Raw genomic sequence first — 1,025,821 nt, forward strand, 5'->3', positions numbered from 1 at the left:
TGAATTGATCCCTTTACCATTATGTAATGGCCTTCTTTGTCTCTTTTGATCTTTGTTGGTTTAAAGTCTGTTTTATCAGAGACTAGGATTGCAACCCCCACTTTTTTTTTGGTGGTTTGTTTTCCATTTGCTTGGTGGATCTTTCTCCATCCCTTTATTTTGAGCCTATGTGTATCAGTGCACACGAGATGGGTCTCCTGAATACAGCACACTGATGGGTCTTGATTCTGTATCCAATTTGCCAGCCTGTGTCTTTTATTGGAGCATTTAGCCCATTTACATTTAAGGTTGTTCTGTGTGAATTTGATCCTCTCATTATGATGTTAGCTGGTTATTTTGTTTGTTAGTTGATGCAGTTTCTTCCTAGCATTGATGGTCTTTACAATTTGGCATGTTTTTGCAGTGGCTGGGACCAGTTGTTCTTTTCCATGTTTAGTGCTTCCTTCAGGAGCTCTTATATGTCAGGCCTGGTGGTGACAAAATCTCTCAGCATTTGTTTGTCTGTAAAGGATTTTATTTCTCCTTCACTTATGAAGCTTAGTTTGGCTGGATATGAAATTCTTTGTTGAAAATTCTTTCCTTTAAGAATGTTGAATATCGGCCCCCACTCTCTTCTGAGTTGTAGAGTTTCTTCCGAGAGATCTACTGTGGGTCTGATGGGCTTCCCTTTGTGGGTAACCCGACCTTTCTCTCTGGCTGCCCTTAAGATTTTTTCCTTCATTTCAACTTTGGTGAACCTGACAATTATGTGTCTTGGAGTTGCTCTTCTTGAGGAGTTCTCTGTATTTGTGGCATTCTCCGTATTTCCTGAATTTGAATGTTGGCCTGCCTTGCTATGTTGGGGAAGTTCTCCTGGATAATATCCTGCAGAGTGTTTTCCAACTTGGTTCCATTTTCCCCATCACTTTCAGGTCCACTAATCAGACACAGATTTGGTCTTTTCACATAGTCCCATATTTCTTGGAGGCTTTGTTCATTTCTTCTTACTTTTTTTTCTCTAAACTTCTCTTCTCACTTCATTTCATTCATTTAATCTTTAATCACTGATACCCTTTGTTCCACTTGATCAAATCGGCTACTGAAGCTTGTGCATGCATCATGTAGTTCTTGTGCCATGGTTTTCAGCTCCATCAGGTCATTTAAGGTCTTCTCCACACTGTTTATTCTAGTTAGCCATTTGTCTAATCTTTTTTCAAGGTTTTTAGCTTCTTTGCGATGGGTTCGAGCATCCTCTTTTAGCTCGGAGAAGTTTGTTATTACCAATTGTCTGAAGCCTTCTTCTCTCAACTCATCAAAGTCATTCTCCATCCAGCTTTGTTCTGTTGCTGGCGAGGAGCTGCATTCTTTTGGAGAAGAAGAGGCACTCTGAGTTTTAGAATTTTCAGCTTTTCTGCTCTGGTTTCTCCCCATCTTTGTGGTTTTATCTACCTTTGGTCTTTGATGATGGTGACATAGCAATGGGGTTTTGGTGTGGATGTCCTTTCTGTTTGTTAGTTTTCCTTCTAACAGTCAGGACCCTCAGTTGCAGGTCTGTTGGAGTTTGCTGGAGGTTCACTCCAGACCCTGTTTGCCTGGGTATCACCAGTGGAGGCTGCAGAACAGCAAATATTGCAGAACGGCAAATGTTGCTGCCTGATCCTTCCTCTGGAAGCTTCATCTCAGAGGGGCACCCGGCTGTATGAGGTGTCAGTTGGCCTCTACTGGGATGTGTCTCCCACTTAAGCTACTCAGGGGTCAGGGACCCACTTGAGGAGGCATTCTGTCCAATCTCAGATCTCAAACTCCATGCTGGGAGAACCACAACTCTCTTCAAAGCTGTCAGACAGGGATGTTTAAGTTTGGAGAAGTTTCTGTTGCCTTTTGTTCAGCTATGCCCTGACCCCAGAGGTGGAGTCTACAGAGGCAGGCTGGCCTCCTTGAGCTGCGGTGGGTTCTACCCAGTTCAAGCTTCCCAGCCACTTTGTTTACCTATTCAAGCCTCAGCAATGGTGGATGCCCCTCCCCCAGCCTTGCTGCCACCTTGCAGTTTGATCTCAGACTGCTGTGCTAGTAGTGAGTGAGGCTCTGTGGGTGTGGGACCTTCTAAGTCAGGCACAGGATATAATCTCCTGGTGTGCCATTTGCTAAGACCCTTGGAAAAGTGCAGTATTAGGGTGGGAGTATCCCGATTTTCCAGGTACCATCTGTCACAGCTTCCCTTGGCTAGGAAAGGGAATTCCTGACCCCTTGTGCTTCCCAGGTGAGGCGATGCCCTGTCCTGCTCTGTTGGCTGCACCCACTGTCTGACAAGCCCCAGTGAGATGAATCTGGTACCCTCAGCTGGAAATGCAGAAATCACCCATCTTCTGCATTGCTCATGCTGGGAGCTGTAGAATGGAACTGTTCCTATTCGGCCATCTTGGAACCTCTGATATACAACACATTTTTATAAATTACTTGGTAAAATTGTTTGAAATGACTTTTGTAAAGTGAAAAAAAAAATTACAAATCTCAATCTTCCTGAGGCACAATCATTATTTCACATTTTACAAACTAAATGTATAAAACACAATATACACACTACACCCTGAGCAGTAAACTGGCAGTAATGTTTGAGAGGAAACTATTTAAGTGACTGAAATCATTTATACAGATTAAATTTATAATTCACAGGAGGGGAACTCCATTCATCTTAGAAGGCTCAGCCTATGGCACCCCTTCTGTGACGGTTTCCCCCATCCCTATTTCCCCAGACACAATCAGATTTACAGCCCTTTCTGCTCACATTTCACCTATTCCATGCTCTATACCTGCTGCTGAATTGTATGTTAACTGTTTGCCTCTTTACAGTTCCTCCTTCCCCCACCAGTAGACTATGAGAACCTATGTTTTATCTACCTTGATTTTCCTGTCCTTAACACAGTGCCTAGGATTCATACATTGATTAGACAGAATTTTATTGTCAATTATGAACAATCGTATGACCAAGTTGAGCAAGATAAACTCTGCTCTAGAATAGACTACTAGCTCACAGTCTAGTAGGGGAGAAAATATGTACACAAATCATTAACATGCACAGTGACACATTAATGAACGTATATGTCAGGTAGAGCAGTGACTGCCTGGGGTCGTATTCCTGAAGAAGTAACTAGTCAGCTGAGCTGTTCAACAAGCATTAGGCATTAACTCTGCTGGTGATGTGCTGGATGGCTAGTGAATAGAAAATTGAATAGGAAGAGCATTTACCTTCCCTCCAAAGATTTAGAATCTTGAATGAATAGTTCGAGTAACAATGGCACAGGTAGTCAATAAGGTAGCAAGGCTGATAGCCAATGGGCTAAACTGTTAAAATATTGAACTCTTCTATACCAGTGGTAAATAGCAGCCACTACCAGCACCTATTTGTTCTTTACTCTACCTCCCCTCAGTACTCCCAATCCTCTCTTATATGACCCTTAGACCTTCCTGTGTTCCAGCAAGTAAAGGGTCAATACCCTTATGCACTAAACATTTTACAAATAATTCCAAGGGAGGCACTTTGCCAAGAAAGAAAAAAAAAAATTACAAGCTTTGAAATAGCAGTATTTGGTCAACTGCAGTTAAAAGCCAGGGTATGAAGTTCAAGTTGGGGAAGAGAAAATTGAACTGAAGAATTAAGAAGGGCAATGAAGAGCCAGAGAAAAATTTTAAGCGATCTGCTTTAGAAAAAAATTCTGACCAACATTAGTATATAAGTGCTCATCAATATTTGTTGAATATGATGATGCTATGATGAAAAAGAAGCTTTCATAAACACAGACTTAGATGCAGGGAATTTACTCCCTTATCCATACAAATTACAGACTCTATTATTCTACTATAACTTTGCAATTGGTGATTTCAGTATTACAGACGTGAATACTGAGAAATAATTAGGGGAAGAAAATCAAACTTGGCTGATCTGGACTGTTTTTTCTTCTATTTCACTCAGAACTTTTAAACAAATAGTATGACTAAATGCTGATAAATGGGTTTACCCATCATTGTGAACAGGCATGATATTACTCAGAAATGTAAGATTAAAAAGGGCCAATAAGAAAGGCTTGACTGTATGCAAGTATCAATAGAATGGGTTCTCCATTATTTTAATTCCTTATTTTCAGAACAGGTAAGAAATTCCTCATTAATGGATGTGCTCAATGAGAATTAAACACTCAAGACAGGACCTGACAAATCATTGTTTTATTTTAACATCACTGTTTACTGTTCTTCCTAACTGGCAGTTACTACTTTGTAGATACTACAAATCACAATATAATTCCCATCATTATATGTATAATATGTGTTCCTTCTTGTTCTACCTTAACAGTAAGTGGCAAATACATCATTTTTATTGAATATTAATTTTCAATTTATTTCAGCAGCAAGCACCAAAATCAAAACCCAACAATCAATAGAATAAGTACATGTAACAAATAATCTGAAATTTAGCCCCATTAAGACATGTGGATGCAGTATTTTTACATTCTCAAAGATCTACATATTTTGGGGGCATTAAACAACAGGGAACTAAAATTTAACACAAAATCAGGTGCCATTTAATACTATTTAACGTTTGAAAATTATTTATTTAATAATACAGATCGTCTTAATGTGCTGTAAATTTTTCTCACACAGCATCATATTGTTGGAAGTTTTTCCCTTTTGGAGGTTTTGTTTTTCCATTCCTCTCCAGTAACTGGCATCCCAATGCCAGCAACTCAGGTAGATTCATGCAGTCATTCCTCTTCTCTCTGTACTGGTAAGCGCTCTGGAGGAAGAACAGATTCTAATTTCTGCCAGCGCTCTGGGGGCCACAGGATATGTGTGGCATGGGCATGCAGAAGTCCTAGGGAAACCTGAATTCATGAGAAACACAAAGAAAGCAAGAAATAAATCATTTTATAAAAATAGTTATTAATATATTGAAAGCAGAATTTAATCCAGGTTTAACATTCAATGGAAAGGTGAAGATGAATTTAAAAAAAAGTAAACACCTTTTGTAGCCATTGAAATACAAAGAAAAAAACAGTAAGCACTTATATAGCATTTTCCTAGGTGCTATTACATGTAAACTCCTTTAATCCTCACAAAAACCATTTGAGGTAGGTTCTGTTAATATTTCCCTTTTACAGACGAGAAAGCAAAGCTCAAAGAGGTTAAAAAATTTGCCAAAAGTCATATAGCTACCAAGTGGTTAGTCTGTCTTTAGAACCAAGCAGTTTGACACCAGAGTCCACCATCTTAACCATTATCCTCAAGAGCCTGATTGCATAGACCCAGGAAGCATAAATCTGGTGTATGTTCTCAGAATTTCCCACAGAGTTACTGGTATCCCAGAGAGACTTTCTTTATGGAAAAATCACAGAGCCCTAAAAAATATACATATTTTGTAAAAAACATTGTCCCACCTACTAGATGAGCAGCAGGAGTTAGGTGTGAGACTGGGTGGGCTGTCTCCATGGAGAGTACACTGAGTAACGCGGATCTAGTACTCATGGAGAGAGGTGGAAAACCAAGAGAAAGCAAACAAGGTGGGATGGGTAGTGAGGAAAAATAATAAAGTATACAGATCATGGCAGATGGTAAAGAATCCCCATTAGCAGAGGGGAGCAGAGATTGGCGAGGATGGAAGAGGTGAGGGGGAGGACTTAAGGCTGAGCCCAAAGACAGGAAGGGAGCCCTTAAACATCTTATATCTTCTTAAAGACATCAATTTCAGCAAACAGAAGAACAGAGCAAACTTGTTTAAAAGGAAGATCAGGGTCTTATCTTCAGAGATTCCCCTTCAACAGGTCTGAAGGAGGGCCTGGAAATCTGTGCTTTTAAAAAAAGTGTTGTTATAGTTATTATCACATGATATTTTAATGGTATTTAGAAGCTTACAAAATACACTCATATTTAGCACATATTTACTGAGTGCCAGTTATAAAGTAATACTATACGTCCACTTTATTTACCATTTTCAAATGTTTTTCCTATAAATTGGACTTCCACAGAGATTAACATAAAACATTCTTTTCACTGAAGCTCTTCTATTTGCTATTACATGAATTCAAGAAATCTCTTCTATTTGCTATCGTACATATTCAAAAAAATCACATTGTCTAGGGACTCAAAGACAGAGCTGGATGTCAGGGAAGGTTTCCAAAAAGATAATCAGAAACACATTGTTTACAAAGAAGAAGAAGAAGAAAAATCTTTTAACAACAACTTGAAATACAAACTAAATAAGCACGAAGGGTAGCAAGAAGCCCTTGAGCTCAATAAAGGGTTTTTTCTTCTACTTGTTATTTTGAAAATCAGACCTATAAAAAATTTGAAAGTGTGGCACAAAAAACAGTTCCATCAAAAGTAAGCGTTTACATTTTGCTGCATTCATTTCTTCCTCATTTTATGTGTGTGTACATATATGTTACATGTACACAGCTACTTCTTCTAAACTGTTTGACAGTTGTTGACATCATACTAAATTTATCCCTGAATACTTTATCATATATCTCCTGAGAACTAAGACCATTTCATATATGAACATAATAGCATTATTATACACAAGATATTTAATGTAGATACAATATTACTTATTACAGAGTCCATATTCAAAATTTTCCGATTGTTTTAGTGATGTCTTTCATAGCCATTATTTTAAAAACTCAAGGTCTAATCAAGGGTCACAGATTGCATTTGATGCTCATTGTTTTGCTTCGATTTACATTTAATTTCTTTTAATCTGGAGTCCCGGCAAGTTGCCTTGTAAAATGTCCTATATCTGGAATTGCTTGATTTTTTTCCCTCATGACTAGAGTCAAGTTCCATAAAATCAGGAGGCACAAAATGTTGGTGCATCTCATTGTTATGAAGCAAGTTTGATCACTTAAGGCAATATTGACTAGATTTCTCCATCACAAATAAATCTTTTTCCTTCTGTAATGGAATAACTCTGTGATATATTTTATAATAATGTAAATATCCTATATGCCAGCTATATTTCATCTAATTGTTTTAACATTCATTGATGACCCTGCTGAATCACTTATTACATTAGGGATTACAAAAACAATGATTTTCCAAATGTATTCTTTCTTTTGCATTTATTAGTTGGCATTATTCTCTAAAAAAAAGTGCTTTCCCTCTCACCCTGCCTCTACTGTAATATCAAGAAGTCCTTTTTTAAGTCAAAATCTGTGACTACTTTTTATTTATCTGTTTGATGCTCAAATGTCTTAAGTTTGGCCAGTGGGAGCTCTATGTGTCCTTTGGAGACATCTCCATCTGTATTTTAGCTCTACCTTACTTTTTGACACTACTAGTTGTTACAGGCTTACCTTTTATCTTATACCTGTTCCACCTGAGATCAGACATTTCTTTAAAGTGCCTTGGTTTCTTTTAGCAAGGAATGCTATTTAGAAACCAAGATTTGGTACTAGGTGTGCTCAGTGCTCCTAGGGTATCAATATTCTATGCCATTTCAGGGAATACATATAAAAAATCCAATACCACAAGGTTCTCCCTCACCTTCTGCACTCCATATTTTATCTCCCTTCTTTCACAGTGATTATCCTGGCTCCCCACAACATTAACACATTTACTCATTTATACTTCCCTAAAATATACTCAAAATAGTTTCAAGGTGACTACATTACAACCATTACCAACAACAAATTTGCTGAGTACAAATTAAGATTTCTATGTAATTATTTTAGTCCTTAAAATATATCTCATTTTAAGGGTGTACTCATAGGCTGGAGTACAGTGGCACAATCTCGGCTTACTGCAAGCTCTGCCTCCCAGGTTCACACCATTCTCCTGCCTCAGCCTCCTGAGTAGTTGTGACTACAGGCACCTGCCACCACACCCAGCTAATATTTTGTATTTTTAGTAGAGAGGGGGTTTCACTGTGTTAGCCAGGACAGTCTCGATCTCCTGACCTAGTGATCCGCCTGCCTCGGCCTCGGCCTCCCAAAGTGCTGGGATTACAGGCATGAGCCACTGTGCCTGGCCTGGAATAAATTCTTTATTTTCTCCCCCATATAGTTATGTTACCATTTGATATAGAGTTAGGCTCATTTGTTTCTATTTATATTCAATTTTAGAGTTTGCTTTTATTACCCATTTTTGATTCCATTTTATTTTCGAATATATAAAAATTTACATCATTCAAAAGTTAAGATTATTTTTTAAAGATGTGGTAGGCAGAATGATGCCTCCTCTGCCACTGTCCTGGCAAAAGATGTCCACATCTTAATTGCCAGAAGCTGTGAATATGTTAGAGAATAAAGAAGAATTAAGAGTGCTAACCAGTTGACCTTAAGATAACAAGAATATTCTCTATTATTTTATGGACCTGAATGTAATCACAAGGGTACTAAACAGTGAAAGCAAGAGGCAGAAGGGTCAGATTCAAAGAGATTTGAAAATGTGGTGCTGCTAGCTTTGAAGTTGGAGAAAAGGACCATGAGCCAAGGAATGCAGGCAGCCTCTTGAAGCTAGAGAAAGGAAGGAGATGAATTATCCTCTAGAACTTTCAGAAGGAATGCAGCCCAGTTGACACCTTAACTTTAGCCCAATGAGACCCATATTGGACTTATGACCTCCAGAACTGTAAAATAGTAAATTTGTGTTGTTGTAAGGATCTACATTTATGGGAATTTATTCTATCAGCAATAGGAAACTAAAACAAAAAGTATACAAAGAGAAATCCCATTCCCATCTTCCACCCATCCCCAATAGGTAACTAATTTTATTAGTTTCCGGTTTGCTGTTTCTGTTTCCTTTTTGAAGAGGAAAAAAAGCAAATAAGCATACATACGTGTTCCTTTTTCCCTTTTAGACTTATACCAAAGGTAACATGCTGTATTCTCTTTTGCACCTTGCTTTTATTTTCAACAATATATCCTGGAAGCTACCTCTATCACTTCATAGAAATGAAGTCTGTGTTTTTTTGAAGTCTCCTCACCCCATCTAACCCTAGTGATTCTGCTGATTACTCAATTGGGGAACCTAAATCTGTAGTTTCCACTTTGTTTCACATCCTGAAAAGGTAAACCTAATCAGCTTTAAAGAATCCCTTGAATGTATTCCAGAACATCCTAAATAACCATTCCAACTACGTTAACTTCCAGGAAATACTTCCCTAGATCTAAATGATCTGTCATATTGCAGTTTTTATCCAGTTTTGTTCTTATCTGAGCTCAGCAGAGTTGGAAAACAGCTGGTCTCCATCTCTTTTACAATAACCCTTTTTAAAATTTGATAGCTGCTACTCAGATGTACCTCAAGCCTTTATTTGCTTTTCAAGATGTTTAACTTTTTTTTCATAAGGGTGACTTGCCAGTCTTCTAACTTGGCTGAACTCTTGCCAATATATCTGCTTGCTTGCTTAGCTTTGGACTCAGTTTTGGGCATAGTGATTCAATTTTTTTAACACTCATTTTACCAAAACCAGTCTTAGAATTCTTTTATTTTAAACATTCATTAAAGCTACTAATCTTGCTTCCTGAAAAAAAAAATTCATCTTCACAATGATGAATGATGAGGATTCTATCAGATAACATCAATATTCCTTCAAAACATGGTATGGAATGCAAAATTTAGGGTTTCTTTTTTTAATACTGAGAATAATAGAGAGAGAGAGAGCCTATTCATCCTCCATAGTGTCTTGTCACGGATCTTCATTTTTAAAAATTGATATATCTACAGGCAGGCAAAGAGTATAGTGAATATAGAAGGAGATAAAAATCCAGAAATATATGAACTTTGTAAAAATTAAAAGTTATCCTTCAGGTACAGTTTTGGCTTGCATACTGGTTGTATCAGGTAGGTTCTCCAGAGAAACTGAACCAACAGGATGTGTGTGTACATATATATATATGTGTGTATATATATATATATATATAGAGAGAGAGAGAGAGAGAGAGAGAGATAGATTTATTTTTAAGGAATTAGCACATGTGATTGTGGAGGCTTGGCAAGTCCAAAATCTGACAAGGGAGGTCAGCCGACTGGAGACCCAGGAAAAAGTTGCAGTTCGAGTCCAAAGGCAGACTGCTTGTGAACCAGGAAGAGTCAATGTTGCAGGTGAGGTCTGAAGACGATCTGCTGGCATGTTCCTTCTTACTCAGGGGAAGTCATCCTGTTGTTCTATTCAGGCCTTCAACTGATTGAAAGAGGCTTACCCACATTACAGAGAGTAACCTGCTTTATTCAAAGTCAATCAATTTAAATGTAAATCTCATTCAAAAGCACCCTCACAGAAACATCCAGAATAATGTTTGACCAAAGATCTGGGCACACTGGCTCAGCCAACCTGACACATAAAATTCACCATCACACCTGACAAATACAATCCCCCTGCTCTTTGCTTACTCAGTGTTACACTCAGTGCTTACTCTATGCAGGGCAGTGTTCTGAATGACTTACACATACTGACTCATTTAATGCTCACAATAACCCATGGGGTAAGTACTATTACTGCCTCTATTTCATAGTCGAGGTAGTCTAGGTGCAGCAATGCATTTTTTTGAGTCCAGACTCAAATACATAAACTCTGTTTCTAGAAGCTTTCTATCAGGATCACCATATCATTTATCATCCAAATGAAACACTTCTGGCAGTCCAAGGGGGTGCTAGTTTAATTAAGTCAGGACAATCAAAATAAATCAGGACTGTCCTTGACAAATCAGAATATAGTTGCCCTAATATAGTTGCTTCTCAATACGGCTAGGTCCCACATTCTTTCCTGAAAAAATAGACTCATCACAAGTAAGTGTACATTGTTATGTGCTAAATTGTGTTACCTCAAATTTATATGTTGAAGTCCTAACTCGTAATACCTCAGAATGTGACTGTATTTGGATACAGAAACTTTAAAGGGATGACTAAGTAAAAATGAGGCCAGAAGGCAACTGGATTAGTGATCATATGAGAAGAGGAGATTATGACACATAGAGAAACACCAGAAGCACATGTGAACACAGAGAAGTTCATGTGAGAACATAGTAAGAAGGTGGCCATCAACAGTCAAGGAGGGGGACTGTAGAAAAAACCAAACATACTGAACCCTTGATCTTGGATTTCTAGTTCCAGAATTGTCAGAAAATAAATTTATGTTGTTTAAGCCACACAGTCTGTGGTATTTTGTTATGAGAGCCCTAGCAAGCTAATATACACATGAATTAAAATAACACTGTGCAGCCGGGTGCATTGGCTCACGCCTATTATCCCAGCACTGTGGGAGGCCGAGGTGGGAAGATCACCTCAGGTCAGGAGTTCGAGACCAGCCTGGTCAACATGGCAAAACCCCATCTCTATTAAAAATACAAACATTAGACAGATGCAGTGGCACCTGCCTGTAATCCCAGCTACCCGCGAGGCCGAGGCAGAAGAATCGCTTGAACCCTGGAGTCAGAGGTTGCAGTGAGCCGAGATCACGCCACTGCACTCCAGCTTCAGTGACAGAGGGAGATTCTGTCTTAAAAACAAACAAACAAACAAAAAAACAAACAAAAAAAACACTGCTAGAAGTCAGGTCCATGAAATGTCCTAATACTTACTCCTCAAAATAGGGGAACAAAGAAATATGTTGAGAGAAAAGCAAAACAATTTTTGCTTTAAAGAAAAAGAGAGATGATTAAGTATATATAACTCTTCCAATAAGTTAAATACTTTGAACAACTAACCTAACATCTTGTTGGAACTTGATTCTCCCCTCTCCTTACTTATTTGTGTCCCATGTGTAACTGTGTCTCCTTCAATGTATTCACATTTTTCAGGTATAAGAAAGTTACTTTTACAGTAAATTTCAAAACACAATAGCAAAAGCATATTAAATGAACCCTGAAAACCTTGAGCAGATCATTGCATTTGTAATATGTACTGAATGTGAAGATAAGTCCCCTACATGTCTTAATAGAACTCTTGTAATAACTGTTGCCCCTATGGTAGAGTGGGAGGACACTGAGCCCACAGATTGGGAATTTGTAATCTAGAACAGTAGTCACCAAACTGTTTTGATTATGCATCAGCAAAAAATTTGAGGATTCATCCCTATTATTTATGTTAAAATTACATACATACTATTAACAATCCATAAAATCAAATGTTAATATGGCTTAGATTCTTATTTTAGATACAAATAGAAGTTCTGATATTTCTTTCTTGCCTCCCATGGAACATTGTATTCACTACTTGAATATTCCTGCTTCCCACTTTAGCAATCTCTGTTTTAGGAAACACCAAAATTACTGGCTGGAAAGTGATCAGGGATATCAGTCAATGGGTTGTTTCACCCACACAATGCCAATGAACCACATGGACTAAATTTGCACTGAATTGCCTGTCTTTGATTGAGTTGGCTCCACTGAGAAGTTATTTTGGCATCTGGTAGACACAGTCTTCATGAGCCCAGCCTTTCCTTCAGATGCCAGGGGGACAGGTGTTCCCTCCCCTCCCTTTCCACAAACCTATAGTCTACAGAACACTCTTTCATTTCTTGGCTTCAGGTAGTTTCACCCTCTCTTGAGGGAAAGGCTTGCAAGGACATGATAAGGACAAGCAAATGCAAAAGAGCCTTGAGTTGGGATAGAGGAAAAAACACAGGAAAGAAAATAAGGAAGAACAAGACCAGTAGTGGGAGGAAAGACATTTTTAAAAAGATGTTCAGGCACTTCTACTATGTGAGGGGCCCTCACCAGACACTGAATTTGCTAGCCCCTTAATCTTGGATTTACTAACCTCCAGAACCGTGAGCAATACATTTCTGTTTACATGCTTAAAAAAAAGAAAGATGTTCAGAACTTGTATTGGTCTATTCTCAAGCTGCTAATAACTAATAAAGACATACCCAAGACTGGGTAATTTATAAAGAGGTTTTATTGACTCACAGTTACTGTGAGGAAACTTACAATCATAGCAGAAGGGGAAGCAAACATGTCCTTCTTCACATGATGGCAGCAAGCAGAAGTGCTGAGCAAAAGGGGGAAAAGCCCTTTATAAAACCATCAGATATCATGAGACTCACTCACGATCACAACAACAACATGAGGGTAACTGACCCCATGATTCAATTACCTCCTACCAGGTCCCTTCCATGACATGTGGGGATTGTGGGAATTACAATTCAAGATGAGATTTAAGTGGGGACACAGCCAAACCATATCATTCCACACCCAGCCCCTCCCAAATCTCATGTCCTCTCATTTCAAGACACAGTCATGTCTTTGCAACAGTCCCCCAAAGTCATAACTCATTCCACCATTAACCCAAAAGTCTAAGCCCAAAGTCTCATCTGAGACAAGGCAAGTCCCTTTTGCCAAGAGCCTGTAAAATCATAAGCAAGTTAGTTACACCCTAGATACAATGAGGGTACGGGCATTGGGTAAACACACTCATTCCAACGGGAGAAATTGGTGAATACAAAGGGACTACAGGCCCCATGCAAGTCTGAAATCCAGTAGGGTAGTCATTAAACCTTAAAGTTCCAAAATGATTCTCCTTTGACTCCATGTCTCATATCCAGGTCATGCTGATGCAAGAGGTGAGCTCCAATGGCCTTGGGCAGCTCTGTCCCTGTGGCTTTGCAGGGAACACCTCCCCTTCTGGCTGCTTTCATGGGGTGGTATTGACTGTCTGCAGCTTTTCCAGGTGCACGATGCAAGCTATCAGTGGATCTACCATTTTGGGGTCTGGAGGACGGTGGCCCTCTTCTCACAGTTCCATTAGGCAGTGCACCAGTGGGGACTCTGTGAGGGCTCCAACCCCACATTTCCCTTCCACACTGCCCTAGCAGAGGTTCTTCATGAGAGCTCCCCATCTGCAGCAGACTTCTTCCTGGACATCCAGGTATTTCCATATATCCTCTGAAGTCTAGATGGAGGTTTCCAAACCTCAGTTCTTGACTTCTATGCACCTGCAAGCCCAACCACATGGTAGCTGCCAAGGCTTGGGGCTCCCTCCGAAGCAATGCTGTGCCTTGGCCCCTTTTAGGCACAGCTGAAGCCAAAACAGCTGGGACTCAGGGCACCATGTCCTGAGGCTGCTTAGAGCAGGTGGGCACTGGGCCCAACCCATGAAACCATTTTTCCCTCCTAGGCCTCCAGGCCTGTGATGGGAGGGACTGCCATGATGGTCTCTGACATGCCCTGGAGACATTTTCTTCATTGTTTTGGCAATTAACATTGGGCTTCTTATTACTTATGCAAATTTCTGCAGCTGGGTTGAATTTCTCCCAAGAAAATGAGTTTTTCTTTTCTACCACATCTTCAGGCTGCAAGTGTTCCAAACTTTATATTCTGTCACCTCTTGTATGCTTTGCTGCTTAGAAATTTCTTCCAGCAGATACCCTAAATCATCTCTCTCAAGTTTAAAGTTCCACAGATCTCTAGGACAGGGGTAAAATGCCACCAGTCTCTTTGCTAAAGCATAACAAAAGTCATCTTTGCTCCAGTTCCCAACAAGTTCCTCATCTCCATCTGAGACCACCTCAGCCTAGATTTTATTGTCCATGTCACTAACAGTATTTTGCTCAAAGCTATTAAACAAGTCTTTAGGAAGTTCCAAACTTTCCCATATCTTCCTGTCTTCTGAGCCCTCCAAGTCTCTATGAAGTTCTAAACTTTCTCACACTTTTCTGTCTTTTTCTGAGCCCTCCAAACTGTTCCAACCTCTGCCTGTTACCTAGTTCCAAAGTTGCTTCTAGTTTTTGGGGTATCTTTAAGCAGAAAACCACTCCCAGTATCAACTTACTGTATTAGTCCATTCTCATGCCGCAAATAAAGACCTACTGGAGACTGTGTAATTTATAAAGGATAGAGGTTTAATTGAATCACAGTTCAGCATGACTGGAGAGGCCTCAGGAAACTTACAATCATGGCAGAAGGGGAAGCAAGCATGTCCTTCTTCACATGGTGACAGCAAGGAGAAATGTCAAGCAAAAGGGGGAAAGCCCCTTATAAAACCACCAGATCTCATGAGAACTCAGTCACTATCATGAGAACAGCATGAGGGAAACCACCTCCATGATTCAAATACCTCCCACCAGGTCCCTCCCATGACACATGGGGATTATGAGAACTATAATTCAAGATATGATTTGGGTGGGGACACAGCCAAACCATGTCAGAACTAGAGCCAGGGTCAGAAGATGATCAATGTGAGGTGTGAGGAATGAGGTGAAGCACAAAACTTTTAAATCCATTTGATTAAAATATTTTGTATGCAGGAAAAACAATCTGCACTTTTAGCAAACAAAATATTTTGATGAATTTACTTAGCAGCGTAAGAAGAGAGAGAAATTTCCAAATAAACAAAGCAGCAGTCAGATGATATTTATTCTACAATATTAAATTACCTATAATTATGTTCGAAAGTCAAAACAAACTGAAACAATATCCAAAATTTGAAATGTTGTTCTAACATAAATACTGATTTCTTAATGCTTAAAGAAATGTCAGCTCTCCAATCTGACATCAAAGGTCCTTCACAGTCACATCCTTCCAAACTCATCTTCATGATTTCTCAGTACAAGTACTCTACTCTCAGGGCCTCTCCAGAGCACCCACAACAGGACATACCATATCTATCTGCCTGCTTCTGATTGTCCTTTCAGTTTGTAATCCTCTTCCTTAGATCCCTGGATCCCTCTTGCAAGACCCAATTCAGTCCCGACTCTTCCATCCCAGCCACTCCAATTCATATCCATTTGTTCCTGACCAAGGAATCGAAGCCTGGTGTAGTGTCTCCCCAATATCCAGTTCTTCCCAATATGAAGATCAATATATTTGAGTTAAATATATTTTTTATAAAGTAGCACATCTCTTATCTTCTTGACCTCCCACCTTTGGATCCAGAGGATTATACAGCTATCATCCAGTGTTTTCTCTCAGCATGTATAAGGCTAGTGGTGAGTATAAGGCTAGTGAGGTATCATTAAAAGTGGTGATCCCTTTTGGACCATAACTTATCTGCCAGTGATCCCTACCTTCAGGTCCTTGTTTAAAGGGAAAACCAATGGTTCGGGCCCCAACTTAATTCAAATGAACAAAATGAGCACAGTAGTGGCTACATCCTTTATTAGGCTCAAAAAAAACAGGCTCAGTTCTCCCAGTTTTTCTCTCCCTAAATGCACCCGTATTTCATCAAAGGCAGAACCCACTCCTCCTGGGCTTCTTACTACCAGGTTGTCACATCCGAAAACCAATTTTCTTCTCACGGGTTTTTTTTTTTTTTTTTTTTGAGACGGAGTCTCGCTCTGTAGCCCAGGCTGGAGTGCAGTGGCCGGATCTCAGCTCACTGCAAGCTCCGCCTCCCGGGTTCACGCCATTCTCCGGCCTCAGCCTCCCGAGTAGCTGGGACTACAGGCGCCCGCCACCTCGCCCGGCTATTTTTTGTATTTCTTAGTAGAGACGGGGTTTCACCGTGTTAGCCAGGATGGTCTCGATCTCCTGACCTCGTGATCCGCCCATCTCGGCCTCCCAAAGTGCTGGGATTACAGGCTTGAGCCACCGCGCCCGGCCTGGTTTTGTTATTTCTAAGTCTTCTTAATGAGATTTTGAAAACATTATTATTGGGTTAATAAATGTTTCTTGCTTAAAGGAACAAAATTTAATAATATAAGAACCAAAACATTCATGTGGCTAGGTCAGCAATGACCAATACAAAGTAATTTACTTTCTTATCATAGTACTTACAGCTTTAAAATAGGTTTTAAATAAAACTTACAGTTTTAAAACAAATTTAGTACCTCATCAAAATAAGATAATCACAAATGAAGCTTTAAGAAATTCCCTAAGCATAGTGTGACCATGCAATTTATTACCCAAATTAGGACATTTAAGAGTGAAGGGGGTTATTAATAATTAAACTGGGACAGTAGGTGTAAACCAAGGTGGCTCTAGGATATACAGTCATCCTCCTTATGTGTCATCCCATTATTTTGACAAGTGAACATTTATTGACTATTGCTATACTCTGAGGGCCTTACATATATAACCTCTCTTACTACTAAAGTTAAACCTGCAGTATAGATATTACTAATTGCATTTTGCAAAAAAAAAAAAAAAACAAAAGCTCAGAATTACTAAGTAACATGCTGATGGCTGTAAGGCTAGTAAATGATAGAAGCAAGATCTGAAATAGGCATGATTCAAAATTCATGCTCCTCCCATCTATAAGGTACTGCTTCTTCTGTGATGTTATGTAATAATTTATGTTTCCATCACTATAGCAAGGGTCAGCAAACATTTTCTCTAAAGGGTCAGAGAGTAAATAGTTTAGGCTTACAGGCCATATGAGCTCTGTTGAAACTACTCAACTCTGTACCTGCAGCACAAAACAGGCATGGACAATATGTAAGTGAATATAACATTTGTTCCAATGAAACTTGATTTACAAAAACAGGCAACAAGCTGTATTTGGCCTGAGGGCCATTGTTCACCAACCCCTGATTTTTACTCTAGACCCTATAACGTCTTTGATGGGACAGGCAGGGTTCTAGCTCACCTTTTCTATATTATAAATTAGCACGGTGTTTTGAACAAGATTGGGAACTACCTGTCAGCAATAAGTATTTACTGAATGCGTGAATTAAGGAGGAAAGCTTGTTTGTAAATGCTGTATTTTATTATCTGGGCATCAAGGAAATTCCTTAACCTACATTAATGGAAACACCCATAGTTCTTTAGAAAACAGTATTAAGTAACAGGAGGGCTTCCATAATCACTGATGATATACCACAATAGACTGACAGCAATCTATCCCTACAAAGAACTGTGAGACAGTCTCAAACGTGTTTTTAAAAGGTAGAATATGGAATTCCCTAGTACACTTCCTGGTACTGCACTGACAACATGCCCCAATTCTTTCTGGATTTTGCCCTTATAGTCACTGCTGAGACCAGGGCTGTGAGTGTCAAAGAGAGAGCAAGGTCACTAACAAGAAGCACAGGACTTCACTTGCAGCTTCTACTGTGATGTCATGCATTCAACATGATGCCACAAGTGCAGGCGGATGTCCTCACTGTACAGAGACACTGCTTTCCTGATCCCACCTCTCTGGTCACCAGTTTTTGCTCATGTAAACATTACACATGAACAATAACAACCATAATAAAGGCACAACTTTAAAAGCAATCTAAGAGACTAAGAGAAAGTGAGAACAACAAAATGATTCCTTTAATAGCATAACATTGAGATTTCTTGTGGATACTAGCAAAGCAGATGCATGGTTTAAGTAAATCAAACAGAATTAGAAATAAAGGCATGCAAGACCAAATGTCACATAAAAAAATGAGCAATTGCACTGTTAAAAATGATCAAAAAGATACTTTTTAAAAAGACTAAAGCATATCAATCATGCTACCTACTTTATTTTTAAACATGGATTAACATATCCATACTTGAATTTTTTCACCAACATTTTTGGATACAGGAGACTAGGTTCATACAGAGAACAGTATTAGCCTATTATCCACTCACACATTCCCACGATGCTTATCTACACAGCATACAGAACAGATAAACACAACTCCTAATAAACAAAGGCATGCACACAGAATGCTTCCATTCCACATAAGCACTGACTGATATGCACTCAAAGACAACCTGATAAGAGCAAAGCTTTGGTTGTTTAGGTGAATGAGGTATGTGAATATCATGTGCCAAAGTTATGCTGAAGGCAAACAAGAAGAGCCTCAAAACTCCTAAGCTCTAAGCTTTGGTGAGCCAAAAAGGATAAAAGAAAAAAAAAATACAGATAGAAAGCAATGGAGGAGTGGAGAAGGGAGGCTCTGGAAAAAATGGATAGATAGGTTAGTACAGGGAGGAAGTAGCAGCAGATAAAGTAAAAGGCACAGAGTCAGGGGTGGCACAATGGGTGACCTTTCTTTGTGGGAAATGAGCTACTGAGATTGCCCCCTCTGGTATCACCATCCTGCGAGACCCTAGCAGTAGTGATAGTTCTGGAAGCATGTCACTGTGCAGAAAGAGCCAGCATCATTTTCTTCCTCCTCCTTGAACTCAGAAGAGTAATGGCCCTTGCACCTAGGAATATTTCCTGTAGAAAAGAACTCTTTCCTTCCTGAAGATATAATACAGGTCCACAGACCTTACTAGCAATTCTAAAATCAAAAGAGTTCCAAAAATATGAAGTTTTTTGTAACCTTCTGGTAGCAAAATCTGACCTGACTTGAGCTGCTATAAAATTATAGTCTATTTATCCCATAGAGTATGCCAATTCATACTTCTGGCTGCAGAAATATTAATGTGCTTGATTCTAGAAGCCGCCTCAGTCTCTGCTGGGGGTATTATGTTACATATGTGGCATAGACATAGTTTAAATATGCTGTTTATAGATACTGATATCACCTTTCCAACAGCTGAAAAGTCTGAATTCTGTAGTATAAGTTTCCTAGTTTCAGATGCGATATTAACATCTTTAAATATAAGCAAAGGTGAATATGTACCAAAGATAATAAATGTAATCAGAGATATAGGCTCAATCCTAGGTGGGATTGGCACCCTACTAGATGCTGGAAATATACAGAAGGTAATAAACATGATCCCTGTCACTTAGGACCTCATGATCTGGTGGGAAAGACAGATGTTTAAACAAAGTTTTGAACTACAACCTGGCATGCTAGGCATACAAAGGAGCCAAGTACCCTGAGAGTAGAGGTTGTGGCCAAGCCTTGAAAAGGCTCCACTGAGCAGATTCATCTAAGTTAGCTCTAAAGGATACTGCTGACTTCACTCCCCTAAGGACAGATCTTCACTTATGACATCCATTTCCAGATTTTTATCTAGAACATTCTCCTAATCTTTCATTAATTTCAAAGGTGAGATAATGTGATAGGTTTATACAATGTAATATTTTGCAATTTAAAAGCAAGACCCTATGGTTTGGAAGACATTCAAAATGAGACTCTCTATTTCAAAGGCCTCATTCTAGGACAAGTGTTTTCCTTCATTACCAACAATTTTAACTTTAATCATTTCAAAGCAATTTTCCTGTTCAAGACTTAGCTTTAATCAGAATGCATTTTCAGGTCACTTCATAGCCTCTTCATGCTTCTCTCTAGATAACTACAGAATCATGCATAATCATTCTAGTCCCCCCAAGACACCCTCAGTAAGTAGTCAGTTCAACATTTTATGCAAAAATAGATACAAAACAGGCCTCTGGGGGTATCTCCAGCTAATTTTCATGAATTAATTTCCCAGGATTGATGTTTATGCACCAGTCTCTTTATCACATAATCAAATCACTGGAGTTGAAGTGGTCTAACTCCTTATTTTGCAGCTTGATTAAGCAGGTGATGAAATATTTGAATATAATTTGGATAGTTAACAGCTCACACTATTCACAATAATCCAAGGTGGATGGATGACATTACTGACCGATGTCTCATTGTTTTCTCGTTTTCTTTCCAGTAGTTGATGTCCCACATGTTATTTTTATGTTGGAGATAAAACAGTTCATATAAATACATGAGTGGAGAGGTGTGAAAGGCTTTAATATTGATGATGTTGTTTTAAACCACATTTAGACCAACTAGGCAGGCAGCCACCGAGACAGACTAGACTGCCATTGGTTAAGAGAGGATTTGGGATGACAAGGTGTCTGATACCCACTGCCAATCCCGCTGCTGTGGTGAACGCGGCCATTCCTCTGCTGGGGTTACCTCTGTTCATCTGGGTGGCTATTTTGCTTCCGCTCTCTATCTAAACATCTCCCTCTACTTCCCTTCCCTCTTTGTGTCTGCTTTCAAAATAAAAGGGGAGAGGCTTGGAAAATAAACAACCAGAAATGAAAGAAGATAAATAAAAGTAACAACTACAAAGACCAAGATAGTCGCTGTGACTAGCACCACATCCGGTGCCACATGAAGAAGACAACAGGCTAACTCACACAGCTCTCATATGAGAGGAAACTTCATATTTTTAAAGAGAGACTAACTTTTCCTCTGATTTAATTTTTGCAACACATTTCTAACATAGGGACTAGTACAGGACACTCTAAGTATCATAACGAACAATATTCACACATTAGGTTGCCCCAAAAAAGGCAGAAACAGAGTTCAAGTTGCTGGCAATCTGGTGAATATTATTTTGCATGAGACTAAGGTGACTTGGTCTTATATGTAATCTTCTAGACACCTAATTTATTCCAATGATGAGAACTTAGATTATGTGGAGGCTTAGATAGGTAGATTGCCCTTACAATTATTTTTCTCAACTGTGTTTTTCATATATAATATCTGTTTTGTTTATGGCCAGAGAGAATTCCTGATTCCAAACTATTGCTACATGTCTGCAAGTGAATGATGAGCCAGATGAGTGAGCCGCCCCACTCTGCCTGTCTCCTCACCCTAAAATGACACTTTGAGTGGTCAGAGCTATAACTGCAGTTCTTACTTTACACCAGAAAATCCAGAAAATTGTGTTGTTGAAGACAAAATAAAGCATAATAAAAGGTAATGGAAAAAGTGGTCTAAATCCGAGAAAAACTGACTTCTCAGGAAGAAACAGATCTAGCATGTGCTTGAAGTTTTAAGTGTGCACATGGTGAAGCAGGGTTTACCTCACTGAGATCATTACAGGTGTGGGCATGGCACAATTGGCAACACCAGTCTTAATGATGGCTGCATGTCTGTCCATGTGTCTGTGAAAATAAATGTCTTCTTCTATTGCCTACTCCTCCAGGAAAATGATCCAGATATTCCTTTTCTCCACTCCCAGCAGTTAGGTGGAAGCACCTGTCCTGGGCCCAGCCAATCAGATGCCCACATCTAGGATCATGAACATGGAGGGAGTAATGTGAAGACATAGAAGCAGAGATTACTGGCAGAGACATGAGTGCCAGAAAGTGTCCAGAAACACCAAATGCCATCCTCCCTGCGTTGTTCCTGTGGAGTGGCATAGGGGTGTGCTGTGTTGCTAGCTGTGAAATTCCCAAGCCTAGTTTTCATTGCAATTTTTCTGTAAGCTAGCCAATATTCTTCTAATGACATCTTGTCTGCTAAAATTAGTAAGGATTTAAAAAACAAAACAAAACAAAACAAAACAAAACTGAGAATGGGTTTGGGTTGTTTGAAACTGAGATGCCAGATTGGTAGGCTGATGTGGAAATACTGCTGAAAGAATAATGTTTATAAGGAGATTAGAAATTAACTCTAATTCCCAGTTCCACGGGTGGGAAAACTGAGGCCCAGAAATGCTACCCAGAGTCACTCAGTTAGCTAGAGATGGGACTTCAAAACCTATTTCTGGCTCTTAATTTGAAGCCCTTTTCACTATACCGATCAGTGAAATGAGGAAAGAACCCTAGAAATTGTAATGTTTGTTAAGGGACCCGCATCCACGCTTTCTATGCCTGCTTTTACTCTAGGGAAAAGTGAGGTCTTTCATTTTCTGCAGGAAAAAAAAAAAACAAAAAAACAAAAAAACACCACTGCACATGAAGGTTTGTACACAGCCATGCCACTCTGTTTGGGAATTGTTCTGATTTGTAGCAGCAGGGCATGTTACAAGCCACTGGGCTGTAAGGAACACTTGCTGAGGGCAACAAGAAAACTAGTGATTATTACAGCAACTTTACATCAATGGGCATAAAAGGCCCTGAAACATAAAGAAATGTGGTAAGATTCCTTTTACTCAACACAACAGATATGCACAGGCCTACTACATGCAAAGCACACAGCAAGGTGTTCTATTTCATAAATGTACCAAGCTGTGTGAGACATAGAATCAGGCCTTAAAAGGCTATAATTCACCGAAGAGGACAGTTGTCATAAGCTTGACCCATGCAATGTGTTTGGCAGAAGTGGAGAAGAGGTTGTAGGAACTGAGAGCAATCTAGTGAGTAATTCGAGCCATTGAAGGATCAGGAAGAGAGACAGGTTCTCACTGGGGAAATGACCTCTGACTGCGATCTGAAGGAAAAAAAAAATGGCAAGAGAGTGGTCAGCAAGAGAATAGTCAGGACTTTTTTGCAATGTTGCTGACAAAAGATATGGCCATGCATAGGAAAAGAAGAAAGAAAAATACTTTGAGATTGAAATCCAACTTCCCTAGTTTGGCATCCAGGCCCTTCATAAATGTTCCTCCGTTTCGTTTCCTTTCTCAGCACTCATCAGCTTGTAGCCTGAATCACTCTTATGCCTCCTTGAAAACACTCAATCTCTCACAGCACACTCTGATCCCTCACAGCTCTGGACATTTGTACATACTGTTGTTTCTGCCTCCCAGAAGGCTTTCTCTTGCTCTTTACCTAGATAACTCCTCTTCATCGTTCCAGACAGTGCCTACATGCCACCTCCTTCTGGAAGGCTTCCATGACCTCTTCTCAGTTTCAGCAGCTTGTGACTAATTCAAACTAGTAATTATCACACTGGGCAGTGATGATCTATTTAGTTCTTTCTCTCTTACTAGGTGTGAGCTTCTTGAAGCAGGTACTGCCTCATATTCCAAAGACATGATATAAAAGTAGAAAGAAGCTCAAAAAATGTTTGTCAATTGATTAAATGAAAAAATGAAACTGCAGAAAATGCAGATGTAGATTAGACACAACTCAGCAACTGATTGGATATTGGAGCTGAGAAAAGAACAAGGTAGGGAGATGACCATTATTTCTCACCTGCCTGGAAAGATGATAATGCCATTAACAGTTGCGGGATCACAGTACAAGGAGCAGATTTGGGAAATGATGTATTCAGTTTTGTATTACTGAATCTGAGATTCCTATTGAATGCCACAGAAGATATCTTGCATATGGTTGAAAATTCTGTGTGAGAGTTCAGGCGAGGGTGTGAAGCAGAACTTAGAGATTCAGGAGTTACCCAACTGCACCCATGGGAACACAGTGCTCACAGAGGGAAGGAGAAGAAAGCAAGAGCACTAAGGGCAGACACCTGGGGGAACACAGCATTTCGGAGGTAATGCTAGAACGCTACCGACTATATGCAAGAATTCATAAACTTGTTTGAGTAACACATCCACCCTTAAACCGGAGTTCATGAGACATGCACAAGTAGAGAAGCATTGCTTTACTTATAAAAAGGGAGGCATTGAGATTAGTGCACAACAGAATACAGCAGTTAAAGATGAGTGGGGGAAATACTTCTAACATCACCTTTAAAACTGCAGCTATTTGGGTTTTTTTCTTATTGAATCTATAGAACATATAAAGATCTAGATAATGCCTGTTAAAATCCTGAAAATTATGTTCCGGTAGTGCAGTTATACATCTGTGTATATGCACATGACTCATATAGATTAAATATATAATGTAAAACCTCTCAGTAGTTTAATTAAAATATCTCCTCTAATGGAAATAAATGTTACTTTATGAACATTTTGCTTTCAGAAGGGTAAATGCAGTGCTTTATATAATTTTTAGTTGACTTTTAAATGAATTTCACAAGCTTTCAATACCACTTTGGTTAGAAAGAAACTTTTGTTTATGTGAAACAAAGATGCTACCAAAAATGGCAAATATGTACCATTTCTGAGAAATAATTGTAAATGTTTTACTTTAAATATTAAGATATATATGTTCACTTTTTATCAGATCAACTACGAAGCAAATTAAAGCAAAAAACAAGAAATTTAAACTATCATACAGATTTTTGCTACTTTTATTTTTTGTAAAGACTCAATCTGTCTTCTTGAGAAATCATCTTGTTAATAAAGCATAGTTTGAATGACTGACAAAGTAATGTTACTGTGATCATCTTAAAGGCATATGGGTCCAATGTCAGTCCTAGTATTGATATTTAGTCCCTGAATATATTGTTGTTACATTAGGAAAAATTAAGTTAATGGAGTCATTCCAGCTTTGTACACTTTCTATTGACTCTGTGATTTTTTTTTTCTTTTTCAGATTTGAGTTCCTACAAATAATAGTTATCTTGCTTTTGTACTTTGATTACAGTAGTTAATTCAGAGAAATCTGTTCACGGTCATTCAACATTCAATCAATAAACATGCTGGCACAAGGCCATGGCTGGGATGCTTTGTGAGATATTCGAATTTCCATATACTGAAACTGCTAAGAGTAAATAACATGTAGTCTTTTGGTTTTGAATGTAAACAGTTATTGTCTGAAAATTAATAATAGCAGATTATTTAAAGTTGAAATTTATAAAGTGACAGATGAGCCATGTCAAATATAACATAGTAGCAATAAAATAAAACTGGTAGAGCTACCATAAACCAGAAGAAATTCCTCATGGCTAACTATGGACTGACTACTTGAGTGCAGTTTATTTACAAAAATGTTTATATTCCAAGCTGTTATTTCCTAAAGTAGACTGAATAGCAATAAATCTTAATTCTTTTTTGTGGTTCGTTATGTATATGCCAGAGAAAAGGTTGATCATTTTAATGGTAGCCTAAGGCAAGTATAATGACAGAGACAAATTAATTTTTTTAGAGTGATGTTACAAATTATCTTGAGATTACCCACTGCTATAGATTATATATAACTTTACTCCACTGACTCAGATAGTTCAGTGCTAGCTCTAATTTGTAAATTTTCTTAATTTACAATATATCACACAATTCCGTTGTGTGATAATTTAGATTGATCTTGGTCAGGCAAACAGACGAGAGTGACTGTTAAAACTCTTGATGCTTTATAGACCTAGGGATAATGTTACATTGTCAAGGGTTGAAGATAGAGGTGTGTTAGCCCCTGTGTAAATGAAATGCTCACTGCCTTGTGCAGAGAAAGAGAGATTTGGGCTGGTGATGAAGGTCTCACCGTATTTGGCACTCCTGTCCTCCTGTTCTGTGTTCTCTCCCAGTATTAAGAAACTGTCATCAATCCATTTCCCTACCAAAGTGGAATGGAACAAGATATGCATGCAGCAACAGGAGTAGAACCTGCCCTGCCTATGGATGAAGTCTTTTTCACAAAAACTTCTGGCCACACTCAACCTACTGTATCCAGTGCTACCTGGCATTTGAAACTACAGTTCCAAATTTTCCTTTTCCTTCAAGTGATTTTTAATTTTTTTTTCCAGTTTGCTTTTCTACATCCCCTTAAAGCTGAAAAGACAACTTCTTCATTATCTTAAAGAAATTTTCATTAAGGATTGGGGGGGAGAGGGATGTCTCAACCCAAACTAATCCATCGGTCAAATAGAGAATATTGTCTCTAATCATAAAAAAAATCCTGATAGTTCAGCATCAATAGTGCAGCATCCATGCTCCTGGAGCACCATAATGTACAGACAGTTCAAGAAACAGGAGTGGAGTGATCATCAGTCACAGAACACAAGAGCACAAGCTTTGGAGTCAGAAAACCTGGTTAGGATCCAGAAAATTAAGAGCTGCATCATCTTTGGTAAGTAACTTCACTTCTTTCATTCTTCCTTCTCTCATTGTCCAATGGGAATAACAATATCAACTCTGCAAGACTGCCACAAGAATTAAATTTGTATAATTTGCAAAGCACTAGCCCAGTGCTCTGCTACACACTAACTGCTATGGCAGCCCCACAGAAAGTCAGGTACAGATTAAGCCTGATGTACTACACAACAATAATAACAAGAAACAAGATGTTGAAAATAGCTGCATTATATCATATCCCATTGTTGACAGTTAATGGTGCTGAAGTAGGAGTTATGCCCTTGAGAAAAATTGTATTTGGTTAGCTGGTGATACTAGTTTATGATGGTTTATCATAAGTATAAAATGGTTGCAAAATTTTGTCCCAACCAATTTTCTTCTTAGAAAATCTATCTATAATAGCAATAAAATATGGTTGCTGTTATGTTTCATTTTTTTTGACACAAAGCTGGGTTTTGAAGGAGCTTTTCTATGTACTAAGATGAGCTCAATAAAAATAAAATCCTTTGGATTAAGGTAACATCCCTATGAGAACTTTGCCTCTGGTAGAGGCAGTTACAGTAATGAACAAAAGAAGAATGGAAGACTTCCATTGTTGCTTTAAATTACACGTGTGACAGATCGCAAAGAAATTGCTTTTAGTTAAATGAGCAATATTTTCTGGGTTTTCTCCCAGCTCTTCAACAGCAGTTAAAAGGTCCATTGGAAGTATGAATTTTCCTAGCAAACTAACACTGCATTATAAATGTTGCCAGTTTCTGATCACTGACTCATTCCTTAAGCCCTGCTGTTTTCACTATGTGACAGAACTGCATTCTTAAAAGTCACCAACACCTTCCATGGCTTGTCTTTAGTCTCCATCTCCCTCTGTAATCTTTAACCCTGCTGATCACTACCTGCTAAAATGTCTTCTCTGCAGAAGGTAAGTAGCATAGCTCAGGACTCTGAGCACATTATACAATTTTGCTGATTTATAATTATCCCCCTGTTTCCTGAATGTACCTATTTCTTGAGGTTTGTCTTCTCTATTTTTTTTTTGCTCTCTTTATATTCTTTCTCTTGGTAAACTCATCCACACTAGAGTTGGAACACCTACCACACTGCCAATAACCCTCAAATCCATATTTCCAGTCCTATCCTTTCTCCTGATCTCCAGACTTGATTCTCTTCTCAGTGGCTAGCTGGACAACCCCAATAGGGTATCCCCCTCAGTATACAAACAAAATGCAGGTACCACACCAGTTCATATTCAGTTGCCTCAACTGAGTATCATGCCCTGGTGTCTCGATTTTGGAATCTCCCTATTGCCTGCTTCAATGGTAACCTTTCAGCCATAATTAGACTTCTGTCGTTGCTTCACCACCCTTGTTTCTAATTAGTTTACAGATTTTTTTCTTGCTTGAATCCATCCGCTCCTTCCATCCTCACTGCCCTTATCAAGGAACAGGTTCTGATTTCCTCTTCCCTGAATGAACACAGTAACCTCAATATAAAACTCTCCAATTTCAACCTTGTTTTCCCCCAACTGCTATACACGCTGGTAGCAGATTAATTTTCTAAAGTTTGACTTCAATCAGATCATTACCACGATTAACACACTTCAATCATTCTTCACTTTCTACTAATATAAAGAAAAGATGCATAGCCTGGAATTCAGGAACCATCACAATATTATGCCCACCTATCCACTCTTTCATTCTTCTTTCCTGATACTCCTCTACCACATACCCTGAACAAGCTCCTTACAAGGTCTTCAGGATGAATTCTGTGCCCATCAAATCTTAAGAACTTCTTTGCTAAAATACAAACTGAAATGGTCACAGTGTAACCGGCATGGTTACTCCGTATTCATGACATTTTGCCCACTATTCCTGTTAAGTATTATTCCTCATCACCACCTCCACGTCCTCATTCTACCCATCTCTCAACATCCAGCAACATTTTCCATAAAGCTTTTTCAGAAAGCTTTTAAAAAATGACTCTCTTCTACCCCCACTTCTATCGATATCTCTCTCATCAGCTTATTTATCGTTATTTATATGTGCTATCTTCCTGAAATGTCTATGAGGACCTCAAAGGCAGAATCCATGTCTAATTCATCTTTTTTGTTTTTTAAAGTACTCAATATATTATCCATAGTAGGCACTCAATGAATACTTTATTCATAAACAAATAAAAGGTTATAAATAACGACATTCCCTTAGACAATACTTAGCAAGTTCAGGAAGAAACTTCAAAATGTGCATGGCTGACAAAAAAGGACCTATGAATTAATTTTGCATTAAATATATTTTATAACAAATTACTTTAACATTTAGATCTTAATTATTAGAAATATACTTTTAAAAGAATAAATTAAAAATATTACAGTTTTTGATGAAATAGCCAAAGCATGTGTACGTAAATAATTCTACTTATTTCTTTATGTTAATAAGCTATCTGTGGCAGATTACATTTTTCAAAGAGGGCCACAAAAATATAACCCTACTCACACACTTTTCTGTGATGTAATCTTTCCACCAACCCATCTCAAGAGGTGGAGTCTATTTCTTCATCTGCTTGTATCTGGCTGGGGATGGGTTGGTGTGACTGCTTTGACCACTTCTGGGCATAATACTTAACTGGCCTGGCAGCTTTTCCTTTTTTGCCTCTTGGAAAAGAGCCATCATGTAAGAAGTGTGTCTATGAAATCATCATACTGTGAGAAGCCCAAGCCACACTGAGAGTCCCTGGAAGATGAAATGTCACATGGAAATAGAGAGAGGGAAAAGTGAAAGAACATGGTGGTACCAAACATCTGAGTGAAGAAGCCATGTTGGAAGTGGATCCTCTATCCTGAGCCACTCCAACTTATGCCATGTGTATCAGACACAAACCACCCAGCTGAGCCCTTCTGAAATTCCTGATTTGTAAAATTGTAAGCAAAATAAAAGTGTTGTTTTATACCAATAAGTTTGGTGTAGCTTGTTACACAGAAATAGATCATGGCAACACTACTCATCACCAATTTGAACCTGTACAACTATGTTCACACACACACAAAAATGGTATGACTACAAAAGAGACAGCTATGAACCAAAAACTGCTATGTTTGTGATTTAAATGTTCTAAACAAAACCAAATACTGGCCAGTTTACTAATTCCTTTAGTCCTTTCCTTAGCAAAAAATTAATCAATATAAAAATGGATTAAATATATTTAATATTTTCCAAGTCAAGCCTCCGCCACAAAAGCATACTAAAGACTAAGTTATAAAGTAGGCCGAAAACTACCAAAGAAACATAGGCTAAAAAAAAAAAACAAAACTAGGACAAGTTTGCAAAAATATATTCTGGTAATGTCCATTATTAGTTTACATAAATTATGATGTATCCTAATACTGAAATTCTACGTAACCATTAAAAATGATGATGTAGCTATACTAACAATAAAGTATATTAAATGTAAGGAGCCAATTACAAAACTGTGAATAGTAAAAGCTTATGTGGGACTGTTTTTAAAAGGATACATATGTGTCCTTTCTCTCTGTCTCTCTCTCTATATGTATGTATGTATATACACATACACATAACATGTGTATATATATACACACACTTTTTTTTCTATCAAAAAGAGGTCTGAAAGGACGCACATAAACATTTCATTATCTTTAGGGGGTAGGATTACAGGTCATCTCTGTTTTCTTCTTAAGACTTTACAAGGCAGTGATTCTCAAAGTGTGGTCCTGCAACCAACACAATCAACATCAGCCGACAACTTGCTAGAAATGCCAATTTGTAGGTGCCATCCTGGGCCTACTGATCAGAAACCCGAGGTGTGGAACCCTGCATTCTGTGGTTCAAACAGGCCTCCAAGGCAATACTGATGCATGCTAAAGCTTGCAAACAATGGCTTCACCATATTTTGCAATTTTTAAAAAGGAAATATGGCATTTTCTCAGTTAAAAAAGTGAATGTGTTTCCTTTATAAAGATTTGTAATGGCAATTTTTTAAAAAGAGCAAAGAAAAAGATGATTAGAGTAGTATGCACGTTATTTTTCCACCTATTTTCCATTTTTTTCATTCTATTCTCCATATGTTTTAGCTTCTATTAGATATTTTAAAACTCTTTATCTCTCTGTACTTAGTTCCCAGTTTGTAGATTGTCTTTTTACTTCTGTCTAAGCTGCCTGTTTAAACTGTCCATTGAGTTTTAATTTCAAACTGCTATATTTTTCATTTCTAAAGGTCAGCTTTGTTCTTTTTCAAGTCTACTTTATTTTCAGAGTTACCTCTTTTTATTGTAGGATGTATACTTTCTCTTTAATAATTGTAAATGCACTTTTTAGTTAGTATGTTTGAGATCATCCTCGAACCCCAAGTTTTCTGTTTCCTAATTAATCGTTATGCTTGTCTTATCTGCTGCCCCTGTTTTATGATAGATGTTTTCATCATTTGGTTTGCAGTGTTTTATTTTAAACTGTTCTTCAGAGAATTGTTTTATCTGCACATGTCTCAAGAGAGGTTGTGGAAGTATTTCAGCACAGCAGATTTGTACTTATTTTTGCCAGGTAACAGGAATTTCTCTGGTCTAGACCAGTTTGTGCTCTAATTTCTTGGTTTAGAACTTCAAGCACCATGCATGTATTGTAAATTCACACTATATATCTTTTTTTTGTGGGAGGCTTTTGTATTATTGTCATTTAAAGTCCTGAGACAAAAAAACTAGTTTTGTTGTACATAGGATATGTACCTTGGGTAAAGTTTGCTGGTTAGCCTTTCACTGAGGGGTCAGGACTTTCAGAGTCCAGGCCAGCCTTCTCTTGTGGCACCCACTCACCCCCCAGCTCAGACAATGCCACAATTCCTGTTCTGTGATGCTGGGACCTGTATCCAGTCTGAGAATCTCCCAAACCATGACAGCTTCACATTTTGAGCTCATCGTTCTTAGCTTCATGTCTTCTTTTTGTGTCCTCCAGGTGAACATTTTTTCTTCCCTCAGGTTCATCTTTGTATTTTGTTCAGTATTTTTAAGAGCTTATGGAAGGAGGAAATTTCACTTTAGTTCAGTCTGCCATACTGATGGAACCTCCACATTTCCTTTAATGTTGTTATATTGCTCTTGCAATTAGTTTAAAGACTTGCTTGTTGGAAGTCTCAGTTAGAGCAATCAGGCAAGAGAAAGAACTAAAGGGTATCCAGGCCGGGTGTGGTGGCTCATGCCTGTAATCCCTGCACTTTGGGAGGCTGAGGCGGGCGGATCACAAGGTCAGGAGATCGAGACCTTCCTGGCTAACACAGTGAAATCCCATCTCTACTAAAAATACAAAAAATTAGCCCAGCGTGGTGGCGGGCTCCTGTAGTCCCAGCTACTTGGGAGGCTGAGGCAGGAGAATGGCGTCAACCCAGGAGTTGGAGCTTGCAGTGAGCCCAGATCGTGCCACCGCACTCTAGCCTGGGCGACAGAGTGAGACTCCATCTTAAAAAAAAAGGGGCATCCAAATTGAAAAAGAGAGAGTCAGACTACCTCTATTTGCTGATGATATGATCGTATACCTAGAAAATCCCAAAGACTCCTCCAAAAGACTCCTTGATTTGATAAATAAATTCGGAAAAGTCTCAGGTTACAAAATTAATATACACAAATTGGGATCACTGTTATATACCAACAATGACCCACCCGAGAATCAAATGAAGAACTCAATCCCTTTTATAATAGCTGCAAAAACAGACCAATAAATAAAAAACCTAGGAATATACTTTACCAAGAAGGTGAAAGATCTCTACAAGGAGAACTATATAATACTGCTAAAAGAAATAATAGACAACACAAACAAATGGAACTACATTTCATGCTCATGGATTGGAACAATCAATATGGTGAAAGTGACCGTACTGCCCAAAGCAATCTACAGATTGAATGCAATTCATATCAAAATACCAATATCATTTTTCACAGAATTAGAAAAAGCAATCCCCAAGTTAATATGGAACCAAAAAGGGGCCCAAATAGCCATAACAATCCTAAACAAAACGAATAAATCTGGAGGCATCACATTACCCAACTTCATATTATACTACAAGGCTATAGTAACCTTGTAGTAGGTACTTGTATAAAAGTAGATGCACAGACCAATGGATCAGAATAGAGAACCCAGAAATAAAGCCAAATACACACATCAAACTGGTCGTTGACAAAGCATAGAAAAACATAAATTGGGGAAAGACACCCTATGCCATAAGTGGTGCTAAGAAAACCGGACAGTCACCTGTAGAAGAATGAAACAGGATCCCTCTCTCTCACCATACATAAAAATCAACTCAAGGTGGACTAAAGACTTAGTCTAAGACCTGAAACAATGAAAATTCTAGAAGAAAACCCAGGAAAAACTCTCGGGACTTGGCCTAGGCAAAGAATTTGTGACTAAGACATCTAAAGGAGAAAAAACAAAAATTAATAAATGAAACCTAATTAAATAGCTTCTGCACAGCAAAAGAAATAATCATTAAACAGACAACCCACAGAATAAGAAAATATTTGCAAACTATGCATCTGATAAAGGACTAATATCCATAATCTACAAGAAACTAAACAAATTAGCAAGAAAAAATAAAAAATCCTATCCAAAAAGTGGGCAAATGACATGGATAGACATATCTCAAAAATAGACATACAAATGGCTGACAAACATGAAGGAATGCTCATCACTAATCATCAGGGAAATGAAAATTAAAACCACAATGAGATACCACCTTACCCCAGCCAAAATTGCTATTATTAAAAAGTCAAAAAACAATAAATATTGGCATAGATGTGGTAAAAGAGAATGCTGATACACTGATAGTGGGAATGTAAATTAGTACAACCACTATGGAAAGCAGTATGAAGATTTCTCAAAAAAATTAAAAGTCGATTTACCATTCAATCCAGCAGTCCCATTACTGGGTATCTATTCGAAGGAAAAGAAGTCATTATATCAAAAAGACATCTGCATACAAATGTTTATAACAACACAACTTACAATTACAAAGATATGGAACCAACCTAAATGCCCATTCAACACTGAGTGGATAAAGAAAATGTGATGTGTATACACATACACACTCCCCCCAACATGCACACCAAGGAATACTACTCAGCCATAAAAAAGAAAAAATAATGTCTTTTGCAGCAACTTAGAAGGGGCTGAAGGCCATTATTTGAAGTGAAGTAACTCAGTAACTCAGGAACGGAAAACCAAATACCGTATGTTCTCACTCATAACTGAGAACTAAGCTATGGGTATACGAAGGCATATAGAGTGGTATAATGTACGTCAGAGACTCAGGAGGGGGAAAACGTGGGAGGAGGGTGAGTGATAAAAAAACTACATGTTAGGTACAATATACACTACTCGGGTGACAGATACACTGAAATCTCAGACTTCTCAACTACATAATTCATTCATGTAATCAAAAGCCACTTGTACCCCTAAAGCTATTGAAATTAAAAAAAAAAAAAAACTTTGGTTGGTAAAAATGGACTCTACTAAATATAATATCTCAGATTCAAATCTACAGATTGTTAACTATAACAGTTGCATTTGATGTCATTGAAAATAATCTTTTATTAAAGAAAATAAGTTTCAAATTTTGCTGATTATTTATGATTTGTTATTTATTTTTGGTATAGATTACAGCTGTGGGGAAAAATAGCTCTTTCTATGAGGAATTACTACTCAGAGCAGTCTGAACCAGTGTGAAAACTGCTAGAAGCAGGAAATCAAAACATTGTTTATTCTCATGAAAGGCAGGAGATTCTATTAGATACTGTTAGACCCAATGTGACTGCTAACTAGAAGAACACTAGTAATCACTTGATTAGCTGCAAAAAATCTTCAACAGTTTAGCAATGTGGTACGGTGGAACCAGTGCAGTTTAAGGAGAGGACTAAGTGCAGTGTTTGTGAAAATGCAGTCCAAGCCATCTGCACATGAATCTCCCAGGGTGCTCCTTTGAATCTTCATTTTAAACAATTCTTCCTGGTGATGCATCACCATATTCAAGTTTGAGATCAACTGGTTAAGTATATAAAAGCAATCAGTCTGGTAACAAAATACAAATCATATAACAAAGAACTGAAGTTCCATTTGAGACAAAGAATGAAAATTAAGTACATCTTATATGAGTTACAGGATATATACTGAATTGTCTACTTCTTAAGAAGGGCAGGGGTTTTGTGCGCTCTAATGTTGAGTGATCTCCCAGCTATAAGAGAATACAACATAGGAAAATCACATCTGTCTCAACCACTCTGGTCTGAGTCACCGTCATCTTATACCAGGACTATTTCATTAGCCCCCTAATTGGTTTCAAATGTCACAATGGAAAAGCCTTTTATGTCCTCCACATTTAAAATAGTGCCATCTAGTCTTTATAGCACTTTTCTCCAGGTGACACATTGCACAGTATAGACTTACTCATTTGTTCTCTATCTGTATTTACTCACTAGGCTATGAAACTGAGAACAGAACTTTGCTTTGTTAACTGCTGTGTCCTGAGTGCCCAGAGGGACTGTCTCGCACCTGTAAAGGCTCAACAAACACTTCCTGAATAAATAAGTGAAAGTGCTAAAGGAAGGCCTCTCCTCCTTCTGGATTATTAGAGAGGATGAAGCTTTCCTAAAGGGAACAGGAAAAAAATCCAGAGACACCTGAAAATGAGATGTCTTCTGAGTACAGGGCAAACCAAACCAGTGTCACGAGTTTGATGTGGGAAGAACCTCACACAAAGAGAAAGAAAGAATTTCAAAGCCTCTGGAACTCTTGCACTGAAATCAGTTTTGTTTTGTTTTTTGTTGTTGTTCTTAATACAAGGTCAAGCTAGTCTTTCTGGAGTACTTATGGTAGCAACAATGCAAGGGAGGCTCTAGAGACCCTCGCAAGTGGGAGGCCATGTGTTGGTGATGGATGCTTCCCTTCTTGGGGAGCAGAAGGGACCTTCATCTTAATGAGTTGTTATGTTTCCCACTTGGAATGAGTATCCCAACTACAAGAGATTGCAGATACTACCATTTCTGATGACTTGGAAGAATGATAAAGTCGTAAAAAATAAAGTGATCTCCCTGTGAAAAAGAATTGTGAAACTCTGGGATACATAAGATTAAGTCTTTTTATTTCTTTTTCCAATTAAAGGTTTTGCCTTTGAAAAAAGGAAAAAAAAAATCACATACAAGTGAATAGTTGGCTAAAAAAGAATAGACCAGAATTTATTTTTCTGTGATGACTTATGATCTTAGAACAATCGGTTCCTGACAGGGATAGAGCACAATCTTAAGGAGATGAGGAAGAAAGTGTTTGGCATCTGTGCCCACTGGATGAGGATGTTGTAAACCCAGATGAAATCAGATACAAAAAAAGAACAATATACATGATACAGAAAAAGAACTCTAATAGAGTCCAGTAAGTCTCAGGGGAAAGTTAAGGAAAAGAAAAAGTAATATTTAGGTCCTTAATTGCCTTTGAGACACAGTCTAAGTTCTGACACAAAGGAGTAAATGTGATTTCTTGGCAATTATTAAGGCTTTCTGAGAAGGTACTCAGGTCTGAAGATGCAATTGACTGAGGCATAGTGAAACAGACGGCGAGAGAGAAAGAGGAGGAGGAGGAGAGAGAGCGAATTTGGTGGTTCCTCAAAAAGTTAAACACAGAATTTACATATGATCGAGCAATTTCACTCCTAGGTATATATCAAGAATTGAAAACAGACTGAAACAAATACTTGAACCTGCATGTTCATAGTAGCACTGTTTACAATAGTTAGAAGTGAGTGGATGGGTGGGTAACTGAAATGTGATATATATCTATATATCTGCAAAAGATTATTCATCCATAAAAAGAAATGAAATACTGATAAATGAACATGGATAAACCTTGAAAGCATTGTGTTAAGTGAAAGCAGCTCGGCACAAAAGGCCATATATTGTATGATTCCATTTATATGAAATATACATAATAGGTAAATCCACAGAGATAGAATGCACATTGGTCATTCCAGGGGCTGTGAGGATAGGGAAATGGGGAGTCATTTGTTAATAGATAAGAGGCTTCCCTTGGGGTAATGAAAACATTTTGGAAGTAGATAGAGAGTTGTACCGCATCATAAAAATGTTCGATGACACAGAATTGTTGACTTTTTATTTGTTCATTTGTTTATTGAGATACGGTCTTGCTCTGTTACCCAGGCTGTAGTACAGTGGCACAACTGTGACTCACTGCAGTCTCAACCTTCTGGGTTCAAGCTGTCCCCCCACCTTAGCCTCCCAAGTGGCTGGGATCATAAGTGAATGCCACTACCCCCAGCTAATTTTTAAATTTTTTGTAGAGACAGGGTCTTGTCATGTTTCCAGGCTAGTCTCAGACTCCTGGGCTCAAGCAATCCTCCCACTTCAGCCTCCCAAAGTGTTGGGATTATAGGCATGTAATTCACTGTGCCCAGACAGAAATGTTCACTTAAAGTGGATAATTTTATGTTATTTGAATTTCCCCTCAATAATGAAAATAATAAAGATAGTCTCAAAGGCTAAAAAAATTAATTAAATTTTTGAAAAGATAGAAGCGGGAGGGCAGGAAAGACAGTAGAGGAGGGAGCAGCAGTCCCTGATAGAAAAGGTTATGTTTCTAGAACAGCCCAAACCTCAGGGCAGCAGCATAACGTAGGGTGCTTCCTGAGACTAATAGTGTAGAGAGACACCAAAGCAACAGAATTGTGAAAAGAAGACTCAGACAGCCTAGTCCGACAGACCATTAAGAATGATAGTCTCCAATTAAGGAGGCAGAGCACAGAGACAAAAGATGAATGACAGATTCCACAGATGACATATGCTGTGGGAACTGCACAGGTTAATAAACTGAAGTCTTTGTCTCCAAAAGCTAACACTCTAATATAGCTGTGACTTCAGAGGAAGGCCTTTTGCCATGATAGAGGTAAATGTACATGTCAGGATCATTCAGAAGAAAGAGAAACCACTTTTCAAAAGTGGAAACAGTAAAAGCTCTATAAACATTTGCACCATCTCTTACTGAGTGATTGCAGAGGGGGGTGAATGAAAAGAGGGAAAAGCACATGAAGACACAGGGCACGTCACATGCATGAAGGGGTTCCATAAGCAGTAAGGTTGGCAAGAAGGACTCCGTCCAGACTGCTACCCGAATGCCAGGCTAACAAATCTGGACTATCTTTATCAGCTAATGGGGAACCATGGAGGTTTCTAAGTAGTGAGTGACATGAGCTTTGCTTTGGGAAAATTATTCTGGCAGGTATGTGAAAGAAGAAAAATGGACTACCGGCAGGGAGAGCAGTGAGAAATAGAGTCTAGTATTCCAGGCAAGAGGGAATAAGTATCATAAGTATCTGCATTGAGACATTCCTTTTTTTTTTTTTTTTTTTTTGAGACAGAGTCTCATTGTGTCACCCAGGCTGGAATGTAATGGTACGATCTCGGCCCACTGCAATCTCTGCCTCCCAGGTTCAAGCGATTCTCCTGCCTCAGCCTCCTGAGTAGCTGGGATTACAGGCACCTGCCACCATGCCTGGCTAATTTTTGTATTTTTAGTAGACACAGGTTTCACCATGTTGGCCAGGCTGGTCTCAAACTCCTGACCTCAGGTGATCCGCAAACCTCAGCCTCCCAAAGTGCTGGGGTTACAGGCATGAGCCACTGTACCCAGCCTTGCATTGAGACATTTCTGTCGTATGAGGGAAAAGGGACAGATAAAACGTGTATCAGAAAGCTGACTGGAAGTAGAAGACAAAGAGAATAAGAATTTGATCGGGGGGACAGGATGGGTAATTGTGTCATTAGTTAAAAAAAGTAGGACAGACATGAGTTCCATTTGACATGTATTGTGTTTGAAATGTGCAGGAAGATCCAGGTGGAGGGCTCAATAAACAGCAATAAAACCTGAGGAAAGAGATGAGAAGTGAAGGAGACATCCTTAGGTATGAGGGTTGAAATTCAATTCAAGTTTGTTATGCAGATGGTCCGTAAGCACTTGGGGAAATGGAGAGAAATCAACCAGAAGCAAACCTGAGTTTGCTGCCAACTAGTTATGCCAAATTAACCTCAATTCCTTTGTGATGAGGTACCTAGACTCACAATCAGGGAAGTGTTTTAGACATGGCATATCTTGAATTCAGCTGAACATGTGACAGTATCTCATGATATCCTTATGACCACAATGGAAGCATGCTGGGTACAAAAACAGATATAGATGGATTCAGAGTGAATTGAGTAATCATAGCTGAAGCACATTGATTACCACAGCAGTGCTGACCTGAACACAAACACAGGAGAACCTAAAAAATATTAACTTTATACTCAAATGTCTATACCCTTAAAAAGAATGGCTTATTTACCTCACTGAGTAGACGAAGGAATCTCCAACAGAATCACAACAAATTATTTTGTTGGTTTAAAGTGTTATTCATGGTTTGGAATTTTAACTAACAGCGACCACAGAAAGAATTCTTGGCTTGTCATGGTGGCACACGCCTGTTATCCCAGCACTTTGGGAGGCTGAGGTGGGAGGACTGCTTGAGCCAGGAGTTTGAGACCAGCCTGCACGACATAGTGAGATCCTGTCTCTACAGAAAAATTAGCTGGCCATGGTGGTACGTGCTGTAGTCCCAGTTATTTGGGAGGCTGATTTGGGAGGAGCACTTGAGCCCAGAAGTTCAAGGCAGCAGTGAGCTGTGATCATGCCACTGCGCCCCAGCCTTGGCAACAGAGTGAGACCCTGTCTCTAAGAAATAAAAATAAAAAAAAGAATTTTTTTTTTTTTTTTTTTTTTTTGAGACGGAGTCTTGCTCTGTAGCCCGGGCTGGAGTGCAGTGGCCAGATCTCAGCTCACTGCAAGCTCCGCCTCCCGGGTTTACGCCATTCTCCTGCCTCAGCCTCCGGAGTAGCTGGGACTACAGGCGCCCGCCACCTCGCCCGGCTAGTTTTTTGTATTTTTAGTAGAGACGGGGTTTCACCGTGTTAGCCAGGATGGTCTCGATCTCCTGACCTCGTGATCCGCCCATCTCGGCCTCCCAAAGTGCTGGGATTACAGGCTTGAGCCACCGCGCCCGGCCTTAAAAAAAGAATTCTTAAGAAATTTTCTCAAAATAATAAGCTAGAATTACATGTGCACATTATTTGGAAGGAAATGGCTAAAGATGGCATGTTGTCTTTGTGTAATGAATACATGTAAGATTTGCTATTTAATAATTTGGGAGACTTAAATATTTTATTGCTAAAATCCTATGGTTAAATATACATGTCACTAAATGCTAATATCTGTCAAAATATTCATTGTAAAAAATTGTCTTTTGACATTTTAAGGTATCATCGATTTCCATTTGAAGAATTTATCATTAAAATTTCATGGGGAGGCAGCAGGGCCTGGGAATTAAATACAGTAGAAGATGCCACAGACTGAGTTTCTACCCAAACTCTCCACCATAGTCACTAGCTATGTACTAGCAGAAAGAGTCAATATGGAATTGTATGATACACTGAAATTACAGTGTTTGAAAAGTGCCTAAGATAATGTATTCTCTGAAAAGAGAAATCAATCATGTATAACTGTTACCTACTGGAATAAATAGGCTTAGTCATTATTCAGATCTTAATGATATCTCAACATATAATGTAATTTAATATTATCCCTTACTAATAATACTTAAGTAGTTGCCCTTGAATATAGGAATCTTATTATTTCATTGTAATTCAACCAGTAGCATCCAGAATTGTAAAAGGACAGATGGATGGATGCATGGAGCCATGAGGGAATACCCTCCCCTCTACCCACCACTGCCTTCCTCTTTCATCCTTTGTAGAATTCAGAAGTGATGGCTGGAGCTCAGCAGCAGCCATAGAAACTGGCATATAAACTTTAGAAGCCTTTAAGACTAAAAGTTCATGCTCCAAGGATGGCAGGGCTGGAAGACAGGAGGAGCTCTGGGCCTCTTAAGAGTGGGAGGAAGCCAAATAGATTTTGCTACATGCAGTTAAATTTAGCCCAAACCAATACACACTATGTGTCCAGTATTCACCTTCTCATCTTTCCACCACATCATTTGAGTCATCATTTGCAAGTCTTTCAAAAGTTTTCATAAATATCAAAGTACAGAAAGACATCAACACATGCCTTGATAGTCTATGGCCTTGTGTCCATCTGGATGCTTTAAGAAATATTTTGAATTCTTATTTTTTAAGTAAATGCTAATGATATGGTAATTGTTTTTATAGATTTCCAATGAAGGGTGAGGTGCTTTGACAGCTGTCAGCAGAGTGTCAAACAAACTGTGGCAGTGAAAGGTAAGGAGATTTAAAAGCCTTTATTCTTAGGGGCCTTAATTTCATCTGATACTAAGCAGCTAAAACTTGACATCCACTGAGGAAAAGTGTTATTCTTCCCCATAACTCCTCTACCCAGTCTTTCTTCCCTGCCTCAGATTTCCCAAGCTTCTCTCAGTTGTGCTGAGATGGCCCCAGTTTAAAAATAACGCTGCCCTAGACTATGTGACAGCCTCAACTGAATCTCTAAGTACCCATCCTTTTTAATATCTCATTTAATGGTACCCAGAACATTAAGTCACATATTAGGACAAACAGTCTGTGATGCCTAGTAAGTTACTGGGCTTGCTCAGTGTGGTTGAAGGAATTCTGAGATGGTCTCTATGATTTCCACCCACTGAATATAGCTCCCCTCTCCTTGAGTACAGGTAGAACCTGGAACTTGACTCTAACCAACAGAAAATAGAAATGGTGAAGGAGGCTGGGAGCAGTGGCTCATGCCTGTAATCCCAGCACTTTGGGAGGCTAAGGTGGGTGGATCATCTGAGATCAGGAGTTTGAGAACAGCCTGGCCAACATGGAGAAACCCCATCTCTACTAAAAATACAAAAATTAGCTGGGCATGGTAGTGTGTACCTGTAATCCCAGCTGGGGAGGCTGAGGCAGGAGAATCACTTGAACCCAGGAGGCGGAGGTTGCAGTGAGCTGAGATTGCACCACTGAACTTCAGTCTGGGTGACAGAGCGAGACTCCATCTCAAAAAAAAAAAAAAAAAAAAAAAAGGGTGAAAGAATATCCCTCCCATGATCATATTGTTGTTACATTATGTGAGTCTGTCTTAACAGACTGAGTGTGAAGGCCTTAAAGAATTAAAGAAAAACATGTTATAAGCAGCCTACAGAAAGCATCAAATGGTAAAGACCTAAAGGCAGTCTCTGAGTCCCCAGACTGTAAAAAGTTAGGGCCCTCTCTTATACAGCCCATAGCCCCAAAGAAATGAATTCTGCCAATAACCTAAATGAGCTTGGAAATGGATTCTTTCCCAGTCAAGCCTCCAGATAACAACACAGCCCAGTTGACACTTTGATTATAGCCTTGTGAGACACTGAGCAGAGGACCCAACTAAGTCAGCCATGATCCTGACCCACAGAATCGTGAGATAGTAAATATGGCTTGTTTTAAGCCACTACATTTGTGTTAATTTGTGAGGCATCACAAAAAAACTAACACACCCGTAAGCCTCCCTTGCTTTCAGTTGATCTGGAACCCAATGCCCCAGCATTGGTTTTTTCACTTAATTGAAGCCATTCTGAATCTCAGAAGCTCTAGTCCACAGCACTGAAGCTTCAGCTTTGGTAATTTTTCTTTCAAAGCACCACCACTTACCACCATCCCAAACCCCCATATACTGCCTTGTAGATTTTACCTTGCCCTGGTGAATCTCATTTTTCCAAATATTCAGGCTGTAACTACTGCAATCCCCATAGTCCTCACACAGATTGGCAGAAATACTGTTTGACCAGTAGTCAGATATTACCCATAGCCAGGTCTCCTGGTCAATAACCACCTGCCAGCCTGGATTCCCCAAAATATTTCCCCAAACACTCTGGCATCTCCAGTGCTTTGCATCACTACCTCTCACCTTATCAGAAACTCTCCAGTGTTCATGGGTTTACCTGAACTCTAACTTGAGGTTAGCATCTGCTCGATATTGGACTTTCTTACCTGGTCGTTTCCTTCAATTTTGCCTTTCTCATACATTTCAAAACCAAAACAGAACTCCACCCATTGATTATAAGAAATAAAAAGAAATTCAGTATTAAATGCTTATTAATGTGGCCATGATACTAGTATTACTATGTACTGATATAGTATGCATAATTTAATTTTGCATGTGTTCAATTTTGGGGAAACTGGAATGCACTGTAACATCAATGAATATTTGCAGTACATTTATATCCATTTTATAGATTTTGCAACAGCTTTTTCAAAAGCAGATGTAAATTATTTTTTAACGGACCTAAATTATTATGAAGGGTTACAGTTAAGGAATCTGTTTTGTTTTATGACATGTTGTACACATATTTTACACATATCACACTTCTGTTATATATGAGGCAATCTTGAATAGGCCATTTTGAAATGACCATTTATTACAAAATTCCTATAGAAAAATTATTATTCACCCTAACCTATCATAGTGTAGGTTTTAGAAATGAACTGCAGTGAAAATGGAATATTTACTATATCATATATAATACAGTATATATTATAGCATTTACTGCCCCAATAGCAAGTTACTGTCACTTTTAGCAATAATAGCATCTACCAAGTATTTAGTGCTTACTAAGTATCAGGCATTATTTTAAATGCTTTACATACATTATCTCATTAAATCTGGGGAAACATGACAAAAGAATTTTTTTTAAATTTTTGTTTTTTCAGATGGAGTTTCACTCTTGTTGCCCAAGCTGGAGGGCAATGGCGCAATCTTGGCTCACTACAACCTCTGCTTCCCAGGTTCAAGTGATTCTTCTGCCTCAGCCTCCCAAGTAGCTAGGATTACAGGTGTGCACCACCATGCCCAGCTCATTTTTGTATTTTATTCGTACAGACAGGGTTTCACCATGTTGGCCAGGCTGGTCTCAAACTCCTGACCTCAGGTGATCCGCCCGCCTTGGCCTCCCAAAGTGCTGGGATTACAGGTGTGAGCCACCATGCCCAGCCGACAAAAGAATTATTAATCCCATTTTAAACATGAGAAACTAGAAGATTAAAGACACTAGATAAATTTTTAAAGATCACAAAATTGCAAACCAGGATTTAAACTCAGGCTGTTCTAACACCAGATTTCCTATCCCATTATGGTAGATTAGCTCTAATTTGACTTCTATATGTGTATAGTCAAATACATTGTGTAGGTGAATGGTTTCCTTTTTTTTTTTTTTTTCCTTGAGCAGGGTCTCACTCTGTCATCTAGACTATAGTGCAGTGACATGCTCACTGCACCCTCAACCTCCCAGGCTCAAGCAATCCTTCCACCTCAGCCTCCCTAGTAGGTAGGACTACAGGTGCATGCCACCATGCCCAGTTAATTTTTTTTTTTTTTTGTATGTTTTGTAGAGACGGGTTTTCGCCATGTTGCCCAGGCTGATCTCGAACTCCTGGACTCAAGTGATCCACCCGCCTCGGCCTCCCAAAGTGCTGGGATTATAAGTGTGGGCCACTACACTTGGCCCCTGAATGGTTTCTAAAATCTTATTAAAAGGTCACACTTGTGACAAATTTGGGATACAAATTTGGATTTTATTTTGGCTCATATACTATTTGGCTTTAATATATACACATATACATGTTCAGAGAAATTTTTGAATAAGTGGGTACTTATGAATAAAAAGAAAAATTCAATATAAAATAGACAATACTTTCAGGGCAATGGCTAACACTAACCATGAATATTAATATTAAGATCTAAGTGCCTGAAATTACACTGAGTTTATAAACCAAATCATGGATAATTGACATCTTAACAATATGGAGCTTTGCTATCCAAGAACACAGTATATTTTCCAATTTATTTAGGTCTTAATTTCTTTCAACAATGTTTTATAGTTCTCAGAGTGTATTGCATATATTTTGTTAAATTCATCCCTTAGTTTTTCAAGATTTTAATGTCATTATAAATAATATGATTTAACATTTTCAATTTTCAATTGTTTATTGCTAGTATATAGAAACAAGTTAATTTTTTTTTACATATTGACCTTGTACTCTTCAACTTTACTAAACTTACATATTAGTTCTAGTAGTTTTTTAAATAAATTCCTTAACATTTTCTAAATGTACAATCATGTCTTTAAAACTTTTACTTTTCACTTCCTGATCTGTATGCCTCTCTCATTTCTGTTTCTTGTTGTACTGTACTGTCTAAAACCTTCAGTACAACACTGAATTAAAGTAATGAGATCAGATAGCTTTACCGTGTTTTCTGTTTCAGAAAGAAATCATTTATGATGCATTATAACCATGAAGCCCTTTATAATTTATGAAAGCATCATGGTAACTATAATGTTGCTGTGGGTTTTTATAGGTACTTTTTTCAGAATGAGGAAGTTCCCTTATATTCTCAGTTTTCTCAGAATTTTTATTATGAATAGATGTTGAGTGTTTTCAAATGTTTTTTCCACATCAGTTGAAATTATCTTATGGTTTTGCCTTCTCATTATGTTAAGTTACACTGACTTTTGAAAGTTAAACACCCTTGCATTCCAGAGATAATCCCCATTTGGTAACAACATATTATCCTTTTTTAAATGTATTTTTGGAGTCAATCTGCTAATATTTTCATAAGGATCTTTGTGTCTACATTCACTGGAGTATTGTATGTAGTTTTTTTTCTTGTATTGTTTTTGTCTAGTTCGAATGTCAAGCCAATTCTTGGCTTATCAGATGAGTTAGGGAGTTCTCCACAATTTCTACTTTATTTCCCTGCATACTAATCTCTCAGAGATAATTCCTTTTACTTTTTCAAAACCTCAGTTTGTAGCTCATTCATATTTTAAAATAATGAATATATAAAATCAGTTTGCCTTGTAGAAATAATGTTGTAGAAATATGAGCTATGAAAAGCAATGGGAACAAAGAAAGTCACAATATCATTAGAAACAGAATACTGTGTTCAGAAAACAAAACATTGATGTTTGCAAATAGGTCTCTGTGTGATGAAGAATATTGCTTATATAATGACTAGGTTTCAAAATAAAATGTGGAATATATTCAAAATCTTACAGAATTGTAATTATATAGAAAATAATAGTTTTCTAATTGCTATTAAGAGGGGAATTTTTTTTTTTTTTTTTTTTTTGAGGTGGAGTCTCGCTCTGTCGCCCAGGCTGGAGTGCAGTGGCGTGATCTCGGCTCACTGCAAGCTCCGCCTCCCGGGTTCACGCCATTTTCCTGCCCCAGCCTCCTGAGTAGCTGGGACTACAGGCACCCGCCATCACGTCCAGCTATTTTTTCTTTTTCTTGTATTTTTAATAGAGATGGGGTTTCACCGTGTTAGCCAGGATGGTCTTGATCTCCTGACCTCGTGATGTGCCCGCCTCGGCCTCCCAAAGTGCTGGCAAGAGGGGGTTTTTAAGGCTTTAGGAGTTACTTACCAAATTCCTAATATTCTCAATTGATTTTATAATTTCTAAGGAAAACTGTCAACATAACTACATTTGTTAACCATGTGCAGTGGGAAAAAATCGCCAATTTAACGTGTGAATAACAACCTCCAGACTGCTGAATAAGAAAAATTGAGCCTGTTACTTTAGGTTGAATAATTTCCCTTAGGAGTATTGCTTCTTCCTAACATTTCCAAGTTTCTCTTACAATATTATCACACCTATTAAATAATGCAACTTTCCAATGCATGGTGTAACTATAAGCTATTCTGAACAATATTTATAGTTCTCTTTTCTTAATTCCTGAGACTCTATCCTAATTATTTTGTTATGTGGTGAATTCTGCATCAGGGAGAAGCACTTCTGCGGCAGTGCTGCCTCCAACTGCCCTACCAGAAGTCAAGTGACAACATGGAACATTAGACTGCATGGTAAGCTATTCATTAGACTGTTAACTTTGTCTGACCCAGTTTATCAAGTGTTTGTGTTCTAAATGTCAATTTCTACTCATTTGGTTTTGCTAGACTAATAAGAAATTACCTTTTCCAAAGAAAAGAGAAGAAAGTAAGACTATTAGGAAAAGTAAACTCAGAAGTCTCTTGGGGGAAAAATTAAGTACTGGTGAGAATCATCTTAATTAACTAGTTGGGGGTTTAGTGAGACTCTTTCTTCATCCTGTTTGTCTAATGTTACTCCTCATTTCACACTTGGCTATTCACCCTCATCCCACAGCATATGACCAATCTAAGAAAACTTTCCAGCAAAGCATTCTCTCAAACCAGATGAAATCACCTCTTTTTGAAAAAGCAGTCAATTCATATTATATAATTGAATGATAAAAAGTAAGTCATCGTTTTTATATATTATCAGCTCATTATTATTATTTCCACCAGAAATAATCATAGAGAACTAAAAGGAGATTAAACTGGAAGCTTACTATCAATGTCATAAGAGATTTAGTGATGGAGGAATTTATAGCTACTGACTAAGAAGAGAATTTAAAATGATCTATAAATGTCTTTCATCCATGCTGATCCATTACCAAAGATAATCAAGAGTTGGCTAAAACACCTCCGATACCTCATCAAACAGTTATATTAGAGGAAAGAGACTAATAGTTTCTAGTATACTAGAATGTTTTAGGTGAACAAACAGTAAACACATGATTATATCTCAGATCAAAAAACAAAGTGCAACTTTAAACTTACTGCATGGCACTTTGCTTATTTACTATGAAACGTATCTGCTTGTTGTGAACTGATTTGTCCAACCCCTAAGAGGTAGACCCCCCGGTAATTAATTTTGCCAACGTTATAAAATGTTATATAAAACGTCTTGAAATTAATCCAAAGGACGAAGCGGGTCAAAATATTTCATCTCGTAAGTTTTAACTTTTATGTCAGTGCAGTCATTTTTAAAAATAATTTCAACTTTTATTTTAGATTCAGGCGGTACATGTAAATGCTTCTTACACGGGTGTATTGCATAATGCTGAGGTTTGGGATATGAATGACCTGTCACCCAGATAGTGTGCATAGTACCCAAAAGTTAGTTTTTCAACCCTTCCTCCCCCGTCCCTCTCCCCCTTCTATTAGTCCCCAGTGTCTGTTGGTGCCATTTTTATGTCACTTATAAGTGAGAACAGGCAATATTTGGTTTTCTGTTCCTGTGTTAATTTGCTTAGGATAATGGCCTCCAGCTGCATCCATGTTGCTGCAAAGGACATGATTTCATTCTTTTTATGGCTGTGTAGTATTCCATGGTGTATGTGTACTACATTTTCTTTATCCTATGCACCATTGATGGGCACCAAGGTTGATTCCTTCTCTTTGCTATTGTGAATAGTGCTGTGATGAATATACAAGTGCACGTGTCTTTTTGGTAGAATGATTTCTTTTCTTCTAGATATATACCCAGTAATAGGGATTACTGGGTCAAATAGTAGTTATGTATTTTAGAGATGGGGTCTTACTCTGTCATTTAAGCTGGACTGCAGTGGTGCAATCCTGGCTCGCTGCAGCTTTGAACCCCTGGACTCAAGAGATCCTTCTGCCTCAGCCTCCCAAGTAGCTGGGACTACAGGCACATGCCGCCATGCCCAGCTAATTTCCATATTGTGTTGTAGAGATGAGGTCTAGCCATCTTGCCAAGGCTGGTCTTGAACTTCTGGGACCCAGCAATCCTTTCACCTTGGTTTCCCAAAGTGCTGGGATTACAGGCATGAGCTACTATGTGCAGCAGTAGTTCTAAGTTCTTTGAGAAATATCCAAACTGCTTTCCACAGTAGCTGAACTCATTTACATTACCACCAACAGTGTATAAGCATTGCCTTTACTCTGCAGCCTCACCAGCATCTGTTGTTTGACTTTTCAATAATAACCATTTTGACTGGTGTGAGATGATATCTCACTGTGGTTTTGATGTGCATTTCTCTGATGACTGGTGATGCTGAGCATTTTTTCATGCTTGTTGGCTACTTGTATGACTTCTTTTGAGATGTGTCCGTTTATGTCTTTTGCCCACTTTTTAATGGGGTTGTTTTTGCTTGTTAAGTTCCTTATAGATTCTGAATATTAGATCTTTGTCAGATGCATAGATTGTGAATATTTTCTCTCATTCTGTAGGTTGCCTGTTTACTGTGTTGATAGTTTCTTTTGCTGTGCAGATGCTCTTTAGTTTAATTAGGTCCCATTCATCAATTTTTGTTTTTGTTGTAATTTTTTTGAGGACTTGGTCATAAATTCTTTCCCAAGGTTGATACCCAGAATGAGGTTTCCTTGGCTTTCTTCTAGGATTTTTACAGTTTGAGGTGTTACATTTAAATTTTTAATCCATCTTGAGTTGATTTTGTATATGGTGAAAGGTAAGGGCTCAGTTTCATTCTTTTGCATATGGTTAGCCAGTTATCCCAGCACCATTTATTGAATAGGGAGTCCTTTCCCCATTGCTTCTTTTTGTTGGCTTTTTCAAAGATCAGATGGCTATAAGTGTACAGTTTTATTTCTGGGTTCTCTATTCTGTTCCATTGGTCTACATGTCTGTTTTTGTACTAGTACCATGCTCTTTTGGTTACCGTGGACTTATATTATTAGTCTGAAGTCAGGTAATGTGATGCCTCTGACTTTGTTCTTACAGCTTGGGATTGTTTTGACTTTTCGGGCTCTTTTTTCTGTTTCCATATGAATTTTAAAATAGTTTATTCTGATTCTGTGAAAAATGATATTGGTAGTTTGATAGGAATAGCACTGAATCTGTAAATTGCTTTGGGCAGTAAGGTATTTTTCAAGATATTAATTCTTCCAATCAATGAGCATGGGATGTTTTTCCATTTGTTTGTGTCATCTCTCATTTCTTTTAGCAGTGTTTTATAGTTTTCCTTGTAGAGATCTTCTATCACCTTGGTTAGGTGTATTTTTAGTTTATTTTTAGTTTTTGTTTGTTTTTGTTTTGCTGTGTGGCTATTGTAAATGGGATTGTGTTCCTGCTTGGGCTCTCAGCTTGAATATTACTGGTGTACAGAAATGTTACTGATTTTTGGACACTGATTTTGTACTCTGAAACTTTATGTAAGTCATTTATCAGTTCCAGGAGCCTTTAGGAATTTCTAGGTATACATCATATCATCAGGGAAAAGAGAAGTTCGACTTCTTCTTTTCCTATTCGGATGACTTTTATTTCCTTCTCTTGCCTGATGGCTCTGGCTAGGAATTCCAGTACCATGTTGAATAGGAGTAGTGAGAATGGGCATCCTTGTCTTGTTCCATTTCTCAAGGGGAATGAATGCCTCCAGTTTTTACTCATTCAGTATGATTCTGGCTGTGGGTCTGGCATAAGTGGCTCATATTATTTTGATGTATGTTCCTTTAATGCCTAGTTTCTTCAGGGTTTTCATCATGAAGAGATGTTGGATTTTATTTTGAAGGCTTTTTCCAAATCTATTGAGATGATCACATGGTTATTTTTAATTCTGTCGATGTGGTGAATCACATTTATTGACTTGTATATATTGAACCAAACTTGCATCCTAGGAATGAAGCCTACTTGATTGCGGTGAATTAACTTTTTGATACACTGTTGGATTTTGTTTGCTAGTATTTTGTTGAGGATTTTCCACCTTAACAAAACATAGATAAACACAGGTAATGAGTTTCTCAGGGATAATGGCCTGAAGTTTTCTTTTTTCATTGGGTTTTTGCCAGGTTTTGGTATCAGGATGATGCTGGTTTCATAGAATGAGTTAGAGAAGAATCCCTCCTCCTCAACTTTTTAAAAATAGTTTCAGTACAATTGGTACCAGGTCTTACTTGTATGACTGATAGAATTTGGCTGTTAATTCATCTGGTACAGAGCTTTGTTTGTTTGTTTGTTCGTTTAGACAGAGTCTTGCTCTGTCACTCAGGCTGGAGTGTAGCGGTGTAATCTTGGCTCACTGTAACCTCCACCTCCCAGGCTCAAGTGATTCTTCCGCCTCAGCCTCCCACATAGCTGGGATTACAGGTGCCTGCCACCACGCCTGGCTAATTTTTGTATTTTTAGTAGGGACAGGGTTTCACCATGTTGGTCAGGCTGGTCTTGAACTCGACCTTAAGTGATCCGCCTGCCTCAGGCTCCCAAAGTGCTGGGATTACAGGTATGAACCACTGCACCTGGCCTCTGGAGCTTTTTTCAATTGGCCAATTTTTTTGTTACTGATTTAATTTTGGAACTTGATATTGGTCTGTTCAGGGTTTCAGTTTCTTCCAGTTTTCAATTTTGGGAGGTTGTATATTTCCAGGAATTTATATATTTCCTATAGATTTTCTATTTTGTGTGCAAATAGGTGTCATATTTGTCTCTGAGGATGTTTTATGTTTCTGTGGGATGTGTTGCAATGGCACTTTAGTTGTTTCCGATTGTGCTATTTGGATCTTCTCTCTTTTCTTCTTTGTTAATTTAGCTAACAGTGTATTGATCTTGTTTATCCTTTTAAAGAACCAACTTTTGGTTTTGTGAATTCTTTGGATTTTGGGGTTTCAATTGCTTTCACTTTCACTCTGATTTTAGTTATTTCTTTTCTTTTGCTAGCTTTGGGGTTAGTTTGTTCTTATTTTTCTAGTTCTGATTTTCTAGTTCCTGTAGGTGTGATATCATTAATTTGAAATTATGTTTTACTTTTTGAGGCAGGCATTTAGTGCTATAAACTTTCCTCTTAATACTGCTTTTGATACAGCCCAGAGATTTTGGTATGTTGTATCTGGTTTTCATTTATTAAGTAATATTTTGATTTCTGCCTTAATTTCATTCTTTCCCCAAAAGTCATTCAGGAGCAAACTGTTTAATTTCCATGTAATTTTGTCATTTTTGGGAGATCTTGGTAATGATTTCTATTTGTATTCCACTATGGTCTAAGAGTATGTTCATATGATTTCAGTTTTTTTGAATTTATTAAGACTTTTTTGTGGTCTACCTTTGGGCATGTTTGGGGTGTAGATGAGAAGAATGTGTAGTCTGCAATTGATGGGTTGAGTGCTCTGTAGATGTTTGTTAGGTCCAGTTGGTCAAGTGTCAAACTTAAGTTTAAAGTTTCTTGGTTAGTTTTCTAACCTAACTTCAATGATCTAATACCTGTCAATGGGGTGTTAAAGTCCCCCACTATTACTGAGTAGCTGTCTAAGTCTTTTCCTAAGTCTAGAAGTAGTTGTTTTATGAATCTGGGTGCTCCAATGTTAGGTGCTTACATATTTAGGATAGTGAAGTCTTCTTGCTGAAACGAACCCTTCATCATTATGTAACGCTCTTCTTTTTCCTTTTTTACTTTTGTTCATGTAAAGTCTGTTTTATCTGATATAAGAATAGTGACCCCTGCTCTTTTTTGTTTTCCATTTGCATGACAGATCTTTTCCCAACCCTTTACTTTGAAGGTTGGGAAAAGATCTGTCGTGCAAATGGAATGACTATGGATATCGTTAGAGGTGAGATGGGTCTCTTGAAGAGAGGGGATGGATGGTCTTTTTAAAATTTTTTTCTAATCAAACCTTGCAACTCTGTGCCTTTTAAGTGGGGTGCGTAAACTGTTTACATTCAAGGTTAATATTGATATGTGAGGTTTTGATCCTATCATGACGTTTGTTTGTTGGTTACTTTGTAGTTTCTATCGTGTGGTTGCTTTATAGGGTTTGAGGGCTATGTATGTAAGTGTGTTTTTGTGGTAGCAGGTATCTTTCTTTTGTTTCCAAGTTTAGAACCTGCTGAAGGATCTCTTGTAAGACTGGTGTAATAGTAACTAATTCCCTCAGCAGCTGCTTTTCTGGAAAAGATTTTATTTCTTCTTCACTTATGAAAAGCTTAGTTTGGCAGGATATGAAATTCTTGTTTGGAATTTCTTTCCTTAATGAACTTCCATTCACAATTGCTTCAAAGAGAATCAAATACCTAGGAATCCAACTTACAAGGGATGTAAAGGACCTCTTCAAGGAGAACTACAAACCACTGCTCAGTGAAATAAAAGAGGACACAAACAAATGGAAGAACATACCATGCTCATGGATAGGAAGAATCAATATCGTGAAAATGGCCATACTGCCCAAGGTAATTTATAGATTCATTGCCATCCCCATCAAGCTACCAATGAGTTTCTTCACAGAATTGGAAAAAAACTGCTTTAAAGTTCATATGGAACCAAAAAAGAGCCCGCATCTCCAAGACAATCCTAAGTCAAAAGAACAAAGCTGGAGGCATCACGCTACCTGACTTCAAACTATACTACAAGGCTACAGTAACCAAAACAGCATGGTACTGGTACCAAAACAGAGATATAGACCAATGGAACAGAACAGAGTCCTCAGAAATAATACCACACACCTACAGCCATCTGATCTTTGACAAACCTGAGAGAAACAAGAAATGGGGAAAGGATTCCCTATTTAATAAATGGTGCTGGGAAAATTGGCTAGCCATAAGTAGAAAGCTGAAACTGGATCCTTTCCTTACTCCTTATACGAAAATTAATTCAAGATGGATTAAAGACTTAAATGTTAGACCTAATACCATAAAAATCCTAGAGGAAAACCTAGGTAGTACCATTCAGGACATAGGCATGGGCAAAGACTTCATGTCTAAAACACCAAAAGCAACAGCAGCAAAAGCCAAAATTGACAAATGGGATCTAATTAAACTAAAGAGCTTCTGCACAGCAAAAGAAACTACCATCAGAGTGAACAGGCAACCTACAGAATGGGAGAAAATTTTTGCAATCTACTCATCTGACAAAGGGCTAATATCCAGAACCTACAAAGAACTCAACAAATTTACAAGAAAAAAACAACCCCATCAAAAAGTGGGCAAAGGATATGAACAGACATTTCTCTAAAGAAGACATTCATACAGCCAACAGACACATGAAAAAATGCTCATCATCACTGGCCATCAGAGAAATGCAAATCAAAACCACAATGAGATACCATCTCACACCAGTTAGAATGGCGATCATTAAGTCAGGAAACAACAGGTGCTGGAGAGGATGTGGAGAAATAGGAACACTTTTACACTGTTGGTGGGATTGTAAACTAGTTCAACCATTATGGAAAACAGTATGGCGATTCCTCAAGGATCTAGAACTAGAAGTACCATATGACCCAGCCATCCCATTACTGGGTATATACCCAAAGGATTATAAATTATGCTGCTATAAAGACACATGCACACATATGTTTATTGCAGCACTATTCACAATAGCAAAGACTTGGAATCAACCCAAATGTCCATCAGTGACAGATTGGATTAAGAAAATGTGGCACATATACACCATGGAATACTATGCAGCCATCAAAAAGGATGAGTTTGTGTCCTTTGTAGGGACATGGATGCAGCTGGAAACCATCATTCTTAGCAAACTATCACAAGAACAGAAAACCAAACACCGCATGTTCTCACTCATAGGTGGGAACTGAACAATGAGATCACTTGGACTCAGGAAGGGGAACATCACACACCGGGGCCTATCATGGGGAGGGGGGAGGGGGGAGGGATTGCATTGGGAGTTATACCTGATGTAAATGACGAGTTGATGGGTGCAGCACACCAACATGGCACAAGTATACATATGTAACAAACCTGCACGTTATGCACATGTACCCTACAACTTAAAGTATAATAATAATAAATAAATTAAAAAAAAAAGAATGCTGAAAATAGCCACTTAATCTCTCCTGTCTTGTAAGATTTCTGCTGAGAAGTTTGCTGTTAGCCTGATGAGGTTCTCTTTGCATGTGATCTGATAGTCACTGCTTAATCCCAATATTTCTGGTAAAGAAATGAATGGTCAACTCTGAAAAGAGTGAATGGTTGTTAGAAATATTAAGGATAAAGGATATATTCTGTTGAAGGGTTTGACTAATTAAATATGGACCTCCTATATGTGATTGAAAGTGAGAAGGGAAAAAAAAGTCAAAGCAATTCTCAGGTTTCTAATATAAAATGATGGTGTTAGTCATTGAAACTGGAAACCTAAAAGAAGAAGTAAGCATTTAGAAATGTGGAATTATATTTCATGATAGATGTCTGGAATGAAGAAATATCTGAATGCCATAAGAATATGAGGAATAAGATAATTAGAGGATTTGGGTAAGTCTATCTAGGAGAAAACTTGGAATGAGGAAGAAGGTAGGGTATTACTGAGAAGAAGATAGGGTATTACTGTCTGGCAACAACTAAGGGTTTATTTGAACAATCAAGAGCATCCAAGTAGATTATAAAGGCTCAGTTTAAAACACAACTCAAAGTGTAAGCACCCAAAGGGAAGGTACTTGTATTACTTGCCATTGTATATATCCATAGCACCTATTACTCTACTTGGAACACAGTACATGGCCATTTGTTAAATAAATGAACAAACAAACCAAGATAGTGATGTTATGAAAACCAAATGCAAGGGAGTTTCAAGAAGAAGGAATCACTTGTAGTGGCATTCACATGTCCTTGGATTATGCAATTAGAAAGTCATTAAAAACCTCATCATGAATGGCTGCTGTGGAGTTTTGTTGGTAGAATCCAGATTGAGATGGATAGAGGAGCAAATGGACAATGAAGCAGTGGAGATGTTGAAAACTGTTTTCACCTTCAAAAATACTGTCAAACAGCAGGAATTATTAATAGATCAAACTAGAGGAGGAAATATTATTGAGAACACTTTTTGTAAGTTAAGAGAGATGTAAGCAGGTTTATATGTAGGGAAAGAAGCCAACGGGAGGAAGAAATTAAAGCAGCAAAAAAGGGCATGACTGATAAGGTATGGTCCCTGGGACATGGAGGAGATGAGTTCTAAACCAGAAATGGAGGAATTAGTTTAGGACCAAAAATGGGACTTCTCTATCTATAGAGTGTTAAATCGGGACAGTGAAGGTAAATGAAGAGACGATGATAGCCCCCAGATTTATGATATAAGGTGGTGATCTCTCTCTCCTACATCTGTATGGAGGTAAGAATAAGAGGAAATATAGGCATGATTTCTGGTGTAAAAGAAGAAACTTTGAGAACACTTATTCTCAATGTGTAGCAATGCTATTTTTTTAGAAGGGTTGGAAGTGAAGTAGGAATTCTGAAGACAGTGGTAGATATTTGGAGCAAATCCTGGCACTAGATTATGGAGTTTAACATGAATATGTGAAAAGAACTACTGCTATCCAACGGAAGAGTACATAATAAATTTTAGTTGCTTGCACTAATCTACTCAATGGTTGGGTTTTCTTCGGTGGCATTCAGTGTTCTTAGTATAAAAACAAAAAAATAAATAGCAGACTTAATCTAAGGCTAGCTGTTGGCAGAGAAGTATGATAGAATAGATAAAAACCAGGGAGTTAAAAGCACTTGCAAGCTAGCCTGGGAGGAAGCTGGCAATAGTTTAAGTTGGTGGAGGTAACTGAAGTGCTTTAGCATTTGAACAGCAAGGGGAATCAGAGGGACAAAGGAGTATGGGATCTTCAAGGATAAGAGATCATAGTCTTGAATCATAAAAGGCAGATTTAGTTGGATGTGGTTCCAAACTGTGGTGGGAGCCTCAGGTGCAAATAGAGGTTGGCTCAGGTGCTTACCTGAAATAGCCAGAAGCAGCAAGAGCTAGAAGATACCTTTGAGCACTCAGGGCACAAATTAAAAATGCTAATATTTGTTTTGCACACTGGAATACACAAATGAGGCTGGCTAAAGCTGTAAATGACTAGATCAAGGGGTCCAACTGCTGGAATGACACAGTACTCCAGACACGCCTGTAACCCACTCCACCCTATTCCCTGACTATGCACCAGAACACACAACTTAGGAAAACTTTGCTTTTGGGAAACACTGAGGGTTGAAATAAGGAATATCGAGTGATTAGTGATGTAGCTCAGAAAGTTAAGGCGAGAGATTCAAAACAAGGATAATCAGATCTGAATCCAGGCAAACACTGGACTGAACACGAGCAAAAACAGAAATGATAGGAATAAAGGAAAAGTCAACGACTGTTGCTACAAATTGGTCTCATGTACCATCTGAATACACATACACCTTGTGGCACACGGATGAGTCAATGCAGAAGCAAACATGAAGGTAAAATTTAGAGTCCATAATTTCAGGAAAAGGTATTTCAAGGCAAAAAGAAAAAAGGCCTTTTTCACTAATTTTAATTTAGTTACCCATGTAATACACAACCAAGGGTACCACAGAAAATTAATCAGGATTTTTTTTTTAATAGGCAATTAAAAAGCTGTAGAGTCAAATGAAGTTATTGTGCTCTGCAGAAAAAACCCCATTATTAAAATACAAAAATTTACTTCTCAAAATATATCCTAATATTTTTCTATTTAGCATCATACAAATTAACAGGAAGTTCTTTTAAGTTTGAAATGTTTATAAAGTAACAGTTTTGTGTCTCAATAGAATATAAGATGCTTTATTCTGCTTGAACATCTCTGAAGGAACGATCAAAGCAAAATGTCATCTGCGTTGTCAAATGACCTTGCTCTGTGATCTTCGTAGGAAAAAAAAAACCAGCTTTAAATGAGAAGAAGCTGTCAATTCAGGCCCTGTTACAATAATGAGAGTTCATCACATGCTTTATCCTGTGGTTCTGAATGATAGCACTCTTTTATGTAGTTACATTGTAAATCACCACCCACTATTTATAACATTTCTGTACTTCTAGCCAAAATATCAAGTAAATCAAATTGGAGATGAAATATTTTTGGCTTAAACCGATCCAATATGTTCTTGCTCCTGACAGCTGTAAAACTCAAGAGTTATTTTATATCTTAGTGTTTGAAGTCTAAAAACCACAATTTTGGATGACTTGATGTATTCCAACTAAAATCCTGGAAATCTCATAATGTCTGGGAAACTAGCTGAGAGGAGCATGGACAGATCACTGTTACTGGATGAAACTTACACGAGAATCACAGTAAGGGGCCATTAACTGCAAAGCCAAAAGCAAGAGATCATGAACAACAAAATTTAAGAGGTACCCAAATTGGAATTAAGGTGTGGCTATTAAAAGGCTGATAACACATAGAGGTATAATGCTATTTTATTCTAGAAAGTCAGCTAAAGGATAAAGAGTCAGAGCCCCCAGTCGAGCCTGGCAATTATTCTAACAAAACATTTATGTAGGAAGTAATCGCTCTTCTTCAAGGCTGTTGTAACAATTAGTGAAAGAAATAAAAGAGGACTAAAGGGATGAGCTGAAGCAACAATATAAACAATAATGAAACTGCTCACCACCACAGGGGAATATTGTCATAATTGTGTGAGGTTTGTAAGTAAAAATGACTATGTCAGTATTATTATCTTAAAATAACTTAAGCCACAGGATGTCTCATGTACATACAATAAAACAATTTAAATTTTGGAAAATAACATACAATGTAGGCTTTGCTCTACTACTAATTGCTGGGGAATATGATACTGGCTGGGGCCCTTCTGTTCTTATATTAGCTGTCTCTATTCATTGGAATATAACCCTTGGAGACTCAGTATTCTATGCCGAATATTTCTGAAATTGTTTAAGTGCACTTGTCTTAGTGGTTCTGTCTATGCTTTTAAAATAGCAAGGAAATACTTTGGGATTCTTGCCAACCTATTTTTCCAGGATAGGCAGAATTCAAAAGTGAATTTTCATTCACAGGTATCTAGGAACACATATTTTTCCTTCATGCCTCTGGATTGACAGCAACTGCAGTACCAAGTGGTGCTTTGGGACGGCTTAGACCTCCATTTTTCTTTCAGCTTCTCCCAACCGCCGCCCCCCCCCGCCCCGCGAGTCAGCATCAAGATTAACATTCAATATATAAAAATAGTATATGCTTGTTATACAAAATCAGCTTCAGGAAGAGTTATCTTGCTTCCCTTCCAATGAAATTACCATCCTACACCCATACTACATCTAGTGTCATTACTGAGAGGTAGCTTTGTACACTGACCAAATGCATGGACAGACAGACACTGACCCATTCCAGGGACAAGCTGGAAGGGACAGATACCATCTTTATGTGTAAGACTCTGTGAAACTTTTAACCTCCCTAAGTCTCACATTGTTCAGGGTTGTTGCAAGGACTAAAATGAAATAATGCATTGTGAAGTGCTTGGCCAGTGTACGGCAAATAGTAAGAGCTCAATTAAGGTCTGACATTTTTAATATTATTGTTATTGTTCTTATTTCTGTTTATTGCAATTTTCCCTTGCAAATGGTTTATCCAATGAAAACATCCAAGCTAAGAACTATGGAGATTTATAGGAAATGAAACTATCTTATAGGTTTTCTTGGGTGACCAAAAGCAAAAGAACAGACTATGATAAAAAAAAAAAATTCTAAAATATGTTGACTGTGATTTGATTACTTAAAGAACATTTCAGTCTCTTCAATGACCTCAGAACTATCAGTATAACCATCAATTTTCATTTTTCTAGCAAAGAATGGAAATCTTTGCTATTAATGCTGAATGACAATTTAATTCAACAAATATTGACAGAATGGTGACCATATAGAAAACTTGTGTGCTTATCGGAGGCGATTATATGTAGGGGGACTGAATAAAGATAAGTAAGAAAGTGTTTCAAATACTTTGCAATATAAGGAGGAGGGATAAGAACAAGAGAGAGAAGAAAGAGAGAGAAAGAGGAACAGACAAAGTTGTAAACAATCATAAGATAAGACAGAATTGAAGTGCTGTAATAAAGGAGAAAATCTAAGCATTTGAAAGCACAGCTGTGTGAAGGATTGATTTTAACTGGGTAGACTGACAAAGATTTAGTGAGAGGGCTCATTTGAGCTGGCACTGAAAAGATGAATAGGATTTCAATAGGTGTGAAAGAAGACATTTCCAGGATGAACTATAGGATCAAAATATTTTGGAATATTTGGAAAACATAAGGATAGTAGTCAAAAAAGCAGAATAGGGTGGGGATGGAGCAATGAAAAACCTGAAGGGTGTTGAATAATGAGATGTAATAATAACAATATTAATAGTAATAGCAGTGGGAACAGTAGTGGGGGTTATATTACTAATAGTAGAATTCATTAAGTAGCTAATACATATTTAGTACTTTTATCTCATTCAATTATCAAAAACCACAACTCTTTCAGAGATGTACCATCTCTGCCTTTTTTAACAATGGGAAACCAGGCACAGGAAAGTTAAAAAAAAGTTGCCAGTGCACACCTAGGTAGTAAGAGACAAAGTCAGGATTCAAAACCCATCTAACTTCTAGAGCTAAAAGTCACTGTCACACTAGCTAATATTACTATGAATATTATTTCTTTCATATGAAAACTAAGAAATAATACAATCTATTGGCCGGGAGTGGTGGCTCACACCTGTAATCTCAGCACTTTGGGAGGCCGAGGCGGGCGGATCATGAGGTCAGGAGATTGAGACCACCCTGGCTAACACGGTGAAACCCCGTCTCTACTAAAAATACAAAAACAAAACAAAACAAAAAAACAAAAAAACACCAAAAAACTATTAGCTGGGCGTGGTGGTGGGCGCCTGTAGTCCCAGCTACTCCGGAGGCTGAGGCAGGAGAATGGCTTGAACTCGGGAGGCGGAGCTTTCAGTGAGCAGAGATCATGCCACTGCACTCCAGCCTAGGCGACAGAGCAACACTCCGTCTCAAAAAAAAAAAAAAAAAAAAAAAAAAAAAGACATAATACAATCTATTTTCTATTTTCTCCACATGAAAGTTGGATCCAGTGTTTTTCTCTTTCTGGCAAATAGATAGCATACATTGTACTCAGTGTGAAAATATATGCCAAGTTTTGTTTCTATGGTAAATGTTATTATGAGTTTCAATGGTATCCTTGAAACACAGCATATACCATTATTTCCAGTGAGGAAATCAACCCCTAGTTTAGAGGACCTTCTTATAATAACAAGGGATTATAACTCAGCCCCACCATTCCTATAATTACCAGAGAATATAGATGCTAGAAAGATGGGGTAGGGGTGTGGAGCAGAGAAATGTGTGGGTGAAGCAAGTTTCTGAAAATAAAAGCTCTTTATTCTTCATTATCACACTTCTCAGACCATGAGGATCTGGAATTGGTTACAATTTTTGCAGGAAAAAACTCAAGCTGCGAAGCAGGCAACCTTGGCAAACTTGTCTTCAGTTCTATGTACCAATTGTCAAGTCTTCCTTAATAGGCAGATTCCCTCGTACCTAAGATATTGCAGTGCATTTCATAAAACACAGACATACCAACCATAAGATGAAAAACATTCGTGTAAGTAATAAAGAATAATGAAATGGCCATCAAGCGATAGTCTAAAACTTTGGTCACTGGACCATAAATGGGGATGCCAAATTGTATTACGATTGGGATTTTGAAGTCTTCTCCAATAGGGACAGAAGTTATGCATGTGTGTAAACATTCCCCTCCAAGCAAAGATGATGACTAGAAGTCACTGTCACTCCAGCTAACAGAATAAACTACCACCAGTTTGATGCAAAATCTTGACCCAAGCTTTTGATCCTACAATTGAGATGCAGCTGCCACATGGCAATCTTGCTCACAAGCAAACAGAAACCTACATGTCTGCGAGTGTCTGGTTTTTAATTTTTTGAAGTCAATATAATTTTCTCCTACTAAAGGGAATAAAAGGTAGCTAACTGGTAGTGATCCATTCTTTAGGCTTGATTTTTATTTTTTAATCCTCTAAATAAACCTTTACTGATTAGCAATTGTAGTAGTTCTAAAAACTGATTGATGGAAAAAAGACACAGTCCATATGTCTGGCAAGATATCTTAATAAAATGCTGTTTGTAAAAAAAAAAATAAAAACACCCACAGTTTCAAGAGATATTTACTGGAACCTTTATTTTATATCCTCTGGTTACGGCTATGGAGCCAAATGAATTAGAAAACAGAGGTAATGATATAGATATGCCATGTAACCTTCAACTACAATCTCAAATGATCCCCACACTTAAGAACAGATATTTTGCTCTGGTTGACTTACCTAGAGACAAAGGAAAAAAAGAAAAGAACAGACATCTTGGAACAGTAATCACAAGGAACTTAGGAGGGAAATATTGCTAAGAAAATATTTAGCAGAAACATTTGCAAATGCTTAATAGAAAGAGCTTATAAGTAATTTATATGAATTATAAAAGTAAAGGTTTATGCAAAATTTTATTATGTTGCTCCAATATAATTTCTAGCTATTTTCTGTTCCTTAAGTAATTCTGCTTACCAATAACCCCTCAAAATACTGTAGAACATTTGGGACACTTGAACCAAGTTGTGCCTGTTGTCAAAATATCATTTCATCTTTTAAGCATGGATAATATTTCAAGATTTATTTATAAGTATAAAACAGATTTCAAGTGATCACCATTTATCTGGTTGGCAATTAAGCTGGTGTGGCTTTCTACCTGAAATAAGATTATGTTGTTGAGTTAAGGACAATTATTAGCTAGATCCTGCCCTATATACGACTCTACCAAACTAAGCTTAGATGGGGCAAAACTAATGTCAGAGCCAACACCTTAACTTCCAAACTGGGTATCTTCAATGACATCTTTTGTAAAGCATTCCTATCAAGAAATTTTACTGTGTTACATTCAGGAACATTCTGGAACCAAAGTTTCTGTTTGCTACATTGTCGAAAAGCAACAATAGTATGCACTGCTATAACTTTAATGTTGCAGTTTCTCTGAGGAGTGTTGCAGGTGGATTCTCCAAGGTTGCTAAGGATAAGAGAAAATGTCTTCAGCTTTTTTTTTTTTTTTTTTTTTTTTTTTTGCGTCAGGAAAGAGATATTTTAAAAATTAGATTTAGTAAAGAAAATGGCATTCCAATAATTCCAATAGTTTTGTAAATTTTTTTTTACAAATATGGTTCTTAGCTCAACTCCTCAGTTTAAAACAAAAATGACTATTAAAGTTCACAAGAACTAAACTAAACCTCCCCTCATCAATAATCACCTGTCAACTCCTTTTCATCCAAGAATCACTGCTATTAAGGGTATCATACACCTGTAAGTGGCTTATCAAGAATTGGCTGTGAGATGCTAAAACCTGCACGACCTTGACTAAAGTAAAAACATTTCCAAGTGCAATTCATTTAACTACACCATTATACTGGATGACAGGGCTGAGACTGTGGGAGTATGAGAATAGCAAAGCTTTAAGTCCCTTGGGATAGATAGATAAAATGAGGCAGTACCTGTCTAAAGAACAGATTTGTTATAACTAGTCATGGTATCCTCAAAGTCTTTACTCTGGAAACTACACTGATTATGCCAGAGTTCACCTTATCACTGATGCCACAAAGGTATTTCAGACATGGATCACACTTGCCCATCTTGATTTTACAGAGAGGAAACCAGAAATGACAATTTGTATGAAAAGCGGAATCTAGGCTTTCATTTGGCATTAATATGATTTCAGTTACTAAAGAAATTCTTGTTCTAAATATTTTGCTTTTAACTTAAATAAGTCAGTATTTTGGTAAATTTTGGCTTTTGTTACAAGCCGTACAAAATGAAATATATTTTCTTGGTCTCATATCCATTGGAAATAGATGAAAGATTTTATTAATAATTATTTCAAAATTCATTTAATTTCCATGGTATTTTCCTTCAACATCCAAATTTTTAAAAGAATATTCTTATTTTATAATATTGTAAAAATACTATATATTCATTTTTAGATTTGAAGAGTTAGAGTCAACCATTCAACAAAAATAATAAGGGAAAAGACCTAACATTTGCTGATCATGTCTACTATGTTTAAGCACTGTGTTCAGCAAGAAATACAATAACCTTGTAATAATCACTTGCTAATGGAGAAGGTAGATAGCTAACACTAACCTTGGTCCCCTGTGACAAGGGTGGCGGTAGACCATTCATTTAAGTCCACGGATTAGAAGCTGGTTTGTTCTGATTGGGACAATTGCACAAGGCTTCATAAACTATGTAATATTTAAACTGAAACTTAAAGAATGAATACCAGTAATATTAGTAATCGCAAGCACTGCTACTGCTGCTACTACTTACATAGCACTTGCTATACACCAAGCACTGTTCTAAGAGTCTTATATATATTAACTTGTTTAATTCTCACAACTCTAAGAGGCAGGTACTATTACTCTCATTCTACAGATAAGAAAACTGAGGTCCATAGAGATTAAATAACTTGCCCAAAGACACACAACTAATAAATTGTGGGGCTGGAATTTGATCCAAATGGTCTAGCCCCAGACTCTGTCCATAACTCCTATATCAAAGTGCCTCTCATGTAGAAATTCACCAAGGAAGAGCATTGCCAACCCAAATGGAGAGAATAGTAGCATATCAAGAATTATGAGATAAATGATTCCGCTATCTTCAAACACTGGGTTCCTTGAACATCACCCTCACCATCTGAATAGGTATGTGAAATATATATTCAGTTGTTCTGATAGGAGAGAAAGAGAAGAAAATAAAGCATACAAAAGCATGGAAATCTCCTTTATCCAGAAGTAATAATTATATATAATGGAATATTAAAATGGAAGTTTTGGCTGTAGCACCAAGACAATAATTAACACATTCCCAAAGAGGTGTAAGGCCATATGTTGAATTTCCAAAGGAGGATTCTGAGAAACCAGTTACACAATTCTAAAATGCCATACCTACATCAAAGTCCTAGTGTCTGAAATTAAAACGGGGATCTTATTTGGAAAAAGTTACTGATAAGCTGTGATTTTGGCTCTGAAGAATGGGATATCTCTTTCCTCACCTCAGCATGGGGAAAGACACTTCAACAGAACCTCTTTAGAAACCCTAATATGTGTCCCCTGCATTTTCATGTGCATATACACTGGTATCTGCCTCATGTATATGAGAAACCTAAAGGCCAAGTGACTGTCTAGCTCTACTTATGCTGGAGCAAAGAGAAATTTGCTGAGTGGGGAATCACTAATGCCCAAAGTACACTGGGGTTCATAATATGTGAGTGTTTCCTAAGGACCAGTTGTGGGCGTTTTGTAAGAAGGAGTCAGAATGGGGTCACCTCTGGTCATGTCTAAGAAGATCATCTGGAAAGGGTCAAGATCTCAACAGAAAACACGGGAGGGACCATTGGCTTTCTTAGCCAGAATGGAAATGCTTCCTTAGGCATTAAATAATTTCAGAGGGCAGAGTCAATAAAAGGATTCAGAAGTAAGTCAGCTTTAAAATCCTCCAAGTCCAGGTTGGGCGCAGTGGCTCACGCCTGTAATTCTAGAACTTTGAGAGGCTGAGGTGGGTGGATCACCTGAGGTCAGGAGTTTGAGACCTGCCTGACCAACATGGTGAAACCCCATCTCTACTAAAAATACTTAAAAAAAAATGTAGCTGGGCAGGGTGGTGCATGCCTGTAATCCCAGCTACTCCGGAGGCTGAGGCAGGAGAATCACTAGAACCCAGGAGGTGGAGGTTGCAGTGAGCCAAGACTGCACCACTGCACTCCAGCCTGGATGACAGAGTGAGACCCTGTCTCTAAATAAATACATAAATAAATATTAAAAATCCTCCAAGTTCAGAGAGCACCAATGCTAGACTAACATTATGGAACTTATCAAGGAAGAACTTTCCTATCCCTGTTTCCTCCTCTCCCTCCCAGTGCTCCAAACCAGGCAGGGTCAGAAACTGATGTTAGCAAATTAGAGGAGAAGACAAGGTAGGGAAAGAGAGAGGAGACCAAGTATCCCTTTCCCCACTGCAGGTTTCCTGCCTACAGGAGCTTGAGTTTTATAGCTCAAGGAGAGAAGCTTTAACTTTAAAAAATATTAGAATATTAAATATAATATGAGCTAGATATTTAAATGATTAAATTGAATCTGTGTTCTTACCCCCAAAGCTACTATAGAGTGTATTATTATCTAAGAGTGTCTGGAAAAGTCATGGGACTTGCCTGAACTTATATCAAGGGATAAGAAAAGAACTGCTTCACCAGGAGGATTTAAACAGATATGAGGTAAATTTTTACAAATAATTACATATAACAAGTTGTACTAAGTCAACATAACAACTACATACACAACAATCTCTGCATTGCATACCCACACACACGTAATTCTGCTCATTTCTCTTAACATGGTAAAGGCAGCACGGGAAGCTTGAGTCTGGCTCTGGAGCCAGTTTATCTGAGCTTGCCTCAGTTTCTTCTTCTGAAGAACAGGAGTACTAACATATACTTCATAATGTTGATGGGAAGATTAAATTAAATAATATGCAAAGGCATTTAATTTAATGCTTGGCCAATAGTAAGCATTCATACATAATATCTGCCATGCTTGTTATTATTGTTATCAATATTATTAATAATCCTAAAGGTGATCAGGAGTGGTGGTTCACGCCTGTAATCCCAGCACGTTGGGAAGCCAAGGCAGGCAGATGGCTCGAGCTCAGGGGTTCGAAACCAGCCTAGGCAACATGGCAAAACCCTGTGTCGACAAAATATATAAAAGTTAGCCGGGCATAGTGGTGTGTGCCTGTAATCCCAGCTACTTGGGAGGCTGAGGCACGAGAATCACTTGAACCTGGGAGGCGGAGGTTGCAGTGAGCCATTATCACATCACTGTACTCCAGCCTGGGCAACAGAGTGAGACTCTGTCTCAAACAAATAAATAAAATAATATAAAATAAAATAAAATAAAATAACAATATTAAAGGCCCCTTTTGACCCACCTTACCTGCAAAGAATAATCAGGGCACAAGGCTCACCATTAACATGTTTTATTAATCACCTCCTAACTACTTTCAAACCAACAAACCCAGATATTGCCACTGATCCCCCTCCTATGCAAAGGACAGTAATAAGTCCAGTCTCAAAAAAGTATTTTTTGCATTGAATGTCTATCTCCATGCACTGTACTATGGGTTCTGTGCATATTATCTCATTTGTTCCTCACCACATTCTGTGAGGTGGCTACAATCATTATCCCCCTTAACAGATGAAAAACTAGGACTTAAGGTCCTTGTCCATCGTCATACAAATAGTGTATGGTAGAAGTGGGATAAACAGTTGTATTAGTCCGTTTTTGTTTTGTTTTCACCCAGGCTGGAGTGCAATGGCGCGATCTCAGTTCACTGCAACCTCCGCCTCCCGGGTTCAAGAGATTCTTTAGCCTCAGCCCCCTGAGTGATTACAGGCACGCGCCACAACGCCTGGCTAATTTTTGTATTTTTAGTACAGATGAGGTTTCACCATGTTGGTCAGGCTGTTCTCAAACTCCTGACCCTGTGATCTCTCCTCTTTGGCCTCCCAGAGTGCTGGGATTACAGGCGTGAGCCACCATGCCTGGCCGTATTAGTCTGTTTTACACTGCCATTAAGATACTACTGGAGACTGGGTAATTTATAAATAAAAGAAGTCTAACTGACTCACAGTTCTGCATGGCGCGGGAGGCCTCAGGAAACTTATAACCCTGGTGGAAGGCAAAGGAGAATCAAGGCATAGCTTAGATGGTGGCAGGAGACAGACAGCGCATAGGGAAACTGCCAAACACTTTTTAAAACCATCAGATCGCATGAGAACTCACTCACTATCACGAGAATAGCATGGGGGAAACTGCCCCCATAATTCAGTCACCTCCCACTGGGTCCCTCCCTCGACACATGGAGATAAGAATTTCAGATGGGATTTGGGTGGGACACAGAGCCAAACCATACCAACAGTCATTGTCAACATTCCTGCTAATTTATGATAATCAAAGCTATTTTCATTTTGGGGTGAAGTCTCTGTCATAGGGACATGAATAGGGAGCTGAACGATGACAACACATGGACACATGGTGGGGGGAACAACACACACTGGGGCCTGTCAGGGGGTTGGGGGGAGGGAGAGCATCAGGAAGAACAGCTAGTGGGTGTTGGGCTTAATACCTGGGTGATGGGTTGATCTGTGCAACAAACCACCATGGCACATATCTACCTATGTAACAAACCTGCACATCCTGCACATGTACCCCAGAACTTAAAATAAAAGTTGATTAAAAAAAAAAAAAAGCAATGCATCTCTTATGAAGAAGCAATTCTTCTTTAGTTTTGGGAATCTATTGAACATTATGAGGTAAAATCAAAGAGGTTGGCTTTTAATTTCAAAAAGATTAAACATGAAAACATGAAAGATTAAACATGAAAGATTTTCATGTTCAGAGTACTGTGATAGCTAATAGTGAGTGTCAACTTGATTGGATTGAAGGATGCAAAGTATTGTTCCTCGTCGTGTCTGTAAGGGTGCTGCCAAAGGAAATTAACATTTGAGTCAGTGGACTGGGAGAAGAAGACCCACCCTCAATCTGGGTGGGCACCAGCTAATCAGCGGCCAGCATGGCTAGAATAACGCAGGCAGAAGAAAATGGAAAGAGTAGACTTGCTGAGTCTCCTGGCCTTCATCTTTCTCCCGTGCTGGATGTTTCTTGCCCTCAAACATCAGACTCCACATTCTTCAGCTTTTGGACCGTTGGACTTACACCAGTGGTTTGCCAGGGACTCAAAGGCTTTCAGTCACAGACTGAAGGCTGCACTGCCAGCTCCCCGACTTTTGAGGTTTTGGGAGTTGGAGAGCTTTCTTGCTCTTCAGCTTGCAGACAGTCTATTATGGGACTTCACCTTGTGATCGTGTGACTCAATAATCCTTAATAAACTCCCCTTTATATGTACATGTATCCTACTAGTTCTGTCCCTCTAGGGAACCCTGACTAATATGAGTATATACAATATAAAACTAAATCATAATTAAACACATGTTGCAGCTGATGGGTGTGACTAGAAAGAAGTATCCATTTAAATAAATTTAAAACACAATATCCAATCAGGTGAACTCTTCTGAATGTCATATTTTACTTTGTATCTTCATTTAACTTCTCCTAGACTCAGATCCCTAGTATCTAAAATAAAAATTTGCCATCAGAATTAAGGGAAATTATATATACATATGTAAAAACTACTTTTATAATCTAGAGAAACCTATAAAATGTTAACACTTATTATGTTTATAAGAAATCTTATTGTATTTTAGTGTACAGAATATCATAAAAACATAAATATCTAGCTACCCAGCTGTGTATAGTGCTTGATCTATAGAAGATGCTCAATAAATATTAAATGAATACAGATGTTCTGAGTTCCTTGCTAACAGCAAGAATGTATTTAGTATTTATTATTGTTATTATTCCCCCATCATAATAATAGTGGGGGATAGTGCCCTTATCCGTTTGTCATTGCAATAATGAACTCTACCAGCAGCCTCTGTAATTTGTGGGTGACACAGGAGAGGGAGCTCACAAAGACACACTATACACGAACTGGTCCTGAATCCTGAATTCAAACTGGTGTCTCTGTTTTTGTAGCTTTTGTTCCCCTAAATATGTAGGCAAACATACTAATACAAGCATGAAAAAATGCCATTAAATATAATACCTTGCAATAATTAGGTGAAGAATTCTTGACATGCTCAAATTTTATGGTAATTATTTATATCATAAGTATGAGATCATAAAGCCTATTTTCTCTGTTGACTTCAGGATGAAGTTGGTAAAAGGGACTTAACTATCATAATCTATTCATCATTCCACACTTACTGAGCACCTACCAGGTGACAGGTACTGAAATAGGTGCTGAACGAAAAAAGTAGTCTCTTTTTAGAGTTCTTAGACTAGAGACACAAACAACTCACCAGCAATTAGAAAACAGCATGTCTGCTACAAATGGGAAATTAATGAAGACTATAAGAGCACACAAGAGGGATTTTTCAGAAGAGTTCTCCAGGCACAGTGATATCAAAGCTGAGACTGGGTAGGGTGGGGCTGGAGACACTGTACTGGGAGAACACCTATTACGGTGAAGTTCAAGGGGCTGGAGAGTATGAAGAATTCATTGTCCTGGGGAAGGGGGTAGTGGGTAGAGAGTGAGCTGAAGAGGCAACAAGGGACAGTTCATCAAAGGACTTATGAGCTAATACTCCTCAGGTAATAACACTGAATGAAAATATTTCCCTGAAAGTCAAGCATATTCATTTTATTTCTTCCATTGATTATTAGTAATAGCTAGCTGCTTTCAAAGAAGCTTCAGAATTTAATCAAAACAGGAAGAATACAAAGACCTAAAATAAGTCTCTATAATCTTTTTCTAATTACAAATAAAGAGGTCTTTGGAACTGCCTCTCCCTAATTTGGCATGTGCATTATGGTTTTCATTTGCTCTGAGGAAGAATGGACACAGATAGCAAGAAGTCTTTTCCTCTGGGCTTATACCAGTTTGCTTTTATAAGGATTTTGTACCTTGTCCATGAACACTTGGAACTCATGGGAAAATTAATACTCCCTGAGCAAAATAACTGTTTTTTTTTTTTTTTTCAGGAAAATGTCTTCAATTTTTCTGATAGAAAGTTATTTCCTAGGTGCAGAACAAGCTACTACATACGCTTAGTAAATGCTCCAGATATGTGGTAAAAGTTGACGAATGGAAAAGATGAAGGCTCAAGCACAATGAATTTTTTTTTTTTTTTTTGAGATAGGGTCTCTGTTACTCAGGCTGGGGTGTAGTGGCATGTTCACAGTTCACTGCAGTCTCAAACTTCAGGGCTCAAGAGATCCTCCCACCTCAGCTTCCCGAACAGCTAGGACTATAGGCACGTACCACCACATCTGGCTAATTTTTAAAAATATTCAGTAGAGAGGGGTCTCACTATGACTCCCAGGCTGATCTCAAACTCCTGGCCTCAAGTGATACTTTAGCCTTTGAAAGTGTTAAGATTACAGGTGTGAGCCACTGCACCTGGCCTTCAATTGCTTTGATACCTTATCAGTTAAGACTGGATTAGTTGCAAAAAATAGACTCCTGAAACAGTGATTTAAACAAGATACAAGTCATAGTTATGCTGTCCTGTGCTAGTACAACAGCTCTACAGGGTTGTCAGGGACTGGTCTCCTTCTATCTTAACTTTCTACGATGATGGTTATTATTCCCAAGCTGGCTATGTAAGTGTCAGTTATCACGTGTAGAATTTATGCAGTAAGATGGATGAAGAATTGAGGAAAGCATGCCCTCTCCCTGTCAAGGGAACCTCTGCGAGTCTGTACATAGTTCTGCTTACATTTTATTAGCCGAAATTTAGTCGCAACATGCTACTTAACTGACAGAGCCAAGGAGTGTTTCTTTTTTAGATAGGTTGTGAAGAGCCCAGCTAAAAATGTGTGTATTTTTAAGAAAAGAAGAAGAAAGAGAAAGAGAGAAGGAAGAACAGATTTTAGAAGCCAATTCTCCATCTCTGCCATAAACATACATTCATATAAACTTAAAAATGTGAATGCGTGCTATGGTTTGTATGTTTGTGTACCTCCAAATTTCATGTTGAAACTTAATCTCCAATGCAACAGTATTAAGAGGTAAGGCCTTTAGTAGGTTATTAAATCGTAAGGGCTCTATATATTAAGGGGATTAGTGTCCTTAGAAATGGGGTGAACAAGCCTGTTTGGCCCTTTTTCCCCCTCTGGCCCTTCCTCTATTATTGAGGGCACTGCAATCATCCATTCCATCATGTGAGGATACAGCATCCAGGTACTATCTACAAAGAAGAGGGCAAGCGTTCATCAGACACTGACTCTGCCAGGACCCTGACCTTTAACTTCTCAGCCTCCTGAACTACGAGAATTAAATTTCTACTACGTAGAAATTACCTAGTCTAAAATATTTTGTTATAGTAGCATGAACAGAGACAAAAATTGGCACCAGAAATGGGGTGCTGCTGAAGTAAATACCTAAAAATGTGGAAGCGGCTTTGGAACTGGGTAATGAGTAGAAGCTGGAAGAATTTTAAAGTACATTGCCATGAACAGAGGGGCATTGAGGGCAATACTGGTGAGAGTTCAAAGAAGAAGAGAGCTGTAAAGAGAGTGTTGATCTTCTTAGAGATTATCTAAGTGGTTTTTAACAGAATGCTGGTAGAAATATAGACAGTAAAGGCCATTCTGATGACATCTTAGACAGAAATGAGAAACAACTTATTGGAAACTGGAGGAACAGCCATTCTTGTGACAGCATGCAAAGACCTTGGCTGAACTATTTGTGTCCTAGTATTTTGTTCAAGGAAGATCTTAAGAGCAATGAAATAGGGCATTTGGCAGAAGAAATCTCTAATCAAAGTTTTGAGAATGTGACATGGCTTCTTTTGACTGCTTTAGTAAAATGCAGGAAGAGAGAATAAATTAAAGATGGAATTTATAATCTAAAGGGAAGCAGAACTTAAAGATTTGGAAAAATCTCAGAAGAAAAAAAAAAGTGTGTTCAGAAGAAAACACCAACAGTGTGGCCAAATGACCATTTGATTAGAAAATCAGGATGGATAAAAGTGAGAGAGGAGAAAGGAAGAAACCAGTCAGGCAGACAGATAGGGTGGGTCCTCAGTTAAATTCTTTCAAACAAACAAACAAACAAACAAACAAACAAAAAACAGCCTGAAAAATCAAATTGCAGGCACAGATAAGGGAACTAGCCAGGGGGCTTGCCTAAGACATGCCCACAGCTGCATAGATGAGAAAGGCTATATAGAAGACTGGGGCTCTTTGCAACCTATCTAAAAACAACATACTCCTTGGCTCTCTTGTCAGTGAAGTAGAGTGTTGTGACTAAATTTTGGCTAATAAAATGTAAGCAGAACTACGTACAGACTCACAGAGGTTCCCTTGACAGGGAGAGGGCATGCTTTCCTCAATTCTTCATCCATCTTACTGCATAAATTCTACACATGATAACTGACACTTACATAGCCAGCTTGGGAATAATAACCATCATGCCTGGAATGGAAATAACCAACATGCCTGTAATGGAAAATTCCATCTCCAGAAACATGCGCAGTAAGGGGAACAAAGCAAAATGGAGTAACTCAAGCTAAGAGCCTGCATGTGCACTAGGAATATGGGGTGGAACTACCAGAAACCCATGCCTTATGCAAATGAGATGCATAGCCTCTTATCAGTTTCTTATAAAAGCCTCTGTATCCAAACTGCGAATCAGCAACCCGTTTTTCCAGGATCCCTCTCTGTAGCAGAGAGCTATTCTCTTTCTTTTGCCTATTAAACTTCCACTCTTAAAGTCACTCTTTGTGTGTTCACATCGTTGATCTCTGTGGCCATAAGACAATCAACTTTGCGTGTTACTCCAGACAATGAGGCCACTTCAAAAGGAAGTCAGATGCTATTCATCAAGACAATGAAAGAGGCTGGGTGCGGTAGCTTGTGCCTGTAATCCCAGCAATTTGGGAGGCTGAGGTGGGCGGATCGTTTGAGCTGAGGAGTTCGAGGTGGGCCTGGGCAACATGGCAAAACCCTATGTCTACAAATATATATATTTGTAGGCAAATATATATAATTTATAAATACATTTATAAATTTATATGTTTATATAAATTTATTTATAAATATATATTTTTATAGACATATATACACACACACACACACACACACATATATATACACACACACACACAAAAATTAGGCAGACATGCTGACGTGCGCCTGTAGTCCTAGCTTGAGCCTGGGAGATGAAGGTTGCAGTGAGCCAAGATCGTACTACTGCACTCCAGCCTGGGTGACAGAGTCTCGAAAGAAGAAAAAAGAAATAATGACCCCAAAACCATTTCAGAGATTGTTGGAGCTGCCACTCTCATCACAGGCCCAGACTGCCAGGGTCTTGAGGGCAGAAAATTTTCAAAAAAAAACAGCCCACGGCTCCTGTGTGAAAAATTTCAGAAAGGGCTCAGGGGTTCTGGCCCAGCACCACCTCATGTCTCTGCTCCCCAGATTCTGGTGCAGTGCTCCTCAGCTGCACCAGCTGTGGCTCAAGTGGGCCCAGGTGCAGCTGGGGCCAACCTACTGGAAGGCATAGGCAGTAAACCTTGGTAGCATCAACATAGTGACAACTCTGCAGGCATGCAGAGTACGAGAGCTATGGGGGCTTGGCTACCTCCACCTAGATTTCAGAGGATAACCCCAAAAGTCTCAGGGCTCAGGCACAGGCAGGGCTATCACAGAAAGCCCCTGATAAGGTAATACCTAGCAGATCCATGGGGTCAGGGCCAGGGTCACCGCAGAGTCCCCATTAGGGCAATGCTTGGGGTAAGCTATAGGGTTGGGGATGCCGAAGAGAACCTCCACTAGGGCAAATGTCCAGTAAAGCTGTGTGGGCAGGACTACTTCCAAGACCCTGGAGCAGCAGAGCCACCAGCATGTAATTTCAGCCCAGGAGAACTGCAGGAGTACCACTGCAATGCCATGAAAGCTGCTGTGGGCTGCACCCAGCAAAGTTATGGGGTAGGACTGCTCTGGGCTTTGGAGACCCAACTTCCACCCCAGTATATCCAGAAAGCAGACATAAAGTCAAAGATCAAGCCTCAAGATTTAATGTTCTTTGCCTTAGTGAGCTTTGTACTTACTTGACGTCTGTTCCCATTTCTTCTTTCCTATTTCTCCCTTTTGAAATGGGAATATCTATTCTATGCCTGTCCTACCATTGCATTTTGGAAGCAAAAACTTGTTTGATTTCACAGATTCACAGCTGGAGAGCAATTTGTCTCTGGATAAATCATACCTTGAGTCTCATCCATATCTGATTTAAATGATATTTAGATGAGACTCTGGACTTCGAACTTCTGAGTTGGTGCTGAAATAAGTCAGAAATTTGGGAGATTTTAGAATGGAATGAATGTATTTGCATGTGAGAAGGTTATGAATTTTAGGGGATCAGGGGCAGAATGCTACAGTTTGAATATTTGTGGCAGTCCAAAATTCATATTGAGAAATTGAGGGATTAGGATGGCAGACAGGAGGCAGGACTAGCTTGCAGTTGCCACTTGGATGGACAGAGCAGCCTGTGGAGACTCACATTGTGGACTTTGGCTCCAGGAACTATAGCAGGAATATACCAGAAAGCCAAGATAATCCACAGACCCTTTGAAGGAACTGGATTACCACTGCAGGCTCCCTGAGATGCCAAAAAACTGTGAGTCTGCTTACTTTCTCAATGGGGAGGTTTATGGTCTGGGGCAAGTTTTCAGCCCTGGTCACTGGCTGCCTGGAAACAGACTCAGTGCTGTTGTTGGGGCACAGTGGGAGTGAGACCAGCCTTTAGGACTAAGGGCTGCATGGGAGCAGGGTAGGACCTGTGACTGCCGGCTTTCCCCCACTTCCCTGGCGACTTGTATGGCTCAGCAGAGGAAACCTTAATCCCCCCGGGAATATTACTCCATTGGACTGGGAACCACACCCCCAACTGCCACAGCAGTCACAGCAAGTCCACCCCAAGAAGAGGCTGAGCTCAGACACACCTATCTCTGTACCCACCTGGTGGTCTTTCTCTACCTGCCCTGGTAGGTGAAGAAAAAGGTCATAATCTCTTGGGAGCTCTATGGCTCTGCCCACCACCTGGGAAACCTGAATACTTAATCAGATGTCCCTAGGGCAAGTTTGCATCCTCCATATAGGCCCACAGCTAATGAGCTCTTGAAAGCATCACCTACTGGCTGGAGGCCAAGCAATACAAAACCAGTGCACTAAACAAAAACCCAGCAAGGAGCCTCACAGAGTCCACTTCATTCCCCTGCTAACTCCCCCAGAGCAGGCGTAGGTATTCACAGCTGCAAGACCTGAAGACAGATCACATCACAGCAGTCTTTGAAGACCCTCTCCAGTACCAGTCTGGAACCTGGTAGCTCTGTTGGGTGGCTAGACCCAGAAGAGCAGAAACCGCCACTAGAGTTCAGCTCTCAGGAATTCCCATTCCTAGCGGAAGGGGGAGAACACTCCATCTGTGGAACACCCTGTGGGACAAAAGAATCTGCACAGCAGCCCCTGAGTCCCAGATCTTCCCTCTGACATAGTCCACCCAAAGAGAAGAAACCGGAAAAACAATTCTGCTAATATGATAAAACAAGGTTCTTTAACATGCCTAAAAGATCACACCAGCTCACCAGCAATGGATCCAAACCAAGACAAAAATCTCTGAATTGTCAGAAAAAGAATTCAAAATGTTGATCATTAAGCTAATCAAAGAGGTAGCAGAGAAAGGTGAAGTCCAAATTAAGAAATCAAACACATGATACAGGATATGAAAGTAAAATTCTTCAGCGGAATAGATAGCATAAATAAAAAACAATCACAACTTCAGGAAATCAAGGGTACACTTAAGAGAAATGCAAAATGCACTGGAAAGCCTCAGCAATAGTCTCAGCCATCAAACAATTAGAAGAAAGAACTTGAGAACTCAGAGACAAGACTTTTGAATTTAACCAATGTGTCAAATACAAAGAAAAAAGAATTTTAAAAAATGAACAAAGCCTCCAAGAAGTTTGGGACTATGTTAAATATCCAAACCTAAGACTAATTGGTGTTGCCACAGAAGAAGGGAAGTCTAAAAGTTTGGAAAACACATTTGAGGAAATAGTCAAAGAAAACTTCCCCAGCCTTGCTAGAGATCTAGAGATCCAAATACAAGAAGCTCAAAGAACACCTAGGAAATTCATCACAAAAAGATTCTTGCCTAGGCACATAGTCATCAGGTTATCTAAAGACAAAGGAAAGAATGAACATCTGTGAGTCAAAAGCATCAGGTTCTATAATGGAAAACCTATCAGATTAACAGCCGACTTCTTAGCAGAAACTCTTAGCAGAAACTTCTTAGCAGAAACTTCTTAGCAGAAACTTAGCAGAAACTAAAAATGAGATCCTATTTTTAGCCTCCTTAAACAAAACAATTATCAGTCAAGAATTTTTGTATCTAGTGAAACTAAGCTTCATAAATGAAGGAAAGATAGTCTTTTCCAGACAGACAAATGCTGAGAGAGTTCATCACTACCAAGCCAGCACTACAAGAATTGCTAAAAGGAGCTCTAAATCTTGAAACAAATCCTTGAAATACACCAAAATTGAATCTTCTTAAAGCATAAATCTCACAGGATCTATATAACAATAAGACAATGAAAAAAATTAAGGTATTCAGGCAACAAATAGCACGATGAGTAGAATAGTAACTCACATCTCAATACTAACATTGAATGTAAATGGCCTAAATGTTCCACTTAAAAGATACAGAATGGAAGAATGTATAAGAATTCACCAACCAAGTTTCTGCTGTCTTCAGGAGACTCACCTGACACATAAGGATTCACATAAACTTAAGGTAAAGGGGTGGAAAAAGATATTCCATGCAAATGGACACCCAAAGCAAGCAGGAGTAGCTATTCTTACATCAAACAAACAAAAAAAAACTTTAAAGCAACAGTAGTTAAAAAAGACAAAGAGGGACATTACATAATGATAAAAGAACTAGTCCCATAGGAAAATATCACAGTTCTAAATATATATGCATCTAATACTGGAGCTCCCAAATTTATATAACAATTACTACTAGACCTAAGAAATGAGATAGATGGCAACACAATAATTATGGGGGACTTTAATACTCCACTGACAGCACTAGACAGGTCATTAAGACAGAAAGTCAACAGAGAAACAATGGACTTAAACTATTCCCTACAATAAATGAACTTAACAGATATTTACAGAACATTCTACTCAACAACTGCAGAATATACATTCTATTCATCAGCAAATGAAACATTCTCCAAGATAGACCATATTATAGGCCACAGAACAAGTCTCAGTAAATTTAAGAAAATCAAAATTATATCGAGTACTCTCTGAGACCACAGTGGAATAAAATTGGAAATCAACTCCAAAAGGAACCCTCAAAATCATGCAAACACAAAGAAATTAAATAACGTGCTCCAGAATGATTGTTGGGTTAACAATGAAAGCAAGATGGAAATTTAAAAGTTCTTTGAACTGAACGATAATAGTGACAAAACCTATCAAAACCTCTGGGATACAGCAAAAGCACTGCTACGAGAAAACTTCATAGCATTAAATGCCTACATCAAAAAGTCTGAAAGAGCACAAATAGACAATCTAAGGTCATACCTCACAAAACTGTAGAAACAAAAACAATCCAAACCCAAGCCCATCAGAAGAAAAGAAATAACAAAGATCTGAGCAGAACTAAATGAAATTGAAACAAACAAGCAAAACCCACAAAAGATAAATGAAACAAAAAGCTGGTTCTTTGAAATGATAAAATTGATAGACCATTAGCGAGATTAACCAAAAAAGAGAGATCTAAGTAAGTCCAATTAGAAACAAAGTCAGAGATATTACAACTGATGCCACAAAATACAAAAGATTACTCAAGGCTACTATGAACACCTTTATGTGCATAAACTAGAAAACCTAGAGAAGACAGATAATTCCTGGAAATACACAACCCTCCTAGATTAAACCAGGAAAGCATAAAATCTGAACAGACCAATAATAAGCAGTGAGATTGAAATGGTAATAAAACAACTGCCAACGAAAAAAAGTCCAGGACCAGATGGATTCATAGCTGAATTCTGTCAGACATTCAAAGAAGTATTGTTGCCAATCCTATTGACACTAATTATCAGAGAAATTCAAATCAAAACCACAATGCAATACCATATCACTCCTGCAAGAATGGCCATAATTAAAAAAAAAATCAAAAAATAATAGAGTTGGCATGGATGCTGTGAAAAGGGAACATTTTTACGCTGTTGGTGGGAATGTAAACTAGTACAAACACTATGGAAAATAGTGTGGAGATTCCTTAAAGCTGCACGTTCTGTACATGTAACCCAGAACTTAAAGTATAATAATAAAAAAGTTATTGTATACTAAAAAAAAAAAGAACTAAAAGTAGATCTACCCTTTGACCTAGCAATCCCACTACCAGGTATCTACTCTCTACTCAGAGGAAAAAAGTCATTATGTGAAAAAGATACGTGCACATGCATGTTTACAGCAGCACAATTTGCAGTTGCAAAAATATGGAACCAGCCTAGATGACCATCAATCAATGAGTGGGTAAAGAAAATGTAGTTTATATATACCATGGAATACTACTCAGCCATAATAAGGATTGAAATAATGGCATTCGCAGCAACCTGGATAAACTTTAAGATTATTATTCTAAGTAAAGTAACTCAGGAATGGAAAACCAAGCATTGTATGTTCTCACTCATATACAGACATGACCTGTTCCCCAAAAACCTATTGAAATAAAAAAATCAAAAAATTGTAAAATAAAATAAAATACAAAAAAAATGGTGAATTAAAAAAAACGAAACAAAATACAATTCATACTGAGGCTTAATTTCCAGTATGATAGTAGTAAGATGTGGGCCTCTAGGAGGTAATTACGTCATGAGGGCAGAGCCCTCATTGTGATTAATGTGATTAGTGCCCTTGTAAAAGATCTAAGGGAATTTATTTGTCCTTTTTGTCCTTTTTTCACATGAGGGCACACAGCAAGAAGGCACCATCTTTGGAGCAGAAAGCAAGCCCTCATCAGACACTGACTCTGTTGGTGCCTTGATTGTGGACCTGCCAGACTCTAGAATTGTAAGCAATAAATGTCTATTGTTTATGAATTACCTAGTATAAGGTATTTTGCTGCAGCAGCCAGAATCAATTAAGACAGCATGAAACCTCAATATATTTATTTATAAATTATAGACACACTCCATTATGCTATTATTTTATAGAAATTATAAAATATGAACAAATAATTTTGTTAAAGAATAAAATAAAAATTAAACATAAATAAAATGTTTATGTTGTCTTTCCAATCTCAGTGGATTGTAATCAATTTGGAGACTACTGCTCTAGGAGGCAATCAGTATAAACATTTAGATTCTACTTCTTCAAAGTGGCAAGAAAATAATCATAGAATCTAGAAAGTCTTAGGGGTATGAGGTATTCCCTAGTCTATTGAGGAAAAGTCTATCTCCACTTAGGCAGGTTACTACTCAGAAAGCTGGACTAATTTTGAGTAATGGCAAGGCTAGATGCTTAATGTAGCCTCAAGAATTACAACATTAGCATGTGAGAACAACAGTATTATAAAATAAAAACATGAAAAACAGAGTGACAATATAAATTAGTTTAGTTACATGAAGACTTTGAGGTTATTTTTGTATATTTACTTCAAATGGCAACTTTTTTCTAAAAATGTGTTTATAGCAACATTTCTGAAAAGCACAATGGCAATAATACATCCAAAAGCCTTAAATTTGTTTATATACCATAAGTAAACTTCTTAGACTTCTAAGAGCCTAGAGAAAGAAACTATGATATCATGAAAATTTTATAAATAAAGATATTCCAATGATATTCATTACAGATAATTTATAATAACACAATTTAATAATTAGAAACAACTTCTATATCAGAAGTAAGCAAAAATGGTTAAACAAATTATAATATAGCCATGCAATGAAACATTCTGCAACTATAAAAAATTATACTTTTGACCGCTGGGCATGGTGGATCACGCTTGTAATTCCAGCACTTTGGGAAACTGAGGCGAGTGGATCATGAAGTCAGGAGATCAAGACCATTCTGGCTAACATGGTGAAACCCCATCTCTACTAAAAATACAAACAAATTGGCCGGGCATGGTGGCGGCCACCTGTAATCTCAGCTACTCAGGAGGCTGAGGCAGGGGAATCGCTTGAACTGGGAGGCGCAGGTTGCAGTGCATGGAGATGTGCCACTGCCCTCCAGCCTGGGCAACAAGAGCTAAACTTCGTCTCAAAAAAAAAAAAAAAAGAAAAGAAAAAAAATAACAATTATACTTTCAAAGACTATTTGCTGACATCATAAAATGCCCAACATTAAGTAGGGGAAGCAACATAACAAACTAAGTCACATATCCCCTTACAAACGTTTCTCTCCCCCTCTTTCACACACACGGACATTCCTATGTACATTACACTGATAAATTCCTAAAAGGAAAAACACTTGAATTTTAATGCTATCTAGGGAGTTATATCAGTGGCGATTTTTATCACATTCTTTAACGTTTTCTGTATTTTCCAAATTTCCTAGCACAAATACAGGTAACATTCATATAATTAGAACTCAATGCTACTCAAAAGCTTATTGAAAGTCATCTTGAAAGGAAATAGATTAATGTTGGTTCTCAAAATTCAAAAATATGTGAAATAGTTTTATAGGTCTAGGGTTGGGCAGTGAAGAGCTATGTGGTCTCTAGGTCTGAGAAAAGGTAGTTTGAAGGAAATTCAGATAGTCAATTTGACTTCATGTGGCAGAAAATGTCTATATCATATTTTAGATAGTAATTATTCACATTATAGTTATGATGCCTTATCAAATCATGCATTTGAATCTGAATTTGCAGAATTAACATTGACATGACTTAGATATAACTCTCAAGTATTAAATGAAAGTTAATAAAAATAAGATGTCCTATTTATTTAAAATTAAAAAAAAAAACCAATTTCCATTTGCTGGCAAGATGGCAAAATAGGAACAGCTCTGGTCTGCAGTTCCCAGCGAGACTGACGCAGAAGGCGGGTGATTTCTGCAATTCCAGCTGAGGTACCTGGATCATCTCAATGAGACTGGTTTGTCAGTGGGTACAGCCGAAGGAGGGCGAGCTGAAGCAGGGTGGGGCATCACCTCACCAGGGAAGCGCAAGGAGTCGGGGAACTCCCTCTCCCAGCCAAGGGAAGCCATTAGGGACTGTACTGTGAGCGCTGGCCCAGATACTGTGCTTTCCCCACTGTCTTTGCAACCCACAGACCAAGAGATTCCTTCCGGTGCCTACACCAACAGAGCCCTGGGTTTCCAGCACAAAACTGGGCAGACACTGAGCTAGCCTCAGGAAGTTTTTTTTTTTCATACCCCAGCGGCACCTGGAACACCAGTGAGACAGAACCATTCACTCCCCCTGCAAAGGGGGCTGAAGCCAGGGAGCCAAGTAGTCTATCTCCGCCGCTCCTACCCGCATGGAGCCCAGCAAGCTAAGACCCACTTGCTTGAAATTCTTGCGGCCAGCACAGCAGCAGTCTGAGCTCGACCTGGGACAATGGAGCTTGGTGGGTGGGGGGCGTCCACCATTGCTAAGGCTTAAGTAGGTGGTTTCACCCTCACGGTGTAAACAAAGCCACCAGGACGTTGGAACTGGGTGGAGCCCACTCCAGCTCAGCAAGGCTGCTGCAGCCAGACTGTCTCCTCTCCGGGCAGGGAATCTCTTAAAAAAAAGGCTGCAGCCCCAGTCAGGGACTTATACATATAACGCCCACCTCCCTGGGACAGAGCACCTGGGGAAAGGGGTGGTTGTGGGCGCAGCTTCAGCAGACTTAAACGTCCCTACCTGGCAGCGCTGAAGAGAGCAGCGGATCTACCAGCACAGCGTTTGAGCTCTGATAAGGGACAGACTGCCTCCTCAAGTGGGTCCCTAACCCCTGTGTATCCAGATTAGGAGACACCTCCCAGTAGGAGACAACAGACACCTCATACAGGAGAGCTCTGGCTGGCATCAGGTGGGTGCCCTTATGGGTCGAAGCTTCCAGAGGAAAGAACAGGTAGCAATCTTTGCTGATCTGCAGCCTCTGCTGGTGCTACCCAGGCAAAACGGGTCTGGAGTGAACCTCCAGCAAACTACAGCAGACCTGCAGCAGAGAGGCCTGACAGTTAGAAGGAAAACTAACAAACAGAAAGGAATAGCATCAACATCAACAAAAACGATGTACACTCAGAGACCCCATCTGAAGGTCATTGATTTCAAAGACCAAAGGTAGATAAATCCACGAAGGTGGGGAGAAACAGTGCAAAAAGGCTGAAAATTCCAAAACCAGAATGCTTCTTTTTGTCCAAAGGATCACAACTCCTCGCCAGCAAGGGAACAAAACTGGATGGAGAATGAGTTTGATGAATTGACAGAAGTAGGCTCCAGAAGGTGGGTAATATAACCAGTTTAGACATGAACACAAATGACCTGATGGAGCTAAAAACATAGCACGAGAACTTTGTGAAGCATACACAAGTATCAATAGCCAAATCGACCAAGAGGAAGAAAGAATATCAGACTGAAGATCAACTCAATGAAATAAAGCAAGAAAACAAGATTAGAGAAAAAAGAGTGAAAAGAAATGAACAAAGCCTCCAAGAAGTATGGGACTATGTGAAAAGACCAAATCTATGTTTGATTGGTGTACCTGAAAGTCATGGGGAGAATGGAACCAAGTTGGAAAACACTCTTCAGGATATTATCCAAGAGAATGTCCCCAACCTAGCAAGGCAGGCTAACATTCAAATTCAAGAAATACAGAGAACGCCCCAAAGATACTCCTCGAAAAGAGCAACCCCAAGACACATAATTGTCAGATTTAGCAAGGTTGAAATTAAGAAAAAATGTTAAGAGAAGTCAGAGAGAAAGGTCAGGTTACCCACAAAGGGAAGCCCATCAGACTAACAGTGGATCTCTTGGCAGAAACCCTACAAGCCAGAAGAGAGTGGGGGCCAATATTCAACATTCTTAAATAAAAGAATTTTCAACCCAGAATTTCATATCCAGCCAAACTAAGCTTCATAAGTGAAGGAGAAATAAAATCCTTTACAGACAAGTAAATGCTGAGAGATTTTGTCACCCCCAGGCCTGCCCTACAAGAGCTCCTGAGGGAAGCACCAAACATGGAAAGGAACAACCAGGACCAGCCACTGAAAAAACATACCAAATTGTAAAGACCATCGACGCTATGAAGAAACTGCATAAACTAATGGGCAAAATGACCAGCTACCATCATAATGGCAGGATCAAATTCACACATTAAGAATATTAACCTTAAGTGTAAATGGGCTAAATGCCCCAATTAAAAGACACAGACTGGCAAATTGGATGAAGAGTCAAGACCCATTGGTGTGCTGTATTCAGGAGACCCATCTCACATGCAAAGACACACATAGGCTCAAAATAAAGGGATGGAGAAATATTTACAGAGCAAATGGAAATTAAAAAAAAAGTAGGGGTTGCAATCCTGGTCTCTGATAAAACAGACTTTAAACCAACAAAGATCAAAAGAGATAAAGAAGGTCATTACATAATGGTAAAGGGATCAATTCAACAAGAAGAGCTAACTATCCTAAATATATATGCACCCAATACAGGAGCACCCAGATTTATGAAGCAAGTTCTTAGAGACCTACATAGAGACTTAGACTCCTACATAATAATAGTGGGAGACTTTAATTCTCCACTGTCAACACTAGACAAATCCATGAGACAGAAAATTAACAAGGATATTCAGGACTTGAACTCAGCTCTGGACCAAGTGGACCTAATAGACATCTACAGAACTCTGCACCTCAAATCAACAGAACATACATTCTTCTCAGCACCACATCGCACTTATTCTAAAATTGACCACATAATTGGAAGTAAAACACTCCACAGCAAATGCAAAAGAATGCAAATCATAACAGTCTCTCAGACCACACTGCAATCAAATTAGATCTTAGGATTAAGAAACTCACTCAAAACTGCACAACTATATAGAAACTGAACAACCTGCTCCTGAATAACTACTGGGTAAATAACGAAATGAAGGCAGAAATAAACATGTTCTTTGAAACCAATGAGAACAAAGACACAATGTACCAGAATCTCTGGGACACATGTAAAGCAATGTGTAGTGGGAAATTTATATATAGTGCTACATGCCCACAAGAGAAAGCAGGAAAGATCTAAAATTGACACCCTAACATCACAATTGAAAGAACTAGAGAAGCGGGAGCAAACAAATTCAAAAGCTAGCAGAAGACAAATAACTAAGATCAGAGCAGAACTCAAGGAGACAAAGACACAAAAAACCCTTCAAAAAAATCAATGAATCCAGGAGCTGGTTATTTTTTTTTTTTTTTAAAAGATCAACAAAATAGATAGACCACTAACCAGATTAATAAAGAAGAAAAGAGAGAAGAATCAAATAGATGCAATAAAAAATGATAAAGAGGATACCACCAATCCCATAGAAATACAATCTACCATCAGATAATACTATAAACACCTCTACACAAATAAACTAGAAAATCTAGAAGAAACAGGTAAATTCCTGCACACATACACCCTACTAAGACTAAACCAGGAAGAAGTCGAATCCCTGAATAGACCAATAACAAGTTCTGAAACTGAGGCAACAATTAATAGCCTACCAACCAAAAAGTTCGGGACCAGACAGATTCACAGCCGAATTCTACCAGGGGTACAAAGAACTTGCTTCATAAATCTGGGTGCTCCTGTATTGGGTGCATATATATTTAGGATAGTTAGCTCTTCTTGTTGAATTGATCCCTTTACCATTATGTAATGAACTTCTTTATCTCTTTTGATCTTTGTTGGTTTAAAGTCTGTTTTATCAGAGACCAGGATTGCAATTCCTCCTGAAACTATTCCAAACAATAGAAAGAGAGGGAATCTTTCCTAACTCATTTTATGAGGCAAGCACCATCCTGATACCAACACCTGGCAGAGACATAACAAAAAAAAGAAAATTTCAGGCCAATATCCCTGATGAACATCGATGTGAAAATCCTCAATAAAATAATGGCAAATCGAATCCAGCAGCACATCAAAAAGCTTATCCACCATGATCAAGTGGGCTTCATCCCTGGGATGCAAGGCTAGTTCAACATATGCAAATCAATAAACGTAATCCATTGCATAAACAGAACCAATGACAAAAACCACACGATTATATCAATAGATGCATAAAAAGCCTTTTGACAAAATTCAACAGTCCATCATGCCAAAAACTCTCAATAAACTAGGCATTGATGGAACACATCTCAAAATAATAAAAGCTATTTATGACAAACCCACAGTCAACATCACACTGAATGAGCAAAAACTGGAAGCATTCCCTTTGAAAATCAGCACAAGACAAGGATGCCCTCTCTCACTACTCCATTCAACACAGTATTGGAAGTTCTGGCCAGGGCAGTCAGGCAAGAGAAAGAAACAAAGGGTATTCAATTAGGAAAAGAGGAAGTCAAATTGTCCCTGTTTGCAGATGACATGATTGTATATTTAGAAAACCCCATTGTCTCAGCCCAAAATCTCCTTAAGCTGATAAGCAACTTCAGCAAAGTCTCAGGATACAAAACCAATGTGCAAAAATCACGAGCATTCCTATACACCAATAACAGACAAACAGAAAGTCAAATCATGAGTGAACTCCCATTCACAATTGCTACAAAGAGAATAAAATACCTAGGAACACAACTTACAAGGGATGTGAAGGTCTTCTTCAAGGAGAACTATAAACCACTGCTCAAGGAAATAAGAGAGGACACAAACAAATGAAACATTCCATGCTCATGGAAAGGAAGAACCAATATCATCAAAATGGCCATACTGCGCTAAGTAATTTATAGATTTAATGCTATCCTGATCAAGCTACCATTGACTTTCTTCACAGAACTGAAAAAAACTGCTTTAAAGTTTATATGGAACCAAAAAAGAGCCTGCATAGCCAAGACAATGCTAAGCCGAAAGAACGAAGCTGGAGGCATCATGCTACCTGATTTCAAACTATACTATAAGGCTACAGTAACAAAACAGCATGGTACTGGTACCAAAACAGAGATATAGACCAATGGAACAGAAGAGAGACCTCAGAAATAACGCCACACATCCACAATCATCTGATCTTTGACAAACCTGACAAAAATGAGCAATGGGGAAAGGATTTGCTACTTATTAAAATGGTGTTGGGAAAACTGGCTAGCCATATGCAGAAAACTGAAACTAGATCCCTTCCTTATACCTTATAAAAAAATTAACTCAAGATGGAATAAAAACTTAAGTTAACTAAGACCTAAAACCATAAAAACCCTAGAAGAAAACCTAGGCAATACCATTCAGGACATTGGCATGGGCAAAGACTTCATGAGTGAAACATCAAAAGCAATGGCAACAAATGGCAAAATAGACAAATGGGATCTGATTAAACTAAAGAGCTTCTGCACAGCAAAAGAAACTATCATCAGCATGAACAGGCAACCTACAGAATGGGAGAAAATTTTTGCAATCTATCCATCTGACAAAGGGCTAATATCCAGAATCTACAAAGAACTTAAACAGATTTATCAGAAAAAATTAACCCCATCAAAAAGTGGGCAAAGGATACGAACAGACACTTCTCAAAAGAAGACATTTATGCAACCAACAAAAATATGAAACAAAGCTCATCATCACTGGTCATTAGAGAAATACAAATCAAAACCACAATGAGATACAATCTCATGCCAGTTAGAATGGCGATCATTAAAAAGTCATGAACAACAGATGGTGGAGAGGATGTGGAGAAATAGGAACACTTTTACAATGTCGGTGGGAGTAAAAATTAGTTCAACCATTGTAGAAGACAGTGTGGTGATTTCTCAAGGATCTAGAACTAGAATTACTATTTGACCCAGCAATCCAATTACTGGGAATATACCCGAAGGATTATAAATCATTATACTATAAAGACACATGCACACGTGTGTTTATTGCGGCACTGTTCAAAATAGCAAAGAGTTGGAACCAACCCAAATGCCCATCAATGATATACTGGATAAAGAAAATGTGCCACATATACACCATGGAATACTATGCAGCCATAAAAAAGAATGAGTTCTTGTCCTTTGCAGGGACATGGATGATGTTGAAACCAACATTCTCATCAAACTAACACAAGAACAGAAAACCCAACACCACATGTTCTCACTCACAAGTGGGAGCTGAACAATGAGAACACATGTACACAGGGAGAGGAACATCACACACTGGGGCCTGTTGGGGGTTGGGGGCCTAAGGGAGGGATAGCATTAGGAGAAATACCTAATGTAGATGACGGGTTGCTGGGTGCAGCAAACCACCATGGCACATGTATACCTATGTAACAAACCTGTACATTCTGCACATGTACCTCAGAACTTAAAGTATAATAATAATGGTAATAATAATAATAATAATAATAATAAAACCAATTGCCATTATGTTAAACTTCATATTACAGCAAACCTTTTGCAGCTAATATTTAGCTCCCAGAAAGTAATACTTTTACTTAGACAACCTGCCAGGACTAAACTCTAACAGCATAAATATGTCACTAAAATAAAAACTTTTCAATAGACAAACACTGTAAGGATTACCTGGTTTAAGTTTTCACGTGTAAATTCAATTTAATGATATAGCTAAAAATCTCTGTGGTCTAAAGCAATGTTTTTAAACTTCCACAAAGAGAGTGCACAGTTATAGCTTATACTCACTGATCTGGGCCTTCAGAAACACATCAATACACACAGTACACAAGAAACAGTTGTAAGAGTTTTTTTGTCAATACAAAGCAAAGTCACTGCATTATAGAAAGACTCAGCACTCTGTTTATTTCACTTCCATAAAGGGATTGTTCAAGGGCAAATTCTAAAAGAATAATTCCGAGAAGCATTGAAACCCATGGAAAAACAGACACCTTTGGGAAAACCCTGAATATCTATTGGGATATTCTTGAATATATTGTAAATAGAAGCAAAGAGCGTATTTGAATAAAATTGTTTGCATTTATCTTTATATAGTTTAAACTAAATGCCTTTACTCCTTACTTCAAAGCAATGGAAAGGAACATAAACACCAAGAAAATAATAAATTAATAGCAATTACGGTGACTCACTCTGGAAAATCAAGATAAATAAGAAAAACTTACAACAATTAAATGCTGACAAAATTGTAATCCAATTTAATGAGGGCCTGCCCCATGCCAGACACTGTAGATTGCTGAGATTACTGTTAATGCTTCCCAAATACTGTATTTTCTGTATACAGGCCACATTAATAATAGGAAACAAGGCCAGGACGAGGTTGAAACTACTGAGGTGTTTACTTTGGGCACCAAATTTAAGGAGGCATATACAAACAAAAATCCCCTTAGTAATCCAAACAAACAATATTTTTATGAAATATTTTTAAAACAAAAAAGCAGAAAATCCATGATTAACAAAATATTAAAATTTTAATAAACATCTATCAGAAATCATATACCAAACACTACTTTGTCCAAGTGGAAATTATAAAAGCAATTTCACATTTAAAAACGTTTTCAGAGTGAAAAGAAGATAAACCTTTTCAGTAGAATGTCTTGCTTCTTTTTAATACTTTTGGATCTTCCTTAAACAATACTCTCTTGAGAACATAATGGGAAAACAACATCCAGAATCTTTCCACTTTGTCCCTCACTAAGAGACTTAAAAAAAAATCACATGTAAGACACGGGGATCTTTAGAAGAGATTCATTATGCAAAGACAGCACATTGATATTTACAAAGCAAATCTCATTATATATGATAGATGGTTAGAACAGGAATTTTAAAAAGAAAAATATCATGACAGTACTCCTTTAAAAACACACTTACTATTTGGCTAACATCCTGTTTTCCTGTTTTTTTCATTGTCTAGATATTTCTACTGATTTTTCTAAGCCTTTTACAAACAATCTCTTAGAAAGCCAACATTTAAGCAACTCTAAGAGGCCTTGAGGAAATAAGATGAAACATTCATAAGAAACAAAAGCAAGAGTACTAAAGAGAATAAAAGAATAACCCTGATAACCAGTCAGTGCTCTAGGAAATTTTCTTTGGAACACTGAAACAAGATCTAGCTGTAACATCATAAATTGTAATAAGGTAAAGAAGGTAGCTGCCTTACAGCTGTAACACAGCAAGTTAGTAACCAGGAAATTCTAATATTTAATGAACTAAAGACAGGTTTGTTTAAACCTAGATTGCATTTTATGAATGAAAATAAATACTTCTAAATTAATGGCTTTGTGATCATGCGTAACAATAAAATATTTTATATTTATTCATATTAAATGTCATAAGATTAAAAAAACCCTAATAATATCTTTAAATAAAATGAAAGAATACATGGATTATGACCTTTGATCACATGCATCCCAAAACCTTTAACTTCCGAGTGGTTCTAGAATTGAGAACCCACAAAATTCTCATCCCACTTGGTGGGAAAGATTATTGAAATTGCTGATCCTAAGTCCCACACTAAGATTTTCTAAATCATTATCTCTAGGGTTACCACCTCATAAATGGCACTTTTAGGAAAAACCCCTGTGATACTTACATGTGTGTCCAAGTTTGAGAACCACTGCTGAATATAGAGTTTTAACTTCGGCTTTTAGAAATAGGCATGAAGAAAATAGCTCCTGGGATGCATTTTGAGGTTTAGTGCTATAGAAATGGTCAGCTACAAAGCATTATATAGGATATATAATCTCTTCTGGTTCAGTCTTATTACTGATGGTAATTACAATAGATTTCTTGGGATGCATAATTGGCCATTACTGAAGAAAAAAATTTTAAAGTATGTTTTGATGCCTTTATTGTCTTGATCTTAAACTGTCTAACCCATGATGATAGTATTTTTGGTTCTGTCTTTTAAAAATATGTCTGTGTCCTAGGTTATGAGACACTACAATTACCAACTTTTCTATTTATATATACACATTTATATATCTAATGATTTTACTTGCTGTATTTAAAAATCCTGGTGATGATTATATTAAACAATACAAAGTGACTGGGACACTCACTCTATTGTTTTCAAGTCTAGTATCCCAAGGTCTTTGGGTTCTCTGGCCCTCCATTACTATAGCAGCAGGGTTGTTCTGACATCATGAAGATCCTCTGATACACATCTCCTTACTGCTTCAGGGACAAACTGGTAGAGGCAGGCAGGCCCACTTTCAGCCAATCAAAGAAGAAACCCCCAGACTCTGAAGGGATGTGGGGAAGAGAAAAGAAAACGGTTTGCCTAAAAGAAGAGGTTGGGTTGACAACACATCTTGATCATCAGTGGGAAATAGAAGGAAACCTGAATTTGTAGTAAAAGAAACATCACAGATTATCGAATATTACAGCTGGAACAGATTTGAGGGAACAAATTAATAAGGCCTTTCATTTTACCAAAGAGGAAGTAAATACAGGAAGAGGTTAAGGAGATTGCTAAGTCCTTTAAAGGAAAGAATCACACTAACACTTGTTATTACAGTTTCCATGAAGTTGCTTTAACTCATAACAGAGTATGGTGTATAAGCTTTTCCTTTGTAGCAGTTATACTTTATGGGAAATGCTTGGTTGATGCTGGGGTAGCAGAAGGTAAGGAGAATGAAAGAAATCACTGCAAATATTTCTAAACTCCATTGCTTTTTTATAAATCAACAATTAGTTTTTAAATCACCTGGAATCCTTCTACCTCAAATAATCTAGTTAGTCCAATGTGCTTTCAAACTATCTACTTAAATAGAAGACTCTACTCAACATGATCTTAGATATTAGAAAAGGTAATAGAGGAAAATATGGATGACCCATGGTGGCTTTGATCAGAATACTTCTTTTCATTTGCTAATTCATAGCTAAGAAGTGGATACCAGGTTTATTTTCATTACTGATCCCTGCAAATGGGCATAATGCCTTCTGACATTTAACTTTTATGACCAAAGGATTTGTGTATAAAGAAGCTCGCATTTCAATGAAATGTTGAATTCTAAACTATTATAGCAATATCACGATACCTCAATTTTCTAACAACCACATTCAGGAATTATAAATGTATTCATTACGTGTGGCCCTTAAGTGGACATTCATATTAGTAGATACCAAGAACACATGATAATACATCATGTCTGATTTTTCAAAAGAAAAGCAGCTAAAGAGAAATGGCCAAAAAGGTAAGAGGCTTTCATTTGAAAGCATGTTTGTGAGTGTGTGAAGTGTGTGTATGTGTGTTTAGAAGAAGAGGAAGAAAGACAAAATAGGGAGGGAATATAGACAGTGGAGGAAAATTATGTCTAAACACCACTATAACTAATTTAGTACTTGTTCAGGAATCATTGTTCCAATAAAAATAGAAGGACAAATGGGGGCCCAGCTATCTTTACTTCTTATTATAAAGGTTTTGGTCCCATCTAAGCATCCTAGTAAACAGGTCTTAAGGTTCTTTCTACAAAATCTGCATAGTTTGAAACCATCATTACATTTATTTCACTATCAAAGAAATTCTTCAACTATCATTTTTCCTATCCTCTTTTCAAGATTATACATTTCCATCAAATAATCTATTTTGGGAGGCTGTCCTTAAAAATGGGGTCAAAAGGTAAAAGACATCAACATTCAAGTCATAGTGCCATGGGAGGAAAAAAGCAAGGTAATGGTTTACCAGCTCTTTTTCTATGTTTTACTGCTAGTGTAAAAATAATGATGCCCCAATTAAGATAATCAGTGAATACGGATGCTACAACAAGATGAATAATACCTTATTTCATAGACTACCGGGGTTAACTAATGGTCCTTGTTCAGAAAGTCCATATTTAATAGCCTGTAGAAGTAGAGTACAGTTTTTCTATCTATGAACTGTACTTTTTGTAGAAATCTGTCAGCTTTACACAGCAGCTATCTCTACCTAAAGGCATATCTGTTCTGGATTAAATGTCAGTCCTCTCTTCTCTTCTTCCTGCTTTTCTGTGGGTACAGAAATAGTTTATAGAAGATGAAAAGTTATTTTTGGGTCTAGTGATATTAACATGGATTTTGAATTTTGGAAATTCTTGTCAGAATTTTTTAAGTGAACAGAAACACATCTGCTTACTGCTTAGTATAAATCTAATTATATTCAAACTCATAAAATAATGTTTGAAAAACTAATATACAAAAGAAAATTTTCATGGTACCATAACATATTTGCCATAAGAGCCTTTTGCTGGCAATTGGAAGATTCAGCTTTACTTCACTGTTTAATCACCCACAAAACTGTTTATTGCTCTATATATTCCTCCAACAAGAACATTATGCTCTTAACGTGGCCCTCAGAGAACCAGGGTATATAGCAGGGTTACAGCACATTCTATTTTTTTTTTAATATTAAATTTGAAATTAAATTCAAATGACAAATTTTAATGTGACCATCAGGCTCTGATAACACATACTCCAATTAGTACACACTTGAACTGAAAGAGGTTATTATTTGATGCAGAATGATACAGGCAATGGATTAAGCATAAATAACAATATCTGCCACATAAGCTATGGGTCTAAAATATTAACTTTTAATTACATATGGTTAATCCTCAGTTTAGACCATAAAACTATAGTTTTTAAAGAAACTCTTAAATATTTTGTTCATAAATATGTTTACTGCATGTTTGTATATATTCATTTAGGTATATTTAGTTTTCTTTATAAAGCTTTTAAATAAATACAACAATTACAAACTACTACTTTTTTATTTAAAAGTAACTTTTTTCACAATCAGTTGAAAAATAAAACTAGCTGCCATTAGTAATTTCTAGACAAAAATAGAGAAAAGTTAACAGACTGGTTATTTAAAATATTGTTTAAAATACTTTTGAAAACTTAAGTACTTATTTACAGTTATAGTTATGTAGTTCTATACCTGTAGGTTAAGTTTTTACACAGATATGCATATTGTGTGATAGCCACAATCTAAATATAGCATCACATATTCATAGAGCACCTAACCTGTGCTGAGCACTGTGCAAGGCATAGGGATACAGAGATTTAAAAAATGTCTCTTCTCTGAATGAGCTTTAAAGTAGAGTGGTGTGAAAGGTATTTCAACAGTTCCTTACAATGTTCTATGGAAGGCTACAGTGAAGTTGTTAAAAGGTATAGCGGAACTGAGGAGAAGAAGATGGGTCTTAGAAGAGAAACGGAAGTTTGCTGGGTTGATAAGACTGGGAAAAACATACCTGGTAGGTGCTGTAGGAAACAACATTAGGGGCTACCGCCTGGAAGGATTAGAGGCCATGCAAAAGATTTGGTTGAATAAGCACTAGTACTGTAGTTTGGTATTTCTGGAGCAAGACTGGAAAAGACACAGAAGAGAGCATCTGGAAGTATTCTATATTGCCATTTTAAAGGAGGCCACTCATGCTACAGGTGATGAGGAGCCATTTAACAAACTTTACACAAAAAAAGTGGTAAGATTTGCATGTAAGATAACCTTATTAGCAGCTTTGTGGGTGACAGATTTAATAGCACAGTTAAAGGCAAGAAGACTACTGAAGGGACCACTGTTAAAATCTAGATTAGAAATGATGAACATGTGAACTAGGATAGCGGATGTGGAGATAAGAAGGAAGATGCAGACATGAGGCATATTTAGGAGGTGGAAAACAAAGAGTCTGCTCAGATTAATTAGATGGTGCATGAGGAAAGAGAGAAGCCACCAGTGATGCCCAGGTTCTCTGCTGGATCATGGAGAATAAAGTGGCTTGTCCTTAGAGACAAAGCAGAAATAGCAGGCTAGTGGCTGGAGTAGGAGAAGGAGGTGCAGTTACATCCATTCTGAGTAAGCTCTAGATCCCTATATTTACAAGTGATGATATGTAGTAGGCAGTGGAAAGTAGCATATATATTTTAAAGCCCAGATGGAAGATATAGGATGGAAATAGTGTTTGTGCCTCAGCTGCTTAAGATGTTATTTTGAACCCATGGCTAGAGTATACTGCAGAGTCTGAATAGTCAGGAAAGAAGTAGGCCAAGCACCGAACTCTGAGAATGACTGATTCTGGAAAGGGCAGGCCATAAAGAATATTAGGTAGGTTCATGTCAGGGAAATAAACCTTATAAAACTTTAAAATTATATTCATGCATACATTTCTGCTCTACATGCCAACAGTTAATTTAAGTTACAGGACTTACTTGTTTTGATTACTGCCTTTATATAGAAAATTGTTAAGACAGATGATCTTAAATACTGAGAGTTTTAAAAATTATCCTTTCCAATGAAAGATACTGGCTTGCACGTAGCTTTCAGTTATGGCTAATGAAGAGAGGAGGTCAGACTGTGGAAAGGGAACCAATCAGTAAGGGTTTGATGTCTTCCTGTAGCCTTTCTTCTTCCATTTTTTAAGAGAAAAGTTTATACATTTTATTTGTATGTATTTATACATATTTATTGTGTTTACTACGTGCCATGGAGTGTTTGAGGCATTATATGCAACATGTAATGAAAAATACTAAAATTCCTGCCCTGGGGAGCTTAAATTCAAGTGGGTCAGAGAAATAAACCAAATAAATAAGTAAAATGATATAGCACGTTAGTTAGATTGAAATAGGCATAATGGAGAAAACGAAAGTCAGAAAGAGGCATAGGGAAGGAATCCAGTGTTAGAGGCAAGGGGTGAAATCAGGGCTGGCTTCACGGGTGTGCAACCTGGGTAGTCACATAGGACACCACATTCAGAAGGGCTTCATGTTTGGTTTAATACTCATCATCACCATCTAGAGCTTAATATATTTTTTAACAAGTTATTCTGCATTTTCATTTTGCACTATACACCTCAAATGATGCAGTTGATTGTGGTTGTAATTTTAAATATGGTGGGCGAGGGAGGCCTGTATGCGATGTTTTTTATTTTCTCACCAGATATGCTCTCCACATTTCTCTTGAACTCTTTGTCCCAGGAGGTTATGTGGATTGTATTAGTGGGCTCCTTTGCCCTCTGGCTTCTAATTTGGTACAAATAATAAGGATCCCCAGTTGAAGTTCAAAGGTCACTGCTTTTCTCAAGGGAGGCCCGTCTACCCATATCTCATATACTGGATTCTATAAGTGCTCCCAGCCCTTGTCCAGCAGTGGTAACAGCTCTGCTTTATCAGGCCTGGGATATGCATATCCTTCCTGGACTCCCTCTGCTTCCTGCCCATACTTTTGTTAAATCTTTCTTAAATTTTTCTACTTTGAGTATGCCATCTGTGTTTTGCCAGCACTCTGACGGAAAAAGCCTCATTAAGAAGGTAGCACTTGAGTAGACTCCCGAAAGTGGGGAGGGGAAGCCATGCAGCTGTTTGGAGGAAGAACATTTCAGGCACTGGAAACAGCTGAGGAGAAGGTGGTAGAAGGAAGTGGGATTGGGGATTCTGGGGTAGAAGTAGGAGTGATGTAGTAAATGAGTTCAGTTTCATTCATTAAAAGCTTGAAATTTCTACTAACCATCAAGTAAATATGAGATACAAAGAAAACTAGAAGAATATGTTGCCCTAGGAGTTAGGGAAGAAAATGTTTCAAGGAGGAAGGAAAGATGGAGCTAGTGTGTCAATGTAGCTGAAGGTCAAATAAGATGAGGATGAAGAATGGATAAGTGAAGTTAGCATCTTGGGGTCATTATTAACATTGAGAAGACTGGTTTCTGTATAGTGGTGTGGGTGAAAATCTGACTAGAGTGGACTTAAGAGAATGGGAGGAGAGAAAACACCAATTGTGAGTAATGACAACTTTTTGAAGGAGTTTCGCAGTGAAGAAAAGGAGAGACATAGGAAGTCATGGGAGGCAGAAGCAGAGAGAGAGAGATTTCAACAAAATATATAGAATAACAAACAACACGTTAGTATGCTATTGGGAAAGACCTTACAGACAGGATAATATTGATGGCTCAGGAGAGAGCATAAGAATTGCTAAAGCCATGTCCTTGTAGGCGAAAGGGGATGAGTCTAGTAAATAAGCAGAGTGCAGCCCTGCCTATGAGCAAGAAGAGGTCTCAGGGCATGTGACATTGAGCTATTTAGTAGATAATAATCAATCAATATTGACTTTCAGTCTTCCTACAATACAACCTTCCAATACTTTGTGAGCAGTTAGGACATTATTATATAATCAAGATCTTGGAGTTTAACAAACTGTTTTGTCACTGATGAGCTCCAAGATCCCAGACAAAACATCCAACCTTTGTGAGACTTAGTTTGCCTTTAATTATAAAATGTAGTAACTACTGGTCATTGCAGTGCCTGGAAAATTAATGAGTTATATAAGTAAACCTTCCCAGGCACCAAATCTCTCTGATGCTTGCTGCTACAGAACTTTATAGAGAGAGAAAAAAAAAAAAGAAAAGTGCTTATAGACAGAGACATCTAGCAATAGCCAGTGGAGATCTTTTCACAGTCTGTTATCCCGATTTTGTTAACCTTAAATTTCCTCCAAATTAAAGGTATTCAGTCTCTATGCCTTAATACTCATTGTAATTTTCATTTCTGAGAAAACTGTTTTATATAAACAGCATGTTTAGTATTCTACTTGCCATTATTTCCATGAGAATCTTGCATGTGACGCTTGACCACAGATTCATCATCCTTGGAGACACAGCTCAAATGTCACTGCCACTGGAAGACATTCCGGAGTCACCCCCAGGGAGAACATCTCCTTCTTGTTCCTATTGTACTCTGTTCATACCTGTGCAATGATGCTGAACAGGCTGCCTTGTAATGATCTGTTTACATTTCTATCTGTTTCAGACCATGATAGACCATCTTACCTTCCTCTGAGTCCTCAGTGACTTGCACAGGGTAGATATGAGATAAATATTTGCCAAATGAATAAATTTAAATATAAATTTCTGAAAGGAGGCTGGTCAAATAAAATAGCATGATATATGAGGAAAGAAATGGAGTAAATGGATACTAAGGCAGAAGGTTTGTATAAGTGTTCATGAGAAAAGGAGGTTCATGATGCATATTCTTTTTTTTTTTTTTTTTTTTAAGACGGAGTCTCGCTCTGTCACCCTGGCTGGAGTGCAATGGTGCAATCTCGGCTCACTGCAAGCTCCGCCTCTTGGGTTCATGCCATTCTCCTGCCTCAGCCTCCCCAGTAGCTGGGACTACAGGTGCCCGCCACCATGCCTGGCTAATCTTTTGTACTTTTAGTAGAGATGGAGTTTCGCCGTGTTAGCCAGGATGGTCTCGATCATGATGCATATTCTTATTAATTCTAAGTATTTTATAAAGAGGCCCTGTTTTCAAAAATGGCTGTGGTAAAAAAAGAGTCAGGGAACACATTATTGACTAGGCTTTTACTTGTTTCCTTAAGAAAGTATATACATGCCCTTGTTCAACTTTTATTTCTAGGGGAATCTTGACACCAATGAACTACTGAAGTTATAGCTTCAATAATTTCAAATAAGAGAGGATACAAATGACTTGAGTTTATGTTGTGTGAATTTTCAGAATTGAACTTCCTGGCAGAAGCAAAGTTGCTTATTATTATTAGATTCATTCTTTCCCAACCCAGTTACTCTTTTTTTCCCCTGCTGTGAGGTCTCTGTCTTTGAATTCTCTATTAAGCTTTTTAATAGACAATCTGCTTCAGCACTTTCTGAGGGGAAAAAAAGCTTCCTCTTCTCCCCACAATGCCAGTTAAGCCTTCCATTTAATATGAAATCAAGTGGAGACATCTGTGCTTTGTCATCACAAAAGAAAACCGTTTTATTTTTCTAATTATTATCTACTTATCAGCCTTGGGTTGAGAATTCACTTGCTTTTGTGCCACCTTGAGAATTCAGTCTTAATTCTCCATGTCTAGGCCTAAGATAGTATCATTCCCTTTCTATTAGTGTTTATCTGCATCTGTCTTAGAAAAGTTGTTTACATCCAATATTGGACTACCCTTCACATTAAGTTTAAATTGGAAACTTCTTTTTCTAATAGAGATAATCTGTGTAGTCTTCAGGAAACTACAATAATTCAGCAATAGATGAAAATGTTTTAAAACTGTGAAGGGCTCTGAAGCTGATGTTTTCCATTATCAGTTGTTTGTGTAGGTAAATTACATTAAAGGTCAGAAATGAAATGCCCATACCAGCAACTAGACTAAGAAGTGGTCTATTATTCACTGCTTTCAACTTATATAAGAGTTTTTGTTGGCCCCAACTCCCAGGAGGGCAACTGCTGGGAAGGAATGAAGTGCCTAGAAGACACCAATCCATATTGAAAGGGAGCAAAGTGTTGGTTATGTTTTCCTTCCAACATATCACAGAATTGAATTTTTTTAGTCTGTGCTTTATTTTTGTTCTACAATATATTTATTTCAATATCTCTCATAGCACTTAATACCTGGAATATCTCAAAAGGTTTGCTGAGTATTGTTAACAGCTCTGACTAAACACCTATTTCTTACTACAAGTGTAGAACACCAGATAGGATCATCACAGTAGGCACCTCACAAGGATCATGCAGACCCTAGAGGAAATTATGGCCCCATAAGCCACAGGAGCCAGAGAAGTCAAACCAGATGTATAAGTGACATAAGTGGGTTGGAGAATAGAGAAAGCAAACATTGCAATGCAGCAATATCCGGGAAAACTGGTGAATTTTAAAAGCATCTGCTACCAAATACAGAGCTTGCTGATAAGTAAGGGAGAATGAGAGCCATTGGTATATCAGAGTAGTTCTTCCTATGGATGGCTGAGATTCAAAGTTACTCCACCTTTCAGCCAGTCAAATTTTAAACTTTTGGTGTCAGCAAATATTTCTAACATAGTGGAATTCCAGAAGGGGACTAAGTGGTTTCTAAGTCTGTGGAATATGAGCACTCTGCCAGAAAAACAAATGAGAAATAATGACTTCTTGATGATGGGGATGGTAAAAAACAAAAATATAGCCATTCCTCTTTATCTAGCTCACATCAAGCCCTGCTGACTGTTTAGCAAACAAAGCTTTCCAGTGATCAATGATGTCCTTTCCATGACAGAAGAATCTTGAACTCTTCAACCTAGATTCAGATATAGTACTAGGGTGGAATTACACCCATCTCCATTTAGGCTGGTTATCAAGATATCAAGAGCACTATGCTGAAGTCCTTCCTAATGATCTCCAAAAGTCAACATATTCTACAGGAAGGATTCACAGTGCCATAAAATTGAAGTAGATATGCATCCATCAAGTACCTCTCAGGAGATTTTAAATTTTTATAGAAATAACCATTTATATTTATCAGATGCTTACTGTAGGCTAGGAACTTACTATGTGTAAAGGCTAACCTCATTGACATGTATTGCCTAATGTAATCCTTACAAGTATCTTGTGAAGCAAATATGATTACAAATCCAATTTCACAGATGAGGAACCTGAGGCTTAAAGAGTTTAAACAAACACTTAGCTGTTAATTGGAAGCCTGAGCCCTTAACCTCTATGTCATGCTAAGTATAAATCACAGCTTATTCATTTCTTTAACTTCTGACCTCTAGTGTCATCATGACAATTGTCAGGCCTACGTAACATACCTTAAATGTTCTGTTTGTACCAAAGCTAAACACTGCCAACATAGCTCCCTGGTCAACACGGGGCCCATACCTCTGCCCCTGGCCCACTCCTAGCTTCTACCTAGACTGAGGTCCTAAAAGCAGAGAATGCTTTGAATTCTTTCTCTAACAGCCATCATCCTTTCCTTTCAAAAGAATCATGGAACTTGGAAAATATTTTAACAGCTATTTTAAGGCATTTAAAAGATTTAATTGCAACTTATTACGTTTGCCTCCTAATGTATTTCTAAATTTTATTTCTCCTAAAAGTTATATAAAATAACTTCTCAGAGGTTTTATCTGGGAAAGAGACTTCTGGTAAATGTATCATTTTTTTTTTTTTCCCATCAGCAAGGTGCTTCAGAGTGCTCAGAAACGTATAAAATACTAGAGTTATAACTATAAAATTTTGAATTTCTAAAATTGTGGGTCCATAAAAACTATAAATCCTAATCAATCAATCTATGTAAGAAAACAAGGTTATGGCCTTCATGGTAAGATCACTGCTGGCTGCAAAGTGGCACGTTCTGTGTATAATGAACATGTTCATTTAAAGAGCTTATCACATTGCCTGAACATCAACTCCCTTCTAGGCCTGCCTCGGTATCAATCTCCAAGTCACCTTTGCTTCAAAATCTTGCATTTATCCTTCACTCTTTTGTATCCTTCCTGACCTCTTCACAAGCACCAAATCTTATTATTTTTTTTTAAGTAGCTTTGTCTAGGAGGGCAGAGGTCAGAGGCAGGCTGCTAGGAATGGACTAGTGAAATCCTATGGAGGTCTCTAAGGAAATCTTATCTGCTAAATTGACTTAATGTCCACTTGTATTTTGGACACATGCCCAGAAGCTAGTGGACAGCAGGGTCTTTTATAAGCAACACAATTCCCAAAAACAGAAAGCAAAAAATAAAAGAAAATGTTTGGAGAGCAAGAGCAAGGGCAACCACAAAAATATACTCCATCCTGCGTTTGTTTTTGAAAGCATTTTTCCCATTTTCTATTATTATTAATCAGGATTTTTTTTAAAGTTTAATTTTAACCATTCTCTTTTCCTGTAACACTATATGCAATAAAACCATCCTTTGAGCTGGGGAATAGCTCCATGGTAACAGATTCTCAAACATCAGCACAGGATGGAGCTTTTAGTGTGTGATCACAGTTCAGCAAAGGAGGAGGAGGAAAATGATGAAATACACATTGGGTTTCTTTCCTTCTTCGGGATAACATCCTGAGAAAAAGAAATAAGCAATCTTGAGAGGTTATTGAGAGTGGGGGAAGGAAAATGGAGTCAAGTGATAGAACAAGCTTAACATTTCAATAAGCTAGTTATGGAATTTCCTTTGTTTTAGTTCCCTGAAGAGATGAAAACTACACTTTCTATTCAATGGAGAAGAAAAGAACTTTTGACCCTGACGACACACTTTCCAGCATATACTGAATTTGATTGATTCATTCACTTATTCAACATTCATTGAGTGCCTACTCTGAGCAAGCAAAGCCCTATGGTGGGTAGTGTACTAGGGTCCAGGTTCATAAGTTTTTAATAGGATAAATCTTTGTGAAAGATTATTATGTACACAACAAATTAAATGTTTCGATCCCAAATATCTGGCTGTACTAGAATTTAGACATCAAAATCCCACCTGAACACTACTAAATGGGAAGGTCTTTTCTAATAGTTACCATATAACACTGACAAACCACCTAAGTCTTTATAAAAACTTCATAATTTGCCTGCCAAGTTCAGCCAAACCTCACAAATTGGAGTAACTTGATTTAAAGCAGGGTAATAGTAAATTAGGGAAGTATTTCTAATAAGGGCCATTTTACACTCTCATCATTGTTGTTGGACAGAAATCCTCCTTAAAGAAAACTCTGAGAATATTATATATATGGAGCTTAGATTGTCTGTAGGTATATGGCTGTTTCTAAAGCGCTTAAGGGTGTTTAATGCCATTTGTTCCTCCAGTCTTGTTTGCACTGTTAATTTGGTTAATAGGTTAGTAAACTTTTCTTTACAGATAGCAGCAGAGTAAACTTCAGCCCAGCTCTTTGCTGAATTATTACATTGTCTGAACAAATGGGGTGCAGATTAATGAGGTTTTGCTCAAAGCCTTGAATTCACAGAAGCCTTAAATGAAGCGATACATCCTTGTTTCCATTTAATGAAAATAATAAAGAAATGTAAACTGACTTGAATGCAAGGTAACAGAACTGGATAACTACCTGCCAACCTTGAAATCATCTTCGAAGTATGCCTTCTGGCAAATGAAAGGGCTCTGACCACCTACTGACAATGCCAACTATATAACTACTTAAAGATGATCAAAAAAAGTACGTATAATCCTTTCTTGGGTGCAGTGAGTCTCACAATACGTCACAAATACATACAATCATATGGCACATTAACAATAAACTCAAAAGGGGTTTCTGATTTTCAAGTTTTTTAATTCATTTAATCATAAAGCATATGTGAGCCCCCCACTCAAAAAAGCCAAATATTCCTATTTGCATTATTCAGCCAAAAATAAAGCAAATAGATGAAAGAATATCATCACATGTAATATTTTCTACAACAGTATATCACGATCAAGATTTTAAATAACTCACTGGTATTAAGAATTCTCTGTATAAGGCACAATTAATATCAACAAATCCTGTATTAAAAAATTGCAAACCTGACAAATCAACAAACATCTATTTTGAAATATTTGCTCATAAAGTAGCACCTAATTATAATAAAAATCCAAGTGTAGGAGAATGAATATGTCAGTGAAAGAGAATTATGACTTCAAAGTGGGAAAAAGAATACGTAGCTCCTTTTTTGTTACTAAATTACTTGGGGAGAAAATACTAGTATTTAAATGCAGTATCATTACTCCTAAAAGCATTACTCATAAATCCATCAAGTTCAAAATACACGCTACTATTATTCTTTTACTTCTAATCTTCTAGCCAACCAAGATGTTATTAAAAACATTAAAAACTAGTTAATGTCTTTGTGGTTTCTTGTATTGATCCAAGATGATGAAGGGAAGAGCTACTGAAAACTATACCGATCCAGTAACAGGCTTGAACTTGAATCCCAAACCTCAATTTTTACATCTATAAAATGAAGAAATACTGCTGACCTAGACATTTTGCTGCTGTATTCTTATTCAGCAATCTGAAAAGAAAAGCTTAACCTCCAGAATAGACAGCAAAATCAAGATAAAAGATATCTTGTAGATTTGAACAGTACACATCTACTATGCAAAAGCAGGTAGGATAAGAGGAACAGTTTTCATTTCTCCTCATAAAATATTCTATGCCTATAATAAATCAGATTGCTAAGGTTAATGGTGAATAGAAGTTTCTAACCATAAACATTATCATAGGAAATTAAATACTTACAGAGGAAAGTTATAGACATATTTATATCCCAGAAGAGGAGACAAGATTACTAATGAGATTCCAAGTCTGCAAAAATTGTGGGTGGGCTGAAGAAGCTATCACGACTCTCAAGATATGCCCACTAAATATCATACTGGGGGACACAGTATGGACTGAAGAGAATCGTCAATGTTTTCAAAACATTTTTTTCTTTGATATCACATTACCACAACCACTTGATATTGAGGATTCTATATTCAGTATTTAGTATTTTGCCTATAGTTAGGGTATGCTGCTAGTAGATGGAGTAATGGGTAGGTCATAACTACTGGAAATCATTCATTCATTTGAGAAATCTTAAAGTTTCATTTATTTTTAATTGACATCTAAAAATTGTGCAGTGCGATGTCTGTTTAGATACATCTATACATTGTGAAATGATCAAATTGGGGTAGCTTATCAATAACCTCAAACACTTAGCTTTTAATACTTTATTTACTATAGTAGCCATCTATTTATTAAATAGGAATTTAACACATCTTTTTAAAAGTAGGCTAGTATTTTCATTAGGTTTTGAAAAACTGTTTTTGCTAGTGCTGGTTACAAAGCTGTGTAAGTTTTGAGTGGTGTGCCTCATCCTATTTTTTAAAAATACACTTGGTTATTTTCAGTGTGTGGTTGTGCACGTTGTGGGTGTTTTCAGGACCACACACATCACATTACAGCAGAAATTCTGTATCATGTGGATATAATTTATTGACCACGTAATTATTAGTTCTAATGATTTAATTAAATAGAATTTGTTGTGACTGTATTGGTTATTGAGTTATCTACAAATAGAATAAATTACACATTTCCAAATAACATAGGAGAGATTTATTTAAATAGTTTAATTGGTGAAATACAATCTAAAGATAGACTATTTCCAACTAATTTCTGACTCTTAATAAACTTGTATTTGATTCCAATCTGGAAGGGCTTTAACTTGTCAAAAATTAAACAATATAAATGTGGCCAGGCGCAGTGGCTCACTCCTGTAATCCAAGCACTTTGGGAGTCTGACGTGGGTGAATCACTTGAGGTCAGGAGTTGAAGACCAGCCTGGCCCACGTGGGGAAACCCTGTCTCTACTAAAAAATACATATATTAGCCAGGCATGGTGGTACATGCTTGTAATCCCAGCTACTTGGAAGGCTGAGGCAGGAAAATTGCTTGAACCTGGGAGGCAGAGGGTGTAGTAAGCCGAGATCGTACCACTACTGCATTCCAGCCTGGGCAACAGTGCGAGACTCCATCTAAAATATATTATATATATGTATACATATACATATATGTAATATATATACATATATAATATATATACATATAATTGTGTATATATACATATACATATAATTTATCTATCCTATTAAGCCATATATATTATATACATATATATAATATGTAATATATATATAAATGTATGTAACCTAGAAAAAATGAATTTTCATTTCTTATGTGCGAATAGGAAATTTTTATGGTGGGAGTTGAGGGAAGAAATGGAATCACATTAATTTGCCATTTTTAATCCCTTTTGACTTGTTTCCTTTATGAAAACTAAGAATTTACATTTGTCCTAACTTTTTATTTCTTCAAGAGAAAATGCTTAATATCTTGCTTTTTGGACTCTCTGTACAGAAGGCAGAAACATAACTGATTAGAGATTCTGATGTATTCAGAGCAGTTGTAATCAGAAACTTCAGGCAATTAAGTATTCAAGGGTAGAACCTGGTGTTTGGGTTCCCAGGGCTTCTGATGAAGCTTATGGCAATTTTCATGCTTAATTGGGCCACTGGATCCTGTCTATGTGAGGGGAGAAAAACAAGGTCCTCCTTGTTTGGCATTTAAAATGACTTCATTAATGATTACCTGGAAGCATTAACTTGAGTCTCATTACAATGCTATCTGTTTTTCTTGTTCTAGTATTTATTTTGCAAGATGCCAAACTGACCTTTCAGTCTGTCATATAATTTATTTATCCTATTAAGCCATATTGTTGTTGCTTATGAGTTGGACAGACTTGCCCAAAGATAACCTTACCTACTAAAGAACGAGTTTGTGTTTTTGAAAATGGAAAAGATTGATGGCAGACACAAGCAAACAGAACCAGAAAGAGACTCCATACATGGGAGAAACAATGTTCCTAAACCAAGTTTTTAATTACTTTAACTTACTTTCAGTATGGGTTTAAACTGGTTCATTTTTAAATAATTGATTTTGAATTGATCTGTATACTTTAGGGTTTTAATGTTAACTCTCTCCTGGTGTCACTCTCCACCCTTTCCTTAGGCTAAGCTCATCCACTATAACCGTGTCCTTTACCAAACTATTTGCTGATGACTTGCAAATCCACATCTCCTGCGCACATCTCTCTCATATACTCACTTATACAAGAACAATACTTAGATATCATCTTGACTCTTCATTCTCTATCTTATGCCCATCAATTAATCATCACCTACCATATATTCAGTCTCTACCTCTATTTCCAATGTTACTCTCGTCATGCAAGTCAGCACTAAGCAGGTGAAGGACTGCAGCAATCTCAATAGTTTCCTAACTAGTCTTCCTGCTCCCATCAAGCCGTACTAAATCCATGCTTCATGCTACAGCCAGGACGGTTTTTCTAAAGCACAGAATCCTGGTAATGTCCCTACCTTGTTAAAACCCATTGCTTTTGTCATAAAGCCCCTGGTATGGCATTTAAGACATTTTTTTTGGAACTTGTCCTCTGCTTAATCTGTTTATCAGTGATTGAAGAGAATTTTATTGATTGTCTATTATGTGCCAAGCACAGTTCCAGATGCTGGTAATATAGCAATAAACTAGCAATAAACTAGTATGCACAATCCCTGCCCATGAGGTCTGTTAATAGAGAAAAGTAGAAAACAAACAGATAAAGGCATACTTGAGAGTTTCAGGACTAATAGGTGTTATAACTAAAACAGATAAGAGAGCTTTACAGAAAGCGACTTGGGATGCTGCTTTAATTCTGCAGTGATTGGGGAGGGCCTCCAGGAAGGGGTGACATATGACTGAATCTAGAATAATAAACAGAAACACGTGAAAAACGGAAAGACCCTGCCTTTAAAGAGCCTGGGACTAGAATGACCTTGATATGTTTAAGGAAGGGAAAAGAAAGGAAAAAAGAAAAAGAAAAAGAATGACCACAGTAAAGGATGTAAGGCTAGAGCGTTAAGAAGAGGCCAGATGCACAGGGCTCTGCAGGCCACTACGCCATTTCAGTTCCATTCTGCGCACTATGGGAAGCTACTGGAGGGTTTTAAGTAGAGAGAGGAGTGACCTGATTTTCACATTAAAAGCTTCCTTCAGGCCGGGTGCAGTGGCTCACGCCTGTAATCCCAGCACTTTGGGAGGCCAAGGCGGCCGGATCATGAGGTCGGGAGATCGAGACCATCCTGGCTAACACAGTGCAACCCCGTCTCTGTCATGCGCGTCCGTGTGAAGAGACCACCAAACAGGCTTTGTGTGAGCAATAAAGCTTTTTAACCACCTGGGTGCAGGCGGGCTGAGTCCGAAAAGAGAGTCAGCAAAGGGAGATAAGGGTGGGGCCGTTTTGTAGGATTTGGGTAGGTAAAGGAAAATGACAGTCAAAGGGGGGTTGTTCTCTGGCGGGCAGGAGTGTTACAAGGTGCTCAGTGGGGGAGCTTTTTGAGCCAGGATGAGCCAGGAAAACGAATTTCACAAGGTAATGTCATTGCTTAAGGCAAGGACTGGCCATTTTCACTTCTTTTGTGGTGGAATATCATCAGTTAAGGCGGGGGAGGGCATTTTTACTTCTTTTGTGATTCTTCAGTTACTTCAGGCCATCTGGGCATATATGTGCAAGTCACAGGGGATGCGATGGCTTGGCTTGGGCTCAGAGGCCTGACAGTCTCTACTAAAAATACAAAAAAAAAAAAAAAAAAAAAAAAAAAATTAGCCAGGCGTGGTGGCGGGCACTTGTAGTCCCAGCTACTCGGGAGGTTGAGGCAGGAGAATGGAGTGAACCCGGGAGGTGGAGCTTGCAGCGAGCCGAGATTGCGCCACTGCACTCCAGCCTGGGTGACAGAGCGAGAATCCGTGTCAAAAAAAAAAAAAAAAAAAAGCTTCCTTCAGGTTTCTTTACTTCCCACTCTCTCCTGATGCTAGGCTTTAGCCATAATGAACTACTTCTGGCCTCACAAATTTCCATACTCCTTCTCCAGGATTGTATACGTATTATTCCTTCAGCTTGGAAGATCTTCAATGTCTCCCTCCCTCCCGGGCCAGCTTCGGCATATCCTATGGACCTCTCAGTGCAGACATCACTGCAGCAAGGAAACTTATTCTCTCAAGCTGAAATAGACATCCCTCCTTTCTGGTTTTAAGCTTTAGTATCATAGCCCTTATAGCAACATGTTATGATTGCTTACTTTCCTATCTCTCTCACTGGATCATCAGCTTCCTCAAAACCCACGTTGCCTAGTCGGTTCCTGTTTACCCAGCACTAGCTCAGAGCCCCAATGTACAGCAGGCAATCAAAACATATTCACTGAATAAATGAGGGAGTTTTTTTTTTTTTTTTAAAGTCATAATGACTATTGATTGCTTATAGGGTAGACATGGCTTAATGGAAACATGCACAGAATTAGGTGTGCTTAAATTTCTTTTAATGAAAATAAACAGAGTATGCTGCTAAAGTCCATGTAAATGTTCTGGTACCTTTTTGTCTGATAGCACAATTTCACATATTCCTCTGGTCCAGTCTTTTGAATACATTTTCATTCTCATAGCACATTTCTTCTGCTGCTTTTCTAAATTTCCTTGTTATTTTTGTTACCTGCCTAGGCTAGTATTTGTTCTTTCCTGGTCACTTCTTAAGTCCAGCCTCTTTAGCTCTTAAACTTCCACATTCACTTCCATGCCATTTTGCATTCATCTGGCATAACAGGAATGACCTTTTGTACAGAGAACACACATGCTGCTGCTTTATACCACCATTCATTTGCATATAAGCTTGTAATTTAGTAGTCAACTAATTCCTCATTATGCTGGTATTGATTGTCCAGTTAATAGATTATCTAGGTCTCCTCCTTCCTTCTTCTGCTGTCTTTTGGCCACAGCATTTTTGTATTCTGCTAGATAATATGCAGAGATGAAGAGAGGAAGTAAAATGCAAATTAATCAATTTTGATCATTTTGAGCAGCTCTCATAAAAAGATCTGATGGAAGACAAGTTTGAAATTATCGGCTCAATTGAGAATTACAAGCTGTCTATGGGTGTCATTTATTCATGCTATTCTCATCACCACTTAACATGGATAACTGAAAAGAAAATGGACAGAAGAAGAAAAAAGAAATAAAAGTTAGCGATAAATAAAAAGAAAGAAAAGAGAGCTAAAAGTAAGATAGACGTTATATGACTATACTGCTGAACCAGTAAGTGAGTAAAGTCAGCCCCAGATTTGAATCAATTTCTTCTACTGTGTCTCCTGATGGGAAACAATCCAAACCTTAGAACAAATAACCACTCATCTGACTGACTTAGCACACCGTAGTTGAAAAACCCAATGTGTTGACTACCTGAACTGTTGGGTTTCATAATGGGTCGTCTTTGTTCAAGTAGATATAAGCCACTGAAAAATCCCCAGTCCCTATGCACTCATACAAACAGACACAGTCACATACATAAAACAGTAACGATTATGTTACCAATTACAATGATTTCCTGATCCCAAAGGGACTTAGAGAGTTGAATTCTTTCTTAAAATCTAGAAGATAAACCTAATAGTGCTATAAAATCTCAGGCACTTAAATAAAGCAATAGCAAACTATTTTCTGTGAAGAACTCAGGGGATGGAAGTGCTCATACTTAATTCCCTTACAACAAATGTGAAGCCATGTGCATTTATGCAGGGTCATTCCTGCATAAATGCAATCCTTCATGTGCAATGTGCCCCTCAATATAATGACACTCATTAGCAAATTACAAACATTTCTGTGAATATATTAAAAGGTTTAAGAGAAATTAGCCTTTGTTTATGATTAGGAAACATCAGCGAAAATGTATTTTATTTCATGAATTTTTCTGAATAAATTAAAATTAACAATGAAATACCTTCCCCCTCCCAGTCACACTTCTTCTTCACGAAAGTTCAGATCTTTACATTTCATGCACTGTCTTGTGCCCATCAAAATGTTCAGAAATTATGGCTTTAGACAAGGCTTAAGCCAGGCCCCCTTGACTGCAATGAGATAGGACCAAGTTGGTCTTGACTCCCCAACTGAAGTCATTTGTAAGCACTATGCAACCCCTGGGTGTGGAGCACTGGACAGAAAAGCTCAGACTTCCCATCTTCCCAGTATTACTGGCAGGAGGCCTTATGCCTGCATATTAAGGAGCAAGTGCAGTAAATTACGTGCACTCAGAACTGTGCACAGGAACACTCCAGTTCGAACGAGAAGTACCATCTGCCATATTCATTTCTTTTTTTTTTTCCTTTGTCCTTTCAAATGGATACTACCCTTAAAATAATTACAAACATGGATTTTTTAAAAAGTAATTTAACTTTAAAGCATTGAAGAGATATATATTTCCAAGGCAGTGTATAAATTCCACATTAACAAGACCTAAAAAAGGGTTCTGGTCATCTTGGAGCAACGTTTCACAAGATACTGTCAAGCAGAAAAAGTGGTATTATCAGTTTAGTCACTGTGTGTGTGCTAGAAAACCAAGGATTTTCAACTGTGTAAACAAATGAAATGTTGAACCTTTCAATGTTTTAAGGTCTCTATGCTGACAAAATGTTTACAACCTGCCTGGGGCTATAATCTTGCAACTGCTTTAAGCAAAGAGCACTAAATCTACCTCCTAATTGGCTGAGACGCAGCCACAGAAAATTCAGGTGTTAGAAAACAGTAAAAACGAATCATTAGATCACTGTTATCTGAAGACATCCTGAAACAGCATCTCAATCTAATATTTTGAAATACTTCATATAGTGGGTCCTGTCTAGAACATTAAAAAATCAGTCATTACGTATCAGGTGCAGGGACAGGTTCAATTTGGAACACTGGCCAACCACTGTCTAGCAACATATAAGTATAGGTATAAGAACAATTTTCCTTGCACTATATTTCCCAAAGAATTATAAACATAAAAACAAAAATGCAGCTACAACAAAACAACTGTGCTGAAACTTTTAAACCACTTAACCTGATGTTTAGAAACAGAATTAAACTTGGCCATCCAAATTGAGTTCTAGGTGAGAAAGGACAGGCAGAATTAAATCAGTCATTTCACTTGGAGGTTAATCTGTCCAGGAGGGCAATTAGGCAAGTGCTCAATGAAGTTAATAGTATTTTATTTTATTTTATTTTACTTTATTTTATGCTTTTAGTTTCTTCACTACTATTCTTTAAACTATTTTCTGCCAGAGTTCCAAATCATGACATCGGGTAAAATAATAAAAAAATGTTTATAAGTAGCCATTTAAAAGGAAGGTAGCACTGGAAACAGGCATATTTTCTTTCTGTATCTCTAGAAATCAAATTACTTTCTTTTTGTCCTTGATAACTGTTGCCATTGAAGGCTGCTTGTATCCAACAATACTTTGGGAAGGGGGAAGGCTGAAAAATAGGGTGCCACATTAAAATACTGTATGGTATATCATAGTTTCACCACATTTAAAACCACCAGTCTACATAATAGGCAGAAAATATTTTACAGAGAAGATTGTGGAATCAGTAACTGGTAAACCTTCAGTTACCTAAAACCTCTTTTTCCTGAAACAGGCAACATGCTTGGTTTGATCATGCTCTCTGGTTGGCTAGTAATCGAAACCGTTCTTCAGTGCTGCAAACGTCATCAAGCAAGCATGGAAAGGGCAAAGTTAATATGTAAAAATGGTACTAAGTGAATATCCCCAGCTGCTTTTCCTGGCCCCAAGGCTAATAGTCATCCATAAAAATATTGCTTTATCTCTAACAGTATTTTTTACTACTTTTATCTAGAAGGGAACAAAAAACCCTTCACTATATTATGAAATAATATAAATCTGCTTTAAAATCTTAGTAAGTTCAATTTAAATATAGTTATGTGCCACATAATGACATTTTAGTCAATAATGGACCATATATATGACAGCAAAATTTTCATTGGTTATAATAGCGTATTTTTACTGTACCTTTTCTATGTTTAGATGCACAGGTACTTACAATTGTGTTACAAGTACCTACAGTATTTAGAACAGTAACATGCTGCACAGGATTGTGGCCTAAGAGCAACAGACTATACCATATAGCTTAGGTGTATAGTAGGTATACCATCTAGGTTTGTGTACATGTGCTATTAATGTTTGCACAATGACGAAAAGGCTTAAGGACTCATTTCTCATAATTATCCCCTTCATTTAGTGATGCGTGACTGTACATATGTATAGAAATACACACATACACATCCTTAAATTGTAAACAAAACTCCTTAGTGTAAAAAATAACGAAGTGGTTAAATAAATAAATCCTGGCAAATCCCTAGGATGGAATACCATGCAGCCAATTAAAATCTCACCTTCAATGATTACTTAGTGATATAGGAAAATGCTTGTAGCAAGTGAAATGGAAGATATAAAACTTTATATGCTGTTTCAATTTTGGAATAAATCTGGAATAAAATGTATGCATATAGAAAATATGGGTAGGAAATACATTACCATCCCAAGCATTTACTGACTCTTGATAATGAGATCATGCCTGTTTTCTTTTACTTTTCTGCATTTTCCAAATATTTTACAATTAGTGTATAATGCTTAAGTCAGCAGTGTGTGTGTGTGTGTGCGTGTGCGTGTTTCTCATTTAACATAGTTTGTATGTGTAGCTTAAAGTGTGTACATTTACAAAACATAGAACTGATAGTAAGTTGAGTCAATTGCTATGGGTAGTGTCACCTGAAACAGAAAAATTCTATTTAAATTCCAAGTAAATACCTGATAACAATTGGAAACTTAAAGAAGAGGGCATTTGTATGAAGTGTTTTCTAAACTTAAACTAGTAGAGAAAACCATGACTAGAGAGCAGCCCATGGAGGTTTTATTTTGGTATTCCCAGACACAAAAAAATTGTTGAATGTTTTAAACTTTCAAATATACACATCTGTCTTTAGTTCAAAGCCACACCTAGAGGAACCCTCAAAATACTTTTCATCTTCAAGTTTCATTCTTTCATAATTGAAAGCTTTGAAGAATAAAAATATGTTTTCTTTTTGCTGCATCTAATGTTACTCTTCTTTAGTTGGAAAACAAAACATTAAATGTAAAGTAAATGTAAAGTATGGCAGCCACCAAACAGCTCTCAATTTTCTCCTCTAAAAGAAAAACATGGGAGTTGTTCTTAAACAGGAAACTGTTTCTCCTCGTTAGTGTTCCATGCCCATGCATTACCTTGGTTCTGTGGAACTCCACGGGCAACAAAGTCAACTTGCTATTTTAAAATATATGTACAAAATAAGAAAAATATACACATGTACAAAAAAACACCCATGAAAAAATAACTTATTGAGGAAGGAGCTTATAAACCTCAAAATATAGTTAAAACATCATACCCCTGCCAATAATAAATCATCTGTAATCTGAATAAAATGCTTCATAATAAACAGTGACTGTATATATGTGTAAATTATCTCTAATTTACACCCTATGGATGTTTAATGAACACCAAAGTCATTAGTAATTCACACTCCAGGGCAGTTAGCATCAGAAGATCATAATCAAGAGTCCACACTACAGAGATGGTTATGTCATGCACTTCAAATACTACCATTATTTCTGTACTACAGGGTGAGTTAATTGGCTTCAGTAATGTTAAAAACAATCTTTGATAAAAATGAGTGGTATTTAAGAGAGGTGGTTTCCCAGAAAAATGATGCAGGTATCTCTACCTTCCACGAACAAGAGTCCAGCAGCCCAACAGTCAAATAGCACACCAGGTCTAGAATTTGCTTTAGCTGTGTGGCCCCCTTAACTGAGGACACCATCACCTGAGCAAACCAGAAGGCTTTCTGATCCTACCACTATAATACTGTTGCATCTTATAGGGAGTGAAGTTTTCCTTAAAGCTAATTGTTGGAGTAGCTTTTCCTTAAAGCTGATTGTTGAATTGAGTAGGAATGAACAAGTTCTTGACTGACTTTGCACTTGCACACTAATAGATGTATGGCAGTATTCAGATTATAACTTGTTTACATTTTTTAAATGGGGAAGACATCTATATCTTCCACTTATCCTCAATTTCTAGAAGGTACCGATATTTCTTTTGAAAGCCTGATGACTATACAACTCAGCCCATGGGTCACTTTCTTGGTCAAGCTTTCTCTTTATGTCTCAAGTTGTAAAGACTATTTCTTACTTTATACCTCCCACTGTATCTGGTATTGTGTTTATTCTATCTTACTGCAAACGGTTGATTTTTTAAAAAATGTTTGTCTTCCCCACTGATTTTGTGTTTCTTTACACATTGAAGTGTAGGCTAGGGACCATGTAAACTTCATGGTAACTTCCTGCAACTTTCCAAGACAGGGTTTGTTAATATTTGTGGCTATGAATTTGACAGCGGCTCTATGTTAAACATAAGGAAGGTGGGGGAGGACAAAAGTAGTGAGAAATTAGTATCACTAGAAATTCGAGGGAATGTCTCAAATCCTTTCCCATGGGCCTTCTCATTGGCACACCATTCAGGGATGCATACTTCTTAAGACTGCATCCTTGTGCAACTATAATAGGAGCCCAGCTCAGCAGGTGTGCCTGACAATCACTTGCTTGGGCCACATCTGGAAAACACAGGCAATAACTTCATAAATATATGAACACAACTCTTCTGAGCTATGACAGCCCCACAAGCCATTGTTTCCATGAGGGAGAAATAGATTTGTAGCAATGTTAATAAGCAAGATGTAGTCATCTGGGACAATTTGAAAGCAATCAAACCTGCTACTAATGCATATTTCCTACAGTAATATTTTCCCCCACAACCTAGTTTTAACCTTGCTGCTCCAATAAGACCCCTTAAATTGAAGTTTCTTTAGTCCATTAATTTAATATGAATATCTTATACCAAAAATAATATTGAGGAATACTGCTGAGAAAGCTGCAGAGCTGGAGAATGAACACTGCTTCTAGAATGTCTTATGTTATATAAGCTTCATTCTATAAATACGTTTGGCAGAAGTGTCATTCTGCATTATTTTTGCTACAATATGTGTTATTCTGAGGATTTGCAATAGTGGTGGCTTACAGATCCACTATATTAAAATTTCCATATTGACAGTTACAAGGGAGAAAATCTTAATGCCAAATAAACTGTCAAAAAAGATATAGTTTGGTGGTTATATATGCAGTCTTATTTTAAACCTAATTAATTATTTTAATTTTAAGAGACTGAAAATAAGTCTTTCCTGCTCTAAAGATTTGATTTTTCATTTATTGTTCTGTTAGTCTAAAAATGGAAACCTAACATTTTCTAACTGATGGACAGCAGTGAATTCCTTTTTACCGAGACACCCACACTTAAAACTTCTTGGCAGTTTTTAAGGCAGTGCTGGGTTAGGAAGAAGATGAGAATATGTCAACTTTACTAACATGAACATCTGGCTTCTAGAGCCACCAAATGAAGGCAAAAATGTAGAAGCTAAAAAATATTTTGTCATACAAAAGTTTTCCAGTGAAGAAATCTAATGGACAGAGAGTCTACAAGCTTTAAGATATTTTAAACAATTCTATTTAATATTTCTATCTAATAAGAAAAACAATTGAAATCTCGTGTTTTTACATATGTGAACAAATATAAATCTTAAAGAAAAGAGTGTATTAAACAAAATACAGGAAATAGAAGACATCAAACAATTCAGAATTTTGTCTTCAACTTAAGGAACATCTATTTAGCATCTATGCCATATACTGGAAGAAGTGCTGGGGATATAAAGATGCTGATCATCTCTTATGATGCACACATTCATCATCATTTACTTCTGTTGTAAGTTAGTGAATGATTTTATTCTCATTGCTGTAGCATTACTATTACCACCAGAATTTAGCTTCTTTCTCAATGTAAAAATAAACTAAAGTAGCACAAACTTATTTTTATTCCTCCATATTTCAGAAAGCTCTAGGACAGTTGCTCTTAAATTTTAGTGTATAAAGTAATTACTTGGACAAAAGAACCTTATTGAGAAGAATAAGGATGGAACCAAAGAAACTACATTTTTGAATAAGGTAAGCAGAGGTTAGGAACATAAGTGCTTTAAGAAACATCATTTTAGATATGTGGCCCTAGAACTGTAACAGCATCTATTTTTTTTTTTTTTTCAAACGCTATTCAGCTATAAGTGGTGTGTTGGAAAATGTTTAACAATTTGGTTTCAGTGGGGTGAAACTAATTTGTAGTGTCTGCCTATTTTTGTGGTGTAAATTCTCTCACCATGGCCAAAATCAAGTCATCGGGTTAAAATGATTGAACATCCAGCTGGGAAGTGGTGCTCAGTGGTATACCATTATGTCCACCATGTATAGTAGTAAAATGCAGTAACATGAATAGAATGTGAAGTCTTGAGGATTTATTACCTTTAATTGTAAGTAACAATTTTATAAAATTTAACCTTTAATCATGGCTACATTTTAACAATCAATCAAAAAACTGAAAACTTAATAATCATCTCCCAGAAGTCAATACAAGCCAGTCCCAGCACAAACTGGTCATGAGTCATTTTATTTTGTCCACTTTACAACAGTCTGATATATAAGTAATAAATAAAGGAAGAGATTCTACTAGTTATTCTTATAGCTTTTGTTATAAGCAAATAAAACTAAATCAAAGTTATTTTATATTCAATGAGTGTAAATAATGTCTTTTCATTCAAACGTTTTCTATACCTGAAAAATATAGTAAGTTATCACAAATACTGATGGAGGCAAAGCATATTTGGGTCAACAGGCACTGTTCTCACTACATTTGAACAATGGAGGTTTAGTTATTGAGAAAAGCATGACTTGAACTAAGGTATGGCAGGGAGAGAAAGGCATTTCTGACTCGGGAATATTTGGTGATGTGCTACTGTGTGTAGCTAGTTCTTAAACTCTAAACAGCATGTGTAGCAAAACAGTCTACAATGCACAGATCTGTGGTATTTCTAGGAGTAGACAGATGGCTTATCTAGCACTTCCCAACTTTTACAGTAAGCAAGGAAAAACTATTTAAGAGGGGTGTTATCACCTTGCAGGACCCTTGGACACCACAGCATATTCTACCAGGGATTAATTTGAATTACCCAGGTTAAAAGAATTAATATTTATTTTCCTGGCAGGATCTTACTCAGCCATCCATGAGACTTGGTGATAAGAATTGTTACTATTATAATAGTAAGGAAAATACAGGAGTAAAGTTCCTAGGGAACTGCCTAACTAGGAAGTTAGTAAATGATCTGGACTTTGAATTTGATTTAAAGAAAGAGGAAAACACAGTTTGGCTATAAAAGAAATAAATGAAATAACCATTGCCTACAATCTTTTTAGCATGGGTACTGTCAAGAACATATCTGCTAATGTTAATTAAATAAAATATTCTATTTTTCTACCTTTTGTAGTGTCTTTAAAATCATCTTTGACACATGAGTTGTGGCTCGCCTAGGTAAGAATCTCTTGAGGAAGGGCTGAGATCTCCTTGTTCCTTTTTGTACTTCATTAGGATTTGAGTGCTTTGCACCAAAGCTTCAAAAACAAGGTTGATCCAAATTGGTATTCAGGAAATTAAGTGTACTGTTCAATTCCTGTAATTGAATTAGAAGCTGACTCTCTGGATTAGTTCTCTATATACTAGATAGAAAAAGGCTTTTGTGTTAAAAAAATAAACTGTTATGGTTTACACTGGTGCTGAAAAGAGAGTTGAGAATTCACCACTGGCAAGAGTATTACTTGAAAATATTTTCTCAAAGTCTCTATATTTCTGCAAATATTCTAGAGCTAACTCCCACATATAAACAGAGTATATTCAGGGGTAAATTTTCAAACTCTATTGATTCTGTTGTTTCAGGCTCCTCTCACCTCTCATATCACAACTCTTCGAGCACACAACCCTGCTTGCCTGATCTCTCTCCCTTGCTATTACCCCTTCTCCAGGTTGCCAGCTCACCTCTATGTTCCCTTCCCATTCTGGCTTATTCTCAATTGGGAGCCGATTAATTTCCAGAAAAGTATCAGCTGATTAAAAGAAAAAAAAAAAAAAAAAAAAACAGAAGTCTTATCTTACAAACTTATCTGTATTTAAATGAATTTTACTTACCAAACTTATAAGTGTATATCTCATTTAACAAAGGAGAGTGCCTTTGCTAAACCCCTCTACTTCCCCGCAGAACAGGCTCAGAGTGCCAGCCTTTTTTCCTTCAGAGTGCCTGTCTCATTATTTGCACTCCCTGTCTTGTGAGTTCAGCAGCTGCATGAGAGAGCAGTTCCACCAGTGTGGGCTTATTATATACAGATGCAAGCTTTTCATTAGGGGACTAATTGAGATTTGAATAGAATCTTTCAAGGAAATGGGGAAGATGCTAGAAGTTAACATTTTACATATGTGTTCCATTTGCTAACCTTGAAACATTTAAGGATAATTATTGGTCATGAGTTTATAAGAATTTATAGATCACTGAAAAGGCTTTTAATTATACAGACTATGTTTGTTAGCAATATGGGGCAAAGCAGCAAAAAAGTATGCCTATTTTTCAACAGTAATTAATTCATCTTGTGCTACAAAAACCATCCCTTTGTTCAACTGGGAGTTGAAGAAAGGTGTTCCTATTTTTCCTCCAGTAATGTAAAACATCTATATCCACGATACAATACTGAGTACAAATTCCCAGCGTAGTGTGACATGTTTCAGTCTACATATTGTAAATGTAAACTCCACAATTCAAATTTTTAAATTAATTTTTAAGGTGAACAAAAGGCACGGCTTTTTAAAGAATATTACAATATATTCTCCAATTTAAAAATGACAAAAAATAAACTACCAAATTCTAATTTGCCATATGGTATTCTTATTTTTTCAATCAAATATCTACTCAATATCGAGTCAGTATATTATTTCTGAGATACAGATATGTATTTTTCCAAGAAAACCATACATTGAATATGTTCCTAAAATGGACTATAATATTCATTTTCCTACATTCGGATATAATTTAGGCAAGATATAAATGGATCTTATCTGACAATATGTTATGAATTGTCAAAAATCTTCATCCAAATTAAAACAGACCCATATAAAATATTAACAACAGATTGTGCCTAAAATAAAACTTTAAGGAGATAATTATAAGGGAAGTCAGCCTACCTAATTATACTTATTTCAATAACAAAAAGTACATATAAAGTTTCATTATAATTATATGCCTAAGGTGATATGCTATATAGCCCTTAAACTTCTTTGAAAAATTAATAGGCAATAGAAATCAAATTCTCTTTTCCAATAAAGAGAATGATCACTTTCTTCAATTAATTTAAAGCCTTTCCCTTTGAATATGAAGTTTATCATTGTTTCTTTCTAACCCAGTAGTGGTTGTAAGAGCTGAGACCTGAAGATTAATTTAGCCACTAGCTGAGTTAGCTCAATAAACGCCTGGAATAGGCTGTTCTAGTCGGCAGGAAGATCTGGCCTCCTCTCAGCCTTACTTCAATGTCTCCAGTATTTAAATCCAGATGTACACACAAAAAAGAGATTCTGAGATATCCACAAGGCTTATATCTTATGACAAACATATTTTAAGCCTAAGGTAGATGGTACAGTTCCAGTCCTCAGAAAGATTGTCAAAGTGAGACAATACACATGACTATTTTAAATTAAAAATAACAGTAGAGGAAAAAATAAACAAACAGCATCAGAATCTAACCTGCTATGTGTTTCTGACAGTTTTAGTACTTACTTTAGTATTGTCAATTTGACAGTTTCATTTTCTGACAATATGTTGTTTGCTTAAATGTGATAAATGCAGCCTTATTGGTAGAGGCGGGGACAGATGGAAAGGCACCTCTATGAACCACATTAGTCCTTTTTAACATTTTTTTTAACTGTTTTTGATGATCTGTCAAGCAATTCGACAAAGTATCCTCTTCAGGCCATGTTTGTTTGCATATATTAGGTCCCTTAAAAAAAATACACAAGGAACGCTTATAACCCAAAGCTTAAGCTAACACTTACTAGGTACTTACTGTGTGCTAGGCACTCAGCTACATATCTCCCTACAAATTTGTCTAAAGCACCATATCCTTCAGAAACTCTTTGCTTAGAGGTCAGTTAAATCTTCAGCTATGTACAAAACTATCACATGCCTTGGGTAAAATATGGGCATAGGAGCACAAAAAATATTGTGTCCTTGGAATAAGAATAAAGAGATTCAAAGGACAGGGATGTAGAAAGATCACAAAAGATCGTGAAAATGAAACTGCAGAAAAGACCACAATCCTGAAGTCCAATAAAATAATTAAGTAAATAAATTTTAGTGTGTAGACTGAGGCAATGGAAGAGGAATAAGTAAGGGATAATTATGATTTTTTCTAAAAGGATATGAGCAGGAGATGTGCGCTCTTGAGTACACTGAGGTTAGAACAGGAACAGTGGATCTGGGAGGTGTATAATGTTAACAAGGTTTTCTGTTCTCTAGCTTGGGTCTAATTAGCTTAAACTCAGCTATCAGGGACCATATAGAACAGGGAAAATGATAGCATACTAATAAGCTGAGTTTTGTGATTGTGGAGTCCTATATCTTATTGATAGAGACTGAAGCCCAGTATTACTATTAATATTATCTCTGTGAATTTTATAATAGCTTTATCAAGTAGGTACCAACATCCTCAATTACAACAGGAAACTAAAGGTCAGCAAAAATAATTTACTTTTCTGAGGTCACAAAGTGGTTCTTAAGTCACAACTTAAGTAATCTGTTCTTTCCAGCTCAAATTAGATGTTGTTTCTATTACAATATGACTAGATCATGTTAGTAAATGCCATTATGAAATGTTCACATGTTGAAATGCAGGATTTTAAAGAACTGAAAAAATGTAAACCGTCTGCTAATTAGAACAAATATGTAAAAAAATTACTCCTGGTATATATATAGACAGTCTTACTCAATGGACATGTGATGTTTGAGTAAAGAGTTTTCACAGCATTTTACTATATCAGGGTACTGTGAAAAATTCCATATCAAACAATTGAAAGAGGAAGAAGTCTGTCTCAGATTACATTGTATTTTCAATACAAGAAGAGGAAAAATACATAGAAGTTTAAGAAAATGCAGAAACGTATGTAAATGTGGAGAAGCAAGCTGTCTAAGGAGCCAAAGGTTTACAGAGAACAGGTTAGCACCCAATCCAACAAGTTCATTGTAGTGTGGAGAAATGAAAACCGTGTGACCTGAGCACATTCCTAAACCACATGGAGCTTTGGCCCCTCCATAAAAAGACGTTGGACTAGCCTCTCCTTAAGTTCATTATAACTATTTAAAGTCAAAAATCAAGTACTATTAATTTTATGTATTTTAAGGCACAAGTAAATATTTTCTTCAGAAGGACCTTAGTGGGTCACACATGAACCCACAATAAAAGAATTACACTCTAATTTGCCCTTCCTTTGGATGACTTACCATCTAGGTAACAAGAATACAATAAGTAATATTCCTCTTCATTGGTACAATTCCTAACCTCCTTCAGTGTTACAGTTAATAATTTAAACACTTGATAGCAAAACCTATGGACTTCTTCAGCAATGGAAATATCTTATTTTACTTTTAATGCATCTGTTTGCATAGGCTCAAAACTCACAACAAGCTTTTGCATATATTTGATCTTTAAAAAATCATGTAACAACTGCATCTACTTGCAGTATCCTCCCTCACACTGAACAGCATCTCCTCCCCTACCCTTCTACATTCAATCTGTAATCAAGACCTTTCATCTTCCAAATAACTCTTGATTCCATCTTCATCTACCATGAAGCCATCATCCATGGCCCAAGCCACTAAAAGGATCTGCCAACATTTACATCTATTGTATTTCCCTCGAATCTGATCTCTGTGCTTTCACCAGAGTGATTTTTTAAAAATGTAAATGTGATCACCCCTCATCCATGCTTAAGGCTTTAAAGATGTATCGCGGTTCTAGGATAAAAACAAAACCTCTCAGTGAGGTCTCCAATTCATGCAGTGGTCTTCATCTTCACTGCAGATTGAAATCGCTTGGAAAGTTCTTCTGAAAATCCTAATGACTGGATCCCACCCTGGAGATGTTTATGTAATTGGTCTGGAGTGGGACTGGAGAGCAGATTTTTCAAAGCTCTACTTAGAGCTCTCCTTTGCTACCAGGGTTGACAACCAGTTCTCTAGAGCTGCATTGTCCAGCATGGTAGCCACTCACCACAGAGATTATAATCACTGACATAAAATTTAAAATTATAATTCCATGTTAAATGATGTCATTTTAAAATAAGATACAAGAAACATTTGTAAAACATTTTCTAAAACATGGTATTAGAAACTGCCTTTACTCAGAAATAAGGTTAATTTTAACTTCTCATCAATTTAATGACATTCTTTTTAGAAGAATAGATTCAGATATGATAAGTAAATTTTGGTGTTAAAAGTACAGTAGGAGGTGGCAGAAGTCAGAATGTTCAATTATGTCTGAAGTCCTTTTTACCAAAAGCTATTGGTAAAAATAGATTAAAAATAAATGTGTTTTGCCCAGAAAAATACCCCTGAAACAACAAGGCTTGCCACCTTTAAAAATTTGCATCAATACAATCTTCTGCTTATTATCACTTTTAAGTAACAGTCATTTTTAAATAATATATCTTCTTATTAAATATCTCTAATTCTGTTGGTGGTGATCCCACATCAGTGTGGCTGGATTTAAAAATGGTTCTGGTGACCTTGAAAATCAGATACTCTCATCCTCTAGGATGGTAGAGTCCCAAGGATCTTTTTCAGTATTAGGACTATATACAATGAGCTTGGGGAGCAAAAATAAATCCTAAGGCACTGGATTTTTCATACCTTTTCCCATTTTATTATTAGATTAGAAAACAGCGACTTCTTGAAGGCAACGCATCTAGGAAGAGGTGAAGCAAAGATAGAATCAGTGTTTCCATCCTCTACTATAGTTGTCTTTCCAGGATAACGCCTTGCATCACCAATGACAGGAATGCATATTTGTCAACAGAAAGCATTATAAACCATATCCACTTAATTTTATTGCAGAGATGTTGGATCTGATCAATAGGCTATTTCATCATATAATTATTACAAGTAAAAACCTTTAATAATGGAAAATACTGTAATAAAACTTCAAGAAACTCTCATCTATAACACTAACTGTTCCACATGATTTGTCAATTGTACATTGATACATATTCTTCTCTGTCTTTCATATTTCTATATCTAGTTTTTAAAGATACTTCTGATTCCTTGAAAGGGAGAGTCTATCTTAAGGATCTTTCACATTTTCTGCAAGCCAGTCCCAAACCAGGCACATAACAGATGTACTCTAAGTCCTTTTATAAATGAAAATGATGAATTCAGAAAAAGGATGCTTACAACATTGCCGCATTTTCTGTATATTAACAATAAATATTATAATAAGTCTTTTAACTAACATGTTTTCATGTTTTTTCAGTCTATGATAGAAACAGCTTCATAAGAAGAGATTAGTTTAGTCTAATGTTCCCAGAATTACTTTTATAATAAGCTTTATCAAATATAATACATAGTTACTTGAATCCCAATATATATCTTTCTATGGAAAATATCAGATGAGTTTTTCAGTTGCCCTTTGACATTCAGGCACATTTGAATGCTAGAAAAAAGATTATAATTTGCAGCAGTATTAAGTCTCTGAGAACACATGAGAGTTCAAACAGGATCTGTTTTATCTTTTCACGGAGTAAAGATGCTAAAAATAGCTTAAGCTTGTACTACAGTTTTGTGAAATTGCTATCACTTCACTGGAAAATGGTGGAAATGAAACAAGACTGTTTTAGGGGGCCTCCCGTAGGAGATGGACTGGCACTCACGTACCAGCCCTTCAGAGTTGTTACACCAAAGGCCTTTTACAGCTGATAGCTAAATCTAACACTAAGTATGATCTAAATGTACGACACTTCATTGTACTTGTATTACAGTATGCAAATACAAATAAAGTTACCACAAATTGGTGAACAATTAATGAGATTCATTGCAGGGATATTTCATCACTGAATGTTGTTTTCCTGCCAACTGAGACATGATGTATTTAATTCTAAATGACACCACCTGCTCCCACCTCTAAGTGAAATGAAAAAGCTGCCAAAGGGCATGTTGGGAATTAACTTGCAGGCTTCCTTTTAATCAGGCATTTCTCCATAACACTGAAAGCCAAAAACATAACATAATGAAAAATAACACAGCTTTGTAAGTCAATAGTTGAATTTAGAGTGCTTGTCAAATAAAAAAAACTTGGGATATATAGCATGATATTCCACATGATAGTATTCTTTTCTTGCTGTGAAATTACTTTCTTACTCTAAAGCAGGAAAAAAGAAAAAAATGTGTAAGAAAATACAATTTTATCTGACATGACAAATCAATAAGATGTGACTTATAAGGGAGAAAAGTGAAGGGAATGTTTTCATTTGTCATAGTTACCATGATAATGACACTGTGAACTTAAGAGAGCATCTTTTATTTGAGAATCTGAAAGTGCTTCCCACCCCTTAATTCATAATGTTGCAGTATACCCCCAGTGAAGTATTCACATGCTGTATTGCAACCTTTCCTAATAGGTAAGATGAGTTAGTGTATGGACACGTATTTTATAAAGAACTTTACAAAGCTTCTTGTAGCTTTTATCTCTTGATTTTCAGTTCCCTCTCCTGAGCAACTGAACTGCTACTCAATGTGATCAATGGAGGGTAGAGGAGGGCTTATGTAGTTGCTTTATGCCAAATTTCTTATCTTGGGAGTCTGTCAAATGAGGATCCACTTCAGAAATAATCAAGTTGCCAAGGACAATCTTGGTACTAGAAAATATAAAATCTCCCAAATTATTTTCCCATTAAGTCTTCTGCTAATCCCCAGGAGTCTCAAAGTGACACAGTAATTAAAATGTGAAGTCAAAATCACGTTTGAATTAAATTTGTAAAATAATTTTGAGGGATGCTAAGCCAAAACAAAAAGATTCCAATTTAATTTATCCCACAGTCATCCATTCACTGAAAACATTTTTCTAAATATGCTTTATATGCCAGGTCCTAGGTACTAGGAATAGGTCAGGGAACAATATGGCAAAATCCTTGCCCTAATAGGGTTCACAATCTGATGCAGTGATAAGAAATAAATGAATATATGGTAAAGTTCCAGGAAGGACAAAAAAAAAAAAAAACAAAAAACAGATTAAGAGAATGGAGTAGGTTCTTCTATATAAGTAGTTAGAGAAGGTTTCTTCAAGGAGAAGAATACAGGTCTACATGAGGAAAGGGAGTGAACCCAGCATACATCATTTACACTGCATGCCTTTTCCTCCTGCCTGCTCAAGGACTTTGCTCCTGCTGATATCCCCGATCATTATTTACTCCACTTTCTGCTTTTTTCCCCCACTAGTTTACAAATACACTCTAAAATCTTCCAGCCTAAAAAAAACTAACACCCTTCTTTGACCTGACATCTCTTCTAAAAGTCATCTCTTTCATCTATTTCCCTTTACAGTCAAACTCTTCGAAATAGATGTTCACACTCAAAGTCTTATTTTCCTTTCATTTGTTCTTGAACCCTCACTAAGCTGGGTTTGAGCTTCACAACAAGGAAATATCTCCTAAGGGTCATCAATGACCTTCAGATTGACAGAATTAATTCTCAGTCCACATCGTATAATAGCACTTGATGCAGTGGATTTAAGCTAATGTAAATACTTGCTTTTCTTGGCTTCTAGAACACCACTGTCTTAGTAGCATTGGCTACTTATGTCAGTCTGTTTGGACGGCTCCTTTTCATCTTCCTAAGCCTGAACATTGAAGTGCTCGAGGGCTCTGTCCTTGGACCTTCTTTTCTTTGTTTATACTCACTCTGCCTCATCCAGCTCCATGTTTTCAAACAGAGAAGTGGCTTCCAAATACATCTGCAGCGCAGATCCTTCTTTAAATTCATACATCCAATTGCTTATTTGACATCCCCACTTAGTCGTCTTATAGATATCACAAATACAACACTGCCAAAATCTAATTAATTTTGCACTCTGATACATACCTGCTATTCTCACAGCCTTCCCCATGATGGTGGATTGTGTATTCCAAAGAGGGCTGCCACAATATTTCCCATCTTGCTTGCTCTTCTTGCAATGTGACCTTGACATGTCTCCCATAAGTGGTAGTATATCTGTTTCCTATCATTGATTCTTTGTGAACCTTTGTGACTGTCTCATTGCATAGAGAATGGTGGAAGTGAGGTTATGTGATGTCTAAGACTAGATCATGAAAATGCAATTCTAATTGGCTCTCTTGGTTCAGTCAGTCTTGGAACTTAGCTGCTGTGCTGTGTGGAAGTCCAAACTCACTTGCCTGGAAAGACTACCTGGGGAAGCCGTGGGTAGGTGTTCCAGCTGGCAAACCAGCTGAAGTCCTAATCAAAAGCAAGCATCAATTGCCAGACATGTGCATGAAGACACTTCCAGATAATTCCAGGCTCTCACCACTGAGTGAACCCCAGGCTTTGGGTCTTCCCAACCAAGGCTTTCCACATTGTGGAATAGAGGGAACAGACAAGATGCCCCTGCTGTGCCCCATCTGAATTTCTAACCCATCAAATATGTCAGTAAAATAACATGGCTGGTTTATGTCACTAAGTTTGTTAAGATAATGGTAAATGGAAGAGATTTACCAGTTGCTCAGGACAACTTGGATTCATCTTTAGCTTCTCCCTTTTTCTCATACCCACATTAAATCTGTCAGCAAACCTTGTGAAGTCCAGCTCTTTCTTTGAAATACATCCAGAATCCTATAACTTCATACCATCATATCTTTTATCTGGACTATTGCAGTAGCCTCTAGTCTTCATGTTTCTACCTTCCCTCCCTTATTGTCTACTCTCAACACAATGGGAAGAGTACTTCTCTAAAAATATAAATCAGTTATGTCACTTCAATGCTCAAAACTGTCTACTGGCTTCCTTTATGATATAGATTAAAAGCTTAAATCCTTAACGGCCTAGAAGGCCCTTCATCATCTGAGTCTCCACCACCACACTGACCTTATTTCCTACCGTCCTTCCTGCCTGACGTGTTACATCCTAGGCATACTGGTGCCATTGCTCTTCCCTAAAAACACCTGGCACACTCATGCCTCAGGGCCTTTGCATTTGCTATTCCTTCTCCCTGGAATATACTTACCCCAAATATTTATGTGGCCACTCTTTCATTTCCTCAAGGCTTCTACTCATGGGTCATTTTGTTAGGTATTCTCTAAACACTTTCCATAAAGTAGCACATCTTATGCCCATGGATCATATTCTTCTAATTTTGACTTACCATTACCTGAGCCCTTATACATTTGTTAATTTGTTTACATTCTGTCATCTTTCTGTAGGATGAAAGCTTGCTAATGATATAAACTTTGTCTTGTTGAGAGCTCTAGTCACTGGGCCTACAGTAGTCTCTAGTGCATAGCTCAATAAATATTTCTTATTGTTAAAGGCCATTCAAGCATAGGGGAGAATAAATACAAAGGGCTGAAACAGGAACTAGCTTGACTTGCTTGAGAAACAATATGACTGGGACAGAATGAAAATGGGGGAGAGTGTATGTGAGAAGGTCACAGAGGTAGCCAAAGGTTGGATCATGTAGGTCTTCAGAGGCTAGGGAGAAGACCGATGGAAAGAAACTGAAGGGCATTTGATGTGATCTGAGTAGCATTTTAAAAAGATTATTCTGGATGCTCTGTGGAAAATCATCTATATGAAGAGCAAGAGAGAATGAAGCATCAAGGGGACCAGTCCCGAGGCTCTTGCAATAATTCAAACAAGCAAGATATCATGGTGGCTTGAACTGCAATGGTAATGACAGAAGTACCTAAGGTGGTCAGATACAGGATGTATCTGCTTTTCAAAGTAGAGCTGAACAGACATGATAGCTTGGTTATAAGACAATGAGAGTAATCAAGGATGGGTTCTAGATTTTTGGGCCTGAGCAAATGGTTAAACAGTGGTACAATGGGGCCACTTCGAAGTAGGTTTACTTTAAACAAGGGTCCTATTTTAGCATGCTGAGTTCAGCGCCGGCAAGCAAGTCCCAAAGCAATGTTCAATTGTACTACGGTTTAGTCAAACTAAAGTTCTAAAATCCAGTGAGTAAATTCTTGGATTCTCAGAATGTCTGGGCACTCAACACAATAGCTGAATTTGAATAAAAATATGCAAAGAGACCAGTAATGACACCTCACATAAGAAATACTTATGTGTGCCACTGTCTTGGAGAAGCACCCCTGACACCTGCACACACAGATGGCCTAACTGGGCACCCTGAAAACTGACAGATTTGGTATTTGGCAGGTGAACAATCAAGAAAATTCCATAAACACAAACTTCTACCCATGAAAACATAGCTCTTCATAACATTTACAGATACTGGGGGGAAAAAAAATCACACTAAAAACCACAGTGAAAGGCTAAACACCACCATTCAAGTAAAGAACGAAGTACTTGCATGCCTTTCTCCCAACATGCACATAAGAGAAAAAGAATTTGTAAGATAGCTGATGACTAGGACCAATAAGGAATATAAAATAATGAAACATCATAAGTACAGCTCTTAGGGAGCAGCCATTAAAATGAGTCCCACTGGCTTGGTGCTATCCAAGCAGAAAAAGCAAGCTTACCGGACCAACTCTACACTTCCATAAGCTAATAAGCCTTTAAACATATTTGTCACTCAGTCTCTTTAAAATATTTTGCCAGGGATTTTTCCCTAAGGGCAGAAATGAAAACTATTACTGTGTTATCTTTAATGATAATTATTCTGACATACATATATTTTAACATATGAATACTTTAGACTTTATCCTACCCATTTTTTGAGGTTTTCAGGGGCCAGTAAACAAAACTATATTCCTCTTCCTCTCCTAATTTGGAACCAACTGTGTGATGAATAAATAAAATATCAAAATGTCAGCTTTATTACTAATAAAGTTGATCAAAGAGCATGACTCAGAGGTACCATCACAGTGAGCCCCCTAATACCTTCTAATACTCCTGAATTGAACAATTGTCAGATGATGTCTGAGAGGAGACCCTAGCCTGAAAGTTCACTCAGTAGAGAAGCAGAGAATGTGTCCAGCAGACAGGAGCCAGAAGGATGATCTGGGCACCATCATTTCCTTCTCTGAAACTCAACTATCAGAGAAGTCGCTCCTCCTGCCTTGGAAGGGGCAAATGATGAGGTGGAGAGAAACGGGGGCATGTCTTCCACACATGTTTTTCCCTTCTGGAGAGCAGAGTAAAAATGATCTCCCTCTATGAGAACATGGAGTTGAGAATAAATATTCTTCCATCTTGCCCTTCAAAGTTGGGCAAGGGAACTAATTTTACCTACAGTCAGAGAACTGGATTTCTACCAACCATCTATGTGTACTTCATTTTTTCATTATTCCTCATATACATGAAAGAGGTAGCTGGTGGCTGTTGGGCACAGAGAGAGGCAGACAGGTTTGACACCTGCACCCTTTACCCTTAGCTTGTCAAATTCAGCAAATAAACTAACTTCTCAGAATCTAACGTTCTTACATGAAAAGGGATTATACATACTTACCTCCTAGGGTTAGAATTAAATGGAAACAAATGTGAAAGAACTGGCATACAGCTGCTGAACTGATACCATTTTCTTCCCTTCTCTAAGTCTTATTCAGTACTAGTTTAGAAATTAAAATCTGTATCAAATCAACCCTGTAAGTTTTTTCCAGACCCTGCCACTTGGTTGACCTCTTGATAGTCACTGAGACTAAACCTCAGGCTTTTCTGGCCTTTAAAAAAATTTTTAAGTAGACTTTATCTTTTCAAGCAGCTTTGGGTTCACAGTAGAATTGGACAGAAAGCACTGAGAATTCTCATATACCTCAATCTCCCCCACAGTACATTCTCTCCCACTAACAATGTCTTGCACGCTGGTTGCACTGGGGTGGTACATTGATTATTCTTCCATGAACCTTCATTGACACATCATTATCTCCCAAAGCCCATAGTTCACACACACACAAAAAAATGATCACCCTTAACACTGTACATTCTAGGGGTACATTCTATTGACACACATGCAATGAATGGCATGTGTCCATTATTATAGCATCACAGAGGAGTTTTGGTGCCTTAAAGATCCTCTGTGCTCCACCTAGTCATCTCCCCCTCCCCCAGCCCCTGGCAACCATACAATGAAATATTATTCAGCCTTAAAAAAGAATGTCCTGCCATTTGCAACAACATGGATAAAACTGGGGGGCATTGTGCTATACGCAATAAGCCAGACACAGAAAAAAGGAGACCGCATGCTCTCACTTACACATGGAATCTAAAAAAGTTGAACACATAGAAATAGAGAGAAGAATGGTGGTTACTAGGGTGGGCAGTTGGGGAAAATGGGGAGATATTGGTCAAAATGTATCCAGAAATCACCCCTGAAGAACTTATCCAGCTGAGCGTGATGGTTCACACCTGTAATCCCACACTTTGGGAGGCCAAAATGGGTGGATCACTTGAGGTCAGGAGGTACAAACCAGCCTGCCCAACATGGTGAAACTCCATCTCTACTAAAAACCCCCAAATTAGCCTGGTGTGGTGGCATGCACCTGTAATCCCAGCTATCTGGGAGGCTGAGGCATAAGAATGGCTTGAATCTAGGAGGTGGAGGTTACGGTGACCTGAGACCATACCACTATACTCCAGTCTGGGTGACAGAGCGAGACTCTGTCTCAAAAAACAAACAAACAAACAAACAAAACAACTTAAAGAAGTAACCATGTAACCAAACACCATCTCATCCCCAAAAACCTATTGAAATAAAAATAATAAAATTTTTAAATTAGTTTTAACTAAGAAAAAAGATCAACAAAAATGCACAATGCCATAGTAATTTAGAACTTATATCTTCTTTAGAACAACAAAAAAAGTATAAAGCTGCAGTTGTATAGAATGAGTAAGTCTATAGATGCAATGTATAGCATGATACAGTTAATAATCCAGTGCTGTATGCTGGAAATTTGCTAAAAGAGCAGATTTTAGGTGCTCTCACCACATACATGCTTAAAAATAATTACTATGTAAGGAGATGGATATGTTAATTAGTTATCATTCACTGTGTATATGCATATCAAAACATCATGTTTTATACCTTAAATATAAAAAAACTTATATAAAAAAATTTAAATGCATATATACAGATGGCAAATAAGCATATGAAAAGGTGTCCAACACGATATGTCATGAGGGAATTGCAAATGAAAACAAGTTACCACTACATAACTATTGGAATAGCAAAAAGCTGACAACTCCAAATGCTGGAAAGGATGTAAAGCAATAGGAAGTTTCTTTCATTGCTGGTAGAAATGCAAAATGGCACGGCCACTTTGGAAGACAATTTGGCAGTTTCTTTCAAAACTAAACATACTCTTGCTATATGATCCAGCACTGGTGCTCCTTGGTATCTACCCAAATGAACTGAAAACTTATGTCCACACCAAAACCAGCACATAGTTATTTATGGCAGCTTTATTTATAGTTGTTAAAACATGAAAGTAGCCAAGATGTCCTTTAGCAGGTGAATAGATTTAGTAAACTGTGGTACATACATAGAATGAAATATTACTCAGCACTAAAAATAAATGAAATTTCAAGCCATAGAAAGACATAGAGAAACCTTAATATTACTAAGTGAAGGAAGCCAATCTGAAAAGGCTATCTACTGTATGATTCCAACTATATGACATTCTGGATATATGCAAAACTATAGAGACAGTATTTTTAGTGTTGATTGAAAATTCCTTAAAAAATATATCTTCCATTATTTTCAAACGGTACTTAAATGCAATCATCATATATTCCTTTTTTTGAGTTAAGACATTTAGGATATTAAGCTTGTAAAAAACCAACAAGACAAAACACCATCACAAAACAAAATCCCCAGCCTCCTAGGGATTCTACCACAGTATATGACTATTGCTATTGTCACCTTGGAAGAAAGTTTCCAGGTTTACTTAGAAGAAAATAAGGAAAGTATAAGAATGTTTTCATTATGAGATGAAGACCTCATAGAATCATACATATGAGTTAAAAGAAACTTTTAGCTCCAACTCCTTCTTTAAATATAAATAATGAATACATATATTCATTAATAATAATGAATTAATAAATAATGAATAGATATATACACACACATACAGGGAAACTAAGACAAAGAATAGTTAAATGACTTGCCCACAGTTTTACATTTAGTTAGCAATTGGGCCTGGTCCAGTCTTTGACTTCTGGCTCACTGCTCTTTCCTCTGGTTCAGATACATGGAGAGAAACAGATGGGGAGATGCAGCGAAGACTCTGGGCAGTCAGGGTGATTTAAGACACCAGGTGCTTTCCAAACAGAGAGAATAAGAAAAGGGACTAAAAGTAGCTGGAACATGCTGAAGACAAACATTGCAAACTTTATGATGGAGCCCCAAATGAAATATGCTTTAAGATTATGGCTGAGTTCCTTTCTATTTGCAGCCCAACATTGCTTTTTTTACTGGCCACTACCAAACCAAACTAGTATGGTTTTCCTAGCTGTTGACTCAGTATTTGTCACACGATTACAGATTCTCTTACTTAGTGATGATTACAAGTCTAAAGCAAGATTGGTATATTTTTAAAAAAATTAGTATCCTATCATGGTTTAAATATAAAGTATTGAGCAAGTGGGCCAGAAACAAGCAAGGGACTTTCTTTCCTATATCAGTAATAATAAACATTGTCATAAAATTGAAGTTACATCCTCTCTTGAGGGCAAGACACTGTGCTGACAGGGCTTTTTACTTAACAGCCCTGACAATCAACTCAAGCATAAGCATAGCAGCCATAAAGAAACATCTGCTGAACCAGAAATGTAGAGACACATGAAATTTGTGACAAAAAGAGAAGATGGCACTGGATGCACAGTCAGTCTGGGATTCAGGTCCATATCCTGCTTTTTAACCCCAGAGCTGATGCCCTGTACACTGAACCAGGGAATCACACAAGATTTTGGTCATACATCTGGGAACTGAGTAGAAATCAATCAACATTTAGAAAGCAGCTACTAAATCCCAGGCTCTGGGATATAGAGAAGGAGAAGGCCACTTTCTTACCCTCAAGGACAGCATTATACAAAGCAATGCTTACCTTGCAGTAGGACAGATAAATGGTGATATGGTTTGGCTGTGTCCCCACCCAAATCTGATCTTGAATTGTAGTTCCCATAATCCCCATGTGTTGTGGGAAGGACCTGGTGGGAGGTAACTGAATCATGGGGGCAGTTACCCTCATGCTCTTCTTGTGATAGTGAGTGAGTTCTCATGGAATCTGATGGTTTTATCAGAAGCTTTCCCCCTTCAGTCTGCATTTCTCCCTGCTGCCACCATGTGAAGAAGGATGTGTTTGTTTCTCCTTCCACCATGACTGTAAATTTCCTGAGGCCTCCCCAGCCATGCTAAACTGTGAGTCATTTAAACCTCTTTCCTTTATATATTATCCAGTCTTGGGTATGTCTTTATTAGCAGCATGAGAACGAACTAATACAGATGGACTTAGAACTCATCCAGTTCACCTGGATGCCAAGCTGCAGAGAGGTAAAGCACTGCAGAGAAGTAAAGAAATGAGTTCAAGGCAGAAATAGAACTCTATCTTACTGCTTCCTCACCCAGTGCCCTTTCCAACACAACAATTCAAATGGTATGCTATTTTACTATCTTTTCTTGTCTTCATTATTCAAAACCCTTGTTTCTGGCTTTTAGAAAGAGATTTTCTAACAAAAACTCTCTAGTGAAATATTATTGGACCAAGTATCATCCTATGGTAACTTAAAAGACAATCTCAATTTCTTTCAAATACTAAAAATATACACTATATTATGTTATTTCATAGACTATTTTTCTGGAATATAGTTTTTCCTTTTTGGAAGAGGAAACAGTTTAAGCTAGATAAGGAAGAACTCAGAATTCACATACCAACAAAAATCTTTGTATTACAACCCACAGCTCTGCTTACCTAGAAAGCAAGACCTGCAAGATCACAGGTGAAAGACAGGCTTCCTTCTTTCAATATTTGGCTAATTAACCAAGGATATCTACAAGGTGTTAGCAGAACACTCCAGAAAATATCACATTTACAATGCATACAAAGTATAGCTAAATGCCTTTGCCTACATTAGCCAGTCATTTATCGCTTATTGGGACCTCAGCAAGTACTGAGTTAATTCATTGTAAGCCTCTGGTTTGTATAGCAAAGGCAGCAAAAAGTAAATCAGAACTCCCCACTTCCAAGAAGAGTGGCAGTTTCATTTTCCTCACTACCTATGAGTAAACACCTCCCATGTAAGTACTAAAACGCAGGATCTATGGAGCTTTGATTCTCAATTTAAAAGGTAAAGAGCAAGGTGATCTTTCATGATCCTTTTCCTCAGGAAGCAACAGTTCTGTCTTCACTTCTGTCTCAGAAAATAAAAAAAATTGCTATGAAACTTAAATTATTATTACCTTATTTCACAAACTGAAAGTCTGAGTGACATAAAAATCCTGAGGGAAACATATCACCCAATTTGACTCCTCATCAAAATTACACAGTAGAACATATGTGTAGTAGAGGAACTTTGAGGGAGAAATAATATTGGTTTTAAGTATCTACCTTTATTCAAGAATAAATTGTTAATGGAAAAAGTTTTCATTTTTAGGTTGAATTAAAGCATGCTTTCAATATCATCTTCCCTTCTCTGTGATGTAATTAACCAATTCAGCAGATAAAATTCATCTTATTTTGAAACACACATTTAAGTGAAGCCTGAAAAATAATTAACTAAGAGAAGAGGCAATTAGAAAACATGTTTCTCTTGTGCCACAGCAAGTTCATGCTTGTAAGTGTGAGCACATTGGGCACTAGCATAAACATATCTGCCATTCTAAATACCCATATTATTCACTGGGAGCTGATTACCTTATTCACATGCTATTTATTGGTTCCCTGCTATATGGAAGACATTGCTAGTTCCTAGAGGAGAGCTGAAAAGTTATAAAATAATCCCTGATCTCCTAGAAGTTGAAATCTACTAACAGAAAGAAAACACACGAATGATTGCAGTGCATGACAGTATAAAATAAGTGTCATGTCAGCATCAAGAAGTGATAAATAACCTAACATCATTTGTTTTGAAATGGATCTTGCATTTTGCCCATGAAAAATTAAATGATGTAGAAGAAGGATTTAAAGAATAACTATTCTATCTGATAATGACAGAAGGGCAAACAATGGTTATTAACACAAAAGAAATGTCAAAGTATAAGAAAAGGTATGAGATGTGCAATTAATCACAAAGCCATAAGAATCTTATAGAGGTCATTGAGTTTATATATAACTTTTATTTATCAAAATATAAAATATTTTCTTCTTTGTGATTCTAATCACACTAGGACACAACTACAGGAAAAAAAGAAAAGCACAAAATGTTAAAGCTTAGACACTGTGATTAACTAATTCAAACAGATAACATTCATCTTATTTCAAAACATTCAAATAAATGAAGTCGCAAAAATAATCAACTAAGAGAAGAGGCAATCACACAAGACATTTCTGAGGAACATTTATTATGTGCTTGGCATCATGAAAGGCACAAAGAAGAAATCAAAAGGGAAGCTTTTTGAAGGAAGAGAATATACCTCATTCACAATTATATCCACAGTGCCCAGTACACACCCTGACTCATAGGAGATCATCAACTAATATTTTTAAAGAGATAAACTTAGATGAATGAATGTTTGAATAAATGAACGAAGGAGAGAATCTCCAACTTTTGGCATTTATATTAGTAACTTATATTCATTCTATTTCTAGAAAAACGCTATACCAATTTGTAATAGAAAATTGAGATTAATGCTAGAAAAATAAATTTAAAGCCAAATAGGAAGAAACCGGGGGTGGAGGGGAACACTAAGATCTGAGGAAAGATGATGACTTCAATAGAATATTATATTTATTTCTGAGTTTTCTACTAGTTCAGGAAAAAGAGAAGCAATTACTTTTTCAGTTCTTATTATCTGATTAAAGGGAAACATCTCCACAAACAGATGTTTTTTACCTGGAAGTAAAAGAGAAATTTACATATAGAAACATACATATAAAAAATATATCTATAAGGAACTCTGTGATTAATGAGCAGTGACATCAATAGTCTCCTGCAGATAATATAGAAAGGCTTTTCATGTGGTCTTTTGCTGACTTTTGATAAAAGCTGAAACAATGGTAATAATCTGTGACTCAAATAAGGCATTTTATGTCAGTTAAGCTTGTTGTTTTCTAGTGATTTACTGAATTATAAATAAATTTTGAAAAACATGTAAAGGAATAAGTGAACACTGCCAATCTCAAATACCAGTTATCTCCCTTTGATACTATTGGCCTGAGCTGGGTAGTAGTCAATTTAACATTGAGGTCTTTACAAAGAATGCCCAGAGTATGGACTCCTCTGCTTGCTAACTGCATGGTTACCACATGTATATCTATAAGCTTATAATTAAAAACTGAAGAACTAAATTTGAGGGTGCTAAAACCTGTTTTTGAAAGGGTTACTCCTTCACGAAAACCTAGTGAAAGGGAACTTCAAATTGAAGAAAAATTAAATGAATGATGTGCCTTTTTTCTGAAACTCAAGTCAGGACATATTTGTAGACTAATTTACTGAGTATATTATAAAATGAATTTAGATTGTAAAGTTATTTTTAAAAGAAAGAGGATAAAATTATCTTCTATTTTATATCATTGAATTTGTTTTTGGAAGCATGTCATAATGTATGGATCACCACATCCTTTGCATTTAATACATGATTGCCCAAATACTTTAGTAAAGGGAAACATACTGGAGTCAAATTTACTCGAGGAACTACAGTATATAACTTCTGGAAGAAAAGATCAAAGATGACAATTTATCATTTTTATTTACAGCTAGTCATTTTATTTCTCAAATAAAGACAGAAAACGTTCAGTGGTAGCCTTTTCAGGCAAAGTCAAGACAGCCTAGGCCAAGGAGATGGGTGATTCACTGGCAATATTGATGGCTGTGTCTGAATTACCAATTCCACTGGTTGAGGCTTTGCTTCAGTTCACCCATAGAGTCTCTAACATAAGTAGCTCTGCAGTGATGTAGACCTGTCCAACTCTACTGTAAATCACTCCATGACAATGAGGGTGAATTCTGAAATTCATTTCCATAAATGTTCCCTGAAGTGGTACTATAAATTTTAACACAAAATTGACCTTAAAGATTTGCTAAAATATTAAATGCATGTGTAAAATATTTATTAATCTTTTCTTCATTATTTCAAAGTCATATCTGTTCAAACAGAATTCATGCACTTGAAAGAAGAATTGATAGCTTTTTAAAATCTTTTTTATTTATAAATTTCTAGTTTGTTGTGGCTGTACATTCTATAAACAAAACATTTAACTAATAGAGAAGATCATTAGGAAGTGTGAGAAAGTATCAAGTGGGAAGCCTACAGGAATAGATACAACAATTGGAGTATTAGAAGTACTGGGAGACTGAATGACAATACAGAGAACAAATTATCAAGTTTCCCTCCCACTCAAAGCTGAATGGCATGTCCATCTGATTTAATGATGTATGTCTTACTGTTATAAGCTAATTTTCAGGGTTTTACATGAATCTGCAGATAATTTTTGAATGGCCAAGAAAAGAGAACAAAACCAGAAAATACACAGATACACATTAAACAACAAAAGGATCAAATCAATAAACAGTCATGAAGTGCTTCCCTTATGTGCACACCTGCCAACTCTTTGAGAAGTTATAAAAAGAAGGAATACTAGTTTCTTCGCAAAAAGTGTATATGCCGATTTGAATGAAAATATATGGATGTAGACACACCAGTTTTTCCTTATAACAAATTTTCCTTAAGATGATGGTTTTACAAATATAATATCACAGCATTTTTATTCATTGTGGCAAAGGACATTTGTACATTTTCTTGGAAACAGTGACAGGTTAGCATCATTTTGCCCTATCCATGTTACTATTTTAAGTTTCATATACCTAGATATGTAATAGACAATCATAACTTCTTTATGGGGTACATTTGGTAAGGGCAGGTGCCAATAACATAGGATTAAGAGTTGGCTCCAAGATGAGTCTACTCTATTCCACAAGTCTTAGTCAGATATCTCATAAATGGGGGCCACTGTTCACAATGGGTACCTTAATCAGAAATGTGGATCAGGCACTAAAAACAAAAAAATAAAAAACCCTAATCAAATCAAACAAACCAAACCACATGACTTACAGCCCACGGTTTAGTAGATTCATTTTTATCCATGGATGGCAGCACAATGTTATCTGTGACTGTTTTTAACTCATGACTGCTGTACATAGTTGAAAATGTTTCTACGCCTCAGTTTCCACCAGATTTCTAGGTCTGACAGGAAAGCCAAAACTTCTCATATACTCTAATATAGAGCCTGCACCTGCTGTCTGTTATTTACTTAGCTGCTGTGGTTGCCCCTTTAGGGGCATGTTGCTGTTTGAATCTAATATTTTGCTCAAATTGAGCCTTACTATATACTGCTTGTCTAAATTTTATTTGAACTTCCCATATTAAAAACAAAAGTATGCTCTCTAGACCTCTGTCTTGAAACTAGATTTTCCAAATATGTGCTTGACTTATACTTTTCTTTGGTCATTGTTCTTATGAGAACTAACTCAGTTGACTGAGACTCTGAACAATAAGGATTGCCAGAAAACTATAAACAGTGATGCCATATAATCATATCCTAAAAGATGGGTAAGAGAAGCATTGACATTTCTATTTATGCTGTTACAATTTTAGCTAGAATTGGGAATTGATAGGTTTAAGAATGTGAGATCAACTTCACTCTTCAATCATTTCAGTTGTGAACCCTCTGATACTGAAAAAGGAAGTAGGTCATGGTTAGTCATTCACAGAGAGAGTCCTAACAGGGACATAAATGGAGAATACTGAGGTCCTGTACACAGGCACTGATAAGGGATGAATTGCCACTGCTGGCACAACAGAATTGCTGAGGTCTGGAACATGGGGAAACAGATATTGGGCTGGGTGACACAGCTTGCTGAGTTGTAGGATTATTGCCTTGTATGCCTACCTCTGTGCTGACAGCTATCGGAGGCAGGTGGTGGGAGAGGCAGCAAATCCCCAGTTTTAGGATCCTCCTACTTAGCAGAGATATCTCATTCCATATGACAGCAAAGATTGACAAACCTTAGATATGTCTCTATGAAATACATGGAGCCCAGAGCATACACCTGTACTCTTTACAACATATATTCTTTGCGTGTTATGAATAACCCGCAAATTTTAGAAGCAAATTTTAACTAAATCCAAGTCATTGATCTTGGTCATCTTTGAATATAGATAAGACTCCTTGGTCTAGCCTAGCAGAAATAGAAAATATGAAGATTACAAGGAAGTTTTACATTATTAAAAATTCTCTTCTGAATTTTCATGAAATCAGAGATCCTGAGGTTAACCTGGTGGTATGGATTATATTTTAAAAGGATTTCTTCTTTTAAAGACAGTGTGTATGTGCATGTGTGTGTGTGTGTTGGTAAGTTCAGCTCTATATTCTTTTTTTTATTATATTCTCCCCCATATTGTTAGGTGGCATTTTTTAGTTTACTTCAAATTAATATCCTATACCATTATTATTTTGTAATTTTATTTATAAATGCACTATAAAATACTGAGACTATGAAGAACTCATGTTTTAAGGAAATATAAGCATTCGAATATTGAGAAATATATAATAAAATCACAAGATATGGTCTTCTATTCAGAATACACATTATTAGTGTGTTCCTTGTTATGGGCCATAAAAACCATTAACTATAATAGGTTTTTTTATTCAGTGAGTATTTATTGAACATCTGCTCTCTTTAAAGCACAACTCTAAGAACCATGAGAATATAAGAGAGCGAAAAAACAAAGTCCTGACCCTGAGGAACTTGTACAGAGGATGAAGCAAGATACATATCGAAGGCTGGTGGAGAAATTACAAGGCACTATGGGCACATCAGTGCAATGGTTCAGTACTTATTTCTGGGCCAGTTATCTGTTTAAGGATAACTCTAAGTGTGGTCCCTGCCCTCAGGGAGCTCACAGTCTGGAAGGATAAACACAAGTAAATGGCCATTTTCAATACCACTTGATGTTATAATAGAAATACGTAAAAGAAGTCAAGATTATCAACACAATTACTAGAAGTCTGTCCAGATCAGATCCATAGTGGTTATATGGAGAATGCCTATTGAAATAGATGAGTTTGTGTCTGAGCCTTGAAGGATGTATAGGATTAGGACAGGTAAAAAGGGCAGTAATGGAGGGGCATATTAGGTAGCGGGAACAAAATGGACATAATCTCTGAGATAGGAATGAATAGTAGGAGCTGTGTAGGGGATGGTGAGGATCAGATAGACCAAAGAAGAGAGGGTTAGGAAGCAGCTATGAGGTATGAGCTGCAGAGCTTAGAGACAGCCTGTTGATGTCCACTTTGAATATCATCAAACTGTAGAACCTGGACTCAATTTGATCCGCCACAGACAGACAGAGTGTGGAATCATTACTGTTTCAGTATGGGGTCTCTGGAAAGGCAGACTCTGAAACAGAATTTAGTGTTTAACATGTTTATAGAGAGTACCCTTGGGATCAATGTGTGCACAGGGAGAAGGAGAAAGTAGAATGAGGTGGAGAGGGAAGTCAGTTGATACCACTAGGAGCTCTGGCACTGAAAGGGGCTGGAAGAGTATCTTGTGTTGGGTCTTCCTACCTCTGCTGTGGTTAGTCATTGGATGGAGGGAGCTCCAGAAATGGGAGTGACCTTGGACCAGGCAGCTCCTGGTAGCCAATGGCAAGTCCTGATGGGCTGACAGGCTATCCTCTGGGAGCACTCCCAGCAATTGGGAGAAGTCATTCCTTGAAGGAACACCTGGGGAGTCAGAGTTACCCATAGCTTTCAAAGTATGGTCTTGGAGCCATCACTATCTCAACACCTTGGCACTTGTTAGACAAGCAAATTATCTTGCCCCACATAAGACCTAGTGAATTACAAAGTCTGGGGGTGGGGCCATGCAGGAATATGTTTACCTAGTCTTCCTGGCAATTATGATATAAGCTGAAGTTTAAGAACAACTGGTAAAATGGGTACTTGAAAGATGAGCATGAGTTTATGATCAGTGAGTAAATTAAGGAAGTGCAAAAAGCCTTGTTTGCCAATACTCTACATCTAACTTCTTAATTGTACTGCTTTAAAACCACATGTAAACTCTCTAAAAACGAAATAGGGGATGCCCTCCTTGTTTATCATCTCTAAACACCCAGGACTTGGGTGGTAAACACTGTGTTTCTGATCTTGCTGTTAGAAACACAGTATTTATTTTAAATGCTAGATCCTTCTTTCATGCCAATTACTATTTCCAGATGAAAAATTCTGTGTGGCATTCCTAAAAGAACCTCCTATATACCAAATATTTGCATGGCAAAAGTTCATATCATAATGTACTTTTGTCTGTAGGCTGTTCTGTGTCCCTGAAGCAAAACCTTATTACATGGAAGTCTTTGGAGTCTAAAAGAGTAGTGATTCACCTATCACTTGTGGGATTGACTAAAACCAATCAGAAGGTAGGGTGTTCTGGAACTCTGGTTTTTAATGCACACCGAGTCCTGTGGTACACTACTAGCTGTCCCCTCAATGCATTCTCCTAGTCTTGGTGGGCACATAGCAGCTCAACTAGGGATTACATTTCCGAGACTTCCTTGCAGTATGAGGTGGACACCTAAGTTTGGGTCAATGGGATGTGCAAAAAGTGAGGAGTGCAATTTCTAGTTATTTTCAACTTAAAGACAATCAGCTTTCTTCAGGCTTCCTCCCAAACCCACTCCCTGATGGGACTGGAATGCCAAAGTAGCAGGAATCCAGCTTCAGCCATGCAGATGAGGACTACTTAGAAGATGGAAGAAAAATATGTAAGGAACTTGGGTCTCTGAATGATCTAAAGGTTCAGAGCTATCCTGCAGTCTAGGCCAGAATGTTAGGTAAGAGAGAAACAAATCTCTAACATTTTTGTTTCAGCTGCTTTACATTAGCTTAAACATTTATAGCCAGCTAGGTTACAGGAAAACTCCTGAAATTAAATAAGGAAATAAAATCACCACTGATATCCTTCACGATACTGAATTGCCTGGAAAAAACTGACTTTAATATTACCATAGATGCTACATTGAATTATTTCCTAATCTTGAACAAAGTACAAAGAAGTCACACCAGTTTTAAAAGGTAGATGAGTGACTCAAAAGTCCTACTGAATAAATAAAGGTGCTCTCGAAGTGTTTCATCTATTACTGATATAACATAAATTAACATTTAATAGAAACTTAAATTTTTAAGAACAAACTTTACCAGTCTGAAAATGGCAACTATTGTTCCATAGTACAAGTCAGTGCTAGAAGGTAAGCTCCAGGACGGTAATGAATTATGGCTTATTTATTGTTAAATTCACAGAACCTAGAAAAAATTCCTGGAACAAAATAGGCATGGAGTAAAGCCGTAGAATGAACGAATAATACAATCTCTTTCATGGTCCAACATTCATGCATAATCAGAACAGATATATACTAAAATAGAATTGAAAGATTTACACCTATCTTTTAATACGTGAAATATTCTTAAAAACAAACCACCATTAAGTCATCTTTTAAATAACATTAACAAATTCTATGATCCTATAATTAAAATTTTGCTATTACACTAACTGATTAAATTCAAGATTTATGAGCAATTGTGTCAAGGAAAAAATATAAACTCACAGGTCTATTAAGAAAAATGTAATAGAATCATAAAATTGTATTCTATTACAGCCAAATAAACACAGTAAATCCTCTTCTAACAATGGAGTAACATTGGCCTTACAATTTTGACTGGTCTTATACGTGGCCTTTACTTTGCATAATTGTGTTTTAGAGATATTTTGAAACTTTTCTAAAACCTAATGAAGTGGTATAATGCTATACCCCGAGCACACAATTTATACAAGGTAGAAAAATCAAAAAGTATATTTCTTTGTGTATGTATATTTGGCATTATCTAGTCTATTTGCAGTGAAGAGTTAACTCTTCTAGTTAGACCAACCCTTGCTAAAGTAGGGGAAGCCATTAATTCAATAAATCAATAAGCGGACCAGTTATCTTTGTTCCATTCTTAGGCCAAAGACCGCACTCTTAATTAGGAATCCTTGTTACTGATCACAGAGGGAACCTGATGAGTAATAAGATGGATAGCTAAATCCATGAAATTACTAGAAAAATCAGTATAAAGCCTATTTATAGAATATGTTTAAAGCAACGAGCTCAAATGTCAGTGGAAGTCCAAGCAAGTTGGTTCATGTTCTGGCTCTTAAGTTCTTTTCTGTATAATTTTGGGTGACTCACTTTAGACTTCATTGTACCATAATTTTTCAATGTGTTCAATGCAGATATTATTTGGCATCCATTTAACTCATGGAAACATTAATAGATTAACATGATAAAATGTATTAAAATAAAGTAAGGGCTATTGAAGGAAGATATGCTATGGATCCAAGATAGCATTAAACTGATTATTTGAGAGGATTTATCCATAGTTTCAAAAGTATTCCATACCTTATTCCCTGTTATCTGTGCACTTTAACGGATAATCTTCTTTCCTAGGTGTTAAGCATGAGAATTCTTAACAATCTTCAAAGGGAAAAATCCCCACAAAAGCCAAAAAATAGCTGGTCTCAAAAAAATGAAACCAATGAAAGGGATACTGCACACTAAAACAGTAATTAAAATGATAAAATATTTCTGTGCTCAGATCTATGGCTGCCAAATTTCTGGTCAACTTTTCAATTTAGAAATATGATCCAATTCAAATGCTTTCTTTTTTTTTAATTCCCCTTTGAAATTTTCTGGCATAGTCAGAGAAGGTGATATGAAAGATGAGAAAAATCTTAATCATATCAGAAAGTACAAAGCAGTCTTAGGAAGTAAAAAGCATTTGAAAAACAGTTAAATATTTCCTTAGGATGAAATAGCCAAATGACTCAATTGTGGTTTGAGGAGAAGGTTTAATATGTTTCGGGACAGGTGTAAATCCTTCAATATTACCTTTGTATATGTCTGTTCTGATTATTCATGGATGTTGGACCATAATGACCAATCTATGCTCAAGTAGTCAGTCCCCATCTCTGTATCATTTCTTGGTCACTGTTTAGGAGACTTGTTCTGGCTCTTAGTTTTAAAATCTTACTAGAAGGTAGGTTAAAACCTAATATGCTCTAATTTTCTTCATTCCTTGTATGTGCTTACTCTGGTTTCTCCTCTGTGGGAAGCTTTATTCTTCAAGCCTATTCTTCTAGTCCTTATGGAGTCTACTCCTTTTTAAAGCTGATAGAGTTAGCTCCTTTCTGTCAAATACAGTATCTTCATTCTTATTCTCAACCCAGGAGGACATTTCTTTGGCCATTAAAAAACCTAGGTTGAAAGTGTGTCTGAATTTTCTGATGTGTGTTAAAAAACACAAACAAGAAACCTCATTGTGCTTGTATCCATCTCCAACCTGAACAAGTGACAAATCACCCCTCTTCCTAATCACTTCCCTTTGTTTATAACTTTTCTCTAGTTACCCAAACACAAAGTCTAATTTTAACCAAATAGATATTTGATAATTTGAGATAAATTACTTAAGACTCTTATGAAAGCAACTGATATTCCCAAAGCATTAATCTTTAAAAAGCATTTAAACATATATACATGAAGACATATATAATTGTGTACAAACAGGTTTGAAGAAAATGATTACAACTTTTTGTATAGAAGTCTTTAAATCTATTCTTTTAAATACAACTTCAGTAATGTTATAGTTACTTAAGGCATCCTACCAAGGAAACAGAAAATTTTCAATTCTGTATGCAAATCCTGTCATCCTCACAAAATCTGGCCCCCAGCTAAACCACTGACTCTTGGACTGTCCCTTGAACCAGATATAAGTCAGAAGAAATCAGTATAACTTCTGCCCTAGTTGACGACAGGCCTTGGCTTAATATCTGTGTGTTATGATTACAATGGTTTCTAGAGCTACAGGCAGCCTGAAGGTTTGTAAGAAAAAGTTACAAGTGAGTTTGCTAAAATATTCTCAAAGTTTTAATAAAATTTTACCTTAAAAAAAGATTGCCAAGGAAGGAAAGTACATGGAAAAACAATAGTTTTTCACTTTAATAATTACATTTAGTAATTACATTTCAACACATTTCAATAATTACATTTCAATACTCAGTGTCTGCTTAAAATATGTATTCAAATAAAGACAAAAACTATCTCAAAACATGGTAAGGACTGTAAAATTCAACTTAAATGCATTCCGTTGAGGATAACTTCATTTTTATTTTGTGCCAATACCCTAGCCCACACCTAGTAATTTGTCTTGGTGGTAGTAGGCTGTATAAAGCAGAGCAGCCACCGTGGGCTAACAATCTCAGTACATCTGCTGTCATCCAACATTTCAAATCTTCAGTCTGCAATTATAATAGGAGAAGGGAATCAAGAGTTTCTTTATTTTGGGCAGCCCTTTATGAATGAATGCAGTCACTAAAAGGCTAATTGTATCTTCTGAGCTATTAATTGACTTAGCTCCAGGAGTACTGTATAAAACATATGGCACAAGATCCAAGCAACTGTCCAGGGCTGTGCACAGAGGGCATTTGGCTTCTTTTTGAAAAGAAGAACCGAAGGTAATCCCTTTGCAGCTGCAGTGCAGATGGTTTTCTTTACACCATTTCACTGAATACTAAACAGAAACTGGAAAAAGTTTGGAAACATAATAAACAAACAGCTGAGTGTTAGCTTAAATGCTCTCTGCATCTATCAGAGGGAAGCATTCAGAATCTCTGGATGTTTACCAGATAGTTTAAAGGAAACAGAGACGTGAAAACTGGATGAAATGATTTTGAAATTGTACCTAAATATGGTTCTATGTAGTTTTCTTCAAAGCAACAATATAATTAAATCTCTCTGAAACTTCAGTTATGGGTGTCATGATTCATAATCCTCGACATCATAAAAAGTTTAGGTTCCCTTGAAAATATGCTGAAATGGATAAAGCTAAAATCACCCTTCCTATAGGAGTTACTTGAAAATCACCATTAACCTTCATTCTCCCTCCTTAGTGTGACAACCCAATACCCTGTCACCTTTTCCAAATAAAAATGCACAGTGAAGCTCAATTACCATTTCAACTTCACATCATTTTTCTTTTTTTTTTTTTTTTTTTTTTTTTTTTTTTGAGACGGAGTCTCGCTCTGTCGCCCAGGCTGGAGTGCAGTGGCGCGATCTCGGCTCACTGCAAGCTCCGCCTCCCGGGTTCACGCCATTCTCCTGCCTCAGCCTCCCGAGTAGCTGGGACTACAGGCGCCCACAACCGTGCCCGGCTAATTTTTTGTATTTTTAGTAGAGACGGGGTTTCACCGTGGTCTCGATCTCCTGACCTTGTGATCCGCCCGCCTCAGCCTCCCAAAGTGCTGGGATTACAGGCGTGAGCCACCGCGCCTGGCCCACATCATTTTTCTATACTGGCAGAAAGAAAACATCAAATAAGAGCCTGGTTGGTGGGCAGGCAAAAAGCAAAGTCATATCAATGAAGGGATTTGGCCTGTTAATATTCAGTAGGTAATAAATAATAACATTTTATTATTTATTTTATTAATGTATTTTATTATTTAATCTTCATACAATAATGTATGAAGAAGACTAAGATATTAATACTAAAAACAAATCATGATACAAAAATGTGCACTACAATACTCTTAGACATTGAGATTGCAGTAGTAACAAACAAAATACCTGTCATGCCTATCAACATATATATATTATTTCATATATAGCAAGAAAGAAGACCAAAATATTAGCCTTTTTACTTCTAATTATGAATAAGATTATGAAAAAGCTTATGACCTGTATTTATAGATAACTTGCTTTAACTTTTTTTTGGTCAAGTGCCAATCCAGATTTGTCCTAAATAAACATATATTGTATTATCTTTATAAAAAAAAGTTACCTAAAAGATTACGTTACATACTTCATTAATAACAAATGGGTCAGACTAAAAGGTAATATTATTTTATGTAAAATAAATTATGAACTAGATAAATACAATAATTTGTTTTCTCATATCTCCTAGAAAGTAGTGTTAAAATGAAGTTCTTCAAAACCTGAAAAAAACAATTACTATATTTCTCTAATAGGGCAACTATCTGTTTCATCAGTTGGATACTTTATGAGTTTTAAACAACAATGCAATTCATTAGGCAAAATATATGCTGAAGCCCTACTATCCAATGGCACTAAACCCCAAATAATCTAAAAATATAAAATTAAAATTACTCCTCTTTGCCACTGCTCACCCTTTCCCCCATTCTTCAGTTCCATAAGCTTTACATACACTGGAAACAGCAGTAGCTTTGCATTATGAAAAAAACGAAAGACAAAGCACACCAACGCCAACTCTAAGAGGTTGGTGGCTGGTGTAAAGGCTTCCTTCCTAAATGCCTGCCATCTGGAGCCGGTGTCCTCACTGTTCTGCCTTGCCAGCTTCCATCTCGTTCCCAACTCTCAGCTGGAAATGTTTTGCTTATCCCTTGTTTAGTCCTCTTAATTTCTTTCTTCTCACTTGCTTGCTTTCATTTAACTTGGTAAAACATTACAATGGCTGCATTTAATTCACCTATCAATATTCAGCTAAAAAGGACTATAAGAGAATTCACATATGGCTGCTGATACCATTTCTGGCCCATTGAGTAAAAAGACTCTTAACATTTCAAATTCTTCAGTGAGAAAAATTCAGCTCTAAGTCACTGAAGAAATAGTTATAATCAGATAGCATGTGTTGCTAAAGGAGCTATGATGTTTCCCACTCCAAACATCTTAATATCCTGGGGGCATAAGACCCCTTTCTGGTATGTCAGTTATTAAACAGCCTAAGAAAAGAGCTGAATTGTTGACATGGGAATGAATGTTTAAGCTGCTTGTCAGTACTCTGGTCATGGTAAGAACCTTAACCCATTTATTTCTGAGGTTGCAATTTTTTGAATTTTTGCCATCAGACCTTGACCAGTAGGATATAAATAACTCCCACATGCTTAGTATTCCAGTAATGGAACACTAGGCATAAATGGGATTAATGAGTCTCAAATATCCTCAATGGCAGAGTTTGAAGCTTGGGGAGAAAGAGCCCATTGCCTAATTCAGTTTGAACGTGATTGATTATAATGAACAATACCTGAATGTGTCAAGTAGTTTGTACTGATATGTTATTTAAGCCTCAAATATACCATTTTCTTCAAATTAATATAACTAAATCTTTGAAACTTCAATTATGGGTGCCATGACTCGACATCATAAAAAGTTTGTTTCCCTGAAAATGTGCTGAGATGGGTAAAGCTGAAACCGCTTCCATTTCTATCAGGCCAGCAACATAGAACCCTGTGTACCTACCCTGGGGTGACAGGAGAGGTCGTGTTGAGGATATGGGGGACAGATGAAGGCTGGGGTGACTGAAAGATTCTCCAGGCTCTGGTTTCTGATACCAGACCCTATACTTGGATATTTTTGATTTGTTTGACATGTACTCGGGTAATGAAACCAGTGAAACTTACCAGTTTTTTTTTTTATTGGCTTGACAGTCATTTTTCTTGAGAAAAAAATAAATATTATTGCTTTTTAGCAATTTTCTCTATTTTTACAACACTGTAAAATATTTTTCTCATACAATCCAAAAGCACAAGGCTTAATAAATGTTTAAAAATTGCCAATTCTAGAATGACTTTAGTGACTAATAAAGAAGGTATCACAGAAAATCCAAAAAATCAAATCTATAAAGGCCTTAATGTCAAGCATTAGCCTGGTGAGAAATGTGATAAAGGGTCATATATTCATAAACAAATATAAGGGGTGGCAATTTATTATAAATAGCATTCTGGGCTTATTCATCAAAGCAGCTGTAACAGGTGAAGGTAAGTGTACAAACAACTTTCCCTTTTCTCTTTTTTTTTGTTTTTATCCTTACAATTTTTGGCATAAATATTAGTTCAGTGTCTATAGCAATTCAATTAAAATTGAAACAGTCTGTGTATTTTTTGTTCAATTTTTAAGCTATAGTAATTAGAGCTATTATATACAGTAATGCAAATATTGTAAACAAATGAAGACATCCAAGAGAGTATTATCATGGACATGTGCTATATTTATTGCCTGGTATCTAGTACGCCTTCTGGAAACAGCATCCTGGTTTTTCTTCATGCAACCACCCTTTCCTAGTTATTAGTCCATGTGGTTTAAGTAGAATTGACTCCACCCCTGGCTTAAGGGGGGCCCACCTAATAAGAGCATCCTAACCCTCTGGCCACAGTGAGTGGCTCAGGAACAGGCATATGACCTCAGCCATTCGATAAGATTCAAGTTAGAACTTTGCTGCTACTTCTACCTCTATTCTTCTCCAGGGATAATCACCGATAGCCTGTTTCATATGTACTCATCCAACCTTATTTCTCTGACACATATATTTGGTGATGGAATAAGCCTATATATACATATATCCATCCACATATGTATATATACATAAATGTACCTATGTATGTATTTATATATATGTAGGTTCTAAACAGAGTGGCACAGTACAGGAAATGAATCTATTTTACTCAGATTATTTACATCTTTCCATTTCAGAGCAACAGATCTGCCCTAAATTCTTATTTACTGCAAAGTATTCTATCATATAGAAAAAATAATTTACAATATAACCAATAGGATTTCTTATACCATAGCAGACTACGGTGGTAGAAAAACCCTAGCTGAAGCAACAGCTCCATTTTTGATCACCCTCTGCATCATTATTTGGCACCTAAGGAGTGACACAGGAGTTAGAAGGAGCCAGTGATAAAGGGGGAGAAAGTCCTATGGAAGCATTTGGCTTAAGAAAAATGGAGACAGAAATGCAGGATAATTCGGAAGAGAGAAACAATGTAATCTGAACCAAATCTCACTGCTATCTTCCAGGAACTGGCATCAGAAGGTTTTCTTTATTTAGCAGGAGGACAAGGCATATGTTGGTTCTAATGAAACCAGGCTCAGGCTAGACTTGGAATTAAGTTACATATCCTGGACCAGGATTGGGAGTTTGGGATTGAAATCTCAATTGTCTCACAGAAGATGGAGCCTGGGGATAAGTGAAGACAGAGAAGAAGGGAAAACTTGTTTCAAAATCACATTAACTCATAATGAGAGCTCATAATGAGATCTTATTGTATGCAAAGTTACTAAGAACATGACATTCATTTCGTTATTCTTTTATCCTCACCTAAAATTCCATGTATAGACGATACTTCCTTACGTATTTCTCTCTTCTTAAAAGAAAAAAAAGGCAAATCAAGCAAATGCCAAGTCTATTTTTATTAAAATATACATACACTCACATAACTGATATTTTCAAGTGGTACTACATTTTTTATTGCAACTAGTTTGCTTAATAAAAACTCCTAGAAGACCTGACACAACATGAAGCTGAATTAGAGTAATGAGGAATCACTTTGCAGTAAAATGTTTTCCCCTATATTCTACCACTAACCTCTTTTTTCAGGATTAAGGATATTGTGAGAAAGTTGTCATAAAATCAAAGGATACAGAATGGAAAGAGGTACATAAAGAGTTTTTCTAACTTTCTAAATCATCTTATTTTTATACTTTATTCAATAACGAATTCTCATTTTAAACTGAAACTCCCTCTCTCATTGAATTCATTTGAGCAAAAGTTGAAGTCAAACTGTTTTTCCTTTTTTTTATTTGGTCCTTTTAACAGAAAAAAATTACCATTTTGCAACATTACTTCAGGTCTCTTTTGGGTATGAAAATTCTTAATTGTCTGTGGGTTAAGAATTACTTAAAAACATAAAGTTACAACATTTCTTTCTCCCCTCCCCTCTCCTCCCCTCCCCTCCCCTCCCCTCCCCTCCCCTCTCCTCTCCTTTCCTTTCCTTTCCTTTTTTATGAGACAGGGTCTTGCTCAGTCACCTAGGCTAGAGTGCAGTGGTGTGAGCATAGGCCACAGTGGCCCTGATCTCCCAGGCTCAAAACACCCTCCCAACTCAGCCTCCCGAGTAGCTGGGACTACAGGCGCATGCCACCACACCTGGCCTATTTTTTCTAGCATGCCTGGCCTAAAACATTGTTTAATCAAGGTTGAGCTACCAGGGGGAATGGCGGAAGGATGTTAACTGTAGATAAAAATAAGAAAGCTAAGAAGTTTAATTATGAATAGACAGATCAGAAATTCTAAGTAAACACACCAGGATTTTTTTTTTATTACTTTCTATAGATACTGCCCTAGGCTAATTTAACATTTATTAATTCTCTACTAAAGTAGTTCCATCACCCAATTTATAAAATGCATTTTTTGCCTGAGTTTAAAATAGAAAGAACACTTTAAAATTACACCAAAAGGAAAGAAATTTTACTGTACTGTTTCCTCAGATAAAATAATTTCAACTCAACTAATTTCCTGGACAGAAATGTATTTTCCATACTTAATTCAGAACATAGGCTATTTTTTTTAATGCTTGAGTGTATTAACTAAAGACATCAATTCCCAATGAAATAGAGAACACTCTTGATTTGACTGGCAGGATTGGGCTCTCTCTGCTTGTGAACATAAGCTAGAAATTGCTACATTACCATTTTACTGTATTCTTTTCAAGAGCAGTTCTAAATACATAGTCAAGCAACATTCCAAATTCCATCCCCAGTTTTCCTCTCTGGAGAAGTTTTCTTATGTCACAGGAACGGTGTATAATGTTTTTATAAGCAACTGCCATTTTAAGATAGCAAAATCATTAACTGGGGCCTACTTGAAGTTATCAGTTTTTCCTATTTTGGAAACTACATACTTTTATTAGGACTAAACAATAGCTGAAGAGCATTGCTCTCTATTTACTCCTAAGATGAAAATGTATATGACCTTGAGGAAATATCAAAGTAAAAAAAAACTATATAGTAAAAAAGCATTACCAGAGTATTAATTATTAATAATAGGCTAAGAATTAAAAGAGGGAGCATTTATATCTAAAAAAAATCACAAACCAATAAACTGTTTTGGTTGTTAAGTATACGCTTCATATTTACCAGAACAGCCTGATTTCTTTTTCTTTTTTTTCTTCTATTTCTTTTATTTTACTTTTAGAGAAATTGACTTACTCTATCACTCAGAGTAGAATTCTTTTCCAACAAAAACAATTCGTGAAGTACAGATAAATATATATATATATAAAATTAAAATTTACCTGTATGAAAGTCATTTCTAATAATTGATTGCTCAGAAAGAAACCTCATTACAAATGGGTATTTTAAGTGTAAAATGAACTTAAGACAGATGTGATCACAATACTTAACTTATTAATAGAAATTTATTATGATATTTAATCTATTTCCTCTTCACTATGCCAGGGACCACGTAGATTTCAAAAAGGAAACACGTGGTAGTTTTCTTTTAGAAACAAAATACAATTGAGACAATAGCAAGCCTCGTAAAACCACACTGAACTATAACTGCTCAACTGTGAGATGCCGAGAGAGTGCTCTAGAAGTACAATATAATAAATCAGTTGTGACTGGAGAAGTTAGCAAAGGATTTGTGAAAGAACTGGAACTTGGGTGGAACCTTGTTGGAAGTCATGGTAAGGTAAAGATAGGTTACAGGGGAAGAGAAGCAGCTTAGTGTTTGGGGACGTTCGGAGGCTGGGAGGGAATGAGGCTGTGTTGGAACTGAGAAAGGCCTTCAAGCCCAAGCAGTTTCTGTATGATATGAACAGTACCCTACATGAACTGTGATGCATATATTTTGGCTGAAGCGCAGAAATGTCCCTATTTTTTTTTTTTTTTTTTTGAGACGGAGTCTCGCTCTGTCGAAATGTCCCTATTTTGAAAACTGTGAAGAACACTCAGGATGTCTAATTAAAATAGGGTAGAGATAAGGAAAGTGACCCCGTAAGTGTGCTGGTGGAGAGCTGCTTTCACTTCCTTTTCTGTGCAAACCCAAACCATCATCATCACAAAATAACAAAAACAGTGACCTCAGCAACATGTAATTGTTAGATACTCACTATGAATTTCTTAAACCACACAGTATGAATCTTTTTAGCAAATTAGGCCCCAATGATTTTACTAAGCAAAATGTCCCACTGTAGAACATCATATGAATTTTAGAGCTAGAGGAGCTCAGAACGGGGAAAATGGATAATAACACAAATTAAAAGGAAGAAGAAGGTGAAATTCCTAGTTAAATAATCATTATAAACAATATCTTCCAAGTGAAACTACAACTATTGATTTCCATGGTGTGCTTAAACAAGACAATTCAAACGTGTGTTTTATAAATTGACTACACCTTTTTTCTTAATTTCTCTATACCTTTTAAACAATACTTACTGTTCATTTTGTTTTATTTAATTTTCCATCTTTATCTTGTTTTTCATACCTAGAGTATGATAATCTAGGAACTCTTTATTTCTGGTAACATTCTAAAATGTTTTATTTGGAACCACTTATTACAAATGATGATAAAATCTAGGCTCAGTTTTATCACCTCCACCTAACTCCTAAAATAGACGACATAAATTCAATAACAATCTAAAGCTACTTATCTTTAGGGTACAATACGAAATCCATCTATTTATTCAAATCTTTGATTAACAGCATTCATATTTATGAAATGCTCTGGGCTTTGCAGGTGAAAATATTTTATGTGAAACTCAAGTATCATTAAATATTCTGTGATGTTATCACAGTGTTTTGTGTGCATATGTGCTAATGTTCAATAACTTTACCCTGAGGTCTAATATTCATCATAAACTTACAAAACAAGAAAATCTCTCCTTAAGTTATGTGTTTAATTCACCTAATAAATCACAAAGAAAATTATAAAATAAGCTATATCAATAAAGTAGCTTATGGAATATTGGTGTTTTGTTTCCCATTGAATACTGGGTGGTCTGCAACTGCTACAGAGTAACTACTAAATATTATCTGAACATATATGTTTCATATTATGAGTATTATCTGACACACACACTCACCCACCCACCCATACCAGTTCATGCTAAATTTGAACTAACATCTGTAAAGAGGAAATTTCCGACCTTTAGCAAATATATTAATAAAGGAGAACATCTGCAATGTTATTGTCTGTAAGACATATATAATTATATAATTTTCAACTCAAATTATATTTTTGGTTAACCTACTCATGAAGGCACAGTCCCTAACCTAATAAGGGGTGGTAGGAAGTACACTGAACTAAGAAGTGTTTGGGCCTCAGTGCCATCTTTCACTAGAGATATATGCATCCTTGAACACATCTTTTCAACTTTCCTGAGCTCCCTTTTCCTCATCTATAAAACCAATATGATTATCTCGAATCTCCCTCTACTAAAATGTTGCCATTTGTTAATGACAAATGCTTATAATGTTACTGCCTCTGATAATGATTGTAAAAATATCTAGTATACACTGAGACCTAAATTATGCATCGGCCACTGACCTGTATGCTTTATATACACTAACTCATTTAACTCTTACATACACTGACTCATTTAACTCTTGTTTTAATCCTTAAAACAACTCTGTGAAGGATGTTGGGTAGTTTTTCAAAATTTGCACTCATGAGAAAACGTAGGCTGAGATGTAGACATTTATGATATGTCATAATTACAAAGTTAAGCTGCTTTAAATCCCTTATAGAAAAAGGAAAGGTAGGCTGGGCACGGTGGCTCACACCCGTAATCCCAGGACTTTGGGAGGCTGAGGTGGGCAGATCATGAGGTCAGGAGATCGAGAACATTCTGGCCAATATGGTGAAACGCCATCTCTACTAAAAATTACCAAAAAAAAAAAAAAAACCCAAAATTACCTGGGCGTGGTGGCGTATGCCTGTAGTCCCAGCTACTTGGGAGGCTGACGCTGGAGAATCACTTGAACCCAGTAGGCGGAGGTTGCAGTGAATCGAGATTGCATCACTGCACTCCAGCCTGGTGACAGAGCGAGACTCCATCTCAAAAAAGAAAAAAAAAAAAAGAAAAAAGAAAAAGGTAAAATTCGCTAGTCACAAAGCCAATGAAGAACATAACAACATAGTCAGAAACTTGGGATTTCTAACTTCTAGTCAGTCATCTGAATGTTTAGCAGCCTCCAATCTTTTTTCCAACCCAGGTGTGTCTCCTGCCTGAGATCCTGACAAGTAAGATTTAATATACCCAAATGAAATTCATCATTTTGCCCCTAAACCTAAGTTTTCTCCTAAATTCTTTCTTCTGATCAATGACACCAACATTACTTACCTGAACCAGAAATCTGGAAAACTCTTCCTTAATTTCCTTCAATCTTACATTGTCACTCATTCTATAAATTCTGCCTCCAAAATATAGCTCAACTCTATCTTCATCCCCACTGTGCTGCTTAACGTCTTGAATCATTTGCAGGGCATAAAAGATCCTCTGTGATTGACAACCATTAATTCATCATCTTTCATTTCTTTTGAGACCACAGTCTCACCAAATGACTTGCAGTTCCTCATACTTTAGCATGAGTTCCATTCATGCCTCTGTGAATGAAAATTTCTCTGCCTGGAATTCCTATGTACTGTAAACATCTCCTTATCCTAAACACTTGTCTACTAAGAAATTTTTCCTTACCTGTCTCCATCCCCAAACCAATTATTCGTTCTTTCTTGTACATTCCTGTAACATAATACCTTTCATATTATAGTTTAAGGGTAATAAATAAATCTCATTTGATTAGATTTAGTTCCAGGCTCTGTACTTTTAATGTTTTCTCTAATCCTTAAAAAAGACACAAACTGAAATTATTATCCCTGTTTTACAGAAGAAGTCTCTGAAACTTAGAAAGGTTAGAAGTCTATATAATTCAGAAGTGGGGAAGCCCAAGTTTAAAATTTGTTTACTCCCCAAGTCTCATGCCCTTCCTGTTTCACAGTGTTACTTCCTTAATTATTTGCTTACATATCTTTCTGCTCCACGGGCCACTAAACTCATAGAATATAAGAAGTATGTCTTATTCAACGCTGGGGTCCCAGTACCTGGCACAGGGTCTGGCATAGGGGAGGCACTCAACAAGTGTCTGATGAGCAAATAAATGAGGCTGTGTGTTGTTTGACTCACTAAATAAAATCCTATTAACTGCCATTTAAATGGAAATGCCAGTTTTGTGAACATGACTGATGGAGAAAGAAGATTTGAACAATGTTTATGAGTTTTTAATGTAATTTTTATTGACTTTTTTGAATCCTAACTCATTAATAAAAGAAATAAAGAATAATACTGGCATGCTTTATCTCCCAATGTTATTCAAATTGAATTGGCTTTTTTCTTTCAATAAGATGCCAGGAGTAAATTATTTCTGTTCTTCCAGAAAGGTCCACCTATTTTCACATAACAACCTAACTCCTATATTATAAAAATATAGTTGCATATACAGTAGATACAAGTTTGTCTGAATATGTTGATGTGATTACATTACTTGACTCTTGACTCAAAATAATTATATTACTCGACTCAAAAAAACAGTTGTGGTAATCACTAAGTAATTTAAAAATATATATATCATAATATATGGAGTGTTCTTTATTTAAAGATGGTAAATTGCAACATTTATCTTTTAGGAGAAGTTTATCCTAAAGACAAGCTTATCCTAAGAATGGGGGCATTTTGCTAAATAAATTCCAGTTTGTGGAACCGGCAATTGTGAAATTAATGTACTAAGTTCTTTTCATAATTTTATAAAAGATCAGAGTTCTTCCTACTGTGGTGCAGTGAAGATTCAGTGAATATTTACTTATTTGTCCTAGTAGCCCCAACATACTTTGGAAACAAAATTAAAGGAGAAAAGTGAATGCTATCAAAACTAACAGATGAAAAAAAATTCTGAAGATTTTAAAGTTGCTCAGAGATAGGTTTTTGATGGAGGACCTTTGGTGTAGAACTACTCTCAAAACATTATGGCTATTCATTCATAAATAACAGTATCAAAGAAAGTCAGAATTTAAACTGAGAGATCAGTTGAATATAGTCAGAGGCAGAAATCTGATGTGTGATATTTATTTATCATTCAGTAATTGCTTGGAGAACACTCTACTGATGGGATCACACTAACACATGAAGTGGTCATCCACTTGTACAACCAACAGTGTCACTGCATATGTAATAATTACATACATAATACAATACTTGCCTTACAAACATTCTCTACAGGCCAGGAGATTTAACACTCCTCAACTAGTTTACATTACAATTATGGGTATTATCACCTACATTAATTTTTAAAATAAGACAAAAACATGGATATGTAAATAACAAAATATGAAAGGGTAGGAAATGAGATCTGAATGTCCCTTTTCACCCTTCTTTAGCCCCTAATCATTTTCTCCAATGTAACTCCAGTTTCTAGGCATTTGTCTCTATTAACAGATAACTGTTAATTATTTACACAAATAGGACAGACTAAAAATAATTTTCTGCAGCTATTTTAATACTTAACATATCTTGGAACTCTTTGTATAGTTCCAGATAAATAACTATTTTTAATGTTTGCAAAATAGATATGAATTCCCCAGGTTCAAGTGATCCTCCCACGTCAGCCTCCCGACTAGCTGGACTACAGGCACACACCACCACACCTGGCTTATTATTTTTTAATTTTGGTAGAGATGGGTTCTCCCTATGTTGCCCAGGCTGGTCTCAAACTCCTGGGCTCAGGAGATCCTCCCTCCCTGACCTCTGACAGTGCTGATATTACAGGGATGAGCCACCGCTCCCAGCCCGTATTGCGCTTTCAATGGATCTTTACCTATGTGCATGCTTTTGAAACATCATGTCTAGTTTCTAGTGGCTTGTTCAGCTGGCGACTCAATAGCACAAGTACTTTTCCTCAAGAAAGCCTCTGTACTTCCAAAATGTAAAAGTGATTTGTATATACTTCCCATTTGATCATACCAGATATTAAAAAGGATATTATACTCAAAGATGGACATTTAATAAAATTAATAATTTTACTCCTTCATCGAGGGCATTCTTAAGTGAAACTGGTATGTATATTTTTTCATGACAGTATATGATGGAGATGAAAACAATGACTATTAGTTCAACTTGGTGCCACTGCTTTGATTTGTAGAAAGACACCAACAGTTGTCCCACCATTGCTTTTGTACCATCAGTGCCAATATTGACAGAGTAAAAATGACACATTTCTTAGCATTCTAACAAAAATAGTTTTGACCTCAAATACCCCTGAGAGTGTTTTGACCCCACTTAGAAAACTGCTTCCCTATATCCTCTCCATTTCAAAGCTGAGGAAATTGAGGTTCAGGGATAAGCAACCCACCCAAAGACAGTTATTAAACAGCACAGTCAAAATGCAAACCTAGGCATTCTAACCCTAAGTTCTTGTCTTTGATGTCCAAGCACACTGCTTAGGAGACTTTTCAATTGGTGGCCAGCACTACCACAAAGTTCTTTTTAGTGAGATTTCACAATGGTCCTTGCTTTGCCCTCTGGGATTGTAACATACCTTCACTCATCAGGCATTAGGTTGCTTCTACTATGAGCCAGGGCCTGAGCCCCATGATGAGGATGCCAAAATGAATAAGATATTGTCCTCATTTTCAAGGATTTCACAATCAACTGGGGAGACAATGTGCAAACGGTGACCTATAAGGTTGTGTGACAAATGCTATAAGAGTACTTTGTACAAAGAATGTTGGAAGCACAGAAGAGAGGGTGATTAATTCTGCCCAAAGTAGGGAATAGCTGGAATCAGGGGCTTAACAACAAAAGTGCATTTTGGTTGGACTTGAAGGATAAGTTTATTCACAGGAAACGAGTCCTTCACATACTTGAATACAGCTATTGTGTATCCCATGTAAGTTTCCACTACTTTGAATTAGACATACTAATGTCATCAAGAATATATTATGAAGATGAATATAGAAAACAAATCACATATTATAAGAAACACCTCTTGAAAATATGTTCTGATCCTTCTGCAAGGATATATGCACATTTATTAAATCAACCAGTAGTAGTTAATATGAGAGAGTTAGACAATTTCACCTAATAGCCAAGAAGTTTGTTCTAAACAAGAACTAGAAACAAGTGTGCGAAATACAAAGACTGTTTACAAAGTGCTCCTCCTATCCAGATTTTTTAGTCATCTTTCCTCTAAGCCAGAGGTCAGCAAATTTTTTCTGTAAATGACCAGACTAAACATTTTAGGCTTTGTAGGCCAGATGGTCTCTGAAAACTATTCTGCTCTGCCCTTGTAGTGTTAAAACAGCCATATATAACATGTAAATGAATGGGCACGCTGTGTTCCAAAAAAACCTTTATTTTCAAAAATAGGCAGTAGGCCAGATATGGCCAACGGGCCATAGTTTGCTGACTCCTGCACTGAGCCATCTTTCTTCTTGTGTTCTTCCTCCTTCTCCTGCATAGTAGGAAGAGCATTAGATCTGGAATCATCAGAATTTTAATTCTACCCTTGCTAACAACCAACTGTGTGACCTTAAGCAAACTGCTTTATCATTCAGGCACTCTGTTTCTTGTGTCAAATCAAAGATCTTTCGATTATATAATCAATAATGGCCCTTCCTAAATTCCAAAGAATCACTGTAGAGTATGTCTCCTCCCCTGATATTCCTAATTCATTCCAGCATGGAATACACTATATGGGAGACTGGCAAGAAATAAATGTGACCTTAGGTGATACTAAAAGAAATGTATATGTCAAATGAAGATGGGGCAAGCCTAGTCTACTCTACACAAGATATAGCACATGTAAAGTTCAATTATGAGTAAAACACTAACAAGACTCTCCACAGGAAAACAACCAGGGATCTAAAAGATTCTGAAGATTTTGGTAAATGAGATACGGTTGAAAAACCTGGGCAAGAGTGGAGAGCAAAAATTTAGTGAGCATAATATTATCTTTCAAAATGCTTGTAACTAAACAAATATTAGAACCTAAATAAAATATTCCAGGCCTAAATGACATTTCTGAATCTTCAACTATAATGAGTATAAGTTCTGGGCCTTCTAAATCTTCATAGCATCTTGAGTCTGTAAAGTTATTGCTAATAACAATGTTAGAAGTAACATCATTTCTAATACTTCATTTATATATGGCTATTTAAAGTTTATATCTTTGTATATCATATTGTTCAAGTTTCCTGATCCTGTGAGATTGGCAAAGATGAGTATTATTATTGTCTTTTTACAAACAGGAGGGCAGAAATTCAAAAAGTTTATTCTGTACCTAGAATATCATTGAATAAACAACATAAAATGGGGAGGTGCTAAAGCTAAACCCCCAAATCAGCTTAGAAAATGTAGATGGAAGACCAAAACAGACATCACCAAATATTTTATAGAACCTCATCTCCTTTATAATTCTCAGGGGAAGGAGAGCTTGGGGGAGTGGGATATAACAGCTTAACAGCCTCAAAGCACTTTACATTTGGAAATAGTTGCCCAGCATTTTGCTTTAGCTGTTAGTGCTCAATTTCCCTAATTTTTCTGTTAAGTGCTTCAATCACATGTAAATGCGTTATGAACATAGTTCATAAAATGTCTGAGGGGTGGTGTTCTATAATAAAACAACCCCAAATGGGAAGAATTCTAAAAGCAAAAAATATTCCTTTCTATTTGATTGGTCTCAGATAAATGCCTTATTCTTAGAAAAAAACAAAACAAACAAACAAAAAACAAAAACAAAAGAGAAAAACCCCAAGCATTTGTGAATAATTCAAAGTACTAAATGGCATGAATAGATTAATATTTTAATGTTATACTTTCCTTTTATCCAGACACTACTTTGAACATAATAAATCTGGTTTTAGAACTTGAAATCCTCAAGACTCTGTATTTGGTTTCTTTTTAAAATATGTATAATTAACTTCATCTTTGAAGGCTCCTGGAGGTTGTAGAGGGCAGAAGAAATGTATTTTTGTTAAAATGAGCCAATGTGTGGGAGGCCTCCCAAGTTTCCTACATAGAAAATTACAAAGAGATTTGAGAGAGAAGCAATATTGAAGCTAGGTATCCAAAAAGAAAGGATATTATGCATTGAGAAATTAATCTCAATCAACGCTTTTTTCCTGGGCATTGAGGATACCAATGAGGGAACAGGGCTGGGGCAAGTCATATATATGTGCTTAGTGTCATTCCCTTCCCCAACCCGTCAAATTTTCTTAGGTTAAATCAGATTATTTATCACTAACATCCCAGGTTACCTTGTATGAGAAAAGAGGTTAAAAAAGGAATGATTTGTAGTGTGCTTAGAAAGGAAAAACGGACATTCTAATCTTGTGTAGAGAAGTTGAAGGAATTGATGGGTTGACAGCATATACATGGGCCTCATGCCTTTTTAGCAGTAGCAAGTGAGGCTCCTTCACTTTCCTGTGGACTGCTTCCTTTTAGAAGCTCAGGTTCTCCAAAGGCTGTGGCTGGGAGGGACAGCATTTAGAACAAAGGTGCTGGACTTCATATGGGGGTTTGTTTCTGGAAAAAATCAGTCTATAAGATAAAAGTGACCTGAAATCAAAATACCCTTGAAGATCTCTTACAGTTTCCTTAAAGTAGACACAGTTTTACATACACAACCCTGTACTGTAACTACTCATAAATATAATGTACTCAGTAGGACACAGTTTATGATAAAGAAGACCATCTTGTACCCCCCCCAAAAAAAACCATCAAAATATTTCAGTGTCAAAAATGCACTCAGCGATGTGAGACGCTAATACCACAAGGTGTGCAAGAAGCCACTTGAGAGTCATAGCATGGAATGGAGAACAAATTGTCCCTACTGTTTATAATGTCAGATACCTTCTCTCCTTTTTTTCTTTTCATTTTCTCTCTCTTCCTCCCTTGCTCTCTTTTCCTGAGCAGCTGTTGCCAAAATCAAGTAAACCTGGACGCTCAGATACTCCAAGGCATTTTGAGCCTTATCAATTTTCTATTGCTACCATTACAGTACATATACAATCACCACAGACTTAGAGCAGCTTAGATCAGACACAGGCTTAGAACAACACAAGTCTGTTACCTCACAGTTCAGTAGGTCGGAAGTCAGAATTGGCTGCTCTGGGTTTCCTAAGGCTGAAATTAAAGTGTCTGCTGGCCCGGCCCTGGGGGAGAGTTCACTTCCAAGCTCATTTGTAGTGCTGGCCAAATTTAGCTCCACATAGCTGAAGGAGTGAGGTCTGGCTTCCTTGCTGCCCGTGGAACGAGGTCGTTCTCAGTTTCTATAGGCCACCTGCATTCTTTGACCCTTAAAGTTGGCAACAGTGGGTTGAGTCCTCATGTTTCATATCTCTCTACCTTCCCTTCTATCTCATCTTTCTTCTGCTGTTGTCTTCAACAGCTTCTGTCTAACGTTTTCCTGCTTTGCTTTTAAGCGTTCGTGTGATTACATTAAATATTGCCCCCTCCCCTAGAAACATTCAGCTTCCTTATCTAATTTAAGGTCAGCTGATTATTAACCTTAATTCTGTCTCCAAAGTCCCTTCACATAAGTACCTCGGTGAGTGTTTGATTACACAATTTGGGAATGGGAATCTTGAGAAAACTTCTTTATTCTTTCTACCATATGGTAATAACAAATTATTGGCCTTTCAAACGTATCTTGTTAAAGGCCCTAAAATATGCTGCATATTTAGCCAAAAGACACAAGCAGCCAACTTGGTAAATAACATCTCATTTGCAAAATGAAAACTGAAATGGAAACTTATCAAAAGAGGCTGTTATGAAAGGTTACAAATATTTCAATAAAAGCATAAAGGGTTGCTATAGCAAGTATAAAAATAAGCATGCACTAAAAGACGAATGCTCTGGCCTGACAAAAATACTAGAGGGAAAAAATCTGCAGAATCTTCATTTGTTCTCTAGACGTTTGGGGTCACTGATTTATTCAGAGGTACCCAGGTATTCTTTCCAGGTGAAGTCTAAAATGTTTAGTGCTTTAAAACAAACAGTGCTCTCAGACTTGTGAAAGGCTTAGATGAAGGCCCCTAATTGAAGCTAAAGGTCCCAGCAGGGTTTTTTAAAAAACTTGTTTCCAAACTGAGTTGACTTTAAAACCACTCTGTGGGGCTGGGTGCTGTGGCTCACACCTGTAATCCCAACACTTTGGGAGTTCGAGGTGAGCGGATCACAAGGTCAGGAGATCGAGACTATCCTGGCCAACATGGTGAAACCCCGTCTCTACTAAAATACAAAAAATTAGCTGGGCGTGGGGGCGCATGCCTGTAGTCCCAGCTACTCAGGAGGCTGAGGCAGGAGAATCGCTTGAACCGGGAGGTGGAGGTTGCAGTGAGCCTAGAGTGCACCACTGCACTCCAGCCTGGCGACAGAGCAAGACTCCGTCTCAAAACAAAAAAACAAAAAAACAAAAAAAAGCCCCACTCTGTCATTCTGATTTTAGCCAGGTTTTGCATAGTACTGTCTTTATCCTGGCATATGCATGGGTTTTGCTAAGTAACATCTTAGCAAAGTAAGCCATACTATAAAGTTCAGGACTTCCCAGTATGTGACACATTCCTTCTCTTCTAGCCAGTAATTACAGGCCCCTCTCTTCAGCTGACCAGCCTGCCTTCCCTATTTTTCACAATCTAAAAGGGGCCTGCAGGCTTCCTAGCTTTTCTGTAGCTTTAGTTGGTCTGGTGGCCATTGGTGAACTCAGAATGTTGTGAAGCCCACGTCTCGAGCTATGTACCTCCCCACACCCACCCAGAACTGAACTGATGTCACAGGGATCACCACTTAACCCTGGACAGGCATTTTGCACACAGTTATAATAATAAAAAGTTTCTTTTGTTCACAAGTACCACCAAGAAACTTAGAATTCTTCATAGGAATTCTGCGATCACAGAGATAAAAATTACTAAAGAGTATGAGAATGCAGAGGGAGAATTCAGTTTTCTCTGATCATATGAATAACATAAACATATAGAAATAGACACAGAAGTTGTGATGACTTTTTCTAATTCTGGGAATGGATTTAGGTAACCAGGTCAGCAGGAGAAAGGATTAGGGCAGGTTTCCCTTCTCCCTCCTGTACAGCTCCTGACATGTTTTCCTATGGGAACTCTACTGTTGATCCGTAATGCCTCACTCCCCTCTGCCATATTCTACTCATACGTAAGATGTAATCCATTGTCATATTATGGCCTTGCTTCCTATTTAATGCAAGGGAGAACATTTATTGCATTGCTGGAGATATTCATTCCAGAACAAGAACAAGTGGAGCTCTTAAAAGAGCTTTAATCACAAGGCTGGGCGCCGTGTCTCATGCCTGTAATCCCAGCACTTTGGGAGGCCAAGGTGGGCAGATTATCTGAGGTCAGGAGTTCGACACTAGCCTGGCCAACATGGTGAAACCTCGTCTCCACTAAAAATACAAAAAGTAGCAGGGTGTGGTTGTGGGTGCCTGTAATCCAGCTACTCAAGAAGCTGAGGCAGGAGAATCGCTTGAACCTGGGAGGCAGAGGTTGTAGTGAGCCAAGGTTGTGCCATTTCACTCCAGCCTGGGTGACAGGAGTGAAACTCCGTCTCAAAAAAAAAAAAAAAAAAAAAAAAAAAGAGAGAGAGAGAGAGCTTTAATCACAAAATTAAAGTATTTTTAATTGTGTCCTGCCACCTAGGGGCATTCTTAGACCATCTGAGCGGATGGCTGATTTTTAGAGATTTCATAGTACATTCACTGAGGCAAAACAATAAATTTAATCTTCCAGCTTTTTCAGAAGTTCAATATTAGAAGACCATTTAAAGCAATGACCATTTATGTGCTTTTTTAAATAAAATAACTTGCATATTAAACATTACATTTCATGTTACAGAAGGCCTAAAATGACAAATTCAGGATAAATTTCTGCTGTATTTCAATGCTAACTCGGCTGTCTAAGCACATCTCAGCCCTTTGGTTTTATTTAGTTAGTGAAAAAGATTTTTGTTTCTGCTTAGCTTTAGCTCAAATTCCTTTGAATGGGGCAAACATAAGCTGTACCATTCTCTTTGGTTCATGCCCAGTCAATTCTCTCATTTACTTACCAGCCTGATTCATGAAGGCCTCTGAGATGAATATGAAAGTTCTCTTCAGGTAAACAATGAGAACTAGATCAACTAAGTTACTTTCTTTTTTTGCTTCAGACGCCAATAACTTGAGAATTAAGTTTAGTGCTCATCTACATTAATAAATTCATTTGAAGTTGCTTCTAGAGTCTCTCTCCTTATAATTTCATTGGTTGTTCTAAGTTTATTTAGAAGTCTCTACTTTTTTATTGTAATTTATTTTTAAAGCTTCTTCAAATATTCTTTATGAATAATAAATCTTAAATGTAGTTTTAAAACTGGGACTTCCACAGAAATTCACTGTAGTTACTGCTGGAGCACATTCAGTTTAGACTAGCACTTTCCCATACTAGCACAGCAGTCTGTCATGTAAGAAATGGTCACTAGACATAAATCAGGCCTTATTGATCATATTAATACCAAGTTAAGAGTGGCTTAATCATATGTACATATATATATGTGTGTGTGTGTGTGTTTATATTATATATATATATATGCAACTTTCTTCAGGATATATATATATAATGTGTATATGTAACATATACACATTAGCTCAACTCAATCCTGAAGAAAGTTGCTAATCAGTATTCTAGCAATTCATCAGGGAGACTGGTACCAGAAGAAATAGGAGACAACCCCTGGAAGGAAGACAGCTTTGTGCTCCCTCCTTCTAAGTATATGTGTGTGTGTGTGTGTGTGTGTATATATATATATATATATATATATATATATATATATATATATATATCTCACCATTATACCATCTTAGAACAAAGAATTCAATTTTTGAGTTCACAGCTTTTGGAGTTCAGTATTTATCATATAATCAAAAACTTAACTATTGAGTTCCAAACAGTTTGAAGAAGAGAAGACTACAGCATGTGACAGTGCAAAGTATGAAAGTAGGCTAAGATTGGGAGCTGTCTTTTCTACAAAGAGAATTGTAGGGATTAAGACAAATTTAACTGAAAGAATTGGAAGAACAGATTACAGTTGGCAGTAGTGATTTTCTCAAACACCCTGGCCTTGGTGGAGTAAAGCACAACCTGGTTCTCATGATATAGGTGCTTTTTCCTACCTGCCAGGGCCCACTTGCCTGCCATGTAACCAATCACCCTCAGAGGAATGGATGTCAGGTAAACACTGAGAGCCGTCAGCCAGGGCAGGTGCCAGGTGGAAGCATTCACATGAAAATTTTTTTCCCCCAGGGAAAGACTTGTCACCTGTGCCACCTAGCCTCAGAATCTCACCACCAGAGCACCTCAGGCAGGAATAAGTATGTAAAACAGGTAGCTAAATCACCTTTAGTGCTCAGAGCAGGAAAAATGTTTGCCTCACTGAACAACCGTAAGAACAAAATAAAGACTTTGCTGCAAACGGGTCAAAAGAGATTTTGCCCAGGAGCTTATTTCGGGGAACAATAGGAGAGAACATGCTGGGAGAGAGGGTAGTATGACTCTAACTATCATCATATGCTAAAGAATAAAGGTGTTTATTATCTGAGGCCAAAGGTCTGATCCACGTACTTAACATGTGGCATGGCAGAGCTTTTTATAGACTGAAATTTTTGTCCTCAGGTCTCTCAGATTATCAAAGACTCTTGGAAAGCTGCCAAGAAGGTCTCTGGCTCATCAACCTGCTCTCCCCAAACATCCTGAGAGCCCTAGGACCAAGGACAACTATGAACCAGAGAAAACAACCAGAAGTAGCAAAGCCAGGAGAATTAAAGCGTTTGGTTGTAAATTTCAAATCATTTCTCCAAGCTAAAATACTTGCCTTTGTTCCCAGAGGTAGCTTTGTGTCAAACTCCGTAGCATTTTTTTTCTCCTCCTAAATCTCTTTTTCTTTCTCTGTGAATTCACTGGGTAGAAATGCGAGCTATGATCTTTGCATATATGACACTGTATTCAATAAATGCTAAATAACAGAAGATTAGAACTCTTTTAATAATTCTGTTATTCTCATTGTTTGTTTTCTCTTGTTCTTCTCATTCAACAAATCTTTCTTCACATGCCTCACATTTTTTGAGGGCAGAAAACTTTTGACCCATTTCTCCTAATGGGTCACTGGCTTTGCAGAGCATGGCATATGCTGAAATGAACATTGTAATTACATTTAGACCCAGGGCAACACCCAATTGTTCACTGTCATTTGTAGCTGTAAGCACCTACAAATGACATATATTAATGAATGACAGATCCTGTAGTGAGTTAATAAGATAACAAATCTCAGTCAGTATTGCATAAATTAGGAGTGGAGGGGAGCTGAGTTCTTTGTAAACATGTGACCTGGTGGAATGAAATCTCTGTAAGGGCAATTCAGAAATGATAAGGTTAGGTTAATATTGGTTCCTGTATTCCCACTGTTCTATCAACTCACTCAATTCCTACATTCCAGCTGGTTGTATTCCAGAATTTCTCTGAGAGTAAAACCTGAATTTACAAGTATTGTCATAAATTTGGTGTTGGGCGGGGGGGGCTCATGATACAATTTGGCTGTGTCCCCACACAAATCTCATCTTGAATTTCCATGTGTTGAGGAAGAGACCCAGCAGGAGGTAACTGAATGATGGGGGCAGGTCTTTCCTGTGCTGTTCTTGTGATAGTGAGTAAGTCTCTCAAACCTGATGGTTTTAAAAAGGGGAGTTTCTCTGCACAGGCTCTCTTGTCTTGCCTGCTGCCATGTGAGACGTGCCTTTCACCTTCCATCATGATTGTGAGGCCTCCCCAGCCACATGGAACTGAAAGCCCAATAAACCTCTTTCTTTTGTAAATTGCCAGTCTTGGGTATGTCTTTATCAGCATTGTGAAAACGGATTATACACCTCATAAACACACACGGCAAAATTCTCTCATGCATCATAAGTTATGAAAAAATCCCCTTAGAAACCTGTGTGGCCCTAGGCTTTTGGTTGTTTGCCCTTGTGCTTTAGGTGGCTGATGTGGTATAATGAAACATAAAGCATTAATGAAATTCTCTTATATTTTTGCCAATTGAATTGGAAAACCATTTTAAAGACTGATGAATCCAGAACTAATAAGGATCCCCAGGGTGCAGAGAAATTCTGCTTCACTGCTGATGGCCATGTGAATTGCCACAAACTTTCTGAAAAGTAGTATGGCAAGGTCCATTACTATTAAAAGGTGAAGACACCTTTTGAATCAGTAATCTCAGGTTTAGGGATTTTTCATAAAAATTACAGGCAGAATACCTAAGGATTTATGTACAAGGTTGTTTATTGCTGTTAGTAATGGCACAAAACTAAAAACAACCTGCTCACCAATAATGATTAAATAAAACATGATACATTCATATTATGGAATATTATACAGCTATTAAAAAGAATGAATTAGATCTACAGGTATTGATATCAGGGCAATGTCTATAATACACTGTATAAAAAGAAGCAAGTTACAGAATATGTGTATAGTGTTCCACTTTAGGAGAGAAGAAAGGGAGGGAGAAAGAATAAAGAAGGGAGGGAAGGAGGTGGGGAGGAAAGAGAGAGAAAAGAGGAGAAAGAAACAAAAGGCAGAGAGACAGAGAGAAAGAAAGGGAGAAAGAGCAAGAAAGAGGTTAAGGGTGGGGAATATGCAAAAATCTATGTATGTGTCTATCTTTATATGAAAATAAAGAAGGACTACTATGCTGCAGATGATTTTAACACTTGTTACACAAAGACATGAGGCTGAAGAAGGGAAGATGAAGTTATTATTAAATTTTCTTTATTTACTTCTGTAGGGTTTTATTTGGTACAGAAAAAATGAATTACTATTGTTGCCCACCATTATATTTTTAAAAAAATAGCTTAGAAGAAGATAGGTTGATGTCAACTATACAGGGGCCTCAAACTATTTGAGAAGGAATCGATTTTTAGTTCATGAAAATTTAAGATGAATGGGGGTTGGGAGGAAGGTGGGAAGGGTAATGTTTACTGAAAGTGTATTTCTGAATGACAGTGGAGACCAACAGGTGCTTTCCTTCTTAACCGGGAATCTCAGTATCATTTAGACATGAAAATGCCCAGAAGGTCTGGCAATTGAGCTTTTAATTTCTACCTGTAAATTGCAATTTATATGTTGGGGATGGCTCTATCGAGAAACCAAAGACTATGTAAGAACATACTCTTTCTGGGCCTAGACTAGGGCACTCAATTTGTTTTGGTCGAATGAATTGCTGGAATAATTAAATCTCACTGTTGTTCCAGCAAAGGCCTTGGGTTAAGACATGTATTTAACATCATAGGTAGAAATGGTAGTTAGAACTTATAATAGACTAGTTTTTAGCTTCCTAAATAATCATATTCAGTCAGTAGTTATCTGGGCCTTTGATCCTATATTCCTGAAGAATTTTTTAGCATGCACACCATATAAATATACATTTACTTATAAATAATATACATGTTCTACTATTAAGCAATATTTTGACTTAATGCTTTATGAACATAAATAAAAGTATATTCTTTATTGTATTTTATTTATGCATCTCATTTTCAATGGTTTGTCCTTTGTGTTTCTTGTGATGTGTATACTCTTATTTGGGGTTTCCAGTTTAATAGGTTGCTATGGTTTGAATGTGTTCCCCAAATTTCATGTGTTGGACTCCTCCATTCATGGTTACTGGATTAATGGCATATTATAGGAGTGGAACTGGTGGTTTTATAAGATAAAGAAAGACCTGAATAAGGACATGAGCATGCTCAACTCCCATGCCATATGACCAGCAAGAAGGCCCTCACCAGATGTGACACCTCAACCTTGGCCTTCTCAGCCTTCATAACTATAATAAATAAATTCCCTTTTAAAAAATTAATTACCCAGTTTCACAGGTATTCTGCTATAAGCAACAGAAAATAGATTAATAAACAGTCCTAAGACTTTATTTACTGAGTCCAGTTATATGTTCTAATATATACATGGAATAGTTAATTTATTTGAGTCAGGAAAAATATATCATAAAGATGATCTCTGACTGCCATTCAGCTGTTGATCTTAATGTAGCATTAAATGTTTTAAGAGCTACTGATTTTATTTTCCATGAATATTCAACACTTTAGATCTAGTAGATGTTCTTATTAATATGATAATAACAGCATACTTAATGCTCCAGAGATCAGGGATACGTTAGTTTAACAACAAATTTCCATGCTATTGTTTGAACCTTAAATTCCTTCATTTGAGAATCATCTTAATATATGAAAATACAGACTTAAGAAAAAATTAGATGATGATTCACAGTGAAAATTTTCTATTGTTATATGAAGGACAGACCTTGGAATATCTTTAAAAAAACTAATTCAATTAGCTATTAGCAAAATTATGCCAAATATATATTATGAATATATCAATGAACACTAGAAACATCAAATGAACAAATGATATTCACTAGGATTTGTAAACACTCCTTGGATAATTAAAAAAAAAAGTCTATTAGGCTAATTCAGGCTGTGCTAAAAGACTAATTCATTTTCAACTTAGGTTAATACAAATGCCATTCTTTCTTGACCTAGGTATAGATATATTAGAAATCATCTTTATGATAAAAGAGGTCCTTACAAGAGAATGTTGAGTATGTAGTCCTTAACAACTGCCTCCTCCTACAGCTATACCTTTACCCCAAGCACTCAAATACATAAACGAATATTCCAGATTATTGATTTGAGAGAGTGAAATGAAGTTTATTTAAGCACATAAATGCTTAAATGTGTTCACATATATTTTAATTAATATTAAACACAAGAATGGATAATGAGGGCTATGTATGTGTTCCTATATTAAGCAGATATATCTACCAAACTATACCTGTTATGAATAGATAACAGATATATATAAAATATGATATCTATCTATTCATATTAATCAATTAAATAATTAATATCTGCTTATATTAGGCAGATATATTTTAGTAAATTAGAACATTTAAAGACTTTATCATTGTTGCATTCATATTTCATCAACTAAGCTAATATACTCTGCTTGCACACATCCCTCCCTCCCATGGTTCTATCTACTGTTTCTCCTTCCTTCTCAGTGCTCCTGGATGAGGCTTTGATGGGCTACACTGACAGACTTCTCTAGTGTCTGGCTTTTGTTTGGAATTAGCCAGCAGAAGGCCAATGAGAAGAAAATGGCAGAACATAGAGAATGAGATTCCCTTTCTGTTGGGCTACGGTTTGGCAGCAGTCCAGGTTCCTTGAAAGGTCACAGCTCCTGCCAGAAGTTCCCTCCTACAGCTACAACCTCAACTGAAGCTCTTTGTAGGTCCTGGTAGTATATCCCCACTTTCACCCTCAGACATAGGAGTGGTAATAGCTCCTACTATTGCTAGCCCAAGACTGCTTCACCATCCTTGTTTTCTGTTATCCTTTTTTCATACCTTTGTAAATAGTTTCCTATCTACAATTCCATCAAATTGAATGCGCCATCAATTTCCTTCTGGAATCCTGACCCACACGCTTATACACATATAACCTATTAAGGCTCTATAACATACAAAAATAAATAAATAAATTAGAAATTGATTCTGCTTTCAAACAGTTTACAATCTGGAAAAGGAAATAAATGTGGTCAAACTGATATTATTGGTTAATGTCTGCTTAGCTAAAATTGAGAAGGTGATAGTACTGTCACGTAAATGCAGAGGGTGGGGTAGAAAAAAGTAGAAAATTACATGGAATAACTTGTTTTCTACACGTTGACTTGAAACAATTTATTTACATATGATAGAATGAAAGTGTATTTAGAAACATTTTAACAAGATTTTAGAATATCTACCTTCGTATAATTTGTGAATATGTAATATATTTGAAAGGGCAATTAAAAATTACATGCCCTTGCTCCTAATGATTGTGTCATATACATACTCATTTTATGAAAAATTTTCATCTCTTTTCTATATAGTATTTGTTTTTTTAACTTCTACGTAAAACTCTTAAGTACAAAAATGTTATTTCATAGACTATTTTAAGCTTTCTGTTCTTAATGGAACTGTTTTTATATATTTTGGCAATTTGGTAGGCATAAACTTAATTTTGGTAGTAATATAACAAACCATGGGCTGGGTTCTAATAGTGAGAAGGCACTAGGCTTTCATAAAAGGATACTGGTTAATGGTGTTTATTTAATTCAAGGGTCCATTCAATAAACTTGAAAAAGCACTTTTCAAGTTTCACATGAACAGCTAAATTTAGATTTTCAAGCCCTACTGGTATATCAGATGAATTAACAAATGTATAATACACAGTTTTCTTTTTTCCTTTTTTTATTGTATAAATTTAAGGTGTACAATATTATGTTTTGATATATACACCCATAGTGAAATTATTACTATAGGTAAGCAATTTAACATATCTATCATCTCACATAGTATCCTTTTAAAAACAGAACCTTTACTTCAAAACATTTAATACATTCATGTCAATTAAACATTTTAAAGTAAAGGTTCTGTTTTTAAAAGGATACTATATGAGATGGATATAAACAACAGATGAGACCAAAAAAAGGACATGATTCTTGTCTTTAAAATATTTAATGAAAAATCTATGCATGAAAAGTAATGATAGATGACAAAGTAGAATCATTTCTCTATAGATACTTATTTTTAGATAACTAATAAGGCTAATCTAGAATCATTTAGTTTAATTAGAGTTTAACAAATATTCCCAAATGAATATGTTCATGCTTGCTTCACAGCTTCCTCGCTTTTATCATAATAGATATGTCATTCACACTGCATTTCAGATCAAATTTTATATGACTTCAATATATATATATTATAGAATTAACAAATATTGAAATACTATTGCTTGAAGACTTTTTTTTAAAGAACTGGGACTTTATAGAGGAAAATTAATTTTCAGATAAGACCTACTGTATCTGGACGTGGCAAACAAAAAGTGCTTAGACATTTGCAGAAGTAACTGTGAAGATCAATGAGTACATTATCAAATTGTCTAAGAATTGATGTAAAATTCAAATATTTCACCCTGTCCCAATGGCATGAGTTTCAAAAGATACAAATATAAATATGTCTAAGTTAATATAAACACTGGGTCAATAAATCTCAAATTTATAAAGTACACTCAAAGCTTTGAACTGTACAGCCTCAAGTGATACATTAGCAGTACAGACATACATTAAAGCACTTAGCATGAAAATTGTCCACTGTAAAATGGGGCAGAAACACATTAAATATTCTTATCAATCTCAAGCCCAAAAGGATTACAATTTAGAACATATGCAGTTCAGTTATTCAAAATGGACTCAATAGCTTCTCCAAAAATTTCCTATTTGGGGATTTTTTTTCCTCTCCACTTTTGAATCTGCTGAACAGGGAGAACAGAAAGAAAATCTTTCAATAATTTATTTTTGTTTATTTGTCTGAAATAGCAAATCATGAAACACTCACTGAACATAATTAGCTCCTCTGCACTGTGATTCCAAATCTCTTTGGATGCTGGGCCAGCTGACCAGATGGTGTGCTGTAACATAATGCCTTTGAAACAGAGGCTTGAGTTCAGGTCCACAGGCCACAGGACAACAGAGGCAGATTGCACCCTGGAAGTGATATATTCAACTCTGAAGGCCTGGGGCTGGCAAGTGCTACTTTGCTCTTTGCCAAAGGGCAAACCAAATGCCATCTTCCTCAAACCTCAGGCGCTATTGTTGTATGTGGCTGCTTATTGTGTTTTTAACCTTCTGGGGAGGCAGAAGGAGGGGAGATTGTGAGAGGTCAGGAAGACAAAATAGGTAAAGAAGAAGGGAAAGTTAATCAGTTTCCAAAATACCTATTACCTGCTGTGCTGAGAAAGGATATGATGGCATTTGCAAAAGGATAGGCTGTTCCCCTAAATTACCTTGTATACAAAGGAATTTTCTTAGGAATCTTTTTTTTGTTCTTAATTAATAAGACTGATTGGTTAGCAATCTGCCTTATGACTAAGCCTGACAGAGCTTAATCGAAGAGAAGCTTAATTGCAGGAAAGCAATGGAAGAAATTCATTAGAGAAGTCTTGAAATCTGAAAATTATGGGCAAAGCAGGCTACCCGAATGGAAACTGGGCAATTTAAGATGTCTTAATTAGATTTAAAACCAGAGCCTAGAAAAACTAAATTAGCTATATTGAATCAGATTTTAAAAATCTGAGATAAAATGCATGGTTATTATTGGATTACTCAAGATAGTCTGTATAGCTTTGTGCTGGTAATTCTAAAACTCAATCTTTATGAGGAGTAACAATAACAACAAAAAAGACAAAGAAGACAGCGAACATGAACTTTTAATGGTATTGAATTTATTGCAAGCCTTATAGTAAATGTAAGAAGATGCTTTAATAACTGCCCAATGCCAATTATCTTGAAGAAATAAAAAAAATGATATACAAATAGAAGCTTAATTTCAACTTTGTTGGCAAAAAAAGACGGAGAAACAAACTAAATACTCCAATTTATTACTTATTTGAGATTTAGACATTTGCATAAAACTATTGTGGTTTGATGGTGATGATAGTATGGGTATGGAGGGGGCCAGTCAGTCAACAAAGTAGTATATTTACTAGACAAACACGGGGCATTGGAGTTAAAAATAAAGGAAGTAGACAGGAAGAGAAAAATATCCAAAGGTATTTGGATAAAGTTGTCACTCATTCAGTTATATTACTGGGTAAATATTTCTCAGGCACCATGCTGAAGATTCATCTTAGAACAAAATATACAAGGTCGTTGCTATAATGGAGAATAAAACTCAGTGAACAGGATGGACATTAAACAGATATAACATAGATAAATGTAAATTACACATTGTAATAAACACCACAAAAATATAAAGCCATCAATGTGACATGATAGTAGGAAAATGTGATGTGGGTAAGGGCCTTCCTGAGGAAGTCATATCCAAGCTGAGACCTGAAGGCTGAGGAAGGAACTTCCCTTGGCTAACCAGTGCCAAGGGAAGATTATTCTGGACTAAGGAAGTGGTCCATGTGTCGGGATGGGAGGCAGAGAGGGGGGCCAGGGTGGCTAAGGCAGGGTACATGAGTGAAAGGGCAGGAGAGATGCTTGGGATAGGAGAAAGGGGCTGGGTCCTGCAGACTGTTAAAGACTGGGTTTCGTGCTAAGACTTAGGATCTAAGTGAAGTCTGGAGCCTTTGGATGGATTTGAGCAGAAGAGTGACATGACAGGATTTGCATTTTTAAAAGATCACTGTCACTGCTGAGCCAACAGTGTTGTAAAAGAGAAGCCTCTGGATTCCCAGTGTGCTCTGGTTAGTGTATTCATTGGAGAAACATTTTTCAACATCTATTGTTTGCCAGTTCCACTGAGGAGGAGAGAAATGCAAAGATCAATAAAGCTCAGAGTTTTCTTTCAAGAAATGTAACAAATTATTAAATAAATATAGTTTATCAGAGGTAAATTTGTATTTAGAGGCATGTATAAAATGCTAAGGGAGACTAGGAGAAAACTTCATAAAAGAGATAAATGTTGAAATTAGATCTAGTAAGGACGTAAGAGAGAAAATGTTTCAGATAGCAACAATTGCAAATTAATGGAGTCATAAAAGAGTTCAGTATGAAATGGAAACCAAAAAAAGTTTAGCAGTTTTGCACCCAGAAAAAAAGGACACAGAGAAGGGTAAGCTTGTGACAAATGCATGTGGGTATTTTATATGCTAAGGTATTTGCCCTTCATCCTATGGTTAATCAATAATAGGGGAGCTTTCAGATGTATTCAAGCCAGATGATGATGTAGTTGAGAAAGATACATCTAGTCCTATGCAGAAGACAGAGTGGGAGATAAAGCACTTAGTGGCAGGGAAGACAGTTAAAGAAACTTCTATAGTAGTCCAGAAGGAGACACGGTAAAGCTACAACCTAAAAGAGAGTATGGAAATGGCAAGGATGGACAGTTTCTCTCCCAACTCCACATTTCCATCTCTGCTTCTCCCACAACTACCTATGGCCAGGAAATTTACTGGTCACAGGGTTCCATTACATGTACACCAAGGACAACGGAGAAGTCTGTGGAGTCAAAGTGCAATGAAGAGGATTGAAGGGAGACCCCCGGGCAAAAAGTTTCCTACTTCCTCATTTTATCTAGGAAATTGGATGGCTCTTTTATTTCCAAACTCTCATCAGCTGAGAAAGATTTAAAAAGTAGCTTGTGTCATAACTCCAATATTTCAACCTAAAATCCAAAAAAGCAGCTCTTCCTTGCAAGAACATGCTCAGAGCTTTCCCTCTCACCTTTCCTTTCCCCTTTCCCCTTCATTCACTGTGTTCCGTATTTATGTGTATACCCGTCTCCCTCAGCATCTAGTACAGTGCTTAGCAGACAGTGCATGTTGAATTAATATTAGGTTAATGTTTATTTATAAAGATAGTAATTGATGAGTGAAAATATATGTTAATTTATTTTTGTTCCTGTCTGAGAGAGCTTTTGAAAAGTATCAGCTCCATTCTCCACATCCCAGATTCTGACAAAGGGAGCAGGATAGAGCCTGCTCATCTGTATTTTTAAAAAGCTCCCAGCTGAGTCCTCTCTGCAGCCAGATTAAGAACTCCTGCCCTATAATCTCCTGACTGTTAATGACTTAAGGGCCTGGGATAAAATAAACTTTTATCTTTATCAAATTTTTGTATTTTTATCAGCTATATTTACACTTGTTTCTCCCTGGGCATTCATCCACACCACTTTACTAAACTTATGTCCAACTGATTTTTCTTAGTAGATCATAGGTACTCTTTAATTTTCCTTGAGTTCTTTGCAGTGCTTGATCAGACTGTCTAACACTTCATCACAAACTGTCTTCTCCCTTAACTTCATGATTCCACATTGCTGTGGTCTAAGTGTTTTTGTTCCCCCAAAATTAAATATGATGAAGCTTAAGCACCAATATGATTATATCAGGAGATGAGGTATTTAGGAGGTAATTAGGTCATGAGAGTGGAGACCTCATGAATGAGACTAGTGCCCTTATAAAAGAGGTGCCAGAGAGAATTTCCTTGCCCTTTCCCCACCATGTGAGGACAGAGAAAAGGTGCCAACTATAAATCAGGAAAGAGACCCTCAGCAGACACTGAATCGGCCAGCACACTAATCTTGTACTTCCCAGCCTGCAGAACTGTGGAGAAATAAGTTTCTGTTGATTCTAAGTTTCCTAGTTTATGGTATTTTGTTATAGCAGCCCAAAGGAAGTGAGACACACATTGCTCTGGGTAAGCCCTCTTCTAATTATCATCACAATCAGGTGAGTTGTTATCACAGGCTTCAGCTGTTAACAATCTACTAGTAATGTTAGAAAATATACAGTCTTTCATTCTGATCATTTAACCCACAAGAAAACGGAGAACCTGAACAGCGAAGTGCCTTGGCCAAGGTAACATGGGTAGTTACTTCCAAGAACACCAAGTTTCTTTAGCTAAGGTCAGGATCCTGCCTACCTTGCTTCACAGCCTCTCTCAAACCCTGATTTTTTTCTTTTCTTTTTTTTTTTTTTTAAGACAGAGTCTCGCTTCGTTGCCCAGGCTGGAGTGCAGTGGCACAATCTTGGCTCACTGCAAACTCCGCCTCCCGGGTTCAAGCAATTCTCCTGTCTTAGCCTCCCAAGTAGCTGGGACTACTGGCGCCTGCCACCACGCCTGGTTAATTTTTGTATTTTTAGTAGAGAAGGGGTTTTACCTTGTTGATCAGGCTGGTCTCGAACTCCTGACCTCAGATGATCCACCTGCTTCAGCCTTCCAAAGTGCTGATATTATAGGTGCAAGTCACTGCACGTAACTCAAACCTTGATTTCTAATTCAACCTTGAATGCTTCCAACTGGTCATGGGAAAATTTTACCTGGATTTCCTTTTTTCACTTGAAAATAAATAAGGACATAGACATTCATAATATATTAGCTGTTATTCAAATTCTTGTTTGGCATTACTCTATTTCTGTCATTGACTCAACTTCCTCAATTACCATCTTAAATAAGCAAATCTAATTAAAATCCTTCTGTCACCAAGCCCTGTTGATCTTTGACATCTATCTTGTCCTCTATCCTATCATTGCTATTACTGGAGTCAAAGGTCTCCTCAAACTACTGTCTAGAACTAAGGTTTCCTTCCAGTGTTTTCCAGATGTCCTTTTTATTCAACCTTTCATCAATATCACAGTTCAAGAAATATTTTATTATGTTACATTTGCAAATACTACATTTGTCTATCTCTAACAACATGGGCACAAAAAATGTTGTATGTCAAATATTCAAGCAATGTTTGTTAAATCATGCTGATTAAAAAAATCAAGCTAGACATAGTCTAATAAATTAAAGTTATAGGACTGTTTCAATAAGTTTAGGAGTTCTTAGACCATAATACATTGAAAAGGTTTGTTGAAAAGCTTTTTAAGATGTACAACATGGATAAGGAAAAAAAAGTAGTGTAATACAGGAAAGCCCCTGATTTTCTGCTTGTACTTTTGTACTACCATAAAACACGTTTTATCTTAAATACATTTCTTTTAGCCTGATTATAATCGATTTAACACATGCTCATTTGAAAGTCAGATAATACAGAAAATATAAAGTGAAAAGTAAAATAGCATCACTTTGTCTAGCTAATTATGATCCTAACTTGAGCTGTAGGTTCAACGTAATCCCAATCAAAAGCAAGTTGTTTTGTAGATATTAACAAATTGACTCTAAAGTGTATCTGGAGAAGGAAAAAACCTGGAATAGCCACTCAATATTGAAGGAGAAGAACATCAGAGGACTGACATTAGCTGACTTTAAAGCTACAGTAATCAAAACAGTATGTTATTAGTGAAAGAATAGACAAAGAGATCAACAGAACAAACTAGTGAGCCCAGAAATAGGGCCACACAGACACAGTCAACTGATTTTTGACAAAGGAATGAAGGTAAGTCAATGGAGAAAGGATAGAGTTTTCAAAAAATAGTGCTGGAACAACAGGACATCCTCTTGCAAAATAATAATAATAACAACCATAATAAATCTAGACACAGACTTTATGTCCTTTACAAAAATTGACTCAAAATCAATCATAGGCCTAAATGTAAAATATGAAGTTATAAAACCCCTAGATGATAACGTGGAAAAAAATAAATGACCTTGGGTATGGTGATGATCTTTTAGATACAACATCAAAGGCACAACCCATGAAATAATTAATTGATAGGCTGGCTTCATTAAAATTTAAAACTTGTGTTCTGTGAAAGATAATGCCAAGAAAATCAGACAATAAGCCAAGGACTTTGAGAAAGTATTTGTAAAAGAAATGTCTGATAGAGGACTATTATCTAGAATATACAAAGACCAATTAAAACTTAACAATAAGAATATAAATCACCTTTAAGAATGAGCAAAAAGCCTGAACAGACAACTCACCAAAGAAAAAATACAGATGGTAAGCAAGCACATGAAAAGATGTTCAACATAATAAAGCGTTAGGGAATTTCAAATTAAAACAACGAGATACCACCACACACCTATTAGGAGGGCCAAAATCCGAAATGCTGACAACTACAAATTCTGATGAGGGTGTGGAGCAACAGTAAGTCTCACTGTTTGCTGATGGGAATGTTAAATGATAGTCACTTTAGAATACAGTGTGGCAGTTTCTTACAAACTAAATATACTCTTAACATAGGATCTAGCAGTCATACTTTTTGATATGTACCTAAATAAACTGAAAACTTATGTGCACACAAAAATCTGCACATGAACATTTACAGTAGCTTTATTCATAACTTCCAAAACTTGGAAGCAATCAAGATGTCTTTCACTAGGTAAATGAATAAGTAAACTGTGGTATACCCAGACAATGGAATATTATTCACTGCTAAAAAGGAACAAAGTATCAAACTTTCAAAAGACATGTAGGAAACTTATATGCAAATTACTAAGTGAAAGAAGCAAATCTGAAGAGGCTACATACTACATGATTTCAAATATATGACATTCTGAGGAAGAAAAACACCACCAAAAAAAAACCCTATTGTGACAGTAAAAAGATCAGTGGTTGCCAGTAGTTGGGAGGAAAGGATAAAAAGTCAGAACACAGGGGATTTTGAGGGCAGTGAAACTATTCTGTATGATACTACAATGAGGGATATATGTCATATGCATTTGTGAAACCCATAGAAGGTACACAACCAAGAATGAACTCTATGTGAACTATGGGCTTTAATAATGATGTATCAATGTATGCTCATCAGTGTAACAAATGCACTATTCTGGTACAGGATGTAAACAGTGGGAGAAGCTGGGGTATGTGTTTGTGAGGAGAGAGGATATATGAGAACTCTCTGTACTTTCTGCTCAATTTTGCTGTGTGCCTAAAAATGCTCTAAAAAAATAGTTTACTAATTGTAAAAAACCTCAGTGTACATATTTATCTGATTTTCTGATAAAGGGTAACTTAAAGAAATGAACAGAAATCATAAAACATAAAATAATCAAGAGATGTGTCTGTAATTTTAAAACAATACATGTCTATGAAATCAAAAGTCATATTACAATATAGGAAAAATATTTGCCCCAAATATCAGTCATAATCCCTTAATATTATATAAATCAATTTGAAAAATTTCAATTAAAAAAGACTAAGTTCATGAAAGAAAAATTCACAGACGAAGTACACAAATCACTAATGAATATACAATAAAATGTTAATTGTCCTTGTAATCAAAGCAAAATGTAAATTAAAACAATGATGTTTATCACTTATCAAATTAATAAAAATTAGAATAAGTAATAGAAATCAGTGCTAAAAAGGTAAAAGTGAAATAGACGCTCCCTTACCTTGCTGTTGGGATTTTGCTGCAGTAAACATTTTCTGGAAAGCAATTTGACAATATGACAACAGCCCTGAAGATGTTCCTACTTTTAACCCACTAATTCTACCTCTAGAAATCTGCTTCATGGTAGTTATCAGCAAGGTAGAAAAGATTCATTTATTAAGATAATTCTCACAGAATTATTTATAAATTTTAAAAATCTAAACCAAATTAGATTATGCCATATAAGCAGAAAATAGTTCAGTAACTAGAATAGGTTTCAAATGGTCTTAGAGAATGTTCATAATATAATACTTAGAAAAATATTTTCTTATAAAGAAAAATTCAAGATGCACATAGGGAAAGTATGTAGAAGATAATGAAATTTTAAAATGATGTATCTATCTACCTAGAAATTCAAAGAGAATCAATGGGAAAACTACTAAAGTCAGAAAATATAATGCATAATCAGAAAACAAATAAGAAAAAGAGATATATATCAGCAACTGGGGTAGGAGACTGGTAGGACTTGTTTTCTGCTATCAAAGCAGGATCTGGTCCATACAAAATAAAGCAAAAAATCTCAGTAGGAACCAGCGATCCCTAGCTGCCTTCATTGCTCATTGGCATAAGACACTCCCACCAATGCCATGACAGTTTAGATGCCATGATAATGGCCCAGAAGTTACCACCCTTCTCCATGACAAAGACCTGGAAGTTACTGCCCCTTTCTTCAAAAGTTTGAAATGACCTGCCTCTCAATTTGCATTAACCTGCCCCTTGATTTACATATAATTGAAAGTGGGTTTGCCTATGTAAATCTAAGTTGCCAAGAGCCCATACATTGACTCTGGCAGCACTGCCTATGAGTTAGCCCTGCAATGCAAGGAATGATATCATTCAATTAAAGACTACTATCTAACACCACTGGCTCACCCTCAAGCCAAGAACCCTCCTGGGCTAAGCCCCAATTTTAGGGCTCACCTGTGCTGTAACACTAATGCTATAACAAATTAGGAAATATGGTATAAAATCAAACTTCTTAGTAAAAAATAAAAATAAAAAAGATACTCAAAAGTTAGGAACTATAAAGCAAAAGACTGATATATTTTTATGTGCTGTTTGACAGAAGACATGACAAACAACAGTAATATAAAAGATTAAAACTGGAATATATATTTATAAATGTAGACAGACTTGCTATTCATAATCTAGATAGCAAGTTAGAATATCAATAAGAAAAAGAAAATATGCCTCAATTAAAAAGCTAACAAAGACATGAAAAAACAATTTGCTAAAGAAAAGAAAAGATTAATAACCATGTAAAAATTTGTTCAGCATCACAAAAAAACTCAAAGAAACAAACTAGGAAAACAAAAAGACTTATGTTGATTAGATTGGCAGTAATTAGGACATTGATTAAGTCTAATGTATGAGGTTAAATTCTTTCTGATCACTTGCAAGAGTATAAATGTATATAAATTTTATGGAGGACAATTAGTAATATTTGTTAATGGACAAAATTTTAAATGTATATATTCAAAAATTCTGAGACTTCAATTCTAAAACTTAGTGGTGTAAGTTCACAGGTACACAAAGATTTATAAAAACAGATCATCTTTGCACAAAAACTCAGGATATACAAACACACTAGACACCTCTTGTAAGCCAATTCGTATTTACTAAGTCTAATGTAGAAGTTGTACCATTCAAGCAGGTGCACGATGCACAGAGGAATTAATGCCCCATAAGCAAACTTTGGCCAATGGGAGACAGGAGACAGCAGATAAATTACTCTCCCTTCCTTCCTTGTCCTGAGACATTGTTTATGTTGTCTTTGAGGATATGATTCTGAAAGACTGAGCAATCTATCATGCTTGACATTGAGCAGTGGTCAGCTCAGTAAATCATTCTCATTTTTGCTTTCCTGCCATCCTTACCTCATTTTCCTTTTCCTAAATGTGAGGCCATTTTCCCAAAGGAGAAGGGAAATAAGGCAAGAACGCCACTTACCCTCCAGGATTGAACTCACTCATAAAATTATGACATGAAAGTCTTTACCTTACACATTGTTATCTGAAAAATTCTAAGCTAAAAGCAATGCAGAAATTCTAAATGTCCATCAATAGGAATTGATACAGAAATTAAAAATAAGATACATTTATTTGTATTGATATATGTGGCAGACTGAATTTTCTAATAGTGGTCTAGCAATATTTCTGGTTTCACATTTTATTCCAGAGTCATTCTATTTCTCTTCTAAGAGCTGGAGTCTACATCCCTACCCTTGAACATGGGCAGACCTTTGTGAGTGATCAACCAATGAAATCCAGCAAAATCGACACTGCATGACTGCTGAGGCTGTAATATAAAAGGTGATACAGTCTCCACTTTGCTCTGACCCTTTCACAAAAGACTTGCCTTTGGAATACAGCCACCATTTGTTGAGGAAACCATTGTGTCAGAAACTGTTAAGGGTCTGAGACTTTATCTTTCTTCCAAGTGAACAATTAGACTGCCACAGGATGGATGGATGGATAGGAGGATGGATGGATGGGTGGATGGATGGATGGATAGATGTATACACATATATAGCCATATACATCCATATTAATATTATGAATATTGCTTGATACACTCACATACAAACACACACACACATACATACACACAGGAAACATGAGGCCTCTGAGTCACAGATAAATACAGTTTATTACTCACAGCAAGAACAACAACATCTTGCATGAGTTTTCTAAGCCCAGGTCCTTGCAGGGCAACATGATGACCAGATGGTACCTGCACATGCAATGGGGTGCATTATAAAACAGAAACCCCCAAATTAGAAAATCTTTGATCTTCTATAGGGCTGTTGATGATGTGCCAGTCCTCCCTTCAGGAGAAAGAGAAACATTATCCTCATTCTGGAATGCAAGCAAATCTGGGGAGGAGGACAGGTTTTTATCTTTACTACCCTGGACTGTCTCCAGGAAGGGAGATGTCTCTAAGCTTTACTATCCTGGAATGTCTCCTTATAAAAACGTTCTTGTAAATGCCTTTGTTCAGAGTGCCTGGATCATGTAGAACCATGAAATATTCATGGAGAATTGTCTTAAAATAGAAACCCCGGCCACATAGAGAGCCCAAGTGGAGGCATTCCAATTGATAGGCTAAGCTAAGGTCTAAGCCCACAGCCAGCATCATCTGTCAGATACATGAGTGAAGAGGTCTTTTCATGGTTCCAGCTCCCAGACTTTGAACCATCCCAGATGATACAAAAGTGGAGCAGAGCTGCTCTGTCCCTAGTGATCCCTGCCAAAGACTGAAGATACTGCTGTTTTAAACAACTACATCTTGAGTTGGTTATGCAGCAAAAGATTACTAGAACAACATGGGAACATGTCCATAATAAATTACATAAGCAATTCCTGAACAAATTGTATAACTTGATTACATTTGCAGATATATATATACACACACACATACACACACACACGTGCACACACACACACAAACACATTTATACAGGCATAGAAATAAGACAAACACAAACATACACAAACACACAAAAAATCATGACGTTAGGCCAAAATGATTTGTTCTGGTGGGACTTGAAATTTGTACTTTATATATATATGTATTGGTATTGTTCTGTAAATAAAGACATGGATTAGTTTTATCAGAAAAAAAAAAACCTTAGCTTTTGTAAAATCATGTGTATACACCTTAAGCTCTGGATTATGTGTTCATGAGCTTTTACTCTTCCACCAACTGTCTATAGAGAGTAGGCACTGAGCGCACATGTTGTGATGTGAAGTAATTAGGATAGCAATTAGGATAGCAGTGGGAATGGTTCCAGACAGTAGAAGCTGGTTTCCTTTAAATAGAAATGTGAGGCCATTTTTCTATAGTGTTAGTTACCTTGTGAGATGATAGAACTTTTAGATATCTTTTAAAGAGAAAAATGTTTTCCTATACATGAAGACAGATAATGCCTCTTCTATTATTATTTTGAAACTTGATATTGACTATAATTCTTCTATTTTTCTCTCTAGAAGCACTTGGTGAAAACAGATTTAAGAAAATTCTGAAAATGCATGATTTTGAATTACAATTGTTAAAGATAAATGGTAAACATAATTTTTATGTAGCTTTCTTCATGAAATCAATCAAAGAGATTTTCAAGGCAAAACAGTCAATAATAACTAGTCATGTAGGTTACCTAGAAAATTTAAGTTCATTGGACTATGTACATTAATATGTGATAGCCAGAGAAATGATAGTTTCCATAGTACATGATAAACACACAATCTATGAAATGTAACACATTATAAATGCTGTTCTCAATTTACAAAGAATCATTTTTCTGTTGAAAGTACGGACTAAGAATATTATTAAATCAAAATGAAAACAAAAGCGCATATGTCTTACAATCACCAATAAATAGTCCCAGATTCTTGAAACTAATTAGTGTTAACTAGGTAGGTGCATATATATTTTAAATATAGGCATTCTAATATTCTACATGTATATAATACTACCATAAATTTTAGAAAGAAATAACACTGCCTACTTTTCCACTTAACATATTTATATTTTCCATTTAAATTTTTTTGACTATTGTTTTATATATCAGTGGAAAACTTACATAAAGAATACATTTAAATATTACATCCACTATGCCTTACTTAATCCCTATGGAATGAATCCTGTGGAATAGTAACAGTGAACAGACACTGAATCATTTTGGAAAATCCACAGGAGAAAATACATATAAAATTCTGGCCTTTTAAAGTGTTCCCCATTAAGTAAGTTTCACTCTGTCAAAAAAAAAATAAAACTGTGCTTCTGCTCCTCCATTGTAATAATAATACTGTAGCTTGGAACATGCACTTAAAACATTACGGAATAACTCCATATTGACCTCACATCCCATGAAAATAGTCAATCTAGCCAGATGAGATAACATTACCAGATAATTGATATGTGAGCGCACTAATATTCCAAGATTAATAACACTTCAAACATATGTAACTAACGTACTCTGAAAATAAAAACATACAAAGGGGTTTTCATTCAATAATCAGACCTCAAATCAGACATCACCATCTTGAAATAAAATAGTTTGCTTGAGTTTCTAATAACTGCTTGTTTACTCATCTCTGCTTCATACTAGACTATAATATTCTGGAATTCAGTGACTGTACACATGCAGCCTTACAGGCCTAGTGCCTAGACTGTATTTAATATACAGCAAGTATAAAATAAATATTTGCTGTTGAATAAAGAGAAAAGAAAATGAGGTTTCTAGAACTGTCTTTCCTTCTAGATGTGTCCTATTCCCAAACCCATGTTAACGATTAACTCATGAAAGGACAGTTATACTACACATTTTTAAGGCCAGTTCTATCACAATTTAAGACAACACACCAACATAACAGTCCGAAACTGATTAGTCAATTTAAAAATATGCACTAAAAAGACAGACCTAGGGCTGTGAAGAATCAATGAAAACAAAATATACAGGGACAAATTTATCTTAAATGATTGCTAAGCTTTCTGATCAAGAAGAAATTGCTGCTAATAGAAAAAAACAATGAATGGATAATCAAAGTTATACAACCTAAAGTCCTACATGTTAGACACTTCTATCTTTTCTGTATGACTAAAATATTCAGGATAAAGAGATCTAATGCCTATGGGGTGATATGACAGTGTCGTTTAATATGTAAGAAGTCCTATACTGGAAATGTGTGCATTTTGGCTCCACCTGCACCACTGACAATTGTTTGGCCCTGGAGAAGTCATCTCACTTCTCAGGACTTCATTTCATAAGGTTGACATGCAGGATGTAGTCAACGATCTTCCACATTTCTCTGATTCTAAGCTAGAAACCATTCTGGGCTGAAGCACACCCAACAAAGAAAGAGAGCTAATTCCTCACTATCCTAGCAGAGAATGTTTAATATCCCTTATGCCCTTAGCCATCTGTCAGTTTATTCAATGCGAATGACATTTATATTTTCCGAATCCAAATTTGTCCTTTCTCTTTCTTTTAAAACTCTGCCAAAATTCACCTTCTTCAAGATTCCTTGCCAAACATATCTCACCTTTATTTGATCACTAAAATCAGTCCCACAATACTTCAATTAGATATGCCACTCCTTAAACTTAGACAGGTACTTGTCAATCTATATCTTAATTTATATATGGACACCTATCTGGGTAAATCTCCTTACAAATTATACTTAATATAGGAACACTACTAATCAATCTACTCAGTGCACAAGAAATAATGTGATAGACCCAACGACAGAAAACTGTATGCTTACAGTAAAGCAAGTTTAACTAAAAGTTTTGAAAATACGGAAAGCCTCAATTTGCTTTTTTTCACATACTTCTTATAATGTTTGAACTGTTCATCTACTACAGCAATCATTCTTTTGACTAAACCACCAAATTTACAAAACTTCCAGTAAAAAACAGTAAGAATTATATCAAAATTACTAAAGACACTCATCATCAAGTCTGGTGTGTTAAAGTAAGGTTGAAAGAGAAAGGCAGTTTAAAGGTCTTAGTTTATTCTTTTTTAAGACAAGGGGTCCATTTTATGTCAAACTTTAAAAAAAAAATCCTCAGCTAAAGGCATATATGGATTACCAACGCTTGTAAATGTACTTAGTTAAGGGCAGAATAATGCCACTGCCAAGATAAGTAGGAAAGCGATGTTAATTTCTAGAAGGTAAACCAATCTCCTTGAACATGCTACCTAGAAATTAAAGCAAGACAAAAGCAGCCTTCCATATCCTGGTGATGTATAATGGAAGTGACATTATTTTATCTGATACAAATTCATGAAAAAGGAAAATCAGGCTATTTTCTTATAAAAGATCAAAATTTATATAAGCATCTGGAGCAGCTAGCAAGATCTGACATGCTCAAATCAATTTGGCACGTAAGGGAAATAGATTTGGAAAAGGGAGAATATCCACTTTATCTTTTTGTTACAAAACCAATAGTATATTTAATGAACATTTACATCGAGATATGCTTTGAATTGTTACTAAGTAACCAACAGAGGCTGAAATCAGTGGCCTTTAATTAATAAGAAATAACAACTCAGTAGTTTAGGCTTCCTAAATGCTGATGAGATGGCTTGGTGTTCATTAAACAGCAGTGGTCTTAGGAGACAGGGATTCCTGGGAGCCGCCAGCTGTTTGGATGAATGACTCATCATTAACCTCGATGAAAAAAAAACCACTGTCTCCATCAGACATTCTCTGACATTCATCTGATCGATATTAAATAGCACCATATAACAGGTCAATGTGTTCAATTGTCTGGGGAACGTCTAGCAGCTCACTTATCCTGGCAGACATATCTGGAGACCTGCAAAGGGTCATCATTAAGGCTTTTTGGATAGCTATTTGTGTGCCATAGGTAATACTTTCTCTAAGGATTTTCAAACACAAAACTATGTCTGATTTGTCCTAACTTGATGTTTGAATTCATCAGTAATCCAAGCACTGGAGCAAACTCAAAACTCTTTCTTGGGGAATATCTGGTCTCAAGCAGGGGAAACCTATGGGGGGGCTGGCCTTTTGTCTAGCCTAACATACCAGTCTGGCTCTATAATTTGCATATATAGAATAAAAAATCCTACTATTTGTGTGATCCTGTATAGTTCTCCCCTAATCAGCATTATAAAATACCTGCCCTGTAGGCTGCCTTCAGATTGTATATTATTACACTATTCTATCTGATTCCTAAGAAAAATTTGACTAACATGAAAGACATATGAAAAAAGACAGCCCAAGCCACTGATTTTCAAAATGCTACTCAGACTAGTTGCATTAGAATCATATTAGGTACCTGTTAAAAATAGAGATTCTTGGATCTCATCTCAAACTGACTAAATCAGAAATTCCAGGAATAGAGCTCAACAATCTGTATTTTTAACAAGAACTTTATTAGTGTTATGAGTACTCAAATACCAGTTTAAGGGATTCAAAATCCAGTCAGTCCTGAGGCATGTGAGGCTCCTCTATGTTTGGGTAGCATTTAGCCTCTGTGGACGTTCACACAGCTTCACTATTTGAAGGATCTGCTTGATTAAGATGTGTTTCAATGTTTAAAGCCCTATTTCATTTTGATAACTATCTCAAAACAACTATGTGATTTCTGCTTCTGTTAAAAAAATGTTAAAAAGACACTGCTAGTACACCACTCAGCATTAACTCCATCTCCTTGTAAGAGACGATACACATTCTCTTTTCTGATACAAAAACTTTGTTATTCATAATAACTCCACTTTCTACTAGGCTGCCAGGAAGCTCATAACCAAACTGATAGCCTAACTACAGCAATCACTCATAGTGATACTCGCCTCATAGTAAGATATTTGTATCTGTCCTTCTCTTTGATTTCTTTCTTCCTTTCAATTACATTTGTGTTAATCTTTTTTTATAGGTTAAACAAAAAAACAAACTTTCAAAGGTCTCTTGGAAAGAAGCAGAGTGTGAAAAGAAAATCTCAACTAACAATTACAGCGGTTTTATCAGTTTTATTCTCTTTGATTTAATATCCATTTGGGTTTGGGCTTGTTCTATTTTTCCCTCATACACTTGCAGAAATATAGTAGGTCTAGATTAGTAACAAGGTATCCTCTTAATCTCTAAAAACTGCAGGGAGATGGTTACTGTTTCCAGACTAAAGTTTTTGGAACACTCTAATTTAATCAGACTCCTCAGACTAGCAGAGGGGGAGGGGGACAGGGAGACTCAAAACTAACCATGTACCAGTTTGAAATCTACAGTCTACTATCAATCTGGACAGATAAGTTAGACTTCAGCATTGCAGATTAGAAATATCCAGAACCAACAGCATTAGTTGAAGTAGATCTGCTGGAAGCCAATATCAGTTTTAAAGAACTTTCAAATCACTTCTTTCTACTTTCTGATCACGTCTTTCTGAAATTATTGGATCAATCCAATCCAATTTTGGTTTGTAGATAACCCCAAACAGATAAGCAACTGGTTGACTTTCTTCTTTACTGTTTCTTTTCTTTTTCACTGAAAATGAAGAGTTGGTTTGTTGTTTTGATTGATACGAAAGGTAGATTTGGAATTCTGTAGGTCCAAGCAAAACTCGTGATAAAAGTGAGAGTGCTCATCAAAATTCTGAGGATTCCAATATTTCTATGAAAATTTTGACTCCGAGATCTGTATTATTGGATAATTTAGAGCTTTTCAGAAGTATTTTTTGAGTCTGACTCAAGTCTGACTTGAGTGCTGTCTGATATCTTTGGCCATACCAGAAAATCTAAATGAAAAAATGTTAGGAATTCAGATAAAGACAGTTTTTAGAAAATACTTCAGAGCAAAATTTGAGACTAAAAAGTTCAGTACAAATATTGATTTTTTTGTTAAATAAAAATCTAGTATGGGCTGGATGTGGTGGCTCACGTCTGTAATCCCAGAATTTTGGGAGGCCGAGGCAAGCAGACTGCTTGAGCTCAGGAGTTCGAGACCAGCCTGGGCAACATGGCACAATCCCGTCTCTACAAAAAAATACAAAAATAGCCAGGCGTGGTGTGTACCTGCAATTGCAGCCACTCAGGAGGTTGAGGCGGGAGGATCACTTGAGCCTGGGTGGCAGAGGTTATAGTGAGCTGAGACTGTGGCAAATAACCCTGGGTACCTGGGTGACAGAATGAGACCCTGTCTCAAAAAAAAAAAAAAAAAAATTGTTTAGGAGTAAACTGTCGTGCAAATAAAAATTTAAAATCTGTGTCTTCTGTCAGGAGTGAAGTGCAATTTCTTTAGTTCTAAACTTACTTTTTTTTTTTTTTTTTTTGAGACGGAGTCTCGCTCTGTCGCCCGGGCTGGAGTGCGGTGGCCGGATCTCAGCTCACTGCAAGCTCCGCTCCGCCTCCCGGGTTTACGCCATTCTCCTGCCTCAGCCTCCCGAGTAGCTAGGACTACAGGCGCCCGCCACCTCGCCTGGCTAGTTTTTTGTATTTTTTTTTAGTAGAGACGGGGTTTCACGGTGTTCGCCAGGATGGTCTCGATCTCCTGACCTCGTGATCCGCCCGTCTCGGCCTCCCAAAGTGCTGGGATTACAGGCTTGAGCCACCGGGCCCGGCCAAGTTCTAAACTTAGAATACGAAAAGTGTTCAAGTTATTACAGACCATCCTTCATAGTCATACTCATAAAAAATCATGAATTACACTTTTAAAGCTTGATCTCATCTACTCTGGACTTAAACTGATGTCATATTTTTTAACCTAAAACATTAACATGAGGAATTCATGAACAAACCTGCCACATGTGTCATTGTTTAGCTTTGATGTTGTCATAATCAAAGCTTCGCCTCATTCTGAACTGATTAAGTAGAGATCAATATCAATGGTTACATGGTCAGAATAAACAAATCAACTGTGGGGGCAGCATTGTGTTCCATTTTGTGGAATATATAAAGCCAAGAAACTGAATTGGAAAAAAGAGGAAACTACAAGATAATTAAAAATTTAATAAATATCAAATTTTTCATTTATACTAAGATTTAAAAAATATTTCGGTCATGTGAATATGCTATGACTAGAGTAATACATTTCATAGAAAATATTACCTCCTATTGAGAGGTATTTGTGTATATAGGACATTCTTAGAGCCCTTAAGATTACTTAAAAGGCATGTCATGTTGATGGTAATACCTTTTATTGGCCAATTGAATGCTGACAGATACAATTACAGAACTTAAGTATATCTTAAATTCTATACTTTCAGGAAGCTGAAGAAAAAAAATGTCTTATTCTCTGCAAGCACGTTTGTCCATACTGTATAGTTAGTGCAATAAAGGTATTATCAGAATCTTGGCCTTAAGATTCATATGACTGGATTACTGCTCATCTCATACTCTATACAATTGGAGAACAAGAATGTATACTGCATTGATGCTACAGGTATACTGATAGTTCACTAATTATAGAGCTTAAATTTATAGTTCCCTTTACATCTGCCATCAACAGCTCCCAAATCACAAGGTTTGTAGGTGAATCCACCTACATTTTTTGTGTTAAAGCCCCTTCGGAAAAAAGAAAACCTAAGAAAACTAAAACAAAGGTTAAGTAAATTTCCTTCGTTTAAAAATAAAGTCAGGGCAATCCTTTAAATTTTGAAAGCAAAATAGTCAGAATTAGATGGAACTAGTTAAATAATAATGGATAAAAATGTATGTAATGAATCCAACTATTCAAAAATACTAACTAAAGTCATTATTTACTGATTATGAAAAAATTTAAACATTCCTCAAAGGTATTCATTTTATCTCAAAGCCAAAAGGTAAAAGAATGACTACCACCAGCAGTCTGTGTGTGAGTGTGTGTGTGTGTGTGTGTGTGTGTGTGACAGAGAGAGAGACAGAGTGAGATTGAGAGATCTACTATAAGACAGAGAGAAGAAAAATAAGCTAAAATCATTTTGCTAATTTAATTTCCATTAGAAGGAGAAAATGAAATATTTTTCCATTAATATAATGCTTTTAGGTGATTTTGACTAAAGAGGACAAACTTTTTTTTTTGGAGACAGGTCTTGCTCTATCAGGCAGGCTAGAGTGCAGTGTTGCAATGTTGGTTCACTGCATCCTCAAACTCCCCAGGCTCAGGTAATCCTCCTGAGTAGGAGGGACTACAGGCATGCACAGGCACGCCCAGCTAATTTTTATATTTTTTGTAGAGATGCGGTTTCACCATGTTGCCCAGGCTGGTCTCAGACTCCTAGACTCAAGTGATCTGGCCTCAGCCTTCCAAAGTGCTGGGTTTATAGGTGTGAGCCGCCGCATCTGGCCTTTCAAAAATTGTTTTAATCCGGAAAGGTTTAACACACCAAAACTCTGGCAAGCCTTTGGAGAGGGGCCTTACCTCCAGAAGACAGTTCTCTCACTGTAATCACTAAAAATCTGAATTTCCATTTTTCTGAAAATACTATTGAAAGGCCCCAAAAGCCTGTTAATGACCATGGGCCAGAAAGAAAAAGAACTGAAATATTCATTTCTCATGTATCAACTAATTCTGAAAAGTTTAACCAAACTACAAACATATTTCTAATTTTAAAATATTTTAAGAATTCAGAAGGTATAAAATTTGTTATTCTCTTTACCAAATATGTGTCTATTCTAATATCCAAATGCCTATAGCAGATCCAGAAAATATGGGAAAACATATTAATTCCAATTAACACTATTATATTACAAGTATAAATTATGCCCACATGACCAGCATGGTTTATTTATAAAATAGGCATTTTAAGTGACTAATATGTACAACATTAATTTGTATATTAGAAGTTTTTGACAGCTCTAGTATACATGTATTTTCTTAAATAGACTGTGTGCATGTATGGATAAACAACACATACTACACTCATATAGAAATACATGTGGATTTTTTATATTTTTATAAAATCCCCCAGTGGGGATCCAGAATGCCTTTAGAGGAGATGTTTAAAGTTATATTTGTTTATATATTTTTTATTTTTTTTTAGAAACAGGGTCGTGCTCTGTCACCCAGGCTGGAGTGTAGTGGTACAATCATAGCTCACTGCAGCCTCGAACTCCTGGGTTCAAGTGATCCTTCCACATCAGACTCTTAAGTAGTTGGGTCTACAGATAGGTGCTCCCAGGCCTGGCTATTTTTTTCTTTTTTTAATTTTTTGTAGAGACAGGGTTTCAGTATATGGCACAGGCTGGCCTCAAACTCCTGGCCTCAAGTGATCTTCTTGCCTCGGCCTCCCAAAGTATTATAGGTATGAGCCACTGTGCTGAAAGTAAAATTTAATTAAAAAAAAAATAAATTTACTTTTGCATTCTTGAAATAAATAAATCATCCCCACTATTTCCATGTCTATAAAGACCTCTGAGAAGACCTTCAGGTCTTTTGTGAACATATTACTTTATTTTAGACTATCTTTCAAGGACATTTGTACAGTGAACAGCCTTGGAAGATAAAGATATCTTTCTCTAGCACAAAGGGCAAGTTTGCGTATCGCCTTAGAAAATAAAGGTCTCTCCCTAAAAAGCAGAGAGCTGGCCTACTTACCTCCTCATATAAAAAATTCAGATTCCTGAAGTTCAAGGCCCATCTCCTATAATGCCTGGCCCTCCACACACATTGTCCTGTACAAACTGGGGGATCAGAGAACAAACACAAATTCTGATACTCTGGCTACTGCTGTTGCTATGAGTAATAAACTGACCTTTTCCTCTGACCAAATCTTAAATCCTTTGTTAGAATCCACCATCCAATGGCTGGCTTACACATTAGCTTGCAAGTAGGGTAACATTTCAGACCCTCCACAGCTCTTGTCAACCTCCAAATCTCAGGGGTTTATAATAACACCCATTTATTTCTTGTTTCCTTACATTTTACTCACTTTACATGTTGGCCACGAGTCATGGGGGATCAGCTTAGCTCTGCTCCACATATCTCCTTCTTTTGGGGATTCGGGCTAAAAGAGCAGCCCCCACCTGGGATATGTTTGTTCTCATGATACAAAGAAAAGAGCAATGGAAAAGACCACACTATGATTTTTCAACATTTTGGTTTGGTCATGGCCTACTGGCAGACTTACATGGAAGGTCCAACTTACAATGGTTTGATTCAGGATTTTTCCACTTTCTGATGGTGAGAAAGCAATATGCATTCAGTAGAAACTATACTTCGAATTTTGATCTTCCCCTGGCTAGCAATATGCTGTATCAATACTCTCTCAAGATAGTGGCACTCTCTCTCAATATTAGCAGTGAGCCACAGCTCCCAGACAACCGCATGATCATGAGGTTAACAACTGGTACTCGACAGTGTACTGTGTGGCCAGATGATTTTTACCCAACTAACGTAAATGTTCTGAACATTTAAATATTAAGCGCTAAGCTCAATGTTTGGTAGGTCAGGTGTATTGAATGTATTTCAATTTATGATATTTTCAGCTTATGATGGTTTTATTGGGACGTAACTCCATCACAAGTTGAGGAGCATCTGTACTCTACAGGCCAAAGCAAGTCACATTGACAAGCCCGATATCAATGGGATGCAGAAGCACTCTCTTCCCACAGGGAGAACTGAAATAGTATCACCCCAAATAGGAAAAGGTAAGGATGCATAACATACTTACAAAGCAGAGGAGTAAATAATAGAAATAATACATTCTACCACACATAACACATACTTAGAAAAAGATAGTTATGTTAGGATTTGTTATGTTAGTTAATAATATAACTAATTATATTAGTACGAAATCAAAAATTTGAAAGATCCTTTCCATGTTTCAAAATACTTTCTAATGTCTTGCATTATACTTACGATAAACAGGAAAATACCAAAGTTCAATGATTATTTTTTAAAACAGCAGTAGAAATGTATTCGATGAGATGACATATAAATTGAAATAAAGGTAGTAGTAATGATTATTTTTTAAAACAACAGTAGAAATGGGTTCAATGAGATGATATATACATTGAAATAAAGGTAGCAGTACAGTTGGTATGAATGTGTTCAAATATACACAGGGACACACGAGCATGAAAAGAATATTTTTAAGAGTAATGAAGAGAAATATTGCTGCTACTATTAATAGAAAAATATATTTATAATGCAAAGGTTTGACCAAGCCATCATTTAATAATCACAACTAACATTCCAAGAATTATTTAAAGAGTATGTTTAGCATCTCTCATGCTCCCTTTTGAAGTTTTCTGTTGTTGTTATCAAAATCACCCTGAAGAAACACAGAGTGTAAAAAGGGTTATTTCTTATTTTTCTTTTGAATTGTTTCAGATGTAATCATCCTTTGAGCCATCTTTTCATCAAATAATCTCTTTGAACTTCTTACCTGTGTATTGCCATATGCTAGACACTCTGCATGAAATAAACATGCTTTACTTTGAGGCCAACGAACCAATTAAAATTGTCTACTAATGCTATATTCCTAATTTCAAATCAGAAGTCATAATTTCAGGATTCTAAAAACTATGATAATCAGTTCTCCATTCTAACAGGTCTTTTTTCCCTGATTTTCTCTTCAGTTTAACAATCCCATGTGCTGTGATCCATTGACTACATCCTTCCTTTCTTAAGTGGCTATGCTACATTACATAGATATTTATCTAAATATCTAAATATTTCCCCACTGTCATGCTAGCTACCTATCTAATATTATTTAGGATGTTCAAATATTTAACTATTCTTACCCCACTTTAACATGTTTTTAATTCAGTATTTAAAATTTGTATATTTAAAGATAAACTTTATCTATTTCCTGTATTATTTATAAAAGATTATACGTGTCAGGAAGTATATACATTTGCGCGCACACACACTGTAACCATGCTTATTCATTCATTGTTGGGTTTAATAAGTATTAATTGAATGGGTGAAAAGATGAATTCTGACAAACACTAAATTTTAAACATCCTCTAAAAGTAAATAAAATTAAGATGGACTTTTCTGAAAATGTTCAAAAAGAAATGTAAATATGTTTCCTGCCTTTCAGTTTTTCCCACCTTGCCTACTCTCCAGTGTTAGCCTTCATTCCACTCTTACCAACCACATTCCATCAACATTTACTCTGAGTTCTACATCTTAAGTATAAAACATTGAAGCTCTAGCTATGGCTGATATATTTTTACCTTACAAATGCTATTCTCTTGAACTTCCTGCTGGAAGAATCTTAGTAACAGATGGTGGAGCTTCTAGAGATATATTAAATATAATGAAACTTTGCATATCAACACAAATCTGACAAGTGACTTAATCACAAAAGACACCCTCCTTCAAAAAACAATCAGGTAGGCAGCACCGATGAACCCAGAGGAAAAAAACGTCACTTTAGATATAGCCCCTTGTGTATTTTTCTCTATTCAATAATTAAGCAGCATTTAAAACAGCTTTTCATTTTTAGTATTTAACCTGATTTCAGCTCCATTTTTAATGAGGAAAATTATGTAAGAACCCTACCTTTATTCTCCAAACTAATTTTTTTTTTCGAGAAGAACATGGGCCTCAGTATACTTAAGTATAGGCTAAAAATTGATACAAAGCAGAACTTCTTCAGAAATTCTCTAGGCATGTCAAAGCACAACCAGGTATCAGGAGCTACAGGAGTAAAAGGATAGAGATAAGGCAAAAGTATCTCTGAATAACATTAATTAAAGGATTCTGTCTAGCAAACAGATTTCTATGACCTTCGAGTAATAATTTAAAGACATGATTGACATGTTTTTGTTTCTTTTTTCCATAGCAAAGCCTGATCATAAATCTTATCCTTGAGTATCTATTACATTTGTTGCTTTGGCTCAGGTTTCCCGTTCTTTGCTGTTACTCTACTTTAGGAAATTTCTAATTGGGGTAAAGAGAAGAAAAGATTAAAAGAACTACTAATTTCAGCACGAAGCCTCGGTGACAGAAAGATAAATGGAGATAGGAATAGTCACATAAAATCTGGTAGTTGGTTATGGAGATGGGAGTGAGTTTTAAAACAGCACAAAGGCGATGGTTTGAGAACATTCAGATAAGAGGGCAGAGGCAGGCATAAGGAAGATTTTTAAGCCACAGAGATCAGAGAGGACAGGGTATCTCCTCTTGGCATATTCCAGGAACTCAGTGTCCAGGAACTCAGGTGGCTTCCCTGTACCACCTGAGCTCTCTCAGGTGTGATCTTCCCTCTAATGCTTCACCCTTGTGAGCACGTCAGGGCCCATCCTCCCCACAGTGAAACCTCCCTATTTTCATCTGCTCTTCCTCAGAGTCTTAACTCTCCTCCCTAAAATGACAATTTGTTAATCTTAAAAATTATTCCATGCTTGGAAAAATAATAGTAAAGTTTCAACTGATTACTCTTTTAAGGATATTTGTATTTTACCAAAGGTTTCCAAGAGACACAAAGCCTTGAACACAAAGGAGTAAATCCCAAATCTTGGGTGTTTGTTATTTAGTGATATGTTTGTGGGAGATTCCAGTGTTTCCTAAATCTAACAATATACACATAGCTTCAGTTCTGCTGTATACCAGCCATAGTTGTATTTCACAAAATGTTCAAAGAACACAAAATACATTAAAAGAAACTTAAGCTATAATTACCAATTGCAAACACAGTGGCAGATTTTCATATACAAAAAATATATATATACCTCTATATACACTATTGGTTAAAGGGAATTTTACACAGATGAGATCTTTTTTATTCACAACATCTTCACTCAATGACCTAGCCATATAATTATCACTATGCAAGTATATTAGTCTGCTTGGGCTACCATAATGAAATACTACAGACTGGGTGACTTAAACAACAGAAATTCATTTTCTCACAGTTCTGAATGCTGGAAGTCCCAGATCAGAGTGCCTGCATGGTTAGGTTCTGGTGAGGGCTGTCTTACTGACTGGCTGATGGTTGCCTTCTTGCTATGTCCTCATATGGCACAGAGTTCTGGAGTCTCTTCCTCATCTTATAAGGGCACTAATCTCATCATGATGGGCCCCACCCTCATGATCTCATTATCCCTCAAAGTTCTCATTTCCAAATATCATTACACTGGGGGTTAGGGCTTCAACATATGGATTTGAGAAGGACATAATTCAGTGCATAGCAGTGAGAAAATGCTGCCCCAAGTCCTTAAGACAATTCTACAATAAAATGTATGAGCAAGAAAAATTTTAAAATTAAACAACTAAATGTATGAACAATAAAATGTCTTTATGTATGTGGGGAGCTGAAAGATGATAAATAACATGACTATTACCAAGAAAACTTCCCATGTATTTTTTTGATAAGTTTCTATGAATTTAACTACCCTTGAACATCTCTCTTCTTTGCCCTCATCTCTAGATTTCACTTTGGATCAGGTTGAACAGCAGTACCATCCCCTTAGATATGAAAGCAACTGCCAATGCAGTTCCTCCAGGCCTTTGTTTGAAAACTCTTTATTTCAGTAGGGGAGCTTCAAGCTCTTATATTTCAAAAATAAGCATGACTACACTCAAATGCCATTCTCTGAAGCTGGTTGATTTCTGAAATGCCTGAACTCATTATCCTCACATGGAGTTTTCTGATGCTGACATTTCTTGGCCCCTCCATGCACTGTTCAGTCATGGTGCTGTCACCCTGAGAGGTCCCCACAGGTCTTTAGGGTTCCAGATAAAAGTAATCAACATAGGGAGCAACAAAACAGAGCAATTAACTGAAGGCAGCTGACCTTCAGAGAGACACAAACTCAAACTTCAAAAAGTTTCTATCTGTAGCTCTTTTTATTCTGAATGCAAGGTTCTTGGGAGGTTTTTGTGTGTGTGTGTGTGTGTGTGTGTGTGTGTGTGTGTGTGTGTGTGTAACCAAGTTGAAAATTCAGTGATACGGAGAGACAAGCATGAGGTATTGGATGAGCAAGACTAACTAAATCAAGCCAAGACAAAGAATACCTGGTGTATATTATTTTGGCTAAGGATTTCTTCGTTTTTCTTATTCCCCAAGCCCATTTTTCTGTTTGAAACAAAAGAGGCATGAAATTTATAGATTCAGTAATTATAGGAATAGTAACTATGTTGGATGAAGATAACCCTTTGAGCTAGTTCAGTCATAAGAACCAAAATCAATCACCCCAAGTATAACAGTGGCACAGTAGGTTATATTTTTATAATTGTGATCATCAAATCCAGGCCCAGAGGCAGTGGGTTCAAATTATAGCAAATTTATCACATATTTTATTCCAACCTGCTCCAGTCTAATCTAGACATTCATTAAACTTTTGAGTGTCAGGCCCTGGGCTAGGCAAAGGAGACATACACAAAGATTACTAAAACATTTTCTATCTTTAGAAAATCTCTAACATCGAAAATATTAACTGGCACTGGGCAGGCATTGCTGTTTACACAAGCAGTCCGCCAGCAACTGTCTTTAAATGAATAATTGCAATGGGAAGAATACTCCAGTAAGCATTGTATTTGGTGCTTTTTACACATACAATTTTCCTTGAATCCACTAGCCTGTCTCCATTATTCTTTCAACAATCTAATCAATTTTTTTGTTCTGGAAAACAGCCAAGTTTTAACAGTTCCTGAACTCAATGCAAAAAGAAACCTCTGAAAAAGAAACAAAATTTCTTGAAAAAAATTTAAAAAATAAAAAGAGGGAGACTCCAATTATTTTTATATTCTCTTGGAAAAGGAAGCGGTAAGTTTTTCTAACACAAGAATATTTCCTTCTAGGGAATGCTATCACTTTTATCAGGGTGATCATTTTTACTATATAAATAGTTTCTTCAGTTTTTACTTGATCACACACAATAGAAACAGGAATTATTTCTTCCCAGAGTTCACTAAAATCAACTGGGTAGAATCAGTTTCAGGTGGGGCTATTGCAACTTTCTAGTAAAATAAAATACATATTTAATTAACACACTCTTTCATTTCTAACATCCAATTTCTAATTAAAAATCTGATTCTGCGAATTCAGGTTATTTGAAAATCATCTCAAACTAATTATATTTTTAAAACTCAGCCAATAAAAGGGCAGATTATACGTAAGTGCAAAACCTGTAAATAAAGTCAATAGAAACGAGAACGTCTAATCTTTAGAATGAAATGTCTTTTTAGTAAGTTCCACTATATCTACCTCATCAACAATTACACACATACATGCACTTACATACATATACAAACCACTTCCTCAGGCATTCACAACATGATTAAACTGTGTTTAAACAGTACGTGAACACAGACAAAACTATAGACCCCTATAAGCCAGTGTTTCTTGAGGCATGGCCTGGCCTTGCATTAGAACTGTATCAGTTTCATTTGGGGAATACTTGCTAAAGTACAGCTTCCTCAAACCCACACAAGTTCTACTAAATCAGAATCTCAAGGAAGCCAGAAAATCTCTATTTTTTATAAGCTCCTAAGGTGATTCTAATACACATGAAAATTTGGGGAACAGTCCTATAATATTTTAGTCATGGATAACAAAATTTCTATTTAGAGACTCAGAATGGGATAAGAAGCTTTGGCTCCATCCTTCTTTCTACTGTCCTAAGATTTCTCTCTTCCCATGGAGATAGTTTTACTCCTAGATTTCAGGCCATCCCATACTAAATTGGACTTTGCCTGTTTAATATCCCTCTGATATCTTGACAAATATCTTGCAGTCCTGCTATTGCCCTGTAGATAAGACAATCATTTCTTTTCGTGTCCCCAGATATTTCTACCACTCTGCCCCTCCTCCTAGTTTCAGCCAGCCTGTTCAGCTGACCTATCACAAAAGCTCTGTGTTCTACCTAAAAGAAACCTTTTATTTGGTCCTGTTTCTCCTTGTTATGTTTGTTTTGCTTGAATCACTATCTATTTTTAAGGTGATATCCATCTCATCTTCTTTCTGAAAAGTGCATCATGTCAGGAGCCTTCTTCCAATCTCCACTAACCATTTTAAGAACATTTTAGTCTCTTTTTTCCAAAGATGTCAGATGTCCTTCTTGTATACTTTCCATTGACTCCTTATTTCTGAACCAGAAGGCATGGCGAGTGCTAAACTCACTCACAGAACAGAAATTTGTTTATTTAACAAGATGCAGTAGGTGCCTATTATGAGCCAGCCGGGCACTGTGCTACAGCAGTGAACCAAAAGGACAAGGTTCCTGACCTCATGAAGCTCAATTTTCTATTGGAGGAGATAAAAATATAAACATGAATAAAGAAAATAAAATAGTGATAGTAGCTAGAAGCAGGTGTGTGTGCGTGTGTGTGTGTGTGCACACGCACGTATGTGTGTTCCATTTTGTTAGATGCACAGAAAAAAATCTTCCCTGAAGTGGGGAAAATAAAGAGTCAACCACACAAAGACCTAAAGGAAGTGAATTCAAGGAAGAGGATCTAGCTAGGACAAAAGGCCTTTCGCCTGTTCAAAGAATTGAAAGATGAGAGAGGTGCAAGCATGGAAAGGGGAGAGATGGAAAGGCCATACAATGGGAGGGCCCTGAAGGCCATGGTCAACGGAATCAGAGAAAACTTAACGCTTTTAATACTGATAGCAACAGGAAGCCACTGAAGTGTTTCATGTAGGTTAGAGATTGGCTTTGAGGATAACTAAGATAACTGCAGCTGCCACACAGACATTGACGTTTAGAAGATGCAGAGGGAAAGCATGCAGCCCAGTTAGGAGGCTCTTGTAGTGACACAGATGATGACCTGAATCAGTGAGGCAGCAGCAGAGATGGAAGAAAGCACAGGACTCTGGGACGTTGGTGGAAGAGTAACAGGCCTTATCAGGCAGTTGAGGGCAATAAAAAGTGAGACCCCAAGGATGCCTCATAACTTTTTGTCTTGAGTAACTGGGTGGATAGTGCCATCTACTGAAATGGAAGAAATCTGAGGAAAGAAGATGGAAGTAGGAAGGAAGGGAATGAAGAATTTCCTTTTAGACATGTTAAATTTAAAGTGTTTCTTGAATATCCAAGTGTGATACGATCTGGAGATGCGAATCTGAGCACCGATACACGAAGACAGCATTTAAAAACACAGGATCAATTTTCTTAGGGAGGGTTTCAGTACGGATGAACAATCAGGATCAAGCTCACGGGCATGCCAAAATTTAGAAATCTGGCAGAGAAGGATGAAAATGTAAATGATGCCTACAAAAAGTGACTGGTTATATGGGTTCAAGGAAGCTAAAAGAAGAAAATTCTCAAAATGTTTTAAAAAGGAAGTGGCCAACGATATCGAATACTGCTGAAAGACTAAGATGGATATTTGGAAGAGATCACAGGTTTTGGCAACATCCTGACAAATCCTGAACCAAATAAATGAGTAATCTTACAAAGCCCACATGTTTAGCTGACCTGTAAAAGAAATATTATGGAAGGTAGAAAGGTGAAAAGAAAAAAGAAGGGGATGCAAAGAAAATTCTCCCACAGATTCAGAACTTTAATAGTTCTTAATCTAAGATAAACTACATTGAGGCATATATGTTGCAAAAGTATGACATACAATATAATTTTTTAAGTATTTAATACTATCTGGTATGCATACTAAATTTATCTAAACAAAGATCTCAGAATTTAGTAGCACAGGATAACCTACTTATTGCTCCTGATTGAGGAGGCATAGTGGATTTTTAAAAAGACTTATATTTAATTATTTAACAAAGAATAGCGAAGCAAAGTCTACAAATACACTGCTCCTATATACTGCCTCTAGAACCACTTATCTCTCCTCCCTCTCTCATGGCAAAGACTCCAAACACCTGACGATTAATATCAATCTCCCATTTATTAAACAGTGCAAATCTCCCTTTGTCATTTTAATTGCACTGAATTTGAATTTGCATAGGTTGCAAGTAGAAAACAGAATCTTGAAGCCACATAAACTAATCACACTTAGACTTAAAACAGAAAATATTGGATATCTAGCCAAACAAAATTGCTCAAGTATCCAATACATATTCTAAACACTTCCACCTCCATGCTTCTGCTACCTTGGTTTCTACTTCTCGAAAGTTACTTTTCCACTTGTCTGTAAGTCCAAATCCTATCTTTTCTTCAAGGTTTAACTGATTAATGTCTTTGAATTCTTTCTTGCTAGAAATCACTTCTATGAACTTCATGATGTTGCACCTCTCTCTGGCTTTTATACTTTTTACGTTTTATTATATTACATTGTTGTCTACACTTTTGTCTACCTAACACCCTGTATTATCTGGAACAACAATCCCTTTCTCTGTACTGGCATCAACAAGATAACGTTTCCATGGAGCTGCCATAATTTTTACATAACGCTGCCCCTAGGCCAGAATTGGTTGGTCTATAGGTAGATACCTGATCTAAACTATGACAACCACAACATTCCAGCCCTTGGCAGCTATTGATTCTTCCAGGACAGGCACTTACCTCAAGCTAGGCCAATCACAGTCCTTTCTCAACTAGATCCTGCCCCACTGGTCATAGCTAATTGGTGCAGGACTGGAACTGGACACAAGCTGACCCTCTGGATTGAGAACTAGAGGTCAGACCATTCCCTGTCCCATGTCTCAAACTGAAATATGCAGAACTGGAAAACTGCTCATGCTCATGGCCATGGGATTAGGCTTCCCTTAGCCTCAGAAGGCCTTGGAGTGGAAGCAACAGGTATCTGGTAGGGGTAAATGCCACCTCTTTAGTCTCACGATTGAAACCACCTTCCAAGCACTATTCGATGTTGTCTTTAGAGACAAGTGAAGTGACTTGTGATATTTGCGAGGAGCCACTACCACAAAAATAATTTCTCTCTCTGCTAGGTGATTTATACCATTTTATTATTATTTTCTTTTTATGGTGATGTTGAGTTGAGGAGAGATGTTCATGCTACATTTATTAAAAGTTAAAAGAAAATCTCAGCACCTTGGGAGTCCAAGGCACGTGGATCACTTGAGGGAGGCCAGGAGTTTGAGACCAGTCTGGCCAACATAGTGAAACCCTTTCTGTACTAAAAATACAAAAAAATTACCCTGGCATGGTGGCGCATGCCTATAGTTCCTAGTTCCAGCTACTCAAGAGTCTGAGGCACAAGAATCCTTTGAACCAGAGGAAGAGGTTGCAGTGAGCCAAGAATGTGCCATAGTGCACTCAAGCCTGGGCGACACAGCAAGACTCTGTCTCAAAACAAAACAAAAAAGGTTAAAAGAAAGCAGCATTTGTTGGCCGGGCACGGTGGCTTATGCCTTTAATCCCAGCACTTTGGGAGGCCGAGGTGTGTGGATTACCTGAGGTCAGGAGTTCGACACCAGCCTGGCCAATATGGTGAAACCGCATCTCTACTAAAAATACAAAAAAAAAAAAAAAAAAAAAAAAAGCCAGGCATGGTGGCATGCACCTATAATCCCTGCTACTCAGGAGGCTGACGCAGGAGAATCCCTTGAACCCAGGAGGCAGAGGTTGCAGCTAGACGAGATGGTGCCATTGCACTCCAGTGTGGGCAACAAGAGTGAAACTCTGGCTCAGAAACAAACAAACAAACAAACAAACAACCACACACACAAGAAAGAAAGAAAGCAGCATTTGCAAGAGATGACATTCATCTCTCTGTCTTTTTCTGTGAAAGGTTACTAGATTTCCTCCTTTTGGGGAGGAGTAGAAAAAATAATTTTGAGAGCAGGAGAGATCTCCCCTCTTAAGGAGGGGCTACTACTTAGTAGTAAACATCTGGGGCTGAGAACACAGAATGTATGAGTTTTGAAGACAATGTATTTTACTCTAAGCCTACTTCACTTTCAACTGAGTGGAAAGAATATATAGGGTATTTTTTTGTGCATCTATGAATGATTTTGTTTTGCATGATTTGTGATGTTTTTGGCTGGCTTGCTTTTAAACAGGAGTGGAGTAATACAAAAGCACATTAAAGCAGACATACTAGGCAAAGGATCATGGTAGTATTCTAGTGGTCATTTGAGAGACTTTCAGGAATTAAAAACAGAGAATGTTGTAAATAACTTTATGAAGAGGGCAGTCTTCCTGAACCTAAAGGATGGGGATATATCAATTTTGGGTAGTCTCTATATACACAGGCATATCCTACTTAAATTCTTTCCATAAAGGGGCAACCTCTTCATAATCCTTCTTACATCAAATACCAAATTTACTTTGATGTGACAGAAAAACGTATTGTGAATAGCGAACTTCAAAAGAATGAGCAGTGAGATGGTTAGGGGTAATGATAAGGTAGAGAAGCATATAATGAAATTTCAAATTAATATAATATTATTATACCAAACATATAATAGTAGGAAGATTTTCCTGCAATAAAACATTAGTTTAAATAATGCTCTTCCATCTAAAAAAGATACTTCTTCTTAAGGCAAGGTGGTTGGTTTCTTTAAATTAAAATACAGAGAAATATTATGGGACTATAATAAAATCAGAACTTACTCTGTAAAATATACCTGAAGTTCTTTATAAAATATACTATTGTGACTCAACAGTTCAATACTGTCTTAGTCTGCTTGTGCTGCTATAACAGAATGCCACAGATTGGGTAATTTTTAATAAAAAATGTATTGAGTCATAGTTTTGGAGACTGGGAAGTCCAATATTAAGGAACCAGCAGGTTTGGTTATTCTGATTTCAAGATGGCACCTTGAATACTGTATCCTCTGGAGGGGAAGAATAGTTTTTCCACACATAACGGGAGGCAGAAAGGCAAAGAGGAAAAAGGGGACTGAAGTCACCCTTTTATAAGGCATTAATCCCAGCCATGGCCTAATGACCTCTTAAACATTTGACCTGGTAATACTGTTACAATGGCAATTAAATTTCAACATGAATTTTGGAGGGGACAAACATTCAAACAGTCACAAATACTACTTGAAAAAATATAACAGTTTAACCAGTTATGACCATCTGGGCAAAAAAGCTATTTAAGTACCATGCATTTTGATGAACGACCTTTAAAATAGCCTTCCTCATTGTATACTATTACTTTTCAGTCAGTGCAGGATAACACATTAAATCTAAAAACAATGGCCCAGTGAAACCATGCCAGTAGATTTAACGAATCCATTAATTTAACGGTAATTATCATTCCCTGTTCAGCACATATATTTTCTTTGTTTGAAAGACAATGCTGTGTGTTTGTGTTTTTTTTTAATGACAGAAGAAGAATGCAATACAGTTTGTTTTAAAAGACTCTGTACCAAATATTCTGTGAAGATTATAAGTTCTCCTTGACTAGAGTCTAGATAATTCCATAATGACTCGTAGAAATGACATAATTTATAATCTCATTAGGTTTTTGTGAAGTGAAACTTAATTTATATGAACAACCCAAATATAATCATGGCTAATTCGAGAGGAATGTTTCATTTGCCTGTAGCTTCCCAGCAAATACTAGGCAGACAGAGTTTAAAGCCTCAGTGGGGAATAGGTAGATGTATTTCACAACAAGGGAGATTTAAGCAGCTTTGAAAATGGTTTGGTTGAAGCTCTTCAACTGTAAATAAAATTACTGGAGGTTTAAGTAAAACTTCAGCCTAATGTAGTTGTTAGTCTAAGTAGGTCCTAGTTAATGACTATTATCTTTATGAAAATCAGGCCTAGTAATCAAAAAAGTTCAATATTCCACAACTTGATGAAGCCTTTCAGTTTCCCCTTTCCTTCCACTGATTACATCCTAATTTCAATTCACAATATCAATATACTTATTTTAATACAGTAACAATATAAAGGGGAGATTAATGTAACTTGAAAGTACATTATATATCATTTCTTCACAAAAATTGATACATTTCTTTTTGAAAATATTTTTTAATTAAAAAATTTATTTACAACTTCCCACAATGTGTTGATGTATTGAAAATATTTTAATTTTGAAAAATATATATTTGGGTATGTTTTAAATAATAATGGCAAATAAATTTTTAAAACATGCTTTTCTCTCAGCTGGTTTACCAAAATATTCGCCACTCTGTTTCCTTCTTTTAGCCTCTACATTCTAGGAATTGTCTATACCTTTTGAAACATGTGAGAACTTTACCAAAAAGAGTAGAAAAGTCTGGGGAAATGAGTGGGGGTTAGTTGACATAGATGCTAAGTGTAACAGAATGGAACTTTGATACTTTGAGGGAATAATATTTGCCTATAATTTAAGGAGTCATGAACAAGACTTGATTGGTACTCCCAAGGTCAGGGACAAAAATGTAATACTTACCAGGTAGCACACTTCTCATCACGTAGCCAAGACTGCTGCTTATGCTTAATTTTAAGGTTTGACCCATCAGAGATGAGCATGGAGTTAGTTCAGTATTCCAACTGGTGAATTTCTCTAACAGATGTGGTGAGTTAATATGAGGAAGCAGAATATAACAGACATCAAACCAATTATTAGTTCCTAAGGACTCTTAAAAGTCAATCTACTTCATATTTTTATTATCACCACCTTTGCCTAATGCCTAATCATATCCCATTTGAACTAATAGTATTATCAAATGATTGCATTTTCTACCTATATCCTATTTCCAATCTAATCTTTCATTCATAATTTTCCCAAATCAGTCTTGCCAGACACCTCTCATAACTTATTACTCTCCTGTTCCATAATGTAAAGGGCTTTTTAGTTCCTTCTAATGTTCAAATTTCTGACTTTCCTATTAACAGCCAGACATAATCAGTCCTAAACCAATCTTTCTAAAGTTATCTATTACTAATTCACTAGGATCAGTGGTTGGCAAGCTTTTTCTATAAAGAGCGGATAATAAATATTTTAGGATTTGTGGGATATAGTCTCTCTTGCAAGTACTTAACTCAGCCGTTACAGTGGGAAAGCAGCCAAAGTCAATATGAAAGCCAGAGTGTGGCTGTGTTCCAACATAACTTCTTTTGTACAGAAATAGGAATGGGTCAGATTTGGTTCAAGGGCCAGATTTCACTGCACCCTGTTCTAGATGAACCTTTACTGTGCAGAAATTGGCCATTAACTGTGTCATGAAACAGCTGTTAAACTCTGTTCCTAGTTCTGGGCTACAGTGATACAAGGATGAGTTAGCTCCCATAGCTGCCTTGGCAATGTTCACAGTCTTTACACACACAGAATCACTGCAATTATACTGCAAATGCTGTGTGGGGTCACTGGCTTAGTCAGAAGCAAAACTGCATGTTAGAGTAGGTCTGGAAGTAGTCATTGTCCAGATTAACGTGGGCAGATACAAGATAATGAAAGGGAGAAGAAATGACATCCTGTGCCAACATACAAAAATGCAAAACCAAATGGTGAATTTATGAAATGATCAAGGCATAGGCAGGTAAGATGGATCTGGAAAATTTGGCATGAGACAGAATCAAAAGGGTTTGAATGCCCTGCTAATGAGTTTACACTAGCTTTTTTGAGCCAGACTTCACTCAGGCCCCGGCAAGAGGCACTGCTTTTTTGGTGCCTGTGTTTTTGAGGAACCTGCACATCACAAGTTTCACAAAAATTGAATTTATTAAAGAACACATGGGTCCCTATGTCATTCAAGATCTGGCATTCAGCACTAGCAAAGTGTGACATTCTAACCCCGATTATTCACCAGGATTTACTCACAACAAACTAACACCATTAAGGACCCAGACACATGTTTTTCCATATATTTTATATTTTTTAAAAAATGGACTGATTCCAAATGCCATGAAACTTCACCAGTTGATCACAGGCAGGATTTCAGCCATCAAAGCACTTAGCTTAGAAGTGCTTAGAAGGAAATTAAATGACGTGACAAGCCTTCTCAGCATGGAGGCCACAGATTCTTGTATACTCAGTATCATTTGCCAGTAGCTGAGTGCCCCTGTTCTTTCTGCTCTTCATGTTTCAACTTGTGGTTCTAGAATTCTGGAGGTACTCAGGAAAACACAGTATTCACCACAGTTGTGCATGGTGACAAAGGAAACATTTGTGACTACTAAATAATTCATACTGCTCTTAAACTTATATGTATGTAGTTGAGGGTATGACATGCATGGAGCATGATACTCTTTACATTGATAAGCATGTATAAATTGAACCCTCAAATCTGTAAATAGATTTCCTTTTATAAAAATATGCAATAAAATGTAATTAATTCTTTAAATACTTAAAAATTCAGTTCTATTTAAATAACTTTGATGTAATTTTATGTTAATAGTTATTTATATTTTGACTTTTGGTTTGGAAAGATACATTTTGACATTTTACAAAAAAATCTTTTGGAAAGACTTGAAAAAATTTACTTTTAAATTCTTTTACATTCATTTTCATCTACATTTTCATAAACATATATTTAAATTATCAACACTAAATACAATTAAATATTATTTTAATCCTTCATATCATGTGAAAATCTTGATTGCAACAACATAGAGATTTTGCTGAAATGGAGGCCAGTAAAAAAATGTATAAATGAATTTAAAATGTATTTAAAAAAACTGAAAAATAACAGCTTGGAATTTTCATTTGGAATATATATGTAATTTAACGCTTATGTATGTTTTCATTTTATTACTCTTCCAAACATCACAGACCTTTCAACAGAATACTCAAATGTGTAATAATAATTAAATTCAGTCATCTTTGTTTGCTGGTTTTAGCCATATGGAGATATATTTATCCAGTTAGGAAAAGTTACATATTTCATTTAACAGTTTGCTAACTTAATTTATAGTTACATGTTAAATATTTAGACATGTAGTGTGTAGACCTCCATGCCTTAGGCCTCACATATATTAGGGGACGATCTAATATTTATAAGTAATGTGGAGTCACTGATGTCAACTTTTAATATTTTAACTTATGCAGTTATTAGAAATAGTCTATTATAGCAGGCGTAGTGGCTCATGCTTATAATCCCAGCACTTTGAGAGGCCGAGGCAGATGGATCAATTGAGGCCAGGAGTTTGAGACCAGCGTGGTCAACATGGTGAAACCCTGTCTCTACTAAAAATGCAAAAATTAGCCTGGTGTGGTGGTGTGCACCTATAATCCCAGCTACTTGGGAGGCTGAGGGAGAAGAATCGCTTGAATCCAGGAGGCGGAGGTTGCAGTGAGCTGAGATTGGGCCACCGCACTCCAGCTTGGGTGAAAGAGCAAGACTCCATCTCAAAAAAAAAAAAAAAAAAAGGAAGTATTCTTTCATGTTTTAGACATAAAAAGCATAAGGCATAATGTAATGAACATCTGTATGCTCACCACTCTGCTTCAGATATAAGTACTATAACTTGGTGTCTTTGTACACTCACTCCTCCCCAATAACATCATTCCCATCCTTTCCAGAGGTAACCAATCCTGAATTTTTTACTGCTATTTTAAATGGCAAATTCTTTAACAGTATGTTTTCTATTTCTTGATGATATCTAGCCATGTTTCATCATGTATATAATAGCTATTATACTACTAAGTTTGCATAATTGTCTTAATAGTTCTGCAGATTCCTCTTGGGTTTTCTAAGGAGACAATATCATATTTATGAAAAATAACAGTTTGGAATCCTCATTTCCCATCCCTATATCTTTCATTTCTCTTACTTGACTTAATCTGCACTGATAATGACCTTTAGCATAATGTCAAATATAAGTGGTAAGAGAGGACTTTCTTGCCTTTATTGAATATAGTAGGTACTGTAGGTTGATAATATTGTTGTTAGGAAGCAAAATGATGTGATCAGGATTCTTTTCAGAAAAATTGTTAGTGACAGGAATATCAAATGGAGCAGAATTATTTAGGAGTCATATTACAAAAATAACTTCTATTTAATGCAAAAGCCATGGGGCCTGTGATGACCTTATCAGTAGAATACACATTATGGCTCTGATTCTGACGACATCAGTAAAAAACTGCATTTTCACTTGCTTGATTCACCAAGTTAGACAAATCTTAAAGTACCAAAACCTCACATGGGTATTACTATGAATAATGTCTACAAGTGTAGTTATCATGATTCACTACAGGATCCATTTACGGCTCCATTATACAAAAAAGATCACCCAAGACGCTTAAAATTAAACTCATCTTTTTCAAATACAACCAATAAGATACTGACACAGAGCAAAGTCTTTTTAAAGATTACCCAACAAGTTTTCAGAAAATTAAAAATTTCCAAAAAAAGCTGTTTCCCAGCTTCAAAAGAACGTTATTTACATAGTTTGCTGTTTACAAAGTTATTTACATAGTTTGCTATTTATTAAAAGAAGTGGAGAGCAAAATTACCCACCGAATATATTTTATAAGTACATATCCATGTAAATGAGGCAATTTAATCTCAAACTTTGAATCTCAATATATTCAATAGAAGACTTTTTTTTGTCTTATGGGTGCCTCATATTTTCCATTTTATTTTTGTATGTATGCCCAGTTATGTAGGTACCAACAAGTAAAATAAAGGCTTTGACCTCACTTTAGAAAAAATTCTAAGCGCTTATAAAATCGCTAAATTAATAACCCCTGCATATGTTTCACTAAATCTTGGCTCCTGACCTATTATCAGTAAATATATATTTCTAATAAAATGAATGTGTTTAATTCTGTAACTAAATGGCCCAAAGGAACAGTATCTGCCATAGCAATAAAGTCTAATGACAATTCTGCTGACATTCTTCTATCTAAAAATGAAATCATGTGGAAAATAATTTCTACACTAGCAGAATAATTAAGGCATAAGACAAAATTTGATTTGGTAGGAATGGAAGCTAAGATTGCCTCTTCTCTTGGGAAGACGGGTGACATTATTTATTTCATCACCATATTATGTTTCCATGCTCTCTTTTTAAAATCATATATTTTTTTCATGTCTTAATTACAGCAACAAATCCAATGAACAGTGAAGCTAGTCCTGAGGGACTTTCTGTTTCATTTTACTGCATGGACATTTCTTGGTGTTGAACACAGCTTCTGAGAATGGGCTCTCTTCCAAAACTTAGTTATCTTTGGTTATACAAATATTTTCATTATAATGATATCTCCTTTAAGTGGCTTTGATCTTTTTATGAGATGTATGCCTTTGTCTACACCAGTCAAATGAAAATTATATCTAGGTAAAGCATGTGAGGTTGCCAGGTTCAGGCACTGTTTATGGGAATCATGAGAAACATTTGATGAAAAACCACAAGGTGAGGCTTTATGACTTATTAACAAAAACTATAAAACTATTGTTACCAGTATTTTTCTATAAAATATAGATTATTTTAGTTCCTATCAAAATTTTCTAAAGAACAAGCATGTACTACAAGCCACAAGAAAATATAACCAATTAAAGCCTAAGCACCATTTTTTCAAAGAAAGTGTGAAGAGAATACTTCATTTGGATCCTGTCAACACTGTCTAATGACCTTTTTTAAATTTGAAATGGCTGATTTTAAATAAAAGCCATTCTAGCTGCTCTAGAGAAGTTACACAAGGAAAATGCTACAATTCGACAATAAATAAATGCAATGAAAATTCATTCTCGTGTATCACAAGATTATTCTGTATTGCATAGGCAGAATATTTTCAATGCAGCTAAAACCCATTAACCACTCCAGGCATAAATTACTTCATTCACAAAACATATAGCATCTAGAGTGCTTTATGTAATGCAGGATTTTTACCAAATAGTTATTTTCACTGATTTCAGAACACTCTGTTCTACCAAATCCTCCTGGGAGATTTCATGGGTTTTCATACACAAACACTCTACTTCTCTAAAAGGCCCTGTCATACCCCCAACTAGAGTATTTGTTACAATGTGTTGTGAAGGACTGATTGTCTCCCTCCCTTCCATCCTTCCTTGAGAGTGGGGATTATACCTTAGTACTGGTAGAATCTATTGATCCTCTTACCTGCTCCTTCTGGGCATCAGGGTATGTTTTAATGTTTAGTGATAGTGGCAAAAGAATTCAGAAGGCTCACAGGTTCAGTCCACTCTTTATCATCTATGACCTGAATCTCTGTCCTTATAATCTCTGACTATTTTAAACATTTCCCAAGACTCAGTCCCAATTCCTCTCTTTGTCAAGTGCTTTCCTTCCTTCCTTCCTTCCTTCTTTCCTTCCTTCCTTCCTTCTTTCCTTCCTTCCTTCCCTCCCTCCCTCCCTCCCTCCTTCCTTCGTTCCTTCCCTCCCTCCTTCCTTCCTTCCTTCGTTCCTTCCCTCCCTCCCTCCCTCCGTCCTTCCTTCTTGCCTCCCTCCCTCCCTCCCTCCCTCCCTTCCTCTTCCCCCAACCTCTTTTTTTGGGGGGGCAGAGTTTCTCTCTTGTTGCCCAGGCTGGAGTGCAATGGTGCAATCTCAGCTCACTGCAACCTCCGCCTCCCAGGTTCAAGTGATTCTCCTGCCTCTGCCTCCCGAGTAGCTAGGATTGCAGGCATGTGCCACCACACTCAGCTGATTTTTGTATTTTTAGTAGAGACAGGGTTTCACCATGTTGGTCAGGCTGGTCTCAAACTCCTGACCTCAGGTGATCCACCCGCCTCGGCCTCCCAAAGTGCTGGGATTATAGGCATGAGCCACCACACCCGGCTGTCAAGTGCTCTTAAAAGAAAAGGTCCCATTCTTTCATCCTTCCTGCAACTCCAAGAATCTATTGTTTTGTTTTTTTACCAAAGAAGTATTATATAGGGGAAAAAAATCAGAACAGGTATGATTAGATACTAAATTGCTTAAAATGTCCATTTCCCACATACATTACAGAATCTAAAATCTCTGCCTGGTTAAATGTAACTTTTGTTTCTCCTGAGCCATCCCACCCATCAGGATCCACAAGCCTAAATCAAAGTGGACAAACCGCAGGTGCTCAAAAATGTGTCTTGAAGGCATAGATAAAAAGCTTTGCATGATATAAAAACATAAACTTTACTTCTTCTCCTTTACTTTTCATTGGCTTTTAAAAAATGGAAAATTTTTTGCACTTCATAAATTTTAATATTCATTTTCCACACTTTTCAAAAAACATAACCTTTACTTTTTCTCCTTTACTTTTCACTAGTTTTTAAAAAGTGAAAAAATTTTTGTACTTCATAAACTTCAAAAGGAATTCTATGGAATTTTAATATTCTATATATCATCACTTTCAAACCAACAGTTCATTTCATTAATAAATAATAGTTCTAATGCTCATTTATTTCTAAAACTATCATCTCCTATTAGGCATATTTCCTTCACAAAACACTCTGGGGGCTAATATTTTATCTAATAAGGTATCAATAAAATAAGTGATTGAATTTGCTCTTTTCCAAATGACTTAGAACTAAAAAGAACTCATATTTAGTATAGCTCAAAGTTTCCATTCTCAGAAAGAGGCACTCTATCATAAATAGCTTCTGAATCTGAATTATTCAGTTATGCTTCATAGTCCCGGCACACAAATTGTTCACAAGGTCACAGTATGATCACAAACCTAAAAATCAAAATACATTTATACATCTTCGAAAAGTTATGTTTGCCTTGAAATGTATAAGCCAAAAGTTTTTCTTCTAATGTCCTTTGGTCAAAGTAGCTAAAATAAATTATATATTTTAGGTGCTAAATATATAAATAATTTACTTTAGGTTTATTTTTAGATACTAGAATTTCACAAATCACTATGCAGGAAAGAGTGAAAGTCTCTTGGTTGCTCTCAGTTTAAACCTAGATAAAAATGATAGAAAAACTTCAAAGTGGAAAATGTACAAGCTAACTGGAGGCCATGGAAAGAATCACATTTGTGTTTTCAGTAAATGGAACATATTATCTAGGAGAACAGTTCAAATATAATTACTAATATTTATAATAATCGCTGCATGCATTTTTAATTGAAGAGTCTGTCAACGTAGAGTAGTTAAAAATCACTATTAGAAATGTCACAGCTATAGATACATACAAATACAAATACAAACTTTACTTTTTATGTGCTTCCATTTTAAAGCAGGCAGAAAATTTGTCACTATCTACGATAATCAGTTATTTTGTGTGCTGGTGAAGAACATCATGGCTACAATAGAAAATGTATTCATCTACATAGAACCAGGTGTCGTAAAGGAAAAGACACTAATGTCTTTCACAGAGAAAGAAATTACTGAAAGAAATGCTTAGAAAATATTCTGAGCAATTATAAAGCAACACATTAGAATCACCAAGTCTTTATGATATAATCCAGTAAAATCAAGTAGTAATATGCACTGAACAACACTTCCAGACAATTATCAAAATTTTAAAGTAAACTTATGAAAGGTATTTATCACACTAGAAATGCAAACTAAAGTCATAAATTGGCAAATCCGTATCATGAGACGATAGGACATTTTCTATCATTGTGCAATGATCATAAACTCAAGAGGGTTAGCATAAAGATATTTCAGAGAGACATCATACATAATGGAAATATTTCATACCCAATCACATCTGTGATGAGAGAGACATAAAATGGTTTTTAGGTAATCTTTTTCACTTGCGAGTTGCTACAAAATATTGTCACAAGAGTCACTTCTACACTGTAAGCGACCTAAAACATTTCCAATCTGTTTATTTCACTTTAGTATACCTTACAAAAATTATATTATATTTTTGTAATAATTACTATTCAAAGGCAAGAAAGGGTCTTAGTAGTATTTATTATCATCACTGCAACTAGAAAAAAAGAAGTAGGAGTAGTTTCCTAAAGTTATCTTCCACACAGTCATATATGTTTATCCAGCTCTAGCTCTATTACTGTACTGTCAGCCAAAGATGAGTCAAAGTGGCTGCTCCATTAGTGACAGCAGGAGTGTGCCCTCATACTATGTGAAAGAAATTGTTTTATTAGAGACCACCAACATTAAATTTTAGAAAAAACTATATGGATAAAATGTTTTTCACAAACATATCTAAAGGTATTCAATATTAACTTATACAAGTTGAATATCCCTTATCCAAAATACTTGAAACCAGAAGTATTTCAAATTTTGGATTTTTTTTTTTTATTTTGGAGATTTGCACTATACTTACTGGATGAGCATATCTAATCCCAAAATTTGAAATCCAAAATGCTCCAATGAACATTTCCTTTGAGTATCATATTGGTGCTCAGTAATATGAGAATTTTGGAGCATTTCCGATTTCAGACTTTTAGATTAGGGATGCTCAACTTACATATATGTTAACAAGTACAGATATGTTTACCTTTAGGAAAATCTAATGAGTGAAGATCCAAGCTTTTAAACACACTAGATAATGAGAAGCAGGTGTAGTGCCAGTTAACTAAAAGATTCTTCACTTTTTATTATGAGCTATTGCAGGAATTCATAAATACAGAATTTCTGTATACATTCAACATGAAAAAACTCCCAAAATACCAGTTTAGTCTCAATTTTATGGAGTGCAAGCACGGAATAAGGAATGTCTGCATGTCTACTATAAACTCAATAATTCTAACATTCTACTTATAAAGGGTGACAGATTATGCCATTCCAAAATATGCCACTTTGACATGAGGATAACTTAAGCTAAAGGCACTTGACAAACAGCAGATGCAAGAAGGGCATTCTAATCTTTTCCTTTTCTTCCTGAAAGCAGGAGACACAATTTTTCATGTGAAAGATGCCCTTCCTGTACCAGGAGAAAAAAACATTATTTCATGGGAAGTCATGGCAGGGGGCACAGAGGGGGTTCTGTACCAACAGACCTTGTTAAAATGTGTTAAAATAATTATCTTCCTTTAGCCTCACCACATAATTTAGTTACTTTTCCACAATTAGGTCTCTTTGTTCAATCTAACATAAAAGTATGTACGTTTTTCCACCTGTTGGGTCTTCATTTCTTTATGAGGGCTCCTGTGCCACCTAAAACTTATCTTAAATTTGTTGGCTTTTCTCCTATGACTCTGTCTTATGTCAATTTAATTCTCAGGCCCCGCCGGGACCCTAAGAGGGTAGAGGTAAAATTTGCTTCCTGTACATTTACTAATATGATTTCCATTACACTTGCATTTTAAACTAATGATTTAGAAAACTGATGCCTACATAATGTGTACAAGACCTAAACATCAACTGAAAATATAAGCTACAAAGTATTCCCATGGGAGAAAAAAAGATCTTCCAATTTGGAATAAGGTAGTTGGCCAAAAGCATTTTTTGGAACTTTCTTGAAGTGTATGAGTTTTTTTTTCTAAGAAACACATGTGCACACACATACCTACATACACAGTAATAGTGTACTTTATCTATGATACTTAAAAGGAAATTTTCTAACATAAACTATTCCACTATAAAATTCATGATCAGTCTTGGCTGAGTTACCCGAATAACCTATCTGACATACTTTTGTTCTCACCTTTGAAATCCAATTATATCAACAAGAAGATAAAAGATGACTTACCGGCCCAAAAGAATTACTGTCAAAACTGTGTCCATGATGATCACCTTCAACCCAGATGTGACCACGGGGGACTTTGACATACCGGTTTTTGTGTCCTATGGTTCTGGAAATAAACAGTGTAACCACTGAGATATGAATAGAAAAGAGATCAAACTGTTGAGCATACAAATTCAGGAATGGCAAAAATATTATATAGATGTTACAGACAGGTTAACCATGAAGCTTCTCCATAATTTCATTTTTAAGGAAGATGTGGTTAGAGCCCTTTGAATCTATTCACAGTATTTTTTTTCTTTTTATATTTCTACAGGTAAGAATTTTGTGCTTAGAAAAAATGTATTGACACTAAATATAATGTGTTTAATATAATTCACAATATTCTAAATATGTATTTATGAAATCCAATAAACCCCCCAAAAATACAGATCTAACTTGGTTTTTTAACATTTACTTTTAAGTTAATATTCAACTTTTCCAACAGACTCACGCACAACTACAATCTTCATTTTTTGCAGTCAAACTTCTCAAACCAATGGACAACACTTCATAACCTCTTAATACTCTAAATTTCAGCATAAGAAATAAAGGAAAGAACATAATCTGGATAACTTCTTATTAGATAAAAACTATCAATATCAGTTGAAAATTTTTAACCAGCACTAAAGTATTCCTAAAAATGAAAATTTTTTAAGAATTGTGAAGACTAAAGATCAATGATACACATGTTGCAAAACATTCTATATTCTTAATGCTGGCAAGGAAATGGACTAAGAAAAGGCTATCTCACACAGTTTTCGTAGCAATGTATAATAGTATAATGTTTTTCCCTGTATTTCCATTTTAGGCAACTTTTTGGTTCATTTTTAAGATACTAAAATGTTTGTGTCTTTTGACTTAGTTATTCTACTTGTAGAAATCCATTTGAAAAATAAAATCAGAAATACAGACACATTTATTCACTACAAGGGGTGTTCAAACAAGGCTTTTTATAGCAAAAAATAATAATAACTTACCTAAATATTCAACAACACAGAATTGGTTCAATAAATTATGATACAACCAACTAAATGAAAGAGACAGGCTTACAATAAAATATTATCCTAATCCCATAATAAGAAGTTATTTTGGGGGCAGATACTGCATTTTTTTTTCTTTTATCCCCTAAAAAGCTCAGGAAAACACCTGGCCTAAAGAAGCTTCTCAGTAAGTGTTGGCTGAATGAAGGAATGAATAAATATCACCTCCAAGCCTGCAGAGTTCAGACACTGAGCTTGGCATACATACTGTTCTTTGAGGTGGTGTCCCTTTGAGACTATTTTTATTAGTTAGCAAGTTGTATATGTGCAGAAGAATACATTTAAAAAAACTAAACATAAATTGGTGCTACAGAAACTGAAACTATTCATTACCTAGGATGGTTTTTAATTTTCAAGATAATTTCAGTGTTGAATTACTTTACTTTAGATCAGTAAATCATTCATGCAAGGAAGCAATATTGTGGCTATTAGAAGCCCACAGTAAGTTAATGACTGCTGTTTATTTTTAATTACTATTGGGAAGAAAGTTTTCAGCTTTTTAAAGAAAAGTGAAAAACAAGTTGAACACATCTTACCATCATATACTCTGTAATATAAGTGTTCTTCAATTAAAATCAGTCAATTAGTTCCTGACATCACTACAGCTTTTATTATTAGACTGCTTCTAAGAACTAATATTCTACATAAATGTTAATGACAAAGAAAATATCCTTTTACTTAATTGTTGGCAAGGCATACTCTCCAAATCAGTCCAAATGTTTGTTCACCTTATTAAGCTGGGTATTTTGGATAAATGCTCAGAAAGAAAACAATTACCAATTTTGTCTCTTCAAATAACCATTCAAGAATTACAAAGGAAAACCAGCATAAAATTATTTCTGCAATGACATGGTGAGTTTTAAATCAAGCATATTCTTCCAGAAACCAGAAGAGTGATATGAAACCAAGATTGAGTTTTAACGTCATGTAAGCCAGGATACTTGTGGTAGAAAGCAACAGCATCCTAAAAGACCAGTGACAGTTACACGTTTCCTTGCACTGACCATCTTATCTGAAAAATTTAAATATAGCCTTTATCCTATTATTTTCTAGCTGCTTACAGTGCTTTATTTTTCTTTATTGAGCCTGCTAACACTTGATATACATTTATGGGTTTATTTGTTTATTTTTTATTTCCCTCCACTGGAATGCAATCTTTGGAACTTTGCCTTTTTTGTTCATAAGAGTATCCCCAGAGTCCAGAACAGACTGCACAGAGTACTCAATAAACATTTGTTAAATGAATGACTAAATGAATGAATAACTGAAGAATAAAAAATACTGTCATAAAGGCAGAATAATAGAGTGGAAAGTATATAGGTTCTGGAAACAGAGTAGACCAGTTTTGATCTTGATACTATTACTCACAAGTAATCTTTTGCAAGTTACTTAGAGTTTCTACCTCTATTTCCCCATCTTTAAAATGGGAGAAGACATACCCTAACTTAGCAGTCCCCATCCTTTTTGGCAGTAGGGACTGATTTCATGGAAGACATTTTTTTTTCATGGACCAGGGTGGGTGGGGGAAGGTTTTGGCACGATTCAAGCACATTACATTTATTGTGCATTTTATTTATATTATTTTTAAATTGTAATATATAATGAATTAATTATACAACTCACTATAATGTAGAATCAGTGGGAGTCCTGAGCTTGTTTTCCTGTAACTAGATGGTCCCCTCTGGGGGTGATGGGAGATAGTGACAGATCATCAGGTATAAGAGTCTCATAAGGAGCATGCAACCTAGATCCCTCACATGCGCAGTTCACAATAGGGTTCACACTCCTGTAAGAATTTAATCACACGGCTGATTTGGTAGGAGGTAGGGCTCAGGCAGTAATGGGAGCAATGGGGAGTGGCTGTTAGTACAGATGAAGCTTCCCTTGCTGCTTACCTCCTGCTGTGTGGCCCAGTTCCTAATAGGCCACAGACCAGTACCAGTCCATGGCCCAGAGACTCCTGCCCTAACTGGGCTGAAATGAAGGTTAGTAGTTAGATGAAAATAAAATGGAAAGATTGTTATACAGCATACACTCTGGAGCCAGCCTGTCTTGGCTTTTGTATCTTACTTAACATTTTCAAGCTTACATGATCTGCACAAGTTGATGAAACTCTGTGTCAGTTTCCTCAGTTACACAACTGGGCAAATAACAATACCTAACTCAAACAATTATTCTATAGATAAAAGTGGCATACATTAAACACTTGATAAGTGGATTCTCTTGTAGTTGAGACTGTTTTTAATTTAAGTAAAGCACTGAATATAGTTCCGATGTATAGTTAGAACCCAGTAAGTGGTAGTTTTTATTGCTATTGTCTTCCTTTGTCCATTATTTTCTTTCATTTTATAAGTCAGAATGTGTTCAGCCTCTGTCATCTATTAGCATCAGTTTTTTAAAATTACCTGAACTACGCTTCAGTAATTTCCTCTCCCGATGACTGCACTGTAACTACAGACTATTTTTAATGGTACAATCAATCTTTTTTCTCTTTTGCTCTTATGTCCTTCTGGGACACTCTAAAACTTACATGTAAAAACACTATTTGGGTTCTGCATATTCAAATATGCAGGGAGTAGTAGGGGAAAGTACAATCTATTTGTGTTTTTACCTACTAGTCTCTTGTATATTTGAATATTGCTATGCTAATACAGAGTGGTTTCCTAGATACCAGACAGATTTGAAAGAACACTTAGAGCTATAGAAAAACCCTGGTAAAATTCACGCTGTATCCCAGTGCATATTCTGTTTCTTGGGTTTCAATCTAACTTTTTAAAGAATAATCCAAAGTAGCTTTAAAAAATATGATGTTAAAATATTGGGCTGGTTCTTTTTAGGACTGCCAAAGAAATATAATACTCCTAATAGAATTTCTCTAGAGAAAGAATTTTAAATAGCTTTGTGCTCCTGAATTCACATAAAAGAAAGACAAGATAATCTTTTAGGTGATTTAACAGTTAAGTGAGGTGTCAGCCTACAAGGTTGTATGTATCTATGGCTTGCAAATAATTTTGGTTTTGACAGTCAAAAATGAGCTCTGTATGGTATTCTAACTACCTGTCTAAAAGAAAAGGCATTTTTAGTACTACCTTTACCAAGACAAGTTACCTAGGTCTTATAAATGGAATAAAGAATCATTGCCTCCAATTTGATTTGACCTTGAAAACAATATTTTTAAGTCTCTGAATCTTTTGAGTGTCATCGGGTGAATACAAAAGTATTGTCTAGGTAATTCTTGTTACCACAAGAAAGAAAGGAAGAACTTATTAAAAGTATTTCCCAAATACGCACACACACACACACACACACACTCTCTCTCTCTCTCTCTCTCTCTCTCTCTCTCTCTCTTTCCTTCTCTCCCTCTCAAGTAGGTCACTTATTTATATTAATAATTCATGATTGATTTAAGGTATTCTTATCTATTTTTCAAATTATTCTCTTAGTTTTTCTCATTGTCCATAGTGGCTGCCCTGAGCGTATTTACTGCTCCCTGGATACTAGATCCATGGTTTTCATTGTCTTGAAGGACCAGAAGTCAGGGGCTCTGGACTCAGAAAGATCAGCAGTTAGAACTAGGTCTCTTTATCACTGTTGACAGATAGAACCAGAAAAAAAAATCCACCATCAGGAAAGAAAAGTAAAAAGAACACTTGCCTTTGTAGTGTTGGCCTCTGAAAGAGAAAAAAACTCTCTTTTGAGAATCTACCTTCTGCTCTCAAGTGAAACTAAGGTTCAAATTCACACTATTTGGGTAGTCTCACACAGTTAAGAATCAACTTTAATCGGCCCCAGGCATCTGGCAGAGAATAATCCCTCAAATGTGGTTTTCAGGTTTTCTATAGATAAATCCCAGCCAACAGGAACCCACAATCCAAAATTACAAACTCATTTGGAAATACCCACCTTAGTGAGTCAGGACAAACAATAAGTAGCAAAATTAGACTCCTGCAAACTTCAAATACTGGATTTATGAATATACATGCTATATTTAAATACTTTTAAAAGTATAAAGGGAATTAAATACACGAGTAAGGAAGAATATAATATTTGAAAGATAGACACTTGAAAAATAACCAAATAGAAATTCTAAAAATTAAAATATATAACTAAATAAGTGGGTTAAAAAGCAAATTACTCTGAGATAAAGAAAGAAGTAATGAACTGGAGTAGAATTCAATACAGAGCACTAAAGAAATGGAAAATATTAGAAACATTAGAAAGATATGGGAAGCATTGTAAGAAAATGTAACATCAGTGTAATCAAAATTCCAAAGAAAGAGAATAAAAAGAAACAAGGAAGAGATAATATTTGAAGAGATGGTGGTAGAGGATTTTCCCGAATTGATGAATGAATAAATGTGCTGGGCCTCAGAAATTGATAACCCAAAATATGGCACTTTGATGTGTTCAACTGAAGAAGCCTCAAGGTCTCTCTGACCTCCTTCCACCTCCTGTTTTCTCAACCCATTGTCTCTCCTAAATAAAGCTCATGATGAAGCTGTTCCCTGAAGTTCCCTCATCTCCCTGAAGTCCAGACTGGCTCAGAAGAAAATGGTTACCTCTGGTCCATTCCCTGAGTTTTCATTAACTCAACTCATATCGCAGGAAGAAAGTCTGAAGTCTCAACATACCTGAATAAACTTTGGTCACAAACCATCGTCTGCTTTGTGGGTCCAACTTGTCTCAGGCCATTGTATGTTCAACCCCATTGAATTCCCATAAAAACCATTTACTACCACCCTAAAATTCTCCACACTTCCCCATCTCCCTTCCCCCTAAAAAGAAGGGTATAAAATGATCTGTACTCCATTGCCTGGTGTACTCGCTCTGTGACTGAAGCCTCCGTTGCACTTTGTATGACTTCACTCCTATTAATCTGCCTTTTGTCAGTTACTTTTCAGTCAGTTTTCAGAGGGCGAAGGGGAAGTTTTCCTTTGACCGCTACAAATGCAGATTCTGCAATCAGTGCAAATAACAAGTAAAAATCGCACCATCATATGTTGTAATGAAATTGTAGAACACTGAAGTCTCACTACTCCCAACCGCAAATTCTGAAAAGCTTCCAGAGAAAAAAACATGGACTACCTTAAAAAAAAAAAAAAAAAAAGAAAGAAAATTAAATTGACAGTAGAATTCCCTTACTGGAGCATAATTTGCATGAAATAGAATTCAGCAATCTTAAGTATACAACTCAATGAATTTAAAAATCAACGGTCACATAATCCCTATCTATATCAAGATACGAAACACTTGAGTTACCCAAAAAAGATTCTTCATGTCTCTCTGCGAGCAAATCTGCCCCACCCTCATCCTTGGCTTCAGGCAATCCCTGTTATGCTGCTTTCTGTCACTATGGTTTTGCCTTTTCTAGAATTTTACATACAGGCATTCCTTGAAGATATTGTTGGTTCAGTTCCAGATCACCTCAATAAATAAATAAATAAATAAATAAATAAAGCAATATTGCAACAAAGTCACAGAACTTTTTTGGTTTCCTAGTGCTTAGAAAAGTTATGTTTATATTATACTGTAGCTTATTAAGTGTGCCATAACATTATGTCTAAAAATACATACCTTAATTTAAAAATATTTTATTGCTAAAAAATGCTGACAGACACCCAAAACGAGCATATTCTTTCAGGAAAATGGTGCCAATCGACTTGCTGGATGCAAGGCTGCCACAAACTTTACATTTATAAAAAATGTAACATCTACAAAGTGCAATCAAGGAAAGCACAATAAAACAAGGTGTGACTGTAAATGGGAACATACAATATGTATTCTTTTACTTCTGGCTTCTTACTTTAGTCTAATGCTTTTGAGATCAATTCACATTGTTCAAACAAAAGTAGTTTGTTACTTTTTTTAAAAAATAGTATACTATTATATGAATGTACCAGAATTTATCAATCAATAGTTCATGAACATTTTAGCTGTTTCTAATTTTTGACTTTTTACACAAATAATTTCAAATTTTATTTAAGAATCAGGGGGTACGTGTGCAGGTTTTTTACATGGGTATATTACGTGATGCTGTGGTTTGAGATTTGAATGATCCCATTACCCATATAGTGAGCACAGTACCCCAGATTCTTGAATATGAACACTAAAGCAGCTATGAACATTGCAGTATAAGTACGACACATTTTCATTTCTCTTCTACAAATGAAATGGTTGGCTCACCTGCTAAGTGAATGTTTAAACTGTCAAACTGTGGTCAAATATCCTATTTTTAAAAGGAAAAAAATGATTATTTTTCTTTTTCTTTTCCCCCCACCTCCTACTTAGTTCTTTTTTTTTTTTTTTAATTTATTTATTATTATTATACTTTAAGTTGTAGGGTACATGTGCATAACGTGCAGGTTTGTTACATATGTATACTTGTGCCATGTTGCTGTGCTGCACCCATCAACTCGTCATTTACATCAGGTATAAATGGTGCTGGGAAAATTGGCTAGCCATAAGTAGAAAGCTGAAACTGGATCCTTTCCTTACTCCTTATACGAAAATTAATTCAAGATGGATTAGAGACTTAAATGTTAGACCTAATACCATAAAAATCCTAGAGGAAAACCTAGGTAGTACCATTCAGGACATAGGCATGGGCAAAGATTTCATGTCTAAAACACCAAAAGCAATGGCAGCAAAAGCCAAAATTGACAAATGGGATCTCATTAAACTAAAGAGCTTCTGCACAGCAAAAGACACTACCATCAGAGTGAACAGGCAACCTACAGAATGGGAGAAAATTTTTGCAATCTACTCATCTGACAAAGGGCTAATATCCAGAACCTACAAAGAACTCAAACAAATTTACAAGAAAAAAACAAACAACCCCATCAAAAAGTGGGCAAAGGATATGAACAGACATTTCTCAAAAGAAGACATTCATACAGCCAACAGACACATGAAAAACTCCTACTTAGTTCTTAATGAAGGCAAATATAGCCTTTACCTTCTCTCCACCAGGCATGGCAAGCTTATCTATGAGTTTGCTTAGAAGTCCCAGAGACCCTACCTTGAAGCAAACCAGGTGCCTCCAGAACTCTCTTCCACCAGGACGTAGCCTCAATTTACAACCTGCCTCTGCCCACATTGGCACCAACCAGACCACCCGACAGGTAAGACATCCGAAGACCCCATCCCTCCTCACTCCCTCCTCTACATGTTGTTCATGCCAAGTCCCCTTTAAAAGCCCGTGCCTTCTTGTCCTGAAGACTGAAGTGGTACCCTCAAGGCAAGAGCTTGTAATACCTCCCCCAGCTACCTCTGGAATAAAGTTATTTTCTGTCAGATCTCATTATTGTTAATTAGACACTGCAAGGGGTGAGGGATGGGACCTGCGTTTGGTTACAGAACTGTTTTCCAAAGCAGTAGGACTAGCAATGTTTAAGCGTTTCAGTTGTTCTACATCTCACCAGCACTTGATATTATCATTCTTTCCATTTTAGCCATTTTAAGGGCATAGAATGGTTTTAATTTGCATTTTCCTAATGACTAATGATTTGAGCATCTTTTCATGTATCTGTCATTTGCATATCTTCTTTGGTGAATTATCTATTCAACTTTTAAAAATTAAATTCAGTGATTTGTCTTATTACTGAGTTGTAAGAATTCTTTATATAATCTGGATATAAATTTTGTATTAGAGATGTTTTGTAACTATTTTCTCCTAATCTGTGTGCTTTTAAATTTTTCTTAACAGTTTTTTTCTACAAAGAATATACATTTTTTAATTCTGATGAAGTCTATTTAAAACACTTTTCTTTTAAAGTACATGTTTTTCAGAAGAAATTATTGCTGAACCCAAAAATTACAAAGATTTTCTCCTGTGTTTTCTTCTTCTGGTTTTATACTTTTAGGCTATTTATAATAATTTTTATGCAGTCTGAGATATCGTTCAAATTTCAATTTTTTATATATGGTTATCCAATTTTTCCATTTTTTGGAAAAAATTATTCTTTCTCCCTTGACTTACCTTGTTAACTTTGTTAAAATTAATTTGCCCTAGTATTAGTCTATTTTCACACTGCTGATAAAGACACACCCAAGACTGGGCAATTTACAAAAGGAAGAGGTTTATTGGACTTACATTTCCACGTGGTTTACATTTCCACGTGGTTTGGGAGGCCTCACAAACATGGAGGAAGCCGAAAGGCACATCTCATATGGCGGCAGACAAGAGAAGAGAGCTTTTGCAAGGAAACTCCCGTTTTTTAAAACTGTCAGATCTCATGAGACTCATTCACTATCATGAGAACAGCACAGGAAAGACCTGCACTCATAATCCAATCACTTTTCACTGGCTTCCTCCCATGACATGTGGGAATTGTGGGAGTTGCATTTCAAGAAGAGATATGGGTGGGAACATAGTCAAACCATATCACTCTATATGGATGAGTCTTTTTCTGGACTCTATTTTGTTTCATTGATGTTTATACCAATATCATACTGCCATGATAATTGTGGCTTTATAGGTCTTGAAATCAGGTGCGATGATTCCCCCAATTTTGTTATACTCCTTTCCAAACCCCTTTGGCTATTCTAAGTCCTCTGCATTTCCAAACGATTTTGAATCCCCTGTCCATGTCTATACAAAGGAGCCTGCTGGGAGTTTGATTGGGATTGCACTGAATCTATAGAGCAATTTTAGGTAGAAATGACATCTTAACAACATTGAGTGTTCTGATTAATGAACATAGCATTTCTTTCCAATTTTAAAGGTTTTTGAAAATGTTTCTGTTCTGTTGTGAGATTGATAGCATAACAGTCTTGCACATATTTTCCTAAATTAATATCTAAGTATTTGCTGTTTTAGTGTTATTTTAAAAGATATTTTAAAATTGTAACTCCCAGTTTTTCATTGTACTACATAGGAATGTAGTTGATTTTTCTCTATTGGTTTTGTATCCTGCAGCCTTACTAAACTCTCTTATTCTAGTTTCATTTTGTAGAGTTCTCAGAATTTTCTGCAAACACAATCATGTTTTGCTGGGACTACAGGTGTGTGCCACCATGCTCCGCTAATTAAAAAAAAAATTTTTAGAGATGGGGTCTTGCCATGTTGCCCAGGCTACTCTTCAACTCTTAGCCTCAAGCTATCCTCCCACCTCAACCTCCTGACTAGATGAGATTTGTGTGTAAAAGTAATTGCAGTTTTTGACATTTTTAAAAGTAACGACAAAAACCACAATTACTTTTGCACCAACCTAGTAAAACAGTGAAAATAGTATTGTAATTATAGCATAATTACAGACATTATGTAAGTTGACTGAATATAGAAAAGATAACTCCACACTGTAAAGAAAATATATTTAAAATTAGTTTTTGCTAAAATGATGATAGATTGCATAAAATGTTAAAGGTGTAAATACCATAATTAGTTTACTTACTGTTAAATTGGACTTTGTCATGGATAAAAATAGTGAATCATATCATTATTCTATGGACGACTTCTGGCAAACCAATTTAAATAAAATAGTGAACTTGTGTAATTTTATTTTTCAGAAAAATCAATATTTAATATAATTGGTATTGTTGCATTTGTTTAGAAAATCTTCTCTCAAAATAATCTCCTGGGTGTTTGCATCATCATCATTTAGTTTGTAGGTCTTTTCCATATGCTAATGTGCTAGTTATGTAGGGAAAAAATACATTTCAATGCATTCTGCTTTTTTTTTTAGAGACAAGGTCTCGCTTTCTTGCCCAGGCTAGAGTGCAGTGGCATGACTATAGCTCACTGCAGCTGTAGTCTCAAACTACTGGGCTCACATAATTTTCCCACCTCAGCCTCCCAAGTTCCTAGGACTGCAGGCATGTGCCACCATGCCTCACTTTTATTTTTTATTTTTTTGTACTGACAGGGTCTCACTATATTACCAAGGCTGGCATCCAACTCCTGGCCTCAAGTGATCCTCTTGCTGATTTTAAATAAAGAATCTGGAAGCTACCTGTATAAAGTAGGATTGAGGAAAGCCTTTTTAAGTAAAATTAAAAAGCAAAAGGTATGCTGTAAAATAACATACAAAAATATCTGAGTATTTTGAAATTAAAAACTTTTGAAAGACAAAAGGTACTATAAATACATAAGTCAACCGATTAACAGTATCTATGGGGGGAAAATGTACAGATGTTGCATATATAATGAAATTATGTTTAAAAAAGACAATTCAATTGAAAATGGATAAAAGATACAAATAGGCAAGTGACAGATGAGACGGGAAAAACTTCTTAAATTCACTAGTAGTCAGGAAAATACGAACTAGAGTAAACATGACTTTATAGTCAACGGCTGAAACATACTGCTAGCACAGGTATAGGAAACATGTACTCTCACATTGCTGGTAGAAATAGGAAGAGCTATAATCTTTTTGGAAGCAATCTGGCAGCATCCAAAACATTTTAAAAATTTATTTGCCTTGTGATCTAGCAATTCTACTCCTGCGATAGAGACATAACATAACTATGTAAGGACACAGGTACAATAATGTTTTTCATAACACTGTTCAGAGTGGCAAAAAATCTGGATGTAAAGATAATAGTTAAAACAGGAAGGTTTAATAAATGATGGTATGTGCATACCATGGAATGTTATATAATCCATAAAAAGAACAAATTAGAGCCATCAATTAACTTCAGAGATGTTTCAAAAATTATCAAATAGAAAAGCAGAAAAGCACACAATATGATTTATCCTTTGTAAAAAGGAAAGGTTTAAAAGTCACTATATGCAAATGTGAATGTGAATATAGGAAGCATTACACTACATAAAGAAAATTACATTGAAGATATACGAAGGGTTGTTGACATGGGTGGAGGATGAGAGAGCTTACAGAAAGTGCAAAAAGGGAAGAGCATAGGCAAAAAACCCCAAAAAAACAAAAAAACAATCACACAACACTTCCAAACAAAGCATTATGATATTACCTTATTTATGCCTTTGTGTAAATTATATGTGGATTCATATAAAAAAGTAATTATAATAGACATAAAATATTTTATATATACATATATACATTCAATACATAAAGATTTAAATACCAATAATTGTGTCATAGCAATGAAATAAGCAGAAATTAAAAAAGAAGAAAACAAACAGTAATTTATAAAAGTTGGAATATTAATTAAGGGCAATATGTCCAGCAATCCTCCCATTTAGTTCTTCCCTCTGAGACTGAATGCAACAGTAAATAAATGTTAGAGGGCAAGAACAGAGGACAAATCAAGTTCATGGAAATATCCTTCATTTTGCCATTGCTAAGGGTCCTCAACTAACTGCTCACTATGCTATGCTAAGGATTTCTCAAATGCTGGTTCTAACAGGATGCCTGTTAAAATAATCACTTTTGTTTAAGTAATATACTAGAATTCTAAAAAGTTTGCTATTGATTGCATAGATTGGGAAGGCAAAAGAAAAAACAAAACCACAAACCCAAACCCAAAGCCAGAACAAATAAAACACATTCTCTACTTCCCTAGAGACTGCCCCCCATCTGTGAGTAAAATTACGAGGGAAAGATTTAAGAGTTGGGACACGTACTGATGGGCTGAGTCTACACTGGCTCTTCCTGTCATACCATTCATAAAGAATCAGAAGGTACTCTTTAGCTAGAAGATAAGCTCTTTTTCCTGAGTTGTTGTTTTTTTTTTTTTTTTTCTGTTGAGACGGAGTCTCGCTCTGTCGCCCAGGCTGGAGTGCAGTGGCGCGATCTCAGCTCACTGCAAGCTCCGCCTCCCGGGTTCACGCCATTCTCCTGCCTCAGCCTCCTGAGTAGCTGGGGCTACAGGCGCTGGACACCGTGCCCGGCTAATTTTTTGTATTTTTAGTAGAGACGGGGTTTCACCGTGGTCTCGATCTCCTGACCTTGTGATCCGCCCGCCTCGGCCTCCCAAAGTGCTGGGATTACAGGCGTGAGCCACCGCGCCTGGCCTTTTTTTTTTTTTTTTTTTTTTTTAAACTTAGCAACCATTCTACATAGTCATTACAATAAAGTTTGTTATCCTCTTCTAGGTGGGAAGCTCAGCAAACCTGTCTTTGTGCTCCTATTTCAGAGTTAATAACATTTTTAACTTTTTAGGCCTTTGGAGCCAAAAAGACAACTCTTTAATCAAGACATATGAACTAACTGATTTGCTTTCTTTTCCTTTGATCTTTATAGAGCTTGTAATTTTATTTTTAAATAATTTCTCTGTTAACTCAACTCATTATTTATTGCCTGCAATGATTATGAAACTATTTGATCTTCAAAGTGTAGAATGATACAGTATCTTTTGAATGAACTTTGCATTTGGCTTTTTAATCCTTCTTTATCTACTAATAACATATCTACTAATATACAAATACATTACAAGAACCCATTGGAATGTGGCTAAATTTGAATCGGAATCTTTCTTTTTACGTGACAAATGGTGCAAAATAATAAAGCCACCTAATCAAAGTTAGCAAAGATTAGTTTGCTAATATCATGTATTTTTCTCACTGAATATTCCTTTTTATGAATTATTCCAACAGTTTCATACAAACGATAGTACTACAGAAAGAGAATACAATGACTTCTTAAAAGAAATGCCATACTACATTCCATATTTGACAGCTATAGATTATTCATTAAATATAAATATGAATAAAATAAGTTTTTATAGAGTATCAAATAAGGACTCTTGCTAATTCAAGCCCAAATTGCTTCAGCCTACATGAACCTACATTACAAACCCATATTGCAACGCCCAGACTACCAGCATTCATATGAATGTAGGGCAGTGAATTGTTTAGAAGTCAGATCTATTTTTCTTTCTCAATATAGGACATTTTTGTTTTAATAGTACACGGTGGGTGGCAGGGTGCTAACCAATGAATTCTCTGGGCTACAAAGCATGAAAGGACTTATGGATCAGAGCACCTGTGTATGTTTGCTATTAAACATAAAGCTCACATAAAATGTTCTAGGCTATTTTGTGCCTTGTATAACTTTGAATATTTTTGTATGTCTTTGTATATCTTTGAATATTTGCTATCAATGACCTAAGCCACAATAATTAGAGAACAAAGTTCTCAACTTCCAAGAAATATGCTCGATTATAAGCCTGACTTTTTCTTTATGAAAGAGAAAAATCAGGGAATGTTCAATTCAGATAGGAAGAGCAGGAAATCATTTTTAATAAGGTTTTTAAACTTTAAATGTAACCCCAAATAATAATAAACAGCATAAAATTGACTTCTATCTCCACTAGGTTGGTATGGTATATGTCTGACTCTTAAGAAACTGGATTCAAGAGGATAAAGTGAATCTTTATAAGATGTAATTTCTCCTATTTTTGTGAAGATCTCAACTGAAGAGTCAATCCTCCATAAATACATCCCCTTGACACCCTGCCATGTAGGCCAATTGTTATCCTCCAAATGTAAATTGTCAAATGATCTAAATCACTTCATGAAACTTTAAAGCCAGATAGAAAACCATAGCAAAAAGGGGAAAAAAATCCAGGATTCAATTTACTTATATCTGGAGAACAACAATCTCTCTCCTTTCCTCCTTAGCGTCCATGCTCATCCAAGCCACCAGCGTCTCCTTCCTGGACTCTTGCAGTCACCTGCTCACTAGTTTTCATGTCTCTCCTCTCCTCCATCTTTAGTCATTCTCCACACAACAGATCCAACCATGTCATCCTTCTGCCCTACTGAACATTTCCAGTGTATTCCCATCACAGTTAAAATACAAACTTCTTACTTTGGCTTACAAGTCCTTTATCTGAGATTCCCAACCTTAACATTATGGACATTTTGAGTCAAACAATGAGTCAGGAGGTGCTTCTGAGCATTTTAGGATGTTTAGTAGCATTGCTGGCTTCCAGAAACTAGAGCTGGTAGCATCCATTTTGCTAATGTGACAACTAAAAATGTCACCAAACATTGCCAAATGTCCGGAGGGTGGGCCGGGGTGGTGGGGGGGCGGTATGTGTGGATTGTTTCTTCTGGGAATTACTGTCTTATACCATCTGGCCATGGCTACACTTTTGGCCTCATCGCCTCTTGCTCACTCCACTGAAACCACACGGGCCTTTTCAATGTTCCTCCAAGCATACCAAGGACCCTTCTAACTGTGGCTGTCGCTTCACTTGCTGTTCTCTGCTTGGAATACTCTCTCTTCAGACTTCTTTTCTAACCTAATTTATGTTCTGTATTCCTTTTTAAATGCCTTCTCTCTATTTAAAATAGCTCCTCCTGTCACACTCTACTCCTCAGCATACTTTTCTTCATAGTACTTAACTACTCCTGGGTTTATAATCTATCCACTGTTTACTTGATGTTTTTGTCTGTCTTCCTCACTTAACTGCAAATTCCACGGAGGTAGAGATTTTAGCACCATCTTCCTGATACCTAAAACCGTGCCTGTGTGTATTTTCAATACATACTCAATAAATACATACTGACTAAATGGATGAATGAGTATGGATTCTGGTAGTAGTCCTCTAGAATACCATAAACAATTTAGGGTTGCCATTTCCCTCATTTTGGTAACAGCATCATATACTATCTTAAATTGAAAAGGATTTCAGGTATCTTCAGGTAACACAGTCATTTTACAGATAAAAAAAATTGAGGCTTGGAGAGGTTAGTTTGTTAACAGCGCTAGACTTAGTTTGTGAAAATTGAGTCTAAACGCCAAACCGATAGGACTAACACATTTCAGGACTTCTTTTTATATTCTCCCTTGTGGACATTTTACCCATACTGATGGAAGCTTCTTTTACAATTACATTTTTAGAAAAAGTGGAATTCAATCTGGATATAGATATTGCATATAAGTAATACTATTTAAGAAGGCTATTTGTTGCTATCCTGATTAAGTGAAGACTATTTTGTCTTGCATACTTAGTAGGAAATTCAGTCAGTAACATATCAGATTTTTTTAAATGATGGCTTAGATTCTGATTACAAACTAAAATATTTCAAAGATATTTTAGATATATCTGAAGTAGATATAAAGTACAGATATTTGGCTGACTTAGATATATGGCAGAAGCACTATCTGAATGGATTCATTTTACAGACTTTATAGACTGATTTGCATCAAAGCTACAAGACTATATGAAGGATAAATATTATTGAAAGACACAGTATTTGGATTTGCCACAAGTTATGATTTTAACATGATTAGTAAGGTACAATCCTATCAACTCAACTCAGTCTACATTTATTTTTTAAAAATATCTAAAATGTACATGATTTTGGAGGGTTAAGGCAGATTAAAATTTTAAGTATGACAAAGCTTCTAACCTCAAAAACCTTATGTATAACAGATAAGTAAAGAAAAAATACCACAAAGCAAAATGTGATAAATGGTAGATTCAAAATATAATGATGATATTAACAGCCTACTATCAATTAATTATAGAAAAAATCATCTAATAAATGACAGTAAATTAGGTTTTGTGAAACAAACAAACAAACAAACAAACATAAAGTATTTAAACCCAGATACCTAAAAGCCTGTACACTTAACTAAGGGTCCACACTCCTTTAAAAAAAAAAAAGATTAATTCTGATTGGGCTGATCCTGATCTGGAAAATTAGAAAAATAAAATATAAATATGTCGTGAATTATAAAAAGATGCATATATATATATATATATATGTATTGTATCAAGGGTTCATGTTAGAAAAACCCTAAGTTCTTTGGTTTGTCTGAAATGTGGTTTAATGGAAACCACCATATGTAGGTTGTAGGTTGGGGATGGACCGTAGAGAGACTTTAATATCAATCTAAAAATATAGACTCTATTTTGTAGGCAATGGGGAATATCTGAAGGGTGTTAATAAAAAAGGTGACAACATTATACTTAATTATCCTCCTAAGACTAGCAGCCTGAGGGCCAAATGGACTCAGCTGAACAGCCAGCTACCGGTGAAAGCCATTCTTCAATGAATTCAATACAATTAGGCTCTCCCAGTGTGGCGCCCTTGCTTGCTACACATACCAGGCTAACACTGATTACAGGGACAGTATCTGAGTATACGTGGTATGCGGCCGTGTATTTCTTCTGGGTAAATTTTACTGTGGTAAAAGCACTTACCATGAGATATACTCTCTCAACAGATTTTTAAGTGTAGGACACAATATTGTTGAGTATAGGTACAATGTTATATGTCAGATTTCTGAATCTCTAGATCTTATTCATCTTGCTTATCTGAAACTTTATGCCTGCAGATCATTTTCCCCTCCGTAAACTCCTGGCAACCACCATTCTACCCTTTGATTCTATTGATTTGACTATTTTAGATACCTCATATAAATGAAATCAAGTAATGTTGGTTCGTCTTTTTGTGACTAGCTTATTTCACTTAGCATAATGTCCTCAAGTTCATCCATGTTGTTGTATATTGCAGGATTTCCTTCTTTTTAAGAATCGTATTCCATTGTATGTCTACACCACATTTTCTTTATCCATTCACCTGCTAACTGACATGTGGGTTGTTTCCATATGCTGTCTGATGTGAAAAGTGCTAAAATGAGCACAGGGGTGCACATATTTGTTTAAGATGCTGATGCTGGATCATATGGTAGCTCTATTTTTACTTTTTTGTAGGAACCTCCATACTGTTTTCTATAGTGGCTATACTATTTTTGATTCCCACCGACAATGTTCAAGGGTTCCAATTTCTCCACGCCTTCACCAATATTCATTGCCTTTGTTTATTCAATAGCCATCTTCACAAGTGTGAGGTGATATCTCTTTGTGGTTTTGATTTGTATTTCTCTGATGATTTGTGACATTAAGCATTTTTTTCATATCAGTGGTCTGCCATGTGTATGTCTACTTTGGAGAAACATCTACTCAAGTCCTTAGCCCATTTTCTGATCAGGTTATCAATTTTTTGGTTTGTTTTACTATAGAGTTGTAGGAGTTCCTTATATATTTTAGAGATTACAATTCCTTATATATTTTAGAGACTAAAACCACATTTGCGGTTTGTATATGGATTAAGCCCAGATATACAGTTTGCAAATACTTTCTCCCATTCTACAGGTTGTGTTTTCATTCTGTTGATTGTTTCCTTTGCTCTGTAGAAGATTTTTAGTTGATATAGTGCCACTTGTTTATTTTTGTTTTGTTGACTGTACTTTTAGTGTCATATCCATGAAATCACTGCCAAGATCAATATCATGAAGCTTTTCCCTATGTTTTCTTCTAGGAACTTTACTGTTTGGGGTTTTACATTGAAGTTTTTAATCCACTCTGAGTTGACTTTTGTGTATGGTACAAGATAAGGTGCCAATTCATTCTTTTGCATATGGATATCCAGTTTTCCCAACACCATTTTTTGAAGAGAATACCTTTCCCCATTGTATATTCTTGGCATCCTTTTCAAAGATCAGTTATATGCATGGATTTATTCCCAGGGTTTGTGTTCTGTTTTGTTCTATTCCCTGTCTATATGCTTGTTTTTATTTCAGTACCTTAAACAAAACATATTACTATAGCTTGCTTCTTACTGAGACCTAATTAAATGCAACTCACACCCTTGTTTTACGGGCTTGCCATAGAAGGATCACTAGGAAAGCAAAGTATGTAAGGACTTCAGCTTTATAGTTCGAGTGCGTCGTAGGTTAAACTGTGATTTGTCAGTGAAAGTGAGTCCAAGAGAGTCCTGTCTTACTTCTTAAGCACCAGAACCACATAATTAACATAATCTCTATATTTTCTGATTGGATGTCTATCTCATTTGAACAAAAGCAATCCTGCTTCACCCTTATCAAAAATCATCCCACTTAGATAATAAATGCTTACAATTATATTCTTTTCATGGTTACAAAATACCACTTTGATTAGATAAAATATGCTTACCATGGAAACCTCTACAATCACCTAAACCCTACTTACCATCTGCTGTCTCACTTAGTTATGTGTTCACATTTAGGGACCTGCCTTGCAGTTGTGTATCTATTACTGACAGGACTTCTCTCCTAGAAATGATCGACCTGACCATAACATGTAAAAAATAACAAGTTTTTGGGTCAAATCATTTCCAAGTCAAAATTTTGCACGATTCCCTTGTCATATGACTTCCATCCTCAGCACCACAATATTATCATTAATCGTTAAATCATTGTCACATCTGTGATTGCCTTAGAGATTTATTAAGAATAACATACTAGGATTAGGAAAGTTTAAGTTTTCACTATCCTTAAAATTAGATTTTTGAAAACTGTCTTATCCCCGTTAAAGAAAAAAATAAAAAGGATGAAGACACTCATTCTTTCCCTTTAATTTTTAGTTACATTTTTTTTTTTTTCCTGAGTAGTTGTTTCGAATATATATAAGAGGATCTAGCTGGTCATGGGAGGTCTGTAAAGATTTTAGAGCAGGTAATATTCAAAACTAAAGGATAAATAGAACTTATCAGGTAAAGGAGTTTAGGAAAAGGCATTTTGGGCAGAAGGAAAGCACGTTCAATGGCAAAAGATGAGAGATCATAAAGTACATCAGTACATCATGGGTTAATATTAGAAGAACCCTGAATTCTGTAGTTTGACTGGACTGTAGGTGTGATGGCACATATGGTACCATACCTCAACAATTAGAAATCCTTCCATCCAATACAATCCAAACTGAGAGTTGTCAGCTTGATTTTTTTAAAGTTGGCAAAGGCATGGAATTTATCATACTCTCATTTCTTAATCATAACACTGAATTATAAAACATGTAATACACAATTTATTTACCAATCTTTTGAGATAAGAAGTCATTCTCTTTGTGTATGAATCCATAAGCTGAAGTTCTGAAAAATCTTTCTGTCACATACCACACCCATACTATACTATTTACAACTGCCAGTTTCAGTTTCTCTGCATTGGAATGAAAAAGATATTTGTGACAAAATATGAGTACAGAATGATTCTAGATTTTTACAAATTTTTCCCCAGCCTTTCACAGTTATCTCACCGCATTTGACAGCCATTTAAAAAAAGAAAACTCATTAAAAGTTAGTCTTTCAAAACATTTGACTGTTTTTTTCTTACTCATGTTTCATATATTTAATTACATTAGATTGCTACAATAATAGGTACAACTAGCATGTTTGAGAATAATCACCATTGTTTTTTTTAATGCAAACATTTTAGCTGGTGGAAACAAAAGAATATAGTATGCCTACAGAGTAATCTTTTAGCTGTGAGCATTCTAGGTCACAGACCTCAGACAAATGTTGTACAAAAGAATAAAGAGAGTGTTTGAATTAATCAAGCTGGTCTAGGTGAAGAATCCATTTACGACAGCATTTGTTTAGTTCCATGTGACAGAATAAAATGCAAGATAGGCAAATGCAACCCTAGTGAAAATGAGGTTGGAAAAGAGAACCAAATGAGCACTGTGTGCCAGGCTACAAAATTAGGGGGGTTATTTGGAAAATCAGTATGAGCAGTGCTTCAGAACATGGACTCTGGATGGAGGTAAATTGCCTAGGTTTGAAAGCCACCTCTCCGCTTGGCCATATGATGGTGGGCAAGTTATTTAACCACTACTTAATGATTTAATTAATTTATAATTGTGAAAAAAAAAAGACCATACCAAAATAACCAGACTTATCTGCTTTAGGGATACATGAGTTAATATTGTGAAGTGCTTAGGACAGTGCCTGGTCAAAGTAAACACTCAATTAATGTCAGTTTTATGATTATACTAATGTGATGACTGATAGTGAAGCCAGATACTTCCCTGATCCCTTTGCGAGCCTTGCAACAGGGGTGCCTTGCTTACTCAGTCCACAGCTCTCAACCACTTGCAGGAGGGGGAGCACAGGTGAGCAGGTGCAGGAGCTGGGTTGAGCACTTTCAGGTGCTGGCAGGAGCAAAACTCCGTGAGGGACCTGCAGCAGCATTAGGCAAGGGTGAGGCGGGGGTGCCCATGACCCCTGAAGCCCCAGAAGGAGTGTTACATATAGTAACACTTTAGTTTTGCCATTTGTGGATGGCTTAAGTGGTAACAGATCAGTGGAGGGTCAGTGTGACAGTCTTTTGCATCCACATTTGTGGCACCTGAGTTTTTGTCCAGCATCCAGGAGGAATGAGGTCACATGAATGAACTGGATTTGGTAAATGTAGGGGCTCTCAGTGTGAAGGGGAGCTGAAAGGAGGAAGAACAGGAAGGTAATCTTTTCCTGAAGTCCAGCTGTGCCTGACCGGACTCCTCTCTGAAGCTATGCCATCAAGCTATCCCTCTGAAGTCAAGTTGCTTCTCTTCAATGTCAAACTGTAGTCTCCAATGTCCAACTGCTTCTCCTCCTTTCTCCTGGTTGAGTCTGGGGTTTTTATGGGCACATGATGGGGGGTGGGGTGGGCCATGGGTGGTTTTGGAAAAGGCAACATTCAAGTGGGAAAACAGGGACATAAGTTCTCACTTTGGGCTGTGGTATCAGGCTGTTTGGCTTGAGGGTGGGGCCTTCACTAGGGACCTACTCTCTTCTGCCCAGAATTTACCTGCCTCCTGTCCCTATCAATAGTTTCTAGATTTACCGTTCCAAGGAATAATCATGAGTTCATATATATAAAATACTTGGACCAGTACTTGGTATACAGTAAAAATTTTATATTCATTTGTTGTTGTTATCATGAGCAATTTAAATGTTTTAAATGGGAGTACTCAGATTTGCATTTCAGAAGCAACCATGCCAACAGTGAGTGGGGGAATTAGTGGTGGGATGGAATGCTTCAGAAGTTATTGGTGCTAAGCTAGGATATTCCCAGGGTGGATAGGTAGAAGAAAGGTAGGAGCCAAGCCTTACTCATGTGACAGAATGGTCAGTACTTGCTGCTTGGCTAGATATGGCTCATGAGCAAGAGGGAGGAGTTAAAGACATTCATCATGGATAGATTTTTCTCTTGGTTGCACTCAAGTATTATGTAGTTTTTGGTTTATGGGTAAACTCAGGAAAGAAGCAAGAAATTTAGAGCAGATATTTCTAAGAAATTCAAAAAATCAGCTACAAAGGGAAGAAAAGACTTATCTTTATAAACAGTATCTCTGCATCCAGCAAACTCAGTGTCCAGAAAAATCTGACCCCTTTCTTATTAAACCATCAAACTTCTCTCTCTCCTTCAAAATTATTTATAGTTTAGTATCACTAAACCACGCAGGTATACTTTGAAGATCTAGGCATGAGAAGTCTTGTGGAATAATTCTTTGAACATCTTTCCTTTAACATGAACTTGCTGGATAACTGATTTAGCATTCACTCTACTGAGAAAACTCTGTATAACAACGTTGCCTAGTAAAATCATTAGGCTCCCTCTGTTGAAATGTAAAAGGCTTTGAGGATGTTTCAGACTTTTCTGTGTATAATCTTGCTTGGAAGTGGGAATATATTGATACTCAAAATGTATTTAAAGTTTCCCCAAATCATGCAGCGTGAGAAAGTTACCATATCTTTAAAGAACTGTCTCTACTGTACAAAAGACAAACATCAATTTTTGATTAAATAGATAACTATATTTATGCTTTCAACTATTTATGCTTAGAAGTCTTTTCAGATGTGTTTGGTTTCTTTTGTGTTTTAGAAGGTTTAAATAACAAGGATAACAATGTAATAGAATAAAGCTGTATCTATGAAATAAATGAGTTCACAAATGAAATTTAAATTCACAGTTCACTTAATTTAATAGTTATTTATTGAGTGCCTTGCAGGTGCCATGCAGTAGGATGCAAAAATATGTAAAAACCGATACACTCTCAGGGAACTTCAAATTTAGTAGGAAAGATGGACATTAATCAAGTAATCATTCAAAAATGTAATATCATAGCTGTGCTAAAGACCATGAAAAAAAGGTACAAGAAGCAAAAAATGCTTATAATAGGGGAATCTGACCTAGTCAGAGAGAGTGGAGAGAGCTACACAGGCAAGGAAAGCAAAGTTTCAGGCAGATTGAGAGCATATGTAAAGATCCCATGTTCAAAAGAAACCTAGCGCATTTGAGAAACCGAAAGGCCAGAGTGGCACAAAGGCAAAGGCAAAGGCAGTAGGAACGCAGTATGAAATGAGGCAGGAGTGGTGAGCTGGGACCAAACTGTACTGCACTTTGCTGGAAGAACAAAGGATCTTAGTCCAGTGGTATTATTTAATCAACTGGTTAGGTGCCTAAATAAATAGTTTAGTCAAGACAGTTCAAATAATTGCTTATTGCGCCACAAGAGACATGAGTTCATTTTACATAGAAATTCAGTGACTGATGGCCCTAAAATAAATGCCTTATAAGCCAGACAATGTAGCATGGCAGGGTGTAATGAAGTTACATGACTTTCACCTAAAGGTACTTGAGAAAACTTCTAATGCATTGAAAGCAAGAGAACAGTGCTGTAAGATGATTCTATTTTTGCTGCCCAGGAAACATCAGGCTAGGCTATATTAAGGTCAAATTTTGAGGAAGGAAACATTCATGTTTACAGGCTTTTTCTGTGTGTGTGAACTTACTTCCCTCTCTCAGAGGCTACTCTCTGGGCTTAACAAAAACTCTCTCCACTTTCAGGCCCTCTTGAGTTGAGCACCTCCCTATCCAACAACCCTCTCACTTCATTCATCTAGCCATTTCATCCATCTCTATCCTCTACCTGCAATGGGCTCATAAACTCTACCTACCATTCCCACCATTCGTTAAAGTATATCTGTACTCTCCAAGAGAAGGGAAGGGATTCTTACTTCTGTGAGTTAGAAAAGCATCAGTGTTAAACAGAGGAGAGAGAGAGAGAGAGAACTTTTAAGTACAGAAACTTCAGTTAAGCCTTAGGCAGGGAGGCTAGACATGATAGGTCATTTCGGAGTAAGTAAACCAGGCATGAAAACACAGGATATAGAAATGATGCATGCTAGGCTTGGGATGAGGCATGAAACACTAAGGGAAATTTTAAAGTAGCATAAATGCAACAAAGAGCATTCACAGTAAGAGTAGTGATAAAAGTAAAATTAAGAGAGCAAGATCTTAAAGAGCCCTAAAAACTAAGGTGAGAAGTTTCATTTTTCCTCTCTTGATAGCTGAGATGAACTAGAAATCTGCATTCAGCAAAGTAACTTGATGAGAGCTGCATTTTAATCAAATTAATAAAATGAATCTTGTAGTGTTTATGTACTCATTCAATGACTATTGATTCAATTCCTACCATGTGGTGAAATGTAGCGCTAGATGCTAGGATTGTAGACAAAACCAGGAAGGGAAATTTTCATTAATATAAATGTTGAATTTTGATGTAGGATGGCAACAGTGTGAAAAGAAAGGAAGAATCAGAGAGACTTTGACATTGTTATCATATTATTATATATTAGTCACTGAGTCAAAAGAAGGGAATCAAAGCTGACTCCACAGTTTGAAGTCTGCAGGATGAAAAAATTGGGTTGCATTTGGGGGGAAGGTGATGACACCTATCTATGAAATGTTGAGTTTGAAGTAAGTGATTTCGTCAAGTGGAAAGGTACCATGGACAGATGAAGTTCATATGTGAGACCTGATAATTCTCTCTTCTCACTCATTATTTTTAGTTGACAACTCATAACTCTAAAACCCTGGTATTTGCGACACGTAATACTATGCTCAGCCATTGGGGAAGATATTTTTATCTAGGAGAAGCCTGTATATAAATATTCTCCCTGTATGTTAATGTTATTGTGATTGAACAGAGAAGGTAGCAAATGGGAGGGTTGCAGGATGTGGGATAAAACAAGATATTTAGAAAATATTTATAAATTACATTATAATTTACTCTTCAATATATGTGAAGCGTGTTTACAAATATATATAATCACATATATGTATGTATATAAATAAATGTGTTTATATATACACACGTACACATATAAAAACATATATACAGAAGTGTGTATGCACAGTTCTTCTTATGGAAATGTGGATAATGGAGTTCTCAGAATCAAGAAGTAGAAGACACACATGCATTTATTAAAACATTGTGCAAGCAAACCACTGATCATTCCATATATAAATTTAGAAGGAATTTTTGAATACTTTTTTAGTTTTTAAACAAATGATAAATATGAACCAGACATTAAAATGAGAATACATAGACAGTTAAAAAAAGGAAATTACATAACCAAAAATTGTGTGCATTCTCATAGTCATTTATCTAAGCTATCTTGTATAGTAAGAAGTTTACATCTAAAAGATAAAAGTTACAAAAATGTGTGCATTCAAATTCAGCTTTAAAAGTGAAATTAAAAATACATTACAAAATGTCAGTTAAAAGGCATTAATTTATGCTAAAATTGCCTTTCCCTCCCAGGGCTTTTAAATACTCAGAAAACTTTATTTTAGCTAATTTCAATAATGTGGAAATTATTCTGTCTTCATGAACATGAAAACAGAAGAATAAATATTAAATGACTTGTCTTTGTTTAAATAGTAAATCAAAACTGTACAAATAAAAAGATTCATACTCAAATGTGTAAATGCTAAGAACTCGTAACAAAACAAGTTGGCTAAAAAGAGGCTGAAACAGGAGTTTTGAAAAATCAACTGGGGGTCAGGTATGAAATTCATGGCATTGAACAGAATTGCAAATGTTTTTCCTTTCCCATCTTGACAGCAATATACCTATTCTCTGCTTCTGGCAGCACAAACAACATATTTTCTCTAGCTTTACCCACATTTATCAAGGAAGAAAGAGACAACTATTACTGCTATCTACTTTAACCTGTCTAATCTTTCAATTCCTATTCAAGATTTCCTGGAAAATTCAGGTATATATTTCAAGCTTTTGACGGGACAGTAAATATGTATCAAAATAATTTCCTCTATGGAAATTGCAGTAAATACATTGAGAATTTTCTCCTTCTAAAAGGTAGAAGGAGTTCCGAGAGGAAGAAACTTCCTATAGTACATGCACTGTTTAAAAAAATATTGATTAGGCATACACATTCCAAAGGTGTCTGTCTTGCCTTAAGTGAGAGATTTCTTTCCAGTATCCAGTTATAATGGCAAAGGAGAAACAAATAAACAAACCAAAGACAAAAAACAAAACAAAACAAAAACTCTCAAACACATTGTAAATGAAAGAAGGCAAGTTATCTATCTCTAACTCCTACTTGCCCTTTTTTTAGCAGGCAATTCGGCTGTACCTATCAGAATCTTACGGCCAGTAAATTTACAATTTTATTCAGCAAAAATAATTGCAAAACACATAAGAACATGTGTATGAGAATGATCCCTACAGCATTGTTTGTAACAGCCAAAAATGTAAACACAATGTAAGTGTTCAAGTAAGTAACTTAAAAATTATAATACGTTCAAGCTGTGGGACGCTGGGCAGAGATAATAAATAATTAGTTAAATTGTGGTGAAAATGTTTGTGATGGATCTCAGACTGGAAATAACACATTGAAGAAAATCCAAGCTCTAGATTAAAACACACACACACACACACACACACACACACACACACACACACACACAAATAAGCATAAAGGTACATGTATGTTTCTGTGAGCATTAAAAATTATAGAAGGAGACACACACGTTTAAAGTTTTTTTTTTTTACTTCACGAGGGTAGGATAATGGGGCAGTTTTACAAAGAGAAACCCTGATCTTTATAAAATTCAGTATTTGGGTTTTTATTTACAATGCCCATGTAAAAACAAGAAAGCAAACACAAAGTTTGACTAAATGCCAGTGGCTTTGTGAAAAGTAGTTGCTACTTGCTCCTAGGTTGATAATCAAGGTCTACATCTAGCCTGAAAGTAAAGTAGCAACCTCTCTTACTGATCAGGAACTGACTCCTGAGATACCAAAGCTGGATCCCCTTCCAACCCACACTATGAGAACTTGTGATTTTGCATCTCCTCAGCAACTACAACTCCCAGTATGCAGACCGGCAGAAACGACAGACATGGCTAGAGAGGGAACGGATAGTGGCAAATGACATTGTGGAAGGTGGAGATCATCTCATGATAAAGACAGATGAGTGAAGAGTGGTCAAGAAGAACCCTGGGAACATTAAACTTTGGAAGTTGTAGTTTCCATGCTTTGTTGTCAAATAAAATATAAAGTCTGACTTAGGATTACTAGGACACGTTTAGTCTTTCTTATAATTAGTTAAGAGGAAAATAGGAGCAGTTTTCTCCCTTCCGTCCAGGAAGGTACCAGTAGACTAATAACCACTGTGTATTGGACAATAGGTAAGAGGCTACGGACATACCCTGCCCTTAAGATATGAGAATGAGATTTGATGCACACCAAGGGATCGAAAGCAAACTAATACTTTGTTGGTTAGCAAACGCCAAGGAGCTAAATGTGACCTTTCTCAAGAATTCACAAAGCAATTGGCATCGGTGAAGACATTCGGGTATGTAAGAGCAGAAAGGGGTTAAAATCTAAAACATAGAAGGAACTCATACAATTCAATAGCAAAAAAAAAGAAAAAAGAAAAAATTCGATTAATAAATGAACAAAGGACCTGCATAGACATTTTTCCAAAGAAGATACACAGACGTGCAACAGGTATATGAGGAAACTTTAAAAAGTTCGTGGAAAATATGAATTAAAAGATAAAAATTTAAAAATATACAAACTTATTTTTCAACATAAGCTCCATCAAGGTCAAGACAACTTTCTAAGTAATGATACCAGCCATTTACTTGATCCCTGAAGATCTGAGGGTCCTGGGAATTTAACCATGCCCATGAAGCCTTTTTTACATTATTAACTGAAGAAAAATTGGGGTCCTTTAACATTTTTTAACATTACGAAACGAAAAGAAGTCAGAGGGAGCAAAATGAGGATCGTAAAGTAGATGCTTAATGACCTCCCATTGAAACTCACAAAATTGCCCTTGTTTGAGGAAAGCAGAAGCACTGTTGTGGTGGAGGAGGGATCTCAGGTAAAATTTTCTCAGGTTTTTTTTTTGCTAATACTTTGGCAAACTTTCTCAACACATTTTCATAATAAACAGATATTATCATTGTTTTGGCCCTCCAGAAAGTCAAACAGCAAAATGTCTTGAGCATTCGAAAAAACTGTTGCCATGACCTTTGCTCTTGACCAGCCTGCTTTTGCTCCTCCTGGACCATGTCCACGGTTGGTAGCCATTGCTTTGACTGTGCTTTGTCTTCAGGATCACGCTGGTAAAGCGATGTTTCATCTTCTGTTATAATTCTTTGAAGAAATGCTTCGGGATCCTGATCTTACTCATTTAAAATTTCCATTGAAAGCTCTGCTGTTGTCTGCAGCTGATCTGGGAGCAATGGTTTTGGCATCCATCACATGGAGAGTTTGCTCAACTTTAATTTTCAGTCAGAATTGAGTGAGCTCAACCAATTGCTTGTGACATCTATGATGCTGACTACTGTTTCTACTGTTAATCATCAGTCCTCTTCATTCAGGGCATAAACGAAGTTAATTTTTCTTCACAAATTGATGTGGATGGTCTGCTGCTATGGGTTTCACTTTCAACATTGTCTTGTCCTGTCTTAAAATGAGTTACCATTTGTAAATTGCTGATTTCTTTGGGACACTGTCCCCACAAACTTTTCATAAAGCACCAATGATTTCACCATTCTTCCACCCAACCTTTACCATAAATGTGATGTTTGTTCCTGCTTCAATTTTAGCAAAATTCATGTTGCTCTTTTCAAAGTGATGTCTTATTCTTCTCAATGCCTCAAACTAAGTTCTGTCAGACACATTACAGCAAATTTAGTATGAGTTTAATTTGGTACAAAAGTTTTTCAAATCTGTGCATTTTTTTAATAATAAATACATTCCATGAACTTTTTGAAGACCTCGTATATGAAAACACAATCAAAATCACTAATCATCAGCAAAATGCAAATGATAACCACAAGATAGCACCTCATACCTATTAGGATGACTTATCAAAGACAAAAGATAACAAGTGTTGGTGATGGTGAGGAGGAAAGGGAACCCTTGTACACTTGGTGGGAATGTAAATTAGTACTGGTATTATGGAGAACAGTATGGCAGTTTCTGAAAAAAATTAAAAACAGAACTATCATACAACCCAGCCATCCTATTCCTGGGTATATATCCAAAGGAAATGAAATCAGTATTTTAAGAGATATCTGCACCCCCGTGTTCACTGTAGCATTATTCCTAATAGCCAAGATATGGAAACAACTTAAGTGTCCATCCACAGATTATCAGATAAACAAAATGTGATGCACTTGTGTGCACACGCGCCCTCACACACACACCACACACACACATACACACACCACACACACACACACAAATATTATTCAGCCATAAAAAAGGAGGAAATCCTGCTATTTGTGACAACATGAATGAATCTGAAAGACATGATGCTACATGAAATAAGTCTGACACAGAAAGACAAATACTGCATAATATCACTTATATGTGGAATCTAAAATAGTCAAATTCATAGAAGAAGAGAGTAGAATCGTGGTTGCCAGGGCTGGGAGGGTGTAGGAAATGGGGAGATGTTGGTCTAAGGGTACAAAGTTGAGGTTGTAAGATGAACAAGTTCTGAAGATCTTATGCATAGCATGGCAACTACAGTTATTAATACTTGTATTGCTTACTTGAAACTTATTCAGATAATAGAACTTAAGTGTAATCGCTGAGGATCCTCTCCCCACATACAGTAACTATAGTGACATATGTATTAATTAATTTGACTGGTAATCAATATACAACATGTATGTATGTCAAATCATCACACTGTACATTTTGAATGTACATAACTTTTATTTCAAATGTTTTAAAATTAAAAAATACACTATAATACGGCAAAAAAGAGAGAGAGAAAACTGTTGACAGACTTTAGAAAAGCTTTAAGGATGAAAAATTTAACACATTGGAGGTTATTTGTGAAAATCATGCCATCTCCTGAGACATCCTATCAGATAATCTGAGTAGTAAATTAAAGACTAATAAGGCATTTCCTAGCTAGTGTAAGGTTTAGTATTTAACATAGCCAATACTTTTCTAATTCTGCAAACATGTTTATTAAAAGATTCACATCACATTCAATGGCCATATCTACATCCTTGATGTGGATATGTGGAGTTTTTAGGCTAATCAATTGCAAAAAATAAAAAGAATTAAAGAATTAAAAATCATTGCTTTGTTGTATGATTTAGTCATGCAAAAGTAACAGGACACTGCAGTCACTGTGATGACACTGGTAGTTGAAATGCAGCTTTTGACAACATAAAGTGTTTCTGTCTGAATGCTTGTAATGCAATCATGAATATTCTCTCTTGGAAATGGTGATTCTTTGAAGCAGACTCATATGGATTTCAAAGAAAAATTTTAACATTTTGTCTACTTTTTCTGTTCCAAAAGACATAGAGAAAATGCATCTGGTGTTTCTGTCTTCTAACTCTTTTGTGCTATTACAGAATGGATAAGCCATTCTATTATTATATAAAAGAGGTGGGACATCATTGGGATAGAAAATTTACAACAGAGAGTAAAAGTGAATATTTGAAGATGTGACAAGCCAATTCAAGTTCTGTTATAAAATGGGACCAAAACCATTAATACACCCTCTTATTTTTTAACTCTCCTACACTACTTCCTTCCTCCATTCCCCAACAGATGCACATATAGAACCAAAGTCTGGCAGGAATGCCAAATAATTTTATGAGCAAAAATAATGTATGTTTTCTTTGCTTGTGGCAGTTTTATTACCATCAACTTGCTAATTTTATATTTCATAGTTTACTGGTAAACTTTTACTATGTGTAAGGCTGATTTAAAACAAAATGTCAATCAAAGTTTCTATATTTGAAATACTATAGTTGGTAATATATTAATGGTTCTCAAAAACATATTTTCTGTTAATAGATTAGTCATCACAAAATGAATCACAAAAAAAGATGTTTGTAGTTCGTATAGTGGCCCCCCTAAAAGATAAATCCACATTCTAATCCCCAGAACCTATGAAGGTGATGTTATTTGGAAAACGGGCCTCTATAGGTGTAACTAAATTAAAGATTTCAAGAAGAGATCATCCTGGATTTTCTGGGTGGGCCCTACATTCAATGATTAGTATCCATGTGACAAAAAAGCACACGTGGGAGAGACAAGTAGGAAAGAGAAGTCACATAAAGATGGACACGGAGAATGAGTGATACATCCTCAAGCTTAAGAATGCTGATGGCCACAAGAAGCTGGAAGAGGCAAGGAAGGGAATCTCTGGAGGGAGCACAGCCCTTTCAGTATCAGACTTCTGGCCTCTAGAACTGTGAGAGAATAAACAACTGGTGTTTTAAGCCAACAAGTTTGTGGTAATTTGTTATGACAGCCTCAGAACACCAATACTACATTTTTTTTTTCTTTTCATGCCTTTCCTATCATTCAAAGGTTAAAAATAATAACAATAATCACACCCACTGAACACCATCTGCATGTCAAAATAGTGATACATTTCTTACAGTCTTCTTATTCAACCTTTTTAAGGATTCTGTGAAGATGACATTATTATTAACTCATATTTGTTGATGAAGAAACTGAGAACTAGGATTCAGTCCCAAGTAGATTTGACTCCAGTCCATGCTCCTCCAGTAAAAATAGGAAGGAAAGAAGAATATAAAGTAAATAAATCCTTCTTTGCTTGCGTGTACATTCTAAAAGTCCCTGGAAGGAAGGCAAAGAACAGGGAGATGGGAAACAAGGTGGACAGGTCTCTTCTGCTGTACTACAGTTTTTAAAATTCCTGAACCATGTTCATGTATTATCTACTCAAAAATAAATTACAAAAGAAAAACATCGGCTGGGCGCGGTGGCTCAAGCCTGTAATCCCAGCACTTTGGGAGGCCAAGAGGGGCGGATCACGAGGTCAGGAGATCGAGACTATCCTGGCTAACACGGTGAAACCCCGCCTCTACTAAAAAAATACAAAAAACTAGCCAGGCGAGGTGGCCGGTGCCTGTAGTCCCAGCTACTCCGGAGGCTGAGGCAGGAGAATGGCGTAAACCCGGGAGACGGAGCTTGCAGTGAGCTGAGATCCGGCCACTGCACTCCAGCCTGGGCCACAGAGCGAGACTCCATCTCAAAAAAATAAAAATAAAAATAAAAAATAGAAAAACATCAGTTGCCTGGTAAAAAGAAGCTTATAAATTCCCAATTGGATAATAAGAAATTAGTGAAAATATTATAAATTTATGGGCAGAATGAACAACTTTGAGAATACTGCTAAAATTATATCAGGCTTAGAAAAATATGTCAAGAAATTATTAGGTAACTACTAGACTGCTGCTCAAATAAAAGTCAGTCCCTTCTTATAATATTTCCTAAGTCTCCCACCTTCTACTTCACTTAGAAGCATCCACTTTACCACCGACAACAGGCCAAGAGTAGACGAAATTAACGAAATATCCCAATGTTCAATGTACAAGTCTCTCCTTCAGGAATTTCTTTCCTTTCCTATTTGTTGTAGTTATTCAAAGTTTGATAATATAGCCAAATATAGTGTAGACCATTAGATGTCTCAAAACACAGATTATGAAATTATTACCAAGCGAGCTATAAATTCTTATTTATTGATGATATTTAAGAAAATGAAGAAATTTTTTTGTTTCAAGTGATTTGCATTTAGACTGAGTTAGGAGAATGAAGTAATCATGATCTCCGATGGCATTCCTGAACTTACAGCTCTAAAACTTTAGTGCCTTTCATCATAATCCCCTTATTTAAGATGTGTGAGCTACAAAAATACCAAAAGAAATAGGATTTTCTTTTCTTTTTTTTTGAAATGGAGTTTCACTCTTGTTGCCCAGGGTGGAGTGCAATGGCATGATCTCGGCTTACTGCAACCTCTGCCTCCCGGGTTCAAGGGATTCTCCTGCCTCAGCCTCCCAAGAAGCTGGGATTACAGGTGTGCACCACCATATATGGCTAATTTTTGTATTTTTAGTAGAGACAGGGTTTCACCATGTTGGCCAGGCTTTTCTTGAACTCCTGACCTCGTGATCCGCCCACCTCGGCCTCTCAAAGTGGTGGGATTAAAGGCGTAAGCCACTGCACCTGACCCCAGAAACAGGTTTTCATTGTTGCATTACTCTTCTTTACATCACTCTTCTTGTCATTAAAAATAATTTCTCTAATAATTTAAAAAAGATTAAGAAAATAAGTCTTTATAAAAAGTGACTCAGTTTTCATTGTTATCAATTAGCATTTTATCAAATCTTCACAACTATTCTATATGTCAATAGAAATTGATGGTTCATCTTTGCCAGAGACACACACAAACCCCAAAAGATAATTGAGTAGATTAGAGTGAACACCAATAAAATCTAGGTCAAACTTAATAACCTTCAAACAGCAGCAGCCACAGTGCATACTAAATGTACCAACCATGAACTAGACGTTTTGATGAAGTCAAAACCAATTCACGGCCGCCTGAGGATGATCCATTTCCATATGCTGACTTTTGCATGACTTTTCCTTTTCAGTATATTTACTTCCAAATGTAACTTTTATTTCACTACTTTAAGTGTTTAAAATGACAAGTTGAATCCCAGTAATTAATTTCTGCTTGACTTTTCCTAATATGACTCACCAAATTAAGCCATAAGAGACAGAAATTGGCAGAGATAGAAACTTGTGGTTAAGGTATAATGAACTGAAACTTTCAAATAACCAGGATTTCAATAGTAGAAATCACCAATGAAACTTAGAGCAGAATCAGCAAATTATACTGAGCCTATGCCAACCAAGACCTTTCTCATAGACACTCGACTTGTTTTCAGGATCATTTATATTTAATTCTATGGAGCAATGAGGGTATGCTTTCAAGCACCCTAAAGTTGACAAGTGCTTCTGCGAAATATTTTCCTCATTGTTTTTTCCTCATTCGCACACTGGAGAGGAGACTGAAACAGAAATTCTCTTTTAAAAAGGGTTTTGAAATGTGCACATTTTCTTCAATCAAATTCACTGATTTCTTGAAAAAAAAAATTCAGAGTACTATTGTGAGCTAAGGCATCAGGGAAGATAAACATAAAGTAAGTGTGATTGTTGTATTAACCAAGTGTCAACTTGATTGGATTGAAGGATGCAAAATAGTGTTCCTAGGTGTGTCTATGAAGGGGTTGCCGCAGGAGATTAACATTTGAGTCAGTGGACTGGGAGAGGCAGGCCCATCCTCAAACTGGCTGAGCACTACGTAATGAACTGCCAGCTTGGCTAGAATAAAGCAAGCAGAAGTTCTGAAGACTTGGCTTGCTGAGTGTTCTGGCCTTCATCTTCTGTGCTGGATGCTTCCTGCCCTCGAACATCAGACTCCAAGTTCTTCGGTTCTTGGACTCTTGGACTTGTATCAGTGATTTGCCAGGGACTCTCGGGCCTTTGGCTATAGACTGAAGGCTGCACTGTTGGCTTCCCTACTTTTGAGGTTTTGGAACTCAGACTGGCTTCCTTGCTCCTCGGCTTGCAGACAGCCTATTGTGGCCTATTGTGTCCATCACACCTTGTGATTATGTGAGTCAATACTCTTTAATAAACTCCCCATTTGTATACACATGTATCCTATTAGTTCTGTCCCTTTAGGGAACCCTAATATAGTAGGTTTCTCCTTTCCAGATGTATGCACCCTAGGTAGGGACACAGAGAGATGTGGTAAGTGACAGTGAAATGTGATGTACCAGGTGCCTATGGAGAACAGGGTTACTGATTTATTCTGGGGAATTAGGAAACATTTCACAGATGTCTTTGAGATAGAAGGCCATTGAAGAGCTAATGCTTTAAAGTTTTTGAAAGTGATTTGTTTTTTTGCTTTTTTCAGAAGGAGTTTCCCTTAGTATGCTCTGTATTTTTGACATTATTGTGAGGTTTTTGTTAATTTGAAAGTCCTAATGCTGGGAATTGATCTTATGTGTTTCCACATTTTTGAAATAATATATTTATATGCTTTACCAAGCTTCTGTGTATCATTTTCTTTTTATATTTTAAGAAAGCAATGATCACTATGGGGTATGTCCCACTAATAATTAGAGTTCTTATTCATGATACTTCTTTGTCCCAATAACTGGCAGGAATTTTTTAAAACATTATTTTGAGATAATTTTAGCTTTACAGAGGAGTTACAAAAATAGCTGAGTTCGCATACACCTTTCACCCAGCTTTCCCCAATGTTAACATCTTATATAACCATAGCACAATTGTCAAAACTAAGAAATTAACATTGGCTTAACACTACAGACTTTATTTAGATTTCGTCGGTTTTTGCTGTGAAGTCCTTTTTCTTTTCTGAGATCATGACTTTAAAAAAAATAATAATTTACTGAATGACCAGTTATTTAAGAGAGAAAAAAGAATAAGAATTAGAACTGTCAGCTTCTTAAATGAGACAGTCATGTTGAATAATATTTTTGTTTATGTTTTGAAGCATTTAAGTGAGATAAGCTTTGTTCAATATTATTTTATATGCTACTCATTGTATAACATTGGCTGAACTCTGACAAATAGTAGCTACACAAAAATACATTTTTTCATGATTCAGTTCTCTACACTTCACTGTTTTAAAACTGAAGGTGGTTCTTTACCTTGGGGATGGAAGGGTCAATTCCATCTATGAGGTTTCTCAAGACAGTGGCATCTATAAATTCCCTTCTCTAGTGGGAGAGTCGTAGCTGCAGGCATTTATATTGAGATGCTCATCTGCTAGAAACAGAAGCTCTTCCACCATCTAACATCAAAGCAAGAGGTGATGTGTCATAGGGATCACTGGACGTACGTCATTATTCCTCTGCATTATTTCTTATCTAATTAGCCAATAGAGACAAGGTGTTTTATTCAAATTACCCTCCCTTTGAGGGATTTCATTGTAAAGTGCACATACGAATTCTAGTAAACCAGGCCAAGGAGAGAAATGCCTGAGATAACACTCCCCTGCTTGTTTCTTCTGTTCTCCTATTCAGACTGGAAGCATTGGCTGGGATCATATTATGTTTTCATCGATTCAGTGATGTGAAAGCTTGGATCTTGGAATCACAAACGTGCTTAACTACCCATGGCATACCACAAAGAACATTATTTTGACATATATGAAAACTGGAAATATAAATTGCTCTGGCACAAGGAGGATACTCTATCTCTCCTAGAAGTTAACAGCAGACTACTCCAACATAACTTGTCAGAGTACTGCATTTTAATAATTCTCCAGAGTCCTTGGCATTAGTCAGAAATTATCTTTTCTTGCAGTGTCATGTCTAACGTCAGTGTACTGCAAAGAGCTTGCACCACTGCTAGAACTTGTATCCTTATTATAGATTTGGTTCATTAGCTAGAAAAAAACATTAACAGCCACAGTATTTCTTTCCATTAAGAATAAGCTTCAGCTAGTGTGTTTCACAACTCTCATATGACAGAGTGCCAAGATGCTACAAAAACAAAAATTTCACTTTGCTTTGAAAATAGAAGCATTTAAAGAACTGTAGAAATAGCTGTTACCGATTTAAGAGGTCATTGGAAAGACCAGTGGTCTGGAGAAAACGTATACGGCAATGTTTGTAAACTGTAAAGAATTATGCACACATCAGGCTTAAGTGCAATTCTACTTCTTTATATCTTCCACAAATGCTTGCATATAACAATACTAAGATGTTTGTCAATTGTCTATTATGTTCTGTCCAAAGGATCCTGATAGATAATAAATGAAAAAATCATTAGTTACATCTCAATAAACCTAGTGGAAACATACATGCAAAATATAAAACTCCCAATCTAGTCTTGATATACTTTGATATAGTATTTTAACAGGGTTTTCGTTTGGAACCATCTAAATCCACTTGACATAATCATTTCCTCATGAATGGATTTTAAAATTAAGTGACTCAAACTCCATGATAAATGTTTAAAGCCTTAAAATATTGTTTTTCTTTACTTCACTTAATGTACAGATTGGGTTAGGCTCAAGGAACCACAGAGATTAAAGACTCTGATTCAATACCACCATCCTGTTTTATACACATGAAGTTGAACTTAGAATCATGAAAAATTCTGCAACCACTGATTTTAAGAATATGAGGCTGATATTGCTTCAAATGTCTATCATGAAGCAAACCGGTTTCTCGCTAAAGTCTGGATGTAATGTTTTTCTCATCAGATTGATTGTCAAGACCTTCATTTGATGTGTAACAAGATAAAACCTGGAAAGTGGTGGACTCTGATTGATTTTCTGATTTGCCCCACTGCATGGCACAGTCAACAATTAGATTGGTTGTCTCAAAGCCTTTCATTTCACCATTACAAATTTCTACCTGTAAAGAAACAAGCCTAGGGCAGTTGCTGTGGTGATCGTGCCTATGGCTAGATCCCCAGGCATAAGCAAACACATACTGTCCTGATGTACCAATAACTACAAGTTTCAAATTTTAGTCCTTTTACTACAAAAAAGAAAAAGAACATGTAAACAGTGAGTCATTTACCACTCATGAATCAACTTTCAGTGATGAAGAAACAATTAATACAACTATCATTATTAATATCATTCTTAAGAAAAGTGACTCTTACACTATCAAGAAAACTTCTATGGCTTGACCATAAACACAGGAAAAAGAGAAACTCCAGTAAAAAGCATTGTTTTAAGAATAAATTAAAATAAAGCATTCAATAGGGACACTTAACCAGCAAACCAACCTTCTATATAAAGACAATGTATATATGCATTTGGTGTCATTAATAGCATTAAAAAAAACCCCAGAAAGTTAAGTCTTAAAAGAAAAATAAAATAGAGAGTGAACTCATAAAAGCATAAAAGGTGAACTCTTAAATATATTGGATTTTCCCTCAAAGGAGGCTTTATTATATGTCTACACACATTTTACTTTTAAGGGAGGTTCTAATCTTTTATTAGTAGAATATTTCAAAAGAATTCACTAAGCCTTTTATATTTAAGCATTACTTTTTCATAAAACAAAATCTATCAAATATGCTTTATACATAAATATTTTGGTCACAGTTCATTATTACTTAATTAAAATATATTGCCAACACACTTTTAATTTGATCTAAATTATGACTCAAAAGATCTCATTTTTAAATTAGAGTATTACTCTTCTATAACTATGACATTATTCTTTATTTAGGCTTTCCTTCAAGGTAGACTAAAACTGATTTCTCAGAACTTACCTTTTTGAGAGTTATTATATCCCAATGCCCTACAGGTTGTCTCACATTATAGCCTGATTGCTAATGATTGACAACAGAAGCCCAGGAATAGCCCCCCACTGATGTACAGGTGAATTAAAAGCCTGTCTCCTTCCTTGGCCTTTAAGGTAGCATTCAGCTCACCTTGTAGCTCAGTCTCGAGTCTACCTGAGTCTAATGTATGACAAAGGAACAATTCCCATGATTATTGAGAAGTCTGACTTCTACCTAAAATGCTCTTTTCCTCACTTTGTGATTTCACATAGAGCACTGATTCATTTGAATAGGCAACCTTTATCAGCATGAAGCCAGGTTTGGGCCAATGAGAACAGAGGCAGTACTGTTTGTCCCCAGGGTGTCTTCAATTTCCTTCATTACAGCAAAATTGAGAAGAGGTTTCTGGTGAAAACGTTTATAGTTCTTCAGGCAGATAAAAGGGTGTGGATAGGGATCAGGATTTATTTTTGTTTCTCTTCTAAGAAGTCCTCTGGAGGTTCCATTTCAGCAATACCTTTGCCAAGGGAGTCCTGCAATGACATACCGGACTCATTACAGGGGCCCCATCCCTCTGACCAGTCACAAGGTCCTCTTGCTGCAGGTACCAGGTTTGTCCTTTGTTTCTCTCACTATGAGGAACTGGGCAGGTCAGTTTTAATATTATATATTCTAATAATGTAAATAAAGGGCAGATAATAATGTCCTCACTAGGAAACAGGATTCTCAAGTTAGAGCCAAAATAAGTAGATAATTGGATGTCTAATTTTTTTTTCTTCAAGTATCTTCTTTTCTATACTTAAACATCAGTGCTGAGACTCAACAATTTAAATGGCCTCATTTCTTTTTTCAGTGCTTTGGAAGGGACAGGAACAGCATTTCCCACTTTTTATCCCATCTATGTGTTCTAGTTATTGCTCCAAAGTAGGACTGGTATACACAGCTGATTAAACAATTTGAAAAAATGTTCTGGTTCATGCCTCTACCACTACACTACCCTAGAGCCTTATATTTCAAGAACATGGTATATTCAAGAAAAAGTTGTTTTCTGTAAGAGAAAGATAACAAAAGGAGCTATTAAAAACTTCCAACTACATCTAACCATTCACAGCTATGCATGATAAGGGAATAAAAAGGAGTATGCTGAAGAAAGGTGTTCTTTTGAAACTTGTATTGCTGGGGTGAAAAATGGAATCATGACATAAGATGTGGAGGGAAAAAGATAATAGCAAAGATATTAGCACTAAAATGGAAGGACCAAGGAAGATTAGCTTTCATTTTTCTATATGGATATACTGTTGAGTGAACAGAAAATAAACAGTTGAACATATATTTGGATATTTGGTCTTAAAAAGTTAACTCTAACTTCACGAGTATGGCCTTACAAACAGACATCAAAGTCCTTCTAGGCATAAAGCATGTAGAAGGAACTGTCTTTAAAAATGAAAACAAACACTTCAAAGAGCCCATCCCCCAGATACTCTCATAGCTGTACCAGGACATACACTTTTTTTATAACTTAAAAAAACTTTTTAAAAATTATACTTTTTAGATCGATGCTGCATTCAATTTGCATGTAGATCTACTGACATTCTGTCTGCGATGAAAAGATATGAGACTACTTGACAGTCATTCAGAATTTCTTTATAAACTCCTATTTTATAAGGTACGAAAAACACACCAACAATGAAAATGAAAGAACATTAAATGAAAGAACATTAAAAAGCTGGTGAATGTGGCTATTAAGTATTCCATGTAATTATCTTTTATTCATTCATTTCACAGTCTGTGTCCTATATTGCTCAATTACAAAGGAAATAGTAGACTCGTGTACACTAATTGCTAAATGTGTAAGCAAATGAATGAATGATCCTGTTCTCAATCCACGAGAAAAGAAAATATTAATGAAGAGAATACAAAGAAGGCCAAAATAGGAGGATATAATCAACAAAATTATTTACTACCCTCTTAGTAAAACATGGTTATGAACACATAGTATAAGACCTAATTTAGATAACTCCCATACTTGATCTTACTATATTCATACTCCAGGTTTTTAAAAAATATATTATATCAGATTTAAACATCTGCAAAAAAATATACTAATGATGAAAAGTCAATTAATGCAAGGATGGGAGCCCTAGAGTAGCCTCTGTATATTTTCTAAGAGGCTATACTGAAACATTAAAACATCTATTTTTTTTTCAGTATTCATATTCTACAATAAAAAGATTTAAATTGTTTAAGTATATAGTTGTACTGATATATTACCTATATTAAGGTGAGACAGTTCCTTTATCCCTATTTATAAAGATGTTCTTTTTAAAATAGGAAGGATTCACATTTAATTTTATCAGATGTTCTTTCTGCATCGGTTGAAGTGACCATATAACAAGTTGGAAAACAACAATTTTTAAGTTGATACTTTTCATCCTCTATTTAACCAAGAAAAATGGTTTGTGTATATTTATGTCTGAAATTTTTTCATTTAAGAAGTAAATACCAAACTACGTTTAAAAACCTACAGATCTGCCCTGAAATGGCCATGCAATTTACTTTTATTCATTATTCTTGTCAAGAAATATAATCCTCATCTCTTTCATGCCTAAGTCTTTTAAAATTTTTATTATAATATACAATATTGATGGAGCATCAATTGAAGGATGTATATATAGTCCATTAATTTTTCTCATTTTTAAGTTTTTGCTTAGCTTCTCTTTAGTCCATTCGAAACCTTTGAAGAAAGTCTTTTGCAACTTGTAGAATGATTTTTTTTCCTAAAACATACTTTGGGGCTAGCACCTAGAATTGCTATAATAAACATCTCTATGAATTTTATCATTGCAATTTTTTTTGTACAGATACTGGTGAGGCCATCATCTTTTATATCACACACAGTGTCCTTTTATGAGACCCATGAAAAAAGTTTTATTTACTTGTTATCCCCAAGAATAGCTGTTTGGGGGACACTGTAAATATTTTAAGTGACTGTGTGGTTTTAGAACATGTCTGCAAATTCTTTGACACTCTTTCAATATAATTCATCACCCTTGAATATGGTCTCACTTTAGTGACTCAGTTTTAATGAACAGAAAGTGATACAAGTAGTGCTGCCGAATGTTTGGAGGCTCGGATATAAAAAACAACACAGATTCTATTTATTTCTGCCTATTGATTTCCCTTCTCCTCCTCCTTCCCCACTTCACCTCTATTGTCCCGCCCATTCTTTTCTTCCTTCCCCCTCTCTCTGTCTCTTTGTCTCTCTCTCCCTCCTGTCCAAGATGCCCTGGAGACCTTACCCAACATATATAAGAAGTTAAACTTCAACTACCTGAGCCATATAGACAGAGAGAGAGATGCTCTAGGAATATCAGATTACTTGTTATTCTTGTGTGAAAGGCATAATAATGGCTCCCCAAAGCTGTCCATGCCCTGATTCCTAGAGCCGGTGAACATGTTACATTACATGGCAAAGGGAAATTAGGGTTGGAGATGGAATTAAGTTCGCTAATTAGCTGCCCTCAAGATTATCCAGGTGGTTCCGAGGAAATCACACAAATCCTTAAAAAAGGAAGAGGGAGAAAAAGAGAGTAGGAGAGAGATATGACTATAGAAGAATGGTCAAGGAGATGGAATGTCACTGGTTTTATATATGGAGGAAAGGGGCCATGAGTCAAGGAAGGTGGGAAGCTTCTAGATCCTGGGAAAGGCAAGGAAACAGGTTCTCTCCTAAACTTCCAGAAAAGAATGCAGCTTTGCTAACACCGAAGCCTGATAATGTCTATGCTGTACTTCTGACCTTCAGAAGGGTAAGAAAATAAATTTGTATTAAGTCATTAAATTTGTGATAAAAAAATTTGTTGCAGCAGCAATAGAAAACTATATACCCTTGTGTTAAGTCTCTAATGTAAGAAGGTTTTCTTATACATTATTTTATAAATGAAACAGTGACCTTGCTTAATTTCAGTTTTGGCCAATAGGAACTCACTTTGCAGTATCTCTTATCTCCACTCTGTTCCTTTTTTCTTGATATGTTTCCTCTCCTGTGTTAGGGTTATTTTTGTATACTACCTCAAATCTATTTTAGAGCAGGGCCAGAAATAAATAAGATTAGCTAAAACAATATATATGCCATGAACTACCAGAACGAATGAAGTAGAAGGAAAAAAGAGTTTCTTCTCTTGTCTCTATTAAAAACACAACGAACCCCTAAAACAGATAAATCACTATGGAGGGCATCAACTGAAGACAGAAGCAAAAATACATTTAATTTAGTTTGATATTTTCTAAAAATATGGTAATATTAGCTCTTCTGTTTTTCAATTTAAGAACAATAAACCCTAACCCTAACCCTAGCCCATCTCTGTGTTTTACTTTATTATTTTGGTGGTAAAAGAAGTAGCAGAAAATTTTCCTCATGTAAGGGGAGAAGCAAATCATTCTGTTTGTCTTATCCAAAATATAATTAAAAATGTATGTGTGTAAGTACATATGTATATATGTACCTACACACACACATACACATACACATACACACATTGTTTCAGCTTCCTATTACATCTGGTTAAGTAAGAGAGTAGAAAGCAAATGAAAACCAGAGGTTAGGAGAGAAAAACACAGAAATAAAAGGAAAACGATGATTTTTAAAAGTTCAGTGTATACACACACAGAGAATAACAGAATCTCACAGAGACACACAGGAGATAGAGAATCAAACAGGAATACACATAAAATACATCCAGAAACAGGCACACATAGAAAGAAAACAAAGATACTTTCATGACATAACACTCGCAGCACATGCCTTTTGGAGACATTCCTACTGGAGATTTCTGTTATTACACTAGATTTTAACATTCTAAACACACTAATAGGAATATAATCTATCCCTCACCAACTGCTCTATAAACTTCGTGAATCCTTCCTTTCTCGGGTCTTCTAAGCTTCAGAAACCAAATCCCCTGAAGGCAGCTCAGCCTCTCCAGGTTCCTAAGCAGAGGTAGCCACTGTAGAGGGTGCACAGTAGAGGCAATTACCTGATGACTAGAATCCTTGCTGTTGCTTCAGGCGACTCTTCTAAACTTGCCTGCCCACCTAGCTGCCACTTGGCTGCAACCGTTGGTGTGGATCACATGCATGTAACCAAGGCCTGTGCCTCAGTTCTGTTAGGCTGGGAGACCTGTCCTAAAACCCCATTCAACTTATGGAATGAACAATCGATTAAATGTGTACATATGTCTCTTCCACATACCCAGTGCTACTGGCTGGGATCCTGCTCCAAAATCTATGTATTAAGCAAAGCCACAAAATGTAGTGACCTAGCCACAGATTCCTGGTGCTGATCTCCACCTGGCCAGTTTTCCACTCTCTTTCAGTATTATAATTTGTACTATTGGACACTTTATTGAAATCACTAGCCCATCTCTGTGTTTTACTTTATTATTTTGGTGGTAAAAGAAGTAGCAGAAAATTTTCCTCATGTAAGGGGAGAAGCAAATCATTCTGTTTGTCAACTGAAAGTCAGAAAAAAAAGGGAGTGAAGATGAGACTTAAGTGTACATGTGGCCCCTTCAAATTTGCAAGCTATTTGTTTATTGGGAATAAATGTAGTAGGACAAAACCTTGGACATTCTTAAGTTCTGTATCTTATAATTAGTTTCTTGTATCTCTAGAATGGTTGGCATTTAATGCTCATGAGAAGTTGCTTTCGTCATAATCAACGAACAGTACACAGAATTAAGTAACACTAAGATATTTCCCTCCATTTGAGAAAGTAAGGTCTCCTATGATCTTGGCCATCAATAGAAACTCATTGTCCTTGGGATAGTTCCACCCACTGTCACACAAATGTTGCATGTGAATTCCATTTTATATCAGTAGACTGCTTTATAGTTTATAAAGCACTTGTGCATTAATCATATAGAATGAAGTTGCTTTCTGTTCAGGCTGTTTCTACACAAGTACTGAGCATTATTTGCAGATAATGTGCTTCACTGAACCTGCACTGAACTGTTCACGCAACAGCTGTAAATCAAGATTGACTTTTTGAACCTAGCTTTGCATAATTCAACAAGCTACTCAACATCTTCTGCCTAAGCAAGCTCATGACTTATAAGAATCTGCAAAGCTAAATAACTATCCATGACTGTCTCAAAATGATTAAATAACAAAAAGGTTTTGCATTAACAAATCAGGAATGAGTCACTTACTGACTAATTCTTCTCTGATCAAGAAGTGACAGACAAGGTGCCATTTACAAAGAAAAATGTCATGAAATGATTGAGTTGTGAATTTTATCAAGTTCCCAATAATAAACAAATGACCACAAAAGGAGGTGCTAGATGGGGGAAGATAACTGCCATTAAATACTCGTTTGTCAAGAGACAAATTTGTCAGAGTCTTGGAGGTAGATTTAGTCTTAGCTCAGGAGAAGTAATCAGTTCTGCAGCTAATGAGTATACTGTGCTTAATCATTTCATCATGTATAAGACTGAACAGCGTAAATCAGAAACCTTGTTAAGTCAATACACAGTTACATGGTGCATTAACATGGCACAACAATGAAACTTCATTATTCTGCTGAAGCCTTTACTTCCTTTTCATACCTCCTTTGGTGCAATTATTTGGAAAGATAGTGATCAGCTCCTCCACCAAATTATTCCACCAAGGTTATCCTCTGTTTTGTCCTGTAGTTTTGGACAATAGTAAACCTTTTGTTACCATGTTTTTGTTTTTTGTTTTTTTTTCCCTAACTTGAACTTCTCCAAGGAGCAGACAGCCTTGTACCTGTAAACTCTCATTGTTTACACCACCCACACAAGCAAATGATAGTGATAGTAGGAAGGAGGAAAAAGAGGAGAGCAAATTTTACCAGGTTCTTACTGCATATCAAGTAATTTTTCACATATGTCTTATAATAGCTATATAGGTAGGTTATATTATTCCCACTTGGAGGACAGATAGTGAGGTTTGGAATAGTTAAGAACTTGCCCTGGGTCACAGAAAGTGGCCCAGTAATGGTATAAACTATAACATAAAACCCAAACTACTTAATCATCACATTAATAATCTGCATTGCTAGTGAAGTTTGAAGTCACAGAGGATGGTAGAATTGCCATCATACTGTAACCATACTGGAGTTTTACCAAGCTGGATAAGAAACTTAGCCCTGTAGTTTCCACAAAGTTTAACTACTTAACTTTATTATGTAGTTATTTCATGTGAATGTGTTCTATAGCTTCAATTATACCCTAAGTTCATTAAAAGCAACAGCTATGTTTATACAAATTTAAAATTTATCCTTTAGTACCCAGCAAAGCGCTATTCACAAAAAGTATCAATATACAATGGTTGAATCATTTATAAATTGTGTGATCTTAAAATACCCCATTTGGGCCTGAAAATGTACCTAAAATCTAGTGAATATGAAATTGTAATTTTTCTGGGGGCTGAGGACAGGAGTGAGAGTTATAATGGCCCTGACAATGACTGAAGTAGGGTATGAGAGGCGGTAACTATGGATAGTGGAAAGGAGAACATATGAGGGTGAGGATAAGCACCCTGGGTTGGAGATACCTAAGAGATACACTTTACCTCATTCTACATGTTTTGCAGGAAAGTTCCAAAAATATGTTCTCATATTTTTATGAGAACAAAGCAGAGAATAAGAGATTTCCCTGGCCTGAAACATATAAGGCTCTCCTGTAAACAAAGGGATGTCATTAAACCCTGAGACGGGAAGGGATGCTATTGGCAGCAGCAAAAGGAACTCTTCTTCATTGAATCTAGTGTTCAGGTAATTTATCCCTCACACTCAATGACCCTTTTTCCTGCCTAACTTGTTCTCCTCGCTACCTCATATTCCTCATCTCCATAAACATTTTTCACCATGTATTTTTCAGTTGTTCAGACTGAAATCCAAGGAGCCACCTCTGATTCCTCTCTTTACTTCAGCCCCTATATCTAATCCTCAGCAAATCTTGATGTGTTCTTCAAAACATATCCAGACTCCATCTACTGTAGTTTCCTCCATTTCCATTCTATCTCCCAGGCCCAAGTTACCATCATTGCTTGCCTGGGTTACTATAGAACCCCCACACTGGTGCCAATGATCACCTAAACATATTAATCAGATCATGTCACCTGCCTGTTTTAAACCCTCTCGTGGCTTCCTATCTTACTTAGAGTAAAATCTAAGCTCTGCCATGGTCTAGGATTTACACAGTCTGATCCTAGCACCTTCTCTGGCCTCGTCTCCCACTACACTCCACTTCATATCCACCAGAGGACCCTTCTTTCCCTTCCTTAGACAGACCAATCTCATTAGCACCTTAGGGTCCCTGCTCCTCTCGCTACCTTAAACACAGAGACCCTATGTTCTCACAGGACTACATCTTTCTTCTACTCCTTTCTTCTAGCCTAGATCACCTTCCCTGACTACCTGAACCCTCATGCATACCTACCCCACTGAAACTAGTCAATGGCTAGCCCTACACCCCCTTCTATTTTTTTCAGAGTACTTGCCACTACCATTCATTTATGTGTGTGGCCTGCCTTTATGTCCTATTTTTGGCCTCCACATCCCTACACTACTGTTGCATACAGGCTTATGACAGTAGGGATTCTTATCAATATCCACATTGCCTAGAACAACACCAGTTACATAATAAGAGCTGAATAACTATTTCTAGATTGAATAAATCCCAACAAAAGTCTTAGAGGCTTAAGCCCTTTCTGAAATCGCTGCTTCAGAATCTACTTTCCTAGTGTATATTTACTGAGAATGCAGTTTTTTTTTTCTTTTCTTCTTTTGAGATGGAGTCTCATTCTGTTGCCCAGGCTGGAATGCAGTGGCAAGATGTCAGCTCACTGCAAGCTCCGCCTCCCGGGGTTCACGCCATTCTCTGGCCTCAGCCTCCTGAGTCGCTGGGACTACAGGCACCCACTACCAGGCCCGGTGATTTTTTTTTGTATTTTTTAGTAGAGACGGGGTTTCACCGTGTTAGCCAGGATGGTCTTGATATCCTTACCTCGTGATCCGCCCGCCTCGGCCTCCCAAAGTGCTGGGATTACAGGTGTGAGCAACCGTGCCTGGCCCAAGAATGCAGTTTTTACATTCTCCAGTGACATTTGAGAAAATATTTGATATTTTTGCCTTTGCAAGAAAAGGGGAAAATATGTCACCTACATTTACCTTGTACACACTGTTTTAATACTGAGGTACTCCCTGTGGAATCTAACCTCAGAATTACAACATGGGGATGAGAGAGATAATTGAAAGAATAGGGTAAACAATTCCATGTTCCCTTTCTGGAGAAAGCAATAGAATCTGCTAGCATGATATATGACTATACATGCCCGCAGTAAGAGGGTGAACCTGCAAAAATGTGATTTCAGAATATTACATCAGTGAAGAGCTCTAACTCTCTTTAGTTTTGCCACAGGGATTTTAAGATTGCTGTTACTGTGCTTACTTGAAACATAATCACAAATAAGAAGTGTGTGGAAACGACAGCTATATTAACTTTATCATGTACAGTTAAGTATTCAACACACTTGAAAGCACTGTTCCTTCATTTTCATAGTGTGCTACACAGAGAAACAGACCTAGAGGAAGAGCCTGGTGGAGACATAGCTGGACTGAATGTGAACAAGGTAATTACCAGATGCCCAAATACTGGAGGGGGGGTAATGAGGTAGTGATTAAATACTGGGTTCTCTAGCTCCTTGAACACCACCTTGAACAGAGATATGTGATCTAGAACTGCCCCAGGCAGATATAACTGGAGGGAAGGTCCAATTAAGTTTGTGAGGTTTGTTTTTCCACTTTCTTTAAAGAAACCCTCCCTGCTCCTCACCTATTTCTTTCTCCCTGCTCTCAGCAACTTCACTCTGAATATCCTACATACACAACAGAGAAGGCATTAAAGTAAGCCCTCTTATAATATTAAACAAGAAAAATTATATGATGATTTTGTGAAAGGTATGTGCTCTTTTAACACAGGGCTCATGAAGATTTTCTTTAAACTCTTTGGCTTTGCTCTATGCGTTTCATCAATGATGCTCAGACTCTTCAGGCCGTATAGGCTTATAGGCTGTTGGTTTAGGAGATGTTTCCAATTTTCTCTCAAATCTTAATCCATGGATAATACCTGTGGGCTCTAACTTTTTAGAAAGCTGGCTCTGATCCCAAAGACTCATTCTATATAAGGAGAAAGTATAGATTTTCCCTCTTCAGATTTATTTTCCTAATTAATGATGAAAACAAAACACACAAAAAAAGAAAGACAATAAAAAATGGAATACACTGATCTTAGTTACTGCTTGTCTTCTGCTAGCTTTTGAATTTGTTTGGTCTCGCTTCTCTAGTTCTTTTAATTGTGATGTTAGGGTGTCGATTTTAGATCTTTCCTGCTTTCTCCTGTGGGCATTTAGTGCTATAAATTTCCCTCTAAACACTGCTTTATCTGTGTCCCAGAGATTCTGGTAAGTTGTGTCTTTGTTCTTATTGGTTTCAAAGAACTTATTTATTTCTGCCATAATTTCATTATTTACCCAGTAGTCACACAGAAGCAGGTTGTTCAGTTTCCATGTAGTTGGGTGGCTTTGAGTGAGTTTCTTAATCCTGAGTTCTAATTTGATTGCACTGTGGTCTGAGAGACTGTTTGTTACGATTTCCAATCTTTTGCATTTGCTGAGGAGTGATTTACTTGCAATTATGTGGTCAATTTTAGAATAAGTGCGATGTGGTGCTGAGAAGAATGTACATTTTGTTGATTTGGGGTGGAGAGTTCTGTAGATGTCTATAAGGTCTGCTTGGTCCAGAACTGAGTTCAAGTCTTGAATATCCTTGCTAATTTTCTGTTTCGTTGATCTAATATTGACAGTGGGAGATGTTTCCAATTTTCTCTCAAATCTTACTCCATGGATAATGCCCGTGGGCTCTAACTTTTTAGAAGGCTGGATCTGATCCCAGAGACTCTTTGTACATAAGGAGAAAGTACAGACTTTCCCTCTTCAGACTTACTTTCCTAATTAATGATGAAGACTTTAACACTAAAGTCTTCCACTATTATTGTGTGGGAGTCTAAGTCTCTTGGTAGGTCTCTAAGAACTTGCTTTATGAATCTGGTGCTCCTGTATTAGGTACATATATATTTAGGATAGTTAGCTCTTCTTGTTGCATTGATCCCTTTACCATTATGTAATGACCTTCTTTGTCTTTTTTTATCTTTGTTGGCTTAAAGTCTGTTTTATCAGAGACTAGGATTGCAACCACTGCTTTTTTTTTGCTTTCCATTTGCTTAGTAAATATTCCTCCACCCCTTTTTATTTTGAGCCTATGTGTGTCTTTGCACGTAGGATGGGTCTCCTAAATATAGCACACCAATAAGTCTTGACTCGTTATCCATTTGCCAGTCTGTGTCTTTTAATTGGGGCATTTAGCCCATTTACATTTAAGGTTAATATTTTTATGCGTGAATTTGAGCCTGTCATTATAATGATAGCTGGTTATTTTGCCATTAGTTGATGCAGTTTCTTCATAGTGTTGATGGTCATTACAATTTGTTATGTTTTTTCAGTGGCTGGTACTGGTTTTTCCTTTCCATGTTCAGTGCTTCCTTCAGGAGCTCTTATAAGGTAGGCCTGGTGGTGACAAAATCTCCCAGCATTTGCTTTCTGTAAAGGATTTTAGTTCTCCTTTGCTTATGAAGCTTAGTTTGGTTGAATATGAAATTCTGGGTTGAAAATTAGTTTCTTTAAGAATGTTGAATATTAGCCGCCACTCTCTTCTGTCTTGTAGGGTTTCTGCAGAGAGATCCGCTGTTAGTCTGATGGGCTTCCCTTGGTGGGTACCCGTCCTTTCTCTCTAGCTGCCCTTAACATTTTTTCCTTGATTTCAACCTTGGTGAATCTGACAATTATGTGTCTTGGGGTTGCTCTTCTCGAGGAGTACCTTTGTGGTGTTGTCTGTATTTCCTGAATTTGAATGTTGGCATGTCTTGCTAGGTTGGGGAAGTTTTCCTGAATAATATCCCGAAGAGTGTTTTCCAACTTGGTTCCATTCTCCCAGTCACTTTCAAGTACACCAAACAAATGCTATTCCCATCAAGCTACCATTGACTTTGTTCACAGAATTTGAAAAAATGACTTTAAATTTCATATGGAACCAAAAAGGGCCCATATAACCAAGAAAATCCTAAGCAAAAAGAACAAAGCTGGAGGCATCATGCTACCTGAGTTCAAACTATACTACAAGGTTACAGTAACCAAAACAGCATGGTACTGGTACCAAAACAGATATATAGACCAAAGGAACATAACCAAGGCCTCAGAAATAACGCCACACATCTGCAACCATCTGATCTTTGACAAACCTGACTAAAACAAGCAATGGGGAAAGGATTCCCTATTTAATAAATGGTGTTGGGAAAACTGGCTAGCCATAAGCAGAAAACTGAAACTGGACCCCTTCCTTACACCTTATACAAAAATTAACTCAAGATGGATTAAAGACTTAAACCTAAGACCTAAAACCATAAAAACCCTAGAAGAAAGCCTAGGCACCACTATTCAGGACATAGGCATGGGCAAAGACTTCATGATTAAAACACCAAAAGCAATGGCAACAAAAGCCAAAATTGACAAATGGGATCTAATTAAACTAAAGAGCTTCTGCAAAAGAAACTATCATCAGAGTGAATAGGCAACCTACAGAATGGGAGAAAACTTTTGCAGTCTATCCATATGACAAAGGGTTAATATCTAGAATCTACAAGAAACTTAAACAAATTAGGAAAAAACAAACAACCCCATCAAAAAGTGGGTGAAGGATATGAATAGACACTTCCCAAAAGAAGACATTTATGTGGCCAACAAACATATGGAAAAAAGCTCATCATCACTGGTCATTAGAGACATGCAAATCAAAACCACAATGAGATACCATCTCATGCCAGTTAGAATGGCTATCATTAGAAAGTTAGGAAACAACAGATGCTGAAGAGGATGTGGAGAAATAGGAACACTTGTATGCTGTTGGTGGGAGTGTAAATTAATTCAACTATTGTGGCAGACAGTGTGGCGATTCCTCAAGTATCTAGAACCAGAAATGCCATTTGACCCAGCAATCCCATTACTGGGTATGTACCCAAAGGATTATAGATCATTCTACTATAAAGACACATGCACACATATGTTTACTGCAGCACTGTTCACAATAGCAAAGACTTGAAACCAACCCAAATGCCCCTCAATGATAGACTGGATAAAGAAAATTGGTACATATAGACCACGGAATACTATGCAGCCATGAAGAAGATGAGTTCATGTCTTTTGCAGGGACATGGATGAAGCTGGATACCATCATTCTCAACAAACTAACACAGGAACAGAAAACTGCAAGTTCTCACTCATAAGTGGGAGTTGAACAATGAGAACACATGAACACAGGGAGGGGAACAACTTCACACACTGGGGCCTATAGGGAGTTTCCAAGGGCTACCGGTGGCGAGCATTATAAGAAATACCTAATGTAGATGACAGGTTGATGGGTGCAGCAAACCACATGGCACGTGTGTTTCTATGTAGCAAACATGCATGTTCTGCACACGTATCCCAGAAATTAATAAAAACAGAAAACATTATGCTAAGTGAAAAAAGCCAAAAAAAATTGGCATACAGTGTCATGTGACTAGAGATAAAGGTAGGGTGTGATGCAAATATACGTGAAGATCCCTTCTCAGGCTGTGAATGTGGCATTAAGAGGAGTGGGAGTGGGCCACCGGGCTTATGTACACCCAGTTTGGGCAGCACAGTTTAGGGGTGAAGAGGCTTACAAAGTAGGTGACTCCAGTTCAGACAGCTTATGTATCTGAAGGCAGTTTCAGGGTACTCCAAGCTTAGGAGGAGTTCACACTTCTAAGACTTAATGCCAACAGTTTCTATTGGATGACTCCAGTCATTCTAACTCGGATGTCACGTCATTGCTTATATTTCACGATTTTTGAGTTAGAAGATGGCAAAATTATATGGTTCAACCCCATACAACTGGGAATAAGAATGGGAGTAGGAGAAAGTTCACTTTTGGACTCATTATATTTTGCAAAGCCAGTTCAGCTTGGCTTATATCACTAAGTTTTTGTTTGTGAAGACATAAAACCCATTTTATACTTTATACTATGTCCTGGCAGAAGAGGCATGTTATGCTTTCACAGTAGTATCGCAGCCTCTGCTGGATCTTCCTTCAGTGAATCTCGTCTCAGTTTCAGCTGTGCCAACAAGGATGCATATAAAAGCACTGCCAATTTCTACAAGAACTTCACATACACCAAGCAACAGAACTTCAAAGACTTACTGAAACATTTGAAAGTCATATGAAGTGGCCTCTGTTCCCTGAGTGGCCTTCTTTATCTCCTTGGTCCCCCTAATCCTTTCTCTCTCCCATTCCTGCTCCTCACACCTCCCTCCCAGGCCTCACTCTAAGTTCCTCTCCCAGTATGCATCTCAGTTCAGCTCTTCCTGGCTTCTAAACTCCCAATTTTTGTGTTATCATCTGTCAGGTACATGGTAAAATGAGTTAATAGGATCTACCATCCTTAAAAGGCAGTCAGGGTTATCAATAAATGATTCAATACACATTTATGGCATACTAATCTGTGTTCAGCATTATGTTAGGTTCTAGTAGGGAGGGAGGGGTATCAAACAATGTCCCTAAATGCCTCCTGGCTGAGAAATTCAGTCTAGTTGGGAGGCAAGCATTTCACAATAAAAGCTATACAGCTAAGGGATACATAAAAGTAGAGCTGAGGCCTCCTGAGGAATGGTGGAAAAGTGCAGTGTGACAGCTTTTTCTGAGCCAGACTGGACAGGAAACACATTTCTTTACTGAAAATATGTTTCCAATAAACACCCTTTCTCCAAATGAAACAACAAGAACTCCAAACATACCCTCCAAAACTAATTCATCTATGTATGCCAATTACAGCTTATGCATTTGAGTAAGGTAAGCCCTGCTGGAGTTTCTGATTAAAAGGATAACTGATCTTGTGCACAATATTCAATATTTGGGCAATGGGTACAGTAAAAGCCCAGACTTCACTGCCATGCAATATATCCATGTAACAAAACTACACTTTTACTCCCTAAATTTACAAAACAATACAAAAATAGTTGATCTTTTTTTAATGGTCACCTAAGGGGAAGAATATCGTTAAATGTAATATGCAGTTCTTACCAGAAGATGAGCTAGCAGGGAATGAGATAGAATGAAGATATTAATGTTAGATCCTTTTATATGCAAATAATTTTTCTTGACTCTATCATGAAGTTTGAATATACCAAAAATTTAGGCTTCTAATAGTACAGATTCTGCAACTGACTTCTAGACCACTTCACATATGAACATACAAATGATAGGCAGATTCTATTTGCCCCTAAGAAGCTAAGTTTACATTGCCAAATCCTCTAAACCAGAAAATAGAGCTCCCAAAGCTGACTCCTAAAGGTAGAAGAAAGTATAGAGAAGTAGTTTTCAACCGCGGTTATAAATGAGAATCACCGGGAGAGTTTTTAAATGCCTGATTCCAGGGCGTCATCCCCAGGGACTCTGATTTAATTGGTCTGAAATGGGATCAAGACTTTTTGTGTCCCGGGGAAGCTTTTACAAATTACAGATCCCTGGGCTGCATTCCTGGGTGTTTCCAATTAAGTTGTTCTGAAGTAACTTCCAGAAATCTGTATTTTTAAGTGTCCCAAGAGCTTCCATGTTCGGCCAGATTTTTAAAACCATTGATCTAATGCAAAATTGCAAAAAAAAAAAAAAAAAAAAATCAGTTGTTTCTAAAATTGTAAAGCTAGTACACAGGGAATAAAAAAAATAAAGTAATAAGATTTTTCATGCTGTCGCACAAAGTTTGTCCTACGGACCCAATGACTTCACAATTTCCTGCACCACCTGTAAAGTTAGTGTTGACAACAGTATGAAGCACTGAATGAAGCTCCCCTTCCTGAACCTTCATCCCTAGGAATGTAAGCCAAATGACTTTTACTGTCTCCCTGTTTATGGAAGATAACAAATATATCTCCCTTAGAAAAGCATGCCTATAATTAAGCAGTCATCTTAGCTGGCAGTAGAGTACAGCTCAGTGACTATCTTTAAACAAAATGTGGGTATCTCGCTGTATTCATTGCATCAACAATAGAACATAGTAGGCTGTTAGAAAAGCTCTCAAGTGCAGCAAAAGAGGCCTTACACAGAAAAGACTTGAAGTTCTGACACAGACATGCAACAGAAGGGAACTCTGCTGTATTTTGCTAAAAGGTAAAACACATTCTGACATTATATACTCATGTGGGCAAAACAGTAGTACTACATTACTACACCATTGACTGAGAGAGTCTCCTTATCAGGAAATAAGGGAGATCTAATTCCAGAGATATCACAATCGGGTAACCATTTAAAAAGTTAAAATAATGTGGACCATACCTGTAATCCCAGCACTTTGGGAGGCTGGGTGGGCAGATCATGAGGTCAGGAGTTCAGACCAGCCTGGCCAACAAAGTGAAACCCCGTCTCTACTAAAAATACAAAAAATTAGCCGGGCGTGGTGGCAGGCACCTGTAGTCCCAGCTATTCGGGAGGCTGAGGCAGGAGAATCCCTTAAACCCGGGAGGTGGAGCTTGCAGTGAGCCAAGATTGTGCCACTGCACTCCAGCCTGGGCGACAGAGTGAGACGCCATCTCAAAAAAAAAAAAAAAGTTAAAGTATACATTTATACAATAACATAGACAAATAAAAACAATTCCAAATATGCATATTTGATGGTTATTCATTACTAATCACAAAATTATAAAATCTCAGAAATAAAATGATCTTTACAGATCTCATTCAGCCACTCACCCACCCAACAGAATGAACGATAACTGCGCTGGAGTTTATAGATTTCCAATAAACACTGGCACATCAAGATAGACGAAGGGTTAAGGGGTCTGAGTTTGACTTCATTAGGCAGCTATGGAAACTTGAGAAGTCACATAATTTTTCAGGCCTTAATCTCCTCATCTATAATGTGAGTGCAAATGAACTGAACTCAGCTTTGATGTTCTGTCATCAAGGTATGCAACTGTATGTCACTCTCCTTCTTTGTAAATCAATAATGAAACAAACACAACAAACAACAACCTGAAATAATTTACCTGGCTATCAGGAAATACCTGAGGTGTCATGGGAAAGAAAAACCACAAGATTCTGTTTTATTCACTAGGTGGCTTGGGGAAAAAAAATGAAAGAACTTACAAAATCTTTATGATTAATACGCTTATAAGTGGTGGTTGAATCACAGCCACATCACTTGCTGATAGTGTGCTGCATGAAGGAAGACAGCCTGATAAAATTCTTAGGGGACCAATCATCACTGTTGACATTCATCCAGCATGACAGAAGAAATCACTACTATGCAGAGTTATGCTCAGCATAATCAGTGATAATACTCTCTTGAAAATGGAAGTAAGGACCTAGAGTAACAATACCTCTTTAGGTTAAATGCATCTCTCAGAAGAGTGATTTGTGCATTTTGCATCTTCAGCATAAGTAAAACAAGTTTTTATCCAGAAACCTACTGGGAGAAACATCCCATATTCAGGGATATTCTGTTGATGGCAGTATTATGGCTATTCAATATATCAGCTGGAGCACCACAGAATAACATGCCATATAATTTCTGTTGCTCAGCATAATTTCTTTCTAAATCTTCATTTATCTGCAGCTATTGTGACTGTCTGAGAAAACTATAGTCTCAAACATCTTCCTATTCTCTGGAGGTCTTCTGAATGAACAGTATCTGTGATCCTTTTGCTTTACACAAACAAAAGAGATCTTTTCAGTTATTAAGTAATGGTTTGAAATTCTTATAATTATATTAATGTATTTAAGCATATAGTCAATGCTTACTTTATGCTTTATAGTTCTATTTAGAGAATAACACAGGACATTTATTGTCGAATGAGAGACAAGGGGTTTAGACTTGTGAGTAATATAAATAAATCACAATTTGGTTTTATTTACTGCATTCATTCTCAGCAGACATAATTGAAATACCTTTATGCTTTTCAAGTTTTTCCTGTATATCTTCCCTATTGAGAAGGTGAAATCTAATATTAAGTAATATTCCTTCACAGAGTCCATGCACAAAAGAACACAAATGAAAATCATGAACTCAATTCAATAACTGAGTTCATCTGCAAGTTTCTTAGCTTGTGACAGCGTGGTAATAAATTCTAATTCATTAGGCTTTTTTGTTCTTGCTCCCCAGAATTATGGGTGTACTGTGGAGCTCAATTTTTGTTAAAATGAAACAGCTATCCTTTAGTACATTAAAAAAAAAAATCATACCCTAGTTAAAGGACTGAAAAATAAGCTTTAAAAACACAAGTGAATATTATATCTGTTTTGTCAGTTTTGTTTTAGTGTACAGAATCTGTTGGTAATAAAACAATTTGTTAATTGACTGGTTGCTCTAGGTTATTTGGTGCCTTACTTAATAAATTCTACTTCCAAAGTATAAGCTCACCACTTATTTTCATCAATTCATTACATTTCATTCAAGAGTTAAGTTTCTTGCAATAAATATTAACATAATGTGGGAAGATTTTATAATTTTCCAACTGACAAGGAATCTTTGACAACCAAACACTGAACTTAAATTGAAGAATAACTCAATAGGAAATACGCAGTAGCAGTGTCAAGATTTACAACAAATACACTGGAAGTGTTTTAAAAATTAATATTAGGCTGCTATGCTTGGCTTAATTAGCTTTCTTCTTCATTTACAAAGCATATCTGTCTAGTTTTACGAACTTGGTCTCCAGTCCCCTTTCCTAAAAACCTGTTTAATTAAAGTTTAACAGCTGTGTACGCTTTAGAAACAGCAGAATGAGTTTTCTCCCTTGAAATACTTAATCCTTTCTCAAAATATGATCCTTCTGAATATATATTTCAAAGGCAAGGGGTGAGGAATGAACAATCTTCCAACAGACAAACATTGGCAGCTTAGCTCATCAGTACCATGTATCAGTGGGTAGACTGAAAATTGTCTCCCAGGCCACCAAGAAATCCAAAACCAACCTGTGGCATGAGCAGATTTTTCTTCTTCAAAAATAAAATGTCCGATACAGAAAACAACAAATGAGTAAATAGAAAATTAAGTAGAAAGAAGGCTATAAAATACTATAAAAATACTGTACTTAATGGTTTTTGTAAGACTTTTCCATATACTACTATGGATATCCAGCGCCCAAGGAATATGATGAATAAGGCAATGCCAGCTATTTTGATCAGTGACTTGTAAAGTCACTGTAATACTTTATTATCAAACATGCAAATAATTTTAAAATAATGACATATATTGACCACACAATTTCTGAAAGGATGACAGCAATTAAAGGACAGATAAATGTGATGAATCCCTGAACAGCATACCTTTACTTATGAGACTAAAAAGTAACACTAGTAGAAATTTAGTTCAGGGATAACTAGCTAAGGCATACAGTTTCACGCTATCCCAACTCCAGCTTTCTCCAGCAATACTGACATGACTACTGTGCAGGAAAGTATCACAGGTATTTTTAGGCCCTTTTGACAGTCAGCTCCTTGAAAAGAGAGTGTCTGACTTAGCCTCACATTCCCTACTGTGCTCTGTTTGTGGTACATGCTCATTTGATGTGTGTTGAATATGCACACTGATGCAAGTGCAAAACCAATTTATTTTTAAGAGAACTCTAAAAAAGACTTTGGTAGAGTGTATTCTTGTTCAAAATATTTGTTTCCCATCCCTGGCAGACGGATAGGTGAGTACATGCCCACCCTGTTGATTTCGACTTGGCTATGTGGCAGCTTCTTTTGGCCAATGACATGTATGTGGAAATAATACATGCCACTTTTAAGTAGAAGTCTTAAGATCCATCCCTTATTCCACCATGCTTTTGTTCTCCATCTCCCCTGAGACTATTAATACCTTGATAGCCTTATTCCCTACAGGAAAAAAACACGGAGCAGAGCCTCATGCAACCCAGGGGGATCAAATAATGGAGCAAGAAACAAGCCTCTATTAACTGCAGGCTATTCAGATGTGGGGGTAGGGTGTTACCACAGAAGAAGTTAGTCTAAGCTGACTGACATGGGGCCCATTTAAGCCTTTTCAATAATAAACAAGCATATACTCATCCCCTTTGCTATGCAGGGACAATCCCTGCAGCATTTATGCTGCTGGAGAGATAAAAATGAAAACAGATGGCTGAGACTCATGTTCTTTACCACTTGCTTTCCTTAACCTTCAGCAACATGAAAAACTAATGTTCAGCAAATTAGAGAGTTTACATTTTTAAAGATAAGGAGTTGGGATTGCTACTAATTGGACTAAGTTGAAATATTTCCAAAATAAATAGAATCATTTCACAGAGTGATACTCAGGATTGAAGTTTTATAAATATTGCAGAGCTTTCTGCAGTCATTAAATGTGACAAATACTTAGTGAGCACACCCTTGATAAGCTAGATTTCATAAGGCAGGATTGTTCTGGGCTCCAAAAATAAGTCATTGCTCCTGACCTCAGGGAGCTCACAAATAGAGAAAATGTACTACTGGCTCTAATATAATCACATGTATTTCACGTCTGTCAGATCAATAAAGTATTACGGAATCAGAGAAGAGGACAATCATTCTTATCAGGGTAAGGATACAGGATGTTGTTAGATGGATGGGGATGGAGAAGGATCTGCCACATTCAGGATACAACATGAACATAAGAAGATAAGATATGAAAGTATTTTTAAATCTGTAATACTATAGCTCAAGCACATAGTGTGTGTGTGTGTGTGTGTGTGTGTGTGTGTGTGTGTGTGTGTGTGTAAGAGAGAGAGAGAGAATGAGAATGTAGGTAGGGTCCTGAGGATTAAAGAGTATACATTGAAAAATCTTCACTTTCGTGACCCTCCAGTTCCTTCTCTAAAGGAAAAGTTACTCATTTACTACTAACTACTAGTTAGTTACTAGTTTAGATTACAAAGAAAGTGGAGGTAGACTCTTAGAAAAATGATAGGGATGGATGTGGCAGTCCAAATCTGACACTTTATGTTAACTAATTCCAGAGACAGTTTACTCATATACAAGTGTATGTGTGTTTGTGTGTGTGTATATGTATGTGTGTACATATAGATCATTTTCTTCTTAATTGTCCTAGAGAAATTCTATCTTATGAATGTGCTACAATGTCCTTAACTGCATTGACATACATTTAGAATGTTTTCTGTCTTTTGCTATTATAAACAATGTTAATTTATACTTAACTCCCTTATACACATTCCTTTGCAATCATGTGAAAACATATCTACCTGATAAATTACTAGAAATGAAAATGCTGAGTAGGAATTCGCCAGGCAAAAACAAAACAAAACAAAGGCAACAAGACAAAAGGAAGGTGCTTTCCACAAAGGCAATGGCATGCAAAACGTTACATAGCTGCCAAGAAAATGCAAACTATAGGTATGGCCAGAGACAGTGGGGACAATGTGGCTGGAGGGATACTCAGAGGCTCACCAGGGGCCACATCTGCAGGGCTCCTGTTTATGGAAGGCATAATGAGATTAACATTTGTTAAAAAGCAGGAATGCATAATGAGATTAACATCTTTTTAAAAGCATTCTTCTGGAAGTGTGAAGAATGGACTGGCATGGTTAAGAAAGGGAAACCAGTTAGGATGCAGCCACAGTAATCTGGGGAGGAAATAATGAAGGCCTGGTAACCCATCTTCCTGGGCACTGTGAAGGAAAATACCCACCTCACTTGCTTCTTGCACTTTCCCTTTTTGGGAGACCTCAAAGGCCAGTGGTTAAGATGCCTCACAGTAAAGTATCCGCCACTGAGCACGACTCAGCTATGGGACCCACCCCGTGCCCCGGAGTGGGAGAAGTCTTCCTTCTACAAAAATGTATGTACTGACGGCTTCCACTTTTTCTACAGAAAAAAAACTAATTATTATAGAATTTAGGAGCTGGAAGACATGGAAATCATTTAGTGCAAAGGTCCTCAGATTATTGTCAGCCGCTTTCCATTTTTCTAAAGGCTTGTAATCATGGAGAGGTCAGAGATTGAGAAAAAAGTGGAAGTGAACTCCTACAGAAACAATTAGGGTGGAGGTTGTGAGCAGAATTAGACCCTTTACATTAAAGTACACAAAGGGAACAGGAGGACCTGACCCCGCAGTCTGTTTTCCCACCAAACATCCCAACCAAAATCCGAACACTGGGAATTTAAGCTTAAGCATGGAGACAGTGGCAGCTCACTTGAAGAAGACTTTGAGATCTGTGATCCAGAATGTTCCAATCTATCCTGTGGGAAGATAGCATCATTTTATATCTGATTAAACCAAAATGTAAACAAATTAAACCACTCACCTCAAATTCAAGCAGTTAATTGGTGAGAGACCAAATACCAAAACAGGTTCTCAAATTTCAGCGTGCATCAGAATCACCTGGAGTGCTTGTCAAACCTAGATTTCTGGACCCCATCCCCAAAGTTTCCAATTCAAAGTGGAGGGAGTGAGAATCAATAATTTATTAAACACATTTCTAACAAGTTCCCTGCTGACTCTGATGCTTCTGATCACACTTAGAGAAACAATCTATTACAACAATGCCACGCTTCATGTGGTAGTTACGTTGCCTATGGAATGTACATAGGCATATATATGGTCTTCTACATAAAGTATTTCTAGATATCATCAATTTAAAATATGGAGACAAACATATTGTAAAATTTACAGTAAACTCCCATGTCTCTATATGTGTAAAACCCAATAGATTAATATTAACTCACTAATAACTACAAAACCAATAGGTAAATGTATCAAAGTTATGCCAGATGTTTCCATTTCTAGAGTTCTATTTCATGGATCTAAAACCATCAAAAGTAAGATCATATGACTTAAAAACTTATTTTACCTTTGCAATAATCTATGAGAATGAATAGAACTAAAAGGCAAATCACAAACTGAAGATATATTTGATCTAAATATGACAAGGCATTAGCATATTAAAACTGTTAAGAAAACATTTAATACCAGTTTTTAAAACGGACAATTGTGGAATAGATTTTACAAAAGGAAACAAAAGGATGATAAATGCATAAAATATTCATTCTTATTAGCAATGAAAATAATACAAATTAAAACAACAAGAATTTCTTTCACCTTTCATATTAGCAAAGATTAAAATGATTTGAATACTCATTAGTAGCTTACTCTACAGTGAAATTTTCATACATTGCTGGGGAAGTTTCATTATCATAACCTCCTTGATTTCCTTCCACTTTATTGCTAAGGATGTTGTAGGTTTTAATAAAAAATAAGCATTATTTTTTTGAAAGTCATGTGAGAATACTGGGGCTCAGGAACATTATAAAGCTAGGAGTTATTTCAATTTCCCTCATGCAGTAAACATTCTCTTGATTTTAATGATACCTGTATTAGATTTAGAATTCAGGCTTCATTTACATAATCCTCCAAAGACGGCCCCAGAAATCCATTAAAGGTCACCTTACTTTCCCATACATAAACCAAATTCTAATCTGTTCATTCGTCTCCTCAAAAGCATATTCCAGGCTTTTGTAAAGCTTACAGCTTATTATACTTTCATCTCAAATAGAAAATCTTTCCATTTTGGGTTTCCATCCTACTAAACTCCATTCCAGTATGTATTACTTGCTCCTCTTCATGTTACAGTAAAAGATTAAATAGTCGTTTACTTTTTGATGTATGTAAAATTGAAATCTAGGCTCCAGAAAAATTCTTTGGAAGTATCAGTACACCTAGCGCTGAAGCAGCGTGGGATGCAGCAGGTTTCACTGTCTGCTCCTGGCTGCATATTAAAATCAGGTATCGCATAGTGGTCAGGGCATATCATTTATTTGTGTAATAAACAAAGTAGAAAATCTCTTTGATTCCCAGGTGTCCAGTTGCAGAGCTCAAAGTTGATGACTTGCTGCTCTCCATACCCCAAATACACTGGTTTCACTGCACAATTTACTCTTCTGAAAGAAAATATCAACAACTGTCAGCCCCCAATAAGGAAAAATATGTAATCATTTTCACTCAAATTCTCATTTGAATCCCAACCAGGAGGATGATCAATTTCAAAATCTGATTAGTTCTGCTGAGGAGAACCATTCAGACTCTCATGCAAGATTACTTTGCAGAAGAAAACTAGAGACACTTCTAAAAAATAGCAATTTACCATTAATATTTCTTTCAATAAACATTTTTCCAACTCTATAAAACAGCAGATTTTAGTTTCACATCAACATTTAAATATGGAAATAATTACTGCTTGTTCCTAAGACACTATTACATACCTAGGTATCACTCACAATGTGTTAGATAATATTTGAATATTTTCTATAACAATGAATGAATTGAGGAACTAAATTGCTTTTTTCAAAGTTATTAGCTCCATTTTCTACTATTGGTTTGGTCCAGCACAGTCAGAGTAAGCTAAAATAGCCACCGAAAGATAGAGTTGGGCTGGGCTTAAAAAAGAAGCTATAAATAACATGGAATAGTATTCAGACACAGAATTTTCTCAACTGCCGCTATTCCTTTTGTGTTAAGAAGAAACTGTTTGGGGAATGAAATTTAGTATTCTTTTTTTGCAAGCTTTGTCACTGCTCTCCAGTTAAGGTGCTACACAGTGTTCTTGTAGTATAATAGCTCTTCCCCGTTGTGATATTAATTTTAGGTGCCAATTTAACTGGATTAAAAATTGCTTAGAGAACTGGTAAATGGTTATTTCTGAGTGTGTCTCTGAGGGTGTTTCCAAAAGAGATTGGCTTTGAGTCAGTGAACTAAGTGGGGTGAATCCACCCTCAACATGGGCGGGCATCATCCAATCAGCTTGGATATAACACAAATGCAATCTCCTCTCTCTCCTAGAGCTAGGATATACTCTTCTCCGGTCCTTAAACAACAGAACTCCAGGCTCTTTGGCGTTTGTACCCCACAACTTACACCACTGCTCCCCCGCCCCCACCAGGTTCTCAGGCCTCTGCCCTCGGATTGAGAGTTACACCATTGGCTTCCCTTGTTTTGAGGCATTTGGGCTTAGACTGAGCCATGCTATGGGCACTTCATGGTCTCCAGTTTGCAGGTGGCCTGTTATGGCAGTTCTGTCTCCATGATCACATGAGCCAATTCCCCTAATAAATGCCCTCTCATATAACTATACATCATATATATGTATTAGTTTTGTCTCTCTGAAGAACCCTGATATATCCATCCAACTCAAGACATATATCTTCATTGTCTAGGTGTACCCATGTGCTTTCTAGCAACTCAGGAAAATCTCACTTAAAGTAACAACTCAATATTTTCTCTTTTGTTGCTCTCTGCCTCGACCACTATATAACTAACAAATCCATGGCTTTTCGGCTAATTCTTCTCTTCTATTTAAACTATTGGCCAAGACTAAAAATAAGTTTTGTATTTTCTACTGATTTCCAAGTTAAGGAAATGAAAGTAGATAATATAGCCCACAGGTCAGCAAGCTACAGCCTATGGACCAAATCTAGTCCAACATCTATTTTTGTACATAAAGTTTTATTGGGAATTTATTTATTTTATGTGTTGCCTATGGTTGTTTTCATGCTACAATATCAGAGTTGAATAAATTTCTCAGACAGTATGGCCTGCAAAACTAAGCCTATATACTGTCTGTCTTTTTAAAGAAAAAGTATGTTGATCTCTGCTACACAGACAAGAAAAAAAAAAAAATTAGAAAAACAGTAAGTGCAATTTCTTGCCAACAGGTCACAATATGCAGGAAGAAGCAGGTTAAAATTAGAAAGATACAGTAGACAGCATTTGAGTACTTCCATGGAAAGTTTTAAAAGTATTTGCACTAGAAGTCCAACACCCACCATTATACAATATACTCATGTAAGAAACAACACATATACCCTATGAATCTAAAATAAAAATTTTAAAATCCCCTGAATAACTAGGGAAAAATGTGTTTTCATATACTTTGGCTTATGTTGCATGTTGCATGAAATCATTGCAAAAACCACTGTCATGAAGCTATTCCACTATGTTCTTTTCCAGACGTTGCACATTTTCAGGTCTTACTTTTTAATCTAAACCACTTTGAGTTGATTTTTTGTGTGGTGTAAGATAAAAGTAAAATTTCATTCTTCTGCATCTGGATATCCAGTTTTTTTCAACATCATTTGTTAAACAGGCTGACTTTCCCCCATTGTGTATTCTTGGCATCCTTGTCAAAGATCAATTGACTGTACATGCATGGGTTTCTGTCAGTGTCTCTATTCTGTTTCATTGGTCTGTAGGTATGTCTCTATGCCAGTACCACATTGTTGTAATTACTGTAGCTCTGTAACATATTTTGAACTCAGAAAACCTGATGCCTCCAATTTTGTTATTCTTTGTCAAGAAGAACAGGATACACTGTTGTTTGGGTTATTCAGGATACACTGTTGGTGAGAATGCAAAGTGGTTCAGCTTCTATGGAAAACAGTATGGAGCGTCCTCAAAAAATTAAAAACAGAACTAACATATATGATCCAGCAATTCTACTTTTGGATATATATCTAAAAAAATTAAAATGAGAATATCAAAGAGATATTAGCCTTCCCATGTTCTTTGCAACATTGCTCACAATAGCCAAGATATAGAATCAACCTACTGACAATGAGGGGTAGAATGATATAGTAATGGTGTGTGACACTTGGAGTAGTATGACAGGAAGTGCAGTCCCAGCTCTGTTCCTTACAAATTTGTTGAGTTCTATGAGTTTGATGCATTTTTAACCATTTCCATAGACAGATGAATGGATATGAAAAATGTGGCATATATATATGCACAAAGTTCATGTATATATATGCCAAATATATATATAAATACATATAATTTATAAATATATAAATACATATAATTTAATTTATAAATTTATAAATATATATAAATATATATATTTGAACTTGAAATATTTTTCAAGTATTAAAAGAAGGGAATTCTGCCACATGCAACAACATGAATGAACCTTGAGAGTATTATGCTAAGTGAGTTAAGCCAGTTACAGAGGGACAAACACTACATGATCCCACTTACATGAAGTATCTAAAACACTCAAACTCATAGAAACAGAGAGTAGAAGGGGGTTACCAGGAGCTGGGGGAGGTGGTGATGGGGAGTTGGTAATCAACGAGTATAAAATTAGGTTAAGCAAGATGAATAAGTTCTAGAGATCTCTGTACAACATTGAGCCTATAGTAAACAATACTGTATTGCACATTTAAAAGTCTTTTAAGAGGGTAGATCTCATATAAAGTGTTGACATCACAATAAAATAAAAATTTAAATTAAAAAACTTTTAATTTGTTTGTTTCTTCCAACTTTACAATTTACAAAATACAGAGCTATTCATTAACCTAGGAGAACATTCATATTATTTCAACAATCATAACAAAAATTTGATAATCTAAAATGGGCAAGGCATTCTGTGAAGCTCTGAAGAAGCCAAACAGAAAATGAGTCAATAATAAATTAAATGTCGATCATGTGTTAAAGCTCACAAAGTATTGCTGCATGTATATATGGCGTGTGTGTGTGTGTGTGTGTGTGTGTGTGTATTTATATTTAATCTTAGTTGGTCTTCAAAATAATCCAGAAAATAGATACAAACACATCAAATTCAGAAATCAGTAACTTTGCCAAGGTTACACAGCTTTGTATGGAACAGAGCTGGGACTGAACTTTCTATTTTCTTAATCCAAGTGTAATAACACCATCTACTATATCATGCTACTCTTCATTGTACATAAACACCTAAAAAATCTTTCATACCCTTTTTAAATAAAAACGTAAAAGCATCCATAACTAATTAAATCAATAACTTGAACACATCTGTTCCCTACATAAAATTCTTCCTCCCAACATCTTAAAAGAGAAACCCTGGTCAACGTTAAGTTAAACAAGGTTAACTGAAATTGCACAAAAATAGATGAGCTGCTTCTTAATATAAAGTAATTGTTCCGGCTGAAATATTCTAGACTCCTTCTGACATGCTTCTGAAGCTCAGCTGAAAACAGGGGTTATTTTAAAAGACAATTTTTAAGCTTCCTACTGAGATAATTATACTTATATGTCCCTTCCAAATATTTGATAGACTTACATTACCATTGACAGAGAAAACAACATAAATTAATATTTAGTTCAAAAGAAGGTACAAAAGTTACTATTTCTCTACATCTTTACTTGGAGTTCATATCTTTAGAAAGTTATACTACTAAGAAATGTAATTGAGTCAGCAGTAAAGAAGGCTAATTAACCCATTTATGCTAGAGTTTGCGATTTTGAATTTTTGCATGAGTGAAAAATCAGACCTTAGCAATAATCTTCAGTAGTAGAACATAAAAAACTCCCACATGTTTAGCATTCCAGTAATGGAACACTAGGCCTAAGTGGATTAATATACAAACGAACTAACCAGCTTCAAGTGGCATGTGCTTCCTGCTAGGAAACACCAGACTCCAAAGGAGAACTTCATGATGTCCATCTGTATTGGGGGAAAAGCTGAGGCTCATGGTAGAACTAAGGAGTAATGTTCCAAAGCTAGTCCAAGAAGTGGGAAAGAAGTTTTGTGAAAAGTATCACAAGTTACAAACTGATTACCATCTTCAGATAGAGGCATGGAGGTGTGGATGAGGATACAGTCAGATCAGATCATCCGGCTAGGCCCTGTGTGAAGAGATTCTTCCTAATGAAGCTAAGCCAATGTGTTTCCCATCTTAAGTATCTCAGTTATTTTAGCCCATGGACTACCTAGAGAGGACATGATGGTTCTAATATTTCATTTTAGGTATAGTGAGTCTAATATAAAAAACATTGAATAATGAGGACATTATTCAATATTCCTTCTCTTTCCCTTATTTTTCTGTACATTTGTCTAGATCAAATATCATTGCTACCCAATAATATAGTCATGATATCCTGGTGTATGCCACTGCTAGGACGATTCCGAGACTTACTAAGTAGGCAATTCTGGAATTGTCATGTCTTCCAATACCTACCTAGCAAAGGTATGCTAGTATAACATGTATGGGGAACTCCCCACAGATACACATCTGATTCCTTAGAGATATATTTCAAGTGCATATTTTTATTTTGGAATATTCAAGATAAAATCTGGTATAAAATAAACATTTTTCTAATCTTTTTTAATACACATTAAGTTCTGGGGTACATGTGCTGAACATGCAGTTTTGTTACATAGGTATACACATACCATGGTGGTTTGCTGCACCCATCAGCCCGTCACCTACATTAGGTATTTCTCCTAGTGCTAGTCCCTCTCCTAGTCCCCCACCCTCCGACAGGCCCCAGTGTGTGATGTTCCCCTCCCCTATATCCACGTGTTCTCATTGTTCAGCTCCCACTTACGAGTGAGAACATGCGGTGTTTGGTTTTCTGTTCTTGTGTTAGTTTGCTGAGAATGATGGTTTCCAGCTTCATCCATGTCCCTGCAAAGGACATGAACTCATCTTTTTTTATGGCTCCATAGTATTCCATGGTGTATATGTGCCACATTTTCTTTAACCACTCTGTCATTGATGGGCATTTGGGTTGGTTCCAAGTCTTTGCTATTGTAAATAGTGTCACAATAAACATACACGTGCATGTGTCTTTTATAGTAGAATGATTTATAATCCTTTGGATATATATCCAGTAATGGGATTGCTGCATCAAATGGTATTCTGGTTCCAGATCCTTGAGGAATCGCCACACTGTCTACCATAATGGTTGAACTAATTTACACTCCCATCAACAGTGTAAAAGTGTTCCTATTTCTCCACATCCTCTCCAGCATCTGTTGTTTCCTGACTTTTTAATGACTGCCATTCTAACTGGCGTGAGATGGTATCTCATTGTGATTTTGATTTGCATTTCTCTGATGACTAGTGATGATGAACTTTTTTCATATGTTTGTTGGCTGCATAAATGTCTTCTTTTGAGAAGTGTCTGTTCACATCCTTTGCCCACTTTTTGATGGTGTTGTTTGTCTAATCTTTTTAATATGACATAGATTAGGAGAATACACACCAGACATATGTCTGGGGGTGTGATTAGAAGGAGAGAAATGAGAACCTTTTCTTTTTACATTTTATGCTCCAGTATTATTTGAATTTTCCATACTAAGCACACATTATTTTTGCAACTAAGAAGGAGGCTACAGATCTCCTTCTCATCTCAAACTTCAACCCAAAATTTGTCTCCAACACAGCCGGGCCACTCAGGCCCACCAGATGTTCCTGCTAAGCTCCAGGGGTTTTAGCACATCTTCATAGTGGCAATTCTCTTGTTATATTCCATTTCTTTTGTTGCCTTTGTTCTCTTTCCACCAGACTATAAACTTTAAAAGGGCAAGAATCTTTGGCGTTTAAAATTTATAATCCCAGAGATAGGAACAGTGTTTAACACACAGGAAATATTCAAGGCATTCAATAAATCATGATTAAATCACAACAACTACTGTTATCTGATATTTACTGAACCACATTTAAGAGCCAGGCACTGTGCTAACCAAATTATATCCATTACTTCATATAATTCTCAAGAAAGCACTATGGAGTATACACTATTACAATTTCCATTTTATCAATGAGAAAGATTTCATTTACAGAGTTAAGTAATTTGCCAAAGTGGCAAAGCTGGGATCTGAACCAAGGCAGTTTGAGTTCATAGTTTGTGCTCACGGCTTCTACATCATACCAAGTAAATAACTAGGCACAAATGAATAAATATGCAAGATTTTCATATCTAAAGATGAACTCTATTCACGAGAGATAGGTGGACTAAGGTAGAAAATAAAACCATTTAAGGAAATCACTGACAGGGGTGGGGAGAGTATCACAAAATAGGTGTTACCATTATTGGAAAAAGCAATTCAATCTAAGTGGCCTAATAACCTTCTGCAGCTGTCACACATGAAAGCATATGCCCTATGATGTATTGCCTCCAGAAACCTCCCTATACTGCTAAACTGATTACACAAATAATATGTATTTTTTTAAATCAACATTTTTCACATTTATTAATCTTGATATAAAATCAAAATTCTATACATAAACTTAAATATATGTAAAGAGTCTATATATAAACTTAAGTTGACTATCTCTCTGGTGATTAGAAACAAATACCTATTGCTAAGACATACAGTTTTTATTAACGATTCCATTTGTATTCACTGATAAGCAATAGTATGAAAAATAATCCACCTACAACTTTAGAAAAGAAAGAAATATTTCTATAAAGGTATAGGTTGTCTACCAATCTATGATTCTTCAGTGAGGAAAAATTATAATTCTTTAACAAGAAAAAAGTAAGAATATCCACAATATACTAATAATTTCTAGGGGTAACATCAGAGGGATACTGATGATTTTTCACAAATGCCTCTTATTTGGTGGCAACTAAACCCTTGGACAGAGCCTAAGACATTTAACTGTACTGCTCAATCCCTTGTCTATTAAATGGCAGCATTGGTCAGACCCTAAGCATTAAAGACAGGTATGCAATGCTATTTTGATTTGGGAAAATTCAGTGTTCAAATTAAACCATGCTATAGGGCTTCAAAGATTTCTGAACACCTTGGGCTGAAGCTACCAACAACTAAGAAACAGTGTACAAATATCCTCTGTCCTCAAAAGAACTGCCTACTCGGCTCCCACTTGAGAACTATAAAATCAAACTCTTAGCTTCCATGCTCTAAAACATTTTACTCACCAAATCTTTAACAGGGTCCTGGACATGAGTTTCTTTTCATATCTCCCTCCTTTCAGGACAGAAACCATCTCTAATTATTAATCTACCAAAAATGACATAAATGACTGCATGATCTTCAAGAAGAGAGCCATGTGGATACATTGGCTTCTATTATTCAGAGCTACTGCACCAATCATTAAAAAAAAGAAGTTATTAAACAAGCATCATTTGTAGTTTTACTGGGGTAAACTCAATTTAGTTCTGTTTTTCTTCTTATAAAGATTCATCGTTTGCTAGAACCCAATATGATTCAGCCAGCTATGATAGGCTAATATTGATTTCCACATCTTCAATAGTACATTTAAAATAAACAGGCTTTGAAATGTTTAATTTCTAGTGACAAATGGATTTTTTTGCTAATACCAGAAAGTTGTTTTCAATAAATTAGGGTGTTTTGACATTTTACAATACAGTCTTTAGACTCAAAGACAAATTATCATTTAAATATTTTGCAGTGAGAGAAGACTCATGATTCTCTATCTCAGATTACTCTGCAATATCAATACTAGTTAAAGAAAGCCTTGTGCTGGACTCACCAGCACAAAATGACTGCGTCACGAGCAGGACACACTTCTTGACAACAGCATTGATCCTGCCCTGCCTGATTCCTCCCTGGAGCCGAGAAGTGATTCTGTTTTCTATGAACGCTTCTTGGAATTTTCCTAAACAGTCAGGCCCATGAACTAAACAAAATCCAATTATGTAAAGTGATTTATAAAGCAGATTACATTTCTTTAGCAGGGTAACCATTTGTCTCAGTTTGTCTTGGCAGTCCCAGTTTACGTTAAGTCCCTCATGTAATAATGAATTCATCTTTTTTCATTCTCAAAGTGTCCTAGTTTAGATGATAAGTTATATGGTCATCTTCTTCACTAGGGACTAAAAAGAGTCCATTCCCTTACTTCATTGAGGTTGCTAACCACATGAAGCCCGAGATTCCAAAATCTATAAAGTGGTATTTCACCAAGAGAGAAGAAAAATGATGCTGGACTTCATTTCTGACTGGGCAGAGAAGATCCATGAAACAGAAATACAAGTGTCCCAATAAAAACACTGATGCCTTAACAATTTCCATTGTGGCCGCCTCACATTGACTTGCTGGAGTCTAGTGCTTTGCGTTCATTTCATGCTTTTCTAAAACAATGCTTCTATTTGAGTCATAACAAATTAATAAGAAAAAGCAATTAACTAAAAACAGTATTTCGGTGGAACTAATGGGTCTAAGTATTAGTAGAATCAGCTTATTTTTACTGTTGGATGTTATAGATAAGCATACCCATTTGGGTCAACGTTATGAAAATGACTGCATTCCTAGCTAAGAGATCCAGAGAATCAAGCAATTGCCTTGTGATTTTAATCAACGCTGACATCAAGGTAGAAAGTTCACCCTCCCCCTGCCCCCGAATCTCAATTTTTACAACATTTATTTGTAAATTCAGCTGAATTCTCTGAAAAAGTACTTCCAGGCTACTTTTTGCCTTGTCTATATAATCATAATGACTGTGACTATAAATAACATAACTACTTTTATCTGAGTCATTTAAAATAACAAATAAAAGTATCATGCATGTCATAAACAAGGATACAACTCTTTCTACAAGAAGCTAGATATTATTTTCTCAAGAGAAAAACACTTTGACCAATGGTTTGAGTCAGATTATCCCCCTTTAGTCTATTCTCCAAGCAGTAGAAGGAGTGATTCTTTAAAAATGCCAATCAGATCATACTGCTCCATGGCTCACCATCCTTCTAAAATGAATCCAAAGTCCTTTCTAGGACCCACAAGGCTCTGAAAACCTCTCAGATCTAATCTTACTTCAGTTTCCCTCCTTCAGTAAAGTCCCAACCATGCTGGCTTCTTGTACTTCCTTGAACTCACATATCCATCTTAGGTTTGCATTTGTTATTCCTTTGGTTTGAACTCTCCCTTCCTCAGACATTAGTATGACTCTTTCCCTGTCGTCCTTAATTTATGAGTCTCTTCAAACATCTTTTTGTTACGGAAGTTTTCAGTGAACATCTTACAGCCCCAGATCTTTACTATCTCTCTCTAAGCCCTTTTCTACTTTATTTTTCTTCATAGCACGTCTTACCCATGACATTGCATTATGTCTTATATATTTGTTTATTGTCTGCTTCTAACCACTAGAATGTAAGCATCATGAGGGCAGGGACACTGTCTCTTGTGTTCATTTATGTCTTTCCAGTATCTAGACCACGTGCTTATTAAATGAATGGCACTAAGGTCTATGGTCAGTGAACTGATTAAATGAAATTTAAACTGATCACCCAAAAGTAATTTCAAAATTTGTGTTAAAATGTTTTACCCTGTAAATCTGAAGTCCAAAATTTCCCCATTGCACATGACCTTTAAACTAATTTTCTCTAAAACAGTTTTTCATGCTGTGTTGATGAGAGTATAAATGTACACAAACCGCTTGAGAGGAAAATCTGGCAGCATATACTGGAACTAAAAATAACAACCACAAAAACAACAACAACAACAAACTTGACCCAATATTTCCACTTTTAGGTATCTATTCTACAAAAATAAATACACAAGTGTACAAAGGTATGTATGCAAGGATGTTCATTAAAGCATTTTGAGTTTTATAAGCTTGTGTTATTTCCGTAATTTAAAACAAATCTTTAGAAGAAGTTGATTTTCCCCAGACAGTAATGTCAAAGCAACTCTAGGGAGAGCATATTACAGTTTTATTGAAACGTTTTAAAAGGTAACGCTGAGCAAAGTGACTGCTAATTGTAATGCCCCGTTCTGGGATGTCTCATCTTATCTGTCATACCAACAAGCCCTTACCAACAGGTTCCTTATAAGTACAAGGTGTGCAGCAGATGACTGCTCTACCTAGACACAGCTGACAGGACCAGGGAAGGATGCCTACCCCAAAGGCAGTCGATCAACTGGTTGACCAGCCGTCTGTCAGGTGGACAGGTCCCAGATCTAAATCTCAAAGGGCGACACTCAGACTTCTCTCAGATAATTTAGAGATGAGGCACATCCAAGAAGTCAGCAATTGGTGGTGGAGCAAAAGCCAGCCAAAACACAAATAGGCAAAGGCAATGTGCAAAGGGGGCAAAGGGGGATGAAAGTGACAGAAAATGGAAGTCCTGCAACACTGTCATTCCCATTCTGCAGTAAAGATAGGCTGAGCCTTGGCTCCTACTGCCCTACTTCCCCAGATACCCTTAAGTGCTCTTTAAGCTATATTTCACTACATAGCTACTTTTGCTACCTAAAGGAGTGTAACTACCAGAATATTAAATGGAAGATTCTATTACTCCTTCGATTAATCCTTCAATGGGTCTAACCTACTACTGAAACCTACAGTAAGTATAAATAAGTCCTAAAAAATGAGACTGTTTCCTTGATCATTTTATGAAATATCAAATTCTTTCCAAGAAAATATTTTAGTTTAGCTCACCAACTGGGTAATCCAGTAATATCCAGAGGAAAGATGAGACTAAAAAATCCACATCACAGACCAGAGCACCTTGCCTGTCACAAGTCAGGGGACCAGTAGACTAATGGTTTTTAGTAGTCAACAGCATATTTTTATAATTTTTTAATATACTCTGGCATTTTAAAAAAATGAGTCACAGAGAAAAGAAGTACGCACATCAGTAAATAATATTCTATTCCCTAAATACCCCTTAGCATTTGACACTGTTAGAAAATCATTATAGGAATATATGTATTCAATTATTAATATAAAATCCAGGAAGCCAAGGATCTTCAGGTGCCAAAGTTTCAAAGGGAAAGAAGTTTTTAATTTTCTTTAAAAACATCAAACACTGAAAAATGATTATTTTTTGAATCAATTATCAAGTAGTTTTAGAGCCCACATGGTTGGAAGGTCCTTTATTTATGTTTTTCATTTTTCCATGATAGAGGTGTACCAAAGGGGGACAGAGAGAGCCACATGACCCTGGTGTCAATTCGCAGACTTTGCACGTGGACTGCAGCAGTGGAAAGAGAGGGTGTAGATCTTTCACATTTTCCAACTCCTGTTCCCTCGACTCCCAGCCTTGCATCATTAACCCTTGCTCTGGCTCTGGTTCTGCTGTAAACCCAATATTTACATGTGCTGAGGAAAGCAACTTGTACTTTTTCCTCAGAAAGGTCTGTTGTAGGATTTCTGATTACACAAAGCTTTTTATGTCTGATCAAGCTTTGCAGTTTCACATTGTTGACTGTTCAGCTAGCGACCAATAATGACCCATCTGAGTTAAAAGCTGTGTTGTCTTTGGATTATAATATAAAATGGATCCCTTGGTATTCCTAATTCTGCTAGATTGCTTTATGTAGATGAAATTTTTGCCTGCTTTGGTGCCACATTCTTTTGGGTTTTAAAAATAGCTTTATTAAGATACAATTCATATAACACAGAATTTATCCATTTAAAATGTACAACTCAATGTTTTTAGTATAGTATATTCACAGAGTTGTGTAATCATCACCACAATCTAATTTTAGGACATTTTCATACTCCCCCAAAACAATAAAAACCTTATACTCATTCGCAGTAACTCTCACTCCCCCTCTTCCATGCCTCTGAGAATCGCGAATCTATTTCTGTTTCTAGGAATCTGCCTATTCTGGACCTTTCATATAAATGGAATCATACATGTGTGGTCTTCTGTGACTGGTTTCCTTCACTTAGGATAATGTTTTCAAGGGTTGCTGACATTCTTTGAATGGGATTTGCATCATACCTATACACTGTTTTTCAAATTCTAAAAGTGTATTTTGGATATTTGTGATGTATATCAAATGGCTTTCTAAATGTACTGCTCTTCCCAGTTTCTGCCACAAAGCAAAAGGCTGGATAGGCTCTTGGGGGAAAAAAAAAAAAAAAAAAAAAAAGTCACCAACTTCGTCTAGTTTAGAACATACATTCTATAAGAAATGATAACTAAGTTATTTTATACTAATAGACTTAGACCTGACTAAATCATAGCATTATATATCCTCCCCCAAATGCTCACTCCATTAAAATAATCAAAATCAAATAACCTCTTATAACTCAAAATATAAACAACCCAATACAAAATGTGCAAATAATCTGAATAGTTATTTCACCCAAAAAGAGACATGAATGGAAAGTATGCACATGAACAGATACTCAGTATCACTAGCCTTCAGAGAAATGCAATTCAAAATCACAATGAGATTCTATTTCTCACCCACTAGAATGTCTATAATAAAAAATATTCACAATACCAAGTGCTGGCAAGGATGTAAAAAAACTAGATTCCTTATGCATTGCTGGCAGAACATGAAATGATACAGTCACTTTCTAAAATAGTTTGGCAGTTTCTTAAAATGTTAAACATGAACCTACCATAACACTCAGCATCCCACAGATACAGTTGTCCCTCTGTATTTGTGAGAGATTTGTTCCCACAAATATAGATACCAAAATCCCCCCACAGATACCAAAATCCACAGATGCTCAAGTTTCTTACATAAAATGATGTAGTATTTGCATATAACTATGCACAGCTCCCATATCCTTTAAATTATCTGTAGGTTACTTATTCCTAATACAATATAAATACTAATAAATATTTGTTTTACCACATTGTTTAGGGAACAATGATAAGAAAGTCTGTATTTTTTTTTTTCAGCACAGACACAACGATCCTTTGTTTTCTCTCTCTCTCTGGATATTTTCCATCTTCAGTTGGTTGAAACCAGGGATGCAGAACCCATGGATACAGAGGGCCAACTGTATACTCAGTAGAAATGAGAAAATATTTCCACTGAAAGACCCAGATGTTCATACAATACCTATAGAATTACTCATAATATCCCTACACTGGAAACAATCCTAATATGCATCAAGTTGTGAATGGATAAACAAAATGTGGTAAACCTATAAAATAGATTCTACTCAGGAATAAAAATAAACTCTAATAACATGCACAATATAGAGAAACCTAAAAAACATTGTTAGCAACAACAGCAAAAAAACACAGACACCAAAGACTGTATATTGTATAATTCCATTTAAATAAAATTTCTGGAGAAGGCTAAACTCTAGAGATTGAAATCAGACCTGTGGCTGTCTGGGGTTGGGAGTTAAAGCAGGAGTTTAGTGCAAATGGACAAGAGAGAACTTTTGAGGGTAACAGGTAAGAGAAGTGTTCAAAAACTAGATTGTTGTGGGGGTTGCACAATTGTATAAATTTATACTAAAACTCATTGAACTGTATATTTTAAATGGGTGAATTGTATGGTAAATAAATTATACCCCAACAAATTTTTAAAAGAGCTTCATTGATATCATGTAGGCTACTAATGAGCACTCAGTCCTGATGCGGAAATTGTTGCTATGAATTTCTACATCAATAAGTTCTCAAATTGTTTGGTATCAGGACTCCTTCACATTTTAGAAAATAATTGAGAATCTCAAAAAACTTTTATTTATGTGACTACTATTTACCAGTAATTACCACATTAGAAATTAAAATAGAAAATTGTTTTAAAATTTCATTTATTGATTCAATTTAAAATACCAATAATAAACCCTTACGTTAACAAAAAGAATAGAATTTAAATAAAAATTATAGTTCTTTTCCAAAAGCAAACAATAAATAGTAAAAATAATGATTTTTAAAAATATTTTTGAAAATATTTTTAGTTTCTGGCTTAATAGAAAAAAGCTGAATTCTCATATCTGCTCCTGCATTCAATCAATTCCAATATTATGCATCTGGAAAACTCCACTGTACACTCACAAGAGAATGAGAGTGAAAAAAGGTAAGTAACACCTTAGTATTATTAGGAAAGTAGTTTTAATCTCATAGACCCCCAAAGGGTCTTGGGGATCCCCTGGGATCCTCTGGCCATGCTGTGAGAAGTGCTGGCCTAAAATCTGCTCTAAAACTGATTGAGGTTCATTTTAGTGAGATTAATCAATACATACTATTATTAATACAAATACTTTAGGATCAAGTTTTTCTAAGAAAACAGGGTCAGAAAACTTCCTGAATGTAGTACTCAAAGCATTTTGGTTACCACATTGTATAGGCCTGGCTACAACTTGTTTAAAGAAAACGATCATAATAAGACATATCATGCCACACAGTATTTACTTGCTGAATGTCAACAATTTTTCTTGATTTATCAGCAAGTACAATAAATACAACAATACTAAAGGTTGCTTTAGTACACCTGATTGTTACAATCTTATCATCTAAAGCTTTCATTCTTGTCACTGATTCAGAAGTTTCTGTTTCATATCCTTTTCAGTTTTCTCCCATCTCGATGAGTACAAAAGAGTCCTCTTAGTTTCTGCATTTGCTTCTAAAATAATTAAATGTTCTTGAATTTTTTTAAATGAACCTTAACATCATAATCTTAAAATAGTAATGCTACTTTTAATATCTGATCAATAATAATTTAATGATCATTTTAGAATACACTGTTAATTCAAATTAATATTTATCCTATACTTCACAATTAAAGAATAACAATATGATCAGTAAGTTTATGCATTCCTTACAAGCTGAAAGGTTAATGATGCTCACTAAAGATGTACCAGCTCATTTGGAATGTCTCCAAAACTTTGGTCCTCTTTGACTTGAGATGTATTTCCCAAGTCATGTAGATAACAGAACTCTACATATTTAAAATTTGAACTCAGAAACAACAGTAAATACTTACCTGACAATATCGCCTTCAAGAGCAATCACTCTCTTAATGATCTTCTGTTCTGGGTTTTTAGGTGACCTAGAACAAGAAGATAACGTTATACAATCAGTTATGTCCATGTTGTTTTAGGAAAATGAAAAGAAATTCTACAACAAAATAGGCTACATTAAAGTCTTTACAGATTCCATTGCACTCCACGACATGACATCAGTCTCACTCGGGTTCCAAGTGATGGGAAGTGACTACTAAAGTAATTCTCATTTTTAATAAACTCTTGGGTGGGCGGGGGGAGCCATGTTGAAACTTTACAAAAATAAAAACTACAGAGGAATAAAAAATTTTCATATTAAGGAATAAAGTTTATTGTTAAATTATTATTGTTGTTAAAGATAGGTTTTGATAGGGTTTGCCTCTGTGTCCCCACCCACGTCTAAGTTTGAATGGTAATCCCCATGTGTAGAGGGAGGGGACCTGGTGGGAAGTGACAGGATTATGGGGTTGGTTTCCCTCAATGGCTTATGAGTGTGGCACTTTCCCTTCGCTTGCTCGCTCTCTCTCCTGCCACCATGAGAAGATGTGCCTCACTTCCCCGTATTCTTCTGCTATGATTGCAAGTTTTCTGAGGCCTTCGCAGCCATGTGGAAATGAGTCAATTAAACCTCTTTTTTTAAATAAATTATCCAGTCTCAGGTAGTATCTTTATAGCAGTGTGAGAACTACACAAGTACTTAGAGGAAAGAGGATTAGTACATAAGAAAATGCTTACGTATTTCTTTAAAATGATAACATCAGTTTTTTTTAAATTGCATTTAAAATTAAGAAAGGAGTTTTATTTAAATCCCATAAAAACACTGAAGATGTGAGGCATTTTCTTTAAAAAATAAAGAATTAGAGAACTTTTTGAAACTACATTTGGGTTTAGCCATTGATGATTATAGAATTCAGAGTGCTAAAACAGAGCTACTGACAGTTAAAATAAATGGACAGGTTTTGATATACTTAATACAGACATCATTTATTTCAAGCTACTTGATTATGGTAAATTTTCACTTACAGTAATACTATTTACTCTAAATAAACCTCTGCCTCTCCTGGTATATATACCCTATGCACTTCCTTTCCACACTGTGATAGGATTCATCTATGAGGTCAATAGTTTATGGTAAAACTGATGGTGCATCACTTTTGAGATTATGTTATAAAACAGACTTACAGGCTCTCCCTCGTTCTCTCCTTCTCCCTCTCCCCTCCTTCCTTCCTCTTTCTATTTTTTCCTCTCAAGTCTCTTTCATGGATCACTCTAGAAGTCTGGTCTGTCCTGAGGAGCCTAAGGAGAGACTGATGTGGTGAAGAAGGAAGGTCGGCTAACAGTCACATTAGTGAGCTTCAAAGCAGATACTTCAGTCAAGTCTTCAGAGACTGTGGCTCTGGTCAACAGCTTGACTGCAAATTCGTGAGAGACCCTGAGTCAGAACCACACAGCTAAGGTGCTTCTGGTTTCCTCACCCTCAGAAAATATGTGAGATAACAAACGTTTGTTGTTTTAAGATGCTAGACATTGGGGTAATTAGTCATGCAGCAATGGGTAACTCTATCTTAATATGGTCAATTTCCTGCCAATAACATTTTAAGGCTTTTAACAGACCCAGTTCAAGAAACATCTCATATATCACATAAATGATCATTTAATATGTGTTTCAAAATCACGCATAGATAAAAATATTTTAAATTCAAGTCACATTTTGAATTGAAGTACTTTTTAAAAGGAATGTAAATGCGCAAAAGCTGAAAAGATCAAATATATTCAAACTGTACATTTCATCAAAGGAAATGTGCACTTTCAATAAGATTTATATTTCACAATGTCTTGCAGAGAACATGAAATCATGTAAGCTAGTTGCATTTATGTGTAACAATTAGTTTCAGTTTTTCACTAACTTAATTTTTTTATTTTAAAATGAAATTTGATCAGAGTTTTGATTGGCCTCGTCCTTTTATTACATCAAGTAAATATTATGTTTCTACAACGTTCATGTCATTAATGTACAGCTGAAGTGAGTTGTATGCGCACATTCAAGCTAATGAAATTAAGGTACTCTCTGCAGGGTTACTCATAGACCTTTTAGAAAAGTGCCCCTCCCATGTCTCCTATTTTAAAAACTAGGAAAGCATAAAATATTATTCAGCCTCAGTGGTCATCAAATAATTGCATATTATAATAATGGGATATTAAAACACTTCCTTACTATGTTGACAAAGATGTACTACTACTAATAAAAATAAATTGTTGTTGGGGGATTAGCGACATTGATATTCTACATATAAAGTATTTGGTCATGTAACATGCCTTTCTATAAGACAATATCAAGATTTTATATTCTTTTAAACATAATAATGATACTTCTAGAAATTTACCCTAATGAGATGATTATGAATGTATGCAAAATTTTGGCTACATGGATAGTTAAAGCATTACTGTCTATTTTAAAAAAGAGAAAAATTCAACAAGAGCAGACAGGTTAAATAAACCATAGTTCACTCACATAATAAAATACTTTGCAGTCATTAAAAATAATGTTAGAGAAGAATATTTAGTGATATGGAACTATCAACAGAATGTATGGATTGAAACTGTATGTTAGAAAATATTTTTTGTTGCATGACTTCACATCTGTAATAGCAGAAAGAGAAATATGCATTCATTTTTACTGGGAACTGATCAAGAAGATTCTAAAACAAAAGGAAAAGGAAAAGTTCTGTGTGGATAAAAGCTTTCATACCCAGATTTTGGGTCCAGATTATTGGGATATCCTTTAGTGGATGACAACTATTTGTGTTACATGACATTACCCAGGAAGAAATACTCCAAGATAGGGTATAAGACCTGAACTAATTATCAAATTTACTGCCTAATATTGAGGTGAGACTAGCATTAATGAAATAATATAAAAAGCAACCCGTATCAGCGTAAAATATATTTTATGCCAACAATGTTTAAGCTTTTGAGATTCTTGAAAGGTATTCTATATTTTAAAATAATCTATATTTTAAGATCATGAGGCAAAATAGAGTATGCAAAGGGAGCTATCTATATCATTAAAGTCTTACAAATTACTACTTCAAATATGTCTATAAATTTTAATGTAATATTAAACTCATGAATCTAATCAAATAATTTCAAAACGAAAAATGCTATTATTAACATTAATTCCATTACTGCTTAAAATCTATATCTATATTTTAATCATTAGGCTGTTGAATGCATTACTTTGATGTAAGTAGAAGTGGTCAGAGAGTTATTACAGATTTACATCATGAAACTTATTAAACTTCTCTTTGTCTTAATTTTCTTGGCCACTTGCCTATCTCCTAGAAAATGTGAAGAATAACAAGTGAAGGATTATGCTTTACTTGAGGAATACAATGTATGCTCCCCAATAAATGCTAAAATTTACATTTAAATTTGTAAGTTTAGTGTTTTCATAATAAGCAATGTTTTACAATATTTATTTCTGGGATGTGGATTTTAAACATTCTGTTTTATGCTTATGATTTCATTGGGAAAGATTTCTCCAGAGACTTGGACGAGGAGCCTAAAATTGTTTCTTTACTGCATGAGTCTTAGCAGCTCTGTGTGGTATGGCAGAGAATGTCTCTAACTAGAACGGTTGCAGGTCAAGGAGTGGGGTCTAATGTAGATATAATAGAATTTCCAGTCTCTCTCACTAATTTTGTGTTCTTTTATGTTCCCAAAAGATTATAATTTTCACCCTGTTGAGAGCACTTGAAAGCTACTTTGGCATACTCAGGAGACCCCTCGTGTATTGTGGGGATGGAGAGATTAGCATATGTCCCACCTTCTCTTTTCCTGACCACCCCCGCCCTGATCCTGGTGTCACACAGATACCTTAACCCTGGGTCTAAGCATTCTCTTTTCCCATTTATGATAAAAATTGTAAAACCTCCCTCTGTGACTTGGGTAGATTTTTATATTCATATGGTTCAGAATTGGCCCAGATTATCACAGAATTAGAAGTAACCTTAGCCACAATCTAATGCAATCACTGACCCCTTAAAAATACCACCAGGTACTGGACACTATTTGCATTGCATATATCCCAGTGAGGTCTAAATCTAATGCTTTATTATTGAGGTGAAAAGGAAAACTAATATTCTAGGAATGCCTCCTATTACAAGAGGATGTTTTTCACTATCCCTAAAGGATAAAGCATGCATTAAGCCACATAACTTTACATCATTATAATTTTAAAAATGTATGTTTTTCTATTCTTTTATCATGAAAATAAGTAGAACGAAAAGTCCACTCAACACAATGATAAAAAGTGTTATCAAATGATAGCTTATGACTTCCTTTCCCTGTTACACTTGAAAAATGTTGCCAGAGTTTAGCATGGTTTTCACAGTGGCTAGAGCTAAAAGGCTTTGCAGTATATCTAGCTCTTCCTCTGCCACTTTTAATCTTTCTCATTCTCTATTACCCAAATTTTCCACTTGGTGACCATGTGATGGTCCTCCTGTGCCCTGCAAATCCATGGACTGGAGAAAAATGGAAACACAGTCTTGCTGTTACTAGTCCTCTCTGCTGTAAGTGAACCGCTCCCTCTAGGCAAGCTATATAACCTGTCTGGGTCTCATTTTCAGGAAGATAAGATTAGATCAGAAATCCTCAACCAGTAGTCAGACCATCATATCTGGCTTATAGAAGTATTTTATTTGATTCATGCATTTAAAAAAAAATCTTGAGCTAGCTAAGCAAATAGGAGACGTCATATAAATTTATTTCTCTTGAAAAAATAGGTAGATCTGGCAACCCAAGTAGCACATTCTTGCATGAGAAAAGTCCACTGGAGGCTGGGTGCGGTGGCACATGCCTGTAATCCCAGCAGTTTGGAAGAATAAGGAGGATGGATGGCTTGAGCCCAGAAGTTCGAGACCAGCCTTGGGCAACATGGTGAAACCCTGTCTCTACAAAAAATACAAAATTACCCAGGCACGCTGACATGTGTCTGTAGTCCCAGTTACTGAGGAGGCTAAGTTAGGTGGATTGTTCGAGTCCAGAGAGTGCAGGCTGCAGTGAGCCATGTTGACGACAGTGCACTCCAGCTTGGGCAACAGAGTGAGACCCCGTCTCAAAAAAAAGTCCATTGGAACTGAGAAGCAGATGATTTGCCAGTCCCGCCAGCTTGTTTCACAAACGTGTAGTACCTGAGGACATGAGTCTAGAAATCTTGAAAAATTTTCCTAGCTAGAGCATCATGTAAATAGTGAGAAAAAACGCATAAAAGCTCTAGCAGGAATTCTAGCATATTGTAGGTACTCAGTAAATTTTAGACATCCCTTCCTATAATAAATTCATAAAGGAGATCAATTAACTGGGTCTAAGACAAGAGTTCCAATCCTTTTTGAAGACTTACATGGATAGACTATTTTTTAAACCCTCTATTAAAACAATTTTCAGGTTCTGTTGCATTGGAGAACAAGAAAAGCATTGTAAAGGTTTGGTCAAATTTTATTACATCATTAGCTGAAGAAACACCAAAACTAAATATAACTGAATCCATATTGAAAAGCACAGGTTTATTTTAAATTAGGTAGGTATTATCTGTAAAATCAAGATAGAAATAAATAATTTTTAGTTTTGGATTCTGTACACTTGCTTCACTATCAGTAGTGTGAACTTTGTACATATTGCCCCATTTTTAATGGTTCATTTTTAAAATTCAATAGTTTCATGAGTTAGTACTCTCAAAATTTTTATGTAGGTCAGTAGTATTTCAGCTACCTTTATCCCCTTGTTGACTTCTCTTTGTATCACGTAAATCTTCCAAAATTAAACAAAAGAAACTATAGACTTTAGTTGTTCTTTGGATTCATTCTTGAAATCCTCTCAAGCACAGAGCTTATAACTTCAGATGTAATTTCAGAGAATGATATATGTATATACAATCCCTAACAATCACTTTTGCCCTGATATCCCAGAGAATGCTCCCAACCAAGAGCCTCATTACTGGCAAAATGACGTACAGATGAGGTGGCAAGAACCCATGTTAATGTTTCGAATTTGTCTTACTTTCTAGAAGGGGAAGGAAAGATCGTGGGAAGGGAACCCTCAGACAGGGGAAGAAGATTTTTATGTGTTTAGAAAACTTTAATGAAAATAGAGTCAAATTTCAAGCTATGCGACCTACACAGTCTCATTTTGTGGGGTGGGGATGGTATAAGAAAGGATGGTTTATCTATATTGGCCAATCTCTCAGAGCATACCCTACCTGACTCAGGCTGCTAGGCAGCAATAGAATCTTTCAGGACATTGGAGAGATTCCAGTTGGGTTTCTAGTGACCTAGGAATGCAGCAGCAGAAATATCACCTTTATGTTTCAGATTTATCTTCTACCAATTCCTTACACAGGAAAATGTATTTTAACAGTACTGATGAAACAAAAAAAGAATGAACTTTAAAGAACTGAATTGTTGTTTATTGATAAAAAGTGTTCTTGGTTAAATGTAAGAATTATTTCACTTTCACCAAATGTGATTAGGATAAATTTAATAAGCAAATAGTGACAACTGGTCTTATTAGTGAATCAGCCTTGATTATGTAAAATCAATTAAATTTGTATTTATGACTCTAACTTCTATAATTGAAAAGAGCTGTGTAATTGAGTATTTTTGATCCTGAAAAACAAATGCCTTCATTTAACTATGAAAAATTTAAGGAATTTGGTATAATCATAACAATAAATTAATTTCCAACAATGTTTGTTAACTAAAGCATTTCAAAACACAGATCGTGCAATCTTCAGGTATTTAATATAATTACAATTTACCTCGCTGTCTAGAATAATTTGTATGTAAATGAATATACACAGCACAGAAACAATATATAGCACATATGTAAAATGTGTGTGTGTGCGCGCCCATGTATTCTACTGTGTAATATGGAGTTATGGCTTTTAAAGGAACTTTTGATCTATAAAGAAACTTCTGGTCATGAAAATTATATTCCGTAATTTGTAAACCTTGATTTTAATATATTGAATATGCTTAAAGTTGACAATATCTGTGGAAATGAAGGACATGAATGCTAACATAAATTTACATACTGACTATTCTTTCAATACAGAGTCCCAAATGCAGACCTTCATACAGAAGCACCACCATTCTGTTCTCAAAGATGGACATGCACTCAGAAACATTCTTCCCCCTTAGTCAAGCTAGGTTTTAACCCCCTATCCAAACTATCTCACTGAGTATGGCTTTGCATGGAATACCCCTTAAGGTCATGGAATCAAACAAAATTAACTGCTCTTCAAAGGAATAAGTCCATCAATCTAGACACATAACCCTGACACTTCAGTTAAGCTAACCAGCTTTAGACGTTCGGTTTCCATCAGGTTGAGAAATAGTACCACACATTTTTGGTAGGTTTGGAGGATATTCATACCACAAAACACCCTGAAAGAGCAAGCTATTTGTATTTTCTACATCAGACCATATCCATTGCCATCAATATGACACAGAGAAGGCAAACCAACTGAATTGCAGAATGAATACTAGTCTACAAGGACTGAGGTTAGGACCTTTAAGTCATTGTCCATGCAAAATATTAGAAGTACCTGTAGCCACCTGGAGAATATTATTGGAAGAATGGCACAAGGGTCAGCTTGTGCCCAACACAGCTTACTCGTCAGTTTCCCATGATGTTGGTGATACTGTAGGGTATGAGATGCCTAGCTTAGGGTAGAAAGTATCTTGGTAAAAGTGAAGAAAGTGAGCACAAGGCTAGTCTTGAGCATTTTACCTAGAGCATTTTATGGTTACCATATGATACTTTTTCAGGGCCAGGAAAGACACAGATGGGAATGGAGACATTTCAGTGGTTGCCAGCACTGGGGATTGTAAGTAAAGGAACCTTTACAGCCGAGATTTAGACAGGCTGACATGCCATCCCGTGGATGCCAGCAAGGAAAGGTGTCCATCAAGGTGCAGGGTCCCTCCCCTGATGCCATCACACTATAAATTTCTGGAGCTTAGATGTTGTTCTGACAAGATGAAGAACTATAAACAGACTTAATTTGTCTCGAATTGCCTCAGAAAGCTCTTACGTTTACCCTGAATTGAAAAGCACTGTTTGCAATAGGACACTTAAGACTTGTTTGCAATAGGACACTTAAGACTTGTTTGCAATAGGACACTTAAAATCAGCAATGGCAAAATAAAGTTATATATTTTTGCATACCTGATTTTTATGGCCTGAAAATTTGTATCCATTCCATTGTCTTTACTCTATTGCATATATCTTTTGATTAATATGCTTTCTAGTGACAATTGAGATATGCATTATTAATGTTTAAACTGTGCTACTGGATTCAAAATTTCCTAGTAAAACTGAGTTAGGTGTACGTGTGGGGAGAGGTAAGATGCCACATAATCAATGATACTATTCTAATTTCTCAAAAACTCACTCTCCTGGAGAATGTTGACAGTGTGGAGGTTAGAACACAAGTAGAATATGAAGTATCCTGACACATTTCTGTTCTAACCTTGTTGAACTTATTAATTTTTGAAATACAATGCTATTGTTTTGCAGAAGAGCTCTCAGGCACCAGTAACTACATACAATTTACTCCTTTGAAAAGGTCAACTTTATGCCCCCAATTGTAGACTCGAATAATATTAGCAAATTGTTTCCAGAAAAAAAATACATGATGCTTGGGATTTTACAAAATCAACTCCACTAACCACCTCTAAAAACAGCATTATCATGTATTTGCTCAGCTTGACAGCCACTTATTCAGCTAGCTCCAGTTGCTATATTACCAGAAAATTTTTCTATTTATTTCATTTTCTGCTATTTATATTGCAATAACTTGTACTACGATAGTTTGTCAATGCTTTAAGTTAAATAATACTAAAATTAAATTAAATGTCTAACTCTTATTCTTAATGTTATGCATGTGTTTCTAGGTCTTCCAGTATTACCTTTTTCCTTTCTGCTGGATAAATTACATGGAGCTATAGAGAGGGTGAAAGAGCTAGAGAAAAGGCTTAATTTGGAAAGGATTTTTGGTAGCCGAGAATAAATGTCTTTTGGAGAAAGGAGGCAAGTTAAGAATGGCAAAATTTAGGTCAGGAGTTAAAAAAGACTGTGAGAGATCGTAAGGGAACTTTGGCAACAATAGAAGAAAAAAAGGGGAGATTTATTTCCAAGGACGAACAGAAGAAGTTATCTCATTAGGGTAAACCAAGCCAGACAGGTACAGAGCAGTGAGTAGACAGAAAAACACAGCCAGGTGAGTAAGAAGACAGAGTGCTGCCTATGGATTCCACAAAGAGAGCACAGAAGCACTGATTTGGAGAAGACAGATCTTCGAAGTTGCTATGTTAGGGTTCTACTCACTCAACAGGCACCTTAGAATGAGGGAAAGTTTGGTTATAATGCTGTTACTCACTCTTCCTATGTTTGTCCTTTCCCTTGTTAGCCTGAAAAACTTTTAATGTTTGTAAGAAAATGCAGAGGTCAAAATATTGCCAGTCAATAGAATAGAATGATGGTTGCCAGAGATTGTTGGTGGAGGTTGGGGGCAGAAATGGGGAGTGGCTGGTCAAAGGATAGATCTATTGTACAGTGTGGTGACTCTAGTCAATAATAATGTATTATGTACTTGAAAATTGCTAAGAAAGTAGATCTTCAATGTTCTCACCATACACACACAAAAAGATAAATATATGAGGACATGGCTATGTTAATTAGCTAGATTGAATCATCTCACAAGGTGTGCATATGCCAAATCACATTTTATACTGTAAATACATACAATTTTTATTTGCCAGTCATATCTTAATAAATCTGGGGAAGAATTCCTAGTTGCCCATGTTCTACACATAGAACACCAAAGAAATCACTTTCCAAAAATCATAACCATATCTCAACCTGTAATGCATCCTTTCAAGAAGGTAAAGATTCTGACCTGCTATTTTTAGTTGAGTGTACACAGTCAGCAATAACTATAAAATTTATTGAGGCATGTGTTTTTCATAAAAACCCTGAGTATGTTGAGGCTGCAATTTCTCTGAAGATTTACCTTTTTCTATTATTCTTTAGTACACACATCCTATAGCCACTTTTTTTCTAGTTCATAAAATCTTATTCCGAATAATTAGGTACCTGTTTAAAATGGAAACAGACCATGTCTGCCCACATGTGTTGTTCCTTGCAGGAAGCTGCTTTGATTCTAGGTTGAAAGACATTGATTAATGTGAGAAGGCTCGCCTGCTTTTCAGAGCATCGGTCCCCTAATTCTGTACACACACAAAATGGACTCTAATCTCTACAGCTGTCATGTTGATGCTCCTTGTGAGTTGTACATTTCACAGACTCTGAAACCATCATTCCACAGCTCAAACATGACCAACAGCTTTCTTCAAAGAAAGAGTGGGAGAGATTATTAAGGCAAAATGGGACCAAACCCTCATCTTCATGTGTGGACGAAATTTAAATGGGTCCTGATAGCTATGTGGTTCCCACAGCTGAAGCTTAATAAGTCTCTCCCAGACACAGGTATAAGAACAATTAATAGTCCTCAAATACCTCTACAATTGAGTAAAACAAGTCCAAATAGAATTAATGGAAATAATCTTTAACTGGTCTTAAATGTCTGTGGGTTAAATGTAAGAAGGAGGCTTTGATTTAAATAAAAGCAACTTCTCAGAAACATATGCTCACCACCCACCATTCTTCATCTGAATGGCACAAACTTGGGAATTTCGTTTCACTCTAACATGGGAGCTTTGCCAAGAGACATGGGCACAAACATCAGTGATTAAGAAAGATCTCCAGTATGAAATATGTGGGATCTAATCCGCATTAGAGTGGGTTTGTAGGCAACGGCACCATACTTTGGAATGACCACATGGATAGATATTTTGATTTACGTAACGGTGTTAAATTCTATTTAAAACTTTTAAATAGTCTAACCGTATTACCTCAAATAAAATGCCTTTCTGAAAAAGATATGAAATCAAGTAAATACTTCTCACAAAATCCTCTGATTCAGTTTCGTTTTAAAATATAGAGCCCCAAAGCCTTACTGATGCATACCATGTCTCTCCCACCCTTTATCAGTTCTTTCTCACCGCTGCCATCTGTTTGCCTTGCTTTTTCCAGCACAATGCCCATCCCTCCAGGCTGTTCACTGGCACTCAGATGTCTTCCTCTAATTCTTTACATCCCCATCCAAGAAATGTTCCAGGTCTTTTCCTATTCTTCCTCCCAAAGATTTTATTCAGCACCACCCTCTGTGTATTTTGGACACTTCTTCTCAGACATTATTTGTCAATTAGAAAATATGCAAGTTTGCTTTTGGCCTTCTATTTTAAACACAATTATTTACTGCTATCTTGTTTTATGTTACACACAGGAGAAAAATTTTGTAAACATCTAATCTTTTACAATTATAATTCCTTAAGTCCTTATAATTCCAGTCTTTAAAAATGTAAATGCAATGTCCAGAGGAGTCCTATGATAAATATGTAGATAATTCAAATGTTTCCAGAAGGATCCTATTTCATTTTTGTTAACTGTTAATATATATAAGCCTATCTATTCATAGTTACACTGATCTAATAACATGAACATTATCCTACTGCATAATTCTTAGTTATAGTTTAAAAACAGATATATAACATGAGTTTAAATAATAAAAGGAAAAGAAAGGAAAGTCAAAGTTATAACTCTATAGAGATAATAAGACAAAAGGTATGGCAAATGACCATTTGAATCTCTTTCAAGCTATTTTACTACCCTTCTAAATTAATATCTCATTTGAAATAGTTCCCAAAGTTCCAATCTAGTAACTTTCAAGTCAAAGACTCAGCTGTTTAGAATGCAGACTGTATCATGGCTGTGGCTATGTGTACTTGACCTCCTGCCTGTTAACAAAGAGACTCAATTAATTATTTGCTGTTTTGAATGGCTATTTCATTTCACCTCCACCTTTCTTTAAGTGTTGAAAGGCTCAATTGCTTTATCACCTTAACCTTAGCTTTGGAGAATGCATGCAGAATTTCTTAACTGCCAACTAATAAACTATCTTGATCCAGAAAGTTAATTTTCAGGAACCCAGCTTCTAGATGTCTTAGTGCTAGAGTCAGCTGAAGTAACATATTGACCCAGTGTCATATCACCTTCCAAGACAGTCTCTTTGTTCTGAATGGTGGCTTTGGTGCTAAGCTATTCCCTTCACACGAGCACCGCAATGATGATTATAGTGTCATAGTCACAGTTTTAGAAATCTTACCACACATAAAAAGTGAATGTTTTCGGTATTAATTAAAAGTATATAAACTAACAGTGTATCAGTTTTCGCAACTTACTTTTAGTCATATTAAACTCAGTAATATAATTTCGCATTCAAATACTGGAACATTAAACTAGAAGTAGAAAACAGCTTTGAAGTAAATGAGAAAGTGAATTTTTCTTTTTTTTAATGTATGGGCAGAGTAGAACTGATACCAATGATTATCTAAATGTGAAAAACTAACCACAACACCAAAACAAAGTCTGGAATTCATCAAGGTTTATATCAGATCTTTTGAATTTCTTTAGCCCTGATACTATGTAACATTTTTAAAATTCTCATTTGCTATGTATTTGCTTATCTATTTATATATTAATTCTGACTCTGTAAGTAGACCATAAGATGATATGAAGGTAGTGTTACCCTTCTCATTATATTCAGTCCTAAGTCAGTTACTTGCACTTATAAAAAACAAGTATTCATCTAGGTGATTCTGATGCAGGAAGTCTAGTCCACCTTTACAGGTACCGTTGGAAATGCTCACATGAAAATTCTATGAAATTCAGCATACTGGCTCCCTACATGTTCAATAAAGATATAGCCTTAAAGAAAAGCCATAATAGATTTTTTAAATGACCATGACAATACCGATTTTAAAACATGTACAAAAATCTAAAATTTCCCATCAGGGAAAAAACTCAGTATTCTAATTCCATATGTAATATAAACCTGGAATTGAATCTACAACTAGTATGAAGCATCATAACTCAAATAAGAAAGAGTAAGACATTCCATTTCCGAGATTTTTAAAAGAATATAAAAATCTCCTCAGATCAGGCAAAAATGACAGACAAACTGTGATTTAACAGAAAGGCTGTGGTGTTAGGGTACAGAAGAATTTATTTCTTATGGTCATTAATTCATTCAGCAAATACATGCTGAATGACAAGCAGGTGCCAGGTCCTCTACATGGTACTAGCTTACAAAACACATTTTATTACAATCAATGGCATGCATGTTTTTTAGGGTTCAGACCCAAATACTAGCTATATCACCTTGAGCAAGTCATTTAGCTATCTTAACATCTATTTTTTCATGAGTATAAAAGGATGACAGCAAATGTTACTGCTGATCCCCAATATTACTGTAGAGACTCCATGAGCTACTAAACATAAGCGGCCAAGCATCTGCTTTAGATAGAATGAGTCTCAGAATGAGATCATAAATTATAACGGAGAGTTCCATGGGTCCAATTCCTACTTTAAGTAGGAAAGCAGCTATAGTCTCAAACTAAAACCACAAAATGAACTTCTCGCTACTAAGATGACTACACAACATTTCTGTGAAGTCTGTGTTGTGGTTTATTACATCCAGTTAGCAATTCTGCCACCAAATAGCAAGCTTGACTCTACTTTCAAATAAATGCCAAATGACTTCTCTCTTTCCCTCCTTCCCTCCCTTCCTTTCTTTCTCGCTCTCTCTTTTTTCTTCTCTTCCTCTTTCCGTTCTTTCCTTTCTTTTTCCTTCTACCTGGCTTCCTTCCTTAGAACCTTCTTCATAAGAACATTTAAATAATTAAAGATAGTACAGATAGATTAAGCCACTTTTAGGCCCAGTAATCTGACAACTTTTTGCATTAGTTTATGAGCTGTTAAATTCGTAGCTAAATGTATTCATACTGGGAAATTTAATTGTTCCAGTAAAATGCGAAAGTTTCGTAAACCAATTTTGTGTGGAAAGTAGAGGAAATCTAATTGTTTCATCTATTGTGTATTTTAATTAATTGCTCCTCACGTAAAATTAGGTAACAAAATGAAAGCAATAATATTTTATTTAAAATGCCCAGGAAATTCCGCAAATAATTCACAGAACTTCCTTGAAAGCAAGCACAGTTAAAAAAAGTCTGAGGCATAACAGGTATTCAGAATAAGGCACTAGAAAGTTGAAAAATAACAGTATTAGTCCACTTTTTAGTCTCATATTCACTGTTTCAGTGTTTTCTTTTTAGGATGATGGACCATGCCACTTGTTAGTATATTTGTAGTCTTTTATTCTGAATACTTTAACTCTGACTTAATTATGTTAATATTTTAAAAGCGTGAAACAATTTTGCCTATATTTTACAACAAGAAAGATATGCCATAAACAAATGAATATTTCCCAAAAAGGCACAAATTGGATTGTTGGAACTGAGACCAGGACTATGATTGGAAATCTATCCATCTATTAACCACAACAATACATTGTAATTCCTTGTAGTGCCCATTACTATTTGCAATGTGGTTTCACTTAAAGAAAAATCAATACAAAGAAACACGTAAGTAACAGGAAAGAAAAATTGATGGTGACATTCTAAAATTATTTTCACCTTCTAAAAGGCTGTGTATCCACAATACATTTTAAAATGAGATAAAAAGATCAATTAACTGCTTAAAAAATAAATCCTGTATAAAATAAGTTTATCATCTACACTAAACATTCTGAATTTTTATCTGAGAAAGAAAAAAGTATTTAACCCCAGTTTGAAGAGATTAATGATTAACATAAAGTCCCTAATAGAACCTCCAGTTAATTTTCTGACCCTTTGACCTCTAAAATTCTTTCATAAATCTTTCAGAGTTGTATACCAAAAACACGAAGCCCTGTTTAATAAAAATAGAAAAAGCTACAATCCTGCTCAATTCAAAACATTTTGTTTTGTGTGACCTTTAAAATACTAGAAATATACAAATATACTTTTTAGTAATTCTTATTAGAAATTTACATTATTTATGGGATGAACTATATAGAAAATTAAGGACGTTTGGGGTTAATTGTTAACATTTTAAGGTTGACACTTGGTATTACAGTTGGAGATAATCATGATTTGGACCCACCACGTTCCATAAGGTGTTCTTCTTGAACTTCATATATTTTACATACAACTTTTCTGGAATATATGTACAACACGAATATCCACACGAATTTACACAGTATATGCTAATTTTCTCTGGGGAAGAGTGTACCATGTTGTCTGGCTATCGCCACAAATTTGTCTGAACACATCCCTAGTACTTTTATTTTCTTAGTATTTCTGTCTAAATTTTTTCTCAAATCCCCCTTGATTCATTTATAATGGTTAGTAGCATTTTAGTATTTATCTTTTCTTACTGTTTTCTAACTACACACATTTTTAAAAAATAGAATTACAGATGATGTCTTGTCATCTTTTTGTTTTTTTAATTAATAGTCTATCATTACTAGTTTTTCCTATTCTTAATTCCCAATAGAATGAGGACTTCCAGGTAGGGCCAATGCTTATTAGAAGTGACAGAATATTACAATTATCTAAAGAATTCTATCAGTACTGATGGTCAACAAGTTATTCAAATTAGGGCTTTCGGAAAATTATTGGGTGTGGCAATAGTCACACTGTTAATATTATTTGCATAATTAACAATTCTTGCCTACAGTTAGGTTTATACAGGGCAAATTAAACAAATTTGGTCACGCCTTATGTAGCACACAGGAAAACTGTGCTAAAACTTTATAGTAAGAGTGGGCCTGATGAAATAATTATAACTATACTCCTGAAGCATGACAAAATGTTTCAAATAAAATTTATGTGTTGAGTGGTTAGCACTAACTTTTCACTTAAAGAAAAAAAACTAGCACTTTTTATTTGAAAAAAAAAAAAAAAAGACTGAAGTGATAAGTAGGGTTTGAGAGTTGAAGTGATTCCTTTTTAACATTTTGAAATACTTCAAAAATGTATTCATTAGAGGGCTGATTCAATTACATTTCCAGGACTGAGGAAAGATATCTATCTTTTCAGCACACTTAAGCAGAAACCTTTTCTAAGTTATTCATGCTCTTACAATGGGAATAGAACTTCTTTCTCCAGATCTGGTCCTCTTCCACTTCTGCTGCCTTCCTTATTTTTGCTCCACAGAGCCATGCCCGACACAAAAAAGCAACACTTGCCAGTTTCTCATTTTGAAGAGTCCAGACAAGTGTCTTCAAACACCTGGAATTATAAGTACCTTCTCTTATCCTTCATTCTGCCATTTCTTGGACAGAGGAATAAGAAACTACATATAAAGGGATTAATTTAAAAACTGACAGTAGGGCATTTTATTAGGACATTTAAGGTGAAGCATACATTACAAGATCTTTTTCAAAGACATTTTTAAATGTTCCAATGAGAATTGGTTAGGTATTAACTGTGCAGATTTATTAATATATGCATCTTATTTCGGGTTCTATTAGAAAACCTGAGGTAAGATAGTGATTTTCCCTGTATAATTCTCATGTTTTCAAAAACAACATAGATACCTTTGAGCTACTGTCCTCCAAAAGCTAGGCCCTGCTGCGTCATTGAGCCAAAGATATAAAACTGAATCAGGTCACATATCCAAGTACACACCTCCAGGAAGACACTTCCATTGATTCAGAACTCTCTATTTAAGGCAACAGTTTGACCTTAGCTAGATCACTAGTTACTCAAAGTCAAGTAGTTTTAGCTGAGTCCATGTTGTTTAAGTGCTCATATTAAGGGGAAAAAGACATACAGAACATCAAAATTTGCACCTTTGTTGGCAGTCTCAGTAGAAAATCCTGGGATTGAATAGGCATGAAGACCTAACAACTCTCTGATCCCTGGAGGTGGTCATACTAGGTCAAAAATGAAGCAAATTGGTAGGCATTATGAAGGAGCTAACACAATGGGGTTCACGAACTACCTAAAAAGACTCCACTGTGACTATACAAGTATACTTTGTGACCACTAATGTCTATTTGAAAAGACATCAACGGTATGTATCAACCACATATTTATTTTTTCTTATAGCTTAAGGTTTTCTTGATTATCATAAATTAAATAATCTAGTTTCAACTACAACAAATGGATAAAGGTATTTTTTTGTAAGTAGGATCTTTGCAATTCAAGTCTAGTGTGGAAATGGTAGCTTGTAAATTTCCCTAAGTCACATAATTCTTCTCATCTAATTTTGAAAAATCACATGATAGAACCATTAACTGTAACTCTTAGTTTCCCAAAACAGAAAGTCATAGGTTAAAGATTGTTAATTTTAACCCCCTTAACATCACACCTCCCCTCAATTAAGGGCCAAATGCTTATCATCATTAAACATCCCACTTACAATTTTTATTCTATTTATAGTCATGCAATTATCCACAAATAAATCCTGAAATGAAAACACTGAATGGATTCCATGCAAATAATTTTTACAAAGAAATATAAATAAATTGAAGAGCTCTGTTATTAAAAAGAAGTTATTGACTATTATTCTCTATAAAACAAACAAAAACTAACAAAATACGGAGAAGAATTGGAGTAAGTAAATTATTGGATCCTAGACTTCAAGGAAGCCTAATAATATAATTTTCAAGGTAACATGGATATAAATAAAACAAAATATTTTTCCTCTTTTCTAAAAGTAATACTTCATATAGTCTTAACGCTGTAACTTGACAGATTGATAATAAACAGTGCTTCTGTAATGTCACTTTTATAAAACAGGAATCTTCTCAAAGTTCACTTGAGAAATCACTGCCTCCTCATATTTCTTCCCTTCTCATCATCATATATTTAGTTGCCAGAATCTAAAATTGTAACATCATCACCAAGAGTCACATAAGAAATGCTTTTAATATGTATCATTGCAATCACTCTTCGTTCTTACATGCCTACATGACACTTAAATATTTATTGGATTCTACCTGTTTTGCTAAAATAGTAGAAAGTAATAGGATGTGAAATTCAAAGTATTTAACAAGTGTTAGGATGAAGCACTGTCCAATTAGAAGAAAAGTGAGCTAGAAATGACTGAATATTAGCCCTTCTAAGGACCCTCTGTCCACATACATTCAGTAGTATCAAGGGAAGATAATGGGAAAAGGACTATTCCTCCCTTGCTATTTATTTAGTCACTAAGATTTTAGTATTTAACCTCCGTAGATTTTCATCTTCCTAGTTCATGATCACCCACTATCTCCCTCAAAATAGCACATGTATGGGTTCCAGATGCCACATTTATAGTCTATAGCCCTATCTCAGCCAGTCATTGCATGTCTGAGTAAAGGTCAAAAGCCTGATACAAACTAGACCAAGCAGATTCACTCCCAAAGGGATTTGGATATGATTCAATCTCTTAAATTGACAGAGGACTCAGATATGATTTAATCTCTTACTGTTTAACAGAGGACATGTTAACGCAGACCCATGGGTTAGTCATGTACAGTCCCATATACTCTGACACAATGAAATCTACTTTAGAAAGAAACAGAGACAAAAATGCGTCATGTTAGATATCACATTAATTTTAAATATTCACTTTTTGCTTAAGCCAGTTGAGTGATATGTTACTTATCACCAAAAAACAACAACAACAAAAAACAAAAAACACCCACCTAGATTCTTAAAGGAGACAGGAAATTTGTAAAAGCATACTCCTACATGTTTCTAGATCAAATTCAAGAAAATATTTAGTATTATCAAACTAAATACATGAATATTTTAAATACAGTGCTTTAGATTCAGTCTCAAAACACTAAAAGTGTGAATATAGTACACAAGAGCTAATAATTTACGTTGCATAAGAGGTAAAACCAGTACTTAAGCAGAGTTGTAATAGGGACTAAATTTGAAAAACATAGTAATAATTTGACTTAGGTATTCATATTTCTTTAAATCTTTTACTAGTGATATTTTATCTTCTCAAAAATCTGTGGTGAGTAATAGTCAATGTTTAGGCTTATTTTAATAAAAATGTTCTGTTGATAAAAGACTACTAATATTTTCTTCTTAGTAGGGGCTTAACCTAATTTTAGTAAAAACACTTAGGAAACAAAAATGAATAGTATTTTCAAGTATGATCCCGCATCTTAAATTTGTAAAGCTAGTATGGCAGGCAAAATAATGGGCCTTCAAAGATGGCCACGTCCAAATTCCCAGAACCTGTGAATATGTGAGCTTTCATAGCAAAGAGAAATTAAGTTTGCTAATCAATGGACCTTTGGGTCACTATTTTAAAATAGAGAGATAATTCAATTATTCAGGTGGGCTCAATGTCATCACAAGGTCTTTAAAAGAGGAAGGAGGTGGCAGAAAAAAAAGAGTCCAAAAAAAAGATGAGATGGCAACACAGTATTAGAGAGAAGCTCTGTTGCCAACTTTAAAGATGGAGGAGAAAGACCATGAACCACGAAATGCAGACAAGAAGTTAGAAAAGGCAAGAAAACAAATTCTCCCCTAGAGCCTCCAGAAAGGAACTCAACCTTACTGACACTTTAATTTAGCCCAGTGAGACCTTTGTTGGACATCTGAACTACAGAACTATAACATAATAAACATTTGTTGTTGTAAGCCACTAAGTCTGTAGTAGTTTATTATAGCAGCAATGGAAAACTAATATAAGCCAGTTTTCTCAAATTGGTTTCTGTAACTTGCTTGTTAAAAATGCAGACTCTTTGGCCCTTCCTCAGACCTCTAAGGCTTAAGAATCTATATTACAACAAATCATGAGGATTATTGCTATGAAATTTAAGAAACATTATTTGAAAAGTTGTTTAGGGCCGGGCGCGGTGGCTTAAGCCTGTAATCCCAGCACTTTGGGAGGCCGAGATGGGCGGATCACGAGGTCAGGAGATCGAGACCATCCTGGCTAACACGGTGAAACCCCGTCTCTACTAAAAAAAAATACAAAAAACTAGCTGGGCGTGGTGGCGGGCGCCTGTAGTCCCAGCTACACGGGAGGCTGAGGCAGGAGAATGGCGTGAATCCGGGAGGCGGAGCTTGCAGTGAGCTGAGATCTGGCCACTGCACTCCAGCCCGGGCGGCAGAGCAAGACTCCGTCTCAAAAAAAAAAAAAAAAAAAAAAAGAAAAGTTGTTTAAAAAAAGTAAGTTGGTGTCACAAATCAGGAACAAAAATATAGATGTTCACTATTCAAGTTTTCTTTGTTTAACATAGTTATAGTTGATGATATTACTATGACAATATAAATGAAGTATGTTAGTCAAGCTTAAAACTACTTTTAAAAGTGTGTGAATTTTTTAATGTTTTTGGAAATAAACTCTGTATTTGTTAAGAATGAAATAATAAAACATTTACAACATGAAATACTGAAGTTCTTAAGTTTTATCCCCCTCAACTGACTTTGAGCATCAAAATCAGAATGTACTTCCTCTCAAAGCCGACAAAGTTGTATTTTATTTGATATCCATTGACAGAAATTGAATGTCATTAATAAAACTGAAAACAATACTATCTTTAAAGGAGAAGAATTATTTTAGAATGCAAGTTTTAAAAGTGAAAACAAAAAGTGACTACTCACATTTACCAGCCTAATGATAATTTAATAAGAATACAGCTTATAAACTTAAGCAAACATAGGAAGCTCACTAGAAATACAAAATACAATTATTCCAAGTATAACCAGCTATCATACTAAGTGGAAGGCAGAACTTTTAAAAATTAGGAAATATCAGATAAAATTAGTTTACTAACTCTTTGAGGGAAATTTAAGTTTTCAACAAAGATGTGCATTGGCAAATCCAAGTTGTTGCCACCTGGCTCTAACTTCTGTCACACAGTATCGGTGATTCCATCTATGTGCTCAGAATTAATTTCATTTAAAATATGCTGAGCTTAAAAAAAAAAAAAAAGTTTGAGCTTTTCCTGGTTACACTTGGTTAGGGAAAGTTCAAGGACCTTGTTACACCAACTTCCTACCCCTGGCCCATGATGCCCCCTCCTCACCTAGGGTGGTGTTCTCAGCTCTTGTGGTTAGGAACCAATTTGATCACCTAATCTGAGATAAAATTTTAAGTCAGCATGAGTTTAGGAGAGATTCCTCTAGGCATATTTACATTTTTAAAAGAGACTCCTAAAAATGGAAAAACCTTTAAGATATGAACGAGTCTATCTCTACTGTATCAAACAGGACAGGATGTGGGGAATAATCTCAGTTTTGAGGCTTCTCAGGTCTATTACAAATCTTGCCTTAGAGACTGTCACCTACTATCCCCAGCGTGAAGCTTCTTCCAACTAATAGAATTTTTAAAAGATAAATGAGAAACAGCATAAAATGGAGGAGAGAACACAAACTCCAGAGTTGGAAAATTTAGTTTTGATTGCTGGTCAAATCTCACAGCTTCTCTTGGCCTCAGCTGGCTTATTTGTAAAATAAGATGTTTAACACCCCTCCAGTGTTGCGACACTATCACTAGGGTGGGTTGAAATATATCTTCTTAGATAGTAAAAAAAGAAAAAAAAAAAATCTCTACTTCAAGAAAACACCCAAACACCCAAACACTCAAACACTGGCTATAAGGCTCCACATATTTTATCTTTTAAATATTTTTCTTCTTGGGTCACCTATTTTTCCTGAGGTAAGATAAAGTCCTATATAATGTTATGATTAGAATCTCCAGTTAACTCTCACTGAAATAGTAAAAAATTCTTTATTGATGGACAACAGTAGAGTAAGAAAAATATATATCAATCTAGTGGGTAGAGAGGATAAACATAGAACAAACGCTAATTTCCAAGAATTCATCACTTTTCTACTTACCTGTAGTATATCGACAGGTAATAACTTAAAATTCAAGAAAGAAACAGGCTGAACAAATTACCTGACTGAATTAAATAACATATAATACTTATAAAGATGTCAAGGAAGAAAGTAATAGTTGAATTCTCACAAATGCAAGTGTTCTTGTTATTTTTAAACTCTTGACAGGGGAAAGGGTAATCAGAGTTGACAGCAATTGGCAAGGCACTGCATTCCACTCAGTAAACCTGTTTCTGAAAATGCAATGACAACTTTTATTTGAATCAGAACCACTTATCTCTTTTGAACTATAGGCAAAATTTAAAATGGTCCTTCTCATTTATTTTTCTCAGTCATTTATGTCAAAGTTTCCTTGGACTCTAATATTCTAGGATAGCATTTCCCAACTGTGTTCCATGGAACACTAGTTTTCCAAGATGTTAATGGTAGAACCTTAAGAAGACTTCTATGGGAAATTAAACTTTGGAAACACTAGGTTAGAGAAAGGAGATGGGTTTATTTACTGCGAGGTTTCTCACAGCCTTTCACATGCTCATATGAACTGTACATTGCCAATAGATGGGTATGGTGTGCAGGTGTCCAAAATGTCTTTAAGAACAGGATATCTTTTTGGCCTAAAACCTGTTAACATCTCATAGATGGTATGGGCGATATGGCTCTATGATTTAGTTAAGAACTATTACATTCATTTAAAAATATTAATTAAAATTGCATTTGTTACTGTCTTGGCTTAAGGTCTTGAATCTCCCCCAAATATTCTACTAAAATAAAAATACCCTTGAGGGATGGCTCATTATCCCATTATCAATTTTTAACAGCTTAGTTCTACATCAGTGAAAGATAGAATGTCAGAAAAACAAATGGGGAAAGGAAAAAGGTAACTAAATGGTATGGGAAGCTGACTATGGAGAACCAAGCAGAGCCTTAATTCTCAGTGTTTACAGGATTGAGGTAAGATTTAGGGTTATGTGACAAAGCATCCTAGGCTACCTGCTCTAACAAGGTGTACTGAAAATGTACAATAGCTCAAATCCAATCAAAGTTCACTTATAGCTGAAATAACAGTCCAAAGTGATCCAGTTTGGTAGGAGCCATAGGGGCAAGGCCACTTTACTCTATTATGCAGGAGCTGGGTTGTCAATGGCTCTTTCACCATCAACACACAGCTTCCAAGGTTAGCCTAGGAGTTGCCTCCATCCCCGTCAGTAGGAAAAAAACAGAGAGTAGAGGTGCAAGCATGGGAGATATCTTGGAAGCAGGCCTATAATTGGTGCATATGACTTCTAGTCACATTTCTTTGGCTAGAATTTGGTCACGTGGCCACAGTAACTGCAAGAGAAGCTGTGAAATGTGGTCCAGTTGATGCACAGGAAGAACAGGAAAGCACCGACTCTAGTAAATAGATAGCAATCTTTGCTACATGTGTATAGGGATAAAGACATAAAAATGAGGTCATAGCAGTAGGTCACAAAACACAGTAAGGCAGCAAAAACAAACCTGGTCTATATACATGCCCAGATTCGATTTGTGTGTACCATTAAAAAATAAAAGGAACTATTTTGGAAAAGATTAAAAATAATCCAAAAATTAAAAATAGGGGAGGAGTTCAGGGAATTATTGTATTCCTAAAAAGGAATAGTATGTATTCAAAAAACATGATGTTGTAGAATAATGTCTGATAATTTAGAAGGATTTTCATATTCTATTAAGACACATAAATATAGTATGTTCAATATAATCTCATTTTTATAAAAACTATAAAAATGATCATGTGAGAGAAAGAGTCTGGAAAGACAGACATTAAGATGTTATTTCGCCAGGCGCAGTGGCTCACGCCTGTAATCCCAGCACTTTGGGAGGCCGAGGCAGGCGGATCACCAGAGGCTGGGAGTTTGAGATGAGCCTGACAAACATAGAGAACCCTCATCTCTACTAAAAAATACAAAATTAGCCGGGTGTCGTGGCGCATGCCTGTAATCCCAGCTACTTGAGAGGTTGAAGCAGGAGAATCGCTTGAACCCGGGAGGCGGAGGTTGCGGTGAGCCGAGATCGTGCCATTGCACTTCAGCCTGGGCAACAAGAGTGAAACTCCGTCTCAAAAAAAAAAAGATGTTGGCCAGGTGCGGTGACTCACACCTGTAACTCCAGCACTTTGGGAGGCCAAGGTGGGCGGATCACGAGATCAGGAGACGGAGACCATCCTGGCTAACATGGTGAAACTCCGTCTCTACTAAAAATACAAAAATGTAGCTGGGAGTGGTGGCGGGCGCCTGTAGTTCCAGCTACTCAGGAGGCTGAGGCAGGAGAATGGCATGAACCCGGGAGGCGGAGCTTGCAGTGAGCCCAGATCGTGCCACTGCACTCCAGCCTGGGTGACACAGCAAGACTCCATCTCAAAATAAATAAATAAATAAATAAATAAATAAATAAATAAATAAAGGTATTTCTGGCCAGTTGTGGTGACTTATGCCTATAATCTCAACATTTTAGGAGACTGAGGTGGGAGGATTTCTTAAGCCCAGAAGTATGAGACCAGCCTGGGCAACATGGCAAGATCCCACCTCTACAAAAAATTTAAAAAAATGAAAATTAGCTGGGTGCAGTGGCATACACTGGTGGTCCCAGCAACTCGGGAGGCTGAGATGGGAGGATCAATTGAGCCTAGGAGGTCAAGGACATAGTGAGCATTCCAGCCTGGTCAACAGAGGAAGACTTTGTCTCCAAAAAAAAAAAAAGTTATTTCTGGCGGCTATATTTGAGTATTGGGACTATAAGTTTAATTTTTTATTTTATATGCAATTCTCATTTTTGAAAATATTTATCATACTTATAATAAAGTATTCCTAAATAAAAATATTAATATATAACTAAATATATATATCAATGACAAAATTCTAAAGCTATTTTATAATAAAGGATAAAAACAAAATGAAAAATATGTACTTTATCTCTTTCCCTCACATATCTAATGGGCAAATGCTTTTTAAGACATTAGAAAAAAAGTTTTCAAGAAATCTTGGCAGGGAAAAAGTTAATAACATCTACTTTTATTGGAATATATTTTTTATTTAATAATTTCCATAAAGAAAAAAATTCTGAGTATTCACTATGAACCTATGTAGGCAAAAACCCATGCTATTTTGTCCCACCAATTCTCTGTTGACTGATGCATCAGGAATTACTTTCCATCAAGAGATTTGCTCAATAAAAGCCCATACATTATTTTCTGTGTATGGATCAGAATAAGAAGCACAAAGCAGCAACAGCAAATAAGGATGTACAAATCAGTGATTCAAGTAAATATATATGACATATATGACTACATAGCCACACAAATAAGGAATTTAATTATATACATACTGTGACAATATCCTTAATGCTTTGTAACTATAAATTTATAATTTCCTCCCAATATCATGAAAACATTAAGTATCATGTAAATAACTACTTTGTGAATTTCTTTAAGAATATCTTAAAATGCATGGCTGTTGCCTTCACAAATAATCCTAGCCAGAGATTCAAATTTAAATATTCTAATAGATTCATAGGAAATCTCAATGGGCCACATTTAAGATCATAGAAGGACATATTTTTATACCAACATTTATCATCCCTGCTGTACTCAAGAGATAGCACCATTCTTCTACATATTTAATCTCAATTAGTTTAGTTATGGCCTAACCAGATTGTAAGTACCAAGAGGATAGAGCCCTTGCCATACTTCTTTTTCATGAGCAAGGTGAATTTGTAGAATGATCACAGGCATTGGGGTCAGACTGACTGGTTTTGATTTTTGCCTCAGAAACTTTCCTTTTCCTGGTCACTTTCCAAATCCAAGCCTTTATTATCTGGTAGCTGGGTTGCTGCATAAGCCTCCTTACCAGGCTTTCTAATGCCAGTGCCAATCTACTCTTAAGTTAACTTACACCAGGATTGGCTTTTAAAACACCATTTCTTACTTAAAAATCTATCTTGGTTTTCCAATTGTGTGATACAGAAAGTTAGACCCATTAGGCCTAACTCTACTGTCCTGGGCTATACACTCTCAACAATGGCAAAATCTGAAGTGCTGCTGGCCAAGAACAAACCTCATATTCATATTGGCACCTTTTATTAACAGCACATTTTAATGCCCTTTCTTTGTCCTCTCTTGGAAAGAAAACTTTTCTAATTTTCATGCAATAATATGAAAATGTGTGTTTCATAATTAAAAGTAAATTTCATGAGTTACACTGGATTAGCACAAATCCTATGAGCTGTTTACATAGTACTGGTATTTCAAACCACATCATTTAGGATGATCAATGCAAAGTCTACAGAAGATTAATAAATGATAATGCTCTGTACATATAAGAAAATGTTATAGCCTTGACAAAGCATCTGAGGTCAAACATGGCCCATGTGACTTCATTTCTTGAGGCTCCCACCATGTTAAAAAATGAAGAAGGTCAAAACAGGGCTACGTATAGCGTGGCTTGTTCTAAATATTTACATTTAACCGATTAACATGTTCAACACTGAAAAATGCAATGCAATATAATTCTACCATTCACAAAATAATTAGAATTTATTAAAATCATAACGAATATTTTACAATTTACTAATGGTGGTGTGGTCTAGTAATAGGAGCAAAACGCCATCATTTGTTTCAATCTGGTCAGTGTCTTTGTCACTCCACGATAACATTAAGAACTCTCATTTTAGGCCTTGTCTAAATGGGAAACCTAGTTCCACAGGGCTATGCTGGTCCTCCTTCTGAAGGGTATAGCTCTTATCTCCAGACACAGACCAACAAACTAATCTGCTTTTTGAAAGACACACTACTAATAGACTCTGCTAGTTGCTTAGGAAATATACAGCTCTCACAACCATAATAATAGTAACCCAGTGGTGGTTACTACTACAATGACTTCCTATTATCTATGAATCAAAATACTTAAAAACACTTTCTTCTGGCACACATGGTGTCCACAATAACCCTCCACCCCTGACACTATGACTCTTCAGGCTTACCTTCTGCACCTGGTTGACCTACTCAACTCCAAATTTAGATCATGCTCTCCTTCTCTTTGCTTTCACTTAGGATGTTTTCTCTACCTGGAAAAGGCTACTCATTTCTGCCACTCATATCATATCCACTGGCCAAGACTTTTCTTAAGCATCCTCTCTTTAAAAACAAACTGACGGTACCTGACTGTTTTATTTTTATTTGAACTTTGACTGTATTTCATGTTTTTCATTGCATCAATTATAATACATGCTACAATTATATGTGCATTTCTTTATTTCTTTGAGAGATTATAAGTCCATTGATGGTATAAAAAATCTTGTATTGCTCTACATTTTCTGTGCCCCCCTAGTGTAATGCATTATATACAACAAATATTTAACAAATATTTATTAATTATAAATTGCAACAGTTACAGATTTTGGCAACATGCTTACTAAAGTAAATATTTCCTATGGTTTCAATAACTTATATACCCAACTATTTATTTAACATTAAATAACATGCTAGATAACTAGATTTGAGTAACATAACTAGATTTGATACAAATTTCAAGCATACTAGGCACAAAGTATGTAGTTCATAAATATTACCAAAGAAACAGGTATAATAATAATGCATCAATAATGCTATCAGTCCTTAAAAATAAGATAAATCATAATCACAATCTAATTTTCTTTTCTGAACAGAATTTAAGGCATATTTGAAATTCAAATAAAGATGTATTACTTTTTTAAAAAATACCTTAACTGAGTTCCTAAATGTCTTGGCAAGAGCATCATAATATACAAAACATTCACTAGGAAGATTAATCAGATCACTCAAGCATTTGTTGATATGGAAAGTTCGTCCAAATGTATCAAAACTCTTAGCCAATATCAATGTAACTATAATTAAGAATATATTCAGAAATAATACCATAATTAATGCTTATTCAAATTGCCAACTTCTTGGCGAATAAATTCATCTTGTCCTTGTAGGCCACTTGTATTCCGTCCCTGGAGATAAAACAACTTGGCTTGACTCCAAGTACAAATCACTTAATGGGGAAAAAGATCATTTATTTAGTGAGAATTCATTGCATCAAAAGAGGTATTTTATTTTATTTTATTTTATTTTTCTGGAGACGGAGTCTCGCTCTGTCGCCCAGGCTGGAGTGCAGTGGCCGGATCTCGGCTCACTGCAAGCTCCGTCTCCCGGGTTCACGCCATTCTCCTGCCTCAGCCTTCCCGAGTAGCTGGGACTACAGGCGCCCGCCACCTCGCCCGGCTAGTTTTTTTGTATTTTTTAGTAGAGACGGGGTTTCACTGTGTTAGCCAGGATGGTCTCGATCTCCTGACCTCGTGATCCGCCCGTCTCGGCCTCCCAAAGTGCAGGGATTACAGGCTTGAGCCACCGCGCCCGGCCTAAAAGAGGTAAAAGATAATAACCTATTTAAACTTACTGAGCTCTCAACCTAATCTTGTTTCATGAAAACAAAATGTACATTGCACTTATTTTAAAATCACAGGAGACTAAAACAACTAATTGAGAGAGAAGTAGTACTATATCAAATTTTAAAAAACAAAAAAACAAAAACAGGCCAGGTTTCCCTAAGGCCTTCCTGCCTTTCAACCTATGCCAGTTCCTCACAGCCCACAATAACAGAGAGACATATGCCATTTGAATGACTGAAATGAAAAGGAAAAGGTAACATCACCACACCTGCCTCTCCTTCCTCCTTGCTGCCCTGTTAGTACATAAGTTAACTGTACAATCGTGGTTCCTGTGTCTCTGCTCTAAACAGGTCTCACAGAAGTTACATTGATTGTCCAATAAACAGATCGATTGGCTTCTTTCCTTGTTCTTGTTTTTTCTAGAAAGGTTACCCTGATGGCTGCTGCTCTCCTTGAAATTCTTGTGAACACCAATGAGGATTTCTTTTATGTAGTTGCTTTTCTAGCTCTTCTTGCTATCCCTCAATAAACAGAAGTCCTCCCCAAAGCCAATCCTTTTCTTTCTTTGCTATGACATTCTCATGACTTTACCTATTAGATTTCATGAAAAAGACACAGACCTCAAACCTCTTTTATTTAAAGTTCTAAACTCTCCTTATGTGCCCTCCAACAGTCTGACTTTCTGTCAATGTCCAACTGGATCTTGCATTGATATCTCAAAGTCAAATGCTCAAAAACCAAATAATTCACCTCTCTTCCTGCTCCCCTACTGCCAAAACCCCCACACAACCAAACAAGATGGGCCACAAAACAAAATCAGCCCCTCCTGACTTCCCCATCACTCTTGATGAACACACTTTCCTAGGGAAACATGCTGGACACTGCAGAGTGAGGTTCACTTCTTCCAGGTCCTCTCTGCCCATCTGAGGGAGTCTGCCTCTCCAGTGTCTCTCAAGCCTGTCTTGTCTCTGCCCTTCGTTCTCTCCACACTTCCATGTTAAATCGTATTGTCTCTTACTCGGGAAAAAAAAGTCTCTATTTGTCTCTCTCTCTGTGCTGTCTCTAACGCCAGCATCAAATTAATGTGTTGGGAAATAGCATTGATCATTCATTGATTCCTTAAGTATTCACTACTCTCTCTCTTTTTTTTTTCTTTTTTTTACTGGAGAAATCACACACTTGGCTTTGTATTGACAAACCCTGGTTGATCTCTGCTTAGGCCCAAACCTGTTTCCTTCGCTTTCTCTTCCCCCCACCCCTGCCCGCTAATTTTTTGTATTTTTCGTAGAGATAGGGTTTCACCGTGTTAGCCAGGATGGTCTCGATCTCCTGACCTTGTGATCTGCCCACCTCGGCCTCCCAAAGTGCTGCGATTACAGGTGTGAGCCACTGCGCCAGACTCCTTTGCTTTCTCTTGATTTCACACAAGCCATAGGAACTTGGCTTACTCTGAACTGTTCCTGGGGTTCTTTTCTCCCCTTCAAGCCTAGATACAAAAATCAGATGTTGTCCTGAGGGTCTGCTCTCGTGTTCTTTTTAGCAATATAAAAAATTTAGCCCCCAGCTAATGACTACATGTTTTAGCCTCCCTTATTGCGAAGTATGACCATATGATTATAGTTTGGCCAATGGGCCATAAGCAGAACCCATACGTAGCACTTCTAGATCATGCCTTTAAAAGGAGTATGCCCTCTGCTTCTTTCTCATTTTCTCTCTTTGACCATACTGATGCCAGAAACACCCAACGGGATGGGGAGCAACAAAAAGGAAACTGGTTTCTGAACAACCTTTTGGAACAGCGCATTCTCCCCCATGTCCCCTCCTACAACCACCTATGACTTATATGTCTATGTGTGAGAGAAATACATTTCTACCTTGTCTAAGCCTTTGTTATTTTGGTTTCTGTTAAAGTAACCAATGCAACCGTCTAAATACTAAAGAGACACAATCTCTTCAGCACCTCTCTTACTGGCTGACAGTGATAAGGTATGAATCACAGGATATTGTACAGCAAGAAGGAGTTAAGCTGTAACACTTCTGAGCTTCTAATGATAGAAGAAAGATTCAATTGATATTACACAGAAAGGAACAGGGTGGCAAGAAATAAAGAAACATATTTTGAGTTCTGGACCTAATAAGAAAATAAATCTTCCCAGAAAAGGCCCACAGCTATAGTACATTCAAGGCACGCTGAAAATTAGAGGGCTGCTGCAATCTCCATTTCTGTTAGAAAGAAAAAGAGACATCTGAAGAGCACCATAGAAGTAAAAGTAACATGAATGTCAGTCATTTGCTCATACCAAGAACAAGAACTCCGACATAAGGATCAGGAAAAACAGAAGCTATAATCCCAGTGCAGACTGGCATGAAGTAAGAACCTTATAGGCTCCGTTAAAGTGAAGAAATAGAACCAGAAGAACACAAGAAGGGAAACTTACAATGGATCAGACCACATGCTAGATCTTAGGCTAAAAGTTATGATGATTTCTGCAATAAGGAGAAATCTTGAGTTAATACCTGAGCCCCACTAAAGCATATTTATAGTTATTTACTGATCATATTTGTGTTTATATTTAAGAGTAGTTGTAAGAAAACTGTTTTCCTCAGATGCTAATCAGCAAGAGGGTATTTAAGTGATAAGAGACACAGTAGAATTATTCTGCTTCTTCCAGGAGATAAGTAGTACATTATTTTTATGGAGCTTGGTTCAATGACAGGAGATTTAATGACAAGGAGGTTTCAACATCCATAAACAGTTGCTAAAATGTTTAGTACACAGACTTTGTATTTCAGTTCCAGCTTCTGAGAATCATGTGGTTTCCCAGATGTGGCAGTACCTTACAAACGCAGGCAGCATCATAAGTAGCCATGAAACCCATTAGGAACCCTGGACCAGGGAAAATCAGGCTAAGATATGCTACATCTCTCCCCGAGCTTCTGCTAGTCTCTGTGTCCTTGGCCAAATGATCACGAGTTGCATGTGTATAGTTTCTACCTATCTGTAATCTACTTGGGACACTATAATAGTATAGTAAAGAAATATAATTCTACAGGTTAGGACATTGTCAACAAATCCTTTTGTGGCATTCATAATATCCTGACATAAGAAATCTCACCATGTAATACACATAAGATGCCTGGGGAAATACCAATAAATGCATGAGACTTAGTGCCAAACAGACCTGGATTAAATCCCAGCTTTACCACTTTAAGTTTGGGCAACTTGTAAAACATCTCTCTAAGCTTCAGTTTATTCTACTGCAAATTTAAGATCAAATGACAACACAGACAAGTATGCAATTGCACCCATAAGTGCTATGACAAGTCAAAATACCACTAGAGTGTGTTACAGGCCATCTGACGTAGTTTGGAAAATCAGGGAAGTCTTCTCTGAAGAAATGATATTATAACTAAGATATGAAGAGTAAGAAGGCTTAAACAGCAAAAAGTGCTGTAGGCAAATGGGAAAGTGGCTTGTGGAGGGAAAAACTACAACACATTTCAGGAGATGAAAGAAGGCAACTGTGGCGGGATCAGAGAAAATGAGAGGGGGGTTGGCATAAAAGGAAGCTGTAGGTATATGCTTATGTCAGACAATACAGAACAGCATAAGCCATCATTCTAATGAAGAAGTTGTAGGATGACATGCAGCAAGGCTTAAGAAATGTTAGTTTTATCGTCACTGCTGAGAAATAACATCTGGGCTGGGTAGACCCTGCCTTGTGATCATTGACTCAGGGACCATATGAGAGAGAACCAGATTAGCAGTCCCTCCTGATAGAATAGGATATTTAAAATCCCATTTTTTTTTCTGAGTGGGCTACAAAAATACATAGGCCTTTTTCTTATTTTTTTCAACTTTTTAATTTTAAGACTGTAAATTCACATGCAATTTTAAGAAATGATACAGAGATTCTGTATACCCTTCACTCAGTTTCCCTCAATGGTGACATATTGCCTAGCTGTAGTACAACATCACACCCAGAATACTGACACTGATAAGATCCACTGAACTTATTCAGATTATACCAGGTTTACATGAACTTATTTGTGAGTGTGTGTGTGTATGTATGCACTGGCGTGTATGCTGAGTTCTATGCAATTTTATTACACATGTAGATTCATGTACCACTAATGTACAATTTTATTACACATGTAGATTCATATACCACCAGAGTCAATCACAAAGGGCATACATGTTACCCTTTAATAGCCACACCCACCTCCTTCCCTCTCCCCTACCTGCATTAACCTTGGCAACCACTAATCTGTTCTCTATCTCTATAATGTTGTCATTTCAAGAATGTGACATCATATGAAAAGTACTTAAGAAAAATTTTTACTCAGGAGGATCCCTTTAAGAGCCATCCAGGTTGTTGTATGTATCAATAGTTCATTCCTTTTTATTGCTGAGTTATATTTCATGGTATGGATGTACCAGAATATGTTTAACCACCTGTTGAAGGATACTTGGATTGTTTCCAGTTTTAGGCTATTACACATAAAGATGCTATAGACATTAATATTCAGGTGTTTGTATCAATGTAAGTTTCCATTTCTCTGGGATAAATGTCCAAGTGATAATTGCTGGGTCATATGGTAGGTGTAAGTTTAGTTTCATAAGAAATTGTCAAGCAGCAGTACCATTTACATCCCCACCGGGGGATAATCCAGTCTCTAAATCCTTACAAGCATTTGGTGTTGTCACTATTATTTATTTTAGTATTCTAATAGCTGTGTATTTTAGTTTCTAATAGCTGAGTAGTGATATCTCATTGTTTTGAATTTGCATTTTCTTAATGACTAATGATATTTAACATCTTTTCATGTGCTTATTTGCCATCTGCATATACTTTTCAGTGATTTTTTTTTTCTGTTCGTGTCTTTTGCCCATTTTCTAACTGCTTGCTTCTTTACTGCTGAGTTTTGAGAGTTCTTTATATATTCTAGACACAAATTCTTCCTCAGATATGTGGTTTGCAAATACTTTCTCCCAGTCTGCAGCTTGTCTTATTAGTGATTATAAATATGATCAGTATGAAGAATTCGGGAAATAAAAAATATATGTGTGGAAAATTCAGAACTTGCCAAGTTCTTCTAATACAGGATGCTGAGAATAAAACTAGTTTCTGAGATGCTATAGAAATAGAACATGGAAGCTTCATTGTACTTAAACCTTTGCTTTCCCCTCCTATATCTGCCTACGGTTTATGTGGACTCTTTCCTTCCATAATGTATCATTATTCTTACTAGGGAATCAATACAGTTGACAATATATCTCATGCTCAAACTGTCCTTTCTCAGGATATCTGGCTGGATGGTTCCCAGATCACTAGGCTTTTGCCCTGTTCCAATATGACCTGAAAGGGGTCTTTCCTTCTACTTCCCAAACCCAGTAGTTCCCAATGCCTACAAAAGGCATGAATTTTAAAATCTAGTAATTTAGGGTTATGACAGGGTAATCTAAGTGGCCTTTCTACTCTTACTTTCTGTGTTCTAAAATTTCTATCATAGTCATTATACCCTACAATGTGCCTCCAAAAAGGCTTGTGTTTCCCTGTAATGAGGACCATACTTGCTCTCCGAGGTTGGGGTTGTTACCAGAATGAAGAGAAGACAGAGTTTTCTAGAACAAGGCACATGATTCTCTTGCTATGAAATTGAATGCCTCTCTCGTTCTAGCAACTATCAATTAATCACTGCAAATCAGTAAACACTTTAAGTGAATAAAAGTTTGCTAAGTTGGCAATATGTACTCTGCTCTTTTGAATTTTGTATGGTTAAATTGTTTCTTAGGAAAATTTTGTGGATTCAAAGATGGCATCACTCACATCCCCTTGGAGGGAATGACTGGAAAGTTGGACTCAACTAGGATTGTCAACTAGAGTGCCAAATGGGGCCAATTCATGGAAGGAATGTTCCAAGTGATAGGAAATAAATGATGATAGTTTCCTAAAGCCTGGGCTAGAAAATGGGCACAATGTAATTTCACTGTACACAACTGGTGAAAGCAGTTATACAGCCCACTCAGATTCAAGGGGAGAGGATATAGGACCACAGCTCTCAATGGGAGGAATGTTAACTAACTTACAGCAATCTTCATTCCACCACACAATTTGGTGGTGGATTAGGAGAGAAATATTCTGAGTTCTTCCATATTTGAAAATGTCTTCAGTCTGCTATTACATAATGGAGGCAAAATACCATTTTAAGTTGGAAAAGAGATTTTCTCTCATAATCTCAAAAATAATGCTCTTTTGGTGCCCTGTGCTGCCACCATGTAAATCAGATCTTTGTTCTTTTGTTAAGACATTTTTTTCTTCTCTTGAAGCTTTTATAATTTCATCTTTATCCTTGGTGTTCTAAAAATTAAATATGTGTCTGGGTTTAGATTATTTTATGGGAACCATCAAATGACAAATATCCTTCTTCAGGTCTGGATATGGTCTGCTACTATTTTCTTGTTACTTCTTTTTTCATTTTTCTTTTCTTTTTTTTTTTTTTTTTTTTGAGATTCCTGGATTGTACCTCTTTTATTGGCATCTCTTCTTTATAGCTTTTCTCCCCCGTATTTTTTTCTATTTGTCTTCTTGCTCTAATTTCTGCAAGATTTTCTCAATGTTGTTTTTTTAGCATTACTGATTTAATTTCAACAATCATATTTGTATTCTCTAGTAGTACTCTCTAGCTCACTAATGGTTCCTTTATCATAGTTTTCCTAATTCTTGTTTTATGGATACAATATGTTCTCAAACACTTCTAAATATTTTTGATGAATAAAAAAACCAAGATACTATGTTCTCTGAATAGTTACTCTTTCTGCTGGGATCAAGTTTCTTCTTTGTTTATTTGATCTTTTAACTTTCTTGTTACTGGGTCTCCCCATAGACCTGGCAATCACTGGTGGTCCATTCATAGTTACAAAAGGAGGGTAGGGTTGCTGTTGTGGGCTTCCTCTGCTGCTGGGTAAGAAGGACTTATTCCTCACCAAGTCTTTTCCTTGAGTGGGAATTTCGACTGGGATATTTATGTGGGATACTAAAGCATGGTGGAGGGAATCAAAGGTGAAGGATGAAACTTTGCAAGTTAAGATGAGAGAGCGAGAAACTCCCTCAATTGGCAGAGTAAGAAGAGCTCTACTCCCTTTTCTCTGGAATATCAATATCCACGCTAAAAGCCTTAGTTTTTCCAAGTGGATCCATTCTGTTTTTGTATGGAAGAGCCATTTTGTTGTTGTGTTTGTTGTTATTTGTTGTTGTTTTCCTAGGCATCTGTCAGATTATTCTGGGAACAGAAATTGGGCAGAGGAGTAGAGGTACTCTCAATTAATCCCTGTTTACATCCACATTTCTTACTCAAACCTCTATGGACCTTGCTGACTATCAGCCCAGAATTTCTCTCCTCTGTTAAAGATTTATCCATTTAAAATATCTCACGAGGGATGCAAGGTAAGCACATATTCCAAGTGTACTATCTCTTAACTAAAAGTTCTTGATAACCTTCTATATTTACTTAGACATGATAACACCCCTTGCCTTCACAGCTACAAATGTCAAAGGATCTTCATCAGAAGATAATGTGATGTAATAGAAATGACAATAAGGTGATAATATATTTGGGTGGCAGTGCCGGGGGTGGGGGGGGGCTTCATTTTGAAACTATCTTTTCTCATATAGCATTTATAGCTTATTTTTTATTTTGTACATTAAAAACAACAGATGGATGGAAGAGGCACAGTGGCTCACGCCTATAACCCCAGGGCTTTGGGAGACCAAGGCAGGCAGATCACTTGAGTTCAGGAGCTCGAGACCAGCCTGGCCAACATGGTAAAAAGTCATCTCTATTAAAACTACAAAAATTAGCCTGGCATGGTGATGGATGCCTATAATCCCAGCTTCCTGGGAGGCTGAGGAAGAAGAATCACTTGAACCTGGGAGGTGGAGGTTGCAGTGAGCTGAGATAGTGCCATTGCCCTCCAGCCTGGGCAACAGAGTCAGACTCCTCTGACAAACAAAGAAAAACAGATGAATGATTCCCTGTGGTAGGCTGAAAATATGGAAATTCTCACCAATATTCTGACATTCTTGTTTGTTTTGCAAATGTACCAGAATGATAATAAAAGGGCTAGAAAAGCCACAGTTAGCAGCAAGAGCACTGAACCAAAACTGCATATGGATGCTCTATGCAAACAATGATATTGACTGGCCAATTCATCCACATGTGTCAAGTTTTTGGAAACATGTAGACACGGCATTATCAATGGAACACAGGTAAACCTCTGCATGTAGAATCCTGGTGTAAGGGCTTTAGTGCCACACAGGATTTGAGAAAACATCATTTTTAAATCTCCTATACAGGTGCTAAAACATCTGTCTGTTGTTATTGTACTTTTAAAACATTATTTTACTCTTATAAAATAACATAATGTTTAATTATTACAAACATCTTTCTTTAAGCTAATCTTCTATGAGGGTCCCAATATAAATAAAATCCACTGAAGCATAACTTCAACTTACATATTTTAATACCTACATTATTGTATTCAATCATGGATGAAAGTGTGATAAAAACACAAAATTATTAAATAAATATAATATGTTCACACATAAATGTTTGAACAGATTAGTTTTGAAGATATTTTTAAAACTTTGAGAAGGCAAGTTAAAATCAGCTGTTTTTATATCAAAAGAGATCTGGTTTCATTTTAGCTAAGTATTTGAATGATGACTAATATGAAATTTGGAAAACAGTTCATTACACCTTACATGAATCAATTAAAGAAATATTTACTAGAATCTCACTATTCATAATCTGTCAAAATCCTTCACTGTTAAAACAAGATTAATATGATATTTAAATGTCAGGCAAAGTTCAAACACAAAGTTAATCATGAGCATTAGTGGTACACTAAGGTCAAACTATAATTTGCAATTTGTAATGAGCTGGGACTCTTATCAAAATATTTCGTCTGATATTATCGTCAAAAGCAGTCATCAAGAAAAGAGACATACAATCCACTGCAATGTTTGTGAGATGGAAGGAACAATTAGAGATAGAGAACTCCCTACAGCTAGGTAGTTAAAGCCTGCAAAATTGATCACATTCAAATTCCTCTAACATACACACACTATTTAGGCATGTGGTCAAGAAATTACAAGGAAACTGAGCAAACTAAAATTAAACTTTGGCACCCACTGCAACAGAACACATCAACAATATTATAATAACTATAGCCTTTTTTCTCATTTGACGAGATTAACGGAACTTCCTGATACTATGAGAGTCAAGTGCAGGGAGTATAAATGAAGAGACCCTGTGAGGTATCAGCAGAATTCTGAAAATAAGTTTAATAAAATCAGTACAGAGTAGAAGACACAAGGTATGGGTAAAAATTATCCTAAGGTAATAGAAAGCCTCTCAGGTCCAGCAGGAAAAGTAAGCCTCCCTATTACCCAATCAAAGGTGTAAAGATCCCAGGAGAAGGAATGTGTTAACTGATGAGGATGGTCAGAAAAAAGAGCAAAGAAAAGAATCAGACTGACCAAGTTTGCCAGAGTTTTATCCAACAAATTCCTCAAGTAAAGAGATGAGAAATCTGGGAGAGTTTGGCTGCCTACCACCTTTCACTACAGATCTGTCTGTTTTAAGGCAGAGGTTCTTCAGAATTCTCTAGAGCTTAGATGAGTGCTTCAAATCTTAAGCTTTGAGTTCTTGAAGCCCTGTCAGAGGCTGTAATGAGAAGGGGCGTTATGGGATGGGATATGAAGAGACTAAGAGTAGTTTTACTTTCATTTGTTATATACTTAAATCAAGGGGTCATTTTTAAAATGGAAAATTTACCGACTTATTTGAAATGTTTCCACCACTCTGATCACAGCTTCACCACACATGTTCCAGATATTAAGTCAGTTTCCACTGCATCCTGACTCTGGAAATTATCCTGATGAACAGTCTTAAAAATTTAAGTCACTTGAAAGCAAGATTTCTTTTGGAATTACCACACTTGAACTCTGTCTTGTTTAAATTGGCTCTTGTGAGTCTGGTGGGGATGAGCCAGTGTCCATGAGACTGAATACCTTGGGGAATGTGGGTAAATCCAGATTCTCAAACTGTACATCCTGGGACCATGGTAATGCTGTCACGCAGGCAACGCTTCCTTATATGTTCTCTGAGAATCCAGAACATCCTCCTGTTGACATAGATACACTGGAACCCTCAAGCCATAAATGCCCTTTGGGAGGATTTTTCTGCTAGCATGTCATTATTGTTATTTTGCTACTGTTCTTAGTTTATGTTAGCATTTAGTTCATTGTTCACTTAATCAAAATAACTTGGTTTTGGTCTGGCTGTAAAACTGTTATTACTAATAATTTGCTTGGCCTGACTTTTCTTAACTGTTAAGTGGAGATAATATTAACGCATATCCTCTCAATTTTAGAGATTTTGTGCTATACAATGGTCAAATAATGTATTTCTTATCAAATAGTATATAAATTATAAAGCTTTCTATTTATGACTTATATACATATTTATTTATGTAATCAGTGTCATCAAAATATCCCTTCTACATAAAGCCAAAAGTCATATAAAAATCTTTTGATTATCTAAACTACAAAGTACTACATGAATAAAAATTGTAATTGCCATTAAAATTTTAGTGTTCTTCATGTTATAAATTTCAGATAGATTTCTTTTTTTTTTTTTTTTTTTGAGAAAGGGTCTCACTGTGTTGCCCAGGCTAGAGTGTAGTGGTGTGATCACAGCTCACTGCAGCCTCGATCTCCTGGGCTCACACGACCTTCCCACCTCATCCTCCTGAGTAGCTGGGACTACAGTTGTGTGTCACCACACCCACCTAATTTTTAAATTTTTTGTAGAGATGGGGTCTCACTATGCTGCCCAGGCTGCTCTAGAACTCCTGGGCTCAATTAATCCTCCTACCTCGGCCTCCCAAAGTGCTGGAATTACAGACATGAGACACTGTGCCTGGCTGATTTAATGTCATTAATTCCAAATCCAGTGTTCTTTCTCCACCCCACTGAATGTACCTCTAATTTTATCATAGGACATTTCACTTAAAACAAATTTTTTAAAAAGCAGTTATTTAACAGACAGATATACCACTTTGTATATTCTCACCTAGTACATATTGATAAGTTTTATAAAGAAAGCAATGAATCATTGCCAAAGATCATGGATTCTCTGAATGAAAGGGCAAGAAACAGAGAGAATGATGCATCCCAATATAGCTCAGTGGAGACTAGAGGCATACTGTCTAGATTTGAATGCTTAGTTTCACCATGTATTATCTTAGTGATCTTGCACATGTCACATAAGCTTCTACAAAAGAGAAAATAATATCCTAACTTCATAGGGTTGCCATGAGAATTATTTAATTCTCTTTTGGAGTGCAGTGGCATAATCATAGCTCACTGCAGCCTTGAACTCCTAAGCTCAAGTGATTCTCCCACCTCAGCCTCCTGAGTAGCTATGACTACAGGCATGTACCATCATACCTGGCTAATTTTTATTTTTTATATTTTTGTAGAAGTAGGGTTTTTCTATGTTTCCCAGGCTGGTCTGAAACTCCTGGACTCAAATGATCCTCCTGTCTTGGCCTCCCAAAGTGCTGGGATTAAAGGCCTGAGACAACATACCTAGCCTGTTTAATTCTCATAAAGCACTTAGGTCATTGCCTATCATTGAGTAAAGACTTGATAAATGTCAGTCAATGATTGCTATGGTCCCAAGTTTTCACTCCCACCTCCTTGCAAAATAGATCTTCTGAGAAACTCACCATTAACCCAAGAATTAAAGCAATACCGTGGCCCAAAAAATTTGACCACAGGTGAATAAAATAGCGTCTTCAGTCGCCCAACCCCTTGAAGGAAGGCAAAACTGTCCAATTTCTATATGAAGCATGTGCTTCTGGTTGTGTATCTAGTAGCCCACCCTATCTGGGCATGATTTTTCTGTTACTGTATGCTATGTGGATGGTTTATTTATTTAACTTTTAGAAATAAATCCACTAATAAAATAATTCAGCATTTGGGAATAAAAATAAAAGGTAGATTTTGAAATCTCAGGGTAGCTGTACAAAGAAAAACAAAACTACTCTCACTTATCACATCAAAGCTATTACATAAATGTAGCTAAATCTAATTCAGACTGTCCCAGGTTGCCATAAGATCCAATATATGGTACAGCTACTAAGTTATGAACTACTCAGGAGCCCACCCAAAAGGCAATCACTTTTATCATCAGAAGGATTGGAGTATGTGAATTTACTGCTCCAGATTCAAAGAGCTTGTGCCTATATTCCTATTTTGGAGGCCATCACTTTAGTGGTTCACCCTGTTGCTTTCCAAGATGGTGGTTCCATTAAGATTCCCCTCTGCCTTATTGTAGGTCTGCAAATTGGTGCACCCAGAATGGCTGTCTGACACATACCCAGCAAGAATTGTTTTATCCTTATGCTATCTTTCCTATAGGAGGAAAAAAAAAAATAGAAGAAAACCATATACAGTGTTTGTTATTAGCAATCATACATCTCCTATTGTTATATAAAGTAGCTCTTGGAAATTATTAAGGAGTTTGTGTTGACCTATATGTAAACATAAGGTCCAAATTTATTACACAGAGAGAACAAACACAAGCATACCTTGCAAGGACGCCAGTTTGGGAAACTATTCAAATCTAGCGTATATATCACCAATCTATGTAACAACTAGTCCAACATCTGTTAATCCCATGCAATTAGAATTTGCATCTGCCTCAATTAAGCAGATAATAAATCTACATAGTTTGTCACTTACCATGTTCCTATAAAGGTGTCACAATCATAAATGACCAGATTAGTTTCTATTCTGGGGAAGTCTAGTCTCCTATAATTTAACAGTTACTGAAGGAATCTGATTCCTTTTATGAGGGTTTGATTTTGATGGCAATTACCCCTTCAGTAAGAATGTAAGTTTTTTCTTTGAAAAGAGGATCTTCCATTATAAATGGGTCTTCAATTCAGACTAAATGCTGAAGATTGCTCTCCACAATCAATCATTCTTTCTAGCTTCAGAATGTATAGAAACAGAATTAGTGGCTGGAGTACTGTTTGGTGAACAAAGGAATATGAGGCAAAGAACAGAAACTAATTTCAGAAAGGCCAGGTTGGTTTTTTTTTTTTTTTTAAATTAAGCCATGGACCCCTTGGTCAAGGGACCCCTAGTCCCTCCACACAGACCTATCACTCTGCCAATTCTCAAGGGGCTCACCTGAGTCTGCGCCTAGAAGCATTTTCACATTTTAGGGCAAATTATGCTTACATCTCCCATGCAGTTTAGGAAAGACTTAATTGTCACTGTCATCTTATAAATATATATCAGTGACGATACATAGATATGATCTTAAATGCCAAAGCCAATCCAAAGATAGTGACTGACTGACTCAGAAAAGATTCTGAAGACAACTTTTGACTCAGTGTGAAAAAGTGTAAGGTGATTGATGTGCACTGACTGTCAAGGATATAGGAGAGGGAAAAGGATGATGTTTATATCATATTATTTGGCCTCTGTATTTCATAATGCATTATTGGGCTTTGTTTTCATAGACTCATAGACTTTTAACACTAAAAGTGATTCCAGGAAACAGCTAGTTTAATCCCTTGAGGCAAAAGCATTTTCCCATAATAGCTATTTATTTTAACATTCATTCACTCATGAAGCATCTATTAAGCTCAAACCTTTTGATAGACACCGTACTAGGAAAAGCATATTTCCCTGCTTTCCTATTTCTTTCAAGAGCAACAATTTTATCTAATGTACCAAATTCCATAGTCCTTGCTGACATCAAGCTGCTGTTGCCAATTGCTTCTAGGATCTCAGTATCTGATTGTTTCAGCTGCCTCATTCTCTGAACCACTGCTAACAGGCTCTCACCTTTTGTGCCCACTTATCTCTGTCTTTCTGAAACTCCATTATAATCATGTAAGCACTCGAAGGTCCCCCTCCTTTTACCTAGCCAAGCAAACCACTTAAGGAATTCCCTTTCCATCACTGACTTCATCAGTTTCTTTCTCGCTGCTGAATCATTCACATATATTCATATATCTGCTGGATATATCAGCACACAAATATGCTCTCTTGAGAGCATCTCTATCGTATTTCTGACTTCCCCACTTTCCCTCCTCCCATTTTTTCTTGAACCTACTTGTATTAGTCAGTTTTCACACTGCTATAAAGAACTTCCCTGAGACTAATTTATCAAGGGAAGGAGTTTAATTGACTCACAGTTCCACATGGCTGGGGAGGTCTCAGGAAGCTTATAATCATGGCAGAAAGGGAAGCACGCACCTTCTTCACATGGCAGCAGGAGAGAGATGAGCGAAGGAGAAACTTCCAAACACTTATAAAACCATTAGAACTTGTGAGAACTCACTCATTATCATGGGGGAACAGCATGGGGGAAACCACCCCCATGACCCAATCACCTTCCTTCCTGGGTATGTCAGGATTACAATTCAAGATGAGATTTGGGTGGGGACACAGAGCTAAACCACTCCACTTTGGTTTTTGTTCCTACCATTCCATCAGAATTGCTAGGGTCAGCACCATTTGACCCAGCTGATCACTCTCTCCTTGATATGTGCATGTCACCGGACTTCAGAAACACAAAACTTTCTTAATTCTCTTGCATCATCAGCTGTACCTTCTCAGTCTCCTTTACTGATTTTTCTGCCTCTCCCGAACATCTAAATGTTGAAACTCCCCAGGGTTCAGACCTCATACTTCTTTTCATATGCACTCACTCCCTAGTAAATCTCTTCCATTCTCATGTGTTTGAAAGAATATTGACATGTATGTATGTACAGATATAGACATGTATGTAAACATATAGACATGTATGTATGTCTGTGCATACATACTTACATATATGCATGTGTATGTGTGTGTGTGTATATTCAATCCAAACTTCTCTAAATTTCAAACTGACATCCTACTGCCTACCTGTTATTGCCACTTGGCTGTGTCATAAGCATCTAAAACAACATCCCAAACTAAAAGCCTGATTCCCCACTTTCTGCCATTTCTCAGTCTTCTAACTCTTCCCAACTGCAGTTAATAGTGTCTCCATCCTTCCAAGTTAAAAACATTAAAACATTATTGACTCTTCTCTTTATCTCTTACCCACATCTAATTTATCATCAAGTCTTGTTAGTTCTTCCTTCAAAATACATCTAGAATCCAACTACTTCCCACCATTTCTACCACTACTGGTCTGAGCTATAACAATATACCTTCTACTACTGCAATAGCCTCCAAATTCTTTTTCCTATTTTATCTCTTGCCCCTCCTCATCCTCTATTCTCAACACAATGCCAGTGTGAGCTCTCCACCATGCCAAATTGTTATATTCCTTTGCTCACACCCACCAAGAAATATAAGACCCTACATACTCTGACTCCCCCAATACTTCTCTGAGGTAAAGTCCTACCACCTACCTCAACTGCTCTACTCTTGATCACAGTGACTGCCTTGCTATTCTTTGAGCATACCAAGAATGCTACTGCCTCAGGGACTCTGTACTAAGACTGCTCTGCCTAAGACTGCTCTTCCTCCAGATATCTTCATGGTTCCCTCCTTCATTACCTTCAAGTCTCTGGTCAAATGTTATCTTAGAAAAATCTTCCCTGACAGATGCCCTCTCTCACCACTCCTATTCAACATAGTGTTGGAAGTTCTGGCTAGGGCAATCAGGCAACAGAAAGAAATCAAGGGTATTCAGTTAGGAAAAGAAGAAGTCAAATTGTCCCTGTTTGCAGATGACATGATTGTATATTTAGAAAACCCCATTGTCTCAGCCCAAAATCTCCTTAAGCTGATAAGAAACTTCAGCAAAGTCTCAGGATACAAAATTAATGTGCAAAAATCACAAGTATTCTTATACACCAGTAACAGACAAACAGAGAGCCAAATCATGAATGAACTTCCATTCACAATTGCTTCAAAGAGAATAAAATACCTAGGAATCCAACTTAAGGGATGTAAAGGACCTCTTCAAGGAGAACTACAAACCACTGCTCAGTGAAATAAAAGAGGACACAAACAAATGGAAGAACATTCCATGCTCATGGATAGGAAGAATCAATATCGTGAAAATGGCCATACTGCCCAAGTTAATTTGTAGATTCAATGCCATACGCATCAAGCTACCAATGAATTTCTTCACAGAATTGGAAAAAACTACTTTAAAGTTCATATGGAACAAAAAAAGAGCCCGCATTGCCAAGACAATCCTAAGTCAAAAGAACAAAGCTGGAGGCATCATGCTACCTGACTTCAAATTAAACTACAAGGCTACAGTAACCAAAACAGCATGGTACTGTTACCAAAACAGAGATACAGACCAGTCGAACAGAACAGAGTCCTCAGAAATAATACCACACATCTAAAGCCATCTGATCTTTGACAAACCTCAGAAAAACAAGAAATGGGGAAAGGATTCCCTATTTAATAAATGGTGCTGGGAAAACTGGCTAGCCATAAGTAGAAAGCTGGAACTGGATCCTTTCCTTACTCCTTATATGAAAATTAATTCAAGATGGATTAGAGACTTAAATGTTAGACCTAATACCATAAAAACCCTAGAAGAAAACCTAGGTAATACCATTCAGGACATAGGCATGGACAAGGACTTCATGTCTAAAACACCAAAAGCAACGGCGACAAAAGCCAAAATGGACAAATGGGATCTAATTAAACTAAAGAGCTTCTGCACAGCAAAAGAAACTACCATCAGAGTGAACAGGCAACCTACAGAATGGGAGAAAATTTTTGCAATCTACTCATCTGACAAAGGGCTAATATCCGGAACCTACAAAGAACTCAAACAAATTTACAAGAAAAAAACAAACAACCCCATCAAAAAGTGGGCAAAGGATATGAACAGACATTTCTCAAAAGAAGACATTCATACAGCCAACAGACACATGAAAAAATGCTCATCATCACTGGCCATCAGAGAAATGCAAATCAAAACCACAATGAGATACCATCTCACACCAGTTAGAATGGCAATCATTAAAAAGTCAGGAAACAACAGGTGCTGGAGAGGATGTGGAGAAATAGGAACACTTTTACACTGTTGGTGGGATTGTAAACTAGTTCAACCATTATGGAAAACAGTATGGTGACTCCTCAAGGATCTAGAACTAGAAGTACCATATGACCCAGCCATCCCATTACTGGGTATATACCCAAAGGATTATAAATCATGCTGCTATAAAGACACATGCACACGTATGTTTATTGTGGCACTATTCACAATAGCAAAGACTTGGAATCAACCCAAATGTCCATCAGTGACAGACTGGATTAAGAAAATGTGGCACATATACACCATGGAATACTATGCAGCCATAAAAAAGGATGAGTTTGTGTCCTTTGTAGGGACATGGATGCAGCTGGAAACCATTATTCTCAGCAAACTATGGCAAGAACAGAAAACCAAACACCGCATGTTCTCACTCATAAGTGGGAACTGAACAATGAGATCACTTGCACTTGGGAAGGGGAACATCATACACTGGGGCTTATCATGGGGAGGGGCGAGGGGGGAGGGATTGCATTGGGAGTTATACCTGATGTAAATGACGAGTTGATGGGTGCTGAGGAGTTGATGGGTGCAGCACAGCAACATGGCACAAGTATACATATGTAACAAACCTGCACATTATGCACATGTACCCTAGAACTTAAAGTATAATAATAATAAAAAAAAAAAGAAAAAAAAAACTTCCCTGACAATTACGTAAAAGAAACTACTACTAGGCTCCTAGCCACCTCCTATCCCTCTTAAACCTTATCTTTCTCCATGATACTTATATATATATGGCCATACACATGCACGCGCACACACACACAGACACACACACGCACAATGTTACTATTGTTGACTCTTCTGGCTCCTTTCTTACCTGCCCCCTGTAAAACAAACAAACAAACAAAACCTGTAATTTTCATGCTGACAGGAACCTTAGTCAAATGGATTCACTGCTGTATCCTCAGTGCCTAGAAGAGTATGTGGCACATAGTCGACACTCAAAACTGTTTGTTGTATGAGTAGGGAGGGGGAAGTAATTGTGTGAGAAGGTTCAGCAAAGTTACAATGGAAAGATACAATATGGGCTACTCTTGAGTTACAAAGAATGAATTAGATATTTCCAAATGAATAGGAAATTCTAAACAAAAGCAGGAATATGCACGGATTCCGTGCCACTTCGAGTCATCTCAGTGTCAGTTATTCATGAAGACATCCCCTGACTAACTTACACTGATTGTTTTCATATTTAAATTTTGTGTCATATATGGTTCAAAGGTCACACTTAGTATTTGCTTCATATCATTTTACAATTTTGGGGGCTGTTCTTTTAATACGGTCAATATGTATGTATTGTTTTTCTACTATGTGCTGCCATAACGATATGCTAGTATTTTATTCTCTCTAAAAGCGATTTAAAAACTTGGTTATCTGGCCTTATCAGATTGTTCCAGAAAAGAAGATATTGCCCACATCTAACTTCACTGTTGCAAACCATATCTTCAGTTAAGCCAAAATGTCCCTATTATTTGGTGAAAGCTATAATTGCAATGATTTCACTTGACACTATATTAGTAAGTCAAATTAATTGTAGATTCAGTTCAGAATATATATGCATTTTTTTCTGAGTGTATTTTTCATTTTAGCTTTGATCTTAACAAGGTCCCTAAGACACTATAAATTCTGTGGGGGCAGAAATTATGTTGCTCAGGTCACCTAACAGCCCCTCATACATAATAGGCACGTAAAAAAATGCTGATAATGATGACCCATGGCATGAAGCATAGGTATACAAGAACACCTTGCAGTTGAAATATTCCCATTTTAAGTTGTTAATATGAGAAAAATTTAAATTTTGACATACTGAAAATTTACATGTTATATGTGGCTTTGATCTTTTGTTTTGTTTTGTTTTTGTGTTTTCAATCTGTCTTCAACAAAACAAATAAAAAAAGAAAGTTAATCTTTGGCAACACCATTAGCACAGTTCAAAGGCTCACAAAGCCACTCCCACTTATTTTCATATTCTACTTTGGAAAATGGATTTAGGGTTCTCTGAGTAGAAGCTGAAAAATAAATGCTGTGGTTTTGAGAATAGAACAAATGCGCTGAAGAGAAATTCAGCAAAGGCTCTGAATCTTATTTGTGTTCTGTAACACTGCTTCGAGGCAACATTTTTATTTTTAAATGTATGCCCTCATTTACACAGGAAATTAAGAAACGAACTCGCCGTGTCAGTGTCCCTGCTACTAAACAACCTAGCCATCGGCTGATTTACAATTGAGTCCTAATTGAACAGTTATGGTTTCAACTATATCAGCATATCTGCAAGTTCCTTAGATAAATATTCCAAGCATTTCCCACAGATTTTACAGGCAAAGTAAAGAGTAAAGAGAAACCTAGAGCAGGTAACATTTTGTAGACTACTTGGCATATCATTCTGCTTACTTTCTTAGTTATATCTCATTTCTGATACATATTTTCAAAGACTTGCTATTTAAAATATAAATGTTTTCCTTAACAAACATTAAGAAATCAAGTAAGTTTTAGAGAAGTCACAGAGTCTTACATCTTTAGTAATGTAACTGAAATTTTAGTTTAACAATTATTTGCATGGAGATAAATCTTAACAATATGTTTAATCATTTTAATGGTTTTCTTCATTCACAGATTAGTGTATTCATTTGGATGCCTTCAGACTAGATAAAGACAAGTAATCAAGCAGCACATCCTAAGAGGTATAAGCGGGCAAAAATGGATAGTTTCAATTAAACCTATGGAGATTTTATAATTTGACTCATTAGCATGCTTATCTCAAAAAGCCTCTTACTACTGACCATAGTTTATGAAATTTTTGAGCTACAGGGAGTGCATAGATCCAGGCCAAACAATTATTTTGCACAGAAATAAACTGGGGTTTGTGGCAAAGTTTCAACTGAAGACAAGTTTGAGGTATAGCCTCAAAGTTTACTGCTTAATGAGGACATCAGAACTGGATAAAAAAAAAAAAGTCAAGATACAGACCCAGGTGTTGAAAGTGTTCCCCAGTGTAAGTCAGGTGCAGTATCACTGTGGAAACCAAGAGAGTACTCCAGGGATCAGTAGATGAGAGTAATCCTAGGCAAAGAGCTGTGGAAGTCAGTGGCACTGGCGAGTGGTTAGAGATGTGATAACAGGCAATGATTATGGAAAGAAAAAGAGTACCCACTAAATTTTCAAATATATGGTTCTAGTTGCCAATGGAAAGTAAGAAAATCGTGTGCTAGATTAATCATGTTGAATTATCAAGACTAAATTTTAGACAGACTGCCATTTGCTGAGAGCAGTATTCATTAGTATCTGACTCAGTAAAACTTGTAACTAAGTGGTCAGACTGTATACCTAGAGAAATAATGCTTGTATCCTTCTAAAGCCACATGCACCCAAACTGGACAGGTAGCTGTGTTATCATTAAAGAAAAAAGTACACAAAACATGCACACACAAGGGACATTTTCCTTCAGGAATGCAGTGCATTTGAACACTTTTCTTAAGAAAAGAGTCCCCTTACTATGTCATTACTCTGAAATGAAGTCTAAGGGGAGGGAGGCAATAAATAGAGAGCCTGTGGCCTTCTTTTCTGGACCAGGATCATTTCTTATAGTTGAGTAATTATACCCTTAGCCAAGACATCTCTGTGATATGATGTGATAGTTTCCAGCTTTGCTACTGGGCAAGGAATGAATTCTGAAACCATGCTGCACTGAAGATGGCAACAACTGGCAAGAGTGTCAGTGAGTATTTTCTCTATATGAGTGAATAAACAAATGAAAACAAATAAATTACTCATTTACTTGTGTGATTTTGATAGGCCATGAATCAATTCTCACCAGGAAGAAAATGTGCCTTGGGTGAGGAAAGGTATGCCATAAGTTAGAAATTCCTATGGCTCTGGTAGGAGAGCAAGCACAAAATTCTTATGATATTGCCATTTCCTGCCATCCTGTATTTCTCAATGGGACTTCACAGCTGGGCAGCACATGACTGCAGCCCACTTCTCCAGAACAATTTCCACTCATGTGTGGAAGGCAAGAGAAGGTAAGTATGTTCATCTTCAGCCCCCTGTCTATGTTGAGTAACAGATATTTATTGAGTTCGAGTGGGAAAAAAGGTATAGGAAGAGGGAATTCTATTAGTTGAGGAGCTGAAATGTAATGCAGATCAAAGGTACAGGGATAAAAGAAATTTCTATGGCCATTTCAGGTAAAATTTGATCTAGCTAATTTTCATATGCACCATTTCTGATGAGATGTCCAAGCATGAGTTTTCAGAGTGACAATGCAATTATTTCCATTATCAGTTTGAATTTATATTGTTGTTCTTCCTTTAAGGAGTTTGGGTACCTCATACAATGTTGCAATTACTTTCAGAAATGCCTCACTACAATGCAAACAGTATTTCATAATAATGCAGCCAATAAAATAAAAACAAATATAAATTTCACCTAGGCAAATAAACATGAATGCATTCATTTCCTCTACATTATACTTTTTCCATTTACAATGAAATAATTCACCTACAGTAATATTTATATATGATATTAACATAGGGGCAAATGAAATATAGTTGATAAAGACACAATCCTGACTTTAAAAAAAAAAGTAAACCAACCTTAACAGAAAGTATGTTTTAGAAGACCGATAAATATAGATTTAGAGCGACTATTTATATATTACATATGTGGTAGCTACTCTGGAGTTTTAGGTAAGTTAGGGTGGATACATATTTATAGGATCACAGAACAGAAGCTTCAGAGATGAACGGGTCCAATCACTTTAGCTTACAGATTTATTTGTAAAGGCTTTAGCCCCTATCTTGCCGATGAGGAAATGAAAGCTTAGAGGGTTCACTGTATCTTATTTATTCAGAACTTGCTCAAGCTTGTTGGGAGGCAGAAAATAACGAACATCCTAAATTATTGTAAGAAAATTTGCAATTAGAAAGCGGAAGGGCTTCCATATAGCTTATGTGCACTGCAGCTTTCATTCATTCAACACAGTTGTATTGCATACCTGATGTATTGTACATTGCACTAGGTACAAGAACTATAGCAGTGAGCTAGATTGGTATGATTCCTATATTCATGAACCCCACAGTCCACTGAGAGATACAGACAAGGAGAGAGGGCATTAGAAGATCCCTAGATAAAGGTTATACAAGGGAAAAGTACATAAGGACAGATGAGGTTGTTGTGGTAAACATGTGTGAGACTGCAAAAGACCTTATGAGCCATGCTAATAACTTCAGTATTAGTACTAAGAGCAATTGAGAACCACTTAAGGGTTTTATGTAAGAGGTAGACATGAGCAAATCATATTTTATAAATATGATTTCTGACTGAAGGAAGCAAGTCAAAGCAGACAGGCCGGCCAATGAAAAGGCTTCTATGGCCGGGCGCGGTGGCTCAAGCCTGTAATCCCTGCACTTTGGGAGGCCGAGACGGGCGGATCACGAGGTCAGGAGATCGAGACCATCCTGGTTAACACGGTGAAAGCCCGTCTCTACTAAAAAATACAAAAAACTAGCCGGCCGAGGTGGCGGACGCCTGTAGTCCCAGCTACTCGGGAGGCGGAGGCAGGAGAATGGCGTGAACCCGGGAGGCGGAGCTTGCAGTGAGCTGAGATCCGGCCACTGCACTCCAGCCTGGGTGACAGCGCGAGACTCCATCTAAAAAAAAAAAAAAAAGAAAAGAAAAGGCTTCTACAACACTTTAAGGCAGAACATGAAGTCTTGCACAAGGAAAGTAGCAATAAGGACAGAAAGAAACAGGCTTACTTTTCAGAGGTAAGACTGAAAGAATTGGGTGACTGCCTGGATGGGAGGTGTGAGGGAGATGAAAACGGAAGGCGGGTGTGCAAGTTTCTGTTTTAGTAAGTGGGTGAACAGGAAGCCATTCAACATAAAAAGGAACAGAGAAGGAGGAGAAGAGGAGGATTTGAGTGCAAGCAGGTTATGTTCACAGGCATCACTCCAAACTAACTCCTCCCACATACAAACTCCCATATATGCCCCTTGCCTACAAGTGGAAAAAATCTTCATTTTATAGTGAAGTAGAATGATTCCCTGTAACTGAGGCAATATTATAGAATAAAATCTTAATTATGTATATCTTTTATTCAAGTTTAGTTTATCTGTGGATTATCTTGATTAAACATTAAGTAGACTGCTTATATATTTTTTTCTTTTTTAAGAAACAAGTCTGGTTTACCACCTCATACAGCTTTCATCTTACCAAGAAAATTCTTTGGAAGACAGACATGTAAAAAGTTCCCTCATGTCAAGAAGGTCTTGACCTAGGGGTCAAGTCAGGAAAACTAGACATATTTTCACTTTCTCGACTCATATATTCACAGCAAAACTTCATTATTTTGCTGGCAATTACTTTTCAGAAAAGTAGGCATACCCATAATCAAATATAAGTACAAATAGGCCAGGTGTGGTGCCTCACGCCTATAATCCCAACACTTTGGGAGGCCGAGGCCGGCAGATCACTTGAGGCCAGGAGTTTGAGACCAGTCTGGACAACATGGCAAAACCCCCAAAATACAAAAATTAGCCAGGCATTGTGGTGCACGCCTGTAATCACAGCTACTCAGGAGGCTGAGGCACGAAAATTGCTTGAACCTGGGAGGCAGAAGTTTCAGTGAGCCGAGATTGCATCATTGCACTCCAGCCTTGGCAGGAGAGTGAGACTCCATCTCAAAAGAAAAAAAAAAATTTATATATACACACACACACACATATATATGTATGTACAAATTACATTTTAAATGCAAATATAAATGACTCCTGGCTTAATCTTTGAATTACTGAACTCTGTTTTATCATAAGTTGACTATTTAAAAGGCTTTTGGAATGATTTATTGGATATGACATGAAAAGCACAGACAACAAAAGCAAAAATAAACAAATGGAACTACATCAAACTTTAAAACTTTTGTGCATCAAAGGATGCAGTCCACAGAGTGAAAGGTAATCTATTGAATGGGAGAAAATATTTGCAAATCATATATTTGATAAGGGGCTAATATAAAGAATATTCAAAAACCTTTTATATGCAACACCACCACCAAAAAAGCAAATAACCCATCTAAAAATGGGCAAAGGACTTGAATAGATATTTCTGCAAAGATGACATACAAATGGCCAACAAGCTTATGAAAATGTAAATCAAAACCACAGTGAGATATCATCCCACACCCACCCATTATGATCACACCTATCAAACAAAACAAAACATAAAAATAGTAAGTGTTGTCAAAGATGTGGAGAATTGGAGCCCTGGTGCCCTGTTGGTGGCACAGTAAAATGGCTCAGCCTCTAAGGAATACAGTAAGGAGATTCCTCAAAAAATTAAGATTAGAATTACCATATGATTCAGCAATGCCATCTCTGGGTATATACACAAAGGAATGAAAAGCAAAGTCTTAAAGAGATATTTTCACACCCATGTTCACAGCAGCAACAGTCACAATAGTCAAGAGATGGAAGCAACCTTAATATCCATTATCAGAAGAGTGGACAAACAAATGTGATATGTACATACAATGAAATCTTACTCAGCTTTAAGAAGGAAGGATAGCCTATCACATAATACAACACAGATGAACTTTGAAAACATTATGCTGAGTGAAATAAGTCAGTCACAAGAAGACAAATATTATATGATTCCATTTAAATGAGGTATCTAAAGTAGTCAAAATCATAGATAGAGCAAGTAGAGTGGTGGTTACCAGGGGCGAGAGAGAGGAGGAAAGAGGGAGCTTTTTTATAATAAGCACAGAATTTTAGATTTGCAAAATGAAAAAGTTCTACAGATCTGTTTCACAACAATGTGAATATACTTAACACTACTAAAAAGTACACTTGCAAATAGTTAAGAGAGTAAATTTTGTTTTTCACAATAGAAATAGAAATAGAAAATAGGGCCACTTATTGTTTGAGTCTATCTACATGAAATGTCCAAGATAGGCAAATCTGTGGAGACAGAAAGTAGACTGGCAGTTGCTTAGGACTAGGGAGGCTGGCGGTAAATGGGGAGTGAATGCTAAAAGGTAGAGAGTTTCTTTAGGGGGTAATAAAAATACTCTTGTATTAAATATTGCGGACAGGTCCAGAACTCTGTGAATATATTAAGACCACTGAATTGAACGATTTAAAAAAAAAAAAAAAAGCTTTTTGATGCTAGTGATTGACACACTTGTGTTGCCTTTTATATAGCCTCTCTCAAACACCAAAGACTCTTAAGCAATTCCACAACATTCCCCACTTCAAACACTCTTAAGAAATATTATAAAGTAGTTACTTCAGATATCTTAACAATTATTTTCTTAGATCGAATGCATTCAACTCCCTAGGAATCCTCAGACAACAAACTAAAATATAGCATTAATAATGTTATGCTAAGAACAATGGCATAATGCCAGAAATTTTCAAGGATAAAAATATGAAATTCCCTTGTCTGAGATTTAGTGTGCATTGCAAAAACAACTATATGTATCAGCCAGCTTGAGTAAGATGTTTTGACATCTTATCTCAACATCTAAAATTAAAACTACATCTTCAATTTGCACTAAAAGCCTTGTGTTTCATCTAGGTTAAACTCAGATAAGAATTTAGAATGAAGGAGATTAGCTACAAGGATGTTACTGGAATGTTGTCTTCCTTCCCTGTCAAACTTGAAAAAAAAAAAGTCCAGTAATTTATATATATAATCACTATAGTCGTTATAGTCAACAGAACTTCATATTGTAATTTTTAAATATATGTGCCTTTATTTATTTATTTATTTATTTATTTATTTATTTACTGAGACAGAGTCTTGCTCTGTTGCTGGAGTGCAGTGGTGTGGCCATGGCTCACTGCAGCCTCAACCTCCTGGGCTGAATCAATCCTCCTGCCTCAGCTGCCTGAGTAGCTGGGACCACAGGAACATACCACCATGCCTCGCTCCTATTGTTTTTTTAGAAATGGGGTCTCATCATGTTGCCCAGGCTGTTCTCACACTCAAGTGATCCTCTTACCTGGGCTTCCCAAAGTGCTGGGATTAACGATGTGAGCCACTGCACCCAGCCCTGTTATTTTTAACTCCATGGCCATTACTTATTTTCTAGTAATGTCAAAAGTCTAGGATAATATAATAGATTATTATGTGCATTAGCTGGAAGAAGGGTAATGTATACTGTACCACACTCTTGTGCCTTGAAAGCCAACTACCACAGGATCAGTGACTAAAAAACAGGAGGCTTAGACACCCCACTCCCAGATATGGAAATTGTCTTACATCCTCTTCATTGCTCTTTCTTTTTACTCCCCTTCAGTTTACTTTTAACTTGCCTTTATCTTAATGGACACAATCCCTTCTTTACCAGTCATATGAGGCAGGTAGAGGGTTCCTTGATTTTGACCCTTTGTGCTATGTTAATTGTCATTCTCTCCCCCTAAGAAACCCAGCTAAGGGTCCAGCCCTCATTATTTAGCCAGGCTCAGGAAGCTCCAGACAACTCTCCTAAAAGGCAGATGAACATGGTAGAAGCCACTAGAAGAAGAAAAACTACAGAGACAATGTCAGAGAAAATACCCATTCAGCAGAAAGAAAGACTCCTGACTTTATAAAAATAAATCATTTTGAATTACATACATAGGCTTACTTTCCCAAAGCAACAAACCTACTTAACAATACTTTTTGGACAAACTGTTAGTCATCTTGGAAAATGAAAGCAATGGATATCTTTAGTGCATTTGGGTTCTAATATACATTATCAATCACTTGCAAGTTGCAGCTATTCTTAAACTGTGTTTGCTTTTCTGTTTTTCAGTTCTAAGGCAGCATCATTATTCTACTATTATTTGAACCAGGTTATTTTTCAGAAGTAGGAGAAATCTAAAAATTTCCTATACATATATTGTTCTGAAAGGTAGCAAGACAAGTTTTGGTGAGGCAGAATCACCCCAGATGTTCATTAAAATCACCTGGCAGTATGGTGGGACACCGTGTTAATGGAACTTAGTATCAATGGGACACAGTGTTAGCGGCTCTGTGGCGCAAGTGTTGACACTGACTGCAAATTGTGCTTGATGATATACATAGGAATCTCTGGAACCTTCACTTGTAAATAGCATGAAACGTTGGATGAAAAGTAAGGCCCTAAAACACAGGACAGTTTCTAAAGAAAAGAAACATTTTCCTTGTTCAAACTGGAATTTAACTCTCGGCTGTTCTGTGGGTAAGATCTAAAAAGTAGAAACACTTCAACAATAACAGGGTAATGTAGCGTTTTGTGTGTAGCAGCCACTGTTCTAAGTATTTTGCATAAACTCATTCAATACTCAAACCCTACAATGCCAACAGACAGCTAACATCATTGTTCCCATTTCTCATATAAAGAAACTGAAGCTCAGAGTTAAATGATTTGCCCAAAACCAAATGGATAGTAAAAGGATAAACCAAAATTTGGACCACATATTTTGGCTAGAGTCCATACCTTAAACCAATGGAAATTGTGTGTCTTTTTACTATTATTATTACAAGCATCAGTATTTTTTATGAAGACTCATTTCACAATGGCATTGATTTAAAAAAAATGCTACACCTACATTTGCAATGGCTATCTTTCTAATAAACTAAATCAGTTAATTAAGCCAAATTGTTGACTGAGTTAGTGAACATATTCAAGCTAGCTAGGGGTGTAGATAACTTCTAAATGAGAGGATCCACTGTAATGACTAGTTGTTCCATACCTAGATTCTGTGCAGATAATTCTGCTCCTCGAAAGCAGACATTACTGTCTTTATATTCTGAGCACCTAGCATAGTGTAAACAGTCAATAAATGTGTTGAATAAGGATGGAGGGTAAATAAATCAACACTACATGAAGGTAAAATCTGGTGGCATTGAGAGGAAAAAACAATGATGAGGGAGGAAGATGGGGAACTAAAGGTGACTGTGAGCTCTTTGCTGCCTTTGCTCCAGTGTTCCAGGGCTTCCTTACTTTTTGCAAAGCTCCAGGATCTGTATCCTTGCTGTGCTTGAAGGGAGTTCAGGCAGCAGGGCAAGGGGCAGGGAGAGCAAAGTGGGGAGTCAGAAATCAGAGCAGCCCCGCAGCAGGGAAACTGCAGTGGCTGAGAGTCACAACCCCACCCTCCTGGGAGCACTGGCAGGAGTGAGGTGCCCAGGAAGCAGACAGAGAGGGAGGCAGCCAGCAAGGGGGCCTCCACCTACTTTTCAAAGAATCAAGAAGTCACACTGCAAGAAAAAAGGATTTAGCCTCCTCTTACACAAGGTCTTCTGTCTTCCTTTGAAAATGACTTTAGAAAAGAAAAGACAAGGTTGAAAAGGAACACAAAAGAAAGTCAGACTCCTGCCTAGAGAGTTAAAAACACGTTGGAAGAGCCAGCATAAATCAGCAGCTAATGCCAGTGCCTTTGGAAAGGACCCACTACCAGGGGTTCTGGAGCCTGGCCTGGTGACACTGCTTATTATCCCCGGAAAAAAATTATTGAAAGTAAGGGTATACATTGAAAGGCAACTCAATGACCCTCCTTCCCTCTGCTTTCCATATTCATACCTTTCAATTTTTCTGGAATACAGTAACATCTCCATGTCATGCCAAAATGTCGTCTCTTCCATGAAGCATTTCCTGATCACCTGAAGGATATTTTCTCTAGACAGCTCTTAGATGTCACTTGTATAGTATATTCACTTACTCAACAGACATGTATTGTATGTCTCCTATGTGCTAGGTATCTTTCTAGACACTAGGGATACAGCAATTTAAAAAAAAAAGGCCTGGTGCAGTGGCTCACACTTGTAATCCCAGTACCTTGGGAGGCTGAGGCAGGTGGATCACCTGAGGTCAGGAGTTTAAGACCAGCCTGGACAACATAGTGAAACCTTGCCTCTACTTCAAATACAAAAATTAGCCAGGTATGGTAGCTGGTGCCTGTAATCCCAGCTACTTGGGAGGCTGAGACAGGAGAATTGCTTGAACTCAGGAGGCGAAGGTTGCAGTGAGCTGAAATCGCACCATGGCACTCCAGCCTGGGTGACAGGGCGGGACTCCATCTCAAACAAACAAACAAGCAAACAAAAAAACCAAGATGCAAATTCCTACATTCAGGGAACTTACATTCTACTATAGCTTACTGCACATTAAACTGGAGTTGTTGGCCAGGCAAGGTGGCTCACGCCTGTCATCCCAGCACTTGGGATGCTGAGATAGGTGGATTGCTTGAGCATAGGAGTTCGAGACCAGCCTGGGCAACATGGTAAAACCCTGTCTCCACCAAAAACACAAAATTTAGCAGGGTGTGGTGGCATGTGCCTGTAGTTCCAGCTACTCAGGAGGCTGAGGTGGGAGAATCACTGGAGCCCAGAAGGTGAAGGTTGTAGTGAGCTGAGATGGCACTACTGCACTTCGCCTGGGCAACAGAGTAAGACCCTGTCTCAAAAGAAAAAGAAAAAGAAAAAAGAATGAAAGAAAAGGAAAGTGAGTTATATTGAAGTCTCCAAATATAATTGTTGAATTGTCTGTTTGTCCCTTCATTTTTGTCAGTTTTTGTTTCAAATATCAGTGACTAATATATGCAAATTGTTTTCAAAGGGATCTAGAAAAAGTGTGTCATGAGGTATTTCTTAAATTCCTGCTCATTTTTAACAAAATATAACAATTAATAATAAGTAAAATAAATCAAGTACTTCCTCATTTGACTTTAATTTGCCAAACGATAACGTGTAATGATGAAGCTACAACATAATTAATGAACTACTAAATAGTGACCATACTATTCAGAATAAAACTGCACAATATAGAGAGTGGGTGAACAATACACTATTCCTTATACCAGGAAACTCCCAAAAAAGAGATTTAAGTTGTATCATGGGAGATGAAACAATTTCCATTATACAGCTCATCTTTCCTCCCTTACTCCCTCTTCTCATGCCTTTTCTCTTATATTTAGCAAATATTTATTTTTTCATAAGCCTCAGAAAATCCTATCTGAAAGCAGGTATAAATCATAAACATTCTTCATAATCTGATTCCTCACTCACTGTATTAGTCTGTTCTCAGGCTGCTAATAAAGGCGTATCTGAGACTGGGTAATTTATAAAGGAAAGAAGTTTAATGGACTCATAGTTCTACATGGCTGGGGAGGCCTCACAATTATGGCAGAAGACGAAGGAGTAGCAAAGTCACCTCTTATATGGCAGCAAGCAAGAGAGCTTGTGCAGGGGAACACTTCTTTATAAAACCATCAGACCATCCAGGCACAGTCGCTGACGCCGGTAATCCCAGCACTTTTGGAGGCCAAGATGGGAGGATCACTTGAGGTCAGGAGTTCAAGGCTAGCCAGGCCAACATGGCGAAACACCGTCTACTAAAAATACAAAAATTAGCTGGGGGCGGTGGCAGGCACCTGTAATCCCAGCTACTCAGGAGGCTGAGGCAGGAGAATTGCTTGAATCCAGAAGGCAGAAGTTGCAGTGAGCCAAGATTACACCACTGCACTCCAGCCTGGGTGACTGAGTGAGACTCCATATCAAAACAAATAAACAAATAAAACATCTGATCTCCAGAGACAGCATGGGAAAGACCTGTCCCCATGTTCAATTACTTCCCACTGGGTCCCTCCCATGACAAGTGGGAATTATGGGTGCTACAATTTAAGATAAGATTTGGGTGGGGACACAGCCAAACCATATCACTCACCCTAATCAATCACCTTTCTTAAGTAGAATCACCTATGCTGAGCATTATGCCACCCTTCTTCCAAGTGAACCAAAACTGGCCCTGTTCTGCCAACAAATCCTAGTCTGAAGCCAGAGTCACTTTCTAAATCTCATATTTCCTGCCTAAGTAAGGGTGAGTCATGTGCCTAACTATAAAAAATTCCTAAGAAGACTAGGGTGGTAGGAGTGAATGCAAGCTGGGCATAGCAGAAATGTAGCCCTGGCATCATAATTTCAGAATCAGTGACATCCTTAGAATGAAGTGCCTCCATCAATCTAACAAAGGAAACAAAACTCCAGCTTAATGTTTGCTTTAAGTTGCCATGATTTTCCTACAGACTCAGTGCTACAAGTTAATCTTTACAAGTGCTTTTTTCAGCCTGGGGGCAAGAAAATAAACAAGACCCCAAGAGGTGTTAGGAGAGGAGAAGACTTTTGAAACTCTACTCCCCATCAGATGTTCAGAGATACCCTGCTCCCTCAAGAATCTTAATGAGTAGCTGTGGTTATGATGGAAATGTGTAATACCCCTTTGTAAATGCTGGAATAAAAACAAAAATGAGAAACACTGATCTACCCTTACAAAAAATCTTGGCTCTTCTCAAGGATGATCTATATCCTATAGCTTCAGGACTAAAAACAGAAGCAGGGAGGTCACTAATTCATGTTATCACGTACAATTGCTCTGTCACCAATCTGCTGATCCTTTCACCAACCCACTGCATAACAGACGTTAGATGGCCTTAAAAAAAATCCTAGAACTCTGATCAGAAATAAGTTTCATTCATTATTAATGCTACCCTTTCTTTGTTATGGCAAATGCTGTGAAATTGAATGAGAAAGACAGCAAATACGCAAAGCAGATGCAACTCATTTCTGAGCCATGAACCAGACACAATACAAATTCACCCTTGCAGCTCTATACCAACTGCTCATGCCCTCAGTAGAAAAAAGTCATACATAATGTAGCAGTGAAACTGTTGACAGCGTTACATGGTCACAGAAGACCCTGCGAATTTGCTGCTGTGGACATGAGGATGTGATGTGTGAAGCGGGGCCTGATGAGATTTCGCATTTCTCTTAACGGTGTCCTGAAGGCAAGTTCTGGTGCTTGCTTAACATCTGCAGTAATGTAAGGGCTTATTGAAAGTAAGCTTTCGATTTCACACATTTTCTGTATCAGCTAAACACACATGCACTCACAAAATGCCATCATTTCCTTGTTAAATAATACTTATTCAATTGTTCATGATCTTGGTAAACACATAAACAAATCATCTAGACTAGTGTGGCTCCAAATGCTCCTTTTCAAACAAATATAAATTTGTAAGTTTATGGGCTGGGAGCGGTGGCTCATGCCTCTAGTCCCAGCACTTTGGGAGGCTGAGGTGGGTAAATCACCTGAGATCAGGAGTTCAAGACCAGCCTGGCCAAATGGTGAAACCCTGTCTACTAAAAATACAAAAAAAAAATTAGCCGGGCGTGATGGCAGGTGCCCGTAATCCCAGCTACTCAGGAGGCTGAAGCAGGAGAATCATTTGAACCTGGGAGATGGAGGTTGCAGTGAGCTGAGATCATGCCATTGCACTCTAGCCTGGGCAACTAAAGCAAAACTCCGTCTCAAAAACAGAAACAAAAAAATTGTTAAGTTTATTCAAATTATGGATTCTTAAACTTCATGAATGATGGGGATGTAGTGGTTAATGTATGGGCTTTAGAGAATTATGAAACCATTTAGAATCACATATGCATTGCTATGGGTGAAGAGTCCATGACTTTCATCAAATTTTTAAGAGGTAAAATGACTTCAGAAAGGTTGAGAATCAGTAATTTAGAGAAATGGGTGAATAGTCCAGGATATATTCAACTGTAATCTCATGACACAAGTAAGAAAAAGCAAACTATATCAGTAATTTGTAGATGACCATATTAAACCCACAAATGAACAGATCTAAAATACTGGCCATGTGAGTTCTACCATTCAATTATGAGTCAAGAATTTATCATATGAAGAAACTGAAATAGAGAATGCAGGTTGAAGCAAAGATAGGTAAAATTCTGGGGCAAAATTTCAGCAATGCATCTTTTTACCCTTTAAAAATATAGCTTTATTAAGCTATAATATGAAATAAACAGGATATATTTAAAGCATACAACTGGATAAGTTTTGACTTATGTAAACACCTGTATAACCATCATTACATCAAGATAATCAAAATGGATTCACCATTCCCAAAAGCTTCCTAGGAATCTCCTGGTAATCTCTTCCTCAAATCCGGTACTCTTCCAGGCCCTGTCATGACAGATTAGTTTGCATGTCCTAGAACTTTATATCAGTGGGATGACACAGTGTAGATGGTTGAATGGTGACTCCCCAAATGATATGTCTACATACTAATTTCTGGATCCTAGGAACTGGACCTTATTTGGTAAAAGAGTCTTTTCAGATTAAGGATTTTGAGATGAGGAGATCATCCTAGATTATCTGGATGGACCTTAAATCGATGAGAAGTATCCTCATAAGAGATATACACCTTAAATCGATGAGAAGTGTCCTCATAAGAGATATACAGCTTAAATCGATGAGAAGTGTCCTCATAAGGACACAGAGAGGAGGAAATAAAGAGAGAAAAGCAGTGTGAGGATGGAGGCAGAGCAAAGTGATGCAGTCGTAAACCACAAGCCAGTAATGCCGACAGTCACCAGATGCTGGAAAAGGAAATTAACGATTCTCCCTTAGAGCCTTGAAAAGAATGCAACCTTGTCAATACTTTGATTTTGAACTTCCAGCCTCCAGAATTGTGTAGGAATAAATTTTAGTTGTTTCTGGCCACCAACTCTGTGCTAATTTGTTATGGCAGCAATAGGAAATTAATACATATTCCTTTTTGTCTAGGTTTTCAAACTCAGCATAATTATTTTGAAATTCATCCATGTTGCATCATGTATGAACAGTTCATTCCTTTTTATTTCTAAATTGTGTTTAATTGTCTGCATACACCACAGTTTGTTTATCCATTCATCTGTTGATGAACATCTGAGTTGTTTCCAGTTTGGTGCTATGACAAATCAATGCTATGAAGGTTTGTGGCTGTCACTGTTTGGACATATACTTTCAGTTCTTTTGGGTAAATACCTACTTGTGGAATGGCTGTAAGTAAGTGTATGTTACCTTCCTAAGAAACTGCCAAACTGTTTTCCAGGAGCAGTGTTCAATATGGGCTAATTACTGTCCACTCCTAAGGCAAGGCCCTTATGAATTGTGAATCTTGAGCTGTCCAGTCAGGTGATAGGAACCAGCACTATTTCCAGCCTTGTGTGAACACTGGGCACTGTTATCTCTAATCCTTTCAGATAGTTCTTTCCTTTCAGAATTGACTAGTTTCCTCAGGCACATCAGCTGATCAGGACTCAGCCAACTACTTGAGGGGGCGGATCTCTAGAGGAGGCTCTCTGAGCAGCCCTCTTCTCTCTTCTCTCTCCTACTTTATGCTAGGAACTCCAAATGCCTTGGTCTTCCCAGATTCTCAGCTCCATCAGCTCAACCCAGGTAGTCCTCTAGGCTCTGTCTGGTTCCTCCTTTCTATGCTGCACCTTGAAAGTAAGCTGGGACAATGGTGAGGCTCACCTTGTTTCTCATCTTCCAGGGAACATATTCATAAAGTGCCTGATGTCCACAGTCTTGTTTCATATATTTTGCCCTTTTTTATTGTTGTTGTTGCTTTTGTAGAAGGGTAAATCCTGACCCTGTTACTCCTCCCTGGCCTTTACCCTTTTAACAACTGTCACATATCTAGAAGTCCCTTTACTCTATTAAAGAGTAAAGGGACTGACCAAATAACTAGAACATATAATCCATAAACAACTTTAGCACCATTTACCTGTGCAGAAAGAAAAATAGCAGAGAGAAGATACCCCTGACTTTAACTTGCATATTTTTACTTATCTTTCAAATTTTCCTTAATCATATCAGACATTTTTAAGGTTTATGATTGGTTTTCACCAAAAAGAAACGAATTAAGAGGCTTAATTAAGGGGGTATTGAAATCCACATATTTTAGAGAAAAACTTCTGAAATTTTCGTTACCTACAAATAACCATTACCAAAGTATCAGATTCTCCAAATAGGAATGGAAATGGTTCATCTATCTCTTTCATTCCTTCCTTTACCTACTCCCATCCTCCCACCATAATCATCCCCCATGTCACCTGAAATATGTCAGTTATTATACCAGTTCTTAACTTCTAACACACCACTTTGAACTTTGAACAAACCAGAAACTCAGGGGCCTGTAGGCACCAGGCAGATGATGTAAACAAGTAAAGTGGCTCACCACTTAATCTCTCTGAGATTCAGTTTCATTAACCATAAGATGCGGTTAGCCATGTCATCCACTTCCTAGAGCTGTTGTGAAGATTAAATGAGAGTAAGTTTAATCTTGGTAAATCCTAGAGTTTTACACCAATAAAAGTCATTTTTACCAGTAAGAATGATCAGAATCAAACCAGCATTGTAATATCCAAAACCACGAACCTGAAAGCATAAAGATTACATCCAATACTATCTATTTAGAGGTCATATATTAGAAATATTTCCATCTAAATAAAACAGGTTGTGCCTAAATGGTTAATTCTGAAACATCTAGAAAAGGCAGAGGAATGAAGCCCCTGAAAATAAAAAATAGGTAAAATTTAATGTAGTTTTCATTCCACCATGTAACCTGGCTTACACCTCCTGTTACAAGGCATCCTCTCTGGGAGGGTGATATGAGTTTCCACTTATTACTGTACTCTCTGCATCCAGCCCAGGGTGTAAGCCTAGTTGGGCATGATATTTATTGAAGAAATATATGAATGGATAGATGGCTAGATACGTGGGATGAATGGCATGAATAACGAATCTCATTTTAACTAATTCATATCAAATCTGTTTTAACATTGTTTCCTCAGGCATGGAGTTTGGAATTCAGGTGCCTTTTTCTCAGATTACTTGAAGTTTACGCAGTCCATGATTTATAATAGGCATATAACAAGTTTCCTGGGTGTTTAACATCATTAAATGTTCTTTTCTATCTGATAGATCCTTTTGCTAATATTAAAAACAAACAAACAAACAAAAAACACACAAATTAGGAAAAATGTGAAAACAGAAGAATTATTTTAGTGTCATTGTTACCAAACTCTCAAGTAGGATACATTTTTAAAAATAAAATAAAATTTGGCAAAACTAAGTCTATAACAGTCACAACCATTGCGTAATTTTACCTTCATTCGACTACCTGAAGCAAATAATTTAAATTCCTATTGCAAGTAGTTAGAAGTTAATGGTATCTTTTTGCTCCCTATAAAACCTGGCAGCTCTGTCTAAGACGGCGTGTCACAGAAAACTTTCACCATTTAATCCTTAAAACAAAGTTTCCCTTTTCTCATCCCCTTATTGCAGAGGAGAGTGATGTTGACATAAGGATCAAACTATTTGCCCTCAAATGCCATTATGAATGTATAACAGAGAGGGGAAAATGTGCAACTTAGATTAGATTATTGGGCTTCTAGCAGGCTCTCCCTGTGCCAATTACAAACGACTTTCCATTTACATATAAATAGCTCGGAAATTCCAACACCAATGTACTTGAAAACACTGAATCAAGTAGTTCAGAAAAACATAAATTAGATGCATTTCAATTTAAGGTGTTTACAACAAGCATGCATTCAAGGAAATAAAAGAAATGGAATCAATTTTTATTACAGAAAGCAACATCTTTTTAAATTATTGAAATTATCCCCACACTGCTCTTAACTGTCAAGATTTCTTTTAGCACGCTGTTAGTTTCTTTTGCTGGGGAAGAAAGGATTAAGTAATTGTATACAGTTGTAGTGTAATGTGGGGGTAGATAATGCTGGTTTTTTATTTCCTCTTTTTTTCTGTATAAGTCAGAGATGCCTCTTGAGCTAGTTGGGGCCTTATAAAAGATGTAAATAAAACCAGATACACTATTTCAACATAACTTGCTTTTATCTCTCTGGATAATCCAGTTTAAGTTTTCTGTCCTTGTCACATTCTCTCCCACTGCAAGACATCTTGGAATGAGTGTAACTTCATTAGCAGTCTCTAACTGCTAACTCAACACAGATTAACCACTCTGTTTATTGATCTATTGCTTATAAAGAGCCACTTCAACACCCACTGCAGTTTCTCAAATGGATTTGATACATGGTATAAACAAACAACTCTGTATGGTTGAGAGCAAACAATACTGTGTATCACTGGTAAGGGCTGAGTTCTCATTTGCTGAATTCTCTTGAGGGTCTAGATAGATACAAGAGAAAAGAAGGCTGATTTTGAGTTGCTTATGTATTGTAATAATATTAGTGATGTTATATATTTTACAAAATACATCACAATTATTTGTTCTTTGAATATCTAAAAATATTCAGTTCACTGAATTTCACAGATAAAATGGCACAATCTAAAATGACTAAAATGACTCAATAATGATGTGGTTGTGGGCAAGAGGGAGAGAGAAAAAGAAACACTAATTTTCTGTGAATGAAACTGCAGACAATTTTCTGTCATTGGGATGGCTAAAGTCATTTAGTGGGAACTTCTTGGTTTCTTCTAGGAGGGGATTCTGGAGGTATACAGGGTAGAAATGCTCTTGGTCTACAGACACAGTGAAGTACTTGCAAAAATGACTACTATGTAAATTTCATTTTCGACTGATAAATGGTAGAGATTATTGAGCATCTACTACGTTCAGGGAAGTCTAATACTGCTTCTTTATGTGTTACACAATATTCAGGCACATATCTTGATATATCTAAATGAAGAACAAAGAAATCTCAACTTTACATTTCATGGGGCAGAAGTCTCAGAATAGGAAGAAAATTAAATTCACAGAATAAAGCAGTATTATTTTTTATAATCACAAAAGCTTGACAACTTAGAAAGATAGACTAGGAGAAATGATTCCTGAAAAATGAAAGGCAAAAGTAAATGAAACATTTAATAAGGAAATTTAAATTCATGGGTTAAAAATAAGTCATATATTTTATCTTAAAACTCATTTTAAGATAAATTTTCTTAAAGTGTATAGTTTAAAGATTCATATGGTTAAAAGTTTAAGAAGTTCAAAAACAAATGGAAGAAATAAATTTAAACGAAAAAGAATAATAGTGTAACAATTGTTAATCAAACTTCTTACACAAATTCGACAGTTTAAATGAGATTTTTTCAACATTAGCCAAAGCTTGGTAAAGTAGACTTACATTGACAAGTCTAATAATCATTAACTTGGTAAGTCTGTCATATTTTATGAGATTAAGCACACTCATACTGAGCACAGGGTCAGTGATAAACAGCAAATACTGTATATTGTTCGGCATGCAGCTTTTCCCTTGGACTCTCCCACATTCTCTCTCTTCCTCTCTTCAGTCTACATATTATACAAATTAGATCTTGCAATCAGCATAGGGAAATCTCATTACTGCTGAATATACTTAATAATCATCTTCTTTCTAAACAAAGATAACAGCAAACAGCTCTGAGGAAATTTTATGCAAAGAAAAACTATGTAGTTTATTTGTAATGAAGATGGTACAACTGTCTGTGTAACAGGTTATTAAATGTACCATCAAAAGGAGATTCTCTAAAAAAATAAACTATGCTGAATTTCAAGATGGGCCTCATTATTTAAGAAATCATTTCCCTAACAGTTATTAGATGATGCTAACATACCAAACTTTTAGTTAGTATTTCATGGTTTTCCTTGCATTCTTTCTTTTCTCTTAATATCACACTATGTTGTTAAAGAAAAGATTATGCATTTAAAAAGAATAAATGACATACATCTGCATATAAAATGATTGGATTTGACATAAGGAAAAAATCTTATAAGCAAGACTGTGAAAAGTAAGCTGTAAAATAAGATTTTCTTCAAATGTCACTGGACTCTGAACCTTCAAGAAAATCTGAAATCCACCTAATGGATTAGAATATATAGTGCATCAATTAAAATTATACATTTTTACATAAAATATCTATTAGTCTTCTAAAAAAACACTGTTTTAAAAATATTGCAGAAACTATCCAGACACGGCTAATGTAAAGGGAGCATATATGATTTTTCTAAGTAGTTATAAATCAGCTGTCATGATAAAATAGTCACTTATTGCTTGAGTTCTCAATAGATTTAAAACTCATGGACATTGATCCAATTTCCATAAGCCAGTGCATAACCTAGGTACAACACAGAGTTTAACAACTTTCGTGGGACATAGTTCAAGGATGGTCAAACAGAGAATTACGTCAGGGAAGGATCTGGTTTCAGCTCACTGGGAGCAACAGAGATGAGAGCTGGGAATGTCTTCACACTTTTCAAAGTGCTCTTATGGGCAGTGGGGCCCTCTAGGGAAGTACTCTCTCCATACTGGAGGTGAAAAATGGAAACATAAAAAGCTCAAGTGACATATTTAGATCAAACTATTAATAAGCAGCTGAAGAAATACAGGTAGCTATTTCTTTGCATCAGGTGGCTGTGACCAGGCAGGAATCAACTTTCAAAGACTTTTTTTAACCTAAGACCCAAAGGTTTTCATTGAAGTCATGCAGACTACCTAAATTACCCTCTCCATGCCTAGAGTCCATTAGTGACGGTCAAATGTCTTCTGGCTTTTTTGTCATGAATCTAAAAATAGTAAGCCTACCAAGTTAGAAGAAAATGAAATGACCGTTATAGTTAGAAAACAAAGTACTTGGGTATTTCAATGTATTGCTCATCACTTTCCATACCAGCTATAATTTTAGCCACTTCAATCCAGCAACACATTTCTGAAACTACTGAAAGAGTCAACCTCATATTCCTGATTTTTAAGAAAATTATTGCTAGTCAAAGGGAAGAACAGCTTTAAACACATCTGACAGCATAAGTGGCTTCTGGCAGGAATCCGGGTCATGCTTCATGGGCAATGTAAAAAGGGAGCAAAAAGGCAGTCACTTAAATGGGACAGTGACAGAATCACGAATCATGGAATCCCAAAACCCAATGGTCACAACTGTTCCTTCTCCCAAGTTCCTAATTCTTTCCAGAAAGCCAGACAGTAGCTCATTCCAGCTCACTACCACAAAAGGAATATTGGATTCTGCCCCAGGAGAGACTCAATCTCAAGAGCCAAATCACAGTGAGAAAGATGTGCAGAGTTCAGGATTGAACCTATTCAGACCACTGAAGCAATTGTTTTAAATATTAGTCATTTCCTACTCTTCCCCCATCATCTGAAATTTTAAAAAAGTGAAAAAAAAGCCTATAGTATGTGGTAAAAATTGATGCCACTTAAAAAAACTGTTTTCCTTTCATTAAACAAACTCTTCTTTCCTCATTTTTCCATTTAATGTGAAAACATATGTGCACGTAATGAATGCCAATAGAAGATATACTTAGTTTTATTATTATGAAGTATTTTTTATTCCTTTGTCTTCCTTCACATGGGATCTGTACAGTTAAAAGATCTACACAACATGAGAACTTCAGAGAAGATGCCAATTTGACTGTGATTAAAGATTTAGCTATGGAGCCCCTAAAGAAATCGCACTGAGTTGCTGTCACTAAGACTCCACAGGTTCCTTTGGAGTAGAGGTGAGCTATAAAGTTCTCAACTATGAGAGGCTAATACAAATGTATTCACTTTATTTATATTAGTAAAACAGGATTAACTACATAGTTACCCACTGTATTTACTATACTTTAGAGCAAAAATGCATACAATAGGAACAACAAATAAAAGCAAAAGTATATATATGTGTATACGTATGTATGTATATATGTGTGTGTGTGTATATGTGTCTGTGTATACGTATATGTGTGTGTATATACATATGTGTTATATATATATATATTTTATATATATATGAGAATTAAACAAGTAAATGGATGCCATAGGATGGGAGCCAGATTCCTTACTGTTAGAGTGGGAGGTTAGAGGTAAGCAAGGGAGAGTGATTAGAATCATTCATATGGTGATGAATTCTGGTAGGAGACACAGTATGAACACATGTTTAGCTTAAATATATATACAGATAATTACATCTAGTAATGTTTACAGTTATGAGTATACACACAGGTTAGTAATCGATGCATGTATTTCTTTGTTCTGTCAGCTGAGAGGGCCTAGAAGCAATCACATACCAGTAGCAATGATCATACCTAGGGTCCAGACTTTGGTTTCTAATATCACTCCCCAATAAAAGGCATCCATGCTCCTTGAGAAAATAGATGCTTCTAGGACAAGAACAGGAAATATAAAAAGTGAGCCTGGAGCATTTTGTAGTGCTAGAAAATAAGGAGGGGTATAGGTGTGTGTGTGTGTATGTGTGCGTGTGTGTGGTGTGTGTGGTGTGTGTGCAAGAGAGAAAGCCTATATTGATGTGGATACGTCATAGGGACACCAAAGCCAACTAAAACAGCTCCCAATGGCCAAAGCTGAAATAATTTAATCACCAAAATTAAAAAAACATATTGGATTATAACAAAAAGTATAAAATAAATATCCACAAGCCTACACAGAAATAAATAAATGATTGAATATGTAAGTGAATGAAGATAAAGAGGCAAGTATATCCAACAGAAGAAATCCAAATAATTTATGTCAATATTCTGCCCTCAAAGAGGAAGAGAATACTTCTCCACCCCTTGAGTGTGGGCTGCTCATAGTGACTATCTTCCGAAAATTGTAGTATAGAAAGAAGAGAAAAAGAATAACTTTACAGTGCAGAAACCTGGCAAACATTATTTCAGCCAGGTGATCAAGGTGATAAATGGTGATAAATCATGTTGACAGTATGTACCCTTGATATATAATGAAAAGGCACTTTACCTCTGTGGTCTTACTCCAGAAAAAAATCTGTAACGCCATTATGACCATGAAAAACACCAGAGAATTTTTTTTTTTTTTTAAGACAGGGTCTCACTCTGTCACCCAGGCTGGAGTGCAGTGGTGCAACTTCAGTTCACTGCAACCTCCGCCTCCTGGGCTGAAGCAGTCATCCCACCTCAGCCTCCCGAGTAGTTGGGACTACAAGTGGGCATGACCACGCCTGGCTAATTTTTTTGGATTTTTAGTAGAGACAAGGTTTTGCTATGTTGCCTAGGCTGGTCTCAAACTTCTGAGCTCAAGCTATCCACCTATCTTGGCCTCCCACAGGGCTGGGATTACAGCCATGAGCCACCACATCTGACCTGGACCATTCGTATTGGCAGAAGAATGGAAAAATAGATCAATAGAATAGAATGGAGAGCCTAGAATTATGTGTAGACCTACATAAATATGATCAACTGATCCTTGACAAATGACTTCATTAAAATTAAAAACTTCTGCTCTATGAAAAGCACTGCTAAGAAAATGAAAAACCAAGCCACAGCCTGGGAGAAAATATTTTCAAAGCACACATCTGATAAATGACTTCTATCCAAAATATAAAAAGAGCTGTTAAAATGTAACAATAAAGAAATGAACAATCCAGTTAAAAAATGGGCAAAACAGGGCAGAGTGCAGTGGTTTACACCTGTAATCCCAGCACTTTAGGTGGCCAAGGTGGGCAGATTACTTGAAGTCACGACTTTGACATCAACCTAGCCAGTACGGTGAAACCCCTTCCCTACTAAAAATACAAAAATTACTCAGGCATGGTGCTGGATGCCTGTAATCCTAGCTACTCAGGAGGCTGAGGCAGGAGAATTGCTTGAATCCAGGAGGTGGAGGTTGCAGTGAGCCGAGATTGCTCCACTGCACTCCAGCCTGGGTGACAGAGCAATATTCCATCTCAAAAAATAAATAAATAGGCCAGGTGTGGTAGCTCATGCCTGTAATCCCAGCACTTTGGGAAGCTGAGGTGGGCAGATCACCTGAGGTCCGGAGTTTGAGACTAGTCTAGCCAACATGGTGAAACCCCATCTCCACCACAAATACAAAAATTAGCTGGGCATGGTGGCGGTGCCTGTAATCCCAGCTACTCAGGAGGCTGAGGCATGAGAATTGCTTGAACCTGGGAGGCAGAGGATGCAGTGAGCCAAGATTGTGCCACTGCACTCCAGCCTGGGTGACAGAGTGAAACTCTGTTTCAAATAATAAATAAATAAAATAAAAATAAGTAAATAAATAAAATAAAAATGGGCAAAAGTTGTGGACACCCTATCTAAAATGAATACATACGACAAATAAGTATATGAAATGTTCAATATCATATGTCACTCGATAATTCCTAACTAAAACAATTAGACACTATTACACATTCAACCATGACTAAAACCCAAAACACTGACTACACCAAATGCTGACAAAGATGTGGAACAACAGGAACTCTCACTCACTGCTGGTGGGTATGCAAAGTGGCACAGCCACTTTGAAAGACAGTTTGGCAGTTTCTAACAGAACTAAATAGACTCTCATCACATGATCCATCAATTGTACTCCTTGCTATTTACTCAAATGAGTTAAAAATTTATGTCATTACAACAACCCTCACAGGACTGTTTATAGAGCTTTATTCATAATTGCCAAAACTTGTAAACAACTAAGATATACTTCAACAGTAAACAAACTGTGGTATATCCGTACATCAGAATACTACTCAGCAATAAAAAGAAGTAAGCAATTAAGTCATGAAAAATCATGGAAGAACCATTAATGTATATTGCTTAGTGAAATATGGCAATCTGAAGAAGCTACATACTATGTAATTCCAACTATATAACATTCTGATATTTACACGTGAGACATGAAAACATATCAATACAAAAATTTGTATGTTAATATTCATACCAGTGTTATTTATAATAGCCCCAAACTATAAAAACCCAAAGGCCCATCAACAGATTAACAGATAAATAAATTGTGGTAATATCCATATTATGGAACATTGCTCAGCAATAAAATAAAATAGATTACTGACAATAAACTATAGTGACATAAAGCACATCAGTAGTTGCCAGGTGCTAGGTGTGATGGGAGAAGAATAACTGCAAAAAGGACGAGAAGGAGTATGGGGAGTGATGGGAACACTTTTTATGTTGAATTTGTTATAATACATTGAAATGTACACATAAAATTGATGAATTTTATTGTAAGTAAATTATATTTCAATAATGATTATTAAAAATAAAGTAATCACACAATGAGGAGGGGGAATGCAGCAATCACGTATTCAATTCTTCCTTGATACAAAGTTGTATAAAGGAATTGAAGTACAAAGACGAATTAAGATAAAATTCTTACCCTGCAATGAATTTACAGTCTAGTAGAAAAAACAGACATATACACAACCAGTGTAACTATAGTAAGTATAATAATGGAGTTATAAACAGAATTTTATACACATAGGGGCAAGGCATTAATTATACAAGATTCAGAGAAACATTGCAAAGGATTACAAATGAGTTGCGTCTTAAGAAGTGATTAGAATTTCAGCAAGTGACATTTCCTAACAAATCATAAGGTATATTTCATAGTTATTTTCCTCTATATTTATCTCTTCATCCATCCATCTATCCTTCCCTCCATCTATCCATCCACCCATCTATGCCTAGGGAAAGGAAGGGATGTAGAGAAAATTCGATATTGTAGTATATAGCAATATCCAGGGCTTAGTTTGTAACATAAGAATTTGTTATTTTGTATTTTAAGTCTAATAATTTCTGCACAGCAGTTAGAATAAATGTATGCTGTATAGAACTGCATATTTAGTTTACCTTAGCAGCAAAAATTTAAATCTGATCCTCTCAGAAACTTATCTACTTCAAAGGGTAGCCTAGAGCTAAAAGAGGCTAATGACCATAACAGCACCAGACTCGGTCCAACACCTACGACAATACTTAATACTTAGTAAGAGCTGAGTAAATATTGTTGAATAAAACCAAAACAGACAGATAGTTAATTCAACTTTATTGAACCTCACAGAGGAAAACTCCACATATAACCAAACTGTACTTCCATTACAGACCCTGTACAGTTACAGTTTTTTAAATCATTTTCAGTCGAGTCAATAATAGGATGTTAAAAGAAAACAGAATATTAAAGAATCCAATACTGCTTTGAGACAGGATCAAATAAAGCCCTGCTTCAAAACTGTATCTGCTTCTCCAATCCTACAAAAGTGGGTAGTTTTATTTAGACCTACTATTACTACTTCATTCTGTACTTTCTATAAAACTTTGACCAATAACACTGGTAAATGGCCAACATGTAAAGACAATGACAGGAATAAAAAGGTATCATCTATCAACCCTGTTTACACCCTTCCACATAATCTGATGTTTGGGTAACTAAAGTATAAAAGCAAAATAGCATTTTCTAAAACAAGCAAGAAATAGAAGATAACTCTAAACACAAATATGGACAACATAACCTAGTAGTCAAGTACAGATGCTTTCAGAGATGAGGTTACTTGGTTGGAATGAGACCTTGAACCAAAGAATACTGCAATAAACAGTGACTACTTCTACATATGTGACCAACTACAAGTGAAAAGGGTCAAACACACAGGTGATTATGCAGCCATAATTTTTGCATCATTGTATACATGCTGACATATACCAATGCTAGCAATAACATCCTTAAGAATTATGGACACAAGCTATGGCTAGATACTTTCAAATTATTGACAATTTCCTCCTGTCAATAAGAAGAAAGTTCCAGAAATGTTGCACATCATCATGTTAGATAACACTAAGAAATTACTAGATTATTTATTTTTAAAAAATTATCATTGGAGGAGTCCTTCTTAACTATCTATATTCTTCAACATAGTAATCCCTTTCCTAAATGGAATCATCTGATATGGACTGACGTGGTCATTCCATTTATACACTGTATAACATTCCACATTTGATCTTGAGCAAGTTACTTCCCTGTGCCTCAGTTTCTTCATCTGTAAAATGGGAATGACGACAATACTTACCTCACAAGGTTACTGTGAGGATTAGATGAGCTAATGAATGCAAAGTGCTTAAAACAGAGCCTCGCACATAGGAAGTTCTATAACTTTTAGTCATTATTATTATTTTTTTTCATTATTATTGCTCATATTATTCCTTCTTTGCTACCAAACTACATCAATAAACATGGCATTTTAGAACTAGTAAAAACTTAGAACTAACATAAGAAACACAAATCTCTAGATCTAGTTCACTGCTGCTTATAATACCATTTCCTTTAAGAGAAAAATTTACCTGTCCTCTGAAACCTTCCTCTATAAACTGGACCCCTTAATGACAAGAGATGCACCGTGAATTAAATTCTGGTCCCAGCTCTACCTGGGCCTCCCAGCAAGCCCCAGGTAAGTCATCTCCCCTTTGGGGCCTCAGCTGTCTCATTCTTAAAATAAAGTGTTCGCATTTGAGGATTATTAAAGTCCCTTTGAGTCCTAATACTCTGATTCAATAAATCCTTCAGGTTCTTTAATGTATAAATATGACATTATAAATTTGACTTTTTGACACTTTAGAATTTATCTCTAGACACTTCACTAGATTATAAGCATCAGGATCCTCTAGGGCAGGATCTTTATTCTCTTTCATTCAGAAGTTAGATAGTTAAGCCAAAAAAAAAGTCTCACAAATAAAGTATTAATAAAGTCATCAGTGCTTCCAGAAGCAAACTGGAATTTTATTGCTGTTACACATCTCTTTTTAAAATACTATTACTTGATTAAAAAGCTGTTGAATTCTATCATACATTCTTGTAAAAGTGTATTTTTACAAACCAGATAACTTTATAGTTTCTGTAGTTTGGGATAGGTAAATAAGTGGCTTAACATGTTCAATACCAGGGTCACTTATTTTTCTAATGAATCCATTAAGATTATAAATTTATTCATGATATCATAAGAAATCACCATGTGGGAGTATTGCAATTAAAAAGAAACATTTTTGTTTATTAATGTTTTCAAGTGATATAATGTTTTGCAACAGAAAAAATAAGCATATGAATGAAATGTCAAGGACCAATAATGAGCAGTCGGAACTGCTGAGCAGATCCCTCCTTCTTAGCTAGTAACACTGTTGTATAGGATCACTCAGGCTGAAAATGAAATTTTTCACAAGGAAAAATTTAACATTTTGTCATCATTACACTGTTGTGCTATAAGCTGATTTTCTTCAACAAGCTGGCAGGTGCTTCAATACTCAAAATGCTAAGATTCTTAAACCAAACTAACATATACATAGTATGGAACATTAATCTTAAGATTTATATTTTCAAATTTTTAGAGGTCTAAAGGTTTTCAAGGCAGCTGTTAACATATACTCTTTCTGAAGTGGAGGTTTCCAAAGATTGGGAATGCAACTGATAAAATATAAAATCAGAGGAGAAACAGTGGAAAAGTAAACGTAATATAAGAGAATCACAATATGTAATGGAGTCATTAATTTCATGAGTCTCCTTGGATAGGTTTAAAGCACACTTCAGATGCATTAGTAGGATATCATTTTATATTTCAGAAGGAGAACTCTCAAGCCAAGCTTCTTTGTAGTAAATGAATCATCCAGCTATATTTTGTGAAAAGGGGTCATTTTAATTTCAGGGTCTTTTATTGCCCAGCAAGGTAACTGACTGAACTGTGAAATGACATTCACAATATAAATAAACTCAGTTGTCTTTGCTTCAAAGAAGGTAGTTATTATTCAAGCATTTACTTTCTGGTGTATCTCACAGATTTAGATTTACATAATAGATATTGGCTTTGTTAACACTGGACAGAAAGCAAACTTTACTAAAACAATTTACAGTAATTAATTATGTACAATTGCTGCTAATAAAAAGGGTAATGAAAACGGAAAAAGTATGTGCAGAAAATATCAAAAATAAGATGAAGAGACGGGAAAGTTCCCATTCTGTTTCTAGATGACAGTTTAAATGTACTGTATTTTATTAACAGGTAAAAAAGTCGTGGTGATATCTTAAAGTGCTCATCCTGTCTGTGTCTAAATAATCTATCCATCACAGAAAAACTCTGTCCCATAGGCCAGTGTGTGTTTGATAGATACTATTATAGTAAAATATTGACCACACCATAACTAGCAAATGTTACAATGAAGAACCGTAATTTGAAGTTAAAATATTTTCTCATCATCAATAGCAGGTACAGCAGCATATCCTAACTTAAGAGGAGAGCCTATGACCACCTAAAAGTACTGACAGAATTTAAAAGGCAAAGAAAGAGAGTAAGAACACATTGATTCTTATTTTTATAAAATCTATTTTTTTTTTTTTTGGTCGCCCAGGCTGTAGTGCAGTGGCGCTATCTCGGCTCACTGCAAGCTCCGCCTCCCGTGTTCACGCCATTCTCCTGCCTCAGCCTCTGAGTAGCTGGGACTACAGGCGCCCACCAGAGTTTCACCGTGTTAGCCAGGATGGTATCGATCTCCTGACCTCGTGATCCGCCCGCCTCGGCCTCCCAAAGTGCTGGGATTACAGGCGTGAGCCACCGCGCCCGGCCCCCTATTTTTATAAAATCTAAACGCAATTATTCACAATTTGTGGGTGGGAGAAATGAAAGGAAAAGCAATACGTTGGTGGCTAGTAAATTGGAAGCACAGTGGAAAAGGAGTAAGCCCACAGCACTGCCTACTTAGTTACTGTTGAGGATCCTATCCTCATCAATGACTAGAAATACACGAAAGATAGGGGAGAGGAAGTAGTAAAAGTTGTCCTCTTTTCAAACCTGCTAAAGCCAACGAGATTCAAAGACCCTGAACTAGGTTAGCAAACTCACTAAAATCAGCTATGATCCTGAACGGTATGCACTGAGCAGTCACAATAACCTAGGCACCAGCATCTAACTAAAATGTAAAGAGGTGAAAAAGAGTTCTGGTTTGTTCAGTAAAACAGATTCTTGGGCGTAAAACTATACAACTTCTAGCACTCAGTGGAAATAAAATGAATAGAAAAGGGGGTATATTGTTTCATATGTTAAATAATCTATGGAGAAGAGTACCATTTTCAATATTTCTCAAGCCAATTTTTAATCTGACATGAGTTGAAATGAAGCATAGTTAAAAATTAAAGGGGATAATCTTTGTAAATCAAGTTATTAGTAGAAAACAGATTTTAAAATCCAGGGAATTAAATATTGGAAATTCTCTCAAAGTACAAGTAATCAAACTTGGGGATGATAACTCACTAATCAAAATCAAGGTTTCTACTTGTGACTTAATATAAATAAGAAGGTGATAGAAATATATTTCTAAGCCTTGGAATTCAGGGAATTTTTTTTCTTTTATGTCTCAGACTTCAAACTTTGGGGAACGGGGTCTTTTTTTTTTTGTACATAACTTCTATTTCAAACTTTGATAAGCACAATGTATAGAACAGAATGGTCTGCTTTGGAGGTATAAAGATAGCCTAATCTCATATCTTTCATCATTTTTTATATATGATCTCATTGCATCTGTTCCAACCATCAATTCAAAACATGTATTTTGATTTTAATTTTGGAAAACGTAAAATCTCAAATTTAAAAGCTTAAGTTTCAGAACATATTTATTAAAACTCAGTTATTCAAATGACAGCTGGCACAAAAAATATAGTGTGTTTTATTTAGGGAGTCATAAACATGTTCAAAACATCTAGTTTATTTTTAATAAAAACAGAATATATTTTTCTAAACATAAGCAAATCTCTATTAACCCTTAAACTAACAAATATTACACTCATGACACTTTAAGGAAGATATGCTCAGCTGCCATGTTTGGTAAAGCTTACCAGTAGGCAGATACCACCTGGAAAATAAAAAACTAAATTTAGCATCAAGTATAGATAGCACAATTCAAAAAAATTCTCGTTAATTCAGGTCAGTGAGCTCTCCCTGCTTTGTATTCCCTGTTTATATGTTAGTCCATATAATAAAGTATTAACATGGTAGTTTTTTTAAAAAAAAAACTATCACAACAAAAACTGCCCATTTTTATTGCATTAATCAAAAGTTCACAAAAATATGAAAATCAAGAAGTAATTCCAGCATCTCTAGTCCTCCCTTAATTGTGTGCAAATTTTACCTAAGAAATATCTTCCCATCTTCCTATGCCTTTAATTGGCTACCACTGCATTTTAGCAGCACATTAGCCCAACTCTATACATGCAGACCCATCTATAAAAGGGTCTGGGCTGGGCAGGGTGGTTCACACCTGTAATCCCAGAACTTTGGGAGGCCGAAGTGGGTGGATCACCTGAGGTTAGGAGTTCAAGGACAACCTGGCCAACATAGTGAAACCCGTCTCCACTAAAAATACAAAAATTAGCTGGGCATGGTGGCACATGCCTGTAATCCCAGCTACTCAGGAGGCTGAGGCAGGAGAATCATTTGAAGCCGGGAGGCAGAGGTTGCAGTGAGCCAAGATTGTGACACTGCACTCCAGCCTGGGTGACAAGAGCAAAACTCTGTCTCAAAAAAAAGGGTCTGGCCACTACACTACATAATTATTTCCATGATTAAAAAATTAAACCAAAGTTTCCAAAAATTATTTATTTGAAAAGAATTTTATGTTGCTATTAAATAACTAAATTCCTTAAATAGATATGGAGTTGTCAAAATGACCAATAATTTTTAACAGGTGGAGAAACGTTAGGTCACCTAGACTGATAGCAGTAGTGATATTGAAAACTTAAACAACTTGGATTTTTATTCTTACTGAAGCAAATACCCAGTTTTAGGGGATGTTCTACCCTGAGTTTAATAAAATGTATTCTGCCAAACAGTTACAGCAAAGAGAGTGTTTAATCAAATTTATCTAACATTTGATTGTATATCCTGAAAATCTTTTAATCTAAAAGATATATAAATCTAATATTAAATATTAGATTTAAATAGTAGGTACAGCAGCATATCCTAACTTAAGCGGAGAGCCTGTGGTCACCTAAAAGTACTGACAGAATTAAAAAGGCAAAGAAAGAGAGTAAGAATTTGATTTAAATATATAAATCTAATGTTTAATATTATATAATTATATAAAATCTTATCTTATAAAATCTTATAAAATTATATAAAATCTAATATTAAATCTAATATTTAATCTAAAAGCTATTTAAAACTGATGCATAACAAAAGATGTATAAGATTTTAACTAGGGCAATAAAGCATGGGATGATAAGTTTTAGTTACATCATTTATACATTTATAAAAATTTATGTTTATAAATTAATATTGATGCTATTACTTGGCTCAAATATTGCACTGAGGTAAAATACTCAACTTTAGCTTGCATTCACTTACAAACATACAATGTCAACATACAATTCTAGCTGTTCTGAATTATCATTCGCAGCTAGTATTTTGGTATGATCATCTTCTAGAAGATAATCCTGCTTAGGGATTAGTGGCTAATTCTTATGACCACGTACCACCTAAAGAAATTTAAATTATTGTTTTCCTGGGGCTCACAAATTTTTGAAATATCATCATTAAAAAAATTTACAAGTGCCTACAAGGTAAAATAATATGAAACTAAACTTAGCTGAGGTGTGGTCTAAAGAGTAAGTTTACAGTAAAAAAGGCCTTGAAATCAACTAAATTTGTTTCACAAAATGAGTAAAAATATGTGTAAATAAAAAGTCTAAGCATGTACTTATGTTTTCTTAAAATGTGTCTTTGTGGCAGCTCATTCTATCTTCTTCACTACAAATATCCAATTCTAAGAAATATCTAGAAAAAGGCAGCAACGATCTCCCAACTGCCAGATAGAGTGGCTTTTCTAGTTTGCATTCTTTTAACCACTCAGGGGCACAGGTAAAGTTAAACTCTTGTTGATATTCTGTCTTTCCTTGGCTTCGGAGATAGCATTTTCCTGAATCTGTTCACTCTCAGTCTACATTTCTGATGTGTGTTTGTCACCAGTCACTTAAGTGTTGCTAGATCCCAAGGCCCTATCCTTGAGAATCCCCTTTCCTTTTCTATTTGTACTCTTTTACTCTAATGGCTTAAAATTACTAGGTGCACATGATTCCAATTTGTTTTCAGCCCAGGGTTTTTCTTTGAATTTCTGACTCATACTTCCTACTAGGGCATAGACCTCAGGTGTCCTGCATATAGTACACAGGGATATGAGGCAATCTAGTGTAGTTAGTGTCAAGAGTATAGGCTCTGAAGCCAGAATACCTCAGTTTGAATGCTAAGTCTACCAGTTGTGTGAACTTAAGTTGTTTAACCCTTCTGTAGCTCAGTTTCCTTATCTTTGAAATGGAAGTAAAAACAATAATCTATATTAGAGGGCTTTTATAAGGGTGAAATGAACTTTGAACGGAGATTGGCATATAGTAAGTGCTACATAGTGTGTGTTAAATAAGTAACACTATAATTTATGATTCTTAAAGTATTCCTTATAATCCCCCTCATGCACATATTTGTAAAGCTGCATGTCCTGATCACTGAAACCTCTGCCTCCCGGGTTCCAGTGATTCTCTTGCCTCAGCCTTTTGAGTAGCTGGGATTCCAGGTGCACACCACCACGCCCAGCTAATTTTTGTATTTTTATTAGAGAAGGGGTTTCACCATGTTGGCCAGGCTGGTCTCAAACTCCTGACCTCAACAGATCCACCCGCCTCGGCCTCCCAAAGTGTTGGGATTACTGGCTTGAGCCACCATGCCCAGCTACCATTTAAAGATTTTATCTTGCAAGGGTTAACTTGGTGATACCTAAGCTGGAGGCACTTGGAGAAACAACACGCTCAAGCTCAAGCTAGATGCTCGCAGAGGTCAAAGGGCTCCTGGTTAGGCAAAGAGAAGCAAGGATATAGAACAGGCCATGCTTGATCTATTTAATACTCTGCCTAAAATCTTAGTTCTGCCTAAGAGCTTAGTGAATAGCATGGTCTGCTGTGCCACAATAGATGAATAACATCTAAATTGGGATTTCAGGATTTTAAAGAAGCTTACAACTTTCAACCTTTCTCCATTCCTTCAAATCCACACTACTCTTTTCTTGACCCACTCTCTGGTATTCTGAGGCTAGGGAAAATAATAAAGAAATGTAAGATGGCTATATATCTTGAAAGGGCAGAGATCGTGTCTTGTTCACTCTAAGCCAGCACCTAGCAGAGTGCCTGGCTTATAATTGAAATTCGATAAATATTTCTTGAATAAAAGAATAAATATCAAAAACAGATGGCGCAAAAGAAGTCAAATTCCTATTTCTACAGCTGATACTGCTGACTCAACGTGCCTCAGAAACAACCATATACTACACTCCCACTCCACCTCACTCAATCCACACACACTCCTGTAATTCCTAACAGTAGCTGCTAATGGCCCAACCTGTAGTAAGTCTCAAAGACAATCTGTTATATCCTCCTTTAATTTTTGAAATATGAAAAGAAATACTTGCATAAGATCCTTTCCTAAAGGCATCTCTTGAATTAAGCACATCCTATGATTTGATTTTTTTTTTAGGTGGCAAAAAATTGATTTTTAAAAGTGGTAATATAATATACTGATAAGGTATTACAATTAACTCAGCCAGGAAGCCTGGAATTTCATGGTTACTTAATGTCCCACCTTCCTCCCCTTCTCCTCTCAACATTAACATCTTAACAGTTTATTTATACAGTACCCAAAAATGCCTAAAGGAAAATACATAAACTTTAAATGAGATGCAAATTTGACATCTGCCAGTTCAGACTTGCAGAGTTTTATCTTCTCCATCTTAGCTGAATTTGAGAGTTTTCTTTAGGTACAAATTCATTTCCTTCTAAATATTATGGGTTAAAAATTAAATACAAAAAAAAACAAACAGAATAGTAAAAAGCTATGTTTCAGTACTGGAAAATGCAAATATCACTGTGTGACCTTTGATATAATAGTTTTTTAGTGTAACACCAGAAATAATTATATCAGTGGCCTGCTTCCTGCCATCTCTACAGAGGTGTAATGAAGAAATCTTAGTTAATATGTACTAGACAAGAAAGTAGCTTAGAAGACAATGCTTTTAATTACTAAACAGGAAGCAAAAAAACAGTTGTGGACAGGAATATTAAACAGAGATCATTACTTGACCTTCAAAACAAGAGAATGACTAATAATTTTGTCAGCTCTTTTGTCAGTAAAGGGATTTGATAGGGGTATGTAAGAAAGTTCATAGTCCAAAAGATAGTGATCCTTTAATAAAAATAATAAAAACACTGAGGCATTTGCCAAGTTAATTCTTGCCATTTCAGTATCAATCAAAAGATATTATGTCAAGCAACTATATTCTCTAAGCCATTTTTAGTAGAGTCAACTTAACTGTTCCCTGAATGCCTTCTGATCTATTTAGATGATTCTTCACCAGCATCACCAAAAACATATAGAGTCTCACCCTCATATATCATGGAATAGGATAAAATGCCAAATGCAGAGAATTAAGTCAACATTGCCTTTGATCTCTAAGGACCTAGAATCTAAAATTGTACCTACCGGGCTGGGTGCGATGGCTCATGCTTGTAATCCCACTGCTTTGGGAGGCCACAGACAGTGGATCACCTGAGGTCAGGAGTTCAAGACCAGCCTGGCCAACATGGTGAAACCCCAATTCTACTAAAAAATACAAAAAATTAGCCAGGCATGGTGCAAGCAACTGTAATTCCAGCTACTTGGGAGGCTGAGGCAGGAGAATCACTTGACCCCAGGAGGCAGAGATTGCAGTGAGCCGAGATTGCACCACTGCACTCCAGCCTGGGCGACAAGAGCAAAACTCTGTCTCAAAAAAATAAAAATAAAATTGTACACACTATAATTCTGGGTATCTTTATGAACAAATCATATAAGCCATTTGTCAATCTACTGTCATATTTCCTAACTATTCAGAATTGGTTGATGAGTGACAGATACACAGCACTAACGCAAAAATGGCATGACCAGTGGAAACAAACAAAGGAACCAATTTGATACTTTTTTTTATCCCATCAACAAGTTACGATATATGTATGTGTGCTTTAAGTGAACTAATGAACAACAATCTTTTGAAAGTTGACATATATAGACAGTGGGTAGTTGACAACTCTGGAGACTATTTGATTATAATTTATTTATGTTTATTTATAATGTATTTATATACTGCCTTGACTTAAGGCAGCTAACAGAGGTGTGAGAATATAATGAAAAACATAACTTTAAAATGAAAAAGATAAAGCAGAGAGAATATAAAGATGGAAAAGTAATAAAGAGATAATAGATTAACATACAAATTGCAGTCAATATAGCTCTGCTAGGAAAAACTGCTAAAAGCACTCACAGATTCCACTTTCAGCTTTCAGATACAAAGATTACAACAGCTATAAGGTAAAACAAAATCTGTCTGTGTAGAAGAACAACAATTTGGCTTGCTAGTTAGCCTACTCAGCCAAAACAACAAAAAAAAACCTTGATATTTTTTCCCTTTCCCTCACCTCTCAGACAGACTCAATTGATTAGTAAATTCTATGGGCTTTACTTCCAAAATATATCCTCAAAATATGCCCATTCTTCATTTCTAATGCCACAACCCTAGTCCAATATACTACCCTTTCTCATCTGGATTATTCCAAAAGCCTCTTATCTGGTCTCTGCACAATTTATTCCCTACATAGTAACCAGCAGGATTATCTAAAAACACAAATCAAATCTTGTCACTCCTCTGTATACAACTACCTGTGGCTTTCTACTGTACTTTCATCAAAATCCAAGCCCTTTCCCATGATCTTTGTGATCCAGACCTTGACCATCTCTCTAATCACTTCTCTAGGATCCTTAAAAGTAAAAACAGGAGGCAGGTGAACAGTCAGTGTCAGAGTGATGCAATGTAAGATTCTATGAACCATTGCTGGTTTTGAAGATGGAAGGGAGCCATGAGCCAAGGATGCAGGCAGGCTGTAGAGGCTGGAAAAGGCAGGAAAACTAATTCTTCCCTAGGGCCTCCAAAAGGAACGCAGCCTTGCTGATGCCTTGATTTTAGTCCAGTGAAACACATCAGACTTCTGACCTACAGAATTGTTAAGGTAATAAATTTGTGTTGTTGTAAACCATTAAGTTTGTGTTAATTTGCTATAACAGCAATTGGAAACAAATACAGATTGGAATAAAAACCTCCCACCCAAGATAAAAATACAGAACAAAATTATGAAACATCTTTTAAAAGAATAACAATAAGGGAAGGTCAATAAAATAAAATTTAGGAGAAGTACTCACTAGATAAAAACACAAATCTTAATATAATCTAAAGAATTTGAAAAAAAGATAGTTTACAAACTCAAAAAGATGAAAGAAGACATGTCCATAAAATAAAACATAATTTAAAACAGACAAATTAAACAATACCAAGTACAAATGAAAAAGAACCAATTAGAAACACCAAAATAAAATATGTATAGTCATTAAAATTTTAAAAAGAACCAATAGATTAAATAAACTGTAGGCTTACCATAGTAAAAGAAAGAAGTAGAAATTTTCAAAGAGCATTAAAAGGCACACAATGAATCCCAAAAAGATAATGCAATAAAAAAAAAAAAAAAAAAAAAAAAAAAAATTGGCCTGGCGCGGTGGCTCACACCTGTAATCCCAGCACTTTGGGAGGCTGAGGCGGGCAGATCACAAGGTCAGGAGATCGAGACCACGGTGAAACTCCGTCTCTACTAAAACTACAAAAAATTAGCCGGCGCGGTGGCGGGCGCCTGTAGTCCCAGCTACTCAGGAGGCTGAGGCAGCAGAATGGCGTGAACCTGGGCGCCACTGCACTCCAGCCTGGGGGACAGAGCGAGACTACGACTCAAATAACTAAATAAATAAATAAATAAATAAATAAATAAATAAAGGAGCAGTTAAAGGACATGAGGGAGATATTGAGAAGCTCCAACATATATCCAGTAGGTGTCACACAAAAGAAAGGGAAACAAAATTAGGAGAAATAATGAAAAAGAAGTTTCCAGAACTGAATAAAGATATACGGAAAAGTATACACTGAAAGTCAAGAAGGAAAAAAAAAATTAAATCCACCTGTAGAACCAAGATAGGGAATCTATAATAAATGAAGATAAAAAGAAAAGTTTTTCTCATTAGCAATAGATTACAGAAGACTATTAAATATTATGTTCAAAATATGAAGGAATTAGAACTCTACACCAGCTAAATTATTAGTCAAGAATGAGCCAAATTAAAGATGAACATCATTCATGGTCTATTTTATCTTAATAATGAAATTATGTCCATATAGACCAAAGAAAGGGAACAAAGGATGAAATAACAATATTTTACATTTCGAGGTGTTTACCACTTGCCAAGCCTGGTGTCAGGGACTCCACATTCATCACTTTCATTCATGGAGCAATGACTGAGTACTCAGTATTGGGCCAAGAGTGTACATCTATCACAAGCTAATCCTTCAAGCACTTATCAGATAGGCAATATATTAAAAATAAAAACTAGGGCCCCAGGGAAGCTAAAGCTAAAGCAGATCTTGCTAAAGCAAGATCATATATCTCCTTTGCTACTTTGGTAAAGCTTCTCAGCTACTAAGTGGCAGGGAATCATTTGCTTATACTTTTGTTGTTTCCTATCTCTGTGCTGGAAACATGTTGTTACCTCTGCTGGGAATGTGTTTTTTCCTCCCCTAACCAGGCAGTTTAACTTCAATTTTTTTTTTCTTTTTTGAGACAGAGTTCCGCTCTTATTGCCCAAGCTGGAATGCAATGGCGTGATCTTGGCTCACTGCAACCTTGCCTCCCAGGTTCAAGGGATTCTCCTGCTTCAACCTCCCAAGTAGCTGGGATCACAGGCATGTACCACCACTCCTGGCTAATTTTTGTATTTTTAGTTGAGAAGGGGTTTCTCCATGTTGGTCAGGCTGGTCTTGAACTCCTGACCTCAGGTGATCCACCCACCTTGGCCTCCCAAAGTGCTGGGAATACAGGCATGAGCCACCGCGCCCGGCCCTTCAAAATGTATTTTAAAGTTTTTTTCTTTCTCTTGGATTTCAAGATACAACCTTGAGGCAAACTGTAGAAGCCTTTTTCCTTAGTCTTAAAATAGATTCTGTGGCCCTCCTTTTCTCACTGTATGTACTCCCTTCACACTCATCTAACTGTAAGCTAATATCTAATTATGTGTCTTCTTAGAGATTCCAGGGGCTAATATTGAGAGAGACAGACTTGGTCTAGAGACCCAGCTGCGAAGTCTCAGAGATTACTTTAAGGCAGTGGCTAGTTAACAACCCAGCCATTGTTGAGACATCAGTCTGAGGTCCAGGTGGACTGGGACCCAAGACAGCCAGCCACCAAAACAAGGTACACGTGCATTGTACTCAGCCCAATTCTTGCACGCCTTCCTTATCAAGTTTTCCCTTTTTAAATGCCTGCCATCCCCCCAAAAAGCGAAGCAGTTACTTTGGATAGAAATCTGCCTGCTTCCTCCTTTACTAGTTTTGGTTAATAAATTCACTTTCTTTCTACCAGATCTTGCTCTTGTTAATTGGACTCTGCAAGCAATGAGCATCTGGGCCTGTTTTGCTCAGTTACAATCCTTCTGGAACTGATTCAAATATCACCTTTGTAAAGTCTTTGCTGACCACCACCATCAGTCACCCTGGTTGCTTTTATTCTGTTTTCCCACTGAGGTACCTATTTCACCTTAATTATAGTACTTAACATACTAACACTGATTATTGTTGGATGCTATTTTGGGGGAAGGAGGCCTGTAATAACACCATTGTCAATAAATATTTGTTGAGTAAGTCAACAGGCAAAACAACATTTTAAAACATACACTATAATGCTATCTACACTGTCAAGAAGTTGTGATTATTAACGTGAACTCTGAGGAATATTATATTTGTGTTTCATAAAGACTATAAAAAGACAACTTGCTCACAGCAGGATATCAGGAAGAAGTGACCATAAATAAATTCATTTAAATAACTTATATTTCCTGAGCATCTATCTTCCGCAAAGATAGATGCTCACATACTGCAGGGACATGAAACTGGTCACTGTCCTCAGAAGAGATTCTGCCATATCCAAATACTACATACATGAGTTTGAAATCTAAGAAAAAGTGTGCATTAAGGGGACCCAGAGTTGTTATACTGGCATGCTATCAACTATTAGTAGAGACCAACTTAAATATATACCATTTTATCTGATAGCCAAATACCTCCAGCCATATTTTAAAATTAAAATGCTAAAGAAATTGCTCTGTTTAAGCTTAGAGCATTGATTTTTATGATACATCTAAAAAGTATTAAGGGATATTAAAACTTCAGCCTATAGCTAAGTGACCTTTTAGTTTCTTTAAAATTCCAGATAATTGATCACCCTTTGTAGGAAGTCTGTCATTACTTCAGAATGTCTATTCCCTTTGATCCACCCCTTAAATTCTACATACTTAGAGAATTTTCTTTTTTCTTAAAAGTGTATGCAGCAACAGAATATTAAATTGGTTCTCTTTGTCCTGGTTCATCTGAAATACTGGTTAAGAACAAAAAACTATTTGTCAAATACTTCCAAAACAAATTCCAAAACAAAGGCAAAATGCAAGACCATTTTTGCAGGATTTGCAAAAGAAGTAGTCAAAACAGTTTTGCAGTTCAGCACCCATACTGAGGCCATAAAGGGCCTGAAGAGAGTAAATATTTAGGGGAAATTAACTGCTGTTCCATGAGTCCCACCACTCCCATAGGGAAGTGTGAGGCATGAAAGGAGCCACTGGGAGATGCCATCTGAGAGCACACAGTGGACAGACTGGTCTGATCTTCACCAAAGGAATCTAAGAAACAGAGGCTGGCTGAAGAGGACTGTGAGAAACTCTCCTCTCCCTCGTCAAAGGTTTCAGTTTTGAGGATGCACAGTCTCAAATTTCAAAATTTATTCCACTGGAATAGTGCTATTAAAGTAAAATGATTGTGCTCCAAAATGAAGCACTAATAGGCATTCAATAAGCACTCATTGGATAATCCCATACTGTCCATTCATGAAAACCTTTTCTAATGCAATCAAGTGGTTTTAAACCATAGAAATTGATGCCCACTGGGAGCAATACAGTAAAGAATCTTACAGATTTTGAAGCCAAATTGACCAGATTTAAATTATAACTCTGTCACTTCCCCCTTCTGAAACTTGGGAGAAACTGTATCAATCTCTAGGAGCTCAGTTCTTCCATCTGTGAAACACAGGTAATAAAACCTAGTTAGAGGGTTGTGATGAATAAGGAAAACAGCAACTGTAAAGTATCGGCGCAATACCGGAAAGTTCTCAACATATTAGCTCACTCTCTCTCACCCGGTTTCTACTGATGCGTTCTTTCTTTAGGTATGTTAATGTTAAATGGTCTTGTTTAAAGGGGACATCTTCTTTGCTGCTTTTTACCTGGCAGATTGACAGTCTTTTTATTTTTTTTTTGTTTTTTTGTTTTTTTTTTTTTGAGACGGAGTCTCGCTCTGTCGCCCAGGCTGGAGTGCAGTGGCCGGATCTCAGCTCACTGCAAGCTCCGCCTCCCGGGTTCACGCCATTCTCCTGCCTCAGCCTCCCGAGTAGCTGGGACTACAGGCGCCCGCCACCTCGCCCGGCTAGTTTTTTGTATTTTGACAGTCTTTTTAAAGTGATTTTACAATATGTGAATTATCTACTTTAGATAGACTTTAGTAAAGTCTCAGTTTTGGGGTGACTCAATGCAAGTCTAATTGCTGCCTATTTATCAATACCAGCCTAAAAAATATATCATTTTGGGTTCAACTACATTTGTGCCTAATACGTACCACATCCTTTCAAAAGTTATTTATTTATTTATGCCATTAAAAACACACATCTGTGGTATCCATGCGCTGTGGAAAAGAAATCAGAACTGGGTCAGTTGAAAGCACAGGCTATATTCAAACTGTTTTAGTCATCAGGCCTCTTGTCTAGAAAACTTCAGTGAAAGTTGAATGAGCTAATTACAGGAAAAGAAATTAACCAACAAGAAAGCTGGCTTAAGAGTTGTTGGGAAACAATGGATAAAAGAAAATATTCAGCATCCTACATAAGTAGGGTGTGGTTTAAGTTTTCTTGTTGCTTGAGTCCAGAAGGTTAAGGCTGCAGTGTAAGACTCTGTCTCAAAATTTAAAAATAAATACATAAATAATTTTCTTATGGTCTAAGTATTTTTATGCATCTCCCTGAGTCCAAAAACAAAGGCAAAGGGAGACTAGTGTATGACTGTTTATTTCTATATTGTCAGTATTTTTAATAAAACTATGGATAGTTTTTCTCTTATGTCACTGAGTTATTTTGTTTCCGAGATCACTGAATATTTTCCCTGGGGAACATAGGAAAGGCTTCAGGAAACTGTCCTGAGTGAATGCATCTAGTGAACACTACACAGGACAAAGAAACAGGAGAATACCAGTCTTGGTTCTGTGTCCTCTGAAGAGTCACATCTACTCTTATTATCATCAGAATATATTTCTGAAGTGTTTCGAAGCCTTTTAATAAAAACTCTTTATAAATAGAAGGCTGCTTATGTCAGTTCAAAAATTCTGAAATTCACTATAGCTCAAGCTTTCGTATTTGAAAACCTCCTGGGGAAAAATATTTGAGAAATGTCTACCTTTTGAGATATAAGTTGTCTAAAACAAACAAACAAACAAACAAAAAAAAGTGGATTCATTCTAATTGTGGCTATTCCTGGAAGGCACCATTTTAAAAAGTCAAAGCATTTAGACATTGAAACATTCTTTTTTTTTGGTAAATCTTAGGTTGTCACGTTTGAAGAATCATGATTGATTATATCACTAAGCAGCCTATCTTTTAGAATAGGTGACAAGAATATTGGTGACATTGTAAACCAAAAATGAAATTTTAAGCCTCCAACTGACTCAATGGACCTCTCCTTTTGGCCAAGGAGATCCCAAAGAAACCTGAAAATGTAGCTTAGGCCTTGACAGGAATGGAGGAGGGATATGCCTACTTATCCATGCTCCCTTTGGAATTTAGGCACAAATGACCATCATTAACATTAAAATAGAGGTCATCAGAATGACAAAACAGATTATTTGAAGCAATACCCACCTCCAAACTGTCTTTGGTATAGCATCACAGGAAAGATGGCAGGCCCTGAAAGGAATCAAAGTATTTACCCCAAAATATATTTCTTTGACATATTTTGAAATGGCCTTCCAAAGCCATCTCTTGTAGAGGAAATATGCATTCTGTAGAGAATCCCTTTCCCTTTCCAGGTCTTTTCCTGACCCAGGAGAGAGTAACTAGGAGACTGATACCTTTTAAGTTCTGATAAGAGACATTTACCATCTATCCTCTTTGAAGCCTGCTGCCTGGAGCCTTGATCTATTAATACATAACAAGAATCTTCACTTCCGCCACCCCTTTTACCTTACTTAATTCAAGCATTTATTTCTATTAACTTCAACTCTTTAGGCAAAGTTTAACTTTTTCAACCAATTGTCAATCAGAAAATTTTTGAATCCATCTATGTCGTGGAAGCTCCCCCCTCAATGTTCTAGATGTGCCGCTTTTCCAGGCTGAACCAATATATACCTTACTGTACTGATTTATGTCTTTGCCTGCAACTTCTATCTCCCTAAAGTGTATAAAGCCAAGCTGCAACCCAGCCACCTTGGGCATATGTTCTCAGGACCTCTTGAGACTGTGTTCCTGGCCACAGTCACTCACATTTGGCTCAGAATAAACATCTTCAAATATTTTATAGAGTTTGACTTTTTTTTGGTCACTAGTATCAATAGTAATATCAATAGTCTGCCAAGAAAGAAGACAGAGACTTTATAGGATGGTTTCCCCTTCAGAACAGGTGCTTCTTTGCCTCTACTATCTAAACTAATAACTAGCTGCTTTGTTGGGTCATTCCCCTGTTCTTTCCTCCCCTAATAGGTTTCTGTTTTCCCCCACCAAAATTCAGCACCATACAAGCTTAGCTGTATCTATATGAGAGTGTTAGCGGCAGCAAATCTATACAGGTCTGCAGGAACCTCAGTTCTTGCCTTTTCAGAAGAACGAATTCGACTGAGGGCCATAAGGCAGAAGCAGAGACCAAGGCAAGTTTTAGAGCATGAATGAAAGTTTATTAAAAAGCTTTCGAGCAGGAACAAAAGGAAGGAAAGTACACTTAGAAAAGGGCCAAGCAAGCAGCTTCAAAGATATGTGCATGATTTGACCTTTTAACTTGGGGTTTTATATGTTGGCATGCCTCCAGGGTGTTGCATCCCTTCCCTCCTGATTCTTCCCTTGGGGTGGGCTGTCCACATGTGCAGTGACCTGCTAGCGCTTGAGAGGGGAGCGTGCACAGTATGTTTACTAGAGTTGCAGGCAAGCTCACTTGAGGCATTCTTTCCTTACCAGTCAAATGTCCCTAGGTGGTCATATACCAGTTAAACGCCACCATTTTGCCTCTTAATGTACATGCTTGAGCTCACTCACCCAGCTCCTGAGATCTTATCGGGGAGCTGCTGATCACCAGTTTCAGGTGTTTATATCTATAGCGAGACTGCCTTTCCCTAGTGTCAGCTGTGACCAATTATTATTTCAGAGAGACAGGGTGACACCTGCCTGACCATCACATGATGGTTGCCTGACATTCCTGGTGGTGGGGGCTGAGGGAAGAGTCCTCTCCTGCTTTGCTCATGCCTGATTAGCTACCTACTGTAACAAGAAGACATACATTATAGTGGAGAAAGAATTCCAAGAAACACATCACAGACAGGAAACTCTATTCAGTGCCAAATGCACCAAATAATCTGCTATAAATAAGTGTATCTCTGCTGTGTCAATTCCACAAGACTTAACAAGAAGGAACTATATCAGATTACAGAATAATAAAACCCATAATTGCTAAACAAATTAAGCATTTTATATTTATTATTTTAATTCAAATTAACCAAGTTCTTTATGGTAGTGAGGTAAGGTAATAAAAAAACAATTCATTTTCAAAGGGAAATTAGATTTATATGAATCATTACTATGAGAAGAATCAATGAAGTGGTAATTTGTAATGACAGGAAAATTAAAAAAATAGGTCACTAGGGAAAGAAGCAAATCAGTGGACTAAAATCTTTAAAACCACCACAATATGTGAAAACATATTTTTAAGAGTATACTTAAAATATTTCTATTTGATATATTTTAATATACAGGAATTTAAAATTCACCTATACATTGGTATCTCAATTTTCAAAAAAAAATCTATGCCATTGAGACAGAAGATTTTTGAATCATTCTGTTGTTTTGACTTTTTAAATGTCCTTTTCTCTCCTCAGCTATTTTTTAACCATAAGAGCTTTCCTATCTTGAAGACATTTAAAAATACTTCATTTTGAAGAAACTATCAAAGGGACATCAACTGGCACATATGCTTGGCATCAGGGCACACCAAATGGCCCAATTAAACCATTTGCAGTCTTTACAAGATACGATTCAAATGTACCCAAGAAATGTCAAATGGTTCCTCATGCAGAATTATCTTTGCCAATGAGCTATGTCCCAGGAACTGAGCACATAAATCCCTGCAGAAACCCATGAGGTACCGTTTGTCTCAGACACACACCGGAGCACGTTAGTTACCACAGAAGAGGAGTTTTCAAGCTGAACACAACGAACAGAAATGCCTTCTTCAAGAGGGAAAATACGGTCAGAGGAACATGAAAGTCTGTCAGCACCTCCCTCTGTTGCAAAGTGTATTCCCCACACCAGGTTCTAAAAATCAGTTGCTCTAAAATCAGTCTCAGGAGGAAAACCTCTATACTTCTTCCTTTCTCCACTGGGAAAGTCTTCGACAGTTCAGGATATGTCTTCTCGATGTGATAAATTTGAAGAACAATAGTAAAAGAAGAGAATTGCTAGTAGACTTATAGGCTCAATCTATATATTCTTCACTAGAAAACCAAAATATAGCAATAAATTAGGAAACAAAATAGTTGGGCTGGCTCAAAAGTGACCACCACTAGTAGCACTGACCCCACCCCATCCCTTTCACTAGTCATGGATTTGATACGTTTCTTTCCCCCCCCGCCCCCCCCCCCCGAAACAGGGTGTCACTCTGTCGCCCACGCTGGAGTGCAGTGGCGCAATCACATCTCACTGCAGTCTTGGGCCCAGGCAAGCTTCCCATCTCAGCCTCCTCGTAGCAGGAACTACAGGTGTGAGCCACCATATCCACTTCTTTTGTAAACACGGGTTCCCGCAATTTTCAACAGGCCGGTCTCAAACTCCTGACTATGCAATGTTCCTGCCTCGCTCAGCCTCCCAAAGTGCTAAGATTACAGGCGTGAGCCACCATGCTTGGCTGAGTTGGCAAGTTTCTGAACGTGGTTCTACCCCTGGCACACTGATGCAGGAAGCCTGCACCTCAGAAGGCAGAGCTCTCATAGCCTGACTGCCCCTACTTCCTCTTTGGAAGCCTGTTTCCATTGCGAAGATACCTGACAGGGATTCTCTTCCTCATCCATTTGCAAACCTTTGCTCAGGCCTCTGTTCTCTTCCGCACTATCTACCTTTCTGCTGGGTGCTGGTTTCTAATTTTCTTTGATCCCTGTCTGCTGTCAAACTGCTTTCGTAGACTGGATCCTTGGGCCGCACTTCTTTGCCACTCTGCAGAAGCTTAATTGCTATTCTTGGTTAAGAATATATAATGATAACTGACTGAAAAATAATCCATTAGGCTTCAAAGGACATAATGGGTAGAGGGATGAGGAAATTCAGGGGAAGGAGCAGAATGACTTGTAAGCCTATAAGCATCAGCCTAACCAATAAATATGCATATATTTGAACATACCTTCTTATAATCATGAGATCTGATGTGATAAATTCTAGTGGTTAGTACGTGCCATGCCGATACCAGATATTTATCTTGTTGATGTATGTGTGGCAATGACATACTTAAGTTAGTGCTTTTAGAACTGGCATATTTAATGAAAACTCATGACATTCAATTATTTTTAATATTCTGTATATTTTATCAATTAAAGCCTAATATCAGTAAGCTATGTTACTTTAAATTCATCTCTACTTTTATATTTACAGATACATTTAAGAATAAGCTGTTTATTTAAACAACTAATATATCTCTTGAGTATATTCTTATCTATTTAGTATGGCATAGCATTTAATAGATGGTTATTAATGAAAATCTAGTAAAAATAAAGCAAATAATACAAATGCAGTCTTTATCATTTACAACATAATCAATTGCATAAAACACTACACTAATGACCTTCTATCTACCATATAGCAGAACATGGCAATTTTGCTCAGTGATATCTTCCTCCTGTCTCAGAGGCCTGAAGTTAAGATAAAGCCTGAGATGTAAAACCAGACAGAAAGAAAGCCCTTATATTTTCACACAGTAGTGACTTGGAAAGACACTCATCAGATTAAATCCCTCTAAATATATTGATATATCAACATCATCAACATCGTTTCAAGTAGCTATGTTAGATATTTAAAATATTTGAGTAAAGCCCTTTCAGAATCATCATAGTTGACCCTTGAACATCACAGGGCTAGAGTTGCTGACTCTCTGCACTATCAGAAATTCATGTATAACTTTTGACTCCCCCTAAAATGTAACTACCAACAGCCTACTGTTGACCTGAAGCCTTACTGATAAATATTTTGTGCATGGTATTATATACTGTATTCTTACAATAAAGTAAGCTGGAGAAAAGAAAATGTTAAGAAAATCATAAGGAAAAGAAAATATATTTACTAGTCATTAAGTGGAAGTAATTAATCATAAAGGTCTTCATCCTCAGTCATCTTCACCTTGAGTAGGCTGAGAAGGAGGAGGAAGAGGAGGGCTTGGTCTTGCTGTCTCAGGGGTGGCAGAGACAGAGGAAAATCTACATATAAATGCAGTTCAGCCCTGTATTGTTCAGGGGTCAACAGTATACAAGTACCCCAAATATACTTAATAGAGTTTAATGTATTAAGTTGGATTTCACTTCTAGATGTAATTACCCTGAAAACTTTCATTTTTACTCACAGACATGATTTTTCCAAATTATTACTAAAATTCTTTTTTGAGTTCATAAAGGACATGACACTTTGGCTGCCAATGATAATAACTAATTTTAAGATGATCTCACGAATCATACTCTCTCCTTCTCTGCATTTTTTAGAGCTTGCTTCCTACATTTGATTCACTGGCATGGTGCATTCACCCATAGTGCAGGCTGATGACTTCCATAAGGTAGGCACCAGCCATCTGCCTCCTCCATTCCTCCAGAATATGAAAGGGACTCAGACTGCTTTGAGCTAGTCATCTCAGAGCAAAGAAGATGATACTAAGTTGGTTTTTAAAACAACAGTCTTTTTCTATTGTAATTCTTATTCATTATAGTCTAACACACACACACACACACACACACACACACACATATATCTTTTGCAAATCTGACAGAACAGATAAGTAAGAATTTTTAAAAATAAGATGACAAATAAAAATTATCCCTCCGTTAATATGCCATGGGCATTTATTGTACGGAAGGTTTAACAATATTTGCCATTCATAGAAAGCAGCTTACATATTAAATGCAACTGAATAAATGGGAACCTATGTTAAAACTGCCAGTGAAATCACACCTATCAGTGACACTAGTATTCTCAAATCTAATAAATATATCCTTTCATATTATGAGGAATAGGCCTAACCCTTGTGTCAAAATTCTAATCAACTGGATGCTCATTAAGTATTATGTGGTGCTTTCAAGCCTGATGAAATGCAACCTCTAATTATTTGGCAATCGAAAGAAAATAATCAAATAATCACTGTAAAAACTTCCTTCTTTAACATAAAACATATGGCCATTATAAAACATTCTTATGAGGAATTTCTTCAACTGTACGTACGTATTTATATATGCATATCTGCACATATATACAGCATATGTATATGTGTCTGTATTATATGTATTAAATGAAAGTTTATACAAATTTTGTTTTTTAGGCTCTTCAGCAGCTCTCTTCCCATCACAACAGAAAGGCCTGAGGTAACTAACATTTCCATTTCTGCAAAAGGCAGATTTTGTTCAATTAAAAATTATAATGCCTTAAATTTCCACAAACACATGAATTTATCTATTTTTCTTTTACAAACCCATATAAACATAGATGCAGGCACCCCAAAGAGAGAAAATAAGCCACATCCTTTTTCTAACTCAGGCTGTCATCCCACTCCAAGACAATCTATTATTATGAGTTCAAACAAAAGACAACTAATAAAAATATTATCTACAAAAAATGTACACCAAGACTGTACTGTTATTACAAAATTATAATGTGTATTTTACACTTATTTCTAAAATGTCTTGGCTAGCCTGTTTGGAATAATTCAAACTTCAGATTTAAAAGAGCAAACAATTCTTATAAAAAACAAGCTCGAACTGAAAAGAGTTCTTGGTGTTTGTAGGACACAGTCTGTTCTCATTAAATAGGAACTCAGGATAGAATCACAAATAATAATACAATTAAAGAGAACATGGTTCCTTATATTATTATTTTAAAATGAATTTGCGCATTTATAGAATTGAGATGATTAGAGATAAAAAATAAATCTTATACAGCTCAGTGTGCCACACTACCTTCTAATTCATCTTAAACACAAGGCTTTAAAAACTCACAAATTATATCAGCATATAGAAACCCAAGAATACTTATACAAATTATTGCCGCCTACTCTACCCATAGAGAAATTAGCAGAAGTCTTAGGAAAACATACACTCCCAGCAAATGACCCAGCGTTTACCGACTTGAGTCCTATCCTACTAATGCTTTTGAAAAACAAAACCATTGAAAATTGAGCTGAAAACTAAAATCATTATCTTGATTTTTCTTTAAAAAATTCATTACATTTTCCACTTTGAGAGTTTCTTACTGTGTTTTTTCCTTCCTTATGCCTCCTTTCTCACCTTTTTTTTTTTTTTTTTTTTTTTTACTTTTTATTTATTTATGTATTTATTTTTTTGAGATGTAGTCTCGCGCTGTCGCTGCGGCTGGAGTGCAGTGGCGCAATCTCGGCTCACTGTAACTTTCACCTCCTGGGTACAAGCGATTCTCCTGCCTCAGCCTCCCGGGGTAGCTGGGATTGCAGGCACCCACCACCACATGCAGCTAATTTTTTGTATTTTTAGTAGAGACAGGGTTTCATTATGTTGACCAGGCTGGTCTCAAACTCCTGACCTTGTTATCTGCTCACCTCAGTCTCTCAAAGCACTGGGATTACAGGCGTGAGCCACCGTGCCTGGCCTTTTCACATCTTATCAGTGGTAGATAAGTAGGCAGTACCTTCGCCATGTAGCATAGGACCATAAACTAAAACAAAATTAAGTGTATGTTTAAAAGATTTGAACTTTTCTATTCACATATAGGATAGTGGAAAACATAAACCTTTTCCGATTGTTCTAGGGAAAAGTAAGCATTTTCCCCTCTATAGCATGTGACAAAAGCCTGTAGTTCTCTAAAATATTTAATTATTACAGACCTATCTCCCCTGCTAGACTAGACACTTCATGAGGGGAGGAGTCTATGTTATTATCACCTCTCTTCTCCCAGAGACTAAAATAGTGGCTAGAACATATAAGGCACTCAATAAATGTTCACTTAATTTTATATATTTTAGCATGAGTATTTGTCATTTACATATTCTGCTGACCAAATGGAATAGGCAATAAGCTATAGCTCAAAATTTTAACAGAAGACCACAAAGTAAATTATCCGCAAGGGTAAACTTAATATCCTTGCCTTTTCATGATGGTGACTTCAAGTGTCTAAAAATATGGCAGTCTACATGCCATAAGAATGTAGTGTCTTTTCATTCAGGGTATGAATATATAAATACATCTTTGACTTTACAGCATATGGTAATAACTTGAAAATTATATGCCTAATTGTGGAAAAAAAAAAAAGAACTCTTCTTGCCAGAATCCAAGTCTGTGAAAGTAGCCAATGCTGTCTCATTAGTTAGTAAGCTAATGGAAATGTTGCCAGCATTTCTTTCAGTGTCTAGAAAACAGAGTGTGCAATGTGCCAAGTCTTCACTGATTTATTTTTGTAAGCAGCAGTGTAATAAACCCAAAGAAGCCAAAAAAGACCATTTTTAAAAAATAAATATTCATTTGTTATCAAGATGGATATGACCTTTTTACCCACGCCTATTACTGACAATTCAGAAAGACTATGTGAACTAGTCACTCATTTATATTAACTGCATTAACAGGTACTACCAACACTCAAGTGTTAAAATGCCCTCAAGTTTGCAATCCTTTGGCTTTTATACAAGAAACCACATTATTTTATACATGTACCTAATTATTTTCTGACCTTTCAGGAAAACTCAACAATACCAATCTACAAAATGAAATAATACTCAAGAATTCCACTTTTCTCCCTTAGCAATGCCTGCACATAACCTTCAGCTTTAAATTCACTGTGTTTTATGGGAATTCTACAAATAAGCACCACAGTGGGGTCAGAACCAGGCGTGTCCACAGGTAAAGGTGTTTGAGTTCTGGCTCCAGCCTTACTGGTTGTTAAGATTTTGAGGCAAGTTATCTCAGCTTTCTAAGCATCAGTCTTAAATCTACAAGATGGGGATAATTCAGTATCCATCTTAGAGTTTTTAGAAAAGATCTAAATGCATGAATTCATGTAAAGTGCTTAGGGCAACTGAAAACTCAACAGAACTCAGTAACAATTATTATTATGCATCAATATGGATACTTGTTTAAAAATAAGCTGCTTGGGAAAATGGATACTGTGTATATTTTCAAAGCTTGCGTTCTCTCCCTGTTTTGATTCAGATACTGTCCTAAAACTTTAGCTATTTCACTTACTTAGATGAATTTCATCCTCACAAACTATAAGAAACCTACATATTAAGGTTCTGGGATTTAGACAAAGTTAGGACCCAATGCTCCTTTTTAAAACATCTCAACATTTCTATATTCTTTTATAATAAAATATAAAAAATAGACTGGGAATAGAACAATGTTTATTTTCATGGTTGCATTCTAAAACAAATGTCTACGTGTGAAGTCTGGCTCTTTCATCACCTGAGATGGAGGAGTTTCACGCTGGAGATAGAATATCAGCTAGTTTTCAAAACCAAGTAAGATTTCAGCGGTGTACATGGAATACAGGCTGGGCTAAGTAAGATTAACAGACTGAAGATAAGTGCGTACATTATTCAGAGCACAGAGATTAATCAGACTGGCTAGTGAGCCATATATACTAGTAAGAAGGTGATCAATGAAGCAGGAAAGACTAGGACCAAATCACAGAGGGCCTTGACTGACTGGCTGAACCTGGACTTTGTTTTCTTGGCAAGGAGGATTTGTTTTCAATAGTTTGCAGGTAGCACTGCTTGGAGGAGCTGAAAATGACAAAGGGGTGAATTTATGAATTCAGAGACTCGTATCAGTTGCTCAAAGTGGGGGACTTAAAGGGTGGCCAGGGGTAATTAATACTCCATTCCTCTCTCTCTCTCACATTCCTCATCTGCACCTCCTACAAAGCTACCCACAAATACGTCTCAAGTCCACAGGTTCTTCACCATAAGCACTGCCACTTCAGTTGTCCATGTAAGGCTCAGGTCTTTGACTGCTTTAACAAACTTCTAAGAGGTCTTTTGGGCTCCACTTTGCACTGCTCCCACCCAGTTTCCAAAACACATCAATTCTACACAGTTCAGCCAAAGTAATATTTGAAAGTGTAAACTCAATGATTTCATTGATTTACATAAAGACCTTTCAATGATTTTCCTATGATTCTTCCATTAAAATCTATGTTCTTCTTCATTGCTCTTTACTTACAGCAGTCTAGCCGCATGAATATTCTTCCATTTACTCTTCAAACCAAGCTTCCTCCTGCCTCAGGAAATATTATTCCTTCTTTACAGAATGCTCTCCCGCCATGACAACATCATTTCAGAGCTGGGTCATTTCCACCTTTAGCATCTCAGATTTAAGGTTATCTCCTTCCCCACTCACTTAGCATCCTTTCTTTTCCTTAAAGTATTTTCTGTAATTTAGAGCTATTCTATTGTGTACATGTGTATTAGTCCATTTTAATGCTGCTGATAAAGACATACCTGAGACTGGGCAATTTAAAAAAGAAAGGGGTTTATTGGACTCACAGTTCCACATGGCTGGGGAGGCCTCACAATCATGATGGAAGGTGAAAGGCATATCTCACATGGTGGCAGACAAGAGAAGAGAGCTTGTGCAGGGAAACTCCCATTTTTAAAACCATCAGATTTCATAAGACTCATTCATTATCATGAGAACAGTACAGGAAAGACCCGCCCTATAATTAAATCACCTCTCACCAAGTTCCTCTCATGACATGGGAACTATGGGAGTTACAAGAGGAGATTTGGGTGGGGACACAGAGCCAACCATATCATTCTGCCCTTGACTCCCCCCAATTCTCATGTCTTCACATTTCAAAACCAATCATGCCTTCCCAACAGTCCCCTAAAGTCTTAACTCATTTCAGCACTAACTTAACAGTCCATAGTCTAATGTCTCATCTGAGACAAGGCAAGTCCCTTCAGCCTATGAGTCTGTAAAATCAAAAGCAAGTTTGTTACTTCCTGTATAGAATGGTGGTAGAGGCATTGGGCAAATACAGAAAATGGGGAAAACTGGCCAAAACAAAGGAGATACAGGCCCCATGCAAGTCCAAAATCCAGCAGGGCAGTCAAATCTTAAAGCTCCAAAATAATCTCCTTTGACTGCATGTCTCACAACCAGGTCACACTGATGCAAGACATGGGTTCCCATGGTCTGGACAGCTCCACCCCTGTGGCTCTGCAGGGTACAGTCCCCTTCTTGGCTGCTTTCATGGGCTGGCGTTGAGTGACTGTGGCTTTTCCAGGCATGTGGTGCAAGTTGTCAGTGGTGCTACCATTCTAGAGGTCTGGGGGGCGGTGGCATTCTTCTCATAGCTCCACTAGGCAGTGCCCCAGTAGGGACTCTGTGGGGACTCTAACCCCACATTTCCCTTCTGCACTGCCCTAGCAGAGATTCTCCATGAGAGCCCCACCCCTACAGCAAACTTCTGCCTGGCCATCCAGGCATTTCCATAAATCCTCTGAAATCTAAGTGGAGGTTCCCAAACTTCAATTCTTGACTTCTATGCACCTACAGGCTCAAAACCATGTGCAAGCTGCCAAGGTTTGGGGCTTGTGCCCTCTGAAGCCATAGCCCAAGCTGTACTTTGGCCCTTTTTAGTCATGGCTAGAGTGGCTGGGATGCAGGGCACCAAGTCCCTAGACTGTACCAGCACAGTGACTCTAGGCCTAGCCCACAAAATCATGTTTTCCTCCTAGGCTGCTGGGCCTGTGATCGGACAGGCTGCTGTGAAGACTTCTGACATGCCCTGGAGACATTTTCCCTATTTTCTTGGCGATTAACATTTGGCTCCTTGCTACTTATGCAAATTTCTGCAGCAGGCTTGAATTTCTCCTCAGAAAATAGAATTTTCTTTCTACTGCACTGTCAGGCTGCAAATTTTCCAAACTTTTATGCTCTGCTCCCCTTATAAAACTGAATGCCTTTAACAGCACCCAAGTCATCTCTTGAATGCTTTGCTGCTTAGAAATTTCTTCCTCCAGATACCTTAAATCATCTCTTTCAAGTGCGGAGTTCCACAAATCTCCAGGACAGAGGCAAAATGCCACCAGTCACTTTGCTAAAACATAACAAGAGTGACTTCTGCTTCAGTTTCCAACAAGTTCCACATCTCCATCTGAGACCACCTCAGCCTGGACCTTATTGTTCATATCACTATCAGGATTTTTGTCAAAGCCATTCTACAAGTCTCTAGGAACTTCCAAACTTTCCCACATTTCTCTGTCTTCTTCTGAACCCTCCAACCTGTTCCAACCTCTGCCTGTTTCCCAGTTCCAAAGTTGTTTCTACATTTTCTAGTATCTTTTCAGCAGCACCCCACTCTACTGGTACCAATTTACTATATTCATCAGTTTCCATGCTACTAATGAAGACATACCTGAGACTGGGAAGTTTATAAAAGAAAGGGGTTTATTGGACTCATAGCTCCATGTGGTTGTGGAGACAACACAATCAGGGTGGAAGGTAAAAGGCACATCTCATACGGTGGCAGACGAGAAGAGGGCTTGTGCAGGGAAACTCCTATTTTTAAAATCATCAGATCTCATGGGATGCCTTCACTATCATGAGAACAGCTCAGGAAAAACCCACCCCCATAATTCAATCACATTCTACAACACATGGGAATTGTGTGAGTTACAAAAGGAGATTTGGGTGAGGACACAGGGCCAAATCATATCATCCTGAAGCAGCTGGATTGATAGAACGGTGGAATGGCTTTTTGAATTCACAATTACAATGCCAACTAGGTGACAATACTTTGCAGGGCTGGGGAAAAGTTCTCCAGAAGGCTGTGTATTCTCTGAATCAGCATGCAATATATGGTACTGTTTCTCCCATATCCAGGATTCATGGGTCCAGGAATCAAGGTGTGGAAGTAGAAGTGGCGCCACTCACCATTATCCCTAGTGATTCACTATCAAAATTTTTGCTTCCTGTTCCCACAGTATTATATTCTGCTGCCCTAGAGCTCTTAATTTCAGAGGGAGAAATGCTGTCACCAGGAGACACAACAATGATTCCATTAAACTGGAAATTAAGGTTGCCACCTGGACACTTTGGGCTCCTGCTACCTTTAAGTCAACAGGCTAAGAAGGGGGTTACAGTGTTGGCTGGGGTGATTGACCTGCACTATCAAGATGAAAGCAGTCTACTACCCCACAATGCAGGCAGGTAAGAGTAGGCATGGAATACAGGAGATCAATTAGGGCATCACTTAGTATTACCATGCCCTGTGATTAAGTTCAATGGGAAACTACAACAGCCCAATCCAGGCCGGTCTACAAATGGCCCAGACCCTTAAGAAATGAAGGTTTAGGTCACTCCATGAGGAAAAAAATCAAGCATGCTGAGGTGCTTGCTGAAGGCTAAGGGAATACAGAATGGGTAGTAGAAGAAGGTAGTCATCAATATCAGCTATGACCACAGGACCAGTTGCAGAAATGAGGACTGTAACAATCATGAGTATTTCCTCCTTTTGTTAAAAACATATTTGTGCATGTATACACTTGTACTAAGAAAATATCTTCATTTTATTTCCTTTTTCCTTTATCATGTGACATAAAATTTATTGACTTCTTATCAGCATTTAAGTATTTCAAAGTTTATATAATAGCATTTGGTGTGGGGATTGGTGTGTTTCCGGTTGTAGAAAGGATAGTTGTATTATGTTAGATGTAATTATGACCTTATTATTGTCTTTATTTGAAGATTAGGTATGATCTCAGGAGATGTGTATGGGTTCACGTTGACAAGGGGTAGACTTGTGATGGTTAATACTGAGTGTCAACTTGATTGCATTGAAGGATGCAAGGTACTGATCCTGGGTGTGTCTATCAGGGTGATGCCAAAGGAGATTAACATTTGAGTCAGTGAGCTAGGAAAGGCAGACCCACCCTTAAGCTGGGTGGGCACCATCTAATCAGCTGCCTGTGTGGCCAGGGTATAAAGGAGGCAGAGAAACATGAAAAGGCTAGACTGGCTTAGCCTCCCAGCCTACATGTTTCTCTCGTGCTGGATGTTTCCTGTTCTCGAACATCAGACTCCAAGTTCTTCAGCTTTGGGACTTGGACTGGCTTCCTTGCTCCTCAGCTTGCATACAGCCTATTGTGGGACCTTGTGAGATCATACTACTTAATAAACTCCCTTTTATATACATATCTATCCTGTTAGTTCTGTTTCTCTAGAGAACCCTAATACAGTGTGTGTGTGTGTGTGTGTGTGTGTGTGTGTGTGTGTGTGCGCGCGCGCGCACTTGGTTGGTTGACTTGGCTTTTGTTTGTCTCCCATACTAGGCTGTAACTTTTTTTTTTTTTTTTTTGAGATGAAGTCTCCCAGGCTGGAGTGCAGTGGCGCGATCTTGGCTCACTGCAACCTCTGCCTCCTGGGTTCAAGCAATTCTCCTGCCTCAGCCTCCCAAATAGCTGGGACTACAGGTGCACGTCACCACGCCTGGCTAATTTTTGTATTTTTTTAAAGTAGAGATGGGGTTTCACCATATTGGCCAGGCTGGTCTCGAACTCCCGACCTTGTGATCTGCCTGACTCGGCTTCCCAAAGTGCTGGGATTACAGGTGTGAGCCACTGTGCCTGGCTGCGAGGCTATAAATTCTGAGGACAGAAACCACATCTGTACTAGGAAAAAATAAGCCTTCAATAAATACTATTGAGTGAGTAATTTAATGAACAAAGAATAATTAAAGGAATGAAATTTTAAAATATGAAAATATTAACAATAAAAACAAAGCAGAAGGCATTGGAAAAAAAGATATTTCTGAAGGAAAAACAGGAGATGAATGAAATAAATCGCTTCGGAAGATAACATTTAAAATACATGGGAACCGTGTTCTAGGTACCGCACTAGATGCTTTATATCAGTTATCTCTTAATGTTAAGAATTAAGTAATTCTCAAAGGCAATGGCCAAATAGCTAACTTTTGCACCCCCAGACCCACTCTCTGTATTGTTTTCCACTGTGTGGTACAGAATTTAACCTTTCCCCAAATGGGATCTGGCCTTTGTCCTTGGCTTCTGATGGGTAATCTCTAGGCCCCTGAAATGTCAGGAGTATCTGATTGCCTGGAGGCCTTGGGTCATGCTAAAGAGTCTACCAATATGAATTACGGTAGGGCCTGGTCACATTAGTAAAAACAGTAATTCAATTTAATGTGGGGGTTTGGGGTTACATGGTATCAGTCAACCTAGAGACTGAGATCAACCACATAGGCAATCCATCATGTCTATGTTTGTATATGGAGCCTCAGTAAAAACCGTGAACCCCAAGGCTTAGGTAAGCTCCCCTGGTTAGCAATACTCTCTCCATATTGTCATACATTTATTCTAGGAAAGGAATGTGTCCTGATTCCACAGGGAAAAGACAGTGGAAACTTCATGTTTGGTACTTTCCTGGACCTGCTCTATGTGCTTCTTTCACTGTCTGATTTTAGTTTGTATCCTTTCCCTATCATAAACCACAACTATGAGTATAGCAGCTTTCAGTAAGTTATGTGAGTCCCTCAAGCAAATTATCAAATTGGAATGTAGTTATGGGAACCTCTACTCAGATGAACTCAGTATCAAAGGAGACATCAGTGTTTGGAACTGTTCTCTCTAACTCTGTAGTTGGCTTACACTCTCATATGTACCACAGTCTCTGACCTGGGAAGCTGACCCATATGGATGACATAAATAGGTGTAACCTCTGCCTTAAGGTTGGTTGTGACCAATGGGGAGCCTGGATGAAGGCAAGAGGGAGACAGGAGGGAGAACCTAGCATTCATTAATGTGCTTCTCCCCCAGTGGAACTGCCTTACATTGGCTGTGTCATTTTTTGATACCAAGTCACTGCTCCTTCCCTTCTCCCTTTGGATAAGGACATTTGTAATTAGATTAGTTCCTTTAAAAATAAATATTTCTCAACTTCTCCTAATCTGAGTGGATTATTTATTCCTGTTGGTAAGGTCACTGATACAGTAAAGCACTATTTCATATGAAAACTGATGCTCAAACAGACTATGAGGAAAAAGAAAAAAAGACTTGTTTAAAGTTACATGGTTAGAAGTGGTAAAAGTGACATTCAAACCCAAGTTTGTCTAATGGCCAAGTATATGCTCTTTCCATTACCTCAGGCCAAAGAAAAACTGACAAAGGAGATAAAGAACAGCAAGAGAAATAGGGAATGAACCAGGAATATGCACGGTCATAGTCTCTAACAGATAAGAGAATCGCAGCAACAGATTAAGGATGTGAGGAGAAGTATCATAGATGTAAAATCCTTCAAAGAAGACTTAACACTTAGTAGTCCTTCAATGAAACCAGTGTGCTACTAGGATATTTGAAGTGTGAAGCATTAAATATAAAAAAAGAAAAATAAATAAAATCATACAACCATTATGCACTGTAGATGAATTAACAGTGGTAAAGAAGAGTATATGTATGTGTGTGTTAGCAAATGTACACACACTCACCTACCTACCTACCTACACATACAACAAGAGACCACAGAGAATACAGACGAAGAGAAGGAAGGAGTGTGAGAAGACAGATGGCTAAATTTATTTTGTGTATCAATAGTAATTTTGCAAAAATATTCGTGACTAATGGGCAGCATTTTTCATTGTGAGAAATAAATATTTCATAGTAAACTTTTGACGGAGAAAAGTATATTTTGTATAGAATAATTTCTCACATTTCCAGGCTGCTATAAATTAATATGCAAAACCACCAAGAAACAAGTGATTGGCCTTCGTATTTTCATGAAAACAATATGCAGCTTAAAGTTGTCATTTTATGAATATTTTGCAAAACAGTACTGCTTCACAGTTCTGTGGGGGAAAGTGGCAAAAAGCTCAAGATGTGGGGTTTAAAATTTAGCAAACATTCTTCAATCAAACAAAAGAAATGCTTTCAAGGAAGAATATTAAATAATAAATTACAATCACTCCATGTACTTATTGTTTTTAATATTTATAATAGCACAAGTATCAGCTTTTAGCAACAGAGAAACCTCTCAGTGATAATCATAAGCCAATTAAAAAGCCTCCTTCAATTTCCAACTAAAATGTAAATATAGAAAATAGCAACATTAAAAGACCCTGTCTAGTCTCTGCACTTTAAACTTTCCAGAACAAACCATGAGATCATTCTAATAGTTTTAGAAACGACATGTCAGAAGTCTAACTCAAATCCCATTTGTTGTTCTGTCCACTAAGTCAGTGGGCTATCAGGGATGAAGCCAGCTATCTCTTTGCCAATAAAATAAAGTAATAGTTCTTTGAGAGAGTCGCTTTTTACTCAGTACTTAGTCTCCTTAGCTATGCACACGGATACTTCCTGGTAATGTAGAATGGACACTATATCGAGCCAAGAGGCTTGCTTGGTAAATGATTCCTTTTGCAACTTAAGCAAATAACTTCATTATTATTTTTCTTTTAATGTTCCCATCTTTAAATTGAGGGTACGAGACTAGGTCTATTAAAGCAAACGGATTCCTTCCTTTGTACCAACTTGTTTTACTGGTGATGACTGCTGGGCATGAAGAAGGATGCTCTGTGCTCAGTGAGAAGGAGCATTTTGATCAATGAGCAATGCCTTCCATGGGCAAGCTAGAGTAGAAATGTTGTTTATTTGACATATCTGGGCTAGATGATTGTTAGCTGTCCTTTGAGCTCAAACATTTGGTAAAATGAGGAGTAGTAATGAATTAATCTATAACAACAGGACATGAAGAGAACTGAAACTGAGTGAGTTTTTTATCCATCAAATTAGAAACTTACAGTGGGTACTATCTAGGGTCTCTGAAAAGTAAAACATTCTATGTTTCTAGGTAAAAAATATTTTAATATATTTCGTTATTGCTATCTAGAGATTATTATAATGAAGACTGATTGTTATACTGACAAATGTTTAGTAGCGTTTGGATTCCAATGAGCAATGAGACCAGCAATGAGTCTCCTGAGACCCTCTGCAGTATTGCTCATAATATTGCTCACCCAGTTACCATTTAGGGCTCACATGAGGAGGCGAGATGGGGTAACCTGGAACTGATCTCCTTCCTGGAGAGAAAGCTAAGATAGAATGACAGCTACACAAATCACACAAAAAATTGACCCCCAGGATCTCATTAGATGCTTCCAGAATATGTTATTGAACAAGTTTCCAGGGCCAAAGACATGACAATGTTCCACTAAAAAGTTCTTCCACTATTTGCAAATATATCATGAAAGAAGCCACATTTTAGCCTTGGGTACTGGCATCCCTACAGTTTCACATCCAGGGTGCCCTCCTTCAAAGACAGTCCACATGTAACAGAAGAAAGGTGATAAATATTATCGAGAACTTCACAACACAGATTTATAGGTTGGAAGGAAAACAGTTTTTAGCTAAAGTAGTTCACATTTTTGTCAGGAATGTAGGACTAGATGTAAATTGATAGTGAAAAAACTATGTAAAGCGTAAAATATAAAGTCCAAAGAAGCTTTGAATAATGAAAAGAAAGTTATATATTCAATTGGAAAAAATACTGAGCACCACAAAACTATAAAGGGTTGCAGGCTTCACCTCACAAGGCAGCCTTCGCATCCTAAAATATCAGCAATCTAACATGCTGCAAAACACTCCACAATGTTTGAAGTAGCATACTGTATGGCTGCACTGCTTCTAACTGTCATGGCAAATGATGATTAGTGTTTGGCCTATGAATTCTATTAACGGTATACAGAGAAAAAATTACAGAGAAAGGCAATAGCTAGAAAAAACTTAGGATATTTTTAGGTTAAATAAAAATGTTACCTGTCTAGAAAGAAACTTACGATTGGATATTTTTGACTAAGAAAATAAGGAAGATTGATAGAAACTTAGAGTAAGTTGTTTTTGCAAAAGAGACTTTACAAGTTTGCCAAATTGAGCTTCATTCAAGAAATACTAATTGAGTTTAAAAGGATTTTCCCTAGTGAGTTGAAATTACTAACTCACTGAGAAACTCCAAAATGCTCTGTTGCACCATAGTGGCCATATTTGGACAATATGGAAGGTAACTTGGACAGTAGGTATAGTATATGATATTTTAACTGAACCTTAGATATGTTAAAATACAACAAACCTAGACTTCATATATAAGTAGACATATCTTCAAGTTGTAATTGAGTAATTTCAAAGAATTATCTATTTGATATTTTCCTTGGTACTATTATTAATTCAAGTTTCTCACTTAAATTTCGGATCAGGAAAAAAACCATGACTTTAAATACATTTGTACTTGTTAAGTAATATGATGTCATATATTACTAAAAAGTTTATAGCTTAAAAAGAATTTGTATAAATCAATAACAAAAAGACAAATAACCCACTTTAAAAATGGGTAAAGGACTTGAACAGACATTTATCAAAAGAAGATAAATAAATGGCCAACAAGTACACGAAAAAATTTTCAATATAATTAGTCATTAGAGAAATGCAAGTCAAAACTATCAGATGCTACTTTACACACACCAAAATTATAAGAATTTTTAAATTCCCACACATACAAAAATAAACAATAAAGAGTACTGGTAAGAATGTGGAGAAGAAATGTAACCCTCATACATAGCTGGTGGGAATGTAAACTGGTGCAGCCAATTTGGAAAAGAGTTTGATGGTGCTTCAAAAAGGTAAACATAGGATTACCACATAAGCCAGTAATTCCATTCCTATGTATATCTCAAAACTAAAAATAGGTACTCAAGCAAATACATGTACATGAATGTTCATAGCAGCACTATTTATAATAGCCAGAACACGAAAACAAAACAAGACAAATATCTGTAGATAGATAAATGGAGAAACAAAATGTGATATAGATATATAAAATACAATATTATTCAGCCATAAAAAGAAGTAAAGTACTGATTCATGCTACAGTGTGGATGTATCTCAAAAACATTATACTAAGTGAAAGAATCCAGACATAATGGGTCACATATTACATAATTCCAACTATATGAAATTTTTAGAATAGGTAAATTCACTGAGACAAAAAGCAGACGGGTAGTTGCCAAGAGCAAGGGGAAAGGGAGAACAGGAAGTAACTGCTTAATGGGTACAGAGTTTTCTTTTGATGAGGTGAAAATGCTTTTGTAACTTGATAGAGGTGGTGTTTGTACAACACTGTGAATGTATTAAATGCCACCAAATTTATACATTGTACATTTATAAATGATTACTTTTATGTTATGTGAATTTCACTTCAATTTTTTTAAGTTTAATACAAATTTTCATAAAGTTCCCAAGACTCTGTTGATGATACATCCACTAAAAAAATGAGGGGTCATGACAAATGAGTGAAAATGTTAAAAGGAAATATTACCCACCAGCCAAATATAGGGCAATTTAAGAATCACAGCAAATAATGATACTAATAGCTTACAACTCATTGTTGGGAAAAAGATCCGTTAGTCCTTACTGGCGCTAAACAAGAAGGGAGAAGAGACAGCTCTTCCTAACAACAGAATTCCAACTAGTTAATAGAAAAGGAATGACGGAGTTAGAAACAATCATTTTACAACATCATAATAGTACTTGATTCAGGCAAGAAACATCAGTGACTGCAAAAATATTTCATGAAAGTTGATGAGGAATATAATATATATACAAAATACTTAATATCAAAAAAATTCACTCTACAGTGGAGAAACCTGCAGATACTCTCTTTGCTAAAGAGATCACAGTTGATGTCCCCAAATCTGGGGTAAACTGGTATCTTGTGCCTTTTGATAAGATGAACTTAATGCAGTGTAAACTGCATTACTCTCAAAATGCATAACCTCAATCCATGCATGAAGAAATATCAGGAAACCCCAAAATAAAAGACATTCCACAAAACTAAAAAAAAAAAAAAAAAAAAAAAGTCAGCATGACAAAAGACAAAGAAAACCTGAAAACTTTCAGATAAAAGCAGTCTAGGCCAGGGGTGGTGGCTCACGCCTGTAATCCCAGCACTTTGAGAGGCCAAGGCAGGCGGATCATGAGGTCAGGGGATCAAGACCATCCTGGCTAACACAGTGAAACTTCATCTCTACTAAAAATACAAAAAATTAGCCGGGTGTGGTGGTGGGTGCCTGTAGTCCCAGCTACTCAGGAGGCTGAGGCAGGAGAACGGCGTGAACCCAGGAGGTGGAGCTTGCAGTGAGCGGAGATTGCACCACCACACTCCAGCCTGGGCAACAGAGTGAGATTGTCACAAAAAAAAAAAAAAAAAAAAAGAGAGGAGTCTAAAGATACATGACATCTGAAAGCAATGCATGATCCTGGATTAGATCCTTGGTAAGGGCATAGGAATGGCTATAAGGAACGTTCTAGGAACAACTGGTGAAATTTGAATACGGAATATGTATTAGATAATAGCATTGTACTGATGTTAAATATACTGAATTTGATAATTGTACTGTGGCTATGTAAGAGAAAAACTTCTACAAAGGATTTCCGGTTAAAGGGTCATTATATCTGCAATGTACTTTCAAATAGGTCAACAAAAATGATAGTAATAAAAGTGACAATGAGTGTACACATATATATATACACACACGTACACATATATATATAAATATATATATACACACGTACACATATATATATAAACACACTCATATACACCCATATAGCTGTATGTGTGTGGTGGGGGAAACAGAGAGAGAAGGGGAAGAGAGAGCAAGAGTGAGAGTGGGAGTGACAGACAGAGAGAGAAAGTGTGTAAATGTACCAAATGTTATAAATTGCTGAATATTTGGGGATTCATTGTGCTATTCTTGCAAATTTTTTACAAGTTTAATTTTTTTCCAAAATTGAAAGTTAAAAATTTAAAAAGTAGTATCCCTGAGAGGGTTTTTTTCATTGAAGCCTGCAAGTTTGTATAGATCTGAGACTATGTTCTCAGCCATATTCTCTCTTGCTGACCATTTTCCTCTTAGAAACATGGCAAACAGAAATGAAAAATCCCATTTGCTTATCAAGTCTATCTGCTTGCCAGTGCCAGATTATTCCCTGTGGCATCATTTTTACTGCAATTTTGAGTCCATTTTTAGGAGTCTCAAATGTGTGGGATTCCACCATTTCCCTTGAGAGGTTATCTTCTGTTAACTCTCTTTTCCTGAAATAGAGATCACCCTTAAATGTTTCCTTAGTTGTGTTACCAGTTATGTAGCAGAACTCTGCCACCCAGGAAGAGACTACTTATTTCTAATGGTCTGTACACTAATGTTCTTTAATTATTAACCTTTGGCTTCGCTGTAGGGAAATTTGAGAAATGTTGTATTTGGGATAAATTGTTGATAAGTATGCATGTGTTTATTGGTCAGTTTCTGTTCCTCTCTATCCCTTGGTCTGTCCACAGAACTCAGGACAATGTCCAAGCTCTGATATCTGACCATTCAAATGGAAATCACTTTTGCACAGATAACACTTGCTGAACTCTGCTTTGTTACTCCGTAATTTTGACTATTGAACTACAGGTTCACAAAACATCAAAGCTGGAAGGGACACCAGAGACAACCAGGTTTAATACCCTCATTTTATAAAGAAATAAGGTCCAGACAGGTTAAATGACCTACCCAAACTAATACATTAAATTGAGTCAGAGCAAAAATAAGAAACCTGGTTTATTCACTTCCTGACCTGACTGTCATCTTTCCACCTACCATGATGACTCATCAACTGTCTTTTAGCTGATTATCACTTTAAGTTTTTAAGAGAATTTACAGAATACTAATTTGCTTTTCATAAACACCACACTTGCAATGAACTTTTAAAGCAAGATTTATTTCTAGCAATGCTGAAAAAGTCTTCTTTCTTAAGGTTCGGAGCAGAACCCAGTTAATCTTGGTCCCATGTAAAATACATGGACACATGATGCTTATCTTTAGTCTTCTCATTTTTGGACATATTTATGCCTAAATACTTGTTTCTCTGCCAACTAACTAGAACTCTCTGAACAATATTTAGATCACTTTGGAAAAGGGAAGTTGGCTCACAGAGTTTTCATCTACACAGACACGGCTGGGAATCAAAATTCTAATGTTCTTGCTAATGGGGCTTGATTTTCAATAGAAAAAGGTGACAGAATCCCAATTTTTTTCGAATGCCTTTTTAACTTCCACATCCCAATACCTTTTTTTCCTTTCATTTCTGGTTTTGGCCAAGACTGCAATCACGTATCAGGTTTCAGGAATAAGGATACTTTTGCAGTACTTTTGGCTATGATCAAAAAACAGAAATGCTGAAAATATCAAGAGAACGTCTATTTGTACATAGAATCTTTAAGAACAAAGAAATTTTAGAGACTTTGGTAACATGCAAGTGACTGATAAGAACTGTTCAACACAATGACAGAGATCAAAGGCTGATTAGTGTGGACAGAAGAGATAATGGGAAGGAAGAAAGTGGAGCGAAGGGCTATGAGGCAGTGGGGTTCAAGAACTGTGATTGTAATGGGAGCAAAAAAGTTTGGCTGTTGTATTTTAAATAGCTTGTTTTCAGACTCTCTTTTCTGAGATGAAATCTCGCTCTGTCACCCAGGATGGAGTACAGTGGTGCAATCTCGGATCCCTGCAACCTCCGCCTCCTGGATTCAAGTGATTCTCCTGTCTCAGCCTCCTGAGTAGCTGGGACCACAGGCATGCGTTACCATGCCCTGCTAATTTTTTGTGTTTTTAGTAGAGATGGGGTTTCACCATGTTGGCCAGGCTGGACTTGAACTCCTAAATTCAACTGACCCAATCGCCTTGGCCTCCCAAAGTGCTGGGATTACAGGTGTGAATCACGGCACCTGGCCTTGTTTTCAGAACTGAAAAGTTTTATTTGTATCTATCATAAATGAATATTAGTTGCCAAATCTGATGGTGAATATTCTGTTTTCATGATACTCGAAATTGCAGGAACATTTAGAACAGTCCCTCCTTTCTTCTTGAGAATGTTTTTTTCTCTGAGCCTCCGTAACATGAAGCTCTTTTGGCTTTCTTTTTGCTGGTTGCTCTTTCCCACTGTCCTCTGCTGGCTTTTCCATTTTTATTTCACATTAGATAATAGAGTGCCCCAGGTCAGATTCTCAGGACTTCTTGTCTTCGTGTACACTTTTTCCCCATGTTGTTGCATCTAAAGATAGATATGCTGATGACTTCTAAATTTACACCTTAAACTCCAATCTCTCCTCTGAGCTCCATGCTTTTATATTTAAAATGTGATGTGTCCATTATTTGGCTAAAAGGTCAGCCAGGCTTAACTCACTATTCTGAACTATTAAAAAAACACAATGTTTTACTTTTGTTGACAGCCAATTTAATTGTTCACCTCATCATTCCCCTTGCCAGCTACCAGAAAATCAAATGAACTAAATATCTTATCTAGTTAAAATTTGGTCTAGTCTAATAGTTTCATAGATCCTTCCAATCATACTTCATTTCTCTCTAGGAAAAAAAAAAAAAGTTTGGTTCTTCAAATAGCCCCCCTCATGATACTGGAGGAGAGGAGTCCATTGGCCTTCATGATGATCCTGCGTGTGTACTAGCTCTTTGCTACTCAAAGTGTGGTCTGTGGACCAGCACCACCAACATCTCCTGGCAGGCTGTTGGAGATGCAGGCTAAACTCCAGCCCTACTGAATGAGAATCTGCATTTTAACAAAATCCTTAGGTGATTCGTAAGTCTGAGAAGCACTGAAGATCTGGTATGTATTCAATGTGCCCCTGAGTACTACTTGCTCTGCTGACATTGAAAGCTGTGATCTATGGTTGGTAACATTTTTGTGGAGGTTTGGATGGTTGATTGCCTTAGTGTGGGGAATTTTTTTTTTTTTTTTGTCCCCATTGGTTTACTGAGAGCCTGATAGTTCTTTGTAGCTGAATCAGCCTCACCTCAGCTTCCACTGGCAGCAACCTCCTGAATGACTCATTTGTCTTCCATTCAGTATGTAGCTCAGGAATCAGCCCAGCCTCTGCTGTTGGGACCCTTTGTCCATTAGCCTTCTGTCTCTCAACCCAGCATCTGTGGCTCAGGAAAGCTAAATCACAGGGAATCCCTCTGTCCACATAATAGTGTGGTCAATTTGCTGTGGCACAGTATAAAAATGATGGGAGAACAAAGAGGTGATATTTTACCAGAGATGGGGGCAATGATATCATTGTTTACTTAATGCACCTACCCTTCTCCAAGCTAAAGTCACAAGGGTATGTCAGAACACACCTCTCTAACTACCTTACTCTCATCTCTCTCCTCTCTTTTCTCCCTAAAAATCCTCAGGGCAAAATAAAAGGCTTTTAGTTTCCTTCTACTATATTTTATTTTTCTTCTTTCTAACTCTAGCTAGACCTTAATAGTGAATGGGGTCTCTCCTCCAACTAGGGAAAAATTGCATGAGCTGAGTCTCAGGCTCAGGTGGAATCAGGAAAATCTTATCTCAAGATGAAAGCCTAGCTTGCTGTATTTGGTCCAGAAATTCACACCTTAAGGCCATTGTGCTAGTTGTTTCTTCTGCTGGTTGCATAATTATATTTTTGTAAAACAAAGCTGCATCTTATACTGACTACTTCTTGGAATTTCTTCTGTTACAAATTTGAATCTCCCTTCAGGGAAATAAATGACTAGGGCTGATGAGGGCAAAGTTTTTTGTTTGGTTGTTTTTTTTGTTTCTTTGTTTTATATGGTTAAGCAACAGATAAAAGCATTTTAAACATTGTAAAACATTACCCTTCCATTACATGAGAAAGAGAGAATTCTGTTTGGGGATGAGCGCAACTTGCTCTTCTCTCGGAATCCCACCTCTCACTTTATAGCACCACTACCCACATAGCAGCACCACAGTCTACCACAATGTAGAAGTCTGACATAAATCCTCTTTTGTCATATCCCTTATACACAATCCATTAACAGTCTTTTTAGGTCTAGGCTTAAAATATCTCTGGAATACTACCATCTCTCAACATCTCTTCAGCTATCAGGGAAGTCCAGTATTCAGCATCTGTTGCTCCCCTTAACTCCTACCCACCTCTAACTAATTCTCCATGTAGCAGCCTAGTGACTTTTGAAACAGTGAGTAAAAATTTTAAGTGTAATAATATCTCTACCCTACTTAAAACTGTCTAATGGCTGCCGATTACAATTAAAATATAATTCCTTTCCACGGTTTTCAAGACTATAGGAGATCTCATCCCTGGTCACCATTCAGGCCTCGCATCCTAACACTTCCTCTTTGTTCATGACTCATGCACACACTGGCCTTTTTCTGTCCCTGGGATATGCCAAGCTCATTCTCGCCTTAGGACCTTTGTCACACTGTTCTTCTGCCCATTACACTTTGCTTTTGTTTCTTGGCCTGACTCTTCTTTCAACATTCATGTCTGTGCTCAAATGTTAGCTTCTAAGGGTGAACCTGTTTAATACTGCATGTTAATAATCCCTCTTTGCTATTCACTATATTATTACTTTGTTTTAATTTTTGAATGATATTTACTAATGTCTGGAATCATTATTTACTTGCATGTTTATCATTGCCTATTTATCATCTACCTCTTATATCACCCCAAGTAACATTTCTGAAAACAGTGACTTTATTTTTCACCTTTATATCCCAAGCATCTAGGACAAAACCTGGACAGGTGTTCAAGTATATTTCCTGAAAGAATGAATGAAAAAATAAATGCTGGCAAGGACATGATAGAAATGAGACTCATACCTGCTATGTGAACTTGGTATGCACTTTCAGGAAAGCAATCTGTATAATATATCAGGAGTCTTGGAATGCTTCAATCTTTTGGTCTAGAAAGTCACTTAAAGCAATCCAGTCTACTGATTCTTGCTACTGCATTCTCTGTATTATTCACAACATAGAAAAATTAGGAAACAAATGCCCAATATTTGGGGAATGGAGTATCTATATAGTATTAATATGGGCACTAAAATAATAAAGATTCTTTTATTTTTATGATGTAACTTTTAAAATATGGAATATTTTCTACTATGCAAGGGCAAAAAAATGTACCAAAGCAAAGTATACCAAAGTGGTATATAAAATATATCCTTTGATGTGCAAAGGCTTTCTTCCCCATTTCTTCATCCTTTTTTAGTTTTCAAAATGTTTTACAATAAAGCTGTGGTCTTTTTTATTTTTATTTATTTATTTAAGATGGAATCTTGCTCTGTCACTGAGGCTGAAGTGCAGTGGCACGATCTCAGCACACTGCAACCTCCGCCTACCAGGTTTAAGTGATTCTCCTGCCTCAGCCTCCAAGTAGCTGGGACTGCAGGCATGAACCACCATGCGTGGCTAATTCTTGTGTTGTTAGTAGAGACGGGGTTTCACCATGTTGGCCAGGATGGTCTCAAACTCCTGACCTGAGCTGATACGCCTGCCTTGGCCTCCCAAAGTGCTGGGATTACACTGTGGTATTTTTTAAATAACCATTTTAGAACCCAACATTAATTTAGTTAAATAATATAGAAGGAATCAAAATCAATACATGTTTCATTGAATTGAATATATTAACTTTTTTCTAAATCCGTTAAATCTAATACTACACAAATTGGCATTTACTTATATTTAAGTTCACTATATTTTAGTCATTCTTAGAATTTTATCTGCCATAGGAAGATAAGTTTTGACCTAGGCCTTAAGACAATGTCCCAAATCGCACAGGAGGGACTTCATAATTCAAAGCACATGTATGCTTGCATATGCATAGTAAAGGCCATAACATTTTTTAAATTAGTAAATGAGCTCCTAACTTTATGATTATACATATATACTAATAATTTGGATAATAACTAAATTCTCCATTTGTCTTCAAATTATAATCTCCTATGGCTTGAATGGGTCCCCAAATCTCATGTGTTGAAAACCTGATCCCCAAATTCATATACTGATGACACTTGGAGGTGGAGTATTTTGGAGGCAATTAGGTTTAGATCAAGTCATTAGAGTTGAGCTCCCATAATGAGACTGGTAGCTTTATAGGAAGAGAAACACCTGAGCAGGCATGCTCTTGCTCTTTCACCATGTGATGCCCTCTGCCACGTGTGATGTCATAAGGGCCTTATTAGATGCAGCCCCTTACCTTGAACTTCGCAGCCTCCAGAACTATAGAAAATAAATGTCATTTATTTACAAATTACTCAGCCTATGGTATTCTGTTATAGCAACAGAAAATGGACTAAGACACAATTTCTTTCTATGAACAAATTTAAGTCTTCTAAACAGGACTTACTTCTCCAGATAAGATGATGCTTGGTGTTAATCAAAATGTAGGACTGTTATAGTGGACTACAGATCTTATTGCTGCAGGCAGAAACAGAATTATAATGAATATCTGATGTTTCATGGTACTTGGAGACATTTTGAAAACTCTCCCATTAAGAGAATGAAATACAAACATAACCACTGTACTTGAAACGAAGTAAGGGCTGTTAGATTTGACTCAATCCCTTCAATGCAATTTTATCACATATATATGTAAACATACACACACATATATGCATATACTTATATACACATATGTATATTCTTATATACATGTGTATTATATATTATATATGTGTGTATAGTATATATGATATATGTGTGTATGTATAAACACAGAATATTTCAAAAAAGATTATAAGTGATTGAAAGGACATGGAAAAATTAGACTTTGTTAGCTAATTGTCAAAGACAGTTAAACATTTGCTGTTTCCATCATTCTACACTCAATTAAGCCAGGCTAAGGATCATCTTATACATGCTGACTTTGTTAGATTTTTCTCATATCAAACAATTCAGTTCAATCTCTTCTTACTGAATGCTTACTATATGCTAGGTATTGTGCTAAGGACCAGGAATACAAAGATGCAGACATCCTGTTCAATGCCAAATTTTGACAAGGTAACATATCTGGGACCAAATATATATCCATTTTAAAAACAGAAACTTCATAGTAAGTTTCAGTATTAGAAGAATTTTCTTGTCAGTAGCCATGATATGTAAACTGCTAAATATATACTCTAAGTAAATATTCTATAAGCACATCAGATCAGAAACAGCTGGCAGCTTCAGGCTGTTCATTTCAAAATGAATTGAAGACCTGTAATCTGCCTAGTGAGGATATTATTGATAGGATAAGTATTTTTGTACTTCCACAAGAATAAACTTTCTTCTTTCATGCTTTCAAATTTAGGGCCTTTTTAGTGGTGTTAGGATGCCCCATTAAATGCTAGAAAATCACTTAGTTTATCCTTAGTCAATTCTACTGAATTTGGCATTTCTTAAATGTGGTCGAGGAAGAAATCTGCAAAAGACAATTACTTGAAATATATGTTTATTAAAAATGCGAGACTGCCAATATATTTAAGGAAAAAAGAAAACGTAAAAACAAACCCAAGACTTTCTTCTGACAATGCTGTGTTAGTGTTTCACATTTATAACTTTTTAGTATTAATCTTTAAGAATCCATGAAAGAAATAAACTTGGACTTGCTTATTGTGCCTGTTTCTAGATTTTAGAAATGCTAGCACCTCTTTGTTAACAGCGGTCTTCCAAAGAGAGACTTGACCAAACTGTGCACATAGGGACTGTCCTTAGTGCAGTGCTAAAGCTCTGGGCTATGAGTCCAAAGATCTCATTTAGTCATGGGCTCTTGTGCGGGTAAGACACTAACTGCTATGACAGTCAGCAAAAAGTAAAACGACAAGTAATCTATACATATTTATTAATTTCTGCATTTGTGGATTAACTGTGTTGATACATCTCTTGTTTGCTGAAAGGATTAAAGGAGCTCAACACAGAGGTAAGAATGACTTCCTCCCCGACTTTCTATATGGGTGTAGAGGTGGCAACCTCTGACTGGGTGTCTGCATAGCAATATGTATACTTTTAAAATAATGTAATTGACCATATCAAAAATGGGGAGAGGGATGATAAAGAACTTACTATAATCAAAGTCCTGCAAACTCTACTTTCCAGGGTAAGGAAGAAAGAATGATTGCCTGATACTTTAAGTAGGAGCTGCTTTCTTGCTGTAGGTTAGTAGAAGCTGGAGAGTGAGCAGGAGTCTCCTAGAAGCAGTGTTTTCTCACTCCAAATCTGAACTGGATGCTTACTAAAGAGCACCGAGCACCAGTTTGCAGTAGCCATTCTGAATTTAACAGTAACCATTTGGAGGCTACAAATCCTGAGGTCTGACTCTGAACATGTGTTTGTTTATTGGCACAGGGATAGCACTACACCATTTAGTTATAAAGCACAACGGAGCAAAACTACATTAATATGAGAATCCATATTTTGTCCTTCTTTTGCTGTATGTCACACTTCTCAGTGAGACCCTAACAAGAGCAGGAATTAAGAATAGGTCAGAAGAACATCTGCTTTTCTTATTTTGATTACGTGGGCAAGCAAAGGAATTTGCTTTTATAACACCAAAATAGCTTGGAATGCAGCAAAAATAAACGCACCTTCTGTCTCATGGAATGCTATTACAGTACAACGCTTTGTGAATGCTTGTTGGCATTTTCAAGCATTTTTTGTTCTCCTCATTTCTTTCTCAGCTCCATAATGCAATCCTCATGGTTTGAGCACTAGACTTCAAATGAGACATCTATTCAGAGAGTGTTCAGACAAAACGAGTGGTTTCCTTAGTAATGGGAACTATGTGAAAGCCTTCAGCACAGCCCCTTCAGCCAGCCAGGCTTCTCCCAGGCTTGTGGTTCACACATAGGCTCTCAGTGAGCATTATACAGCTGGGGAGCACCCCCAAAGTCTAAACTGACCAAAGCACTGAATATTCATTGCATTTCTAATCAAGTATACCCTTTATAAAAGGTTAAGGATGTAAGAAGTGCTCTTAACGGTGAGGGTTAATTTGCTCATTTTCTGCATCATGTCTATGGAATGGAAAGAAAGATAAGTGATTTTGCAAAAAAAGACACGTGTTGTTCTTTTGTTTGATTGTATTTTACATTTCCTTACCTTTAAATCCTAAGCCTGTCCTATTCTTGTTCTGTCTATGCCTAAAGACTACTACTTCTCATTTTCCAGTTTTCTGCATAATAATCATCTTCAATAAAGCTTTGAAACTTTGCTATTAAAACAGGGTGCAAATGTTGTCTTTCGTAGTCTCAAATATATTTAAAATATAGTAAAGTAGTTTCATGTATACCAATGTTGAAGTTTTATTATGTACGTGTATCGATCCATTTTGTTATTTAGTTTCAGGATGACACAATAATTAGAAAAAGAGCTGGTTTCTCTGGGTAATACAATTGTCATTCATCTTAAATATTGACTCTTAAAGGCGGACAAATAACAACAACTATCCAAAATAAAAACCAACATGAAAATAATAAAAAATTATCTCAGCTGATATAATGTTTGCCTTTGAGGAATAATAATTTATAGATACCTTCACACTATGTTAATCATCCAATTAGTAGAATAAAAATATTGTCAAACATTTTGGGGATGAGAAACATGAGGCATAGCTAAATTGTTAGTCTTCTACCATGAATATTTTGTCAATCTGGTTACAAATAAGCAAACACAAGGAGCAAAAGTTAAGCTATAAAACATGCAAAGAAGAGGAGAACGAGGGCTTCAAAAGATCACTGAAGAGAAGAAAATACAGTTTGAAGACTGTTGGCTTTGGAGTCTGACTTGCATTCTAGCTTTCCTTTCTCACTAGCGTGATAACTGTAGAAGTTCACCAACCCCAGTTTCCTCTTCTGTGAAAACGGTGAAGTCCCTGACTGCCTCACAGTACTGTAAGAATGAAACCATATGTGTGCAGGGTCTACCAAGTTTCAGTGTCTTGCATATAGTTAAACTCAACAAATGTTATTTATTATTATTCTAGGTACTTTAACTTCAGCATACATAATTTCTGCATTTGCATAGCAATGTATATTTTAAAATCTGATCTATTTCATTGTGGTTTCTGGATAGCTCAAGGGAAATCATTTCTATTTTTTTAATAATACCAATAATAAATGTCACAACAAAAATACTAAATTTGCTGTCAAGAAATAATTGAACTGAGGAATGAAGAGTGAACAGTGAGAAGCAGGCTTGCTAAACACAAGTGTGTGCCTGGCTGTGTTGTGGAAGAAGGGGAGAATGGACTAGAAGGGATGAAATTAGAAGCAAGAAAGATGAACTATAAAAGATGAGACTGGAAGCAGGGAAATTAGGAGCAATTGCAGCAGCCAAGGTAAGACAGGATGAACACCTAGCAGACGGAGAAGATAATTTAAGAAAATTTCTGAGTAAAATCAAGTTGCATATGGTGAAATGCAAGATATGAGGCACAAAGTCCAAAGTTCTGCAGTTCTCTAGGTAACTAGGTAACAGCAGAAATTTTTTAAAAAGGCCAGGAGCGGTGGCTTAAGCCTGTAATCCCAGTACTTTGGGAGGCCGAGACGGGCGGATGACGGGGTCAGGAGATCGAGACCATCCTGGCTAACACGGTGAAACCCCGTCGCTACTAAAAAATACAAAAAGCTAGCCAGGCGAGGTGGCGGGTGCCTGTAGTCCCAGCTACTCAGGAGGCTGACGCAGGAGAACGGCGTAAACCCGGGAGGCGGAGCTTGCAGTGAGCTGAGATCCGGCCACTGCCCTCCAGCCCAGGCGACAGAGCAAGACTCCGTCTCAAAAAAAAAAAAAAAAAAAAAAAGAAAGAAAGAAAAAAAAAGAAAGCCAGTTTAGGGAAGAGCTTAAGAGGTCAGCTTTAGACACGTAGAGTACAGAGTGCCTGGGGATCATGCAAGTAGCGACATTTACCAGACAATTGGAGGGATGGATTGATAGGCAGACAGACGGATGGATGGATGGATGGATGGATGGATGGATGGATGGATGGATGGATGGATGCATGGATGCATGGATGCATGGATGAAGAGACTGATTGATTGATTATTTTATTTGCAAGAGCAGTGATATAGGTTTGAAAGTAGTAAGTACACAGTAGAAGAGATAATATTATCTAAGAGAGTATATGAAGAACTGTAGGCAAAAGAACAAACCTAGGACAAATACTTAAGAGGCAGATGAACCCACAATGACAAGAGACAGAATGTTCAGACAAGCATGACAATGACTTAGGAGGCTTTGATGTGCAAGAACCAAATTGGGAGGGCACTGGTTGAGATTCCAAAGCAGAATTTCAGTAACAAGGTTGGATTAGAAACCAGAGAAAGGTCAACTGAAAAAGTAGGTAGAAAGTGATGATATGATTGTAGCAAATATTGATAGCTCTTTTGAGAAACTTAATACGAGGAGGACAGAGATGGAAAGACAGACTAGGGTTCAGGATTAAAGGGATGATTGTTGTTATCATTGTAGTATGAGTAACAATTAAGCATATCTACGGATTTTGTGGAAATATTGCTAGATATTTTTTCACATCGCTAGAAAAGGAATAAAAGTCAATTCCCTGAGTGAAAAGAATGGAGAGAGACACAGAGAAAAGCCAAGATGACAGACCTTTTGGATCTACAGAGAAATACAAGGAGAAACATAGGGACGAATAAAGGAATCTGAGGAAGAGATATAGAAAAAAATTTGTCTCATTGATTTCTGACGTCATCCTTGATTGTGAATTTCTTGGCATAATGAGATTACTTTTGTTCTTCAAATGATTTGTATCTTTCATTAAAAATAAGACCTTTGGGTATATACCCAGTAATGGGATTGCTGGTTTGAATGGTATTTCTGCCTTTAGGTCTTTGTGGAATCACTGTCCAAAGCAGTTGAACTAATTTACACTCCCATCAACAGTGTAAAAGTGTTCCTTTTCCTCCACAACCTCGCCAGTAGATTGAAGCTAGTTGATTAGGGTATTTAATTGTTAACTAAATTTTCGTGGGTTTGCATCCCATTAATCTAGTAAGGACTTAGTAAGGTGTTTTTTGACTTTTTTAATAGTAGCCATTCTGACTGATGTGGGATGGTATCACATTGTGGTTTTTATTTCTATTTCTCTAATGACCAGTGATGTTGAGCTATTTTTCACATGATTGTTGGCTGCACGTATTTCTTTTTTTGAAACGTATCTGTTCATATCCTTTGCCCACTTTTTATAAAGACACATGCACATGTTTGTTCACTGCAGCACTATTCACAATAGCAAAGATATGGAATCAACCTAAATGCCCATCAGTGATAGACTGGATAAAGAAAATGTGGTACATAAACACCAAGGAATAAATACTATGCAGCCATTAAAAAAAGAACAAGATCATGTCTGTTGCAGGGACCTGGATGCAGCTGGAAGCTACCATCCTTAGCAAACTAATGCAGGAACAGAAAACCAAATACTCCATGTTCTCACTCACAAGTGGGGGCTAAATGATGAAAACTCAACAGACACTGGTGCCTGCTGGAGGGTGAAGAGTGGGAGGAGGGGGAGGATCAGAAAAAACAACTAATGAGTACTAGGTTCAATACGTGACTGATGAAATAATATGCACAATCCGCCCGCCCCATGACCCATGTTTACCTTTGTAACAAACCTGTACATATACCCCTGAACTTAAAATTAAAAAAAAAAAAAAAAAAAAAAAAAAAAAAGACATGGCTTGGTGCTGTGGCTCACATCTGTAATCCCAGCCATATAGAAGGAAGAGGTGGAAGGGCCGCTTGAGATCAGGCTAGGAAGCACAGAGAGACCACATCTCTACTCAAAGGAAAAAAAAAAAAAGAAAGAAAGAAAAAAGAAGAGAAAACTTAAAAGAAAAAATAGCAGCATATGGTGGCTTGTGCCTGTGGTCCTAGCTACTCTGGAAGCTGAGGTAGGAGGAATATTTAAGCCCTGGAGTTCAGGGTTGTTGCAGTGAACTATGATCGTGTCACTGCACGCCAGTCTGGGCAACAGAGCAAGGACTGTCTGAAAAATAAAGAAAAAATTTAAAATTAAAACAAAACCTATAGGTAAATAAGAATCTCTGTTTTTCTCCAATTTTACTTTCCAAAACTCCTTTGAAAAAGAAAATGAGAACTCTGACCCAACTTGCTTTAGTTCAACATTCTAACAAACAACCAGTGTTACTACTCACCTTACATCATGTTTTTAACTGAATTGAGAACTAATCTGTTATTAGAATTAGACCACAAAGGACAAAATCACTGAAGACCTTCTTAGCACAATGTCAGCCCCTCACCATCAGTGACTCATTCATTTGTATTTAGCTTTCTGAGCATATCAACTCATTTTTTCCACTAGGCACTGCATTTCTTCAGAGCTCTACTTCTCAAATCATGACAGCAATAAAAATTCTGTCATCAACCCTGAACAAACACTACTGTATAAAAGCATCCACTGTCTAGTGCATAAAACTCATTCCTTTTTTAAAAATAGTATTTTATTTTTGGCATCCCTTGTTGCTGACTACATTGAATTGGTTGGCTCAGCCATCCCTCAAGCATTCATTTATTTGACAAGTGAATGTTGAGTACCTTGTGCAGTAGAAAGTGCTCTGGCTCTGTAAGCAGAACTGAGTTCAAATTTTAGCCCCATTATTTAATAGTTTTGGGACACTGGGCAAGTAAGCTAGCTTCTTCCAGCCAATGTTTCTACACTGTCAATTGAACGTAAAAATATCTATCTTGGCCAGGCACAGTGGCTCACGCCTGTGATCCCAGCACTTTGGGAGGCTGTGGCGGGCTGATCACAAGGTCAGAAGATCGATGCCATCCTGGATAACATGGTGAAACCCCATCTCTAGTAAAAATACACAAAATTAGCTGGGCATGGTGGCACGCACCAATAGTCCCAGCTGCTAGGGAGGCTGAGGCAGGAGAATTACTTGAACCCGGAAGGCGTTGGTTGCAGTGAGCCAAGATCGCGCCACTGCGCTCCAGTCTGGACAACACAGCGAGACTCCGTCTTAAAAAAAAATTCCAATTTGAATAGAATATTTTTGAAGTTAATGTATATAATACACAAATATATGTTAGTGTTAGTGCTCGACAAATGTTATTTTATCCATTTTATATGCATTGTGGAGCTTAAAAATGTAATAAGACATATACTCCCTCTAGGAGAATCTTATACGCTAAAAGGGGAAACAGGTAAAATTACAGAAGCAATTATAATACCAAAAAAAGATAAATAATAAGAGCGATAAAGAGTACTATTGTGGATCAAATGAGAGATTACATCTTGTTAAAGGAGGAAAACAATGACCATGATAACAATGACCACTACCATAATAATGCCAATAATAACGTCAAACATTTGTTCAAGACTACTATATTTGAGCACTTTTCTAAACTCGGTATACATATTAACTGTTTTAATGCTCTTAACAATTCTGGGAGAAAAATGAGATGCAGAGATGATACTTAAACCAAGATGCACAAATGACGCTTAACAGAGATGATACTTAACATGATGCTCAGAGTCTCTAGGAAGTGGCAAGGTAAGGATCCAAACCCAGGCATTGTGGTTCTACAACTCACATTCTACCAACTGCCCAGGCTACTTTTCTAAGGAAAACAACATAAAGCCCAGGATTTGATAAAATAGCAATAAACAAGTTAAAAATCCCAACCACTAGCCAGGCTTGGTGGCTCATGCCTGTAATCCCAGCACTTTGGGAGGCACAGGTGGGTGGATCATGAGGTCAGGAGTTTGAGACTAGCCTGACCAACATGTTGAAACCCTATTTCTACTAAAAGTACAAAAAAAAAAAAATTAGCCAGGCCTGGTGGCACGCTCCTGTAATCCCAGCTACTCAGGAGGCCGAGGCAGGAGAATTGCTTGAACCCGGGAGGCAGAGGTTACAGTGAGCGGAGATCGTGCCATTGCACTCCAGCCTGGGAGACAGAGCAAAACTCCATCTCAAAAAAAAAAAAAAAAAAAAAAATCCCAATGACTAAGTCAATGAATACTGATCTACTGTACCCCAATATTTTCTTATTTGATGATGAAGGCAAAACTCTTTCAATATAATTTAAAGGTTGCAATTATTCATTTATGTTTTAAAATCATTTCAACATCTTTCCATTAAAACTCAGTATTCATCTAGGAAACCTGTAGACATTTCCTACAATGTAGGCAACACGTACAACCATGTAATACTGTGGTTTGCAATGTGAAATTTCTCTGAAGCTTTAGTGCCTTCTAAAGGAAGAAACTTAAGAAAGAAAAAAAAAATGAAGGGAAAGGAGGGAGAGTAAGAAGGAGGAAAAGAACAAGAAGAAGGAAAAGAAGAATTAGCAGAGGACTGTCAATCATCCGGTAGATGATAGGGTAATATGGTGGAAAAAATCTGGAATACCTGAGGGGCTCTATCCTGTCTTTAAGGTGCCAACTGTGTGCTAAGCTTCCATGGTTCTCATTTGATGATCACTCACAACTGTATTAATTCAAAAACCCTAAAATCCTTACTGTATTACAATGTAATGTCTTCATATGGTACTTCATTATATAGATGTGATACCAAAATAATTTTTTCATGTATCTTTTGAGAGAGCCACATTTCACATTTACAGTTAAGGACTGAAGTCCCTGATAAGTGAAAAAAACACCCAAAACACACACTGATTCTACAAAGCTGCTGATGCTCTTGGAACAAAATAGAAATTCCAGCCAAAGAACAGAATCGTCATCCTTTTCATCCACAGCCAGAGTCATTTTCTCTTTCACGTTAAAATCTCATTTCTAGTGCTCCATGATATTAAATTTATAAAAATGAGTATAAAATATTTTAAATTTATCATGTACCTACATTAAAAGGACAATTGCAGGAAGAGCACTCTCATCTCCCACTTTCAAAAAAGTGATCATTTAGTTAAAACAATTTCCTATGAAATAATGTAAGATAACATATAAATGGCTACCTTTAACAATTCTAAATGAATCAAAAATTAAAAGATTTTTTCTTGATTTCTGAGAGACTGAAATTTAAAATATTAGGTATGATTGTTTAAAAACCAAGAAAGTAGTTTAATCGTGTATCTGTTTGACTATCACAACTTACCTTCATTATGGGAGTGCATTATAATTGGTTTGACTACTGGATTTGTCAATTATACAGTCAATACCAATCGATGAAAATTAATCACTTAGATACCATGGCATAAATAAAAATTCCTTTTTCAAATAATTATCACAATTTTAAGATTATTCTTCCATATGTGGCAATAAATCATGCAAATATTGAAATAATTTGGAATATTAAAGAAATTGAGATTTCCTAGATTAAAATTAAGGGGTAAGAAGGATGACTATTACTACTACTAAAAGTACATTAAATTATATGTAAACATACTCTTAACACAACATCCCAACACTCAACCATGATCCCTAATATACAGAATTGACTCAGGGCTTTCTGAGTAAATACTAGAGTATCTAGCAAATAATAAAATATTACAATAACATTCTGAAATAAATACTAAGTTAAATGAGATGCTACTTTTATCTTGAACTTATTTTGATTCATTTGAATAAATTCTTATAGAGAAAAAGCATTTGGGAACTGTTTCTAGAAAACTACAGAGTGAAAATATTTAGTATTTAAAGATAAGCCTATCGTTTAAAATTTTTTCTGGTATTATTATTATTATTGTAACTGCAAACTATTGGTCTATGTCATGTCAATAAATACTGAAGGAGCAATTAGATATGAAGGCTTTTTTTTTTTTCCTAAATCTAATAAGTGTCATTTCTTTTTACTCCACTAGAGGGTAGTCTCTCAAAACTGGGGTTGGAGTTATGACTAGCCTGCTTTTGACCTGTTGATATATTAATCCTCATGTTCCATTCTCCTCAACAAGATGTTTCTTTAGTATACTAATTAAGGTTGTAAAACATGCATTTTTAAAACTGCTTTTTGATTTTTTCATAGATGTTCTTTGAGAAATATGCACTGCTATGTGTTCCTGTGTTTTCCAAATTTCTGGTAATTAATAAAAATGTTTTACATATATGGCTTATATAGTATATTTTCCTGGTAAATATCCTCTCAGAGTTAATAGGCCTAAGAACAAAGATAAATAATTTTTTTTATAATTTAGCTTATTACAATTGAATTATTTCCCCAGAGTGGTAAAAAAATATATCCTAAATACACACACACACACACACACACACACAGATATACAAACACACCTACACATGTACCCATTCATATGTAGCTCCTAGATTGATTACATCATATAAGGAGAAGTCAGTGAGTATAATTAGAAATACATATTTTTAAAAAGTACCCCCTCAAATGCCAATGTTGTGAATTACAGAGAGGCAAATATATGTTTTATTTTAAAAATCTGGTCAATCCAGACAAGAAATGTCATTGCTAAAAAAAAAAGTGTTATTGAACACCAAGCACATATGCTAAATTAAGTAGGATCTATAGAGAACCAAATGCCACTCAAAACAGTTGCAAGCTTCTCTTCTTAAATAATACAGTCATTGCTGAACTTCACAGAGACAGAGTTGGAGGTGTGAGTCTCTACGACGTGTTTTTAATATTTGGGAAATCCTTATCAGTAGTGTGTCCTGCCTATTTGCAGACTGAAAACATTGTTTCTCTGAATGACTGATAACCTCAAATTGAGAAAACTTGTCAAAAAATTCCCAACATTCCTCCAGAAAGGGGGAAAAAAATAAGGAAAATGATACCTAGGAAAATATGCAAGCCTGTTTCATTTATTTGTATCCTAAGCAGCAGTGTCATAGAACAGACAGTTTGTTTCAGCCAACCAGACTGGAGCAGCTGCGAGTGCTACATCTTGGCAGTCTGAAGCGATTGGCTCCTCTCTGGGGAGTGGAGGGTGTTCAGTTATTAATGACCGCTGAGCAGGCAGCACCATGTCAGTGTGACAACTGATCGGGTGAACGATGCACCACTAACCACCATGGAAACAAGGGAAAATAAAGCCAGCTCACAGGATCTCTCTTCACTGGATTGAGAACCTCAGCCTGCCGACTGAGAAAAAGAGTTCCGGGAAAAAGAAGGAATCCTGGCTGCAGCCTTCTGCCTTCCTTTATATTTTAAAATACAGAGATAAGATTACGTGCATGTGTGCATATCTATAGTACATATTTGTGTACACTTTGTTACACAGACACGCAAATGCACCTATTTACACCGGGCAAGAACACAACCATGTGATTATCTCAACCAAGGAACTGAGGAATCCAGCACGCAGGGACATCGGAGGTGGGCTAGCACTGAAACTGCTTTTCGAGGTAAGTTTAAAATACACATATCTTTTAAAATACGTTCTATTTCTTGTCACCTCGATGATCACGTTTTTACACCTAAATCCTCCTTTGATGTCTTCTTGTCTGAATTCTAAGAGCATTTTTTCTTTTATTGCACTTTTGAGAAGAAATTCACATGCAAAACCCAGCTGGCTCTGTGTGTGCCTAGCTGTGTTTGTGAGATTCTCCAACATGCATTTTACTAGCTTGAATGCCCATCAGAGGATGTGAGTGGGAGAGAAAAAGCAGTGTTGGGGGGAGGAGAAAAAGGAGGGAGACAGAAGAGAAGGGAACACTGGGGGAGAAGAGAGGAGAGGGAGAGAGAAGGAGATGAGGAAGAGAGGAGACAGAAAGACAAGAGGAGAGACACGGATAAGGGGGTGCAATTTTCCTTTTTCTTCACATTATTTGTAGTGAAAAACAGATCACACATTATTCTGTGTTTTGAAATCAACCCACCAAATGGGGCATTTTTATTCTCTCTCACCCAGTGGATGCAAATTAAGGCAAATGCTGTTGTATGTTAAGAGCTAAAATCACTAAGCAGAGTAGCGGATTGAGCATATCACAAACAGTTATTGAATTTCTGCCAGGCTACATCTTACGGACTGGGGTAAATGACTTCCCTTTAATAACATCCCCTCACTGGTCTGAAGGGACAGTGCAAATGTCTGATTGCTAATGCAGCTGGAACTGCCACACACTAGGTAAAAGGATCCCATGAACCAGAAGAGTTCTAATCTTCTTTGGTAATTAACAGGATCACAGCAGGATGGCTTTAAAGTACATTTCCTATTTAAGAAGATTGTTTGTTCTAACCAACTGCTATATTCCCTTTGCTGTTATTGAGCTGGATGGCTTAATTCGGCTCTAATTTATTCATTTTTAACAATATGTCCTTGTTTCTGTGCCTCTAATTTCAGTGAAAGCAGGCTATGTATATGAGTAGAACCTTCCTAATTTAGTGAAAAGGGGATAATGTGAAAACAAAAAGAGAAGTAAAGGTTCAAAATATCTACCTAGAATATACTGTGCTCTGGTACCATAAATATTACTGATATATTTCTCATCTTTAGTTTCAGAAGCAATGCCTCTGAGACAGAATTACTCTCAGTAAACTCTATGAGCATCCATGTATCGATGATTCATGGAATTCATTGTGGGTTAATTTTTACTTCCAATCTTGTAAAGGGAAGCCAGCTACTTAGAATATGCTTTCAAACAGACAACATCAATTGAGGATATTCATGGAAACATTCACTGCCCTCTTTACTGGGTCCTGGAAAGACAGTAAAAGAAACCTAGCATTTGTATTTCATCTTCTGCAGCTCTCTCCTGCCTTCTTTTAGTTCAACTAACCACATAGTTAACAGAGTCAGCTTCTTTGAAACTGTGGGTTATTTTTTTCCACAACTGTGATTTCAGAGCTATTATTGGTTTTCTAGTTTGTAATATAAGCCAAAGCAAAAAGACAATAACCAGCCACTTAGATCCTGCCACTTTCCCATAAATGTGTCAAAAAATGAATCAGTTTACAATATGTAATATAAGAAGTCAATTAATTCCAGTGACCTTTGTAAATGATGACAATAAAGCAGCTCTGACAATATGCCAGTGGCTTCGATTTTCTCTCTGTAAAATGAACAAGTTTAAGAAGAGGGTTCCTGCTCAGAGAGAAAAATGAAAGATGCTGAAGCATCAGCTTGCAATATTGGCAGCTTTGCTCACTCTGCCTCAAACGCCACATGCAATCTATAAAAAAAACAAAATGATTTATTACAAAAAGGAAAAGGTGTTTTATTTGCTTTTCTGCTATTTATTAAAAGTGCTGCTTTTGAAACAGACCAGATCTGATATTCTGAGGTACCTCCTAAGTTCCTAACCAAGAGGAAAAGAAGTAGATACTCAACCCTCTGATTTCAAACTCCCATATAATGTAGCATTGCAGTATTGATTTCAGTTTTTCTTAGACCTTTTCCAGGGAAAGTTTGTATGCCAGACACACATTCTTAAATCTAACCCGCCTTATTTTAAAATTGCAATCGATGACACCTAAGAACAGTGGATTCACTGTTTAACCATAGTAAAGCTCACATACATATTTTGTGGATTACAGAGATCAGTAATGTGCCCACTTGAGTCTGAGAAATACCAACACTCCAGGCCCTCAGTGTCGTCACTCAGTGTGTGCCAGTGAGTTTGGTGATTTGATCAGCACCTACAAATGCCAGATGATGGACATATGTGTATGCCTGGAAGACTTAACCATAGTCTCCCCAAATCATGTAACTATACCAGAAATAGCAGCTTCCTGGCAAGACAAGCTTCAAAGGACCATTTTTTTCAGGGTGTCGCCTAACACAGGCAACATGCTGAGTTAGAATGCTGATGAGTAGGTGGAATTTTTTATTTGGAGGTGGTTGTTCTTGTTATTAATGGCTGAATAAACAGTGCTACCAGACTTCTAGGCCAGTAATTTAGTGATCTATGAAAAAGGTGATCAACTTATGATGCACTAACTATATTTCACTGTTTCTTTGTTCTTTTTTTTTTTTTTTTTTAACATCTTTTGCTTTTGCCATATGATGGGTTTGATGTTTCACTCCTCCTCCCCAGTCTGAATTTTTTTGGGTGTAACATTCCTATGTAACATGGTACTTGGTATTTATTACAACCTAACTTGATCAGAAAGCTTTATAAACTGAGTTTAAAAAAAAAAAAAAAACTTACCTAAGTTAAAGGTTATTACTTAATTAGCAGCCCCTGAAAATGGGCATAGGTGAGGTATCTGTTGGTGAATCTAAAGGAGATCATTAAAAGAAAGCTAATAGCAGGCTAAAAAATGAGTTCTTACTTCTAGTCTCAATAAGGATGCTCCTCTAAAATGATTTAAAATAATGTGGCTCCAGCCAGTCTGAAGAAACACTAGACATGCGTACAGCCCACTAAAATGTTCCATGTGGACCTGGTTCTGAGAGTTTAACTACTTATGTATCATTGTTTGGCACATGAAACTAAATAAATCAGGTAAACTCTAGGCAAAACATCAGTACATCTTGTCCGTGCTGTCAAAGATAAAGCTGTCTGATATTGGCTATGCAATGAGTACTTAGGAAAGCTTCACTGTGTGACAACTGAACATAGCTCCTGCTCAGGGAATTCCTCCCCTCTCCTTCTGAAAAAGTGATGTCTTGTTAGACAGCTACGAAGTCACTAGTAAAACATGATAACAATTATTTCTTTAGCCACAATGTGAAAGGAAAGGAAGTCAAATTCTAATATAAAGACAGTAGCTGGTACCAGAGGATGGGAAAAGGAAGAGAGATAAATCAAAATGTTTTTCTAACTTGTTGAAAGGAATTGAAGGTCTCAATAGATGCTATTTAGAGGTCATTAAATACAGGATTAACAAGGAAGACTTAATGCCCATCTCAAATCTTTCTGAAGAAGTACAGTACCTACAGGGCTATCTACTATATTTGCATAATTGTCAAGTTTGTATACACCTGCTTTCTATTATGTTAATTCATCTTTAGGCCATAATAAGGGAAGAATTATCTATGGTGCCATTAATAAAAACACATTACACAGCTTCAGTATATGGGAATATAGAAGGGAGACATGCTTTCATAGAATAGAATTTTTTGAATTGAAAGAGACAGTAGTAGCTAGTCTAATATGTTTATTTGGTAGGTGAAAAAAACTGAGACTGAAAGGGTTTGAAATCGTTATAATGTAATATACTGTACTTTGTATTCACCCAGCTATTGATTGGAGAGGCCCAGGTTAGAACTCCTTACAATACTTCCTCCAGCATTCCATTAAAATTCTGCCTCCTTAGTCTTTCAAATATAATGTTTTCTCAAAAAACTATCTGGAAAAAATCCCCCCAGACTCACAGATATGTGCAAAAAAGAGATATGTTTATTCAGATAATCAAGCATTCTAAAAGCAAAAGCCAATATTCAATAACAGAAGCAGCAATGATTTATTAAGTATATAACACCCAAATATTTCAAAACCGTAATTCATCTTTTGAATGTGGTTTACTATATTCTGTAAAGAGTCATAAATATTAGAGTTTTGCCCTGTTTTTAAAACATGTTAATAATAATAATGCCACTATCCTTCACTTACAGAGACTCAGCTATCGATCATCCACTATAAGTTTTAAGGTTTTCCAAGAATTCTGAGGAGCCTCTCCACATCTGTTTTTACTTGGGTTCACTATAAATAATTTAAAGCACTTAACATGTGCCTTATTTTTTTATATACAGTGTCCATTCTCAGGATCCATGCTTTGCTTATACATCTCATTGGAAAACAATAAACATCAGGATAGCAATCCGTCTCCTTCTCTCCCTCCCCTACTCCATCCCAACTTACTTTCTGATTTCTAGAGTCAGAGTGGGAGCTCCAGTAGGCAATGACATCTCCTTAGTATCACAATCCTCTTCTTTTCTTTTGGGCAAATTTCTCTGTTTTTAAATGTGCTCTCCAAATTTTGCTTAACATAATAGTAATTAATTGACTCAACTTGTGAGAAGGATACAAAATATAAACACAGTAATTGTGAATATTTGTTTAAAGCTCTACCATTTACAGAGCAATTTTTCAACAATTACTTTGCTCCTCACAACGATCTGGTGAAGTAGGGTAGATATGATGATGATGAACATCTTTAAGACAGGAGAATGAGGTTCTGCGAGGTTAGAGACTTGCTAACATGTTGAGGTGCAAGGGTCTCTGACTCCAGAGAGTAGAAGAAAATATGGGTGTAGCACTGGTCCCTGGCATTTCTGAAGTTAGTAATAAATGTCAGTTCCCTTTTTATTGAACTTCCACTCTAGATCTTACCCTTCCAACAACTATGTTTTTGTACCATGCCACACCATATCTGGATAGATTTTTGCAAATTAAAATCTTTATTTCTTAAATCACAGCTATTGCTATGCCTGAGTTAAATTTTTTAAAAAAACAAAAAAACAAACCAAAAAAAAAAAAAACCCACAACCCACATCTATTCTTGGAGAAAAAGACTGTATGTTGTTCTACCTACTCATCCATATGTTTGTCTGACAGCATTAGCACTTTGATAAACAGATACTTGGCAAAGGTCTCAAAAACTGGATAAAATGAGATGAGTAAATTATTTAGGGATTTTCCAGGTTACTAAAAATTACGAACAAAGTCTCCAAAGTCACTTAAGAACCCCCAATGGATCAAGTGTCAACATAAAAGCAACTTCTTTAGCATCTCCTTTCTGGTTTGTCTTGGGGAGAAAATGACACACTAAATAAGATAAAAATATTAGTTAATTTGAAAGTAAACTGGTATATTTGTAAACTATTAAAGTCAAAATGCCAGTAAACTTACATACATTATTCTGTGAGCCCTTTCTAGGGGAGATTTTGTCTGTCAAAAGTCATACAGACCTTGAAATGAATAAAAATCCCTTTAAAACATATTCTAAAGTTTGTCATTTCACGCTTTACTTCCAGGAGGTGAAGCATTCCACAGATAATCAGCTATTCTACTCAGGGAAGGAGTTTAAACATCACCACTTTTTGCATGTCTGCATAAAAAAGGCCCACTGAATCAGTTAAAGGTTAGCATCAATAGGCAACATTCTCTATTTCCTGAAGCTCCTGGGATCTAATTCCCTGAGGAACAATGCAAGAGGCACTGTTTCCCAATTGGTACAAAACAGGACTTGAGGAATGGCAGAATGTGTTCTCCCGGGATTAAGGCCCCCAAGGTGAAGCTCGGGACTCACAACACTTACAAGTGACATGAATAATAGTAGATATTTTAACTATAGAAGACATTTAAGAGACTTCGTTTTCACTGTGGTAAACAGGTTTGATTTGGACTTATAACTTTATTCAAAAATTATCAAATTAATAACGACTACAATGAAATGAAGGCAAATATTTTAGTGGATTCATTCCCTGGGGTAACATTTGTTCTATAATTTATAGTCTCATAATGTTGAGAGATCAAAGCATTTAAGTAACATTGTCAACTAATTTGCAGCTTACCTTTCTTAAGGAAAAAAAAAATGTTAAAAACAGACGTATTTTTCAAACATACAATTCATGTTGATTTTTATGTCATTAGACTGTTTACTGTATCGCTATATTTATATGCCTCCGAAATATGGACTTTTAATGGGGTCTAAGTTTAATTCTATTTTTATCAAAACTCAGTCACTCAGAAATACCAAACACTGAACATGTTCTACAAAAAGTATTCAACATCTGCAGAATATGTGGAACCACAATGACCTTTATTGAAATTTCAATAGTTGCAGGAAATAATTTCAATATATATCTATACAGATATTTTGATTTCTACAAAGGCCAAGGTGTTAATGGCCTTACACTGCAGGTGCCCAAGGCATTGAGAACAAAAAAGATACAGCAAGTGAAGAGAGAATTGAGTCTAGGTCACAATGCTATAGCATTGAAAAGAAAGTGCAACAGAATAGAATGGAAAGAGCAAAACAAGGTGACTGCCATATATGAAAGATAAACATACTCTAACAACATATAAACTTTGAAAGCTCTATTCATAGTCATTCTTGAATGAAAAATATATAAAATGCCATTATAAGATATAAACTTCATCCAAGTCAATTTGTTGTGTGACTAGCTGAACTGACTCACTTACCAAACACATAGTTTATATTTGTTCCTCGTATTGTCATTTATTACCCACATATTTTTTACACAAACACTACAGTTGTTTAAAGAGTGTCATAAGGTGATGTTCAGCTAACTTTTTAAAATCAGTGAGGCATTTTCCAAACCACCATTTCCTTAATCAATTACTTTTTAATGAGGAAGCAAAATTTATGTAAATATCAAAGTCTCATTTTTACATTTAGGCTATAAATTATACCATAATATGCTGCTGTTGGGCAAAATAATCAAAGTAATGAAGAATTAAAACAAATGTTATGACATAAATTAATATAAGCAGAGACCTTATACATTCAAACCACATCATCTCTCTTAGACAGTCCTTTACTGGCTAAAGGAATGGTAGCAATACTGGCAGATCTCGTTTACAACATACAAACATTTTCCGTGCCAAACATTGTGCTAAGCACTTAACATACATTTTCTCATTTAATCGTCATAACAACCGTACTATGGAAGCACTATGTTTAACCCATTTTACCAACGTGAAAAATAAGGCTTAGAGAAGAAAAGTAACTTGCCATAACTAATGAAGAACAGGAAAAGGAACCTAAGTCAGTTAGCTCTCAAGAACATGCCTTTGTACATGAGGCAACACTGCCTCCCATTGGTACTGCCTAAATATAGCTAGTTTATATCGCCTTCCAAGAGTCAGATTCTCTATCAAAATACAAAAACTCCATTTATAGTTTCATATCATGCATTCTGCTCATACTAGAATATTATATCTTTGTAGATATTATATTTTGTTTCTGAGAAAGGAGTGATGCTTTACTTATTTATATTTGAGTTTCGCGATCCACTAGATTAACTAAAATGATTTTTTGCAGTTCAGTTCACAGCCAGACCTGTGAACCGGCAGCTTATAGCTTCCTCTCTCATCATTTTTCCATCAAGTAGAAGTCAACATACTTCTTTACCTGAGGTCATGCAGTATAAGTGACACGAAAGAAAAATGCAAAACTTAGCTCGTTGGCCTCAAATTTCATTATTTATAATAAGGTGTCCTTGTATCTAGTTCCAAATTTTGGACACTTTTTCCCCCTCATGCATTCTCTTTTAAATGATGAACATGAAAATAGTCTGAATACAATTTCATTGCTACTATGAGCATCAATTTTCAATGAAATTCATCAATCTTCCTCAGTATGCATAAGCTTCTAGCCCTGCAAGGTTAACTGATGAAAGCTGTAACTTGCTTTTCAAACTGAGGATGCTGAGCCAAACCTAAAACTTTAGTAGAAGCGTTCTGTACTAGCTGTTTGTAAAACTTCAGCATTTCTTGCTGTGTCACCTCCTGAAAAGACTATCAGGGGAGTCCTTCGACTTGACTGTTCTACGAAACAAAATCTGAAAGTAAAATTAAAGCAAAAATGTTGTTGAGGATTCCTCCAGTGATTAAAAATGGAGTTTAGAGAGCTCACATCAACATATATTTTCTGTTCAAAATGAAGATTTTTTTTGAAATTATAAGCAATTAGACAACTGAAAAAATAAATTCAATTTTGAGGTGATAAAAGGTTAAAGTACTGTGAATCATGAATAACTTAACATATAAGAAATAAAGAAGGACATGTATAATTTTAAATTAAACTTTTGGGGTTTTTTTCCTGCTACTTCTTATATACAACAAAGACAAGGAAGAAGAGGAGAAAGAGAAAGAAGAGGAAGATGTTGGGCAACATTTATTTAACATGCTCCACAGCCTGGAACCTGGGTAAGCTCTTTGTTCACCTCCTCTCATTTCACTTTGGTTCCATGAGGGAACCGAGGCTTGAAATGGAGAAGCATTTGCCCACCTTCGCTCAGTGGAAAGGTCCTGATTTGAATCCTGAATGTCTGACTCTGAAGCCCATGTTATTGTGTCTTCCTTAGCATATATTTCTCTCTCTTTTTTTTAATTTCAATAGGTTTTTGGGAAACAGATGGTGTCTGGTTACATGAATAAATTATTTAGAGGTGATTTCTGAGGTTTTGGTGCACCCATCACCCAAGCAGTGTACACTGTACCTAATGCCTTATCACAGATTTCTTAGAATAAGCATAATATATTAATCCTTAGAGAAGCATTTGACTTTTTACGCAGAAGCATCTAACAACAGGCTCTTTCTACAGTTTGAAACTCAGCCAAGATCAGGAGTATATATATAATAATATGCTCAAACTTTATATATAATAAAAAATATATATATTAAAATATTTATAACATATATAGATTTAAAATAAACATAATAAATGCATCAAACTTTACAGTTTTACCACATGGTACAACCTGATTAGTATAATATTATTTCATAAATAATATAATGATAATGAACACAATATAATTCAACTAATCTAGAAGTATTACTTGTGGATTTTCCACTTAAACATTCTTATTAATCTGTGTAATTTTAGAAGTGTAATGTATGTAAAAATATCATGGTTGAATTCCAGGAGGATTTATGAACATCTAAGATCTGTATCATTTCTTAGGGAATGGAAATCACTAATGAAATAAGGAAAGTTTTCTTGATCATAAATATCTTGCAAATTGAACAAGTATAACAATGTTTTAACCTTATTCTTTCGACCCTGAATATTGCTCACCAGATTTGAAAATATTTGAAAACTTTTAAATATCTTTCTATATTTTGTAAAGATGATGAACATTTATAAGTTTAAAATTCTCCCATGAAGAGTTTTTCCTGTCCAGAATGGTAACTCCTCCTCCTTGATCACCACATTCTGCCTCCACCCCTGCTAGTAGTATACCAAATTCTCAACCCCATTTAAGCATGATGCTTTCTTTTCACATCATCATATTTAGTTTTTAAGCAATATGCTGCTCTGGATTTTACTTGATAGAGATTTTATGTCTTTGAAAGAAGAAATATTCTAAGATAATATCTTACCACTTATTCATTTAGACATTTCATCTCATGGTCATTTAATCAACGACCATGATATAGATACATCCCTAGTCATTGAACAGAACCTTGGCATACTGATAAGGAAGAATGTCTCTATGATACAGCAAGTAGAATCATATATTTGTACCTGTGATGATGTACTACCAAACTCACTTGGGTACTTTTAATGTGTGATCTCAGAATCTGTAAGAATAACACCTAAGAATCCATATTTATTTTCTGCACAAAGTTACAGAATTATTGGGTAAAGATTCAAGGCTTTTTTCTTTATCCACTGTCTACCATTTTTGTTTTAGATTTAGTGAAAAAAAATTACTTGAGACAATCAATTGCTTGAATTAATACAGAATATATATATAGGTACAACAGGTACAATAGGTATACTGTCTTGTATAATTCCTGAGAAATATACAAGAAAAATAACAGGTTAAATAGGTATATTGTCTTGTATCTTTCCTGAGAAGACTGAGAAGAGGGTATAGCTAAATGAGTTAGGGGTTTGATTTTAAGGGATCTGACTGGGACATTCAAAGTAAATGACCTCAGTTAATATGTAATAATGAAAGGCTGTGGTAAACATAGTTCCTATCTCTACTGTCCCTAATCTAAAAAGGTATACCATCCACAGTCATTTCTTGGCAGTCAGGTGATATCTCTAGGGTACTAGGTTATGTATCCTTAGGAGAAACACCTACCAAAAATGGACAAACCTCTTCTGCCCACATGTTCATGAACTCCAATTTTCATACACTATATCTCATTCCATATGGAACTCAAATGAGGGTCACCCAGAAACTGCCACCAATATGATTAATGAGTAAACTCTACACTGCCCGTCAATTTCTTTTAAAACAAAATGAGTCAGAATATAACGGAATCCCTATATTGAGACAGATGTTACAGATTTTAGGTCACTTATTAAGTGACTTAAAGACATAATTAGAACCCAAACCAGGTGACTCAATCCTTGCCCAGTGGGTATTTCATAGCACATTGACTACAATCACAGTTTTAAAAAGTTTGGACCATATGCTCCTGTCAAATCATTCTTTTTTTTAATGCATCACGATGACCAAAAGTTCTCAAACTCAACCCTATAAACTCAGCAGTGTCTTCTCTGTGAAGGGCCCATATTGGTGGAACCTCTTAGCTGCTGGAGTTTAGCAGAAGCACAATTCACTGTCATCCAGTCAGTTTTCAAGATGTCTCTTTAGATTGTCATTTATTGACAGTAATGTGTTGCTGCTGCTTTGCATCAAGCATGTTAATTACTCGAGTCTGGAGTTTTGAGTTTGTGACCTAAAGTGATTTTAGCTGAAGAGTTATTTTGTTTTGTTTAAATCAGTCAAATAAAAGAGAGACAGAAAAATTACTAAGCGGAGGTCCACAAGTATAATGAAAGAATGGAAACCATAGAAATAGCAAGTTTGAAGTTTCATACCTATCTAAAAAATAAATAGAATAATCCAGCTTCTTCATGCTATTCTATTAGAAACTTCCACTACTCTGGGACATTCTATCTCAAATTTAAAAAGTTCTGAAACCATTCTTCACTAATTCTCTTTCCTAGGGCCATAAAAGACTTTATAACACGTATAAAATAATTACAATCATTGAAATCATAAATCTCATTGTAAACTTATTTTTTTAAATGTTAATTAAAACCCCATTGTAGACCATATAGTATAGGACACCAGCACTCAAGTCCCCGAGTTGCTAAAATTTAAACATTGCTGACAATAACATGGTCTTTTTTAAGACTACAGTGTCCATTTATCATAGTGACTTCACAGTTTTCGTTTCTCTCTTATTTTTACTCTAATTAGAACTTTGTGTGAGTACTAATGAATGTTGTTAAATTTTAACAATATATATTAGACTTTGTTTCCTACAAAATGTAACCATATCTCAAGTAATAACAACTCAAAAAACCTGTATTAGCATTTCTGCAGATTTATAGTTATAATTGTACTTCTTTATCTCTATCTATTCCATTGCCAACAAGCATACATGCATACGTTTATACTTTCACACACAGACCAATACTGGATTTTTTAAAATATTTGACAACTACTAATAGTTTTTACCAGTTTATAAATAATTAACTAAGTCTAGCCACACTGATTTGCACCTGCTTTCCAAGGACTTTTTCTTCTTCTAAGACATGTCATATAACTAACATGGTAAATAGCATGATACATTTTTAGAATTATTTTCATAGAAATAACCAGAAAAATATCTACTAGGCAAGCAAAATTCTACAATCTTTTATGATAATCAGAGCAAAATGGCATTTAAGTAGTTTTATTTTGCTCTGCCATTTCTCCTGTTCCAATATTTTCACCTATAAGTTTAAGTTACAGCAAATTCTAATGAGTTCTTATCCATATGTGACTTCTTAATATGATAGTGATTAACATTTAGTAACCACTTTGTATGTGTCTGGTGCAGAAGAACTTTTTTATACTATGAACTTTTAATGCATTATTTTATTTTTACAACATCCCTTTGAAGTAGATACTATCATCACTCACCTTTCAGTAGATGAGAAAACAATGGCTGCAGCAGAGAAAGAATGAGAGTCCATGCCTGATCCCTTAATGACCAGGCTACTTCTATTGAACACCATTTTGAGAGTACCAGAGAGCAAAATAAGGCATTTGAATTCTCAATTCAAGAAATCTTGGGGTTAAGTGTGAAACAAAATGAGAATACTGAAAAGTGATACTCCTGTAATATGCATGTGGGGGAAAAGCTACCTTTTCATTTTCACTTCCCCAGGTTAACACTCTTCATATCTCTGAGTTTGGGCCTATATTCAGGCAACTTTTTTGAAAGGCAAATTTGCTGGAGGATGCCTTCATTCATGCATGCATGCACATACATACGCCTTTACTATTCACATCTTGAGCCAATTTTGCAGAGTTGGAAATGATGAAACTCCAGGTACAGGAGAGACAAAAGTCATATGATTTTCTTTCTCCCACTCCCTCTGTGTCCCATTTTCCTGTAAATGTTTAGTTCTGTAATCCACAGTTCAAATTTATTGTAAAGAATGAAACAATTTCTTTTGTTATCTGCTTTAGATTTACCAAACTCTACATTCTGTTCTAGAAATTGTTCTCACTTCTGTTGTTAATGCTCCATGTTTATATATTTTGATACGATGTCACTTTAGTAACTAATACCATCACTTCTATTGAAGCTGATATCAATTTTTTAAAAGGCTGAGGGGATATTGTATGTGAAACTACTTAGTATGGTTGCCAGCAATAATTTTAAATCATGCTAAATAATAGAAAAGTCTCATCATTAATCCCCCTATCTAGTCTTTTTGATTCGGGGTATTTTAGAACAAATGCTAAAGAAAAATTTTTAAATGTGAAGAAAAGGAAAATTAATAGTAGGGATGAAAAGTGTGGAGGACTTGCCACAAGCAATGAGATGTTAATGTATTCACAATAAGCTGTAAGCAACACTTCTTATCAAATTAAAAATATGCGTACAAATACCCAGGCTCTCATCCCATTGGAAGGAGGGCAAAATCTATTTAGAATGAGAGGGTCATGGCTTCTAGAACAGTGGGGAAGACAGGAAAAGCAGAGAAAAGGGGACAGTCCCTCACACAAAAGAGGAAGAAAAATAAAAAGAAGAGATGGGGAGTTCCAGATATAATAGCTCTTACAAGTGATTTGGGACTAAAATGTGAATCTACTTGCCAGAATACAGACAGCAGAGGCATGACCACAGACTTTCAGAAGCTCCCAGTCCAGAGCTATTTCCTACTTTCTTACTAAAGATCTCATTGAGACAATAATATATTCTTAACTCTGTAGATTGCAAATATGTATTTTCAAATAAAATAACACAAAATCTTTGAAGTGCCCTTTAAAAATTAATTTGAGTCTTCTTCATGAAATAAAGAATTCTTATGTCAATAGGCTGAAAAATTACAAAACAGATGTCAAATAACCTTCATTTTGCAACAACATTCTATGAATCTGACATGTAGTTATTTCAGTTAACATCATGTATAAAACTCAGAAACTCAGAAATTATGCATCCAAAGAAAGGAATACTAATTCATGACAGCATGTTGAAAATAGCAGATGAGAACAATACACCACAACAGTACATAAACTGGCCAAATGACACTGCATACATTCACGTCTTCCATGACAACAAAAACTTACTGACAATTGACATCTGGTTTGCTCCCTTATTCTGCAAATCACAAAAATGGGTTGCTGTAGCAACTGCCACATGCAATTTAGTTGGCTGGGGGGAAAACACCCTTAGAGTACTTTCTAAGAAACAAATACAGCATGTATTTTTATTGTTCCTCCCACCCTAAATTGAACAAATCTCCTGACAGGTCTATTTTCTCATAGCTTTAAAAATGGGCTTGCTCTCTGTTGTTTGCATTTATATTACGTGTACTACCAATTTATGCAAATGGTGAAAAGAAAAAAATCCATAAAAATATAAAAGAAAAAATCCATAAAAATATAAAAGAAATAGATGAAGATTGCCTGAGTTACATGAATGTGATAGGGCCATTGCCTTTTATAGCATCCCCACTTTTTCTCATTGACAGCTCTTTTAGCCAGTTTAACTCCACTGATGTATGTATCAAATCTATGAGTGACACTCCCAGGAATACACAACACCTCAATTCTTAATGCACCAGCAAGGGCACGCTTATTTTTCTGAATCAGAAACAAGAGCAAGTACAAATAATAGGCAGCTAATTTTCTTAGAAACATATTTGTAATCTCACAGTAGCACATAACATAGTCTGTTTCCAAGGATACAGCAGAGGACCTTAGAACATATAATACCAACATTGGTGCACATTAGAGCAGACAAATTAGCACCTACACACTAAATAAAATGGGAGGAATACTCATCCCTTACCTACTTACTTCTTAACTGGGAACTAAGAGAAGAGGCAAAGTATCTGGAACATTTAAAGCCCTGAATGTGGAACAATTAAAGCTCAAGTCATTGTTCTCCTTATTTAAGGGCAAGGTTGACAACTGTTCAAACTCTACAGACGTTGGTCTGATGTGGGAAGGTCAACTTTTTTGAAGGATCTTAACTATCATCCCTTGAAATAATAGAAATCTCTTCTCTCTAGAAACTCACTGGTTTTGATAAACTCTCTAAGAAAAACAGTCCAATTAAAAACACACAAATAAAATGAAAAACAGATGTCTTCTACCATCACCATTTTTGCCACGTGTAAACTTCTCATGAACTTCTCACCACCCGCGGCTTGAGATAAAGGCTCGCTATTTTGAGGCAGAGACTCAAATATAGCAAGAGTTGATGAAGTATGGCTGCTAAGAGATGCGAGGGACTTATAAATAACATTAAGATAACAGGAATTAAAGTCTCGGTGTGTGAAAATACTGTATATCTAGAATGCAGATAAAAACTGTCCTTACAGATCTTGCAGGGAAAAGTACCTGACTATACTGTATAAAACTTCTGCTATACCATTTAATCATACTAAAAAAAAAAAAAAACAAAAAAAACACACAAATAGATTTCTTTTCCACTGTTCTCAATTTAAAAATAATTGGAGAAATGTGTGTTTTGTTTAGAAGAGTAAAGGAAAACATTCATTCGATAGTACCACATAGAATCATTTGCTTAATAGCATTTCTAATATGTTATGCATTTATTCAATCTACTTCTTTCTATATTAAAATGCAAAAGCAATTACTCTGGATATAAATCCTAGAAAACAATCAAAGTTTCTATTAAATCAGAGGAGAGACAGTTAAGCTGCAATGTGATTTGCAGATGCTCATGAATAGACAATACTTAGAATTTCTCTCACTAGAATGTGAAAAAGATAGATGGGAGAGATTCAGAAACTTCCTTCTTTCCCCTTTCCCTCTGTCTCTCCTCCCCTCCCTTCTTCCTTCTCTCTTTCCTCTCCCATTTTTTCTTTCTTTTTAGGCAGACTTTGAAGAAAAGTTTTTATATAAAGTCTAATAATTTAAATTATATGGGCATGTAAAATTGCCTTATATTACAATGCCAGCCCTACAGCAGGTAGAAAATTCCTTTCAACATTCTATTGTAAATAGTTTATACTCAACTGATCAGTCACAGGGGAATATGGGCAGATTCAACCTCCTACCTCCTTTGTTTCTAAAAAGAAATTCTGGGTAGTTCTTTGTATACTTACATTAAAGTCATTTCTGTTCAGTAAAAACTCAAAATAAGCATGTTGAAGAAGGGGCAATGGATAAAAAGATTCTGTGCATGTATAACAAGCATTCTGTATTTTACCTTATCTGAACAGAATTTTAGAATCTACATGCTTTAATTGGGGCTCTAGTAAAGTAATAATCTCAAATATGAAATTCAATAGATGCGTCTCATGCTCTGATTAAATGTCAAGGCCACAGATTTGTTATTTCGGATCTAGTGAGCAATAATTTTGTTGGCTAATAATAAACTCCCAAAGATTTATTTGCAACATTTGGCTGTCCATTTCAAAGCTCTGGGTCATGCTATAGTATTTCCAATTCTGCAGATAATATTATAGAATCTAGCATGCAAAGCTTAAACTTTTAAGTAAATTTTACTAGTTTCATGTGTGCTGAATAGACTTTGAGTTCTTCTGCTGAAATTTTGCACCAAAAATATTTCCCAGTCTCAATTTGCAGCAAATATTGAGATATTGTCTTGATTTGCATAAACTTTTCCTTAGCAAAGTATATATGGCTTTCTTTACAATACTGTTTTTTATTTTTATTTACAGAATACAGTACACTGTCTTCTGTTAAGTGTCACTTTCTAGTGCAGATTCTTAACCCCAGTCTAGGTTTGGAGACACAAACCTCACAGATTGTTGATGTATTACATTTGATCACTATCAGCTGGCAACAAGCATAGTCTGGCCTGCAGCCACACCAAACCAATTTTCTCGAGGACTTTTCTCAGTACTTAACACTCAATTATATTAATGTTTATTATTGCTCTTTTTGTTGTTGATACAGCTTTTTACATTAATTCTGGAAGTCTGTGGCACTTCCAGTCATTAAGAATATATTATAACTTAAATTACATGATTTTCTATATTCTCCAAATACAAATGTCACAAATTTTAAGAAACTAATCTGTATATCTTATACCCCCACTACACTGTGCTATTACTAGAGATATAATCTATAAAAATCAATTGAAAACCATATCTCAAGTACAAAAAGATATACAAACAAAATATACGTATCTCTATTAGTTTCCTCACAACGGATTTATTCAAGATATAATGAGAGTAGACATTGGATTAGAAGAATTTTTATGATTCTTTTTAAACAATCACAGATTTAATTATACGCTTCTAAACATACTACTATTTTCAAGTGGGTTTTGTTACACTTTTGTAATCTCCTGAATTAAAAAAAAAACACACATATTTATTTTTGTTTGCCAAGCTTATATCATCACTAAATAGTTCATGCATACAAACCACATGAGTCAATTCAGCATTCACCAGCAAAATAAGGGTCACAAATGAGTACCTTGTACAGCAAATTTGTTTAAATGTATAAGAAGATGGAAGTTTATAATTAAAAGCAACTGATATTCATTCATTCAGTAGATATTTATTGAACTACAATGCCAGGCAATATTCTAGCTAGGCACTGGAGATATATAGCTCTGAACAAAACAGGAAACAACTTTAATATAGCTAACATTCTAGTGGAGGTGATGGGAAGTAAGCAAAAAAGAAAAAGCAAATAATTTATAGCAGTCTTAAATGATCTATAAAGAAAACAACATGGTGAGAGTGACTTCACGGGGTATTTTAAGTAAGGTGGTTCATAAATAAGGTATTACCAAGAAGAATTAAAGACCAAATTAAAGAACAAACATCTAAAATGTGTAAAACATTTTCAGTACAATTTAACATGTTCATTGACAGCTACATGATTAACTATTAACTTTTCTTCCATAATTAAGTTTTTTTTTCAAGTCAGTTTTCTAAGGTTTGAGGGAGGCACATCTCATACAAGAGCAAGAAAACTCAATCATCATGCTTATGAACTACAAAAGCATCTTAATTAAGTTTTAAAAGAAAGTATCATTTAATTTCACTGTGCAAAGAAGACAAGTCAGCATTGTATAGGCTTACGCAGTGAGTAAGACATAGGTCTAGACATGAAGGTGTTTCATTAACAACTAGTAAGGGGGCAATCAAGTACATATATCTCTATAACACAAAGCTTTATTACACAGAGCTCATAGGAAGAGGACTGAAAATGGAGTCGGGGACCTGGGACAGAGTTCAGGAGCCATCACTGATATGGCCCTCCAACTTTGACCACCTCATGAAATCTCTCTGAGTCATCACCTGTAAAGTGGGTATAACTGAACATGCTGACAGGATTGTTAGGGGAATCAAGTAAGGTCATATATGAAAATTGAACTGAATTTGTACATTATAGCACATTATGACTGTGACTACTATTGCTGTTTTTATTGTTTGTTGCTATTGTTATATGATGGAAAACTGAAGTTAATGGAAAGGGCCCTTAAAAAGTCTTCAGGGGCCGGGCGCAGTGGCTCATGCCTGTAATTCTAGCACTTTGGGAGGCCGAGGTGGGCGAATCACAAGGTCAAGAGTTCAAAATTGGCCTGACCAATATGGTGAAACCCTGTGTCTATTAAAATTACAAAAATTAGCGGAGCATGATGGTTCTGTAGTCCAAGCTACTCAGGAGGCTGAGGCAGGAGAATCGCTTGAACCCGGGAGGTGGAGGTTGCAGTGAGCTGAGAACATGCCACTGCACTCCAGCCTAGGCGACAGACCGAGACTCCTAAAAGTATTTAGGATCTGAACTATACTAAAATATGCAAAGATAAGTAAAGCATCAAAGATCCTATCTGTTCATGGATATTAGACATAAAGACATCACTAGGGAAAATGATATTCTTATTCAAATCTCTGTTTCTCCATACAATTGAAAGGAATCAGTCATTAAAGAAAACCTCAAAACTAGTATTTTTCAAGTCCATATCCATTATTGTGACAGTTTAATAATTTTTCTCATATATTTAGAATAGCTTTTATTCACTGAAATAATATATTATCTTCCAAGAAAACATAAACAATACCAGGAATGATCACAAATATAGATTATATCTTACTAACCAGTGTCATGAATTATAATTAACAGAAATCACAAAAAAGTTTTATTCCTTTCTTGGTCTGGATGTTGAGCTCCAAGCCCAAAACGGTTTATTATAAACTTTACTACATAACTATCTTAAGGAAAATATATAAAAACATAAGTATAAATATCAAAACATAAGTATAGAATACAAATAACTTAAAGTTCAAAGAATGTTTCTACATATATGAAATTAATGTTGAGTAATTCTTGATTGAGCAATGTGAAATATTTCTGCAAGAGACATTAACTTGTAAATTAAATAACTTTCCTTCACAAAATAATTTTGTCTTGGCATATTGGAACAGTAAAGTTAGGTGAATGTCCCAGATCAAATTTAAGGGATTCCAGATCTTAAACCATGTGACTGTGAAGGGAAAATTTCTTCTCCTAACTCAGATCCAATAATTGAACACTATTCATTTTATCCATAAAAATGTATTAAATCCTACCCTGTAAAGCTGCTATAACATAATATAAAACCATTCGCTTTTCTGAGCCTAAACTGATAGTCTGAAACATAATCCTAAATTATCTGGAGAGAGTTTATCTACTAAGAAATTTTCCCAAACAGGTGATTTGTCACTTAGCTTTCACCTAATCCATATATGAGATGAACACCAGGCTTCTAAGAGGGAAATGAATGCAAATTTACAACCTTGTTTTTAAAGAACTCTTTTTCTCCACTAAGATTTAGAACTCCCTTTGGGGCTCTAGTCATGTATAATCTTGCAAAAAGACACTTAAGTGGGCATACTGCCTATGCTCTTCATGGGTAGCAGTTGAAAAAAAAAAAAAAAAAGAAAGGTAATGTTACCAAGGGCCTATATTGTCCATTAACACAAAATTAAAATTTGGTATGCATCACAAATTGTACTGCTTTCCATTAAAAAAAAAAAAATAGCCCGTTAGTATTTTTACTTCCCCCCTTAACTTTAGCCCTCTCTATTCAACACATAGGGCAAAATGTATTTCTTTTATCATGTCACTTTTTTGGGGGATCTCATATTTCCCAAATGTTCATAACCTGGTATAGACTAGTTCTTAAATGCTACAGTAGTCAAATATTGTAAACACATTAAAGAAGAATTTACCATAAAGCCCATTATGAACAGAAATAATGTGATTCAACTCATGTCCACCTGCGTCAATAGTAATTTTAAATGAATTTCAGGGGGTTGTAGGCAATAAAATTTTGCAAGGTCATCTACATAAAGTAGTCCTACATAATTAACTTCAAGTAGAGAGCTATTGTGAGGCTTCTATAAAGTTAAGTGACTGCACTCCATCCTGGGTGACAAAAGGAGACCTTTTCTCTAAAAAAGAAAAAATACATGTCTTTAAGTTAGGTGACAGGAAAAAGGAAATGCAAAACTTTATTTATTTATTTATTTATTTATTTATTTATTTATTTTTGAGATGGAGTCTTGCTCTGTTGCCCAGGCTAGAGTGCAATGGTGCAATCTTGGCTCACTGCAACCTCTGCCTCCTGGGTTCCAGTGATTCTCCTGTCTCAGCCTCCCGAGTAGCTGGGTTTACAGGTGCACATCACCACGCTCAGCTAATTTTTGTATTTTTAGCAGAGACAGGGTATTTTTAGCAGAGACTGGGTTTCGCCATGTTGGCTGGTCTCAAACTCCTGACCTCAGGTAATCCGCCTGACTTGGCCTCCCAAAGTGCTGGGATTACAGGCGTGAGCCACCACTCCTGGCCCTGGAAATGCAAAACTTTAACCTGCATATAGTGCCTTTTATTTCCACACAGGAAATAAATAACAAAGCTTCACTGACCTAGCATGCATCAAGAACTTTAATTCTCTCTGTTACTTTGTACTTCAGAGTGCCACCATCTCACATTAACCGTTCAACACAAGTGTTAGGGAAAGAGCTCATGTCCTGTACAGTAATGAATTTCACTCACAAAAAGATGCACGAACATGCACACAGCCATAAATATAGCCTCCACGTCTTGGTTGAAACTCAAAACCATAATTCAGGAAGTTTTTTCAAAGCTTACGGTGGAATGTTTGCTGTTCTATTTTTAAAACATTTTTGTATCCTCTGGACACAAATATACCAATGTTGTTTTAAGCAGATTGTCAAGAAGTTAAGCAGGAAACAAACCATAGAGCATGAGGGAAATCTGACACACTTTTAAAAAGAAAATAGACAATACCATGCTTATAATAAGGAACTAAAAATACAGACCACATTGCTATTATCATCTCCCTTAGATATAGTAACAGAAAAGCACCATCCATCTCTGAACTCATGGCAGGCATCAGCTGACACCAGCACACCCGAAAACGTGGTGCTATAATTTAGTCTCTTGTTTACTGCATTTGAAAAAATTCTTTCAAACTGAAAGAGCTCATTTTATTTCCTTTCTTCTGACACGTTTTATCTTCCCAATTCTTAGTAAAAACGTAAAACACTGATATTAGTGTTGTTTTATTTAATAGCAATGAGAACCAATACTTTATTATATGCAGAATAGAAAGTGAACTACCCAGAAAGATTCTACTCCGAGTTCCTTCAGAGGAATGTTCCTCCCCAAAACATAATTTTAAGATTTCTGTAATAATATTGTAACTAAAATGTTCTTCATTCTCTATCTATACTATGTCATTGGACTCTTGTCCACAGGTTTCCTTATCTTCTTTACAAACCAATGACTTTCTATTCTGTCAAATTTAATCAAGGAATACAAATGAGATGAAAACCTTTTTGCTGCCATCCTTTTACAACATATCTATGCTTCAGAAACCATCCCTCCTGAGATTGATAAAAGCATTTACTTGTGGCAATCAATATAGAATAGTCCTTTTTTTTTTTTTTTGTATACATGCCTATCATGTCCTCCCATGTAAAAGGCCCTAGAGAGTAGTGCTTGCAAGATCAGAGAGCATAAGGCAGCATACTCGTGTCTGTTCGTAAAACCAACTCAAGCTGCAATCACTTCATTTCTTTCTTTTATTTTAACTATACCAGGGAGATGGACAGTCTTCATGTGACATAAAGAATGGAGACTTCAAAGACAGGATAGTTGGCTATCTTCCAATTAAAAACATGACTTAAAAATGGTTTAAATTATCTGGATAATTACCCCAAATGTTTTCATCTGAAATGCAGGATAATTGGAAGTGGGTCTACATGAGACACACATTTCCCAAACCACTGTACTGTGAGGCACAATATAAGTCTTTCTCCTGTCATTCAAGCAGGGAAATCTCCACATCTTTGGTAATTCCTTTGAAGATAAAAGGATGACATCATTTACCAGTCATACTCTGCACTAGCTTCTCAAATAAACTGTAAATAAATGACAAGAATGAGCTTTTAGAGACCAAAACTGTCAAGAGAATAAGGAAAGCATATTTGGGCAGACTTTTCCTCTCAATTGGGCAGACTTTTCCTCTCAATTTATATGAAATTGTAAAATACAAATTAAGTCTAATTAAATCCCTCAAAACATCTATTGATAGAAATAAAGATTGGACAAAATGGGAAAATTTAATGCATAAATTTAGTCAATCACATTCAAAATTTTCTGAACAGAACTGAAGTCTCTCAGTGTACACATACACACAAATCTACACACACACACACATACACACACATTTTTGCCAGGAAAACAATGATTTCTCTTATAAGCATAAATAAATTACTCCTGACATACAAATTTTTCAAGTTCTTCAAAATTTTCATGAATTTGTACAGGTCGTAAGAATCTTTTTATAGACTATTTCTGATGCGAGTGAAATTAGCACGTTGTCTATCTCTATGCCCTAGTTTGAGACACATAAAGCGTGAATAAACATGAAAACCTAAAAATATCATAAAATATCTGAGTAAATCCTATCAGTATCCATCCAAGTACACTGTATTAAGTTTGCACAAAGAAATATATTGGCTGGGTACAGTGGCTCACATCTGTAATCTCAGCACTTTGGGAGTTCAAGGAGGGCAGATCATGAGGTCAGGAGATGGAGACCAGCCTGGCCAACATTGTAAAACCCCATCTCTACTAAAAATACAAAAATTCGCTGGGCGTGGTGGCAGGTGCCTGTAACCCCAGCTACTCGGGAGGCTGAGGCAGGAGAATCATTTGAACCCGGGAGGTGGAGGGTGCAGTGAGTGAGCCGAGATTGTGCCATTGCACTCCAGCCTGGGCAACAGGGCGAGACTCCATCTCAACTCCCCCCACCCGAACCAAAAAAGAAAATAAATATATTGAAACCGTTTTGAGAATATTTAAGGTTACTACAGAAATTATATAATAATAGAATTTGAAGATAATTTTTATTTTAGAAACGAAGTCACTAAAGGTCACAAGGTCTCCTACTAACTCCCAGGCCTGCATACTTATACAATACCCTACTGTTAAAGTGCGGTGACTTAACAGAGAGGCATCACCCAAATAGAGATCTCTAGTTTAATTATAACTTGAAGCAAATTTTCCATCACTATTTCCCAACTTGGAAAACAAGATGATTATACTTCAATCTAAGATGAGTGATTATTAAGGATAGTGAATAAATGAGTGCTTTTCCCAGAGAGACCTACACTTGGGACTGCATAAATGCTAAATAACAAGGTAATCATAGAAGAAAAGTTAAAAAAGCAAATCAGGCAATCAAAATCCATTGGCTCTCAAACAATATTGAATAATGTACTGTTATGCCATATTGTAAATTAGAATTCCCCAATATACGGAGTGATGCTTATAAGAAAAATTATAAGCATCAAGAGACAAGTTACGGCTTAAAATTATCATTTGTTTTACTAATCATGTACAAAAGTTCACTTCACAAATATTGCTATTAATGAAGTACTCAGTTGAGCAAAATCAATAATTAAAAATAACAAATCAGAATTTTCATAATAAAAAATGACAGTATCATGACAAGCTAGTAATTTATGAGTACACAGAAATGACTACCCAAATGTGAAATACTCCTGTGATTAAGATTTCATTCCCCGCTCTGTAAAAGAAAATTATAAAGAGAGATTTCTATACTGTAAACTACCCTTTCTAAATTATAGCTGTACTATAACTAGATTCCATAAATTTGATGTATTAGGGTGACACATTTGCAATTATTATATATATATGTATGTATGTATGTATTTTAGACAGACTCACACTCTGTCACTCAGGCTAGAGTGTAGCTGGAGCAAGCTGGGCTCACTGCAGCCGCCGCCTTCCAGGTTCGAGCAATTCTCATGCCTCAGCCTCCCGAGTATCTGGGACTAGAGATGTGCACCACCACACCTGGCTAATTTTTGTATTTTTACTAGAGACTGGGTTTCACTATGTTGGCCAGGCTGGTCTCAAACTCCTGGCCTTAGGTGATCCACCCACCTCAGCCTCCCAAAGTGCTGGGATTACAGGCATGAGCCACCGCACCTGGCCGGAATTATTGTTTAAAGAAAACTATCCCTATGTAGCACAAGCCTCAAATTCTAAAAACAAGAGAAGAAAAAAGATAAAACATCTAAGATTCTCTCAAATCTGCCCAAAGCATATTTTGAGACTCAGGAGAGAAAATTGTGCTATTTAAGTTACTATTGGTTTCTCTGAGAGAACTTTATTACAAGGCCTTTATTGTCATCTAAAGGACCATCTGAGCCCTATATCATGAGGAATGGAAACAGCACATGATTTGTTTATGATCTGCATTAATGCTTGCTGGGTAAAAATAAAAGTTCTTAAACATGACAAGGACATAAAATAATACCAAATTGCCCCTCTGTTAAAAAAAAAAATCTATAGCTATTTCTGTAATAATAATAATAATAATAATAATAATAAGGATCTTTGCCAGTTTGAAAATCTCAAAATATCAGATTTGAGAATCTGAAAATATCAGAATCCACTCTAAAAACACTCTAAAAGATAGCATCCATTAAATATATGGGTGGACATGACATACATTTTACTACATAAATTTTGAAACAATAACAAAAATAATTTTTCTCTAATAAACAAATTTCTTTATAATGGCAACCCCATGCAAAATCTCTACAGTTTCACAGGACATTAACATCAACTTGAAAACAACAGTGAAAATTTAGTGCACATTTTGTGAGAAACTAAGATTCAGAGAGCAATGTGATTACTCTCACATGGCAAAACTAGGCTTAGAAAACAGTTTTTATTTTATTCCTTCCACAATATTCAACTGCCTTATAATTTTGTCTGAGTAAAACTTTATTATCAAAGGAAGAAAAACACCCGACAACAATAACACAAAAGGCAGTACACCCATACAGTTGGAGGAAACACCTTTCTGAAAAGATACCAAGATGTGTAGTGCTATTTTAAAAATAAACATTTGACAGAAAGTAGAACTTAGTGGTTAAGACTGAGCTTTTGAGGCAAAATGAAGGAATTTGAATTCACATCTGAATTCAGATCAAGTGCTCTAATCGAGGCAATTTACTTCCAGTTTGCCTTAATTTAATGACTAAAGTAACTCTCTCGTTTGTTTACTACTGTGTAGATAAAAAGATAAAATAGAAATAATGGCAGGTAACTAATTTGATAGTCTTTATTAAAAGCCTCATAATGACTAAAATTCACTGATTCTAATTTGTTAATGGCATGGGACTAGAGTATTGAATATAAACTTGTAATAAATTAAAAAAACACAAAGGTTAAATTCAGATAAGTGAGTTTACACACATTCAATTGTTAGACACCTTTGGAAAAACATCTTTGATGTTCACAGAATAGTACAACATAAATTTGGAATGTGAAAGAATCTTAGAGCTCATGCAGCCAAATTTCTAAATTATAGAGATCAATAATCTGAGGTACCAGAAAGTGAGGTATCCTGTCCCCAGTTACAAAATCATCCACTAAACCTGGCCCGCGTTTCTTAATGCAAAACAAATTTTCTTTTCTTTCCTTAAATCAATTTCTCATTAACATCAGTTTTTAAGGATATCATTCATTAAACTATTCTAAATAGTTACCATTATCCATTTCCTGAAAGTTGTCATATAAATTCAAATAATTCGTTTCGAAAAACTGGAAAAGAAATATTTCCCAAGGAAAACAGAACAGTCTTTTATAGGGATGCAGTTAGTGTAATTCAACAATACCTTCGGGATATGGAACTTTCAATTAGAACTGAAGAAAGATCAAGTCTTACAAGGGAATATGAAGTCAGATAATGGGAGAATAGAATTTAAGTTCTTTATATAAATGAACTTAGCTAGTAATTTGCTATAAAAGAAAAGGAAAAACTAGGTTTTAATGTACCCATGGCAATTTTTTTCTTCACCAATTTTTCAACTTAAGTATCAAAATGTTTCTTTTCCTCAGACTCTGTAGTCTTTGTAATACACATAATGAGGTGCAAAGAAGAAGGCACACTTTGTTCTTAAGCTTTAGCATTATAAAAACTCATCTAAAAGATAGTGGATTTTAAATCTTCTTATCCACATGTCCTCATTATACCCCAGTTAATTTTGTATAAGTATCACAAAAGACCATAGAACATTCATGTTGCTCCTTTTGGAGGAACAGAATTAAGCATTCTTTCCTTTGTACATCCACAGAGCATTGCACACGTTTTTATTGTAAATCAAATCTACTATGCATCATTGGCCTTAGCTATTTACTCCTTTGATCACTGAAAACTTGGTGAGTAGATATTTTATCTTATTTATTGCTGACTTTCCAGTGTCTACGATAATGCCTGCCAAAAAGTAGGTGTTGAATCAGTATTTCATAAATGATGAAAAACAGACAAAGAATGAAGATCTCCTTACTAAGGAAAAGTAGCTTTATTCATAAAAGCTTCCACATATAATTATACCAAGAAACAATTGGTATTTTCACAGTAAAGAAATCTCAAATTATAAGTGTCCACAGGAATTGGATATATAAGATATGAGAATTATTACAATTGTTTGATTTTAACGGCCTAAACTAGGTTTTAATCCCACCCCACCATTTATTTGTTGTGTGGTATCAGGCAGATGGGTCTCAACAACCTTACATTAAAAAATGGAGATTAAAGTACATCACCAACCTATCTCACAAGTTCATTAATATTAAATTAATAATGAATAAGAAAAGGCTTTGAAAACTATAAAGCACTAAGAAGATACAATTATTACTTACTTATTATCCTGGAAACAACCCATACTAAATAGTATATTAGTGAAATATATTCATTTCCACAGACATAAGGAAAAGTCAATATTATGCTGAAGAAAGGATAAATTTCTATATTCTCTATTGTGTTTCCCATACTATTGCTTCCTACAGACCAGGAGAAACAACATTTGAATATGCTCACCACTATAAACACCCTCACTTTCAAAAGCTTTCAGAATAAATCTAATTCAAAATGTGGTTGTTTCTAGCATATGGCTATGTAAATGATGAAATAAGAAAACACTTTCTAATGAAATACAAACATAATTTTTTTTTTATTATACTTTAAGTTCTAGGGTGTATGTGCACAACGTGCAGGTTTGTTACATATGTATACATGTGCCATGTTGGTGTGCTGTACCCATTAAGTCATCATTTACATTAGGTATATCTCCTAATGCTATCCCTCCCCTGTCTCCCCACCCCACGACAGGCCCCGGTGTGTGATATTCCCCTTCCTGTGTCCAAGTGTTCTCATTGTTTAATTCCCACCTATGAGTGAGAACATGCGGTGTTTGGTTTTCTGTTCTTGCGATAGTTTGCTGAGAATGATGGTTTCCAACTGCATCCACGTCCCTACAAAGGACATGAACTCATCCTTTTTTATGGCTGCATAGTATTCCATGATGTATATGTGCCACATTTTCTTAATCGAGTCTGTCATTGATAGACATTTGAGTTGATTTTAAGACACTCACCGGGATAATTTCAAAACAAAAAGAGACATTATATTAAGACTCCCCCAGAAAGAATGCTTCATCTTTAATATTTCCGAACCTCTAGTTAACCTAAAGAAGAATATAGGTACCTCTCTGCTCTGCTGGAGAAAGCAGACCTAACCAATTAATTGACAGAAGTAATGGTTTCTCCATTCTCAGCTAAGTGATTTATGGAAACATACAGAAATGCAACTGGACTTTGTACCTAGGTTTTTCTTTCATTCTGGACATAAAGGGGCAACAGATTTCTATTTTCTATTTTCGTTTTATTCAGAGGGGTATATGCTCCCAAATGAGCATGCATATGGAATTGTAACCATCTGTTTACTTCTGTTTCCCCTCCAGACTGAAAGTTTACTAAAGGTATCAACCATATCTAAGTCATCTTTTTTATTCTAGCTATTAACCCAATAATTGGCATGTAGAAAGTGCTCAATAAATGTTGACAGGATAAATTAAATAATAAAGCACAGATACAATAGATTAACTTTTCTCTTAAAGTCTAACATTCCTTTGTACTAGCCTGAATTTTAGTCTCTGGATTTTAGTAATGTATGTAACATAAATATGATGTTAGTATATACTTACACACATTAAAACAGATAGAAATTAAGCAGACTGAATTGCTTAATATGTAAAAGGATGCATAAATGATTTTATTAATAAAATTAATTTATTGTTTCATTCGAAACATTTCTTGAACGTATACTATATTATAATGATAATGCCCAGAAGATGGGATGCAAAGTCAGGCAGGCCTCATGCTCTCAAGGAGATTAGTGACTGGTGAAAGGAAGGATCAAGGAAATGCTTGACAGAGGCAAGTGCTGGAGCCATGGGACCACTGTGGAGGGGCAGCTAAGTACATCTGGAGGGAGGGGTTATATGAAAGTCTTGTATGAAAGACTTCCCAGAGGGGAGATTCTTGAACTGAGGTTTGAAAAGACAGTAAAAAGTAATTTAAAACAAAGAAAGAACTATTCCAGGCAGAGTGATGCAACCATAGCTCTATCAATAGGGAGAAGGTTCCCTGCAGGAAAATGGCAGATGGTGAGGTAAACATAGAGAAAAAGAAGGATCCCCACATATCAAATTTGAAACTTGGTGTTGGAAATGATTATATTTCAAAGACACTGGTATCCATTTAAAAGAAAAATATCTAGGTCTTTGTGTTACTGATTGTATTAGTCCATTCTAATGCTACTAATAGAGATATATCCAAGACTGAGTAATACAAAGAAAAAGATATTTAATGGACTCACAGCTCCACGTGGCTGGGAAGGCCTCACAATCATGGCAGGTGGGAAAAGGCACATCTTACATGGAGGCAGCCAAGAAAGAATGAGACTCAAGCAAAAGGGGTTTCCCCTATAAAAACATCAGATCTCGTGATACTTATTTCACTACCACAAGCATGGGGGAAACTGCCCCCACGATTTAATTATGTCCCACCAGGTCCCTCCCACAACACATGGGAATTATCGGAGTTACAGCTTAAGATGAGATTTGGGCGGGGACACAGCCAAACCATATCAGTGATGTAATAATATTGTTTTTTCATTGTTAGTAATGGAAGGTAAGTTATTCTCAGGGAAAAATAAAACAGCCAAATGTTAATCTTCTGAACTTTAGTTAAGAATGATAACATACAGGTACATCTACAGCAAGTTGAACTTAATCTTCTCTGAAGACTGCAAAACTCAAGTCACTTTATGCAAAGAAGACTATGGAAAGAAGTATGAATGAAAATGGGAAACAGCTAATACCACTACATCTAGCTTACTTAACATTTTATAATTTTTGTCTCTAAATCCTGTCTCCTGGGAGCCTGTTGAATCACAGTCTAACTCATTTAGTTATAAGTGAACAGTATTATTTATTTATTGGCTTTTTATTTTGCCTCTCTAAAAAGCAAAAAAAAAAAAAAAAAAAAAGCCATCAACAGTTTAAAAACTTAAAAGTTGTTTTCTTTTTTTCCCTGTAACTAAATTTCAAAGCTAATGAAAATATAATGAATAAAATTACAAGGTATAAACAAGTAAAGATTTGAAATAACAGAAAACTTCTGGAAACATATTCATTATAATAATAAATCTTTAGCCTTTTAAAGATTAAATTTCTCAGCCTGCCCAATGTCTGGGCCAAGAATTATCAAGGACAGTCATGAAAATCATAAAGTCACCAAGACATACTGAAGTACTTAAACTCTAAAAATAAAATTTATACATGAAATAATTATAATTAGTTAATGGATATTAATTATGGTATTTTTCATTTGTACTAATTATTGTTCTCTTTTTTCTTTCATATTTCATTTTATTACATTTAGCATCATGCTGCTATTCCTGCACATACTGAACAAGCATGGGATTTGAATATTATACTTCTAAATAAATGAATTACTCAATCTCCTATGACCATCTATACATACTCCACCTTCAAAAAGTACATCAATATTATATCATTAAGAAAATAGTAACCTTCTCTTCTCCAATATGCATGACATTTTTGGACAATGCAATTTTGGCACTGGCACTTATTTCAGTGAAGAAAAACTTTGTGGTTCTATGGCATTCATCATTTGACAAATGCAAGTATCTTCCTTATCAATCAGCTCCTATTGAACTTACTAGCACTGACTGTGGAATCCTTAAGGGCCCATTACATTTCTGAAGAAGAAAGCTAAGATGAAGGACATGCCACTCCGAATTCATGTGCTACTCGGCCTAGCTATCACTACACTAGTACAAGCTGTAGATAAAAAAGTGGATTGTCCACAGTTATGTACGTGTGAAATCAGGCCTTGGTTTACACCCAGATCCATTTATATGGAAGCATCTACAGTGGACTGTAATGATTTAGGTCTTCTAACTTTCCCAGCCAGATTGCCTGCTAACACACAGATTCTGCTCCTGCAGACTAACAATATTGCAAAAATTGAATACTCCACAGACTTTCCAGTAAACCTTACTGGCCTGGATTTATCTCAAAACAATTTATCTTCGGTCACCAATATTAATGTAAAAAAGATGCCTCAGCTCCTTTCTGTGTACCTAGAGGAAAACAAACTTACTGAACTGCCTGAAAAATGTCTGTCAGAACTGAGCAACTTACAAGAACTCTATATTAATCACAACTTGCTTTCTGCAATTTCACCTGGAGCCTTTATTGGCCTACATAATCTTCTTCGACTTCATCTCAATTCAAATAGATTGCAGATGATCAACAGTAAGTGGTTTGATGCTCTTCCAAATCTAGAGATTCTGATGATTGGGGAAAATCCAATTATCAGAATCAAAGACATGAACTTTAAGCCTCTTATCAATCTTCGCAGCCTGGTCATAGCTGGTATAAACCTTACAGAAATACCAGATAATGCTTTGGTTGGACTTGAAAACTTAGAAAGCATCTCCTTTTATGACAACAGGCTTATTAAAGTACCCCATGTTGCTCTTCAAAAAGTTGTAAATCTCAAATTTTTGGATCTAAATAAAAATCCTATTAATAGAATACGAAGGGGTGATTTTAGCAATATGCTACACTTAAAAGAGTTGGGGATAAACAATATGCCTGAGCTGATTTCCATCGATAGTCTTGCTGTGGATAACCTGCCAGATTTAAGAAAAATAGAAGCTACTAACAACCCCAGATTGTCTTACATTCACCCCAATGCATTTTTCAGACTCCCCAAGCTGGAATCACTCATGCTGAACAGCAACGCCCTCAGTGCCCTGTACCATGGTACCATTGAGTCTCTGCCAAACCTCAAGGAAATCAGCATACACAGTAACCCCATCAGATGTGACTGTGTCATCCGTTGGATTAATATGAACAAAACCAACATTCGATTTATGGAGCCAGATTCACTGTTTTGTGTGGACCCACCTGAATTCCAAGGTCAGAATGTTCGGCAAGTTCATTTCAGGGACATGATGGAAATTTGTCTCCCTCTTATAGCTCCTGAGAGCTTTCCTTCTAATCTAAATGTAGAAGCTGGGAGTTATGTTTCCTTACACTGTAGAGCTACTGCAGAACCACAGCCTGAAATCTACTGGATAACACCTTCTGGTCAAAAACTCTTGCCTAATACCCTGACAGAAAATTTCTATGTCCATTCTGAAGGAACACTAGAAATAAATGGCATAACTCCCAAAGAAGGGGGTTTATATACTTGTATAGCAACTAACCTAGTTGGCGCTGACTTGAAGTCTGTTATGATCAAAGTGGATGGATCTTTTCCACAGGATAACAATGGCTCTTTGAATATTAAAATAAGAGATATTCAGGCCAATTCAGTTTTGGTATCCTGGAAAGCAAGTTCTAAAATTCTCAAATCTAGTGTTAAATGGACAGCCTTTGTCAACACTGAAAATTCTCATGCTGCGCAAAGTGCTCGAATACCATCTGATGTCAAGGTATATAATCTTACTCATCTGAACCCATCAACTGAGTATAAAATTTGTATTGATATTCCCACCATCTATCAGAAAAACAGAAAAAAATGTGTAAATGTCACCACCAAAGGTTTGGACCCTGATCAAAAACAGTATGAAAAGAGTAATACTACAACACTTATGGCCTGTCTTGGAGGCCTTCTGGGGATTATTGGTGTGATATGTCTTATCAGCTGCCTCTCTCAAGAAATGAACTGTGATGGTGGACATAGCTATGTGAGGAATTACTTACAGAAACCAACTTTTGCATTAGGTGAGCTTTATCCTCCTCTGATAAATCTCTGGGAAGCAGGAAAAGAAAAAAGTACATCATTGAAAGTAAAAGCAACTGTTATAGGTTTACCAACAAATGTCGTAAAAACCACCAACTAAACCTACTTCAAAAACGAACAAAAAAAAGCTAAAGACTGCAGTTGTGTTAAAAACAAAACAAAACAAACAAACAAAAAACAACGTAAAGAAAGATTACTTTTGAAAGAAAAGTTTAAGCTTCACCAATGCTGCTCCTGACCAATGGAAATATGTATAACGTCAGCATTTTAAGTAACTGGCTTCAAGGGGTACTGTGGCAACCAAATAAAATAACTCCATTTTCTAAAACTTTCATGTAACTTTTATGTCTGGACTACAGTTAAAGTGGACAAAAACATTTCTGTATTTTTTTTAAGTATATAAGAGTAGTTGAACTGAGCAATACCTCCTCCTGTGTTGTATTACACATATTAGCCACGAGTTTTTGCAGTGACCAGATAAACTTGACACGTGGTGTAATAAAATGGACAAATTCTGTAGAGTAGACACAGTGAGTATGTGGACCTCTTTTATAAGGAAAAATACATTTTGGATTAAAATCAATTGCTTTTGTCTTGTTTTGTTTCTAAATAAAGAGTAATTTCTGGGAAATATCATCTGATCAGATATCATTTAAATGACAAAGTTTTTAAAAGGTGTTTTTCTATAATGAAATTTGGAATGCTAAGAGTAAGGCACTTTCCTTGGGTGATGGGATTGCCTACATTTTTATAAAGTCTCAAATACGGATTTCAGAAAGCATTTAATCAATATCAAATGGCAATCATAATTTGTATTTAACCCTTTAACTATTGACAGAAACTCTAGGAAATTATGTATTCACTTAAGGATTTTAACAAGTAGCTTTTGGAGTAGATTAAATTATTAGGTTGAGACAATATAAATTCAGTATCTGAGCAACATAAAGTCTTATTTTAATTATTGGCAGTAGCTTAGTTTTAGGCTGCTTGCTTCTGTTTTTTCTTTTTTTTTTTTTTTTGAGACGGAGTCTCCCTCTGTTGCTCAGGCAGGAGTGCAGTGGCAAAACCTCAACTCACTGCAGCATCCACTTCCCAGGTTCAAGCAATTCTCCTGCCTCAACCTCCCAAGTAGCTGGCATTACAGGCATGCGACTGAATCTCCGGCTAATTTTTGTATTTTCAGTAGAGACGAAGTTTTGCCATATTGGCCAGGCTGGTCTTGAACTCCTGGCCTCCTGATCCACCCACCTCAGTGTCCCAAAGTATTGGGATTACAGGCATGACCCACCATGCCTGGTCTAGGCTGCTTGCTTTGCAGAAACTATTGCCAAATTTCATTATGACTTATGCTCTAGGTATAATTTTCAAATCTCTCTCTGATTCAAAACAGTTAAGGAGCTTCACTGAAATAACAAGCAAATAACTTAATAATTTACTATATTGAAACATGGCAAGGAAACAGCATGTTTCAGTCCGAGACTAAGATTTTAGAATTATACCCTAAAACATACAGGATTAGTAGTAGAAGTTTAACAGGTTCAACTTTCTGAAATTTCTTTTATTTAGCTCACCCCAATATAAAAATGACACAATTCAGATACTTCCAGAGTTTGCCACAAATTTAAGAGGAATGATGTTAACTAAAGGAAAAGCTTCTAAAACTATTTTAAAGTAAAAGAAAAAATTAAGAATTTAATTTTTTAGTCCAGTCCTCTAAGAATATATTTAAGGCACCTGAAACCCACAGCTTAAAAGATTACAAATCATTGAATTGAAGTGCCAAGTACATTAGCAGTTATTTAAAAATCTTATATAGGGAATATAAGGATTTCACTTAAAAAAAGAGAATTAAGATTTTTGAGGATTTCAATCATTTTTACAAACAAACCCCCACAGTCCTGAAAAAACAGAAGTATTTGTGTACAAAGCAAACATTCTGAGACAATACAATACCACAGTTTTTATAGGCAAATTGTTTATCTCTCAAAGTTACAAAGCTTTCATGTTAATTGCTATTGTGTCTGCTCATAAGCAACTTTTAACTTTTCTTACAATGGCTTTCTGCATAATATCAACATCCCACTGGCCTATAAACATTTTCAGCACTGTAGTCCTATCAATTTATTTGTTAATATTAGACATTTCTTTTGTGATAGCATTGACAGTTTCCAATTAAATCCTAGCTGTTTTTGACAGTGTAGAAGGCAATTGTTATGAACTTCTTAAAACAAAAGGACAAATTGAGTTAATTTTAACACAACCAAAACATGAAACTTGCGAATTCAACGTGTTTCCCAAACACAAATTTTACAACCTGATGATTCACTATCACACAGAGGCTGACATTAGAATTTATCAGCCAGACATGCTCATACATCATGAGAGGTTTCAGCACCACAAACAGAGCTTTACAGAGCTCAGCTATTTGTCAAAAATATAGGAGCTGAAATACAACCTATTAGGATGCAGGCATAGTGTAGGTCAGCAACAACTTAAGCATGTATCTTGTATGTTTCTTTGAAACCTATGTGCCTGAAGAAGTATCACAAACATATCATAGCACTGAGAATTCATTTTAATCTACATATTTCTTTTAAAATTTGTTATGAAATATGCATTCTCAATAGACATCTAGCAGTGAGCACTAAAATGAAGTATTTTTGTTACAACCAAAAACATACAGATGCTCAAGGCAAATCATGAACTTACTTATCTGATTAAATTTTAATATAAATTTCCAGTGAGAGAGAAAAGACATCTGCTTCAATGAGAAGAGTGTTTCATACTCTCTCTGTTACCTCTTAATCCTCACATAAAACTAAGCATTGGTCAAAGTACTCAAAGCATTTAACTTGCAATTTTGTGATATGATATGAATGCTCCTGTGGCAAAACAGAACTTTACCTATAACAAATAAAACTCTAAACTTTACAGCTGTATGAATGCCACCTAATCTGTTCACCTTGTATGGAGAAAAACACCTTGGCACAAAAATAATTTTTGAAGAATTACATACTTTATAATTTATAGTACAAAATAAAATTAAGATTTTCTAACAATAAGCATGCCCAATCGAATACAAAAATATATAAAAACAGTGTGAGACCAAATATATAATTTATAATGTATATAATTGTCAGTAACGCTAAGCAGCAACAGGTTGGCAGACATATGCTAACCATTTTACGAAGAAAGAAATGACATAGATTTATGGTACATATACTAGTCATTTAATACTTATTTTAGTGCTAAAGTTTTTATTCTAATTAGACAAAGGAAGTTTAAGTAAAACTACACACAAACAAGCATAAGTTTAAAATAATTCCTTAGTTTATTCATTTAATTATCTTTTGTTCATATTCAATAAACATTTATTGTATGGCTATTAGTCATGAGAAAAAGAGAAACAGGACAAATTTTCTACCATCTAAAACTTATATTCTACTAGATTGTATTCTGGTTTATTTTCTTTATCAGTGTTTTCACAAATACATGTTAACTGTGTGATTTGGTAAAGTCCCAGCCTTAATCATTCATACTTTCACAAAATGATAATGCTCAGAAAAACTACAAGGTTTTTTTCTTGGTCTAAAATGCTTTACTTATCACAACTTTGATGTAAAAGCTTGCTTCAAATATAATATTGATCTTATTCAGTATATCTGCAGAAAACAGCCTAATACTATCCTTAGATTGGATAAATTAAGAGGCATATTTAGGCTGGGTGTGGTGGCTCAAGCCTGTAATCCCAACACTTTGGGAGGTTGAGGTGGGCGGATCACAAGGTCAAGAGATCGAGAACATCCTGGCCAACATAGTGAAACTCCGTCTCTACTAAATATACAAAAATTAGCTGGGTGTGGTGGCGTATGCCTGTAGTCCCAGCTACTTGAAAGCCTGAGGCAGGAGAATCACTTGAACCCGGGAGGCGGCGTTGCAGTGAGCCAAGATCACACCACTGCATGCCACCCTGGCAACAGAGCGAGACTCCGTCTCAAAACAAAACAAAACAAACAAACAAAAAAAGGCACATTTAGTTACTATAAATTATTTCTATGCATAAAACATGGATAACTGTTATGTGACCCCTATTTCAAACTCAAAGAGAAAATGAGAAGTGAATTTCAAAAAGGTTTATCTAGCACTGACAAAATGTTTATATATATCTTTACAAGGAGGAGAACCAACTTAATTAACTATACACATTAACTTTTACAAGATACTCTAATAACTATAAAGGATAATCTTAAAATTTCAGAGATTAATGTTTTAGATGAAAAATCCAAAATGTGTCAGAAACTAATAAAGCAAACAATAAAAACAACTAAAATGTTTAAAAGTATGCATGTATTAAGGAGTGAAAAAAACCTCAATAACATATCTCACAGCCATCAAAAATATGAGGAAATAATTCTAATTATATATGTCACTATACATAGTATCTTGGGCTTCATCACAATGCTGATTTTCTAGGAGATAGGGAGTAATGAATAGTAACTAAATTGTGGCTCTATTTTCTTTTATCCAATCTTTTTCCTCAAATTTCCCAAGACATTATAGCAAATAAGTAAAAATGTTTGTGAAGAATATGGTCGTCACCATTATATTTACTATGTTATATATTATATATATTATATATTACTACCATTATATATTACTATATTTAAGGATCCCGAAAGGATATTTTGCAATCAATTAAACAGAAAAGACTACAATGATCTTCTTTTTCAGATGCTAATATTTTCACTACAGCTTCACTTCTATAATATCATTTTACTCTAATAAATGCACAGATAACTAGGTCGTTGCTTGGGAGAACTACAGCATTGTATTGGAATGCCATGTCTAGAAATGGCTACAATGAGTATCATGGAGTTTTGGGAAAAGACAGAACTGACTCCAGTTGCCACACAATAGTGACTGCTTTCATCTGTTCATTTGAAAAGTAAGGACTTGAGTGTTAAGAGTGGCCATGGCCTAGTTTTATGTTATTCCTCTAAAGGAAAATAAAAATATTATTTTTACAGAGGAGCAAAGTGCAAAACCAGAGTTAATATTAGCAGTCATAAAACATATATCAAATTCTAAGAAAAATTATTAAGAGAAAAAACTTTTAAAAAGAATATTACAGCAGAATATAGATTATTTCCAAAATTTGGCCTAAACATTTCATTTACAATATACACAGGAGGCTCATGAATTCAGTAGTATGCATTTAGAATTCTCAAGTGAGAAGACATCATATGAAATAGAACATGATTCCTTTTTGTTCATACTAAAAATAGACAAGCCTACAGAGATTTCAATTTACCTATTCTAGTTCACTGTATATACATCTCAGAAGGCTCCTAGCTCGTTTTTGAAATATGCCATAGAGCATATACCAACTAAGGGTGTAAATACCTCACAGATACGTCAATAGGACTTTTTCTAGGAGCAAACTGAATAGTTCAAATAAGTAATACATTCAAAGCTAGTATCATATATAATTTCAAAATTATTGTGAAGTGGCCCAGAGTAACAAAGCATAGCAAAAAGAATTGTGGTTGACCTTAGTAAACCTTTTAGAAGGATGAACTATAACATTTGGAGACCTCACAGTACTTTGTATGTTTATATTTATCTTTTCTAACTCTACTATATCGCCAAGAAACTAATAGTATTATTTGACCATTGTAAGGAAAATCCAGCTTCTCATTAAAATATATGGTTCAGTGTCTGAAGTTATTGATTCAAAATCCAATTGTGATACTCCTTTGTAATGTTTACCAGCCTCTGGAACAAATAATGGAGTGAGCTTGGGACATAAATTAACCCTCCTAATCCTCACATTGAGAGAATCAGGGTGTAATAAAAGAACCTCCCTGTCATTTGTGGTACTAGACTCAAGGCTGGTAAAGACAGAAATAGTTCTTAAACCAATAAAGGTATCAATATTAAAGCAATATAGCTAAACATACCCAAATGGTCTTTCAAAAGAATATGATATAAAATTGAAATTCATTATCAGAACTGGGATTCAGGTCAGATACCTCTAGTAAACATCTCTTTAATAATGGTTGCAGAGAAGAATCATCTATTCAATAAAAAAACAAGAAATCATGTCTCCAAAATAACTTTAAAGCTCTTACCTTCCTATCCGTATTTCCTAGTAAATAAATCAATGAAACAAAATTCTAGTATAGAACTTTCATATTAAATCACTTATTTTATCAAGATTTAAAAAAAATTTACGTATAAAATATATGAATTCATATAAGTATATCATGCTAACAAGTCAATTCAAATCCTTGAGTGTAAAAAAATTTCTTGTAACCACGGATATGGCATATAGAAAATGCATATAAAAAGTAGAAAACAAAATATTCATTTCTTTCTACAAACAACATCTTTTCCACACAAATCAAGAGGAATTAAGTGACTACAGTGAAAAAACAAAAAAAGAACCACAACAAAAATAACTGTGTGAGGCTAAAGGGAATGAGGGTTTCCTTCCAGTGGATTATGTGTGCCGCAGTCCAGGGTCGGTCCTAAAGTGATAATGCAACGCTTGAGATATTTTGTTGACACATGCATGCATAGAAAATAATAAACATATTATTAACATTATATTTGGATAAACATGCATTTATATTTACTTGAGTAGAAAGATTACAGATTAGGAAGGAAGGAAAAAGGAAAGGAAGAAAAGAAGGAAACATTCACTAAATTGTGAATATGTGCCAGATTAACAATTTGCTGTGCTCTTAGGAAATCTACTTCAGATCTAAAGAAGGGGTGTGGGAAAATGAACATTTGCTATCTTACAATATGACAGGCATGCTGATAGGCAGGCCTGCACATCTCTTTCTGTAGTATAATGTAATATATATTACATATAAATATGTATATTATATAATTACAACCCAATTTATGTGATCCTCATGAAATTTCTTTTTGAGTTCAGCATTAACATTCCAATTTTATATATCAGTCTCAGAGAAGTATTTCAGTATTTTTCCCCAAGAAAACATATGAACTATATGAATATATATATGAACAAATATATGAATGAATATATATGAATATATTCATATAGTTCATATGAATGCATATTAACTATAACAAAAATAATAACATAGAGAAAAAAAAAACAAATGACTCAATACCAAGAGAAATAATAACAGGAACTTTATAAGCGTGCCGTAACTCACAATAACTAATAGGTGATTTTCTGGAGAGGGAAAAATCCATCAACAGAACATTCGATTCATTAATTGTTCCTATTATCTTCTAACTCTCCCCATCAGTATGTTCTTTTATAATATTCCTATCTCAGTTTTGCATCAGAAAATGGGGATAAAGAGTCTTTATTTGTCAAATTGCAGTTACTACTTATTTGCCAAAGACAAAGAACACTAGTTTATCAAAAAAGGAAACCCTATGCACATTCTTATAAATAAAACCTTTAAAATAAGAATATACATCAAGTTCCAAGTAGATGTAAGGCTAGGGACTTTTAAAAGAATTTTTCTGCAATTATTTCCATGCATCTACTTCACATTCCCAATCTACAAAGCTCTTCTCTTTCTCAGTCCCATTATAGGAAAATGTAGAATGGTCAATTATATTTAACCTGCTTGCCAACTCTCCGATTACACTTATCATGCACAGTAACTCAATCTTAGCAGGTACATCTGCATAAAAAGTGAAGTTTGAGGAGACAGAAACTTCTCTTCAACATTTCCATCCTTGTGATTACTGACACTATAGGCACTGGAAACTCAGAACACCACCCACATCAACACCAACAGCTTGGAGAGTCAGATGTCATTGTGAGCTGATAATGCTTAGCTTTGTTGACTGACATGTAATCTATTGCAAATCTTGGGTTCTTATGAGTTCTACTTTATAAATTGTATAATGTAGTTCAAGAGAACAAAATTATTTAATATAGTTTAGGTGACATAGATTGCATATTGATAAAAGAGTTAGCAAAGAGTTTAAATAAAAACTGGACACCATCAAACTTATCTGTGTGATTAAAATCTATAGATACTCATAGAGGAAGCTGATCATCTATACGTCCGAGTGAAAGAAAAAAGGTGGTTCTTTAAAAGACTTTCTTAGGTTAATGAAATTCTATGGAATTAAACTGACACGCAGAAATATTTTTATGTATAAAGAAGCTCCTCAGTATTCAACGAGTACTAAAGTCACTATGTTGACCTATGTTCTCATCCCAAATGATATGACCAAGCTTAGTTGTTGTTACTGTTGTTGTTATTTTAATGACTCATTGTATGTTAGTGCTCCTTCCAAGGGTCAGGCCTAATAGTAGCAAGGTTTCTAAGCAGGGAAGCAAGGAGTGGCCCATGCTTTATTCACACACCATTTATTGAAGATCTACTGTGTACCAGACAAAATATTAGCTACTAGAGATTCAACACTGACAGCAATAGACAAATCTCCTGACATCTTAAAACTTAGAGTGAAAAGGTGAATACCAACAAATGAATCTGGCAATTACAATTCAGGGAATTAAAAGCATGATAGGCAGGGGGACAGATTATACATATTTGGGGGGTTACAACATTATCAGTTATTGTAAGATAGTCCAGAAAGGCTTCTAACTCAGAGCTAAGATAATCTTTACACAATATCCCAATTAGAGGGCAGAGAAATGTTAAGGGTAGACTAGGAATGGCATGAAGAGACTAATAAGCTGAAAATTTTTAGTAATGACAAGAGTGCTAGGCAACTGGGAGACCGTTCTGAAGGACAAAGCAGGAGCTGGCTTCAGAAAGAAAAATCAGGAGGTGGGTAAAAATCAAACTTTATTTTGTGCTAACCATGTTAGAAACCAGTATCCTAGGGAAAAAAATGACTATGACAAATTTAAAAGACCAGAATTAATTTATAAGGGTACAAAGATTCATTTGCCATATTTCAATCCTATCTCCCTATATAGTCTAGCACCCAGCTTCCTCCAGAGTTAGAAATATGGGAAAATGTGGGAAATAAAAGAGAAAAGAAAATGGACATAGGCACACTCTATACTCCACTCTCTTAAACTTTCCCTAATCTGAAAACACACATACTAAAAAGCCTCACAAGCGTACTCTCAGAAACAAACACCCTTTATATTCAGTTATTACAGTCCAGTATTTGATGGATATCTAATTTCAGACATTTTAAAAATACACCCCCCATGAAATCAGTAGATGGTCAAAATGTCACTCCAGCTTTCCACTGTCTCCCCAAAGGACAAATAAATGAAACACAGCCTAAGTATTCTGGGTAATTTTATACATAGAAGCCCAAATGTAATGTGAAATTGTGGTCGATGTCTTTAAGATTGACCTAGTTCTATTTCCACTGTGTCAATTGTATTTCTTTTTCAGAAATTTCATAAATATGTTAACATAGAGTTTAACGAGTATATAAAGAGAAACAGATATAGGAAAAACCAAAAAAAGTACTGTGCCTAATTTCTTTAAACTATATTTTATATAACACCAGACATACTTCTAACTACCTAGATTTCATATCATTTTCTTCAGATAATATTTTGTAAATATTCTCTATTATGTTTCCAATTGGGACGCTGAACTCAAAACAACTTTAAGAGTATTTGTAGATGTACTGATCCACATAAATCAGATATCCATTCTAGATTTTCTATAGTTTCTTATCACTGTGCTCTCCTAAGAAGCAAAGTTTTATTAATATTATCTAATATAAGGTAGTCTAATTTGGATTATTAGAGTAAAAACTGCACTATGTCAAAGCATTTTTGAAAGCTCAATTTTGAGGATGAATTTTTATAGTATTAACTTATCTCTTCCATTATAAAAACATAAAATTTGGAGATATTTTTGCTATGACATTTTCTCAAAAGTGTTTTGGGGAACTCTGATACATACATTATGAAAATAGTTATTTTTCAATCCTTCAATAATGTTTTGTTTGAAAAATTTTTCAGAGATTTTCACCTGAAACCAAGGAGAAAATTCTAAACAAAAAATAAATAGGATAAAAGCACATCACATCCATCTTCCTATGACATTTAAAATACTCATACCTGAGTATACTCTAAAAAGACCTCTTTAATATCCTGATGCTAGCTCCTAATTTAGTGGAGAGGACTTCATCTCACCACAGATGTATCTGTTCCATTTCACTATGTATCAGTAATAGAAAAGGGCCAGGCAGCCTCTTAAACAAAATGTTTACTAAATATATATAACAGAGTGATTTTCACTTTACTGATAAGGGAATTCTATCCCGATACTAGGCTATACTACTCAGGCCAGCTGTCTCAGTGTGAATACTCAGACTATCAGGGAGAATATGTAAGTAACTCAGCACAAATTGTCATCTTATTCTGGAAAAAAATGAATCCAGTTTTAGCTTTACAGAAACCGGAAGATATAAAACACCATAGTATCTATGAGACCAATGGCCCCTGATTTTGAAACTAAAATTAAATATGATAACACTCTGATTACATATCTATAAAGTACTTTTTAAGATATAAGATATTCTCATACATATTATGACTGGGATTTGATTTATTATCCATATCTACTCTGTGATGTCAAAAAAGTGATGCTAACCTACCTTGATGAATTATTGGTTGGTCACAGGAAGGAGAAATTGAATAAAAGTATTTTCAGACGAATCTGCAATCCCATTGAGTCTTTCCACTCCTCCAAAGTGAGCACTATCAAAGAGCTGTGAGTGTCTTTCTTAGAAGTGATGGGCCTTATCAATAAAGATTTTTACTGTGTTGGGAAAAGTTAACCCTGTGATCTTTAAACACTCTGGCTTCAGAAAGGAATTTTCACATTAAACCTCTTCCAAAGTTCTTGACTTGAAATCTCAACATTACCATCATGATGCCACATTATTCTTTTAAAATATACTATTTCAAAATACGAAATAATTTTTACATGTTAATAACTTATTTTTTTATAGAAATAACATATGTTTTTTATACAAAATCAAGAACATACAAAAAAGAGGGCCTCACATTCTCCCTGTCTCCCAAATACACTCTTACAAAAGCCTGTCATTCTGCCTTTGACAAACTTTATAATATTATCTCTTGACTCCACTATTTCACTCTTAATCCAGACTAGAGATGCCCACACTTTCAAGGTATCATCAAAGACCTCTTATCTCAGAATAAAAGATGACCTCATTGCCCACCCTGTTATCCCCCTACAGTCCTCAAATCTCCCAATGATGTGACCAACATACATTACCATTATGAAGTAAATAAGTCAGTTGCTTATATGTCACCTTACTAATTTTTTTTTTTTTTTTTGAGGCAGAGTCTTGCTCTGTCACCCAGGCTGGAGTGCAGTGGCATGATCTCAGCTCACTGCAAGCTCCGTCTCCTGGGTTCATGCAATTCTCTGCCTCAGCCTCCCAAGTAGCTGGGATTACAGGTGCCCACCAACACGCCCAGCTACTTTTTGTATTTTTAGTAGAGATGGGGTTTCACCATCTTGGCCAGGCTGGTCTTGAACTCCTGACCTCATGATCCACCCGCCTTGGCCTCCCAAAGTGTTGAGATTACAGGCATGAGCCACCGTGCCCACCCACCTTATTATATTCTTTAAAAGTCCTAGGAGTAAATAGATTTTTCCCTCTCGTGGTATATTTGTTTCTTTCTAATCTTTACCAATTCTATTTTAGAAAACAAAAAATAATGAATCTAATTTACATCCCGTAGGGCAGCCCTGCAAGTTATTGATTATGCTAGCCTTTCTGTAAGTTTTGTTTGTTCCATACTGAAGAAACCCATGTGCTTAAAGCAATTCAGGTCACTCTTCTCTGGATATGATTCAAGTCATTAAAGTCTCTCTTCAAATGTAGTACCGGAAATTGGAAGCAATCCTCCAGGTGTGCTAATCTCTAATCTCTTTATGTGGCTGGAGTAGTATTAACCAAATTCCTGCACTATTTTCAAATGGGAGCAAAGCCGGCTGTAAATGGACAAGGATAATTCCACTTGATCCCAAATGATGTGGTTCACAGCATCATCAATGTCATCATCACCAGCACTTAGGAAATGCTAAGCATGAACAGACGTATAAACTCATTTAACCTCTATGAGAAAGATTCTTTCAGCAACCATATTTTATATTATAGGTAAGAAAATTCAGGTAAGGAACTTTTAGTAATATCACTAGCAAGTTTTTATAGGTGGTAGTGACAGGGATTTGTTCTCCATGTTAAACAAATTGAAAGGTTGAATGGTGGTTAGCTTGCTAACACCTACTATAGTCCTTGGAATTCCTCATGTACACTACTATAATCTCTTAGACAAATGTCATTAAGCAGGTAGCAAGGGTAGGTCTTAGCATAACTTATTAGCATCAGCAATTATCAGAACAGCATAGAATTAAGAATCTCACTACAAACAAACAGAAATGCATAAATCTAGAAGCTAACTACATATGGTCTTTGTCATGTTGAAATGCTGCAAAAAGATGGTGGGTTGGTTCACTTTCTAGTGGCAATAAGGTTTAGTGGAAATGTGGTAAACTTCCTCCACCTCGGCTATTTGATAGCATTTATAGTGGTATAGCAAAAATAAAGTAAGCTTTATTTATGAGAAGACTCATTCTGTATTCAATTTATAATGATAAGCATGCTGGAAGACCCATCTAGATACCTTATAAAAATGGTCTTTTCTATTGGAAGTAAAGAATTTTAATCAGTGCTAGTTGCTGATTATTCATTTCACTATTTCCTAATCATGGCAAAAAAAAAATATTTTAAGCCAGAATTCACGATTTTCCATTATGCAAAACACTGCCATATTGTTTTATCTACTTAGTAAGATCATTTTTTTCTATTTCATACACTTAGACCACATTGCTCAAAATAAGAAAAGGCAAATATAATCAAGTTTGATAAGCCAAGAAGCACAGCAAATGATAGGAAAAAAATAATTTGATTTGAGGAATAAAAATATTAAATTACTACTTCAGTGCTCTGAATGATAAAAGCACAGAGTCAGAAGCAGTCCGTTTCTTAAAACTAAGTTGTATTTCAACAGCTCTAACAAAGGAGAACAGAAATTAGTGTTGGATTTTTATGAGAACTTTAATATGAATGATTTAAGAAATTATACTTTAAAAATCTCTTTCAGTTGAAGTACAGATGTATATGCTACAACTTTTGGTTTTGGTTTTTTGTTTTTAGACAGGGTCTCACTCTGTTTCCCAGACTGGAGTACAGTGGTGTGATCTCAGCTCCCTGCAACCTCTGCTTCTCAAGCTCAAGTGATCCTCCAGCCTCAGCTTCCTGAGGAGCTGGGATTACTGGTATGAGCCACTACACCCGGCTAATTTTTGTTTAAATGCGGTTTCCCCATGTTGCGCAGGCTGGTCTCGAGCTCCTGAGCTCAAAGCTATCTGCCCCGCTCAGCCTCCCAAAAGGCTGGGATTACAGGCCTGAGCCACCAAGACCAGCCTTGTGCTATACCTTTGCATAAACCTACTTTAAAATACAAAAAGGTATTCCATTCATTCTTTTCAAAATATTTAGTGAATGTGAATAATGTCATATTGCCTAGAGTAATCGTGATGTTTTTGTTCCACTGGAAAACAACAAGGGCCCTTTAGCTACAGGTTTTCTTCTGCTATTGTCACTTCAGCACTAGCAAAACTAGGGTGACAGTCTCATAAAGAAAATAACCAAAGGCTCTCACTTTGTCCAATGATGTGGCAGCCCTCCAGCACTGGCATTTCCTGCCCTAAATTAACTCCAGGGGCCATAAGATCAAAGTAAGAAGGAAGTAGTGTGTCTTTCTGCTTAGTTGTGGTAGCTACTTTGTATTACATGGGCAATATAATTCATTGTTTCTTATATAACTGCTTAAGCCATTTTAAATTGTACTAGGCATCTGCAAACAAACGTTATTACTTGTTCCAAGTTAGGTATACTTGTAAATAAAACCCTGCAAAATGACTCACAATAAATTAAAGTAGTCCTACAAGAAAACAGAAAGCTAGAAAAAGATTAGAGATAAGGTCCTGCCAATAGATACTTCTATTTTAAAAGAAAAAAATCAGCTGAAGTCCTATTTGGTTCTCATGAGCCTGAAAGTATAGTTAGTTGTTTTGCCAGAAAAGAGTCCCAGACATTATTTTTTCACTTGCCTGGAATAGCCTGGCATTTCTGCACCCTCAAGTAATAAAACTTACTTGTAAAACCCTTCAAGGCAACAGAGATTGCCTGTATTTATTTTCTAGGAAGGAAAAATATTGAAAATTATGATGTATTCAAAGACCACAACTATAGGAGGAACTACCATACTGCTAAATGTTTTTTAATTGACATGATTTTTTAAATCATCTCTGTTGATCTCTTTAAGATTCAATTTGACTATTGTGAGAATAATGAACAAATAAATGAATGTGATATCCATTTGATATCTAGTATTTCACCAAAAAAAAAAAAAAAAAAAAGGAATAAGTCTGGATTTTTTTTTCTTTGCCCTATTTACATTGTACAATGTGGGAAAAAATTTTGGAACAGAGCTAATAAAAGATCTAAATTAAGACACAATTTTAAAGCTTTGGGAATTACAGTGGCGCTATTACCCAGAAGCAAAAATCCTAAATGAGTCTATGAACAGGTAACAAACTACACAAAACAGGTAACAAGGGCCAGAGACTGGACTAGATTGATATTTCTTTTTGTTCAATAAGTATTCACTAAGAATCTAAAATGTTATAAGCTTCAGGGGATAGGCAACTTCCCTGAAACAATTTAGAGAATTACCTATGGCGGGAAAAACTATGAGAAAGTAAAGAGATTTTTTTTTAATGCTATAGCAATTAAGCAGCTTCCAAATATATTTTGGGAAAATTACAGATAGTAGTAATTAGCCTAATCCTGATATGCAAGTTAATCATCTCCCCCATCTAGAAAGTTGTTCTTTTTGTAACAGAAGACACATAAAATAGTGTCTATTCATTTTATAAAACTAGCAATAAACCTCAAATTCCTCAAGTTGAAACAAAACACATTTTTCTCTGAATAAAAAAACCTATTTTGAGCTAGGAAAAAAGAACACCTATTAAAATGTATTTTGCCTGCTGGAAATCTGGTTCAACTCACAATTTCCCAGCAAAACGAAAAACTAGGATAATTCTTTCTCTGACAAGATTGCTTATGCTGTTGGCAACACTCTTCAAAAACTGAAACTCTAATTTTTAATTCTACAGTTACCTCCTAGCCTTCCATGGTCTCATCCACTAAACCACAGTTAGAATTACATTTCCTACATATGTTATTTTCTTGGAGTTCAATGAATAAGACTGAAAATAAAGATCAGAAAAGAAAGAGGAGAGACTCAAATTAAGGAAACCAACTAAAAACAGTGAGACATAAGAACTTTCCTCCCTTTTAAGGCAAGGGAAGAAAAAAGGGACAGAAAAAAGAGTTGGGGCAAGAAGGAAAGAGGGAGACCAAGACTCGGGGGATTTCAGAGGACAAAGCCTTCTGTCTACTTTAAGAAGCTTATTTGGCCTCATTAAATGTTGGCTTGTGTCTATTATCATCTGCTCTCCACTGCCCTGTAAAACAACAACAACAAAAAAAAAACTGGTTGGCAAAGGTAGATATGACATGAAGTAGCAATGACCTGGCTAATATGAACCTTTGGACAAGATCATGTCTTTCTGAGCCCAGGTGCATCAATACTGGATATTTTCCGCACGCCCATTCAATCTCCAGGGTTCTGAAACCTAAATAAAATTCAAAGTAATAGCTGGGTGCCTTTCAAAACACTATGCATCATTTAATATCATATTCACTGTTGAATAAACTTTGTAAAAACTGAGAGGATAAGACATGAGAAAGCTAAGAAATGTAATTGGGGAGGGCTAAATAAGTTAACAGGGCCAAGCCATTTTGGCCAGATGGCTTTTTGCAATTTTGGAAATATCTGAACTTCTCACAAATGTTACAGGATGTAAGAACTGAAAATATTTCCATCTGCCCCAACCAAAGAAACTATTGCTCTTCATTCATGCAAATAATAATTCCATGCTATACTACAAGTTATTAAGACTGTTTGGCCATTTAAGAAGAAAAACAGTCTATTCTTCCACTGAAAGGGTAATTCTAATGCCACTTAGGTAAATGACTGAGTGACAAAGCAAATAAGAAATTAATATATTTGAGAGAGCTTCTGGAAATAGTTTCTTCTTACGTACTCTGCTTATAATAGAGGAAAATGTCTATGAGACATAGTACAGAACTTGGGTGATGAAGTGGTTTAAGAATTATGAAACAATATGACTTTTTAAATTGAAAAATGAATGGCTAGTTGGTGAAAGAGTCAGGACTAGCACTCGGATCTTCCAGCTGCAATGGTCTCTACCCTATGCATTAGTGTCTGTAGGCTCTGGTATGACTGGGGATGGAGAAAGTAAAAGAGAATCAAGTAACATTAACTCAGAATTTTTTTTTTCTGGCGTTAGCACCAAATTCCATACCTATACTACTAACATTTAAAGTCTTTGATATAATTTACTTCCTTTGAAATAATACTATAAAGAATGAGAATTTAGCTCCCTTAAACCCCTCCACATTTCCCCTCCCAATCTTTCTTCAAATTATAATTTTATCACAACTTTTTGTTAAATCAACATTAATATATGCATTATTATAAATTATTAGACCTGAGTCACATAAAATGCCAGGGTTACATTTCTTTTCTTTTTTTTTTTTTTTTGTATAATTTTGTATTTCCTACAGATAATCACTGCCTTAGCTTCATCTTTTTTTAGCTTGCTTAATTTTCTATCTACCTACAACAATTTATTCCCTAACTCTCTAAACAACTACAAATCTGCAAACATCTCTTGTCCACTATAGTATCCTTCCCATTCTCTGTATCCTTGTGGGTTTATGGGAGTTTTTATTCCTCACTGGCATTTTAGTGACATTTCAATGAGAACAGATAAACACGTGCTCAATCAATCATATTTAACCAGGAGCTAGAGATGTCTGTTTGTTTGTTTGTTTAAGAAATGGGGTCTCGCTAAGTTGTCCAGGCTGGTCTCAAACTCCTGAGCTAAAGTGATCCTCCTGCCTCAGGCTCCCAAAAAGCTAGGGCTACAGGTGTGCACCATTATGCTTGCCTAATTTTTAAATTTATTTTTGTAGAGACAAGGTCTCACTATGTTGTCCAGGCTGGTCTCAAACTCCTGGGCTAAAGCGATCCTTCTGACTCAGACTCCAAAATGCTAGGACTACATATGTGCACTATCATGCCTGGCCAATTTTTAATTTTGTTTTTGTAGAGACAGGGTCTCACTATGTTGCCCAGGATGGTATCGAACTCCTGGCCTCAAGAGATCTTCCTGCCTTAGCCTCCCAAAGTGCTAGGATAACAGGCATGAGCCACTGTGCCTAAAGATCAGTATTCAATATTGCATACATGAAAATCTGAACACAGGGTCAGGCACAGTGGCTCATGCCTCTAATACCACCACTTTAGGAGGCCGAGTTGGGCCGATGACCTGAGATCGGGAGTTCGAGACCAGCCTGGCCAACATGGTGAAACCCCGTCTCTACTAAAAATACAAAAATTAGCTGGGTGTGGAGGCACATGCCTGTAATCCAGCTACTCAGGAGGCTGAAGCACAAGAATAGCTTGAACCCAGGAGGTGGAGGTTGCAGTGAGCCAAGATTGTGCCACTGTACTCCAGCCTGGGCAACCGGGTTAGACTCTGCCTCAAAAACAAAAACAAAAAAGAATAGAAAAGAGCTTATTTGAAGTAAGAAACCCATGTATTATATATAATATCATAATAACATAAGTATTACAAAGCTGCCTGCATAACTTTCATAAATAGTATCATTTCATACACATATTGAAGTAATCAGAAAAAGCGCAACAAGTAGGGTTCATTTTGATATTTTTCTTTCCTGAACAGGACAAGCAGATCACTACAATTAACACCTATTGTGAATTTACAGGGATTCAGGTAGAAAATAATCCATGTTAAACAGAGGTTCCAAACATCATTAACAGAGACTGAGAAACTGGGCCAGTATGCATGAGAGCACAAATCATAAAGGTCATGCGTGTTAATGAGAAAAAGACTATTTATTAGCTTGCAATTTAAATATAAAGCCCTTCTCCCTCAATGGCTTAAAATGGAGCAATATCCTATACCTGAGGACAAGAAAAGGCAGTGCCCTCAATTAGGTGAACAACTCTCACGGTCCCAAAACTTTTATTGTTGTCACTGAAATTCATCATTCTGATTTTATTTTTAGTTTGTGATGTCTTTTATGTTACAGACAGAAAGCTTGTGCACAGAACCCATCCTGTACTATTGTATACCTTTTTGGAGGTTTAAGAGACTTTTTAAATTTACTTTTACTCAGTTGCCAAGCAGCATATTTCCTAACTTGTTTGTGTGTGCCAATCAATGCTTTACATTTGTTCTGAAATCAAAAAAGACAAAAATGTTTGCTGATATCATGAAAAAAATCAATGTGCCATTTAAAAACTAAAGATACCCATCTTTGGAAACTGCCATTTTTATTACACAATGAGAAGAAAACAAAAGCATGGATTTCAAAAAGAGGTGACAGATTATGTAATTATGATACTGTACAAATATTGAATGCAATTGTGATGTTATAACCACTAAGAAGTAATTTAATTTTCTGAATACATATTTGAGGAATCCTACCCCAAACCCCCAACCCCTGCACCAGGCTAAATAAGTGAGGTAAACACTCATGACACAAGGCTATGTAGCATTCACACTTGAGGTCAAAAATTCCAAAAATAAATCCGTAACAACAGGTGTTATCCTAAAAGTACAGTATGTTCCCCATGAAAGACCAACAATTTTGGATTTTTAAGAAAATAAAGTAGAAATGCTCTATCCATACACATTTTTTAAAACCCACCTTGGGTCATTTCACAAATACTTATTTCTTAGCAATTCATTTTCCTTTGCTTATAAATTTCCTGTTTCACTGATTTCAAATGAAAGAATTCTTTTACAGGCACTTCTTACTGAAGCCAAGAAATGGAATAATACCTTTAATGAAGATCATTCTAACTGAGGAAGGGCACAGAAAGTAAATATAAACCACAGCCAGTGACTGATCCTTCATCAGGGCCATGTAAATCTCAGGACATTTATTGTGCTATCCATATGAGAAAATGCATTCTCATTTTAAATGATAACACTAGTAATCTCTTTGCCCATGAGAAAGAAACCAATGCAGATACTGTATATTCAAAGTAACCCACATGAACTAATCAATGATCTAACCAAAGCTTTAAAATGGTTTGTTTTCTGTTTATTCGTTCATTACCCTACCCTGTTTGGAAAACTTTTTAAAAAATTATTATTTCCATCTCAATGTCACAGATAATACACTGCAACACTGTCAAATAAAAGGATTGTTTCTGGACTAACAAAATCTCTGTGTTGTAAGATTATTTTTCTTACAAGGCAAACCCATCATGTTATGACAAAACCTACTACAGTTACTAGAGAAAAGCAGAGCCAAAACTAAGAGCACAAATAATACTTCTCTATGTCTCCCCAGTATTTGACATTAGTAACATAATGTGCCACAGTTTCCCTGAATAACTGCAAGTTCCTCTTCCTAAAATACTTCTATAAATACACAATATGGCCACATTCAATTTAAACTTCCAGTTAGACAATATCTAGTCAATGCCTACTTCACAGGAATAGTGGTAAGTTCTAGGAATACAGCAGTGAGCCAGATCTGCCCTTGTGGATCTTAGAGTTCGAAAGTCACATAAGCTGGGAGTCAGATGTATTTGGAGAGTTTAAGGGAGAAATTTTACCTTCCATAGAGAAGCTGATCATAATGCTCATTGGTGCAGTAGCTCAAATACAGCGTGTCTATCTCAGAAGTGCCAGGATCATCTTTTCCTTTGTGTTCCTATAGTTTTCACTTCATTTTCCCCTTTCTTACTATCCAAAATATTTATGTTTATTTAAGAGTTGCTGAGTTAAAACATATTAAATCCAGGGGGGATAGAAGTTCTGGGAGACTGGCCATATAAAAACAGTAGACAAGAAATAAGTGAATGGATTACAATGAAAGAGATACCTCCTACAGGCAAATGAGGATTCTTGAGCATTTATTCAATAGATGTTTCTTAACTATTTATGTGCCAGTACTGAGTAAACAACGTTGAGCAACATACAGGCCCTAATGGTACTAAAAGTCTTGAGAAGGAAAAAGACATTAAGCAAATGATCATTAAATATATAAATACAAACTGTGATAAATACTATGAAAGCAAAACAGGAATCTTGTCTTAGAAGGGCCTGATCTGAACTGTAGGTTCAGGGAGGATTTCTCTGAGAAGATATTGTCTAACCTGGAAGAGTCAAGCTAAGAGGTGCAGAGAAGGAGGAAGAACCTTCAGGGTAGAAATGTGCATATGTTGTGTAGAGTTTAGAAAAAGCAAGGTAAGATCTACAACAAAAGAAGATGTTTAGGTACAGTGTGGCTGGAGGAGAGGAAACTAGAGAATATGCTGAGAAATAAAACTGAAGACATATACTCATGCAAGTATATGAAATATATTAAGGATTTGGATCTTCATCTAGCAAGAAGCAGCTTTGTGAACATACGCACATATGTCAAAAGGGAATATGTGTAGTTGCCTCTGTAGAGAGGAACTGTGGTTGGAGGATGGAAGCAGGAAGGAGACTTGTCACTGTATAGGCTGTTGTGCGTTTTCAATTTTATCTTTGTATGTCTATTACCTATTTAAATGAAAACAATGTCATCTAGATATTTAACTCACTGGCTCTATTAGGAAGAATTGATTGTCAGAGACCAAACAAAGGCCATTGCTCTGGTATGGGTAGGCCAAGTAGCAGCACATATAGTAAGAAGTTCAGAATGATGATGGTTTTGATAATAAAATCAACAATTTGTTCTAATGGACTGCCAAGTAAGAAAGAAGATACAATAGGAACAGCATGTACCCTAGATGAGGCATTAGGTGAACTCTTCCCACTTACTCTCAAGTGTCAACTGAGCATCACATCAGGGTGAATGCTGAGTCTGGTGGTTGCAAAGACATAAGTAATACTAAGGGACTATTAGAATCATGAGCCACTTCTTACTAAGAAGCACAATTCTATGAAGCAAAAACTTAGGAGAAAAACAATGTATATAACTTAGAGCAGTTAAAAATAAATAAACAAATAAAAACATTATTCCAAAGGATGCATTTGGAAAATTGTGCTGTTAAAGGCAAATGCTAAAAGTCAGCTATTCTCTGGATATGTTGGCTCCATTCATCATTCAACGCCCATTCAGAGTAATCATTGAAAAGTACAGAAGATAGAATGCACATATACTGACTTAGGAGAGATTAAAGGAATGCCAACAAAAACTAAATTTTATCTAAAGGTTAAAAATGAAATCAGAGGAATATAAAAAATAAGTGAAGAGAAGTTGTAATGTAATATACCCACAAAAGAGTGCAATAGCTAAAATATCTTTCAGGTAACTAAAAATGCTAACTAAAAACTTATAATTCAAAATAGATGGATCTGTGCTTTTCTTGTCAATATAAAATGCCTTTTTTATGAGGAAGGAAAGAGGTGGGGGAGGGAAGGAAGGGAGGAAGGGAGGAATGGAAGGGAGGAAGGGAGGAAAGGAAGAGAGGAAGGGAGAAAGGGAGGAAAGGAAGAGAGGAAGGGAGAAAGGGAGGGAGGGAGGGAGGGAGGGAAGATTATCTTGTTTCTCTGATTTCTTGCTAGCTTTAAAAAGAGCTAAATATTTTTCTTTTTTTTTTTAATATTAAATTCCCTTTCACTTATCTGGATCAAGAATGCCTTCTCAAATCCTCCCTCTAATCCAAGAAAAACACTAAAGAAAAAGAAGCATACTTATAGGAAGTAGAGAAATTGCCACCAGAGCCCAAATGATAGCCTCTTTGTTTAGCTTTGAATCAGACCTCGAAAATTAATAGAAGAACAGTTAAATATGTTAGAAGTGCATTTCCAGCAGCCTAGGCAGAGTTAATATTAAACACAGCACAGAAGGCAAGAGCCCCTACATCCTGCTCTATCATCTAAATTGTAAACTCCACGAGGGCAAGAATCAAGTCTGCTCTATGCCCAGGGTCAACACAGTAACAGGAATGTAAAAAGAACTTAAAAAATATTTATTAAGTTAATGGATGAAGAAGGGAATTAAGAAAGAAACGTTTTGAAAAAAACAAATCGATATTGTTTTATCTGCAATTGAATTAGACATGTTCTGGAGGTAGAAGCCTTCACTGGATGCCAGAGGTAACACTGAGTTCGACAGATGCTGCTGCTACTAAATGTATCCTCCATCTCCTAACATTTATTTTATTGGCTCCATCTTTGTGTCCTATATTTCTTGGCTAAGGTTTTGGTTTTATATTCATAATAATTAATTTGTTCTTCCTGTGGCTCCATTCTATTTCACAGCTCTTCTATTTAGTTTTCCACTTTCACAATCATACTTTAATTGTAAAAACTATTTCTTATTATCTGTTCCTTTTTCTTAGATGCTAATCTTGTTTTAGAGACACAATATTCTCTCAAATTATTTGGAAGAATTTATAATTTCTGTAAGTTTTCCAATATTCCCTAACTAAATTTTGTTTCCTCTCAGGCCAGGGGGCTGCTGTTGTTGCTGTTGTTGTTGTTGTTTTAAATTCAGTCCTGTACATTCATTATTTTGAATCATCCTCAAATATCTTGTGATTGATGGTTCACATAAATGAATAAGAAATTGGTTTAATTAATATAAAGGTCTTGCATGGGACTTTCATGCAATTGTTTATCTTTCCCAATGGTTTCCGTCCAAAATGAGAGCACTGACTGAAAGTTATCTTTAGGCAAGAGAGCCTTGTAAACTGGAAGGATTACATCAACATACATGGAAAAATATGAGAATACATGTTGGCAATATCTCTAAGTATCCACATAAAAAGGGATTTATCCAGTGGGTCACTTCAATGCACTCTTCTCCGAGGCATAGCTTCTTTCTCCTCTTAGTACTTTTCCACCATGGAGATTCAGATTCCTTAGGCTTAATCCTCTGCTTCACTCTCTGGGCCTGAAAGCACATTAGTGGCTCTAGTCCTCCATAGTCAGATTGTTTTAATTTTAGTGGTTGGGAGGCAGGAGCGACCACTTCTAGAATGGTGAAGTAAGGACCTCCAAAAATATGCTCCTCTATAAAAGCAACCAAAACACAAACAGTTGTCCAAATAAACTTTTTCAGAATTCCAAAAGTTGAACAAATGCTTGCAATGTTCCAAGAAGCATTTACTCAAGAAAAATAGCTGAATCTTGCTAAGAACAGTGAGCTTTCTATGGTTTTAAATTGCTGCTTTGGGAAACAGTAGGCAGTTCCTGAAAATGTTAAAAATACAGTTACCATATGACCCAGCATTTCTACTCCTAGGTATATACCCCAAGAGTACTGAAAACATATGTCTATGCTAAACCCTCTACACCAGTGTTCATAGTAACATTATTCATATCAGGTGAAAAATAGAAGCAGCCCAAGTTTTCGTCATCTGTTGAATGGATAATAAAATGTGGTACATCTATACAATGGAATTTTATTTGGCAATAAAAACAAATGAGGTTCTGATACATGTTAAAATATTGAGGAATCTTGAAAACATTATGCTAACTGAAAGAATCCACTCACAATAGGCTAAATATTGTATGATTCCAATTACATGAAATAGTGAAAACAGGCAAATCTACACAAACAGAAAGTAGTAGATAGTGCTTGCTAGCGCTAGGGTAGAGGAAGGAATAGGGAATGATTGCTAGAGTGCATGGGGTTTCTTTTGGGGATAAGGAAAAATGTTCTGAAATTCCATCGTGGTAATAACTGTACAACTCTGTAAATATATTAACATTCATGGAATTATGTACATTAAAAGTGTGAAACCTACAGTATATAAATTATATCTCAATAAAGTTATTGTAAAAACATTTCAGTAGATGACAGTTTTTACCTGGGGCAAAAATACTATTTTAAAAAGACATATTAAGGTGAGATTACTGCAATAATTTCTGTCTTTTAAGCTTTACAGAGGACACTTTACAGATTTATTTGCTTCTACCTTTATTCATTCTGAAATTATTTCTGGGAGTATAATCTCACAATTGCAAGTAGTGGATGACATACGTGTATGTGTGTGTGTGTGTCCGCGTGTGTGTGTGTGTCTGTGTTGTGTTACCAAATGAGTATATTGGTTTATTTAATGTCAAATGATTATACTTTGTTATGAAACACTTAAATAGTAATAGTTCCTCTAAGTGCTTCATGTGGAACAACTCACTGTATGTTCAAAGCTATTCTATGAGGTTGGGACTATTATTAACTATAGGAAAAAAACTAAAACAGAGATAACTTAATGAGGCCAAGGTCACAGATAGAGTAAATAAAATTTGAATCTAGACAGGCTGACTCCAGAGTCTGCTTTTATCCACTTGCTATGCTGCTGCTGTAATAAAAAAATTCAAAGAGTACGTTAAAAGTAATACAGTAAGTAGTTATGTTGAAGACATCACAAATATAAACCACAGAGAAGATGAAACAAAACAGAACTAAAACCAATCCCTTCATGTTTTATAAGTTATTACAGTTTGGGATATAATTGCAGTGATAACATCAGGTCAGAAGTCAAAAGAAAGAAGAAGATATGTTCTGAAACTGTTAAGTGACTCAGAAAGTGGTTCTAATAATGAAAAACACTGATATTGAAGATACATGTAAAACACTGACAGATTCTTCATGAAACGTAAGAGCAGAAAAAAGTAATATGGTTGGCCCTATAACAACGTGGGGTTTAGGGGTGTCAACCCCCAAGCAGTTGAAAATCTGCATTTAACTTTTGACTCCCTCAAAAATTAACTACTAATAGCCTACTGTTGACTGGAAGTCTTACAGATAACATTAACAGTCAATTAACACATAAACTAGTACTTACATATATTTTATACATTCATGACATACGTAACTTTTCTTAACTTTTTGATATTGTTAGACTAATTGGTTCAGCTGTGAGTTTATTCAAATTGTTGCAAATGTCCAAAAAATTTTCCAACATGTATAGGAAAAAAATTCATGTACACACAGACCCCACAGTTCAAATCCACGTTGTTCAAGTGTCAGCTGTTTATTGAAATAAGTATATGTGATTTACATAACCAATATAACAAAATTAATAAAATAAAATGTTAAATAGCTATTTGAGTCATCTACAATGATGTGTATGAAAAAAACGGGAGGATCACTTTATGTTCAAGATTACCTTTCTTTGAAGAAAGAAGCAACTCGTCAAATTTTTATTTAAAACATCTAAAAAACAACTGCTGGCTATTCTTATACCCCATGAAGTAATACACTGACAGTTCACCAATAAATTTGGATATGTCAGGAAGCCAAACCTTAACAAAATTCCATTTCACTTTTTATTTTATTTCCAGTACTACTTTGTTTTATTTGACTTTGTCATGCCTGCCTTTATTATGCAGTGACTTGCAAGAAACTTAAAATCTCAACCATGACATGAAAACCAAATAGAATATTGTGATCTCTTTGCAGGTTTGACAATGTATTGCAATTTCACATAGGGGTTGACATAACCCACCAAAGATACAGGCTCTCTATTTTTAATTTTTAAATAAGTCTTGTCATATGTTCAAATCTTTATTCCTCAAGCATCTCCAAGACACAGGGTTTACTCTCATTTCTAGGCTGTCAGTTAAGGGGGTCCTGGTTCTGCCTCCCTAACGAACTTCCCTCAATAGCTGCTCCCTTTCCACTACAGGCAAATGAACCTCCTGGTATTAAAGAGTACATTACCTGCTATTACATTAAAAATCGTGAACAAAACCACTCATCTTGACAGTACGAACTTGCACCAAACCACCAACTGAGTCCCTGGGATAGAGTCTGACAGACCTTTGCTATAATTGGCTCTGCCACTGAGCTGGCTTCACAATTCAAACATGAAACAAAGCCAACTAAGGAGAAACAAGGTTGAGATGTGTTTTGTCCTTTGTTTTTCCTTCAAGCACTCAAAATATTCATTACTATAGAATTTTACACTCTCGAAGTAAAAACAATACTTATATGAACATGTATGTGTGTCTATAGATATACATATGTATATATTCATCTTATGGTGGAAAATGCAAGCCATATTGGCTATTCTTTTCTCAGAGAAATAAGCATGCCCTACTAATCTTTTTTGAGCTTAATTTTCTCTTTGGTCTCCTAGCAGATTACTTCAGGTTACCTGCTCTTCTGCATGGCTTCCATATAACCAACTGTGCCATTTCATTAGCCACAGTCCATTCCTGATGCCTGGAGAGATTATAAGCACTGGTGGCTTTTATTCCATAGGAAAAGCTGTTTCCCACCAGAGAACTGCTCTGTCTGCCTGTGTTAGGGTCAGGATATTCTAGAGAATACTGTCCTGGGATTCTTGAGCAAGCTGGCCAGTGTGACTCCTGTGTAACAGTGAACTATTATAAGCACTTGAAAACAGACTTTGAATTTTACTGATCTGTATAACATCTAGGCCACCTGCCAGTGTACCTGAGCATAAAGAAGGTTCAATCAGCATTTGTTGAACTTAAATAGTAATTGAGAAAGGGAAGGCCTCAGTTCTACTGATAGCCATTTGGGATCATACAGTTTATTTTTCATTCTTTTTCCACATCTTTAAAATGTCTAGAAAGATCTAACAACCAGCTTACATGAAATATAGGGCACAGAGAAATAGGTTCAATGAAAATACAGGGATATAATCACCAAAATTCAACATGTGGGAAACTATCTACAGCAAAACTAACCTGGTTTCTTCAACAAATTTCAACAAACAAATTGTAATGAGAGAGAGGGAGGAAGAAAGAAAGAGACAGAGACAAAAAGAGACAGAGACATAACTGATCTATGGAATTAAAACTATATTTAAGGGACATAACCAAAATGTAAAATATGGAGCTCCTAATTTTACCAAAACATAACATGTGGGCCTCCTATTTTGAACAAACCAAATGTAAAAAATAAACATAACATTTATGAGTCAATCACGAAAATCTGAACACAGGGCCAGGCGCAGTGGCTCACGCCTGTAATACCACCACTTGAGGAGGGCAGATTTCCTGAGATCAGGAGTTCAGAACCAGCCTGGCCAATATGGTGAAACCCCATCTCTACTAAAAGTACAAAAATGAGCTGGGTGTGGTGGTGCATGCCTGTAATCCCAGCTACTCAGGAGGCTGAGGCAGGAGAATCGCTTGAACCTGGGAGGCGGAGGTTGCAGTGAGTCGAGATCGCACCACTGCATTCCAGCCTGGGTGACAGAGTTTCACTCTGTCTCAAACAAACAAACAAAATCTGAAAACAGTATTTGAGATTAAGAGATTATTCTCAAAGTTTTAGATGTGATAAGAGTAATAATAACTATGTATGAATGACCTTATCCATAGATATTGATGGAAATACTTACAGATAAAAATACTATGGTGTTGGGATTTGCTTTAAAATAATCTTGGAAGGGAGAAAGTTGGTGGGGTAAAATACATTGTATTTTACTAGACTCTTCACTATAATTTAGTATATGTTCAAAGTTTTAAAATGTAATATTAATTGCTATTAATTACATAATTAATCATAATTAATTTAAAGTTTTAAATGCTTAAAATCTACACATTGCCTTCCCTTTGAGCACTTAATGTTACCACTGCACTACCGTTATTTAAACCACTTTGCCTCTTATGTATAACTTTTCCTTAGGCTCTTCCTCAATTCAGCAAAAGTATAGTACTCCCTCTTCCCACTGAATCCTGCAAACATCTCTGTTACTGCACCCATCACATTTTAGCACTGCGTTTGTTTATTTCTCACACTAGCAACTTCTTAGTAGAATATATTTTGAGAAAGGAAATCTTAATTTATTAAGCATAGTATAATAGAAAAACAGTTACATATACCGAAAGTTTTTCCTTTGTCATCCTCCCTAATAAGTGAGATTACTTGTTGAAGTTTCAGCTCAGTTCATAAAACTCTACCAGAACACAAGCAGATGCTAGCAAGATGTTCTATGTACTCTATCCTCAACTCGGCTCCTCCTCATTAATAGACAAAAGGGTCATTATTTCATCTTCTCCAAAGTTTTATACTACAAAAATAATCTCTATTTACTTTCTTCTAATCCCATCTTCTTACTTTCTCTTTTTAAATATTATCTATCTCTACTGAATTATGAGCTAACAAGAAGTAAATGTCATTCTTCTTAGTATTCCAGAACTTAGGACAGTGCCAGGTAAATACTGGATAGCTGTACATAAATATATATAGATGAATGATGAATGGATAGCTGGATAAATATCAAGCCTCAAAGTAATATTTTTGTTGATTTTTCTGAGTTAAATATAAATGCAAAAACCTGCAGTTTTACTGTAAAGAATTCTAAAGGCCTTTAGGTATGCCAAAATAGAATATATTATACATGAGGGGAAAGGAAGCATATCTCTTTAAAATAGCATTTTATATGTTTAGGAGTACTGCCTTATGGCAAATAGCTAGTTACTCAATTTTTCTTTTTTAAAACAAGTTCTTAACAGAACAGTATTTAAAAGTCATCATGACTTTGGGAATTTTAAAGAAGATTTATAGGTATTCAAACTTCATTGTCAATAAAATGTCAACACAAAGACTTATACCGGCTAAAGTTAATTTTTTTGTTTTATATATTGAGACATACTGTAACAATAAACACTATGCTACCACACAGAATCAGAACAGTGCAGTAGTTTGACTTACAACATAATCAGTAAATAGTATAACTTTCTGTTAGTTACGAGGGGTAATCTTAACTTTGCAGCCTTCTGGATTGTTAAAGGATGTTTTGATTTACAATATAAACTAAACTGTGCCTATCTCTTCATGGTAAGGATGGAAATTGACCAGTTTATGAATTGACCTACTCTGGATTAACAGAAATCAGTAGACCATGAGGCCATGTTATTTTTCTTTACTTACACTGTACTTGGAAACACAGTAAGAGTGTCTAAAATTGCAGATGAAAAATGATTAAACTCTTAACAAACATATATACAACACAGGAAAAAAGGTACTCACCTTTTAATGAGAAATACACATTTTCTTTATGGTAGTTGTACAATAAGCACACAAATCTCCAAAGTTACCAAGTCTGGGACACTATAAAAATCAATTTTTCATTCAATGACTGCTCATATCCATTCCGCATGAATTATTGCCTTATTAAGTACCAGAGGCTTTTTCTCCCTAACTGAACACCCCATTGTACCAAATCTAGTTAGATGAAGCAGAAACAAATTCATATTTCCTAACACTTATTCAAATTTCTTGGACTAGAAACTGCGCTGCTGAGAGTCTTCACGTTTTATCAAATTATTCTCCCAGTAAGTTTCTTACTAATAAGGCTCTCATGTATCATTGCTTTTCTCTTTTTATGAAAAAGGAAAAGATCCCCACTAATTTCACAGCACAATGATTCATTTATTACTCAATCTTGTTTCTTAGTCTATTGAAATTAAAGATGCATATGCTCTATTATATACCACACTATTATATTTAATAGCTTAAAATGTTAAAAATAAAATTAAAACTACTTTAAAGTACCTTTAATAGATATTTCTAACACCTGACTGCTTTATCTTTACTAACTGGCTATTTATTTCTTAGATTTCTAAAGTCCTGCTAGAAACATAATAATGGTAGATAGGCATTAGCATTATTATCCACCATATACATATATATTTTTAGGATCTTCCTAGTGAGAATTATAAGCATCTCGTCAGCAAATAGAATGTTATTTTTTAAATACAATAAGAAAAATAACACCAAGAAAACCCAAACTTCACCATGAAAAGAACATCCCTTTTTATCACTACTATTGTTATATCTGACTTTCAAATTAATTTCAGCAAAAAGAAAATGGTGATGGTAAACCAATACTGGTTAAACTACATGAAGGAATTTTACTTGGAATGTAAGAACCTCATTGCTCCAAATCTTACTTTCTGTGAACTAGGGATAATTAATAAACTCTTAATAGCAGTTTGAGTTTACATTTAACACACGAGATGGCTGAAGTCTAAAAATCACTGTACATTAGTTCAGTTTTCTTTCTTTGTTGTTGTTGTTTTTTGACACAAGATCTCACTCTTGTCAGTCACCCACGCTGGCGTACAGTGGTGTGACCATGGTTCACTGCAGCCTTGACCTCCCAGGTTCAAGTGATCCCCTTGTGTCAGCCTCCCAAGTAGCTGGGACTAGAGCCATGCCCCACCATGCTCAGGTAATTTTTTTAATTTTTTGTAAAGACAGGGTCCCACTACGTTGCCCAGGTTGGTCTCACGTGATCTGAGACGTGATCTCACGTGATCTGAGATGTCCTGGGCTCACGTGATCTCCTACACCTTGGCTTCCCAAAAACTGACATTACAGGCATAAGCTACCACATCCAGATCATGAGTTATTATTAAAACTCAGCTGGGGAGGAGAGATATATTCAAAGATGTATGGGTAATAATTCTGCCTTCTTTCCTAGGATCAGGATGAATATGGTTTTTCTGTTTCTGCATTTGTTGTAAGAAACAGAAGAACCCAAAGTTTCCAAAACTTCCTTAGGTGGAATGCAGATATCATTGCAGTAGTGTGTGTCGTTACTTTGGGGCTGGTGACGCAAGCCTTGAGAATACTAGAGCAGCAAAAAAGCTGGACAATAACATTCAACTCTGGCTGACTCTGCTTCTGGGGAGAATGTCACCAGCAACTGCTTATCCACTAGGAAACAGAGAAACTGAGAAATAGTCACTCTAAATAAACTATTTAGATCTTCTCTGGGTAGGCATTTTCCTTCTTGGAACACATAAATTGGAACATTAGAACAGGTAAACTAAGCTCTCTTCTAACCAATCTCTAAGCCATCTGAAATGCCAATGTGGTCAATAAAACTTTTTTCACTAGAAAGCCTTGCATTTATATTCCTCTGTCTCCCTGTCTGTGTATATGTATAACTGCACATACATTTCCATGACAATGGAAACTTGTGTGCATTGTCATGGAAATGTATATGCAATTACACATATACACAGACAGTCATGTTTTCTACTGAACAAAAATAATATATACTTTTAAAAACTTTTCATTGTTACATAACATAGATATTGTAAAATGTAAAAATTTTAGGCCTAGCTTGGATGTATTTTCATGAAGTGAACTCACTTACATCAACCATTCCAGAAAGCTTCCCTTGTGCTCCATCCCAGGGATTTTGCCTCTTTAAAGGTAACAACAATTTTAAACTGCCATTTTAACTTTGCCTGTCTGAGAACTCATGGATATTAAAATATAGAATATGTACTATTTTGTGTTTGACTTCTTTGCTCCAGATTATACCTGTGAGATTTATCCGTGTTCTTTGTATTGTCATAGTTTATGCCTTTTCATTGCTCTATAGAATTTAATTTTATATCTACAGGATTTTTATTATTTCTATTCTTGATAGACATTTCCATTGTTTAGTTTATTTAAAATACTCTTGTATAGATTTTGTGGTACAGCTACACACATTTTTTGGTTTGGTATGTATTTAGGATTAGAATAGGTGGGTCACAGGAGATGTTTAAGTTCAGCTTTAGACTAGGCTGTCAACAGTTTTCCAGAGTGGTTATACCAACTTCCATTGCCACAAGCACCTTAAAAGTTCTAGCTGCTCCACATCTTCCCTCTCTAATACTTGGTATTTTAAGTTACTTTATTTTCTAAATATTAAATTTCAATATTAATGCATTTTGTTATCTGGTAATGTTAGTCCTCCAACCTCATTCTTGTTTTTCAACACTGACCTGGTTACTCTTGGGCCTTTGCATTTCTCCCACAAAATCCTGTTGAATATTTAATTGGGATTACATTAAATCTATACTCAGTTTCCTGAGTCGACATTGACACAATTCATAAACTCATGATATATCTTTCCATTAATTTAGGTTTCTTTTACTTTTGAAATTTGTGCACAGGTTTTACAAATCTTTTATTTTTCCCTAGGTATTTGATGATTTTGATGCTAGTATTAATGTCATCTTTTAAAATTTTCATTTTCTAAGTCTTTCAAGCTAGCACAGAGAAATACAAATGACTTTGTGAGCAGACCTTGTATCTAGTATTTCCTACATGTTTGGAACACCAGACTGGTGAAGTCTTCTGGGCCTGACATTTTTTTCTGTGAGGAGGTTTCTATTGACAGAGTTTATTTTCTTAACAGATATGACAATTCAAATTTTCTACTACTCCATGTGTCAGTGATGAGAACGGGTGATTTTCAAAAAATCCGTCTATTTCACCTAAAAGGTGTTCAACATCACGGATCAACAGAGAAATGAAAATCAAAACTACAATGAGGTAACATCGCATTCCAGTTCAAATGGCTTTCATGTAAAACATAAGGCATTAACAAATGCTGTAAGGATGCGGAGAAAACAGACTCCCTGTGCACTGCTGGTGAGAATGTAAATTAGTACCTCCACTACAACGAACAGTTCGGAGGCTCCTCATAAAACTAAAAATAGAACTACCATATGATCCAGCACTCCCACTGCTGGGTATATACCCACAGAAAGGGAATCAGTATATCAAAGAGATATCTGTACTCCCATGTTTGTTGAAGCATTATTCACAATAGCCAAGATTTGGAAGCAACCTAAGTGTCCAACAATGGATGTGGTGCATATACACAGTTGAGTTCTATTCAGCCATAACAAATAATAAAATCTTGACATTTGCAACCACATGGATGGTTTTGGAGGTCATTATGTTAAATGAAATAAAATAGGCATGAAAAGACAAATTTCACATGTTCTTACTTATTTGTGGGAACTAAAAAAACAATGGAACTCATAGAGGTAGAGAGTAGAATGATGGTTACCAGAATAGGAAGCATATTGGAGGAGGAGTGGGGATGGTTAATGGATACAAAAATATGGTTAGATAGAATGAATAAGATTTAGTATTTGATAGTACAACACTGTGACTACAGTCAACAATAATTTATTGTGCATTTAAAAACTAAAAGAGTGTAACTGGAGCATTTGTAACACAAATAAAGAATAAATGCTTGAGGTAATAGATATCCCATTTACCCTGATGTAATTATTACACATTGTATACCCATATCAAAATATCTCATGTACCCTCTAAACATATATACCTACTATCTAAGCACAAAAATTTTAAAAATAAAATAAAATAATAAATATTTTTTTAAAAAAAACTATAATCAAACAGTAAACACATTTTCTGGATATTATTGGTGATTACACAACTATATTAACTTACTCTAGTTGTCTGCATAAGCAACACAAATCTGGCCCCGATGACATCATTAAAATATATTACTATTAGCACTACATTACTGTCAGAATTTTTATTACAGTTTTCTAGCTTGTGAGCATTCTCTCATCCCATACTCTATATACAAAAATAATACCTTAATATATGTTTTTATTATTCCAGAAGCAAAAACACATTTTGGCAAAAACTCATAAAAATGTAAAATAAGATTACAGTATTTTTTACATGTCAAAGAAAATACATTCCAATATTTTCAACTCTTCAAAGTGCTCTGATTATAGATAGATATAGGTAGATATAGATACACATATAGAGAGAATCATCAAAGACTGTTGCATACCAAATAAACTCAACAGTAATGACAGTAAAAACATAATTCATAAGGGTGAGATTTTTAAATTATATAATATAATCCATTATAGCACTTGCAACTAAACACTGTTCACTACATAAAGTAGTAGCAACTATGCCTGGAGGTAATTATGTGATTTTACGATTGCTAAGAGTAATTTCTAAATGTAAAACTGTTATAAGACGCAAATTTAACTTTCGTCCAAAACTCTAGTTTTTCTAATCACAGTTTTCAGTTCTTTTAGGACATTCTCATACTCATGGGTGCTACACAACTGTCTATGATATTGTTTCTAAACAGGTAAGAAGTTATATTGCGTATACGTTTTTTCAAAGATCCACAAATACATATTCTGTTGAATAATGCAGATAACAAACGGGGTTATTTATTTCAGTTTTCTTGAATTATCAAACTGAAGAACAAATAATTTGTTTTGTGAGTAATATCTAAGTTTCCATTCCAAGCTATTCAGCCCAAGCTTAATACAAAATCCAACTGGAAATCAAGGACTGGTCTAACCTTTCTACAATAGATGCTTTATGATCACACCTAAATTTAGAGTATCAATGAGATAAACATGACCAAAATTAAACGGAGCGTCTTCTCTTCTTTTATAAGCATATGCTTAATATCCAGACGCTTATTCCACCAAATGTCATAATGTACCTTTAGAAGTTCTAAACTAGGTCACATAAAATTATGTTTTGAAATTTAAAATGTTTCTGGCAGCATTCTACTAAGAAAGGGTATTTTCTGTTCAGATTGGTGCTGATTATTTTATTTGTTTATTTATTTTGAGACGGAGTCTCGCTCTGTCGCCCAGGCTACAGTGCAGTGGCATGATCTCGGCTCACTGCAACCTCCACCTACCAGGTTCAAGCGATTCTCCTGCCTCAGGCTCCCGAGTAGCTGGGACTACAGGCACGTGTCACCACACCCAGCTAACTTTTGCATTTTTAGTAGAGATGGGGTTTCACCATGTTGGACAGGCTGGTCTCGAACTCCTGACCTCATGATCTGCCCACCTTGGCCTCCCAAAGTGCTGGGATTACAGGTGTGAGCTACCACGCCTGTCCTCAGGTTGATACTGATGATATTTATACCTTAAAATATTTACCTGGTTGATGTATTTGGCTTGAAAAAACAACAACCTTTTCCGTAATAATTTTTAACTTCTCCAAATTAAGAAAACACTCAGCCAGCAAAAATAAATTCACTAAACAAAAGGAAGAAAACAAAATAAATGAATTTTGAAATAAGCTAAATGCCTTAAATGGGGAATAGAAGCCCTGTGTTTTGTCACTGTATTTTTTACCAATTTCTCATGAAGGCTTACATGAAGAAATGAACTCTTAGAGAAGCACTGTCCAACAGAAATATAAGGTGAATCATATATGCAACATTAAGTTTTCTAATAGACACATTTAAAGAGGAAAAAAGGTGAACTTTTGATAATATATTTTACTTTATAATATACCTCAAATATTATTACTTAAACATGCAATCAACATAAATATTATTAATGAGGCATCTTACATTCTTTTTTTTATTACTATGTCTTCAAAATCCAGTCTGGATTTTATCCTAGGGCACATCTCAATTCAGACTAGCTGCATTTCAAGTGCTCCAAAGTTAACGGTATCAACTTGCACAGAGCAGCTTCACACTTTTGGTTCTTCACTTACTAAATGATATGATTCATAAGGGGTATTTTAGTAAAATTCTAATCGTGGTTAAAACTGATCAGTGATGATAGATGCTAAATTCTTCTTCATCTCATAAATATGAGCAAACAGAATAAATCAGTATTAAATATATCCAAAAAATGCAACAGCAAAATACAGGCAAATTTCACTTACGTAATTTATGAAAGTATGCCATAAGTATGTTTGTATTATTATAAATAAGTTATCTGAAAATATTAAAAAGCTATAAAAAAATGCTTCAGAGAACTGCTATATATAGGAAAAATGATAAATTCCACTAACAAACCTTTGAGCAGTGTTTTTGCCTAGGTTTATACATATTAGAGTAGTTTACTACAATTTCTATAGATCACAGTTGTGGTTTACAAAAAGCTTGTATGGACACTAAAATTTAAATCGTATATGTTTTAAGGCTGGTATGGTGAGTAAGTCATTTTGCATGTAAGTGAGTAAATGAATTAACACCTATAACTCAACTGGTTCTTTACTCTTTATCATATATATGTTGAGTACTCTCTGTTAAAAGTTTAATGACTTAAATTTTTATTAAGATAGAAGGATAAATTCATGAGCTAAGTATGTCATTTAGGAAGTTAGACAATGAGAAATAAAGTAAAAATAAAGGTAATTGAAAGTAATAAAGGTATGAACAAAAATTAAAGAAATATAAAATAAAATGTAAAAAAATTTAAAAATATATATAAAGACATATAAAATGTAAGATTAAACAGGAATCACAAAATGCAAAGTTAATTCTTTGAAAAAACTAAGAATTCAGATAAACTTCTGACAAGTTTGAAAAATTAATAAAAGAGGGCCAAATAAATATTAGAAATGAAAAAGGTAACATAATCAGAGATTTAACAGAATTAAAAGATACTAAAAGAGTTCTGTGAATACTTATCTGCCAATAAGTTGAAAAAACTTTCATTAAATTGAAATATCTTTATAAAATAGAGTTGATCTCAACAAAGAATAAAAATACAAATAAATATACAACTTTTAAATAAATGGAATTATTTCCTTAAAATCTTTCCATAAATACAACAGACTCTGAGACTTTTAAATGGAAGTTTTATCAGACTTTCAATAAACAAAGCATTTCAATCTTTCACTTTTCTAGAGAATGGGGGGAAAGGGCACGGAAGGGAGGAGTGATTTATTTCCCAACTCTATGAAGTCAATATAGCTTTGATGAAAAAACAGATTATGACAATAGAACAAAAAATAATATGCCCTCTCACTCATGTATGTATATGTAAATATCCTGAACAAAATGTTATAAAAATGAAATCCAGTGATACATAAAAACATTTCTACTGTTTGACTAAGTTCAACTTTTAGGATTACAAGGGGATTATAACTAAAAGAACTACAAATGTAATTTACTATGTTAACATTCTACAAGACAAAATTAAAATTATCTCAACAGATAGAGAAAAAAGTATCTGATAAAACTGATTACTCAGTTACAGTTAAAAAAAAAGCAAACCAGGAAACGAAAAAGTTACCCAAAATAACCTTTAGTGATGATGAATTTTTTAGGTATCCTATCATGGTATATTCAAATTTCACAAATGCTTCAGAGCACATTCCTCAGAATTCAAGGATGTGAGTAATAAGTATGCTAAACAAGTGTATTGTATGGAGCAACAGTATTAAATACCAATTTGCTCAAAATAGTGAAAAGACTTTAGGACATTCATTATCCACAAGGTTTTTGATCCTAATGAATGAAATGTTTACTGCAAAGAAGCAATTTATTCATTTCATTATAAATAATTTTATTGACAGGACAATTTTTAAGACAACTTGACAAACTAAAATGTCTCCACTTCAAATAAAGGACCCAACATTTAAAAAAAACATTATATTTGGATATTGCTTTAAATAGAATTCTGATGTTGAACTCCATAATATGTGAGTATGTGTGAGTTACCACTTGTGTTTAACAACTGTTAGATGGCTAATATTAGTCCAAAGGATGGTCTGCTCTGGTTAACACACTAAAATTGTTTATATCAAAATCACAAAATCAATGCCTGCAAACCAAACCAAAAGTAAGGTCATACCAGTTTTTATATTTATTGGTAAACAAACTATTGATCGCTAAGATTTTGTTAAAAATTATGTCTTTTACATCTCCCTAAATGCATTACACGTACGTGTTTCCAAAGAGTTTTTAAAATGTCTAAGACATGAAGAAATTTAAAAGAATCTTGAAGAAATTTATTAAACTCTGAAATTTGATTAGAATTGTACAAAATTTATTTCTAAAGTCATCTCAAGGAGCAATGACCTCAGGTAAACATGAGCTCTTAGAATCATAAGGGATAAAGTCTGGCAACATTAAAAAGGGAAAATGTGACATTTTAAAATGACAATAAGTACAACACAAATATACTAAAGTTTATGAAAACATATATTAGAGTCATCAAATGTAGTCACCTACTCAGCTTAGGGAGGGCACATCCTCCACAGGGATGCATTCATTATCCATTTTTAAAGTTGATTTTAACTTTACAGAAGGCATGTTTGTGAATCAAGGAAGATTCCAGGTTTTGAGTGAGTAGTTTTGGGTTTTCTTTCCCCATTGTGTTTGCCAAGCTCCAAGGTAAGATAAAATTTCCAGCTAGAAGGTACGCTCTTGCCAAATGACTTTCTCCTGACCAAACTTTTGTCAGAATCCTCCGATCCTCCACTTGACTAAGCCTCAACCGTGGCAGATAAAAACTGCAAACTCTTGGCACAAATGATTTTGTCTAGACACCCCCACCCCCACCAACATAAACACTACGAGACTTGAACAAACACTAACATAGTTTCTAACTGCTCAAGGCCACAGCTCTAGGATGACCCCATCCCACCTTAGAGTGCATGCCTGAAAAAAGCTCAATACTGCCAGAAGAACTTGCTGTTTGTTCCAGTCCCAAACCAGATAGGCCCCTGAACCCTGCTCTTATAGAGCAGTTGCTTTGGAAAGCTTGCAATTATAAATGCTTTTTTGCCCTTTGGGACAATCTGCTATCCCAAACTGTTTCCTCAAGGACCTGAATGCTCTCTCTATGAGATGCAAACATTCTGGGAGACAACTGTCACTCTCACTCCCAGATCCTGTGGGAGTTAAGGCCCAACTTCTAGTGGGCACCTTGCTCTGACTAATACCATTGCCTCCTGTCATAAAGATAGATTGCTTCTCCTCTGGAGAAGTGTCAATTAACAAACCCAGGTGGCTTCATCACATGGACCAACCCCCTATTAACACCCCTCAGTGCCAGTCCCTGGCCTCTAAACAGTCTCCAGCTTTTTGTTTTGGTGAAGTTGAGTTCAATTCATGCTGGACTCACTTCCCTAATGCAACTATTTATTACTCAATCAAATCTCTCCTCAGTGCTTTAACTAGTGTCTAGCTTCGTTTATCCTTGAAACTCTGAAAAAAAAAGTTGATAATCCCCTGTCAATATTCTGGTCGTCTCAATTCTGTCACGTGTATGTTCCTGCCTTGTCATAGAACATTAAATTAAACCCTAAGTGGCTTGTGTGGATTGGTATCAGTGGGAAACTTAGCTGGTGGAGTTTCGTGAGCTTTAGATGAGGGTGGGATGGGATAAGGGGCTTGATAGATTTTCTATAGATTTTGTGTGCAGTGCTGCCAGAGAGACCTGAGATGCAGTGGATGATGCCCCAACCTAATAAGAGAACCAGGGACTCTCCAAGGGAACGTTCTATAAGGGAATTCGGTCTATAATCCAATAGTCTGATATCTCTTATTGAGAATAGTCTTTGTTCTAAAGTAACTCAGGTTTGCTATATCTCAGGGGAGACTAGGCTGTTGTGGCCTTAACTACAGATGTGAAGACTCAAATGGATGGGGAATAGAGCAGGAAGGAGCTTTTCCTTCTATACTGGAACAAGCTACAGCACAAAAGATCTGAAATAGCTGTAAGAAGAAAGTACCATGCAGTAAGCAGAACATAACATTTACCGGATTAAAAACAGACTACTGGAAAAGGCATAGTATGACAGCAGTTAAAAAAAGGGAGGGAAAGTAGGAGAGGGGGAAGGAGAAAGGAAGGGAAGGGAAGGAGGGGATGGGAGGGGAGAGAAGGGTGGGAGGAGGGAGGGAGGCAGGAAGGCAGGCAGGCAGGCAAGCAAAAAGGCAGGCCAATTGGCCAACTTCAGACATAGTATTAGGTTGGCGCAATTACTTTTGCACCAACCTATTGCAGGGAGTGTTGACAACAAGGTAGAGCTCCGGGAAATCTAAAGGTGATAGAAAGCCAGCTAGAAAGACAAGTAAGCAGCAGAGGGAGTCCTGTCACTAAGTGGATGGGCGCCATTCACAGGACATGTTGTGAGGAAGCACTGGGTCACTAGGGAAGTCACCACAGGCTCAGAGATTGACACCAGATGGATTTACCAGGAATGGGATGAAAGGGTGGAGGGATGCCGCAGCAAGACATAAAGAGCCCAATTATCAAGAACAGGGTAGTAATACAACAGTACACAGTGACCTAATAATGCTGAGGCCCAGAAAACTCGATCCAGTTTAAATCTATGAACTTTACTGTCAGATGAGTCAGAAAAGCAAAGGAAGGGTATAACTAATTATAGGAATCAGGCCAGGCTCACAAACATAGCATCTGTCAAGTTTTCAAGTCACTTAATTCAAATAAAGAGCTTGGAAGGGACATGACATTTTGTTCATTTTGTTGTGAGCTGATTAAAAAAAATTTTTTTTGCTAGGTTATTTACTGTTTTGGGTGTGGTTTTGTAGATTTTTTTTTCAATTATTTTTTATTGTAGAGAAATACACATAGCATAATATTTACTATCTTAATTATACTTAAGTGTACCATTCATTCATATTGTTGTGTTGCCATCACCACCATTCATCTCCAGAACTTTTTTCATAATATAAAACAGAAACTCTGTACCCATTAAACAATAATTCCACATTCCACACTCCCCCCACCCCAGGCCCCTGGCAACCACCATTCTTTCTGTCTTTATGGTTTTGACTATTCTAGGTACCTCATACAAGTAAAATCATACTGTATCTGTCTTTCTGTGACTGGCTCATTTCACTTGGCATAATGGCTTCAAGGTCCATCTATATAGTAGCATATGTCTGAACTTCCTTCTTTTTTAAAGCTAAATGACAGTCAATTGTACATATACACCACACTTTGCTTATTAATTCATCTGTGAATGGATACTTGGGTTGCCTCTGCATTTTGGCAATTGTGAATAACATTGATATAAAGGTGAGTATATAAATATATCTTCAAGACCCTGCTTTCAATTCTTTTGGATAAATAACCAGAAGTGGAACTGCTGGATCACAGGGTAATTTCATGTTTAACTTTTTGAGGAAATGCCATACTATTTTCCACAGTGGCTGTTTATTTTTTTATGCATTTAAGCTATTTTACTATTTTAACTGACTTCATTAGTATTTTGCTAATTTTATCTACTTATTTTATTTAAAAATTCAGTTTTAAAAATCTTGATTTAGTTGTTTCAAGTGATAACAAGGAACAATCAGGATAAGGATAATAGACTTGTGATAAGCCCTTGACCGAAGCTGGGGTTAACTCTACAAACGCCTTCTTCGCAGCACCAAAACAAATCTCCCATACTCATTCTGGGAGATTTCTTGGCTCCTAGGAACAAGACTGACAGCATCTTGAGATAAAACTGCAGTTCTGCCTTCTACCATTTGAAGGCCAAGCCCCTGACAAGTTATCAGGATTGTAGTGCATTCTCAATTAATATAGGTTTTGATTAATATTAATGATTGCTCTCAGCCAATCAGCAGAGACTAAGACTGAAATTTCTCTCATAAGACAGTGATATACTCATCCCCAAAGAGAGCTCAATAACCCAACTAGGATCTGTCATCTCATTTCTAAGAATATTTAGTCTCTTAATTATAATCTTAAAATGACAAGAAAAAAGTAGCAATTCATATTTTTAAATTATTTCATTTAAACCCCATGAGTGAGGTTAGTAATAACGGAAGGATTATTATCTCCATTTCATAGATTAAGAAATTGATGCTTAGATGGGTATCTTGCCCAGCTAATTAGTGACACAGCCTGACTCTAATCCAGGAAATTCAATAAATGAAATCTATAGTCTCGACATAGATTTAAATTCTAGACAATCAAAATCTAGTCCTTAAACTATCTATGAAGTTCTTATCCGGAAGTATAATTATTTTCCTAAGAAACTAGGATTCCTCCCACTCTGGCCTGCTTGAACGTAAATTTTATTATTTATTATATTATACTATCTCCTATCCTTTTAAATAATGTCCTAGGTTACATAAAAAGAGAAGCAAATATACTTTACCAATCAGGGAGCACCTAGGATTTCACAGCTTCCTTCCCAGAAGTGGCCTCCATTATCCTAAGGCAGTGCCAACTGCAGAACATTAGAGTTGGCTCATTCGTGCCCCACACATAATATATGAGTTTCCTAGGGCTGCCAAGAGAAAGCACTACAAACTGGGCAGCTTACAAGAGAAATTTACTCTCTCACAGTTACGGAGGCCAGAGGTCTGAAATCAAGGTGTCATCGGGCTACATTTCCTCCAAGGTCTCTGGGGAAGAATTCTTCTTTATTTTGTCTAATTTCTAGTGGTTCCAGTCATTCCATGGTTTGAGGCTGCATCACTCCAACCTTTGCCTTTATTTTGCCTATACACTGCTTTCACCTCTTCTCTGCGTGTCTCTTCTGTGTCTCCTTCATAAAGATACTTGTCATTTGATTTAGGGCCCACCTGGATAATCCAGGATAATGTCATCTTGAGGTCCTTTAAATTTCATCTGCAAAGATTCCTTTTCCAAATAAGATGAAATTCACAGGTTCTGAGAAATGGACACATCATTTGGTGTGGTCATATTCAACCCACTACACCATAGAAAAACTCAACACTGTCACAGGCCCATGTGAAGCTGTTATGATGTATATCACTTGGCAATGTTCTACCATTTAGTCTGATCTCTTATTTACCACTTTACTCTTTTCCCATGTGAGGGGGCTAGATCTGACCATGTCATGAACTACACCGGTTCTCATCAAAGCCTGCTTTTAGATCTTTCCTCTGATTATGTCCAATAACATACAATTTCAGCTACTTCTGACTGGCTCTCAACTAACTGATTATCACCATGCTCTGTTCTAGACTGTTTTTATTGGTTACCTGCTGACTCCACTCATGAACCACAAATCCAAAACATTTTTTTTCACTATAAAGAAGTGGTCTGCTCTGCGAAAAATGACCATACATCCCATTTTGCACAAAACCTTGCTGGTCTACCTGATTTTTCAGTATACTTCAAGCTCAAGATTATATGGACATCCTAACTCAGGCACCCCTCAGCTTCAAACCAAATAATATCAGAAGGTTACCAACTGAAATCATATTACTCCAAACTCCTGAAAACAAGTGCATTGTTGCAGTTTCTCTAACCTTTAGTGTATTGAGGAACACGCTTCCCAACGACTAAATTATCTTCACCAGGATATAGTAAAAGGGAGAATAAAGTATTAGGCTCACTCTCTAATATCCTTCTAAGGATTTAACATCATGTACCTGAAAAATAACTGGTCCTAAGAACACAACAAGAGTCTGTTGTGTTTACTCAGAATCCTCAGTAAAATAATGTAGAAAGAAAGAATGGTTGTAGTGATTTAAGTTAACATCTAAGATTTGGCTTTTGAGCTATTGGGTATATGCAATATGAATTCTTTCATGAACAGGAATAATACCTTTTCCATTAACTGTTCCACTTAATTTTTTTAAACTATTTTGCAGATATCTGCCTACCAATCTGGGTGTTGTTTTGTTGTTGGTGTTTTTTTTACACTTCAGAGAAACTAAGAGATTTCTACTTACTTTATTCAAACAGTAAAATTTTTGCATAGAAAGTTTTCAATCTTAATAAATTTCATTAAGGTCTATAGAACAGTGGAATTATGTAGCTTTGTGGCAAAATTTGAAACTTTTCTGTTGGATATGTTGTCTGTAAAAATGGACTTAGTTTTGAGTGTTACAGCCATTTATAAATATGAATTTATTTTAACAATTTGAAAAATGATTAGCAAAAATAATCCAATTATTTGTGATTGGTTTTTACCTGTGGGCTTTAAGTTCTGTTTTTTGTTTTGTTTTTTTTTTTTTCTTCCTACAGACTTGAACCTTTGCTTTTATTTGAGCATTCTAAACTCATTTAGCTGGAAAACCAAATTCCCCATGGTCCCATTATGTACGTTGCTAAGCAAACCATCTAGCAGCATCTGTAAACAGGAGGTTTGGATGTGAGCCAGTCTTATAAGTTGAGAGTCGGTCAGTGCATTTTAAACCAGACATCATTAATGAAGAAAGGTGTCTTGCTGCTAAGCCAGTTTATATTTCTTTTTGGGCAAATATACACATTTATTGACCTATGCTAAATTGATTTTGCTTTTTTACCCCTGCCTTTGAAGTACTTTCCATATTGCTATATAGATTTTACTTAACAAGGACTTCTCTAATTTGAAAAACAGATCTAAAGGTAATCTTAAAGCTTTACTTGCATGCTTTGCTTGAAAAGTAAAGCATACTTTTTTACTTGCATACTTTTCAAGCAAAGCTGTATATTATATTCTATCCTTTCCATACATTCCTTCTGTAAAAAATAATTTGTCACGAGTAAATAATCTAGCCTTTAAAACTGACACTAAATGGAAAGATGCTATGGCTTTTGAAATAGATATTAGATCATCGGTTACCAAATTAAATTGGTATCAGTTTGCAAGGAGTACCATAAGAAAGTACTATAAACTGGGTGCCTGAAACAACAAAAATTTTTGTTTCAGTCTGGAGGCTGGAAGTCTAAAAACAAGGTATCCTCATGTAACAGTGAAACAACAAAAGAGGTATTAATATTATAACTAACTCCATTTTTGTTAAGGGGCCCTTATCCAATTCCTGCATATAGGAAAGGATAATTTTAGAACAGTGAGGTAATCTGCAAAAACAGCAATCATGTAGTTTTTAAAAGTAACTCTGAGATTAAAGGAGAAGTGTGTATACAACTACATATTTTATTAAAGATTCATAGGACCATTGTGACCTGACCAAAGAAAAAGACATTCCCAACCTCCTTGGACCCTCCCTGGGGCCCAGATGTCTGCAGTGAAATCATCAGTTACCTCTTGATCCCAATTCCCAACTCTTTCTCCTTCCCTTCACATAAAAAGAACCTGAAATTGTATTCACTTAAGATGGTACTTCAGGACATTAGTCCAAAATCTTCTCAGTTGGCTGACTGTGAATAACCTGCTTCTCTTCCCACCAATTCTTATCTCTCACATTTGGTTTTTGAGCAGTAAGCAACCAAACTTGAGTTTGGGTTACATTCAGGGTTGCTTTCTTCTGAACCTAGGTTTGGTTACATTTAGGGTTGTGAGGGAGAACATGTCCCATGCCTCTCTCTTCCTGGTGGCTTGCTGACAATGACCATCTTTGGTGTTCCCTGGCTTGTGGTATCGTAACTCCAATCTTCCCACAGCATTTGCCCTGTGACTCTCTCTCTCTGTCCAGATTACCCTGTTTTATAAGAACACAGTCATACTGAATTAGGGGCAACCTTAATGACCTCATCTTCATTTGGTCATCTGCAAAGACCTTTCCAGTAATGTCACATTCACAGGTACTGAGAATTAGGACTTCATGTTTTGGGGAGACACAATTCAACATATAACAAAATTCATTCATGAAGAAATGTCACAGACTACACTGGCACACCAGTGTTTCCACATTTCTGTCAGATCCAGTAGTTCTCTTCTTTTATTGTCCCCTTTTGTTTGTTTTTCATGGTGGCATTTTGTTATTTAACTTCTTATATTAGATTTTAAAAGCACTCAAGTTAATCCAGTTTTACAAAAGAGATATAGATATAAAAATGATTTGTAATAGCACATCTATATTGATGAAATACATTTGCAAGCTGTTTTGTCTATACATATGCATACATTCAAGCAACAGTTGAAACTGCTGAAACTACGTCACTGTATTTTAGCACATATTATGAATTGCCATTTGGAAGGAAAAAACCAATATTAAGAATCCTTTCTTATAAAAGAATATAAGGTCTCTCTCTTGTTAGTCTTGTTAGTCTTGTTTTTTCTCCCATAAGGAAATCCAACAACTATGTTGGGAAATCAAGGCAACCTTCAAACCAGGGAATCTAGATGTACAGGAAACAACAGGTAGATTGGCAAAAAGATAAAGGCCAATTTAAGAGCAGAATTAATTTCTTCTGCAGTGACCCTAGATCATCATGGCAGGGGAAAAAGTCCAGAACAACTGGCAGTAACATAAAATCCAGAAACACAGTTGTTTGAAAGATGGCTGTAGCCAGAACAGGAGCCCACAATACAATAGTTTAGGCCAATACCCTTAAGAAATAAAGCCTGTGGCAGTCATTTCCAAAAGAAATTGATAGCACAGGAAGTGGACTTAGAGAGGTAGAGAATGTGACCAAAAGGACAGGGTAGCCCTAGAAAAGATAATCCTACAAATCTACACATCTCCTGGCATGTCAAAATAATGAGGTCTGAGGGTTCCTATCATCATCTCCCTAGCTCCCAGTTTACCTAAGGTATACATCATCTACATGTTTTCCCCATACTTGGAAAGATTCTTTTTTAAATTTTTTAAATTTTATAGGGAGGAACATGGGCAGTTTTATTACAAGGATACTGCATAGTAGTAAAGTCTGGGCTTTTAGTGTATCCGTTACCCCACTAGTGAACAACTGTACCCAGAAGGTAATTTTCAACCCTCACTCTCCTTGTACTTAGAAAGATTCTTAAAACAGAAATATGAGCCTTGAGATATGTGGTCATAGTATACAAGAACACAGTGTTTGTATCTTATAATCAGGCTATACTGAATAGTTCTAATTGCTCAGAAGGCAAGAGAAGACTCTGTGTGTTTGATTGTATTTCCTTGGTTTACTTTTACCTCTGAGAAATCGGTATAAAAATCCAAAAATCTATATAAGTATAAAGCAATGAAGGCAATCAGTTTTTCTTCATGAGCACTCTTAGAGCCCTTTTCTAAAAGAAAAAGTATGGATGCAAGATACACACACACACACACACACACACACACACACACACACACAGAGAAAGAGGATATGTGGTGCACACCATGTGGCATACACTTATATTTTAAATTATCATGAATTAAATTTTCCCATGAGGCCTCAATATTGTACTACATTGAAAATATTAGAAACTCACTAGGGTAGCATAAAATCAATGTTTTGAATCATTGACCACAAGGGAAATAATATTTGAGCCTCCTAGTTTTATTAATATCATAATAACTATTTAAATATTTACCTTAAAAGCCCAAAGAGAGACAAAGAAGCATTAGGGAACCACCTGTATAATATAAATCATTTAAAGCTTTCTCACCTCCATGATCAAGTTTCTTCTGCCTCAAAAGAAAACATGGCAAATTGAACATTTATGAAAAATGTATTACATAAAGTTGGATATTTAAAGATTATAGCCATAATGTGTATGTGTAGAATAAAATAATCTAGAGGGAAAAAAGATTAATATCCTGAAGAAAATTTACCAACATCCTAATGAGACTAGGATTTGTTTAGAACACACTTGAGGGTGCTCCTTAGACAAGAAACAATGTGAAGAACATTTCTTGTAAATTATAACTCTGCTGCTTAAAAAAACTGCAGGTAGCTTACACTAAAAGCAGATAGAACTGTAACTATCTACATTTATGTAAAATAAGTAGATGTATAATAGGTAAAAAAAGAAAAAATAAAGAATTAAAAATGCAGGGGCTAAGTAATAAGGTATGGTTAGCGGTGGAGAAAGGAATAAGAAAGCAATAACTTGAAGAAAAGAATGAGTGGAACATTATGGGTTTGGTGAAATATAGGGTGCACGCATTTGGTAATTTATTCTCTGATTTAACAGAAAACAGCATTAATCTCAATCAAAAAAGTAGTATATGCCCAGAAGAATTTCTTCAATATTGTGAATCTAGGTATAGTGAAGACTACATTGTGAAGATAAATAAATCACATATGTCAGTTGCTAAGCCTGCTTGCTAAATGGTTTAAAATATAAGGCACTTTCATAATATAAATATGCATCATAGTGCTGGTTCCTAAGCAGACTGCACTCAACATTGAGTGCTTTAGAGACATAAGAAAGGAAACTTAGCAGCTTTATTTATTACTGATATTATATTCATTATTAAATTTACAGACTAGAACACTATGATTTCTTCTTTGCTTTTATTATTATTTTAATTGACACATAATACTTTTATATATTCATGGAGTACAATGTTATATTTTCATAGATGTATACAATGTGTAATGATCAAACAGGGTATTCAGCATATCTATCACTTCAAACTTTACTGTTCCTTTGTGTTGGGAACTTTCTTTTTTTTTTTTTTTTTGAGACGGAGTCTCGCTCTGCCGCCCAGGCTGGAGTGCAGTGGCCGGATCTCAGCTCACTGCAAGCTCCGCCTCCCGGGTTCACGCCATTCTCCTGCCTCAGCCTCCCGAGTAGTTGGGACTACAGGCGCCCGCCACCGCGCCCGGCTAGTTTTTTTGTATTTTTTAGTAGAGACGTGGTTTCACCGTGTTAGCCAGGATGGTCTCGATCTCCTGACCTCGTGATCCGCCCGTCTCGGCCTCCCAAAGTGCTGGGATTACAGGCTTGAGCCACCGCGCCCGGCCTGTGTTGGGAACTTTCAAAATCTGCTTTTCTAGCTATTTTAAAATATATAATACATTGTTGCTAATTATAGTCACCCTATAGTGCTAGGGAACACTAGAACTTATTCCTCCTATCTAGCTGTACTTTTAAATCCATTAACCAGCCTTTGGCTATCTCCTTCTTCCCCTTTCCTTCCCCTCCTCAGTAACCACTATTCTACTCTCTACTTCTATGAGATCAACTTTTAAGCTTTCCCATATGAGTGAGAACATGCAGTATTTATCTTTCTGTGCCTGGTTTATTTCATTTAACCTAATGTGTTCCAAGCTCATGTGGAGTTTTATATGTCATATTATAAAAGCATTATTAAAAGGCAACCTACCATTAAATTAATTAAAATCAACTTGAAATTGACAAAATGGCAGAGAACTCATGGTATAATGGTGGAAAAACCACCGTGACGATAATCTATGTAATAAAACTACTATTTTCTACATGGCAAAGAGAGAACTGTAACCTGCTGAGGGACTGCTATTGTACCACATGCTATAGACAAATGAACAATACATGAAGTCAATAAGAATCCCAGCAAAGAATAACTGAGAGTTTAGGTCATAAAAGCCCCAGGAGATTCTAATTTCCTAGAAGTAGGGCTTTTTCTCAAAGCATTAATATTACTACCAAAGTGTTGCAGTCATTGGAAGATTTTTAATAACTTAAATTTTCCTTTTCAAAATTTAACATTATTACATGATGACATCTAAAACCTCAGACTCTCCTTAGATAAAATACACTTATTATTCTATTTTTCTGATAAATTAATTTCCTAAAAAGTGATTTAACAAATAATTTCTAAAACAACTTTCTACCTGAAAAAAATTAATTAACCATACACAATTTTAATGGCTTGAATCACTGAATCACTTGTGCACACTTGGCCTCTCACACCCATTCTGTGAGCTACTTAGAAAACTTTCTGAAGATGCTGAGAACGTTAACTTAGTGTCTACCCAATAAAGGAGAAACACTGTAATGAAAATGTATGAATTTTATACATTGCCTGAATCTACTGGTTACAACCACAGTGGTTTGGAGGCCATACACTCATTCTTTTTCTCAAGTTTGGTAAACAGTTAACTATAATTTGTATGTCCAGACTCAAAGAGCAACAGTGAATGCATTTCTGGAGTAACAGTGCCATTTCCAATCCCTAGTAAAACAGCAGATACAACCTTCCTCTTGGAGTGTTTCTTACATAATCAAGAAAAACACACCAGGACTAATAACAGTCCTGTAACTGAAGACAAATCAGTCACAGGACATATCTAGAAAATGCAGATAAAATATGAGGAAAGAAGCTTACCATCGTTGTAACATTTAAGAAAATCACAAGCAAATATCTGCCGTTCACTGTTCTGTTTTAAAATTTCAAACTATTGTTCTAAAAGTACCTACAGTGAAGTTAAATATATTAACAATGCTTGCTGAGTTTCTCTTTCAAAGGATTATCAGCATCAACTCTTTTTATAAATATGAGCCACCCCCATGGGCATCTATTTGTATGGAATAGCATTCTTCAATTTTCACTACCTGCCCCATATCATAAAGGAAAATTATACATATACACATACTCATGTAAGAATATATTTTTAAAACCATGGGACCCTGGTCTCAGTTTCACTAGAATAATACTACAATCAACACTGAACTGGCTATAAACACAGAGACTTACACTATTTAACAACTGAACAACTCTAAAAGTTTCAGTCCTTTAACATAGTTAATCTCAGTGCATACTTACAAATAAGACAAGCAAGGCAGGTAATACCAATCAGAAAGCTGACGCAGATAGAGGTTTAATGACTTCCTACAGCTGGTGAATGGCAAAACCTAGTCTTCTGACTCCTAGTTCAATGCATATTACCATGCATACACACAGGCATATTTACACGCCTTCTGCCTAGAGCCACAGTCTATATTTTTATTGTATGTTTTATATTTGCAGCTCCTACTTCACTCAATGTCAACAAAATATTACCGAATTTCAAAGTTCAGAGTGGTTACAGGAAATATACAGCCTAAATCTTTTGGCCCTTGTTTGCTTATTTTTAAATTTCATGATTACATTCTCCCTGCTTCAAAAAATTCTATTACCGTATGAAAAACTATTAACCAGCCTTCTATTGACTCTAGTAAAACAATTATTGAAAAAAGGAACAGAGCCCCATAAAGCATGTGCACGGAAACAAATATAATCCCTTCTTGGCACAGATGCACAAACTCAAATTGCTGAGAAAGAATCTGAAAGATATTCCGAAATCAATACTTGTGCAGTAAATGGTCAAAGAAAAATATGCAAGGCAGAGGAGATATACATATAACACTCAGCATTAAAGGGATTCCTTTAAGTGGGCTAGATTTTCCAATAAAGAATATAAAGCCAATAAATCAAACATAAATAAGTCCCTGGTGGAATACTAGGCTTACAACAGGCACTTAATAATTTCTTACTACCATTAAAAACCTTTACATTTTATTAAAGCACATACTGAACTCTATTAAACTGAAAATGATTTCTTTTGAAGTATATCAGAAATTAAGTGGAAAATCATAAAAAAACTACTGTTTTCAGAGTCCTCGTTGCATTATGTATTCCGGCTTTATGCAAGAAGATTAGGATTAACTATACAGCATCCTAATTACTGTCTTGCTTCCATTTCTGACTCATTTAGAATGTGGGCAAGCAGATGGCCAAGGAAAAGGTCTTACAATAACAGGCAGCGTTTTCCCCATCTTAGCTTAGCCATATTCAAGAAAAAAACACAAGTACCTCGTTTATTCCTAACTGCAAACTATAAGCTCACTGCAGTTCAACGAGACTGTCTATTCTTTTAATTCCTAAGTAATACAATATGTACACTTTTTAGTAATAATGTAATATAGGGGGTAGGAAAGAAATAAATGCAGTCCATTGTAGGTTTGTTATCAAGAGAAATCTATAATGTTTATGCAAAAATGCACATTCCATTAGAAATAACAGGATTCACAACATCAGAAATTATTTCAAGAAATATAAATTTTATCTATAATTTGGAGGTTTAAAAAAAAAAGTAGAAGAATGAAACCAGACCCCTATTTCTCACCATATACAAAAATCAAATCAAAATGGATTAAAGACTTAAATCTAAGACCTCAAACTATTAAATTATTACAAGAAAACACTGGGGAAACTCTCCAAGACATTGGAACGGGCAAAGGTTTCTAGAGTAATACCCTACAACAGCAGACAACCCATGCGAAAATGGACAAATGGGGTCACATCAAGTTAAAAGGTTCCTGCACAGTAAAGAAAACAATCAACAAAGTGAACAGATATCCCACAGAATGGGAGAAAATATTCGCTAAGTGTCCACCTGAGAAGGGATTAATAAAAAGATATATAAGGCGATCAAAAATAGGAAAAAAGCCAATAATCTGATTAAAAATGGGCAAAAGATCTGAATAGATATTTCTCAAAAGAAGACATACAAATGGCATACAGGTACATGAAAAGGTGCTCAACATCACTGATCAACAGAGATATGCAAGTCAAAACTACAATGAGATAACATCTCACTCCAGTTCAAATTACTTTTATCTGAAAGACAGACAACAATGCTAGCAAGGATGTGAAGAAAAGGGAACCCTTGTGAACTGTTGGTGGGAATGTAAATTAGTATTGTCACTATGGAGAACAGTTTGGAGGCCAATCATAAAACTAAAAATAGAACTACCATATGACCCAGCACTCCCACTACTGGGTATACACCCAAAAGAAAGAAAATCAGTATTCAAAGAGATATCTGCACGCCCATGTTTACTGCAACATTATTCACAATAATCAACATTTGGAAGCAACCTAGATTTCTATCAACAGAAGAATGAATAAAGAAAATGTACATATACACAATGAAGTACTATTCGACTATAAAAACGAATTAGATCCTGTCATTTGCAACCACATGGATGAACCTGGAGGTCACTATGTTAAGTGAAATAAGCCAGGCACCAAAAGACAAATCTCATGTTTTCACTTATTTGTGGAAGCTAAAAAAATTAAAACAAATGAACTCACGGACTCAGAGAGAAGAATGATGGTTATCAGAGACTGGGAAGGATAGTGGAAGCTGTGAGTGTGAGGATGGTTAATGGATACAAAAATATAGTTTGATAGAATGAATAAAATCTAGTATTTGATAGCACAAAAGGGTAACTACCATCAACAATAACTAATTGTACATTTCAAAATAACTGAAAGAGTAAAAATCATTTAAACCCATTCAAACCATAAACAAAAATAAATGGTGCATAGTGTGGACTCTCTTATTACCTATAGCTTCTCAATGATCTTCTAAGTATGAAACGCCATTTGCTTCATCTAGTTTATTTTCTACGCATAGTATAAGAAAGAAAGGAAAATCTGTGTCCCTTAATACCTTTCCTTTCTGCATAATTCTTTCCTTCCTGAATATGCACTTCATTGGATGAATACCAATCCTTAAGTTTACTGGTAAATGTTGAAAAAAAGGATAGGAAAAACGTGAATCTTGAAAAAGTGCTGCACAAAAATATTCTTAACAAAATGGTCAAAAAAAGTTTAAAATCAGCACAACAAACACTTGACTTGATTAGGGAGTTTCACACTGCCCTTTTATTTTTTCATTTGTGTTCTTATTTTTGGAGACTGGGTCTTGCTCTGTCATCCAAGCTAGAGTGCAGTGGTGCTATTGCAGTTCACTGCAGCCTTGACCTCCCAGGCTCAAGTGATCCTCCTACCTCACCCTCCTGGGTAACTGAGACCAGAGATGCATACTACCATGCCAGCTAATTTTTTAAAAATTTTTTTTGTAGAGATGGAGTCTTGCTATGTTGCTCAGGGTGGTCTGGAACTGCTGGCCTCAAACAATCCTTCTGCCTCAGGCTCCAAAACTGTTATGATTACAAGTATTAGCCACTGTGCCCAGCCTTCCCTATTTTTAAAAAATCTATTCCCTTTCCTTTGACCTTCTCTCTTATAATGATCAAACTCTGTCTTTTAAACATCTCCAAATTTAAAAAGTGTGTTAACTAGAATAATAGAATATAAAATTAAAGAACAGTCAGCTTTGATATTTACCTACATTTATAGATCTTTTAGTCCATGAAGCAAGTAGAACCATTGTTATCAAGGCCCTGGAAGATAACACACAAGTTTAATTTACCAAGATGAGCCTTTGACCTAAAATGTTCCCTTAGAGTTGGGTACATGTGACATTTCTTTTATTCACATATAGAAACATCAAATATGGCAGGAAGATGGGGTTGGCGGCTTTATGTCACAAAGAGTGGAATGGCTTACAAGGTACTTGTTGTCAGAGGGCAGGAAGTTAAATCCTGGCTTCCACATTCCCTGTGTGCCTTTTCCTGGGTATTCATTTTTTGTTTTATTGTAAAAATGGGATTAACTTGATATTTGAAATAAGAAAACATCAAATACCATGTGCTCAGATATGCTAATTACTTTTCGCATTACTATTTCTTACTAGCTAGGGGACATATACATACTCTTAAAAACCAGCAAGCATTTTTCTACTGAATCGCAGAACCAGATACAGGCGTACCTTGGAGATATTACAGGTTTTGTTATAGACCACCACAATAAAATGAATATAGCAATAAAGCAAGTCATATAGATTTTTTTGTTTTCCCAGTGCTTATAAAGGTTTTGTTTACACTATACTATACTTTATTAAGTGTGTAATAGCTTTATGTCTAAAAAATATATATACCTTAATTTAAAAATACCACATTGCTAAAAAAAAAAAAAAAAAAATGCTAACAATCATCTGAGCGTTCAGCCAGTTATAATCCGTTAGCTACCAGGGGGTCTTGCCTCTATGTTGACGGCTGCTGAGTAATCAGGGTGATGGTTGCTGAAGGTTGGGGTGGCTGTAACAATTTTCTTAAGAAAACCATAAAGTCTGCCCTATTAATTCACTCTTCCTTTCATGAAAGATTTTTCTGCAGCACATGATACTGTTTGATAGCATTTTACCCACAGTCGAACTTTTGAAATTGAGGTCAATGCTCTCAAACCCTGTCACTCCTCTATCAGTGAAGTTTATTAAATATTCTAAGTCCTTTGTTGTCACTTTAGCAGTGTTCACAGCATCTTCACTAAGAGAAGATTCTATCTCAAGAAACTACTTTCTTTCCTTATCCATAAAAAGCAACTCCTTACCTGTTCAAGTTTTATCATGAGATTGTAGCAATTCAGTTACACCTTCAAGTTTCACTTCTAATTCTAGTTCTCTTGCTATTTCTACCACACCTGTAGTTACTCCCTCCACTTATGTCTTGAATCCCTCAAAGTCATCCATGAGCACTGGAATCAAGTTCTCCCAAATTCATATTCATGTTGATATTTTGATCTGTTCTCATGCATCACAAATGTTCATAATGGCATCTAGAATGGTGACTCCCTTCCAGCTTTTCAATTTACTTTTCCCAGAGCCATCAGTAGAATCATTATTTATGACAGCTAGAGTCTTACAAAATGTACTTCTTAAAAAATAAGACTTGAAAGTCAAAATTCCTCTTTGATCCATGGCCTACAAAATAAATGTTGTGTTAGCAGGCATGAAAGTAACATTAATCTCTTTATACATCTCCATCAGAGCTCTTAGATGACCATGTGCATTTTCAATGAGTAGTAGTATCTTGAAAAAAATTTTTTTATCTGAGTCCAGGACAGCTTCGAATATGGTCAACACAAATTCATACACTTTCTTAAAACATTATGAGATTTTTCCAATTTTTTTTTCTAGCTTATCAGTTGTTGGTAGTGTTACTGTATCTTATGTGTGGCCCAAGACCATTCTTCTTCCAATGTGGCCTAGGGAAACCAAAAGATTGGACACTTCTGCTGTGAAGAGATGTACTGTCACCCAGACTCTGTTGTTTTCTTTATCAAGCACAAGTAGAACAGATTTAGCATCATTCTTAAGGGACCTAGGATTTTTGGAATGGGCAACGAGCACTGGCTTCAACTTGCAGTCATCAGCTGCATTTGCTCCTAACAAGAGAGTGAGCCTGTCCTTTGATGCTTTGAAGTCAGGCATTGACTTTTCTCTAGCTATCAAAGTCCTACATGGCATCTTCTTCCCAAACAAGGCTGTTTCATCTGTCTTGAAAATCTGTTGTTTAGTAGAGACACCTTCATCAATTATTTTAGCTAGATCTTCTGGATAACTTGCTGTAACTTCTATGTCAATACTTGCTGCTTTACCTTAAACTTTTATGTTATGAAAACAGCTTATTTCCTGAAGCTGTCAGGAATGAACCAATTTTTGCTAGCTTCCAACTTTTCTTCTGAAACCTCCTCACCTCTTTTCAGCCTTCACAGAATTGAAGAGAGTTAGGGCTTTGCTCTGGATTAGGATTTGGCTTAAGAGAATGTTGGGGCTGGTTTGATCTATCCAGAACTCCATCTCAGCAATAAGACTGCTTTAGTCTCTTATCATTTGTGTGTTCACCAGAGTAGCAGTTTTAATTTCCTTCAAGAACTTATCCTTTGAATTTACAACTTCACTAATTGATACAAGAGGCCTACATTATGATCCATCTCAATTTTTGACATGCTTTCCTCACTAAAATTAATCATTTCTAGATGTTCATTTAAAGTGAGAGACTCATAACTAGTTCTTTCTCTTGGACACTTAGAGGCCATTGTAGGGTCATTAGTTGGTCTGATTTCAATATTGTTGTGTCTCAGCAAATAAGGCCTGAGGAGAGGAAAAGAGATCTGGAACCTGCCAGTCAGTGGAGTAGTCAGAACCACACATTTGTTAATTCAACTTGCCATCTTGTACGGGTGAGGTTTGTGGTGCCCTCAAACAGTTACCACAGTGACAGCAAAGATTACTAATCACAGATCACTACAACATATGTAACAATAAGGAAAGTTTGAAACACTGCAAGAATTACCAAAATGTGACACGAAGACATGAAGTGAGCACATGCTGTTGGAAAACTGGTGGTGACAGACTTACCCAATGCAGGGTTACCACAAATCTAATGCACAATACAGTGAAGCACAATAAAACGACACAAGTTTGTAATAAAATTGTGCTGAAGTGACTGTACTATATAATTACTTTTCATTCATTTACACGTACATATTGACAAAGCCTATTTTTAAAATTCATTTTGGCTGTTTATGGAATATGTGTTTCATTTCATAAATTGAGAAAAATTTTGACATACTGTATATTAGGTTTCTATGCTGTTTCCTGGATACAAAAATGTTATTCCTTAAAGTAAATCTAGCATATTAAAATAACATATATTACAGTGTTTACTTGATGCTATTGGAACAAGGAAAATGATATTAATTTTTATAACCACCAAATATTATACCATATTTCTATACTATCTTACTATACCATTATCACTATGTTATCTTACCATTATTACATTATTATCACGATACATAGGGCTATTTAAATGTAATTAGGAGTATACATCACCTGATGTTCTTATTACTATATTGTTTTTGTTGCCAGTAGGCAACTTGCACATATGTTTAGGAGCCACTTAATAAGAACATCACTGAGCCTAATTTCCCCTGCTGTGGTTGGCTGGAGAATAAATATAGCAATATCTTCATGTGACTTTCTAAAATAGGAATGGATAATATTTCCCCAAACATATAACATGAAACATGCTTCTAATGAATAATCCTATATCTGCAATTTACTTATCACTATTCTGCTATTTTCTTATTTATTTGTTTAATAGAATGTAAGTAATGTCCATGAATAGGGATCTTCCCTGTCTTGTTCATCATTACATACTCCATGTTCTAAATAATGTCAGATGAATCATAACTACTCATTAAACAGATTTAACAAATGGGTAAATCCTGTATTTGAGTACCCAGCTTGATGGAGAAGCTCTGGCCCCATATAGACAGCTACTAGTTGGAAGCACAGCAATGAATACAAACTCAAATGATCAATAAGAGGAATAAATGAAGGCTCTCTTGCCCTAAAACACAAAAACGTGAACTTTCCAATTTTGGAAGTAGATACTAAGATAAATGTGCAGATTTTATATAAACCTAAACAAATGACCAGCATTATTTAATCTAGTTTTATGCCACAAACAATAACAAAAAGTTGACCATAACTATTTTCAATGGCATGATAAAAGCTAACACAAGAATAAAGTACACTAAGGGATTCTTATCATTGCTTCCACATTTCTGCTTACTTCTTACAGCTAAAATAAATAGCTATAAATTTTGTAGCTAGCTCATCTGTCACTTTAAATATGCTCAGACCTTGCTTACATATAGAACAAGTGTTGAATAAAATTATTGGGCTTCAAAAGTTTTAAGAATAAACATTTCAATATATGCAGTCACTTCTTTAATAAAAAGAATTAAGCGTAAAAAGAAATAAAAAACTTAAAAAGAGGTTTTAAAATGATCTTTCCTAAGTGTCAGAAGAGGCAATAAGTCAAAGGAGTTGACATATAAAATGAAGAATCTGACTCTTTTTCTTCCTAGTGCCATTCTTAGTATAATCAAATCTATCTAACCGTCCATCACTTTAACATCCTCAGGACTCAATTGTTCAGTATGCTCAGTGGAACTCTGTAACAGGATTCCCACTTACCAGGTTAATAATAATACTAATGAAACTAAATCCATAGCTTGTTTTCTAGTTTCTAGTACCATCAGGTATTTATCACTTCTTTGGTCCTATGAAAACTGAGAAGAGCAGAAGCTGTCCCAAGGTCTCAATAGAATTTGCTTGTAGGCCGGGCGCGGTGGCTCAAGCCTGTAATCCCAGCACTTTGGGAGGCCGAGACGGGCGGATCACGAGGTCAGGAGATCGAGACCATCCTGGCTAACACGGTGAAACCCCGTCTCTACTAAAAAATACAAAAAACTAGCTGGGCGAGGTGGCGGGCGCCTGTAGTCCCAGCTACTCAGGAGGCTGAGACAGGAGAATGGCGTAAACCCGGGAGGCGGAGCTTGCAGTGAGCTGAGTTCCGGCCACTGCACTCCAGCCTGGGCTACAGAGCGAGACTCCGTCTCAAAAAAAAAAAAAAAGCATTTGCTTGTAGAGGAGCCAGGTTGCCTCAGAGCTCAGTCCCCGACAACTCCATGATGCATTCCACTCAAAAGAACCCTCAGACCTTGGAAAACTCAAGAAAGCACTCAGCTTGGGGTCAATATAGAGTTTCTCAGTTTATTTATCAACTGAAAGTGACAAAAAGGAAGATAGTAAGATTGAAAAATGAGAATTAGAAAAGAGAGTACAAAGTACCCACAGAGATTTTTTTTCAAGTGGTATTAAAAACATAAAGAAAGTCAATCGTATTTCTCAAAAGAAAATACCTCTGAGGTGGAGGTAAGAATGTAATGTGAAATCTAAGGCAGTCATGATTTCAAGAATGAATTTAGTTGCAAATAAGAAAAAAATCTGATCCTACAGATATATGAAACAAAGGAAGCAGAGACATGCAAAAGAAAACAAGAGAACTCAGGCTAGTTTCTAAATAGTTTGGATTCTCTCAAGTGCTTATGTAAATTGAAATCTGGAAAACAGCAATTCACTAATCAAATCAACCCTTAATTTATACTATCGTTGGAATGTTAAATCTTACAGACACAGACTGGCAGTTTTCTCTTAAATTGGTGCCTTGCTAGATTGCATAAGCTTTTATATTAATGATCATTTTAAAAGTTTAAAGTATTATTTATATAAAGTGGTTAAGACATATTAACTATTTACAAATGTATCTTAAATGTTTGTGATTGTGTCTAAACCAAAAAATGAAGAAAGGCCATTATGTTCTGCTTAACCCCATGATGCCGCAGACTGAAGATGTGATATTTCAAATAAGTAAGTAATAATGCATAAACACTGTGTTTTTATGAAATGCATGTTAAAATTATGTCAATAAAATATCTCTATCCTGAAACGGAAGTAAACCATTTTGATGTATGCTAATGTAAACCTTTATAAGGAATATTAGTCATATATTCAAATGTAGTTCTGATTACAAAACAAAAATATGCTGGAAATTCCATAAAGATCAAACTAATTAAGGTACTTATTTGCCTCTGACTAATTATGGAAACTGGCAAGCTCAGTAAGGAAACAAGCTTTTTAAAAGAGTTTATATTTTAGGCCATAGCTTCCTCGGCTTCATTTTACTGGGAATCACTTGTATCATTTCAGATCTTACATTGCAACCTCTGTCCACAGAGAGTTATAAAGGGAAATGACTGCATATGTATCCAGAGCTTAAGTGGGACAAGGAGAAGCTACACTCTCAGACTTACAGTCAGAAGCTGGGTTGGCATTTTCCTAGATCATACATTGTTTCTCATTAGCAGTGTGACTTCTCTCATTTTGTTGTTGTTAGTCTTCCACAAGGCATATTTGTTGTTCATCGAGGCCCTTTAACTCAAAGGGGCAAAATGCCTCAATCAAGAAACTATGAATCCCTTTGAAATGTCTGACATAAAACAAAAGACAAATATTTCAGTCATAAAAGAAAGAAGATGCACTCTGGAATTTAACTAATAATGGTTTTTTAAAACCCAGTTGTGCCACTTGTTAGGTACATTTTAAGAACTTGGGAAGTTACTTAATTTATCTTGGTCTCATTTTCTGCATTTATAAAGTGGAAATAATAACACCTAGTTTGCACTGTTGTCACAATAATAGGGACAATATAAGGTATCTAGCTCATTTATGGAAATAGAAAGTATCCATAAGTGGTAGTTATTATATTTTATATTCAATGCAATATCATTTTTTCATACTATGGTTCACTACTTTATTAGAGATATATGAGCAGCTACGAAGAATCAAAGAATACTCCAGGGTGTTCTTGAGACAAATTATAATTCTGTCACAAGAATCAAAGAGAAGTAGGGGGGAAAATAATGGAAATGAGGCAATAAGCAAATGTTATTCTATATTCTTTAATCTTTACCTTAAAATATTTAAGGTGCCAATTTCTATCTAAAATGACACCCTGAAAGGTATCATTATTTACAAAAATTATATTGTACAGAATGAATTATATATAGTATTCCAAAGTACATATATATTGATAATTTGAAGTTAGTGACATAATTATATTCAATTTCTCCATATTCTATTAAACAAGGATGCAATCCATTTTCTCTCTCAGGCGTTGAAAGGAACTTCCCTTGTCTTTCTGCTCTCTAGAGCTTCTGGTCTCACTACTGCTTAGAGATCATTAGAAGCAGTTGTAGCAAGCAGTACTACGAACGCAGTTCTTCCCACCCCACCTCAAAGTTGGCCAAAAAACACTGTGGAAAAGAAGTTTGCTATACTAATGTCAGAAGCGCAACAGAAACCTGACTTCTGTTGTTACCTACATCAGACCCCAGACAACACGGCCACTCAAAGGCAATGCCACCATTCAGAACTACCCATAGATGTTCAAAAAGTGTGTGTGTGTGCACGCGCGCGCGTGTGTGTATACACATGCGTGTGTTCAGAAGGCATAAAATCTGAATTTAGGAGTATTCAATGCATAGAAACCACTATATCACCCAACCCACCCTCAAATTATTGCACAACAGTATTTGTATGCATTTTATGTAAGAAGTTAGTAAGTATAAAAAACTTTTGAATCCAATAAAGATCCTGCTAATAAAGAAGTTCTCCTTCAGGCCCTATCAAAAGCAAGAAATCTCTTTCGAGATAGTTACTGTTTTGTTTTTAAAGTACCTTTGTTGCTGATCTGTACATGAATGTCATCACTGAATGGAAGCAGTCCAAGAGACTCACATTATTCCCACTAGAAGGAGAAGCTTTGATAAATCTCTAAAGCTATGGCAGTGATCCAGTCCCTATGCCATATGGCATTCCACCTGTCCCAAGAAGTTGTGTTAATGTCCTTTAAAGCTCCAAATAAAAATACTGAGACATAAACAATCAAATCTACACTGCGGTTGGATTTTTCAGCTCTACGTGGTAGCTGCAAAAATTCCTCATGCTGTGCGTGTTAATGAGACCCTCCATGGGCACCATTAGTACATAACAACAATCACCCATAACTCATAGGCCTTCTTCCTATGTCTGAATATGTTCATTGCATTTAGAAATTAGAAATAAAATATGCCTGGAGAAATTCTAGATGTCGGGAGGCATAAGAACTAAAGATCTGAAAGTGCTGGCAAAATAAGCAAATCTAGAGGTTGTGAGCATATTACCTCAAAGGATAAAAAGAACCTAACAATTAACCACAAAAATATATTAAGTAAACATAAATTACTGAATCTGAAAACTCACTTTAACCTGTAAGTATTCTTGTAGATTAGAACAGTAACAGAAAACTAAAATTTTTGTAACCTAATGAAAAGAATAGCAAGGGGATTAGAGCAAACTATTTGCCAGATCCTTTTGAATTATTATCCAACCACTTCGTTCATTTAAATTTTTATTTCAATGGATATCAGCATTTTAAATGAAATAACATGAGAAGTACAAACAGATATGAGTGATTAGCTTGCTTAGCTTTTGGACATGTAGGGAAATATGCTTTATTTTAAATTCTATGACTTGGTCACCAACAGAAATCTGATTTATTTTCATATCACATTCCAACTGTTTTACATATCTTGAAATATTTTTTACCTTCAACACTACACTACTTTGAAACTATAATTGTTGATAGGCCCAGTGTTATTATATCATCTTAATATATTTAAATATATTATGAAGAAACAAATATATAATACATCACAAATGTTAAAATATTTTGCTAAATAAATTCAATGAAACTGGTTTCCTCTTAAACACTATATATTTTATTTTATGCATCTAAAAATGTATTCTGAGAAGAGTTGTACAGGGGATAGCAGATTCCCACCAAAGGTGTCCATGATGCAAAGAAAGGCTGTAATTAACCTTTTCTAAAGGAAAGACCGCACAGACAGACAGTGACACCAGTGTATATGCTGCTGGCATGTGATTGTCACAACTATAGTTATAGCCATGGGACTATTCATGTCCTTATGTCTACTTTGGCCTTCATTGTTCCTCTTTTCTGCCTAAGATATGCCTATTATTCCACTCAATTGTTCTAAGCATCTAGAACCATATCTTTCATTTTTTTCTTTTTTTTAGAAGGAGATTCACTCTTGTTGCCCAAGCTGGAGTGCAATGGCACAATCTCAGCTCACTGCAACCTCCACCTCCTGGGTTCAAGGGTTCAGGCGATTCTCCTGCCTCAGCCTCCTGAGTAGCTGGGATTACACGCAAGTGCCACCACATCTGGCTAATTTTTTGTATTTTTAGTAGAAACGGGGTTTCACCATGTTAGACAGGCTGGTCTCAAACTCCTGACCTTACGTGATCCACCCACTTCGGCCTCCCAAAGTGCTGGGATTACAGGTGTGAGCCACCATGCCCAGCCTCTTTCAACTTTTATCAGGCACACTGATGAGGTAATCAGTTTTCAATATAAAATCTAAGAATGTATCTTGTGGCCTAGTTCTTTAAGAGCCTCTGGAATTCATGTATAAAGGATAGGATGAGACAAAGGCAACACCGGGAAGAGGCCACATTTACTTTTGAAAACTCTTTCCCTACAATTTTCTGTAACTTCCCCCTTGGCCCTGGTTTTTTTTTTTTTTTTTTTTTTCCCAGTTTTAATACCTTTTTGTCTCCCCAGTACAGTATAACTTAGTCTACTTAGTTCTGAGAATAGAATTACTAGTAGGCACTTTTTTTTCCATAAATGAATACACCTTTACACAGAGGAAAAGACTCCAAACACATAAATAAAATCAAAGTAAGTATTAATGTTGTCGAGGACAACTGCAAACATACAGTGTATGTTGCAAAGCAGTGTAAGAGAATGGGAGTAAGCTGGTGGTGTTCTAATAGCAAGAAAATTAGGCCATTCCTTTTCTGGCCAAGGAGGTCTTAACCCTTCCATCAGCGGGTCTCAAGGAAGCAGAGCAACTGCGTAGACAAGATGTAAGTTCTGCCACCCAAGGAGAGGGCCACCAGGCTCTCTCTTTTAGGGCCAACTAAATGCAATGCTGGCACTTTGAAAGAGTACCCAGATATTCAGGGCAATACCACCCAAGCCCAAGTTACGTATCTAACCTTTTAAAATATATAGTTAAAAGACAATTGTGCTCTTATATTTCAAATATAGTATTGTAACGAGAACTCAAACCACTCTATTATAGTTAGCATCTGGCCTTACTCGTAGTACGGAGCCTGTTGGAAATGAGACAGAATACTATGCTTAGCACAAAGTATGTTCTTAATAAATATTTGTTGAAGGAATGAACATTGTCATTAGAACTATATTTCAAGTAGTAATAATCATTATGATGGCAAACACTTAAAAGGAGCTTATCAGGTGGCAGGTATTGTTTTAAGTGCTTTACAAACACCAACTCAACTACTTCTCTATATAAAGTGCATACAGGTTATTTACAGAGGAAACTGAAGCACAGAGACCTTGAATCACCTGCCCACATCACTCACGTATTAATTGTAGATCTGGGAATCAAATCCAGGCAGCCTGACTCTGGAATCTGAGGTCTTAAGTACGTCAAAATACCGCCAAGTTAGAGTGAGATTTACATCCATATTGATGCTATTGCTTCTGAAAGGGAAAATGGAAGTTTTTGTTTGTTTGTTTGTTTTAAAGGATGGTATGGGAACAGAGAAGGCCAAGTTGATTTGGGATGTGTCAGGGAAGGAGAAGCTTTAGTAGGAAGGGTTGGGACCTTCCTGGCAGAGACCCTCTGTAGAGGAAAAGTAGATGTCAGTGCTTGTAGCTTGCCAGTCTACCGCTCCTGCTCCCTCCACGGCTTGTGGCAGTCTCTGTCACAGTGTGGCTTAAGTTCTCTTTTGCTGTTTCAATAACGGCTTAAATAAAGACTGTATCCCACATGTTTCAGGTCAATTCATGGTGCTCCTGTCTTAGTACAGGCTGCAATTAACAAAGTGCCATAAATTGGGTGGCTTATAAACAACAGGAATTTACTTCTCACAGTTGTGGAAAGCTGAGTTCAGAATGTCAGTATGGTCAAGTTCTGGTGAGGGCTCTCTTCCAGTTTACAGACTGACCTCATTGTTTCTTCACATGGCAGAAAGGGGGCAAGACACTGTTCTGGCACCCCTTTTATAAGGGCACTAATCTCATATATGAGGGCTCCATCCTTGTGACCTAGTTACCTCCCAAAGGCTCCTAATACCATCATATTTGAAGTTCAGATTTCAACATATGAATTTGGAGAATAGACATTCAGTCCATAAGAGCTCATTAGAGGGCTCTGCTCATAGTAGTTGCATCTGGCAGTTTAAGGAAAGAACTTGTTTTGTCCTGGGAGGAGATAATTTCTTGTACTCACTAGTGAGTGGGTAGCTAGCACAGGTAAACTGTTAATCAGGCACCTGCACACAATGGAAGGGGACCCAGAGAGTGGCCACTTGAAAAACTTGGTATTACTGACACTCTCCAAAATAATGTCATTACTCATATTAGCTTGTTATTTAGCTATTAGTCCTATAGAATAACATCTTTTTCAATAGGAAGATTTCCTACCTAATATGATCTTTTTAAGCCAAGGGAATTATTACAACTAACTTCCTAGAAGATCAGAACTACAGATATGGCTAATAAAAAAGTTCCTCCTGTTCAAGCACCATTCCAATAGCATCAGCCAGCTCCATTATTGCACCTACTAGGAGTACTGTTGAGAGAGAACTGCCCTCAAGTGCAAACTGCAGTAAGCAGTAGAGAATGGTCTAGAGGCACCACAGCTAAAGATTGCCACTCAGATGAAATGAGATAATTCATGTACACTTTTTATTGTGGCCATTCTCTAACCAGGGCCCTATAGAATTCTATTCTTTAAAACCAGTGTTTTCAATTAAAATAACAAAATCAATTAGAGGAGATAAAAGGGGCAGAGAGATGTGTCTCAAAAGCAGAAACTTTGCCTTTGTGGTGTCAGAAGCCTGAGAGGCCTGCGTATCAATTATAACTATTAAAAGACATCAGTGCTTTCATGCAACCCATCTTTTTCAATGAAAAAAAAAAAATACTACAAGGGCCTGCCAGAAAGGAAATCAGCTTGACATTAATGACCAAAAGAACAGCACTAACACTTACTAAATAGGGCAGTTATTTTCTCTAGAGCTTTTTCTTTAATGTTTTTACACTCTACTCATAGATTATACTTTAACTTTCCTATCACAGATAACCTAAGTCCTGAAAAAAAAAAAAAAAAGAAATATTGGTCCACATTCTCCTAAACCCTACAAATTCTGAAGAAACTATGGCACTCTTCAGCAAAGAACTAGGGCAAAGATGAAGGTAAGAGAATAAGGGGGATATTTTTAATACAGAAAAGCTTCAGAGGATTGTCATTCTTCATAGCTTTTATGATCTTGAACTGACTTAGCTTAAGGTGTTTCTCTACCTCCAACCCACCCCAGGCATGGGAAATAGAGGGCTTAGGAGTAGAAAGAGAAGACTTACTATATCTTCAAGAGGAAAGATTCCTTTCCTAATCTAAATGCTTATTCAGACAAACTGCTCTCATAAATTAGCCTTAACATTTCAAACTCTGCGTGACTATAATAAGGTTTTGTTTATAAGACAACTCTAAGTGTATTTGGAGAAAGTCCCTGAAATACAGGTTGAAACGATAATTTCAGTTGTATTATCAGTGGAAATTAACATGACCAGTTGACAGTATATCAAAATAAATAATAACACAAAAATTGTCTGCAGATATACATTTTACAGCATCATCTCATACCATTTTTTACACTAAATTAAATGTCTTACCAATAGCTAAAATCACTGAACACTGAGCTAGTAGGTATACGCTTTATCATTTCCTTTTATTTCTAAGGCACCATGACGGTTATTATTTTTAACTCCTCTAAGCTTTCTAACTACTTGCTCTATTTTTCATGCTCAAGGTAAACAATGACACCTAAGCAAAATAAAGGTTTTCTCTGATTCAACTAGTCCTTCAGGCTTTAGTTTAAAAATAAATCTAGCATTACCAACATGCTAAATGTAGATAACAGAGCTTCTTCCTCTGTTATCAAATATACTTTTAGATTTGTCCAAAGGGAAAACTATTTGTATTTTGCATAAAATATATGATATGTATATATAAAAAACAAAAATGCACAATTAAGAGAAATATTTCACTCCATTACGCACCAATAGAACAATAGAAATGTAAGGTAAAGAAAAGTGGTTAAAAATACTTGCAAGAATGAAAGTTGCTGTCTGCCACACTTAGGTCCAAATCCATTTACTACAATATGTCACTAACAATATGTGACCTTGGGCAGGTGACAATCTCTGGAGCCTTTGTTTCTTCAAGCAGTCTAGCATCAAAAGCCACACTTTTCACCGACATGACATGAGCATATTGCTTATCTATATAAAACAGGATTATTAATATGTATGTACGAAGGTAGGCTGGTAAGCAGGTATTTGTGTATAACATCATGTGATATAAATAAATTCTACAGCAGCATCTTAACTAGGCAGTTTGAGTAAACAAAGTTTGCAGCTGGGGAAGGAGAGCTGGTGCCACAAATTTAAGAGTCATCTAAATGACAGTATATGTCAAACATTCAATACAAAGCCTGACCCATAGCAAACATCAATAATACTTCTTCCTTTTGCTTTGAGCAGGCAAACGGGATAGGAAGGAACTGACCACTGCAGTGGCAGATAAGAAGGCATCAAAGAGATGGTAAGGGTGAGAAGCAACAAAAGCATACTGCCTGACTCACAACTATTTCCAAGGCCAGCCTGGTTTACAAGTCTTCATTCTAATGTAGTTATATGACCTTTATTAATATCATTTGCAGCATATTATTTTGTATTTTGAATGGCATTCTTTTTTAAAAAAAAAAAATATTATTTGAACATTCCTCCCCCCAAATGCAGGTTAGAAAATGAAGGCAAAAGTCTAGATTAACTATTTCATTTAGCCTCACAGAGCAATTTACATTCCATTAAAGCATGTAAAATCTGTTTGTTACATTACAGTCACATTCACTATAACAGAATACTTCCAGAAAGATAGTTAAAATCTGCAGCAAGGTAAAATGCTGCTGCTCAAATACACACACACACACACACACACACACACACACACACACACACACACACACACGCACACGCACACCACTTGTATGCTTTTACATCTAAACGAATTGCCTTGACTGGGAATGACTTTTAACGTACTCTTACAGGCAAATCCCCTAAAGGCAAATACTGGTATATTCCTTCCTCCTGACATGGAAGTATTCCTCCTGACAGGTCAGTAGTAGCACAAACTGGCTTCTAAGGTAAGAAGATTCTAGCATTTTTTAATCTTAAACATGTCTTGAGACCAGTTAGTGTCTTTAGGAAATAAAGTCAGGCCAAACAGAAGTTGATCTACTCTGAGCCAAACAAGAAAACATTTTTTAAAAGGGCACTTCAAGTTTCACATTCTTTCTATACACATCCCTCCACCCTACCTTCCCATCCTAATCATCCCTTGCTGGTTAAGGGTAAATCCATTTATTCTACAAAACAAAGCTGCTTGGTTCCATTTCTACAGCCAGGAACTATGTAGTAGAAGCAGGTGAGAGGGCTTGTTGACAAGCAGGAGCAGGAGCAGAAAGCGACCACATGGAAATCTGTGGTTATCAGGCAGGATCTGGTGAAAGGTAATGGAACCAAACAGAAGTCGCACTGGCACAGAGCAACGTTATGGTTGACACCTTTACTCATCAGGTTATCACTTGGAGTTTGGCTGATGGACTATGTACCCAAGTGGAAGAAGGAATTTTCTCTCCGACTCACCCAGAAGCCAGCAAAGACAGAATAAATACAACAATACATTTTTATAACCCTCATCCGCCTTGATCCAGATTATTTTATGCCCTGAAAAGATTATGAGATTATGACAGCTCATATTCCCATATATTATTTAGCATCAAGGCCAAATATTTAAAATAAAAATACTACACCATGATATAAGTATAAGCAACCCCAATAAAGTCATCTGTTTCCTTTGACTTTCGAAAATATCATGTGTCAATTCATTTCAAAAAAATGTATTTTTATTTCCTGCTATTCTAAAGTCCCAAATTTGTATTTACTCTGCAAACTGAGCAATTCAAACTGCCAGCAATCATAACTCCTTTTCTTTTTGCTGCTTCTAACAAAAGTTAGTATGTAAAATACTTAATCTTAATAAAATTAAGTGAATTTGTTTATTTTGAAAGATAGCAATCTCAATTCTAGTTGACAACAGATATAAATCAGTAAGAGGTTTGGAACATACCAATTATGAAGTGCCTTGTCCATCCAGATGCAGGAAAGAGAATAGAGCTCAGGAGAAACCCAGATAAGAGCTCCAGATTTGGGCATCACATGGCAGGTTAATCAAAGAAAGGGGATGATTACCCAAGAGAGTGCAAAGTACACAAAGAGAAGATCAAATGCAGAACTAAAATAAACAGCCACGATTTTAAGCAGGATAAAGGCAGAAGATACAATAAGACTAAAAACAAATTACTGAGGCAAAAAGAGAGTGGTAGCTGATGAGGCAAAGGAGTGAAGGGGTGGCCTGCCCCTCCACTCCTGTGGGTGTTTCTCGTTAGGTGGAACAAGAGACTTGAGAAAAGAAATGAGACACAGAGACAAAGTATAGAGAAAGGAAAAGTGGGCCCAGGGGACCGGCACTCAGCTTACAGAGGACCCACACTGGCACTGGTCTCTGAGTTCCCTTAGTATTTATTGATAATTATCTTTACCATCTTAAAGATAAGGGAGTGGCAGGACAATAGGATCATTGTAGGGAGGAAATCGGCAGTAAGACATATGAACAAAAACCTCTGTGACATGAATAAGTTTAAAGGAAAATGCTGTGCCTTGAGATGCATATGCAAACATCTCCATAAACCTTTTAGCAGCATTGTTTCAGCCTATCACATGGGGAGAAACCTTGGACAATACCTAGCTTTCCTAGGCAGAGGTCCCTGCGACCTTTGGCCATGTACGTGTCCCTGGGTAGTTGAAATTAAGAGAATGGTGATGACTTTTAACCAGCAAGCTGCCTTCAGGCACTTGTTTCACAAAGACACATCCTGCACAGCCCAAAATCCATTAAACCTTGAGTCACCACAGCACATGTCTCTTGCAAGGACAAGGTTGGGGGTAGGGTCACAGATTAACAGCATCTCAAATACAGAACAAAATGGAGTCGCTTATGTTTACTTCTTTCTATATAGACACAGTAACAGGCTGATCTCTCTTTCTTTTCCCCACAAGGAGGAGTTTAGAAAGGTGATGGCTAATCACATAGATTGTACAGTGATAAAGTCCCTGAGGAGAGTCTGAGTTGGGCAATTGGGAAGTCCTTGGCAACCTGAGAGAGCTCTGGATGATTCCAGCAGAAGCCAGACTTCAGTGGATAGAGAATTACTAAGAGATGCATAAATGGAGATACTGAGTAAAAACAACTGTTCAAACATAAGAACAGTGAGAAAGGAAAAAGCTTGGGGAGAGATTAATGTGAGGGGTTTCCTCTTTTGTTTATTTCTCTTTTGTGAAGTACATGGAGATGTAGCCTCTTTGAGGGCTAATGGGAAGAAATTAAAATACAAAAGAAAGTCGATGGGTGTCTGTGCAAGCTCTTGCAGGAAGCAGGGAATGACAGAACAAGGGCACAGTAGAAGCTATGCTCTTGACAGTGGGTTCAGGTGCTTCTTCTTCCCACCCAAGAATCAGTGAAGTAAGAATGGATAAACAGATAAACAAACTTAAAGGCACAATAAAAATAAAATTGAGGTAATTTTTGTCTGATGGTGAGAAAGTGTGGTAATGATTTAGAAAGACCTAGAAACAATCCTTAAAACAGAGTCAAACATTGAGCATCCATCTCCAATGACTTTTCAAGAAAATATAGTTCTTATTTTCACTCAGGTTTTATAACTCCTGAGAGTGATTGATTATTTGGGATTAAGGAGAAAAGGGATGCTAAATGTAGTCCTCTGAATGGGAAATCCTCGATATCCAGAGATCCTGACCAGAGAGAACAGAGGCCAATCAGAAAGAGCCTCTTCATTTAAGTGGGAAAAACTAAAAGATCAATAGGAGATCTTTCAGTACATATTTTAATTGATATACCTAATTAAGAGATTTTAGCTGGGTTAGCTAATAGTATTTTTAGTGATATAATTTATATTCCCTTTTAATATTACTTATTTTACCTATTATATACACGTATTTTGACCAGGCTATGGGTCAACTTCTAGTTATTTAATCTGTGTCCTACCCATTAATTGGCTTTACATCTCAAGACTATATCATATATGGGCTTGTAAAATATTATTGATTTCTTAAAATTTCTCTGCTCTTTTAGGCCAGTCCACTTTTAACTCAGTATTCCAGAGGCCAAACTACTTATAAAGTCACAGCTGTCTCTTTGGGATTTGGCAGTGATACCATGGCCAGGTCATGTGGCACAAAGTTTCTACAGCACCTTTACTCGACTTCTGCCTTGGGGCACAGCCCTCTGGGAACACACGTCTGTCTCCTGTAGGACTGTGAGCCCCTGAAGAGCAAGAACCAGATCTTTTCAGGGTTCTAGCTCTTCGGTACCTAGTACAGGAACTTGTCTACTGTGGCTTTTCAATAAACATTTGATGAACTGAGTATTCATCCTACATTTAGTATTCTTTTAATAGTGGAGTAGATGTTTACTTAATGTTCAATTTACCTATGACAGTCTACCATTTGGTCATATCAACACTCATTTATCTTGCTTAAGGAGCTGTCTCTGAGAAAGATTCTGGAGATCCCAGCAGAATACACCCTTCCTTTGTACCACTACACCTGTTTATAACATTTGTAATTTTGTACCATAATTACTTGCTTTCAATGTTTCCTCTCCTTCAATAACTATGAGTTTCAACAGTGTTAATAACCTCATCTTATTTATCACAAAAGCCACTACCTGCCACAATCCCGAGTCCACAACAAGTACTCACAGATGTTGTGAATGAATAGTATGTATGTCTTCACAAATATATAGAGAGCTGATAAAAACAATAATCAGTATTTGTTTCTAAATAAAAGATAAACACCTAAAACAGTATTTCTTTTATAAAACTTCCTTTATAATTTTCACCAAGACTGTGAGGTAGGCATTATGTCTAACCTTATATTAGAAATCATAAAATTACCTACCAAGACCATAACTACTTAGCTCCACCCAGTATCAACTTCTATAATCATATTTAGCATGTAGACACTAAATTTCCAGTTTTTTTGCAATGTATGTACTTATGCAAAAATATTACAACAAAACAATTTTACTTATCATTTTCATAGATGATTTTCCATAAGCAGAAATGTGTTTCAGTGAATTGTTTTTAAAAAACCAAACTACTGAAAAATAACAATTAAAACTGTCACCATTTAGTATATTTATTTAATATGTTAGGTCTTAATGAAATAATATGCACTACATAAAACTTACATTGTAAAGTATATGAAAGAGGCATGAAGTAATATATTTTTGGCTTCCATTTATGCTTACACAAAATTACAAAGATTTTAAGTTATTGGATTATTAATACCATTTCAATTTAAACTAATTTAAATTTAAAGTAGTAAGGACAGTGGAACCCTAAATCCCATTAATATTTTTGGAAGATTAGATGAGAGGCTAGAAACAATCTTTTTTCAAAACTTATCTATTCTGTTTCAACTGATACCAATTTCTATGATCTCAATACAAACTGGACTGACATTATCAGCTGCTTCTAAAGACTAAGTTGAAAACATAAACTTGCAAGGAATAAAAATGAGACAGACTGGAAGAATATAGGAAGTAACACTACTAGAAGTCAAAGTGTAAAATTTCAATCATGTCTCTTTATCAGTTGCCACATTATCTTTTAATTGTGTAGAAACTTTATTATAATGGAATTTTTATTTTTCAAAGCAAATATGTACATATATTTTTATTGAAAGTCTAATTATGGACTGAGTCTGTCTTCAGGATGCTTTATGTATGTGAGCTCATTTATTTCCATTTACTACCCTATGAGTTCCTTTTTATGAGTGTGGATGATTCTAAAATCCATGTGTTTTCCAGAACATGATAAATTTAACTTTTATAAATTATCAGAAAAATATGAAATTTATTAAAACCAACACAAAAATTTATCTGAAATCTCTTTAAACCTACAAATATTCCAGATAAACTTTTGGAATTGGTTTTAATGAATTTCATATTTTTCATCAATATGAATAGAATGCTAGACTATGTAATCAGATTTAATTTTTATTGTCTATTTTATTTTATTTACTTTATTTTACTTTATTCTATATTATTTTATTTTTGCTCTACCACCAAGGCAGGACTTCATTAACACAATCGCAGCTCACCGCACCCTCAAACTCCTGGGCTCAAGCAATTCTCCCACCTCAGCCTCCAAGCAGCTAGTACCACAGGTGGTGTATGCCACCACATCCACCTTATTTTTTTATTATTTTGTTTGTTTGTTTTGGTAGAGACAGTATCTCTCTGTGTTGCCCAGACTGGTCTTGAACTACTCAGATTACGCAATCCTCCCACATTAGCCTCCAAAGTGCTGGGATTATAGGCATGAGCGGCCACACCCACAAATTTAATTTTTAAACCAAGATTATTTGTGGCCTTAAAAACACAATAAAAATAATCTCTTGGAATAATGTGAAAGATTATATTGTTCCCTAAAAGGAACAAAATGCTTTATGGTGCTAACCTTTTATATCATGCTGGTCATGCCTGCTAAGATTTAGATCTGGTCATCATTTCCAGAATCAAACGATAAAAATCAAACTAGAAAAGAAAATAATTCCATGAAGTGACCCATTCATCACTACGAGTGTTAAACTAGAACTGTGTGGGATTTTCTCTAGAGCATCCTACAATCATTGTAAATTAGGAGATGATGAAGTCTCATTCAAAAAGATTATGGAGGACACTAAGAGTCTCCTACACGCTATTTTCTAAGTAAATACAGACTTTTTAAAAAAACTATTTAGTTAATAAAAGCAATACATGCCCATTGTGAGTATGGGAGAAACAGGATGAAAAAAATAAAGCATTTTCATGAAACAGGAAATGAAAATATGAGAATTTAAATTTAAATGATCATTTTTCCTCACTTCTTTCCCCAGAAATAATCATTGTTATGCTTCTTTCAAAATTTTTCACTGTACATGTTTGTTTCTTATATATCCATATAGCTTTATCTTTACATAAATGCTGTCATACTATTTGCAGTTTTACAGTTTTTTAACTTAAAAATAGGTCTTAGGCACCACTCTTTAACAGGGCATACAGAATTGACTCACTGGTTCTCAGAGCTGTGCAGTATTTCACTGAACAGGTATATCCATTTATTTTGCCCTTACTGAGGCTGACTTGAGCTACTTCCAGTTTTTCCTTTACGAAGTTTCCCTAAACTTCCATGAACTCTCTTGAATCCTCTTATATTCACAAAGACATCATGAATTAATGCTATGCTATTTTACATAATCGGAGGCCCAGAAAATACTGAAAAGGCTGAGGAAGTACACCAAATCTCACATGATAACATAAGCCAACAAATTCCTTTAAAAATGAACCAAGTATTGGCCGGGCGCGGTGGCTCACGCCTGTAATCCCAGCACTTTGGGAGGCCGAGGCGGGTGGATCACGAGGTCAGGAGATCGAGGCCATCCTGGCTAACACAGTGAAACCCCACCTCTACTAAAAATACAAAAACTTTGCGGGGCGTGGTGGCGGGCGCCTGGAGTCCCAGCTACTCGGGAGGCTGAGGCAGGAGAACGGCGTGAACCCAGGAGGCGGAGCTTGCAGTGAGCCGAGATCCCGCCACTGCACTCCAGGCTGGGCGACAGAGCAAGACTCCTTCTCAAAAACAAACAAACAAAACAAAACAAAACAAAACAAAACAAAAATGAATCACGTATTTATAGTAAAATAATTCTCAAGGTAATATAGCTAATTATTTGATGAAGATATCTCCATACATCTTTAAAAAGGCAATCAAAGATAACATAATCATAGAATTGGGCTTCAGCAAACCAAAGTACCATCTGTCATCAGTTAAGGAAGTATCAGCTGGAAGGATGGCAAAAATAACTATATTTTAAAACTCAGCAGAACTGCTATACAATGTGATAGCTTTCAGTGTGTTCACTCAATACTACTACATTCTATCAAATGACAAATCCATCTAATTCTAAAGACTAAAATTGCAGTTTAAAATGTTTAAAATAATTTAGCTCCTTTGAAAATTACTCTTGATGCCAGGCAATTACTTTGAAATTAAAAGTTCCTTCAGACTTTAGAATTGTCATACATTAGTAGGGATTTAAAGCAAGATCTACCTTACAGTAAACAACAACAACAAAGGAGGAAAAAACATTTACTAAATATAATTTAGAAATCAGTAGACAGATAATATTGCACAGAAGAATGAAGAGTACATAGATAATCTAAATTTAGGGACATCTGGGTTTTAATTATACTTTTTCACCAAGGATTTCAAAGATGGCATTTTGAAGCCATGTATTCTTTTCCTGTTCTTCAGGACACAAGAACGCAATTACTAATGGGAAAATGAAGACAGACTTTCTTCTACTCATTTTGAAAAAAGAAAAAAAAAATGCTCTCTCTGTTCTGTATAACCTGGCTGAAGTTTTGACCTGATGTGACAATTCCTCTAAATATGGCTCCAGGTCTGCCCTTAGAATCATATAATACTGTGAGTAACGACACGGGTCAGAACAGCTCTGGGTCATACTTCTGGCTCAACTACTCAATAGTAGAGCGACTTTAGGCAAGTTCTGAGTCTTACTTTCCTAACCTGTACAAGCAGTTATTATTACCCCATGGGCTGCTGTGTAGATTAATTGACATAATGAACTCAAAGTTCCTACTACCATGGGTGTGCCAGGTCACTCTGGTTAACCACAGCTCCTTGTGAAGCAGTGATTCATACTTTCCAGCATGTATCCCATGCTGCAATCAAACTGGAATCCATAACTATTCCCCAAACATGCCCTGATAATTTCTGCCTTGATTCATGCTACTTCTACAAATGATGCCTTTTCCTTCCATTACTGCCTACCGAAATCTTATCCTTCTTTCCACACTTTTGCAAATGCTACTTCCTTTATGAAGCATTTTTCCCAGTTCTCCTCTGTTATTAGAACTCATTCATTCTGGGACTTTGTTTTTCCATAATACTTGTATCTGGCCTTAGAGTTATAATGTCCTTGTCATATCTTTCTCTTTCTTTAGATTGTAAGTTCCTCAAAAGAATATAAACTTCTTCAATATTTACCAAAAACTACCAATTGAATTGAATGTTTGAGTGGAGAATATATGCATTTTCAGAGATATATACAAACAAGTAGAGATCTGGAAAACTATGTTTCAGCTCCCAGTGTCCTCCCTCAATATGGACTGAATTCCACTGAACTTGATAGCTATGTCAGTCATTACGTTTTGGAATTGTGTTTCCTAGTTGGGCTGTTATGATTTGTGTCCATTTTTTTTCATTAATTGACATGCATTTGTGAAGCAGATTTCAAGAAAGGGATTGAAATAAATACATTTTTACTCTGCCACCATTTTACAAAAAACAACCTGCCTCATTTCTGAATAAATCAATACAGCCTACATATAATGTATATTAACTCAAATATTTCAATTCTCTCATTTAAGTATGTGAGTATTTCTATTTAAAGTTACTTGATTCTAAAACTAAGAGTAACTGGACAACCTGTCAGTTCCCTGTAATTTCCTCTTGCACCTTCACATACTGTCAGCAATACAACTACAATTAATTAAAATCTGTATGTGGAATATGTAAAATAGTACCAAATATGAAATATGTAAAAGTTGAAAACGCTACAAGAAGCCAAAACTAAAAATGATTCTCTTTAACACATTAAAAACAGTATTATATCTGAATAGAAAAAGAAAAGCCAATGGTAATCACTAAAGTTATTATCCTGTAACGATGCTAACCTATATAATTTGATTTGAGTAAGACGTTTACAGAATGTTAGTCTGATATAACAAGTCAATTAGAAGAAGCATAAGCTTTATCTTTCACTATCATTCTGTTTTTTGGTGAAGGAGCTTTGAGCAGTAAATAATTTACTATCAAAAGCAGCAAACTCTGCTAAAGTTAAAATTACAATCTTATGAGTGCATGTGCATTAGGGATCATGTTAAAACCACCAACCTCATTTCAGTAGATGTCTTATCTCACATAAAGTATGTTGCTAGACATAAAGCGTCAGTGGTTTACCTCTAAATGATCCAGTCCCTCCAGGAAACTGGGTGTAGTTTTAATAAAATGGAACTCATAAGTTTTTATTACATTTATAATGAATGCTTTTCAGTTTTATAGGCTCTTTGAAGGAGCAATTTAGTTTCTCTATTAAAACATGACTTTATATCCTTCACAACTCTCAGGTTTCAATTTTATGTTGCTACCACTCTAAATATAAATGAAGATATTGAAGTTTTAATAAAGGTATAGAGTTATTTTTATTGGTAGGTATGGAATGTGAATTTACAAAATTACAGAGAAAAGTACATCATGTTAAAATTTCTTTCTATTCTTACTTTTTCTATATCCTTTCTGCCATACAAAACTAACCAATGGTGATATAACATATTTAGGTATTAATAAAGCAGGATTCATGATATTGCCTTTTCACAGAATAAAGCATAATCTAAACTTTTTAAAATGTCTTATTGGTACAGTGGAAAGTGTAATACTGTTTAATTTAACTTGTTGGATCTTTAATCAATCTCTTTATTACATCTAGTGGAACTATATAAAATTTTCAAACATACTGGCTTTATTCACACCATCAAAGTTTGCCCAACAGTAGGGATTATTACAAATGAATGACAGGACATTTTGTCTGTATTTTGTTTGTTTACTCTACCAACTAAAGAACCTGGTATATACTGGGTTCTATTTTGGGAGCTTATATTTAAAAAGTGACAACGGCATTATTTCTGCCCATGAAGAACTCACCATCTGCTGGGAAAAAAAAAAAAAAAAAAGGAAGAAACAGACACATAAACTATTATAATACACTATTATATGGCTGTAATAAATAATAGACATACTAAATATCTATATCCATAATAGAAAATTTAGAGCAATAATGGGACGACTGAGGAAAAGTAATCAACTCTGCCCTGGCAGAGAAAGAAACACTTCATGGAGATAATAGTTCACCTAGAACTTGAGGAATAAAAGGAATTCAACAAACAGATAAAAGATAAAAAGGCATTACAAACAATAGGAAGAACCCATTAACATAACTGCTAATAAAATGTAGTACTCCTGCAATAATTAATATTTTCATTGTTATTTTATTCAATAACAATTTGAACAAAATTATAGTACTATAGTGAAAAACAAAAGAGCTTTTCCTTGTGTAAAATTCTTTTAGATTAAGTCTTCTACCAAGACAAAATGAGATCCTACTCATACAATCCTGATTCCCATCTTGGCTTGTTTAGATGTTTGGAAACAATTCATATCTGTTCTAAGAAACACATATGAAAAAGCTAGTATCAAACACATATGCTTAGAGGGTCTGAAGACATCTTTTAAACACAAACAATTCATTAAATGGAAATGCAGAGCATGCCTACATCCTACTACTATAAAATGAAAATCGATGTGTTATCACCAACCAACATTGAACGTATCAAGTCCAAAAACAATTGCGTCAATTTCAGGAATGTGATCTTTATAAAAATTTTTTGAGAATTATAATATGACTGCTATGGTTGAATGTTGGTGTCCACCCAAAATTCCTGTGTTGAAACCTAATCCCCACTGTAATAGTATTAAGAGGTGGAGCCTCTGGGCACAGTGGCTCACACCTGTCTGTAGTCCCAACACTTTGGGAGGCTGAGCGTGGCAGATTGCTTGAGCACAGGAGTTCAAGACCAGCCTTGGCAATCTGGTGAAAACTCATCTCTACAAAAAATACAAAAAAATTTGCTAGGCATGGTGATGCATACCTGTAGTCCCAGCTACTCAGTAGACTGAGGTGGGAAGATCGCCTGAGCTGGGAGGCAGAAGTTGCAGTAAAGTGAGATTGTGCCACTGCACTCCAGCCTGGGCAACAGAGCAAGACCCTGTCTCAAAAAAAAAAAAAAAAAGAGAGAGAGAGAGAGATGGGGCTTCTAAGAGATGATTAGGTTGTGAGGGCTCCACCCCCATGAATGAGATTAGTGTCCTTATAAAAGAGGCTAAAGAGCTTGTTTGCCCCTTCCATCATGTGGGAACACAGCAAGAAAACACTGGCTATGTGGAATAAGCCCAGACCAGAAACTGAATATGCTGGCATCTTGATCTTGGACTTCCCAGTCTCCAGAACAATGAGAAACAAAGTTCTGTTGTTTTTAAGCTACCCAGTTCTTGTAAAGCAGCCCAAATAGATAAGCTACTAATCAATCCACATGCAAAACTAGATATTAATTTCAAAGCACATCTTTTGAAAACTAGCTTCTCTACTTGACTAAACAGGTTCCTAGTGTTGTGATAAATAACATCATTCGACCCATCACTCAGAGCATAATTGTCACTCGAGAGACAATTAAAAGTCAAATGAAGAATTTCTGTTTCCTTTGATATCGGGTTATAAATTTCCATGACACCCGCTCTTGGCAGAAAAAGTCAGTGTTAACTAAAATCCATTAATGGAACTTAAAATTGTCCGGAAAAGGAAGCTGTTAACTGGAGTGCTGGCCCCTAAGTCCACCATGCTAACAATTCTCTGATAACAAGTTTCAAGAATCAAAAATAACTACTTCTCACGCACTCACAGCTTCCTGTCATGCAGAATTCATTGTTATGGAAGCGTCTTCTTTCTCCCATGGAGGCGTATCATTTAAACTGATCTACTCCAAATAAACCCAACGGGGCAAAGATGAGTGTCCTCACAGTTAGTTTCACTCGTGAACCCAGCCAGCAATTCAAGTGCCTCCACTTTGTTCTAGGTTGCTGCACTCTAATGATCGACAGTAAAGAGGATATGTAGAATTGACTCTTCACAGAGACTGGCTGAAACAGTGCTAAAATATAACATCAAAGGAAAACATTATCCAAGCAAAAAAGGAGTTTGGGGAAATGAACCACTTCTCTTTAGAAATGAGATAAAGAAATAATAAGCAACTTTGCGCTATGAACTCTATCTAGTTGACCCAATAATTATTGATTAGTAGATTAGAAACAGAGATGAGTGTGAATGGGATGTTAGGAATTTGTAGACAGCTAGCCTCTTGAAATCCATTTTGGAAAATGGATAGAAACAATCAAGCAAATAAAGACATCCATAGATGACCACCATATTGAGAGACCAAGTTTAATACAGATGGCTTGAGTATTGATCTCTTGCCCTAAACTATAAACATTAATGGTTATGGGGAAGTAATCTACCCTCCTTAAATAGGCCATTGGCCATCTAAAAATGAGAAGTGACTATTACAACTTCCCAAACTAGGACTATCTATTCAGACACAGATGCAAGTAAAAAGAAGGGTGACAGTCAAAGGGATGACAGTTCATTTGAGATGAATTAATTCTTGAAACAAATGCTAACATAAAAAGAAGTCAGTCACCTTAATAGACAAGATGGTTTTTTGTTGTTGTTGTTTTATCATATTCATTCAATAAACATTTATTGAGGGCCTCCTATATACCAGGCACTGATCTTGGTACTGGGATACAGCAATAAACAAAACAGATACCAGTCCCTGCTCTAATGAAGGAAACAAACAGTTAAAAAAAAAAAAAAAAACCAAGAAAAATATATAGTATGTCAGATGGCAACAAGTGTTTTGAAGAAAATGAAGGCAAGATAGATACAGATTATTGGGGAAGGTGTTATTTTAAATAAAGTAGTCAGAAAATATAAGGCATAAGTTTTTAAAAAAATAAAAAAGAAGTAATGTTTGGGAAATAGTAGACCAGGGTAATACTACATTATTATATTAGTTCCTTTTTTTTTTTCCTCAATTAAAACTGAAGGACCAAAGAAACCCAAGGAATTAGATTCATGATGCTACTTGTTCTGCTTCTATCACCGTCAAACATTAGGTAAAATAATTTATCTTTGCCTTCACCTTTCCATTTTCTGGAGGAAGGGACATAGGTTTGATACAATGAATCAAAAAAATGAAAAAGATCCTTAGGGTATTATGCAGTATAATAAAGAGCAGAGCAATGTAATTCCAAAAAGATAGCTCTCAAATATTTGAAAAAAAAAATCACTAAATCCTAAAACTTCTCTTGGAAACAATTTCCATGTCTCAAGACCATTACATTGGTTACCCTTGTAAGAACTTTCTCAGGAATAGTTTAAAATGGTTACTTTAATAATACAAAAGATCTCACACTATAGAACTGCTGAATGCACTCACAAATCACTTAAACTCCTAAACTCTAACCATCCCAACGTACAATCAGAAAGGAAATAAATCTGACATTCAAAAAATAATCTTTTACCTTTTATAGGATCTACATTTTTAAAATATTATTCTAAAATAATAACGTTCCTCTAGTGGATGAGAAATTATCTTGTGCTGTCCAAGAACTTTTCAACGACTGAAACAAATCCTGCTGTGAGTAGTTTTGAAAGGACTTTCACAAGCCCACATTGCTCACTGATGCAAATGTCTCATGAGAGGCATCTACCTTTAAAATGCAATTTGGAATCTGCTTCTGTTAAAAATAAATGACAGTATGAACTACAAGGACATAAAACAACAAAAGAAAAACCTCATTTTAGTTTATAATAAAACCCAGAGCATATCATCACCTCTGCAAGACAACATACATGAAAAAATATCTGATCAAAATTTAATATGTTGTACAGTTTTCCAAGCATACTAAGTATTAAATAATGACAATTGATCTATATTATGTGTATTAGTACATAAGCATAAAGTAGCTATATATATTATTATGATCTACCAGCTCTCTTTTCCCATGAAAATTCTGTACTCTACTTTGTGATTTTGATTAAAAATAAATTTTTTAAAAAATAAACCTTCTTGGCTACCACCTATATACTTACATACCTATATACTTGAGGTACTTTCACATTTAAATATCATGTTGAGTACTTTCATATAATAAATGATTTAATCTTTACAAGAGCTTATGTTTTACTATCCCCCTTTTAAAGATAAAGAAACTAAGGCTTAGAGAAGTTAACTAACCTACTAAAGATCACAAAGTAAGTGTCTGCAATTCAAACTCCTTTTATTGATGCAGTCATTACTTAAACATTGTTGGAGAGTATATCGGGATGTAAAGTGTGACAATATAGTAATCAGAATGAATCCTTTTTCACCAATATATAAAACTTCATATACTATATCTTAGTCCATTCCTCCTGCTATAACAAAATATCAGACTGGGTAATTTACAAGGAACAGAAATTTACTTCCCACAGTTCTGGAGGCTGAGAAGTCCAAGACCAAGGTGCCAGCATTCGGCATCTGGTGAGGGCCTTCTTGCTGCCTCCTCACATTGCAGGAGGGGCAAAAAGTACACAAGGGACAACACTGCATCTTCACATGGCAGGGGTGGAAAGCCAAAAACAAAATAAAACAGGCCTAGGACCCTCCTTTCAACTTCTTTTATAAGGTCACTAATCCCACTCAAGAGAGCTCCAGCCTCATGACTTAATCACTTCCTAAAAGCTCTACCTCTCAATACTATCACATTGGTGATTAAGTTTCAACATAAGAATTTGGGGGGACACATTCAGCCCATCACATATATCATCAAGTGTAGCCCTTCACAGTGTTTTTACTTGGTTTGTTGTGTATTTATTTCAAGGGCATTATCATTGCTACAGTTGTCTACAGAACTTCTCTATGGGGATTGTCACAGAGCCAATTTCCTAACTCCTCAGGAAAATCAGCTCCATTGAACATCACGGGACCTTACATAGATTAAAGTTCTCCTCATAACCAAATATATATTTTTCTCCCACCTTCCATCTTTACCTCTTTGAATTCAAGAATTAAATTTGCAAACTATCCATATCAGTAAAAAAAAAATAACATTAAATAAAAATAAATAATAACAAAAAATACAGGAGATTTACACACTTAAAAAAAAAAGATTAAATCATGAACTATAGGCCAGGCCATCTTGCTCCCATTCTGCTCTGTCCCAGCTGCTGCTCTAGCACTGAGTCTAATCTGAGTTCCACAGAGTAGCCCATGGGAACAAGCTGAGGCTATTGATGAGCGGGTCTTATTTGGTTCACATCAGGAGTCAGACTAGCTGGGGCGAGTTCATTTGTGACCTACTTGCGTTAAGTACTATTACATAATAATATAGAAGAAACTGGCGGGAAGCCTTTATGCATCATCTACAAGTAAAATCACTTTAAGTAGAGGACTGCCTGCACAGCTCCAAACTCAAGTGCACACAATTAAAACATGCCACAAAACACAGTGTTAAATCTCTAAAGACATCCCAGTGACACCAAATCTGTTTTTCTAATGGCACACACGACTGCTTTAAAACACCTCAAACACTACCTTATTCTTACACAGTTGTGATTTTAAAGAATCTATAACCTCCTTCAGATCTCCCTATTAAGACCAGAGGTTTTTCATTACATCTCTTTTATAACACTAGATAGTGCTTGCTTTAACTTAAGCCTGTTTCCTCTCTATCCACCCAGAGGAAACAAAAACATGTTTCTTTTAATATCCCTTTATGCAAGTAAGTAAGTCCCCTTTAGCTTTCCAGCACTAAGATACATTAAGTCCAGAGTTGCTAAGCAATTTTCAAGCCTTTTGATTAGTTTCCCCAAATCAGCATCTCAAACTACATTTCAAGTCTATGTTTATATTCATTTTGGTGTATAGTGACCCAGTAAGTGACTGTGCTCTTCAGATTTTTTTTTAATTCTTAATTTTTGTGAGTACATAGTAGGTGTACATATTTGTGGGGTACATGAGATATTTTGATACAGACATACAACATACAATGTATCAAAATAATAATATAAGGATAAATGGAATTACCTCAAGCATTTATCATTTGTGTTAAAAACAATCCAATTATACTCTTTTAGTTATTTTTAAATATACAATTAAATTATTATTGACTATAGTCACTCTATTGTGCTATCAACAACTAGATCTTATTCATTCTTTCTTAAGATTTTTAAAGTGAGAATATATACTTGGAAGCTTATTTTCATCTCCCAAGCAAGAGAACAATAAAACCAAACAGAACAAAATTAATAACAAACAATAAGCCTCATCAGGGGAGATGATTTTCCTCAGGTGTGTTACTCTTAGGCTCCAGATGAGCACAACCAGCATACATTTCAAGTAAGCAGATTTAAAAAATACCAGAAATTGCCATTTATCATGCAAGTTTTTCTGAATAAAAAATAATTTTTATAAAAAACATTTGTAAGATTTTTAAGGAAATTTATTCAATGATTTAACCTTGGAAGTGTCTCTCCTTTTGGAATATATTGTATAATGGAAAACTTTCCACAGAGTCTCCATTTTAAAATCAGCCTGGTTAGAAATGTACTTAAAGCATCATCATCAATAGAATATACCTTGGAAAGGATACAGAGTGATAGCCAAGCACTTGACTTTTGGAAATAGGCTGTCCTAGTTAAATATCTCAGCTCAGCCACTAAGAATCTTTGTGCCTCAGTTTCCTCATAGAAACGAACCTAATTCATGGGTTCATGAGAAGATTTGAGATTATACCCATAAGGCACTTACTGCAATTCCTAGAACAATGTAACAGCTCAATTAATGTTAGTCATTATTATGCTGACTTCTAAGTAATTGCTTACTCTTTCATTCCCAGACTTCAAATATATCTTTAAAAATGTAAAAACAACCAATTAATTCCTAGCAAAGATAGAGGATTTCTTTTTCTTTTTTTTTTTTTTTTTTGAGACAGAATCTCGCTCTGTCATCAGGCTGGAGTGCAATGGCTCAATCCCTCACTGCAACCTCAGCCTCCCGGGGTCAAGCGATTCTATTGCCTCAGCCTCCCGAGTAGCTGGGACTACAGGTGCGTGCCACCATGTCCAGCTAATTTTTGTATTTTCAGTAGAGACGAGGTTTCACCATGTTAGCCAGGATGGTCTCAATCTCCTGACCTCGTGATCCGCCCTCCTCGGCCTCCCAAAGTGCTGGGATTACAGGCATGAACCACCACGCCTGGCTCAAAGATAGAGGTTTTCTATTCTAAAATATTAATTTTACTCTACCAGTCTTTTTGTTTGTCCTGAAAATTAGTTTTTCTTTATTTTTTACAAGAGTTACCAATAGTTAATCCATCCTTGCTGTACCTTATCATTATAGTGCCCAACATTTTACACATTTGTCGTCCTCCTACTGCTCTCAGTTCAAAAGACCCCTTACCAAACAAACTATTATTAGCTTCCAGGATTCCATTTTTACTGTTTTTTCAGCCTTCCATCAGGACCTAATGGACTCAAATAGAGTCTACTATAAGGTTTATATATTGTTTGTATTACTCAGGTTTGGTTTTAAAGGTTCATAGCAAAACGTTCATTTTGAGCATATACAATTTGTTGATACTTTAATAACATTCTCTCAGGTGCATAATCATTCAAAAAATAATAATAAAGTGAAAATTTCATTGATACAATTTTATTTACTATTTGTAATAGGCCAAGAAAAGGGAACAGTGAAAGCAAGAAGATTTTTACCCATAACAATCACAGCTTATTGTTGATTAGAATTCCAAAATCAAATCAAGTCCTTAATTAATAACCCCTTTAAATTATTTTATTTTGTGGCTGAATTACCACACTGATACTTATTCATTTAATTATGCCCTGGCCCACAGAACTGACATTTTTACTGGCAGGTTATGAAATGTTTGTTAAAGCTATGAAGTCTAATTATAAAAGCCTTCTTTCAGAGGCTCACAAAGGATGGAGAAGAGCTAGAAAATTATCTCCCTGGTGCCAAAGGAAGAGTTATAAAACAAATGAAAACAAATAGAGTGAAATCAGATGAATGATACATATGTAGGTAGTTCAGAGAACACATGGATGGGAAGCTGGGCATAGAATACACAGCAGAAAATGCAAAGATTGCTCTGTTGCCATCCTTTGGGTCTTTACAGAAAATGCTATTATTTACTTTCTTTCTTCAATGGGATTGGCTGCAACTGAAGTTTCATAATTGCTAATATGTTACCATTACTCAAATAAGTAAAACTTGGGAGCAATAGATTTTTAAAATTGGCTATCTCAAAGAAAGTGTCTTTATAATCATCTAATTATCCTTTGAGGCAACTTACGTACACATGCTGTAAACATTCACTCTCTTACTTCCATGGGTGCTGCCTCCATGTTTATAGTTTAAAACTGATGGCATTATAAGAATCTGTGATGAGAACTTAGCACAATTTGTTTATTTCTTCAGAAATCTGAAAGTAATGTTCAGAAAGTAAGAACTCATGGCCGGGCGCGGTGGCTCACGCCTGTAGTCCCAGCACTTTGGGAGGCCGACGTGGGCGGATCACGAGGTCAGGAGATCGAGACCGTTCTGGCTAACACGATGAAACTCCATCTCTACTAAAAATACAAAAAATTAGCCAGGCATGGTGGCATGCACCTGTAGTTCCAGCTACTTCGGAGGCTGAGGCAGGAGAATCGCTTGAACTCGGGAGGCGGAGGTTGCAGTGAGCTGAGATCACACCACTGCACTCCGCCTGGGCGACAGAGTGAGACTCCTTCTCAAAAAACAAAAAGTAAAAACTCACTAATTACAGATTAAACTCAAAAATGAATATGTAGTTTCAGCTAATAAAGGTGGTAAAACTCATATTTACTTTTAATTTATTCACATACCAATACAGTTTTTCTCTAGTCTAAATGCCAAACATTTAGCTATATTCAATCAAGATTGCTTAGCCAGATAAATAATTACCACCTTTATCAGAATAAGATACCCTCCTATAATAATCAGCCTTTAGGAACAAATGACTTTTTCAAAGACATAATTGTGTTAAATGAATCTCTAAAGAGACTGATTACTCTAGCAACAACACAGAACAGTATTTGAACTATAAAATAACTCTTCTTTGTTACTCTTTATTATATACACAAGTATAACATCAAGAAACTACCCAGAAATAGGTGGGAAGGACACTTACAGGTGGGCCTGAAGGTCTGGGTCAAGAAGAGAAAAATGACTCAGATATTCTTGATCTCTAGGCCTCATCGTGCCTACTTCTAGGCCTACCTATGCTATATGCCTGTTAGCCCTGTTCCAGTTCATGGGAGGGAATTACAGTACCCTTCCTGTCCCCTCAGAGTCCAAGCAAGGTGTTCTTTGCCAAGAGTGAACAATCAATCTCTTCTCCTTGTCCTCACCTTTTAGTGGAGCCTTTGCTTCAGAGTAGCTCCTTGTATCTCCTTTTGGCTGAGTAACTCCTTTCCAAATAGCTCCATTTGGTAGGAGACTTTGTTTTTTGCTTTCTTGACTCTCTGCCTCACCTTAATTACAATTACCCCAGCTTCAGCAATTCTGTAGGAAGAGACTCCTGATAGGAAGATTAGTAGAGAATTAGTTGATTAGTTAGGATATTTGTCTTAATAATTAGAAAGTACATCTGTTTTAAAGACAGAGCACACATTCAACATAATTATGTGGCTATCTTTATTCATCAGCTTAAAGTTTTCAAGCTGGGTTTATTTCACATGTAAACTCAGAAGTGCAAAAACTAACAAAATTCCTTGAAACTACTCTTGTTATGTCTAGGTAGAAGTCTCTTCAACCAGGCAGTTAGGTGTCTCATTATTCTTAGAAAACTCAAAGGACTACCTGTATTTATTTTATAACCCAATTAAGGTATCTTCTCACTACCATTGGAAAGAAATATTTCTCTTTTCTTATGCTTGACATATTTTTAAGTATCACACATTTTTAAGTGTGTTCCCTTTTCTAGCTTTACTACCTGGTTAATATTTAAAAAAAAAAAAACTATATCTGCCTATACTTATGTTCTTAATCATAAGACTGCCCTCTAAGGGAAGGTATTCAACAAAAAACAAAAACTGATCTTAATACCATGATATTAGTGTACTGAAATAAGAACCACGATTAAGAAATATTAATATACAAAGAGTAATCTTTTTCTGAGAGTGAGAACTGGAACAAAATGAGACCAAAATTACTTAAAATGAGAAATAATATTAGAACTTGAAATTCTTGTGTTGTGTCTCCCAATAGTGCAGATAAGGATAAGGCCTTTGGCTTTACCTGGATCGACCTTGGATAAAAGGGGAAAGAGAAATAGAATAAGAAATTTAATTTAAGCAAAAATTTTCTTCTTCTTCCAAAAAAATATTATATTCAGTCAGTTGCTCTATCCACCAACTCATTTAATAAATATTTATTGATTCAGTATATAAAACTTTATAAAATCCCATAAAGTATAAGATGAAATACAAGAAAACTAAATACTTCAAGGAAATACTACAGAAAGTGCTACAAGAGTTCAGAGGAAGGAAACTTCATATGATTAGCCTGCATAGATGTGAATCCCTTTCAGATAAGCCCCAAAACATAAATTGGATTTTCACCAAAGGAGTTAAGGTGGAGGGCATCCTGAATAACTGGGAGGAAATGACTCTATGTGGAACTACAAAAGCGAAAGTGTGGAAAGAAGAAAGCAATGGGCTATTCAGAGAAAGAGAGACAAAAATGAAGAAAAAAAGGAAAGACATAAGAAAGACACTTTGAGTTTAAAGCATGCTGCAATTCAATGGGAGGAGTAGGAAATACGGTTGGAATCAGAACTGAACCAGGTCAAAACGTCATTGAATATTAGACCCAATCTATTTAATCTGTAAGAAACAAGGACCCTGAGAAAGATTCTGACCAAGGGTATATGATCAGAAGCTTGACAGATAAATGTAGTATACTTGTAAAGCCATACTATGAAAAATTTGGGGATTATTCGAACACAAATTATCACCTGGAAAAAGACAGAAAACAAGGCAGAAGACTGTGCAGAGAGGTTGGAATATTCAAAACTTCAGATTAGAAGATTGAAATCCTACTTAATGTTGCTCTTGTCTTTCTATACTATAGATGAAACTAAGGTAATCATTAAATCATCCTAAGCATTTGTATTGCCATTTTGACAGTCTTCATCTTGATCTACTAAACCAGATCAATCTCAATCTCTCTCTCTCTCTCTCTCTCTCTCTCTCAACTTTCTGGGGGAATTATAAGGATGAGTCAGGGAACCCTAATCTAGAAGATTAATTTTATTTTATAAAATAATAGTTCATAGATTTTCCTTTAAAGAGCAAACAACTTTTTCCTTCAAAGAGCAAACAATCATTACAGCCAGATGCAGTGCCTCATGCCTGTAATCCCAGCACTTTGGAAGGCCGAGGCAGGTGGATCACTAGAGTCCAGGAGTTCATGACCAGCCTGGGCAATTTGGCAAAAGCCTGTCTCTATAAAAAATACACACACACACAAAAAAAAAAACAACCAGCGAGGTACGGTGGTACACACCTGTGTTCCCAGCTGTTCAGGAGGCTGAGGTGACAGGATCATTTAGGCCAGGGAGGCGGAGGCTGCAGTGAGCTGAGATCACACCACTGCACTCTAGCCTAGGCAACAGAGTGGGACCCTGTCCCCTACTACCCAAAAAAACCAGGGGGGTGGCAAACAATAATTATTGCTACCATCACAAAAATATAAATGTTTTCATATACACAATGGGTGAATAAAATGATTTTAAAAAATAATTTTTACACACAGTGGGGTCTGGTTGAAAAAGGAGAGCAATTCTAAAGGTAAAGGATAACAACATGTTAGATTTGTGGATTCCATGGGGCATCGGCTACATGTCTGCCCAGTGCATTTCCCATCTCCTGCTCTGTCCTTGGGTGGACTACCCGTCTCATTCCATGTGCTCTGGTGGAGTTCTCAATCCTCATGACGGCAGCCCATCTAGAGCAGAGGCTGCCATGACACAGCTTCAGTGGAGGATGTGTTTCCACGACTACGCTCTCCACAGAACTGGCAGGGGCTGGAAGCAGCCAGAAGCCCCACCCTCCCAGGCACAGCTGCAGTGGCGGCTCCAAACCCAGGCATTTCTGTACTCTTGGAGGCCAGGAAAGGCCCCCTGTCTCTTCAGGCTCAGAAGTGTCTGCTCTCACTGCCTGGCCTCTCGTTGCTCCCTGCACTTGCTCCGATCTTGGAGTGGAGTTGAGGCCTAGCCCAGGTGCTGTCACAATCAGGCTGGGTGTGCACACACTAAGGGCAGCATTGACATACCAGCGATCCTGCTGCCTCAGCCCCCTCCAGGCTTTGGGTGCCAATGAGCATGGGAGGGAGGCTGAGTGGAGCCTGAAGGCAGCTTGGTGCTGGCCTGCAGGCACCCCACAGCACAAACAGCCTGGGTGCCATGAACTGTGGCAGGAGGCAGACAGGCTCCTGAGTGGAAGGGGGTGGGTCCGTAGTGAAGCCCCACATTTAAGCTGCAGAGGGCCTGAAGCCCTCTAGGGGCCAGGCTGCTGGTGGTGCAAACCAGAGTGGGAACTTGTGGTACTTTCCAGCCCTGCCCATCGCCACTCATGGACCAATTGGTGCACACTTCCTCCCCTCTGAGGCCCACAAGAGCTCCAGACTCAGCCAGACTCAAAAAATTGATGGAACCCACTTCAGGCTCTCCTCTCTGCTGAGAGCTAAAGAGACGACAGGATGACCAGTTGTGGAGAGGAGCTACCCACACCAGGATCACCTCTCTGATGAGAGCTGAACATTTGAAGGGATGACCTGCCTGTGGAGAGGAGCTATTCAATGTGGGTCTCCTCTGAGTTGTTCTGTTGCTCAATAAAGTTCCTCTTTGCCTTGTTCACTCTCCACCTGTCCACATACCTCATTCTTCCTGGACTCAGGACAAGAACTTGGGACCCACCAAATGGCAGGGCTAAAAGAGCTGTAACAAAAACAGGGCTGAAACACATCCCTTGCTTGCCACATAGATGGTGATAAGAAGGAGAGAAAGAAAAGGAGAGAAGAGCTATGGTCCTTCAGGGACCCCAGATCTAGGAGCTCCTTGAGCCTGGGCTGTGACATCTTCTTTGGGTCTCTTCCTATTCCTGGAATCTCCAAGCTTCTGCGTACCACCACATTCCCAGTGCCAACCATGGAAGCTGCTTGCGGTATGCCTGGTCCGACAGCAGCCTCTCAGGGAGCTTGCATGCTGGTGGAAGGGCTTATGGGGTGCCAGTTTAGTCAGTCACCCCTGTATAGGACACTTATGAAACATCATAGGGGGCCTCTGAAGAGAAACATCTCCTTATTGCTATTGTGTCCTCAGGCCAGTGAGCATGACCTGTTCTGCAGCTTTACAAAGAATGCTCAGGGGTGAAAGCATTGGAATGTGACCAGACATCCTGGCTCCTTGTAAAACCAGCTCCCACGACCTGCAGCCCCAAGTTAAATATTATCTTAGTAGTTGGACATATGCTTTTAGCTTAAAGGAAATTCACGTAACCGCCACTGCTATAAATCCTTCCAGTGATGTACGCTCCCCCTCCTTCACCATTTTACCCCATACCATCCCCTTCTTAGATCAAAAGATTTTACTCAATAAATTGCCAAGAAACCACAGCTCTGGGCCTTCTGCAGCCTTCACTCTAGCAAATGGCCCCATGGACCTGCTTTTACTCTTAACTTGTCTTTTCTCATTCCTTTGTCGCCACCAGACTTCAGGTACCCACAGCCGGGGTTGGGACTGATCACCCCAACACTAGCACCCATGCCAGTGCCTGGAACTGCCTGCCCTGCTGCAGCCAGCATGCCTGGCTGTGCGCAATGGTCAGACCCCATGCTCGCTTGCACACCTCTCACCACTCCGTGCCTGGCTCACCCTTGGCAGGCATAGGATCCAGGCTGGTAGCATAAGCCAAGTGCAGCCTTCCAGGTCGAGTGAGCAGAACAAGCCCAGCGGGCCTAAGCAAAACTCCAGCAAATGTGCCACTGGTCAAAGAGGTTTCTGACTGGCAAAGTAACATTCCAAGGATCCTGTAACACTCATACTTGACTTTTGCCAAGGGCCTGGCCACTTACATTGAACCTCCATGCACAGTGGCTGGATACAAAGTTGGCCAGAAGACCAAAGCAACGTCAATTAGATTTGTTCCCTGGAATTTTTAAGTGTTCACTGAGAGACAGAGTTCTATTCTAGTAGCACTCTCTCTGCTATTTCCTCAAAGTACTTATGGTTTTCTTGTATTTTTTCATGTATTTCATGGGATTTCACAAAGTCTCGTATAGAGACTCAATAAATATTTGTTAAATGAATTGGACAGAGCAACTGAACTGAATATATTATTTTTATAAGAAGGTGCGTATCTCCCTCATTCTGGGCTACAATAATGTATATCTGGAGATACCTGCCACCATGTGCTGTCTGAACCTTGCCCCATATAGGATAAGATGAAACAAATACACAAAGAAGCATAACTGAGAAATAAAGATGAGACAAAGAGAGAGACGAAAATGTCATACCACCATTGGAGCTCCAGGAGTTTTCTGAGGTCAGTTATACCCCAGGACTTCCCGGTTTCACGAATCAATAAACTATCCTCCAAATTCACTAATCTAGCCCATGAAATGTTTATGTAAGCTTTGATTTGGATTTCTGTCATTTCTAATCCCCAAATCCCTGATACACAAATTTGTTATGGGCCAGGCGCAGTGGCTCACACCTGTAATTCTAGCACTTTGAGAACCCAAGGTGGGTGGATCACGAGGTCAGGAGTTTGAGACCAGCCTGGCCAACATGGTGAAACCCCGTCTCTACTAAAAATAAAAAAATTAGCCGGGTGTGGTGGTGGGCACCTGTAATCCCAGCTACTCAGGAGGTTGAGGCAGAAGAATTGCTTGAATCCAAGAGGCGGAGGTTGTAGTGAGCCAAGATTGTACCACTGCACTGCAGCCTGAGTGACCGAACAAGACTGTCTCAAAAACAACAACAATAACAAAACAAATATGTTATGATGCCCAGCCCAGAACAGTGGTCTGTGCAGCTAAGCAGCATGAATGAACTCCAAGGTGCTGAGTACTTCAGAGGTGCAGGAAGGAGGAAGGGGAAAGACTAAGTCAAGCTTCACCAGAGAAGGGTCCACAGTCTCTGCTTCAAGATGATGTCACTGTTCTAAATCCATCAGAAAATTGGATAAAATTAGAGCTGCCTGTATTACCTCCCCACAGGCATGCCTGTAACATTTAATTATACAACTGAAGACTGACCACTGCTTTTGTCTAAGCAAACATATTCTAGAGCATATTTCTCAATGGTTAACTGAAAGTCACATTTTAGAAATGAAGCGAACTCTTCAAGTTCTTTTCACCTTTGTTTTTGAATCTAGTTATTCAGGCAATTATTACAAAACAGCCCATTATTCCTGAGAAATACCATTAAGTAGACAGGCTAAACCATGATGTGGAAGGCATTCTCATTAATGGAACTGATACAAGAAGGAAAAGACATCTAAAGATACAATGGGAAAATGTAAGTGCAGACCTTACCTCTAAGGAGCTTGAAAATTCAGTGTTGAGAAAAAGCAGCCATCTTTACACTGAGATTTGTTTAATGAAATTCTTTAAACCACAGAGAAAACTACTCAAAATAAGACTAAAATGATTCCATGTTTATTGGCTCAATAAATAAGCCCAAAATGAAGTAAAGAATGCCTTGATTTACCAGTTCAATATCTTTAGTCAATTAGTGTACATTGGTGATGAATTTCTTTATTTTTTTCTTGGAATATATGTTGACAAGTGAAAAAAGTCACTTCAATTATAACAAAATGTTTATCACTTTGATAACTTATAACAGTAACAATAATACTTATTAAGCACTCAGTGCCAGATACTGTCCTTAACACTTTACATGTATTCCTTCATTCAATCTAGTCAATGACACTTTTGGGGAAGCACTAATTATTTCCTTTTTACAGATGAGAAAACTAAAGCAAAGAAAGGTTACTTAACATGTCTGAGGCCACAGAATAAAAAGCAAAAACAGGTTGGAACTAAAGTAGTTTGGTTACAGCACTAGTGTTCCTAATCATTGGGCTTTAGAATAGATAAAACTCTACTGTATTTCTTTTTGTGTATTAGGCTGTCTGCGTGACAGAGAAAGAAAAAAAAAAACAAGTAAATCATGGCAGAATGGAAGAAGTAGCATTTTCTCTCTCTTTTTTTTTTTTTTTTAGACAGAGTTTTGCTCTTGTTGCCTAGGCTGGAGTGCAATGGCACAATCTCAGTTCACAGCAACCTCCACGTCCCGGGTTCAAGCAATTCTCCTGCCTCAGCCTCCCGAGTAGCTGGGATTATAGGCATGCGCCATCACGCCCAGTTAATTTTGTATTTATAGTAGAGACGGGGTTTCTCCATGTTGGTCAGGCTGATCTCGAACTCCCAACCTCAGGAGATCCGCCCACCTCGGCCTCCCAAAGTGCTGGGATTACAGGCGTGAGCCACTGCGACCAGCCAGAAGTAGCATTTTCTAAATGAAAGCTACAAAAAAAAAACTGGTTGAGGATGAGAAATGGGGAGGAAATACAGTAGGTGAGAATGGCATGAATAGGGGTACTGTAAAGAAAATGAGAAGCAGCAAGTGGTTTGATGGGGTATCCTCATAGAGACCTCACAGTCAGTGATCAAGTAGTGAGGAGCTGGACAGGCCAATGGAACCTCATTTTGAAACATTTGCAATATTGGCTTGATAAATTACAGTTAATTTAGTAGGACTTAGAGATTTACTCATGATTTTGGGACAGAGTGATATGATTTTCTCCTGTACTTTAGGAAAAAGAATCTGAAATTCTGGAGGAAGGCCGTAGTTAGAATGTGACTTTGTGGCTAATCATGATCCAAGTGAGATAATGAAGGCTCAACACTGTCTTAGCTAGAATAGAAAATAGGAAGGAATTGGAGGCTGTAAAAACATTTGACATAGTCTGGGGAGGGAGAAATTGAGAGATCATAAGAAAAGCAGGGGCAAAAAAGAGACGTAATGTATTCCAGGAAGGGTTTCATGGTTTAAGAAAACACCACCACCAAAAAGAAAGGAGTCAGCAAAGGCTTCTTGGAGGAAGAGAAACGAGAGTGAAATTTGCTAACTGGGTGAGAGCTGGCTATGAAGGAAGTGGGAGGTAGTAGAGAGGAGAGAGAGAATGGGGAAATTGAAGTAATTCAAGAAGGACTAGATATGCAAAGACCTAGCTACAAGATAATATTTTGTGACAGAAAAATCAAGACAGAGCCTAAATGAAAGCTGAAAATTGGTTCAAGGAGGGAAGGGATGTAAGGGAGATCAGAGGCCTCAGCCGCAGGTGTTCCCAGATCTTCATTCTGGTGCTCTCCCATTAATGATACTCAGCTATTTTTCATGTGCCTGCTCCTTGGAGCAGTAATTTTATTTTGCCTTGACTTACTCCAGTAGAGACGGGGTTTCTCCATGTTGGTCAGGCTGATCTCGAACTCCCAACCTCAGGAGATCCGCCCACCTCGGCCTCCCAAAGTGCTGGGATTACAGGCGTGAGCCACCACAACCAGTTTTAACATGGTTATTAACATGTCTTCTCTGTCATCTTACTCATAGTTTGTTTCATCATAATTTTGTCTTGCCATAATCACCCCCATCACCTTAGGGTCATCTGCTAGTTTGTGGTATTTTTTTAACTTTACTTGAATTGCTAACTAATTAACTCCTTCTCTTGAACTGACTAACCCACTCCTAATTTTGAGTCAGGCCAGATCATAGCACTGGTGACCTATAGCTTCACAATTTGTGGATCACGTGCTCACCCCCAAACTAATCATCTGTAAGGGTAATTTCATTCAAACCATGACTGCTTCCTCTATTTCTAGTTTTCCCCAAAACCAAAAAGTTACCACATGGCCAGTATTAAATTATTATTATTAATTTGAAATTCTATGCCAAAAAAATAAAGGAAGAGAAAAAAGCAGCCAAAAAACCAAATGAAATCATGTCCTTTGCAGCAACACAAATGGAGCTGGTGGCCATTATCTCAAGTGAATTAATGTAGGAATAGAAAGCAAAATACCACATGCTCTCACTTATAAGTAGGAACTAAACATTGAGCATTCACGGACATAAACATGGGAACAACAGACACTGGGGACAACTAAAGGGGAAAAAAAGGAAGGGAACCATGGGTTGGAAAACTACCTATTGGGTACTCTGCTCAGTACCTGGGTTCAGTATATCCATGTAACAATCCTACAAATGTATCCTCTGTATCTAAGATAAAAGCTGATTTAAAAAAAAAAAAAAAGACCCAAGTCACATGAATAGTGAAGAGCTACAGGCTTTCATACATTTCTAATGTAAAATATATGATGGTTAACTTTGGTAACCTTGGGGGTAGAAACATATTTTTAATACACAATAAATCAATTAAATAGGCAGGTAATGATTTTATTTTGAAAAAAAATTATAAAAAATCATCATCTGTCCCCTTTTACTCTCCGCAGTCCCTTTCAAGGATATCTTTTCTTGCTAATTTAGAAAATCTGTGTGAAACACTCAAAACAAATTTCATGGTTATATCTTACTAAAATTAGAGAAATAAAATCAATCACTTTCTTTTGAGTCTTTCTATGCTTAATTAAATGTATCCTCTTAGCTACTTTGTTTTTAATCCAATGAATGACAAAGTAATTTTTCTTCTCCTTTTTTTTTTATTTTTGAGATAGGGTCTCACTCTGTCACCCAGGCTGGAGTGCAGTGGCGTGATCTCTGCTCACTACAACCTCCGCCTCCTGGGTTCAAGCGATTTTCCTGCCTCAGCCTCCCAAGTAGCTGGAATTACAGGCATCTGCCACCAAATCCAGTTTCTTTTTTATTTAGTAGAGACAGGGTTTCAACATGTTGGCCAGGCTGGTCTCAAACTTCTGACTTCAGGTGATCTGCCTGCCTCATCTTCCTGAAGTGGTGGGATTACAGGTGTAAGCCACTGCGCCTGGACAATTTGTTTTCTTTCTTTTTTTTTTTTTTTTTTTTGAGACGGAGTCTCACTCTGTTGCCCAGGAGTGCAGTGGCCGGATCTCAGCTCACTGCAAGCTCCGCCTCCCGGGTTCACACCATTCTCCTGCCTCAGTCTCCCGAGTAGCTGGGACTACAGGCGCCCGCCACCTCGCCCGGCTAGTTTTTTGTATTTTTTAGTAGAGATGGGGTTTCACCGTGTTAGCCAGGATGGTCTCGATCTCCTGACCTCGTGATCCGCCCGTCTCGGCCTCCCAAAGTGCTGGGATTACAGGCTTGAGCCACCGCGCCCGGCCGACAATTTGTTTTCAAATTTATGTTAAATCGCGCCTAAATAAAATATAGGATATTAAGAATGTTCAGCATCTTGTTCAACATTTAAACAAACTCTAGTACATACTGTGCAGATTATCCAGAGCTCAATAACCATGTTAAAAACAAAAAAAAAGAGAGAGAGAGAGATTAAAGTAGAACACAGCCACAGGCCAGATCTGGCTTGAAGACTTGTTTTGTTTGACACATACCAGTGCAGCAAAACTGTTTTCTGATGAAATGCTTACATGTATAAATGAAAAACTTCACAGAAAAAATCCAAACTTAAGTCTCCTCCTTAGAAATAAAAACTAAAACCAAAAACCAGAAGTTCTGGCAAAACTATGCCCTCATTCCCACATATCAACAATCACTGCAATCTACATTCTTTAAACTGTGAATTCAGATACCAGTTTGCCATAGTACCCATCACTCCTTATATTTACCATTGGTTAAAAGTGTCAGTGGTTGCAACCACACAGAGACATTATATAGGTACAAGAAGTACTATTTCCTAAGCACGATAAGTACTTTCCAGATCATCTACATGAGCCATTCTGTTCACTGGTGAGACTCCCATGCATACTTATGATCATACCCTTCTGCCTAAAGAAGTTAAGTGTCTTACTCAGAATCAAAAAGTTGCTAAGTAACAGTATTAGACTCGAATCTGAATCTGACCCAAAATCCAATGTTTTTCCAGCTTCTGCACAAATACTGCTAGCAAATAAGTAACAATTATTTTTCCCAAACAAGAATCATGAAGCTATTCTAGCTTATTTGAATATAGCTACTTTTATATTACAAGATCAAACTTACTACACATAACAGGCAAAATATGGAAGGCACCCATTTAGTCTAACTTCAAAAAAAGATATACATTCTCTCCTTTCTGAATTTCGTCTTATTTCTTTCAACAATAAAAGAAAGGTTAGATACAAAAAGTATCAGATCGCCCACAAATAGGCACTTAAAAAAGAAAAGTATGTCAATCATTGGGTAAGCCTCCGAAGGAAACTGTGGCAAAACATTAATTTTCTCCTCTTTCAGAAACTTCTTTGCTCAAATTCTACTTTCATTCTTTCTAATACAAACCTGAGGCTGGCTCTTACACAAAACTGTTGAAGTCATTCTTTTGTTCCTTCTACATTTCTCATCTGTAAATGTGCTCATCAACTTGTCAACCAGGCTGTTAGAATTTGTATTTAATCTTCACATTCCCTTTCGGCTAAAATTTTCTCCCATTCTTTAATCGTTTCCTATCTTGATTACTATAATTTCTTTTTTATTGTCCTCTTGAAATTCATACTTGTTAAGTCATGTACGGCCAGAATATATAGCTAAAACAACATTTCCTTCCAACTGTCTTTCTCTTCACATAAACATCTCCATTCTCTCTCGGAAAATTCCAATTTGCCTTCAGATCATTCCAGGTACCTCACTGTAATTGTCTTCTCTGTCACTAGAGTATGGAGTCACACATGTCACCAATTTTGTCATCTCACTTTCCTTTGAGGAGGTCCCAAGTAGATATTCATTGAAATAGTCTCTTTTCAAGAGCACTGTTTTAAAATGTTGCCTATCAAGCTAGATAACAAGAAAACAGATGAAGGATTAACTATATGAGTATTTCATTTCTTCCCTAGAAAAAGAGGAAATGATTCAAGATATATTCCACAGTTTAAACTTGCTTTGAATTTTAGTTTTTGGAATGTATTTTTATCACAAATTGTCAATTTATGACTGCATAAATTTATGGTGTACAAAGTGATGTTATGATTTACGAATACAATGTAGAATAATAAAATCAAGCTTGTTAACACATCCATCACGTCAAATACTTACCACTCTTCTGTGGTGAGAACATCTGAAATTTATTCTCAGCAATTTAAAAATGTACAATACTCTATTATTAACTATATTCACCACACTGTGCAATAGAACTAAAAAGAAATACCATATTCCTCCTGTCTACCTGAATTTGTACCCTTAAAGTGGAATTTTCAAGGAAATGGTTTCTCAGATTCTAACATCTTTTGGCAAAAGATGAGACATCCAATTATATCATATGAGGCACTAACAAATGCAAATAGGCTAACCATATAATCAAAAGAATATCATTTAAGGCAATAAGCCCTTCAACTTCAGAAGGCTTGGCTTTATGACTATGTTCAGTCAACCACATAACCATTTTGAAGTCTTGCCGTGGATAAAATAACACCTTTGAAAGGTGGGGGAAAAGAAGAAAAGACATTTTATAAAATGCATGCAAGTGATTTTTCCCATATCAATACTTGAAATAAAACCCTAAATGGCACATTTTAATTTTCCCTTTGTAATTTTCTGGGGAAAAAATGCCAGTGTAAATTCTTATCAAAGACATTCCTCATCTTCTGATCTCTCTCTCTCTCTCTCTCTCCCCCCCCCCCACTCACCCCCCCCACCCCCCAACAATATGCAGTGGAGTTAAAATGTTCCTGGATAGGAATATTTTTCTCTGTTCTGCAATCTGTAGTAATTCTTTATCTTAAAGCTAGTTCTCCTTTTGGTGTTAGAATGGTGGCCAGGAGCCCAGCAGAACAGAAAGAGAATCAATTCAAGAAACTCTCCCAGTGAGAATAAAGGAAGACCTGTCCAGGGATGTACCAGCACTTCTCCTAATATCAGTCCACTTAAGTGGGTACCTGACCCTTTTCACATGAAACAAGAAGTGGTAAGAAAGTTGGTGTTCACCTTAGACTAATAAAGCCCACTCATGGAGCTTGGATTAGGCTCAGCTTCTCCTGAAGCATTTAGCCTACAGCAGAGTAGAGCAGAGTGAAGAAACTAGGATATACTGTAAGTAAGGAATAAAGGGGATATCAATGCTGAGTACAACTAAAAATGTCCATTGAGTCAGAATGAGAATTGTGACAGAATTATCCAATCTCCTTTATCTTTTATAAACAATAACAAAACTAGTATATTTTATATTCTGATTAGAAGCAAATAACAATAGTTCCAGGTAAGATTTATCTCAAAATTATGATGCTAAAGAATAATCAATATGAATGAAATTCTAATACAAGGAAGAAAAACTGCTTGATATGAAATAACTATCAATCTTCCCTATATATTCTATAAATCTTATTTTTTAATATAAAAATTAAGTTTAATATTTTTCACAAGATTAGATCTCTACTATGAACTGAAAGTCTTCGATATCTCTCTGAAGGTGAGTATTAGAATCAACGGAAGCAGTATTTTTCATGATCTTCACTTTTCTTTTCAAAATCATGAGCTATGGAAAAGGCTATTGCCTTTTTGTGCTTTCATAAGCAGTAAACATCAAAGGATTCTATGATGGACAGAAAATTTGTATCCTAGGGACAATAATAAAATCTTCTCTCTTTATTCACTCTTTCCCTATATATGAATTGTTTAGCTTAGCATTTATGGTCTTTGTAAACAAATAGCAAAACATAAACAAGTATCCCAAGTATCTGCTCCTGTTCTAAAGTTTTCTTATGCAAGTCATCACCAGACCTGGTAAACCAAGGTTTTACAAGTCTTACCAATTTCTGTGCACTTCCTTTTAAACTTTTCAACTCTTATAAATGTCATATTTCTTATGAAAATTAATGTCTTCCTCCTGAAAGAGCTGCAAATAAATAATGCATGTACCTATACTATTATGTTGTATTGCCCACATTTAATAAAACAAAAGTGTAAACTTTCAACATATTTTCAAAAGTGTTATCAGTTTTTTTCCATTACAATGTTAAAGAAAATGCACCAATAAACCCCAGGCAACATAAATAAAATGTTCCCCATATGGTCTTTTTTTTTTTTGAGACGGAGTCTCGCTTTGTCGCCCAGGCTGGAGTGCAGTGGCCGGATCTCAGCTCACTGCAAGCTCCGCCTCCCGGGTTTACGCCATTCTCCTGCCTCAGCCTCCCGAGTAGCTGGGACTACAGGCGCCCACCACCTCGCCCGGCTAGTTTTTTTTTTTTTTGTATTTTTAGTAGAGACGGGGTTTCACCATATTAGCCAGGATGGTCTTGATCTCCTGACCTCGTGATCCGCCCGTCTCGGCCTCCCAAAGTGCTGGGATTACAGGCTTGAGCCACCGCGCCCGGCCCCCATATGGTCTTAAATTAAATCACAGAAATATCCAAGGCTATACACTCAGCTAGATCTAAAATATTTTCATTAACCTAACCACAGCTGTGAAAGTCTGGAGATGGGAGATCTCCAATTAACCTAGTTCATAATGAATAAGGCTTTAATTCAGTCAGGTACTAAAATAGTTGTTTTTTCTGATTAATTATTTCAGGCTGACCAGTTATAGGCCAGGGCTACGTACATCAATGTCACTCACTTGGTTAGCAATGACACCAGTGGAAATTACTTTCCCATGAACAGTTCTGAAATCTGAGCCCCTGACTAAAGCCAGTTATTACAAAAGTATAATAAATCTTGGAAATCGAGGACCTGCCTCTTCTAATACAAAATAATAAATATTTTTCTTAAAATCCCAGAGTTCTGCTTAAAATACGAAATAACAAATACATCCACAACTAAGAATATCTATACAAGATCAAAAGTCATCTATGTTGAGCACTAAAATTTATGAAGGAGTGAAAGAGGGCATGAAATAGAGGTATTAAGATAGAAAGAAAGAGACTATATGGCTAACAAAATCAACTACTGATGTATGTTATACTATTTGGGTTTAGCTGTTTAGCTGTTAACCATCACAAGTTATTTTTACATGGAAATTTATAACTTCCTCTACTTTGAAATGCCAAACTACTAAAAAATTTTAAAAGCCACTTTCTGAAATCTAGAATAATGACCCAATTACAGTAAAATCATAACCTTTTTTTTTCTTTGTTTGAGGCACTATTTCTAAAAGTGTAATCCTAAGACCACCTGCGATCATCAATATGCTGACCAAGACCTAATAAACCAGAATCTCTGGAAGTAAGGCCTAGGACCTTAGATTTTAAATTAATATTGCAGGTATTAATATTTCTGCATTGGTTTGAGCTATTGTATTTGCCAGTGCATAAATTTTAAGTAAATAGGGCTAGCTAAACATGAAAATTAGCTCTACTGATATCATAAAATTAATTCACATATTATTCAAATTAAGTGAGTCTGTATTCTTGCTTACATATTTTATTATGATTTCATAGGATGCATTATCTTATGAAAGAATGAAATCACATCTAATTTAACATGACTGTCTTTTTACCTTAGCTGTCAGTATTCTACAATCTCAAATCACTGTTTGGTGGAATCAAATTCAACTACAATAATTAAACAGTACCACTAATTTTTTTGCTCTATAAAACAGGAAATTAATCATTTTTTTAATCTTTCTTAACCTGTTTCTATTGTGTTTAATCTGAAAAGCTTTCTCAACAAATTAATGGAAGTAAATGAGGTATCCATAAGCAACAAAGTGATCTTAGAGTAGTGAAAGAATGATTCAAGCAATGGGAATATTATTTTAACTTCTTTTATCAGAGGCCAATAAACAGCTAGTGGAAAAAGAAATTTCACAAAATAAATTTGGAACCTAATTCTCTGACTACAAATTTATGCTCGCACTATTTCTCCAAGTTCCACTATAGAATTATGTCACTTATATTTTATGTCACTTATCTGCCAGGTTGGTGCAAAAGTAATTGCGGTTTTTGCCATTTGAAACCTAATATTACATTTTTCCAGTTAGTATTAAAGAACAAACCACTGACCCTATTCCCACCATATTAAAGCAGCACAGTCTCACAAAGGAAAAATATGAAATCAATTTCAAAGTCAGAGCTGAGCTTCTACTTATAATTCCTTTATATGTATTATAAAGTAAAATATTTTATAGGTATCATAAGGTATAAAAAATGAAGAGTAAAATATTTTTTGGTTACCAGATAAAAAATAAATCCTTTTTAAAACAAGTTCAGATTTTGAAACAAATCTGATGGTATTTCTGAATACGTAAAATAAATTTCTTTAAATTATTTGGAGGCATAAAAGCTAGATTTAATTGCAGATTTGCAAAGATGGTTTAACATCAGAAAATTTATTATATTAAATGCAGGAAAAATAATTGTTTTTTTTTTTTTTTTTTTTTTTTTTTTTTTTTTGAGACGGAGTCTCGAGCTGTCACCCAGGCTGGAGTGCAGTGGCCGGATCTCAGCTCACTGCAAGCTCCGCCTCCCGGGCTCACGCCATTCTCCTGCCTCAGCCTCCCGAGTAGCTGGGACTACAGGCGTCCGCCACCTCGGCCGGCTAGTTTTTTGTATTTTTTAGTAGAGACGGGGTTTCACCGTGTTAACCAGGATGGTCTCGATCTCCTGACCTCGTGATCCGCCCGTCTCGGCCTCCCAAAGTGCTGGGATTACAGGCTTGAGCCACCGCGCCCGGCCTTAAATGCAGGAAAAATAATTGTTAAATTAAATATTCATTTGAGATAAAAAGTCTTCTGTATTACTCAGGCTTCTCCAGAGAAACATGATGGATGGATGGATGGATGGATGGATGGATGGATGGATGGATGGATGGATGGATGGATACAGAGGGAGACAGAGAAGAGAGACAGAGACTGATAGATATACAGACACACAGATATTTACTATAAGGTATTGGCTCATGTGATCATGGAAATAAAGTCCTATAATTTTCCCTCTGCAAGCTGGAGACTCAGGAAAGACAGTGATGTAGTTTGAAGACCTGAGAACCAGAGAGACAGTGGTATAGATTCCAGTATGAGTCTGAAGGCCTAAGAACCAGGGTAACCGAGGGCAAGAGATGGGTGCTACAGTTCAACAGTCAGGCAGATAATGAATTCAGCTTTCCTCCACCTTTTTGTTCTATTTAGACCCTCAACAGATGGTTTGATGTCCACCCACATTGGAAAGGGCCATTTGCTTACTAAGTTCACCATTTTAAATGCTTACCTCTTCGAGAAACACCTTCACAGACACAACCTAAAATAATGTTTAACCAGATATCTGAGCATCCTGTTACCTAGTCAAGTTGACACATAAAATTAACCACCACACCTTCACAAACAAGGAGTAAAGGAAGCATCTCTACCCAAATACAGAGTAACGTAGAGTATCTCTTAAGAGCTTACAGCAAACATCACAAACTGAAATTTTAGTCACATTATCATTAACATAAAAACAAAACTGCTTCTCTCATACTGCCTAGAGATAATAGTCAATGCCTCAAGACTATTTGAAAAATTTAAGAAACAGGTATTAGAAAATTACCCACATCTGTATGTTATGACCACCAAAATAGAAAATTTTAATGGATTCTATAGCAAATTATTAGAAGACTTCAAAAGTAGTTTAAGACTAGCAAACAAAAACTACAGACTTTCTATATACAAGAAACAAGCATTTCAATACTGAAACAGAGAGAGAGAGAGAGTATGTGAGCCTATACACACTAGCAACAATAAAAACATACGGTACACAGGGGAAAATGTGTATAATCACATTATGGGGAAAATTATAAAACCTTAGCTCTATGTAATGAAAAGTAATTCCATGTTCACATGTGGGAAAAAAACATAAATACAGCAAATTTGTGGCAACTAATGTATCAATTTGAAGTCATTCCATAGAGTTTTTCATAGAAGTTGATAGTGTAATCCCAAAATTCATATAGAAGGCCAAAGAGCTAAGAATAACAATGATAATTATGAAAACGTAGTACAAGGTAGAAAAAAGTCTCCTGCCAGATACTGAAACTATCATTATTAGAACAGCATAGCATTAGGCCAGAGATGCATAGCTAGACTAAAACGACAGAACAAAGAGCAGAGAAACAGATCCATGCCAGCATGGACATGAAATATCAAAGAGATGCCATCACAATTGGCGGGGGGATGATAGGGGAAAAGTAAATCCCTACCCAAGACTAGCTACAAAGTAAAAGGGGATTTACTTTTTTATTGTCTTCCCCCATTGATGTATAATGCCACCACTAATTCCTAATTATAATGCCACCTCAATTTCTGACAGGTGAGACCTAAATGTGAAAAGCAAGATATGTAGATATATTAGAGGTATAATGCTGCCTCCAGGTTCCTGATCTGTAATCCCACCTCAGTTCCTGATTGATTAGACCTAAATGTGAAAATTAAAATATAGAAAAACATATCTTTATAACACAAGAGTCAGAAAATTCCTAAACAAGAAAAATACCTATGCCTAACAACAACAAAAAAACTCTGCCACGTAGAAATAAAAATTTTTGTGCAAAAAAAAAACACATGAGCAAAACTAAGATAAACCACAGACTTCAGATATTGTCAAGACTTATGACTAACAGATGATTATTATCCAAAATATAAAAGGACACCTACACATCAACAGTAATTTTTTTAAAGCTTAACAACCAAAAAGAAAAATGAAAGTAGGATAGAAACAAACATTTCACAGAGGGAAAATAGTCAATATGCATATGAAAAGATGTTCAGCCTCAGTAGTAATCAGGGAGATGTGCAATAAAACTTTAAGGAGATGATATTTGGATATATTAAAATTTATAATCTAACAATACCAAGTTTTATGAGGTGAGCTGAAAATGAAACATTCTTATATAAGAGCATAAGTGAGTAAGGAATGCAGAAGTGTATAAAATAGCAAAACTACTTTTGAAAATAAGCTGACAATATTTAATAAATTAAACAAATGTATACCAAAGACCTGGCAATTCCATTTCTAGGTATACACCCTAAAAAAACTGTGGATAGGGAAGTATCCATGTGGAAGTCCACGTGGATAGGGAAGTATACATAACAATGTCCTGATATCACTCCATATAGCAAGACTTGAAAAGAACCTACATAGCCATCAAGAGTAGAACATATACATGAATTATGGCATACTCACTAAAGAATACTACACATTGTATACTTACATCAGAGTTACATATATAAATATGAATCATCTCAAAAGCAATATTGAATAAAAAAACTGTTGCAAAATGACATAGAATGATAACAAATTTTATAAACTATTAAAACATGAAAAACACTATATATATTTATCAATACAAACATATGTATCAAAATATAAAAACATGCATCATGGAAAAATGAGCAGTAAATTCAGAATTATAATTAACTCTTGGTAGTGATGGATACAGCCTCACAACAAGGTATACAGTAAGTTTTAATTATCTTTGTAATATTTTTTCTTTAAGAAAAGCAGAGCTAGAAAAATGTTAAAATATGATAAAACTGGATGGTGCATACATGGATATATGTTATTATTCTCTATCACTTGCAGTTTTTAAAAAATATTTTCTAACAAATTAAGAAAAATTATTTTTTAAAGTCTAATTAAGCACAATGAACTCTAGGAAGCTCAGTTCAATCCTCTTGGCCAAAAAGGAATACCACAAAGAAATAATGTTTAATTAATTTTTATAATATGCAATCATCTTTGCTATTGTAAACTCTCCTCAAAACCCTTTTTCACTAATTCACACAATGCGTGTCAGCCTTTTGTATTACTAATCCCAGCATACGATTATCGATTAGTCAGTTTACTTTATAACATGCTTAATTACCCAGCAAATCTCCATTCTCTGTATTGTTTTGCCTTATATTGGCTATAGGGTTTATTTAATTGTTTTCTGCAGTTCTTCTTGTAGCTGAAAATTTCATACCTGGGTTGGCTGATACTTATTAAGTTTAAAAGGAAGTAACCTTCATGGTTACAACAGAATTGTGAGCAGTATCAGGCCTTTGCTGAGACCACAGCGCCTATGTGTAGCTTCCATTTCTTCAGTTATACAGTATTTTTATCTAAGTCAACAGCCTGTGCAGGCATCTTATGATATGAAATCATAAGAGAAACCAGCTACATAGACTAGGGGAAAAAATATAGAATGCCTTTTAAATTGTTACAAGAAAAGAAAGAACACTATACACAGGAGGAAACTGAATATAGAAAACAGAGCATCTCAATTCTGTTCTGCCACTCACTGTGTGGCCTTAGACCTTAGGCAACCCACTTCCCCGTCTCTCAACCTGGGTTTACTCATGTGGAGATAATGACACTGCCCTGCAAATCTCAAAGGATTGGTGTGATGGCTGAAAGAGATGATGCAGGAGGAAGTGCTTTGTGAACTGAAAAGCATTTCAGAACTACAAGCGGGACTGCCATTATTCTCACCCTTTCAAAACTAAAGAGTGTAAAATGGATATACTAAAATTCTTTGAAATAAATAGATTAAGGAAAATTAACTTGATGGCCTCAGCAAATGATGGTTTGTAAATGTGTGAGTCTATCTGTCACAGGAAAATTTCCATGAAAATATAAACACCTGCTAATAACATTTTAGAGAGGAACTCTGTTAAAAGTAGAAGTATCCAAGGAAGTTGAAGAAAGGTGTTTTAAATATCATCTTCCAAAATTATTCAAGGAGTAAATTAAATGATTATTGCAATTTGTATGCAAAGACTAAGGTAGATACTTGGTGACAGAGGGTGGCAAGATGCAAAATACTGTGTGTTGTTGCTTTCTTTAAAGCAGTGGCTCTTAAAGTGAACTCAGTGGACTCCTGAGATCCACGAGAACCTTTCAGGAGTTCATCAGGGCAAAATTATTTTCATAATGATATTAAGATGTTATTTACCCATTTTCTATGTTAATATTTTCACAGATGATATGAAAGCACTGGTGGGAGAATTGCTAGTAGCTTAGCACAAATCAAAGCCTTGGCATCAAACTTTACTGAGTCATTGTACTCTTCACTGCCATGCACTGTCATTAAAGCAAGCAAAGTCTGTTTTATTTAAGAATATCTTTGATGAAGTAGTAAAAATCTTAGTTCCATTATATCTCAAATTAAATGTGTCTTATTCTGTGTGGTGAAATGGCAAATACACATAAAGCACTCACTGCACACTGGAGTACAATGGTTGTTTAAGGAACAGCACTCCTGGTTGTTTCAGTTGCAAGCTGAACTAGCCACTTTTTTCTATCAAACACTTTTTCTTGACGGGACAACTGACAGATAAACTATTATTAGTTAGACTTAGATTTTTGGTAGATACTTTCACAAAAATGGACTAAGTTAATCTGTCACTTCAAGGAAAACAACGGACAGTATTCATTACCAATGATAACATTAAAGCTTTCAAGCAAAAAACAGAAGTTTGAAAAACTTAACATCTGTCACTGTGACAGTTGTAAGAAAGCCTTATATTGTCACTGTAAGAGTTTACTAATATCATGATTTTTCTGATGACAGCAGTAGTAATATTAATAAATGGGATTTGTTTATGCTGTATAATAAAATGCATAAACATGTGGAAGATATATACAACCCAATGAATCAATATTTTCCAAATGACCAATACATGTATTGGTAAAAGATTTATTCAAAGGTGCAAGATAAACCAATGGATTTTTGACGGAGAAAATACAAAATGTTCATTGATATAGCCTCAGATTCCACATTGTAACTAGTGTATAGGAAAGTACTGCTTGTTGAGTTTTGGTAGAATATCAATATAGTATCAAAGAAGAATGTGCACAATTATCCATCAAAAGTGCTATAGGATATTCATCCCTTTTCCAGTCAAAATGGTGAGTTAAAGCAAAAAAAAAAAAAAAAAGGGAGTGGTTGGTTAAGTGAAGTGGAGTGATGGAGTGGAAAGTAAATTATTGAATTCCATCACATGGTTCCTTAAGATGACTTGTGCACATTACAATACATATTGTGACTCACATGTTTCAGTGTGATTTTGCTTCCAAAAGATAAGACTTGTTAAGTATTCTTATGCCCTCAGGCTACTATAGCCACTTTGTCCCTAACTGGGGATAAGCATCTCCCCTCCTGTACCCCTTTATCATCCTTAGGCAATGGCTGATAGGGATGGAAGTATGAACATCCAGCTCATTTAATTTGGGTTTGAACAGACAAATAATTCATACTCCAGAGCTTTCATGAAGGTTTAGACTAAAGCTATCCTGGAAGAGACTTTGTCTAAAATCATACCTCTTCTTCCCCATTCCCTTTTTATCCCCATTCTGTCACTCCCTAACTGATTGCTCCTTTTTTTATTTTGTTTTGTTTTTTGAGATGGAGTCTTGCTTTGTTGCCAAGGCTGAAGTATGGCACAGTCACAGCTCACTGCAGTCTCGATCTCCCAGATTCAACCAATCCTCCTCCCTCCCCAGCCTCCTGGGTAGCTTGGACTACAGCCATGTGCCACCATGCCCAGCTATATTTTATTTTATTATTTTATTATTTTATTTTACAGATAAGGTCTCACCATGTTGCCCAGGCTAGTCTCGAACTTCTAGGCTCAAACGATCTTCCTGCCTCAGCCTCCCAAAGTACCGAGATTATAGGTGTGAGCCACCATGCCTAGCTGTTTCTCACTGTCTTAATAAACTATTTGCAAACAAATCTTCATCTCAATGTCTGCTTCTGGGGAATTAAACCTCTGAGAGCTAGCAACAGGTCATTCTACTGCTTAATCATTGTGCTCTTTGATTTTCTGCTAAATGATAATCAATTTGACTACCACAGTAATAGGAGAGACAATGTAAAATTTCTTTTTATAGCAACACAATTATAGCTAATTGTGAAGTGGAATAAGAAAGTTTAACTCTGCCAACAATAACAACAAAAAACAAATGTTAATTATGATCTTTGATTCATTTCTCCAAAAAGGGCATTATCAGGTACAGTATCATTGAGTCTACAATAATTGTAACATGCTTTTTGGTAAACTGGCTAGATGGAAGTAATATAGCAATAATGTGATGGGATAGAATGGAGAGAGTTACATTGAAAATACATGAGTAAATTTATTGGTCAAGATAATAATCAGTGGAGAAGATGAGACTGGAAATGCCAGTAAAAAGGGGAAGTGATGGGTGGATTCAAGATATGAATCCCTGGTTAGCCATTGACTTCAGATGGGCTAACCAGGAATCCCCTCATTAAGAGATTATCTGCTGTTGAAATATTTTTATGTTCATGTTTAAAACAAACAATTCTGAAACACAAAATAATTCTATTCCTCTATATTCAAGAAAACATACTAACCACAAGACAACATCATATAAATAAAATCCACATACTTCCATCCCTATCAGTCACAAACCTGAAAGGCTGTCAAGGTGGGGACAGGAGCACTTGGAACACAGGCTGGAATACAACATGTGTCTGGCTCAAGTACTTAACTTGATAAAGTCAAGTCTATTTCTATCAATTTGTATCAGGAGATGAATAGGTTCTCATTTTAAAAAAAAATGAAACTCAAAAAGAAAAACTTTTATTTTTTTAAAAAAAATCAAAGGTGTCAAATCTGGAAATACCTCCCAAAAGCCAGGAAACACTGAGTTCTAAGCACAAGAATCAAGATAGCTTCCTTGATTCATCTGGTCCTTGAGACCAGATGGCCAAAACCAGTACAGGCCGACAGATCACATCTTTCAAGTGTGTGTTTGAAGTGCAAGAAGACTGGGGAACAAGTCTGCAGAAGTATCCATTCCCAGAAACTGACCGTACATAAAGTTTGGTGAGTTTTGTATGAAATTTCCTCTGTTGGGCAATGGCAGCATTTATGCCTCTGAAACTTTGTCAAAAATGCATAAATATTCTATAGTTATTTGCAGAAGAACTACATTTAAATATAGCATATCCTATATCCTATGGAGATTCATCTTCTTGAGTTAACAAAGGACCTCTGCCATCTTAGGTGAAAGGTATTTTACTATGTTGTAAAAAAAAGTAGAATACATGTAAAATCAAAGGTAAAATAATTTATACCTTTCAAAAATGACCAAGAAGTAACAGTTAAACATGGTGCAAAGAGGTAATTCAATAAGCACTAGCAATGCTTGTATGTGTGTGTGTGTGTACAGCCTGAAACCTCAGAATTGCTAGTTTTTTTAACTACCTACTATTAATGTCACACTCAACCCTGATTTTTCATACCAACAATTTACCAACACACTAACAGTTTACAAAACATTCAGTTATTCTATGGGGTTGCCTTTATCACAAAGTAACTTCTTTCCACACTGATGACAGATATAATGCAATAGAAACAAAAATTAATTCTTACTATTTTTATAACACTTTTTAAAAACTATTGATTTAATAACCCTCAATTTCCCTTTGAAAGGAAATACTGAGAGTATTTAAAGTATCCTGACCATGAAACAGAAACTTAGCATAGTAAGTGATACATATGTACCCATTGATACAATCTGTATCATGATACATGATAGAAGCATGTGAAATGATTTTATCAGTTTCTGGCATGCAAATCACAATCAGGTGATCAAGGTAATTGCTTTTCCTTATGGTTGAAATCATCCCTGGTTTTCTGATAGGAAAAGTACCGTGGAATGTGCTAACCTGGTTCCAAAGGTTGCCACACCAACTCACCCTACTCACATTCCCACCATCTCCTTCCATCTTTCTAGGGTTGATTGTGTGGTTTAAGTGCTTATCATTAGGAGAAACCTCAACAATGGATAAAATTCGATTTAGTGAAGAATTTCCAGGACATTTTACTAAAAGAGAAAAGGAATTATCACATATATTAAAATAATCTGTATCATTAGTACACACCAAACTTTTCCATTTCAGAGGCAAACGTTTGATAAAGTTCAATTAGAATCATTTTTTCACTTAGTATGGAAAATGATTCTAAACTCTGCCCAAATATGTGGGGATGTTGCATTGGAGAAATGCTCAGAAAAAAAGCCCGAGTGTAAAGAACGGAAGATTATGTAAGCTTTGGTAAAAATCTCTGTGTTACATTTTCTCAGCTCTTAAATGTAATTCCAAAAAAGACCCTGGACAGTGTGGTATGGGCTAGCATATGTTTTATTTTCAGCTTTATGGAACAACAGGGATTTGCAAGCTTTAATAAATTCCCAACTATAACCACAGAAGATCTCTTTGGATTTCACCAAATAGAAAACAAACAATAATGAGTTGCTGGGGTGACAGGGTCTTTATTTGTTATGATGGCACAGAAAAAGAAATGTGTGCCTAGGGCATTTGTTTTAATCATGAAAATGGGGAAACTAGTGCTCAGCATTCTTCATTGCTGGATCATTCTTACAGCCAATTAATTAATGTGAAGAACAGCTTCTTGTCTTGTAAATAATTCATTTCTTCACTTCGCAAGTATCTACTGAGGTCTGATACCAATTCAAACATTAGCAAGGTCTTCCATACTTTAGATCACACAGAAATTTGAAGAATAAAGAGATTCAAAAGGGAAGAAATGCAGAAAGAAGTGCAACAAGATGAAATATTTAGTTTACCCCTAATTTTAAGACAGTTACTATGCTCATAAAAGTGTTTTATATGTAATTTCAAAAAATATTTAAATAATCAAACCTCAGTTTATCCTGAAAGAAAATAAACATGGGAAAATGTCAGCTTTGTCTGACAGAAAAACTTTAGGCTGAGGTGGTGGTATATATTTGTTTGTTCATTCCACCAAATATTTTTCCACCAAATATTTGACTACCATACAGGTGCTAGGTTCAGTGCCAAGCTATGCAGATTTTAAATTGAAAGCTGCTCTCATGGAGCTTTCAGTTTACTGAGTGTGTATGAGAGTAAGAAACGGTAATCAAACACTAATGAGTGTGCAATTACAAACTGAGATACAATCTAAAGAAAGGAAGCACAGGTCTGGGAATATTTGTAACAAAGGTACATGTCTTAGGCTTAGGGTTACTGAGGAAGGGGGATCAATAAAACCTTATTTCAAGAAGAAATGCTGAAATTGATAACTAATGAATGAGTGCAAATTAATGCGAAGGGGGTGACATCTGACAAAGGCAACAAAATGTACAGAAGCCCTATGAGGTAGGTAAATAAGTAGTGTGTGTGTGTGTGTACATACAAACAAAAAGAAAGCTTTTATAATACTGAAACCAATAATTTTTCAGATGTCCTATCAGCAACCAGATTACTTAATCTGTCTGCCTTTGCAAGTACTTAATAACTGACAACAAAGTGAAACATGGATCTGTCTCCATTTCTCAAATGCAGGAGGTAAATTATTATGACGTTTTACACCATCATCTATTTCCTGCCACTACAATTAATGCATTAGTGCTTAACAAACTTAATACTTTTTGTGAAATGAAAATCATAATATCAAAACCCCATCTTTCATAACTGTAGCCTTCACCCTTAACAGTCACAGGTCTTCTTTGATTTTCTCAAAAAGACAAGCTCTATCCCTCCTAAAAGTATTTACCTAGACTTTCTTCCAAATTTTTAACAAGAAAAAATAACTCCTAATCACCCACCTGATCAGCTTAATATTACTTCTCCAATTAGGCCCTCCCTGCTTGCTCACTCTAAAGAAGGTTGTTGCCTGGTTTTTTTTTTCCCCCCTCTAATACCAGTTGTCAACTTAGTGTGTTTATTTGTTTAATCTGTCTTTCACAACATAAATCCCATGAGAGAAAATATTCATGACTATTTTATCTACCGAGAGCAGCACATATGTTAAGGGCTTAGTAAATATTTTTTGACTGAAAGTGAATAAATAAATGATGACTGAGTACTGAAGTAAAACAAAGTCAGAGAACTATGAATAAATATGTATTATAATCTCCATAAAAAAGCTCTGTAAGTGTAGGCAATTCGAATATAACTGAAACACTCTTCTGAGATTTTCTCAAGGAATATCATATGATACAACTCTCAAGTATAATAATTTTTTTCTATAAAAAACACTGCCAAATTTCAGTACACTATCTAGGAAGTCAATCTGAATCTTAAGACAATTCAAAATGGAAAACAGGAAAGGAGTCCTCAAGTATAAAAGCCCTATTAAACAAAATTACTTTCACACATAGAGACTTAATATCACACACAAAAGAAATGTTTAATAAATGTGGACTAGATTAATAAATATTTAGTATTTCTGTATTTTCTTCACAATTTAAAGTGTAGAAAAGTAACATGAATTTACATATGATTCCTCGACATAATTATTATTCTTATGAACTTTAAAGAAAAGTAAGGATATAGAATTTTTCCCAAAAAATTTGTAACATTCTCCTAGAAGCAGCTTAGACTCATGTATAGAACAAAGAATCTTCAATTAGGAGAGTAAAGAATTCACAAACACCAATAAAAATAGCCAAAGAATCCCATAGAAATTAATAATTAGTTCACTATATTGATTCATTTTGGAGGGTTTTTTTTTTTAAAGAAAAACATTTAGGTATATGTGAACTCAGGAGTCATAACCTGCAATGAACCCAACTCTGTAATGCAACACAGATACCATACCAAAGATGGACTGTAAAGGCCAGTCCTGAGGTCAGCTAGATCTGACATGGAAATTTTCAATTTTCTGAACCAATAAATTCTTTTTTTGACTTCTTTCTTGTTAGCCCAAGTTACATTAGATTTTTGACCCCGGAAATCAAAAGAGAATTAACCAATAACAAATACTAAGAACTCTTCACTCTTCACACTCCGAGTCATCAATTCCTTTTCCATTCCATCTCATAGAATGTTTTCAGAATGACAGTACTAAAATGAAAATGTGATTAGATCACTCACTCCATAGTTTCTGCTTGTTTACAGGATAAATATTAACCCTATAGCTTATCTCTGCTACCTTTACCTCCCCACCTACCATTCTAATTCATACACACTGTAAGCCAACAATTCTGAACATTTACTCATTCTCTGTGTCTGTAATCCCCTTCTGAGTCAACTCCTCTGAAAGGAGTTACCTTCCTCCTCAGGCTGCATTAATGCTGGTACGATGTTCTCCCAATGCATCTTGCTTCTATCTCACTGTATTGCAATTTCTGCTTTGCCAGGCTGCCACCTACCCCTACTAGACTATAAACTGCTTCAGGTCAGAATTTCTCCATATTCCCAGTGAAAACATTGAACCTAACTCATCTTAGATGCTCAATAAATGTCTGCTCGATGAATGTACATTTTATCCAATGAATGTAGATTACATTCAATGCATGTACCTAAGTTAGCCACTTTTTAAAATGAGTAATCCTTTTACAGCATGATTAATAAATACAATCTCTAATATTTAAAAAAATAGGTTATTAGTAAAAATGACCTTATATAATTGGTGGTTAAATACCTTTGTATATAAATAAATGTGATCTCATTTTTAAAATGTCACAGTTCACTCCCTGAAATAAATACCTTAAATTACTTTTTGTAATAATGTTAGGTTCAAAATACTCTCTAACATTTAAAAGGAAATCAGAATTTGAGGAAATACCCATACAAAGTGAGTGGTATTTGACAAACTGACTATATAATAATTTCACTGAGATGACTTCTAGTATCAAATACATGAAAAAGATAATCGTAACACAAAAAGGTTATTCAAAAACTTGACTAAGAAAAAAGTCACCAATAATTATTTTATTCAGGGAGTAAAAGTTATTTATTGTCAAAATATGAATTTTAAATTTGAGAAGATTTATAAGTATATATTTGTTTGAACAGTATCGGACTGGCCTTTTATTGGTTTATTGGTATTTAGTGCCAGCACTTATAATGTGAACTTAGCAACAGAAGATAATTCTTATGAAATCAATATTCAACTTACATGAAATAACTTAAAAACTTACCAACAATATTCTAATGATTAAATACCTTTACCAAACAATGTCTAATGAAAGTCCAAATGTAAAAAATTAAAAATTCAAATTATAGAATATAATTTTTACACACAAATTGTTTTGTAGCACCATCTTACAAAGTAAACATTATGTTTATTCTGTAGCTAAGATTTCTCCCCACAAGCAGAACTTGTTTGCAATATAGAAGAAGACAACCCATTAACAAGTAACTTTAAGTAATGTAGTTGGATGGTCATTATAATACAAATGGTGCTATAAATTTCCCTTTAAGTATTGTTTTAGCTACATTCCACAAATCTTGATGTGTTTCCATTTTCATTTTCATACAGTTAAAAATATTTCCTTAATTCTTTTTTCTTTCTTAACCTCTGGGTTATTTAGAGGACAGTCATTTAATTGACAAATATGTAGAGATTTTCTACAAGTCCTTCATTATAGACACCTAATTTAATTTCATTAAACTCAGATAATATTCTTTGTATGATATAGATACAGATGTCAGTTACACCAGATTAATAGGGTTGTTCAGGTCTTCTATGTCTATACCTATTTCTGTCTACTCTGTCCATCAGTTATTAAGAAGGAATATTTAAATCTCCAACAAAAATTGGATTTGTGCCTTGCTCCTTGAAGTTCTGCCATATTTTGCTTCAAGTATTTTGATGCTGTTATTAGGTACATAAATGTTGTATTTTATGGCCTTCTTAATGAACTAAGCCTTCTATCATTATAAGATAATCTCCTTTTCCCCTGGATATATACAACCATGACTGGATTTGAATCTACCCTTTTGCTACTTGTTTTCTATTGCTTTTATCTGCCCTCAGCCTCTTTTTTCTCTTTTTCTACTTCCCTTGGATTAACTGCGTATTTTATATTATTCCATTTTATCTGCTTTCTTGACTTCGTAGCTATAATTCTTTTGACTGTTGTTTTAGTGGTTGGTTCACAGTTTATACTTTTAATTTATCATGAACTGTCTTCAGGTAATATTATACCACATCATACATAGTATAAGAAATTTACATAAGTATTCTTACATTTCCCCCCTCCTAGCCTTTGCACTGTTACTATTATAATTTTACTTCTATATATGTCATGAAGTTCACAATATATTTTTATTATTTTTTACTTAGTCAAATAACTTTAAAAGAGACTCTAAGGGGAGAAAATTACCATTTTCAGTGTCATTTATTCCTTTATATAGTCCAGGTTTCTAACTGATAACATTTTTCTTCTGCCTGAAGAACTTTCTTTAGTGTATCTTTCAGTACAGATCTACTAGTGATTAATTTTTTCATCTTTAGTTTATCTAAACAAGTTTTTATTTCATCTTTACTTTTGTAAGATATTTTCACTAGGTATAAAATTCCACGTTGATGGCTGGAGATGGTGGCTCACACCTGTAATGCCAGCACTTTGGGAGGCCGAGGCGGGCAGATCACCTGAGGTCAGGAGTTCAAGGCCAGCCTGACCAACGTGGGGAAACCCAAGTCTCTACTAAAAATACAAAATTAGCCAGGCATGGTGGTGGGTACCTGTAATCCCAGCTACTCGGGGCTGAGACAGGAGAATCATTTGAACCCAGGAAGCGGAGGTCGCGGTGAGCTGAGATCATGCCATTGCATTCCAGCCTGAGCAACAAGAGTGAAACTCCGTCATAAAAAAAAATAAAAAAAATAAAAAAATAAAAATTCCACATTGATACTTTCTCTCTTTCTATAATTTAAAAATGTTATTCCACTGCCTTTGTGTTTCACTGTTTCCAAAGCAAAGACTCTTAACCATCTTTGTTACTCTGTACCTGATATATCTCTTTTTTTTTTTTTTACCTTCTTTTAAGATTTTCTCATTATCACTGGTATTAATCAGTTTGATTATGATATGCCTTTGTATCATTTTCTTGTGCTTGGAGTTTTTTTAGTTTATTCTACCTGAGTTTACAGTTTTTATTAATTGTCTTTCCCACCATTTTTTCAAATATTTCAGTCTAAAACTCTCTCCTCTTCATCAACTTGAATTACATGAATATTGAAGCACTTGAAATTGTCCTACAGTTCACTGATTCTCTCTTTTTTAAATTAGTCATTATTCTCTTTGTGGTTCATTTTGTGCAGTTTCCATTGCTATGATGTCACCTCATTAATGTCTTTCTTTGTAGACTCTAAACTGTCATATACCCATCCAGCTAATTTTTCATCTTAGGTCCTATAATATTCATCTCTAGAAGATAGATTTAAGTCTTTTTCATATCTTCCATTTCTGTGCTTCACGTGTTCAATCTTTCATCTCTTTTGAACTCATGAAATGTGACAATAACTATCTTAATGCTTTGTCTACTATTTCTCTCATTTCTGCTGTGTGCTTTTTTTTAACTGATTGATGTTCTCCTCATTTTGTGTCATGGTTTCCTGTGTCTTTGCATAAAAAGTAATATTTTTACTAGCTCCCAAACATGATTTTCACCTTTTGGGGTGGTAAATATTCTTATGTTCTAATGAACATCTTTGAGCTTTGTTTTGGAAAACAAGTTACTTGGGAACAGCAAATCCTACAGAAGTTGGCTTTTAAACTTTGTTAGGCAAAATTGGCACAGCCTTTAATCTAGGGTGAATATGCTCCACTACTAGGCAATATTCTTCTGTTTATTCTATCTGATGCTTCGTGAGTTACGAGGTTTTCCACTTTCTGGCTGATAAGGGAACATGAATAATTCCCAGCCCTGTATAAATTCTGAAAATTATTCCCTGTGTTCTTTTGAGATGATTATTTCTCCAGCTTTTTGTAGGTTTCCCACATGCTGATGGGTCCTCAGCTGAGGGCTGTACGCCGACCCTCTGCATATCTATGTAGTTTTCTCTCTGTGCATCTTCTCTCCAGTCAGTACTCTGTCCTGCAAACTCTAGCCACCTGGAACTCCCCACTCTCCCAACTCTGTCTCATCAACCCTAGACGACCAACATTCACCTGGGTTCTCCTCCCTGCTGGGCCCTGGAAAAAATCTCTTAAGGCAATCAGCTGGTACAATCAAAGGGTTTACCTCATTTGTTGCCATCCTTAAAGGATCATTGTCCTGAACTGTCTGATATTTAACGTCTGAAGACTCCCTTTCGTACGTTGTATCTGGTCTTTTTTATTTGTTTCTAGAAGGAAGGCAAATCCAGTTCCTTTAACTCCATCTAGGCTGAAACAATTAAATGGCCATTCTCTGGGAATAGAAAGTAAAAACCTACAACACTGACGTTTCCATAACTCAGAATGTATAATAATTTTTAAATGAACAAAAAAGAACAAATATCCAAAAGAAGAAACCTAAATATCCTAGTTGATGGAATAAATATTTCTGCACCCAGACATAATGTCTGACACATAGAAGGCTCAAAATCAATACTAAATTCATAATTCCTTTGAAGCTAATTAAAATTAGAAAAGATAATTCAGTAAAAGGAAGAAGAAAACAATGCTATCCTGTGCCTTAGATACTGAATAATTAATTCAATTGGATGTCCTATAAGAATAATACATAAAATTGTGTATTGTGTTTTGTTTTGATTTACTGGAAAATTACAAACTAGCATGCCATATTCACATGTATTTTACCTTCATCTGAAATAAGTTAAATAAGAACGATTTTATAATTTGTTTCTTTTATTTTGGCAATATTTAACATAACTAAGATAAACTATATATTACCTTGTTAATATTAATGGTTAATATCAATGTTAATATTAATTTTAATAAACATATTTAGGCAAGATTTTAAAACTATAAAATAGAAGAAATTAAGCAAAATTTTTTTTTTTTTTTTTTTTTGGAGACAGAGTCTCGCTCTGTAGGAGAGCAGTGGCGCGATCTCGGCTCACTGCAAGCTCCGCCTCCCGGGTTCACGCCATTCTCCTGCCTCAGCCTCCTGAGTAGCTGGGACTTCAGGCGCCCGCCACCGCGCCCGGCTAATTTTTTGTATTTTTAGTAGAGACGGGGTTTCACCGTGGTCTCGATCTCCTGACCTTGTGATCTGCCCGCCTCGGCCTCCCAAAGTGCTGGGATTACAGGCATGAGCCATCGCGCCCAGCCGCAAAAATAATTTAAAACAAAGCATTAATATAATATTTACCTATAATCATAGAAATTACACCTTATAAATGTATTAATCTGTTTCTTTAAAAAAAAAATTAGGATCATTTCTACCATCATTCAGAGGGTTCAATTAGTCCAATCTGCTCTTTAAGATCTAGAGGCTTTATTCAGAGAATATGCAAGATCAGTCACCTTAGCTCATGAGCTCTAAAGTAAAATAGACTTCAAGATAGATAACACCTCTGCGAATTACTTATGCTCCCTAAGCTTCATCTTCCTGATCTGTAAAATGATGATAATGGTATCTATCCAATAAAGTAGTTGCAATAATAAAAGAATGCATGAAGAGCACGTAACATAGTATTTGGCACTAAGCTGACTATTATTTTATTAGTTTAATGTTATTCTGCCTAGAAGTAAAGCCCTTATATGAAGAAGATGGACTCCAAAGCTGCATTGTCTTATATCCTATTCTCAAACGTTAAGTCTAGTCTTCTGGAATGTCAAGCTGTAATTTCTGGGGCTGCCATTAGTATTGCTTATGGAAACATAAGACCAAGTAAGGACACATAAAACTGGAGTAATTAGAAAACAATCCTGTACCATGAGGAAGAAGACAGTCTGGAAGTCTGGAAAAAGATGATGTATTACAGGGAAGAGAAGTTGAAAGGCCAAGGATTCACCCTATGGAACCTGTAAGGTTTTAAATCTTGGCTCCACTATTTTACTTATGTTTGACTTTGGGCAAGTTACTTGACCCTATCTGTAAAGTGAAGACAATAGTAATACTTACCACATAAATTGTTAAGTTTCATTGACAATAACATGTATCACTCACTCACTCACTGTTAATATTATAAAAGCCAGGAAGATTAGAGAGTTAGAAAAGCATCAAATTCAAGGTTATAGAGATGGATTTTTTTATTAAAGGAAGGAGTAGATTCCAGGGTCAATCTAATATAATTCTAGCTACTGTCTCTCTTTTAAGACCCAATCACAAATAATGAAAAAGAAAGGTTTTAGAGTGATAAAAGACCCATCAAAAGGTAAAATATCCACGCATGAAGATAGCTGTTATGACATAAGCTGAAGTGAAAGCTGACCTAACATAGACTTGTTACATGGAAAAATGGTTCTAATATTTTTTGATAATTTGGAATAGTATGTGGAAAAGTAAAAGTTTTGCAATCAGACAGACCTAGCTTGAGTAGCTTGAGTTCAATTTTGCCACTTAGTAGTTGTTTGACCTTGAATAAGTTCATTGTATCCTCTGAATCCTAATTTTCACAATTGTAAGACAGGCATAACAACAACTGCCTTTCAGAATGACCCTGAAAATTAAATGATAAAGTATGTAATGTTCACGCTATAACTGCAATAATAGTAGCTTTCACTTTCACTATTTCACCAATAGTGGAAAACCATTCCCAAAGAAACAGCAACTTTCCAATATCTCTGCCCCACTCTGAATGGACCACTGTTTTTGTTGTAACAGACCATCTTTCTCATAGGTAAATCTGAACTAATTCCAAGTCTCTGTCAATTTGAATAACGAGTTCGAATCCACATCGTGTTCAACATTAGCCTAGTTCGTTTGTTATCCAAACTATCGCTGAGTAAATACTACTTTACTTTCCCTGAAATCACCTCCTTCACTTATTTCCCTTACACAAATGTCACATATAATATTCTTTATGATCAGGCCTCAAAAGCCAGCATTCACTCTCCTAGGCCCTAATTTCAACATAGTCTATTCATACGAATTAACAATACACCATTGTTAATTTTCACCAACTTTCAAAAAAATTTGAATTTAATGCTCTCACACTTAATGACAAGACAAAGATAAAATACGCAAGAATTATGAACACCTCCTTGGCCGAATCTATCATATTTACCAAAATTTGGAAAACAAAAATAACACTCTCTTAAGGCAAGGGTTCTTAATTTAGGTCTAGTTGATTATGAGAGAAAACAGACAAACACATGATGCAGAATATCAACCTGATAAGACCAATTCTTTGCAATCTCTTTATCTCTGATGATCCTTTATGCAATCCAGAAAACTTCATCTTCTCCCACATTTTCAACTGCTTCTGTTTTACTGCCAACTCCCATCAATTTGGCAAAAAGATGAGAGCAGTAATCACTGGAGAAAACGTAGGGGGAAAAATGAGCCAAATCAACTGACTTTGTTTCAATCGTCTATTTAATCTGCCCAATGAGCAAGCCTAAGTGTTCTTGCTAAAGGTAATTAAGCGGTATTTTGTAATTCCTGTTTTTTTTTTTTTAAGGTCTTGTTTTAAAAGTGTCTTAAAGGTGTTCTATAATGAAACACTTTTTGTCCTTAAGGAAACAGCTTTTGTCTGTAAGGAATAAGGTAGAAATAGATGCTAAGGTAATAATTTGGCATTACCATCTTATTTTCACAATAATGGATGTTTTGACATTGACAATAGATTTCCTCATTAGTACAATCAAAATTCAATTTGAATAGAATTTTAGGAGTAGCTCTTAAGGAAACAAAGGGTATCAATAATATAGAATGTTTCCTCAAGGATGTATAGCTACTGCTATGTTTCCATTTCTTCTAGTCAAAAATCAATGTCACACTAGGCTATAATGAATGGCTGCTTGTCAGCTGCACTTAAACTGACTGAAACTCATCATTCCTTTAAAATCTGTTCTTCTAGAAAGAGTAATTTAATAACTTGACTTATTTACGTTTGATTCAGACATATAATCTAACCATGGCTTAGAAAGCATTTTACACATAAGAAAAAACAAGCTGTCTTTATTAGTGTTAGAGATGTTTACAATATAGTCAATTTTTAAAGGAAGAACAGAAACTGTAGTCAATTATTAGATACATATTCACACCTGTTGTCTGTCATGTTTCAAACCCCTTAGGTGTGAGATGTAGTCAAGGAAAATAAAATGAAGAAGAACCAGCTGCAAAAACTGATTTTGTTCTCATATGGTAATTAAAAGGAAAAAGTGTACCATGTGTTGTATCTTTGACAATCCCATTATTTCATATCAAGGACAGTCCCATTTTCTTTTAACAGATTTGTGTTGCTGTCAAGTATGTTATAAAGGCTAGCACTTGTAGGTCCGGGCTATTGACCTAATTTATATTGGTAGTCTGTCCAATTACCTTTGCTAAATTTCTCCCTGAAGCATACTAGTCTGATGTCAGAAAAATTAAACATTTTCATTTTCATTCTCACTCCAACCCCCATACTTAAGTCACACTTAATGTGATTTTTTAAAAATCACATTAGACATCAAACCTAGTCAGGCCATGTCTTAGAAAGACAGAGGTGCTATAAACACCAAATGCTTTTAAAATGCAAAGCACAGAGCATCTAAAACTATATGTGGTACAGTTACAATAAATGAACACTCAGAATACATGTAAATGCTACACTGTCATGACCATATGCTTCTTGGAAAACCTTTAAGATAACAGTAACTTAAGTTACTGTTTGAATGGTAAATATTGTATTATGTTTGAATTGTGCTTAATTTACATTTAAGTCTTACTTTCAAAAAACTATTAATATGATTCTGAATATCATCAATAAGATTACATATACTTAAAGCACCTGTTAATACACTCCAAGTCACTATGGATGTGACTCATTTGAGGAATATATAATATAAAATAATTTGAAGTTAAAATAGGTCTTTACCAAAAAACGGTCACTTTAAAAACACGTTGACCACTGTCTTCTATGTATTGAATATAAAGTATGATTTGCTTTGTAAAATTTTATTCTTGTACAACAACAAGTAATATGCAAAGATGAAAATACATAATCTTTGGAACTAGACAGAGATAGATGCAAATTCTGGCTCTAGAGCTTGCAAAAACAAGACCAAAAAAATGCTTAACAAAATTAATACCCATCTAACCTACTTGGCAAGGACAGCCCTACACATGAAATGATTCTTACTGATACAATGTAACTGCCACACAGAAGCGTTTGATTCAAGAAAACAAAATGCAACTTGTTATGGCATTTGTAGTTAAGTACCAAGGGTCTAGCCAAATGTATATTGTGCTGTAATATACATATTGTGCTTTTATACATAAGTATAAAGTGTGTAAATATGTAAGTTTAAAGTGTGCATATATATATATATAAGTATATATACCTATATATACACTTTTCCACCAAGGAAGAAATTACCAGATTTTCTATGTCTCTGGATGATTTATAGAACTCAGTAACTTGAAACAAAAGGAAGTAAATATACTTCAGTGAGAAAAAAAAACTTTTTTACAGTCAATGAAAAGAGGTATTTGCAGGTATTGCTATGGTATTTGTAGCCTCTAGCAAAAACATGTTGTTAAAGTTTAAAATGTCCTAACATTATATGTGAAAAATATGACTCACCTGACCCAGCCATGGAAAATGCCTTTAACCAATCTGTGAAATAGGTTTTCTTTCTAGATCATGAAGAATTATTCACTGAGAGAGTTTTGCATCACAGAAGTGATATTTTTAATGAAGGCTAAAATGAAAACAATAATTCAGAAAATCAAATATTAGTTTCCCTTACCATAAACTTTTCCTGAATATGCTTTAGGAAAATAGAGATAGCAAAAACAAAGCAGAACAAGGACAGGTGTATGTTGCCCAGTGATCAGTCAGTTCAGTAATAAATCAGTCCCTTTGAGACACCGATTTTAATGTACAGCAGAAGTATATCAGCTAGGAGAAAATCCAATCTCTTCCAACATTATTTATGACAAAGCACTCCTAACTGAAGTCCAATTTGTTTGTGGAATTGCAGTCATTCTGATTCAACTAAACAATAAATGAATCTGCCTTTCATAGCTCCAACTCCAGAGCACAAAAGAAAACAAAAGAGAACTACATCACAACACTTCACAATCCATGGGCCCAGCTAAAGGAACAGTGGGAAAGCAGTTTTTGGAGTGTGCAAAAAAATCCAATGAGCTACAAAATACAATTCATTGACCTGAACCACCCATGTACTTTTTGCATTGGCTGTATTTCACCTAGTGAGCTATTCATAGCACACAAATGAGCTTGCTGGGAGCTTTATTACAATCCTTCTTCATTCTGAAGGCCTCGTGCATCACTGAATGCTGGACATCTCAGATGACCACTCAAAATACTCCTACAATTCAACCAAAGCCTATGGCACAACTAGATCATGATAATGACTAAAAAAGATAAATTCTGGGAGGCTAAAAACAGGAACAAGCTAGAATTCATCTATAAATTTATAACTATTCCTCAACTAATTAAGATTTTGGACTCTGACATACTATTTTCTTTCATAATGACTCTATTTAGAAACAATCTATTGTCCAGTGTTCTCTAACTGGTATTTCTTAATTTGTTACATTTACTAAGTTGTATTTTACCAGGGAAGAAAAAGGAGATCTTAAAATACTTATTTCTGTCATATCACAAATCTCTTTTTGTGCACTTTTCTTGTAAACCACATATCTGAAGGTGAAAAATATTGTTACTAAAAAAAATTCTTATTATTCTTATGCCAACTAAAGAGTAGTTGTTTTGAGAAGAAACAACAGGAATTTAAAAATGTATGGCATGACATTGCCTTGGTCACCAGCCATTCAATCATTCCCGATATACATATTCTGAATGTGAAATATGTATTATATATTGAATTATGAAATATGTATTATGCTAAAAGAGTTCTCTGTAATACTAATTCTCCATCTAAAACTCTTGTAGAATTAAAAACTATGATATAACTGAGGCATGTTGACAGGAATGTACACAGTACTAGTAAATTCCCAAGTTGTTAAAGTTTTATATTCTTGCATGGACTAGTAATTTCCACAACAATAGGTTTTCCAGTCCTTCATGTGTTACATATATAATTTAAAAAGTTATATGCTTATAGAATTAAAGTGTTCAACTCTATATTTCTTATTGCTTTAACTAAATATTTACAAACTGCTTATAAGGAAAGAAAACTATCCATTTAGAAGAGAAAGTCATATTTGTCATTCATCACATAAACAGAACTAAAGGCAAAAAACACATGATTATCTTAATAGACTCAGAAAAGGCCTTTGATAAAATTCAACATCCCTTCATGTTAAAAACTCTCAATAAATTAGGTATTGAAGGAGCATATCTCAAAATAGTAAGAGCCATATATGATAAACCCACAGCCAATATGATACTGAATGGGCAAAAGCTGGAAGCATTCCCTTTGAAAACAAGACGAGGATGCCCTCTCTCACCACTCCTATTCAACACAGTATTGGAAGTTCTGGCCAGGGCAATCAGGCAAGAGAAAGAAACAAAGCATATTCAAATAGCAAGAGAAGAAGTTAAATTAACTTTGTTTGCAGATGACATAATCCTATATTTAGAAAATCCCACTGTCTCAGCCCAAAAGCTCCTTAAGCTGATAAACAACTTCAGCAACGTCTTAGGATACAAAATCAATGTGCAAAAATCGCTAACATTCCTATACACCAACAACAGGAAAGCAGAGAGGCAAATTATGAGTGAACTCCCATTCACAATTCCTACAAAGAGAATAAAATACCTCAGAATACAGCTAACAAGAAAAGTGAAGGACCTCTTCAAGGAGAACTACAAACCACTGCTCCAAGAAATCAGAAGACACAAACAAATGGAAAAACATTCCATGCTCATGGATAGGAAGAATCAACACCAAGAAAATGGTCATCTTCCCAAGTAATTTATAGATTCAATGTTGTTCCCATTAAACTACCATTGACATTCTTCAAAGAATTAGAAGAAACTATTGTAAAATTCATATGAAACCCAAAAAGAGCTTGAATAGTCACAACAATCCTAAGCAAAAAGAACAAAGCTGGAGGTATCACACTACTTGACTTCAAACTATACAAGGCTATAGTAACCAAAATGGCATGACACTGGTACAAAAACAGACACATAGACCAATGGAACAGAAGAGGGAACTCACAAATAAGACTGTACATCTACAACCATCTAATTTTTTACAAACCTTTTTCAAAGCACTGAAGTGCCAAACATAATATTTGTTGAAATTATCTAACTCCACAGATTGCAAGGCCATTTAAAACCAATTCACTAAGAAATAAAATTTGTGCATCAAGTTACCTCTTACTTGAGCTAAGCATTTTTTCCCCCAAACCACCCTCGCTGAATGAGATTTCTGAGTGATAAAGGCCTTTAAAACTCTGCTTTGGTGGCTATGAATGATAGAGAAAAGACTTAAAATGTAAAGTTTCTTGTCTGTTTCTGGTCTTTTGTTTTGTTTTGTTTTATTGATTTCAAAATAAAATGAATGGTCCTAAGCACTCTGGAATGATCCTGAAAGTCTTTGAATATATGCAAACCTGCAAAGGGTAAAGTTTACAAATATGAGCCATAACAAATATGGAACATTTTTGTTTTCACCTATCAATCTCTCATCTGGTAAACAGAAATGAACACAAAAATGCTATTTCATGGATGAAAACTCTCTGAAATAGGATATTTCACTACCTAATATTGTACTCAAAGTGCTGCTTTAAATCTAGGGCAGACTTTCAGAATACTTAATACCTAGTTTATTGCATAATTGATGAACCCAATGTATTAACATTTTATTAGCAAAAAGAAAAAATCAGGTTACATCTACGTGCTCATTTAGCATGTATTTAGCTCATTTGTCCCTCTGTATACATGAGGGATTGGTTCCAGGACCACCCACATATAACTAAATCTGCACAACATAAGTCCCAGAGTCATCCTGCAGAATTCTCATATTAAAAAAGCCAGCCCTCTGTAACACAAGTTTCGTATCCCTCAAATCCAAGTCTGGTTGAAAGCAAAGCCACATATAACTGTGCAGTTCCAACTTGTGTTGTTCAAAGGTCAATTGTGTATTGTTTCTCGGAAAAATCTTCAGCTCTTTATCAACATTAATTTTTGCATAGCAAACATATCTGTAACTCTCAAATGTAATTAACATAATGCAGTAAAAATTTTAATTATCCACGATCCTATACCCAAATATAACTACTTTACATTTTTAATCTATAATCTACAAGAACGCATCAAGGTTTTCTATACAGATGAAACTGCCAGTTAAATAGCAATTCCACCTCCACCCCAATTCCACTATTGTAACGACCACCACCAATACAAATTTTAAAGCATATCTTCCCACAGCAATCAAACTGGGCACCAATCCTTGGAGACAAATATGTCTTCTAAGCATGACTGCACATATCATAATTAAAGAAAACTAACAAACCTCAAGTTCAAACTGAATGTGTTCTTTTCCATGAGGATAGAATGCATTCTCAGATATATCACAGGCACAACACCGACAGCTGCAATTTGAAAATTTCACAGTATAAAATGAGTGAAACAAAAGAATGGTTGGAGAGGGAGTGAGAGAAAGGAGGGTGATGATCATCCATTTTACAAAAACATGCTCCACTTAAAATGATTCATTACAGCATTTTTTTTTTTACAGAGAAGCGCCACCTAATAACAAGTGAAAGTTTTTGTTAATTATACACTATAATAAGGGAATTAATTAGACTATAATTATTATAGTATATAATTTTAAATTTTCATATGCATGTACCATTTTACCCTAATAAAATCCTGTAAGTTACACATTATGTCACAAGTTTACAGAAGAAGAAAATGAAGTTCAGGAAAGGTGACTGAGCCATCCAGGATCTGAAAGATGAAAGAGCTAGGGATAGATGAGTCAGGACTTGAACTGAGGTCTACTCTTTCAAAATCTCATGCTTCGGTTAACACAAGCTTTCTTGGAACACTCAGAATAGAGACAGTGTACTTCAATAACTATTGTCCAAACCAAAAGCTTCAGAATTCTTTCCAAGAAAAGATTATATATCTATACAATGCTTCTAACAAGATAATAACTCCCACATACTAGTTTTGTCTGTATTCTATTGTTCAAAGCTGTAATTACCAAGGAATGTTTCTGGAAACAATAAATGCTTTTTTAAAAACTTTTCAAAGATATTCAATGAGCAGCATATTCCAAACAATAAATCATAACTATTTCTCAAAAAATTAAAATGAAGCATAGAGATTTATATTATACATTGTATATTCTTTCTTTGGGAAGTATTTTTATTTAAAACAAAAAATTAGTTGCTTGATTTAGATAGTATTCTAGCAAGCCCATTTAAACAAATGTTCTTTTTCCTTGTTTTAAAGTACTATGCTATTTAGGTTTATTCATACAAAAACATTTATTTACCAAAGTTACATAGTTACAAAATGGCATACATGAAAGTTAAACTTTGTTTTGCTTTTAAACCAAACAGACTTCAAGTTCTAGATCTGCAAATGATGTACATATGAACTGTAACAATTTATTTGAAAAATAATGTTTAAATTGAATATTATTTTCTACATATAACACTTTGATAACTGTGGTTCACTGTGTAAGGTAATATATTTTCTTCTTCTAATTCCTTTTGGAAACCAACTCCAAACGAATAGAATATGTCAATGAAATACCCCATTGAAGAAGGATTAACACAGTAAACTGTACTCCACATTTACAAATACGCAGTTTCATTGTTAAAATATGCTTGCAGCTTCTCATTCTCACCACAGATTTTCACTATATGTCCATTGTTCATAGAGGACCATGCTGCCTAAAGAGAAAAGTTCTCCTAAATCAAGTAAAAGGGTTTTTCTGTACCACAGGAAAATCATAAGATAGAGTACCCCTAAAGGGAATCAAGGTGGCTCTTCAATAATTTAACTCTCTGCCCTGAATTGCCACATTAAATTGTCATATACTGTGAATTCACACCCTCTGAGAAAAAACATTTTCAAAATACCTGAGTTGTATTGACTCTAAAAGACAAAAAATGTAAAGGCAAGAAGCAGTTTCAGGTATTTGACTAAATAATATCTGCGTAGATCATCAACTCCAGAGATCTTTCTAAAGATGATGAGTCCATCATTTTTCTAAGTAAGCACCTTAAACTACCTACAATAGATAAAAGTAGACGAGACCTACACAATTATATTCCAGCCAAATGCCACAGCGTAAGATTTTCTCTCAAGACATTTATCAGATTATGATCTTAATATAATCTAACCAGAAGATAACAAACAGTTTTCTCAGATTCTGCAAGGGAAAAATCCAACAAAGGCTTAACTCGGTTAGCAGTGTTTCACACACAACTCATAATAATTCCCACTGACAGCTGTCACACTAAAAGAGCCATCTTACTAAAAATGAATAATATGAAATAATCCATATTATATATTAATAGGGGTGTTATTCAATTATTGTGTTTTAAATGAAAATTAGTCTAAAAGCCTATCGTTCTGTAGGACAGACTGATTCAGGTCACCTGTTACAACATTAAACATTTTCTGCTTTCCCTGCATCTCATTAAACATGCTATTGCAAGTTTAAATAACTCCAAGCCTTCATTTACACAATCACCCATTTTGTTATTGTTTACAGCAACCTAATTTGGCACATAATAATTCAGGCAGCATTGGATTCATATTACACTGAAGCATTCATTTTTAATATAATTGCGTTCTTTAGTCTAACAAAAGCTAGTTCAGTAGGGATTTTACTCATGTAAGTCTTCCATTATTATACAAGGCAAATTCTTCTAAGATTTTGTACCTTTCTTTGCCCTACTGATTCATTTCTCTATAAATTAAAAACTCACTATAAGCTTAAACTAGCTTATTTGCTTAAACAACACAGTGAATGATTACACTGGTACAAAATATATGGTCTATACATCCTTAAAACACCTTTTTCTTTTTCTTTTTTTTTTTAATTATTATACTTTAAGTTCTAGGGTACATGTGTGCCTAACGTGCAGGTTTGTTACATAGGTATACATGTGCAATGTCAGTTTGCTGCACCCAACAACTTGTCATTTACATTAGGTATTTCTCCTAACACTATCCCTCCCCCAGTCCCCCACCACACAACAGGCCTTGGAGTGTGATGTTCCCCTCCCTGTGTCCACGTGTTCTCATTGTTCAACTCCCACTTATGAATGAAAACATGTGGTTAAAACACCTTTTTCTAAAGGATATTTGATTTAATAATTAAGCAAGGCATGTTTTCCTAGCACAATAATATGTAATTACTAAACCCCAAAACTTAACATAAAGGTTAATAAGGAAACTCTTGGAACATCAATAAAATAATGATAACTGGGAGTTGTTCCTTTATGCTTCCTGCTACCACAAATCTCAATGATGCAGACATTTGGAGAAATATATTAAAAGATTAGTTAACATGTCACCCCTCATATGTGGGTGATCACGGAGTACAATGTAAATACTAGAGAAGAAAAATAGGTGAATTGATTGAAAACAAGATGATCAATGGTAAAATATAAAACATGTTCACAAGATAGTAGGGCCTTAGTCACTACCATCCATATTGTTCATTCATATTTATAAATCTTCTACATGATGGCTCATATATATTAATCCCATTTAAAATACTGGTTTTATGAAGAAAAGCATTTTTTAATTGTTAGTTTTAATTTTTTTATTTTTTTGAAAAAGAGTCTTGCTCTGTCGCCCAGGTTGGAATGCAATGGCATGATCTCGGCTCCTGGCAACCTCCATCTTCCAGGTTCAAGTGATTCTCATACCTCAGCCTCCCAAGTAGCTGGAATTACAGGTGCCTGCAACCACACCTGGCTACATTTGTATTTTTAGTAGAGATGGGGTTGTGCCATGTTGGCCAGGCTGGTCTCAAACTCCGGACCTCAAGTGATCTGCCCGCCTTGACCTCCGAAAGTGCTGGACTTACAGGTGTGAGCTGCCGTGCCTAGCTAGAAAAACATATTTTTGAAATAAATATGTTAAAACTACACTTTTCAGTACTTATACTTAAGTACTGAATGGACACTAGGACATGATTAACTGAGGAAATAAAATAATTAATTATAGCCATGCATAACTTTGGCAATTTCATCATTATGGGAAGTGTACTTACACAAAGCAAGATGGTACAGCCCAGTACACACCTAGGCTCTATGGTCTAGCCTATTGCTCCTAGGCTACAAACCTGTACAACATGTGACTGTACTGAATACTGTAGGCACCTGTGACACAATGATAAGTATTTGCATAGCTAAACATACCTAACATGTCTAAACATAGAAAAGGTAAAGTAAAAATCTGGTATAAAAGATTTAAAATGGTACCCCTGTATAAAGTGTATAAGCTCCAAGAATGGAGCTTACAGGCCTGGAAGCTGCTCTAGGTGAATCAGTGAGTGAGTGATGAGTGAACATGAAGGCCTAGGACATTACTGCACTACTGTAGACTTTATAAACACTGTACATTTAGGCTACACAAAATTTATTTTAAATTTTTTCTTCAAATTAGGCTGGGCATGGTGGCTCATGCCTGTAATCCCCAAACTTTGGGAAGCCGAGGCAGGAGGATAACTCGAGGTCAGGAATTTTAGACCAGCCTGGGCAACGTAGCTTAAGTTTAATTTTAATTTAAAAATTTACTAAAATTAGCCAAGAGTGGTGGCACATGCCTATAGTCCTAGCTACTCAGGACACTGAGGTAAGGGGATCTCTTGAGGCCAGGAGTTCAAGGATGCAGTAAGCTATAATGACACCACTACACTCCAGCCTGGGAGACAGAGTGACCCTGTCTCTAAAAAATAATTTTACAACAATAATAATAATAAATTAAGCTTAATTTACTAATATTTTTATAACTTTTAAAATCTTAAATTTTTTTGCTTTTTATAATAACACAGCTTAAAACAAGCGCATTATGTAGCTGTAGAGAAATACTTTTCTTTAAACCTTTATAAGTCATTTTCTATTTTAAAAAATTATTTTCTTTTTAAAAAAATATTTTAAATATTTTCCTTAAAAACTAAGACACAAACACACAAATCAGGCTAGGTCTGCACAGGGTCAGGATGATCAATATCACTGTCTTCTACCTCCACATCTTGTCCCACTGAAAGGGTTTCAGGGGCAATAACATGCATGGAGCTGTCATCTCCTATCATAACAATGCCTTCTTCTGGAATACCTACTGAAGGACCTGCCTAAGGCTGTTTTACTATTAACTTTTGTTGTTTAAGTAGAAGAACTACACTCTAAAATGATTTAAAATACAGCATAGTAAATACATAAGCCAGTAGCAGTTATTTGTTATCATGATCAACTATTATGTAATGTACATAATTATATGGGCTACACTTTTATACAACTGGCAGCACAGTAGGTTTGTTAATGCCAGCATTGCCACAAACACACGAGTAGTGCATCGTGCTACAATGCTATGACAGCTATGACTTCACTAGGCAATAAGAATATTTCAAGTCCATTATAATCTTATGGGACCACCATCATATATGCAGCTCATTATTACCTGAAATGTCATTATGTGGCTCATGACTATATGTAAATTGTAATTTGAATTCTACAAAACTGGGATTAAGCTACATTGTCCCCTTGGCCAGTTCACTACAGAGCAGAATATGGTATAAAGTAATTCATTTTTAGACCTAATCAAGAGAGATTATGTTAACTAAAAGAACAAAGTAGATTCAAAATTTTGGGATGGCACCTATAAGGTAACGTGAAGGTCTCTACCTATAAAGATATTTTCATGATAATATTCTTATACACCTCAGAATTCCATTTTGCAAAACAATTTAATCATAATGGGTTGTGGTACTTTAGAAAATATGTAAGAATAAGTCATTTTCATATGAAATATGAGGAAGAGACTGTTTCTCTAAAGGAGTATACAGTCAAAAAGGTATTAAAATTGCAGACATAAAATTATACTACAAATACATGACAATAGAGAATTTTTTTATTGTCCTATCAAGTTTCCCATTTGTGAATTTAATAAAAACAGACCAGTAGATAAATACTTTTAAAATGGCAATTCTTACTATTCTTGATTACAGTGTAAATACATAGGGATAAAAAAACATGTTTGATGCTGCTATAAAGACACAGGCACACGTATGTTTACTGCAGCACTATTCACAATAGCAAAGACTTGGAATCAATCCAAATGTCCCTCAGTGACAGACTGGGTTAAGAAAATGTGGCACATATACACCACGGAATACTATGCAGCCATAAAAAAGGATGAGTTCGTGTCCTTTGTAGGGACATGGATGCAGCTGGAAACCATCATTCTCAGCAAACTGTTACAAGAACAGAAAACCAAACACTGCATGTTCTCACTCATGGATGGGAATTGAACAATGAGATCACTTGGACACAGGAAGGGGAACATCACACACTGGGGCCTATTGTGGGGAGCAGGGAGGTGGGAAGGATAGCATTAGGAGATATACCTAATGCAAATGACGAGTTAATGGGTGCAGCACACCAACATGGCACATGTATACATATGTAACAAACCTGCACATTGTGCACATGTACCCTAGAACTTAAAGTATAATAATAATTTTTTTAAAAAAACATGATGTTTGAAATGAGGGATATTTAGAATCAGGAATGAAAATTCCAGGAAACCAAGCACTATGAATCTCAGTAAAAAAAAGATGCCCTTCTCTAGTTAACACATAACTCTCAGTATAACATAACAAGTTCGTAGGTCAAGAAACTTCCATTAAGTTATTTAAGTTGATCTATTTAATAACATGACAAATATTTAATTATGGTTAATTTCTCCACAGCTAAGTATAGGATGAAGATGAACAAGCCTCCTGAAAGTTCTCTCATCATAGTTTAGCTCTCTGAGGTAACTGAACCTCATAATATTCCCTGTATATTCACCAACACCTCCCACAACATGATTTCCCTCCCTGACCGGATCCCACTGAAATACTGACTTAGTTGTTCTTTACGTATAGTACAGATGAAATTAATGAAAACTAATTAAGGAATTATTCTTCTTTGTCTTATGTGACCAAGTCAGGGAACTATTTTTAAAAAGCTATTAACAATTTAAATTCCCTTTATTTTCTGATTCGGGGCTTCATTCATTCAACACATTGTGAAGATCTACTATGAACTAAATTACCAAATGTCTTGAACAGAACTCAGGAAGGTTGGAGTCTAGTGAATAAGACATATACTTTCTAGAATAAGTATAACATAACATGTAAATGATATAGCAGACAAAGGTACTGGTTTCTATAGGAGAATTCTTAATCCAGACTAAAGAAAATAAAGTGAAACATCAGGAAATAGTTTTAGGCTAAATCATCAAGGAGCTAGTTATTCACATGATTCAGATAGGCCATTTCAGGCACAAAAATTCAGGAACAAAATGCATTAAGACCTTCAAGGGGAAAGACATATACATATGAGTGAGAAAGGGACTGCACTGCGGTCAGAAAGGTAAGCAAGGACTTGAGTGTCGTGCTAAGAAATATGATTTTACCCTGAAGGTTATGGGGAGAAACTAAAGAATATTAAGCTGAAGAGAGAGATATGACCAGATTTGACTTTTAAAAAGATCATATTGGAAACAATATACCAGTATTCTGTTAGGAGATGACGGTGGTAATTTAAGTGAGAAATGATGAGGTCCTCGGCCAAGGCAGTGGTAGTAGGGATGCAAAAACAAGAATTCAATCAATAAATACAGAGTAGAACCTACTATGGTTGGGTATCATTCAAGGCACTAAGAATAAAACAATGAACAAAAACCTCAGCCTATAGGAACTTATATTCTAATGGCACAAACAATCTATAAACAAGATAAATAAAATAATAGTATTTCAGATAGGGATAAGTATAAAAGAGAAAAACACTGGAAAGAGGAAGACAATGTATCAGGGAGTGGGACTGAAATCTTATACAGAGCAGCCAGGGAGGGTTAATAAAGGCCTGAATGCTAGTAAAGGCCTGAATGAAGTGAAGGAACAGGCTATGAGAAGATCTAAGTCCAGAGCATTTCCATAATAGGGAAGAGCAAGTACAACAGCCCTGCAGCAGGGCTCTGTCCTCTGGAGTTCTTGTCCTCTGGAGTTCTAAGTAAATACACTAACAGTATTTAACCAAGAGGCAGAAATAATCTGTAGCAAGATGTCCCTAGCTAAAGATTACCTATAGTAAATAGAACGTGAGATTTATGAGGTATATCTTCATAGATAATATCTTCAACAGATAGAACTGTCTAGAGTATTAAATGGAGATGTTTCACAATTTAAATATTCCTGCTACGTGAGGTAATCCCATGCACATCATATGGAGACTTCATCTGCTCTGAGCCAGAGAATCCTGTCCAATGTGGAAAGGACCCTGGAAGCTGCCCTTGATATCCTGGACCTCTCTCTCTCACTTGACTAAGCTTTTAGAATGCCTGTATCTTTGACATTAATTAATAGAGTTTGATACTGGGCAAGATCTCTAATGCATGTTTATCTGATTTGACAGTCTGGGTCCTGTATGTTTGCTCAGGGAGGAAGGGCCCACTGTGGCTGCTATATTGTGAATGGGAGGAGAGTCATAAAAAAATGATTTCAGAGGGTTAATGAGTAGTCAGATAATATAGTCCCTTGTAAGCCATTGTAAGGCCTTTGACTTCTGCTCTGAGAGAGGCGGGAAAACATTGAAGGGTCTGGAGTAGATAAGTGACATGGTAATTGCTACTGGTGTCTTCAGAAAATACTATAATGTGCCAAGGACAGAAACAAGGAGACTAGTTAGGAAGCTGTAACAAGTAGGTGAAAGATGTTGGTAGCTGGGAGAGGTACAGGTAGTGAGAAGTACCTGTATTCTGCATATATTTTGAAGAAATAACCAAAAGAATTTCCCAACAGATTGGATGTAAAATATGAAAACAACAAAAGAAAGAGGACTCAAGGATAACCTCAAGTTTTATGCCCTGAGCATGTGGAAGGATAAAACAGCTATTTGTTGAAATGAAGAGAACCATGGGAAACAGCTTAAATAGGAATGAGGAGGAGTTCTTTGGATATACTGGGTTTCAAATCTAAGTAAACATCTAAATGCAGATGAGAAGGGGACCATTGGATATATGAGTCTGGATGTATAGGAAAGAAGTCTGGGACAGACAGATAAATTTAGGAGTCATCAGCATATCAATAGCATTTTTAAACTACAAGCCTGGATGAAATAACTAGAGAGTCACTGTTACTAGGGAAGAGGTCCATGAACTGATACCCGGGGTGCTCTAATTTTTAGAGATCAGTAAAAGGAAGAGGAGCAAGCAAAGATGACTGAATAGTGACTAGGGAAATTAGGGAAACACTAGGAGAGCATGGCTTTACTGGAAGGCAGAGGAAGAAAGCATTTCGAGGAAGAAAGAATGCATTTGTGCCTTTTTAACAGTAAAGAAAAATGAGGATTAAAATTTGTCCATTGGATTTCCCAACATGCTGGTCACTGGTGACCTTAATAAGAAGATATATTTAAAAAGCAAAAAACATCCCCCATTTTAGATATCTAAAAATAATTCCTAAAGTTCTGTCTAGGATGAATGGGTGATAGGCTACAGATGGACGTAGTGAGTACAGTTATAATAACCCATACGCAGCTTCAAAGTATAAGGAAAAATGCCCAATTACATTTCTAACTAATACAGTGTTAAAACTTAAAATGAAATTTAAACACATTAACACAGAAAATCAGGGAACAAAGTCTCACATCATACAGTTTACTATTTTCTACCTGTCTCTTCTTAAAATGAGATAATGACCATCACCTGACAAGGACACAGGCTTATTTACAAACAAAACTGTCTTGGATTAAAGGGCCTCCTGTGTTTAAGAGGCGAGATTCAGATTTAGGTCTACAAGCTTGCCCAATAGTGTCAAATCCTCTGGGTAGAGAAGATATTTCCAAATCAGACATTTCTGCTGGAAACAGCAGATGGGAATTTTCTTTTATTTTATACATACCCTCTTGGCAAATATATCTCTGAAAAACTTGCCCTGCAGAAACTAATTGTCTAAGCAAGATTTTTTTTTTTTTTTTTTTTTTTTTTTTTTTTTAGGTTTTCGCCCAACAGGAATCAAATCTGTGAATAGAGAATTTAAGGCTGGATACCAGCACTATTTTCGACTTGATTACAAAGCAGAAACCGAGAAGACCAGGTACTGACTGGCTAGTTACAGAGAAGATTAGACGGTTAGATTGGCATCGAAGGAAAATGCATGGCCAGCTGGGAGGCTGCCTCACTACCTTAATGCCAGGGATACTAGATATGGAAATAGCCATCCATTTCCAGTCTCTGTTGAAGAAGCAGTTTTCTCATATTGGTAAATGTGGCTCAAGGTGGAGAAAGGGCTAAATCTCCCAGAAGCGAAGCTTTCGTACCCACAGTTGTGCAGCATGATATGCTGTAGGGCAGAAACCAATGGGAAAGGATGCTGATATACTGAATTCCCCCTATTAAATTCCAACCCTTTGTTACCTGCATCTTTTACACAAATAAGCAAGACTTAACTGTTTAAAGCAAGCAAGTTTGTTTACACATCATTGGAAACAATTATCAACTTGATGAGCTTCAAAGAGCTGTGGGATAATTTAGTACTAATCTAAAGAGATAGACAACATTTCTAAAATGTTGCTTATTTTAGCAGAAAACAGTTTAAGGCAGATTCCTTTCCACATGGTTCAGCTGACAGCCAGCTGCCCACATAAATTCACGTGAGTACATTCTCCCCAACTGTTTCTGAACATAGAATAGGCTATATTACTAAAAGCCTTTTTCTGTTGGAAATGTATTATATTGAACACTTTTTCTCCTAGGCCTCAGCTGCACTTTTATGACCAGTATATTGAACCCAAATCAAAATCTCAACTTTGTGTGGAGATCTCTGATTCTCAACAGAATCTGGTAAATATCAATTTGATTTAACAAACCATTTTGGAGCAGTGACAATTTGTCAGGAGCTGTGCTAATGAAAATATGATTTAGAGACCACTTCTTATCATCAAGGATTCAAGGATGGGGTGAGCAGGGACAAAGGAATCAGAAAAAAATTTCATGGAAGGGACATTATTTGACATGGACTGTGAAACATGGCTAGGGTTTCAAAGGGTGGAAGAACATTCCTAAAAGAAAACACAAGGTGCAAAGACCCAGAAGGGCAGAAGCATTGAGTCTGCACAGGCCCAAGAAAAGCCTGCTCAGAAATTGCTCAAGATTTCAGAGTAGCAGAGTGAGATGATCCAGGTTTGAATTTTTTGAAAATCAGACTAGGGGCAGGATAATGAAAGCTCTAAAAATATGAGAAAGAGAGAGAAAGAAAACAAGCATTTGTGGTCAAGAAAAGACATGACAGGGGGGTTCTGTTTTTATTCAGGGAAATTTAAAGGAAAGTCGATTTTTGTAGGCATTACAAGATTAGAGTCTACATGACTGGGTTAATGACTGATTACCCAAGTCAGTGAGGTCTTCCCTGACCAACCTATCCTAAAATCATAGCAGCCTGCTCTCACACATACCCCCCAAGCCTCGTTTTGAGTTGATTTTTTAAATAGCACTTACCACAACCTAACATACTTTAAACATGTTGAAACATATATTAAAGCATATTTTACTTATTTAGTTTATTGTCTGTCTTCCTTAAATATAATATAATATTTATGAGGACAGTGACTGCTGTATCTCTACAAACACAGGTAATTTCACTAAATGCATAAATACATGAATGAATGTAAAAATGACGGAAATCTAATGCTGTCATTAAAAGAAACCAGGCAGCCAGGCACGGTGGCTCACACGTGTAATCCCAGCACTTTGGGAGGCTGAGATGTGCGAATCACTTAAGGTCAGGAGTTGAAGACCAGCACGGCCAACACGGTGAAACCCTGTCCCTATTAAAAATACAATAATTAGCCAAGTGTGGTGGCATACACCGGTAATCCCAGCTACTGGAGCGGCTGAGACAGAAGAATCACTTGAACCCAGGAGACAGAGGTTGCAGTGAGCCAAGATCGCACCATTGCACTCCAGCCTTGGCGACAGAGGGAGACTCCATCTCAAAAAAAAAAAAAAAGGAACTAGGTTCTATCTCCAGCTCTGGCACTAAGAACATCAGTTTAGCCAAGTCGTTTTTCTTCCATAAAGTGCATTTTCCTCATCTATAAAATTGGGGTTTAATTGAATTTACATATACCCACTTTAAAATTAGTCTAAGACCCCAGTCAAACAGCCAAGACTATGACATTCTCCTGCCAGACATATGAAATTGCCACATTATTGTCATGCCACTGCCCTCTTATACATGTGGTTAAAGTAGCTTAGCCAGAAAGAACTTATGATGCAATAGACATGCTTCCATTGAAAGGAATGTTTACAAACAGCATCTCTCCTATTTATTGAATCAAGCTCAGCATAAGCAAGGTCACAGCCTCATCCAGATGAAGAAAGCAAAGTCAAGGTCCGGGTGGTCTTTGATCAATTTCTCTAACCTAGCTTTCCAATGATCCAGAAAGTTTGTTTTGAAACCCCAAAGGCCACCCTTAACTGATTCAATACCATGTTTTCTGGATGATTTTGATCATAAGTTTGGTCTGAGGACCACAGTTACAAATTCAATTCCCCCACATGTCCAAAATTCCCTTTAGTGCTAACGTGCCATATTTCTATAAATTTTTATAGAACCTTACCAAGTTGTGGGGTTGATAATCTTTCTTCTTAATACAAATGCATCATCAGAATATGTATGGTTTCAAAGAGACCTTTCTTGAGACATTAAAAAGAGCATAGTGAATTAGAGGAATTTTAGGTAATTTGCATGGGTAATAAAAAACAATTGTAAAGTCCTTTGAAAATATAAAATTACTAAGATTTATTCAATGTCATTATTTAAACATACCCTAATTTGTTATTATTTAACATTTGTCTCCCAGTTGGTCAGCATTATGGCTCATGAGTTGCAGGGTGATGGGAACATCATGCCATCTGTTTCATTGCTAGGAGCACTGGTCTCCCCAGGTCACTTGCTGTGATTATAAACATGGCCTCAAAGAAAACAGTGACTCCATGCCCTAAGAGGCCAGAAGCTCAGATGTTCTTCTCCCAGTTCTCTCACTGATTTACTGGGCAACTTCTTAGCAGGACATTCTTAACCCTGAACTATCTTTTGACCCAATCTTTAATAGACTTAATGATTGGTCTATTTTTTTTTTTCTTTTTTGAGCTTTCAGATTATATTAACGGTTTTTTCTATATACTATTCTCCGAGGATAATATTACTTATCATCCACAAAGGTGTTTGCTAGGTTAATTAAAATATGATTCCAGGATAGACCACAAGTTGAAATGTGGAACAACGATCATTCCTTCATGTCTATGAGTTCATGAGTCATTGTATAAAAATAGTCTCAGTTCATTTTCTGTATCATTACAGAGTATCTTTTTCAAAGAAGTAGTAGTAAATTCTGGCCCATTCATGCCTGTATGCTATCTTTTTAAGTATGGTAATTCAAGACATTTTTTAATTGGCACTAATTATGAATAATAACCCCAGCTTTACAAAACAAACAGAGGAAGTAGTCACTGATTCATTTACTTTAGGATTAGACAAAAGTCTCTGTCCCCAATTTTCTCACTCATCAACACCCCACCACCAAGATGTTTTAAATTCTACCATTAGAGATTTATCCCTATGTGTTATATATTATTCCCCCCAAGACATTCTCTTATAAAAAGCAGATATCCCTTAAAGGAGTAGGATATTAGGATGCAACCAATAACATTGTGTGAAGTCCCACAGGGTAGAAGGAACTCAAGAGTATTAGATGTTTGGTGGATAGCAGAGATAGAAAAGGGAGGCAGGAGTTGTCTTAAGACAAACTTCACCTAGGTCATGGTTTTGCCCAAAGCAGGATTCCAGGAACAGGCTTCAGCTATGTGGTGGCAGCAATAGGAAAACAATGCCAAAGAGGTAAACTTGCTGGTTTCAAAAAAAAAGGGAGCCAGAAGTGAAAACTGCACTCCCAGGGTAGAGATATGAGTTAAACTTGACATTTCCTTTTTTTTTTTTTTTTTTTTTTTTTTGAGACTGAGTCTTGCTCTGTTGCCCAGACTGGAATGCAGTGGCATGAACATGGCTCGCTAAAGCCTCAACCTCCTGTGCTCAAATGATCCTCCTCCCATCAGCCTTTCCAGTAGCTGGGACCACAGGCGAGCACCATCATGCCTGGCTAATTTTAATTTTTCTATTTTATATAGAAATGGGACCTCACCCTGTTGCCCTGGCTGGTCTAAAACCCCTGGGCTCGATCCATCCTCCTGTTTCAGCCTTCCAATACCTGGGATAACAGGTATGAACCACTGCACCTGGCCAAACTTCAGATTTCTATACGAATTATTATCTTTTCTGGTCCTTGGTAAATTGGAGGCATCTGCAAATATTGCCCACTTTTTATTACTTCTAAAGTAGGTGGAGCAAGGTCCAGTTACTGCATAGGGCACAAAAGTAAGGATGATACGGGGAGAGAGCGCCTATGCTACTTCTGCCTACAATTGCCAGTGTCTGAGATCCATACCTAGTCATGAGTTGACAGGGCACTGAGAGGGCAGAGTTTGTGGAGATAGTAAGAGGTTTCACTGTAAAAGTTTTTATCAAAAGCAGCATCTGCTCATTTAAGAAACACTTTGATGTGATTCCTTTCCTTGTCCCAACAAACACCAGTTATTTTTCATATTATTATATTGTCTCATCATGCTAAGACACTATATAAATAAGCGTTAAGCAATGCAATCCATATAGAAAGACATTATTCATATGGAAAGACTGAACAAATGATAGAATTTTTAAGCCAAATCAAGTATATATAATCTGGAAAACATGCAAGTATCCAAATAATTGTAAAATAAAGTGGCAAGTACAAAAATTATGTGTTTGCTATATACTATGGCCTCTCTCTTCAGAAACAGTGCCACTTATTTCATCTTATAATTTAAAAATGAAAAGACATATTCACTGACAAGTATTATTAAACATACTATGAATACAGTATTTTCATCTGTATGTATAGGATGTTAAATGCAAATTTTAATTAATGGTAGTATGTATCACAGTTTTTTAAGAAAAAAACAACTAATGTTCACATCATGAAAGAAGATGTAACAAATTATGAAATTATGTTATCAAAATATGGAATTACATGTTTAAATCTAGTTAAGTCCCAGTATCCTATCTAAAAGAAGACCTATTAAATGCAAACTCACCACATAGAAATGCTATCCTAAAGTATATAATCAAAATCCACTCAGAAATTTTCCTGGAGTTGCACCATTTTTGGCTACCTATACCTGCTCTAAGGAAAAGCACTTATCATGTTCTGATTTGAGAATACCTCTCTCAAGATTGGCTAATTGTCTTTCAAGATTCAGTGCAGGCATCACTCTTTGGTACTGCATGTTATTATATTAACCTATATGAACCCTATTCCTGTTGTACCTTCTTTGTGTGTGTGCATGCGTGTGTGTGTATCTTCCCCACTGATTCCAAAATCACCCATTTTCTTTTCCTAGTGCCTACAATGTAGTTGCCCTAATTAAATGGGGGCAGAGAAAGCTGGCTTGTCTTTTATTTAGAAAACTAAAAAACTATTTCATTCAAATAAAATGTGTCAAATGAATGTACTATAGCATAGATGCCATTACTTGAAAGTTATCATTACCTGTCTCCCATTATGATAAACTTCAGTAGTGCCTTAAAGAAACCTTTTCTACTGATCTGCCTTTCATTTTTTAATAATGTTCAGTATTTTTCTTGAGCATAGTGACAGAATGCAATCCTGGGACCGAAGAGTCTAAATGTATTCTATTTGTCATGAGTATTGTATTTAGTGACTTGAATTCTTTTTTATGTAGATGTAGTCCATCAATTATCTCATATATTTATCAGAGTTCACTATAAAGAAAAAAATTTCTTTAAAAACATGATGCAGAGGAGAAGAAACTTTATGCTATTATGTGAGCAAATTAGCTGTCAAAACCAACTTTAAAAGGCTTACCAAATAGCATCCTACCATTTGGAAAGTAGTTTCCAAGGTAAAGAGTTTAATTGAAGTAATTTCTACATGACACCTACATTTCAATAATTTATGAACGGTACGTTTGAACTGAAAAGACCTCCATCTAATAAAAACAAAAGTATTAATTTGTTTTTATTTTCTTACTCGTAGAGTTTTTTCTTCATTCCTTTAGCAATATATAACAAGTGGATTTTGTTTATGGCATCTCTAAAATGAGCATTTATCTTACATGAACAATTTTTCAAAATCTTAGGGTAAAGTACAGTCTCAGGACTATATAACTCCTGCTGAGACTATTACATACTCCATTAACATACTGATATGGTTTGGCTGTGTCCCCACCCAAATCTCATCTTGAATTGTAGTTCCCACAATCACCATATGCCATGGGAGGGACCCAGTGGGAGGTAATTTAATCATGGGGGCAGTTACCCTCATGCTGTTTATGATAGTGAGTGAGTTCTCATGAGATCTAATGGTTTTATAAGGGGCTTTCCCCCTTTTGCTTGGCACTTCTCCTTCCTGCCTCCCTATGAGGAAGGATGTGTTTGCTTCCCTTTCCATCATGATTGTAAGTTTCCTGAGGCCTCCCCAGCCATGCTGAATGGTGAATCAATTAAACCTCTTTCCTTTATAAATGACCGAGTCTTGGGCAGTCCTTTATAGTACTGTGAGAATGGACTAATATACATGTCCAATGGAAGAATGGGCAAAAGCTGAATGACATAAAATTCATCACAAATTAAGACTACTTTTGGAGTAAAATAACACAAATTACACTTATGTCCTCATGCTACATTTCACTGCTTTGGCCAGTGGTTCTCAAGCTTCAGTGTACATCAGAACCATAGGGAAGGCTTATTAACACAGATAGTTGGGCCTCACCTTCAGAGTTTCTGATATAGAGTAGGTCAAGGTTGGGGCCTAAGAAAGTCCATGTCTAAATCCAAGTGATGCTGATGTTGCTGGTGTGGGGACCACATTTTGACAATCACTGGCCCAGGTAACTGCATCCACACAGATGCCTGCCATGACTCCAGATTCACCTCTCGGGATCAGGCTTATCTATCCAATTGACCATCTGGATATCTTGGAGAGTCCCTGAGTACGAATGCCCTACATTACCTAAAACCTATCTCGGAAAAAAATGACACCACCATGAAGCAAGTTGCTCAAGTTGTTCAAGCTTAGAAGTCATTCTTAACTACTTTCTCTCTGACCACATTCTATTCCTACACATGTTTCCAATGTGTCTACTTCATCTCTATTACCACACCAATCTAGACCAGAGTAATCTCATGCTTGGACCACAGCAATAGCCTCTTAATCAGATATATACAAACACTCCATTTCTACTTTTGCTCCACCCAATCTGTTTTCTGTAATGCAGACAGAATAACTGTTATAAAACATAAACATGATGACGTTAAAATTCTCCAATGACTTTCTATATCTTTTAGACAAAGTTTAAAATCCTTAATGTGGCTTCCCATAACCTCCAAGAAAAAGCCCTTACCCTATCTCTTCAGGATTATCTTGTCTAAACTCTCCCAGCTAACTATGCTGGCCTTCAACCACATCTCATTTTATCCTACCTCAGGGATTTTGCTTATACTAATGTTTCTAGAGTCTCCACCTTGCTTTTTTAGTAAACTCCTCATTTCTTGGATCTCAGCTTAAATGGCATGTCTAATACAAACCTTTCCTGATTCCCCAGAATAAATAAATCACTACTATAATCCCAAAAGGCCCTGTACACTGCTACTTCAGTATGATTAAACACACTGAAAATGACTTGATCATACTACAACTATTTACGTCACTAGCTAAGCTCCACAAGAAACCATTCTGTCTTGTTCAACATTTTAATCTCAAGGCCTGTACAGTGCTTCACACATAGTAAGTGTCCCAGACTCAGCACTGATTGTCTGATACATAGACTATTATAAAATTTTTGATGTGTTAATAGAGAAGAGGAGTGAACAAAAGTAGAAAAGGGCTGACCAAGTTCACAGAAATGTCCAGCCAGGAACTTATTCCTACAGGACATCTCCAACCTTTTCAATTGGGCTCACCTAGCCCTTTTCTTTGGACCCACACACCTCAGACTCCAGGACCAAAACTGGCAATTGGCAGAAAGATAGAGATTTCAAAGTCAGCGTCTCATTTACCCAGTAAGATTGCCTCAGATTATAATACAGAAGTACGTAGCAAGAGTACAGAAACTAGCTAACTGATCTGGATATTGGAGGAGGTGATAATGGAGTCTTGATAGAATATGAAGTACATTACAAACAGAAGAAACACCTAGATGAAAGTCCAGAAATTAAAAATAGCTCAGCGTCATGGCGTGGTGGCTCCTGCCTGTAATCCCAACACTTTGGGAGTCCGAGGCGGGCAAACCACTTGAGGTCAGGAGTTCAAGACCACCCTGGCCAACATGGTGAAACCACATGTCTACTAAAATACAAAAATTTGCTGGGCGTGGTGGTGGGTGCCTGTAATCACAGCTACTTGGGAGGTTGATGCAGGGGAATCGCTTGTACCCGGGAGGCGGAGATTGCAGTGAGCTGAGATTGCACCATTGTAGTCCAGTCTGGGTGACAGAATGAGACTCCATCTCAAAAAAAAAAAAAAAAAAAAAAAAAAAAAAAAAAAAAAAAAAAACCTCAGCAATTCTGAAACATTATTGGAACATTGAGGCATAAAGCCCGAAGCAGTAGAAATTTTGGGCTGCATGAGAAAGACAGGGATCAGATCATGGGTAGCCTTATTTGATACAATAAGGAGGTTAACATGAGCTAATAGCCTAACAGGAAAAATATGGAAAACTAGACATAATAAATAATAATAAACTCTAAATTAAAGGAAGTGCCAGTGGATAGAACAACAGTTATCTTGCCATGGGTATGGGGTCATTATGAACAGAGTATATAAACTTCTGCCTTGAGGATGCAGGGACGTACAGGTGCAATATTGTGGGAATCAGAGATATGGGACATTCATTCCACCTGATGAGGGAACACTTCTCGAGGCAGCAGGGTCTGAAGGGGTCTCAAGTTCTGGATATACAGAGGTTAGGGTTAGGAACATACAAGGCTCAAGGAAAATCATAGCCAAAACCACAAATATTACATGGAATATTTCTGGAATTAATAATTATGTTTGGTTGGAGCACAGTGGCATAGAGGGAAGTAATGAAAAGGATATAAATAAAGTAGGTTTGATCTTAATGCCGAGAGGATGCAAATACCAAAGTCATCAGTTTGATTTATAACAAACTCCATTTTTTATTAAGAACTATATATACTTCTTAAATTTTTTGGAAACTAATAACTTGCCTACAGTTTCCGCAGTCAACATATAATTTCGAAAGTCTTTCATGGGACGAAAATGTGCTTCCCTAACCTATCCTTTATTTATTCTGCCAGTGACACCCAAAATTATTACTTCCATCTGGGTTTTAATTACACCTGTTTTTCCCAGGGGGGAAAAATCAATGTAAATCAAAATAAAATATAGTAGGTAATTCTAAAATGTGATTAGTGATAATAATCAAGCAATTCCTACAGGAAAAATTTACAAGTCTCTGATCTGGTAGGATCACCTTTTCAAAATGGAAAGTCATCATTACATAATATGAAGCACTAAAAGTTCCATTAAAAGGAAGGTTAAAATGAGTCTTAAATAAGATGCACTCACATTAAGAATTTTTTTACAGTAACTGAAGAGAATCTTAATTATTTTACTTTACTTGAACCTCTCTAAAAACCTTATTGCCAGTAATTTGGGCTGATGAATGTAGTCAATAAAGAAGAGCCTCAGTTTTAACACTTCTCCCTCAAAGCCTGTCCCTCTTGTGGTTTTCTGATAGGCTATTGTTAGATTCATTTACAGTAAAATAATTACCAGCTCCCTAAGCAAGACACATGGCAGGTTATCTATTGTCCCTCAGAGGACTGTTGGACTGTTCTTAACAAGCATACTAAATTACAATAGCAGCTTTATTGCAATTAACAAACAGACACGAATCACCAATCCAGTTATATCTCAAAAGAGAGAAGGGTTTTCTGAAGTATACTGCTGTGGTTGTTTTCTGAACAACTGTTCTGTAATCCTAAATTCAAAGACCCGTATTTAAGCAAACAGGCACATGTCCCAGGAGCAGGCAACACAGATCGAATATTTTTTCTTGTTATTCCCAACAGAAAGAGTAATAGCATAACGGTTTAGAGAATTAACAGAGTGCAGACATGAAAAGATACCAGCATTCCCCATCAGTACGTAAAGCACTCACGCTTGATCATTTACAGCTCTGTCTGCTTGACATCTTCCAGTCTCTGATCCCAAAGCAGTAGCACCAAGGCGCAACTCTGCCTCTTCATTTACATTGACATTCTAATCTTGAGATGTGTCAGAATTAAAGTTGGTAAGATTCCAGACTATTTGAATTCTTTCATGTTGGGAAAAATGCAATTGCACTGTGCATATTCATAGGAATCCCATGGAGGATCCCAGAGGATCTGCTCACAGAGACAAGGAATACAGGTCAGTGCCTGTAAGTCAGTAAGACCACATTGCTCACTAATAAGAGGTCGGGGGACGTTAATGAGATAAGAGACTTGGCCCAAATGCTTCTCTACAAATAACAGTAAAGCACTCTCACATAAACATTTCTATCAACAAACTCGAATATTTCCAAGGAGAATTAGCTTGTTAAAAAGAAAGTTTATGTTCTGAATTGAATTCCTAATGGTTCTGAACCAGAATTATTGTTCCCCCCACTAGCATTTCTATACTTCGGCTACTTCCTATAAGTAATTCACACTCCAAAGACAGTTGTGGGGAACTGGTGAAGGAAAGACAGTAATTACACTGAAAATGTAATAATAAAAAATTCACTTTTAACAAACCTGATACAACTTATTCAGTCCGGTGGGGGTGTATGAATTATTCACAAGGTAACACAATTAAGTTTTAACATACAATTTTATAGGGATTACACTGAATCTGTAGATTTAATGATAATGATTATTCCAATCTGTGAGAATGGAATGTTTTTCCATTTGTTTGTATTATCTACAATTTCTTTCATCAGTGTTTTGTAGTTCTCCTTATAGAGATCTTTCACTTCCTTGATTAAATATATTCCTAAGCGTTTTTTAATAGCTATTGTAAATGGGATTGCCTTCTTGGCTTGGTCCTCAGCTAGACTGTTATTGGTATAAAGAAACACTACTGATTCCTGTACATTAATTTTGTATCCTGAAACTTTACTGAATTCATTGATCAATTCTAAGAGTTGTTCAGTGGAGTCTGTCGGGTTTTCTAGGTATAAGATCATATCATCAGCAAACAGGGATAATTTGACTACCTCACTTTCAATTTAGATGCCTCTTATGTCTTTTTCTTGCTTAATCATTCTGACTAGGACTTCCAGTAATATGTTGGATAAGAGTGGCCAAAGTGGGCATCCTTGTCTTGTTCCAGTTATTAGAGGGAATACTTTCAACTTTTCCCCATTTGATGTCAGCTATGGGTTTGTCGTATATTTTCTTTATTATGTTGAGATATGTCCTTCTAAGGCCTAGTCTTGTGAGGATATTTATCATGAAGGGGTGCTGAATTTTACTGAACGAAATTTTTGCATCTATTGAGATGATCATATGGTTTTGTCCTTAATTCTGTGTATGTAATGTATCAGATGTATCAATTTACATATATTGAAGCATCTTTGCATCCTTGAGATAAATCCCACATGATCATGGTGTATTATCTCTTTGATGTGCTGTTGAGTTCTATTTGCTAATATTTTGTTGAGGATTTTGTGTCTATGGTCATCAGAGATTTTGGTCTGCAGTTTTCTTTTATTGTTGTCTCTTTATCTGGCTTTCGGATGAGGTTGATGCTGGCCTCACAGAGTAAGTAAGGAAGAATTCCCTCCTCCTCAATTTTTTGGAATAGTTCCAAGAGGACTGGTATTAGTTCTTCTTTGTTCTAGCTCTATCTTCCCCACATACACAAGTGATCTAGTTTTGTGTGATCACAACCATTTCCTTGAAATCTATACCCAACTTGTACCCAGAAATTAGATTTAAAACTCTATCTCTAATCCAACTTTTAAGATATCTTGTTCTTCTTAATAGAATTAGAAATATTCATTTTAATGGTTTCTAAGTCATCAAAACAAATTTCTATGAGAATGAAATATTTTTCCTAATTCTTAAGACATGGAACATGAAAACAAGAATTTCAACTACCCAAATAATCCATAAAAAGCAATTAACCTAAGTAGTCTGTTGAGAGCAAGTCCTCTGTGCAGTTTTGATAATCATAGACATTCAAAAACATTATTTTATTTGATTTTACTTGTTATCTCCCAATAACAAATCTTATACAGCAGAGGCTATTTTATGGAAGTCATAGGTTTATGCCAGATTTTCAAAATTGGGTAAAATGTATAAAACAGAAGAATAAAAGCAAAGTTGGAACTAATGTGGTCTTAGCCAGATACAAAAAGCTCACTACAATGGGTTGAATAGTGAACCCCCAAAATGATATGCCAATGTGCCAACTTCCAGAAACTGTAAATATGACCTGATTTGGAAAAAGGTTTTTTGTAATTAACTTAGGATCCTGAGATGAGAGTACTGTGAATTAAGATGGGCCCTAATCCAAAGATAAGTCCGTTGAAGAGAAGGAGAAACAAACAGAAAGACATAAGAGAAGGCCACGTGAAGACTGAGGCAGCAACTGAAAAGCTATTTCTACTAGCCAAAGGATGCCATCTTGAGATCCTAAGTTAATTACAAAAAACCCTTTTTCTAAATATCATTGTCTCAATTTTACAGATGAGGAAACTAAGGCACAAGATTTCTCTGACTTGATATCACACAGGAAGGGACAGAGCTAAGATCTGAACTCAGGAAGTTGGGTGCAAAAATATGTGCTTTTAACTAGTATATTATATCCTCTTTTGCTTGAAGAACAAAGTGGACCTTAGGGTGTAAAGGAAAATAAACAGACATACAAAGAGGCCAGGTTACAGAGACCTCAAAGTACAAAGGATTTTGTCCATGATGCAGCATATGGAGAACAAATATTTCTGGCTTTTAACGCATTGCCCAGTTCATTCCATTGACTCCAGCTCCAACCTCTATCTTGACCTACCCAGCTTTCTCCATCTTTAATGCTAAGCCACTAGTGTCACTTACCTAGAACAAGTATCAACCTTCTTAGTAGTCTCCTACTTCTATTCTTGCCTATTCAAACTATTCTCCAGGATTTATCTGTTAAAAACAAGTAACTTGACTCCTCTTAACAACATCAATGACTTTACAGGGCTCTTCAAACAAAATAAAACTCCTTGCCATACTTTAGCAAGGCCCTAAATGATCTGGCTTTCCCTTCGACATCATCTTATTATTCTCACCCTTCATTATGTTTTAGCTGTCACAGCCTCATTTCTGTTTTACAAGCATGCCAAGCTCTTCCCTATTCCTGGGACCTTATGTTTGTTATTCCCTCTGCATGAAGTCCTCTTTTCCCAGTTCCTGCATGGCTCATCCACATCCTTCAAGTCTCAGCTCACATGACATCTCCTCAGATGTCTTCACTCTTCACCTACCTAAGGTGCTCTTTTAAGTTATCCCATCATAGTATTTTTTACTACCATAGCCTTTATCACAGTGTGAGAATCTCCTTTATGTACTTGTTTACTGCCTATCACAACACAGAACAGAAGGTCCAAGGAGGCAGAAACTTTGTCCAGCTTGTTCACCACGGAACCACTGTACCTAAAACAGTACACATGTTTTAGGTACACATCAAACATTTAGAAAACATCAGTGGCAAGCAAAAAAAGGAAATGTCATGATGAACCGGTCTTCTGAGAAACTTGGTCTATGTAGTAAAGTACAAGGTGACTTCCCAAAAGCACAGACTAAAGAAACAAACAAATTAGGCGGCTCTTACTAAAAACTTAGTATAAGTGTTTAAAGGCTTGGATAAGAACTGAATACCTAAGAACAAGCAAGAAAGGAGTAAAATTGGCCAGGCACAGTGGCTCACGCCTGTAATCTCAGCACTTTGGGAGGCCGAGGCGGGGCGGATCACGAGGTCAGGAGATCGAGACCATCCTGTCTAACATGGTGAAACCCTGTCTCTACTAAAAATACAAAAAATTAGCCAGGTGTGGTGGCAGGCACCTGTAGTCCCAACTGCTCAGGAGGCTGAGGTAGAAGAATGGCGTGAACCCAGGAGGTGGAGCTTTCAGTGAGCGGAGATCGCGCCACTGTACTCCAGCCTAGGTGACAGAGCGAGACTCAAGGAAGGAAAGAAGGAAGGAAGGAAGGAAGGAAGGAAGGAAGGAAGGAAGGAAGGAAGGAAGGAAGGAAGGAAGGAAGGAAGGAAGGAAGGAAGGAAGGGAGGGAGGGAGGGAGGGAGGGAGGGAGGGAGGGAGGGAGGGAGGGAAGGAGGTTGGTTTAGAAACCTGTAGAAGATAAAGGCAATAAAATTTAGTAACCCCTTAAATCCATAGGATAGAGACTAAAAAATGTGGCAAGTCAAGAAACTGTCACAAACCTCACAGCTTAGGTTACATGGAAGACTTCCATAGCATTTGAAGTCTACACTTTATATACTTCATAGTTTAACCTTTATTTTATCCAACAGTGACTAAACGCGGACTAAGTACCCAACAGAGACACTTGGGAGGCATAGTAAACTTCACAGAGGTGCCTCCACCCAAGTTGACCCAAAAACTAACTAGTTATTTTTGTCAAAACTAAGCAGACATATTATTACATCCATGTTTATCAGAAAAGTGTACAAACATACTGTATACCAGCATTACATAAATGGGGGTACTCTGCTACAAGTCAAAGATAGGAAATGACATCAAGTGGCACCAAAAACAAATTTGATTTCATACAGTGAAGACACAGATCAGTCACAGCAGTAAACAGCTCTTCTCTAAAGGTAACAGGGTACTGGAAAGAGACCATAGGAATGGTAGGACAACTAAGGTTGTTTTTATAGAAGTCATGAAATGTTGTTAAGCTATAGCAATAAATATTTCATAATTGTTGCTAAGTTATTTAATATTATTTTTTGTTTTTTAAAATATATTCAAGCATACCATGAAAAATTTCAGTATTCAAAACTGTGTCCAAAAGAGAAAAAAATTGAGAATTGCTGACCTTCAATATTTCAAGCATTGTGCTAGGTAGTGAACAAACGAACATGAATAAAACATAGCCTCATAAAGCTTATAAGACTAATTGGCTATGATGGAAAAGAAGCACACACATAAAAAAATTATAGAAAGAAGCGTGACAGATCAACTTTTGGCATGACAGCATGAGGATCTCCACTGCTCTGGTCTCCAGTGAAACTGGTTAAACAAATTTTTTAAGGTAAATCATCTTCAGAGCAGACAGCAAATGAAGAAATATCTGTTCTTACAAAAACGGAAATTCAGTAAGAAAGGGAAGAGTCTATGGTAGTTGGTTATTGCCCGCTCCCAGTTCAGAAATAAAGAGGGAACTTTTGTGATAATAAAAGAGCCAATCAATCAGGAAGTTATAGAAATGATAAACATATATGCAGTCAATAATGATGCACTCAAATATTTGAAATAAAAACTGACAGAAATGAAGGGAGAAACAGATGATTCAACAATAATAGTTGGAAATTTAAATAAGTCTTTTTTAGATTTTTTTTTTTTTCTTTTTGAGACAGGGTCTCTCTCTGTCCCCCAGGCTAGAGAGCAGTGGTACGATCTCAGCTCACTGCAGCCTCAACCTCCCAGGCTCAGGCAATCCTCCCACCTCAACCTCCCAAGTAGCTGGGACTACAGGTGTGAGCCACAATGCTAGTTTTTGTGTTTTTTATAGAGACTGGGTTTCACCATGTTGACCAGCCTGGTCTCAAGTTCTTGGGCTAATGTGATCCACACCCGTCAGCCTCCGAAAGTGCTGGCATTATAGGCATAAGACACCATGGCCTGGCCAATAACTCACTTTCAATATTGCATAGAACAACTAGACAGAAGATGAACAAGGAAATAGGAGACTTGAATAACACTATAAACAACTAATGTAACAGACATCAATAGAATACTCTATCCATAACAACTGAATATACGTTATTTTCAAGCACATGTGGAACATTCTCCAGAACAGACCATATTCTAGGCCATAAAAAACCTCAATGTATTAAAAGGATAGAAATAATACATGTTCTCTGATTACAATAGAAAAAAATTAAACATCAATAACAGGAAAAATTTGGAAAAATCGTAAGTAGGTAGAAATTAACCTACTCCTAAATAATCAATGGGTCAAAGAAGAAATCAAAAGGGAAATCAGAAAAAAACAATTACAGAACATTGTGGTAAATGCAAGAATGGGAGTTAGCAAGGAGCTAAAAGTGCATACAGAGTTGACACTAATTCTACCTAGGAAAATGCAGGAAAGAATGACACTACAGAACAGAGGAAGTAACATTTAGGCAGGTCTTGAAAGATGAATATAAATTTATGTAGTAAAGACAGGGAGAAAGAAAATGAAAAACATAGAGGCAGATTTCCAAAGCAAGGAGGTTTTGAAGTGAATGATAAAATCTAAAATGAGGAGCAGTTTGGAGTGCCTAGCATGAAGGGTATGTGGTAGGAGAATGGCAGTGGAGGAAGACAAGCTGCAAAAGGAGGTTACGGCCAGATTGTTAATGATCAAGAAAACCACTCCAAGGGGCCTGGGCTTTACTCTGAGTAACAAGACATCATTAAAGTTGTAAAAAGAGACATGATCAGATTTGCATTTCATATCCTATTCTATGTCACAGTACTCACGTATATTACCATTTTCTCCTCAGTATATAACACAAGTTTTTCAACACAGGTAAAATACCCTGTACTTCTTATGGCTCTGCCACAGTTAATGGGCACAATGTTGGGAACACTGCAGCCATCTAAAAAAGCAGTTACTTTTTCACTGCACCCATAGTACAAAACTTCTAGAGATATTTTGCTCGTAAACTGAAGAATTATTCTTTTGTTTTGTAAATTCAGTTAGTCTTGCTGACTATTGAATATAACTGAAAAAATTATAACTTGTGTTTCCATAGCTTTTAATGTCACTGAAAGAAGCCTTAACATCCTCTTCTCCTTCTTCATTACTACAGCCACTCATTGTGGCAACTGGACAAATGAAGCCAGCATTTGGAAAGAGGAAGTAGGACTGAGAAATTGGCAAAAAAAAAAAAAAAAAAAAAAAAAAAAAAAAAAAAACGATGTAGCTTGTACTGGTACTAAAACAGAGATATAGACCAATGGAACAGAACAGAGTCCTCAGAAATAATACCACACATCTACAGCCATCTGATCTTTGACAAACCTGAGAAAAAGAAGAAATGGGGAAAGGATTCCCTATTTAATAAATGGTGCTGGGGAAATTGGCTAGCCATAAGTAGAAAGCTGAAACTGGATCCTTTCCTTACTCCTTATACGAAAATTAATTCAAGATGGATTAGAGACTTAAATGTTAGACCTAATACCATAAAAACCCTAGAAGAAAACCTAGGTAATACCATTCAGGACATAGGCATGGGCAAGGACTTCATGTCTAAAACACCAAAAGCAATGGCAACAAAAGCCAAAATTGACAAATGGGATCTCATTAAACTAAAGAGCTTCTGCACAGCAAAACAAACTACCATCAGAGTGAACAGGCAACCTAGGAATGGGAGAAAAGTTTTGCAATCTACTCATCTGACAAAGGGCTAATATCCAGAACCTACAAAGAACTCAAACAAATTTACAAGAAAAAAACAAACAACCCCATCAAAAAGTGGGCAAAGGATATGAACAGACATTTCTCAAAAGAAGACATTCATACAGCCAACAGACACATGAAAAAATGTTCATCATCACCGGCCATTAGAGAAATGCAAATCAAAACCACAATGAGATACCATCTCACACCAGTTAGAATGGCAATCATTAAAAAGTCAGGAAACAACAGGTGCTGGAGAGGATGTGGAGAAATAGGAACACTTTTACACTGTTGGTGGGATTGTAAACTAGTTCAACCATTATGGAAAACGGTATGGCGATTCCTCAAGGATCTAGAACTAGAAGTACCATATGACCCAGCCATCCCATTACTGGGTATATACCCAAAGGATTATAAATCATGCTGCTATAAAGACACATGCACACGTATGTTTATTGCGGCACTATTCACAATAGCAAAGACTTGGAATCAACCCAAATGTCCATCAGTGACAGACTGGATTCAGAAAATGTGGCACATATACACCATGGAATACTATGCAGCCATCAAAAAGGATGAGTTTGTGTCCTTTGTAGGGACATGGATGCAGCTGGAAACCATCATTCTTAGCAAACTATCACAAGAACAGAAAACCAAACACCGCATGTTCTCACTCATAGGTGGGAACTGAACAATGAGATCACTTGGACTCGGGAAGGGGAACATCATACACTGGGACCTATCATGGGGAGGGGGGAGGGGAGAGGGATTGCATTGGGAGTTATACCTGATGTAAATGACGAGTTGATGGGTGCTAACGAGTTGATGGGTGCAGGACACCAACATGGCACAAGTATACATATGTAACAAACCTGCACGTTATGCACATGTACCCTAGAACTTAAAGTATAATAATAATAATCATCATCATCATCTAAAATTAACTAAAAATAAAAAATAAAAAAAGGATGTAGTTCATGGAAAGGAAACTTGAAGGGAAATTCATGATTCTTGGAAGTGGAAGAGTTTGGGGAGGAATGTTTGGGAAAACCATAGTGCTAACAATGACTTTGCTTAAGGGTAGCAAGAGTGAAGAGGAAAGAAAAGTCAGTAGAGTTGAGAACAACTATAAGCCCGGGGCTTTAAAAATTTCACAAATAAGAAAGGTTGCAGGCACTGAGAGCAAAAAGAAAACTGAATGAAGTGTTGCCATGGAGGAAAGAAATCCAGAGTGTAATCTCTAGCTCAGCCATGACAATGTACTCTGTGAGTGATGCAAGTTCAAAGGGTTTTCGGTATACTACAAAACTATCCATCCTTATGGTTGGACAAAAAGTTGCAAATACAGGAAAACACACTCACTCTACCAGGCACTGGAGAAAGTAGAACAAAATGCAGATCTGGCCACCTAGGAGCTCAAATCTAATGAAAAGGGAGAAATGCAAATTAATATCTGCTGTCAGTGAAACAAGGACTGATGAGGCTATTTGTCTACACCCATGAGCCACAGGGTGGAGTGACTGTGCTGAGAGTAAGGAAGGGCTTCTCAGGTGAATGAGAGGATCATGGAGAATGGAAAGGAGTTTGCACAGACAGTATCACATAATAAAGGCCTTGCAAAGAGAGGATGCAGCTTACTCTATGACATGAAACAGTGTGGCATATGAGGAGGAAATGAAGGAACACAAGGCAGGAAGGGCCATCAGGATGCAAATTACAGAGGGCCTTTAGTACAATGTCACAGCCTAATGAATGACCTCAAAATCATATGATCATCTAAACAGGACACGCTGTGAGGAAAACAAAAAAATAATCAGAAATCATCATTTACAAAATCATTAGCAATGTTTCCTTGGGAAAGATCTGATTGAACAGAGAAAAGCCTTTAAAATTATCAGAAAATGAAGGGAAGAGGCAACACTAAAGTTTTCAAGTTTGGACTGGAGTGGACTAAAGTCTATGAAATCATGGTATCATTAAAGGTATATTCTCTAAATTTCAGAACACTAGCTTAAAGGGGAATCGTTGAAACTTAAGGGAGAAAAAAAGCAATTCAGAATCATACAAGAACTACATAAATGCTCATGCAATTCAATTTTCAGTGCTAAGAATAGACTTCCCCAAAGCAGTATTCCCCCGGTCAAATCCTCTAGACCCTCACCAATCAGAATTCATTTCTCCCTTCTCAAGACTTCCACAGCATATGATAGCACTTAACACAGTCTTTCTTGTATCTCTCCAACTGTAAATCAATTTCCTGAGACTAGAGACCACACTTAATTCATATTTGTATACCCAACAGTATCTAGATTCAATAAATGCATATTTATGTAATGCAAAATATTCACAGGGATACTATTAAATACAAAGTACTGTGCTTGATACTTCTGCATGATAAAGAATAAGAGACAACAATCACCCTGAAAGTCCTCATATCTGATAGGGGGTTATGTATGAAAACCAGTCACTATAATATAAAACCAAGGAAGAAGGTTCAATCAAAGCTCATATTTGTGGGTTGTTGTTTTTCATTCATTACCTACAGCATTCCAAAAGGATTTTTGATAGCTTATAGAAGTACATACAATATAACACTAAAAAGACTAATTATCAAGAAGACACACATAAAGAAAAAATAATAAGAGAAGAAGATGGAGTCAGGATAGTTCACGAAAAGTTTAACAGAAGTACAGTTAGAGATGCACTGGGAATCAAAGCCAATAGAAGATTCTCAGCAACAGTGGCTCAGGAGAAGTTTAGGTTTTCCTGACACTGGGACAGGACAGTTAAGAACTTTCTCCCATGGTTGTTCATAAGACAAAGACTGTGTAATATGTGGATCATCTCCTTACGCATTCCAACATGATGAACACAATAATGACTTAACTGAGACTGCTTACTAATGACCCTCAATCTGTCAATGATAACACCACACTACCACTCAGTAAAAGCCATTCTCAAAGGGCCAAAACTCTCCGATGGTCTGGCTTGAATTAAAAGAAAAGGTGTACTCCCTAGCAGAATGAACAGATTATATATTCCTCAGAAATATTATGCAAATATTATCATAGAGACAGTTTTGATAGGGACAAAGTGGCATAGAGTTTGAGATTGTGGTATCTGAGAAAAAACAGGAATATAAATATTCTCTGTTGTCAATAAAGGGCATACTGAACTTAGAGGATTAGCAGATTAACAACCAGGTTTGCATTACTTTATGAAAACAAAACAGCAGCATGTGGAGAGCACCCCACTCCTAAGCAAAGGAAGGCCATGATTTCTCTCAGAAAATGGTCATGGATCCTCTTTAACACACCCGTCAGAGGGTGACTGAGTTCCCAGAGATGCGGAGCCTGGTCAGAATGATTTAGGGATACAGAATTTCCAAGGCAGGCATTCCCAATCACCATGCTGTAAAAGAAAACATTTGATAAGACACCCTTAGAATAATTCAAATGAGGCAATGTTTCAAGATAAATTGGCTGCAGAATGTGCTCTCCCTAGATAAGTGAGATGACTTGCTCCATGGGGTTGTTACTATGGACCAATAAAATGTTAGAGGATCTCTGCAATTGATTTTTAGAGAAGGTGCTATGAAACCATTCTTACAGCCAATAATTAGATATCAGAAACAATGTTCTTTAAAGCCCACCCCAATCCTGTCTGTGGTAATAAATTAATGATACCAGCATAAGAAATAACCTTACTTTTCTCTACGTAGGAAGAAAAATGAGGAGCAGCACATATCCTGCTCACTTAAGAGTGCCAAGCCATTAAGATACAGAATGAATCTCTAAATGTACGTATTCCTGCTTTACCTGCTCAGAAGTATTTACTAAGCCATCAGGAAAACATTTGCAGACCCTGATTTTGACTGTGGTATTAAGCACCATAACTGGTTCGTAAAGGCACCATAAAGGCTTTTGTATTAAACACCATAACTGATTTGTAAAGGCACCATGGATGGAGGGCAAAGGATGTCACTAATATCATGGATACAGATGTAACTTACGGTCTTTTCTTCCACAAAATCAAGAATTCACACCAAAAAAATAATAAACAAACAAAATACACATTAAATTGGTGGTATTTTTCTCAAGGAATTGAGTATGAAAATGGCTAAGTCTACTTGCTAGTTTTGTTCAAAGTTGTTATGAACTTAAAAACTGCCAGACATTCTGATTCAGGCCCAGAGTTGGAGAGAATTGAAGATGATCTTGTTAAAAAAAAAAATGTATATAAGTCTAATTACAGAGAACTAGAATGTAAAGCCAAAAAGACAGCCCTTTGAAATAGCCCTCAAGCAGTTTCACGGACAGGAGAACTTCCACGGACTCCCTCCTATGTGATGGATAGTTGGATCAATGGAAAGAAATATTGGGGTCTACAAAGTTTGCAGCATTTAATCTTGCTTCATAGAGCTGGGAAATGTAATCTATCCAAATTCCAATCAAAGACAATCTGGGTTTCCACAAGCTTAATAATGAAATGCCTTGCATAGGTAAACATCAAAAATTACCCACATTACATTTCGAAGAGTCACACAAAGATTCTCTTGTAATTTATTAGATTTTTTTGGCTGGTTTTCGTTCTTACTGCTGTTTCCAATGCACTAAGGTACATGTTAAACAAAGTACTATGAGAGTTTCAAAGACAGCAGAGATCACATTCAATTGCAGATATGCAGCCCTATAAGTAGGACTAAAGATGTGGTCAAAGGGAAAAGATATTCTATGAGAGAAATTCCTGTTTGAGTGGATTTAGGTTATTTGTTAATAAAATTAACTCAAGATGGATTAAAGACTTAAATGTAAAACCTAAAACCATAAAAACTCTAGAAGAAAACCTAGGCAATACCATTCAGGACATAGGCGTGGGCAAAGACTTCATGATTAAAACACCAAAAGCAATGGCAACAAAAGCCAAAACTGACAAATGGGATCTGATTAAACTAAATAGCTTCTGCACAGAAAAATAAACTATCAGAGTGAACAGGCAACCTACAGAATGGGAGAAAATTTTTGCAATCTGTCCATCTGACAATGGGCTAATATCCAGAATCTATAAAGTACTTAAGCTTACAAGAAAAAAACAACCCCATCAAAAAGTAGGCAAAGGATACAAACAGACACTTCGCAAAAGAAGACACTGATGCAGCCAGCAATCGTGAAAAAAAGTTCATCATCACTGGTCATTGGAGAAGTGCAAATCAAAACCACAATGAGATGCCATCTCACGCCAGTTAGAATGGTGATCATTAAAAAAGTCAGGAAACAACAGATGCTGGAGAGGGAGTACAGAAATAGGAATGCTTTTAAACTGTTGGTGGGAGTGTAAATTAGTTCAACCATTGTGGAAGACAGTGTGACGACTCCTCAAGGATCTAGAACCAGAAATACCATTTGACTCAGCAATCCCATTACTGGTTACATACCCAAAAGATTATAAATCATTCTACCATAAAGACACCTGCATACGTATGTTTATTGCGGCACTATTCACAATAGCAAAGACTTGGAACCAACCCAAATGTCCAATGACAGACTGGATTAAGAAAATGTGGCACATATACACCATGGAATACTATGCAGCCCTAAAAAAGGATGAGTTCATGTCCTTTGTAGGGACATGGATGCAGCTGGAAACCATCATTCTCAGCAAACTATCACAAGAACAGAAAACCAAACACCGCATGTTCTTACTTATACATGGGAATTGAACACAATAAGAACACTTGGACACAGGAAGGGAACATCACACACTGGGGCCTATTGTGGGGTGGGGGGAGGGGGGGTTGCATTAGGAGATATACCTAATGTAAATGACGAGTTAATGGGTGCAGCACACCAACATGGCACATGTATACATATGTAACAAACCTGCACATTGTGCACATGTACCCTAGAACTTGAAGTATTAAAAAAAAAAAAAAAGACTTGGAACCAACCAAAATGCCCATCAATGATAGACTGGATAAAGAAAATGTGGCACATGTACACCAGGAATACTATGCAGTCACAAAAAATGGATGAGTTCATGTCCTTCGCAAGGACATGGATGACGCTGGAAACCATCATTCTCAGCAAACTAACACAAGAACAGAAAACATAACACTGCATGTTCTCACTCATAAGTGAGAGTTGAACAATCAGAACACATGGACACAGGAAGGGAAACATCACACACGGGGGCCTGTCAGGGGTTTAGGGAGCTAGGGAAGGGATAGCATTAGGATAAATACCTCATGTAGATGACGGGTTGATGGGTGCAGCAAACCAACACGATACGTGTATACCTAGGTAACAAACCTGCACATTCTGCACATGTACCCCAGAACTTAAAATATAATTAAAAAAAAGAAAGAAAGAAATCCTGGAAAGACAAGTTGGTGACAAATTCTGAACAATCTTGAATGCTAGGGTAAGATGTAGTGCTTAATTTGTAAGATAATGGTAATCATGATGAACTGAACCTGGACCTGAAATTACAATGAGCAAATTATCTCAAGTTATTCTGTCTGTCCCTTCAAAGGGATATATAAATCAAAAGACCAATTCTGAAAATTTTAGGAAAGAGATCCAAGCTATTTTGTAGTCCCAGAAAGAAACTTTATACCTACTGTTCTATTTTGTTTTGTTTTGTTTTGTTTTTTGAGATGGAGTCTCACTCTGCCACCCAGGCTGGAGTGCAATGGCATGATCTCAGCTCTGCCTCCCCAGCTCAAACGTTTCTCCAGACTCAGTATACCTACTGTTCTTATGCTTGGTTGTTGTGTTTTAAGCCTTCTATGACCTCGCGGAAATTTTGATGTTGACACAGCTCCAGGTTTTATATAAATTTAAAGGCCATTTGAATTGGAATTTGATTAATGAACATAAAACCTATTAGTGAAGTTAACACTCTCTTAATATCCCCACCACAAAAGCACCAGCCTTGAATTGAGTCTCACTCTATTCAGATTCAGCTCACTCACATTCTTATTGCAAATTTCAAACCTACATATTATCTGTTAGTATCTTCTCCCCAGTCTGCCACTGCACAAAGAAAACAAGGACATAGTTCAGTTGCTTCCCATGCTCACAGCAGTAAGTCCACATGATTCTTAATTTTGTTTTATAAGAGTTTTATTCAAATACAACCGTCATGCTGCTGACCCACCATTAGGGATCATGTGCATTAAGTGGGTTTTCTGGGAGTGGGGCTGTTGAATCCTTCCATACTCCATTGCCTATCACCCTTTACAAAAATCCCTCAATGTGCAACATATAATATGAGGAATAAGAAAAATCAGGAGAAACATTCTAAATATATAGAAGAAGGTAAATAGACTGCCTATATACTTGGTAAATTCTGGTCATATTTGTATATTTGTTGGAATGTTTTAAATACCTTCAGAGGTAATTTTAAAATATAATCTGTGTTTATTAAAGCATGATTGACTTCTTTTTAAAAAATAAAATGAATGATTTAAATCCTACAGACCCTACTTATGTCAGAGGTCAGCAACCTTGTAGAAGTAGTGCCTGCCAAGCTGCCAGTTCCTGTTTTTGGCAAGCAAGGGAGAAAAGATGCAGAAGCCCAAAATAGGCAACTGAGAAATATCTGTGATACATAGACATATGAGGCCTTTCTGACAAATCGATTGCAAATTGAACTTTTGACCCTGTATAAATCCCCTTTTGTGCTTCATGTTTTCTGATGGCACTTATCACTATGTAATACTCTCTGTCTCTCTTTCTCTCTCTCTCACTACACACACACACACACACGCACACACACATAATTTTCTATCCACCTCCCAACTAGAATGCAAGCTCCAAAACAGTAGAGATTTTTGTCTGCTTTATATCCACTGTACCTAGAATAATGCCTGGCACCTAGCAGGATTTCTGTAAATATTTGTGGGAGGAAAGAAGGAAGTCTGTTCAAATAAAGATCCTATAGAAGTTCTTTATGTGCATTTCATACCTTACTATGTGACTTTAAATAGAAACCACTCCCTCCCTTAAAATCCAAATGAGGCCAGCTGCTAAAGAAATGGATATCATTTCTAGATAAAAAGAGGCAATGGAAAGACACAGATAGTATCTTGTAACTTGGGGTGATTCAATCAGAAAAGATCCTTGGAGGGAAAAAAAAAGTTCAATGAGAAACACCAAGAAGCCTTTTCAGAAGACCAGTGGTTGCAGCAGCCGCTCGCATCATCTAAATAAATGTCTTCTTTTCCAAAGGGCAGGGCCCTCCTGGGCAATGGCCCACAAACATCTCAGAGAGTCCCTAAGGAGTTCTACAAACTGAATGAGGCTCCTGATTACAACATTAAAATACCTATCATCCAGTCTTACTTTTGACAGGTGTCCTCGTACTTTTACAGAGCTTAGAGTGAAAGGATCTAAAAAAATGTTTACCTTTAACCAGGTATAAAGAATAATGTACCTTTTTTCTTCCGTCAGTTTAAAATCCATTCCACCAAAACCTGGCAGTCTACACACAAAATATAACGATGGTTATCAGGGGCCAGGGGAAAAGGATGAGAAAAATAGTGATTAAAGGGTACAAAATTTCAGTTAGAGGGAATAAGCCTTAAGTGATCTGATGCAAAATGGTGACGATAATAAATAATGATGCACTGCATATTTCAAAACTGCTAAAAAGGTAGATCTTAAATGTTTTCACCACAAAAAGGACAAGTATATTAGAGGATGGATTTGTTAATTAACATATTTAATCATTCCACATTGTAAACATGCATCAAAACATCATATCGTATCCATAAATATGTACAGTTATTATCTGTCCATTGAAAATAAAACTAAAACAAAACAAAAAGGCTTTGAGGAAGGAATCTCCACAAGCTTCCAAGGATATTTGAAAAGTTCTACCTAAATCACTACTGTGGTGATTTAAGCTCTTTCTTGCCTGTCCCCCTGCAGTGAAGAAAGAAGAGCTGCTCATCATCACTCATATAATATCCTTTCACACACAGTGAAACCAAGAAAACAACCATGTTCAAGAATGCCTGTCAGAAGACAATTCTCCTAAGAACCACTCCGGCCTCTGTGTCTATGATTTCACTGAACTTGAAGACTAATTAAGTCCCTATTCAGACTTCACTTCTGTAGGCTAAATAAACCCAATCCTTTAGACTTTCATCACATAGCAGATTTCTCAAACCTTTTAATAATTTCTGTTGGATTCCTCTGGATTCTCTCCAAATTCTACATAATAAAATCATGACCAGGCTTCAGGAGAAAAAGGGAATTGCCTGGTAGCCTCTTAATGTTATCCTCTTACATTTGTACAGTTTGTTTTTTCCTCCCTGTGTGAGTTACCCTGCATACATTCCTACAGAGCTATATCCAGTAGATGTAAATGTACTCAGTTTACATTTACTAGTTCTTCCAACTTGCCATGATTTTTTTTTTTTAATTGATATCCTCTTTTTGTTTTCCAGAGTACTGGCATCCTAGCCTGGTTCAAAGAAACTGACATATTATATGTCACTAATAAAAATGAAAAACATCAGGCTAAAGACTGTGATCTTGAGTGTATTATCCAGAATCCACTTCCACAAACTTCCCAGGGTGGGCCACGTGGGTTTAGATTTCAACTCTGCCATTTACTAGTTTCAGGACTGTGGCAAATATTGAACACCTTTTGGAGAATAATAATGCCTACTTCCCAGGGTTATCATGAAAAATGAATTGAGTTAATAATGGAAAGAATATGGCAGATTGATATGTGCTCTGCATAATACTATATATATTCATTATTTTATCTTCTTTATGGAACAACCATTATAACCACTTTGAACTACTTTCGCAGCACAATGGTAAAGGCCAAGAAAGCTCATTCCTCTATAGAATGAAACTCAATATGAAGGATGAAAGACTGGTCAAAATATTAAGTCAAAAGACTTAACTCTTAGCATATACCTCACCATCCTGCTTTTCAGTCAGAGCAGCAGCAAGGACATGGGATATAAGTAATGGTGTACACCTAAGAAGTGCAGGGAAACTCAGAAAATGATAACCCAGTATGAGCAAAATAAATGTAAAAGCCAAACCCCTGAATTCAATTCTTTCCCCAGTATATTGACTGAGCATTAGACCAAAAGACTGATCAGGTATAAATTTAGTATTTTATTTTAGAAACGAATAGCTTATTGCTTCAAAGATAATCAAAATATTAATCCTTTTCACTGTTTGTGAGAGCAATTTTTGATTCTAACATTTTTAAAAGGCATATATACTTCAATATAAAGAAGCTATGTATTATTTCAAATGAAAAACAAGATGAATATCCTAAGTAGAACAGGGCAGAAAATTAATAATGTATTTTCTTCAATGAATTTCCTGACATTTGACCTCTTGGTGGGGAGTCTACTCAGCTAGCAAACCAAAGAGGTACTTACTTCACAAAACTACTGTAAAAACATAACTACTGTTTGACAAAGCACTTATGGATATGCTTCAAAATTGCTGACTGACAAGGATGTAATATTATCTGTAGTTTTAAAATATGTTTAACAATGTGGTAAAAAAAACTTTCCATGTATTAGATTCTATGTAAGGTAATCTTAGCAGAGGGGAGTCACATTTATAATGTGAATAAATAAGAGGACAGCTAACATGCAATTTCTTCCATACAACAGGTGCTCTGCTACGCACTTTATATAGCTTACCTCATTTAATCTCAGAACACTTAACCACAAGTGAATGGGGAAATTGAAGCTTAGAGAAGGTAACTAACTGGTCATTGTAAAAAATTAAAAATGATACTCAGGAACATGTAAATCAAGATATAGATTTCAACCTAACCCTATTCTGATCATGCAATCAAGTTAGTAGGTCATCACTAGCATTTATTTTAATAGGATATAATAGGATAGAACAGAGAAAGACCATAAATAGTAAAACAGAATAAACTTCTTTGAAAATCACTGCTCTAAACCACTGCTATATTAGAAGCAACTAAACATCAAAGAAACATTAATCTTAAAAGCATTCAAGAATATTCAGAGATCATTTACCCTTACCATTTCACTTTACAGATGAAGAAACTTAATCACACACCGGGGCCTATCATGGGGAGGGGGGAGGGATTGCATTGGGAGTTATACCTGATGTAAATGACAAGTTGATGGGTGCTGACAAGTTGATGGGTGCAGCACAGCAACATGGCACAAGTATACATATGTAACAAACCTGCACGTTATGCACATGTACCCTAGAACTTAAAGTATAATAATAATAATAATAATAATAATAAATCCAAAAAAAAAAGAAACATAAAGAAACTTTGGGTTATTTTCTTTACCCATAGTCATACGGCTAGTTGGAGGCAAAATCAGAGAGCCCAGGGCTAACAAAAGTATATTGATTTGAGAGATGTATTATAAGGCATATTTTACTTTGAGTTAAACAGATTGTTCTCAATAATTACACCAGGAACATGGGCATAAACCTAACCTGTCCCAGGAAAACCAGAATGAGCAGTATATGGCTCTAGAAATTAACCAAAACTTGTCAATCAAAAGTAAACATGGTGAGAAAAATGTTTGTTCAATGGAAGTTTTTTAAAAACAATGTAGTTTTAATTTACATATAAAGCTATAAGTAAAAATAACCCTTATATCTATGCTCTAATTCTTTTTCTGTGTTTTAATGTTTACATAATTTAAACACGAATCTATCAGTGAGACAAGAAGAAAAGATTATACATTTTGAGCAACCATGGCAACTAAACCATCAGGACCTTGTCAATGATTCACAATGATTTCCTAGTATTTTCCAGTGTTGATACCAAAACTGGCAAGTACAGATTCAAACTAAATTGCTGATACTGTGAAATAATGCTCACCAGATGCAAGCACCATTTAATGCAAGTGACAGTTTCTATAAATATAATTCATAACTAATATTAATTTTCAAACGACTTAGCAAAAACTAAAAAAAGAAATATTTTATTTTCATATGTAATTTTCTCAGTCAGTATTTCAGAGGGAAGATTAGTATGGGTATTTCTTACCGCAGCTAAGTGTAATGTAGCAATAAATGGACTTTTCAATAAGTGAGAAGATAACTAATATTTTAGCCTATGAAATCATTATGTAAATTTAACTGGCTTATACTGCAGACCTTATGACTTGAAACATCTGTTCAATACAAGTTTTTCTAATAGTATGTGAAGTTTCAAACTGCATATTACAGCATTTTGCAGCATATTTGTAACATGATGGTTTTGTCCTTTACTAGACAGGAGACTTTCAAGGTGTGACCTGTAACAAGGTACTGTAAGTTACTACTTACTTCACCATCTGCTCATACGTATTTTCATCTAAAATTACATAGCATTCATAACTATATTTGAAAATTGTCTTCACACAATTTGCCACTTAATTTTATGTGTTAATATATTACCTGAGGTCTCCAGTGCAGTATCATGATAGACAAGGACCACAGATAAGAACCAAAAAGGAGATAAAAGGGTGGTAAGTTGGCAAAACACATATGACAAAGCTTAAGTAGTGAAACTGTGGTACGGCCCTAAGGGCTTCACACATAGACTATATACTCATAGTTTAGACACAAGTTGAACAGGTTAAGAGTAAAGGTTTCCCCTTCTACAAAAGAGTAGAATAAGTAAAATGGAAAAGGGTCACAAGACTATCACAGAGAAGCATGCAGCAAACAAAACACATGAAATACAGGTTCAGAAGCCAGTGAAAAAGAAGGAAAAATCTTATTATACAGTAATTCATAAGAAGTCAAATGAAGTCAACAAAACTCTCCTGCCATGCTAGCAGGAGTATAAATGTGTGCAACCATTGTGGATACCATTTTACATACACAAATAAAAATATATATATATGTGCTGTATGTGTATATATACACACATATATGTATATATGCACATATATGTATACATATATAAATTATATATATTTGTATACATATGTATACTATATATATATATATAAAAAATCACCTAGAGATACTTTTCCACATATTCACATGGAGCTATATATAATGATATTTTGTCAGTGTTATTTATGATAGTAATCCAAAGTAACAGTCACTAGGAGGTTGGATAATAAAAATGTGACATATGAACAAAAATTAACTCTAAATGGATTTTATACCCAAACATAAAACCTACAACTACAAAACTTTTAGAACACTTAGAAGAAAATTTTCATGAACTCTGAGTAGGAAAGATTTATTAGAAAGAATGTTAACAAAAAAAAGCACTAAAAATGAAAGAGACAGATTGCTAAATTGAAATTCATGAAAATGAAAAGCTTCTACTCTTAAAAATACATCATTTAAAAATAAAAAAGGCCATCTATATAATAAGAGAAAATACTTGCAATATGCATATCTGACAAGGGAGTAATAGCAAGATGTGAAGAACTCAAAACTTTATAAGACCAATAAACCATAATTAAAATGGGCAAAAAAAATCTGAACAGATACTTCAAAAAAGAGGATGATCAATAAGCATTTGAAAAGATGCCCACATCCTAATTCATCTGAAAAGCAAAAACTGAATCCACAGTGAAATACCAATACATGAAACTAAAAAGACTAAAATTAAAAACTGATAATACTAGACACAGACATTTCACCAAAGAGGATATAAAAGTGGCAAATAAGCACACACAAAGATATTCAACATCATTAGGTAATTAGGAAATTCAAATTAAAACTAAAATGAGGTATTTTTACACAACTGTTAGAACAGCTTTAAAAAATGGTAATCCCAATGCGGGTAAGGATATGAAGAAATTATATAAATCATACATTTGCTGGTGGAATATAAAATGGTACAGCCACTCCAGAGAATAGTTTGAAATTTTCTTTTAAAAAAAAATAGAAAACAAAATTTAACATACACTTAGTATAGACTTAGCACTCACAATACTAGGCATTTATCACAGAGAAATGGGAACTGTCCACAAGAAAGCATGACCATAGATATTAAAACAGACATTTTTTTGTAATAATCAAAAGTTAAAAACAATCAAAATGTCTTTTACTGACTGAATGGTTAAATAAACTGTGTTATATCCATACTACTCAGCAATGAAATGCAAAAAACTAGAACTATCAATACATGTTACACAACACCTTGGATGGATATCAAAGGCACTGCACTGAGTGAAAAAGCCAACTTCAAAAGGTTATATTCTATATAATTTCACTTATATAATATTCTCTAAATGGAAAAATTATGAAGATGAAGAACAGATTAGTGGTTGCCAAGGGCCCACAAAAATGGAGAGGAAATGGAGAAAAGGGAGCCAAGAGGGATGCGTAAGAATATAAATGGCTAGCATGAGGAATCTTTGGGATAATAGGAAAGTTCTGTATCTTGATTATGGTGGTGCTTGCATGAATCTACAAATGTGACAAATTCCACAGGACTATATATACATGTACACTGAAATGAATCCATATAAAACTAGTGAAATCTGAATAAGGTCTGTGGATTGTACCAACATCACATCCCTGCTTTTGATACAGTTCTAAAATTACACAAGATGTTATCACTGGGGAAAACTAGGTGATGGAAACACAGGACCTCTCGGCATTATTTTTGCAACTATGACTCTATTTCAAAATAAAAAGCTTAAAAATAAAAGACAGACAATATTCCAAGTGTTGTCAAGAATGTGAAGGAACTCAAACTCTTATTTGTTACTGGTGAGACTGTCACACGATCACTTTGTAAAACATTTTGGCAGTTTTAAAAATAAAGTTATTATATACTTATCATAAGACCCAGGAATTCCATTCCTATATATTTACCAAGAGAAAAGGAAACATGACAACACAATGACTTGTGCATAAATGTATATATCAGCTTTAATGATACTAGTCAAAAACTGGAAACAACCAAAATATCCACAAACAGGTGAATGGATAAACAAATTGTGGTATATTTCCACAATGAAAAATTGCAAAAGAAATAAAAATAAATGAACTAGTCATTCAAACAACAGCATAAATGAGTCTCAAAAACAAGTGGAACAAAAGAAACCAAACTCAAAGGTGTATACTCTATAAGACCATTTATACAAAACCTAGTTTAGGAAAAACGAATCCAATGTGACAAAAAGATCAGTGATTTCATGCAGCCAGAAGCAGGATTTACTGGGAAGGGGTACCAGGGTACTCCTTCACATCTTGGGGTGAAGGGAATGTTCTCTGTATTGATTGTGAAGTTGTTTACAAAAATGTATTCATTTGTCAAAACTCACTAAACTGCACACTTAAAATGACATTATTATATATAACTTAATAAAGTTGAAAATGCGGCATATGCTTGAAACAGAATATCAAGTAGCAATTAAAGATTATGAATTTGATGTACACATAGCAACATGGAAAAGGAGGAAAGAACCAAGCAGGCTTTACAGCACAATACTTCAGCATTAATGGAGAGGAAGCTTATTATACTGGTCAAAGAGGTATGGACTCTAGAACCGGACAGTCTCAGCTTGAAATCCTGGCTCCACACTTATAAGTTACATACCCTTGGGCAAATTACTTAACCTTTCTGTGCCAAGAGGGATAGGAGTACTGTTGTGAGGATTCGATGAATTAATGTTGCTAAAAGCTTAAAACTGTCTGGGATTTGAAAAATGCAATGTAAGTATTTGTTAAAAATATATAATAAAAAAAAAAAAATCAGCCAGGCCAGGTGCAGTGGCTCTCGCCTGTAATCCCAGCACTTGGGAGGCCAAAGTGGGTGGATTACTTAAGGTCAGGAGTTCAAGACCAACCTGGTCAACACGGTGAAACCCCGTCTCTACTAAAAATACAAAAAAAAAAAAAAAAAAAATTAGCCGGATGTGGTGGCAGGTGCCTGTAGTTCCAGCTACTCAGGAGGCTGAGGCAAGAGAATCGCTTGAACCAGGGAGGCACAGGTTACAGTGAGCCAAGATCGTGCCACAGAACTGCAGCAGCCTGGGTGACAGAGACTCTGCATTAAAAAATAAAAAAAATAAAAAGCCAATCTTTTTTCAAGGATATACATATACCTAAATAAGCTGATGGAGAGGAAACTGTAAGGACATATATTACTTTACATACATATTCAATGCAGGAAGAATAATGCAGGCAGTATGAAAAAAAGTAATAAACTAAAATAAAGGGGTTAATATTGATCAATAATAAGTAAACAAATTCTATGCACTTGAGGTCATAAACGGGAGAAAGTATAGTCAAGAGGCACAGTTATCAGGAAGAACTTTATTTAAGGACCAGCCTACACACCTCCCTATTTGTCTTGAATTACCAGAACCATAAATAACTGGTGTACAATGTCACTGAGACTTAAGAAAGAGAAAAAGAGACAAAGGCAAAGACAGAAGGAACCAGGTCAGGGTACAGTTAAACACACACAGAGACAAATACCAAATATATTTGAGAAAGAGTTTCCATCATGTTCATAAGTGGGATATTATAACAAGTCTTGGACAGCTGTCATTATGCATAAATAATGTACCACAAAATTGAAAGCTACAGGAACACAGAACTTGCCAGAATACCAAACAGTGGTGGTACACACCAGCTATCACTAAATAGCAGTTAATCTCATTCAATAACCATCATTAAATGCCTACTACACGCTAGGTGTTCTAGTGAGCTCGTCAAATAAACAATCTTCAAAATGCAACATAGAATTCAGTGGCCATTAGAAAAATCAAACAAGAGTTTGTCATTTTCAGAAGCAAATACAAAACCATTATTAGTGGAGTTTTCCCAGATTCTTTCAAGGTAGCTGAAGCAGAAAAAAAAAGAAAGGTGTGATTATCTACTTAAAAAGGATACAAAGTGGGTCTTTTGAAAAACAAAATATTAAACTTATTAATGAGGTAACAGTTTACTGTAGTTCCTGATCATAAGCAACATGCACACAAAAAAGGAATCTCATGTGTGAATTTGTTGTCTTTTTTTTTTTTTTTTTAAATAGGCAGGATTCTACAGCTACCATGCAAAGACACTTGCATGTGGTCTGTTTACACAAGAATTTATTGCCTAGCCAGGGCTCATTTTAAAAAGAAAAGTGAACAAAAGGACTAACAGCAATCTGCAAGCACAAATAAACAGTGGCTGCATCCTTGCTGACAAAGTTGTAGTAACTACAAGTAAGGAAGTAATTATTTCAACAGGTATCTGAAATAAAAGCTGGACAGACCCTAGGGAAGTAGAGTGGAATTAGAGTAAAACTTATTTTGAAGGAAAAAATATTAAGACATCTATAGACATATAAATATCTCTGACATTCTCAGTTAAGAGGTGCTCAGTTGAGGAAGTGATACTGGTCCTCTGGGATCAGGTCACAGACTTGCAGAATCAAATGCCTGTAACAAGTATCACACACAACCTAAAACACTCCTGGATAACATCCTGTACTTTTAAGTGCTGAGATTTGTTTGCAGTTTTGCTGAGGTCCTCAATTCTGTTCGCACAGCAGACTTACCTAAAGATCTTTCTAAAAGTACAAGACATGTGCCACATTTTGCATTTAAGTCAATGGTCCATTTTGAGCTAATTTTTGTAGAAGGTATGAGGTTTAGATCAAGGTTCATTATTTTACCTGTGAATGTCCAGGTTCTCCAGCATCATTTGTTGAAATTTCTAACCTTCCTCCATTGAACTGCTTTAGCACCTTCGTCAAAAATTAAGTTGGCCATATCTGTGTAGGCTATTTCTGCGTTTCATATACTATGCCATTGATCTATGTGTCTGTCCCTCCACCAATACCACATTGTCTGGAGTACTGTAGCTATACAGTAGGTCTTATCAAAATGGTTTTTTAAATGTAAATTACGCCATGTCAATTTCATGCTAAAAAAAAAAAAAACCTTAAGAGTTCCCTGCCGCAATTAGAATGATATCCTAACTCCTTATCCAGGCTCACAGAGCTGTACAAGACCAGATTCGCCAGCCTCTCAAGTCACACCTAACACTGCACAGGCCCAGGTCAGTACCCATTAGCATCACCAGTCTTTTTGTTCTCTTAGCACATCTTAGTAACTTCACTGGAATGTCCTTCCCCAGATTTCTACAAGGTTAGTTCTCTGTCATCAGTTCTCAACTAAAATGTTACCTCCTTAAAAAATACTTCAAGCTATATAAACAACCAAGTTTAATCCCCTACATAGCAGTTACCACTACCTGAAATTTTTATCATTTATTTACCTGTTGTATTGTCTCCCTGACCTCCTCAACCAAAATACAAGTTTCATATGAACAAGATCCTTGTCTGCTTTGTTCCTCATTATATGACCAGCACATAGAATAGAGCTTGACATCCCTATTTATGAAGTGTGGCATGAATCAGCAATAGCAAAAACACATCTATACATAGCACTTGTCTAAAAGCTCTCTCTCTCTTTCGATAACTCTGTGTGTGTGTCTGTGTGTGTGTGTGTGTGTGTGTGTGTGTGTGTATGCGTGCATGCGCAGGCTCATTTAGTCTTCATGATAACCCTAGGAGGTGCTATTACTGTTCCCACTATATAAATAAAAGAAATTGAAGCACAGAGAGGTTAAATAACCAAATCAAGGTTACACATCTACTAAAAGAGCATTAGTCATCACACAAAACAAGTAGTGAAATAAAGAATTTGTTTTTCTCTCTGGCTTCTCTTATGGAGATTATGACAATTACCAAAATCTTTATTACCTAGAATCTTTTATTTGGTGACTTCTAGTTTTAGTTCCAAGGAAAAATATTGCCATAAAAGGAAAGAGTATGTCATAGAATACATCTTAAAGAGAGTTTTCTTAATATGACTCATTTGTGAGATAATTTCTGGGGCTACCACATCCCTGGCTTTACACTACAGTCCAGTGACCCGAACCTCCAATATTGAAGTCACTAAATTTTCTTCACAAAATAACTGTATCCTACTAGCATCAAGATAGCACATTTCACTGCCACTTTGCCCCCATCCTTGAAATTTTAGAAAGCAAAATATGGCCTCATACAAATATCATTTGCAATTCTGAAACTGCAAAGATACCCAGGACTCAAATATTTAAAAATCCAAGTGTATTTCTAAGTATACATTTTCCCCCTTAGATTGCCTTGTTCTGCTCTAAGTACCCTCAAAGCGCTTTGATTTTTTTTCTCTAAGGGAGCTATAGAAACCTGAAAAGTTAAAATAGCATGTATTCTTCACAGATCATTTAATAATTATATCAACCACTAGGTATGAGCAATTTATAAAGTATGAATATGTTCTCACTCTTTCCTTAAAGAGAAAATCACACAGACATCAGAACAATGAATCTCTGGCTGAATAAATTTAAAAGTTCAATCCCTTAAAGCAAATTTTTTGTTTATTTATATATACTCACAATTTGGAGGCAATCAATCTTGATTATTTATTTCTGCAATGCTTTTACTTACCTCTCTATAAGTGCTTTGGGATTTGATTCCTATGATCACGATTATGCAAAGTCAGGGCATACTATATTTTGTTTTGTGGGACTCCTTTCATATTTGTGAAGAAATAACTTAAGGTTGATTCTCCCGTTCTTTAAAATTACACCTGATCCATTTGTCAGAAATAATAATGGCAAAAACAAGGCAATTTTTCAAAACTGAGTTGACAGTTTTTGAATATTAAGCTTCCCAAAGATATGGGATTCACACATTGCTCTGTGCATTCTTTAAAAAGGAAACACAAAAATCAATCTCAGCACCTTTACTAGGGTTCTTCAGGGATTTCATGAATGCTTTTTGGTGAGACCTCACCATTTCCTGTGCAATAAAAGAAAAAAGGTATGATGGAAGGAACAGAGTTGAGGGAACAACTACTAAAACCACAAACCTCCCAAAAGAACTTTACTCTGAACAGAGTAAAATACCCTATTGAATACTCTAACCATCAGTTGTATAGGAAAAGAAAAAAACTGAAAAGTTAATCTCATACATTAATGAAAAGTTTATTACATCAGAAAGAAAATGAATTTCCATATACTGTTAATTTCATACACTAAAATGAATTGAAGAAACTAATTATTCATAACGAATATGGGCCTTTGGGAAACACTGCTGCCTAAAAGGATTTAACGGTCAAAGTTTGTCTGAACTATTATGATGAATTCAACTAAGGAGAGGATGAAGATATTGTTAACAGAAGAGAAGTTCTGAAATCCTAACCTTGCCATTTCTGTCATCAGATGAGAAATCAATGTCCAAATAAAATGTGCACTTACAGCTTTTACAGGAAATAAGTGCCACAGAATCTATAGAGATAGGTTTTTCCTATTTCTCAGCAAAAATATACTAATGGAGGTAAGGTGGAGAAAGAGGACAACAGTAAATATCATGCCCCAAAGGGAAATGAAATTAGCACCCTCAGAATGAATTGAGAAGAGCAAAAATTAATGTTCAGTCATTTGCAGCATATTGTGAGCCAGTATGTGTGTATATATACATAGATATAATGTGTGTATATACATATATGTAATGTGTGTATATATGTGTGTGTACATATGTATAGTGTGTATATATAACACATATATAATATATGGGTATATATACATATATAATATATGGGTGCTTATACATATATATATATAATGTGTGTGTGTGTCTGTGTGTATGGTATATCCTGTAAAGAGGAAATGAAACCATCTGAACATCAGTGTCCAAAATCAAGATGACCCACATGTTACTTTAAAAATATGTAATTAGAAGGGAAATTTAAGAAAGTTTAAACCTTACCTTTCCTATTTTCCTCAACAAACAAAAACAAACAACAACCAACACACTCAAAAAAATGATCTCCTTGACACTGATCAAAGGGAAGTCTCAGAAATAAGAATTTTAAAATATAATCTACCTAAGAGACAGGGCTCTTTGTTGGAGAAAGAGCTGGCTCCAGATTTCAGATTTTAGTTGATGACAGGAAGTGAAATAAGAAAACTCTTTGACAAGTGTAAGAATAGAGAAACTTTGTCTTGTTTTTTTGATGAGGGAGGTTGATTTCTTTTGATTTGCTATGAAATGGCGTCTCCAGAGGCTTGTAAGTGTTAAGAAGAGTGGGAAGCTGTGCAGGAAAAAAGAATCCGAGAAGAGTACAAGCAGAGTTGGAGAGAGGGCTAAATTATTAGAAAAGGGGTATTTTGGTTAGCAACCCAGAATAGCAGTGGTGTGAAGCTCAGTGGGATCAGCTGGCTTCAGGGCTTTACAAAGAAATCCATCTCCCTGAGTGCTAATTTTTTTTTTTTTTTTTTTTTTTTTTTGAGGTAGAGTCTCACTTTGTCGCCCAGGCTGGAGTGCAGTGGCGTGATCTCAGCTCGCTATAACCTCCGCCTCCCAGGTTCATGTGATTCTCCTACCTCAACCTCTCGAGTAGCTGGGACAAAATGGCAAATTAATAAATTAGCACTCTGATTTACATATCAGTAATACCAGATAACATATATTTATGAATTTGTTTGGTGAGTGTATCCTGGAAAGGCTAATAAACTTTAAAATAATGAAGAATCAGCTTTCAGGTCCTGTGAAGCTAAGAACCATATCCTAGAACCTGGTCTTAGAACCAACATCTTCCCTGTGAGAATGTCACTAACCTGGATGAGGTCTCCATTCTGTTGTTCTCTATCTTCAGTGCTTTACACAAAAAGTGGTTGATAATTAGGTAAACGAGCTTCTGAGGAAAAGTGGTGGAGGCAAGAATAGGTCGATACCTATCTAATTAGATACTATCCAGAAACTATCACAAATTTTTATAATAAATCTCTAAATATCAAGAGATGTAAAAAACATGGCCCAAATTTGCAGAGATTACTTTGATATCTGTTTAAATAAAATTTATATCAAAATGTGTGCAATGACCATCTTTTCCTCTTCTTCTTCCTTCTGTTTTACATTTCTAAATTTTCCAAAGTACATATATATAATTTTAATCATCAAAAAACATTTATAAATTCACATATTTTTAGAGCAGTGAAACTACTCTATATATTCTAGCAGGGGATACATGTTATTATAAACTTGTCCAAAGCTATAGAATGTACAACATCAACAATGAATGCTAATGTAAAATGTGGAATTTGGGCGATGATGTGTCAATGTCAATTCAACTGTAACAAATGTACCAGTTTGGTGGGGGATACTGATAAATGGGGAAGTCCATGAATGTATGGGAACAGGGGTAGGTACATGGAAAATCTCTGTATGTTCTGTTTAATTTCCCCATGAAACTAAAACTTCTCTAAAAAATTATGTCTATTTAAAAAATTCTAGCATAAATCTGTCTTTATTTATTTGACATCTATGTCAGCAAATTTTCATAAATATTTAAAGGCCTTTCATTTTTATATATGAGATCACATTGATTATCACTGGACTCTGTGTGTGTGTGTGTGTGTGCGCGTGTGTGTAGTTTTAAACCAGAAAAGGGGTTACTGGCTGGGAAGCTGTAATGAGAAGCTCTCTTGATAAAGTAATGTGGTGTAAGCAATCTTTAGAGACTCTTTCAATTTGATGATGTTTTCTGACTTTTATCCCTTGGGCTGAATCAAGAAAAATAAAACAACAAAACTAAGAGTCCACTACCCACAGCACATGGGGGAGGCAGGGAAGAAGACTAGATTGTCAGTATATAGCAGCATTATATATTTTAAATTTATATTTATGGAAATTATCTCTCATTATTAAGAGCTTCTCTGATGTTTAAAGAACTGGTTAACTATATTCTATATATATTATATTCTACTTATATTCTATATATACATATATATATATCTTTATTTCTATTTTCTATATATAGTCCTTAGTTTATCATTTCTATTTTCTACACAAATAAGACAGGAATCTCAAAAAAGGAAATAAGCACATCTATTATACAATCTTAAATTGTGTTAGAAAACTAAGTACCTTATTTTGGATCCTAAAAAATATTTTATTGATATACTCCACAATTTAAGCTCTTAATTTTCTCATATATTTGCTCTAAATGGCACTTGAAATAAGAAACTAAACAGTGATTAATATTTGGCCAATATTACACGAAAGTTACTATTTATGTTGTTATTCTTATTTTAACAGTATTTACCAATACTGTCAAGTCACTAAGTTTTGATTTTTGGTTCCACCCCTTCTAGTTTCCCTTATGCATTTTAGTTCTGATCTCTGCACTAAACATACTTGTATGTACCATATTCTATAATAAAATATAACTAGGCAAAAACTATGATTATCTACCTCCCAGTAGGTAAAAATATAGAAGGTTCCAGAGTGATACTTCCCAAAATTATATATGCCATATATAACATAACTTTGCATAAAAGCAATATACCATTATAAAATGTAATTACATACATTTTATATATAATATTTATTAAATCAAAAAATATTTTCAAGTTACTATATTCCCCATAAGTTTTATCATATTCATAATTTACACAGTTTGTTTTTATTCTTTGAGATTTTTTTTTTCTTACTCAGAACTATTTCCTATTTGTTCCAATTGTGTTTCTAACTTCCTTAGAAATGGCCATAGCAATACAATTTTTATTAATATAAAAGCTCATGGGTCATTATTTCTTGTTGTTCGGTGTAAATCCAGTAATAATAAAAATAAGTTCTATAAATACAAAACAATAAAATTCAACCAAAATCAGGCCTGATATCAAGGGGATTTGAATACATATACAGAATATAATTGAACACTTTAAGCAATTCTACAAATTTTAAGCCACAGAGATATTGAGTTTTTTCGCAAAGTAAAACAATTACAGTGATATAGTTCAACTCAGTTTCTTAAGTTACAACTATGCTTGTGCATATCTATTCCTTATCTTTCCAAATTCAAATGTATTTCTGGCCTACAAGATTATTTGCTTAAATTAACCAACATAAAGAGTCCCATGCTAAAAAGTAAACATAATGTCTACACTGGCAGTACCCTATCTCACAGATATATTGTGACAAAATATTACTATTAATATCTGTAAATATTATATACCTTTCATGAAAATGTGAAAGCTAAATATATAAGGGCAAGCAAATAATAAAATCTAAAGGTAAAGTTTTATTTGGTACATTTGAGAAAAATACAAGAGAAAAGGAAACTTTGGGTCTTATTGGTGATGTAGGAATCTGGAGATTGAAAATGTAGGCAGTGGGGATAGGGCAGGAGTGAAAAAACAAGCAGTTACAAAAAAGTATTTAAACTTGCCATCTTAATGTAATATGCTTTGAGTCAGCCTTTATTTATATGTATGCAGAACAAAAAGTTTCTAGGCAGAAAAATATTATAAAATTGATAGTACAGACAGTGAACTACTACAATTTAAAAACGTCAGACTCTTTCTGGTCAATCTTACTTTAATGGTATCATCATACAAAAGAAAGAAAATTACATGGAACAAATGGAAAAAAAAAGTACCTTTGTCATAAACTTTCAAATATAACATTATAATAAAAAAATTCTCAGGAGAAATTTTGGGGAAAAAAGATGTATTCTTCAATAATAATTTAACTTGGCCTAAATTCATAAGAATATCCTTCAGTTTTGCAAATTGCCTTCAATTTGCTGAGAACCATTCTTTTATGCCAGCTTAAAATAAGCAAAGATTACACAAGTACCATGTGCCATCTTAAATAAGGAAAGGGAAAAAAGTACAATATGGTATTTAAACAGCTGTGTGAAGATACTGGTTAAAACAAGAATCATTTTTCAGCTGAGCTTGTAATGCTTCATTTTGCTAAATTTAAACTAGTGCATCATTAACTTAACCACTGATTAGTAGAATAAAGTACAGAACTCCACCTGCATATAATCCAATAAACACAATAATTTTTCAAATGGTTGTGAAATTGTCATGATTTGGGATTGAGATTTGAGAGAAGGAAGAAAAAATAAAAAGATTATTTCATAGATGTAGTGGACAAAATACAATGGTTTTCCTCATTTGCAGTTTTATTTGAGTGAGCTGACAAATATACAACAAATAGTACATGTGTAAACATCCTAGTAAGAATTCTATGCCAGGCAATTAGTGAAGATGATTGCAAAAAGTCAATTTTTTGGAAATAAACAAAATTTTAAAATGTTATGTGGCCAGTTTGGATGAGTATTATAAGTAAATGAGCTCAACCAGTTAACAAAATGGAAGAAAACAGAGTGTGTGCTCAAAATAATTTTGCTCCTAAAGGTCCACAAGGAACCATTTAGTATATTAGAAGTATTCATTGACTATGTGGTATCTCACTGGTCAAAGAATTGATACTTTTTCACATAGATTCACTCAGTCTTGTCTTTCCACCATGTTAGAGGTTTTATTTTATTTTATTTTTTATTTATTTTTTATTTTTTATTTTATTTTTTTTTTTTGAGACAGAGTCTCGCTCTGTCGCCCAGGCTGGAGTGCAGTGGCGCAATCTCGGCTCACTGCAAGCTCCGCCTCCCGGGTTCACGCCATTCTCCTGCCTCAGCCTCCTGAGTAGCTGGGACTACAGGCGCCCGCCACCGCGCCTGGCTAATTTTTTGTATTTTTAGTAGAAACGGGGTTTCACCGTGGTCTCGATCTCCTGACCTTGTGATCCGCCCGCCTCGGCCTCCCAAAGTGCTGGGATTACAGGCGTGAGCCACCGCGCCCGGCATATGTTAGAGGTTTTAAACCCCACCAAAAAGTTCAATAGATACAATTTAGGGAATATGATTCATGTATTTGGATGAAAAAAAGATCATATGCTTATTTTCATTAACAATTAGCTAAAAGCTTAAATTTCCCTTTAAGAATGCAGACAACAAATCGCAGTACTATTTGTTGTACCTGTGACCAAGAGAAATAATATATATTTTGAAATATTGTTACACTCATCACTAACTCCAAAATTATAGTACCTGCTAGAAGTAATGCTGCATCCTATTACTGTTACTATTCATATATTACTATTTCAGATATTTTTAAATATTTTGTTTTTGGGTTTTTTTGGTTGTTTTTTGTTTGTTTGTTTTGTTCTGTTTTGTCTTGAGATAGAGTCTCGCTCTGTCGCCCAGGCTGGAGTGCAGTGGCGCAATCTCCGCTCACCACAAGCTCCGCCCACAGGTTCACTCCATTCTCCTGCCTCAGCCTCCCGAGTAGCTGGGACTACAGGCGCCCGCCATCACATCCAGCTAATTTTTTTTTGTATTTTTAGTACAGACAGGGTTTCACTGTCTTAGCTAGGATGGTCTCGATCTCCTGACCTCGTGGTCCGCCTGCCTGGGCCTCCCAAAGTGCTGGGATTACAAGCGTGAGCCATTGTGCCAGGACGATTTTTAAATATTTTGATGGCACTATTTCAATTTAGTTTATTTCCTTTACAATCCTATGCATTTATTTTGTGCATTAAAAACATTCTGGGCAGGCAGGGTGGCTCACACCTGTAATCCCAGCACTTTGGGAGGCCGAGGCCAGTGGTTCACCTGAGGTTAGGAGTTCGAGACCATCCTGGCCAACACGGTGAAACCCCGTCTCTACTAAAAATACAAAAACTAGCCGGGCATGGTGGTGCGTGCCTGTAATCCCAGATACTCCAGGGACTGAGACAGGAGAATCGCTTGAACCCGGGAGGCGGAGGTTGCAGTGAGTCAAGAGTCCAGATCACCACTGCACTCAAGCCTGGGCAACAGAGTGAGACCTCATCTAAAAAAAAAAAAGAAAAGAAAAGAAAAAAAAAAAATCTAAGACTCTTGAGTTCACACGCTTAATTTTTTTTGTTTTTTAATTCTAAGACTGGATCCACAAACTTCCCCAGATTGGAAAAGGGGTCCATGGCACAAAAACTATTAAGAACCTCTGATTTTTAATTTAGCACATTAAGACAAGGGAAAGGTAAGGAGACAAGAAACTCTATAGCTTAAAATTAACTTTTATGTTAAAGTTTTCTTTCTGTTGGTCTTTATTTTTAATTCTGGAAGAACAATCATCCTAAATTAAGCCAATCAAATATATACTGCTTTAAGCACTAATTAACACCTTCTTCTTCTACCCTTTATTAGTTCTAAGAAATGTTCTTTGGTTTACAAATTTCCACTAATAATGGAAAAAGTATGAAATTTCTTATCCTTATTTAACCATTTTAAAATTAACTCCAATATGTACTAGATTATGACAAAGCAGATTTTATATCGCCTTGACAGTAAAGTATAATGTATTCTTGGTCAGATGAATGTAATCAGCTTCTTGTAATCCTGGCTAATTGATATAGGAATGGGGGAAGGATTTGCAAGATCAATAGCCGTATACCAAGTGCCAGAGACAAGAATGACTGGCTCTAGTAAAAAGATCACATCTAGAAGAGTATCTCCAATCAGAATTGCAACCTGATTAAATTTAAAACAAAGCATCATGGTTTCTAAGGCCTATTCTCCTTTGTGCAAGGCAAGCAGGTGAGTAAAATGAGTATGTGCTAAAAATCTCTGTTTTAAAATTTTTAAGTATTTAATAGCAGCGGTAATCTCTGAAATTTCTGTAATGAATTTACTGCTTTTGGTTTGCTTTCCTGGATGGGAGAACAGTTCCAGGGCTTTCCACTTGGCCCCTTCTACCACAACATCCTTCACTCCATGGTTCAGAAAGCCAATATGGACGTTCTGCAAGCTACAGCTGATATCAAGTCAAGGTAAGCATTCAAGAACTGCACAATGATCACAAGGTAGATACACAGACTCCCTGGAACTACAGTAAGGGTAATTCAAGTTAAAAAGAAAGAAAAAGGAAAAGAAAATGAGAGAAGGGAAAGAAGGAAGGAAGGAAGGAAAGAAGGAAGGGAGAAAGGCAGGCACGCAGGCAGGCAGGGAGGGAGGGATCAATTGGTTACCATAAAGCCACATTTTGACAAGAACAATGGTCAAATATTTTGGGTCTCCCCTCCCTGCCAAAGATTAGTGTCAAGTAAGAGCCATGTAAGGTAATCCCTGAAATAACTAAGAATTTCCCTTTCCACAATGTACAATCATCCTGGTAAATGACTGAGATCACATTGGACAACTTGAAGAGATTTTTGGTATGTATTTGTACCAATAGTCATGCTTTATCTTCAGAGGGATACAGTTGTCCTCATTTCATTTAAGGGCTGTGGCTCTGTGAACTGGCTCTGGTCTAGAAACTGAGTGAGAGGCCATGATGTTGTATCAGGGTGAGGAAATGAGTTTTCTGCTCACAACATCAAGTATGTTTCTGTACCCTAGAGTCTGTATTTGGTTTTCTTTGCAGTTATTATTATACCATAGCACATATATTTATTTTATAAATGGTTAGAAGATAAATGCATCACATTCTATTTTTCCATTATTGTTTGGTTTTGTGACAGTTAGTGATATTTCAGCCACCATCAAAAATTAAAAGATTGGTGTCACAACAGTCTGATTGTCACTCTGGCTCTTCCACCCATTATTGCAATTGTACTCACTTTACTTCCAGTGATCACACTGGGACACTCAGCCTCTGCCACTCCAGGATTCCATCATTCCATTAAAATGAGAGAGTCTACTTTGAAAGTGGCACTTAATATCATATCCAAGGCAATCAGAATACAGCCTTCCCAGATTTCTTCAAGGACAGTGATGTTCCCTTCACCAATGCATTTCTCAATATTTCCATGAAGAAAGCATTTGTGGGTTACACATGATAAAGCCACTGCAACATTCCTATCTCCCTAAGGCTTTAGGATATTTTCTTGCAAGACTGAGGTCGCTATGGCCATTACAGGCTCTTCAAGAAGAGGGAATTTAATCTCCTTAGAGAAAGAAGAAGATGTTGGTTCCACAATAAAGCATTGGGGAAACTGCATATGAAGCATAGAGGAAACTGGGGTTCAAGGCTCTCAGATTTTGGTGAGTTCACTCACATACATATATTCATTTAAATTCTCATGATCCATGTCTACCATTCATGTCTTATCTTCCATATAAGAAAGCTAGGGAGGCTGTGAATTCAACTTGTACTGTGATTCTGTAATTCTCAGGACTGAAGTTTGGTTATTTTCAGCTGCATCATTACTGCAATGATAAAAGATAAGACAATTTGTGTTGGCAATGAGAGTAGGGAGGGGATCATGGATCTCTGTTTACCTGACTATCCTTGAACTGAGAGAAGTCCTAAACCCATAATTTCCTTTCTATAAACCTTCTAGCGTAGTCAAAAACAGCCAAGAGGAATCATTATTCAAACCATAACAGTCAATTACAACTTCCATTTGATTTCCCAAAGCTTTGACTTTAGTAAACATTTTGTTTCTGATAAAAAAGTTGATACATTAAGTAACTGAGCTGATCCTGCATGGAATGGAAATTTTCCACTGGCAATGATATACTATTGTATTCAACTGCAGTATGGCCAGATAATCAATCTCAAATTCTCATCTTTGAAATTCTGTCTCCTAAAACTACTCCTGGTTATTGTTCACTAAAGAAAGCAGAAACTACTATAGACATTTCCAGAATAGGAAACTTAATACCAGAAATTGATTATACAGTTGTTCAAGGGGTTAGAAAAAAAGGAAGAAATAAATACTTGAAGGCACAAAACAAAAACAGGGTTTCAAACCAAAGTGAGGATGCTACTCCACTAGGCTGGAGCCCACAAGCCTGCAATCATTACCCAGCTCCTGGAAAAACTGCTACAGGTGCCACTGGGACTACTCTGTTATTGCTCAACAGAGCCTATACTGTACAGAGGCAGGAGTACTGCTACTGCTATTCAAGATGCCAACACTAATGCTTCTGGAACTCACAGCCACCTGTAGTCACCTTCAGTATCCTCTTCTGCGTGCTGAAGTACACCATCTAATAAAAGGAAATAAATAGCTGCTGCTTCTCTCTTATCTTACAGTCTTTCAAGATTGCCTTGCTTTGGCTGTACCTAATAGAAAACTTGCTAGCAATGGAATCTGGCATGAGTGGTTCACAGGTTTTATATCTCTGCAGTAGAGTGTGGAAGGGCAGATATATAGATAAGAGATAACAGCACTAACTGTCACAAAACCAAACAATGGAAAAATAGAATGTGATGCATTTATCTTCTAACCATTTATAAAATAAATTAAATATATGTTCTATAGTATAATAATAACTGTAAAGAAAATCAAATACTACACAAGCACTCAAAATGCCATTCTCAATCTAATCTTAACTTTCTCAATAATCAACAAATACTTACTGTCTCTATGTTCCTGACATTGTGCCAAATCCCAGAGTTACAGATGTAAAATCAACTATAGGAGTTTTTACTATAGTCGGGAAATAGAATCAGAAGAAAGAAACAAAATACAGTAAATAATAACTAGGCTATGTGTATCAGGTATACAGGAGAGCCAACTACAACAGCCAAGAAGGGTCATAGATGGTGATATAATTTGGATTATTTGTCCAGTCCAAATTTCATGTTGAACTGCAACCCCCAACACTGGAGGTGGGGCCTGGTGGGAGGTGTTTGGATCACAGGGGTGGATCTCTCATGGCTTGGTGCTGCCTTTGTGATAGTGAGTTCTCTCAAGATCTGGGCATTTGAAAGACTGCAGCACTTTCCGCCCTCCACTCTCTGTCTAGCTCCTGCTTTTGTTATGTGAAGTGCCTGCTCCCGCTTTGCCTTCCACCATGAGTAAAAGCTCCCTGAGGCCTCCCTAGAAACAGATGCTGCTATGCTTCCTGTACAGCCTGCAGAACTGTGAGCCAATTAAACCTCTCACCTTATAAATTGCCCAGTTTCAGGTATTTCTTTATAGTAATGTGAGAATAGCCTAACACAGGTGGCTTCAGGGAAGTGACTTGGGGAAAAAATTACGGCTTCTCGAGAATACAAGAAAAAACAATATTTCAGATCAGAAAAACAGCATGTGTGGAGGCATACAGATCTGACAAAGCACAAGATGTCCTGGAAAGTAGAATTGTATACAATTTAAAATATAGCAAATGAGGAGATTATCAGGAATATGCTGAAGAAAAGGTTAGGCAAAAGGTGAGCAAAGTATGATTCTATTAATACATTGCTTATACAACTGATTGAATGATGTTGCATTTTAAATTTTTAAATTTAAATTCTAGAAAGATAACTGCCAGGGGAATGAAGGATTCATTAGAGTGAATAAGATGGGGAAAATAAGATCATTTAGAAAGCTATTCTAGTATAGGATAATAAAACTGAAGTAATGCAATAACTACTGAAGTAATACAATAAACTGAAGTAATTCCCACTTGTCTAGGAAAAAGCTAGCTCTCCTCCTTCTCTATGCAAGTTCCCCAGCTTCTAATCAAGCTATCAGCTAAGCCCACTTTAATAACTATTAATATGTTTTCAATGTCCATTTTAATAACCGTATTTTCCACTAAGATTAAAGAAATAAAATTATCCTATAGATTCTTCTAAACAAATAGTGGAGACCTATGGAACATAATTGAAAGAGTAGTAAAAATGTAACTTAAATTAAGCTGTGAAATATACTCTATTTTTTGTCTGCTATTTTGTCATGATTGTTTTACAGAAAATCTACCCTCTTAATATGCCAAATTCCTACATATTAATTAGGAGAACTAGAAGTTAACCAAAGTAAATTAGGAGGGAAATATTTTAAGAGTATACTTGCATATCTCACCCAAAGAAAAATTCTGATTTAATTCTCACTTCTTTTAAGGTGGCCCTCCCCCAGAATATCATTGACTTTTTAAAACATATCATAAGGCAAACATTTGTGATGCTATCACAGTCCATCTTATACAACCAACCAGGAAAAAGACTTTTTTAATCACAATCAGTAATTTTGTGTTAAGCTTCTTTTATTGATATGAAAAACTTGGGCAGTCATGCAGAGAGAGGTCCAAATAACATAGGAAACTAGCCCTGACAAGTGGTAAAGCAATAGGAAGAAACTAGTATTTCCTTAGGATCTTGCTTATACATACGGTACTTATGATACTTTGCTAAAAAGTATTTATCTGAATCCTGCAGTAGCCTATGAGTCCCGTAATGGCAGGAAATGACTGAAAAAACAAAACAAATAAACAAAATGAAGACAGAAATGAAATGGATTTCTAAAAATATTTCTGATGCTTCTGCATTTCTTAAAAATTTATATGGATATTTTCTAGGATGGACAATTATCTGTGCCCACAATGCAATTTGCTCTTCCAAATCCTTTCTACCACAGCTTCAGAGTTAAGCTCTGTTTAATGTAAACCAATCATAGTAATACCTTCCTCACCGCCAAGTAGTCTTTCAGTAATGAATGAGACTAAGTCCATTTAAGCAAACAACACACAAGGAAACGTTTCCTAGTAGCTTCTAAAAAAAAAAAAAGAACGAAAGAAAGAAAGTCTTCATTTTTCAAGTAATAAAAAGATGAGTATTACAGATAATAACTACATAGGAATGTAAAAAAAGGCTTACTCTGGCTACAGAAGTCTGAAAAGACTTCAGGTAAGAGATAAGGCTTAAACCACACCTGAACAACAAGAAAGTACAGTTATACATCACTTAACGACTGAAACACGTTCTGAGAAAAGCACATAGGCAATTTCATCATTGTGCGAACATCACAGAGTGTACTTACACAAACATAGATGGTATGGTCAACTAACCCTAGCTTATGACTCCTAGCCTACAAAGCTACAGCATGTAACTGCACTGAATACCACAGGCAACTGTAACATAATGGTAAGTATTTGTGTATCTAAACACATCTAAACATAAGAAGGTACAGTAAAAATATGGTACTATCCTCTTATGGGAAGACCATCAAAAACACAATCTATTATTGACATTATGCGTTGGCACATGGCTGTATCTCAGAGAGTAGATGGGAATTACAACTGGGTGGATGGTATAAAGAAAGGCATAAGAAGCATAAAGAGTGGAGGATGTTGGATGTATTCAAAACACAAGCCAGCCACCCCAAGTTAAAGATACATAGACAAAGAAAGAACATGCAGCAAAAAAAGTAGAAAAAAGGGCCTGAAAACCAGAATATATTTCATTATGTTAAGAGCCAACAAAGTAAAATTCTTAGTTATGATCTAAATGTATGATTTAGGCATGAATACATAGTTAGGGAGAAAAGAAAAATACTTAGCCATGAACAAATTAATCCAGGTTCTTATTCATCAAGATTCCATTTTGTAGAGGGCTACCACTTAGGAACACTCAAGCTACCAGGGCCTTTAATTTAATACACACATTTCTTTATGAAGGAATAGAGAGAATAAACAAAGTTTTAAAAAGTAAATGCAGAAAAGGGAAAATAAAGAAATATGCAAGGACATCAGATAGTCAAAATGTATTATCTCATAAATTTATATGCTTCAGTAAAAAACAATTCTCATATTTACAATCATAAAAGGCCATTTGTAAAGAATCTCACATACATTATCTCTTTCAAATCTCACAACAACCCAATGAGAGAGATATTGGTGGCTCTTTTTTTTTTTTTTTTTTTTTTTTTGAGACAGAGTCTCGCTATGTCCTCAGGCTGGAATGCAGCGGTGAGATCTCGGCTCACTGCAAGCTCCGCCTCCCGGGTTCAAGTGATTCTCCTGCCTTAGCCTTTTGAGTAGCTGGGATTACAGGCACGCGCCACCACGCCCAGCTAAGTGTTGTATTTTTAGTAGAGATGAGGTTTCACCATGCTGGCCAGGATGGTCTCGACATCCTGACCTCATGATCTGCCCACCTCGGCCTCCCAAAGTACTGGGATTACAGGCGTGATTGTTGGCTCCTTTGTACAGACATGAAAAGTGCCTCAAAGGGGTTAAGTGAGTTTGGAAGAGCCAGATTATTATCCAGGCCTCTGACCTTAAATCCTATACCCACTCCAGCCTACCTCATTTCATTCAAGATGTATGTACAAAGCTCAACAACATCTGAAGCCATTCTGAACTAGAAATAAATGAAGATTCTAATTGTCAGTATATCATTATTCAGATCTAATGTAGAAACAAAGGATTTTGCCAAGCTTAATATGGTTGGCTGAATGCAAGATTTATATATTAAGATCCAACATTATATGGGCAAAGAAATACTACATGACTCTCTGGAAATTGAGGTTTATCAATCAGACTTCCTAGATATTCAGTGTTTTGGAGACATAATAATAATGAATCAGAGACAGAAAAAAACTAGTAATAAAATATTCTAAAGTCTAAAAGTTAAAGGCAAATTTTCTTAGCAAAGAGTATATGGGATTTTATTTAAAAATCAACGATTTGTCTTCATTCCCCAGATCATAAACCAGAGGAGACCACTGTAAGGCTGCTACAGACAACCTGTCAGTCTGATTTCACTTGGTTAGTAAGGGTGTTTATTTTGTTGTTGAATTGCTTAAGAAATATTTAAGATGCTTAAAGAAAGTTCTTTAAACGTATTAATATTAAGCTTTTTAAAGTACGTGAATTTAATATTTCATTATTTCCTTGAACCTGTCAGAGTTAAGTGAAACTTTGAAAATTTCAGGAAAGGTTGAATAAAAGTTTGTTATAGGTTCTACATGGTCTCATTTTCCTTTACTTAAGAAAAATACCAAATAGGCTGTTATATTTTGAAGTCTATATTTTTTCAACCTGCTCTTTAATGAGCACCAATTATGGTACATAAATATTAACAGAATATAACCACTTATTTATGATGCAATCCTTATAATGTTTTATTTATCCAAGCCATGAAGGATTATGGAAGTAAAAACTATACTAGCTTATGATTTAGCAGTTTTATTTTCCCATATAGGTCAGAATCTAAAAAGTTAAAGAGTGAAGGAGGGCCACAGGGCCTTTAAGGAGCCCAAATATCAGTGTAAATGAAAGGGTGATTGATTCTCTCCTCAAAGCAGATGGCGTCCTTTCCCCAGATGCCCGGTTAATACACATGTGGAAGCTAATGGAGAACTCAGGTTCCTTACAAACAACAGCAAAGGGGTTGAGCACACAAACAATTCAAGGTAAGTTCAAGGGCTGGTGGTGAAATCTGGTAGTAATAGATTGCAGACACATACAGATGTCTAAAGGAAACAGCAAAAGGAAGATCTGGGAAGCAACTCCCCATGAAAAGATTTTACCATAGAAATCATCGTCATTAAGAAGCCTCAGGTCAGATGTAACCTATAGCAGATCTGAACAGAACTAAACCCTAGACCGAAGTAATTAACTGCAAAACAGCGGTATAGATCAATTCAAATGAGAAATTGATTTGCTAGTTCTGAGGTACAATGGCAAACTTGTAAGTCAAAAGATATCATAGAAGACGGCACTTTTTAAAGTCAATGCCTTACCAAGCCACTTGAAGAGTGAATAACTATACCATAATTAAGAAAAATTTCTAGTACTTAATAGATTCTGTTAAAAATATTTTAGTTACTAAATTAGGACTGTTACGTAATTGGTATTATCTACATTTCAAGTATGGAAGTAACAGTTCTTCATTTCAATTAACGAGCTAATATACTGTCTATTCATCATGATTTGGCCATTAGCCAGACTTTGCTGAATAATTCTAAGATTAGCCTGCCATTCAGCCACAAGTCAGCCAACTACATAGATAAGTGAACTATTTTGCTATCATTAACTTCAATATTGTCCACACGTCACAATAACCAATAATAAAACATCCCTGTCCTACCATCCTGGTAATCAGAAAATCACCATGGGGTTTTAATGTAAGACTATTTTAGACTTTGTTAGGCTAAGTAACTGCTACCAAATATGTCTGCAGGAGGGCAAGTCTGAGGGCATGAATACACTTTCAAGACTTTGTGAGGAATCATTTGTAATCTTGTCACACTCAAAAAAAGTGCTGAGAGCATTCTTTTTCCACCCTCACATCATCCAGAGAACTGTTCAGCAATATAAAGCTGTGACCTGATGTTCTCTATAGCTTAAAGACCATAGTTAAAGTCCTCATAAGCACTAAAAGTCATCTCTGCACAGGAAGTAGAATATCCTTCTACACTAATGTGCTACATATTATAGATTTCTCCAATATGTTCCAAATATAATATAATGTTATTTCTAAAACAGTCAAAAAAAATTCATAGTCTAGCAGATCTAAGCAGAACTCCTTATGGCTGGTGAGACGGTGGGAAGAGATTAGGGTAGAAAGCGGAAGAAGCAGAGATATAACAGAATAGTAATCAGTAAACTATCAAAATGTTCATCATTCATCAATTTTATATGTTTGGTTGTTTCAAAGATCAGCCCTCAATAACAACCCTATAATCTGTTTTAATACAGAAGGCTATATTCTATAGGAATAAGTTCTCTTTTAAGAAAGAAATAATTTAAACCTAAGTTTTTTTTAAAATGCTAGTATAACATATAGTATAAAACAGGAAACAAACGGATTAAAGAAAGACCAGAACATTGGCTGAAAATACACCTTCAGGGCCATTTCCAGGTAATGCCCAAGACCTCCTAGGGGTTAACTAATAGCTAATATTTCAGCTGCCACATTCCATAAGAGGTCATAACAATGACTTTATATAAAAATTATTTCTACTTTTCTCTTTTATTTTTAACTTAGTACTATTAACTGGAGCTCTTTCTTCCCTTATTAACTATTCACTACTATATATTTCTGTGCATTAAGACTTCTTTTTTTAAAAAAAGTATACGTTCATCCCCACATCAGCCTCCATTGTGGGAAGATATATATACTCAGACAGAGAGGAAAAGTCATTGATCCCCAGCCATAAGTCATGTGAGGCTTCAACAATAGATCATATCCGGGTTGTACACTGTTAGGTCACAGAGAACATGTGGTCACACTGTCCTACCAGGACAGAAGCTAATTCTGTAAAATCCCCAAACTATGCCTTCTTGTGTTTCTCCATTCACCTCAGTCAATGGCTTCACCACCATCATCCACCTTCTTACTCAAATCAGAAGCTTAGGAGTGACTCTGCCTCTTCCCATTCTCACAGTCCAAATTCTTGTTCACTCATGCAACTATTCATTTCTCTTTCACTTCCTCAGCATTTGCTTCAGCCCATATCATTTCTGACCTAGGTTATTTTATCAGTTTCCTAACTGGTTTCCCTTTCTCTGGCCTACAACCCATAAATTCTAAAACACAATCTGAATAATCTTTCTAAAACATTTTAGGAGCAACCCACCACCCTCAGATCAAGTCCAAACTCTTTAACAGTGTTTACAAGGCCCTTGATAATCTGACTGGTTGCTGTTCACACTGAACTCTTACCACTCCCACTTTGGTACCCAACAATGCTAAAGGATTTGCAATTACTCAATTGCTCATATTCTCTCAGCACTAGGCACCACCATTCCTCATCCCCAAGACTAAAGCAATTGAGTCTGATGCAGGTGTAATCCTCAAGAAAACATTGTTAGACCTCTCCAGTTTTTCCAGGTGACACATCTGTGTGCTCTGAAAGCACGCTATGCTTGTAGTTATCATACTATACTGTACTGTTTACTTTTTTCTTCCTCCCCCAATCACTGATTATTAGATTCCTAAAGTAGAAGCAACTTATTCATATTTGTATCATAATGACTACAACAGTACTTGGAACAAAGGAGACTCTCACTAAATGTTTCCTGAATTGACGAATAAAGATATAAATGAAAGGCAGTATGTGTTCCGTGTTTTCTTCAAGAAAATATGGCCACCAAAATGGGTATGAACTAAGTATTCTTCAATCTGCCCAATGGAAAAATAAATAAATAACAGCTAAAAGTTTGTCAGAAATTCCAGGGCAATCCTAATGAATCTAGGAAAGTTAATTGATCAGGAGGCTACATCATGACCTTTTGATTTGACTTACCCTTATTTGCCCCTATGATAATACCAAAAAAGCATCTGTCCATACAGTGAGAGTGAAAGTCAACACACAATTGGCTCAGGGTAAGCAGACTATAACTCTATTGAAATAAAAGGATTATAATCAAAATCCTGCTTCCGTGTATGATTTAATCATTGCACACTGATTAAATAAATGACACTAATTATAAAGAAAAATCTCCATCCATTTTGAGTGCTCCTGAGAAGCTAGAGACTACTCAGATCTCTGATTTGAGGTAATGTTCTCAACGTCTTAAATTAAATGCAAATATTCTCATGGAAAAAAAAACACAATCTTTTCTTTTTCTAAATTATTAATATTTATCTTTGAGGTTGAGATTCTCAGGTTTTTGCAGTACATCATGGGAGTGATATAAAAGGAGTCCTTAACTGCAAATCAAAATTTTAGCCTTAAATCCAAAGCTTGCTTTACTATATAGCTATGCTCCAAATCACCAAATTCAAATTCTAATCACCAAATTAGAAATCCTGTAACATAGACACTTGAATGTGGTTTCGATGTAAGTACTCTCTTAGCAGACTCACTCTTCAAAGTCCAAAATGAAAGAAAAATTATATGCTCAGCAGTTTATTTAATTAAAAGGCATGGAACTATAGAGTGATAAGTATAGAAAAGTTCAGCATGTCTTTTCAAAGGACTGTAAAAAAAAACTTCTAAGACTTTACTTATATTCTTGTCCTTGTGACTTAGTTATGGACATTAAAATACCTTGAGGTATGATACAAATCCTTAAACCTAAAATGCCGTATGTTAAAACTCAAATTATGTTAAAGCCTATAACTATGTTAAAACCCTGTGTATAATATGATCTACCACACTCACAGTACTTAAAGTACTTTCATTTGTGAACTTTTATAATTTCTGCCAAAGAAAACAATGCCAAGAGACATCCCTATAGGAATTAATGTAAGGTAACAACTTTCAATTTGTAGTTACTGGCAATTTAATTAGTCTTGAATATGGCTACTATAAGACATGATAACTACTGGACAATTATTAATAAATGAAAGGCTGACACCCAAATTATTTAATGCCTGATCCATGGAAATAGTATGTGCCAGATAAATAGATTCTCAATAAATATTTATTGAGATCAAAGTGACCCCATGACTGGTTAGATGCAGAATTTTAGTTCACATCATATAGACATTCTGAAACTGAATTTAACACAAGCATAATATCAGCATAATATTATACTCAATTGTACAGACAGAACCATGAGTCACTTTCTGCTCCAAATCGATGAAATGTTGAAGTAGAAAGAACAGCATAAGAATTCTCAGTTATGTAGCTATGTTTGAAACAATAGTAGAGAAATCCCCAGGTCCCAAAAAATGAAAAAGAAATCCAATGTCTGGGTTGTAGAAGGAACTGAATTTTTTTAAAAAATTAGAAATATACTAATATTAGTAATATTAATACTAATATACAAACACATTTAATAGTGTTGTTCTCAGATCACGATGCAAAATCTCTCCCAAGAAACCTACTAATAATGAATAATAATTTACATGAGAAAAAGACCTTTTCACCTACAAATTAAAAAGCAGGCTAACATTTATGGGTCACGGTAAAAGCACTTCTCCAAAGAAAATCCATAGCATTAAATACTTACATATTTTTTAAAGAAATAAAATGAGGAATGCACCTTATTTTATATCAAAGCCTATGCCTCCCAGCTCTGTTCATAGCATTAAATACTTACATAGTTTTTTTTTAACAAAAGTAAATAAAATGGTGAATGCACCTTTGTTTTACACTGAAGGCCGCATCTCCCACGTTTGCAAACTCTTCACTGTAATAAACTCTCTTTCTTCAAAATGAAAACAAGAAAGTATATAAAATGACATAAACATTTAATGTGAAAAACTAGAAAAAGACTGATAACAGACAACAAAAGCAGAAGGAAATTAATAAAAATAAAAATGAAGTCAGAAAAACAGCAAAATTAATAAACAGATCAAAAAGCTGGTTCTTTGAAACATTGAACAAAATAGACAAATTAGTAGCCAACCTAATAAATAAAAAGGTGGGGAGATTAGGGTGAGAGCCCAAACACACAAAGTGAAAAATAACAAAGAAGAAACAGTCATCAAAAGAGATGAATTGAAAAAGAAAATGAAGCACAAAGAGGAAAAGAAGTCTATTGTACATGCAAATAAATTTGAAACAGGTAAAATAAAATTTCATTTGGCAAAACTGACCATAATAGAGAGAGAATGCATTAAGGAAATGCCTAAAAAAGGAGGTAAAACTAATTAGTCAACTACAAACCATAATTCATCAAAGGTTCCTTAAATTAAGTTGAGGAAAGTCACTGTTTTTCAAGTTGAGAAAAGATGCTATAAAACATGAAGGCATGTTTGAGAAGACCAGTAAATATTTTTAACAATAGTTCCTAGAGTCAAATAAAAAATTCATTCAAAATCATGCGTAATATAATGTTTAAGTGTAATATATTTAAATGAGAAATTCCAATACTACATTCCCTAACAAAGGAAAATAAATAATTTATTACAGCTAAGAAATAAATATTCGATATCAACAACAATCTGTTATTGACAAAATTTATTTTTATTTTTTAAAGCAATAAAAGGTAAATAAACTAAAATTCAAAGTGTCAAACAGTAACATACCAAAGATTTTTTTGAATACTGAAAATCTAGGGGATAAGTGCTCAACATTTGGTTGCTTCACAATCTGTTAATTTTTTTATCAAATATGACTAAGATAAGTCTGTCACATCCATAAAAACATTAACTGAAATTAATATGCAAATTATGGTGCCTGTGTGGGATGCCATTTCATTAATTTCAATTCACTGACATAATTGTGTTCTCTAAATTTATGAGATTTGCAAATGCCATCTCATAGAGAATGCAATGTTCAGTGAATGTTAGCTTACTAGCACAAAACCCAATAATAGGTTAATGCACAAAAAAAGAAATATAAGATTTTAGTTACAAAATAATGTATATTTTCTTTTTTTTTTTTTTTTTTTTTTTTTGAGATGGAGTCTCGCTCTGTCACCCAGGCTGGACTGCAGTGGCCCGATCTCAGCTCACTGCAAGCTCCGCCTCCTGGGTTCACGCCATTCTCCGGCCTCAGCCTCCCGAGTAGCTGGGACTACAGGTGCCCGCCACCTCACCCGGCTAGTTTTTTGTATTTCTTAATAGAGACGGGGTTACACCGTGTTAGCCAGGATGGTCTTGATCTCCTGACCTCGTGATACGCCCGTCTCGGCCTCCCAAAGTGCTGGGATTACAGGCTTGAGCCACCGCGCCCGGCCAATAATGTATATTTTCATAGCTGTATATTCTTTGAGCTAATTCTAAGAGCTTTTTAAAATAATGTTTAACTTTTAAAATAACACTGATTAATGGTAGCAATCTTAGAAAGTTCAAAAAGGTATATAAAATGAGAACATTTTAAAGATTACCTATCTTCAAATTATAAATAACAACAGTATTTGGTATATTTTGTTTCAATCTTCTTGTATGCAGATAATTTTTTAAAAAATACAAATGTGAAAGCATGCAAAATAAACATGTTTTAATTCCATTTTTTTCACTTAATATCACTATAGATATTTTACCATATTAGGACATGAATTCCAAAATATAATTTTAAATGAATGTATACTAAGATAATCATGTGGACCTACCAAAATATTTTTAATCTTTCTATCATTTTTTGGAGTTTAGGTTTTTTTAGTGTTTTAATATTATAAGTCCTTCTGTAATCGAGCCCTTCATATAATTTTTTGTGTCTCTATTTTCTTAACCAAAAAAATCCTTCAAGTGAAATTCCTGAATCAAAGGATGTAAATTTTAATATGTATCATCTAAATACCTTTCAAAACTATTGAAACTTTTTACATTCCCACCACAAGTATATAACTTCTATTCCCTTGACCCATTGTCCATACTACATTCTATCTTTTAGCATTGCCAGTGTGGTAGATCAAACTGGCATCTCACAGTTGATTCATTTGCATTTCTTTATTAGAGAGGTTGAACCCCTCATGAAATTTTGCTGTAGTAATAATGTTCTGGAATTTTAATTTAAATTATAATGTAGTTTTGTCTATAACTGAATTGTAAGCAAAATTGCTATTTATAATTTATTATTGCTTGAAATTGCATATGGTAAAACATGCTGTGCTTAAATCATGTACAGTATTTTTTTATAGTTAGATTTCATAAAATCTCCTAAACCAAACCTGAGTAAATTTCTTCTCTCTTCACTTGCTATTACTTTCAGGTCTATAAACATATAAAGAAAATTACACTTAATCAAATTTTATATATTTTAGGTATGTTGAAAGCAATTAGTTCATCATAGTACCTCAATTAAGATATAAACTATGCATTTATAAGACTGAGACTGCCAAATAAAAATTAAGATGCTTAGCAAAAATGAATTTGATTAAATGTTTTTTAAATTTTCTCAAAACTACAAAAAATAGTTTTGTTCACTACCAAAGATTATAATTAAAATATCTTTCCATTTCAGATATTAAAGTTACAATAATTCCAAAATTATGGGCATGCATTCTCCCTCCATAAGTGAAAATTGTACAATGCCTCAATTCTCAGTTGTCTCTTACTCAACTCCATTCAGAAATCTTCTTCAGCTGCTGATAACATATTCCTCCTTAAGATTCCTACTTCTGATAAACGTTTCTCCAAAGAAGACATAAAAATGGCCAATAGGAATATGCAAAGATGCTCAAGATCACTAGTCATCAGAAATATGCAATGAAAACCGCAAGGAGGTATCAATTCACACCTGCTAGGATGGCTATTATCAAACAAACAACAAAAAAAACAAGTACAGGGAACACTGGAAAAATTGGAACCCTTATGCACTGTTGGTGGGAATGTAACAGCTATGGAAGCAGTATGGAGGTTCCACCCAAAATTATAAAAAGAACTACCATTTATTGTAGTAATCCCATTTTCAGATATTTATCCAAAATAAATTTTGGTATTTGGTATTTCAAAGTAATTGAAATCAGGATCTCAAAGAAGTATTTGCATTCCTATGTTCACTGCAGCACTGTTCACAATAGCCAACATACGGAATCAACCTAAGTGTCCATCAATAGATGAAAGGATAAGGAAAATGTAGTATGTTTACATACTCTAGAATATTATTCAGCTTTTAAAAAGAAGGGAATACTGGCATATGGATGGGGAAAAAGGGGAATCCTGCCAACACAGATAAACCTGGAAAACACTATGCTACATGAAATAGGCCAGTCACAGAAGCGCAAATACTACATAAATTCTTCTTAAATGAAGTATCTAAAATAGTTTAGTTCATAAAGGCCAAAAGGGAATGGTGGTGGTCAGGGGCTTGGGAGAGGGAAAAATGGGAAGTTGCTGTCCAACTGGTATAAAGTTTCAGTTAAGCAAGATAATAATTCTTAAAATTCATGTAAGAGAAAATATTATCAAAATAGAATGCCTCATTTAACCTGCTTTATAAGTGTTCACGCACACAGATCATTATGCATAAAAAGTGTCACTGTAACTAAATAATTTCTACAATTTCATTAGCATGTACTCCACTCCCCTTGCTGCATATCTCTATTACAGCTGTTCCTGCGAGGTACCGTAACCCACCATTCATTCATCCATGTACTTCATTGCACTTCAAAAGACTGAACTATTTCTTTTGTGGCACTTGGCACAGAGAAAATATACAATATGTTAATAAATAAAAATAAATATAGAAAAATTCAGCTCACAAATGTGCTATTTCTATATGAAAAGGAAAAATATTTTTAACTATTTTCAGAAATAAGTTAGAGGCCAGAAAGTAATCTTATGGTATCTTAATAATTTAAAAGTCATCATCAAATCCTGTGATTTGGCCAAAATAAATGCAGAAGTAGAAAGAAAGAGAGCCATAAATTGCTTAAGGTCAGAAATGCAAGCTGAAAACATAGAGTACATAGTACGAAAAATTCTTAATTCTCCAGATTTCTATGTATCAAAAAGCTCCTGATTTCACTGTGGAAATGAGGGTTTTAACTACATACCTGAATCACCTGTTTGGGAAATAGGTAAATAGAGTAGATATATAAGAATACATATAAGAATAAAGTATTATAAAGCAGCATAACCACCCACATTTCACCGTCTTTTCATCATTAAGCCAAATAATATTTTTAAAAAACCACATGACCTCTCAGTCATAATAGAACTAATGAAACTACAAAGATCCAATCTTACTCAGAGAACTTGTATGATTTTTAAAAATAGCACCATTAAAACAGCTCTCTCAGAGTACTCTCCTATAAGCTCTTAAAAGTTATTTTGAAAATTGTCAATACAGCTGGGGTTCTTTTCCACCCAATGGCAGGTTACAAAGGAATATTAAAGATGCTTCAAAAATTGATATAATTCAGGAAAAATAATTTAAACAATATGACTGCAATGATGACATATTACAATGAAACACATGGCAGCTAGAAATAAATAGGAGCCCACAGAATGATACTTAGAAATGCATTTACATGATTACTGAGTTTTCCCCAGTAGGAAAGCAACCATCCCTTCTTGCTCCTTATTGGTACAAAAATTATTTCAGGGCGCACAAATTCTAAAAGCATTACAAAGTTTGAAGTATATAAAGTAAATGGCAATTATAAAAGGTAAGGGTTTATATTTTATAAGCCTCAGTACAGCAAGGCTTAGAATTAGTTCTAAAGACGAGAGGTGTGTTACATCTTAGAGTAGGTAACAGCTGGATACTGTGTAGGATAAATGTTCATGCCCATGGGTGGGATGTTCATAATGCTGAAGGGCAAGAGAGAGATGTATGGCTCGGGAAGTGATGTGGATAATTACTTGTCATTAAACAGCAGAGTAATTGCTGCAGCAAATTCCCATGTAACTATTCCACATGAAACTTCAACGTGCCCTTGGACTTACTAAACATACAGAGTTTTCTCAGATAATCTTTGCAAAACGACAGCAGTCAATGATGCATCACACTTAAAAAGATCATTATTTTATTATTTAGCCTCACAAAAAAAAATTGGAACTCTAACCACTAATAACAGAGAGAAAAAAAAGCCATTGATATTTACATTAGTAAGACCTTGGTAAGACCTCAGAATCTACTTTTTCCTAACCTGCTCAGACTGGGTGTCTCATAAAGCCTACAATATTTTAAAAGATCTTCTCATCTTTTGAAAAGTTTTCATGTACAATCATGTTATTTAAATTCATAAAAAGCAAGATAGGAAACATTTAAGTTGCTGCAGGATGTTGAATGCCATCAAGAATGCATTAATAGAGAGGATTCTAGGCAGCTGAAGCTGTGGCAGAGGTATAAATTTGAAAGTACCAAAATATCCTGAAAAGAAACAGAGGAAGAGGAAAAAGAAGAGAAGGAGAAGAATTAAAACTATACAAAATTCACTATTTCAACATAACTAGAAAACAAGGAAACTCCAAACTTCGAAGTACTTGTAAATATAAATATAAACATCAAAACCTACCTATCTCTCTCATGTGCTCCTGCCAGTAGCCTTCGTGGAGACCAAGAGCAGTTCAGGAGAAACTACACAGACGAGAGCAGAGAGGAGTGAAAGGCAGGTTGAACCATGATTTAAAATCACTGCTAGAAACAGAAACTCAGCCCTCGGCCCTGCATGTACTGAAAAGTGAACAGTTAGCTCAGAACACTGAAAACTGAGAGGAGACTTCAAAAGGCACATGGGACGTGACAAAGCCACCTTGTAAAAGCGTCACTTTGGAGAGAAAAGAGAGCTAAAACAAAAGGAGAGATTTCTTTGGAAACTATACATTAGAGAGAGAAAAAGGGGAGAACATTTTGAATTATATAAAACTAAAGAAAAATTAAAAATTGAAGGGCATATGCCATTTGAAAGCCATGCCATCCAGTAAAGAAACAATACTTTGCTTACAATGACAGGAGAGGGTGCTCTGAAACTAGAAATGTTAAACCATCCCAGCATATAGATAAACAAAAAACTAGCATAAAAAGAAAATTGAAAATAAGGACCCAAACGATTCAGGTGATAAAAAATTCTACCCTCTCACACAAACAAATGGAAAGACAGTGGCAAGACAGAAGAAAACCATGACACTCAAAACTGATAAATATCCATAAATTCTGCGATTAGGTGGATTTAAAAAACAACCTTGAAACAAGAATTAAAAACTAAGTAGAGAAATGAATGACCAGAAATTTTAAAAGGAAAAAATAAAACACCAATTGACTGAACACAGAAAGAAAAGAGAAAAATACAAAATCACATCAGAAATGGAAAGTAAATTACATGATGCCCGAGGAAAAACAGATTTGAAAGAAAATGCAATAGGAGATACTAAAAAATAGTAGAAAATCAACTAAATGAATAAAATCAAATAGAGAAAAAACTAAAAAGGATCAAAGAGAAAGTGGTTGAAATGGAAGACAGGAAAAAGAGGATACAATTTATATATAAATGGAATTTCTGAAGAAGACTTTTTAAAATAAAATATGACTAATAATGAAACTCTAACCAAGAAAGTATTCAAACACAAACGACCAGAACTTATACACTGAATAGGCCCACCAACCACGGGGGGTGGGGGGAAACTTGTAACAATCAACTCAGAGACATATTTTAGTAAAAGTAGTAGACATTCAAGATAAAGGAAAAATCCTCAGGGAATCCAGGCAAATGAATTCAAACAATATACACAAGTAAAAGAATTAGACTGGCAATAGATTTATCAAAAATAAGATTCATATCCAACAAGAGGTTAGTATTCAAAACATACAGAAAGCTCAAACAACTCAATAGCAAGAAAACCAAAAATCCAATTTAAAAATGGTCAAGATATCTGAATAAAAATTTCTCAAAAGAAGACATACAAATGTCCAGCAGACATACGCAAAAATGTTCAACATCGCTAATCATTAGAGAAATGCAAATTAAAAACCACAATGAGAAATCATCTTACACTTATCAGAATGGCTATTATTGAAAGACAGAAGTTAACAAATATTGACAAGGATGTGGAGAAAAGGGAATTCTTGTATACTGTTGGTGCGAATATATATTAGTATATCGATTATGAAAACTGTATGGAAGTTCTTCAAAAAACTAAAAATAGAATTAGCATATGATCCAGCAATCCACCTTCTGGGTGTTTACCTAAAAGATTTGAAATCAGTTTGTTGAAGAAATGCCTGTATTCCGTGTTTACTGCAGCACTATTCACCATAGCTAAGTTATGGAATCAACCTAAGTGCCCATCAGGGGATGACTGGATTAAAAAAATGTGGTAAATACACACAGTAAAATTCTATACAGCCTTTAAAAAGAAGGATTCTGGCAGCATGCATGAAAATGGAGAACATTATGCTAAGTGAAATCAGTAAGGCAAACAAAAACAAATATCACATGTTCTCACTTATATGTGAAATCTACAATAATCTAACTCATAGAAGCAGACAGTACAGTAGTGGTTAAAGAAGCTGGGGCAGTAAGGAATGGGGAAATGATAATCAAAGGGTATAAAATCTTAGGAGGAATATGCTTTTTTTAGTTCTATTGTACAGCATGATGATTATAGTCAATAATAGAGTACTGTACATCTTAAAATTGCTAAGCTAGTAACTTTCAAATGTTCTCACCACAAAAAATGTTAGGTATTTGAGGTGATGAATATGTTGTTAACTAACTTGATTTAATTATTCCACATTGTATTCATGGGTCATATATCACTTTATAAATTTATACAATTATAAATTATCAATTTACAATTTTTAAAAAGATTCAAAGCAAGATACCAATGGAGCAGAATTTTCATAAGGCTCCAGGAAATAAAGGGAAATCCAAACAGCCAAGCTGCCTTTGAGTATCAAAGCTATAGAAAAAGTTTTTAACATGCAAGAATTCAAGGAATTCTGTATCCATGAGTTCTTAAAGAATCTATTAGAAGATGAATGTAACCCAACTTGCTATTAACTGGGAAAGTTAAGCAAAAACTAATAGTATACATTTATATATTTATTGTAGGTATAAGACACATGGGAAAATACATTATATGCTATATGCTACATGCTATATATTATGTGCTATTTTCTCAAAGTAGACATAATGCTGCAAAAACAATAAGACAAAAAGGCTGTTTTATAGGCATGAGTTAGGAACTAAAGAATATCACTAACAGCTGAATAACCAGACGTTAAAAGGTCATGATGTTTAAATGGGGAATAAGGACGTTAGTAAAGGAAGAGGCACAAACATGACATCTAGACCAAAATAAAACCTTCCTAGAAAAAAAAACTTCAAAAATCAAATAGTAAAAAAGGGTTATTAAAGAAAGAAGCCAAGCAAGTATAATATAGCATGCATAATAATTACAATATGACAAAATTAAAATCACAATATCAGTCTTTTCAATAATTGTGCATGCACTTAACCTACCAACTGAAAGAAAATCATACAAAATCAAATGCAGGCCAAAAAGCATTAAATGTAACAAAGAAGAACACATTTTAATGCTAAAGCCAAAATCACAATAAAGACATATTAAATATAAATATCTATGTACCAAATAATATAGTATCATTTTGTAAAACAAAAACTATAAGAGATGCCAGAAGTCACAAAAAGAACACTAACAATAGGAGATTTTAACATACTACTTAGAACAAGGTAGATCAATAAACATGTAAAATGAAAATTTAAAAATACCTACAAATATTAATAAAGTAGATTTTATGAATACATGTCAAACTTTACACCCTAAAAATAAACTTTTCTCTCAAATACATGTAGAGCATCACAAAAACTGATCATACATTATATGATAAGGAAATGTACATCAGTACATTCTATAAAATAGAAATACTCTAAGAAATACTTTCTAACCAAAAATAAAATAAAACTAGAAATTATTTAAGCACTTTTTAAAAAAGGTTCCTTTCAATGGTTAATATTGTCAACTTGGTTGGATTAAATGAAATCAGTCTACTAATCCACAATGGAGGTAAGGGATGTCTGGAATACAGGAGATCCCTTGGGGTGTCTCTTAGTATTACCATGCCCTCTGATTAAGGTCAATGGGAAACTACAACAGCCCAGTCCAGTCATGACTACAAATAGCCCACACCCTTCAGGAATGAAGGTTTGTGTCACTCCAAAAAAAAAAAAACACAATCTGCTGAGGTGCTTGCTGAAGGCAAAGGGAATACAGAACGGGTAGTAGAAGAAGGTAGTCATCAATACCAGCTACAACCACGTGACCAGTTGTACAACAAGGACTGTAACTGCAATGAGTATTTCCTCCTTCTTTTGTTAATAACATGTTTGTGCATGTACATATTAGTACAAGAAAATATCTTCATTTTATTTCCTTTTTCCTTTAAATGTGACTTCAGATTCATTGATTTACCATCAGCATTTAAGTGTTGTTAACCTTACGTAATAGCATTTGGGTTGGGGATTGGTGCATTTCTAGTTGTACGAAGGATAGTTTTATTATGTTAGGCATAATTATGATCTTATTATTGTCTTTATTTGAAGACTATTTATGATTTCAGGAGATGTGTATGGGTTCAAGTTGACAAGGGGTGGACTTGTGATGGTTAATATTGTGTGTCAGTTTGATTGGATTGAAGGATGCAAAGTTCCCTAGGTGTGTCTGTGAGAGTACTACCAAAGGAGATTAACATTTGAGTCAGTGGACTGGGAGAGACAGACCCACCCTCAATCTGGGTGGGCACCATCTAATCAATCAGCTGCCAGTGTAGCCAGAATAAAAGCAGGCAGAACATGAAAAGACTAGACTGGCTTAGTCTCCCAGCCTACATCTTTCTCCTGTGCTGGGTCCTTCCTGCCCTTGAACACTGGACTCCAAGTTCTTCACTTTTGTGATTTGGACTGACTTCCTCGCTCCACAGCTTGCAGATGGCCTATTGTGGGACCTCACCTTGTGATCCTGTGAGTCAGTTCGCCTTAATAAACTCCCCTTTATATACACATCTAACTTATTAGTTCTCTCCCTCTAGAAGACCCTGACTGATACACTATTCAACCTGTATATCTTCTTTTAGAAAAAACCTTTTCTTAAACAAGTCTTAGGTGAAGGGGTAAATACAAGCTAAAACTAGAAAATACATTTTTAAAAAATTATAAATGCACTATATATCAAAATATTATTTTTATTGATGTAAAATAGACATATATAATTTATCATCTATACCATTTTTAAGTGTACAATTTGGTGTTAATAAATACATATATATATTTCCCCCCTTCATTTCCTCCTCCCCTCTTCCACTTCCCAGCCTCTGGTAGCTACAAATATACTCTCTGTCTTCATGACATTCACTTTTTTAGCTCCCACATGAATGAGAACATGTTATATTTGTCTTTCTGTGCCAGGCTTATTTCACTTAACAAAATGGCCTTCTGTTTCATCCATGTTGCTGTACGCGATAGATTTCATTCTTTTTTATGGCTGAATACTATTCCACTGGGTATATATACCATATTTTCTTTATACATTCATCTGTTGATTGGCACTTAGGTTGATCAAGTATTTTTAAAGCAATAATCAGAGAAAAATTCATAGCCTTAACATTTCTATCAATGAAATTTTAAAAATAAAAAAGAAATGAATTAAATTCCCAACTCATAAAGGCATTCAGGGTAATAAACTAATTTGTATAACATGGCATTCCTACATGCATGACTATAAAGAAACAGTGCCGAGGTATGCTCTAGGCTCTCATCATTTTTTCAACTTGGTCCTGACAATGCAAAAGACTTCCGGGGAATTTAGCTCCCTAGAGATTTATGGCACTGATTGCCCAAGTATGTAAGATAATACCAGACTACTAAATTTATTGTTTTTTAAACCTTCACTTGTATTTCTTCCAGTTCCCTCACTTTTCCTATTGTATCTCAGTACACAGAAAACAACAGAAGAGAAAGGTTGATTTGGGGTAATATCAGTCAGGTAACGATGGAATTCCAAAATTTGAGACACATCTCTTCTTTCTTGAGGCATATCACTCTTATACTGTTAATTATCCCATAGAGAGCTCTAACAGGAAGCTTTCATTGGTCTTTGACTCTGTAGCAGGAGCAGTTTATAGGCCAAGTCCTATAAGCTCAGCTGAGATTCACACTTACTAATGCTCCTCTGGAATCTAAACCTTAACACTGGCACAAGAAGTAGAGGAGACAGGAAAAGAGACCTAAAAAACTTTTCTTTATAGAAAAGATACAAACAAGAGCTAGGTTTCAGCCTCCCTCACCTTCTCTTTGGAACAGATCTTATATATTTAAAACCATATTTGATGAAATGGATGCATCCCTTTAAATAATAATAAATATGAGGATGAGTACCAAATATCTCTGTTATTATAAGCCTGGAGAGTACCAAAAAAGTTAGCCAGACAACATGAAATGTAAAATGTATAAAGAGTGGAAATATAACAAAGCTAAATGGCAAATGGACAGGGAGGAAATATCTACAGCACAAAGATGAAAGGTTAATATTTATTATATAGAACATCTCAAAATAAAAATAAGTAAAAGTTATCAACATGAAATTTACAGGTGAAATACACATGAGAACATGAAGAGATATCCAAGATCACTAGTAACTTAACATACATAAGAAAGTTTATTGAAATGCTGTTTGTAGCAGCAATTAAGTAGAAAGAGCCTAAATGTCCATCAGTAAGAAAATTACTAAAAAGACTAGGAAATACACATACCAAAGAACACAACAGGACAGTTTAAAAGAATGAGTTTGAGCTACATAAACAATATGTAAAGTTCTCTAACATTTATTGTGACATGATGACATTTATTGTAAATCGTTTAAAGGTGTGTAATATGCACAAATTGGTCCCTCTTATAAAGCAGCAGGAAAGCATATATTTCTACATGTATGTATATAATTTCATGGAAATACACAGGAATAAAGGTATCTGGGATGATATACATCAAATGAATAATGATTACCTATGGGGTGGGAATTGCGATTGGCTAAAAAGGGTAAAGAGGTTATCGTACTTTGTACATCAATAGAAACTTACTTGATGTTTAAATTGTTTTGTCAAAAAATGGTTTCATGCATACTTAATTTCATCTTAAGTTTGTGTTGTTGTTTGTTTGTTTTGAGATGGGATCTCACTGTGTCATCCAGGCTGGAGTGCAGAGGCACAATGTTGGCGCACTGCAGCCTCAACCTCCCAGACTCAAGAAATCCTCCTGCCTCAGCCCCCCAAGTAGCTGGGACTACAGGTGTGTGCCACCATGCCTGGCTAATTTTTTTTAAGTTTTTTGTAGAGACTGGGTCCCACTATGTTGCCCAGGCTGGTCTTGAACTCCTGAGCTCAAGCAACCCACACACCTCTGCCTCCCAAAGTGCTGGGATTACAGGTGTGAGCTACCATACCAGGCCTTATTTTAAAGTGAATGGGAGATAAAGAAATATATTACGTGCTTAAAATGTTTTAGATACTTTTAGTTATGATGACACTTCCCAACCTAACTTGTAGTCTCAACAATATTTTTATATGTTTTATCTATCTTTGATTTGGGGTGGATCTCTCAATACTATCTGTCAGCTTAAAAATTCTAACAGTAAATTTTCTAGAGTTTATCTTGTCTACAGTAGTGTTTTAACTTCAATCACAACATTTTTCAATTCCACAATTTCTAATAAGTTCTTTCTCATATCCATGCATTCATGTTTCATTCTGCCTAATTTGTTATATAATTTCTTGCTGTTTCTCAATGAAAGTTATCTCTTCACTTATCTTCATAACAAAGCATACTTATTTTATAGTATTGGTCAGATCTTTCTGCTAAAGTAATTTTACCCAAAATGAATTCATGTTTACATTATTGATTAATCAAGTTGCCTTTCTCAGAAGTAGATTTTTTTCTTTTGTTTTTTGTTTTTTGTTTTTTGTAGAATTTTGGTACTTAGTCTTACTTATAATGAATAAGGTAAAGTGGCTTAACAGAAACTAGTCTTGATAAGGTAAACCAAGTAAGTGAAAATAGTGCCAAACACAGATTCATAAGCATCATATATATTTAATGTCAGCTCTTCCAATCTTTTCTCAACTCCAACTTTAAATTTTAGTCAAGTTAATGAAAAGCAAGCCTACATTATTATTATGTAAGTTTGAATATTTGGCCTTCAGAAATTCTGCAGTACTTTCTTGGTTCAGTAAGATTTCTACATTAGGATGAAAAATCTATCTAATGCAACAAACATTCACAGCTAAATGAAATGTCTAGGTTTTCTTTTTTAAAAAAAGCAGAGAATTATAAAAAGTAATACATTCAGTAGAGTTTATTTTAATTTAGAAACATAGATATTGTTTGCCTGTCTTTTAAAGTTATTTGAAGATATAAAAATAATTTAGGAATAGCCAATAACAGAAATTATACTATAATCATCCCCTATTAATTAATTTTTTTTCTATCGTCCATGGCTCCTAGCATATTTTGTACTATCTAAATGAAGGTATTAATTAAATTATTTGGATGGATGGATGGATGGATGGATGGATGGATGGATGGATGGATGGATGAATTAGACCAATGAATGGGCAGATGGATGGACAGCTGAATGGGCAGGTAGGCTGACAAATAAATGAATCAACCATTCAGCAGGAAGAACCAAGTCTGACCTCAAATTAGTTAAACCTAGAGTGTCTTAGTTACCCAAGGTAAACAGAGAAATGGAAAAACTAAGTACCATACATTCAGGAGTAGATTTTCATTCTTTTTCATCAACATTAGCAGAGGCAAAAGCAGCAACAGCATCAACAAACATTCACTAAAAATCTGTCATGTGAAGGCCTCTATGAGGTTTACCAGAGATACAAAAAAATAAAAAGGACTGCCTCTGCACATAATCCAGCTGGAGAGTTAAAACATACATAAAAGGATATATTACAATCCAGGGCAACTTGTTCTAGGTGGCAAGTAGGTGAGACAGAGAACAGAGAGAGACAAAGGAATAAAGCAAGCACAGAAGCACGGTGAAAGCACTTCATGGAGGAGGCAGGACCTCAACTATGGTAGAGAAGCGAAAGTTCTGCAATCAAATACACAGTTGCAGAGATGATAACTGTAGGGCAAAGATGAGATTTGTTTAGCAGAGGAGAGGGTTTGTAGGAAGGATGTGTAGAAGTTATGTGTGATTAAAGAATAGAAGCAAACTGTGAAGGAAAGAAAATCTATTGCTATTTTTTTTCTCCTTAGCACGTTCCCGTTCCCTTTTTTTTTTTTTCTATGAATCTCAGTATTTTAGATAAGAATATAAAACTAAAGTTCAACCATCTATCCCCACCCTTGTCATTCTAGTTATAGTAAATTGTTATTGCATAAATAGGGACTAGGTATTCTCAATAATAAATTACATTGGTAAAAAGAATTAATGGATATGCAACAAATCAAACAATCATACATAATAAGTACACTTAATAGTAAAAGTTTATGAAAAATAAATTATCTTTACCTGCTTGGGAGTTATTTTAGGATCTCATGGCACACATGAAAGAAAGAAAAATTGTTGATCCTTATCTAGCATCACTTAGCCAGACACTGTAGTATATGCCTCTGATTATCATTTCACTAGTACTTACTATATACTCTGTGAGGTATTATGATCTTGTGAATAAAGAAATCTAGTTTGTAATTTTTATCCATTAATGAGAAAGAACTAGCAATAGAAAGAACCAGCAGGAATTCCACATTCTTATCCCTTTGCCCCAATATTGCATGCATGTGCACATGCTTAAGAAAGATTTGTAGTTGGCAACAAGCTTCACCAAAAATAAATTCTGTCAATATAACTATTTATCCTGAGTCTCAAGAATATTGTCCCAGGAGTCAATAACTACATTTTCTCTTGATCCCAGTATACTACAAGTGAGCTCCTCTGGATTTTATTTGTACAAACGATTCTTCCTTCAAACTAAATTACTGTAAAAACACTTACCACAAAGGAAATTGCTAACAAAATCATTATCTACTTCAGTACAAACTAATGTTATTACTTTCAGGAAACAGAAGCAACTGAATTATATAATAGAAATATTAGTTTAAAAGGTCACTGGATGTCAGAATGTATCATTTTGCAGAAGCCTCTTGAGACTATTCATCAGAAATTACAATGCTTAGAACACCTAGTTCAATGCCATGATTCAGCAGATCTCTTTCCTCCCTGGTTCATTTAGCACCAGTCATGAAGGTAAGTAAAGGGAAGATAGTTATTCTCTCTAAAAAGAGAGTATTTCTCTCTGAAATAATTCCTTCCACTTGTAATGAAGAAGAATTTAAAAAAAAAACAGGCCCATGTAAATTGTTCTTTATTAATATATACCTAATACCCTACATAAATATATAGAACATACACCATGACATTAGCTTTAGGAAGAACCAGCTTAGCCCTACACCGCATTTTACAGATGAAGCAACTAAGACACAGTGAAGTAAAGAGTTTAGCCAATCAAAATTGCAGAAATAGTGACTGAAAAAACTGGAAGTAAGGAGGAGTAATTAAACAAACTATACCACTCCTCTCAATTAGATAAAAACTATTCAGTACAATTGAACATGAAACAAAGATATAAAAGCTAGTGATGTTTTCATTCCTCTATCTAATTTAAAGACTTCAACTCAACTTTTTATTCTGGACCTGTACTTGCACAGTAAAAGAATTTTGGTGAAAATTGAGTAGTTAGCCTTCTGTAATATATCACAATACCTTCCAAACACCATACTGAAACGAACTGAGGCTAAAATAGCCTCAAAAGCCATATCAAATCGGGATGCTATGTTCCAAAACACATGGTTTAAGAACTGCACATAGTCCTCCAGAGTGCTAGTTGGGATTCTCAGGCAATTATAATCATCAAAGAAATATCAATTTTTTGTAGATCACTGATACTACCATTCTATATACAGAATACTCTAGAAACAATTCATTGTAACATATTAAACATAACCAAGAAACTCTAGTACATGGGGAAAAAAATAGAAAAAAAAGTTACTGGATATCAAATGAACTGAAATCTGAAAGTTTCTTTTTCCTGACTTCAAGTTTTGTGGTATACACGGGGCAAAAAGAATCATTACTATTGGGCAACAAATACATCTATAGTAATTCAGTATGATCCCTGAATATTTGAAATTTTTTCTTCTATTACAGACTTCTTTGTACTTCAAAGAGATGACAGCCTGATAATATATCCATTCAACTTTTTCCTAGGTCAAAGGAAAAGCTGGGATAAACAGAAAAATATAAAAGATATTATTCTAGTTGTTCTTAAAAAAAACAAGTAATTATATCCTATTTAGATTCTTTAAGAATTAAGACTGTGTATGTTTTCAGCCAATATGATCCCTATTTCCTCAAAACACATCTCTAATGTCCACCATATTTTCAAATATAGAACGTAATAGAACCACTTTAGAGAACTCTTTAGCTGTATCTCCTAGAGCAGAATATGTACATATCCTAGGTCCCAGAAATTGCACTCCTAGATTTATACCAAAGAGAAATTCACAAATGTACAGGAAAGTTCAAGCATTTGTAGTACCCCAAAACTGGAAACAAACCAAATGTCTATTAACAAGAGGATGGAAACATAAATTGCAGAACAGTCTTACAAAGGAATACTACATAGCAAAACAACACTGAACTTCTGTTATAAAAGCAGGAATGAACTTCACCTGCATAATAGTCACTGAAAGAAGTCAGGCACAAAAGAGCACTTACTGTAAGTATGCTTTTGATTAATACACACTTCTGGCAAATCTAACCTATGGAGACAAAAGTCATCTGGGTAAAGACAGGAAGGTCACATGCGGGAAGAAATGTTCTTTATTGATATTGATCAGTGTGATAATTACATGGACCAATACTTTGGAAAAGTTCATCAAGCTGTACTTTCAAGATGTGTGCACATTTCTGTTTGTATGATATACTTCAATTTTTAATTTTCGCCGAAAACATTAAGTATATGTTAGAACAGCAATGAATTCAGCCGAGCAACATTGAGAATTAGATTCTAGTAATAATTCTTCTACTAATCAGCTGTGTAATCTTTAATATAACTTAACCTCTCAGTGATAATTCTAGTAGCCAATACATCACACAGAAAAGTTCTCAAGATATTAAATCAATTTTATTCATTTAACAAATATTTACTGTGAGCCACTGTTCTAGGCACCTGTCTCTTGCATTCTAATGGAGGGAAATAGAAAATACTCAGCAAACATAGTGAATGAATATATGAATAAATGATGTAAACTGCAATTAATGTTTAAAAAGACATATATAGTTACATACATATGAATATATATGTGTATATATACACCAAATGAGACTTTCAATCCAGTCTTAACACACCTAAACACATGTAAGTACAGGAAAGAAACTGGCTTGAAGTAACTATTTCATTATGATTTAAAGTAAAACCATTCCCATGGTAAATCCTCCTGCATAAGTCTTCATAAATAATAAGCCTCGATAACATTTGAAATATTTAAGCATATCCTTGAAACCACAGAGGATAGAGCTGGAACCAAAAAGGCAGATTTTTCAAAGGAAGAGATTAGTTCAATATTGCTATGGTTTGAACGTGTCTTCCAAAAAGCAAGTTTTAGAAACTTGATCCCAATGCAACAGGGTTGAAAGGTGAGGCCTAATGGGAGGTGTGTTTAGGTCATACAGGCTCCACCTTTATGCACAGATTCATACTGATTACAAGAATTTGAGGCTGTATGTTTGATCTCTCACCCTCTTTTGACTTCTTTTAGCTCTTCCACCACAAGATGAAATAGCAAGGTGGCCTTCACCAGATGCCAGCCGCTCAATCTTGGACACCCAGACTCTAGAACCATGAGCCAATAAATGTCTATTCATTATAAATTACCCAGTTTCAGGTAGGCTGTTATAGCAGCACAAAATAGACCAAGACAGGTATTTAAGAAAGAACTTTAAGTAACCAAAATATTTTAAAAGAAAATATTAAAAGAGAGATTTGATACTGGATTGTAGAGGAGAAATAACTTTTGTACTTCGGAGGAAGGTTAGATATGACTTATAGAAAACTTCCAGAAGTTAAATTTATCAATTGGGAGTTTTAAATATATACTAAAATATTATATTTTTAAAAAATCTTTTTTGCATATATACAACAATACAAAGAATAAAGGTTGGCCACGCACAGTGGCTCACGCCTGTAATCCCAGCACTTTGGGAGGCCGAGGTGAGCGGATCACGAGGTCAGGAGATGGAGACCACCCTGGCCAACATGGTGAAACCCTGTCTCTACTAAAAATACAAAAATTAGCTGGGCATGGTGGCATGTGCCTGTAATCCCAGCTACTCGGGAGGCTGAGGTAGGAGAATCGCTTGAACCAGGGAGTTTGAGGTTGCAGTGAGCCGAGATCTCGCCACTGCACTCCAGCCTGGCGACAGAGCGAGACTCTATTTCAAAAAAAAAAAAGAATAAAGGTCATACACAATCTTACATTGGTAATAAACTGACATTTGAATTTCCCTGTATTATCTTATTGATCTTAAAAATGCTATTATAATTATGCAAATATAATTATATATAATTTTCTGTTCCTTTTTCACCGAGATTTCTGTCTAGAAGTATTTTAAATATGTCAACTTTCACTGTAATTCTAGCTACCTTAAAATTTTTGTAGCACTAAGTATTCACTATTTCAAAGAGAAAGAGACACACAAATCTCTAAAAAGTTGTATGATTTCTTTTAAATGTAACACCCTTGTAACATAAAAGTTATGCAAAACCCCAGCAAACTACCAAAACAAACCATGTATATGCTAAACTCAAATTGCCAAAAAAATTAAATAACAGAATAAAATAGCAGTAAGATTCAGTGAGGACCTGTTTGTACCATTCCCTGGTGGTTTCAAATAGTGTCATTGATTAAGTCTAACCAAGCTGAAAATCCTTGCAACTACCCATTATACATACTAGACTTTTGCAGAATATTATCAACAAATATTTATTGAGTGGCTGTATCCCTTTCCAATCTATTATTCACACTACAGTTACAAGAGTCTTTGTTAAATGTTAATTGTATCAAGTCATGCCCCTTCTAAAAATCATAAATGGCCCCCTGTCTATCACAACATTGTATCTAAGTTCTTAAAATGGCTCTTGGAGTATTATAACATGCCCTGCTCACTTCTGTGACTTTTCCTTTCTCTAGTCTCTCTGAACTAAACTCTTCAACTACAGGGATCCAACTTCATGTCCTCTGTCTGAGCTTTTCAGATTCTGGCTCTAATTACAAGCTATCACTTCTGCCTACCACACTATATCCTGTCCTTTCTAACTTCCACTCAGCCTTCACTATTCAGCTGAGACATGACATTCACCCAGAATCCTTTCCTGGCTCCCTGCGCACCTGGTGCTTCGCTCCTTCAGCAACCACATAGCGTGTAAATGTCCTGTCTTCTCCACCATCAGCAACAGAGGGACCTTTTCTCTGTGTCCCTGTTCCATATACAATAGCACTTAGTGAACTCAATATCTTTTTGATACATGAGTGAATGATATCAATGCCAGTCCCATGCTGAGTCCTTGAGACATAATATAGAATAAAAATATATTTCCGGCACAGATAATTTGATGGTCTGGGTGTTCATTTAAATTTGAAAAGGCAGGGTGAAAGAGAAGGTAACCTTGTAGTCACCATAACCTCTTCAAGCTTTATTTTCCTCTTCTGTAAAGTGAGGAACCTTCACCACTTCATTCTGTGGTACAACCATCATTTACTGATCAAAACAGAAAACTGATTGTGGTCATTGTTTCTTCTCTCTCGCTGAAATGCTATTTCCAATACAACCCAAAAAGTCTAGGTATGAACCTCCAAAGGGATATTTCAATCTGACCACTTATCTTCATTTTTTCTATACTCACAGTAATCCACTTCCCCTCTCTTAGACCTCTAAATTCATTATTTCCATTCTTGCCCCATGCAATTTAATATAGAGCTGTCAGACTATAAATAGAAGTCACTTTACTTAAAATCTCTCTCAATGACTTCCTACCATCCTATTAATGTTCTGATTTCTGCTGACCTCTCCAAACATACCTTCCTACCATCCTATTAATGTTCTGATTTCTGCTGACCTCTCCAAACATACGTCCTCCAGCTTTGTCCTAGTAAAGCTCCAGCCACACGGCCTCCTCCAGATCTTGCAACATGCCAAGTTTTTTCCACCTCAGAACCTTTATACATGCCGCTCATTCTGGCTAGCACACTCTTCCCTTCACTTTGTGTATGGTTGCTTCCTTTTCTTCCTTTGGTTTCAATGTAATACCTCTTGAAATTGACTTTCCTTGGACACCATATCTAAACTGAACTCTCAATCTGTATTCCTGTTTTTCTCTATTACCCATTCACTGATCTTTCCTTCTTTGCTCTTCAGCATATTCCCAATAGATAGAGCCATGTCTAGCATACAGTAGAAAGACTGAAAATGATTTAGGAAGGAAGCAAAAAGGCAGGGAAGCTGTCTATAGGTATAATATATGCAGACTATTTTGATGTGAACACAAAGTTCTTATTTTCTCTAAATTTCACTTTCAACCACCTAACACCCATCACTAAAGATGGATAAATGTCTTCTGTTTTGAACACTACCATTCATACGTAAGTTACCTGAGATTAACTCATGTATTAACATGTATCAATATAGTTGAGTTTTTGAAAGTAGATCGTTGTTACCTTAGGAAGGACAAACAGGAGAATGGAGGAAAAGAAAATAAAACACTGGAGAATTTTAATTAGAGAGAACAAGTCGACAAAGTTCTGAAAATGAAGTGGCACCTAAAGGCACCAGGAAGAGGCCACAGTGATAAAGCTCTGGAGGAGAATATGAGGCAAAACAACATTTAAGTCCCAGAAACCCAGGGACTCAACTCAGAGGTATAACAGTAGTAAAACTGACAGGGCAGAGGTAGTAGTAAAGATAAACCCTGATTAACTCACATACAGTTTTCCTTAGCGTTTTATGGAACAGATTTATTAAGTAAGAATGACAACTGGAAATTTCATATAGTATCACATATAATGTTATCCACATTTTAAGATTCAATAAATTCCTTTATCACTCCTGGGCAAGTCTAATATTACTAAATGTCTAATATTACTAAATGTGTAATATTACTAATTTGAGGTCAAGTAGAAATTCCAAGTAGGCAGGTTTTTTTTTGTTTTTGTTTTTTTTTTGAGATAGAGTCTCGCTCTGTTGTCCAGGCTGGAGTGCAGTGGCGCAATCTCGGCTCACTGCAACTTCCACCTCCCGGGTTCACGCCATTCCCCTGCCTCAGCCTCCCGAGTAGCTGGGACTACAGGCACCCACCACCATGACCGGCTAATTTTTTGTATTTAGTAGAGACAGGATTTCACTCTGTTAGCCAGGATGGTCTCGATCTCCTGACCTTGTGATCCACCTGCCTCGGCCTCCCAAGGTGCTGGGATTACAGGCATGAGCCACCGCGCCCGGCCCAGTAGACAGACTTTTACATCAAACTGTTTTAGTTGTGCTTCATTAGAAAGCTCAACATGATCAGGTTCATTTCCTCTTGGTCACCTGAGGCACAATTTGCTACCCACCACTCTGCAATAAGCAGCTGTTTGCAATAAGCCCTATGTTGCACACATTGGACTGTCTCCTGGGGTTTACAGGATGTTGATTCCTAAAGGCCAGATTTAACACTTTGGGGAAATATAAAAGACAGCATGCAAGTACAGAAGAGGAAATAATGCATGGTATTTGATTATTTGAGAACTGCAACATATGACAGGAATTGGTTACCACAAAAACTGTGATCTGTAAAATGCTCCAGGTGGAATATGCTTGAAAATAACATGATGTGCAAAAACTGAGTTGACTCATAGAACATCAGAGGAGGCTAGTGCCCTGGAGATTATCTAGTGGGATTCTGGCTAGTGGTTAACAAGTCTAGCTCTCTATTCAAAGCACTAATGTCCCAATTGACAATCCCGACTGATGAACATCAGACCTCCACTGAAACAGCTGCTATACTGTCCAGTTCATTTTAAGGCAGCTCTGTTATGGAATTATTTATATTGAGTGAAAATCTACCTAAACTCTTTAGTATACACCCATTTGGCTACGGTCCTTAGAGCCAAGAGAATAAACTGAATTCATCTTCCATATCTCCACAAACACTTGGAAGCAGCTATTACACACCCTCTTGCATCAGTTTTCTTGTCTTCAGATTAAATAGCTATAGCTTATTCAATTTCAACCATTACTGCAAGACATAGCATTGGGTTATTTCAATTACCTAACCACTCTCTTCTAAATATGTTGTCATTGCTATATTTCAATGATCAAAGACAAATTCACTAAGTCAACAATAAGAACCATCACATGTAGTAAATGCTTTGCATGTCTTATTTCAGTAAAGCCTAATATGGAAGACATTATAATCATCAACTTATAATGAAGATACTGAAGATTACAGAAATAGAAACACTTGCTAGAAGCTATATTGGGAGTAACAAAGTCAGGAATTGAATCCATGTTGATTCCAAAGCCTATGCCCAACCCCTGTCCTGGGCTATTTCAGGAGAGACCTAACGAAAGCAGAGGAGAGAATGGGGGTAAGAGAGACTACTGAGCATCTGTTAGATCCAGAATCTGTTATTTAATATGTAAGCTGACTCATATATTCAAACTATCTATGCAATCAACATACCAACTGCATTTTTCTCCAAGTAGTTTGGATGGAGCCTTCCAAATGATACAGGAAAAGGTGTGAACTTACCTCAGACTTATAGGCCCACTGTGCTTTTTTAATGATAAAACTTATACTTTCACTATGGTATTTTAAAAGATCTCCCTGAACATATACATGGACAGATAAACAGAAAGCCACACTGGAGACTGAGACCTTATAGCTCTGAGGTGAGCCAAGACAAGAAGCTGACTAGATTACAGGTGTATGGATGGAACAATATTTATGAATTCAAGAGAGATTTTTAAAAGCAGAACTGACAGTACTTGGTGATGCTTTAGATTTGTAAGCTGTAGTATAGCAGTGACTTTAGAATGTGGCTCTGGTCAGACTCTGGGCTTTAAATACCAGCTACACCACTTTAATTTGTGTGAATGAAGCTATACTTTGGTTTCTGCGACTGTAACATAGGCATAAGAGCACCTAACTCATAGAGATGCTGGCAAAATTAGCTGTGATAATAGACGGCAGAGAGTTTAAAACGTCTCTGTCTCATAAGAAATGTTCACTAATCACTAATGTGACTGATAAGGAGAATAAGGAAGAAAAAGAAGAGAGGTGGGAAAAGGCAGTCTAGAATGACTGCCAAGTCTCTGCTTAGGTGAATGAATAAACTCAGAGAGGGAATAGAGGCAGAAAGGCTGGCTTGAGGAAGAAGAGTTTTGTTCTGAATGTGATGAGCTTGAGGTATATGAGAAGCATACAGATTGCGATAGGTTGAAGAATATGGAGTGTTAGCAGTGTAGTCTAGCCTTTTAAAGAAGCTTGGCTAAGAAGGAGAGCAGAGAGGATGTAAGGGCCAGAGAAGGGAAGTGACTTATTTGTATGGGTGCACAAGCAAGTTACAGTTTGAAAGAGAAACACCAGAAGACAGGGAGGGATTGAAGGTAAAAACGATTAAGAAGTGGATGAAACCAGTCTCCAAGGGACAAGGTCAGGAATTAAACTCATGTTTTACTCCAAAGCCCATACCCTAACTCCTGACCTGACTACTTCAGTAGAAACCAAACCAGAGCAGAAGAGAGAATGGACAACCAGAGAAATGGGACCAAAGTACAAGAATAAGCTTCAAGCAGGACTAAGAGACACAGTAGGAAAGAGGGAAGGATGGCTACAGAGAGGAAGCCTCTCTCCAGTGTTCATATTTCCCAGTCAACTGAGATCAGCTCCAAGGAGATTGGGGAATAGGGGGTCGGGCTTGAGTATGATTATCAGATTTAGAATATATGAAAAAAAATGGGAGAGACAGGGACAAAGAAAAGGCAATGAGCTTCTACTCATCTTTCACAGCCCAATTCCACGGTCTGTCATCTGTGACATATTTCCCCACCTTTCCTCTCTCATAAGCGAAACTTATCTCTCACAGAAAATTTTATTTTAAAAAGTTCTATCAAGACGGGATTAAGAAAATGTGGCACATATACACCATGGAATGCTATGCAGCCATAAAAAAGGATGAGTCCATGTCCCTTGTAGGAACATGGATGAAGCTGGAAACCATCATTCTGAGCAAACTATCACAAGGACAGAAAACCAAACACATGTTCTCACTCATAGGTGGGAATTGAACAATGAAAACACTTGGACACAGGGTGGAGAACATCACACACTGGGGCCTGTCGTGGGGTGGGGGGAGGGGGGAGGGGGGGAGGGTGGAGGGATAGCATTAGGAGATATACCTAATGTAAATGCTTTACATTACATTAATGGGTGCAGCACACCAACATGGCACATGTATACATATGTAACAAACCTGCACGATGTGCACGTGTACCCTAGAACTTAAAGCATAATTTTTAAAAAAGCTCTATCAAAGTATTTATGAAGATGAAATACTTCTAAGTGTTTATATAAAATCTTTATATAAAAAGGTTTTCTCTTCATAAATATGTCTCTCCAACTAGATCACATTTTGTTTAATGTTAAATTCTCAGCCACTCCCTAAAACACAGTAGGTGTTCGCGTTTTCTTAAAAAGACTGAGCCAGTTATCGGTCCATCTAACTATACTCTAATACACTTCCTTCTCCATTTCAGTATGTTAGAAACCAAATGATGCAGTTTTTGAGAATAACAAATAAGTAAAACTTGCAAAATTGTCCTAATAGCAAACAGTTAACATAAGTCTGCCCTACGAATAAGGTCATTGCTTCCAAAGGTTTTTAAAATACCCCCAATGGCATTATTAGTGTCATTTATAGAACTAGACTTGTCTGATAGTCTTTAGAAACTGTTACGATAGCATTAAAATATGTCTCATAGGTCCCTAGATGATCTCCTGGTAGAAAATGAACCTGTGCCACTTACATACTAGCTGACTCTGACATCCAAGGGTTCTGGTATCTGAAAGCAATGAATATGACTTCTTCTATCCTTCTTATGTGTATCTCAAAAACTCCTAAGGACTTTCCTGGAAAGATTTTAGACTAGCAAAGAAATATTTTCTTCATCAAAAATCCTTTCAAGTATTTATTTCCTTCCCAAGTAGACTGAGTTCTGTGTGTCCTGGTTAATACTTTATAAGCTTGAGCTTGCATGCAGAACACATCAGAGGCTGTTTTATTTCCAGACGTAGTTTTTCTGCAATTTTAATTGTTTTCCATGAGGAAAAAACTGATTTCAGAGTTCAAACTACATTATCTACGAGGAGCCTCCCAGAGCTCTAATTACCAGAATCAGAACATAGGATTGCTACTTCAATTCTATTTTTCTCTAAAATATTGCCAAAATAACAAATTAAAAGTATTGCTAATGTTAATAACAATAAATTATTTAACAAATATGAAGGAGCACCTATGTTGAGCAGCTGCTACGTTAGGCATTGGGATGGTAACCAAAATGCATGAAACACTGTTTCGACCTCCCAAGAATTTTACAGGTAAGTGGGATGCAATATACCTCACTATGGAAAAAAAATGAGACAGCGAAAAATAGTTTTAAAATTTTGAGCAAAGTTTAACCAAATGCAACCCAGTTAACTTACTTCAGTTGCCTTTCTCTTTAAATTTCAAATGATAAAAGTCAGCTTCTCCCTCTAAACTTTAATAAAGCAAATAAATATTTCTTGGCTTTCATAAAGCCCTAGGAGCCTTAACTATGCAACAGTTCATTCACTAAGAATGTCTGTAGAGGAGGAAGGGTAGTCAGGCGGTACCAGCAAGGGGAGTAGAATGGAGTCCCTGCTGTGAAGAGAGATAAGAGCTGGATGAAATAGTGACTGAAAGAACGGAAAGGAAGGGGAGGCCAAAGAAAATACATGGCCTTCTCTTGGTAGGGCCAAATCATGAGGCCCAATCCAGCCTTCTACCTTGACTTCCTCTCCTCTTGTCTCTCAGGAGCCCGCTCCCTGTTCTAGTCAAAATAAATGTCTCTTCTCTGATGTAGAAGAATAAGAGTCCCCGATCCACACCCGATATCATGGCTCTCATCTACTGCATGTGAGCTCATTACTTTATTTATCAAAACAAAAATGTTCCTTTTTTTTTTTTTTTTTTTTGAGGTGAAGTTTAGCTCTTACTGCCTAGACTGGAGTGCAGTGGCGCGACCTCAGCTCACTGCAACCTCTGTCTTCCAGTTTCAAGTGATTCTCCTGCCTCACCCTCCCAAGTAGCTGGGATTACAGGTGCATGCCACCACGCCGGGCTAATTTTTGTACATTTAGTAGACAGGGAGTTTCACCATGTTGGCCAGGCTGGTCTCAAACTCTTGACCTTGTGATCTACCTGCTTCAACCTCCCAAGCGCTGGGATTATAGGCATGAGCCACCACACCTGGCCCAGATGTTCCCTTCTTAAAAGGAATCCTGATGGTAACTATTAAAATAATAAACTATACTACATATCATGAAGCTTGCATATATAGTTTTATTGTTGGACTTATCTTTATTTTTTAGTTATTAGTGTGTATTATTATAAATTGTTCGGCTATGAACTCATTGAACAAGGCCATCTTAGTATCCCCAGATCCTAAAGCAGTATACACTAGGCGTTCAACACACTGTAATGCTACAATATTCCTTCCTCAGAGAGGGGGGTCTAGGAGTATACTAATTATCTGCATTTTATATGATCATTCTGCATAAATAATCATAGCCACAATAGCAGCTTTTATCTGAAGTTGTGTATTGATTAGGAGAAGGTTTCAGCTTCACCTCACCATAGAATATCAACTTTTCACTTCAATTTTCTATAGAGTATTTTATACTATAGGAAAACTTCTATAGAGTATTTTATACTATAGGAAAACAGACTCTAACATCTCTTCCAAAAATAATCCATAACATTTAATAGTTTATTCATAGTCACCATGAGGACTTTCACCTCTCATCTTTTAAATCTATTTTTAATTGTCTTAGAGGTTACATTACCCTAATTTACTTATAGAGTTTCCACTTAGACCAAAACGGTGAATACTGTAATTGTTGGGGATGATGAATTAGATGAAAAATAGACTATGCATTTTCAATCACTGCATTTAATATTATTACAGTAGATGGCCAAGTATTACATTGTAAGAGATGAAAGTACAACGCAAATTGATGAGGAAATCATAATCTTAAAATTTTCACCAACAGGCTGGTATTGATTTTGATGTGAAAGTAAAAAGCCTACTTAATACAATACATTTTTTGCTCAATTCACTATTGCATGTACACTGGGGAAAATACCTTGCATTCTATACCAGCCCATTAAATCAAAATGAACAAGGGGGGCATTAATTTTTTTTTTTTTTTTTGAAACAGTCTTGCTCTGTCACCCAGGCTGGAGTGCAGTGGCGCAATCTCGGCTCACTATAACCTCCGCCTCCTGGGTTCAAGCAATTCTCCTGCTTCAGACTCTCGAGTAGCTGGGATTACAGATACGCACCACTGTGCCCAGCTAATTTTTACATTTTTAGTAGAGACAGGGTTTCACCACGTTGGCCAGGCTGGTCTTGAACTCCTGACCTCGTGATCTGCCCGCCTCAGCCTCACAAAGTTCTGGGGTTACAGGTGTGAGCCACCGTGACTGACCCATCTTTTCTACTTACACTGCACTATAGATAACTCCCAATTCCTGATGATAGCCAGCTACAGGAGCAATTCATCATCAGTATCATTTTATCATCAAGTTCTCTCATATCTGATAAAACCTATTCCTTTCTGACACATGTAAATTTCAAATGAGTGCTACAGATAAAAATTGTTAAATAAGTGGCTATAATGTGATTCCAAAAACAAAAGGCATCCACTAACTGTACTTTATTATCTAATTACATGATCATTCTGTTAAACTTCAAGCAATGTATTTTAAATAAGTGCAGACATATTGTCCATCTCAATTTCATAAATGTTGTATCATATATCCAATGTATATCACTTTGAATTTTCTCAACCTGCCTATTTCAAGACAGCTGCTACATAGTACTTTAATATTTCCTGTTTGATATATTAATATGCAGTTGAATCTGATTAGGTCACAACTTCTCAGTGAAAAGATGTTCATCTACTTAAACATCAGTTTTATTTCAACAGAATGACACTTGACAGAGAATATTTCCTTTCTACTACTTTTTCCAGTTGTAGTTTGTATCAGTATGCTTCCCATTAAGACAACAAATATATACATAACACCAAGACATATGAGTAAAAGGTATAAATGCAGTCAATTAGCCAGATGTTTGGAATCATGGACACAAACACCAGAAGCATTATAAAACCTACATGAATGGTAACGCTTGACAGGATACGGGAGAAGTATTTTTTAAGAAAACCTTATAAGCATAGCACAAAGATGACAAAGACACAATTATAGCCCACTGCAGCCCTGAACTCCTGGGGTTCAAGCGACCACCCTGGCTTAGCCTCCCAAGTAGCTGGGGAATGCAGGTACATGTTACCATGCCCATCCAACCTTTTTTTTTTTTTTAGAGAGATGGGGTATCATTGTGTTGACCAGGCTGATCTAAAACTCCTGGCCTCGAGTGATCATTGTGCCTCAACCTCCCAAAGTACTGAGATTAGAGGCGTGAGCCACTGTGCCTGGTCATCTTGTTTTCTACAATGGAACTTACCTCCTCTCTCTCTTGCTTCTGTAGCACCAAGTATCAGAAGACATCATCTAGTCATTACTAGAAATACTTACATCATTCTGGTTCTCCTCAGTAATTTCTGCATATTCTCATTTTAAGAATTCATGACTCCTCATCTTTCTCTTCCCGAAGGTGAGGGTTACATGGTGAGGGAAGTTCACACAGCAGCCGCATGGTATTGGTGAAAGGCACTAGACCTGTAGCATTCTGCTTTGGCACCTGTCAAGTCTCTAGTCAACAGCATTTGTGTAACCTGGTTTTCAGTGAACTACCTGTAGTAGTCTTAGTAGTCTCTAATCATGTATTCCATACTACCATTCCTGGCTGCTTCTTTTCATCATTACTGTGAGGTCCTTTAAAGCACTGGTCTTGCATCCAGCTCCCTTGTTCTGCCCAAAAGTGCAAGAAGTCTCAACTGCCTTCCTGGGCGCATAGGAGCCTGCTAACTATCTTCCACCTGCTTTATCTGCAGACTCTTCTCATATGGTCAACCATCTCCATCTAATTGATCCCATGTCATTCGATATGGGATACACCCACGAGATTGTTGCTTGACAAAATTCCAGAAGAAGAGGGCTGTGCAGCCATTCCAACTCTGCCACCAGCACACTGTCATCAGACAGGGGCTTTATATAAGGCTTGACATCCCCTGGCTTTCACCTAGAGAGTGAAGCACAAATCTCTAATGCTCAGATCTTCTATTAAAGGGAGCTTCTATCATTATCCCTGGCTGTAGAGGAAAGACGGCAGAACACACGGCTGCCATGTCTACTGAATCTTGTTTCAACTCCCCTTCTAACCAAGGCAACACTTACTTAATAATGTGATGAGATCATCTCACTCTTTGGCTAATTTCTTTCCAATCTGTTGTTAAAATAAAAATAAATTTATGCACTGATATCTTCAGAGCTTTGTTTTAAAAATTCAAAACGCTTTTCTATCTCATATAGCTCAGCTGCTTGAAATACACTATCTTGGGTGTCAAGACCATTAAACCAACTAGAAGTTTCAGTAGCCTACTCAGAACTCAGAAAAAAGGAATTTAACTTTTTTTTATTGCATTAACACTCTTCTCTGAAAAAACATTGTAATGGCAATAAGGTTCAGTCCAGTTTAGTGGGAAAAGGGCTATGGGTATTGAAAACATATACAGACACATATATACATAAATATATACATACACAAAAAAGAACTTACTCAGAAGAAAATATACAACTTAATATATCAAAAGACTATACATTTTTATGATAGACTCCATAAACACAGTCAGCTATATATGTTACATAAGTTATGAAAACACTGGTTTTATCCACATATTTCTTTTTTCTCCTTCTTCTCTGTCTTCTGAAAGCATTTGAAATATCAAATATAGCTGCCTATGTAGGGTCCTCCGACAGACTATTAGGTGATAAAATGGTATAAGGAGACATGTAATTGAAGTGGTAAGAACAGATATTATTCAGAGAGAATGTAAAATCAATAAAGGGTAGAACATCGAGCTTTATATTTAGGAAAAATGGGGATGGAATAACTCTGATACCAAAAATGAATAAAGATATCAGGAAAAAACTACAGATCCTTATTTATAAATATAGGTACAAATTTTCCAAATAAAATCTTGATAAATCCAGCTGAATAGTTAAAAATATGACCAAATAATATTTAATCCAGGAATGTAAGACAGGTAAATTTAAAGATATCCATTAAGGTAATATATTTACCATATTAACAAATAAATACACAACACATATATTACCATCTTGATTGATACCTAGTATCAAAAGTCAAAGTACTTGAAAAATCTAATTTCCACCTAAAGTAAACAAACAACAACCAACAATGAAAATAAACCACTTGACCAACTGGAAATAGAGGGGAAAAAACTTATTTGATTACATATGAGGAGCCTAAGGGAAATAGTACATTAAATGATAAATATCAGAAGGATGCCCATGAAAGTCAAGAGGGAGGAGAGGTCCTAGTCAACAAAGAAAAAAAACTGAGATGTATAAGGCTTTTTTTTAAAAAAAAAAAAAAAAAAAAAAAAAAAGACAATGTGTTATTTTGGATATTATGGCTACCTAGAAAGACACAGACAAAAAACTGAAAAATATAAATAAGAATATTTTGAAATGCGGTCGGAATCAAGATCAACGTTAATGGCCTTGTTATACATTATCATAAATAAGCAATTGGAAGATTTATTGGAGAGAATATTTTTAACAATAACAAAAAAATACAGAAAACCTAGAAGTACATCTAAGAAGTAATGTGCAAAGTTTATATGAAGAAAACTGTAAAATTCAACCAAAGGAAATAAAAGAAGTTCTGAAAAATGAAGATACACCATTCATTCAACAACAACAAAAAAATCCCTACCCTATACTGAACTCCAATCTCAACAGAATAAACACAATTGTATAGGTACTAGAATAAAATATGAGAGAATAAAGAGAAAGTGAAGGATCTGAAAAGGATGCTACTGGAGAAACGTACTAATGAATTTAGTTTTCCACAAGCTAATCTTTAGCACCAGCATCCATGCAAAACATTTTATGAATGTCCAATTTATAACACAGTATGCTAAAGCTGACAGTTTGTATTGAATATAAAGAACAATGGTTGCCTCTGAAAAGAGAAATTAAATTTTCTTTTTAAAGTTCTTTTATTTTTTACAATGTGCATGGAATTTTTAAAAAATAAAAATGGAGTTATGCACATGTACCCTACAACTTAAAGTATAATAATAATAAATAAATTAAAAAAAAAAACAAAAACAAAAAAATAAAATAAAAAATAAAAAAATAAAAATGGAATAAATTTTTAAAAGTTAAAAATATAATGTACATAATTCTAATGCATGAAATCAGTTTGGTGAAATGCTTTTCTTATATAAATTAATTATGAAAATCAGTAATTTATACACTATAAATCTTTAACCAGATACTGTATAAATAAAAAGTGTTGTTACTCTTCAAAACTTATTCAGTGTAAATTATAATCGTGGGCTTTATTACTTAATGTATATAATCTGTGTATATCCTCTTAATTAGTAATTTGAGATATTTTTTCAAAATTTCTTTCTTTTCTTCAGTTATTGTCATAAATACCAGTTTTAAAAGCAATTTTGAAAACTTCTACTCAAAACAGAGAAACAATAAAAAACAGGGAAAAAATAGAATAGAAAAACCTCCTGCTCATTCATAAGATGTACAGAAATGTTGTTCATGAGTAATCTTGTAAATGTTCACCTCTATATCAAATGTAATTTATTTTCTACTGTCTGAGCAATGATCCAAACATATTTGAAGCATTTTTTTAATTAAGGAGAACACACAATGTAGTTAATTTTCTTCATATTTCAAAGGTTTGTGTTTAAGCTTTATTAAGAGTGCTCTTTAAGTTATTTTCCTACCAATAGGTCTTTAATTAAATATATCTGAAAATACAAAGTCTAATTCTGTTAGAAAACTTAATGATTCTTAAAATATTTGCTTTCATGAGTATATGATTATTTGAAAAACAAACTCCAAAGGGCAACAATTAAGCGACACGAGGTTCCACAGAGGCAGAATTTAGAAAATTAAACTAATTTTCTAATTAATTTAATTTAAACATTAAATTTAAATTTAGAAAATTAAACACACACCATATATATATACACAGAAAACGTTATACTGAATAAAATATGTTCAACTACAAAGCGGATTAATAGAATCAGATTCCTTTTAGACTAGTAAATTTGACTCATTCAACATGTTCAGATGCTGTTGGCCCTCTGTATCCATGGGTTCCTCATCTGTGGATTCAACCAACCAAGGATTGAAAATATTCAAAAAAAATTTGCATCTCTTAACACGTATAGACTTCTGTTCTTGTCATTATTCCCCCAAACAATATAGAATAACAACTATTTATACAGTATTTACATTGTATCAGGAAATATATATAATCTAGAGGTGATTTTAAGTATAAGGAAGGATATACATAGGTTATAAGCAAATACTACACTATGTTATATCAGGGATTTGAGCATCTTCGGATTCTGGCATCCAAGGGAGGTCCTAGAACCAGTCCCTCACAGATGCTGGGGAATGACTGTAACCCCTTATTCAATGTTAAATCCCAATTGTACACTTTTTAGTGTAGCACTGAAAAATTTTAGAAGAATTCTCATATAAACAATGCTATAAAGTTAACTTTCTAGATAAGCTGAAATAAAACTGGTTTTTAAAAAAACAGAGAAAGAATTGACAATTTTACAGATTGTTTAATTGTTTAATACAGAAGATATTAAAAGCATATATAGGCTGGGCTCGGTGGCTCACGCCTGTAATCCCAGCACTTTGGGAGGCTGAGGTGGGCGGATCACCTGAGGTCAGGAGTTTAAGATCAGCCTGGCCAACGTGGTAAAACCCCATCTCCACTAAAAATACAAAATTAGCCAGGCATGGTGGTGGGCACCTGTAATCCCAGCTACTCAGGAAGCTGAGGCAGGAGAATCACTTGAACCCAGGAGTTTGCAGTGAGCCGAGATGGTGCCATTGCACTCCAGCCTGAGCGACAAGAGTGAAATGCTGTCTCAAAAAAAAAAAAAAAATATATATATATATATATATATATACATATATACACACACACACACACACACACACACATATATATAGCATATATACAAGCTACAAGATTACTATCAACTGGTACAGTACTTTATAAACTACAAACTCATCTTTGCCCTAGGATTAATCACTAACCACTTCAAGAAGGAATGTGGACACAGACTGGCCCACTGTAGCATTTAAAGTTTTTTGGCTAAATACACACATCTGTGTTGTTCTTTTCAAATTGTCAAGATATAAAACCCATTTAAAACCTACTTTTAAATACCATGCAGCAATGATCCCTTAGAGGCAGCGACTTTAGATGATGCTTAAACAATGAATTTTTTTTCCAACAATAACAATTTTCTTTAAATTCATTTACAAAACCCTACCACACAGCATGACGCATACTTTCCTGGTAAGCAACTATAAAGTAGAATTAACTATCCTCAAATGACTATGAAACTAAGTCAGCCATATCAGATTAAGATGACCATAAATGCAGTTTAAAACATGCTAATTTACATAGCCCCCTAACCATGTTTAATTGCCACATTAAAAACCCTTCAGATGCTGGTCTGTCCTTTTACAACTCAGAGTAGTGTCAACTGAATTAACTTGTTTTGTCTGAATGTTGCACTTTGTTTTTTCATTTATATAGCTGGGAACATTCATGAGCTCTAGCTATTATGTCTAAATATTTTCATTAAACAGAATAAAATAATCAAATCCATCAAACTGGTTTTAAGGAGGTAAGCAATGCATTTTTGAAAGGAAATACTCTCTTAGCCCTAAGCAACATGAGTCATCATGAAGGAATTATTCATATATATATATATATATATATATATATATATATATATGCTGTTACCCATTTCTATCTGGTACTTTTAACCATGTGGGACATACCCATCTTCCCACGAACATGGAAACTGAAAGTAACCCAAGGGCACTAGCCAGTTTTGGAATTACTACCATAATCCCTCCTACACCACACGCACCACACTCCCATACTCTGATTTCTGCAAGCCACAAAAAGCCAAGGTTTTCACCCTAGGGCATTCTAGACTCTTTTGACACCCTATCTCAGAGTAGAAACTCAATCTTCATACTGGGCTGTCAACCATTCACATTTTAGATTCCGAGTACATAATCATTTGGCTTGTTTTTGCTACACCCTCTGGGTGCCTCACACTCTAGAATGAACTATTGATTTGTAGACATCTAGTATGTTTAGATTTCCCTTCCCTTCTGGACTACTCTTTCACGTTTCCTCACCTACCCCACAGCTTCAGATGCATTATCTTACTACCCTCTATTCTCAGCTCCCCAATGACCAGGATACAACCAGGAACTGAGGATAAATCAATTACTCCACTTGTTACTTAGGCAACACCCAAACATTAATGAAAGCATCTTTTGCCATCATGTATTATATAGAAGCTTCAGTAAGCAGCAATGCATAACAAGAGAAAGTGACTGATTCTGACCTACCTAAGGAAAAAAATCACATTATCTTGTGATTATCTTGGCTTCTTCCATAACATAATAATCTTTGGTTACCATAATGCCTAATCTCAATTAGAAGTTAGAAACCCCAAAGTATCCACACCAGGCAGCAAAGCAAGAATAATCAAGATTGACATATTTCAACATACATATAGTTGCATTGAAAGGCTCCCTTAACCAATTCACTAAATAATCCCACCCACAAAAGAACTATGCATGGGTGAAATTTCTACAGTTTATGCACTAAAAGTAAAGTCTTCCCATGACTGCTGGAAATCACCAATATGACTGTTCTGTTTATCTTATGCTGTTATAGCAACCAAGGGAGACAACTGGAAATGGGATAAAGTCTCTTTTATACTGATGAAGATTAACAAGGGAGTGAAATCAAGATAGTAAAAGAAGGAGAAGGTGCTGTGATTTAGCCAGACATAATAATTGCTGACATACTACTATATTTCATTTTAGATCTCTTTCCTAGGTGTGCAGATGAGTGTACTCAACTCCATTTCAGTTGTGTTCTTTAACGTACGCTAAGCTAGACAGCTAGAACAAAAGCTAAGCTAGAAAGCTAAAGTTTATTTCCTAGACTTCCTGACAGTTAGATGTTGGCACATCACCTAGCTCTTGCCAAGCAAATACACTGGCATTACTTTGGAAAGCAAGGTTAACACAGTGAGACAGAGGCCGGCTGCTGTTGCCTCTGCTGTTTTTACTGGCAAGGTCAGTGACACAAAAATCTGATTTTTCTGCAACATAGTAGATCTGAATGTCCAACCTCTACTTTCATGAAGACAAAAGCTACGGCCAGGGCATCCATGTGAGGTGGCCTCCTAATTCTCCAGGTTCTTCTTCTTTTTTTTTAATGAGACAGAGTCTCTGTCACCCAGGCTGAAGTACAGGTGCATAATCTCAGCTCACTGCAACTTCCACCTCCCAGGTTCCACAGATTTTCCTGCCTCAGCCTCCCGAGTAGCTGGGATTATAGGCACCCACTACCACTCCTGGCTTATTTTTCTATTTTTGGTAGAGATGGGGTTTTACCATGTTGGCCCGTCTGGTCTGGAAGTCCCAACTTCAAGTGATCCACATGCCTCAGTCTCCCCAAGTGCTGGAATTACAGATGTGAGCCACCGTGCTGGGCCTCTCCAGGTTCATAAACGCCACAGAAATTGCAGCTTCCTTAGCCACCTATAAAATGAGCAGCCACTACTCCAAGCAGAAATATGCTCATTGGTTGTTAAGCAAGAAATAAACTTTCATTGTGTCTGAACCATTATACATTTTTTTAATCTCTTTGTTACATAAGCTAGTGGTTACCCTAACTGATAAGGAGTCCAATAAATATTTATTGAACGAATGTTAAAGAAGAGGAAGTAAATGCAAGAAGGAGGTGGAGTGAGGGTGGGAAAGATGGTGAAAGATAAACAGATGGTTGAGGATCTTGATTTTTTAAAGAATTAATGGGATAAATGTTCTCTTGGAGTACAGAATTATTTCATACTATTACAATTACTAAATTAATAATAACCTATTTGAATTTATTTTCTATTGGTTTTTCAGTATAACATCTGTTCACAATTCCTATCCTGTTGAAATTTATACTCTAATCCACTCCATAAATTTTAAAAAATGATTTCGGTTTCTGATTACAATTTTGCCATAATGTAATTACAAATCCAAAAGTTAGGGAAAGTCCTCCATAATACATGAAGCTAAAATCAAATATAGACATCAACATAATACATATGCAAAAACTAGATTTTCATTTTATTACATGCATACTAATTATTAAAATGTAACACTTTTGATAATATTTTAAAGCAGTGTCCCCATAGTGTGCTCCACAGACGCCACTCTGATGGTCCCCATGAACTTTTCAGGGGGTCTATAAGGCCTCCATTTCCAAGTACGTATCTGTGAGGGATGATTGTTTTCATACATACTCCAAATCAAATAACATTACACAACATATTGAATGCAAAAGCAGATATAAGAATCCACCTGTTTCTATAGGCCAGATATTAAAGAGATTTACAAAAATGTAAAACAGGCCTAGGGCACAGTGGCTCTTGCCTGTAACCCCAGCACTTTTGTAAGCTGAGGTAGGAGGATTGCTCGAACTCACGAGTTTGAGACCAGTCTGGGCAACATAGCGAGACCTCATCTCTACAAAATAAAAAAAATTAGTGAAGTATGGTGGCACATATCTATAGTCCCAGCTACTTGGGAGGCTGAGGCAGGAGAATCACTTGAGCCCAGGAGGTCAAGGCTGCAGTGAGCTATGATCATGCCACTGCACTATAACCTGGGCGGCAGAGCAAGACCTTGTTTCCAAAAAACAAAGAACAAAGCAAAAGTAAAACAGTACCTCTCTTCTCACTAAATATTTTTGTTTTGAAATATATACTTTTCATAAAACTGTCTTATTTATGTTGATACATAATAAATTTATTGTTTTATTTTTAAATGAATATATATTTTAAATGTTCTCAATCTTAATTTCCAATATGCTAAATATTGATAAAACTAACCTACAGAACAGAAGCTCTTTAGGGTCCTAAATTTTTAAGAGTTTAACGAACCATAAATAAATTAGTGAAATCCTGTAACAATGCCAGGATTCCTTTTATTAATAGTAAACAATAAACTATATTTAAATATAGCCAATTTTCTATATGAATAAAATGCTAGGCAGTCTTCCTATTGCTGTAGTAGAAATAACATGGCATTGAACACATGGGTTTAAATACCAGTTTCACAACTTATTAGCTGTGTGGGCATCTGGTCCCTATTATTCTCACTACTACCATTACAACAAACTCAACATTATGCATATCAAAACTAAAATTGTTGCATTCTGCAAGCATTCTTGAACACTTAATTACGCAGAATTATAGAGAGTAATTTATATGTAATTATATACACTTACTAATTCAATTATCTGGGAGTGTATTTTAGCTAACTCACTATTCAGAGTTATACTTTCTATAGTAGCAGTTGCAGCATAACTGAGTATTCTTAAAGCAAGCAATTAATAAACTCTAACATAAAATTTTTCCTTGCCAAATTATATCTGTCTTGTTCTATGGAAACTCAACAAAATACTTACTTGTTCAAGGGCCTATGTTGATCCAAAGATTTCCTTTCAGGAAAATGTTGGTGCTGCCTAGGGATACTAGTACCCTTCAATAAAAAAAAGTATTCAACTAAGAGAGCTGTCTAGACCACCCATCTTTGATAAAAGAAGATCAGCTTTATCATAACCTGTATGTCAGGCATCCAAAACCTAGGAAACTACTCTTCATTACTAACAAAATAATACTTTCAGTAGGTATGATCTCAATTCTTTTACTCATCTACATTTTACAAAATGGCTTGTTGAAGAAAGTTAGGTTCTAAGAAGGAAGCTCTAAAACAATAGTCTTCATTTTTTTCCCTCTCATATTCCTAAAAGAATTTTCTAAAAATCCACAACATACATTTTCAGTTGACATGTAAAAATTTTCATCATGAATTTAAATGATTGCAAAGGCTATAATTTCCAGCATGTCACAAATACTGTGATTTTTATATAAAACTGTTATATCAGTCTTTTAAGGGAACCAAAAAATCTAAATTCCACAGTAATCTGATATACGCCAGCAAGAATTTTATTTTTTAAAAAATTCAAGAGTTAGAAAATGTATATACTTTTTTGCTTAAACTCATTTCTAGTTATCTCCCCACAGGCTTTTACCCTAATTTAATCATTTTTATTTCTAAAAGTTTTTAACTGATCACTTCTCTTCAATAAAAATGTATCTTAAAATTGAACTTTTAAATTGTGTTTAATTTTCTAAAACTGTTATGTTCAAAATAAGAAATATATGGAAATGCATTTCTTAATGAGAAGGCCTAGATTTTTTTCTTTTTTAAAATAGTGTATAGGCCTCTGAATGAATGTTACTCATTGCTAGTATAAAGTTTCACATCAATTTTTTCTATTTTTTATTTTCTCTGTTTATGAAAGAACTGAAATTGTTCACTAAGTAGACGACGAGAAGGATGTTTTGTTATGGCAATGTTACTGAAACCAAAATCACATAGCTTATTAAAAATATTTGATGTTTGAAAACTATCAGCTGTTAACTCAATTACATCTTCCTTAAGTTTGTTGAAACCGAAGAATTAGAAACCATATGAGTTGCTCTGCCTTGCTTGTTGTAACATGAGTCAAGAGCAATTCTGAATTTTTAAAAATGTAGTCTGTAAAAAACATACCTATCGTAGAAATATTTCCTCCTTTTTGATCATAATAAAGTAACCCTCGTGTTTCCACTTTTGTCAATCTTACTAGCACCAGCCAGTGTATTTCCTAAGACCGTTAAGGCTTGAAGTAAAAAATACATTGGAAATGTATCTCTTCTTCATTATCCTGGATTTCTAGAGTGTTAGTCTAGCTGATTTGTCTGCCTACAGTCTTTCCTCTCTTCAATCCATCCTCTGCACAGCTGCAAGAGTAAAATTTATATAAAAAATCTAATCATGGGACTCTCCTGTTTTAAAACCTTCAAGGTATCTCCAAATTAAAATACAAGCATATAAGGACAAGATTACCTGATCCCTATTGACCTCTCTAGCCTGATCTCCCAACCACCTCCCATTTTCTCCTGTACTTATTCTTTTAGCTCCCTGTACACACCACATGGTTTTATGCATTACCTTTCCATCATGTTGTCCCTCACCAGAATATCCATTCCCTATTTACTGCCTAGCTGATTCTTACCTGTGCTTAAAGGCTCGATTCAGTAACCTTCTTTTCCAGAAAACTTTCATGTAAGATCCCTCACACACACACATCTACCCCTTCCTGCACATACAATGGGCACAGGTTATTTTCTTTGTACTGCCACAGCGCTTATCATTTTGTATTTAAATAATATAATTATCGGCCGGGCGCGGTGGCTCAAGCCTGTAATCCCAGCACTTTGGGAGGCCGAGGCGGGTGGATCACGAGGTCAGGAGATCGAGACTATCCTGGCTAACATGGTGAAACCCCGTCTCTACTAAAAATACAAAAAACTAGGGCGTGGTGGCGGGTGCCTGTAGTCTCAGCTACTTGGGAGGCTGAGGCGGGAGAATGGCGTGAACCCGGGAGGCGGAGCTTGCAGTGAGCCGAGATCACGCCACTGCACTCCAGCCTGGGAGACACAGCGAGACTCCATCTCAAAAAAAAAAAAAAAAAAAAAAAAACATAAATAATATAATTATATCTCTGTCTCCCTATATAGACAGTAACCTCTTCTAAGGACTAACAAAATTAACAGCACAAAGCAGGTGCCAAACATTAAAAGTCAAATTGAATAAAATAAAACTTGATTGTTAATCATAAGAATTATAATAGCTAGCTCTTATAATTAGCATATTCACTTCTCTATTCATATGCTTTTAGTGTTCTTCTGTCATCTGCTAGTTTTTACATTTTACTTGTATTGTGGTTAAAAAAATAATCTATCTCAATTCCTTTTTTTGCAACTAGGCAGAGTATATATACATATATAGAGCACAGCTCTGTGACTTTGGTGAAATTACATAATGTGTCTTAGTCACAGTTCCTTTATTAATAAAATAGTAATTACAGGATCACATTCAGTAGGTAGGATTAAATTAGGATGCTGTTGTCCCAGCTACTTGGGAGGCTGAGACACGAGAATCACTTGAGCCCTGGAGGCAGAGGTTGCAGTGAGTCAAGATTGCACTACTGCACTTCAGCTTGGGCTACAGAGTGAGACTCCATCTCAAAAATAATAGTAATAATAATAGGATTCATGTGAAATATTTTATATAAACTATAAACACTGGCCAGGCATGGTGACTCACACCTGTAATCCCAGCACTTTAGGAGGTCAAGGCAGGCAAATCACTTGAGGTCAGCAGATCAAGAACAGCCTGGGCAACATGGTGAAACCCCACCTCTACTAAAAATACAAAAATTAGCCAGGTGTGGTGGCAGGCGCTGTAATCCCAGCGACTCGGCAGGCTGAGGCAGGAGAACCGCTTGAACCCAGGAGGTGGAGGTTGTAGTGAGCCAAGATCATGCCACAGCACTCCAACCTGAGCGACAGAGTGAGACTCTGTCTCAAAAAAAAAAAAAAAAAAAAAAGCAAAACAAAAACTATAAACATTATGTACATAATAAAAATTGTTTATTTTATTAAAATCACATCCATTATAACAAAAAGTAGAGTGGTTAAAACTCTAAACAACAGGAAATACCTTAAGAAATAAGACAAACTTTAAATAAGAAGGTCTTAACCTTTCTGCTGCTGAACTTTTAAAATTTAATTCAGTATAAAATTAATATCCCACAGTGGCCTTTGCACAATCCTGTATCTCCTTAGTTTCCTGTACCTCATGAAAGATGTAGGAGAAATAAGTGATTATTTGAAACTGTTCAGGTTGGGAAACATGATCTGCTATCATGAATATTTCATTTCTTGAAAATATTTTCATGCTTATCCTTTTCAATAATGCCACATCATAATGCTTTATTTCATCTGCCCGTGACAGACATCATTACTAATCCTATACAGCTGCTTGTTTCATGCCACGCTAGAGCAGCTATTGAATTTCCTACAACATGGCAGCCAATCCTGACATTCATATGAGGAATACCATGATAAATATATAAAGGACTATAAATAAGGCAACAAGAATTAAAACATCATAGGTTCTGAAGGTGGCATCTTGACTCAAGTGAAAGAAACTCAATAAATAACCAAAGTTGAAGGATGAAAATGAGAAACAATTACCAACTAGTTTATAAACTACAGTTTAATCAATTTACAGGGCCAATAAACCTAGCACTCCAATCTTGATTTTTCATGCCATTCCTTGCCAAAAAGAATCATGGCTTCTGGAGAAATAGATAGCTTCAGGGCTAGATACAGAAGATACACAATTACCCTGGATCACCTTGCTAGGCCAAAAAGTAAGGAAACGCTCAAAAATGATATTTTAAACCTATCACAAAGACTTAGAATTATAAACCACCAGTAAAAAAATTTTTTTAATAAAAAGTAGATGGAAATGATGAAGAAGGGAAGTACTGGCAGAGCAGGATGCTAAAGACTGACTAGTAAATGAAGAGTAAATACTGGCACTGGTACATCATCATTTTGCAACCATGACAATAAAGCCTGGTCCAGGCAAGAATTATTAGTAGATGCTAAATCAAGAGAGAAATTTCAATTAAGAGCAGGATATACGCAGGGTATCTGAATATCTCCCCATGGATTGCTCATTAATAGCAGGGGGATAAGTAGTAACTAAAAAATAGAGAAACTAGACAGTACCTTGACCAGATAAATATTGAGTGCTTCCAGATGCGATGCCTGGAAAAGAAAAATCATTTATATAATATCCTGGCTAGGAATGCAAAATTTGAACCTAACTCATGAGAAAACATCAAACAGACCTCAAATGAGAAGCATTCTATTAAAAAGGAAGGAAGGAAGGAAGGAAGGAAGGAAGGAAGGAAGGAAGGAAGGAAGGAAGGGGCAAAGGCCCTGTATTCTTCAAATATATCAGAGTTATAAAAGATAAAAACAGCAAGCTGAAGAATTGTTACAGATTAAAGATTAGAAGAGATTAAAGAGACCTGACAAGCAAGTACAATACACGGCTCCATACTGGATCCTGTACTGGAGAGAAACAAAAAGCCAATGTTTATAAACTACATTACTACGTACACTGACAAAATTCAAATATGAATGTTAAGTTATGTAATAGCAATATATTAAAGTTACATTTACTGACACTGGATATTATACTGTGATTATATAAATAAAATGCTTTAATCTTAGGAAATTGCATTGCAATATTTAGAGGTGAAAGAAGGCAATAATATCTGCAACTTTCAAAAGATTCTAAAAAAAGAATATAAACATATATTCATTCTCTCTATACATATGCATTCTCTCTATATGTTATTTCATAAATATATTCATTCTCTCTGTATATATGTGTACACACACGTATATATGTGGAGAGGAGAGACAGGGAGAGAGATCACATGATAAAACCAATGGGACAAAATGTTAGCATGTCAACACTTGGTAAGTCCCAGCTTTAAAAGAATATGGGTATTCTTTGCAACTTTGATGTAAGTTTAAAATTATTTCTAAATACAAACGTTGAGGGGGAAAAAAGCAGGCAAAAGATAAGCACAAAATTCAGGTACTGTGAGAGAGAGGAATCGAAGAGAGGAGGAATGCACAGAAGAACGTGCTGACCGTGTTCTCGGTGACACTCGTGGCTGTTCCTCTTATTGCTATGCTTTGTAACTACCTACATGCTACATATATTCCTGTGTGGATAAAATATTCCATTAGTAAATATTACATCAGAAAGAAGAATAAAAAAAATACTCTGTGAATTGTTTTAATAATTTCTTTAAAACTACAGTAAGAATATGAAGAGCCCACACAATGCAAGCACAACAGGACATACGCTAAATAGGTATTTCTGGAGTAATAATCATTAATTTGTTTTTATTCCTACTGGGTTAAAAGCATAATACTATATTTAGGTCAAGTTATTTAGTTATCTTCATTCTTCCTCAATTTGGTAGTACTTCTTTCTCTCAGCAAAAAGGCTTTTTTTTTATTAACACAACATGTAGTACAGTTAACAAAAGCTAATACACATAATTATAGCTAATATTTATCGCTTACTAAATGCCAGGCACTATGCTAATAAGTACTTGATATATATTATATCTTTCAATTTTCACAGTTACTCAAACGATATAGATCCTATTATTTCCCCCCTTTTCACATGGGGAAAAAACAAAAACAGAAAGGTTAAGTAACCTGTCCAAGGCCACACAGCTAATGTGAGTCCAAATTTGAACCTAGAGAGTCTCATTCTAGACCTCATACTTGTAAACAACATGCTCCACTGCAACTGAACCTGAGATTCTGTTCTCAAATAGTTCTTACATTGAAAACCTAGGTAAAAAACCAGTGGATAAGCAATAGATTATAGCTATTATTTCCATTCACTGAGCAATGAATGCTGTACATAAAGACTATCTTAGATTTGCATCCCCCTCTTCGTTTTTCCTTCTGACCACTCATTAAAAAAAGGAAAAGATATTATTAAGTAATTAAGATGCTACCAGAGACAGAAGAACAGATAGAAAAACTTTTAAGATATTCTCAATCTATATACACTACATAATCCACATTTTAAAAATATTGAATATGCTTATATGGAAAATGCTGGTTATAATGGATATAGGAAAAAAGAGTTTTCTAGCATAATAGAATTCTCAGGTGTATTATGTGGATATGTCCTTTTATGGCAGCCCAGCATCCAGCCCTTTTCCTGACATCATCCCTGCTTCTTTTGGGGGAATTTTCTGTACTATGCAGTCCTGGTGGAAGCATAAATCCAAATACATGTTCTCCATTATGGAAACTAAAGACATCTTTTAAAGGCTGCTTCCAGAAAACTCTCTGCTCACTCCAAAGGTATAGGGAAGTGAACATAGAATCCAAGTTCAGTCAATCAGACACATTCTCTCAAGATTTAGTGTATTAAGTAGAATCAATGCACATACCAAAGATGTGGTTAGAGTTTATTTACGCCAGCAACACAGCCTAACCTTTTTGTTGTTGTTGTTCCTGAAAGTTCTTGCTACCAAGATCTTCCAGATCTGCCTAATTCTTATCTGTTTCAAGCATAACTCTTTAGTCTCCCTTCAATCCTGTAAGCTTTTTCCCATCCCAGATACCAGATTTGTCTAACAAACTCCTTTTTTGCTTTTAAGTCAATCTGTTTCCTTTACCGGCAACAAGAGTAACAACAACGACAAATCTGTAAAATAAAATATAAAAGCATAAGGGGATAAAATTATATAATCTTATTTAGCAGTTCTTTGGGTGACTTTTATTCTTTTCCAATGGTTTAGTATACTGGGAAAAGTACTGGCCAAAGTATTTAAAGAGCTAAAATCTAGTCCAGGCTTTCCATCAGCTGGCTTCAACATCTGAAGTGTGAATTCATTCTGGTCCTCATTTTTTTTAAAGCTGTAAAGGAAGATGGTTTGAACTTCAAGTTTTGTTATATTCATAAAATATTATGTTTTATAGAAGGGACCAAAGATTTCAATGACAATACCAATAATACAGACCTTCTTTCAAGAAATTAGCACGTGGATGACTGTTACAGTATTTCCTGTTCTTTTTTAATATTGTTTTCATAGAAATAAGATGTTACAGTAGTTTTTCACACGACAAACAGGAATCAAATACTTTCAGACCATTTCCCTAAAGGGATGACATTATGTATCTCAGAAGACTTAGCAGTAATAAAAAACTGGTTTGAAATATTACTATCAGTAAATAGCATTACATTTGTGAGACGCACAGGCAAAACAAGGCATCTTCTATAGGTTTTTACATTTTGTAATACCACAACATTCTCCTGAAATGTTATTCCCTTCATGTTTTCAAATGTTGTATAAATACCAGCCTTACATAAAAGTTTCAAGTTCAAAAGAATAAAAAATTCCTTTAAAAGATAACTGATAATTAGACATGTTTTGCTACAGCTGTATAAAATTCATTGGTATAATTACTAAGGAATATATTCATAATAGTATTAGGATTTCAGTTTTCATGAAAGGGCTAAAATTACTCGTGTCAAAGTCAGGCAAAATTTTGCAAACTGGCATTAATCATGAATTGGTGAGAGTCTAAAAAGCCAGTAGGAAATCGTAGAATAAGGTCAGAAGGAGTTTTAATGTTGAAACCAATACATCAATAGAAAAGTACTGCTACCAATTCTTTAAAAATTAAAAAAAGAAGTCATTTTCAAAAGCCAATCAAGATTAACAATCATTAAATCACATCTCCAAGAATAATTATTATTTAATTTTAACACTTATCAAGCATTAACTGTATTTAAAAGGTGATGAGACTTTGTTCTTCTCATAAAAGTTTTATCTCCCTAGACCTAGGCTTAGATATATTATTTGTTACCACCTCTCACAGCAATTCAAAACACAGGTCATCTATCATGGCAGTCAGGCTAAATTCTGGATGGCAAAGAGGAAGATGAATTAGTCCTTGGTCTTAAGCACTCACCACCATGGAATCAACTCAATATAATGTGATACATGCTAGAAAACAATAGTATTTAGTATAATCTGTTAAGGAAGTAATTAATTCTGTTTAGGGACAGAGGAAAAGCTATAAAGAAAAGGTGACATATTAAAATTTTATAAAAGTATCAAAAACTCTTATCCAGACAAAGGACTTCACTGTTGGTCAGATCTGAGTTTAAACCCAACCCTAACCCGTGTTGGTCATGTGAAACTGAGCCAGTTGTTTGGAAACCTAGAATGTAGGCCTAGTTCTGCTGCTCTTCAGCCATACCCTTAGGTAACATTTAACGTCTCTCAGCCTCAATTTCCTAATCAATGAAAAGAGTCAGTGAGTCATTCTCTATGATCCTTAATTTCCCCTCCAGTAATAACATGACTCTATACCTTACAGTAAATTAGAGAAATTCCTTTTTTTTTTTTTTTTTCATAAACTGCTCTTTATTGGCATCTGAAAAAGAGGTGCCTCAGCCTTCAAGGCTGGGACAGAAGTTGGGGAGGAGCTGCTGTCCCTGGGCTCAATACCAATAGACCTTCTTGTATTTCCGAGTCTCCTTGATCCCCATGGCCTCCATCACCTCCTCCTGTAGTGTCTTTAGACGGGGCACGTAGGTTCTTTCTAAAGCATCTTCCACTGATGTGTCTTTGGGGCCATCAATCCATGTTTCAGGGACGATGCCATCAGCTCTGGGAAATTCGGGTTTAGGGATAATTCTCCCCGATCGTGTGGAGACTCGTACCCGCTCTCCTGCTTCAGTAAATCTCCACTCAATCTCAGTGGGTTTCCTGTCCATAGGATCCACAAGTTTGACCTGGCGGTGGAGCAAGGGGGCTTCACTAGGGATCATGGTTCCTCGGTAATCCATGGTCTTGCCAATGTAGCGGTAATATGTGTTCAGCCCTCCCACGACCACGCAGTTTTGCTGCCGGATAACTTGAACCACTTTGCCCTGCTTTCCGGCATCCTTGCCTTCTAGGATCTCCACCGTGTCCCCACAGAACAGATACCAGTCTTCATCAGAGATGGGTTCCACAACCACTGGGCGCCGCCTGCTCCATGGGGCGTTCTTCCTCTTGTCTGCCAAGGAGCCTGAGGGGCTCATCCCATAGCAGTAATTGGGGGGCAGAGTGACCTTGGATGCCAAGGCCAGTAGGGCAGAAAGACGCATGCCTGGAGGCTGTACGAAATCCCTTTGCCAGCAAAATGCTCAGAAATCTTCCTTGTCAGCTCTCCACTTTCCGCGGCACTTCGGCTGCTCAGCACATGGGCCCTCCGAGAAATTCCTATTGATATTGAATGTGTTCATTTAGCAAATACCTCTAGAACACCCAACTAGGTACTACTGGGCTAAGCAAGTGGAATAGATCATTGAACAAAATAAGCAAAAATCTCTGTTCTCAGGGAGATTACACAGAAAGCATCTATGGAAAAACTTTTAAAATTCTTTATTGCACCCTTGTTCAAACAGAACTTCCCTGTACAGTTGACATATATGTTAAAAATAGTTAACACTGGAAAATTTCCAAATAACCATAAATATTAACACAGCGAAAGAAATCTAGACAGTGATGAAGTATAGTTAGTAGCACTACCATCAAAATCACGTTTCTCTAAATTCACACTGAGTCAGTGAGCCTTAGCAGCTTGACAAAAAGGCAGCATGTTAATGAGATTTCCCTAAACCAATTTAGTATATAGCCATATTTTTTCCTCATTTAAATTATTCCATAGTTTCTTAAGAACTATGATACAACCAGGTAAGTTTTATTTAAAGATAAATAAAATCTGTATATAGTGAGAAAATATTAACACAAAAACCTACAATCTCACTTCTTTTTCAGATATTCCACTTCCATACTTGGTGTTTTCAGCCTCATTTTAGGCTATTTTATTATACAAGATTTTTATTTCAGTTATATATTATCACTGTTTGAAAACTGATTTATTATTCAATAGGCAATTGTAGGACATCCACTCTTAGGCATCTCCAAAACAGAAACACAGTCAGAGTATGCCAGGTGATGGAGGGGCTACAGAAAGGATACATGATGAGGTAAGGAAGAACAGAATATAGCCACCCTCAAAATACACAGCAACTTGAGGAGAGTCATGGCAAGTCTTACAATCTTCCATGCTTGGACTCTTGTTTACTAATTTACTAATTTCTCTGTAGGATTTTTCCCGTTCTGTTATGGTGATGTCTTCCTCATGGCTGCTACAGTATCCTAGATTCTGCAGCCTGCCTTCTCTCAAAACTTTTGAATCTTTCTATTAATTGCATCCCTTTCTTAGAAAAGAAGATCTTACTAGGGTTGTGGTGACTTTCCAGTATGCAGTATAAAGTCCTCATGTTCAGCCCCTTAATGGCTGTGTGCTTTTGACTGCCTTTGGATAATGGGGTCACAAGATTTTAAAAAAACAAAATCTTGTTAGCATATGCCTAAGGCACTCATCAAAAGAGGACTATAGCATAGGAGGTAACATGAAGTTTCTAAGAAAGACATGCAAGTACCTTCTGTGGACCCTTCAGCATGTAATGATACCGTATGACCATGGAGACTGTATGTACTGAGACTGAACTGAGAAGTCACTCCCACAAAGTAGGGCCATTTCTTTGACTGTCAGGCACTTTTGGTGGAATGTTCAGTATATAATAGTGACACAGTATCACCATAGAGACTGTATGTACAGAGACTGAACTTAAAAGTCACTCCCACAATGTTAAGGCATTTCATTAAAGGCACAGAAGTAAACACTGGCAAATATATATAGCCTATACTAAAAATTTAAAATTCTAAAAGGTGTGAAGAAGTGGGTGTAGTCATATGTTTATGTAATTTAAATAGGCTCAGCTTAGGAAACTATTCTTTGAAGCAAAACAAAACAAACGTACAAATAAAATATTGTGAAAACACTGTTTTTAAAGCTGAGCTGGTCAGCATCAAACATGCACTTCAAAGTAGCGTGTCTTAAGTTTCATAATTGGTATTCTTCAAACTGTGAAACTCAAGAATATATTGACAAATGGCCACAATTTTGGGTAAGAGAACAATCACCTTGAGAAACATTTTCCAAAGTTTCAGTATTCCAATTTTACCAAGGAGAAACAGCCAGCATTATACAATTGCCAGTCTGAGGTTCTGTGCCAACATCATGCATAAAAATTGCAAGCAATGACCAAACAAAATATAAAATACAAAGGACAAATGCTTGAGGAAATGGATACCCCATTTTATATGATGTGATTATTATACATTGCATACCCGTATCAAAACATTTCATGTATCCCATAAATATATATACTTACTGTGTATCCACAAAAATTAAAACAAAAAATCTGAAAAAAAATACAAAACACAACAAAGAAAACTTTGGAATAATACTTCCTTTATGCTGAATATTTCTACAAAATGCTGGAGCCACATGAAAGAAAAGAATATGTATCTCTTATTCTCTTTCCTTCTGTCAATGGGCACGAGAAAAATATTCCTTCACCTTCCACCTGCCACCCACCAGATGCCACTGGCTGCTATCACATAACCACAATATGAGCCACCTTACAAGGAAGCAGATACCAAGGAAGGCAGAGAAGAGAGATGGAGTTGACTGCCTATAAGCATTCAAATGATCACTGACTTTGTCACTTCTTCTGATGAGTTCTGTTCTTTTTTTTTTTTTTTTAACATAAGTGAATTCTGTTTCATAAAAAAAAGGAAATGATGAGAGTGGTACAGGATGGCAGATAAGAAAGACAATTTAATCTATCTCTTTCCCTCCTACTCTACCCAAAAGGCTATGAACATAATGTATGAGCAAGGATGATAAGAAACACTAGTTTTGCACTAGAAAAACAAAACAGGGACAGAACATTATGAGCAGTCATAATTCCTAATCAGTTTCATTTTTCTATTTCAAGTGCTGTAGATCACTGATCATGTTCTTGCAAATACCCATAAAGTCTACACACTGAAGATGAACAATTAGGGTAAAAGTGAAAATAAAACATTGATTTAATCTGTTTTGTTACCCACTGGAGGAAGGAATCTATAAAATTATCCAAAGTTGTAATTATGGAGGATTAAGAGACTTGCCCCTACAAAATTATCCAATATTTTCATTATTGAGGATTAAGAAACTTTCCCCAAAACACTTTAAAGTAGCGTTAAGTGGTGAAAAAAAAAAATGTGGAGAGAAAGAGATCACATGCCTCCCAGAGGGTAGTTGTTAAATGAATATTTCTTAAATTTAACTGAAAATACATAAAAGGAAAGAAGAAATAAATTTTCTACGAAAAGGAAAAATAATTCGAGATGATCAAAAAAGTTAACATACTGGAAGACAGTGCGGCACTGAGGAATGAAGGCTGGTATCATCTACTGGGCAGAATTGTTTTGAAAACTGGATGAGATGTTTGCAAATGTATTCAGCAAATGTCATGCAGTAAATACATTGAAATTGAGAAAAATCACTGACTAAAAGAGAGAAACCTGTTTTTCAGTGCTACTAAGTAAAGTGAAGTGGAAAAGAGGCCATGCATTTAGGATCCTCTTTCTTGGTCCTTTCATGATCCAGGAGCTGCTACTTGTAAAGCTGCTCTGTGGCAGATATTTCAATTTGTTTGTTTTCTTGACAACTTCAGTTATAAGCTTTGCTAATGCTTATAAGTTCCCACAGGAGAAAAATTGGTTAGTGAGGATTATGAACTAAAGGAAAATGGCTTCGAGGATAGGTTGGTAAGAGTAGGATAAATTCTAATATTATACAAAAATAGTAAGATTATACTCTACATATTTTATACCAAATTAATTTCTCCTGTACTGAGTACAGTAACTCATAAATCCCACTCACTCTGTCCCTAAGCATGAATGAAGAACATGAGAAAATACATCAGGGATTTAAATGAACGTATTTTTAAGTTAAGGAACTCATATTTGACAAGAATGGCTTATGTTTTAGGAAATACTATTTTGAATCAAATCAAAGTTGAAGTGGGTTTTTTCCCCCTGCTTTTTTAATCATGGAGGAAGAAGAAAAAGGCAAACATCGATTTCTGATGGTAAGCTTGCTCTGATCCTTCCCATTTTAGTCTGCAGCAAAGACCTCATTCAGTTCCTGAAAAAAGCCAAGCCCTCATCATGGTTACTTCAGATTATATAATGGGAGCTGCTCTGAACTATCCAAGCATAAAGCAGGTCTCCAAAAATTGCTCATATGCTAAAGCTTGATATTGTCATAAGTGTCTATAAATGCATACTGAATAATGTAAATTGATAACCTGTTGACAATGCATTTGCATAAATCAAGTCAATATTCATGTAATAAATTCACCATTGAGCCTTTTCTCTTTCCTCGTACTGATCATTCTGTAGCTAGTAAAGTCCTAGACTAGGCTGGTAACTTTAGGTAAATGAAATGGAAAGACTGGCATCCTAGAAGAACAACTAATAAAAACCTAAAAGAATTTAGTGATAAGAAGCTAGTTCTCAAGAGGAAACCTCCCCCCCCCCAAAAAAAAAAATGACAAGACTCAACAATTCCACAAAGCAAGCTTTTCAAAGTCCATTCTTTCTCCCACATTATTACTGTCCTTATGTCTAACAAGTACTCTGATGAACAACTTATCATAAAGCTCCTTGCATTTTTCACAGTATAAAGAGGAAAAAGCCCAATAGTTCTTACCAAGTTAAAACCAAAAGACAGTCAGATCCTGAGAGTCAAACAAGTAAAGACGTAAGTAAAATGTCTTTGGCCATAAATCAAAAGCTAATGGGACCTGATCACGTGAGTCTGACCCTTTAATAGTATTCTCTTCTTGCTTGGCAACCCAAGTGAGAGAACAAAGTTTCAGGGTTATCTAAGCCTGTGCGAAGACTGGATGGTGTATTCGATGTTAGCGATAGCTATCACATTGCTGAGGAAAAGTTACATTAAATCAGGGAAAACTATTGTCACTAAGTCTAGACTTTTGTTTTCAGAGACAAGAAAATGTGAAATTTAAGCATCAAATATGATATCATGATCTATCAAAAAGACTTGAATATTTCTGGTAAATGCTCACAGTTCCTACCAGAAGTTTAGCTCCTTCATAGTGGGGGGTCTTATACTTTAGTGCTGTCTCCCACTGTTGAGGAGATGCTCAGTAAGAGAGTCTTCACTGATGATTAACTCAGTAGAACTCTCAGGATGTAAACTACAGACTAAAAGAACTCACACATTGATGCCATATTTGGCAAACATTAAAAGGAACAGGCTTGTTGAGTGTTGCTACAAAGAGCAGAGGCAGATCAAAAGACAAAAACCACCAGGAAACAGATGAAAAACCATCAAAAGTAATAATAACAGTAGTCTTGTGAAACAGTAAAATATCTGCCACCAAAAAAAGTGGTTTTTGATCCAATCCATTGGCTTAAATTATGATTTCCAGCTCTGGTACTCAACTGGCTCATTCATAGTATCTGAGTGAAGCCTGGAAATGTGCATTTTTAGCAAATACAGCTCTCATGTAGATAGAAAACAACATGTAATCCTGGCTAAACAACCGTACCTCAGCAAACCTGTGAACAGATTTCCTGCATTTGGTAAAAGTGACTTTTTTTTTTTTTTGAGATGGAGTCTTGCTCTTTCACCCAGAATAGAGTGCAATGGTGCCATCTCAGCTCACTGCAACCTCCACTTCCCGGTCAAGCAATTCTCCTGCCTCAGCCTCCCGAGTAGCTGGGATTACAGGCGTGCACCACCATGCCTGACTAATTTTCATATTTTTAGTAGAGAAGGGGTTTCACCATGTTGGCCAGGCTGGTCTTGAACTCTTGACCCCAAGTGATTCATCCACCTTGGCCTCCCAAAGTGCTGGGCTTACAGGCATAAGCCACCACGCCAGGCCAAAAGTGACATTTTTGAACTGAGGTTCATGTGAAATTTAAGAGCCTTTGTCTCTGTGAGATTATGTAGTTGAGTAAAATAAAGTAACAACCAGAACAACAACAATAACAATAGTAATACAGGAAACCTAAAAACATATGTTACTTGAGACATGCTATAGTAGCATTTTTAAAGAACTCAGGCTCTGGATTTAAAATGACCTGGATTCAAAATCCTATACAATTTACTAGCTCTGTGACCTTGAACAAATTACTTATCTTCTCTCAGTCTCAATTTCTTACAACAGTTAGCTAACAGAGAAATTATGTAGAGTAACTAACATTGTGTTACATAACACACAGTCAAACCTGTAAACAAAGAAGAGTAATGGTACAAATATCTAAACAAATCTGACAAGTTTTTAAAAAAATAAATTCTGAAAGTAAAAAAGCCTCATAATCTCATTAATTTAAAATATATGTGGGACCAATAAACACATAAAAAGATGTTCCACATCATTAGTTATCAGGGAAATGCAAATCAAAACCATGAGATACTACCTCACATCTACTAGGATGGCTACAATCAAAGAAATAGATAATAACAGTGTTCATGAAGGTGTGGAGAAACTGAACGCCATACGCTGCTGGTGAGAATGTGAAATGGAGCAGCTGCTTCAGAAAACAGTTTGGCATTTCCTCAAATGCTTAAACACAGAGTTACCATATAATCCACCAGTTCTACTCCTAGCTATATATGCATGAGAATTAAAAAGTTATTCAAAAATTTGTATACAAATGTTCACAAAAGCATTATTCATAATAAGCAAAGGTGGAAACAATCTAAATGTTCATCAATTGATGACTGGACACATAAAATGGGGTCTATCCATACAGTGAATATTATTAAGACATAAAAGGGAATAAAAAGTAGTGATATATAGAACATGATGAACCTTGAAGACATCATGCTAAGTGAAAGAAGTCAGTCACAAAGAACCACATATTGTGTAATTCAATTTATAGGAAATGTTCAGAATAGGAAAATCTATAGAGACAGAAAGCACATTAGTGTTTGCTAGGGACAAAGTGAATGGAGATGGTATGCTGGTGACATCTAAGGGATGTGGGGTTTCCTTTGAGGGTAACACAAATGTTCTAAAATTATTCTGATGAATGTACAACTCTGTGAATATACTAAAAGTCACTGAATTGTATACTTCAAACGGGTGAATCATAAGGTATATGAATTAAATTTCAGTAAAGGTGTTTTTAAAATAAATACATGTAATATATATTTGCATAATAAAAACTATAGTATATATAGTTATTTTCTTCTAATATTGGATTTTCCCCCTAGAAGTAGCTCCTTATCACCGAGTTCTATAGGTTTTTCTTAGTCATTCTTCTAAAATATCACTCTTTTATTTCCATTTCATATATAAATATATATGTGTATGTGTGTATGTGTTCATACATAAAGAAGGAAAACATCCCTCTATAATACAGCTCTATAGTATAGTATCCATCTGTAGTACAGCTCTATAGTATAGTATCCCTCTATAGTACAGCTCTATAGTATAGTATCCCTCTATAGTACAGCTCTATAGTATAGTATCCCTCTATAGTACAGCTCTATAGTATAATATTCCTCTGTAGTACAGCTCTATAGTATAGTATCCCTCTATAGTACAGCTCTATAGTATAATATCCCTTTACAGTACAGTTCTACAGTATAGTATCCCTCTATAGTACAGCTCTATAGTATAATATCCCTCTACAGTACAGTTCTACAGTATAGTATCCCTCTATAGTACAGGTCTATCATATAGTATCCCTCTATAGTACAGCTCTATAGTATAATATCCCTCTGTAGTACAGCTCTATAGTATAGTATCCCTCTACAGTACAGTTCTACAGTATAGTATCCCTCTATAGTACAGCTCTATAGTATAGCATCCCTCTGTAGTATAGCTCTATAGTATAGTATCCCTCTGTAGTACAGCTCTATAGTATAGTATCCCTCTGTAGTACAGCTCTATAGTATAGTATCCCTCTGTAGTACAGTTCTATAGTATAGTATCCCTCTATAGTACAGGTCTATCATATAGTATCCCTCTATAGTACAGTTCTATAGTATTGTATCCCTCTATAGTACAGCTCTATAGTATAGTATCCCTCTACAGTACAGCTCTATAGTATTGTATCCCTCTATAGTACAGATCTATAGTATAGTATCCCTCTATAGTACAGCTCTATAGTATTGTATCCCTCTATAGTACAGCTCTATAGTATAATATCCCTCTATAGTACAGCTCTATAGTATAGTATCCCTCTATAGTACAGCTCTATAGTATAGTATCCCTCTATAGTACAGCTCTATAGTATAATATCCCTCTGTAGTACAGCTCCACAGTATAGTATCCCTCTATAGTACAGTTCTATAGTATAGTATCCCTCTATAGTACAGGTCTATCATATAGTATCCCTCTATAGTACAGTTCTATAGTATTGTATCCCTCTATAGTACAGCTCTATAGTATAGTATCCCTCTACAGTACAGCTCTATAGTATTGTATCCCTCTATAGTACAGATCTATAGTACAGTAACCCCTCTATAGTACAGCTCTACAGTATAGTATCCCTCTATAGTACAGCTCTATGATACTCTTCATGCCCAGCATCTTTTCCTTTGCTAAAATGCTTTTTCCTCCATTCTATGTCATTCTAGTAGGGCTGTCAGTCACAGGAAATTCCCAAATCCCACTCCTGCCACAGAAACTGCACAGGAATTTCTGCCAATGAACTGTCTCAGCTGTTTATATTTCCATGCTTCCAGGGGCCTATTTACTCAGCTTGGCTTTTGATTCTATGATATAACCACATTTTATCCAATAAATCTCCTTCTTATTTTGATTAGATAATCTCTGAGTTTAGTTTGCTTGCAATTACAAAACTCAATTTGATATACACTCTAAACTATTTTAATCTCTTCACCCGAAGTAATTCTATAAACAATTTGCTGTTAATCCTACCACAGTATTTTCTATGCACGTACAACTACACATCCACATATATATCTTATAATACTATACATAGTATTAAGGTACCATAATTGATTTTAGCATTCTTCCATTAATAATTCTAACTTAACTAAGTTTTACTTATTCATTTTTCTTTTAAAATCAAGGGGAATACAGATAATCCATTAAAAAAATCATGTTAAAATCCAAGAAATATTTACGGAACAGACTTGGTAGTTGAAGGTCTTTTTTTTTTTTCACACAACTTTAGATAATATTTTTTAAAAGCTGAAATATAATCTCTAATCAATTTTTGTTTACAATGTAGTTTGGCAGGTAATATAGAAAAATTATAAAACAATTATATGTCAGGATATAAGCAAAATTGCATGACAATCATACCAGCTGAAGCCCTGAAAATTCAATTCAATTTTATTAAATGTCAACTGTATAATGTTCTCTGATATGTGGATTGTATTGGCATTCAAAGGACCCTCCAAAAAGTCTATAGCTTAGCATACTTATAATCCAGTTAGTCAACATTTTATAATTGTCACAAACAGAAAAATTGATAAAACTTCCGGCAAATTTAAATATATTTAAGACAAAAATGTTCATGACTTTTATAATAATACTTCATATTTATTAGTACTTACTAAATCTTATTATCTAAATTATTTTCAAAGCAATTCTATGAAGCAGGTATTGTTATAATCACCCAAGGGCACCGTTGTAGCTGTAACTGGCAAATCAAAGAACTGAAGTCAGGTCTTTCTATCTCTAAAATCCCTTTCTTAATCAATACCTGTTATATCAAAATTATTTTAATGACTAAACAGTTGAACTGAAGAGTTTTTATAATATCCAATTGCATTCTCACATCAATATTAACATAAAAGCTGTTAGCAACAAATCTATTTTCTGAATCAGCTCAAAGACTTATTAAACTTGAGATCTTCTTGTTACATGAGAAGTTGCAGTATCAGTTTCTTCAGCACTATTATGAAGGTGAATTCAGATTAATTCAAGCCATCTAGTTGGCATGCAATCTTTACAAACATAAAAACAGGTTAGTATGCTCTCTTAATGGTGTAGTTATTCTGCATGAGAAACAGGTATACAATTCCATAAGAATACAAGATAATTTAAAACATATAATTATACAGTAGACCTTCCCATGTTTATACATATTTAATAATAATATTTATTAAAAGACTAATGACACCATTTTGAAATATATTTACTGAAAGGCTAATCCAGCAGTAGAATACAATCTGTTTATTAATTGAAGAACACAATACATGACATTTGTACACTGTAAGAGAAGACCAAAATTGCCAATAAAATATCATTCAAAACTTCAAGTAACCCTTACGGTAAAAAAAAGTCCTATTAAAGATAAGAAATACCATGTATAGTATCACTTCCTCACTTCTACAACATAATTCAAACTTAAACTGATACGTAAATGAAAATTTATATTCCAGTCAAAGAATGCACCCAATGAGAGTACATAAATTATATATGTATTATGCAGGATAATAGTTGTTATAAATATCTAAATAAAAGACACTTTAAAAACTGCAAAATATGTCAAGATGTTTACATGGTGAAATGAAATTTCATAATATTACACCTTAAAACAATCTCACGTTAGATTGCTGCACCTCAGAAAAGCACTACTGATATTTCACTGAGCCAAAAAATAAATAAATAATTCCCTTATCAAGTGAATATGGTGGAAAGGAACCATGCTGAAAGTCAAATAGAAATACCAGTCATTTTCTCAAATAATAATATATTATTAATAATAATACATATCTGAAGGCTTATAGTTTCAAGATCAGAAAATTCCAGAAATATAAAATGGCACATATTATCAAACTCTAAATAACAAAACTGTCTAACATGTAACTGCCTACTATTTGCTCATCAAGTAAATAAGAACTCATTTTGAGATTAAGAAAACTAGCAAGTTAGTTCAAGTTTGGAATTTTTAGATGAAATAACATTCATGAACAACTTTATTTTCTAACATTAATAACAGATTTCATACATCCACATAAGTTTAGGTAAAAACAAAATCCATGTATACACTGCAAGTGGCAACTGTTCTCTACAGCTGATTTAGTATTATGAATTATCTAAATAAAAATCAAAAGTAAGTTACTAGAAAATAGTAAAATAGCTCCATTGAAACTCTTCTGTGCATATTCTGCAACATTAATTACCATAAAATGATTAAATCACTGCTAATTTATTTGTCAGGAAAAAAATAATACTTTATTATAACACCCAAAAAATTTGAAGGCACTTCACAGTATTATGTCTTTTTATTAACACCATTCACAATGGTATGTTTATTAGTTGTCATATGAAGGCCCTGCCGTGAGAGTTTATAAACATTTATTAAGAAATACCCTCTACATTCAAAGTGAGATGATATTTAATATCTTCAGGGAATCTGAAATAGATTATATATTCATTGACTCCTACAACATGCTCGAGCCATATAATGATTTTTTTGTCAAAGTATGAGCAAGCTAATCATGTGGTCCTCCTCACGCAGACTGATAACAACACTCAGAATGCAATAGAACTAAAACTATTCACCTAAATGGATGTGAAAGGACTAGTGCTAGGGTTCCGATTTTTCTTTTTCTTTAAAATTTCAGTCCCTTGAAATTTAACTTCTTGAATTAATATGCAGCTATTAAAAAACAGCAGACATGTAATCAATATTTTTACAAACAGCTATTCCCTAGGGTTCCTTAAATATAAGCAGCAGAGGTATGCAAGATGGAAAATATCCAATTAGGTTTTCCTGGACCAATTTAGCTTGTCCAGCTATTGAATATTTTGACAATAAATAGTCACGCTTGAGTTTGAGAGAGAAAAATTAGCCCTTTGGTTAGCACTAAAACTAGTCTAAAATTGGCCATCTGGCTTGTCTCTGATACACTCTGATATCACATTTTATCATCAGAAATTGTAAAAAGAAATACCAGGCATAAACTGCTAACCTTAGAAGACAATTTAACCTCAGTTTTCTTCACAAAAAGTAACAGAATCTGTTTCTCTAAGGTACCTGAGTTGATTCTAAGTGAAAAATATCAGGTTATTCTCACTACTGTTTTCCACGTTTCCAAAATGAGAGAGCAAATCTGAGCACCTTATTTAAAAATAAGTAGATCTGAGAATAAAGAAAACCATGTTTTCACCCAGATGCCTGCATTTCCATCCACAAGTGCTGAAACAACACTGCATGAACTATTGTAGCTGATTAACCCAGCATAGTACTAGCAACGACATTAGTTTGGCATTAGTAGGGTGCAAAGTACAAAGGTCAGAGAGGGAAGTAGAGAAGGGCCAGACCATGTCACGCCTTACAGGAGATACTACTAAGTTGAGATGTTTTTTGACCTGTAAGACATGGGAGTCACTGAAAAAGTGAAAACAGAGGAGCAATGTAAGCAGAGACTGGATGAGATTTTTTACTCTGCTAGCAGTGTAGAGCTACTTTAGTGAATATGGTATATCCCCTAGCCACGTGTCTACTGAGCACTTGAAATAAACCATCTAGTTTATTCTGGATAAACTAGATCAAATAAAATATATTATTATAATCAATACCACCTCTTTATTTTTAAATGTAGCTACTAGCATAGGTAAAACTGTATATATGCCTTGTATAATACATTTCAATTGGACAGTACTTGTGTAGATGAAAAACTGTGAGGAGGAAAATACACTAGCAATGATGAGAACAAGGTAGACTATTGAAATCACCAAGGTGAGAGAGGACAGTCTCATCCAGAATATTAAGAATGGAGAAGAACAGAAGAGAAAGGTTCAAGAGAAGAAAGAAAAGAAGATGCAGGACTTGGTGACTGATTGAATATAAGGAGTAAGAGAGAAGTCATGTGTTCATTCATTCATTCATTCAAACACATCATTATTGCATGCCTAGGATATGCAGGTACCATGCTAGTTATACTGTAATGAGCTAAATGGAAGTCTGAAATGCTTACCAACTCTCTGGTTTGAGAAACTGTGGAAAGGATGTTATCACCCATTGAAATAGCAAACAGGAAAGAGGAACACTTTTATTATCATCAAATGTATCAAGTATGAAATGCGTGTAGGTTATTTAAGTGGAAATGTCTGGGAAGCAATTGGATGTCACGATCTGAAGTATAACAGAAATGCCTAAGCTGAAGCTAGAGAATATGGAATTAGCAGCAGACCCATAAAAGTGTTTGCTCCAGGAGAGGTTGTAGAGTGATAAGGTCAAGGGTCCAGGAAGGAACAGCAACACAAAAATTCTGAAAAGGAGAGAAAGGATCGACAGCAAGTTCACTAACAAATAGCCACATATGAACAAGAAAAATGGAGGAAGAAAATGTGGACTACAGTGATTGCAGAGAGGGAACCTACATATCCCTCTAGGGTTTCTATCTATGCACATGTGAAGTAGAAAGACTGAAGAGAATAAAGAGGGTTTCCCTCCTGTCTATATAACCCTAATTAGTTCCTTCCCAAGGCAAGGAAAGAGTAGAGTCTACTTCATAAAGAACAGAATCACAAAAACCAAGAGAACTTTTTAAGGAAGTAACATTCAATAGAATCAAATACAAAAGAAAAGTACCTAACTTCAGAGAAGCACTGAAAAGTATACAAAATACCAAAAAAAAAAAAAAAAAAAATCAAAAAGTATTTGGCAAGTCAGAGATCACTGATGACCTTCATGAAGGCGATCCCAGTGGTAGGAACCAGCAAGACTGCCAAAGACTCCAAAGGCTAAAGAGCAAAAGAGAAGCAAGAAAGACCAAGTATAAACAACTGTTTCTAAAATCTTAACTATAAATAAAAAAATAATAAAGTAGTGAGCACAGAATCAAGGGATGGTTTGGGGTATTGTCATTTTTTATTTTGGACATGAGAGACCTGAGCATGTTCAAAGGCTCAGAAAAGCAGTCAGTACAGAAAAGCTGATTAAAGGGGCAAGAAATGGAATATCTAATGGAGCAAGAGCCTGAGGAATTGGGAGAGAAGACCTAGAACACAGATGGACAGGCAATCCTGAACAGAAGAAAGAACACCTCTTCCTCCAGAAATGAAAGTGAAGGTGGCTCAAGAGGCAAAGATAAATTCAGATGCAGGTAAGAACTCTAGTTTCTGTATTAAAATATTACTCAGGTTATATGGTAATTACTGGGCACCTTTGGCTAACAGTAGCTGCAAATGTGGTTCCATACTTCCAAGTATTTAATATTTACAGCAAATATTTTAAAGCCAAGGACATAGATTCATTCAGGTAGGGGAGAATCATCTTCAGTCTACTCTGTGGCCAGTGATCCATACTCTAACACACAAAAAATAAACCTGTGAGAAATGATTGCCATTAGTCATAAAGAGGAATGGAGGAAGAAAACATGGACTAGAGTGACTGGGGACAGGGAACCCATGTATCCCTCTAGGGTTTCTATCTATGCACATGTGAAGTAGAGAGACTGAAGAGAATAAAGAGGGTTTCCCTCCAGTCTATATAACCCTAATTAGTTCCTTCCTAAGGCAAGAGTCATAGCTATCATACTTTGCCACATTTAAACCTTTTGGGTGGAGTTATTGTGCTTTAAAGAAATGAGCCCAGATTCTCCATACCTCCACTCTGCCTGTTTCTGGGAGTGGTAGGCATGCCTAGGTAGGATGTGGTTCTCCAGGCTGAGTGGTCATAATTATTTTGTGTGATTAAAAAGAATCTGTTGGCCCGCCCATCATCATCTCTACTCTGCTCCAGTGTCTCCACCTACAAGTGAATGTGTGAAGGGTACTGGGCTTCACTGGATCAGAAAACCAAGCTAAGCCTACAAAACCAAGCCTCATGGTCCAACACTCTTCGCTGAAAAAGCCAGACACTGAGGGCTACCCAGAATTCGTCCACCTTTTAAACAGCACTTTATTTCCCTGCTGGCTTCTATACCTTTTATAAATAATGCTTCAGTCCAGAATCCCAGAAGGCAGGAGGGGTAGGTGGAGGATTCAATAATCAAAATCTCACCTTCAACCTCCAAAAATCCTAGTGACAAACTAAAATATGCACTAAGTTCTCCTGCCTCTTTCTTTTTCATGTTTTTCCTCACTCTGCCCCTTCTGAAATCCCCCTCCTTCCACTTTTATATGTTCAAGTCCATAAATATTCAGTTAATATGTCACCTTATCAAGGAAGTCTTCTCTGACCTGTCCGGTTACATTTCAATATCACTGCCTCATCTATGCTCTTGTGCTCATTTATATCTCAATTAAGAACTTGGTTATAATTAGCTATTTAATAGTATCTCCCAGCTAGGTGAGGTGGCTCACATCTTCAGTCCCAGCTACACAGGACACTGAGGTGGGAGAAACACTTGAGATCAGGAGTTTGAGGCTGTAATGAGCTATAACTATACCACTGCACTCCAGCCTGGGTGGCAGAGTGAGAACCCCCATCTCTAAATGAAGAAGAAGAAGACGAAGACGAGGAAGAGGAGGAGGAGGACGACGACGTATTAGTGCTAGTGCTGGTGGTGGTGGTGGTGACAGCAATTGTATCTCCACTAGGAAATCAGGTAGAGATCGCTGAATTCAGCTTTGTATCTCTGGCCTTGAGCATATTGTCAAGGCTGGTCCCCACTCCAAGTCACAATTCATTCCTACTTCTCCCAAACTCCTAAAGCACTTTGGAGGGCAGAAACTGGCCCTTGCTGCACTCTATCAGCACTGTCCCTCTACTATTGAAAGAAGACAGAAAGAAGGAGATCCTGAAGGTCTTTGTATCATAGGTAAACAATCTTCTGACTCTTCAGTCAATCACTGCTCCATTTGGCCTCCAGGTAAGGAATCTCTTAAGCAGCAAGCAAAAAATATGATTCATAAACAAGTGAAAATGAGTCATGTAGCAGTAAACAGAACTGGGGCCAAAAAGGCAGCTTTGGAGTTGTCCCCATTCATTTCAAAAAGAGCATTTAACACATATTTTTTCAACTGGATAAAGTTAGGAAATACATAAATTGTATTAAATTTAGAATTTCTAACTTAATAATGACAAAACACCTCATAAAGTATATTACAGCACACAAAGTACTTCCTAACACTTCCATTTTATGCTTGAGGAAATGAATTTTTAGAAAAATTAGGTAGGTTCTGTAAGGCCTTATTCATCAACCAATAATGAACAAATGCCTACTTTGTGCAATGCACTGGGATTGCAGCAACCCTGCCCTCATGGACCTCTTTCTTATAGGAAAGACGTGTAATAAATAAAATGTGTATGTCAGATGGCACTACTGGGAAAATAAGGCAAGGTGGAGGTGGGGGGCAAGGGTACAGTTTTGAATAAAATAGCCAAAGAACACCTCACTGACAAGTGGCATTTGAGCAAAAAGGGGTAAGAAAGCCAAGTGGTTGGTACCCTAATCTGAACTATTAACCAAATCATGGATTTTCATTGCTCACACTCCTTTCAATATAGCAATTTGCCCTTTATAAAAGAGGAAGATGTTGACATTCAGGAAAGCAGCAGGAGAAGCAGTATCCTGTTCTCTACATTTTGGGCACATTAGAAAAGTGATTCAGAAAATCCTGTACAAGACCCAAAGCGCTACACCAGGCCAAAGTGAGTCCCCAACCATACATTCGCATACTCCAAAAAGATGCCAAGTGGTCATTTTCATTGACAGGACTAGCAATATCACTCTAAATGGTAAAATGTTAAAGTTGTAACTAGAGAATGTTTGATGTTTTTATTGCTGTTTTTAAAGGCAAATGTCCTGAGTGGTTCATTATGGTTTCTATCATATAAAAGTCATTTTACTCTACAGAGTTACTTGGCTGTCATAAGACAGAAAATGAGCTGCCATAAGAAAAGCTGATGGAAAGGGAAAAAAATTACAAATATCTGATCCCATACCCAGGTCACTGTCTTCATCTAAAGCATAATTTATCTTTTACAATGACATATGTGTACATCTCAATTAATTATACACTTACCCTCTACTAATCAGAAATAAGATTTGGTTCAGCAAGGCAGGCTGAAGGAATAAACTCAACCTCCCAATTGCTCCACATAAATTTTTTTTTTTTTAATAGAGACAGGGTCTTACTCTGTCACCCAGGCTGGACTGCAGCCTCCAACTCCTGGGCTTAACCTTCACAAGTAGCTAGGACTACAGTCACATGCCACCACTCCCAGCTAATTTGTTTCTTTTTAAGAGACAGGGTCTCGCTCTGTTGTCCATGCTGGTCTTGAACTCCAGGCCTCAGACAAACCTCCCACCACAGCCTCCCAAAGCAGTGGGATTATAGGCATAAACCACCACTCCCAGCCTGCTCCACATGATTGATAAATAACCTGACATAACCATCTAGACAAGTCAATCTTTGCTAAAAAAATAACTTCTCCATGAGTAATCCTTTCCTATGCCCAGTTTTCCTCAATCCTTAATATCATTGCTCTTTTTAGACTCACAAGTTCATTCACTTAACAAACATAAACTGAATGTTTAAGATATGGCAAATACTTTGTATGACTGGTTTTCTATTTGAAAATAGAGTGTGTGACTATACATATATACATAAAGGTACATATATGTATACATATATACACAAAGGCACACCAATTTATATACATTGGCCCTATGCAATCCCCATGTGAGGATATTTCTAAGCATGCCAGCTACTTAAATTCAATGTGAAGGTATGTATATTTGGGTGTGTATAAATGAATGTATGTGAGAGACAAAGGCAGACAAAAAGAGAGAGGGAATGGATAAGAAGCAAGTAAAGTTACATCAGACAAGGACATGAAAACTCATAAAAGACTCATGATAAAATGTAAATACATTTAAAGAAAAAGAATAACATGAGCCTTCACTCCCCTTCCCTGTGTGATCATAATCACCGCCTATCAACTGCTTTGTCCATATCATGTGTGCTCCCTGTGTCCCTTAAAGGTTATATATAACCAAGATCTACCTTTAATGCTTTTGGCAAAAACATCTGTGCCATAAACTATTAGCTGACAAGTAATTACATTTTACCTGGTAAAAGAAAATTAGGCATAAAATAACCCCACAAAAAGAAGAGAATGACTGTTTCACGAAGGAGGCAAAAGAGATTTAACCAAGATAATACCTTAAGTTTCTATCTCACCATCCATTAATTTTAAATTTGATTTTGCTTCTTATATCACATAGCACTTATTCAAAAATAGCAGAAGAATACTTCTATCTATCTGTTGTCCTCTAAAAAGAAAAGAAAATACTATTATTTGTATTTCTTGTTCAAACACTCTAAGAATAAAAGTACTGTTTTCAGAAATGATGAGGTTCCTGCAGATAACATTTACCCACAGGATTTGAGGCTTTTTGTGACATAAAGTGCAGAGTACTTTGAGGATGGTTACAGATGCAATGGCACAGAAAAGGCTTTTAACTTTGGCTCATTTCCTCTGACCACCATGCCTCCGTTCTAAATTATAACCTCTCAAGCTACAGATCCTTTAAAACTAGCTTTTAAACTAGCTTTCTGTGGTATCATCACAAAATAAGAACACTTTGTTACTTGAAAATAAAAGCACAAAATTATTGGACTCAATAACTGTTCTCATTATTGCAAACCAATAAACAAAATTCAACAAGAACTCATTTTAGCTATTGCTTATCAAGCTGACAAAAAATAAACTAAAAGAAACCAAAGAAAAACTTGCCTTAACAATATAGTTTCTTATTCATAAACTATCTTTAACATCAAAAATGGCTAGCATGTATGCCAGTGTTATTATCTTCCATAATAGAATCTTAAGCTAAGCAATAAAGTTCTGTCATTCACATCTAGAATAATAACTTTTTTCACAAAAACTAAAATATGGCCAGGCGTGGTGGCTCATGCCTGTAATCCCAACACTTTGGGAGGCTGAGGTGGGCAGATAACGAGGTCAGGAGATCAAGACCATCCTGGCCAACATGAAGAAACCCCATCTGTACTAAAATACAACAAAATTAGCCGGGCGTGATGGCGCTTGCCTGTAGTCCCAACTACTCAGGAGGTTGAGGCAGGGGAATCACCTGAACCCAGGAGGCGGAGGTTGCAGTGAGCCAACATCGCACCACTGCACTCCAGGCTGGCGACAGAGCAAGGCTGTGTGTCTCAATAAATAAATAAATAAAATAAATAAATAAATAAATAACCCCATTTTTAATAGCAATTTGTTTTATGATATAACCCATACCAAATGCTAGGTGCTCAGCCAAATCACTTTTAGAGTCCATACAGCCCTTTATATCTAAAGGAAAATAATAAAAGTGCCAGGAAACAAGAAGTATCTGGGCCCGTTTTCCTTGGTTAGGACTGAGAAATTAGCTGGCACAAGACAGTAAGACCGGGACCAAATATTCAACCAGCTGGCTGGGGATAGTGGGTTGAGGTCAAGGAGATGACCCATATAGCTGTAAAATTAAGTATAAAAAGGGGAAATTGGGCAAACAAATAAATATGCTGAGGATAATGGGAGCCAGCTTTTCTAATGTTGGAGAAGGAACCTACAAGTACAAAAAGGGGAAGGAAGAATAAACCCTGTCGTTTGGAATTGAGGAGATCAGTGGGATCGTATATTTGTAGATAGATAGATCACCGATCAACAGATAGATAGATGGAGATGTATATGTATATATGTACATACATATATACATGTAATGTACATATGTATTAGTGTGTTTTCATGCTGCTGATAAAGACATACCCAAAACTGGGAACAAGAAGAGATTTAATTGGACTTACAGTTCCACATGACTGAGGAGGCCTCAGTATCATAGCAGGAGGCAAAAAGCACCTCTTACATGGCAGTGGCAAGAGAAAATGGCGGAGGAAGGAAAAGCAGAAACCCCAGATAAACCCATCAGATCTCATGAGACTTATTCACTATCACGAGTATAGCACAGGAAAGACCGGCCCCCATGATTCAATTACCTCCCCCTAGGTCCCTCCCACAACACATGGGAATTCTGGGAGATACAATTCAAGTTGAGATTTGGGTGGGGACACAGCCAAGCCATATCAATATGTGTATGTGTGTGTATATATATATGTTCATACATATATACATAAAATGTGCAAACCTGTATTTCCTAGGTTTGTTCACTGAAAAGATCTAGAAGCAAAGACACCTCAGTAGCAAACAGCAACCTTAGAACTCAGTAGCAAAGGGCAACCTTAGAATCCACTAAAAGAAACCAGAAGTCTTTGGTAGCACCAGGGTTGGGGCAAGAAAAGTACAAGATAAGCTCGAACCATACCTTTTCACATGAAGAACTGAGAAGATAGCATCGCTTTTGTGGTAATAATACCCAAAATAACTTATTCATGAGGAAACATCAGATAAATCCAAGTAGAGAAATAAAACATAGTTGTACTCTTCAAAAATGTCAAAATCATTAAAGATAAGGCAAGATTAATGAAGATTCCAGATTGAAGGAGAGCAAAAAACCAGGGCAGCTAAATACAAGGCTTAGATTCTTGACATATAAAGAACATCATTGGGACAGTTGGTGAATTATGAATTGAATCTGTGTAATAGATGGTAACATTGTATCGATACTAGTTTCCTATTTTGTTGTTTATACTGAGATTATGTAGGGAAATGTCCTTATTTTTAGAAAACAGTCACTGAAGTACTAAGGGAGTACTGGGGCATCATGTCTCCAATGTTCTCTGAAGCCAAAAAAAACTTCAAAATAATAATAATGTGTAATGGTAAGAGGAGAGGGAGGACAAACTGAGAGAGAGACAGAGAGAGAATATGATAAAGCAGCTATACAAATCTTAATACTGAAAATTTGAGTGAAAATCTTATCAGTTCTTTGTACTATTCTTGCTATGTTTCTATGAGCTTGAAATCATTGTCAAATGATTAAAAAACAAAGACACGTTTGGCCCTAAATGCCCATATAACTATTAAAAACCTTAGCTCTCTATGAAGAGCCACAATCTGCTCTGAATTTTGAAAAATAAAAAAGTGTGCTTGCGCTAGAGGCTAATACAGCCTATATAATTCTAAGGGCACTAAACAAATAAAATAAGGATGTTAAAAGGTGTTTTGAACGTGTCTAAAATCTGTAAAATGTTAATTCTTACAGAATACTTGGCTTAGAAAGGTGATTTATATTGGGGAATTATAAATATTATAAGGATAAAATTGCAAAATTTCCCTGATAGTCACAAAATAAGACCTATGTAGACAACAACAGGCATCACCCAGAGCTCCCTTCAAAGAAGCACTCACTCATGGCCCATATATGGGCAGTGCAGTCAGTAGATAGCCGCCAGGTCAGTAGACTTCAACATCGTCATAGCTGCAGAGAACCGCCCTCCCTTGGGGTATTCGACATCCTCTGACAGGGCAGTGGTGACTTGAGACAACTCTGAAGGCCACACTGTCTGAGGGTCCCACTGGCTTGTCTAGGGTTCTGTCAGGCCTGCCTCACAGTTTGGCTTCCTCCCCTGCTCAATCCTGTATCTTCCTTCTTCCTTTCCCTAGAGACGATCCCTAAAATACATCTCACACCCCAAACTCCATCTCATTGTCTGCTTCTAGGGAACCCAACCTGCCACAGGCCCTCTTTTGTGACTTGACAAAACACAGCTTGATATAGACACATTTTATAATTTTGTCTTGTGAGTAGGTAACTTTATTTCCAACTCACAAGACAGGTATAAATTTTTTTCAGGTAAATTCTGTCTCTAAATCTCATTCATTTACTTCTCATGCTGTGTGACAGAAAAACTGTACTTTCCCCTTTTCATGTTAGCCAAATATAAAGATAATCATTGTTTAAACAACAAATTTCCCTCTTATGGTCCATTAGCTCCTGCTGCTTGTTCCTATAGTGAAATAGTAATACAACAAAACTATTTCCATGGCAATAGGTAATAATCTAGCAAATGTGAATTTCTGACTTAGCAACAGAACAAAGCAAGAAGAGATTATGGAACTGCAGTGGGGCTAAATTTCAATTTCAGTGTATTTTTAGTATCATATTTTAAAACAAAAAAACCACAAACAAATGCAGACACACATTAACAAGTAACTATGAAGAATAAAATTCTAATTATAGGATAAATTTAAGAGACCTCAGTAATCAGCCTGTAATATTACTCCTTACTTTACTACTAAAATACATTCAACTAACATAAAAAATCTTACCTTATAAATTTCAGAATTCTTACACTTATTTGAAAGCCTATTATCTACTATAATAGCAGTCCCGGTTACTAATATATCCTGTTATTTTCATTTTTAGTAATAATTACAAACATGGCTTATTGCTAATATGTAAATGAAAGATTTTCAAAGGACTAAAGAATCTCTAGAAAGCACAGGAACAGAGGAACTGGAAAGACTGTGAGCATCAGGAGCAGATCTCTTGCTGATACTCCATTAGTTGAGGCTCTCCACTCCCTTGTGGAACATGCAGCACCCTGTACAGGCCACTCTCTACTCTGCACCTGCTCTTCTTCCCAACCCTTGAGCTTCACACTCACCAAGAGGGGTTGTTTTGTTCCCACACTTATTACCATTTTTTCTTGTTATAGTAATTATATGGTTTAACTAAATTATTCACAACCTGATGAAACATGAGTGCAGAAAGGATTATTGTATCCAAGAAAAGTAAGTACAATGCTTTACAAAGATTTGATAAAGATGAATCACTAAAACTATGAAAAATTAGGTATGGGCAATGCTAGGTTGTGTGACAGTTACAGAAAAAATAATTCAAATCTAGGATTCTACACTCAGATTGCTTTGTAAGTGTCTTAAATTTCTGCATTTTTAAATAACCCAATGCAACAACCATAGGTACTGCACTGCCTGCGTTTTATACAGAATGACTATCCAAAGATGCACATTTTTTAAAATAAAAAACTTCAGCCTTATACAACCACAAAAATGGCAAAAAGACAAACAACAATGACAACAATTATGATAAGAGTATGAGTTCAAGGAAACCTGAATAGAGTTCCTTAATATATGGCAACACAACCATACCTCTCTTTCAGTTGCCTCCACTCTCCGGGTGGGATTCCTGCCCCCTGTTCTAAAGGATGACATTGAGCACTGCCCCCTTGTTCTTGACCTCAGATATGCACTTCTTCAATCTCAGGTTAATAATTCTCGATTGGCAAAGGAGGTTCAGAAAGTGTTCTTTCCCTCCCTGCCTCAATGTCCTCTCCTAGCTTTGCATATACAAATTCTTCATTACCAGCTTGATTGCATTTATCTCCAGCATACAGCAACGTGCAAACTATATTTTCTCTTTGGCTATTAGCTACCCAAGGAGGGCCTCAGACAAGAACATACTTTTAGCCCCAAAGTCACATGAGCAATCACATTTCCAAATTTTTAAGCACCCTTCCAATTGATATACTGTCTAACCAGGAAAAAGATTAACTGGACCAGTCAAGTCTCTTTTTCCTATTCTAGCCACATATTAATGATCAATGTCTCCCACTGGAAATGTACAGAAGCTATAATAAAAACAATTTCCGGCCCAAGGCCAAGAATTTATAGATTTAGATTCTAAAGCATCTGATGTGACTACTTTTTTATTTTATTGCCTTAACTTCCTTATCTACAACTGAACACACTTCCCATCAACCTATTACTTCTTTACCTCCCTCCAGTTTTCCTGGCCTTTAACTCAATGCCTCTCCTAAGTATGCTTCAGCTGTGTTTACTGACACCACCCCGACATCAAGTGAGAAGTGTTTTTCCTTCTGACACCAACCAATTCTGACACAAACTGAAAGTCCCATAATTCAATTAATTCTGATAATAACAACCGGGAGTTAGCATCAGACTCTTTAGGGCTCAGTCCCACAAAACAAGGTTCCTAGGTTACACACACTTCTGTCCAACTTGACTATAAAGTCTGAAGTGGGAGGGTCTTCCCCTCACTTCAGGTTCAGCAATTTGCTAGAGTGGTTCATAAAACTCCAAAAAACACTTTGCTTATCATTACTAGTGCATTATAAGTAATACAAATGAAGAGCCAGATGAGGAGGTAAATCTCGTGAGGTCTGGAAGGGTCCAGAGCACAGGAGCTTTTGTCCCCATGGAGCTGGGGGGCACCACCCACCTGGCATGTGGATGTGTTTGCCAACTATAAAAGTCTCAGAACCCAGGCATTTAGGGGTTTTTGTGGAGGCTGCATTAATAAGTATTATTCATTAAATCACTGGCCATCGGTGATTAGCTCAATCTCCAGCCCCTTTCCCCTCCCCAAAGGTTTTCACATGAGATTAAAAGTCCCAAGCTGCTAATCAAGGCTTGGTCTGTTGGGCAACCAGCCTGCAACCTGAAGCTTTTTAAGGGCCCACCAAGAATAACCTCACTAGAACAAAAGACGCTCTCGTCACCCTAATGACTCAGACAATTCCAAGGATTTCTGAAGCTCTCTGCTGGGAACTGAAAACAAAAAAAGAAATATCTTTCTACACTACTGTAATGCTTCAATCTGTTTTCCACTTTTCCACAGATCTTACAAGTGAATAGCCAGTTACTTGTTCCCCGGCTCTGCAACAGCTCTCCTCCCATTACCTTTTGTAAAAAACTTGTCCCATTTCCCTTTCCCTTCCTTCCTCCTTCCTCAAGTTTTGCACTAAACAATAAGCAGAATTTAGAACATAACGTATTTTCAATTAAACTTACTCTATTGTCTGCTGTGCTCGGGGAATATCTGTGGTCTGTAAACTCTGCATGCTAGGAAGAGCTATTTAATCTTGCTCCTGACATTTTACGTAGGAGGGAATGGTTTACAGGCTCAGTGTCTCTAGAAAGAACACTCCCCAAGGAACAATGTATTTATTTCTCAATGTTCATTTTCTGTTTTACTCTTAAAATCTTCCCTACCACCATCCCTCACTCCCAAGAGTACAACTTTGAAATCTAATGTATAAAACTAGCAGAAATTAAAGTTTATCTTATACTTACATTAAAGGCGACTCCTACTTGAAGATATGCAGACCTCTCCAAATCCTTCTTTTGATTCTCTGCTCACATAAGTGGGTTTTATAGATGTGTGTTTTTTTCCACAAAGGAAAGGCCCAAAGATAGCCAAGAGATCAGGATTGGAACAGGTTTTTTTTAACATCATGTTCTCACATTTTCAAAACTTCCACCTTTATTAATGATAAACTTTTTAAAACTGATTTCAAAATAGGAAACAGTTATTCATCAGTCTGCTAGTCTCACTTTCACCAATCAACATATTTCATTGATGAGGATATAATTTTTAAAATATTTTGTCATCTCTGGAATCAAGACATATCTTACAGTCAATAAATAGTATCATAGTTTAATTGACAATATTTTTCATAAAATACATGAAGAAATACTTTATCATAAATATATACGACAAAGATAAAATAAATGACACAAAGATGAATCTTAGATTTGATAAATATATTAAGTTCCTCTCTCAACAGTTTCTGGCTTACCTCAGATATAACCTATGTAAAGCATTTAGCATTAAATATAGTAAAATCGATTTTCATTGCTGCCATCACTGATGACAACATCATCATCATATCTAAACAAATAACAAAAGTCTGAGAAACAAATATGAATCAAATTAGGGTTCTGATGTGTTCTCCTTATTCCACTTCTTTTCTGAGTGCCATTTTTGTTTGTTTGTTTTCTGTCCTAATTTTCTAAATTTTTCATTTGTCCCCATATTAGAAAACAGTAAACACTCTGATGGGGTTATATAAGGTTGTGCTAAATGACTTAGCTCAGAGTGTTCAAGCCAAAATAAGTTAGGATCTTTTCATCTCAAAGAATTTTAAATATCCGTCCCTATCACTAGCTACCAAATCAAAAACCTAGGAATCTCATCGGATAATAGACTATAAGACAATTCCATGGTTACACATTTTAGAAGATGACTCTAATCAATCATCTTTTTTTTTTTTTTTGGTACTTATTTTTTGTATATTTGTAAAATAGTAGTTACACGAAGCAAACAATATCAGTGCAAGGCCCTTTCTCTTTTCAGGCTACTCGACATGCAGAAATGGTGGCCACTGATCAGGTCCTTGATTGGTGTCCTCGAAGTGGCAAGTCCTTCTGAAGTATTTGAACACACTGTTCTATGGTCACTGTGGAGCCGTGCATTATGTGTGCAGCTGCTCTCCATCTGATGAGTATCCTTTGACTTCATGAGTTAATGTCTTGTACCATTCATGTGAACAAGAGAGTGGCCAAACACATACTACAGCAGGAAGCAGAGGGCAGCTGTGATGAAACTGGCCAGCAGTAGTTAGGATGGTGAAAATGCTGAGAAGCCAAAGGAGGCAAGGGTGGTCAGACAGAGCGAATGGGGCCAATTGCCTGAATCATCTTTTTTTTTTTCAAGCATAAGTACCAAGTTATATTTTCTATTTTTTCTTCCACATGACTCTTCTACCCTCTGCCATTTTTTTCTTTCTCCATAAATGGAAACCTAAAATGTATTTCTACCACAATTAGAAAGCAATCAATAAAAATTTTTAGTCCAGTTTTGTTCGTGTCTCCACACATTACTACATGAACTCAGTTTTACTTTATACTGTGTTATAGTCATTAGAGCAAAATTTATTTCTTGTAAATGAATGTGCTAGTATAAGAAATATCTACATTTTAATGAAAATCATAGTATAGGTACAAAATTTCTAAAAGTGAGAAAATGAAGCAAACACAATACAGCTTTTTGGTACTTTTATATATGTAATCTTTCTCTATTCTGCTGTTGATAGTTTTTGCCTTTCTCCCATTTAAATAAGTTAATTGAAAGCATAGTACAATTTCATCTCTATTGTATTAAAAATATGCAACTAACTATCTGTAGTAATATTATTCTGCAACATTCTCAAGAAAAATTATTGGGCATTAATTCCATCTGGACTCTCCACTAAATAAGCATTATTAAACAAATTTTCTTAAACTATAAAATTCATATTACTGAATTTGTAATATATCCAGAGTGTCTGAAGAATGGAGAACGAACATATGAGAAAAAGCTCATCGTCACTGGTCATGAGAGAAATGCAAATCAAAACTACAATGAGATACCATCTCACACCAGTTAGAATGGCGATAATTAAAAAGTCAGGAAACAACAATGCTGCTGAGGCTGTGGAGAAATAGGAACGCTTTTACACTGTTGGTGGGAGTGTAAACTAGTTCAACCATTGTGAAACACAGTGTGGCAATTCCTCAAGGATCTGGAACTAGAAATACCATTTGACCCAGCAATCCCATCACTGGGTATATACCCAAAGGATTATAAATCATTTTACTATAAAAACACATGGACACATGTTTATAATGACCCATGGACACAAATGTTTACTGCAGCACTATTCACCACAGCAAAGACTTGGAACCAACCCAAATGCCCATCAATGATAGACTGGATAAAGAGAATGTGGCACATAGACACCATGGAGTACTATGCAGCCATAAAAAAGAATGAGTTCATGTCCTTTGCAGGGACATGGATGAAGCTGGAAGCCGTCATTCTCAGCAAACTAACATAGGAACAGAAAACCAAATACCACATGTCCTCACTTATAAGTGGAAGTTGAACAATGGGAACACATGGACACAAGGAGGGGAACATCACACACCAGGGCCTGTAGAGGGTGGGGGCAAGGCGAGAGAGAGCATTAGGACAAATACCTAATGCATGCAGGGCTTAAAACCTAGATGACGGGTTGACGGGTGCAGCAAACCACCATGGCACATGTATATCTATGTAACAAACCTGCATGTTCTGCATATGAATCTCAGAACTTAAAGTAAAATAAAAATTCAAAAGAATAGATAAATATAGTTGGCAAATTACTGTACATATACAACACTATTATAACGATATACAATGCTAGTCTGTAGTTTATAACTGTTTCTCATAAAAGAAATGAAGCTTTAGAAAACATTTTTCACTGGATGCAGTGGCTCACGCCTGTAATCCCAGCACTTTGGGAGGCTGAGGCGGGTGGATCACGAGGTCAGGAGATCGAGACCATCCTGGCTAACACAGTGAAACCCTGTCTCTACTAAAAATACAAAAACAAAATTATCTGGGCATGGTGGCAGGCGCCTGTAGTCCCAGCTACTCAGGAGGCTGAAGCAGGAGAATGGTGTGAACCCAGGAGGCAGAGCTACAGTGAGCCGAGATCGCGCCACTGTACTCCAGCCTGAGAAACAGAGTGAGATTCCATCTCAAAAAAAAAAAAAAAAGAAAAAGAAAAGAAAACATTTTTCATTATAAGAAAATAAAATCACTTATAATAGACATATTTCCAATATTTATATTCTCTGTAGTCCTCTAATCCTTTACCTATACATATGTACTATATTTTTCAAATACTAGAATTATAGTATACATCATTTTATTACTTGCTTTTTTGTTTGACAACATTACAGGAGCATTTTCAATATTCATAGTCTTCAAAAACATGATTTTTGAATGGCTGTACGAATATTCCATCGTTTGTAAATATTGTAGTTTATTTAGCTAACCCACCACTATTGGCCAGTTACTACCATAATAATGCAGCAGTGAACTTCCCTTTATCTTTGCTCTAGTCTCTGATTTATGTCTTGGAAAAAAATTCTAAAAGTTGAAAGTACCAAGTAAAGACATGTAAATATTTTCAAGCCTTTTGATGCCTACCACCAAATTGTTCTTTCTCCAATATCCATAAGAGTACAGGTTTAAAGAAACTTCATCAATATTGTGTTGCTGGTATGATGGGTGAAAAAATATGTCTCATTTAATTTCATGCCATTTCATTTACAAGTAAGATTAATCACTTTAATAAATTCATTTTTCATTTTCTTTTTTGAACTATTTGTTCATTACCTTTGCCTATTATCCTTTGAATGTATTTGTTTTTTATTACTATTTTGTGGCTGTTTTTTATACAGGAGTGACATGTTTGACGTTGCAAATATTTTTCTAGGTTCTCATTCACTTTATCATTTCACTTTTTTGACATATAAGAGAGTTTCATTTTACATAATAAAATTTGTAAGCTTTTCCTTCATTATATGTCCCCTTGGTTTTATATTGAGGAAGGCCTTTCTCAGCCTACTATGAAATAATTCATTTACACTTTCTTCTAAGTATTTTATGACTTACATTTAATATTGTTTCTATTTTTAACCCATCTGAAATGCATTTTGTATACAGAATTGGAGACAGCTAATCACGTTTTCCTCAGACAAAAGTATTTTAACACATCAAGTTTAAACCATAAACACTTTTCAGATCAATTTTTTTCCATAAGTTTTTGGGGTAGAGGTGGAATTGGTTACATGAGCAAAAGAAAACTACCGACTGATATCCTTGATGAAGACAGATGCTAAAATCCTTAACAAAATACTAGCTAACCTAATCCAACAACATATCAAAAAGGTAGTCCACCATGATCAAGTGGGTTTCAACCAGGGATGCAGGAGTGGTTTAACATAGACAAGTCAATAAATGTGATACACCACATAAACAGCATTAGAAACAAAAAATCACATGATCACCTCAACAGATACAGAAGCATTCGACAAAATCCAGCATCCGTTTATGATTAAAACTTCCAGCAAAATCGGCATACAAGGGACATACCTCAATGTAATAAAAGCCATTATGACAAACCCACAGCCAACATAATACTGAATGAGGAAAAGTTGAAAACATTCCTTCTGAGAACTGGAACAAGACAAGGATGCCCACTCCCACCACTCCTCTTCAGGATAGTACTGGAAGTCCTAGACAGAGCAAACAGACAAGAGACAGAAATAAAGGGCATCCAAATCGGTACAGAGGAAGTCAAACTGTCACTGTTTGCGATGATATGATCATTTACCTTGAAAACCCTAAAGACTCCTCCAGAAAGCTCCTAGAACTGATAAAATAATTCAGCAAAGTTTCCAGATACAAGATTAATGTACACAAATCAGTAGCTCTTCTATACACCAACAGTGACCAAGCAGAGAATCAAATAAAGAACTCAACTCCTTTTACAATAGCTGCAAAAAAATAAAATAAATAAAATACTTAGAAATATAGCTAAACAAGGAGTTGAAAGACCTCTACAAGGGAAACTACAAAATGCTGCTGAAAGAAATCACAGATGACACAAACAAACAGAAACACATCCCAAGATCATGGATGGGTAGAATCAACATTGTGAAAATGACCATACTGCCAAAAGCAATCTACAAATTCAAAGCAATCCCCACCAAAATACCACCATCATTCTTCACAGAATTAGAAAAAGCAATTCTAAAATTCATATGGAACCAAAAAAGAGCCCACATAGCCAAAGCAAGACTAAGTAAAAAGAACAAATATGGAGGCATCACACTACCTGATTTCAAACTATACTATAAAGCCATAGTCACCAAAACAGCATAGTACTGATTTTAAAATAGGCACACAAGACCAATGGAACAGAATAGAGAACCCAGAAATAAACTCAAATACCTACAGCCAACTGATCTTCGACAAAGCAAAGAGGTTTTTTTTGTTTTTTTGTTGTTTTTTTTTTTGGACAAATATCTCTTTCTGTTGCCCAGGCTGGAGTGCAATGGCATGATCTCAGCTCACTGCAACCTCCACCCCCCAGATTCAAGTGTGCCTCAGCCACCTGAATAGCTGGGATTACAGGCATGCACCACCATGCCTGGCTAATTTTTTTATTTTTATTAGAGACAGGGTTTCACCATATTGCCCAGGCTGGTCTCTAACTCCTGGTCTCAAGTTATCCATCAGTCTCGGCCTCCCAAAGTGCTGGGATTACATGCATGAGCCACTGTACCCAGCCTAAATGTATTATTAATGTATTATTATTAATGTATCCTTTCATACTAACAATACCTAAGTTGTTTTTGTTTAACATGTACTAGCATTTCCTACCTTTTAAACATGTAGTAGCTTATCCTATCGTTTAAACATGTACTAGCATATCCTATCTTTAGGCTCCTTTAATACAGAATCAAGGTTCTCCTTCATTCCTTGCTTTCCATGCTACCAGCACTATAAAATAAGAGAATCAACAAAACATCCTACATTATTAAGAGTAGTTTGATGTTTTGGCTCTATGTAGAACACACCAATTACATCTATAATGTATTAATTTAAAAAGTGGACTCAATTCCTCTAACTATTGAAAAAGATTTGCCCCAGAAGTCTTTTCTGAGTCCTTAGCCCCACTCTCCATCTGAATGTGATACCTCTCCTGTGTTGTTTTCCAAGACTTCTGAACATACCTGATCATAGCCCTTATCACCTTATATTTCTGACTTACCGGTCAGTCCCCCAACTAAATCAAAAGAATTTCAGAAGAACTATGTCTCAGATATTTTATCATTATCACCTAGCTCATAGTAAGCAGTTTGTAAATATTCATTAAATAAATGAATGAGTACAAGACTACAAGACTTTTAATTCCTTTCGGGCCTGCCAGTGACTAATGATTGCAACAGTGAACAAGTCACTTAATATTTTAGACTGTGGTGAACAATTCAGAAATCAGTAATTTCTTAGCACGATGATCTCTTAAGATTTTTCAATCTCAGAATTCTATGATGACATGACCTGTATCCCCAGAACCCAATTTTACGCCTTGCTGCTACACCTCTTACTTGGTAATATTCCCCTATCCCCACCAGTCTGACCCTTCCAGACTCGACCTTCTCCGCCTACCCCATTGTCCATTTAAAATGTTCTCACCTTGTGCTCCTTAGGGTTTTTCTATGGATCAGCCATCTATAACTGTAGTCTGAACAACAATGCATTTTACTGTACCTTCCCCATGCTAAATTTGTGTGTAGGTATACTGCATGGCTCATTCAGAAGATACTGGTGATGTGAAATGCGTAGGCATGAGGTTAAAAAGGAGGTCTCAACCTGTCTTGCTTACCCCATAGACTCATCTTTGGAAATGCATATGACATTAGATTAATGACTGCATTTTTACTCTAAAACAAAATGCCTTAAGAGTACTAGTATTATAATTTTACAACTTTTCTTGTTTCCATAATGATCAATAGAAGTGACACATTTTGCAATCATACCAAAAAAGAAAAAAAAAGGATTATACTGATAATCTCTTCCCAAATATATTCTGGTGAGGAAAGGTTTATTTTGTGTCTTTTCACTTTTTGTCATTTCCTTGCTCTAGTTTAGATGTTTTAAATATTTCCATAAATGTTGGGAGTAAGTTTACTTTGGACAGAACAGATTTGCTTCTATTTTTAAGAATTTGATAGCATGTGGTGAGATTGTTTATTTTGTTGAGATACCCCAAAAACTCAGCCTCTTGATCTAAAATGCAATCCAATAAGTTATATGAGTTAAGGTTAATCTGTAAGTAAAATACAATTCCAATTTGCTAGTGAATACTTACCTATAAATATTAAAGACAGTATTTTAACTTAAACATTTGCCAACCTATGCTAAGTGTTATGGGGGAGCAAAGGCAATTAAAGTCAATTTTCTGCCTCCAAGGAGTGTATTCTGGTAAGAGAGACCTGTGCTTAACTAACAATAACACAAGACAGAATATGGTTCTTTAAAGAAAAACAAATCCTGTAGTAGCAAAAGAATTTTAGGATGAAAATAATACATCGATAAGTAGGATTAAAACTACAGTTCTAATACCTTTCCAAATTTCAATGTACTTTTTTGAATAAGAGAAAAATTAACCAGCCATGTCCTTTCCAAAGAAACACTACAGATTACACTTCCTGTAGCACTCTGGAAATATGGACTCTGACTGGTAGTAGACCACTACTTCTGTTCAAGAGGTTCTTTAAATATTCATGAAGTCTGATTGAGAAAAATGTTAAGCAAGCCATGGTCATACTGAGCAATTCAACTGGTAAACCATGGACTGCATAGCTACATTCAACAGCAGGTAGAAGGAATAACTTGAGAGGCTATTAAGGAATAGAATTAGGAAGGCTATAGGCTCATTATTAAACCATTGTTTACTTAGCACTGCCAACATTCCAAACACAGTGGTAAATGCAAGACTGGTGAATAAAATCCATAAAAATATTATCTAAGAGACTGTTTATCATGTTATAAATTCATGGTTTTTAAAAAATAATAGAAGCCGGGTAGGGTGGCATGCATCTCTAGTCCCATCTACTCAGGAGGCTGAGGCAGGAGGACTGCTTGAACCCAGGAGTTCAAGGCTGTAGTGAGCTATGATTGTGCTTGTGAATTGCCACTGCAATCCAGGCTGGACCACATAGCAAGACCCCATCTCAAAAATAATAATATTAATAATAATAAGTTAGGAAAAACAATCCTTCATTCATTCACAATGTACATGTCCTACATATTCAAATTAAAACCAGGCAAAAGTCTTCTGTTCTGAAACTAAGTTTCTGTGAAAGACCCCAGCTTGTATTCCCGGCAATATCAAGTTTCCTTATTTATCTCTATAGATTACCTCATATAATGAAATGGAATCATCCTTTTCCAGAATTAAGATGCTGCTTTTATCACTTTACTTGCTCAAAAACCTTAAAAGCTTCCATTTACAGCTGGGCATGGTGGCTCACACATGGAATCCCAGCACTTTGGGAGGTCGAGGCAGGCAGATCACCTGAGGTCAAGAGTTCGAGACCAGCCCAGGCAACACAATGAAACCCAGTATCTACTAAAAATATGAAAATTAGCCAGGCGCAGTGGCATACACCTGTAGCCCCAGCTACTCGAGAGGCTGAGGCAGGAGAATTACTTGAATTACCAGGAGGCAGAGGTTACAGTGAGCCAAGATCACCCTACTATGCTCCAGCCTGGGTAACAGAGAGAGACCCTGTCTCAAAACAAAACAAAAAAAGTTTCAATTTACTATAAAATCAAATTAAAAATCCTCAAGGTGGCATTCAAGACTCTGCATATCTGTATATTCAAACTATTTCCTAATACCTTCACAATGGAAATTTTCTGTTCCAGACACATTGCCTTCATAGTTCCACAAACACATTATGTATATTTATGTCTATTTACACCTATTGTTTCTTTTCTTTTCTTTTTCTGAGACAGGATCTTACTCTGTCACCCAGGCTGGAGTGCAGTGGTGCAATCTCGATTCACTGCAGCCTTGACCCCCCCAGGCTCAGGTGATCCTCCCACCTCAGCCTCCCAGGTAGCTGGGACTACGTGCAAGCTGCCACGATCATGATATGGTCTGGCTCTGTGTCCCCACCCAAATCTCATCTCAAATCGTAATCCCTATGTGTTGAGGAAGGGACCTGGTGGGAGGTGATTGCATCACAGGGCGGTTTCCCCACGCTGTTCTCGTGATAGTGAGTACTCACGAGATCTCATGGTTTAAAATTGTTTGACAGGCCCTCCCCTCTCACTCTCCTCTCTCTCCTGCCACCATGTAAGACATCCACTTTGCCTTCCACCATGATTGTAAGTTTCCTGAGGCCCTTCCAGCCATGTAGAACTGTGAGTCAATTGAACCTCTTTCCTTTATAAATTACCCAGTCTCAGGTAGTTCTTTATAGCAGTGTAAAAACAGACTAATACAGCCCAGATATATATATATAGATAGATATATATATATATATTTAAACAGGGTCTCACTTTGTCACCCAGGTTGGTGCAATCACACCTAGTGGCAAAATCTTGGCTCACTGTAGCCTCAAATAGTAAGTATTCAAGATACATGTTTTGTTTAAAAGGAGTCAATAAAATAATCTAAGTCAACTATTTTATTTATTACACATGAAGAATCACAGGAAAAAAGTTAAGCAGCTATTTCAGATTACATAGTTTGAAAGCTACATCCCAAACACAAAACCCAATATTTTTTGGGTTGTAAAGAATCCTGCAGAGGATAGTGAAAGGGTAGAAGTGAGGATCCCTTTCTGTGTGATATTGTTAAAATTGGGATCCTTTGATTTACATGATAGCTTGAATTCTAAATATAGAGTTGCCATCAGGTAAATATAAAATAATATTGGGGCAAAATTAGCCATGTCACTTGGAAGTCTTTTGAAAGGTTTCTGCTTATTTTTTTAACCTATATATTATTGTAAGAGGCATACTTGGAACAACCTGCAAACACATATACTGATTAACTAATCCAGCGGCAGCATAACACACAGGGAGTTTTATCCTTTATGAAGGCCTAGCACATGCATCACGTTTAACACAGCCCTAGCTCACAGTACTTTATCTACTTGGCTAGAAAACAAATGGCCATAGAAATTCATGCTAGTCAATCTATTTTTTTATATATATTTTGGAGTACAAAGGATATAAATTCATCTGAGTACATAACTAGCATGCAAAGAAATCAGGTTGAGTATGCTACAGTTAAAATGGTCACCACAAGAAGCTGAAATACCAGGAGTGTTCAGTGGAATTACTGAGAGTCTTCAAGCAAAAAGGGTTTTCCTAACTGCCACTGCAATTATAATGAAAACATTTTACTTCCTAATGATTTCACCTAGAACACATTATACATAACAGAATATACATGCATTCAAATGTAATAGACACATAAGGAATACCAATTTTGACTACTTTCTTCCCATAAATCATAAGTGACTTCTGAGCACAACTCTCAAGACTTTCAAATACTTTCTGAGACTCTTTTTCCATTTAGAAATAAGCAACTATGTACAACAGTTGATGGAAAACTCAAGCACTTCACTATTTCAGTGAAAAGAGGTAGAAAGAAAGTCTATAAAGTATAATTTTTATCCATTTGAAAAAATTTAAATTTGGAATCACTTCATTCTTAAAGTCCCAACACACTAAAAATAAAGTGTATTCTAAATTTTCACATTTGTCAAAGACAGTAATATCAAGCAGTAGCCCACAATTCCCTAAAGGAATGATGTCAATTGGTATTTCTTAAATTAATTCAGTGACCTACAGTAATGTGAGTTCTTGGTACATAATGTCTGTCAGTAAGCAATACAAAACTTTCAGAATCACTTCTGGTGTCTGAACTCCAAAATGCAACCCAAAAAAATGTGTCTAAAGTAATTCCTTAATTCCTACTTCAACTTGCATCTGTTAGTTATAGAAATATCAGAAAAATAAAAATTACAGCAGGTGTAGATTGCTAGAACTACAATTCTACAAATTAAATACAATACAAATTTAACCAAGATTTCTGGTAATATATATATATAATCAGTTATCTTTCTGAGCTAAGACATTACAAGTCTGTAACTTCTTTTACCAAGTATGGTTTAGTGAGTTTCACATGTGCTTACACAGCTCCTTTTTAGTTACTTAGTAGACAATGTGCAATGGTATACTTTTACAAAAATGTCAAAGGTCTCAAGAAATGGAAATACTCAAATTTAAAAGATTTATCTGTTATCTCTGAACTCTCTTTCTCTGCTTTTACTGCTCCCAAGTATACAGGCACCCCCAGAGACCAGCTAAAAGTTCAGGAACAGAAAACTCCAAGTACATCATCTTAACAAATAACCCCACACATCATAGTTTAAAAATAGCATATTTGAAAAAAATGCACTAAAAATTATTATTAGAACTTCACACTCAAATGCCTAAAAAGTTATGAACATTTTACATTGTAATACCCATAAATTCTAATGAGTGATTATCAAAGTATATCAGAGAAACAATACGTCTAAGATCATGAAAGATTAGAATATTATGTTTCGATTTTTACATGAATTATTTATGTACTTAAAAAACATAGCTGAAGTGAGGAGAAACATAAATGATAATCTAATCACATTCTCTGAGTTTCCCTCCTAGGTCACTGGCTGCTCCTTCTCATTTTCCTGACTCCCATTATTCCTAACCTTTAAGTGCTGGACTGCCCTAGGAGGAGTATAGTACTCTTGTCTTTCTCTATTCACTGTCTAGGTCACAGGTCAGTAAACTTCTGCCTACAGACCAAATGTAACTTACCATCTATTAATTTTTATAAAGTTTTATTGGAACATGGCCACACCCATTTTCCTAATTATTATCTACAGCTCCTTTCACAATACAAGGTTAAAACTGAATATCTGCAACAATGACTATCTAGTGCCTCTGATCCTTTACAGAAGAAAAATTGTCAATCTCTATCTACGTGATCTCACTAAGATGTATAGTTTAAATATAATGTATATCCTGAAAATTCCCCAAATTCTATCTTCAGTCCTGACTCAGATATGAATGACAAGTTCTCTACATTACACTTAGATGTCTTATAGGCATAAAAATTTAACATGTCTAAAAGGTAAAATTTGGTTTCTACCACCCGTACCCACTCCTTTGCCTCTTGTATCTCAATACACAATTTCCATTCATGGAATTGCTTAAGCCAAAAACTTCAGAATCCTCCTTGATTCCTCTATTTCTCTCATACTCCATATCCGAGTCATCAAAAAAAGTATATCCTTAAAATATATCCAGAATCTGGTCACTTCTCACCCACTGCAATGCTACCACCCTAACTCAAGCCACAACCATTTTCACCTGGACTATTATGGTAGCCTCCTTACTGGCTCCCTATTTCTGCTCTTGGTCCCTTACACTCTATTTTTACAGAGTATGTACAATGATCATGGAATTCCACTACTGAAAACACTTCAAAAGCCATGCAAGGTGTGGCCTCCTGCTATATCCTACCTTCCCTCCCTCTTACTGATTCTGGTCACTCCCCACATGGTCTTTTACTGTCAAGCATGGTCCTGCCTTGGATCTTTGCATTTGCTGTTCTGTCTGGAAAAGTTTCCCCTGACTTATCTAGTTTGTTTAATTCCTCATTGTATTCAGGTCTCTGATCAAAGATTACCTCAAGTTAGAGGTCTTCCTTAATCACTCTCTCTAAAATAGTGACTCCTATCAACTCTATATCCCTGTTATAGGTGGATTCCCTAGAAAACAGGCTCTAAGATTCTGGGATTTGCATGCATTTTGGGGAGTGCCCTTAGAAACAACATCTGAAAGGGAGTGAAGGAAGCAGGACAGGCAGAGAAAGAAGCTTAACTGCAATGCGGTTGTAACAGAGGTTTGAGCCACAGGAACCTCTGCAGTGGATACAGTATTTGAAAATTGTCCCACATGAGGAAAAGAGGCACAGTCTTTGAGCCCACATATGCATAATGAAATTCCCGGTATCCCCAGAGTTGGGGTGTAACCTTGAGTAAGACACATAAATCTGTGTTTTAGGGAAATGCAAATTAAAACTAAAATAAGATACTACACACACACTAGGATAGCTAAAATCAAAAAAGATTTAAAAAAAACAAATGTTGGTGAGGATGTGGAGAAAACAGAACCCTCATACATTGCTCATGGGAATATAACATGGTACACACAGCCGCCCTGGAAAACAGTTCGGCAGTCTCTTCCAAAGTTAAACATAAATACATCACACAACTCAGCAATACCATACCTAGAAATCTGCCCAAGAGACATGAAAACATATATCTACAGAAAGAATTATAAAAGCATATTCATGGTATTATTCATAATACCTAAAAGCAACACAACACAAAAGGTTAGCAAATGGTATGTGGATTAACAAAATGAGGTACATCTAAACAAAAACTAACATTCAGCAAAAAAAAAAACGAACAAAATACAGATACATACTATAACATGGATGAACCTCAGAAACATTACACTCAGGGAAAGAAGCCAACACAAAAGACCATTTACAGTATGATTCTTTTTAACTGAAATAGCCAGAAGGGGAAAATCAATAGAAATACAAAGTAGATTAGTGGTTGCCTGGAGGTAGGGGTAAGAAATAAGAGTAACTGCAAATGGCCATGGGGAGTATTTTCAGGATGATTAAAATATTCCAAAATTGGATTATAGTGATGGATGTACCACCCTATACATTCACTATATATCATCAATTTCTATACTTAGCATGAGTGAATTTTATGAAATATAAATTATATATAAAGACATAAAAAAGAAAGATTAGTGGCTGATTCTTAAATTGACTAATAATAATGGTGACAATAACTACTACTCACTGGAAATTTGCTTAGGTTCAAGAATTGTTCTGAGTGCTTCATATGTATTAACTCATTTAATCTTCAACACAATCCTATGAAGCAGGAACTATTTTATTCCTATTTCAGAGATGAGGTAACTCAGGCATGGGAAAATTAAATAGCATGCTCAAGGTCATAGAACTAAATATATGTTAATTAACATAAAAATAAAACATTCTGCCTTAAATGCTAAGCACCGCACTTATCTAAAACAAACCAAAAAAGGAGAAGATAACACCATATGTGTTTATACATGGTAAGTTCCCTGTAAGTAGTGTATTTAAGATTTTCCAATGAGTGACCAACTTGCAACACTTATGATTATCTATATAGCCATTGAAACAAGTAATAAATATAATATTTATTATAAGACAGCTTGGCCAGTACCTGGTTCATATTCAGTGAGAGACTTAATTACTATAGACAAATATAAAGAATGCTCATGATCTAATCTACTGAATCACTATGTTCATACAGACACAGAAATACCACTATGGGTACACATAAATACAACTTTATTCTGCAAGAGTCATGCATAAACACACACACAAACTCTGAGTCACACAGTCTCTATAATAAAGATTTTTCTAGTGCATCATGTCACAGAACTACAAGCATATCATTTTGTTCCTGTAACTGAAATGCACAATGGGACAAGATGAGATGACAGTGTGTTTTATCTTTTTCATATGAAAGTTCAGTAATAAATTTCACATGGCAGTAAGCCAATATGAATGAAAAACTTGGAGATAATAACTTCTCATGTATCTACCAGTAAAACACTCTCAAATTTACAGACACCCCTAGAAAAGACAGCTGATAATCACATTGTATGTAGTTAATATTTTTTAAAAAAGAAGGCATATAAATGATCAGCAAGCCTGACATTTCGATATTTGACAACAATGTATTTTAAACAGTCTAATAAAACACAAAGCACAGATGTAGAGGAAGCAGGATATGTAACTAAAACCACATTCACCTTCAATTCCTCTGCAGGCTAGCACTGAAAAACCTACATCAGCACTTTCTGTCTAGATGATATATTGATACGAACCTAGAATAAAAATGGTGATAAAAAAGTACCATTTGTAATTGAAAATAAATGTTGCTAAGTGCTAACAAGCTTCTGTCAGTTAAATTGTTTTTATTTAGAAATATTTTCCATTTCCTCTATGATTCTTAAGAAACTGTAATTAATTTTTGTTCCAAATTAATAATTAAACAATGTTTTTGTGTATTGATTACACAAATTAGTAATATTTACATTTAAGACATTCATTTAAAGTTGAAGAAACCATTCCATAATACAAAGTTAATTCCTACCCTTAATTGTCTTAAAATTTAACGTCTACCTAGAAAGCAATGCATCAGTAATAAATTTATGATTCAATATAGTTATCAGCCCATAGCTAAAAATTTGCAGACCTATATAACCAAGCACATTAAAAGTCCCTACATACAACCATGAGTAACTCTCATAGTTCAGCATGCTCTACAGTAAGAACCATCACAACTGCATGTTCTCATTGATGGGTCCCAGTACATGTTTAAAAGAAGCTGTACATGTACATCACCAACTTGCACATACACACATGCAAAATTAAATGACCTAAAGGGTATCTTGTGAAAAACTTGAGAGTTTTTTTTTAAGACATCAGTATAACCTTGGTTAAATAACCTTATGGTCTATAGAAAGATTTGAAATTTCTGAATATAAAAACATACAGTAACATAAAGCTTGCTTCTAAGAGTAGCCAGATTCAATATTCAGGTTTAGAAAAATTACATTCATTACATTAAATTTAAGTGGAACAAATAATTATGCTGAACTTCTACAGGACTGCCCTTAAAATCCTATACATAACTAGAAAAGTGGGCAACATATATAAAGCTATTTCAGATAGTAGATAAATGGCAGAAGAGGCATGTGATTATTAACAAAAGGGAAACAAATCAGTTGATATCTAAGACTGTCTGTGTTTCAACCTAGACGCAAAGTCCAAACTGTGTTATAAGAATGGGGAACTCAAAAAGAACATCATGGTCCAAATAAGTTGAGAAACAGATTAGAGTTTGAAGAGTCTGGGATGGCTGGAATTTGTGGGACATATTACAGATAAAGAGAACACTATGCAGAGACTGGCATAAGAATACTCATGAGGCTTTGAATAGGAATCTGTGCTGCATAGGGTGAAACTCCAAGCAGCCAAGTGAAAAATAACTAGCAGGAAAAGATCAATTTCAGGGGAGCTATAAAGTGAACAATTCCAAGAATGAAGAGCCCTTGTTGTTGAATACCCAGAGTATTCTGTAGAGACTCCAGAAAGCTCATGCCTTAGTAGTGAGTCTAAACTAGCTCTAAAGATTACCCTAGATCATCCTTGAAAAGCATAAAAATAGCCTTGAAATGAGCAGGCTGATCTGCAAATAACTTAAATACCTACCAAAAAAGTGGAGGGTGGTAGGGAGAGAGACCATTTAAAAGAAAAACCAAAATGCAACTAGTATTACATTAGTAACCAAAAAGAAAAACCAATGTAAATTAGTATCTACATTGTTCAAATTCAGCTGAACAATGTAAATACTAATAGTCAATGCCTAATAATGAAAAAAAAAATTAGAGACAGACAAATAAAAGGGAGGGAAATATTACCCAGAACTAGGAGAAAAATCAGTCAATAAAAACAGATCCAGAATTAACAAAGATAACAAAATTTACATTAAAAGGCCTTAAAACAGCTATTAAAATAAGTTCAATAAGATTAAAGACTTAATGGAAACATGAACATAATGAAAAGACAAAGAGAACATATTGAGAACCACCAAAGTAAGTGTCCAAACATTTAAAAATATTTTTGACACGAAAATATTGCAGATAAGACACTACAGAAAATATCAGTGAAGTGGAAAACATAGCAACATAAATAATTTTAAACAAAGTACAAAGGAAGAAAACATTTAAAAAATAAACAGTCTTGATAATATGTGAGGGTACCAACAAATAATCTAACATTTTTGTAATTCAAGCACTAAAATAAGAGGAAAGAGGTCAAGAAAATATTTAAAGAAAACATGCCTCCAATTTTTCTGAATTTGATCAACACTATCAGCCTACAAATCCAAGTAGTTCAACAAATCTCAGGCAGAATAAAGAAAAACCATGACAAGACATGTTATAATCAAATTGCTAAAAAAAAAAAAAAAAAAAAGAAGTAATAAAGAGAAAAATCTTAAAAGTAGCAAGAAAAAAAGGCATATAATGTACATAGGAGTAAACATAATAAACATGTCTTGTCAGAAATTATGCAAGCTGGAAGGAAATGGAATGACATATTTAGAGTGCTATAAGAAAAAAATTGTGAAACTAAAATCATACAGCCAGATCAAATAGTTTCCAAAAATGAACACAAAGGCGAAGATGTCATTTACCAATACACCCATGACCCAGTCAAAGCCCACAACATCCCTGAAATTCTCGAGATCAGGTTCAAAAAAAGGGGTCCCCATGAAAGTGAGCATCAAGATGGCACCACCTCACCAGACCTTCTTGGAGCTCTTCATGTACCTGAACGAAGTCACGGGCAAGCACGGCATGGGCTGTATTGACATTGTGGAGAACCGCTTCATTAGAATAAAGTCCAGAGGTATCTACAAGACCCCAGCAGGCACCATCCTTCACCAGGCTCATTTAGACATCGAGGTCTTCACCACGGATCGGGACGTGCACAAAATCAACCCTGAGTGTAAATCTGTCCACCATTGCATCACCAAGTCCCAGGAGGAAATGGAAGGAAAAGTGCAGGTGCCCATCTTCAAGGGCCAGGTGTACATCCTCAGCCAGAAGTCTCTACTGTCTCTCTACAAGGAGGAGCTGGTGAGCGTCAGCGTGCAGGGGAATTATGAGCCAATCGATGCCACCGGTTTCATCAACATCAATTGCCTCAGGCGAAGGAATATCATTGTTTCTAGAGTAAGATCACTGTCAAATAGACCCGCGTACAACGGGAGCTGGGGCCTCCTCACTTTGCAGATCTCCCAAGTACAGGTGCTAATTGTTGTGATTATTTGTAATTGTGACTTGTTCTCCCCAGCTGGCAGAACAGTGGAGCTGCCAGCGCCCAACTTTGTTCCCTGATCTCCCTGAAGCCTGCAAAATTGGTCATCGAAGGGAAGGGTGGGGGACAACTGCAGGAGTGAGCTATAAAATGACAATTAAAAATAAAAACACACACACACACAGATAACAATTCTAAATATTTATGCACCTAATAATGGAGCTTCAAAACACATGAAGAAAAAACTAGAACTGAAAGGAAAAAAAGAAACCCATAATAATAGTTGAAGATTTCAACACTACTCTCTTGGTAATTGGCAGAACAAAGAGATCAGAAACAGTAAAGATATAAATACTTGAGTGGCACCATTAACAAGTTGACCTAATTGATATTTATAAACAACAATAGCAGAATACACAAAATTTGCTAATGCACGTAAAAAATTTAACCAAAATAGGGCATATGCCAGGCCTTAAAAAAAATGTATTGAAATCACTCAGAGTACTTTCTTTGGTCACAAAGGAGTTAAAACAGAAATCAATTAAGGAATAAGTCCGGAAATATCTGGAAGTCAAACTATATAATTCTAAATAACCAATGGAAAAAGAAACCACAAAGGAAATTTAAAAGCATCTTGAATAAAATGAAAACACACTATATCAAAATTTTGGGGAGAAAACTAAACTACTGTTCAGAACAGTGTTTCCCCAAATGTGCTACACACTAAAAATCACATAGGGAGTTTTTAAAAAATCCCATTGTACCTCATATCAATTTAATAATTAAATAAAAATATCTGGGGATGGGAGACAGAATTATTAATTTTTAAGGATTCCCCAGACAATTCCAATTTGCAACAAAATTTGGGAGCCACTGGTTTAGAAGAAATTTTGTAGTTTAAAAAAAAAAAAAACAAAATTCTACGTTAACAAGGTAGAAAAAGAAAAGCAAATTAAAATCAAAGTACATAGAAGGGAAGAAATAATAACAAGCAAATAATCAAAGACATAAAAAACAAACCCAAAGCTGCTTTTTGGAAAGCATTTTTAAATGATAAATAGCTAGAATGACCATGGGAGTAAAACAGAAAAGATACAAATTACAAATATCAGAAATAAAAAAGGAGATATTCTCCAACTACTTCAGGCATCAAAACAAAAATAGAGGAATATTATGAACAATTTTATACCAATAACTTAGATAAATTAAATGAATCAATTGCTTAAAAGACACAAATTACAAAACTGACTCAGAATAAACCCCTCATCAATCTCAAAAGCTTAACTCATAATTAACAATCATCTCAAAAAGAAAATTCCTGGACCAGATAGTTTTGCCAGTCAATTCTATCAAATATTTAAGGAAGAATTAAACCCTATACAAACTTTTTTAGAAAAGAAAAAAAAGAAGAAATACTTCCCAGTTTGTTTAATGAAGCCACCAAGTCTACAAATCCAGATAGAGATTTAAAAAAAATGACAGGCCAATATATCTCATAAATATAGACATAAAGATCTTTAACAAAATATTACCAAATCAAACCCAGCAATATAAAAAAAAAAAAATACATCATGATGAGGTTTGGCTTATCCAGGAATGTGAGATGGGTTTAGCATCCAAAAATCCAATCAATGTAATTTACCATATTAACAGATTAAAAAACAAAACTACATGACCATATCAATAGTTACAGAAAAGGATGTGGCAATTATCAAACACTCGGTCCTGATTCAAGAAAAAAAAAAATTCTCAGCAAAGTTGAAACAGAAAGTGTGCCAGTTATCAACCTCTTGCCTGTCAGCTCCAAATTTACCCTTCACTGTCCTGCTTTGTGATATGGGAGCTGGACCCTATATATTTTCCTTGCCAGCAGCTGGCATTAAATTTTGTTAGCAGAGGCTGCTGGAGAGAACACTGCAGAAGGAAGGAGCTTCTCCTTCCAGTTCTGATATGCTTTGTTCTCTTGTGTTTCTTATGGCAATCAGCATCACAAAGATACCAGTGATACTCACATCCCAGCAAGTTGCAGCAGCACCTCCATAAGCAGCTTCCCAGCCAGTTCCACCAGCATCCCAAGTGGTTTCCTGGCAAGTCTCAAGATGTTCCAACCAGCAGTTTTCCGGAAAGTTTCAATAACACCTCCATGAGAATCTCTGCAGTGAACTTGATCCCCTCCTCAGGGGCTGCGCACTTCCACCACATACCATAGAAGCAAGAAGAGAATAAAGTACGCTGGAACCACAAAGAGAAGCCACTTCCTCCTGTACCCCCGCAGGAAGATTGCAAGTGAATTTCAATGTCACCTCTGCAGGCAATTTCCCAGCAAGTCTCAAAAAGACCCAGAGGGTAGCTTCCTGAATCAACAAACTAGGGTACATCCATGTAATCAAATATTAGTGAGTGATTTAAAAAATCATAACCTATAAAGCCATGGAAAGACATGAGTCTTAGCCAGCATACTGATGAAAGAAGTCAGTATGAAAAAGCTACATATTGTATGATCCCAATTAAATGACATTCTAAAAAAGACAAAATTGTACAAACAGTAATAAGATCAGTAGTAGGAGTGATGGGCAGGAGGAAGACAGAGATGAATAGGTAGGAGCATGGGATTTTTAGGGAAGTGAAACTATTCTGTATGATACCACAATGGTGGATGCATGACATGCATTTGTCAAAATCCATAGAGTTGTACAACACAAAGAATGAACCCTAATGTATAGACATCAGTTAATAATATTATATCAATATTGGTTCATCAGTTTTAACAAATGTACATTAATGTAAGACTATCATAATAGGTGAAATTATTATTCCTTGTGCACAGGGAAAAAGGGATTATATGCGAGCTCTCTACACAAATATAAAACTACACTAAAAAATACAGTCTATTAATTAAAAAAAAAAACACATTTTCAAATTTTCCCATAGCTTCCTGTAGTGGACAGAATTTTAAGGTGGCGTCCCATATTCCTGCCCACTGGTACACACACTCTGAAGATTCCCTTCCCCTTGGGGGTGGGTAGGGCTTTAAGTATGATAGATTTCACTCCCAGGATGATGTTACATTATACGACAAGGATGAAAAGATTTTATTAATGTAATTAAAGTCCCAAAGCAGCTGTCTTCAAGTTTGTCAAAATAGCGATGATTCTGGGAGTCCTTAAAAGGGACTGGGGCCTCCTTGAAGGATAAGCCTCAAAGTTTAAGAGAGCTTTTCCTGATGGTCTTAAAGAAGGGGGTCTGTGTAGGAGCCATGTAGCAAGGACTTACAGGAGGGGACCTCTAGAGACTGAGAGCAGTCTCCAGACAAGAGCTAGCAAGAAAATGTAGACTTCAATCACACAACCCCAAAAAACTGGATTATGCCAACAACCACATGAACATGAAAAAGGATCCTAGGAGATCCCAGATGAGACTGTAGCCCAGGGGAGACACTCACTTTAGCATTTAAGAACTTGAGCACAAAATCCAGCTATACCCAGACTTTTGCCCTACAAAAAGTCTGAGATAATGAATTTACATTTTTATAAGCCACTAAGTTTGTGGTTTATTAAACGGCAATAGAAAACTAATACAGTCTTTTACCTTCAGGTTGACAAATCACCAAAGTCAACAAAATAGGCTAAAAGAAGACATTTGGGGCTTTTGTACATTTCAACAATTGAAGTGAATTTCATAGTCATAAAAATTTACTTATTTTGCATATAGTTGGCATTTGATATTTTGAAAAGCCAAATTATAACTAGTATATATGACACAACCACAGCCTATTAAAAAAATGACACACCTGAGAATAAAATGCAATGACAAATCTATCAGGAAGCAATTTAGGATTAAAATTCTCCACTTCAAAGAAATTTTACATAACAACTTAAAATTCTACTTAGGATTTTACAAATTGCTATCAAGTGATAATTAAATGTTTTTAATATTTAAACATATACAGGTTTTAAACAAAAAAAATTTTGAAACCTGCAAATAAAACATATCATGAATCCTAAATTTCTGAAAGAGATTTTGCATAATTTTCCTTAATTGTACACTTTAAAATGGTTCATAATATTATGTGAATTTCATCTCAATTTTAAAAAGTTAATCCGGTCATTCTAAATATTAATTATAATTATTACATGTAGATCCATGGATAACATCTATTCCCAGTGTTTGTCAACACCCAACTGTGCAAATAAAATCAACAGCACATAAACAGAAAATCATCAGCTATCCCATTAAAGTACATATTGAAAGTTTATATATGATGCTTGAAAGGTCACCTGTTCACTGCATTAACAGTAATGACAAATTTCTTCCCTGTGCTAGGCATATAATGAATAAAATATGCAGTCTTTCAGAAAATTGTACATAATGATATGTCATAGCAGTTCACACAATTGTACTAAACAATATGCATGCTTTCTCTTTTTCTATCAATTAAATATTCAGGAGTTACTGTCAAATGCCATGTCATAGCATGACAGAGATTTAGCCCAGATTTTGAAATCTGGTTTGAACCACTAGAATTAGCAAACTAAGCAGTGAAATAAAATATTAAGCATGTCAACCAAATAATCCACTTTCCCTCTGTCTTTGGAGATGCCTTATTAAATTTCCTAAGAGAAAAATAAAAGTACTTCATGTAAAAAGTTTTAACCCCTGCTTTGAAAACACATATTTTAGCCCATCATATAAGGTTTTTAATATGATTGGTTTTAATAATCATATTTTTTAAATCCCAACCAGAAGAAGCACTTTAAAAGTATTGTTTCAGTTTAATATGCATAGGTCAGCCAGCATAATATTTGTCCATAATTAAGAAAATTGCTTAGTTGCTCAGTAGGCAATATATGAATCATATGTAGTATAAAATTAGACCACAATTGAGAGTTTAATCCCTAAACAACATCCAAAGTTAAGCAGAATATAGTATGATACATAATACCTTTAATAGAATTAAATGAGCCTCAATTTTACACAAATATATTAATACATTAGATATATACTGTCCAATACAGTAACTATAAACTACATGTATCTATTTAAACTGAAAATAATTTAAAGTACATAAAATTAAAGATTCACTTTCTTAGTTGCACTCACAACATCTCAAGTATTCAACAGCTATATGTAGTTAGAAGCTACCATATTAGGTAGCACAGATATAGAAGATTTCTATCATTGAAGAAACAGCACTTATTTGACAGAATTGGGTTTACCATAAAACTCATCATAAAGCTTAAGCTTCAGGCCTTCCTCATTTGAAAATGTCCCTGCAGGTACCCTAGCAATGTATCCATGATTATATATTTTAGTAAAATTTGTAAAAGTAAGATATTTTGCCCATAAAATATCTTTCCCTTACCACTCCCAGTTCCCCTCAACCAATCTTCTGCTGTCGGGTGGAGGGAGTCACGGCGAGCAACCTGGGGATCATGCAAAGGGTGATATATTTAGTTTGGGTGGTATATTCAGAATTGGTGGTATGTTCAGAACTGGTAGTACATTGTTTTTAGTGGGATATATGTAAGTGGTTCTCGGTCATTTCTATGTGTAATTAGTTTACCATCTGTTCCAGTATAGGAGTGGCTTCTAGGAATACATCCCTTTCCCATTGTGCTAACTCATATGGGGTTCTGATATGAAGGTACATAGTCAGACACATATGTACATACACATAGTACCTGAATGTGTAACCTCTGCCACGAATGTGTCCCGTGGCAACTAGAACTAAAGATTTGTGGCAAATGGGAGAGAAGCAGAGTCTGAAATTCACACAGCCAGAAGCTACTCTGTGGAAAATTCTTCCAATCAGGAGACATGAAATAGAATAAGCAGATAATTCCATTTGTAATCAATGCCTAGTCAAGTTTTCTCTTATTAGGAATATAGTTAATAGCGCATATACCATTATAAATGTGGCAGACATTTGTTTTTTCTTTTAGATGGGACTCACAATGAAACAGAACTTTTCAGACACTGCGTTTGCAGAGCCCAAATCTGTAGCTGTTCTATAAATACTATGTCTGTGAGTGAAGCTGCACATTTTGTACAGCTCAATTATCAATAATAAAAACAAAATCTTCTTAACTATACTACAGGAAAGTCTAATTTATCTTTCTAAATGTATAAAAAATTATATTATAAAGTCATTGTCATCTGAGGAGGCGCTCAAACATTATGTATCCTATAGATGTGGAAGAAGTAGTTTAAAACTGTGATCAGCAGCTATTTTTCCAAATATTATTATAATGTCATTGACCATCTTTTACAAAATTGTAATCAGTTATGATTTCTTTTCTCATTCTAAATACATATTGACTTGTATATAAATTTGTATTTGTAATTTTGTATTTTTTTAGGAGGGCTGCCTCCAAATAGTCTGTTTCAGATCCCCAGTAAAACCTTGATCTGACCCTGATGCTAGAGATAATTATGTCTTGATTAAAATATATATTCACTAATTAGTAATCTCTACATATTCATTTCTTCATCCTAGATGCACTACAATATCAATAACCCAGTCACATCATTGTCACTGAATTCTAGGATTTAAAAGGGTAAATTTGAAATATGTCCCTTCTGCTCACACTGGACCTAATCTGATAACTCTTCAGCCTTCAGTGCAAAAAGCTCACATCTCACTAGCACTAATACAAATGTTATTCCTAGTAATTAGGTTACACTGAGTGCCTTTGAGCTTTGCAGTGCTACTGCCAGTGAAGTTCTTAATACATTTACAGTTATGGTTATTTAAATCACTAAGGCTTTTCTTTGAGTAAACAATATATTGATCAAATCAAATGCTAGCCTGACAATACCAATTCATTTAAGAAAATAAAAAATACAGAAAAATTTCTTTTATCTAATTATATTTAAGAGATTGCTCCTAATAAAACGAACATTTGTAAAACCACCTTTTTGTACTATGAAAATTACATTTGTACACATACAAATATTAAAATGCCCAATAGCTAAATGCCATTTATGCAAATAGCCCCTAAGTTTTATTTGATTTACATTTCATTTCATACTCTTTATATTTCATTAAGCCATCCTTCAATAAACTATTTTTTCAATATTGTATTGTGAAGATATTCTCAGCCTGAAATTACATCAAATAAATTACAAATGAAATTTCTGAAAGCCATTGCCATAGGTGGAAATCAAATCAAATGCCTAGCTTCACATAAATGGTTAAAGCTTTAAATAAATTGCATTTATATAATTGCCTTACTTGCTGCTGCCTCCCACAGCTGCAGAATAATGTTATTCCAATATATGAAGAATATATTGGCAGCCGAGACTAAAAAATTTCAAATTATTAAATAAAAATGGGAAGTTTTGTTAAATACATTAAAGAACTGAATCTAGACTTGGAATACATATATTTCTGTAGCTCTGTTTCTCTGATTAGACCCTGATTGTTACACTTTTACCAAAGACTTTTTCTAAAAGGAAGAAAAAAATTCTTACCTAAGAGGATTTGGAGCTGTGAAAGGAAATGGGCTCCAAAATCACTAAGCTAAAGGGAAAAGTGGATCTGGGAACTGCTTAGGACAAACCTGCCTCCCATACTATTCAAAGTCACCCTCTGCTCACTGAAATAAATGTATATCTGATTGCCTCCTTTGGAAAGGCTCATCAGAAACTCAAAAGAAGGCAACCATTTGTCTCTTATGTACTTACGACCTGGAAGCCCCTCCCTGCTTTGAGTTGTCCCGCCTTTCTAGACGGAACCAATGTTCATCTTACATATGTTGATTGATGTCTCACGTCTCCCTAAAATGCATAAAACCAAACTGTGTTCTGACCACCTTGGGCACATGTCGTCAGGACCTCTGGAGGCCATGTCACAGGCACATGTCCTCAGCCTTGGCAAAATAAACTTTCTAAATTAACTGAGATGTGTCTCAGATTTTCAGGGTTAACAGAGCAAAATGGTAATTTACTGCCCTTACTCAAAAGATACTGTCCTATTCACAGAAAATGGTAAGGTGGTTACCAGACACTGGAAGTAGTGGAGAAGTGTTACACAGTTATTGCTTAATGGATAAGAGTTTCAGTTTGGGAAGATGAAAACATTCTGGAAATGGATGGTGAGGATGGCTGCACCCCAATAAGAATGTATTTAATGTCATTGAACTGTACACTTAAAAATGGTTAAAATGGTACATTATATGTTATATATATGCTATCACAATAAAAATGTTTCAATTGTTCTAAAGTAATTACATTTACATTTTTATATGTATTTTTTTTTCTGAGATTCAGCCTGAATTGAAAAGTGCTTCATTATAAATAATGGAAATTAAATACTTAAGTTGGTCAGTCAAACTCACAACAAAATGGAGAAAAGAAATCAAGTTTTCAAACTTGCGACTTTGTGAGCACTTTACTACCACACAAATTGAGATCACAAAAGAAATTCTAAACTTCTCCGACCAAGGATAGTTGTTTTGAAACAAATAAAAAACTATCTGTACAATAGAGGTACAGGGGAAACTATATATATATATATATATATATATATATATATATATATATATATATATATATACTTTAAGTTCTAGGGTACATGTGCCCAACGTGTCCAGGTCTGATACATAGGAATGCATGTGCCATCATGGTTTGCTGCACCATTTACATTAGGTATTTCTCCTAACGCTAACCCTCCCCTAGAACCCACCCCTCAATAGGCCCCCGTGTGTGATTTTCTCCACCCTGTGTCCAAGTGATCTCATTGTTCAATTCCCATCTATGAGTGAGAACATATAGTGTTTGGTTTTCTGTCCTTGTGATAGTTTGCTGACAATGATGGTTTCCAGCTTCATCCATGTCCATGCAAAGGACATGAACTCATCCTTTTTTTATGGCTGCATAGTATTCCATGGTGTATATGTGCCACATTTTCTCAATCCAGTCTATCATTGATGGACATGTGGGTTGGTTCCAAGTCTTTGCTATTGTGAATAGGGCCTCAATAAACATACGTGTGCATGTGCCTTTATAGTAGCATGATTTATAGTCCTTTAGATATATATCTAGTAATAGGATCGCTGGGTCAAATGGTAATTCTAGTTCTAGATCCTTGAGGAATCGACACACTGTCTTCCACAATGGTAGAACTAATTTACACTCCCACTAACAGTGTAAAAGTGTTCCTATTTCTCCACATTCTCTCCAGGATCTGTTGTTTCCTGACTTTTTAATGATTGCCATTCTAACTGGCATGAGATGGTATCTCATTGTGGGTTTGATTTGCATTTCTCTGATGGCGAGTGATGATGAGCATTTTTTCATGTGTCTGTTGGCTGCATAGATATCTTCTTTTGAGAAGTGTCTGTTCATATCCTTTGCCCACTTTTTGATGGGGTTGTTTTTCTCTTGTAAATTTGTTTGAGTTCTTTGTAGATTCTGGGTATTAGCCCTTTGTCAGATGGGTAGATTGCAAAAATTTTCTCCCATTCTGTAGGTTGCCTGTTCACTCTGATGGTAGTTTCTTTTGCTGTGCGGAAGCTCTTTAGTTTAATTAGATCCCATTTGTCTATTTTGGATTTTGCTGCCATTGCTTTTGGTGTTTTAGTCATGAAGTCCTTGTCCATGCCTATGTCCTGAATGGTACTGCCTTGGTTTTCCTCTAGGGTTTTTATAGTTTTAGGTCTAATATTTAAGTCTTTAATCCACCTTGAATTAATTTTTGTATAAGAGATAAGGAAGGGATCCAATTTCAACTTTCTACATATAGCTAGCCAGTTTTCCCAGAAACATTTATTAAATAGGGAATCCTTTCCCCATTTCTTGTTTTTGTCAGGTTTGTCAAAGAACAGCTGATTGTAGATGTGTGGTGTTATTTCTGAGGCCTCTGTCCTGTTCCATTGGTCTATATCTCTGTTTTGGTACCAGTACCATGCTACTGTAATTGCTGTAGCATTGTAGTATAGTTTGAAATCGGGTAGGGTGATGCCTCCAGCTTTGTTCTCTTTGCTTAGGAGTGTCTTGGCAATGCGGGCTGTTTTTTGGTTCCATATGAACTTGAAGGTACTTTTTCCAATTCTGTAAAGAAAGTCACTGGTAGCTTGATGGGGATGGCGATGAATCCATAAATTACTTTGGGCAGTATGTTCATTTTCACGATATTGATTCTTCCTATCCATGAGCATGGAATATTCTTGCATTTGTTTGTGTCCTCTTTTATTTAGTTGAGCAATGGTTTGTAGTTCTTCTTGAAGAGGTCCTTCACATCCCGTGGAAGTTTGATTCCTAGGTATTTTACTCTCTTTGTAGCAATTGTGAATGGGAGTTCATTCATGATTTGGTTCTATTTGTCTGTTAATGGTGTATAGAAACGCTTGTGATTTTTGCATATCTATTTTGTATCCTGAGACTTTGCTGAAGTTGCTTATCAGCTTAAGGAGATTTTGGGCTGAGATGACAGGCTTTTCTACATATACAATCATGTCATCTACAAACTTGGAAAATTTGACTTCTTCTTTTCCTAATTGAATACCCTTGATTTCTTTCTCTTGCCTGATTGCCCTGGCCAGAACTTCCAACACTATGCTGAATAGGAGTGGTGAGAGAGGGCATCTTTGTCTTGTGCCGGTTTTCAAAGAGAATGCTTCCAGTTTTTGCCCATTCAGTATGATATTGGCTGTGAGTTTGTCATAAATAGCTCTTATTATTTTGAGATATGTTCCATCAACACCTAGTTTATTGAAAGTTTTCAGCATGAAGGACTGCTGAATTTTGTCGAAGGCCCTTTCTGCATCTATTGAAATAATCATGTGATTTTTGTCATTGGTTCTGTTTATGTCATGGATTACGTTTATTGATTTGCGTTATGTTGAACCAGCCTTGCATCCCAGGGATGAAGCCAACTTGATGGTGGTGGATAAGCTTTTTGATGTGCTGTGGATTCGGTGTGCCAGTATTTTACTGAGGACTTTTGCATCGATGTTCATCAGGGATATTGGTCTAAAATTCTCTTTTTTTGTTGTGTCTCTTCCAGGCTTTGGTATCAGTACGATGCTGGCCTCATAAATGAGTTAGAGAGGATTCCCTCTTTTTCTATCAATTGGAATAGTTTCAGAAGGAATGGTACCAGCTCCCCTTTGTACCTCTGGTAGAATTCGGCTGTGAATCCATCTGGTCCTGGACTTTTTTTGGTTGGTAGGCTACTAATTATTGCCTCAATTTCAGAGCCTGTTACTGGTCTATTTAGAGATTCAACTTCTTCCTGGTTTAGTCTTGGGAAAGTGTATGTGTCCAGGAATTTATCCATTTCTTCTAGATTTTCTAGTTTATTTGCGTAGAGGTGTTTATAGTATTCTCTGATGGTAGTTTGTATTTCTGTGAGATCGGTGGTGATATCCCTTTATCATTTTTTATCGTGTCTATTTGATTCTTCTTTCTTCTTTTATTAATCTTGCTAGAGGTCTATCTCTGGGACACATTTAAAGCAGTGTGTAGAGGGAAATTTATAGCACTAAATGCCCACAAGAGAAAGCAGGAAAGATCTAAAATCGACATCTTAACATCACAATTAAAAGAACTAGAGAAGCAAGAGCAAATAAATTCAAAAGCTAGCAGAAGGCAAGATATAACTAAGATCAGAGCAGAACTAAAAGAGATAGAGACACAAAAAATCCTTCAAAAAATAAATGAATCCAGGAGCTGGTTTTTTGCAAAGATCAACAAAATTGGCAGGTGAAACTTTTTAAAATAAAAAGATAGTTAACTATACTAATGGCTACACTGAGCATGATAGTTGTTGCAGATGGTTAATGGTAAAGCAAGTCTAGTTGTTTCAGTTGTAGAGAGAACGCAATGAAATAAACAGTATAGACATTTGATCAACTTTGAATAATCCATCTTATCACGTATACCAACATGCCCTGTTTTTCACAAAATCCATTCACAAATTCTAGGATGTATGATTTTTTAAGTGAATTCTGATTCATTAGAAGTTAATGTTTACAAACGTAAACAGCATCTGTAGAACCTGATTTACAGTAAGGTGCTTTCTACTCATGACAGTATCTCCACCATTTTACATTGTTACAACGCAGGCGCACCACAAATATCTGTTCAAGGAGCCGGGAATAAAGGAGAGAAGGAAGAAGAGAACGAGGGAGAGAAGGAAGATAGACGGGTGGTTTCAGTAGATTCTTAAAACGCATCGGCTAGTACTCAGTGTTTGGCTGTGGTATGAATAACAGAGAGAGGCCAGAGACGACAAGTAATTAATAGACTGTAAGGGCCAGTGTCCCAGACTAAGCCATGTTAATTTTTAGATATTACTGATGACTTTTTTCTCTACTGACAAAAGCTCAGCATTTAAATATATTAGGTGATGCATATATCACAAGGTACCTGAATAACAGCTGGGATTCATTACATCTGTATAATCATCTATGCATGATGTATAACCATGATATTTAAAACTATATTTTTAATATGGAGACTCTTAACACAGAGTAATTTCATACATTCCAAAATATTTCTCTTCATTGTATATTAATTAAAACTATATTTTCAACATTTTATAATCATTCTAAAAGCCAAATATTAAGCAATTCTATCACAAAACCAAAACATTTGAAACAATCACCATATTTTGACTTTACAACCTTTGTAAAATATGTGCTGATTTGGGTCACAGAATTGTATCACATTTGCTGACCACCAGGCAAGATTCTCTGTCAAGTGACTTTCAGGTTTACACAGTCTGCTGCCATTATAGCAATTACAAGGCATAATGGAACGCTAGCCACGTGTACTTCTGACATTCCTCTAAATCCAGGTCATTAGTCATTACATGAAGTCATTTTAAGTTTCCTTCATCAATTGCCCTCTGTAGTTTTCCAGTTGTCATTTCAGTTGTTAGTTTCAACTGAAATGTAAATGTAATCAATGTAAATGTTTACTTAGGGATTGCTTTCTGTTTTTAACATAAACATTTACATACTTTGATTCCTTAAAGACATCATGTTTTGGCAAAACTAATCTATAGAAAAAGGGAAAAAGTAAGAAATGTGGTTCCCTGTAAGGTGTGGGAGCAGAAGGTGACTGAGAAGGACCATAAGAGGACTTTCTGGGATGATGTTAATGTTCTATATCTTGATAGACATTAGGGTAACACAACATGGGCATATGTTAAAACTAGCAAATGTTCACTTAAGATTTATACACACTATTGTATTTAAATTTTACCTCAAAAGCAAAAAAAAACCTGTAAACTATTCTTGAACTCTAGTTAACAATACACATGTTGAAAGTATTTAGGGGGAAGTGCCTATAGTTTACTTTGAAATGCATCATAAATAAATAAGATGGACTGATAGATGAATAGAGGGATTAAAATATAGATAGATACATAATAGAAAAGTGATAAGATGTGAGTGGTGAGTATACTGATGTTCACTGTAAATGCCTTTCGACTTCTCCGTATGTTTGAAAATTTCCATAATAAAATACATTTTCAAATTAAAAAGTCATTTCTCCAAAATCCTTTTAATTTTCAAATTCACTCAGTAAAGAAAGAGGAATCAGCAAGTGTTCCCAAACATTTTGAACCATAATCTTAGTTACCCACTTGCTGGATCATTCTTAGATCAAATAGTCAGAAAAACTGGTCCAAATAGTTAAGACTGGATAAAAATCTTGCTAAATTAATTAAACATATAATTTATTCATCTACTCCTTCATTTATTCCACAAATACTTGTCAAAGTCCTCTAAGAAGCAGATGTCTCTAAATGATACAGAAAAAGAGAACTGAATTGTAATGCAATGTGATATACATTAACTGCTATAAAAACACGACAGGCAGGGATTTTCAGGACCATGAAGGTTAGTAAAATTTTGCCAGATTGGGTACAGGGAGCAGAAAGTTCATCCCAGGGTATGGAATATCATGTAGGTAACCTTATAATACATAAACTTTGTTTTACAGCTAAAAGAGGTAAATTATATATTTCTGGTAGTTGCTTCTCAAATATGTCAAAATAATTTAAAATAAATATATGTACATTAATCCCTCCTTTTTGTATGTTATATACTGATTTTAGAAGATACTGTGATCTTTTCAATCACCAATATAATTTAGGTTTTGCTTATTCACCACTAAATCACAGCAACATGTATTCCATTTATAATAATTAAAGGTATGTTCATTCACATTTGATGGTATTACCACTGAGAGGTTTTTTGCAATAACAAGTTTTCCCCAGAACTCACTTTGGGAAACAATTCTCTAAAGTCTTGAAATCCCAAGAATGCATACTCAGGGATTAGAAAGCTTTCCCTAGACCAGGATGCAAATAAAAATGCAAATCTTTCACATAGCAACTCTGCCCCCCAAAAAGTGACAAAGGACAAATATCAAAGTATTGTGCAAATTGTCTACAATCTATTTAGAGACTTTGTTATGTTGCCCTTTTTAAGGCATGTGGCTGGTCACATTTACTTTGATGAGTAGTTTGCCTTTGTAAACAACCTAACCAAAATGCTGGCATATGTGTGTTTACTGCAATATTATTTCTTTATGATCTGCAAGATGTGGATATCACTGTGTATCTCACGTGCTTAATGTGAAGATTATATGAGATTTTTTAAAATAATGAAAGTCAGTGTTTGCTGTTTAATAAATAGTAGTAATTAATAATAAAAAATATTTACCCATATACCTATTCATGCAATTGTACAACCATGCTTTTAAATTTGGGACAGGAACTGAGGTGAAACAGAATTCACCTTATTTTATGAGTATGGTTACAAAGCCCTAACTCTTAGTCTCATTGCATTACTGACCACTTTAATGTCATGATAGTTTTTCATTTGCTCCCTTATTCAGATCCAAACTTCTTACTTCACTTATCACTCAAGACTGGTACTCTTTATGGAGTTCACTAGAAAAGACCTTAGAATTCTTTTATCATTTATCTGTTAGTGGCTGAGGATAGAAGTATCAGTGGACCTTCACCTCAAATAATCCTCTAAAAATATTCCCAGCGACTGAGTTGGGCCAGAGGTTCAGACTCAAGATACCTTGTAATTTGTTTCAAATTATTTTCTATAGGTACTATCAAACGATCCCTAAGCCAAATGAAATGTTTTGCTCTAATAACTGAAATCAGTTAAGAAAGGTAGTATTAATATTAGGGTACTTCTTGGGACTGGACAGTGCATTATAAAAGAAAATGAAGAACATTCAGAGATCCAAGAGAAAAGAGACTTCTAGAACAAAAATAAATAGAAAACCTGATTTCATTTGTTGGTACAAATAATAATACTGTCACTATTTAACAGAAAACTATATTACCATATTGAAATAGAAAAAAGTGAGAATTCGAAGGTATAACTTTGAGATGCAATTAAGTGATCCAACTCAATAAACCTTAAACAGAAAAGTATTTATATGCAGAGTGCCAGAACAGTGTGAATCTGGGAACAACCTTGCAAAAGGATCCTGACTATTGATCAGATATTAATCTCCATGCTATGTTTCCATTATGCCAAAAAATTAAGCACTCTTAATATTTACTACAGTATTAAATTATAAATCTAGCCCCACATATCAGAAGACTTTTAAATAGTTACATATTTAATGTCATAAGAGCAAATACAGAGCCTCAGGCTCGATTCTATTAGGTAAGTTCATATTACTGACATTTTCTTCCCTTGAAACACATTGGATTTAAGATATAGCTATGAATATAATTTTGCTGGAATACTAATGATATTCATTTTGAAATCTGAGTGCTATTAGTACCCACTTTCACTTTTTCATCTTTCATGATATGCTCCTGATACAAGTGTAGTCTATGTAGCAACACACTCATGCTGTACACCTCATTGGCTCAGTCCTGTCAGCAGATTGTGCGCATTTGAATCTTTATGTTCCTTTTTTTAGAATTTGCAATATTCTAGGAGATTTTCTTTATTGTTCCCTTATATTGTATTTCACCCTTACAGAAAATGATAGAGTAATTAGAATCTTATTTTCCAAATAAGTCACTCTGTCTTCCATGTCTAAAAAAGATACTTTCTGTTTCATATACAGATGATAAAGACTAAAGCAGTAGAAAAATGAATACTGAAAATGTCAAGAGAAATAGGGGGTTTCAACAGTAATTTTTTAAAGTAACAAGGACTAGAAAAAAATTCTATATAAAAATTGAATGATTAAAAATACTAAAATGATTCCTTACTGCCCTAAATAAAACCTTTACAAGATGCCTCATATGTGAAATAAATTAATAATCAATTCAAAAGAAGAGAAACTTTTTTTGGTAAAATGAGTAAAATCTTTTAAAAACCTTTTAAACTTTTCTTTGATAGAGTAACTTTCTAAAGAAATGTTCAAGTGTCTATCAATTTTATTTTCACCAAAAAAAATCTAACTCTGCTTTACTGACAATGCACTTTATTTTAAAACTAGAGCAGTACAAAAAGTCCACAAAAAGACTTTCTGAAATATAAAATGAGTCTAAGAAAAGCAAAGCTGAAAAAACTATCTATGCCACCTTTCCAAACCTATTAATGCTTCAAACTGCATTATTATACAACCACAAACAAATATGTACACACTCTCTACTAGAACACCTTCATAGTTGTCATGAATCATTCTTTCATTTTCCGTAAGTACTTACAAAGCTCCATAAGTACTTACAAAGCAGTATAGTACTCAATTTTTAAAGTATAAAAATAAAATACACAGAGTTTTGACAAACAGAAAGTATCAGATAAAACACGAATGAAGGTTGGATGGGTAGATGGATGGGTAGGTGGGTGGATGGATAGATACATGAGTAGATGGATGAACAGGTGCTCAGGACATATGAATGGATGAATATGGTGCTTTCTATCAAATAAAAGAACATGCAATCTTTTTTTCTTCTTTCATTAAGTAACGCTTGTATATTAATCTGGGGGTTGCTCATGAGCTTCAAGAGCAGCTTCATGAATCTCTGGGAACCGTATGTAGGGAAATGCATGTTGATATAGGTACATATATGTGGGGGCTGGGGCAGGGGGTAAGCATGCCTATAGGCATCGACACAAAAAAAGGCCCCTTCTTCTAATCTCCAGAAACAATTAACCTACCCTTTTTAAAAACTCTACTTTGCCAGTCTTTCATCTGTCAGCAGAAGAGGAATGGCCTGAGTGAAAAGTATGATGCCTCCTCTGGCTTGGCAGCCTAAACAAGCAAGCTTTCCACACATAGACCAGGAAAGCTTCAGTACCCACATCTGGTGCTAAGAATGGTTCCTGAATTCAACAGCAGGATAACACCTGTCCACTATGTAATAAAAGCACTAAAAGTTAGCTTTAAAAAAAATCAACATAGAATTCCTGATTTCACATTTACGAAATAGCATCCTTTCGCAATAGCACAGAAGAATTAAGTAAACAATTTAAAGATTCACATCTAATTGAGCTCCAACTCAGATAAAATAGCCTGTGTTTCTTAAATTGAGACTCCCACAACTAAATTTCACCTTTCAAAGGCAAAAGATTTTTGTTGAAGAAATGATATCTTCCTAGAGATCCCTTTGGGGAACATTTTTACAAACATTTATCATGTGGGCAAAATAATTTCACTAGTTTGTTTATTGGACATATTGGCCTGTACTTTCAAAAATGCAGACCCCGAAATCAAAATTAGAGCTGGAAAGGGGCAACACAGTATTATATAGGGTCTTGGCTCTAAAATTAGCCAGCTGGACATGAGTTTCTGAGCAAGAATGATCATAATGTAGTTTAGTTCCCTTTCAGTGGCTATTGCCATGTGTATACAAAACAAACACAAGGAAATGCATTCTATTCTTAAGGTACTCATCCTCTCATCCATCTGGTTTTAACTCATAAATTACAAAGTCCTATTTGAAATTCTTATTATAATATTAAAATTGGGAAAAGGGCAAAATTAGAGAATACATAAGGTAAGAATATTGAAAATTAATAACAAAGTAAAGAAATGTTTGAATTTTTTGACAATTTCTACAATATGCCTCCTGAATAACCTAACTGAAATATGTCTGACAACTACAGCTATGGAATCTAAAAATAACAGAATATTATTATTCTTTTCCTTCCTGGTAGAAAAAATAAAAGCATATAAATTTATACATTTTTAGGAAAAACTAAAAATGTCATCAAGTATGCCTTTTAGCCTTCTTTAACTTCTTTTCAAAATTTGAATTTAAAATAGATCTATAGTTCCGAGAATATATAATCCTCTTAGCCTAAAAAGAGATAAATAATTATAAATAAAATTGTTGTACTTCCTTGATTTATCAGACTCTCCATCCTCAAACCAAAATCCTTACTTAAGCAGGGCAAATAAAAGTAATCACTTAGAAAAGTGGTGTGGTAACTATTTTAAACTATTAATCTTTTCAAAAGTAAGTCTTTTTAGGAGATCTAAGTACTATACCTAAATACTGTCCTGGATGCTGGGTGCACAAAATAAAAACCTATTCCAGTTCGTGAATATTTTTATTGTTTTCTCATTTACCCAGGGAGGTAAATAGACAAAAGATACTATTAAAGTTAAATACAGGCTGGACATGGTGGCTCACATCTGCAATCCCATAACTTTGGAAGGCCAAGGGAAGTGGATCACCTGAGGTCAGCAGTTCGAGACCAGCCTGGACAACATAGGAAAACCCCATCTCTACTAAAAATACAAAAATTAGTCAGACATGGTGGTGAGCGCCTATAGGGCCAGCTACTCGGGAGGCTGAGGCACGAGAATCGCTTGAAACTAGGAGACAGAGATTGCAGTGAGCCAATATTGCGCCACTGCACTCCAGCTTGGGCAAAAGAGTAAGACTCTGTCTCAAAAAAAAAAAAAATTAAATACACTGTGCCCTTTTTTATCTTGACCACAAAAGGTCTCCATCTCAGTAATAGGTATCATACTTGCAGTACCTCCATGGCATATGGCCAGGATTTATAGGTCTTTTGTTAGATAACAAAATCCAGATAAACCTAGAGAGGAAACGCAACCTATGGTACAACAATATCCATCATTAATGAACTTTGGACTTTCTCAAGATTTCACTAGTCAGCGTAAAGAGAAACTGTTGTATACTCATGAGCAAGTCACTTTGCTTGGTCTCATTTTTCTCATATATAATAAAGTATTCTACTCATTCCTTTTATTAATCTATAAACTCTACAAGCAAGGATCATAGTACCCTAACACCAGCCCAATATAGGTAGCCAAAAAAAATGCATGTGCAGAATGCAAGATCACACAGGTTTTTTCCAGCCAACTTTATTTTCAATTATATAATTTTTTAAGTCTAATATTTGGGTGGGTAGGTCCATAATGCATATTAAAACAAAAAAAAGAGGGTGGTTAGGTCCACAAAAATGTGGTAGAAATAACTGATGATCACAAAAGAAAGAAACAATTTCCTACAGTTCAAGCGGCCTAAAACTCTACCAAAAGCTCTAATTCTAAACTTTATAAAAAAGTCATAGAAGTATAATTTCTCTTTCAGAAGTAATGGCTTTCATTGTTGTCATCATCGTTGTTTCCAGTTGAGACCTTTGTTGAATGTCTAATAATTGGAATAACAATGAAGTCAAACCTTTCCTAATTTCTATTTTAAGATATTTATACTTTTTCCAAACTTTCAGCAGATTAAAAAAAAAATTGTATTCTTTGGACAACAAAAAGTTAGTATTCAGAAATTCATATTTGGTAAACCACTCCAGCAAATTAATTGAACCCAAAGAGGGGGTCATGGGAACTGTAACTTGAAGCCAGTCCATCAGAAGTTCCAGAGGCCTACACTTGAGACTGGTAGAGGGGGAACAGGGAAAGGTGCAGTCTTGGGAACTAAGCCCTAAACCTGTGGAATCTGACACTATCTCCAGTTAGGTAATGTGAGAATAGAATTAGAGGATACCCAGCTGGTGTCTGCTGTTTGGAGTGTGGGGAAAAAAAAACCCACACATATGGTCACAACAGTCATCTATGTTGATGATTGTTGTGGTGTGAGAGTAGAGGAATGACACAGTTAGAGAGAGTTTTCCTTAAATAAATGGTGTCAGCAAAGCGAGATTAGCTGGAACACCATGATCAGGTGGGATTTACCCTAGGGAAGCAAGGGTGGTTCAAAAGATACAAAGTAATAAATGTGATACATTGCATAAACAGAATTAAGGACAAAACCCATATGATCATCTCAACAGACGCAGAAAATGCCTTCAGTAAAATTCAGCATGCCTTCATGATAAAAATTCTGAACAAACTATGTATAGAAGGCACATACTTCAACATAATAAAGGCCATATATGACAAACCCACAGCCAACATTTTACTTAATATGGAAAAGTTGAAAGCATTCCCTCTGAGAACTGGAGAAGGACAAGAATTCCCACTTTCACCACTCTTATTCAACATCATACTGGAAGTTCTCACCAGAGCAATCAGGCAAGAGAAAATATTGAAAGGCATCCAAATTGGAAAATCAAATTATCCCTCTTCACTGATAAGATCTTATATCTAGAGAACCCTAACGATCCCACCAAAAAACTCTTAGATTTGATAAATGAATTCAGTAATGTTTCAGAATACAAAATTAATATACAGAAATCAGTAGCATTTCTATACACCAATAATGACCTAGCCAAGAACCAAATCAAGAAGGCAATTCCACTTACAACAGCTACAAAAAAAAAAAAAAACACCTGGGAATATATTTAACAAAGAAGGTGAAATATCTCTTGTATTAGTCAATTCTCATGCTGCTATGAAGAAACCTGACACTGGGTAATTTATAAAGAAAAGAGGTTCGATTGACTCACAGTTCTGCATGTCCTGGGAGGCCTCAGGAAACTTACAATCTTGATGATGGCACCTTTTCACATGGCAGAGAGAATTAGTGCCAGAAGGGGAAATGTCAAATGCTTGTCTCGTGAGAACTCACTCACTATCACGAGAAAAGCATGGGGGAAACCACCCCAGTATTAGTCCATTTTCACACTGCTGATAAAGACATACCCTAGACTGGGCAATTTACAAAAGAAAGAGATTTAATTGGCCTTACAGTGCCACGTGGCTGGGGAAGCTTCACAATCATGGTGGAAGGCAAGGAGGAACAAGTCCCATGTTACACGGATGGCAGCAGGCAAGGAGAGAAATGATGAGGAAGACACAAAAGCAGAAACCCCTTATCAAACCATCAGATCCTGTGAGAGTTATTCACTATCATGAGAATTTAATCACAAGGGAAACTGCCCACATGATTCAATTATCTCCCACCAGATCCCTCCTACAACACATGGGAATTATGGGAGTACAATTCAAGATGAGATTTGGGTGGTGACACCGAGCCAAACCATATCAGACCCCATGATTCAATTAACTCTACCTGGCCTTGCCCTTGAAACGTGCGGATATTATAATTCAAGGTGAGATTTGGGTGGGGACACAGGACCAAACCATATCATCTCTTTAAGAAGAACTACAAAATACTGATGAAAGAAAGTGCAGATGACACAACCAAATTTATAAAAATCCCATAGTCATGGAATGGAAGAAATAATATTGTTAAAAATGACCATACTGCATGGAGCAATCTACAATTTCAACACAATCCCTATTAAATTACTAACATCATTTTTCACAGAATTAGAGAAAACAATCCTAAAATTAATATGGAACCAAAAAAGATGCCAAATAGCCATAGCAATCCCAAGCAGAAAGAACAATGTTGGAGGCATCACATTACCTGACTTCAAATTATACTACAAGGCTATAGGAACCAAAACAGCATGGTACAGGTATAAAAACAGACAGGTCTATGTTATGGAATAGAGAATCCAGAAACAATGCCACATACAGACAACCAACTGATCGTCAACAAAGTCAACAAAAATATACACTGAAAAATTTCTATCCTATTTAATATATAGTGCTGGGAAAACTGAATAGCCTAGCCATATGCAGAAGAATGAAAGTTGACCCATACCTGTCACAAAGTCTTATTTTCTGGTCTTTGGATTAGGCAATGACTTTATGACCAAGTCCTCAAAAGCCAATGCAACAAAAACAAAAATAGACAAATGGGAATTCATTATAGTAAGAAGCTTCTGCACAGCAAAAGAAAGAAACATAATCAGCAGAGTAAATAGACAAACTACAGATTGTTTTCCACAGGAAAAAAAAAAAAAAACCATTAAAAAGTGGGCAAAGGACATGAACAGTCATTTTTCATTTTTTTGTTTTTGTTTGTTTTGTTTTGTTTTGTTTTGTTTTTTGGTGGTAGTGGTGGTGGTGTTTTTGAGACAGAGTATCACTCTGTTGCCCAGGATGGAGTGCAGTGGTACAATCTTGGCTCACTGCAACCTCCACCTCCTGGATTCAAGAGATTCTCCTGCCTAAGCCTCCCATCTAGGATTACAGCTGGGATTACAGGCGCCTTCCAACATGCCCAGCAAATTTTTGTATTTTTAGTAGAGACAGGGTTTCACCATGTTGTCCAGGCTGGTCTCGAACTCCTGACCTCTGGTGATGCACCTGACTTGGCCTCCCAAAGTGCTGGGATTACAGGCATGAGTCACTGTGCCTGGCCAAACAGCCATTTTTCAAAAGAAGACACACAAGCAGCCAACAAGCAGCCAATCATGACACAAGGTGAAAAAATGCTCATCATCACTATTCATCAGAGAAATTCAAATTAGAAGCACAATCATATATTTCTCATACCATCTTACACCAGTCAGAATGGCTACTATTAAAAGGACTAAAAACAATAGATGTTGGCAAGGATGCAGATAAGTGAACACTTATAAACTATTGGTAAAAATGTAAATTAGTACAAGTTCTATAGAAAACTGTATGGAGATTTTTCAAAGAATTAAAAGTGGAACCACCATTAGATCTACTGATCACACTTCTGGGTATCTATCCAAAGGGAAGAAATCATCATATTAAAAAGATGCTTGAAATTGTATGTTTATCTCTGCACTAGTAACAATAGCAAAGGTATGGAATCAACCTGAATGTCCATCAACAGAGGATTTCATGAAGAAAATGTGGTATATATACAACTTAGAATACTATGCGTCAAAAAAATAATGAAATAATGTCCTTGGCAGCAACATGGATAGAACTGGAGGTCATTACCTTATTAAAATAACTCACAAAGTCAAATACTGCATATTCTCACTTATAAGTAGAGGCTACACAATGACTACACATGGACACACTGAGTGGAACAATGGACACTGGAAACTCCAAAAGGTGGGAGGGTGGGAGGTGGGTAAGGGTTTAAAAATTACCTATTGGGTGCAATATTCACTATTCAGGTGATGGGCACACTAAGAGCCAAGACTACACCACTGTGTAATATACACATGTAAGAAATCTGCATTTGTCCCCACTAAATATATTTTTAAAGAAATTCACAATTGGACAATCTATTTTGATATTCCAAAATACAGAAAAAAAAAAACTATAAGCTACAAATTATAGAAGCAGCCAGCCACTCACAGCTGCCACAGCTTGGGCATCTCACTTTCATTTAGTTAGATCCACCCCTGGCAACAGTTCTTCCAGACCCTTCAGTGTTTTGGGGGCATCCCTATACTGCTGCAGTGGGCCCCATTCACCAAGGATAGCAGCTATCAGACCCCCTATAGATGCAGACAGTCAGCCTAGAATTTCCTCCGCACACTTCCTCTCTCCCAATCCCATCATCTTGGCACTCACGGAATTTTCTTCAACTTCTTGCCATGCATACCAGTTGTCCTGCCAAACCTCTGTGGACTTCAATTAGATGGCACTATGTTTGAGAGGCCAAAGAAGAAACCCAGAATTAGTGAAAGAGACAACAGAGTTTATTAAGGGAACATACATTCTGGGCAGTTCAGTGGCAGCAAGATGGACAGGAGGACCTGTCCAGTAAAACTCCAGAAAAAGCAAACATTATTAAAATAAAGGACTAATTACATAAATTATGTCATATCCACTTGACCTTCTATTTAAGATCCATTAGGATATTAAACATAAAAACCAACAGGCAACATGGAAAAGCTTTGTTTCAAAAAAAAAATTACATTAGGCTGGAAGGAAATACACTACACTCTAAAAAGGTACACTTATAACCAAACAATGTACAAACACGAAAACAAAATTTCTCATCATAATATTTCACAAACTAGAAAACTTACATACAAACGTATTCTTAAGTAAGACAGCTCGGACTTGTCTTCCAAGTCTTTTCTTCTTACACACACACACACACCCCACACACATATGAATACTTTTCAAACATTTTTTCTCATTGTGTAAAAAATCAAAATAAAGTAACTCAAAAGTTTTTAAGCCCTAAATATTTTGTTATACTTGTAATACTGTCACTAAGTTAAACTCAAAGAATCTAACATTAGGTCATTAGACAAAACTGCACTGTGTTAATCTGTTTGCACTGCTATAAAGCAATACCTAAGACTGGGTAATCTATAAATAAAAGAGGTTTATTTTGGCTTACAGTTCTACAGGCTGTACAAGAAGCAGAGTGCCAGTATCTGCTCCTGGTGAGGGCCTGAGGAAGTTTCCAGTCATGGCAGAAGGTAAAGGGCATGCAGCTATGGCAAGAGAGCAAGCAAGACTGGAGAGGTGCCACACTCTTTTAAACAGATTTTGCATGAACTTAGAGCAAGAACTCACTCCTTATCATGAGGAAGGCAATAAGCTTTTCATTATGGATCTGCCCCCATGACCCAAACACCTCCCTTACCTTCATCGTTGGGGATTATATTTCAACATGAGATTTGGAGCAGACAAACATCCAAACTGTATAACGCACTTACTCTTTTTTTTATGAAAATCAGTCAAAATATATCCTTAAAAAAATACATCCACCGCCAGACACAGTGGCTCATGCCTGTAATCCCAGCACTTTGAGAGGCCAAGGCGGGTGGATCACTTGAGGTCGTGAGTTCGAGACCAGCCTGACCAACATGGAAAAAACTCGTCTCTACTAAAAATACAAAATTAACCAGGCGAGGTGCCACATGCCTGTAATCCCAGCTACTCGGGAGGCTCAGGCAGGAGAATCGCTTGAACCAGGGAGACGGAGGTTGCAGTGAGCCGAGATCACACCATTGCACTCCAGCCTGAGCAACAAGAGCAAAACTCCATCTCAAAAAAAATAAATACATCCCACTGTTATCACAGTTTTTAAAAACCCAAAGTGAAAACAAACAACTGTATCAGACTATCTTTAGCAACAAAATACAAAAATGATAATGTCTAGAAATATATATAATTTTAATTATACCATTTACCAAATATTTTATTTCTTAAATTACCACTTCTTTTAATTTTACTGTTTCTTCCTGACCACCTAATCTGGCCACTATCACCTTACAATGTTTTAATTAACTGTATGGTATTTATTTTTACCTGATATATTCCTATCTTATTTATTATCTGTCTGGCCCGCTGGAATGTAAACTCCTTAAGTAAAGAAATTGCTTTATCTTGTTCAAAACCCAGAGTCACTACATACAAATGTGTAGGTTTTACACAATATCATTACAGTTATGCAGTGCACAACCTGCAGAACTGAATATGGTAGGTCTGGCTGTGAACAAATAATTATCAGACATGTAATAAAAAGCCAGAGATCATAACAATTCTGTGTCCCTTGTGGTGATGCAAACCCTCTCTAGGTATGCATGCCAGGAAAAGCTGTTTCTCAACATTTTCAATTCCTAAATCTTCTTTAACATTATGTTACACAAGCATGTACACATTATTTGTTCTTTGCTATTCCATGAAATCTATAACAGCAAAATATTTCTGAGGCAGAAACCAATCCAATGGAGTTACCTATTAAAGGCCAATATGAATGAGTTATAATAGCAGTACATTTTTAAAGTATTTTTCAACCAGAAATACTAAATTGTTTACTATAAGACACATGTCACTTATTTTTAAAATAGCATGCTGACAGTCTCAAGGAATACTGTAAATCTATATATCGTTAATATAATCCATTTTTATGTTCTTAAACATCTAAAATTATAGAACTACATTTCTTTATAAACTGTCATCTCTTTTTTATAAAAAAAAAAAAGGATTTTTATGAAAAACCTCTGAGTTTAAATTACTATTATATTCAGGAGTCCCACACCCACTGTTTCCAAACATAGCTCTTTTTATAATGACTTCTGACAATCCTCTAGAGAACAAAATTCACTTTTAATCAAAATTAAATGCTAGAACTCTTTCCTGGGAAATTTAATTGAAAGTAAACAATCTACTTTATATTGTCTTATTCACACAAAGCTGCGTTGTTAGAAGAAATGATAATGAAATATAAAACCTTTCTCTTCTAGGTTATTGTTTACAATCTGGACAAAGCTGATAGGCAAAAGAAAGCAGAGAAAGCCAATGTGAAAGGAATGTATAGGATTAGTCATGCTTCTTCCCAGAAGATAGATGTTGACCAGTAAGACTATCAGTTACTAAACATAGCCCTCTCATTCTGCACCCCTAACACACTCTCTTAAAAAAAAAAATTACAACTTCCAATCTCCATTTGTCATGTATCTTGAATTTAAACATACAGGTCTTCACAAATATGAACTAAAATTCAACAAAGTTTTATTTGTCTACTATGTGCTAGACACTAATAGGATAAAAAATGACTAGGAAACACTTCTTGCCTCAGAGGAACTTTGCACGTAAATGACAACATTACTTGGCAACAAAAGATGTGGACACGTTGTGAAATCAAGCCCATCCTTTTTTTTTTTTTTTTTTTTTTTGAGACGGAGTCGCGCTGTGTCGCCCAAGCTGGAGTGCAGTGGCGCGATCTCGGCTCACTGCAAGCTCCACCTCCCGGGTTCACGCCATTCTCCCGCCTCAGCCTCCCGAGTAGCTGGGACTACAGGCACCCGCCACCACGCCCGGCTAGTTTTTTTGTATTTTTAGTAGAGACGGGGTTTCACCATGTTAGCCAGGATGGTCTCGAACTCCTGACCTCGTGATCCACCCGCCTCGGCCTCCCAAAGTGCTGGGATTACAGGCTTGAGCCACCGCGCCCGGCCTAAATCAGCCCATCCTTAACTACACCAGGCACAGACTACTACAAATCATTCTGTCTTATACCCCAGCATCTAGCTCTCCTCTGGAAATGCTTCTCCCTGAAGTTTACATCCTTGCTTCGCTATTTCATTCATCTACTTCATGGCTAATCCCTTCATCTCTGCTTTTCAGAAATGGCTCTTTCCAATCTTCCCTTCCAACCTCTACTCCACAACTCTAGTGGCCCAGTCTCAAGGACTCCATCTCCCCGTCCAGTGCTCTCATACCTTCTCAAAGCTGCACTTCTAGTCCTGAAGCTCTAGGCAGGGGAAACTGGTATTCACACATTACATCAAGGAAAGACCTCAGAGGTACGTACACCAGTGGAGATACCATGGGTTCAGTTCCAGATCACCTCAATAAAGTGAGTCATACAAATTTTTTGGTTTCACAGTGTATATAAAAGTTACATTTACACTAAACTGTAATCTATTAGGTGTGCAACTGCATTATGGCAAAAAAAAAAAGGACATACTTTATTTTTAAAATACTTCATTGCTAAAAAAAAAATGCTAATGATCATCTGAGCTTTTGGCAAGTTGTAGTCTTTTAGCTATGGAAGTGTCTTGCCTCAATGTTGATGGCTGCTGACGGATCAGGTGGTGGTTGCTGAAGAGTGAGGTAGCTGTGGTAATTTCTTAAAATAAGACAACAATGAAGCTTGCCGCATCAATTGACTCTTCCCTTCATGAAAGATTTCTCCGCAGCATGTAATGCTGCTTGATAGAATTTTACTAACAGTAAAACTTCTTTCAAAATTAGGGTCAGTCCTCTCAAACCCTCTCACTGCTTTACCACCTAAGTTTATGGGATATTCCAAATCCTTTGTTGTTGTTTCAACCCTGTTCACAGCATCTTCACCAGGCATAGATTTCATCTCAAGAAACTACTTTCTTTGCTGATCCACAGAAAGCAACTCCTCATCCGTTCAAGATTTATCCAAGATTGTAGCAATTCAATCAAATCTTCTGACTCCACTTCTAATTCAAACTGTTTTATTAGTGCAGTTACTTCTTCCACTGAAGTCTTAAAACCCTCAAAGAATCAACTTCTTCCAAACTGCTATTCATGTTGGTATTTTGACCTCCTCCCATGAATCACAAATCATGAATCCCATGAATCAGTTCTTAATGGCATCTAGAATGGTGAATCCTTTTCAGGAAGTTTTGAACTTAATTTGACTAGATCCCTCAGAGGAATAATTATCTATGGCAACGATAGCCTAACAAATGTACTTCTTAAGTAATAAGACTGGAAAGTCAAAATTATTCCATGATCCTTGGGCAACAGAATGAATATTGTTAGCGAGCAGGAAAACACTGATCACCTTGTACATCTCCATCAGAGCTCTTGGGTGACCAGGTGCATTGTCAATAAGCAGTAATATTTTGGAAGGATTCTTTGCTTCTGAGCAGTAGGTCACAAGAATGAGCCTAAAATATTATGCAATCTACGCTACGAACAGATGTGCTATCATCTAGGCTTTGTTCCATTTATAGAGCACAGTCAGAGTATATTCAGCATAATGCTTAAGGGGCCTAGGATTTTCAGAATGGTCAAGGAGCACTGGCTTCAACTTAAAGTAAACAGCTACACTAGGCCCTAACAACAAAGTCAGATGTCCTTCAAAACTTTAAAGTCATGGACTGACTTCTCCTCTGTAGCTAGAGAAGTCCTAGATGGTATCTTCTTCCTATATAAGGCTGTTTCGTCTAGCTTGAAAATCTGTTGTGCAGTGTAGGTGCCTTTGTCAATTATCTTAGCTAGATCTTCTAGATAACTTGCTGCAGCTTCTACATCAGCACTTGCTGCCTCACTTTGTACTTACATGTTATGAAAATGGTTTCTTTCCTTAAGGCTCATGAACTAAAGGCTCTGCTAGCTTCAAACTTTTCTTCTGAAGCTTCCTCACCTTTCTCAACCTTCATAGAATTGAAGGAAGTCAGGCCTTGCTCTACATTAAGCTTTGGCTTAAGAGAATTTTGTGGCTTAATCTTCATTCCAACCACTAAAACTTTCTCCATCACAGCAATAAGGCTATTTCACTTTCTTATCATCCCATGTGTTCACTGGTGTAGCACTTTTCACTTCATTCAAATACTTTTGCTTTGCATTCACAACCTGCCTAACTGCTCAGCACAAGAGGCCTAGCTTTCAGCCTATCTAGGCTTTCAACATGCCCTCCCCACTAAGCTGAATAATTTGTAGCTTTTGATTTAAAGTGAGAGACGTGTAACTCTTCCTTTCACTTGCACACTTGCCATTGTAGGGTTATTAATTGGCCTAATTTCAATATTGTTGTGTCTCAGGGAATAGGTAAGCCCAAGGGGAGGGAGAGAGATGGAGGAACTGCAGGTCAGTGGAGGTGGAGAAGTCAGAACCTAGCACTTACTGATTAGGTCAGGAATGTTATATGAGTGTGGGTCATGGTGCCTCAAAACAGTTACAATGGTGACATCAAAAATCACTGATTATGATAATCATAGCAGATATAATAACAAAAAGTTTGAAATATTGTGAAAATTACCAATGCAACATAGAGACATGAAGTGAGCACGTGCTGTTAAAAACATGGTCTCAACAGACTTGCTTGACACAGAGCTGGCACAAACCTTCAATCTGTAAAAAAACACAGTCTCTGCCAAGTACAGTGAGATGAAACACAATTTAAAAAAAAGTATTCCTGTACACAACTAACTGGAAAATAAGGCAGTGTAACAGTCACATGAAAAGCTCTGCAAGTAGGCCAGGCACAGTGGCTCACACCTGTAATCCCAGCACTTTGGGAGGCCAAGGTGAACAGATCACAAGGTCAGTAGATCGAGACCATCCTGACCAACATGGTGAAACCCTGTCTCTACTAAAAATACAAAAAATAGCCAGGTGTGGTGACACACGCCTGTAATCCCAGCTACTCGGGAGGCTGAGGCAGGAGAATCACTTGAACCTAGGAAGCAGAAATTGCAGTGAGCTGAGATCGTGCCACTATACTCCAGCCTGGTGACAGAGTAAGACTCCCTCTCAAAAAAAAAAAAAAAAAAAAAGCTCTCCAGGTAATATGGTCGGAACTATTTATCAGAGGAGTCCAAAGCCATACAGTTAAGTGTTCACTGCAAAGTAGGGATTCCTTTTTGGGAGCCACTTACCACGCTCCACAAATTGATCCCACAATAGTCTCAGGATAACTACACTAAGTATAGTCCTACTTCCTTAGGGGAACTATAGGAAGTTAAAGCCAAAAACTATTCCAGGTATTTTGTCTTTTCAAAACTAGTTTCAATCATTGGAAGTAGCTATGGAGACATGTACTTGAGAACTTCATCATTTACAGTTGAATGATTTTCTAGACCTTCCAAATACTGGATTTTACCCCTTTCATGACCCTTTGCTCCCTATATAAACTTTCATCAATGCCAGAATATTGAACGAAATAACCCTGAAATCAGCCATCATATCAAAGATGGCTATAAGGTACATCTCTAACCCTCAGAAAATGGTCTGTGCTAATGAGAAGGCCGAAGTATCCACTGCAGTATGTCTGTATAGGTGCCTCAAATGTGACAACCAAAAACAAAAAAACAGTCTGGTATAAATAAACTAGTACTGGATGCAGCTAATAAAGCACATGATACTATAATGTTAAATACATACACTAATAGAATTTTCTACAATTCTGTGCTAGGAGGTCCTTTCTAAATCATAGTAGAGTAAGTGGTTTTAAAATTAAATTTCCCATATAGTTAAGTGCCACTTCATAGCAAGTCCTATGAATTAAAAAGCCAAACTGAGCTGGTTTGGACCTAGTCACAAACACTATTTAAACAGAACAGAACAGAACAAAAGCCTCTATGTTGACAGGGATAACACCAAAGTGGAACACAGGCTTCACACAACCATCTAGAATCTCTCAATTTCACCTTTGCTTCAGAAATACTGAGGATTTTTCATTTGAATTTTTCTTTCCAGAGCATGTATCACAAACTTTTAAGATAAATTAGTAAAAATACACACACGTAATAGCATACGTTGCTTTTACATTTCTTAAGATAAGGTTATAAGGTTATCTCATTCAATCCCCTTCATTTTAAAAATGAGAAAACAAAGACCCAAAAAGGTAATTCACACATGGCTACATGATATATCAGAGACAATAATTTATCTGTTACTTATATCTCTATTCAATACAGTAATCCAAATTTTCAAATGCAATAAGTTATTTTACAAGCCTATCAAAGGAACCTGCTACTTTACAAACAATTGGAGTACTACGACCACTGTCTTAAGAGAAGGAAACCGGAGTGGGCTGGTTAAGGATGCAGAGGAGGATAAAATCATGGTCACTCTTTGACCCAAAATCAACTTAATTTCCAGCATGCCTAGTAAACTTGAAGCAGCTTGCTGCAGCTAAGCACACAGAGCTCAAAACATTTATCAAGTCTCCTCTGAAGAGTTCTAAATATGGGGACATACTAGTGTGCTGCTTTACATTCCTTCCCAGTCCAGACTTCACAGAACAGAACTCTCCTCAAAATATCCCAGAGGGAGTTCAGAATCCATTTTTTCAAATGTTTTGACACAACACTGAAAAGGCTGTAATTATCAAAATATCAGAAACTATTACATTCAATTCAAATATGTTAAGCTACCACTCATTCTTCCTCCTATTTTTAAATGTGGGGATCACTAAGTATCTTTAAACTTAGTGCATTTTCAATTTTTTTCTCTACAGCCACAGTTAAAGGGGTGGAAAGTAAAAAAAAAAAAAGTTAAAAAAGAAGGAATTTGATTTTTTATCTATTAGAAGGAAGGAAAAGTTTAAATGTCATTATTATATGTGAAAACTGAACTGTAAAGAATATAGTATGTGCATCTTGACAGGGTATATAATTTCAAAAGGTGAAAAATGTTTAAATAGATTTTATAATTATTTCTCTGTAAATATCACAAAATGTTAAAGGTATAGGCTTAATTGCTATGAATGTATCTTTAAATGTTGTATTTCTATTTTTAAAAAATTACTTTGTCACTTGAGAGAAATAAGGTTGTTACTCTTTTTCTATTTTCCCCATTCCCATACCCTTTATGTTTTTCTTCATTAATTACATTGTCCTTTTTCTGATGGTTTAAAACATTGTGAATATTCATATATCTGTTGATACAAACATTTATGGTCTAGCCCAGCTAATGCATTGGTGAATATGTTCACATGTATGTATATGTACATACACACACATGCACATAACAAGAAAGATGGCACAGTGGTTAAGGCTCTTTCTAGAATAAGACTGCTTGGTTCAAATTCTGCTTCCACCACTGACAAGCTTGGACAAGTTTCTTAACCTCTCAGTGCCATAATTTTCTTATCTATAAAACAGGGATAATAACAGTAAGTGCCTCTCAGGGTACAAATAGGACTAAATAAAGATTTAATATTTAAAGTGATTATAACAGTATCTAGCATTGTTAAGTGCCTGCAAATAAGTGTTGAATTTTTTTAAATTATTTTTTACTTGTCTTCATTCTCCTCCTCTTCCTTTTCTTCTCCTCATCACTTCCACTGCTACATCTTTATCAAGTACTTACAAATCCAGTCATATAGATAACATTTATATACTTCCTACACACAGAAAATAAACAACAGGATGCTGTTAACCCTGATGATAACAAATATACCTAACACAAAAAAGTAAGAGAGTAAAAATGATAAGCAGGAACAGAAGCTATATGGTATAATGCAGTGGTCTTCAAATTGGAGTAGACATACCCCTTTAATTACTTGAAGATTTTTCTAAGAAATAGCTAGGCACATAAATATATTTAAGGAAATCAACTGCTAGATCTAAACTTCCACAAAATTTTTTCCTAAAAATGACCTATGTGAGAAAGTGCCTCTCAAATATGATATCCTTTCCCATCTCCCTTCTCACAATTATCCTTTTCTAGCTTTATAGGAAAAAAAAAAGTCATGCTCTTACACATCCCCAAGAATACTACAGGACATTGTTTAGGGCAGACAAACTGTGGGGAGCCACAAAAAAATAAAATCTCATGTATTTTTCCACTACAGGTGCTCTCAGCTTAAGTGAGGACCAGCTCTCCATATGAGAAAACATCTTACCATCTTTACTCTTTCCTACCAATGTATTCCCCCTCTTTCCTAGAAGAATGAAAAAAAAATAGACACAAACATACATACATACATATATAACACATACATACATATATACATACATATATACATACATAAATACATACATACATACATACATACATGAGTTTAAACTGCTTTGGCCTTCAAAGGAACAAAACCATATAAGATCATGATGAATAATAAGGAAGTATAAATGTGAAGGCTGAGAAGAATGAAACTTGAAAGAACTAATGGAGAATTAGAATTCAAGCACGTTCTCTGAGACATGGGCATTCTCAAATACATTCTAACGTTCTAGATTTCCGATTACATGATCCTTTTTATGGAGTGCTAAAAGGGTAGAGATTGGGAAACGGGATTAATTGAAGAACAGGCAATAACAAGAGAATAAAGGAAAAAAGGAGAGAGAAGGCAAGGCAAAATGACTTAGTAGAAAAGGAAGAAACCCTTGCAAACAAAGAAATCCTACATTTTCTCTGGACATATCACTAGTAGCACATGCAAGAAATCAATATATACTTTTTTAAAAGAAAGGATTAAGTAGAAGATAAGAGAAGATATACAGGTCACAGGGAATAAAAAATTAACAGTGCCTTTCTATACAGACTTGAAACAATTCTAGTCACTGAAAGGCAGTAGGGCTGGGGAAGGTATCTCCCTTCCTACTGTCCTTCAGTCTAATATCTATTGGAGACATTACATTATTCAGTGATACATGAAATACTTTACACTTATGTTTTTCTAGTAACAGTTATATATTAATCAACATGCAGGTTTACAATCTAATTTTGAGCCTTACTTTAAAGTTTTTATCAGCAACAATCTTGTATAATCTACCACGACTATACATATGCATCAAGTTTAGTAAAGCAATTTATGATACAGTCTGCATATGTGAAATGGAAAGTCAGAAGCTAACTATTATTTTAACAAGCTGTCAAGATATATAGAGTTTTGCCAAAGAAACATTGATTACACTGGTCTTTTGAAAAGTAGATAAAACTTAGAATTCCCTAAGCAAACCATAGTTACACAAAATTGTCGTGAGACTCCTATGAAGCATACGACTCAAATGCTACCAAAATCCTTCATAAGTGAGATTTATTTCCAATAAATTATATATCTCTGCTTTAGAACTCTGATAATTTGCAGCCCATTTTCCAGTAACGTATTTTTATCATTTTCTATTGCTGAATAAAAAAGAAATTAAGGGACAAAGAGAAGATCATGACTAAACTATCCAAATTTTACTACAATCTTGAAAAATACACATCTGTTTACTTCCTGTTCGTCTGCCACTAAATCTCTCTGGGGAGGCCCAACTTCCAATTCTCTGAAGTCATAAGGGAGAGGAAATAAAGTAGCAGGTTGCTATAACTCTCCAATTCAAAAGCAAATTACTACTCTATTCAATACAGCAATCTACCATAATCTCCTCCAACACTTCTGATCCTCTTTACAGTACTATTTTCTATAGCATTTATGTCCTAACAAAAAAAGTACACAATTACTATACCTATTATGTCTCTATGTATGTCTCTTCTTGCTAGAAAGTAAGCTTCAAATGGGCAGGGATCTACATCATTTTGTTCACTGGCCAATCTCAAATACCTAGAATAGAGTCTGACACACAGTAGGAGTTCTGAATAAATAAACTCTCACTTTACCTGTATCAAACTCGCCACCAGAGGTAGCACTACCTAAACCACATGTTGTTCCAATTCTAATTACTTAATTTGCACGTGACTTTTCTAACCCTCGTGTCATTATCATAGATTAGTGTCCATAGCTACAACTGGAAGTAATCTATGCACAGTGCAGCCTTCATTGAAACCCAAATAATACTTCTTTTCTTAGCTGACCTCATTTTATGGCCACAAAAACTCATAGCATCCCACTGTTTAGCTTGCATCTTCACTCCTATTTAGGCAGTGTCTTCACAGTTTCCTGCCTTGAATACCTCTCGTATAAATTTACCACCTTAATTCTTTTTTGCGCACATTTTCCTTGATGCCTTCTCCCCACCATTACAGCAGATTCACTCTTCTGATTTTCCACTGATCAGCACAGCCCTTCAAAAACCTTCACAAAAGACCGTAAGAAACAGATTCAGAGACGCATTTGTGAAGCTATTCAACAAATTTAAGTGTGATTTTAAAAGTATTCATTTTAAATTGGAGCATTGTTTGATATTGGTATCTTGCTTTAAACTGACTAAGCACATGTAAAGATACATGCTACCAATAGAAGAGGATGAAACCGAGAGATCATCTTTATGGTTAATGGGGAGCCACTGAGAGGAAAGCAAAACGATGGAAGGATAATTTTGGGAAGTCCAGGTAATTGACTGGTTATCCCTCACCAATGTCTTGATCCAACCCAAGAATCACTCTTACACAGCAAAACTCAGTCTTTCTTGTTCTTTTATTTGTGGCAAGGGAAAGATCCCTAAGATAAAATGCATTTATAAAATGATTGCCTTACAACAAGCACTCAATAAATATTTGCTGAATAATGAATCAATGAATATTTCCCTATGGTTTGGGAAGTGGAGCCCAAGTTAAATGCCAGACTTTCAAATGTAAAGGGTTATGTCTCAAAAATATACTTTACCAAGCTAATAAACATAACACTTAAATAACTATATCTGCATGCTCAGTAAGAACTTTATGTATTCATATATTTAATACATCAACAAAGCATTGTGAGACAACTTTGTAACAGCAAATTGAAACCATATAAACAACTTTGGACTTCTTGAGGGTTTTTGGTTTTTGTTTGTTGTTAGAGACAGGGGCTTGCTTTGTCAGCTAGGCTGGAGTGCAGTGACATGATCGCAGCTAACTGAAGCCTCGACTTCCCGGTCTCAAGTAATCCTCCACCCCTGCCTCCAGAATAGCTGGGACCACAGGTACAGGCCACCACACATGGCTCATCAAGTGACAACTTATTCTCAGTCAAAATTCATGGGCAAAAATAAAGTTAAACATTTTAATTTTAATTTACTTTCAATTTTGAAAAAAGTATATATTTTGTGATAATAGCTTTGATTCTGCTCTCCATCAAATACATTTGACTTTCCATTTTTCCATATTTAAGCAATTAACTCCATTAAAAAATAGGAAATGATTCATTCTCAACTCACTAAAGGAAGTATAAAAGGAATTAAATACAAAGACCCACTCAAATATAGCTAATTTCATTAATAATTCCTGTGTATCATTTCAAAAAAATTGCTAAAAAATATTCCTAGGAGTCTTCTTATAATTTTTATAGTTTCATTATTAAGAATTATTGAGATAATTTATTTTAATTAGATGTGTTTTCATAAAGTATGTAATCAATAAGTGTTTATAGATTCCTTATTTTCAAAGCTTTTTTTTAAGTTTCTCTTTACCCAAAGATATAATCAAGATTAAATTCAATTTACTGACCCAAAGATATAAATGAAAAATTCAAAACCATTAACACTCTAATTCAGCTAGATGGAATAATGACTGATTAAGGGAGAAGCTATAAGAAAACATCAGGTAATTATCTTTCTAGCATGGTCTGAATGCAATCCTTCCTATGAAATTAAAATTTGATACAAAGTCTATCAGGAAACCTTCTAAATTCTAAGATTTTTCAGGAAAAATTGTGAAACACTGAAATATGCAAAATATTAGTAGATGTCCTATTTAGTATACCCTTCCAGATTATCTGATTCAGTAAGAATATGAGCCTTACATTGTCTTTCAGCTACTTTACAACTATGTAGTTATAAGATACAGAATAATACAAATAATTCTTTTCCATAAAAATGCAAATAAATTGTGTCCAGTGAAATTAAATGGATAATTGGCCTGAGTATATTAACCAGTTTTGCATCTGTTGCACATTCATTTCAGCATCCTCGATTGCCTATATATGTATGCTCTTAAAATTCTCCTTTGAATAATTTCTAACATCTTACTGATCCCCTCATTAATTAATGAGCTTAATAAAGTCTTTGATACCCATTCTTTTTATATTTGAATAAAAGACATGATTTTAACCTTTCTTTAAAAGTATCCCTTAACATATTCTATCATTAAAAGTATGACTTTTGAAATAATATCCACCTTCCATAGGCAGGCTTTCTTAAAATTTCCATTAAGACATAAGTCATCCATTCAAATCACTCAAATTAAACTGTTGCAGCATCAATATTTTGAATCCAAATATGAATGAATCCAAAGCACCATCATTATATGATGTATGTTTACTATTTATATATATATCCCTAGAAGGAAAAAGGCTGTCAATTAAACTATGACATAATGCTTTTTTATCACTTAGATTTCATTTTTTGGATATCTATATCATATATTCCACTGTTCTGCTCCCATGCCTCCACGTATATACTTGAGTATATATAACTTATCTTTCCAAGCCTAAATCATAGGATTTGGCAATTATTAGAATACCTGAAATGTACATAACTCAATTAAACTTTGACATTACAGCCACATTCACACATGCACAGATAACAACTCCATCAAAACCACCACTTACCCAACATGGATTTTGAATCTATCAATTCAAAGAAGCATCCCAGTTTCAGATACGTTCAAATATGAAAAAAATAGACATTTTAGAATCCATAAAACACCACAAATATAAGTGTAAAAACATATAGCAGGATTATAAATGGCAAATAGCTTACAATCAGAAAACCTATTACTAGATGGTCATCATTTCCTTAAATAGTAACACTAGGTTAATCCACACAGACTGCTAGAAATTTATGAATCTTAAAGCTGACGCCAAAATCACAATGAAGCCAAATAACTCTTTAGGGCAAGAAAAGGTGAGGTCCTTGACTGAACTAAGGTTATTCAATCTCTTGTTTACTAAAAGAGTGGTGGGGATGGTTTGGTCTCTAGCAGAAGGGCAAACAAGATGGTGTCGCATAATGGAGCTGGCTTAAAGCAAAATAATAAAAATGAAAAAACACTCATTCCTCTACTTCTACTTCTAAGAAAATTATGTTCTTTCTTTCTGATGTACTGCTGACATTCCTTTCCTCTTTTCATTCCTAGATTAGTTAACAGCTTGTAAAACTGCTTTTATTATAATGACCGTCTCAATCAAAGTATCATAAGGCTTTTTGTCTAAAGGATCATCTCTCCAAGTTGTAATCTCTTTGAAGACTAAGGAGACAAAAGTCTCTATTGAACTCTAAGGTCTTTTCCAAATTAAAAAGCAAATATTCTAAATATTTATGAATGATATCAATCAGACTTCCTGCTAAATTTTACTTCTTAATTTTTAGCCTTTTGTAATATGTTATAAAAGTTTCCATTGTCTTTGTATTGCTGAAGGCTACAATATTGCCTAGTACCTAGTAACAGCAAATAAATGTTGGTAAACTAGAAATTGACTCTTTCTCACAATGGCCTTGATTCTCACAATTAACCTAGGAAGTAAGTACAGCAACAATGTTTATTCCCATTTCATATATAAAGAAACTGAAGGTTGGAGAATTTAGGGTTTTGCTCTAAAATCACAGTTAATAAGTGACATTGTCAAAACTGAATCACAGGTCTTTTGTCTCTAAGTCCAGAGCAATTCTTACAGTAACAGACTGAACATCCCATGCCTAGATTTCCTTCCCTCTCTCTTCTCTTACCTACTACATGATGCTTGACTCAGGATTCTGGTTTGCCGAATTACTGAAACCATATCAACACTGAGTCAATAGTAATTCTCTGCCTGGTTACATTTACATTTTAGCACTGATATTGTAAAATTAGGTGCAGCAGAGATTATTGGAAATACACATATTGACGGTCAGGTAGCTTACTTCTAGTGGGACTAGCATATTTAATTTTCCTGTGTCTCAAGTCCTTCATCTGCAAAAGCAGGTGAAATGCAAATGATCAATAAGGTCTTTTCCTAACTAAAAACCTAATATTCTAATACTTATCAATGATGCTAACTCAGATTACCTGTTACATTTTACTTAATATTGGCCTTGAAAGAAAAAAAGAAAACTATAAAAACCTATCTGTTAGATTCTGCAGTGGGCCAAAAACAGAATATACAGACAGAAATTTAAATACATTCTGACCATACTATTTGACTAAGGACACTGTCCGTACCAATTTAAAACTAGAAGGTTTTAAGGATAAATGAGATCTATACAGGCACAATTGTCACAGCTGTCCTTCTAGGTATACAAGATACTGAAACATTTTACTGGCCTATAACTTACTTTTTCATACAAGACAAAACTATATTTTTCTCATTACAAATGCCCTAGCTCTCCCCACAAAGTTATTGTGAAGTCTCCAAATATTGCTAATTTGTCCCTTACAGCAAAAATATAAAACACTTTGCGACATATGAAAAATGTTCACCATGTCCTTTAGTTGCTTCAAGATACAGCATATAAATCTTAGAGTTTCTAAGCAGAATCATACTACCTAGATATTTTTGTCTAAAAGATTTAAAAGTTACATTTGCTTCCTTTTTTTCTTTCTTGCAGCTTTCAAGTCACTTAGGCTGCTCCAGTCTCCGAGATATACATTATTTTTTCAATAAATGAATAAATAAAACTGGTATTTTTGACTACTTCTTAGCATAAATCTTTTCTTTGTATCAAGAAATGTTCGAGTGCATTTTCATTGTATGACTAAATTTCTATTAAAAATGTAAATAATTTCTGCTTGCGCTATCAAGTGTTTAATTAAATGTGGTTTTTAAATAGTCAAAAGACTTTGATCAATTTTTATAGAACACAGCAGGGCACGGTGGTTCATGCCTGTAATCCCAGCACTCTGGGAGGCCGAAACAGGGGGATCACTTGAGGTCAGAAGTTTGTGACTAGCCTGGGCAACAAGGTGAAACCCCATCTCCATCAAAAAACACAATTTAGCCAGGCATGGTGGCATGCGCCCGTACTCCCCAGCTACTCGGGAGGTTGAGGCAGGAGAATCACTTGAACTCGGGAGGCAGAGGTTGCAGTGAGCCAAGATCGTGCCACTGCACTCCAGCTTGGGCGTCAGAACAAAACACCATCTCAAGAAAAAAAAAACTTATGAAATGCTATTATTCTATCAAAAATAAACATAATATGCTTTCTATTTTAACAAATGAATAACTTACCATTGCACCACCCTAAGTTACTAGGAAAACCACCCTAAATTACCAATAAAATTGTTCCTCCTATCTTTCTCCTCTGCCTCTGCTCTATTTCCCTTCAAAAAGTTCTTTCTCCACAATTTCCCCAAACAGAAAATTTTCCTGATTCTCCTATCCCTCTCTTCCTGTCTTCTTCCTGTCACTCTCTTCAAGATCCTTTTCCTCTTCTCTCCCACCAGCATCCCCCTTTGATTCTCTGCCTATATTCTCCTTCATCTTGATTCACTCCTTCACAGCTCATCTGCTTCCACAAGATCAACTAACATTTCCATACTGATGAATCCCCAAAGAACATTTTTAGCCTTTATTTTTAACCAGTCTCTGATTCTATATTTCCAGTTGCCTTCAGGATATGTCTCCTTGAATGACTGGATACACTATTAGAATTCAAAACTTCCAGTTTCTCTACATCCTCCTCATCTCCTTGTACATAAACTCCATGCTTGGGGACATAGAATTCTTCTATGTAATCCTAACAATTTAAAATCTTCACCATTTGCTAGTCCTTACACCCAGAATGAATTACGTTATCTGCTTTATGTCACCACAGGATGCTAAAATGTTACTGAAAATAACCACTAAAAAATGTGGCAACTGTTTCTAATACAAAGTGATGAGTTCATAACATTCTATGAGTAAATATAATAGAGTTCCCTCTACTTTCCTACTAGACATCTGTTTCTAATTTTTCAATATTACAAAGAAAACTGTTATCTTTATCATTATACATATTTTCATATTTACTAATATCTCCTTAGTGTAGGAGTCCAGAAGTGAATTTAATAGGAAAAAAGATAAGAGAATTGTTAAGGTTCTTGATAAATACTGAAAAGCTTATTTCCAAAACAGTATTATCACAACAATGTTAGCTCAATGAGTGCAGGAATCTTGTCCCTTGTGCATATGACAGGCACTAGTAATAAAAAATGACAATAAACAGTAAGTACTCAATAAATTTTATTTAAATAAACCAATCAACCAATCAGATCTATGAAAGTACTTAGAAATAATAAACATTCCTTTATGTCTTTATTATATCTTTATACTATACTTACTTACTCCCCCTTTAAGAGTAAACATGTCACTGCTTTGAGCAATGAAATACAAACAACAGTGGTATGTGATACTTCTAGTCACAAGTTTTATGAGTCATTTATCATGTCCTTTCCCTCTGTCACAGCAACCTAAATGAGAGGCAAAAGTTTCTGGTATTATTATATATTATCATTAATTTCTTACAGTAAAATATAACTTTTCCCTTAAAACATACCCTTTTTACTGATCAGAAATTCACAGGGAACTCCCTCTTCAGTGCAGGGGGATCCTATGGTAGGAGTATTACAAGTGTACACTGTCATTCCTAAGAAAGAATATGGAGCAATAAAGGAAATTGCTAAAGTCTGGAAAGCATTCTTGGCTTTCTGCTTTGAAATGAAACTGACTTTGAAAATCAGAATGTGAATAAAGTTATCATATATTTCAATGAAAGAAAAATGCTTCATGGAGTAGCTCTTAGTATTACTACACCTCTAGAGGCCCCAGAAGACAACTAGCAGGCAATATGCTTCATTTTGAAATTCAGCTGTGTGGGCTGAATCACCTTAGCATGAGGGTCGAAGGAGTACAGGGAGAGAAGGTAGCCAGAGCCTCAGACATAAATTGTAACTCACACTTAAACTCATTTGAAATGCAATAAACAAACTAAACAGAATAAGCATACAACTACTTGGGCACTCAAATTGAGTTTTTTAAGAAATTTTAACTGTTATTATCTAAATGCTATAAGGAATATTTCTTTCACAAATACATCTGAACACATTGATGTTTAAGAGTTTTAGTGCAAATTCCAAGAACTAAAAGAAAATAGAGGAAGACAAATTAGAAATGAGAAGCTAATTTAATGCCAACAAATTAATCTTTCAGAAAGTCAGAAAAAAAGAATAAAATAGTCACACTATTTTATTATTGTTTTGTTTATACTTCATAAACAAAGGTATTTGTGGGAGATTTTTTAATAAATGTTTTCCTTGTCTGTTTTTTTAAGTGGTCAAAGAAGAAAAGTTAACCAGGAGATGAGAGGAATGAGAGCAGTTATTTGCAAATTTTTCCACAAGGAAAATCCTATCAGAATCCTTCTTTGATATTATTTGTCCCTATAATTTGTTCCCACAATTGCCAAAAAAAAAAAAGATTACAGTCAGGTTGCATGATTATCTAAAGCCCAACATGACGTTCTATGTTTTTATCATGATTCAAGATTATTGCATTTTTCCTATTATAACACTAATTAATGGTCAATATAAAAATATGGACTATAATGAACAGCAGGCAAAAGGAAAAAATACACCCACAAAACCGTAAGACTATGACACAAGTAAACCACTATTCAGCATTTTAGTATAGTTTCTTCTCATATTTTTTCAAGCCACGTTTTTGCTTACTTGATTCTATATACTTGCTTAACCATCTTATTCATTTATTTATTTAACAGCATAAGTTTTTTCCCATGGTACCACAAACTCTTCACAGGCTTCACTTTAGGTATGGTATTGCATCAAGTGTACATTCCACAATGTATATTTTGTCTTAGTGTTGGATAGCTGCTTTCAATTTTTGTACCATTACAAATAATTCCATTAGGAACCTATTAAACATGAGTCTTTCCAATATTTCAAATTCTTTTCCTAAAATACATTCCTCACAACTGAAGTACTATATATCAAAAACAACAATCAAAATTAAAAGCCAATATGATAGCTGGGATTTGGTACAAAAAAACACAGTTTGGGGAAGCAGATGGGAGTTCCAAGTGAAGCACGTTTAGATTTTTTCAAAATAAGACATTCAAACAAAAAATAAAAAGCGAAAAAAAAAATCATCCTGAAATACACACACACATACATGCACACGCACAGGAACACACATTCTAGCAAAGATGAAAGTTTTTTTATAGCTCTTGCTACACATTGCCAAATTGCTTCCCTAAAGGGTTGTAATCATTTTTATTCCCAATATTTAGCTTAAGGTTTATAGTGAAGGCTTTTTTAACTCCTCTTTTCTTTGAAGTCTTTGTACATTGACTTTGGCACATCTCTGCAACCTACTGCAAATTTTTCCTATTGAGATATGTTCCTGAGTTTTCACTTTATTCTGGAGACTGGAAATTGCTCTTAAGATGCTCTCTTTGTTCATCATGCAAACTTGATTCCATGTAGAATAAGAATTGGATAACAGTACAATGATTTACCTACAGGGATGTTTTTCACATTGTTTACAAGGCAAAAATACATTTAACATAATGTTTAGTAAAAGCTGGAAACAGCTGTTTCTGTATCACTTGCAGGGTCACAGCATTCCTTCAAAATGTATTTACTGTCATGGAAAAAAATAATTTGCCACTATAATGTTGAGTTTTTAAAAGCAGGCTACAAGATTGTTTGTATGACACAATTCCATTTTATATAGATCATACACACACACAGGCACAAACACAGAGATTTAAAAAACCTGGATGTGTATGTACTAAAAGACAGTATCGTCTTGGGGAGTTGATAAGTGATTTCTAGAAACATCTTTATATTTATCCATATACGTTTATTTTAATAATAATTATTCTAAATGTATAATTTTTAAATATCCAGCCAAAGTAAGACTCAAAGTATAACCAGTAATTGTTTGAGCAACTTATTATGTACACATGATAATTTCCAGCTTGCTTACATAAATAGTCTCCCAACTGGATACATCTTAGTGAATTTATAATCATTAAACAAAGTAACAGACAACATGATCATCACCTGAATAACACTATTTTTCTTCTAAATTTTCAAAAGAGAGCTTTGTGGCCAAAGGTTTTCCAAAACTGCCTCATATTAACAAGAAAATTTTGGCTCAAAGTAGAGATAAGAAATTAATGAACCAATGAAACACAGTTAATTACATGTAGAAATTAATGATTAGGATATTAAAACTTGTAAAATCTAGAAATAATGGTTTTCTTTTTTAAAAAGTTTTTTTAATTATTTATGAATACATAATAGTTGTATTTATTTATGAGGTACAGGTGATATTTTAATATAAGCATATAATGTATAATCATCAAATCAAGGAAACTGGGATATCCATCATCTCAAACATTTATCATTTCTTTGTGTGATAAATCTTTTCTTAACTAGAAGTTCAATGATAAAATGTGCTTATGGCCCTAACTAAAACCCTAGCATGTCCACCTCTAAGAATTCTAATACAGCTTGTCTATAGGGTCCTAGCTCTGCCCCCGCCATTAAAGTTGTGTGACCAATGGCAAGGTCTGCATCTCCAAAATCAGTATTTTACATCAGTTGATTTCTAAGGTCTTCATGGCTCTATGGCTGTATACACTCAAAAAGAAACTGGAAACAAATCCAATCAATAAGGAACTGTTTCATGACATATGGTATGTTATCCCACAGGGCTGCCATAACATAATACCAAACACGGGGTGGCTTAGAACAACATAAATGTATTCTCACAGTTCTGGAGGTCAGAAACCTGAAATTAAGGTGCCAGGAAGGCTATGTCCCTCCCAAGGCAGTAAGGATCTGTTCCATGCCTTTCTCCTAGTTTCTGGCAGCCTCAGGTGTTCCTTGACGTGCACATGGCCATCTTCTGCCTGTGTGTCCTCACATCATCTTCCGTGTGTGTGTGTGTGTGTGTGTGTGTGTGTGTGTGTGTGTGTGTCTGTCCCAATTTCCCATTTATAAGGATACCAGTCATACTGGATTAGGACCCAAACACCTCATTTTAACTTGATTACTTCTGTAAAGATGCGGATCTTCAACGTTTTTGGGGGGATCCAACTCAACCCGTAACATGTGGCATGCTGGTTAATCTCTGTCCCTCTAAATCTATTCCCTGCTCCTTTCTGCTCCACATCCCAGAGGCTAACCTCTGTGAACTGCACCATCCATGCTTCTTTAATTTCTAGCTTCAAGTTGCGGTTGGCAAATGGGAGGCACCTGCCCAAGATCACGATACAACAGAAGAGAGAAGGGAGGGTATTTATTGCCACTCCATACCCCCACCAGGCCACTCTTTTGGTAGCAACTACATTCGGCTATCCACAGTCCTATTCCCTATCCACTAGCCCCACTCCCATAATTCTAGCTCTCACCAGAATGGGTAATTCCATCCCTACCTCTTTTTCCTTCTGGCATCAGGCTATGATGACATCCCACTGTTGCTAGTCCCTGGGCACTTCACTATCATTCAATGACTGCATTCTGCACTACCACCCATCCCTCTATAATGAAGTCCATTCATTAAACTCTCTTCATTGTCCCCATTGAATGTACCACCTCTTTCTCACCAAGGCCCTATCTGGTACACAGGGATAAGCCAATTCTTTAGCGTATTTACATAATTTGTTTATCCAAATTCTAGAAAGTAGTTTAGCCTCAGCATGGCTGCCACAAATTGAGATTTGAAATAAAATTGGTAGTAAAGACATCATTTTCTATCATATATACATTTGCTACTCTTTTGCTCCTTTCCTCCTTCATACTTATATCTTAATCTAGAAGGATATGGCAGAGGTCAGGAGCATGGATTGTGAAGGCAGACTGCTTCACTTTGAATTTAGCCTCTACCACATACTAGACTATATAAGTCCAGTTAATTTACCTCTCTGTACACTAATAAAATGGGTATAAAGGTAATAATGTACAAGGCCAGGATTACAGGTGTAAGCAGTCACAGCTACTTGGGAAGCGAAGGCAGGAGGATTACTTGAGGCCAGGAATTAAAGGTTACAATGAACTGTGACCATGCCACTGCACTCTGCCTGGGCAACACGGGACATTTTATTTATGTCTCATAAATAAAAAAATAAGTAAAGTTTACAAGTCACAGGACTGCTATGTGAAATACATGCCACATTACTTACATTAATTTTTTAACAGTTAAATCAATTAATCTATATAAAGTGCTTAGAACAATACCTGGCTTGTAGTAAGTGTTCTATGAGCATTGGCTGCTATTATTATTAATTTTTCCTCTGATGTTTTTCCCTTGACCTACACATTAAGTCAATCTAGCCTCAATCATTTTTACATGGACCTTACCCACCCAATCAAATGTATGCTGGGAATACACACAAACACGGCCAACTCTTTTTTTTTTTTTTTTTTGAGACGGAGCCTCACTCTGTTGCCCAGGCTGGAGTGCAGTGGCAAGATCTGGGCTCACTGCAAGCTCCACCTCCCGGGTTCACGCCATTCTCTCGCCTCAGCCTCCCGAGTAGCTGGGACTACAGGCACCTACCACCACGCCCGGCTAATTTTGTTTTTGTATTTTTAGTAGAGACGGGGTTTCACCATGTTATCCAGGATGGTCTCGATCTCCTGACCTCATGATCTGCCCGCCTCAGCCTCCCAAAGTGCTGGGATTACAGGCATGAGCCACCGTGTCCAGCCAACTCTTTAAATTTTACTAGGTAAATTACCCATTGTCCAAAAGGTCATTAACACCTGCCATTTCTGCCATAATGGGCTCTCTGACCCCTATTTGGTGGTACATCCTAAGTCCTCAGGTGTTTTATTTGCTTATAACACATTTTTTGATGACTGCTCTCAGTCAAGATTCTGATATTCATCAATCCCCTACCTGGGCTATTTCGGCTATATGTGAAACATTACACTCCCACTCACTTCCCAGGGTCTATTTCGGCTTTTAAAAGACAGTTTTCAAACCCCTACTTCAGCCAAAGAAATGGTCCTTAATAATGCTTTTCTTCCCAAAATACGTGTACTTAGTTTTGTTTAATTGTTGGGGGATGGGGAGGAGTAGTAGTGTTTGAGTCCAGGCGTCACTCAAAACAAAAAAATTAAAAATTATCAAATTTAGTCGCTTTTTAGGAAAGGGTAAGGAGTTGGGGAGTGAACATGGGAAAAGAAATCCTCATGGATCTTTGCAAATTATAAACCACCTTTTTAAAGTAAAAATAAACACATCAAAAAAACTTATTTAAAAAATTCCCTTACTTGGCTTAGCAGAAATATACCTCAGTTACAATAACTACAATTAACAAAAAGTGATTACTGTTACTGTACAAAATGGCCCTGAGATGCAGTTATGTACTATATCTGTGTATTTATATAAGTACATCTATCAATACCTCAGAAATATCTAGATCTCAAGAAACGTTCAACTTAGAAATGAGAGTACAGTAGGCCATCCGTATCTGTGGGTTCCACATCCATGGATTCGACCAAAAGCAGATCACACACATTGTGGAAGAAACTGTACTAAACATGTACAGACATTTTTTTCCTGTTATTATTCCCCAAACAATACAGTATAACAACAATTTACATAGTATTTACATTGTATTAGGTGTCCTAAGTAATCTAGAGAAGAGTATACGAAATGATGTCCATAGGTTATATGCAAATACTACACCATTCACACCAGGGACTTGAGCATCCTTGGATTTTGGTACAATTGAGAGGTCCTGGAACCAATTCCCCATGCATATGAAGGGACAACTGTACTAAGTATGAGCTAAGAGTAGTAGCAGGAAAGTTCGTAAGTAAAAAACCAGATTGACCAAATAGCAGATTAAATCACTGATTAGCAGAAGACCCAAGTGGTCAAAAGCACAGCCCCTGAGGTGAGAAGGCCCTGGTGTAAATCCTCACCCCAGCACCTACTGGGTGACCTTGGGCAAGTCACCCGGTCTCTGTGTGCCTCAGTTCCCTCACTATAAAACAATAGTTCTAACCTCACAGTGCTATTGGAAAGATTAAATGAGGTAATATATGTAAAGTATTTAGAACAATTCCTGACACATAGTAAGCTCTTAAAAACTTTTAGTTCTAAAATTTCCAATTCTATATACAGTCCAGAAATATATTCAGTTCTGTAAAAGATGGTATTCATTTTAAAGGGAATATTTTGTTGCAGTTTTTGGCTTCTTTTCTCCTACTTATGTGAGTCACACTGCTCATACTCACTTAAACATAATACAAGTCATTTTACAGAATAAATGTTCAAAGATGGCTGGTATGTACATTGAAAACAATATGCCAACTCCTGAGTTCATGTCTAGACTTCCTCGGGATTACAGAGATGGTAAGGTTAATTACCCTTTTAAATATGATCAGTTTATTACCTTGCTATAGTTTTGAGAAAGGGGCAAAACATTCTGAGTATGTGCAGAAATATTCCAGTTGACAATATATTCATTACTGTTTATGACCTCCAGTATTCTTTCAAATTCAGCAATTAAGTATTTAAACAAACACTCCTGAAGTAGAAGCAAAAATCACTTTCTCAGACTATTTAGGACTTCTTAAAGGTCTCCAAGAAGTAGTACACTCCAATTAATATTTATCCTCTTCCTCAGAGCATCGATGCTTACACTGCCTAAGGGAAGCCTGTTGTCAGCTAAGGCAAATGAGGTTAATAATAACAGGATTTGGCTAAGAAAAAAAATAAGCTGCACTTTAGAGAAGTAACATCTCATCTCATCTCAATTAAATATGCTAGGAGAATAAAGAGGTCAGGAAACAACCAACTGTAAAAATATTAGTAAATAGGTAACAATTAAAGTCATTCTTTCTCATCCCAGCTAGATATACTAATGGCCAAAGTTACTTTTTACTTACATTAGTATTACCTCAGGGGATCTATTGTTTTCCTATAAAAGTCAGCTGAGCTGTACAGCTTAACCAAGATAAACCTCTATATTAGTTTCCAAGTATAGAAAGCATGTGTGTAAATAAAACATACATCATTCATTGTTACCTGGATGTTATTAACTCTTGCTCCCAGTAACTAAAATATCCATATGGGGATTTACTTACAAAAAAAAAAAAGAAACATGCTTATTAACCTAATTATGGGTATCACATAAATACATCATATTGGCCCATTTATTATGAGTATAGCGGTGCTCTAGGGGCCATACTATCCATATTTCATGGCTAGTTTCTCCCAGTAGCCATCAAGAAGCCTAAAATCTCATCATTTGAAATATTTTTAAGTCTTGACTTTTAGAGGAGAGAGAACTATAAAAGAGAATGTCTAGAGTTAAAGATAGAACAGCAGTCTAGGACTCATATGCAATGTAAGAAGAAAATGGAATCAGCAGAAGTTCTAAGCAGGAAAGTGATATTATCCAAATTATGTTGGAAATAAATCTGCTAGCAATGTGGAAAATGTACTAGAGAAAACATATCACAGTCAATGAAGGAGAGATCTATGTGGCACCTGGACTTTGCAAATGGAGAAAAGAAAAATATTCAATAGATATTTTTCAGGTAGACCCAAAAAATATTCAATAGATATTTTTCAGGTAGATCCAGTCTAACTGGATACAGATGATCAGAAAATCCTAGAAGTTAAAGATAGAAGTGAAGTCTCTAACTTTGACTTGTAACTAAATATGATGCCAAGAATCAAAATAGTAACCAGAAGAAGAAAACAAGTTTGGTATGGGCTAGGTTGGGTTTGAGAAGTCTGAGGAATATCATCATACACATATATCCAATAGAGAGCTAAAATTACAGGTATGATGCTTCAAAAAGAAATCAGGTAGGCAAGAAGTCAAGAGCAGTGGACAAAGGGAAAACAAAGAGGGCCAAAAAAGGAACCACAAAGCAGACAAAGCTAAAACAGAACCAAGAAAAAAGGATGTAATATACAACAAAGGGCAAGAAAGTTTCAAGGAGGAAGTATTCACAGTGTGCATTTCTGCTAAGAGATGAAGAAACATTTGTATCGTGGCCATCAGATTTAGCAATTAGAAGATTTGAGAATTTTTCCAAAGAGTTTTTGTAGAATATTAGAGATAGAAGTCTGATTTTACTAAACTAAGGGAGTAAGTGACTTAAGGAATTGAAGAGGATTCACAGATGTTTCTTCCCAGAAATATCTCTTTCCAGATGTTTGGAAATAAACATCACTATTCTTTCCAGATGCTTGGAAATAAGAGCAAAATGTACTGATTTACCTGTAAATCTTGACAGATTCTAGGGAATGTAAGTCTCTGTCATTATTGTATAGAGTAGAGAAGAGAAAACGAAAGGTAATTAAAGCTGACTCTAAAGTCTCTAAATTTGATTCATGGGTATAGATAAAAAGATGCTATAACTTTAGCAGCAAAAAAGGTCCAACACAGTAGCCAAAAGCCACATGTGGTTACTGAACACTTGAATGCAACTAATCCAAATTGAGACGTGCCAAATGAAACCAACACCAGATTTTTAAGACCTTATTTCAAAAAAGGTATAATATCTCATTAATATTTTAATATTAATTACATGTGGAAATAACATTTTAGATATATTGGGTTAGAAATTATTAAAATTAAAATTGCACTTGTTTCTTTTTTCACTTGTTTCAAAGCGTTACTAGACAATTTAAAATTACATATATGGCTCATATTATATTTCTTTGAACGTCCCTGAACATACAAAATGTTATCCTTTAGAATAGATACTAAATTAGAAGAACAGGACTCAGAAAAGTTCCATCAGAGCCAGCCTATATATATCACATTAGTGTGAAAGTTAATGAAGAGGTCACCCAAGACAACTTCATGACTTTATAGTTTAAGAAAATAAGGTCCTAACTAATTTAGTGGCTTACTCGGGTCACCTAGTTACTAGAAACAGAACCTAGACTAGAACCTAGTCCCTGGGTATATTTCCTCTATTATTCCACCACTTGAAATGTCAGTGAAAATTTAACAGTTATATACAATCTTATTCTACACCACATTCAATAAAATGACTTGTTAAAAAAAAAAAAAAAACTTAAAATCACAATCTCCCTAAGAATATCCTTTGTTCACCAGTCAACTTGTAATTTAACAAATATTGTAAGGTATGTCAACTCATGATTCAGTTTTGTTTTGTTTTACTGTGGGCATATATATATATATGTGTATATATGTGTGTGTATATATATATGTGTGTGTGTGTGTATATATATATATACACACACTCTGAATTTACTTCAATCAATTCCATATGAATTTTAAAGAGAATATCCTCCTCTCAAGTACACATCTCTTTAAAAAAAGTTCTAAGAAAACACATCTGGAAAAGTTCAGAGAAATTACTCTCAACCATTATATTATTATCTGCCATTTGATAGTGGTAACTTATTAAGGCCTCATGTTGCTCAATAATGTAATATTCACACAAAATTAAGACTTATATTCAAAATATAGCTATAGTATATGATAATATACTGTATTTCAAATTCTGGCAAGATTTAAAATCCTGCTTTGCCCAGTGAAATCTTCAGACACTCAACCATTATGTTGTAGGTAAACCACAGTTCCAGAATCACCAATAATTATAACCAACCAAAATATTTAGCTGTAATTTCTTCAATATTCCAACAATTATAAATGTATTTACACTTTTCATTAAGAAAAGACACAATTATTTAAAAAATTAGTTTTTTCATGCTTTCCACGTGAAATTGAAAAATAAACATCACTTGAAACTTTAAAACTTAATTTTTATGAGACATCTTAATAAGCTAATAACTGTTGTAGTCATGGTAGTTATTTCCTTTGTAGAAATATTGTTCCAAAAATAGTGCTATGCTGAATGCGGTGGCTCATGCCTGTAATCCCAGCACTCTGGGAGGCTGAGGTGGGTGGATCACTTGAGGCCAGGATTTCGAGATCAGCCTGGCCAAAATGGCGAAACCAAGTCTCTTCTACTAAAAAGAAAAAAAAACAAAAATAAAAAAAAAACAATGCAAATAGTGCTGATAAAAATTAATAAAGATTATTTGATTAAGTAACATACTTATTTTATTTTGTACATATACCCTTTATTTACTGTAACAAATAAAACTATTATTGTCATTCCAAAATGACATTATTAAAAGTAATAAAAACAAAGAATATCAGTTCCACTTCTTGAATATTTGCTGTTATTTCAATGTTATCACATAAATAAAAAGGATGGTGAAAATCTAGCTAATAAGAGTTAGCTATGCACAGGGTGACTATGCTTTCCATAGAGGAGTTTTCCGTGGCGATCTGCAAGTCTTCTTTTCTTTGCCTGGCTGTTTGTGGCCCCTCTTCACATAACCAGAGTTAGTGTATTCATCTATTCCAAAGTTATTCCATCTGGACTCCTATGTGGCAGCCTTCCCCAAAATACAAAATACAAAAAAATACAAAAGTACAGAGCCACATGTCATTAAAACCTGAGCTTTACCACATCCTTAAAAGTTTTCAAGTTTTCCTTGGTTGTATATGTCCCCTTTCAGCTTACTATATAGCAGATGTTAAGTGTCCCACTGTTGACTATTCTTAGCAAGGCATAATCCAGCATGGAGCTACAGAGTATCACTGCTCCTTCAATACTGGCAGACTGAATCACATTGCTGGTGTTTCTGTCAACCTACTTCATGTTAAGAATAACTGACAGTTGATAGTCATTACATTGCTTAAGCATCTGTGGTAGATTCAATATCAATATTCTAGAGAATATTCGCAATAAGCAGCATTTAATAGCATTTGTTCAGCCACTGTGGAAAGAAGTTTGGAGGTTTCTTAAAGAACTTAAGACAAAACTACCGTTTGACCCAGCAATCCCATTACTGGGCATATATCCAAAGGAAAATAAATCATTCTACCAAAAAGATGCACGCACTCATACGTTCATCACAGCACTATGCACAATGGCCAAGACATGGAATCAACCTAGGTGCCCATCAACAGTGGACTGAATAAAGAAAATGTGGTACAAATACACCATGGAGTACTACGCAGCCATAAGAAAGAATGAAACCATGTCCTTTGCCACAACATAAACGCAGATGGAGGCCGTTATCCTAAGAATAAATCAACGCAGGAACAGAAAACCAAATACCGCAAGTACTCACTTATAAGTGGGAGCTAAACATTGGTCACTGATGGACATAAAGATGGCAATAATAGACACTGGGGACTACTAGAGGGGAGAGGGAAAAGGGGGAAAAGGGCTGATAAACTAACTATTGGCTATTATATTCATTACCTGGATGATGGGATCAATCATACCCCAAACCTCAGCATCACACAATATACCCAAGTAACAAACTGCACATGTGCCCCCAGAATCTAAAATAAAAGTTGAAATGACTTTTCTTTAAGTCCACAATATGATCAAGTGTGCTAAGAATCATACCTCCTTGAAAATAACTAAAAACATCACTTCTCCCATTTCTAAAGCAAAAATGAATATTCAAAGATAACTGCAGGAGGTTAAGTTCATTAGCCAATATTCCCCTAGCACCTAAGGCAGTTTTCTTTTTTTTTTTTTTTCCAGTATGATCTTATTACTGCCTAATTATCCATATTGCTTTTCTTCCTTTCTGTTAAACTGAAATTCACCCAAGTAGTTTAACCTTTCATTTAGAATCAGGAAACACACTCCCCTCCCCTCACTGATAATTGGCCTCTTTCTTTATTAACTGATTTCCCCCCTTGATTTATTACAAATCTTTTCCGCCAAATTTGGATCCATTCTGTTAATACATTCTTTATCTTCTTTAAACTCAATTAGCACAGTGTCATTGTTACCAAAGCTTTCCTATTATTTCTTCAAGTTCTTATTGCTCTTTAAAGATCCTCTAGTAGAATAATGAATTTTTAATAAACCTGGAATATTTTAATGATTCTTACTTAATTCTATGGTAAAATTTATGTGAGACATAGTATTCTTCACACTGAAATGTTTTCTACTATACTGTCATAATACTATATGGTAACTTTCTAGCAACCCAAATACACAAATCCTTGCAATGTAACTTATGACTTCTAAAAGTACAGAAAGCCATATTATAATTATCATATCCATAGCCAAATCAAACCAAGTCAGCTTCTTCAACAGCAGTTCCAACATCCATACAATTTTTAACAAAGTGAAATCTATACTTGTGCCATCAGTAAATATTAATGTAACCTCTGAGTATGAGTAAATCTGTCACTAGATAATGCAAAGGAATAACCTTTCATGGGTCCTTGAGGTTTCTCATTAATGGAAATAAACAATTTTTTTAAAAGGCATTCCTGCTCTCTTCTTGGAAAGAAATACTTTCCTGAGCTCCAAGGCACTGATAAAATTTGGTGGATGTCATTTTAAGCCCTTTCCCTTTCTTATCAGCTACAGACACATTTCCCAGCCTTGCCACCTCTACTCACCAAAACTGTGCCTCTTTTTTCTAAAAGGAATAGAAAAATTAAAGGTATCCACTGACCTTGGATCAAATAAGGTTATGTTTAAGTTTAGTTGAGAGATTTCTTCCACTTTTCCAAGACCTTAACTATGAAGCAGAATACAGACTATGGTATCTTTATTTAGCAAGAACCAGTGGACACTGTGTTTACCGGTGGGAAATACATCTTAAGTTGACAAGAGAGATGGAGATAACCAGAACAAAATTAGCCATTAGAATATTAAAAATTCTACTCCCAGAATAAATTACAAGAAATGAAGAAACAAAGATTTTTACCACTATCTTATTTTGAGTAATTTTAAATAAATAGGAAAGGATTTTGATCTCATCCTTCTGTTAAAACATCTACTTGCCAACGTTTATATTTGCAAATTTCAATAATTGCAACTACAGATATAATCTTGATAAGTATATATTCATTTGATGTCTTTCACCAATAAAGACCTGGTGTTCCAAGTCTCCTATCTGTTCCAGAACTTCTACTTAATGTGTCAATATAGCTCTTCTTCTTTAAAAAATTTCAAGTCAGTTTTGACTCCAACTTTAAAACTATGCAACATAGTTTTCTGATATCCTGAGGGATTAATTCTTATGTTGAGCTTCCTAACAATTCCATTTGATCCCTAAAGCTATTTTCATGCATTTTTTAAATGAAAGAGACCTTAAAGATCAACTAGTCTGTACCTCTCATTCTGCAGATGATGTAATTGATCCAAGAACAGTTAAAATAACCTGTCCAGGTTCACTCAGCCAGTTAAAAATGATGCAACTCAAAGCAGAAACAAGATCTCCCAAAGCCTAGTCCCATAGTCTTGCACTGAAGAATAGGCAAATAGAGGCTTTCAGATTTGTTTCACAGAAAAGAAAATAATACTTTTTAAATTAGTCAGTTCTGTAAATAAAATTGGTGTTTTCAAACACTTAATAATCTTTTGTAAAAGTACATTTCCTTGTACATAGTAAAGGTGGTTTTAAAACTGTATTTTTTATTGCTTAACATGATTTTCTATTGCCACTGTAACAAAATACAGCAAATTTGGGGGTTTAAAATAACATCTGTTTATTATCTAACAGCTCTCTAAGACAGAAGTCTAGTAAGTTTGGCTAGGTCCTCATATTAAGATCTTTCAAGGCCAAAATCAAGGTGTCAGCGGGTCTACGCCCTTATCTAGAAATCCCAGGATAATCTATTTCCAGGCTCATTAAGCTGTTGGCAAAATTCTGTGTAGTTGTGAGACTGAAGTACTTGTTTCCTTGCTGATCTTTGAGTGAAGGTCATTCTTAGCTTCTAGAGGCAGCCTGCTTTCCTCTGCCCATGGTCCCTGAATCTTCAAAGGCTGTAACAATGTGTTGCATCCTTCTTGTCCTTTGGATCTCTGACTTCGTATGCTGCATCTCCCTAACTACTACTTCTGCCTCTGTTTTTAAGGGCTCATGTGATTACACTGGGCCTACATGGATAATCCAGGATAACCTTTATTTTAAGGTAAACTGATTAGTCGCCTTATTTACATCTGTCCCTTTAGCAATGTAAAGTAACTTATTTATGGATATATCATCTTATTATATTCACTATCCAGGGAATTAGAGCATGGAATCTGCTTTGAAACCCAAGTTCTAATTATTACATTTGCCTCATATTTTACTGATGTATCCTTAAGGAAATATGACTGATTTTCTACAGATCATATTGTTCAAATTCTAACAAAATAAAGAACTTTTCATTCCTAATATTTATATATCCATTTCCAGGAACGGCTCTGATTGGCCCTGCTTAGGTCCAGTGCCCACCCCTCTACCAACCACCAGGGCTGGCTTCATGGCAATGTGACCAGTGCAGTCACACATAATCCTGGACTCAGAAGGGACACCACAATTGGGGCTTAATGCTCTGAACCTACCAACTAGAAATTCTTAACCCTTTGAATTTGTTTTGTACAGGAAGTCCAAAAGAACAATTGAGCATGTGCTAGGGGCTTGTTTATCTGAAAAAGAATGCATTTCTCTTTTATTTTTTAAGAATATTTCCAACAGGTACAACATTCTAGATTGACTTTTTTCATTTACGACTTTAAAGATGTCATTCAGTTATCTCCTGTCTTCCATCAGTTGAAAAGTAGGCTATATTTTTGCTTCTTTGAAGCTAATACGTCTTTTTTCCTTTTAAGACTTTTATCGGCCAGACTCAGTGGCTCACACCTGTAATCTCAGTACTTTGGGAGGCCAAAGCAGGCAGGTCACCTGAGGACAGGAGTTCAAGACCAGCCTTACCAACATGGAGAAACCCCATCTCTACTAAAAATACAAAATTAGCCAAGTGTGGTGGCGTGTGCCTGTAATCCCAGCTACTCGGGAGACTGGGGCAGGAGAATCATTTGAACCCAGGAGGTGGAGGTTGCAGTGAGCCAAGATCGCACCATTGCACTCCAGCCTGGGCAACAAGAGCAAAATTCTGTCTCAAAAAAAAAAAAAAACACTTTTATATTCTTTGGTTTTCAGTGGTTTGACTGCTGCGTACCCTAAATATCTATCATTGTATTTATTCCACTAGTGCTTTTTAATTCTGTGGATTGATGTCTTACATTGATTTTGGAAAACTCTTGGCCTGAATCTATTAAGATAATGGTTCTTCCTCAATTCCTACTCTTCTATTCTCCTGGGACTCCAATTAGATGGTGGTCAGCCTTTTTCACTATTACACTATTTACACTATTGATTGTATATGCCATTCTTTTATTCCCTCCATACCCCATTCTATATATTTTCTAATTGACCCATCATCCAGTTCACTAATTCTTTCCTCAGCTGTGTCTAATTTTCTATTAAACTAATCTACTGAGTTCTTCATTTCAGTCACCGTTTTTATTTCTAGAATTTCTTTAAATTACTTTTATGGATTCTTATTCTGTGCTGAAATTATCCATCTTTTCATCAGTTTTTTAAAAAATACTGATTATAATTTTTTTCTGTTTTTGGAGAGAGAGTCTTACTCTGTTACCCAGGATGGAGTGCAGTGGTGAGATCATAGCTCACTGCAGCCATGATCTCCAAGGCTCAAGTTATCCTCCCTCCCATCTCAGCCTCTGTTGTAGCTAGCTGATTCTACAGGCATGCAACACCAAGCCCAGCTTTTGTTTCTTTGTTTTTGTTTAAGTAGAGACCAGAGAAGTCTTGCTATGTCACCCAGGCTGGTCTTGAACTCCTGGGCTGGAGTGATCCTCCCACCTCGGCCTACCAAAGTGCTAGGATTACAGACATGAGTCACCACACCTACCCAATTATAGTTATTTAATAGTCCATGTCTAATCATTCCAATATCTGGATTACTGTGAGACTGTTTCTATCCTTTCTTGTTTTATGTTGTTTTTCTTGGTCCTGGCTTCTAATATGCATGGTATAATTTTTTATTAAATGTCAAGTGCTGTGCATAAAAAAAATTACAGAAACCCTGCATGATGTCTCTTGCTTCCAGGAATGACCGTTAAAGTAAAGGCAGACCACCTTAAAATCAAGATTGGGTTTATCAAAGAATACATTTTGATTTTTGTAAGTAGTGGCCTATTTATAGTTCTTCCTAACTCCTAGGATATAGCCCCACAGGAATCCCAATGAAAAGCTTAGAGTGTTTTACCAGGGTCCTTCTTCCTCCTTCCTGAATTTTAGCTTGCAGGCACTGTGAAACTGACAAAATTTCTGCTCACCCTCTCACCATCTTAGCTATTGCTGCTCGGCTTCTCAGCTTGGCTTGTGTTGCTTGCAAATTGACAGAATCCAAGGTGAAAAATGACACAAATACAGGGCTCACTTCAGTATGTTTCCTTTCATTCTTAGATCTTTAACCCTTGGTAGTACTCCAACGCCTTTAGATATACATTTTTTTTTTTTTTTTTTTTGAGACGGAGTCTTGCTCTGTCGCCCAGGCTGGAGTGCAGTGGCGCCAAGTCCACTCACTGCAAGCTCCGCCTCCCGGGTTCATGCCGTTCTCCTGCCTCAGCCTCCCGAGTCTGGGACTACAGACGCCCACCACCGCGCCCGGCTAATTTTTGTATTTTTAGTAGAGACAGTGTTTCACCATGTTAGTCAGGATGGTCTCCATCTCCTGACCTCGTGATCCGCCTGTCTCGGCCTCCCAAAGTGCTGGGATTACAGGCTTGAGCCACCGCGCCCGGCCATACACATTTTTTTAATCCAGTTTTTTTCATTATTGACAGTGTAGGCCTTAGTTTGAAATAAACTAGTCCATTTACAGCCAGAAATAGAAATCAGCCACTGACTGATCTGTGGCCTATCCTTACGTATGCCTCTATATCTTACTGATTCCAAAAGTATTTAAGATAGGTTGACACACCTATGTGATGGTTGATTTGCCTTGTGTTCTATTTCCTGCTTGAAACCTAAACTGTTTACTACTCTAAAATATTAATTAATTCTGTTGTAATTATTATGTAAACATAGTCAAAATGCTTCTCCTCAATAGCTAAATCTGACTCCTTACATATAATATTTAACGTGTATTTGGGAGGTCCTTTGTAAATGCTGCCTTGTACTTACTCATCTTTTTAAATATAAGAAACAGCATTCTCAGAGACTAGATTATTTCAGAGTAAAAATAAAAACATTTATAAACATAAGCACCAGTATTTAATAGAATGTTGCCTGTATAATTTTGTTCTTTGAAAACTTATAGTTACTTCTCAAAGGATATAAAATTTATAAAACAGGATGAGCAGAAGCTATATATATCTCCTATGGTTACATTAACACAAAATCTCAGTAATTCAAAATTGAAATTTATGAAACACTTCTAAGCTGTAGTTTGTCTCTGAACTAAGAAAATGTCTTATTACATAATTAAGTGTATAAGCATTGTGAAGACAGTTTATCCTACTTAAGAAAACAAATTGCTATTAAGGACTGTCCTAAGGATACCAACTGGTTTATTTTTGGTTTTTGGTTTTGTTTTTTTTTTTTTTTTTGAGACAGTCTCACTTTGTCGCCCAGGCTGGAGTGCAGTGGCGTAAGCTCGGTTCACTGCAAGTTCCGTGTCCCGGGTTCACGCCATTCTCCTGCCTCAGCCTCCCGATTAGCTGGGACTACAGATGCCCGCCACCATGCCCAGCTAACTTTTTGTATTGTTAGTATGAGAAGGGTTTTCACCATAGCCAGGATAGTCTCGATCTCCTGGCCTCGTGATTCACCCGCCTCGGCCTCCCAAAGTGCTGAGATTACGGGCATGAGCCACTGTGCCCAGCCAAGGATACCAACTTTTTGTATGGCTATGAACAGTATTTAAAATTCAGTTTAATCTATATCTAATAATAATAATAATACTTTTACTATCTCATTTTCTTTATTTAAAAAATGTCACTTGTACATATACTTAGTAATGACTGCAAATTACTATGGATAATTGAAAGTGCCAAAAATAAACTGCAATACAGGATTTCCCTCCCCAGCATTTTACTGTCAATTTAAAAAAAAAAAAAAAAAACTAGAAACCTAGGTACTTCATCCTCCCTAAAGAATCTTTCTGTAAAAGTCATGGTCTTTCTATATTTGGTTCCTAAATGTACTATATTAACTACAAACTCAGAAAAATGTTTGGCCATAGATTTTAAAAATTGGGAATGAGTACAGATAGAACAGATAAGTATACACAATTATATTTTCCCAGCTCAACTGATAACTGGCTTTTAATACAATTATGGGTCATTATTCAGTATTATTATTACTGTGGGCAAAACATGAAATTCCATTTTTAGCAGATTCCAATTAATTTCCTTGGTGGGTCAAGGGACCTTTCAAGATTTACAAGCACTCAAGACACAAAGCACCTTTCGTTTTGTTTTCAAGGGCTCTATTCTATTTCATCTATTTCCCTGGCTCAAATCTTTATGACTCTTTGCTCATACTTATCGATAGAGAAGCAGCCACCACACTACACTGGCCATCTGTCAGAAACTGGCAATTAGTTTAGCATGACAAAAACCAGCTGTTGAAACTGTATGCACACTATATGTTCACAATACAGTATTATTGTTATCGATGAGGAGACTACAATGTATTTCAGGAACCACTGTATCAGAAATTTGACTACAGAAATGGAAGTAAAATAAGAGATGTAGACATACCAGGGCCAGCATGACTTCTTTGGTGAGAATCAATGTTACTCAACCATAGCATCGTACCACATCACATGGAGACATTATAGGATGATGGTTAAGTCACAGCTTTGATGTGAGGCACTTCAAGTCTTTGCTCTGCCATTTATTAATATTTACCATGTCCTTAAGCAGGTTATTTAGCCTCTCTATGCTTTAGTGTTCTCATCTATAAAACCAGGGATAACAACAATACCTACTTTATTGGTTTTTCTTAATTAGAATCAAATAAAAGTGAAGTCAGAACTCCTAACCCAATGGCTACAAAAAAAAATAAGCAGTCAGTAAATACTTTAAAAATATTATGGTTGTTTTTTTTTCTCTCCATAGATTATGTGTCTTTTTCTCTCTGTCTTTGGACCTGATCACTCCAGCACTCTCACCAACACCAGGTGTTTACCTATCTTTAGAAGTCTACCGTTGCTTTATAGCAACTACCTTAGTGTTGTCCATCTCAGACTTTGAGATTTCATCTTAGTTCACTTCAGACACACTCCAGGGATGCAGCAGTGTATAATGGGAAAAGATTTAAACACAGTATTATCAAATAGAAATAAAATGTATGTCACATGTGTAATTTTACATTTTCTACTAGGCACATTTAAAAAGGAAGAATCAGCCAGATGCCCTGATTTTGCCTGTAGTCCCAGCCACTCAGGAGGCTGAGACAGGAGGATCACTTAGGCCCAGGAGTTCATGCCCAGCATGGGCAGCATAGCAAGACCCAATCTCTTATAAAATAAAACTAGAAGAAAAAGACGAAAAAGAAACAGGTAGAATTTTAGTAATATATTTATTTGCAAGAATATATCCAAATTATTATGATTTTAACAAGCAGCAATCACCATATTTCAAGTGTTCAATAACTGCAGGTGCTTGCTCTATCAGACAGTATAGGCTTACAGTCAAATGAATGTGGATTCAAATTCTGGCCCTGCTTTTTACTTGCTATGCACTTGCTCTAAATCTGTTTCATTATGTTAAAAATTACTATCTCCAGCTATTGTGAGAATTAAATACAAACAGCATACTCGGCCGGGTGTGGTGGCTCAAGCCTGTAATCCCAGCACTTTGGGAGGCCGAGACGGGCGGATCACGAGGTCAGGAGATCGAGACCATCCTGGCTAACATGGTGAAACCCCGTCTCTACTCAAAAGAATACAAAAAACTAGCTGGGCGAGGTGGCGGGCGCCTGTAGTCCCAGCTACTCGGGAGGCTGAGGCAGGAGAATGGCATGAACCCGGGAGGCGGAGCTTGCAGTGAGCCCAGATCGCGCCACTGCACTCCAGCCTGGGCGACAGAGCGAGACTCCGTCTCAAAAAAAAACAAAAACAAAAACAAAACAGCATACTCAAAGCACTTAGCACAATGCTTACTTACAGGCATGCTCATTCAAAGAATTCCCTTACACCAACCTTCTACTATAGAACTGAACACTGGTTCAATACAGTGAAATCTGTGATCCAGATTAAGAGGAAAGGAAGAGAAAGGAAGCCCTTCATCCTTCCTTTCTAGCTCTCTATAAACTGTGGCCTTTTCTCCCACCCACACAGCTCTGTTCTTTGCTTCCTAGCAGCTATAAATTTGACTCAGTAGACTTATTTCTAGAACCCCTGAACCCTTGTAGTCATGACCCACGTATGTGGTTCCAAGAAACTAAAAAAGACCCATGCCTGAAAGAGAAATCCTACCATCTCCTTTTCCTCTGCCCCTGTGATATCCACCTCCCCAGCTGGCCCTACTCCCTACTCAAGACAGTTTCTCCCTCATTCAGGGGTTCCCACTGCTGCAGCTTCCTCAGCCTCAGCAACTGCCATCAACATTAGTGCTTCACCATTTAAAGAGAGTCTGGCATCAAACATTAAAGAGGCTGAGCAGCATTCTGCAAAATAACTGAACAGTACCCTTCAAAAGTGTCAATGTCATAAAAGACAAAGATCAAGGAACTGTCATATACTGAAGGTGACTAGAGAGACATAAAAAATAAAAAATGAAAATATGGGATCTTGAGTAGGATCTTCATCCAAAAAAAGGACATTAGTGGGAAAACAGGTGAAATTTGAATAAGGTCTATAGATTAGACCTAATAATATTCTGCTGATGTACTGGTTTCAGTAATTGAACCATGGTTCTATATAATGTTAACATTAGGGGATTTATGGGAACTCTCTATACTATTTTTGCAACTTTTCTTCAAAACAAATAAAAGTAAAATAAAGTTAAAACAATTATAAATGTGATTATTTAGGACTTTATTATGAAAGAACCTCTGTCCCAATGGACTTGTTAAGTGATATATTATTGTGAAAGAGTGCAACTTATGTGAGCCAGGAAGGCCATCACACAGGTTAATGAAAAGTCAATTCCAAGGTATAGAAAATCCTCCTTAATCACCACTGAGTTTGTAAATCACTAAGAGAGTATGATGCCACCTACATATACTGAGGACTTGATGACAGCAAATCATATTTTGTGCAATCAGTAATGTTATTAAGTAAATATAGCTACTGAATAACATACTTAAACAATAACTCCACTGTGACCAACTTTTTACAAGAAAGAAGGAGACAGTGAAAAATAAGAAAGATATGCAAAAAAATAATATGCACCGACCTCCCTCTGCCAGACATCCCACACTATAGGAAACAACACTGGTCAACCCACTCTGAACAAAACCCCTTCCAATAGAAAGGACAGTCTGCTTTGCTATAGTGTGTGTTTCTGCAACATGAATTAACATAGACAACTGGTAAATGGAGAAAAGATTTCAGTGTAATGCAGAAGTTACATTGGTTCATATGTAATTTTTTTCCCAGATCATTAATGTTTTGCTTCATTAGTAAAGGCAACTGAAGGCTACGTATACTAATGGCAGCAAACCAGGAAGCAATCAGTATTATACATTCAACCTTTCTCTTAGAAGTGCTGTTGCAGTTAACCCTGATCTTTGTTTATAAATAAATAAATAAAACAAAGTAACACAAAACAATGAGGAGAGCATACAACTCTGGTATCAGAACATTTTGTACAAACCTTACAAGCTTTTCTCTGTTTATGACTTCTGATGATAATGTCTTTCTGCCCTTGTATCCATAGACAGCCTCAACCCTTCCTTATACCACCTACCACTAGGCTGTCGCCACCTTTTATGTTTTAAGTAAAATACTACTTTTACTGCCGTTTAATTATTAGAAATTTTATGTCTTACAAACTGTGTTAGTATTTTTATTGAGATTGTTATTGTTTTCATCAGTGCTCTGGTTATAAAGTTGAATAAGCCCTACTGATTTAAGAATTTGCAAACTGCAAATTTTCCAGAAAAGCATAAATATTATAGTAGAAATGTTGTATTCCCACACATTCTGAATACACTGTCTCAAGATTTTTTTAATATAAAAAGGTTATACTTTTTTAATATAAGAAGGTTTTCAAAGATTACTTATCAATGAAGTATACTGTTAATATCAATTTCTAAACAAAATTACAAAGTATATTTTATAATTAGCTTTAAATTGAACATTTTAATGCACATTTCTGTATTCATCACACATTTCTTAAATAGGATGCTCCAATGTAGTAACAAAAATTATCATCTATGTTAAAACCAAACTGATGCATTGTGTAAGAAAAGCAAATATTCAATATTTGACATAAATTAAATGTATATTATGAACTGTGATCATATCAACATCAATCTTCTAAAATGAAGCAGTTTCTAACTTGTATGAAAATACATAGATATAGGCTAGAAAGCATTTTTGCTCATAAGACTAAAAAGATACTTTTTTTTAGACAGGGTCTCACTGTCACCCAGGCTGGAGTGCAGTGGCACAATCACAGAGTACTGCAGCCTCGACCTCCCAGGCTCAATCAATCTTCCTACCTCAGCCTCCCAGGTAGCTAGAACTATAGGCCCACATCACTAAACCCAGCCAATGTTTGTATTTTTTGTAGAAACAGGGTTTCACCATGTTGCCCGACCTGGTCTCAAACTCCTGGGCTCAAGGGATCCACATACCTTGGCATCCCAAAGTGCCAGGATTACAGGCCTGAGCCACCTGACCCTGACCTAAAAAAAGACTTTAAATAATGCTAAAGAAGAATTTAGCATCAGATTTTTTGTTTCTTTCTCAAAGTAACAATATTGCTTCATGATCATCTGTTGTTAAATATGTAATACTAGTAACTAAGCATTCTTTTATGTAAATGGCTCCTCCTAAAAACAAGCACGTGAAAGTTTGTGTTATTTGTACATGACAAAGATATAGCACATAACTGAGTCACTAAAAACACAGTCTGGGCCGGGGGCGGTGGCTCACACCTGTAATCCGAGCACTTTGGGAGGCCGAGGTGGGCGGATCACGAGGTCAGGAGATCGAGACCATCCTGGCTAACACGGATGGTCTCGTGAAACCACCATCACCATCACAGTCGGGTGAAACCCGTTTCTACTAAAAATACAAAAAATTAGCTAGGCACGGTGGCGGGTGCCTGTAGTCCCAGCTACTCGGGAGGCTGAGGCAGGAGAATGGTCCGAACCCAGGAGGCGGGGCTTGCAATGAGCCGAGGTCACACCACTGCACTCCAGCCTGGGCAACAGAGCGAGACTCTGTCTCCAGAAAAAAAATACAGTTCAACTGGAATAGCTATAATTTATATATCAATCCCAATTTGAATAGAATATTTTTGAAGTTAATGTATATAATAAATATCAATCACTATGAATATTTACATAAAAGAGTAATGTGCTCTTTTTAATATACTCCATGATATGGCAGGGTACTTTTATGAACCCATGCAACCTTGAATATCAAGGAGCCTTGTTTTATTTTTCAATTATCTATTCAAGTCCACTTGGTTAGAGATAGTGAGCATGTTTCTCACAGGGAAAAAAAATACTGCACAATTGTCTGTGTATAGTGTGACCTCTTTCACTTGGGTGGGTATCCTTTCCATCACCAACTAAGTGAGGATGTAACCTTGTCAAACCAAAGGCAAAAGAATAATGAGCATATGACAGGCTAACCCAGCATGGAAAAGGTTGTTCAGGAGGTTGCAAAAATAGTACTCTGAATGACAAAATAAAAGTACACTTCAAAGAGCAGGTTAATATTTTTAAAAGCACTCAAAACCTGAGAAGCATTTAATCCCCCTCCTTGGATGTCTGCCATACAAAACTCCACTTGAATTTATTTCATTAGTCACTAACCAGAGTTGGTTAATATATCTTCAAATGAATACTGGTAGAATAGTCTTGAAAGAAACACATTTATAGAATATCTGTTTCCACAAAGCACTAGCCGAAGTTAAGTACAAATAAGCAGACAATGTCGTGCTTTTACCAAACAATTTTAAGTTACCATCTAACAAGAAAAAAATCCTTCCAATTCAAGAATCGGAAATACAAATGGGAAAGGTATTTACCCAGTAGCAGGTTTTTACTGTAGCCAAATCAAATGGCAGTAACACTGCTACATTAATTGTTTCCCCTAACTGGCATAACAGGGAATCATACTATAACATTTTTATAAGTATTTGAAACCAGAAGAAATTAGACAAGTTTGGCTGCAGTCTTCCTAGTGTAAATTTACTTTTAAAGCAAACAAACAAAAATCTCCAAACCATTTAAGCATGTCCTAGGACTACGTATCATATCATTTTATCAGTTATGCACACTTTGACATTCCTTTTCTACATTAAGACCGGAATGAAATTTTTGATCCTGACCAGTCACAATATTGTAACAGTGAAACAGTGCCACCTTTTGGCCCCAAACAGAAGCATCCAGTACTAGTCTTTAAAATTTCCTTTTTCAGTTAAACTCCTGATGTACATAAATGTCAATGATTCTCATGTCATAATTATCACCTTCTAGGGATACTTTTTATCTATACAAACCAAGAAAACATTGGGGTAACAAAAAAGTTGCTTACCAAAATGCAAAATTTCAAAATATTCCAAAGTAATACTAAATGCATGTATTTTTAATAATTTCTAATCAACATTAAATACATTTTACCCAATCCAAATATGTTAGTCAGTTAACATATTTTAAACACAAAAAATTCTTTTTAGAGCACTGTTACACTGCAAAATTGATTTTTTAAAAACACATTATATTTAACATGTATTCAATTTAATAATTGGCAGTATGATATTAACAATGGATTACCATTTCAATCAGCATTAAGTATAAATAATTTTATATACAAATATAGTATGCTTCTGAGTTACTTACACCAATGATACAATGTCACCACGGTGTACTTCAAAATTCCTCACTTTCCAGTGGTTCAAAAGCACCACATCTGATGACTGGCTCCCCCCAGGATTCAAAGAAGGCTAGAAAATAAGGAGAAAGAGACACATCTATCATTTGTATTTTTCAATCTTCATGGTTCTTGCACTTCATAGCTCGAGTGGAGTGAAATAAAACATTTCTAATACAGTACCTTTCTATAAATTGCTGTTCTAAAGTAACTGCAAATGATGAGTTTTCAAAAAGGCTCATTGGGATTCTTCACAGATGAACCAGAAAAAAATAAATTGCCAATACTTATTTGAAAGGAACATGTGCTAGACACTAAAATCTTTAGTAAACTCCAGTAAAGAGGTATGAAAAGCCTTAAGAATAATATAAAAACATGACGAAGAAGTGAGTCAAACCTCCCAACAAAATATCCAGATAGAATATAATTCCACAGTAGTACACATCATTGTTCCATCTCGGGAAAAGAAGAAATAATCCCAAATCACAGTCATATCCACAAATCTTCACAGTCATATGAAGAACTGAAGAGGGCAAAAGAAAGATGTGATAGAATTATCATTATTAAATGTATGGATTTCCCAATTTGACCTCTCTTTTCTCAAAAGGGCACATGTCACGGGTCCTGGTCCCAATTTGAGCCTAATAACGGGCTTTCATCCTAGGATTCAGAGAAGTCTAACTGTGCCTGAGGATTAATGGATCAAGAACTGAGAAACATTTTGTGTAAGAATTTTTCTGAAGGTCAGGAACCATACAGGAACAAAAATTTGATTGGGGAACTATGAAACCAGCATACCTGTCATTTGGACAGGGGTACAGACAAATCCAATGAACAACAAGCTTGAGGCAAGAACAGGGGGACAAAATAATTAGAAGAGCTAAGACAGCCTTTGCACTGTTTTTTAATTCTTTTTCATTTTTTATTTCAATAGGTTTTGTAAGAAAAGGGAGTGTTCGGTTACATGAATTAAGTTCTTCAGTAGTGATTTCTGAGATTCTGGTGCACCTATCACCCGAGCATTGTACACTGTACCCAATGTGTAAGCTTTTATCTCTTACCACCACCCACATTTTCCCCCGAGTCCCCAAAGTCCAATGTATCATTCTTATGCCTTTGTGCCCTCATAGTTTAGCTCCCACATATCAGTGAGAACATACAATGTTTGGTTTTCCATTCATGACTTACTTCACTTAGAATAATAGTCTCCAGTTCCATTCAGATTGCTGTGAATAACATTATTTCGTTCCTTTTTATGGCTGAGTAATATATATATGTGTGTGTGTATACATATATATATATATACACACACCACATTTTCTTTATCCACTCGTTGATTGATGGGCATTTGGGCTGGTTCCATATTTTTGCAACTGTAAATTATGCTGCTATAAACATGTGTGTGCAAGCACACATCTTTTTCATATAATGAGTTATTTTCCTCGGGGTAGATACCTAGTATTGCTAAGGATTGCTAGATCAAATGGTAGATCTACTTTAGTTATTTAAGGAACCTCCACACTGTTTTCCATCGTGGTTGTACTAGTTTACACTGCCACCAACATTGTAAAAGTGTTTCCTTTTCACCACATCCACACCAACATCTTTTTTTTTTTTAATTTTTTGATTATGGCCATTCTTGCAGGAGTGAAGTAGTACTGCATTGTGCTTTTGATTTGTATTTCCCTGATAATTAAAGATGATGAGGATTTTTTCATATGCTTTTTGGCCATTTGTATATCTTTTCTTGAGAACTGTCTATTCATGTCCTCAGCCCACATTTTTTTTGTTTGTTTTTTTGTTTGTTTGTTTGTTTTTTGAGATGGAGTCTCACTGGAGCGACCTCAGCTCACTGCAAGGTCCGTCTCCTGGGTTCATGCCATTCTCCTGCCTCAGCCTGAGTAGCTGGGACTACAGGCGCCCGCCACCACGCCCAGCTAATTTTTTGTATTTTAGTAAAGATGGGATTTCACCATCTTAGCCAGGATGGTCTCCATCTCCTGACCTCATGATCTGCCCACCTTGGCCTCTCAAAGTGCTGGAATTACAGGTGTGAGCCACTGCGCCCAGCTTCAGCCCACTTTTTGATGCAGTTGGTTGTTTCTTGCTGATTTCAGTTCTGACTCTCCAAGAATGCTACCATGGGAAGTGGCCATTTCTGTGGTGATAGGAAAGGTGCCAAGCAACAACTGAGGCTCTCCGCCTTCACTGAGGAGCCAATGACAGCAGCCAGTGGAGACACAACAACAGCAACCGGGGCAGAAGCAAGGAAAACAGTGAACACAGGGCAACAGCCAGTCCCTGGAGCAGTAATGGCATGCCTTTTGTTAAAGATTCCTGGAATTATTTGTAGATTTTCTACAAAGCAAGAGTTGACAAATATGTCAAAATTCTGCCTGGAGGCTATTATCCTGACACTATTTTTGATCCAGGGTTTTGCAGCTGAAAAACGCTGGTTATCCTTGAACATCTCAAACACTGCCAGAGCTTTCACCAACTCCTTTAGTGATAATACCTAAATCTCTAACTTAGTTTTAAATTCCCTGCTAGTCATTTCACTTGACTACCTGATAAAAAATTCAACAGGATTAAAATGGAATTTGTTATCACTTCCTAATAATAAAAAGGTTTTTTTTGTTTTTTTGTTTGTTTTGAGACAGTCTCTTCTGCCTCAGACTCCTGAGTAGCTGGGACTATAGGTGTGCACCACTACGCCCAGCTAATTTTCGTATTTTTAGTAGAGACAGGGTTTCACCATATTGGCCAGGCTGGTCTCGAACTCCTGACCTCATGATCCGCCCACCTCAGCCTCCCAAAATGCTGGGATTACACATGTGAGCCACTGCATTTGCCTCTTCTTTTTTTTTTTTTTTTTTTAAAGAGGGTCTCGCTCTGCCACTCAGGCTGGGGTGCACTGGCATGATCATAGTTCACTGTAGCCTTGAATGCCTGGGCTCAGTCTCCCAGGTCCCAGGTAGCTAGGACTACAGGTCTACAAATGCATACCACCACATCCAGCTAAGTTGGTTTCTTTTTTTTCCCTTTTTTTTTTTTTTTTTTTTAGAGATGGGAGGATCTTGCTATGTTGACCAGGCTGGTCTTGAACTCCTGACCTCAAGCAATCCTCCTGTCTTATCATCCAAAGCGCTGAGATTACAGGTACGAGCCACCATGCCCAGTCCTTTCTTATTTTCTTACATTCAGTTTACCCTTTCCCAGTCAACCAGCTTAAAAATCTTAGTTGTCTTCTTACTTCTCATCCAACCAGTCAGCAAGCTAAAGAGATCTTTTTTTAATCATAATGTCTTCTACTTTTGGCACATGTTTTCTTTCCTCTCTAGCATCATCATATTTCAAGCACCAATCATTATGCAATTCATGCTATATCTACACTAATCAGTCTGTCACCTCCAACTTAGAAATGATTCCATTTCTTTCTAGTTATATGATCTTCAGCAAGTTACTTAACTTCATTATGCCATACATTACTAGGAAAATGGTGATGATTATTATTTAATTAATAATTAAATAATAATAGCCAATACCTACCAAGTACTTACCATGTGTCCTAGTCTAATAACAATAGCCAGATACATTAAGTGCTTACCATGTGCAAGACACTGTTTAAGGGCTTTACAAATATAGTTGACCCTTGAACAACACAGGTTTGAACTGCATGGTTCCACTAATACACAGATTTTTTTCAATAAAAGTTACACTGAGTGTGCCTGCCTCTCCTGCTTCCCTTTCCACCTCTTCCACATCTGCCACCCCTGAGACATAAGACCAACTCCTCTTCTTTCTCCTCCTCCTCAGCCTACTCAATATGAAGACAGTGAGGATGAAGTCCTTTATGATGATCCTCTTCCACTTAAGAAATAGAAATCTTTTTCTCTTTCTTATGATGTTCTTAATAACATTTTATTTTCTCTATCTTACTTTATTGTAAAAATATAGTATATAATACATATAGCATATAAAAATATGTGTTAATCTCAACTGTTTATGTTAACAGGAAAGCTTCTGGTCAAAAGTAGACTATTAGTAGTTAAGCTGTGGGGTGTGGGGTAGTCAAAAGTTACATACAAATGTTTGACTGCATGGGAGTTGGGTCCCTCACCCCGTCATTGTTCAAGAGTGGACTACACTACCTTACTTGGTAAGATCATTCATTTAAAGTGCTTATGGTAGTTCTTGGCCCATAGGTGACCTCTCAATAACTTCTATTATTGATATTACTACATCACAATTTTAATTTTAGGCAGGTCTGTACTCTCTACCCCCAGGATCCTCCTCTGTCTCTATCCCTAGTGAGGAACAGAGTCGATATGGTAGCGTAAGTCCAAAGGGCTTTACTGAGCCATGGTGCTAGAGAACGGAGCTTTTGTCATCACAACAGTAGGTTAGATTATTAAAAGTTGAGCTTCCACAAGGGTACACTCTCTATTTCATTCATATTTCTCATTCAAATTCTCTATCTCCCTCTTCCTCTCTGTCTTTGACCTCAGTATCCACAGGTCCTCTTCCCTCATTTCTTTGTATTCTTCTTCCTATATAACTGACACAGTAAAGGTGACCTGGAGGGAAACTATCTGGACTCTGGACCATAAAGAGAAAATCTCCCTATTGTACTTTCACTGCATTTGGTTTTTCTTTTCTTTTTTTTTTTTCTTGCCATAATAGTGAAGGAACAAAAGGTGATTTAATTATTTCCGACTGTTCTTCTTGGTCTCTTTTACTGGTGGGTTTTTTTTTTTTTTGAAGTTTGTGACTGTAACTCGTAAGATCAAAAATCCCAAGTTCACCATCACATCCTATGATTATTTCTATCAAATATTTAAATGTGCATTATAATCGTTCCCTTATCTCTCTTTCTAAGAGTCTATAAGCTCTTATTTTTTTAAGTTTTTAGACTTATTTTTTATGCCTATATTTTTGAGATCGGGCACTTTGCAGGTAATTAACACATTTTAGTGGAAAGAATTTTAAAAATCAATTGGTGGAATTTCCAAAGATTTTCCAAATTAACAAGGTCAAAACAAAGATCCTATTCCAGCCTACTCCAGCCCCGAAATACACTTCCCCTCCTTATTTAACAGTAGTACCATTTACCCTATCCCCTATACTGGAAGACTCGTAAGTCAGGTCCAGTTTCTAACCCACTCTTTGAATGCCTCATTATCGACTTCCCCTCTGTCAAGAATGTTTTTTCTCCACTTGGAAACTTCTAGTCATTTGTCAAAGTCCTTATCTGATGGGGACTCCTCTGTAAAGCCTTTAAAAAATATAAAAATATAAAACATGCTGCAGTTCCCTTAAGGAAATTGGAAAATTACATCTTGGTGTTCCAACACTGGAGATAGAAAAGTCTCCATTGACCCAAATTTTAACTTCATCTTTCCCTTACAGAATCACTCAAATGCCCAACTTTTCTAATTGTAATTGTTAGAACCAAAAGGTAAAGCATTATAAACAAAAGATTTATGCAAGGGAAGAAAACAGAAGGAAGCATGTCTAACCTCCAACAGTGAAATACTAGAATCAACAGTCAACACCTGAATGACATTGGTTGATTTTACAAAGGAAGCAACAGAGTTTTCTTTTACCTTTTCTTTCCTCCACAGGTTTAAATTAGCTACTCCCTCATGTGCGTTCCCATAGCAATGCAGGTACTTAATAGGTATCTGCCTACAGGTAGGACTCTTTTCACTCAGGTCTAAGTTTCTCAACTGCTGAAACCATGTCTTAGCCATTTTTGTACACCTAATCCCAGAACAGTGGTTGGAAAATAATATTTCTATAAAGTCCAAAAGATTAAAGGTTTTTAAAAGCTATTTAAATCAGACAGTTTCTAGAATATACATTATCTAAATAATGTATACATCTCTTTCAATGAAAACATATTCTAGATAAGTAAGTATAGTAAGAAATTTTTTGTGTCTCACCAAGTTAGGCAATTTAAGAGTTAGAAATAGTTGAATAGGGCTTTATTATTCATAGTGAAATAATGGTAATCACAACACAGTAAACTATATTATTTATTTATGAATCTAACACTTATGAATATCAACAAAACATCATAAAGAAAAACCTTCTTGAATTGGGAGGCTGTTCCTATAGCACTATAAGAACCACAGTTTTCTGTAATTCACTAAAAACAAAAGCTTTATTAAAAAGAAAAAAACAACGTCCGGGCACAGTGGCTCACTCCTGTAATCCCAGCACTTTGGGGGCCAAGGCAGGCAGATCACGAGGTCAGGAGATCGAGACCATCCTGGCTAACACAATGAAACCCCATCTCTGCTAAAAAATACAAAAAATTAGCCAGGTGTGGTGGTGGGCGCCTGTAGTCCCAACTACTGTAGTCCCAGCTACTCGGCAGGTTGAGGCAGGAGAATGGCGTGAACCCGGGAGGCAGAGCCTGCAGTGAGCCGAGACCATGCCACTACACTCCAGCCTGGGCAACAGAGCGAGACTCTGCCTCAAAAAAAAAAAAAAAATAGAGCAAGCAATTTTTTTAAACCAATGAAGTTAAACCCATCAAGTAGAAATTAAAAGTCATAAATAATAATTTGATATGGCCACAGAATCGGTACTTTCTTGTTATGTTGTTAATATTTTAAATCCTAGATTCCAAGAGACTTCATCAAAATATAACTAACTTCAAATAATAACGTTTTTGAAGAAATCTCAGAGAATATTTAATCTAGGGGTTTCCACCTATATCTCCAAGTATTTGATTGTATCAGATATTCCTGCTAGTAGTCACAGTGATTTCCAGTAGCAAAAGGAAAAACACTAACAAAGAACAAAACAAGCCAAACATCTGCTCTGAACTGAGTAAGAAAGATCCACCCTCACCCAACGTGGGCAGCCACCATACAATTAGTTGAGGGCTTGGATACAACAAGAAGGAAGAGGAAAGGTAAATATTCTCTCTCTGTCTCTCTCAGCAACTTGCATTCTCACACTCATCTATTTCTCTGCTTCTACCGTGGACCACTAAAGTTAAAAATCAAACTTGGAGAAGTGTTTTGAATAGTCCTTGCCCTAAACACAGAAAACTATGTTCAAATCTTGTCTCTATTTCTTATTAACCATATTACCTGAAACAAATTATTTAACCTGTCTCATTTCCTCATCTATAAAATGGGGACTGACTGCAGTAACACTGACCTCATGGGGTTGCTACAAGAACAGTCTACAAAACATTACAGTCATGAAACAGTGTAGCAGTCAACAAACAGGACACTAATGATGATGGCAACAATAACAAAATAAAGGGAAACAAAATCAGGTACAGTATCCTTTCCACAAGATTTAAGAAAAATTAAACATTTAAATATTGCCCTGCATATTTCCCATTTTACATAGTAAACTGAAAGTCTTTAGGCAGAATATTCTACCCCTCATTTCTAAATTTTTTGTTGTTTCCTCACTTTTTTTAAGCAAGTAAAGTTAGGATGCTTTTATTTGGGGTCTTAATTGTTCTGCCTGTATAAATTAATCCAAAAAAATTTAATGTGCATAATTAGTTATGAATACCTGTAAGAATTTTACACCCATTATATTTTAAAATCTTATTTTTTAAAACATATAGACACATACAGAGATATATAAAAACATATACATTGAAAAATCTAACAGTTCTTAGCTCTGGTTGATGAAATTATGATTTCCATTTTCTTCTCCCCTACTGCTTACCCCTCCCCACACCTTGTTTTCCTCTGGCTCAGTTGTATCTCACAAGTTGTTTTTTCTAATAAACATATATTTAGTTTGTATGCTTTGCTCTGACCTAAGTACTATATAGTTCACTCTAAGAAATACAATATAAGTCAGCATATTTCAACAGATGTCAATAAGTTATACTAAAGCTAGAAGTAGCCAATATCTATCGAATCTGCTTTTGGAACAAGCATAACACAAAAGTTAGGTTTTAATCTTTTCTCTGATCAAAGACTATGCTGAAGGATTTTTCTTTCTCCTACAAACAAATATTATTGTCAAGGTATCCTAAATCCTCAGCTTGTGTCTAACTTCAAATCACATGACAGGTTTGGAAGAATTCACGTTTTGGTTTACGAAAATAAAATTCTCCTAGAGAATTAAACACAGTCACAGTACACTTCTTGCCTTGTAAGACTAAACTGAAGCCATCAATCAATAAATGATATTATTCTGGCTTTTTACTATAAATTTTTTATTCATATTTTAATTTTAAAGAACCTATAGCCTATGATTCACTGCTTCCAAGACATCAAGAAAGCCTAGTTTTGACCTTACTTCTTTGGGTGCAAGGCTTTCAACCTTTTCAGGCTTATAAAAATTACCACTCACACTGGCTACACACAATCTACAACAGGTAAATATCAAACCTTGTGCTTTTAAGTGAGATGGAGCCCAGCTGCAGTCACAAGGACCCAACAGTAGCCCTCAGACTTCTTTTGAAGAACCATTACTTTGAAGACATATCTGTGGGGGCAGGGGCAATAATAGAAGAAACTGAAATAGTACTGTTGATTTAGACTTTTTCACACTGCAGCACTGGCCAAGAAGCATGACGTAAGTACAGTTAAAGTAAATGTACATTCTGATTACAGAATTTTTAGATGCCACACCTTTGAAAGAAAGTGGACAATATGGTCTACAATGCCATCTTTCTTCCCTTGCTATTCAGGGGTCTCCATAATTTGCATGGCTTCTAGAGTTCTCAGATTTGTCTCACTAGGTGTGCATAATAAAATAGACTATAATGTACCCAGGTCTGTACAAAGCTGTAAGTTAGAAATGAAACATTCTTCTTAAATAATGGGTACTTATTACCCATACCCCTTCTGATGGTTAATTTTAGGTGTCAACTTGACTAGATTAAGGGCTACCCAGAATGCTAAGAAACCATTTTTCTGGGTATATCTGTGAGGGAGTATTTCCAGGAGAGATTGGCCTTTGAAGCACTGGATTGAGTAAGAAAGATCCACCCTCACCCAACGTGGGCAGGCACCATGCAATTAGTTGAGGGCTTGGACACAAGAACAAGGAAGAGGAAAGGTAAATATTCATTTCTCTCTCTCCCCACCCTGCCCCCCGAAGCTGGGACACCCTGCTCTTTCCATTGGAAATCTTAGAACTCCAGGTCCTCCGACTTTTAGACTCTGGGACTTGAACCACCAGCCCCCAGGTCTTAGGCCCTTGGCCTTGGACTGAGAGTTATACCATCAGCTTCTGTGGTTCTGAGACCTTCAGACTTGGAATAAGCCAAGCTACCTGGACCTCCAGCTTACAGAGAGCCTATCAATGAAACTTCTTAGCCTCCAAAATCACTTGACCCAATTCCTCTAATAAATTCCCTTTGATTGATTGATAGATAGATAGATAGATAGACAGACAGATAGACAGATATATATCCTATTGGTTCTGTCTCTCTGGTGAACCCTAATTATAATATAATTTCTTAATTTTTCTTTTAAAAGCCTGTAAAACTATATTAATAAAAGTGAACATATAACATATTGATTTAACTCAGAATTATATTGGGTTGTTAATTTTTCATTCTCCTAAACTTAACTGCATGTTCTACTATAGAACATCACATCCATCAAAGTATCACAGGCCTCACATACTACCTGTAGGAATGAAAATCTTTATATAAACTATCAACAAGGTAATTTGCCAAAATATATTTAAAGTCTTAAAAGTGATCTTGTCCTTAGACTTGAAAATGTCACATTTAAAAAGATGTCCTAAGAAACTAAGTAGACATATGTGCAAAGGAACACATACAAAGATATTCATCATACATTAGTTACAATAGTTAATAGCTTCTCAAACTTTTAGCTAAAATCAAGTGAATAACTGAGCCAAGCTCAAAACCAATAATAGGAAACTGATTAAACCTTGGTTTAGCAATGGTTAAACGGTATGGATATAAAAAATGATTATAAAAATTACACTGCGCAAAAATATATATTTGGATTTGTCTGGAAAATAAGTGAAAAACGCGACAAACTGGTATGATCCAATTTCAGGAAAGATGGGATGGAGGAAAAAAGGGAAGAACAGAAAAAGAATAATGTAAAGACGGAAATTGTGCAGAAAAGAAACAGAATAACTTATAATGGTTTAGAAAGGCAAATTTTGAAGTCAGAAGCTGGGTTTAAATCTTTGCAATCTTCAGTAAGTTATCCAATCTCTCTGATTGTATTTCTCCATCTGTTATGTGGCCTAACAATAGTATCTTCATCATACAGTTGTGGGGGATAGTAAATAAACTAATATCTATAAAGTCAATACTATAATGACTTGAACATAGTGATCATTCAATAATTTTTAACTATTAGTATTATATAATAATATATTTAAAATAAATAATTCTGAAAGGTGGTATCAATTATTTATTTTCCATATTTTTCTATGTTTTCTAAGTTTTCTGCCAATCAATATGCAGTGCTTTTATATTATTGTAAGCACTAAGCAATGAATTGCTTTTGAAGGGGAAAGCATCTGATTTTTATATCCTCTTATTACTAATATTTTTAAAGTTTGTGTTCTTTAAACAAGCTCTTCAGTATTTAAGCATCTCTTTAATTCAGGTTGCTACAACTAGATTGCAAGGTTCAAATCTGCAAAGTTTCTGTTTCAGTGCACTAATTATAAAATACTACCATTAAATATGTGCATAGTGTTTTCTAGCTAATAAAACAGGTTTTGAGACAGCTATTCTAATGTATAGTTCTAATTAACCATATCAGAAATAGATCATGTATAGTCAATGAAATATAAAATTTATATAAACATATTTGCATATTAACTTGAAGACCGATTGCTATATGTAAAATAAGCCAGCTACACGGAAAAGCCCCAGCAAGATACGTGCTGAATCTTTAACTTCCTCATAAAACTGAATAAGGCTTTCCTATTCATTGCTAAGCTTTTCCTGCCCAGAACCACTTTTCTGTCTCCTAACCTATTAATAAAGAAAAAGAAAAAAAGTCCATAGTAAGGTGTGTAGCATAGAAAGGAAATGATTCAACAAACAACAAAGATTTTAGGAGGCTGCGTGATTCCCTCAGAAGCATGTAACTCCAAAGAGGCCAAATTCCCCAACGTATACAATGGTGTAGCAATCTATTCACGTGGTTTATATAATATCTGTGAAGAAATCTGTGAAGATAATACCATGGATTTTAGATCCTTTCGCTCCTCATTGTTGAACCTGATGCTGCATTATAAGGAAAAAAATAAAAAAGAAACAGTTACCATCCTAAAACTACAAATGTGTGTAAATAGAAATTTTGGTACCTGGGTACCCTAAATTACATTGATCAAAGCTATTAGAACAAAGGAGCTCACATGCATAGGAAACAGCTTATCAAAAGGAACTGAAAAGCACTGTGGCAGATAAAAAGGGGTAAAAAAAAGCATATATATCTTATATCACTTACCTACTGCTGCAAAACAAACCACTCCAAAACTTAAAACAAAAGTCATTTATTGGTTCATGATTCCACAATTTAGGCTATGCTTAGCTATGCAATTAGCCAGCTTGTCTGGCTGTGATCACTCAGGCAGCTGCAGCCATGGAGGCAGCAGTGTTCCAGGAGCACAAACTCCCTTGTGTAAGCATCTACCAAGCCTCTGTTTGCGAATTTGCTGATATTCCACCAGCCAAAGGGAGTCATATAGCCAAGTCAAGAATCGGTGTAGGAGAGGACGACATAGAGCTCAGTACCAAGGAGCATGGCTCATGGGGGATGGGGCAGACAGGGAATATCAACGTAACAATCTACCAAAAGCTCTGCCCTCTAGATCCAATGAATCATATCCCTCACACATGCAAAATACATGTAACCCTTCCTAAGAGCCCCAAAGTCTCCTCAGATGTTTGCAATAGGATTCATGTTCGTTAATTCATGATATGCATCAGGTTCCAGAATGGATGAGGACTCCAGGGTGCAGCTCATCTCAAATCAGAGACTTACGAAGTGAAAAGATAAATTATCTGTCTGCCAAACACCAAACATATCATGGGAAGACGGAAAGAAGATAACCATAGATTTTAAAAGGCAATGAAAAAAACACAGAAGTCACTTGTCCATAGAAAGCCTAAAATGCAGCAGCATGTGTTGTCAAGGCCTCCCATCCCATGGAGAGGAATGTCCTTTAATTAGAGCTCTTTTCTGCTTTCTGGAATGGTTCCCTAATTTATTGGTCTGCATGGCTCTTAGCTCTGCCCTCTGGGCTTTGCGCTCTTTTTTAAAAAGAAAGGAGGCCAGGCTCACACCCGTAACCCCAGCTTCTTGGGAGGTGAGAGGATGGTTCCAGGCTAAGAGTTTGAGACCACCTGGGCAACATAGTGAGACTGTCTCCACACACAAAAATTTTAAAAATTAGCTGTCCAGGACTTCGAGGCTGATTGCACCAATGCACTCTAGCCTGGGCAACAGAGTAAGACCCTGTCTCTTTAAAATAATAATAATAATAATGATACAAAATAAATAATAAATTTTAAAAAAAGAAATGCTCCTTCATAATAAGGTGGACACACCCCAGAGGTCTTTTTCTAAATTGACCTCATTTTAGTACAAGTTAATTCAACACCCTTAAAATGCTGTAGACTTCCCATTAATCTAGTTGGGGCTCATTCCATTCCCCCCACAACTACATCCATAACTTCCTTCTTTCTTCTTTTTCTTGCTCTGTCGCCCAGGCTGAAGTGCGGTGGTGCGATCTCAGCTCACTGCAACCTCCGCCTCCCAGGTTCAAGCAATTCTCCTACCTCAGCCTCCGGAGTAGCTGGGACTATAGGCGCACACCACCACGCCAGGCTAATTTTTGTAGTTTTAGTAGAGACAGGTTTTATCAAGTTGGCCAGGATGGTCTCAATCTGCTGACCTTGTGATCCACCTGCCTCGACCTCCCAAAGTGCTGGGATTACAGGCGTGAGCCACCATGCCCGACCCATAATTTTTTTCAAACCAGATCTTTCTTTACTTTAAAAGTGTCAGGCTGCTATGGCACAAAGCCCTGAAGAGTTTACAATTTATGTTGTCTAATTAAAAAGATATATTAAGTACCACCTTATATCTTTCTGAGGTTTTTTATGTTTTTGCTTTTGTTTTTGTTCGAGACAGAGTCTCACTCTGTCACCCAGGCTGGAATGCAGTGGCACAGTCTTGGTTTTTTGCAACCTCTGCCTTCTGAGCTCTGGTGATCCTCCTACCTCAGCCTCCCAAGTAGCTGGGACTACAGGCACATGCCACCAAGCCTAGCTAAGTTCTCTATTTTTAGTAGAGACACAGTTTCGCCACATTGCCCAGTTTGGTCTCAAACTCCTGGGCTCAAGTGATCTGCATGCTTTGGCCTCCCCAAGTGCTGGGATTATAGGCGTGAGTCACCACACTCGGCCCTGAGGTCTTAATAAAGAGTCTTCCAGTCCTGATTTGATCTCTACCCCAGGCTATTTCTTACTTTGAGGATCTTTTGCCTCAAAGATTTTCCAACCCAAAAAGTTCTGGGTACCCTATATTTCCTCTAATTTCTGCTATAAGTTCATTTCTCTCTTCCCATATCTTATATAAAGCTCTAAGAAGCCAGCTGACAACTTCAATATTTTTACCTGGAAATCTCCTTAGCCAAATCTGTAAGATCATTAGGTATATCGTGTATTTTTGAAGTTCTTACAGTTCACATTTTTTAAAAATGTTTCAGTACTATAAAAAACAGATCATCATAATTCCAGTACCCAGTAACAGATATTTTACTATCTTTCTGTTTTCTATTAACAGTTGTTTGCCATTTGTCCAGCCTCTGCCAACACTCCCCTCACCACATTACCAGCTCCAAACTGCCAACCAGTCCCCAAATCAATGCTACATATTTTAGGTTTTTGTTATCGTATCACTTCACTAATAAAAGGCCGTATTTTGTTTCAGTTATCTCTCGCTTCATAACAAACCACTCCAAAACTATGTGTCTAAAAAGAACAACCAAAATGTATCTGCTTGTGATCCTGCGATTTTGGCTTCCCTCATTTGGAAAGTTCAAGATGGCTTCATTGACATGTCAGGCACTCAACTGGGGCTTGAAGGCCAGGATGCTTCATTTATTCTCCAAAATCTCCTCCATCAGGATAGCCTGAGTTCTTACATGTTACCAGCTCACAAGTACTGACCAAGCTCCTTCTTGAGCAGTATTTGCTTATATCCTACTGACCAAAACAAGTCACATGGTCAGAGTCACTGTAGGAGGAAACTACACAAATCAATGAGGGAGGCCTGATTCACTACGGAATCATTACCATAAAAATCTACACATATCCCATGCTAAATGAATGGGCCATCCATTCAGCTGACAATCTTGTGACTGTGCTTTCTGTTCATCATTTTAAAAGCTACAGAAATAAAAGATAGTTTATATTTTTAAAAGAAAGAAAAAAATTCACTGACAAAATAAAAATTTTAAAGATAACTAAATAGTCTTAAAAGCAAATGACAAGCTAAAAAGTATAAAACAGGCATTTTAAAAAATAAAATTAAAAAAACTTAAATAAAAATAAGGTTCATAAAATAGAAAAATTTTTAATTAAAATTTAAAAATTAAAAAAAGAACATAATATAAAATGATGTACTCATCAGTATAATATTGTTGCAGTCTTTCTGCTCCTTAGCTCAGCTACGTCCAAGTTCCTGTCACACAACCAGGAAGAATTAGGCGTGCGGACACCAGAGAGTCAGTAAAGTAGAATTTAATAGGTGAAAAAGGAAAGCTCTCAGCAAACAGGGGGCACAGCAGGTGGAAGGGGCATGGTTCCCCTATCTGAAGGCAGGAAAGTCCCCAGTGTGGCTGGGTCCAGGGCCTTTTACAGACTCAGAATGGGGAGAGTGTGTTGATTGGTTTGTGACCATGCAAAAAAGGTTAAAGTGAAGACACCACTCAAAGGTGGGCACAACAGTGTAGAAAACCAATTAGGAAAGAGTGGGTATATGTAAAATGGCTGAATGGTGGGGATCTATCAGAGGAAAGCATGTCAAATAGGCAAGTTCTCAATCCAGTCTGAGGATGTAACTTGTAGCTTGGCTTTCAGGCTTTAAACTGTCTTGGGCTTGGAAGCGGGTTTCACTGGGGACCCACCCTCTCTGCCTTGGCATTTGGCTGCTTCCTGCCATTCTCAATATTACAAACAATAAGCTAAAACTAGCACAAATATATGATGAATAATTTAATAGACAAAGAGATGGTAAATAAAACAAATTTTTTAAAAGGTGTAAGACTAAGAATTCAAAAGTTTAGTAAACAAAGGCAATGAGGATTTTTCAAGCAAAAGCAATTACCATGTCTAGCAAATCCCCCAACAATTTGCCCTCACCCAAGATATGGAGCTCTCCTTCAGAAAATGGTTCTCAAACTTTAGTATTTACAGAGTTTGTTAAAACGCAGATTCCAAGATCCTCACAAAGCGATTCTAATTTCATAGGTCTGAAATGGGGCTCATTAATCGTCATTAATAAGTACCCTAGACGATGTAATAAAAAAAGGCCCAAGGACCACAGCAGCTACAAAAGGGTTTTCTCAAACAAGGGACAGACTATGGGGCTCCTTATCCTTCGTGTTGCACTTACTGCTTGATGTGCTTATGACAAGCCCACATTTAAAATTTCAGAATCAAAAGCTAACATGCTCCACTCCCTTAGTTATAGCTCAATCTGAGCTCTCTCACCCTTGTAAGCTTCCTTCCAGCAATAAAGCAGCATTTTGCAAACTACAGGTCACAACCAATGAGTGAGTCAGAATCATCAATTTAATAGGTTATGACCAGAACAGAAAATATCAGACAGCATTGCACATAATGATAGTAATTATGGTTTAAGTATTGTTAAATGAAACTTTTGTTCCAGTTGCATGTATGTGTGTATAGTGCAAAACTACATTACTTAATATGAGTCATGAGCAAAAAGGTTTGAAAATCTCTGCCATAAAGAATATGATGAATTCATCAAGAAGCTAAAAACTTTTCACCAGAAATACCCTCAAAGTCTAAGAAAAAAAAAAATTTTAATGATCATAATTTCATTTTATCATATTTCTGTAGGGTTTAATTATTCAGGCATATCAATGCTTCAAAGAAGAAATTTCATATGCATTTATTCCAGCATCCCTCTGAACTAGCAGGTGAGAGGATTATGATCCCTTTCTTTTAGAAACTTACAAAGTACAGTTATTGTTAACCCATGAAATTAATAATTAGAGGACAGTACAAAAGGATTTATAATCATGAGTTAAACTTACAATGCTGTAGGATTTCTAATAAGTGAATGACAGAATTAAAGAAAGTTGCATGAAGAAGACAGAGCTTGAGTTTAGACTTAAAGGGAACTTAAGAAAAAGCAGAGAAGAAAAGGTAAAATAATGAGTTGTGTTACCTAGTCAGAATAGGCTAAATGCTTGTAAAAAGAATTTCAAAAGCTCAGTGGTATAACACAATAGTGAGTGGACTGACTCCACGCAATCATTCAGAAACCCAGTTTTTTTGAGCTTGTACCTCTACCATCCCCTGTGGCATCGTGTCCTCAACTGGATCCTCTGCTGTATTATATTATATACATACATATACATAAATATAGATATAGGTATTGATACAGATATCAATATCAGTATAGATATCCTGTATATTATGATGTTTTGACACCTTAAAAAAACATTCCTAGCTGGGGAGACACTGCCTCTGCCAGACCTAGCCAATTCTCCCAGCTAGCAAGAGCTCAACCAGAAGCATGCCTTTCATATGCAAACTAACCAATCCAGAACCATACCTCCTCCAGCCAGTATAACCCTGGAGACAATTTCCTCTGCCTTCATCTTCCCAAGGCCAGGTACCAGGCAACCAAGGACCACCCCTACAGCTTAGAATCTGCCAAAATTATTCAAACTAGCCAATCCTAAACTGTTCACCCTGCCCTGCCTTGCCTTGCCTTGCCTTTCCTGCACAGAAACCCCCACAAAAAGCTTTGGCCTACCTGCTATTGTCATCTGCTTCCTGACCACTCTAGTGTCTTTCCCATGTGGCCCCATATACCATGCTTTTTACCTCCTGTCTCTAGGACCTGTAAGTCTAATAAACTTTGTTTCCCTGAGCCTCTCCTCTGTCTCCTCTAGTGGCCACACCTATCTAACCAGATCATAAAAAAATACAAAGCATCTGCATTCAGCCAGCAGACAGAGGAGAGAGCATGGAGGATCGCAAAGATTTTTCATGAGCCAGGTCTAAAAACGGCACTTCACTTCCTCCCATCTTCCACTGGCCAAACCTCAGTAACCTCTGATATCTGGAAAGATTAAAAAACAGGACCAGAATTCATCCATTCATCATTAGTCATCCCTCTTACAACTAAAACACCCTGAACATAACACCACAAACAAAAATATAGGAAGAAACTAGAGGCTAGGAACCACAGGACTTGAGAAATGACACCATCGCAACTCCCCTGGACTTTTTCCATCCCATATATCCTAGATCAGGCACTAGAGAATCCTACAACCTGTAGCTACCAACAGGCCAACCAAAAAAAGGGCCTGAAGACGTGGTGGCCAACGCCTGTAATCCCAGCACTTTGGGAAGCTGAAACGGGCAGGTCGCTTGAGCTCAGGAGTTTGAGACCAGCCTGGGCAACATGGTGAAACCCCACCTCTACTAAAAATACCAAATAAAAGTAGCCAGGCATGATAGTGCAAGTCTGTAATCCCAGCTACTCAGGAGGCTGAGTCACAAGAATGGCTTGAGCCCATGAGACAGAGGATGCAGTGAGTGGAGATCACGCCACTGCCCTCCAGTCTGGCAAGAGCCTCGCTCTGTCAAACAAACAAAAAAAAGACCTGAAGAAAAGCCTCTCTCTCTAGCCAAAGGACCAGGAAAGGGAAGACCTAGCGGAACAGAAACATTTTTGCTAATAACCATCCTAATCCAGTCAAACATCAAAGGAAAAACCACCCGCCCAATCCCCCAACACCATGGTGTCAGCAGGGCCCAGCAGGGAGTGGGACTTCACTCCCCAGCAATAAGAAGATGGGGCAAGTAGGCCCTTCACTCCCCCATATCAGGTGTTAAAGAGGTGGAATGAGAGTGCAAGTGGTGCCAGTCAGCAGCCCACTTTCCCCACCCGAGTTAGTTGAGCAATTTATTTAAAAGTTAAACATAAATGTACCATGCCACTCAGCAACCCCATTATTAGGTATCTGCCCAAGAGAAATGAAATCATGTATATACATGGAACTGGACACAAATATCTATAGCAGCATTATTCACAATAATGAAAACATCAAAACCCAAACGTTTACCATCTGGTGAATGGAGAAACAAAATGTGGTATATTCATAGAGAATACTTTTTGCAATAAAAAGACATAAAATGCTAATACATAGTATAACATGGCTAAACCTCGCAAAATTCTAGTAAGTAAAAGAGCCAGTCAGGAAAAAAACCACATTAGTATGGTTCTATTTACAGGAAAGGTTCAGAAAAGGCAAATCTATAAATCAGATCAGTAGTTGCCTAAGGAAAGAGGTGGGAGTGAGGATTAACTTCAAACAGGCATAAGGTCCCTTTCTCAGGTGATGAAAATATTTTAAAACTGGGTTATGGTAATGATTGCATGACTCCGTAAGTTTAAGAATTTTACTACTATTTATTGATATTTTATTATATAAAATATTTTTCATAAAAAATTCAAGTCACCCCAAAGCATTCTACAGATTCAACTGCACTCCCTTTAAAATTCTGATGTCATTTTTCACACAAATACACAACACAATCCTAAATTCATATGGAACCACAAAAGATCCTGAATAGCCAAACAATCTTGAGCAAGAAGAACAAAGCTGGAGGCATCACACTACTTAACTCAAAAACAAAGTTACAGTAATCAAAACAGTATGGTACTAGCATAAAAACAGACATATAGACCAATGTGATAGAATATAGAGAATTCAGAAATAAATGTACACATTTATGAAAAATCAATTTTCAACAAAGATGCCAAGAACACACAACAAGGAAAGAATAGGTTCTTCAATAAATGGTGCTTGGAAAACTGAATATCCACATGCAGAAGAATAAAATCAGACCCTTATCTCACACCATATACAAAAATCAACTCTAAATGGATTTTTAAAGATGATGCCTGAAACTGTAAAACTACTGGAAGAAAACATAGGGTGAAAAGCTGCACGACACTGATCTGAGCAATGATTTGTTAGATATGACCCTAAAAGCACAAGCAACAAAGGCAAAAATAGACAGCTGAGCTTCTATCAAACTAAAAAGTTTCTGAAGAGAGAAGGAAACAATCAACATGGTAAAGAGACAATCTATGGAATGGAAGAAAATATCTGCAAACCATATATCTAATAAGGGGTTAATATATAAAATATATAAGGTATGCAAACAACTCTATAGCAAGAAAACAAATAACTTGATTTTTAAATAGAAAAAAGACCTGTATAGAGAATTCTCAAAAGAAGACATACAAATGGCCCAGAAGCATATAAAAAATATTCAATATAACTAATTATCAGGGAAATGGAAATTAAATTAAATGTGTAATGAGATGTCACTTCACACCTGCTAGGATGGCTATTATCAAAAAGTCAAGAGATAAGTGTTGGTGAGAATATGGAGAAAAGAGAACCCTTGTGCTCTATTGGTAGGAACATAAACTAATTCAACCATTATGAAAAATAGGGGCATATCTCAAAGAATTAAAAACAGAACTACCAGATGATCTACCACTCTCACTTCTGGGTATGTATCCAAAGGAAAAGAAATCAGTAAGTCAAAGAAATATCTTCACTCCCATTTCATTGCAGAATTATTCAAAACAGCGAAGATATGGAAGTAACCTAAATGTTCATAAATGGATGAAGGGAAGTATGGCCAGTATGGCTGTGGGTTTTTGTATATATATGAGTGTGTGTGGATATTCTTCTGCAGGTGTATATATACAGACACACACACACAGTGGTATATATACTATGAAATATTATTCAGCTTTTAAAAAGAAGGAAATCTGGTCATTTGTGACAGTGTGGATGAACCTAGAAAACATTATGTTAAATGAAATAAGCCAGGCACAGAAAGACAAATACTGCATGATCTCACTTTTATGTATAATCGAAAAAAGTTGAACTTACAGAAGCAGAGAGTAGAATAGTGGTTGTAAAGAGCTGAGAAGTAGGGGAAATGAGAAGATGTTGGTCACAGTATACAAAGTTTCAGTTATGCAGGATTAATAATTTCTGGAAGCATAATGTACAGCAAGGTGACTATAGCTAATAATACTGTATTATATACTTGAATTTTACTAAGAGAGTAGATCTTAAATGTTCTCATCACCAAAAAGAAGGTAACCATGTGAAGTAATGGGTATGTTAATTAGTTTGTGGTAATCATTTCATAATGTCTGCACGTATCAAAATATCATGTATACTGTTCTTACTCACAGGTAGGAATTGAACAATGAGAACACCTGGACACAGGGGCCTGTCGTGGGGTGGGGAAAAGGGGGAGGGATAGCATTAGGAGATATACCTAATATAAAAGACAAGTTAATGGGTGCAGCACATCAACATGGCACATGTATACACATGTAACAAACATGCACATTGTGTACATGTACCCTAGAACTTAAAGTATAATAAATATATATATACCATGTATACTTTAAATATATGTAATTGTTGTCAGTATACCTCAATAAAGCTGGAAAATATCATTATATCACTTACAATGGGTAAATTCAATGGTATATAAATAACACCTCAATAAAAATGGTTTTTAAAAAGTAGATGGACTAGCATAATGAACCATCATGTAATCCATCACGTAGAGCCAACAATTATGAATTAATGGCCGATCTTGTTTCATCTGTAACCCTACTACACTTTTATTTTTGTCATATTATTTTAAAGTACATCTCAGCTATTATGTCTTTCACTGCCAATTTTGTAATATTCATACTATGAGGATAAGTTTTTACAATAACCACAATAAATGCCATCATCACCCAAAAAAACAATGTATCAAAGCACAAGTGATAAAATTAGTACTTTGCTTGACCATTTTAGATTATCTCTTATTGCTTTCTCCTATTTTCATTCTCCTCTCTTTGTTTCAACTACACTTAATATCTGATAGCTCCAATTTCTCAAGTCTTTAAAGTCTGGTTCAGCTCACAGTTGCTTCTGACTCTCACTTATAGAGCTCATTTTCTCATGCAATATTTTTACTGGGATATAATGTTCATCAAACTTTATCTCTGGGATTCTATAAGGCCTGGTTGCAAGCTGCATGTGCCCAGGGAATTTGGTGCCTGGGGCTGCTCTAAACCCAGGCTACTGGAAATTAGTATCTCAGTTTAGGATTTTTCAGGTGCAGTGAATGCGAATTCAAACCTCAATTCCACATCAGGGCTTTCTCTCTCAGAGCCTAGACAATTGTTCTTACAGAACAGATTTTTGTTTTAGTCTATCCATTTCCTAAAGATGTGTCTCTTCCATGGTCCTGACTTTATTTAGAATATCTGTTCCAATTTCCTGCCTTGTATGAGCCTATGACCTTGTCTTCTGATCCCCATATGGCCATTGAAACCAAAAGCTCTAAATGACCAGGAATTGACGAATATCCATGTGACAGCTACTGACTTTAATGTGTACTTACTGCCCTGGAAATGTATTTCCCCTTACTCTGGTCTCTGAGAATTTCCCTTGCTTCCCTGCAAGCTAGTTCTACATTTTTAAAGTTTTTAATGTTTTGTTTTTAATTTTTTACGAGTTTTGCATTGGGAATATTTCAATATGTCTCATTGCTATATTTCCAGATAGTCTAATCCCTTCTTATAAACTTTATAATCTTTAGACTTTCTAAGAGAAGAGCATCTTCTATCAATCTGAGCGGCACAATTTAAAAGCTTTTATCCCCCATTATAACATAAAGCTTAATTTCTATATTTAAGCACTAAATGTACTACAGAATCATCCCAAAATTAAATAACTTACTAAGTACATCATTCCATAAACCAAAATAAAATGGAATAAAACATCACTGTGAGAAGGAATAGTATAAAGAGGCATCATAACAGTGACAAGGCACAACTTTTATTAGTTATTATTTAGTAAAACGGACAGCACTATCACAGTTGGTCCGAGTCAGAATTCCAAAATTCAATGATTGTGTGAGCTTACGTAAAGTACCTCAACTGAGTCTCAGTTGTTTCAAATGTAAAGTTTAGAACTTGAGTCATTTCTTAATGTATTTAAAGCTCTATAATACTATGAATAAAGTATAAAATTTAAAAATAAGTGAAGAAAAGCATTAATATACCAATCAGCAAGCATCATGACTCAGGAAGAATGTACAAGAGTATTCAGAATTAAAGGGGCATGATGTATGAAACCTACTTTCAGATGGTTTAATAAGACTTTTTGTGGGTATGTATTCATACACGCATAAATACAGAAGGAGAGGAAGAGGACGGGGAGGAGGAGGAAGAGAGAGAGAAGAGGGAGGGAAAAAATATAATAAAATAAATATACTAAAATATTGAAAACTGGTATATCTGGGAGGAGAACCCATAGGAGTTCTCTGCACTACTCTTGCAACTTTTGTGTAAATCTAAATTTACAACAACTTTTTAAAAAGTGTAATAAAGTTTGTGTTTAAATAACAGATATAACCTTGGCTATATAAAACAGAAACACATAGTTATTCTATCACGGCAAGTGAAGAAAAATCCACAAAGGGACATTACAAATTTATCACTCGCCAAATGTTTCAGGATCACACTTTTGTTGCTATAAATACAAAGTCTCTACTAATGACAGGTTACAGAACTATGTAAAAACTCCTAACTCATCCTAAGGGGTAAAACATCAGGTGAGATTTCTGAGCCAAGAGTAATTTGGGCAGAAAGCACACAAGTAAGCCAATAAAGCATTCCAACATTAAATCCTGACTTCCTTTGACGTCAGCCCCAGCAGACCAAGGCGAGTGATGACAAAGAGGAGTCAGCACAGGAGGAAATGTGTGCCAGCTGGTGCCCAGCATCTTGGAAGTGCAAATTTAGCAGGTAACATAAAACTCCATAACTCTATCTTAAATGCTGGTATGTAAATCACAATATATCTCTTTTCTTGAGAGTCTGTATGCAGCTTCTCAGAGTGTCAAAATAAGTTACAACCAATAATGACTGTTGAATATTATTAAGCCGGCTATAGGTTAAAAAAAATTTTTTTAAACACAGATTGAAAGACAGAGTCTCTTTGCTTGCTTTTTGATGATACTTTTAATTTCAAACTCAACAGGAAACAAGATAATCACAGGTAGCTGAAAGTCAAGACAATTTCAAACCCATAAATGTATGTTACTGATGAACAAAAACCTCAATGCTGATTAAACTGTATTTTCCTACATATTCTATAATTTCCTAATATATTCCGCATACATATATCTCTGAAGTCTGACCTAGAGAGACAGGATTGTGTAGTAGTGTGTTCAAGTATTTTTCCCCTCTGGCCATGCAAATGAAAATAGGAAAATGGTATACTATGTAAAAATTATGTATCAATTACAAAAAAAAAAAAAGATAATGACACAAAATTATTTCTTTTACTTACTTTTCAAAGTCTTAAATCTTAGTTTTAAATGTAGAAAGCATATACTTTTTTTTATCAGGACCAGTAACCCCACTGCAGGAATTCTCACTCAAATAAAACCTAAAACTTTGGCATGAGGTCATTAAACTATTCCTAGGGCACCCTTTTACTCTAAAAGCCTCTGTAAGCGATTAAAGTTCTAATCTGAATAATTACATTCCACCTACATAAATTCCCTCTGTAGTTTCAACTATATGCAATATCAGTCTTCATTTCCTGAATTAAATGAATGTCGTGTAATGTGGTGCTTCTTTTTTAAGAAAAGGAAGAACATCTACTTTCATAGGTAACCTTTCAGCAACCAGTAGAAGTGATTCATGTGCATGAGGTGAATAGGTCAGTATGAATAATCATTAACCACCAATTTGTGCCAGCATTTATTGTGTCGAGCATTGCAAAAGGGACAACTCATCTAATGAAATGAATGTAGCTCTACGGCTTTATAAAAACAAAATATTTTATAAACTAAATCCTATTTTCCATTGAATTGTACCAATGCATCATTAGAAACTTTATTTTCATTTGTGGCTTGCCTTTAATTAGCTGATACTTCCCATGTTTGATCACCCTTATCTTTCTAGTCAAACACTTAATGAATTGCAAATTAATATTGAAAATCCTAACCTGAAAAAAGAACCACTGAGTAGTGTTTAATAAGTAAATAAGTATTTCTCATAGAGGGAATCTTAAAAACATGCTGCCCCTAAACACACACCAACAGAATTTTTGAAAGATCGAAAAACAATTTTTACAGCAAAATTGGTTACTCAAAGTGAATTTCCAGTGTTATCATAACAGTATGTATTCAATAAACCCAAAATACTAGTATTACATGTCCCTTTCATGAGATTTAATTTTTCAATCCTTGGCTATTTCTTAAATAATGTTTCTACCAGTTGCTGAGTGACCTTCAAGAGTGGCTTTTCCCAGAGTAAAGAAAAGCAGCTGTGTTCCTTGCAGGATGCTCAGGGACTTCCAGAGATCTCCACACCATGCCAACTATTTCAGTCCTTGAGTCATTAGAGAAATTTAAAGAGAAGAATTTATCCCAATTGTCAAAAATTCTGTTGAACCCCATGATATAAACATGTTTAGTTGATCAAAGCTGTATAGTAGCAAAGATGTCTTCAAATATGTTGAATTAGTTAATCTGTAAATCTCATTATTGTAATTTCTGCTCTTAAATAATTTAAAGTATGATTTACTGGTATCTAGTGAAACTGTAAATTAAATTATCTATTATACCTAGAGTTGGTCTAAATTTCATGAAATATAGACCCGATTGTAAAAACTTGTTTTCCTTTCTTCCTAGAATTCCATTCTACTTTGATTCAGAAAATAGCATTCTCTTTCCTCTAGGAAATGTCACCTATACTCCACCCCCTAATTCCCACAGAACAACGTGATTCAAAGAGATGTTGGCATTTTCTTACAGATCACTTGGCCTAGCCACAGACTTGGGGTGTATACTTGTTCAAAGCTGGACCAATCACGGTTCCCCATCCTGGTGGCCAAAGTTGATCTGTATAGTTGTATAGAAAAGGGCATGTGACCCAAGCTGAATACATCACAGTCCTTCCCCAAGATACTCCAAACTGAAATTAAGGCAGTAGGAGCAATCTCTCTCAGGCGGTGAAGAAACTGGGCATGCGAGCTGCCAGCAGCCATGTACCCTGCTATGCAAAGAAAGCTGGTCTTAGGGAGCTAAGCCAAGATGTAGAGAAGAACTTAGAAAGAAGACGGAGCACTCCGACAGCATTCAGGTCCTGGCTCTAGTTGTCCCTGACAACTGCCTCACTCCTGACTTCCTTGTGTGTATATAATAAGCCTTCCAACAAATTCCCTTTGTACCAAGCTATTTTCCTATTACCAGTAGCCGAGGAAACTATACACAATATACCAAACAAATTCTAACATAATAAATTTGACTTCTTAGGGGTAGGGCCCAGGAATACTGCAAGAAATTCTAATACCTCTGCAAATTCAAATATATCTAATGCAAACCTGGCTTTAGTCCATGAATCGACATTTAGAAATAACATGATTTAACACTTTCTTCACTACCTTCTTCACTGGGGATAAGTCTTGTTCTTTCATAAGACAGTCAGGGTCTTGTAAGCAAGACCTGTATCTCATATTATGCAATGAACTGCTTTAGCTCTCAGCACAAGCCATCAACATAGATGTTCCGTAGGAATATATTGGGCTAAAAATATGAAGACTGGGATATTATGATTGCCACATGATCCTCTGGAATATCACTGGATCCAAAGTAAGGAGATTTTGTGTTCTGGAAAAGTTCTTCTTAGAACAGTGATAGTTGTATAGCAAGACAACAGTAACAAAATTGGGGGAAAAAATCATTCTTAACTGGATTATTTATTACCAAAAGATACATGCTTGTGAATGGATTCAAAGGGATCCTTGGGACCAAAAAGGAATGTGGATGGCTGTGAAGAAGGCAGTTTTAATCTGAAATGAAGAATCTGACTCCAAAGCTCAGCAAAGAATGTCTACATTTTCCTAAGGATTGGGTCTAAGACAAGGCTGCTAGGAATTCAAGATTAAAGAGGCAACAAATATAAAATACATTCTATCTTAAATGTGTTAAAGTGTATTTAAAGCCATATGCCTGTAAATCTCCCTTCCTATGTTTACTGTACCCCTACATTAAGATATTTTTGCATTCAAAGTAAGTGACCAGTTTGCTTTGGGCTGGTGACCCACTATGGAGAGAATCTGAAAGACAAGGGTTGAGAGCAGAATCTTCTGCCCAAGAGAAGGCCCTAACTGTGCTCAAATGATGGAAGTAGAATATAAAGGCAGTCCAGCTTTAAATATGTAGCTTTTCCCAAAGAAGCTAAAGGATTCCCTGACCTTCTGTATCTCACTGACTACCAGAACTCAGGGAGAAGTTCAACACCATAATTATAATAAATAAAGCAAACTAATTCTAACTCCCTAAAGCTGATAACTATGCCCTTAACTAGCTCTAAATAAAACAAAAAGAAAAAAAAAACTAAGCTGGTTATTCTCTGTATAATTTTGATTTTTTAGAAGGTTATATATTCATTTTAGTTATTTGTTTTATATAACTATTTAGCACAACGCATGAACTTAATACATATTGATAATACAAGAAACCAAACCCCATAACAAAATGCAATTTCTGCCTAACTGCATAAACTTACTAAAACCACTAGGCTCTAGACATCAACTTTAGGACAACATAATTTTCTCCAAGTTATTCCAGAAGACTATTTGCATAAAACTTCTGGAAATCTCCACTCCAAAGTTCTTCCACTGTAAACTGCACTTAATCTTTTCAATTAGCAACATGCTTAAAGAACACAATACAATATCTGGGATCAATGGTCTAGACATTTCTACAAACTGAAATCATATACCTATATAACAACAGAGCAACTGATTGTGACTCGAGCCTATCTTGCAACTACACTAATAATTTCGCATTAAAAGGATATTCGAATAGAGCCATATTAATAGAAAATAGTGTCATTTAGTATAATTTCTTAAGCATCTCCCCAGAGAACTGATAGTTACTTTTATTAACCTCTCCTCTGATTATAATATGACTGTTTTAGAAGACCTTAAGAACACATTCAGTAAAGTAAAATTTCATTTCAATGCCTTTTTATAACCTTTCAGTTCCCAGAATAGGAATAATAATTAGCACTCTCATTTCTAGTGCTTGAAAAACAATGAAGTATGTGCTTTGAAGAATTAAGTTATATCATTTTCACCTGCATCGATGCTCCTTCTACTCTTGCCACACAGGCGACCCGATCCAAGAAAGTCACTGCCACAGGCACCGCCACAAAGAAGCCTTTACAAAAGGCCTTGATGTATCTTTTCACCCACCCTTGTGACTGTGCCATACCTAAAAATACAAAGAAAACAACTATGAAATTAGTCTCAAGATAGGTGAAAAACAAAAACATAAAAACAGTACATGAAAAGTAAGAGTTACCAAAGGGCAATCTTGTCTCTTAATATATTTCACACTCATTCCTGTAACCGTCAGAATAAATCTGACTTAGTTAAAGTCCTAAAGCAAAATACATGAACTCAGGTTAACGCTTTTCCACGACTCAAGTCCACTTGCTAACTTCAGTAGAAAATTTCTCCACACAAAACAGTAAGTTAGAAAAAAATAAGCATTCCAGAAGTAAATTCTTTTCTGTTGCTGACTATTATGATGAAGTTACTCCTTATACCCCTGATATCTGTTCTCTTCTACAGCAATAAAAGTTTCAGTGGAACACGTGGCTGCCCAACTGAAGACTATTTCCAGCCTCCCTTGCAGCTAAGTGTGACCATGTCACTAGATTTGATCAACAGCATGAGTAGAAAGGATATACTTCTAGGTTGTACCCTGAAAAGGAGGATGCCCTCCCTTTTCTTCCCCATTTTATAACTGTAACAATTTGGTGGTTGGAGTAGGGGTGGCCATCTCAAACTATGAGATAAAAGCTTCAAGTAAAGATGACAAAGCAACAAAATGGAAGGATCCTAGGTCTGCAACACTATGGAGGCACCATACTGTCCTGCATTGCTTACATTTGGACTGTTAAATCAGAGATAAATCACTTGCACTGTTGGTGGTGGCAGTGTTGGTATTGTTGTTGTTGTTTTTAGACAGGGTCTCACTCTGTCACACAAGCTGGAGTCTTGGCAAGACTTTTTTGGATAAGACTTCAAAAGCACAGGCAACCAAAGCAAAACAGACAATGGGGATTACATCAAGCTAAAAAGTTTCTGTGCAGCAAATAATCAACATAATAAAGAGACAACCTACAGAATGGAAGAAAATACATGCAAACTATACTTCTGACAAGAGGCTAATATCCAAAAACACATAAGGAACTCGAACAACTCAATAGCAAAAAGACAACTCAATTAAAAAATGGTCAAAAGAGCTTAACAATAATTTCTCAAAAGAAGACATACAAATAGCCAACAGGTATATGAAAAGAATGTGCAGTCATAAGGGAAATGCAAATCAAAACCACATGGATATCATTCCACCCCAGTTAAAATGGCCATTATCAAAAGACAACAAGTGCTGGCAAAGGTGGAGAAAAAGGAACCCTTATATACTCTTTATGGGAATGTAAATTAATATGGCCATTATAGAAAACAGTATGGAGGTTCCTCAAAAAGTTAAAAATAGAACTACCATGTGATTCTGTAATCCTATTCTTAGGAATATATCCAAAGGAACTGAAATCAATATATAGAAGAGATATTTGCACTCTCATGTTTATCACAGCACTATTCATAATAGCCAAGGTATGGAATTAATCTAAGTGTCCATCAATGGATGAATGAACTTTAAGATGTGAGATAACTTTAAGATGTTTCGCCATAAAAAAGAATGAAATCCTGCCATCTGATACAACATGGAAAAACCTGGAGGACATTAAGTTAAGTAAAATAATCCAGGCACACAAAGACAATATTGCACAATCACTCATATATAGAATCTAAAAAAGTTAAACTCATAAAAGTAGAAAGTAGAATGGTAGTTACCAGAAGGTGGGGTAGTTAGTGGGGAGGAGGGGTTGGGGAGATGTTGCTCAAAGGAGATATAATTACATTTAGGAGGAATACATTTCAGGACATCTGTTGTATAGTAAGGTGAGTATAGCTAATGATAAGATATTGTATTCCTGAAAAATGTAAACAGAGTGGATCTTACATGCTCTTACCACAAAAATGATAAATATGTTAGATAATGCATTTATTAATTAGCTAGATTTAACCATTCCACAATGTACATGTACTTCAAAACATTGTGTTGTATACCATAAAACTCACAATGTTATCTGTTTACTCAGAAAATAGATAAAAATAAAAATACTCAACCACTAATTCCCTCCCAAATCTTTAATATATCACAGGAAAAAGATGAATGATAATCTAAATTGGCTAATTCTGAATTACCTACTGTAACTGACATCAATAAGGGCTATATGTATGCAAGGTAAGTAATTAAGACCAGTACTCTTGTTTTTTATACTTTTATCAACATATATTGCACATAACATAACATTCACCCAAACCAGTAATCTTTTTATACCTAATCAGAATAAATGTAACTCAGACTAACTTTAGAATATAAGCAATTTAAAAACATGTTTTCATTCAAACTCATCTAACAACTATAATCTTAAGTTAAATTGCTTATGATTTCACACATCTGGTACTCAAGAAATGTGTTTGGCCCAAGGTACTGACTGTTTCTGTGAGCTATCTTAACCACTATACTCCTAAAAGAGTAAACCTGCTTGACATGTTTCATTCATTCATACCCAGCTTTAATGTGAGCCCTTGAGTAAAACTAGTTTCTCTTCAATGACATCTTTTGCCTAGAATCAAAACACCTTTACTAGCTCCTTTTACATATCTCTACAAAAGATTTAATATACTTTTCCAATGGACTATTTTACAAAGGTCCCATTTATCATGTACTATCTGCCTTAATATAGAAGAATAACTTTGACATATTTATCAAATTAGTACCTTCAAGATGCAAAAGATGCATTCTCCTCAATATTAGATTTCATTAGCTCAGTCTCTCTGAAAACACTTCTAACCACAGGTTTAACAACACAAACATCGGTCTTACAATAAATGTATAAATGGAATGACCTCCACATCTATTCTTTTTAATGTTTCCAAAATATAAATAAATATATCCAAAGATTTCAGATTATAAAATATCTGACTCCACAAGTAATTTATAACATGCTCCCATGTACATAGGGAAAAAAAAATAGTTACTATGTAGAATAGAAAGGAAATGGCTCAACAGTAAGTAATCAATTCCTCTTTGACCAGTTTGACAGCTTCAAAGTTATTTTAGGTGGTCTACACTTATGTTTAAGTCACATACAACTCCCAGATAATAATTCCAGGGTAGTGTTTCCCAAGCTTGCCTTGATTGACATGCTTAAAAATGAAGATCCCCACTCTCACTCAGACCACCAAAATAAAACACTTCAAGTGATTCCCTTAGAGCCAGTCTGGAAAATACTGATATTTGGGTGTTTAAAGGTCAGATGTTTACTCACTCCTCAAGTTTATTACCTTGTGAAAATGAGAAAAGGGGAAAAGTTAGCAAAGAAATATCATCCTGAATGTCTCCTTACATTTAGTTTACCTCCGTACTACATTAAGTACCTGCAGAACAAACATTGTACAGAAAATGAACACCACTACCAGATTCTACATTCTAACCTCCACCTGGTTCCATGAGAAAATGACTTCCAGTGGATTGTCTCTTTGTCCCTGCTAAGGCAGTTCAATCATCCATCCACTCATCTACCCACTCACTTACTACTTGGCTTATTCATTCTTTCAACCAGTGTTTACTAAGGGTCTTCCACAAGCACTGTGTTAGGCACCAGGGAACCATAAAACAGTGAGCAAGGCCAGTCCCAGTCCCCTATCTCATCGAGTTTTTACAACCAACTATGGAATGATAAGGGTCAATCTGAAAATCACATAAACATACATAAGAGTTGTAATAAGTGCTATGAGAGAGATACAGAGAGGTCAGGAAAGGTCTTTGAGGAAGAGGCTGAACTCAAAAATGAGGAGGAGTTGTCTAGATAAAGAACTGTGGGGTAGGCAAGGGTATTCCAGAGAGCAGCCATGTCACATGCAAAGTCCCTGTGACAGGAGTGGTCATGTTGTGATGGACAACTGAAGGGAGGCTGGTGTAGATAAAGCACACAGGAAGTGGAAGAGTACAGTGGGACATAAATGGGAGGAGGCAATGTAAATGCCAGAGCAGTTAAGACCTCGCAGGCCCTGTAAGGATTTGCAGCAAATGCGAAGTAACTGAAATGTTCTAAAATGGAGGTGAATGATCGTATCTGCGTTTTGAAATAATCATCTATCTGAAAGTCTGGATAGGACAAAAATGGATATAGGGAAACCAGATTATTCTAGTGGTCCAGGGCAAGAGATGATAGTTGGAGTAGGATGATAGTGGAGACGGACTAAAATGGGCAGATTTAAGTATGTATGTTGGAAGTTGAACTGACAGGAGCTGGAATTAGATGGGCAATGATGGGAGAAGGAAGGAAATAAAGTGTCAAGGGGCTGTGGTAGCCTGTCAAAGCACTGTTATTTTGTCATTCTCTTGAATTACATGTCAAAATATTTCATACTAAAATTATGCTCATAATTCCATTCCTCAAACTTTTTTTTGGCAAACAAGCAGATGTGCTCCCTGCCCTCAAGGAGTTACAATATACCAAGGAAGACTGCCCTTCAACAATTATTTCCAATGGATGAGCATTAAAAAGGGACGATAGCCCTGAAGCACGACAGCATGAAGCAAGGCTGTCTTATCAGAAAATGATCAAGGAAGGCCTGCCCCACTACACCCCCACCCCTGAAAAAATGGCATTTGAGGGAAGACCTGGGCATTTCAGGTAAAAGCAGTAACATATATGAAGGCCTAGGGGCAAAATAAAATGTAGCTGTTTAAGAAACTAAAATAAGTTCAGTTTGGATAGAGTATATACAAAATTTATTACGTGAATTTTTAATTCAGTAAGCATTTATTTACTATCAAGCAACAATGCTAAGTACAGAGGATATAAAGATGGCTAAGCATATAGTATAGTACCATTCAAAAACTTTCAATAAACAATACATTTCTACATACATTTATATGTGCACATAAAAGTATTTTAAATTGAATATTATTTATATTGTTTTAATTGTTTAATAACCACCCATATATTACTTGTGTAGTTATTAAAGTATACCAAAAGAGGGAAGAAAGCAGCATCAAAATGCTAACAGTGGTTAATTCTGGAGGCTAGGAATAGAGACGATTACTATTTTCTTCTTTGAACTTTAGCTGGTTTCTAAAAAAGAAAGATGGTATCTGCCCTAGGAAGTCACTTTGATATACAGATAATATGGGGTAACACTAGTGTTAATCTCTATCCCATCACAATGAACAAACCACACTCTCACTCCAGTCTCTGCTGCTCTAAGTAGTACAAACAACACTGAGCAAGATTATTTCCTGTTTATGCAGCAATCAATATATTTAACTGACTATAATGTTGTTTATGCAGCCAATGCAGGCTGTCATATTTCTGGAAACTTCTGGAAAGTTCTGTCAAATGTTCACTACTTTTAAGAGGCACAGAATGGAAACATGTCTTCTCTTTGCTGTTCATCATACCCTGCATGCATGGACCTTCACAAAATAGCTGAGGATACCTGCAGGATAGAAATAGAATGCTTCCAAGTATGATGCCACAGCTATCTTAGTGATAAGGTAGTATGCATGATTAAAATGTAAATTAGGGGGAAACATTAATAAACGTTGCATTAAATTCACATTCCCTGAATTTTGAGCTTCCTCTTCTTTTCCAGTAATGTTCTCCTACATTACTTCTACTCCATTTAGTCACTGGTACCCAAAAAGGAGCATGGTAATGAGACTCAGGAGACCTGAGGTGGATAATCTGTGTCTGTCTATAACCAGCTCCATGACTTTGAACAAGTCACTTCTGTGCCTATTTCCTCGTGTGTAACAAGAAGGGGCTTATTTGGGAGGCCAAGCAAGAACTCAAGTGAGGAGTTCGAGGCCTGGGCAACACAGCAAGACTCCTATCTCTGCTAAAAATTTAAAAATTAGCCAGGCATGGTAGCATACACCTGTAGTCCTATCTACTTGGTAGGCTGAGATGGAAGGACTGCTTGAGCTAAGGAGTTTGAGGCTGCAGTGAGCTATGACTGTGCCACCACACTACAGCCTAGGTGACCAAACAAGACCCTGTCTCCAAAAAAAGTGAGGGGGAGGAAGGGTTAGATGTAATACCTAAGGTTCTTTCTAAGCCAGAATGCTTTATTTCTATAATTTTTTATTGTTTTTAATTGTTTCTTAAGAACTTTAGCAGATACTAAAAAAATATACTGAGATCATTATTGACTAAGAAAAAGTAGTTGCCTTTATGGTTTGAGACTTTTTTAAGTGTCGAAAATAAAAAAGAATTAATTTTATTAAACAACTGGTTAAAAGACACAATGGTGAGGGAGCTGAAACCAGTGCAAATCATGTAAAAGAACATTTTAAATATAAAGACCTGAACACTGTTGCTCTTTCACTTCTCATTTCCACAACTCGACTGCTGACCAGAGCACTGCTACCATCCCCTGCCCAACAAAGTCAGGGCAAGTGTTTTTCTGAGAGATTAAAAAGGAGCATGAGGGAGATGTGTCAGTCTGATAGTGTGCTGATCCTGCTCCAAGCCAAGGAAGCAAGGGCAATAAAGGCTACCTTGGAAACAAGGTACAAGTGGTTGCTATTTTCAGAGGCTGAAAAGAAAAGGCTCAATTCAGTGCTGTCTTATCTGAATTGTGAGGGGCACCTATATTTCATAATAATAAAACACTGTTAAAGGCTTCTATCAAGTAAATACTAAAGAAGCCATACATACATGAAGAAATGAACACAACATTTCTATGTTGTCATATCCAATAATTTTCTTAAAGTTTTATGGCATTCACATATTGGCAAAGTTAATGCATCTCCTTGTCTATGTAAATTGCCAAAGAATCATTCAGATGATCCGGTCTTTTGTATACACTTTAAATGTTTAAAACCACCACACTAATAAGTACTAGCCCCGACTTCCTCTGAGAAAAATTTCATCTAAGCAATAACAATGAGGTACTAAAATCATCCCTGGCAAAAAGGGAATAATCTTTATCAGTTACCTCATTCTTCTTGTAACTATGGAAGTTATTGAGGTTCAAAACACTGCTCCTGAGAAAATTATTGCTTAAAGTTGTAAGTACACCAGGTTCATTGCTGAAGTACTTAAACTGAGAATATTTTTTAAATAAGCTTTCAGAATCAAGTGAAATCATATTTGCCACCTGGCATACAGCACTTACAAGTGAGAGTTTCTTGGTGATGCTGACCTCAACCACATAACAACCCACATTGTAAATTTCTCTCCTTCCCATAACAACTTGTGGCTTGATCATGCATTAATTCATCTAAAATTGTTTTTAAGTCTGCTTATATTTTAGCTTGTACAAAGTCACCAATCACTCATCCATGGCAACCAGGTGGATAAATCCACCACAAGTCATCCTAATTATAAAAACTATTTAAAAGTTGTGTGGGAGGTTTGAAGGTAAGAGGAAAATAATAAGTTATAAAGCAGTATCTTATGTAAAATGTAACCTTTCAATCATCATCATAAGCCTACACAAAATCAAGATTTTATTTATAAAGAGGAAATTATCAAACTATGAATATCAGAGAACACAAGAGTGGGGATCCAAGCAAATCTGACATACAATGCCTGAATCGGTCAGTATATACATACGTACCATGCACCATGGAATTGTGCTAAGAGATACATATGTGAAATAGAACAAGGCCAGCACAGTCGTTTCTCCATGTGGAGTTTGCATTTTCATTCTTTCAACATTAAGTGCCAACTTTGTGCTAGACACTGTGTTAAGACACCAGATTAACCAAGCCATAGTTCCTCCCCAGAGGGACCTGTGACAAGATCACAAGAAACAAGCAGATGACCACACATAATCCAGCTGTCATCCTCCATGGATCTTTCTAGCAGCCCCTGGTACCAATAACCTGGCTTGGTAAACAGAGCCTAAGCATGTGAAAAATCAGGAAACATTTGGATACATCTGGACTAATACAAGGATAAAAAAGAAAAACTGATAAATTACAACAATTTTGGTTCCAATGGAAGCAGATCTTGGCAAGTAATCTATAGAGAGCAATTAAAAAAATTTTTCAGGACTACCTTGCTCCTTTCACATTATAAGTAAATAATATTTTATAAACAGACACTTAGTACTCTTTAGAACATGAATACCAGTTTCAAATTCTTTATCTTTAGTCTTGTCTGAGTTAGTAGTTCTCACCTGAAAATTCCCAGGAAAGACCAAAATGGCACATACACAAAAAAAGAAATAAGAAAGAAAGAGGAAAAACAGTCAACAATAATAAAGGAGGACAAATGTAATTATGTAAGGCATAAAGTTAGTCATTTTTTGGCAAAGATACCCAATAAAGAAGTCAACACTGATACAAGGATGAAGATACGCCCTATAAAATTGCTTCTTTCATGGAGATAATTGTGACTTTCTGTTGGTAAACTGGTAAGCATCTGGATACTAAGAGAAGAGAGGTTAAAACTGATGTATTCAATTTTAAGTCAGCAATACGTAAAATCAAATGAATTTGAAGGTCATGCTCTAGTACAACTGATGTAGAGAGAAAATACAACCAGGAAACAACTAGGATATGGAAATTCAGAAAGGCTTCCTGATTTTTTGGTAAGGACTCCAACTTGCAAACATCATGCATTTATGCACACCCTTCCCTCGGATTCTGTAGAAGAGCAGGCCCCATCCTGTCCAAGGTGCTCTTCAGAAGCAGCATCAGCAAAGAGGGAAAGTCAGTGAAAACCTGCTGGGCTTTGAATCCAAGACCTAAGTTCAAATCGTGATTCAACAGTGTGGAAATTACTTTATCTCAGTAAGCAAACTTTTTCATCTGTGAAACCTTGCAGGGTTTCCAGAAGTTCAAAATGTTCATATGCATTTGTTTTGTTTACATAAGCATTTGTGTAAAGAAAATGGCTAGATCATCAAAGGGTATTTCTTCAGATAAAGCACTAGCTCTGTCTAAGGAAGAGGACTACCAATAACAAATCAAAAAAGGGTAACAGAATTAAGGATGTCCATTACAGACAATAAACCAATAAAGCCCATCTTCTAGGTGATAAGACACTTAATATATAATCATTTTGTTCTGCTTTGAACCTCATGCTGTTCTAAGATTTGACCAGTTAGGGGCAATCATATGTACTGATATTGACCAGTTAACAAGAATGTGTTCAGCACTGTCAGGTGTCTTGAGGTTTTTTCTTTTTTTAAGCAAAATAAAAGGAAATATATGACTTAGTGCCAGAATTGGACCACAGGAATAAATTACATAATAGTCATTGAGGAAAGAAAAAAAAAGGAAGAAAAGAACTGGAATTACAGGGAAAAAAATTCATGATGAGAAAGGCTAAAAAGAAAAAAAATGAATTAGAATGTAGGTGGTGAGTTTAAAAATGTTCATTATAAAAATCTTAGAATGTTTCTGTATGTTTAAAATTTTTCCTCAAAACTCTGGAAATAAAAGAATAAATTACATTTGTTAAGTCACTCAGATAAAAGAAAAATATAATTAGAGTGAAGATTCATACAGCCCATCTGAGATAGCAAGAATGCTGGCCAGATCAGGGAACAGGATATATATTAAGACAAGTGAGACATAAGACTGAATATGAATTTTTTTTTTTTTTTGAGTCTTGCTTTGTTGCCCAGGCTGGAGTGCAGTGGCACCATCTCAGCTCACTGCAAGCTCCACCTCCCAAGTTCACACCATTCTCCTGCCTCAGCCTCCCGAGGAGCTGGGACTACAGGTGCCCACCACCACACCCAGCTAATTTTGTTTTGGTATTTTTAGTAGAGACAGGTTTCACCGTGTTAGCCAGGATGGTCTCAATCTCCTGACCTCATGATCCGCCCACCTCAGCCTCCCAAAGTGTTGGAATTACAGGTGTGAGCCATCACGTCCGGCCTGAATATGAATTTTTTTGTTTTAGTTTTTTTTTTTTTTCCTCATCAATATGGACATCTTCATGGCTCCAATATTTTTGGAAACCATATCAATCAAAATCCTTTAACAATATTCTAGGACTCTCTTAAGAACTGGCTCAGGCCATCCTAATCCTATAAATTATCCTTATCCTGTAACTCCAAATAGACACCATTTAACAACATTTACAACAAATGCCTAATCTCAAATTTCAGTTATTAAAATGAAATAAATTCCACAAAAAGTTTACCATAAAAATTAATAAGACAGTCAATAATAGCTTTTTACAGAGGGAGAAAAATCCTATTAAATGATAACCATTAGCAAGGAGAAGCTTGGTAAGCTTTAAACCCTAATAACCACAAAGTTTGGATTTCAACACTGTACTCTATTTTTTTCCAATTTAATAGAAAAGTATAACTGCTATCATTAAGTAGAAGCTAAAGGCAATGTGAATTTTAAGCTAACAATATGAGGACTTAAATATGTGTATAAATGAAACAGACCAGGTACTTATCCATAACCCAAGCAAAGCAAGTAGAGGATACTGGACTATTTCACCATAAGTCCATTTTTTCTTGAAGTAATAATATACTGGGTTAGTAAAAGGATATATTATCAGCATCAGGAATACTCACTGAATAGCTAAGAAGAAAATACTGCATTATTTGGCATTTGGGCTGTGTTCAAAATTGGCTTTAAAAAAAATTAAGAAAGCCTATAAATGGAAAAAGCACTCTAGAAAAAAAAATCTCAAGAACCTTTTGAAAATCAAAACTTAGAAGAAGTGAGACAGGGGAAATAAGAAAAAGGTAGTAACACTCAGAACCTAAAAAAAGAAGGGTACAAAAATATTAGAAAGTGGGCATTAGGCAATAACATGAGTAATGGAAAAATATCACTAGCAATCATGTGACAGCCAGTTTCCAAAGCACAGTCATCCAAGTATCAAGCTTTGCTGTTCCTTATCTACTTTGTTACCTCACATTTTTTCCTACTGCCTAACACTGCTTCATATTCACTTCTCTTACACTGCAGCCCTACTTCGGTCTTATTTTAGAATGGAACAAGGGTCTTATTAGGGCTCAACAATAAGCAGAATTGAAAAATTTTTTTAAAGAACATGGTTTCTGGGTCTCATGAAAATCCTATCCTGACCCCTACTCTTCACGCTTCAAATATATTGCTTTCTATACTAGAATGCAAATGCCTTTACTAGAATGCCATATCAACTCAAGTCATACCTACAACATGGTCTTTCCTTTGATCAGGGTTGGGAGTCAGGAGTAGGAAGGCTTCTCAAAAGAACCAGGTCACTAGACCCCAAGGGACAAAAATGGAAAGAGAAAGTCACAAAAAAGTAGGACTGAAATATACAATTTAACCAGCAAACTTATAGCTAGCCCAGGGACTATTACTACTCTTTACAAAATGATAAATACAAAAAATTAGAAACACAGTCTCCCCCATCAGGAAAGCACATTAAGGCTCTGATTAGTCTGTCAAAAATAAAATCTGTTCAGACTATGGCTTAAAGATTTGGAAGGGTGCCCGCAGCCCATGTATGGCAGCTGCAAGTCCATGGGGAGCTCAAAAAGCAACAGTGCAGACTCAGTACTGAAGATGCAAACCAGAGGAAAAGATTTATGCAATTTAAGGTGAAAGCAACAGAAATAAATTCCTTTAGAATGAGTGCTTATGGTCCTTTTAGCTTATAAGTGCAAGTGTACCCACAAACACGCATGCACATTTGCTGAAATGGCAACAAAGGACAAGAAGCATATGTTAAAAAAAGAAAAAGTAAAAATAAATATATAAATAAATAAAACAGCCAAGAGGACAGAGTACAAAGAAGCTCATCCTGAGTGGCCTGGAGATAAAAGCAGATGGAGCACAGCATTACCCAGACACAAGTGTCTGCTGCACAAAAAGTCCAGGTATTATAATGAGCCTATGGTGAGTATTACAGCATATGGAACTGTGATCTCATTTAGATTATTCTCCATACTTATATGCCTTGTTTTGATTTTTGCATACTTGCCTGTAAATTGGAAGACATTGTTTTAAGATACCTGTGAAATTTCATCAACTGTGGCTAGAGTTGAAATCTTAACTTCAACGTTAAGAGAAACACGAATCAGAACTACAAAGCTGAGCTGCTCCTAAATTTCTGATGATCCACGGAAACTGTGTGAGATAATAAATGTGTTAAGCCACTGATTTGGGTGGTTATTTGTTTTGCAGAAATGACTAATAAATACGAAAAGCACAAAAAGACCCAAAGGCGCAAGGAAACTTGGTATTTGATAAAGTCAACATTCATATTGGGAAGAGAAGTTGAATTAACAAGTTATGTTGAAACAATTAGCTACAATTTGGAAGGAGAATAAAATCAAAGCTGGATATTTATTAAATTCATCATAAGAAAATAAATTCCAGATAAGCCAAACATTAAATGTAATAAATAGAAATATAAAAATAATAAAAGGAAACAAAAGCAACAGTGTTTTAAGGGTAGAAAGAGGCCTTTCTGAACATTTTACAGAACCCCGAAAACATGAAAGACAAATACTGATAGATTTCACTACATAAAAATCAAAACATGCCATAATGTTAAAAGACAATCAGCAGGATATTAAAAAATCATAATATTTATTAATCATGAAGGCTCAATATCTCTAAAATTACACAATTCTTAGAAAATATAAGAAAAAAGACAATAATTTTGAGAGAAAGGTATTTCACTGAAACAAAATATAGACAGTATATAAAGACATAAAAAGATGTGTAAACACACTGATAATAACATCAATATAAATAAAAACAAAGGATCACTTTAGTCTATCAAACTGACAAATATAATATGGCAATATATACCAAAATGTTACATGAATACACCTTCTGACTCAGAAACACCACTCCAGGAATTTATTTTATGGATGCAAAGATATGATCAAGGATATTCAACATACCATTTTTATTGCGGTGAAAAACTAAAATCCAAATGTCCACAAATATGTAAATAAATGATGGCATGCAAACAGAATAATTTGCAATCATTAAAAAGAACAATATATCGTTATATTGCTTGAGATTCTGCTTCAAAAATGTTGGAAAATTGCATTTTTAATATGAACCCATTTATGTGAAATTTTATACCCACACAGCATCATCCTCATCGTCATCCTTATCATCATAGAAAGAGGTCAAATAATAAAGAATATGAACCAAAATGATGACAGTATTTATTTGCAATGAAAGGAATTTAACTTTATTCTGTATATTTTTCCATATTACTTATATCTTCAGTAATGGGTATTTAGTATCTTTATATACTAAAACAATATTAATACTAGTTTTTTCTGCTACAATAGCTATTTCTTAATGTAAATTAGCTCACATGTAGGAAAATGACATCAGTCTTATGTGAAAGCTATGCTGGTTCATATACAATTTTCCCCAGTACATGAAGGTTTCGATCCAACCAAGAGCAAGTTTTCTCCCAATTAAAGCGAATTTGGGAGGCCGAGACGGGTGGATCACGAGGTCAGGAGATCAAGACCATCCTGGCTAAACACGGTGAAACCCCATCTCTACTAAAAAATACAAAAAACTAGCCCGCAAGGTGGCGGGTGCCTGTAGTCCCAGCTACTCGGGAGGCTGAGGCAGGAGAACAGCGTGAACCTGGGAGGCGGAGCTTGCAGTGAGCTGAGATCCGGCCACTGCACTCCAGCCTGGGCGACAGAGCGAGACTCCGTCTCAAAAAAAAAGCGAAAGTCTCATTTGGTGGCTTCAAGACTTTCCACTGTTAAAGGAGGCTGAGAGTACCAACGAAGAAATGCAAAGATATTTTCCCCTGTGTTTAAAATAAAACAAAATCAACAGATCAATTCCCTGGAGCAGATTTTCAACTTTGATGAAATTGATCTGTATTAGAAGTAGAATGACTTTAAGGACCTACAACAAAGAAAGAAAACCAGGGATTGAGGCTAAGACTGATGTGATGCTGGGTGCAAATGCCAGTAGGGATTTAATAATGCTATTGTTTTTTTTGACAACTTCTATTTTCTTAGCTTTGTTTACAAAATTCCACTGGTTTCAAATGATCTGTTCCTAGCCCTATTTTCTTTACAAGCCCTAAAATTTTATGGTAGAATTTTGCAGAATTAAAGATTTTTCAGGAATGCATATGTCATTAATAGCAGAAATGCCTCTACTATACTGAGTAAAATGCAGTAAGGTAGAGAAATGTTCCATACCAAAAAGAAACAAAAAACAAAGAAAGAAAGCAAAAAAGAGAAACGACAGAAAGAAGGAGAGGGAGAAAGAGGAGGAAGAGGAAAGAAAAAAACTGCATACTTCACTTTGTTTTAGTGAGAGTGTCTAATGAAAGATATTAAATGCAGGGCAAAACAATCTCATTAATATTCTTGATTTATACTACAGATTTTGATTCTATATGAGATACACCTAAAGAAATGGTCTTTGCTCCATCAGACACTTAAAATCTAAACAAGGGAGTGAATTAAACAGTCATCAACTATGGTGGGGGAGGAAAAGGGACTAATCCAAGTAACTTTTGGATACAGTATTTGATTATACCCAACCCAAGGGTATATAGTCAAATACTATGGGCGGTATTTGGGTTGGGAAGTTGAGGGGTGGGGAATGCAAACAGTAAGGGAAACAATTGTGAAACTACTTAAGCTACATTGTAGGATTGAGCAAATGAGTTGGGAGAACAGTGCTGACTGTGGGAAAAGGGAGATATAAATACACAGCCAGAATCAGGGACGAATGCTGTGGGGCTCTGGAAGCAAAACCATATAGAAGTAGCAATGAGTATATGTAGTACTCAATTGTTAGGGTCTAATACCATTCCCTACTCCAAAGAATCAGCACTCTTCAGAGATAAGGTTGATTCTGGGTCTGTGGTGGGGAATGTTTAAGATGAGCCTGAAACATTTTCATTGGCCACTAAGAAGTGTTTAGAAAAAAGATGGAAGTACATCAAAGAAGATGGGAGCTTGCCTGGAGATCCCACTGGCTAAATATGAAAAAATTTGATTACTTATTAAATAAAGTCAGTAATGAGTTTAAACCACTGGAAAAACAGCTTTGAATTTGCTAATTTTCTGAATCTGAGCAATACTTTAAAATATGGGTTTTAGCTTCAAAAGGTAAATCAGGTAATTTCATTTCATTTAAGTAAGTAATACCATGAAAAAAATGTTACAAACTACTAAGTTAAATAAAATATGAAATATTGGAGGAGGGTTGTTTTTTGTTGTTTGTTTTTTGGGGTTTTTTTTTGAAACAAGGTCTCCCTCTGTTGCCCACACCGGAGTGCAGTAGCATGATCAAGGCTCACTGCAGCCTCAATTCCCAGGCTCAAATGATCCTCCCACCTCTGCCTCCCGATAGCTAGGACCACAGATGCACACCACCAGGCCTGCCTAATTTTTGCATTTTTTGTATAGATGGAGTTTCACCATGTTACGCAGGCTGGTCTCAAACTCCTGAATTCAAGCGGTCCACCAGCCTCAGCCTCCCAATGTGCTGGGATTACAGGCATGAGCCACCGTGCTCCGCCTAAAATATTGTTTTAAAATAAATCCCCTTTATGATCATTCTCAGAAATATGTTAGAAAAGAAGTTCTCTTGCACGTATAAAAAAAATTTTCAATTTATACATTATCCTTCTACACTAATTTCCAAAGAATAATTGTTGAGCTGAGTTAAAGCTTTTCACTATTCTTTGAATATTATATCTGCATATCCAACTGTTAATTGAATTTGAGATCCACTAGTAAAGCAAAAAGCTTGTGACTTTGAAGACTATTTAGAATGTACAATGTTTAATTAATTATCATTAGTACTATTATACAATGGTTGTACCCTTGTAAGTTTGTTAAGAAATAGCTGACGTTGAAATTGTCTGCATCTAAAGGACATGTTAAGAAAAGCAGAGAAATCTTACCAAAAAAAAAAAAAATGAATCAACATCTCTTCTTTTGGTATTTACTCCTTTCACATCAATAAACATTTATTGAATATCTGCTAAGTGCCAGGCATCATATCAGTTTCTACACTGAAAGAGTACAGACATTTCTGTGTAGTATCTATATAGATATTGAACATTAAGCATTGTTCTTTGGAATTATTCCAGCCTTGTGATAAGGCTAAGAGGGCCATAAAAATAACATGAAGAAAGATGGATTTTATAAAGGACAGAGGCAATTGGGGATGTTATGGAAAGACAAACTACACAGCATTCTATACTCTCCGGTTCTTCTACTTTCAGAGAATGACCCTATCATCCAAACAGCTGCCCAAAGGTCAACATGGTAGTGAGCCAAAGTGACCATTTATGAAAACAATAGAAATCATCCTAACTTTCTCTTACTTGAAATCCTTCAATAACCCCTCATTTTCTATAGCATAATATCAAGCTGCTTAGATTTAGCATATAAGGCTAATTATGATTAGATTCCTAGTTTCATCACTTCCACCCTTTTTTTTTTTTTTTTTTTTTTTTTTTTTTTTTTTTTTTTTTGAGATAGGGTCTCACTCTGTCACCCAGGCTGGAGTGCAGTGGTGCAATCTCAGCTCATTGCAACCTCTGCCTCCCAGGCTCAAGCAATCTTCCCACTTCAGTCTCCAAAGTAGTGGGAACCACAGGCATGTGCCACCACGCCTGATAATTTTTGTATTTTTTATAGAGATGGAGTTTCACCACGTTGCCCAGGCTAATCTCAAACTCCTGAGCTCAAGTGATCCACCTACCTTCCCAAAGTGCTGGGATTACAGGTGTCAACCACCGTGGCTGGCCAGTTCCACTCTTTTATAGCACATCATGCTTCAACCAAACCCAACTCCATACAATTTCTAGAATATGCCACACTTTTACTTGTCTCTGGGCCTTTACACACCTCTCCCTTCTGTCTACATCACTCTTCCCACCTTTCTTTGTTTTGGCCAGCTTTACCCATCCTTCAGGTTAGCTCAGATGTCACTATCAGGAAGTCCACTGAGGCTCTCCAAATCTGACTTAGATTCCCTTCCTATGTGTTCCCATAAAACTCTATGCTCCCCCAGCACAACATTTATCACACCTGATTTTCTCAGCCTTACCCCTAATCAGCTGTGAGTTCTGTGCAGGCAGAAACACTTGTTCACTGCTATACTTCAGTGCTTTGCACTTAAGTGCTCAGTGTTCAATATAGTTTCATTGAACAAATTAATAAACCACTTAGCTGTCCATATAAACTACATCATACTCTGGAGGCCTTGATTGAACAGCACTGCACAACCACATGCCATAAATTGTGTGTGTGTGTGTGTGTGTGTGTGTGTGTGTGTGTGTGTGTGTGGTGTATGTACACACAAATGACTACCTCCATCTCTTACCTGATAGTTTTACTTCACAGTTGAAGATATTTATGGAGAAAGTGGTTTTAAAAAGAAATTATACTTTTGCTGTAAGTATAAATATACACAGAAAGAAATATTACATGCCTGTAATCCCAGCACTGTGGAGGCCAAGGCAGGAGGATCACTTGAGCTCAGGAGTTTGAAACCAACCTTAGCAGCAAAAGAAGACCCTCTCTCAACAAAAAAAAAAAAAAAAAAATTAATGTAGCCAGTCATGGTGGCACATGCCTGTGCTCCCAGCTACTCAGGAGGCTGAGGTGGGAGGATCACTTGAGCCAAGGAGATCGAGACTGCAGTGAGCTGTGATCACACCACTACACTCCAGCCTGGGTGACAGAGCAATGAGACCCTGGTTCATTAAAAAAAAAAAAAAAAAAAAAAAAGGCTGGGCACAGAGGTTCATGCGCCTGTAATCCCAGAATTTTGGGAGGCTGAGGTGGGCAGATCACAAGGTCAGGTGTTCAAGACCAGCCTGGCCAACATGGTGAAACTCGTCTCTACTAAAAATACAAAAATTAGCCAGGTGTGGTGGCACATGCCTGTAGTCCCAGCTACTTGGGAGGCTAAGGCAGGAGAATCGCTTGAACCTGAGAGACAGAGGTTGCATTGAGCAGAGATCATGCCACTGTACTCCAGCCTTGGCAACAGAACGAGATTCCATCTCTCACCAAAAAAAAAAAAAAAAAAACAAAGAAAAGAAAAAAATAACATATGCTGATTATTACATATATCTGTACATTGAACTTCAAGAAGTTGATTTTTTTCTGTGTGTATTTTTCTTCAGTAAATCATAACACAACACTCTTGTCCAAAGGCAGTAAAGATGGATAAGAAGGATCAAGTAACTTTCATAATCCACTCAACTATAAGGCATTAAGAATTTTTTTCCCAATTAACAGCTGATTTTTAGAAAGTGTTTAGTTAGATTTTCCTTACAAGCAATTAGTTTTCAGTCTGTGCTCCATGGTCTCCTAATGATTCCCTGGAGTCTTAAGGGCCAGGGGGAGCAGGTACTAAGTGAACAGAGTTCTGAGCTGCCTCAATCAGAGCCACTCTGCTTTTATCTGTTTCTTTTTTTTTTTTTTTTTTTTTCCAATAATGGAATTCCAACCAAGATTTTCTTTGAAGAAGGGTTCACTACATTAAAATAAGAATAAAATAAAAAAAGAAAAAGGTTAAAAAAACACTGCCTTAAAGAATCAGCAGTAGATTGAGGTTTGCACTATATAATTCAAGCTCTAATGTATTTCATATTTCTTGGTTAGACTAAATTCAACTGTCAGGTTTATAGGCCTTCCTTTGTGCTAAAATGAGAAATACCATTTGAATACAGAAATATCCAGGAGGAGGGAAAACAAAATGGGTTTTTGAGAAGTATATTTATTCTCTGATGCAGCTATTTCTAAATTTACTTATTATTTTTAATGGCATTATTTATGTATCAATCTTTAAGTTAACGATTTGTAACAGAACACCAAAATGATCTAATTGAACAACAGAAGCCCACTGTAAATGCCAGCTGCTGCTATGTTTCATATACTGTAAACAAATATCCCACCTCACTTTAATAGTTTCTTAGTAGAAAGATCACCTTAAAGGAAAAGATCCACCAAACTCATATTTAAGTAACAATTTTAGCTATTTTGCCAATCAAGAAACAAAAGGGGCTCCAGGTAACTGAAACTGGGGGTGCTCCATCATAAAACATCCAGAAGACCAGTGGGGTGAATTTTATCTGCTAGTGAACACAATGAAGATTGATAAGCAAAAATGGGCTTCTTCCAACAGAAACCTCCTGCCAACCTGTGCACAACATTGTGCAATTGTGGAATGGCACTTGACTGGAAGTCAGGGAAACACTTGCAATCAAGTCCAGGATCTGTAACAAGTTAAATGAATCCAAAACCTTTACAGCTGAACACATAAAATTATTCATAAGACCTAATGAGGTGAGAAGCAACCAAACTTGATTTTCATCTCTCTGGGAAACCCTATATTAGCACTGTAACCTACAAGGCCCTCTTCCACTTCCAAACTCCTCTGGCATTCACTAGCCACACCCTCATTTGGCACCCAAAACTGTTAGTTACCGTTTTATAGGTAACTTCTCAACTAAGTTGTAAGCCCCTAAAGGGCATAGGCCTTGTCTCACTCCTTTCTATACATCCTAAAATTCTTAGAATTTTGCTAAGCATTTGCAGATGCTAAATAAATGTATCCTGTTTGTTTAATTGTAGATATGGTTTATATTACCACCCATTTACAATGTTGATAGTTTCATATGGTTGTGTTGATGACATTCCACTCCTTTAAATGCCAGTCAAGAGAGCAATGGAGAAAATAAGCAGCCAGATCAGGCTGTATTGACAGCCATGCAACTCATCTGATATTACCTCTCCATGCATGTATCCCTCCCAAAGAACCAAGTGCCCACTCTGTTCTAGGGCTAAGTGTTTTCTGTTCCTGTTATGCTTTGTATCAAGTCCGAAATAAGATTTGGATTCAAGTCTTAGCTATGCCAATGAGTAAGCAATTCATTTCATCTATTTGAATAGATGACCTTAGCTCCAATTATCTATGATTCTATGATTCTAACTTCAGGCCTTTACCCTCCAATATCAGAATGGCCCCTCCCTTACAGTACTAAAATTACCTATCTTCCATGATATGTTCCATCATCATCACTACACCCATGTTCAAAGGCCATTTCTGACTTCTGCTATAAGATCAACATACTCATGAAATTATTTACACTTATAAAGATAACACTGCTAAATTTCTTGTCTGATCTTTACGTCATACCTGCGTTCATTTAATAAACACATTAGGAAAGCTTCTAATATATTCCTGCTTTCAGCAGCAAAGATAAGTTATGCCTCCATTTGCAAATAAGCACCAATAATAGTAAATAAAACTAAATTATTTTTATACTGGTCACCAGAAAGGTTGTTTTCATCTTAAACAGCAGTTTAGTAGCCTTGAGAATAATCTGATCTCTCCCATTTTATAAGAAACTTATTTTTATTGTCTCATCAACATCAAATGGTATTAGGGAGTTTCACAATGACTGTGACAATAAATGGCTTAGAAAGAAAATTCAGTAACAATTTTGATAGGTTTCAGGGAATATATGAGCTAGATAAAAATACATGAGCCATACAGAGATTTGATGCAATTTAAATTAATATCTACCAGTTTTGAAAAATAAAGTTTCTCAGAACCTAATGTAGCTTTGTTCTGCAAAAAAGACTAGGCATATCACCTAAAAAGACCTGTCCCTAACCAACTAATTGTTATCCAAGTAATTAAAAAGAAAAGTGGCAATTTTACTTCTTCATACATGTTAAGCAAAACCAGCCATAATAAAATCCCTGATGAAAGGTGAGTTTTAAAAATAAAAGTGAGATGTAGATAACAGAATCCTCCAAGAAATACTTAAAAGGCTAGTTTTTCTCAGTCAAAAGCATATCAACATTTTCCTATATTTTGGATATTAACCTCAGTTACAAATATTAGATTATGAAATATAAAATATAAAAATATTTGGCTAGTGGTATAGTAAGGTTTTGTTTCATTTTTAATAGAGTGATTAGCCATTCACAAAAATCAGTCAATATTACTCTTCCATAAATTATGATAAAAATCTACAAACTCTAAAGGAAGCATTAATTGGGAAAACAAAAAAACTAAATATTTTTGTTGTAAAACTAATAAAATAAAAACCTCAGTCTAGTAGAGAATATTCATTTTGTGTTGATTAAAATTTTATATCACTGTATTAAACATAGTAATATTAAAAACTGTTACTTTAATTACCTCATTTAATCTCTACATTAACCTTACTTTTATCCCCATTTTAAAAGATATAAACTGATGCTCAGAGTGCTTAAGGAATCTTCCCAAGGTCAAAGAGACAGTAAATAGCAGAGCTGAATACAGATTATTTGACCCTGTAAACTATGTATTTAAGCACTATGCTATACTGCCTCCAGTTACTCGTAACCCCCAATAAATATTCAGCACTCCCAATAAAACACAGGGCACGATGAGTTATTGATTTCATAACTGCTACTGCAGCATTCAGATATTACTTATTTGGAAAAGTGTTCTGAATACACAATTAATTCAATCCACTAGGTAAAAGGTAAATGTTCAAGTCTCATTCAAATGGAGAAGGGGTGGAAAAGGAAAAAAAGTACAAAGTCTATATGGAACATCAATTAATAAAAAATATTATCAGGGTTGTCTTTAAACTTCACAATTACTGAAGGTCCTTATTATCCTGCTGTACTTTCAGCACTCTCAACTGCCTCTTAGAATTTGAAATTTCACTGTTGAAACAAAAGAAACATAAAATATACATGCATTCTAAAAAATTGTGTCCTTTTGCAATTTATCTTCTACATTTATTACCTGGGTCTTCTAACACTCAACTAGAAGCTAAAGAAATCCAACTGTATATATAAAATGTAAAACTGGAAATGCCAGAAAATCAACATGACCTTTCAAATATAACATTTTCCACAATCATTTACTTAATACTAGAAAAACATTTTACAGTATTTAAAGCATAATCTTTATGTGTAATACTTTCAGCAAATATAAAAGCAAATACAGAACAAAGTTAACTACATTTTTCAACCAAAACTGCAATTAATTTTAAACTACTACTTTTTCTGCAATAGTTCGTTATCTACCTATTAAAACATTCATAACCATATTAGTGTGCTCCACTTTTCAAATACAAAGCTGATGCTAATCACCACACTAGTCACCTCCTGTAACTGGCAGGGACTGCTAGTATAACAAACCCCTCCCCTGACACCAATTTCCCTATATTAGTTTGCTTGAGAACAAAAATACGTGTTGGGCAAAGAGATGAGATAAGCCTTCCCTGTAAGCCAGCAAGACGACTCTTGATTAATCCCCAATGTACCGGCCTGAACAGCATGGCTTCTAACCAACCAGACTCCTCTGGCTTCTAACCAACCAGAATCCTCAGTCAAAAATACTTTCAACAAAGATAAAAATTAGCTAGAAGGTTGTATTACCCTAAAATTAATTTTATATGAGAGCAAATGTATAGCCTTTATATTTTCTGATCCAATCACACCTTTGTTAAAAGCAAAAGATATGCAAATTAACACTAATAGGATGTTAGATGTTCCAAGAGAGAATCACACTTCAGATAAACTACTACTCAAAATTTTCTTTATTCCATAATCAAATAGCAATCTTTAAGAATATACCTTTCATTCCCCTTCGACTACTTTATTTCCAAAAGAAGCTGAACAGAAAATACTTTTCCTCACACTTTTTTCCTCACATCTCCTAGCAGGAGAGAAAAATTAGCAAAACAAATGAACTCAGAATCATTCAAAGGTGTGGACAGTGTACATCTTATAGCTTTAATACCTGAGAACTAGGAAGAAAAAGAGATCAAGGAAATAAAGTGAGCAACATCATACCTGGCTGAAAGACAAATTCTACACTTAAAACTAAGAATGGCTCTACAAAAGGATGAGTTTATGTTCTTTGCAGGGACATGGATGAAGCTGGAAACCATCATTCTGAGCAAATTATCGCAAGGACAGAAAACCAAATACCGTATGTTCTCACTCATAGGTGGGAATTGAACAATGAGAACACTTGGACACAGGATGGGGAGCATCACACACCGGGGTCTGTCGTGGCGTGGGGGGACGGGGGAGGGATAGTATTAGGAGACATACCTAATGTAAATGACCATTAATGGGTGCAGCACACCAACATGGCACATGTATACAAATGTAACAAACCTACACGTTGTGCACATGTACCCTAGAACTTAAAGTATAATAAAAAAAAAATAAGTATGGCTCCTATCGACTCTGAATTCAGTTCGTATTTCTTTAATGCAAAGAAAGAGCAAAGTTACTGAATAAGGAGATAAAAGTGTAAAACATCAACAAAGCAACTAAATTAGATATCTCACCTATCACAGGGAAAATCAGTAAGACCCAATAAATTTATATGTACATATTTACCTTTGGAATAATATGTCATCTGCTTTTTGTATTCTAGACACGTTCTATTTCACTGACTGGGAAAAATCGAAAAGGTGGCCTTTGTAGCAGAGGACAAACAGAATTCAGGCTTACTGTAACAGAGCAGCAAAACAAGGTGAGAGAAAAGCAGCTGAGGAGGGGAAGTTTACATTCAACATATATAAAAATAATGTATATTGGCTTTTTTTTTTTTCATGAGGGAAAGAAGGTAAGTGGCTACCCTAAGAATGAAGGAAAATTAAAGGATCCCTAAGAATGGTTTATACCCCAAACAAAACAAGAGTGAGACAAATTAAAGTAGAAAAAAAACCAAAACCCCAACGAAGACAAAAACCCCAATCCTCTCTCTTACATTGAGAAAAGCAGAATAAGACAACATCAGAACAAAGTATCTGCATCCAGAAGTCAGACTCTCACACACACACACACACACTCTCAGAGCAGAACAAAAGGATCACATATTTTACACTATTAAGATAAAACTAGTACAATTATATTTTTAAATATTAATTAAAAAAAAGAGAGAGAAAACAGGTTGGTCAGCTCTGCCCATAGAAGCTTCCAAAAAACTCCATAGGAGTCATCCTCATGATTGTGAGACAGAATTTCACTAGGGCTTAGATATGCATTTCCTTAATGATTAATGATGTTGAGCATCTTTTCATGCCCTTATTGGTCATTTGTATATTTTCTTTGGAGAAATGTCAATTCAAACCGTTTGCCCATGTTTTAGTCTGGTTGTTTTTTCTTGTTGAGATGTTCGGAGTTATTTGAGACGGAATCTTGCTCTGTCACCCAGCTGGAGTGCAGTGGCGCGATCTCGGCTCACTGCAACCTCTGCCTCCCAGGTTCAAGCAATTCTCCTGCCTCAGCCTCCCGAGTAGCTGGGATTACAGGCCACCATTCCCAGCTAACTTTTTGTATTTTTTGTAGAGAGAGGATTTCACCATGTTGGCCAGGCTGGTCTTGAACTCCTGAACTCAGGCGATCCACCCGCCCTAGCCTCCCAAATTATATACTGTGGATAGTAACCCCTTATCAGATACATGAACCACAGGATTCTTTTTAAATTCATTTTTCTATTCCCTGATTTCTCAGAGTTGGCTATATGTAATGCAGAAGTACATTTTGAGTTGAATATATTTCTTCCTTGTTTTTATTTTTTACCTAATACAAAATTTAAAATACTCAAAAGAGGAATACAATGGAAAATAACCTCCATCCCTGCTCTTCAGTTACCAAGTTCCAACCCCCAGAGGCATTTTCCATTTTCTTATAATTCCCCCCAGAAATAGTCAATGCATATATAAGAAAATACATTTCTTAAGTCTCCTCCAGAATAATCTATCCATCGTTCTGCATTTTCCTTTTTGACCTACTATATCCTGAAGATTATTACATTTCAGTATATATAAACTGCCTTATTTTTAACAACATAAATATTTCATTATATATACTATAATTTATTGATCTACTACCCTAAGGATGGGCATTTGTTTCCAGTCATTGCCAAGAGTATCCTTAAATACATTATTTCACACAATTACAGGATCTATAGGATACATTCTAGTAGAAAATTCAAATGCTATATATATTTCAAATTTTCCAAACTGATCTCAATGAAAATTGCACAAATCCATACTCCCATTAGCAATGATCACACTTGCCTAGGTCCCTATACCCTCAATGACACATTGTGTTTTCAAAATTTGTTTCTTTGCCAATTAGGTTTTTTAAAAAAGGCATCTCATTAAAGTTTAAATTTTGCATTTCTCTTATTATGAAATATTAATACTCTTCGTATATTTGTCCATTTTTCTATCCAATTGTTGGTCTTCTTTCCACTGAGTTGTTTCTTTACATATTTATGAAATCAGCTGTCTTCGTATAATATGAATTGCAAACATTTTTTTCCTAGTTTTTCTTTGCTTTTTCATATACTATGTTTTCTTAATTCTTAAATTTAGAAACACGGGTACTTCCACTATGTCTTTGTTCAAACTATATTCCTTGTTTTTTTGTTTTTTTGTTTTTTTTTTTTTGAGGCGGAGTCTGGCACTCTTGCCCATGCTGGAGTGCAGTGGCCCGATCTCGGCTCACTGCAAGCTCCGCCTCCTGGGTTCACGCCATTCTCCTGCCTCAGCCTCCCGAGTAGCTGGGACTACAGGCGCCCACCACCTCGCCCGGCTAGTTTTTTTTTTTTTTTGTATTTTTTAGTAGAGACGGGGTTTCACCGTGTTAGCCAGGATGGTCTCGATCTCCTGACCTCGTGATCCGCCCGTCTCGGCCTCCCAAAGTGCTGGGATTACAGGCTTGAGCCACCGCGCCCGGCCTGTATTCCTTGTTTTGAATGTTCTTCCCTTCCTTCAAAGGTCCATTCAAGTTGATGTCTCTGCTCTCTCCCTAATCACTCAATTATCACCTTGATTCAAAAATTATTTAGTTAGGGCCTACTACATTATATTTACAAATAAGTAAATCCAGTGAATTTTGTGACATAGTAACACACAGCAAGGAAAATTTATAGAGGCCTCTAAACATTTAAATTGTATCTGTAAGAAGATATGATCCAAATTTTAAAAATGAAACAAAGGCCCAGGTAACAAGAACTTATTATCTATAAATTAGTCTCATTGGGGTACAGAAGGCTAATATTGTAGTAAAAAAGAGAAAAACCTGAAGAGGCAAGCAGAGCCAGGTAGGATAGGTCTTTTAGGCCAATTTAAGTTTTTCTTAATTTTAGGGCAACTAGAAGCCACAAAACCATTTTAAGCAGCAGAATGCTGGTCAGAGAATTTTACAAAGATTACTGACTGCAATCTTGAGTTTAACCAGCACTTCAGTGAGCAGACTTGAAACTGATTCAAATATCAAATATACTCTCATTTATTCAATAAGTTAATTTTAAACCACTATGGAATAGAATGCTACAGAAAGGTGAAATAAGGTAATGTGCTGCTCTACTTCTTTGACTAAGGGCTTGGAACAATCATGGTTGCAAGGCAACTTTAAACAACCAGACAATCAGACCAACTTAAAGATGAGACCTCTAATAATAAAAAATCATAGTTGATTCTCACCACTTTATCATAAAATTCAAAATGGACAAGTATGGGCCCAAATTCATGCAATTCACTCAACGACTGTACTCTTACTTCTCCATTGTATGCTAAACAAACTGTCATACTCCCCTTTTCATCCTGCTTTTTTGGTTTTTTTATTTTTTAGTTTTTTATTTTATTTTATTTTATTTTATTTTATTTTATTTATTTATTTATTTATTCTGGAGACAGGGCCTTGTTCTGTTGCCCAGGCTACAGTGCAGTGTTGTGATTATGGTTCACTGCAGCCTCAAACTCCTGGGCTCAAGCGATTCCCGTCTCAGCCTCCCTGACTAGCTGGGACTACCCATGGGCACCACCACATCAGTCTAATTTTTTTTTTTTTTTCCTTGAGACAGGGTCTCACTGTGTTGCCCAGGCTGGTGTACAATGGCATGATCACGGCTCACTGCAACCTCTGCCTCCCAGTCTGAAACACTCCTCCCACGTCAGCCTCCCAAGGAGCTGGGACCAGAGGCACATGCCACCATGTCAAGCTAATTTTTTGTATTTTTGGTTGAGATAGGGTTTCACCATGTTGTTCACGCTGGTCTCAAACTCCTGGACTCAAGTGATCCTCCTGCCTCAGCCTCACAAAGCGCTGGGATTACAGGTGTGAGCCACTGCACCTGGCCTATCCTGCTTTCAAGAGATGAGATTAAATGTCCAGAAAGAATTCATGAAATGTTATGAACATTGAATTTCCCCACATTTAGCCTAGGTAGTGAGAAACCAGTTTCAGGGACACAATATTATCTATCTTGTCACGCAATTCAATGCTCTCAACTGACCTTCTATGTGCGTGCTACACCAAAAAAGTTCTTCCAAATACATTCAAAAAATAAAGTTTGTTTGACTGCATGCTTCTCTAGAATGCTTTTAAATTTTTCTTCTCCCCATTCTCAATACCATAAATCAGGTAACACCTAACAGGAATTGTCTGTACTCTTTCTTATTTGCTGGTGACAATTCCTTTTTGATTCTCCATGTCTACTTTAGGAGTTAGCAGCTGAACAGTCATTCTTACATCTGTTGTCACAGGATATACCACCGTTCTGTCTTTAGATACATGATACACTTTGAAGTTAACAGAAGAAAGTAAATTAGTATAAATACAAAAAGTTGATATTACAATATAATAAGCATGTCAATGGTACTAACAGGAGATGACAATTACACCTTTATTTCGAAGTAATCACCATCAACTGTTCTCAAACTCAGAAGTGTATAGTTTTTTTTTAAATTTTAATTCATTATCATGTCACCATTTTTCTCTAAGTATTTTAAACTATAGGGACATTTTGATTGAAACTAGAATTGTATTTAATATAGCACCTCCCTCAGGAATTTAATTTTACAAGGCTATTTCTATTCTCTTCCCAAGAATCTTTCCATCTAATTCTACCTTGCCCTTGTGGCTCAACCCATACAGAGACCGGTCGTAAGTGCTTTAGAATCTAGCATTTTCTTCCTACAAATAGGAAATAATGTGTCTCTGACACTACACAAAAATGTGGCAATATAATTTATGCTTTTGGAAGGAAGACTAACATCTCAAGCTGACAACTAGGTAATAAATATGATTAAGACCAAAGCACACAAGGAGAATATCCCAAAGGGTATATATACCTTTCACAAGAAGACAAAAGAAGGCTTAATCAGTGAGACATTTTCAGCAAAAAATACAGTCATTTTTTTCTCAGATGCTGCTACATAACCATCTGTTTGGCAGTGTTGACTTGTTAGCCCCAAATCATTATTTCCCTTCTTTACTATTAATCTTCAAAACAAAAAAATTTAAGTCTACGGTAGTAACCAAGTCTGACTCATTAACCGAACAATTCCTCTCTTTTCTTTATGAGTTTAAATTCACATAGGATTCTTACAAACAGCTTATAAAGTCCTCCAAAATAACCTATGAAGTATGTGTTATCTCCATTTTCCCAGAAGGAAAATGAAGTTCAGAGACAAAAAGCAACTTGTTCATGTTCGTATAGGTAATAACAGAGACAGCACCTGAATAAAGATCTTACATATCCTTTTCACTATATATCACCATGTTAACATCTGGGTATTTATATTTGAAGCCTATTTTTTAAGTTTTGATATAAGAGTTTTAACTGAATGTTTAGAGTATTGACATAATGTAGTCATATACATCAGACAGGTCTCAAAAAATCTTCTAATATGTTGTCATAATCCACATATTCAGACTACAGGATAAAATCCACATATTCAGACTACAGGATATCTCTTAAACATGAGAAATAGTAAGACTCTGGCCACATGTGGTGGCTCACACCTGTAATCCCAGCACTTTCGGAGGCCGAGGCAGGTGGATCATCTGAGGTCAGGAGTTCGAGACCAGCCTGGCCAATATAGTGAGACCCCATCTCTACCAAAAATACAAAAATTAGCCAGACATGGTAACACAGGCCTGTAATCCCAGTTACTTGGGAGGCTGAGGCATGAAAATCACTTGAACTTGGGAGGCAGAATTTGCGGTGAGCTGAGATCATGTCACAGCACTCCAGCCTGGATGACAGCGCAAGACTCCATCTCAAAAAAAAAAACGTAGTGAGACTCATAAAAAGCGCAAGCTAATTCACTTATAAACTGATTCAAACTGCCTTCACATAACAGTGCTAAATAGTTATTAACATTTAACAAAACTAAATAATAATTATTCAGTATTTAAATCTGACACTAAAAAAAACTCTTATTCAAGCAACTATTAAACAAATGCTGATCCTTTGTAAATAATCTGCAATACCAGTAAAACTAAAAATAAAGGCCAAAAAGGCTACATACTATATGATTCTAACTCTATGACATTATGGAAAAGGCAAAAACGTTGGAGACAGTGAAAAGATCAGAAGTTACCAGGGGTTAGGAGAAGGGAGGGATGAATAAGCAGAAACCAAGATTTTTAGGCAGCGAAAATACTCTGTATACTATAAGGGTATATACATGGCATTATACATTTGTCCAAACCCACTAAATGCACTGCATCAAGAATGAACCCTAATGTAAACTATGAACTTTGGGGGATAATGATGTGTCCATGTAGGTTCATCAATTGTAGCAAACGTACCATTCAGGTGTGGGATATTGATCATGCGGGAGAGGCTATGCATGTGTGAGGGCAGGGAGCAAATGGGATATCTCTGTACCTTCCATTCAAGTTTACTGTGAACCAAAAATGACCCTAAAAAAGTCTATTTTACATACGTAAGGCAAAATATCTGTGGCAATCTTAATCTTCTCCTATAAATTATTACTTCACAGGTCCTCTGTTACCTCTGTTACCTATTTAGTAGAAAGCTGTCAATCCTAACCTTCTGCACCGCTCTTATTTACATACACATTGTTCCTCACAACATCTGCTCTGCCCATTGTAGCCTGCTTATCCTCTAATGGTCATCAGTATACTGAGTCCAAAGACAGGGTAGGAGTCAGACAAGAGATGGAGAAGGCAGGTAGTGGGGCTAAGGAAGCAAAGTGGGAAGTCAGCAGATAAATCTGCAGGAGAAAATCCGCAGGAACAAGGAGAAAAGAATCCTGAGTTGATACAAATGTGATTATTAGTTTACATAATGGGAATCATATGAAACGAAATTATCCTAAAATACAAAACATGATGACATTACAAACATTTCCCTTCTTTAAAAAAAGTCTTCGCTATATACAATTACAAAACTAGAACTTGATAATGTGTTTGCAACGTGTCCTCCAGGAACAAGCAAGATGATTTTTCAAAAGTTGACTGTAAATGCTACATTTTTCAAAGGAAAGATATATAAAAGTGTGTGTGACAAAGACCTATGTCTCAGAATAAACTTGGGAAAAGGTACAAATATTAAATTTTTATGATTTATTGCCTGAAAGAAAGTTGTACACTTTTATATCCTGGGTCTTCTTAATTTAACAAGTCAAGAACATACTATGTGTTACCAAACTAAGCAGGAGTTCAATGAGATTCTGAAAGTTACACCTAACATACTATGTACTACCAAAAACATACTATGTGTTTAGAAACAAATAGTATGCTAGGTATGACTATTAGGTATGTTAGGTATGACTGTTAGAGGTGTGTGTGTGGTCACTTGCTTGCTTTGGTCATCAGTGAGGAAGCAACTAACAAACAGTCCAAATACCTGAGTCATTTATGAGAGGCCAAGGGCTCCAATGGCAAATCAGGGACCTATAAGACAGGTTCAAAGATGGTTCCGGCAGGATCCACCACCACTATCACTACCACTACCACCTTAGCAAAACACGACCTTCTTCATCTGAAGTTTCAGGGAAGCAACAAAGGCTAGAGTTCTGCCAGCCGTCCAGCTCAGTAAACACTGATTAAGCACCAGTGAAGTACAAAGCATTAGCTTAAAGGTGATAAAAGACACTGAATAGGAGGAAATATAGCCCCTTCTACCTTAAGAATTTTCCAATCAAAAATATGGTAAGACTATAGTCCAGGCAAAGTAGAGAAAATACTAAAAGAGAAATACAAAGAAGACATTCAGAGGTTTCCTCAAGGAGATGCTCTAGAATGAAACCTGAGGCTATGACTCAGATGACCAACAAGTTCATGCTATAGCCACTGCTCGTTTATAATTTTCTTCCATTCAATGTAGTACTATTACACCAGAGATGTGAGAAACTTAAGACATGCTATTTTGTTCTAGCTGATTATTAAAGGGGGAGAATTCTTGAATATAAAGTAAGATATAAGATAAAGATATAACATGATTTTAAAGAAGAAAGCAGGGAAGGATTTGGAGCAAAGTGTGTCATAATGCTAACATGGCACAAAGCAAAATAATTCAACTTCCATTCAGTTTTACTGGTCAAAAAGAATAGTATCACTTTTTTTTTTTTCTTTTTTGAGACAGACTCTCACTCTGTCATCCAGTCTGGAGTGCAGTGGCACAATCTCTGCTCACTGCAACCTCCACCTCCAGGGTTCAAGAGATCCTCCTGCCTCAGCCTCCCGAGTAGCTGGGATCACAGGCGCATATCACCACACCTGGTTAATTTTTGTATTTTTAGTAGAGACAGAGTTTCATCATGTTGGCCAGGCTGTTCTCGAACTCCTGACCTCAAGTGATCCACCCGCTCTGGCCTCCCAAAGTGCTGGGATTATAGGTGTGAGCCACCATCACTTCTATAACACATTTATATGCTGCTTTAATGGCTTACAAAGGACTCTCCCATAAATGCTTACAATGCATCTCAAAGCAATCCTATGTCAGGTAGAGACTGTTATCCTCTCAGGTAGCCTGCCCTCACAAGACAGTCCGCAATGATCCTTGCCTCATGTCCTTGTGTAATCCCCTCCCATACTGAATCAGGACTGGTCTACGGGACCAACTGAATACATCTGAAATAATGGTGTATGACTTCCACAGGTAAGGCATAAAAGGCACTGCAGCGTCCACTTCGCTGGCTTGAATCTCAGGAAAGTCATCTGCCACCTCATGAGAACAGCCCTATGGCAAGCCCATCGCGGAAAGTAACCAACCTGCCAACACCAACTGGCCAGCCATGTGAGTAAGCCACCTTGGAAGTGAATTTTCTAGCTCCAGTGATGCTCCTATAAAACTTCCACTCCTGCTGATATCTAACAGCAACCTCCAGAGACCCAAGCAAGGCCCCTCAAATCGCTGACCCACAGCAACCATGAGATAACAAACAATTATTGTTGTTTTCAGCCACTAAGTTTTTCATGTTACAAAACAACAGAGAACCCAGTTTTACATATGAGGCTCAGAGGGGTTAATTTTCCAACTGTCATACAGGAATGAGTAGAGAAAACAGATCTGCAACCCAGTCTTTAGGTTTTAGGTTCAAGAAGGTTCAAACAATACCACCTTCTTCTCAACTAAAATAAGGTATAATACTGTAAGGATGATCATTCCTATGTGATTATATGACTGACGCTAGTATGTCAGGCTTCCTACAGTACACAGACACAGTATATGTCCCTGTATTCTTAACAAATATAATGCGAATCTACAAAATAAGTGAATTTGTGGTACTCCATTGCGCTCTGTGGAGTTCTATTTTCTGGAAAATTGCTATTTTTAATGTGCATATCTTGAAAATAAACACAACACATTTAGAGAATTTTAATACTAAAATATTACTGACACTGAGATTACACACTTAACAATCTTAATTACAATAAGCATTTGTGTAATTTTAAACAATTAGAATATGTCAGACAGGAAATGCTCAACTGCCGTTTCTTTAAGGTTCTGCTTTTTGGCTTTAGGTCTTCAACCTCGTAGCATTACACAAATGTAGTAAAATGTATCATCAAAATGCTCCTGATGGTAAAATATTAAATCAAAATCCATGAAGTAGTTACCATCTTACAGAACAAGGTAGCCCGCTCTTAAGCCTGTCCACTTCTAGAGAAGGTCAAAAGAACATTTTATTGTTATAATCACATCTGCATATAATGTCCCTTCACACAAATCTCGTCTTTTGAGCCATATAACTTTGCAAAACAGGTAGGCAGGACAGGTATACTACCATCCCATTTTTCAATGATGGCCTTAGAGAAGTCTGAGTAACTTAACTAAGGATACATAACTATTAAAAGGAATTGCAAGAATCTAATCTACAAGTTTTTGGCACCAAATCCCAGCCTTTTCTTCTAAACCATGTTTCAGCCCAGTGGTGCTCCACCCTGACTGCCATGAGGACACCTAAGATGCTTTGAAAATATCACTGCCTGGACCTCATCCCCCAGATACTTGATTTAATTGCACTGGTTTGTGTCAGCTGTCTAATATATAATAAACCAGCGTTGGTAAATTCACAGAAAGTTTATACCACAGGGAGAAAATGCTGATATGTCTATATGTAAACTGAAACATATTAACCCCCTAAGAACTTCCTCAAAGACAAAAATATCTTGCAATAAAATCATAAAGAACAAGAAAGGGGAGAGGAGAAACCCAAGCCCCTTCTGCTGCTATCATGGGGCCATTAAGGAATATTTTATTCCCCTAATCTCACTCCCTGAACCTCACCATGCCACACCTCAAGATATAGCTCAGGTATCACCTTCTGTGAGTCCTTCAGGATCACAAAAATAATGAAGTCCATTTTTTTGCGTCTATCTTACCTTGAACTCTAACTCTATCATAGTACATATTGTCCCTCAAAGCATTGCTTTATTTATATATTTATTTTTATTTATTTTTTTATTTTTTTATTTTTTTTGAGATGGAATCTTGCTCTGTCACCCAGGCTGGAGTGCAGTAGCACATTCTCGGCTCACTGTAACCTCTGCCTCCTGGGTCCAAGTGATTCTCCTGCCTCAGCCTCCTGGGTAGCTAGGATTACAGGTACGTGTAACCACACCTGGCTAATTTTTGTATTTTCAGTAGAGACAGGGTTTTGCCATGTTGACCAGGCTAGTTCCGAACTCCTGACCTCTGGTGATCCACCCACCTCAGCCTCTCAAAGTGCTAGTATTACAGGGGTGAGCCACCGTGCCCAGATTGCTTTATTTATATATCCATTTCTCTCACTGCCCTGAGGGTTCCTTAACCCATTTATGCCAGAGATTGCAAATTTTTTTTGTGAAAAATCAGGCCTTGGTGATGACCTTGAGAAGTAGGATATAAATAACTCTCACTAGCTTAGCGTTCCAATAATGGAGCACTCTCCACATGGTAAGAACACACACATCTGTTTCTCCAGCCTTTGCAACCTCTTGTGATGTTCCAGGATCCTATATCCAACTGCCTTCTAGACATCTCACACTTGCCAATGATATGCCCTGCAAGCATGTTAAACACAGGTCCAAAGTTGAACTCATTCTCTTCTCCCTCATACCTTCTTCCTCTTCTCTTTTCCCACTCACTACCCAGAAACCTATGAAGCATTCTAACATTCTCACTCTCCCATATCTTTTACATTCAAACAGTCACAAAGACCAGCAAATTCTCCCTCATCTAACTTTTCCTAAACATTCTCACTTCTCTATTCCCACTACTTCCACCCTTATCTAAGCTTTCAACCTCTCTTATCGATACTAATGCACTGTCCTTGAAAGCTTCCAATCTTGCCATGTCCCCACACCCAACCCCACTCCACCTTCAATCTACCCTGCACACTGCTTTCAGTGATCTTCCATGACACTCACAATTCTTCAGTGGCTGACTACTACACATGGCATAGGAAGTGTACCCTGAACTGGCTATCCAGTTTCATCTCCTTTCACTCCTGACCTTGTCCTTCACACTCTAATATAACTTACCTACATATAGCGCCCAGTACACACTATGTTCTCGTAATGCCACACAACTACTCAGGCTGTTGGCTTTACCTAGAAATGCTTTCTACTGCTTATCAACATGTCCGCTCCTACTCAGTTTTCAAGTCTCAGCTCAAACACAACCACTACTAAAACCCTTCCCTGGTATTGCAGGCAGAGATCAAGAGCTCTTGTTAGATTTCATTTGCACTTGTACCTACCTCTGTTATAGCAAATAGCATACTGTATTTGAACTACTGGTCAAGATATCTGTAGTCCTATTAGACTATAAGATCCTTGGTCAAAGACAACTACTTTTCATCTTTATATCCTCCTCACTAGTTCAATTCACAGTCACTAGTTCCGTGTACATTACTAGTTCAATGCAGATATATAATAAAAAAGGAGAGGAGAGGTTAATGAATAAGGTATGGGCCAATGAAAGAACAAGAAAATCAACTGGACTTTGAGTATAGAAAAACAAATACCAGATCTTAAGAAAGTACAGGCATCTGTAGTACAGACATCTGTTACTGTAGTACAGACATCCATTACTAAGTCCTAACCATTAAAAAAAATAGAAAAATATGGTTATTCAGGTAGTATGAAGATGACAAAAAAAAAAACTTGTTATTGGACTAAGTAGACATCAAGAAGGTAAAAGTTTCCAGTGGAACAGTTGACAAAGATCAACAGAGAAGCCAGAGAAAAAGATGGTTGTTTCTAGGAACCAAGTAATTCATTGACCTAAATTCATGGACTGATCAAGACTGCCACCTTTCTCTCAGTTGGCAACCCCTCTCCTGTGTCATTATTCTGCATCATCCTTTCTGAGTCCCCACTACCAAATCCCCAATGCCATGGGTAGTTTCCCTCCAGTGGAGCCACAGGTCCAGGCCAATGGCTTAATCCGGATGCAAGGACAGGGGGTGGAAGGGTATCTTTGTTCTTATGTCTAGGACTTTGAGGAAAAATGAAACAACTATTTACTGAGAATTTATTTTATGACAGATACTGTGCTACATTATACTCACTGACTGAATTTCACAGTAATCATGAGTAATTGTCCCATTTACACATGAGGAATTTACGTCCAAGGTCAACAGCTAAGCAAGGACAGGGCCCGCCTGAAAACCTAAGAATGACAACCTCCAGAGCTTTTTCTATACCCTCACTACCTCAAAATGGCGGGAGACGTGGTCCAACCATTCTAGGTTGGCACTCAGAAGACATTTGCCTCCAAAACACTATTACATATGTCGATTAGAGTCTACAGTACCACTAATATATAATAGGCTCACAATAAGTTTAAAAAGCTTTCCTTACTACCATGTGAAAGTAAGTACCATATTTCCTGGGGTCCGGACCTGGAAATCTAAATGCTATTTATTCCTATCAGTACACTGTTCACTTTACAAACAATAGACTTGAAAATGAGCTTGTGGAATACAATGGGTTCTTAAGTAAGGCTTTGCTTTAAGAATATTTTCTTGCTTCCACAAAAAATATAAAAGCCACCAAGGATAGAATGATTTTGCCTTGTTAACTTGTAAGAACAATGACACTAGAAGAAACCTGTGGGAAATATGCTTATCTGACCAGGTGCTCATTTTTGGTGGGCTGTCATTTGAGTAAAACATCATACTAAACCCCACAGACCATAGCTTACGATAGAAATGTCACAAACTATAGCAGTACAGTTGATATGCCTATAATCTACTGACAAAACGTACTCCTCAGTAAAGTAAAACCAGATGTCTGGTGTGAAATCAGATGTCTGTGAACTTGTCTTTCTCAGTTTTCAGAGCAGTATTAGATACGCTGAATACTCAGCTAAGCTGTATATTAAATCCACAACTTGGCAAAATCATGACAGTTTGGACATGAAGCATCAGCATTTTTATTGTAATTCTTATAAACCAAAGACATTTCTGAAATAGAAATCCTAAGTTTAAGTACTCAGCTAAATACAGTAGTATGTCTTTCTCACTTTAAGAACACTGTCAGGGCTTTTTAAACACATTATAGAAATTCTTTCCCTTCATTTTTCAAGCTGACACACTTTATCCAGGGCTGTGGAATGATCTGATAAGGTCACATCAGGTGTCAGTCCCTGTCCCAGAAATTCTAGGATCAGATACACCAGGTGATCCCCTGTGAAAAGCAAATCCCAGGGAGGCTTAACAGCTACAGGAAAGTTAGGTACTACATGGCTTTCCACAATCAAAGGGAAGATCATAGGAAAGTAATGGGTGACCACATAGAAAAACAGGGAGGGAAATTTAAAAGTACTTACGTGCCAGGCACTGTTTTTTCACACATTCTTTTATATATACTCTTTGTTCTGTTTTGATGGATAAGAAATCATGCAGCAGGGAAGTTTTAATGGCCCAAAGTGACACAGCTAATAAAATAAGAGCCAGAAATCAAACTTATGTCCAAAAGACTATAAAAGTCATGCTACTTCTACATGAAAGTTTCGGGTGGAGTGAAGAGGGGTGGTAAATAGCCACGAAGAAGGAGAAAAAGGAAGAAATTTATAATTTTACCAAATAACAGTGAAATAGATATATATATATAAACATGTATCATGTCCCACATATGTTCCATATATAATACATAGTTAAGATGTATGCATTTTTAACATATACTTAAGTTGCATATTTAAGTATGTGTATATATGAAACAAAAAGCTGAAGAAATAAATATCAAATTGTTAAATGGTCATCTGAGAGTAGGCTCATAGGAAACTCACATTTTGCCTTTTACATCCCTCCCAGATTTAATTCTAAATAACTTTTTTTGACTTTATATTACTCTTATAACCAGAAAAAGCCAAAGAACTATTCTAGTTTAGATTTTTTAAATGCGGCTAAATGCACAGAAACCCACGCAAGTTAATGGTCTACTTTCGTATTTGTTTTTCTAAGTACATCATCATTTACACTCTCCATGATTCCTAATATTAGGTCCTTCTTATGGAACAACTACAAAAGTTATCCTCATCTAATTATTATACTTGTACACTGGAAAACGACTGTAACATTATTCAGTATAGGACACAAATCGCCAAGGTCAGTCATCCTTGTAAGTTTATTACTGAAAGTACTAGAAAGGTGTAATAATAATTATATTCTTCACAACACTGTACAGACCTGCAAACCACTATGATGAGTAGTAGAGGGAAAGTCTTGTACATTAACATGTAACGATTCAGAAAATCCACAGAACTGGTGGAAGGCCTGCCCCAAAACAGCCATCTCCAATACGATCTCATCATTCTCACCATCCTACTTTTATCGAAGTGCTGATAAAAGTGCTCAGCACATGGTAAAAAAGAGAGAATTAGCTATTGAATCAATGAAGGAACCCATTATCAATAAACAATCACTTCCTGGTTTTCCATAAAGTGAATTATGTGGTCACCTATCACTTGAGCACAAACAGGCACGTTCAGGATACAGGCAGCCAGTATCAGAACAGGCAGCCGATCACAGAGGGCAATTCTACTTATCCTGTGTAAGAATCCAAGAATGTGGTTTACTACATTCCTGCTTGTATCTAATCTGAATTTCAACTAATTTAAAACAGTTATTTATATGTGACATACAGGATGCATAAGGAGTTCCCAACCTTGTGAGAGGAGGTGTGTTTCATTTCATCATACAGGGGAGAGGGAAGCAGTGTATTAAAGAAGTGACAGAAAAGTCCCACAGAAGAACCAATGAAATAAACCACACTGAAAATCACAGTAGGCCTCAGAAGACTTCAGTGTCCTTTTTGGCAACTTTTCAAAAGTGAATGGAATGCTTGCAAGGAGGTACCAAGAGTGAAAGTCCAGAGAAAAAGGCCCAGCCTGGTCATCTCTCTCCCCTCAAAACATCTTCTTCTGTAAGCTTGAGAGAAAATTCCAAAGAACTTCAACATTAGTAACCTTGTTACTAACTTTACGCCTCAGGGTCCTAAAGGATTTTTTCAGGAGTCCCCTTTTAAAATGTAAACATCCCTAGAGGGGGTTACTGTTCATTATCAAACAGGACCTGGATTCTTTAGTGCTACGGTCTCAGGGATTAGTCAAAGCTGGCTAGTAAGATAGGGGCCGGAGACAGACAACTAGAGAGGACCACTGTTGCAAGGTAAAAACAGGTAAAGGGGAAGAGCAGTTTTCTGTCGGGTCAAGCGGCTAAAAGGGATCCATATGCCCAAGCTGTTAAACTCCCAGGCAACTTTATAGACTGTGTGAGCCTGAAAACAGCCCGGGGCTTGGGGCCTGTGACTTTGAAGGTGGGTCCTCCAGTTCCCGATGAAAAGGTAGAATCTGGGCCCATGTTCCCCAGGAGTAGTTCTGGATCTAGCCCTTCTCTCTCTCGCTCTCAGGACAGTCCTAGCTCCTTCCACCCCTGACCATTCCTTACTTACCCTTTCTCCCGCTCTTCCTCGGTGAGAAGGGGTAAGTGGTTATTTTGTGCCCTCGCCCAATTTGGCCAAAACCCTAAAAGTAAAAAACGACAGACAGACACGTGCTTTAAAATCCTGTTGTTCAAGCCTGAGGCTCTCCCACCACCTGCCAAACACTTCCAGGCAGAAGGCAGCGCGTCCCCACAGCGCTCCCTCAGGGCCAGGGCCGGGGACCGGACTAGTGCCCTTTGTGAGGAATGGGAGAGGGCGCGTTCTGGGGGCTCGGCGGGGAGGAGTGGGCCGGCTCCATGCCAGGTGTGCCGCCTCTGGCGCCGGTTTCCCACCTTAGTTAGCTAGTGGCACCAGGAAGAGGACTAGGCAGGGGTGGCCGCCGCACGCGCCTCACATAAACACGCGCACGCACACATGCTAGCGATCACGCAGGACTCGCGGCCGCGCACCCCTCCGCCCCAGCAACGCTCGCCCCACCGGGGCCGGGGCCGACTCCCAGGGAAGGGTCCCCAGCCCAGGAGACCACCAAGGGTCGGCGGCTGCGCGCCTGCCCACCCCCGCCAGCCTCACAGCCCCCCGCCCGCCGCCGGACGCCGGGCGCCCGCCCTCCGCACCCGCTGCGCAGCTCAGCCCAGGGGAAGTCCCCGCGCAGACCCCGCCCTCCGCCGGCGGCAAGCTCCGCCCCGCTCCTCCGGCGCGCGGTGGCCTTCCGAAGCTCCGCCCCCGGTGGAGAACTGGTCTCTGGACCGCCCGCCCAGGTCGGGCTCAAAATGCGGCGTGGATCTAAAAAGATCAGAAACGACACTAATTCAGCAAGGAATTATTGAGCACTTGCTCTAACCTCAGTAACATACTAACGGGGGAGAGGAAAGTAAAGAGCTGAAAAGTCTGTGAAACTGTGTTTTCAGCTCCTCCTCTTGTTTTGTAAGTCAGGAAAGAGAGAATCCTCACAGTTGCTTAAGTACAGGGCAGCAGTGGCAAAGCACCTCACGAACGATCTTTGGGCAACTCCTCATCGCATTTTTTCCTACTCAGGTGCACTCAGGAAACTATTCAGTTTTGCTGCCTCCAGGTAAACCAAAGTGAGTAATACAGGACAGGCGGTTTACTTGAGAGAAACTGGAATTTCATACTGAAGCTTTTGCCCTCAAATGGGTCAAACTCCTTTTTTTTTTTTTTTTTTTTTTTTGAGACGGAATCTTGCTCTGTCGCCCAGGCTGGAGTGCAGTGGCGCGATCTCGGCTCCGCCTTCCGGGTTCACGCCATTCTCCTGCCTCAGCCTCCTAGTAGCTGGGACTACAGGCCCCCGCCACCACGCCCAGCTATTTGGGTTTTTGTTTGTTTGTTTATTTGTTTGTTTTTTGTATTTTTAGTAAAGACGAGGTTTCACTGTGTTAGCCAAGATGGTCTTGATCTCATGACTTCGTGATCTGCCCGCCTCGGCCTCACAAAGTTCTGGGATTACATGCGTGAGCCACCTCGCCTGGCCAAATGGTACAAACTCTTAACTGGGTTATTACAACCTACAAAGAAACCTTCTTATCCATGTTATTAATTATCCTAATTCAATGTGGCTTCAAATGTTGATGAAAGTACCCAAATCATGGTGCTCCAACAAGCTGGATGCCAACCAGGTACTCGTAAGTACTTGCAATTACAGGTGCGATATTTTCATTCCTTATCATCCCAAGATGCCCTTCCTTCATGTGAAGCAGCTGGAAAGATTAGCTACCAGATTCCCTATGATTGAGGAATTGATAAATAGAAAGGGAAGACCGAAACCAACCGAATTTTCCGATCGAAGTGAAACTTGAGAAACTTGCATGTATTTTACCTGAGTTCCTTTCTCAGGAGATACACTGTCAGACCTCCCAGATAGTGTCAAGGAACTGAAACTTTCCAGAACACTACATCTGGACAATGAGGTACATCTGCTGCCTGTTCACAAACTCCTCTTCCTTACCCCGCCATAATTCCCTGCTATAGAAAGTCCTAACTTTAGTCTCCCTAAGACAGGTTTGAGACTGGTCTCCCTGCCAGCATCACCTGCATTAAAGCCTGTCTTCCCTGGCAATACTCGTTGTCTCAGGGATTGGTTTTCTTTGCTAGGAGCAACCCAACCTAGGCTGAAGCCCAGGCATTCAGCAGCAGTGGCACCTAGAAGTACTGAACAGACATAAAATACTTTTTTTCTCCTTTTCTTACTCCTCCAGTTATATCTTCATTATTTCTGTCTCTGTTCTCCTTCTAGATGCTGCCAAACTACTCTGTGCACTTTCAGATCACTTAATACTAATGTAAATAACAGACATTCTGGCATTCTTGGTTCAAAATTTATTCTAAAGGTTTAAGAATCTACTCAGAGTCTTAAATGATCTGATAACTAAAATTCCAAGAGTCTCCTGAAGCGAGCAAAATTGCTCTCCTGTGAAAGGGATATGTGCCAGTTTTTCTTACTTGCCAGAGAAATAATTACTGTAAGGTAAGCTCTTCTCTGCCAGTGCTTAAGGACTTAATTGCAAAAGCACTTAGGTGAGGGGACCACCCTCATCAAATAGCAGTCAAGAACTATTTGGTACCATGACCCCAAATTAAATGGAGCTCCTGGTCACTAGGAACTGACAGTCTGGGATGGAATGTAGGTGAATAAAGAACAAATACAGGTGTTTATGGCCTTTATTGTATTGGGAAGTAAATAAACATACAAAAAGAGTTGCTAGGTCTGGCCTGATTTTGTCAAGAAGATTCATCAAGTGTACTTAAAAAGAAGCTAATATCTGGAAGAGGCAGACCTATGGTGTATTAGTCAGGGTTCCCTAGAGGGACAGAACTAATAGGAGAGATATATAAATATAAAGGGGAGTTTACTAAGCATTAACTTACACAATGACAAAGCCCCACAGTAGGCTGTCTGCAAGCTTGAGGAGCAAGACAGCCAGTCCGAGTCTCAAAATTGAAGAACTTTGAGTCCGATGTTTGAGGGCAGTAAGTGTCCAGCACACGAGAGAGCTGTAGGCTGGGAGACTAGGCCAGTCTCTCCTTTTCATGTTTTTCTGCCTTCTTTATATTCACTGGCAGCTGATTAGATGGTGCCCACCCAATTAAGGGTGGGTCTGCCTTTCCCAGTCCACTGACTCAAATGTTAATCTCCTTGGCCACACCCTCACAGACACACCCAGGATCAATACTTTGTATCCTTCAATACAATCAAGCTGACACTCAGTATTAACCATCACATATGGAGAGAGTAAAAAGATCAGTGATTGCCAGAGATCAGAGAGGAGGGGACATGAAGCACAGATTTTTAGGGCAGTAAAACTATTCTGTATGATATGATAATGGTGATACATTCATTATACATTTGTCCAAACCCATAAAATATACAACCCAAATAGGGAGCCTTAATATAAAATCTCAACTTTGGGTGATAATGATGTCAATGTAAGTTCATCAGTTGTAACAAATATACTGCTCTGGTATAGGATATTCATAGTCAGGGAGGCTGTGCAGATGTGGGGTACAGGAATATACTGGAACTCTATACTTCCTGCTCAATTTTGCTCTGAACCTAAAACTGATCTTTGGGAGAAAAATAGTTTATGAGAAAAAGAAGCAGCAGTTAGAGCATCCTATTTTATTCTAATTTATCAATTAAATTCTAAGCTGAATATTTAGCTTTGTGTATCTAGTTCAAATATATTTGCTTTGTCTCCTCATATATTAAAGCAGACCTCTATTTGTTGTTAATACCATCAGGGGAAAATGAATCATGTAGTCCTAACTAAGGTACAAATTTAAATTATAGTTAGGCATCAAATCTAAGATTCAAGGAGATAGTTAAACAAATTAAAATAATTAAGTTTACAAATCCCATAAATGCAGATATTAAAATCTATTCCTATCTATACATACTTACCATTAGTAAGCAAATAATAGAAGTATCATAGAGTAGCAGTTCTCAAACTTCTTTTTGATCTCAAGTTCTCTTTACATTCTTAAAAATGATTGAGAACTTTGAAGAGCTGTTGTTTATGTGGGTTATATATGTCCATATTTACTGTATTAAAATTTAAGATAGAAATATGTTAGACACGTGTCTGTTTAATTTAAACCCATTACATGTTAGAACTGTAAACGTTATTTTTATAAATAATGACTACATTTTTTCCCAAAAAATTAGAGGAAAGTGGCATTTTTAACATTTTATAAATCTCTTTATTATCCGGCTTAATGGAGAACACTGGATTCTCATATTCTGCCTCTGCATTCAGGCTGTTGTGATATGTTGTTATACCTAAGATATGAAGAAAATTAACTGTCATACAGATTCATAGTTGAAAAAGGGAGGACCTTACAAAGCTCCTGGAAGGGTTTCAGTAACCCCTATGGGTTCTCAGACCTCACTTGGAGAATTACTGCCAAATGGCATTTTGCATTTCATTTGTTTGAATGTCATGTATTTCCACACAGGCGTCTGTTAACACCTGAAATTATAGCCCTTTACTTATTTCAAGCTATAACTCATATTTGTCAGCTCATATCAAATCATGACATTTCAAAAAAGTTTTTCAAAGCTTTTACTATATAGCAACTCTGATGAAATTGATATTATTATTTGAATTCATATGAAAACATTTGAGATTTCATTTATATCCTTCATCTCAAACTTTTTGGAAAATTTTGAATATAAATTGTACCATCTGGAAAAAATGTAATATTGGTATATAGTTATTAATCCAGTTTTAGGTATACTTATAACAAGGTATATCCCCTTTTATAAAAGTAATTTAAAAGTAAGCTTAAAACAAAGACAGAATAAGCAATTATAGTTTTATTTATTAACTAAATAAATATTTGATTCCAAACTTACTACCTTGGCATGAAATTTTAAATATATAACCTTTCATTTTTATTACAAATAAAAATAATGTAAATCATCCAGTTTGGGGTTTTTTAGTACAATTTCCAACTAAAAGAAACTAGAGCTGACTAGTGGAATCTCTGACTTTAGATCTGGGCCAGGTTATACACAAGATGAGCATAGGATAACTTGTGCCACAAAGCCAGGAATCCATTAACAAAAAAACGTGTCAAAGGGACACAGAAACCAGCATCAAATAGCTCCTTTGGCCAAAGATGGACAATTTAAGCATCAAAAAAAGTAATGGATGCAGTTGTTTGAAACATACTGAACATATAAAAATTCATGAGTTCTTAATGATGTTCCAAAAAGGAGAGATCAATAAAAGGAAAAAAAAAATCCACTGGACACTATTGCAAGTAGCTAGCACTAAGCCCTTGTTCTAAAATTGTCCATTAAAAGAAAATAATTCAAATTTTCTCATTTATCTTTCCCGATTAAACTATATATCAGAAAACCAAATTGTTGTTGAGGGAAAGTAGTTTTTTATAATAAATATGAAACAACAGAATTGGAAACCCACCATTTAGCAACCTTGCATTTAATAAATGATTCAGGCAACCATCATCAATGGATCAAACTAACAGATGAAATGTTCATGAGGAACTTCACAATGGTGATCAGACGATCACTACCTCAGCCTAATAATCTGTCATTACAAGTGGAACTCCAGATATTGTGTGCTTCCTGACCTAATGTCATCTGAAGCACTCAACACAAGTATGAAATGTTATCACCCCAAAAACATGAATGGGATCTAATCAAGCCTTAAAACTGACTTCTCACTTACAGGCTTACAAAAAACATGAGGGTTACAGGAATAAGTTAAATGACAACACAAAGAGGCCGGGCGCAGTGGCTCACACCTGTAATCCCAGCACTTTGGGAGGTTGAGGCAGGTGGATCACTTGGGGCCAGGAGTTCAAGACCAGCCTGGGCAACAAGGTGAAACCCTGTCTCTACTAAAAATAAACAATGAGCCTGGCATGGTGGTGCATGCCTGTAATCCCAGCTACTCAGGAGGCTGAGGCAGGAGAATCGCTTGAACCCGGGAGGCAGAGGTTACAGTGAGCCAAGATGGTGCCACTGTACACCAGCCTGGATGACAAGAGTGAGACCCTGTCTCAAAAAAAAAAAAAAAAAAAAAAATTACACCACAAAGAAGGAAACAGGTAAATCTAGAATGGAGGACACTCTCTGAGACAATTGATAGTCTCTACAAGTTAATAACTGGACACACAGGAGAGGGAAGGGGTCTGGAGAAGCCTAGGTTAAAAAAAAATACAGCCATGATATGTAAGATGTGAATCTTAACTTGGATCCTGATTCAAACATAACTACTATAAAGACTTGTAAGATAATCATGGACATTTAACTAGGGACTGGTGTTAGATGATACCAAAGAAATACTATTTTATTAGGTGCAATAATGGCATTGTGATTATGTAAGAAAATGTCCATGATTTTTGGAGAGGTATTCTGAAGTATGTTGAAGTTAAAAGACGTATTCTCTGGCATTTTCTTTATACTTCAACATAAAAAAAAAAAAAAAGAAGGAAGAAAAAGAGATAGCATAAATGTGAAAATAAAATGGATAATTATTGAATCTAGATGATGAGGGGAGTTCTTTGTACTTGTTCATGGTTTTTGTATATGTTTGAAATTTTGTATAATGAATATCTAAAAATATAAGCGACTGCTATAGCTCAGATTTTCTAGAAAACAGTGCCTGAGACAAGCTCACAGGTTAAAAATTTTCTTGCAGGGATGCAGTACTAGAAAAGCAATAATGAAGGAAAAGGGGGAACAGAGGCAGGGACAGAGGGAGGAAGATCCATGGTGGTATGTTCCCAGGCTGGTTATAGCATCCCAGTACATGCAGTTGGTTGCTTAGTCACACAGGACATCTCAAGAAGGCTGCGTGAAACCACTGAGTAACAGAATCAGCCCTCAGGAGGGGAAAGGTTAAGGCATTTTTTTTTTAACTGTACTCTTCTTGCCTTCTGTCTCTCATTCATCAATGTTTGTTCCTTAAAGTGGGGCAAGCATGTGGGAAAAAAGGTTGGGGACAGGGGAGTGAAAATGGGTTTTTTGAAGTGACTGAGATTTATTTAATCTCACAACGTAGAATTTAAACAAATCAGTGACTTTTGGGTTTAGTGAAGACTTGCCTATAATTTTAGCCTTTTTGGACTAGAATAATCATTCCGCTTGACTTTCTTTTTACTTCAGTAAAAAATTTATTCAGGTCAAAGCCATTATTTTTGATTAACAAAAATCACAGTCACATCAATGGCTACAGAAGCTAAATATAGGAGAAGGATTCTACCACAGTGACCTGCACATTTGCATGTGCCCTTGCACATCTCCACAAAGGCCACATCAGCGAGACTTGACTGCGGCTGAGCTAAGTTGTGGTGGAATGCTGTTGATTCTCCTATAACATGAGATCATGAGAGGCTTGTGAGGACCTGCCCCAAGGCCATTTCTCATTCACCTCCCAGTTTCTCATTGCCTCCTGTGTTTTGAGGAGGTATGAGACTTTCTACCTCATTCTCCCTAGAGTACAGCCTCAGGCTGTAAAACTGCTTAGCCGAAGCATGACATTGGTTCCTCTGGAACAGGGTGCCCTGTCATCCAGGTTGTGGTCATCTGACCTCCTTTGTATCAGTGTCACCCTGTGCAAGGGATACCAAAGCTGGCACCTTTGGCTACTCTTGCTTTTGCTGTCCAAGTAAGTAATAAACTGTATGAATCTAAAAATGGCAGTTCATTGTTTTCTTACTGGTTGAATCTATCACCCCTGCCTTACCTTGACAAATTCTAGGCAAGAAATTTTCATGTGGCTTAATGCTGAAGAGGTCCTTTACCCTTTCCTCTTTGTATTTTGCTCAGCCTACAGAGCAGAAAGTCAGTAGCCAGTATACAAACTGATATGAAAATATGAAAGACTTAGATTAACATTTTTAGAAACAGTAACTGCTCTCTAAGTATTATAGGATAATTTTTGGCCAACAGTTAAAGGAGCCTTCCTTCTCCTGGCCTTCCCTTCAAATTAATTAATAGGATATTCTTACAAGGCAGGTCAAGATTCAGACCTCTTAAAAAATAAAGATCAATCAGAAGGGTTTTCAACAAAGTCCCTTTATTTTCTACTCACACTTAAACACTGTGGTTGTTAGGTTTAAAAAAGTCTGGGAAAGAGGGAGACAGAGCGAGATGGTGGAATACAAATTTCCACATAATTTTCCCCCTACCCCACACCAAGTTAACAACTATCTACACAGAAAAAGAAAAAACACCTCCATAAGAACAAGAAATCAGGTGTGCACTCATGGTACCTCATTTTAACTTCATATCGCTGAAAGAGGCAATGAAGAGATAGAAAAAATAGTACTGAATCGCTGATGCCACCCCCCATTCCACCCCTACCCCCAGAAGCAGCATGGTGTGGAGAGTGTCCTTGGGTGCTGGGGGAGTGAGAACACAGCAATTGTGAGGCATTGAACTCAGTGTATCTTGTTAGAGCAGAAAGGAAACACCAACCAAACTCAGCTGATGTCCACCCATAGAGAGAGCATTTAAACTAGCCCTAGCCAGAGGAGAAACTGAGTGCCTGCAAACCTCGCCACCCAGGGGTACAGCTCTCTGTCTCCAAGTAAACTTTAAAGGCAGTCTAGGCCATAAGGGCTGCAACTCTTAGGCATATCCTAGTGCTGAAATAGGCCCAGGACAGTGGACTGGTGGGGCATGTGACATACTGAGACACCGGGTGGGTAGTCAAGGAAGTGCTGGCATCACCCCTCTCCTAACCTCAGGCTGCACAGTTTGCAGCTCCAAAAGAGACACCTTCCTTCCACTTGAAGAGAAGACAGGGAAGCACAAGGAGAAGTTTGTCTTGCATCTAGGATACAAGCTCAGCCACAACAGGATGGGGCACCAGACAGACTTGTAAGGCCTCTGTTCCAGGCCCTAGTTCCCAGACAACATTTCTAGACACACCCTGGGCCAGAAGGGAATAACTTCAGCTAACAACCCAGCCACAGTGGGTAGAGAATCAAGCAGGCTCTCGAGGTCCCTGATTCCAGGACTTTACTCTTGAACAGCATTTCCGGACCTGTCATGGGCCAGAGGGGTGCCCACTACCCTGAAGGGCGAGTCCCAGGCCAGGCAGCATTCATGACAAGCTAACTTAAGAGCTGTTAGGCATTAAGGGAACATCAGTGGTAGTCTGGCAGTACTTTTCATGGTCTGGGGTGGCAGTGGCTATAGGATAAGGCTTCTCTGCTTTTGGAAAGGGGAGAGGAGAGTGGGAAGGACAGCGTCTTGTGGTTTGTTTACCAGCTCAACCACAATACAATGTAACACCAGGTGGACTTCTAAGGTTTTTCACTCTAGTCTCTGACTCCTAGACAATGGCACTTCTGTACCCACTGGTGGACTGGGGGACTTTCCCTCCCTGAAGAGAAGCACGCAGGCCTGGCTGGCTTTGCCACCTGGTGATAGTAGAGCTCCAGGGTCTTCAGAAAACATAGGCAGTAGCCAGGGGGGGTTATAGCAGGCCTTGGGCAAGACCCAGTGCTGTGCTGGCTTCAGGTCTAACCCAGCACAGTCTTAGTGGTGGCGGCCACAGGGGTGTTTGTGTTACTCCATCCCCAGCTTTAGGTGGCTCAGAACAAAGACAGAGACTGTCTGGGAGAAAGTAAGAAAAAAGGAACAAGAGTCTCTGCCTGGTAATCTAGACAATTCTCCCAGATTTTGTCCAAGGTCATCAAGGCAGTACTCTGTGAGTCTGCAAGAATCACAGCATTACTGGGTTTGGGGTGCTCCCTAAAGTACATCACAACACTCAAGTCCTTGTAGATCACAACACCCAAGTCCTTTCAAGTATCTGGAAAGCCTTCCCAAGGATGGCTATAAATAAACACAGATAGTGAAGACTATAATAAATACCCACTCTTCAATGCCCAGACACCAAAGATCATCTACTAGGATCAACACCATTCAGGAAAACATGACCTCAACAAATGAACTAAATAATGCACCAGGGACCAATACTAGAGAAACAGAGATAGGTGATCTTTCAGACAGAGAATTCAAAAGAGCTGGGTTGAAGAAACTCAAAAACATTCAAGATAACACAGAGAAGGAATTCAGAATTCTATCAGATAAATGTAAGGAAAAGACTGAAATAATTAAAAAGAATCAAGCAGAAATTCTGCAACTAAAAAATGCAATTGGCATACTAAAGAATCCATCAGAGTAATTTAATAGCAGAATTGATCAAGCAGAAGAAAGATTTAGGGAGCTTGAAGACAGGCTATTTGAAAATATAGTCAAAGGAGACCAAAGAAAAAAGAAAAACCAAGGAAACATGCCTACAGGATCTAGAAAATAGCTTCATAAGGGCAAACCTAAGAGTTGTTGTTCTTAAAGAGGAGGTAGAGAAGGGGATACAAATAGAAAGTTTATTCAAAGGGATAATAACAGAGCCCAAACCTAGATAAAGATAACAACATCCAAGTGCAAGAAGGTAATAGAATACCAAGTAGATTTAATCCAAAGAAGACTACCTCAAGGAATTTAATAATCAAACTCCCAAAGGTCAAAGATAAAGAACAAATCCTAAAAGGCTAGGCATGGTGGCTCACACCTCTAATCCCAGCACTTTGGGAGACCAAGGCAGGCATATCACTTGAGGTCAGGAGTTCAAGACCAGCCTGACCAATGTGGCGAAACCCTGTGTCTGCTACAAAAAAAAAAAAAAAAAAAAGTACAAAAATTAGCCAGGCATGGTGGTGGGCACCTGTAATCCTAGCTACTCAGGAAGCTAAGGCAAGGAGAATCACGTAAACCCGGAACTGGAGGTTGTAGCGAGCCAAGATCACGCCACTGTTCTCCAGCCTAGGTGACAGAGCAAGACTCTATCTCAAAACAAAACAAAAACACACGCACACAAAAAAAGCAAGAGAAAAGAAACAAATAACATACGATGGAGCTCCAACACATCTGGCAGCAGACTTTTCAATGGAAACCTTACAGGCCGGGAGAGAGTGGCATGACATATTTAAAGTGCTGAAGGAAAAAAAACTTTTAACCTAGAATAATGTATTCAATGAAATATCCTTCAAACATGAAGGAGAAATAAAGAATTTTCTGCACAAACAAAAGCTGAGGGATTTCAGCAATACCAGACCTGTCCTACAAGACAAGGTGAAATGCTAAAGATAATATTTCAATCAGAAAGAAAAGAACATTAATGAGCAATAAATAATCACCTGAAGTTACAAAACTCACTGGTAACAATAAGTACACACACAAAAAAACCAATTTTATAGCACTGTAACTGTGGCATATAAACTACTCTTATCCTAAGTAGTTGAAGACTAAACAATGAACCAATCGAAAATAACAACTATAACAACTTTTCAAAACATAGTAAGTAAAATAAGATATAAATAGAAACAGCAAAAAGTTAATAAGTGGGGAAACAATGTTAAGTCATAGAGCTTTCATTTGTTTTCTTTTTGTTTGTTTATGCAAATAGTCTTGTTATCAGGTTAAACATAATGGGTTATAAAGTAGTGTTTGCAAACCTCACAGTAACCTCAAACCTAAAAGCATACAATGGATACACAAAAAATAAACAGTAAGAAATCATCACCAGAGAAAATACTTTTACCAGAATACAAATAACACAAGGGCAGGATTAAGTCTTTACTTATCAATAATAACATTGTATGTAATGGACTAAACTTTCCAATAGAAAAACATAGAGTGGCTGAATAGATGAAAAAACAAGACCCATCAATCTGTTGCCTACAATAAACACAACCCACCTACAAATACACACATAGACTAAAAATAAAGAGATGGAAAAAGATATTCCATCAATGAAAACCAAAAAACCAAAGACAAAATCAAAAAAAGAACAGGAATTGCTATACTCATATTAGGCAAAATAGATTTCAAGACAAAACCTAGAAGAGACAAAGAAGGTCACTATATAATGATAAAGGGGTCAATTCAGCAAGAGGACATAACAGTTTTAAATATACATGCACCCAAGAGTGGAGCACCCAGATTCATAAAGGGAATATTATTACTGCTAAAGAGAGAGATAGGCCCCACGGCAATAATAGCTGGAGACTTTTACACCCCACTTTCAGCAGAAAGACAGATCTTCCAGACAAAAATCAACAAAGGAACATCAGATTAATAGATATTTACAGACCATTCCATCCATGAGCTACAGATACACATTCATTTCCTCAGCACATGGATCATTCTCAAAGATAGATCATATGTCAAGTCATAAAACAAGTATTAAAACATTCAAAAAATTGAAATAATATCAAGCATCTTCTCTGACCACAAAGGAATAAAACTAGAAATTAATAAGAAGAATTTTGAAAACTATACAAATACTTGGAAATTAGACAATATGCTCCTGAATGATGAACAGTTCAATGAAGAAATTAAGAAGAAAATTGAAAAATTTCTTGAAACAAATGATAAAGGAAATATGACATACCAAAACCAGTGGGACACAGCAAAAGTAGTACTAAGAGGGAAGTTTATTTAGGTTGGTGCAAATGTAATTGTGATTTTTGCCATTAAAAATAATTAGAAGGCTGGGCGCGGTGGCTCAAGCCTGTAATCCCAGCACTTTGGGAGGCCGAGACGGGTGAATCATGAGGTCAGGAGATCAAGACCATCCTGGCTAACGTGGTGAAACCCCGTCTCTACTAAAAAATACAAAAAACTAGCCGGGTGAGGTGGCGGGCGCCTGTTGTCCCAGCTACTTGGGAGGCTGAGGCAGCAGAATGGCATAAACCTGGGAGGCGGAGCTTGCAGTGAGCTGAGATCTGGCCACTGCACCCCAGCCTGGGCGACAGAGCGAGACTCCGTCTCAAAAATAATAATAATAATAATAATAATAATAATAATAATTAAAAGTAATGGCAAAACCACAATTATGTTTGCACCAACCTAATAACTATAAGTGCCTAAATCATAAAACAGGAAAACTTCAAATAAGCAATCTAAGGATGCCTCTTAAAAAACTAGAAAAGCAAAAGCAAGCCAAATCCAAAATTAGTAGAAGAAAAGAAATAATAAAGATCAGAGTAAGATAAATATAATTGAAATGAAAAAAATACAAAAGACCAATGAAATAAAAAGGAGGTTTTTTGAAAAGATTAAGAAAATTGACAACCCTTTAACCAAACTAAGAAAAAAAGAGAAAAAAATCCAAATAAATAAAATCAGAAATGAAAAAGGAGACATTACAAATGATACTACAGAAACTCAAAGGCCCATTAGAGGCTACTATGAGCAACCAGATGCCAATAAATTGGAAAATCTAGATGAACAAATCCCAGATACATACAACCCACCAAGACTGAACCAGGAAGCAATCTAAAACCCAAACAGACCAATAACAATTAACAAGATTGAAGCCATAATAAAAAGTCTCCCAGTAAAGACTGAGACTTGATGGCTACACTACTGAATTCTACCAAACTTTTAAATAAGAACTAATGCCAATCCTACTCAAACTATTCTATAAAATAGAGGAGGAGAGAAGATTTCCAACCTCATTCTACAAGGCCAGTATTACCCTGATACCAAAAATAGACAAAGACACATTAAAAAAAAAAAAGAAAGAAAGAAAAAAAAAACTGGAAGCCAATATCTCTGATGAATATTGATGCAAAAATTCTCAACAAAATACTTGAAAACTTAATTCAACAAGATATTAAAAAGATCATTCACCATGACCAAGTGAAATTTATTCCAGGGGTGCAAGGATGGTTCAACATGTGCAAATCAGCCAGTGTGATGCATCATATCAACAAATGAAGCACAAAAACCACATGATCATTTCAATTCATGTTCAGAAAGCATCTAATAACATTCAAAATCCCTTTATGACAAAAACCCCCAAACAACTGGGGATAGAAGGAACATATCTCATCATAATAAAAGCTATATATGACAGACCCACAGCTAGTATCACACTGAATAAGGAAAAACTAAAAGCCTCTCCTCTAAGATCTGGAACATGACACCCTCTATCAACAGTGTTATTCAAGGTTTACTGGAAGTCCTAGCTAGACCAGTCAAACTAGAGAAAGATGTTATTATTGATAAGTAAAGACTTACTCCTGCCCTTGTGTTATTTGTATTCTGGTAAAGGTATTTTCTCTGGTGATGATTTTTTACTGTTTATTTTTTGTGTATCCATTGTATGCTTTTAGGTTTGAGGTTACTGTGAGGTTTGCAAACACTACTTTATAACCCATTATGTTTAACCTGATAACAAGACTATTTGCATAAACAAACAAAAAGAAAACAAATGAAAGCTCTATGACTTAACATTGTTTCCCCACTTATTAACTTTTTGCTGTTTCTATTTATATCTTATTTTACTTACTATGTTTTGAAAAGTTGTTATAGTTGTTATTTTCGATTGGTTCATTGTTTAGTCTTCAACTACTTAGGATAAGAGTAGTTTATATGCCACAGTTACAGTGCTATAAAATTGGTTTTTTTGTGTGTGTACTTATTGTTACCAGTGAGTTTTGTAACTTCAGGTGATTCAAAGGATGTAAAGGACATTCAAATTGTAAAGGAGGAAGTCAAATAATCCTTGTTTACAGATGATATTATATTTGGAAAAACCTAAAGACTCCACAAGAAAACTATTAGAAATGATCAACAAATTCAGTGAAGTTTCAGGATATAAAATCAACATACAAAAATCAGTAGCATTTCTATATGCCAACAGTGAACAATGTTAAAAACAAATTTAAAAGTAATCCCATTTACAATAACCACACATAAAATTAAATACCAAAGAACTGAAAAATCTCTATAATGAAAATTATAAAACACTGATGAAAGAAATTGAAGAGGATGCCAAAAAAATGAAGAAATATTCCATGTGCATGGATTTGAAGAATCAATATTTTTAAAAGACCCATACTACCCAAAGAATTACAGATTAATTGCAATTTCTGTCAAAATATCAATGGCATTCTTCGCAGAAATAGAAGAAACAATCCTAAAATTTATATGGAACCACAAAAGACCCAGGTTAGCCAAAGCTCTCCTGAGTAAAAGGAACAAAATTGGGGGAATCACATTACCTGACTTCAAATTATACTATAGAGCTATAGTAACCAAAACAGCATGGTACTGGCATAAAAACAGACACAGAGACCAATGGAACAAAATAGAGAACCCAGAAAAAAATCCACACACCTACAGTGAACTTGTTTTTGAAAAAGGTGCCAAGAACATACACTGAAGAAAAGACAGTCTCTTCAATAAATGATCCTGGGAAAACTGGACATTTATATACAGAAAAATGAAATTTGACCCCTATCTCTCACCATATACAAAAATCAAATTGAAATGGATTAAAGACTTAAATCTAAGACCTCAAACTATGAAACTACTACAAGAAGACAGTGGGGAAAATCTTCAGGACATTGGGTTGGGTAAAAATTTATTGGGCAATACTCCACAAGAACAGGCAACCAAAGCAAACATGGGCAAAATGGATCACATCAAGTTAAAAAGCTCCTGAACATCAAAGGAAATCAACAGAGTGAAGAGACAACCCACAGAATGGGAGAAAATATTTGCAAACTACCCATTTGACAAGGGATTAGTACCCAGGATATATAAGGACCTCAAACAACTCTATAGGAGAAAAGAAATCTAATAATTCAATCAAAATATGGACCAAAGATGTGAATAGACATTTTTCAAAAGAAGACATACAAACAGCAAACAGGCATATGAAAAGGTGCTCAACATCATTAATCATCAGAGAAATGCAAATCAAAACTACAATGAGATATAATGTCATCCCAGTCAAAATAGCTTATACCCAAAAGAGAGGCAATAAGAAATGCTGGTGAGGATATGGAGAAATAGGAATCCTCATACACTGTTTCTAGGAATGTAAATTAGGACAACCACTGTGGAGAACAATTTGGAAGTTCCTCAGAAACTAAAACTTGAGCTACTGTATGATTCAGCAGTCCCACTGCTGGGTATATACCAAAAAGAAAGAAAAGCAATATATCAAAGAGATCTCTGCACTCCTACATTGGTTGCAGTACTGTTTACAATAGCTAAGATTTGGAAACAACGTAAGTGTTCATCAGCAAGTAATGAATAAAGAAAATGTGGTACATATAAACAATGGAATATTATTCAGCCATAAAAAAGAATGAGATCCAGTCATTTGCAACAACATAGATGGAAGTGGAGATCATTATGTGAAGTGAAATAACTAGGCACTGAAAGACAAACATCACATGTTCTCACTTATTTGTAGAATCTAAAAATCAAAATAATTGATCTCATGGAGATAGAGAGTAGAAGGATGGTTACCAGAGGCTGGAAAGTGTAGTGGGAGTGTTGGGGGAGGTGGGGGTGGTTAATGGGTACTAAAAGCGTTAGTTAGAAAGAATGAATAAGGCCAGGTGTAGTGGCTCATGCCTGTAAAAGCAGCACTTTTGGAGGCCAAGGCAAGCAGATCACTTGAGGCCAGGAGTTCAAGAGCAGCCTGACCAGCATGGTAAAACCCTATCTTTACTAAAAATACAAAAATTAGCCAGGTTGGAGGTGCATGAGTGTAATCCCAGGTACTTAGGGGGCTGAGGCATGAAAATCACTTGAAACCAGGAGGTGGAGGTTGCAGTGAGCTGAGACTGTATCACTCACTGCATTCCAGTCTGGTGACAGAGGGAGACTCTGTCTCAAAAGAAAGAAAAAGAAAAGAAAAGAAAAGAATAAGAATAAGAATAAGAATAAGAATAAGACCTACCATTTGATAGCACAATAGAGTGACTCTTAAGTCAATAATAACAAACTTAATTGTATATTTTAAAGTAACTTAAAAAGTATAATTACATTGTAGCTCAAAGGATAACTGCTTGATGGGATGGATACAAAAAGTTTATAGGAATAAATAAAGCAAATTTTGAACTAACAAAAAAGACCCGGAAAAACTAGAGTAAGAAAGAGAAGCATCAAAGATCAAACTCCATAGACATGCCCTACTCAGATTTTCACAGGTAGGTGATCTGCCTCTGTCTTTAATATACAAGATGATTGACAATGATGTTAACCAATTACAACTTTGCCTTTCTTATTTGGTACACTGAGAGGCAGGGTTCCTCTCTTCTTTTATAAGGTTATAATAAAGTAGAAAACAGAAAAACGAGTGAGGGCAAAACATAAAAGCTAGTGAATATCTCATCTTTTTCATTTCTTTCCTTTATCACAACATATGTAGATTATCTCTTGGTAATGGAAATACATAAGCCTTGCTAAATGACTGTCCTAGTAATAGTTGACCAAATCCTTAGATCCATGAATGAAGGAAGCAGTTATGTAGGAGATCCAGGCCTGCCTCACATTTTGTCCAGGGATTTCCTGGTACCCTACAGTGGGGGGGAGAAAACATGGGGGATTGGTTTTGATTGGCTTTTCATTGATAATCCTGAGATATCTGAAAGAATTTCTCAAATTATCTAATGAGTTAGCCAGATAATAATTACAAATTTATAGTAGCTAGTAATGGGAGAAACAATTCAAAATAAAACCACACATGGTAAAAATTTGTTGAAATAAAAACAACCCAAGATTAATATCTTGTTAATAACCATAAAAAGCAAAAACACTGAGAGAGTAGATTTAGCTGGAATAACAAACACAAAATAATGAAGCAATGGCTAAGCCTGCACATGATCAAAATATATTATTGACTACAGTTAACAAATTCTATTTTCATTCATCTGAGAATGTCTTTATTTCCCACTGACTTCTGAAGCATATATTTTCACCAGAAATAGAATTGACAGTTCTTTTCTTTCAGTACTTGAAAATATTTTGTTATTAATACTTCTTTTTGGCCTCCAGATGAGAAATCTGCTCTCACTCAAATTGGTGTACCTCTGTAAGTTATGTGCTGTTTCTCTCTGGATGCTCTCAATACTTTTGTTATTTGTCTTTACTACTCAAAAGTTTAACTGAGCTGTCTTGGCATTGATTTCTCCTATTTGGGGTTCACTCCACCTCTTATATCTATAGGTTTATATCTTTTGCCAAATTTAGGACATATTAACAAATTATTTCTTCAAATACTCTTTCTGTCTCATTCTTTCTCCTATACTTCTGAAACTCCAATAATGCAAATGCTAGCTCTTTTGTTATTGTCCCACAGGTTCCTCAGTCTGTCCAAATTTTTGTTCCAATCTATTTTCTCCATTGTTCAGGTTGGGTAAATTATTATTATCATTATTATTATTGTAGAGACAGGGTCTCCCTACATTGCTCATGCTGGTATAAAACTCCTGGGCTCAAGGGATCCTCCTGCCTGAGCCTCCTAAAGTGCTGGGATTACAGACATGAGCCACCACACCCAGCCAGGTTGGGTAAATTCTAATGATGTATCCTAAAGTTCATCAATTCTATGTTTAGTCATCTTGACTGTACTACTGAACCCATTCAGCAAATTTTTTATTTCATTACTTTTTTAGTTCTATAATTTCTATTTGGTTATTTTTTGTTAACTTAATTATTTGCTGAGATATTTTAGTTTTTGTTTGTGTCAAGAGAATTTGTAATTGCTGGTTACAGCATTTTTATAATAACTGCTTTAAAATCCATATTAGATCATTCCAACATCTGATTCATCTTGATTTTGGCATCTATTGATTTTCTTTTCTCATTCAACTTGTGATCTTCCTGGTTCTTGGTATGAGGAATGATGTTCAATTATATTCTGGATATTTTGGATATTATAGTATAAGACTCTGGATTGTATTTAATCTTTTTTAATCAGGTAGTCCTCCTGTTGGGGTGTAGCAAGAAGGCAGGTGATTTTGTATGTTTGGTCTCCTAGTGGGCCCACCAACACCATCCAGACAAACATGGAGTACTTATTCATCCTGTCTTGATGTCTATGGCGGGGTGGGGGTGGGAGGGTAATTCATTTTCTAGTGCTGCCATAATAAAATGCCACAGATTGGATGGCTTAAAAAACAGAAATTTGGCCAGGCGTGGTGGCTCACACCTGTAATCCCAGCACTTTGGGAGGCTGAGGTGGGCGAATCACAAGTTCAGGAGTTTGAGACCAGCCTGGCCAACATAGTGAAACCCCGTCTCTACTAAAAATACAAAAATTAGCCTGGCATAATGATGTATGCCTGTAGTCCCAGCTACTCGGGAAGCTGGGGCAGGAGAATTGCTTGAACCCGGGAGGCAGAGGTTGTGGTGAGCCAAGGTTGTGCCATTGCACTCCAGTCTGAGAAACAGAGCGAGATTCCATCTCAAAAACAAACAAACAACAACAACAAAAACCCAGAAATGTATTTTCTCACAGTTCTGGAGGCTGGAAGTCCAAGATTAAGTTGTTGACACGGTTGACTTCCTCTGAGGCCTCTCTCCTTGGCTTACAGATAGATGGTCACCCACTCACCGTGTCCTCACATAGTTGCCCCTCTGGGTACACGTGCCACTGGTGTCTCTATGTGTGTCCTAATCTCCTCTTCTTATTAGGACCCCAGTCAGATTGGATTAAGGGCCACCCCAATAACCTCATTTGAATTTAATTATTTATTTTAGGACCAATCTCTAAATATATTCACATTCTGAGGTACTGGAGATTAGAGCTTCAACATATGACTTTAGGATGGGAAACACAATTCAGCCCTTAACACATGGGTCAGAAGTTTGCCCCTTGCGCTGTCGACACCTTCCCAGTCAAAGTGAGATACTCACTCACACCACCTTGATACCTCTAAGTTCAGGTGCCACCAGAAAGGTGGAAGCAGACGACTGATTCACACCATTTTATTACAGGAGGATTGGGGTGGAAATTAGGTTCTCAACTCTCTGCTGGGCCTCCCTGATGCCAGAGGAGGACAGGGAGACAAGCAAAGTGCCAACTTTCTCTGCCTCTACTGCTTTGTTCTGTCTCATTGATGCTAGGTGGAAGTGGAGACTCAGCAACCCACTGGGCCCTGCCTACATGGAGGTGTGGGTGTAGGTAGAGTACTGACCAGACTTGAGTCACACGACCCGGTTCAGCTGTTGATGCTGGATGGGAGTGGAGTCTCAGCTTCCTGTTGGTTCCCACTGACACTAGACTGAAGCATAACTGTGATGAGCCCTGCATCCCACCATCTCTTTGAGTCTCACTGTGGGTACAAGCTCAGCTCATTGCTGAACCCTGCCGACACAAGGCGAGGGATAGAAAACCAGATCCCTGCTCAGCCAGGCAAAGCCAACCTGAGGGGGATCACAGTGCTGCTGCCTGCCTCCAGAGAGTGGGGCAAAAACTCAGCTTCCTGTTCTATTCTACTCAAACTTTGAGAAAGGGAGGGTGCAGTTTTTCCACTGGTATTTGCCTGGAGTAGGGCAGGTATCGCCAAAAAGTTCTGGCTAGGGGGAAGGAACAGGCTCATCTTGGGGCTTCTTGTGTATGTTTGTTAGTGGCTCCAAATTGAAAGCTTTTGCAGGACTCTGTCTGGAATATATGAGAGGCAATAAGGAAATCCAGGGAACTCAGTGCCATGTCATTCCTTCGGTCCCCAGGTTCCTAAGTAGTTCACCTTCTTCTTTTCAGTGTTAGAGTCTTCCTATGCTTGTTTGTTGAGTTACGGCCAGGGTTTTTTAGTTGTCAGAAAGAGGGTCTGGGAGGAATGAGGGTACTTCCATTTGCCCAGAACCAGAAGTCCTTCTTATAAACACTTTAATTGAAGAAATGCAAAGAAGATAGGGATTTTTGTGGAATATTCCAACATAAAATCAGCAACTGATCTAAAACCTGAATTATCAAAAGGAATGTCAATTTATAAAACCAGAGCAAGCTGACAAAATAAAATAAAGAAATAAATGAGCTATAGAAAGGTATGTGGGCTGTAATACTCAACTTTAAGATGCTTTTGGATGCGCTCAACTCTAACACCAAAACAAAAGGAAAGAAATTTTTCTACATTTGGAATATTTGTCACAAAACGAAGACCAAGACTGTCAGATAGGGCAATTCATGGTTTGTGTGTTTTAAATTTTTATTTTAAGAATAACTTTTAAATATTTGTAATATCTTTCAATTTTTAATTGATTTTATTTGGTGTTAGTGATACTTTTTTCATTTTTTCTATTATCTGGTATAGATCATTTTTACATGTTATTAAAATACATAATCTCATCAAATGCAGTTAATATTGTATTTTTATTTTTTAGAAAACCTCTGAAAGTTTTAGCATAATTCTATCCTCAAAAAATGACACACCACTTTATCATTGTGGTCACTTATCAAAATTTAAAAACACAGGCTCGGCGTGGTAGGTCATGTCTGTCATCCCAGCACTTTGGGAGACAGAGGTGGGTGGATCACCTGAGGTCAGGAGTTCGAGACCAGCCTGGCCAACATGGCGAAACCCTGTGTCTACTAAAAATACAAAAATTAGCTAGGCGTGGTGGTGCGTGTTTGTAATCCCAGCTACCCAGGAGGCTGAGGCTGGAGAATCCCTTGAACTTGGGAGGGGGAGGTTGCAGTGAGGCAAGATGGTGCCACTGCGCTCCAGCCTGGGCAACAGAGCAAGACTCTGTCTTTAAAAAAAAAAAAAAAAAAAATTTAAAACATATAAATATCACACACAAAAAAAAAAATAGGATGAATTCTGTTTTAAGAATTCCCAGGAATTTGTATTTTTTTAACCTGAATCTGAAGATATTTGTCAGTGATTTAGAAACACTATAAAAGGCAAATACCATCCCAATTACCTTATTAACAAAGACTTCTTTTTCTTTTTCAGTGATCAAGACTTAATCAAAATTGTTTTTATCTCTCCAATTTATATGTCCAGACTTACTTGGTTATTACAGGCACAGTCATGCAGTGAAATCATGACCTATACCTAAACGGCCTGAAAATGTAGTCTATAAAAGAAAAGACTTAGGTGAGAATTTAATAGCTGTCTTCATAAACTTTGAGAGCTGTCCTGAACAAGAGAGACTGCATTTGTTCTGTGTGACCCAACAGGAAAGAATTAGGATAAATGAGATGAAGTTACAGGAAAGAAAATTTTGACTTACTATATATATCCACTTTCTAGCAACTAGAGAATTCTGAAAACAGAACAGACTCCCTCAAGCAATAGTGATTTCCTGTCAAGGTAAAAGGCTGGAAAACCATTTATTGGGGATATTATCAAAAAGACTCAGAGTTTGTGATTTTCTTTTTTTCTTTTCTTTTTTTTTGGTGTGTATCATCTCATTTTGTTCTCCAAGTGAGACACATAGAAAATGTATTTAAATGGCTATGTATGAATGAAAATAGTAAAGTTCAGAGGGTACATTAGTTAGGATTCTTTGTAAATTATACAGTAATTTGAGCTAGCCTGAGCAAAAACAAAATACAGTATAAGAATAAATGATATTTCACAGAACCTAAGGCCAGTATAATGCAGCTGGCTCCAGGGTGGGACTGAGGCCATAACTCTCTATCTTTGTGTCTTCACCCTGTTTCTCTCTGAACAACTGCTTTGTTCTCTATTTCTGCAGATGTATTTTCTATGCTTCCCAACCACATGATGGGTAGGAGATATTTATTCCACAGATCCCCAATTTACATCTCTATCATTCAAGGGACCAGTCCAGAATGATTGGGTGCCTAAATTATTCTGGACTTTATGCAGTCAATTAATCACATTATTCTCCCTTCTGAATGCTAAGCCAATTGAGAAATTGCCACAGTAAAGCTGGATGGGATAATGTGGCTTGAACTTGAGGCCAAAATGTACTTTTCTGCAACTTTCCTTTGAATTGAACTCAGCCAGTCCAGGCAGATATCCAGATTGCATCTCAGGAGATGGTGTGACCTGGCGGCCTCACCTGGCGAGCTTATCAGATGGGGAAGACATCCAGGAGGTGAGCACATTCCACTTGCACACATGCAAAAGGCGAATAAAGGATCTGGTCAGACATGTGCAATGACCCTTTACTCAAACTTACTAATTGACTAAGTCACTCCACCAACTCCCTCGGGGTTGAGTTGCTGAGAAATGGAGAGAAGGGCAGAAACTTTCCTTGTAACATTTTCAAAGATATTTTACACAATGGACTAAGGTTGGAATGTGCAGGTGGGAAGAGAATAGCCTTCCTGCAATTACCAATTCTTATTTCTGAAGATAGGGAAGCTAATTGGCCTGCTTTGAACCAGATATTCATCTACGTCCAATCAATTATGGTTTTAGGATAGTCTCTCGATGCATAAATAGCATGACCAGGGGACAACCATTACAGATAGGACAAGCAATTTTTGCTAAAAGTTGGCTAGACAGATACATGAATAAGTACACTCAGAACGCATACACTTCTTCCTTTACATTATAAAGTTATTCTTGACTCATAATATCCAGCTACCTCAGGTTCAAATGCAAGTACACACCAGTACACACACACTCATTCACACATGCTCCACAATGGAGGACTACCCAGGTAATGAGTGGATAATCCATTACATTCGAAAGTGATGTTGCCTTGGGTCACTGCTCTTCCTGTGTAAAATTTCTGGGTGAGGTCCATTTCCTCCCCAAATCCAGTTTTAATTTGGTTCTCATTTTCTTAAAATGTAGAGATTAAATTACAAACTTAACCGCTCTCAATATATCTAATATACAATACTTGGGGAAATGGCTATATAGAGAAATAGTGACAGAAAGAAGGCTCCATATAGTGATCACTGGTCTGTGATTAATCTGCTGGACAGTGGCAGTTTGAAAAGCTTGAAAGAGCAAGTGACTTATTTGGGCATAATTTTGACTCACTCCTTTGGTGAGTTTCTTGACCCTATAGTGAACTTTCAGTTTGTGTTATTTCTTCTTTGGATTGTGTCTGAAAATTTCCTAAGAATTGACTCTTCTGGTATGAGTCGACTATGGTCCCCTTTCACCAGATTTAGTATTTTTCACTGACATTTTCATTCTTATAAAACCTTTCCGGCTGGCTGTCACATCCATTTTGGACTCCATTTGCTAAAATCCAGCACCACAAATCTTGTTAGGTCATGCTCTGAATTGAATAGCCAGGGCTTGTTCCCTCTGCTCAGGCCTATGTTCTGTTTTGTTTGTTTTTGAAGTAAGTCTGAAGGTTTCACCATCCATATGGCTCTTTACTACATGAATTAAAAACTATAGAATTAGCTGGGCGTGGTAGCAGAGGACTGTAATCCCAGCCACTCAGGAGGCTGAGGCAGGAGAATCCTTTGAACCTGGGAGGTGGAGGTTGCAGTGAGCTGAGATCACATCATTGCACTCCAGCCTGGGTAACAGGGAAAGACTCTGTCTCAAAAACATAAAAATAAAAATAAAAAAACTATAGCCTGGCTGGTAGCAGTGGCTCATGCCTGTAATCCCAGCATTTTAGAAGGCCAAGGTGGGAGGATCTCCTGAGCCCAGGAGATCAAGACTATCCTAGGCAACATAGCGAGACCCCCATCTCTAAAACAACAACAAAAAAACTATGGCCTGATATGAGGTAGTTAGAATAACAGAACTCCTTCCGCTCTTATCAGCTATGGAAATACTGTCCCTATTCTCCTATTTTAGCTAGTGAGAGGTACTTTGGAAGGATGGTGGTGGGAGGTAGAAGTATGGTCAGTCTTCCCCACTCTTCTGCTTCTTCCAGGATATTCCCATTCCTGTTTCCAGGATCTTGCACTTGCTGGTCAAGACATTTATTTATCTTAACTACAAAAAGGGGAGTCAACTCAGGACTCAACTACTGCAATTCACATTTCCTTGATTTATTTCTTCATTGATACCTCAGCAATCGATTGATTGATCGATTGATTGATTGAGACAGAGTCTTGCTGTACTCACTGGAGTAGAGTGGTGTGATCTTGGCTCACAACAACCTCTGCCTCCCAGGTTCAAGCAATTCTCCCTTCCTCAGCCTCTCGAGTAGCTGGAATTACAGGTGCCTGCCACCATGCCCAGCTAATTTTTGTATTTTTAGACAGACAAGCTTTTGCCATGTTGGCCAGGCTCGTCTTGAACTCCTGACCTCAAGTGATCTGCCTGCCTTGGCCTCCCAAAGTGCTGGGATTACAGGCGTGAGCCACTGCACCCACCCAGCAATCTGTTTAGAAGCTCAGATTTTCTCTCTGTGCTTCCAGTCAAGCAAATCTAACTTGGTTTTTTTCTTCTGCACCTTATACTGACAGCTACAAAAAATAGATATATACTAATATTTTCTACCAAGGCCCCTCATGGCTTGGTAGACAATGATCTGAGTTGTAAGATATAATGAGCAGTTCTCCCTATTTACTTCAATATTACAGAAAGACTGATAAGTTTCTATCCTAAGACTGAGGTAGTAGGTGGGAGTGTGAGGCTCCTCCCAATCTGACACCTGCCTTGACTTCACCCATTTTATCTTTCCTGATTGAGAATCTCTTACTCTGAACCCTATCACAGATATCACTTTGTATATTAAATAAGATTCTCTGTTGCCCTAAGCTGTATGCAACAGAAAGTATATCGAGCCAGCCCAAGCAAGAAAATAATTTAAGAATTCAGAAGGGCAGTCAGGCCTAAGAAAGAGATGGAAAATTTACCAGCTCTTTCTTCATCTCTCATATCTTCTTCTCTCTGCATGTTTGCTTTATTTATTTATTTATTTATTTATTTATTTATTTTTTCTCTGAAGTTAGACTTTCTCTGTTTCTCTGTCCATATGCCGGGTAAGATCATGGTCACTCGGCAGCTTCCAACTTCATATCTCTTTTCTTTGAGAAACCAAGGATGGTATGCTAAAACCATTATTATTTTTTTCTAGGTATGTCCAGGGAGAAAATCTAGTTGACCTGTTTGCCCTTATAATGAACCTTCATCAGTGGTGTGTGTTCAATATCAAAACATCTTTCTAATTATTAATAATCTTCAGTTAGGTGAGCAGATATTTCAACTCCCCACCTTTTGGTTCCTTGGAACTTTATCAGGTGATACACACAATTTGGAATTTTTCTATGGCTGTGGCACCAATGGCAGTGGCTTCTGGTTCTGGTGGCAGTAGCAGCTTCCAGCATCTGATGATACAGTGGTGACTGCTCGGCAACGACAGCAGTCATGTCCTAACCAGGTTCTTCTGCAGCATGATTTTAGATGTCCTGAGTTATGGCCTCCCTTAATTATTGCTCATTTTTTTCCAAGCTCAATCTTCAGTTCTTCTCATTGATTCTGTGAATATTCCCAAACTCTTCTAATAATTTTTTTTTTCTTAAGTATACCAGAGTGATTTCATGTTGTTTACAACTAAGAACTTGCCTATATTCCAATCAACTAAACCAGTGGGTAAGGGCCTAGTAGAGCAAACCTGATTGTCAGAGGTCTACCCCTGTGAACAGGAAGAACAGTTCCCAGAGAAGATAGAATCAGTGGACATCCCAAAAAGTGTCTTTTTGCATTGATATTGGAAAAGTTGTCCAAGACCATAGAAGAGCTGAATATCAGAACTTTAAGAAGAATCTGCACATCTCACTACTCAATGTAGGATTTATTCCTTTGTCCCAAGAATTAATTTTAACTGTGAATTAATAAGGAATGGGGAGACCTAAGGTTATTATAGAAAGGCCAACATAAGCCCTTCACATTCTCAATAATTTGCTATTTCACCAAACTTAAAAACCAATTTCAAAAAAGAAAAGGCTTAATTCAATTAAATAAACTTGTTCTTTCAAAATAGCTGGTTACCTAATTAAACCTTACTATTGCCTTAAACTTTGTAAACATATCTTAAACACTACTATGCTAAGATGGGGCAGAGGAATGAATTAGTGATAAAATTCATAGTTAATTGAAAGTGATATCAAAAACATTTTAATACTTTTCACGACATAATAAAATAAACCTGTGTGATTTGAGTTTTTACCTCCTTTTATAGACCTGTTTAATTTATGTAAAGGAGCTTTGAAACTAAGCAAAATAGAAAGGGAAATAGTAATGTGGATAATTAGTCCCAAATAAATAAGAATTGCTAATTGTATTTCTTGTACACAACTAAGAGTAAATTCAAAAACTGAAAGAAAATCGGACATGATGCTCAGAGAGTATCCTTGAGCATGAGTAACTAAAATTAACCAGAATTTTAAATAAACTGAGGACTCCTAGACTTCTGAAGACATGAATGAGGCTATTAGAACTCTGTTTCTCCTACTCATCCATTAGCAATGTCAGGAACAGTTCATAAAAGATTAATGTTTAAATGCTTAAGAATACACATTTTAATACCTTGAAAACACCAAGCAATGCTTTTTAAATTAATTGATAAGTCATTTTATAATTGCGATGTGGACTTGGACTTTTTTGTAGTAACAAGCCAGACAACATCTATCCTTCTGAGAGATAATATGTGAAAGAATTGTAGAAGAAGTGAGCAAGATGATTAGTAATCATGTATTGCTTCTTGAGACAGCGATTCTCTAGTAAGTGGAAACTCAGGCAAGCATCAGTGATGAGAAACAGATACATTTTACTCTTTACTTCATGGTCGAGAAGTACCTGTAATTCACCTTTCAAATAAGAGGCAACATGTATAGCATAATCCCATAGAATTATGAAATTTTAGAGGTGAAAGGGACCGTGAGGTATTGATAAGCTGTTGCTGTATAACAAGCCATTCCCAAAACTCAGTGGCTTAAAACATTTATTATTGTTCACGCATCTACAGATTAGCTAAGGGTTGGCTGAGCTCATCTGGGGTGATTCTGTTCCATGTGTTGTTTCTCATTCTCCATAAACCACAAACAAAATAATAATAATAGTATTTTTTTAACTTGTCACTTGTTGAAGGCTTATTATGTGCTAAAAGCACTTTAAAATGTTATCTCCTTTACTACTCACGAAAACACTATGAGGTAGGTACTACTAATATCCTAATTTCGCAGATAAGGAAACAAAGAAGGAATTTCCCCCAGCTCAAGAAGCTGCTGTATGGTGAACCTGGAGCACACAAACGCAGATCTACCCGACACTAAACCTTATGTTCTCAACCATTCTGTTATTTTCTGTTTCATGAAATTTACTATTCCATTTTCAGAGAGTTCTAACTGCTAAGAAGTTACTCTTATGTTCAGTGAAATGATTTTCTCTATAATTTTTAATCACTTATCTTAATTTGGTCCTTGAGTACATGCAGGATAAAGATAATATTCATAAATTAGACGATATAGTAAAAGTGCCTGACAAACAGAATGTGTTCAACAAAAATTAATCTAAGTCAGTCCCACAATAGGCATAACAGTCGTTAATAAAATGCTCAACCAGGCAGGGCCAGAATTATTTGCAGTTTTACCTAGTTGTCACTTATCCTATTATATAGAAAACTATTCGACATAGGCTAAATACAATATTTAAGTCCAGATGTACTGTGTCTATAACATTTCCTTTATCTATCAGCCTAGTAATCTTGTCAAAAAGGAAATCAGCCCTAGATTGAATAAGCAACAGACAATTAGAATCTAGAGGGGAGACAGGAAGTAAGGGAACATTAAATAATGCTTTTTAAAATTAATCAGCATATATTTTATTAATAAGCAAGCAGGCAAAACCTAGTAAATGTTGACTTTCTTGCTATTTGGAAAAAATTTAATTTGTTCAAAGGTAAACTTTTATTTATATTATAGGTTTACCTAAGCTGATGAGAAAACTAGTACTTAGTAACTATCAAGGATAATAAACTTGTCAAAAGATGATTTCCAAAATGGCAAAATACAAATATTAAATGAGCATATGTGAAAAATTTTATTTAACTCATTAATTAATGAAGGACCCTGTAAGATATTACAACCTATTCAAAAAAGAATAGAAACAGTCATACGTAGGCAAGCAGAAATGTTAAAGTAAGTGTGCTAATATGTGCAAAATAATAGATCCTATAGGTACTAAAGTGTAATGTTTGGAATCATCTTTTCTATAGAGAGGAAATCAATTGTATCTCTATGATAAAATTCATTAGCATGTCTACAGAAAAGAATAATTTGCATTTTACTGTCAGTCAATTTTTACAACTTCCTGAGTTGTAAAATAGCTCAGTCAAGGGCAGTCCAAAGCACAGGTTCCAACAGAATCAGATAACCCTACCTTGGAGAGTAAGCCAGGCAATGTCAGACATTCCAGAACACCCAGAATTGTGCCTATTCAAAATTCTTCACAATTTTTCCTGACAAAGTTTCTAGAAGAACATCAAGGAGAAAAACTGGGGGAAGTGCTGATTAAATGAAAATTTACAATGGTTGAAACATTTTACAATTTTTAAAAAACACATTATATGAGACTCTGAGAAAAAAGATAATCCCGGAAAATCATCAAATTATTATTTTTTATTTTTTTGTCACATCCTTCAAATAAACCTGTTAATCATGATATACAAGGTCAGATGGAAACTGAAAAAAAGGAAAAATTAATGGTTTTTAAATATATCCTCCCATTTGTCTGCCAAAATTGTATTTAAAAGTAGTGTTATATAATTAATGACATTTTATATGCTCAGATGATTGCTAACAAGCCAAAGAAAAAAATTTCCCTGATCTTGTTTGGAATTAAAAAAATCATTGATTGAATGAACTAGTAATATTAGCATTTCTATGTATTTAAGTGGTAAGAATTTCTATGTCAGCTCTGTCCTGTGCATAGACAAATCAGAAGGTCCTGAATCCTCTTTACTGTTAGGAGATCATAAAAAATAAATTAAAAGTCAATTGCTCTCCACTGAAAATCCTAGAACTGAGAATCAAGGAATAACCTTCTCTTCCAACCAAAGTCCCTGTGTGACTAAAGATCAGTGTAATTTTAAAATGTGGCAACTTGTATATTAAAATGTCATATAGAATTTTTAAATCATTTATAGAGATTCAAAAATAAACAAAGAAAATATAATAATGGCTAATAAGCACATAGAAAGATGTTCAGCATCACTGGTTATTAGGGAAATGCAAATCAAAATCACAGTAAGACACTACTTTACATCCATTAGAATGGCTATTGTTTCTTAAAAAATTGAACACACTAGGCATTAGTGAGTGTCTTACTTCATTTTGTGCTGCTGTAACAAAATGCCACCGACTGGATTTATAAAGAACAGCAATTTATTCTCTCACAGTTCTGGAGATTGAGCAGTTCATGATCAAGGGACTGGCAAGTTAGGAACTGATCTCTCTGCTTCCAAGATAGTGGCTGGAATGCTGAGTTCTCTGGAGAGGAGAAATGTAGTTTCCTCAACTGACAAACAGGCAGGAGAGGGAGAGAACCCACTCCTACGGGCCTGTTTTATAGCAGCATTAATCCATTCATAAGGATGGAGCCTCATGACTTAAACACCTCCCATTATGCCCTATCTCCCAACATGTTGCATTGGAGATTAAGTTTCAACATGAGTTTTGGAGTGGAAAAAAACATTTAAACCATAGCAATAAGGATGTAGAAAAATTGGAACCATCACATATTGCGGTAAGACTGTAAAATAGTGCAGCCGCTATGGAAAACAGTATGGCAGCTCCTCAAAAAGTTAAACATAGAATTACCACATGATGTAGCATTCTACTTCTAGGTATATACCTAAAATAATTAAAAGTAGGGGCTCAAACAGATGTTTGTACACCAACGTTCATAGCAGCATTATTCACTGATAGAATTTAAGACACTCTACCCCAACATACTTATTTAAGCTGAAAGAATCTGAGAAAACAGCAGAATCAGGAAGGTCACCCTCACTTTACTCCACCCTTCTTTCCTGAAGCAATTCATAAAACTTAGGAAGGATTTTCTGACCTTCCCTTGAAGCAAGTCATAGGACCCTCATGTGAGAGGTGCCCTCTCTAATACCTGGATAAAGCAGCCAAAGACACAGAGACACCAAGAATCTGAACAGACAAGCCTTGCTAAGTTTCCCCAAATTCATTACTGGTAGATTATGCCCCCTATGTCCAAGTCTATTTCTCCACGTCTATCCATTTATTCATCAAACTTGGCATAAAAGTACACATGCTTAATCTGCTTCTTTGGGTCTTCATTGCCTTATGTAGGCTCCCATGTCACACAAAACATATGTTGAATAAATTCATATGCTTTTTTTCTTGTTGATCTGCATTTCAGCCATGAACCTGGGACGAGTGAGAAAATACTTCTATTCCCCTATATCACAATAGCCAACAGGTAGAAACAACCCAAATGTCCATCAGCAAATGAACGGATAAACGAAATGTGGCATATACATATAATTAAATATTATTCAGTCATAAAAAGGAATGAAATTCTGATACACGCTACAACAAGGATGAACCTTGAAAACATTGTGTTAAGTGAAATAAGCCAGACTCAAAAGGACAAATATTATGTAATTTCACTTATATGAAGTACCTAAAATAGTCAAAATCATAGAGACAGAAAGTAGAATAGAAGTTTTCAAGGACTGAGAGGAATAGGGATAGGGAGTTATTGATTAATGGGCATAGTGTTTCTGTCTGGGATGGTGAAAGAGTTTTGGAAATAGAGGGTGGTAATGGTTGCACAACGATATGAGTGTATGTAATGCCACTGAATTGTACACTTAAAAAAAGTTAAAATGATAAATTTCATATTATGTATATGTTACCACAATGGGGAAAAAAATCATTGGTTGGAAGTCAAGAATGTTTTAAAACTTTTTCAGAGCTCCAAGTATTACAGGAAAGGGATCCTGATCCAGACGCCAAGAGAGGGTTCTTGGATCTTGGGCAAGAAATAATTCAGGGCAAGTCCATAAAGCGAAAGCAAGTTTATTAAGAAAGTAGAGGAATAAAAGAATGGCTAGTCCATAGACAGAGCATCCCCCAGGGCTGTTGGTTGCCCATTTTTATGGTTATTTCTTGATGATATGCTAAACAAAGGGTAGATTATTCATGCCTCCCTTTTTTAGACCATACAGGGTGACTTCCAAATGTTGCCATGGGATTTGTAAACTGTCATGGTGCTGATGAGGACAACCAGAGGTCACTCTCATCACTATCTTGCTTTTGGTGGGTTTTAGCCGGCTTCTTTACTGCAACCTGTGTTATCAGCAAGGTTTTATGACCTCAATCCTGTGCTGTCCTCCTGTCTCATCCTGTGACTTAGAATGCCTTAGCCATCAGGGAATGCAGCCCAGAATGTTTCAGCCTTATTTTACCCAGCTCCTATTCAAGATGGAGTTGCTCTGGTTCACACGCCTGTGACACCAGCACTCCAAACTGGTTTCCATTTCAATTTTTTCTCATTATGTTATTTAATTAATAAGTATTTATTAAGAGCTTTTTTTTTGCTAGACACTGTACTAGGCACAGCAAAACAATTCAAAATAATAAGATCTTTTTATCTCTGAAATCCATCATTTAGCTCTTCCTAAATTGAGATTTAAGGAAAGCCATTTCTTTCTTTATGGTTTTGTTTCTTTTTGTTGGGATGGGTTGTTCATAGGTGTGCTGAAGGGAAAAACATTTTTCCTCTTTGCAAATAAATGAGTGTTTAATTATTAAACAAAGTTAAATGGATTTTTTTAACTGTGAAGCCTTCCCATAACCTTTAAAATGCTAATGTATTTTTTGAACCTACAAGACTGGATTTAGTAAGTGGCATTCCTAAGCTTATTTGATCAAGAATTCTTTGTCTCTCGGAGTCCAATTAATTAACGTCTCCCTTTGTACTGTGGCTATAGAAGTTGAGCTATGTGGGGGATTCTTTTTATACTGTGCTAAATGTATTATACAATCTGTAATTATGGTATAAATGTGTATTTTGTTTTATCCCTATGTGTTCTAGAATGTGTGTATGATTTTTAAAAGCATTTTAAAATTTTAAAATGTAGATTAAACATTAGAGACAATAAAGTCATTATAATTTCTCACCTCAATTTACCATTCTTTTTCTCCTTTAGATAGTATTTAGTATTCTGGAAAAGGGGATATTCTCACTTTGGGGAGAAGGATTTGCTAATGGAGATTTTGCAGAAAACTGTGATGCTGACTGTGATATGTAACTTGTGAGCATTTTTAATAAGAAGAAACATAGAATGCCAGTCCTTATTCTTTTCTTGATAAAAGAACTCCTACCAAATTGTATCCAATCAATAGCTTTAAGGACTTGTGATTTTCTCTCTGCCTTTGAATAATTGCAAAGTTTTGATGCTAATTCTTACTCCATAATTTTAAACATGTCTCTATTTTTCCCATTGCTAAACTTACACTTTAAGTCACAACCTACAATAATATGCAGACAATCCCTGACTTACAATGGTTTGACTTATGATTTTTCGACATTATTACGATGTAAAAGTGAGACGCATTCAGTAGAAATACTGTTGTACCCATACAACCATTCTGTTTTTCACTTTTAGTATACAGTATTCAATATATTATGTGCGATATTCAATCCTGTATTATAAAACAGGCTTTGTGTTAGATGATTTTGCCCAACTGTAAGATAAAGTAAGTGTTCTGCGCATGTTTAAGGTAGGGTGGGCTACGTTATGATGTTTGGTAGGTTAGATATAATAATGCATTATTGCCTTACAATATTTTCAACTGTTGATGATTTATTGGAACATATCCCACATTGTATGAGCATCTGTATTCCTGCATCCTCCATATATTCTTTTTTTTTTTTTTTGAGATGGAGTCCACTCTGTTGCCCAGCCTGGAGTGCAGTGGCATGATCTTGGGTCACTGCAACCTCTACCTCCCGTGTGGATTCTCTTGCCTCAGCCTCCCAAGTAGCTGGAATTACAGATGTGCACCACCACCTATGGCTAATTTTTGTATTTTTAGTAGAGATGGGGTTTTGCCATGTTGACCAGGCTGGTCTCGAACTCCCAACCTCAGGTGATCCACCCACCTCGGCCTCCCAAAGGGCTGGGATTACAGGTGTGAGCCACCGTACCCAGCCCTACCTACATATATTCTTAATTTTGTCCTGTTCCTTCAAAATTAAACACAGTAGAACAATTTAAGTAAAGCTAAAGATATAGCAAATTTGAGCCTATTTCATGATTTTAATATTGGTCTCAGTTATATTTTCATTAGTAGTATCATTTTCATGTGTCTAAAATATCAGGTAAAATGCATTAGAATATTTAAGTAATTGCACAGGCATTACAAAGGAATAGAAATGATAAAACTGCCAAGATCAACCAGCTGGCCATCAGGCAGAAGCACCCCGTGATGCTGTGAAATACTTGGTTATTGGTGAAGGATGAAAGTCTAGATTCAGCATAGGAAAGAGAATTGTTATGTGTACATGTACACTGGATGGAGGTGCCAGTTGTTTGCAAGTCAAGCATTCTAAAGCCTAGGACTGCCTGAACTAGAGCAACAAACAACAAAGTATCAGAGTTCAAGGATTAATTCTGACCTGATGATTTTGGAAACCTTCCTGGAGGAGAATAGATTGGGCTGGGTTCTGAAGAATAAATAGTATTCCTACAAATTTTTCCCGACTGAGGAGAGAGGCTAAGATGTGCAAATACAGGGTCTATCTAGGAGTGTAATTTTGGAGTGCAAATTATAGAGTGCATAAGGGATAGTGAAGTAAATTAGACTAGAAAAAGTTATTGAGGCCAGATCATTAGTACTAACAAATTTAGACTTTATTCTCTAAGTGACTGAGAGCTGAGGAAAGTTTTTGAACAGAGGGCATGGTTTGTATTTCAGAACAATTACTCTGGTGAGCCCATAGGGAGCAGATGAGACTGGAATGAGGCAGGGGAGCTAATTAGGATGTTTTAATTGTCTAGCAAGAAATGATGAAGATTTGATTGACTGGAAAGGAAACAATAAATATGAGACATTTTGAAAAAAATTAATTGAGCTTGGTGAATAAATCAATTAGAAATCCATTTGGATGCAAGAAACAGAATTTCTTTTGAACAAAGTTGAACACACAGAGGCTTACTTTATTCAAGTAGATGCAGGTAGGTGGCTACTGGTGTTGGTGCAGAAGCTTGACAATATCAGTGACATCATTTGTCAGCTCTCTTGGTTTTTCTCTCATGTTGTTGAACAACCATCTCCTTCCTCCACAGCCTACTTTAGGCGAGTGATTGGCTGGAGCCGAGTCACATGGTAGCCTCTAGCTAGAGGCTAGGCAGGTGGGGAATAGAAGTGTCTTGATCACCTGAGACTGATCATGGTCCATAACTATGGGCTGATCACATTGTCCTTTTGAAAAAGCATTATTAGCATGGAGTACATGGGCATTGGATATTAGGTAAACAATTAATACAGTTTACTACAGTAACTAATTGGATATCGGAGTGCAGTGGGTTGAATAGTTTCCTTCCAAAATTCCTGTCCACCCAGAACATTGGAACATTACATTATTTAAAAATGTGTGTTGCAGATATAAATAAAGTAACGATTGTGATGAGATCATAGTGGATTGGGATGGACCATAAATTCAAAAAGACTGTCTTATAATTACCAAAGATAAACAGAGACAGATACTAGTTAAAGTGATAAATACAGGGTGTTGTTGTTGCTGTTGTTGTTTTGTCTTTTTTTTGAGACAGAGTTTTGCTCTTGTTGTCCAGGCTGGAGTGCAATGGTGCAATCTCAGCTCACTGCAACCTGTGCCTCCCAGGTTCAAGCGATTCTCCTGCCTCAGCCTCCCAAGTAGCTGGGGTTACAGGCATGCTCCATCACGCCTGGCTAATTTTGTATTTTTATTTTTTTTTTTTTTTGAGACGGAGTCTCGCTGTGTCTCCCAGGCTGGAGTGCAGTGGCGTGATCTCGGCTCACTGCAAGCTCCGCCTCCCAGGTTCACGCCATTCTCCCGCCTCAGCCTCCCAAGTAGCTGAGACTACAGGCGCCCACCACCACGCCCGGCTAGTTTTTTGTATTTTTAGTAGAGACGGGGTTTCACCATGTTAGCCAGGATAGTCCCGATCTCCTGACCTCGTGATCCACCCACCTCGGCCTCCCAAAGTGCTGGGATTACAGGCTTGAGCCACCGCGCCCGGCCTAATTTTGTATTTTTAATAGAGATGGGGTTTCACTGTGTTGGTCAGGCTGGCTGGTCTTGAACTCCTGACCTTGGGTGATTCACCCACCTCGGCCTCCCAAAGTGCTGGGATTACAGGCACAAGCCACCATGCCTTGCCTAAAGACAGGTTTTAATTAGTAATTAACTACTGCAAAAGGGAAGAGAATCCAGTATAAACTGAACTCAACTTTGATTTGTTTTAGAGAGAGAATGAGAGAATAGGAAAGGGGAACAGTGGGGAGCAGAGTCAGGGTGTGTAAATTTACAAAAAGTGAGAAGGCGAGTGTCTTAGTCTGTTTTGTGTTGCTATAACAAAATATCACCGACCAGGTAATTTATAAAGAAAATAAATGTATTTAGCTTATGGTTCTGAAGGATGAGAAGTCCAAAAGCATGGTGCCAGCATCTGGGAAGGGCCTTCATGCTGAATGATAACATAGTAGAAAACATCACACGGTGAAAGAAAGCAAGAGAGTTTATGCACAACTTCAGGCCATTTAAATAATCAACATTATTCCATTGGTGAAGGTGGAGTATCCATGACCTAAATAACCCCCATATGGCCCCAACTCCCAAAACTGTCGTATTGGGATTAAGTTTCCAACACATGCACTTTGGGGGACACATCTAAACCATAGCAGTGAGTTGGCCCATGTGAAATCATCTGAGTTTGCTAACTGGTACTGGTCAAAGTTAGGCTCCTACCCTCCCATAGAGACAAGAAGACAGGGGCCCTATCTTCAGGTGTTGGCCAGAACAAAAAATAAATTTTTTGGGCAGCCTTGAGCTTTGCCAAGGAGGAACTTAAAGAGACTGGAGTGGTGATACTAAGGATGCGAACTTGAGCTGTCATAAACTATACTAATGTTTGTTCAAGTCTTTTAATGAGAATGGAGGAGGAGGCCAGGCGTGATGTCTCACACCTGTAATCCCAGCACTTTGGGAGGCCACGGCAGGTGAATTGCTTGAGCCCAAGAGTTTGAGACCAGCATGGGCAACATGGCGAAACTCCATCTCTAAGAAAAATATAAAAATTAGCTGGGTGTGGTGACCCATACCTGTAGTCCCAGCTACTCAGGAAGCTGAGAGGAGAGGATCACTTGAACCTGGGAGGCAGAAGTTGCAGTGAGCTGAGATCACATCACTGCACTCCAGCCTGGGTACCAGAGTGAGACACCATCTCCAAAAAAAAAAGAGAGAGAGAGAGAATGGAGGAATGGACGAGGGACATTGTCATAAGAGACAAAGTTAAGAAGGCTATGTGAAAATGAAGGCAGAGATTGGAGTTATGCTGTTACAAACCAAGAAATGTCAGAAGTCATCAGAAGCTGGAAGAGGCAAGGAAGGATCCTAGAATCTTTGGAAGGAGTGTGGCTCTGGTGACACCTTGAATTCTTTTCTTTTTTTTTTTTTTTTTTTTTCTTTTTGAGATGGAATCTCATTCTGTCACCCAGGCTGGAGTGCAGTGATACCATCTCAGCCCACTGCAAGTTCCGCCTCCCAGGTTCACGCCATTCTCCTGTCTCAGCCTCCTGACTAGCTGGGACTACAGGCATCCGCTACCATGCCTGGCTAATTTTTTGTATTTTTAGTAGAGATGGGGTTTCACTGTGTTAGCCAGGATGGTCTCGATCTCCTGACCTTGTGATTTGCCCGCCTTAGCCTCCCAAAGTGCTGGGATTACAGGCGTGAGCCATCATGCCTGGCCGACACCTTGATTTCTAATTTCTGGCCTCCTGAACTGTGAGAGAATAAATTTCTGATATTTTAAGCCACTCAGTTTATGCTAATTTGTTATAGAAGCCCTAAGAATCTATTTTATGGGGTGAAGGAGATGGGAAGGTATCTAAGCATAAGAGCCTGAGAGAGGATATTGACAGGGCTCAGAACATGATACCCCAAAGTATGGCACCCTGGGATGCTGAGTACTTTGAACTGAAGGACATTGGAAGGGCCTCAGAAGCAAGTCTCTCCAACCATCTCTCACTCTCCTGTCTCTCATCCATTTTTCTCCTCCAAGTGAGTCATAGAAATCAGAATCCCTCTTCCCCAAGATGGGTCATAGACACTAGAACCCCTCTCCCACAAAACAAGCTATAAAACTTAGAAAGATAACTCTCTCCCTTCTCCCTTGAAGATCCTCACTCCAGAAGGGCCTTGCTCCATTCTGGGAAGAAGGAATACTACGTGGAGAGACCAAGAAGAATCTAAACAGACAGGTGTTACTGAGTTTTTCCCTTCAGTCTATTACCATTCTATCATACCCTTTTGGCCAATAACATTTCTACATGGCTGTTCATTCTTCATAGAATCCAAGCATAAAAACAGTTTTTTCCTTGGTCTTTGGGTCTTCATTTCTGAAGCCTCCTGTGTCACATAAAACTTTTTTTTGCCCAGGCTGGAGTGCAATGGCGCTATCTCGGCTTACTATAACCTCTGCCTCCCTGGTTCAAGCAATTCTCCTGCCTCAGCCTCCGGAATAGCCGGGATTACAGGTAAGAGCCACCACACCCAGCTAATTTTGTATTTTTAGTAGTGATAAGGTTTCTCCATGTTGGTCAGGCTGGTCTCGAACTCCCAACCTCAGGTGATCCACCTGCCTCAGCCTCCCAAAGTGCTGAGATTACAAGTGTGAGCCACCGCGCCTGGACCATAAAACTTTGATTAAATAAATTTGTTATCCTTTTATCTTGTTAATCTGTCTTTTGTTATAGGAGTGTCAGCCATGACTCTTAAATGAGTGAGGAAAGGTATCACACTTTTCTGCTACTACAATATTACTACCATGAGTAGAACATATTGACTGTGAGATATTTGGGAAATATTCATGTGGGGATGTTAGGCAAGAATTGGGATTATGGATTTAGAATTAAGGAATGAAGTAAGGAATAAAGAAACTGCAGGGAAAAGAAAAACTTCACCAAGCAGTAGTTAATAACATAAGATAGAGTATAAGTTAGTATTTAATTGACCACTTGAGCACAATTCTTTCCCTCTTAATTCCAAATTCTATTCCTGTGTGGCAGGAGTAGAAGAAAAAGCTAGCATCATTGAGGGTTAATGAATTTGGCCTATAAGGGCTAAGAAATATCTACAAACAAATTTTAGAAAGAGTCATTAACAGGACTTTGATTTCCCATTTGCCTTAGTAGCAAATTTAGCAGCACTTTATAAACTGCCTCATGGATTACTGTCTCTATTAGATTTTTTTTAAATAAGAAAACAATAAACACTATGCATGGTAGTATTGTATCCTCAGTGCTTCTAATATGATTTCTTCATATTTCTAGTATTACATTTATCTCACAGTATTCTAATTATTATTCTGTCTCCCCTGCTAGACTGTGAGCTTCTTAAAAGTAATGCACCATTTTTATTAATATTTGTATTTCAATTACTTGACACAATATTCAGCACTTAAGCAATTTATGTAATAACTACTGGATGGATTGTAATAACAATAATAGTTAAGGATGCAGATCTAGAGCTAGTTTAGTTGGGATAAATCCTGGTTTTACTGCTTATTTGTTTTGTGACCTTATGAAATTACTAAACCTCTCTGTGCCCTAGTTTTTTCATCATGATGTGAAATAATAATAAGATCCTTATCTTGGCCAATTTGGGCTGCTCTAACAAAAATATTATGTACTGACTGGCTTAAACAATAAACATTTATTTCTCATAGTTCTGTGGCTGGGAAGTCCAAGATCAAGGGGCCAGCATATTCAGTATATGGTGAGGGCTCTCTTTCTGGTTTGCAGACAGCCTCCTTCTTTCTGTGTCCTCACATGGCTAAGAGAAAGAAAGATCATCTCTCTGGTGTCTCTTCTCATAAGGGCACTAATCCCATAGTGAAAGCTCCACCCTCATGACCTAATTACCTTCCAGAGGATCCCTCTTCAAATATCATCACATTAAAATTAGGGTTTTAGCACTTGAATTTTGAGGGATTACAAACATTCAGTCCATAGCAACCCTCCTCAAAAACTTCTTGTGATAATTAAATAAATTAGTCCATTTACAGCACTTAGAAGATCACTAGACATACGGTAAGTGCTCAATACATGATCAATACACACATATATGTTATTGAATTATTAAATAGAATAATGCCTCTGGCATTCATTACTGCTATTCAAGTTTGTCTTCCTTGTTATTTTATTTTATATCTTCCTGTGTATTTCCCTTGTGGCAATTTCATAATTGCTATAGCTTTGTTTGTTTGACCCTCCAAATCTCATGTTCAAATTTGATCCCCATTGTTGGAGGTGGGGCCTAATGAAAGCTGTTTGGGTCATGGGGGTGGATCCCTCACAAATATCTTGGTACTGTCCTCTGGTAATGAGTGAGTTTTCACTCTATTAGCTCCCATGAGAGCTGGTTGTTAAAAAGAGCCTGGCTCCTTCCCCTGCATTCTCTCTTGCTTCCTCTCTCACCATATGATCTCTACACATGACAGCTCCCCTTTGCCTTCCACCATGAGTGGAGGCAGCTTGAAGCCTTCATCAGAAACAGATGCTGGAGCAAAGCTTTTTGTACAGCCTAAAGAACCATGAGCCAATTTATTTATAAATTACTCAGCCTCAGGTAGTCCTTTATAGCAACATAAATGAACTAAGAAATAATCTACAAATTCATTTACTTGGTTACTGGCAAATTACTCCCATGAGAGTGAGAACCTTTTCTGTGAAGTTCTCTACCCATTCCATGCCTAACACAGCATCTATACACAGCAGAGATTAGTAACAGTTTGCTAAAGGAGTAAATTGATCCATTTTTACCTCTGTAAAGACCAATTTAAATCTTTCTTACATTGCTAACACTGAACCTTCTGGTTCAAAGTTAAAAAAAAAGATAAGGTGCAGTAACAACAGAGTTTCAGGCAGATCTGAGAAAGAAAGATTTCCTATTATTTCTTTCTTTCTTTTTTTTTTTTTTTTTGAGACAGATTCTTACTCTGTTGCCCAGGCTACAGTGCAGTGGCATAATCTCGGCTCACTGCAACCTCCTCCTCCCAGGTTCAAGTGAATCTCACGCCTCAGCCTCCCCAGTAGCTGGGATTACAGACACATGCCACCACGCCTGGCTAATTTTTGTATTTTTTAGTAGAGATGGGGTTTCACCATATTGGACAGGCTGGTCTTGAACTCCTGACCTCGTTATCCACCCGCCTCAGCCTCCCAAAGTGCTGGGATTACCGACATGAGCCACTGCACCCAGCCGATTTCCTATTAATTATAGGACTAACTACCTGAAAATAGGATAATGCCTTGCAGCACTACATTAATATACTCATTTTTATTGTCCCGTGTTTCTGAGGGTAACAACTTCAAATCTCCTACCTTCTTTCCTGACTTTGACTTCCTATACCGTCAGCTCTTCAGGGCCATCTTGACACTAGAATAATAATAATAACATCATGTTCTTAGACAAAGACTGATCCACTCTCAGAAATAAGGTTAAAGGTTATTTTATGTGATTCTTTTTTGTTTTAATATGATTTACAAAGAGGTAGAGTCAATGTTGAAGGATCAGCTATTCTAAATTTGATCCTTCTATTGGAATACTAAAAGGTATTTGTGAAATAAACACGAATAATCTTTATAACATTAAACATTGCAAAACCCAAATGTAAAATAGTCCTATTTAACATAAAGTCTTTCATATTGTTCTGTTCTGCCATCCTTCTATACATTTGCCCTGAGAGGACAGCAACAAGGAAAGAATATGTAAACACTTTAATCATTTCTAACTTGCCATCTGTGACAATTCACCGTGCTGAAATCAGAAAGGATGGAATCACTTTTCCATTTCCTTAAGGTCACCAAGGACAGACAAGCTCAGGACATACTGTATTTGTCAGAAGCAAAAGAGATGACTGGTGAGGTGGCAGTGACAAATCTGTTCTAGGCTCAGTTCATTTTACTGAAGAATGTGTGTCCCCTCCTGACATTTATCAAAAGAAATTCAATTTTATAAAAAGAAGGATGTCAAATAATAGCACATTGCTAACACTCATTTTGTTGCTGTCAGAAGGGCAGATGGGGGCAAAAAGGGAAAAGGGCGGATGGAAGAGAAAGTTATTCCAGCAAGAAACAAACAAGGTCATGCTAATAATATACTTATAGGCTTGAATATTTTTCTAAGTAAAGCACCTATTTTTGAGATCCATCTTAGTGCCTGGTTCACACCTTAGAATACCAGTTTTCATTTCTTCCAGACAGAAGGAATGACATAAAGCAGGTTGATTTGTGGGATTTGTGTTTGTTTTTGGTTTTGTATTTTGTTATTGTTTGAGTGCCATTCTGCTGCACCAGGAAAGAAAGCTAATGAAACCTGGTAAAACCCCAGGTACAATGACATGCACCCTGTAGGCATGCAATCAATAGTTCTTATGGTGATGATGATGTTTTTCTCTGGCAGAAAAGGGTATTTTGGGTCAAAAAAATAACCCAAAAGTTGTGACGGAGGTAACAGAAAAATAGAAGTCAGATTAAAATCAAAGGAAGAAATTCTATCAGGAGACCAGTAATGAAGCTGACAATATACTGTAACAAGTAATAGTGTTTTACCATACTGCATAAAAATATTGGATTAAGATACAAATTAAATATCTTTCTCAGTGAGGGGTTTCTGCAGAACATAAACAATTAAGCTGCTTTCTGGAGAAGACAGGAAACTTGATTAACAGATCCAAAAGGACAGCCTAGGGAAGACGGGTTTAACACTAGGAGGTGAAACACCAACTGTTATCCAAATTGACTTTTCCAGAAACGTTGGATAATTTCAATCAAAGACTGAAATATACTCTTTTCTTTTTAAGTGTCAGTGTTCTCCAGCCTTGAACTAGTCATTGGGTTTAGCAATAAGAGCCAAAGGAGGTTCTTATTAAATAAATGCTACTGGTGCATATGTTCCAGTCACCGTCTCCTGAGGTGAATATGGACACTACAGAAAATTGAACCATGAAATAGGGTTTTGCATCTCTATACCAAAATTTCAAATATCTGGAGGTGTCCTAGCTCATGGTGGTTAAGCAGGAAGCTTGTGGGAGTACAGGAGGCTACAGGAGACGCCAGGAGTAAAATGACCTATTCTGAGTCCCATAAGGTGCTTATTTGATGCAATCTAAGACGGTCTTATTTAGAATAGGGACCCTCAGAAGCTGCTAACGTAAGTTGAAGAAACAAATACTTCTGTGCATTTTTCCCCACAAATAAGGGATTATCCTAAGCCTCTAGGCATTAAACCAGGAATCCAGTAAAAACCAGGCTTATGGTACTCCAACCCCAAACTCACTTACTGTCCTTGAGATTTTCAAATCCAAGGTGCTAAAAGTTATGCAGCATATTTTAAAATGTATCTGTTATCAAGTGCCTTTCATTGAACAACCACAAAAAAAAAATCAAATTCAATAGTACATAAACAAGATCTTTCTGCTCCTTCTTGGAAGATTTTTAGAAGAATTGAAGTCATAGAGACAATCCTCTGCATGCCATTAATATTGCCATCTTCACATATTATTACCAGTATTATTACCAGCAGAGCTTTCAAGGTTCGAAATTTTGCACTGGGCTGGCCTTAACATTTGGACAAATCCTTTTTCAATATAGGGAATAAAAAATAAATCAAAAAATAAAATACATTAATGTGCAATTTTTTTTTTTTTTTTTTTTGAGATGGAGTCTCACACTGTCGCCTGGGCTGGAGTGCAGTGGCACGATCTCAACTCACTGCAACCTCCGCCTCCCAGGTTCAAGCAATTCTCCTGCCTCGGCTTCCCGAGTAGCTGGATTACAGGAACCCACCACCACGCCCGGCTAATTTTTTGTATTTTTAGTAGAGATGGGGTTTCACCATGTTGGCCAGGCTGGTCTCAAACTCCTGACCTCATGATTCTCCTGCCTCGGCCTCCCAAAGTGCTGGAATTACAGGTGTGAGACACCATGCCCAGCCAGTATGCAAAATTTTAACCCTTTAAATTAGAGGTCAGCAAACTTTTCCCATTAGCAGACAGTAAAATATGTTCTGCTTTCCATCCCATACACTCTCACACAACTAATCAACTCTGCTGTTGCAGCACAAAAGCCGCCATAGACAATCCAAAAACAAATAGGGGTGGCTGTGTTCCGATAAAATTTTCTTTACAATAACAGCATAAAACTTTGGCTTCAGGTCATAGTTTGTTGACCCCCACTTCAAAATATCATGTCCCTCCAACTCCCATTTCTTTCATTCACCTTCTATCACAGAGTCACAGCTTTGCACTCACAGTGTAGCCAAGTTGTAGCTACAGACCAAACATTGTAAAGAAATACCTCAAGGGAACTTGAGAATCACTTAAAACTTTGTGCTAAATCATGAATGAAGTATTCATTAGGAAACACGGTTAACAACCCATCCCCCAACCTGCTTCCTGGGCCATCTTTCTAAAAATGCAAGTTTGATCCCACAACTCCCTAGCTTAAAATGCTTCACCTGCAACAGAAAGCCCTGGCTCTTTAGTTTTTCACAATAGGCTCCTTTATGGCTGGTCCTGCTTTCTTCCCCTCCTTATTTCTTTTCATCCCTTCCTTCTCACATTGTATGCTTCAGCTACACAGAAGGACTTATAATTTCCAGAATGATACCTGCTCCCTTGCCTTTCAACCCGTACACTTTTTTTTTTTTTTCTTAGATGGAGTTTTACTCTTGTCGCCCAGGCTGGAGTGCAATGGCGCGATCTCGGCTCACTGCAACCTCCACCTACCGGGTTCAAGCAATTGAACCGGCCTCATGAATAGCTGGGATCAGCCTCATTAATAGCTGGGATCACAGGTTCCCACCACCACACCTGGCTAATTTTTGTAGTTTTAGTCGAGAAGGGGTCTCACCATGTCGGCCAGGCTGGTCTCGAACTCCTGACCTTAGGGACTCTGCCTGCCTTGGCCTCCCAAAGTGCTGGGACTATAGGTGTAAGCTACCACACCCAGACAATCCATACACTTGTTACTCACTCTCCTTGAAGCACTCTTCTCCACACATCCCTGGCCTTGCCAGCTCCTTGAAGGCTGACCTTAGGTGTCTTAAGGACTTCAACTCCCAGACACTTCTGCACACCTGCATTATAATATTTTTACTGCTGGCTGTGTGTGGTTCCTCACACCTGAAATCTCAGCACTTTGGGAGGCCAAGGCAAGAGGATTGCTTGAAGCCAGGCATTCAAGACAGCCTGGGCAACATAATGAGACCACATCTCTACAAAAAAATTAGAACTTAGCTGGGCATGTGGTACATGCCTGTAGTGCCAGCTACTTGGGAGGTTAACATGGGAGAATCTCTTGAGCCCAGGATGTCAAGACTGCAGTGACTCGTGATTACACCACTGCACTCCAGCCTGGGTGACAGGGCAAGATCTTCTCTAATAATAATAATAATAATAATAATCCTGCCACTATCTACAGATGATTACTGGTGCAGATAAATTTAAAATTCTTCTTGGCCATGCGTGGTGGTTCACACCTGTAATCTCAGCACTTTGGGAGGCCGAGGTGGCTGGATTGCTTGAGTTCAGGAGTTCAAGACTAGCCTGGGCAACATGATTAAACCCTGTCTCTACCAAAAATACAAAAACTTAGCCGAGCATGGTGGCACATGTCTGTGGTCTCAGCTACTTGGGAGGCTGAGGTAGGAGGATCGATTGAGCCCTGGATGGTAGTGGGGAGGTTGTAGTGAGCTGAGATTGTACTAATACACTCCAGACTCCAGCCTGGGTGACAGAGTGAGATTCCATCTCAAAAAATATATAAAAAATAAAAAATTTAAAATCCTTGAAAGCTGAAACTGCATTTTCTTGTAAGCACATGATATCCCTCTTAGGGTCCTGCTCCCCCATCCCTTGAGCATGGAAATAAAGAAAAAATCTTGAGTCCCTTCAGGGGAAAATTCCAGGCACCACACTATCCTTGAGAAATAAATAAATAATCCACTAATCAATAAGGTAATAATAAGCTTAAACAATAGCCACCCAAGTAAGAGTCATAAAATGTTTGGTTCCTTGTAAAAACTGAAGATAGCATCTTGACATATGTCCCTGAGTTGTTTTTCAGAAACCTGTATGCCCACAAGATGGAAAATGCTGACCCCCGTCACACAGACCTCAAATAAGGGAGAACTGAGGACTGAACTCTGATCGTTGTCCCTTGTTCTTAATGTCTTCATGAGGGGCCTAGAGAGGGTCATCATGCCCATAGATCAAACCTTAACATTCCTTTCTTCTGATCCCAAGTTTTTAGACAAAGCATTGCTTCCCTAAGCAATCGTAAATCAAACGATCTGTCAACTTCTCTATTACTTGTAAGCACCCACTTCCAGATATTCTGCCTTTCGAAGCAAAACCAATGTATAACCTCCATGTATTGAATTACGTATGATTTTGCCTGTAACTTCTGCTTTCCTGAAATGTACCCCTTCCTTTAAAAACCCTTGCTTGTAAGCCACGGGAGAGTTTGGGTCTTAAGTGTTAGCTACCCAATTCTCCTTGCTTGATGCCACGCCATAAATGCCTCACTTTCTCTCACTGCAAATCTCGGTGTCAATGTCTGCCTTTGCTGCACCAGGTCGGCCAACCAAAGTTTGGTTGGATAACACATGGTACCTGGCACGTTGAGAATAATCCCTAATACTTATTAAATGAAGCCATCAATTATTTAATTTCTTTAAGAAACTTTTGGACTTTCTACTTCAGAATATAACTTCAGTTATTCCCAGCTGTGGGCAATTTATTTTCTTTTGCATATTGTCTATAAATGATACCCAAACAACTAATAGGAAAAAAAAATTATTAATCAGTTAAACAGGTAATTTAATATCAAATCATGGAGGAGGAGAAATAATTGTCTCTCTACCCTTCAGAATTCGTAGCTGAGACTCTATAAAAACAGACAGGTTAACAGGAGAAAAATAAATAAAAGTTGAATAACATGTATACCTCCAGTATACTTGAAAGGGATACTCAGGGAAATCTGAAAGAGTAAAATCTCCAGGCTAAATCTCAAGAGAAGATCTCAAAAGGGTTGTTTAAACTTCAGCTTATACTGTCCTTTGTTGAAATAAAAAGAGAAGTTTATTGGGAAAGGCTGAGTATGGGAGATAAGAAGAGTATAGTATGCAAGATCAAAGTTTGTTATGCAAACTTAAGTCAGTCCCTTCTCCATTAATTAAGAGTATATTGTGATTTAGTCATTCTCTTCCTGGTACTGAGAGCGAGACACCCTTACAAATAAAGATTTTCATTATAGACATAAATTTCTCTTACAAAAGGGTAACTTCTACTCTTTCTGAGTTTCTCCTGTGTCTGCTGTTTCCCAAAATAATTCAGCTCAAAAAAATTATATGTCAAAGAGGCTTATCTGGGGTGGTGTCTTCTGGTCTTTTACAGTCACACTTTAAGATGACGTGTTCTGAACCCCATCAATATAAAAACATCTTAACTTGATTTAAATTTTATTTCAGGTTGAAATTAGACATATAGCCTTATGTTGTCATTATTGTTTTGTTTCTTTAGCGTGTCAACAACCTAAAAGGAAGAAGCTGAGGCAAAATTAATATACGTAGAGAGTTTCTTTGGGCCAGCTTTGCAGATTGCAACACAAGAGTACAGATTCAAGTTGCCCTGAATATACTCCAACAAGCAGTAGTTACAAGTGGAATTTTAAAGGCAAAAAAGGGAGACGTAGAGTGGGCTGATACAAAGTTGCTTGTCAGGAATTCTCATTGGTTCATGAAAATGACACTGAGTAGTTAATGGCTATACATTTTTAGCTACAGGATGTGGGCTATAGTGTCTGGTGTGGTATTATTAGCTTAATTTATAGCTACTTGTAGCAATAGCAAGCAGTTTCAAGAGATTAATACATAGCTCAAAGTGGGAAATAGGACATTATTGCAGTCTCATTTTAATGTCTCTTTGGGTCTGATAAGTATAGTGTTCTTTTTTTTTTTTTTTTTTTTTGAGATAGGGTCTCACTCTGTCACCCACACTGGAGTGCAATGGCACCATCTTGGCTCACTGCAACCTCCACCTCCCAGTCTCCCAAGTAGCTGGGACTACAGGCTTACACTACCATACCCTGCTAAATTTTTGTGTTTTTTTGTAGAGATGAGGTTTCACCATTTGCTCAGGCTGGTCTTGAACTCCTAAGCTCAAGTGATCTGCCTGCCTCCCAAAGTGCTGGGATTATAGGCATGAGCCATCGCACCAGGCCAGGACCTGATCATTAAAAGGCCTCAGATAAAAGTTCTTTTCTCAAGAGACAATCTTAGGGCCACTTGCTGCATTATCTATCAGTATTAATAAAGCCATTTTGCATTTACCCTATAAGTAGAAATATTTTCTCAGCTAGTCTCTTAACAGCCAGGTTTTTTTTATTTGAGAAGCAATTCAACATTTATGGGGTCTGCAGAAGATATGAACAAATGCTATATAAAGACATCCCTCATAACAGACTATAGAAAAAAAAATGTGCTTTAATGCATTATCCATATACAGCATGTCACTCTGGGTTACTAGATTTTAGGCTTTCATAATCTTTGAACTATTTTATGACTCTTTGTAATTTAAAAGTGACAAAGACCCTCCCCTTAGGCTCTTTTGAATCTTCTTTTAGACTAAGTCTCACCCTTCGTCTCATCCTTGCCCCACCTAGTCCGTTTTAGCAAGAATCCTGTTGAGTCAATATGGCAAAAATCCCCTACCCTTAGTATCTGATCACTATTGATAGCTGATCAAATTCCTCTTCCTTCATCCTCTTTATCTTATTACAATGGACTGCCTTTAGCAAGAATCCTAAGTCTGTGTAGCAATAATCCCCATAGCCTTGATGTTTCTTCTTAGTAATTTTCTATCCTCTGATCTCTGCCCTTTTCCTTGGTCATAAATCCCCGCTTTTTCTTGTTGTATTAAGAATGGGGTTTCACTCTATGCTGAGATCTCTTTTTCCCTATTGCAATGATTCCTGAATAAAATTTGCTTTTATCACTTTAACTTTCTGTCTGGCTGTGGTTTGCTTTGACAATAGACATGCATATTTTGTCTCACAGAGTGGAGTTCAATTGACTTCCCATCTCCTATGGGGGAAAAAAAACAGTTTTGCCTCTATTTGTAATTCCATTTCTTTACTCCATAGAAATGTGTGCCTTTGAATTTTCCTTTAAACCAATTGTAATATCTACCCGCCTTCCTTACTGAATGAGTCAAATAAAAATTTTAACACAAGCTCATTTGTATACCCATATGACAGTCATGATCTTACCTTTTCTAGAAAATTATCTTTTAACAATTTTGGAAGTTCCACTGAAATGCCCAGTGGATTTACCTACCAAAGCCAGGTAACCTTTGCAGGCAGAGAAATGCACTTCATGGGCAGTGTAAGCCCAGGTAGATCTTTTCTTGGCTCACAGAATTGAATCCAAGGTGGCAAGAGAACTTTGCTCACTGTTTTTCTCATCCTAATTCTCCTCTATATTAATTTTACATTTTTGGTTTTGGGTTGTTTACTGTCAGTAAGTTATTTCTCGTTGCTGGAAGTAATCGTTGGGAATTTACTTTTATGATCTGATTATTTGATGATCTCTGTAAATGAATTAATAGAGATCTCTGCTAGGTGAGAGATAGCAGAGAATCTAGTGTGTTAGTCCTTTCTGTTTATCTGTTTTCTATTTTGAGCTCTTGCAGAAACCAAATTAATGCTTTAAGAATTCAAGTTCACATAATTTAGATAAATTTTTTGGCAAATGAGACAAGCTTAATATTACTGGTTTAACAAAAAATGCTTATGTCTTCTTTGATTTATTAGAGAATGAGAATAATATAATGTAGGTGCTTATGCTACTTGGATATGTTTTTCCTAATCTTAAACAGGTTAATTGATTGAATAAGCTTGCCTTAATTCTACTTCATTTTTAAGATGCTTACAAATATAAATTTATATTTACCCAGACTGAATCATTATTGTGATAAACTTTATTTCAACAATAATTATGTTTTGTGTATGTCAGCTTCAGGACAATTTTCAAGGTCTGTAAGTAACTTAAAACCTTGGACCAATGGTAAGTTGAGTTAATTAATGGAGAATCATTAGATAGTGAGACAGTATCTCAAGATAGTAAGATAGAATACTGAAACACTCATTACTACTCATAATTTCAAGTTTATATCCCTTTACTTCTTATTTTCATGGGACTATCTCTCTGGATCTGTAATGAATGTGCTGCTCATTTCTGCCACTTTAAGGAGTGTATAAAAATGATATGTGTGGCTAAGGCAAGCTGTATTGTGTGTATTCACAAGTTCTGCTAGTCTGCTGCAAAATGCTGGTGTGACAGTGAACAATTATCCACTCTCCAGGTCTCTCTGTGAAATAGAAGTGTGTTACTTTGGCTACAAGTTATAATGAATATGTGGCTTTGGCTATATTTAGGAGCCATAGTTTCTGACAAATACAGCTCTGTGTGCTTCCATTTTTTGAGGAAAAGAGTAATTTTGTCCCAAAGGAGTAGAATATTTTTGGTCTCCAAACCCCCTTGTGCTCTTTAAGCTTATTGAGAACCACAAAGAACTAGAACTGCCTCTGAGATTTCCCAAAGGACTCCCATAAAGTCACAAAGATTTGGTCTTTTACCTTCTAAAAAGAGAGATGCTAGAAATAATTAGGCTCATTTAATATTATTAGGTCTAAAAACAAAAGAATGATACCGTAAAATATGGTGCCTTGACAAGCCCCTTTTTTTTGTTGTTGTTGTTGAGACAAGGTCTCACTCTGTCACCCAGGCTGGAATGCAGTGGCATGATCTCAGCTTGCTGTACCCTGACCTGCCAGGCTCAAGAGATCCTCCCACTTCAGCCTCCCAAATAGCTGGGACCATAGGCACATGCCACTATGCCCGGCTAATTTTTGTATTTTCTGTAGAGATGGGGTTTTGCCATGTTGCCCAGGCTGGTCTTGAACTCTGGGCTCAAGCATCCTCCCATCCTGGCCTCCCAAAGTGCTGGGATTATAGGCATGACCCACCACGCCCAGCCTCTTGACATGCTTTGAACTAAAAAAACAGCCTCAGAAACAAAGTCTCTCCGACCTTCTCCCACCCTCATCCTCTGTCCCCCAATCACAGTCCTCTGCCTCTCAGACAGCAGAGGGAGAGGCTTTCTCTGAAGTTCCCTTATGGGACTACAGGAAGTTCCTCCAGACAGAACGCAATTGTCTTAGGTCTTCTCCCTATAATCTCAGAAAACAAAGAAGGTTAGCTTGCTGGAATGATGACTAGATTGGACACCATACCCAAAGCCCAGATAGACTTTCTCCCAGGCTATTGTTTGTTCTTCACCCCTAAAAATCATTTACTTTTCCTCTAAAATTGCCTACATCCCCCACTCCCTCTCCCCTATGAAGAGGGTATTTAAACTTCAACCGTCTGGCCCTTCTTTCAGTAGCACACTTCGGGTGACTCCCGTGCACTTGCACGTTAATACATTTGTATGCCTTTTCTACTGTTGATCTCGCTATTGTCGTTTTGTTTTATAGACTCAAATTCTTGAACTCCCAGGGAGTGGAAGAAAACTTTCTTTCATCCCTACAGTGTGTTATTATTAATGAGTTACATAGAAAGAGTTGTCAAATTAAAAAAGATACTTACACTTCCCTAGTTTAAATTTATATGGGTAAAATCATCACAAACATTTTACAAACTAAAATCTATATGTGAACTTCCTAGAGATTTGTCAATGCCTTCACTGCCTATGACATTGTTCTATTTATCAGAGTTCAGGTGCAACTCTGGCTGATAATAGACAATAGACAATGGTATACAGTAGACAGTCATAATTTCAGTTATTTTTGGCGTGCCAGCTTTGTTAAGATATAATTCACATACAACGCACTTTAACCATTTAAACTATACAATTCAACCAGGCACGGTGGCTCATGCCTGTAATCCCAGCGCTTTGGGAGTCTGAGGCGGGAGGATTGCTTGAGATCAGGAGTTTGACACCAGCCTGGGCAATATAGGGAGACCTCCTCTCTACTAAAACTTTTTAAAAATCAGCCAGGCGTAGTGGTACATGCCTGTAGTCCCAGCAACTTGAGAGGCTGATAGGGGGATCACCTGAGCCTGAGAGATCAAGGCTGCAAGTGAGCCATGATTACGCTATTGCACTCTAGCCTGGGAGACAAATCGAGACCTTGTCTAAAAAATGATAATAATAATAATAATAAGGTGTATAATTCAATGGTTCTTAGTATATTCAGTTATGCAACCATCACCACAATCAATTTTAGAACATATTCTTCACTTCAAAAAGAAATATTATAACCATTAATAGTCACTCTGCATTTCCCCACTAAGCACCAACCCAGATTTGCCTATTTGGGACATTTCATATAGACGGAATCATGCCTCATGTGATCTTTTATAGCTGGTTTCTTCCCCTTAGCATAACATTTCAAGGTTCATTTATATTTTACCATGTATCATTACTTCATTCCTTGTTATTTGCAAATATTATTCCATTGTACAAATATAACATTTTATTTATTCACTCATCAATTTAAAGACATTTAGACTGTTTTCACTCTTTGCTTATTATGAATACTGATGCTATATAAATTCATTTACAAGTTTTTGTGTAAACATGTTTTCATTTCTCTTGGATGTATACTTAGAAGTAGATTTTCTAGGTCATATGGTAATTCTATGTTTAATCATTTTTATGGCAACCCTATGTTTAACTATCAGATTGTTTTCCAAAGTGGCTGCACCATTTTTCAGTCCACTAGCAGTGTATGAGGGTTTCAATATCTTTACACCTTACACAACACTTGGCCAGTCACTGTGGCTCATGCCTGTAATCCCAGCACTTTGGGAGACTGAGGAAGGTGGATCTCTTGAGCACAGGAGTTTGAGACCAGCCTGTGCAACGTGGCGAAACCACATTTCTACTAAAAGTACGGAAAGTTAGCCAGGTGTGGTGGCACGCGCCTGGAGTCCCAGCTACCTGGGAGGCTGAGGTGGGAGGATCACCTGAGCTCAGAACGTTGAGTTGTGATCGCACCACTGCACTCTAGCCTGGATGACAGAATGAGACCCTGTCTCAAAAAAAACAAAAACCAAAAACCACCGCAACCAACAACAAAAATACTTCTTATCTATTTGATTACAGCATCTTAATGGGTATGAAGTGCTATCATATCACCTTGAGATTTACTTGTTTTTTTTCTCCCTAATGACTAATGATGTTGAACATCTTTTCATGTGTTTATTGGCCATTTATATATCTTCTTTAGAGAAATGTTAATTAGAATGCTTTGCCCATTTTGTATTTGGGTTATTTTATTATTGAGTTGTAAGACTTCTTTATATATACTAGACATGAGTTCCTTATAAGACATATGAGTTGCAAATGTTTTCTCCATTTTGTGGATTGTCTCTTTACTTTTTTGATAGTGTCCTTTCAAGCATGACTGTGGTGAAGTCCACAATTTTCTAATTTTTCTTTTGTCAATTGTGTTTTTGGTGTTACATCTAGAAAGGCTTTGCCTAACCCAAGGTCACAAAGATTTATACCCTACATTTCATTCCAAAAATTTTATTGTTTTAGCTCTTACATTTAGGATTCTGATCCATTTTTAGTTAATTTTTGTGTATGGTTTGAGGAAGAAGTTCATCTTTATTCTTTTGCATGTGCATATCCAGTTGTCATATTTGAGAATGATGCCATTTTACCAAATATGACCATGTTCTTTTAAGTAACTAAGGTTGTAAACCTCGTGAAACCAATGCATGCAATGTCCTGTTGGGTAAGCTCACCTGGTACCTGACTTATAGGTTTCCCTGCCTTCCAGGTAGGTACAGAAGGTCACTTTCTGGCAGGTCCAAAAGTCTTAGCATCTTTTGGGGACCTGGAGAAGAAAGCAATTCGTCTCATTTACAGGAACTGCAAGGAAATCTGATGATGAGTTCTTACCTTGGTTTCTTAGCCCCAGGATAGTAAATAATGAGAGGTTTTAAAAGCCCATTCTGAGATTACTTATAAAAACTTCCAGCAAAGCAAATTTTAGGTCTCTATGGTAAAGGAATTTGCTTGCTACACCTGTATATATAATCAGGCCAGATCTGCCAATGTTGAGAGTGGAGGAAGGGAGAAACCAGTTAGGCAGCAGTTAGGGTGGGTCCCTGGTTGAATTCTTTCAAACAAAAGTACAGCCTGAAAAATCAAGCTGCAGGCACAGATAAGGGAACTTGCACAGGGGGCTTGCCTAAGACGTGCCCACCGATGCACAGATAAGACAGGCTACACAGGTGACTTGCCCAAACATTCCTGCAATGGAAAATTTCGTCTCCTGACACATGCACAGTGAAGGGAACAAAGCAATATGGAGTAATTCAAGCTAAAGGCCCGCATGCGCACTAGGAGGATGCAACGGGGTTACCAGAAATTTGTGCCTTACGGAAATAAAATGCCCAGCCCTCATCGGTTTCTTATAAAAGCCTTTGTATTCAACTGTGAAAACAGCAATCCTCTTTCGGGTCCCCTCTCTGCAGTGGAGAGCTTTCTTCTTTCGCTTATTAAACTTTTGCTCCAACTTCACCCTTGGTGTCTGCGCTTCTTAATTTTCTTGGTCATTATACAAAGAACTTCGGGTGATACTTTGGGCAATGAGAAACTGCTACATTGTGGTGCATTGGCGAGACTGTAACCATGTGACTCTTTGTGATCAAGAATAATCTTTTGAGATTATTTTTTATTAAAAGAGGAGAGACTATACAAAAAATTGTGTTTCAATGGAAAATTATGGATTATCTACACACAACATGCCTTGTGTTACCTAATGTAGCCTTTTTAATTTTTCTTAGAGACAGGGCTTTGCTCTGTTGCCCAGACTGAAGTGAAGTGGCATTATCATCACTTACTGCAGCTTGAACTCTTGGGCTCAAGTGATCCTCCCTCCTCACCTCCCCTAGGACTACAGGGATGTGCCACTATGCCCAGCTAAGTGTTTGTTTGTTTTGTAGATTTGGGGCCTCTCTCTGTTGCCCAGGCTGGTCATTAACTCCTGGCCTCAACCGATCCTCCCACCTCAGCCTCCCAGAGTGCTGGGATTACAGTTGTGAGCCACTGTGCCCAGCCAGTCAGATTCTAGCCTTTATAATCTCTGAGCTAGTTCCTTCCTTTTACCTCGTTGCACTTCTGAGAGCAAGATGGGTCACCAGCAGCTGTACTGGAGCCACCCGCGAAAATTCGGCCAGGGTTCTCGCTCTTGCCGCGTGTGTTCAAACCGGCACGGTCTGATCCGGAAATATGGCCTCAATTGTGCCGCCAGTGTTTCCGTCAGTACGCGAAGGATATTGGTTTCATTAAGTTGGACTAAATGATCTTCCTTCAAAGGATTATCCAAGGCATCTACTCAATGAAAAACCATGATAGTTCTTTGTACATAAAATAAACATTTGAAAAAACAAACAAACAAAAGTCTCTGAGCTATTTTACAACTCTTTGTTAATGGATAGACTACACATTCTGTCTTGTCTGATAGGGTTTCAGTGAACTTATCTCCCCTCTCAGGAAAAAAATACTTTTGCCTTTTTCCATTCCTTTATTCCATATAAATCGGTACCTTTTGACTTTTTCTTTGATCCTGTATAACATTTGCCTGCTTCCCTTAGCAAATAAGTAAAATCTTTCACACATGTTCATTTTTTCTCTGTATGAGAGTCATGATTTTACCTTTATTTCAAAAATTACCTTTTAACAATACATTACAAAGTGGGATAGAGATGAAATCAGATACGAGAGAAAAAGACCCATGAAAACGCACAGGTTTAGGATGTACCTCGTTTCGACTCTGCAGAGACAATGAAACAAAGTATCAGAGAAGTTGATTTGCCCAAAGATACAACCAGGAAATGGGGGTGAGACAGGGTGAAGGGTAAACAATAATTAATGGGAAAGAAATTAAAATGACACAAAACATATGAATAAATGCTCAATCCCATAATGCTCTCAAATCTTTTTATAAAAAGACCTATCATTTTTCATCTAAGAGAGTGGTAAAGAAATAGAAGCGTGGTACTATTCAGGGCAGGTAAGTAGGTAGCAGGAATAGGCACATTTCTGCTTTGTGAATAAGTGAGCAGGATAAACTCTTTCGGAGGCTATTTAATAAGATTTAAATACAGGTATCCTTTAAACCAGTATTTCTACTTTTAGATGTTTAATGGGTGAAATGCTTGCACAAGTATGTGATGATATATGTTCAAGGATGTTCATTTTCAATATTGTAATAGTAAGCTTGGAAGCACCCTAGATTTCCATCAATAGAGGGCTGTTTCAGAACAACATATCTAAAATCGTGCATTTTTTGTTTAAAAATATACATATAGTGGTCATCTTAGAGGGATGGGACTATAAAATTTTGTACTCCACATTTTTTGTTTTACATGTTTGTATTACTTTTGCTGTATTAAAAAAAAGTAACAATATACCTATAAGAGAATCCAATCTTTTTAACTTGATACAGTATCATGTAAATGAACTCATTTTTTCAATGCACCAATGGAAACTTCTCAGTGGAGGTGGAGAGGGCTGTAGAACAGCACTCTGAATTGGACCTTCATGAAGTAGGGCATAGTTATTACTCACTAGTCACTAAGAACATTTTCTATGAGATGTGCACAATATCCAGACAAGAATTTTAACAACATCCACACTCCCTGCCTGAGCCAATGAAACCCTCTACCTAATCAATTAACTAAAGAAGGTCTTGGGGCAAATAACTACGACTGAAGAATTCATGAACTATAGAATGAAGGTGTGTGTGTGTCTTTTGACTGTAGTTCCCACTGAAGAGTTGCTGAACGATGAATTAATGCTAAATGATCCAGATACACATCATATAAATAATTACTTATAAATATTATTCAAATGAAATTTATCTACTTTAAACAGCTATTTGTGCAGTTAATTGATTTTAAACAGCATATACTTCTAATTTCAAAATAGGCTGATTTGAAGTAGAGTCTTTAGTAGGTGCCTAGCATATTATGATTTTAAAAATTTAAATCTTAAGTTACACTAAAATGCTATAGGAAATGGATTTCATCAGGCAACCAAACCAATGTCATGGGTCACTATTCGTAAATACCATGACAAATAATAACGATTAACATTTACCACAGACTTAGTGCATAGAAATAATTTCTGTGAGTTATGCCTGCAAGCAACCCAGTGATGTAGGTAATGATTTATCCTGGCTTAACAGAAGTTAACCAAAGATACGGAGTGAGAAAATAAGGCCAGGGAGTTCTCTGGGGCCTCTTTTATAAGGGTACAATCCCATTCATGAGAACTCCATTTTCATGACCCAGTCACATCCCAAAGACCCTGCCTCCTAACACCATCACATTTCAGGTGAGAATTTTGCATAGCCATTTGGGAAGGGAGGACACAAATATCCAGGCCGTAACAAAATTCCTCATTGAGGTTATGTGTATTGACTAGATAACAGAAACTCAACAGTTTCCATCCCAAATTTGTTTGCTATCCAATATAGATAGTTTTGTTTTTGTTTTTGTTTTGAAAGAGTCTTACTCTGTCACCCAGGCTGGAGTGCAGCGGCACAATCATAGCTCACTGTGGCCTTAAACTTCTGTGATAAAGTGATCCTCCCACCTCAGCCTCCTTAGTAGCTGGGACTACAGGCATGTGCCACCATGCCTGGATCTTTTTTATTTAATTAGTTAGTTATTTTTGTGGAGACAACGTTTTGCTTTGTTGCCCAGGCTGGTCTCAAACTTCTGGCCTCAAGTGATCCTCCCACCTCAGTCTCCCAAAATGTTGGGCTTACAAATGCGTGCCACTGCATCTGGCCTTATAATTTCTGATTTATATTCACAATAAAGCTAAAGAGGACATACATGTATTGTGGAACAAAAAGCACACAAGGAAGCTGTTCAGATGTCTTTTTAAAATTTTTACTTTTTAATGTTTTTATTGATATGTAATATTTGAATATATTTATGGGATACATGTGATATTTTGTTACATGAATAGAATGTGTAATGATCAAGTCAGGATATTTAGGATATCCATCACCATCAGCATTTTACCTTTTTTATGTGTTGAGAATGTTTCAAGTCCTTACTTTGAGCTATTTTGAAATGTGTAATACGTAATTGTTAAATATAGTCACCTATATAACTAGAGAATATTAGAACTTATTCTAACTAACTGTATGTACCCATTAACCAACTCTGCTTTACTTCCCCCCACACACACTCCCACATTCTTCCCAGCCTCTGATAACTGTCATTCTACTCACTACCTCCATGAAATCAACATTTTTATGAGCATATGAGTACATGCGATAATATTTGTCTTTCTGGTTTTTGTTTTTGTTTTGAGACAGGGTCACACCCTGTAGCCCAGGCTGGAGTGTAGTAGCACTATCACAGCTCACTGCAGCCTCCAATTCCCTGGGCTCATGTGATCTTCCCATCTCTACTTCCTGACTAGCTGGGACTACAGGCACGTGCCATCATGCCTGTCTAATTTTTGTATTATTTCGTAGAGATGGGGTTTTACCATGTTGCCCAGGCTGGTCTCAAACTCATGGGCTCAAGCGATCAGCCCACCTTGGCCTCCCAAAATGCTGTGATTACAGGCATGAGTCACCATGCCTGGCCATATTTATCTTTCTGTGTCAGGCTTATTTAACCTCCAGTTTCATCCACGTTGCTGCAGATGACATTATTTCATTATTTTCTATGGCTGAATAGCATACTACTGTGTAAATATATGACATTTACTTTATGCATTAATTCATTGGTAGACACGTAGGTTGATTCCCTATCTTTGCTATTGTGAATAGTGCAGCAATAAACATGGGGGAAGTATGTATCCCTTTGATATGCTGATTTCCTTTCTTTTGGATGAATACCCAGTAGTGGGATAGCTGGATTATATGGTAGTTCTATTTTTAGTTTTTTTAGTAATCTTCATACCCTTTTCCATAATGGCTGTACTAACTTACATTCCCACCAACAGTGTATGAGAGTTTTCTTTTCTCTGCATTGTCACCAACATCTGGGTTTTTTTTGTATTTTTTAATAGTCATTTTTACTGGGGTAAGATGATATTGTGGTTTTGATTAGCATTTCCCTGATAATTAGTGATTTTGAGCATTTTTATTATACCTGTTGGCCACTTGTAGATCTTCCTTAGAGGAATGTCTATTTAGATCCTTGCCCAACTTTTAAATGGGGTTGTTTGTGTTTTTGCTGTTGAGTTGTTTCAGTTCCTTGTATATTCTGGATATTAGTCCTTGTCAGATAAATAATTTGCAAATATTTTCTTCCATTGAATAGGTTATCTCTTTGCTCTGTTGATTGTTTCTTTTGCTGTGTGGAAGGTTTGTAGTTTAATATAACTTCATTCCTTAATTTTTGGTTTTGTTGCTTATTTTTCTGGGGTCTTAGCCATAAAATACTGGCTTAGGCCAAAGTCCTAGAGTATTCCCCGGTATGTTTTTTTCCTAGATGTTTTATAGTTTGGGGTCTTTTGTTTAAGTTCTCAATCCATCTTGATTTGATTTTTGTATATGGTGAGAGATAGGGGTTTAATTTCTTTCTTCTGCTTATAAATATCCAGTTTTCTCAGCACCATTTATTGAAGAGGATGTCCTTTTCCCCAGTGTATGTTCTCCACACATTTGTCTAAAATCATGTCTCTGTAAATATGTAAGTTTGTTTCTGGGTTCTCTATTTTGTTCCGTTGGTCTGTGTTTCTCTTTTTATACCAATATCATGCTGTTTTGTCTACCATAGCCTTTAAAGTCAGGTAGTGTGGTGCCTCCAGCTTGGGTAGTTTTGCTCAGAATTGCTTTGGCTATTTAGGCTCTTTTTTGGTTCTATACAAATTTTAGGATTTTTTTTTCTATTTCTGTGAAGAATGTCATTGGCATTTTGATAGGAATTGCTTTAGTAGTATAGTCATTTTGCAATATTAATTCTTCCAATCCATGAGCATGGGATGTCTTTACATTTGTTTGTGACCGCTGCAATTTCTTTCACCAGCGTTTTATAGTTTTCCTTGTAGAGATCTTTCACCTCCTTGTTTAAATTTATTACTAGGATTTTTGTTTTGTTTTGTTTTGTTTTGTTTGTTTGTTTGTTTGTTGTCATTGTACATGGGATTTCTTTCTTGATTTATTTTTCAGCTACTTCATTATTGACATTATTGGTATATAGAAATGCTACTGATTTTTGTATGTTGATTTTGTTTTCTGAAACTTCACTGAATTTGTTTATCGGCTCTAGGAGTCTTTTGAAGGAGTCTATAGGGTTTTCTAGATATAGAATTATGCTGTCAGTGAACAGAGATAATTTGGTTTCCTCTTTTTCTATTTGGATGCCTTTTATTTCTATCTCTTATTTGATTGCTCTAGCTAGGACTCCTAGTAGTATGTTGAATAGAAATGGTAAAAGTGGGCATCCTCACTTGTTTTAGTTCTTAGGAGGAAGGGTTTTAGCTTTTTTCCATCAGTATGTTAACTGTGGGTTTGTCATAGATGGTCTTTATTATATTGAGGTATGTTCCTTCTGTGCCTAGTTTGTTGAGTGTTGTTTATCATGAAGGGATGTTGAATTTTATCAAATGCTTTTACTGCGTCTATTAGATGATCATGTAGTTTTTGTCTTTTGTTCTCCTGAGGTGATATATCACATTTACTGACTTACATATGTAGAACCATGCTTGCAATCCTGGGGTAAATTCCACTTGATTGTTGTATGTTATCTTTTTGAGGTGCTGCTAGATTTGGTTTGCTAATATTTTGTTGAGGATTTCTAGATCTACGTTCATTAGCTTATTGACCTGTCATTTTCTTTTTGTGTTGTGTTTTTGTTTGACTTTGGTACCAAGGTAATACTGGTTTTATAGAATGAGTTAGGGAGAATGCCCACCTCTCCTCTTTTCCAGAATAGTTTGAGGAGAATTGATATTAGTTCTTCTTTATTAGTTTGGTAGAATTATGCAGTAAAGTCATGTTTTTGGCTTTTCTTTGTTGGGAGACTTTTTAATTTGTTTTCAATCTCATTATACTTTATTGATCTGTTCAGGTTTTCTATTTCTTCCTGATTCGATCTTAGTAGTTTGCATGTTTCCAGGGGTTTATCCATTTTCTCTAGGTTTTGCAGTTTGTTAGTGTATAGTTGTTCATAATAGTCTCCGATGATCTTCTCTATTTCTGTGGTTATCAGTTGTAATGCTTCCTTTTCATTTATAATTTTATTTGGGTCTTCTTTCTTTCTTTGCTAGTCTAGCCAGTGGTTTGCCAATATTATTAATCTTTTTAAAAACCCCACTTTTTGTTTCTTGACTTTTTTGTATATTTTTAGTACCATAGGTTTTAGTATGCTGTGTTTCCATTTTCACTTGTTTCAAGAAATTTTTGGCTTCCTTCTTAATTTCTTTCTTTCCCTTTCTTTCTTTCTTTTTTCTTTCTTTCTTTCTTTCTTTCTTTCTTTCTTTCTTTCTTTCTTTCTTTCTTTCTCTTTCTTTTTCTTTCTTTTTCTTTTATTTATTTATTTACTTACTTACTTACTTATTTGAGACAGTCTCACTCTGTTACCTAGGCTGGAGTGGTATGGCACAATCTCGGCTCACTGCAACCTCCGCCTACCAGGTTCAAACAATTCTCATGTCTCAGCCTCCAGAATAGCTGAAACTAAAGTCATGTATCACCACATCTGGCTAATTTTTGTATTTTTAGTAGAGATAGGGTTTCACCATGTTGGCCAGGCTGGTCTTGAACTCCTGGCCTCAAGTGATCTGCCCACCTCAACCTCCCAAAGTACTGGGATTACAGGTGCTAGCTACCATGCCCAGCCTGATTTGCTTCTTAATTTCTTCGTTAACGCAATGGTCATTCAGGAGCATGTTCTTTAATTTCATGTATTTGTACAGTTTCCACAGACCCTCTTTGCTTTTTATTTCTAGTTTTATTTCATTGTGGTCAGAGAAGATACATGATATAATTTCAATTTTTAAACATTTGTTGAGATTTGTTTGGTGTTCTAACATATGGGCTACCTTGGAGAATATTCCACGTGCTGATGAATGCGTACTCTGCAGCTGTCGGATGAAATGTTCTGTAAATGTCTGCTAGGTCCATTTGATCTAAAATATGCAGTTTAAACCCAATATTCCTTTGTTGATATTCTGTGTAGATAATCTATCAGTTGCTGAGAATGGAGTGTTAAAGTCCCCAACCATTATTATATTGTAGCCTATTCCTTACTTTAGAGCTAATAATATTTGTTTTACATTTCTGGGTGCTCTGGTGTTGGGCGCATATATATTTAGACTTATTATATCCTCTTGCCCAGGCACAGTGGCTCACACCTGTAACCCCAGAGCTTTGGGAGGCCAAGGCAAGAGGATCACTCAAGGCTGAGTTACAGACTAGCCTCAGTAACATAGTGAGATCCCATCTTACACAAAATTTTAAAAAATTAGCCAAGTGCAGGGCATGTGCCTGAGGCTGAGGTGAGAGGATTGCTTGAGCCCAGGAGGTTGAGGCTGGAGTGAGCCATGATTGTGCCATTGCCCTCTAGCTTGAGTGACAGAGCAACAGAGAGGTTGTGTCTCAAAATTTAAAAAAAAGAGAAAAAAAAGATTTTTATATCCTTTTAATGAATTGATATTTTTATCATTATATAATTACTTTTTGTCTCTTTTTACTGTTTTTGACTTAAAGTCTGTTTTATATGCTATAAATATAGCTACGTCTGCTTATTTTTGGTTTCCGTTTGTGGAATATTTTTTTCCATCCCTTTGCTTTCAGTCTATCTATGACTTCACACGTGAAATAAGTTTCTTGTAAATAAGACATAGTTAAGTCATGTTCTCTTATCCATTCATCCAGTCTACATCTTTTAAGTGGAAATTTTAATTTGTTTACATTCAAGGTAACTGTTGACATGTGAGGACTTATTTCTGTCATTTTGTTAATTGCTCTCTGGTTGTTTTGTGTATCCTTTGTTATTTTCTTCCTCTCTTATTTTTTATCTTTATGGTTTGGTAATTTTCTGTAGTGGTAACATTTGAGTCCTTTCTCTTTCTCGTGTGTGTTTTCTCTATTCATTAGTTTTATCCTTTCATGTGTTTTCGTGATAGTAGATATGGTCCTTTAGCTTCCAAGTACAGAACTTTATGCACTTTCTTGTAGGTCTGGTCTAGTAGAGATGAATTGCCTCAGCTTTTCCTTGTCTGGGAAAGTCTTTATTTTTTTCTTCACTTATGAAGGATAATTTAGCTGGGTATAGTATTCTTGAGTAGCCAATTTTTTCATTTAGCACTTTGAATATATCACTCCACTCTCTTTTGGGGCCTGTAATTTTTCTGCTGAGAAGTCCATTGTTAGTCTGATGAGGATTCTCTTTTATGTGACTAGGTACTGCTCTCTTGCTGTTTTAAAATTCTTTGTCTTTGACTTTTAACAGTTTGGCTACAATATGACAGGAAAAAGTCTTTTTTGTATTGTATCTATTTGGGGATCTTTGAGCTTCCTGTATTTGGATGTCTAAATCTCTTGCTAGACTTGGGAAGTTTTCAGCTAATATTTTGTTAAATAGGCATTTCTATGACATTAACTTCTTCTCACCTTCTGGGACACAAAACATTTGGATATTTTGTCACTTTTGATGTCCCATATATCAGATAGCCTTTCCTCATTCTCCCGTATTTTTTTTTGTCTGATTGGATTATTTCAAAAGACCTCTCTTCAAGTTTTTCAAGTTTCTTCTGCTTGATCTAGTCTATCATTGAAGCTCTTGATTATATTTTTAAATTGTATTTATTGATTTCTTCAGTTCCAGGATTTGTTGAGTTCTTTTTTATAATATCTATCTCTTTGGTGAATTTCTCATTCATATATAGTGAATTATTTTTCTGATTTGATTTCTTTGTATTGTTCATCTCCATTCTTCTGTATCTCACTGAGCTTCTTTAATGTGATTTTTAATTCTTTCTCAGGAATTTCATAAATTACTTTTTTTTGAAATCTGTTGTTGGAAAATTATTATATTCCTTGCTTTTTCATTTTCATGTTTCCTTTTCCTTTTTTGTTGTTGTTGTTTTTTTTTTTTTTTTTTTTTTGGTGGTTGTTGTTGCTGTTTTGTTTTTTAGATGGAGTCTCGCTCTTGTTGCCCAGGTTGGAGTGCAGTGGTGCGATCTCAGCTCACTGCAACCTCTGCCTCCTGGGTTCAAGTGATTCTCCTTCCCTCCTTCCTCAGCCTCCCCAGTAGTTGGGATTACTGGTGCCCACCACCACACTCAGATAATTTTTTTATATTTTTAGTACAGACGGGGTTTCGTCATGTTGGCCAGGCTGTTCTTGAACTCCTGACCTCAAGTGATCCACCCACCTTGGCTTCCCAAAGTGCTGGGATTACAGGTGTGAGCCACCATGCCTGACCTCCTATTTCCTTTCATTGACATTTGCACAACAGGTGTAACAGTGTCTTCTTCTATTTTTGGATTGACTTACACATGTGGAAGACTTTCCTGTAAGTGAATGTATGGTGTTGGTTGGGTAGGGCACTTTTGGTTTGATTGTGGGTTTGTGCAGTAGTAGTCTCATATGATTTCTTCAGCTGTAAACTCAGTCAGTGGTGTTTGTGATTTTCTCAGTAGCTTGGGCTCTGGTTGTAAATGGAAGCTCTGGTGAGGTTTTTCTGGGGACAGGACAACCCTCAGGCTTCCAGGTGGCACTTGCTGTCCTGGTTTCCTTCCTTCCTTCCTTCCGTCCTTCCTTCCTTCTTTCTTTCTTTCCTTCCTTCCTTTCTCTTTCTTTTCTTTCTTGCTTGCTTGCTTGCTTTCTCCTTTCTTTCTTTCTCTCTTTTTCTTTCTTCTTTCTCCTTCCTTCCTTCCTTCCTTCCTTCCTTCCTTCCTTCCTTCCTTCCTTCCTTCCTTCCTTCCTTTTCTTTTTTTGTCTGTGATGTTCTAAGCAGGCTATTCCCTAGGTCCCCAGGTGGCACATGCAGGTGTGTGCTGGTGGTGGTGGTGATGGAAGGCTGGACGGGCCCATCTTCAGGACCCCATGAGAAGTTCTCAGATGCCAGTAGTTATAAGGCAGGGAGATCCCCAGGCCTCCAGACAGCATGCTTGGTTGCTGGTTGCTGGTTTTCTAGGCCTGTTGTTAGGCCCTTTGCTTGTGTGCATGTGCGCCCGAGGCAACTGTTGGGGTGGTGTGGTCCCAGGCTCCCAGGTGATGTGCTTGGGGCACTGATGGGATGGGTCTGTTTTCAGGTGCCCTGTTGGTCCATATAAGCGTCAGCTTTGGTGGGCGGGGCAGGCCAGGCCCCCAAGGCCTCTGGAAGGTATGATAGAGTGCCAGCAGTGGCAGGTGTTCTGGGGCTATTAATAGGCCCCCTGTTGGTTTGCGTCTTCATGTGCGTGACTGATAGGATGGGGTAACCCTTGGGTCCCCAGGTGGAAGGTTTGGGAACTGGGGGGTGTAGTGCCAGTCTGGGTGGGCCTATCCTTAAGCTCTCCAATGTTACATATGGCCACAGGCTGTGGTGAGCAGTGTGAGTTTATCCCCAATCCTTGGGCAGTGTGCTTAGGCAGGGATAGCAGCAGTGGCAGTGGGTAGCAAAAACCCGTCCTGAAGGTATATGCAAGTGTGCAGTAGCCCTGCTGGGGGTAGGGGTGCTATGTGTGGCAGCTATCCCAGGAAGGTGGGGTTCAGACTCTGGACAGTATGTACTTTGGCTCCCAGTACGAGCAGTGGCTGCAGCAGCTGGCAAGGATAGCCTGGACTCCGGGCATATGCAAGTGCATGGCAGCCCTGCTGCTGGGGAGAGTGTTAGGGTTGTTCTCTGTGACCACAGCTTGAGGTAGATGGATTTCAGTCTGTGGGACATAAGCACTTTGGCTCCCTCCTCCCTAGTGTGCTGCATCTCCCTCTCCCCAGTATACAGGACACTGTATGGGCTAGATTGCTGGGGACCCTGCTGTTCTGCTGGTCCAACTGGCATCTCAGTTCTGTAGCCCTTCTGGTGGATGTGGGGAAATGTCACTGGGACTCCAGGGAGGTGGAGATGCAGGAGCTGTGGGGTGCTGGGACGGGATGTAACCTGGTGGAGGTTGGGCTCTCAAAATGGTGTCATGCCGCAGCTGCCTGGGAGGTAGGGGATAGGGTGGTGTGAGACCCACTATGAGCTCCCTCTCTGGAGCAAAACTGTCTTATGGACTCTAGGGAGCTTCCTATGCCAGTCTCAGGGCCTGCAGGGCTTGAGGAACTCTCCCATGGCTAGCATTACGGAAATCTGTGGTAAGGATGTAGACCACTGGGGATCTTGCACTTCTCCTTTTCTTGCACTGAGGAGCCTCTCTGAGCTCCCAGCTGATCCTGGCTGGGCTGTCGACTTTACCTCTGGCTCCTTCAGTGCCTCAGGTTGTTTCCTGTCACTTTGTTAGATTCTAGCTTTCTCTCTTAGATGTTCTGTTCCAAGTGTGAATATCTACTCACTATTTTGGTTCTTTGTGGAGGAGCCGAGTGTTTTGTGCCTCTAGTCAGTCATCTCAAAACATCACTGCTCAGACTTCTTCTTTTTTTTTTTTTTCTTAAATAGAGACAGGATCTTGCTATGTTGCCCAGGCAAGTTGGTCTTGAACTCCTGGGTTAAAGCAATCCTCCCACCTCAGCCTCCCGCAGTGCTGGGATCACAGGCACGAGCCACCACACCTGGCCCAAACTTCTCGAGAGTAGTAGCGTTTAGCTTTTGTCTTCTGTGGTGTAATTATTCTCTAATAGCTCGAGATTGAACTTTGACGTGATAAACAGTGAGTGTATGCTACTGAGAGACCAAAAAGATTGGAATAATTCACAAAGGGATATAGGAGACTCCATTTCCTAGGAGGTCCTCAACAAATATTTACCTACCTAGAGTAAATGTAGGCAGGGATACCCTTGAGGCTAGAATACTAAGAGATGGCACTTTTGTGACTCTAATTCTTGAGAAAATTTATTTTTCCCCTTCGTGGTTGGTTATAACATCGAAATGGTTAAACGAAACTTGTTCTGATTTGGTATTTGTCTGCCACCCTCCCCTTTAGAGAAACTGATTTCTGAATAATTTCTCTTGTACATGCATTTTAAAGGTGTGTAATTAACTGGTAACAGGTTGTTAGGTAGCTGATGAGGTGTGAACTAGCCACTAATTTGTTTTCTTTATTTACAACTTTCCCTGCTCTTGAAGATGACAGCATGATGTTTTTCATTCCCTGCTTTCTTCACCAGATTAAAAAGTGATTTGTGAAGCCATTTTTAATTCCTCAAATTCTATTAAAAAGGAATCTCCAAGGGAGTCTTAATCAAGACATAATAGACACTAAAATGTGATCACACAACAGCACTTCTAATGTGGCCCTATTTCAGCTATAATGTTAAGCGTTTGCCTCTAGTTAACTGAACTCAGCCCTAACACTGACCTACAACTTCTGAAATGAAATAACCTCTATGCAGTTGGCAATTACTTTATTGTAAATGTTTGCAGCTAACATACTTTATTGCTTTAGAATTTAACATATACCCCCAAAGGGATAATTTGTTACCAAATTATTATTGTATTATCAGTAAAATAGTTTGCTTTCCCCTTCAAATGGCCTTTTCTCTTACTATATATATATGTTCATATATATATATATCAGCTTCAGAAATTAAAATGGAAACATAATGAGATGAGAATCATTAAAAACACCATACTAGAATACTGAAAATGCAGCTGAAACAGAAATGGTTAAATGTAGAATTTGTACGTAACCAAAAGGGGTAATTTGAAACCAGGGAGCATATTGAGTTATTGGATGAATTTGATAAGACAAATGAAAATAAAAACTCTGTTCTTGAATTTTTAAAAATATAACCAAAAGTAAGCTACAGAATATGTAAAGAATATATCATGCAGAACTCCCCTTCACCCTTGAATAGACAGTTAACCAACATACAACAAAGCACAGATGTTAGATATGTGGCAACATTTTCTTTTCTACCTGTCAGAGCCTACATTAGTACTCCCATCGAGAACATTGTGGCCTCCAGGATACTATTTTCAAATGCAGATATGTCTCAGAGCATCAATGCTACAAGTTGCTATGGTGATCACTTTTGTATGATAATAATAACCAATGCTCACTGAATTTTAGATTTATGGCAGGCACTGTTTTAAGTGATTTATAGTATTAACTCCTTTAATCTTCACAACAATCCTATAAATCCCATTAGGACTCTAAGAATCCTATTAGGATTCTTATTTTATAGACAAAGGAACTGAGGCCGAGTTTTTATTTTTATTTTTTTTTTGAGTTGGAGTCTCACTCTCACCCAGGCTGGAGTGCAGTGGCACGATCTTGGCTCACTGCAACCTCTGCCGCCCGGTTTCAAGCAATTCTCCTGCCTCAGCCTTCTGAGTAGCTGGGATTACAGGCGCCTGCCACTGCGCCCAGCTGATTTTTGTATTTTCAGTAGAGAGGGGATTTCACCATCTTGGCCAGGCTGGTTTTGAACTCCTGACCTTGTGATCCACCTGACTGAGGCCCAGTTTTACAGTTAAAAGTAAGTTGGCTAAGGTTACATAGTGTTGGAGAAATTAAAAACAAAATTTCTTCCCAATCTCTCAGCAAAGATAGAAGAGAAAGGAAACAGTTTTATTACTGAGTAAGCACTAAACCAGAATGTGATGCCCATCACAGGCAATATGCTAAGAGATTGCAAAGACAGAAAAAAATCTCAACCTTTTTCACAGCCAAGCAGATACCAGCTACAACCCATTTACATATGTTTTCTTTTATCTCTTTCTTTTTTTTTTTTTTGAGATGAAGTCTCGCTCTGAGTAGCTGGGACTGCAGGTGCATGCCTCCACGCCCAGCTAATTTTTGTATGTTTCATAGAGACAGAGTCTCACTATGTTGCCCAGGCTGATCTTGAACTCCTGGCTTTAAGAAATCTCTGCCTGCCTCAGCCTCCCAAAGTGTTGGGATTACAGGCGTGAGCCCATGCATCTGGCCTTATTTTTAATTTGCATTTGTCCTTACAACAGATAATAAGTAGTGGAGTTAGGATTTAAGATAGTCTAGTTTTATTTTTATTTTTATTTTTTTTTGAGACGGAGTCTCTGTCACCCAGGCTGGAGTGCAGTGGCATGATCTCACCTCCACCTGCCGGGTTCAAGCGATTCTCCTGCCTCTCAGCCTCCCGAATAGCTGGGACCACATGCACATGCCACCATACCTGGCCAATTTTTGTATTTTTAGTAGAGACGGGGTTTCACCATGTTGGCCAGGCTGGTCTCAAACTCCTGACCTCATGATTCTCCTGCCTCAGCCTCCCAAACTGCTGGGATTACAGGCATGAGCCACCACTCCCAGTCACTTTAAAGACCTTTTAAGAATCCGGTGCTATGCCATCTCTGTAAACTTCATGCTTGGGAGCCATTGAACAGAGGCAATATACTGAGGAAATTAATATATTCACTCCACACTTACTCAACGAGTACCTACTATGTACCAGGCACTTTGCTAGGTGTTAAGGATATAATTATGAATAAAACAGACAATAGTTTTGCCCTCATGGAACTTAGGGTCTAGGTGGAGAGTCTCATATTAAACAAATAGTTCTTCAAGATTATCAAACAAAATTATGAAAACTGAGCAGAATGAAAAGTATTAAGAAGTTTTGAGAGCATATTAAAGAGAGAATTTCAGCTAGTCCAGGTGGTCTTGAGGGCTATTTAAGTTGAAAATAGGAGTTTTGATGAAGAGGAAAGGAAGATAACAAAAGGATAATTTGAGGTATAAAGGAAAATAAAAAATATCTCAGGATCCCCAAACTTCTTATTGCAAGGGAAGGTTAAGCCGCCAGGCTGAGTTAGGCAACACCCTCTTCCAAATGAACAGCTGTTACTAACATGCATCAGCCAGATCCCCATGGAAAGATAAAAGGCCTCAAGCATCTATGAAGGGCTGTCCCCACACATCATTCATAAGCTCTTTGTCGGTCTCCTATAAACAAGGACATGCCAATTTAACTTAAGGTCTTCCCAAAATTAAAGTCTGTTCAGTTGCACACTGATAGCGTAGTACAAGTTTGTCTTCCCAGGTGCAGAACAAAGACAAGACTCATTTCTCCACCTAGCCAGAGATGCCTGCATAACTGACTCTTCCTTTACTCCCTTTTTATCTTCAAACCTTCCCTTATCTTATGTAAAATGTAGATTGACCAGGCACTAACCAAAGCCCTCAGGTATGTAACCATTCGCCCTACCTCCTACCTGCCCCTCTTCCTACGTTCCTTCCCAGGTTTAAGGAAATGTATAAATATGTAATCTCCTGAGAGCCTCTTTGGAAAAACAGCCAGATGTGTCTGTGGCTTGTGCTTTTCCCAGACATGCTTAAAGCTGGCTTAATAAACCTTGATGATTGAGATTTGTGCCTCATTTCGGTTGTCCGAGCTTTGGGGTATTAGATTGGGAGGAATAGGATTGAAAAGTAGGAATGCTACCGGGCACAGTGACTCATGCCTGTAATTCCAGCACTTTGGGAGGCCAAGGCAGGCAGATCATGAGATCAGGAGTTTGAGACTAGCCTGGCCAACAAGGTAAAACCGTGTCTCTACTAAAAATACAAAAATTAGCTGGGTGTGGTGGTGCGTGTCTGTAGTCCCAGTTACTGGGGAGGCTAAGGCAGGATAATCGCTTGAACCCGGAAGGCGGAGGTTGCAGTGAGCCGAGATCATGCCACTGCACTCCAGCCTAGGTGACAGAGTGAGACTCCGTCTAAAAAAAAAAAAAGTAATGCCCATTTTGAACACTTACTCTGCCAGAGTGAAATAATAACATTTGATAGCACAGCTAGGTGTGGAAAGGGAATGGGATCCTTTTCCTCCCCATCATAAAGCATCATGGCTGATGCCCTAGTTTGGGTGCTCAGAAACAGATGCCCCAAAATATGAGACTCCCCCATCTCAAAAAAAAAAAAAAAAAAAAAGTTGGGCACTGTTGATTAGTATTTTAAATGCTTACTCATTATTTTTCTAGTTTATTCCTTTAATATTTTATTTCATTTTTTATTTACACAAGTAGTTCATAGATATACAATTTACACAAGGTGCTACAGATTGAATGTTTGTGCCCCTTCCCCCCATTCATATGTTGAAATCCTAGCCCCCAACGTGATGGTATTAGAAGGTGGGGCATCTGGGAGGTGATTAGGTCATGAGGGTGGAGCCCTCATGAATAAGATTAGTGTCCCTATAAAAGAGGTCCAGGAGAAATCCTTCACCCCTTCCATCATGTGAGGACACGGTGAGAAGACCCACCTTTGAAACAGGAAGCATGCACTTCACAGACACTGAATCTACTGATATATTGATCTTGGATTACCCAGCCTCCAGAACTGTGAAGAATAAATTGCGGTTGTTTATAAGACTCAGTGCCCTTATAAAAACTCCCCACAGGGACAAAGACAATAGTGTTCTTTATTTATTTAGTAGAGACAGGGTCTCACTATATTGCCTAGGCTGGTCTTGAACTCCTAGCTTCAAGAGATCCTCCCGCCTCAGCCTCCCAAAATGCTAAGATTACAGGCATGAGCCAGCACATCTTGCCAACAGTGATATATTTTATCTTACTTTTTTTCCCACTCCATTCGGGAACTTCTCTGTGATTCCAGGTGTTCCAAGTATTTCATCACAGATTTATTTGTCTTAAATCCAGATGTTTTCGGTAAATGAAAAAATGAGCAGTACCACCAACAAGCTAATATTATCTTCTTCCAATGAGCAATGAATCAGGACTGGGCTGGACTTTCAGTGCTTCTTTTAATTTTCTTTTGTTTAAATGCTATTGGGAGCAAACCCATGAATGCAATGTGACCCCAGAAAGGCATGAAGGACAGGAGTGGAAGAATTAGCTACGAGGAAATGGGGAAGGCAGACAGTGAGCTGCTTCGCATTGAAATTCTAAAAGTTGGTTGTGGCGGGGGACAAGTGCCTGGAGAGAAAGAGAATATAAGGGATGCGACCCAAATAATTTCTCTCAAACCTAGCAAAAATTTGATGAGATTTATGAGAGTTTAAAGCTCTCCCTCTATGCTTACTCCATGTCTCTTTATATAATTTTTTTTCTTTTTGGTTTGTGTTCCCCTTCCCCCTTGGATCTAAACTAAATTTAGACTTTCTTTAGGATTAAAACAAGCTTAATAAAAGTTACTTGGAGCAGGATTTTTGGAGTGAGAGTTTAAAGGAGTAATTCGCCTGTCACGTGACATCTGTACAGAGGAGGATCATGGAAACGTAAGCACAAGTTTGCATTTATTATTGTCAAACCAGGAAGACCCCTTGCCTGAACTGTTATATCATACTTGCTAAACTATAATTTTCAAAAGGGGACATTTATGACTTTGCCAAATATAAAATATAGACATGTCAAACATTTCTTTTTTTTTTCTTTAACTTGTTAATTAATCAGAGAACTGAAAACAGTTCAGACCGGGCGCAGTGGCTTACGCCTGTAATCCCAATTCTTTGGGAGGCCGAGCTGGGCAGATCACTTGAGGTCAGGAGTTTGAGACCAGCCTGACCAAGATGGTAAAACCCTGTACCCCATCTCTATTAAAAATACAAAAATTAGCTGAGCGGGGTGGCACGTGCCTGTAGTCCCAGTTACTTGGGAGACTGAGGAAGGAGAAGCACTTGAGCCTGGGAGGCAGAAGTTGCAGTGAGCCAAGATCACACCACTGCACTACAACCAGGGCAATAGAGTGAGACTCTGTCTAAAAAAAAGTAAAAACAAAAAACAAACAAACAAAAAATTCAAATAAAAATTTGAATAACATGTATATGTGTATGTAGGATACCAAAACTGCTGAAATGAACTTGTTAATAGGTGCATACTGGTTAATATTTTATAGGTCTTAAAATGTCATGTTTGGGGATTATCCCTTCTAAAAGGCAGAAATCAATTGTAACTGTACAAGACAAAAAATTTTATTTGCTTTTTTTTTTTTTTTTTTTTTTTTTTTTTGACAGAGTCTCACTCTGTCGCCCACACTGGAGTGCAGTGGTGTGATCTCGGCTCACTGCAACCTTCGCCTCCTGGGTTCAAGAGATTCTCCTGCCTCAGCCTCCTGAGTAGCTGGGACTACAGGCACCTGCCACCACGCCCGGCTAATTTGTTTTGTATTTTTAGTAGAGACGGGGTTTCACCACGTAGGCCAGGATGGTCTTGATCTCCTGACCTCGTGATCCGCTCGCCTTGGCCTCCCAAAGTGTATTTGCATTTTTATGGAAAAAAATACTTTGTATTACTATGGACAAGAAACATTTGGGTTGTCACCCGTTTTTTTTTCAATTTAACTATTTTCCCTATAGGTTGTGAAACAGTCTAGTCGATCAAAGATGATTTAAGATACAATATTTTATGTGTGTAAAGGAAACCAAAAACATTTTATCCCAAAATATAATTCTTTGACATATTTCAAGATGACTATTCAGAGGCCCTGCAGACAGGAATAGCCTAGCATAGACTAAACTAAAATCCTAAACCTCCCCAACTGACTGAGTGGGCCCCCTCTTGGCCAAGGGGACCCCAGAAAAACCTGAAAAACTGAGCTCCTGGTCATGATGGGATGAGAGTGTTACAGGTAGTTAGGCCTGAGTAGGGCAGGAGAGGCCTCTTCCTGCACCCACTAGTAAGGTAGGATGGTTCAGCAATTATCACAACGCCTCTCTAATAGTGAGAAATTGGCTATTTCCTGATGGTCCACACCTGTCAACATTAACGTGTTAATTAAAGGCAGACATGAGGGAGAAGAAACTTCTGGGCATGCACATTAAGAGTCAAAAATGGCGAAGTATGATCTTCCGGGTACACTTCACTGGAAAAAGGAAGAAACCCTCAGATGGGCATGCATACAACTTCCTAAACACACTGCGCATCCTCACTTCCCAAGGGTAAGGAGGGCTCTGCACATGCTGGCAGCTGACTCTCAGGGGAGAATCATGAGAAAGAGATAAGCCAATGAAAGTCCTAGGATCACGGTTAAACAGGGCACTGGACCTCTCTCTACTCTTCATGCACCCTCTTTGATCTCTTCCAAGTGAACTTTCCTTTCTTTCCTATTCTAAGGCCTTTTTTGTTTGTTTGTTTGTTTTTTATTTGAGACGGAGTTTCACTCTTGTTGCCCAGACTGGAGTGCAATGGCACAATCTTGGCTCACCGCAACCTCCGCCTCCCAGGTTCAAGTGATTCTCCTGCCTCAGCCTCCCTAGTAGCTGGGATTATAGGCATGTGCCACCACGCCTGGCCAATTTTGTATTTTTAGTAAAGGCAGGGTTTCTCCATGTTGATCAGGCTGGTCTCGAACTCCCGACCTCAGGTGATCCACCCGCCTCGGCCTCCCAAAGTGCTGGGATTACAGGCCTGAGCCACTGTGCCCGGCCCCAAGGCCGTTTAAATAAACTTCCACTCCTATTCTGAAACTTGCCTTGGTCTCTTTTTCTGCTTTATGTCCCTCCATCGAATTCTTTCTTTTGAGGAGGGAAGAATTGAAGTTGCTGCAGATGCGTACGGATTTGATGCTGGTAACTTGGGGGTAACTCAGATCTCCTCCACCACTAACAAGAGGTCAGGCAAGTCTCATTATCTCCTCCTCCCTTTGGAGTTCAGAAACAACTGAGCAGCATTTATGTTAAAAATAGACATTATAACACTAACAAAATGGACTTTTTTTTTTTTTTGAGACAGAGTCTCCCTCTGTCGCCCAGGCTGGAGTGCAGTGGCGCAATCTCGGCTCACTGCAAGCTCCGCCTTCCAGGTTCACCCCATTCTCCTGCCTCAGCCTCCGGAGTAGCTGGGACTACAGGCACCCGGCACCACACCCGGCTAGTTTTTTGCATTTTCAGTAGAGACGGGGTTTCACCGTGTTAGCCAGGATGGTCTCGAACTGCTGACCTCGTGATCCACCCGCCTCGGCCTCCCAAAGTGCTGGGATTACAGGCGTGAGCCACTGTGCCCGGCCAAAAATGGACTTTTAAGTTAAGAGTATCTTAACTTAAAATATTCCTTTCTGTTGACTCCAAATTTTAGAGAAAATTTTACTTCTTTAACCAATTGCAAATTAAAGCATTTCTGAACCCACCTATGACCTGTAAACCCCCGTGTCAAGATAATGCCACCTTTTTGGGCCAAACCAATGTCTAACCATTAAGTATAGATTGATGACTTTGCCTTTGACTTCTACTTCCCTAAAATGTGTAAGCAGAATTGTAACCTCACTGCCTCAGGACCGCTCACTCAAAAAGCTTCTTGGATTTGTGTTTTTCCCAGGCCATGGTCATTCCTATTGGCCCAGAATAAACCTCTTTAAAATATTTTACAGGCTTTGGCTTTTCTGTTAACACCTGAAAAGCTTCCTTTGTAAAGGAGATTTGCATCTGTGGAGAAAATTTACATTGGTGAAATAGCCAGGCTTTCTCCAAGGCTCCCGTCCCTTTTCAGAATCTAAGACAGATGAACCAAACCACAGGCTACCAACTATTCTTTATGAAAGCAGCTCCAAAATTACCTGAGACAGTTTACCTGCGTAAGACAGCCTTTGCTTGACATGCTTTTCCTCTCTTCATTCTCCCATAACCTGTGACACCACCTTCCACAGAGCCCAGAGAAACTTGGTCCCAGGCCCTTGGTCTCTGGGCTCATTCATTTTCCCTCAAAATCATATTTACTTCTATATCCCCCCATCTCCCTTCTCCCCAGTGAAGAAGATATTTAAACATAAAACATCTGTCCCTCCTCTGAATTCTCTGAGATGAAGTCTCGCCCTGTCATCCAGGCTGGAGTGCAGTGGTGCAACCTCAGTTCACTGCAACCTCTGCCTCCCGGGATCAAGTGACTCTCCTGTCTCAGCCACCCGAGCAGCTGGGATTACATGCACGCACCACCACGCCTGGCTAATTTTTGTATTTTTAGTACAGACAGGGTTTCACCATGTTGGCCAGGCTGGTCTTGAACTCCTGACCTCAGGTAATCTGCATACCTCGGCCTCCCAAAGTACTGAGATTACAGGCAGTAGCTGCCGCGCCAAGCCGGAATTCATATTTTGTATGACTCCCACGCATACCTGTGCACACAGTGAATCTGTTACGCTTTTCTCTCCTGAATCTGTATTTTGTGACAGAGGTGTAGGGACCAAGGGACAACTTCCACTTTGGTCTCTGAAGGTACAGTGAGAAATTAACTGACAAAAACCAGATTAATAGGAGAAAAGACATACACATTTATTAATATGCATGGGGGGAGCAATCACAGAGTGATTACCCCCTCACACAATGGGGTACTGATGATTATACACACTTTTTCTTAGGCGAAGGGAGACGGGGAAGTGTGGATAATTTTAGGGGAATAGTAAATAATTTTTAGGGGAATTCAGTGAACTTGAAGAACATACAATGGTCTGAGACGAAGTCTGTTGGGTTTGCAGAGCAGACAATGGCTTGTGACAAAGTCTATCCAAGTGTGTTGACAGACTGGTGTTTCAGTTAATGTTGCCGAGGCTGGTCTCAAACTCCTGGCCTCAAATAATCCTCTCTTCGGCTTCCCAAGGTACTGGAATTACAGGCACCAATGCACCTGGCCAGTGACCAACTTTAACAGTTAGCATTTGAACTTTGGTAGTTAGTACCAGAATGTTAAATATAAAGTGATTTTTCTCCAAAATTTGAACTTGATATCATCTCTACAGTTTAAAATCCTTCAAACAGCTTCTCATAGTATTCCAGATGAGTAACACAACATTTTAACTGAGTCAGCCTATTTTTCTAGCTTTATCTTGCGACCATTGCCCTTGTTCACAATTTGAGGAGTGGAAAGATGGGGAAAGGGAGGGCAAAGATGCATCAATAACAGGTGGCATTACTGCACTGTTCCCTCCTCTTCTTCTTCCTCGGATAGCATCTACAACAGGTAAGTATCAGCATATCGACTGGAACTCTCCAAATTATACCACTACTCCTTTCAGGAAAGAGACGGTCTCCACACGCACATCAGCTGTATGTTCTGGAGCTTCTTGCTATGTGGGATAATTTTAGGGGGATAGTGAGTCCTACTTTTCCAGGGTTTTTTGTTGTTGTTGTTGTTTTGTTTTTTCTCTTCGGGGAAGCCTAGTCCATTTTATGAGTCTATAGTTAATGGGTAAATTCAAATACCCAGATTTATGTCAGAAGTAGGCATATGCCTCATATTAAATGGAAAAAGTGCCTCAAAATATTACGATACTCAAGCTGTCTTAATTCCTAACATTGAAATAAATCTTATTTTTAAAAGGTAATCCCGTTTTAAGTAAAATGGATTTCACTTTGGACACACTTTAGTGTAAACTCATTGATTCATTAACAAGCCCCAGTTGCTTTCCTAAGACCACACGACTTTGTTTCTGCTTCCACCTAGTTGCCACCCACAAGGCAATCATCACAACTCTCATCTTACCCACTAATTTTCAATGGAAGCCGGGAGTGGAAGCCAAAGATACTTCTCTACACCACTCCCACAGAGACATACCACATTGGGGTGTGTGTGACATGGGTGATTCAAAACACTGCTGTACCCCCAATTTGATATGCTTTGCCAGAAAATGGGTTCCATTTTCATAAGTTTCTATTTATGTGAATAAAACCCGAGAGAGGGGCACACGGAATTGGGGAATCTGTGGGTTGGGGTTGGTGAGAAGAGGGGAAAGGGCTTTAACACAGGGTGTTGCTCAAAGACATTAAGCCTGGACAGGACATCAAAATAAGGGGGATTGATGGACACTGGAACCTGGGAAAGGAGAGGCACTTAGAGAGGGTGGTGCATGCAGAGAGAAGGCTTACAGAACATCCAACACTAACTCAGTCCACTTCACACTTTAAATAAGAGCCAGTGTTATTCACTCCCGGGGGTGTTCTTAGTCTGAAGAGAGCAGTTCTGCGAACATAGATGAGAGGGGAAAAAAAAACCCGTATCTTCCTACATTGGAGAAGGGAGGTCCACAAGCTTTACCAAAGGGATCAGTGGCTCAAAAGATAGTTTAAGAATCCCTGAGTCTTAGCCATTTTTCTCATTATTATGTACTTACAATACTATTTTTTTCTTATCAACAATCTTTCTAGAGACTTTCTCAATTTATTCTTTTAATAACACTTTATATTTTGTGGCTCTCTGTATATGTCTTTTGATGTACTTCTTACAAAGTCTGTTCTGGATTATAGGGACTTTGAAAGAATGGGCTACCTGGAGAAAAATATCCGCAGACTAAGGTACAGCTAAGGACAAGAGCCCCAATTTCAGTTTAGAACATTGTGATGGACTTGTTGAGAGCATTTGTGGTGCGTTCAAAATCTGCAAAAAGGCCAGGTGCAGGGGCTCATGCCTGTAATCTGAGCACTTTGGGAGGCCAAGGTGGGAGGATTGCATGAGGCCAGGAGTTTGAGACCAACCTGGGCAATAAAGTGAGACCATTTCTATAAAGAAAGAAAGGAAAGAAGGAAAGAAAGAATGAATCTGCAAAATATTTTACCAACACACCCACCAGCTTTTGCCCAAATGCCAGAGAAGAAAGAAAAAGAAAAGATGAAGGCATTATAAACATGATGGTGTGCAGCACTGCTATCATTTATCTAAGGCTGCTCAATACGAACCTCAATTCATCGTTTCCCAGGAAGGAATGTTTGTAAATTGCATCAGAATGGTTCTGGGCTATCAGGAATGCTGGCTGGCCTGAACACCTGGAAGCAGTTAGAGACGCTCTCATTTGTACCGTCTTGTTGGTTTCTTATTCTTTAATATATTAGCCAAGGGGAAAATGCCCAGGCATTTGTGCTCACAGTAGTGTGTGATCACATCTCTTCTTGCATGAAGAATTTTAAGAGGGAAGTGATTTCTTTAAGTGCCTGATTATATGAAAGGTGTGTATCTGTCATCAAGAGCTCATAACTGAGTGTTGGGTTAACTTTCTGCTGCAGTTGTTTTTAAGCATTCTACTCCATATTCTTCCAGTTGTGTAGTTTCACATTTTAATGGAAACAACACAGTTCAAAATACATTAGGAATATTTTAGTGATTAGAGAGCAAGTTTAAATTCTATTTATCTATGCATTTTGGAAATGGTAGAAGAAATATCTATTCTCTGCAAGACTATTTCATTCTCTGTCAAGAATGTTCAAGAAAAAAAACCACAGTTTTCTTCTGTTTCTAAATAATCAGATAATTACTGTTCACTTATTTTCCTGTCTAACGTAAAATATATAAACTGGGCTAAACAATGTCAGTGCAAAAGGCTTTTAGATTATCTATCATTTTTTATATTTTCCGAAACTTTTTATATCAAATTAATGCATATCCTAAGACATAAATTTTACTTGATAATATAAGAAATTTTCTCTGTTATTCAGATTACTCAGTTTATTGCTATCTTTGTTTCATTTATTGGCAGATGGCTAAAATTTGAGAAATGTTTAAGAATTTAAAACACCTGTAGATGAGACACGATTAAATTTCTCCTCTCTAGTGTTGCATTAACTCCTTTAGGCTAAGAGAAGCCTTTTTTCCAGATCACTTTTTCAAATAGACTTCCCCAGGACCCTAGAACGCAAGTTAGTGACATTTCAGGGAGTTAACAGGAACGTTGAGGAACATTGTTAGAAGGGTAAAAATCAATCAAGAAATCACTCACTTTGGGTTGTCAGGTTCAAAAGACATGTGAGTTCAGCCAAAGCCTACTTGTAAGAAGCTAGTAGATTGCTCCCTTTTGAGAAGCATATGATTCTTTTCCAAGAAAAGTTGAAATGGTGTATTAAATTGCTTTACTTTTTATTTAAAGTAGATCTCCTCAGTTAAGGCTCCTTTGAGTAACACTCTAAAAGTGAAAGGAAGTTTTGTATCAGAGACTATTCTTATTAAAAAGAGTAATATAAATATTGTATCCCGAAATTCTAGGGTTACTGGGATGGGGTGGAGATAAGGCCTAGGACACGGAGGTAGTTTTCACTTACAACTAACCAGGCTGGGCTTAGTGATTCTGTTGGGCAATTTTGTTTTATGTATTTTTATAGACCAGAACTAAGCATTTTAGGAGGAGGAGAAGAAGGAAGAAGAGAAGATAGGAGAATATCAATAGACAAGCCCAGCCACCTAGCTCAACATATAAAGTAATTAGAGTGGCTAACTTCTTCAATCCCATGTTGTCTTTCAAAAAGCATTAAAATCTTCTCCCCCATCCACTCCCATGAAAATATTTTGTCACTTAGGGAAGCTTCCACTTTTCTCAATGAGAATCTCCTAAATGAAGAAGATAAAGTATTTTTTCAATTCCTTCCAGTCAAGAGGATCTTATTCGGTTTTCTTTTCTCTTTCTTTCTTTTTTTCTTTTTTTTTTTTTTCAGACTCTCACTCTGTTGCCCAGGCTGGAGTGCAGTGGTGCAATCGTGACTTACTGCAGCCTTGACCTCCCAGGCTCAAGCGATCCTCCCACCTCAGCCTCCCAAGTAGCTAGGACTATAGGTGCATGCCACCATGCCTGGCTGACTTTTGTATTATTTTTTTTTTTTTTGTAGAGACAAGGTTTCCACCATATTGCCCAGGCTTTTATTTTCTATAGTTTACATTTTAATAATGATAGGGTTTGTGGGGGCGGGGAAGGTGTTTTTAAAATATAGAATAAGTTTTTCAAAATCCCCTCCCTGCCACCACATAAAACAAGATAAAAGATAAGCATCTCTCTACTGACTGTCTTTAGAGCCTGACATTTTCACATTAGTTCAATTTTTGGATTAAGGCAACACAGGGATCCTGTTTCAATGTAACTCCACTGGTACTTTTATAGATGTTTATCAGTTTGGTCCAAATGCCTAGTACAGTTCACATTTGAAAAGAAAACCAAGGTACAACTCAGGTAGGGCTGCTTGGTGAGGGCTACCTCAGATAAGGCACCACTGAGAGGGTCCCAGGCAACTATGGAAGGACGACTGGGGAGTCCCTAGAGAGGGGTGGCTTGTGCCTTGTTTTCTTTTATAGCTTTGACATCTGTGTAGTGCCTTGAAGACTAATGGAGTTATATGTGACAGACTTTTCTGCTTGTCCCTGGGGGCCCCAAAATATGTCATCTGAGATGGAGTAAATTGAACCAGCTGCTATGGATTTATAACTCACTGCAAATCTGGCCTGCTACTTTTTTGCACTGTTGGATGCCTTTCACTAGGTCCGTTTTCTGGCAGATGTCTGGCATGAGAGGCTGACTTCCATTTTTGCCGGTGTATTTCCTGCCTTCCTTTTGACCACAGGACTTACAAACATCTGGTAGAGAAAAGGCAAACATAGTTATGAATCACAATACAGAAAGTCAACGGTAGGCCCACCTCATATTCTTGTGTATCCTACTTTGTGTAATAAGACACTTTCAAAATTCCAAAAAAACCACACTATTTTAAATCAAATAATATTCTGCCATTGACTTTTGGTTTTTTTAAGATATATATTCCCATACAACATAAATCTTGAAGATTTATGTTTGAAACATTATGAAGATCTATATATATAATAGAAAAATTAAACTTTATAATAAAATAACAGCACCAAAAGGTTAAAACTATTTTAAAAACACAATTGCTATCCCAAATGAAAAAGTGGCTATTGTCAGTGAAGACTAGGAAAGAACACAATGTTTTTTAAATGTTCTCAAAGAACAATTTTTCTCAATGTACAATTTATTGTCCCAATTTAAATATTGGCTTTTTCTTTTCTTTTCTTTTTTTGAGACAAAGTCTTGCTCTTGTCCCCCAGGCTGGAGTGCAATGGTACGATCTCAGTTCACTGCAACCTCCGCCTCCTGGGTTCAAGCAATTCTCCAGCCTCAGCCTCCCGAGTAGCTGGGATTACAGGTGCCTGCCACCATGCCCAGCTAATTTTTGTATTTTTAGTAGAGACGGGGTTTCACCATGTTGGCCAGGGCGGTCTCAAACTCCTGACCTCAGGTGATCCACCTGCCTCGGCCTCCCAATGTGCTGGAATTACAAGTGTGAGCAACTGTGCCTGGCCTGATTGGCTTTTTTCTAGGCATCCTTAAACTAAATTTAATAATGGTTAACAATAACACAAAAACTCCAAAACCAACCAAACAACACACAGACAGACTCCACTACCATTTTCTGAGCATTTGCTCTAATGCAAAGCAGTATGCTAAGAGAGCTAGACAGATTGTTCTGTTTTATCCTTACAACAATTTACTATTATTATTGCTGGTGAAAATGTAGAAGACATACAGAGGTATGAATCTGAAGTACTGATGAGTCGCTCTGCAGTATTTCTCAGTGAATATTGCTCAGACCACCTACACCAGAATCATCTGAGGCCCTTGTTAGATATTCATTTTCCTAGGTTCCCAACACTCAGAAATTCTAATTCAGAGGTTTGAGGTATGACTCTGGAATTTACTTAAGAAGCACTTTTGAGTATTCTGATACACAATAAAGTTTGAGATTACTTGTAAAAATTCATTGTTAATATTAATTGCATACTTTTTTTTTTTTTTTAAACTGAGCCTTGCTCTGTCACCCAGGCTGAAGTGCAATGGCACGATCTTGGCTCTCTGCAACCTCCTTCTCCCAGGTTCAAGTAATTGTCCTGCCTCAGCTTCCCAAGTAGGTGAGATTACAGGCGTGTGCCACCACACCCAGCTAATTTTTGTATTTTTAATAGAGAGAGGCATGGTTTCGCCATGTTGGCCAGGCTGGTCTTGAACTCCTGACCTCATGTGATCCACCCACCTCGGCCTCCCAAAGTGCTGGGATTACAGGCGTGAGCCACCACACCTGGCTAATGTATACATATTTTAACATAGAAAAGTGTAAGTAAAATGGCCCATACTTCCACTCTTGGCATAAAAATAAAAATGTGTATTAGACAATTAAAGTAAAACAAAAAGTTAGAGGTAAAGCCTCCCTCTTTGCCACATCCTTCATTCTAACACACACACACACACACACACACACACACACACACACGTACAATCTCCCTCACCCCTAAATAACTGTGATTAAAGTTTCTTGTAATCCCCCAGGAAAATGTGAGCATTTACGGGGATATACTTTGTATCATGTTCAAAAAGTGAATCATACTATGTTTACTGTTGTGCATATTTTTAAAACTTGCTAAGTATAACTCAAGATCTGTCTATGTAGGACATATAAAACCCTAACTCATTCATTTAAACTGCTGCATAATATTTCATTAAATCTATGTACTAAAATTTAATTATTTCTTACTTTCAGTTTATTTTTTACTATTATAAACAGTGTTTCTATTAATATTTATATAGAAATATAGATATCTATTTTGGCTGTGCTATCTCTTTAAAAGTGTAAATTGGGTATAAAATTACCTGAGTAGAGACATCTATGTTTACTAGGAGCCTAGAGCCTTCATTTAAACTTATTTCTGCAAGAATGGAAAGAAAAATTCTTACCAAAGTTCGTATTAAAGCAGCTAGTTAGTGTTTTGTTTGAGTTGGCTTAATTGTAGAAACACAGAGAACCCTATCATTTATGAATTAATTTAAGAGGACTATGAATGCAAAAGAATGAATAAAATTAATTGGAATAAGGCAAAACGGAAGAAAATGGAGCAAATGTAGCAAGAAAAAAGGATTAGAAAAGATCCAGAAAGTAAAATTTAACTGAGAAAGAGGATTATTAGAAGGAAGACTATAAAAGCAACTGTGTTAGTTCGTCTTCATGCTGCTGACAAAGACATACCCAAGACTGGGCAATTTACAAAAGAGAAAGGTTTCATGGACTTACAGTTGCTCATGACTGGGGAGGCCTCACAATCATGGCAGAAGGCGAGGAGGAGCAAGTCACATCTTACATGGATGGCAGTAGGCAAAGGGAGAGCTTGTGCAGGGGAATTCCCACTTATAAAATCATCAGATCTTGGCCAGGCGTGGTGTCTCATGCATGTAATCCCAGCACTTTGGGAGGCCAAGGTGGGCGGATCATGAGGCCAAGAGATCAAGACCATCCTGGCCAACATGGTGAAACCCCGCCTCTACTAAAAATACAAAAATTAGCTGGGCATGGTGGCTTGCGCCTGTAGTCCCAGCTACTCGGGAGGCTGAGGCAGGAGAATCGCTTGAACCTGGGAGGCGGAGGTTGCAGTGAGCCAAGATCACACCACTGCACTCTATCCTGTGCCACAGAGTGAGACTCCACCTCAAAAAAAAAAAAAAAAAAAAAAAAAAAAAAAACCATCAGATCTCAGGAGACTTTATTCAGTATCATGAGAACAGCATGGGAAAGACCTTCCCCCAGGATTCAGTTACTTTCCACCGGGTCCCTCCCACAACACATGGGAATTCAAGATGAGATTTGGGTGGGGACATAGCCAAACTATATCTGCAACATAGTAATCTGCAGTGATTATTTCAAACATACCAAAGTCATTCAGTGTATGCATTTGTTCATTTACTAATTTACTCAATGAATACTTAGCGTTAGGCACTGTGCTAAGTTTGAGGATATAGGGAAGGAAAGACATATTTCCTACCCTCGATGAGCTTACTGTTCATGGAAATACAGATGCAAACAAACAAAAAAAAATCAATTGCTTTTAAAAAACAGAAAAATAGTGCTCCTGAAAAAGTCTAAGACGTTTTTAAAGAAGAGGTTTCCAAGTGGCATCTAAGGTAGAAGTAACATGTGCTGCATCATTGAGGAATATAAGAGCAGAGTGGGTTAGAAATCCACATGTAGTTTATGTTGCCACAGTGGAAAATATAAGGTGAGAACTGCAGGAGTAAGAGGTGATGTGGCTAAACAGGAGCTGATGCTAAATAGGGACACAGGGCCAGATCCTGAAGGGTTTTGTTTGCATGCTAGAAAACTGAGATTTTTATCCTGTGAGCAGTAGGGAGCAGCCAAGAATTTTGAATATAAATTTAACATAATCAGATTCACATTGTAAAAAGTCCTCTGGAGAATGGGTGGAGTTGAAATAATCTAGGTCACAGATAATGAGAACCTGGTGATCTCCAGCAGTTATGGGGCTAGGCCAGGAGATGAGAGGACTCTTAACAGGCAGACCCACAGGTCTTGGCCATTGATTGGATGGTGAAGAGAGGTGGGGGAAATAATTTATGACATTGCCAAAACTGGGGAAATGGATGTCTGGTAGTATCATTCTTTGAAGTAGGAATTAAGGAAAGGGGAGCAGATCTTTCCAAAATCTCTTTTAGATGTTCTTCACCGTACCAGAAGCAACACTCTTACACACAAAAAATCATCACTTTCCCTTGACTAACCTGAAAATGTATAGGTAATATAACCTACTTATATACATATTTTAAAAACTTTAATACAATAGCTCAACAGTAAGATAAAGTATAAATAAAAGGAAAGTAATTGAGGACAAAATATAATGTTCAGGCATGACTACATAAAAGCATAATGAAGAAGTCAGATGGTTTGCCTATATGTGAAATCATTGTTAGTGTCCCAACCACAGGTGCAAACCAACACACCACTGTAACGCATATCATAAAATCTTGGAAAAGAGCTGTGTTGGTCCATTCTTGTGTTGCAATAAAGAAATACCTGAGACTGGGTAATTTATAAAGAGAAGAGGTTTATTTTAGCTAACAGTTCTGTAGCCTTTACAGGAAGCATGGTGCTGGCATCTGCTTTTGGTGAGGGCTTCTGGAACCTTCCACCATGAGTGGAAGGCAAAGGAAAGCTGGAATGTCACATATTGAGAGAGGGAAGAAGAGAGAGAAGAGGGAGGTCGTAGACTCTTTTAAAGAACCAGATTTCACCTGAATTAACTGAACAGGAATTCACTCATTACCCAGGGAATGGTACTGAGCCATTCATGAGTGATTTACTCCTATGATCCAATACCTCCCACCAGGTCCCACCTCCAACACTGAGGATGAAATTTCAACGTGAGATTTGGATGGGTCAAACATCCAAACCATATCAAGAGCTCGTCTTGGTTGCAGTATTGGAGAAGGTTCCATAAGACTGTTGATATTACAGCTTGCCTTTTCAAGAAGGAATATATTGTGAAAGGCAGAACTAGAGGAAGAAGAAAGGGGTATTCCCGATACAGAGAACAGTACAAATGGGGAGGGACAAAGGAAAATACAGGGTGTTCTTTGGCTTTGGCTACGGCAGAGGTTGTGTGGAGTTGGCGTACAAAGCCGGAGCGATGTGCTCCCGCTAGTGTAGGGAGAGCCTCGAAAGTGTACCAATGAGTTTAGTCTCTAATAATCCCAGGTGACCTCTTGCTTTGGTAAGTTGTTTGCATTCATCGTCATCATGAATAATTCTATTTTCCCATAAATATTGAACTGATTATCTTTAATCTTTCCCTGCCCAAATTATCTCAAATTCTAAAGTGATGACATACAAATTAATGAGATTTTGTTGTCTAAATTGATAATGAACATTAAAGAGAGTTTGAAGGTAATGAGTATATATAAAAATAGATTTCATATAAAGTCAGGTTTGAAAGGATCAAATAAAGTATTTGGTGCTTTTTCTTGTGGATAATAATCTGCGAAGAGGACATTTATTATCTCTGCTGGTAGTGATGTCGGGCGGGAGAGTAAAAAGCATGTAGATGATAGTGCTGGGCTGAGAGAAGAGAATAGATTCCACTGGACAGCTTCCTAAGGGAAGGTGCATGTTAACATTCTATCACTTAAATCACAGAAGTTTTCTTTTGAAAGTATAAAGATGTATTATATAATAATAGTTAACAATCCTAAGAGGTTTGTTAATTGTCCTTGCTGAAAGACAAAAGAGATAAGTTTCGCTCAAGCAATATTATTCTGAGAAAAATGGACCTCTCTCTCTCCCTGTCTTATTTTGTTTTATTTTAGCCTGAAGTGTCCCATTACGTTTTCAATGCCTAATACCTACCTTCTCTTCAATTGTCCATTTGGCTAAGAATTCAGTCCACAGGAATCAGGAATAGGACATTTAAAACTACTTTACGCATTTTAAATCTTATAAATAATTGAGATACAGTTGATGGTTGCTAGGCTGCAGTTGAATTCCATTTCATCCTATCCCATTATAATGTAATTTAGGTTTGTTTAGTTGTTGTTTTTCTTTGCTTCTTTCTAATCCTACAGGGAAAAGTTTTTGATGATTGAATTGCTGTATTTGATAGTACCGATGATCAGGCAAGGACTTTGAGGTATTTCATACCATTTCTTTTTCATATCTTCAAATAACAGAATGTGTGGAGTTCCCATGCTAGCCACACCACTGACAAAGTTAAGGAGAATGAAAATGAGCAGGGCCTGAAAGTTGCTTTCTTTGGTCCCAAAGTGACTCATCTGGACAGCCAGAGGAAAGGGCACTACACTAAGTTACCTCAGTTTCTCAGGTGGAAATCAACAACAGGTGAAGTAAGAGTCAACACTGAAACATCATTGCATCTTGTTCTTTAGCCCAGAAACTCCAGAAGGATTCCATCTTCAAATGGCAATTCTGATTGGTGGTTAAGTGTCTAAAGCAGGAGTCTGCAATCCTCAGCAGGCAAACTACAGACTAAAGTCTTTGGATCATAGCCAATCAGTCACCTGTTTTATAAACAAAACTTTATTGGAACATAGTCATGGTCATTCATTCCATATTGTCTAGGGCTGCTCTTCCCCTATAACAGCACAGTTGGGTAGTTGCAACAAAGATTGTGCGGTTTTCAAAGCCTAAAATATTTACTATCTGACTTTTTATAGTAAGTGTTTGCTGACCCCTGGTCTAAAATATTGTTAGACAGGCTGCTGAGGCCCCGACTAGTCTCAGAAAAAATGCATGCTATGATTGATTTTTCTTCTGTCTGCCATGTTCATGGAGGAGGAGTGCCATGTATTTATCAGCCCTGCTTTTTCCCTTTCCCCAAGCAAGAGCAGCATGATGGAACATAGGGATGTAAAAGAATAGATTCAGCATCAAAACTAGGAATGAGTAGACATTGAATAGTATTTCAAAAGAGTTGGTGGCAGCTATCTGGGAGGCTGAGGCAGGAGTATTACATGAGCCCAGGAGTTTGAGTCTGCAGTGAACCACATCACACTACTGCACTCCAGCCTAGGTGACCGAGAGAGAGACCCTGTCTCAAAAAAAAAAAAAAAAAAAAAAAAGAGTTGGTGGCAAGGATGCAGGAAGTGATGTCAGGGAAAAGAGATGAATTGTCACTGGGAATAATTGAAAACCTGTAAAACCAAACCTATCATTACAAATATAAGCACATTAAGTTTAGTTTTCTGTTCTATGGATTGAATTATATTTATTGGGAATATATAAAAATTTGGAAGAAAACTCTATGACTTTACCAAAGGGAAGGAAAGAAGGAATAGTGGTAAGAAAGAGCTCACCTTACCTTTAAAAAGTGTGGCTCTCTCTTTCTCTGTATCATCTTTCACATCCATACACATATAGTCACACATTCAATCCTCCTCATTACACAAAGCTGTGGATATCCTGGGAATAATGACACTCATTTGCATTGAGATATTGGAGCCAGAACTGGAATATATCTAGTTATCTAGTTATTTGCTTGAAGTGGGCTTAAATACAGCACTTGTGAATGGGAAAAGGGAATATTTTCATGACTGTAAGATCTTACAGGCATATTTCTATATCTCAGAAAGTCAGAATAGAACCTAAGAAAAGACAATCTAAAAGTGTCTTAATATTTTTAGAATATGGCGTTAGGGATGCTTGTTAGTTGAAATGCAAAAATCTCACCTTGTGGGAAGATACAAATGATCCATCAATTAGAAAATTGATAAAATAAGAGCAGTTGGGAAGTCAGCAACATGCCTTGAGGAGGAAGCCGGCTAAGTAAATTTAATTTCTTTCTTTGGCACCCTGACAAAGAGGAAGCAATAGATAGAATATCTCCAGACTTCAGTAAGGCTTTTGAACCATTTCACATGACATTTCTTTTCAACAAGCTGGTAATACATAGCTCGGATCATAGTGCTGTCAAGTGGCTGAAGAGTTGCAATCAAAGAGTAGCTATCAGTGACTTCTTGTCATCCCGAGGACATTTATCAAGGGGTGTCCATCCATAAGGGCTGGTTGTGAGCCAGAGTTATCCACAGGGTGATGAAAGTGAGAGCAAGTTCAATAAATTTGCTGATAACACCAATCTGGAGCAGCTGCTTACACCTGGCAAGATGGGAATAGCTTTCAATGACCTTGATTAAGTTGGGCTGGTGGAGTGAGACAATCTCAGAGCCAGGACACCAGGCCAAGACACAGTGGGCAGATTTTCTATGCAGGAAGACTTATGGCATGTTGCAGTAAAACTGGGTAGTGTTTTATTTCTAAAATTTTCTGAAGCACTATAATTAATTGACAATTCTCTATGTGCCAAGTGGTTTAGAACTACTTTTATTATACTAGTTTCCCCATTTGCAAAGTAGAGACTCAAAAATCTTGTCTCACAATATTCTTTTAAATGTTAAATAATCTCTGGAAAGTACCTAACACATATTGAGTACTGAATATTAGTTTCCTTCCTCATCCCTATTTTCCCACCCTGTTCTGGTGGGACCAGCACTGGGAAGAAAAAGCCCTAATTACAATACAGAAATTCAAAAGAAAAAATGAGACAAAACAAAAGAAACAAAAACATTGGCATTGAAGCTTAAACCACACTCTGGCATACCAAAATATTATTGCTTAATTAATAACAGTTTAGCTATCAAGTAGAATATGTTTGAAAGGATATTTCAAATTTATACTAGTGGTTATAAGATTTTCTAGAAGTTCGCCTTCAGTAACTATGGAAGGTGGAGAATTACTGCTTTTTTTAGATTGTGGATCCTACAAAAGTTTAGTTCCTTTTGTAGGAATTAACAAAATGTAGGAACTAATGATGGGCACTCAATAGCTACTTGTTTTATTGCCCTGTGTGTTGTCAGAGAAATGGATTAAAAGTATTGGCACTTGATACTAACTCTAAAGCAGGTGCTCTTAACTCCTTTGGGAATTTGATACTCCTTTGAAAACAAGAAACGAGTAACAAAAGCCAGTGCAACATTTAGATCACAGTTTTACTCACAGGTCCTTATCTAAGTCTAGGCAGAGAAAGGCAAGATAAGTCTTAAGTTGTTTTCCCATTAGTAAATGTGACTGGACAGACCCTGGTACTTGTAGCAGCAGAATGACAGGTTAAGTAATGGGAAAGCTGGCTGAAGTTTATGGTCAATGTCTTGCAAAAATAAACTAAAAGATCTTAGTTGTAAATATCTTCTGCCTGAACAAGATGATGTGAAAAGGATCCTGCTCCAAATTCCTTAAACTCAACTGAGGAAAATAGAGAGCCACAGTCAGAGAATGAAGTTTCTAGCTATTACCACCCTCGCCCTTCATCCTCACACTCAGCTTATTGCTTTCATTACACTGAAACCCATTGACTAATCAAAAGAGAGCTTCCAGGCTGGACGTGGTGGCTCACACCTGTAATCCCAGCACTGTGGGAGATGGTGGTAAAACCCGCTCTCTACTAAGAATACAAAAATTGGCCAGGTGTGGTGGCACGTGCCTGTGGTCCCAGCTACTTAGGAGGCTGAGGCAGGAGAATCACTTAAACCCGGGAGGCAGGGGTTGCAGTGAACTGAGATTGTGCCACTGCACTTCAGCCTGGGTGACAGAGTGAGATGAGGTTCTGTCTCAGAAAAACAAAAACAAAAACGAAAAAGAAGAATCCCACCACCAAATCTACCAACCTATGTGCATCTATACCCAAAACTTTGCCTTTTTTTCCTATTTAAATCCAACCTTGTGCACCATTTTATTCCCTATCACCCCTGCCTTATCAGTTGCCTGTTCCCCTGTTGGATCTTTCTCATTAATGTACACATATGCCCTTAAATATCTAACCTGCCAGCATTCTGTTCTTCACTGTTTTTTACCTCAAAACTCCAAAAAGAGTTTCATATTATATACATAATTTTTTTTTCTTTTTTCCCTGAGACAGAGTCTCACTCTATCACCCAGGCTGTAGTGCAATCTTGGCTCACTGCAATCTCCACCTCCCCAGTTCAAGTGATTCTCCTGCCTCAGCCTCCCGAGTCACTGGGATTACAGGTGCACCAGGACTGGCTAATTTTTGTATTTTTAGTAGAGATGGGGTTTTGCCATATTGGCCAGGTTGGTCTCAAACTCCTGGCCTCAAGTGATCCACCCGCCTTGGCCTCCCAAAGAACTGAGGGCCACCATGTGGGGCCTAAGTTTCCTATATTTTTGTCTACATTTTCTCTTGTCTATGTCACTCTTGAATGTACTGTAATTCGTCTTTTGTTCCCTCTGCTATACTCAGATGCCTATTAGCAAGATACTAACAACCTCCACATGGATAACAGCAATGATTACTTCTCAGTCCTTGTTCTAATTCACCTGCCCATAGATCACTTCCTCTTATTTGAAGCACTTTCTTCTTTTTTCCTCCTAGACCCCATTTTCTCACTGGCAGCTCCTCCTCAGTCTTCTTTACTTGATGCTTCTCTTCTTGATCTCTAAACATTGGTGCATCCTAAGACTCTGTCCTCAGACACCTCCTTTTCAATTTCTATGTTTACCCTCTGGGGGATTTTATCCAGTCTCATGATTTTATAAACCACCTATTCACTGACAATTTCCAAATACATAGCATCAGCTCAGACCACAGTACTGAATTCCATACCTCTCTATCTAACTACCTTCTTAACATATCCATTTAGATGTCTAAGTGACATGGAACATGTCCAAAACTAGATCCTTGGCCCATATCCCTAATTGTTCTTTCCCAGAATTTTCCATCTCAATAAAGTCAACTTCATTTTTCTAGTTGTTCAAGTCAAAAAACATGGGGTTGCCCGGGCACGGTGGCTCATGCCTGTAATCCTAGCACTTTGGGAGGCCGAGGTGGGCGGATCACGAGGTCAGGAGATCAAGACCATCCTGGCTAACACAGTGAAACCCCATCTCTATTAAAAAATACAAAAAAATTTGCCGGGCGTGGTGGCTGGTGCCTGTAGTCCCAGCTACTCGGGAGGCTGAGGCAGGAGAATGGCGTGAACCCAGGAGGCAGAGCTTGCAGTGAGCTGAGATCGCGCTACTGCACTCCAGCCTGGGTGACAGAGCAAGACTCTGTCTCAAAAAACAAAAAACAAACATGGAGTCACCCTTGATATCCAGCCTGACTACTCCCACTGTCATCATTTCCTGGTAGGATTTTGCAGTAGTCTTCCACCAGTTTCTCTCTCTAACCCCTGCACCAACCTCTCCCCAACCCTAACACACATACTCTAGTTTCCAGAGTAGCCTAAGGGAAACTTCTAAAACTTAAGTTAAATTATGTAAGGTTTCTGCTCAAAACACTCCATTTGCTTTCCATCTCATTCAGAAGAAAATTCGTTTTTTTTCCTGATGCAAAAGGTTCTGATCCACACAGTTCAGTTCTGGGAACTTATCTCTGGTTTCATCTCGTACCACTCTTTCTCATTCTGTTCTCTCCAGACACACTGCCCTCCTTGTATTCCTCTAACATCCTGTACACACTTCTGCCTCAAAACCCTTGCTCTTGCTACTCTGAGTGCCTGGAACTCTTTTCATTCATAAATCTGCATGACTTCACTTCATTTAGGTCTCTGATCAAATGTTACGTACTCCAAACACCCTATATAAAATTGCCCAGATCTGCCTCATCTCATCATTCTCCATCCTAAGGCAGGGTAATTGCTTTAGTTTTATTCTTAGCACTTATCACCATCTGACTAGCATAAGTTTATTTGCTTGTTGTCTATCTTCTTCCACTAGGATATAAACTTCATGAAAGCAGGGATCGTTGTATCTTTTATTCATCACTTTATCATGTCAGCATTTATTGAACAGAATAAGTACTCAAAAAATTTTTTTTGAATATGGAAGGTTGCATAAGTGCTGCCTGTCACAACTGCTTAGAGCTGCAACCTTTGCTTCTGGAGACTGAGCTGGAACTAGTATTACTTGAATTACTTTAAAATAAATTTTAAAAAATGAATAAATAAAATAAATAAAAATAAAAAAATAAATCCAAAACACCCAAATTTATATCTGGAATACTACAGAATGAATGTGCAAAGCAAGTATAAATTCTTGACCAAGATTATTTTTGTGGATATGACTTCCAAAGAACAAAACCAACATGATGTGTGTATGTATAGAGAGATTTATTTTAAGGAATTGTTTCACGAAATTGTAGAGGCTTGCTGAGTCTGAAAACTGCAGTACAGACTGGCCAGCTGGTGACTCAGAAAAGGGTTGCAATTTGAATCCAAAGGCAGTCTCTGGCAGAATTCCTTTTTGCTCAGGGGGTGGTCAGTCTTTATTCTATTAAGGCTTACAACTGATTAAATGAGGCCCTCTCACATTATGGAGAGCAACTACTTCACTCAGAGTCCACTGATTGAAATGTTAATCTCATCCAAAAACACCTTTACAGAAACATCCACAATAACGTTTGATCAAATATCTGGGCACCATGGCTCAACCAAGTTGACACCTAAAATGAGCTATTACATGTAGGTTGTTACAAATACATATTTTGGATTTGCCTGACTTGTCTCCTTATTTATCTATAAACTCCTTGGGTACACTGGTTTGCAGGAGAGTAGGTGATCAGTAAATATGTGAGGTATTTTCATATAGTGAGATCAAGGGAATATAAAGCGTGATAACCAAAAATTTTTCTCACCACTAAACGTCTCCATTATATTGAAAAAATGCTAAATTGCTCAGTTATTTAATATTCTAAAGTGGGTCGTATGTGATTATTTATAACCTTTAAACAAGCTAGGAGATGAGTATGGAAGGTCTTCCAATAACACTTCTACTGGAGGTTGCCTAACAGAATTTGGGGCCTTGCATTGGCAATGGCCTAAAACATTGATGTTATAAATGAATTTTCTTGGCATGGAGGAAAATATAAAGCTATAAGCATTGAGCAAAAGTCTCAAGCCTCACAGAAAGTCTGCAAACAGTCTTGTGATCATGGCTATATTAGTCCGTTTTCATGCTGCTGATAAAGACATAACTGAGACTGGACAATTTACGAAAGAAAGAGGTTTATTGGGCTCACAGTTCTACGTGGCTGGGGAGGTCTCACAATCACAGTGGAAGGTGAAAGTCATGTCTCACATAGCAGCAGACAAGAGAAGAGAGCTTATGCAGAGAAACTTCCCATTTTAAAACCATCAGATCTCATGAGACTAATTCACTATCAGGAGAACAGAGCAGGAAAGACCTGCTACTCCCACCTGGCTCCTCCCATGGCATGAGGAAATTGTGAGAATTACAATTCAAGATGAGATTTGGGTGGAGACACAGCCAAGCCATATCAATGGCAAACCATGAAAGTTTAGCAACTGTTGTGATCAATAATATAAACATACAGGTTTGGAGATCATTGAAAAATATGTAAATTCCCAAAATAAAAGGAAATACGGGATATATATATTTATTTATATATGTGTCTGTGTGTGTGTATGCATATGGTGGACATGTGCCTTTCTATTTGATTGAAAACTGTGCTCTTGAATAGTGAACTTTGATGCCACGTAGTATTTTGTAGTTAATCCCTAAAAGGTGAGATGTCATAGGCTAGGGTAATGGTTTATAGTCACTTATGTGCCAACATAGATTTGGAAGCCAATAAATGCCTGACAGTAAATGACTAACTAAATGAAAAATTTGAAAGCCCTCATGTGGGAAAATCTAATGCCAGCATTTTCCCAGCAGTTGATACAGAGTTTCAACAATGCCTGTCTTTTATCAAGGAAAAAGTTGATACTAAATATTCTGTTTTTAGTATAGATTCAGCAAGAACTATAGAAACATGGGGTCAGGAAAATACCAGCGATAAAAACATAGTTATCCTAACAGATTGACACCTGTAGCTTTAATTTTATATTTCTACTTTTCACTTCGATCTCTGATAAATTGAAATTCAGATATCAGCTGAGGTCACCCTGCCCTTTCAGATTTAAATATAGTTGGCTTCAGTCTCTTTGTCGTCTGTCCTGTGGGATGCATAATGCTCTCCCTGATATTTTCATAACGTTTTTAGAGCTCATGTTTCTATGGACATATCTGCTCAGAGTCTCCACTTGTGCTGACCTCTTAGTTCACTTTCATCTGATCCCCTGGACAGGATTCTCTAGAGAGCTAGAACTAATAGGATATATATAGATATTTGAGACAGGATTTGTTAGTGAAATTGGCTTACCCAACTGTGGAGACTGAGAAGTTCCATGATACACGATCTGCAATCTGGAAAACCAGGGAAGCTGGTAACATGGCTGAGTTCAAATCTGAAGGCCTCAAAAACCAGGAAAGTCAATGATGGAACATCCTGTCTGAGGCCAAAGGCCTGAGAATATGGGGGACTGCTTTTATAAGTTCTGGAATCCAAAGGCTAGAGAACCTGGAGTTCTGATGTCTAAGGGCAGGAGAAGAAGAGTGTCCCAGCTCCAAAAGAGAGAGAGAATTCATTTTCTGCTACCTTTTTGTTCTATCCAGGCCCTCAGCTGATTGGATGGTACCTGCCCACTTACTTAGTCCACTGATTCAAATGCTAATCTATTCCAGAGACACCCTCACAGACATGCCCAGAAATAATGCTTTCTTAGCTATCTGGGCATCCCTTAATCCAAACAGGTTGACAACTAAAATTAACCCTCACACCCCCAACCCTTACCACTGCTCTTGTCTTTTCTCTGCCATGTGCTGACCCAGACAAAATGGACTACAGTCCCCTTTCCTGCTAGGGAAAATCATGCAGATAAAGCATTTGGGTGTGTAGTAGATTTTATAAAAGATGTGAGGAAACAGAGTGGTTAAATAACAGCAAGGCAAACAACTTAAATATACATGGCTGGACCCTTCTGTCATAGCTCTTTTTCCTTTAGGATCCCTCACCCATGCCGTGGCTCCTTTCTCTTCTCTGCTTTAACTCACCACCAAATTCCTATTATTTCTTATACAGAGTGGTCTTCTTACAGATTATACCCTCTGGGCCTCATCTTCCCTCTGAAAGGGATCTTTCAAAGTATAGACTTAAGCCAGTGACAGCAACACTGTCAGCTGTTCAAATGGTGTTTTCATCTGGTATCTGAAAAGTACATTGGAAGTTTCTATTCCAAATCCCTCTCTGTCTCTTTCTCACTCTCTGTTTCTTTCTCTCTCAACACAGATCTTCATGTATCAAAATACTGAAATATTTTCTGTAGGTTTTTTTTTTTTTTTTTTTTTTTTTTTTTTGCATTTCATCTTTTCCCTGATACCATAAGCATCCACTTTTGAAGACTGACCTTTTAAAAATTCTACCATTGGCTAGATGTGGCGGCTCACGCCTATAATCCTGGCACTTTAGGAGGCTGAAGTGGGAGGATTACTTGAGACCAGAAATTTGAGACCAGCTTGAGCAACATAATGAGAACTTGTCTCTACTAAAAATAAAAATAAAAATATTAACTGGGTGTGATGGTGTGCACTTGAAGTCCCAGCTACTCAGGAGGGTGAGGCAGGAGGATCCCTTGAGCTTGGGAGGTTGAGGCTGCAGTGAACCACTATCATGCCACTGACTCCAGCCTGGGCAACAGTGAGACCCTGTTTAAAAAAAAAAAATCTACCATAATATTTTTATGCATTTAAGTGGATCACAGTGTAGGTTATTTGTAAAAAGAAGCAATTAGTGTGTCTAACTAGGTTTACAGATAGACTTATATTTCCAAAAAATTACCTATTCTATTGTTAAAAATTTTCTTCTTAGATTACTTAAATTATTATATATCCAGATAATTAGAAAGTAAAGTCTCAGGTATGTTGGAAAATTCCAGAGACATCAAAGTATAAACTAAAGGTACTTCCATTGGAACATCCCTCAGTAGGTGAGGACTATTTGGGTAGCTTCAGCAACATCACTGACAATTAGTTATTGGTAAATCCAAAGACCTCAATTAAATAGTTGTTTGAAATAACTCTTTTTTGTTGGAGCAAAAAGTACATTTTACTTGGTGGAACATTTGTATCCAGATACAGCTATCAGATCTCAGAGAATTCATTTCCTTTATTTTGGCAAAGATTCCTTTAAGTGTTTTCTGTGTGCCAAACACTGTGTTAAGCTATACATTAAAAAATAATTTAGTCCTCCCCATGACTCCATGAGATAGCTATTTTTATCTCCATTTTACATAGGAGAGTACTGAGGTTTAAGGTTAGCTAACTCATCCAAGATCACAAGATGTTGGCACACCCAGGTGTATCAGATAGGGCCTGGCAAGAAACAGTTGGCACACTTCAACAGGGTAACTGAGGAGAGTTTAATGAAGGAAGTACTTATCAAGGAAGAAGTGGCATCAGCCAGGAATGGTGAAACACACAAGGGCTAGCGGCAGTGGGAGCCATGTGGCCCGTAGGTTTCCAGGGGCACAGGGAGGAGCACTTACTGGAACCTGGAAAGACCTGCAGCCGTGGGAGAGGAGATACCCTGCAGAAGCTGTAGTACTCTTTTTTTTTTTTTTTTTTTTGAGACAGAGTCTTACTCTGTCACCCAGGCTGGAGCGTAGTGGCGTGATCTCAGCTCACTGCAACCTCCCTCTTTTGGGTACAAGCGATTCTCCTGCCTCAGCCTCCCGAAAAGCTAGGATTATAGGCGTCCACCACCCCACTTGGCTAATATTTGTATTTTTAGTAGAGACGGGATTTCACCATGTTGGCCAGGTTGCTCTCAAGCTCCTGACCTCAAGTGATCCACCCTCCTTGGCCTCCCAAAGTGTTGGGATTACAGGCATGAGCCACTGCACCTGGCAGAAGCTGAAGTCTTAGGTAGAGCAAAGCGGACAGTGCCAAACTGTGGCCCAAAGGGAACTGACAGATTACATTGCTGAGCAATTTCTCATCACATCTTTTCTTCTCCTGCTAGTGGCTCCTATTGACCAAACTCAATGAGAAGGCAGAGGGCAAAGAAGCCTGGAAGATCCACTCTGTAAAGGTGAGCCTCCCTGGGCAGAGTAGGACAGAGAAGTTTGGAGAGTGGGTCTGGAGGAGAAACAGATCATTCAGCACACCAGGTGCATCTGAATCCAGAGCCTAAGCCCTTGACCACCACACTATCCTCTTGCCTTGGTAGGTGTGTTGATAATTTCCACAGAAGGGGGATGCTGTGTAAACATGATACAGTGGAAGGAATACGAGAGTAGGGGTCAGAAAAATCAAATACTGTGAAGTGTGGAAGCGCCTAGCACAGAGTGGAAACTTAATCAATGTAAATCTCTCATCCCCTCCCATTGTGCATCATGAGCTTCCCAACACAGACCATAAAATTTCCAAGTTGTAATGCTGAACGAAGGGCCACAACCTTGTCATTGATGCAAAAGGGCTTTCATCAGACTGTGCATAATTTAGAATGTAAATCTCTGAGAAATGACAGCTGATGAGAGCAGACTTTAGTAATCCCCTAAACTCTCAATCATCTGTGTTTTGGTAAAACAGGAGCATTAGCAGATCATATTCTGCTGTATACCACAAGTCTGACACAATTCTGTGTAGTGGCCTGTGGTGGGCAGAATAATGGCCTCCTAAAGATGCCCATATCTGAATTACTAAAGCCTGTGAATATGTTACCTTACACGGTCAAAGGCTACAGATGTGATTAAGGTTAAGGGCCTTGAGATGGGGGAAGAGTATGCTGGGTTACCCATGTGAATCCAATCTGCCTACATGAGTCTTTAAAAAAAGCAGAGAACCATTCTCAGCTGTAGAAAGTCAGAAATATAGCAGCATGGAAGCAGATTTTGAAGACGGAGAAAGGACGCCATGAGCCAAGAAATGCAGGTAGCCTCTAGAAGGTGGAACAGGCAAGGAAACAGCTTCTGCACCAGAACCTCCAGGAAGGAACGCAGTCCTGCCAACATCTTTCTTCCGCATCAGTGACACCTATGCTGGATATTTGACCTACAGAACTGTAAGAAAATAAATTTATGTGAGTTTTGTTTTTTGTTTTGTTTTGTTTTTGAGATAGGGTTTCCCTCTGTCACCCAGGCTGGAGTGCAGGGGCACAATCACAGCTCATTGCAGCCTCAACCTCCCCAGGCTCAGGTGATCCTCCCACCTCAACCTCCTGAGGAGCTGGGACTATTGGCATGCACCACCATACCTGGCTAATTTTTGTATTTTTTGTAGAGATGGGGGTCTCACCATATTGCCCAGGCTGGTCTTGAACTCTTGATATCAAGCAATCCTCCCAACTCAACCTCACAAAGTACTAGGATTATAGGCCGGGCATGGTGGCTCATACCTGTAATCCCAGGATTTTGGGAGGCCGAGGCGGGCAGATCACCTGAGGTCAGGAGTTTGAGATCAGCCTGGCCAACATGGCGAAACCCCGTCTCTACTAAAAATACAAAAAGTTAGCCGGGCATGAAGGCAGGCTCCTGTAATCTCAGCTACTTGGGAGGATGAGGCAGGAGAATCACTTGAACTCGGGAAGTGGAGATTGCAGTAAGCCGAGATCGCGCCACTGCGCTCCAGCCTGGGTGAGAGAGCGAGACTCAGTCTCAAAAAAAAGTGCTGGGATTATAGGCATGAGCCACCGCACTTGGCCTTGTGTTATTTTAAGCTACTGAAGTTGTGGTTTGTTACAGTAGCAATATAAAACAAATGCAAGCCTCTTCATCTTTTTGTTTCAGGGCAAGAGCACCTCGGTATGTAAATTTCCTGATATATGATGACTGACATTGAAGTGTTCAACAGGCTCCAAACATCAATCTTTAAGCATTGAATCTATTGAAGTTCTAGCATAGAAGTTTTTTATTCAATTGCATACCAGTGTTACTTGAGAGTAGACTGATGCTTCACAATGTTGGTTTTGTTTTTCTTTGTTGTTGTTGTTGTTTTTTGAATAACTCTGCCTTTTCACTAGGAAAAGGTTTTGTTTTGGATATTATTAAAACAGTCAGGGGAGCATAGCCCTTGAAAAGATCCCAGAACTAGTAACCTACCTCCTGACCGTGCCTAAGTAGAGGAATCAAAAGTTTTTTTATTTTTTTGAGACAGGGTTTCGCTCTTATTGCCCAGGCTGAAGTGCAATGGCACAATCTTGACTCGCCTCAACCTCCGCCTCCTAGGTTCAAGCAATTCTCCTGCCTCAGCCTCCCAAGTAGTTGGGATTACAAACATGTGCCACCATGCCTGGCTAATTTGTTTTTTGTTTGTTTGTTTTGTTTGTTTTTTGTTTTTATTTTTAGTAGAGACAGGGTTTCTCCATGTTGGTCAGACTGGTCTCGAACACCCGACCTCAGGTGATCCGCCCACCTCAGCCTCCCAAAGTGCTGGGATTACAGGCGTGAGACACCGCACCTGGCCCCAAAAGTTTTTGAAAACCTTCAAGTCAACCACAGAGCCTTCAGTATACTGTATGTTATTCTATACCCAAGTCATGGTTCTGGTTGCACACAAAAATGTCTGTGGGATTCCTGGTCAACTGGTATTCACCATGGAGTTTATAAAGTGCTGATGTTCCTCAAATACCAGATGAGTGTGAGTAAGTACTACTTTATGTAGCCATACCTGAAGTGGAAATTGAGTTGAAGCCCAAGCTACCTGTGCCTTGAATAATTAGAGGAATGAATAATTAGAATGAGAGGGGTTTAGAGAAGACCAAGTTATGCAGGTGTTTACTGTAATTCTCTTCATTATGTATATGTGAAGGTAGCCCTTAGACCCTCAAGTGTATTGGGAGGTATTAATAATAACCACAAAGATGGTCCTGTGCTATGGCAAATGCAGAACCTTCAAGGCGCCGGGCGCGGTGGCTCACGCCTGTAATCCCAGCACTTTGGGAGGCCAAGACGGGCGGATCACGAGGTCAGGAGATCGAGATCATCCTGTCTAACATGGTGAAACCCCGTCTTTACTAAAATACAAAAATAAAATTAGCCGGGCGCGGTGGCGGGCGCCTGTAGTCCCAGCTACTCGGGAGGCTGAGGCAGGAGAATGGCATGAACCCGGGAGGCGGAGCTTGCAGTGAGCCGAGATCGTGCCACCTCACTCCAGCCTGGGTGACAGAGCGAGACTCCGTCTCGAAAAAACAAAAAACAAACAAAAAAAAAACCTTCAAGGCACTATTCAGCCTGCAAAACAAAGCTCATTTCCAGATCCTTCCGTTTTTCAAGTGATATCACATAGGAGGATGAGAATTTATCTTTGTATTAAGCTTCCTTTTGTCATGTCTACTTCAGATATCACATCTGAGTTTGAAGTCCCAGGATTTTAGATGAAAAGAACCTTAGAGTGAGTTAAGGGAGGGAGGGGGCCGCTACATGAGAATGCCTGTTTCCAACCTCAGAGCACCCACATGCTGAGTGGCTGATGAGACAAAAGCCACAGCGGAGAAAATCAGCTGCACTGGGATAGGGGATTCAAATTTCATTGTGGTGGACACCTGTTTATTTTTTAGTGTAGTCAATTTCCCAAGGGAGAAAGGGCAAATGTGTCCCTCCTATGCCAACACTGTAGCACCCCCATCTGAGCAGACCTCAGGAGTATCCTATACAGAAGAAAGGAGCAGTGAAACCTATGACAACTGCTGATTTTTCTCTGAAAACATTGTTATGTGTATATTTCATTTCTTCACCTCTCCAAAAACTTTTAGTAACAAGTATCCTTTTTGCAACTGTGGAAGGTATAATGGAGACCAGCTCCTATAACCTAATGCTCATGCCAACTATTTTTGTTACATCTCTTAAAAATGGCTTTTCGTCTCATCTCCCAAAACATTTTTTTTTTTAACACAGGTCTATGCCTATCGATGATTTTCTCACACTTTTGTCAAGTATACTTTTTGATTCAACTCAATGTCTGATATCACAAAAACCTGGCACTTTAAAACTTCAGTTTCAACCAAAAGTATAATGCTTTTTAAAAAGAATCCTGCCTAGCGTTCCCCCAGTGTAGCAATTAGCATTCTCTTAGCGGCAAGCATCAAAATATCCAAGTAAAATGGTTTCAAGAACAGGGATGGTTATTGTCTCTCATAACAGGAAATCTGGAGGGAGCTGACTCCAGGTGGATTGAGAGGTTCAGCTACGCCTGCAGTCTTATCCATCCTTTTGCTCCACTATCCTCTATATATTTGCTTTCAATAGCTCTAGGTATCCAGTCCTTACACAACCGAGTTCCACTTCTGCATGTGTTCCTCTTCTTAGGAGGAAGGAAAACTATTTCCCAGCTGGTTCCAGCAGAGAAGTCTCCTTTTAAATCTTTTGCCAAAATGAGTCCTTAAACCAACCCCAGGAAAGAAGATGAGATTGCCTTGTTTGGTTTAGATTGATCTTGATTAGTCTAATGAGCCTGGGCACGATTTTCTTAAGCATCTCATTCCCAACAGAAAAGCAACAAAATTAGCATTCTATTAATAAGACTAAGAAGAGAATGGCTCTTGTGTGGACAACCAACAATGTCTGCCACATCATGGAACTCTTTGGTATGCATTAGAAAAACCTAGCGTGGTGGTTACAAGAGCAGATTCCAGGTGTCAAAGAGATTCTGATTCCAGATAGGGTCCAGGAGGGTGTATTTTCAACAAAAACCCAGATGACTTGGATCTAGTCATCCACCAGCCAAAGTTTAAGACACTGCCCTACAGAAACGAGAACAAACTTTCCTTTAAAAAAACCTTGGCCGGAAATGTTGGCTTACGCCTGTAATCCTAGCACATTGGGAGGCTGAGATGGGTCGGGATTTTGGACCAGCCTGGTCAACATGGTGGAACGCTGTCTCTACTAAAAATACAAACATTAGCTGGGCGTGGTGGCGGGTGCCTGTAATCCCAGCTCCTCAGGAGGCTGAGGCAGGAGAATCACTTGAACCGAGGGGGCAGAGGTTACAGTGAGCCGAGATTGTACCACTGCACTCCAGCCTGAGCAAAAAGAGCAAAACTGTCTCAAAAAAAAATCTTGTTAATACATCAATAAATATTCACTTTTAGTAACTGGATGTTACTGATCCACACAAGTACATCTACTGTTGGAAAGTAACCATTCTGAGCAAAACAAAGGAAGTCTGCCTGAATAGGGTGATCAGAATAATGTCCAAATGCACAAATGATAATGAGATGATGCAGATAACGTGCTTAGCATAGACCTGGACTATGAATGTGCAGATGGAAAATTATAATTTTTTAACCCATCAGTTTTGTTGCTACTAGATCTTTGCACAATTACCTCCTGCTCAATAGTTAAGTCTTTGCTGGAAGTGTCAGTTTCATAGAGAGAACATACCACTACTTGAAATCTTATTTACTTTTTCTTTTAGTCTGTCATCCTCACTAATTATCACCTCCACAAGGAAGGGCTATGTCTTGTTCATCCCTACTGCCTAATACTCAAGGCCTGAAATTTTAAGCATTTAAGCAGCTGTTTTCAAATTTCTAAATAAGACACCTGTCCATGTAGGTATAATCTAAACTATGACATACAACTAAATTATAAGAAAAATGTCAAAACATGGTTTCTTTTATCAATAGTTTACTATAGGAAGTTAAGAAGTTGAGAGTAAAAGTGAACAATCTATAATAGTGAATTAATAATGACTTTAGGAAAAACTAATAGTACCCAAGTAAATCTTCCCTTAGACAACTTAATTCTAAAAATTATGTATGACTTTGAAAAATTGAATAAAATTATCAATTTCCAGAAACTACTGACAATTAGTATGGTTGTGACTTGATTCCCCAATCCAGGGTGTGCCTATGAAATAATTAGTAGAATTGGCCTTTAGGTTTTTTTTTTTTTTTCCAGACAGTCTTGCTCTGTTGCCCAGGCTGGAGTGCAGTGGCATGATCTCGCCTCACTGCAACCTCCACCTCCTAGGTTCAAGCGATTCTCCTGTCTCAGCGTCTCAGCCTCCCGAGTAGCTGGGATTATAGGCACACACCACCACGCCTGGCTAGGTTTTTTGTATTTTTAGTAGAGATGGAGTTTCACTGTGTTGGCCAGGCTGGTCTCAAACTCCTGACCTCAGGTGATCCACCCGCCTCAGTCTCCCAAAGTGCTAGGATTCCAGGCGTGGGCCGCCGCACCTGGCTGGTCTTTAGGAATTCTAATATGCATCCTTTCTGAAAGGAGTTTGTCACCATGTTGAAATTTCTGTGTTCTAAACCCACATCTGATTAAACTTTCTGTAATGATGAAAATATTCTACACCTGCACTGTTTAGTAATGTATTACCCACTAACTATATGTGGCTACTAGGCACTTGAAATAGTTTGACTGAGAAACTGAATTTTTAATTTAGTAGCCACACATGGCTAGTGGCTTCCATATTGTACAGTGATGTTCTGGACAGTTTTTGGTAAATAGGCACAATGTATAGCAACAGGTTCCTAGAGCTTTAAATTTTGAAAATGGATTTTCCCACCATCCCTTATTTCCTATGACTCCAATTTCCCCTTTTTACTCATGTCATTGAACTGCTTAGCTGCTGGCTCCAAAGCTTCACTACCAAAAGTGATACACAGAAGTATCATAGTAGGGGCAGTAAAAACATTACATATATTATGAAAAAACACTGTCCTGGGAGTGAATTCTGAGAAATGCAATGGAAGACAAAAGGGGGCAGGAATAAAAAGCAAGAGGTTTCCTTGATGTGTTCCCCTGTGATTTAAGACCTGTTTTTTGGTTTTGTTTTCAAATCAGCAAATCTATCAAGCACTGTGCCGAGGGCTAGGGGCAAAAGGATGGGAATGGATAGATATGGGTAAACAATTACAACAGGGAGTGAAACACAGGGTAAGTACAGGACACTATAGGAATGCACCAGGGATCAATTTCCTCAGTCTTTGGGGAAGAGGAGTGATGGGTACCATGAAAACAAAAAGTGATATCTAAGCTAAACCTTGAAGTGTGATGCCAATTAGATTGGATGGGAGAGATGATAGAGGAAGGGAAAAGGGTTAGGGACAGAGAGAAGGAAAATATGTGCTGTAGAAGACCTGAATATGCCACTCCCAAATATGCCATTTTGGCATAAGGATGATTTTGAGCTGAAGGCAACTAAAGAAATAGATACAAGAAATGTTCTCTGCTTGCTCCCATTTGCCTAAAAGCAAGACATAAACTTATGAAGGTAAAGGTGTCCCTGCTCTCTTCTCTATCAGGAAGAACAAAGATTGAGCACTAAAGGCAATTTTAGACACTTATCAGCCCCAGAGAAATGTGTATAGCGAAATTCCACTTATTTGCCTTCCTACAATTTACTACCCCTAGAGACTCAAAGTCCTTCTCCTTTGTCTTGCCACTTTTCTAAACATTTTTTTTTCTTTGTTGAAGATGCTATATGTACAAATCTACATAATGATTATCCAATCTCAGTTTTCACTGGGAAACAAGCAAGTCTGCCAAAAATCTATTACCTAAAAGCATGATATAGATATAGAACATATGGATCAATTGAGAACAAAACAACCCAAATTACAAATGGGCCACATAGGTATGAAGCAGATAGTTTTCCCCACTTGCCATTAGAAACCAATTTTCTAAAGCTGAAACAGCTTTAGAAAACCAATTTTGGAATTTTTAAAAACTCAGAGTTTCAGTGTGAATACTAAAAGCAAGTGGAAAGTATAGATTATAATTATAGAAAATGGTTAAATTTGACATTAAGGACTTCCATTTGAAAACAAAGTTAGGAATAGATGTGCATAATAAAGATGCATTTATATTTAAAATATTAATATTTGAAAAAATTAGGCACCATGCTTATTACATTTGCCCTAAGCTGAAGTTGGCACTGAGATCTGTTTAGAGAATATGCTCACCTCTTTAAAAAAAAGGAATAATTTTCAGCTATAGTAGTATCCCTGTCAGAATTTATTATTTAAAATATTAACACTTTTAAAAATTTAGATTTAGAATATTAACACTTTAAAAAATCAGGCACAATGCTTATTACATTTGCCCTAAGCTCAAGTTGGCAATGAGATCTATTTAAAGAATATGCTCACCTCTTAAAAAGGGGGAATAATTTTCAGCTATAGTAGTATATCCCCTTCAGAATTTATGCTACATATGTGCACTACCTGTTTTATTATCTCTTTAAATCAACTCACATTCTCTTAAACAAATGTGATTTAAAAAGAAGCTTTAAATCACTACCACAAATTAAAAAACATCATTGCTTGTTATGAATAAAAGATAAGACATAAATAAATACAAATGAAGACTAAACTATGTTCTTACATTCTAGCTGGTTACCATTGTTCCCTAAATGCTGTGTTAAAAAGAGATATCAAGTACCAGAAAGGTGTTTAAGACAAACTGAGACTTTTATCTTGGTATAATCAAAAAGATTAAAAAGAATTGAAAACAAAATTATTTCCTCATTGTGATTCAACATATACTTAATGCAGTTTCTGTGGCACCACCTAAAACCATCAAGAGTATCAAACACAGCTGAAGCATAACTTCTCTTTCCCACACAATTGATATTGCATGTTGTCTTCCTTTAGATTGATTTAAAAAAAAAATCTGTCTTATCAAAAAAAATGTAGTTAGAAGATAGGAATAAAAAATAAAATGTCTGTCTTTGCTAAATGCTAACCAAGGTAACATCTTTGGAATACTCCCCACTGACCTGTTTTGCAGTATTTCTGAAAATTATATTTGTGATATATATTCCTTGACCCACTGGCCCATATATTTGTATAGCATCTGCCTTCTCTTCAACTGTGAGTTCATTTCGCTCTGCAATATTACTTTGGTTCAACATGGGCTCTAGGTACCCAAGCATGGAAAATCATCATAGAAGTGGTCAGCAAAGTGTGAGATGGGATAACACCCCTGTAGGAATATCCATTGACCTCAAAGGTGAGAAGCGGTTCCGCCCCGCTGGGCCCTCTCCACTGCTGGCCAATGCATCAAGCCAGCAACCAGGTACTTAAAACATGAGAAAGATAGGCATCGTAAAAGGTAATATGGCAAGGACAAAGGCCATATAAGATTTTTGTGGAGGAATTTCCTTAGACTGGAGGTCAGATAGCCATTTTCTTGCAAGAAAGGCTGGGCTGCGCTACCTGACTCATGGGTTGTTGCACCACTGCACCGTGAGCGGCGTTAACCAGGGCAGCAGGTAGCAATCACCCGGGGGTATTTAACATGCCTGTAGCGGCCGGGCGCGGTGGCTCAAGCCTGTAATCCCAGCACTTTGGGAGGCCGAGACGGTGGATCATGAGGTCAGGAGATCGAGACCATTCTGGCTAACACGGTGAAACCCCGTCTCTACTAAAAAATACAAAAAACTAGCCAGGCGAGGTGGCGGGCACCTGTAGTCCCAGCTACTCTGGAGGCTGAGACAGGAGAATGGCGTGAACCCGGGAGGCAGAGCTTGCAGTGAGCTGAGATCCGGCGGCTGTACTCCAGGCTGGGCGACAGAGCGAGACTCCGTCTCAAAAAAAAAAAAAAGAAAGAAAAAAATGCCCATAGCCAGCCTCATCCCCAGAAACAGTGTTTTAATTCATGTAGGGTAGGGCTCTGCTGCAATAAATAGCTCCTCAAGTGGTTATAAGGCGCAGTCAGGGTTGAGAACCAAGAAGGCATCATATACTCAGCAGATAGCTCTCAGCACTGGGCAGCAAGGGCCGGAGGTAGGGATGGTGACAGACTCCTCCAGGGTTAAATGCTAAGACAGTGCCGGTAGCTTGGTCAGGCCAGCTTTGCTATCAGTGTGCTGGGAAGTCAGCAGCCTGCATTGCTAGGCCAGAAGTGACTGCTGTCATAATTTATAAGATAATGTTTTAAAGAAAGTGCTTTAAAAAATTCCATGTAAATTTTAACTTAAACAGACTAAATATCTGTTAAGCCTTAAGCATCTTGATCTCTCCAGTCCATATGTCATGCCTGTTTACGCAGCTAGTTCATTCTTTTCTCCATTTCTCTATTTGCCTGTTAAGCTCAAGTTATGTTTGTATGTTTAGAAGATGAGATGAGATCCATGTGTGTCTAAAATGGCACACCTCTCCAACTATGTTCTATATAATTTCTCATTTTTCACTGGTTACTTAAATCTGCTACTAAAACAACATATATGAATGTTGGATAGATAGAACATTAAACTTAATTTCAAAACATTAATAAAAATCAGATCCATTATTCATAGAGATAAAAAATATCTTCACATGCTCTAAAAGAGTAACTTCTTGATAGGAAACTTCTTCATCCCATTTTCTTTTAAACAATCAGAGGCATCACGGTGTCATTTTTAATTCTGGCAGAATGAGTACATCCTCTCCTTCCACAGGTTGGAGCTCCATGTGCTGATTCTGAGTGACAGGAACAAATGTCATTCCAACCACCATCACAGCACGTGGAGGACTCCTGGGTGTAATGCTGGTCTCCTCCCTTGCTGGGGTATTGCAAAGCTTAATTAATGTTTGCAAAACACGTGGAGGAACTTGTATAGAAATTACTATGTAATTGCAAAAGATCATTGAAGGGAAATACTACTAAAATTTACTGGGAGAGGAGGAGAATTTAATTGGTAAATCTTATGCTTCACTTTGAAAATTATATCAGACAGAAGTGGATTGACTTTGTAAGTGCCAAAAATAAAGGAAGTTATGTTGAGTGGTCTATAAATTCAGGATATTAAGTTTCATGGCTGAATTTAATTTTGTTTGAATTCATAATACTACAAACCTAACCAACTACATTAAAGTTATTTGTTACAGAGATTAAAATCTGCTTATATGATATCTGTCTCCTAAGAAAGCCGAAGTGCATAAGGATCCTTAGTTTTCTATGAAGTTCAACAGGAAAAGAAAGATAGTGTAGCCACTGTGATGGTAACTGGATTTACTTTGAGGTGTTTCCATTTTAACCATAGCTTTTGGATGCCTTGTCAAAGCAGCATATTATCTTTGTTGGATTACTTCTTGGGAAACTTCAGCAATATTGGTAATGTTTTGCATTTTCTTAGTGTTTTTTTTTTTTTTTTCCTGAAGCAGAACTTCTGAGCTGAGCTTATTTATCTGATAACGTAATTTTATAACCATGTAATTTATACTGTTTTATTCCCCCAGTACATCTTTTGGTACAATGTTAAACTTATCACATTTCAGGGCTAATGGGTTAAGCAGAATAATTATTCTAACTAATTTATAGACGCCAAGGTTTGCAAACCTTAATTAGAGTTGACCAAGGGGTTACTGTGTGGCTCAGGGCTTGAATAACAGGGGGTTGAGCAGCTTAACTCAGGGCTGAGTTTGCTGTCAGGTCCAAAGCAGTTCTTTTATACACCTAATCTGCAGGAGCTAGAGTCCAGATCACAAGGACCAACCTTGCCCAGGCTGTGGCACAACCTGACTGTAGGGAGAACCGAGTAATAGCTGCAGCAATCCAGGGTTTGCTAGTAACTTTCCTTACCAGGAAAGGCTGTTCATTCGAGACATTCTCAGTGTAGTTTAGGGGGTGTGGCCAGATGTCAGATCTAAGAAGTCAGGTGGAAGGGAGCAAAGAGATAAGGTTCTTGAAGAAAAGGGGTCTTGTTAGCAGTTGCAGTCTCAATTATGTTCAATCCTTAGAGCAAAGGATTGAAACTTGAGACATTGCAATTTTCAAACTAAGGCATGTTGCTTAGACTGGGATTGATTCAGAGAACCCAGGAATGGAAACAAAGAAATAAAGAAGAGGGGCATATGAGAGCCCAGAGACAAGTTATTTGGATGGGAGCAAGTGGCAGGAGCTGGCTACTATGTACCGTTGCTCTACAGTGCTCATCTGGTTAGGTCTTGTCCCTGCTTACAAATCATGAGTAACTTGAATGTTTTCTTTGGCACAAACAAGAAAATCTAAGAATGTTGAACTTTATCTCAACTAAGGAAAGCAGCAATGATAGAGGTACCATCCCACCTTTTGTGATCCTTTCATGTGCTGAGAAAAACACATTTAATCGTTGTCTAACTCCTGCCTACATCTCCAGACACTCTCTTGCCATCCCTCCAGCAAACCCTGTACTCCAGCCTCACAGTCTACTTGCATTTTACCATTGGTACTGTAAGGATGGAAAGGTGTGATATCTTTTCTCACCTATCATAAAGGTCTTAGCTGACAAGCCTATGACAAAAGACAGATTAACAAGTATAAGCCAAAAAGTATCTGAGACAGGTCTCAATTTAGAACTTTATTTTGCCAAGGTTAAGGACAATGCATGGAAAAAAATAGAAAATCACAGGAACAGTCTGTGGTCTATGACTTTCTCCAAAGATGAATTTAAGGGCGTCAATATTTAAAGGGGAAAAGTGAGCAGGAGGGTATGGTGATCCACATGTTGCAAGAGAAAAGGAGCAGGTAGGGGAATAGCCAATTATGTATTCTTCTCGTGTTCAGTAAAGCAGCATTTTACATGAAATAAGGAGAACATAGAATAGCTATCTGTGGAGATATTTAACCTGTTATCTGTAGCTGTCCAGTTAGGAACAAAAGGAAAGGCAGCTTCTTGCATGACTCAGCTTTCAGCTTAGTTTTTTCTTTCGGCAGAGTGAATTAGGGTCCTGAGTATTTATTTTCCTTTCACATAAGAAAAAGCCATAATACATTTATTTAGTCACAGTTTTATGTGACACGGAAGCCTTCAGAAATGAAGACCCAAAGACCTAGGAGAACTATGTTTTTATGCAAAGTCTGATGAAAGAAGTGAATAGTTGTGGAGAAACATCATTGGTCAAAAGGGTATGATCTAATGGTAATAACAGAGGGGGGAAACCCAGCAAGGCCTGACTGTTCAGATTCTCCTTGGCCACTCTATGTAGCATGGCTTTCTCCCCAATTTAGGGCAGGACTCTGCTGGAATGAGGGTCTTCAAGGGAGAAAGTGTTACTTGGAAGGGGTTCCAATCCAGACCCCAAGAGAGGGCTCTCAGATCTCATGCAAGAAAGAATTTGGGCTGAGTCCACGGAATAGAGTGAGAGCAAGTTTCTTTAAGAAAGTGAAGGAATAAAAGAATGGCTACTCCATAGAGCAGCTGCAAGGGCTGCTGGTTGGCTATTTTTATGGTTATTTCTTGATCATATGCTAAACAAGGGGTGGATTATTCACGAGTTTTCTGGGAAAGGTACGAGCAATTCCCAGAGCTGAGGCTTTCTCCTCTTTTTAGACCATATAGGGTAACTTCTGGACCTTGCCATAGCATTTGTAAACTATCCTGGAGCTGGCGGGAGTGTCTTTTAGCATGCTAACACTTTACAATTAGTGTTTAATGAGCAGCGAGGACAATCAGAGGTCACTTTCGTCCTCATCTTGGTTTTGGCAGGTTTTGGCTGGCTCCTTTACTGCATCCTGTTTTATCAGTGGGATCTTTGTGACCGTATCTTGTGCCAATGTCCTGTCTCATCCTGTGACTAAGAATGGCTAACCTTCTGGGAATGGAGTCCAGCAGGTCTCAGCCTCATTTTGCTCAGCCCCTGTTCAAGATGGAGATGGTCTGGTTCAAATGCCTCTGACAAAAGCAGAGAGTGACCTTTCTAGGGTTTATGGCTTGCTTTGGGGGAAAGGAGTTCTAGTGTCTACGACCTGCCTTTGGGGAAGAGAAATTCTGGTTTCCATGACTTGCTTTGAGGGAGAAAGTAGTGGGGAGGATCCAGGAGGGTGGGAGAAGGTCAGAAAGACCTTGCTTCTGAGTCCTTCCAAAGTCCTTCATTTCAAAGTACCATACTTTGGGGTATTGTATTCCCAGCCCCGGTAGTTCCAAGTTCTTCCAGGTATCTCTGCCTTTGTACAAGCTACTGCCACTGGGCAGAACTCATTGCCCTCGTTCTCTATCCAGCTAGTCCTGAATCATCCTTGTAGACTAAGTTGAGCTTAGTTATATCCCCTTTTTGGAAGCCTTTCTTAGCCTCTTCCGGGACTCATAGCATTGTGTTTACTGTCATTAGAGTACCAGTTTATGTATACAGTTGTCAGGGGTCAGAACATGATACCCCAAAGTATGGCATCTTGGCATGCTGAGTATTTTTGAGTGAAGGAGACAGGAGGGCCTCAGAAGCAAGAAAGTCTTTCTCCTTCCTTCCTCTCGTTCCTCCCCTAAAGCAAACCATAAAACCTGGGAAGGTCACTCTCTGACCTACTTCCCCTTTAGTAGGTTATAAGACCCTTACATAACAGGTGTCCTGTGCTACCCACAGGAAAGGACTGCTACACAGACAAGCCAACGAGAACCTGAATAGGCAAGTCTTACTGGGTTTTCCCCCATTAGACCATACCTTTTTGTCCAATCATGTTTCTCTACAACTATCCACTTCTTTCATCAGATTTTGCATAAAAATATTTTTTCCCTAGGTGTTTGGATCTTCATTTCTGAATATTGCTGTGTCATATAAAACTGTGATTAAATATTATAAATTTGTTGGCCAGGCCTGGTGGCTCATACTGGTTATTCCAGTGCTTTGGGAGGCTGAAGTGGGAGGATTGCTTGAGCCCAGGAGTTTGAGGCTGCCGTGAGCCATGATCACCACACTGGACTCTAGCCTGGGTGACAGAACAAGACCTTGTCTCAATCTATCTATGAATTTGTGATGCTTTTCTCTTGTTAATCTGTCTTCTTTTATAGGAGCAACCCTTGCAAAATGGATGAGGAAAAGTTATCTATTTGCTTCTACACTGTGTTAAAACTCTCCCATTTGCTTACCTTAAAACAGGTAAAACCTCTTTTAGACTCTGAGCTACACAGTGCTTGGGGAAAAGGTACTTAATAAGTTTGCTGGAAAAACCTGCCTGATTAATCATCACAGATTGAAAGGGGACCTTGTATGGTAACAACCAGCTCTCTGCTGTTTACGTGGAAATGAGCACTGCTGCTGCTGGCTCCAATTTGATTGATAGCACTCAGGCTTTGCAGATTGGAAGCCCTAATTAAATGTCAAAAGGGACTACATTGTGAACTCTGAATTGTCTTTTAATTACAGTGAGAGCAATTGAACTAAATGATCTGGTAATTGTTTAAAGTGACCATGCTGAATCCTTAGAATCCCCCCTCAGTTTCTTTCTCTACAGGATGCTGCACGACAGCCCAGAGTAGGCATTACAAGGGCAAAAGCAGGACCTGGAGCAGAAAAGCTTAGGAAAGGATCCTCCTTACTTTCTTTTCCCTCATTACCCACCCTTCTTTTTCCTTTTTTCTTTCACACTTCAGTTTGCTCATTCCCAACTTTTAGTCATTACCACACAAGATGTTTTTATAATTCCTGCCACATCTATGTACCATTAATAGTTTTATATAATTCATAGTTTTTCATTCATGTACACAAAAAGCAAACTTTATATGACTACCTTAAGCAATAACCAGTGTTACTTTTCAAAGTTTGCCTTAAAAATAAATAATGAGAAATTCTTGGCCTCTGGCCTGCTAGGAAAACAGCCCCACCCTTACAGAGCAGAAGAATTTGAAAGGGGTTCTTTTGGAGCCTGGTGGCCTCTAGAGGCTCTTCCTTCTTGATGCTCTGCTCTGTATGAGTTGAAAGGCAGTGGTTGAAGTTACAGTACAATTCAAGCTCTATCTAAAGCCAGGCAGCCAATATGTTCCCAGTAGTGAACACCAGGAACCACCACTGATACCTGCACTGCACTGTGGGCAACATTGCTCTAGTTTCCAGGCTTAAAACAGATAAAAGTGTCTTATTACTATGTTGGTCATCCACGGTCAAGTAGGAATTCCTGATTTTTCACTTACATGCCACAAACAATTCTGATTAACATCTTGATTTTACTTTTCCACCCTTTTAACCACCTCAGATACTTTGTTCTAGGAACCACTGTATGTCTCTTTAAAAATCATATAGCTAGAATCTGGAACTGACATTTAGCAAGCACCTACTTTAAGATAACGTATGCAGTCTATCTCTATTCATCTTTGAAACAACCTTGAGAAATAGGTATCATCCCTATTTTACAGATGTGAAAATTTTGCTTAACGTTATAGACCTAAAGATTCAAATTTTTCATTTGTACATCCCTACTTTGTGCTGGCTCCATGAATCTGCTGCAATTTTTTTTTGGTCTTCATATCATGGCTGAGTATCATAGCAGCATTGTCTCAACATTCTTACTTGCTATATTCCCACTGATAAAATCAAATCAGCTATGCCCATGACTAGTCTTCAGTTCACTACGACCATTTCATCTAGAGCTGGCAGATAGGTTTCATCTGTGTTCTAATGCCAACCAACAGGCAGAAGCCGCCTGGACCTTTGCATTGGGAGACTGTTTCTGGGCTTGGCACAAAAAGATGATGAATTAGAAGTGTCTGCTCTGGGCTCTGGAGCAGGGAGTGACAGCGCAAGTATCACACATTTGCCACGCTTGATGTAATCTTTTCTGGAATTACAGTTGTCCCCCCTTATTCATGGTTTTAATCACCTACGGTCAACTGCGGTCCAAAAATAGTAAGTAGAAAAATTCAAGAAATAATTCACAAATTTTAAGTTGCATGCCATTCTGAATAGTGTGATGAAATCTTGTAGCATCCCACTCTGTTTGCCATGGACATGAATCATCCCTCTGTCCAGTGTATCCACACTGTCTACACTACCTGCCCATTAGTCACTTAGTAGCTGTCTGGGTTATCAGATCGACTGTCTCAGTATTTCAGTGCTTGTGCTCAAGTAACCATTATTTTACTTAATAATGGTCCTAAAGCACAAGAGTGGTGATGCTGGCATATTATAATTGTTCCATTTTATTGTCACTTATTGTTAACCTCTTGTGCCTAATTTACAAAGTAAACTTTATCATAGGTATACATGCAGAGGGGCAAATGTCGGACATAAAGAATTTGGTACTATCTGAGGTTTCGGGCATTCACTGGGGGCCTTGGAAGGTATCCTCCTTGGATAAGGAAGCACTGCTGTACTTACGGGGTCAGTCATTTCCCAGTTATCATTTACATGTGCTACATTTTCTCCTATTTATGGCTTAGCAGTGGTCTTTTGGGTTTCATATTACTTCTTTGGCTATCCAAGTTTAAAAACTTGAATCCACTTGTGTGAAGGTGCTGGGAAACCTAGTTATTTCTCTTCTTCACATCATCAAACATTATCTGTATACCTAAGGTGATATCAAATGAACTAATACAAGTATTCCACAGAAACAACCAGTAGGACTGTCCCTGCATCAGATTTTATAATCTGTTAAAAATTAAGTTTCACAAGATATCCAGTAAGAATTTGCCAATTTTTGTGCTTGTGATTGCTAAATACAAAATTGTTTGCCTCTGACTAAACAAGCCCAATATTAAATAGATTATATAATCCATTTTCAATTTCATATATAAAATTTTCCCAAGTTTGAAAACTAGCTTAAGGGTTTAAAAACTATCTAGGTTGTTTGTCATAGAATTTCACTGTTTAACTCATTGGCTAGATTTCAATAAAAGTGATTTTTTAAAAAAATTACAGCTTTCAAGCCCTCTAAAATCAATTATCTTTTTAAAATTTACGTATGCTTTAGATACCAGTTTATAAATTGACTTCTGAGAAGAACATGTTTTCGGATATCTATACAAAGAAACTATTAAATCATTTTCCCTGAAATGACTTAAAAATGTAAGCATAGAATGTAGCAGAAAAGAGTGAAAACATGTACATATTTTCTTCAACCTATGATAGGGTTATGTCTTGATAGCCCATCATAAGTTGAAAACATCACAAGTCAAAAATGCACGTAATGTACCTAACCTACTGAACGTCACAGCTTATCCTACCTTAAACATGCTGAGAATACTTACACTTGCCCACAGTTGGGCAAAGTTATCAGTGAAGGGGTGGCCTGCCCCTCCACACCTGTGGGTGTTTCTCGTTAGGTGGAACGAGAGACTTGAGAAAAAGAAATAAGACACAGAGACAAAGTATAGAGAAAGAAAAGCGGGGCCCAGGGGACCGGCGCTCAGCTTACAGAGGACCCACGCCGGCCCCGTCTCTGAGTTCCCTTAGTATTTATTGATAATTATCTTTACCATCTTAAAGACAGGGGAGTGGCAGGACAATAGGATCAAAGAAAAAAGAGGAAATCGGCAGTAAGACATATGAACAAAAACCTCTGTGACATGAATAAGTTCAAAGGACAATGCTGTGCCTTGAGATGCATATGCAAACATCTCCATAAACCTTTTGGCAGCATAGTTTCAGTCTATCACATGGGGAGAAACCTTAGACAATACCTAGCTTTTCTAGGAACAAAGTCACACCCTGCACGCCCAAAATCCATTAAACCTTGAGTTACCACAGCACATGTCTCTTGCAAGGACAAGGTTGGGGGTAGGGTCACAGATTAACAGCATCTCAAATACAGAACAAAATGGAGTCTCTTATGTCTACTTCTTTCTATATAGACACAGTAACAGGCTGATCTCTTTCTTTTCCCCACATATCAGTACAGATCATTTCATAATAAAGTGTTGAATATTCCATGTAAGTTAGTAACCTATTGAAAGTGAAAAACAGAATGGTTGTATGGTACTTGAAATACAGTGTTTACTGAAGGGGTATCACTTTCTCACCATCATAAAGCCAAAAAATTGTAAATCAAACCATCGTTGGCTGGGCATGGTATCTCACGCTTGCAAATCCCAACACTTTGGGATGCCAAGGTGGGTGGATCACCTGAGGTCAGGAGTTGGAGACTAGTCTGACTAATATGGTGAAACCCTGTCTCTACCAAAAATATAAAAATCAACTGGGTGTGGTGGTGCAGGCCTGTAGTCCCAGCTACTTGGGAGGCTGAGACAGGAAAATTGCTTGAACCTGGGAGGTGGAGGTTGCAGTGAGCTGAGATCACAACACTGCACTACAGCCTGGGAGACAGAGTGAGATGCCATCTCCAAAAAAAAAAAAAAAAAAAAAAAAGGTGGGGATTGTCTGTATTAAGGTTATAATTAAAATTCTGGATTTATTGTGTTCTAGAATAAGGAAGGCATAATAAGTCACAGCAGTAATTTTTCCCTACAAAAAAAAATTAAGAGGATGAAGTTCTAAGAACTATCTTATGTATTGAGTCATTCATAATTAGGATATTTTAGGCTTAGCATTAGCATACTGATTCTTAGTTTTAAAATGTTGGTTCTGGAAACAGAATTTACCAGCTTCAAATTGAAGTATTTTCTTTGAGAATTTTACTTTTCCCAAGTACCCTAAGGCATGTTAAATAAGAGATCACAAGTCATATGGCAGCCTCTAGAGAATATTTATCTTAATTGCATTGATCTTACTTCATAAGGTTAAATACAATTGTTCCCCAAGTTATATATCATTTTTATTGAGGTTAATGTTGAGTCAAGATCTAATTGCAGCAGCTTCTTAAAGTTATTTGAACTGTTTCCTCCAGCTACATGATGATACTTTATTGTTCATTTGAAATTTCAATTCACAATGCCTTACTTCCACTCATGTATAGATGGATATACTTTTTTAAATATTGTGGTTTAAAAGAGGAGTGTGTGCTAGTTAAGTGAAGAAATTTTAGAAGACTTCCATTTCTGAATATGGCAAACTTGATAACACACAAAAAACTTGTGGTTGTTTGAAAAACAAGGCCTTATATTCTTTGACACTTTTTCCATCTACAAGGAAAATGTGGTCTCCCTTTGAATCTGGGCAGGGTTTGAAGCCTTCAACAATAGGACTTAGCAGAAGTGATGCTAAATGATCTGTGATACTAGGACACAAAGGACCACTCAGCTTGTTGGCTAGAATACTTGCTCTTGGAGCTCTAAGCCACCATGTGAGAAGCACAGCTGCCTGGAAGTTACCATGCTAGAAAGGCCCCACGTAAGTTGTACAGTGGACATGCCTGGTTGAGGTCAGGCTTCCTGCTATCCTTACCAGGCACCAAGCATAAATAAAATGCCATCAGATGATTGAGGCCTTGGAGTCACCCCCAGCTTCTTGATGTCTGAAGCCCTAGACATCATGGAACAGAGACGAGCCATCCTCACTATGTGCTGTCTGAATTCATCACCCACAAAATCCATGAGTACGATAAAATGGTGGTTGTTTCATGCCTCTCAGTTTTTGAGTTGTTTGTTATTCAGCAATAGATACCTGGAACATAACTTGGCACTTGAAAAAGGGATGCTTTCGTAATATAACCTAGAACATGTGGTGTTGATTTTTGGGGCCAGGTAGCAGGTGAGAGCCTGATGGACCTTTAGGAACATGAGGTGAAGTACTGAAGGAAATAGAAATGTTATGGGAAGCCGGAGGAAAGGGGACTCTTGTTAGTGTTAGCGGAAAGTTTGGTAACACTGTCACCTGTGATAATGTGGAAACCAGGAAATATACCTAATGCACTCAATGATCTAGATAAGAGATTTCTATGCAGAATATTGAAGGTGTCTCCTGGCTTACTCTGTCTGCCTATAATAAAATGTGGGCAAGCAAGACACTAAAGCATAGAGCTTAGAAGAAAAAGGGGGAACAAGTGAGATTTTCCAGCTAGTAAACAGATCTCAGAGTAAGAAAGAACCTCAGGGTAAAGATCAAGTCCTAGCTGCTGTTAGGAAAATGTAGTCTCAAGGGAAAGGAGTCTAGGACGTGACTTATAAATCTGTACTTAGAACTCACAAAGCTTTAAGGTGGGGCCTCAGACTCTTTTCAAACAGACAAAAGTCTTCTAAGGATCTTAAAAGTGCTGTGCAGACACTCTCCATTAAACATTAAATATAACCTTTTTTTCTTTTTCTTTTTCTGAGATGGAGTCTTGCTCTGTCACCAGGCTGGAATGCAGTGGTGCGATCTCGGCTCACTACAACCTCCACCTCCCTGGTTCAAGCGATTCTCCTGCCTCAGCCTCCCAAGTAGCTGGGACTACAGGTGCCAGCCACCACGCCTGGCTAATTTTTATATTTTTAGTAGAGATGGGGTTTCACCATGTTGGCCAGGATGGTCTCAATCTCCTGACCTTGTGATCCACCCGCCTCAGCCTCCCAAAATATTGGGATTACAGGCGTGAGCCACTGAGCCCAGCACTAAACATAGGCTTTCTAACAGACGAACAAACAAATGTAGGAACCTTAAGGGCATTGTTCCATAGCAGCCTCAGAAGAGGCCCAAGGGAGAGAAAGACTTACTAGGAGAGATTTCTAGGTATGTCAATAAAAATAGACCAGGCATGGTGGCTCACATCTATAATTCCAGCACTTTGGGAGGCTGAGGCGGTTGGATCACTTGAGATCAGGAGATCGAGACCAGCCTGGCCAATATGGTGAAACCCCGTTTCTACCAACAATACAAAAATTAGCCGGGTATGGTGGTGGGTGCCTGTAGTCCCAGCTACTTGGGAGGCTGAGACAGGAGAATCACTTGAACGGGGGAGGTGGAGGTTGCAGTGAGCTGAGACTGCATCACTGCACTCCAGCCTGGGTGACAGAACAAGACTCTGTCTCAAAAAAACAAACAAAAGTTTATAAATAGATACAAAAGAAACTTCGATAATTTTTAAAAAATTAAATCAGTTTTGGCAAGGCACGGTGGCTCACAACTGTAATCCCAGCACTTTGGGAAGCTGAGGTGGGCAGATCACCTGAGGTCAGGAATTTGAGACCAGACTGGCCAACTTGGTGAAACCCCATCTCTACTAAATATACAAAACTTATCTGGGCATGATGGCGCACGCCTGTAACGAGGCTGAGGCAGAAGAATCGTTTGAACCCAGGAGTCAGGTTGCAGTGAGCCAAGATCACGTCACTGCACTTGAGCCGGGGCAACAGTGAGACTCTGTCTTAAACAAAAAATTAGTTTTGAATAAAAGGGACAGAAATAGTACAAAATGAAAGGAGGCCTTTCATTTTATTCTGAAATTCTGAAATTCTAACTGCAGGAAGCAAACAAAACATGTATCAGATGCAAATGCAATTTGAATAATATATTAATAGCTATACGTTGATGTAAGAGCTAAGGACATTTTTGTTTTGTGTTCCTTATTTAAGATGGAAAATACTCAAGTTTATTTAGGTGCTGATGGGAACAGGCTAGTAGATGGAAAAGATAGAAGATTCTGGAAAAAATGGGGATTGATGACATAGCAAGTCTCTAAGAAGAAAGGAATTGAGAGAACAGATTTTGACAGGAGGAGAGAGACATCTTCCACTGAGATAGGGAAGGAAACTGGGAACAGGGTCTGGTACTTTAGGAGGATGGGGCTGAAGGTTGGCCCCTATTTTCTTGTGAAATGTAAAGCAAATCATCAAGGACCAACAACAAACTTAGAGTTCCAAGACATACTTTTCTTCCTTTATGGCAATGATACATTCGTTTGTTTTTATACTTTCAGATTAAAATTATTTTTATTACCAATCTTAAACATAAGAAACTGTATAAATCATTCTGGTTTGATCCTGAAATTCATCACCCATTATTTTCTCCAAGAGATTTGCCTCCGTTCTTTTCGTTTGTTTGAGTTGAATTCCTGTTACCATGAGTGCTCATATTAGATACCGGGGACTGAAATCCAGGGAGGTTAAACTGGTGGTGATCATCCACAGGTTCCTAGAAGGGTTGGACACTAGCCAGGAGTCTTCTTATTTTATTACTGTTTCTCACTAGTGATGGTTTTGTTTTCCATTACATTTCTTAATGATATGTCCCTACTGGAGACTCAGAAAAGTGCACTTTGTCCTGTTCCAAATTTTCATCAATGAATGAGATGAATATATCAAGTTATGAGGGCTGGATAATGTATCAGATGGCAAAATTATTATTTAAAATGTTCTCAATGTGCTATAGTAGTAGTCTAAATGAACAAAAAGAATTTTGAAAGGGATGAAAAAAAGTTTTGCATTTAGTTTTCAAAATAGGCAATTGCAAGAAGAATATATGCCTGACATGATTAACAAAGAACTAGAAAGGGGTTACTTGTAGTACTGGGTACAAAAACTTACTATAAAACTATATTAAGCAAAACAGTACAATAATGGTGCAGGCAAGGAGAGACAAATAGTTGAACAGTCCAGAAAAAGCCCATCCATAGACAGAACAAACTCATCTGTATGTTTGCCCATATACAGCTGGGCAAGATCAACACAAAGCCTATTTTATAATAAAGTATTGAATAGCTCATGTAATTTATTGAATAACCTATTGAAAGTGAAAAGCAGAATGGTTGCATGGGTACGTGAAGTATGATTTCTACTGAATGCATATCACTTTCTCACCATCATAAAGTAGAAAAATTGTAAATCAAACCATTATTAGTTGGACAACTGGTGAGCTGGATTAAAAAAATGGAAATGTATTCTTACCTCTTCCTATATAGAAAAATCAATTCCAAATAGATCAAATATTTTAATGTGAAAAACAAGTCAATTTTTAAAAACACTACAAAAGAATAATTCTGTAACAGATATGGAAAGATTTATTTTAAAATGTATAAGCCATTGTGAAAAAGACTGATAAATTTGACTGCACTGAAATTAAAATTTATAATGATCAAAAGCATCCTAAAGAGATTGAAAAATAAAAGGTGCACACTGGAAGAAGAGATGTGCAATTTATTAAAATGACAGATTAATATGCAGAATATGCAAATAAATCCACTTATTAATAAAGACATTTCAACTCAGTAGAAAAAGCATAAAGAAGTTTCACAGGGGAGATACAACAGCCCATAAACAAATAAAATGATGTTCAGCCTCATTAGTAATCAAGGAAAAACAAATTAATATCACAGTGAGGTACCATTTTAATCCCCATTAGACTAGAAAAATCAATTAGTCCTACAATATTAAGTATAGCAAGAATGTAGAACCACAGACCACTTACTGTTGATGGGATTGCATATTGGTAAAATGACATTGGAAAACAAGTGGGCATTTTTCAGTAAAGATGAGATTCTGCATACTCTGACTCTTTAGGTACATACCTTAGAAAAACTCGTGGACATGTGCATAAGGAGGCATGTGCAAGAATCTTCATAACAAAATTTTTGTTGAGACAGGGTCTAGCTCTGTCCCACAGGCTGGAATGCAGTGGTGTGAATACGACTCACTGTAGCCTCAACCTCCTGGGCTCAAGCAATCCTCCTGCCTCAACCTCCCATGTAGCTAGGACTACCAGTGTGTGCACCACCATGCCCGGCTAGTTTTAGTTTTATTTTTATTTTTATTTTTATTTTTATAGAGGCAGGGTTTCATTTTGTTGCCCAGGCTGGTCTTGAACTCCAGGGCTCATGTGATCCTGCCACCTGGCCTCCCACAGTGCTGGGATTACAAATGTGAGCCACCCTGCCCAGCCATAACAAACTTCTTAAAGATATGAAACCAGAATGAACTTAAAGTATCCTCCATCAGGGAAATGGATAAATGAAGCAGTGAAAATTAACAAACTACAATTACATGCAGAATTATATATGGATCTTTAAAACAAAGAATTTTTTAAAAATCAGAAAACAAAGAGCATGAGTCTATTTATTGGAAGTTTAAAAACAGGATAATATATACAACATATTGTTAAGGATATGTATGTTATGTAATAAGCAAACACGAGGCAATGATAAACACAAAATTGAGAATAGTGGCTCCCTTCCCCAGTGTCCCTGGGGAGGACATGGATGCAGTTAGGAAGCGGTAGACAGTTGGCTTCAAAGGTGTTAGAAGTATTCTGTTTCTCAACAAGCTGGTTAATGAGGACTCTAGTGTGTACTTGTTTATTTCATAAGAGCAAAAGTATGCAACATAGACTCTTTGGTATATGTGTTTCACAACTTAAAAATAAGCAAATAAAAATACACTTTTATATGTAGGGTTTACTTCACAATTTAAAAAATCAGTACATTAAGGGGAATCATGCAGTATTTGTCCTTTTTTGACTGGCTTATTTCTTAGCATAATACCCTCAAGTTTCATCTGTGTTGCAGCATATGACAAGATTTCCTTTTTTAAAATAGCTGAATAGTATTTTCTTACATGTATATATACCACATGATTCCATTTCTATGATACATCTAAAGTAATCAAACTCCTAAAAATGGAAAGGAGAATGGTGGTTGCCTGGTGCTGGGGGAGAGGGGGAAATGAGGAGCTGCTGTTCAATGGGTCTAGAGTTTCAGTTGCGTGAGATGTTCTAGAGATCTGCTGTAGAACATTGTGCTTCTGGTTAACAATACTGTACTGTACACTTAACATTTTGTCAAAAAAGTAGATCTCATGTGTTTTTTAACAAAATAAAATACATAAATCAGTAAATTCAGCAGGTTGAAAAAAAGAAGAGTGGTTAGGGCACCATAAGCTGCATGTATGTCTGGAGTTCAGATCATTGTAAACAAGTCTCCCTCTAAATTGTGCTCAACTGTACAGGATACTCTGGATCCTCTCAGAGCACACTGGAGCCTCACTTTTGGTTCTGAGCACACTACAGGGGAGAATGGAGAATGACTCCTATGCCCTGTGTCAGGGTAGTAAGTGATCCTGAATCCATGGCCTATAGGATGTTTGAAGGAATGTTGAGTCTGACACAAAGCAGACTAAACTGTCTTCAAACATAGGAAAAGTTGTTCTTGGGAAGAGAGAGAATTATGTTCCAAAGAGCTAGATTTCTCAGAGGGCTAATGTTGCAGGAAAAAAGCCTTTGGCTCCATCAAAGTATCCCAGGGCTCCACTGGAAGAGAATATGATGTCTCATCTGGGGGTGAGTTGAATCACATAGTGGCAAGGTGACCATCTGCTAGGGAAGTCATAGGAAAGTCTCTTCCACTTCTGAAACTCACTGACTCAATGACAATGCTTATCGATTAAATTAACAAAGTGACCTAGGTTAAGCACTGAAGATTAACTTAATCTAGGTTAAGTCCTTGTTGAAGGACTCCATTTATTCTCTGCTCTTTGATGAATATTAGCTGTGACTCAAGACTTGGGAAAAATATTTAAGCCTTCTTTACAGATCTATGAGTGAGAATCAAAATGGTGCCCTGACACTTTGGCTTTCTGGCCTCTGCAGCAGGAGCCATGTAACCTCCTGCTTGGAGAACCAGGCCCTTACGTCTATGAATCATGGAAAACTACTTCAAACCAGCATAAGCAAAAACTATGGGATTTATCTTAAGATTTAACAGAGCTGTTTCACAAAATCCAAGGGCAGGAAGCACAGTCAAGCCACATGGAATCCAGACTGGGAAAGTGATCAGGCAGCCATTCTTGATTTCTCTCTACCTCTTTGTCTCTCTCAGGATGTCTCAATCTCTGTGGCTACATGGTTTCTTTTAATACTCTTATTCAGCCCATCAGCTTCATTCTTCTCTCTGCAGATGAGCTTTCTTGGCTCTTCCACATGCAGTGCTGCTTCACAGGTCTATGTGCATGCTTAAAGCCATTTCCAAATTCCTGGTGGAGCGTCTTGATGCCCTGAACTTGGATCAAGTGTCCATGCCTGCTCTGCATGGCCAGTTATCAGTGGCAGGAGGTAGAAATGTGATCTCAGGGTTTGTCTCTATAGGTAGAAGGTAGATCTCAGAGAAACAGAGCAGCTAATGAACTGAACTGATACTCTGAACATTTTCAGGCAAACCTCTAACTCACAGGGTTATAAGAATCACATATTGTAAGGTGCATAGAACATGTGACCCACAGACATCCAGTTAATGTTAGTTTCCTTTCCTTTATTTCTGAACCTCAGTTTTTTATGTAAATTAGAAAACAATATCATGACTCATTTAGTATGTGAAAATCATAAAGATAATATATGTATTAGTCCATTCTGCTGCTGTGAAGAAATACCCAAGACTGAGTATTTTGTAAAGGAAAGAGGTTTACTTGATTGATGGTTCAGTGTGGCTGGGGAGGCCTCAGGAAATTTGCAGTCATGGTGGAAAGTGAAAGGGAAGCAAGGTACCTTCTTCACAAGGCAGCAGGAAGGAGAAGTGCAAGCAGGGGAAATGCCAGACCTTATAAAACCATGAGATCTCATGAGAACTTGCTCACTATAACGAGAACAGCATGGGGGAAACTGCCTCCATGATTCAGTTACCTCTGCCTGGTCCCACCGGTGACATGTGGGGATTATGTGGATTACAATTCCAGGTGAGATTTGGGTGGGGACACAGAGCCAAACCATATCAGTATATGTGACAGGACTTTGCAAACTTAAAAGTAAAATAGAATCATAATTTACTTCCCTATACTTCGTTCTAGCAACTCTAGGCATCCACAGCTGGAGTTCCCTGGGGCAGATGGCTTAGATCTCTTACTACCATACCTTTGGTCTCCTCCTGTTACATGCCTTACCTTTGTGGGTTTGTCTAGTTTCTATGATGTAGATGCACTGTCTGGCATGGTCATTGTTTTCTAATTTTCAAGTCTGAATTTCTAATTTTCAAGTCTGAATCAGTCCAATTTATAAAGTGATTTTTTTTTTTTTGGCCTGATCTTCTTTGCCCTTACCTGCAGAGCAAAATCAATAGACAAAGTGAAAGTTCATCTGTGTGTATACCTATGGCCAAATAGGACTACTGTGGAAATTTTGGCTATTTCATTCACATCACCTACCAACTGAGAAGCAATTGATCATACTTGTTTTGCTATTTCAACCACCTTAATGATGAAATTGGACCGACCCCTTCTTATTTAGTCCTTCTGTAGGTAAACTGGCGTGGGGCTGGAAACTGTTAATTCAGCTGTGTGCATTAGACAATGCTCCCTACTCAGTTCTTCAGGTAGAGTCACACTGATAACTTATACTAATTCATATTACAAGATGGAGACCAAAGTATCAGTTGCTAGGACTTCAACCCAATAAAAATACTGAATAAAATCAAGAACCATGAACTTATCTGCATTGTATTTTTACTATTCCTAATCAATATGCACACATTTAGTAATGCTTTTATATTGGCATTATTGGAAATGAGGTAATGTACATAAATGAATTTCCCTGATAATTTTGCCTTCCCCTTTCAGTGGCATGAAAAAAATTAACTACTTTTGGATGGCAGTTTCAAAAACAAATCACATAAATTTAAAGCAATAAAAAAACCCTAATCTAAATACAGCACACCCTTGGCATTTTTAAAGATTTTCCTGAGGTCTTTGCCTGCCCTCAAGATTGAAGCTACAGGAATGTTTGTACAGATGCCTGACTTTCTCATGGGTTATATTGATCACAAATTTTAACTTTCACTAACGTTGTGTCCTCATATAATAGAGATCGCAAAGAAGTACAACTCATAGCATGGTATGAGTCATGTCATATGTGATTCTGAATGCAACAGTGTGGAGGTGAGGTGAAGAGCACAGGCCCTGGACCCAGTTGCTGGGATCAGATCCTGACTTTTCTCTTTAACAGCTTAGGGACGTTGGGCAAGTTTACCGACTTTTTCTTGCCTCCCTCTCATTTGTGAAATAGGGATAATAACAAAACTTACCTCAAGGCATTATTGACTTTGTTTTGTGTGTGTGTGTCTTTTTTTTTTTTTTTTTTTTTTTTGAGATAGAGTTTTGCTCTTTTTGCCTAGGCTGGAGTGCAATGGCACAATCTCGGCTCACTGCAACCTTCACCTCCAGGGTTCAAGAGATTCTCCTACTTCAGCCTCCCAAGTAGCTAGGATTACAGGCATGCACCACCATGCCCAGCTAATATTTTTGTATTTTTAGTAGAGATGGGGTTTCACCATGTTGGTCAGCTGGTCTCGAACTCCAGATACCAGGTAATCGACCCACCTTGGTCTCCCAAAGTGCTGGGATTACGGGCGTGAGCCACTGCGCCTGGCTTTTGCTTTGCTTTTTTTTTTTTTTTTTGAGACAAGAGCCTCACTCCGTTGCCCAGGTTGGAGTGCAGTGGCACGATCTCAGCCCACTGAAACCTCCACTTCCCAGATTCAAGTGATTCTTGTGCCTCAGCCTCCCCAGTAACTGGGATTATAGGCATGTGCTACCACACCCAGCTAATTTTTGCATTTTTAGTAGAGACAGGATTTCACCATGTTGGGCAGGCTGGTCTTGAACTCCTGACCTCAAGTGATCCACCCACCTTGGCCTCTCAATGTACTGGGATTACAGGCATGAACCACCACACCTGGCCAACACAGTAAGTTTTATTGGCACATTACTTGGCACAGTGATTGCTAAATAAATGTTAGATTTAAATTAATTATAATTATAGAGAACAAAATATTGGACTTGAGATAATTCTGCCTAGAGATGGGTGGGAGGTTCATATGCTAGCAAGGTGACTTGAAATTCATAGAATTCAAGTTTGTGTCTTAGCTAACTTTCAATTTTTATCACAAACTTTTAGGGACATGATCAGTAAATCAAAATTATTTTCAAACCCAGTAATGTTAGAACTCTATTGTAATCACAATATTTCTCTCCCAAACATCTCACTTGTAAAAAAAAAAAATAAATAAATAAAAAGGCCAAAGATTCAATATGCAGTTCCCAAGATATAACATTGATTTGTGGTCAAATAATATAGGCTAAGCCACTTAAACATTTTAAATTTGCTCGCACATAGTGACACAATTTTTTTTTTTTTAATGAACAGAAAGAATCGTTTAACATGTTTCATCTCTTTGATATTTTTACCTAAAATCATCCATCACTTCTCAGTAAATCCTTCACTAGAAATATCAAAACCATCCCAATGGAGTTAAAACGGGCCCAGAGGCTGAGAAATTTGCTGTATGAGAAAATATAATCTAGGGAGCTCTAAGGTCTGAGTTGGTATGATTTTATATAGCAAAGCCAATTACAGGCATAACTGCTCTCTACTTACTGAGACCTAATTTAAACTAACATCATTTCAAATAATATTCCTTAAGAACTAAATCCTTTGCTTCTTAGGTAAGAAAAACTCTTTTGACTTCAAAGGGAGTTTTGCCTACCTTAGAAAGCAGCTTATGTTTCTAGTCACATTACCCTTACATGATCTCCTTTTTCTCTACACTTTTTAGTCCCTTGATGTCTGAAAACTCTGATGGATATTAGTGGTGCAACTTCCACACTAGTTTGCATTAGTGTCTCTCCCCTTTGCTTCAACTGCTTAAGTAGCTTTTAAGAAAAATTATGTTGGCATGCTCCCGAGAAATTGCACATTGTAATAGATATAGTTATCTTAAAAATATATCACTATAGATTTAAAATACTAGGGAGTGTGTTTTATAAGACAGTATATGGTCCATAGCACTGGCATGATGAACAGATGCATATATTGTTTTTGCTCTGCTGCACTAGGAAAGCACTTTTTAGTTGCACGTATGGGTCACGTAAAAAAGTAGAGAAGCTATACCAAAGAACTTCAGCAATTATTTAATATTTTTAAAAATTCATGACATACAGCCTATTAGCTCTTTCAGTTCCTTTCCAGTGAAAATGCTTGACCAGTCTTCCTTACCTTTCTGAAGCATGAGCAGAAATCAGGTTTTCTCTCTTGGCAAGTCAAGGCTAATTTCACTCAATAGATTTATGCAAATTGATATTTCAGATGAAGATGTCTCAAGGAAAGGTCAAGAGAAGGTCCCAAATGGGATTTGGTTTCAAAGGGCAAATAAGAACTCGAGACTCATTTGTTTTCATCAATATTTTGCTATACCCACAATACACATGTCATAATCAAATTCAGCCTGAACAGAGAAGCCTAACCATAGTGGTGGTCCCTGGCTCTAGAGTTGAGATACATTCTTATAACATGCTCTGTTCCCCTCTTTGCCTTCAATCATTATTGCATTTCACTTTGGGGAAGTATGAATGCCAAGCTCAGTTGTTGGAGTTGTGTTCTTAATTAATTGCGATTATGTAATTATAACTAAGATTTTGGCAGCAGTGGCTAGCAGAGACTTATTAATGATGATCAATTATGACCGGGTGGACTTTTTGACAGCTGATTTTTACCTGACAGTATGTGTAAAGGTTTTAATTAGATAAGTAGAGCTAACAAGCTGACCTCACCATCTGCTGTCATTTCTCTTCCTGGGTAGATCATTCCATTCATTGCATAGGAATGAGTCCTCTTCATTGCAGCCCCCTTTCATTTGCTCAGGACAGAACTTACAGTTCATCTGTCAGTATGGCCAGTGGTTGAGTACCTATTTATAGTCCACGATAGCACCATGACCGGAAAACAGTTTTCCAAAACCAGTTGCTGAGAATCTAAACAATCCCATTCTTACTCCAAACCAAAGAAAGAAAATTAGGCCCCTTTCTCTTTTGTCCAGTCAATAATGGCTTCCCATCAAGGAAGTCTAGAGCCTGAAATGCTTGCTTTGCTGTCATGATTGTTGGCAGCAATAGTGACATGGTGTGATAATTTCAGTGACCCAAGTAAACACAAGCAGAGGAGTGGAGCTGCTGTGCCTGGCTCAGGTCCCCTTCAGGACTGAAGCATTGGTTGCTGGCAGTGTGGGCACAAATAATTCACAGATGTGTCCTCATTCCCACCCATACCCCCAATATTTATCCTTAGCTCACTCTGGGCTATATCACCCGAGCTGTAGCCTGAGCCCCAGCAGTTGTCATCTAATGATTGGTCAATGCAGGGGTAGAAAGGCCTGACCCCTTGTCTCAAACTGAGACAACTGTGAGAGGCCAACTGTGCTCCAAGCTGGCTGCGGGATCACTGAGGCTTCTTTGGCAAGGACATCTCAATTCACCTTTTCTCTCTTCCTACTCTTTTTTCCCCTCATCCCTCACAGTGCTGTTTGTGAGTTCCCCAAGAACCATCCTGCAAGCAAATCTCTTTCTCAGAGTCTGTTTCGTGGACACCCGAGCTACAACATAGTCATGACACAGCTTTCTTGCAAACAAAGATTGTACTGATTTTTGTGTCTTAAAACTGATTTCACACTTCTATGTGTCTTTTCTATGAGTAAGGGAGAGACTGTGGCTTTATCCTGCACTTCATTATGGATACAGTATAGGAAAGGCTACATCTCATTGGAAGTATTCACACCCACTTTGCCAGTGTGTATGGTGATATCAGACATACCTAAAACGCTCATGTATTCAGTCAAGGGCTTCAGGGCACGAATTGACTTAACAATGCTTGCTGTCCATATCTTGTCTAGTTTGATGGAGCATTCTTCTATTTCCTTCCCCTACAGTGGTTATCTGTAACTGCTGGCTATTCTCAGAAGCTATAGGTTTATCCCCCAAATTACTTTGTGTACCGTAAGAGTTTGTTTGGGGCAAGCTAAAATTGAGATGCTTATAAGACATTCAACTAGGCCGGGTGCAGTGGCTCACGCCTGTAATCCCAGCACTTTGGGAGGCTGCGGAGGGTGGATCATCTGAAGTCAGGAGTTCGAGACCAGCCTGGCCAACATGGTGAAACCCCATCTCTACTAAAAATACAAAAATTAGCCAGGCGTGGTGGCCGGCACCTGTAATCCCAGCTATTCGGGAGGCTGAGGCAGGAGAAGGGTGTGAACCCGGGAGGTGGAGCTTGCAGTGAGCCAAGATTGCGCCACTGCACTCCAGCCTGGGGGACAGAGCATGACTCCATCTCAAAAAAAAAAAAAAAAAAAAAAAAACCTCACCTAGAAGTATCAATTGGGATGCTTGATAATGAAATTTTGAACTCAGAAGAAATACTGTTAGCATAAAATTGCTGTAAGAAACCACAAGAGTAGGATGAGATCATCTAGGGAGAGAAAAGAGAATTTAGGGTAAGGTTGAATAAACGAAACTTAGGGGCCTGGGAGAAGATATAGAACATACAAAGGAGACTGAGAAGGAACAGCCAGAGAGAGAACTAGGACAGTATGCTCTCCTGGGAGCCAGGATGCTTCAAGAAGGATGGGGTTGTCAACTGTGTGATTTTTCCTTTTCAATGATGGCTTTATTGAGATCTAACTCACATACCACAAAGTTTACCCTTTTGAAGTGTAGAATGTAAAGACTTGTGCATCTAATTTCAGAACATTCGCATTTGACAAACATCCTCCTTTGTCAAAATAGAAACTCTGTACTCATTAGCAGTCATTTCCCCATTCTCCCTCTCCCCAGCCCCTGGCATTCTCTACTTTCTGTCTCTATGGATTTGTCTCTTCTGGATATCCCATATAAATGAAGTCATACAATACGTAGTCCTGTGTGGCTGGCTTCTTTCATTTACATTTTCAAGATTTACCATATTGTAGCATTACCAGTACTTCATTTCTCTTTTATTGCCAAATAATATTCTGTTACATAGATATACCACATTTTGCTTATTATTCATCAGTCAGTGAACATTTGAGTTGTTTCTGCTTTGGGCTGTTATAAATGCTGCTATGACCGCATATGTATATGTTTTTGTGTGGGGTGTTTTTCATCTCTCTTGAGTATGTACCTGGGAGTGGAATTACTGAGCAATATGGTAACTCTGTCTAACCATTTGAGACTCTTTCCCAAAATGGCTTCACTATTTTACATTTTTACTACCAGCTATATATGAGAGTTCCAATTTCTCCACATGTTCACCAACACTTGTTATTGTCTGTCTTTTTGATTATGGCTATCCTAGTTGTTGTGAAGTGGTAACTCATTGTGGTTTTGATTTGTACATCCCTGAGGACTAATGATGATGGACATCTTTTCATGTGCTTAGTGGCCATTTGTGTATTTTTTTTGGAGAGATGTTCATTGAAATCCTTTGCTGATTTTTCAATTGGGTTGTCTTTTACTGTTTAGATGTAAGAGTTCTTTATACAATCTAGACTCAAGTCCCTAGCCAGAGATATGATTTGCAAATATTTTTCTGTCATTTGGCTTGTCTTTTTACTTGCTTAGTGGTGTGCTTTGAAGCACAAAAGTTCTTAATTTTGGTGATGGGCAACTTATCTATTTTTAATTTTGTTGCTGTGCTTCTGGTGTCATGGTCAAGTTTGCTTTGAATTCTGCAAGACTGGGTAAAGTGCAGACAGAAACAAACACAAATTTGGTGATGGAAGTAACTTATGATCTGGAAGAAGATTTATACAATTTTGGGGTTGAACTCCTAATGCGGTGAATCATGAGGGCCTAAGGAGAACACATAAGTCAACTCTTGGACCTGAGGTACATGGAGTCTAAGAGAAAACACAGCCTCCATTGGAATGGGCTGCAACTTGCATGGGAAGCATTCATAGGGGATGTGAGCTTTTAGGTAAGACAAAGAATATTCAGAAAAGAGGTTAAAGACAGAATAGTTTAGTGATCAGTGTTTGGGAGTCAGAGAAGGTACAGGGAAGGGTTGGGGAGCTGGTGTATGACAGATTGGGTCACTTCGATGGAAGGGAATACATTCTTTTATATATATACACACACATATATATACACATATATATGTGTATATATACACACACACATATATATATGTATATATATACACTTTAAATTCTGGGATACATGTGCAGAATGTGCAGGTTTGTTACATAGGTATACATGTGCCATGGTGGTTTGCTGCACCCATCAATCTGTCATCTACATTAGATATTTCTCCTAATGCTATCATTCCCCTTGACCCCCACCCCCGCATGACAGGCTCCATTGTATGATGTTCCCCTCCCTGTGTCCATGTGTTCTCATTGTTCAACTCCCACTTATGAGTGAGAACACGCAGTGTTTGGTTTTCTGTTCCTGTGATACTTTGCTGAGAATGATGGTTTCCAGGTTCATACATGTCCTAGCAAAGGACATGAACTCATTCTTTCTTATGGCTGCATAGCATTCCATGGTGTGTATGTGCCGCATTTTCTTTATGCAGCCTATCATTGATGGGGATTTGGGTTCGTTCCAGGCCTTTGCTATTACAAACAGTGCTGCAATAAACACATGTGTGCACGTATCTTTGTAGCAGAATGATTTATGATCCTTTGGGTATATACCCAGTAAGGGGATTGCTGGGTCAAATGGTATTTCTGATTCTAGATCCTTGAAGAATTGCCACATTTTCTTCCGCAATGGTTGAACTACTTTACAGTCCCACCAACAGTGTAAAAGTGTTCCTATTTCTCCACTTCCTCTGTAGCATCTGTTGTTTCTTGACTTTTTAATGATCGCCTTTCTAAATGGCATGAGATGGTATCTCATTGTGGTTTTGATGTGCATTTCTCTAATGACCAGTGATGATCTTTTTTCCATATGTTCGTTGCTCACATAAATGTCTTTTGAGAAGTGTCTGTTCATATCCTTCGCCCACTTTTTGATGGGGTTGTTTTTTTCTTGTAAATTTGTTTAAGCTCCTTATAGATTCTGGATATTAGCCCTTTGTTAGATGGATAAATTGTAAAATTTTTCTCCAATTCTGTAAGTTACCTGTTCACTCTGACGATAATTTCTTTTGCTGTGCAGAAGCTCTTTAGTTTAGTTAGATCCCTTTTGTCAATTTTGGCTTTTGTTGCCATTGCTTTTGGTGTTTTAGTCATGAAGTCTTTGCCCATGGACATGCCCATGTCCTGAATGGTATTGCCTAGGTTTTCTTCTAGGGTTTTTATGGTTTTAGGTCTTACGTTTAAGTCTTTAGTCCATCTTGGGTTAATTTTTGTGTAAGGTGTAAGGAAGGGGTCCAGTTTCAGTTTTCTGCATATGGTTAGCCAGTTTTCTGAACTCCATTGATTAAATAGGGAATCATTTCCCCATTGTTTGTTTTTGTCAGGTTTGTCAAAGATCAGATGGTTGTAGATGTGTGGTATTATTTCTGAAGCCTCTGTTCTGTGCCATTGGTCTATATATCTGTTTTGGTACCAGTACCAAGCTGTTTTTGTTACTGTAGCCTTGTAGTATAGTTTGAAGTCAGGTAGCATGATGCCTTCAGCTTTGTTCTTTTTGCTTGGGATTATCTTGGCTATATGGGCTCTTTTTTGCTTCCATATAAAATTTGAAGTAGTTTTTTCTAATTTGGTGAAGAAAGTTAATGGTAGCTTGATGGGAATAGCATTGAATCTATAAATTACTTTGAGCAGTATGGCCATTTTCACGATATTGATTCTTCCTATCCATGAGCATGGAATGCTTTTCCATTTGTTTGTGTCCCTTCTTATTTCCATGAGCAGTGTTTTGTAGTTCCCCTTGAAGAGGTCCTTCACATCCCTTGTAAGTTGTATTCCTAGGTATTTTATTCCCTTTGTGGCAATTGTAAATGGGAGTTCACTCATGATTTGGCTGTCTTTTATTGGTGTATAGGAATGCTTGTGATTTTTGCACATTGATTTTGTATCCTGAGACTTTGCTGAAGTTGCTTATCAGCTTGAGTTTTTGGGCTGAGATGAAGTTTTCTAAATATATAATCATGTCATCTGCAAACAGAGACAATTTGACTTCCTCTCTTCCGATCTGAATACGGTTTATTTCTTTCTCTTTCCTGATTGCCCTCGCCGGAACTTCCAATGCTATGTTGAATAGGAGTGGTGAGAGAGGGCGTCTTTGTCTTGTGCCAGTTTTCAAAGGGAATGCTTCCAGCTTTTGACCATTCAGTATAATATTGGCTGTGGGTTTGTCATAAATAGCTCTTATTATTTTCAGATACATTCCATCAATACCTAGTTTATTGAGTGTTTTCAGCAAGAAGGGTGTTGAATTTTATCAAAGGCCTTTTCTGCATCTATTGAGATAATTATGTGGTTTTTGTCTTTGGTTCTGTTTATGTGATGCATTATGTTTCTTGATTTGTGTATGTTGAACCAGCCTTGCATCCCAGGGATGAAGCTGACTAGATCATGGTAGATAAGCTTTTCGATGTGCTGCTGGATTCAGTTTGCCAGTATTTTATTGAGGATTTTTGCATCGATGTTCTTCAGGGATATTGGCCCGAAATTTTTTTTTTTTTTTTTTTTTTTTTTTTTTTTTTTATTGTCTCTGCCAGGTTTTGGTATCAGGATGATGTTGGCCTCATAAAATGAGTTAGGGAGGAGTTCTCATTTTTCTGTTGTTTTGGAATAGTTTCAGAAGGAACAGTACCAGCTCCTCTTTGAACCTCTGGTAGAATTCAGCTGGGAAACCTTCTGGTCCTGGGCTTTTTCAGGTTGGTGAGCTATTACTGCCTCAATTTCAGAACTTGTTATTGGTCTATTCAGGGATTCTACTTCTTCTTGGTTTAGTCTTAGGAGGGTGAATGTGTCCAGGAATTTATTCATTTCTTCTAGATTTTCCAGTTTATTTGCATAGAGCTGTTTGTAGTATTCTCTTGTAGTTTGTATTTCTGTGGGATCAGTGATGAAATCCCCTTTATCATTTTTTATTGCGTCTATTTGATTCTTCTCTCTTTTCTTCATTAGTCTGGCTAGCGGTCTATTTTGATAATCTTTTCAGAAAACCAGGTCCCGGATTATTTCTTTTTTTTCTTTTGCAACATCAAAAGTTTATTTATAACAGTGGGCTGAATGCCATCCTGAGAATTCATCTCTTAAAATTGTGGCCTATGCATTTCAGTTCATGCCAACTAACCAACTTTGAATATAACATTGTACTTTTCCTTCTAACTCTCCATTTATTTAGGTCTTTGTTGACTTAAAAAATTATCAATAGTGCAGCAAAGAGTGAAAGGCTCTGTGTTAGACCTGACAACTGTATTACTTGGCTGTCACTTACTGGTCTCTTAGGCTCTAGTTCACTCTACCTAGTTCCTGTTGATCATGGTTGGCAAGGTAATCTTTCTTGAAAACAATTTCTTTCACATTGGTTTTTAGTTTTATCCATTGTCTTTCAATCAAATCTGAACATTTTAGCTTGTATTTCAAGTTCTCTTCACCCCATCATCAGGCTTCTCCATGCCTATTCAGCATAATTCACTTCATCTTGCTGTCCTTTGGCTTCTCTCTGTAAGTAGTTAGTCTGACCCAGGAGATCTTTTCAAACCTCTTCCATCTTCATTTGTACTGGGGCTTTGCGAAAGACAGGTGAGGTGATGGGCCACATCCTCTGGTGCCTGACTTTCTTCCACCTTTTCTCAACAGTCTGTATTGTACATGTACTTACTGCAGTAACAACAGTCGTAGTAATGATATCTTTTATTACTGAGTTCCTACCACGTAAAGCACTAAATTATTTTGTATGTATCATCTCTGCTAAAACAATAGCATGATTTAGGTAAATATGGGTATTATTATCTCCGTTTTACAAACAAAATATTGAGACCCAAAGGATTAAGAAACGTACCCAAAGTCATACAGTTAGTCGATATCAGAGCCAGGATTTAACCAGTTGGTACAACTCTAGAATTTTTTTATCTTAACCATTATACTTTTTCTGGCAAATGACTGTGTGATGTGATTACAAACATGTAAAAGGTCCAGTGCCTGTACCCCAAAGTTGACTGTTTAATTTGGTAGATTAGACATGCACACAACTAACTTTTTTATAGGTCAGTGTGTGACAAGTACTGGAAAAATGGGCCTAAGTTGCAGTGTGGATCTAGAACTGGGAGAAGGCTTCCCAGAAGCTCTGATACTTTAGTCTTGGAAAAATAGGTTCCATTTTCATGGGTATCTAAACTATTCAAATTTACATGTTAGTTTATTCTGGCTTGCATTGTTTATTTCATTTTCTTTTTGTTGGCTTTCTTCTCAATTAGAGAAGTTCTTTTTATTATTATTATTATTTTTTTTTATTATACTTTAAGTTCTAGGGTACATGTGCACAACTTGCAGGTTTATTACATATGTATACATGTGCCATGTTGGTGTGCTGCACCCATTAACTCGTCATTTACATTAGGTATATCTCCTAATGCTATCCCTCCCCTCTTCCCCCTCTCCACAACAGGCCTTGGTGTGTGATGTTCCCCTTCCTGTGTCCAATTGATCTCATTGTTCAATTCCCACCTATGAGTGAGAACATGCAGCGTTTGGTTTTCTGTTCTTGAGATAGTTTGCTGAGAATGATGGTTTCCAGCTGCATCCATGTACCTGCAAAGGACACTAACTCATCCTTTTTTATGGCTTCATAGTATTCCATGGTGTATATGTGCCACATTTTCTTAACCCAGTCTGTCACTGATGGACATTTGGGTTGATTCCAAGTCTTTGCTATTGTCAATAGTGCCACAATAAACATACATGTGCATTTGTCTTTATAGCAGCATGATTTATAATCCTTTGGGTATATACCCAGTAATGGGATGGCTGGGTCAAATGGTATTTCTAGTTCTAGATCCTTGAGGAATCGCCACACTGTTTTCCACAGTAGTTGAACTAGTTTATAGTCCCACCAACAATGTAAAAGTGTTCCTATTTCTCCACCTCCTCTCCAGGACCTGTTGTTTCCTGACTTTTTAATGATTGCCATTCTAACTGGTGTGAGATGGTATCTCATTGTGGTTTTGATTTGCATTTCTCTGATGGCGAGTGATGATGAGCTTTTTTCATGTGTCTGTTGGCTGTATAAATGTCTTCTTTTGAGAAGTGTCTGTTCATATCCTTTGCCCACTTTTTGATGGGGTTGTTTTTTTCTTGTAAATTTGTTTGAGTTCTTTGTAGGTTCTGGATATTAGCCCTTTGTCAGATGAGTAGATTGCAAAAATGTTCTCCCATTCTGTAGGTTGCCTGTTCACTCTGATGGTAGTTTCTTTTGCCATGCAGAAGCTTTAGTTTAATTAGATCCCATTTGTCAATTTTGGCTTTTGTTGCCATTGCTTTTAGGTGCTTTGGACATGAAGTCCTTGCCCATGCCTATGTCCTGAATGGTATTACCTAGGTTTTCTTCTAGGGTTTTTATGGTATTAGGTCTAACATTTAAGTCTCTAATCCATCTTGAATTAATTTTCATATAAGGAGTAAGGAAAGGATCCAGTTTCAGCTTTCTACTTATGGCTAGCCAATTTTCCCAGCACCATTTATTAAATAGGGAATCCTTTCTCCATTTCTTGTTTTTGTCAGGGTTGTCAAAGATCAGATGGCTGTAGATGTGTGGTATTATTTCTGAGGGCTCTGTTCTGTTCGATTGGTCTAGATCTCTGTTTTGGTACCAGTACCATGCTGTTTTGGTTACTGTAGCCTTGTAGTATAGTTTGAAGTCATGTAGTTTAAAGTAGTTTGAAGTCATATAGTTTGTAGTATGATGCCTCCAGCTTTGTTCTTTGGCTTAGGATTGTCTTGGCAATGTGGGCTCTCTTTTGGTTCCATATGAACTTTAAAGCAATTTTTTCCAATTCTGTGAAGAAAGTCATTGGTAGCTTAATGGGGATGGCATTGAATCTATAAATAACCTTGGGCAGTATGGCCATTTTCACAATATTGATTCTTCCTATCCATGAGTATGGTATGTTCTTCCATTTGTTTGTGTCCTCTTTTATTTCACTGAGCAGTGGTTTGTAGCTCTTCTTGAAGAGGTCCTTCACATCCCTTGTAAGTTGGATTCCTAGGTATTTTATTCTCTTTGAAGCAATTGTAAATGGGAGTTCATTCATGATTTGGCTCTCTGTTTATCTGTTATTTTGTATCCTAAGACTTTGCTGAAGTTGCTTATCAGCTTAAGGAGATTTTGGGCTGAGATGATGGGGTTTTCTAAATATACAATCATGTCATCTGCAAACAGGGACAATTTGACTTCTTCTTTTCCTAATTGAATACCCTTTATTTCTTTCCCTTGCCTGATTGCCCTGGCCAGAACTTCCAACACTATGCTGAATAGGAGTGGTAAGAGAGGGCATCCCTGTCTTGTGCCAGTTTTCAAAGGGAATGCTTCCAGTTTTTGCCCATTCAGTATGATATTGGCTGTGGGTTTGTCATAAATAGCTCTTATTATTTTGAGATACGTTCCATCAATACCGAATTTATTGAGAGTTTTTAGCATGAAGAGCTGTTGAATTTTGTCAAAGGCCTTTTCTGCATCTATTGAGATAATCATGTGGTTTTTGTCTTTGGTTCTGTTTATATGCTGGATTACATTTATTGATTTGCGTATGTTGAACCAGCCTTGCATCCCAGAGATGAAGCCCAGTTGATCATGGTGGATAAGCTTTTTGATGTGCTGCTGGATTTGGTTTGCCAGTATTTTATTGAGGATTTTTGCATCGATGTTCATCAGGGATATTGGTCTAAAATTCTGGGGTTTTTTGTTGTGTCTCTGCCAGGTTTTGGTATCAGGATGATGTTGGCCTCATAAAACGAGTTAGGGAGGATTCTCTCTTTTTCTATTCACTGGAAAAGTTTCAGAAAGAATGGTACCAGCTCCTCCTTGTACCTCTGGTAGAATTCAGCTGTGAATCTGTCTGGTCCTGGACTTCTTTTGGTTGGTAGGCTATTAATTATTTCCTCAATTTCAGAGCCTGCTATTGGTCTATTCAGTGATTCAACTTCTTCCTGGTTTAGTCTTGGGAGAGTGTATGTGTCCAGGAATTTATCCAGTTCTTCTAGGTTTTCTAGTTTATTTGTGTAGAGGTGTTTATCGTATTCTCTGCTGGTAGTTTCTATTTCTGTGGGGTCGGTGGTGATATCCCTTTTATCATTTTTTATTGTGTCTATTTGATTATTCTCTCTTTTCTTCTTTATTAGTCTTGCTAGAGGTCTATCAATTTTGTTGATCTTTTCAAAAAACCAGCTTCTGGATTCATTGATTTTTTTGAAGGGTTTTTGTGTCCTATCTCCTTCAGTTCTGCTCTCACCTTAGTTATTTCTTGCCTTCTGCTAGCTTTTGAATGTGTTTGCTCTTGTTTCTCTGGTTCTTTTAATTGGGATGTTAGGGTGTCAATTTTAGATCTTTCCTGCTTTCTCTTGTGGGCATTTAGTGCTATAAATTTCCCTCTACACACTGCTTTAAATATGTCCCAGAGATTCTGGTATGTTGTATCTTTGTTCTCATTGGCTTCAAAGAACATCTTTCTGCCTTCATTTTGTTATGTAACCAGTAGTCATTCAGGAGCAGGTTGTTCAGTTTCCATGTAGTTGAGTGGTTTTGAGTGAGTTTCTTAGTCCTGAGTTCTAGTTTGATTGCACTGTGATCTGAGAAACTGTTTGTTATAATTTCTGTTCTTTTACATTTGCTGAGGAGTGCTTTACTTCCAACTATGTGGTCAATTTTGGAATAAGTTTGATGTGGTGCTGAGAAGAATGTATATTCTGTTGATTTGGGGTGGAAAGTTATGTAGATGTCTATTAGGTCTGCTTGGTGCAGAGTTTAGTTCAATTCCTGGATATCCTTGTTACCTTTCTGTCTCATTGATCTGTCCAATGTTGACAGTGGGGTGTAAAGTCTCCCATTATTATTGTATGGAGTGTAAGTCTCTTTGTAAGTCTCTAAGGACTTGCTTTATGAAGTCCTGTATTGGGTGCATCTATATTTAGGATAGTTAGCTCTTCTTGTTGAATTGATCCCTTTACCATTATGTAATGCCCTTCTTTCTCTTTTTTGATCTTTGTTGGTTTAAAGTCTGTTTTATGAGAGACTAGGATTGCAACCCCTGCCTTTTTTTGTTTTCCGTTTGCTTGGTAGATCTTCCTCCATCTCTTTTTTTTGAGCCTATGTGTGTCTCTGCATGTGAGATGGGTCTCCTGAATACAGCAAACTGATTGGTCTTGACTCTATCTAATTTGCCAGTCTGTGTCTTTTAATTGTACCATTTAGTCCATTTACATTTAAGGTTAATATTGTTATGTGTGAACTTGATCCTGTCATTATGATATTAGCTGATTATTTTGCTCATTAGTTGATGCAGTTTCTTCCTAGCATCGATGGTCTTTACATTTTGGCATGATTTTGCAATGGCTGGTACTGGTTGTTCCTTTCCATGTTTAGCACTTCTTTCAGGATCTCTTGTAGAGCAGGCCTGGTGGTGACAGAATCTCTAAGCATTTGCTTGTCTGTAAAGGATTTTATTTCTCCTTTGCTTATGAAGCTTAGTTTGGCTGGATATGAAATTCTGCATTGAAAATTCTTGTCTTTAAGAATGTTGAATATTGGCCCCCACTCTCTTCTGGCTTGTAGAGTTTCTGCTGAGAGATCTGCTGTTAGTCTAATGGGCTTCCCTTTGTTGGTAACCCGACCTTTCTCTCTGGCTGCCCTTAACATTTTTTCCTTCATTTCCAATTTGGTGAATCTGACAATTATGTGTCTTGGAGTTGCTCTTCTTGTGGAGTCTCTTTGTTGCATTCTCTGTATTTCCTGAATTTGAATGTTAGCCTGCCTTGTTAGGTTGAGGAAGTTCTCCTGGATAATATCCTGCAGAGTGTTTTCCAACTTGATTCCATTCTCCCCATCACTTTCAGGCACACCAATCCGACATAGATTTGGTCTTTTCACACAATCCCATATTTCTTGGGGGCTTTGTTCATTTCTTTTTATTCTTTTTTCTCTAAACTTCTCTTCTGGCTTCATTTCATTCATTTGATCTTAAATCACTGATACTCTTTCTTCCAGTTGATTGAGTTGGTTACTGAAGCTTGTGCATTTGTCACGTAGTTCTCATGTCATGGTTTTCATCTCTATCAGTTCATTTATGGATTTCTCTGCATTGGTTATTCTAGTTATCCATTCTTCCATTCTTTTTTCAAGGTTTTTAGTTTCTTCGCGCTGGGTATGTAGTTCCTCCTTTAGCTCTGAGAAGTTTGATGTACTGAAGTCTTCTTCTCTCAACTTGTCGAAGTCACTCTCTGTCCAGCTTTGTTCCATTGTTGGCGATGAGCTGCGTTCCTTTGGAGGAGGAGATGCACTCTGATTTTTTGAATTTCCAGCTTTTCTTCTCTGCTTTTTTCCCATCTTTGTGGTTTTACCTGCCTTTGGTCTTTGATGATGGTGATGTACTGATGGGATTTTGGTGTGGGTGTCCTTTCTGTTTGTTAGTTTTCCTTCTAACAGTCAGGACCCTCAGCTGCAGGTCTGTTGGAGTGTGCTTGAGGTCCACTCCAGACCCTGTTTGCCTGGGTATCAGCAGCGGAGGCTGCAGAAGATAGAATATTGCTGAACAGCAAGTGTTGCTGTCTGATTCTGGCTCTGGAAGCTTTGGAGGTGTACCTAGCCATGTGAGGTGTCAGTCTGCACCTAGTGGGGGATGTCTCCCAGTTAGGCTACTCAGGGGGTGAGGGACCCACTTGAGCATGCAGTCTGTCCATTCTCAGATCTCAACTTCCATGCTGGGAGAACCACTGCTCTCTCTTCAAACTGACAGACAGGGACATTTACATCTGCAGAGATTTCTGCTGCTTTTTTGTTTAGCTATGCCCTGTCCCCAGAGGTGGAGTCTACAGAGGCAGACAGGCCTCCTTGAACTGTGATGGGCTCCACCCAGTTCAAGCTTCCCGGTGGCTTTGTTTACCTACTTAAGCTTAAGTGATGTCGGGCGCCCCTCCCCCAGCCTTGCTGCCGCCTTGCAGTTAGATCTCAGACTGCTGTGCTGGCGATGAGGGAGGTTCCGTGGGCATGGGACCCTCTGGGTCAGGCATGGGATATAATCTCCTGGTGTGCTGTTTGCTAAGACCCTTGGTAAAGCACAGTATTAGGGTGGGAGTTACCCAATTTTCCAGGTTGTGTGTGTCTCAGTTTCCCTTGGCTAGGAAAAGGAATTCCCTTCCCCCTTGTGCTTCCCAGGTGAGGTGATGCCTCGCCTTGCTTCACCTCTCGCTGATTGGGCTGCACCCACAGACCAGCACCAACTGTCCGACATGCCCCAGTGAGATGAACCTGGTACCTCAGTTGAAAATGCAGAAATCACCCGTCTTCTGTGTCGCTCACACTGGGAGCTGGAGGCTGGAGCTGTTCCTATTCGGCCATCTTGGGCGCCCTCTCTTTTTTTTTGGTTTAGATGGAGTCTCGCTCTGTTTCTCAGGCTGGAGTGCAGTGGTGTGATCTCAGCTCACTGCAAGCTCCACCTCCCAAGTTCACGCCATTCACCTGCCTCAGCCTCCTGAGTAGTTGGGACTACAGGCACCTGCCACCACGCCTGGCTAATTTTTTGTATTTTTTAGTAGAGATAGGGTTTCACTGTGTTAGCCAGGATGGTCTACGATGTCCTGATCTCATGATCCACCTGCCTGGGCCTCCCAAAGTGCTGGGATTACAGGTTTGAGCCGCTGCACCCGGCCCTGGATTCATTAATTTTTTGAAGAGTTTTTGTGTCTCTGTCTCCTTCAGTTGTGCTCTCATCTTAGTTATTTCTTGACTTTTGCTAGCTTTTGAATGTGTTTGCTCTTGCTTCTCTAGTTCTTTTAATTGTGATGTTAGAGTGTCAATTTTAGATCTTTCCTGCTTTCTCTTGTGGGCATTTAGTGCTATAAATTTCCCTCTACACACTGCTTTAAATGTGTCCCAGAGATTCTGGTATGTTTTGTCTTTGTTCTCATTGGTTTCAAAGGATGTCTTTATTTCTGCCTTCATTTCATTATTTACCCATTAGTCATTCAGGGGTGGGTTATCCAGTTTCCATGTAGTTGTGTAGTTTTGAGTGAGTTTCTTAATCTTGCATTCTACTTTGATTGCACTGTGGTCTGAGAAACTGTTTGTTATGATTTCCATTCTTTTGCACTTGCTGAGGAGTGTTTTACTCCCAATTATGTGGTCAATTTTAGAATAAGTGTGATGTAGTGCTGAGAAGAATGTATATTCTGTTGATTTGGGGTGGAGAGCTCTGTAGGTGTCTATTAGGTCTGCTTGGTCCAGAGCTGAGTTCCAGTCCTGAATATCCTTGTTAATTTTCTGACTCGTTGATCTGTCTAATATTGACAATGGGGTGTTAAAGTCTCCCATTATTATTGTATGGGAGTCTAAGTCTCTTTGTAGGTCTCTAAGAACTTGCTTTATGAATCTGGGTGCTCCTGTATTTGGTGCATATATATTTAGGATAGTTAGTTCTTCTTGTTGAATTGATCCTTTTACCATTATGTAATGCCCTTCTTTGTCTTTTTTGGTCTTTGTTGGTTTAAAGTCTGTTTTATGAGAGACTAGGATTACAACCCCTGCTTTTTTTTTTTTCATTTAAATTTGCTTTGTAAATTTTCCTCCATCCCTTTATTTTGAGCCTACTTGTGTCTTTGCACATGAGATGGGTCTCCTGAATACAGCACACTAATGGGTCTTGATTTTTTATCCAGTGTGCCAGTCTGTGTCTTCTAATTGGGCATTTAGTCCATTTACATTTAAGGTTAATATTGTTAGGTGTGAATTTGATCCTGTCATTACCTAGATATTTTGCCCGTTAGTTGATGCAGTTTCTTTTTTTTTTTTTTTTTTTTTTTTTTTTTTTTGGAGACGGAGTCTTGCTCCGTAGCCCAGGCTGGAGTGCAGTGGCCAGATCTCAGCTCACTGCAAGCTCCGCCTCCCGGGTTTACGTTTCTTAATAGTGTTGATGGTCTTTACAATTTGGTATGTTTTTGCAGTGGCTGGTACCAGTTTTTCCTTTCCATATTTAGTGCTTCCTTCAGGAGCTCTTGTAGAGCAGGCCTGGTGGTGACAAAATCTCTAAGCATTTGCTTGTCTGTAAAGGATTTTATTTCTCCTTTGCTTATGAAACTTCGTTTGGCTGGATATGAAATTCTGGGTTGAAAATTCTTTAAGGATGTTGAATATTGGCCCCCACTCTCTTCTGGCTTATAGGGTTTCTGCTGAGAGATCCACTATTAGTCTGATGGGCTTCCCTTTGTGGGCAACCCGACCTTTCTCTCTGGCTGCCCTTAAGATTTTTTCCTTCATTTCAACCTTGGTGAATCTGACGATGATGTGTCTTGGAGTTGCTCTTCTCAAGGAGTATCTTTGTGGTGTTTTCTGTATTTCCTCAATTTGAATGTTGGTCTGTGTTGCTGGTTTGGGGAAGTTCTCCTGGGTAATATCCTGAAGAGGGTTTTCCAACTTGGTTCCATTCTCCCTGTCACTTTCAGGTACACCAGTCAAACGTTGGTTTGGTTCCATATTTCCTGGAGGCTTTCTTCATTCCTTTTCATTCTTTTCTCTCTAATCTTGTCTTCACACTTTATTTCATTAAGTTGATCTTCAATCTCTGTTATCCTTTCTTCCACTTGATTGATTTGGCTATTGATACTTGTATATGCTTCACGAAGTTCTCGTGCTGTGTTTTTCAGCTCTATTAGGTCATTTATGTTCTCTAAACTAGTTATTTTAGTTAGCAGTTCTGGTTTTTATCAAGGTTCTTAGCTTCCTTGCTTTGGGTTAGAACCTACTCTTTTATCTAGGAGAATTTTGTTATTACCCACTTTCTGAAGCCTACTTCTGTCAATTCGTCAAACTCATACTCTGTCCAGTTTTGTTCCCTTGCTGGCAAGGAATTGTGATCCTTCTGGAGGAGAAAATGTATTTTGATGTTCGGAATTTTCCTCAGTGTTTTTGTGCTGTTTTTTTCCTCATCTACCTTTGATCTTTGATGCTGATGACCTTTGGATGGGGTTTTTGCATGGGCATCTTTTTTGTTGATGTTGATGCTATTGCTTTCTGTTAGTTTTCCTTCTAACAGGCCCCTCTGCTTCAGGTCTGCTGGAGTTTGCTGGAGGTCCACTCCAGACCCTGTTTGCCTGGGTATCACCAACAGAAGCTGCAGAACAGCAAAGATTGCTGCCTACTCCTTCCTCTTGAAGCTTCGTCCCAGAGGGGCACCTGCCAGATGCCAGCCGGAGCTCTCCTGTATGAGGTGTCTGTTGACACCTGCTGGGAAGTGTTTCCCTGTCAGGAGGCATGGGGGTCAGGGACCCACTTGAGGCGGCTGTTTGTCCCTTATCAGAGCTCAATTGCTGTGCTGGGAGATCCACTGCTCTTTTCAGAGCTGGCAGGCAGGAAAGTTTACATCTGCTGAAGCTGTGCCCACAGCTGCCCCTTCCTCTAGGTGCTCTGTCCCAGGGAGATGGGAGTTTTATCTATAAGCCCCTGAATGGGGCTGCTGCCTTTCTTTCAGAGTTGTCCTCAGAGAGGAGGAATCTCGAGAGGCAGTCTGGCTACAGCGGCTTTGCCCTACTGCAGTGGGTTCTGCCCAGGTTGAACTTCCTGGGGACTTCATTTACACCGTGAGGGGAAAACCCCTACTCAAGCATCAGTAATTGCAGACTCCCCTCCCCCCACCAAGCTCCAGTGTCCCAGGTCGACTTCTCGCTGCCAGCATAGCAGTCTGAATTTCAAGCCAGTGGATCTTAGCTTTCTGGGCTCCATGGGGCTGGGATCTGTTGAGCTAGACCACTTGGCTCCCTGGCTTCAGCACCCTTTCCAGGGGAGTGAACAGTCTGTCTCGCTGGTGTTCCAGGTATCACTTGGGTACAAAAAAAGCCTCCTGGCAGCTAGCTTGGTGTCTGCCCAAAAGGCCACCCAGTTTTGTGCTTGAAACCCAGGGCCTTGGTGATGTAGGCACCCGAGGGAATCTCCTGGTCTGCGGGTTGCGACGATCATGGGAAAAGTGCAGAATCTGGGCTGGAGTGCACAGTACAGTCCCTAATGGCTTCCCTTGGCTGGGAGAGGGAATTCCCTGACCCCTTGCACTTCCTGGATGAGGCGACCCCCCACCCTGCTTCAGCTCACCCTCTGTGAGCTGCACCCACCGTCTAACCAGCCCCAAAGAGATGAGCCAGGTACCTCAGTTGGAAATGCAGAAATCACCCACCTTCTGCGTTGGTCTCACTTGGAGCTGCAGACCAGAGCTGGTCCTATCCAGCCATCTTGTGAAGACCCAGGAATACATTCTTATTGATCCTTTGTCTCTGCATCACTAGAACAAGAGTCAAAGTCCAGAGGTGATATAGCCAGCTAGAGAGACCTCTGACTGCCAAGAAGCAAAGAGAATCAAGGTCTAGCAATCTTGGCTTATAAGTGGGAGATTAAGCATCACCTTCCACCACACGACCTACAATGAAGACTTCCCTCAAATTGCAGTGGGGATTGGATTCTGGGTAATACCCTCTCCCCAAAACACAAAAATCTGCTACATACATGGTCAAATTTTTGTGTCTATTTTAAAAGACATTTTCAGATACAATTTTCTGTACTAGGCGAGAGAGATTCAACATCAAATCCACATATCTGATTTTCTATCACTTTTATTTATTTTTATTTTCTTGTTTCTTTTGAGACGAAGTCTCACTTTAATGCCCAGGTTGGAGTGCAGGGGTGCAACCGTGGCTTACTAAAAACCTTTGCCTCCCAGGTTCAAGCGATTCTCTTGTGTCAGCCTCCCGAGTAGTTGGGATTATAGGCGCCCACCACCATGCCCAGCTAATTTTTGTATTTTTGGTAGAAATGGGTTTCTACCATGTTGGCCAGGCTGGCCTTGAACTCCTCACCTCAAGCAATCCACCCACCTTGGCCTCCCAAAGTGCTAGGATTATAGGCATGAGACACTGTGCCTGGCCTTATTTTGTTTATTGTTTGTTTGTTTGAGATGGAGTTTTTCTCTTGTTGCCCAGGCTGGAGTGCAATGGTGCAATCTTGGCTCACTGCAACCTCCGCCTCCTGGGTTCCAGCGATTCTCCTGCCTCAGCCTCCCAAGTAGCTGGGATTACAGGCATGTGCCACCACGCCCAGCTAGTTTTGTATTTTTAGTAGAGACGGGGTTTCACCATGTTGGTTAGTCTGCTCTCGAACTCCCAATCTCAGGTGATCTGCCTGCCTCAGCCTCCCAAAGTGCTGGGATTACAGATGTGAGCCACTGTACCCAGCCTGATTTTCTATCACTTTTAAATGTACATGTTTGGTCTGGATGGTTTAAGATGTGAATTTGATCTAATCAGCCTTGGATATTTTGGGAGAATATAGCCTTCAAAAATGTTTTTAAGTCATCATGTAATTCTTAAGTATTTTCAACCCATGCACGTGTGTGTGCATGCACGTAAATGCACAGAACACTTACTGAAAATATTCTTTCATATATATGTAAAAATATACTAAGTTTGTTGATTTATCCTTTTCTACCTACAGCTTACTGTGGCACAAAAATCCAAAAAGAAGCCCTTGCAAACATGATTTAATTTTATCGACACACCTTGCATCAATTTTCTAATTCAAATTCTACATGCAATGGTTAGGATTCATTCTAAAATGCTTAAATACTGTAGATTAAATTTGATAGGATGTCCTTCCCCCCACCATACACACAACAATTTAAAGGTTCTAGGATGGGTAAATGACTCTGCTCCATAACTAGTTATCTCTGCCTTCAATGTGTGACTTCTGTCTCTAGGTCCAAGACCGCAGCTACAGTTCTTCCCATTTTCAGCTGGCAGTGAGGGGAAAAGGCTCTAGTGCAGGGCAAGCAGCTATGAGTTGTCCCAGAATTTGCATACATCACTTATGATCACTTGCTATTGGCTTGAATTTAGTCACATGGCCATTCCTAGTTTAAAAGGAAGCTAAGAAATAGTCTCTGCTGTAAGCCCAGCTAAAATACAGGGGTTCTAGCACAAAAGGAAGGAGAAAATGGATACTAGGGGTTTAGCAATCTCTACCAAATCAGTGACACCTGATGTGTGAAAGTTTACTAGTTTTTCCACAGTTAACTCAATCTTTGTTTCAATGAAGTACAGAGAGGAATGTCTTGTTGAACAAGCAACTTCTTCCTGTTAGCTCCTTTCAGAGGAGAGAGGCAGTAGGCATTAGATAGAATCAAGAATATGGGGGCAAAGAAAGAACATAGGAGCTATGTGGGTTATGTGGGTTTATAATCCAAGCTTTGATATTTACTGGCTCTGTGACTTTGAGTAAATTACTTTTCGTGTGCTTGAGTTTCCTCATTAGGATGATAGGAAAGGAAGTAGCTGGAATAGTGTTTGGGTTATAGGATTCACCCAGTTAATACTTATTGTATCTACTGAGGGTAATTATTAATAATTCCTTTTAGCTAATATTTTTAATAAAATATTCTGAAATTGTTGTTTGTATTGTTCTACTATGAGAAGTACTTTTCAAAAAGCAATCATGGCCCTGTTGAGTTGATTTCATCTCTCATCTTCTGAAACTTTTCCAACTTCATTTCTTCTTACTTCTCCCCTGTGTTTCTTTTCATTCCCAACACCTAGCTACTTCCTGCCTTGGCTCATTCTGTTTCTTCTTTTCAATGCCTTCCAGACAATTCATACTCAGAACTTTTTCAGACTTTCATCTCAAATTATTCCCCAAGCAACTCATGATTGGAGATGTCTACTCCCACTGCTCGAGTACCTTAGGCTTCCCTACATTGGAGATGACCATTTTACCATCCTCTCTTGTACTAGTTTATATGGCATTCTGGTCTCTCTGGCTGACACTATTAACTGCCTCCCAAATATCCACTGCCCTCTTTTGCTTGCTATTAGAAACCCAATTTTATTCAAGGCAGCGATATGTTCACCAAGTGAAGTGTTTACTATCCTAGCCTACCTTGCAGCTAGGGCTAACTGTGCAACAGTTCTGGCAAATGAGATGTACTGGTGTCTGTTTAGGGATTTGGGAAATTTTTACTTATTAAAAGGGGAGATATTGTTAAAGAAAATTATCCTGACACTAGTTAAAACAGTAAGACGGGCTTTATTCAGGAGTATTGTAATAGGTGTCAACACAATCACAATAGGGGAGCTTTGTCAAGCTCAACTCTGAATACAGTAAAGACGCCTGGGGACTTACAGCCAATGAGAAGGATGAGCGGTTAGTGGATGGAAAATAACTCAGAGGAGATCT

The 1,025,821-nt window shown here is 36.6% G+C and overlaps 3 protein-coding genes and 3 pseudogenes across 17 annotated transcripts; 3 read left to right on the top strand and 3 right to left on the bottom strand.

Moving 5' to 3' along the window:
* Positions 1-4,185: 4,185 nt before the first annotated feature.
* Positions 4,186-876,830, bottom strand: IMMP2L (inner mitochondrial membrane peptidase subunit 2). Of its 14 annotated transcripts, XM_065542470.1 has the most exons (9): positions 876,506-876,806; positions 876,183-876,255; positions 874,060-874,167; positions 836,978-837,114; positions 809,480-809,583; positions 574,073-574,168; positions 294,603-294,668; positions 216,829-216,931; positions 4,186-4,856 (listed from the first exon to the last, which is right to left on the bottom strand). In XM_065542470.1, the coding sequence occupies exons 4-9, from the start codon at positions 837,110-837,112 to the stop codon at positions 4,737-4,739; spliced, it is 624 nt and encodes a 207-aa protein (XP_065398542.1). In that variant the 5' UTR covers positions 837,113-837,114; positions 874,060-874,167; positions 876,183-876,255; positions 876,506-876,806; the 3' UTR covers positions 4,186-4,736. The 14 variants fall into 14 exon arrangements, with proteins under 14 accessions (XP_065398542.1, XP_065398539.1, XP_065398541.1 ...); XM_065542467.2 differs by lacking the exon at positions 874,060-874,167 and having other exon boundaries at positions 876,788-876,830; XM_065542469.1 differs by lacking the exon at positions 874,060-874,167 and having other exon boundaries at positions 876,586-876,806.
* Positions 424,198-457,604, top strand: LRRN3 (leucine rich repeat neuronal 3). Of its 2 annotated transcripts, XM_005550541.5 has the most exons (3): positions 424,198-424,576; positions 432,931-433,012; positions 454,625-457,604. In XM_005550541.5, exon 3 carries the CDS (start codon positions 454,983-454,985, stop codon positions 457,119-457,121), a length of 2,139 nt encoding a protein of 712 aa, XP_005550598.1. In that variant the 5' UTR covers positions 424,198-424,576; positions 432,931-433,012; positions 454,625-454,982; the 3' UTR covers positions 457,122-457,604. The 2 variants fall into 2 exon arrangements, with proteins under 2 accessions (XP_005550598.1, XP_005550599.1); XM_005550542.5 differs by lacking the exon at positions 432,931-433,012.
* LOC123572700 (small nucleolar RNA U13) lies at positions 442,213-442,289 on the bottom strand (annotated as a pseudogene).
* LOC102138601 (large ribosomal subunit protein uL24m) lies at positions 698,795-699,658 on the bottom strand. Its single transcript, XM_015447950.3, has one exon. It carries the CDS (start codon positions 699,550-699,552, stop codon positions 698,902-698,904), a length of 651 nt encoding a protein of 216 aa, XP_015303436.3. The 5' UTR covers positions 699,553-699,658; the 3' UTR covers positions 698,795-698,901.
* LOC141409917 (argininosuccinate synthase pseudogene) lies at positions 738,090-743,986 on the top strand (annotated as a pseudogene).
* Positions 876,831-931,378: 54,548 nt separating the features above from the next.
* On the top strand, positions 931,379-931,674 carry LOC123572234 (small ribosomal subunit protein uS14-like; annotated as a pseudogene).
* The last annotated feature ends 94,147 nt before the right edge of the window (positions 931,675-1,025,821 follow it).

This window comes from Macaca fascicularis, chromosome 3 (genome assembly GCF_037993035.2).
Source record: "Macaca fascicularis isolate 582-1 chromosome 3, T2T-MFA8v1.1".
Classification (NCBI taxonomy): domain Eukaryota; kingdom Metazoa; phylum Chordata; class Mammalia; order Primates; family Cercopithecidae; genus Macaca; species Macaca fascicularis.

Bases quoted from the DNA above. Each gene is read 5' to 3' on its own strand.
- LRRN3 (XM_005550541.5), top strand. From the start codon at position 454,983: ATGAAGGACATGCCACTCCGAATTCATGTGCTACTCGGCCTAGCTATC.
- LOC102138601 (XM_015447950.3), bottom strand. From the start codon at position 699,552: ATGCGTCTTTCTGCCCTACTGGCCTTGGCATCCAAGGTCACTCTGCCC.
- IMMP2L (XM_065542467.2), bottom strand. From the start codon at position 837,112: ATGGCACAGTCACAAGGGTGGGTGAAAAGATACATCAAGGCCTTTTGT. The intron at 574,169-809,479 runs GTAAGTAACTCA...CTTGTTGCTCAG, and splicing joins GGTGACATTGTATCATTGGT to GCTGGAATGCAATGGCATGA. The intron at 216,932-294,602 runs GTAAGTATTTAC...GTTTATTTCCAG, and splicing joins CTTGAAGGCGATATTGTCAG to AACCATAGGACACAAAAACC.